General features: G+C 38.1%; 2 protein-coding genes across 3 annotated transcripts; one reads left to right on the top strand and one right to left on the bottom strand.

Moving 5' to 3' along the window:
• Positions 1-58,753: 58,753 nt before the first annotated feature.
• LOC150089579 (E3 ubiquitin-protein ligase TRIM45-like) lies at positions 58,754-295,653 on the top strand. Of its 2 annotated transcripts, none has more exons than XM_090368677.1 (7): positions 58,754-58,772; positions 78,934-79,084; positions 114,548-115,806; positions 154,215-154,344; positions 203,828-203,942; positions 243,518-243,644; positions 295,304-295,653. In XM_090368677.1, exons 2-7 carry the CDS (start codon positions 79,005-79,007, stop codon positions 295,432-295,434), a joined length of 1,842 nt encoding a protein of 613 aa, XP_090224803.1. In that variant the 5' UTR covers positions 58,754-58,772; positions 78,934-79,004; the 3' UTR covers positions 295,435-295,653. The 2 variants fall into 2 exon arrangements, with proteins under 2 accessions (XP_090224803.1, XP_090224804.1); XM_090368678.1 differs by having other exon boundaries at positions 243,518-243,654; positions 295,304-295,403.
• Positions 295,654-363,010: 67,357 nt separating this feature from the next.
• Positions 363,011-959,849, bottom strand: LOC150089578 (DNA (cytosine-5)-methyltransferase PliMCI-like). The gene is made up of 35 exons (XM_090368675.1): positions 959,671-959,849; positions 953,741-953,786; positions 945,289-945,415; positions 923,453-923,528; positions 898,944-899,033; positions 872,342-872,453; positions 847,727-847,833; positions 828,706-828,824; positions 817,043-817,135; positions 791,081-791,232; positions 769,534-769,715; positions 758,427-758,604; positions 744,640-744,737; positions 739,800-739,887; positions 718,455-718,511; positions 709,797-709,880; positions 691,582-691,706; positions 645,898-646,003; positions 615,409-615,521; positions 589,208-589,319; positions 578,282-578,464; positions 576,389-576,561; positions 532,810-532,883; positions 501,956-502,074; positions 479,084-479,155; positions 459,731-459,860; positions 449,979-450,130; positions 433,476-433,607; positions 428,161-428,363; positions 415,064-415,175; positions 411,746-411,895; positions 407,735-407,901; positions 391,714-391,954; positions 372,460-372,576; positions 363,011-363,278 (listed from the first exon to the last, which is right to left on the bottom strand). The coding sequence occupies exons 1-35, from the start codon at positions 959,718-959,720 to the stop codon at positions 363,102-363,104; spliced, it is 4,317 nt and encodes a 1,438-aa protein (XP_090224801.1). The 5' UTR covers positions 959,721-959,849; the 3' UTR covers positions 363,011-363,101.
• Positions 959,850-1,066,606: the final 106,757 nt, after the last annotated feature.

Below are 1,066,606 nucleotides of genomic sequence, written 5' to 3'. Positions count from 1 at the left end.
TACTGATGTGGGATTTACTTAAACATGTAACTGCCATCAAGGGTAAAGGGAAGGGTTTTTGTTTTTGTAAAAGTGATTACAGTGATCTCAGGCAATTTTTAGATTCTATACAGTGGGATCAACTGATGATGTTAAAAACAATGAATTCTAAATGGGAAGCCTTCAAGGAATTAATCTTTGGTAGGCTTTTCATACCAACTAAGAAATACTGTTCAAGATTTAGGCCTAAATAGATGTCAGATTATTATTTTTACTAGCCATATGGTGCAAGGAAGCCTGAGGATTATGCTGCACCAACCAAAAAAAAATTTCAGTTACGCTGAGAGAAAGTCAGCAGTAGAAAGAAATCACCAAGAAAGATGATATCCAACTCAGGACCCTCGGTGTGCCAAGCCCATACTCTCCATGTATCAGCCCCGTAGACTAATGAACTAATCAGGCTCATGGCAGAGAAGAAAAATGCGTGAGATGCATATAAATTAGCAGGCAGTAGTGGCATGTGATGCAAGAAAGCATGTGTATGAGCTTATGCAGCATCAGCCAAAAAAAAAAAAAAAAAAAAGAAATCACACCATTTCCTCCAAATGCCTGTCCAGTTCCTCCTGAAATTTATTCAACCTATCAACTTCCACAACAACAGATGGAAGTTTGTTCCAGCAATTAGCCACCCGCTGGCTAAAGGCAAATTTCTGCACATCTATTCTGCCTCTGTCTTTTCTTAATTTGAATTTATGCCCCCTTAGGTTCGTAATCTGAACAAGTGGAAGGATCCCATCAGAATTCAGCATGCTCAACCCATTCAAGGCCTTATACACCTCAATCAGATCACCACGTAGGTGCCTAGTCTCCAGCCACTGCAATTTGCAGAACTTAAACCTCTCTTGGTAAGAGGATCCCTTCATTCTCCTCAACAATCTTGTTGCCCTTCTCTGTACACGCTCAAGTAAATCTACATCCTTCCTAAAATGAGGCCTCCAGACCTGTACGCAGTACTCAAGGCGTGGACTGACCATTGCCTTATACAGAGGGATAATCACCTCCTTTTTTTTCCCTGCTAGCATAATTCCTATATATCATTGACAAAACCCCATGACCTGCCCTGGCAGCCTGTCTGCATTGCTCAGAAAACTTCATATCTGCCTGCACAATTACTCCCAGGTCTTTTTCATTCTCTACCACCTTAAGTGTAGTACCACACAGTTGGTACGTTTCTCTGGGGTTACTTCTACCCATATGCAGTACTTTGCATTTGTCAAGGTTAAACTTCAGTTGCCACTTCTTAGCCCATCTGCCCAAATTATCTAGATCCTGTTGCAGTAGCACACTGCCATCACTGTCATTAACAACCCTGCCAACCTTTGTATCATCTGCAAACTTCGACATCAAGCCTGATATACTTTCATCAATATCATTGATAAATATACAAAACAACAGTGGACCCAACACCGAACCCTGTGGGACTCCACTAATAACATTAGTCCACGAAGAGCAGCACCCATTGATTACCACCCTCTGTCTTCTCCCACTTAACCATCCTTTTATCCATTGTAGCAACTTACCCTTAATACCTTTCTGCTCCAATTTGTACAATAGTCTTTCATGCGCAACAGTGTCAAAAGCTTTCCTGAAATCCAAATATATGATATCAAAATTATTTTTTGCATCCAGTTCCTTTGTAACCACATCATAATATCCTATCAAATTTGTCAGACAAGACTTTCCCTTAACAAACCCCTTGCTGTGTCTGAATTATTGCTGCAGTCTTGTCTAGATGATCCTGCAATGCATCTTTAACCAGTGACTCCATTATTTTACCCGGAACAGAAGTTAAACTAACTGGTCTGTAATTACTCGTGTCACCCTTCGATCCCCCTTTGTGAAATGGGGATACATTTGCACATCTCCAGTCCGTGGGAACCTCTCCTGAGTCCAAGGATGCTGTCATAATTATGGCTAAGGGTTTGCTTAGTTGCTTTGCTGCCTCCTTTAATATAACTGGATAGATCCCATCCACCCCAGGTGCTTTTCTTATGTTTAACTTCAACAATTTCTCCTCCACTTTGCTCTCAGTTATTACAAAATCATTAAGTATCCTGCTACAATTTGATAACCTTCTGCCATTTTCAAACCTTAATAATTCCTCATGTGTGAATGTAGATGCAAAATACTCATTCAGTTTGTTTGCTATCTGAGCAGGATCATCAACAGTCGAACCATCGACGTCAAGTGAACCAATGAGATTCATCCCCTTCCTTTTATAGTTTATATAAGTAAAGAAATCCTTGCTGTTTTTCTTAGCATCTTTTGCCAAGGATTTTTAGCATTAGCATTAGTAGAGGCATTTGATGCAAGAAAGCAAGCTTATGCAGCATCAGCCAAAAAAAAAAAAAAAAAAAAACCACTCCCACTTCACCCCTCGCTGGCTAAAGGCAAATTTCTGCACGTCTATCCTACATCTGTCTTTCCTCAATTTGAATTTATGCCCTCTCAGGTGATTATTCTGAGCGAGAGGAAGAATCCCATCAGCATTGAGCATGCTCAAACCATTCAATGCTTTATACACCTCTATCAGATCACCTCGCTGGTGCCTAGTCTCCAAACACTGTAATTTGCAAATCTTAAGCCTTTCTTCGTAAGAGCACCCCTTTGTTCCATTCACTAATCTTGTTGCCCTTCTCTGTACTCGTTCCAGCAGCTCTACATCCTTCTTGAAATGAGGCCTCCAGGCCTGTTCTCGTAATCTGCCTTCGCCTGCCTAACCTCCTCTGTGACCTGATTACAGACTAGCTTATATCTGCCATAGGCTTCTGAGTCGCTTGATAATTTATATGCATCCCATGCATTTTTCTTCTCTGTTTTTCTTCTCTGTTACGAGTCTCATTAGTTCATTTGATAACCATTTAGGCCTAAACCTTGAACAATATTTCTTAATAGGTATGAAACTTTTAGTAGCATCCACGATTAATTCCTTGAATGCTTCCCACATAGAATTTACTGTTGGTAACATTGTCAGTTTATCCCACTGTACAGAATTTAAAAACCTTCTGAGACCACTGTGATACAGGTGATACAGAAGCCTATGGCAGGTATAAGTTAGTATGAAATCAAATCACAAATTAGGTTAGGCAAGCGTAGGTTGATTATGAGAAATCCTTGGCAAAGGGTGCAAATAAAAATGACAAGAACTTCTTTACTTATGTAAACTCTGCACATGAATCAGATTAGACCACTTGATGTTGGTGGTTCGACTGTTGATGATCCTACTCAGACAGCTGACAAACGGAATGAGTATTTTGCATCTACATTCACACATGAGGAATTCTGTAAGGAAGGGGAGGACAGAAGTTTACTAAACTGTAACAAGAAGCTAAATCGTTTTGTAATAACTGAGAGCAATGTGGAGGAGAAATTGATGAAGTTAAACATAAAAAAGGCACCTGGGGCAAATGGAATCTATCCAGTTATATTCAAGGAGGCAGTGCAGGAAGTAAGCAAACCCATAACCATAATTATGAGAGCATCCTTAGATTCAGGGGAGGTCCCTATGGACTGGAGATGTGCAAATGTATTCCCAATTTACAAAGTGGGGTTCAAAGGTTACTACAAATAATTATAGACCTGTTAGTTTAACTTCTGTTCTGGGGAAAATAATGGAGTCATTGGTTAAGGAAGTGATGCAGGATCACCCAGACAAGACTGCGATAATAGTTCAGACACAGCAGGGGTTTGTTAAGGGGGAAGTCTTGTCTGACCAATTTGATTGGATACTACGATGTGGTCACAAAGGAACTGGATGCAAAAAATAATTTTGATATCAGATACTTCTTTTTCAGGAAAGCCTTTGATACTGTTGCATATGGAAGACTACTGTACAAATTGGAGCAATAAGGACAATTCGCTGCAATGGATAAAGGGATGGTTGAGTGGGAGACGGCAGAAAGTGTTAATAAATGGATACTGTTCTACATGGACTAATGTTATTAGTGGTGTCCCCTGGGTTTGGTGCTGGGACCACTGTTGTTTTGTATATTTATTAATGATATTGATGAAGGTATATCAAGCTTAATGTCCAAGTTTGCAGATGATTAAAAAGGTTGGCAGGGTTGTAATGATAGTAAAGACTGGGTGCTACTGCAACAGGATATAGAAAAGTTAGGTAGATGGGCTGAGAAGTAGCAACTGAAGTTTAATATTGACAAATTCAAAGTTCTGTATATGGGTAGCAGTATCCCAAGAGAAGTGTACCAACTGTGTAGTACTACACTCAGGTAGGTGGAAAATGAAAAAGACCTGGGGATAATTGTACAGTCTCCTGTAATGAAGTTCTCTAAGCTATGGGTTTGCTTACCTCCCTTGTGTGTGTGGTACTACACTCAAGTAAGTGGAGAATGAAAAAGATCTGGGAATAATTGTACAGTCAGATATGAAGTTCTCTGACCAGTGCAGATGGCTTTCCAACTAGGTCATTAAGTTTTGTCAATGATATATAGGAATTTTGCTAGAAGAGAAAAAGAGGTGATTATACCTCTGTATAAGGCAATGGTCAGGCCACACCTTGAGTACTGTGTACAGTTCTGGAAGCCTCATTTTAGGAAGGATGTAGAGTTGCTAGAATGAGTATAGAGAAGTGTAGCAAGATTAGTGAGAGGAACAAAGGGGTTGGGGTTCTCTTACCAGAAGAGGCTTAAATTCTGTAAGTTGCAGCATCTGGAGATTGAGGTGTACAAGGCCTTCAATAGTTTGAGCAGGCTCAATTCTGATGGGATACTTCTACTTGCTCAGATTAAGAACCTGAGAGGGGGATAGATTCAAATTGAGGAAAGACAGTTGTAGAATAGATGTACAGAAGTATGCCTTTAGCGAGTGGGTAGTTGAATGCTGGAGCAGACTTCCATCTGTTGTTGTGAAGTTGATAGCTTAAATAAATTTAAAGCTGAACTAGACAAACATTTGAAGTGACCAGATGTGTGTTTTTTTTTATTTTTTTTGGCTGATGCTGTATAAGTTGCTTTTTTGCATCATATGCCTGGACTAATGCTAATGTCAGTATGAGACTCTCCATTCACAGTGTAAAAAGTGAAAGACTTATTTAAAAGGTTTTGAAGAACAAAATTATGAGATAATAGAGGTCTTCAAATTGACTTCCTCTCACATCAGTAAAACCACTATGCCAAAAATGTGATTTTGCATTAAAATCAGCAGTCACATTTAGATTATGGGATGAAAATTTCAAACAAATACTTTCCAATTTATGAAGAGCTATCTGAATATCTTTGTTTGGAAGGCAATAGAGTGATACCAAGCAAAATGAAGAAACTTGTGAAGACATAAGAATGCTGGTCACACACGCCGAGCCCAAACCAGTGATCGAAGTGACCACAAGGTCTTGATTAAAAATTACTATGGCAGACTTGGGAGGAACATCTACAGCTGCTACTATTCCAGTAGAAGAAAGAAACCCCATAATCTTATGTGCCCCCCTCCCACCTATTAGAATAAAATAGCTCCTAAATACAAACAATATCTACACTTTTCTCTAATGCAATTAGCCTTGTTTCATAAGGAACTGCTTGAGTGTTGACAGTTTATTTGCAGAATTTTTTATTCCTATGTCTTTGCAATACTTTGCAATCATAGAAGGATCTATTATTCATGATTGATATGCATGTTTGCTAATTCTCATGTACTCAGAACACTTACTGTCCCTTATAGAATGATTACAATCTCTGTTTCTTCTCTTAGAATTCATATATTGTGGAGGGTCATTCTTGTGAGAGCACTCAGCAAAAACATGCCTCCATTAGCGCAGTGACCATGAGAAACAGTCTTGTGTGAACATGACTATGCAGAATATCCAAAACCCAGACATCTGAAACACTTGTTCACCACCGTGAATTTCCGAAACCTATGGGAACCAAAACCAAGTAAAATTCTTGAAACGTTATGAAACAAGCATTTATATAAGCGAGTGCTAAAACCAATGACACAATTAGATACTTTAGTATCTAATTGGGTCATTGGTTTTAGCACTTACAATTACAATTACACTGTGAATGGAGTGAAACCTGAATGTTACTTCATCTTTTACCTCTTCCTGGTTAAATTCATAATCTTTAAAATTTTTATAGTATAACTCCTCCAGGATTTTCGTCCTTCGTCAACTCAGTGGGAACTCCATATACAAGCACTGTTGGATCTGACATCTTAGGCTTCTCAGTCAATAGACCAACCTTTAAAGCTAAAACATTCTCAATCCTAGTTACATCTTCTGAGTTTGTGATTTCTAATAAAACCCATTTATTTCTCAGAAGAGGAATATTTTTAACCTTCATATTTTTATAATCCTTCTTAACTGCATCTGTCACCCCATTCCTGATGTGTTGGCTCAAAGCAAGAACAGAATCCTCTGTTGGTCTAAATATAACAATGTTTTTAGGATCGGAAATATCCTGAGAAAAAACCGAGGAAACACACCCAACCTTATCTGCAGCTACAACTCTCTGTGCACACCCCCCACAGTAGCCTCCCGAACAATAGTATCACCAACAAAGTCCTCTGAAACCAAATTCTGCTTATCTGCATCAGCAAATGACCTGTGAGAAGCTGCCTGCCTCTCCATTAGTTGATCAAAATTATTTGCTCAAATTTCAAGTTCCACTGATCTCACTTTTAATTGCTCATCGATCAATAAAGCCATTGTTATTGCCTCTAAATCTGCCCACAAACTATGGATCCGATTTGAGGCCAACTTTGTAACTTTTCTTGAATCAACTGACATAAACTCTCCAATGCCTTTCTAATTTTGGCTACAGTTGCATACACAGTTGCAGAAGCCTCAAGGGACCCTGAAAGGCCCAAATCCTCAGTAAAGGACAAATTCTGAGCCACCTCGTTCTGAGTAGAACTACCTTGATTATCCGTATTTGCCTTAGAAGTAGTAACAGTGACATCTGATTCCCCTGATGAGATAGACTCATCCACCAACACAGGAGTATTTTTATCCTTATCTTTATCTTTGTCCATCCGAGGAACATGCACTCTGGGTGTTTTGGGGGTTTCCCTACACCTAGTCACTTTACCGGTGTCTGGAGATTTCTTTCTCCTCACAGAATCCACTGACTCTGATCCGAAAGATGAAAATTCATCTTCCGGATGAAAATCAGGAATAATGAGGTCACAAAGGAGGTTAGGCAAGCGAAGGCAGATTACGAGAAATCCTTGGCAAAAGATGCTAAGAAAAACAGCAAGGATTTCTTTACTTATATAAACTCTAAAAGGAAGGGGATGAATCTCATTGGTTCACTTGACGTCGATGGTTCGACTGTTGATGATCCTGCTCAGATAGCAAACAAACTGAATGAGTATTTTGCATCTACATTCACACATGAGGAATTATTAAGGTTTGAAAATGGCAGAAGGTTATCAAATTGTAGCAGGATACTTAATGATTTTGTAATAACTGAGAGCAAAGTGGAGGAGAAATTGTTGAAGTTAAACATAAGAAAAGCACCTGGGGTGGATGGGATCTATCCAGGTATATTAAAGGAGGCAGCAAAGCAACTAAGCAAAGCCTTAGCCATAATTATGACAGCATCCTTGGACTCAGGAGAGGTTCCCACGGACTGGAGATGTGCAAATGTATCCCCATTTCACAAAGGGGGATCGAAGGGTGACACGAGTAATTACAGTCCAGTTAGTTTAACTTCTGTTCCGGGTAAAACATTGGAGTCACTGGTTAAAGATGCATTGCAGGATCATATAGACAAGACTGCAGCAATAATTCAGACACAGCAAGGGGTTTGTTAAGGGAAAGTCTTGTCTGACAAATTTGATAGGATATTATGATGTGGTTACAAAGGAACTGGATGCAAAAAATAATTTTGATATCATATATTTGGATTTCAGGAAAGCTTTTGACACTGTTGCGCATGAAAGACTATTGTACAAATTGGAGCAGAATGGTATTAAGGGTAAGTTGCTACAATGGATAAAAGGATGGTTAAGTGGGAGAAGACAGAGGGTAGTAATCAATGGGTGCTGCTCTTCGTGGACTAATGTTATTAGTGGAGTCCCACAGGGTTCGGTGTTGGGTCCACTGTTGTTTTGTATATTTATCAATGATATTGATGAAGGTATATCAGGCTTAATGTCGATGCTTGCAGATGATACAAAGGTTGGCAGGGTTGTTAATGACAGTAATGGCAGTGTGCTACTGCAACAGGATCTAGATAATTTGGGCAGATGGGCTAAGAAGTGGCAACTGAAGTTTGACAAATGCAAAGTACTGCATATGGATAGAAGTAACCCCAGAGAAACGTACCAACTGTGTGGTACTATACTTAAGGTGGTAGAAAATGAAAAAACCTGGGAGCAATTGTGCAGGCAGATATGAAGTTTTCTGAGCAATGCAGACAGGCTGCCAGGGCAGGTCATGAGGTTTTGTCAATGATATATAGGAATTTTGCTAGCAGGGAAAAGGAGGTGATTATCCCTCTGTATAAGGCAATGGTCAGGCCATGCCTTGAGTACTGCATACAGGTCTGGAGGCCTCATTTTAGGAAGGATGTAGATTTACTTGAGCGTGTACAGAGAAGGGCAACAAGATTGGTGAGGGGAATGAAGGGATCCTCTTACCAAGAGAGGCTTAAGTTCTGCAAATTGCAGTGGCTGGAGACTAGGCAGCTGTGCGGTGATCTGATTGAGGTGTATAAGGCCTTGAATGGGTTGAGCACGCTGAATTCTGATGGGATCCTTCCACTTGTTCAGATTACGAGCCTAAGGGGGCATAAATTTAAATTGAGGAAGGACAGATGTAGAATAGATGTGCGGAAATTTGCCTTTAGCCAGCGGGTGGTTAATTAAATTTGAGGAGGAACTGGACAGGCATATTTGGAGGGAATGGTGTGATTTTTTTTTTTTTTTTTTTTTTGGCTGATGCTGCATAAGCTCATACACATACTTTCTTGCATCACATGCCACTACTACTACCATCACCGGTGTATGGAGATTTCTTTCTCCTCACAGAATCCACTGACTCTGATCTGGAAGATGAATTTTGAGCATCAGAATCTCTAGTTAAAGTTTTTTCCAAGTCCGTATCCATTTCTATGAGTGTATGTGTTAGATAAGAAAAACAAAGGTAAGAGTCACAAATAAATAATCTTTTAGCTGGATAAATATCCTCTTCTTCCAAATATCTTGAAAAATAATATTTAATTCAAACTATATATGTTTTAAATGTATATATTATTTTTCAGTTGGATGAAAAATTATAGGAATATTTTGAATGCACCAAAATTTGTTTTTCAGATCTCGGCTTCTATCCACCAGGGGGAGCCTAAAAACAAAAATTGGGTCCTTAGGGCCAATAGGTGAAGAGATGTAGATACCTTAAGGCTTGAAAAAGATACCCTAAACAAGCCCACAATGCTATCTTATAGGAAAAAATCAAATCACAATTATTGTTAAATTTGAGTATGTTAATGAAAATGCCGACCGGGCTAGCCGGGTGGGTAAAGTGCCTGCCTGGCAGTCCAAAGGTCGCGGGTTCGAATCCCGCCTCGGGCTTGGATCACAGTACTGCAAAAACCTTGGGAGGTGCATTATGGCCACAGAAGCCGATGCGCCAACTAAAAAAAAAAAAAAAAAAAAAATTAATGAAAATATATTATATTCGGTAGTATGTATTACTGAGAAATTATTATTATATTAGGATCACCCATAATTGATTACATATGTGTATTTTGTAAGTAAATTGTGTGTGTTCTCTGGTCAATTTGCCTGTTTTGCTGGAGGAAAAAAAACTCAGTTTCTGGGGAAAAAACCTTGCTATCCTAAGACCAACTAACTCAGCCACGGAGTGCAAAAAGCCCATTAAAATTCCTTGCATCATTCATGGGATTCGAACCCAGCCTTTTCCACCCAGTGTGGGGAGAATGGTGATGATACCACTGTTCTACCTGCACAGATTATATTACTGAGAAGTGTCTTTGTTAGGCAGTTCCAGTGCTTTCCCACAAAACTGCACTTAGTGGCACTGTGAAGATGCAGGATTCTACAAGGCCAGATGAGTGTAAATTATGTTGGGTACCATAAGTTATGTGTTCTTCTGGACACTTAGTTACCTGGGAGGTGTGATCACCAAGGAATGCACCTCCCAGCATTCGTCCACGGCACAAGAAGTCAGACCAGGAACGGATAAGAAAGTCTGATGAGGCTGGCCTCTGTCATAGCCAGGGGAAAGCCTCAAAATAAAGAGAAAAATGGAGACAGTGGAAGAAGCAGAAATCAAAGGTGAAGACAAAAGAGGGGCCATCAAGAGAGATGTCCTGAGGCAAGTAAGAGCTAGGAAAACCTGTAGTAGGTGGGGTGCCCTAAAGAAGAGTGGGGAGGAGTAAGAGAGCAAAAGTGCCTAAGCATGAATAATGAGTATTTTTGAGGCAGCAGCATGCTGGAGATCAAACTCTCTGTGGAAGGTGGTGGTGGTGAGGCGAGTCGATGTCAAGTTGAAGGTCGCCAGATTGGAAATTTCAATCCACAGAGTTGATTGTGATATATCTGGTTCCAGTAGCTGGAGGGATGTTCTACTATGGTGGTTCTGGGAGAGCTGCCAAGAGGTTTCTTCTCCACTTGAACACCTTGGTAGCAAAATTAGAAAAGGCAAAGAAGCCTCTCTTTGTTGCAATTAGGGAGTAGACAGGATGCAGGTTTTGTAGTTCACTCTCCAGAAGAAGTTGTTGTCCGAGGTCCAAATAGGCAACACAGATGAACATGATGTGACTCCAATCTTCTATGTCACCGCAGATGCAAGGGTTGTCGTTGAAGAGGCTCAGTTCCCATTAGTTGGCATTGATTGACCCATGTCCTCAGAGGAGATATGTTGTCTCCAGGTTGGAGGTGATCCAGATCAAGGTGCAGCTGAAAATGTGGTCGATGGTTGGGATAAATTTATGTTTTCACACCTTTATCAGTAATGGACCACCGAGATTGCCACATGATATTAATTTCTTCCCAAATCCATTTCTTTTCTACTTTCAAGTCTTGGTCAGGTCTACAGGCATATGATGCAGCATCAGCCAAAAAAAAAAAAAAAAAAAAACTGCTCCCATTAAACCCCTCCATTCGTTCCAAATACCTGCCCAGCTCAGCCTTAAATTTATTTAGGCTATCAACTTCCACAACAAAGGAAGGAAGTCTGTTCCACCAACCACCTACCGATGGCTAAAGGCAAACTTCCGCACTTCTATCTTTCTTTCTTTCAATCTGTCTTTCCTTAATTTGAATTTATGCCCTTTCAGGTGATTATTCTGACCAAGAGAAAGAATCCCATCAGCATTGAGCATGCTCAAACTATTCAAGGCTTTATACACCTCAATCAGGTCACCTCGCAGGTGCCTAGTCTCCAGATACTGTAATTTGCAAAACTTAAGCCTTTCTTCATAAGAGCAATCCTTTGTTCCATTCACTAACCTTGTTGCCCTTCTCTGTGCTCTTTCCAACAGCTCTACATCCCTCTTAAAACGAGGCCTCCAGACCTGTATACAGTACTCAAGGGGTGGCCTGACCATTGCCTTATCTCTGCTAGAAAAATTTCTGTATATCAGGAATGCCCTACGTAATTTGTGATGTCATCTACTTTTTTCCTTCAAAATGGGCCGCTACCTACCATCTCAAAAATTACATTGCACAAGGTGCACAAATTGAGTGATGACTGTATATTTAAAATTCGTCATAATCGACCGAAAATAAATCTGCGAACGACTGGTACATCGCGATCGACTCGTTGGCCACCCCTGCTCTATATCATTGACAAGACACTGAGCTACACTTGAAGACCGTCTGCACTGCTCAGAAAACTTCATATCTGCCTCCACAATGACCTCCAGATCCTTTTTGTTCTCTACCACTGTCAGTGCAGTACCACAGAGTTGATACATCACTCTGGGGTTACTGCTTCCCATATGTAGTACTTTACATTTGTCAATGTTAAACTTCATTTGCCACCTCTCAGCCCATCTGCTCAACTTTTCTAGATTCTGTTGCAGCAACGTACTATCATTAGTGTCCTTAACAACCCTGCCAAACTAGGTATCGTCTTCAAACTTGGACATTAAGATTGATATACCATCATCAATATCATTTATAAATACAGAAAACACCAATGGACCCAACACTGAACCATGAGGGACTCCACTAATAACATTAGACCACGATGAGCAGTGTCCATTGATTACCATTCTCTGTCTTCTCCCCCTCAACCACCCCTTTATCCATAGCAGCAATTTGCCTCCAATGCAAACTGCTCCAATTTGCGCAGCAGTCTTCCATGTGCAACAGTATCAAAAGCCTTTCTAAGATCCAAATATATGATATCAAATTTATTCCCTGCATCCAGTTCCTTTGCGGCCACATCATACTATCCAATCAAATTGGTCAGGCAAGACTTTACCTTAACAAAACCATGCTAGGACTGAGCTATAACTGAAGTCTTATCTAGATGATCCTGCACTGCTTCTTTAACCAGTGCCTCCATTAATTTTCCTGGAACAGAAGTTAAACTAACAGGTCTATAATTACTTGTGTCACCCTTTGGTCCTCCTTTGTGATGAATTGGAGTCACATTTGCACTTCTCCAATCCAAATAAGCTCCCATAATTATGGCTAAGAGTTTGCTTATTTCCTTTGCTGCCTCCTTTAATATAACTGGAGAGATCCTATCCACGCCGGGTACCTTTTTTATGTTTATCTTCAACAATTTCTCCTCCACTTTCCTCTCAGTAATTTCAAAATCATTTGGCTCACTGCCAGAGTTTAACTCGCCTCTGGCATTCTCCTCCCTGAATAACTCCTCATGGGCGAATGTAAATGCAAAATACTCATATACTTTGTTAGCCACTTGAGCAATTTCATCAACAATTGAGCCATCTATATCCAGTGGACCAATCTCATTCACCCCTTTCCTTCTAGAGTTTACATAGGTAGAGAACACTTTGTTGTTTTATTTGCATCCTTTGCCAAAGATTTCTCATAATCTGCCTTTGCCTGCCTAATCTCCTTTGTAACTTTGTTACAGACCAGCTTATGTCTATCATAGGCTTGCATGTCACCCATTAATTTATATGTATCCCATGGATATTTCTTCTCTGATATGTCTCATTAGTTCATCTGACATCCATTTAGGCCTAAACCTTGAATAATATTTCTTAGTTGGTATGTAAAGCCTAGTAGCTTCCAAGATAAATTCTTTGAATGCTTCCCATCTTGAATTTGCTGTTGGTAACGTAATCAGTTGGTCCCACCGTATAGAATTTAAATACTGTCTCAGACCATCATAGACCTTTCCCTCTACCACTGATGGTAGTTACCTCTTTGAGTAAATTCCACTTCAGCACACTGCGATCACTGCCACCTAGTTGTTCCTTTATCTGCAGATTCGTAATGTATGAAGAATCACTACTGATAATCAGATCAAGAGTATTACTCCCTCTAGTTTCCTCCCGAACATGCTGATGTAGAAAACAATCATCCAATAAATCCACAAAAGCCTTGCTAGTGTCTGTGTGTGTGACCAACCCACAAATTGCAGTCAATATCTGGGAAATTAAAATCCCCCATTATAAGACTCTCTCATTTACTGGCCCACTCTGTTTCCCTGTACAGCTTCTTATTATACTCATCAGAGTCACACCAAAATATCAAACTGACTCGACACTGCACTGTCCAGCGATGTCAACTGGCTTCACTTTCTTGGACTTTTTGTGTTTCTTAACTAATAGCATAAACCCTCCTCCCTTCCTATCCTGTCTATCCTTCCTGTACACATTGTACTCCCCAAATTCCAGTTCTGCATTCTTTATAGCTGTGTGACACCACATCTCTGATATCCCAACGATATCTGCCTTTGATATTTTGAACAATACCACAAATTCAACAAATTTATTTATGAAACTTTTAGCATTGGTGTACATGAAAGTATACACACACCTGTTCTTAGCTACCCTAACACAACCTATGTGTTTACTTGTGCCGCAATGACTCCCAGCAGTTCTCTGAAATACGCTGCATCTTGTTTTCCTGGCTGCTGCTCATTCCAATAGAAGCAGTGGAAGAATCACTTTCATCCCTGCCAGTGGCTACTGTTAATCTATTAGTCCTTATATCCCCTCAAGCTAGCAGTTTTCCGAACCACAAAACACTGCCTCGATGCCTTCAGCAAATATTCTTGCACCCTTTCTATTTAAGTGTATCCCATTCCGGTAGAAGCAGTCTCTCCTGTTAATAAGTAGAGACCAGGCTGAAAAAAATTCTATCCCTTGAACTTTGCACAATCTTTCCAGGGCTGAATTCATCGACAAGGCTCTCATCATACATTCCCTCCTATCGTGTCTCAGCAGAATTCCAGACAATTTCAAATTCAACCCTAATTCCCGGCTTTTTTTTTTTTTCAACAGTGACATGTAATTGTTAAGTATTTATGAAAAAACATTTTCATTTTTAGTTTTTTTTTTACCCTTAAGAGGTATTCAGTACCTCAAGACGCCCTTTACTTTTGCCACAGCCCTATAAACTTAAGATAGCATTCGACGGAGCTTAAACTTTTACTTTCGTTTCCAGTCACCCCAGGGGTGTAGTCATTAGCATTAGCATTAGTTGAGGCATTTGATGCAAGAAAGCAAGCTTATGCAGCATCAGCCAAAAAAAAATAATAATAATAAATAAATAAATAAAAAATAACCACTTCCACTTCACCCCTCTGTTCGTTCGAAATACCTGTCCAGCTGAGCCTTAAACTTATTTAGGCTATCAACTTCCATGACAAAGGATGGAAGTCTATTCCACCAACCAACCACCCGCTGGCTAAAGGCAAATTTCCTCACGTCTATCCTACATCTGTCTTTTCTCAATTTGAATTTATGCCCTCTCAGGTGATTATTCTGAGCAAGAGGAAGAATCCCATCAGAATTCAGCATGCTCAAACCATTCAAGGCTTTATACACCTCTACCAGATCACCTCGCCGGTGATTAGTCTCCAGACACTGTAATTTGCAAAACTTGAGCCTTTCTTCGTAAGAGCTCCGCTTTGTTCCATTCACTAATCTTCTTGCCCTTCTCTGTACTCGTTCCAGCATCTCTACATCCTTCTTGAAATGAGGCCTCCAGACCGGTATACAGTACTCTAGGTGTGGTCTGACCATTGCCTTATACAAGGAAATATTCACCTCCTTATCACTGCTGGAAAAATTCCTGTATATCATCGACAATACACCATGAGCTGCTCTTGCAGCTGGTCTGCACTGCTCAGAAAACTTCATATCTGCCTGCACAACCATCCCCAGGTCCCTTTCATTCTCTACCACTCTCAGTGTAGTACCACAGAGTCGATACGTTGCTCTGCGGTTGCTGTTTCCCATATGTAGTACTTTACATTTGTCAATGTTAAACTTCATTTGCCACCTCTCAGGCCATCTGCTCAACCTTTCCAGATCCTGTTGCAGTAGCATAGTGACAGTAGTGTCCCTGACAACCTTGCCAACCTTTGTATCGTCTGCAAACTTGGACATTAAGCTTGATATACCATCATCAATATCATTTATAAATACAGAAAACAATAATGGACCCAATACTGAACCCTGACGGACTCCACTAATAACATTAGTCCACGATGACCAGTGTCCATTGATTACCACTCTGTCTTCTCCCCCTCAACCACCCCTTTATCCATAGCAGCAATTTGCCTCCAATGCCACACTGCTCCAATTTGTGCAGCAGTCTTCCATGTGCAACAGTATCAAAAGCCTTTCTAAGATCCAAGTATATAATATCAAAGTTATTCTTTGCATCCAGTTCTTTTGTGACTGCATCATAGTATCCAATGAAATTGGTCAGGCAAGACTTCCCCTTAACAAAACTATGCTGTGTCTGAGCTATAACTGAAGTCTTGTCTAGATGATCCTGCAGTGCTTCTTTAACCAGTGCCTCCATTAATTTTCCAGAACAAAAGTTAAACTAACAGGTCTATAATTACTTGTGTTGCCCTTTGATCCTCCTTTGTGAATTGGGGTCACATTTGCACATCTCCAGTCCATGGGTACTTCCTTTGCTGCCTCCTTTAATATAACTGGATAGATCCCATCCACCCCAGGTGACGTTCTTGTATTTATCTTCAACAATTCCTCCTCCACTTTACTCTCAGTTATTACAAGATTCTCTAGCTTACTGCCAGAGTTGAATACACCTCTGGTATTCCCCTCGCTGAATGTCGATGGAAAATATTCATTCAGTTTGTTAGCTACATGAGCAGGATCATCAACAGTTGACCCATCGATATCAAGTGGACCAATCTGATTCATCCCCTTCCTTCTAGAGTTTACATAAGTAAAGAACTCTTTGCTGTTTTTCTTTGCATCCCTTCCCAAAGTTTACTCGTAATCTGCCTTCGCCTGCCTAACCTCCTTTGTAACTTGGTTACAGATCAACTTGTATCTATCATAAGGTTCTGTGTCACGTGTTAATTTGTATCCCATGCATTTTTCTTCTCTGCCATATGTCTCATTAGTTCATCTGACATCCACTTAGGCCTAAACCTTGAACAATATTTCTTAGTTGGTATGTAAAGCCTAATAGCTTCCAAGATAAGTTCTTTGAATGCTTCCCATTTTGAATTTGTTGTTAGTCGCTGTAATACTACACTAAAGTGACATCACCTGTTCTCCTGTGAGCGGACAAGAGCATCGATCACGCAAGGTCCCAAGAACGAAGTAGATTGTTATATGAGTAGAAATTAGCAGGACAAGACGCAGCACGTCTTGCGTAACGAGACCTTTATAAACATATAAGCTGTCACTTCGACACTCCGTGCATAGTACAATATCCATTTAATTCTCCCCCCCCCCCACATAGTTGACTCGTGAGATCAGAACAATTCTTAGGGAGCTGAGAGAGGGAATGCGGAGATATATATATTTTGGAAAGGGGCAAAGCAGAGGGACACACGGACACACACTGTAATTCAAGAACTAAGTAGTCAAAAAGTTACAAATGTGAAACGGATTATGTCTAAAAAAGATGGAAATCTCACTCCAACGAGATCGATCATCTTAACATTCAGTACGCCAGACTTACCATCCTCAATTAAAGCAGGCTATTTGAATTGTCGTATAAGACCATTTATCCCGAATCCCGTTCGCTGCTTCAAATGCCAGAAATACGGGCATTCGCAGCAGGCATGTAGAGGTGAGGCCATATGTCCCATCTGCGGCTCTAAAGATCATACTCAAGCAGATTGCTCTGTCAAAACCCATGTTTGTCCCAACTGCAAAGAAAGCCACCCAGCTTTTTCCAAAACATGTGAGCTATGGATTACAGGAAAGAAAATTCAAAAGTACAAAATAGAAAATAAAGTCACCTTTCCTGAGGCACGTAGACAAGTTATGTCGACCCTGCCTAGTAGTCGCTCCTATGCAGCTCGCACTCGGAACTTCGTTTCTACTGCAGCTCAAACAGATGTATCAGTTCCACCTAACACCTCTCTGGCGAACTGGCTCAAATCTACGCTTTCAACCTCAAAGAAAGATAATCCTCCAAAAAGAACTAGCGAAGCCACAAATACTCCAATCAGCATTCCTACTCATACCCCATTAGCCCCAGTTGGAAAAGAACAATTAAAATCAGAATCAGTCTCTAAAAAAACGGAATCTCCCTCCAAAAGCATGGATGTAGATGAGCTGCTAGATAATGAGGAACCTATTCTAGAACTCCATGCAGAGGACACCATGGATACTGGACGCCCCACATTCTCAAAAAAGGACCGGAAAAAATGTCCCACGTACAGAAAACAGTCAGATGAATCACCCTCAGGTAAACCTAAATAATGAACAATATCATACAATGGAATTGCAGAGGACTAAGCACTCATTCTGATGACGTAAGAGATTTAATAGCTCAATTTAATCCCATAGGTGTATGCTTACAGGAAACATTCTTGTCACCCCAAGTTTTGCCAAAATTTTCAGGTTATACCATTTACAGACGAGATAGGAACTCTGTATCACCTGCACGTGGAGGAGTTGCTATTCTTGTTCACGCTAACATACCATCCAAGCCGATTCAATTGAGAACTACCATAGAAGCTGTGGCAGCTCGCCTTGCAGCTGGTACGTCATTTACCATTGTTTCTATTTATATTCCGCCATCTGCACCACTTCTGCTTTCAGAACTTGACAACCTAATTGCACAACTGCCAACTCCAATTTGTCTTTTTGGTGACTTTAATGGACACCATCCAATGTGGGGATCGGCCACAATGGATATAAGAGGCAAATTGATGGAGGAATTCATGCATAATAATGACCTTAATTTATTAAATTCTGGATCTCCTACCTACATCCACTTAGCAACCGGATCTGCTTCCGCAATAGACTTGTCAATTTGTTCGCCATCCATATTTCCAATCATGACATGGTCGGTATTAACCGATCCCTTCAACAGTGATCACTTTCCAATTATTTGCTCGCTACAAACGGGGGTAACTTCAAATCCTGACCAACGATCCACTTGGCAGTTTAAAAAGGCAAACTGGGATGGCTATTCTGCCCAGATACGCTTAGACAGATTTTATGTTCAAAGTCAACATATTGATGATGTCAACACTTACATAACCAATCAGATTCTGACTGCAGCTAAGGCCTCCATTCCAAAATCCACACCATATCGAAAACACAGAAATAACTGGTGGAATACAGATTGTTTAATTGCCAAACAGGATAAAAACCGAGCCTGGAATCATTTCCGCAAGTATCCCACCACTACTAACCTAATTGCTTTTAAAAGACTAAAAGCAAAAGCTAGACAAGTTAGGCGGAAAGCGAAACGGGATTCATGGATTGCTTTTGCCTCCACTATTACCAAAGACACGGACACACAAGTGATCTGGAAAAGAATACAGGCACTAAATGGCAAATTTGCTCGGCCGCCTTCTCCGATACTTCATTGGAGAGGGAAAGACATTTCTACTCCCGAAGAAGTTGCAAATGCATTAGCAGAATCATTTGCAAAAATATCAGCTTCTGCCACTTATGCCTCCACCTTCCAGAAAATCAAAGCAGGTGCAGAACGGTATAAAATTAACTTCTCCACGCGCCGTTCATTCCCGTACAACCAACCGTTTACGTTAACAGAACTTCAAGAATCATTAAATAGATCTTCCAATAGTGCTGCAGGTCCAGATGGAGTTCATTACATTATGTTAAAGCATTTACTTGGAGAAGACTTGAGAACCCTATTAATTTTTTACAACCGGATCTACTCTGAAAATGCCTATCCATCTTCATGGCGCCATTCATTCATTATCGCCTTACCAAAACCAGGGAAAAATCCTTCCTGTGTTGAAAACTACAGGCCAATATCTCTTACAAGCTGCATGGGAAAAATTTTCGAAAGAATGGTTCATACTAGGCTCACTTACATCCTGGAGTCAGAGAATCTCCTTCCAGATCACCAATATGGCTTTCGAAAAAATAGATCAACCCTAGATGTGCTCATTAAAGCAGAGTCTCATATCCGAAATGCCTTTGTCATGAAACAACATCTAGTCATGGTAAATTTAGATCTTGAAAAGGCATTTGACACTACATGGCGGCATGGGATTATTATGGACCTTTACCATCTGGGGCTTAGGGGTCATTTGCCAGAAATAATTGAGAATTTCCTGCAATTGCGCACTTTTCAAGTCCGATACAAAAACGTCCTCTCTACATCTCACATTCAGGAAGAGGGAGTCCCGCAGGGATCAATACTCAGTCCAACACTGTTTTCAATCCGAGTTAGCAGCATGACCCGAGATATCCCAAAAACTGTTCAAACTTATATGTATGCAGATGATCTTACCATTTCCTGTCAATCTCAAAGTATGAATACCATTGAACGGCAGCTACAACTTGCCATAACCAAAATAGAATCCTGGACTTCACGGAACGGTTACAGACTGTCAGAAAATAAATGCACTGTCACTCACTCTTGCAAGAAGCGAGCTCTCCATCCTGAACCTGAATTACAAATAAACAATACTCCAATCCCTCTCGTTAATACCGTTAAATTTCTTGGATTAATATTAGACCACAAACTAAATTTCCAAGCTCACATCACTTATTTGAGAACTTCTTGCTTAAAGCATTTGAATATACTTCGTTCGGTCTCATCTATGTCTTGGGGAGCTGATCGGTGTACTTTGCTGCATCTTTATAGAAGTTTAATCCGTTCACGGTTAGATTATGGTTGTCCAGTGTATGACTCTGCCAGGAGCACTACTTTAAAACGGCTAAATATGATCCATCATAGTGCTCTGAGGACTGCGCTGGGAGCTTTCAGGACTTCTCCGATCCAAAGTCTATATATTGAAGCTCATGATCCCCCATTACACCTGCGTAGAAAAACACTACTGCTTCACTACGCTGCTAAGATCCAGAGTCTACCATCGCACCCAAGTTGGGAATATCTCTATAATACTCGTTGGGAAGCCTTGTTTGAGAGCAAGCCAAAAGAAAATAGACCCGCCTCCCTCAGAATCAAAGAGCTTGTTCAGACTTGGAACGTCGATTTAAATGAAATCTTCCAAGACACAACTACACCTGTTGCTCCTTGGACATATGTGTCTGTCTCTCAAGATACATACTTCCTCCAGTGGGGGAAAAATATACCTTCCTGCAATATCAGACAGTTACATTCAGCTCATGCTACGGACAACCATGCCTGTAAAATTTATACCGATGGTTCAAAAACTGAGAGTATGGTAGGTGCTGCGGCAGTTTTTCCTTTATGTACAATTTCAGCCACACTATCGCTTGCTTGCAGTGTCTTCACAGCTGAATTATATGCCATTAAGTTGGCGCTTAGTAAGGTAATTGAGCTTTCTATCTCATCTGCCATAATTTACACAGATTCTCTTAGTGCTGTCTCTGCCATAAGTAAGAATTCCTCCATTTCTCACCCTACATTGAAACAGATTCATTCCCAGCTATTTGCTTGCAGTGTGTCCAATCGGTCAATTAGTTTTTGCTGGATCCCTGGCCATTCAGGCATTCCGGGAAATGAAAGTGCTGACTTTGCTGCTAAACATCCTCAACCCGCTCTCTCACAACATCCTCAGGTTCCTTTCTCTGATTTTAAGTCTGTCGTACGCAAAGCCTGCTACAATAAATGGTCACAGACCTGGAAAAGTGACCCTAACAATAAACTTTACCAGATAAAAGAAGATCCAAAGCTGTGGCTGTCTGGCTTCCGAAGAAACAGACGAGAGGAAGTGGTACTGGCAAGACTCAGAATTGGACACACTCGCCATACTCATCTCTTTCTATTATTGGGTGAAAACCCACCCCAGTGCCCATCCTGTCAGACGCAACTTACAGTCCGTCATTTCCTGGTTGATTGTCCCTTACATTCAACCATCCGGTCAAACAATTTTCAGTCTCTCTCTAAATTGAATATATCACCTGATTTATCTCGCATCTTAGGAAATGAAGCAAATATTGAAGAACTTTTATTATATCTAAAACATATTGGTTTATATGGAAGCATATAACGTAATTTCTCTAACAATACGCTTTTTGTCAATTAACGCTGAAGAGACACAATTTGGCCTTAGTAGCCCTTGTGTCGTTAAACCGAACAACAACAACAACAACAACAACAACACACTGTAACTTTAACTTTGGGTGAGACATGACAGGAAGATGAGAGCAGTGAGAGTCGGCCGATTTTTGTCATTGTGTAAAGAAGAAGTAAAATAATAATTACTAGGAAAAGATGAGAAAAGATCCATATTGATGTCTGGTACAGATTCTCCCCCCCCCAACGAGGCGGTGCAGAATATTTTCGGGTAAATCAACCCTTATTGTTTAATAACAAACTGTATTAAATTGCCCAAAGCCGAACCTACCATCTGCTTACGTTTTAATGCATTTATAAGACATCTTTCCTCACATGTATATGTATACCCAGACAATTGTATCATTTTCTTCGTACTTAGTTTTAATAGATAATGCGACTTGTTAATCTAGTTGTCCAAATACCAATTACACTATTAAGTTAATATAGTACCCTGTCTAGTATTGGAACAGTTATGTGTGTTCACAAACACCAATCATTTTGTACTTGCTAGAGAAGTGGAAAAGCCACATGAAGAACATTACGGAACTATAATTTTGCTAACTGCAAGATAATGCTTGTTTCAGTTAATTTACCTAACAATCACATACCATTTAATTCAAACTATGTACCAGCTCTATTGTGCTCATTTGTATACTTATATGTTTAATAAACCTTGTTTTGTTTGTTACTATTTTGCGTCCTGACCATTCCTTCTAGTTACATGCAATTCACTGAACAAACTTGTAAAAGAACCATTAATTGCGGTCACTCCGGGGACCCCTTATCTAAGAGGTTCCTCTGGGTGAAAATCACAGCACATCTAGATGTTGCAATTTGCTCTTTACTTCTCAGAGTAAATTTAGAACATTAGATTTTTGTCCTAATTTAACTGCTAGAAGATCATTTGAAACCCAGGGCTTTCTGGATTCACATGGTATTGTGCGGTCTTGCTGGAAGCCGAGCGATTCACGAGTACGTTGATAGGCAAGCACATAATACGACGGAAAACGCTGGGGAACATATTTCCGCCAGTCTTCTACTGTTAATATCATTAGTGCCAACATGTACAACAATATCACCTTTTGTGCCCTTACAAAGATGAATTTATACCTAGGAATTCTGTTGTTACGTTCTTCCTGATGCATTACATTAGATGACAAAAAGCGACATGCAGATCTAGGCAACGTTTCCCTTTGATTACTTGGAGAGCAGGTTTTGATATGATGCAGGATGCTCGAGACATCCGTAGAAGGAAGAGACATTGGATCTGTCGATGCTTCTTGTTGATGGTCTTCTTTTCCACAAACCGAAACCGGATTTGGGCTCCATAAGTTGTGATTGTTAACCAAGACACTGCTGTAAAGGAGGTGCAGAGTTCTTGCTTCTAGTCCCCAGTCAGTCCTGGTTCCTCTGACCAACATGGCTGTGTACCACTTAATTTTTTCTTTGAAGGAGTCGAGATGTCGTAAGAAAGTCCATTGTTTTCCAAGGTTTTCCCAATACTTCACAGCTTAAATATTGGAGAGGATGGCCATGCAGACTAATAGTAGAATGCCTTCGCACATTGGCATTAGCAGAGGCACGTGATGCAAGAAAGCAAGCTTATGCAGCATTAGCCAAAAAAAATCACTTCCATTTCACCCCTCCATTTGTTTGAAATACTTGTCCAGCTGAGCCTTAAATTTATTTAGGCTATCAACTTCTACAACAAGGGATGGAAGTCTATTCCACCAACCAACTACCCGCTGCTAAAGACAAACTTCCGCACATCTATCCTACATCTGCCTTTCATCAATTTGAATTTATGCCCTCTCAGGTGATTATTCTGAGCAAGAGAAAGAATCCCATCAGCATTGAGCATGTTCAAACCATTCAAAGCTTTATACACCTCTATCAGATCACCTCGCCAGTGCCTAGTCCCCTTTGTTCCATTCACTAATCTTGTTGCCTTCCTCTGTACTCGTTCCAGCAGCTCTACATCCTTCTTGAAATGAGGCCTCCAGACCTGTATACAGTACTCAAGGTGTGGCCTGTGCATTCCCTTATACAAGGGAATTATCACCTCCTTATCCCTGCTTGAAAAATCCTAAATATCATTGATAAGACACCATGAGCTACTCTTGCAGCCCATCTGCACTGCTCAGAGAACTTCATATCTGCCTGCACAATTACCCCCAGGTCCTGTTCATTCTCTACCACTGTCAATGTAGTACCACAGATTTCATACGTTGCTTTGGTGTTGCTGTTTCCCATATGTAGTACTTTACATTTGTCAATGTTAAACTTCATTTGCCACCTCTCAGCCCATCTTCTGAACCTTTCCAGATCCTTTTGCAGCAGCATCGCGTCAGCAGTGTCCTTAACAACCCTACCAACCTTTGCATCGTCTGCAATCTTGGACATTAAGCTTGATATACCATCATCAATATTATTTATAAATACAGAAAACAATAATGGACCCAACACTGAGCCCTGAGGAACTCCACTAATAATATTAGTCCACGTTGAGCAGTGTCCATTGATTACCACTCTCTGTCTTCGCTACTCAACCATCCCTTTATCCATAGCAGCAATTTGCCTCCAATGCCACACTGCTCCAATTTATGCAGCAGTCTTCCATGCGCAACAGTATCAAAAGCCTTTCTAAGACCCAAGTATATAATATCAAAGTTATTCCCTGCATCCAGTTCTTTTGTGACTGCATAATAGTAATCAATCAAATCGGTCGGACAAGACTTTCCTTTAACAACCCCATGCTGTGTTTCAGCTATAATTGAAGTCTTGTCTAGATGATCCTGCAGTGCTTCTTTAACCAGTGTCTCCATTAATTTTCCTCGAACACAAGTTAAACTCACAGGACTATAATTACTTGTGTCAACCTTGACCGTCCTTTTTGAATTGGGGTCACATTTTCACATCTCCAGTCTATGGGTACCTCCACAGAGTCCAAGGAAGCTTTCATAATTATGGTTAAGGGTTTGCTTACTTCCTTTGCTGTCTCCTTTAATATAACTGGATAGATCCCAGACACCCCCGGGTGCCTTTCTTGTGTTTATCTTCAACAATTTCTTCCAATTTACTCACTGTCGTTCCCCTCGCTGAATATCTCATCATGTGTGAATGTCGATGCAAAATTATATTCATTTAGTTTGTTAGCTACCTGAGCAGGATCATTAACAGTTGACCCATCGATATCAAGTGGACCAATCTGATTCATCTCCTTCTACAGTTTACATAAGTAAAGAACTCTTTGCTGTTTTCCTTTGCATCCCTTGCCAAAGTTTTCTCGTAATCTGCCTTCGCCTGCCTAACCTCCTTTGTAACTTGGTTACAGATCAACTTGTATCTATCATAGGCTTTTGTGTCGCGTGTTAATTTGTATGTAACCCTTGCATTTTTATTCTATGCCATATGTCTCATTAGTTCATCTGACATATATTTAGGCCTAAACCTTAAACAATTCTGCCCAGACACGATAGGAGGGAGTATATGATGAGAGCCTTGTCGATCAATTTGGCCCTGGAAAGATTGTGCAAGGCTCAAGGGGTAGAATTTTTTTCAGCCTGGACTGTACTTGTTAACAGGAGATATTGCTTCTACAGGGATGGGATACACTTAAATAGAAAGGGTGCAAGAATATTTGCTGATGCTATCGAGGCAGTGTTAGGTGGGTCGGAAAACTGCTAGCTTGGGGGGAGACAAAGACCAATAGATTGACAGTAGCCACTGGCAGAGGTGAAAGAGATTCTTGCACTGTTTCTATTAGAATGAGCAGAAGCCTGAAAAACAAGATGCATGGTATTTCAGAGACTGCTGGGAGCCATTGCAGTTCAAGTAAACACATGGGTTGTGTTAGGGTAGCTAAGAATAGAAACAGGTGCAGGTATACTTGCATGTACACCAATGCTAGGAGTTTAGTAAATAAATTTGCTGAATTTGAGGTATGGCTCAAAACATCGAAGGCAGATATTGTTGGGATATCAGAGACGTGGTTCACACAGATATAAGGGATGCAGAACTGCAATTTGGGGAGTACAACGTCTACAGAAAGGATAGACAAGATAGGAAGGGAGGAGGGGTTATGTTATTAGTTAAGAAACACATAAAAACCAAAGAAGTGAAGCCAGTCGACATCGCTGGACAGTGCAGTGTGGAGTCAGTTTGGTGTGACATAAACATTGGGAGATCAAAATTGAGAGTAGGAGTGTGCTATAGGCCTAATGACTCTGATGAGTATAATAAGGAACTGTACAGGGAAATAGAGTGGGCCAGTAAATCAGAGTGTCTTATAATGGGAGATTTTAATTTCCCAGATATTGACTGGAATTTGGGGGCTGGTTACTCACACACTAGCAGAACTTTTGTGGATTTATTGGATGATTGTTTTCTACATCAGCATGTTCGGGAGGCAACTAGAGGGAGTAATACTCTTGATTTGATTATCAGCAGTGATTCTTCATGCATTAAGAATCTGCAGATAAATGAACCACTAGGTGGCAGTGATCACAGTGTGCTGAAGTGGGATTTACTCAAAGAGGTAACTACCATTAAGGGTAAAGGGAAGGGTTATTGCTTCCCTAAAGGCGACTACGATGGACTGAGACAGTATTTAAATTCTATACAGTGGGACCAACTGATGATGTTACCAACAGCAAATTCAAAATGGGAAGCATTCAAAGAACTTATCTTGGAAGCTACTAGGCTTTACATACCAACTAAGAAATATTGTTCAAGGTTTAGGCCAAAATGGATGTCAGATGAACTAATGAGGCATATGGCAGAGAAGAAAAATGCATGGGATACATACAAATTAACACATGACACAGAAGCCTATGATAGATACAAGTTGATATGCAACCAAGTTACAAAGGGGGTTAGGCAGGCGAAGGCAGATTACGAGAAATCCTTGGCAAGGGATGCAAAGAAAAACAGCAAAGAGTTCTTTACTTATGTAAACTCTAGAAGGAAGGGGATGAATCAGATTGGTCCACTTGATATTGATGGGTCAAGTGTTGATGATCCTGCTCAGGTAGCTAACAAACTAAATGAATATTTTGCATCGACATTCACACATGAGGAGTTATTCAGCGAGGGGAATGCCAGAGGTGTATTCAACTCTAGCAGTAAGCTACAGAATCTTGAAATAACTGAGAGTAAAGTGGAGGAGAAATTGTTGAAGATAAACACAAGAAAGGCACCTGGGGTGGATGGGATCTATCCAGTTATATTAAAGGAGGCAGCAAAGGAAGTAAGCAAACCCTTAGCCATAATTATGAGAGCTTCCTTGGACTCAGGGGAGGTACCCATAGACTGGAAATGTGCAAATGTGACCCCAATTCACAAAGGAGGATCAAAGGCTGACACAAGTAATTATAGACCTGTGAGCTTAACTTCTGTTCCAGGAAAATTAATGGAGGCACTGGTTAAAGAAGCACTGCAGGATCATTTAGACAAGACTTCAGTTATAGCTCAGACACAGCATGGTTTTGTTAAGGGGAAGTCTTGCCTGACCAACTTGATTGGATACTATGATGCAGTCACAAAGGAATTGGATGCAGGGAATAACTTTGATATTATATACTTGGATCTTAGAAAGGCTTTTGATACTGTTGCACATGGAAGACTGCTACACAAGTTGGAGCAGTGTGACATTGGAGGCAAATTGCTGCTATGGATAAAGGGGTGGTTGAGGGGGAGAAGACAGAGAGTGGTAATCAATGGACACTGCTCATCGTGGACTGATGTTATTAGTGGAGTCCCTCAGGGCTCAGTGTTGGGTCCATTATTGTTTTCTGTATTTATAAATGATATTGATGATGGTATATCGGGCTTAATGTCCAAGTTTGCAGACGATACAAAGGTTGGCAGGGTTGTCAAGGACACTACTGACACTATGCTGCTGCAACAGGATCTGGAAAGGTTGAGCAGATGGGCTGAGAGGTGGCAAATGAAGTTTAACATTGATAAATGTAAAATACTACACATGGGAAACAGCAACCCCAGAGCAACGTATCAACTCTGTGGTACTACACTGACAGTGGTATAGAATGAAAGGGACTTGGGGGTGGTTGTGCAGGCAGATATGAAGTTCTCTGAGCAGTGCAGACGGGCTGCAAGAGTAGCTCATGGAGTATTGTCAATGATATACAGGAATTTTTCCAGCAGGGATAAGGAGGTGATTATTCCATTGTATAAGGCGATGGTCAGGCCACACCTAGAATACTGTATACGGGTCTGGAGGCCTCATTTCAAGAAGGATGTAGAGATGCTGGAACGAGTACAGAGAAGGGCAACAAGATTAGTGAATGGAACAAAGGGTTGCTCTTACGAAGAAAGGCTTAAGTTTTGCAAATTACAGTGTCTGGAGACTAGGCACCAGCGAGGTGATCTGATAGAGGTGTATAAAGCCTTGAATGGTTTAAGCATGCTCAATGCTGATGGGATTCTTCCTCTAGCTCAGAAAAATCACCTGAGAGGGCATAAATTCAAATTGAGGAAAGACAGATGTAGGATAGACGTGCGGAAATTTGCCTTTAGCCAGCGGGTGGTTGGTTGGTGGAACAGACTTCCATCCCTTGTGGTGGAGCTTGATAGCCTAAATAAGTTTAAGGCTCAGCTGGACAGGTATTTTGAACGAACAGAGGGGTGAAGTGGAAGTGGGTTTTGTTTTTTTTTTTTTTTTTTTGGCTGATGCTGCATAAGCTTGCTTTCTTGCATCAAATGCCTCTACTAATGCTAATGCTAATGCTAATATTTCTTAGGTAGTATGTAAAGCCTAGTGGCTTCCAAGATAAGTTCTTTGAATGCTTCCCATTTTGAATTTGCTGTTGGTAACATCATCAGTTGGTCCCACTGTATAGAATTTCAATACTGTCTCACACCATCGTAGTCGCCTTTACGAAAGCAAAAACCCTTCCCTTTACCCCTGATGGAGTTACCTCTTTGAGTAAATCCCACTTCAGCACACTGTGATCACTGCCACCTAGTGGTTCCTTTATCGCTGATTCTTAATGCATGAAGAATCACTACTGATCATCAAATCAAGAGTATTACTCCCTCTAGTTGCCTCCCGAACATGCTCATGTAGAAAACAATCATCCAATAAATCGACAAAAACCTTGCTATTGTGTGAGTTTCCAAACCACAAAATCCAGTCAATATCTGGGAAATTAAAATCACCCATTATAAGACTCTGATTTACAGGCCCACTCTATTTCCCTGTACAGTTTTTTATTATATTCATCAGAGTCATTAGGCCTAAAGCACTCATCTACTCTCAATTTTGATCTCCCAATGCTTATGTCACAGCAAACTGTCTGAACACTGCAGTTTCCAGCGATATCGACTGGCTTCACTTCCTTGGATTTTATGTGTATCTTAACTGATAGCATAACCCCTCCTCCCTTCCTATCCAGTCTATCCTTTCTGTAGACGTTGTACTCCCCAAATTCCAGTTCTGCATTCCTTATATCTGTGTGACACTACGTCTCTTATGTCCCAACAATATCTGCCTTTGATATTTTGAGCAATACTTCAAATTCATCAGTTATTTACCACTCCTATCATTGGTGTACACGCAAGTATACATGCACCTGTTCCTATTCTTAGCTACCCTAACACAACCCATGTGTTTACTTGTACCGCAATGACTCCCAGCAGTCTCTGAAATATCCTGCATCTTGTTTTCCAGGCTGCTGCTCATTCCAATAGAAGCAGTGCAAGAATCACTTTCACCTCTGCCAGTGGCTACTGTTAATCTATTAGTCCTTGTACCCCCCCCCCAATCTAGCAGTTTTCCGACTCACCTTACACTGCCTCAATAGCATCACCAAATATTCTTGCACACTTTTCATTTAAATGTATCTCCTCCCTGAAGAAGCAGTCTCTCCTGTTAACAAGTACAGACCAGGCTTAAAATAATTCTACCCCTTGAGCCTTGCACAATCTTTACAGGGTCAAATTGATCGACAAGGCTCTTATCATAAAATCCCTCCTATCGTGTCTGGTCAGAATTGCAGACTTTCAAATTCAGCCATAATTCACGTCTTTTTTTCAACACTGACCTGTACTTGTTAAATAATTCTGCCGGTCTCCTACTCTTAATATCATTTTTGCCAATGTGTACAAGTATATCACCTTTTATGCCCTGAAAAGATGATATCCGCTCTACAACGTCATCAACCTTTGCCCCTGGCAGTCATATCCTGGTCCTGTTCCACCTATCCTTTTTACAAAGCATGTGCCCCATTTCCCTGACAATAGAATCACCAACAATTACTAGTACCTGTGGGACCAGCACATTCTGCCTTGGGGGGGTTGCTCTGTGTTGCACGATGACCAAGTGCAAGCTCTGGCGTTGATTTGGGCAGCTGAGAGCTTGATAGGCCCCTCAATTTAGATCCTCTGAGGCATCCACCCTGGCCTTCAAGCTCTCATATAGACCCATAACAACGCTGAGTTGTCGCCTGATTTCGTTACATTCCTTGCATCGCACACACACATAGACATCCCCCATGGTAATATCATGTCCCGTACCCGATTTCTCCACAAACATCATGCAAGCAGTGCATTTTAAAAGACTGTGATTCAGAGGGCAACTGCCCCCCTCAGTTCTCCCCTGAGACACAGCACTCCCATTAGCTTGAGCTGCTTGCTTTGCTGCTCTGGTCTGAGTCATGATTTCGATTTAATTTCAATAAAGTTTCAATTTCAGTACAAATTTTTTTAACCCTAAAGTTGTATCCCAACACAGTTTTAACGCTATATATTGTTTTTAGTATCGAGTATTATCTACGAGTTCCGTTTATATAACTTCCGTATCAAGTTATGTATTAATTAATTATGTTACATTTGTAATCTTAGTCGTTATATGTATTTAGTTAAAAGTACAATTTAATTGACAACGAAGTTTAATAAAATGAATAGATTTTACTGATTAATTGACAATATTATATTATATGCTACACTATACTAAGCTTAGCTATCTAGTTTGGGATATAACGTTGTGTTGTATAACAATGGCGGCAAGTTACGAACGGTAAATCTACGGACACTTAAGTATTAATTAACTTCCAAATCTCGCTGACTCAATTCAGAATAAACTAACTAAGGATCCTGACTAGGTCTATAAGCTACTTATAGAAAATAATTTGATGTAACAATTGGTCAATAAAGCAGCTAAATATGGCTAAAAAACTTCTCGTTCAGTGCGGAGCTGCATCTTGTAACATGTGGATACCCTTACCGATACTTTTATACAATTACAAGGCCAAGTATAGAATAAATACACCAGATTAATCAGAAAATCAGAAAATAATGCTATACTACTAAATTTTAATCAAAAGTTTTAGAAAAACAATAATTTCAAATCAATAAATAAGAAAATCCACTTAGCGGCTTTGAACTTCTGACTCCCACTAGCCTCGTCAGCAGAGTCCCATTAAGAGTGGAGTACTCTTAATGGAGTACTCCATTAAGAGTACCCTTTATCTAGAGTGTTTTGCTATTAGTTGTGCTAATCATCAACTTATAAATTGAAGCCCATTTGGCAAGGGCTTCAATGAAATTATTTTTCTGTTCCCAATCGAGGAATGAGTGGGTCCATCTACCACGATAACGAGGTCATCAGCATAGGAAAACATGGAGGTATACTCGAAGGTGTAGCTTAGCCACTTGTCCAACACCATCTTCCTCTGCAGGGCCAAAAATGGAGCCTCTAGTTGAATTCCTTGTAATCTGAAGTAAAGGGGTCTTTATTGTGATTTTCCTAGTTGAAATATCTGTTGAAGTATTTGTAGAGTTCATGAGAACATTAAGTGGCCCTAACCCATCTCATGACACTAGGCACCAGAGTCAAAGACCTTTGAAGTCTGGATTGTGTCTATAGTGGAGCACCTTGGTTTAAATCCATAATCGGGGGAACTGCATCTCTTGTTTTCATAGATAGGTAATAGCTTGGCTAGCAGTAAGCACTCTAGGACCTTTCCCAGAATGGGTAGGTGGGCAGTGGTCGGTAAGAATTTGAGGCTCCTCTGGAGGAAGAGGAATATTTAGGTATTAAGCGAAGATTTGCGTGCTTCCAGCGGTCAGGAAAGGTACCTTTGTAAAGGCAAAAAGATATTGAAGAGATATTGAAGATTAAAAAGATATTGAAGTAGGTTGGGAGCAAGCAACCAAAGCTGTTGAATTGTTTCACCTTTGATCCGGTCAAGTCCAGGAGCCTTGCCACACTTGATTTTTTGAATAGTATTGGAGACCCCCTATTGTGAAAATTCTTCCTTTTGCGGATGGCGACATGTAGAAAGTTTTCTGCAATTATGACGCGTCGTTGGTACGAATTGCCTGGATTATCCTGTATGGTGATCCGATCGAATATCTTTCACAGGAAGTAGTTTCCAGAGTGCCCTGTCTTGATGTCGAATTTATTATATCCAAAGTGCCAGGCTTCTGTCTGGTGATCCTGTGGACCATGCCCCATGGATTTCTCCTTTCTTCAGTTTGGACAAGGTGCCTCCAGGTGTTCTGCTTCTGGTGGTAAATGGTATTGCAATATCTTCACCTGAGTGTTTTGTAATTTTCAAATAGAGACTCTGCCTGCTGCTGCTGCTGTCACCGGCCTGTTCTACGCATCCTTTGATATTCCTTTCTTGCAGCTCTTTCGTCAGATCTCAGAGTATTCTTCCTCCCTACGTGGTTACTTATTTGGCATGGGACCCCAGGTTCCTACACATGGCAGGGTAGTCCTGGGGAGGTTTGTCGTGTCAGGGTGCAGAATACTGCTATCCTGACAGTTTTTAAGTTATCGTCTGGGCGTGGTGGGAAACTTGGGCAATTTCTGTGTAAAAGATGTAAAGGCTTTATAATTTGACTCTTCTATGATGAAATGTTCTTCTCCCCTTGGAAGGGGGCCAATCTGTGCTATTAGCTCTGTTCTGGGGATGTCATATATTTTACATACATATAGAATGTGTGCCCAGTCTTCACTCTCGTCACAGGTGCAATTTGGGTTATCAGTCAGGCCTAAGGAGGTTAGTTTCGCCTTTAGGAAGCCGTGACCTGTCAATATAACCGTTGCAAAAAAAAAAAAAAAGGGGCATACCACTTAGGTGGCTTTGGGCTAACAATTTACATTCTCTGTTAGTGCACATTGTACTATATTCCCACACCCACCAGAGATAGTGCAATACTAGTGGGTGTGCTAGGAATCCTGCTCCCAGGCTGTCCACACCTGGGAGCCAGCGAAAAAAAGGCGTTTCCCGCATCCAACAAAGGCAACCAAAAGGGTAAATGCAGAAATCCCACTCCCACGCTACTTGCACTAGGAGCCCACAAAAAATAATAAAATAAAATAAATAAATAATAACGAATAACTAAAAATAAATAAATAATAACTAAAAATAAATATAAAAATAAACAAAAAGTAATAACAAAATAAATAATAAAAAAAGTGTACAATTAAACTAGCTGGTATCAGTAACAACTGAAATTAGCCTCCTTTTTCTTAACACCTGCCTACAATATTCTTGAAAAACCAAATGGTGTTCTACAGAAGACAGCCACACAGCCCCGAAACTCCTGTTAAAATCCGGCTGTATATTTCTTAATATACCCCTAAAATCACCGTATAATGGACAATCATATAAAATGTGATCCCAAGTTTCAAGATTACCTCATATACAAAATGGTTGCTTACTAATCCTAGTTGAAATAAGTTACTTCTTAGGGAGATATGCCCTATAATCAAATATGAAGCCTCCATACATAGGTAAACCATCTATTCAGTTTATTATTACTACTATTAAAGCTTACATTAGGGATAAAAAAATATGCTGTTTTGCCAGTCAGGCTACTGTCCTAACGAGTTTGCAAAATTTCAATTAATTTCAGCATAATATTTTTATTTTCCTGATTAATTCCGACTGTCAAATCATTCTGCACTTCAGGATGACGCTAAAATTTGCCGACAGGTGCAAGAGGATAGACGGGGCATGCAAACTAGCAGGGCTACTTATTTACACGAAATAGCAGAGGTTGTTTTAGAAAGTTGCGGTTTGGCAGAAATTGAGCTGTTTCAGCGAGCGATCTCTGATATCCAAATCATGGTCATTTCCGCTGAGTCCTTAATGTAGCTTATCGGGGGGACCGCAACCTCTAAACAGATTTTTCTCATCCATCATGACGGACATTATAATCTTGTGCACTCTCTAAAGGCTTTGTTTGGCAGTGATTATTATTGTCCCCAGTGTTTTAAGACCTTTACAAATGGCCGAAATCTAACTACACAACTGTGCATTCAAATGTGATAGGTGCAGGGCCAGTGCCATTCATAATGAAAGTAACCATCCTTTGTGGGATTTCTTCAGCAGATATTTTAAGGGCAGTGAATGCTTGAACAGTCAGAGGGCAACCAAAACTTGCTCTGAAGTGCATCACTGCCACGTTTGTCTGTGCACTTTCCTTACTAACAATGCCCACGAATGCAGCAATCCCGGGTACTGTAGCTATTGTAAGGCTGTATATTTCACAAAACTCAAAAATGTTTTGTACAAAAACCAGAGGTCCCAAAAAATGACGTTTCTGTTGTTTATTTTGATACAGAAATAATTTTACTAAATGGCGAACATGTGGCTGTGCTCTGCATTGATTCCTTTGGTGATGAGGAACACGTGCTGGGGTCGAGATTGCATGGCAGAGTTTTTGGATGAACTGATAGGAGTCCAAGAGACCTTGAATCGCGGCAGGGACGGCCAAAAACTTCGACACATCACGCCAATCTATAGGTATATATACTGGGGTTCAAAGAAAGTGCACTGCCCCTTAAAATTGTAATTGTCCGAATAACGTAAATATATGGCAATATTTCTTACACATTGCATCAGATAACATTGACTCACGTGGGTGATGATGTAATATTGCATCAGCTGTTACTTTCAGCATATATAAGCACACTCTGCAAGAGTTGCAGTCATTCCTTGCTTGTGTCAGGATGGCGAGTTACGTGCAGTTGACCCGACGAATAAAGAGTGCTATTGTTGCTTTACGTGAGGAAGAATGTTCCACCCATCATATTGCTTATAGAGTGTCTTGTAATCAGTCAGCAGTGAGTAGATTTCTTTCCAAACTCAAGAATACTGGTTCTGCTGATAGGAAAAAAGGAACCGGACGAAAATGAGTCTCTATGCCAAAACAGGACTACGTTTTGCAGTGCTGATGCCTCAAAAACTGTAAAGCTTCTTCGTCCAAGCTGAAAAGAAAATGCGAAGAACATACAGGAGTGGTAGCAAGTGCAGTAACAGCCAGAAAATGCCTCTTCAAAAATGGATTTGTAGCCCATCACCCTAAGAAGAAGCCCCTCCTCACAAAAAATGAAAAAGACTCGATTAATTTGGTGTAAGGAGTATGTCTTGACATACTCCTTACACCAAATTAATCAAGCATGTATAGTGTCTATACATGCTCGATTAACCAAATTAATAGACATCTATAGTAGCTTCTGTATAAGTGGCTCCAGGATATAAGTTCATCTCTGCCTGTTATTCTGTGATGATTCAAAACTCTGTAGAGCGGCCAGAAATGTGTAGTGTTATGTTTGTGTATATTATGTGTTGTTTAGTTGTTTCTGGCCTCTTTGCTACTGGGCAGGCGATTTCCTGGAAAGCATGCCCAGTGCCCGTCTACACCACGAGGAGGTGGGCCAGAACTATATATGTCCTTAGCCAAGTGGAGATAGACCATTACAATCTTTGTCTGCCCTGAAAAGGGTGAAGTCCTGCACCCACTGGAGATAGTGCTATACCAGTGGGTGCCAGCATAGAGAAAAATTTAATAAATAAAATCATAATTTAAAAAAATGATAAAACAAAAAAAAGTAAAATAAAATAAACTAAGATAAAAATTTATAGATGAGTAGAAAAATAAATAAATTAATTAATTAAATTTTTAAAAAATAATAAAATAAAACAGTATTAAAAAATGAAAAAAGAAGTAAAATAAAATAAAATAAAAATAAAAAATATATATAGATACAAAATAAAAAAAACGGAGATTGCTAATAAAATAAATAAATAAAATGAAGTTAAAGTAAAATTATATAAAATAAAATAAGATAAATAAAAAAAACCCAGTTGCCCAGACTTTCTTCTATTTTCTCTAGCTTGTACAGCTAAACAAAATAAAATGAAAAAAATTACACAAAAATAGATAAATAAAATATATTAAAAAATAAATAAATAAAATAAAATAAAGAAAAGAGAAAAAAATATATATAAATAAATTTAAAAGAAAAAAAATTAGATAAAAAAAATAAAAGTCAATTGTCTGAGATTGGACAAATCCTGCACCCACTGGAGGCAGTGCAATACTAGTGGGTGCCAGCAATCCTCTGGTTGCGCAGGGGATAAAAGTAAAAAAAAAAAAAAACTGGATCTATGTGATCTTCTAAGAGCTATTCAAGGTGACAATATTTTATCTTTGCAAGACACCACTCACTGTTGAGGCTGACATTATTGAAAGTGTTGAAGGCACCGTAGGAGGTGAAGCTGAAGCAGGATTGGCCAACAGAAGTTTTCTTCTATCACTGACCAAATCTGGGTTTTTACAGCTTTGGTGTCTACAAGGACATCATTCTGTATTCCATAGAATTCCATGGAGGTCTGATGGTTTTGAAAGTAGCAGAAGACAGGTTGTAAAATGTGGAAGTCCAGAGGCAATACTCCTGCAGGGCATCAGTTGAGACAGTTCTGCAGGCACGGAGCATTGTAGAATCACGGATCTTTGCAAGGAGAGTAGTTTTGTTTTCAGTTTGACGTTCCTAATTCTGTTATACAAATCCGGAGCAACATAGGTTGCAATAGGTATGAATAATGCCTTGTAATATAAGAGAAGAACTCTGCATCCAAGCCCCTAGTCGGTTCTTGTAATCTGAACAATAGCCATAGTAAATTTCTTGATTTTATCTGGTAGGTGATTTACATGGAGAGTAAAGTTGGGTCTGTCATCAATGATCACACCAAGATGTTTTAAGTGCTTGACATATGGTATTTGCTTGTTAGCTATTTTCAAGATAGGAGGACGATGGATATTTAGTTGTCCTTTAAAGATCATGAGCCGGGTTTTGGATGGAGATATTTTAAGTTTGTTGAGAGTTGCCCATTTAATGAGATCTTTAAGACCGGAGAAGCTCTTTCTTGAATTTGTTGCCTGGAGTTGCCTGAGAAGACAATGACAAGGTCATCAGCATATGCGAATGGAGTAGCAAAATCAAAATGTCTCGTGAGCCACATATTTAGTGTAATGTTCCAGAAGAGCGGTCCCAGAACAGAGCCCTGAGGAAATCCTCTATTGACAGCTCTTGTTACGCTGCAGGGTTTGAAGTAACCTGTATAGATCTGTGATCAAAGTAGGCTCGTATAGCTTGGTACAACTGAAAGGAGCATGAGGTGTTCCGAATGCTTGCGAGGGCACTCTCTCACCAGAGAGAGTCAAAGCACCTTCAAAGTCTATGAAGATGGCCATTTCATATTTTGATGTGGAATTCTGGATGTAATTTTTTAACCAAGAAGCATTAAACCTAGAGTTTAACGCTTCTATTAGGTAGGGTAAAAATCTATTTTTACCCCATCTAATTTACTTACTTTCATCTGTGATACTCTTCAAACCTGAAAAATCCATGTTGTAATACTTGAATAAATTGAAGATCGCGCAATATCGCCGACCGTCATTTACCGTTTACATCAAGTGGACTTCTTCCTAGGGTTTGGCAGGAAAACCCTAGTAGACAAAAGAAAACTCTCTTATAAAATTAGTATAAGTTAATTCTATCACTAGCATTATGTTTCTCATGCAACATAACCTTAACACAAGCAGTTTGAAGTATAATATATTCAAAATTTTTGGATTTTTGAGATGTACTGAAATCAGTGGCTATGCCAGTGGGTTTGCAACCACTGGTGCTGTAGTGATCATGCTGAGCAAAAAAAAAAAAAAAAAAAAACACTCTCAAAAGAGAAAAATTAGGCAAATACAATCACAAAATCTATTTTTACCCTACCTAACTTACTTACTTTCATCTGTAATACTCTTCAAACCTAAAAAATCCATGTTGTAATACTTGAATAAATTGAAGAAAGTGTAAAGTGTATTCGTGTCTAGCGGCACCGGTGGTTTCCCCCAACTCCGCGTTGCTTTCATTGTAGGTGTAACAGTTCACTGTAAAGGCCAGAGATTTAAAAGTGTATGTATTTTGTAAGTTTAGTGTTGTGTATCGTTGTTCTTCTGGCCATTTAGCCGCTAGACCCCTTCTGGGGCCCAACGTTGTCCACACTTAGCCTTGTGGAGGCAGACCAGGTACCCAGTAGTTGATATTTTACTCTGGCAGGCCCTGCCACCTAGTTTCCTGAGATTTCAGTGGCTAGGGCTTTAAAAAAAAATAAAAAAAATAAAAAATAAAAAAATAATCGCTGAAAAAGTTTTAAGCCGAAAGAGTTCTGCGTGCGCGGTTTGAATTTGGACATATTTTAATTTTTAACATTGTGTGGGACATGCGCTGGTGTATAGACAGAGTAGGGGAGTGAGGCTAAAGACTGGGGGGAAGCCAGAAGTATGGGGACGATAGAGTAGGTGTCCCCAAAAGCAGTGGGACAGGCCCATGCCCCACCAGAGGTAGAGAAGCGGGGAGTGGCAGGGGGGAAACGGAAACCGGCTCCCCCCTGCCTGGGGATTGGGAATTAAAGGTGAATAGGACTAGGGAGTCCTATTCAGACTGCCATATGGCGTAATGCAAGTAGTTCCTGCGTTTATGTCCAGTCCAGGCTTTTTGTCACTTGCTTTGTTTGCATGTATTCATTTTCGTCGGTTAGTTCCTATGGCTGTGTCTGACCAGGTTCCTTGTCACTTTGCTATTTTCTTGATCTTTGTAGGGTCCTGTTGGGTCCTTTGATCCATTTATGGCCTCACTTTGGTCGGAGTTTTCTTCCACGCTCATTTTGATTTCCTCTTACTCTTTGCAGTCTTCTGGGGTGGTCGATTTTCTTCGAGCATGTAATTTACTTTCATTCATTGTGGATGGCAATTTCCGTTCTTCTTCGGTCAAAGACTTCTCGTGCAAATTGGCTGAAAGCCGCGTAGTCGTCTTCTGTGTCCAAGAGATGGTGTTCTTTGTTTTTTGGTATGTACTGTATTTTAGTTATTAGCACGCTTCTGTGTTCCTCATAGCACTCACAGTCGTGCATTATATGATGCCATGTTTCAGGTTCACCACAGGTGCAAGTTAGCTCCTCCGTTATACCCAGCATGTTCAATTTTGCTTTGAATGGGCCATGGCCCGCTAGTAAGTACGTTGCATTTAACCCCGGGTTAAACCACGGGGGGGGGGGGCTTTTGGATACGTCTTGGCAACCAGTGGTATGAATCTCTTCGTCACTTCGCCTTTGTTTGATGCTGTCCATCTGTCCTGCCACAGCTGTAGCAAGTGAGCCACGATTCTATGCCTTTCTGCTTTGCGGTTGTTGTTTGGTTCTAGGGTGAGTCCATAGATGGTAGTGGGTGTTCACTTAGACAGGTGGTACATGAGCCCGCAGAGAGTCACCTCCAGGTCCAGTGGGAGGACTCCTGTCAAGACCTGGAGGGCGTGCGTGCTCACCATTCTGCATGCACGAGAGATGATGAGCATAATGCTACGCTGGATTATCTTTTAGGTGTCCAGGTGTCTTTTATTTACTACTGTTCCTTCTTTTTTGTACCATATCGGGGATCCGTAGGTAATGGCTGGGATGAAAATTGCTTTGTAATACAGGGACAGGGGTTTTCTGTTTAATCCCCAGTCCCTGCGTGAGACTCTTGCTATTAATGCTGCGTAATTCCTTACTTTTTCTTTCAGGTGGATGATGTGAGGGGTGAAGGATAAATTACTGTCGATTGTAATTCCTAAGTGTCGTATTTGTTTTGCAAGTTTGATGGTTGCTCCTGCTATGTTTATTTGCGGTGGTCTGTGGATGTCAAACACTCCTTTCAGTAGAACAGAGTTCATCTTCGTGGGTGAGATCTTAAACATGTGTAGCTTTCCCAATCCTGTAACACCTGTATTGCCTGGTTTGCATGAGTCTCCAGGCCCGATCTGGAGTCCGCCTCCACCATCAGGACCAAATCGTCAGCAAAGGCCTCGCAGCTCACTTCGCCCAAGTCTTGAGCCAGGAAGTCAAAGAATTTTCCACATGAGTGGACCCAGGATTAGCCCTGGGGGCAGCCCCTGCGGACCCATCGAGCCACTTTTCGAAAAGGTGTTACCACCTCAATTCTTCGGTCAGTTAGGTAATCCTTTATACACTTGTAGAGGTTTGTTGGGAGCGCTGCCTCCCGGAGCCGGCCGAGGACGCTCGGCCACCACAGGGTGTCGAACGCCCCTGCAAAGTCCACTGGAATGACTAGGAAGTACTTCCTGTCGCATTGGGTTGCTTTGAATATAAGGTCTTGGACTGCTTCTATGGTTGATAATCCCGGTTTGAATCCATATTGTTTTGGTGATTCTAGGTTTGCAGCTTTGTAGTGGTTCATAATTCTTTTATGCAACAGGCTTTCGTATAGTTTACTCAGGGTAGTCAGTAAAGCTATCGGTCGGTAGGAATCCTGTTATTCCGGTGGCTTGTTAGGGTTCTTCAGGATGAGTTTCAGATTTGCGGTTTTCCAGGACGTCGGAAATTTCCCCGCTTGCAGGCAGCAGTTTTGAAGTTTGAGCAGGAGGCCAGATATGTGTTCCACAGCCTTTTTGATCAGCTCCGGCTCCAGGGGGTCCGGTCCCGGGCATTTCCTATTTCGCATATGTGCTGCAGCATTTTGTAGCTCCTCCATGGTGAAGGGCGGCTCCATTTGTTGCGATGCGTATTCCTCGTTCGCTTGGGAGATTTCTTCTTGCTTGTCACTGAGGTTGTCTGGGGGTTCTAGAATGATTGTATTTAGAATGTTATTAATTGAATCATCCCATGTTTTAGTGAGGGATCCTTGAGGCGTTTTTGTTGCCGTCGTTATTTCCTCCCTGGGGAGCTTATTTGTGGTTATTTTGTATACAACCCCCCAGGGGTCCTCATTTCCGGTCCCAGAGACTAGTCGCTCCCAGGAGGCTATCTTATTTTTCTTTATTTTTTCAGTGTAGGCATTGCATAGCTGTTGGTATTGATGTCTTAGATAGGCTACTTCTGCGGGTGGCCAGGTTTTCCGCGCCCTCTGGTATTCTTTTCTCTTTATTTGAACTTGCTTTCGTAGTCTTTGTAACTCCGGGTTCCGCCACGGCATGGCTTCTACGGAGGGTGTCTTCCTTTTCATCGCCATTTCCGCTGCAGTGATTATAATGTGGGTGACTTTCTCCTGCATCCTGTCTACGTTTTCCGTCCTGTCACTCTCCCATCCGGTCACTTGCTCTTGTGCTTTGCAGATCAATTGTTCTCGAAAGAGCTCCCAGTTAGCCTTTTTGATGGCGAACCTGCTCGCCATGTATTTGCCATTTGTTGGTCTTGGCATCGTTCTCCTGATATTGAAGGTGATTGTGCGGTGATCCGATGTGGTCCAGGAGTTTTGCACAATCCAATCGGTCACATGAGCTGCTATGTTTCTTGTGGTTAGCGTGATGTCTATGGTTGATTCCCATAAGGTGTTGCAGTATGTCGGTAGATTGAAGGGTTGATTCTTTACAGTGAAGATAGAATTTGCTAGGAACTCCTCAAGCCTCTGTCCATTCCTGGTACCTCGTCGGTCTGGTGTAGTTCTGTGCTAGACAGCGGAGCAGCAGTCTACATCGGCACAGATTACGACTCTTTGTCCTGCTAGGGTTTCTTGCACTGTTTGTAGGTAAGTGATAGCGAAATCTATTTCTATTCCGGGTCTGCAGTACAGTGAGATCATATACAGGCTGCCAACAGAGCTAATAATATGGGCACATGCTGCCCATGGCGTGCAGAGTTGTGGTATTTTTGTTGTGGTTATCTCCGGGTTCCGTACTATCACCGCCGCCCTCGGAGTGTCTTCGTTGCATTGTACAATTTTATATCGGAGCGGATAGCCCTTGACTCGCCCTGTGTGAGTGTAGGGCTCCTGTATCAGGATAACATCTGCGTTTGCCTCATTAGCGCTTTGCCGTACTTAGTCGGCCACTGCTCTGGCCCGCTGCGCGTTTATTTGGTGCACCACAAGGATTCTGTTATTAAATTTCTTATGGTGTATCCTCATAATTGATTCGTGACTGGTATGAACTCTTAGCTTTCTGGTAAGTTGGGCAGTTTGTGTCGCGTGTGGAATGGGCATGATCTAACCTAAGGGATTTGCAGTTGGTGCAGATGGTATCTTTTTCTTTCTTTGGGCAGCTGCTGTAATTGTGGCCCATTTCAGAGCAGTGGCCACATGTTGCTTCTTTTTGGGCGCAGGTGTGTGTTGTGTGGCCGTACTTGCAGCATCGGAAGCACCTTGGTACATCCACACGTTCTCTAAATCTATGACTGCTCCACTCTATGTATATGGTGTTTTGCATTCGTAGGATCTGCCATGCTTCGGGGCCCAGCTCTACCACCCAGTTGCAGTTTCCACTATTTCTAGATTTTGTTCTGTACTTGGGAATAATTAGCTGTTTTTTATCCTTGTCAGGTAATTGGTTTAGGAGGTTTTTCCTGTATATCTCTTCCCTTACACTTTCAGATGTTATATCCTGGTCAATATCAAAAATGATTACAGATGGCCCTTTTCTTTTGGGGGCCTCCGCGGTAAGGCCTAGGGTGAAGATCTTGGGGTTTGTTATTATCTGCTGTGCTTCTTCTTTGGTTGCTGTTTCAATAACTATTCCGGGGTTCCTGTTTTTTTTGGATAGCTTTGATTCTAGTAGCGCCGAAGTCCTCTTTCAAGTTCCCTGTGACTTTCTTCTTTATTTCCTCACTGGTGGATTTTTCATTCCCTACTGGTGGTACAACCACTATGTTGGGTGTGGGCAGAAGGGTTTTTCTTTTGACCGATTGACTTTTGGTCTGTACATTTGTAGGTTTCCTCAGCGTTTCTGTGTAAGTGGGTGCCCATTTGTTTTACCCCACATTCCATGTAGGCCTCCAATTTGGCCTTATTTGTTATTGCTTCTACGTGGACCTTCTGTAGAACCGTTTCCAGCTTGGTCCAGATGGTCACAATTTCTCCTCTGAGGGCAGTGGTTATTCTGCTAGAGGATTCCTTCAACTTGTTTTCGAGCTGCACCCGGAGGACCAGCATCTGGTCCAGAACAGAACCTTCGGGCAGCGTAGGGTACATGGGGGGGGAAATGCCAATGACGCATTTTTTGGTGCGTCATTGGCATCCCGTTTTTCCTCTGTAATATCATTCTGTGTGGCAGCTATTTCATTTGTCTCCTTTTGCTCGGATTGCGAGCGTGTTTTCCTTTCTGATTTCAGAGCAATCATTTTCCAATTTTTTCCTTTGGTCGGGGGGCTCCTGAGCGGGGGTTCTCCGCCTCTTCTTGGTTTTCTATCAATATCGAATCATTATTTTGATCTTGTTCCCCAGCGACGGTAGTTCTGTCCGATTTTATCTCCATTTTGTTGGTATTTCGGATTTAAGAGGTTTTCCGGATTATCGGGTTTTGGGCGTGCTAGTTGAAAGTAGGGCTCCAAGAGCTGTCGATGGACACTAACCACAAGTCCGTAGGTTTATTATCTGTCTTACAACTGTTAAAAGATCGCTCAATATCGTCAATCGCCGACCGCCGTTTACATGAAAGTGGAGCTACGTGCAGATGCGTTCGTATACCACCACGACCGCAACGCCATCTCTGTAGATATACTATCAGTGTTGCAGTAAAGAATGCGCTGGCGTAGATGGGCCATAGCCTTGTAGAGCTTCATCCCATTAAAGTTCCTCCCGTCGATGACGGGAGGAACTTTAATGGGCTTTTTTTCACCACCTTGGCTGAGTTAGTCAGTCAGTCTCAGGCATAGATAGCAAGGTTTTCCCCCCAGAAACTGGGATTTTTCGTCGAGCAAACAGACAAATCGACCATAGAACACACGCAATTAACAGACATAAGACACAGCACGGCAGATTGAATTTAATTATTCGGGTGGCCTAAATATAACAGTTTTTTTTTTTTTTCCATCCGCCCATAGGAAGCAATGAAGTAGCCAATGGATATATTACCCGATGGTAGGGTTCCTCCGTTCCCTCAATTGGGGCGAATCCAACTAGCATTATTTTGTTCCACAGGGGTTCTTCTGCTGAACATCATTCATCAAATGGAGAGTAAGGCAATCAACTCTTACTATTATTAAATATTCAATGTGTACAATAAGGTTTTCGGGTATTGATGTTCCAGAAAACGCCTGTGTTTTATATGATCGACTAGTGGTTTATAGATTAGGACAACAATCTCGTGTTCTCAAGATCTATTCTGAATCGTGGAGAGTAGACTCGCAACATCAAAATCGGTGTTGTTTTTATTCATTCTGAAATCTTCCTATTAGTTAGACCTCAAAATGCCGCAAATCGTGATTCTGTTATAATAAAACTCGTGCTGTGGTGTCCATTCAGCAAGAGATGTGGGTAACCCATTGTAGCAAGAGAATGGCTAAGAGGGAAGGATGATTAAACAAAACATGGTTTATTAATTATAGCAAACAAACAGATGTAACATAAAGTTGTTGTGTTCTTCGTATAATTATATACGAACTCTTATCTCTTATCAATGGATAAACGATATATTATAGGAGTAATGATACATGTGTACCAACTTGACTGCGTTCTTCATGTAATCTTCTATTGGCGCTGCTGCCCGTACCCTCTGAAGCCAACAATCATCCTGCAGTTCGAGTATCTGGGCATGTGTAAGTGTATTGTACAGGTTTAACAATCATAACTGATGGTATTCCATTAATACAAATGGGTCTTTCTAATTTTAAACTCTAATTTCTATGTATTGTAAAATAGATGCTACCTTAGTGAGTGATCACATGAGGAGGGTTGTTTGTCAGTGGACTCTATTAAATAAAGAGTTATGTATTAACGTCCGACACTTTTATTCTGTTAACTATCGTGTTGCAAATACAAAGGGTACTAGGAAAGTTTTGCAATACAGCTTTGTTTATTTAATTTTTTCAAAGTAATTTCCTCTACATTCAATACACCTCTCCATCCTCCGAAACCAATCTTTAAACCAGTTCTGCCAAGTTTCACTAGGGAGTAAAGCACACTCGTTGTCCCAAGCCCGTAGAAGGTCCTCATCACTGGAACAGTGCAAAGTCGCAGGGAGCAAGGTCTGGACTGTAGGGAGGGTGCTCGAGAAGTTTCAGTCCTGTCGTGGTCAAATATTCGGTGCAGGCTTTGGCGCGGTGAGCTGCAGCATTATCGTGATGGAGGTACCAGGTGTCCATTCTTGACTTTGGCCGCAGGTTCTTCAAAGATCCAATGACTTTAGGCAGGCATTGTTCAGTATACCACTTAGCTGTGACTGTCTTCTGCGTGTCCAAAACGACACGTTCCACAATTCCACTCGATTTGAAAAATACAGCTATCATTTTCTTCTTTACAGATCGGGATTTTCTGACAATTACGGGTGTGTCGTCATCATCAAAGACCCAAACTTTGTTTTGAGCCTTGGTCGGCAGATCGTAATAGTACAGCCAAGCCTCGTCACTTGTCACGATGTTGTTCACATACCGAGATTGTCGCTTATCAAACTTTTTTAACATCTTCCGGCACCAAGTCACACGTCGTGTCATCTGCTCTTCAGTCAGTTGATGCTGCACCCAGAGAGAACAAAGTTTCTTCACGTGCAAATGATCTTGCAGAATCGAACGAATTGCTGGTGCATTTAGGCCCAAAGTATCCTGTATCTGTTGGTAGGTCACTCGCCTGTTTTCGTCAAGCATTTTCCTCACAGCAGTAACGTTTTCCTCCGTAACTGACGTTCGTGGCCTTCCCGGCCTCTCAGAATCCTCCAGAATGAAATTTCCCCTTTGGAATTCTCTATACCACCTGAATATCGTTGTACGATATGGACAATCATCATCTAGTGCAAGAGTCATTTCTTCTAAGCACTGGTCTATGGTTAAACCACGCACGAAATTATACCGCAAAACTGTCCTTATCTCATTTCGTGACCACGATGCCATCGCAAGCACTTTATACTCTCACTACTAATGAATAACTGAGCCCATCGACTTGGCGCGGCGGCTACTATGCACGTATGAACATGTCTCAACATGCAGCAACAAGCAGCTTCCTGTGATTCATTGTTGCGTCTATTGCAAAACTTTCCTAGTACCCTTTGTATAGGGTGAAACTTATCAGAATAAACTTTGCAATGTTCAGGGATTGACGACTAACAGCAGGAGCCAGCGACACAAGACTCTCAAGACATTTTTTATGATGAGATAGCCTCAAGAAAAAGAAGTGCTTCCTCAGGATACGGCTCCCTTCATCTCTCTCTCTCTGGGTTTCTCCCTGTATCTTTCTCCGTTCTCTCTTTTTCCTCCTCCTTTCTCTTCTTTGTCCGCCCTGTGACCTCCATTCGTTCTGTGTCTGTGTGTCTCCATCTGCTTTGTCTTACCTCTTCTTGTCTGTGTCTCCCCTTCTTTGTAGGGTGTAAGACCCCCTTTTAGAGTTTCCAATGCTTCCATTGGTAAAAAGGCTAATTTCGTGGGGAAACGAAAATCCCAGGGACTGTTATTTTTTTGGAGACCTGACACAGTAAAAAATGGAATTTATGAGGAGAAAGAGGAATTTCACATCTGCATGTGGTGGAATTTCCAGACTGTCCAGCGGTAGTCACTAGATCTAAAATCCGTCTACACAAGGAATTTCCAGACAACAAGCACCCCGTAGTTATAAGGTTCAGATTTCACCCTAAAGTATGTTCCTTAATTGACATTACTCTCTTTTCTCCGACGAAAGTCATATGCTTTCTCACCGTTTTATAAATATTACATCCACAATGTTCGCCCGATCCGATCGAGTAACGATCTCTCTCTGTGAATAAGCCGGACTCATAAAGATGGAACAGTGTTTCAACTGCTGTTTTCCCTAGCGCGGCGTCAACGAACATATGCTAAAAAAAGAAACAGCTTTCTACATGGAGTGAGTATCACACTACACTACAAGTACATTAGTGGCAAAAGTATAAGGTGACTTGGTGAAGTGACAGCCCTCAAAGGCAAATGAAAAGTAAAAATGAAGACATTTTTACACTCTTCCCTTCCAACGCCGGATTTTGGGCAGATGAAAAAAAAAAAAAAATGCACATGTCCAAAATTCAGGAGCTTGCACAGGTTCGAAAGGTTGGGTATAGGATCTTTTGGTGGGGTAAAAAAAAATTAAAACATACCTCCTCATACAATCTCATATGACCCTCAACTAATCCTAAATAGTACCGAAAGAAAACAGCTTATGAAAAATTTAAACCTATTTCATTTGAAGAGAAAGAAAAAAAAATCACAAGGCGTACCCCTTCATACAAACACAAAAGTGAATATAAACACTTTCTTCTTGGTCATAAAGTTCAATAAAAAAAAGTTCATCTGTTTAATGTTTTTTTTATTTTTAATGTATACAGGTAAAAAATGTTCATAGGATGTTCATAGTCTGTCACAGTTTTTAGCCGTTGTCGCAACAAATCTCTGATCCGATGTGAGTAAAAACACTGCTTGTAGTTGTCCTTGTGGCACAAAAACTCAGTGGGAGAGACGATCTCCCACTGAACTGGAATGATGCACGGAGCTCATCTTCTTCAGCGGCTCTGGCTTCTTCTCCACTGGGTCTGTCGACATTACATAAAAACGTAAACAAACACTGGATTAATATCTGTTCTTCATTAGGTATATCCATACACATAATGCCATCTACACCTAATACCAAAATAACATTGAATATATATATATATATATATAATTTGATACATTCATCCATATTTAGCATTAGTTGTCTAGGGTAATGCTCACCAAATAACACGCATTGATACGATAATAAGATATGCATATAAGACAGCGTGTTACAAACCTGTCTATATAACGTAAACTGGTTATACATTGTATGCTGGTTAAATAGAAACTAAGATAGGTTATACATTGTAAATATTATATCATATACTCGCTTAACATGGACAATTCCAAGTCATACTAATACTGTAACTTAACATGGACAAATGTAAGTTATATTCATGCATTAATTTAACGTGGACAATTCATCTCTCTTTTTTTTTTTTGGACTGTCCGACTCTCATTTGTCCCACCTCTCCGACTGGGCAGGACTGGATCTCTTTCTTTCCGTCCTTCACGCTCGAGCCATTGAGTGAATAAGTTGGTTGCTTCGTTGGATGATCCCAATAGCACTGGAATCGATCATTTTCCTCTAACAACAACGAATCTTTATCAGGGCAGGAGAAATCCCTGATATCCACAATGGTCTTAAATAGAAGAATTTCCTGAAGGTAGCATATCTCTCCTCCCCTTCAGTCAGAATCATCTGGTAAGACCTGGTGATCGGTCTAATCCCTGACCCGAAATAAGGCGCTGGGAAAACTCCACGTTCCCATGGAAAGCCTAGCCTCTGGTCGCAGAGCCAGAGGTTGCGGAATTCCTTCAGATACAGTTCGTCGCAACCTATGACGGCGACCTCTTTAGGGGAGAGAGAGCACCTTCCTCATCTCTGCAGAACTGTACGTCGACGAACGCCCAATTATCAAAGGGAATTGAGAATGGTGTGAAAGGCTGCGTGTTGATGTTATTTTCGCTATTTTCCAAAACTGGAAAATCGCGATTTTTGACTTCTAGTGGGCTATGAAACTGGATTTAATTCAGAAATTATGGCTGAAAAAAATCAAATAACGACAAAATCCCGAACAATGACTTAAAAGACTCCTCTGAAAACGAAGTTAGAGTGCTCAGGGAGAAAGCCCCTATTAATGAGGAAAATGGTAATGAACTGGATAGCTGGCCTCCTCAGTATTAAGAAGGACAGGAAAGCGAAAAATCAAGAAACTGTAGAAATTCCAGAGGTTGCAACAAAAGACAGAAGAAGAAGAACTAAAACTAGACTACTTAACAAATTTGACTGATCTTATCAAACAGGCAAAGCAAACCAGAGTGTAACTAGAACAATATATGCACAAGCAAACCAACAAGATTACTTCTGCAATTAGGCTGCAGGTAGTGAACTGTTGGTCACTGCTTGAGCAGCGCCTAGTTGAATTAAACACAGAGAACCAAGTGTTAATTAGAGATTACAACTGAGGAGAAGAATAACTATAAAACAATGAATTATAAAATTCATTGTTTTATAGTTAAATTCAAATAAAACAACTATAAAACAAGATTGGTACTCCAGGAGTCTACACACACACACACACATATGGGTAGGGTTCAGGGATACGCAAGAAGCTATAAAATAAAAGAATACACCTCAGATGTCCCTTCTACAGCAATAGTAGTTAAAAATACTGACCTTACAGTCACAAAGGTGGGTTGCCTCTGCTCCCCAGTGGGAGTGTGTGCCCATATCACCAGTGCTGTAGGACACTTTTACATTATTTCACTATATTCCAGGTGAAGATATAAATCCAACTATTGAATACCTACAAGTAGTCACACACTTGCTACTTATTGCAAATATCATAGGGTATGCTGATGTGAACTGCCAGGCAGCCTTGTGGCATAGCCGTACGTAACACAGAGCAGGCACACACACACACACACACACACACACACACACACACACACACACACACACACACACACACACACACACACACACACACACACACACACACACACGGCTAAATACTTTCAGAATATATAGCCACCTTACCCTTTCAAGTGCTAAACCAACCAAATAACCTCCTGACTTTTAGCAGTACCATGTGGGAGCGTGGCATTGATGTTACTCTTGCCGCCAATTCAATAGCTTATAAAATCACAAAATCACAGACTGGTGTGTCCAGCCAACCTGGATCACATCAGATCATAGAGCCATTTCCTTCAAATTAAACAGGCAATTACAAACAAGCCAACATTCCCTGTTGGATGTTAAAAGGTATAACCTTAAAAAGGCAAACTGGCAGATTTTCGCAGAACATACAGCAGCTGAGCTGCAAAAATAGGAAAATGAGTGGTCTAGATCAGGCAACTGTAGCCCGGACGAGCAAGCCTGACTATGACAAACATTTTAACAAAAACAGCAAAGCTGTTTATCCCGCGGAAAAAAACCGAGGAAGCAGGCAGTTCCCTGGTGGTGGTGCCCTGAACTGACTGTTCTCAGGAGATGGGTACACCAGGCGAGGAGACATTTTCATAGAGCCAGAACATCTTGGCCACAAAATGAGGTGGATGCACTGAGAGAACTCTCAGGAATCAGTACGCAGTCTTCATAAGAGACAAGAAAATGGAATGCTGGAGGCACTTGGTGGGAACTATTGGAAACCCAAGGGTTTCCAATAGTTCCCACCCTTGGGGAGTTGTGTAGAGAATAGTGACCAACAAGCTGCCAAGAGGTGATGTCTTAGAAACTACTATCAAACCAGATGGAACCACAAACCTGTGTTGGATGGATTCTGTAAATAACATCCTAGACAGTATTATTCAGTCTAAAACTGGGTATCATTCCCCCACACAGCTAGACATTATAGAAGAAAACACTGAATATAAGCGTGTTTTCAAGGATAAAGGGACAATGCCAATATTGAACCTCTGTTTACTGTACAAGACTTAGAAATAGCACTATCTAAAACCACAAACAATAAATGCCCAGGTTTTGATCTCTTAGATGTTGAGATTATCAAAAAATTAGTGAAAATAGCACCAGACAAATTAATAGCACTATATAATAACTGATTCACAGAAGGTATATTCCCAAAAATATGGAAAAAAGCAGCGGTAAGATTAATTCTCAAAAACCCTGAGAAACCCCCTACTGATCCCAAATCACATAGACCAATAGCCCTACTGCTGCACTCGGGAAAAAATACGAAAGACTAATATAGAGCAGATTAGCTCAATATTACACGGAAGCTAGTTTACGTTCCAACAATCAATATAGTTTTAAGCAGGGCAACTCTACAAAGGATGCCATACACCACTTGCTGACAACAGTTAAAAAACTCAGGAGAAATATATGTTGGCAATCTCCATTGACTGGGGCATTTGACTCACTCTAGTGTCCTTAGGAGACTCCTCCAGGCAAATGCCCTACTAAACCTCTATAAGGTGATGAACAACTACCTTAGAAGAGTTTCAATACGCACATGGTTCCAAGAATTGACATACCCTGTGAATAAATGCTGCCCCCAGGGTTAAATCCTTGGCTCTTTCTTCTGGACGAATTTCGACCTTGGATCCGGGCCTTGTGGAAAGCCTGGCCTATTTTCCTTCTAAAAAGGAACACGAGAGTCGTTGTAGAGCCAAGATCAAATGCAGCCCTAATGTAGCTGCAGGAGTGGATACAAACGCACATGCTCAAAATATCGCCTGAAAAAACCAAACAAATACTTCTAAAAGGCAATTTGGACATTAGAAGACATCCACAATTCAAAATTAACACAACTACTATAAAAATGGTAACAGAATTAAAATATCTTGGAGTAGTCTTCGATTCGAAAATTCACTTTTTACCCCCATTTGACCTACTTGGCAAAGAAAGTAAGAAATTATGCAAGTATGATTTCCAGGATCAGTCGAGCAGATTGGGGGCAAAAAAGAAAGACCCTGGCAATCATATACCACGCAATGTTCATACCTGTCATCACCTATGGAGCCGGTGTGTGGTTCACCCGTCTGGCCATAAGAATAAATTAGAATCGATACAAAGGACAATACTTCTCTCTATTACCATACCATGTCGCACAGTAAGACACGAGGAACTTTAATGGGCTTTTTTCACTCCGTGGCCTAGTTAGCCGGTCTCAGCGGTAGAGAGCAAGGTTTTTCCCCAGGAACTGGGAGTTTTCGTGCAGCAGACAGAAAAATCGATATTAGGACACACACAATTAACAGACATAACACATAACACGGCAGATGAATTTAATTATTCGGGTGCCCTAATTAGAACAGTAAGCACACCTGTGCTACAATTGCTGGCTGGAGCTCTCCCACTTTGCCTGGAAGTAGCTAAAAGAGGCTTGTATTATAGACTTAAAAAGGGCCTACCCATAGAATTTCTGGGGATAGCCCTCGATACAGCCAACACCTTCAATCCTGAAAAAAAAAAAAAAAAGAATAGCCACAAAACTCCACGAGCTATGGCAAACAAAGTGGGAGCAGAAAACCCGAGGTCTGGTCACCAAAAGATTTCTGCCACAGGTGGCAATGATTAGCCCAAAGCCACCTAAGGTTAGGTATGCCTCTGGATTTTTTGCAACATTTATACTGACAGGTAACTGTTCCCTAAAAGCAAAACTAACCTTCTTAGGGTTCACTGACGACCGAAACTGCACCTGTGGCGAGAATGAAGACTGGGCACACATTCTATATGAATGTATAATTTATGACATCCACAGAACACAGCTAATAGCACAGATTGGTCCCCTTCCCAGGGGAGAAGAACACCTGTTTATCCTAGAAGAGGAAAACTAAAAGCTTTTACATCCTTCACAGAGAAAGTATTTGAAATTCGCAGAACTATGTGAAAAATATTTTCATTTTTCAGCCCTTTCGCTTACTTTCAAGAAGTATTTTTGCCTAATAGTGCCTGATATTTTTTTTTCACGGTCTGTACAACAAAGAAATAGCGTCATTTCGACGGAGCTTACAAACTTTTACTTTCGTTTTCAATCACCCCAGGGGTGCGCTCGCCGTAATACTACACTTTGTGACGTCACCTGTTCTCCTGTGTAACGGGAGCATCGATCACGCAGGGTCCTAAGAACGGAGTAGATTGTTATACGAGTGAAAATTAGAGAACAAGACACAGCACGTCTTGAGTAATCAGAACTCTAATAAACACATTAATATAACATATCATTTATGGGTTTTAAATCCCAGGAGTTGGCAGTCACAAGTGCAGTGCTTTTCCCCACATAGTTGACGCGTGAGATCAGCAAAAGGTCATGAGGAATTTCAGTTGGGGGGGGGATGCAGAGATGTATATATTTGAGAAGGGGAAAAATAAGGGGACACAGTTAACTTTGCGCGAGACATGACAGGAAGAAAAGAGCAGTGAGAGTTTTGGCCGATTTTTGTCATTGTGTGAAGCAGAGGTAAATTAATAATTACTAGGGAAAAGATGAGAAAAGAACCATATTGATGTCTGATACAGATTTCCCCCCCCCACCGAGGCGGTGCAGAATATTTTCGGGTAAGTCAACCCTTATTGTTTAATAACAAACTGTATTAAATCACCCAAAAGCCGAACCTACCACCTGCATACGTTTTAATGCATTTATAAGACATCGCTCCTCATATATATATAAATATACCCCGACAATTGTATTATTTTCTTAGTATGCAGTTTTAATAGAGAATGCGACTTATTAATTTAATTGTCAAATATTAATTACACTATTAAGTTAATATAATTTACTGTTCGAGTATTTGAACAGTGTTATATTATTAAGAACACAAATTATTTTGATCTTGCTACAGAATTAATGTAAAAGCCACATGAAGAATATTACAAAATTATAATATTGCTAAAGGAAGATACTGCTTGTATCCAGATAGTTTACTTAACAATTACATACCAATTAATCTAACTTATGTACCAATTATTTTGTACTCATTTGTATACATATATGTTTCTGCAGACTGCTCAGGACCAAGATATCGACAAGGAATATTACAACTTTCTGAAAGTGATAAAGCCCAAGAAACCTATAGGGAAACAGAAATCCAAAGAAGAAAAAATTAGTCAAGAAACACTTGTCATGATGAACCAAAGACGACAAATAAAGAGCAAGAACAACACTGACAGGGAGAAAATTGAGTATACTGAGTTATGCAAAGCCATTAGAAAGAGACTCAGAGAGGACATAAGAAGATTTAACACAAGAAAGGTAGAACAAGCATTAAGGGAAAACAAAGGATTGAAATCAGCAGCCATGAGCAGTAATACAGAAAGACAAATGATACTGAAACTGAAGAATAGCGATGGTGTACTTATAAACAGCAGAGAAGGCATAATTCAAATAGCAGAAGACTACTATAGAGAATTATACAAGGAGCGAGGGAATGATACCAGCAGTGGGGAAGATGGATTGCAAAGTAGCAACACATACGACATACCCGATATTCTTCCTGATGAGGTAGAACATGTACTGAAGAAAATGAAGAATCGGAAAGTCCCGGGGGAAGATGAAGTTACTGTAGAGTTGTTAAAATTGGGAGGAAGAGACATAACACAAAAACTGCAAGGCTCTTCACAAAGTGCATTAGAAAAGGTGTGATGCCTAAGCAGTGGAATAATGCAATCATAGTTTTACTGCATAAGAAAGGAGATAAATCAGAAATTGGAAATTATAGACCAATTAGCTTGTTATCCCATATCTACAAGTTGTTCACAAGGGTCATTACTAACAGATTAGAAAGAATACTTGATGAGAATCAACCGAAAGAGCAAGCTGGCTTTAGGACAGGATTCTCAACTATGGATCACCTTCATGTAATACCACAGCTAATGGAGAAAGCAAATGAATATAAAACACCATTATGCCTGGCATTTGTGGATTATGGAAAGGCATTTGACTCCATACAGCATAAGGCAATGTTTGGGGCACTGGACAGACAAGGCATAGATACTCCATATATTATGATTTTGAAGAAAATATATGAGAGTGCTACATCCTTTATTAGACTAGACAAAGACAGTAGGAAATTTAAAATCGAGAAAGGAGTTCGACAAGGAGACACAATATCTCCGAAGCTGTTTACTGCTGCCCTTGAGGAAGCTTTCAGAAGATTAGACTGGTCGCAGAAAGGAGTCAATGTGAACGGAGAGTACCTAAACCATTTACGATTTGCAGATGACATTGTGGTCATAAGCCACGATCCCAAAGAATTACAGGAAAATCTTAATCAGTTATGCACAGTTAGTAAGGATTTTGGACTAAAGATGAATATGGCGAAAACAAAAGTAATGATGAACAAGTATGCCACGGAAAGGGAAATAATGATTGAAGGAGCAGTAATTGAAAAGGTGGAGTCATATACTTATCTGGGACAAGTTATTAGCTGTAATAATGATAAATGGCTGGAAGTCAAGAGAAGAATAAATTTTGGATGGATAGCATTCAGGAAATATAGTCACATACTGAAGAGCAATATCCCAGTTTGTCTGAAACGTAAAATAATGAATCAATGTATACTCCCCAGCATGACTTATGGAAGTGAAACTTGGGCACTCACCAAAAGAATGGAAGAGAAGCTAAGAACTACACAGCGAAGAATGGAACGAATTATATTGGGAATCAGACTGTTAGATAAGAAGAGAAACACATGGATTAGGCAGCAAACTCAAGTAAAGGACATTCTTATCAAAACTAAAGAACTAAAATGGTCTTGGGCAGGACACATAGCTAGAAGACATGATGACAGATGGACTAAGAAAATAACAGAATGGTACCCAAGAGGAGCTAGAAGAAAACCTGGAAGACAAAGGCGGAGATGGATAGATGAAATTCATGAGTTTTTGAGTAGTAAATGGATGGCCAGTGCTCAAAACAGAAGGAACTGGAAAGTTGCTGGAGAGGCCTTCATCCTGCAGTGGTTTAAAATGGCTGATGATGATGATGATGTTAAATAAACCTTGTTTTTTGTTAATATTTATGTCATGACCATTCTTTCTAATTACATGCAATTCACTGAACAAAGGAGAACCATTAAAGGCGGGCTCAAAGGCCAATATACAAAAAAACCTTTGAGTTGAACACAACGCAATTCTGTTGCTGCGAGTACGCTCACTGTGACATGTTGAGTGAGACTTGAGGGCACAGGATTTTGTCCTAATTTAAACTGCTAGAGAGATCATTTAGAACCCAGGTTTTTCTGGATTCACATGATGTTGTGCGGTCTTGCTGAAGCGTGTAATTCACGAGTACATTGATAGGCAAGCGCATAATATGACGGAAAAACTCTGTGAACAACTATCCAAAGAATGGCAATTCAGCCACCCAGCAATTAACCAATAATCAATCGTTAAAATTGCCCACGTCTCCCACCACGCACAGATGATGACTTAAAAACTGTCAGGATAGCAGTATTCTGCGCTCTGACAGGAACTTGGCACGACAAAACCGGATTGACTTGGGTAACCCCAGAACTACCCTGCCATGTGTAGGAACATGGGGCACAACACCAAATAATTACTTATTTAGGGGAGGGAATGTAGAGGCAGCCAGGGAAGCAGATTAGCTGAAAAATATACAAAACTAGCAAGGGGATGCAATTTAGAATGAATGAGAATGAAAGACAGAATGAAAATGCTGAGTGAAAGAGTGAATTCGGCATTATCGAGAAAGGGAATAAATGTCAGTTTTGGTAAAAGAAAGAGTGATGCAGCACGAAGGAAAGAGAGAGTGAATGAGTCTTAATGTGAATGGCAATGAGTGGAAGAGCAATTATTTACTGGGTTTTTTGAATTTTAGATGGAAGGGTTTGCGGCCTTTTCTATTGTTTTGGAAACCAGAAATTGTAACTACTGTTTTGAAGTATAAATCTTTATAACGCCAACTGGTTGTTGGGGATTGATCAGTTTGGCTTGTTTGTAGACTGTTTCCGTTTTTGAATTCTGCTATCTGATTTATAGATCAGTCTACTTGACTCCAAAGCCAATGTTTGTTTTGTATTATTATCATTGTAAATAGCCTTTATGTATCCTTATCATTGTAAATAAGCCTTTACAATGTGAATAGCCTCTATGCATCATTATCATTGTATATAGTTGCTTTAAATTGTACACAATGTATACTGTTACCTTTTAGCAACGGATAGGGGAACCCTGGAGCCACCAAAAATATAATAAAATACTTTGAATACCTAACCATTACTGACCAGGTACACCCATTCATGGCAACGGTATTCCCCTCTTGCGGTGCCGTCTTTCAGCAGGATAATGCACCATGCCATATCGCCCGGATTGTTCGAGACTGGTTCGCGGAACATAAGGAAGACTTCTAGGTATTGCCCTGTCCTCCAAACTCTGCACACATTAATCCCATCGAGCATTTGTGGTTTGTATTGGAAGAGCAACTCCGATCTGCGGGGTCTCAACCACGGACCTTACAGCAGTTAAAGGATCTGATGGTTAAGTGTTGGTACCAGATATCACAAGACACATTTAGAAATCTTTTGGCGTGCATGCCTCGCCGGGTCCGAGCTGTTTTGACTGCACGTAGAGGACCAACATCTTATTAGGTAGATTGCCATAATGTTTTGGATCATTGGTGTATGTATTGTGTCTGTACACTGTGCGTGTTCTCTGGTCGATTTGTCTGTTTTGCTGGACGAAAACCCTAGTTTCTGGTGAAACCGCTAATTCCTGACGAATTAAAGCAAAAGAAGTATGGATTGGTTATGTTAGTTTACGCCATTAATTTTGATGGGGATTTTGATAGGTTTTCATGTTAATTTAGCAGTTCGTCCTTCCTGTCAACCGTTACTATCTCGTTTTTGATAATGAGTCGAAAGTACATTACAGAGAAATATCCCTTGATGAAAAGGTCATGTGGTGTTTTTCTCTCTGTTGTTCTGTGATTGACTGATTATTGGGAAAGAGTTGTTTCCATTATTTGTATTTTTGATTATCTGGTAGTATGCTTGTGAGTTCAGCGGTAAGTTCGTTAGTTTCTTCGCCCTGCACCGTGATTTCTCTGCTTTTTTTTTTTTTTTGTTTGCTCATTGTTGAACTCTAATGGGGCGAGGGAGTGCGAAAATGTCTTTTGCAAAACGACGATTAAGTGGAGGAGGGGAGGAGCTCAGCGAAGTTACCACAGTACATTGTGGGGTGGAGAATACGTCATTCATTTTGACTGTTCTTTGGCTACGCCCAGGGGTACGGGACAGTAAACTTTTAGTTTACTGAAAATAGCTAAAAAAAAATATATATATATATAAATAAATATAAAAATATATTTTATACAAATTTATAAATTTGATAATAGAGAGCTATTAAGTGCTCGATAATTCCTATATTCTATTATATTATGAATCAACAGGGATTACCTTTATTTTAGATATAGGAAGCTTCTTTTCCATCCAACTCTCCTGGTCCGACTCGCTAATAATTCTTGGGGAAGGCGATATCAATTTTGCAAAACATGTGGGACATCTTCCCCACTGTCAGAACCGTTCAGACCGTACGGTCTCAACAATGAGCGCTCAAGACTTCTGTCTTCAAACACCATACCTCTGGCAGCAAGGAAACCATTACGTGGATTGACATAAAATTTGATTTTTGAAGGTCTAAACTGCTTAATAAATATTGACCGATTATTTCGTTTCGTCCTGTAGCTTGACTTTAGAGTTAAATTTAGGGGTCTAAAAAGTTTAATGGATATGGGGGGGGGGGGGAATTATTCTCTACATTCCTTAAGTCGGACTAGAACTTTTCGGGGCGTCATGTTCTAGTCAAGATACAGGACCAAAAGAAATAATCGGTCCATATTTATTAAGCAGTTTAGACCTTCAAAAATCTAATTTTATGTCAAACCACGTAATGGTTTCCTTGCTGTCAGAGGTATGGTGTTTGAAGACAGAAGTCTTGAGCGCTCATTGTTGAGACCGTACGGTCTGAACACTAAGGTTCTGACAGTGGGGAAGATGTCCCACATGTTTAGCAAAATTGATATCGCCTTCAACAAGAATTATTAGCGAGTTGGACCAGGAGAGTTGGATGGAAAAAAAGCTTCCTATATCTAAAATAAAGGTAATCCCTGTTGATTTATAACACATCTATAAAAGACAATACACTAAAATTACCATTTTGTTTAGTAACTTGCAAAAGACTGTACCACATGTATGATAGAATAAGTTTTTTTCCCAGAAGGTACAGAGCTGTCGCATGCGCTTCTGTGTCCGACGCTGCTAGTGGCAGTGTGTTTGATTTAGGTCGCTAAACCAGAAAAAAAAAATATATATATTTTACTTACGAAATATTTATTCCGATAGGGTTACTCCCTGTTTGTTGTTAATGTAAGTAAAGTAAGTTGTTGGTTTACTATATGTGTTTTTAGTTATCTTCACCTTTTCTGTGTATATTTTTTGAAACATCGAATAAAGGAATAACTTTAAATTGAGAGCATGCATTGATATCTTAATTTATTCTCCAACCCTTTTATTGTGAGTAAACGTTTGTTTACAAATGTGCTCTTACGTTGTATGCTGTTGTTATAGCAAGGATTACGGCCATAATTCTAGCATCGGCGATTTGTCTTTAGGAAAAATATATATAAGAGTGCGATTATTTTGTTTGCCGCAATTGACCCAGCTGATGACTTTTAATTAGAGATGAGTACACTTGGTACTAGGGTTCACCAAGGTGTTATAATCAGAACGTAAATAAACAAAATATTACAAAAATTATTAATTATGTACGGACATAATAAAAGATATCAGGTAATTATAAAGTGACCAGAGCCTTAATATTCCAATGCGGGACATCTGTGGGGGGTGGCTTTCAACCCCCTAGAAAGAATATACACATACATTTTTTAAAATTTTTTATATATAAAAATATTCACATACAAAATACAAATAAAATTCATATGCTTCTTTAAACTAAACTTATAAAATAAAATATCACGCTTCTTAATTAAAAAAAATAAATATAACGTTTTATTTTTTCCGCAGAAAGGTATTCAGTATACGGTACACCTCGTGTTAAGCTCCGTAACGGAAAGAAGGTTACGTAAAGGATGTAACCTGAGAAAAATAGTTGTAATTAGAAGGGGGAAAAAAAAGAACATTCATTAGAGGGAGGGGTTATGTTTTTAATTGAATTTCATTTTTGTTTAGTGAAAAAAAGGTTATGTTTTTTCTATGAAATTATAATAATAATACATACATACTTCTTTTAACAATAAAAACAACAGAAATTAAATTATATAATTAAATACAAATAAATATTTGTATATATAAATGAAATATTTTTCTGCTGAATTTTTCTTAATAATTCTTCATCATTTGAAATTTATTTGTAAAATTCTTCACAATAATTAGTAAAATTGTACTTAATATGTAGTATTTTTTTTTTTTTTTTTTTTTTGCATTCAGCATTTCTACAATCAGTTGTGTTTTTATTGATATCCACAGCATATTTACTATCGAAAACTCTTTCCATTATATCATTGGTTCCCGGCAAACATAATGCGAATCATTTGCATTATGTTTGCCATTAAGTATGGAGGCTACTCTCTACCATTTTTTTTTTTTTTTTTTTTTGTTAATTTCCTCCATTATTATTCGCCATTTAGTCTACACAGTGGGTCTACACAGTTAAGCTGTTTTTTGGGCAATCTCTACTCACGAGTGTGAGATGTCCAGTTTACCCGAGTTCTCTGTAGGATTGAGGTCAGTGTTCTGGGCTGGCCAGCCCAACTCTTTGATGCTCACATCCTCAGACCAGTCCGTCACAATAAAAGCAGCATGATGTAGTAGTAGTAGTGGTAGTAGTAGTGGCATATGATGCAAGAAAGCAAGTGTAGGAGCTTATGCAGCATCAGCCAAAAAAAAAAAAATCACACCATTCCCTCCAAATGCCTGTCCAGTTCCTCCTTAAATTTATTTAACCTATCAACTTCCACAACAACAGATGGAAGTTTGTTCAAGCAATTAACCACCCGCTGGCTAAAGGCAAATTTCCGCACATCTATTCTACATCTGTCCTTTCTTAATTTGAACTTATGTCCCCGTAGGTTGGTAATCTGAACAAGTGGAAGGATCCCATCAGAATTCAGCGTGCTCAACCCATTCAAGGCCTTATAGACCTCAATCAGATCACCGCGCAGGTGCCTAGTCTCCAGCCACTGCAATTTGCAGAACTTAAGCCTCTCTTGGTAAGAGAATCCCTTCATTCCCCTCACCAATCGTGTTGCTCTTCTCTGTACACGCTCAAGCAAATCTACATCCTTCCTAAAATGAGGCCTCCAGACCTGTACGCAGTACTCAAGGTGTGGCCTGACCATTGCCTTATACAGAGGAACAATCACCTCCTTTTCCCTGCTAGCAAAATTCCTATATATCGACAAAACCCCATGACCCGCCCTAGCAGCCTGTCTGCACTGCTCAGAAAACTTCATATCTGACTGCACAATTACTCCCAGGTCTTTTTCATTTTCTACCACCTTAAGTGTAGTACCACACAGTTGGTACGTTTCTCTTAGGTTACTTCTACCCATATGCAGTACTTTGCATTTGTCAAGGTTGAACTTCAGTTGCCACTTCTTAGCCCATCTGCCCAAATTATCTAGATCCTGTTGCAGTAGCACACTGCCATTACTGTCATTAACAACCATGCCAACCTTTGTGTCATCTGCAAACTTCGACATTAAGCCTGATATACCTTCATCAATATCATTGATAAATACACAAAACAACAGTGGACCCAACACTGAACCCTGTGGGACTCCACTAATAACATTAGTCCATGAAGAGCAGCACCCATTGATTACCACCCTCTGTCTTCTCCCACTTAACCATCCTTTTATCCATTGTAGCAACTTACCCTTAATACCATTCTGCTCCAATTTGTACAGTAGTCTTCCATGCGCAACAGTGTCAAAAGCTTTCCTGAAATCCAAGTATATGATATCAAAATTATTTTTTGCATCCAGTTCCTTTGTGACCACATCATAATAACCAATCAAATTTGTCAGACAAGACTTTCCCTTAACAAACCCATGCTGTGTTTGAATTATTGCTGCAGTCTTGTCTAGATGATCCTGCAATGCATCTTTAACCAGTGACTCCATTATTTTACCCGGAACAGAAGTTAAACTAACTGGTCTGTAATTACTCGTGTCACCCTTCGATCCACCTTTGTGAATTGGGGACACATTTGCACATCTCCAGTCTGTGGGAACCTCCCCTGAGTCCAAGGATGCTCTCATAATTATGGCTAAGGGTTTGCTTAGTTGCTTTGCCGCCTCCTTTAAAATAACTGGATAGATCCCATCCACCCCAGGTGCCTTTCTTGTGTTTAACTACAACAATTTCTCCTCCACTTTGCTCTCAGTTATTACAAAATCATTAAGCACACTGCTACAATTTGATAACCTTCTGCCATTTTCAAACCTTAATAATTCCTCATGTGTGAATGTAGATGCATAATACTCATTCAGTTTGTTTGCTATCTGAGCAGGATCATCAACAGTCGAACCATCGACGTCAAGTGAACCAATGAGATTCATCCCCTTCCTTTTAGAGTTCATATAAGTAAAGAAATCCTTGCTGTTTTTCTTAGCATCTTTTGCCAAAGATTTCTCGTAATCCGCCTTCGCCTGCCGAACCTCCTTTGTGACCTGATTACAGACTAGCTTATATCTGCCACAGGCTTCTGCGTCACCTGATAATTTATATGCATCCCATGCATTTTTCTTCTCTGTCACGAGTCTCATTAGTTCATTTGATAACCATTTAGGCCTAAACCTTGAACGATATTTCTTAATCGGTATATAAAGTCTAATAGCTTTCACGATTAATTCTTTGAATGCTTCCCACTTAGAACCATACCTTAGAACCATATGGGAAGGCCCATACCTGTATCATGCTGATACAGGTATGGGCCTTCCCCGACATGCTTCTAAAATGTAGGTATTGCATTATTTTCCAGTATGTCAGGATACTCTTCAGCATTCCTGGTTTTGTTCAAAACAACAAAAATCCCAGGCAAAACCACAAAAATCAGGTCCAGACCATCATGCTGCCTCCAATAAACTTCGTTGTGTTGCTGTTGGCATGTTGTTACCTATAGTAGGTTACCACGGTCATGCAGTACTGTATTGGTGCAGATGTATGTCCAATTGTAGTAGTTAGTGGCATGTAATGCAAAAAAGCAAGAGTTTGTGAGCTTATACAGCATCAGCCAAAAAAAAAAATAAATAAATAAAAAATTACAAAACAATTCCCTCTAAATGTTTGTCCATTTCCTCCTTAAATTTATTTAACCTATCAACTTCCACAACTACAGATGGAAGTTTGTTCCACCAATTAACCACCCGCAGGCCAAAGGCAAATTTCCACACATCTATTCTACATCTGTCTTTCCTTGATTTGAATTTATGCCCCCCTTAAGGTATAATCTGAACAAATGTAAGAATTCCATCAGAATTCAGTGTGCTCAACCCATTCAGGGCCTTATACACCTCAATCAGATCACCTCGCAGATGCCTAGTCTGCAGCCACTGCAGTTTGCAGTACTTAACCCTCTCTTGGTAAGAGGATCCTTTCATTCCCCTCACCAATCTTGTTGCCCATCTCTGTACACGCTCAAGCAAATCTACATGCTTCCTAAAATTAGGCCTCCAGACCTGTATGCAGTACTCAAGGTGTGGCCTGACCATTGCCTTATACAGAGGGACAATCACCTCCTTTTCCCTGCTAACAAAATTCCTGTATATCATTGACAAAACCCCATGATCTGCCCTGGCAGGCTGTCTGCATTGCTCAGAAAACTTCATATCTGACTGCACAATTACTCCCAGGTCTTTTTCATTTTCTACCACCTTAAGTGTAGTACCACACAGTTGATACGTTTCTCTGGGGTTATTTCTACCCATATGCAGTACAATAGTTGCCATTTCTCAGTATGTCAGGAATCTGCCCAAATTTTCCAGATCCTGTTGGAGTACCACACTGCCATTAGAGTACCACACATTGGAGTACCACACCGAACCCTGTGAGACCCCACTAACAACATTAGTCCTTGAAGAGCAGCACCCATTGATTACCACACTCTGCCTTCTCCCACTCAACCGTCCTTTTATACATTGTAACAACTTACACTTAACACCATTCTGCTCTAATTTGTATAGTAGTCTTCCATGCACAATAGTGTCAAAAGCTTTCCTGAAATCCGAGTATATGATATCAAAATTATTTTTTGCATTCAGTTCTTTTGTAACCACATCATAATATCCAATAAAATTTGTCAGACAAAATGTTCCCTTAACAAACCCATGCTGTCTGAATTATTGCTGCAGTCTTGTGTAGATAATCCTGCAATGCATCTTTAACCAGTGACTCCATTATTTTACCCAGAACAAAAGTTAAACTAACTGGTCTGTAATTACTCATGTCACCCTTCGATTACCCTTTGTGAATTGGGGACACATTTGCACTTCTCCAGTGTATGGGGACCTCTCCTGAATCCAAGGATGCTCTCATAATTATGGCTAAGGGTTTGCTTATTTCCTTTGTCAGCTCCTTTAATATAACTGGATAGATCCCATCCACCCCCAGGTGCCTTTCTTATGTTTAACTTCAACAATTTCTCCTCCACTTTTTTCTCAGTTGTTACAAAATCATTAAGCACCCTGCTACAATTTGATAACCTTCTTGCATTTTCAAACCTTAATAACTCCTCATGTGTGAATATAGATGAAAAATACTCATTCAGTTTGTTTGCTATCTGAGCAGGATCATCCACAGTTGAACCATCGATATCAAGTGGAGCAATCAGATTCACCCCGTTCCTTTTAGAGTTTATATAAGTAAAGAAATCTTTGCTGTTTTTCTTAGCATCCTTTGCCAAAAAATTCTCGTAATCTGCCTTCGCCTGCCTAACCTCCTTTGTGACTTGATTACAGACTAGCTTATATTTGCCATAGGCTTCTGTTTTGTCTGATAATTTATATGCATCCCATGCATTTTTCTTCTCTGCCACAAGTCCCAGTTCATTTGACAACCATTTAGGCTTAAACCTTGAACAATATTTCTTAATAGGTATGAAACTTTTAGTAGCTTCCACATTTAATTCCTCGAATGCTTCCCACTTAGAATTTGCTGTTGGTAACATAATCAGTTAGTCCCACTGTACAGAATTTAAAAACTGTCTGAGACCACTGTAGTCACCTTTATGGAAGCAAAAACACTTTTCCTTTACTCCTGATAGTAATTATATCTTTAAGTAAATCCCACATCAGTACACTGTGATCACTGCCACCTAGTGGTTCCTTTATCTGCAAATTCTTAATACACGAATGATCACTGCTGATAACCAGATCAAGAGTTTTACCCTCTCTGGTTGCCTCTCAAACATGCTGCAGCAGAAAACAATCATCCAATAAATCCACAAAAGTCTTACTAGTGTGCAAGTGACCAAACCACAAGTTCCAGTCAATACCTGGGAATTTAAAATCCCCCATTATAAGACATTCTGATTTATTTTCCCACCCTATTTCTCTGTACAATTGTTCATTGTACCCATTCGAGTCATTAGGCCTATAACACACTCCTACTCTTATTTTTGCTTTCATAGTGCTTATGTCACACCAAAATGACTTAACAGTGCACTGTTCATCTATATCAACTGGATACCCTTCTTTTGATTTTGTTTTTCTTAAATAACAGCATAACACAACCCTCCCTTTCTATTCTGTCTATCCTTTCTGTACACATTATACTTCCCAAATTCCAATTCTGCATTCCTAATATCTGTGTGACACCACGTCTCTGATATCTCAACAATATCTGCCTCTGATGTTTTTACCAACACTTCAAATTCAAATTTATTTACTATACTTCTGGAATTGGTATACATGCACCTATTCTTATTCTTAGAAGGCGCCTCCGTAGCCAGGTGGGAAGGAGCAGCAGTGCATAGCACACGCTTCTTGATTAGACCGGGGTTCGAGCCCGTCACCACCAAATACGGAGGATGCGGAAAGGTCAGGGAATGACCACCGCATATCCCGGAGCAATATGGCCTTAGTTGCTAATGCTCCTAAAAACCAAATAACAACATCTTATTCTTAGTTACCCTAATGCATCCCATATACCCACCTGTTTCACGATGACTGCTGTTATTCCCTGAAACTGGTCCTTGAGGTTGTCACAGACAACCTCAAGTACCAGTTTCAGGTCAACCTCAAGGACCAGACAAGCTGTACTTGCTACCTGGGAGTCTAAAACGCTGATGGAACTGATATTCAAGTGACACTCAAGTCAAGTGGACCCAATTTCGGCGAAGTCCGGATGGTCTGTGACAGCCAAATCCTCTGCTTGCACCTTCACGATGGTGGGACTGTTAGTAATCCTGGGTATAACCTCCATGCACAAGTACATGGTGGGTGACCACCCAGGTGTGAACCAACGTAAGCAGGGGTCGAGGTGTGGTGCCCACACCACATGGAGGAACGCCCCCCCCCCTCTATGTTACCAGGCAGTACTAGGTGGTAGATGACTCTCATCAACAGGTGAAATACCACCACTTTGCTTATTGGAGGCTTGAAGTGGTGGAACCCATGTTTAGTCTCCAGAACTAACTCCCGGTCAACCCTTCTCCATCTCTTCCATCATGCAATATGACATGACTTTTGAGGGTACGATGAACATCATGGCGAGATCCAATCTTCCTTACATTTCGAGGGTACAGCTCTAAAACGGTGTTCGCAGGCCGGCCGCTAGTTAGTACACCGGACCGAACCTATTTGTAACGCTCTAGGAGGCTTCTGGATCAGCTAGTGTATAATCTTGCTACCTCTACTCTGCCAGATAGTGGCTGGAGGGAGTCCGAGTAGTGTGTATGCGGGGAGCATTGTCAAGGCCACGTTATGTCAAGGATCTGGGTATTTTCTTACCACATGTACGCCATATCCAAAAATTTCATTACTTCATACAGCATGTCCCACCCACTTTTTCTTACTATTGAATACACCATGAATTGTCAAACTAATAGAGCAAGCTTATCTGTGAAAAGATCTAAACCTCCCAAGGACTTCCTAATTCATTTCACAAATATACGTGGTCTCAATTCTAATCTCAACGATGTCCATTTCCACTTGCAGTCTGCCAAACCCCATGTACTTTTTCTGACAGAATCTCAGTTATCGGTTGATTCAACTACTGCTCATTTCAGATGCCCAAATTATTCGCTGTATGATTCCTTTCACCTCAAAGGTGGTACTTGTGCATATGTCCGTTCTGATATTCCCTATCAGAGACTTGGCAATTTGGAATCTCCTCTCTTTGATCTTCTCTGGCTTAAAATCTCTCTACCTCATTGTGTCAAATTCATCTGTTGTATCTACCGTTCTCCCAACTACACTAATCACTTGGAGCTCTTTGACTTCCTCTCTTTGCAACTTGACTTTCTCCAGTCCAACTTTCCTCACAGTGAGGTAATTTTTCCTTGGTGATTTTAATGTTCAGAACTCCACCTGGCTTCCATTTTCTAGTCACATCGACCCTGCTGGTCGAGATGATGAGGCTTTTGCAATTACTAATGACCTTGCAAAGATTGTTCATTTACCTACAAGAATACTGCACAATCCTAATCATACAGCCAACACGCTTGATCTTTTTCAAACAAACAACCCTTCTAAGTACAAGGTCAAAGTGAGAGGTCCTTTAGGCACTTCAGATCACAACTTGGTGATTGTCTCTACTCCAATGTAGCCTTTATCTCATAGCTATTCCCAACCTCGTGTTGTTTGGCATTACAAGAACGCAAAATGGGATGACCGGCGAAATTTATTTTCTTCTTTTCCTTTGTCGGATTACTGTTTCAACACTTCTGATGTCAACGTTTGCTCAGATGGTGTCAGTGAAATTATTCTTGCAGGAATGGAATCCTTTATCCCACACTCCTCTTTAAAATCTTTTACTTTATCTAAACCTTGGTTTTCCATTAAATGTGCTAAGGCTGTTCAAGAGAAGAACGTTGCATATCGTAATTGGCTTGTTTCTAATTCTTCAGCTTCATTTTCTACCTACACCAAAGCTCGCAACAATTGTAAAGCAGTTATTAATCAGTCGAAACTAGAGTTTGAACAGACTAAGAGTAGAAAACTTGCTTCTTGCCCTAATGGTAGCTGAGCATTCTGGTCTCTTGCCAAAGCTATCGGCCGCAACTTTTGCCCATCTCTGCTCCCACCTCTGTCCAAACCAGATGGTTTGGACAGAGGTGGGAGCAGCAAAGGATAAAGCTGACCTGCTAGCATCCCATTTTTCTTCCAGCTCATGTATTAAAGATCTTGGTAAAACACCTCCCACCATTCCCAACACGCTCCATTCAATGCCTCCTGTGGTCTTCCGTCAAAAGGATATCAGAAGGATTTTGATGAATCTTGATGCTAAGAAAGCTCCAGGTCCTGATGGTATTTCTCCATTTGTTCTCAAAACCTGTGCTCCTGAACTTACTCCTATTCTTTCCCGCCTTTTTTTCACTTTCTTATTCCAAAGGTGCTTTTCATTCTACTTGGAAATTTGCTCATATCCAGCCAGTTCCTAAAAAGGGTGACAAATCCTTCCCATCCAATTATCGTCCCATTGCAATTACTTCTACTCTTTCTAAAGTAATGGAGAAATCAATTAACTGCCAACTCTTTACCTAGAAACCTTCCGTCTGATTAACGATTGCCATTATGGATTCCGTCAGTGTCGATCCACTGGTGATATTCTGGCTTACGTTACCCATTTATGGACTAATTCAATGGAAAGGTTTGGTGAAACACAAGTAGTTGCTCTTGACATCTCAAAGGCTTTGATCGTGTTTGGCATAAAGGTCTTCTAAACAAGCTTCCATCTTATGGTTTGCCAACTGTTTTTAGTAATTGGTTATCCAGTTTTCTCTCTGACCGTAGATGGCTCTCTGTCTTCTAACTTCTCCACTAATGCCGGTGTCCCCCAAGGTTCAGTTCTTTCCCCCACTCTTTTCCTCTTGTATATCAATGACCTTCTTCCGTTGACTGGAAATCCTATCCATAGTTTTGCCGATTATAGCACATTGCATTCAACTTTCCATTTTGAGAAACCTTGTCCTGCTCAATCAGCTTCAACTTCTCGAAAATCTGCTACCAGTTCCTGAAATGCCGATCTTCAGGTAATTCTCCAGTGTGGCAAAGACAACTTAGTTGATTTCAACCCTTCTAAAACTGAGTCTTGTCTTATATCTCGCAAAAAGGATTCTTCTGCTCCTATGCTTATCTTTAGTGACACTCCGATTTCTAGGCAAAATGATATATCTCTTTTAGGGATTTCCCTGACTTCTAATCTCTCTCTTGGCACAAGCACATTACAAATATTGCTTCCTCTGCATCTAAAAAACTTGGTTTTCTCTTTCGCTCTCGGCGATACTTTTCTTCCAAACAGCTGCTCACTCTGTATAAATCGCAAATCCGCCCTGCCATGGAATATTGTTCCCACATCTGGGGTGGTGCTCCCAAAACAGGCTTCTTGATTCCATTCAGAAGAGGGCAGTTAGTTTAATTAATGTTCATCTCTAACAGAATCTCTCCACTCGCTTTCTCATAGACGCACTGTTTCTGCCGCATGCCTCTTCTACAGATACGTCCATGGGTACTGTTCTTCTGAATTAGCTTCTATAATTCCCGCTCTCTCTTTCAAAACAGTCCAAACATGTGCCGCCACCAGCCAACATCCATTTACTGTCCAACTTCAAACCCACAGAACCAACTTTTCATCTTCCTCATTTATTCATTCAACTGCCGTTTTCTGGAACAACCTTCCTTCATACGTATTTCCTGAAAATTACAATCTACAGAAGTTCAAGTCCAATGTCAACAAATATCTTCTTTCATCTTCTCAACCACCAACCCAAGCACGGTACTAAGTACTATAGGTTCTAATACCTCTCGTGTTTGGGGTTCACATAAAAAAAAAAAAAAAAAAACCTACATTTTTCATGTATGGGTCCCTAGTCTACATGAAAATCTACATTTTTCCAAGATAATTTCAAGTACATTTCAAATAATGTAATTATGTGTAAACTGTTTCAAAATTTCTCACTGCATGGGCTGCCATCTCTTATCCAGCTTTCCAACTAACAGTATGCACAGTTTTAATAGAATCAACATTTGAATATTCATCAGCCTTTGAATATATGCATTAAATCAGAGGAGATCACATCTGTCAGTTACTGTTATTGGATTATGGCTTGCTGAAGAAATTCTATGGAATTCAAATCCTGAAGTTCATGAAAATGAATTAGATGATACATATATAAATGTAGCAGATATTGTTGCTTTAAGAAAAAAAAACAAGTATTTTTAACCATATTTTATATATATATATATTTATATATTTTTTTAAAATTTCTGGTTTGTTTTGTAATAATAACTTTATTGTTATGCTGTGCAGTGAAGTCAAATAAGAATTAATATTTAAAAGCATTATGTACAAAATTATCATTTTTACAACTTCAAAATTTCATGAAGAAACAAAACTCCACAGAACCCATCCTTATCGAAAACTGATTATGGAAGTCCACACATGCAGACAGCTCAATCAATAAAGGATATGATATTTAAAGATTATTTTGCTGTACTTTTCACCAATGTTCACCAATAACCTGGGTCACATATCTAATTATCATCATCAGCCATTTTCAATCCACTGCAGGATGAAGGCCTCTACAGCAACTTTCCAGCTCCTTCTGTTCTGTGCAATGGCCATCCATCTACTACCCACAAACTCATGAATTTCATCTATCCATCTCCGCCTTTGTCTTCCACGTTTTCTTCTAGCTCCTCTTGGGTACCATTCTGTTATTTTCTTAGTCCATCTGTCATCATGTCTTCGAGCAATGTGTTCTGCCCAAGACCATTTTAGTTCTTTAGTTTTGATAAGAATGTCCTTTACTTGAGTTGGCTGCCTAATCCATATGTTTCTCTTCTTATCTAACAGTCTGATTCCCAATATAACTTGTTCCATTCTTCGCTGTATAGTTCTTAGCTTCTCTTCTATTCTTTTGGTGAGTGCCCAAGTTTCACTTCCATAAGTCATGGTGGGGAGTATACATTGATTCATTATTTTACGTTTCAGACAAACTGGGATATTGCTCTTCAGTATGTGACTATATTTCCTGAATGCTATCCATCCAAAATTTATTCTTATCTTGACTTCCAGTCATTTATCATTATTACAGCTAATAACTTGTCCCAGATAAGTATATGACTTCACCTTTTCAATTACTGCTCCTTCAATCATTATTTCCCTTTCCGTGGCATACTTGTTCATCATGACTTTTGTTTTAGCCATATTCATCTTTAGTCCAAAATCCTTACTAACTGTGCATAACTGATTAAGATTTTCCTCTAATTCTTTGGGATCATCGCTTATAACCACAATGTCATCTGCAAATTGTAAATGGTTTAGGTACTCTCCGCTCGCATTGACTCCTTTCTGCGACCAGTCTAATCTTCTGAAAGCTTCCTCAAGGGCAGCAGTAAACAGCTTCTGAGATATTGTGTCTCCTTGTCGAACTCCTTTCTCGATTTTAAATTTGCTACAGTCTTTGTGTAGTAAAATAAAGGAGGTAGTTTACTAGTCTAATAAAGGAGGTAGCACTCTCATATATTTTCTTCAAAATCATAATATATGGGGTACCTATGCCTTGTCTTTCCAGTGCCCAAAACATTGCCTTATGCTGCATGGAGTCAAATGCCTTTTCATAATCCACAAATGCCAGGCATAATGGTGTTTTATATTCATTTGCTTTCTCCATTAGCTGTGATATTACATGAAGGTGATCCATAGTTGAGAATCCTGTCCTAAAGCCAGCTTGCTCTTTCGGTTGATTCTCTCATCAAGTATTCTTTCTAATCTGTTAGTAATGACCCTTGTAAACAACTTGTAGATGTGGGATAACAAGCTAATTGGTCTATAATTTCAAAGTTCTGATTTATCTCCTTTCTTATGCAGCAAAACCATGATTGCATTTTCCTTGTATAATTCTCTCAAGTCGTCTTCTGCTATTTGAATTATGCATTCTCTGCTGTTTATAAGTACACCATCGCTATTCTTCAGTTTCAGTATCATTTGTCTTTCTGTATTACTGCTCATGGCTGCTGATTTAAATCCTTTGTTTTCCCTTAATGCTTATTCTACTTTTCTTGTGTTAAATCTTCTTATGTCCTGTCTGAGTCTCTTTCTAATGGCTTTGCATAACTCAGAACCGTGCCCATGGAAAATGTGTAGAAGAGGCATGCAGCAGAAATAATACGTCTATGACACACCGAGTGGAAAGACTCTGTTAGAGATGAATCATTAATTAACCTAACTGCCCTCTTCTGAATGGAATCAAGAAGCCTGAGAGAGGTTTTGGGGGCACCACCCCATATGTGGGAACAATATTCCATGGTAGGGCGGATTTGCGATTTATACAGGGTGAGCAGCTATATCGAAGAAAAGTAACGCTGAGAGTAAAAGAGAAAACCAAGTTTTTTTGATGCAGAGGAAGCAATATCTGTAATGTGCCAAGAGAGATTAGAAGTCAGAGTAATCCCCAGAAGAGATATGTCATTTTGCCTAGAAATCAGAGTGTCACCAAAGATAAGCATAGGAGCAGAAGAATCCTTTTTGCGAGATATAACACAAGACTGAGTTTTAGAAGGATTGAAATGAACTAAGTTTTCTCTGGCCTACTGGAGAATTACCTGAAGATCTGCATTTAGGGAATTGGCAGCAGATTTTCGAGAAGTTGAAGCTGATTGAGCAGGACAAGGTTTCTCAAAATGGAAAGTGGAATGCAATGTGCTATCATCAGCAAAACTATGGACAGGATTTCCAGTCAATGGAAGAAGGTCATTAATATACAAGAGGAAAAGAGTGGGGGAAAGAACTGAACCTTGGGGGACACCGGCATTAGTGGAGAAGTTAGAAGACAGCGAGCCATCTACCATCACCCTCAGTGAGCGATCAGAGAGAAAACTGGATAATCAATTATTAAAAACATCTTATGGCAAACCATAAGATGGAAGCTTGTTTAGAAGACCTTTATGCTAAACACGATCAAAAGCCTTTGAGATGTCAAGAGGAACTGCTTGTGTTTCACCAAACCTTTCCATTGAATTAGTCCATAAATGGGTAACATAAGCCAGAATATCACCAGTGGATCGACACTAACGGAATCCATACTGGCGATCGTTGATCAGACGGAAGATTTCTAGGTAGTTTAAGAGTTGGCGGTTAATTGATTTCTCCATTACTTTAAAATGAGTAGAAGTAATTGCAATGGGACGATAATTGGATGGGAGAGATTTGTCACCCTTTTTTAGGAACTGGCTGGATATGAGAAAATTTCCAAGCAGAAGGAAAAACACCTTTGAATAAGAAAGTGAAAAAAGTCTGCAAAAGATAGAAGTAAGTTCAGGAGCACAGATTTTGAGAACAAGTGGAGAAATACCATCGGGACCTGGAGCTTTCTTAGCATCAAGATTCGTCAAAATCCTTCTGACATCCTTTTGACGGAAGACCACAGGAAACATTGAATGAAGTGTGTTGGGAATGAAGAGAGGTGTTTTACCAAGATCATTAATACATGAGTTGGAAGAAAAATGGGATGCTAGCAGGTCAGCTTTATTCTTGGGTGAAGTGACAACAGAACCATCTGGTTTGGACAGAGGTGGGAGCACAGATGGGCAAAAGTTGTGGCCAATAGATTTGGCAAGAGACCAGAATGCTCGGCTACCATTAGGGCAAGAAGCAAGTTTTCTACTCTTAGTCTGTTCAAACTCTAGTTTGGACTGATTAATAACTGCTTTACAATTGTTGCGAGCTTTGGTGTAGGTAGAAAATGAAGCTGAAGAATTAGAAACAAGCCAATTACGATATGCAACGTTCTTCTCTTGAACAGCCTTAGCACATTTAATGGAAAACCAAGGTTTAGATAAAGTACAAGATTTTAAAGAGGAGTGTGGGATAAAGGATTCCATTCCTGCAAGAATAATTTCACTGACACCATCTGAACAAACGTTGAAATCAGAAGTGTTGAAACAGTAATCCGACAAAGGAAAAGAAGAAAATAAATCTCGCCGGTCATCCCATTTTGCGTTCTTGTAATGCCAAACAACACGAGGTTGGGAATAGCTATGAGATAAAGGCTACATTGGAGTAGAGACAATCACCAAGTTGTGATCTGAAGTGCCTAAAGGACCTCTCACTTCGACCTTGTACTTAGAAGGGTTGTTTGTTTGAAAAAGATCAACCGTGTTGGCTGTATGATTAGGATTGTGCAGTATTTTTGTAGGTAAATGAACAATCTTTGCAAGGTCATTAGTAATTGGAAAAGCCTCAGTATCTCGACCAGCAGGGTCGATGTGACTAGAAAATGGAAGCCAGGTGGAGTTCTGAACATTAAAATCACCAAGGAAAATTACCTCACTGTGAGGAAAGTTGGACTGGAGAAAGTCAAGTTGCAAAGAGAGGAAGTCAAAGAACTCCAAGTGATTAGTGTAGTTGGGAGAACTGCAGAGACAACAGATGAATTTGACACAATGAGGTAGAGAGATTTTAAGCCCGAGAAGATTCCAAATTCCACAGAAGATTCCCCAAGGCCGAATGCGCTAGTCCCAAAGGAACTAGTAGTTGCTGGTGACTCTATTGTCAGGGAAATGGGAAACATGCTTTGTAAAAAGGATAGGTGGATCAGGACCAGGGTGTGTCTGCCAGGGGCAAAGGTTGATGACGTTGTAGAGCGGATATCATCTTTTAAGGGCACAAAAGATGATATAGTTGTACACGTCGGCACTATTGATATTAAGAGTAGGAGACCAGCAGAATTACTTAACAAGTACAGGTCACTATTGAAAAAAAGCCATGAATTAGGGTTGAATTTGAAAGTGTCTGGAATTCTGCCCAGACAAGATAGGAAGGAGTATATGATGAGAGCGCTGTCGATCAATTCATCCCTGGAAAAGATTGTGCAAGGCTCAAGGGGTACAATTTTTTTCAGTCTGGACTGTACTTGTTAACAGGAGAGACTGCTTCTACAGGGATGGGATACACTTAAATAGAAAGGATGCAAGAATGTTTGCTGATGCTATTGAGGCAGTGTTAGGTGGGTCGGAAAACTGCTAGATTGGGGGGGATACAAGGACTAATAGATTAACAGTAGCCACTGGCAGAGGTGAAAATGATTCTTGCACTGCTTCTATTGGAATGAGCACCAGCCTGGAAAATAAGATGCAGGATATTTCAGAGACTGCTGGGAGTCATTGGGGTACAAGTAAACACATGGGTTGTGTTAGGGTAGCTAAGAAAAAGAACAGGTGCATGTATACTTGCGTGTACACCAATGCTAGGAGTTTGGTAAATAAATTTGATGAATTTGAGGTATTGCTCAAAGCATCATAGGCGGATATTGTTGGGATATCAGAGACGTGGTGTCACACAGATATAAGTAATGCAGATCTGGAATTTGGGGAGTACAACGTCTACAGAAAGGATAGACAGGATAGGAAAGGAGGAGGGGTTATGCTATTAGTTAAGAAACACACAAAATCCAAGGAAGTGAAGCCAGTCGACATCGTTGGACAGTGCAGTGTCGAGACAGTTTGGTGTGACATAAGCATTGGGAGATCAAAATTGAGAGTAGGAGTGTGCTGTAGGCCTAATGACTCTGATGAGTATAATAAGAAACTGTACAGGGAAAACGAGTGGGCCAGTAAATCAGAGAGTCTTACAATGGGGGATTTTAATTTCCCAGATATTGACTGGAATTTGTGGGTTGTTCACTCACACAGTAGCAAGGCTTTTGTGGATTTATTGGATGATTGTTTTCTAAATCAGCATGTTCAGGAGGCAACTAGAGGGAGCAATACTCTTGATTTGATTATCAGTAGTGATTCTTCATGCATTAAGAATCTGCAGTTACAGGAACCACTAGGTGGCAGTGATCACGGTGTGCTGAAGTGGGATTTACTCAAGGAGGTAACTACCATCAAGGGTAAAGGGAAGGTTATTGCTTTCGTAAAGGCGACTATGATCGTCTGAGACAGTATTTAAATTCTATACAGTGGGACCAACTGATGATGTTACCAACAGCAAACTGAAAATGGGAAGCATTCAAAGAACTTATCTTGCTAGCTACTAGGCTTTACATACCAACTAAGAAATATTGTTCAAGGTTCAGGTTTAAATGGATGTCAGATGAACTAATGAGATATATGGCATAGAAGAAAAATGCATGGGATACCTATAAATTAATATGTGACACAGAAGCCTATGATAGATATAAGTTGATCTGTAAACAAGTTACAAAAGAGGTTAGGCAGGCGAAGGCAGATTACGAGAAATCTTTGGCAGGGGATGCAAAGAAAAACAGGAATGAGTTCTTTACTTATGTAAACTCTAGAAGAAAGGGGATGAATCAGATTGGTCGACTTGATATCGATGGTTCAACTTTTCATGATCCTGCTCAGGTAGCTAACAAACTAAATCAATATTTAGCATCTGCATTATTTAAATAATGTAGATGAGGAGTTATTCAGGAAGGGGAATGCCATAGATGAATTAAACACTGGCAGTGAGCTAGATGATCTTGTAATAATTGAGAGTAAAGTGGAGGAGAAATTGTTGAAGATAAATACAAGAAAGGCACTTGGGGTGGATGGGATCTATCCAGTTATATTAAAGGAGGCAGCAAAGGAAGTAAGTAATCCGTTAGCCATAATTATGAGAGCTTCCTTGGACTCAGGGAGGTACCCACAGACTGGAGATGTGCAAATGTAACCCCAATTCACAAAGGAGGATCAAAGGCTGACCAAAGTAATTATAGACCTGTGAGTTTAACTTCTGTTCCAGGAAACTTATTGGAAGCACTGGTTTAAAAAGCACTGCAGGATCATCTTGACAAGAATTCAGTTATAGCTCAGACACAGCATGGTTTTGTTAAGGGATGGTCTTGCCTGACCAATTTGATTGGATACTATGATGTAGTCACAAAAGAATTGGATGCAGGGAATAACTTTGATATTATATATTTGGATCTTAGAAAGGCTTTTGATACTGTGGCACATGGAAGACTGTTGCACAAATTGGAGCAGTGTGGCATTGGTGGTAAATTGTTGCTATGGATAAAGGGATGGTTGAGTGGCAGAAGACAAAGAGTGGTAATCAATGGACACTGCTCATCGTGGACTAATGTTATTAGTGGAGTCCCTCAGGGTTCAGTGTTGGATCCATTATTGTTTTCTGTATTTATAAATGATATTGATGATGGTATATCAAGCTTAATGTCCAAGTTTGCAGATGATACAAAGGTTGGCAGGGTTGTCAAGGACACTACTGACACTATGCTGCTGCAACAGGATCTGGAAAGGTTGAGCAGATGGGCTGAGAGGTGGCAAATGGTTTAACATTGACAAATGTAAAGTATTACATATGGGAAACAGCAATCCCAGAGTAACGTATCAAATCTGTGGTACTACAGGGACAGTGGTAGAGAATGAAAAGGACCTGGGGGTAATTGTGCAGGCAGATATGAAGTTCTCTGAGCAGTGCAGACGGGCTGCAAGAGTATCTCATGGTGTCTTATCAATGATATACAGGAATTTTTCTAGCAGGGATAGGGAGGTGATTATTCCCTTGTATAAGGCAATGGTCAGGCCGCATCTTGAGTAATGTATACGTGTCTGGAAGCCGCATTTCAAGAAGGATGTAGAGCTGCTGGAACGAGTACAGAGAAGGGCAACAAGGTTAGTGAACGGTACGAAGGGTTGCTCTTACGAAGAAATTCTTAAGCTTAAATAAATTAAATAAATAAATTAAATAAAAAAAAAAAAAGGAAAAGCTTAAATAAATTCAAGGAAAAAGTGGACAAACTTTTGAAGGAATGGACGGGTTAAATAGGAAGGGTTTTTTTTTTTTTTTTTTGGCTAAATGTTGTATAAGCTTGGTTTCTTGCATCATATGCCTCTACTAATGCTAAACTCCAGGTGACATCTGTTTTCTAGTCACACAGATGCAGTTTGTTGAGATGCTGAGGATTTTGTAGTTACTAATGACCTCATACAGATTGTTCCTTTACCTATCAGAAGACCAGACAATCCTAACCAATCAACCAACTCACTCACATGAGTTGGCTGTGTGTGAGTGGCCCTCTAGGTATATTAGATCAAAACTTGGTGATGGTCTTTTCTCTAGTGGAGCCTTTCTCTTGTGGCCATTCTCAATCTCGTGTTGTTTTGCATTACAAGAATGCCAAATTGGATGATCTGCGAGATTTCTTTTTTTCTTTTCCTTGGTTGGATTACTGTTTTAAATCTTCTGTTTGTTTGTTATTTGGTTTTTAATAGCATTAGCAGCTAAGGCCATATTGCTCTGGAGATATGTGGTGGTCATTCCCTGACCTTTCCGCATCTTCCATATTTGGTGGTCACAAGCTCGAACCCCGGTCTAATCAAGAAGCGTGTGCTATGCACTGCTGCTCCTGCCCACCTGGCTATGGAGGCGCCTTTTAAATCTTCTGACATCAGTGTTTCCTCTGATCATGTCAGTTAAATAATTGTTGTGGGGATGAAATCCTTTATTCTACACTGTAACTTAAAAGCTCCTCCTTTATCTAAACATTGATTTTCCAGTAAATGTGTTAAGGCTGTTCAAGATAAGAATGTTGCAAATCTCAATTGGGTTCTATCGAAATATCCAGGTTCATTTTCTGCCTACACTAAAGGTCGCAACAATTGCAAAGCAGTTATTAATCGGTTCCAACTAATTTCAAACAGGCTAAGAGTAGAAAACTTGTTTCTTGTCCAAATGGTAGCCAAGCATCAACTCTTCACCTTCCCTATTTATTCATTGAACTTCTGCTTTCTGAAATACCCTCCCTTCATACATATTTTCTGAAAATTGCAATTACAGAAATTCAAGTCTAATGCCAACAAGTATCTTCTTTCATCATCTCAACCTTCAACGCATGGTAATAATAAGTACTATGTACTGTATTATAGATTTTTTCCCCCCTAATTTTTCTCATTTATTGTTAGTTAGTACTGAATAACATTCAGTAAGAAGTGATTTAACCATTGTGATGTTTTCACAGAAAGAAATGCCTTTATTTATCACAGAGGAAGTGTATCAGTTTTATTTTTTCAATATTTATATATGTAACTAGAAAACAGATTTGTTTCTGTACAAGTTGGCTGTAGAAAAGAATCTTACTGCTTTGAGAGAAAAGCAAAAAAAAAAAAACATGCTACCTCAAAACTGAGTTGTATGTAAAACCCATGTGATGCCAAAACTCTTGCACTAGTAAAGAATCATGTTGATTTGGTTATATTGCCACCTGTAATTTTTAAAGAATGTAATTTTTTTAAAATATTTTGTTTATGAAAATTTGTACAATTGTATTTCTTAATGTTTTAATTTCAGTATTTTATAATGTATTTATTTTTATTTTTTGCAGGTGCTGCAACAGTGAATGATTAATTGTTATGGTGACTACACTGTTCCTATAATGATGAACAGATAATATCAATGGGTGGTTTAACAGATTCATACTTGGAAAGCCTTGACCACTTATCTGGAGTGTTAGATACATGTATTGACTCACTCAGGTATTTAATGCTAATATTATTTTTGTCATTATCTATTTAATATTAGTATTGGTAAAATGATGCATGGAAGCAAGCTTATGTATATATCAGTCAAAAAAAAAAAAACCTTGTAACTAATATAACCACCTGTTATTTCAGTTATGTATTTATTTCAGGTATTTGTTTAGCCTTTCTTTGAATTTAGATAATTCTCCACAAGGGTAAGTGGAGTCTAATCCAACAATTAAGCAATCAATCTTTGACTAGAGTAAAATTTTTGGTCATCTATTCTGCAAGTATTTCTATTGTTATTTTTAGCCATATGGTGCAAGGAAGCCTGAGGCTTTCTCTGCACCAGCCAAAAAAAGAGAGAGAGAGAGAGAGAGAGAGAGAGAGAGATAGAGAGAACACAAGAGGAGGAAGTGGAAGGGGGATCACCAAGAAAGAGAAGAATGATGATATCCAGTTCAGGACTCTGGGTGTGCTAAGCTCATACTAACTGTGGTGGTTAAATGATTTAGGGACGCAAACTTATAAAACATTAGCCATAAAAATCCCACTTAATTTTCTCAGTCCTTCTATTAATTTGTTCCAAGAAGCTTCTTTGAATTTATTCAAGGGTTATTCCACAGTCAATTACTTCCTGGCTGAAAGCAAATTTCTGCACATCTATTCTACATCCTCTCTTTACCAATTGAAATTTTTGTCTGCCTGTTGGTGCCATCCAAGTAAGAGTAAAGATGTCATGAGCATTACTCACCAAATTAGTTCACCCATTTAGATTTAGTTTATCCATTCATTTAGTTTAACCACTCAACCTATTTAAAGCCTTAAACACTTCAGTCAGGTTTGTAGGGATGTACACTGGTGTGCAAAATTTAAGGACCAGTCAGGTTTTCACTTGTGGTTTCTCATAGGAGTGGCCTGGATATGGGAAACGCATACCAAAGGAACATCGTGAGGTACAGAAATGATGAAGGAAACAACACCGACACAACAACATGAACAAAACGGTACAGAGGGACTTTATTCAAAAATGGCAACATAGCACTGGCTGCCATGATACAGATGCATCACTGCCAAAGATGGAACAAAGGGTTCCATCTCCTGAGAACAGGTGGTTCTGAGTAAGAGATATGGCCACCCCTAATGTCGATGCAGGCTTTGCACCACCTGTCGATACTTAGAACAATGTTGTCGATAAGTTCTTGTGGTAACATCATCCATTCCTCTGTCAGCGCCATCTTCAGCTGATGAACATTTTCTGGTGGGTGTGGACGTGCCACTAGGTGTTTCCCCAGAGCATCCCATGTGTGTTTGATGGGATTTAGATCAGCGGAACGGGCAGGCCAATCCATACACACAATGTCCTCACTTTCCACAAGCATATCGCAGCTGCATTGCAATGGGGTGTGGCATTATTATCCATAAACACAAACTCTGGGCCAGGGGCACCTCGGAACAGATGCACATGGGGAAGGATTACCGCAGTACAGTAGCGTGCACCAGTTACAGTACCGCCTTCCGGTATCTGGAGTTGTGTACGTCCATCCAAGATAACACCTCCCCAGACGAGAACACCTTGACCATCATATCAATCCCTTTTAGTGATGTTTGTGGGGCGATACCATGTGCCAAATGCCTTTTTCCAACCTTGGTGATACCAAGGTTGGAAAAAGGCAAAACAGTACAGAAAGAGGAACTATAGGAAATTGTGGAATTGGTGAAAGACTTGTGGAATTTGCAGAATCTCAAGGACTGTCAGTAATGAACACTTCTTTCAAGAAAAGGTCGAACAGAAAGTGGACACGAAAGAGCCCAAATGGATTAACAACTAATGAAATCGACTTCATCCTCACTAACGGAAGACATATCGTGAATGATGTTATCGCTCCAAACAAGGTAAATGTTGGAAGTGATCACAGAATGGTAAGATGCACACTTGATATAGATGTAAGAAAAGAAAGGAAAAAAACTGACTCGAGTAAATAATACGAAGGTCTTTGAGATAACAAAAGAGGAGAAAAAGCAGTACGATCTGGAATTTAAGAACAAGTTTGAGCATCTGCCGACAGTTCAGGACCAAGATATCGATGAGGAATATTACAACTTTCCGAAAGTGATAAAGCCCAAGAAACCTATAGGTAAAAAGAAATCCAAAGAAGAAAAAAATTAGTCAAGAAACACTTGTCTTGATGAACCGAAGACGACAAATGAAGAGCAAGATAAACACTGACAAGGAGAAAACTGAGTATACTGAGTTATGCAAAGACATAGAAAGAGACTCAGAAAGGACATAAGAAGATTTAACACAAGAAAAGTAGAACAACACATACAACATACCCAATATCCTTCCTGATGAAGTAGAACATGTGTTGAAGAAAATGAAGAATCAGAAAGTCCCGGGGGAAGATGAAGTTATTGTAGAGTAACTAAGTTAAAAAGTTAAAATTCGGAGGCAGAGACATGGCACAGAAACTGGCAAGACTCTTCACAAAATGCATTAGAAAAGGTGTGTTGCCTAGGAGTGGAATAATGCAATCATAGTTTTGCTTCATAAGAAAGGAGATAAATCAGAAATTGGAAATTATAGATCAATTAGCTTGTTATCCCACATCTACAAGTTGTTCACAAGGGTCATTACTAACATTAGAAAGAATACTTGATGAGAATTAACTGAAAGAGCAAGCTGGCTTTAGGACAGGATTCTCAACTATGGATCACCTTCACACAGTGGCGGATTTAGCACTTCAGAGGCCCCAGGTGTAATTCAATTTTGAGGTCCCCTCTAAATATTTTCGGTACTACTACAGTGTGCATTCTACGCGCACGTTTTTACTATAGCACACGCTCTAGATTTGCTGTTGCGGTTTTAATCATTTTGGTTGCACAATTCTTTCATACATATTTTATTAATTGGGAATTAAAAAATTAATTCCCAATTATCACTTGCTACAAATGTCATGCCTCGTGACAATCAATTTTGATAAATACATAAACAATACATAAGATATTACAGATACTTACTTGATAACAAAACAAAAATACTCCTACACTAAAACACTAACTACACCAAACTCTAGTAATTTGTAACAGATTCGTGAGTGAAATGTTAGTTCCAAAATATTAAAAAAGACGATGCTCCGTTACATGTGAGCCAGTGCAGTAGTGATTTCAGAGGCTTTAAAAGACTACTGCGCTTGCTTATTGGTTCCCAATTAGTTGCGAATAGTTTTGAACTGCCTCCGCGAACAAATCTAATATCGTTTCTTGAGCAATATCGTCACAGGGTTCTTCACTCGTGGAATTACCTCCACTAGGAAAAAACTGAAAGTGTTTAATTTAAGCATTAATGATAATATGTATTCTACTTCAGATTCACTTAGTTCGCATAGATATTTCATATAATATGTAGGGATATTCGCATAAGAGTTTACTAACTTCTCATCTTAAATTATAGTTTTATTCAGTAACGGTAATAAAGATGAGTGTAAAAATTTAAAATGAAACAATTTTTTTTTTGAGACCTGAAATTTGAGGCCCCCTTGATTTAAGAGGCCCCCTTGATTTAAGAGGCCCCAGGCACGTGCCTCATGCGCCTGTGTGGAAATCTGCCACTGCCTTCACATAATATCACAGCTAATGGAGAAAGCAAATGAATATAAAACACCATTATGCCTGGCATTTGTGGATTATGAAAAGGCATTTGACTCCATACAGCATAAGGTAATGTTTCAGGCACTGGAAAGACAAGGCACAGATACCCCATATATCATGATTTTGAATAAAATATATGAGAATGCTACCTCCTTTATTAGATTAGACAAAGACAGTAGCAAATTTAAAATTGAGAAAGGAGTTGGACAAAGAGATACAATATCTCTGAAGTTGTTTACTGCTGCCCTTGAGGAAGCTTTCAGAAGATTAGACTGGTCGCAGAAAGGAGTCAATGTTGAATGGAGAGTACCTAAACCATTTACGATTTGCAGATGACATTGTGGTCATAAGTCACGATCCCAAAGAATTTGAGGAAAATCTTAATCAGTTATGCAGAGTTAGTAAGGATTTTGGACTAAAGATGAATATGGCTGAAACAAAAGTAATGATGAACAAGTTTTTTTTTTTTTTTTTTATGTGAACCCCAAACACGAGAGGTATTAGAACCTATAGTACTTAGTACCGTGCTTGGGTTGGAGGTTGAGAAGACGAAAGAAGATATTTATTGACATTGGACTTGAACTTCTGTAGATTGTAATTTTCAGGAAATACGTATGAAGGAAGGTTGTTCCAGAAAACGGCAGTTGAATGAATAAATGAGGAAGATGAAAAGTTGGTTCTGTGGGTTTGAAGTTGGACAGTAAATGGATGTTGACTGGTGGCGGCACATATTCGGACTGTTTTGAAGAGAGAGAGAGAGAGAGAGAGAGAGAGAGAGAGAGAGCGGGAATTATAGAAGCTAATTAAGAACAGTGCCCATGGAAGTATCTGTAGAAGAGGCATGCAGCAGAAACAGTACGTCTATGAGAAAGCGAGTGGAGAGACTCTGTTAGAGATGAATCATTAATTAACCTAACTGCCCTCTTCTGAATGGAATCAAGAAGCCTGAGAGAGGTTTTGGGGGCACCACCCCAGATGTGGGAACAATATTCCATGGCAGGGCGGATTTGCGATTTATACAGAGTGAGCAGCTGTTTGGAAGTAAAGTAATGCCAAGAGCGAAAGAGAAAACCAAGTTTTCTAGATGCAGAGGAAGCAATATTTGTAATGTGCTTGTGCCAAGAGAGATTAGAAGTCAGGGTAATCCCCAAAAGAGATATATCATTTTGCCTAGAAATCGGAGTATCACTAAAGACAAGCATAGGAAGAATCCTTTTTGCGAGATATAAGACAAGACTGAGTTTTAGAAGGATTGAAATCAACTAAGTTGTCTTTGCCCCACTGGAGAATTACCTGAAGATCGGCATTTAAGGAATTGATAGCAGATTTTCGAGAAGTTGAAGCTGATTGAGCAGGACAAGGTTTCTCAAAATGGAAAGTGGAATGCAATGTGCTATCATCGGCAAAACTATGGATAGGATTTCCAGTCAATGGAAGAAGTTCATTAATATACAAGAGGAAAAGAGTGGGGGAAAGAACTGAACCTTGGGGGACACCGGCATTAGTGGAGAAGTTAGAAGACAGAGAGCCATCTACCATCACCCTCAGTGAGCGATCAGTGAGAAAACTGGAAAACCAATTACTAAAAACAGTTGGAAAACCATAAGATGGAAGCTTGTGTAGAAGACCTTTATGCTAAACACGATCAAAAGCCTTTGAGATGTCAAGAGCAACTACTTGTGTTTCACCGAACCTTTCCATTGAATTAGTCCATAAATGGGTAACATAAGCCAGAATATTACCAGTGGATCGACACTGACGGAATTCATACTGGCGATTGTTGATCAGACGGAAGGTTTCTAGGTAGTTTAACAGTTGGCGGTTAATTGATTTCTCCCTTACTTTAGAAAGAGTAGAAGTAATTGCAGTGGGACGATAATTGTATGGGAGGGATTTGTCACCCTTTTTAGGAACTGGCTGGATATGAGTAAATTTCCAAGCAGAAGGAAAAACACCTTTTGAATAAGAAAGTGAAAAAAAGGGCGGCAAAGGATAGTAGTAAGTTCGGGAGCACAGGTTTTGAGAACAAGTGGAGAAATACCATCAGGACCTGGAGCTTTCTTAGCATCAAGATTCATCAAAATGCTTCTGATATCCTTTTGACGGAAGACCACACAAGGCATTGAATGGAGCGTGTTGGGAATGGTGGGAGGTGTTTTACCAAGGTAATTAATACGTGAGCTGGAAGAAAAATGGGATGCTAGCAGGTCAGCTTTATCCCTGGCTGAAGTGACAACAGAACCATCTGGTTTGGACAGAGGTGGGAGCAGAGATGGGCAAAAGTTGCGGCCAATAGCTTTGGTAAGAGACCAGAATGCTCGGCTACCATTAGGGCAAGAAGCAAGTTTTCTACTCTTAGCCCGTTCAAACTCTAGTTTGGACTGATTAATAACTGTTTTACAATTGTTGTGAGCTTTGGTGTAGGCAGAAAATGAAACTGAAAAATTAGAAACAAGCCAATTACGATATGCAACATTCTTCTCTTGAACAGCCTTAGCACATTTATTGTTAAACCAAGGTTTAGATAAAGGACGAGATTTTAAAGTGGAGTGTGGGATAAAGGATTCCATTCCTGCAAGAATAATACCACTGACATGATCTGAGCAAACGTTGTCATCGGAAGTTTTGAAACAGTATTCCGACCAAGGAAAAGAAGAAAAGAAGTCTCGGAGGTCATCCCATTTTGCATTCTTGTAATGCCAAACAACACGAGGTTGGGAATAGCCATGAGATAAAGGTTCCATTGGAGAAGAGACAATCACCAAGTTGTGATCTGAAGTGCCTAAAGGACCTTTCACTTCGCCTGTGTACTTAGAAGGGTTATTTGTGAGAAAAAGATCAAGCATATTGGCTGTATGATTAGGATTGTCCGGTATTCTTGTAGGTAAATGAACAATTTGTGCTAGGTCATTAGTAATTGCAAAAGCCTCAGCATCTCGACCTGCTGGGTCGGTGTAACTAGAAAATGGAAGCCAGCTGGAGTTGTGAACATTAAAATCACCAAAGAAAATTATTACCTCACTGTTAGGAAAGTTGGACTGGAGAAAGTCAAGTTGCAAAGAGAGGAAGTCAAAGAGCTCCAAGTGATTGGTGGAGTTGGGAGAACGGTAGATACAACAGATGAATTTGACACAATGAGGTAGAGAGATTTTAAGCCAGAGAAGATCAAAGAGAGGAGATTCCAAATTGCCAAGTCTCTGACAGGGAGTATCAGAACGGACATATGCACAAGTACCACCTTTGAGGTGAAAGGAATCATACAGCGAATAATTTTGACATCTGAGATGAGCAGTAGTTGAATCAACTGATAACTGAGATTCTGTCAGAAAAAGCACATGGGCTTTGGCAGACTGCAATTGGAAATGGACATCGTTGAGATTAGAATCGAGGCCACGTATATTTGTGAAATGAATTAGGAAGTCCTTGGGAGGTTTAGATCTTTTCGCAGATAAGCTTGCTCTATTAGTTTGACAATTCATGGTGTATTCAATAGTAAGAAAAAGTGGGTGGGACATGCTGTATGAAGTAATGAAATTTTGGATATGGCATACACTTGGTAAGATTATACCCAGATCCTTGACATAACATGGCCTCGACAATGCTCCCCGCCTACACACAACTCGGACTCCCTCCAGTCAGTATCTGGCGGAGTAGAGGTAGCAAGATGATACACTAGCTGATCCGGAAGCCTCCTAGAGAGTTACCAATAGGTTCGGTCCGGTGTACTAACTAGCGGCCGGCCTGCGAACACAGTTTTAGAGCTGTACCCTCGAAATGTAAGGAATATTGGATCTTGCCACGACGTTCATCATAACCTCAAAAGTCATCAATCATACTGCATGATGGAAGAGATAGGGAAGGGTTGACCGGAACTTAGCTCTAGAGACTAAACATGGGTTCCACCACTTCAAGCCTCCAATAAGCAAAGTGGTGGTATTTCACCGGTTGATGAGAGTCATCTACCACCTAGTACTGCCTGGTAACATAGAGGGGTGGTGTTCCTCCATGTGGTGTGGGCGCCACACCTTGACCCCTGCTTACGTTGGTTCACACCTGGGTGGTCACCCACCATGTACTTGTGCATGGAGGTTATACCCAGGATTACTAACAGTCCCTCCATCGTGAAGGTGCAAGCAGGCGCCTCCATAGCCAGGTGGGAAGGAGCAGCAGTGCGTAGCACACACGTCTTGATTAGGCCGGTGTTCGAGCCCGTCACTACCAAATACGGAGGATGCGGAAAGGTCAGGGAATGACCACCGCATATCCCGGAGCAATATGGCCTTAGTTGCTAATGCTCCTAAAAAAAATACAAAAAAAAAAAAAAAGAAGGTGCAAGCAGAGGATTTGGCTGTCACAGACTGTCCGGACTTCGCCGAAATTGGGTCCACTTGACTTGAGTGTCACCCGAATATCAGTTCCATCAGTGTTTTAGACTCCCAGGTAGCATGTCTGTGACAACCTCAAGGACCAAGTATGCCATAGAAAGGGATATAATGATTGAAGGAGCAGTAATTGAAAAGGTGGAGTCATATACTTATCTGGGACAGGTCATTAGCTATAATAATGATAAATGGCTGGAAGTCAAGAAAAGAATAAAATTTGGATGCATAGCATTCAGGAAATATAGTCACATACTGAGGAGCAATATCCCAATTTTTTTGAAACGCAAAATAATGAACCGGTGTATATTCCCCACCATGACTTATGGAAGTGAAACTTGGGCACTCACCAAAAGAATAGAAGAGAAGCTAAGAACTATACAGCGAAGAATGGAACAAGTTATATTGGGAATCAGACTGTTAGATAAGAAGAGAAACACATGAATTAGGCAGTAAACTCAAGTAAAGGACATTCTTGTCAAAACCAAAGAACTAAAATGGTCTTGGGCAGGACACACAGCTCGAAGACATGATGACAGATGGACTAAGAGAATAACAGAATGGTACCCAAGAGGAACTAGAGCAAAACTTGGAAGACAACGACGGAGATGGACAGATGAAATTCATGAGTTTGTGGGTAGTAGATGGATGGCCATTGCACAAAACAGAAGGAGCTGGAAAGTTGCTGGAGAGGCCTTCATCCTGCAGTGGATTGAAAATGGCTGATGATGATGATTAGAGATTATTCCTTCAGCACATCCACTTCCTAAGCCGTAGCTTATATGTTGATAATGCTACTTCAGTATTATTCTATTGCCGTAATTAAAACATTATTATTTTATAAATATCAACTATTAAAAATACAAAACTCAATTCAACTTAAAGAGAGCACTATACCTCTTAGCCATAGCTAAGAAGAATATAGTATTGGCTACCTGAGTCCCACTTATCCTAATGAACTATGTTACTGTCCCCAGCCACGGGGAGGCAGGTACTACTATTTAGCCATAATTTTGCTCTCCGTCTAAAAACCAAACTCATAAATTTATCAAAACTTCCAAAAAAGCTTCTATCCATGAACATGATCCATAGATTTCTTTGCTGAAGTCCACCCAAGCAGATCTACAACTCATTCCTGAGATGAAGATAACAATTACAGTGCAACATGATATGTACACTGGTTTATTGCTGTCCACAGGAACATAAATCACTTACTGCAAGCCCCAATTCGTGCAACCTTCTTGCTAATCCGTGTCCTGTGATTAAAAATGTAGCACAGAGTCCAAACTGCTGCGAAGGATTTTTTGTACATTCAGTATGTCTACTTGTGGCAGATACATATGGATAATTCGGCCTTTCTCACTCGATTCCCATCTTTGTTGCCAGACAACCATTAACTTGCCTTTTATCCTAATCTTTTCATCCTTCACATCAGACCTCGTATATATCCTTTCAGGGTCTGGACAAGAAACTATGTCCAACACCGATTTTCGAATATTATTCTTGGTGCAGTATAATAATCCTGACAAAACAGTCTGCAAATCAGCTGGTATCGTCAGAACCTGTAAGGCATCTGACGATACTGTTCTTCAAGCACGAGTTGTGCACAGGAGAGCGAACCTCTGTGCTTGGAGAAAGTATTTCTTTATTACAGAATTCGTTATTCTATGCAGCCAAGCATAGAATAACGAATTCCCATTATTTGTTCCCATTACATGCCTCCTCATCAGTATCGCAACTTTCGGACTATCACCATCCGACAGAACTCTATAATTCCTTGGATAACCACGTACATTGCCCCTTACTTTATATGGTTCCTGCAATAGACTTACATCAATGCTTTTCTTTTCCATTTCCAAATGTACCTGTGCAGCCACAGCTTTTGCTCTTTGTGTATTCAGCTGTAATATACTTAGATTCTCAGCCATAACTTATTTTATTTTTATATAGTTCCAAAGCTCTCTTGTACTCAGGACAATCCTTATCAATAGCAGTGTGATCACACTTCCTGCTTCTATTCTTACAATTACAGCAGATCGGTCTCTCAGCCTTTTTACTGCAGTCCTTATATGCATGCCACATCTGGGCACAATGTCCACATACTGCATCTCTTCTACAGTATTAAGATACACCAAATCCTAGGCATTTGTAGCACTGAGCCACAGAGAATATTCCTTTATACGCCATCCAATTGGCATATATCCTCTCTTTCCGACTTATTATATTCCAAAGCCTTGATCTGACTTCCAAAATCCAATTAGACACATTTCCATTTTTTGTATTATTTATCGAAACAACTTCAACATTTTCATAGAACTCATTCCTGGACACCCCACAGTCTTTATAATTCTTTATCCAAATCTGTTCTAAAAGCTCTTCCTTTTGCATGTCCTTCTCAATGTCAAACAGTACTATTCTAGGGTGAACAATCCTTGGAATCATATACTTCAAACCAATTTCCTGAATCTGTGGACACCCCTCTAATTTTCTTAATATCATCCTCCCCCTCCGCCTCCAGCAAAATTCCACAGTCCCTGATTGTTCTTATATTCTTAACTTCTTTCAGAGTAGGTGTTAATTCTTTCAAGACTTCTTGTTTAACGTCCTCACTTGTCTTGAATCTCACACTAGCAGCTTTAATCAGCACAACTTTTGGTTTTCTTCAATGGTTCTTGAACTGCACTAGCATAACTTTTCTTTTCCTTTTTCTTGCTTTCTAATTTTTCTTTTAATAACAAGTTTTCCATGTGGACATTCATAGTTTTTGTTTCAAGAACATCCCATAGATTTAAAATTGTTCTCATAGCAGCAGTTAGAACTTTACTGTGGACATCATATAAATAAGCTCTCAACCTGCCTCTAATTTCTTTAACGTGCTCAAACCCTTCATAATTAGATCTTTCTTTACTTGCACCAGTTTTCCTTTTCTTATAAGAACCTGTTTTTTTTGCACTATCTTTATCCTTCTCAGCACTATTGCCTGCTCTGGTTTTTCTCTTCTTTGTATCACTTGGACCTCGCGAATTACGCTGAAGATTAGAGAGAGAGGAGGACCTAAGACTAGGAGGAGTCCTTGTCAGGGTCCGCCCAGAAAACACTTCCATCTCTGTTAACTCGAACTTGTGACAAGATTTCTCCCGTTATTTCCTCTCTTTCATCATCCGTCACCTCCGATGTTGCAGCAACCAATTCTTCTTCACTTAAGGCCTCATCTGATTCAAGAGCACTCGCCATGTATACAGTAAAACCAAATTATGTACAATTAAAAGTTAAATCACAATTTAGAGAAGCAACAACTATTTACACTATATACAAGGCTCAAGAGTCCTGGCTCACAGCTTTTTTGAGTGAAATACCAAAAGACTCTGAAATCTATCAGCAGTCACTAAAAACTATCCACGACCCATGTTTAACAGGTTGTGGTCCCAGGAGCAAAACTCAAGGGCACGGAAATACTCTTAACAATTTTCTCTCTAGCCCAGAATCAAACAGTCTAGCCAGCCGGGGAAATCTCCCCGACTGCCCACCCCAGACTACGAGGAAGTAGGGCTAGCTAAACTGGTTCTGGCACCAATTAATTATAACAAAGCAAGAAACAAGAAAGCAAAATTTAACTCAAAACTCACAATCAAATTTTATATCTCTCGGATAATTTGCTTTGCTAAGCACACCAGAATGATTAGAGATTAGCATTAGTAGAGGCATATGATGCAAGAAAGCAATACAGAATTAGCCAAAAAAAAAAAAAAATAATAAATAAAATAAACCTTCACATTTCACCCAGCCATTCACTTCAAAGGTTTGTCTAGTTCTTCCTTCAATTTATTTAAGCTGTCAACTTCCACAATGAAGTTTGTTCTAGCAATCACTCCCTGCTGGGTAAAGGCAAATTTCCGCACGTCTTTTCTACAACTGTCTTTCCTCAATTTGAATCTGTGCCCCTTCAGATGTGTAATCTGAGCAAGAGGAAGAATCCCATCAGCAGTGAGCTTGCTCAAACCATTCAAGACCTTACACACCTCAGTCAGATCACCTCAAAGGTGCCTAGTCTCCAGACACTGCAATTTGCAGAACTTAAGCCTTTCTTGGTAAAAGCAACTTTTGTTCCTCTCAGCAATCTTGTTGCCCTTCTCTGTACTCATTCCAGCAGCTCTACATCTTTCCTAAAATGAGGCCTCCAGACCTGTATTCAGTACTGAAGGTGTGGCCTGACCACTGCCTTATACAAGTGGATAGCAGGGATAAGAAGGATAATCACCTTCTTATCCTTGCTAGCAACATTCCTGTATATTATTGACAAAAGACTCCAACGAGCTACTCTTACAGCCCATATGACTGCTCAGAAAACTTCATATCTTACTGTACAATTATACCCAGGTCTTTTTCATTCTTCACTACCGCGGATGTAGTACTGCACAGTTGGTAAGTTACTCTGGGATTCTTCAGTTGCCACCTTTCAGCCCATCTGCTCAACTATTCTAGATCCTGCTGCAGTAGTATACTGTCATTAATAACCCTACCAACCTTCATATAGTCTGCAAACCTGAACATTAAGCCTGATATACCTTCATAAATGTCATTGATAAATATGAAAAACAACAATGGGCCCAACACGGAACCTTGGTTAATAATGTTAATTGCATTAGTGGAGTCCCCCAGGGTTCCGTGTTACATGGCAAGCATCAATAATCCAGTGGCTGTTGGTTATCAGTGAGGGAAGTTCTTAAAAAAAAAGCAGATGAAAATGCAAAGTTCAGAACTGATAGAATAGTGAGGAAGCAGAAAGAAAGCTCTATTCTAATGGACAGGTAATTCTAATCTTTTTCTGGTAAAGAAAATGATTTTCAGTCCAAAACTGGAAAAGGCAATAATTTCAGCAAGTTTTTTTTTCTCCCTTGTATCTCTTACTGGAGGTCAAAAGCTCTACAACTGTTCTACTTTTAATCAATGCTCTGGCCTGCTTCCAATTAAAGTCTTCTTCTGCATTGCCTTCTTAATGTTACCTTCTCACGTCAATCTAGAAACTGCACTTAATCTGGGTCTTTCATAAAAGGTTTCTCAGTTTTACTTAGGATATTTATTGTTTCAGATAATTTAAGTGGCAAAGCTTCTTGGATATCTTCTTGAATAAGTGCATTCTGTGGTACATGCTACTGGTAGGAAAGATGAAGATAAAATTTTCCACCATGAGTGGATAGTTTGTGGTGGTTTGAAGGTGAAATATTTTGATCAGGAATGGGTACTCTGTGATGATATTGAAGGTGCTAATCACGCTTCTTGGACAATGGTCAAAAGAAAAATTCCCTTTCTTCCTATTAGAATGGGACATCGGTGCTAAAACCAGTCATTGAATTAGAAAGATGTGACCAAAAAAGGTGGCTAATCTTACATCTGGAAGCAAAAATTTCACCGATTCACTTGTCTCTCCAAGCAGAGTTTCCACCACTGCTGCATATAAAACTGGGACTAATGGAACAGCTGATTAAAACCACAGATAAAGAAGGAATCCATTTTCAGTATGTCATATCGGAATTTCCTGAGCTAAGTAATTTTAAACTATATTGGTGTTTGATAGACATAAATCTGAGAGATGCGGTACTAACTTATCCCTTGTTGTTATAGCTTTCCTTCTAATTAAGCCAGTCTTCTCCATCTCTATCTTTCCACCAGTTGTTTTCTCTCTCTCTCTCTCTCTCTTTCTCTCTCCCTCCCTCCCTCCCTCGAGCTCGGCAAATGTCTTTCTCTCCACATCACTTTTCACCTCTTCTTACCCTTCCAGATCCTGATTGACAGTCTGTTAACCTCCATTCACTTTACTTGGCCAAACCATCTCAGTTTTTTGTTCCTCTCATTCATTTCTGTTGTTGTTCTAGCTTGCCTTCTATTAAACCAGTCTTCTCCATCTCTGTCTTTCCACCAGTTGTTTTCTCTCTCTCTCTCTCTCTCTCTCCCCCCCTCCCTCCCTCCAGCTCCTCTCGGCAAATGTCTTTCTCTCTACATCACTTTTCACCTCTTCTTATCCTTCCAGATCCTGTTTGACAGTCTGTTAATCTCCATTCACTTTACATGGCCAAACCATCTCAGTTTTTTGTTCCTCTCATTCATTTCTTGTAATTATTCTTCTCCCACTTTCTCCTGAATGGCCATGTTTCTTACTCTATCTCTCCTGGTCTTTCCATAAACACACCTCTCAGAAACTTCATTTCCATCGCTTGCATTCTGATAATATCCTTCTCCCGCATTACCCATGATTCTGATCCATAGGTTATGAGAGCTGCAGTAAGATGATAATTTCACATAAAAGAAGTGGTTTGCATTTATATTCAAAGAATTACAAGAACACTGTCATCAACATACATGTTAGTTTAAAAAAAATTAGGATGAAACATGAGGTTGAAGGTTTTCTACACAACCACTGTGAATATTTTCCCACAGAAGCTTGGTACAGTGAATAAAGAGTGAGGGTAGGAAGAGAAAAGGTTTCAAGATAACAAGACTATGGGTAAAAGACACCAAGATAAATGGAATGAGGCAATGAGGGCAGACTACTGTTGGTGTCTGAAAATGGTTTCACATGATAAGTATTAGAGCTTCAGAAAGGTGTGAGTTATTCCATGTACAAAGAAATTATTATTATCATTATTGTTGTTGCTCTTATATTATTTCTCCCTGATTGGGGGATTCCGCTCCGTGACGGGTACTGCTACCAAGTACACAGGATGGTTGTAATGTCTGGTGTTACTGCCGGTCGATGAAATCTCTGACACTATCCCACAGGTGTTTAGGATTGCGACTTTCTGGAGTTCCTTGTAGGTGTTCTCTGGGAGACCTATTGTTTCTAGGCTGCTATGTAGAGTCTTTGGTACCATATTGGTGGTTGACACGATGATTGAAATGGTTGGTACTTCTTGCATATGCCACATCTCCTTGATCTCATGTCTCAGGTTCGTGTACTTCCTAATTTTTTCTTCATGGGTTTTCTGGACATTGCTATTGTCCGGTCTGTTGTGCGAGATGATCTTATCTGTTATTATGGCGCGGTCCCAGTACAGCTTGTGGGTTTGGGTCTCTAGTACTGCCTGGAGTTCGTATTTCTTCGCTAGCTTCTGATGTAGTATCCTGTCTACCTGGTTGTGTCTATGAGTGTACTTAGTTTGGGTGATCACCTTGCACCCCGCGGTGATGTGTTGGATCGTTTCTGAGGCCAGGTAGCATTGTCGACATGTGTCATCTGACATTCCGGGCTCCTTTGCGATGTATTTTCTGTAGTTTCTGGTGTTGATTACCTGGTCTTGGATGGCCAGCATGAATCCTTCAGTCTAGGAGAAGAGCGTCCTGCTTGTGAGCCATGCATTGGAAGCAATGTTGTCGATGTGATCTTGATGGAGGTCATTGTAGTGTCTGCCATGGAGTGTCTTCTTTGCCCATCTTTCTAACTTTGTTTCTTGTACCGTCTGGGCGGGAAGGGTTTCCTCGCTTAGGTTGAGTGGGTATACCACTTATCTATCTTTCTTATGGCCTGGTAAAGTGGTGCTGTGTTGTTCTCCATGTAATCCTTCAGGTTAACTATCGCTGTTTTCTGTTGTTCTGTCAGGTCTATCAGGCCCCTTCCTCCCTCCCTCTTTCCGAGGTATTGTTATTCTCTCCACTGCTGACTTCGGGTGGTGTTGATGACTCTTGGTCATCATTGTCCTTGTCTTTCGCATGATATCTTCTAGCTCAGTGTTAGTCTAATCTATGACCCTCGAAAGTGTATGTTAGTACTGGAGCTGAATAGGTGTTTATGGCTTTAACTGTGTTCCCTCAATTCAATTTTGCTTTCAGCAGGCTTCTGAGTCTCTGATGATATTTTTCGGTCAATCACTCCTTGATTTCCTTGTGTTCTAACTGCTCAGCCTGCATCATCCTTAGGTATTTTTAGGTCTCTCCTTCTGTCATAGCTTCGATCTCTTTACCAGTCAACAGCTGGTAGTTTTGGACAACTAAGTTTCCCTGGTGCAGTGTGTGGGTCTTGCATTTTTCTAGACCAAATTCCATCCTGATATCCTTGCTGAATTCTTTGGTGATCCGGAGTAATTGCTTCTCGGTTGCCGCGTAGAGCTTGATGTCATCCATGTACATCAGGTGGGTGAGGGTGTACAGGTTCTTTCTTCCTTCTTTGAGGTTATATCCATACTTGCTGCTGTTGAGCATGGTGGACAGCGGGTTGAGTGCTAGACAGAACCATAGTGGGCTCAGAGCATCTCTCTGAAAGATTCCTTTTCTAATGGGGATTGACCTGGTCGTGATGTTCTCGACCTTAATGGTGATACTCCATTTCGCCATCGTTGCTCCTAGGAAGTTTGTCACTATCGGATTGACCTTGTAGATCTTCGGGGTCTCTATTAGCCCACTATGAGGTACGGAGTCGAAGGCCTTGCGGTAATCGATGTAGGCCGTGTATAGGTTGCGGTGCTTCTTGAAGGCTTGCTCCATAACTGCGGCATCTATGGTTAATTGCTCCTTGCATCCTTTCTGCTGTTTGGCCATTATGTTCTGACTCTCTAAGTGGTCTGATATCTTCTTAGTTATGCAGCTGGTCAGGTACATCTTGTACATCGTTGGGAGGCATGTGATTGGCCTATATTTCACCAGATTTCTTGTATCTTCATCTTTAGGCTTCAGATATGTGACTCCTTCAATGAGAAACTTTGGGATTGTCTCCAGGTGCCTTATCATTCAAGTGAATTGCTCTGCTAGGTGCTTTTGTGTGCAGGTGAGCTTCTTGTATCAGTTGTTGTGGATATTATCAATTCCTGGGGTTTGCCATTTGTGTGTGTTCCTGATCGACTGTTTTACTTCTTCTTGAATCTCCCACTCTCTCATCTCTTGTATGTTCTTGGTTTTCTTCCATTCTACTTCTATCCAGGGTGCTCTGCTGTTATCTCTTACTTCACTGCTCCAGATATTTCTCCAGAACTCTTCGATCGTCTTCTTCTCAGGTGGTCCATTTCCTGCTTTCTCATGTTCACCCAGTTTCCTGTAGAAGGCTCTTTAGTCCTCATCGAAGATTCAGTTGTTTATTTTCCTCTGGGAACTCTTTTTTATATATTTTCCCACAGAAGCTGGGTACAGTGTATAAAAAGTGAGTTCATTATTATTATTATTAGCCATATGGTGCAAGTAAGCCTGAGGCTTATGCTGCACTAGCCAAAAAAAAAAATTGAGTACCCAGAGAGAGAGAGAGAGAGAGAGAGAGAGAGAGAGAGAGAGAGAGAGAGAGAGAGAGAGGAATCACCAAGAAAGAGAAGAATGATGAATGATATCCAGCTCAGGACCCTAGGTGTGCCAAGCCCATACTCACCAGATGTGGTCTCCTGGGGTTGTATTGAACCGCTAAACAAAATATTGATATTAGCATTAATAGAGGCATAAGATGCAAGAAAGCAAGCTTATGCAGCATCAGCCAAAAAAAAAAAAAAAAACCCTCCCATTTCACCCCTCCATTCAATCCAAATGCCTGTCCAGCTCAGCCTTAAATTTATTTAGGCTATCAACTTCCACAACAAAAGATGGAAGTCTGTTCCACCCATCAACTACCCGCTGGCTACAGGCAAATGTCAGCACTTCTATTCTACAACTGTCTTTCCTCAATTTGAATCTGTGCCCCCTCAGTTTCTTAATCTGAGCAAGAAGAAGAATCCCATCAGCATTCAGCTTGCTCAACTCATTCAAGGCTTTATACACCTGAATCAGATCACCTCGCATGTGCCTACTCACTGCAATTTGCAGAACTTAAGCCTTTCTTGGTAACAGCACCCCTTTGTTCCCCTCACCAATCTCATTGTCCTTCTTTGTACTTGTTCTAGCAACTCTAAATCCTTCCTAAAACGAGGCCTCCAGACCTGTACATAGTACTCTAGGTGTGGCCTGACCATTGCCTTGTATAACGGGATAATCACCTCCCTGTCCCTGCAGCAAAATTCCTATATATCATTGACAAGGCTCCATGACCTGCCCTGGCAGCAAACTTCATATTTGACTGCACAATTACCCCAGGTCTTTTTCACTTTCTACTTCCCTGAGTGTAGTACCACATGATACATTTCTCTTGGGTTATTGCTTCCCATATGCTGTACTTGGCATTTGTCAATGTTAATCTTCAGTTGCCACTTCTCAGCCCATTTGCTCAACTTATCTAGATCCATTTGGAGTAGCATACTGTCTTTACTATCGTTAACAAACCTGGCAACCTTTGTATTATCTGCAAACGTGGACATTAGTCCTAATATACCTTCATCAATATTGTAGCAACTTACCCTTAATGCCATACCTATCCAATTTGTACAGCAGTCTTCCTTGTATCAAAAGCTTTTCTGAAATCCAAGTATATGATATCAAAATTATTTTTGGCATTCAGTTCCTTTTGACCACATCATAGTATCCAATCAAATTGGTCAGACAAGACCTCCCTTTAACAAACCCATGCTGTGTCTTAACTATTACTGCAGTCATGTCTATATGATCCTGCAATTCTTCTTTAACCAGTGATTCCATTATTTTCCCCAGAACACAAGTTAAACTAACAGGTCTATAGTTACCTGTGTCACTTTTTGAACCCCTTTTGTGAATTGGTGATACATTTGTACACCTCCAGTCCATGGGGACCTTCCCTGAGTAAAAGGAAGCTCTCATAATTATGGCTAAGGGTTTGCTTACTTCCTTTGCTGCCTCCTTTAATATAACTGGATAAATGCCATCCACCCCAGGTGCCTTTTTTATGTTTAACTTCAGCAATTTTTCCTCCACTTTGCTCTCAGTTATTACAAAATCACTTAGCTCCCTGGTAGAGTTTGATAAACCTCTGGAACTCCCCTCATTCAATAACTCCTCATGTGTGAATGTTGATGCAGAATACTCATTCAGTTTATCAGCTACTAAGCATTATCATCAAAATTCAACCCATCTATGTTAAGCGGTCCAATCTGATTCATCCCTTTCCATCTAGAGTTTATATAAGTAAAGAACTCTTTGCTGTTTTTCTTTGCATCTTTTACCAAAGGATGCAAATTCATGCCTATTCATACCTATTCATGCATTAAGAATTTGCAGATAAAGGAACCACTGGATGACAGTGATTACAATGTACTCATGTGGGAATTACTTAAAGATGTAACTACCATCAAGGCTAACGGGAAGGGCTTTTGCTTTCGTAAAGATGACTACAGAAGTCTGAGACAGTTTTCAAATTCTGTACAGTGGGATCAAGTGATGATGTTACCAATGTCAAATTCTAAATGGGAAGCCTTCCTGGACTTAATTCTTAACTTAATTCCTGGACTAAATGTTGGAATGAAAGGCCTAGTAGAGGCCTTTCATTCCAACTAAGAAATACTGTTCAAGGTTTAGGCCTAAATGGATGTCAGATGAATTAATGAGGGTCGTGACAGAGAAGAAAAATGTATGGGATGCATAAAGTATCAGGTGACACAGAAGCCTATGGCAGGTATAAACTAGTCTGTAATCAAGTCGCAAAGGGGGGGGGGTTAGGCAGGCCAAGGCAGATTACGAATAATCTTTGGCAAAGGATGCAAAGAAAAACAGCAAAGAGTTCTTTACTTATGTAAACTCTAGAAGGAAAGGGATGAATCAGATTGGACCACTTAGCATAGATTGGTTGACTATTGATGATCATGCTCAGGTAGCTGATAAACTGAATGAGTATTTTAAGGAAGGCACCTGGGGTGGATGGGATCTATCCAGTTATATTAAACGAGGCAGCAAAGGAAGTAAGCAAACCCTTAGCCATAATTATGAGAGCTTCCTTGGACTCAGGGATGGTTCACAAAGGGGGGGGATTCAAAAGGTGACACAAGTAACTACAGAGCTGTTAGTTTAACTTGTGTTCTGGGGAAAATAATGGAATCACTGGTTAAAGAAGCATTGCAGGATCATCTAGATATGACTGGAGTAATCGTTAAGACACAGCATGGGTTTGTTAAAGGGAGGTCTTGTCTGACCTATTTGATTGGATACTATGATGTGGTCAAAAGGAACTGAATGCCAAAAATAATTTTGATATCATATACTTGGATTTCAGAAAAGCTTTTGATACTGTTGCACATGGAAGACTGCTGTTCAAATTGGAGAGGTATGGCATTAAGGGTAATTTGCTACAATGGATAAAGGGATGGTTGAGTGGTAGACGACAGAGAGTGGTAATCAATGGACACTGCTCTTCATGGACAAATGTTATTAGTGGAGTTCCCCAGGTTTCGGTGTTGAGCCAATTGTTGTTTTGTATATCATCAATGATATTGATGAAGGTATATTAGGACTAATGTCCAAGTTTGCAGATGATACAAAGGTTGGCTGGTTTGTTAACGATAGTAAAGACAGTATACTACTCCAAATGGATCTAGATAAGTTGAGCAAATGGGCTGAGAAGTAGCAACTGAAGTTTAACATTGACAAATGCAAAGTACAGCATATGGGTAGTAGCAATAACCCTAGAGAAACGTACCAACTGTGTGGTACTACACTCAGGGAAGTAGAAATTAAAAAATTCCTGGGGGTAATTGTGCAATCAATTATGAAGTTTGCTGAGCAGTGCTGATGGGCGGCGAGGGCAGGTCATGGACCCTTGTCAATGATATATAGGAAGGACAGGGACAGGGAGGTGATTTATCCCATTATAAAAGGCAATGGTCAGGCCACACCTAGAGTACTATTTACAGGTCTGGAGGCCTCATTTTAGGAAGGATGTAGAGTTGCCAGAACGAGTACAAAGAAAGGCAACAAGATTGATGAGGGGAACAAAGGGGTGCTGTTACCAAGAAAGGCTTAAGTTCTGCAAATTGCAGTGAACAGGCACCTGCGAGGTGATCTGATTGAGGTGTATAGGGCCTTGAATGGGTTGAGCAAGCTGAATGCTGATGGGATTCTTCCTCTTGCTCAGACTAAGAACCTGAGGGGGGCACAGTTTCAAATTGAGGAAAGATAGTTGTAGAATGGATGTGAGGAAATTTTCCTTTAGCCAGCTGGCAGTTGATTGGTGGAACAAGCTTCCATCTTTTGTTGTGGAAGCTAATAGCCTAAATAAATTTAAAGCTGAGCTGGACAGGCATTTGGAACGAATGGAGGGGTGAAATGGGTCGGTTTTTTTTTTTTTTTGACTGATGCTGCATAAGCTTGCTTTCCTGCATTGTATGCCTCTACTAATGCTAAAAGATTTCTCGTACCCTGCCTTCGCCTTCCTAACCTTCTTTGTGACTTGATTACAGACTAGTTTATATCTGCCATAGGCTTCTGTGTCGCCTGATAATTTGTATCCATCCTATACATTTTTCTTCTCCGCCATGAGGCTAATTAGTTCATATGACCACCATTTAGGCCTCTAAACCTTGAACCATATTTCTTAGTTGGAATGAGAAGCCTATTATCCTCCAAAATTAACTCCCCAAAGGCTTCCTATTTAGAATTCAATGTTGGTAGCATCATCAGTTGATCCCATTGTACAGAATTTAAAAAATGTCTGAGACCCCTCTAGTCACCTTTACGAAAGCAAAAGCCCTTGCCTTCACTGTCACTCAGTGGTTCTTTTATCTGCAAATTCTTAATGCATGAATAATCACTGCTGATAATCAAATCAAGAGTATTACTCCCTCTAGTTGCTTCTTGAACATGCTGCTGTAGAAAACATCCAGTAAATCCAAAAAGGTTTTGCTGGTGTGCAAGTGACCAATCCACAAGTTCCAGTCAATATCTGGAAAGTTAAAATCCCCTATTACAAGACATTCTGATTTACTGGCCCACTCTATTTCTGTGCACAATTGCTCATTATACTCATCAGATTCATTAGGCCTATAACACACAGCTACTACTATTTTTCCTTTACCAGTGCTTATGTCACACCAAACAGACTCAACATTGCATCGTTCACCAACATCAATTGGATGTACTTCCTTAGATTTTATGTGTTTCTTAACTAACTGCTAACCCCTCCTCCCTTCCTGTCCTGTCCTGTCCATCCTTTCTGTACACATTATACTTCCCAAATTCCAATTCTGCCCTGCTTATGTCTGTGTGGCACCACGTCTCTGATATCCCAACAATACAATAATACCCCCACTTACGCTATCCCGACTTACGCGAACTCGGAGTTATGCGGTTCTTGATTTTTTTCGTTTGGCAACACTGCTGCCCACTATCTTCAAGGTCGTTTTTCATATGCTATCGATATATGGTGCGATGGCGGAGAGTGAGAGTGAAAGATGAACAAAAGCACACAAGAATTTGCATTCCAACTGTCATATTTATATGTGTACGTTTGAATTCTTGCTCAACTTTTGTCGGAAATTACATCGTTTTCACGAAATAAAAACTTTCCAGGCTTTAAGGTTTCCAAAGACCGATTGACAGTGATGGTTGGTGGGAATGCAGCTGGTGACTGCAAGTTAAAACCTCTCTTAATCTATCACTCCGAAAACCCAAGAGTTTTAAAAAATATATCTAAAATTAGCTTACCAGTGATTTGGAAGTCAAATCATAAAGCTTGGGTGACAGCTTCCGTTTTTGAGGACTGGTTTGGTCACCACTTCATGCCCGAAGTCGAACATTATTGCAAGTCTAAACAGATTCCATTTAAAGTGATGCTTCTTATTGACAATGCACCCGGTCACCTTCCTGTCACCCTAATTAATTTCGACCCATGTGTGAAAGTCGTGTTTTTGCCTCCAAACACAACGAGCTTGCTTCAACCGATGGACCAGGGAGTCATCAAAACATTCAAGGCCTACTACACGAGGCATTCGTTTGCACGTCTGAATGAAGCTGAGACAAAATACTGAGATATCTGTTAAAGACGTTTGGAAACAATTCAATGTTTTAGATGCCATAAGAATCATTGAAGAATCTTGGGATGAAATCCACAAAAAAACATTGAATAAATAAATAAATAAATAAATCTTTGGTGAATGGTGAATTTGGTGAATAAATGAATGGTATCTGGAAGAAACTTTTCAAAAACGAGACGAAAACAATGCCAGAAACTGATCATCTCGCTCATGTGATAGAAGAAGTTGTTAACCTTGCCAGCCAATTAGATTTGTAAGTCAATGGTGATGATGTCAACGAGCTGTTGGATTCACATAGTCAGGAGCTGACAATGAATGAGCTCATAGAGATGCATGACCAAAATGTCACTGAAGTATCCGACACTCAGACCCAGTTCCACCAGAAAAGCACATGACAATTGCAAGCTTGACAGGAGGTCTCAGCTCAATTGAAAAGGGTTTAAAAATTTTAGAAAACATAGACTCCAACGAAGAATGCATTATAGCTACAAAGCAAGGAATAAAAAAATTTATTAGCTTGCTACGAAGAAATTCTGCGTGAAAAAAAGAAGGCCCTGTGTTGTCAGATGAATATGTTAGATTTTATGAAGCCATTGACATCGAAATAACTTTTTTACGTAACTCATTTATTTTTTTAATACATATTTTGTATTAATATGTATAAAGAACTGCAATTTTATTAAATATTTTTCTTCTAAACTAGAAGCAGTGCAAGAATCACTTTTGCCTCTGCGGCCACTGTTATCCTTTTAGTCTGTGTATCCCTCCCGCCAAGCTAGCGGTTTTCCAACCCAGCTAACACTGCTTCAATATCATCAGCAAATATTCTTGCACCCTTTCTGTTTAAGTATACCCCATCCCTGTTGAAGCAGTCTCTTCTGTCAACAAGCACAGACCAGGCTGAAAAAAACTAGTGTTTTTGTTAGTCCTTGGTCCCAATTAAACAAAATTTACATGTATTTATATGCAAAGTTGTACCCCGACTTACGCGAATTCGACTTAAGCGATTTTCGTCGGACCCACCTATCGTGTAACTTCGGGGTATTATTGTATCTGCCTTTGATGTCTTGAATAGCACTTCAAGCTCATCAAATTTAGTAGTAGTAGTAGTAGTGGCACATGATGCAAGAAAGCAAGTGTAGGAGCTTATGCAGCATCAGCCAAAAAAAAAAAAAAAATCACACCATTCCCTCCAAATGCCTGTCCAGTTCCTCCTTAAATTTATTTAACCTATCAACTTCCACAACAACAGATGGAAGTTTGTTCCAGCAATTAACCACCTGCTGGCCAAAGGCAAATTTCCGCACATCTATTCTGCATCTGTCCTTTCTTAATTTGAACTTATGTCCCCGTAGGTTGGTAATCTGAACAAGTGGAAGGATCCCATCAGAATTCAGCGTGCTCAACCCATTCAAGGCCTTATAGACCTCAATCAGATCACCGCGCAGGTGCCTAGTCTCTAGCCACTGCAATTTGCAGAACTTAAGCCTCTCTTGGTAAGAGAATCCCTTCATTCCCCTCACCAATTGTGTTGCTCTTCTCTGTACACGCTCAAGCAAATCTACATCCTTCCTAAAATGAGGCCTCCAGACCTGTACGCAGTACTCAAGGCGTGGCCTGACCATTGCCTTATACAGAGGGACAATCACCTCCTTTTCCCTGCTAGCAAAATTCCTATATATCATTGACAAAACCCCATGACCCGCCCTAGCCGCCTGTCTGCACTGCTCAGAAAACTTCATATCTGACTGCACAATTACTCCCAGGTCTTTTTCATTTTCTACCACCTTAAGTGTGGTACCACACAGTTGGTACGTTTCTCTGGGGTTACTTCTACCCATATGCAGTACTTTGCATTTGTCAAGGTTGAACTTCAGTTGCCACTTCTTAGCCCATCTGCCCAAATTATCTAGATCCTGTTGCAGTAGCACACTGCCATTACTGTCATTAACAACCCTGCCAACCTTTGTGTCATCTGCAAACTTCAACATTAAGCCTGATATACCTTCATCAATATCATTGATAAATACACAAAACAACAGTGGACCCAACACCGAACCCTGTGGGACTCCACTAATAACATTAGTCCACGAAGAGCAGCACCCATTGATTACCACCCTCTGTCTTCTCCCACTTAACCATCCTTTTATCCATTGTAGCAACTTACCCTTAATACCATTCTGCTCCAATTTGTACAGTAGTCTTTCATGCGCAACAGTGTCAAAAGCTTTCCTGAAATCCAAGTATATGATATCAAAATTATTTTTTGCATCCAGTTCCTTTGTGACCATATCATAATAACCAATCAAATTTGTCAGACATGCTGTGTTTGAATTATTGCTGCAGTCTTGTCTAGATGATCCTGCAATGCATCTTTAACCAGCGACTCCATTATTTTACCCGGAACAGAAGTTAAACTAACTGGTCTTTAATTACTCATGTCACCCTTCGATCCACCTTTGTGAATTGGGGACACATTTGCACATCTCCAGTCCGTGGGAACCTCCCCTGAGTCCAAGGATGCTCTCATAATTATGGCTAAGGGTTTGCTTAGTTGCTTTGCCACCTCCTTTAAAATAACTGGATAGATCCCATCCACCCCAGGTGCCTTTCTTGTGTTTATCTTCAACAATTTCTCCTCCACTTTGCTCTCAGTTATTACAAAATCATTAAGCACACTGCTACAATTTGATAACCTTCTTCCATTTTCAAATTGTAATAATTCCTCACGTGTGAATGTAGATGCAAAATACTCATTCAGTTTGTTTGCTATCTGAGCAGGATCATCAACAGTCGAACCATCGATGTCAAGTGGACCAATCATATTCATCCCCTTCCTTTTAGAGTTTATATAAGTAAAGAAATCCTTGCTGTTTTTCTTAGCATCTTTTGCCAAAGATTTCTCGTAATCTGCCTTCGCCTGCCGAACCTCCTTTGTGACCTGATTACAGACTAGCTTATATCTGCCACAGGCTTCTGCGTCACCTGATAATTTATATGCATCCCATGCATTTTTCTTCTCTGTCACGAGTCTCATTAGTTCATTTGATAACCATTTAGGCTTAAACCTTGAACGATATTTCTTAATCGGTATATAAAGTCTAGTAGCTTCCACGATTAATTCTTTGAATGCTTCCCACTTAGAATTTACTGTTTGTAACATCGTCAGTTGATCCCACTGTACAGAACTTAAAAACTGTCTGAGACCACTGTACTCCCCTTTACGGAAGCAAAAACCCTTTCCTTTACCCCTGACGGTAGTTACCTCTTTGAGTAAATCCCACTTCAGCACACTGTGATCACTGCCACCTAGTGGTTCCTTTATCTGCAAATTCTTAATACACGAATGATCACTGCTGATACCAGATCAAGAGTGTTACTTTCACTGGTTGCCTCTCGAACATGTTGCTGCAGAAAACAATCATCCAATAAATCCACAAAAGTCTGACTAGTGTGTGAGTGACCAAACCACAAGTTCCAGTCAATATCTGGGAAGTTAAAATCCCCCATTATAAGACATTCTGATTTACTGGCCCACTCTATTTCTCTGTACAATTGTTCATTGTACTCATTCAAGTCATTAGGCCTATAACACACTCCTACTCTTATTTTTCCTTTCGCAGTGCTTATCTCACACCAAACTGACTCAACAGAGCACTGTTCATCTATATTCATTTATTAACTATACGTCTAGCATTGGTGTATATGCAAGTATACATGCACCTGTTTCTATCTTAGTTACCCTGACATGCCCATGTATTTATTAGTTCCATATGACTCCCAGCAGTCATGGAAATCTGCATTGCCTTGCTTTCCAGGCTGCTGCTCATTCTAATAGAAGCAAGAATCACTTGCTTCACAAGAATCACAAGAATCACTTTTGCCTCTGCGGCCACTGTTATCCTTTTAGTCTGTGTATCTCTTCCACCAAGCTAGCGGTTTTCCAACCCAGCTAACACTGCTTCGATATCATCAGCAAATATTCTTGCACCCTTCCTGTTGAAGCAGTCTCTTCTGTCAACAAGCACAGACCAGGCTGAAAAAAAATTCTGTCCCTTCAGCCTTGCACAGTTTCTCCAGGGCCGAATTGATCGACAAGACTTTCATCACGTACTCTCTCGTATTGTGTCTGGGCAGAATTGCAGACACTTTTACATTTAACCCTAATTTGTGACTTTTTTTCGAACGTTGATCTGTACTTGTTGAGTAAATCTCAAGATCTCTTACTCTGAATGTTATTAGTTCCAACACCTACAACAATTGTATTACCCGTTCCAATGTGTAAAACCTTTTGTGTCCTTAAAAGATGATATCTGCTCTACAATGTCGTCAACTTTTCCCCCTGGCAGACATACCCTAGTCCTGTTCCACCTATCCTTCTTGCATAGTATATTCTCTGTCTCCCTGACTCTATTGTGCACATTCTGCCCTGGAGATTGCCTCTGTGTTGCCTTTGTTTATCTAGTTCTGCCTTGAATTTATTTAAGTTGTTAACTCCCACAAAGACAGATGGAGGTTTGTTCCAGCAATCAACTACCCACTGGCTGAAGTCAAATTTCTGCACATCTATTCTACTACTGGCTTTCCTAACAAATTGAATTTATGTCCCCTCTGGCGATTAATCTGGGCAAGATAGGTTATATACCGTACGGTAGGTTATATACCGTACTAGATAGCGTTAGTTGAACTTCGTTAGCAGTTAAATTTTACGTTTAAATAAATACATATAACGACTTAGATTACAAACGTAATATAATTAATTAATAAATTAATAGAATCATGACTCAGACCAGAGCAGCAAAGCAAAAGGCTCAAGCTAATGGAAGTGCTGTAGCTCAGAGCAGAACTGAGGGGGGCAGTTGTCCTCTGACTCACAGCCTTATAAAATGCACTGTTTGCTTGATGTTTGCAGAGCAATCGGGTACAGGACATGATACTGCCAAGGGGGATGTCTTTGTGTGTGCGTGCGATGCAAGGAGTGTATCGATATCAGGCAACAACTCGGCGTTCTTATGGGCCTATATGAGAGCTTGAAGGACAGGGTGGATGCCCTCGAAGAAACTAAATTGAGGGGCCCATCAAGCTCTCAGCTGCCCACATCAACGCCAGAGCTTGCACTTGGGCATCGCGTGACACAGAGACAACCCCCAAGGCAGAATGCGCTGGTCCCGAAGGAACTAGTAGTTGTTGGTGACTCTATTGTCAGGGAAACGGGGAACATGCTTTGTAAAAAAGATAGGTGGAACAGGACCAGGGTATGTCTGCCAGGGGCAAAGGTTGATGACGTTGTAGAGCGAATATCATCTTTTAAGGGCACAAAAGGTGATATAGTTGTACACGTTGGCACTAATAATATTAAGAGTAGGAGACCGGCAGAATTACTTAACAAGTACAGGTCACTGTTGAACAAAAGCCGAGAATTAGGGTTGAATTTGAAAGTGTCTGCAATTCTGCCCAGACACGATAGGAGGGAGTATATGATGAGAGCCTTGTCGATCAATTCGGCCCTGGAAAGATTGTGCAAGGCTCAAGGGGTAGAATTTTTTTCAGCCTGGACTGTACTTGTTAACAGGAGAGATTGCTTCTACAGGGATGGGATACACTTAAATAGAAAGGGTGCAAGAATTTTTGCTGATGCTGTCGAGGCAGTGTTAGGTGGGTCGGAAAACTGCTAGCTTGGGGGGAGACAAAGACCAATAGATTGACAGTAGCCACTGGCAGAGGTGAAAGAGATTCTTGCACTGCTTCTATTAGAATGGGCAGAAGCCTGAAAAACAAGATGCATGGTATTTCAGAGACTGCTGGGAGCCATTGCGGTACAAGTAAACATATGGGTTGTGTTAGGGTAGCTAAGAATAGAAACAGGTGCAGGTATACTTGCGTGTACACCAATGCTAGGAGTTTAGTAAATAAATTTGATGAATTTGAGGTATTGCTCAAAACATCGAAGGCAGATATTGTTGGGATATCAGAGACGTGGTGTCACACAGATATAAGGGATGCGGAACTGCAATTTGGGGAGTACAACGTCTACAGAAAGGATAGACAGGATAGGAAGGGGGGAGGTGTTATGCTATTAGTTAAGAAACACATAAAAACCAAGGAAGTGAAGCCAGTCGACATCGCTGGACAGTGCAGTGTGGAGTCAGTTTGGTGTGACATAAACATTGGGAGATCAAAATTGAGAGTAGGAGTGTGCTGTAGGCCTAATGACTCTGATGAGTATAATAAGAAACTGTACAGGGAAAACGAGTGGGCCAGTAAATCAGAGAGTCTTACAATGGGGGATTTTAATTTCCCAGATATTGACTGGAATTTGTGGGTTGTTCACTCACACAGTAGCAAGGCTTTTGTGGATTTATTGGATGATTGTTTTCTACATCAGCATGTTCGGGAGGCAACTAGAGGGAGTAATACTCTTGATTTGATTATCAGCAGTGATTCTTCATGCATTAAGAATCTGCAGATAAATGAACCACTAGGTGGCAGTGATCACAGTGTGCTGAAGTGGGATTTACTCAAAGAGGTAACTACCATTAGGGGTAAAGGGAAGGGTTATTGCTTCCGTAAAGGCGATGGACGATGGACTGAGACAGTATTTAAATTCTATACAGTGGGACCAACTGATGATGTTACCAACAGCAAATTCAAAATGGGAAGCATTCAAAGAACTTATCTTGGAAGCTACTAGGCTTTACATACCAACTAAGAAATATTGTTCAAGGTTTAGGCCAAAATGGATGTCAGATGAACTAATGAGGCATATGGCAGAGAAGAAAAATGCATGGGATACATACAAATTAACACATGACACAGAAGCCTATGATAGATACAAGTTGATATGCAACCAAGTTACAAAGGAGGTTAGGCAGGCGAAGGCAGATTACGAGAAATCCTTGGCAAGGGATGCAAAGAAAAACAGCAAAGAGTTCTTTACTTATGTAAACTCTAGAAGGAAGGGGATGAATCAGATTGGTCCACTTGATATTGATGGGTCAAGTGTTGATGATCCTGCTCAGGTAGCTAACAAACTAAATGAATATTTTGCATCAACATTCACACATGAGGAGGTATTCAGCGAGGGGAATGCCAGAGGTGTATTCAACTCTAGCAGTAAGCTACAGAATCTTGAAATAACTGGGAGTAAAGTGGAGGAGAAACTGTTGAAGATAAACACAAGAAAGGCACCCGGGGTGGATGGGATCTATCCAGTTATATTAAAGGAGGCAGCAAAGGAAGTAAGCAAACCCTTAGCCATAATTATGAGAGCTTCCTTGGACTCAGGGGAGGTACCCATAGACTGGAAATGTGCAAATGTGACCCCAATTCACAAAGGAGGATCAAAGGCTGACACAAGTAATTATAGACCTGTGAGCTTAACTTCTGTTCCAGGAAAATTAATGGAGGCACTGGTTAAAGAAGCACTGCAGGATCATTTAGACAAGACTTCAGTTATAGCTCAGACACAGCATGGTTTTGTTAAGGGGAAGTCTTGCCTGACCAACTTGATTGGATACTATGATGCAGTCACAAAAGAACTGGATGCAGGGAATAACTTTGATATTATATACTTGGATCTTAGAAAGGCTTTTGATACTGTTGCACATGGAAGACTGCTACACAAATTGGAGCAGTGTGACATTGGAGGCAAATTGCTGCTATGGATAAAGGGGTGGTTGAGGGGGAGAAGACAGAGAGTGGTAATCAATGGACACTGCTCATCGTGGACTGATGTTATTAGTGGAGTCCCTCAGGGCTCAATGTTGGGTCCATTATTGTTTTCTGTATTTATAAATGATATTGATGATGGTATATCGGGCTTAATGTCCAAGTTTGCAGACGATACAAAGGTTGGCAGGGTTGTCAAGGAAACTACTGACACTATGCTGCTGCAACAGGATCTGGAAAGGTTGAGCAGATGGGCTGAGAGGTGGCAAATGAAGTTTAACATTGACAAATGTAAAGTACTACACATGGGAAACAGCAACCCCAGAGCAATGTATCAACTCTGTGGTACAACACTGACAGTGGTAGAGAATGAAAGGGACTTGGGGGTGGTTGTGCAGGCAGATATGAAGTTCTCTGAGCAGTGCAGACGGGCTGCAAGAGTAGCTCATGGAGTATTGTCAATGATATACAGGAATTTTTCCAGCAGGGATAAGGAGGTGATTATTCCATTGTATAAGGCGATGGTCAGGCCACACCTTGAGTACTGTATACAGGTCTGGAGGGCTCATTTCAGTAAGGATGTAGAGCTGCTGGAACGAGTACAGAGAAGGGCAACAAGGTTAGTGAAGGGAACAAAGGGTTGCTCTTACGAAGAAAGGCTTAAGTTTTGCAAATTACAGTGTCTGGAGACTGGGCACCAGCGAGGTGATTTGATAGAGGTGTATAAAGCCTTGAATGGTTTGAGCATGCTCGATGCTGATGGGATTCTGCCTCTTGCTCAGAATAATCACCTGAGAGGGCATAAATTCAAATTGAGGAAAGACAGATGTAGGATAGACGTGCGGAAATTTGCCTTTAGCCAGCGGGTGGTTGGTTGGTGGAACAGACTTCCATCCCTTGTGGTGGAGGTTGATAGCCTAAATAAGTTTAAGGCTCAGCTGGACAGGTATTTTGAACGAACAGGGGGGTGAAGTGGAAGTATTTTTTTTTTTTTTTTTTGGCTGATGCTACATAAGCTTGCTTTCTTGCATCAAATGCCTCTACTAATGCTAATGCTAATGCTAAAGAAGAAGAATCCCATCAGCATTGTGCACTCTTAGTTTTCAGTTTTGGTGAAATTCTGTGGGCTTAGTTCCTTTGTTTTGCAGAAATCAGATAACTGCATGTTGCATTTCTCCATTTGTTTATATTTCAAGTAGGTCAGCCCTTTTGGTTTGGTTAACAAGAAGGAAAGAAACATACATATGTGCCTTTATTCATGCCGCATTTTGCAAGTGCCAAATTTGTTTCTTTCTCAAAACATCTGTTACATTACTTTTAAAACAGTCATTTTGTTATTTGCAGAAGATGTGGGATAAGTGTTATTGTGTTTTGTTTACTTTTTTTTTTTTCCTTTTTTACTTTTTTTTTTGCAAGAAACCTCTATAAAGAGCCACAAGCAGGCATAACACATTCTTACATGAGTAATTCAGTTTACAGAGTGGATTATCACTCATTAGATGTACTGATAATTACTATAGTATAATAATTTTTAATATTTTAGTTAAATATTTTATGAGTGACATAAGTTTTATTATTCATACTTTGTAAGAAAAAGAAAAGTATTATGATAGATAGGCCTGGTGTACTGGCATCCATGGTTAAAAAAGAATACAATGATATAAACCAGTTAAACGTATTTAATAGATAACACAATAAAATACAATAGAAGCTTTCGAGACAGTTGCGTCTCTTTATCAACTAATTTGACTAAATTTTGAATACAATGGATATAGCCGTGCGTGTAGTGAGGCGCGTTATTCATTCACGCTGGTTTCCTATTGTTGTTGCAAGGACATGCGCTGTTTTACTCCACCGCTTGTCGAGTTGTAAAATGGTTGTCTCTAGAATGGGGGTGCAATCCCATGACTTTGCAGTGGTTTATGGCCTTCGGATTGTTCAATATGGCAAGTGAATCTAGCCATAGGCGGTGGCGAAAGTGTCGTGAGTGGTCTACTATTTCGCAGTCACGTTTGGGATTGAGATCGTGGTGGGTGGCCCAAAAATGCTCTGCAACTGCGGACTGGTCTGTCTCAGCAAGGCGGATTGCTTTCTCATGCTCCGTAAGGCGATCTTGAAGACATCTTGATGTCTCACCGATGTAGCAGCTGTCACAGTCTCTGCAGGTGATGTTGTATATTACATTGCTGTGTAAGAGAGGTGTGACAGGGGTCTTCACACTGGAGATAAGAGAACGTAGGTTTCTGCAGGGTAACTGTATGCATTTGATGCGGTAATCTCTGAGGATTCTTGAGATCCATCCTGACATGCCTGGATAGTATGGAATGTAGGCAGTTGGTGTATTGTCCTGGTTCGGGGGTCTTGGATAGGCTGCGAGTTCCTGTGCTTGTAATAGGCACCTGTCTAGCACATGGGTTGGATAGCCAATTTGGTTAGGTCTGCCTTCACACGAGAGATTTCGCTGCATCTAATTGCATCAGTGCTGGAATGGCTCCAAGCCCTGGAGAATAGAGTGCGGGCAGTGCTTTTGAGATGATTGGGTGCATGGCCGGATCAGTAGTTTGTAAATTGTCTGCGCCACATAGGTATACGGTATACCAAAGTCTCGAAATGTGGGCCCACGCGCTGCACTAAGACATCCAGGAACGGGAGTGACTCATTGACTTCTAACTCTAGGGTAAACTGGATTATTGGGTAAACTGGATTAATTGTCCTGGTTCGGGGGTCTTGGGTGGGCTGCGAGTTCCTCTGCTTGTAATAGGCACCTGTCTAGCATGTGGGTTGGATAGCCACATTTGGTTAGGTCTGCCTTCACACAAGAGATCTCAAATACGGAGGATGCGGGAAGGTCAGGGAATGACCACCGCATATCCCCGGAGCAATATGGCCTTAGTTGCTAATGCTCCTAAAAAAAAAAAAAAAAAAACGAGATCTCACTGCATCTAATTGCATCAGTGCTGGAATGGCTGCAAGCCCTGGAGAATAGAGTGCAGGCAGTGCTTTTGAGATGACTGGGTACATGGCCGGATCTGTAGTTTGTAAATTGTCCGCACTACATAGGTTTACAGTATACCGAAGTCTCTAGACTTGGGCCTACGCACTGCACTAAGACATCCAGGAACGGGAATGACTCGTTGACTTCTAAATCTAGGGTAAACCGGATGAAATTAGATAAGGAATTGAGGTGTTCTAGTAATGCTGTTTCAGACCCACGTGGGATTACAGTGAAAATATCGTCAACATATCTGTACCATGTTGTAATAGGCACAGGTGGGTTCAGGAGTATCTGCTCCTCCAAATCTTCCATAGTGATGTTGGCTACTACGGAACTAACAGGGCCACCTATAGCAGTGCCATGCACCTGTTGGTAGACTGAATCCTCAAAAGTGAAGATGCTGCTTGATGTGGTTTCATTATTTACTTCAGTTCCCGTCCAACAGGCCATACACTGCGCCAGGAGGCTCTTCGAGAACGACTTAAGCCTCTCAACTAGAACATCACTATCAACCGATGACATCTGCTCCGCCCTCAACCTATGTTGATCAAGCAACATCTTCACTTTTGAGGATTCAGTCTACAAACAGGTGCATGGCACTTCTATGGGTGCCCCTGTTAGTTCCATAGTAGCCAACATTGCCATGGAAGATTTGGAGGAGCAGATACTCCTGAACCCACCTATGCCTACTACAATATGGTACAGATACGTTGACGATATTTTCACTGTAATTCTACGTGGCTCTGAAACAGCATTACTAGAACACCTAAATTCCCTATCTAATTTCATCCAGTTTACCCTAGAGTTAGAAGTCAACGAGTCACTCCTGTTCCTGGATGTCTTAGTGCAGCGCATAGGCCCACGTCTAGAGACTTCGTTATACCGTAAACCTATGTAGTGCAGACAATTTACAAACTACAGATCCGGCCATGCACCCAGTCATCTCAAAAGCACTGCCCGCACTCTGTTCTCCAGGGCTTGGAGCCATTCCAGCACTGATGCAATTAGACGCAGGAGATCTCTTGTGTCAAGGCAGACCTAACCAAATGTGGCTATCCAACCCACGTGCTAGACAGGTGCCTATTACAAGCACAGGAACTCGCAGCCTATCCAAGACCCCCGAACCAGGACAATACACCAACCGCCTACATTCCATACTATCCAGGCATGTCAGGATGGATCTCAAGAATCCTCAGAGATTACCGCATCAAATGCGTACAGTTACCCTGCAGAAACCTACGTTCTCTTATCTCCAGTGTGAAGACCCCTGTCACACCTCTCTTACGCAGCAATGTAATATGCCACATCGCCTGCAGAGACTGTGACAGATGCTACATCGGTGAGACATCAAGATGTCTTCAAGATCGCCTTACGGAGCATGAGAGAGCAATCCGCCTTGCTGAGACAGACTAGTCCGCAGTCGCGGAGCATTTTTGGGCCACCCACCACGATCTCAATCCCAAACGTGACTGCGAAATAGTAGACCACTCGCGACACTTTTGCCACCGCCTATGGCTAGAGTGACTTGCCATATTGAACAATCCGAAGGCCATAAACCGCTGCAAAGGCATGAGATTGCACCCCCATCCTAGAGACAACCATTTTACAACTCGACAAGCGGTGGAGTAAAACAGTGCATGTCCATGCGACAACAATAGGAAACCAGCTTGAATGAATAACACGCCGAACTGCACGCACAGCTATATCCATTGTATTCAAAATTTAGTCAAATTAGTCTCGAAAGCTTCTATTGTATTTTATTGTGTTATGTATTAAATACATAACACAATAAATACTGGTTTATATCATTGTATTCTTTTTAAAAAGAAAAGTTCTCAGAAGGCAAAAGTGTAGTTGTTTATTGTATAGTTTTTTTTTTTTTTTGAGAGGTTTTGGAAATCACATTTATTAATAATATGTGAAAGATTTAATGATTTCTTTTTTCTTTTAGTATGTCAGGTAGTTTACATGATGACCGTTCAAGACTTCTATGCGGGATTTGTAATCAGTCTTACTCTGAGCCCCGTCTGTTATCATGCCTTCATACATTTTGTACATCATGCCTAGAAAAGTTGGAACCTTTTATTTTAACTAAGAGAGATCAGAGTACTGTTGATACCCTTAAGCGAACTAATTCAAAATCTAGCTTTAATGCTTCAACATCTGGATATGAGACTCAGAAATCTAGTATTATTTCCTTGGCTGCTACACACACAAGCCATATCAAAAGTAATGTTACAAGAAAGAAAACCGCAATTTTGTGTCCGATATGCAGCAGTCAAGTAGATATTCCAATGGAGGGTATACGCAGGCTTCCACTGAACTACATTTTTCAACACAGATTGTCTGCAGACGCTGAAACTAAAGATTCAAATGTATATTGTGATTTGTGTAGTGCAAATGTTAGTGCAGTATCATTTTGTGAAAATTGTTTAGTTAAATTGTGTGGATTTTGTTGTGAGGCTCACAAGAGACAGCGTAAAACGTTTCATCATCATATTCTTACAATACAGCAAGCAAAGTGCAAAGGTGTTTTAGGAACTAAAAGGTATATTCATTGTTTTGAACACATTGAGAAAAATGTAGAATTTTTCTGCCAGATATGTGAGGAATTTATCTGTAATGAGTGTTGCCTTACAAAACATCAGCATCATCAATGTGATAATATTAATGTTGCTGGAGAGAAACATAAGGTCACATTAAAATCGAATCTTTCCATAGTAAAACCACAATTACAGGCTCTTGAACAAGCATTATGTAGTGTTCAGCAGATGATTAAAAGATTGGATTTACAAGTTGTGACAGTAACTGATGAAGTGAACAGATTTATTGATGGGTATATAGCAGCTATGGAAACTCACCGGCAACATCTCTTAAGGCAGATTCAAAAAGTTCAGGTTGGTCGCCAAAGAGTGTTACGGTTACAGCGAATACAATTAGAACAGCTTCTTGGGGATTTTAGCCATTGGGAAGAGTTTGTGACATGCCTTTTGGAAGAGACTACACAGGCAGAACTTTTTTGCTTGTCAGCTATTGCACAACATCGTTGGGAACAGTTATCTAAATCAAAACTACCTCTTGAACCTTGTGTAGATGATACTCTTCAGTTTAATCCTAAACAGAAAGGAGGAATATTGCATGGATTTGTTCTTCAAGGTGTTGTATCTTCTCAATTTGTTTGTCCTGATCATTGTCTGCTAAAAGGCTCTGGTAAGCAGCACCTTTTTTATATTGTAATTTTTTTTTTTTATTATTGTAATTCAATATTTAAAGTGGTGATATTTATGTACTAGAGTGAATCTTTGTTCATAAGTTTTATTTAGCATGAAACTGTAAAACTAAAATGTTTTCCAGAATCCAAAATGTACTCTAGGTTTTTTAGTTTTGCACACCTTAAGTACAGGTGGTATTACTGTGATTTAATTTTGATATCACTTAGACAAATTAATAGAACTACTCTCCTGTTAGAGTTTTCTGGGGAGAGGGTCACCTCAAACTGCTATAACAGTTTATCATTTCTTAATTGTTTGTATTTAGACTAGTTCATGTCATTGAAAGGAGGTGGGGGAAACGCTCACAGAATATTCTTTGTAATCTTGTGCTATATTACTTTAAGACTAAAGTATTTAGAAACGTGTGAATCTCTAGCCTAGTTATTTATTTTCTATGCTTGTGTAATTGTTTGATTGCATCCTGAGAATTCTTTACAATATTGCATTCATGTAATTAAATAATAATTGTACTTCTATAAGTTCATTCTGTTTAACTTCAAAACAAAATGTTGCTGGTTCTGCTTGCTTTTCCTTCTAGTGTGCTAAACATAGATGTGGATATTTGTGATTGGTTTTATGATAAAACCAATCACAAATATCCACATTTTTGTAGATTTTTGTGATTGCTTGTGTGTTAAACATTGATGTGGATGTTTGTGATTGGGTATGATATTATGACAGTTTAATTGTATTACTGTAATTCCTTCTGCCTATGCACAGGGCTGGCAGAACACACAATAAGCCTGGTAAGCAAGGCTTAGGGATGCCAATGTCTGTGGGTGCCGATATTCAAAATTTTTATTATAATAATATTTAATAAAAGTATCTCAAAGGTGCCAAATACTTTTCTGCCTAGGGGCACCCTAGTGCGCATGTGCTGTGTTTGCTTTATACTCTGTGAAGTTGGCTTTCTGATTCTAAATGAGATTGATAAAAATATATCATGATTACCAGTAGTATGTATGTTGGCATCGGTCTGGAAAGAAGACGTGAGATTAAAATGAACTGGAAGTCACAGCACAGAACTTACAACCATTCCGGTTGCAGCATCTCTGCAAGAAAATTTTTTTTTTTTTTTTTTTTTTTGTGTTGTAGTTTGGTATGAAATTTTTTTGTGCTATTTTGTAATAATTTTCAACAAACAAAAGTTGAAATTTAATGCTCCCCTCCCCCAGAAAGTTGAAATATTTTTGATATAACTTGTAAATTTTAATAGTAGTAGTATTAATTGCGGTATGTGATGCAAGGAAGGGAAACAAAGCTATCAAAGCATAAGAAAGAAAAAAAAAAAAAAACAACCCCAAATTATCTGGCCATCACCTCGAGTAATTTGTCTAATTCTTTCGTCGAATTTTCAAGCTACCCATTTCCACTACACCAGGTGGAAATTTCTTCCAACAATCAACCACCCACAAAATGATGAAGGCACAGCCCTATCCTGCACCACCCTTCCTTAATTTGAATTTGTCCCCCCCCTGTGTAGTCTGGGAAAAAGGAATTATGGTTGACCCATAAACTGCAGAGGATCAGAGAAGTAAAAAATAAATGAAAATAATAAAAAAGAATGTAATGTTTCCAAAGTCAAACATACATCTAAAAACTTAGGAAATTATTAACACCTAAACTCTTAAAGAAGGCTATAATTTTTTTCTCTGCCTGAGATAATCCTCAGGCAGAGAAAGTAGGAGGAATCTGTAAATTCTAGAAGGGAACGAATAAGTGTGTATTGTTAATGTTTAGTTAAATTCACTATAGATACAGCCGAGCATAACAAACAAAATAAAATAAAGAATGAACAAAGTAGCAACATAAAAGATGTGAAACTTTGTGAAGGGGAGAAAGCTAATATAGGAAGAATATGGCTCCTGTTACACGTTTGTAAAACTAATGGCTCACGAGAAATAAAAAAATAAAGGAAAAAGTTAAAAAAAAGAAAAAGCAGCTCAGGCATTTCAGGGTTACAGTACACATTCCTATAAATAGTACCTTGAATTAAAATATAAGTATGTTTGCATGCATCTATTTATGTATCTCTAAAGCATAGGTTCCCAAAGTGGGCGGTACCACCCCCAGTGGGCACTGAAGCCTTCTAGGGAGGCGATAGTGGGTTCAGAAGCAATTGGGGGGGCCTTCAGGTGGTGTAGGTGTCAGTGGCTCCTTATTTATCCGTATTTTTATCTCCTCGGGTCCAGTGGACCAGTTCAAAGGTCAACTAATAAATTCTATAATTTTTACTCTATGGACACAGCTGAAATTCGCTATAGGTGAAGCCAGAACTGTTTTCTTCGATTTTTCCACTTCAATTTTCAAAACCTTCTATTGAATTTCATGCAAATGACAAAAATGTGACACCAAGTGTGTATTTTTTTAGGCCTTTTTCTGTTATTTTTCTAAACCCACCCTAATAGCCTAGGGCCTTTGAAACGCGACAACGTGAGCTACTGTGAGTTGACATAAGAAGCAATAAAGCAAAACAGTAGCAACAACTGTTTTTGAAAGGCAAACAGATCGTATTTCCTTTCTTCAATGTGTATTGCTCCTACGAACAGAAAATCAGGGAAATTCATCTTTTAGAAACGAGAAAAACTGGTGTAAAACTGATAACACTGCAATGCGCATTTGATAAAAAAAAAGTTTGCTTTATTGTAATTGTTTTTAGTAAACAATATCGGAACAGCAGTTTCCTGGGTTTGATCTTCTAATGAAATTTCGAGAAAATATTTCTATTTGTAGCTGCGTTATAAACTTCAAAAACTGGTGTGCAAAAGAAGAAAAAAAAATCATCCACTATGAATAACGGTTTGTTTCTTGTAATGTGTATTCTTCACAAAATTGCAATATTTTCTAACAGTACAAAGCTAACAGATTGCGACTAACGGCTGCTCAAAAAAGTATTCTTAGAAGATATTTGCTTGTTACGCTTTGGTGTCATCGCAAAGGGAGAAATTCAGAAGCCGAATAAATTCACTATCCACGGTCATAATGCTATTCTGAACTGCAAATAAACCCCGCTGAAAAATAGATTTTCTCCCCATCACTTCTCTTGCTTTGCTGTGGTTTTTGGTGAGCAATTTCACACAATCAAGTCGGTGACTGCTAAATTCGATGCGGTTTCTTGTATTCTCTCTCTCTATTTCGGGATCTCTGACCGTGTGGTCATCCTGGAGTATAAACAGAAAATTTGTTAGTCAGAATGCTGCCCATCAATGGCACCAATTATCAACTCTTTTACTGTCCTAATTTTCAATATGTGCAGATAATCGACTTGGGCAAAATTCGAAAGTGCTACTTCAATTAGGAGCAAAAACCGTTTGCCCCAACATAACGAATTGCTTTAGGTACAATAAAGGACGACTACTGATGATTTTACTGACTGGAAGGAAGTGTCCACAACTGTACAAGGCGGTCACTCAAAGGAAAGTAACTGTAGTCATTTGTATTCAAGGACAAGCTATACGGCGATGTTTGAAATGTATAATGCAGTTCACTGGGTAATATTTCCAGGGGGATTATTGCAAAATATTGTTCCGAAAAACAGTTACAATAAAGCAAAGAGGGTTTTTTATCGGAATGCACACCGGACAAAAATCGGACTAATCTGAACTTAGGCATCCTAAGATGAAGCTGACTTATTAGAACTTTAGCATCTGTTGTGAAACTGAATGCAATAAAGAAATACTTTCGAATCCGCAGTGAAACTGACTTACTAGACTTCAGCATCTGTGATGAAAGTTACAGTTGTGGACCTTTGACAATCTCCTGGCCTTCTTCCTACCAAAAGAGTATTTTTATTTCTTTCTCTGTCTCTTTCCCTTAGGGTCGGACTAGAAAGGGTGAACTCCCTCCCCTAAGGAGTTTTTTCCCCCCCAAGTGAATGAAAGGAAGTGGAAATTTCAGGAAAATGAACCCCGTTTTCCTTCATTCAGCAAACAGCAGCTCTGTCAGTGCAAGAGAAGTGAAATTACATTTGCAGCTCAGAATGGAATTCAAGCAAGCAAACATATGACACTTTATGGTGAATTTTTCGGGCGTGTGTGTGATAATGAAAATTCAATTTTTCCCTCAAATTTTTTGATGGTATCAAATGCATATAAAACAATCCGTTACTTGTAGCATATATATATATGTATATATATTTTTTTTTCGTTTGCACACCAGGTGAGATGCATGCGAAGTTCCTTTATAACGCAGCTTGAATAGAAATATTTTCTTGAAAGTTCGTAAGAAGATCAAATATACATCCATGATACTGCTGTTCCGATTTAGTCCTCTAGAAACAATTACAATAAAGCAAACTGTTTTTTTATGAAATGCGCATTGTAGTGATCAGTTTTACGACAGTTTTTTTTCCCCTTCCGTTTCCAGTATGGCTTCCAATAGATGAATTTTCTATATTTTTTGTTAGTAGATACAATACATACTGAAGAAAGGAAATGCGATATTTTTGTTTTTCAAAACCAATTCGTTGCAATTCTTTCGTACAAGAATTATGAAAAGCAGTAAAAGCAAAATGTTGTGACAGAGCGACAATGCAAAATATTGTTCGCAAGTAATGATGCTCAACTGTTTGTTTTCCACAAAAATTGTTTACAGTTTTATTTTCTCCTTGGATCACCTTGGTACCGCTAATGATGTAAGCTTGACCAGTCAGTTATATCTCCGCATCTGTTGATTTGTTTGAGACAGTTTAGGCGCGAATTTTAAACTAATGCCATAGCGCGTTTCATCTTCAAAGCTTCCAAGGTCATTTTGCCGACATAATAATTCATAAATTGATATGTGATCGTACATTTTTGTTGTTTAGGAATAAGTTTCATTATTTTTTGTGTGCTTTGCCAACAATCATCAGTTGAAAGTGTGATAGATCAGTGGAGTCATACAAAGTGTAAATTAAATCTTTTATTTTGTGAATATTGTTGCAAATTTTATTACTTCATTATGCCTGAATCTAAGAAGAAATGTCGACAGTACAGTATTGAGTATTTGAAATATGGCTTTATTCAGTCTCCTACAAACCAATTATTACCTATGTGCTTGATTTGGCAAAAAGTATTTTCAAATGAAGCAATGAAGCCTTCTAGGCTACAAGAACATTTGACTAAAATGCATGATGACGAAAAGGATAAAGATTTGTCCTATTTTCAAGTACTAGAAGAAAAATATTTTAAACGTCCAACTATATCAAAACTTTTTGCGTCATCCACTAAACAAGATAATGACGGATTACAAGCTTCTTATAATATTTCATTATTAATCGCAAAAGCGGGAAAACCACACAATTGGTGAGGAATTAATCTTGCCGGCAGTAAAAGAAGTAATAAACACTGTGCTTCATAAGCCAGCTTCAGATATCATCAGGAAAATTCCTTTGAGCAATAATTCAGTGCAAAGAAGAATCGATGAAATGGCTGAAGACGTTGAAAAATCATTGTGCGATTATTTGAAGACATGCCAATTTTCCATTCAACTCAATGAATCAACTCTCCCAAATAATGAAGCACTACTCTTATCATACGTACGATTCATAAAAAAAGAAAAAGTTTGTCAAGAATTATTTGCTAAAAATTTGGAAGCGGATACAAAGGGAGAATCTATATTTAATACCATGAATAAGTTTTTTTCAAGAGAAAGACATTCCTATTTGTAATATTTTGTCTGCTGCTACTGATGGTGCTCCAGCAATGACAGGGCGCCACAAGGTTTTCATAGTGCATTTGAAACAAGCAGTACCAAATGTACTCGCTATACATTGTGTTCTTCATCGTCAACATTTGGTTGTGAAGAATTTAAGTGAACGCCTGCATACGTTGCTCCATTACGTTATTAGAGCAGTCAACAAGATTAGAAGCAATTCATTGAGTGACAGATTGTTTAGCCAACTTTGTAGTGAAAACAATGAAGATTTCAATCGTTTGCTGCTTCACACAGATGTTCGTTGGCTTTCAAAAGGTATTTGTCTGAATCGATTTGTTTGATTCAGTACTAGAGTTCCTAGAAAACAGAGACGACGGATTGCAGGCCAACCTGATTACATCAAAAATCACATTGCTAATTGGACAGACCTCTATAAAATATTTAATGAAGTCAATCTGCAATTACAAGGTGATGAATGGAAATTAATTAAAACAAAAAATGTTATTGCCGCTTTTGTGGGGAAACTTCTTGTGTTCAAGTGGAATCTATGCCGAGGGGAATATAGCCACTTTTCAAATTTATCAGCTGTGTCTCTCAAAAAGGAAGATTTACTTACATACTGCCAACACTTGGAGGTTCTCCATGCTGATTTCAATGAGCGATTCAAGGATATTCTAAACATGAATATACCAAATTGGGTTCTAGATCCTTTCTCACATGTAAACATAGCAGGATCATCAAATTTAGAAGAGGAACTCATAGAACTCACAACAAATGAAGAATTAAAAATAAAATTCAAACGTGGATACCAAGAGTTCTGGCTTCAGAAATCAGTACCGACACTGTACCCTGGATTACGGGAAATAGTGCAGAAATTTTTAATTGCATGTCCATCTTCTTATTTGGCTGAACGTGGGTTTAGTGCTGTAGCGAATTTACTATCTAGGAAAAGGAACCGATTGTATATAACTGAGCATGGCGATTTACGACTGTTTTTAACGAAAGTTGAACCCGATATTAACAAACTTTTAAAAATGCAGGCTCATCCTTCACATTAATTTGTTATTTTTTCTTTGTATTTTTACTTTGTAAGTTCGAAATAAACAATTTTGTAATATATTTGATGGTGTTTTAATTATTACAATAAGATTCTTACTAATGCATTTGCAATCTCTTAATATGTATTCCGAATTTTCATATTTAAACCATTGTATGAAACTGTGCATAATGTTATTCGAGCATACACTTTACAATCTTTACATATGGGCTATGTTTCATCAAAATCGGTATAGCAATAACTGTGTTCAAGATGAAGCACATATTGGCCACTACTTTTTCAATAATTTAACAGCATAAGCGATAATGTATCATTAGTTGCTATTTACGTTGAAAATGTCAAACGGCTTGAACGCGGAAAACTGTTATAATGGGGGGGAGGGCGTTACAAAATTTATGCCTTGGAAAGTGGGCAGTGGCCCGAAAAAGTTTGGGAACCTGTGCTCTAAACCTGTGACTCACCCATTGTCCATCAACCAAGAGACCAAAATAGAAATGAACTACGATGTCATTAGCATAATGAATAAATATAATTAATGGAATAATGCAAATTCCATTAAATTTAAGTAAAAGTAAATGCCAGCAATAGTGAAAATTGACAAAATTGACAAAATGATACACCAGTACACACAAATACAAACATTCTCCCAGTATCCATATGTGCACACACATACACCCATATATACCAGGCAGTTCATAATTCCAGTGTCAGAGAAATGGATGCAGAATAATATGATTATATGGAATACAGTAAATAATGTAAAATGCATGCTGACACAATCAATGCTAATTCTGAAAATTAAATATATTAAGAAATACGTGAAATGCCCTGGCCTCAATTTATGGAGTATTGCTTTCCACACATATTGTCTGTAAAGCAGTAGTGCAGGTCTTAACAAAAACTGGTGTGATAATGCAATTATTAATCATAATAAATGTTTAATGTACATTTATTATGATTAATAAATGGAGAGGGCGCTGGCTCTCTTTATAAAATACAGTTGCGAGTTACAGGCTCCGAAAAAAACGATGTTTTTGCTTATTATTTACATAATTGTTATTTTATATTGTACTTAATACGTTGTCTTATAGTTCTAATTACGCTGGTTATTTTTATTTTAATTTGTATAAACAGTTTTTGTGGATATACGTAATACTTTATAAAACCGTTATTTCATTCGAATATTGAAGGCATTGTTTTTGTATATAGTGATAGGGAATTCAAATTTTTAATTGAGGTAGTTAGGTAGCTCTAACGTATAATTATAGAAACAGTAATACGCTTCACTGTTTCTATTAGATAGCGTAGTATTGACGTTTAATTTAATTTATTGATCTTATTAATTTAAAATATCATGCCCCAAACTAGAGCAGCAAAGCAACGGGCACAAAGTGGCAGGAGTGCTGTGACTCAGGGGAGAACTGAGGGGGACGATTCTCCAACGCATCACAGCCTTAAAAAATGTGCAACTTGTGAAATGTTTGCCGAACTGTCTGGAACGGAACATGATATTGCCATGGGGGATGTCTTTGTGTGTGCGCGATGTAAGGAAATCAGGCGACAACTCAGCGTTGTTATGGGCCTATATGAGAGTTTGAAGGACAGGGTGGATGCCCTCGAAAGATCTAAATTGAGGGGCCCATCAGGCTCTCAGCTGCCCACATCAACACCAGAGCTTGCACTTGGTCATCATGCAGCACAGCGGCAACCCCCAAGGCAGATTGCGCTGGTCCCAAAGGAACTAGTAGTTGTTGGTGACTCTATTGTCAGGGAAACGGGAAACATCCTTTGTAGAAAGGATAGATGGAACAGGACCAGGGTATGTCTGCCAGGGCCCCCGAGTGCCAAGCGATAGTGCCCAAGCGATATTTTGTGCGATACATAGCGTTCTTTCTCAGCGGATTAGTTATATTTATTTTCCAGTGTCACTATTCTTCTTGTTTTTCTTAAGTGATTCTTTACTTAAAAGCTTTGAAGTAGAATCCAGAAAGGAAATACACCTTTCTTTCCTTGTGTATATATATATATATAATCTGTACTAACCTAACTAAACCTCTAAACCGCTTGGTCACTGGTGGCACCGCTCCTGCCTCCACGTGGCGGGGCTGGAAACCTGGGAGGAGAAAAACACTCTCCCGGGACAAAAAGGAGCAAAGATGGACATAAATAGACATGCCACTTATGGATCTCATGATCCAGATCTCTCAAACAGAGAAGACTTAAATGCAGGAAATGCAAAACGGCAGAAAAAAGAAGGAACAGAAACCCCTGCTCCTCTTTTTTTGATACTGCATTCTTTGACTGACAATCCTTTGAGTAAGCTCTCCCCATTCTTAATACAGAAATGTCTTGAGAATGTGGCGGGCCCACCAGAAATGGTTAGAAGACTAAAATCCGGAGACCTTCTAGTGGAGATGAATGAGAATAAACACTCGGAAAAACTATTAAAAATATTGACTTTTGGTGGAATTCCCACAAAGGTTACCCCACATGCCACCTTAAACTCCTCTAAAGGGGTAATAGCCGAGTGGGATCTCCTTAACGTATCTGAGGAGGAAATTGTTCAGGAATTAGGCGATCAAAATATAATAAATGCCAAAAGGATAGTCATTAAGAAAGATGGGGTTCTTACTCCTACCCGAACGGTCATTCTTACATTTAAAACACCAATTTTACCAACAACTGTTAAAGCTGGATATTTAAGGTGCAAAATTCGACCTTATATTCCAAACCCAGTCCGGTGTTTTAAATGCCAAAAATTTGGACACTCACAAGCAGTCTGCAGGGGGTGTAACCACCTGTGCCTCCTGTGGTTCAAAAGAGCATGTTCACACAGACTGCCCCAATGAAATACAAAGCTGCCCAAACTGTAAGGGGAATCATTCAGCATTTTCAAAGGATTGCATCCAGTGGCAGACTGAAAAGAATATACAAAAGTACAAAGTAGAACACAAGGTGCCATACCAAGAAGCAAAAAGACATTGTTTAATTTCAAATACATTGCCATCTTATTCTTCAGTTGTAAAAAAGCAACGATCCATAACAGTACAAACAGATTGTTCAGTTCCCCCAAGCATCTCAATTTCTGATTGGGCCAGGTCAGTCCTCTCTACACCAAAAGAACAGCCTACCCAACAGCAATCAACTCATTCGGTAAACACACCATTGACAATACCGCCAGATAAAAATTCTGTACAACAGCCAGTTAATCAAACAAGCTCTGAAAGAAATAATCAAAAAACCAGTACTGATACCATGGACATAGATAGAAATTCACACCGAGATGAACCACTTCTTGAACTTCATGCGGAAGAGGAGGAGGACATGGATGTCACTAGACCAAATTTCCCAAAAAGGGAAAAAAGACTAGACAGGCGCAAACAGACCACATCCCGTAAGCAAGCAGACACACCCGATAATCCTCAATAATGCACAAAATCATTCAATGGAATTGTCGCGGACTCAGAGCTAACTTAGACGATGTCTATGACTTAATTACCGAATATAAGCCTGCTGTTCTTTGTCTACAAGAAACAAACTTGACCCCTAAAATAACTATGAGCATAAAACATCATATAATGCTTAGAAAGGATAGGAACGACTCTAATACAGCACATGGAGGTGTAGCATTGCTAGTAAACTCCAGAACTCCTTTCAGACCAGTCCCACTGCAAACAACTTTAGAAGCAATTGCTGCTAGAGTTATGGTTAAGATAGCGGTAACAGTTGTTTCCATATACCTTTCGCCAAACTATTTATACTCTCTAGCAGATTTGAATGATTTAGTTACTCAGCTGCCACCACCTTTCTGTATCTTGGGTGACTGGAATGGGCATCACCCCCTATGGAGTTCCTCGCACCTTGATAAGAGAGGTCAGTTAATTGAAAAATTTCTTGAAAGGCACAACTTAACATTATTAAACAATGGGACTCATACGTACGTGCATCTTTCCTCAAGGTCAACTTCTGCAATTGATCTTTCAATATGCTCGCCAAACCTCCTTCCTCTGATTGATTGGACGGTCACTGATAACCTGCGAAATAGTGACCACTTTCCAGTAATATGCACACTATCGGCTAACTCTCCTCCTCAAACTGAGATAAAAACTGTTTGGAAATTCGACAAAGCTAACTGGAAGAAATATCAAGAGCTGGCACATCTAGATATTCAGACTATCGAGACCCTCACCATTGACTCTGCCGTAACTTACATAACTCAGCAAATGATAGCAGCTGCAGAAACCAGTATACCCAGATCATTCATGAAAACTCGCTCCCACCCAAAAATATGGTGGAATGAAGCCTGTAGCAATGCGAAAAAAGAAAAGAATAGATACTGGAACTCATTTCGTAAATACCCAACCACAGCTAACCTCATACAGTTCAAGAAAGCTAGAGCTAAATCTCGTCACATACAACAAATAAGCAAAAAAGAGACATGGTCTAAATATGCCTCCTCTATAAACAGGACCACAAATATCAGAACTGTTTGGAATAAAGTTCGAAGAATTAATGGAAAATATCCACCTATAACCACTCCGATAATATATCTAAAAGACAAAGAAATCTGCAATCCTCCCGATATTTTTAATACATTAGGTGAAACCTTTGAAAAAATCTCCGCTGTAACCGCATTTGAGCCAAGTTTCCAGGCACATAAAATACAAGCAGAAAAACATAATCTCAATTTCAGTACTTCACGAAAGCATCCATATAATGTACCCCTTACCATGGCAGAGTTACGTAGCGCACTTGCAAGATCCAAAAATAGTGCTGCTGGCCCTGATGGAGTGTACTATGCCATGATATATCACTTGAGTGAAGAATCCCTTGCTGCTCTGCTAAAACTGTATAATAGAATCTTTGGCGAAGATTACTACCCTACCAGTTGGCGTCATTCTATCGTACTAGCTTTCCCAAAACCAGGAAAGGACCATTCAGATCCAGTAAATTACCGACCGATAGCGTTAACTAGTTGTATAGGAAAAGCATTAGAAAAAATAATTAATGCCAGATTGACATGGTTCCTAGAGGCTGAATGCATTCTAAGTCAAAATCAATATGGATTTCGAAGAACTAGATCAACACTTGACCTTATGGTCAAAGCTGAAGGAAATATCCGAAATGCATTTCTCAGGAACGAACACCTAGTGATGATATGTCTTGACATCGAAAAAGCTTTTGATACAACCTGGCGGTATGGAATTCTTCACGATCTCTATGAATCCGGTATTCATGGTCATCTTCCAAAATTTATCCAGAACTTTTTGAGCAATAGGACCTTTCAGGTACGATTTCACTCTGCTCTCTCACAAACTTTTGTGCAAGAAGAGGGGGTCCCTCAAGGTTCTGTGCTTAGTGCCACGCTCTTCTCTCTCAGGATTAATTCCATTACAAAAGTTATTCCCGACACAGTTGAAACTTATCTGTATGCTGACGATCTGGCGATCTCAAATCACTCACAAAACATGCGTTTCATTGAAAGGCAGCTTCAAGGTACAATTAACAAGCTTGTTCAGTGGGCCAAAAATAATGGATACAGACTTTCAAAACAAAAAACAACAGCAATTCATTTTTGCTGTAAACAGAATTTTCATCCAGATCCCGATTTACATCTTGATTCTCATCCAATTTCTTTTCAACAGAGTATTAGCTTTCTTGGACTAATTCTGGATAGAAAACTTAGTTTCTTAGAGCATATTAAACACATTCGTACAACCTGTCTAAAGAAGCTGAATCTCCTCAGGGCAATTTCCGCTATGTCAGAGACATGATATCAGAGACGTGGTGTCACACAGATATAAGGGATGGAGAACTGCAATTTGGGGAGTACAACGTCTACAGAAAGGATAGACAGGATAGGAAGCGGGGAGGGGTTATGCTATTAGTTATGAAACACATAAAAACCAAGGAAGTGAAGCCAGTCGACATCGCCGGACAGTGCAGTGTTGAGTCAGTTTGGTGTGACATAAGCATTGGGAGATCAAAATTGAGAGTAGGAGTGTGCTATAGGCCTAATGACTCTGATGAGTATAATAAGGAACTGTACAAGGAAATAGAGTGGGCCAGTAAATCAGAGTGTCTTATAATGGGAGATTTTAATTTCCCAGATATTGACTGGAATTTGGGGGCTGGTTACTCACACACTAGCAGGGCTTTTGTGGATTTATTGGATGATTGTTTTCTACATCAGCATGTTCGGGAGGCAACTAGAGGGAGTAATACTCTTGATTTGATTATCAGCAGTGATTCTTCATGCATTAAGAATCTGCAGATATAAACGAACCACTAGGTGGCAGTGATCACAGTGTGCTGAAGTGGGATTTACTCAAAGAGGTAACTACCATTAGGGGTAAAGGGAAGGGTTATTGCTTCTGTAAAGGCGACTACGATGGACTGAGACAGTATTTAAATTCTATACAGTGGGACCAACTGATGATGTTACCAACAGCAAATTCAAAATGGGAAGCATTCAAAGAACTTATCTTGGAAGCTACTAGGCTTTACATACCAACTAAGAAATATTGTTCAAGGGTTAGGCCAAAATGGATGTCAGATGAACTAATGAGGCATATGGCAGAGAAGAAAAATGCATGGGATACTTACAAATTACCACACGACACAGAAACCTATGATAGATACAAGTTGATATGCAACCAAGTTACAAAGGAAGTTAGGCAGGCAAAGGCAGATTACGAGAAATCCTTGGCAAGGGATGCAAAGAAAAACAGCAAAGAGTTCTTTACTTATGTTAACTCTAGAAGGAAGGGGATGAATCAGATTGGTCCACTTGATATTGATGGGTCAACTGTTGATGATCCTGCACAGGTAGCTAACAAACTAAATGAATATTTTGCATCAACATTCACACATGAGGAGTTATTCAGCAAGGGAATGCCAGAGGTGTATTCAACTCTAGCAGTAAGCTACAGAATCTTGAAATAACTGGGAGTAAAGTGGAGGAGAAACTGTTGAAGATAAACACAAGAAAGGCACCCAGGGTGGATGGGATCTATCCAGTTATATTAAAGGAGGCAGCAAAGGAAGTAAGCAAACCCTTAGCCATAATTATGAGAGCTTCCTTGGACTCAGGGTAGGTACCCATAGACTGGAAATGTGCAAATGTGACCGAATTCACAAAGGAGGATCAAAGGCTGACACAAGTAATTATAGACCTGTGAGCTTAACTTCTGTTCCAGGAAAATTAATGGAGGCACTGGTTAAAGAAGCACTGCAGGATCATTTAGACAAGACTTCAGTTATAGCTCAGACACAGCATGGTTTTGTTAAGGGGAAGTCTTGCTTGACCAACTTGATTGGATATTATGATGCAGTCACAAAAGAACTGGATGCAGGGAATAACTTTGATATTATATACTTGGATCTTAGAAAGGCTTTTGATACTGTTGCACATGGAAGACTGCTACACAAATTGGAGAAGTGTGACATTGGAGGCAAATTGCTGCTATGGATAAAGGGGTGGTTGAGGGGGAGAAGACAGAGAGTGGTAATCAATGGACACTGCTCATCGTGGACTAATGTTATTAGTGGAGTCCCTCAGGGCTCAGTGTTGGGTCCATTATTGTTTTCTGTATTTATAAATGATATTGATGATGGTATATCGGGCTTAATGTCCAAGTTTGCAGACGATACAAAGGTTGGCAGGGTTGTCAAGGACACTACTGACACTATGCTGCTGCAACAGGATCTGGAAAGGTTGAGCAGATGGGCTGAGAGGTGACAAATGAAGTTTAACATTGACAAATGTAAAGTACTACACATGGGAAACAGCAACCCCAGAGCAACGTATCAACTCTGTGGTACTACACTGACAGTGGTAGAGAATGAAAGGGACTTGGGGGTGGTTGTGCAGGCAGATATGAAGTTCTCTGAGCAGTGCAGACGGGCTGCAAGAGTAGCTCATGGAGTATTGTCAATGATATACAGGAATTTTTCCAGCAGGGATAAGGAGGTGATTATTCCATTGTATAAGGCAATGGTCAGGCCACACCTAGAGTACTGTATACAGGTCTGGAGGCCTCATTTCAAGAAGGATGTAGAGCTGCTGGAACGAGTACAGAGAAGGGCAACAAGATTAGTGAATGGAACAAAGGGGTGCTCTTACGAAGAAAGGCTTAAGTTTTGCAAATTACAGTGTCTGGAGACTAGGCACCCACGAGGTGATCTGATAGAGGTGTATAAAGCCTTGAATGGTTTAAGCATGCTCAGTGCTGATGGGATTCTTCCTCTAGCTCAGAAAAATCACCTGAGAGGGCATAAATTCAAATTGAAGAAAGACAGATGTAGGATAGACGTGAGGAAATTTGCCTTTAGCCAGCGGGTGGTTGGTTGGTGGAACAGACTTCCATCCCTTGTGGTGGAGGTTGATAGCCTAAATAAGTTTAAGGCTCAGCTGGACAGGTATTTGGAACGAACAGAGGGGTGAAGTGGATTTTTTTTTTTTTTTTTTTTTTGGCTGATGCTGCATAAGCTTGCTTTCTTCCATCAAATGCCTCTACTAATGCTAATGCTAATGTCATGGGGTGCAGATCGGTACATGCTGCTGCACTTATACCGGTCGCTCATAAGATCCAAACTAGACTATGGGTCACCTGCATATGCCTCAGCCAAAGAAAGTGTATTAAAATGGCTCGACCCAGTACATCACAATTCCCTCCGAATTGCACTGGGAGCTTTTCGTACATCGCCAGTTCAGAGTCTCTATACGGAAGCACATGAACCACCCCTATTTCTTCGACGGCAAGCTCTGTTATTAAGTTATGCAGCAAAAATCAGAAGTTTCCCATATCATCCTATAAAACAGTATTTATTCACCCCAAAATGGCATAATTTGTACCAAAATAAACCTTTGCAGAATAAACCATGTGGCATTAGATTACAAAGCATAACTACGTGCAGCGAACCAAAAATGAATGACATAATTCAAGATATTAGCACGGCTATGCCACCATGGCAAATACCCTTGGCCAATGTTGACCAACATTTCCAACAATGGGGAAAGAATGCACTTCCAAATTTCAGTATTCAGCAGATCCATGCAACTCACTCTTTTCAGTTCTCTAGTTTTACCCAAATTTACACTGACGGTTCCAAGACAGATAATAAAGTTGGAGCAGCTGCAGTTCTACCAAACAATACAATATCCCAGCAGCTCCCTTTGGAGTACAGTATTTACACTGCAGAACTGTATGCTATCCTGATGGCTCTAGACAATGTAAAACATTCATTATATCCTCAAACTATTATCTACACCGATTCCTTAAGTGCTGTATCTGCTCTTCAGTGTAAATTTCCTTCCAGTCATCCGTTTCTACAACAAATTCAAACCAAGTTAGCGCAGCTTCTTGCAAACAGGCAAAAATTAATTTTCTGTTGGATACCTGGGCACTCTGGAATCAGAGGAAACGAACAAGCGGATCTTGCAGCCAAGAACGCCAGTCACATAAAATCAGACATGCAGATACCTTACACAGATTTAAAACGCATCATACATACCAATGTTAGAAAAAAATGGCTATCCATTTGGCAGGGAGAAAAGAGCAATAAGCTTTTTCAGATTAAAAAGGATCACAAGAAGTGGCTATCAAGCCTAAGAGGCAATAGAAAGGAAGAAGTAGTACTTGTTAGAATTCGAATAGGACATACTCACCTAACTCATAGTTATTTACTCACTCAGGATGACCCTCCACGATGCAGCAACTGTCAAACTCAACTCACAGTAAACCACTTGATCATTGAATGCCCATTATATCTGAGAGAACGAAAAACAGCTTTCTCTTCACATCTATATTCATCTAATAAACTTACCTTACAACAGATTCTCGGAGACCGACAAGATATTAATGATGTTTTTACCTTCCTCAAATTGATAAACAAATATCATCTGATCTGAATCCTTTTATTTAATATAACAATCATGTATCAAATAAGATTGAAATAGGTGCATTATGGCCTTTGTAGACCTTGCACCAATAAATCCAACAAACAACAACAACATGTCTGCCAGGGGCAAAGGTTGATGACGTTGTAGAGCAGATATCATCTTTTAAGGGCCCAAAAGGTGATATAGTTGTACACATTGGCACTAATGATATTAAGAGTAGGAGACCGGCAGAATTACTTAACAAGTACAGGTCACTGATGAAAAAAAGCCGTGAATTAGGGTTGAATTTAAAAGTGTCTGCAATTCTGCCCAGACACGATAGGAGGGAGTATATGATGAGAGCCTTGTCGATCAATTCGGCCCTGGAAAGATTGTGCAAGGCTCAAGGGGTAGAATTTTTTTCAGCCTGGACTGTACTTGTTAACAGGAGAGATTGCTTCTACAGGGATGGGATACACTTAAATAGAAAGGGTGCAAGAATATTTGCTGATGCTATCAAGGCAGTGTTAGGTGGGTTATAAAACTGATAGTTTGGGGGGATACAAGGACTAATAGCTTAACAGTAGCCATAGGCAGAGGTGAAGGGATTCTTGCACAACTTCTATTAGAATACGTAGCGACCTGGAGCGAGGGGTGTTGGGGGTTTCAGGGACGGATGTCAGTCATCGTGAAACAGGTGGGTATATGGGATGTGTTAGAGTGGCTGGGAATAGGAATAGGTGCATGTATACTTGCATGTATACCAATGCTAGAAGTATAGTAAATAAATTTGATGAATTTGAAGTGTTGGTCAAGACATCAAAGGCGGATATTGTTGGGATATCAGAGACGTGGTGTCACACAGATATAAGGAATGCCGAACTGGAATTTGGGGAGTACAATGTGTACAGAAAGGATAGACAGGTTAGGAAGGGAGGAGGTGTTATGCTGTTAATAAAGAAAAACATAAAATCAAAAGAAGTGCATCCAGTTGATATAGATGAACAGTGCACTGTTGAGTCAGTTTGGTGTGACATAAGCACTGCGAAAGCAAAAATTAGAGTAGGAGTGTGTTATAGACCTAATGACTCGAATGAGTACAATGAACAATTGTACAGAGAAATAGAGTGGGCTAGTAAATCGGAATGTCTTATAATGGGGGATTTTAACTTCCCAGATATTGACTGGAACTTGTGGGTTGGGCACTCACACACTAGTCAGACTTTTGTGGATTTATTGGATGATTGTTTTCTACAGCAGCATGTTCGAGAGGCAACCAGAGAAAGTAATACTCTTGATCTGGTTATCAGCAGTGATCATTCATGTATTAGGAATTTGCAGATAAAAGAACCATTAGGTGGCAGTGATCACGATGTACTGACGTGGGATTTACTTAAAGATTTAATTACCATCAGGGGTAAAGGAAAGGGTTTTTGCTTCCGTAAAGGCGAGTACAGTGGTCTCCGACAGTTTTTAAATTCTGTACAGTGGGATCACAACTGACGATGTTACCAACAGTAAATTCTAAGTGGGAAGCATTCAAGGAATTAATCGTGGAAGCTACTAATAGTTTCATACCTATTAAGAAATATTGTTCAAGGTTTAGGCCTAAATGGTTGTCAAATGAACTAATGAGACTCGTAACAGAGAAGAAAAATGCATGGGATGCATATAAATTATCAAGCAACTCAGAAGCCTATGGCAGATATAAGTTAATCTGTAATCAGGTCACAAAGGAGGTTCGGCAGGCGAAGGCAGATTACGAGAAATCCTTGGCAAAAGATGCTAAGAAAAACAGCAAAGATTTCTTTACTTATATAAACTCTAAAAGGAAGGGGATGAATCTGATTGGTCCACTTTACATCGATGGTTCGACTGTTGATGATCCTGCTCAGATAGCAAACAAACTGAATGAGTATTTTGCATCTACATTCATACATGAGGAGTTATTAAGGTTTGAAAATGGCAGAAGGTTATCAAATTGTAGCAGGGTGCTTAATGATCTTGTAATAACTGAGAGCAAAGTGGAAGAGAAATTGTTGAAGTTAAATGTAAGAAAAGCACCTGGGGTGGATGGGATCTATCCAGTTATATTAAAGGAGGCGGCAAAGCAACTAAGCAAACCCTTAGCCATAATTATGAGAGCATCCTTGGACTCAGGGGAGGTTCCCACGGACTGGAGAGTGCAAATGTATCCCCAATTCACAAAGGGGGATCGAAGGGTGACACGAGTAATTACAGACCAGTTAGTTTAACTTCTGTTCTGGGTAAAATAATGGAGTCACTGGTTAAAGATGCATTGCAGGATCATCTAGACAAGACTGCAGCAATAATTCAGACACAGCATGGGTTTGTTAAGGGAAAGTCTTGTCTGACAAATTTGATAGGATATTATGATGTGGTTACAAAGGAACTGGATGCAAAAAATAATTTTGATATCATATATTTGGATTTCAGGAAAGCTTTTGACACTGTTGCGCATGGAAGACTATTGTACAAGTTGGAGCACAATGGTATTAAGGGTAAGTTGCTACAATGGATAAAAGGATGGTACCCGGGGGCTCACATCTGGTGAGTATGGGCTTGGCACACCCAGGGTCCTGAGCTGGACATGATCATTCTTCTCTTTCTTGGAGATTCCTTCCTACTTCTTATTCTCTCTCTCTCTCTCTCTCTCTCTCAGGGTTAATCGGGAACTTTTTTTTTTTTTCCTGGTGCAGCATAAGCCTCAGGCTTCCTTGCATCATATGGATATCAATAATAATAATAATAAGTGGGAGAAGACAGAGGGTGGTAATCAATGGGTGCTGCTCTTCTTGGACTAATGTTATTAGTGGAGTCCCACGGGTTCGGTGTTAGGTACACTGTTGTTTTGTATATTTATCAATGATATTGATGAAGGTATATCAGGTTTAATGTTGAAGTTTGCAGATGATACAAAGGTTGGCAGGGTTGTTAACGACAGTAATGGCAGTGTGCTACTGCAACAGGATCTAGATAATTTGGGCAGATGGGCTAAGAAGTGGCAACTGAAGTTTAACCTTGACAAATGCAAAGTACTGCATATGGAAAGAAGTAACCCTAGAGAAACATACCAACTGTGTGGTACTACACTTAAGGTGGTAGAAAATGAAAAGACGTGGGAGTAATTGTGCAGTCAGATATGAAGTTCTCTGAGCAATGTAGACAGGCTGCCAGGGCAGGTCATGGGGTTTTGTCAGTGATATATAGGAATTTTGCTAGCAGGGAAAAGGAGGTGATTATCCCTCTGTATAAGGCAATGGTCAGGCCACGCCTTGAGTACTGCGTACAGGTCTGGAGGCCTCATTTTAAGAAGGATGTAGATTTACTTGAGCGTGTACAGAGAAGGGCAACAAGATTGGTGAGGGAAATGAAGGGATCCTCTTACCAAGAGAGGCTTAAGTCCTGCAAATTGCAGTGGCTGAAGACTAGGCACCTGCGCGGTGATCTGATTGAGGTATATAAGGCCTTGAATGGGTTGAGCACGCTGAATTCTGATGGGATCCTTCCACTTGTTCAGATTACGAACCTAAGGGGGCATAAATTCAAATTAAGAAAAGACAGATGTAGAATAGATGTGCGGAAATTTGCCTTTAGCCAGCGGGTGGTTAATTGCTGGAACAAACTTCCATCTGTCGTTGTGGAAGTTGATAGGTTGAATAAATTTAAGGAGGAACTGGACAGGCATTTGGAGGGAATGGTGTGATTTTTTTTTTTTTTTGGCTGATGCTGCATAAGCTCATACATTTGCTTTCTTGCATCACATGGCACTACTACTACTACTACGACTACTACTACATCTCCAAGTGAGTCTCATAAATGCTCCAGAATGTGTGGCATGACAGATTATTTTGCTAGAGCTTTGTGACTGTGATCTATCCAACATCCTGGGTAATGGTTTACCAGAAAATATTGTATGGATTGGATGAAGTGTGCAGGTGTGCCTTCATGCATAAATCACACATCAGTATTCAAGGCAGGCAGTGTCTTCCAGAAGTATATCTAAAAACATGGGTGAAAAAATCCAAATGGATCCCTACTGTTCTGTCTTGGACACTGATGGAGGAATGATGTTGTTGGTGCTGTCTGATATGCATGCTATGCAGGCTGGGCCTTGCCCATGTGCATTAGTTTTGGAATGTATTTCTTGTGAAGCAGGCTTCCTCCATCCACAGGATTTAGATAAGGAACATAGATTCTCTACATACTCCTTTAATAGCCATACAGTAGGCTGTTTATGGTGTAAAGTCCATAGGAAGCAGTGCATTGGCTCTTTGAAGATGAGAGGGATGTATTTCTTGCACACAAAATCCTCCACACAAAGATTTGTGATGTTTACACATGTGCTGCCACTCTCCATTATCTTGTACTTGAATCATGGTTAATGGTGTCCATTATTTCTAAAACCAAGTCCAAATTGCATACAGGCTGCTGTGCACTAGCATTCACATGATATGGATGCATAACCAATTTCAAGTAGTTTCAGAGTGACTGAAAGAATTGTATATTTATCTCTCAGATTGACTATATAATATTGGTGTAGATCCACCATAGTTTATTTATAAATTTGAACTACATATATAGCGTAAAGGCATCTTTTAATTGTATCTTATATTGTGGGTGCCTTCACAACAAGATAGCTGGTATTGCACTACTTCGAATAAATAACGTTTCTCTAGTAGAGGAAGAGTACTGTTATTTATTTTCAGTGGATAGCGCCACCCAGATGATCGTTTTGAAGCTAGTTGGTTTCATCATCGGTGGGTGAGCAGGTACCCTGGTAATGCAACATGCCATCACAGTTGCGAAGTTATTTCCACAATATGAGATATGCCAAATGGTGAATAAATAATAATGTATTAGAAGATGAAATGCACAAGGTATAATTTCTTATGGGTTTAGGTAATTAACTATATAATATCGGTGTAGATACACCATAGTTTATGCATAAATTTGAACTACGTATGTAGTGTAAAGGCATCGTTTTAATTGTATCTCATATTGTGGGTGCCTTCACAATGAGATAGCTGGCATTGCACTACTTCGAATAAGTAATGCTTCTCTAGTGCAATACCAGCTATCTCATCGTGAAGGTACCCACAATATGAGATACAATTAAAACGATGTCTTTACACTACATACGTAGTTCAAATTTATGGGTAAACTATGGTGTATCTACACCGATATTATATAGTTAATTACCCAAACCCATAAGAAATTATGCCTTGTGCATTTCATCTTATAATAGATTATTATTTATTCACAATTTGGCATCTCTCATATTGTGGAAATAACTTCGCAACTGTGATGGCATGTTGCATTATCAAGGGTACCTGCCCACCCACTGATGGTGAAGCCAACTAGCTTCGAAATGATTGTCTGGGTGGTGGTATCCACTGAAAATAAATAACAGAAGTCTTCTCTGCTAGAGAAGCATTATTTATTCGAAGTAATGCAATACCAGCTATCTCGTTGTGAAGGTGCCCACAATATGAGATATAATTAAAACAATGCCTTTGCACTACACATGTAGTTCAAATTTATGGCTAAATTATGGTGTATCTACACTGATATTATATAGTTAATTACTCTAAACCCATAAAAAATTATGCCTTGTGCATTTCATCTTCTAACCTATCAGGTTGATAATAATTTGAATATTTTTGTGCATAATGCCTGGCAACAGTACCATTTTCCCTGCATTCACCCAATATCAGATGTATATTAACTAGCTGAGCAAATGAGTACAGGTGACCCCCACTTAATGCTGATAATTCGTTCTGGAAAAATATTTCTTAAGTGGATCAGCACGAAGCAAGCACCATATTCCCATAAAGTAACATATCTATTTATGAGATGTGGTCTGTGTCATAGGATATTTTATAATAAATAATGGAACAGCTGTCTTTCCCGCTGCTAATATTAAATCTTTATTTTTTATAATTGTTCTTATAATTGAACCTGCTAGTCCTAAATTATTGTGCACACATCCACTTGTCATTGACCGGAATCGATTTGCTTCAAAAGGTCTAATTTAATTTTCAAACCTGGTCGTTTCCTTACCTTTTTGTAGTCTTTGTACCACGTCCAAATGTTGTTGCTTTTTCATTCTTGTCTGCCATTATCAACTCATCGAAAATGTAACTGCGTTGCATTAATTATGATACAAGGTTCAAGTAAACTGTCTGTTACAGATGTCTAACGCTGTACTGAGTGATGATTAGACTTCAGATAAATTCATATAATGCAAATATTACAAGCAATATTCCTGCATATTCCTTAACTTGATAATTTTTTCTAATGTTGATCTAGGAATTATGTAACAAGTTACTGTACTGCAATTAACAGTAGTAGGGCATATGATGTAAGAAAGCAAGCTTATATAGTATCAGCCAAAAAAAAAAAAAAACACCCTTTCCCATTTCACCCATCCATTCACTACAAATGTTTGTCTAGTTCTTCCTTGAACTTATTTAAGTTGCTGACCTCCACTACAACAGATGGAACTTTGTTCCAACTATCAACCACCTACTGGCTAAAGGCAAATTTCCACACATCTATTCTACAATTGTCTTTCCTCAATTTGAATTTATGCCCCCTCAGGTGAGTGATTTGAGCAAGAGGAAGAATCCCATTACCATTGAGCTTGCTCAAACCATTCAAAGCTTTATGCACCTCAATTAGATCACCTCGTGGGTGCCTAGTATCCAGAAGCCGCAATTTAAGGCAGAACTTAACCCTTTCTTGGTAACACCAACCGTTTTTTCCAATCACCAATCTTGTTGCCCTTCTCTGTACTTGTTCCAGCAGATCTACATCTTTCCTAAAATGAGGCCTTCAGACCTATATGCAGTACTCAAGGTGTGGCCTAACTATTGCCTTCTACAAGGGACAATCACCCCCGTTATACCTGCTCACAAAATTCCTGTATATCATTGACAAGACTCTATGAGCTACTCCTGCAGCATTGTTGCACTGCTTAGAAAACTTCATATCTGACTGCACAATTACTCTCAGGTGCTTCTCATTCTCCACACTCCTGAGTATAGCACCACCCAGTTGAAACATTACGCCGGGGTTACTGCTACCCATATGCAGTACTTTACATTTGTCAATGTTAAACTTCAGTTGTTACCTCTTAGCCCACTGCTCAACATTTACAGATCCTGTTGCAGTAGCGTAATCTTATTATTGTCATTAACAACCCTACCAACCTTCGTATTGTCTGCAAAATTAGACGTTAATCCTCATATACCTTTCTCAATATCATTGATAAATACCGACACAAAAATGGGCCTAACACCGAACCCTGGGGGACTCCACTGATAACATTAGTCTATGAAGAGCAGTGTCCATTGATAACCACTTTGTCTTCTCCCACTCAACCGTAATTTTATCTATTGTAGCAACTTGCCCTTAATGCCATACTGCTCCAACTTGTGCAGCAGTATCAAAAGCTTTCCTAAAATCAAAGTATATGATATCAAAATTATTCTTTGCATCCAATTCCTTTGTGACCACATCATAATATCCAATCAAATTGGTCAGACAAGACTTCCTCTTAACAAACCCATGCTGTGTCTGAACTATAACTGCAGTCTTGTCTAGATGATCCTGTCATCGCATCCTAAAACCAGTGACTCCATTATTTTCACTGGAACAGAAGTTAGACTAACAGGTCTGTAATTACCTGTGTTAGTCTTTGATCCCCTTTGTGAATTGGGGACATATTAACGCATCTCCAGTCCATGGGGACCTCCCCTGAGTCCAAGGAAGCTTTCATAATTATGGATAAGGGTCTGCTTACTTCTTTTGCTGCCATCTTTAATATAACTGGATAGATCACATCCACCCCAGGTGCCTTCCTTATGTTTAACTTCAGCAATTTCTCCTCCACTTTGTTTTCAGTTATTACAAAATCACTTAGTTCCATGTTAGAGTTTGATAAACTTCTGGAATTCTCCTCCTTGAATAACTCCTCATGGTGAATGTAGATGCAAAATACTCGTTCAGTTTATCAGCTACCTGAGCATGATCATCAATAGTCAAACCATCTATTTTAATTGGACCATGTGGACATGTGTTTATGTAAGGCGCAGCTCCTAGAACGTCAGTTCAACTCCGCCTCGTATCTCTGTGAAGAACAGTATCACTACAGATGGGCCAGATATGTGTGTGTGACGTCGGTTTCTGTGTATTATGTGTGTATTCTGTTGTTATGTTCTGACCGCTTGGCTACCCAGAAGCATTAGTCACCTGGACAGATGATTCTGGGTACTCGTTCACACCACGGGAAGGTGGGCCAGTTCTAGTAGATGGGACACCTATGGTCTCAGAGTATGAGACAAAGAAAAAAAAAAAAATTTTTTTCCCATCTCTGGGGTCCACTCCAGAGTGAAAAAAAAAAAAAAAAAAAAAAAACCCGAAAGGAAGAGAAAGAAATGAATAAAAATAATTAACTAAGATAACAAAAAAATAATAAAAATAAATAAATAAATAGAAAAAAAAAAAAAAAAAAAATATATATATATATACTAAGTATATATATATTGGTTTTTAGCATATATACGCAAACATACATACATATACATATCAGAAAGTGAAAAGGGAAAAACCAAGGGGGGTGGGGAAGAGAGAGATCAAGAAAAGGGTAGATGTTCAGTTGCGCAACCAGTAAGAACGGCAGCATAAAAACACTTCGGTGCCTCCAGCCAGATGGATTTGATCAACCTCGTATCACTGGAATCATACTTTTCCTTAGTTCAAACACTTCTTTAGCAAATACCTGGAGCATCTGAAACTTACTACAGTCTCTTAAAAATATAGCTTTTTCTCCTGGAGCTATACTCTCAAGAATTTCACATATCGCTGTCCTGGCATTGTCATATATTCGACAATCATATAGTATGTGCCGCCAGCCTTCCCTGGCCCCGCAAAAACAAAGGTCCGTGTTGCTTAGTCCTAATGCATATAATTTCTCATTCATTGACCCGTGCCCTGTTAACAAAAATGACGAATGTAAACTAGGTGTAAACCAATTTTTATCATTCAGAAAAGTCACGTTCGGGATAAACAAGTTGGTCACTCTTCAAGTAGTTATGGTATCCCATCTTGTCTGCCATAAATTGATTATTTCATTCATACATCTTTTCTTTTCGCCTCTGCAGTCAGAGTGAATATTTATCTCTATACCAAAAAGTTCTGTAGGAATTTCCCTCTTAATACGGTAGCAAAAACCACGATACAACAAATGTAGATCCAAGGGTAGCGCTCCGGCCAACAGCTGCAGCGCGGCAGTGGACACGGTTCTGCACACTCTTAGAATACCAAGAAGCATGATGCGTTGTATGGAATTTAGTTTAGCCTGAAACGTAGCTATTTTAACTCTATGGAACCAGGCTCCTGCAGCGTACGTAGTTATAGGAAGGAATACTGCCTTGTAATACAGAAACAGTGTTTTATGTGATAGGCCCCAGTCAGACTTTGAAATTCTAATGATAGCACCAGAAAATTTCCTGATTTTATTGCTTAAATATAATAAATGCTGGTGAAATGATATCTTACTGTCCACAATAATTCCCAGGTATTTGGTATCAAGAACCATAAGTAACTGTACACCATTCAACTTGATCTGAGGAGGTCGATTTATATCTAAAGCTGTTTTAAATAACATCATTTTAGTTTTGTAAGGACTAATAGCAAGCTTAAAGCTTTGAGCCCAAGAACTTAAGTCTGTCAGCATACTACTAGTTCTCTGTTCTAAGAGTGAGCGAGATCGTCCTGCAATTATAATTGTCAGATCGTCTGCAAATGCCAGCACCTTACAATTAGGGAATGTGCGAACCAACCAACCAATTCTGTAAAACTAGGTTCCAAATAAGGGGTCCCAAGACGGAGCCTTGAGGACATCCTCTCACAACCTGTTTTCGTAGCTCAAAGTGCTTGGACTTCACTAGCACATATCTATTTGAAAAGTAACTGTTGAAAAGCATATATAATTCCTTGGAACAACCAGCATTTCTTAACTGAGCCATCGCTGCCTCCCACCAAACAGTATCAAATGCCCCTTCGAAATCCACGTACATTGTAATTCATATTTGGATGTAGAATTCTCAATATGCGTTCGAATTGCCACTAGACAATCTTCACAGGATTTCCCAGGAGTGAACCCATATTGCTGAAGCGATATCATATCCTGTTGCACTAGCAGGTCGGTTACCTATAATGCCATTAACCTTTCAAGGATTTTACCAAGGTTTGCCAAAAGAGCGATAGGGCGATATGATTTAGGTTCAGTTAGTGGCTTCCCAGGTTTTCTAACTAACTTCAATAATGCAATCTTCCACTGCATTAGAAACAGTCCTTCTGTTAGACATTTGTTAAACATTAATAAAAGGATATTAGGTAACGACTTATAGAACCTCGTTATAAATATATTCTCGACTAAATCAATTCCAGGACATTTTGTGAGATTAAGCTTCTTCAAAACTCTTGTAAGTTCTTCCGTCGTAAATTCCGCAGTATTTTCTCTAGCTACATAGAGCCGATTATCTCTACGTATACCAGTTTGATGCTCAGTATCTTCCTGAGGATCGTCATTTGGAAATAACTTACTTAAAATTATCTCAACGGAGTCCTTCCAACCAATAGTCTCACTGATATCCGTGGTTACAGTATTAAACACTTCCCCGTACCTGAATTTGTCACGTGACAGTTTATATAGTAAACCCCACGGGTTAGAATTTCCCGATTCTTTCACAAAACGTGTCCATGTCGCCCATTTCTGATCAGCTATCTTCGTACTATAGTTGTTTTTTAAGGACAAATACTCATCGTGCAGCCTTGCAACCTCAGAGGGGGGACAATGTCTGTGGCGTTGATACTGTCTTCTAGCCCTGTTTACTGCTCGCCTTAGTACTGTTAACTCTGAAGTCCACCAAGGACAGGATTTCGATCTAGAAACTTTCTTCTTACCAGCCTTGTACGCTGCTCTTATAATAATTGAATCCTGTATAAATACAGCAAGAGAGTCAGCCGAATATTTTATTAGCTGACGTTGCCTTATCAGAGAGAAGTCCATAAGAATTGATGCATCGAACGCAGACCAATCAATTGTTTTCAGTGAGAACCGAACCAACCCAGGAACTCAATGTTGACTAACTAAAGTTGTAACAGTTTTTACATAAAAGGAGATAACTCTATGGTCACTAGATGTCCAGTCAGAGATGACTCGCCAATCATAGATGTAGTGTCGTAGGCGAGAAGTTACTATAGTTACATCAATGTTGGACTGCCCCATAGGTCCAGAGAATGTGGCCGGCTGATTGGATATATTCATCACATATAAATTGTGATTAAATATAAATTCTTCAAGCAGACGACCTCTCCCATCTGTTGTAGAACTATGCCATAGACTTGATTTAGCATTTGCATCAGTAGTGATTATTACGTGATTAGGCTTCAACATAAATAGTGCATGTTCTAGGTAATCCAAAGAGCTATTAAAATCCATTGATGGAGGACAATATAATGAAATAAGATAAAATTGCAATGTTGTTGTTGCAATCATCACGCATGTGGCACATTGGTTACACAACCCGTGTATCACCACAACATCTAAATCGTTATTGGTTACCACGATTCCTGATTTGGCTCTTCTTGTACAGGCTGCACAACTCTTGCACTCAGAGGATATCTCAGTCAGTTTACGGTTCTAAGGGTTTGCTTACTTCCTTTGCTGCCTCCTTTAATATAACTGGATAGATTCCATTAACCCCAGGTGCCTTTCTTGTGTTTATCTTCAACAATTTCTCCTCCACTTTACTCTCAGTTATTACAAGGTTATCTAGCTTACTGCCAGAGTTGAATACACCTCTGGCATTCCTCTTCCTAATAACTCCTCATGTGTGAATGTTGATGCAAAATATTCATTTAGTTTGTTAGCTAACTGAGCAGGATCATCAAGTGGACCAATCTGATTCATCCCCTTCCTTCTAGAGTTTACATAAGTAAAGAACTCTTTTCTGTTTTTCTTTGCATCCTTTGCCAAAGATTTCTTGTAATCTGCCTTTGCCTGCCTAACCTCCTTTGTAACTTGGTTACAGACCAGCTTATATCTGTCATAGGCTTCTGTGTCACATGTTAATTTATAAGTATCCCATGCATTTTTCTTCTCTGTCACATGTCTATTTAGTTCATCTGACATTCATTTAGGCCTAAACCTTGAATAATATTTCTTAGTTGGTATGAAAAGCCTAGTGGCTTCCAAGATTAATTCTTTGAATGCTTTCCATTTTGAATTTGCTGTTGGTAATCATCAGTTGATTCCACCGTATAGAATTTAAATAATGTCTCAGACCACCGTAGTCACCTTTACGAAAGCAAAATCCCTTTCCTTTATCCTTGATGGTAGTTACCTCTTTGAGTAAATCCCACTTCAGCACCCCGTGATCACTGCCACTTAGTGGTTCCTTTATCTGCAGATTCTTGATGCATTAAGAATCATTACTGATAATCAGATCAAGAGTATTACTCCCTCGAGTTGCCTCCCGAACATGCTGCTGTAGAAAACAATCATCCAATAAATTGTTCATTTACTTAAGAGAATATTAGACAATCCTGTTGTTGTTTGAAATTACAAGAATGCAAAATGGGGTGATCTGTTGGATTTCTTTTCTTCTTTAGCATTAGTAGAGGCATACGATGTAAGAAAGCAAGCTTATCCAGCATCAGCCAAAAAAAAAAAAAAAAAACAACCCTCACATTTCACACCTCCATTCATTCCAAATACTTGCCCAGCTCAGCCTTAAATTTATTTAGGCTATCCGCTTTCACAACAAAAGATGGAAGTTTTTTCCACCAATCAACTAGCCAGTGGCTAAAGGCAAATTTCTGCACCTTTATTGTACAACTATCTTTCCTCAGTTTGAAACTGTGCTCCTTCAGGTTCTTAGTCTGGGCAAGATAAAAAATCCCATCAGTATTCAGCTTGCTCAACCCATTCAAAGCCTTATACACCTCACTCAGATCACTCGCAGGTGCCTACTCTCCAGGCACTTCAATTTGCAAAACCTAAGCCTTTCTTCGTAAGAACACCCCTTTGTTCCCCTCACCAATCTAGCTGCCCTTCTTTGTAATCGTTCTAGCAACTCTACATCCTTTCTAAAATGAGGCCTCCAGAACTGTACATAGTACTCTAGGTGTGGCCTGACCATTGCCTTGTATTACTGGATAATCACCTCCCTGTCCATGCTAGCAAAATTCCTATATATCATTTTCAATACTCCATGACCTGCCTTGGCAGCCCGTCTACACTGCTTGGTGAACTTTATGTTTGACTGCACAATTACCCCCAAGTTTTTTCACTTTCCACTTCCCTGAGTGTAGTACCACACAGCTGGTACGTTTCTCTTCGGTTATTGCTACCCATATGCAGTACTTTGCATTTGTCAATTAAACTTTAGTTGCTACTTGTCAGCCCATTTGCCCAACTTATCTCTATCCAGTTGGAGTAGCATTCTGTCTTTACTGTCATCAACAATCCTGTCAACCTTTATCATCTGCAAACTTGGACATTAAACCTGATATACCTTCATCAGTATCATTGATAAATATACAAAACAACAATGGGCCCAACACCGAATCCTGGCAACTCCACTAATAACCTTTTCTCCACGAAGAGCAGTGTCCATTGATTACTACTCTGTCATCTCTCACTCAACCATTGCTTTATCCATTGTAGCAACTTACCCTTAGTGCCATATCTCTCCAATTTGTACAGCAGTCTTCCATGTGCAACAGTATCACAAGCTTTCATGAAATCCAAGTATATGATATCAAAATTATTTTTGGCATTCATTTCCATTGTGACCACATCATAGTATCCAATCAAATTGGTCAGACAAGATCTCCCTTTAACAAACCCATGCTGTATCTTAACTATTATTTCAAACTTGTCTAGATGATCCTACAATGCTTCTTTAACCAGTGATTCCATTTTTCCCCGGAACATAAGTTAAACTAACAGGTCTCTAGTTAATTGTGTCCCCCGTTGAACCCCCATTATGAATTGGTAATATATTTGCACACCTCCAGTCCATGGGGACTTCCCCTGAGCCCAAGGAAGCTCTCATAATTATGGCTAAGGGTTTGCTTACTTCCTTTGCTGCCTCGTTTAATATAACTGGATAGATCCCATCCACCCCAGGTGCCTTATGTTTAACTTCAACAATTTCTCCTCCGCTTTGTTTTCAGTTATTACAAAATCACTTAACTCCCTGTTAGAGTTTGATAAACCTCTGGCACTCTTCTCATTGAATAACTCCTTGTGTGAATGTAGATGCAAAATACTCATTCAGTTTATCAGCTACCTGAGCATGATCATCAACAGTCAACCCATACATATTAAGTGGTCCAATCTGATTCATCCCTTTCCTACTAGAGTTTACATAAGTAAAGAACTCTTTGCTGTTTTTCTTTGCATCCTTTGCCAAAGATTTCTAATAATCTGCCTTTGTCTGCCTAACCTCCTTTGTGACTTGATCAGGCGCCTCCGTAGCCAGGTGGGCAGGAGCAGCAGTGCGTAGCACACGCTTCTTGATTAGACTGGAGTTCAAGCCCGTGTCCACCAAATACGGAGGATCCGGAAAGGTCAGGGAATGACCACCGCATATCCCCGGAGCAATATGGCCTTAGTTGCTAATGCTCCTAAAAACCAAATAACAAACAAACAAAACAAGCGACTTGATTACAGACTAGTTTATATCTGCCTTAGGCTCCTGTGTCACCTGATACTTTATATGTATCCTTACATTCTTCTTTTCTGCCACAAGCCTCATTAATTCATCTGACATCCATTTAGGCCTAAACCTTGAACAGTATTTTTTAGTTGGAATGAAAAGCCTAGTAGCCTCCAAACTATAAGTCCCTGAAGGCTGTTGTTGTTGTTATTTGGTTTTTAGGAGCATTAGCAACTAAGGCCATATTGCTCCAGGGATATGCGGTGGTCATTCCCTAACCTTTCCACATCCTCTGTATTTGGTGGTCACGGGCTCGAACCCCGGTCTAATCAAGAAGCGTGTGCTAAGCACTGCTGCCCCTGCCCACCTGGCTACGGAGATGCCTCCCTGAAGGCTTCCCATTTAGAATTTAATGTTGGTAACATCATCAGTTGATCCCACTGTACAGAGTTAAAAAACTGTCTGAGACCCCTGTAGTCACCTTTACAAAAGCAAAAGCCCTTCCCTTTAGCCTTGCTGGTAGTTACATCTTTAAGTAATTCCCACACCAGTACATCCTGATCACTGTCACCCAGTGGTTCCTTTATCTGCAAATTCTTAATGCATGAATAATCACTGCTGATAATCAGATCATGAGTATTACTCCCTCTGGTTGCCTCTCAAACATGCTGCTGCTGTAGAAAACAGTCATCCAATAAATTCCCAAAAGTCTTGCTAGTGTGCGAGTGACCAAACTATAAGTGCCAGTCAATATCTGGAAAGTTAAAATCCCCCATTATAAGACATTGTGATTTACTGGCCCACTCTATTTCTCTGCACAATTGCTCATTACACTCATCAGATTCATTAGGCATATAACACACTCACACCTACTCTAATTTTTCCTTTCCCAGCGCTTATTTCACTCCAAACAGATTCAACACTGCATTGTTCACCAACATCAATTGGATGCACTTCCTTAGATTTTGTGTGTTTCTTTTCGTTGGTTGGATTATTGTGTCAAACCTCCTGATGGCACGTTTGCTCAGATCATGTCAGTGAAATTATTCTTGTAGGGATGAAATCCTTTATTCCACACTCCACCTTAAAATATTCTCCATCATTTATGTAAACCTTGGTTTTTCCAATAAATGTGCTTAAATCTCATTCGAGATAAGAATGTTGCATATTGCAATTGGCTTGCATCCAAATCCTCATGTTCATTTTCTGCCTTCAATAATGCTTGCAATAATTGTAAAGCAGTTATTAATCAGTCCAAACCAGATTTCAAACAGGCTAAGAATAGAAAACTTACTTCTTGTCCAAATGGTAATCGATTCTGGTCTATTGCCAAAGCAATTGGCTGCAACGTTTGCTCATCTCTGTTCCCACTATCTATCAAAACCAAATGGTTCTATGGCCACTTCAGCCAAAGGTAAAGCTGACCTGCTAGCAACCTACTTTTCTTCTAACTCATGTATTGATGATCTTGGTAAACTGCCTCCTACTATTCATGCTACGCTCCATTCGATGCCTCCTGTTGTGTTCTGTAAAAGTTGTCAGAAGAATTTTGAAAAATCTTGACGTTAAGAAAGCTCCTAGACCTGATGGTATTTCTCAACTTATTCTCAAATCCTGTGCTCCTGAGTTTACTCCTCTTCTGCATCATTTTTTTTTTTTTTTTTTTCACTTTCTTATTCCAGAGGAATTTTCCCTTCTGCTTGGAAATATGCCCATATCCAGCCAGTTCCTTAAAAAAGTTGTAATCTCTCCAATCCAGTTATCATCCCATTGCACTTACTTCTACTCTTTAAAAAAAAAAAAAAAAGAAAGAAAACTTCTCGGGAAACTTTGTGTGTTTCAAACATTATAAAACTGTCCTGTTTTTAGTCTATTTGAATTTGCTGAATGAATCCACCATCGTCATTTTTTCTTTCTACTCACAATTAACTGTATACATAAATGTGCAATACATCCAATTTTAACAACATCCATCTTGCAACTGAGAACAGAAAGGGTGAGTTGCTGGTGACATCCAATGAAACGTTTGAACGCCCCTTCTAGTTTGACTCGATCTGATGTTAGTAACACTATGTATAGTTAGCTTGTTTGAAGGCACTTATAACGCCAGTGCATTAAGCATTTCTCTAGTGTAGCTCTAAGTATCTGCCAGTGGAGTTGAGGGAGGGTTCCCCATGCAGTCATCCAGTAAATCCCCAAAAGTGGGCGAGGGGAATCATCTTGCCTCCCCTCACCCACAACTTTTCATAAACATTTTTTGAGCATCTGAATTGTTGGGGTTTAATCATTTGAATTTGGTTTGATTAAATTTATTTTCTGTAAAAATTTTGTTTTAAGAAATGCTTTTAACCCATTTTCTAAAAGTTGAATGGGATTTTTTTTGATTAACTTATGATTGAAAGGTTTCCATATCATATAATAAGGCCCTGATTTTTGTTATTCTAGGTGTTGTTTTCCATAATCACGAGAGGCTGTCTTGATGTTGGGAAAGTACCTTGATATTTGTTACCCTCCTTCCCCAAAGTGACATGTCTGTGTTCATTTCACCAACAGTGGTTGGTTTGATTGGATTGTTCACAATTAATGGGTGGGGAGTGTAGAGAGAAGATTTGGGGGGTTGAGTGTTTAGTAAGTATGATCAGTTGAGTATGCAGTACAGGTTTGTTCAGAAAAAATGACTTGGCTACTATCAGGTTTGCTGGATAAACTGATACCTGCATTTCACACTGAATGATTATATCCAGATTCTGCATTCTGAATGAATCATATCATGACATTTCTGGTCTTTAAGTTTTGCACACTGGTGTACAAATAATGGGAACCCCATTGGCAGCATGGCTGTCTATTTTTTGATAGTTTTCCTATGCGATTAACTTATTTTTATTAACTACATTATTTTATTCGTATTTAATCTTTTATCCTTTAGGCATTGATTAAATTTGCAAATGATCACTTATAAAATCATTCCAGTATTATTCAATTTAAAAAGAAAAATAATAAAATAATGAGGGAAAAAAAATAAGCAGAAACAAAATAGTGCATGGGATTTATTTACAAGATGATTTTTATACTTTCTTAAGAATAAAAGTAGACTTTTAGAGTCCCACCCCCATGTTGTCAATAAATATACACCAAACAGTTTTCCTCTGTTTTGTGGCCATGGGAAAGTTTTCCACAACTATCGAACACCGCCTTCAGTGGCTTTAAAATCAGTTAAAAAAAAGTAGCTTCAGAAAGAGAAGATCACCCCGCAAACATCACTGAAAGGGATCGGTATGGCAGTCGAGGTGTTCTCATCTGGGGAGGCGTTATCTTGTATGGATGTACACAACTCCAGATAGTGGAAGGCAGTACTGTAATTGGTGCATGATACTGTACTGAGGTAATACTTCCCCCATGTGAGTCTGTTCCGAGGTGCCATTGTCCCAGAGTTTGTGTCTATGGATGATAACGGCACACCCCATTGCACTAGAACTGTTGATATGCTTTTGGAAAGTGAGGACATTGTTTGTATGGACTGACCTGCCCATTCTGCCAATCCAAATCCCATTGAACACATATGGGACACTCCGGGGAGACGCCTAGCTGAAGCTGGCGCTGACAGAGGAATGGACGATGTTATCGCAAGAACTTATCAATAACATTGTTCTAGGTATCAACAGGTGGTGCAAAGCCTGCATCGACATTAGGGGTGGCCATATCTCCTACTGAGGACCACCTCTTCCCTTTGTTCCATCTTTGGCAGTGATGTATCTGTATCATGGCAGCCAGTGCTATGTTGCCATTTTTGAATAAAGTCCCTCTGTACCGTTTTGTCTCCTTTGTTTCTGTTGTTGTGTTGGTGTTGTTTCTTTTATCATTTCTGTACCTCACGAGGTTCCTTTGGTATGCTTTTCCCATATCCAGGCAACTCCTATGAGAAGCTACAGATGAAAACCTGACTGGTCCTTAAATTTTGCACACCAGTGTACTCGAATTTTGACATTTCATGTTTGATTAGATTTATTACCCAAAACCAGCAATCTTTAGGTCCTGAGGTTGCTGAATTTTGGGCATTACAGGTCTATTAAGTAAAAGTTCTGTAACATGTTAATGAAGTTAATTTCAGTCTAGATTTGAAAAAAAAAAAAAAATCCTCCCACACCACTCCACCTCTGGTTAAAGAAATGATGGAAAAAAATTGAGATAATTAAAAATTTCATTTTTTTTCCCTCAATAAAAAATTGGAATTCTCTCAATTTTAAAAATCCATCAGGGTGTTTATAGTAGTTTATATTCTGTATTTAAAAATTTTTAACTTGTCTGTCTCAAGTATAGATACTAATAGTGAAATACCATTGTTTACATAACCTAGCTTAATTATTAATAAAAAAAATTTTTATGTGACTCTCTCTCTCTCTCTCTCTCTCTCTCTCAGAGAGTTTCAAGAGTATAAAGATATGATTATTTACTCAGACACCAAATCCTCTGTGATAGTGTGTTGTGGTTTTGCAACTTATCGCTCATTTAAAGAGGTCTATGTTTGAGTCCTGTCAGATCTCAGGTGGAGGGAGTAGGTCCCCATGAATTATTCTGTGATTTTCATTCCATGCAACATGCAAATTGGTGCCTAAACACATGTGGTACAGCCATAATACAGAATGCATTATGTCTGTAGAAGTGTGGCCTAAAATTAATCATAATATGGTGTAAGTTGCTGATAAAACCCAACAGCAGCAACAGACACCAAACTGATGTGCAAATAATATAATCATTTTGGTACTTAAACAGTGGAGTGCACATGGGCATACACAATTTCCAAATGTCATTGTACATCAGTACTTGTTTGGTGCTTTGCTGTAAGTTCTTATTTTTTGCTGTCAGAGAATTGCTTTAGTATATAGTTAAATTGTAAGGCTGATTACTATGATTTTTAACCACATCCTTCTAAACACAATTGCTCGAATTCATTCAATTATGTTAGATTCTCTCTCTCTCTCTCTCTCTCTCAATTTTTTCCACCCCACCTTTCCTTCCTCTAATTCTTTCTCTTTTCCTTTTTTTTTTTTTTTATTGTTAATCATTTTTGCATACTTTGAATTGTTTCCGATTTTTAAAGTAGTCTTTTTTTTATTTTATTTTATTATTTTTTTTTAATTGAATGCAACATAGTGACTTCTGTATGTAGAACACATCAAAAACCATATGAAGTATTCATGAGCATTGAGTGAAATGAATTTGGACAGTACAGGAATATTATAAAAGTCCAGCGTATACCTGTCTGTTGTTGTTTTGGAAGCATGCACAATTGCAGCCCATTCCCAGCTTACGTATACTTGACTTACAGAAATTCAACTTTACGTAAGTTTTTTCCGGCCAGTGCAAACTTAAAAAAATCATGGAATCGTATTTTGCATCCCATAGGAATAAATGGAGGTATTGTGAAAATATCGTAATGTGAACTGAACCTAATAACACATTGTTTTTTTTTTTTGGTAATTCGTTCAATGACCTTGAAAGTTGAAAATTTCACTATATGACTAAGCTATTTATCTCTTTAAAAGATCATTTTTATAATGGAAATTGCACTACACTTTCATCATTATTATATGTTATGTTATAAGAATCAATTTTGAACGTCTTTGTGATATTTTTCTAAAACACATTTCTGGAGGTCACTACCATAAAACAATAAAAACAATTTGCACTTTCTGGTTTATTGGGCTCTTCTGTTAATGCATCTAATTATAAACGGGTAGTAAACTTGATCTTATTGTATTTGCGATAACTGGAATTCTGTGGATTTTTACGTTACGGTATTGTGGTGAAATGAGTTCCCCTTCACTGAAATCTTCAATCATATAAAAAACAAATAAATTTTCAGAATCTTCTCTTCATTCCTATTTACCTATTACAACGGTGAAGGGAAAGGACCAATGGAAAGTGTAAGTGTAAGTGCTGTCAGTGCTAGGAAATGAACAAAAATGAAGATGATTAATTAAGAAGTATGAAGCAGGACAAAGTATATTGTCCTGCTTTATACTTCTTAATTAATCATTTATTGCACAGAATTAGGTCTCGCTGCTTCAACTGTGAATATTATTTTAAGGGACAGTGCACGTATAAAAGAACATTTTAGAGGATCAATGCATTTAAGATCAACAGTGATCACAAAACAGCATTCAGGTGCTATATCAAAGAGATGGGAAAGCTATTAATAATATGGATGGAAAATCAGATTCAGATGCAAGTGCCCCCGAGGCCAATGGCCATTCAAGCAAAAGCAAGAAGTATTTTTATGAAAACATTAAGGATAAGTACGGTGAACCCCAAGCCAAGTTCATGGCAAGCAACAGGTGGTTTAATTAATAGGGTTAAGCATTGCACTGGTTTCCAAAACATTAAAGTATGCGGTGAAGTTGCCAGTGCCGATTCTGCAGCTGCAGAGAAATTGTGATCTGTTGGGAAAAAACCCTTCTAAATCTCCACAGCCCTCAACTTCTGCAGCAGCGTGCTTATCAGCTGGAGAGTTAATTCTGGCAACAATGCTCGAAAGATAAAACTTGCTGGTGTTATTCTTGTCTCCTCTCTCTTTTTGTAATTTTATAATTTTTGTAATTTTGTACACTTTCGTAATTTTTCTTGCGCATGAGATAAAAAAATTGAACAAATAATTCTACTTACATGTTCGTCTAACACTTCTTTTTTGCTTCAATCAAATTTGCTAGTGCTGAATAAGCATTTAGGGAAATTCTGACTTATGTAGAGTTCCATGAAATGCAACCCTTATGTAAGTCGGGGAGTGGCTGTAGTTTTATTCTGTTGCTTATCATGTTACTTTGGTACCCACAGCAAAATGAATTTACTGAATAAGAGCAAAATTATATCAGAATTATAAAAAAATTATGTAAAAGCCTAAGTTCAGTTTTGTCTACATTGCTTGTGCAATGCAAAGGAGCTGACATTATTTTAAGATTTATGGTCAACATTTGGAGCTACCTAATTTATTTATTTATTGTTTTATTAATCTAAAGGTCTGTATTCAGCAAGACAGGGACAGAAAGCTCAGGTACTCTTGATTACAAGGGATAGCAATGGCCAGCCTGTGATCCAGGGTCGAGAGAAAGTTGAAGCAATTTTATTAGCCAAGGATAATGTGCAAAAGTAAATATAAAAACTTTAGTTACTTCCATAAGTTGTGAAGAGTTTTGTATTAATTCTTTGTCCCACAAAAAAGGATGACTTATATAGTTGCACAGGGCTATGGGAACCCCCAAACATTTAAGCAGTTATACCAGTAGCATTATCGTTGTTGAATATTTTTATTGTTAAATTTTTTTTTAATTATTATTTTCATGTTGTTGGTAGTTATTTAAAAAAAAAATTTTCAAACCCAACTTGTTCAGATGTTGTGTGAAGTGCTACAGTGCAGCTGGAAGTAGATGTTTCCCATTTTTAGTAACACTCTAAACCTTATGAAAAAATATTGTATTTGTAATTGTTTTTCTTTTATGACTAATTAAAAGCACAACTTTTAAAATATTTATGGCTGTATTTTCCTTTTTTAAATTTTTTAAAGAAAACATTATCCCATTTTATTTTTTAGAAAAATTTATTTATCAAAAACAGAACCGAAGGCTCTCTGTTTAAACAAACAAATTAAAACAATTTGTTGTACTTTTTTGCATTATGTACTCACTCTATGGGAAATCAAGAGTAGAATATTTCAGTTACAGTAAACGTTGGTGTCCTTGTGTCACTGAATAGCTAAACATTAAAGTAGGTGAAACCTGATTCCTGTGATCATTTCCATGATTTTGCGTTCTTTCTGGCACACTGCTTCTTCAATTCCTTGCATCATTGCTTATTGTATTAATTGCAGGAATTATGAAATACTCACATGGAAAAGTCCTGAGCTGAGTGCAGAAAAATAATTTGAATTGCTTTTTTTGAAAATCGCTTTTGAGTTTCTCGTGCCAGTGATTATGTATTAATTGCAAGAAGTCTAAAATCTGGCATTATGGAAAAGTGCTAAAAAATGAAAACAATGCAATTTTGTTTTAGATTGTGTTTTTTTTTTCTTCTTTGCAAATAACAGTTAAAAATATTAGTATTAGTAGTGTCAAATGATCCAAGAAAATAAGCTTATAAAGTATCAACCAAAAAAAAAAAAACACCACCCATCCATACCCTCCTTGCATTTATTCAAACCATGCACTTCCACAACACAACAGTACCTGCCCGGCAACCCAAGGTCGCGGGTTCGATTCCCGCCTCGGGCTTGGATCAAAGTACTGCAAAAACCTTGGGAGGTGCAATATGGCCATAGAAGCCGATGCGCCAACAACTACCAAATCAAAAAAAAAAAAAAAAAAAACCACAACACAACAGATGGTAGCCTGTTCCAACAATTGACCTGACTAAAGGCAAACTTCTGCACATATATCTGCAACCATCCTTCCTCAACTTGAATATAATTTATGCCATCTCATATGTGTTTAGTCTCAGCAAGAGGTGCCTTTGTTATGTTTAGCTTCAACAATTTCTCTTTCACTGTCATTTAGCTCCCTATTAGACTTTGATCAATTTTTGGCATTCCCTTCCCCAAATAATTCCTCATATGTGAATGTAGATGTAAAATGCCTATTCAGTTAGCATTAGCATTAGTAGAGGCATTTGATGCAAGAAAACAAGCTTATGCAGCATCAGCCAAAAAAAAAATAATAATAAATAAATAAATAAAAAATAACCACTTCCACTTCACCCCTCTGTTCGTTCGAAATACCTGTCCAGCTGAGCCTTAAACTTATTTAGGCTATCAACTTCCACGACAAGGGATGGAAGTCTATTCCACCAACCAACCACCCTCTCGCTAAAGGCAAATTTCCTCACGTCTATCCTACATCTGTCTTTTCTCAATTTGAATTTATGCCCTCTCAGGTGATTATTCTGAGCAAGAGGAAGAATCCCATCAGCATTGAGCATGCTTAAACCATTCAAGGCTTTATAGACCTCGCAGGTGCCTAGTCTCCAGACATCGTAATTTGCAAAACTTAAGCTTTTCTTCCTAACAGCACCCCTTTGTTCCATTCACTAATCTTGTTGCCCTTCTCTGTACTCGTCCTAGCAGCTCTATATCCTTCTTGAAATGAGGCCTCCAGATCTGCATACAGTACTCAAGGTGTGGCCTGACCATTGCCTTATACAAGGGAATAATCATCTCCCTATCCCTGCTAGAAAAATTCCTATATATCATCGACAATACACCATGAGCTACTCTTGCAGCCCATCTGCACTGCTCAGAAAACTTCATATCTGCCTGCACAACCACCCCCAGATCCCTTTCATTCTCTACCACTGTCTGTGTAGTACCACAGAGTTGATACGTTGCTCTGGGGTTGCTGTTTCCCATATGTAGTACATTACATTTGTCAGTGTTAAACTTCATTTGCCACCTCTCAGCCCATCTGCTCAACCTTTCCAGATCCTGTTGCAGTAGCATAGTGTCAGTAGTGTCCTTGACAACCCTGCCAACCTTCGTATCGTCTGCAAACTTGGACATTAAGCTTGACCATCATCAATATCATTTATAAATACAGAAAACAATACTGGACCCAATACTGAACCCTGAGGGACTCCACTAATAACATTAGTCCACGATGAGCAGTGTCCATTGATTACCACTCTCTGTCTTCTCCCCCTCAACCACCCCTTTATCCATAGCAGCAATTTGCCTCCAGTGCCACACTGCTCCAATTTGTGCAGCAGTCTTCCATGTGCAGCAGTATCAAAAGCCTTTCTAAGATCCAAGTATATAATATCAAAGTTATTCCCTGCATCCAGTTCTTTTGTGACTGCATCATAGTATCCAATCAAATTGGTCAGGCAAGACTTACCCTTAACAAAACCATGCTGTGTCTGAGCTATAACTGAAGTCTTGTCTAGATGATCCTGCAGTGCTTCATTAACCAGTGCCTCCATTAATTTTCCAGGAACAGAAGTTAAACTAACAGGTCTATAATTACTTGTGTCGCCCTTTGATCCTCCTTTGTGAATTGAGGTCACATTTGCACATCTCCAGTCCATGGGTAGTTCTCCTGAGTCCAAGGAAGCTCTAATAATTATGGCCAAGGGTTTGCTTACTTCCTTTACTGCCTCCTTTAATATAACTGGATAGATCCCATCCACCCCAGGTGCCTTTCTTGTATTTATCTTCAACAATTTCTCCTCCACTTTACTCTCAGTTATTACAAGATTCTCTAGCTTACTGCCAGAGTTGAATACACCTCTGGCATTCCCCTCGCTGAATAACTCCTCATGTGTGAATGTCGATGCAAAATATTCATTTAGTTTGTTAGCTACCTGAGCAGGATCATCAACAGTTGACCCATCGATATCAAGTGGACCAATCTGATTCATCCCCTTCCTTCTAGAGTTTACATAAGTAAAGAACCCTTTGCTGTTTTTCTTTACATCCCTTGCCAAAGATTTCTCGTAATCTGTCTTAGCCTGCCTAACCTCCTTTGTAACTTGGTTACAGATCAACTTGTATCTATCATAGGCTTCTGTGTCACGTGTTAATTTGTATGTATCCCATGCATTTTTCTTCTCTGCCATATGTGCAGGCAGATATGAAGTTCTCTGAGCAGTGCAGAAGGGCTGCGAGAGTAGCTCATGGAGTATTGTCAATGATATACAGGAATTTTTCCAGCAGGGATAAGGAGGTGATTATTCCATTATATAAGGCGATGGTCAGGCCACACCTAGAGTACTGTATACAGGTCTGGAGGCCTCATTTCAAGAAGGATGTAGAGCTGCTGGAACGAGTACAGAGAAGGGCAACAAGATTAGTGAATGGAACAAAGGGGTGCTCTTACGAAGAAAGGCTTAAGTTTTGCAAATTACAGTGTCTGGAGACTAGGCACCAGCGAAGTGATCTGATAGAGGTGTATAAAGCCTTGAATGGTTTAAGCATGCTCAATGCTGATGGGATTCTTCCTCTAGCTCAGAAAAATCACCTGAGAGGGCATAAATTCAAATTGAGGAAAGACAGATGTAGGATAGACGTGCGGAAATTTGCCTTTAGCCAGCGGGTGGTTGGTTGGTGGAACAGACTTCCATCCCTTGTGGTGGAGGTTGATAGCCTAAATAAGTTTAAGGCTCAGCTGGACAGGTATTTTGAACAAACAGAGGGGTGAAGTGGAAGTGGGTTTTTTTTTTTTTTTTTTGTGGCTGATGCTGCATAAGCTTGCTTTCTTGCATCAAATGCCTCTACTAATGCTAATGCTAAAATAAATCCACAAAAGCCTTGCTAGTGTGTGAGTGACCAGCCCCCAAATTCCAGTCAATACCTGGGAAATTAAAATCCCCCATTATAAGACTCTCTGATTTACTGGCCCATTCTATTTCCCTGTACAGTTTCTTATTATACTCATCAGTGTCATTAGGCCTATAGCACACTCCTACTCTCAATTTTGATCTCCCAATGCTTATGTAACACCAAACTGACTCGACACTGCACTGTCCAGCAATGTCGACTGGCTTCACTTCCTTGGATTTTATGTATTTCTTAACTAATAGCATAACCCCTCCTCCCTTCCTATCCTGTCTGTCCTTTCTGTAGACATTGTACTCCTCAAATTCCAGTTCTGCATTCCTTATATCTGTGTGACACCACGTCTCTGAAATCCCCACAATATCTGCCTTTGATGTTTTGAGCAATACCTGAAATTCATCAAATTTATTTACTAAACTCCTAGCATTGGTGTACACGCAAGTAAACATGCACCTGTTCTTTTTCTTAGCTACCCTAACACAACCTATGTGTTTATTTGTACCCCAATGATTCCCAGCAGTCTCTGAAATATCCTGCATCTTATTTTCCAGGCTGCGGCTCATTCCAATAGAAGCAGTGCAAGAATCACTTTCACCTCTACCAGTGGCTACTGTTAATCTATTAGTCCTTGTATCCCCCCCAATCTAGCAGTTTTCCGACCCACCTAACACTGCCTCGATAGCATCAGCAAACGTTCTTGCACCCTTTCTATTTAAGTGTATCCCATCCCTGTAGAAGCAGTCTCTCCTGTTAACAAATACAGACCAGGCTGAAAAAAATTCTACCCCCTTGAGCCTTGCACAATCTTTCCAGGGCCAAATTGATTGACAGGGCTCTCATCATATACTCCCTCCTATCGTGTCTGGGCAGAATTGCAGACACTTTCAAATTCAGCCCTAATTCCTGGCTTTTTTTCAACAGCGACCTGTACTTTTTAAGTAATTCCGCCGGTCTCCTACTCTTAATATCATTAGTGCCAACGTGTACAACTATATCACCTTTTGTGCCCCTAAATTTTGTGAGCAACCATAGCAGGGTCATCAACAGTTAACCCATTACTATCAAGTGGCTCACTGTGATTCAACCCCTTCCGGCTACTCTTAATATAAGAGTAGCCAGAAGGGGTATTCTTAATATAAGCATAGAAGACTTAGCTATTGTTCTTTGTATTCCTTGCCGGAGTCTTCTTATAATCTACTTTAGCTTGTCTAACTTCCTTTTGTGACTTTATTACAGACTAATTTATATATACCATAAGCTTCTGTGTCATCTGATAATTTATATGCATCCCATGCATTTTTCTTCTCTGCCTCAATATTGTATTCTTATCAAGAAAAAAAAAAAATAATAATAATAGAATAACCAGAAGGTACCCAGGATTTCCATGGACTAAGACTGTTATTTCTATGTAAAAATTATATGGGGATACAATGTAGCCACAATCACTTTCTGAAAAATATACTGCCCTATCATTAATACCTGGACACCTGTAAAGCACTTCTTTAAAAATAACCTTTATTTACATGAACACTAATAATGTGTGCTGAAACCTTTAGCCTCTCTGATCTAGTTTTCGTGGAAAGCTCCACCACCAGCTTTTTGTAAATGTATTGCATTATTTTCTGCCATTCAGCCTTGAAAGTGGCAGCTATGTTTTTGACAAAACCATGCATTCACAGTTGGGTTCAAAACAATGAATGGTTTCAGGCCAAACCATGAAAAACAGCTGTAGACCATTATGCTGCCTTTGCCAAACCATTGCCCGGATGATACAGACCAGCAGGTAGCTTTTGCTGCATATCTGTTACACCCAGGCACAGCTGTCAGAATGATAGACCATGTACTGTGGCTCATCACTCCAAAGCTTTCCATTGTGCATGTGCCAAGAGTGATAGACAGTACATCAAGCGAGATGGTGTCCATTGTTAGTTGGAGTGAATTAGTGGCTTCTGGATTGCTGCACAACTGTGGTAACTCATATCATGCAGTGTCCTGTGCACTATACTGGTGCTGATGCTGACATGTGTCTCAATCTTCTCGTTTAGGACCTATCTGCGTTCCCAGCACACAGTTCTTTATAGGGCTCTTCACATTGCATGAGCTTTGAAGGCTTTCCAGTTGTTTTATGATGATTTCAGCACTAGTTGGCTTCCATTTGCAGATCATGTCACCAATCTTTGCATTAGGGTTCTTTAGTGCCATTTGGAAAGTCATGTAGACTGATTGCTTATGTGGCACTCTATTATCATAATATCAGGATCGAGGTCCCAGCGTATGGAGCCTCGATGTTTCTGAAGCTCTTAATAGCAGGTTAGTTTTTGAAATAATTTTGAGAGTTTTTTTTTTTTTATTATTTTATTTTAATATACTGAACTGTAGTTAAATATAGTTTGAGTTTGAATTCCTATAGTCACATAAATTACTTTATTTTTGTATTCAGTTAAGAATTTGGAAATCTACTTTAATATTCAGAGATAGCCATTGCTATTGATACTTTGGCAGGAACTTCATAACTTTAGTTGGGTTGCTTAAATTTAATTTTACTAGTGGATAAAAGTTTTGTTAGCAGTATAATTACTATAATACTTGTTAATTTAAATTCTGTATTACATATTGTAAGTTTAAATTTGTAAAGTATTTGGAAAGCTATAGCTTAATATTCAGATAGCCTTTGTTATTGATATTTTTGTGTGAACTTCGTAACTTTTGTTCATTAGTTCAGTTTAACTTCTTCAACTTCTTCTTCACTAAAGAAGTTAAATTTAACTTCGTTAGTGGTTAAAGGTTTCTCAACAGTTTAATGTCTGCAGTATTTTGTTGACATAAATTCTGTAATATATTGTAAGTTTAAATTTCTTTATCTTTCTAAAGTTAAAATTTTACTTAAATAATGGTTGCTACAAGATCTACTTACAATACAAAGTCCAGGTACTTCGGGACTCAAATGGAAATGCCTGCAGGAATTTCTGGCATGAATTGTGACTTCATTGTTTGTATAGCCTGTGACACATATTTTAAGGCTGGTCTAGTAGACAGACCTAGCTCAACTGATCATTCTTTTCTTTGCAGCTGATGTAAGGAGTGTACCAACCTCAAACAAACTTCATGAGGTTACGAGAAGAATTTGAGTCACTGAAGAAGCAAGTGCTTGTCCTACAAACAAATGTAACTGGGAGCTCATCGGGGACTCAAGTATCTTATGACTTGTTAAGTGATGCACCACTGATTCGGATCCAAGAAAAGAATAGTCTATGCTCTGGTCTAAGGTGATCTAATTTTATGCCGACCGAGCTAGCCGAGTGGGTAAAGTACCTGCCCGGCAACCCAAAGGTCGCGGGTTCGATTCCCGCCTCGGGCTTGGATCAAAGTACTGCAAAAACCTTGGGAGGTGCAATATGGCCACAGAAGCCGATGCGCCAACAACTACCAAATCAAAAAAAAAAAAAAAAATCTAATTTTATTGTGAGGGAAACAGGTAACATTTCTTGTAATAAAGATAGATAGTCCGGAACCAGAGTGTGTTTGCCAGGGGCCACAATTGATGACGTTGCCAACAGATTGTCAGATTTTAAAGGAGGTAAAGAGAGTATTATTCATGTGGGGACTAACGATATTAATCGTACTTGACCTGACCATCTGTTTGATATAATATAGGACTATGCTGAAAAAATGCTGTGAATTAGGTTAGAATGCAATTCTGCCCAGACATAATAGGAGGGATTACATGTTGAAAGCCTTGTGGATTAACTAAAGAAATGAGAGGAAGGCTCTGGGGGTGGAATTTTTATCAGCGTGGCCTGCATTTGTAGGTAGAAGGAATTTATTTTGTAGAGATGGTATTCGTTTGAGCAAATGTGGTACAAGGATTTTTGCCAGTATCATTGAGGATACCCTAAAAGAGTTAAGGGAAACTGCTAATTAGGGGGGGGTAACTTAGATCCACATTTATTTGATGATATGAGTCAAAGTATTGCTTGCACTCACCTCAAGAATTCTTGTTTATTGCCACATCAGCCAATGTTGATAACATATTCTGAGGGAAGCAACGTTTCAAATGAGGGAGAAGATAAAGCTTGGGATACAAACCTAAATAATTTCAAGGAGTGTTCCAAGGTAGTAAACTATAGAAGATTACTTAGTCTTAACTGTGTCTACAGTAATGTCAGGAGTGTTGTCAATAAAATGGCTGCATTTGAACTCTTGGTTAGGACAACTAATGCTGATATAATACAGCTAACACAAATATGGTGTCACCTGGAAATAGGGGATGTCAAGTTCCACTATGGTATGTATAGTATATTTAGGGAATATAGAAGGGGTGGAGGGATCATGCTTCTTATCAAAGCCTGAGTGCAAAAAGAGTTTTCGCTGAGTCTGAAGTTGTCTGCCAGCGTAGCTTCTGTGTGTTGTAGTAAGTTGGCAGCAAAGATATAACAAGAGTGGGAGTAATCTACAGACCAGAAGAATATGACGAGAGTCTCTACATGCAGATGGAATGGGCAAACAAGCATGGATGTCTTATTATGAGTGACTTTAATGTGCCCCAGATTGATTGGAATAAGTGGGAGGGAAATTTACCATGGAAAATTTTTTTAAAATAAACTAGATGTTTATTATTTGTATCAGCATGTTAGAGAAAGTACTAGGTGTGAGAATATTCTTGACCTCATTATTAGTAACAAATCAGATGACATCACAAGACTTAAAGCACAGGAACCATTGTTAGTAAGTAATCATGCAATCATCAGTTGGAATATGAAAAAAGATGTTGCAGTTCCATAATTCAAATGCAAATGCATTTGAATTATGGAATACCTTTAAAGCAAAAATCAGAGAAGTCATGAACACTGACTTCTCTGATTCCCTGAAAATATTGCAGGTGACTGCAGAGCTGACCGATCACATGGAGCAGAAAAAGATAGCATGGGATTGTTACAGAGTGATGAAAAGTATTGAAGTCTATGACAGGTACAAGTTGATCTGCAATAGTACCACAAATAAAGTTAGGGAAGCCAAAGCTGTGTATGAAAAAGTATTGGTTAAGAGAGCAAAGAATGGGGACAAGGAATTTTTCATGTATGTGAATACAACGAAGAAGAAGAAAGCTAATCAGATCAGATCAGACTCTTGTGCGTTGGGTGTGGGAAAGGCTCAGTAACCCAGCTGATGTTGCAGATGAATTTAATAGGTACTTTGCATTGGTCTTTACTTACTCAGTCTCATTCACACTGAGAGGTTGTGTGAATGAGGCTGAGCCATATGAAATTAGTGATTTGAAATTACTGATGTTTATTAGAAAAACATTTGAGCATAATGGCAAATAATGGTCCTGGAGTTGATGGCATATATGCAGTAATTTTCAGGAAGGCCGGCAGGGAGTGTATTTAACCATTGAAGTTAATTATGAGAGTATCTTTTTGACTTGGGACAAATTCCTTAGGATTGGAGAAGTGCCAACGTATCACCAATACGCAAAGTTGGTAATTACAGATTGGCTAGTCTGACTTCAGTGGTAGGGAAAATCTTAACTTCTCTGGGGATTTTAAATTTAAGCCTCTACTCGTGTTCAGAGCAGAAAACCCAAGAGCTCTAAAGGGTTGCATAAAAAGCACATTGTCCGTAATAGAAGCAGTGATTAAGTAAAGTGCAGCCATTATCAACCCACTGCAGGGTGGAAGCCTCCCCAACAATTCATGCTGAGGGAAATGGACCATAATCTGCCACGCTGGTCCAGTGCGGGTTGGCAGATCGACCGTATTCAGCAGGCAGGGGCTTGAACCCCGGTCTACTCAAAGAGCGTGTGCTACTGCACTCCCGCTCCTGCCCACTCGGCTACGGAGGCCGTCTTTAAGAGATGACTTCAACACAGTTTATTTGGATTTTAGCAAGGCATTTTACTCAATCCTCATGAGAGGTTACTGTATAAGCTGGACTATGTTGGGATTACTGGAAAAACTCTAAGATGGATTGCTGGGTGGCTGCAGGGCAGAAGACAGTGTTGTGATTAATGGATATTCTTCAAATTGGTGTAATGTCAGGAATGGTGTCCTCGAAGGATCAATTCTTGGACTAGTGTTGTTTTTCATAAATGACATTGATGAAAGAATAGAAGATGTGTGTCAAAATTTGCAGACGATGTAAAGATTGTTTGAGTCGTTCATGATCAGTGCTAGGCAATACGCTTTCAGGATGACTCGAATAGACTTCAAAGATGGTCAGAGAAGTGGCAGCTATGTTCTAATGCTGCTAAATACAAGGTCTTACTCTTGTAGAATAGCAACTCCCAAATAAAGTATACATGTCATGGGGTTGATTAAAAACAGTGGAGGAAGAAAGGGGTCTGGGAGTTACGATACGTGCATATATGAAGTTTTCTGAACAATGTAAACAGGCAGCCACGAAAGATGACCATGGTGTCGTACTGATGATTTATCGAACATTATCCCATAGAGATAGGCAGGTCATAATCCCACTGTATAAGGCAATTGTAAGACCACATTTGGAATACTGTGTTCAAGTATTTCACCATTCGTACTGCCCAAAGACGGGTGGTACGAATGGTGAAATCAACAAATGGATTGTATGAGGGAGAAATACTTCTATTACGTGGGCTACAAAGCTTGGCAACCAGGCAACTCAGAGGTAGTAGTAGTAGTAGTAGAGGCATGTGATGCAAGAAAGCAAGCTTATGTAGCATCAGCCAAAAAAAAAAAAAACATTTCACACATTCATTCCCTCTAAAAGTTTGTTCAGTTCCTCCTTGAATTTATTTAAGCTATCAACTTCCACAAAGACAGATGGAAGATAGAAGTAATGCCATGCACAAGAGTGAGCTTTGGCATTGAGTTTGGCAGCTGAGAGCTTGATGGGTCCCTCACTTTAATACCTTCGAGGGCATCTACCTGACTCTTCAAACTGTCAAGGTGTCCATCAGAACGCTGAGATAGCACCTAATTTCTTGACACTCTCTGCACTTCGTGCACACAAAGACTAGATGCTTTTAGAGATTGGAGAATCATCCATGTTTTTAGAGATTGGAGAATCACCCCCCTTGGTTCTTATCCGAGCCACAGCACTCCTGCTACTTTGTGCCCATTGCTTTGCTTCTCTAGTCTGAGGCATGATATCTGATTGAATACTATTGATTAACAATGAAAATTAATAAGAGGAATCAGTTTAATTAATTATTAATACTACACTATCTAATAGATTCTTACAGGCAGCAATATATATTATGCTATCTAGTTTAGAAGAATATCCATTAATACACAATTAAAAAACTTGAATTCCTTGCTGCTCACTCTATATTATTACAATGGCAGCAAGATTTGAACAAAACAATGGTTTTATGTATGTTAAGGAGTAAACTGCAAAATCTATCTAAATTAAAAATAAAAATAACGACCATAACTAAGATTATAAAGGTACTTATAAAGTATGATATAATATGACAATTAAGTAAATAAAATGGCAAAAGTTTTCAAAAAATGTATATTTCTTGGAGCTTGAATTCACTGTTTTCACTTATAATGACCTCTCATCAGGTGACCTGAATGAGGTTTATAAGGAACTGAGAGGGATTAGTAAAATGAATGAAGGTGGAATTTTTACTTTTATAAAGAATTGCAGAACTAGGGGCCATAAATTCAAAATATAGGGGTTGAGGTTTAGATTAGATTGTAGGAAGTTTTCTTTTGGCCAGTGAGTTGTTGATTGCTGGAACAAATTGCCCTCACAAGTAGTTGGGGCTGACAGTTTGAATAAATTCAAAGGTCAACTGGATAGTTTCCCATGTGAGGAGAGAAGCATATAATTTATATTTTCTTTTCTAGTTGGCATTTTTTTTTTGGCCAGTGCAAAAAAGCTTGTGGCTTCATTGCATTATATAGTGAATATTATTACTATTATCATTCTGCATTGAAAGTCTGTTAACTCTGTCAGTTTCAGTATCTTGCATTCACTGTCGTACTGCTATCTCTTCAAGGGCATACAAACATATTTATAGTTGTCTGACACATGGTGCTTGGGTATGATGTGACTATCAGTAGAGGGGTATCAGGATATTAATGATAGGGCATTGCATAATCATATATTCCAAATCATATAAACACAATCAAAATCTACCCAACATTTAGCTGATTTCATATCACAATCTTATTATTTTATGAAATTCAAACTCTTCTTTATAGTATCGCTAGCATACATCTTGAGATTCCCAATTTGGTTGGCTTTCTCATGATTACAGACCTTAAACTTAGTGTTCTGATCATGAACAGGAAGTATCCTGATTCTAGAGAAAATTTGAAGTAGTAAACAGGAAAATAAGCTCTTGCAGAAAGTTTAAAAGATCCAGGTGATTGTTCAAGTAATGGAACTTGATTGACATTCTGCACCTCATTTTCTGTAATTTTGAATCAATTTTTCAAATAGATCTCTTTTTATTTTCTCTCCTAGTGTTATCAAGGCAGCTGTTCATTCACTACAAGGTGAAAAGATTGGTAGGCATTTTTCTCAGCATCATTCAATTTGTCTTCCATTTCTGAAGCCAACATTTGCTTAATTTGTAGGTTAATAAATACAGGCAGTTCCCGCTTTACGAGTTTTTGCTTTATGATTTCTTTTTTTCAAGTACCAAGTATCAACAGAATCAAAAATATGAACACTATTTGCAATAAATAAATGCTAAAAATACATAAATACAGCATTTCAAACCATGTGCATAGTTATACAATACATTACTATTGTGAGTGTGTTTGTTTGTTCAGGCAGATGAGAGCATCTCACTGACTCATAAAGCATAAAGCAGTTACTGTGCTGACATTACAAAGAGTGATTGTGCTGCTCTTCATCTTTTGTTATTTCAAACGTATTCCCCTTATTAAGGGAGATAAATTTGAAGTATTTGGAATAATCTCTGTCCTCAGTTTATTGATAATTTTGAAGGATTTCTAGAACCAGCAGAGATTGTACAAAATGAAACAGAAGCGGTCGTTAATATTGCTAACCAATTGCATCTTGAGGTTTCTACAACTGACGTCACTGATCTGCTTCAAGCACACGATGGAGAGATCACAAATGAAGACTTCCTTGAAATGGCAAAATGTCAAGATCTTAAACTCAGGAAGAAGAAGAAGAAGAAGAAGATTTAACAGCTAGTTTCAGCTGTTTCGTTCCTTCACTCTCAAGGGGCTTAATGAAGCTTTTCAACACAGAAAAAGCAATCGAGATTTTCAAGTCACAAGATTCAAATTTCGAGCGCACTAGAAAAGTTGCTACAAATTTAAAAAATGCTTATGCATGCTATCGTGAAATTTATAAAGAAAAGAGAAGACTGTCATGGAAAAAATGACTCCAAGCATTTCTGAAGAAGACTCCTTGTGCTTCCAACAAACCAACAATGGGTGATAAACCATTGCTCATTATTGGTTTGTTGGCCTTTTTTTTTTAACATTACTATGGTCAAATTTCATTGTTGAGAACGTAACCCCTGTTTTGAACATTATGTCCATGGGAAATAATTCTCTGCTTTACGAGTTTTCGCTTTACGAGTGTGCACTAGGAATGAATTAACTCGTAAAGTCAAACTACCGACATTTCACTTTTCACTTTTGCATCAGACTATTTTGGAAACAGATTATATAATCTAGAACAGTGTTTCTCAACCGTTTTTGTTCGCCCCCCCCCCAAAGAACCACGTTCTTATTTTTGTACCTCCGTATATGTATGTCTGCTGTATTTTACTACGATACAAAACACTCTTAAGTAAAAAATCGGATAAATCATCAATTCTGATGTATGTAGTGTAATTACTACAGAATATGGTTAAGTAAAAAATACGTTTCAATTGTACTAAAATATTTTTGTTTCTTGTTAATCTCTCGCATACCCCCCTGGTGAGCTCCCACATACCCCCAGGGGTACACGTACCTCCGGTTGAATAACGCTGATCTAGATGGTGCCACTGTGAGGATCCAGTGCCCTGAGGAATTGTTTGAACAGTCCCAGCTTGATATGGATGGCGGAAGCACCACTTTATTTCTTGGAACTAAGGGAGATTGTTTACTACATTGTGTGAGCCATGCTGCAACTAAGTTCTGGCAAGCCATTCTTCACTTGTGCTGACCAGAAGGAGCTCCAGCATCCTAATGTCCCAGAGACATCCCATTTATATTGGTTGTACTTAATCTTCTCTAAGAAATGCTTCACATTTCTGTAGGATTCTTTAATATGAACAGAGTGTGCATGAACAGAGGAACTGATGGGTTTATATTATTATTGTTATTATTATTAGCCTTATAGTGCAAGGAAACCTGAGGCTTATGGTGCACTGGCCAAAAAAAAATTCCGAGTTACCCTGAGAGAGAGAGAGAGAGTAGAAAGGAATTGCCAAGAAAGTAGAAAGGAATCACCAAGAAAGGGAAGAATAATGATATCCAGCTCAGGACCCTGGGTGTGCCAAGCCCATGCTCACTAGATGTGAGCCCCTGGGGCTAATCTTACAGCTTTACTTGAATTATCTATGAAAAGATGCCATTCTAGATTGTGACCAGTACTCATTTTTTCATAAATACCAATTAAATCAAAATAGCAGCACAGGGATTCAGCAACAGTTTACAGATGTGCAAAAATGATATGTAATTCTATGTATGTGCATCTATGAATTGAAGTTGGTTGGGCTAAAGTCCACTAAACCATCCAATTTTTGCTGATTAGAGAAATGTGATGTTTCATTTGAACAGACTTGTGCTCATGGGGGTCTTGTCATGATATACAGGAATTTTGCTAGTAGGGAAAAGGAGGCGATTATCCCTTTGTATAAGGAAATGGACAGGCCACGCCTTGAGTACTGTGTACAGGTCTGGAGGCCTCATTTTAGGAAGGATGTAGAGATGCTTGAGCAAGTACAGAGAAGGGCAGCAAGGTGAGGGGAATGAAGGCATGCTCTTACCAAGAAAGGCTCAAGTTCTGCAAATTGCAGTATCTCGAGACTAGGCACCTGTGAAGTGATCTGATTGATGTGTATAAGGCTTTGCATGGTTTGAGCAAGCTCAATGCTGTGTGCTGATGGAATTCTTCCTCTTATTCAGATTATGCATTTGAGGGGACATAAATTCAAATTGAGGAAAGACAGTTGCAGAATAAATGTGCAGAAACTTGCCTTTAGCCAGCGAGTGAATGGAACAGACTTCCATCTGTCATTGTGGAAGTTGATAACTTAATTAGTTTCAAGGAAGAACTAGACAAACTTTTGGAGTGAATGAATAGATGAAATAGGAAGTATTTTTTTTTTTTTGGTCGATACTGTATAACTTGCTTTCTTGCATCATATGCCACTGCTAATGCATAATACCAGCTGTCATGTTCACCAGATTCATCATCCAATTCCTGAAGCCTGATTTATGGAAAGTGGATCGGGAATTTTTAGATCTTTATTGTGTTGCCTAAAAATTGCTATATACCATGTCATAATCGCAAAATTAATGTATATTGTTGACAAAACCTCATGAGCCATTTTAGCAGTCGCTCTGCATTGATTAGAACTTTATATGTACAGTTGATATTTTAGTCTAAGATTATCAGTACCAATGTGCAGTACTTTACATTTTTTACTTATATTTATTTAGGCTATCAACTTCCACAACAAAGGATGGAATTCTGTTTCACCAACCAACTATCCGCTGGCTAAAGGCAAACTTCCACACATCTATCCTACATCTGTCTTTCCTCAATTTGAATTTATGCCCTCTCAGGTGATTATTCTGAGCAAGAGGAAGAATCCCATCAGCATTGAGCATGCTCAAACCATTCAAGGCTTTATAGACCTCGCAGGTGCCTAGTCTCCAGACACTGTAATTTGCAAAACTTAAGCTTTTCTTCGTAAGAGCAACCCTTTGTTCCATTCACTAATCTTGTTGCCCTTCTCTGTACTTGTTTCAACAGCTCTACATCCTTCTTAAAATGAGGCCTCCAGACCTGTATACAGTACTCAAGGTGTGGTCTGACCATTGCCTTATACAAGGAGATAATCACCTCCTTATCTCTGCTAGAAAAATTTCTATATCTCATTGACAAGACACTATGAGCTACTCTTCCAGACCGTCTGCACTGCTCAGAAAACTTCATATCTGCCTGCACAATTACCCCCAGGTCCTTTTCATTCTCTACCACTGTCAATGTAGTACCACAGAGTTGATACGTCACTCTGGGGTTACTGCTTCTCATATGTAGTACTTTACATTTGTCAATGTTAAACTTCATTTGCCACCTCTCAGCCCATCTGCTCAACTTTTCTAGATCCTGTTGCAGCAGCGTACTGTCATTAGTGTCCTTAACAACCCTGCCAACCTTCGTACCGTCTGCAAACTTGGACATTAAGCTTGATATACCATCATCAATATCATTTATAAATACAGAAAACAATAATGGACCCCACATGAACCCTGAGGGACTCCACTAATAACATTAGTCCACAATGAGCAGTGTCCATTGATTACCACTCTCTGTCTTCTCCCACTCAACCATCTCTTTATCCATAGCAGCAATTTGTCTCCAATGCTGCTGTTGTTGTTATTTTGGTTTTTGGGAGCATTAGCAACTAAGGCCATATTGCTCCGAGGATATGTGGTGGTCATTCTCTGACCTTTCCGCATCCTCCGTATTTGGTGGTCACGGGCTCAAACCCCAGTCTAATCAAGAAGCGTGTGCTACGCACTGCCGCTCCTGCCCACCTGGTTACGGAGGCGCCTCCTCCAATGCCACACTGCTCTAATTTGTTCAGCAGTCTTCCATGTGCAACAGTATCAAAAGCCTTTCTAAGATCCAAATGTATATTTTATCAAAGTTATTCCCTGCATCCAGTTCCTTTGGGTCCACATCATAGTATCCAATTAAATTATTCAAGCAAGACTTTCTCTTAACAAAACCATGCTGTGTCCGAGCTATAACTGAAGTCTTGCTCGATGATCCTGCAGTGCTTTTTCAACCAGTGCCTCCATTAATTTTCCTGGAACAGAAGTTAAACTAACAGTTCTATAATTGCTTGTGTCACCCTTTGATCCTCCTTTGCGAATTGGGGTCACATTTGCACATCTCCAGTCCGTGGGTACCTCCCATCCACCCCGGGTGCCTTTTTTATATTTATCTTCAGCAATTTTTCCTCCACTTTCCTCTCAGTTATTAAAAAATCATCTAGCTCACTGCCAGAGTTTAACTCATCTCTGGCATTCCCCTCCCTGAATAACTCCTCATGTGTGAACGTAGATGCAAAATACTCATTTAGTTTGTATCCTCCCAAGTTAGCAGTTTTCCGACCCATCTAACACTGCCTCGATAGCATCAGCAAATATTCTTGCACCCTTTCAATTTAAGTGTATCCCATCCCTGTAGAAGTAGTCTCTCCTGTTAACAAGTACAGACCAGGCTGAAAAAAATTCTACCCCTTGAGCCTTGCACAACCTTTCCATGGCCGAATTGATTGACAAGTCTCTCATCATATACTCCCTCGTGAATTGTTGTATAGATTACAACAATGGGCCCAGCACTAATTGAACAAATATTTGTTCAATATTTGTCTAAGAAATGCCGTGCCCATTGATTCCTTAAATAGCATCTTTTTTAAACAACTCAACCATCTCTTTATCCAGAGCAGTAACTTGCCCTTAAAGACATACTGCTACAATTGGTATGGTATTCTTTTATGTGCAGCAATGACAAAAGTTTTTCTAAAATTTAGGTATATGATGTGAAAATTATTTTTTGTGTCCAGCAGTGCAGCAGTGACAAAGGCTTTTCTAAAATTGAGGTATATGATGTGAAAAATATTTTTTGTATCCAGTTCCTTTGTCACTGTGTTATAATATTCAGTCAGATCGGTCAGACAAGATTACCACTCAATAAATTCGTGCTGCAACCTCAGTATAACTGCATTCCTGCCTGGATAGTCCTACATTACTTTTTTCACTAGTGACTCCATTATTATTCCTGGAACAGTATTCAAGCTAACAAATGTAATTACTCGTATCACCTTTGATCCCCTTTGTGAATTGGGATATACACAGTGCTGTAGTCATAAAATTAGCTGAAGGTATACTCTATGAATATTACGAAAAGCAGATTGTATACTGTGCACATCAGGCTTATTAATCAAATTTGCTTTGATCAGATAGAATAAAACAAGTGATTTTTCAACGTAATGTTCTGTATTTTGATAATCAGCATATGAAAAGCTTCTGATAGTGAGTGAAATTAAATTTTTAGCATGTCACTTTGCAATCAACATTGAACTATACCGCATTGTAGGCATGTCCAGTAATGTTTGTTATACTTGTTGTTGAACAACAGAGAAGTGGTAAAAGTTCCTGCAAAGTTCCCAACAGTAAAAGTGGTAAAATGAAGATATACTACTACTTTGTTTCTCAACTTCTCTCTCCCCCATAAACAACATTCCCTGAAATGTGCCAGCAGAACACTACGTTGAAAAATTGCTTAGAGAAGAGGTTGGCAGCTTCTAGCCCACGGACTAACTTTGACCCATGGTTGTTTTCCAAATATATATAATAAACGGCCTGCCGTTTATTATATATATTTTTGAATTAATGGAAAATACTGACATAAATTTAGAAAGTACTCTATGCATTGCTATGACAAATATCGATCCACTAATAAAAATAAACAGTATCAAGTCTCTCATCAAATATTATAAAAATAAAATATTGCAATTTTTGTTATTTGAATTGTATTTGTATTTTGTTACTATAGTTGTATTTTTGTAAGTTTTATCTTGAATTTGTATTTCATTTTTCTTATTAATAAAATTAATTATATGTATATGTATGTATAAATATTATAATAAATAACATAATTATTTATGATAATTTTTTCATCATCATCATGAATGATGACCTGTTCCGTTTGTAGCTCTTGGAGGTGGTCTTGATCTCGCCATCGTTGTCTTAGTCGACCAACATCTCTCTTGCTTGTAGGTTTGTAGTTAAAGGCTAATATTGGGATCCGGTCTGGGTTCATTCTTTCTATGTGTCTGATCCATTTTTCCTGATACCGTTTTATGTCATTTACTATGTTATCTACTTTTAATTTCTTGCGGATATATAAATTTCTTTCGTGGTCTAGTCTTGTAAAGCCTATTTGTGCTGCTTCTAGTTTGTATGCATCTTTCTTATTTATGACCCAAGTCTCACAGCTGTAGAAGAGGGCTGGTTTTGAAGTGATGTTGTGCAGTCATAATTTTGTTTCAGTTGTCATTTGTTTTCCGAAGTGGCGTTTAATCGTTCCATTCATTTTATTATATTTTTGTAGTTTAGTGTGGATGTCTTTCCCTTCATTTGATATTAAATTTCCCAAATAGGTGAAGTCAGATATTTGTTCTATTATTTTATCATCAATAACAATTTTGACTCTTTGTATGTTTTTTCCACATAATCCCATTGATTTTGTTTTTGAGGTGGAGATTTTCATCTCGTACTTTTTACCTATTTTATTAAGTTCATTTGCTGCTATCTGTAGTTCATCTTCGGATTTTGCAATTATAACTTGATCATCAGCATATAATATAGTTTGGATTTTATTCCTGTTGTTCATCTGTATTCCGTTGTTAATTGTTTGTTTCCATTCTTTAAGAATTTTATTAATGTAGATATTAAATAAATTTGGTGATAGTCCACATCCTTGTTTCACTCCTTTATTGGTGTTAATTGGGTCTGATAGTTGGCCATTAGAATATTTTATACAGACTTTTGAGTTTTTATATAGGCTTTGGATTGCTTTCCGGATTTCGGTTGGGATATTTTCTTCATGTAGAAAATTTTTTCATTATACATTGTTTTAATAATCCTAAAATTTGTGGAAAGCTAAAAAAAATTTGACCTGCATGTACCTCACAAACATTTTATTTGGTCCACCATTTATAAACATTAATAATCCTAAAATTTGTGGAAAGCTAAAAAAAATTTGACCTGCATGTACCTCACAAACATTTTATTTGGTCCACCATTTATAAACATTGCCCACCTTTGGCTTAGAGTAAAAATTAAATCACAAGGAATCCAAAATTTGTAAGGGGAATATAGTAATGAATTAACATTTAGGTATAAAGTTATTTATTATATGAAATCTGTACTACATATATATAATTTTAAAAGTTGAAAAGGGCCTCTGTCTCCGGGATTCATTCTAGGATAAATATATTCAGTACTACCAGAAAGATGGATAAAAACAATAGGTTTAAGCAGAAAATTCTTTAATAACTGAAGTAAAAATGAATAAATAAATACACCAAAAGCTTTCGGACTTTTATAGTCCATCATTCGGAGAATCAGCGTTATTATAAAACAAAGAATACCAGGTGCCCAGCTATGGTGCTCATGTGAGGTAAAACGCATGACACGTTTCACCTCTCATGATTTCAATGGAAATTCTTATTTGTCAAGAAATAAATAAATGAAAATTGATTGCCTAGATGCTTACATTTTTATATTATTTAAAAATATTCCACAAAACTTCACGTGATGCATTTTCAGTTTCTTTTTCCTCAGAGCAAACTCTTGATCTTGAGTCAGTGGCTAACGATGATTTATTAACCATGATCGAACATATTTTTTTGTATTGAATTGTTCAGTAGGCAGTTCGTTGGAATTAATAAACATGAGACTAGCCACATTTGAAATTCGGAGAATTAAATTGGGCATCTGCAAGGTGTCTGATTCAATTCTCCAGACACTGCAATTTGCAAAATAAGCCTTTCTTGATAACAGTAACCATTTGTTCCCTTCACCAATCTTGTTGCCATTCTCTGAACTTATTCCAGCAGCTCTACAACCTTCATAAAATTAGGCCTCCAGACCTGTATGCAGTGCTCAAGGTGTGGCCTGACCATTGTCTTATTCAAGGGAATAATCACTTAATTATCCCTGCTAGCAAAATTCTTGTGTGGCAGAGTTGTCAATGGCAGCAATTACAGTATACTACTGCAACAGGATCTAGAAAAGTTGAGCAGATGGGATGAGAGCTGAGCAGATGGGTGGCATCTAAAGTTTTACATTGACAAATGTAAAGTCCTGCATATGGGTAGCAGTAACCCCAAAGTAACATACCAACTGTGTACTACTACACTCAAGGCAGTGGAGAATGAAAAAGCCCTGGGAGAAATTGTACAGTCAGATATGAAGTTTTCTGATCAGTGCAGAGAGGCTGCAAGAGTAGCCATGGTGTCTTGTCAATGATACACAAGAATTTTGCTAGCAGGGATAATTAAGTGATTATTCCCTTGAATAAGACAATGGGCAGGCCACACCTTGGGAGAACTCTACTAATAACATTAGTTCACGAAGAACAGTGTTCATTGATTAATACTCTGTCTTCTCCCACTCAACCATCTTTTTATCCATAGCAGCAACTTGCCCTTAATGCCATACTGCTCCAATTTGAATAGTAGTCTTCCATGTGCAACGGTATCAAAAGCTTTCATAAAATCAAAGTATATGATATCAAAATAATTTTTTTGCATCTAGTTCCTTTGTGATCACACGACTTTCATCAACCGGTGAAATACCACCACTTTGCTTATTGGAGGCTTGAAGTGGTGAAACCCATGTTTAGTCTCTAGAGCAAAGTTTCCGGCACCCCCCCTCCCCCCATACTTCTCCTTCAACCCATGCACGGTACTAAGTACTATAGGTTTTGATACCTTTCGTGTTTGGGGTTTTCATTAAAAAAAAAAAAAATACTATCCAATCAAATTGGTCAGACAAGACTTCCCCTTAATAAACCCATGCTGTGTCTAAACTATAACTGCAGTCTTGTCTAGATGATCCTGCAGTGCTTCTTTAACCAGTAACTCCATTAATTTCCCTGGAATGGAAGTTAAACTAACTGGTCAGTAATTATTTGTGTCACTCTTTGATTCCCCTTTGTGATTTTGGGATACATTTCACATCTTCAGTCCATGCGGGCCTCCTCTGAGTCCAAGGAAGCTCTCATAATTATGGCTAAGGGTATGCTTACTTCCTTTGCTGCCTCCTTTAATATAACTGGATAGATCCCATCATCCCAGGTGCTTTTCTTATGTTCAGCATCAACAATTTCTTCTCCACTTTGCTCTCAGTTATTGCAAAATCATTTAGTTTCCTGCCTAGAGCTTGATAAGCTTCTGGCCTCCACTTCCCTACAGAATTCCTCATGTGTAAATGTCGACAAAATACTCATTGTTTGTCAGCTACCTCAGCAGGATTATCAACAATTGAACCATTGATATCAAGTGGATTTTCTGATTCATTCCCTTCATTTTTAGAGTTTATATAGGTAAAGAAGTTTTTGCATCCTTCCTTTGTGAAAGATTTCTCATGATCTGCCTTTGCTTCCCTCACCTCCTTTGTGACTTGATTACAGACTAGCTTATATCTACCATAGGCTTCTGTGTCACCTGATAATTTATATGCATCCCATGCATTTTTATTCTCTGCCACTAGTCTCATTAGTTCATCTGACATCCATTTACCTAAACATTGAACAGTATTCCTTAATCGGTATGAAAAGCCTATACAGGAACTCCCTGACTTATGTAATACTCGACTTACACAAATTCGACTTTACGTAAGTTTTTGCCAGCCAGTGCAAACTGAAAAAATATGGAAACGTATTTTGCATCTGTAGGGATAAATGGAGGTAGTGGGAAAATATTGTAATGTGAATCCAATACACGTTGGTTTTTTTTTTTTTTTTTTTTTTTTGTAATTCGTTCGCAGTCCTCGGAAGTTGAACATTTCACTATATTACTAAGCTATTTATCTCTCTAAAAGGTCATTTTTATAATGGAAATTGCACTACATTTTCATCGTTATCATACGTTCCGTTATAAGAATCAATTTTTGAATGCCTTTGTCATATTTTTCTAAAACACATTTCTGGAGGTCACGATCATAAAACAATAAAAACAATTTGCTCTTTTCTGTTAGTGCATCTAATTATAAACAGATAGTAAACTCGATCTTATTGCATTTGCGATAATACCAATAACTGGAATTCTGTGGGTTTTTACTTTATGGTATTATGGTGAAATGAGATCTCCTTCACTGAAATCTTTAATCATATAAAAAACATTAATAAATTTTCAGAATCTTCTCTTCATTCCTGTTTACTTATTACAGTGATGAAGGGAAAGTGCTGGTAATGCCAGGAAACGAAACAAAATTGATTTAGAAATGAAGGTGAAAATCATTAAGTAGTACAAAGCAGCACAAAGTTTGTCATCTATTGCAATAGTTTTCAACAGTGAATACTATTTTAAAGGACAGTGCGCGTATAAAAGAACGTGTCAAAGGATCAACGCACTTAAGATCAACAGTGATAACAAAACAGCGTTCAGGTGTTATATCGAAGATGGAACAGCTGTTAATAATATGGATGGAAAATCAGATTCAGAAGTGAGTGCCCCTGAGTCTAATGACCATTCAAGCAAAAGCAAGAAGTATTTATGAAGATATTAAGGATAAGTACCGCGAACCCCAAGCCAAGTTCGTGGCAAGCAATGCCAGATCGAACATACATTGCCAAAGAGGAAAAGAGAATGCCAGGTTACAAGGCTTTAAAAGATAGGGTGATGCTCTTGCTTGGGGCTAATGCAGTGGGAGATTACAGATTAATACCACTGCTTGTGTACCATTCTGGAAATCCTCGTGCATTTAAGGGCATCAATAATGACACCCTACCCATGCATTTCCGATCAAACCAGAGAGCATCTATAACAATACCTCTCTTTGAGGATTGGTTTAAATGCTGCTTTCTTTCCAAGGTTGAAAAATATTGTAAAGACAACAATGTTCCTTTCAAGATTTTGCTTCTATTAGATAATGCTCCTGGACATCCTACACATCTAGATGATTTCGATTCGAATGTGAGAGTCATATTTCTACCACCAAATCCTTCACTCATCCAACCTATGGATTAGGGTGTTATTTCAAATTTAAAAGCATACTATTTATGCACAACTTTTGCCCAGGCATTGTCTGCAGTAGACGGTGAGAAAAATTTTATGTTAAGAGACTTTTGGAAATCTTACAATATTTACCATGCCATCTTAAACATTAATAAGGCCTGGGTGGAAATTACTAAATGTTGTTTAAATGGTGCATGGAAGAAAATATGCCTATGGCATGTTAAAGGCTTCAAAGGATTTGAAAAAGACGAATCGTATGAAGAGGTTACAGATAAGATTGTAAAGGTTTGCAGAGCTACTTCAGCTGGAGGTTGATGCCAAAGACGTCGAGGAGTTAATAGAGGAAGAAGAGAAGGAATTATCTAACAAAGAACTTTTTGACTTGCAGGCAGCGATAGTGAAAGAAGAAAATGCTGATCGAGTTCAACCAAATACGGAGGATGCAGAAAGGTCAGGGAATGACCACCGCATATCCCCGGAGCAATATGGCCTTAGTTGCTAATGCTCCTAAAAACCAAACAACGACGGAGCTCAAGATGAACTAAATGAGGAGCTGGAACACTTCATTGCCAGAGAGGTGGCAATGGCATTTCATCAAATTGCATTGGCAATGGCGAGGTTTGAGAAGATGGATCCTGACAGCGAACGATTCTTAAAAGTTAACAGAGGGGTGAATGATATGCTTGCTTGCTACAAAGAAATCTATGATGAAAAGCAAAAAGCCACCGTCCAGTCATTCATTAATATGTTCTTTTGTAAGGTTGAGCGGCTGACCTCCTTCTAAATCTCCACAGCTTTCAAACTCCGCAGTGGCGTACTCATCAGCAAAAGACGTCGATTCTAACAACAGTGCTCAAGAGGTAAAACTTACTGACGTTATGCCTGTCTCCTCTCTTTTTTTTGTAATTTTATAATTTTTAAATTGCACGCTTTTGTAATTTTTACTCGCATGAGATAAAAAATTGAATAATACAATAAATAATTCTATTTACATGTTCATCTAACATTTCTTTTTTGATTCAATCAATTCAGTGAGCACAGTTGCGAGTGATGCATAAGCATTTAGGGAAATTCCGAGTTACATAAAATCCGACTTACGTAGAGTTCCGCGGAACACAACCCTTATGTAAATCGGGGAGTTGCTTTAGCTTCCATGATTAATTCCTTGAATGCTTCCCATTTAGAATTTGCTGTTGGTAACACCATCAGTTGGTCCCATTGTATAGAATTTAAAAACTGTATTAGCATTAGCATTAGTAGAGGCATTTGATGCAAGAAAGCAAGCTTATGCAGCATCAGCCAAAAAAAAAACAAAACAAAACCCACTTCCACTTCACCCCTCTGTTCGTTCAAAATACCTGTCCAGCTGAGCCTTAAACTTATTTAGGCTATCAACCTCCACCAAAAGGGATGGAAGTCTGTTCCACCAACCAACCACCCGCTGGCTAAAGGCAAATTTCCGCACGTCTATCCTACATCTGTCTTTCCTCAATTTGAATTTATGCCCTCTCAGGTGATTTTTCTGAGCTAGAGGAAGAATCCCATCAGCATTGAGCATGCTTAAACCATTCAAGGCTTTATACACCTCTATCAGATCACCTCGCTGGTGCCTAGTCTCCAGACACTGTAATTTGCAAAACTTAAGCCTTTCTTCGTAAGAGCACCCCTTTGTTCCATTCACTAATCTTGTTGCCCTTCTCTGTACTCGTTCCAGCAGCTCTACATCCTTCTTGAAATGAGGCCTCCAGACCTGTATACAGTACTCTAGGTGTGGCCTGACCATCGCCTTATACAATGGAATAATCACCTCCTTATCCCTGCTGGAAAAATTCCTGTATATCATTGACAATACTCCATGAGCTACTCTTGCAGCCCGTCTGCACTGCTCAGAGAACTTCATATCTGCCTGCACAACCACCCCCAAGTCCCTTTCATTCTCTACCACTGTCAGTGTAGTACCACAGAGTTGATACGTTGCTCTGGGGTTGCTGTTTCCCATGTGTAGTACTTTACATTTGTCAATGTTAAACTTCATTTGCCACCTCTCAGCCCATCTGCTCAACCTTTCCAGATCCTGTTGCAGCAGCATAGTGTCAGTAGTGTCCTTGACAACCCTGCCAACCTTTGTATCGTCTGCAAACTTGGACATTAAGCCCGATATACCATCATCAATATCATTTATAAATACAGAAAACAATAATGGACCCAACACTGAGCCCTGAGGGACTCCACTAATAACATCAGTCCACGATGAGCAGTGTCCATTGATTACCACTCTCTGTCTTCTCCCCCTCAACCACCCCTTTATCCATAGCAGCAATTTGCCTCCAATGTCACACTGCTCCAATTTGTGTAGCAGTCTTCCATGTGCAACAGTATCAAAAGCCTTTCTAAGATCCAAGTATATAATATCAAAGTTATTCCCTGCATCCAGTTCCTTTGTGACTGCATCATAGTATCCAATCAAATTGGTCAGGCAAGACTTCCCCTTAACAAAACCATGCTGTGTCCGAGCTATAACTGAAGTCTTGTCTAAATGATCCTGCAGTGCTTCTTTAACTAGTGCCTCCATTAATTTTCCTGGAACAGAAGTTAAACTCACAGGTCTATAATTACTTGTGTCAGCCTTTGATCCTCCTTTGTGAATTGGGGTCACATTTGCACATTTCCAGTCTATGGGTACCTCCCCCGAGTCCAAGGAAGCTCTCATAATTATGGCTAAGGGTTTGCTTACTTCCTTTGCTGCCTCCTTTAATATAACTGGATAGATCCCATCCACCCGGGTGCCTTTCTTGTGTTTATCTTCAATAGTTTCTCCTCCACTTTACTCCCAGTTATTTCAAGATTCTGTAGCTTACTGCTAGAGTTGAATACACCTCTGGCATTCCCCTCGCTGAATAACTCCTCATGTGTGAATGTCGATGCAAAATATTCATTTAGTTTGTTAGCTACCTGAGCAGGATCATCAACAGTTGACCCATCGATATCAAGTGGACCAATCTGATTCATCCCCTTCCTTCTAGAGATTACATAAGTAAAGAACTCTTTGCTGTTTTTCTTTGCATCCCTTGCCAAGGATTTCTCGTAATCTGCCTTCGCCTGCCTAACCTCCTTTGTAACTTGATTGCATATCAACTTGTATCTATCATAGGCTTTTGTGTCATGTGTTAATTTGTATGTATCCATGCATTTTTCTTCTCTGCCATATGCCTCATTAGTTCATCTGACATCCATTTTGGCCTAAACCTTGAACAATATTTCTTAGTTGGTATGTAAAGCCTAGTAGCTTCCAAGATAAGTTCTTTCTTACCATTTTGAGTTTGCTGTTGGTAACATCATCAGTTGGTCCCACTGTTTAGAATTTAAATACTGTCTCAGACCATCGCAGTTGCCTTTACGGAAGCAATAACCCTTCCCTTTACCCCTAATGGTAGTTACCTCTTTGAGTAAATCCCACTTCAGCACACTGTGATCACTGCCACCTAGTGGTTCATTTATCTGCAGATTCTTAATGCATGAAGAATCACTGCTGATAATCAAATCAAGAGTATTACTCCCTCTAGTTGCCTCCCGAACATGCTGATGTAGAAAACAATCATCCAATAAATCACAAAAGCCCTGCTAGTGTGTGAGTAACCAGCCCCCAAATTCCAGTCAATATCTGGGAAATTAAAATCTCCCATTATAAGACACTCTGATTTACTGGCCCACTCTATTTCTCTGTACAGTTTCTTATTATACTCATCAGAGTCATTAGGCCTATAGCACACTCCTACTCTCAATTTTGATCTCCCAATGTTTATGTCACACCAAACTGACTCCACACTGCACTGTCCAGCGATGTCGACTGGCTTCACTGCCTTGGTTTTTAAGTGTTTCTTAACTAATAGCATAACCCCTCCCCCCTTCCTATCCTGTCTATCCTTTCTGTAGACGTTGTACTCCCCAAATTGCACTTCTGCATCCCTTATATCTGTGTGACACCACGTCTCTGATATCCCAACAATATCTGCCTTTGATGTTTTGAGCAATACCTCAAATTCATCAAATTTATTTACTAAACTCCTAGCATTGGTGTACACGCAAGTATACCTGCACCTGTTTCTATTCTTAGCTACCCTAACACAACCCATGTGTTTACTTGTACCGCAATGGCTCCCAGCAGTCTCTGAAATACCATGCATCTTGTTTTTCAGGCTTCTGCTCATTCTAATAGAAGCAGTGCAAGAATCTCTTTCACCTCTGCCAGTGGCTACTGTCAATCTATTGGTCTTTGTCTCCCCCCAAGCGAGCAGTTTTCCGACCCACCTAACACTGCCTCGATAGCATCAGCAAATATTCTTGCACCCTTTCTATTTAATGTATCCCATCCCTGTAGAAGGAATCCCTCCTGTTAACAAGTACAGTCCAGGCTGAAAAAAATTCTACCCCTTGAGCCTTGCACAATCTTTCCAGGGCCGAATTGATCGACAAGTTCTCATCATATACTCCCTCCTATCGTGTCTGGGCAGAATTGCAGACACTTTCAAATTCAACCCTATTTCACGGCTTTTTTTCTACTTGTTAAGCAATTAGACTTGCCTGTACTTGTTAAGCAATTCTGCCGGTCTCCTACTCTTGATATCGTTAGTGCCCACGTGTACAACTATATCACCTTTTGTGCCCTTAAAAGATGATATCTGCTCTACAATGTCATCAACCTTTGCCCCTGGCAGACATACCCTGGTCCTGTTCCACCTCTCTTTTTTACAAAGCATGTTCCCCGTTTCTCTGACAATAGAGTCACCAACAACTACTAGTTCCTTCGGGACCAGCGCATTCTGCCTTAGGGGTTGTCTCTGTGTCACGCGATGCCCAAGTGCAAGCTCTGGCTTTGATGTGGGCAGCTGAGAGCTTGATGGGCCCCTCAATTTAGTTTCTTCGAGGTCATCCACCCTGTCCTTCAAGCTCTCATATAGGCCCACAAGAACGCCGAGTTGTTGCCTGATATCGATACACTTCTTGCATCGCGCACACACACACAAAGACATCCCCCTTGGCAGTATCATGTCCCGTACCCGATTGCTCTGCAAACATCAAGCAAACAGTGCATTTTATAAGGCTGTGAGTCAGAGGACAACAGCCCCCCTCAGTTCTGCTCTGAGCCACAGCACTTCCATTAGCTTGAGCCTTTTGCTTTGCTGCTCTGGTCTGAGTCATGATTCTATTAATTTATTAATTAATTATGTTATGTTATTAATTATATTACTTTTGTAATCTAAGTCGTTATATGTATTTATTTAAACGTACAATTTAACTGCTAACGAAGTTCAACTAACGGTATCTAGTACGGTATATAACCTACGGTATATCTAGTACGGTATCCCAATGGCGGGAAAGTTACTAACGGTAGCGGTAGTTACGAACACGTGGAAACCCTTACCGATACTTTTACAAGGCCAAGTAAATAATAAATACACCAAATTAATCAAAAAATCACAAAATAATGTTATACTACTAAATTTAAATCAAAAGTTTTAGAAAAACAATAATTTCAAATCAATAAATAAGAAAAATCCACTTAGCGGCTTTGAACACGACCGTCACTAGTAGCCTCGTCAGCAGACTCGGATTATTAATGCATGAGACCGTTGCAGCCACCTTTACAAAAGAATAAACCTTTCCCTCTATCCCTGATGGTCATCATCATCATCATCAGCCATTTTCAATCCACTGCAGGATGAAGGCCTCTCCAGCAACTTTCCAGTTCCTTCTGTTTTGAGCACTGGACATCCATTTACTACCCACAAACTCATGAATTTCATCTATCCATCTCCGCCTTTGTCTTCCAGGTTTTCTTCTAGCTCCTCTAGGATACCATTCTGTTATTTTCTTAGTCCATCTGTCATCATGTCTTCGAGCTATGTGTCCTGCCCAAGACCATTTTAGTTCTTTAGTTTTGATAAGAATGTCCTTTACTTGAGTTTGTTGCCTAATCCATGTGTTTCTCTTCTTATCTAACAGTCTTATTCCCAATATGATTCGTTCCATTCTTCGCTGTGTAGTTCTCAGCTTCTCTTCCATTCTTTTGGTGAGTGCCCAAGTTTCACTTCCATAAGTCATGATGGGGAGTATACATTGGTCCATTATTTTACGTTTCAGACAAACTGGGATATTGCTCTTCAGTATATGACTATATTTCCTGAATGCTATCCATCCAAAATTTATTCTTCTCTTGACTTCCAGCCATTTATCATTATTACAGCTAATAACTTGTCCCAGATAAGTATATGACTCCACCTTTTCAATTACTGCTCCTTCAATCATTATTTCCCTTTCTGTGGCATACTTGTTCATCATTACTTTTGTTTTAGCCATATTCATCTTTAGTCCAAAATCCTTACTAGCTGTGCATAACTGATTAAGATTTTCCTCTAATTCTTTGGGATCATGGCTTATGACCACAATGTCATCTGCAAATCGTAAATGGTTTAGGTACTCTCCATTCACATTGACTCCTTTCTGCGACCAGTCTAATCTTCTGAAAGATTCCTCAAGGGCAGCAGTAAACAGCTTCGGAGATATTGTGTCTCCTTGTCGAACTCCTTTCTCAATTTTAAATTTCCTACTGTCTTTGTCTAGTCTAATAAAGGAGGTAGCACTCTTGTATATTTTCTTCAAAATCATAATATATGGGGTATCAATGCCTTGTCTTTCCAGTGCCCGAAACATTGCCTTATGCTGTATGGAGTCAAATGCCTTTTCATAATCCACAAATGCCAGGCATAATGGTGTTTTATATTCATTTGCTTTCTCCATTAGCTGTGATATTACATGAAGGTGATCCATAGTTGAGAATCCTGTCCTAAAGCCAGCTTGCTCTTTCGGTTGATTCTCATCCAGTATTCTTTCTAATCTGTTAGTAATGACCCTTGTGAACAACTTGTAGATGTGGGATAACAAGCTAATTGGTCTATAATTTCCAATTTCTGATTTATCTCCTTTCTTATGCAGCAAAACTATGATTGCATTATTCCACTGCTTAGGCGTCACACCTTTTCTAATGCACTTTGTGAAGAGCCTTGCCAGTTTTTGTGTTATGTCTCTTCCTCCCAATTTTAACAACTCTACAGTAACTTCATCTTCCTCCGGGGCTTTCTGATTCTTCATTTTCTTCAATGCATGCTCTACCTCATCAGGAAGAATATTGGGTATGTCGTATGTGTTGCTACGTTGCAATCCATCTTCCCCACTGCTGGCATCATTCCCCTGCTCCTTGTATAATTCTCTATAGTAGTCTTCTGCTATTTGAATTATGCCTTCTCTGCTGTTTATAAGTACACCATCACTATTCTTCAGTTTCAGTATCATTTGTCTTTCTGTATTACTGCTCATGGCTGCTGATTTAAATCCTTTGTTTTCCCTTAATGCTTGTTCTACTTTTCTTGTGTTAAATCTTCTTATGTCCTCTCTGAGTCTCTTTCTAATGACTTTGCATAACTCAGTATACTCAATTTTCTCCCTGTCAGTGTTTTTCTTGCTCTTCATTTGTCGTCTTTGGTTCATCACGACAAGTGTTTCTTGACTAATTTTTTCTTCTTTGGATTTCTGTTTCCCTATAGGTTTCTTGGGCTTTATCACTTTCAGAAAGTTGTAATATTCCTCGTCGATATCTTGGTCCTGAGCAGTCTGCAGAAGCTCAAACTTGTTCTTAATTTCCAGTACATACTGCTTTTTCTCCTCCTCTGTTATTTCAAAGACCTTTGTATTATTTACTCGAGTCAGTTTTTTCCTTTCCTTTCCTACATCTATATCAAGTGTACATCTTACCATTCTGTGATCACTTCCAACATTTACCTTATTCAGGACGGTAACATCATTCACAATATATCTTCTGTTAGTGAGGATGAAGTCGATTTCATTAGTAGTTAATCCATTTGGACTCTTCCATGTCCACTTTCTGTTCACCCTTTTCTTGAAAAAAGTGTTCATTACTGACAGTCCTTGAGATTCTGCAAATTCCACAAGTCTTTCACCTCTTTCATTTCTTTCACCAATTCCAAAATTTCCTATAGTTCCCCTTTCTGTGCTGTTTTATCTTTTTCCACCCTTAGCATTGAAGTCTCCCATAATAATAGTGTAGTGGGTTTTCTGCTCATCTAGAAGACTCTCAATTTCAGTGTACATTTCTTCAACCTCTTCATCATCATGGCTCGATGTTGGTGCATAAATCATTATAATCTTTAGCTTGTATCTCTTAGAAATCTTGAGTATTAGTCTTGACACTCTTGGTGATGTACTTTTGAATTCCAAAATGTTGTTTTTAAAATCTTTATGGACCAGAAACCCAATTCCACCTTCACTCCTTTCACTGTTTCCATTGGTGTACAGCAGATTTCCACTTGATAAACTTATAAGTGATTCATTTCTTCTTCTTGTTTCAGCCAAACCGATGATATTCCAATTCACATTTTCTAATTCCTTTTCCAGCTCTAATATCCTGTCTTCACCGATGAGTGTTCTTACGTTATAACAGGCCAAGTTCAGTTTCCGTGCATGGCAGCCTGGTCGTACCCAGAGATTCTTAGCACCCTCTGCTTCCACTCTAATCCTCTCGCTGCCGTAAGAGGGAGAGTGAAAGCTGCTGGGGACTGAGGGCCATTTGTTTCGTTGTGCTTTCATATTGCTGGAGGGGTTGGTCTTTTCCTCTTCATGCTGACCAGGCATCTTGAAGAGAACCACTCTACACGTTCGTTGCCACCTAAGTGACGTAACAGGGCTTACCATCGAGAAGGTGTGCATGAGTGGATTTTAGGGAGGCAGGCCAACCGGACTTCTCCTAAATCTTCTGTAATAGAGAGATATTGGATCCATCAGTGTTTTAGGCTGAGTGTCTGATAACACACAGGATACCTGTTCCCCTCTAAGCCCCTCCCTGATGGTATAGTTACATTATTATTATTAGCTATATAGTGCAAGGAAGCCTGAGGCTTATTCTACACCAGCTAAAAAAAAATTTCCGAGTTACTCTTAGAGAGAGAGAGAGAGAGAGAGAGAGAGAGAGAGAGAGAGAGAGAGTCAGAAGTAGAAGGGAATCACCAAGAAAGAGAAGAATGATGATATCCAGCTCAGGACCCTGGGTGTGTCAAGCCCATACTCACCAGATGTGAGTCCCCGGGGTTTGTCTTTGAGTAAATCCTGCATCAGCACACTGTGATCACTGCCACCTAGTGGTTCCCTTATCTGCAGATTCTTAATGCCTGAAGAATCACTTCTGATAATCTGATCAAGAGTTACTCCCTCTGGTTGCCACTCGAACATGCTGCTGTAGAAAACAATCATCCAATAAATCCACAAAAGCCTTACTAGTGTACAAGTTACCTACCCACAAGTTCCAGTCAATATCTGGGAAGTTAAAATCCTCCATTATAAGACAATGTGATTCTTTTCTTTTTTTGAAAGAAACCTTTCTTTTGTGGTGCCTAGGCTTTTAATGCTAGAACAAATACTACATCTAAGTTTACCATTTGAACTTTCAAGTCATGTATATTTGTTTTTAAACTCAGATTACTGGGTATGATTCCATACATCAGGCCATGTTACTTCTTACCATACAGTTATGTTTGAACCTGTTGAGTGTCTAATTTTTACTTCCACTATTTTTTTCTTTTTTTATTACTCTTATCTCAATGCACTGTATCATCCTCTGATTTTAATTTATTAAAACTTTCCATTTTTAACCACTGATCCATACTAACAAAAGTAATTTAAAAAATGAAAATAAAATAAAGAAATACAAATCTAAGAATTTTAATAGAATAATAATCTGTTTATAAAATTAATTCATTAGTTAATAAGTTAAAATGGAATTATAGAAAAACTATTAAATTCTAAATTCCATAAATATAATATATAATGCAGTTTATAATAAAGATCAATTTTAAAATAAATATTAAAAATCTAATAATAAAATCTTGAAATAAATTATAAAATATTATTTTAAAAATTTTTTTACAAAACATTTTACAATGATTTTTTATTTTTTATTTTACTTCTAAGATTGGGAATAAAAAGTTTTCACACATAAGGAGTTATTCAGAGAGGGGAATGCCAGAGGTGTATTTAGCTCTGGCAGTAAGCTAGATAATCTTATAATAACTGAGAGTAAAGTGGAGATGAAATTGTTGAAGATAAACATAAGAAAGGCACCTGGGGTGGATGGAATCTATTCAGTTATATTAAAGGAGGCAGCAAAGGAAGTATGCAAACCCTTAACCATAATTATGAGAGCTTCCTTGGACTCAGGGGTGGTATCCATGGACTGGAGATGTGCAAATGTGACCCCAATCCACAAAGGAAAATCAAAGGGAGACACAGGTTATTACAGACCTGTCAGTTTAACTTCTGTTCCAGGGAAATTAATGGAGGCACTGGTTAAAGAAGCATTGCAGGATCATCTAGACAAGACTTCAGTTATAACTTGGATGGACACAGCATGGGTTTGTTAAGGGGAAGTCTTGTCCAACCAATTTGATTGGATACTATGATGTAGTCACAAAGTACTGGATGCGAAGAATAATTTTCATATCATATATTTGAATCTTAGAAAGGCTTTTGATACTGTTGCACCTGGAAGAGTGCTGCACAAATTGGAGCAATGTGGCATTGGAGGCAGATTGCTGCTATGGAAAAAGGGATGGTTGAGTGGGAGAAGTCTCAACCATCAACCGTTAATCAATGGACCCTGCTCTTTTTGGACTAATGTTATTAGTGGAATCCCGTAGGGTTCAATGTCGGGTCCATTGTTGTTTTCTGTATTCATTAATGATGGTATATCAGGCTTAATGTCCAAGTTTGCATACGATACGAAGGTCGGCAGGGTTGTTAATGACACTAATGACAGTACGCTGCTGCAACAGGATCTAGAAAAGTTGAGCAGATGGGCTTGAGAGGTGGCAACTGAAGTTTAACAGTGACAAATGTAAAGTACTGCATATGGGAAGCAGTAAACCCAGAGTAATTTATCAACTATGTGGTTCTACACGGGCAAAGTGTGTTAGTTGTCTGATGGCACCAGGGGTTTCCCCCATCTTCGCATTGTGTACTCTCCATGTTGTGTAGCACAGAACTCTGTGAAGGCCAGAGATTTAAAAAGTGTGTGGGTAGTGGATGGATGGGTAGTGTTGTGTACCGTTGTTCTTCTGACCATATAGCCATTGGGCCCCTGTTGGGACCCACTGGTACTGCACTTGGCCCCTGGGAGGCAGGTCAGGTATTCAGTAGATTTTTGTACTCTGGCAGGCCCTGCCACCTAGTTTCCAAAGATTTCAGTGGCAAGGGCCTATGTAAAAAAAAAAAAAAATAATAATAATAAACATAAAATAAATAAAAATAAAAATAAATAAATAAAATACATAAAAAGAAATAAAAAAGGGGGTTAACACTAGAATATAAAAGACCAAGAGTAATGTAAGCATGGTTTAAATTTGGACGTTATTAATTGATAAGTTGTGTGGAGGGTGTACACTGCGAGATAGACAGGGTAGGGGTGGACCTGAAGGCTGGGGAGAAAAGACAGAGGTATGGGGACGATAGAGAAAGCGACCCCAGAGAGTCAGTGAGGCAAGCCCAGGCCTGGGCTTGTTGTTATTTGGAGTATTAGCAACTAAGGCCATATTGCTCCAGGAATATGCGGTGGTCATTCCCTGACCTTTCTGCATCCTCCGTATTTGATGGTCATGGGCTCGAACCCTGGTCTAATCAAGAAGCATGTGCTGCGCACTGCTGCTCCTGCCCACCTGGCTATGGAGGCGCTGCAGCAGCATTAGCATTAGCATTTAGCATTAGTAGAGGCATTTGATGCAAGAAAGCAAGCTTATGCAGCATCAGCCAAAAAAAAAAAAAAAAAAAAAAAAAAGAAAAAAAAAACCACTCCCACTTCACCCCTCTGTTCGTTCAAAATACCTGTCCAGCTGAGCTTTAAACTTATTTAGGCTATCAACTTCCACGACAAGGGATGGAAGTCTGTTCCACCAACCAACCACTCGCTGGCTAAAGGCAAATTTCCGCACGTCTATCCTACATCTGTCTTTCCTCAATTTGAATTTATGCCCTCTCAGGTGATTATTCTGAGCGAGAGGAAGAATCCCATCAGCATTGAGCATGCTCAAACCATTCAATGCTTTATACACCTCTATCAGATCACCTCGCTGGTGCCTAGTCTCCAGACACTGTAATTTGCAAATCTTAAGCCTTTCTTCGTAAGAGCACCCCTTTGTTCCATTCACTAATCTTGTTGCCCTTCTCTGTACTCGTTCCAGCAGCTCTACATCCTTCTTGAAATCAGGCCTCCAGGCCTGTATACAGTACTCTAGGTGTGGCCTGACCATTGCCTTATACAAGGGAATAATCACCTCCTTATCCCTGCTAGAAAAATTCCTATATATCATTGACAATACACCATGAGCTACTCTTGCAGCCCGTCTGCACTGCTCAGAGAACTTCATATCTGCCTGCACAACCACCCCCAGGTCCCTTTCATTCTCTACCACTGTCAGTGTAATACCACAGAGTTGATACGTTGCTCTGGGGTTGCTGTTTCCCATGTGTAGTACTTTACATTTGTCAATGTTAAACTTCATTTGCCACCTCTCAGCCCATCTGCTCAACCTTTCCAGATCCTGTTGCAGCAGCATAGTGTCAGTAGTGTCCTTGACAACCCTGCCTACCTTTGTATCGTCTGCAAACTTCGACATTAAGCTTGATATACCATCATCAATATCATTTATGAATACAGAAAACAATAATGGACCCAACACCGAGCCCTGAGGGACTCCACTAATAACATTAGTCCACGACGAGCAGTGTCCATTGATTATCACTCTCTGTCTTCTCCCCCTCAGCCACCCCTTTACCCACAGCAGCAATTTGCCTCCAATGTTACACTGCTCCAATTTGTGTAGCAGTCTTCCATGTGCAACAGTATCAGAAGCCTTTCTAAGATCCAAGTATATAATATCAAAGTTATTCCCTGCATCCAGTTCCTTTGTGACTGCATCATAGTATCCAATCAAATTGGTCAGGCAAGACTTCCCCTTAACAAAACCATGCTGTGTCCGAGCTATAACTGAAGTCTTGTCTAAATGATCCTGCAGTGCTTCTTTAACTAGTGCCTCCATTAATTTTCCTGGAACAGAAGTTAAACTCACAGGTCTATAATTACTTGTGTCAGCCTTTGATCCTCCTTTGTGAATTGGGGTCACATTTGCACATTTCCAGTCTATGGGTACCTCCCCTGAGTCCAAGGAAGCTCTCATAATTATGGCTAAGGGTTTGCTTACTTCCTTTGCTGCCTCCTTTAATATAACTGGATGATCCCATCCACCCCGGGTGCCTTTCTTGTGTTTATCTTCAACAGTTTCTCCTCCATTTTACTCCCAGTTATTTCAAGATTCTGTAGCTTACTGCTAGAGTTGAATACACCTCTGGCATTCCCCTCGCTGAATAACTCCTCATGTGTGAATGTCGATGCAAAATATTCATTTAGTTTGTTAGCTACCTGAGCAGGATCATCAACAGTTGACCCATCGATATCAAGTGGACCAATCTGATTCATCCCCTTCCTTCTAGAGATTACATAAGTAAAGAACTCTTTGCTGTTTTTCTTTGCATCCCTTGCCAAGGATTTCTCGTAATCTGCCTTCGCCTGCCTAACCTCCTTTGTAACTTGATTGCATATCAACTTGTATCTATCATAGGGTTCTGTGTCATGTGTTAATTTGTATGTATCCCATGCATTTTTCTTCTCTGCCATATGCCTCATTAGTTCATCTGACATCCATTTTGGCCTAAACCTTGAACAGTATTTCTTAGTTGGTATAGCCTAGTAGCTTCCAAGATAAGTTCTTTGAATGCTTCCCATTTTGAATTTGCTGTTGGTAACATCATCAGTTGGTCCCACTGTATAGAATTTAAATACTGTCTCAGTCCATCGTAGTCGCCTTTACGGAAGCAATAACCCTTCCCTTTACCCCTAATGGTAGTTACCTCTTTGAGTAAATCCCACTTCAGCACACTGTGATCACTGCCACCTAGTGGTTCATTTATCTGCAGATTCTTAATGCATGAAGAATCACTGCTGATAATCAAATCAAGAGTATTACTCCCTCTAGTTGCCTCCCGAACATGCTGATGTAGAAAACAATCATCCAATAAATCCACAAAAGCCCTGCTAGTGTGTGAGTAACCAGCCCCCAAATTCCAGTCAATATCTGGGAAATTAAAATCTCCCATTATAAGACACTCTGATTTACTGGCCCACTCTATTTCTCTGTACAGTTTCTTATTATACTCATCAGAGTCATTAGGCCTATAGCACACTCCTACTCTCAATTTTGATCTCCCAATGTTTATGTCACACCAAACTGACTCCACACTGCACTGTCCAGCGATGTCGACTGGCTTCACTTCCTTGGTTTTTATGTGTTTCTTAACTAATAGCATAACCCCTCCCCCCTTCCTATCCTGTCTATCCTTTCTGTAGACGTTGTACTCCCCAAATTGCACTTCTGCATCCCTTATATCTGTGTGACACCAAGTCTCTGATATCCCAACAATATCTGCCTTTGATGTTTTGAGCAATACCTCAAATTCATCAAATTTATTTACTAAACTCCTAGCATTGGTGTACACGCAAGTATACATGCACCTATTTCTATTCTTAGCTACCCTAACACAACCCATGTGTTTACTTGTACCGCAATGACTCCCAGCAGTCTCTGAAATATCCTGAATCTTGTTTTTCAGGCTTCTGCTCATTCCAATAGAAGCAGTGCAAGAATCTCTTTCACCTCTGGCAGTGGCTACTGTTAATCTATTTGTCTTTGTATCCCCCCAAGCTAGCAGTTTTCCGACCCACCTAACACTGCCTCGATAGCATCAACAAATATTCTTGCACCCTTTCTATTTAAGTGTATCCCATCCCTGTAGAAGGAATCCCTCCTGTTAACAAGTACAGTCCAGGCTGAAAAAAATTCTACCCCTTGAGCCTTGCACAATCTTTCCAGGGCCGAATTGATCGACAAGTTCTCATCATATACTCCCTCCTATCGTGTCTGGGCAGAATTGCAGACACTTTCAAATTCAACCCTATTTCACGGCTTTTTTTCTACAGTGACCTGTACTTGTTAAGCAATTCTGCCGGTCTCCTACTCTTGATATCGTTAGTGCCCACGTGTACAACTATATCACCTTTTGTGCCCTTAAAAGATGATATCTGCTCTACAATGTCATCAACCTTTGCCCCTGGCAGACATACCCTGGTCCTGTTCCACCTATCCTTTTTACAAAGCACGTTCCCCGTTTCCCTGACAATAGAGTCACCAACAACTACTAGTTCCTTTGGGACCAGCGCATTCTGCCTTGGGGGTTGCCGCTGTGTTTCACGATGACCAAGTGCAAGCTCTGGCGTTGATGTGGGCAGCTGAGAGCTTGATGGGCCCCTCAATTTAGTTCCTTCGAGGGCATCCACCCTGTCCTTCAAGCTCTCATATAGGCCCATAAGAACGCTGAGTTGTTGCCTGATTTCGATACACTCCTTGCATCTTGCACACACAAAGACATCCCCCATGGCAACATCTCCCGTACCTGAATGCTCCACAAACATCATGCAAGCTGTGCATTTTAGAAGGCTGTGACTCAGAAGGCAACTGCCCCCCTCAGTTCTCCTCTGAGCCACAGCACTTCCATTAGCTTGAGCCTTTTGTTTTGCTGCTCTGGTCTGAGTCATGATTACTTTTAATTTAAATAAAATTTCAATTTCAGTTTATAACCCTAACTTATCTCCCAACACAGCTATAACGGGATATATATTTTTAGCGTCAAGTATTAATCAATCAGTCAAGTATTAATTATCTCCGAGTTCCCTTTATATAACTTCCGTATCAGTTATGTATTAATTAATTATACGTATTTATTAGATTACGTTTGTAATCTAATTCGGTATATGTATTTAGTTAAAAGTGCAATTTAAATGCCAACGAAGTTGAACAAGTTTAATAGATTTTACCGATCGCTGAAAATATTATAACATATACTATACTACCGCTATCTAGGTTCGATATATAACGATCGTATGACAAAGACAAAGGCGGAAGTTACGAACGGTAATCTATGGACACTTAAGTATTAATTAACTTTCAAATCTCGCTGTCCCAATTCAGAATAAACCAACGATCCTTACTAGGTCTATAAGCTACTTACAAAAAATAATTTGATGTAAAAGATATTCAATAAGCGGCTAAATTTGGCTAAAAAAACTTCTCGTTCAGCGGAGTTGTAACTTGTAACACATGGATTTGATACCCTTACCGATACTTTTATGCAATTACAAGGCCGAGTAAAGAATAAATACACCAGATTAATCAGAAATATCACAAAATAATGCTATACTACTAAATTTAAATCAAAAGTTTTAGAAAAACAATAATTTCAAATCAATAAATAAGAAAAATCCACTTCGCGGCTTTGAACACGTCTGGCCCGTACTAGCCTCGTCAGCAGACTCAAAGAAGGGGATAGCAGGGGGGAGGAGACAGGAACCAACTCCTCCCTCTGCCTGGGGAGGAGAGTAAAAGAAAATCAGGCTAGAGTGCTTGGTTTGATCGCCAATGTGGCTTGCGGCTGAAAAGCTGCTGTTGTCTCCAGTGTCTGGGTTTTGGAGTCTTCAGTGGGATTAGGTACTGGTTGATCTTGCCTGGAGATTCAGTTGCAGGTTCACTTCCTTCATCCAAGTTCAACTGAACTTGGATGAAGGAAGTGAATTTCAGTTCAGTTGAGCTTCGATGAGGTTGGCAGTTGATTCTACTAGAGAGGGGTGCCCAGAATCTGTCTCAAGTTATTGCTCTTGGTGGTTTAGGCTATCCTTAATATTCTTCATCTGTTGAAGAAGATTAAGAGAAATGTTCATTACAGACTGGCAAAGAGAATGGAGAGAAGACACCAAAGGGAGAACAACATACCAGTTCATCCCCCTGGCACAGGAAATAAATAAAAACAATAAACCCTGGTTGAGCCCAGATTTATATACTACCTTCCTCCTGTCGGGTCATGGAAGCATAAATGCAAGACTGCATTCTCTGGGGCTGGCTGATTCCCCCAACTGCAGATGCGGGTCACTGGAAACCGTACAACATATAATGCTGGAATGCATAAACTACACAGACCTGAGACAACCATTCCAGCTTGTAACAGAAGTGTATCACACTGAGGATTTCCCCAAAGTGCTGGAATCACCAGATAACTTTCAAGCATTAGTAAACTTTGCAACAAGTGCATTCAAAAGAAGAAGAACCCTCCTCGGTATGCCGGAGTAAAGCAAGAGGCAACACACAAGCCCATACCTAAAATTGGGAAAGAGGACACGGCATGGATGGAGACTAACCTACGGAAAGGGACTGATATATATTCTCAGTACCCATGCTAAAAATACCACAATAAAAAGGAATACATGCTGACTGCAGCACTGTCATTTCAGATAGTCATAACAATGGACATAAACTGTACATGTACCATAATAAACAGTACCAGGAACAAAAGACCAGTCAACCCCAACATGGCAAAAGTCTAAGACACAACAAGTGAGTAAGGGAAATGGAGAGTATACCCTATGCCACAGAAATATGACAATAACAAGAAGTAATGATTGCAACATGGAAAACAACAAAAATAAATTCAAGGGCATGGTACTGAACTACATCCTCAGTGCCCATGTTTCAGACAACACGGTGCACTTACCACACAAGTAGTTTAGCACCATTAAGAAAATACATGTTGACTACAATAGTACCTTCTTAGGGAACCTCAACAACGGTCATAAACCTTATATGTACACAAATTATCAGTACCAGGCTCACTCAGACCAGTTAACCCTGTCAGTGCCTGGGCCTAGGGCACATCTGGTAGGTATAGGTAGCAGTGAATAATTGTCCTAGATCATGGTAGTAGTGAATAAGTGTCCTAGATCACAGTATGAACCACAAACTATTAGTGCCAAGCTCACTAAGACCAGTTAACCCTGCCAGTGCCTGGGCCCAAGGCTCATCTGGTAGGTATAGGAAGTAGTGAATATTTGTCCCAGATCACAGTAGCACTGCAAGAACAAGAAGGAATGATTGAGGCATAGAAGACAACAAGAAGGGAGGAAAGGGAAGGAAAGAGAGTAGAAGGAAAAGGGGAAGAAGAGAGACAGAATAAAATCAAGGGGCAGGTCACTGAATCACATTCCCAGTGCCCATGCCTCAGACATCTCACCCTGCAAGCAGTTAAGTGCCAATGAGAACAAAGCAGGTCGACTGCAACACTGACATCACAAATTACACCAAGGGCCAAAAACTTTGTACCTCACATCAACAGTACCAGGCACAATAAGGCCAGTTAACCCTAACATTGCCAAAGCCAAAGGCACATCAAGTGAGCAGAGGTAATGGGGTGAAATTCCCAGGTCACAATAGTATGACATGGACAACAAGCAAAGATTGAGACATGAACAACAACAAAGAAGAAGGGAAGGGGAAGAGAAGGAGAAAAGAGGAAGAAGGGAAGAGAAGGAAGAAGGGGAAAGGAGGGAAAGGGAAAGAAGAAGAACAAGAGGAAAAGGGAAAGAAAAGACTAATACCAAGGGGCATAACACTGAACAACATACTCAGTGCCCATGCTTAAGACTTCATAGTATACTCACCCTACAAGCAATTAAGAGTCATTGGGAACAAAGCAGGTAGACTACAGTGCAGTTATCACAGATAATCATACCAAAGGCCATAAATTTTGCATGTGCCATAAATTAACAGCCTTGGGCACAATAAGACCAACTAACCCTGACATTGCCTAAGCCTAAGGCACAACAAGTGAGTACAGGTAATGGTGTGTACCTATTAGATCACAACAGTAAAACATGAACCAGAAATATTGATCGTGATATGGAAGACAACAAAAATAAAATCAAGGGGCATGGTATTGAACCACACTCCCAGTGTACGTGTTCCAGGTAACACAGTGCTTTTACTATAAGTAGTTAAGTAATATAAAGACACACAAAGGCCAGTTAACCCGGTCTTTACTAAGCCTAAGGCACAACAAGAAAGTATAGGTAATGGTGAGTACCTATCCTAGATCATAATAATATTGCTTAAACAAAAGGAATGATAGTAACATCAAAAATAATAAAAATGAAGTCAAGGGGCATGGTACTGAGCTAAACTCTCAGTGCCCATGTTACAGACATCACAGTACTCTCACCATACAAGAATTAAGTGTCATTAAAGAACTACATGTTGACCTCAGCCTAATCCTCTCAGAGTACCACTCCAATGGGCATAAACCATGGATGTACTATTATTTAACAGTGCCGGGCCCACCAAGAACAATTACCCTGTCATTGCCTAAGCCCAAGACACATCTAGTAGATATAGGTAGTGGTAAGTAACTATCCTGGACCATAGTAGTTCTGAATGAACAAAAGGAATGATGTGACAATGAAACAACAAAGATAATACTGAGGGACAAGATACAGACCCAAACTCTCAATGACCAGATCCCAGACATCACAGTATGCATACCTTGCAAACAATATGAGCCATATGAAGAAGGAGAGGAAGAGAAAGCGAAGTGAGCAGAAGAAGGAAGAAAGAGAAAAAGGAAAGAAAGAGGAGGAAAACCACCGATGAACGTGGCCAAACTACTGCACCTGTGCCAGCACACTACGGCAAAACAATGGGTGTTGGGTCACACAAGACTATGCCCAAGAGGAAGGAAGAGAAGAGAAAGAAGATGGAACATGGAAGAGTGGGGAGAAGGAAGTAAAGAAGAAATGGACAATGCCATATCCTGATAGAACAATACCGTCCAGACTCCAGCCTTCCCACTCTTGGACAGGATTAAGCCCTGCAGGAGCTGGGGTACCACATCACATCCCCCACTCTTGGACAGGATTAAGCCCTGTGAGAGTTTTTTTTTTTTTTTTTTTTTAGGAAAGAAAACAATGCTAATGTGTGGCCTGGTGATTCCCGGGGGGGATCTTCCCCGGGGAATTGCCCGGCAACACAGAGTCTACCAATAGGACTGACAGGCCTAGTCCGCGTCCTCATAAGTTTATAAATAGAAAGTAGATCCTGGCTGCCTCCACGTGGCTAGGGATGGGAGTGGGGGGCTGGGACACAACTCTGCCCGCAGCCCCTTACTGCTAAATGCCAGGTGCCGGCTAACACACAACGCAAACACAACACTACTGCACACCTAACTCAAAATTTCATCTATTAGATGCAAAAATTTTTTTTTTTTTTTTTTTTTTTTCCCCTTCAAAATTGAAAAATTTAAAATTAAAATTTTTTTTTTTTTTTTCCCCAAAATTCAAATTTGAACCGACTTTTTTTTTTTTTTTTTTTCCAGCCGGCAATTGGCGAAAAAGCCTAACAAACGGCGGATATAGGGGACACCCTGGAAGCTGCCATTAACTTACAAATACACTTTGAAACTTTGTTGAAGACATCCTGGGCAAAAGTGAAGTATTCATAATTGTCATGTGTATGAAATAGTATATGTTCTTGGTCCTTTGGCAAATTAATAATCTTTGTGATCAGAATAGATCTCAAGTCTTCATAGTCAGGACAGTCGTACATTATATGGTGCCAAGATTCGTCAGTGCCACAGTGGCAGCGTGGAGCATTTGTGATGCCCAGAGACATTAATTTCTTTTGTATCGACCCATGGCCTGTGAGGAGGTACGTTATGTACAGGCCAGGGGAAAACCAGCTTGGGGCTTTTGGGAACTTGAACGTTACTTCAGGGATGAATTTATTTGTAATTGCTCCCTTAGTGGATGTCGTCCATCTGTCCTGCCAGGCTTGCTGCAGGTGAGCGAGAAGGTGCCTTTTCTCTGTCTTGTGATTGATTACTGGGTTAGTGGTGAATTCAATGGTGGTAGTGGAGATTCCTTTGGACAGATGATACAACATGCCGCATCTAATTATTTCAAGATCTAGAAGGGAGGACTCGGAGAGCAGGAGTGCTCACCAGGCAGCAGGCTTTGGTGATGGTAAGTAGTATTGCTCTTTGACCAGACCCCTGCAGCATATGAGATGGCAGGAATAAAGACTGCTTTGTAAAACAGGACTAGGGTACAGCGGTTTAGACCCCCAGTCCCTGCGGGTGACCCTTACCACCAATGCTGTGTAATTTCTTATCTTCTTTTGGATATACACTGACAGTGGTAGAGAGTGAAAAGGATCTGGGGGTAATTGTGCAGGCAGATATGAAGTTTTGTGAGCAGTGCAGACGGTCTGCAAGAGTAGCTCATAGTGTCTTGTCAATGAGATATAGAAATTTTTCTAGCAGAGATAAGGAGGTGATTATCCCCTTGTATAAGGCAATGGTCAGACCACACCTTGAATACTGTATACAGGTCTGGAGGCCTCATTTTAAGAAGGATGTAGAGCTGTTGGAACGAGTACAGAGAAGGGAAACAAGATTAGTGAATGGAACAAAGGGTTGCTCTTATGAAGAAAGGCTTAAGTTTTGCAAATTACAGTGTCTGGAGACTAGGCACTTGCGAGGTGATCTGATTGAGATGTATAAAGCCTTGAATGGTTTGAGCATGCTTAATGCTGATGGGATTCTTCCTCTTGCTCAGAATAATCACCTGAGAGGGCATAAATTCAAATTGAGGAAAGACAGTTGTAGGATAGATGTGCAGAAATTTGCCTTTAGCCAGTGGGTGGTTAATTCCTAAACAAACTTCCATCTGTCATCATAGAAGTTGATAGCTTAAGCAGATTCATGGCAGAACTAGACAAACATTTGGAGCGAGTGGATGGGTGAAATGAGAAAGGTGTGTGTTTTTTTGTTTTTTTTTTTGGCTGATGCTATATAAGCTTGCTTTCTTGCATCATGTGCCTTTGCTAATGTACAAATAAAAATTGTAAAGAAAGAAATAAAATTAGTGAATAATTCCATAAAAATATTCAAAAAAGCATTCATGCCGGTGTGTTATTAACAACAATTAAAAAATATTTGTAACAAAACAGCTGGCGCTGCCACTGTTTCGTTTATTGGAGATTTGTTGTCAACTCGTTACTTTATAAACATCATTTATTGGTGTGTATACTCAAGTCCATTATAATAATAGAATCTTTCGGTACATTGATAATGTGCAATAATATTATGCAAATACATAGAATAAATATTAAAACAAAAAATATTTGCATGCTTTAGTAAGAGTGATGTACTTGAGTACTTATAAATTTTTAATATATATAAATTATAACTATACATAAGAATAGCAGAATTAATTACAAAAAAATCAAAGTTTTAGTACTTACTCAAGTGAATATGTCCTCACAACCACAACAAAACCTTACTCTTTTCATTTTGTGAAAAGAGTAAGTGGCAGTACTGACTACAAAACTAAAACAAATCTCTGGGTGCGAAATTAAAGAATATTACTAGTTTGTGTATACATGCAAATAAAAGTGTTTAAAAATAATTAAACTATAAGTATTGCCTAAGAATCAAATTTTAATTAATTTATTTTTTAATTTTCAGTAAATTTTGAATTCTTTCAAAAACCGAAAGGTATATGCTATTCATCTAAAAAAAAAATCGAGAGGATATATGGTGTAGCCCTCCACTACAGCCCTGGATATACATTTACATATCTCCAGGCTGTAAGGTACCACCCTAAATCTAGTGATACTCTCATAATTATGGTCAAAGATTTGCATACTCCTCTTGCTGCCTCTCTTAGTGTAATTGGATAGATCCCATCCACACCAGGTGCTTTGTTTATGTTTAGCTTCAACAGTTAGTCTTTCAGTTTCCTCTTTTAGAATACATAAATGCAAAATAACTATTGAATTTATTAACATTTTGGGCAAGATCATCAAAAAGCTAAACCATTCATATCTTGTGGACTAATATAATTCATCATCTTCCATCTAGTGTTACTTAAGTAAAGAGGTTGCTGCTCTTCTTTGCCGGTTACTTCTCATAATCTGCCTTTGATTATCGGAGGTCTTAATCTCCTGTGACTTGGTTGTAGGCTAATTTATATCTACCCTATTCTTCTGTATCATGATGATTTATGTGCATCCCATGCATTTTTCTTCACTGCTACAATTAAAAAAACAGTCATCTAGTGAATCCAGAAAAAGTTGTAACAGAGGCACTGTTTTCCCAGTACCTATCACACCAAGCTAGCTGAACATTGGACTGACCATCCATATCAGTTGCCTTAGATTTTATGTCTTACTTAAGAGCATAACCCCCCCACCTCTTCCTGTTGCTTTCTGTTTTTTCACTTTTCACTCTGTACTCACCATGCTCAATTTCTGCATCCTTTATGTCTGAGAGTCATCAGCATGTTTCTCACAGCCTTACAGTGTCTGCATTTGATGACTTAACTTGCTTAAATTCCCTCAAATTTATTTACTACTTATGAGAGTATTTACCAGACGTGTTAGATAGCTCTCTGAAGAGGTTTGGATTTTGGATTAAGGATTCTTGAATCCTAGCTTCAAGCAAAATATTCAATGAGATTGAAATTGCCAAATAGCCATTTGGAGGATGAATATGCCTAATGCCACAAGCCCTGCCATTTTGTTCAAACTTGTGTCGTTTGAGCTGAGGTGAATTTGCAAGTATCTTGTTTGGGGGGGGGGGGGAAGGTATTTCTTTACCTTTTAGAATTGACACTTGATGCGTTATGACTTTTAACATAACAGGGGAATGTTTAAATTGGCTAGCACAGCCAGGATATTCCATTCATTGATAAGAATTCAAACATATACACCTGAAATACCCATTTTCTAGATATTCTTAGGAGAGATTATCATCATCATTTGACATGTACTAGTAGTAGTAATGGCAAATTCTGTAAGAAAGCAAAAAAAAAAAAAAAAAACACACACATTGACCCAACTGTACTCTGCTAATATGTTACATAAGATAATTTGGAACATGCTAAATAATGTGGCTTGTTTTCCTTGTACATATTTTATTTTGGTTTTTTGGGTTTTTTTTTTTAGGAGCATTAGCAACTAAGGCCATATCATTCCCTGACCTTTCCGCATCTTCCGTATTTGATGGGCATGGGCTCGAACCCCCGTCTAATTGAAATTGCCAAATAGCCATTTGGAGGATGAATATGCCTAATGCCACAAGCCCTGCCATTTTGACATAAGTTCAAATTAAGAAAGGACAGATGTAGAATAGATGTGCGAAAATTTGCCTTTAGCCAGCGGGTGGTTAATTGCTGGAACAAACTTCCATCTGTCGTTGTGGAAGTTGATAGGTTAAATAAATTTAAGGAGGAACTGGACAGGCATTTGGAGGGAATGGTGTGATTTTTTTTTTTTTTTTTTTGGCTGATGCTGCATAAGCTCCTACACTTGCTTTCTTGCATCATGTGCCACTACTACTACTACTACTAATCAAGAAGCGTGTGCTACGCACTGCTGCTCCTGCCCACCTGGCTACAGAGGCGCCACATATTTTATCACAGTGAGTGAGTGAGTGTGTTTGTTTGTTTGTTTCAGAAGACATATATGCAAGATTTTACATTATAAAAGGTAACATGTTTATTTTACTTTCTGTATGTTGATCTGATTTTTCAATTTTAGGTGATTGAACAATAAAATGTAAGAGTGACATTCAGTATCTTGAAAGAAATGCAAAAATAAATTCAAAAGTGAAGATGATAGTTATTTGCATCATTTATAGGGAGGAGAAGAGGTAGTGACATCTTTGAAAAATGTGCTGTTTTTGATTGCTAAGAAGCTTGTTAATTCACATTTGACAATGTTAAATAACAATGAATGTGATTGAAAGGTCAATCACATTCATTGCTTGATCTCCATAATCTCTACATACATTTTTATATCATTTGAAGCTTCTGCCCAGTTGATCTCATATTTTAGTCATTTGTATATCTCGACACAACTCATCCGCCTGGGTGCTGCAACTCATCTTTACCACTGGGTGCTGTTCAATGTCATATAGTGTTATATTTAAGCATCAAGAAATAAGCATCTAGAAATGAGAAATTCTGAATCATAAACTTAGGATATGTCATAGTAAACTAGCCACTACCTAAAATTATGTCAATTTATTGTTTGATGCAAAAATTTTCAGGCTTTTGACAACAATTTTTAAGCATCACTTGAACAATACGAATCTTATTGAAGATGGACAGTTTTTATCTATGGGTATTGGTGTGTAATTCGTATATTGTGATTTTTTGCAGTATTTGTCGAAAATAGGTGAAATCTTAAATTAATGCTTTTTCCAAATCATTTGTTTTTAATTTTTGTCTGTCAGTGTCTTATTTCTTATTATAGGCAAATATTGGCTAGCATTACAGATCGTGGAGATGGCTCTTATTTATTATCTTATATACCTGAGGAATATGGAACATACCTTTTAACTGTGAAAATATCGGGTAAACAGGTGAAGGTAAAAACCTTTAATTTTATATATTATGTATGTGAAATAAATTTGACGAGTGTAAATTATTTAGAAGTAATGCTATAATTTTTGGTATAATTTTGTGGTTTTTTATTAATAATATTTGAATATAATAATAAATATTAGTTTACTGACCATCTGGTTAACAGGTACAGAGAAAATGATCATTTGGCTGGTAAAGAGAAGTTTGAATGGTGTGAAAGATATAAATATAAGTAGAGCATTATATTTCAGGCACTTTGATTTTTTTCTTAAATTAAATGTTTTTTTTTTTTTTTTTCATTTTCTATGATAAATGAAAAGTAAATATAGTCATCTCCTTTCACTTAATTACTGAGATTGTAGCTTTATAGAATACTTAATTAATCTTTATAGGTTACATTCTCTAAACTTAGCCATGTAGTTTAATTACAACTGTATGATATGCTCTCCTCCTGTATTACTCTTTAAAAAAAAAAGAAGTGTTTTCTCTTTGTATTTATGTATCTCTTCACAAATAACAACATTTTTGTGGGTCTTGAAACAGTACACACAAAGCATGCATGGACTATCTAAAGCTGATAATACTGCATTAAACTACATTTAATCTACGAATTTCTTTTTTCCATACAAATTTTATGGCAAAAAGAAATACAGTAGAGTCCCGATTATCCGAGGTAATGTGGACTGAGGGAACCTCAGATAATCAAAAACTAGGATAACACAGGTTTGGTAAATTATTATTAAATAAACATGATGATGTACACTCAGATTTTCAGGTTAGACCTACTTATTGAACATAATGACTTTTAAATTATACAATAAAACACTTTTAATTTTATTTACAACTGTTTTATTACAAAATTATACAAATAATTAAAAAAAAATAGTACATGTATAAAAATTACCAGTCATAGACAAGAAAAATGTACACTTACAGTCATTAGCACTATGCCTTAATATCATATTAAAAATTCTTTAATGGGTTTCTGGTTCATAGAGGGTCCTTGCTTTTTAGCTGCTATATTTTGTAGGTGCCTAAGTAACAAAACATCAGTGGATGTGGTGTCTTCCTGCTGTACAATATAACGTAAAAGTGACTCAGTAGCATTTAAACCTTCCTTGCGTGTCATTTTTTTTTTTTTTGTCGTTTCTGTGCACTCTTCATCATCAATTTTTGTTCGTCAACAAGCTTTACGATCATGTCATCAGTCATTTCCAGCTGTTCATCAGAATTCATCCACTCTCTAATATTCTTTGTAGTAAGATTATCCGAAACAGGAAGGTTATTGGCTAGTTCTAAAAGGGTTTCCACCTCTTTCATCTTGATTTGCCATCTTGTTCTCATTGGCTTCATTTTGGGAGCATAAAATATTTTCCCAAGATTTTATAAGAGTAGATGTTTTAACATTGTTCCATGCTTCTGCCATCTAATAAATAATGTCCTTGATATTTATTTTTTGAAGATTGTCAATAACACTGGTCTCTGTTTCAAGATTTTGAAGCAGGTATTTTAAGAGACGTCGCCTATAGTTGCGTTTCAAAGACTCGAAAACACCTTGATCTAGAGGTTAAAGAAGGGATGTCACATTAGGTGGCAAAAACAGAGCTACGATGTCACCAAAAACTAGTTCACTTTCATCTGGATGGGATGGAGCATTGTCTAAAATTAAAAATGCTTTATGGGGAAACTTCTTTTCATTCAAATATTTTTTTTGTTCTAGGGACAAATTCTTAATGAAACCATGTAATAGTAATAGAGGCATGTGATGCAAGAAAGCAAGTGTGTAGCATCAGCCAAAAAAAAAAAAAAAAAAATCACACAACCATTCCCTCTAAAATTTTGTCCAGTTCCTCCTTGAATTTATTTAAGTTGTCAATTTCCAAAAGGACAGATGGAAGTTTGATCCAGCAATTAACCACCTTTTGGCTAAAGACAAATTTCCGCACATCTATTCTACAACTGTCTTTCCTCAATTTGAATTTATGCCCCCCTTGGGTTCATAATCTGAGCTGAGCAAGTAGAAGAATCCTATCAGAATTCAAGGGACTATGACCGGGTAAGCACTACTATTTATTGTGCCAATTGTAGAAGGGCAAATACATTAGAATTATGGAATACCTTTAAAACAATAATCACAGAAGCCATGAATGCATATATATCATTAATAAAATATAGCACAAAGAAGGTGCTAAGGATGAATATGGAGCCAGTCTAATAAAGCAGAAACAAGACAGCAACAGAAAGTTAGTGATGAAAGTACTTATTGAAGACTAACAACTATAAGTTACAAAGAAGGTTAGGCAAGCAAAGTCTGATTATGAGAAATCCTGAGCATAGGATGCAAAGAAAAATAACAAAGACTTCTTTATTTATTAAATTTTAGAAGCAAGGGAATAAATCAGATTGGTCCACTTGATATTGATGGTTCGACTGTTGTTGATGATCCTGATCAGAAAACTGACAAATGGAATGTGTATTTTGCATCTACATTCACACATGAGGAATTCTGTCAGGAAGGGGAGGACAGAAGTTTACTAAACTCTATCAGGGAGCTAAATTATTTTGTAATAACAGATAGTGAAGTGGAGGAGAAATTGATGAAGTTAAAAATAAAAAAGGCACCTGGGTCTGATGGAATTTATCCATTTATATTGAAGGAGGCAGCGAGGGAAGCAAGCAAACCCTTAGCCATAATTATGAGAGCATCCTTGGATTCTGGGGAGGTCCCCATGGACTGCAGATGTGCAAATGTATCCCCAATTTGCAAAGGGGATTCAAAGGGTGACACAAATAAATATAGACCTGTTAGTTTAACTTCTGTTCCTGGGAAAATAATGGAGTCACTGGTTGCAGGATCATCTAGACAAGACCACAGTAATAGTTCAGACACAGCATGGGGGGTTTTGATAAGGGGAGGTATTGTCTGACCACTTTGTTTAGATACTACGATGTAGACACAAAGGAACTGGATGCGAACAATAATTTTGATATCATATACTTGGATTTCAGGAAAGCTTTTGATACTGTTGCACCTGGAAGACTGCTATACAATTTGGAAGAGTATGGCATTAAGGGCAAATTGCTGCAATGGATAAAGGGATGGTTGAGTGGGAGATGACAAAGAGTGGTAATAAATGGACACTGCTCATCATAAACTAATGATATTAGTGGAGTCCCCCCAGGATTTGGGACTGGCCCTATTGTTGTTTTGTGTATTTATCAATGATATCGATGAAGGTATATCGGGCTTAATGTCCAAATTTGCAGATGATACAAAGGTTGGCAGGGTTGGTAAAGACGGTATGCTATTGCAACAGGATCTAGAAAAGTTAGGCAGATGGGTTGAGAAGTGACAACTGAAGACAAATACAAAGTACTGCATATGGGTAGCAGTAACCCAAGAGAAATGTACCAACCATGTGGTACTATACTCAGGGTAGTGGAGAATGAAAAAGACCTGCGGTAGTTAGATATGAAGTTCTCTGGCCGTGCAGATGGGCTGCCAGAGCAGGTAATGGAGCCTTGTCAATCATATATAGGAATTTCGTTAGCAGAGACAAGGAGGTGATTATCTCCTTGTATAAGGCAATGGTCAAGCACCACCTTGAGTACTTCATACAGGTCTGGAGGCCTCATTTTAGGAAGGCTGTAGAGTTGCTAGAATGAGTACAGAGAAGGGCAACAAGATTGGTGAGAGGAACAAAGTGGTGTGCTTAAGAAGAAAGGCAAGGAAGGTTCTGCAAGCTGCAGCATCTGGAGACTAGGCACCTGCGAAGTGATCTGATCGAGGTGTATAAGGCCTTGAATTGTTTGAGCATGCTCAGTGCTGATGGGATTCTTCTACTTGCTCAGATTACAAACCTGAGGGAACATAGTTTCAAATTGAGGAAAGTAATTTGCAGAATAGATGTGCAGAAGTTTGCCTTTAGCCAGCTGGTAGCTGATTGCTAGATCAGACTTCCATCTACTGTTGTGGAAGTTGATAGCTTAAATAAATTTAAAGCTGAACTAGACAAACATTTGGAGTGACCAGATCGGTGAAATGGGAAGGTTTTTTCTTGGCTGATGCTGTATAAGCTTGCTTTCTTGCATCATATGCCTCAACTAATGCTATGATCTGTAATAGTACCACAGTTTTTGACGGATCGAAACATTCCCATCTGCTGCATCCATCATCACCACTCCTATGGATTGGAGATGTGGAAATGTCTTTCCTATTCATAAAAAGGGAAAAGCGAGTAATTACAGATCTGAACAGCTACTTATGTGGTAAATAACGGAGTCAGTGATCAAAGAACAAATGCAGGGTCATCCTGACAGGAACATCAAGATGACCCTGCATTAATTCTTTTATTACTGACTCCATTTATATATTAACCTAGCCATGACATGACCCTGGTTATATGGCAACCACATGGATTTGCTAAGGATCTGATTGGCTGCTATGATGTAGTGATAAACGAATTGTATATGAAAAGTAATTCTGATATTGTATATTTAGATTTCTGCAAAGTTTTTGATAATGTTCCACATGGAAGGCTGCTAAACAAACTTAAGCTTTTTACCATTAGAGGCAAGTTACTGCTGTGGATAAGAGATAGTTGAGCAGCAGAAGGTAGACAGGAGTTTTAATGGGCACTGCTCAACTTGGCCTAATGTTTATTAGTGAAGTCCCTCTGGGTACAATGCCGGGCCCTTTATTGTTTTCAATATTTATTAATGATATTGATAAAGATATATAAGTTTAATGTCCAAGTTTGCAGATAATATTAAGGTTGGCAGGGTGGTTAATAACAGCAATCAGGGTAGGATGTTAGCATTAGCATTAGTAGAGGCACATGGTGCAGGAAAGCAAGCTTACACAGCATCAGCCAAAAAAAGAGAAAAAAAAACCCCTTCCCATTTCACTGATCCATTCATTCCAAATGTTTGTCTAGTTCTGACTTGAATTTTTTAAGCTCTCAACTTTCACAACAACAGATGGAAGTGTGTTCCAGCAATCAACTACCTGCTGGCTAAAGGCAAACTTCCACACATCTATTCTACAACTGTCTTTCCTCAGTTTGATTCTTTCTCTTGCTAAGATTGCAAACCCCTCAGGTTTGCAGTCTTAGCAGTATCAACTCTGTGGTACTACACTGACAGTGTTAGAGAATGAAAGGGACCTGGGGGTAATTGTGCAGGCAGATATGAAGTTTTCTGAGCAGTGCAGACAGTCTGCAAGAGTAGCTCATGGTGTCTTGTCAATGATATACAGGAATTTTTCTAGCAGAGATAAGGAGGTGATTATTCCCTTGTATAAAGCAATGGTCAGGCCACACCTTGAGTACTGTATACAGGTCTGGAGGCCTCATTTCAAGAAGAATGTAGAGCTGCTGGAACGAGTACAGAGAAGGGCAACAAGATTAGTGAATGGAACAAAGGGTTGCTCTTACGAAGATAGGCTTAAGTTTTGCAAATTACAGTGTCTGGAGACTAGGCACTTGCGAGGTGATCTGATAGAGGTGTATAAAGCCTTGAATGGTTTGAGCATGCTCAATGCTGATGGGATTCTGCCTCTTGCTCAGAATAATCACCTGAGAGGGCATAAATTCAAATTGAGAAAAGACAGATGTAGGATAGATGTGCGGAAATTTGCCTTTAGCCAGTGGGTAGTTGGTTGGTGGAACAGGCTTCCATCCCTTGTTATGGAAGTTGATAGCCTAAATAAATTTAAGGCTCAGCTGGACAGGTATTTCGAATGAACGGAGGGGCGAAGAAGAAGTTTTTTTTGGCTGATGCTGCCTAAGCTTGCTTTCTTGCATCATATGCCTCTACTAATGCTAAATGATCTTGCAATGCTTCTTTAACCAGTGACTCCATTATTTCCCCTGGAACAGAAGTCAAACTAATAGGTCTGTAATTACTTGTTATCCTCCTTTGTGAATTGGAGATACATTTGCACATCTGCATTCTGTGGGGACTTCCCCCGAGTCCAAGGATGCTCTCATAATTATGGCTAAGGGTTTCCTTACTTCCTTTGCTGCCTCCTTTAATATAACTGGATAGATCCCATCCCCCCCCAGGTGCCGTTCTTATGTTTAACTTCAACAATTTCTACTCCGTTTTGCTCTCAGCTATTAAAAAACCATTTAACTCTCTGTTAGAGTGTGATAAACATCTGGTCCTCTCCTCCTTGAATAACTCCTCGTGTGAATGTAGAGAATGCAAAATACTCATTTAGTTCGGCAGCTATCTGAGAACGATCATCTACCATCAAACCAGTGATATCAAGTGGACCAATCTGATTCAATACCTTCCTTTTAGAGTTTATATAAGTAAAGAAGTCTTTGCTGTTTTTCTTTGCATTCATTGCCAGAAATTTGCCTTCATAATCTGCCTTCGCTTGCCTAACCTCCTTTTTGACTTGATTACAGACTAGCTTGTATCTACCGTAGGCTTCTATGTCGCCTGACAATTTATGTGCATCCCATGCATATTTCTACTCTTCCACAAGTCTCATTAGTTCATCTGATATCCATTTCAGAATGAACCTAGAGCAGTATTTCTTAGTTGGAACAAAAAGCCTAATAGCTTCCAAATTACTTCCTTCAGTGCCTCCCATTTAGAATTTGCTGTTGATAACATCTTCAGTCAGTCCTATTGTATCGAACCTAAAAAATCTCTGAGGCCACTGTACTTGGCTTTATGAAAGCAAAAACCCTTCCCTTTACCCCCGATGGTAGTTACATCTTTAAGTAGATCCCACATCAGTACACTGTGATCACTGCTACTTAGTAGTTTCTTTATATGTAAATTCTTAATGCATGAATAATCATTGCCTAATCAGATCAAGAGTGTTACTCTTTCTTTTTGCCACTAACATGCTGCTGCTGTAGAAAACAATCATCCAATAAATCTACAAAAGCCTTGCTATTGTGCGAGTGACATACCCACAAGCTCCACTCTATATCTGGGAAGTTAAAATCCCCCATTATAAGACACTGATTTACTGTCCCACTCTATTTCTCTGTATAATTGTTCATTGTACTCATCTGAGTCATTAGGCCTATAACAAACTCCTACCCTCAATTTTGCTTTCCCAGTGCTTATGTCACACCAAACTGACTCAACATTTCACTGTCCATCTATGGCAACTGGATGCGCTTCCCTAGATTTTATGTATTGCTTAACTAACAGCATATCCCCTCCTCCCTTCCTATCCTGTCTATTCTTTCTGTGCACATTGTACTCCTCAAATTCCAATTCTGTATCCCTTATATCTGAATGGCACCACGTCTCTGATATCCGAACCATATCTGCCTTGGATGTCTTAACCAGCGCTTCAAATTCATCAGATTTGTTTACTATACTCCTAGCATTGGTGTAAATGCAAGTATACTTGCACCTGTTCTTACTCTTAGTTACTCTAACACAGCCCATGTATTTACTTGTTTCATGACCCCCCCCCCACTAGTTCCTGAAATCTCCAGGAATGCTCATTCCAATAGAAGCAGTGCAAGAATCATTTCCACCTCTTGCTCCCTTTCTATTTAAGTGTATCCCATCACTGTAGAAGCAATCTCTCCTGTTAACAAGCACAGACAGCACTGAGAACACAGACCATGTTGCAAAAAAAAAAAAAAGACCTAAGAAAATTAACCATATGTGCTGAAAATTGGTGATTCAGATTTAATCTCAATAATTTGGAGATTTTGGGTGAATTGTCGTATAAGTAGTACATCGTATTGGAATTATAGGGTTTAATTGTGGTTAAAAAGTAGCTCCAAGGTTCTAATTACATTGGCATTTTTTTTTTTTTTTTTGTTTTTAGCAAAATTTATTCTAATTGAAATCTAATTTAAAACTCTATGGATGTAATGGTATAGTGTAACATATAATTTAAGCTTGATTTAAATGTGTAACATAAACTTGATAGTGTAATACTTTTTATTGCATTTAGGTATTTATTAGTTTAGTGTAGAATTCTCAAATTAAGTTGACTTTAAATGGAAATCATGCCTCTGACTAGCATAGCAAAGCATCAGACCAACAGAAATTCGACAATTATTATTTCTTTGTCTGTCCTTCCATATGTGATAGCTACACTCATAGTGGATGGATTTTTGTGAAATTTTACATTTTGCATAGTGGGAGTGCTGTGATTCAGGAAGAAGTGAAGGCGTGGTTCTCCTATGAATTATGGCCTAACAAAATGTGCTACTTGTGCAATTTGCAGATTTATCTGGAATGGACATGATACATTGAAGGGGGATTCTTTTGGGTGTTTGTTGCCAAGTGTGTAAAAATTAGGCCAAACTTGGTGTTATGATGGGCATTTATCAGAGCTTGAAGAATAAAGTGGATGCCCTCAAAGGAATTAAAATGGGAGCCCATGAAGCTCTTGGCTGCACAATTCAGTGCTACAGCTCATATTTGTGCATCAGGCAACAAAGTGGCAATCCCCAAGTTAGAATGCACTGGTCCCATATGAGTTACTGTTTTCATTATGCAATATATTATGCAAAAAGGATAGTAGGACCAGGGTATGTTTGCCAGAAGCAAAAGTAGATGAAGTTTGTAGAGCAGATATCATCTTTTAAGGGCATGAAAGGTGATATTGTTGTACCCATTGACACCAATGATATTAACAGTAGAAGATCCTGGAAATTGCTTAACAAGTATTGGGCAATATTGGAAAAAAGTCATGAGTTAGGATTAAATTTGAAAGTGTCTACAATTTCGCCCAGAAATGATAACAGGGTCTACTTGTGAGAACCTTGTCAATCAGTTTGGTCTTGGAGAGACTGTAAAGCCTGTGGTATAGAATATTTCTCAGTGTGATCTGTGCTTGTCAACAGGAGAGACTGATTTATAAGGATGGGATACATTTAAATAGAAATAGTGCAAGAATATGGGTTGTATGCTATCGAGGCAGTGTTAGATTGGGGGATACATAGATTAATTGATTAACTAGTGTGAAAGTGATTGTTGCACTGCTTCTATTGGAATGTACAGCAGCCTGGAAAGCAAGGTGTTTGGAATTTAAAGCCATGCTGTGGGTCATCATGGAACAAGAAAATACATTGGATGTGTTAGGGTAACTAAGAGTAAGAACAGGAGTGTGCACACTTCAATGCACACTAATGCTAGAAGCATGGTAAATAAATTTGATGGATTTGAAGTACTGATTAAGCCATCAAATTCAAACATTATATGTAAATCAGAGTACGGATACAAAAGCACTGGGAAAACAAAAAGAGTAGGAGTGTGCTATATGGCTGATGAGTATAACAAACAACTATACAGAGAGATAGTGAGCCAGTAAATCACAATGTCTTATAATGGGGGATTTTAATTTACCAGATATTAACTGGAACTCTTGTGAGTTGGTCACTCACACACTAGCAAGGCTTTTGTGGATTTATTGGACGACATTTTCTACAGTAGCATGTTATAGAGGCAACAAGAAGAAGCAATATTTTTGATCAGGTAAAAGACTCATAGGATGTTAGGGAACACAGTATAGTGATGTGTGATTTACTTAAAGACATAACTATTGTTAAGGTTTAAGGGAAGAGCTTTTGCTATCATAAAGGTGACTGTGGTCTCAGACAGTTTTTAAATTCTATTCAGTGGGAACCAAAGACAAATTCTAAATGGGAAGAATTCAGAGAAGTAATCTTAGAAGCTACTAGGATTTTTATACCAACAAAGAAATACTGTTCAAGGATTAGACTTAAATGGAATTCAGATTAACTGATGAGACTTGTGGCAGTGAATAAAAATGCATGGGATGCATAGAAATTGTCAGGCGATACAGAAATTTATTGTAGGTGATACAGAAGTCTGTAATGAAGTTGCAAAGGTTAAGCAAGCTAAGACACATTATGAGACGTATCTGACATAAATTCAAAGAACAGCAGCAAAGACTACTGTGCTTATATTAACAGTAGAAAAGGAGTTAAATTGTATTGGTGCCCACTTGATGTCAATGGTTTAACTATTGATGATTCTGCTCAGGTTGCTGACAAACTGAACAGGTATTTCCATCAATATTCACACAAAGGAATTCTTTTGGGAAAGTGGATGGCAGAAGTTCATCAAACTGTAACAGGGAGCTATTTTATTATGTGATAACTGAGAAGAAAGTGGAAGGAAATCGTTTAAGCTAAACATAAGAAAGGCATCTGGGGTGGATGGAATCTATCCAATTATATTATAAGGGAAGCAGCAAAGGAAGTAAGCAAACCTTTAGTCATAATTATGAGAACATTTTCAAATTCAAGAAATGTCCCTATGGACTGGAGATGAATGTAAGGGGGATCAAAAGGAGATATGAGTAATTATGGATCTGTTAGTTTAACTTCTATTCCTGAGAAAATAATGGATTCACTGGTTAAAGAAGTACTGCAGGACCATCTAGACAGGAAAGCAATTATACTGCAGTCACAACATGGATTTGTTAAGGAGAGATCTTGTCTGAGCAATCTGATTGGATACTGTGATGCAGCAACAAAGGAATGAGATGTAAAAAACAATTTTGATATGATATACTTGAATTTCTAGGACGTTTTTGATGCTGTTGCACATAAAAGTCTGCTGTACAAATTGGAGCAGTGTGGCATTAAGTGAAAGTTACTGCTCTGGATAAATGGTTGGTTGAGTGGGAGAAAGAAGAGAGCGGTTATTAATGGTTTTTGTAGAACGATGATATTAGAAGAGTTTTCCAGAGTTCTCTTGTCCATCCATTGTTTTCCATATTAATGATATTAATATAAGCTTTAATGTTCAAGTTTGCAGGTTTTTTTTTTTTTTTTTATGAGAACCCCAAACATATATAGTACTTAGTACTATAGATGTTTGGAATTATATAATAGTACTTAGTACCGTGCTTGGGTTGGAGGTTGAAAAAATGAAGAAGATATTTGTTGACATTGGACTTGAACTTCTGTAGACTGTAATTTTTAGGAAATATGTATGAAGGAAGGTTGTCCCAGAAAAATGGCAGTTGAATGAATAAATGAGTAAGCTGAAAAGTTGGTTCTGTGAGTTTGAAGTTGGACAGTAAATGGATGTTGGCTGGTGGCGGCACATGTTCCGACTGTTTTGAAAGAGAGAGAGAGAGAGAGAGAGAGAGAGAGAGAGAGAGAGAGAGAGAGAGAAAGCGGGAATTATAGAAGCCAATTCAGAAAAACAGTGCCCGTGAAAATATCTGTAGAAAAGGCATGCAGCAGAAACAGTACATCTATTAGACAGCGAGTGGAGGGAGACAGAGAGAGAGAGAGAGAAAGAGAGAGAGAGAGAGAGAGAGAGAGAGAGAGAGAGAGAGAGAGAGAGAGAGAGAGAGAGAGAGAGAGAGTCTGTTAAAGATGAGTCATTAATTAACCTAACTTCCCTCTTCTGAATGGAATCTAGAAGCCTGAGAGAGGTTTTGGGGGCACCACCCCAGATGTGGGAACAATATTCCATGGTAGGTTGGATTTGCAATTTGTACAGAGTGAACAGTTGTTTGGAAGAAAAGTAACGCCGAGAGCGAAAGAGAAAACCAAGTTTTTTAGATGCAGAGGAAGCAATATTTGTAATGTGCTTGTTCCGAGAGAGATTAGAAGTCAGGATAATCCCCAAAAGAGATATATCATTTTGCCTAGAAATCGGAGTGTTACCAAAAATAAACATAGGAGCAGAAGAATCCTTTTCGTGAGATATAAGACAAGACTGACTTTTAGAAGAATTAAAATCAACTACATTGTTTTTGCCCCACTGGAGAATTACCTGGAGATTGACATTTAAGGATTTGGTAGAGGATATTCGAGAAGTTGAAACTGATTGAGCAGGGCAAGTTTTCTCAAACAAGAAAGTGGAATGCAATGTGCTATCATCAACAAAACTATGGATAGGATTTCCAGTCAATGGAAGAAGGTCATTAATATATAAGAGGAAAAGAGTGGGGGAAAGAACTGAAATTTGGGGAAACACCAGCATTAGTGGAGAAGTTAGAAGACAGAGAGCCATCTACCCTCACCCTCAGTGGGTGAGGGTAGATGGGAGAGATCAGAGAGAAAACTGGATAACCAGTTACAAAAAAACAGTTGGCAAACCATAAGATGGAGGCTTGATTAGAAGACCTTTATGCCAAATACAATCGAAAGCCTTTGAGATATCAAGAGCAACTGCTCGTGTTTTCTCCAAACTTTTCCACTGAATTTGTCCATAGATGGGTAACATAAGCCAGAATATCACCAGTTGATCGACACTGACGGAATCCATACTGGCGATCATTGATCAGATGGAAAGTTTCTAGGTAGTTTTAAGAGTTGGCAGTTAATTGATTTCTCCATTACTTTAGAAAGAGTAGAAGTAATTGCAATGGGACCATAATTGGATGGGAGGGATTCGTCACCCTTTTTAGGAACTGGCTGGATATGAGCAAATTTCCAAGCAGAAGGAAAAACACCTTTGGAATAGAAAAGTGAAAAAAGGCGGCAAAGAACAGGAGTAAGTTCAGGAGCACAGGTTTTGAGAACAAGTGGAGAAATACCATCAGGTTAGCATCGAGATTAGTCAAAATCCTTCTGACATCCTTTTGATAGAAGACCACAGGAGACATTGAATGGAGCGTGTTGGGAATGGTGGGAAGTGTTTTACCAAGATCATTAATGCATGAGTTGGAAGAAAAATGGGATGCTAGCAGGTGAGCTTTATCCTTGTCTGAAGTGACAACAGAACCATCTGGTTTTGACAGAGGTGGGAGCAGAGATGGGCAAAAGTTGCAACCAATAGCTTTGGCAAGAGACCAGAATGCTCGGCTACCATTAGGGCAAGAAGTGAGTTTTCTACTCTTAGCCTGTTCAAAATCTAGTTTGGGCTGATTAATAACTGCTTTACAATTGTTGCAAGCTTTGATGTAGGCAGAAAATTACGATATGCAACATTCTTCTCTTGAACAGCCTTAGCACATTTATTGGAAAACCAAGGTTTAGATAAAGGACAAAATTTTAAAGTGTAGTAGTTGGCATGTGATGCAAGAAAGCAAGTATATGAGCTTATGCAGCATCAGGAAGAAAAAAAAAAAATTTACAAAACAATTCCCTCTAAATGTTTGTCCAGTTCCTCCTTAAATTTATTTAACTTATCAACTTCCACAACGACAGATGGAAGTTTGTTCCAGCAATTAACTACCCGCAAAAAAATGCAAATTTTCTTTCACTGGCTAAAGGCAAATTTCCGCACATCTATTCCACATCTGTCTTTCCTCAGTTTGAATTTATACCCCCTTAGGTTCGTAATCTGAACAAGTGGAAGAATCCCATCAGAATTCACTGTGCTCAACTCATTCAAAGCCTTATACACCTCATTCACATCACCTCACAGGTGTCTGGTCTCCAGCCATTGCAATTTGTAGAACTTAAGCCTCTCTTGGTAAGAGGATCTCTTCATTCCCCTCACCAATCTTGTTGCCCTTCTCTGTACACATTCAAGCAAATCTACATCCTTCCTAAAATGAGGCCTCCAGACCTGTATGCAGTACTCAAGGCGTGGCCTAACCATTGCCTTGTACAGAGGGATAATCACCTCCTTTTCCTTGCTAGCAAAATTCCTGTATATGATTGACAAAACCCCATGATCTGCCCTGGCAGCCTGTCTGCATTGCTCAAAAAACTTCATATATGACTGCACAATTTCTTCCAGGTCTTTTTTATTTTCTACCACCTTGAGTGTACTACCACACAGTTGGTATGTTCCTCTGGGGTTACTTCTATCCATATGCAGTACTTTGCATTTGTCAAGGTTAAACTTCAGTTGCCACTTCTCAGCCCATTTGCCCAAATTTTCTAGATCCTGTTGCAGTAACACACTGCCATTACTGTTATTAACAACCCTGCCAACCTTTGTATCATCTGCAAACTTCAACATTAAGCCTGATATACCTGCATCAATATCATTGTTAAATAGACAAAACAACATTGGACCCAATACCGAACCCTGTGGGACTCCAGTAATGACATTAGTCCACGAAGAGCTCCACCCATCGATTACCACCCTCTGTCTTCTCCCACTCAAATAATGGAATAAAAGATTCCATTCCTACAAGAATAATTTCACTATCATGATCTGAGCAAACGCTGACATCAGAAGTTTTGAAACAGTAATCCGACCAAGGAAAAGAAGAAAAGAAATTGCACAGGTCATCCTATTTTGCATTCTTGTAATGCCAAACGACACGAGATTGGGAATAGCCGTGAGATAAAGGCTGCATTGGAGAAGAGACAATCACCAAGTTGTGATCTGAGGTGCCTAGAGGACCACTCACTTCGACTATGTATTTAGAAGGGTTGTTTGTGAGAAAAAGATCAAGCATGTTGGCTGTATGATTAAGATTGTCCGGTATTCTGATCGGTAAAAGAACAGTCTGTGCGCGGGGTCATTAGTAATTGCAAAAGCCTCAGAATCTCGACCATCTGGGTTGGTGTGACTAGAAAATGGAAACCAGCTGGAATTGTGAACATTAAAATCACCAAGGAAAATTACCTCACTGTTAGGAAAGTTGGACTGCAGAAAGTCAAGTTGCAAAGAGAGGAAGTCAAAGAGCTTCAAGTGATTAGTGGAGTTGGGAGAATGGTAGAGACAATAGATGAATTTGACACAATGAGGTAGAGAGAGATATGAAGCCAGACAAGATTGAAAAGAGGAGATTCCAAATTACCTAGTCTCTGACAGGGAATATCGGAATGGACATATGCACAAGTATCACATTTGAGGCAAAAGGGATCATACAGTGAATAATTTGGGCAACTGAGATGAGCTACTGCTCATCTCAGTTGCCCAAATTGGTTGAATCAACCAATAACTGAGATTCTGTCATAAACAGTACATGGTTTGGCAAACTGCGTGTATAAATGGACTTCGTTGAGATTATAACTGAGACCACGTATATTTGTGAAATGAACTAGGAAGTGTTTGGGAAGTTTAAATATTTTTGCAGATAAGCTTACTCTATTAGTTTGACAATTTATGATATATTCAATAGTGAGAAAAAAGGGGGAGGACATGCTGTATGAAGTAATTAAATTTTTGGATATGGCATACACATGGTAAGAATATATCCAGATCCTTGACATAACGTGGCCTCAACAATGCCCCCCCCCGCATACACACTACTCGGACTCCCTCTAGTCACTCTGGCAGAGTAGACATAGCAAGATTATACACTAGCTGAACCAGAAGCCTCCTAGAGAGTTACCAATAGGTTAGGTCCAGTGTACTAACTAGCAGCCAGCCTGCGTAATGCTGTTTTAGAGCTGTACCCTCGAAATGTAAGGAAGATTGGATTCCATGATGTCCATCATAACCTCAAAAGTCATCAGTCATACTGCATGATGGAAGATATGGGGAAGGATTGACCGGAACTTAGCTGTGGAGACTAAACATGGGTTGCACCACTTCAAGCCTCCAATAAGCAAAGCGGTGATATTGCACCGGTTGATGAGAGTCATCTACCACCTAGTATTGCCTGATACCACAGAGGAGCGGCATTCCTCCATCTGGTGTGGGCACTACACCGCAATCCCCGCTTACTTTGGTTGGTCACTCATAGTGTGCTTGCACATGGGGGTTATACCCAGGATTACTAATCGTCCCACCATCTTGAAGGTGCATGCAGAGAATTTGGCTGTCAGAGACCGTCCGGACTCCACCGAAATTGGGTCTGCTTGACTTGAGTGTCACCCGAATATCAGTTCCATCAGCATTTTAGACTCCCAGGTAGCAAGTACAGCTTGTCTGGCATATCTGATAGAATGTCTGTGACAACCTCAAGGTGATACACAGGTTGGCAAGGTGGTTAATGACAGTAATCAAGCTACTGCAACAAGGTCTAGAAAAATTAGGCAGATGGGCTGAGAATGATAGTTGAAGTTTAACATTGACAAATACAAGATACTGCATATGAGTAGCAGTAATCCTAGATTAACATACCAACTATGTGGTGCAACACTCAGGTTATTGGAAAATTAAAAAGAATGGGAGTAATTGTGCAGTCAGATATGGAGTTCTCTGAGCAGTACAGACAGGCTGCTATGAGAGCTTATGGGATTTTGTTAATGATATACCAGAAGTTTGATTGCAGGGATAAGGAAGTGATTATCCCATTGTACAAGGCAGTTGTTAGGCCACATCTCGAGTACTGCGTGTGAAGGTCTCATTTTAGGATGGATATAGATCAGCTGGAATGGGTGCAGAGAAGGGCAACAATGAGCTTTGTGAAGGAAACAAAAGGGGTTGTCTTACCTGGAAAGGCTTCAGTTTCTGCAGATTGCAACATCTGAAGACTATCCATCTGTGAGGCAATCTGATTGAAGTGTTGAAGGCTTTGAATGGATGGAGCAAGCTCATTGCTGATTGCATTCTTGCTCTTGCTCAGGCTACACACATGATGGTCATAAATTCAAATTGAGGAAGAGTGGGTGTAAGACAATACATGTGGAAGTTTAACTTCAACCAGCAGGTGTTTGATTATCAGTAAAAAACTTTTATCTGTTGGTGTGGAAGCAGGTAGTTAAAATAAATTCATGGTAGAACTAGACCAATTAATGGATGGGGATATACAGGTGATGTGGGAAGATTTTTTTTTTTTTTTTTTTGGTGATGCTTTATAAGCTTTTTTCCTTGGGTCATTTGTCACTACTAATACTAATACAAATACCATTAAGAAATGCAAGATGGTGCATATAGGCAGCAGTAATTGTGTTAATATCACACCAGACTGACTCAGTATTATACTGTGTCTACTGGTTGTACTATTTTGGAATCTATATGCATATCAACCAAAAGCATAACTCCTCTCCTTTCTGTACACAATTGCTATATTCAAATTCTGCAGCTCAATATCAGAGTGGTACCATATTTCTGATATTCCTATAATGCTAGCATTGATCAACTAATCAGTACTTCAGTATCATCAAATTTATTTACTATACTCCTAACATTAGTGTATAATGTGTACCTGTTGTATTTTTAGTAAATAACTCTAACATAACCCATGTAATTGCTAGTTCCATGTGGACCCAGCAGGCCCAATATTTCCTCACCTGCTTCCCAGGCTGCTGGACATCCCAATAGAAGGTTATATCTGTGCACATACTCTTCTGTATCATCACCTACTAAAAGTGTAGATCTACATATACACTTCTGAATGTGTTAATAAAGTTTATGAAATATTGTCACTTTGTTTTCAGTCCAAACAAATCTACTTGCAAGTTAATTTCTCTTCAGTGTATTTCTAGGATAGAATGAACACGATGGATTACACTTAGTAGTCTTTTGTCGTGAGTCAGGTTCAAGTACTGTTTCTGGAACTTAACTGTGGCTGCTAGCATGTAGCAGCCACAATTAATGTAATAGTAGCACAACTTTATTCCAGCCCATTGGTAAAACTTCTAAAATTTGAGTTTAACTGAACAAAGATGAGGATTAAGGATGACAGCTGTTTGATTGCTATTTCAGTATTGAAATTTGAAATGCAGTTATAAAATTTATGGTAAATCTTTGTTTCTGTTTGAACTGCAAATATAAAATTTCTGTTAAATGAGATACAGTTGAGCCTTTCAGATACAGGGTGAAGCAGGGAAACAGGTGATTTTAAAAACTCAGTAATTAAATAAAGAATTTGTGTTTTCCAAATTACAAATATGCTATCTTAAAGTACATATCATGCAGTTTATTTTTTGAAGATGTCCTTGAGATGACTTACATCCCTGGACAAACATTCTTCTAATCCCACACCTTACCCATGATGTGGTGTTATCATCTACAAAGGAATTCCAGCAGTTTGTTGGCGCCTCCGTAGCCAGGTGGGAAGGAGCAGCAGTGCGTAGCACACGCTTCTTGATTAGACTGGGGTTCGAGCCCGTCACCACCAAATACGGATGATGCGGAAAGGTAAGGGAATGACCACCGCATATCCCGGAGTAATATGGCCTAAGCTGCTAATGCTCCTAAAAACCAAAACAACAACAGCAGTTTGTTCATAAATTCTTTCTTTCGTCTCTTCAGTATCACCTGGATGATGAGAGTACAACTTGTTTTTATAGGAGAACTTAAAAAGTCACAGGTTTTGGCGACCTTGAGGACAAGAAATGTCCCCATTCCTAGAGATGATGCAGTTATGAAAAGCAGCATCCATTGGCACCGTGAGACATCTACTGAAACTGTGAGACATTGTGCCATCTTGTTGACACCAACTGGTGCTACTACCTTGAGGAAACCTGGCAGCTAGTTCATCAGTCAAAAAGTAGCACTCATGTTAACATAGTGGCTTGTTGTCACAGTTGTTACCCTGCCATTATCATCTTCAGAATAATATGTGCTGATAATTCTGTGAAATGAATTTCTCACCACGCTATTACCCAGTTACTGTGCAGTGATTGCTGGTGGAATTAGTGAGGATTTTATTTCGACCAGTAAAGTTTTGTTTATTCACAAAACCATTTGGATGAAAGTGAGCTTCATCAAATATCCACAGATTGTGAATGAAGTTTTCATCATGATCCATTTGTTAGCATATGAGCTAAGATGGAAATTGAAATCGTAGTGCAATATTCATTGTACACTCCTGTTGGATAAGTTCAATGACAGTGTATGCTCACATACAAAATGCTTCGGACTCTGTATGAGAGCGATCCTGATAACTGTTGCAATGTTGTCTTGTTTTTGGGCAACTTGTTATTCTACCTGAAGGCTTCTTTTTGAGAACAGAAGCAGTTTCTTTCAAAATTACGTACCCATGTTTTAATGTTATGAATAGATGTTACAGGATCTGGAGGCTTAAGCTTAAAGTTAATGTAAAATAAACCAAGTGCCCTTGTAACTGTTGTTGTTTTGGTAAAATGTCTTGATGGTGAAAGTATGGTTGTGCACCACTCCACTATTCAGTGATTAATAATAGCTTTTTTTTTGTTTTCGAAAACCCCAAGCCTTGAATGGATTGAGCACGCTGAATTCCGATGGGATCCTTCCAGTTGTTCAGATTACGAACCTAAGGGGGCATAAATTCAAATTAAGAAAGGACAGATGTAGAATAGATGTACAGAAATTTGCCTTTAGCCAGCGGGTGGTTAATTGCTGGAACAAACTTCCATCTGTAGTTGTGGAAGTTGATAGGTTGAATAAATTTAAGGAGGAACTGGACAGGCATTTGGAGGGAATGGTGTGATTTTTTTTTTTTTTTTGGGCTGATGCTGCATAAGCTCATACATTTGCTTTCTTGCATCACATGCCACTACTACTACTACTACTACGAATGGTATTAGAACCTACGGTACTTAGTATTGTGCATGGATTGAAGGTTGTGAAGATGAAAGAAGATACTTGTTAACATTAGACTTGAATTTCTGTAGATTGTAATTTTCAGGAAGTATGTATGAAGAGAAGTTGTTCCAGAAAATGGAAGTTGAAGGAATAAATGAGGGAGAGGAAAAGTTGGTTCTGTGGGTTGGAAGTTTGACAGTGAAAGGAGCTGTCTGTTGTAGCAAATATTTGGAGTCATTTGGAAGAGAGAGAGAGAGAGAGCAGAAATTATAGAAACCAATTCAGAAGAACAGTGCCCATAGAAGTATTTATAGAAAAGGCATGTGCCAAAAACAGAATGTCTCTAAGAAAAAGAGCAGCAAAGCCTTGTTAGAGATGGTTCAAAAGAGGGCTGCTAGGCATTAACCTAACGGCCCTCATTTGAATTGAGTTTAGAAGCCTGAGAGAGAGAGAGAGAGGTTTTAGGGGCACCACCCCAGATGTGGGAACAATATTCCATTGTAAGGCAAATTTGAGATTTGTACAGAGTGAGTTGCTCTTTGGAAGAAAAGTAATGCTGAGAGTAAAAGAGAATACCCAGTTTTTTAGATGTAGAGGAAGCAATATTTGTGATGTGTATATGTCAAGAGAGAGAGATTAGAAGTCAAGGTAATCCCTAATAGAGGTATGTGATCTTGTCTAGAAATCTGAGTGGCATCAAAGATACATAGGAGCAGAAAAATCCTTTTTGTGAGATATAAAATGGGACTGAATTTTAGAAGCTGGAAATCAACTAAGTTTTTTTGCCTGGAGAACTACCTGGCAATCAGCATTTAAAGAATGGGTAGTGAATGTTGGAGCTGTTTGTGCAGGGCAAGGTTTTTCAAACTGGAAGGTGGGAACACAATATGTTCTAATCAGCCAAACTGTGGATAGGATTTCCTGTCAATGGAAGGAGGTATATACAAGAGGAAAAGAATGCGATAAAGAAGAGAAACCTGGGGAACACCAGCATTAGTGAAAAAGACAGAGAGCCATCTACCATCATCTGCAATGAGCAGTCAGAGACAGAACTGGATACCCAATTACAAACAATAGTTAGGAAACCATAAGACGGAAACTTATTTAGAAGACCTTTATGCGAAACAATAAAATGCCTTTGAAATGTCAAGAGAAACTGCTTGAGTTTCACTAAACTTTTCCATTTAATTTAGCCATGAATGGGTAACTTAAGCTAGTATACTGGGTGGACAGAAATCGTGGGATACCTACCTACCTAGTAATGGGTAGGCCCACCTTTTTCCCAGATAAGGGCAGTCACACGGCAAGGCATTGAGTCCACTAGTTCACAAAAGCATTCCATAGGTATTCCCATCCATGCTTGCTGCACCGCTGTCCATAATTCTGTTGCATTACTGGGTGGAGGATCCAAAGCTCGAAAAGACCTTTCTCCAGCATCCCAAAGATGCTCCACAGGGTTCATGTCCATGAACGGGGACATGAACATGAACCATTCATGGCCATTCCGTGGTGACAAACAATGTTCTAGTCACCACAGCTCTGTGGGGAGGTGCATTGTCCTGCTGGAAGAGTCGATTGCCTTGTGGGTGCACGATTACCATAAAAAGGATGCAGATGGTCTGCAAGAATTTACATGTAATTTGGACTGTTCAGAGATGTGTCTAGACGTACCAGAGGTTCCATCGTGTGCCAGCTGAACGTGCCCCAGACCATTACTGACCATCCACCTGCCCGAACAGTTCTTTGTTGACATGATGGGTGCATAGTTTCGTGCGGTTTCTGCCAGATATGCACCCTCCCATCCACTTGAAATAATTGGAAACAGGACTCATCGGACCAGGAGACCCATCCCCCAATCATCCAAGGTCCAGTGCCGAAGTTCTTTCATCCAAATGAGGGGTAGAGGCCTGTGTCGTGGTGTTAGCAATGGAACCCTGGTGGGTTGGCAGCTCCCATAACCTGTTGCGGCTAATGATTGCCTGATGGTCTTTGTGGAGACATTTCTGGCACCTCCCTTGTTGAAGGTGGTGGTGATTTGTGCCACTGTCGCTCTCCAGTTGGCTGAAACAATGCAAGACAAACATCAACGGCCACATTCATCTACCACCTTTCTCTGCCAATGATGAGATGTTATTCCGGAAATGGCATATTCCCGATACACTTTTTATACTGTCTCATGTTGCAGGATCATCTAGACAAGACTGCAGCGATAACATGGGTTTGTTAAGGGAAAGTCTTGTCTGACAAATTTGATTGGTTATTATGATGTGGTCACAAAGGAACTGGATGCAAAAAATAATTTTGATATCATATACTTGGATTTCAGGAAAGCTTTTGACACTGTTGCGCATGGAAGACTACTGTACAAATTGGAGCAGAATGGTATTAAGGGTAAGTTGCTACAATGGATAAAAGGATGGTTAAGTGGGAGAAGACAGAGGGTGGTAATCAATGGGTGCTGCTCTTCGTGGACTAATGTTATTAGTGGAGTCCCACAGGGTTCGGTGTTGGGTCCACTGTTGTTTTGTGTATTTATCAATGATATTGATGAAGGTATATCAGGCTTAATGTCGAAGTTTGCAGATGACACAAAGGTTGGCAGGGTTGTTAATGACAGTAATGGCAGTGTGCTACTGCAACAGGATCTAGATAATTTGGGCAGATGGGCTAAGAAGTGGCAACTGAAGTTCAACCTTGACAAATGCAAAGTACTGCATATGGGTAGAAATAACCCCAGAGAAACGTACCAACTGTGTGGTACTACACTTAAGGTGGTAGAAAATGAAAAAGACCTGGGAGTAATTGTGCAGTCAGATATGAAGTTTTCTGAGCAGTGCAGACAGGCTGCTAGGGCGGGTCATGGGGTTTTGTCAATGATATATAGGAATTTTGCTAGCAGGGAAAAGGAGGTGATTGTCCCTCTGTATAAGGCAATGGTCAGGCCACGCCTTGAGTACTGCGTACAGGTCTGGAGGCCTCATTTTAGGAAGGATGTAGATTTGCTTGAGCGTGTACAGAGAAGAGCAACACGATTGGTGAGGGGAATGAAGGGATTCTCTTACCAAGAGAGGCTTAAGTTCTGCAAATTGCAGTGGCTGGAGACTAGGCACCTGCGCGGTGATCTGATTGAGGTCTATAAGGCCTTGAATGGGTTGAGCACGCTGAATTCTGATGGGATCCTTCCACTTGTTCAGATTACCAACCTACGGGGACATAAGTTCAAATTAAGAAAGGACAGATGTAGAATAGATGTGCGGAAATTTGCCTTTAGCCAGCGGGTGGTTAATTGCTGGAACAAACTTCCATCTGTCGTTGTAGAAGTTGATAGGTTAAATAAATTTAAGGAGGAACTGGACAGGCATTTGGAGGGAATGGTGTGATTTTTTTTTTTTTTTTTTTTTTTGGCTGATGCTGCATAAGCTCCTACACTTGCTTTCTTGCATCATGTGCCACTACTACTACTACTACTACTACTACTACATGGGAATAGTGCAATTTCTGTACCACCTCTATGATAGTGACCTCTTTCAAAGTCTGTTAACTCACAGCGTTTATCCATACCGACATCGAATTGCCATCTATGTGAATGCAGTGTACCTATATACCCACCAAGCAGTGGGTTGGTCCACTAGCAAGAGGGGTGACGGTGTCACGTTGCCCAGGAACTAGGTATCCCATAAATTCTGTCCTTTCAGCAAAACTATGATTGCATTATTCCACTGCTTAGGCGTCACACCTTTTCTAATGCACTTTGTGAAGAGTTTTTGTTTTTATTTTGCCAGTTTTTGTGTTATGTCTCTTCCTCCCAATTTTAACAACTCTACAGTAACTTCATCTTCCCCCGGGGCTTTCTGATTCTTCATTTTCTTCAATGCATGTTCTACCTCATCAGGAAGAATATCGGGTATGTCGTATATGTTGCTACTTTGCAATCCATCTTCCCCACTGCTGGCATCATTCCCTCGCTCCTTGTATACTGGGTGGTCATATAGTTCTCTATAGTAGTCTTCTGCTATTTGAATTATGCCTTCTCTGCTGTTTATAAGTACACCATCGCTATTCTTCAGTTTCAGTATCATTTGTCTTTCTGTATTACTGCTTATGGCTGCTGATTTAAATCCTTTGTTTTCACTTAATGCTTGTTCTACTTTTCTTGTGCTAAATCTTCTTATGTCCTCTCTGAGTCTCTTTCTAATGGCTTTGCATAACTCAGTATACTCAATTTTCTCCCTGTCAGTGTTTTTCTTCTCTTCATTTGTCGTCTTCGGTTCATCACGACAAGTGTTTCTTGACTAAATTTTTCTTCTTTGGATTTCTTTTTCCCTATAGGTTTCTTGGGCTTTATCACTTTCAGAAAGTTGTAATATTCCTCGTCGATATCTTGGTCCTGAGCAGTCGTTGTTGTTTATGGGGTTTTAAGTGCAATGGCTACTTAGGCCATATTGCACTTAGAAAAGTGGTTCATACTGCCTGTTTGGTTCATGTAGAAGCAATTAGAAATGGCTATATAGTCCTATTCGTTTTAGGAAGGAGAAGAATTCTGCGAAGTTTGATTTTTCGCCTATGATATGGCTAAGTGACAAAGGTACCTTTAAGCTTGCTAGAGAACTGAATGACACTAGTCGAGCATTATGATACAGAGTACATTCTAGAAGTATGTGTTTGACTGTAAGTGGTATGACAATGATTACACTGAGGAGGGTCATTCCCTGATAGGAGGAACAAATGAGTTAAATAAGTATGACCGATTCTGGCTCTGGTTAGGATTACTTATTCTTGTTTGTTTGCATTGAGGCTAGAAGCTCATAATTTTGGTACAGGTTTAATTTGAAAAAGTTTATTATGAATTTGTGCTTGCCATTGTAGAGTCCATCGACCTTTACATATACTTCGGATCTTCATTTTATAATCTGTGAACGGTACTAAGGAATTTGTTGGGGCTGCTCTCGATGGATGTTTGGCAGCATCATCTGCAATTTCATTTCCTGGTATTCCAGTATGGCCAGGTATCCAGCAGAAAATAACCTTTTGTTGGCGCTCTCTCAGACGTATCAACTCTGTTCTAATGAGCTTTAATAGAGGGTGAGTAGATGGGGAGTTGTTTTGCAAGGCTAATAAGGAACTCTGTGAGTCTGTGTAAATTAAGCTCTTTTGAATTGACATATGGAAAATACTTTCTATAGCAAGCTTTATGGCATATAATTCAGTCGTGTAACTACTGCACTCTGTTGGGAGAGATAGTATCAGGGAGTACTACTGCTGCGCCTGATCCACTCTCAGACTTCAATCCATCTGTATAAATTTTAGCGAAGTCAGGATAACGTTGAGTATGCGCTATGTGGAGCTGTTGGATGTTAATATCTGATAGAGAGTGTTTACCCCACTGGTAGAAATAATTGTCGCAAGATGGCATGATGACAGACCATGAAGGACCAGGATCTATAGGATCTTGTAAGATTTTATTGAAGTGTATATCCCAATCTTCTGCTAGCTGTTTTAGCCTAATACCAGCAGGCCGAACTGTCTGTGGTTTGTTTCTATAGAAGGTCATAAACTGTGGATTGTAGAGTATTGGCCAATTAGGATGGGTCATCTGGCTTTGGATCTTGGTTGCATAATTCAGCAGCAGCATCTTTCTCCTGATATTTAGGGGAGGTTCATGAGCTTCAACATACAAACTTTGCACTGGAGATGTTCTGAACGCACCTAGTGCTGTTCTGAGAGCTGAATGTTGAATAGGATTGAGGCGAGATAAAGCGCTCTCCCTAGCAGAATCGAAGACGGGCACTGTAGTCCTGTCGAGATCTGATTATGGATCTATATAAATGTAGCAGGCTTTGGCGATCTGCTCCCCATGTTGTGGCTGATAAGACTCTTAGTATGTTCAGTTTTTTTTGACAAGTAGTGCGGAGATGTTCAATGTGCTTTTGGAAATTTAACTTATTGTCAAAGAACAATCCTAGTAGACGAGTACAGTTAGCTATGGGAAGAAGATGGTTATTCAAGTGTAGCTCAGGTTCAGGATGCATATTTCATCTGGAGCAGAAGTGTATGGCAGTAGATTTCTGGCTGGATAGTCTATAACCATTTTGTGTCATCCATGTCAGGATGCAATTCATTGATATTTGAAGTTGACGTTCAATGTAATGCATGTTTTGGGAATGACAGGAAATCGAGAGATCATCTGCGAATAGGTATGAATCCACAGTTTTCGGAATGAGTTCAATTATATGATTTATTCTCATTGCAAACAAGGTAGCGCTGAGAACAGATCCTTGTGGAATTCCTTCTTCTTGGATAAAGATTTTAGAGAGGGTTCCCCGATAACGAACTTGAAAGGATCTCCATTGAAGAAAATTTTGGATAAAATATGATAAATTACCTCTCAGGCCAAGAGAATGTAGATCCTTTAAGATTCCAAAACGCCACGTAGTGTCAAAGGCTTTCTCAACGTCAAGACAGACCATGACGAGATGTTCCTTTTTGATGAAAGCATTTCTGATATTTGTCTTGGCTTTGATCATAAGATCCAATGAAGATCGGTTTTTCCGGAATCCAAATTGTTTGTTACTTATCGAGTTTTGAGACTCGAGGAACCAGGTGAGACGGCGCTGTATCATTTTCTCAAGAGTTTTGCTGAGACAGCTGGTGAGTGATATCGGTCTGTAATTTTGAGGAACCGAATGATCTTTACCGGGTTTTGCAATCGGTATTACATAAGAATGACTCCAGGAGCTGGGGAAGGTATGTTCAGAAAAAATTCGATTATAAAATATGAGCAGCGAAAAGAGTGATCTTTGGTCCAGATTTCGGAGCATTACATAATATAACCCATCAGGGCCAGCAGCACTGTTTCTTGAGTTGGTAAGAACTTGCTGTAGCTCGAACATGGTAAATGGCTGATTATAAGATAAAGCAGAATTGTCAGTGTAATTCAGTTTGGATCTCTCTGCAACTGTTTTACGTTTTTTGAATGATTGATCATAAGCATTACAAGAAGACAACAGAGAAAATACAATTCCCAGTGCATTTGATATATCTGTGGGATTAGAGAGTTCTTGTCCATTCCAGTTTAGTAGTGGGGTGGATAGAGGTGGAAATTTATTGTTTAAACATTTTATTTTTCTCTAGATTAATCTGATATCGGTATTTTTATTAACTGATGAGGCGAATATAATCCAAGTTTCTTTTTTTGCTTTGCGTCTGATGTAGCGAGCTTTAGCTCTGAGCTGTTTATAGTTAATAAAATTGAGGGTGGTAGGATTTTTGCGGAAAAGATTCCATGCTTTGTTTTTCTCTTTTTTTGCATTATTGCAATCTTCATTCCACCAGTAATTTATTTTTCGTCTATTTCTTGCTTGATATTGAGGTATGGTGACTTATGCAGCTGCCAGGATTTGAGTCGTGATGTGCTCAGTAACACTATTGATGGAATCGGTCTGAATGATATCCTTGTCAAATGAGATGTGCGATCTGTATTTTGCCCAGTCAGCCTTTGAAAATTTCCATTTAATTGGACTTTCTGTTGGGTATGAACAGGATGTTTGAATTTTGCAGATTAATGGATAATGGTCGCTACTATAAGGTTCACTCAGAGGTAACCAATCTATACTTGGAAAGAGTATTGGGGAACATATGGAAAGGTCTATAGCAGATGTTGAGCCAGTAGGGAGATGCACATATGTAGGAGACCCAGTATTCAGTAATGTTAAATTCTGCCTATCGATCAACGTTTCGATAAGCTTACCTCGTCTGTCTGAGGTGGGGGAACCCCATAATAAGTGATGTGCATTAAAGTCTCCTAGTAAACAAAACGGTGATGGTAACTGCATAACAAGATCTTCAAGTTCTTGGATAGTATACTGATGTTTAGGTGGAAGATAAATGGAAACCAATGTCAAAGTAATACCACTAACAACACGCGTGGCAACGGCTTCTAAGGATGTTTGTAAGGGAATACGTCTGGCGGGGATGCTTGAATCCACGAGTATCGCTACTCCGCCATGAGCGTTATTGGAGATAGCCCTGTCTTGCCTGAATACAGTGTAATTTTTGATTGCAACTGAGACCAGTGATGTCAAATTAGTTTCTTGCAAGCACATTGCAAGAGGTTTATAGTGATGAATTATTTCATGTATATCGTCTATGTTACTGCGAAGACCTCTACAGTTCCATTGGATAATATGTTGCATTATTTGGTTTTGTAAGAGGAAGATGAATCTGTCTGCTTTTTATGCGTAGGTTGTTTGTGACGGTCAGATTTAGATTTTTCTTTTCTAGGAAAATTAGGGCATCCTGAATCATTTTTATCCTCCATATCTCCATCTGCATATAATTCAAGAAAATATTCTTGGTTGGGCATATCATCAGTATCCATGCTTGTTGGTTGTTTCACCTACACACTATCTGATTTATGCAATTTTTCGGCCACTGTATTGTGGGATATGTTCTGAGTTGGAATTGTGAGTGGCGTATTATTACTTTGGTCCACTAACTGTGATTCAGATGTAGGCTGAGTTGATAGTACTGATCAAGCCCAGTCAGCGATCGATTTGTCTGGAGAGACTGACACTTCTGTCTGACATGCTACTGATTTGTAACTATGGGCAGCCGAAGCATAAGTAGTTTTTGGAATACTTGATTTTACTTGTCTTTTAGCTTCTTGAAAAGATACTTTATTTTCAGTCTTGTATTTCTGTATTTTTTTTCCTAACTTCCAAAGATCACAATCTTTGGAGTAGGCTGGATGATTGCACTTGCAATTAGGACACTGCGGAGTTTGTGCCTTGCATTCAGATTGAGTGTGAGTTTTGCAACCACAGTTTGGACATGTTGCATCTCCACGGCATGCTGTCTGGGAGTGGCCAAATTTCTGACATTTGTAGCATCTCAGAGGGTTCGGGATAAAGGGCCGAACACGACAGTTTAAATAGCCTGCTTTGACTGAGGATGGTAGATTCGGCGAACTAAAGGTTAAAATTATGCTACGTGTTGGGACTAAGGTGCCATCTTTTTGTATATCATGATTCTCTTGGCTTGAGTTACATTTTGATCTTTTAGTTCCTGAATTATTTCTTCCTCGGAAACGTTCAATAGGTCCCATTCACTGATCACTCCCTTGGAAGAATTCAGGGTGTTATGTGGAGTGACTTGAATTGGAATTCCACTTAAAGATGAAAGTTTTAACAGGAGGTCAGAGTGTCTCTATTAGCAAGTCACCAGATTGAAGACGTTTCACCATTTTTGGAGATGCTTCTGCATTTACAAGGCATCGTTGTATGATGAAAGGCGAAAGCTTGCTGACAGGTTGTGAAGATAGAGAATGGATGATCAGGAAAGCTGGAGCTTCCTGCTTGTTTGCATCCTTTTTTAGTCTTTTCGACAATGAGAAGTCATGATCAGTTTCGTGTTTGTCATGTTGCGAGCTCTTTGGCTCTAATCGTGGGAAATCATTAGTATCCATGTTTACTCCTTTTAGCCCTGGGAGAAGGACTTTCTTCTCCCAGACTACCAGCCCCGCCATGTGGAGGCAGGAGCAGTGCACCAGTGACCAAGCGGTTATTAAGATTAGTAGAGTGAGTTGGTATTTAATATAAATACTAAAGAAGAAAGGTAGATTCCCTTTCTGGGTTCTTACGTAAGATTTTTTAAGCAAAGAACCACTTTAAGTGAACAAAACAGAAGAAAATCGCACAACAAAAATAGAACTATATCACTTTCAAAGATCACTTTATAAGTCGCAGGGAAAAATCGCTTGTCACTATCGCTTGGCACTCGGGGGCCCCTGAGCAGTCTGCAGAAGCTCAAACTTGTTCTTAAGTTCCAGTACATACTGCTTTTTCTTCTCCGCTGTTATCTCAAAGACCTTTTTATTATTTACTCGAGTCAGTTTTTTCCTTTCCTACATCTATATCAAGTGTACATCATACCATTCTGTGATCAATTCCAATATTTACCTTATTCAGGACGGTAACATCATTCACAATATATCTTCTGTTAGTGAGGATGAAGTCGATTTCATTAGTTGTTAATCCATTTGGACTTCCATGTCCACTTTCTGTTCACCCTTTTCTTAAAAAAAGTGTTCATTACTGACAGTCCTTGAGATTCTGCAAATTCCACAAGTCTTTCACCTCTTTTATTTCTTTCACCAATTCCAAAATTTCCTATAGTTCCTCTTTCTGCGCTGTTTTGCCTTTTTCCAACCTTAGCATTGAAGTCCCCCATAATAATAGTGTAGTGGGTTTTCTGCTCATCTAGAAGACTCTCAATTTCAGTGTACATTTCTTCAACCGCTTCATCATCATGGCTCGATGTTGGTGCATAAATCATTATAATCTTTAGCTTGTATCTCTTAGAAATCTTGAGTATTAGTCTTGACACCCTTTGTGATGTACTTTTGAATTCCAAAATGTTGTTTTTAAAATCTTTATGGACCAGAAACCCAACTCCACCTTCACTCCTTTCACTGTTTCCATTGGTATACAGCAGATTTCCACTTGATAAACTTATAAGTGATTCATTTCTTCTTCTTGTTTCAGCCAAACCGATGATATTCCAATTCACATTTTCTAATTCCTTTTCCAGCTCTAATATCCTGTCTTCACCAATGAGTGATCTTACGTTATAACAGGCCAAGTTCAGTTTCCGTGCATGGCAGCCTGGTTGTACCCAGAGATTCTTAGCACCCTTTGCTTCCACTGTGATCCTCTCGCTGCCGTAAGAGGGAGAGTGAAAGCTGCTGGGGACTGAGGGCCATTTGTTTTGTCGTGCTGTCATATGCTGGAGGGTTTGGTCTTTTCCTCTTCACGCTGACCAGGCGTCTTGAAGAGAACCACTCTACACGTTCGTTGCCACCTAAGTGACGTAACAGGGCTTACCATCGAGAAGGTGTGCATGAGTGGGTTTTAGGGAGGCAGGCCAACCGGACTTCTCCTAAATCTTCTGTAAAAGAGAGAGATATTGGATCCATCAGTGTTTTAGGCTGAGTGTCTGATAACAAACAAACAAACAAACACACACACACACACACACACACACACACACACACACACACACACACACACACACACACACACACACACACACACACACACACACACACACACACACACAGGTACCTGTTCCCCTCTAAGCCCCGTGAGTATAGTAGGATCAATTAATCAGTAAATTTACTAATCTTATTAAATTTCATTTTTACTGTACTTTTTTAACTAAATATGTATAACGACATAATTTTTACAAACGTAACATTATAAATTAATACATATAACTTGATAGGAGATAAGAAAGTCATATAACTAAATTCAGAGATAATATTCAATACTGAAATACATATATATAGTGTTATAACTGCATTGGGATATAAGTTTAGAGTTATATTTTGTATTGGAATTTTATTTGAAATTGAATAGAAATCATGACTCAGCACCAGTTCATGTCTTGTTCCTGATAGCAATCGGGAACAGGACATGATATTGCCAAGGGGAATGTCATTCTGTGTGCGTGATGTAAGGAGTGTAAGGCAATCAGGTGCCAATTCAGCATTGATATGGGCCTATATGAGAGCTTGAAGGACAGGGTGGATGCCCTCGAAGGATTTATATTGAGGGCCCATCAAGCTCTGAGCTGCCCACACTAATGCCAGAGCTTGCACTTGAACATCACGCAACACAGTGGCAACCCCCAAGGCAGAATGTGCTGGTCCCAAAAGAACTATTGTTGTTGGTGACTCTATTGTCAGGGAAACGGGGAACATATTGTACAAAAAAGGATAGTTGGAATAGGACCAGGGTATGTAAGCCAGGGGTAAAGGTTGATGACATTGTAGAGCGGATATCATCTTTTAAGAGCACAAATGGTGATATTTTTATACGCGTTGGCACTAATGATATTAAGAGTAGAAGACTGGCAGAATTACTTAACAAGTGCAGGTCAACGTTAAAGAAAAGCTGAGTTAGGGTTGAATTTGAAAGTGTCTACAACTGTGCCCAGATACGATAGGAGGCAGTATACGATGAGAGCTTTATCGATCAATTCAGCCCTGGAGAGATTGTGCATAGCTCAAGGGTAGAATTTTTCTCAGCCTGGTTTGTGTTTGTTAACAGGAGAGACTGCTTCTACAGGGATGGGATACACCTAAATAGAAAGGGTGCAAGAATATTTGCTGATGCTATCGAGGCAGAGTTAGGTGTGTCGGAAAACTGCTATCTTGGGGGGGGGGATACATGAACTGATAGATTAACAGTAGCCCCTGGCAGAGGTGAAAGTGATTCTTGCAATGCTTCTATTGAAATGCAATTGAGCAGCAGCCTGCAAAGCAAGGCAATGGGGATTTCCAGGACAGCTGAGAGTCTTAGTGGAACAAGTAAATACATGGGCTATGTTAGGGTAACTAAGAGTAGAAACAGGTGCATGTATACTTGCATGAACACCAATGCTAGGAGCTTGGTAAATAAATATGATGAATTTGAGGTATTGCTCAAAACATCAAAGGCAGATATTGTTGCAATATCAGAGACATGGTGTCATATAAGCAGTGCAGAATTGGAATTTGGGGAGTACAATGTGTACAGAAAGGATAGACATGACAGGAAGGGAGGAGGGGTTATGCTGTTAGTTAAGAAACACAAAATCTAAGGAAGGTGCATCCAATTGATGTTGGTGGACAATGCAATGTTGAGTCTGTTTGGTGTGACATAAGCACTGGGAAAGGAAAAATGAGAGTAGGTATGTGTTATAGGTCTAATGAATCTGATGAGTATAATGAGCAGTTGTGCAGAGAAATAAGTAAATCAGAGTGCTTTATAATGGAGGATTTTAATTTCCCAGAGATTGACTGGAATTTGTGGGTTGGTCACTCAAACACTAGCAAGGCTTTTGTGAATTTATTTGATGATTGTTTTCTACAGCAGCATGTTCAGGAGGCAACTAGAGGGAGTAATACTCTTGATCTGATTATCATTAGTGATTCTTCATGCATTAAGAATCTGCAGATAAAGGAACTACTAGGTAGCAATGATCACAGTGTGCTGAAGTGCAATTCACTCAGAGGTAACTACCATCAGGGATGAAGGGAAGGGTTTTTGCTTTCGTAAGGGTGACTACGGTTGTCTGAGACAGTATTTAAATTCTATATGGTGGGACCAAATGATGATGTTGCCAACACAAAATTCAAAACGGGAAGCATTCAAAGAAATAATATTGGAAGCTACTAGAATTTTTCTACCAACTAAGAAATATTGTTCAAGATTTAGGCCTAAATGGATGTCAGATGAACTAATTATACATGTGACAGAGAAGAAGAGTATGGAATACATATAAATTAACAGGTGACACAGAAGCCTGTGATAGATATAAGCTTTCCTGTAACCAAGTCACAAAGGAGGTTGGGCAGACAAAGGCAGATTACAAGAAATCTTTGGCAAAGGATGCAAAGAAAAACAGAAAAGAGTTCTTTACCTATGTAAACTCTAGAAGGGGATGAATCAGGTTGGTCCACTGGATATCGATGGTTCAACTGTTGATGATCGTGCTCAGGAGGCTAACAAACTAAATCAGTATTTTGCATCTACATTCACACATGAGGAGTTATTCAGGGAGGGGAATGCTAGAGGAGAACTAAACTCTGGCAGTGAGCTAGATGATTTTGTAATAACTGAGAGGAAAGTGGAGGACAAATTGTTGAAGATAAACGTAAGAAAGGCACCTGGTGTAGATGGGATCTATTCAGTTATGTTAAAGGAGGCAGCAAAGGAAGTAAGCAAACCCTTAGCCATAATTACGAGAGCTTCCTTGGATGCAGGGGAGGTCCCCGTGGAATGTGACCCCAATCCACAAAGGAGGATCAAAGGGAGAAACAGGTAATTACAGACCTGTTAGTTTAACTTATGTTCCAGGAAAATTAATGGAGACACTGGTTAAAGAAGCATTGCAGGATCATCTAGACAAGACTTCAGTTATAGTTCGGACACAGCATGGGTTTGTTAAGGGGAAGTCTTTTCTGACCAATTTGATTGGATACTATGATGTAGTCACAAAGGAACTGGTTGCAAAGAATAATTTTGATACATTTAGAACTTAGAAAGGATTTTGATACTGTTGCACATGGAAGAGTGCTGCACAAATTGCTGTTATGGAAAAAGGGATAGTTGAGTGGGGGAAGACAGAGAGTGGTAATCAATGGACACTGCTCTTTGTGGACTAATGTTATTAGTGGAGTCCCCCTGGGTTCAGTGTTGGGTCCATTGTTGTTTTTTGTATTCATTAATGATATTGATGATGGTGTATCAGGCTTAATATCCAAGTTTGTAGATGATATGAAGGTCAGCAGGGTTGTTAATGACAGTACGCTGCTACAACAGGACCTAGAAAAGTTGAGCAGATGGGCTGAGAGGTGGCAACTGAAGTTTAACATTGACAAATGCAAAGTACTGCATATGGGAAGCAGTAATCCCATAGTAACGTATCAACTGTGTTGTACTACACAGACAGTGGTAGAGAGTGAAAAGGACCTGGGGGTAATTGTGCAGGCAGATATGAAGTTTCCTGATTATTGCAGACAGTCTGCATGGTGTCTTGTCAATGATATACAGGAATTTTTCTAGCAGGGATAAGGAAGTGATTATCCTCTTGTATAAGGGAATGGTCAGGCCACATCTTGAGTATTGTATACAGGTCTGGAGGCCCCATTTTAAGAAGGATGTAGAGCTGTTGGAACGAGTACAGAGAAGGGCAACAAGATTAATGAATGGAACAAAGAGTTGCTCTTACTAAGAAATGCTTAAATTTTGCAAATTACAGTGTCTGGAGACTAGGCACCTGTGATGTGATCTGATTGAAGTGTATAAAGCCTTGAATGGTTTGAGTATGCTTAATGCTGATGGGATGCTTCCTCTTGTTCAGAATAATCGCCTGAGAGGGCATAAATTCAAATTGAGGAAAGTCAGTCATAGGATAGATGTGCGGAAGTTTGCCTTTAGCCAGCGGGTGGTTGATTGCTGGAACAAACTTACATCTGTCGTCGTAGAAGTTTGATAGCTTAAACAGATTCAAGGCAGAACTGGACGCGAATGGGTGAAATGAGAAGGGGATGGTTTTTTTTTTTTTTTTTTGGCTGATGCTATATAAGCTTGCTTTCTTGCATCATGTACCCTTGCTAATGCTAATGCTAATATAAAATTTTTTTATAAAAAAATGTAAATATTAAAAAATATTTAAAGAAGTTTGCAAACATATTTTCAACAATATTCTTGTAGTGTGGATTCTTGTTGTTCCCCAAAGATGTTCTCAAGGACAGAACTGAAGCTAATTCATGTCTGTTTTTCTCTCTTATTCACAGTTCCCTCAAAAATCTCGGTTGTTCCTCAGTTTGCAAATTTGAGATCCAACAAAAATACATTGTTTTAACTTCTCTTGGGTAATCATTGAGAATTTAGTACAAAGGTAGTTGTAGTAGGGACCCTCCTGAGGTAGAGCTTTCACAAACTGTTTCATCAAACCCAGTTTGATGTGCAAGGTTGGAAGGAGGACAGTTTTGGAGTCTACTAGTAGTATTAATATTATTAGCCATATATAGTGCAAGGAAGCCTGAGGCTTATGCTGCACCAGCAAAAAAAAAAAAAAAAAAATCCTGCATTACTCTGTGAGAGAGAGTCGGAAATAGAAGGGAATCACCAAGGAAGCAAGAAAGAGAAGAATGATGATAACCAGCTCAGGACCCTGGGTTTGCCAAGCCCATACTCACCAGATGTGAGCCTCTGGGGTAGTTTATGAATTATGTAGTAGTAATGGCAAATAATAGAAGAAAGCAAGCATATATATAGAAGCAGCAAAAAAAAAAAAAAAAAAAAAACCCTACACAGTTTGTCCATCTTCCTTAAATTTATTCTACCCATCTACTTCCACAACAACAGATGGAAACCTGTTGCAGCAATCAACCACCTGCTGGCTGAAGGCAAACTTCTGCACACCTGTCGTCCAACTACCCTTCCTAAACCTGAATTTATGTCTCCTTGTGTTTGTGTGTAGTCTTAGCAAGTGGAAGAATGCCATTAACTTTCAGCTTGCTCATTCCATTCAAGGCTTTAAACACCTCAATTAGATCTCCCCGCATGTGCATAGTCTTAAGACACTACAGTTTGCAGAAGTGAAGCCTTTCTAGTTATGAGCACCCTTCTGTTACCTTCACCAGTATGGTTGCACTTCTCTGCTCCCTTTTCCAGCAGATTTACATCCTTCCTAAAGTGAGGCCTCCAGACCTGTATGCAGTACTCAAGATGCAGCCTAACCATGGCCTTATTCAAAGGGACAATCATCTCCTTATCCCTGCTAGCAAAGTTTCTATATATCATTGACAAAATTGTGTGAGCTGTCCTGGCAGCATGTCTTCACTGCTCAGAGAATTTCATGTATAACTGCACAATTATCCCCAGATCTTTTTCTTTCTCCACTACCCTGCATGAAGTACCACATAGTTGATAAGTTACTCTGGGATTTCTGCTACCCATATGCAGTACCTTGCATTTTTAAATGTTAAACATCACTTGCCACCTCTCAGCTAATCAACCCAATTTTCCTAGATCTTGTTGCAGTAGCTCACCCTGATGACTGTTGTTAATCACGATGAGCATATACAGAAGGTATACAAGCCCTTATATATACCTTCATCAATAATCTGGGCAACAAACTGCCCCTCTTTGCCCAGACCTTGACATCCCAGTGCTTATTCCTTACCCAACTGTCCCGCTCACACAAAAGGCATGGATAGTTGAGTAGCCAGATTGCCGGCCAAGTAACATGCTTACCACTTTAAAGTCAGCACAGACCAACCAACCATGTTCTTCATGCTTAATATTTGTCAACAACTTCTTTAAGTTCTCTTATGTTTAAGTATAGCACAAAAGCATTAATAATACATAGACAAATCTGAATTAACAGAATGTTAGCAAAACGGCATCGTTTTAAGTTATATCTCATATTGTGAATACCTTCACAACGAGTTGCCATGATATTACACTACTTTGAATAAGTAACGCTTCACCTGAGGACAAGACTAATGTTACTTATTCTTAGATAGATACCACCACCCAGATGGCACCATTTCAGGGCTATTTGGCCCTTCTTCGGTGGGTGGGTAGGTACCCGAGTGATGCAATGATGGCAAAACAGTTATGAAGTATAACTCCATAATATGAGAGATGCCTGATGGTGTATGATGTGTTTAGACTATAAAGCTTCAAGCTATGGAAAACTCTAGACTATCTATAAGTATAGTGCAAAAGCATCAATAATATATAGCCAAATCGGAATTAACAGAATGTTAGCAAAACAGCATTGTTTTAAGTTATATCTCATATTGTGAATACCTTCACAATATGAGATATAACTTAATTTACACAATGAGTTGCCATGATATTGCACTACTTCGAATAAGTAACGCTTTACCTGAGGAGGAGACTAATGTTACTTATTCTCAGATGGATACCACCACCCAGACGGCACCGTTTCAGGGCTATTTGGCCCTTCTTTGGTGGGTGGGTAGGTACCCGAGTGATGCAGTGATGGCAAAACAGTTATGAAGCGTAACTCCACAATATGAGAGATGCCATCATCACATCACTCGAGTACCTACCCATCCACCGAAGAAGGGTGGGTGGGTAGGTACAAATAGCCCTGAAACGGTGCCGTCTGGGTGGTGGTATCCATCTGAGAATAAGTAACATTAGTCTCCTCCTCAGGTGAAGCGTTACTTATTCAAAGTAGTGCAATATCATGGCAACTCGTTGTAAAGGTATTCACAATATGAGATATAACTTAAAACGATGCCGTTTTGCTAACATTCTGTTAATTCATATTTGGCTATGTATTATTGATGCTTTTGTACTATACTTATACATAGTCTAGACTTTTTCCATAGCTTGAGGGCTTCAGCCCTAAACCCTTTTTTTTATACTTCTCTTATTTTTCGTTCAAATGCACAGTGAGCTACTGGAATTGACTCATTTATTTCCATTGTAGATCAACACACCGCTTTGAGTCAGTAAAAATTCTCCACTGAATAGCATTGTAACTAATTCCTAAATAGTTCATTAAGTCATTTATATTTTTGCAAAAACCACTGAATCATGCTCAGAAAAGTAAGGGACTAGTTGTTGTTCTCTATGTCTGTACCTTTAGGAAAACGTCCCATGTGCTAGAAGAATTTTTGACTTAAGTCTAGCCAAGGAGCTCTGCTGGTCCCTTTAGCACAATTTAAATCTCTTATCAGATCATTGAATTCATGCTGTGAAAAACATTTGAGGGCTGGACTTAGTCTTCAGGCAAATAGACTTCAGTTTCAATTTCAGAAGCTTACTTTCAACACTTTCTGCTGCTACATTCTCCAGTATAAGTGGGCATGTAATTGGAAGGTTATCTCCACATGGGACTGGTCTAATGGCAGATGGAATATTAGGATGTTCATTGCGGTGGTTTGTAGGCTACTACCAAATCATGGGAACTGCATATGGCATAGCCTTCTTTTTACCATTTTCCCACATTTTCAATGCTTCAACGCAGGTTTGGCAAACTTTATGTGGAGTCCATTGTTTATCTTGGTCACTGAGTTTCGCTCCAAAATAAGCACAATACACATTTTTATGAATTCTGTAATATATTGTCTTTGCTTGAGGACTACAAACACTTGCATTAAAACATTTTACTCACTTTTCAGCACGTTTGACATGATAACCTCAAAAGTAAAATGACTCACAGTGATAAACATTGCTGCATGCAGCTCTCAATGTCAAGAAACAAATGACTGAAAGCAGTGTTGTCAACATGTGAAGATTTAGTTTACAAATTCCCTGCATTTACACATTTTTATGAATTCTGTAATATCTTGACTCTTTGCTTGAGGACTACAAACACTTGCATTAAAACATTTTACTCATTTTTCAGCACGGTTGACATGATATTTATACATTCAATAATACAACTCATGACATCAACCAAAGTGGTACATGATAGAAAAAAAAACAAATAGCATTTCTGAAATCAGCATTAAAAACAGAGTTAAAAACAGCTATTAGTTTACAAACATCAAGAAACAAATGCAGAGTGGTGTAATTGGATGGGAGGGATTTGTCACTTTTTAGAAACTGGCTGGATGTGAGTAATCTCAGGAGCACAGGTTTTGAGAACAAGTGGAGAAATACCATCAGGGCCTGGAAATTTCTTGGTGTCAAGACTTCAGAATTCTTCTAACGTTGTTGTTGTTATTTGTTTTTTTAGGAGCATTAGCAACTAAGGCCATATTGCTCCGGGATATGCGGTGGTCATTCCCTGACCTTTCCGCATCCTCCGTATTTGGTGGTGACGGGCTCGAACTCCGGTCTAATCAAGAAGCGTGTGCTACGCACTGCTGCTCCTTCCCACCTGGCTACGGAGGCACCTCTTCTAACGTCCTTTTGATTGAAGACTACAGCAGGCATTGAATGGAGTGTACTGGGAATGGTAGGAGGTAGTTTTCCAATATCATCAATACACAAATTAGAAGAAAAGTAGAATAGTGGGTCAGCTCTATCTTTAGCTGAGGTGGCAATAGAACCATCCGTGTTGACAGATGTGGGAATAGATATGGGCAAAAGTTGAGGCAAATAGCTATGGCAAGAGACCATAATGCTGACTACCATTTGAACAAAAAGCAAGTTTTCTACTCTTAACCTGTTCAAAATCTAGTTTGGACTGATCAATAACTGTTGGGTAGACAGAAAGTAAACATTAGTCATCCCTGATCAGACCACAAACATAAGCAATTGAATCTTTGTTTTTGAAGTCAAAGGGCAACCAGAATGAGTATTACCTTTAGTGGACAAGCTGTTCTCTTTAAACTTTAAACTATCAGTGAAAAATGTAAAATATACATCTTCTCTGAAAGCTGTTTTTAATATTTAACAGGTTTATGTTGCACTTTTCCTTAATTTGAAACAAAATTTGAAGCAAATTTGCTGTTCAGTAAAATCATTCGTTTTAAGATGTACTGAAACAAATAAAACAACTATTCATATGAACTAATTCAGACTGACTGCAGATAAATTGATGATTACTGCATTACTATAAATGATTCACTGATCATGTTGAAACAAGTTGCAACGTGTTTAAACACTGCAGTTCTAAGGTACAACACCAGTCTCCAAACATTTTGATCATGCCTCTTGTAACATTTTCATGAATTTAATGTCTGGTTATAAACTTGTTTGTTTTTAATGATTTTACAATATTGGTTAAAATTTAACGATGGTTTCTTCTTCAGGGGTGTCCTTTTACTGTATCTATAAAGCCACCATGGAGACAGCATACAGGAATTTTCCATTGCTGTTCATTTTGTTCAAGTGGAGGCTCTAAAGATTCCCGGTGTGCTTGTGGAGGAACCATACCTGGTTAGACAGTGTAATAATATAGTGCTAATAAGTAATATTTCTGTAATGCAACATGCTATAAGAATTTAAAACAGTAGATATAGTGGATATCATTTAGAAGCTTATCTATGTTTTATATACTATCAGTTGGTATTCGGATACAGTAAATACTGAGTTATCTTTGCTTATAGTAGCAACATAAGCATGAATAATCAAGAAATAAAGGTCATCCAAAATTATTTTATACTTGCATGTATCAAATTTTTTTTTTTTATATAATGAAACATATGAGATTTGATGAAAACGTTTAGGGACTGACTTTGTATCTGGCAATCGTGATATTGCAACTTGTAACATACTGAGAGATTCATCTAGACGTAGTAACACATGAATCACCCATTTATCTGTAGCCAATGAATTAGCATGCATTGATTAGAAGGTGTTTTATGTGTTTCTTCACATTTTAAAATTAGTGATTTTACTGAGCTGTACAAGTGATTTTACTTGCATCAAATTTTGATTCAGATTAGAGAAAACTATAACAGAAACCAATGAAATGTTAAGAACAGCTTTTAGAGAAGATGCTATATGTCAATTGAAGACTTATCAGTTGTACTCCAAGCTTAAAGAGGACCACTTGCCTTGCAAAGGCGATCATTATTCTGGTTACCCTTCAACAACCAATAATCCAATCACTATTGTTCATGTATGATCAGGAGTACTTGACATGTAATTGTCTGTGAAATTGATATTTCTAAAGGAACATCTTAATTTTAAAACAAGTTTTGGAATGCAGATTCAGCCAGATTTGTTCCTTGTTGATCATAGATAGGGTCGTTGTATGTTAAGATCTTTATCAAAAGATCCTAACTACTACTAACCCACACTTTGTTTCTTCAGTCATTACTAGTGATGAATCATGGTCGCTGTCATTAACAACCCTACCTACCTTCGTATCATCTGCAAACTTGGACTTTATGCGTGATATACCTTTAACAATATCATTGATAAATACAGAAATCAATAATGGACCCAACACAGACTCCTGGGGGACATCGCTAATAACATTAGTCCATGAAGAGCAGTGTCCATTGATTATCACTCTGTCTTCTCTTGCTCTTAATGCCATACTGCTCCAACTTGTGCAGTTGTCTTCCATGTGCAACAGTATCAAAAGCGTTCCTAAAATACAAGTATATGATATCAAAATCATTTTTTGCATCCAGTTCCTTTGTAATGACATCATAGTATCTGATAAAATTGGTCAGAGAAGACTTACCCTTAACAAACCCATGCTGTGTATGAACTATAACTGCAGTCTTATCTACATTTTCCCCGGAACAGAAGTTAAACTGACAGGTCTGTAATTATTTGTCACCTTTCAATCCCCCTTTGTGAATTGAGGATACATTTGTACATCTTCAGTCCATGGGGACTTCCCCTGAGTCCAAGGATGCCTTCATAATCATGGCTTAAGGGTCAGCTTACTTATTTGCTGCCTTCTTTAATATAACTAGATAGGTGCCTTCCTTATGTTTAACTTCAACAATTTCTCCTCTGCTTTGCTTTCAATTATTTCAAAATCATTTTAACTCCCTGTTTGAGTTTGATTAGTTCTGGCCTCCATTTCCCTACAGAATTCCTCACGTGTGAGTGTAGATGAAAAATGCTCATTCAGTTTGTCAGCTACCTGAGCAGAATCATCAACAGTTGAACCATTGATATCAAGTGGACCAATCTGATTCATCTACTTCCTTCTAGAGTTTACATAAGTAAAGAAGTCTTCATTGTTTTTCTTTGCATCCTTTCCCAAATTTTTCTTGTAATTTGCTTCGCTTGCCTAATCTCCTTTGTGACTTGATCAGAGACTAGCTTATATCTGCCATAGGCATCTGTGTTTACTGATAATTTATATGCATCTTCTGCATATTTCTTCTCTGCTACAAGTATCATTAGTTCATTTGACATCTATCTAGGCCTAAACTTTGAACAGCATTTCTTAGTTGGGGAAAAAACCTAGTAGCTTCCAAGATTAATTTTTTGAATGTTTCCCTTTTAGAATTTGTTGTTGGTAGCATCATCAGTTGATTCCACTGTATAGAATTTAAAAACTGCCTGAGACCATCGTAGTCACCTTTATGAAAGCAAAAACCATTCCCTTTACACCTGATGGTAGTTATATCTTTGAGTAAATCCCATGTCAGTACATTGTGATCACTGCCACCTAGTGGTTTCTTTATCTGCAGATTCTTAATGCATGAACAATCATCCAATAATCACTTGCACACTAGCAACACAAAAGTGTTGCTAGTGTGCAAGTGACCAGTCCGCAAGTTCCAGTCTATATCTGGGAAGTTAAAATGCCTCATTATAAGACAATTTAATTTACTGGCCCATTCTATTTCTCTCTAAAGTTGTTTGTTGTACTCATCGGAGTCAATAGGCCTATAACACACTCCTACTCTCAATCCCAGTGCTTATGACACAGAACTGACTCAACGTTGCACTATCCACCCATGTCAACTCGATGCACTTTCTTAGATTTTGTGTGTTTCTTAACTAACATCATAACTCCTCCTCCTTTTCTATCCTTTCTGTACACAATGTACTCCCCAAATTCCAATTCTTCATTCCTTATATCTGTATAAGATCACGTCTCTGATATCCCAACTAATTGTTGCCAGCACCCATTCACGTGGTTCACCTCGCATGACCATTGTACTGGGGATTCTTTATTAATTTTTGTACTAATGTTTTTCGACTAAAGAAAGGCAACGCATGCCTGAAAGCTATTTATGTAAGTGTATTTTAACTGTTTATTTTATGTCTTCAATTTTAATAAACCGTTCTAAGTTTTAAGAAGTGTAAAAATGGCTGAACAGTGTGTAAGAACTTTCAGAAAATGTAGAAGAAATGCTAATGAAACATTAGAGGAGAGATCTAATAGACTAAGAGACCGAAACGAGACTCTGCGACTATGAACAAGGACAGAAAACATTGAAGAAAGAGGAACAAGATTGGAAATGAGAAGATGGGCCAAACGCCATAGGACTAATTAAATAGAAGTACTGGATGCAAATAATCAACAAGCTGTAATTAATGTGGAAGAGCATGACATAGGAAATATGTTATAGCTGTGAGTATTGCAATGCAAGATATTGGGGACATGAGTTAAAAACATCAAATAAATACACTAAATGCTGTAATGATGGAAAGGTTTCCTTGACCCACTGTCTGACACACCTACCTGAAAATGGTCCATACTGTTTTAGAATACAGCCAGATTTACTGTTTGGTCTCACAACTATATTCAAATGAGGCAAATAAGCCAGGACAACTTTATATTTTTGATTCTGCTGAAGCAACAACAAAATGGCTTGAAAAACAACCAAACCAAGCGTGTATGGCCAAAGTAATGCAACAATTGGACGAGATGCTGTGACAAGTTAACCTATTTGCTGAGTCATATAAACAAATGCATCAAATAACCCAGGCCAATCCAACAATGAATGTGCGCATGGCATTTATAGAAGACTCAAATTTAGATAAGAGACGATATAATGCACCTACATCCAAAAACGGAGGTTGCTGCAATATTTGTTGGAGAAGACCACCTGCAGAAAGAGACATATGCATATATCCCACAGGTGACTGCTGTTGAATTATATCACCGCTAAACAAGAATGGTGAAGACTGAAGGATCTAAATTAAACTATTTACGCCATAATCAGAAAGATGGCGTATGTTACACCGGGTACAACCGGTATCTACAAGTTGTCCTATATGGTCAAACAGTAAATCAGGAACACTAAAAAACAGTTCTACAGTAATTGTGTCATGCTGGGTGGAGAAAATGGCTACAAAAATAGGTTCAGGAATTGGCACCTAACGTCATGATGATAATTTCCCTGTACACTCAGTGCTTTGCATTCAAGGATGTCTCGTATTCTGCCTTCACCTGCGTAACTTTCTTTGTAACTTGATTACAGACAAGCTTATATCTTCGGTGTCACCTGATAATTTATATGCATCCCATACATTTTTCTTCTCTGCCACCAGCCTCATTTATTCATTTGACATCCGTTTAGGCTTGAACCTTGAACAGTATTTCTTAGTTGGAATGAAAAGCCTAGTAGCCTCCAAGTTTAAGTCCCTGAAGGCTTCCCATTTAGAATTCAATGTTGATAACATCATCAGGTTGATCCCACTGTACAGAATTGAAAAACTGTCTGAGACCCCCCCTCTAGTCACCTTTACAAAAGCAAAAGCCCTTCTCTTTAGCCTTGATGGTAGATACATCTTTAAGTAATTCCCATATCAGTACATTGTGATCACAGTCACCCAGTGGTTCCTCTATCTCCAAATTCTTAGTGCATGAATAATCACTGCTGATAATCAGATCAAGAGTATTACTCCCTCTGGTTGCCTCTAGAACATGCTGCTGTAGAAAACAGTCATCCAATAAATCCAAAAAAGTCTTGCTGGTGTGCAAGTGACTAACCCACAAGTTCCAGTCAATATCTGGAAAGTTAAAATCCCCCATTATATGACATTCTGATTTACTGGCCCACTCTATTTCTCTGCACAATTGCTCATTATACTCATCAGATTCATTAGGCCTAACACATACCTACTCTCATTTTTCCTCTCCCAGTGCTTATGTCACACTAAACAGACTTAACATTGCATTGTCTACCAACATCAATTGAATGCACTTCCTTAGCTTTTATGTGTTTCTTAAATAATAGCATAACCCCTCCTCCCTTCCTGTCCTGTTTATCCTTTCTGTACACATTGTACTCCCCAAATTCCAATTCTGCACTGCTTATATCCGTGTGACACCATATCTCTGATATCCCAACAGTATTTGCCTTTGATGTCTTTACTAGCACTTCAAGCTCATCAAATTTATTAACTATACTCCTAGCATTGGTGTACAAGCAAGTATACATGCACCTGTTACTCAATAAATACATGGGCTGTGTTAGGGTAACTAAGAGTTACCCTAACACAGCCCATGTATTTATTTCTTCCACTATGACTCCCACAGTCGTGGAACTCTCCACTGACTTGGTTTCCATGCTGCTGCTGCTCATTCTAATAGAAGCAGTGCAAGAATCACTTTTGCCTCTGACTGCAGCCACTGGTAACCTTTTAGTCTGTGTATCTCTCCCCCCCCAAGCTAGCAGTTTTCCGACCCACCTAACACTGCCTCTCGATAGCATCAGCAAATATTCTTGCACCCTTTCTATTTAAGTGTACTCCATCCCTGTAGAAGCAGTCTCTCCTGTCAACAAGCACAGACCAGGGTGAAAAAAATTCTGACCCTTGAGGCTTGCACAATCTCTCAATGGCCGAATTGATCGACAATGCTTTCATCATATACTCCCTCCTATCATGTTTGGGCAGAATTAAAGACACTTTCACATTCAACCCTAACTCGCAACTTTTTTTTCAATATTGACCTGTACTTGTTGAGTAAATCTGAAGATCTCTTTATCTTAATGTCATTAGTTCCAACGTGTACAACAAATCACCTTTTATGCCTTTAAAAGATGATATCTGCTCTACATCATCAACTTTTTCCCTTGGCAGACATACTCTAGTCCTCTTCCATCTATCCTTCTTGCATAGTATATTCACCATCTCCCTGACAATAGTCACCAACAATAACTTGTTCCTGTAGGACCAGCGCATTCTGCCTTGTAGATTGCCTCTGTGTTGTCTGATGCACAGGAGTGAGCTCTGCCGCTGAGCTGGGCAGATGAGAGCTGCCCAGCTTTTTCCTTTTTCTTCCATCCTTCTTGTTTTAGTTTTGGCATTTTGTGTAATTTACACCTCTATCTATCTGCTTTTCTCCCACATACATATATTTTTGCATCCTTTGCTGCTGCTTCATTCACTTAGATACAACTGTCATATTACTTTTATAAGGCACCTCCGTAGCCAGGTGGGAAGGAGCAGCAGTGCGTAGCACACGCTTCTTGATTAGACTGGGGTTCGAGCCCCTCACCACCAGATACGGAGGATGCAGAAAGGTCAGGGAATGACCACCGCATATCCCTGGAGCAATATGGCCTTAGTTGCTAATGCTCCTAAAAACCAAATAAAAAAAACAAACAAAATTACTTTTATCACTCAATTAACTTTTTGCCTCATACTTAATTTATACATTATATATGTATATCAGATTTTAGCACTCTGTGATTCTTTTTTCCCCCCAAGAAATAGGCAATTCTAAGATAAGACCATCAGGAATGCTTTAATCTGCAACCAGTTACACTGTCAGGGAGACTGCTTCAAAGGAGATCAATATGAATAGCTAGTAAGCTTTGTAATTTCCAAAGTAATGATATATACATAATGATGCAATCTTATAACTATTTAGTAGTTAGCTGCAAGTAGATCTGATGCATTTACATTAATTGTATGTTAACTCACTATGCAACTTGAGGCTTTTTCCCTAAAATGCACCATAATTCAAATTACTACAAACCATCAGGCATCTTTCATATTGTGGAGTTATACTTTGCAACTGCCTTGCCATCATTGCAACACCAGGGTGCCTGCCCACTCTCCGAAGAGGAGCCAATCAGCTCCGAAACAGTGCCGTCTGGATGGTGGCATCCGCTGAGAATAAGTAACAATAGTCTTCTCCTATTTTGAAGCATTACTTATTCGAGATAGTGCAATTTAAAGGTGGTAGATGACTTTCATCAACCGGTGAAATACCACCACTTTGCTTATTGGAGGCTTGAAGTGGTGAAACCCATGTTTAGTCTCCAGAGAAAAGTTTCCGGCATCCCCCTCCCCCCATACTTATCCTTTAACCCATGCACGGTACTAAGTACTATAGGTTTCGATACCTTTCGTGTTTGGGGTTTTCATAAAAAAAAAAAAAAAAAAAAATATAATGGCAACTCGTGAAGGTATCCACAATATGAGATTAGCATTAGCATTAGTAGAGGCATTTGATGCAAGAAAGCAAGCTTATGCAGCATCAGCCAAAAAAAAAAAAAAAAAAAACCCCACTTCCACTTCACCCCTCTGTTCGTTCAAAATACCTGTCCAGCTGAGCCTTAAACCTATTTAGGCTATCAACCTCCACTACAAGGGATGGAAGTCTGTTCCACCAACCAAACACCCGCTGGCTAAAGGCAAATTTCCGCACGTCTATCCTACATCTGTCTTTCCTCAATTTGAATTTATGCCCTCTCAGGTGATTATTCTGAGCTAGAGGAAGAATCCCATCAGCATTGAGCATGCTCAAACCATTCAAGGCTTTATACACCTCTATCAGATCACCTCGCCGGTGCCTAGTCTCCAGACACTGTAATTTGCAAAACTTAAGCCTTTCTTCGTAAGAGCACCCCTTTGTTCCATTCACTAATCTTGTTGTCCTTCTCTGTACTCGTTCCAGCAGCTCTACATCCTTCTTGAAATGAGGCCTCCAGACCTGTATACAGTACTCTAGGTATGGCTTGACCATTGCCTTATACAAGGGAATAATCACCTCTTTATCCCTGCTGGAAAAATTCCTGTATATCATTGACAATACTCCATGAGCTACTCTTGCAGCCCGTCTGCACTGCTCAGAGAACTTCATATCTGCCTGCACAACCACCCCCAAGTCCCTTTCATTCTCTACTGACATAGCCCAGTGGTCAGGAGCGAGAGTGCATAGCACGCGTTCCTTGAGTGGACCGGGGTTCAAACCCGTGACTACTAAATACGATAAATATTTTGTATTGACGATTTATTGTAAACTCTACTGACTTGGTTGTCGTGCCGGAGTATAAACAGAAAATTTATTTATTTATTTATTTGCCACTGTCAGTGTAGTACCACAGAGTTGATACGTTGCTCTGGGGTTGCTGTTTCCCATGGGTAGTACTTTACATTTGTCAGTGTTAAACTTCATTTGCCACCTCCCAGCCCATCTGCTCAACCTTTCCAGATCCTATCCTGAAAAAGGCCTCTGAGGTTGGGAAAATTCATATTTTAGTATTAAATCAGCTCACACCAACCATAAGAATAAGTATTTACTGTAACTAAAATATTTATTTGCATATTAAAATAAAATAAATATTTACAAAAACTGCTATTATATTAAATATACATGTAAAAACATTAAAACTGTGATAAAATCCTTGAGATAAAATACACTAAAATAAACCGGATTAAAAACGATAAAAATCTCTGGAGCTTTCGGAAGCTTGCGCTCCCTTCCTCAGCAGTAACAAAACTTCCTGCAGCACGTCCATATATATAACAGGCTCACAGTACCTATACACGTGGTGCAGTCGGCGCATGGTCTGAACTGGAAGCGGAAATAGCTCGGGAACGTGTTAAGCAAAACCGTTCATCCGTACTTAGGATAATAGTTTCAAACAGAGGATGCATACGCATACCTCTGTCCCTATTCATAATATTGTGGTCGGATGAACAGATTCGTAGGCTCTCGAGCCATTTACGGTTCCAGAACCCATGCGCTCGATCCATGATAACCGCATCCTCTGGGGAAATTTGATGCTGCTTCTCCCAAAAATGTTCGGCCACAGCAGACTTATTGTAATCAGCGGTTTTTATAGCATTTGCATGCTCCCCCAGACGATCCTTGAGCCGTCGTTTTGTCTCGCCCACATAACACTCCCCACAATCCGGGCATTTTATCCTGTATACTACTCCACTACTCAGGTCCTTTGCTATTGGGTCTTTTACCTGAGACAACACTGTGTGCAATCCCCGCCCAGGAAGCTGCACACAGCATGTTTTATAGCCCCGCAAAATTCTAGCGAGATGCTCAGTAACGCCCAGATAGTAAGGAATGTATGCGGTAGCGACAGGAACAAACGGTTCCTGACGGTTAGACTCTATTCCTCTACTAAATCTGTCTATGATCCTCTGGGGGTATCCGCATTTTCTAAGGTCTGCTGTGACCCGTCTAATTTCACATTCTTTGTCCTCAGAGGTGGTGCAGTGTGACCCTGCTCTATCTAGTAGAGCTTTCACTACACTATTCTTATGCTGCCCAGCTTGTGCTGAACTATAATGGGTGTACTGGCCTCTGCACATAGGTTTTTTAAACACAGAAGTTTTTAGCCTAGGGCCTACCCTAGAGACCAGTACATCCAAGAAAGGAAGGGTACCTCCTGTTTCCACCTCTGAGGTAAATTGTATAAATTGGGAGAAGCTATTAAGCCAATGGAGTGCATCATCCTCTCTCCCCTTCTGGACCACGGTAAAGGTATCATCAACATACCTTTTCCATTTCTTTATGGGAAACTGACATCCACTAAAAACCCTGTCCTCTAACTCCTCCATGGCCAGATTGGCCACGATGGCGCTAATAGGAGATCCCATGGCTGTACCGTGAACCTGTTTGTACATAACACCTTGGTACACCGTAGTGGTGCTGGCCAGACAAAGTTCTACACCCGAACAAATATCCTCTACGTTTAAAAGCGATCTACTACCCAAAGAGACATCATTACTCAAAGATCTTCTAACACAATACATTCCATGTTTAATTGGAATGCATGTGAATAGTGACACCACATCAAAAGAAATCATGCTGTCGTTTTCATTTACAGTCAAATCTTTCACAAAATTCACAAATTTGTGAATTTTGTGAATCAGTAAAGAATTTGTCCAAGGAAGCTCTCATAATTATGGCTAAGGGTTTGCTTACTTCCTTTGCTGCCTCCTTTAATATAACTGGATAGATCCCATCCACCCCGGGTGCCTTTCTTGTGTTTATCTTCAACAGTTTCTCCTCCACTTTACTCCCAGTTATTTCGAGATTCTGTAGCTTACTGCTAGAGTTGAATACACCTCTGGCATTCCCCTCGCTGAATAACTCCTCATGTGTGAATGTCAATGCAAAATATTCATTTAGTTTGTTAGCTACCTGAGCAGGATCATCAACAGTTGACCCATCAATATCAAGTGGACCAATCTGATTCATCCCCTTCCTTCTAGAGTTTACATAAGTAAAGAACTCTTTGCTGTTTTTCTTTGCATCCCTTGCCAAAGATATCTCGTAATCTGCCTTCGCCCGCCTAACCTCCTTTGTAACTTGGTTGCATAACAACTTGTATCTATCATAGGCTTCTGTGTCATGTGTTAATTTGTAAGTATCCCATGCATTTTTCTTCTCTGCCATATGCCTCATTAGTTCATCTGACATGCATTATTCTGACATCATCTGACATCCATATTGTTCAAGGTCTAAACCTTGAACAATATTTCTTAGTTGGTATGTAAAGCCTAGTAGCTTCCAAGATAACTTCTTTGAATGCTTCCCATTTTGAATTTGCTGTTGGTAACATCATCAGTTGGTCCCAGTGTATAGAATTTAAATACTGTCTCAGTCCATCGTAGTCGCCTTTACAGAAGCAATAACCCTTCCCTTTACCCCTAATGGTAGTTACCTCTTTGAGTAAATCCCACTTCAGCACACTGTGATCACTGCCACCTAGTGGTTCATTTATCTGCAGATTCTTAATGCATGAAGAATCACTGCTGATAATCAAATCAAGAGTATTACTCCCTCTAGTTGCCTCCCGAACATATACATAATGATGCCAATCTTATAACTATTTAATAGTTAGCTGCGAGCAGATCTGATGCATTTGCACTAACTTGTAAGCTTTGTAATTTCTCAAATATTAGTTTAGTCCATGAACTTTTTAACACATCACATAAGATTAACCTTAAATCATAACCTCAGCTTATTTTTCAGATCAATAAAGTATGCATGAATAACTGTTAAGTACTAAATTTCTAATTGATAATTTTTTTTTGGGTTTTAGAAGTGGTTAAGTTTTTCTTGCAGTGCCACAATTCTTTTGTCATGCATTTTATTTGTAGACTAAATGGAATTCTTAAGGTTAGTTAAACTGTTTATTATTAGTTACTAGTTATCATTTATGATTAGCAGAACTACAGCATAGCTTATTGCATTGCCCAATGGCTGATGGCAGAAAAATACTATTTGTACATTATTTTCCTGCATTCTACATTATTTTGGAAAAAAAAAAAAAAGAAACCATATGACTTCTAAATGGGAAAAAGATCACAAGTACTTATGAAAATGCATGGCTTTATACCCTAATTAAATTTATCAAGTAGAGATAATTAAAAAATAATACAAAATTGTCCACGTTAGTGACCTCTTGCCCCCTTATTTGAGTGCAGCTGTACTGTTTCATAGGTCTTCAATAAATTCTTCAAACAACAAAAATTAAAATAAAAATAATGGAAAAAAATCATGCAGATATTACACTGATAAAAACTTTATATACCCAGTGTGAATATACACATAAAAATTAATTCTGGTAATTCATTTTATCAGCTCTCATTGTATTTATTTTTATTCTGATTAATTTTATTTTTTCTTTTGACTGACTTTTTAGTTTTCTTTTGAATATATTTTAATTTGAAAATTGCACTGTATTTTAGTTTGAAAGATTTATTATGTTTTATATGAAATCACATAAAATTATTTATATGGAATCACATAAAATTATTTATATGGAATCACATAAATTTTTTTATGTGATTATAGTATTTTATGTTAAACATAATTTGTTTTACATACAATTTTTTTTTTGTTTTATGTGTTTTTCACATGATAGCTTTTACAAACTGTTTTATCCATATGTATTTTGTAGTGCTAAACATGAATACAACCTTAATTTTGTTTTAATAGTTTATTAAAAATCATTTAATAAAATGTAAATTTTTAAAACTTAGACTGTCCTGAGTTTTGATTAAAATTTACAAAAATTTAATAAGAAAATCCTCTCAGAGAGCTAAGGAAATTATGCCTGCACCTTTCAGCAAAATTACTTTTAGATAAAAAGCCAACAGGCTTGGTTAAACAAAAGTAGCAGTCCTCAAGGTGTTGCAATCACGCCAACCCAGTTGTAAAGTTATTTCATCAATACGAGAGATTCCAAAAGGTGTGCACTTAAATAAAATATAAATGCTCAAGGCATAATATATTATGAGTTTAAAATACACTATAAAATGTCGGTGTAACTAGTGAACTCATAATGGAAAAAATACTTAAGTACTGTATAAAGGCAACTGGGGTGGCATGATTGTAACACCAGAGTGCCTGCCCACCCACTGAGGATAGGCCAGTAAGCCTTGAAACAGTGCCCACTGAGAATAAGTAACATTAGTCTTCTCTATTAGTGAAGCGTTACTTATTCGAGATAGTGAAATACATGGTAACTCATTGTGAAGGTAATCACAATATGGGATACAATTAAATCGATGCCTTTACACTACTTATGTAGTTTTTCAGGTGACTTCAGTATGGTGTATTTACCATAATATTTTATAGTGTATTTTAAACTCATAATATATTATGCCTTGAGCATTTAAATTTTATTTAAGGTTAATATATGCAGTTACTTAATATACGCAGAACTGTTGTTTCATTCAAATCTTGTCACCATTGTTATAGTATAGCGTAAGTAATAGGGGAATTAAAATTTTTAATTGAGGTAAATAGGTTGATCTAAAGTTTGGATCAATTAGGTTGGCGTTAGGTACTCAGGAGCGAGAGAGCAGTAGCACATGCTCCTTGAGTAAACCGGGGTTCAAGTCCCTGACTGCTAAATACGGTCAATCTGCCAACCTGCACTGGACCAGCATGGCAGATTATGGTCCATTTCCCTCAACATGAATTGTTGAGGAGGCTTCCATCCTGCAGTGGGTTGATAACGGCTGCAGTTTTTAGTTGGATAATTTTGTTATATATTATAATTAACTTATAACTCCAAATCACTTGTTGGGCATATATCTTTGTGTTTAGCTAAAAATATAAATAATTTCACATTTTGGTTGTTATGGTATAGCATAATGCATATTTCAAACTTATTAAAAAATAAATAATAAAGGTATAACATAAAATTAGGTAGTATAATACATATTATTGCATTTAGGATTCTATTAGATCAGTGTAGTATTGACTATTAATTAACTAATTTATTAATCTTATTAATTTTCATTGTTAATCAATTGTATTCAAATGGAAATCATGCCCCAGACTAGAGCAACCAAGCAACCGGCACAAAGGAGGAGGAGTCTTTTGGCTCTGGGGACAATTCTCCTATGCATCGCAGCCTAAAAAAATGTTCAAATTGTGAAATTTTGCAGACCTTTCAGAAACAGGACATGATCTAGCCAAGGAGGGTGCCTTTGTGTGTGTGTGTGCTAGGTGTAGGGAGTGTCAAGAAATTAGGTTTAGGCCCAAATTGATGTCAGATGAACTGATGAGACTTGTGGCAAAGAAGAAAAATATATGGGATGCATGTAAATTTTCAGGCAACACAGAAGCCTATAGTAGATGCAGTGGCAGACAAAGAAACTGCATCACCTTAAAAGAGTAACATTTGTACTGAAATATAAGATATTGTTTGATTACAGTCATTTTGTTTGTCGTAAAGCAAAGGTATTGCATCAGCCATTTCTACAAATATGACATTGGAATGGTATACATGCTCATTAGTATCCTGTTTTGCAGAGGTGTAAGCATGGCTCCATATGTTCAGTTGACACCAAGAAAAAAAAAAAGTGTAGCTGTTGCTATGTCCCAGGAAGAGCTTTTTATGTGAGCTATCACTGATAAAATAGGCTGTCAACAGTATCCTGGGTGCTGAAATTAAAGCATGAAACTGGTGATGTGAAGAGAAGACCTGGATCAGGCCATAAGAGAGTGACTATGCTTTCCCAAGATTGATATTTGAAATGGCTATGCCTTCGTAATCTCCATGCTAATACTCCTGATCTAAACCTGGACTTTGAGATGGTGCTGAAACAAGTGTTTCAACACCATCTTTGAGATGGTGTTGAAAATGGGGTTTGAGATGGTGCTGAAACAAGTGTTTCAACACCATCTCAAACACGAACTATCCAAAAATGGCTTTCAGAATGTGGCTTTGCATGCCTATCAGCCCAAGAAGAAAAAGCCTTTGTTGACCCAACAAATGAGGAAGAAGTGACTTGCTTGGGCTAAAATGCATGTTTCATGGACAAAAAAAAAGCAATGGGACACCATCTTTTCTGACCAATCGAAATTAAACTTGCATGGCTCGGATGGGAAGCGATATGTCAGAACACGAAAATTGGAGGCATACCATCCTGATAGCATAACACCGACTGTAAAATTCCCCACCGGTCAGATGGTCTGGGAATGCATAACAAACAAAGGGGTGGGGCGAATTAAATTTATTAATGAAATGGTGAATGCAGAAACCTACACTGCTATCTTGGAGGAGTGCCTGAAACCCGTTATTAGGGATCACCACGCAGACATCAAAACTGAATTTTTCAACAGGACTCAGCACCTTGCCACAAATTGGTAAGTTTTATGCTATTTAGATTTAATCATGAGTTTGACTTCTTGTCTCACAAGGCTTAAAACATATTACACTAATGTATTCCCTCATTTTTCTCCCTTAAGGTGCAGTCATACCTCAGAAATGCGGGAATTACACTGTTGGACCGGCCCAGCAACAGTTCAGATTTGAACCCTATTGAAAATTGCTCAGAAGAACCGAATAAATAAGATTCAGAACAGGAGAGCATTGTAAGAGTGTGGTACCACGAAATTAGGCAACCGTATATCCAGAAGTTGATCAACTCTGTGCCAGATCGTTGCAAGAGTGTAATTACAGCTCAAGGAGAAATAACAAAATATTGAAGACTTATTTTGCTGATTTACAGTACATAATACTATTACATTAACTTGTCATTTTCGTTTGTACACGTAAATGCAATAAAATGTATTTTTTTTTTTTTTTTATGAAAACCCCAAACGTGAAAGGTATCAAAACCTATAGTACTTAGTACCGTGCATGGGTTGAAGGAGAAGTATGGGGGGAGGGGGATGCCGGAAACTTTGCTCTGGAGACTAAACATGGGTTTCACCACTTCAAGCCTCCAATAAGCAAAGTGGTGGTATTTCACCGGTTGATGAAAGTCATCAACCACCTGCAAATATGTATGTTTGGTTGTCATGATTGCCATTTGCGTGATTTCTCATAATTACGCATTTTACCCTTTGGGAAGTTATTTATGGCAATTAGGTATATCAGGTGGAGTCTTTTTATTGGATTTCATTCACAGAGCTATATATATCCCATCTAATAAATGCATTTTGAACATTAATGCAACCCACAATGCAGCGCAAAACACATTATTTGCAAAATTCACAAGTGATGCAGTTTTTTTTTTCCCACTGTATAAGTTAGCCTGTAATCAAGTCATAAAGGAGGTTAGGCAAGTGAAGGCAGATTATGAGAAATCTTGGCAAAGGATGCAAAGAAAAACACTTATATGAACTCTAAAAGGAAGGGATTGATTCAGATTGGTCCACTTAATATCAATGGTTTGACTGTAAATGATCGTTCTCAGATAGATGCCAAACTAAATGAGTGTTTTGCATTCTCTACATTCACACATGAGGAGGAGAGGAGAGGAGAGGACAAGATGTTTAACAGACTCTAACAGGGAGTTAAATGATTTTGCAATAACTAAGAGCAAAATGGAGGAGAAATTGTTTAAGTTAAACATAAGAAAGGTACCTGGGATGGATGGGATCTATCCAGTTATATTTAAAGGAGGCAGCAAAGCTAGTAAGAAAACCATTATCCATAATTAATAGAGCATCCTTGACTCAGAGAAAGTCCCCATGGACTGGAGTTGTGCAAATGTATCTCCAGTTCACAAAGGGTAATACGAATAATTGCAGACCTGTTAGTTTGACTTTAGTTCTAGGGAAAATAATGGAGTCACTGGTTAAAGAAGCATGGCAGGATCATCTAGACAAGACTGCAGTAAAAATTCAGATACAGCATGGGTTTGTTAAGAGGAAGTTTGTCTGACCAATTTGATTGGATACTATGAATGCAAAAAATAATTTTGATATCATATACTTGGATTTCAGGAAAGCTTTTGATACTGTTGCACATGGAAGACTACTGTACAAACTGGAGCTACAATGGATAAAAGGATGGTTGAGTGGGAGAAGACAGCGGGTAATTAATGGGTGCTGCTCTTCCTGGACTAATGTATTTGTGGTGTCTCCCAGGGTTTGGTGTTGGGCCCATTGTTGTTTTGTATATTTATCAATGATATTGATGAAGCTATATCAAACTTTGCAGATGTTACAAAGGTTGGCAGAGTTGTTAATAACAGTAATAACAGTATGCTGCTGCAACATCAAGTAGTGAAATACCACCACTTTGCTTATTGGAGGCTTGAAGTGGTGAAACCCATGTTTAGTCTCTAGAGCAAAGTTTCCGGCATCCCCCTCCCCCCATACTTCTCCTTCAACCCATGCACTGTACTAAGTACTATAGGTTTTGATACCTTTCGTGTTTGGGGTTTCCATAAAAAAAACAAAAACAAAAAAACAAAACAGGATCTGGAAAAGTTGGGCAGATGGGCTGAGAAGTGGAAACTGAAGTGTAACATTGAAAATGCACAGTACTGCATATGGGTAGCGGTAACCTCAGAGAAATGTACCAACTGGGTGGTGTTATATTCAGGGTGGTGGAGAATGAAAGAAACCTGGGGTAATTGTGCAGTCAGATATGAAGTTTTCTGAGCATAGAGACAGGCTGCCAGAGTAGGTCATGAGGTCTTGTCAATGATATACAGGAATTTTGCTAGCAGGGATAAGGAGGTGATTATCCCCTTGTATAAGGCAATGGTCAGGTCACATCTTGAGTACTGCATAGAGGCCTGGAAGTATCATTTTAAGAAGGATGTAGATTTGCTAGAACGAGTACGAAGGGCAACAAGGCTGGTTAGGAGAACAAAGGGGTGCTCTAACGATGAAAGGCTTAAGTTCTGCAAATTGTGGCGTCTGGAGACTAAGCACCTGCGAGGTGATCCGATTGAAGTATATCAGGCCTTGAATGGATTGAGCAGGATAAATGCTGATAGGATTCTTCCTCTTGTTCAGATTACAAACCTGAGGCAGCGTAAACTGAAATTGAGGAAAGACAGTTGTTGAATAGATGTGCAGAAATTTGACTTTAGCCAGCGAGTAGTTAATTGCTGGAACAAACTTCCATCTGTCGTTGTGGAAGTTAAAAAGCTTAAATAAATTCATGGAAGAAGTGGACAAACTTTTGGAGTGAATGGATGGGTGAAATGGAAAGTTTTTTTTTTTTTTTTTAGTGATATTGTATAAGCTTGCTTTCTTGCATCATATGCCTCTACTAATGCAAATGCTAAATAAGGGGTCAACTCAGCATTCTGATGGGCGTTTATGAGAGTTTAAAGAATCAGTAGATGCCCTTGAAGGTATTAAAGTGGGGGGACCCATCAATCTCTCAGCTGCCCAACTCAATTTCGGAGCTCACTCTTGTGCATCAGGCATCATAGCAGCAATTTTCAATACAGAATGCACTGGTCCCACAGGAACTGGTTATTGTCGGTGACTGTATTGTCTGAGAAACGGTGAACATATTGTACAAAAAGGATAGATGGAATAGGACCAGGGTATGTCTGCCAGGGGTGAAAGTTTGTAATGTTGTAGAGCAGATATCATCTTTTAAAGGCACAAAGGGTGATACTGTTGTACACATTGGTACTAATGACATTAAGAGTAGGAGATCCGCAGATTTACTTAACAAGTACAGGTCAATGTTGAAAAAAAGTCACGAATTAGGGTTAAATTTGAAAGTGTCTGCAATTCTGCCCAGACACTATAGGAGGGAGTATATGATGAGAACCTTGTCAGTCATTTCAGTCCTGGAGAGATTGTGCAAGACTCACTGGGTATAATTTTTCTCAGCATGGCTGTGCTTGTTAACTGGAGAGATTGCTTCTACCTGGCTGGGATACACTTAAATAGAAAGAGTACAAGAATATTTGCTGATGCTATTGAGACACTGTTAGGTGGGATGGAAAACTGCTAGTTTGGTAAGTGAAATTCACAGACTAAAAGATTAACAGTAGTCACAGGCAGAGAGAGAGAGAGAGAGATAAAAGTGATTCTTGCTCTGCTTCTTTTAAGAATGAACAGCAGGGTGTTGGGGATTTCAGAGATTGGTGGGAATCATCATGGAACAAGTAAATACATGGGCAGTTAGGGTAACTGAGATTAAGAACAAGTGCATTATATACTTGCATGTATACCAGTGCTAGGAGTATAGTGAGTAAATTTGAAATGGTGGTCAAGACATCAGAGGCAGATATTGTTGGGATATTAGAGACATGGTTACACACAGATATAAGCAGGGCACAATTGGAATATGGGAAGTACAATGTGTACAGAAAGAATAGGAAGGTAGGTAGGGTATGCTGTTAGTTAAGAAACTTAAAATATAAGGAAGTGCATTCAGTTGACAGATGGACTGTGCAATATCGAGTCAGTTTGGTGTGACTTAAACACTGGGAAAGTAAAGATGAGATTAGGAGTATGTTTATAGGCCTAGTGACTGATGCGTACAATGAAGAATTTTACAGTGAAATAGAGTGGGCCGGTAAATCAGAATGTCTTATAACTTCCCAGTTATAAACTGGAACTTGTGGGTTGGTCACTTGCACACTAATAAGACTTTTGTGAATTTATTGGCTGATCGTTTTTTATAACAGCATGTTTGAGAGACAACCAGAGGGAATAATACTCATCTGATTATCATCAGTGATTATTCGTGGAGTAAGAATTTGCTGATAAAGGAACCACTAGGTGGCAGTGATCACAGTGTACTGATGTGGGATTTACTTAAATATGTAACTACCATCAGGGGTGAAGGGAAAGTGTTTTGCTTTCGTAAAGGTAGCTACAGTAGTCTCACGCAGTTTTTCAATTCTATATATTGGGACCAACTGATGATGTTACCAACAGCCAATTCTAAGTGGGAAACATTCAAGGAATTAATCTTGAAGGCTACTATTCTTATCATACCAATTAAGAAATACTGTTCAAGGTTTAGGTCTAAATGGATGTCAGATGAACTATTGAGATTCGTGGTAGAAAAGAAAAATGCACGGGATGCATATCAGAGCCAGACCAAGGTATTTCCGCACCCCAGGCAGAAAGGTTTTTAGGCACCCTTTTACTAAGGATAAAAATTTCTTGCCTCATTGTTCTTCTGTTTTTGGCGACCTTAAAAAATGGCATCCCAGACAAGGGCCCTACTAGCCCATGCCTTAATCTGGCACTGATGCATATACCTTATCAGCTGACACACAAACTTGTGGTAGATATAAGCTAGTCTGTAATCAAGTCAAAATGAAGGTTAGGTAAGCAAAGGCAGATTATGAGAAATCTTTGGCAAAGGATGCAAAGAAAAACAGCAAAGACTTCTTTACTTATATAAACTGTAGAATAATGGGGATGAATCACGTTGGTCCACTTGATATCAGTGGTTCAACTGTTGATCATGCTCATATAGCTGACATACTGAATGAATATTTGGTATCTACCTTCACCATTAGGAATTCTGTAGGGAAGTGGAGGATAGAAGCTTATTGAACTATAACAGGGTGGATTTTGTAATAACTAAGAACAAAGTGGAGGAGAAATTGTTACAGTAAAAACATAAGGAAGTCATCTGAGGTGGATGGGACCTATCTAGTTTTATTAAAGGAGGCAGCAAAGGAAGTAAGCAAACCCTTAGCCATAATTATGAGAGCTTCCTTGGACTCAGGAGGTACCCATGGACTGGAGATGTGCAAATGTGACCCCAATCCACAAAGGAGGATCAAAGGGTGACACAAGTAATTACAGACCTGTTAGTTTAACTTTTGTTCCAGGGAAATTAATGGAGTCACTGGTTAAAGAAGCTGTGCTGGATCATCTAGTCAAGATTTCAGTTATAGCTTGGACACAGCATGGGTTTGTTAAGAGAAAGTCTTGTCTGACCAATTTGATACTATGATGTGGTCACAAAGGAACTGGATGCAAAGAATAATTTTGATATCATATATTTAGATCTTAGAAAGGCTTTTGATACTGTTGCATATGGATGACTGCTGCCCAGATTGGAGCAGTGTGGAATTAAGGGCAAGTTGCTACGAGGATAATTCAAAAAATAAATTACACTTGACCATAGTAGCTCAAAAGAAATTTATCGATGTATGTAACATGCAATAAAAAATGCGTACCTTGCACTACTTTTCCACATTGTCACCGAGTTGGTGTAAACACTTCTCGGAACGTGTGATTAAACATTCTATTCCCTGATGATAGAAATTCATTCCTTGGTCATTCAGCCACCGTAGAACTGCTGTTTGCACTGCTCATCGTTTGCAAATCGTTATCTCCCTAGATATTCTTTCAGCTTGCTGAAGATGTAATAGTCAGAAGGCGAAAGATCAGACTGTACATCGGATGTTGCCATACCTCTCATCCAAAACTTTGGATCAAGTGTCGTGTTGTGCGTGCATTGTGTGGCGTGGCATTGTCCTGAATGAGAATGACACCTTTGCTTTCCAGGCCTCTTGTTTTTCATTGGTGTTCACAAAGACCATAATGTTTGGCAGTATGAGACAGCATTAATTGTTGTGCCTTTTGCTATAAATTCCGTGTAAACATTGCCTTCACAGTCGAAAAACACAGTGGCCAAACTTTCCTGCTGATGATGCAACTTTGAATTTTCTATTTCTGCCACTGGCAGTCTTCGATTATTGAAATTATTTCATCAATCTGCATCATATTGTCTGCAGTGGTCGAATTTGATGGCCTTCCTTTTCAATCAGCATTCATCAATTCTGTGTGACCACTTTCAAACTGCTGGCACCATTTCACTACGGCTTCATGAAATAACACTGCCGTTATTTGTATGGGCGAAACGTCTGAATTGTTCTGAGATTCTCAGAACAATTCAGGCGGAACAAGAATCTCGGAACAATTCAGACGTTTCGCCCACAAAAATCGTACTGTTTTGTGTACCTCGAACTTCGAGTAACATTCTAGCTGACGTGCCATTATGAACGCTTGCTCCTACACAACTGTTACTGCTATGTCGATGAAACTCACCTACCAGGGGGTGCATGATATCAACTCCATTTTGCTCAAGTGCCACATTTGTTGCATAATTATACCAAGAGATGGTGGCAGGTGTAACTTATTTTTTGAATGCCACTTGTACAATGGATGAAAGGGTGATGACAGAGAGCCATAATCAATGCACACTGGTCTTCATGGAGTAATGTTATTAATGGAGTTCCCTAGCATTCGGTGTTTGGCCCATTGTTTTTTTGTATATTTATCAATGATATTGATGAAGGTATATCAGGCTTAATTTTCAAGTTTACAGATGATATAAATGTTGGCAGGGTTGTTAATGATAGTATACTACTGCAACAGGATCTGGAAAAGCTGGGCAGATGGGGTGAGAGGTGGCAACTGAAGTTTAACACTGACAAATGCAAAGTACTGCATATGGGTAGTAGTAATGATGGTAGAGAATGAAGAATTCTCTTATGGTGGTAGAGAATGAAGAATTCCTGGGGTAATTCTGCAGTCAGATATGAAGTTTTCTGAGCAGTGTAGACAGGTTACCAGAGCAGGTCATGGAGTACTGTCAATATGATATGTAGGAATTTTGCTAGTAGGTAAAAGGAGGTGATTATCCCTTTGTATAAGGCAATGTTAAGTCTGCTCCTTTACTGTGTACAGGTCTGGAGGCCTTATTTTATGAAGAATGTAGTGTTGTTGTTGTTGTTGAGTGGCAATGAAGGGGTACTCTTACCAAGAAAGGCTTAAGTTCTGCAAATTGCAATGTCTGGAGATTTAGGCACCTGCAAGGTGATCTGATTGAGGTGTATAAGGCCTTGAATGGTTTGAGCAGGCTTGATGCTGATGGGATTCTTCCTATTGCTCAGATTACAAGCCTGAGGGAGCATAAATTTGAATTGAGGAAAGACAGTTGTAGAATAGATGTGAGGAAATTTGCCTTTAGCTAGTGGTAGTTGATTGCTAGAACAAATTTCCATCTGTCATTGTGGAAGTTGATAGCCTAAATAAATTCAAGGAAGAACTGGACAAATGTTTAGAACAAATGGATGTGTGAAATGGTATTTTTTTTTTTTTTTCACTGATGCTGTATAAGCTTGCTTTCTTGCATCATATGCCTCTTCTAATGCTAATAGCAAAATAATTAAAACTATTTTGATAGGGTTCTAGAAAAGGCAAGGTGCTATTCTTCTCTATGAAACTAATCACCCCTATACCAAAATAAAGAATAAAATAAACATGTAAAATACATAATAAGCTAAAGAATAGAAAATGAGGGGAACTAAAGCAACACCTTTCCTATGAAATGGAGAGTGAACATATCATTCCCCTTGAAAAGAGACATACCCCATAGCCCATACCCCAAAGAATGAATGCCACTAAAATGAAAATACAGTCAGTTCTGGTTATAGCATGCATTTCGGCAACATGACTAATATATTAGGGAACAGTATGGGTATAGCACGATTTTCGCGTTGGCTCATGCACGATTTTGTCTGCGGATAGCATCAGGTGAACGCAAAACCCGGCACCAAACTGAACATAGCAACCTGCTCAGCAATACATACAAGTTTATGAAGTTTAAAAAATGTCAGATGTGTTGAGAGCTATATCTCCCATTACTGTATTTGTATTGGTCAGAGACACTGATAACACAAGATAACACATGATATTGTAGGCCAACTCATGTTTTCAGGAGCTGACACTTTTTCAGTTCGAACAGAAATTTCGTGAAATGTGATAAAGTATGCAGAGAAGTATTCTGGAGGTCACTACCATAAAACAATAAAAACAATTTGCAGTTCCCAGTTATTGATTGATTCGTTATCAATTGCTTATCTTTTTTACTGTTTTAAATTTTACAATCCAAAAAAAAAAAAAAAAAATATATATATATATCAGTGAACAGAAATATTAATTAGTACATACAGGAACTCCCCGACTTATATAAGGGTTGCATTCCGTGGAACGGTACGTAAGTTGGATTTTATGTAAATCAGAATTTCCTCCATGCTTGTGCAGCACTCGCTACTGTACTCGCTTGAATTGATTAAATCAAAAAGAAAATGTTCGATGAACATGTAAATAGAATTATTTATTGTATTTATTAAACTTTTTATCTCGTGCGCAGGAAAAATTACAAAAGCATGCAATTTAAAAAAATTTCAAAATTATAAAATTACAAAAAAAAGAGAGGAGACAGGCATAATGTCAGTAAATTTTGCCTCTAGAGCAAAACCTTTTCTCATTGCCAGAATTGACGTCTTCAGCTGATAAGTAGGTCGTTGTGGAGGTTGAGGGCTGTGGAGATTTAGAAGGGGTCGGCCACTCAACCTTATGAAAGAACATATTAATAGTTGACTGGAAGGTGGCTTTTTTTCTTTTCATTGTAGATTTCTTTGTAGCAAGCAAACATATCATTCACCCCTCTGTTAACTTTTAAGAATCGTTCACTGTCAGGATCCATCTTCTCAAACCTCGCGATTGCTATCTCTCTGGTGATGAAGCGTCTCATTTGGTTCATCTTGAGCTTCATCATTTCATCCTCATTTTGTTCATCTTGAGCTTCGTCAGCATTTTCTTCTTTCACTATCGCTGCCTGCAAGTCAATAAGTTCTTCGTTAGATAATTCCTTCTCTTCTTCTGTTAACTCCTCCACGTCTTTGGCATCGACCTCCAACTGAAGTAGCTCTGCAACCTTTACAATCTTATCTGTAACCTCTTCATATGATTGAAAAAAAAAAAAAAAAAATTATTTATTAGGGTCACTGTAATTGATTACATCTACCCATGTGTTTTGGGTCTGTAAATTGCGTGTGTTCTCTGGTCGATTTGCCTGTTTTGCTGGACAAAAAACCTCAGTTTCTGGGGGAAAAAACCTTGCTATCTATGCCCGAGACCAACTAACTCAGCCACGGAGTGAAAAAAGCCCATTAAAGTTCCTTGCGTCATCGACGGGATTCGAACCCGAGCCTTTCCAACCCGGTGTGGGGAGGATAGTGACAATACCACTGTGCTACTGCACAGACTCTTTATATGATTTGTCTTTTTCAAATCCTTCAAAGCCTTTTACGTGCTGTGGGCACATTTTCTTCCATGTGTCATTTACACAACTTTTAGTAATTTTCGCCCAGGCCTTATAAATGTTTAAGATGGCATGGTAAATATTGTAAGGTTTCCAAAAGTCTCTTAAAGTAAAATTTTTCTCATCATCTACTGCAGACAATGCCTGAGTAAATGTTGTGCGTAAATAGTATGCTCTTAAATTCAAAATAACACCCTGATCCATAGGTTGGTAGGCTGGATAAGTGAAGTTGTGTTTGGCAGTAGAAATATGACTCTCAAGTTCGAATTGAAATCATCTAAATGCACAGGATGTCCAAGGGCATTATCAAATATAAGCAAAATCTTGAAAGGAATGTCGTCTTTACAATATTTTTGAACCTTGGGAATGATGCAGCATTTAAACCAATCCTCAAAGAGAGATATTGTTATCCATGTTCTCTGGTTCGATCTGAAATGCACGGGTAGGGTGACTTTATTGATGCCCTTAAATGCACGAGGATTTCCAGAATGGTACACAAGCAGTGGTTTTAATCTGTAATCTCCTGCTGCATTAGCCCCAAGCAAGAGCGTGGCCCTATCTTTTGATGCCTTGAAACCTGGCATTCTCTTTTCCTCTTTGGCAATGTATGTTTGATCCGGATTTTTTTCCAATACAGAGCAGTCTCGTCAACATTAAAAATTTGCTGCGTTGAATAGCCTCCTTCATCAATAATTTTTTCCCAACACATCACAATTTCTCTTCAGCTGCAGAATCGGCACTGGCGACGGCTTCACTGTATACTTTAACGTTGTGGAAGCCAGCACGATGCTTGAACCTATTAAACCACCCGTTGCTTGCCACGAACTTGGGTTGGGGTTTGCCATATTTATCCTTAATATCTTTATAAATACTTGTTGTGTTTGCTTGAATGGTCATTAGACTCAGGGGGCACTCGCTTCTGAATCGATTTTCCATCCATATTATTAACAGCTGTTCCATCTTCGATATAACACCTGAACGCTGTTTTGTTATCATGTTGATCTTAAGTGCGTTGATCCTTTGACACGTTCTTCTGTACGCACACTGTCCTTTAAAATAGTATTCACTGTTGAAGCAGCGAGACCTAATTCCCTTGTAATAGATGACAAACTTTGTGCTGCTTTGTACTACTTAATGATTTTCACCTTCATTTCTAAATCAATTTTGTTTCATTTCCTGGCACTACCACCACCTGCACTTTTCATTGGTTGCTTTTCCTTCATCATAGTAATACGTAAATAGGAATGAAGAGAAGTTTCTGAAAATTTGTTTTTTATATGATTGAAGATTTCAGTAAAGGGGAACACATTTCACCATAATAACGTAAAAACCCACACAATTCCAGTTATTGGGATTATCGCATATGCAAGAAGATCTAGGTTGTTTGGTTTTTTAGGAGCATTAGCGACTAAGGCCATATTGCTCCGGGAATATGCGGTGGTCATTCCCTTGACCTTTCCGCATCCTCCATATTTGGTGGTGACGGGCTCGAACCCCGGTCTAATCAAGAAGCGTATGCTACGCACTGCTGCTCCTTCCCACCTGGCTACGGAGGCGCCATAAGAAGATCTAGTTTACTATCCGTTTATAATTAGATGCACTAATAGGAAAGCCCAATAAGCTGGAATGGAAAGTATAAATCGTTTTTATTGTTTTATGGTAGTGACCTCCAGAAATGTGTTTTATAAAAATATCACAAAGGCATTCAAAATTTATTCCTATAATAGAACATATGATAATGATGAAAGTGTAGTACAATTTCCATTATAAAAATGACCTTTTAGAGAGATAAATAGCTTAGTTATATAGCGAAAATTACCAAAAATTCAAAAAACAATGTGTTATTAGGTTCACATTACGATATTTTCACGATACCTCCATTTATTCCTATGGGATGCAAAATACGTTTCCACTGGCCAGAAAAAACTTACTCAAAGTTAAATTTCCGCAAGTCGAATATTATGTAAGGTGTGGAGTTCCTGTATATATTACAGTACTATATTTACTGTAATATTTATTTATTAGAAATTTAAGATGTTTAAACCTGTGTTAGCAATTTTATTGGTTTTAACTTTTTTTTTGTGAGTTTCTTACTACACTGAACATTTTTTTTTTTTTTTTTTTTTTGAGTGATCTGCCCCTATCCTTATTTTTCCCATAAGCCTTTTTGTTTTTAATGCACGAAATACCATAATGCAGAGATTTTTAGGAACACATGTACCGCGTTATAGCAGAACTGCCTGTACACAAAAAGGAAAAAACCTATAACCATTTCAACAACATTGATTATTCTGGCTTGTTTATTTCATGCTTCAGACATTTCTTAAATTCAGTTCAATTTAATTTAAAATGAAATAACTACATTTCATTCCCATAATCAATTGTTACCAAATGAGCTGTTGTGGCAGATTGTCTACACTACTGAAGAGAACTTCATATTTCACTGCACCATTACCTTCAGGTCTTTTTCATTCTCCACCAGCCTAAGTGTGCATCACTTGGTTGCTGCAGTACCTTGCATTTGTTAATGTTAATCATCAGTTACCACTTCTCAGCCGACCTTGCCTAATTTTCCTAGATCTTGTTGCAGTAGCATAACCTGCTCTGCCAGCCTTTTATGTTTAGCTTCACCAATTTCTCTGACATCTTCCATTCAGTTATCACAAAATTGTTTATCTCCCTTTAGTTTTTTTTTTTTTTTTTTTTTTTTTTCTTGTGGTGAGGATGCCAGATAAACTTCTAGCATCCTCATCCCTAAAAACTTCCTGTGTGTTCTAGCATCCTCATCCCTAAAAACTTCTTCATGTGAGTGGAGATGCAAAATACCTATTCAGATTGTCAGCAACCTGAACAGGATTATTAACAGTTAAACCATTCACATCTAGTGAACCAATATAATTTATCCCTTCCTTCTGATGTTTACATAACTAAAGAAGTTGTTGCTGCTTTTCTTTTCCAGAGACTTCTCGTAATTTGGCTTATCTTTCCCCATGATTTCATTCAGACTAGTTTATATCTGCAGTATTCTGTGGTCTCTCTGCAGACTTTTGTATCACCTGATAATTAATATGCATCCCTGTATCTTTCTTCTCTGCCATATATCTCATCAGTTTATCTCACCTCTATTTAGGCATAAGCTTCTTGAACGGTATATCTCTTATTTGTTATACTATTACTTCCCTGAATGCTTCCCATTTAGAATTTTCTGTTGGTAATATCATTTGGTTCCCCTGCATAGAATGGAAAACTTCTATGAGATCCACTGTATTCATTATCTTCATGAAAGAAAAAGCCTTTCCCTTCCCACATCATTACACTGTGGTTACTGTTACCTAGTGGGTCCTGTGTGTGTGCAGAATCTTATGCATGAAGAGTTGCTGCCAATAATCCTATGCATATATTGCTTTCTGTTGTGGTTTCCCTAAGATTTAGAAAAGTAATCCAGTAAATCCATAAAAGGGTTTCTACTATGCGAGTGGTCAACTCAAGTTCCAGTCAATATCTGGAAAGTTAAATCCCCCATTTAGGCATTAACATTAGTTGAGTCATATGATGCAGGAAAGCAAGCTTATTAGAGCATCAGCCAATAAAAAAAAAAAAAAAAAAAAAAGCATTCCCATTTCACCCTTCCTGTCACTCCAAATGTTTGTCTAGTTCAGCTTTAAATTTATTTAAGCTATCAACTTCCACAACAACAGATGGAAGTTTGTTCCATCAATCGACTACCCGCTGGCTAAGGGCAAACTTCTGCACATCTATTAGTAGTAGTAGTAGTAGTAGTAGTAGTAGTGGCACTTGATGCAAGAAAGCAGTGTAGGAGCTTATGCAGCATCAGCCAAAAAAAAAAAAAAAAAAAAAAAATCACACCATACCCTCCAATTGCCTGTCCAGTTCCTCCTTAAATTTATTTAACCTATCAACTTCCACAACGACAGATGGAAGTTTGTTCCAGCAATTAACCACCCGCTGGCTAAAGGCAAATTTCCGCACATCTATTCTACATCTATCCTTTCTTAATTTGAACTTATGTCCCCGTAGGTTCGTATTCTGAACAAGTGGGAGGATCCCATCAGAATTCAGCGTGCTCAACCCATTCAAGGCCTTATAGACCTCAATCAGATCACCGCGCAGGTGCCTAGTCTCCAGCCACTGCAATTTGCAGAACTTAAGCCTCTCTTGGTAAGAGGATCCCTTCATTCCCCTCACCAATCGTGTTGCTCTTCTCTGTACACGCTCAAGCAAATCTACATCCTTCCTAAAATGAGGCCTCCAGACCTGTACGCAGTACTCAAGGCGTGGCCTGACCATTGCCTTATACAGAGGGACAATCACCTCCTTTTCCCTGCTAGCAAAATTCCTATATATCATTGACAAAACCCCATGACCTGCCCTAGCAGCCTGTCTACATTGCTCAGAAAACTTCATATCTGACTGCACAATTACTCCCAGGTCTTTTTCATTTTCTACCACCTTAAGTGTAGTACCACACAGTTGGTACGTTTCTCTGGGGTTACTTCTACCCATATGCAGTACTTTGCATTTGTCAAGGTTAAACTTCAGTTGCCACTTCTTAGCCCATCTGCCCAAATTATCTAGATCCTGTTGCAGTAGCACACTGCCATTACTGTCATTAACAACCCTGCCAACCTTCGTGTCATCTGCAAACTTCGACATTAAGCTTGATATACCTTCATCGATATCATTGATAAATATACAAAACAACAGTGGCCCCAACACCGAACCCTGTGGGACTCCACTAATAACATTAGTCCACGAAGAGCAGCACCCATTGATTACCACCCTCTGTCTTCTCCCACTTAACCGCCGACCGGGCTAGCCGAGTGGGTAAAGTACCTGCCCGGCAACCCAAAGGTCGCGGGTTCGATTCCCGCCTCGGGCTTGGATCAAAGTACTGCAAAAACCTTGGGAGGTGCAATATGGCCACAGAAGCCGATGCGCCAACAACTACCAAAAATCAAAAAAAAAAAAAAAAAAAAAAAACCCACTTAACCATCCTTTTATCCATTGTAGCAACTTACCCTTAATACCATTCTGCTCCAATTTGTACAGTAGTCTTCCATGCGCAACAGTGTCAAAAGCTTTCCTGAAATCCAAGTATATGATATCAAAATTATTTTTTGCATCCAGTTCCTTTGTGACCACATCATAATAACCAATCAAATTTGTCAGACAAGACTTTCCCTTAACAAACCCATGCTGTGTCTGAATTATTGCTGCAGTCTTGTCTAGATGATCCTGCAATGCATCTTTAACCAGTGACTCCATTATTTTACCCGGAACAGAAGTTAAACTAACTGGTCTGTAATTATTCGTGTCACCCTTCGAACCTCCTTTGTGAATTGGGGATACATTTGCACATCTCCAGTCCGTGGGAACCTCCCCTGAATCCAAGGATGCTCTCATAATTATGGCTAAGGGTTTGCTTAGTTGCTTTGCCGCCTCCTTTAATATAACTGGATAGATCCCATCCGCCCCAGGTGCCTTTCTTATGTTTAACTTCAACAATTTGTCCTCCACTTTGCTCTCAGTTATTACAAAATCATTAAGCACACTGCTACAATTTGATAACCTTCTTCCATTTTCAAACTGTAATGATTCCTCACGTGTGAATGTAGATGCAAAATACTCATTCAGTTTGTTTGCTATCTGAGCAGGATCATCAACAGTCGAACCATCGATGTCAAGTGGACCAATCATATTCAGCCCCTTCCTTTTAGAGTTTATATAAGTAAAGAAATCCTTGCTGTTTTTCTTAGCATCTTTTGCCAAAGATTTCTCGTAATCCGCCTTTGCCTGCCGAACCTCCTTTGTGACCTGATTACAGACTAGCTTATATCTGCTACAGGCTTCTGCGTCGCCTGATAATTTATATGCATCCCATGCATTTTTCTTCTCTGTCACGAGTCTCATTAGTTCATTTGATAACCATTTAGGCCTAAACCTTGAACAATATTTCTTCATCGGTATGAAAAGTCTAGTAGCTTCCACGATTAATTCCTTGAATGCTTCCCACTTAGAATTTACTGTTTGTAACATCGTCAGTCGATCCCACTGTACAGAATTTAAAAACTGTCTGAGACCACTGTACTCCCCTTTACGGAAGCAAAAACCCTTTCCTTTACCCCTGACGGTAGTTACCTCTTTGAGTAAATCCCACTTCAGCACACTGTGATCACTGCCACCTAGTGGTTCCTTTATCTGCAAATTCTTAATACACGAATGATCACTGCTGATAACCAGATCAAGAGTATTACTTTCTCTGGTTGCCTCTCGAACATGCTGCTGCAGAAAACAATCATCCAATAAATCCACAAAAGTCTGACTAGTGTGTGAGTGACCAACCCACAAGTTCCAGTCAATATCTGGGAAGTTAAAATCCCCCATTATAAGACATTCTGATTTACTGGCCCACTCTATTTCTCCGTACAATTGTTCATTGTACTCATTCGAGTCATTAGGCCTATAACACACTCCTACTCTTATTTTTGCTTTTGCAGTGCTTATGTCACACCAAACTGACTCAACAGTGCACTGTCCATCTATATCAACTGGATGCACTTCTTTTGATTTTATGTTTTTCTTAATTAACAGCATAACACCTCCTCCCTTTCTGTCCTGTCTATCCTTTCTGTACACATTGTACTCCCCAAATTCCAGTTCTGCATTCCTTATATCTTTGTGACACCACGTCTCTGCTATCCCAACAATATCCGCCTTTGATGTCTTGACCAACACTTCAAATTCATCAAATTTATTTACTATACTTCTAGCATTGGTATACATGCAAGCATACATGCTCCTATGCCTATTCCTTATTACCCTAACACATCCCATATACCCAACTATTCCAGGATGACTGCCATCCGTCCCTGAAACCCCCAACACCCCTCGCTCCAGGTCGCTTCTTATTCTAATAGAAGTTGTGCAAGAATCACCTTCACCTCTGCCTGCGGTTACTGTTAAACTATTAGTCTTTGTATCCCCCCAAGCTAGCAGTTTTCCGACCCACCTAACACTGCCTCGATAGCATCAGCAAATATTCTTGCACCCTTTCTATTTAAGTGTATCCCATCCCTGTAGAAGCAATCTCTCCTGTTAACAAGTACAGTCCAGGCTGAAAAAAATTCTACCCCTTGAGCCTTGCACAATCTTTCCAGGGCCGAATTGATCGACAAGGCTCTCATCATATACTCCCTCCTATCGTGTCTGGGCAGAATTGCAGACACTTTTAAATTCAACCCTAATTCTCGGCTTTTTTTCAACAGTGACCTGTACTTGTTGAGTAATTCTGCCGGTCTCCTACTCTTAATATCATTAGTGCCAACGTGTACAACTATATCACCTTTTGTGCCCTTGAAAGATGATATCCGCTCTACAACGTCATCAACCTTTGCCCCTGGCAGACATACCCTGGTCCTGTTCCACCTAAGTCCTGGTCCTTTTAAGTAGAGTCAGCGCCCTATTCTACAACTGTCTTTCCTCAGTTTGAATCTATGCCCCCCTCAGGTTCTTAATCTCAGCAAGTGGAAGTATCCCATCAGCATCAAACCCACGCAAGCCATTCAAGGTCTTATACACCTCAATCAGATCGCAGGTGCCGAGTCTCCAGATGTTGCAACTGACAGAATTTAAGCCTCACCCAGTAAGAGAACCCCCCTTTGTTCCTCTCACCAATCTTGTTGCCCTTCTCTGTACTCGTTCTAACAACTCTACAACCGTACTAAAATGAAGCCTCCAGACCTGTACGCAGCACTCAAGGTGTGGCCTGATAATTGCCTTATACAAAGGTATAGTCACCTCCTTGTCTCTGCTAGCAAAATTCCTATATATCATTGACCTGCTCTGGCAGCTCATCTGCACTGCTCAGAGAAATTCATATCCAACTGCACAATTATCCCCAGGTCTTTTTCATTCTTCACCTCCCTGAATGTAGTACCACAAAGTTAGCATTAGCATTAGTAGAGGCATATGATGCAAGACATCAAGCTTATGCAGCATCAGTCAAAAAAAAACGCTCCCATTTCACCCCTCCGTTTGTACCAAATACATGTCCAGCTCAGCCTTAAATTTATTTAGGCTATCAACTTCCACAACAAAGGATGGAAGTATGTTCCAACTACCCGCTGGCTAAAGGCAAACTTCCACACATCTGTCTACATTTGAATTTATGCCCTCTCAGCAGGTGATTATTCTGAGCAAGAGGAAGAATCCCATCAGCATTGAGCATGCTCAAACCATTCAAGGCTTTATACACCTCAATCAGATCACCTCGCAGGTGCCTAGTCTCCAGACACTGTAATTTGCAAAACTTAAGCCTTTCTTCGTAGGAGCAACCCTTTGTTCCATTCACAATCTTGTTGCCCTTCTCTGTACTCGTTCCAACAGCTCTACATCCTTCTTGAAATGAGACCTCCAGACCTGTATACAGTACTCAAGTACCTAGAAGGGATAAGGAGGTGATTATCCCCTTATATAAGGGGATAATCACCTCCTTATCCCTGCAAGAAAAATTCCTGTATATCACTGACAAGACACTATGAGCTACTCTTGCAGACCATCTGTACTGCTCAGAAAACTTCATATCTGCACAATAACCCCCAAGTCCTTTTCGTTCTCTACCACTGTCACTGTAGTACCACAGAGTTGATACGTCACTCTGGGATTACTGCTTCCCATAAGTAGTGCTTTACATTTGTCAATGCCGACCAGGCTTTACCCAGGTGGGTAAAGTGCCTGTCTGGCAACCCAAAGGTCGCAGGTTTGAATCCCGCCTCGGGCTTGGATCAAAGTACTACAAAAACCTTGGGAGGTTCACTATGGCCACAGAAGCCGATGCGCCAACAATTACCAAAAAAAAAAAACATTTGTCAATGTTAAACTTCATTTGCCACCTCTCAGCCCATCTGCTCAACTTTTCTAGATCCTGTTGCAGCAGCGTACTGTCATTAGTGTCCTTAACAATCCTGCCAACCTTCATATCATCTGCAAACTTGAACATTAAGCTTGATATACCATCATCAATATCATTTATAAATACAAAAAACAACAATGGACCCAACACTGAACCTTGAGGGACTCCACTAATAATATTAGTCCACGATGAGCAGTGTCCATTGATTACCACTCTCTGTTTTCTCCCACTCAACCATCCCTTTATCCATAGCAGCAATTTGCCTCCATTGCCACACTGCTCCAATTTGTTCAGCAATCTTCCATGTGCAACAGTATCAAAAGCCTATCTAAGATCCAAATATATGATATCAAAGTTATTCCCTGCATCCAGTTCCTTTGTGACCACATCATAGTATCCAATCAAATTGGTCAGGCAAGACTTTCCCTTAACAAAACCATGCTGTGTCCAAGTTATAACTGAAGTCTTGTCTAGCATTAGCATTAGTAGAGGCATTTGATGCAAGAAAGCAAGCTTATGCAGCATCAGCCAAAAAAAAAAAAAAAAACCCACTTCCACTTCACCCCTCTGTTTGTTCAAAATACCTGTCCAGCTGAGCCTTAAACTTATTTAGGCTATCAACCTCCACCACAAGGGATGGAAGTCCGTTACACCAACCAACCACCCGCTGGCTAAAGGCAAATTTCCGCACGTCTATCCTACATCTGTCTTTCCTTGATTTGAATTTATGCCCTCTCAGGTGATTTTTCTGAGCTAGAGGAAGAATCCCATCAGTATTGAGCATGCTTAAACCATTCAAGGCTTTATACACCTCTATCAGATCACCTCGCTGGTGCCTAGTCTCCAGACACTTTAATTTGCAAAACTTAAGCCTTTCTTCGTAAGAGCACCCCTTTGTTCCATTCACTAATCTTGTTGCCCTTCTCTGTACTCGTTCCAGCAGCTCTACATCCTTCTTGAAATGAGGCCTCCAGACCTGTATACAGTACTCTAGGTGTGGCCTGACCATTGCCTTATACAATGGAATAATCACCTCTTTATCCCTGCTGGAAAAATTCCTGACAATACTCCATATACAGGAATTTTTCACGCAGGGATAAGGAGGTGATTATTCCATTGTATAAGGCAATGGTCAATAGATGATCCTGCAGTGCTTCTTTAACCAGTGCCTCCATTAATTTTCCTGGAACAGAAGTTAAACTAACAGGTCTATAATTACTTGTGTCACCCTTTGATCCTCCTTTGTGAATTGGGATCACATTTGCACATCTCCAGTCCATGGGTACCTCCCCTGAGTCCAAAGAAGCTCTCATAATTATGGCTAAGGGTTTGCTTACTTCCTTTGCTGCCTCCTTTAATATAACTGGATAGATCCCATCCACCCTGGGTGCCTTTTTTATGTTTATCTTCAACAATCTCTCCTCCACTTTCCTCTCAGTTATTACAGAATCATCTAACTCACTGCCAGAGTTTATCTCACCTCTGGCATTCCCCTCCCTGAATAATTCCTCATGGGTGAATGTAGATGCCAAATACTCATTTTCCACCTGAGCAGGATCATCAACAGTTGAACCATCAATATCCAGTCGACCAATCTGATTCATCCCTTTCCTTCTAGAGTTTACATAGGTAAAGAACTCGTTTCTGTTTTTCTTTGCATCCTTTGCCAAGGATTTCTCATAATCTGCCTTTGCCTGCCTAATCTCCTTTGTGACTTGGATACAGGCCAGCTTATATCTATCATAGGCTTCCATGTCACCCATTAATTTATATGTATCTCATGCTTTTTCTTCTCTGCCATAAGTCTCATTAGTTCATCTGACATCCATTTAGGCCTAAGCCTTGAACAATATTTCTTAGTTGGTATGTAAAGCCTAGTAGCTTCCAAGATAAATTCTTCCCGGTTTGAATTTGCTGTTGGTAACATCATCAGTTGGTCCCACCGTATAGAATTTAAATACTGTCTCAGACCACTGTAGTCGCCTTTACGAAAGCAAAAACCCTTCCCTTTACCCCTGATGGTAGTTGCCTCTTTGAGTAAATCCCACTTCAGCACACTGTGATCACTGCCACCTAGTGGTTCCTTTATATGCAGATTCTTAATGCATGAAGAATCACTACTGATAATCATATCAAGAGTATTACTCCCTCTCGTCACCTCCCGAACATGCTGATGTAGAAAACAATAATCCGATAAATCCACAAAAGCCTTGCTAGTGTGTGAGTGATCAACCCACAAATTCCAGTCAATATCTGGGAAATTAAAATCGCCCATTATGAGACTCTCTGATTTACTGGCCTACTCTATTTCCCTGTACAGTTTCTTATTATACTCCTCAGAGTCATTAGGCCTATAACACACTCCTACTCTCAATTTTTATCTCCCAATGTTTATGTCACACCAAACTGACTTGACACTGCACTGTCCAGCGACGTTGACTGGCTTCGCTTTCTTGGATTTTATGTGTTTCTTAACTAATAGCATAATCCCTCCTCCCTTCTTATCCTGTCTGTCCTTCCTTATATCTCTGTGACACCATGTCTCTGATATCCCAACAATATCTGTCTTTGATATTTTGAGCAATACCTCAAATTCATTAAATTTATTTACCAAACTCCGTGCATTGGTGTACATCCAAGTATACATGCACCTGTACCTATTCTTACTAGCCTAACACAACCCATGTGTTTATTTGTACTGCAATGGCTCCCAGCAGTCTCTGAAATACCCTGCATCTTGTTTTCCAGGCTGCTGCTGATTCCAATAGAAGCAGTGCAAGAATCACTTTCACCTCTGCCAGTGGCTACTGTTAATCTATTAGTTCTTGTATCCCCCTTCCCAAGCTAGCAGTTTTCTGGTCCACCTAACACTGCCTCGATAGCATCAACAGTTGGTATATGTTTCTTTTGGGTTACTGCCACCCATATGAAGTACTTTGTATTTTTCAATATTAAACTTCAGTTGCCACTTCTCAACCCCTCTACCTAACTTTTCTAGATCCTGTTGCAGTAGCATACTGTCTTTACTATCATTAACAATCCTGCCAACCTTTGTATCTTTTGCAAACTTTGACATTAAGCCTGATATCCTTCATTAATATCATTAACAATAACAAATAACAATTGGCCTAGCACTAATCCATGGGGGACTCCACTAATAACATTAGTCCACATAGAGCAGTGTCCTTTTATTACCAATGTCTTCCATTTCCCACTCAACCATCCCTTTATCCATTGCAGCAACTTGCCCTTAATGCCATATCCAGTTCTTTTGTGACCACATTATAGTATCCAATCAAATTGGTCAGATAATACTTCCCCTTAACAAATCCATGCTGTCTGAACTATTACTGCAGTCTTGTCTAGGTGATCCTGCATCACTTCTTTAAGTAGTGACTCCATTATTTTCTTTGGAATAGAAGTTAAACTAACAGGTCTATAATTATTTGTGTCACACTTTTAAACCCCCCCACCTTTGTAAATTGGGGATACATTTGCACATCTCCAGTCCATGGGGACCTGGAGATGTGCAAATGTACATCTCCAGGTCTCCATGGACTGGAGAATGAATCTAAGGATGCTTTCATAATTATGGCTGAGGATTTGCTTACTTCATTTGCTGCTGCCTTAAAGAATCTGGATAGATTCCATCTGCCCCAGGTGCCTTCTTTATGTTTAACTTCAACAATTTCTCCCCTGCTTTGCTCTCAGTTATTAAAAATCATTTAGTTCCCTGTTAGAGTTTAGTAAATTTCTGTCCTCCCCTTCCTTACAGAATTCCTCATGTGTGAATGTAGATGCAAAATACTCATTCAGTTTGTCAGCTCTCTGAGCAGCAGCATCATGAACAGTCAAACCACCAACATCCAGACTGAATTGACCAAACTGATTCATCCCCTTCCTTCTAGAGTGTACATAAGCAAAGAAGCCTTTTTTGTTTTTCTTTGCATTGTTTCCCAAGGATTTCTCATAATCAGCCTTCCCTTATCTAAATTCCTTTGTGACTTGATTACAGACTAGCTTATATCTACCATGGGCTTCTGTGTCACCTGCTAATTTATATGCATCCCACACATTTTTCTTCTCTACCACGAGCCTGATTAATTCATCTGGCATCCATTTTGGCCTAAATCTTTAACAGTATTTCTTACTTGGTATAAAAAGCCTAGTAGCTTCCAAGATTACTTCCCTGAAGGCCTCCCATTCAGAATTCTCTGTTCTTAACATCATCAGTTAATCCCACTGTATAGAATTCAAAAACTTTCTGAGACCACTGTAGTCACCTTTACAAATACAAAAACAAAAACTCTTCCCTTTACCTTAATGGTAGTTACATCTTTAAGTAAATCCCACATCAGTAGACTGTGATCACTGTCACCTAGTGGTTCCTTTATCTGAAATTCCTAATGCCTGCATCATCATCACTGCTGATAATCAGATCAAGAGTATTACCCCCTCTGGTTGCCCCTCGAACATGTTGCTGTAGAAAACAATCCTCCAATAAATCCAAAAGAGTGTTGCTAGCATACGAGTGACCAACCCACAAGTTCCAGTCAATATCTGGAAAGTTAAAATCCCCCCATTACAAGACATTCTGATTTACTGGCCCACTCTGTTCTCTCCTCAATTGTTTGATGTACTGATCAGAGTCATTAAGCCTATAACACACTCCTACTCTCATTTTCCCTTTTCCAATGTCACTGTCCTTCCATGTATACTGGATGCACTTTGTTAGATTTTGTGTGTTTCTTAACTAACAGCAAAACCCCTCCTCCCTTCCTACCCTGTCTATCCTTCCTGTACACATTGTACTCCCCAAATTCCAATTCTGTACTGCTTATATCTGTGTGACACCATGTCTCTGATATCACAACAATATTTGCCTTTAATGTCTTGACCAGCACTTCAAATTCATCAAATTTATTTACTATTGTATGACTTCCTTTCTTAATAGGCATGTCAATTGTAGGCGTACACTCCTTCTTCCGTGTACTATTATATATAAATAATTAGTTACTTATTTATACACAATTTTTTTCACCTACATTAATTTTATCTGGTAATTACAAGTTATCCTGGGGCCTCTGACTACATTAACAAAATTCCAGGCAATTTATTTATTTAGCTAGAAAATTTAGTGAGATAATCGACAATACACATGAAAAATTTAGTATGTTTAAACTAAAATTGACTTAAATACATAAAAATTTATCACAAGAAAACTTTTCCATATTACAGATGTTCCCCCAATGGGATAGACAATTTCAACAACTCCGTTCTATATCTCATTCTAAATTGAATTATATATAGTTCTTTACGACATCCAATTTGATTATCCAGCTACCTCCTAGGCTATTAAAATTTATCATAGTTAGGATTTCAGAATGCCTTTCTCCCTTTTTTTGGATTATTTTCTTGACTAAGAATAATAATACGAAACAGTACTTACAATAACTTTCATTTCTCCGAGTTTTTGGACCAGCTCCTTGATCTTCCGGCACTTTCTTTAATAGCTTCCACATCAGATTCCTTGTTATTATCCAAGATTCTCCTCGACCAAACTCACTTTAATGTGGCCTATTCATACTAAACGGCCCACTTACTATAAATTTATCTACTCTCTTTGAACTACTAGTTACATATCTGCACCTAACTACAACTCCCGACCGCGACTTCTCTCAACTACTAACTTACTCACTGCTTCCCAACTTGCTAACTCCGAAAAACTCCACTTACTTGCCACTGAACCAGTCCTTATATATCCGAACTTTACCTAAATTTCCCCGAATTTAGACCTGACCTCCCCTCGGTAAGTCGAATGTTCACCGTACTTCTGAGAAATATGGTCTCGCCCTTAGATATTTTCCTAATGACTATTCCTTATCCCATTACAACTGTTCGTTGCGTGTATAATTGTTGTTCACTGAAATTTTCTAATTATACAGAATGTTCCCATGTTAATTTCGCCCATATACTTTATTATTATTATCTTAATTTTAATTTATTTATTTATATTAAAAAAAATATATATATATATTTTTTAAAATAAGCTTAAGCTTACACTATACTCCTAGCATTTGTGTACATGCAAGTATACATGCACTTGTTCTTACTCTCAGTTATCCTAACAGCCCATGTATTTACTTGTTCCATGATGATTCCCACCAATCCCTGAAATCCCCAACACCCTGTTTCCAGGCTGCTCATTCTAAAAGAAGCAGTGCAAGGATCACTTTCATCTCTGCCTGCAGCTACTGTTAATCTATTAGTGTATAAATCTCCCCCCCCCACAAGCTAGCAGTTTTCAGACCCACCTAACACTGCCTCAGTAATATCAACAAATATTCTTGCACCCTTTCTATTTAAGTGTATCCCATCCCTGCAGAAGCAGTCTCTCCTGTTAGCAAGCACAGACCATGCTGAAAAAAATTATACCTCATCAGCCTTGCACAATGTCTCCAGGGCCGAATTAATTCGCAAGGCTCTCATCATATACTCCCTCCTATCTTGTCTGGGCAGAATTGCAGACACTTTCAAATTCATCCCTAGGTTGCGACTTTTTTTCAACATTGATCTGTACTTGTTAAGTAAATCTGTAGATCTCTTACTCTTAAGGTCATTAATGCCAACGTATACAACAATGTCACCTTTTGTGCCCTTAAAAGATATCTGCTCTACATCATCAACTTTCGCCCCTAGCAAACATACCCTGGTCCTGTTCTACCTTTCCTTTTTCCATACTATATTCGCCGCTTCCCTGACAATAGAGTCACCAACAATAACTAGTTCCTTTGAGACCCACATATTCTGCCTTGGAGATTGCTGCTATGTTGCCTGATGCACAGGAGTAAGCTCTGGCATTGAGTTAGGCAGCTGAGAACGTGATGGCCCCTCTTATTAATTTCCTCGAGGGCATCCACCCTGCACCTCAAACTCTCATAGGCACCCACCCATCAGAATGCTGAGTTGGTGCCTAATTTCTTCACAGTCTCTGCACCTAATGCACACAAAGACATTCATATTGGCTAGATCATGCCCTGTTCTAGACATGTTTGCAAACATTTCACATTTCACGCATGTTTTAGACTGTGATGCATTGGAGAATGGTCCCTTCAGTTCTCCCCCGCGCCATAGCACTCTGGCTAATCTGAGAGTGTTGATTTGCTGCTCTAGTCTGGGTCATGATTCCATTTGAGTACAGTTTAATTGACAGTGAAATTTAATAACATTAATAAATTTTACTGATTAATTGATAATACTATACTATATTAAGCTAATAAATTTCTAATACAGTGCTACGTGTTTCACTATCTAGTTTTACCTTAAACCTTACGCTATCTAGTTTGGCATATACATTGTATCATATAACAATGGTGGCAAGTTACAAAATGTGTCGGTAAATCTACAGACACTAAATATTAATTTTCAAAATCACTATCTAAATTCAAAATAAACCAAGGAGCTTGACTAGGACTATAAGCTACTTATAGAAAATAATTTAATATAACAATTTAGTCAATAAAATGGCTAAATATAATTAAAAAATTAGCGTTCACCAGAGCTGTAAAATCTTGTCCAACACGTGGATTGGATACCCTTACCGATACTAAGTGATACCTACAAAATCTCTGTCGAAGTTCAAAATAAATTAAGTATCGTAACTAGGAATATAAAGGTAATTCTAGAAAATAAATGAATATGCCAATTTAATTCAATAAAACAGCAGAAATTTAAGAAAAACTTCTCTATTAGTTGGAGCTGTAAAAAACCTCATCCATACGGAGCTACTCTTGACATTTTGATTTACTTAGTCACTCGTTGTGTCTGTACAGTTGTTTGTTATACCCATCAGTCATTACCCTTTTACAAATTCCTACTCTCATTTTTGTTTTCCCAGTTCACACTTGTCACACTAAACTAACTTAACATTGCCCTGGTTACCTATCTCAACTGTGGTGTACTGCCTTGGGTTTTATGTGCTTCTTAACTAAGAGCATAACCCCCTCTCCCTCCTATCATCTTTGTCCTTCCTATACACCTTGTTTTCTAGGCTGCTGCATGTTCCAATAGAAGCAGTGCAAGAATCACTTGCACATCTTCCTGTGGCTGCTTTTAATTTGTTACTTTTTGTGTATCTACCCTAGCTATCAATTTTCTAACTCACGTAGCACTCAATAGTATCAGCAAATTTTCTTCCATGCAGTCTAAGTATTTCATCCCTTAAAAACAGCTTCGTCCATTAACAAGCACAGAACATTGAGAAAAATTCTACTGCATGAGTCTTTCATAGTCACTCCAGAGCTAAATTAATTGACAAGGCTGTCATCATGTACTCTCTCATATCATTTCTGGGCAGAATTGCAGACACTTTCAATTTCAATCCTAACTCACAACTTTTTCTCAACATTGTTCTGTACTTCTTAATTAAGATATCCGGCTCTTAATATTAATAAATACAATGTGTACAACGGTATTGCCTTTGTTCCCTTAATAGACGATAGCTGCTCTACAACATCAAATTCAGTCCCTGGTCGACATGTTCCTATTCTACCTGTCCTTTTTTTGCACAATATATTTTCTGTTACACTGATTATCAAGTCATTAGCTATTTCCTTTGGGCCCAAGGATCTCTGCTGTGGAGGATGTTGTGTTGTCTGATGTTGAAGCATGGGACCCTAGCACTGGACTGGATAGCTGAGCCCTTGATGGGTTTCTCTCTTTGATTGCTCTGAGGGCATCAACCCTATTCTTCAAGCATTCATATAAGCCCATCAGAATGCTGAATTTGTACTTAATGTCTTCATGTTCTTAGCAACAATTGCTTACAGAGGAATTCCATACAATGTTCCTTATTATGCCCTGCTAATGTTAGCTTTGCAAAAAGGGGGGCAAGTAATGCTATAATCCTGATTTGTAGGATAACTGGCATTGGCAGTTCTTCCTCTGAATCAAAGCATTCTGCTACTTTGAGCCCTTTGATTTTAGTTGAAACGTAAAACAACATACAAAACTAAAAGATATGAAAATAATAACACTATAATAATCCCTTGTTATCAGCAGTATAAACTATGCTATTTTAAATCATGTTTTGTATATGATATTCTGATGCCCTAGTGAGTACTATCTGGTCACATGGAGTGAGATTATGTGGTCTCACTATGATTTTGCTGGAAAGTATTGGTACTGTCATGCTTCCATTTGGTGATTTCACCAGTGATCAACTTTGGATGGTGTAGGCTGTCAGCAGTTGTATGAATCCACAAGCAAATATCATGACATCTGGGTAACACCATCACTGGCTCTGAGAACAACTAACTTGTGTGGCTCATATGCATATGTTATATGCTAATCCGAGTTACTTTTTTTATTCAGTAAGTGCTAATGGACTGTGAAAACATCTTTGGCAGCACATACTACATTTTCGGAGTGAAGCAAAACCAATTGGCAGTGAAAATATCAGACAGAAACGACAAAATGTCACTTCCTAAATGAGTCACTAATGTTGATTCGGTCATGCCTGCTACTTTACTGAATCAGCGTTGGTGACTGCATTAGCTTCATTTAAGAAGAAGAGGTAACTACCATCAGGGGAAAAGGGAAGGGTTTTTGTTTTCGTAAAGGCAACTACGATGGTCTAAAACAGTATTTAAATTCTATACAGTGGGACCAACTGATGATGTTACTAACAGCAAATTCAAAATAGGAAGCATTCAAAGAACTTATCTTGGAAGTTACTAGGCTTTACAACTAAGAAATATCGTTCAAGGTGTAGGCCTAAATGGATGTCAGATGAACTAATGAGACATATGGCAGAGAAGAAAAAGCATGAAATACATATAAATTAATGGGTGACATGGAAGTATATGATAGATATAAGCTGGTCTGTAACCAAGTCACAAAGGAGATTAGGCAGGCAAAGGCAGATTATGAGAAATCCTTGGCAAAGGATGCAAAGAAAAACAGAAATGAGTTCTTTACCTATGTAAACTCTAGAAGGAAAGGGATGAATCAGATTAGTCCACTGGATATTGATGGTTCAACAGTTGAGGATCTCGCTCAGGTGGCTAACAAACTAAATGAGTATTTTGCATCTACAATCACACATGAGGAGTTATTCAGGAAGGGGAATGCCAGAGGTGAAGTAAACTCTGGCAGTGAGCTAGATGATTTTGTAATAACTGAGAGGAAAGTGGAGAAGTTGAGAATAAACATAAAAGAGGCACCCGGGGTGGATGGGATCTATCCAGTTATATTAAAGGAGGCAGCAAAGGAAGTATGCAAACCCCTAGCCATAATTATGAGAGCTTCTTTGGACTCAGGGGAGGTACCCATAGACTGGAGATGTGTGCAAATGTGACCCCAATTCACAAAGGAGGATCAAAGGCTGACACAAATAATTATATACCTGTGAGTTTAACTTCTGTTCCAGGAAAATTAATGGAGGCACTGGTTAAAGAAGCACTGCAGGATCATCTAGACAAGACTTCAGTTATAGCTCGGACACAGCATGGTTTTTTGTCTTGCCTGACCAATTTGATTGGATACTATGATGCAGTCACAAAAGAACTGGATGCAGGGAATGACATTGATATTATACATTTGGATCTTAGAAAGGCTTTTGATACTGTTGCACATGGAAGACTGGACAAATTGGAGCAGTGTGGCATTGGAGGCAAATTGCTGCTATGGATAAAAGGATGGTTGAGGGAGAGAAGACAGAGAGTGGTAATCAATGGACACTGGTCATCATGGACTAATGTTATTAGTGGAGTTCCTCAGGGTTCAGTGTTGGGTCCATTGTTGTTTTCTGTATTTATAAATGATATTGATGATGATATATCAAGCTTAATGTCCAAGTTTGCAGATGATACAAAGGTTGGCAGGTTGTTAAGGACACTACTGACGCTATGCTGCTGCAACAGGATCTGGAAAGGTTGAGCAGATGGGCTGAGAGGTGGCAAATGAAGTTTAACATTGACAGATTAAAGTACTACATATGGGAAACAGTAACCCCCAGAGTAACGTATCAACTCTGTGGTACTACACTGACAGTAGTAGAGAATGAAAAGGACCTGGGAGTAATTGTGCAGGCAGATATGAAGTTCTCTGAGCAGTGCAGATGGGCTGCAAGGGTAGCTCGTGGTGTCTTGTCAATGATATCCAGGACTTTTTCTAGCAGGGATAAGGAGGTGATTATTCCCTTGTATAAGGCAATGGTCAGGCCACACCTTGAGTACTGTATGGAGATCTGGAGGCCTCATTTCAAGAAGGATATAGAGCTGCTGGAACGAGTACAGAGAAGGGCAACAAGATTAGTGAATGGAACAAAGGGTTGCTCTTACAAAGAAAGGCTTAAGTTTTGCAAATACAGTGTCTGGAGACCAGGCACCGGCGAGGTGATCTGATAGAGTGTATAAAGCCTTGAATGGTTTGAGCATGCTCAATGCTGATGGGATTCTTCCTCTCGCTCAGAATAATCACCTGAGAGGGCATAAATTGAAATTGAGGAAAGACAGATTTAGGATAGACGTGCGGAAATTTGCCTTTAGCCAGTGGGTGGTTTGGTGGAACAGACATCCATCCCTTGTTGTGGAAGTTGATAGCCTAAATAAATTTAAGGTTCAGCTGAGGTATTTCGAATGAACAGAGGGGTGAAATGGGAGTTTTTTTTTTTTTTTTTGGCTGATGCTGCATAAGCTTGCTTTCTTGTATCATCATCATCAGCCATTTTCAATCCACTGCAGGATGAAGGCCTCTCCAGCAACTTTCCAGTTCCTTCTGTTTTGAGCACTGGCCATCCATTTACTACTCAAAAACTCATGAATTTCATCTATCCATCTCCACCTTTGTCTTCCAGGTTTTCTTCTAGCTCCTCTTGGGTACCATTCTGTTATTTTCTTAGTCCATCTGTCATCATGTCTTCGAGCTATGTGTCCTGCCCAAGACCATTTTAGTTCTTTAGTTTTGATAAGAATGTCCTTTACTTGAGTTTGCTGCCTAATCCATGTGTTTCTCTTCTTATCTAACAGTCTGATTCCAAATATAATTCGTTCCATTCTTCGCTGTGTAGTTCTTAGCTTCTCTTCCATTCTTTTGGTGAGTGCCCAAGTTTCACTTCCATAAGTCATGGTGGGGAGTATACATTGATTCATTATTTTACGTTTCAGACTAACTGGGATATTGCTCTTCAGTATGTGACTATATTTCCTGAATGCTATCCATCCAAAATTTATTCTTCTCTTTACTTCCAGCCATTTATCATTATTACAGCTAATAACTTGTCCCAGATAAGTATATGACTCCACCTTTTCAATTACTGCTCCTTCAATCATTACTTCCCTTTCTGTGGCATACTTGTTCATCATTACTTTTGTTTTAGCCATATTCATCTTTAGTCCAAAATCCTTACTAACTGTGCATAACTGATTAAGATTTTCCTCTAATTCTTTGGGATCGTGGCTTATGACCACAATGTCATCTGCAAATCGTAAATGGTTTAGGTACTCTCCGTTCACATTGACTCCTTTCTGCGACCAGTCTAATCTTCTGAAAGCTTCCTCAAGGGCAGCAGTAAACAGCTTCGGAGATATTGTGTCTCCTTGTCGAACTCCTTTCTCGATTTTAAATTTCCTACTGTCTTTGTCTAGTCTAATAAAGGATGTAGCACTCTCATATATTTTCTTCAAAATCATAATATATGAAGTATCTATGCCTTGTCTTTCCAGTGCCCGAAACATTGCCTTATGCTGTATGGAGTCAAATGCCTTTTCATAATCCACAAATGCCAGGCATAATGGTGTTTTATATTCATTTGCTTTCTCCATTAGCTGTGATATTACGTGAAGATGATCCATAGTTGAGAATCCTGTCCTAAAGCCAGCTTGCTCTTTCGGTTGATTCTCATCAAGTATTCTTTCTAATCTGTTAGTAATGACCCTTGTGAACAACTTGTAGATATGGGATAACAAGCTAATTGGTCTATAATTTCCAATTTCTGATTTATCTCCTTTCTTATGCAGCAAAACTATGATTGCATTGTTCCACTGCTTAGGCATCACACCTTTTCTAATGCACTTTGTGAAGAGCCTTGCCAGTTTTTGTGTTATGTCTCTTCCTCCCAATTTTAACAACTCTACAGTAACTTAATCTTCCCCCGGGGCTTTCCGATTCTTCATTTTCTTCAATGCATGTTCTACCTCATCGGGAAGAATATCGGGTATGTCGTATGTGTTGCTACTTTGCAATCCATCTTCCCCACTGCTGGTATCATTCCCTCGCTCCTTGTATAATTCTCTGTAGTAGTCTTCTGCTATTTGAATTATGCCTTCTCTGCTGTTTATAAGTACACCATCGCTATTCTTCAGTTTCAGTATCATTTGTCTTCCTGTATTACTGCTCATGGCTGCTGATTTAAATCCTTTGTTTTCCCTTAATGTGTGTTCTACTTTTCTTGTGTTAAATCTTCTTATGTCCTCTCTGAGTCTCTTTCTAATGGCTTTGCATAACTCAGTATACTCAATTTTCTCCCTGTCAGTGTTTTTCTTGCTCTTCATTTGTCGTCTTTGGTTCATCATGACAAGTGTTTCTTGACTAATTTTTTCTTCTTTGGATTTCTGTTTCCCTATAGGTTTCTTGGGCTTTATCACTTTCAGAAAGTTGTAATATTCCTCATCGATATCTTGGTCCTGAGCATTCTGCAAAAGCTCAAACTTGTTCTTAAGTTCCAGTACATACTGCTTTTTCTCCTCCTCTGTTATTTCAAAGACCTTTGTATTATTTACTCTAGTCAGTTTTTTCCTTTCCTTTCCTACATCTATATCAAGTGTACATCTTACCATTCTGTGATCACTTCCAACGTTTACCTTATTCAGGACGGTAACATCATTCACAATATATCTTCTGTTAGTGAGGATGAAGTTGATTTCATTAGTTGTTAATCCATTTGGACTCTTCCATGTCCACTTTCTGTTCACCCTTTTCTTGAAAAAAGTGTTCATTACTGACATTCCTTGAGATTCTGCAAATTCCACAAGTCTTTCACCTCTTTTATTTCTTTCACCAATTCCAAAATTTCCTATAGTTCCCCTTTCTGCACTGTTTTGCCTTTTTCCAACCTTAGCATTGAAGTCCCCCATAATAATAGTGTAGTGGATTTTCTGCTCATCTAGAAGACTCTCAATTTCGGTGTACATTTCTTCAACCTCTTCATCACCATGGCTCGATGTTGGTGCATAAATCATTATAATCTTTAGCTTGTACCTCTTAGAAATCTTGAGTATTAGTCTTGACACCCTTGGTGATGTACTTTTGAATTCCAAAATGTATCATATGCTCTTGTATCATATGTATGCCCCTACTAATGCTAATGCTAATTTACATCATTTCTGTTTCACATTTTCCTCAAAGATGTTTTCACATAAAACATCTTTCGTGCGTACAGGGAATGTGCATTTTTTTTTTTTTTTTTTTTTTTTTTTTTTTGAGAATAGTATATTAACATTTGATATAATAATCATCTCAGTACTTTATTAGAATGTATTTCTTTTGTACCAGCACCCGGTACTTAAATGAAGTTCCAGAGCATTTTGTTGCATTCTTCCAGGAAAAAGTTGTGTGTGTGTGTGTCAATTCTCGTTTATTACTTAAATTTTAAATATGTACATTTTTGTAGCAGTAAGGGATGCCTGAAAATTGCAGAGGACCTCAGGGCCTCCAACTGATATAAACATGCCACTGCTCAAATCCCCTCTTACCTACATAATTGCTAGTTTTTGTAGCCCACATATTCCGTCTCTCTTCATATAAGTGCTTCTTTACTGATCTCCCCAGGCATATTCTTGTGTTTGGGCCATTTCAAGAAGCTTATTGTCATTTCTGTTTGGCTGCATCATGCTTCCACTTGGAAGTATGACAGTAATCACTCAATATTACAAGTGCAGTTGCATTATTATCCAGAAATATTATAATCATCCTATCTTAATCATTATCGCCATCCATGTTATTTCCTGCCACCAAAGTCAGATTGACTGGTCAACAGATACCCACTTTATTTTGAACCATTTTTACAGATTGATGGTGCATCGTTGTTTCTCCATTTCATTGGAATCACTCAAGCTGAAATGACTCTTCATTTTAGCTTTATTAAACTGAAAGCTGAGGGCCTTGTACACTGGGATGAGAACAGCCAGATCCATTTATAAATCTTGTAATAAAACATGTATGTAATAACTTCACATTATCAACTATTTGCAGAAGAGTTTATAGTTGCTTCAGGTATAAAGAAATACAATTGAAAATTATGGAAAAGCAGAAATTTCCAAGAATATCAGTAAAATAACTTTATGATATGGGCTTTATTTTTTTGAGTAGGAGCAGGAAGTCAGAAATGATTAAGAGAAATATTATTGTGAGACAAGGAAATCTTTATTCTGTGACTCTCTCAGTATTGTCAGCTTAGCCTAATTGAGATGACCTGCAGTTTAATAAAAATTGTGTAGCTGGAAAAAACATCTTTTCTTTAAAATGTCGAGAAATTAACCAGTGAAAGTGAAAGAATTGAACAAGTTACAGAAGAAAATTGGAAGAAATATATCAGTTACATAATTGATATACTTTATGATGAAAATAAACTATAGAACAGGGGTGGCCAACTTAATTTGTGATGTGATCGACTTTTTTTTCTTCGAAATGAGCCGCGATCTACCTTCTCAAGAATTTCATTGCACATGGTTAAAAAGGTTAATCAACGTATTGAAAAATGTTGTTTATAAATTTTAAAATTAAATACGATTCAGAATTCTTATTTTAAATTCATACATATTTAAATTTTTAATTTATGTGAAGTTTGTGTCTTAATGTCATCTGCCAAGCTTTCAAAATTGGAGATATACTGTGATAAGGCTAACAGTAAAGACTCTTCTGTAGCAAGTCCATAAGCGTAGAGCGATTGTTGGTCTTTTTTTGTTTCAAATACGAAAAGGCCGATTCACATAGATATGTGGAACCAAAACATGAAATTAAAAGTTCACTGCATTTTTTTTTTCATTTGGGAACTTTTCTCGGTAAACATATTTCCAAAAGTTTTTTTCTGATGATCTGGTTTTTAGGAAGATATCATTTAGCAATGTAATAATTTCATTTTCAAGTAATATTTTCTCCATGTGAAAAATCTCAGCAATTTTTTTCTGCAATTTGTTTCGTAACTAAGTTGACATTAAATGGATAAGAAATATACTGAGCGATGTCTTCATTTCTTTTAAAATCACTGAATCTGGTTTCAAAATCATCCACAACTTTCTAAATTTCAGAAACATATTTCTCACTATTAAATTCAAACACAGGATATTTTTGCAAATGATCTTGCATATTTGCAAAATAATCGAATTTTTTTTATTTGGGATCCTTAGCCAGTGCCAAAAATTGATATTTATATGCAGAAATACTACTAATCATGTCATCCACATTTTTATTTTTTCCTTGTAATTCCAAATTCAGATTACTTAATTTACTGGTAAAATATGGCAAAAAAGCCAGATCACACAACCGCTCCATATCCTGTAGCTGCTGATAATCATCTACCCTTTGATCAACAAATTTTTAATTTCATTCAGCAAATTTCTAAATCTCTGTAGAAACTTACTCCGACTCAGCCACCTCACATCTGTGTGTAATGTCAGATCTGATTCATTTTCATCGAGTTGCATTTTGAAAAGTCTCCTTTGAAGAGATTGTCGTCTGATGGAATTCACGATTTTGAAAGCTATGTCCATAACATTTTAGTATTTAATCCTTTGCTGGCTAACACTTGTTGCTGGATGATACAGTGGTAACTCAAAACATCTGAGAATTCATCATCCTTTTGGCACAATGCGATGAATCTGTTAAGATGCCCTTTCATTGCTTTAGCTCCATCTGTTGTTATTGATACGAGCTTAAATAGTGGTAATTTAATTTTTTCAATAATATTTTTGAATGTGTTAAATATATCAAGACCTCTAGTTCTTTCTTTTAACGAAACCATACCCAGCAGTTTTTCTCTTGTGGCAGAATCATTGAAAACTGTACGAACAAAAACCAGCAGTTGAACTGTATCACTGACATCTGTAGATTCATCCAGTTGTAAAGAAAATGACGCACAATTAGCAATATTAACATGCTTTGTTCGCTCGCATTTTTACCTATTTTTTCGATGCGTCGCATCACAGTATTTTAAGATAATTGCAGATCTTGAAGAGCACTTTTAATTTCATTTTTGTTCTTAAAATTTTCAAAAAGATAATTTGTTATTTCTAAAAATGCATCTTTGATGAACTGACCATCAGAAAATGGTTTGCATTTTTTTTTGCAAGAAATGACTCACTTTAAATAATGCTACAGTTACTGCTTTAGATTGTAAATTATGTGTCACGAAGAAATTTTGTTGTATGAATAATCTGGATTTAAATACTTTTAATTAATTTTTTCTAAGGTCACTATTAGGCAGAAAATCCGATTGGTGTTTACCAGGAGTGTGGTGAAGTGCCTTTCTAAATTTCCTTTTTTGGGTACAGACATGGAAGCATTACAAATTAAACAACAACAACAACATTTTTCTTTTATCATTACAAAAAAGTATTCTAGTTCCCACTCTTGATGAAAATGATACGTTTCACTCTTTTTCATAGTATTCATTTTAAATCAAAGGGTATTAAATTAATGTATAAGTACTACACAGTTATTAATATTAAGTAAGCTAAATAAGAATTCAGCGTATACACTATGCTCTCCACAACTTAATTGCGTGAATTTTCACTAGACAAGCCTAGCGGCGACAAGAGTAGTCATTTGGTTCAACGAATTTGTAATAAGTGTATGCAGGGTGCATAATATATAGATTTTGACTAATCTATTTTATATATATATTTAAAATTCTTCGTGATTGATTGGAATTAAAGCCACGATCAACTGGTAGATCGCGATCAACTTGTTGGTCACCCCTGCTACAGAACATTGATATTATTGTTTTTGCTTTAACAGAAATGATTATCATTTTTTTTTGTGATTATCATTTTATTTTCAAATAAAATGTTATTATTACAATATTTGCTATTACAAATTCATTCTAATGGTCTCCTAGTGTCACTCAGTGTAGATCCCATGTATGCTATAATTCCTCTCCTTAGAAGGCAGTTTTAATTTATTGTAGTATAGTAGACCAGTGGTTCTCAGATCTTACTGATCTGTGAACACACACACACCAAATTAACAAAATTGTTTCTGTGCATCTTTCACTTTTTAATTTGCAGGCTGCCCCTGGAGTTCACTGACCAAAGTCTGAAAAACATCGGTCTACTTATATAAAATAATTCACATTTTGGCTTCTAGAATGTTTATAATATAACAACTAATATATATATATATTGGTTATCTTATATAAGGTTAAGAAAACCAGCATATTCAGATAATTGGAAGAACATTTCCCAGCCATTCTGCATAATTAAGCTTTTATTAAAAGTGACAGTGTAATTGCTTTCAATAAAATCTTTGCTAATCAGCTGAATGCAAATTATGAGAGAATTAAAAATTAAAATGACTTTTTTATCTGTTTTAAAAGACTCAATTGTGCAAATGAACAGAAGATTATTCTGCATAAATTCATAAGCTGAAATAAATCTCTTCTGTTATCTTAGGTGGCTATAAAGGATGTGGACATGGACATCCAGACCATCCTGGAAATCGCCATTGGAGTTGCTGTGGAAAACTGACCAAGAAATCAGAATGCTCTCGTCCTTATAAGGCTACATATCAGTATACCGTATGAAGAAATTTTAAAGAGTAACAAAAAAGGAAAGATGAGCTTTCTATCTTATGTGTGCCAAAATATTACTAATATTAGTAATTAATATCAGACAGGGTGAGGGTACATTTTGGAAATTTTGTAATCACAGGAATTTGTTGGTATAGAAATCTCTATGAAAATTATACTGGATGAATGTGAAGTTTTCCAAGTATTGAATGGTGCATAACTTCTAGACTACAGACTGAGCAAAAGATTTTTGCCTGATATTAGATCTTGTGTATTCCTTTCTTTATGCCAGTTGTTGTAGTTTTTTTGTTAATATGGTTTTTAATAGAAGTTTTTTGTTAATATGGTTTTTAATAGAAGTTTTTTTTTAATATTATTATCTAAAGAATTTACAAAAAATTGATATTTTAAGAAAAATAAGTTGTTAAAGAAATATGTGAAAAAGAAAAAGAAAAAAAAAATTTTTTTTTGTCCAGTGTAATTTCCTGAAATATGGGGATCTAGAAAAGTTAGTTTTCTGTGGGAATGAGTGGGATATAAATTTTTTTTTTCATTGTAATTGTTTCATTCCATGCCTTTATTCTAGTTTAGTTTTAATGCTAATAAATGTCTTAAATGACAGCATATTTCCTGTCAGTATCACTTAAAGCACAGTGCAACCTTGATATACTACACTTTCAAATATAATATGAATGTGATCATTGTCTCCCAAGAGAGACAAAAAACAAGTTAGTTAAAATATGCAATGCATTACATTTTGGACATGTTAGCAAATAGTAATAATTCATGATTTATATCAAAAAAATTAAAAGCAAAAAATGATGTGTGTGAAATGAGAACATATTGTTTACGTTCTTCCATCACATTGTCCATTCATTCTTCTAACTGGTGTATGTACGGCAAAAAACATATCCAGGATCTTAGGTGCAGCATACAGTATATGGATAGCCTGTGTGACATGTATGAAAATAAATAAATAAATAAAATAATAATAATAAGTGCTTTATTTCCATCAGTCTAATTTTAACAAAATTTGTGAAGACTCAACAAATCTTTCTGAAAGATCTAAATGGAAAATTTAATGACATAATAATTGTCGAATAATAAAGAAATAATAATTGTCGAATTTCCGTTGGTCCAATTTTCTTGAAATATTGTATGATTACAAATCTTTCTAAAAATGCTCAAATAAAATTTCATGAAAATCTGTCCATTGGGAGTTATTATATGAGGAGGGAAGTAATAATAATTATTGCTGGATTTCTATCGTTCCTATTTTATGAAAAGGCTCACAAATCTATTTAAAAGGACCAAATTTATAATTGCATGAAAATGAATTTACCAGGAGTGAAGTTGTTATGTATGGAACAATGACGGTGACGGATGAATACGGTGAAGAAAATAGGCACATTACACATATGTTAATGTGCCTATAAATAATGAAAAGCCACGGTATACTTTGATATTTTGCATGTTTGCAAAAAGTCTTACTTATGATACCATTACTATTTACTGGAATGGTGCTTTTAATTATATATGAAATATATTTTTAAATACCCGTAACTTTTAGCAATTTAAGACAGAGCTGCAAACCACCTAAAGTTTTGGACCGGTTCGGTTCAAAAATTTCTGAAGTGGTTTGTTTCGCGGTCTGGTTCAAAAGGCGATTTTGACCAGTAGTTTGGTTTGGTTCAATCAAGTATATCGTCTGAAATAATTTGTATAATTTCTTAGTTCATTAATGATAGTAATAATATCACATTATAAAATATTACTATAAAATCTTAGTTTAACTAAAAGTAAATTATATTAATAATATATTTGACAAGTAATAAAATCACATGTTAATCATTTGAAATCTGATTGAAAAAGGAGCAGAAAGTACCAAAACATTAACTCTGAATATTAATCTCTTCTTATATTCAGTACTCATAAATGTATACAAGAGAACATTTAATTTGGAAAGAAAATAATTATTCAAGCAAAATTTTTAATATAATTTAATAATACTAAGTAAGGCAGATATTTTGAAATAATATAAAAAATCACAGAAAATAATGACAACAAAACTTTAAGAACAGAAGAAACAAACATGAATTACAAGCGAAATATTATTAGTTACTCAGATAATGGACATAAGGAATTAATGTATCAAAATAATTTTACTAACACAGATTACATAGGTAACTTGAAATTAATTATTTAATTTTAAAAATAAAATGTCCTCCATTAACCTTGAGCCTAAATAACTCCTCATCAGTCAAAATGATCTTTAATGTCGAAAAGCATCTTTCTACACTTGCTTGTGTTGCAGGAACTGTGAAGATTACTTTGGTTAGCTGATAAAGTTCTGGGTGACTAAACTCTTTTGCTTTCCAGTATCCTAAGGCACTTGTTTTTGTTGGTACTCTTTTGATATCATCAAAATTGTTCACATGAGCCATTAAGTCAAATTTCTTAGTTTCCACTCTCTGTCTCTTTTTCATTTCTTTTTCAAATAGCAGCTTTTAGATATCATCCATGGTTTCACCTGTTATAGTAATATAAGTAATTTCATCTGAACCTTTCGTTTCAGGATTTACCCTAATGGGTTCCAAAGCATGGAAGACTACTGTACAAATTGGAGCAGAATGGTATTAAGGGTAAGTTGCTACAATGGATAAAAGGATGGTTAAGTGGGAGAAGACAGAGGGTGGTAATCAATGGGTGCTGCTCTTCATGGACTAATGTTATTAGTGGAGTCCCACAGGGTTCGGTGTTGGGTCCACTGTTGTTTTGTATATTTATCAATGATATTGATGAAGGTATATCAGGCTTAATGTCGAAGTTTGCAGATGACACGAAGGTTGGCAGGGTTGTTAATGACAGTAATGGCAGTGTGCTACTGCAACAGGATCTAGATAATTTGGGCAGATGGGCTAAGAAGTGGCAACTGAAGTTTAACCTTGACAAATGCAAAGTACTGCATATGGGTAGAAGTAACCCCAGAGAAACGTACCAACTGTGTGGTACTACACTTAAGGTGGTAGAAAATGAAAAAGACCTGGGAGTAATTGTGCAGTCAGATATGAAGTTTTCTGAGCAATGTAGACAGGCTGCTAGGGCAGGTCATGGGGTTTTGTCAATGATATATAGGAATTTTGCTAGCAGGGAAAAGGAGGTGATTGTCCCTCTGTATAAGGCAATGGTCAGGCCACGCCTTGAGTACTGCGTACAGGTCTGGAGGCCTCATTTTAGGAAGGATGTAGATTTGCTTGAGTGTGTACAGAGAAGAGCAACACGATTGGTGAGGGGAATGAAGGGATCCTCTTACCAAGAGAGGCTTAAGTTCTGCAAATTGCAGTGGCTGGAGACTAGGCACCTGCGCGGTGATCTGATTGAGGTCTATAAGGCCTTGAATGGGTTGAGCACGCTGAATTCTGATGGGATCCTCCCACTTGTTCAGAATACGAACCTACGGGGACATAAGTTCAAATTAAGAAAGGATAGATGTAGAATAGATGTGCGGAAATTTGCCTTTAGCCAGCGGGTGGTTAATTGCTGGAACAAACTTCCATCTGTCGTTGTGGAAGTTGATAGATTAAATAAATTTAAGGAGGAACTGGACAGGCATTTGGAGGGAATGGTGTGATTTTTTTTTTTTTTTTTTTGGCTGATGCTGCATAAGCTCCTACACTTGCTTTCTTGCATCAAGTGCCACTACTACTACTACTACTACTTCTACAATATTTTCAATCTTTTGCCACACACTGGCTGACAAATGCAATTCCTTTATGGACACAGATAAATCGATGCAAAATTGTTTTAGCTCCACAAGATGTAACATATTAACAGTGGAATTCCATTTGGTTTTGCAGTCTAGTATTGGTTTCCTACACTGTTTTCTTTTAATGTGCATAAGGATAGAAGGGGCTCGCAGCTTTTTCACCACCTCTTGCTTTAGCAGGGAAGTTTCAGTTCATCACGTTTCAGAACATCTTTAACAGCCAACTGCAGAGAATGTGCAGCACAATGAACAGATACCATAATACCCTGAGCATGTAGATCATGGAAATGATCTACATGCAATGTATTTCTGATGCGCTTGCACTATATTTATACATAGTCTAGATTCTCCCATAGCTTGAGGCTTATGCCCTAAACGCTTTAGAGTCTTAATAGTGTAACTAATTGATATTTCTGTTCACTGACTTTTTTTTTTTTTTTTTGGTTGTAAAATTTAAAACAGTAAGAAAATAAGCAATTGATAACAAAGAACACAGTACGTACAAATTGCAACTGACACAATATGCACAAGTAAGATATGGAGTAACAATTTTAAGAAGCTCAAAAAATAGGAATGAAGAGAAGATTTTGGAAATTTATTTATGTTTTTTATATGATTGAAGATTTCAGTGAAGGGGAAACTCATTTCACCATAATATCGTAACGTAAAAACCCCCACAATTCCAGTTATCGGTATTATCGCAAATGCAATAAGATCGAGTTTACTACCCATTTATAATTACATTGCGCTAATAGAACAGTCCAATAAACTGGAAACTGTTAATTGTTTTATGGTAGTGACCTCCAGAAATGTGTTTTAGAAAAATATCTGAATAAATCAGAATATTAGTAAAACGGCAGTTTTGAGTTATATCTCATATTGTGAATACCTTCACATGATATTGCACTACTTCGAATAAGTAATGCTTCACCTAAGGAGAAGACTAATGTTACTTATTCTCAGATGGATACAACCACCCAGATGGCACTGTTTCAGGGCTATTTCTGATGCGCTTGCACTATATTTATACACAGTCTAGATAGCTTGAGGCTTATGCCCTAAATGCTTTAGAGTCTAAATACATGATACACCATCAGGCATCTCTCATATTGTGGAGTTATACTTCATAACTGTTTTGCCATCATTGCATACCCACCCACTGAAGAAGGGCCAAATAGCCCTGAAACAGTGCTGTCTGGGTGGTGGTATCCATCTGAGAATAAGTAACATTAGTCTTCTCCTTAAGTGAAGCATTACTTATTTGAAGTAGCGCAATATCATGGCAACTCGTTGTGAAGGTATTCACAATATGAGATATAACTCAAAACGATGCTGTTTTACTAATATTCTGATTTATTCAGATATAGCTATGTATTTCTGATGCGCTTGCACTATATTTATACATAGTTACACTATTAATTAAGCTATGTATGTATGTAAGCACAAATTTATTTTTATTTTGCAAACCTGTGGGAAATATTCTTCCAATTTTCACACATCATTTAATTTTGTTAATTGGAGGAAGTAAAGTGTAAATCTGTGCTTTATATCTTTACTTTTATAGCCTGTGGATAATATTCCTCCTATTTTCGCTTATTAGAATAGCCATTTAATAGAATTAAAATTCAGTTTGCAAACGTGATCACAATGACCAGCGCTTGCTACATATTGTATAGTGAACGGCATTTTATTTTGGAGAGTCCATCGTAAAGTGATTTGATTGTAGATTAAATTAAATTACGTATTGCATTTAGTTTAAATTAGTTTTGAATAAATACTGTACTATAAATTAATATTCATTGTGTTTTTTCAGCCTCATTTAACTCAGTTACAAATCATAAAATGCTGTACATGATGAAATTTGTTGGGGATATAATCTCGGTATTTTGTATTTACATGACCGAAGTTGGACTTATGTACAAGACAGACTTACATACATGAAAAAAAAAAAAAAGACGATTAAGTATGTAAGTCGAGGAGTGCCTATAGTCGCAGATTCTTCGATATCTTCAGTATCATTATCTTCCATATTGAGTTTTCCAGATTGTTCCTGATCAAGTAATTTGAATGATCTTATCATATTAGCCTTTTTTCCGTTGTTAAAGAATACACTTGTTCGAATTTAATTTCGAATTCTTCCAAGAAACTAGAAACCATTTTGCTTAAATTACTGCTTGTAGCCCAATCATTCAATTCTCACATTGCAAGTGTTTTTAGAACAATCTTGTCACAATCAAAAAATTGTACATTTATTCCCAAAATTGACCTCTCAAATCGAGTTGCAGTATCTATTTTCAAAGAAATTAATCTGCCCTTTAAAACAGCTGTAAGTTCTTTATGTGAATGATTGGCTCATCTAATTATCTCATCAATTAATTATTTGGCAATTTATCTGAAGTTTAATACCAAGTTCCATAACAATTGGATACAGTAATTTTCAGAATTCCCGAGTCTTCAAGCAGAGAAAATGGTCAACCATTTACAGTCACTAATGAAATTTTTTGTGGACAGGATGTCATTGCCATTTATTGTTATCTGAGGGAGGGAAAAACAGAAATAAATATTTATTTTTAAATTGTTACAAAAATAATATTTAAGAGAGATATGCTTATAAGTTGTTGTAACAACTCAATAAAGTTGAAGTATGCCAAATGTTCCAATCAAAAACTACCAAAGTATGTACATAAAATGAACAAAAACATAATTATTAAATTACTTAGAATATCCTTTATTTCTTAAATATTACGCAGCACTTAACAGTAAATAAGAGTGCATAATCTTTTATTATCAGTGGGGCAGGAGCAGCAGCAGTGTGTAGCACACGCTTCTTGATTAGATCGGGGTTTGAGTGCATGACCACCAAATATGGAGGATGCGGAAAGGTCAGGGAATGACAACCACATATCCCCCGAGCAATATGGCCTTAGTTTTTCACGTAAAAACCAAAATAACATACCATAACATCGATATTTTCTGATTTTACCTGCCACAAAAAAGTGATAAATACAGATTCCTTCACACCTACTATTTTTCTCTGAAATTAAAATTGAATAACAACAAAAAAAATTGAATATTAATAAATAAAAAAATCGAATATTAATAAATTAAAAATTAGAATAATAAACAAAAAATTGAATATTAATAAATTAAAAAAAATTAATAATAATAAATAAAAAATTGAATATTAATAAATTAAAAAATTGAATAATAATAAATAAAACATCAATAATCAATTTAAAAAATTAATAGTAAATATAATAAATAAAAATACTGCAGGGAAGGTTTCCATTTATGCACATAGTTATTAGAACTATATTAATATTAAGCATGTTCTGATATACCGAAGGTTCTCTGTAATTCAGTGTATGAATTTCTCATCGTTAAGATTCAAAATCTGCTCTTCAAAATTTTGTAATATCCGAAATAAAATAAAAATTCATTATAATTTAATTAATAATTAAAGTTTACAATAAAATAATACATATACACTTACTGAAAACACTCCTTTTGGGAATCCTTCCTCCAAGACATCCCACGTAACCTAATATCACAGCTGAAGTGCACTCTGCCATAGCACAAACAAGAATATGAACCCTCGGGAAACCTCAGAAACATTAGTGTTTTTCTTTTCAAAGAAAAATGCTAATGTTTGATTGGTCTAAATGATCTACTGCATCGAGAGCATCCCTTACCATGTGCCCCACGACAGAGCTTCTATTCAAATATCTCAATAGTCGCGGGGGGGACCCTGTGGGCCACAGGGTCCCCCCACGACTATTGAGATATTTCCCCCCCCGCGACTCATTTCTTGGTCAAAGTGAAAAACCTCTTTCCCTACCACTGAGATTGGCTCCTAATCTGATGCAGTACTTTTCACATCTTCTTAGTAACCATTCTAGAAGCCTAGCCATGAACAGTGGAAAAAAAAAGGGGAAGGAGTATGTGTCCTACTCACTGGATTTCTCCATGAAAATTTTCATCGACCCATAGGTCATAGTCAATGTTTGAACCAAAAACAACCACTTTTCCAAAAAAATGTTGGTTCAGAAAAAAAAATCTCAGTGGTTTCAGTTCGGTTTGGTTTGCAGCTCTGATTTAATATATATTAGTAATCATAGACGTTACATAATTTTTGATTAATAATTTTTAATAAATGTTTATAATTATATATGAAATATACCATATTTCATTGATATTAAGATGCACATTTTAACATCATGGGGGTGTGTCTTACAATCGCTGTTAAAAGAAAGCTTCAGGAGGAATACTTGTCAGGTGGGAGGGAGATCACCATGTGCGGGTTTTTGCTAGTACAAGTGTGTAACTAAAATTTGTGCACCTAATAGCCATTTAAAATGTCTTCAAAAAGATTTCACTCTGATGCTGCATTGAAATAAAAACTTATTGTGTATGCAGAAAAGCATGGAAACAGAGTTCTGGGATATAAATTTGATATTAGTGAATTTTATATTTTTTGTTGGAGAAATGACTGCAACTCCATATCTTCTTGCAAAACAACAATCAAATATTTTACGAGACCTAAGAAAGGAAGATCCTACAAATAGATGAATCTGTATTATGTTTTATTACTGAAATAGGTACAAAAGGATTGCCTATTATGTACCAAGCAATACAACTGAAGGCAGAGAAATTGCTAGATCCCTCAGAATAGATTAAAAAAATGTCAAAGCAACAAGAGGTTGGTGTGATCAATTCGTGTGTCATGTAGGACTTCATGAAGGTGCCAAACACTGATTTGTCAAAAACTTCTTGCTGAATTTCAACAACAGAAGCCGCTTAACTTCCAAGGATGTGTAATTCAGTTGAGGAGAAAACAAAACTATGATTTTAGTCAAATAGGAAATGCTGACAAATTCTTCGATATGCCTTGAAATTATACTGTCAATGCTAAAGAAATCAAGATCATTAGTATGGGTTACAAAAAGCAGTATATCACTGTGATGTTATGCATAACTCCCAATGGATGAAGGTGCAACCATATATAATTTTAAACTGAAAAACAATACCAAAGAATGAGATCTTTCCAAAGATATTATTGTGTGTGGATAAAAAAAATGGTTGGGTGATGGGTGAGCTGATGGACGATTGGCTAAAAGTCTTCTAGAATAGACTTTGAGTGCTCTACATAACCACCTAATATGTTAGTTCTTGATGCATTTCATGAACATTTATCTCAATAGTTACAAAGCATAAGCTGGATGAAAAGTGTAGTAACTTGGTTGCTATTCCTGGTGGCATGACTGCAACTCCTTGATGTTTCAGTCAACAAACCATTTAAGGACTACTTGAGGAAGGAATATGAGTGATTCTTGACCGAAACCTTTCATCAACACCTTCTGGTAAGATAAAGAAAGTGCCGGCATCAAAACTTGCAGAATGGGGGTCAGGCTTGGAAAAAAATTCCGGAAACAATGGTGGAGCACTCTTTTAAGAAATGCTGTATCACCAATGCTTTAGATGGCACAAAGGATCATATTGTATGGGAAAATGCGAGCTCTGAGTCGAAAGGTGATTCAGAAGAATCAGACTCTGAATGTAAAGTTTTAGACTATACTACAGAAACAAATGAAGTATAATATACGATAAAATGTTAGTAAATTGTATTCTGTCGAAATAATTTTTTTTATCAATTTATTTTAGCATTTCATTTCTTCCGTGTTACTGAAAATAATGGTGCATCTTAGAATCGATGAAATGTGGTATTTTAAATACTTGGAACACTCAATTTTAAGGTGTTAGTAATCACAAGTTAGGTGATATACACATTGCATTATGCTTTTGGCACGTTCAATTTGTTTTTCTTAAATTAATTTTTTTTTTTCTTTTTCTGTGATCAATATAAGTGAAAATCACATGTAATTATCTCCTTTTCAATTAATTACTAAGATTGACTTTATACCACACTTAAAAAAATTCTTTTAGTTTTACCTTTTATAATCTTAATCATTCAGTTTAATTACAATTACAGTCAAACCTCGATTTAGTACCAGCATTTGTTCGCCATTGACATTGGCACTAAATCGAATTACTTCGAACAATAAGAACCACATCACACACTCATATTTTGGCATTAAGAAATTGAAGAATTATGACATTATTTTCTATAGAGGGAAAAAAGGGAATATCGATAATAAAAAAAATATAATGCAGATATAAAAATATTTAGGGATTACTTGGATATGCAAATTACAATGTTACTAATAATTATTAGTAACTTTGTAATAAAATTTACATCGTTTACAATAATTATCTAGTATATTGAAAAAGCGCGAGTTATGAGTTACAAGCTTTTACAATGTAAATAAAAATATATTAAAAAAAAAATTTTTTTTTTTGAAGTACTTATTCAGTTTTGTCTGAATTTTCTTTTTGTCATAATTTTACTTATAGAAATGTCCAGAGCTACAATGTGTTTCATTAAGTCTTTGTTGTCTGTGTTCTTTTCGAGGAATCAACAAATTTTTTGAACACTTACCTTAGCCTTTTTAGCTGTCACTTTTTTGCAGACTTCCATCTTATCTTCTTCACTATCACTGTCAAATGAAAGCTCATTTCTTTGTATTATTAATTCCACAAGTTCTTTGGTTGTCATTTTTCCAAAAGCAGATTATTCTTGGTTGACTGCAAGAAATTTTTTGGGGGACATAGATGCATTCACAATTGGAAGATCACCCATGGCTCTTTGGAACTTCTGGATAGGATTATCTTCTATTTCATCTAAATGAACTTTTTCAATAAGCCCAGTGAGTCCAACAGTTACTTATTTGTTTGCAGTGAAACTTCATCCCATGAAAGTTTGATCATATACAATGCATCTTTCAAGGACAATTTAGGTGAACAATTATTGTTGATGCTCTGTACCATCTTCTTCACCTGATGTTCTTATAATGTACCTTAAAACTCTTAATTCCAGCATCAAGAGACTGTAGGAAACCTGTGCAAATAGGAGGTAACTCGATCACCACATTACTAAGATTCACTACCTTGTGGTCAGGAGCATTATCTAAAAGCAAAAGCACCTTGCAGTTTTTAGTTCTCATTTCCTTGTTGAAATTTTGCAGACACTTACAAAATTCTACTGCAGTCATCCATGCTTTACTGTTAGGTCTTTAATTGATGGGTTGAAATTATAAAGCAACGAGGTTATGCTGCCCTTCCAATTACAGTAACAGTCCCTTTGTCACTCCTGACTGTATCCGTACAGAACACAAAGGTGACTCTTGCTTTTATTTTTTTTACACCCTTTCCCAGTGCCACTTGATATTGTTTTGTCTGGTTATTTTCTATAAAAGAGAGCTGTTTCATCCATGTTATAAATGTCTCGTTGATCATATTTTTAAAAAAATATCAAAAATTCTTTGACGATCTTATCTACTGATTCCTTGTCAACCTCAGCTGTTTCTCCCTATCTGTTTCATTGAATCAATTGATGATAGTGCTGCTTAAAACGATGCAATCAACTATTGCTGTACACAATCTCTGATTCCCATCTGTTCTCCTATTAATTTCGTCTGCTCCTTAATTACTTCATCAGTTACCATCCATTTCTTGCATTAATCCAAACAACTAATGCATCCACCAGCTTTTCATGTTTTGGTCCCTTGAGCTGATTCACTTTTTTGATTTGGTCGCTTCTTTTGTTCACTAATGTCTCCAACGCATTGCTGACTTATTGGTTTACCCTATACAGCAGAAAATGGTCTGCAATCTTTTGCTGGCTGTTATGAGCGTTATCTAAAAGCAAAAGCACCTTGCAGTTTTTAGTTCTCATTTCCTTTGAGAACAGACTACCCTCTTACTCATTCAACACTACCCTCTTACTCATTTCGAGGTCAGTACCCTTGAATTAACTTTAATGAAAATAAAGAAAAAATTTACTCTCTAAACTTGAAATTTAATAGTAATAATATCAAAATACATTCAGTAATAATGTTCAAAAAATACTTGTTTAAAGCTGTAACAAATGTAGGAAAGCACTTGAAACACAAAAGTAAAATGTTCTTTTGTATTAAATTCCTGTTCTCACATTATGAGACAGGAACAAGGAATGCTTAAAAACAGTCTCCACTTTCTTATTTACAGGGCCAAAAATGATTTTCATGATGGTTTGAAAAATATCATTTGATGACTATATCCCATAAATAAAAAGATGAGGCAGACTATTACACAGGTGTGGCATTAAATCAGGTTTGTTTGCAATGAAAAATAATACATTTATTAATTCATAGATATGCCATATAGCAGTTTGCAGAGGTGGCACTTTACCAAGGGATTCTTTTATTAATATGTATTGGGAAGATCAGTTCACAAGTATTCATTGGTAAAACTTTACAGGGTTGGTGCTATATAGGGGGCATTATATTGAGGTTTGATGGTATATAATATTTATTACTTTTCTATGTTTTTTAGTTTCTTTTCTCTCAATATATGTATATATATATATACTGTATATTCATCTTTTCATGAGGGCCCCACATTCATGAATATTGCATAACAATACATGCGAAGTGTGCATAGTAAACTGACTAAAGCTAAGAATACTGCATTAAAACTACATTTAATCTTTGAATTTCTTTTCTACACATGAACTGTATAGAAAAAAAGAAATAATAGTAACTGGATTTCTATTTATCCGATTTTAATGGAATTTGGAGTGGCTCAACAAAAAATTTTTTAAAGTCCCAAATATAAAATTTTATGAAAATCTGTTTGCTGGGAGTTGAATTTTTATGTTTGAATTGGCAGATTGAACATGGTGAAGACAATAGGCACATTATGTGTATATGTTAACATGCCTATAAAATGCAGTTTATGGCAAAACATGAATTTCACAATAGACATTAGCAGAATCAACCTCTATACCTCATCGAGTGGAGCCAGCTATTTCAGTGGTGTGAAGTGTGAACCACTGAGGCTGTTGTATTCTTCTCTACCATTTGATTAGATGATTAAATTTTTTACAAACAACTGTAAATGTTCAGTTTCTTCCCTGCCTTATGTCAATTAGAAATGCAATAAAAATTACATTAATGAAGTGTTAATTGCACATGGGACACTTGCAAAACTTAGCTCAGAGGGAAACCAGCTACTTTATTTGTCAGTTGTGATAGTTATTCAGTTTTAAATATTTTTAAGCAACACCACATGCTTATTTTCAAGGATAAAATTACATTTAAAATGGCAAAAACTGCAAAAGGCAAAAAAAAAAAAAAAAGTGTGCATGAATGATGAAAAGTTTGTATTTTTGATTAAGTCACTGCTACTTACAGTTGTTAGTTTTCTCTGTAATTATACTGAAGTAGTGTGTTGTTTATAATTCAAAGTAGTACATCCTTGATGGTCTCAGCTAGAATGTAATCCAGCAATAATACACTATTTTATATTAAAAATTATTTCTTATTTCTACCTGCCCTATTATTTCCTGGAATTCCTTAGTCACTTTACTCAAGAGGTACTTTTAAGACAAACATTCTTCTTAAAAAAAAACACACACGCAAAAAAAAAAACAACTATTGTTTTTTGTATCCTTGTGATGACCACTTGGCTGTGGTGGCCATTAGATTAGGACCTATGATTATGAAACATGTCCCATTTGGAAGCATGCAATCATTACAAGAAAGTGACAGTTTTAAAAATTAATATTATATGAAGCATCACTATTTAATATTTTTAAGGACTGCATTATTAAAAAAAAAAAAACTATAGTAATTGTTATGTATTTGCCATTTGAAACATTTAACCCATTTCATCACTGATGACAAAATAGTAAAACTAAATGAAAAAAACTGTACAATGAGATTTGCTTATATAGAAACATTTACCTAACATCTTTTAGTTATTATATATTCATGTTATAAAATGTAAAAAAAAAAGATTAACTTTTATTTTTGGCTATGGCGTGTTTTGCTTATAACACAAGCGTAAATGTTGATCCCAACACCCATGTTATGTCAAGATTGCACAATGTAAAGAAATGCCTGTTTCTGTATTTTAGAGAAACTAGCATTTCTTTAAATGGAAGAACTAGTAGAAATTATTACATTTCCTAAATCTAGTAATATTAGGACAAGTTTGAGGTGGCTAGTTCTGAGATTTTTTCAATTTTTGGACAATATATTGTAATTTAATGAAGCATAAACTATTAAATAAATTCATATAGCCTGACTGACAGGTAAGTGCAAAATAAGGTAGTTTTATGTACTCACAAAAGTAATTTTCTTATGTGAATTCTTCATAAGAAACATCTGAGAAGGTACTACCTTTATTTTGTAGAACAAAATACAATATATACAGTAGTAGGTACATAAATTGCATCACTATAAATTTTTTGTGAAACAGACATTAAAACTGGGATTAATTATTCCTAATATATATTTTCTTATAAACCAATTAAGTACTCTATTATATTAATAAAAGAAATTGCAAAATTATCTATACATATTTATTTCAAAAAATGTCATAGAGATGGACTGTGGGCCATGTGAACACTTTTCCAAATTAACCAACATGAGTTTAAAAAAAAATAGCAACCTTAAGGTTATTCATTTAAGATTTTTGGGCATAAATGTCATAGAGATGGACTGTGGGCCATGTGAACACTTTTCCAAATTGACCAACATGAGTTTAAAAAAAAATAGCAACCTTAAGGTTATTCATATAAGATTTTTGGGCATATATATATAGATTGTATATATATGTTAGGATTGTATATATATGTATAGATGTTAGGTATTATTAGCCATATGGTGCAAAGAAGCCTGAGGCTTCTGAATTACCTCAAGAGAGTGTCAGAAGTAGAAGGGAATCACCAAGAAAGAGAAGAATGATGATATCCAGCTCAGGACCCTGGGTGTGCCAAGCCCATACTCACCAGATGTAAGCCCCTGGGGTTTAATTGCTATCTCATACTTATCTGGCACAAAGTGTACCAAGTTATTGATGCTCTGTTATTAATGCCAGATAAATAATGATTTCTTAGTAGTATCTTGCTTGATGGCAGCAGTTGTACTGTAACATGCCAACAGTTTTCTGTGGGATTGATAAGCATTGGTTTTGAATCTTTTATACACGATTCCCAAATTGAATGCTTCAGCTAAAGCTCTAACAGTACAGAAATTAGACACTAAGGTACTGGAAGTTTCATGAAATTATTGTGTAATGTACTTCATTGCTTCAGTGGCAGATAGTTTTCCAGTTCTTGAAAGTGGTTCCTGATAATGGGCAGAAGGTGTTTTTTAAAATATTTTTTGTAATAGTCACCATTAACAGTGTATTCTGTTAATGGTAACTGTTAACCCTTTTGCTTATTAATGGAAATTTCACCATTCATGCAAGTGCAGTCAGGGTGATAGTCAATAGCAGATTAAGGTCGGTTGAGGCCCCGGGCGCAGAAGAAAATATTAGGCCCCTTAAAAAAAAGAGAGAGACAGGGAAAATAAAAATATATGTTAACCATTTTTTAAAATAAATAAAAAATATGTACTATTAATGTTTTATATCCAATAAAATTTGAATATAATATATGTATAATATAATTAATAATAGCATAATAATAATCACAAAGTTTTGAACTAATAGTTGAACATATTAGTTCAACTAAATTGTTGGGGCTTTGCGTGGGCCCTTCAGAAGTCGGGGCCCAGGGCGCACCCGCCGTTAAATCCGCCTCTGGTGATAGTTCCACTGTGTCTATGAACATAGTGTTTTCCACTTATCCATGAAAATTAAATGTGGACTCATCAATGATCACAGATTCCCACATTCTTTAGCCCAAGTTTAGCTAAGCAATGAAGGCACTAAAGTACATTACACAATCATTTAAAAGTATCCTGAACAATTGGCATGTTCTTTGGCCCTTAGATCTGTGGAGCTTGCTTGAGCATGGAAGCTTAGATATTTTAAAAGTATCCTGTACACAGAATACTAACTGCTTCAGCCCTGTTCCAGATTTTCTTTTGAGATGCCTGGTCTCGTGTTTCTTTTTAAGATTTCTTTATGTAGAAGATTGATTATAGCCAGCCTTTTGGAAATAGAAAAGGTTGGCCATAATTTAGAAATCTCTCCTTATTGTGAGCAATAATTACATTTCCTTTCTCAGAGTTAACTACTGTTATCTTATATTGCTGATGGAAAGAAAGCAATGGCACATGTTAGCAGGAAGATGCCTTTATGCTTTATGTACAGGGTGATAAACTATCATCTGTTATTACATTTGTAGATGTTCATGAAGAAGCATTCAGCATGATGCAGTAGTATGCTAATATTATAAGACAATGAAATGATGCATTCACATGTACACGAAGGATACGAAAATGCATCACCCCTTAAAATTGTAATTATCATCCGAATAACATAAGTATATGGCAATTTTTCTTACAGATTGCATCAGACACGATTGACACGTGTAGGTGATGACATAATATTGCATCAGCTATATAAGCATGCTCTGCAAGAGTTGGAGCCATTCCTTGCTTTTGTCAGAATGGCAAGTTACATGCAGTTTACACCACGAAGAAAGAGTGCTATTGTTGCTTTATGTGAGGAAGGATGTTCTTCCCCTCATATTGCTTATAGAGTGTCTTCTAATCAGTCGACAGTGATTAGATTTCTTTCCAAACTCAAGAATACTGGTTCTGCTGATAGTAAAAAAGGAACCGGATGCAAATGAGTCTCTATACAAAAACAGGACCACGTTTTGAAGCGCTTATGCCTTAAAAGCCATAAAGATTCTTTGTCTGAACTGAAAAGAGAATGGGAAGAACATACAGGAGTGGTAGCAAGTACAGTAACAGTCAGAAGACGCCTCTCCTCACACAAAAAATGAAAAAGGCCCGATTAATTTGGTGTAAGGAGCATGTCAAATGGACCCCTGAGCAAGGCGCCTCCGTAGCCAGGTGGGCAGGGGCAGCAGTGCGTAGCACACGCTTCTTGATTAGACTGGGATTCGAGCCCGTGACCACCAAATACGGAGGATGGGGAAAGGTCAGGGAATGACCACTGCATATCCCCGGAGCAGTATGGCCTTAGTTGCTAATGCTCCTAAAAACCAAAAAACAACAACAATCCCTGAGCAGTGGAAGTCAGTTATTTTCTCGGATGAGAAGAAATTCAACCTAAAGAGCTCTGATGGGAGACAATGATTCATTGTAGATGTGGTGAGGAATACCATCCAGATTGTATGGTGTCTACAGTGAAATTCCCTACCAGCCAAATGATATGGGAATGCATTTCATATTGCGGAGTAGTTCACCTGCAGTTTATAAAAGGTTCCATAAATGCCAATGGATACCTGGCTATATTGGAAGGCAAATTGCTGCCAACCATTATAGACCATTTCAACCTGCCAAGTAACTGCATCTTTCAGGATGACTCTGCTCCTTGTCATCAGGCAAAAAGTGTAAGTAGGCACTTCTTTAGTTACTTTAGTTTCATTTCTGCATTAGAGGCTTGACAGTAATGTGTTTATATTTATTACAGGTGAAAAAATGGTTGGAAGAATGGTCCATTACAACTCTTAGGTGGCCAGGAAACAGCCTGGACCTGAATCCTATAGAGAACTGTTGGTATTGTATGGAATCTGCATTTGTAGAAGAAACCAAAGGATGTTCATAAACTTCAGGAAACCATAATTAGTGTTTGGAACCATGAACTATCAGTTGATTATCTACTTGATTATCTTGTCACTGCCTCGACAGTGTGCTACTGTCATCAGGGCAGAGGCAGTTTAACTAAATATTAGTTTGCACTAGGTGAACTTTTCATTTTGTTTTCCATTTAAAATGATAAACTGAAGCAAATTGAGGGTTTCTTTTAACATTTCAGCCTTAATTGTCGTGTTTACCAAAACTGTTGTATAAAAGTTGAAAATGCTCATTTTGGCATCGAGAACATCTGTCAAATATTCTTTAGCTTTTTCTTAACTATTAATAAATATCTTTTGTTTATATTTCTATTTGTGAGGCTAGTCATTAATGTAACATAACATCGTAGAAAAAGGGTTAGAAATGTGAAATTCCTAGGTGATGCACTTTCTTTGAACACTTTCTTCATTATTTCATACCAGTGTATGAAATAATGAAGTTGAGAGGGAGGAATGCAATTTTTGTAGCAGCTATTGTGTGTGTAAATATACAGCCTTATTTCATAAAATAAGTTCTGTGTAGAAAACTTCTTGACTGAAATAAACAGTCTTTATAAGGATAAAACAGAAGTATTGCTTGTCCCATAATGGAAAAATAGGGCAGCCTTACTAGAAAAAATTGAACTGTAAAAATATGTACAGCGCCCAAACATGTAGGAAGTATAGGATATAAAATACACAGGCCAAATGTTCATACAGCAGATTTCTGGTTATCTGAGAACAGTTGGGACCAAAGGTATTTGAGATAGTGTTTTTTTTTGTTTTTTTTTGGATAATTGACTTCTAAATGCACTGTCTGTATATTGCAAGGAAGCATCCAAGTGAGCAAAAATTACAATAATTTATATTATTTACACACGCATATACTGTGCATGCTTTATACATCTTTAAATTAATTGCAAATTACCAATGTTGCTGCTTGAAACATCAGTCTCCCTCCCCCCCCATTGCATGAGTATTTTCTTCAAGCACATCATTGGTTCTTGTGATTCAGCCCATGTAGTAGCAATCTGAATAGCTTCACTGGCCGAATTTCACTGGCTGCATTTTCATGATATATATACTCATCATAATTTTCTCCCCTCCCCTCCCCTCTTCATTTTCAATTCATTAGTATTTAATGTGAAACTCTTTCCTCATCTGTCAAAATCTGATAGTCTGAATAGTTATGAAAATAACATATATCTAACATACACTTCATGCTTTTTTTCTAGTAGTTTTGTGCATGCTGTTAAAATGTTTAGAGAATCACCAAAATACACAGAGAAAATCTCTGTTTATGGAATGTTAAAGCAATGGAATATACAGAATAATCCAATTGACTTGCCTCCGAATAAAAGCCAAACAGTCTGTGTAGATTATCCATGCCACTTTTGTAACAGCACCAGCCACACTGATGAGATGAATGAAACTGAAAAATGTTTACAAATTGACTATTATATAATTTTTTACTTGTAGTAATTTGTGTAATATGAATTTGTAAGTTTATTAATAGGCATATGATGCAAGAAAGCAAGCAATTAAAAAAAAAACCTTCTCACATCCCTGTCCATCTCTTCCAGTAATCTGTCTAGTTCTTCCTAGAATTTGCCGACCGGGCTAGCCAGGTGGGTAAAGTGCCTGCCTAGCAACCCAAAGGTCGCGGATTCGGATCCCGCCTCGGGCTTGAATCAGAGTAAAATCCAAAAACTTTGGGAGGTGCACTATGGCCACAGAAGCCGATGCACCAACAAATAACAAAAAAAAAAAAAAAAAAACTTCCTAGAATTTAATCAAACTACTCACTTCCACAACAACACATGGAAGTTTGTTCCAACAATCAACCAACAGCTGCCTGAAGTCAAACCTCCACAGATCTATTTATGCCCTTTCATCTGAATTTATGCCCTTTCGTGTGTAGTCTAAGTAAGAGGAATCTCACTCAGATCACCTCCCAGGTGCCTAGTCTCCAGATGCTAAAATTTGCAGAACTGAAGCCTTTCTTGGTAAGACCACCCTTTCATTCCCTTCACCAATCTTATTATTTCACCAATCTGCACGTGTTCCAGCAGATTTACATCATTATTAAAATGAAGCCACCAGACCTATAAGTACTCAAGATGTGGCCTAACCATTGCCTTATACAATGGGATAATCACTTCTTTATCCCTGCTACCAAAGTTCCTGTATATTATTGACAAACCCTATGAGTTGCTCTCACAGGCTATCTTCATTGTTCAGAGAACTCCAGGTCTCCAGGTCTTTTTCATTTTCCATTGCCCTGAGTGTAGTACTACACAGCTGGTACTTTAATATGCTACCTGTATGCAGTACCTTGCATTTGTCATGTTAAGACTGCCATTTCTTTGCCGGTCTGCCTAATTTTTTTTTGCACCTTGTTGCAGTGGCTTATCCTGATTACTGTAATTAACCACACTGGCAATCTGTATCATTTGCAAACTTAGACATTTAACCTGAAATACTTTCACCAATATCATTAATAAATATAGAAAACAACAATGGGCCTAGCACTGAACCCTGGGGGGTGATTCCACTAATAACCACATTCTGTGAAGAGCAGTGTACAGTAGTAATTACTCTGTCTTGTCCAACTCAAACATCCCTTTATCCAGAGCAGCAACTTGCCCTTAATGCTACACTGCTGGTGCCTGAATAGCCAGGTGGGCAGGAGCAGCAGTGTGTAGCACATGCTTCTTGATTAAAGCGGGGTTCGAGCCCGTGACCACCAAATATGGAGGATGCGGAAAGGTCAGGGAATGACCACTGCATATCCCCGGAGCAATATGGCCTTAGTTGCTAATGCTCCTAAAAACCAAATAACAACAGCTACACTGCTCCAGTTTGTACATCAGTCCTCTATATGCAACATTATCTAAAGCAGTGGTTCCCAAACTATTGAGATCTATGGACCCTTTCAAAAATCAAAAAAAAAGTTTACCGATCCCTATATATAGAAGAAGAAGAATCTTTATTGCAACAATAATAATAAGATATAAAATACAGTTTTTATTGCAACTTATCCATCACGGCCAGAGGTTTACATGTTCAGAGATCAATGAATTTGAATTATAAATGAATAGCTAAAGGGTATTTAAAAACATAATATACAAAGCGGCTAAAATTTAAATAGGATTGAAAAATAATGAATGAAAAAGACTGTTTGCCTCTTCAGGTAGGCGCCTCCGTAGCCAGGTGGGAAGGAGCAGCAGTGCGTAGCACACGCTTCTTGATTAGACCGGGGTTCGAGCCCGTCACCACCAAATATGGAGAATGCGGAAAGGTCATGGAATGACCACCGTATATCCCGGAGCAATATGGCCTTAGTTGCTAATGCTCCTAAAAACCAAATAACAAACAAATAACAAACCTCTTCAGGTTGAAATGCACTTGTATATATTTAACAAAGTATATACTTAGGTGCTTGTTTTTAGACCTGCAACAACTTCAGTAATCAATGGATATCGTCACTGATGTTAGAGAACCTCCTATGTGGGAAACACCTAATTTTTCAGGAAGCACAAAAAACTATATTACTATTTACATACTGTATATTTTACATTATGTAATATATGTAGATTTACAGTACATAAATATTAATCAAATGTTAAATATTATATATTGATTTATCCAACATTTTTTTAGTAATAATGTAAATTTGGCTTGAAATGCTACATAGGAGGTATTTCATTGTTGGTACATTGCACATAGGGTTTCATGTAGTGCAAATGATACATGTTATTTGAAAGAAATGCCAAAGTTTCTGTAATAAAAGACAATTTTACATTGGTATGTGTATACTTATTTTAGCATTTTACTCTTAATGCATAATAATAAGTCATAATCAATAATAATACAATTAACATAAAAGTACCTATACAAAAAAAAAATTACCTAATCCTAAAGAAAAGAATACAATACATCTAATAACCTATACAATACAAATTTAAAATTTACTCAAAAGAATGAAAAAAATGTAAGTTAAAAAAAAAAAAAAACCAGCTGACAAACATTGAAATGAAATCAGAAATTTATTCTTTTTATCATCTGGTTTAAATTTAGGGATACAAAAAACCAACACAATTTAACAATTACTTAAAAAGAATAAAAAATGTAATTACAGAAATTAAATTTATAATATAAAATTGAAACCTATTTCTTTTTCTTATCTGATTTAAACTTAAGGTTATCGTAAAAGGCGTGGTGGTCTTTATCAATTACATCCTTCATGTCTTGCAGGTGTTTGTATTTGGATTCTGTAATTGAAAGTTGTGATGAGTATAACTGTGTAAGGCCAGTTGAAACAATCTGTCTTTGAGACTTTTTTTCTAGTTTGTGGTAATGGATCATAGTTTTCTAAGTGGTTTGTCTTAAAAAAAATGTCTCCATTTGGAAGATATTTCAGAGCTTGAATATCAGTAACCACATAATCTCCAAATTTTCATCCTGGTCTTAGTGAAGGAAGGTTTGTAGCTACTTCTTCAAAATTACAAAAAAAAGAATAATCTACAACTTTTACAGTATATGGCTTGTATGACCTGGCTTTCCTCATTAATGCTACATAATCTGTTGGTGAATTGATAGGAGGTTTGAAAAGTTTCTCTAATGTAGCATGCACGCTATCAGCCTCCATCATAGTGTGGCCTTTCTCTAGAAATAATTGCTAAATAGTGATTGAGCATTTTTGAGCTAAATCACTAAGTGCACTAGCAAGAACTTTATTTTTGTTTTGGTAATTACAACCATCAGAAATAAGCATAACATGTCTATAAGTTTCAGGCATATTTGTAATAAAATCAACAATACATGAAGTAAACTCATTTGCAGTTACTCCACTGTTAGCTTCATGTCAAAAATACAGTGTTACCTCCCCTTTGTTTAGTTGATATATAGTAAAATTGTGACACCAGTTTTTGTTTATAATAAAGTTTTGATGCTAGGGTTTTGGGACTCAGCAAAACACTTTCCAAACCATTGTGATGACTAACTTTTCATTATTGCAGCGTTCTTTGCCATCTGGGCATCTTCCTTCTTCTTTATGTGCTGGTCATACTCTTCTTTACTCAAGCAGCCTACTTTATAACTACAACACACATCACACTGATCTTTACGTGGCATATGTATGCTTATCTGCTTCTCTTTTAAAACTTGCTGAGATAATTTCCTTCCAACCCATGAAACATTATTTGTGTCACACCATTCCTTATACACTGCATACATGTATAAAATAGATCGAAATGTTGATTCTATGTAGATTCTGTTCGATGAAGACCTGCAATAATGGCTAGGAACTTTTGGGAGACGATCTAACCATTTTTTTGCGCTTTCTACGTCCTCAGTTTTCTGCCGTATTATCTTGTTTTGGTTATCCCTTGTGAACTTATTTTTCTTTCTTTGCGGTTCATCTGCTTCATCCGTATTTAGCTCTTTTTCTACATCATCCACTTCTTCATTATCATTATGGGTTCTATTCGTCTTTACCCACCTCTTAAATGTGTCTTCACCGATGCACAGAGTACTTATAAAAAACATTCTACGTACTTTCATTCTGTCTCCGTCACCTTTCTGTAAAAATATATTATGCCCCTCCATTTTTCTATGTTCATCTGATGCTGCTTTTCTTCTTTTTCTTATACTTCTGGAATTCACTAAACCTCTGATATAGGCCTTCTTCTCTTTCCATGTTTCTATATTCCAAAATGTATTGAAGATTTTATCTCTATCTTTGTCTGAAAACAAAGCGCAAAGAAAAGTACGATCACTTTTCTTTTCCAACTCCTTATGCATGCATCAATTCTTTACCATTCTTGCATCTTTTGGTACATTCTGCATTTTTTTGTTTTCCAAATGTCTTATATCCAATGTATGACTTACCTAACACTCCCCTTTTCTGAGCTTCCAAAGGATTTTGTCTTTTACCATCTTAGACGGTCCTGACTTCTCCATCAGATGGTCGCTGCATTGTACCTTGATCAATTTCTGCCATTTGAAAATCGGTTTTTAATTTATCTGACATTATTATTAATAGGATGATCATCTGTCTCCCCTACATTATCATAGTATAGTAACTCAATTTCACTTGAACTGCCAACAGATCTCCAGATTTGTTGGAAACCCATAATATCCTTCAGCAAAATCAGCTTTCACTAATTTATCTTCCTTCCTGGTCAAAATTATCTCGCCCCTCACCAGATTTTCGAAATTCAGAGTAAACAATACCTCCCAAACCTTTGAAAAAATAAATTCCATCACAATAACCAATGATGACATCCTAGCTTCTTTTGACGTAGTCTCATTGTACACTAATATACATTCCGTCAACATTACAAACCTTACATAATTTCTTAACAGATGACAAAACCTTAGCATACTAGAGCTCACAACCTTTCTATTAGATGCCAGATACTTCCGATTTCTTAATCAGATTTACCAGCAAACCTATGGCCTACCAATGGGATTAGGGATCTCAGCCCCCTATCTGAAATTTACCTAGCCTCCGTAGAAAATCATATATTACAACCCTACCCCTAGATATTAAATTATTTATACAAAGGGTACTAGGAAAGTTTTGCAATATGACGCAACAATGAATCACAGGAAGCTGCTTGTTGCTGCATTTTGAGACATGTTCATACGTGCATAGTAGCCGCCGCGCCAAGTCGATGGGCTCAGTTATTCATTAGTAGTGAGAGTGTAAAGTGCTTGCGATGGCATCGTGGTCACGAAATGAGATAAGGACAGTTTTGCGGTATAATTTCGTGCGTGGTTTAACCATAGACCAGTGCTTAGAAGAAATGACTCTTGCACTAGATGATGATTGTCCACATCGTACAACGATATTCAGGTGGTATAGAGAATTCCAAAGGGGAAATTTCACTCTGGAGGATTCTGAGAGGCCGGGAAGGCCACGAACGTCAGTTACGGAGGAAAACGTTACTGCTGTGAGGAAAATGCTTGACGAAAACAGGCGAGTGACCTACCAACAGATAGAGGATACTTTGGGCCTAAATGCACCAGCAATTCGTTCGATTCTGCAAGATCATTTGCACGTGAAGAAACTTTGTTCTCTCTGGGTGCCGCATCAACTGACTGAAGAGCAGGTGACACGACGTGTGACTTGGTGCCGGGAGATGTTAAAAAAGTTTGATAAGGGACAATCTCGGTATGTGAACAACATCGTGACAGGTGACGAGACTTGGCTGTACTATTACGATCTGCCGACCAAGGCTCAAAACAAAGTTTGGGTCTTTGATGATGACGACACACCCGTAATTGTCAGAAAATCCCGATCTGTAAAGAAGAAAATGATAGCTGTATTTTTCAAATCGAGTGGAATTGTGGAACGTGTCGTTTTGGACACGCAGAAGACAGTCACAGCTAAGTGGTATACTGAACAATGCCTGCCTAAAGTCATTGGATCTATGAAGAACCTGCGGCCAAAGTCAAGAATGGACACCTGGTACCTCCATCACGATAATGCTCCAGGTCACCGCGCCAAAGCCTGCACCGAATATTTGACCACGACAGGACTGAAACTTCTCGAGCACCCTCCCTACAGTTCAGACCTTGCTCCCTGCGACTTTGCACTGTTCCCGCATGTGAAAATGAAGCTAAAAGGGAGGCGGTTTTCCAGTGATGAGGACCTTCTACGGGCTTGGGACAACGAGTGTGCTTTACTCCCTAGTGAAACTTGGCAGAACTGGTTTAAAGATTGGTTTCGGAGGATGGAGAGGTGTATTGAATGTAGAGGAAATTACTTTGAAAAAATTAAATAAACAAAGCTGTATTGCAAAACTTTCCTAGTACCCTTTGTATGATACGCTGACGATAGCCTCTTAATAGGGCACAAATCCACAATAAATGATCTTTTCATTAAACTTAATTCCATGCATAATATTAAAATATACCCTGGAATTAGAAGAAAATGGACAAATTAATTTTCTAAACCTCACTATATACAGAAGTGATACAAAAAATACTCACACGGACAAATACTTACACTTTGAATCGCATCATCCCCTTAACACAAAAAAAGCAGTCCTTTATAATCAAATTTACAATGCTATAAAATACAGTTCCACACATTACGACCTTAATAATGAACTTCAATATCTTACAAGTAAATTCATATCTAGAAAATATCCTATTCAATTAATCAAACAAACTATTATCACAGTCCAAAATAATATTAACAACCCACCCAAACACATTTCCAATAATAATTCACATATTATCCTCCCTTACCATAGTAATTTTGCCAATCAATTCCACCGTTTATTCAAAGGTACCGATATCACCCTTACATTTTCATCTTATAATAAACTAGGTTCATTATTCAACTCATATAAAGACACACAAAATTACCACATTAGTGACATGAATAATATTGTCTACTTAATAAAATGTCAACATAACTGTAATGCTTGCTACATTGGTAGCACCACCACAAAATACGGTTCTATCAAAACATCAAACACATGTGCATACTACCACTACAATAGCTTTAGGACGGGACAGTCCAATACCGAATTAGCAACACATGTTCAATCCCACAACCACATCTCCATAAGGTATAAGGTATGTTAGTGTCTAACGGCTCCTGGGATTTCTCCCATCTCCGCGGGTGTACATTGTATCGGGGCCAGAGATTTGAAGTGTGTGGGGGTCATGTGCTGTGTATTGTGTTGTGCCCTTTGTTCCTCCGGTCTATTAGCCGCCGAGCCCCTAGTGGGACCCGACACATCTCCATAGTAGATTCAGCCATTCCTATTATAAAACTAAAATCCAGTTTTAAAATTTTCCAATACGAAGCCCTAGGTATAGAATAGTTTTGCCGCCATTCCACTCTCCAAGTATTAAATTCCAAACTACCCTATAACATAGCACCGGTCTGGAATCTCATGCACCTGAGATGCCCACGTGTATCCAGGAGCATCACGGGAACTTAGTCTTCTTAAATACATGCGTTCACTTGTTATGGCTATTGGCCTTCTGTTTTCAACCATATAACTTCAATTGTTCCAATTTCAACATTGACAACCAAGGACGAAGACGTGCACTTCTACTCCCTTGTGCATATTTTAATTTTGTTTTTAAATCCTAACTTATTCACGCTAACTTAAATTTAAAATTATCATCCATTTTATTCTAACATCAATGCAGATTATAAAAAGGTGAGTACCATAATAAATTAAATTAAGCTATGCTATTATATTGTGTTATGTTGTATAAATCATCACCAGGTTCGATTGTTAGTACCACATCTAAATTACAGTTTTCAGTGTCTTGGACACTTTTATTGTTATTATATTCTTCAAGGGATGATAAAATCTCTGGATCAAATTTGCATGCCAAGCTACTTACAATAGTACCATCTGTTATGGTTGGCTAGCAGCTGTCCCGAAGACCAGAGATAAGGGGAGAAATGCACCAAGAGCAGTGATCCCAGAAATTTAGCTCTGTAATTTTACTGTTGGCCATCTTGATCGTGAATAGGTACTACTTTACAATAGCACCAGTTATAGTTGGCTAGCAGCTGTGCTGAAGACCAGAGATGGGAGGGGGAGGAATGTGCCAAGAGCACTGATCCCAGAAATTCGGCTCTGTAATTTTACCGGGGGGCCATCTTGATCGTGAAAAGCAGCCTTCCTCCGATGTAGGAGTGGATCCTGCGCAGTTGAAGGGCATCTGCTAACTGTGTTCATCTGAGAGCTGGAGGAAGGTGGAGTTTGGTGTTGGCCCGTTTTAGAAGCCAGAATTTGGCAGCAAACATCCTTTTAAGGTTGGATTTGGCTGCCAAATGTGTTGCTTGGCTCCCCAGTCTTGGAGTCAAAAACGACCCACAGATCTTTGTGTATTTGAACACTTGGAACGGAAGGGCCATTGAGTGTAAGCTCCAGCATTGTTGGACTGTCCTTTAGTGAGAAAATGATGTGTCGATTTCAGAGGATTAATTTGTAGATTAAATGCGTTAGGTAGTCAGCTATGTTTTGTAGTTTCCTGTTGATTTGCTGAGTGGTTTCGGGCTGCAGAGTCAGATGATGATATTCTAGTAAGGAGCTTGATGTCATCAGCATATACGAGTGGGGGGGCATCAAAAAGTTTGTAGTTTAGGGCTATTATTTCTTGGACACTTTTTATTTCTAGGTACATTTTGATGTACCTAGAAATAATAGCCGTAAAAAGTTGGCGCATTATAGCCTTAATTGCTAATGCGCCAGTAAAATCCAAACCAAACCAAGCCCTAAAAAGGTGAAACTTCACAGGAACTTTAATCCTTTTCTATGTACCCTCCATGTATAGTAACACATTTCTCCCATCTATGGATCAGTTGTTTAATGCCTTGATCATAGAAGTCTGCACTTTTTGCCTGAAACTACGATTCCATTTCATTGATGACTTCCTTAGACAAATCAAAGCAACGTCCTTGCAATTTCTTCATTTCTCGAAACAAGAAGTCTTATGGTGCTAGGTCAGAGAATAGTTTGAATGCTGCAGTAGTTCGAAGCCGCACACAAATCCAATAGTTGGCGAGAACATTACATTCAACATTGCTTCTGCAAAGGCGTCAGCAGTCTTGGAACCCATCATGCAGAGACCTTAGACATGTGCAGATGATCATGTAAAATGCTGTGTGCAGACCCATAAATAATTCCCACTGCATTTGTGATGAAATGAATTGTCACACGTTTGTCACTCAGCACCAACTGCTGAACCTTTGCAACCATCTCCCTGTCTGTGGATGTTGCTGGCCTTCCTTCTCTTGGCTCGTCAAAGACATTTGTATGACTGCACTGGAACTCCTGTTTCCACTTTTTTACAGTGTCATAGGATTGAAAATTCTGCCCATACACAGCTTTCGTTTTGTAAATTTCCTGAGCTTTCTTGCCCTGCAAATGCAGGAACTTGATCACTGCTTGATACTCCACTTTGTGATTTCCAGCTCCACCTCTGGTGTACAATCACCTACGAGAATGAAATTTCACATGTTAGTTATTGAATATGTAGACAACTTATATTAAAAATGGCATCTTCCTACTGATGTTTTATCTAGGTCAGGGTATGAACTTTTTGATATCCCCTCATATGATCCAATTGCATTTGTTGGCCACAAACTGCACCATGATTGCCATAAAGAGAACCCTGTACAAGACCCCTTCTTGTGGCACACCAGTAGTTTTCTGACACACAGAGGTCTTTGTTCCATTCTTTAGCACAAGGATCCTCTTGGATAGAAGGAATTCTAGGAACCAGAGAACATCACTGTAGAAACTGAAATAGCTTTCTAACAGATGTAGGAGTTGGGGTATATAGATGGCTTCAAATGCAGAATGGATGTCAAGGTATATACAGTAAACCCCCGCTATTCGCGGGGGTTACGTTCCTGAGAAATGCCGCGAATACCGAAAACACGAATACTGAGTTATGGCTCCCATAGTAATAAAGGGTTTCCGTTCCAAAGTATGAAATATATAAGAAAAACTAGTCTAAAATTTTGTCTGTGTATGTATTATAGGTACCTTCATAATATGACTATGTACATAGACAGTGCATAGTGAAATGCAAGCATATGGCATCGAAATGAAAATAAGGAACATTTTAATATTAAATGTAATATTTATTAGAAATTTCAAACCAGCGCCTTTGCTAGCTAAAAAACTTATCCCGCCAGTGCTATCACCAGTTTCACTAAAGTGTTGATAAAGGAGTTTTGCCTTTTCACGAATGATGAGTGAACTTAACGGAATTTTATTTTGAGTTCGGTCTTCTATCCACAGATTTAAAGCTTTTTCCATTTTTTCTAATTTAACATCACAAGTTACACAGCAAATTTTTGAAGCAATTAGCGCGTTTTCACGGACTCTACGGTGGATTTTTTCTTCCGATTTTTTGATTGATCGTACCGTTGACTCATTGATTTTATAATGTTTTGCCACTGAGGAGACATTTTCACCATTAGAAATTTTATCTAATAACTCAGTTTTATTGGCTAATGTCATCGCCTTCTTTGATCTTTTCACATTTCCCTTGTTATTAGTAGCCATATTTTTTGTACGGGTTAGAAAGAACTTGTCCACAATAAAGTCACTTTCTTCCGTTAACACTTGAAAAACTCTGTTTTACACTGCAAAACGGTAGATTTATCACTTTTGTACTCATATCAATTTATAAATTTATTCAATTTATAAGCATATAAATTAAAAGCAAACGACGAAACCTTCCATGACAAGCGCATAACACATACTGAAGAAGGAGTAGCGAGAAACATCCATGCCCGGATTTTGTCACCCCTCTCCCCCCCATCCACTGAGCGCTGTTTTGACCGGGAAAGATAATTTTAGCCACGCCCATGTTTTTTTATGGCGGAAAATATTCACGGCGCTTTAAAATTCAAATTTTTTTAGGTTTCATTTTATATTAAATCAGCGAGCGCGAATACGCGAAACCGTGAAAACAGATACCGTGAATAGCGGGGGTTTACTGTAATTGACAGCTTCTATCTTTATTCTAAGGCTTCTAAAATGTGCAGTGTGGTCGTTGCAAGATTAGTTATAGTTGATCTTCCAGAGGTCCCATAGTGTATTTGCTCAGGACTGTCCACGGAGAATATGGTGGGTGATGGATGGTAGTAGTGCTTTCTCCAGAATTTTTTAGAAATACAGAGGTTCAAGCAATGGGTCTGAACTGGCTAGGGAGAGTTGATTGTTGATACTTAGGAAAGAGGCTGGATGGCAGGTTAGGTAGAGCTGCAGGCTGTTTATAAAATCTGATGACATAGTCGAGCCACTCAACCAGGTCGATGTTATTTGGAGGACTAGCCTTTGTTTTGTAGAATGGTTCCCCCCTTTTCAGGGTTCTTTCGAGGTGCTCCTTGAATGCCGCTGATTTGTGTCTGTTGAATTCGGCCCTAGCTCTGGAGAATGCAAGCAATCTTGGATGTTGCCAGAGGCTTCTGATTTGTTGTGTAGTGATTGTTTGGAGTGGAAACTTTGGTTGAGTTGGGGAGTCCACCACGCTCTGGAGCGCAGGGTGATGGTGACGGTCTGGTAGCGGTATGAAGGGCTATAGTATTGATCCATCTGGTCATTAGATCAATTACGAGGCTCAGTTTGCAACCATCTAAGATGTTCCATAGGATAGTAGATGCAGCTTCAATGCAACACACTGGGTTCAGGAATTGTGGGGCGGTGACCTTATGCACAGATTTGGTTTTGGGGATATTAAATTTTTTTGGGGTAGGAAAGCTGTTAATATGATTGGCTAGTGGTCTCATTGAAACATGTCGCCTGTGGTTTCTTCAAGTTGACATCTCACCAGAGAATAGACTTATGTCCAGCAGGTTTTGGTTTCTTGTTGGCGGTAATTAACTTGGAAGATTTGGAGAGATTCTGTGAGCCGACTTGAGGTGTTGGATAGATGGCAGAAGGTTGAAGTCTCCACATGCAGATTATTTATTAATCAGTTAGTGGTTTTGTTGATAGGCATAATAGATGGCATTGGAGGAGGTACAGGTATGTGATGACTATAGTGGTATCTTGATGTTCAGAATTACCATTAAGGCTTCAACATCTTGAGAGCTGCTTGAGGCAGAGTGAAGATTGAAGATTATGGCAACTCCATCCCTCTGCAGTTATTGTGAGAGGTAGCTAGTACATGTAAGCCTGCAGGAATGGAGCAGCTTATATCTGTCTGGTTAAGCTCTAGCCACGTTTCAGCAAGGCACAAGATGTCTAAGAAGTTTGATGGTAGAATCTCTTCCAGTGTGTTAAGTTTGTTTCTTAAGAAACCCAAACCCTCCTACCATCCAGATAATGTTCCTGATATTCTGAACTTTATCTTGATGGTAGGAGGAGAGGCCATTATGCTTATCTGCACCGGAGGGAGCCTTGCTTCCCAGCTGCACAAGAGTGGAGACTCTCAATTTTGAGAGATCAGGACAGAGATGAGACGACCTTGGGTTCTCTTGTGATGGAGGGCAGTATTAGCAAACCTGGGGTGGAGTTTGCTCCAGTATGTTAGTGTGGGAAGGTTCTGGTGCTGGCATTCTTTCTGGCAAGTCAGCTGTGACTGCAGTGGGAGTACTTATGTTAGGTTTCAAGGTTGACTGGTAGTGAATAAATGGCCTGATCCTTGTTCCAATAGACCAGATGTAGACGCTTCCTGTTAGGTCTACTTGATGTGGGCTACAGTTTATTTTTAATGCAGTATATTGTTGACTCGTAGTTTGTGTGCAGTAGGCTGTAGAGTCAGCTCTTTTGACTTAAGAAGCGGTTGCATTCTTTCTGGTGGTGTCTTGGGTCCTGAAAGCTTGCAGCTGGGAATTTATTGTTGTGCCGTACTTTACAGCTTATCTTGTCTAGAATTGCTGCTTAGTGAACCAACTTTAGATTGGGAAGATGTGTCATCATCCGTCTTAGGTTGAATTGTCCCGACTGAGCTCGCTTGGGTGTCGATGTGCCTGATGAGGTTGTCTATATATTTTCTAGACTGTGATAGGTTTGGGTCACTATCAGAGGTTCAACTAGGGAGAGAACTGTGTGATTTTATCACAGAACTGTGTGATTTTATTTTATCACAATGGAATAACTTATGCCATTTTTGCTACTATTGCTCACCTCAGTAACCATGATTTCTATGTATGAACCCTGAAGACCAAGCATCACATGTGGTTGTTAGGGCTGTGCAGTCATGTTTGAGCGAAGCAGTTGAGTCAGCAGACTTGCCATTAGTACTTCCTATGCTTTCAGGTATGTGCGAGTGAGCATTAGCATTAGTAAAGGCACATGATGCAAGAAAGCAAGCTTATATAGCATCAGCCAAAAAAACAAAAAAAAAACAAACAAATCTTCTAATTTCATCCATCTACTTGCACCAAATGTTTGTCCAGTTGTAATAACTGAGAGGAAAGTGGAAGAGAAATTGTTGAAGATAAACATAAAAAGGCACCCGGAGTGGATGGGATCTATCCAATTACATTAAAGGAGGCAGCAAAGGAAGTAAGCAAACCCTTAGCCATAATTATGAGAGCTTCTTTGGATTCAGGAAAGGTACCCATGGACTGGAGATGTGCAAATGTGACCCCAATTCACAAAGGAGGATCAAAGGGTGACACAAATAATTATAGACCTGTTGGTTTAACTTCTATTATGTGCGAGTGAGCATTAGCATTAGTAAAGGCACATGATGCAAGAAAGCAAGCTTATATAGCATCAGCCAAAAAAACAAAAAAAAACAAAAAGGCAGATTACGAGAGATCCTTGGCAAGGGATGCGAAGAAAAACAGCAAAGAGTTCCTTACTTATGTAAACTCTAGAAGGAAGGGGATGAATCAGATTGGTCCACTTGAGATCGATGGGTCAACTGTTGATGACCCTGCTCGGGTAGCTAACAAACTAAATGAATATTTTGCATCGACATTCACACATGAGGAGTTATTCAGCGAGGGGAATGCCAGAGGTGTATTCAACTCTAGCAGTAAGCTAGAGAATCTTGTAATAACTGAGAGCAAAGTGGAGGAGAAATTGTTGAAGATAAACACAAGAAAGGCACCTGGGGTGGATGGGATCTATCCAGTTATATTAAAGGAGGCAGCAAAGGAGGTAAGCAAACCCTTAGCCATAATTATGAGAGCTTCCTTGGACTCAGGGGAGGTACCCATTGACTGGAGATGTGCAAATGTAACCCCAATTCACAAAGGGGGATCAAAGGCTGACACAAGTAATTATAGACCTGTGAGTTTAACTTCTGTTCCCGGAAAATTAATGGAGGCACTGGTGAAAGAAGCACTGCAGGATCATCTAGACAAGACTTCAGTTATAGCTAGGACACAGCATGGTTTTGTTAAGGGGAAGTCTTGCCTGACCAATTTGATTGGATACTATGATGCAGTCACAAAAGAACTGGATGCAGGGAATAACTTTGATATTATATACTTGGATCTTAGAAAGGCTTTTGATACTGTTGCACATGGAAGACTGCTGCACAAATTGGAGCAGTGTGGCATTGGAGGCAAGTTGCTGCTATGGATAAAGGGGTGGTTGAGGGGGAGAAGACAGAGAGTGGTAATCAATGGACACTGCTCATCGTGGACTAATGTTATTAGTGGAGTCCCTCAGGGTTCAGTATTGGGGCCTTTATTGTTTTCTGTATTTATAAATGATATTGATGATGGTATATCAGGCTTAATGTCCAAGTTTGCAGACGATACGAAGGTTGGCAGGGTTGTCAAGGACACTACTGACACTATGCTGCTGCAACAGGATTTGGAAAGGTTGAGCAGATGGGCTTCGAGGTGGCAAATGAAGTTTAACATTGACAAATGTAAAGTACTACATATGGGAAACAGCAACCCCAGAGCAACGTATCAACTCTGTGGTACTACACTGACAGTGGTAGAGAATGAAAGGGACCTGGGGGTGGTGGTGCAGGCAGATATGAAGTTCTCTGAGCAGTGCAGACGAGCTGCAAGAGTAGCTCATGGTGTATTGTCAATGATATATAGGAATTTTTCTAGCAGGGATAAGGAGGTGATTATTCCCTTGTATAAGGCAATGGTTAGGCCACACCTAGAGTACTGTATACAGGCCTGGAGGCCTCATTTCAGGAAGGATGTAGAGCTGCTGGAACGAGTACAGAGAAGGGCAACTAGATTGGTGAATGGGACAAAGGGGTTCTCTTACGAAGAAAGGCTTAAGTTTTGCAAATTACAGTGTCTGGAAACTAGGCACCAGCGGGGTGATCTGATAGAGGTGTACAAAGCCTTGAATGGTTTGAGCATGCTCAATGCTGATGGGATTCTTCCTCTAGCTCAGAAAAATCACCTGAGAGGGCATAAATTCAAATTGAGGAAAGACAGATGTAGGATAGATGTGCGGAAATTTGCCTTTAGCCAGCGGGTGGTTGGTGGGTGGAACAGACTTCCATCCCTTGTCGTGGAAGTTGATAGCCTAAATAAGTTTAAGGCTCAGCTGGACAGGTATTTCGAACGAACAGAGGGGTGAAGTGGAAGTGGTTATTTTTATTTATTTATGTTACTTTTTTTTTTTTTTTTTTTGGCTGATGCTGCATAAGCTTGCTTTCTTGCATCAAATGCCTCTACTAATGCTAATGCTAATGCTATTCCAGGAAAATTAATGGAGTCACTGGTTAAAGAAGCACTGTAGGATCATCTAGACAAGACTTCAGTTATAGCTTGGACATGGTTTTGTTAAGGGAAAGTCTTGCCTGACCAATTTGATTGGATACAATGATGTGGTCACAAAGGAATTGGATGCAGGGAATAACTTTGATATTATATATTTTGATCTTAGAAAGGCTATTGATACTGTTGCACATGGAAGACTGCTGCACAAATTGTAGCAGTGTGGAATTGGAGGCAAATTGCTGCTATAGATAAAGGGATGGTTGAGTGGGAAAAGACAGAGAGTGGTAATCAATGGACACTGCTCATCATGGACTAATATTATTAGTGGAGTCCCTCGGGGTTCAGTGTTGGGTCCATTGTTGTTTTCTGTATTTATAAATATTGATGATGGTATATGAAGCTTAATGTCCAAGTTTGCAGATGATACAAAGGTTGGCAGGGTTGTTAAAGACACTAATGACAGTACGTTGCTGCAATATTATCTATAAAAGTTGAGCAGATGGACTGAGAGGCGGCAAATGAAGTTTAACATTGACAAATGTAAAGTACTACATATGGAAAGCAGTAACCCCAGAGTGACGTATCAACTTTGCAGTACTACACTGACAGTGGTAGAGAACGAAAAGGACCTGGGGGTAATTGTGCAGGCAGATATGACGTTTTCTGAGCAGTACAGATGGTCTGCAAGAGTGGCTTGTAGTGTCTTGTCAATGATATACAGGAATTATTCTAGAAGGGATAAGAAGGTGATTATCCCATTGTATAAGGCAATGGTCAGGTCACACCTTGAGTACTGTATACAGGTCTGGAGGCTTCATTTTAAGAAGGATGTAGAGCTGTAGGAACGAGTACAGAGAAGGGCAACAAGATTAGTGAATGGAACAAAGCATTGCTCTTACGAAGAAAGGCTTAATTTTTTAAAATTACAGTGGCTGGAGACTAGGCACCTGCGAGGTGATCTGATTGAGGTGTATAAAGCTTGAATGGTTTGAGTATGCTTAGTGCTGATGGGATTCTTCCTGTTGCTCAGAATAATCAGAATAATCAGAATGTTGCTCAGCATAAATTCAAATTGAGGAAAGACAGATGTGCGGAAGTTTGCCTTTAGCCAGCAGGTAGTTGGTTGGTGGAACAGACTTCCATCCTTCGTTGTGGAAGTTGAAAGCCTAAATGAATATAAAGCTGAGCTGGACAGGTATTTGGATCGAACAGAGGGGTGAAATGGGAGATTTTTTTTTTTTTGGCTGATGCTGCATAAGCTTGCTTTCCTGCGTCATATGCCTCTACTAATGCTAATGCTAGTTCTGCCTTGAATCTGTTTAAGCTATCAACTTCTACAACGACAGCTGGAAGTTTGCTCCAGCAATCAACCACATGCTGGTTAAAGGCAAACCTCTGCACATCCATCCTACAACTGTCTTTCCTCAATTTGAATTTATGCCGTCTCAGTCAATTATTCTGAGCAGGAAGAAAAATCCCATCAGCATTGAGCATGCTCAAACCATTCAAGGCTTTATACACCTCAATCAGATCACCCCGCTGACTCAAGACACTGTAATTTGCAAAACTTAAGCCTTTCTTAGTAAGAGCAAACCTTGAATCTATTCATACTACCCACTTCCAAAACAACAGATGTAAGCTTGTTCCAACAATCAACTACCTGCTTGCTGAAGGCAAACTTCTGCACATTTATCCTGCAACCATCCTTCCTCAATTTAAATTTATGCCCTCCTAATGTGTGTAGTCTCAGCAAGATGAAGGATGCCATCAACATTGAGCTTACTTAATTCATTCAAGGCTCCATACACCTCAATCAGCTCTCCTCACAGATGCCTAGTCTTCAGATGCTGCAATTTACAAAACTCCAAAGACTTTCTTGGTAAGAGACAATCTCAGTAACATTCTCTGTATCCGTCCTAAAATGAGGTCTCCAGGCATGTTTACAGTACTCAAGGTTCAGCCTAACCCTTTGTACAAAGGAATAATCACCTCCTTATCCCTGCTAGCAAAAGTTCCTGTATATCATTTACAAAACTCCATTAGCTGTCCTGGCAGCCTGTGTTCATGGTTCAGAGAAACTCATATCTACCTCCATATCTGCATAATTGCCTCCATGTCCTTTTCATTTTCTACTACCCTGAGTGTGGTACCACACAGCTGGTATGTTAATTTGGAATTACTGTTATCCCATATGGAGCACCTTGCACATTTCAGTGCTAAATTTCCACTTCAATTTCTCATACCGTTGGCTTAATATTTAGATCTTGATTGCAGTACCTTACCTTGATTACTGTTCATTAACCACTTTGCTAACCTGTCTATCATTTGCAAATTAGATATTAAGCCTGATATATGTTCATCAGTGTCATTAATAAATACAGAAAACAATGGGCCCAGCAAAGAACTTTGGGGACTGCAGTAATAAAATAACTTCAGTCTATGAAGAGCAATGACCATTGATAACCACTCTTTCTTCTCCTACTCAATACATAGCAGCAGCTTACCCTTAATGCCACATTCCTCCAGTTTGTACAAGTCTTTTATGTGCAACAGTATCAAAAGCCTTCCTGAAATCCAAGTATATGAATCGAAATTATTTTTGCATCCAGTTCCTTTGTTACTGCATTGTAGTATCCAATCAGATTACTCAGACAAGACCATCTCTTAAAAAATTCCATGCTGTAAGTGCAGCATAACTGCATTTTCCTGTCTAGATGGTCCTATATTACTTTTTTAACCAATGACTCCATTATTTTCCTTGCAACAGATGTTGAGCTAAACAGATCTATAATTACTCATGTCACTATTTGATCTCCAGTCCATTGACTGGATCCCCTGAATCCAAGGATGCTCTTATAATTATGTCTGATGGTTTTCTTACCTCCTTTGCTTGTCTCCCTTAATATAATTGGATCGATCTCATCAACCCCAGGCACTTTTTTTATGTTTCGCTTCAACAATTTGTCTTCCAATTTCCTTTCAGTTGTCACAAAATCATTTAGCTCCCCATTAGAGTTTAATAAACTTCTGGAATTCCCTTTCCTAAAGAACTCTTCATGTATGAATGTAGATGCAAAATGCCTAATACCTATTCAGTTTGCTAGCAGCTTGAGACAGATCAACATTAAATCATTGACACCAAATGGCAGTTCAATCACTTCCTTCTGCTCTTAACATAAGCAGAGAAATCTTTGCTATTGGTCTTTGCATTAGTTATCCTAGACTTCTGATAATCTGCATTAGCTTGCCCAATCTCCTTTGTGACTTTATTACAGACTAGTTTATATCTACCATAGGCTTTGATATCATCGGATAATATATACACATCCAAACATTTTTTCTCTCTGCCCCAAGTCTCCTCAGTTCATCTGACATACATTTAGGTCTAATCCTTGAACAGTATTTGTTAGTTGTATATATGATTATTTCCCCGAATGCTTCCCATTTAGTATTTACTGTTGGTAACATCAACAGTTGATCCCATCATGTATAGAATTTAAAAACTGTCTAAGACCACTGTAGTCACCCTTATGAAAGCTAAACCCTTTCCATTTACCCTAGTTATGTCTTTTAGTAAATTCCATATTAGTACACTGTGATGACTGCCAACCAGTAGGCATTTTACCTGCAAGTTCTTAATGCATGAAGAATTGCTGTTGATAACCAGATAAAGAGTACTGCTTCCTCTTGTTGCCTAACAAGCTGCTGTAAAAAACAGTCATCCAATCAATTTACAAGTCTTTCCAGTATGTGAGTGACCAACTCACAATTTCCAGTCAACATGTGGAAAGTTAAAATCCTCCATTATAAGACATTGATTTACTGGCCTGCTCTTTTTCTCTGTGAAGTTGTTTCATATACTCATCACAGTCATTATAGCCCCTATTCTGAATTTTGTTTTCCTGGTGCACTGGCCACCCATGTTGACTGGATGCCCTGCCTTAGATTTAATATGCTTCTTACCAAGAACAAAAATAAACTAAGATGAAATTCAGCATCCCTTATGTATGAGTGACACCATGTCTCCGATATCCCTACATTTGCATTTGACTACTTAATCATTCTTCAACATTCATCAAATTTATTTACAATGCTCCTAGTGTTCGTGTACATGCAAGTATATATGCACCTGTTACTCTTATTTACCCTAATACAGCCCATGTATTTACCTGTTCCATGACGACCTGCAGCAGGGCTGTGTATCTTCTTGTCAACACCTTCCTTTCCAGGCTGCTGCATGTTCCAGTAGAAGCAGTGCAATAATTGCTTTGACCTCTGCCTGCAGCGCTAGGTAACCTATTATTCTGCATATCCCCCCTGCCCCCAAGCTAGCAGTTTTCTGGCCCACCTATCACTGCATTGGTAGCATTTGGCAAATATTCTTGCACCCTTTCTATTTAAGTGTATCCCATCCCTGTAAAAGCAGTCTCTCCTGTTAACAGGCACAGACCATGCTGGGAAAAATTCTACTCAAATGAGCCTTGCACTTTCTCTCTATGGTCTGTTTGATCCACAACAAATCTCATAACAAGTAGTCCCTCCTATCATATCTAGGCAGAATTGCAGAAATACTTTCAAATTCAATCCTAACTCATGACTTTTTCCTGACGTTGCCCTGTACTTGTTAAGTAAGTTCTGAGATCTCCTACTTTTAAATATCATTAAGTGCCAATGTGATAACAATATCACCTTTTGTGTCTCTTAAAAGATGATATCTGCTCTAGAGTGTCAACTTTTGCCCCTGGTCTTGTTTCACCAATCCTTGCACTACATCTTTCCTCTTTCACAATAGAAAGTGAAAGACAGTAGAGTCAGCTGGCATTGAGCTGGGCAGCTGAGAGCTTTATGGGGCCCCCCACCCATTTTAATTCCTTCCAGGGCATCAACCCCTATTCTTAAAACTGCCATGAATGCCCATCAGAATGCTGAGTTGGGAACTAATTTCTTCACACAATCACATCCCCTGTTCCTAAAAGATCTGCAAACTTTGCTCAAGCAGCACATTTTGTTAGGCTATCATTAATAGGAGAATCAATCACTCATTTCAGTTCTACCCCAAGCCATAGCACTCCTGCTACTTTTAGCCCATTGCTTTACTACTTTACTCTGGGACATGATTTACGTTTAAATTCAATTTAATTTGACAATACTACACAAAGCTAATATATATACCTAAGTGCAATAATGTGTACTGTATTATGCTACAAAGTTATGTTTGTTATGCTATTAAGTTTTTTGTGTTTGTAAAGTTTTGTAAAGTAGTTGTGGCTTTACTATGAGTAAAATTTCTTAGCAGAAACAAAAAATATATGCAAGCCTACATGACTGCAACCTTCGAGCTACTTCTTTATCACAATTAAACCCTACAATTCCATTACTATGCACTATAGTACTAGTTAAATGCTACGATATTGGTACCAAATCACCAATACAAAATCTCTAGAATATTAAGTCGTAAATTACAAGATCTCATGCTAACTTTAAAATTAAGCTAATGAATATCGCTAAGACTATTAAACTATTTAATTAAATCAAAAAGATAGAAAAATTTCAAAAAACTTATCCATTTCCAGGAGCTCAAAATTCTTCGCCTGCGTAGTTCGTACTCTTCTCTTCTGGAAACAGTTTGATGACAAACTCGTACCAGTCAAGTGATTCAGTAGAAATGTGAAAATGGACAAAAACCCTCAGTTGAGGCCAAACTAAAGAAAAAACTTGCTGCTGATTTTTTAAAGATTTCAAAGATCATCAAAGAAATTCAAAGAGCTTTGCTGTTACAGTTTGGAAAACCCAGAAGAAGTGTAATGTGTTCGCATAGTGTTTATTGAAGAACATAGCCAAGCTCGTATGCTGTGTAAAGAAACTGACATAAAATTTTGCCAAATTACATTATTTGACTGTTTTGATGAGACCACAAGTGATTATAACCTTAATGAATTTTTAAAATATGTAGATGTTGTAATTAAATAACTGTTAATAGATGAGTAGTGAGAGTAAAATTTGAAATTACATAAAAAAAAAAAAATCATGTAACCTCAGAACAAAATAGTTGAATAATGTAATTATGCAGAATTTTATGCCAGTTTTCAAGAAATATATGTATTTGGTAATGTTCTTAAAAAATATAGCGTGAACATATCACACTTCTTGGGTTTTTCCAATCTGTGTAACAGCAGAGAAAAATTAATCTTCAAATAAATTAGGGGTAAGCTTTTTCTTTAGTTTGGACTCAACTCCATTTTTTTTTTTTTTTGTCCATTTTTACAATATGTCCTACTAAAGCACTCAACTGGTATCAGCTAATCATCAAATAATTGCAGAAAGGAAATAACACAATCAGGTTATATAAAAAGCTTAAGGAAGCAATAAAACTGTTTAATTTGTTTCACAGAAATAATAATCTGGAATGCACTTTAACTAAGTGTGGTCATATTTAATTCCAACCTCATTGTAATTTTTGTTCTAAGGAGGACAATTAAATTGAGGCAAAAAAAAAAAAAACACCGAGGGAAAGAACTGAGTGAAGTCAAGTGTGACCCCACTTGCTATGCAGAGGTTTAATTCTAATAGACTACTGTATACCTACTATAAAAAAGGTATTACATTGTTCGACTATTTTGTTATGAAACTACAAGTGATGCCTTTTTTAAAAAATGCATTATATGTTTAAAAAAATGCATTATAATTAAATAATTCTTAATAAGTAGTAAAGACCTGTAAATTGTGCTGATGAGAAAAATTTTAAGTTACATAAAAAAAAAAGCACTTTGTAACTTCAGTTTTTTCACATGTCACCAAAAAAAAAGAATTTGTGTGCAGAGGGTTTAAGCATTCAATCTTAATATGGAAGCAGGTAAGCAGTATCATAAAAATTTAGCCATTTGATTTCTTGTAACTTAAAGAATAAACAAGGCCTCTCCGTCTAGATAATTTTAAAACATCTGTTGTCAAGCTACCAGAAGACCAGTATATTTCTCATCTGCCATTTTGAAAATATTACAACTAAAGTTTCGGGGACTTCTAACAGTAAAGAGAAAATATATACATTTAATATCAGAGTTTTTATGATACATAAAGTGTACTCCCTTCAAATCTACCATTAAGATTTATGCAGAACTGTTGAATTCCTGTTATAATTTTATGTGTAAAAATATCACAATAATGCCAGTGATCTAAAACCAGGAAGGAATAAAGGATAAATTTCTTTATCCTTTATTCCTTCCTTAATATACTAACTATACTGTTTTATACTGGTCTTTACCCCAGCCCTTTTGTTTTTGCTTTAAATATCTGTTTATGTATTTTTAAGTATCCAGTTGAGTTTTGAATTTATTCAAACTGTCAGGTTCAACTACCTGCAAGGGCAACTTGTTCCAGGTATCAACGTCTTACTGGCAATAAGAAACCTTCCTACAATCTAATCTAAACTACAAGTCCTGTAATTTGAATTTATGACCCCTATTTCTGGAATTATTTAGAACAGTGAGAATTACACCTTCATTCATTTTACTAATCACTCTGAGCCTTATAAACCTCAATCAGGTGACCTCCGAGGTTCCTTGCCAAGCTCTGTAGCCCACATAGTGGCTGATAAAAGACAGTAATCAGATCTCTCATCATAGTTCATTACAGTAGGCCAGAGGTTCCCAAACTTTCTCTGTTTTTACCTTTTAATAATCCGATGCTCTGTGCGTGTGTATATATATATATATATAATATTTTAAAAAATATACATTATATGATATTATAATAATATAATTATAAACAAAATTACAATTCATAATACAAATTATATACAGTTGTGTCCCCGTATCCACTGATTCAATTACATGAAAAAAATTAAAAAACTTAACACATACTACTTGCGTGTCCAATACGACACTTCCCTTTATTTTTTATGATATCGCTTTTAAATCTAATGGCGTCCCTTTATTTTTTACAATATATGATTTGGTCACAAATAGTATGTTTCTTTAGAGATTTAACGGATGCACCGTTTTTAAGTTTTTGTTTAATTTGAAACCACAACTCTTGCATTCGCCCATCATTTTTGTGATTTCTAAACAAAAAAAAAAAAAAAAAAAGTTACTATAAAAAAAAAATTTCCGACATCCCTGACACAAATAATGAAACAAAATTTGCCCTTTTGCAGTGTGACAGAACACAACAATCAACGCGACGCACTAAATATTTAGTCTCTCTTTTTTCTTTTTTTGTTTTGAGCGGTAGGCGTGAAGACAGCAGGGGTTGCAAGATAATAGGTACACTAATCTCCCAATGATGACTTATAACGCCGATTCTTGTCGGCGTTATAAGTCATCATTACTTATATAATAATTGCAAAATATCTGTTTATACCTATTCTAGTTATTACTTCAATTTTAAGATTTCTGGTTGATTTTTTTTTTTTTTTTTTTAATTTAGAGTCCCGGTTAATCCAATCCCGGTAAATCGAGAGTCTGCTGTACTTTATTATTACCATATTTAATGTTGGTAATGTGTGTTTAATTTATCAATTAAACTTTATTATATGCATGTGTAAGAAAATCACGTTATATATGGGGTCAGCAGGTGTTCGTTTATATCTGCAGTTGCAGCCATCCACGGTAGGTCTTGGAACGTATCCCCCACGGATACGGGAGTCTTACTGTACTTATATAATAATTTTATTCTTTATATAGAGGTACTAAATAGCCTTCAATTATAGATCACCACAAAATTAAAAAAGATATGGTACAATGGATATTTTACAACTTTTTATACTGAAATAAATTTATTAATTTAAAAAAAAAAAAGTGTAACTAATTTAAACCCAAATTACATGGCACTCCTGGAATGTTGTTGCGGCACTCTAAGGTGCCACTGCACCCCTGTTGAAAACCACTGCAGTAGGCCCTCGATTTAATGAACTAATTGGGGGTAAGGGGTGTCCTCTATTGCCAAAAGTCTGTTAAATCGAATGTATTTTAAAAACATATGTTAATAATGAGCTTACAATGTACAGGATGTATTACAATGTTATTATAATGTATATGATGTATGAATAAAATATTATTATAATGTATACGATGATTGAAAGAAATATTATTCATACATCATAATTTGAGTAATGAGTAATTTATACATGCCACTAGACCCATCTGTTAAAAATATAAAAATAACTTTACGACAGGAACCAAACTTTATTTTTTTCTTAAAGCTCACGAAGTTGTTTTCAATGTGAACAAGTTTTTTCATTTAAATCCATTTTAGAAGGGAAAAATACTTTAAAATTCTTAAACTCCATTGAATAAAAAACATACAAAAAACATTAAAAAAAAGATACATAATATTAATAATTTTCAGAGTCAGAAACAACTGTCATATGGAAGGAAAGGTGTTAATTCCTTTCTGGTAGTGGGTTCTGGTGAAACAGATCCAGTTGATGAAGAAATCATCAAGCTTCAGTTTATTTGCCTTACACCTTGGTGCTGCTTCCTTATTACTGTAGATTGTTGTTGTTGTTGTTTGGTTTTTAGGAGCATTAGCAACTAAGGCCATATTGCTCCAGTGCGGTGGTCATTCCCTGACCTTTCCGCATGCTTCGTATTTGGTGGTGACGGGCTCGAACCCCGGTCTAATCAAGAAGCATGTACTACGCACTGCTGCTCCTTCCCACCTGGCTACGGAGGCGCCTTACTGTAGATCGAAATTCTCTAAAATGTTCATAAGGAAGCACATCGGGGTCTGATGGATTCAGTATGATGTCATCCACATGTCTTATAACAGACAATTTAGGATGTGGTGCAACTGATTCTTTGTATTCATCATCCTCTTGTTCTCCATGAAGAACATTTTCCAGAATCTCTCCCTCAAAAAAAAATTTTATAGCCCGGATCACCATCATTTTCGAGCCACTGTTCCACATCATTCTCAGTTGCATTTTTGTTGCCAGCCCTCAGAAGAGTGTCCCAAAAATTAGACGCCTCAACTCCCTCAAAATCCATTTCAGGTTCTACGTCATACAACAACTTCTTCCAAGCATTGGCCAAGGTAGTAATCTTCATATCTTTCCACGCAGCTGCTAAGTAGAAGATAGCAGATCTGTTGTATGCATGTAAACAAACAACCATCACCTCTTCCAAAAATTAGACGCCTCAACTCCCTCAAAATCCATTTCAGGTTCTACGTCATACAACAACTTCTTCCAAGCATTGGCCAAGGTAGTAATCTTCATATCTTTCCACGCAGCTGCTAAGTAGAAGATAGCAGATCTGTTGTATGCATGTAAACAAACAACCATCACCTCTTCCAAAAACTTCTTCTTATACAACTTACATGCAATGATTACACCCTGAACCATTGGATGTATCAGTGTTAGGAGGCCATTCAATTATCCCATCCCTGCTAACTAACCTCTCAGCATTAGGGTGAGCAGGTGCATTATCTAGAAGTAAAACAGCCTTTATTTCATTAGAAGGAATTTTCAGCACATCTGTCTGATGTGCGACACTATCAGATATAAATATAATTTTTCCTTTAGGACAGTCCATTAAATCGAGGGCCTACTGTATTTATAAATCAAGCAAGGCATAATATGTCTAAATAGTAGTATTTTATTATTTGACCAATAGAGTATTTTGTTTAAAGCTGCTTAAATGAAGTTCCAGAATGCTGTTCCACCACATTTCTTCTGATAGTGTCATATATGTTGAATGTTTATTTGCAAAGTTTATCATAGAACATAATCTTCCTCTGAGCTTTCTAATCATACACATTAATCTATATTTTCTTGAGAGTGAAATTAAAACAGGTACTGTTAGTGAGGTTGGACGAGAGAGAGAGAGAAAAGAGTTACAAATAGATCTGAAAGTGACTCATTTCTGATTGCTACCATTGTAGCAATTAGAAATGAGTAGTGTCCATTAAATGAGTATTGACCTTGCTTAACAACAACAAAAAAAAAAAAAACACACACACACACAAACTGTTGGCAATTAGTGCTGATAATGCTTTTATTATTAGCCATGTGGTGCAAAGGAAGCCTGAGGCTTATGCTGCACCAGCCAAAAAAAATTTCTGAGTTACCCTGAGAGAGAGATTGTCAGAAGTAGAAGGAAGTCACCAGAAAGAGAAGAATGATGATATCCAGCTCAGGCCATTGGGTGTGAGCCCCTGGGGTTCTTTTGTTATGTTAGGAAGGAGATTGAGTAACTGGTGGTGGTCATAGGCTGCCCTTGTCATCAGATTTAATTTTTTGCAACCTTGATGTAGTGGGGGGAAGCAGCATGCTTTCCTCTAGAAATGAAGGAATATTTGGTATTCTAGTCATCTACTATTAGAAAAACCTTAAAAGGAAAGACATACAAATATGTTAATTGTATGTCTTCCCTTTCAATTTATATTTATAATATAAATTAAATTCCACAGAAGTGAAAAACATTTTGTAGCATGTGTGTACATGTCAGCTTTCCTTCGATGTCTTCTACCAGTCTACCTGTGGCAGCTTCTGACTAGTACATTTAAAGTTGTTTGAAGTGGTGAGAAAAGTTATTAAATTGAAAAATACAAACATTCACTGATGAGTGGCACTGACTATGTCCATATGTTGTTCATAATCCAAAAGAAGTTTTGGAAAACGAATCCTCAAAGGAAAAAAGCTTGTTTAAACAATCCTTTACAGTTAAGAATGCTGATACTCTAGGGCAGCATTTTCGCCAAACTTTTTTAATCACGGAACACTTTTCATCTCACAACACATTCACGGAACACTTACGAAACACAAGTTTAGCGGGAGCCAAAGAACTATTTGTTAATATTTTATTACATATGATGCACTGTGCATCTTTATTTCCAACACATGTAAAGCCAAAATTCAAATAACTCATTATACTTGTGTTTTGGTCTTTTATTAGTTGGTTTGTTTTTTCACTTTGGATTTTTGGGGAACAAAAGGCTGCAATTGTTCATTCTCACACTTTGAAGTGTGACAATATTGTGTTCATTTTCATTGACCACAGTTGCACTACTAGAAGTACTTTGCTTCTCGTTTTAAAGTTCCTTTATTCAAGCATACTTCTCTATGCAAAGCCCACCAAAATAAAGTGTTCTGTGGTCTATTTGTTTATTAGTCTATGGCAGTATATTAATAATTGAAAAAAAAATTGTGTTTAATATTATAATGATACAGTGGTGTACGCTACAAATATGCAAAATTTATTTATTTTATTTTTTTAATTATTGATTTTTCACGGAACACTAGTGTTCCGTGGAACACAGTTTGAGAAATGCTGCTCTAGGGGTTATCCTGACATGCACAGAAAGACTTTGCGTTCTTCTCATCTGGCTTGAATAATGCATTTTGCTTGTTCCTTTTAAAGGTTATGCAAAAATTTGAAAATTCAAATAGGTCTTCAGTTAAGTGCTTCACATCCCTGTACTGAGGTCATTCTTCTAGATATGTTGAAGAATGTTATATATAATTTTATTATGCCAACTGTTTTTAAATCTTCAACTACATTTTGGAAGTTAAATACCAAAGCAGGTTAAATCAGAAGGATGATTTTGACTTATTCATCAGCAGCTGCAAAGGTCATGGAGAATCAAAAACAGAAGATAATTCTTTAGTTCAGTAAGAAAATACTTATTGCTGCATGCAACTATATTGGTGCATGAATTCCAGCTGAAAAATTGTTCTTGTAATTATCATCATCATCATCTGGCAATACATTTACAAATTTTAAGTTTTTTGCAGAACTTTCTCAGTGTCATTGTGCAAACTTTGCAGAAATTTTAATAAAAGGATAAAGTAATGTTATCTCATTTTAAAATTTTCTTTGTAAGCAATGTTGAATATGAGGGTATATTCAGCCAGGTAAGGAAAACAAAAATTTAATTCAGATTTAATGAAGCTTTGGAAATGCTCTTGACAATCAAGTATGGACAGCAGGACCATTGTTATAAACAAAATTTGACTTAGCATTTCTGAAGAAAGCAGAATCTGTAACATCTTTTTTGAAGCAGTCATAACACAACAACAAATTTTGGGTCATACTTTGTTAGAGAAAAAAAGTAGTTTTTTATATTTATACAAGGTGTTTTTTTTTTTTATAGGGTAGTAAGATGTAGCTCTGAACATACCTCTATCAAACACAGGACCTTTTTGCCTTTCACTTGTATTCAGATTCGGGAGCATCCCTTTTCACCATCCATCCAACAATAATTGGCTAACATGCCAGCACTCCATTTGCTTTTATAACTTTGTTCCATCTCTGCAATGTCTTGATGGAAGTGCTCACTGCGTTCGTTGTGGATTTCTTACTCTCATGGTTTGGCAGTAAGAAATCCAGGTGTGAGTGCAAGAAATGCATATTCAATGACATGTTGCACACCAGTTTATCGTAAGAAATAATGAGATTTTTCTTTAGCTGCGGGCTTTAACATCTCCCAGAAAACCAGTTGAAACATTTCAAAAAGCTTTCCACATTGATTTCTTGCTATCACTAAGGACACGTTCATCTTTGAAAAGATGCCTTATTTGTGGACCAATGAAAACACTCACCTTAATCTTCTCTGTACTAAGTCTTGGACATTTCTCTTACAACTATGTGGATGCAGGACCGTTCACTTCCAAAGCCTTTATGAAATTTTTCATGACCCCCAGAGTGATGGAAGCAGAACTTTATTTGGATCTACCAGAGGTTCAAATGCTATGTTCTTCTTTCAACGTATTAATGATTTTTGTTGAGGCCAACTCCTCTTCTCGTAGTGCATCTCCTTGGCATAATTAATCCCACTCGCAGAGAAAGCAACAATACTCAGTGAAACCCTTTTGTAGTCCTAATAAAATGGCGATTACCTTTAAATCACCATATCTGCCACTTATACTGTAATAGTGTACACCTAAGAGGATGGTCTCCTTGTTTGCATATATGTGGCATACATATATGTTTGCATATATGTGGCATACTTTTTTGTGGATGGCATACACAAGAGGTATTGAAGGCAATATAATTCCATTCTTTGTAAAATAATAAGAGAAGTTTACCTCAATATAGTAAGTAGAACACTTCCATATGATACTCTCCAGAAATTAAAACGAAAAACTTACATTAGAGTAACAAATAATTTTAAAAAAATTTAAAATCAATTTAATGCAATTAAAAATAAGCAAATTAATTAAAAGAATTTAACAAAAAAAAAATTGCAAAAAGATTTTCCTTCCTAAAGCTGACAATGCTTTTCGCCCGTATGTTGTGATCAGATGAAAATTACCGAATAGGAGCGAGTATGAAACTTAAATAGGGATTATTTGTCTTCGCGCATGCATGTAAAAGCCCATGAATCGGAGATGATAGAGCCGACAAACATTAACAGAATTTTCATGTAATTTAATTTCTACGGTTTCTGCAATCAATAGTCGCATATAATTACATCAGACACTAAGTAGTAGTAGTAGCAGTGGCATTTGATGCAAGAAAGCAAGTGTATGAGCTTATATAGCATCAGCCAAAAAAAAAAAAAAAAAAATCCACACCATTCCCTCCAAATGCCTGTCTAGTTCCTCCTTAAATTTATTCAACCTATCAACTTCCACGACAGATGGAAGATTGTTCCAGCAATTAACCACCCGCTGGCTAAAGGCAAATTTCCACACATCTATTCTACATCTGTCTTTTCTTAATTTGAATTTATGCCCCCTGTATGCAGTACTCAAGGCGTGGCCTGACCATTGCCTTATACAGAGGGATAATCACCTCCTTTTCCCTGCTAGCAAAATTTCTATATATCATTGACAAAACCCCATTACCTGCCCTGGAAACCTGTCTGCATTGCTCAGAAAACTTCATATCTGACTGCACAATTACTCCCAAGTCTTTTTCATTTTCTACCACCTTAAGTGTAGTACCACACAGTTGGTAAGTTTCTCTGGGATTACTTCTACCCATATGCAGTACTTTGCATTTGTCAAGGTTAAACTTCAGTTGCCACTTCTTAGCCCATCTGCCCAAATTATCTAGATCCTGTTGCAGTAGCACACTGCCATTAACCTTGCCAACCTTTGTATCATGTGGAAACTTCGACATTAAGCCTGATATACCTTCATCAATATCATTGATAAATATACAAAACAACAGTGGACCTAACACCGAACCCTGTGGGACTCCACTAACAACATTAGTCCAAGAAGAGCAGCACCCATTGATTACCACCCTGTCTTCTCCCACTTAACCATCCTTTTATCCATTGTAGCAATTTACCCCTAATACCATTCTGCTCCAATTTGTACAATAGTCTTCCATGCGCGACAGTGTCAAAAGCCTTCCTGAAATCCAAATATATGTATCAAAATTATTTTTTGCATCCAGTTCCTTTGTAACCACATCATATCCTATCAAATTTGTCAGACAAGACTTTCCCTTAAAAAACCCATGCTGTGTCTGAATTATTGCTGCAGTCTTGTCTAGATGATCCTGCAATGCATCTTTAACCAGTGACTCCATTATTTTACCCAGAACAGAAGTTAAACTAACTGGTCTGTAATTACTCGTGTCACCCTTCGATTCCCCTTTGTGAATTGGGGATACATTTGCACATCTCCAGTACGTGGGAACCTCCCCTGAGTCCAAGGACGCTCTCATAATTATGGCTAAGGGTTTGCTTAGTTGCTTTGTCACATCCTTTAATATAACTGGATAGATCCCATCCACCCCAGGTGCTTTTCTTATGTTTAACTTCAATAATTTCTCCTCCACTTTGCTTTCAGTTATTCCAAAATCATTAAGTATCCTGCTACAATTTGATAACCTTCTGCCATTTTCAAACCTTAATAATTCCTCACGTGTGAATGTAGATGCAAAATACTCATTCAGTTTGTTTGCTGTCTGAGCAGGATCATCAACAGTCGAACCATCGATGGGATTAATGTGGACCAATCAGATTCATCCCCTTCCTTTTAGAGTTTATATAAGTAAAGAAATCCTTGCTGTTTTTCTTAGCATCTTTTGCCAAAGATTTCTTGTCATCTGCCTTCGCCTGCCTAACCTCCTTTGTCACCTGATTACAGACTAGCTTATATCTGCCATAGGCTTCTGAGTCGCTTGATAATTTATATGCATCCCATGCATTTTTCTTCTCTGTTACGAGTCTCATTAGTTCATTTGATAACCATTTAGGCCAAAACCTTGAACAATATTTCTTAATAGGTATGAAACTTTTAGTAGCTTCCATGATTAATTCCTTGAATGCTTGCCACTTAGAATTTACTGTTGGTAACATCGTCAGTTGATCCCACTGTACAGAATTTAAAAACTGTCGGAGACCACTGTACTCACCTTTACGGAAGCAAAAACCCTTTCCTTTACCCCTGATGGTAATTAAATCTTTAAATAAATCCCACATCAGCACACTGTGATCACTGCTACCTAGTGGTTCCTTTATCTGCATATTCTTAATACACTAATGATCACTGCTGATAACCAGATCAAGAGTATTACTTTCTCTGGTTGCCTCTCGAATATGCTGCTGCAGAAAACAATCATCCAATAAATCCACAAAAGTCTGACTAGTGTGTGAGTGACCAACCCACAAGTTCCAGTCAATATCTGGGAAGTTAAAATCCCCCATTATAAGACATTCCGATTTACTAGCCCACTCTATTTCTCTGTACAATTGTTCATTGTACTCATTCGAGTCATTAGGCCTATAACACACTCCTACTCTTATTTTTGCTTTCGCAGTGCTTATGTCACACCAAACTGACTCAACAGTGCACTGTTCATCTATATCAACTGGATTCACTTCTTTTGATTTTATGTTTTTCTTAATTAACAGCATAACACCTCCTCCCTTTCTATCCTGTATATTTGTTCTGTACACATTGTACTCCCCAAATTCCAGTTCAGCATTCCTTATATCTGTGTGACACCACATCTCTAATATCCCAACAATATCCGCCTTTGAGGTCTTGACCAACACTTCAAATTCATCAAATTTATTTACTATACTTCTAGCATTGGTATACATGCAAGCATACATGCTCCTACTCCTATTCTTAGTTACCTTAACACATCCCATATACCCACCTATTTCAGGATGACTGCCATCCGTCCCTGAAACCTCCAACACCTCACGCTCGAGGTCGCTACTTATTCTAATAGAAGTTGTGCAAGAATCACCTTCACCTCTGCCTACGGCTACTGTTAAACTATTAGTCCTTGTATCCTCCCAAGCTAGCAGTTTTCCGACCCACCTAACACTGCCACGATAGCATCAGCAAATATTCTTGCACCCTTTCTATTTAAGTGTATCCCATCCCTATAGAAGCAGTCTCTCCTGTTAACAAGTACAGTCCAGGCTGAAAAAAATTCTACCCCTTGAGCCTTGCACATTCTTTCCAGGGCCAAATTGTTCGACAAGCTCTCATCGTATACTCCCTTCTATCGTGTCCGGGCAGAATTGCAGACACTTTCAAATTCAACCCTAATTCTCGGCTTTTGTTCAACAGTGGCCTGTACTTGTTAAGTAATTCTGCCGGTCTCCTACTCCTAATATCATTAGTGCCGTGTACAACTATATCACCTTTTGTGCCCTCTCCAAATATTTTGGCCTTGTTAAATAAAATAGTATTGTTCGTTAACGGCGCGAAAGGCTAATTCTAACGCCGCTGAACGAGAAGCACGGACTAGGGCCTCGTGATGATTAACACAAATATTCAAAGGAAAAGGCGTCGAACCCTGGTAAGGCGAGTCGCAAACACCGTAAGAAATGTATACCAGGTCATTAATTTGTGTTGCGAGCGAAGAAAGGACTGAGTGATTGTTCATTATAGTGTGTAATTTCCGTATTGGCCTAGCCACAATTTTAAATTCGGTATCTTTAAAGAATCTTTTAAGCGTTTGTGCCACTGTTCAACATATGGGACAGAAATCAAGTATTTTTTGATATTACTATTGTTGGTTGGTTAGTATTTTGTATCCTATCCTTAGCCAGTACACTAATTCAGTTTATTGTAGCAAGGGGATAACTCCTGTTTAAGAATCTGCTGGTTAATATTTGTATTTCTGAGCCCAAAGCAGATTCCGTCGTTGAATATTTGTAGGCATTTAGAAATTGATGAAAGATAATCGATCTTTTGTAGGTGAACGGGTGATAGGTGTTATAATGTAGAAGCATACCGGTGTTTGTAAGTTTTCGATAGATGTTAAATTGATTTTTTTTATTTGAGTCCCGAGTAAGCGTGAAATTTAGAAAATATAATGACTTTGTATCCATATCCTTCTTTTCCAATGTAAATTTGAGCATAGAATGAATATCATTAAATGAATGTAAAATGTCTTGGATAGTACTACTATCAGTAATAACTAGAACATCGTCTAAATACCTCCCATAGTATGTGATATGGAGTCGAAAAGGCGTCAAATGTATATGCTCAATCGTTGAGAGATAGATCTCCGATATTACCCACTCAGATTCAATCCCATTGGCAAACCAAAAATTTGTTTGTACACTTTGTCTCAAAAGGTGATATAGTTGGTCTCAACAGTTAATTAAGTGAAAAATTTCCTTAATAGGAAGTTTTGTATAATTAATCTGTATCAAGTTATTATGTTCTAGTTATTACTGATAGTAGTACTATCCAAGACAGTTTACATTCATTTAATAATATTTAAATAATTATTTTACAAATATTGATATCAATGTAGAACATATTGAGCATTACAGCTCTGGTTCATACTATCTAATATATTTCCATTGTGTAATAACACAGCCTTAAAAGCATGTATAAATAGTTGCCATTCTTTGGGAATGTGCCTCATGCTCACTGCTGCCACTAGACCATCAACATCCTTACAGTGGGGTTCGGCCCCGGGTGCCAAGCGTTTCCGTGGCCAAGCGATTCTTGCGTGTGTATAAAGCGTTTTTCCTCCAAGTGACAGAGTTTTCCTTGTTTTTCCTCTTAGAATTAAAATTTTCTGTTAAGTAGCTCTACTTACTTAAAAACACTAAGAAGAGAGCCCAGAAGAAGGCAAGTACCTTTTTCTTTAATTTAACTAGCCGTACTAACTTACTAACTCTACGCTTGGCCACCAAGCGGCACTGCTCCTGCCTCCCCGTGGCGGGGCCGGTAACCTGGGTGGTAAAGGCAAACCCCCAGGGCAAAAAGGAGCAAGCATGGATAAAAATCATTATCCAAACTTAGAGCCTTTGAGCTCAAGAGCGGAAAATTCCAACCCTGACCATGACTCAAGTCAACCTAAAAGACTGCGAAGAGAAGCAGAATGTCATGACGATTGCCCAAACTTCCTGGTGATTCATTCCCTGTCCGCCCAACCTGTGGGTAAGTTGTCACCATTCTTAATTCAGAAAATCTTGGAGTCAATTGCAGGATCACCAAAAATGGTTAAAAGACTGCAATCCGGAGACCTTCTGATAGAAACAGCCACCTCTAAACATTCTGAGCGGCTGTTAAAAACAACAACATTTGGTGGGTTGACAGTAGAAATTACTCCCCACAAAACTCTAAATTCATCAAAAGGTGTCATCAGCGAGTGGGACCTAATTACAGTCTCCGAAGAAGAACTACTCCAAGAACTCAGCAGTCAGAAAGTAGTAAACGTAAAACGGATCATGACAAAAAAAGATGGAAATCTTACTCCAACAAGATCCATCATTCTGACATTTAGCACTCCAGACTTACCATCCTGTATTAAAGCTGGTTATTTAAACTGCCGGATTCGACCATACATCCCGAATCCTGTTCGTTGCTTTAAATGTCGAAATACGGCCATTCCCAGCAGGCTTGTCGCGGGGAAGCCACATGTCCCATCTGTGGCTCTAAAGATCACACCCAAGCGGATTGTTCAGTCAAAACTCCTGTTTGTCCAAACTGCAAAGGAAGCCATCCAGCCTTTTCCAAAACTTGTGAGCTATGGATAACAGGAAAGAAAATACAAAAATACAAAATTGAAAATAAAGTCACGTTTCCTGAGGCACGTAGACAAGTTATGTCGACCATGCCTAGTGGTCGTTCTTATGCAGCTCGAACTAGAAACTTTGTTTCTACTGCAGCTCAAACGGATGTATCAGTTCCGCCTAACACCTCTCTAGCGAATTGGCTTAAAGTTACACTTTCAACCTCTAAAAAAGATAATCCTCCAAAAAAAACTAGCGAAGCCACAAATACTCCAATCAGTATCCCTACTCATACCCCATTGGTCTCGATTGAAAAAGAACAATTAAAATCTCACTCAGTCTCAAAAAAAATGGAAGCGCCTACCAATAATATGGATGTAGATGAGCTGCTACGTAATGAGGAGCCCATTCTAGAACTCCATGCAGATGACACCATGGATATTGGACGCCCCACATTCCCAAAAAAAGACCGGAAAAAATGTCCCACGAACAAAAAACAGTCAGACGAATCATCCTCAGCTAAAACTAAATAATGTATAACATCATACAATGGAACTGCAGAGGACTAAGTAGTCATTCTGATGACTTAAGGGATTTACTAGCTCAATTCAATCCCATAGGTGTATGCCTACAGGAAACTTTCTTGTCACCCCAAATTTCACCAAAATTCTCAAATTATGTGATATATAGACGAGACAGGAGTTCAAACTCTGCTGCTCGTGGCGGAGTAGCTATTCTTGTTAACTTTGACATTCCATCCAGGCCGATCCAATTGAGAACCACTCTAGAAGTTGTCGCAGCTCGTATTGCAGTTGGTATTTCAGTTACCATTGTTTCCATCTACATTTCACCCTCTCTACCACTTCCTCATTCAGAACTTGACAGCCTGATTTCACAACTCCAATTTGTCTCTTTGGTGACTTTAATGGACATCATCCATTGTGGGGGTCTGCTACAATGGATAGAAGAGGCAAATTGGTGGAGGAATTCATGAACAATAATGGTCTTAATTTACTAAATTCTGGATCTCCTACTTACATACACCTAGCAACAGGATCTGTTTCTGCAATAGACTTATCAATTTGTTCACCCTCTGTCTTTCCAATCATGACATGGTCAGTATTAACTGATCCCTTTAACAGTGATCACTTTCCAATTATTTGCTCACTACAAACAATAGTAACTCCGAATCCTGTTCAACGATCCAACTGGCAGTTTAAAAAGGCAAATTGGGAAGGATATTCTGCCCAAATACTCTTAGACTGATGTTATGTTCAAAGACAACATATTGATGAAGTAAATACTTATATAACCAATCAGATTCTCACTGCAGCTAATGCTTCCATTCCAAAATCCACGCCTTATCACAAACACAGAAATAATTGGTGGAATACAGATTGTTTAATTGCCAAACAGGAAAAAAACCGTGCTTGGAATAATTTCCGCAAGTATCCCACCACTAGTAACCTAATTTCTTATAAAAGACTCAAAGCGAAAGCTAGACAAGTTAGGCGGAAAGCGAAACGGGATTCATGGATTGCTTTTGCCTCAACCATTACCAAAGACACGGATACACGGGTCATCTGGAAAAGAATACAGGCATTAAATGGCAAATTTTCTCGGCTGCCCTCTCCGATACTTCATTGGAGAGGGAAAGACATTTCTACTCCTGAAGAAGTTGCAAATGCATTAGCAGAATCATTTGCAAAAATCTCAGCTTCTGCCACCTATGCGTCCGCCTTTCAGAACATCAAAGCAGGTGCAGAATGGTATAAAATCAACTTCTTCACGCGCCGCTCACTGTCGTACAACCAACCATTTACATTAATAGAACTGCAAGAATCATTAAACAGATCTTCCAATAGCGCTGCAGGACCAGATGGAGTTCACGTTATGCTAAAGCATTTACTTGATGAAGACTTGAGAACTCTATTAATTTTTTATAATCGGATCTTCACTGAAAATGCCTATCCTTCTTCATGGCGCCATTCGTTCGTTATCGCTTTACCAAAACCAGGAAAAGATCCTTCCTGTGTTGAAAATTACAGGCCAATATCTCTTACGCGCTGCATGGGAAAAATTTTCGAAAGGATGGTTCATACTAGACTCACCTACATCCTGGAGTCAGAGAATCTTCTTCCAGAACAACAATATGGCTTTCGGAAAAACAGATCAACACTGGACGTGCTTATCAAAGCCGAATCTCATATCCGCAATGCCTTTGTCATGAAACAACATCTAGTCATGGTCAATTTAGATCTTGAAAAGGCATTTGATACAACATGGCGCCATGGTATTATTAGGGACCTTTACCATCTGGGGCTTCGGGGCCATTTGCCGGAAATAATTCAAAATTTCCTGCAATTGCGCTCCTTTCAAGTCCGGTACAAAAACATCCTCTCTACATCTCACATTCAGGAAGAGGGAGTCCCACAGGGATCAATACTCAGTCCAACACTGTTTTCAATCAGAGTTAGTAGTATGACACGAGATATCCCAAAAACTGTACAAACGTATATGTATGCAGATGACCTTACCATTTCCTGTCAATCTCAAAGTATGAATACCATTGAACGGCAGCTACAACTTGCCATAACCAAAATAGAAACCTGGACTTCACTGAACGGTTACAGACTGTTACAGACTGAAAAGAAATGCACTGTCACACACTTTTGCAAGAAGCGAACTCTCCATCCCGAACCTGAACTGCAAATAAACAATACTCCAATCCCGCTTGTTAATACCGTTAAATTTCTTGGACTACTATTAGACCGCAAACTAAATTTCCAAGCTCACATCACTTATTTGAGAACTACTTGTTTAAGGCATTTGAATATACTTCATTCTGTCTCATCTATGTCATGGGGAGCTGATCGGTGTACTTTGCTGCATCTCTATAGAAGTTTAATCCGTTCACGACTAGATTATGGTTGTCCAGTGTATGACTCTGCCAGGAGCACTACTTTAAAACAGCTAAATATGATCCATCACAGTGCTCTGAGAACTGCGCTGGGAGCTTTGAGGACTTCTCCGATCCAAAGTCTATATATTGAAGCGCATGATCCCCCATTACACCTGCGTAGAAAAACACTACTGCTTCACTACGCTGCTAAGATCCAGAGTCTACCATCGCACCCAAGTTGGGAGTATCTCTATAATACTCGTTGGGATGCCTTCTACGAGAGCAAACCAAATGAAAATAGACCCGCCTCTCTCAGGATCAAAGAACTTGTTCAGACTTGGAATATCAATTTAAATGACATTTTCCAAGACACAACTACACCTGTTGCTCCTTGGACATATGTGTCTGTCTTTCAAGATACATACTTCCTCCAGTGGGGGAAAAATATACCTTCCTGCAATATCAGACAGTTACATTCAGCTCATGCTACGGACAACCATGCCTGTAAAATTTATACGGATGGTTCAAAAACTGAGAGTATGGTAGGTGCTGCGGCAGTTTTTCCTTTATTTACAAGTTCAGCCACACTACCACTAGCGTCTTCACAGCTGAATTATATGCCATTAAGTTAGCGCTTAGTAAGATAATTGAGCTCTCCATCTCATTCTCTTAGTGCTGTCTCTGCCATAAGGAAGAATTCCTCCATTTCTCACCCTATATTGAAACAGATTCATTCCCAGCTATTCGCTTGCAGTGTGTCCAATCAGTCAATCAGTTTTTGCTGGATCCCTGGCCATTCAGGCATTCCGGGAAATGAAAGTGCTGACTTTGCCGCTAAACATCCCCAACCCGCTCTCTCACAACATGCTCAGGTTCCTTTCTCTGATTTTAAGTCGGTCATACGCAAAGCCTGCTATGATAAATGGTCACAGACCTGGAAAAGTGACCCTAACAATAAACTTTATCAGATAAAAGAAGATCCAAAGCTGTGGCTGTCTGGCTTCCGAAGAAATAGACGAGAGGAAGTGGTACTGGCAAGACTCAGAATTGGACACACTCACTATACTCATCTCTTCCTATTATTGGGGGAAAGTCCACCACAGTGCTCATCCTGTCAGACGCAACTTACAGTCCGTCATTTCCTGGTTGATTGTCCCTTACATTCAACCATTCGGTCAAACACTTTTCAGTCACTCTCTACATTGAATATATCACCTGATTTATCTCGCATCTTAGGAAATGAAGCAAATATTGAAGAACTTTTATTATATCTAAAACATATTGGTTTGTACAGAAGCATATAATTTAATCTCTCTAACAATACGCTTTTGTGAATTAACGATGAAGAGACACAATTTGGCCGTAGTAGCCCTTGTGTCGTTAAACCGAACAACAACAACAACAGTGGGGTTCACCGTCTGTTTGATAGAATTTATCTCAGTCTTTATTTTGAGTTCAAAATGCCACTTTCACAGAATGATTTAAAATATTCCACTGTTGTAGTCTCGAGGCCAAAAGCTCTGCCTTATTCTTTGGCAGTTTGAGAATTAAGGCTTACTTTCTGTGATCTATGTGGTTCAGAAGGATAAAGGATTGAATAAAATGTTGGATCCCTTGATGCAGATGGCTGCTGTACTTCTTTGTGTATATCAAGTTGATGTTCATCAGTATCTTCATCAGAGGGTATAGAAAAATGGTCGGGTGGTTCAGGAACAGGTGATATATCACCTATTCTAATAGGAATGACAATGAAGCCATACAGAATTGACAATCTGCCATTCTTTGGGAATATGCCTCATTGTAAATGGTTGTCAAATAAATAGACACGTTGCAGAGAGGAAAAATGCATGGGATGCATATAAATTATCAGGCGACACAAAGCCTATGGCAAATATAAGCTAGTCTATAATCAAATCACAAAGGAGGTTAGGCAGGCGAAGGCAGATTACGAGAAATCTTTGGCAAAAGATGCTAAGAAAAACAGCAAGGATTTCTTTACTTTTATAAACTCTAAAAGGAAGGGGATCAATCTGATTGGTTCACTTGACATTGATGGTTCCACTGTTGATGATCCTGCTCAGAGAGCAAACAAACTGAATGAGTATTTTGCATCTACGTTCACACATAAGTTTTGAAAATGCCAGAAGATTATCAAATTGTAGCAGGGTGCTTAATGATTTTGTAATACCTGAGAGCAAAGTGGAGGAGAAATTGTTGAAGTTAAACATAAGAAAGGCACCTGGGGTGGATGGGATCTATCCAGTTATATTAAAGGAGGCAGCAAAAGAAATAAGCAAATCCTTAGCCATAATTATGAGAGCATCCTTGGACTCAAGGGGAGGCCCCACGGACTGGAGATGTGCAAATGTATCCCCAATTCACAAAGGGAGATCGAATGGTGACGAGTAATTACAGACAAGCTAGTTTATCTTCTGTTCTGGGTAAAATAATGGAGTCACTGGTTAAAGATGCATTGCAGGATCATCTAGACAAGACTGCAGCAATAATTCAGACACAGCATGGGTTTGTTAAGGTAAAGTCTTGTCTGACAAATTTGATAGGATATTATGATGTGGTTACAAAGGAACTGGATGCAAAAACTTTTGATATCATATATTTGGATTTCAGGAAAGCTTTTGACACTGTTGCGCATGGAAGAATATTGTATAAATTGGAGCAGAATTTGTACAATAGGTATTAAGGGTAAATTGCTACAATGGATAAAAGGATGGTTGAGTGGGAGAAGACAGAGGGTGGTCAATCAATGGGTGCTGCTCTTCATGGACTAATGTTATTAGTGGAGTCCCACAGGGTTCGGTGTTGGGTCCACTGTTGTTTTGTATATTTATCAATAATATTGATGAAGGTATATCAGGCTTAGTGTTGAAGTTTCCACATGATACAAAGGTTGGCAGGGTTGTTAATGACAGTAAAGGCAGTGTGCTACTGCAACAAGATCTAGAAAATTTGGGCAGATGGGCTGAGAAGTGGCAAAGTTTAACATTGACAAATGCAAAGTACTGCATATGGGTAGAAGTAACCCCAGAGGAACATACCAACTGTGTGGTACTACACTTAAGGTGGTTGAAAATGAAAAAGACCTGGAAGTAATTGTGCAGTCAGATATGAAGTTTTCTGAGCAATGCAGACAGGCTGCCAGGGCAGGTCATGGGGTTTTATCAATGACATACAGGAATTTTGCAAGCAGGGAAAAGGAGGCGATTGTCCCTCTGTTTAAGGCAATGGTCAGGCCACACCTTGAGTACTGCGTACAGGTCTGGAGGCCTCATTTTAGGAAGGATGTAGATTTGCTTGAGCATGTACAGAGAAAGGCAACAAGATTTGTGAGGGGAATGAAGGGATCCTCTTACCAAAAGAGACTTAAGTTTTGCAAATTGCAGTGGCTGGAGACTAGGCACCTGCAAGGTGATCTGATTGAGGTGTATAAGGCCTTGAATGGGTTGAGCTTGCTAAATTCTAATGGGATTCTTCCACTTCTTCAGATTATGAACCTGAGAGGGCATAAATTCAAATTGAGTTAAGACAGATGTAGAATAGGTGTGCAGAAATTTGCCTTTAGCCAGCAGGTGGTTAATTGCTGGAACAAACTTCCATCTGTCATGGAAGTTGATAGGTTAAATAAATTTACGGAGGAACTGGACAAACATTTAGAGGGAATTGTTGTGTAAATTTATTATTATTATTATTATTAATTTATTTTTTTTGGCTGATGCTGCATAAGCTCATACGCTTGCTTTCTTGCACCACATGCCACTATTACTATATGTGATGTGATTTGTTAGCTCCCTCCATATCATGGGCACTGCAAAAGGTATAAAAAATATCACTTTCAAATCACCCATGTGTTGAGTTTGAATGAACAGTTCTTGTCGTGGTTGCCTACTTTAACTCAAAGTACAATTATGCCTTTTTTTTTTATGGCTTGAGTTAAGGGACTCTTTCTTGAAGCTCACTTGACTTCTCCATACATAACAGAAGTCATCAGGACTATTCACACAATTACGGGGCATATTATTCTTACACGACACAAATACTGCACAAAAAGAATATCACACAGAACAACTGTTAACCGAGTACAAATCACCCAGTACCTAGCCATATTCGAGGATTACTGCAAGTTTTGAAGACTCATTTGTGGTGACAACTTACCATGTGATGCAGAGTGAGGCAACAGTTGCTAATCACGTGTTAAGAGCGTGGCGGAACTGAAACCGCAGTGTTGCCATGCGTTTTTCCAAGAGCCATAGTTGATAATGTAGAGTAACTCAGTAATTCAAAAAACAAGAGCCATTTGACAAATTTTAATGTGATTTTCATGTTCAGCAGCATAAATGATCAAGATTGGGTTGTTTCGTTTTTGTAGCATTTTACATGTTGACCAGTGTAATCAGTTGTCTAAACAGACAACCCAAACAGTAAAATCTCAGGTAAGCTAATTTTCAAAAGTGCATTTTATTGATAAATACTGCATGTTTTCAAATATGGCTATATTTAATAGACAATATGTATGTTGTAAGTAAAATTTACTTTGAAGTCTGGTCTGGATTTAAAAAAAAAAAAAAAAAAAACTTTTTTTTACCCTCCCGCCTGTTGAAAGTTAAAAGTTTGGAAGAATGCTACAGCACATCAGATTGCATTAATCTTGATGTTCTCTGTTCAAGATATTTCTCCTACAGAAGGATTAGATTCTATAAACTATTAGCTATTCTGGAAACAAACATCTTGTAGAAAAACTGAACTAATGCTAAGAACTTGGACCAAAAGATATGCAGTATAGGGGCATTTTTACTTTGTAGATAATTTTTAACAATGCTAATTAATTGAATGCATTCCAAAACATGGATGTTTTCTGTTATTGACAAGTGAAAAATGATATCAAGCAGTGTGTCTATTTGAAAAAGAGACCTGCTTAAAAATGCAACTGTTCTGTCTTTTTCCTCATCTTGACTGACTTATTAGATCATTTTTTCTTACGACCAGCTTTATAAACTGTTTCTTTATTCTCTGTTCCATAACAAAGAAACTTTTCCAGCATCTTTACTGATTGTTTTAATAGCTTTTGTTTTTCCTTTTATTCTTTTTTTTTTCCAAGATAATATTAAGGCATTGCTACTTTTTAAACTTGAAAAACTGCCAACTTGTAATTATTTGATAATTATATGCTTGCTGAATACCATTCAATGTTATATGTTATATTTTGACTGAAATGAAGCTATAAAAATAAAGAATGCATTGTGTTATTAGTCACTTTTAAATTATATGGTCTCATTTATTTTAAGTAATAGCGTCCAATTTTAAATATGCCATAGCTCTTATTTCAGTGTAGACTATGGTGCATTTTTAAATACGGCATCATCTTATTTCACCATCTGCTGTTATTCAAAAGTAATTTATTCCAGCTGACAATGCTATTTTTTTAAAGATGTATGTGCCTAAGGATTCTTTTCTGTTTGTTCTCTTTCTATAAAAATATTAATCTGTATTTGTGTTTCAAGAGCAGTTCTAAAGCACGATACAGTTTGGTTTCATGATGAATTCAAATGAATAAATACATGTATATATATACTGTTTATATATTCATTAATCTGTTATTTTATTTTTTAAAAGGCAAAGAAAATCAGCTAGTTGATATAGTATATTTTACTGACATATAGCTGTAAATATAAATCAAAAATTTATATAATGATAAGGTAAACTAAAATATTAAGTTTAAACATCAGCAGATTATCATAAGCCTATCCAAAGCAGTTGATTAATTTAATTATTATTACGTCAGTTTGCCTGAAAGAATTAAGAGGGAACTTTATATATATATTATATATATTATTAAAATATTATTACATTTTAAAAATTAAAATATAAAAATTTATTTTTCTTAAGTAACGTGTGTGTGTGTGTGTAATAGAATATTGCCAGTAGCATGGCAAACCAGTAGAGTGAAAATGAGCTGAACCTAATAAAAATAACAATTAACAGAAAAGTATGGGGGGGGGAGTTAAAGAAGAAAAGGGTAGTGTTGAGGCAAAGTTCCTAAAATAATTTAGAAATTAAGCCAATTAAGAGAAATTTAGAGGCGCCCCCTAGATGGCACCCATTTCCAAATTATGTGAAATCTCACTAAGGTGGAAACATAAACTAACAACATTACTTGACCAAATAAACTGAAAATTAATAAAATAAAATAAAATAGATTGACCATTATGCCCCACCTCAACAGAGGACAATAATAGTCAGAGAATCACTGCATTTCGAACGCTAAACAAATCCATGCAATGACAGAATAATACTAAGATCAAACCGCCGATGCAATAGATTTGCATAGCAGTGGTCCTTATGCAGCGAAAAATAATAAAACAGAAAGCCTAGTACTCGCATGGCAAAACCACACCATCGACAAAACAATAGTTGAACTGAAAATATACAGAGACAAATTAGGCTATAGATGGCAGTACGAACGCAGCGTTAGCACACCGGCACGCTCCCCCCATTTAAATATGATCAAATTAATCCAAAAATTAGAGATAAAAATTTTCTTATTTATTTTCATATATAATTTTTATTTCTATTTAATTTTTAGAGTAATTTGATCATATTTAACAGTATAAATGAAAGATTGATCTATAAGAAAAGGAGGTTCTTTTCCTATTGATTTAGCTCAAAAAATATTGCAACACAGCACTGGGGGGGGGGATGTCTGTCAAGTGACACATTCTGTTCTCTTTTAGGAAGAGTATAAGCAAAATGTGACTGTCAATATATATACATTTATATACACTCATATAAGTGTATAATTTCCAAAGCTGTATTGAGACAGTGTACAATTAGTAAACTGTAGCAAAAATACGAAGCTTGTCTTCCAAGCCCCTTTTCTTCACTCATATAATAAGAAAAGTGGCTTACTTTTCTTTTCCTGTAGAAATGTGTATGCATATTATTAATGAAACCTTTATTTTTATTTGTATAAATAAAAAGCCTGTTTTCATTTACCACAGTGAAATCTCGCCCAGGTAGCTAAATTTTAAATATTACCATTTACTTTCACAGGATAGCCTCCTTAACCTTTCTGTGCATTACCAAAATAGCTTTTCCTGAAATAGGGAAGTAAGTTCAACAGTTCATAGCATTAATTCTGTTAGTCCGTGAATTATTAATCACAGAAATAAGTTAAGGCAAAAGAGCCTGGGAAATTCAAAGTTCAGGTGGAACAATACTTGCATAGGTATTGAAAATGTGAAACGCTTTTTTTTTGGCGGAGTGGCAAAAGCTCGTTATCATACTGCTTGAATTTAAAGATAATGTTTGGAAATTAGAAATAGAATTATACTTCAATAATATTTTGAGAATTATACTTTATGAGTCTGACTCATAATTACAATAAATGATAAACATTCATAAATATGGCATTTCAAAACACATACGTAGCTATATAATACAGTACTACTGTGAATGCATTTGTTTGTTCAGGCAGAGATAAGGAAGGAGGTCCAACCTTTAAAGAATTTTGGAAAGAATTACATATTTTGATGCAATCAAAATAAAACTAGCGTGGGACAAAATTACAGAGAGAAACGTGAAGTGTGTTTGAAATAAACTGTCTCATCAGGTTAATGTAGAAAATAAAATGGAAGCGGTCATAAATGTTACTAACCAATTGCAGCTTAAGGTTTCTACAACTGATGTCACTGATCTGCTTCAAGTACATGATGAGAGCTCACAAATGATCTCATTGAAATGACAAAATGTGAAAAAGCTGTGGAAGAAGAAGGTTTAGCAGCTGAAGCTCCTGTTCCTCCACTCTCAAGGGGCTTGACGAAGATTAACGCAGAAAAAGTAATCAACATTTGAGTCACAAGTTTCAAAATTTCAAGCACACTAGAGAAGTTGTTACAGATTTAAAAAATGCTTATATGCATGCTATGGTAAAATTTATATAAAAACAAAAAAGAAGACAGTCTGGAAACAAATGACTCTTGAAGCATTTCAGAAGAAGACTCCTTGTGCTTCCAACAATGAATGATGAACCATCAAACAAGTGAATTTAATTGATGAAGAATAAACATTCTTTACATTTGTATGACAATTTTTTTTATTACAATATTATAATTTACTTGATTTTAAAGGTTATTTTCATTTCTTTGGATAAATAAATCATTGCTTAAGCATGAACTATTGCTTTATTGACCTTTATTTAACATTAGGGTCAAATTTCATTGTTGAGAACTAACCTCTTTTTTAACATTATGTCTATGGGAAATAAAGTCCCACTTTATGAGCATGTGCTAGGAACGAATTTATTTGTAAAGTCAGAAAAAGTACCTGTATTAAGGTTTTGGATAAGTATGATTCAAAAACACAGGGTGGTAACCACACATGAAATGGCTCAAGCTTTTTAGATACATTTGATTACAGAAAAATATGCTGCAAATGGGCACCCAAGCTGTTAAAAAGAAATGAAATTCTCAAGACACGAGATCTGTTGCAGAGGAGTGCAATGACTGAGTTTTTTAAAGGCCCGATAACAGGAAATGATACCTGGATTTCCCATTAAGACCCTTATTCTAAATGCCAATTTATGGAAAGGACACATCTGTCATTTCCATAAAGTGAAGAAAAAACTTTGGATTGCAAGACTATCACAAAATATTACAACCAGCAGTTTTAGAAGTGAAGGAACTTTTTTTTTTTTTTTTTTTTTTTGTTTAAAGAAAGGTCGCACTACAATAAGGAATGATATTACTCAGATTGAAGACCTAAGGGAAAAAGAGTTAGCCTCCTCTTATGTACAGCCCATTATTTTGTTTTTGTATGTGAAGAGTGTTTTCATGGAAACACTTTTGGGGTGAAGAGGATATGAAAAAGACAACAGGGTCTATATGTGAATTGGAAAGTACAAGAGAAAAAATGTATATATGCTTCACATCTGACTGTACAATTACCTCCAGTGTTTATTTAGTAAATGATGCAAATTTCAACTCTGTATTTGTTTTCTTAGTACGCTCCCAATGTTTGGTCTTTAAGAAATGCCAAGAGGCTTTATTATGGACTGGCATTTCTATCAACCAATACTCAAGCTTTAAACCTGTAAGTGTGCAAGCAAAGAATTGTTATACCCTTGTATATGTGGGGGGGGGGGGGGGTTCAAGTGATGGTATGCATGCAATTTTAAAAGCTCAACGATGTACTGGTATTTATGAAAATTCAAGACTAGTTAGTAATATCATCTCTTTCACAAAGATAATTTCTTATTAATAATCACAGTAGTTATTTAAAAAAAAAAAAAAAAATTATTCCAGTTAATTTGTGACTTGGCTGTTTAAAACACACCTTCCACTGATAACTTTGGATTACAGAACCACTTTTTTAAAGATGTTTAATAAAAATTATACTCTGGCAAGGCCACTATGTAAGAGGAGTTTACAGTTAATCATTTCAATAATAAAGAATAGTTAACTGTATATAGTAGTCATGTAGGCTTGAAGCACAGTCTACCATGCATGTGTTACTGCACTCTTTCTCTTCACCACTCAACTGAAGGTGCTGTAGCAATACCATTTTCAGAAAACAATTTTATGCTGGTAAAGCGTTTTCTGGAATATTTCGAATGCAGCTGCCAACAGATGAGTTTCCTTGAAATTTTGTTAGTAGATGTATGTACCGAAGAAGGAATATATAATAATGTTGTTTTCAAAGAAAATTCATTTGACAATGCTGCCCTTTTCCCTATTTGCATGATAAATAGAGATTTCTAGAATTTTCAAAGAAAACACTTCTTGGCTGCTATGGGCTTTTAAGCTGTGTATCTAAGAGTGAAATTGTGTGGAATCTTGAAGAATTCCTCTTGTGCATGCTCTTCCACATAAAGCTAAGAAAAATGTGGGTGGAATTAACTTGGCACACAGTATCTTTAAAATCTAATGTAATTCTTTATTTTTTTCAGTTTTTATATTTCACATGTACAGGAAGGACATAAAATTGTATAAAACATTTTCTGTACAATTCATTAAAATTTATTTTAAAAGTAAAAGCAACCTAAGAATCATTTGAAATAGTCAATTAAAAGCATAATATATATATACAGATTTTCATGTCAGGAATTGCAGTATAAAACTAACATGAAATAGTTTGATGTAGAAAAAGTTTTTTTTTTTTTATATATAAATATGGGCACATTCTAACACATGATTAATCAAGTATTTTAAGCATTATTAATGCATTTTTTAAACAGTGATTATGGAAACATTTCCATGTAATTGTGCAATAATCATATAATGATTAAAATTTCCTGTACACCATATGAAAACTATGAAGAAGTTCCAGGTTTATTTGTAATCGGCAATGCAAATGAAGATCCTTCTCCCAGTAAGCTATTTTTGGCATTGTGCAGTTCTTCAGTGCTGCTATCCAATTGTACAGAAACACACTTTGCAATTTCCCTACCTATGGCAGCAGCGAGTGGTGGAGGAACAGCATTCCCCACCTATAATACACCATATAAGATTAATTCCTGTGACCATATGCAAAATATTAAAAGAACTTTGCAGTTTAAAATGTTTTGAATGATATTAAATGCAGTACATGAAAAAACATCTGACAAAAAAACATTTTGTGAGAAGTAATGACTAAACTAAGCAAATCATGGCAGGCATGGACAAACTGCAAGAATAAAGCTAAAAATCAAAATTTTTCCTAGAGAATTAATGTAAATTAATGGCCAAAAAATGGACTTTTTAGAGATCCTGAGTAATAATGTGTGTTATTATTATTATTTTTTTATTAATGTAACACCTTGAGTCAAGCAACAAGGTCAAAGATAATTTATAAGGCATGGCATTTTGAAAAAAAAAAAAAAAAAAAAAAAACTATCATTTATCTTGTATAAGTGACAAAAAAATTTACATAAATGATGCAATTTTTATTCCTGTTTATATTCTTTATTTGAAATAAGGAATAAAAACAGTTAACATTTTATGGCAATCGTCTCTGACTTCCACAGTTTCATACTAAACTTCAAACTAAGAAAGAGATGTGAGTGCAAAGATTACACAAATTTGTCAAGCTTTTCATCACTGAAGCAAAGATCTAATGTCAGATTTTATATAGGGTGGTTGCAAAGGAAATTTTACAGCAAAGTCATTCTAAATGTGGTGCTCATAAATGTTTTTCTAAGTCCCATTCATTTTTACTGTAAAGTATTAGCCATATGGTGCTTTTATTGCATCAGCCAAAAAATAAAGAATAAAATAAACAGCCAATGTGTTTCCTCTCACATACATTAGCATTAGTAGAGGCATATGATGCAAGAAAGCAAGCTTATGCAGCATCAGCCAAAAAAAAAAAAAAAAAAAAAAAAAACAACCACTACTCCCATTTCACCCCTCTGTTCGTTCGAAATACCTGTCCAGCTGAGCCTTAAATTTGTTTAGGCTATCAACTTCAACAACAAGCGATGGGAGTCTATTCCGCAAACCAACTGCCCGCTGGCTAAAGGCAAATTTCCGCACATCTATCCGACATCCGTCCTTCCTCAATTTGAATTTATGCCCTCTCAGGTGATTATTCTGAGCAAGAGGAAGAATCCCATCGGCATTGAGCATGCTCAAGCCATTCAAAGCCTTATACACCTCTATCAGATCACCTCGCCGATGCCTAGTCTCCAGGCTCTGTAATTTGCAAAACTTAAGCCTTTCTTCGTAAGAGCAACCCTCTGTTCCATTCACTAATCTTGTTGCCCTTCTCTGTACTTGTTCCAGCAGCTCTACATCCTTCTTGAAATGAGGCCTCCAGACCTGTATACAGTACTCAAGGTGTGGCCTGACCAATGCCTTATACAAGGGAATAATCACATCCCTGTCCCTGCTAGAAAAATTCCTGTATATCATTGACAAGACACCATGAGCTACTCTTGCAGCTTGTCTGCACTGCGCAGAGAACTTCATATCTGCCTGCACAATTAACCCCAGGTCCTTTTCATTCTCTACCACTGTCAGCGTAGTACCACAGAGTTGATACGTTGATCTGGGGTTACTGTTTCCCATATGTAGTACTTTACATTTGTCAATGTTAAACTTCATTTGCAACCTCTCAGCCCATCTGCTCAACCTTTCCAGATCCTGTTGCAGCAGCATAGTATCAGTAGTGTCCTTAACAACCCTGCCAACCTTGGTATCGTCTGCAAACTTGGACATTAAGCCTGATACACCATCATCAATATCATTTATAAATACAGAAAACAACAATGGACCCAACACTGAACCCTGAGGAACTCCATTAATAACATTAGTCCATGTTGAGCAGTGTCCATTGATTACCACTCTGTCTTCTGCCACTCAACCATCCCTTTATCCATAGCAGCAATTTGCCTCCAATGCCACACTTCTCCAATTTGTGCAGCAGTCTTCCATGTGCAACAGTATCAAAAGCCTTTCTAAGATCCAAATATATAATATCAAAGTTATTCCCTGCATCCAGTTCTTTTGTGACTACATCATAGTATCCAATCAAATTGGTCAGACAAGACCTGCCCTTAACAAAACCATGCTGTGTTTGAGCTATAACTGAATTCTTGTCCAGATGATCCTGCAGTGCTTCTTTAACCAGTGCCTCCATTAATTTTCCTAGAACCGAAGTTAAACTAACAGGTCTATAATTACTTGTGTCAGCCTTTGATCCTCCATTGTGAATTGGGGTTACATCTGCACATCTCCAGTCCATGGGTACCTCCCCTGAGTCCAAAGAAGCTCTCATAATTATGGCTAGGGGTTTGCTTACTTCCTTTGCTGCCTCCTTTAATATAACTGGATAGATCCCATCCACCCCGGGTGCCTTTTTTATGTTTATCCTCAACAATTTCTCCTCCACTTTCCACTCAGTTATTAGAAAATAATCTAGCTCACTGCCAATGTTTACTTCACCTACGACATTCCCCTTCCTGAATAACTCCTCATGTGTGAATGTAGATGCAAAATACTCATTTAGATTGTTAGCCACCTGAGCTGGATCCTCAACTGTTGAACCATCAACATCCAGTGGACCAATCTGATTCATCCCTTTCCTTCTTGAGTTTAAATAGGTAAAGAACTCTTTTTTGTTTTTCTTTGCATCCTTTGCCAAGGATTTCTCATAATCTGCTTTTGCCTGCCTAATCTCCTTTGTGACTTGGTTACAGACCAACTTATATCTATCATAGGCTTCCATGTCACCCATTAATTTGTATGTATCCCATGCATTTTTCTTCTCTGCCATATGTCTCATTAGTTCATCTCACAACCATTTAGGCCTGAACCTTGAACAATATTTCTTGGTTGGTATGTAGCTTCCTGGTAGCTTCCAAGATTAGTTCCTTGAATGCTTCCCATTTTGAATTTGCTGTTGGTAACATCATCAGTTGGTCCCACTGTATAGAATTTAAATACTGTCTCAGACCATCATAGTCGCCTTTACGAAAGCAAAAACCCTTCCCTTTACCTCTGATGGTAGTTACCTCCTTGAGTAAATCCCACTTCAGCACACTGTGATCACTGCCACCCAGTGGTTCCTTTATCTGCAGATTCCTAATGCATCACTACTGATAATCAGATCAAGAGTATTACTCCCTCTAGGTGCCTCCCGAACATGCTGGTGTAGAAAACAATCATCCAATAAATCCACAAAAGCCTTGCTAGTGTGTGAGTGACCAACCCACAAATTCCAGTCAATATCTGGGAAATTAAAATCCCCCATTATAAGACTCTCTGATTTACTGGCCCATTCTATTTCCCTGTACAGTATCTTATTATACTCATCAGAGTCATTAGGCCTATAGCACACTCCTACTCTCAATTTTGATTTACCTATGCTTATGTCACACCAAACTGACTCGACACTGCCCTGTCCATCAATGTCGACTGGCTTCACTTCCTTGGATTTTATGTGTTTTTTAACTAATAGCATAACCCCTCCTCCCCTCCTGTCCTGTCTATCCTTTCTATACACATTGTACTCCCCAAATTCTAGTTCTGCATTCCTTATATCTGTGTGACACCACGTCTCTGATATCCCAACAATATCTGCCTTTGATGTTTTGAGCAATACCTCAAATTCATCAAATTTATTTACTAAACTCCTAGCATTGGTGTACATGCAAGTATACATGCACCTGTTTCTATTCTTAGCTACCCTAACACAACCCATGTGTTTACTTGTACCGCAATGACTTCCAGCAGTCTCTGAAATATCCTGCATCTTGTTTTTCAGGCTTCTGCTCATTCCAATAGAAGCAGTGCAAGAATCTCTTTCACCTCTGCCAGTGGCTACTGTTAATCCATTAGTCTTTGTCTCCCCCCCAAGCTAGCAGTTCTCCGACCCACCTAACACTGCCTCGATAGCATCAGCAAATATTCTTGCACCCTTTCTATTTAAGTGTATCCCATCCCTGTAGAAGCAATCTCTCCTGTTAACAAGTACTTTCCAGGCTGAAAAAAATTCTACCCCTTGAACCTTGCACAATCTTTCCAGGGCCGAATTGAACGACAAGGCTCTCATCATATACTCCCTCCTATCGTGTCTGGGCAGAATTGCAGACACTTTCAAATTCAACCCTACTTCACGGCTTTTTTTTCAACAGTGACCTGTACTTGTTAAGTAATTCCGCTGGTCTCCTACTCTTAATATCATTAGTGCCAACGTGTACAACTATATCACCTTTTGTGCCCTTAAAAGATGATATCTGCTCTACAACGTCATCAACCTTTGCCCCTGGCAGACAACCCTGGTCCTGTTCCACCTATCCTTTTTACAAAGCATGTTCCCCGTTTCCCTGACAATAGAGTCACCAACAACTACTAGCCTCAACTACTGATGGGGGTAACTTATTCCGGTAATTAACAATAATACAAACCTCTTCTCTGTAATTTGAATTCTGGTATTATTAACAACATTAAAAATGTTGCCTTCCTTGATTTTACCGTCCCTTCTAAAAGCCTTGTAGATCTCAATCAGGTAACCAAGTAAAGTACACACAAGATGCCAGGACACCAAGGTCTATAAGCCCATATATTGAAATCTTTCCTTTCAGACCTTTTGCAGGTCTGAGCATGCCTTTTAATTTTTCATGAAGCTTGATGTCTTATTTTAGGTGTTGTCTCAATACTTGGACAGAGCATTCCAACCACAGTCTTACAGTTGTCTACAGAGTGGATAATGACTTTCCTATCTCTACAAGCAAATGCTCTTTGGATCATTTATAGGACAACATCCATCTATCCACCCTGCAGCAACCCATAATGCAAAGACGTTACCTGTGATACCAACATGCTTATACATAACTTTTAGTGCAGGGTGGAATCAAATGCATTGCTAAGATAGAAATAAGAAATAAACAATGTTGAATGTTTTTAGTGGTATCAATGATAATAATAGTAGTAGTAATGGCAAATCCACTCCACTAATCACTTGGAGCTCTTTGACTTCCTCTCTTTGCAACTTGACTTTCTCCAGTCCAAATTTCCTAACAGTGAGGTAATTTTCCTTGGTGATTTTAATGTTCACAACTCCATCTGGCTTCCGTTTTCTATTCACACCGACCCAGCAGGTCGAGATGCTGAGGCTTTTGCAATTACTAATGACCTAGCACAGATTGTTCATTTACCTACAAGAATACCGGACAATCCTAATCATACAGCCAATACACTTGATCTTTTTCTCACAAACAACCCTTCTAAGTACATGGTCGAAGTGAGAGGTCCTTTAGGCACTTCAGATCACAACTTGGTGATTGTCTCTTCTCCAATGGAACCTTTATCTCATGGCTATTCCCAACCCCGTGTTGTTTGGCATTACAAGAATGCAAAATGGGATGACCTGCGAGACTTCTTTTCCCTGGTCGGATTACTGTTTCAAAACTTCTGATGTCAACGTTTGCTCAGATCGTGCAAATTATTCTTGCAGGAATGGAATCCTTTATCCCACACTCCACTTTAAAATCTCGTCCTTTATCTAAACCTTGGTTTTTCAATAAATGTGCTAAGGCTGTCCAAGAGAAGAATGTTGCATATCGTAATTGGCTTGTTTCTAATTCTTCAGTTTCATTTTCTGCCTACACCAAAGCTCGCAACAATTGTAAAGCAGTTATTAATCAGTCCAAACTAGAGTTTGAACAGGCTAAGAGTAGAAAACTTGCTTCTTGCCCTAATGGTAGCCGAGCATTCTGGTCTCTTGCCAAAGCTATTGGCCGCAACTTTTGCCCATCTCTGCTCCCACCTCTGTCCAAACCAGATGGTTCTGTTGTCACTTCAGCCAAGGATAAAGCTGACCTGCTAGCATCCCATTTTTCTTCCAGCTCATGTATTAATGATCTTGGTAAAACACCTCCCACCATTCCCAACACGCTCCATTCAATGCCTACTGTGGTCTTCCGTCAAAAGGATATCAGAAGGATTTTGATGAATCTTGATGCTAAGAAAGCTCCAGGCCCTGGTGGTATTTCTCCACTTGTTCTCAAAACCTGTGCTCCTGAACTTACTCCTATTCTTTGGCTCCTTTTTTCACTTTCTTGTTTCAAAGGTGTTTTTCCTTCTGCTTGGAAATTTGCTCATATCCAGCCAGTTCCTAAAAAGGGTGACAAATCCCTCCCATCCAATTATCGTCCCATTGCAATTACTTCTACTCTTTCTAAAGTAAGGGAGAAATCAATTAACCGCCACCTGTTAAACTACCTAGAAACCTTCCGTCTGATCAACAATCGCCAGTATGGATTCCATCAGTGTCGATCCACTGGTGATATTCTGGCTTATGTTACACCCATTTATGGACTAATTCAATGGAAAGGTTCGGTGAAACACAAGTAGTTGCTCTTGACATCTCAAAGGCTTTTGATTGTGTTTGGCATAAAGGTCTTCTAAACAATCTTTCATCTTATGGTTTGCCAACTGTTTTTAGTAATTGGTTATCCAGTTTTCTCTCTGATCGCTCACTGCGGGTGATGGTAGATGGCTCTCTGTCTTCTAACTTCTCCACTAATGCTGGTGTCCCCCAAGGTTCAGTTCTTTCCCTCTTGTATATCAATGACCTTCTTCCGTTGACTGGAAATCCTATCCATAGTTTTGCCGATGATAGCACATTGCATTCAACTTTCCATTTTGAGAAACCTTGTCCTGCTCAATCAGCTTCAACTTCTTGAAAATCTGCTACCAATTCCTTAAATGCCGATCTTCAGGTAATTCTCCAGTGGGGCAAAGACAACTTAGTTGATTTCAACCCTTCTAAAACTCAGTCTTGTCTTATATCTCGCAAAAAGGATTCTTCTGCTCCTATGCTTATCTTTAGTGAAACTCCGATTTCTAATCAAAATGATATATCTCTTTTGGGGATTACCCTGACTTCTAATCTCTCTTGGCACAAGCACATTACAAATATTGCTTCCTTTGCATCTAAAAAACTTGGTTTTCTCTTTCGCTCTCGGTGTTACTTTTCTTCCAAACAGCTGCTCACTCTGTATAAATCGCAAATCCGCCTGTCATGGAATATTGTTCCCATATCTGGGGTGGTGCCCCCAAAACTTCTCTCAGGCTTTTTGATTCCACTCAGAAGAGGGCAGTTAGGTTAATTAATGATTCATCTCTAACAGAGTCTCTCCACTTGCTTTCTCATAGACGTTCTGTTTCTGCTGCATGCCTCTTCTACAGATACTTCCATGGGCGCTGTTCTTCTGAATTGGCTTCTATAATTCCCGCTCTTTCTTTCAAAACAGTCCGAACACATGCCGCCACCAGCCAACATCCATTTATTGTCCAACTTCAAACCCACAGAACCAACTTTTCATCTTCCTCATTTATTCATTCAACTGCCGTTTTCTGGAACAACCTTCCTTCATAAGTATTTCCTGAAAATTACAATCTACAGAAGTTCAAGTCCAATGTCAACAAATATCTTCTTTCGTCTTCTCAACCTCCAACCCAAACACGGTACTAAGTAGTATAGGTTCTAATACCTCTCGTGTTTGGGGTTCACATAAAAAAAAAAAAAAAAAAAAAATTATACAGCAACAGAAAAAAAAAAAACCTCCACCTACCCACACTTTCCAAGAATTTGTTTAGTTCTCCCTTGAATTTAGAACAGATGGAAGCTTGTTCCAACAATCAACCACCCACTAGCTAAAGGCAAACCTCCACACATCTATCTTGCAACCATCCTAATTCAACTAGAATGTGCACATCCTGATGGGTGTACTCTCAGCAAGTGGAAGAATACCATTAACATTCAGCTTGCTCAATACATTGAAGGCTTTAAACGCCTCAATCAGATCTATCTGCAGGTTCTTTGTCTTGAGATGCTGCAATTTGCAGGACAAGCCTGTCTAGTGGCAAACACCCTTTTGTTTCCTTCACCAATCTGGTTGAATGTTGTTGTTGTTATTTGGATTTTAGGAGCATTGGCAACTAAGGCCATATTGCTCCGGGATATGCAGTGGTCATTCCCTGACCTTTCCGCATCCTCTGTATTTGGTGGCCAATCTGGTTGAACTTCTCTGTCCCGTTCCAGCAAATCTACATCCTACCTGAAGTGTGGCCTCCTGACCTGTATACAGTACTTAAGATGTGGCTTTACCATGGCCTTCTACAAAGGGATAATCACCTCTTTATCCATGCTAGTAAAGTTTCTGTATATCACTGAGAAAACACCATGAGCTGTCCTGGCAGCAATGCTCAGAGAATTTCATGTCTGACTGCACCCAAGTCTCTTTCATTCTCTACTACCCTGAGTGCAGTACCATGTACAATGTTAAACTTCAACTGCCATTGTTCAGCCCATCAACTAAAAAAAAAAAAAAAGTAAACCAGTAGGTCACACTGGTTTACTGATGTGACAGAACAATACTGCTGATTTCTTAAGAGGGAAAGCAAAATGGATGACTAAAATGAAAAATACTCATCTTTACTAAAACAAACGAGGTGTGGCAATAAAGATCTGGGACTGGTGTGAAAAAAGAACACAAAGTGAAGAAGCTCAAAAATGGTTTTATTTTTATTCAAAGTAATGACTACCTGACTGGATGCTATTACACCATTCTAAAAGCTCAGTAAAGGTGTCCAAAGAGATGATGTTCAGTTTCGCAGTTACGTGTTTTTTCCTTTTCTTTTCTTTTTTTTTCCTTTCTACATCTTAAACATCTCTCCAAAAACAAAATTAAATAAATTTTTCAAAATTTAATCAACCCCTAACATAACAGTTCTCACTAGTTCTGTCATTTTTACTCCACGAGAATTAACTGTGAATATTCTCCAACTTGTAACTAACAATAACTATCTTATTTTTTATATATAAAAAAAATCAAACTTTTTAGTTTTATGAGTAAAATTACACATTTATTAATTTGCAATATATGGTATCCAACATGCATTTTAAGTGTATTACCAAATATTTCAAAATAGTCATTTTTTAATGAAAAGTATATACAAAATATTTTTACAGCAATTATTTTAAGTATTAAATATAGTACAATAATAAACAAACCACATCATCAAAAATCCAAAATGACTGGACTTCTAATATTTGAGATTCCCATTATCCAAAGCAACCCCAGTCTCATACACCTTGGATAATCAAGATCCAATATATCTAAAACTTAACTTGGCTTAGAAATTTTTACTCTAAATAATTTAAAAACTAAATAACAAATATACCTGTCGATGTCTATCTAGGATACTGCCAAAGAATCTGTACGCATCTGGGAAACCTTGTGATCTGGCACATTCTCTTACACTTACTACTCTGTGTTGTTCTGGATGCAAGACTCGACCCTTTGGAAGAAGTTAGAAAAATAAAATCAAACAAAAATTAACAGATCATGCACTTTAAATATGCTTTTAACTTATGCAAGGTCAAGTCCTACACAGATAGAAAACTTTCATTAAAGTTTAGTAACTGTCAATACTCATTATCACCTTCAAAATAACTTAAGTGTTTTATTAATTGCAATATATAAACAAACAAGATAAGTAGACATCTTAATAACTAAGGACTACTCCTCCCCACCCTTAAGTCACATTCCAGAACATCTGAATTTGACATATTCTGTCATTAAAAATTTGAGTGGTCACTCTATTAGATATACCCAGATGAGTTGCCAAAATCTTAACACCTGATTTGCTATAAAAAGTTCTGAATATTCTGGACAATGCAGTGAGCTGTCCAGAATCATACTTAACAATAACATTATATATTTAAAAAAAAAAAAAAAAGCCAAAAAGACCAATGGGGGAAGGAACACACCCACCAACTTTTACATTTATTACAAAAGAAAAAAATATTGCTTAATTGAAAAAATTTAAAACAAAGAAGAGATGTACGAGTAAGCAAATCATAATGTTTAAAATTAGTTATATGTAGTATGTATGTAGGCCATAACTATGGCCTACATACATACAAGATTAGTGTTGAACTACAGAAGTCCTTCATCTCATTAACCCAGAACAAGCAGCACATACGCTTTGCACACATATGCAAGTCACATCGCATTATTCCTTAAGGCCTATAAAGCTCCCTTCAACCATGCTCGTATGAAATGTGCCTGCCTCAACTTCGTCCAAACCTTGAAAGTATACATTGGTTACCTATACCCCGAGCTACAGAGAGATAGCATTAGCATTAGTAGAGGCATTTGATGCAAGAAAGCAAGCTTATGCAGCATCAGCCAAAAAAACCCCACTTCCACTTCACCCCTCTGTTCGTTCAAAATACCTGTCCAGCTGAGCCTTAAACTTATTTAGGCTATCAACCTCCACCACAAGGGATGGAAGTCTGTTCCACCAACCAACCACCCGCTGGCTAAAGGCAAATTTCCGCACGTCTATCCTACATCTGTCTTTCCTCAATTTGAATTTATGCCCTCTCAGGTGATTTTTCTGAGCTAGAGGAAGAATCCCATCAGCATTGAGCATGCTCAAACCATTCAAGGCTTTATACACCTCTATCAGATCACCTAGCTGGTGCCTAGTCTCCAGACACTGTAATTTGCAAAACTTAAGCCTTTCTTCGTAAGAGCACCCCTTTGTTCCATTCACTAATCTTGTTGCCCTTCTCTGTACTCGTTCCAGCAGCTCTACATCCTTCTTGAAATGAGGCCTCCAGACCTGTATACAGTACTCTAGGTGTGGCCTGACCATTGCCTTATACAGAGGGATAATCACCTCCTTTTCCCTGCTAGCAAAATTCCTATATATCATTGACAAAACCCCATGACGTGCCCTGGCAGCCTGTCTGCATTGCTCAGAAAACTTCATATCTGACTGCACAATTACTCCCAGGTCTTTTTCATTTTCTACCCTACCACCTTAAGTGTAGTACCACACAGTTGGTACGTTTCTCTGGGATTACTTCTACCCATATGCAGTACTTTGCATTTGTCAAGGTTAAACTTCAGTTGCCACTTCTTAGCCCATCTGCTCAAATTATCTAGATCCTGTTGCAGTAGCACACTGCCATTACTGTCATTAACAACCCTGCCAACCTTTGTATCATCTGCAAACTTCGACATTAAGCCTGATATACCTTCATCAATATCATTGATAAATATACAAAACACAGTGGACCTAACACCAAACCCTGTGGGACTCCACTAATAACATTAGTCCACGAAGAGCAGCACCCATCGATTAACACCCTCTGTCTTCTCCCACTTAACTATCCTTTTATCCATTGTAGCAACTTACCCTTAGTACCATTCTGCTCCAATTTGTACAATAGTCTTCCATGCGCAACAGTGTCAAAAGCTTTCCTGAAATCCAAATATATGATATCAAAATTATTTTTTGCATCCAGTTCCTTTGTAACCACATCATAATATCCCATCAAATTTGTCAGGCAAGACTTTCCCTTAACAAACCCATGCTGTGTCTGAATTATTGCTGCAGTCTTGTCTAGATGATCCTGCAATGCATCTTTAACCAGTGACTCCATTATTTTACGCAGAACAGAAGTTAAACTAACTGGTCTGTAATTACTCGTGTTACCCTTCGATCTCCCTTTGTGAATTGGGGATACATTTGCACATCTCCAGTCCGTGGGAACCTCCCCTGAGTCCAAGGACGCTCTCATAATTATGGCTAAGGGTTTGCTTAGTTGCTTTGCCGCCTCCTTTAATATAACTGGATAGATCCCATCCTCCCCAGGTGCTTTTCTTATCTTTAATTTCAACAATTTAAGACTACACCCAATTTTGGAGTCTGTAATGTAGAAGTATGACAAACGCTGGCATGGCAGTCATCCCATATACATGCCAAGTACAAACAACTATCACCTGTTCTAAAATATTAAGTGATTGAACACTCTCACGTTCATGTGCACACTCCTAGCAATCTGAGCATGCACTGCTTATTTCATTTACTTCAATCCTAATGTTTTATGTTACGTTTAGTTGTTTACATTTCTGTGTGTATGTACTTAGCTGAGGAAGGGGTTCATTACCCCGGAAGCTTCTTTACCACATTAAAATTCATGTAGTTACCGTATCCACTGGTTATACTGTATTCTTCTTTTTCAAAATCATGTTATTACATTTGTTTGTGTAAAAATTTGTAACAACCAGTTCTCATGAACTGGTGCAGACTGGCTTCAGCTCATCACTGGGTATGCCTACACTTTTAAACGAAATGGTGAGCTCTTTAACAGCATTATAAACACATATCATTTGACATAAAGATAGGTACATATTAGGGGTGCTGCTGCATGTTCAAATTCCAAGTTTTGGGTTTTTTTTTTTTTTAGGAGCATTAGCAACTAAGGCCATATTGCTCAGGGATATGCGGTGGTCATTCCCTGACCTTTCCGCATCCTCTGTATTTGGTGGTTATGGGCTCGAAGCCCGGTCTAATCAAGAAGCATGTGCTATGCGCTGCTACTCCTTCCCACCTGGCTACAGAGGAGCCCCTCAAATTCCAAGTGAGAATGGACAAGATTTAAGTGACCAAATATGGCAAGGTAGTCAGCAATAAGACTGCCATCCCCACTCATACCAGATATGCTGGTATGAGCGGGGATGCCACCCGTCCTTATTTTCCTGGACATGTCCTCATTTTTTATGTATCACAGATTGTCCGGGAGGAATTTCAAAAATTTTGCTAATATCCGGAATTTTAGCTCTTAAAATTTGAAAATCTCCTGAACCTTATTATTGGTAAATATTTGTAAGGTGTACACCTCAGCTTTGATTGATTAATCCCAAGAATCTCCACTTCCAACTGTAAACAACACAGATCAGACATTGAGGAGTTTATGATGTGTTTGGAGTTATTGACATTTTGTTCTTGCAGTTTGACTTTGTCACTCCATTTTTTTGTTCTCTTACATTCTTGGTGAGTAGACAATTCAAAATAAATTTTCTCTCATTATTTATTTTACCTGAAATTCATTCTAATTAAGTGAATTTATTCTAAATTAAAATTACGATTCCACGTTTTTTTAAGAGATTTCAGATTTTCTATTCTTTTACAGTTCGTATAAACAATAATTTGATACGTCCAGCTTCAATTTTTCATATTTATTTATGAGTAAGCATAGTTTTTGTAATATCTAATTGTAAAAATTCTGCTTTTAGAAAATCCTACAGTTGCTTCGAAATGCCTTTATAATTTTCAATGTTTCAATCAGTGCTTTTTTTGGGACGGTACATAACGGTACTGTGTACCGGCACCTTTATTAACAGTGAAGTGTGACATTTGGTGTGACAAAAGCAGTATGTACAGTGTGACAAAAGCAGTATTTTTTTTTTTTATGTGAACCCCAAACACGAGAGGTATTAGAACCTATAGTACTTAGTACCGTGCTTGGGTTGGAGGTTGAGAAGACGAAAGAAGATATTTGTTGACATTGGACTTGAACTTCTGCAGATTGCAATTTTCAGGAAATACGTATGAAGGAAGGTTGTTCCAGAAAACGGCAGTTGAATGAATAAATGAGGAAGATGAAAAGTTGGTTCTGTGGGTTTGAAGTTGGACAGTAAATGGATGTTGGCTGGTGACGGCACGTGTTTGGACTGTTTTGAAAGAGAGAGTGGGAATTATAGAAGCCAATTCAGAAGAACAGTGCCCATGGAAGTATCTGTAGAAGAAGCATGCAGCAGAAACAGTACGTCTATGAGAAAGCGAGTGGAGAGACTCTGTTAGAGATGAATCATTAATTAACCTAACTGACCTTTTCTGAATGGAATCAAGAAGCCTGAGAGAGGTATTGGGGGCACCACCCCAGATGTGGGAACAATATTCCATGGCAGGGCGGATTTGTGATTTATACAGATTTGTGATTTATATCATTTATATGATATGTTTGGAAGAAAAGTAACGCCGAGAGTGAAAGAGAAAACCAAGTTTTTTAGATGCAGAGGAAGCAATATTTGTAATTTGCTTATGCCAAGAGAGATTAGAAGTCAGGGTAATCCCCAAAAGAGATATATCATTTTGCCTAGAAATCGGAGTGTCACTAAAGATAAGCATAGGAGCAGAAGAATCCTTTTTACGAGATATAAGACAAGACTGAGTTTTAGAAGGGTTGAAATCAACTAAGTTGTCTTTGCCCCACTGGAGAATTACCTGAAGATCGGCATTTAAGGAATTGGTAGCAGATTTTCGAGAAGTTGAAGCTGATTCAGCAGGACAAGGTTTCTCAAAATGGAAAAAGGTCATTGATATACAAGAGGAAAAGAATGGGGGAAAGAACTGAACCTTGGGGGACACCGGCATTAGTGGAGAAGTTAGAAGACAGCCATCTACCATCACCCTCAGTGAGCAATCAGAGAGACAACTAGATAACCAATAACAAAAACAGTTGGCAAACCATAAGATGGAAGCTTGTTTAGAAGACCTTTATGCCAAACATGATCAAAAGCCTTTGAGATGTCAAGAGCAACTACTTGTGTTTCACCGAACCTTTCCATTGAATTAGTCCATAAATGGGTAACATAAGCCAGAATATCACCAGTGGATCGACACTGATGGAATCCATACTGGCGATTGTTGATCAGACGGAAGGTTTCTAGGTAGTTTAACAGGTGGCGGTTAATTGATTTCTCCCTTACTTTAGAAAGAGTAGAAGTAATTGCAATGGGACGATAATTGGATGGGAGGGATTTGTCACCCTTTTTAGGAACTGGCTGGATATGAGCAAATTTCCAAGCAGAAGGAAAAACACCTTTGAAACAAGAAAGTGAAAAAAGGAGGCAAAGAATAGGAGTAAGTTCAGGAGCACAGGTTTTGAGAACAAGTGGAGAAATACCACCAGGGCCTGGAGCTTTCTTAGCATCAAGATTCATCAAAATCCTTCTGATATCCTTTTGACGGAAGGCCACAGTAGGCACTGAATGGAGCGTGTTGGGAATGGTGGGAGGTGTTTTACCAAGATCATTAATACATGAGCTGAAAAAAAATGGGATGCTAGCAGGTCAGCTTTATCCTTTGCTGAAGTGGCAACAGAACCATCTGGTTTGGACAGAGGTGGGAGCAAAGATGGGCAAAAGTGGCGGCCAATAGCTTTGGCAAGAGACCAGAATGCTCGGCTACCATTAGGGCAAGAAGCAAGTTTTCTACTCTTAGCCTGTTCAAACTCTAGTTTGGACTGATTAATAACTGCTTTACAATTGCTGTGAGCTTTGATGTAGGCAGAAAATGACACTGAAGAATTAGAAACAAGCCAATTACGATATGCAACATTCTTCTCTTGGAGAGCCTTAGCACATTTATTGGAAAACCAAGGTTTAGATAAAGGACGAAACTTTAAAGTGGAGTGTGGGATAAAGGATTCCATTCCTGCAAGAATAATTTCACTGACACGATCTGAGCAAACGTTGACATCAGAAGTTTTGAAACAGTAATCCGACCAAGGAAAAGAAGAAAAGAAGGTCCTCCCATTTTGCATTCTTGTAATGCCAAACAACACGAGGTTGGGAATAGCCATGAGATAAAGGTTCCACTGGAGAAGAGACAATCACCAAGTTGTGATCTGAAGTGCCTAAAGGACCTCTCACTTCGACCGTGTACTTAGAAAGGTTGTTTGTGAGAAAAAGATCAAGCGTATTGGCTCTATGATTAGGATTGTCCGGTATTCTTGTAGGTAATGAACAATCTGTGCTAGGTCATTAGTAATTGCAAAAGCCTCAGCATCTCGATCTGCTGGGTTGGTGTGACTAGAAAACAGAAGCCAGCTGGAGTTGTGAACATTAAAATCACCAAAAATCACTGTTAGGAAAGTTGGACTGGAGAAAGTCAAGTCGCAAAGAGAGGAAGTCAAAGAGCTCCAAGTGATTAGTGGAGTTGGGAGAACGGTAGAGACAACAGATGAATTTGACACAATGAGGTAGAGAAATTTTAAGCCAGAGAAGATCAAAGAGAGGAGATTCCAAATTGCCAAGTCTCTGATAGGGAATATCAGAACGGACTAGGGAATAAATACAGACCAATTAGAAAGGAATCATACAGCGAATAATTTGGGCATCTGAGATGAGCAGTTGTTGAATCAACCGATAACTGAAATTCTGTCAGAAAAAAAAGTACATGGGGTTTGGCGGACTGCAAGTGGAAATGGACATAGTTGAGATTAGAATTGAGACCACGTATATTTGTGAAATGAATTAGGAAGTTCTTGGGTGGTTTAGATCTTTTCGCAGATAAGCTTGCTCTATTAGTTTGACAATTCATAGTGTATTCAATAGTAAGAAAAAGTGGGTGGGACATGCTGTATGAAGTAATGAAATTTTTGGATATGGCGTACATGTGGTAAGAATATACCCAGATCCTTGACATAACGTGGCCTCGAGAATGCTCCCCGCATACACACTACTCGGACTCCCTCCAGTCATTATCTGGCAGAGTAGAGGTAGCAAGATTATACACTAGCTGATCCGGAAGCCTCCTAGAGAGTTACCAATAGGTCCGGTCCGGTGTACTAACTAGTGGCCGGCCTGCGAACACCGTTTTAGAGCTGTACCCTCGAAATGTAAGGAATATTGCTCGCCACGACGTTCATCATAACCTCAAAGGTCATCAATCATACTGCATGATGGAAGAGATAGGGAAGGGTTGATCGGAACTTAGCTCTAGAGACTAAACTCTAGAGACTAAGTATGTACTGGAACTTAAGAACAAGTTTGAGCTTCTGCAGACTGCTCAGGACCAAGATATCGAAGACGAATATTACAACTTTCTTAAAGTGATAAAGCCCAAGAAACCTATAGGGAAAAAAAATCTAAAGAGGAAAAAATTAGTCAAGAAACACTTGTCATGATGAACCGAAGACGACAAATGAAGAGCAAGAAAAACACTGACAGGGAGAAAATTGAGTATACTGAGTTATGCAAAGCCATTAGAAAGAGACTCAGAGAGGACAGAAGATTTAACACAAGAAAAGTAGAACAAGCATTAAGGGAAAACAAAGGATTTAAATCAGCAGCCATGAGCAGTAATACAGAAAGACAAATGATACTGAAACTGAAGAATAGCGATGGTGTACTTACAATCAGCAGAGAAGGCATAATTCAAATAGCAGAAAACTACTATACAAGGAGTGAGGGAATGATGCCAGCAGTGGGGAAGATGGATTGCAAAGTAGCAACACATACAACATACCCGATATTCTTCCTGCTGAAGTAGAACATGCATTGAAGAAAATGAAGAATCAGAAAGCCCCGGGGAAGATGAAGTTACTATAGAGTTCTTAAAATTGGGAGGAAGAGACATAACACAAAAACTGGCAAGGCTCATCACAAAGTGCATTAGAAAAGGTGTTACGCCTAAGCAGTGGAATAATGCAATCATAGTTTTGCTGCATAAGAAAGGAGATAAATTAGAAATTGGAAATTATAGACCAATTAGATTGCTATCCCACATATACAAGTTGTTCACAAGGGTCATTACTTACAGATTAGAAAGAATACTTGATGAGAATCAACCGAAAGAGCAAGCTGGCTTTAGGACAGGATTCACAACTAGGGATCACTTTCACGTAATATCACAGCTAATGGAGAAAGCAAATGAATATAAAACACCATTATGCCTGGCATTTGTGGATTATGAAAAGGCATTTGACTCCATACAGCATAAGGCAATGTTTCGGACACTGGAAAGACAAGGCATAGATACCACACATATTATGATTTTGAAGAAAATATATGAGAATGCTACCTCCTTTATTAGACTATACAAAGACAGTAGGAAATTTAAAATCGAGAAAGGAGTTCGACAAGGAGACACAATATCTCTGAAGCTGTTTACTGCTGCCCTTGAAGCTTTCAGAAGATTAGAATGGTTGCAGAACGGAGAGTACCTAAACCATTTATGATTTGCAGATGACATTGTGGTCATAAGCCACGATCCCAAAGAATTAGAGGAAAATCTTAATCAGTTATGCACAGTTAGTAAGGATTTTGGACTAAAGATGAATATGGCTAAAACAAAAGTAATGATGAACAAGTATGCCACAGAAAGGGAAGTAATGATTGAAGGAGCAGTAATTGAAAAGGTGGAGTCATATACTTATCTGGGACAAGTCATTAGCTGTAATAATGATAAATGGCTGGAAGTCAAGAGAAGAATAAATTTTGGATGGATAGCATTCAGGAAATATAGTCACATACTGAAAAGCAATATCCCAGATTGTCTGAAATGTAAAATAATGAACCAATGCATACTCCCAACCATGACTTATGGAAGTGAAACTTGGGCACTCACCAAAAGAATGGAAGAGAAGCTGAGAACTACACAGCGTAGAATGGAACGAATTATATTGAGAATCAGACTGTTAGATAAGAAGAGGTTCACATGGATCAGGCGGTAAACTCAAGTAAAGGACATTCTTATCAAAACTAAAGAACTAAAATGGACTTGGGCAGGACACATAGCTCGAAGACATGATGACAGATGGACTAAGAAAATAACAAAATGGTACCCAAGAGGAGCTAGAAGAAAACCTGGAAGACAAAGGCAGAGATGGATAGATGAAATTCATGAGTTTGTGGGTAGTAAATGGAGGGCCAGTGCTCAAAACAGAAGGAAGTGGAAAGTTGCTGGAGAGGCCTTCATCCTGCAGTGGATTGAAAATGGCTGATGATGATGATGATGATGATGTGACATTTGGATGCAATGTACTTCGAAATTTGTAATATTCTGTAAATTTTTTTCACATGTTCACCTACTATTCAAATAAGCTTAAAATTATTTAACTAATTTGCATTTTTTACTGTCTATTGTTAAGATGAAATTCTGTATAAAACTGTATAACCGTTTTTATAATTCTAAATTACTCAGTCGACCTACGTTTAACTAAGTCCTTTTATAGCGAATTATTTTGCCTTCCCCTTGGAAGTTACATTTAAAATACTTTCCATTGAGCGAAGAAAATTTTCATTTAGGGAACGGATTAGGAGAGAATTAACCTAGTACGCACTTTTCGCATTTCTGGCCTTCAGGCAATTTAAGCAATTAGTCCTGCTGCGAGAATTAAGAGAGCTAAAGCATTCTACAACTTAGTGGTACCTGGTAAAACCTATCCGACTACCTGTCCCACATGTGGAGGAGTCGCAGTAGCCAAGAGTGAGCAGATGAAGGTGTATTCCCAATGGGCTCTGGCCCATCTTTTACTGCAATGGTGTCCAGCCTTTTCCTGTACAGTGCCCATATTCAAAGAAAATATTGGAAAATTTTATTAAATACAATACACAATTACATTTACTGAACAAAACATTTAATAAGAATTGTTTTTCATAAATAACAAAATTTAAAATGCTGTTTTAGTTCACTTTCCTCGCGGGCGGTAGGTCGGACACCTCTATGAATCAACTGTTAGCGCCCGGTTCGAGAATTAGAAAAGTAATTTTCTTTTACCCCGACAAATAATCATCTGTTGTTTCACAGAAGTGCATTGTCCACATTTTTCCGTAAATTTTCCCTATCTCTGTTTACATGGTCGCAGTACCTGAATATCCGAATGACACCGACATTTTGGACAGTTTCAAAGAAAAAAAAAAAAAAAAAAAATTCGAATTTAAGAACTAGTGACAATACCGATGACGAGAGACTGAAAACGAAGGTATAATCCTCCGAAACATGAATTGTTGTAATTTGGTGAAAGCGAAGTTAGAAAATTGTCAATTAGGTTACAGTTAAAGGAAAGAGATGCAATTCGTGGATACTTAATCGATAAGAAGGTTTTGGAAGAATTGAAGAACGCTCAGAGTACGATACCAATTTCAATTTCCAATTTCATCGAGTGAATGTGAACGAGGATTTTCACAAATGAATCTGATAGCCAGCCCAACCAGCCTTTCGTTAATGGTAAAAACAGTTTCTTCACTAATGTTTCTTAAAATTGTAGGCCTGCCACTGACTGAAGCCATAATTAACTCTGTCTTAGCAGTCCATTCGGTTGAAGAAGTTAAGTCCCTGCAGAATGTACAGTTTTTTGGAGTTTCCACCAACGTCACTAATTAGCATAAGTAGTGGCATATGATGCAAGAAAGCAAGCTTAAGCAGCATCAGCCAAAAAAAAAAAAAAAAAATCCCTCCCATTTCATCCCTCCACTCGTTCCAAATGCCTGTCCATCTTGGCCTTAAATTTATCTAGGCTATTAGCTTCCACAACAAAAGATGGAAGTCTGTTCCACCAATCAACTACCCGTTGGCTAAAGGCAAATTTCAGAACATCTATTCTACAACTATCTTTCCTCAATTTGAAACTGTTCCCCCTCAGGTTCTTAGTCTGAGCAAGACGAAGAATCCCATCAGCATTCAGCTTGCTCAACCCATTCAAGGCCTTATACACCTCAATCAGATCACCTCGCAGGTGCCTGCGAGGTGATCTGATTTAGGTGTATGGCCAACCAACAAGTTCTAGTCAATATCTGGAAAGTTGGCATCATCATCATCATCATCATCAGCCATTTTCAATCCACTGCAGGATGAAGGCCTCTCCAGCAACTTTCCAGTTCCTTCCGTTTTGAGCACTGGCCATCCATTTACTACTCAAAAACTCATGAATTTCATATATCCATCTCCGCCTTTGTCTTCCAGGTTTACTTCTAGCACTTCTTGGGTACCATTCTGTTATTTTCTTAGTCCATCTGTCATCATGTCTTCGAGCTATGTGTCCTGGCCAAGACCATTTTAGTTCTTTAGTTTTGATAAGAATGTCCTTTACTTGAGTTTGCTGCCTAATCCATGTGTTTCTCTTCTTATCTAACAGTCTGATTCCCAATATAATTCGTTCCATTCTTCGCTGTGTAGTTCTTAGCTTCTCTTACATTCTTTTGGTGAGTGCCCAAGTTTCACTTCCATAAGTCATGGTGGGGAGTATACATTGATTCATTATTTTACGTTTCAGACAAACTGGGATATTGCTCTTCAGTACGTGACTATATTTCCTGAATGCGATCCATCCAAAATTTATTCTTCTCTTGACTTCCAGCCATTTATCATTATTACAGCTAATAACTTGTTCCAGATAAGTATATGACTCCACCTTTTCAATTACTGCTCCTTCAATCATTATTTCCCTTTCCGTGGCATACGTGTTCATCATTACTTTTGATTTAGCCATATTCATCTTTAGTCCAAAATCCTTACTAACTGTGCATAACTGATTAAGATTTTCCTCTAATTCTTTGGGATCGTGGCTTATGACCACAATGTCATCTGCAAATCGTAAATGGTTTGGGTACTCTCCGTTGACATTGACTCCTTTCTGCGACCAGTCTAATCTTCTGAAAGCGTCCTCAAGGGCAGCAGTAAACAGCTTCGGAGATATTGTGTCTCCTTGTCGAACCCCTTTCTCGATTTTAAATTTGCTACTGTCTTTGTCTAGTCTAATAAAGGATGTAGCACTCTCATACATTTTCTTCAAAATCATAATATATGGAGTATCTATGCCTTGTCTTTCCAGTGCCCGAAACATTGCCTTATGCTGTATGGAGTCAAATGCCTTTTCATAATCCACAAATGCCAGGCATAATGGTGTTTTATATTCATTTGCTTTCTCCATTAGCTGTGATATTACGTGAAGGTGATCCATAGTTGAGAATCCTGTCCTAAAGCCAGCTTGCTCTTTCGGTTGATTCTCATCAAGTATTCTTTCTAATCTGTTAGTAATGACCCTTGTGAACAACTTTGTAGATGTGGAATAACAGGCTAATTGGTCTATAATTTCCAATTTCTGATTTATCTCCTTTCTTATGCAGCAAAACTATGATTGCATTATTCCACTGCTTAGGCATTACACCTTTTCTAATGCACTTTGTGAAGAGCTTTGCCAGTTTTTGTGTTATGTCTCTTTGTCCCAATTTTAACAACTCTACAGTAACTTCATCTTCCCCTGGGGCTTTCCGATTCTTCATTTTCTTCAATGCATGTTCTACCTCATCAGGAAGAATATCGGGTATGTCGTATGTGTTGCTACTTTGCAATCCATCTTCCCCACTGCTGGTATCATTCCCTCGCTCCTTGTATAATTCTCTATAGTAGTCTTCTGCTATTTGAATTATGCCTTCTCTGCTGTTTATAAGTACACCATTGCTATTCTTCAGTTTCAGTATCATTTGTCTTTCTGTGTTACTGCTCATGGCTGCTGATTTAAATCCTTTGTTTTCCCTTAATGCTTGTTCTACTTTTCTTGTGTTAAATCTTCTTATGTCCTCTCTGAGTCTCTTTCTAATGGCTTTGCATAACTCAGTATACTCAATTTTCTCCCTATCAGTGTTTTTCTTGCTCTTCATTTTTCGTCTTTGGTTCATCATGACAAGTGTTTCTTGACTAATTTTTTCTTCTTTGGATTTCTGTTTCCCTATAGGTTTCTTGGGCTTTATCACTTTCAGAAAGTTGTAATATTCCTCGTCGATATCTTGGTCCTGAGCAGTCTGCAGAAGCTCAAACTTGTTCTTAAGTTCCAGTACATACTGCTTTTTCTCCTCCTCTGTTATTTCAAAGACCTTTGTATTATTTACTCGAGTCAGTTTTTTCCTTTCCTTTCCTACATCTATATCAAGTGTACATCTTACCATTCTGTGATCACTTCCAACATTTACCTTATTCAGGACGGTAACATCATTCACAATATATCTTCTGTTAGTGAGGATGAAGTCGATTTCATTAGTTGTTAATCCATTTGGACTCTTCCATGTCCACTTTCTGTTCACCCTTTTCTTGAAAAAAACTTACGCATTAAGTAATTCTTACTTACACATTAAGTAATTCTGATTTACTGGCCGGCCTTCTCTAATAGCTGTTCACTATACTTAGAGTCATCTGGCTTACAACATACTCATACTCCCATTGCTTATGTCATACCAAATTGATTCACCATTCTACTTTCTTACCCCAACTGTAAAGGTTGTCTTAAATTTTCTGCTTCTTTTTAGCACAGAGCATAATCTCTTCACCCTGTGTGTCCTTTCTGTACACATCATATCTGCCATACATTACGTATTTAAATTCCATATCCTTTATGAGTGAATGGTACCATGGTTCCAATATCCCTATACTGTTTGCATTTGATTACTTACCCAATACTTAAAATTCATCAAGGTTATTTATTATACTCCTAGCATGTGTGTACCAGCAAGTATACAAGTTTGTTTTTGTTCTTAATAACCTTAAGACAACCCAGGAGGACCCTCAGCAGGACTAGGAATTCCCCATACTTAGCAACTGCTGTAAATCTATCAGTCTGTGTATTGTACCCCCCCACACCAAGCCAGCAGTCCTCCAACCTGTCTAGCACATCCTCAACAGCATCACCAAATACTGTTGCATCCCCTTCCACTTAAACGTATCCCATTCCTATGAGTTCAGTTTTATTTTATGGTTTCAACATTTCTCTTGTTAAGAACCACAACTCCATGCTGAGAAAAATTCTACTTCATGAGTCTTCTGGGGTCGAAATAACCACCAAAGATCTCATTATGTACTCCCTTCTACCATACCCGAACAAAGCTTCAGGTAGATACTTTCAATTTCAACCCTAACTCAATGACGTTTTTCTCAATATTATCTTATACTTGTTATAAGATGATAACTGTTCTATAACCTCATTAACTTTAGTCCCTTTTGACATCCTGACCCTATTCCATGTTTTTTTTTTTTTTCTCTCCATGCATTTTCTTTTTATTGTAATAAAAAAAATTCCCAATAATAACCATTTCCTATGGGATCAGCACTTTCAACCATTCTGGGTGTACTTTTAGTGCTAATTCTAAAAATCCAAACTTTTTTTTTTTAATACACATATCATGTATACATGATATGTGTACTACTTCCTTTGTGTTTGTTGTTTGGTTTTTAGGAGCATTAGCAACTAAGGCCATATTGCTCCGGAATATGCGGTGGTCATTCCCTGACCTTTCCGCATCCTCCGTATTTGGACTTCCTTTGTGACTGGGAGGTATAGACACCCAGACATGTTGAGACCTGCAAGTCAGGTAGTTATATAAGTGAAGTATTTCTTACATTGGTTCACTCCAGGTGGTCAGCTATAGGGCATTCAGAACTTCCATGTGGGAGTATATTTAGGGTTGCTAAGAGTCCCACTCCCACATAGAAAATGCTGTCGTTCCTAGAAGAATTTCAGCAAGATTCTTCCAAGTTCTGCCTATATATATTTTTAGCCTATCCTGCAAATGATAACTGTTCTATAACCTCATTAACTTTAGTCCCTTTTGACATCCTGACCCTATTCCATGTTTTTTTTTTTTTTTTTTTAATGCAACATTAGGAGAAAAGCTGAAACTACATTTTCAGATAATCAAGAAAGGTTGAAAAGAGAATTCCCAATATCAAATAAGAATTCAGTGCAAGGAAGTCCAGAGAAAAGATGCAAAATTCCTTCCAGTGATTATGAAAATACTGAAGCCAAAAGATTAAAGAATGGAAAGAAATTTTTCACTTTTGCAAATCAGATGGAACCATTATAGAATAGTTATGGAAAAGACAGATATCCCAGCTGATGAGTTGAACAGGTACTTTGAACTTATCTTTACAGATGAATGTGTGAAGAAAAACTGTGGGGGAGGCTGAGCAGCATGTAATTAGTGATACTGAAATTATAGAAGATAATTTCCCATCAAGCAATTTCATCCTCACAATTTGGCCAGTGAGTAATCAGCAGAGACCACCTACTAATCTGATGTGCGGAGCAGTATTTATGAAAATTTTTTTAATCAAAAATTCCCGCTAATGAAAATATAATATTTCAACTACTTGTGTATTAAAAAAAAAAATCATAATATAAAGAAATCTATAAAGTAAGCTACATTTATATCTGGATTAAATTATAGCACCATTTATGGTAAGTTGTATAATACAGTATAAATCAAGTAATGACAACTTAAAAAAAATCCAACTGTAATGGGTCGTACATAAATTGAAGAAATAAGAATTAAATATGTTACCTTCTCAACATGACAACACTAGCTAAGTCATGATTAGTTTTGGCTACACAAATTTATAATTAGAGAAATCTCGGAAGAGAAATACTTATTTGTATAAACTTTCACCAATCATAGAAGTATGTATCAGTCAATTCACTTTTGAACTACTTACCAATTAAAAAAATAATTATATGATCAAAATAATAAGTTCATTTCTTATAAAATCAATAAGAAACTAAAAACCACTAAAATTTAAAGCAAAAATTATTCTTTTTTGCTAGTGCTCAGAAAGAGTGGTCCAATCTAGAATACTGTATTGGTAAATATTGGTAACAAATGCAAAATTAGTATTTTCCCAATACTAATCTACACGTTACAGTAAAATGATAATGCAATTCTAGCAAACAGGACATATGAATGAACACATGAATTCTGTTTAATGCTGTCACTTATCCAGTTACATAGTTATAAAGTACATCATAGGAACACACCAGCAAACACAACCCAGGTTGATTAGTTTGGTACTATCACTTGGCATATAATCAACAAATTAACAAGTTACACCAAAATTACAAAAATAACATATATTACTCAGAAAAGAAGTCCACAGAGACTACGAGTTTGGAAGAGAGTAGAGGAATTAGAGATGCCAATCTAGAAGAATACCCATGGAAGTATCTAGAGAAAAGGCATGAAGCAGAAACAGGATATCTGTGAGACAGAGTGGAGAGACTTTAAGAGATGGGTCAATAATTAATCAGACTGCCATATTTTAATTGGAGTCTAAAAGCCTGAGGTTTTAGGAGGTTTTTCGAGGGTGCCACCCCAGATGTGGCAACAATATTCTATAGTAGGGTAGGACAGATTTCATATTTGTACAGAGCGAATAGTTAGCATGGAAGAAAAGTAATATTTCTGATGTACTTATTCCAAGAGGGATTAGAAGTTAAGTCAATACCTAACAGAGATATGTGATGTTGTCTAGAAATCTAAGTATTAAAGATAAGTATAGGAGTGGTAGACACTATTTTTTGCAAGAAATGAGACACAATTGAGTTTTAGAAGGATTGAAATTAACTAAGTTATCTTTCCCAAATTGGAAAATTATTTGGAGATCAGCATTTAAGGAATTGGTAATGGTTATTTTGAGAAGTTGAAAAGATGTTTGTGCAGGGGAAAACTGGAATGCAATATACTATTACTGGCTAAACAGGACTGAAGGTCATTAATATACAAGAGGAAAAGAGTGGAAGAAACAATTGAACTTTGCGGAACACCAGCATTGGTGGAGAGGTTAGAAAACAGAGTGGCCAGAGAGAAAACTGAACGTCCAATTGCAAAAAAAAAAAAAAAACAAACCCGGCATTCCATAAGATGGGAGCTTCTTTAGAAGACCTTTATGATAAACAATCAAAAGCCTTAGAAATGTCAAAAACAACTGCTTGAGATTCATCACTTTTCCACTGAATTTGTCCAGAGTTAGGTAACATAAGCCAATATATCACCAATGGATTGAAATTGACAGAATCCGCTTTGGCAATCATTAATCAGATGGAAGGTTCCATAATAGTTTAGGATTTCACAGTAAATGCATTTCCCCATTTCTTTGGAAAGAATAGAGGTAAATGCAATATGTGAGGGATAAAAAAGTGTAAACAGGCAATAAGAACAAGAGAATGCTTATTTATGAGCACAGGTTTGAAGAAGTGGAGAAATGCAATTAAGACCTGGATCCTTCTTGGCAACAAGATTGTCCAAAATTCTAACATCCCTCTGAGGAAGATGAATGGCACTGAGTAGAATGTACTGGGAATGGTAGGAGGTAGCTTTTCAAAAATTAGAAGAAAAGTAGGATTCCAGGAGGTTGGCCTTATCTTTAGTTCAGGTGGCAATAGAACCATCAGGTTTTCAGAGAGATGGGAGGGAGTACAGATGGTGTGAAGTTTCAGCTTTAGCAAGAGACCAGAATGCACAACTACCATTTGGACAAGGAGTGAGCTTTCTACTCTTAGCCTGATTTAAATATATATATATATATATATATATATTGCATTGATTAATAACTGCTTTACAATAATTGTGAGCTTTAATATAGGCAGAAAATGAACCTGGAGATTTGGATGAAAGCCAATTGAAATATACAACATTCTTATCTTGGACAGTCTTATTTAGCACATTTACTGGAAAGCCAAGGTTTAGCATATTTTTCTTTATCATTTTTTTTTATCATATTTCCTTTATCAGGATAATATACAGGATGAGATTTTAAGGTGGTGTGTCGAATAAAGGATTTTATTCCTACAAGAATAATTTCAATGACATAATCTGAGCACACACGAACAGCAGAAGATATAAAACTGCAAATCCAACTAAAGAAAAGAAACAACCTTTCAGTTCATCCCATTCACATTCTTGTAATACCAAACAATGCAAAGCTGGGAATGGCTCCATTGGAGGAGAAACCATCACCAAGTTATAACTAAGATGCCTAGAAGACACTCAGCTCAATCTTGTACTTTGAAGGGATATTTGTTAGAAAAAGATCAAGAGTGTAGCGTGTGAGGTTAAGATTGTCAGGTATTCTGGTAGATAAATGAACAATCAGTGTGAGAATGCTTGTAATTGCAAAAGCCAGAGAATCTCAAACAGCTGGAGATGTGAACATTAAAATCATCAAGGAAAATTACCTCAATGAAAGGAAGTCAAAGAGTTCCAAGTGATTATTGCTGTTGAGCAAACGATAGAAAGTAACAGATGAATTTAACCGAACTGAGATAGAGAGATTTTAAGTCAGAGATCAAAAAGTCAAATTAGTAAATCTTTGATGACAGGGAATATCAGAATGGACATACATATGCACAAGTGTCACATCTGAAGCAAAAGGAATCACAGTGGGAATAATTATGATAACCGAGATGAGTAGTGGCCAAGGCAACCAATGATTAGAATTTTGTCAAAAAAAAAATAAAAATAATAAATAAATAAGTGGGGCTTGGAAGACTGTAGATGGAAATGAACATCACTGAGACCATGTATGTTTAAGAAATGAATGAGGAAATTTTTGGGAAGTTTAGATCTTTAGCAGATAAGGCTGTGCTATTAGTTTGATTATTCATACTGCATTCAATAGAATGCATCAAGAACAATACGAGGTAATGAAAAATTTTTAGATGTGGAGTATCAGACACAGCAAGAATATCACTAGCTGATTTGAATTCCTTCCAGAGAGTTAACAACCCGGCTCAGTGGACTATCTAGTAGCCAGCCTGCAAAAACCATTTTAGAGCTTACCCTTGAAATGTAGACTGGATCTAACTGCCCATCATAACCTAAAAAGATATCAATCATACTGAATGATGGAAAAGATGGGGATTGTGTTACAAAAAGTTGGGCATAAACATGGCCATGTGAAATTATAAATGATTACCTTATCTATAACACTTGCCCAAAAATAGAACTCAGTTAAACTTTTAAGACTTAAAAGGAAATCAATGATGTTTTAATACTTATAATTACATACTAAAATAAAATTAACACATGCCTGTTTTCCCATGGGCTCGGGATTAGTTATAGTTGTACTGAAAAAACCTTCCCATTCCAATCGTCCATACAGACCAGACCAGTGGTTATGCCGATTTCCTGTGTGGGGAAGACACCATGGGATCAAGGTATTGAACTGCCGATCCATTGGATCACATGGCTGTCTCTCAGCACATGCACATACACCTCTCAGCATACCATTTGTACCTTTTCCATTTTTCATATCATTATATGTATAACACCTAAGGTGGAAGGTAGAAAAATCAAAGTTAATACAGGATGTCACAAAATGAATTTTAGGAATGTGAAACGTTAGTAAAAGCAAATATAGTTAACCCTCGATTTAATGGACTTCACTGGATGCTGTAAAACTCAACCGAACAGCATCTACTGAAATCAAGGCTTACTTTCCTTTATCAATACAGAATCAGTTAATCAGATAGAAAACTAAAATAAATGCTATAACCAAGTGAGCTTTACAATTCTGACTCTTACAACTGTAAGCAAAATGAAATTCATGTTTGCTGCACCATTTACAAGGATCATAACAGAGTGTATGGGAACCAAGATTTTCCCCATCCTCACTTTCCATCAGCATGGTGAGCATGTTCAACATTAGTATGGTGTCAGATAAATCTCCATCTAGGATACCCAAGAATTCCTAAGATTCAGAATATGCTTTGCTCAAAGTTTCCACTGCTGCTGTAAGACATGGAAAAATTTGACACTTACTCTGCACATTAAAAATGTTTAATTTCCATTTAAGATTACAGCACGTGTTTCATAGGATTATAGTAACTTCTACAACTACATATATTATTTGCATTTTAACAGACAGGCTTTAGTTTAGCCCAGTGTAGTCCATTAAAGTAAGGTTTCACTGTAAGTAAGTGCAATCAGCAAATGAACCACACCACTGCACGAAAAACAACATTCAATATCTTAATAATTAATGATCTTTTGAAAAAATCTGATTGGTGGTATCAGTATATATCAAAATTTTGGAAACAAAAATGTTAGAAGAGAGAAGCAGTTTTTGCAGAGAAATTAAGAAATGCAAATAGATTCTGAATAATGAAGACTGTGCCCTTAAATGCTTAAGTATTTCTTAATTAGCAAAGGCTTAACTGGTGGTTATATGGATTCTCAGCAGACATGGGCATGAAATACTTGTTTTCAAAATAGCCATTTTAAAAAAATTGATATATTACTAACAAATAACAGATGAATTTTACTTTCTTAAAAAAAAAAAAAAAAAAAATTGTTTAAATGTGTGACCAGATAGTTCTAAAAATAACAAGTTCAGCATGCAAACACAAAACTTGACAACTCATATATTTAATTGGAAACTAATGGTATCCACTAAGATTAAAACCAATAACCATTTTTTGCTATCAGAAGGTTATCCTTCATTTTAAAAAATTTCCTCTTGTTTTGGAACTAATCTAAATTTTTTCCAGATAATGACTACCTCTGAAAACTTTTATCCTTTGATGCAATGACTTTGTTCCAAGCTGTACTTCAGAATCAGAAATTTATCCTGTGTTTGGTCTACTATTGCTTCTAGATGTCATTTTTGCCACTCTTCAACCATCCATCATGATAGTAAGAATATTTTATTTACAAATCTTTATTTAGTGCTCAGTACTTATTTATTAATCTTTTGCCTCCTCTGGAAAGCACAGGTAGCCCTCGATTTACGTTGAGGTTAAGTTCCTGGGGGACAGGCACAAATGGAACCCTTTACATGATGGAGTCAATCGAAAATTATAGGATTAGGTTCTGGGCACCAAAAAATTTACCTACTACTTTGTCGATTGCTTTATTTTATTAGCATTCTTCATAGTTGTAATAGTCAATGGAAGCATATTCGTAGCCCTACACACATTAGAGCGGCTTTAACCAGATTCCATCCTCCAAATATTGCACTAGGATTCAATGAACTTCTTTTACCAGACATGGCATTTCTTTATTCTATTAGATTAAAAACTTTATAACACGATTGGCAAAAACTGCGCATGGATATCACTATTATTTTTATTTAATTTATTAATAGCACAATTAATAAAAAATGCTAGTGTAATAAATTTCCAACACATGTAAAAAGCATAAACAACAACCAACTGAATGGTTCACCGCATGGACCTTTACTACCCGCATCCACTATTGGTTACTTTGGGGGCGAGAATCTTTCTTGTCTCTGATACGGATGTGCTAATTGCTGATTGCCTCAGATTATCCTAAATCACGTGAACAGTGGATAGCGCAGTATGATGCCAATAAATTTTGTCTGACGATTTTAAACTTTCAATTTATAAAAAATTCGCAAAAATAAATAAATAAAAAAAATAATAAAAATGGCGTTGTGGTTAGTGATCAGTGCTATTGCGAATCGGACCAGTGCAAAACAAGGTCTACCTGTAATTATTTTCATAAAATAACAGCAGGCATTAGAATATTCAAATACAACAAAACCTTTTAAAATTAAGCACTGGCTCTTGCGTAGTAGTGGATCAACAAATAATGAGAAAGTAGCTCAGCCTTAACAAATGAACATCTCCATATGAATTTCTGGAAACTTTCAGTAAGCATAGATAATGAAAGTTTAAAAATAAACTTAACAAAGATGCCACTGTCTGATATCATTACTGTTTCCTAGTCAACTGGCTTCTTAATAAAACCTACATTAAGAAACTAAATTCCCTCACTGATTAATTTTTACAGTAATAATAGAAATTTAATTTAACGTGAACAACACATACACTGATACAGTGCAATCAGGTCATTCTTCATCATGAGGTTCTGACCATATTGCAGAAGTTTTGAGAGAGAGAGAAAAGCACAAATATCCACTTATCTCAATACTACTTTAGTTCAGTCCTTTACAAAAGGAGAACAGTATTGAGTGAAGAAGATACATGATATAAGCATAAAACTACTTTAAATATCTTCAAGTTTTTATTCACCAACGAAAAAACGTATGTACTGCAGTAAATGGCAGCATAATCACAAAACTGAAATCACAGTAGAATTTACCTTATTGAATGAAGAGGATATATGATATAAACATGAAACTACTTTAGATATTTTCAAGTTTTTATTCACCAACAGGAAAACGTATGTACTGCAGTAAATGGCAGCATAATTGCAAAACTGTAATCACAATAGAATTTACCTTCTGCTATGAGCATATTAAATATTTGAAGTTGTATTACTTCACTGGATCATATCAGTATATTTTTGCTGCATAAACTTGTTTTGATGTCCAATACATATTGTCTCTGCACATGTTTCTCACTACTCTTATGTAACTGTAATTGACAATGAAGAGCAGTGTTTTGGCTTGAATTTCTAGACTCTATTAGCAACAACAACTTAGGAGATGAAACTGCATAATTTATTTTATTTCAAAAAAAAATCATTATTTATATTAGTTTTCAATAAACTAAGGTTTTATTAATGGCTTTCTAAATTGAGAGAGAGTATCATCCCTGGCCATATCATATGCACTGCACTAGAAATGAAAACCTTCAGAATAAAGTTCCCTCTTTGATTTTCTTTCCTCCCCCACCTCCATTTATGGCTAACAACAATTATACAAAATATTCAAGAATTTTTAAAAATTCCAATTTTCCTACAGTCTTATTATTATTTTTTGTAAAAAAAAAAAAAAAAAAACGACAGAGAAAAACTGCTTTTGCAGGAGAGAGAAACTGTGGTATAAACGATTATGAGAAAGTAAGATGGATTCTACATTTTAATTCTAAAAACTGGCAGCTATGCAATTTAGTTGCCTGGAAACCATTCAAATCAATTATACCCAATAGGTATACAGTCCTTTATGATATATATATATATATATCAATTGGGCAGAAAGTATGCACAGGATTTTATTTATGTGCATCAAAATAACGAGTTTTGATAATTGATAAATTTTGATAGAATACTTCATGGAAAAAACAACTGAAAAATACCATTCCAAGATCTACATCAATGATTTAGATTCCTCTTGGTTTGCCTCTGCGTTAAGAGTTGTACCTCTCAAATCTGGCACTACCTATTTTCTGGCTAAGTTTCAGAAAATGGGCAAATTTGACAAATTTAGTTTCAGATTAGCAATTCACCAAAGCGGTGCATGTTACAGCTGATTGCAAGCTGAAAGTTTTGTCTCAGAACCATAAGTTTTTAAGGGCTCTGAAAACATTTGAGAAATCTGTTAGCTCACAAATTTCTGTGCAACTATTTCTGTACAAGATTAGGAAAGAGGGTTTGGTGGGTGCCATGGTGACCGGACTTTTTCTATAAAAACCTGCATACCCAAACCTTTTTTGGGTATGCAGGTTTTTATAGAAAGAGGTTAATAAATAATGATGGTTGCAACAGGTCAGCAAGGAATGTATATCAATTAATGTTATAAACTTGAAAGGTATATCAATACTATGCATATGCAAGGCATATCAGAACTTGAAAGTTTACCTCCTGGCTGGATGCCAGTATCACATGAAGTGCACTATATTGAAGTGCACTATAGTGAAGAGGACACACAAAAATTATTGCATAATCAACAGGAGAAAAGTTGTTGTTGTTGTTATTTGGTTTTTAGAAGCATTAGCAACTAAGGCCATATTGCTCCTATGCGGTGGTCATTCCCTGACCTTTCCGCATCCTCCGTATTTGGTGGTGACAGGCTTGAACCCCTAATCAGATCCTTTAATGCTAATAATCCTGGCTACGGAGGCACCTAAAGGAGAAAAGTAATACAGTGATACTACAATTTACAAGACCACCCTTTGTTTATGCCACAATTAAATGTGCCCTTGAGGATACACTGCTACGTTTTGCTCAAAATGGGTGGATAAATAAGAAACAATGGACCTATAATTTCAATGGTGAATGAGAAGAAATGCATTGCTTCATCTACAAAGGTAAATTTTCTTTATTTTGAGGTAGTGTTGCAGTGCTGAAGGAGTATGTCTAGTGTCATTTCCAGACCAATCAGATCCTTTAATGCTAATAATCCACTCTTCTTTTTTAAATCAGATTTAAATCTGAGTTAAAAAAGAAGAAAATAAAGGAAGTGAATTCAAAACTTTCGGGCCAGCAGTCAATTTTAAATATGCCATTTAAAATTTAAAAATTTCACTAATGCTTCCCTTAAAACTTCCCATTTACTCAATAAGAAGAGAAAAACCATTTAAAGACAGTGAGTTATTGAAGGAAGAATGACTAATTGGTGCTGATAGCTGTTCCGAATGGTTTATAACAAGTGTGAGATTATGCGGGCAGTACAAGACTTGCAGTTATTTGCAACACAGTTTGCAAGGAGGAAGATAACAAATTTCAAGTGATATGGAAATGTGTGAATGGGTTTCACTGCAATGGCATCAGCAGATTTACTGGACACTGTACAATGGCAACTCATGATGAGAATAGTATTTAGTGATTTCACTCTAAAAAGAAACACTGAAAGTAATTTCAAAAGGCAAACAAATGTGAGGTTATTTATGAAATGTTTAAATTATGGGCAATAGAAATTAGCATGCTTCTACACAAGTTGTTTGCAATCACTACTGATGGGGGCACTAGTAATGTGCAGCATCAATGGATTTGCTGCCCTCTGTAAGGAAGGATCCTTTCCAGACTTTTATCTTATTACTGTATTATCCAACAACTCTGTGTATTAAAATACTTCCATTTGGCCACATCATGAATGTTGCTAAATAAATAAACTGTGTGACACCTTTGTAACAGTGGCCTTTTAAGGTCCTGCTGGAAAAGTTTGAAGGCAAACATTCTGATCTTATCACATATGCAAAAAGTGTGATGGCTGAGCAAAGGTAAAGTACTTGCATGGTTTTAATCTTGATTGAGGCAATAAAAGATTTTCTAAAGTACAAAAAATTTAACGAACTAAGTGACTTCTGGCTACTGCACTTGGTGCATTCCTTAAACCCATCGCTGACAAAGTGAATAGTTCAAATCTGAAGATTCAGGGAAAAGACAAACATATGGCTTAATGATGGGTTCTATAAAATCATTCAAAGTAAAACTGCCTTGTGAACATTACATATAGTCTCATAATGGCAACAAGATTGGTGAGGGGAACAAAGGGTTGCTCGTACCAAGAAGGTAAGTTCTTACCAGGCTTATGTTCTGCAAATTGCAGAGTGGAGACTAGGCACCTCTGAGATCATCTGATTGAAATTTATAAGGCCTTGAATGGTTTGAGCAAGCAAGCTCAATGCTGGTGGGATTCTTCCTCTTGCTCAGTTGCTGAATAGATGTGCGGAAGTTTTCCTTTAGCCAACGGGTATTTGATTGCTGCAACGGACTTTCATCTGTCATTGAAGTTAATAGCTCAAATGATTCAAGTAAGAACTTGAAAAACTTTTGGAGCAAATTGTTGGGTGAAATGGGAAGGGTGGTTTTCTTTTGGCTGATGCTATAAGCTTGCTTTCTTGCATCATATGCCTCTACTAATGCTAATATACTCTTTAAACACTACCACAGATTCTTTACAAATAAGATACACACACATTTGCATTTGTGCTGCACAAAGAAATAATTGTCTGTTGTTCCATGAAAACTCTGCATTCACTATCTATTTTCCTCTTTTTTGACGTCTTCATTAAAATATAGGTTTACAGAAATAAATTTAAAATTAAAAGTTAATTTCAATTTCAAATAATTTAAGTAAACTTTTAACAAAACATCTTTGAAGCATTTTTACTTTGTGGATGCAGGACAACACGGCAGCATAAGTATAAAACTGCAGTACATAAGTAAAACTGAGCCTGCTAGCAGCATATCAGAAGTGGCCTTAATGCCGCACTACCTATCTGAGCACACTATGGCACACTGTGTCCAAAATTCTTAACAGTCAGTATGTCATGTGAGATGATGCAAGAATCTCCTGCTGGGTAGAATGAAGATGGGGAATCATCATTATCGTGGTGAACGATGCTATAAGACAAACAGGGGACTTGGGAAAGTGAGGTTCATGTCTGGCAGAATTAGTTCATTTCATATTATGCTGCACTCTAAAAGCAGCTATGTACATCCAGTGTTGCTGTTGTCAAATTTTTTTTGACAACAGCAAAAAGCATTACTGTTTGAAAATACGAAATTAAACCTGCATCATAGGTAAAAAAAATGCAGGTGGGTGCATGAATTCAGCAGAAATAGTAAAAAATTTTGCGAATTTTGCCACTTATAAAGGGACAAAAGAATTTATCTTGATAATACCCAAAATGCCTAAGGATAACTTTGTCACAAAATACTCACTACACACACACACACACAAAACCCTCAATTTGCACAGTACTCTAATTGCATGATTTTAGTTTTTCCCAGTTGAAAAAAATGCTACAAATTTTCGTTTTACACTGTACGATTTCACTTTAACAAGGTTTAAGAATAACAAAAAAAAAAAGGGAAAAAAAAAAAAAAAAAAAGTGTGCTGTATTAAAAAGCTATGCAGGCGCCCTATTCCCATCAGTAGCATACAGCTATTGAGTATGTCACAGCAGTTGTTATTCGACTGTTATAGTACACTGAGGTATCAGTCTACCAGAGATGTGCGTAAAATATTTAGATGTAATAATTAAGCTGTAAAATAATATTGCATTGTAATACAATGTGGATTTAAATGATCCATTATTATAAGCATATAACTGGTCCACTAGCTAATGTAAGTACTACTGTATTAATTAACGTAAATTGTTTGGAAATAATGTAAGCAGAAAATTGTTCTAATATTGCTATATATACTGTACTGTATCTTTAATTATAAATTGTTTAAATAAAATATGTTTTCTACACTAACCCTTCTTGTTAATACTGTAATGGTTTGTTTGTTTGTTATTTGGCTTTTAGGAGCATTAGCAACTAAGGCCATATTACTCCGGGGATATGCGGTGGTCATTCCCTGACCTTTCTGCATCCTCTGTATTTGGTGGTCACGGACTCGAACCCCGGTCTAATCAAGAAGCGTGTGCTACACACTGCTGCTCCTGCCCACCTGGCTACGGAGGCACCCATACTGTAATTGTATTTACAGTTTTATACAACAAAGTATGCACAAACATTTAAAGCAAGTTTGGCCGGGGTTATGAAATTCACACGACATGGAACATGTCAAGCACATGCACAGACGTTTCTTGTTTCGTCCCCAAGCTTGATTCATTGTTGATCACTTGGTTTTTTGAAGTGTAACTAAGCAGTTGTGTTAAATTAATGTTATACAAATTAATACATAGAGGTATGCATATAAGGTATTTCTATTTATGATTACTTAAACAATTTTTATACATATAAGTAATTTAAAATTATTTTTTCTCTATTTTTTAGATTAATTTTACAGACATTACAATGTCAACGATATTTATAAATAAAGGTTTGAAAAGAAAGATAATATCTGTGAATACAAAGATTGCCAAATAGAACTTATTTTTAATGAAATGAAAAAATAACTGGAGGATTTAAAGTGTCCAAAGACCGAACAACATTGCTCTTTTTCACCACAGCATCAGGTGATTATAAGATGAAACCTATGATTTTCAAACGTGCTTTAAATCCAAGAGGAATGAAAGACTTGAATACAAGAAATCAACCAGTTTATTGGAATGCCAATAAAAAAGCAAGGGTTACGGTTAAAATATTTAAGGACTGGTTCTACAAATGTTTTGTTCCTGACGCTGAAACAAATAAGAAAAAGAACCTGAGCTTCAAAATTCTTTTATTGATGGACAATGCCCCAGGACATCTGACAGATTTATATCATGAAAATGTCAAAGTAATTTTCTTACCACCAAACACTACATCACTGATCCACTCGCTTGACCAGGGTATTATTTTTATTTTAAATAGCACTACATAAAACGAGTATAGTCAGTCCTCGTATAACACGTGTTTACACTACACGAATTCGATCATACACGATTTATAAATAGGGGAACGATATCTTATATAACACGAACCGAATTCGCTTATGCACAATTCGCCTTTCTGTTGTCAAGAAATGGCAGTCGAACGCAGAATCACCCCAAACGAACGCAACACGATAGGAATGAAGAGAAGATTCTAAAATTGTATTTATGTTTTTTATATCAGTGAAGGGGAACACATTTCACCATAACAATGCAAAATTCCTACTATCGGTATTATCGCAAATGCAATTAGATCGAGTTTACTACCAGTTTATAACAGATTCCACTAGCAGAAACGCAACTTGAAATTTTTTTATTGGTAGTAAAATGGTAGTAACCCCCAGAAATGTGCTTTAGTAAAATGTGAGGTGTTAATAGTGTATCTCTGCCTTTACGGTGTTGTTTATTTAGTTGCTACACGCGGGCAGCTTTGTTTACGTGTATCAAACGTGCCTCCTCCTTTTGTAATTATGCTTTATTCCCTAAAAATGAGTAAAATACTTAAAAGGTGTGAAAAGGAAGCGTCCTGGTGAAGACACTGCAGATTTGGAGAGAAAAAGAAAAGCAATATCGATAAACAGAGGCGGACGGGATCAAAAATTCTTACCCGGGAAAATTTGTAGTGGCCTCATACTAGCGTTTATGGTCAAAATCACACTGGCCTTTGGCCCACCGAGGTTTCCCCGGAAAGGCTTATGGCCAGTCCGCCTCTGTCGATAGAGAAAAAATATGAAATTGTGAAACGCTTTGAGCGAAATGAGAGACCGTGTGATATTGCACGTGCTACAGGCCTAAATGAGGCAACGCCGAGAATTAGAAAGATGCATAAAAACAACTTTCATAGCAGGTACAATTCAAAGTGTAATTAAAATCCATTAGATTAAGACACACAGAATTGGAAGATATGGAACGGCTGTCATCTGTTTGGATAGAAAATCAAACAAAAAACAAGTTTGCTTACGATAGAAGCAAAAGCATTAGCAATATTTTATTACGTAATAAAATACTTACGTATTTTATTACGATTATTTATTGTGTTCGGTAATGTTTTGGTTACAAATATGTGTTCAATCTTGGGTGGTTGGCACCTAACCCTATTTTTCCCATAGGACCTGTTGTTTATATTGCACGATTTTGCATTGCCCTAGGGTTTCTAGGAACACAACTATCGTGCTATACAAGAACTGATTGTATTACAAAAAATTTTGGATGAATTGGATTCTGACAATATGCTTAGTAGAGGACTGTACGGGCCGAAGCCTGGTAACACAAATGATGTTCGGGCTCGGTTCAGGTACAAATAATCGTAATAAATTGTTATTTCCAAACATTTTGGACTATTTTCTACATATATATATATATATATATATTTTTTTTTTTAAATGTTTTGTTATGCCTTTAAATTCTTAAAGGTTTTTTTTAGAAAAAATGCGTATTAGGTGCCTGTTGACACTTTTAACTGACCAATAAGGCACACTTCACAAATATCTCCGAAATTCACCGAAATTTGTACTCTTTCGTGCAAATGATCCGGTCTGTATTTTTGCTCAGTAAAGTAGCCTTTACCATTAAGCGGGCATAGTTGCAATTTACATTACATCAAGAGTATGAGTCATTATGTCCCCCAGCAATGGGTTCCTTTTTAGTTGTATGTGTACAGTATACAGTATTTATTAAAAGTGTGATACCGTTAATCCTTAGTTCTATTACATCCAAGATTTTGGGATGACCTACTTTCAATTCTAAGAACATTCACTTGTAACACTTTCTAACTGCTTCTTTGCTATATCCAATACTGACCAATAATTTAGAAATACAGGTAAGAGGAATGCTTACGCATCATTCATATAGTGAGAATTGCCAGTGACAGAAGTGACAGTCAGTTCTAATTTTTTAATTTAAGTAGAGGTGGATACCGATATTCGTTTTCGAATTATATTAAATATGGTAAATTTAAAATTTATTACACACTTTCTTTTTTATATAATTAATATTCATAGTTATTTTGGATAATTATTATTGCTATATGATTATTAATATTAAATTTTGAATCTGAAAGTTTATTTTTTTTACTATTATGAAACTTCAAAGTAATGCTAGTGATTTTATTTATATAAGAAGTTTCAATCGAGATGGGATAAAAATCAGTTCTGGAAATCGGTTCTTTGAAAGGGGGAAAAAAAAAGATTCGGCCCGGGCCGGGCCTGGTGAAAATAAAAAATTTAGGCACATGCAGACCTCTAATGCTTAGTGTCAGTCAAGTTTGGAAAAAATTTACAATTTTAGATTGTGTTAAAATAATAAATAATAAACTTTAAATGCCTGCTGGAAAGCTATCTGGCCCAAAGTGGTTTTGAGTGGTATGACATTACACCAATAGAGAATGCATAGTCTCAGGTTATATTTGGCATTAATGGTGAAGGATTTGATGATTTGGTTCCTTCAGAAATTGGAGAATTAGTAGAAATTGTTATCAAACCCAAATCCAGTGACTCTGAAAGTGATAATGATAACCTATCTTCAACACACACTCGAAATAGCTAAAAATCTTTAAAATTATTTTCTTTATATTGATCCAAACATGGATCACAGCGTAAGATTTGGAAGGGAATTGCAAAACTGCTTAGCTCAATATGAAGAGATTTATAAGGAATTAAGTAACCATAAAAAACAAACATTGATATGGATTTTATTGAGCCTATTCCAACAACCTCTTTTGAAAATGAATTCAAAAAAAATTCTGAGGTAGAGGAAGTTAGTAGTAGTAATGATAACTTTCAGCTGAGAAGGAAGAAGATAGTTTCTATGTTAACAAGCAAAGAAGATATGGAATAAACTTTTTTTCATACATTTTGAAAGTTTTTGCACCCTCCCTCCCCTTTTTTAGTGTACCCTATATAGTGAAAGGACAGAATTTATGGGATAGCTGGCTCCTGGGCAATGCGACACTGTCAACCACTCTTGCTAGTCAGCAAACGCACCACTTGGCAGGCACAATATGGCATTATCCTTGTGCCATTAAACAACATACCAACAACAACACTGCTTGGCAGGTATATAGGTACACTGCATCCATGCAGACAGTAATTTGATGTCAGCACAGATAAACGTCGTGAGTTAACCAACTTTGAAAGAGGGATGACAGTGGGTGCCCGACGCATGGATTACTCTATTGCGGAGGTGGTACAGAAATTGCACTATCCCAGTTCAACAGTATCAACAGTATCGGGAACACGCCATTTCCGGAATAATATCTCACTGAGGACAACACTGTGGGCAGAGAACGGTGATAGAGGAACATGGCCGTCAATGACTCTCTCACATTGTTTCGGCCAACCAGAGGGTGACAGTGGCACAAATCACCACCAACTTCAACAGGGTCAGAAACATCTCCACCAAGACCAGCAGTCAATCAATATCTACAATAGGCTGACCTACCAGAGTCCCACTGCTAACACCACGACATAGGACTCTACGCTTCAAATGGGCAAAAGAACACCGGCACTGATCCTTGAATGATTGGAGACAGGTCCCCTGGTTCAATGAGTCCCATTTCAGTTATTTTGAGTGGGTGCATAGCTGGCGGAAACTGAATGAAGCTATGCACCCGTCATGTCAACAAGTAACTCTTCAGGCAGGTGGATGGTCGGTAATGGTCTGGGGCATGTTCAACTAGCACACGTTGGGACCTCTGGTACATTTAGATTCATCCCTTAATGGTCCAGGTTCAGAGATGCATATTAGGTATATACCTATGTCCAGGTTCAGAGTTGCAGACCATCTGCATCTCTTCACGGTCATTGTGCACCCACAGGGCAATGGACTCTTCTAGCATGACAATGCGACTCTGTTCTAGTTACTACAGAGCTGTAGTAACTAGAACATGGTTCGAAGAGCATTCCGCAGATTTTACCACCACGGAATGGCCTCCCAATTTACCGTACATGAACCCTATTAACGCAGCAGAATTATGGACAGCAGTGCAGCAAGCATGGATGGAAATACCTATGGAATGCTTTCGCGAACTCAATGCCTCACTGAGTGATTGCCCTTATCTGGGCGAAAGGTGGGCCTACCCGTTACTAGGTAGGTAGGTATCCCACAATTTCTGTCCACTCAGTGTACATAAAAATTAAGTGTTAAATTTATTTTAAAAAATATGTAAATTAATTAATTGAGTGTTACAGAACCTACCCCATCATTTTCTATACAAATGTTGGTCTCGATTTACACAATACTTATGCAAAACCAATCTACCATATAAATTGGGGATTAGGTATATACTTATTATATACCTAATAAGTCTGTGGGCTGGAAAAAACTTTTCACAGGGTAATTTTAGCAGTTACTGCAATTTGGGGACCCCAACCTTAAACACAAAAAATTAAATAGCCTAACCCCATAGATCAGGGGAACAGGTCTATCACAGAAGAAGATTTGCTTATGCTCTACTCCAGTAGTTCCAAAATTTATACCACTCAAGTGACTCTTGGAGATAAAAGATGCTATATTCTCAGCACACCTAAACAGTTATTTGTGAATGCGATGGAGTTTCTCCTAATATCATGGTACATTTGAAGAAGGTTGCAGCAAACCAAGGTGCTGGAAGATAGTTTGAAAGCACTGATCTCTACCCTCTCAATGAGGCAGATTCATGTTACACAGCAACCTTTAATTGGGGTGGGGGGACACCAAGTCAAAATGTTTTACTAAAATCAAAATAATGTAAAAACGATTTCCTGCATCCAGCCCATGAGTAACTGTCAAATCAGTTAACCAGATTAGCTAAACATCGTTTTCTCTTAACAAATCAGTGTTGTGTATTCTTAAGAATTTTATTTCTATGTAAATGTGACACAGCATTCATTATCATCGCCTCCGTGATTTTCACTACCACTGAAAGTTAGCCTGACGACATGTCTGCAGTTACCCACTTCACTCTTAGAACCACATTGTTCTAAGGTGTATAAAGGTGTATAAAGCCTTGGATGGTTTGAGCATGCTCAATGCTGATGGGATTCTTCCTCTTGCTCAGAATAATCACCTGCTAAGAGGGCATAAATTCAAATTGAGGAAAGACAGATATGCAGAAGTCTGCCTCTAGCCAGCAGGTAGTTGGTTGGTGGAACAGACTTCCATCCTTTGTTGTGAAAGTTGATAGCCTAAATCAATTTAAGGCTGAGCTGTACAGGTATTTGGAACGAACGGAGGGGTGAAATGGGAGCTTTTTTTTTTTTTGGCTGATGCTACATAAGCTTACTTTCTTGCATCATATGCCTCTACTAATGCTAATCCCACAGTTTCTGTGTTACCATTATGTATCAATTTGGAGCAGTCAGTTTTTAGTACTTTATACTGGAAGTGTAATTACAATTCTTTTTATGGACTGATTATTTCCGTGCTAAATTCCTGTCATATTTTGTAACAAACTTACACTGTTCTTTGCTCTGTATACAACTCAGGATTTTACTAAATGCACAGTAATGATTATCACAAAAGTGAAGTTTCAAATACTCATTTATAAACTTGCAATGCATATACAGGCAGGTCCCATTTACGAGTTTTTGCTTTACGAGTCCCCCCCCTCAAGTATCAACAAAATCAAAAATATGAAGATTAATTGCAAAAAATGAATGTTAAACATTCAATCCCATATTTCAAACCACGCGCTTAGCTATACAATACAGTGTGCCCTGCTTTACGATATTAATCTGTTTCATAGAGAAATCGTGATATTTTCATCGTATCGTGAAAATATCATAATGTGAACCCAATAACACATTGTTTTTTGGTAATTCGATCCACGACCTCGGAAGTTGAAATTTTTTCTATATAACCCTCTGAAAGGTCATTGTTTTTATGGTGTAAATTGTATTAGTTACCAATTCAAATCATTAAAATGTATTATACTTTCTCGTTATCATATGTTCTGTTATAAGAATCAATTTTGAATGCCTCTGTGATATTTTTCTAAAACACATTTCTGGAGGTGACAACCATAAAAGAATAAAAACAATTTGCACCTTCCGGTTTATTGGGCTTTTCTGTTACTGCAAGCAATAATAAATGGGTAGTAAACTCCATGTTATTTTGCATTTGCAAAAATACCAATAGCTGGAATTGTGTAGTTTTTTATGTTAATATGGTGAAATGTGTTTCCCCCGTTACTGAATCAATCATATGAAAAACATAAATAAATTTTCTCTTTGTTCCTTCTTCCCCCCCCCCTCTTTATAAACTTGTTACTCCATGCAAATTGTGTTAGTTGCAATCTCTCTTGCATATATCGTGTTAGTTAGTTGCAATTTGTGCATGCAATTTAATAAATGCTTATACATGCTATCGTGAAATTTATAAAGAAAAGACAAGATTATCTTGGAAACAAATGCCTCTTGAAGCATTTCTGAAGAAGACGACTCCTTGTAAAACAAACCACCAAGTGTGCATTTAGTCGATGATGATGATGAAGAAGAATAAACATTCTTTAACATTTGTAAGCCATAAATAATTTCTTTATTATTATAATATGGTTGATTTTACAGGCTATGTTTTCCTGTCTTTGGATTAATCAATCACTGTTTAAACATAAACTAATTAGCTAACTAATTTCATTGTTGAGAACATAACCCCCATTTTTAACATTATGTCTATGGGAAATAAATTCCCGCTTTACAAGCTCGCACTAGGAACAAATTAATTCATAAAGTCGGGAACTACCTGTACATGAATGAATATTTTCGTGGCAATTTGCAAAAAAAAAAAAAAAACTCCTGTCTCCAGTGCTTTTGAAGTGACCGCCCAAAAACACTATAACCAGGAAAGAATTACAAGCAGAATCGAGGCGATTCTGCTTGTAATTCCTTTTGAGGGGAACCAATTTCTTATTTTTATTTTTTTTATATAGATAATGTTGAGTTTTTCTGTTTTTATTTTTTTTATTGCACTTCTTATGAAGCTATGGTTAATAATCAAATAAAAACCTGCATAAAAGTGTTTTAAATAGGAATGTTTGGAAGTAAAAAAAATGTGGCACTTCATAGGATAACAGGATTTTAATGCATAGAGAAAAGATTAATAAAATGACATAATACTTACAACTTTTTTGTATAAGTTCCATCTGATAATCTTACAGATATATTTGGCAAATCTCTCCAATCAGAACCTGGTGTAAGGGGAATATATTTCATACGTGCATCTACCAAGGGGCTCATTTCTTTGCAAATGTGATCCCTGAGAACTGGTTGATATTGTTTACCTCTTAGCTAATAAAAGTAATTAGCAACATATAAAATCAAGCAAAAGTAATTTGAAATTCAAAAATTAACAAGCCCTTTACAATAAAGTGAAAAGATGTAAAATTCATAACATCAACATTTCTGCTTCTTTGGACTGACTGACAGAAAAAAACCCCCAAGAAATTTCTAGGTAACAATATAATTGTTGAAACCATGTAATTCACATATGTGTTGGATGTACATTTTCCACGTGAAAATGTACCTCCAACATATTTTCCATGTGAAAATGTATAGCCAACATTTTCTGTCTTTGGGCTTAAATGAAGCTGTTTAATTTGATATTTAAATTGTGTTTGTAGATTGTGTTTAACTGATGCAAAGATAGTTTGCATCAGTTTCAAACAAACATTTACCAGATGCAAATGTCAGAAGAACAAAGGGGAAATGGGAGATGATGATAATCAAGGAGAAGGAATTAAGTGTGCCCGCTTGCCAAGAAACTCAGAAAGCAGGGGTGTGCCATTTACATTTATTAAAGGTCATACAACTACTACAGAAAATAATTTCTCTACAATAACACCTTGAGAAATTTCAGGAGAAAATACGCATATAAGTTCATGCACAGACTTTTAATGCTGTTTAATATAATTTTGTAGTTAAAAAACTTTTTTTTATTGTGAAAGTGTTTAAAATAAGGCCTACTGAATTTTTACAGTTTCCTTTACACAGTAACTTTTTAAAATTTGGTAAGATTAATTATTGATAACTCAGTATTTTTCTTCTCCCTTGTCTCCAAGTTTCCAATAAAATTATGCAGTCATATCAAGATTCAATGAGGAGACATTGTAATGCTGAAAACTTTTTATTAACACCTTTTGTTTCAAGTATAAATAAAAACCAAAGAACTTTGCATTTGCTCGACACACTGATATTATTCAAATAAATCCACACTTGTTGTCTTTCTGAAACAATGATACTAATCATCGTCCTCGATTCTGGTGTTGAAAGGGATTGAGTGCATGTGGGCCTGTGCAGGCTTCAGACAATGTTTAGAACCCCGTGAATTTTAAAAATTATTATTATAAAAACACAGGGGGGGATGAGTTTTAGAAATATTGATTTTTATACTATAGTACAATTTCTAATTGTATGATAGCCCAAGCAGATAAATTGCAAAGCAGATCAAATAAAGAAAATGCTTTGCCCATTCTACAGGGTCAGAAGAGTGCATTACAACAATGACACATTAACCCCACATCCAATAGTCAAGTTAAAATTTTATGACAGTAGGTGTGGGATGATTTTTCTGTACCATTTAAATTTTTTTTAAACTTTAATAAAAAAAGTTCTAAATTCTGTACTTTTCAATGACATTCTTTATAGCAATAACATCAAATTCTACGAGGTTTAACTGCATAGAGATTCCCACAAGTAACAGTTTTTAAGCAGACCTTATTCCAGCTTAATGCTCCCCGTGAAAAGAAGTTGGGGAGGGGGGCTGATTAAAGGACCATTAAAAGTTAATTTCGTACCTGATCTACGACAGGAACTATCATGAAGAACTTAAATGTCAGGGTTGCAAGAATTTATACATTATTTAGTTATTTTTTATTAGCCAAATTGGAAAATATTATGATAAGCTGATTAATAACACTGGTCAACACGTAAAATGTTTCGAAAATGAAAATATCCACAAAAATCTTGAATAATTTTATGCTGCTGAACACAACAATCACATTAAAATCTGTCGACTGGCTCTTGATTTTGAATTACAGTTCGGGTCTCAAATCAGTGAGTTACTTTAAATTATCAATAGCCCTCGGCAAAATGCATAGCAACACTGCAGTTTCAGTACCACCACGCTTTTATCACGTGAAGAGTTGTTGTCGCCTCAAATGCATCTGCAACAGAGTTGAAGATGCATTTGATACAGCTAGGTACTGGGTGATTTGTTCAGTGTTAACGGTTGTTCTCTGATTCCTACTTTTTGTGCAGTTTTTGTGTTGTGTAAGATTAATATGCTCTGTAGTTGTGTGAATAGTCTGGATGACTTCTGTTTACATATGTGGAGAAGTCGCTTTAGTTTCAAGAAAGCATCCCTTATCTCGAGCCATAAAAAAAAAAAAGAAAAAGGCCTATTTCTTTTACTTGGATGTAAAGTAGGTGACGAGGACAAGAACTGGGGGCCACACATAATATGATGCACTATCTGTTCATCAAAACATGAGAGTGAATCGAAAGGGATGTTTTGTGCCTTTATCAGTGTCATCATATGGATGTAGCCAACAAAATAAGTCACAGACAGTTACTTCTGTATGGTACCTCATATTAGAAAAAGTGGACAATGACATACCCAAATATACCATCTGCAATTCATGCCGTGCCTCACGGTGAAGTACTACCTATTCCTGAACCACCTCACCCTTTTACTATACACTTTGATGAAGATGAAGACACTGATGAATATCAAGTTGATATACATGAAGAGAGTAGAGTAGCCATCTACATCAAGGGGTCCACATTCTGTCCAAACCTTTATCCTTCTGAACCACATAAGATCACAGAAAGTCAGCTTAATGACCTCATCAAAGATCTTAAAGAATAAGGCAGAGCTTTTGGCCTCAAGGTTACAACAGTGGAATCTTCTAGAACATTCTGTGAAAGTGACAATATTTTGTACTCTAAATAGAAACTATGATAAATTCTATCAAACTGAACTCACTGTTTGTTGCTGCAATGGAGGCATGTTCCCAAAGAATGGCGGCTATTTATACATGCTTCTAAGGTTAGCCTTAAGGCTGTGTTATTACACAATAGAAATATGCTGCCTTCAATACCTCTTGCATATGCCATCCACAAAAAAGAAACATCCTCTTATGTATACACTATCAGAAGTATGAGTGGCAGATGTGGTGATTTAAAGGTAATCGCCATTTTATTAGGACTACAAAAGGGTTACACTAAGTATTTTTGCTTTCTCTGCAAGTGTGATAGTCATACCAAGGATATGTAATACGAGAAGAGGAGTTGGCCTCAACAAAAATCATTAACACTTGGAAAGAAGAACGTAGCATTTGAACTTCTGGTAGATCCAAATAAAGTTTTGCTTCCACCACTCCACAAACTGGGGCTCAGGAAAAATTTCATGAAGGCTTTGGAAGTGAACGGTCCTGCATCCACATAGTAGCAAGGGAAATTTCCAAGACTTAAAGGCAGGTGTTTTCACTGGTCCACAAATAAGGCAACTTTTCAAAGATGAACAGTTCGGACGTGCCCTTAGTGATAGCGTGAAATCGGCGTGGGAAGCCTTTCGAAATATTTCGACTGGTTTTCTAGGAAATGTTAAAGCTAGCAACTATAGGCAGCTTGTGGAAGATCTTATTACTGCTTACGATAAACTGGGGTGGAACATTTCACTGAAGATGCATTTCTTGCACTCACACCTGGATTTTTCCCTGCCAAACTGTGGTGCCGTCAGTAACAAATGTGGTGAGTGCTTCCATCAAGACATCGCAGCAATGGAACAAAGATACAAAAGCAAATAGTGCCATCATATTAGCTGATTATTGTTGGATGATGAAAAGAGATGCTCCCGAAGCTGAATACAAGTGAAAAGGTCCCTTTGTTTGATACAAGTATGTTTGTAGCTGCATTTTACTGCTATATAAATAAAAAATACCTTGTATAAATATAAAAAACTACTTTTTTTGAAAACATGAGCAAATCTGCCATTTTGAGCACTATTTCTGTGTTTAGCACCCCAAAATCCATAACGTAAATTTGTTGTTCAGCACAATACATTTAAGGGCAGTTAAAATTCAGCCTGCCAAATACTGGACACCAAAATTATTTACATGTATATTTTACTTACCATTCTCTGAAAGTGAGATATAGATTCTCCTGTGTAACTAATTTCTTCTATTTTAGCGCCATTGCGTATTTCCGGTAAATCTGACATGGAATCTCTCACTGTAACAGTACGGTAAGGAGCTGACTTTGTCCACTGTATATTTGATTCAAACTAAAAAAAATAATAATATAATAATTGGCAATTATCTGAAGGGGAAAAAATTTTAAAAAAGAGCAAGTGAATAACAATTTATCCTTTCACTGTTTAATATCATAGGATAAGGGGCAACTCAACAGTTATGGTGCCTCTGTAAATAGTTGGAATAGTTCCAACCATTCTATGGATAGGGGCAAATGGATTAAATGATAAGACTATCCACGAAGAGTTTATTTAGTTTACAGACTGTATGAATCATTTTTCCTATTCTTTTCTTTCTTTCGGATTTTTTTCCTCAATGAATATAATCTCTGTTTGAAAAACAAAATTTAGTTATCTTTGATAATTTGCATATTCACCAACAGCAATTAGTTCATTGTTCTTTTATAGAATACAGCAAGGTTTGCTGTGTAAAAGAATTAATCCTAACATGTATGTCAAAGCAAATTATGAGACCTTAGCTAAGGGTACAAAGGAAAAGGAATTAATCATATTGGTGTGCTTGATATCCAAGCTATCAGTATCAGCGATCTTGAATTAGCTACTCTACTGGTATCCTCAATAAAAACTTCTTCACACATGAAGAATTTTTATTGAGGATACCAGTGGAGTAGCTGTTTCTAACCAGGATTTGAATGGTTTTCAGAGAACTGAAAAGGGACTAAAATGATGTTTTTGCAGATAGACTTGAACAAAGCACAAGAAATAATGGAATCAGTCTACCAGACTGATTCCATTATGACAGCCAAAGGTAAGAAAACCTTTAGCTATCATAATGAGGATATATTTGTACTCAGTAAAAGTCTGTTTGAATATAAGCACATCTATCTCCCTCTCCAATTTACAAAGGTAACTCAAAAGGCCTCAAAATTAGAAACTACAAACCATAAGCTTCATTGCTGTGCCAGGGTCGCTTATAGATCCTATAATACATCCTATAATGAAGAAAATCACAACATAGCTCTGTTAAGAGGAGATCGAGTCTAACAACCTAATTAACTTAGGGATTGTCACTAAAAAACTGGATACACAGAACAATAGTTACATTTCGATACAGTCCATGTGAATGACGGATATCACTATTAATAGAGGGATGACCCAGGTAAGTGTATAATTATCTGCTTGGTCATCATAAATGTGATGAAGGAGAGTGACACAAGGTTTGGTGTTGATAAAATTTATTAATTATTTATTAATTTACTTCATGAAGTAACAACAATAACACGAACTGTAAGAAGCAAAATCAGTAACTAGCCACACAATATAGTGGAGTTTAAGAACAAATTAGGGTTTATTTAATCACTTCCACTGTAAACATGTGCAGTGGAAGTGATAAAACATAAACCAAAGCCTGGTTACAATATATGGCATGCTTTATAAGTGTATTGATATACATCTGATCAGGATTTCACAGAAGTGATAACATTATCTGTGATTAGAATAATATGTGGCATGTCCTGTATACATCACAAGGCGGTTAAATATTTGTGATTTCCTTACTATTTACTCATTAGCTTGCTGTGTGTGGGGGGGGGATGGGAATGGAAGGTGTTATTAATGATAGTCTATGTAGATTATTTGATTGTAGCTTGGGATGAATGGTCATATTACCTTTTTTCTACCACTTGCAACATGCCATTTCCTCCATGTGATTTTGTATCCACCCTTTCTGCTTTCTGGCAAAAATATGTACCTGCTGAGTAATAACATATTATCATAGTATCTAGAATGGGTTGAGAAAAGTATATAAGTCCTTTTCTCATCCCATTCTGTTTCATCTACCTGTCATTAAGTATGCATGCTTTAATATTACACGATTGCCACTACCTGTTATGTGGCTTCTGGAATTAAACATTACATCCTAGAGGTGGGGGGGTCACAATACACAATAAAGGATATATGTTACAGTCAGTCCTCGTATAGCACGATAGTTGTGTTCCTAGAAACCCTCGTGCAATGCAAAATCGTGCAATATAAACAGGCCCTGTGGGAAAAATAGGGTTAGGTGCCGACCACCAAGATTTGTAACCAAAACATTACCAAACACAAGAAATAATCGTAATAAAATACGTAAGTATTTTATTACGACTATTACGTAATAAAATATTGCTAATGCTTTTGCTTCTATCGTAAGCAAACTTGTTTTTTGTTTGATTTTCCATCCAAACAGATGACAGCCGTTCCATATCTTCCAATTCTGTGTGTCTTAATCTAATGGATTTTAATTACACTTTGAATTGTACCTGCTATGAAAGTTGTTTTTATTTTCTCTGCATTCTTTGTAATTCTTGGCATTGCCTCATTTAGGTCTGTAGCACATGCAATATCACAAGATCTTTTATTTCACTCAAAGCCTTTCACAATTTCATACTTTTTCTCTATCGACAGAGGTGGACTGGCCATAAGCCTTACCGGAAAAACCCCAGTGGGCCAGAGGCCGGTGTGATTTTGGCCATAAACGCTAGTATGAGGCCACTACAAATTTTCCCGGGTAAGAATTTTTGACCCAGTCCGCCTCTGTTTATCAATATTGCTTTTCTTTTCTCTCTGAATCTGTAGTGTCTTCACCAGGACTCTTCCTTTTCACACCTTTTAAGTATTTTACTCATTTTTAGGGAAAAAAAGCACAATTACAAAATGAGGAGGCATGCTTGATATACACATAAACAAAGCTGTGTGCGTGTAGCAACTGAAACAACACCGTAAAGGCAGAGATACACTATTAACACCTCACATTTTACTAAAGCACATTTCTGGGGGTTACTACCATAAAACAATAAAAACAATTTTCAGTTGCGCTTCTGCTAGTGGAATCTGTTATAAACTGGTAATAAACTCGATCTAATTGCATTTGCGATAATACCAATAGCTGGAATTGTGTGGATTTTTACCTTATTATGGTGAAATGTGTTTCCCCTTCACTGATATAAAAAACATAAATACATTTTCAAAATCTTCTCTTCATTCCTATCGTGTTGCGTGCAGTTGGGGTGATTCCGTGTTCGACTGCCATTTGTTGTAAACACAAAGGTAACATAAGCAAATTCGGTTCGTGTTATATACGATATCGTTCCCCTATTTATAAATTGTGCATGATCAAATTTGTGTAGTGTAAACACGTGTTATACGAGGACTGACTGTATTTCTCAAAATAACCATCATATAGAAAATTTAAAAGTATACCTTTTTCTCACCAATGACAACTGACAACTGGCATGCTCGGGGAGCAAAAACATGAGTAGGTTCTGGATAAAATGGCAACTTTTCACCAGGCGCAGCAGCCAGAATTATAGCTCTAAAGAAATCAATATTAATAGAGTTCTAATTAAATACAAAACAACTCAATGCAAAATTATTAAACGTAATTCAATTTTTTTAAAAACTTTTAGATTATTTACTTGAATTATGTCAAATCATGCTAATACATGAACAGCCTTTATAATTCACACTTTTCTGCTGGGACAGAAATCTGGGAATAAACTGAATGCATATTTTTTACTCTGGATTTAATTCAAATCAAGCAAATAAGAATAGCTCTCTTTTTATTCTTATTCATCTGCTTAAATTTTCAAGTGACCAATTTAGCATTAGTAGAAGGATATGATGCAAGAAAGCAAACTTATATAGCATCAGCAAAAAAAAAAAAAAAAAAAAAACCACTTCCCATTTCATCCAATCATTCCCTCCAAATGGTTATATAGTTCCTTTGCCTTGAACTTATTTAAGTTGCTGATCTCCACTGAATTTCCACGCATCTATTCTACAATTGTCGTTCCTCAATTTGAATTTATGTCCCGCTCACGTGAGTAATCTGAGCAAGAGGAAGAATCCCATTAGCATTGAGCTGGCTCAATTCTAAGGCCTTATACACCTCAATTAGATCACCTCGCAGGTGCCTAGTCTCCAGAAGCTGCAATTTGCAGAACTTAAGCCTTTCTTGGTAATACCAATCCTTTGTTCCACTCGCGAAGCTCATTGCCCTTCTCTGTACTCATTCCTACAGCTCTGCATCTTTCCTAAAATGAGGCCTCCAGATCATTGCCTTATACAAGAGGGCACAATCGCTCCCTTATCCCTGCTAACAGAATTCCTGTATATCATTGTCAAGACACCATGAGCTACTCTTGCAGCCTTTTTGCACTGCTCGGAACATTTCATATCTGACTACAGTATTACCCCCAGGTCCTTTTCACCCTGAGTGTAGTACCACCTAGTTGACATGTTAATCTGGGGTTACTACTACCCATACGCAGTACTTTACATTTGTGAATGTTAAACTACAGTTGCCACCTCTCACAGCCCATCTACCCAACTTTTCCAGATTGTGTTGCAATAGTGTACTATCATTATTGTGATTAACAACCTTGCCAACCTTCGTATTGTCTGCAAACTTAGACATTAACCCTGATATACCTTCATCAATATCATTGATAAATACTGAAAATAACAATAGGCCGAACACCAAACCCTGGGGGGACTCCACTAATAACATTAGTCCATGAAGATCATTGATAACCACTCTCCCTCTTCTCCACCTCAACCATCCTATTATCCATTATAGCAACTTGCCCTTAATGCTATACTGCTCCAATTTGACAGTAGCCTTCCATGTGCCACAGTATCAAAAGCTTTCCTAAAATCCAAGTATATGATTTCAAAATTATTCTTTGCATCCAGTTCCTTTGTGGCCACACCTCGGTATCCAATCAAATTTGTCAGACAAGACTTCCCCTTAACAAAACCATGCTGTGTTCAAGCTGTAACTGAAGTCTTGTCTAGATGATCCTGCAATGCTTCTTTAACCAGTGCCTCCATTAATTTTCCTGGAACAGAAGTTTCCTGGGGTCACATTTTGACATCTCCAGTCTATGGGTACCTCCCCTGAGTCCAAGGAAGCTCTCATAATTATGGCTAAGGGTTTGACTTTCATCAACCGGTGAAATACCACCACTTTGCTTATTGGAGGCTTGAAGTGGTGAAACCCATGTTTAGTCTCTAGAGCAAAGTTTCCAGCATCCACCTCCCCCCATACTTCTCCTTCAACCCATACACGGTACTAAGTACTGTAGGTTTTGATACCTTTCGTGTTTGGGGTTTTCATAAAAAATAAAATAAAAAAAAAAACTTCATTTGCTGCCTCCTTTAATATAATTGGATAGATCCCATCCACCCCAGGTGCCTTTCTTGTGTTTATCTTCAACAATTTCTCCTCCACTTTACTCTCAGTTATTACAAGATTATCTAGCTTACTGCTAGAGTTGAATACACCTTTGGCATTCCCCTAGCTGAATAACCCCTCATGTGTGAATATCGATGCAAAATATTCATTTAGTTTGTTAGCTACCTGAACAGGATCATCAACTGTTGAACCAATCTGATTCATCCTCTTCCTTTTAGAGTTTACATAAGTAAAGAACTCTTTGCGGATTTTTCTCGTAATCTGCCTTTGCCTGCCTAACCTCCTTTGTAACTTGGTTACAGATCAACTTTTATCTATCATAGGTTTCTGTGTCACATGTTAATTTCCATGTATCCCATGCATTTTTCTTCTCTGCCATATGTCTCATTAGTTCATCTGACATCCATTTAGGCCTAAACCTTGAACAATATTTCTTAGTTGGTACGTAAAGCCTAGTAGCTGCCAAGATAAATTCTTTGAATGCTTCCCATTTTGAATCTGCTGTTGGTAACATCATCAGTTGGTCCCACTGTATAGAATTTAAATACTGTCTCAGACCATTGTAGTCGCCTTTACGAAAGCAATAACCCTTCCCTTTACCCCCGATGGTAGTTACCTCTTTGAGTAAATCCCACTTCAGCACACTGTGATTACGTCACCCAGCGGTTCCTTTATCTGCAAATTCTTGATGCATGAAGAATCACTACTGATAATCAAATCAAGAGTATTACTCCCTCTAGTTGCCTCCCGAACATGCTGTTGTAGAAAACAATCATCCAATAAATCTACAAAAGCCTTGCTAGTGTGTGAGTGTGGTACCCACAAATTCCAGTCAATATCTGGGAAATTAAAATCCCTCATTATAAGACTCTCTGATTTACTGGCCCACTCTATTTCCCTGTACAGTTTCTTATTGTACTCATTAGAGTCATTAGGCCTATCACTCCTACTCTCGATTTTGATCTCCCAATGCTTATGTCACAACAAACTGACTTGACACTGCAACTGTCCAGCGATGTCGACTGGCTTCACTTCCTTAGATTTTATGTGTTTCTTAACTAATAGCGTAACCCCTGCTCCCTTCCTATCCCATCTATTCTTTCTGTAGAGATGAAACAGCTGTCGTCTGTTTGGATAGAAGATCAAACAAAGAACAAGTTGCTTACGATAGAAGCAAAAGCATTAGAAATACTGTATTTTATTACGTAATTGTCATAATTACATAATAACATACATAAGTATTTTTTTATGACAATTATATTATCTTGGGTGGTCGGCACCTAACACTATTTTCCTATAGGACCTGTTATTTATATTGCATAATTTTGCATTGCACGAGGGTTTCTAGGAACACAACTATCGTGCTATGTGAGGACTGACTGTATTTGTTTTTTGGTAGTTGTTTTCTATCTTTTCTTGGGTGATCAAGTTTAATTTTATTAATAGAGATAATTGGATAGTCTCTATTAAGGAATCTCTTTGTTAGTTCATTTATCTCAGCCTGTAATCCACTCTGTATGGCAGAATAATTAAAAGCATTTAAAAACTGGTTTAACATGACCAATTTTTTATAAGTGTATGGGTGACAGCTCTTATAATGAGAAAACATAGCCTTGTTTGTAGGCTTTCTATAAATACTAAAATTTAATATATATCCCCCTCCCTTTGTAAAGTGAAATTAAGAAAATTAATGGATCGCGTCCTTCTCTGTTTCCAAAGTGTAATTCAGTCTGGTGTGAATGTTATTTGATACTTGTAAAACCGAATTTATAGCGATCTGATTAGTTATAATGAGCACATCATCTAGATATCTACTGCGTAATACGAGATTTCTAGTATAAATGGATTCAAGTAAATATTCTCTATTTTATCTAAGTACAGTTCTGTAATGACACCACTAATGCTAATGCTCATAGGTAAGCTAAAAAATCTGTACGTATATTTTATCTTAGAATAAAATATAATTTGCAGAAACTAGTAACTTAATGAGATGAAACATTTTTTCTTTGGGGAGTCTGGTATTATTGATATTACTATCATTAAGTAAGTTCCAAATAATATCTGACGCATATGGCATGTTTACATTAGTGTACAAAGATGCTACGTCTAGAGGATATAGTTTGTGGTCTTTCAATCTCTTAAAAAGAGAGTCGTAATTTTTAACACTATATTTTAAAATCTTTCTAAACGATTTTATGATAGAATAAATGAAGGAGGACAAAGACGAAATAATATCATATACTTGGATTTCAGGAAAGCTTTTGATACTGTTGCACATGGAAGACTGCTGTACAAATTGGAGAGGTATGGTATCAAGGGTAAGCGAGGTCGAGTTCTGGTAAGAAACTAATCAGATTGCCTGGTTCATGTAATTTAATTTGGCTAAAAAGAGTAGGAATATTATAGGTCCGAGCTTTAATTTGTTTAAGTTTTGACATCATAATATGGTCATTTTTTGTATATAGCGTTAAGATTTTATTATATTTATTTACTAAATTGTAAAAAACCGAAGAATCAACCTCTTGATATGTTGTTATATCTGATATGATGGTACGTAATTTATCGACGAAATCCTTTTTGTTAAGTATAACCAGTATCCCCTTTATCGGCTTTTTATATGATAAAATCTTTATTTTCTCTCAATTTACTTAATCAAGATCAACAATTAGTTGTTTTTTTCCATAGGTGGTGGTAAAGTAAAATTTAAAACAATGTAACTTGATGGGGTGTTAGGGTATACGCTGTATACCCTAACACCCCATCAAGTATGTGGTAGATGACTTTCATCAACTGGTGAAATACCACCACTTTGCTTATTGGAGGCTTGAAGTGGTGAAACTCATGTTTAGTCTCTAGAGCAAAGTTTCCGGCACCCCCCTTCCCCCATACTTCTCCTTCAACCCATGCACAGTACTAAGTACTATAGGTTTTGATACCTTTCGTGTTTGGGGTTTTCATAAAAAAAAAAAAGTAGTGATTATACCAAGAATATTGGTATAATAAACTGAATGACTTATGCAAAGGCACAGATATGAAAATAATAGCGAAACCTATAAATAAATTGCTTACATTATTAAGAAAATATTTAACAATTCTTCCTTGCGACAAACACAATTTGGTTTATAGTATTTCTTGCAAAGAAATGCAACTCATCTTATGTAGGTTCTATGCGGGGGACATTGGAATTTCGCGTTAAACAACACGAGGCTTCAGTTTTTGAGTGTCGAGAGCAAATGCTTCAGAATTAGCATTTCATGCTGTAAATGAAAGTCACATGTTTCTCTTTAATGAAGCAAAATTAATTAATATTCAACACAATTACAGTAAACTACTTATGGCAGAAATTCTTGAAATAAAATTATGCAAAAATTCTATCAACATTTGTAAACCTTTTTTTAATATGTTAATAGGATTGGTCCTATTAACACATGCACGATGAGGACTAAAATTTCTTTTAAATACAGATGCAGCAGTCCATTTTTTAGTTTCTTTCCATCCTGTGAACGATCAAAAAGTTCTCATCCAAGTTAAGGAGGAAGATAATGTTTTCACGTATTTGTTAATTGTTTTTTTATACTATTCAAAATTTTGACACGATGTGTTCATATGCCGAGAGTTGTGTCGCGGTTGATGGTTTTGGGGTCGGGTTTGGGCCTCGATGGTGATCCTGGACTATTAATTTGCGTTCGTGTTGACGGTATGGAACACATTAGGATAAAGTTTATCAATTTTTTTATAATTTATTTATTTCAAGTGATGGACTAGGACAGTAGGATAAGAAGCCTGCCTATAAAGAAATGAAGGTAATCCCTGTATAATTAACTAATAATTAAAAGAATATATGGGAGATATTGAGCACATAACAGCTCTTATTACACTAAATATACAAGCTTTGACTAAGTACATATTGCCTGTCACAAACTTCGACATTTTAAGCCTTTGCTAAGTAAAATCATGGTCAATATATAAACAAATAAATAAATAAAAATAACTACCCCATCTGTTCAACTTCTCTAATAATTTTACAAATCCTCTTTAAATTCTGAAATTATTAACACAGTAGTTCTTACTTAATTAATCTCAAAATTAAACTTCTTGCAATTAATAATACATTTTTATCTTGATGAAATAGTATATTTTTGAGCATTCAGAGAATTTAAAATTGATCAAAAGGAAAAAGTTAATGAAAAATAAATATTAAAGAAATTGTACAATCAATACTGCTTAGTGAGAATTACTCTGAACAAACAATGAAATTATGTTTAATCCAACTAGAATAAATGTTCAGTTTCATAAAAATTCAAATTTTTTTTCCCAGTATTAACAATCTCTGCCTGCTTCAACTGTTGGACTACTTGTGATATAACATATAAGTTAGTGCTAGAACATCATGTCTATACGGAGTCAACTACTAAGTAGTTGAAAATTGCATTATTTAAGTATATCTCATATTGTGAATGCCTTCACAATGAGTTACCATGATATTGCATTACCTTGAATACCGCCACCCAGACAACAACATTTCGGAGCTTGGTGGCTCCTCATCGGTGGGTGGGCAGGTACCCAGTGTTGCAATGATGAAAACCAAGTTGCAAAGTATAACTTCACAATATGAGAGATGCCCGATGATGTACAGGTAATTAAGATTACAAAACACATTTAGGGCAATAGGCTCAGGTAGGTAGAAGTTAACTAATGTATAAGTTAGTGCTAGAGCATCATGTCTATACATAGCCATCTACTAAGTAGTTGAAAATGGCATCATTTATGTCTATCTCATACTGTGAATACCTTCACAGTATTGGTATTTACCATGGTATTGCATTACTTCCAATAAGTAACACTTCACCAATGGAGAAGACTACTGTTACTTTTTCTTGGTGAATACCACCACTCTGAGATGACACCATTTCAGAGCTTGTTGGCTCCTCATCAGTGGGTGGGCAGGCACCCTGGTGTTGCAATGATGACAAAACAGTTGCAAAGTATGAAGCATACCAGGGTACCAGACCACCCACCCACCCACCCACCAATGAGGAGCGAACAAGCTCCGAAACAGTGCCATCTGGTATTGGTATTTGCCGAGAATAAGTAAGTAGCCTTCTCCATTGGTGAAGCATTATTTATTATTTTTTTTTCTCTTTACATTAAATTAAAACAAGCTCCGAAACGGTGCAGTCTGGGTGGTGGTATTTGCCGAGAATAAGTAATAGTAGTCTTCTCTGTTGGTGAAGTGTTACTTATTCAAGATAGTGCAATGTTATGGTAACTCGTTGTGAAGGTATTCACAATATTTTGCCAGAAATTTGCCTTTAGCCAGCGGGTGGTTGATTGGCAGAAGTTGGTAGCCTAAATAAATTTAAGGCTGAGCTAGACAGGCATTTGGAACGAATGGAGGGGTGAAATGGGAGGTTGATGCTGCATAAGCTTGCTTTCTTGCATTGTATGCCTCTACACCTAAGCATACACGCACACAGAGAGAGAGAGAGAGAGAGAGAGAGAGAGAGAGAGAGAGAGAGAGAGAGAGAGAGAGAGAGAGTCCAGTACAAAACCAAAGTCAGAACAACTTCAAATATAAGACATTTTAAATGATGCCATTTTCAACTACAGGAATACCTCGCATAGCGCAGTTTCGAACAGCGCAGTTTACAAATTGGAAAAAAATTAACTGCGTTACGCACCAATACATTTCATATATATGTATCTATTTATTATAATGCCAGCACGCAAGCCAATGCATTATGGATTCAAGGACATTCTTTGTCGAAACTCCCATTATATACGAACTCTGCTAGCATTCATACAGTAAACACAATAGATTCCTTGTGGTGAGGTCGTTGATTGTGCGTAAGCTGTACAAATATTTTTCACTGTGTATTTTTATTAAAGATTATTTTTTAAAAACGTTACACCATTATATGCAAATATGAGTGGAAAGAAGAAATGTAATGGCGCTGAGTGTTCTTCTAGATCCAAACATCGAACGAGGTATGAAAGTAAGGCAGGCGTTGCAAAATGACATTCGATGTTATAAAGAGATGTATGCAGATAAAAAGGAAAAAAAAAAAAATGCGCAAACTAAGCTTATCAGTTAATTTTTCAAAATAAAAATATAGTACATACTTCACTTATATTCGTTTGGTATGTACATACTGCAATAAAAATCATTTCTACTTTACTTACTAGTATTTTTCATTTTTATCATTTTAGTTTCTTTTTTTTGCAAGAACTTCATGTGCATCAATTTATAGTAAATAAACACATATTTTTGCAACTCGACCCATATATCAAATTGTCGGAACACTCTGCATTAAAATACATACTAATAATACCTCGATCAGCATGGTTTCGCATAGTGTGGTATATTTTTGGCACAAATTAACCACGCTATGTGAGGTATTCCTGTACTTAGTAGTTGACTAGGTAGAAACATGATGCTCTAGCACTAACTTATATGTTAGTATGTAACCTGAGGCTATTGCCCTAAATGTATAATGTAATCTTAACTACATGTGATGTTAAAGAAGCACGAATTCAAAACCAATGTATTTATATCACCTAAAAATCTGCAAAAAAAAAGGGCAAGAATATTACTATTAGTGGTGGCAAATGATGCAAGAAATCAAGTTATTCCTTTTAACAGTTTGTATAGTTCTTGCTTGAATTTATTCAAACTATCCATCCGTATGACACCAGATGAGAATTTGTTCCAACAAGGGACTGCTGACTAGCTGAAGGTAAGTTTCCATTCATCTACCCCAGCAACAATCTTTCCTCAGTTTGCATTTATGCTCCCTCATGCATAGTCTGAGAAAGAGGAAGGATTACATCAGCATTGAGCTTAGTCAATCCATTCACAGCCTTAAACATCTCAATCAGAACTCCTTAAAGGTTTCCAGATGCTGCAGTGTGCAGAACCGAAGCCTTTCTTCGTAAGAGTACTTTTCGTTCTTCCTAATCTCAATGCTCTCTCCCCCTCTCGCTCTCTCTCTCCCCTCCCCCCTCCAATTCCAACAAATTAATTTAATTTCTTGTTTATACTCAGCACGACCAACCCAGGTCAGTGGAGTTTACATTATATCATCAATACAAATATTAATCACATTCAGCAGTCACGGGCTTGAACCCCCGTCAACACTAAAATGAGGCCTCCAGACCTGTATGCAGTGCTCCAGATGTAGCTTGACAATTGCCTTATATAATGGGATAATCACTTCTTTATCCCTGCTGGCAAAATTGCTGTATAGCAGCCCATGAGCTATCCCGGCCACCTTTCTGCACTGCTTAGAGAACTTACTAGCTGTAAAATCATCCCCAGTTTCTTCACTACCCTGAGTGTGGTACCACACAGTTAGTATAGTAATCTGGGATTACTGCTACCCGTATAAAGTTGCATTTGGTCAATTGGCAATTTTCAGCACACCAATTTTGTCTATATCTTATTGAAGTACCATACTCTGATTATTGTGACTGACCACCCTGTAGCCTTCGTAACAACTGCAAATGTAGACATTAAGTTTAATATGTCTCCCATCAATTTAATTAATGAATATAGATAACAAAATGGGACCAGCACTGAACCCTGGGGGGAATCCACTAATAACATTGGTCCCAAAGAACAATGCTCACTGATAACAACTCTGTCTTCTTCCACTTGGTCACCACTTTATCCATAGCAGTAACTGCCCTTAATGTCACACTGCTCCAATTTGTACAGTACTCTTTTATGTGTAATGGCATTAAACACTTTTCTTAAATCTATGTGTACAATGATGCATGCTTCAAAAAATCTTTTTTTACTTCAGTGGAATGCATCAGGTGATATTGTCAAAATTATTTTTTGCATAATTTCTTTGTGACAGTGTCATAATATCTACCAGACTGGTCAAACAAATCCATGCTGTGGCTGAAGTATAACTGCACACCTGTCTAGATGGTCTTGCATTACTTTGTTAACTAGTGACTCCATTATTTTCCCTGGAGCAGAAATTAAGCTAAAAAGTCTGTAATGCCTCATATCATCCTTTGATCTCCCTTTATGAATTGGGGTACATTCGACCATCTCCAGTCCATAGGAACTTCTCCTGAAATCAAGGATGCTCTCATAATCAAGGTTTGCCTTGCTTATCTCCCTTAATATAATTGGATAGATTGCATCCACCCCCCAGGTGCCCTTTTTTACATTTAGCTTCAATAATTCCTCTTCCACTTTCCTCTCAGTTATCACAAAATCATTCAGCTCCCTGTTAAAATATATGATTCCGGTATCCTTATCCTTAAAAAATTCCTCATCTGGGAATGTAGATGCAAAATAGCTATTCAGTTTGTCAGTAACCTGAGCAGGGTAATCAACACAAACTATTCATATCTAATGGACCAATGTAATTTATCCCACTTTCTTGTAGTGTAAAGAAGTCTTTGCTGCTTCTCTTTGCATTCTTTGCTAGACTTCTCATAATCTGCCTTAATTGTCTAACCTCTGTGACTAAATTGCAAATAGGTTAATATGCACTGTAGGCTTCTATATCACTTGATAATTTACGCATTATATGCATATTTCTTCTCTGTCACAAGTGTCATCTATTTAGGTTTAAACTTTGAACAGTATATTTTAGTTGGTATAAAAAGCCTATTAGTTTCTACGATTGCATTAGAATGCTTCCCATTTAGAATTGTTAACTTCATCGATTGCTTCCACTGCTGTTTCAAAGTTTAGTTCAGACCATCCTGATGTCTATGCTTTGTTGTCAGGAGCATTTCCAAAGCTTCACCTCAAAGAGATCTAAAATCTTTTTTTTGTTTTGTTTTACTAACCTGGCCGAATATTTTCTCATACTCAGCACTGCTATGAAGAACTGTTGAAATGCCAAGTATGACTTGGGATGATTTCTTATATTTCAAGCTTTCTTGTTAGTTTCCCAACTAAGAACCACTGTGCATCACTTCTTTCTTCTTTTTTTTTTTTTTTTTTTTTTTTTTTTTTTACATTAGCCTAGTAGGTTTTCACACTGAAACAAACAGAATTGCTGATAGAAAACATCAATATTTTTCATCTTTAATCAAGAAGTACCAGAAACATGTCAGCAAAAAGTTTAAAATTGGAAAACGATGCACCACATAGTCACATGAAGCAATAAACTACTTCCTCACTAAACAAACAGAATCTTTGCTTGTTTAGATTCTCCATGACCCCAAGTAGTATAAATTCTCCATGATCCAAGCAGTATAAATTCATCACAATATAAATTCTCCATGACCCAAGCAGTATAAATTCAAAAAACATCACTCTGGTTAAGTCTGCAATGGTAATCAATTTCCAAAATGAATGTGGAAGATTTAAAAACTGCTGATATAATAAATTGGCATTAACATTCTTTAACATATCCAGGAGTAATAACCTCAGTATATGAACGTGAGGTACACTGAATTGAAGAGGTATGTTCTGATATTTAAATGTTGACATAACATTTAAGAAAAATAAGCAAATTGCTTTATGGAAGCCAGAAGAGAGGAATATGAATAAACTTTCTGCACTTGTGAGGAAAGTATTCAAGCATCCACTTGCTGCTTGCCCTGATCAGGAGTGTTTTCACCAGAAGTTTGTAATTCAGATGTTCTCTGGAAGGCTATTAATTTGTTTTCAAGATTTCTTTTGGATTATAAACTAGATCTGGATATGAATTAGTGGCACCCATTAGTGACTACTTGTACGTTTCAATTTGGTAAAACCAAGAAGTGATCATATGGGTTTTCTTACCACTTCTAACTTCTTTTTTTAAATAGACTTGTTGAAAGTCGAGAAACCTTTCCTGCATGGCTTCTCAGACATATATCACCATTTCCTTAATTAACTTTAATCCTTCTAAAATTCAGTTCTGTTCTACTTCTTGCAAAACAAAGTCTACTTTACCTATGCTAATCAATGATGACACTCAGATTTCTACACAACATTAAATTATGAACCATGTAGTTCATGCAGCAATAAAGTATTTCCTCATTGAACAAGACAACAGAATCTTCTCTGTTATCTATGTGAGAATCTTCTCAAAATAACAGAATCTTGTTTTATACTCTCCACAACCCTAGCAGTAGAAATGCCTATGAATAAATCAGAAAAAAACATGTTTTATGGTAATCAACTTCCAAAATAGAAGAGGAAGATTTAAAAACTGCTTAAAAACTGCACATAACATTCTCCAACATATCTAGGAGTAATGATCTCATTATATGAATGTGAGGTAGACTGGATTGAAAAGATGTGTTCAGATTTTTAAACATTTACAGAAGCAAGTTATTCAAGCCAGAAGACTTTCTGCGTGATAACATGCCTAGAACTAGAATCTTATTTGGACCATTCTAGATTGTTTGAAATTCAGAAGTTCTTTTTTTGAATTTCAAACAATCCTTGTGGAGTTTATCAATTTTTCTTATTTCAAAACTTCTGGATCAAGAACTGGATTTGAACATGTGGCCGTCACTCCTTACTAATCAGTTGACTTTTAATTTGGTAACTCTGTGAAAGTACTCATATTGTTTGACTTATAAAAGGGTTTCCACTGTTCTTCCAGTCAAGCTACACATTTAACCAAATACAGTCAATGTGTACATGCATGCTTCAAAAGATCTTTTTTTCCTTCAGTGGAATGCATCAGTTGATATTGTTTGAATCTGCCTTTACTTGTAGATAGCAGTAAATTTTCAACAAATATTCATCCCCTTTCACAAAAAATGTGTGCAGCTCCCTTTTCAGCACAAAAATTAATAAGATGACAAAGACAGCCCATTACCATTAACTGCTTAATGTCATCTTTTAATGCCCTTGCTACTCCAGTTTTTAAGCCTACCATAACAGGCTCATTATCAGAATCAAGTAACAGTCACTTCTTTGAAGGAATCCCACCAAACTGTCCGGCACCGAACCGTCATAAAAATTGATATGGACCCAATCTAAGGCTTTACACAGGCATATTATTCTCAATTCTCAATTAGGACAAGTTTCTCAACTGATTTAAAGTATTACTGTACTGTACATATGGAAAAACTGCAGGATTGTGTGTGTGTGTGATGAAATTTATTATTATAGATCAAAAATTAACGATACCTGCGCCTTGTCTGAGGAACTCCATAATTTCCAGCTTGCAAAATGCCAAATGTGCACTGATAACCCATTCTAACTAAACAGCGTAAAGTCAACTTCAAGACCATATTCCTTTTGAAAGAAAGGAAATTTCTCACATTTTCTAAAACAAAAAACTTTGGCCTGTAGTAGTCACAGTAACTTAGATATGAGACAATCAAAGAGTTCTAAAAATAAATAAAATTAAATAATATCATTAGTAGCAAAAAATTTACTATGAAATTACATTATTCTTTTTTTGAAATGTAAAAAAATCAAAATGCAATTTACTAAAATATAAATTTGTTTCGACTGTAAAAAAAAATTACATTATTGGATGAATTTAAATTCCCTTCTACATGTAGAAGAGGTGTGCCAAATTCATAACCCAAAATAAGAATGGAGGATCAGTTTTGAGTTTTTTCTCAATGTAGTCTCCTTGTAACTCAACACAGACTTGAACCAGAGAAGATGAAGAGCTTTTATCCCAGCTACACAGAATGTTTTGCCAAGTTCATTCAAATGTATATTTAAAGCAACTATACGGTTACGTAACAAATTGGACACATGCTAAATTTTCTTTGAGCTTAGGAAACAGATAAAAGCTAGAGGAGACAAGATGAAGTAAATGAAAGAAATACTGTGAAAACTGGAACTTGTACCTCTAGAATTCAGCTGTGGCAAGAGTAAATGCTTCAATTGGCATACTGTCCCAGTGAAATAACTTCTTTTGCATTTACCTGTGGCTCTGTTTTTTGATTTCACCTCATAGTTTAATCAAAAGATTGGAGGGTGCTCCACTAATAGCTTGGCATTCAATGCTCAAAATTTTTTCAGTGCGATACACAGAAACTTCTCTCATCCTTCCATCCCCAGCCCATATGCTCAGTCATAATTCAGTCACTTGTTGGTTAGCTCATAGTCTCAACTATCTGCTAGATCATATTTCAGCAGTGGTAACAACTGAAGTTTGTTCAAACACCCTTGTTGTAATGGTTTATGAAGTGATGATATCTAAGTCCTCCTAGTTAAGGATCATCTGCAAAGTGATTCTCTACCATTTGAACTTACATGTTAATTTCTTAATAGTGCATAATAATAATAGCAGGTGAAGGGGCAACACGTCCCAACTGTCCACCATATCAGCAAGAATGGCTCGAGGATTAAGGCCTTTCTCACCCCCAATTTCTCTATTTCTCAGTTTTCAGTGCAGTGCAGTTTATAGGCCACTTACTGAAAAAGGATGAAATAGAGATTACTTGGAAAATTACTTCCTGGCCAAGCTTAAAACTTATAGGAACCCCTGTATATATAGAAATATATAATGAAAATCTTTAATAGAATCAGCAAAGAACACTTCTTTTGACTTTGACACCCATTAAAGAAATTATATACTTTTTTGGGAATTTCATTAAAAATGAATATAATTAAAGGAGGCATGTTATTAGCCCTGTAGCCTCCTCTGTTCCAGTTTGACACGATCATTGGATATGCTGGTCTTTAATTTTCATTCTTTTCAGGAGGCAAGATATTATCAAAAGATTAACAAAGAAAAACGACCACGTCACAAGTTTTCTCTGGTAGTATCGTGGACTTTTCCACATCTAAGAAACAGAAGTTCCAATCCCATGAAACTGCAGTGAACCAATTTAAAGGCAAGTAGCAATATACAAAAAATGCAAAACTACCAATAATTATTCAATATTCAGACGAACATTAAATTATTCAAAATCAAACTTGTTTACTACAGTGATAAAGTATCACCGAATACTGCACAACATTCAGCTATCTTCAACCAATTACTATGCCCATGGGGGCCGGCAGAATATTCTGCAAGGTGGTGCACGCATGTGGGAATAAATTTTTTGTTCACCAAATTTTCTAATACATGCAATATTTTAATTAAGTCAAGTTTGACTGATTTCAGTGTACAGCTAAGCCAACGTTTCGTGGCCGGTGGGAGAAAGTACTTCTATTTTGAAAGAAAGAAAGAATTTGTATTGTTTTAATGTTTCAAAAAATTAATGAACACATGAAAAATTGTGTATTACTTCGAAATCCAAAGGCTGCAAGAAAGCAAACTTATAAAGAGGCTTACCATTCCTACTGCAAGGGAATGCTCATTAGCAGAGGCATATGATGCAAGAAAGCAAGTTTATACAGTATCCGCCCCCCAAAAAAAAAAAAAAAAAAAAAAATTCCATTTCATCCATCCATTAGCTCCAAAAGTTTGTGCAATTCTTCTCTGAATTTATTTAAGCTATCAACTCCCACACTGACCAACTGAAGTTTGTTCTAGCAATCAACCACTTGCTGCCAAAGGCAAATTTCAGACATCTATTCTACAACTGCCTTTCCTCAACTTAAATGTATGCCCTCACAAGTGCTCAATCTGGGAAAGAGGAAAGATGCCATCAGCACTGATGCTTTCTCAAACCATCTAAGCATTATACACCTCAATCGGATCATCATGCAGGTGCCTAGTCTCCAGATGTTGCAATTTGCAGAACTTAAGTTGTTCTTGGTAAGAGGAATCCTATCTTCCCCTCATCAATCTCATTGCCCTTTTCTGCACTCAGTCCAGTTGCTGTACATCCTTCCTAAAACGAGACCACCAGACCTGTATGCGTTACTCAAGGTGTGACCTGACCATTGCCCTACACAGGGGGATAATCACCACCACGAGCAAGTCATGGGGTCTTGTCTCTGATCCAGAAGCCTGTCTGCACTGCTCAGAAAACTTTATATCTGAATGCACAATTACCCCCCAGGTCCTTTCTCCACGACCCTGAGTGTAGTACCAGACAGTTGGTACAGTTCTCTTCGGTTATTGCTACCCATATGCAGTACTTTGCATTTGTCAATGTTAAACTTCAGTTGCCACTTTTCAGCCCATTTGCCTAACTTATCTAGATCCAGCTGGAGTAGCATACTGTCTTCACTGTCATTAATTTAACAAATAGGCACACTAATGGCTTAAAGATTCTTTGTTAATATCCCTTAGTTCTTCTGTTGCCTGCCAGTTAGAGGATACCCCCACTCATTTATTTAACTGATACTTTTCAGAGCCCTACATATCTCAGTCAGATACCATGCTTACCTAAGATGTATAGCTAGTAAGCTTCATATTCTAGCTTTACAAATGCAAAACTGAGACAAGAGCAGCAGTACCACCTTCTGGAAGATTTAAAGATATTACAAAACATAAACAGCCATATTATTTTAAACAACTTTCAAAATCACTTGCCCTTACATGGCATTCACCCAACACACTAATGAAGTATGGCAGACTGGCATTTTTAAAAAACTTTCAACAGACATCAATGATAACATCTAAAATGGCAATTATGGAGAATAAAACAAGCTTTTCTAATAAACAAAAGCAATAACAAAAATTCATTAAATATGAGGAACACTGATAAATCTTGCTTACAATTATACAACTCAGCAAAGCCTGTTGTCTTCATTTTTTTAAAATAAAATCTAAGACAATTTATAGGCATTTAAATGGGACAAAGGATATAAGTTTGTAGACTAAATTATCAAAACTGTTCTGCTTTACAATGCTAATAACTTCAAAGAGATAAAGTTCTCCACTCACAGGCACAGGGTGGTTTAAATGAAAACAGAATCAGATAACTAAATTTTTTATCCAAACCTATGATTAGAAACAGTATTAGTTTTTAACAACTTCCTTTTTACAATATATATCTTCCAATATAAAACTAATCCCTAGATAATGAATGAGTAAAATTTGATTGGATTCTTGCTGTACTGCCCACAGACCACTTTTGGGATCTCATCATCAGAATAGAAGCATCCCACAACCAGGGCTTTGCAAATGGGGGGGGGGGGGGGTTTGATGCACTGCAACAGGGCCCCTGATTTAGGGGCCCCAAACAAGAGAGCAATCAAAGTCTCAACATAAATAAATGAGGTCCCTTAACCCTTTTGCATCCGGGCTCCCAATACCTTTGCAAGGCCCTGGCCACAACCTCCTTATTCAGTAGAGTTCGCTACAATTAATTATTGCCTTTTTGAACCACTCAAAGAGGTATTGGGAGAAGTGCTTCTAACCCAGTGATGAGATTCAAAACTGTTGGTATCAGGATATCGGTTTTTTGATTAAAGATGTGTACCGCAAGAGGAAGGACTACACTGCAAAATAATCTACAAAAATAGCAGTGAATCACCATAATTTATCTGTAATAAAACTACGAAAGTAGTATGAATGGTGCTTATTAATTGTATCTCATATTGTGCCTATTCCTTCACAATGAGTTACCACATACAGGCACTCCACGGCTTACAATAATACTCAACTTTACGTAAGTTTTTGCAGGCCGATGGAAACTTAAAAAAATCGTGGAAATGTATTTTGCATCTCGTAGGAATAAATGCAGGTATCATGAAAATATCGCAATGTGAACCTAAGAACACATTTTTTTTTTTTGGTAATTTGTTCCAAAATCTCGAAAGTTGAAATTTTCGCTATATAACTAAGCTATTTATCTCTCATTTTTATAATGGGAATTGCACTACACTTACTACCATAAAACAATAAAAATAATTTGCATTTTCTGGTTTATTGCTCTTTTCTGTTAGTGCATCTAATTATAAATGGGTAGTAAATTCTATCTTATTGCATTTGTGATAATAGAGATAATTGGAATTCTGTGGGATTTTATGTTATGGTATTATGATGAAATGAGTTCCCCTTCACTGAAATCTTCAATCATATAAAAAACATAAATCAGAATCTTCTCTTCATTCCTGTTTACTTATTACAATATCTCTCATATTGTGGAATTATATTTCACAACTGGGTTGGCATGATTGCAACAGTGGGGTACCTACCAGCACACCGATGATAGGCTAACTACTGAACCTTGAAAAGGTGCGTTTGGGTGGTGGTATCCCCTGAGAATAAGTAACAGCAGTCTTCTCTATTAGTGAAGCATTACTTATTCGAAGTAGTGCAATACATGGTAACTCATTGTGAAGGAATAGTCACAATATGAGATACAATTAAATTGATGTCATTCATACTACTTTCGTAGTTTTATTATGGATAAATAATGGTGATTTCACTGCTATCTTTATAGTGTATCACCAGCCTTGTAGCATTTAGTTTATTAACATTGCAAAATAATGGATTTCTTATCACAGGTTTGAATAATGAATTATTAATTTTGCTGCATTCATATGAACTACTCTGCATTAAAATTCAGAGACAAAAGTCCTACTTACTAAGACTGAAAAGTTAAGCAAAAGGGAGAGTTTATTCACTGTAAACTGACCTTAAAAAGTGAGTACTGCCTTGAATTAAAACGATTCATCCCACTAAATCCTTGGCAAGGAGGGCCACCACAAAGGAGTTCTACATCGCCCTTCAGTGGCAATTTCTGTCCTTTATCATTGGTTTCCTTACCCTAAAATGAAATTGTAAATAAATCTAAGAATAGCTCAGAATTCCAGTGAGACGATGCAACAATCCATTTATAAAATGTGTACCGCAAATTTTACCGAATAACTAAAATGTTTATCATAGTCAATTCTCTTTAGATGTTAAATTGAAATCCACCGAAAAATCAATCACAGCAGTAGGGCTCATAAATGTTTCAAATCAAAAAATTAATGGGGGCAGGATTTATTTTGGTAAACAATGTATGCTAAAAGTAGATTCAGAAGAATTCAAGTTTCTCTACATTTTAGTTTGGTTATTTTAATGCTAAATCTTTCAAATTTGCAAATCTTAGCATTAAAATAACGAAACTAAAATGTAAATACAAGTCTCTCGTCACATGCAGCAAACAAAACTCATACTGGCTAGTTTAAATATAAAAAATGCCCATTAAAAATCAAGTTTCTCTGCATTGCGCAAAGAAAATAGCAATTAGAATGGTCAAAGATGACAATAATTTGTGAAAATGATTTAGGCGAGTAATACGTAATAATCAACAAGACCATTGGATATGTGCTTGAATTTTTAGTGTAGATTCACAGTTTGATTTAATTTTAAACAATCTGAATCACCTATAACTGAAACTGAATGAAGAGAAAGTTTTGTTGTAATATTAGTTCCCCCCCCCACAAAAAAAATCTACCACAGTTTGGTATATTTTCCTAACACAGTTTGATCTGCTTTGATTATGCTGCTCTTTGACAAGTGTTCATCTTTTAGTCTATATAGCTGCATTATCTAATCCTCAGTAAAAAAATTCTCTACAAAAGTAATCAGATCAATCAGAACAGGAAATAGATTACCAATGTTATTTTCTTACTCTACAGCTAACATACTTCTGACATCACTACCTTAACCATTTACTTTCGGACTATAGAAAGGATATCACAAAGTCAGCCAAAGTTTGAGAACAGGTTGCATATCTTTCACAATCAATAAGTTCTTCTATTTCATTTTGTGTTTACATAAAGCATTATTTTAATGAGTTTGGTTGGTTTGTTGATCAGATTGTCAAAAAAAAAAAAAAAAAAAAAAAAAAGCTTGATAATCTACTGGTCTAAAGTTACTGTAGATTTTCTTATGATCCATACTGTTTCCTTCGGTATAACCAATTTTGTGTAACTATCGTATAAAGTTGCTCATAATTCATTATTTTTCTCATCAACTCACCATGATAATGGTATTTGAAATTTCTGATCATGCCATGATTCATGAGCTGGATCAGGGACATACATTTTGATGGCAAATCCACAGAAAAAACATCAAAAACTACACTTCAACCAAAAACTACACTATCAAGCAATAAGATTTTGCCTGATTTGGCAAGTTTCTTGGTTTAAGCATAAAATGATGATTAAAACAATTGCAAAACATTTGTTGAGTGATCCTTGTATGTTTATTAGCTAGAAAAAGTAATAAGGAAAATTTAATATCTCTGAGGGATGGAATTTTTCCCTCTTTCCTATTACAAGAGGCTTATATATGTGGATGGCTACAGCATTAGCACACGTTGATACTGCTGTTTCTCTGTTGATACTGCTGTTTGGAATCCTTCAAACCTGATGCTGAAAGTTCATTGTAAGAAATTAAAGGAAGATGCCAAAACAAACCTCTCAAAAGCATTACAGAGTTCTCTTAAATACAGTTATTATGTTGCACCATTTTCAAAAAATTACTGACAAATTCCTCTATTGATCAGTAGACAGCTCTCTGCTCTGATAGAGAAAATGCCATTATGTTTTTTGAAATTCTACAATTGTAGGCTTTTCCTTTCTCCATCAACAAACACATACAGATATGTCATGAATCCTATACACTATACAATCCATTAAATGACAATCTAAATCATTTATGTACATCATGTAATGTTTTATTCTGAGCAATGCCTATAGTCACTTTCAATAAATAAATTAAAATAATACCTTTCTTTTGGGCTTTTATATTGTATTGCACTTGGGTACAAGGTTATACCGTGTTGGCCAAAATTTATGCAGCTCCAGCAACTGCTAGGTTTTTATTTATATTTAGTCGTTTTATTGACTTAATTGATATATTATTATTTTTTTCTATAAGTAGCTTTATAGTTCTAGTCAAGCTCCGTGATTTATTTTTAATTTAGATAGCGATTTTGAAAGTTAATACTTAGTGTACTGAGTTATGCAAAGCCATTAGAAAGAGACTCAGCGAGGACATAAGAAGATTTAACACAAGAAAAGCAGAACAAGCATTAAGGGAAAACAAAGGATTTAAATCAGCAGCCATGAGCAGTAATACAGAAAGACAAATGATACTGAAACTGAAGAATAGCGATGGTGTACTTATAAGCAGCAGAGAAGGCATAATTCAAATAGCAGAAGACTACTATAGAGAATTATACAAGGAGCGAGGGAATGATACCAGCAGCGGGGAAGACGGATTGCAAAGTAGCAACACATACGACATACCCGATATCCTTCCTGATATGGTAGAACAAGCATTGAAGAAAATGAAGAATCGGAAAGCCCCAGGGGAAGATGAAGTTACTGTAGAGTTGTTAAAATTGGGAGGAAGACACATAACACAAAAACTGGCAAAGCTCTTCACAAAGTGCATTAGAAAAGGTGTGATGCCTAAGCAGTGGAATAATGCAATCATAGTTTTACTGCATAAGAAAGGAGATAAATCAGAAATTGGAAATTATAGACCAATTAGCTTGTTATCCCACATCTACAAGTTGTTCCCAAGGGTCATTACTAACAGATTAGAAAGAATACTTGATGAGAATCAACCGAAAGAGCAAGCTGGCTTTAGGACAGGATTCTCAACTATGGATCACCTTCATGTAATATCACAGCTAATGGAGAAAGCAAATGAATATAAAACACCATTATGCCTGGCATTTGTGGATTATGAAAAGGCATTTGACTCCATACAGCATAAGGCAATGTTTCGGGCACTGGAAAGACAAGGCATAGATACCCCATATATTATGATTTTGAAGAAAATATATGAGAGTGCTACCTCCTTTATTAGACTAGACAAAGACAGTAGCAAATTTAAAATCGAGAAAGGAGTTCGACAAGGAGACACAATATCTCCGAAGCTGTTTACTGCTGCCCTTGAGGAAGCTTTCAGAAGATTAGACTGGTCGCAGAAAGGAGTCAATGTGAATGGAGAGTACCTAAACCATTTACGATTTGCAGATGACATTGTGGTTATAAGCCATGATCCCAAAGAATTAGAGGAAAATCTTAATCAGTTATGCACAGTTAGTAAGGATTTTGGACTAAAGATGAATATGGCCAAAATAAAAGTAATGATGAACAAGTATGCCACAGAAAGGGAAATAATGATTGAAGGAGCAGTAATTCAAAAGGTGGAGTCATATACTTATCTGGGACAAGTTATTAGCTGTAATAATGATAAATGGCTGGAAGTCAAGAGAAGAATAAATTTTGGATGGATAGCATTCAGGAAATATAGTCACATACTGAAGAGCAATATCCCAGTTTGTCTGAAAAGTAAAATAATGAACCAATGTATACTCCCCACCATGATTTATGGAAGTGAAACTTGGGCACTCACCAAAAGAATGGAAGAGAAGCTGAGAACTACACAGCGAAGAATGGAACGAATTATATTGGGAATCAGACTGTTAGATAAGAAGAGGAACACATGGATTAGGCAGCAAACTCAAGTAAAGGACATTCTTATCAAAACTAAAGAACTAAAATGGTCTTGGGCAGGACACATAGCTCGAAGACATGATGACAGATGGACTAAGAAAATAACAGAATGGTACCCAAGAGGAGCTAGAAGAAAACCTGGAAGACAAAGGCGGAGATGGATAGATGAAATTCATGAGTTTTTGGGTAGTAAATGGATGGCCAGTGCTCAAAACAGAAGGAACTGGAAAGTTGCTGGAGAGGCCTTCATCCTGCAGTGGATTGAAAATGGCTGATGATGATGATGATGATCTACATAGATTTTATGTTTGTTACTTGCCGCCATTGGTATACAATATGTAATAGCATAACATAAATCCTGAACTTCATAGAGTAATGTTTAATGCAAAACTAGATAGCGAAATACGTAGTACTGTATTACAAATTTACTAGCTTAGTATATTATAGTATTATCAATTAATCAGTAAAATTTATTAATCTTATTAAATTCCATTGTTAATTAAATTATACTTAAATGGAATCATGACCCAGACAAGAGCAGCAAAGCAATGGGCACAAAGTAATATGAGTGCTGTGGCTCCGGGGAGAATCGAAGGGGGCAGTTTTCCAATGCATTACAGTCTAAAAATGTGTGAAGTGTGAAATGTTTGCAGACCTTTCTAGAACAGGACATGATTTAGCCAAGGAGAATGTCTTCGTGTGTGTATGCAGAGACTGAGAAGAAATTAGGTGCCAACTCAGCATTCTGATGGACATCTATGACATTTTTAGGTGTAGGTAGATGCCCTTGAAGAAATTAATACGAAGGAACCATTAAGCTTTCACATGCCAAACTCAATGCTACAGCTCACTCCTGTGCATCAGGCAACACAACGGCAATTTCCAAGGCAGAATGCACTGGTCCCACAGGAACTAGTTATTGTTGGTGACTCTATTGTCAGGAAGATGGGGAACATATTATGCAAAAAGGATAGGTGGAACAAAACCATGGTACGTCTGCCAGGGACAAAAGTTAATGATGCTGTAGAGCAGATATCATCTTTTAAGGGCACAAAAGGTGATGTTGTACATGTTGGCACTAATGACTGCAGATCTGCAGATTTACTTAACAAGTACAGGTCAATGTTGAAATAGTCAAGAGAGGTTTAAATTTGAAAGTGTCAGCAATTCTGCCCAGACACAATAGTTGGTAGTATATGATGTCAGCCTTGTCAATCAATTTGGCCCTGGAGAGATTGTGCAAGAGGAGTTTTTTCTTAGTTATTCACCATAAATGAAACTTGGATCCATCACTATGATCCCAAAACTAAAGAAATGCCGAAATAATGGAAGCATGCAGAACAGCACCACCCCCAAAAAAGGCAAAGATGCAACCAAGTGCTGACACGGTGATGCTGTCAATTTTTTGGGATCAGTATGGTGTAATACTAACAGATTACCTTTAAAGGGGTTGTGCTGTAACAGCAAAGTATTAATCCAACTTCCACATGGAGCTACATCATGCTATAAAAGAAAAAACTATTGGGAAAGCTGTCAAAAGGTGTGTGCCTGGCCCACAAATGTGGGATTGAAATATTGTTGCGTTCTGCTTATTCCCCCAATCTTGCACCCTTGGATTTTTTTCCACTTTCCTGCCCCGAAGTCTTTTCTTCATGGAAAACCCTGTTGCTGCTGCCGATGATATGATTTCTGCAGTCAAGTCGTGCTTTGAAAGACAGTCAGACGAATTCTACAAAACTAGCCTGCAGAAGACTATTGAGAGGCTGCAAAATTGGGTAATTTTGTCTGGTGACTAAGTTGAAAAGGATATTATGTGGTGTTTGTTTCAACCTTCTATCACAACTACTTTTGGGTGAATACAAATTTTCAAAATGTCTGTTACATGGGTTTCTGATTTTACATTTACTACTTAACTGTTTACAGTATGGCATTTGGTACAATGATATTATGGGATGCATTACAAGTTTATTCGCTTTTGCTCAGTTCTTCTTCTAGTCATGTAACTCCTGAAAAGCTGCTGTTGCCACCATCAATTTATTCCAACTGCATTGATCTTGTGCTCTATGAGAGGCATCATAAACTGTCATGCCTAGAAAGTCACTGATCCCATCCTTTCATCTAGTTGCAGGTCTTCTTCTGCTTCTCTTCCTGTGAATTTTTCTTTCCGTTGTATTCTTCAACAGAAAGTTATCCCTTCTTGCTTTGTGTCCAAAATATTTGTTTTCTTCTGTTGATGCTATGAAGAAGAATTTTAGGCCTGCCAATTTTATTCAATACCTGCTCATTTGTTCTTCAGTGAAGGTAAGAAAATATATGGTATTCTCCTGTAACACCATATTCAAACGTCTCAATTTTATTCCTGTCAATTCATTTCATATTCCATGCTTCACATCCAAATGGCAACTGGAAAAATGATCAAATTAATTAATGATTCTCAGTTCAGTCTTTAAAGGCAGGTCATGATCTCTCCATAATTTTTTCAGATCAGAAACCAATGTTTTAGCAATTGCCTATCTTCTCTTTGCATCATTTGAGCTGACCATTTTTATTTATTCTTAATCCTAAGTAATCAAATTCATCAATTTCTTCAATATCTTGCCCATTAACCTTCACTTTACTGGAACCGAGATTATCACCAATCACTTTTTGATTTTTTTTTTTTTTTTTTTTGATTTGGTAGTTGTTGGCGCATCGGCTTCTGTGGCCATATTGCACCTCCCAAGGTTTTTGCAGTACTTTGATCCAAGCCCGAGGCGGGAATCGAACCCGCGACCTTTGGGTTGCCGGGCAGGTACTTTACCCACTCGGCTAGCCCGGTCTCACCAATCACTAATTTTAGTTTTACTCACATTCAGAAACAATCCTTTTTTCTTATTTTTTCCCCCTAAACTCTCCTCAATTTCTTTCCGATGAACCTTGGAATTGCAGATTAGTGTAGTATCATCTGCATAACGAAGGTGGTTTAAATTCGTTCCTCAAATTTTGATGCCAGTGTCTAAACCTTCCAAAGCTTCACACATGACATCTTCAGCATAAAGGTTAAAAAGGTGAGGTGACAAAATGCAGCCCTGGTTCCTACAGTTTCTTCCTGTTCCTGGAATAGTAGCTTAATCAGCTGAAATATACGTGGATTGAGAATCCTATATTAATCATTGTTTCCCATCGTTTCTCGTGGTGAACACAATCAAATGCTTTTGAATAATCTATAGAACACAAAAGGACTGGAACTTCGAATTCTTTGCATTTTTTAACAATCAGATGTAAACTTAAGATCTAATCTCTGGTTCCTCTGTCCTTTCTAAAACCTGCTTGCTCTTCTGGAATTTCTTCAAGTTTTCTTCAAATTCTGTTTAGTATGATTTTAAGAATTTTACTAGCATGAGAAATTAGGCTAATAATCCTGTAATTTGAACAAATTTTCAGATCTTTTTTTGGTAAGGGAATGAAAATTGATTCCTTCCAGTCTGATGGCCACTGTCCCATTTCCTAAATCATTACAATTATTTTATGAAGAAACCCGGTGCCTTTACACCTGTAGTTTTAATCAATTCTGTGTGACTTGCCACACTTCAGTTCTCTGATGGCTTTTTTTCGACTTCTTCCTTCAGTGGAACTGGTTCGTGACCACACTCTTGAAAATGGGATGGCAGAGCATTAGTGTCAGCATGTGCCATGAAGAGATACTCACCATATTCTTTTCACCTTCCTTTAATTGTGTTCACCTCTTCTTTTAAACTTTCACCTTAGAGTCCTTAATTACATTAAGTTTTGGAAAGAACCTTTGTCTTAAGTGCTTAACAACATCATGCATCTTCTTAATGTTATTTTGTTTTGTTTGTTGTGGAATTCACTTTCTTTGTGCATTCAGTTGATATAATCCTGTTTGTCTTGGCTTAAGCAGCACTTGAAAATGTTGCTCAGTTTCTGATACTCTTCATTTCCCCGTACACTCTGGGCTTTTGCAGTTCTTCTCTGTTCAATAAGTTTGAAAGTGGCTTCTGTAATTCATGGCTTCCTAATCTTTTTCCTTTCTCTAATGTATCTATTTGCTGAATCCTTAATAATGCTTTTTGTATGTTTCCACATTTCTTCAGGCAGCGTTTCTTCATCCACTTTTAATAGAGTTTGTAAACGATTGCTTGTTTTAGTTATATAATTGTTGGGAATATTTTCTACAGTCATCTAGGGAATATCATATTCATGATCTTTTTCGGCTTCAGCTTGAGACGTGTGAAGCAGCTGATGATCACTGCCACAATCTCCACCAGGAAGTGTCTTTGCTGTGAGAACACTGGAATGCCATCTTTGCTATATAAGGATGTTGTTGTTATTTGGTTTTTAGGAGCATTAGCAACTAAGGCCATAATGCTCCGGGTATATTCGGTGGTCATTCCCTGACCTTTCCACATCCTCAGTATTTGGTGGCTCACAGGCTCGAACCCCAGTCTAATCAAGAAGCGTGCGCTACACACTGCTGCTCCTGCCCACCTGGCTATGGAGGCGCCATCTATAAAAGGATGTAATCAATTTTATTCCTTGTTTTATGATCAGGAAATTTCCATGTGTAGAATCTTCTCGGGTGGTGCTGAAAGCAAGTGTTACCTTTGACAAAACTGTTCATATGACAAGATTCAATTAATCTTTCTCCATGTTCATTTCTAGTGCCATAACCAAACCTTCCACATTCCAGGCTAGAGGAAACTCTTGCCTACTTATGCACCGAAGTAACTCTTGACCTGGTCCCAAAAAACATCCTTTTTTGGGAACAGGTCAAGAGCTGCTTGGAGGTTTTCATAATAAACATCCATATCTTCAACTGTGGCTGTTGATGTTGGTGCATATGTAATTAAAACAGTGATATTTACTGGTTGGCTCTGAAGTCTAACCGTCGTCATTCTACTATTAATATGATTGTATCCAACAAGACATCTTGAACTACCTTTATTCAATATAACAGCAACACCATGTTCTTTTACCTGGTCACTTTCAGAAAAAACAACCAAAGACCCAGTGTTGAAATAACCTTGTTCAGTCTACATGACTTCGGTTGCTCCTAAAATGCCAATTTTGTACCTATCCATTTCATTCATGACGACTTCCATCTTACCCTCTTTTAAACTATTTACATTCCATGTGGCCACATTTATCACCTTCTTTCATGGTCATGTGGCATGTTTGCTTGGTTAACTGATATAATTTTAATATATAGTGATACACAGATACTGCTGCTGTGGGTCATCATGGAATGAGAAAATACATGGGTTATGTTATAGTAAATAAGAGCAAGAACAGATGCATGTACACCAAAGGTAGGAGCATATTAAATAAATTTGAAGAATTTGAAGTGCTGGCCAAGTCATCAAAAGCAGACATTTTGGGGATATCAGAAACATGATGTCACTCAGATATAAGGAATGCAGAATTTAACTATGGGGATTACAATGTATACAGAAAGGACAGACAGGATGGGGGTGGGGTATGCTCTTAGTTAAGAAGTACATTAAATCTAAGGCAGTGCATAAAGTCGATATGGGGGGCCAGTACAATGCAGAGTCAGTTTGTTGTAGCATAAGCACTGGGAATACAGAAATGACAGTGGAAGTTTTTTATAGGCCAAATGACTGCACTGAATAGGGGAAAAAAAAAAAAAAAACTGTAGAGAGAAAGAGAGTGGACCAGTAAATTAGAATGTCTTACAATGGGTGATTTTATTTTTCCAGATATTGCTTGGAACTTGTGGGCTGGTAATTCACACACTACCAAGATTTTTTTGTAGATTTATTGGATGACTATTGCTATATCAGCATGGTAAAGAGAGCAATACTCTTGACTTGAAGAATCACAGTGTACTGATGTGGGATTTACTTAAAGATGTAACTACCATCAGGGGAGGTAAGTGTCTTTGTTTTCGAAAAGGAGACTGCAGTGATTTTAGTCAGTTTTTAAATTCTATACATTGGAACTAACTAATGTTACCAACAACAAATTGCAAATTGGAAGCATGCAGGGAAATAATCATCACAGAAGCTACTAGGCTTCTTATACCAACCAAGAAGTACAATTCAAGGCTTATACCTAAATAGATGTCAGATGAACTATTGAGAGGGGGCCCAGAATAAAAATGCATGGAATGTATATAAATTATCAGGTGATACAGAAGCCTATGGTAAATATAAACTAGTGTGAAATCAAGTCACAAAGGAGGTTAGGCAAGCCAAGGCAGACAATGAACAACTGTATACAGAAATATATTGGGCCAGTATATCAGAATGTCTTATAATGGACAATCTTAACTTTCCAGACATTGATAGAAATTTATGGGTTGGTCACCCACACACTAACTGGACTTTTGTGGATTTACTGGATGATGTTTCCTATGGCAGTATGTTACAAAAGAAATAAGAGAGAGCAATGACCTGAAAAATTGCTGTGTACTGATGTGGGATTTACCTAAAGATGTAACTTTTGCCACTAGGGCCTGTGGCAAAAAAGGCCAAGAAAATCAGGAAAAACTTCTTTACTTATATTAACAGTAGACAGAGGGGTAATGAATCACATTGGTCAAGCTGATGTCTATGGTTTAAATAGTGATGATCCTGTTCAGGTTGTTGACAGGCTGAATAGCTATTTTACATCTACACTCACAAATGAGGAATTCTTCAGGGAGGGAAGCCCAGAAGGATTATCAAACTATAGCAGGGAGCTAAATAATTTTGTGATAACTGAGAGGAAAGTGGAAGTTGCTGAATATTAAAAAGGCACCTGTGGTGGATGCAATTTATCCAATTATATTAAGAGGCAGCAAAAGGCGATAAAGAAACCAACCCTTATTCATAAATATGAGAGTATCTTAGGATTCGGAGGACGTCCCTGTGGACTGGAGATGTGCAAAGTTATCCGCAATTCACAGAGTGACATGAGTAATTAGAGACCTTTTAGCTTAATTTTAGTTAAAGGGAAAATAATGGAGTCACTAGTTAATGAAGTACTAGTGACTCCATCCAGACAGGAGTCCATTTATACTTCAGATACTCCATGAAGATGTGCAGTGACAAAGGAAATAGATGCAAAAAGTAATTTTCATCTCATACATTTGGATTTCAGGAAAGATTCTGATACGGTTACTAAAATCCATAAAAGACTGCTGTAAAAACTGCAGCAACAGTGTAGCATTAAGCATATGTTACTCCTATGGATAATTGGATTGTTTGAATGGTAGAAGACAGAGTGGTTTTGCTCTTCGTGGAATAATGTTATTAGTGGAGTTACAGAAGGCTCGATGCTGAGCCCATTGTTGTTTCCTGTTTTTATTGATGACATTGATGAAGGTATATCAGGCTTAATATCTAAGTTTGCAGATGACAAAAAATTTGGCAGGGTATTTAATAACAGTAATGAAGATATGTTGCTGCAAGAGGATCTAGAGAAATTAGAAAGATAGGCTGAGAAATGACAATTGAAGTTTAACATTTACAAATGCAAGGGTCTGCATATGGGTAGCACTAATTCCAGACGTGACCACCAAATACAGATGATGCGGAAAGGTCAGGAAATGACCACCGCATATCCCCGGAGCAATATGTCCTTAGTTGCTAATGCTCCTAAAAACCAAATAACAACAACTAATTCCAGTGCAGACAGGCTGCCAGGACAGCTCAGCTGGTTTTGTCAATGATATACAGGAGTTTTGCTAGACCTCATTTTAGGAAGGATGTATAGCTGCTGGAATGGGTACAGAGAAGGGAAATGAGATTAGTGAGGGTGACAAGATATAGTTGTACACGTTGGCACTAATGATATTAAGAGTAGGAGACCGGCGGAATTACTCAACAAGTACAGGTCACTGTTGAAAAAAAGCCGTGAAATAGGGTTGAATTTGAAAGTGTCTGCAATTCTGCCCAGACACGATAGGAGGGAGTACATGATGAGAGCCTTGTCGATCAATTCGGCCCTGGAAAGATTGTGCAAGGCTCAAGGGGTAGAATTTTTTTCAGCCTGGACTGTACTTGTTAACAGGAGAGATTGCTTCTACAGGGATGGGATACACTTAAATAGAAAGGGTGCAAGAATATTTGCTGATGCTATCGAGGCAGTGTTAGGTGGGTCGGAAAACTGCTAGTTTGGGGGGATACAAAGACTAATAGTTTAACAGTAACCGCAGGCAGAGGTGAAGGTGATTCTTGCACAACTTCTATTAGAATAAGAAGCGACCTGGAGCGAAGGGTGTTGGGGGTTTCAGGGACGGATGGCAGTCATCATGGAATAGTTGGGTATATGGGATGTGTTAGGGTAACAAGGAATAGGCATAGGAGCATGTATACCAATGCTAGAAGTATAGTAAATAAATTTGATGAATTTGAAGTGTTGGTCAAGACATCAAAGGCGGATATTGTTGGGATAGCAGAGACGTGGTGTCACAAAGATATAAGGAATGCAGAACTGGAATTTGGGGAGTACAATGTGTACAGAAAGGATAGACAGGACAGAAAGGGAGGGGGTGTTATGCTGTTAATTAAAAAAAACATAAAATCAAAGGAAGTACACCCAGTTAATATAGATGAACAGTGCTCTGTTGAGTCAGTTTGTTGTGAGATAAGCACTGCGAAAGGAAAAATAAGAGTAGGAGTGTGTTATAGGCCTAATGACTTGAATGAGTACAATGAACAATTGTACAGAGAAATAGAGTGGGCCAGTAAATCAGAATGTCTTATAATGGGGGATTTTAACTTCCCAGATATTGACTGGAACTTGTGGGTTGGTCACTCACACACTAGTCAGACTTTTGTGGATTTATTGGATGATTGTTTTCTGCAGCAGCATGTTCGAGAGGCAACCAGAGAAAGTAACACTCTTGATCTGGTTATCAGCAGTGATCATTCGTGTATTAAGAATTTGCACATAAAGGAACCACTAGGTGGCAGTGATCACAGTGTGCTGAAGTGGGATTTACTCAAAGAGGTAACTACCGTCAGGGGTAAAGGAAAGGGTTTTTGCTTCCGTAAAGGGGAGTACAGTGGTCTCAGACAGTTTTTAAATTCTGTACAGTGGGATCAACTGACGATGTTACAAACAGTAAATTCTAAGTGGGAAGCATTCAAAGAATAAATCGTGGAAGCTACTAGACTTTATATACCGATTAAGAAATATCGTTCAAGGTTTAGGCCTAAATGGTTTTCAAATGAACTAATGAGACTCGTGACAGAGAAGAAAAATGCATGGGATGCATATAAATTATCAGGTGACGCAGAAGCCTGTGGCAGATATAAGCTAGTCTGTAATCAGGTCAAAAAGGAGGTTCGTCAGGCGAAGGCGGATTACGAGAAATCTTTGGCAAAGGATGCTAAGAAAAACAGCAAGGATTTCTTTACTTATATAAACTCTAAAAGGAAGGGGCCGAATATGATTGGTCCACTTGACATCGATGGTTCGACTGTTGATGATCCTGCTCAGATAGCAAACAAACTGAATGAGTATTTTGCATCTACATTCACACGTGAGGAATTATTAAGGTTTGAAAATGGAAGAAGGTTATCAAATTGTAGCAGTGTGCTTAATGATTTTGTAATAACTGAGAGCAAAGTGGAGGAGAAATTGTTGAAGTTAAACATAAGAAAGGCACCTGGGGTGGATGGGATCTATCCAGTTATTTTAAAGGAGGCGGCAAAGCAACTTAGCAAACCCTTAGCCATAATTATGAGAGCATCCTTGGACTCAGGGGAGGTTCCCACGGATTGGAGATGTGCAAATGTGTCCCCAATTCACAAAGGTGGATCGAAGGGTGACACGAGTAATTACAGACCAGTTAGTCTAACTTCTGTTCCGGGTAAAATAATGGAGTCGCTGGTTAAAGATGCATTGCAGGATCATCTAGACAAGACTGCAGCAATAATTCAAACACAGCATGGGTTTGTTAAGGGAAAGTCTTGTCTGACAAATTTGATTGGTTATTATGATGTGGTCACAAAGGAACTGGATGCAAAAAATAATTTTGATATCATATACTTGGATTTCAGGAAAGCTTTTGACACTGTTGCGCATGGAAGACTACTGTACAAATTGGAGCAGAATGGTATTAAGGGTAAGTTGCTACAATGGATAAAAGGATGGTTAAGTGGGAGAAGACAGAGGGTGGTAATCAATGGGTGCTGCTCTTCGTGGACTAATGTTATTAATGGAGTCCCACAGGGTTTGGTGTTAGGTCCACTGTGTTTTGTATATTTATCAATGATATTGATGAAGGTATATCAGGCTTAATGTCGAAGTTTGCAGATGACACAAAGTTTGGCAGGGTTGTTAATGACAGTAATGGCAGTGTGCTACTGCAACAGGATCTAGATAATTTGGGCAGATGGGCTAAGAAGTGGCAACTGAAGTTCAACCTTGACAAATGCAAAGTACTGCATATGGGTAGAAGTAACCCCAGAGAAACGTACCAACTGTGTGGTACTACACTTAAGGTGGTAGAAAATGAAAAAGACCTGGGAGTAATTGTGCAGTCAGATATGAAGTTTTCTGAGCAGTGCAGACAGGCGGCTAGGGCGGGTCATGGGGTTTTGTCAATGATATATAGGAATTTTGCTAGCAGGGAAAAGGAGGTGATTGTCCCTCTGTATAAGGCAATGGTCAGGCCACGCCTTGAGTACTGCGTACAGGTCTGGAGGCCTCATTTTAGGAAGGATGTAGATTTGCTTGAGCGTGTACAGAGAAGAGCAACACGATTAGTGAGGGGAATGAAGGGATTCTCTTACCAAGAGAGGCTTAAGTTCTGCAAATTGCAGTGGCTGGAGACTAGGCACCTGCGCGGTGATCTGATTGAGGTCTATAAGGCCTTGAATGGGTTGAGCACGCTGAATTCTGATGGGATCCTTCCACTTGTTCAGATTACCAACCTACGGGGACATAAGTTCAAATTAAGAAAGGACAGATGTAGAATAGATGTGCGGAAATTTGCCTTTAGCCAGCGGGTGGTTAATTGCTGGAACAAACTTCCATCTGTCGTTGTGGAAGTTGATAGGTTAAATAAATTTAAGGAGGAACTGGACAGGCATTTGGAGGGAATGGTGTGATTTTTTTTTTTTTTGGCTGATGCTGCATAAGCTACTACACTTGCTTTCTTGCATCATGTGCCACTACTACTACTACTACAACGACCCCCCCCCCCCGTGTCCCCTCACTAATCTCATTGGGGCTGCTCTTACAAAGGAAGGCTTCAGTTCTGGAGACTAGGCACCGGTGAGGTGATGTGATTTGAATTGAATTGTTTAAGGCTTTGAATGGCTTGAGCAAACTCAATGTTCATGGACTTCTCCCCCTTTCTGAGACTAAGAAAATCGGGGGGGAGGTATAAATTCAAATCGAGTAAGGATAGTTGCAGAATAGATGCGCGGAAGTCTGCCTTCAGCCAATGGGTGATTGATTGCCGGAACAAGTTTCCATCCATTGTTGTGCAAGTATTGTGATAGATTAAATAAATTCAAAGAAGAACTAGACAGACTATTGTAGCGGATTTTTATTTTTTTTTTTGTTGTTGTTGTTGCTGTTGCTGCTGTATAAGCTTGCTTTCTTCAATCATTTTTCACTATTAATACTAATACTAATGCACAGAAAAATTAGACTCAACAAATATCTTCTGTTATGGAGAAAACTTATAGAATGAGTTACACGAAGCCATTAGAATTAAATGCTGGTAAAGAGAGATTTAGATGAACTTCAAATAATAAAGTGCATATTTCATGTTGTTGAAGAATCTCCTACCAAAAGTACCAGAATTCATTCACAAGTTCATATCGTTGTCTATAACAAGTGTATGGAGGGTGTAATGTTCTTTGATTATGCTGAAGTTATTTTATCGAGTTTAGTATTTTGCAGAAGGAAGAGAGGCAGTTTTTTTGAAGATTTTGCTTGCTGAATATTAATTCTTTAGTTTGCAAAAAAACAAAACATCATCTTTGCATGTGTGTGTGTCTACTAATAAAATTTTTTAGTAAAAAGTGTTTTCCCATAAAATTTTACCTTCAAGGTTTGTTATAATGGATCCAGAGCCAGGGACATCAGAATTGAAAATAAATGGGGATGGATAGTATGTTGAAGCTGATGACATTGCATCAGCTCTTTATAATATGTCATCTGATACTAAAATAGAATTCTATTTAAGTGATGTGGATTCTGAAACTCGTTCAAATGTATCCATTGATGTTAGAATGCTACAAACAAATAATGCTGTTACTTGGAATTATGCTTCTTCACAGATGAAAATCCATTTACTAAAAATGCATTACCGACTTGTTCCAGTATCCCAAGGCACAAATAAAGGATCCTCGCAAATGTAAGGAGCATCCATGGTGTTAATTTAGATTAAACAATAGTATATAATTTTGTTAGCACTAATTGCAAGTAGTTTAATGTAAATATCGGTTATTTTGTTATACTGAAACGAATTTCAACAAATAAAATAAATGATGATGAGACTCTGAAGTCTGTATAGGGCAAAATTCCAATAAACAGTGAAATAATTTTCGTATTCTTCTACAAAGTCTTTTATATTAAAAACTCTTCCCACAACAGATAATTCAGCAGTTCAGTGAAGGTATCCAATAATCAGAGTGCACAAGTACTTTAATGGAAGCATACACAATTCTTATTGAAAATGGGTCAATGTAATAAATTGTAATTACCTCCATAACCAGCCTCAGTAATACATTACAATCCTCTGAAAAGACTGTGCAAGATGGAAAATTCAGGCGAAAAGCCTGTGCAGCAGGTTCTTCTTTTTCTATTGCCCAACATGAATCTGAAACTCCTGCCTGATGAAAGCCATCTGATAAACCTATTTTAAAAAGTATACTTAATTTAAGCATCATTAATTCATTATATCTGCAGAAACTTAAAGAGCTCTGCAAGCTGTTTAAATTTCAACAAAAATTTCAGCTGAAATCAAACATATAGTACTTAGTGTTGTTTTCAAGGTTTATACATGATGCATGAAAATAATATGCAGAACTTAAGCCTTTCTTTAACATTAGTACAGGCATATGATGCAAGAAAGCAAGCTTATGCAGCATCAGCCAAAAAAAAATAAAGTAAAATAAATAAATAAAAAATAACCACTTCCACTTCACCCATCTGTTCGTTCGAAATACCTGTCCAGCCAAGGCTTAAACTTATTTAGGCTATCAACTTCCACAAGGGATGGAAGTCTGTTCCACCAACCAACTACCTGCTGGCTAAAGGCAAATTTCCGCACATCTGGAACAAGTACAGAGAAGGGCAACAAGATTAGTGAATGGAACAAAGGGTTGCTCTTACGAAGATAGGCTTAAGTTTTGCAAATTACAATGTCTGGAGACTAGGCACTGGCGAGGTGATCTGATAGATGTGTATAAAGCCTTGAATGGTTTGAGCATGCTCAATGCTGATGGGATTCTTCCTCTTGCTCAGAATAATCACCTGAGAGGGCAGTAAAATCAGATTGAAGAAAGACAGATGTAGGATAGATATTGGCCTTATACAAGGGAATAATCACCCCCTTATACCTGCTAGAAAAATTCGTGCATATCATTAACAAGACACCATGAGCTACTCTTGAAGCCCATCTGCACTGCTCAGAAAACTTCATATCTGCCTGGACAATTACCTCCAGGTCCGTTTCATTCTCTACCACTGTCAGTGTAGTACGACAGAGTTGATACGTTGCTCTGGGGTTGCTGTTTCCCATATGTAGTACTTTATATTTGCCAATGTTAAACTTCATTTGCCACCTCTCAGCCCATCTGCTCAACCTTTCCAGATCCTGTTGCAGCAGCATAGCATCAGTAGTGCCCTTAACAACCCTGCCAACCTTTGTATCTTCTGCAAACTTGGACATTAAGCTTGATATACCATCATCAATATCATTTATAAATACAGAAAACAATAATGGACCCAACATTGAATCCTGAGGGACTCCACTAATAACATTAGTCCATGATGAGCATTGTTGATTGATTACCACTCTCTGTCTTCTCCCCCTCAACCATCCCTTTATCCATAGCAGCAATTTGCCTCCAATGCCACACTGCTCCAATTTGTGCAGCAGTCTTCCATGTTTAACAGTATCAAAAGCCTTTCTAAGATCCAAATATATAATATCATAGTTATTCCCTGCATTCAGTTCTTTTCTGACTGCATCATAGTATCCAATCAAATTGGTCAGGCAAGACTTTCCCTTAACAAAACCATGCTGTGTCCGAGCTATAACTGAAGTCTTGTCTAGATGATCCTGCAGTGCTTCTTTAACCAGTGCCTCCATTAATTTTCCTGGAACAGAAGTTAAACTCACAGGTCTATGATTACTTGTAGTAGTAGTAGTGGCATGTGATGCATGAAAGCAAAATGTCAGCCTTTGATCCTCCTTTGAGTTAAACTTACAGGTATCGTCTGCAAGAGGATTGGTAAGAGGATCCATTCGTTTTCCCTCACCAATCTCGTTGGCCTTCTCTGTACTCGTTCTAGCAACTCTAACATCCTTCCTAGGGGATGTTAGCAACTCTAAAATCTACATTTTTCCTAAAATGAGGCCTCCAGACCTGTACATTAATCCCAGTAAAACATACCAGCTGTCAAGGCATGGCCTGACCACTGACTTATACAAATGGATAATGACCTTATTACTACTAGCAAAGTTTCTGTATATCATTGACAAATCCCATGACTTGCTCTGCAGCCTGTCTGCACTGTTCAGAAAACTTCATATCTGACTACACAATTACTTTAGGTCTTTTTCATTCCCTACTACCCTGAGTGTAGTACTGCACAGCTGGTATGTTTTACTGGGATTAATTCTACCCATATACAGTACTTTGCATTTGTTAAACTTCAGATTCCACTTCTCAGCCCATCTGCCCAGCTTTTCTAGATCCTGTTGCAGTAGCATATTGTCATTACTGTCACTAACAACCCTGCCAACCTTTGTATCATCTGCAAACCTGGACATCAATATCATTGATAAATATATGAAACAACAACAATGTGGGCCCATCAGCAAACCTTGGAGGACTCCACTAATAACATTAGTCCATGAAGAGCAGCATCTACTGATTACCACTCTCTGTCATTTCTCACCCTTTCATCCATTGTAGCAACTTGTCCTTAATGCCATACTGCTTCAATTTGTGCAACATTATCAAAAGCTTTCCTGAAATCCAAGTATATGATATCAAAATTACTTTTTGCATACAGTTACTTTGTGACCATATCATAGTATCCAATCAAATTGGTCAGACAAGACTTACCCTTAACAAACACATGCGGCGCCTCCGTAGCCAGGTGGGAAGGAGCATTAGTGCGTAGCACACGCTTCTTGATTAGACCGGGGTTCGAGCCCGTCACTACCAAATACGGAGAACGCGGAAAGGTCAGGGAATGACCATCACATATCCCGGAGCAATATGGCCTTAGTTGCTAATGCTCCTAAAAACCAAAACAACAACAAACCCATGCTGTGTCTGAATTATTACTACAGTACATATGTACCATTAACAAAATACTGCATGAAGAAGATGCTAAAATAGATGAATAGAGAGCTGACTGGTCTAATAGAACAGAAAAGGATAGCATGGGAAAGTTATAGTGATGAAAAGTATTGAAGCCCACAAGTGCTACAAATCAATCTGTAAACAGTATCACAAATAAGGTTGGGGAAACAAAGGCGGAGTATGAGAAATGCAAAGAAGGAATTGTCTTCTTTGTTGTGACTAATAAGGGAGGTAAATGCAGAGTATAAGGCCTTGAATGGTTTGAGCATGCTCAATGATGATGGGAATTTTCCTCTTGCTCAGATTACACACCTGAGGGGGCATAAATTCAAATTGAGAAAAGAAAGCATTTTGTGCATCTGTTGTGTTGTATTTTACAACAGATGCACAAAAATTTGCCTTTAGCCAGTGGGTGGTTGATTGCAGGAACAAACTTCCATCTGTCGTTGTGGAAGTTAATAGCTAAAATAAATTCAAGGAAGAACTGGACAAACTTTTAGAGCGAATGGCTTAAGTGAAGTGGATTTTTTTTTGTTGATTTTCATTTACCTATTTTTTTAGGGCAAGCACTCATTTCTTCAGTGACTGAAATTCTTCTTGAATTGCACCAAATTCAAATTTCAGATCGGTATACATTCCTTACAAGGGGTGAAAAGAAACGAATGTTCAGCAAAGCTTGACCTAACCAAACTCGAACTGCAAGCCACAGGCTATAGAATTAAAGAACTCATGATACACACCAGAAAAGCCTTCAGGCATTTCTGAATCACAATGTCTTTAGACATTGTACTTTAAGTGGATTTTGTAACAACCATTAATTATGTAATATTTGAACTTAAGAAAGATTACAAAATTTAAATTAACAAAGTATTATCAAAACGTATCAACTAGTTAAGCTAAAATTAAGCTACCAAAGTTACTGGAAGGAATTTAAATTAGCAGAACTAATTTAGAAAGTTAAGCATTAAATGTACAGAACATTATAGAAATAAAATTCAAAAAAAGCTAAAATAACATTCATTTAATTAGTGAAATAAGATTTAAAAATTACATATATACTAAATTGAAGCAATTTTAAACAAAAATTGTCTAGCAGACACCAAGTGTTAATTCCCTTTGGTTAGAATGCTGGAGCCACTAAAAATGTCTCTCTCGTCAACTGGATCTTGCAACTGTTCAATCTCCAGTAAAGATGGTTGGTGGGACTGACATGTAAGTTTGTGCCACTGCTGACTTGTACTTCTGTTGCTGGGCAAACTTTTTCGCTGAAGGGCCACATTAGGAATTCAAAAAGAAGGCGGGCCGCATGTAAAATACTATTTTTAGATATATATTATTTGTTATCATGAAGAAGAAATATAACATAAAAAAAAATTATTCTCTAACAACTAAGAATTTAATGAGATGAATGGAACTGTTTTACATCTTTAAAATTTTTTTTTAATTTCAAGTGTTAATTTTGTAGTTGAGATTCTTAAAACTGCTTGTAAATGTTCATCGCTGATGCTTGATCGTAAAGAATTTTTATTTAGATTCACGATGGAAAATGTTTGTTCACATATGTAGGTTGATCCAAAAATAACTAACATTTTTCGGGCAAAATCTTTAAGTTCGTCCAATTTGTCCGAATTAAGAGTATTGTAAAATTTACAGATTTCCTCACGATGGCGCAATTCCCTTAAATCGGTATCACACTGCAGATCTATAATCTGAAGCTGTAGTTCACTCGGTGCACTATCAATTTCTATGGAAAATGGGTCGCGCACTATTGCCAAACTTGTCTCAATTTTTTGGAAGTCACCAAATCTTCGTGAAAAGTCGTCATTCAAAGCGTCGATAATTTCACAATATTTCTCAAATTTATTTTCTGGAATCTTCAGCAACTTCATGATTGGAAAGTGGTCTAACTTGTTAATCAATAAATGTCGAAGGAACAACTGGAGTTTTAATTGAAATCCATTCAAACTTTTTTCCACATGATGGGCATATAAATTTTTCCCACGTAACACGGTGTTGAAAGTATTTAAGTGTGTCACGATGCCCAGGGTAAACGCAAAATCACAAATCCAGTTATTATCAGTTAATTCGGGAAAGTCCATAATATTTTTCAGTTTTAACAACAGAACGATGTCATCTTTAAGATCCCATACTAGCCGAAGAACTTTTCCTAAGCTAAGCCATTGAATTTGGCTATGATAAGGAATATCTGTGTACTCGGATTCAATATCTTGAAGAAAATTAACGAATTGTCTGTGTTTCAGGCCCCTCGATTGTATTAAATTTACTAGTTTAATAATACAAGATATGACATGTTCAACTTTTAACACATTTTTACATAATACTTGTCGATGTATAATACAATGAATTGTAATTAAATTATAATCCTGAATTTTCTTTAATGCTCCAACATTTTTACCTGTCAAACTTGGTGCTCCGTCAGTTGTTACGCTTACCACTTTGTTCCATTGTAAATTATATCTTGTTAAGCTTTTTCAACTTTTTTAAAATATATCAGCTCCCACTGTTTGGTCTTTAGGAGATTCCATTGAAAAAGCTCTTCAATAATTTCAAAATTAGAGGTACATCCACGTATGAAAATTAATAACTGCGCAGTATTCTTTTGGTCGTTACTTTCGTTGAGAGCTATCGAGTACCATGTTATGGATTCTAATACTGATAATTGCTCATTCAAATTTGTATCGATACATTCAATTCTTCTTACTACGGTTCGCCGAGATAAACTTATATTCTCAAATTTGTGTTTAATGTCAGGACATATAATTCCACAAGCTTCAGTCATATATTCTTTAATATAGTCTCCATCAGAAAAAAGCTTGTTTCTTTTTGCAATTATATGAGAAATAACAAAATTTGCCTCTACAGTAGCTTCTTGTTCCTTAGTTACCCACGTAAACATATTTTGTTGCCTAGATAAATTTTGAATCAATCCATCAGCAGTTTTCTTTCTCGCTTCCGGAGTTAAATTGACACCATATTCGGAATGTTTAGTAGTGAAATGTCTTGTAATATTGTACTCTTTCAACGCTGAGACACTCTCCCGGCAGATGAGACAAATAGTCTCGTTATTTATGTTAGCAAAAAAATATTTTGTGTTCCGCTCTTCATTGAAGACACGATGCTCTTGTTGAATTTTTCATTTTTTATTCATTTTTAAAAGGGCATAAATATTATTTTTTATCGCTACTGGCACCAAGATGATAACCGAAGATAACGCAAAAAAACTAACTGCGGGATGACCACCAGAGAAAACAGATTGGAACTGCGGCCGGTCAGCAGTCCTATCCTATTACTCCGCCACTGCAGCAAAGCCGTTGTCGTCATCACCAGTTGTCTGTTACCGTAGTTTCACGCGGTTAGTTTATAATCGCAAATTATACCGTTATATAAAAGCGCCCGTTGGCTCGCTCCAGTTTTAAATTCTATCTCAATTTCACAATTTCACGCACAATTTCAAATTCTATCTCAATTTCAACAATACAGAGATGATAAAACAATTTACAAGTGGACAAATTCTATAATGTATTACATATACAAATTTATTTTTCAAAAAGGCGTCGCAAAAGGCATAAAATAAGTAAACTTTTTTCGAAAATACAATTAAAGGCAAACTATGGCCCGCGGGCCACATGCAGCCCGAGGGCCATAGTTTGCCCGGACCTGCTCTACTACTTTACATTTTTGGATCTTTTTCCCTGTTTTCCACAGTTCACAGGAAAGAGAGTAGCGTGTTGGCATTAACAGTTAGTAATGTTTCAGCATCAGTTTGTGGGTGGAATTTGGAGCTACAGTTTTGGTATACTGAAATCAGTTTGACAAATTTACGATAACCAGCAGATGTTATACTTATAAAAACTATAACATTGTAGGGTACTTACATGGTAGTCAAGAGGACCTGCTTTAACACTGGAAGGTAAATTTGGTGCATCCAACATTAGGATGATATTCCAGGTGGGAAGAAGCTCTCCATCTTTTCTGATCCTAATTTGTTTACTTTGAGTAATTTTGTGATCTTTTAACGGTTGGACTGATTCATCCTCTGCATCAATTCCCATGCAATACTCCTTTTGGACTATTTCGTGTTACATGTTGGGTAATTTGCATGGTTATACCAAAGGTTGAGGGTTTTAGCAGTCTCAGAATGCTTATGATTAAGTTTCAATTAATAACTAAGTCGTTCACAATTGTGAAAGACTTAGTTGTTCACAATTGTGAAAGACTTAGTTATTAATCGAATTGTATTTTCATTTTCTAAACATTTTTGCAAGAGAAATGGGGACAAAATAGTCTTAAATTTGTTTGACAAAGCAAGGACAATAAGAAAAGCTGGACATGCCTGCTGTTCGGTATCAGTATGCAGTATTGTCAACTATGAGTGTCATGGTCAGTTTTTCATTTAATTTTAAGTATGATTGTGTCAAGGTTCAATTGGATAGAATTGCCAAATTCTAAATTTCGTTCCTTTTAGCCCAGGTGGAAGTATCTCTTTCCAATCTTACTGTGTGGAGGCAGGAGTGATGCCAACCAGCAGAAAAGTGATCAGAAGAGTAGGTGAGCAATACACTGCTAGTGGGGATAGCAGTATGATCCAAGTGGTCAGCAGTAATGTTACGAACAGAGAAAAATTTATGGAAAGCTAGTACTTTCACTAGAAAGACACTAGTAAAACTCATTAGTAATTTTGCTTAGCATTCCAGGCCATCAGTTTGATATTGGTCATAGAGTTGCTACAGCTATAAGTCTCAGAAGTTCAGTTCAGAAGAGGAGAGGAAACACCATGAACTAAACATCTCAAGAGATTAAAAAACACATAGCAAAACATGGATATTTGTTCTTGTGTATAATGGTCAAACTGACTGCTAATCCTCTTAGAGAACAATCCTCTGCAAAAATGTGCAATTTTTATTATCCCACATTAATCAACTTTCAGCTGCAACCTGAAACTCGTGGTACTGGATGCAACGTGGTATTGACAACAGGGCTGGCTGAGAGAAAGGTAAGGTTATCAACAAATATTCAAGAAAAATTAGCAACACTGATGCCTTCGATGGAATTGAAATTATTCTAGTCACTGAGAATCACCAGTACAATAATGAAACTACAGTAGAGCATTAGTTATATGAAATGACTGATGTCCGACCTCTTCCGGATAGCCAAATTTTCTGGATAATCCAATGTAAGATAAGATTAAATAAAATTAATCTTACCTTACGATTAAATTAAATAATTAAGATTAATTAAATTTAAAAAAATTATAAACCTATCTCGGAAAACAGAAACATCCATCCAGGCATTTTTATGATTTTTATACAAAACAGGAAAATTAGAAAGATTTTTAAATGCTCTCGGTTTTTTCAACTTACCGACAACGAGCACAGACAATCTGTGCATCCCAGTAGCCTTTGCACACGTAGCAATTGTAACTCGCTCTTTTCTCATCTTAAAACCTGGTGCAGATTTCTCTTTCTGTGGCAAGGATTTTTCTCAGTAATCCTTTCCACAATAAGCACATCTCATCGAAATTATAAGCATTTTCTTTCTCATAATTTGCTTTGACTGAAGCAAACTTACTTTGAAAGGACGCTGCTGCCGCCGATTTATCTGCAGAAAGTTTCTCGCCTTGAATACCTAGTTCATGTATACTGTGTCTCAGTTTAAAGTTTTTCAGCTGACCTGTGCTTGCCTTAAAATCTTCATTACCTCTTAAATTTCGATTAAAATCCAATGCTTTTTCCCAAAACATTGGGCCAGACACTGATTCACCAAAACTTCGCTTCTGAAGAAACCACAAATAAAGTGCACCCTCTAAAGCAGCATTTTCAGATTTCGACATCGTCTTTTTCCTGCCAGATCCGCCTTCACTATCCATAATCGACACATTCTCTTATAGCATTGAAATTTTTCTTGACGTCATAAATTGTTAAAGTCCCCACATTAAACTCTTTGGAGAGATATCCTAAATTTTCACCTTTTCTAATTCTACTAATAATTTCTGTTTTTTTTTTTTTTTTTGTTGCAACGTTAAAACTACACATTTTCATTTCATTCACATATTACTGTAAAAAAACTGAAAAAAAAAAAAAATAAATAAATAAATAAAATAATAATAAATAAATGTGGAAGTCTCTCTTTAGCCAGCGTGTGGTTGATAGGTAAAACAAACTTCCATCTGTCGTTGTAGAAGTTGATCGCTTAACAGATTCAAGGCAGAAGTAGACAAACATTTGGAGCGAGTGGATGGGTGAAATTTGATTTTTTTTTTTTTTTTTTTTTGCTGATGCTATATAAGCTTGCTTTCTTGTATCATGTGCCTTTACTAATGCTAATGCTAACTGCCATTGACTGTACTACTTAACGTTAATAAGAAAAAAAAAAAAAAAAAAAAAAAAACACACACAGAAAAAAGATCAGCCTTTTATTCCAGATAGCGGACGTTCTACTGTAATACATTTGAAAAAAAAGTGTTTTAGGTGGCCTAAGTTTTTAAAAATAGTCCTTTCTCTCCCATTTAATAAACTTTTTTCTTTGTGTGGAGAGCCAACATTTAAAATTATTTCTTTCATGGTGCAATGCTTTTCACTGTTGGAAAACGAAGTTATAAGTTCCATTTGCAACTTCGTTTTCTTGATATTAATTAAAACGTGAAACATAAGCAGTAAAGTACCTTACAAGATATAATGCACTGCTACAGGCAGAGTGCAATAATATTCAGAGTGCATAAATAAATATCATTAAATCAGACTGATTGCACAGCTTCAAAAAATAAAATGCTAGTTTTTTTCATTTAATTAATATAAAATTAGAATTACTCTATTACCCACTCCAATTATATATATGGATGTATCTATAAGTCCACATTTACTCAGTTTGAAAAGATATGAAAATTATTTAGCTACCTCCACAACCAGAGAAGACATCCAATGTCCTTAGTGTCTTAATAACAGGATAACATTCCATTTTGGTCTTTATTCTTTCGTCTTCTGGTTTAGACTTTTCCTTATTTTTACCTTTTCCTTTCCCTTTACCCTACAGGAAGACCAAATCAAGTAACCAAGATTACAAGTAGTAATAATAATAATAAAAAGCTATAAGAAAGTAAGAAGAATCAAAAATTCTATCCAAACAGAGAATATGTAATTCTTATTCAAATTAAAATCCTACAATTTTAAAGTTAAAGGAGTACTTATTTTAACAAAATATAATGTCAGCATAAAAGAGTAATTAAAACTTACCATTTAAGTTGTAATTACTATTTATGGTATTTGACTAGGTCAACATATAAAAGGTGCTATTAAATAAAGAGACTTTTTGCAATAAAATAAATATAATGAAATATCTTGTATATTACAAGTTATGCCCTTCAAAATAATAGTACATGCCGATCGATAAGTTTCATCAAAGCAAGGTCCTTGAGGTTGTCAAATAGATTCTCTCAGGTATGTCAACTGGGAGTCTAAAACACTGATGGAACTCATATTCAGGTAACACTCCAAGTCAAGTGAAACTAATTTTGGCAAAGTCAAGTGGAACTAATTTTGGCAAAGATAAAGCTGACAGGCTAGCATCCTACTTTTCTTCCAACTCATGTACTGATGACCTTGTTAAACCACTTCCTACCATTTCCAGTACGCCCCACTCAAAGCCTCCTGTGGTCTTCCCTCAAAAGGATGTAAGAAAGCTCCAGGTCCTAATGGTATTCCTTCACTTATTCTCAAAACCTGTGCTCCTGAACTTATTCTTGTTCTCTGTCATCTTTTTTTCAATTTCTTATTCCGAAGGTGTTTTCCCTTCTGCTTAGAAATTTGCTCATTACCAGCCAGTTCCTAAAAAGTGTGAAAAATCCATCCCACACAATTAACGTCCCATTGAACTTACTTCTATTCTTTCTAAAGTGATGGAGAAATCAATTAACCGACACATTGCATTCCACCCTCCAGTTTGAGAAACCTTGCCCAGCACAAACAGCTTCAAGTTCTCATATATCCACTAACAATTCCTTCAAAACTGATCTCCAGGTACTTCTCCAGTGCAAAGATAACTTAGTTGATTTCAATCCTTCTAAAACACAGTCCTCTCTTTTACATTGCAATCCTTCTGTTCCCAAGCTTATCTTCGATGACACACTGATTTCTAGGCAAGATCATATATCTCTATCCGGGATTACCCCGACTTCTAATCTCTCTCTCTCTTGGCATAAGCACATTACAAATCTTGGTTCTGCTGCATTTAAAAAATTGGTTTTCTGTTTTGCTCTTGGTGTTACTTCTCTTCTAAACAGCTGTTCACTCCCCACAAATTGCAAATCTGTCCTGCCACCATGGAATACTGTTCCCACATCTGGGGTGATGCTGCCCCCAAAACCTCTCAGACTTCTAGAGTCCATTCAAAAGAGGGAAGTTAGGTTAATTTATGACTTATATCTAAATAAACTCTCTCTCTCTCTCTCTCTCTCTCTCTCTCTCTCCACCCTGTCTGATAGATGTACTGTTTTTGCTGCATGCCTTTTCTATATAAATACTTCCATGGGTACTGTTATTCTAAATTGTCTTCTATAATTTCACTAGTCCTGCCCTCTCTTCCAAAGCAATCAGAACAAGTGCTGCAACTAGTCGATATCCTTTTAAAGTCCAACTTCAAACTTCAGAACCAACTTTCCTTCTTCCTCATTCATTCATTCAACTTCCATTTTCTGGAACAACTTTCCTTCATACATATTTCCTGAAAATTATAAGTTACAGAAATTCAAGTCTAATGTCAACAATATCTTCTTTCATCTTCTTAACTTTCAGCCCATGCATGGTATTAAGTACTCTTGGTTCTAATATTTCTCAAGTTTGATGTTTCAATAAATAAATAAATAAATAAAAAACTCACTATAGTGGCTTTCTTTCTAGAAAGTCTGGCAGCCAAATAATCTATTTGCACCTTCACAATGTTTACACACACAAAAAAAAAAAAAAAAAAAAACACACTATAGTCGCTTTCTTTCTAGAAATCTTCAATGGATTTCCTTAAGCACACTTAAGTTTAAGGAATAGAAAAAGTCCTTACAGGCATCTGTATTTTTTACTAAAAACTACAGTCCAAAGAGCATGTTGTGTATGGAGCATCCAACAGTTCAGGTCTCTTCCTTCGAATTTTTTCATCCAGCCATGTCAGAACATAGTATACTTAATGGATAGTCTGATTTGGTGAGACATATTTAGAAATAATAAATTCAACATCGAAGAAAAGAAGAACCATGTTTTTCATTTTTGACATTCTTGCCTTTCTTGGTCTGGGAGATTGTTGTTGCCTTCTACTGCAATGACTGTGTTTTAGTTTCTGAGTCCTTTGATCTTCATTCAAAAATTTTGACACCACCTTGGCAACACTTTTCTCATGCCTAAAATTTCAGTTAAAATTTGCATAATTGTTTCTTTGTCCATATTGAGTTCTGATGCAACCATTCTAATGCATACATGACAATCACTTCTAAACAATGTCCTAACCTGGTTCACAATTTCATTAGTTTTCATGGATTCTGGTCAGCCTGGTAGTTCATCTTCTCCTTGTCTTCCTTCATTCAAACAGGCATGCTCTTGACATAGTACTTTCCCCATAAACTTGCAATAACAAGTCATAACATTCGGTTGGTGTTTTCTTTAATTTTTCAAAAATTTCAAATTGATTCATTGTTCGATTCTTTTGTGTGTCGTTTTTTTCTGCAAACTGCAAAAAAGAGAAGGTGATGAAAACCTGTCTTACTGCAAAGCAAAAGAGTGTGATGGAACATGAGTTTGCAGAAAACTAGGGAAAGGTTCACGGTAAACCACTGTGCTTTTGTTTCACATGTGGTATTTGGTGTGTAGTGGTGGCTGAACACAGTCTCATTACATAATAGCCAGACCCCATGGACGGTATTCTAACAGGCCAACATATATAAGTATTCAAATAGGTCACAAGTAAAAAGAATTTGTCAAAGACTTCTTTTTTTAAAGGAACTCCAAGACTGTGTTCAAATAATTCATCTCAATGAAATCATTAATGTTATAACAAATAAGAGGTTTCATGAGGATCGGATGTTGCTATTTCAATTTTGGTTGGGTCACTAAAATCTCCAACTATTACTTAAGAAAAATTTGGAGAGAAAGATTAACAATAAGGATAAAAACCTACTAGGATTTTACTAATTTGTATTACTAACTTGAGGAAAGCATGAGGAAAATAAAGCAAGAAAAGCAAGAGTGATATCACCATACAAAATGTTCTTAAACAGCCGCTTGAAGATACAAGGCAAAAGAGAAGATCGGAAATTGTGCATGATGTTACACTAAGCAAATTTACCATGACAAATTTTTGCCTAGAGCTTCACACTACAATAAGATTCACTGAATGTACAAGTTAGTGCAAATGCATCATTTTAATCTTGTCCTTTGTTGAAGAATTACTTACTTGAGGTAGTTCGATATCATGGCAACTCAAAATGAGTTGCCATGGCAATTTACTTACTTCAGGATTCACTATGTACAAAAATGATGCATTTGCACCGACTCATACGTTCAATTAAATATATTTTAAAATAGTATTTAAAGGCAAATACTAACAGCAATACAACTGTTGAAAGAAACAAAAATCAAAAAAGGTCTCAGAGTTGCCAAAACCGTTAAATATAGAAATCTTAAACAAAAGTTAATTCAATTTCAATGGAAGCGCAGAAAAGAGCTGTGTGGAGAAGGGATGAATATATAAAGAAATTATTTAGAATGACAGAGTAGTCATGAATTAAGAAAGGTAGTTAGGATGGAGGGAAAAGAAGAAAAAAATTCTCTTTTTTCCCCCTCAGAAATCGTTAATGTTACATGTGAGAAACTGAAAAACATCTGACACTCCTCATTATGAAATAATTCCTTAACTTGTTATTAATTTAACTACTTCTTAAGAGAATAGTTGCTTTTTTAAATCCTCTAATGTGAAAATATTGCCTTTGCAGAAACATCTTGATTGTTATTTTATTTTATCTCATACTGAGATGTGTACACATGTATTGACTTGAAGATTCATAGCACCTCCACTGGAAAAGCACACATTTTGCATTAAAAATACACAAATTGTTGGTAATGGGTGTATTTTTTCAATTTTACTTTAAAGTGGTGTAAAAAAATGAATTTCATGTGTGCTTACAATATGCAAGTTACAGATAAGTGAATTGTCCGTTACTTTGCAGATTATTCTTCGGAAAGAACAGAAATATGAAATTTAAAGGTACTACATACAACATATAGCAAATTTTTGTTATACCTCCATTCAATTTTGTTATAATTATGTGTCTATGTTTGGAATCGCATTTCATTTTTCGTAATTTTCAAAAGCTGTTATTAAAACAGGACCAACTTACTTACCAATTTTTATTAAAATATTTTCTATTATGTAAAACATAAAAAACTTAAATAACATTTAAGAAATTTCTAGAATATTCCAGAAAGATCTGGAAAAATCCTGAATGTGGCAGAACATTGTAGATGATTCTAGAGTGTTTTTGAAATAATATAAATTGAGAAGTAAGATCTATGACTTATAAAATCGAACACTCATCATTCAAAAAGTGTTTGGTGTAATTTTTTTGGGTTTTATAAACATGGCAAGAAATAAGAAACTGAACGTTGAAAAAAGAAGCTATGATAACTTTGTAAAAAGAAATTTGTTGCACGAGAAGTACTGGCAAATAACAAGTGTTTCTTTTAAAGGAGTACAAACTAGCATTTTATGATTCAAGGAGACTGACAGAGGAGTGCAAAGCACAATCAGGATGACTGAACGTAATAATGGAAGCATAAGATAAGACATAATACTGATTTCTAAACACAATCGATAAATTACTGCACCTGAAATCTAAGCTGAGTTCAATAAGAACAGAGAAACTCCAGTGTCTACATGCACTGTAAAAGTTCGCTTAAACAAGCAGGTCTTCATGGTCGTGTAGCAGTCCAAAAATCCATATTAAACCAGAAAATCAAAAGAAACAATTAGATTGAGCTAAGAGCTCAATCTAATTGTTTCTTTCGATTTTCGAAAAATTTGCTGTAAATTTTTCAATGTTTAATTAATCTTAAAATATTTTGTAGTGTGTTGTTTATTTCATGAAACTTTACACATTATCATAGCTCAATTCAAAAAATTTTATAAAAACTGTTATCATATACTGTGATTCCAGAGTTTAAGGCAGGAGTGTACATTAAAAACCCTATAGTGTTTGTTGGGAAAACAGTGACAACTTTCAACTGCATTCCATTTTAAATAAACCAATATCAAATTAACAAGGCAGATGCACTGTACTCCTAAAAAATTATTCATTAAATTACTTTAAACATTTTTGTAAATATAAATCTATAACATTAAAATTCACATCTATACACAAAATAAATTAGTTTCAAAACATTAGAGGAGAGATGCATCTTTATGCCCTTTAAGTATTTCATATGAACTCTGTTGTTCAAAAGAATAATAGTTCCTGGTAGAACAATAATAATAATAAAAAAAAAAATCCAATAAAGGAGAAATTTTTATTTTTATTTTATAATAATAATAATAATAATAATAATAATACTAAATGGAGTTCCTTGTAGGTGTTCCCTCCCAGTGAACACCTATAAGGAACTCTAGAAAGTTGCGATCCCGAACACCTGTAGGAGAATTCCTCAACCAACAGTAACACAAGATATAACAACAACAACAACAACTACCCTGTGTACTTGGTAGCAATACCTGTCACGAGGTGGAACCTCCAATCAGGGAGGACGAAGAGTAGGAATAATAATAAATGACATCAAGGTCTACATGGGATCCGAGAAGCACCTCCAGCAACTACTCCAGATCACCGAAGAATTCAGCAATGATATTAGGATGGAATTTGGTCTAGACCCATGGACTGCACCAGGGAAAATTAGTCAACCGAAACTACCAGTTGCAGATTGGTAAAGAGATTGAAGCCATGGCAAAGAGTGAGGCCTACAAATACTTGGGGGTGATGCAGGCTCAGCAGTTACAGCACAAGGAAATTAAGGCCTGCCTGACCGAAAAATACCATCAGAGACTCAGAAGCTTGCTGAAAGCAAAGCTGAACAAAGGGAACACAGTTAAAGCCATAAACACCTATGCACTTCGAGTGCTAACATTCACCGTCAGGGTCATATGGACTAACAATGAGCTGGAGGATATCATGAGAAAGACAAGAACAATGACGAAAAAGAGCAGCCAACACCACCCAAAATCTGCCATGGAGAGACTGACAATTGTCCGGGAAGAAGGAGCGAGGGGCCTGATAGACCTCATTGAGCAATAGAAGACAGCAATAGTTAACCTGAAGGATTACATCCATAAACACACAGCAGCACTCCACAGGCCATAAGGAAGATAGACAAGCGGTATACCCCACTCAACCTAAGTGGGAAGTCCACTCCCAACCAGGAGGAACAAACGAAGCTAGAAAGATGGGCAGAGAAGAGACTCCGTGGCAGACACTACAATGATCTCCATCAAGGTCCCATAGATAAAACTGCTTCCAATGCATGGTTGAGGAGCAGGACACTATTTCCCGAAACTGAAGGATCCATCCAAGACCAGGAATAACACCAGGAACTATTGAAAATACATCGCCAAGGAGTCCGGAGTGTTCAGTGACACGTGTCGATGATGCCACCTAGCGGCAAAACGATCCAACACACCACTGCGGGATGCAAGTTGATTACCCAGACTGAGTACACTCATAGACACGAGGTACCCAGATAATACATCAGAAACTAGCAAGAAAATATCAGATGATCGAAAAAAGTGTACAGTACTACAAGTACAAGTACTAAGGGTGCCTCCGTAGCCAGGTGGGAAGGAGCAGCGGTGCGTAGCACACGCTTCTTGATTAGACCGGGGTTCGAGCCCGTCACCACCAAATACGGAAGATGCGGAAAGGTCAGGAAATGACCACCGCATCTCCCGGAGCAATATGGCCTTAGTTGCTAATGCTCCTAAAAACCAAATAACAAACAAACAAGTACTAAAGACCTCAACTCACAAGCTGTACTGAGACCACACCATAATAACGGATAGGACAATCCTACACAACAGACCGGACATAACCCTTGTGGACAAAAAGGAAAAGGCTACCTATCTGATTGACATAGCGGCACCCAACACTGGCTTTGTTTTTGTTGTTTTGTTATTTGGTTTTTAGGAGCATTAGCATCTAAGGCCATATTGCTCCAGGGATATGCGGTGGTCATTCCCTGACCTTTCCGCATCCTCCATATTTGGTAGGCATGGGCATGGGCTCGAACCCTGGTCTAATCAAGAAGCGTGTGCGACACACTGCTGCTCCTGCCCACCTGGCTATGGAGGCGCCCCAACACTGGCAACCTGCAGAAAACCCTTGGGGGAAAAATCAGGAAGTACACGAACCTAAGACAGAAGATCAAAGAGATATGGTGCAACAAGTAACAACCATCCCGATCATCGGGTCAACCCAAGGTATGGTGCCAAAGACCCTACATCACAGCCTAGCAGCAATAGGTCTCCCAGCAAACACCTACAAGGAACTCCAGAAAGTCGCAATCCTGAACATCTGTAGGATAGTCCTAGAATTCCTCGACCAACAGTAACACCAGACATAACAACAACCACCCTGTGTACTTGGTAGCAATACCCGTCACAAGGTGGAACCCCCAATCAGGGAGAAATAATATAAGAGCAATAATAATAATAATAATAATAATAATAATAGGGGGTGCAATGGCCCAGTGGTTACGGCACTGGACTACCAGGTGGTACTTGGTGGAAGCGAACACGGTTCTATCATGCTGGGAGACCGGTATAATAATAGTAATAAATAAATTAATAATAATAACAATTAATAAATAAATAAACATCGCAACAGTTGCTCCAAGGAAACAATTCTCGCCTTAACAACCACTCCTACCCCAAGGTTGGAGTGGCTGTTAAGGCAGATTGTGGCGCCATCTGGCATCACTCCCAAAAACTACCACTGGACATAAGCTGAAGCTAAACAGGTCCACCTCCATAGATGGATGATGTCACAGAGAAATATTAATCGTACTGCATCGAGTGGGGCACAGGATAAAGTCACTTGCACTCAGCCCTTAGGCAGATGGGTCGGTTCGAAAAACCAGAGACGGTTTCTGGAGGAAGACAGTGGAGCAAGTGGCACTGGACCCTGATGGCTACCACAAGAAAAGGGCAAGACTATCCAGCCCGACCAACTGTAAGTGCTTCCTGCACAATTGCGCTAGTGACCACCCAGGAAGGAAGAAAATGCCAACGCATCAAAATGAATATGTACATCATGTAAGCAATAATCAGGCTGGAGACCGATATGACAACTTACAGGGCAACTACGTACCAAGTGGCTGGAACAATTCCCAGATATTCAGTTCACCGAACAGTGAATAGTGGACCATCGGTAAAAAGAACCTGATAGCTCATGCAATCTTGAAAAAAATCAACCAGGACATAAGCGATCAACTATAAAGGATAAAGAATATGGAACCAGAGGAGGAAGAACATAGCACGACCAAACCAGAGGAGGAAGAGCAGGAAGAATTACAACCCACAGCAGCTGAAGTGGAAAGAGACAAGGTCATCATATTCAGAATAGAGGACGAGTGGAAGAAGGCCCTAACAGAATTCGAAGGAATGGACCCCACAAAGACTCGTGATACCGAAGCAGAGGCCGAATAGAACCTTCTGGAGAATCACATACCAACTCAATGGCACATAATACCGCATTGCCTCGACGGCAATGGTGTAGCACTGGAAGCCATCCACACAGCCATGTAGTGTGCTGCGGTAGCAGCCATGAGGATTAATGAAAGAGAAACGAGACCAGCAGCAGAAGAACCGAAAACAGAAGGAACCACCAGTTTAGGAAAGAAGACTTCAGCAGAAGAATTAAGAGTGAAGATAGACCGATTGACTCAGTACCAACAGGGCAATAGGAGAAGGAAATTAACTGGAAAAGTGAAGAGCATCCTCAACAGAGACTGTATCCACAGTAAACATGAGACAAAAAAAATCAGAAAATAGGAGCGTACTTGGACACATTGAAGCAGAACCTCCTTGCACTCAGCAAGAGACTACAGCGATACAAAGAGAGCTCCCAGAGGAAAATAAACAATCGAAACTTCGATGAGGACCAAAGAGGCTTCTACAGCAGTCTCGGAAAAGATGGGAATGGACCACACAAGCAGAAGACGATTGAGGAGTTCTGGGGAAACATATGGAGCAGAGAAGTAAGACATAACAGTCAATATAGAACTGTATAGAACTAGAACGCAAGAAAACCAAGGACGTACAAGATATGAGATGGTGGGAAATTGAGGAAGAAGTAAAACAGATGATCAAGAACTCTCACAACTGGTGAACTCCAGGAATAGATAACGTCCACAACTATCTGTACAAGAAGCTCACTTGCACACACACACACAAGCACCTGGCAAAGCAGTTCATCCGAATGACAAGGCACCCAGAGATGAACCCGAAGTTTCTCACTCAAGGAATCATATATCTGAAACCTAAAGACGAAGATACAAGAAACCCGGCAACATAAAGACCAATCGCCTGCCTCCCAACAATGTACAAGATCCTGACCAGTTGCATAACCAGGAAGATATCAGACCACTTGGAGAGCCAGAACATAATGGCCAAACAGCAGAAAGGATGCAAGCGGCTCAGCAAAGGATGTAAGGAGCAATTGACCATAGATGCCACGGTTACGGATAAAGCCTACAAGAAGATTCGCAACACGTACACACCCTACATCAATTACTACAAGGCCTTCGACTCATAGCTGACTAATAGAGGCGCTGAACATCTACAAAGTCAATCCAATAGGGACAAACTTCCTAGGAGAAATGATGGCGAAATGGAGTACAGTCATTCCTCGTATAGCACGATAGTTGTGTTCCTAGAAACCATCGTGCAATGCAAAATCGGGCAATATAAATAACAGGCCCTATGGGAAAAATAGGGTTAGGTGCCAACGACCCAAGATTGGACACATATTCCAAACAAAAACATTACCAAACACAATAAATAATCCTACTAAAATACTTATGTATATTATTATGACTATTACGAAATAAAATATTGCTAATGCTATTGCTTCTATCATAAGCAAACTTGTTCTTTGTTTGATTTTATATCCAAACAGATGACAGCCATTCCATCTCTTCCAAATCTTTATGTCTTGATCTAATAGGTTTTATTACACTTTGAGTTATTCCTGTACGAAAGTTGTTTTTATTTTCTCTACATTCTTTCTAATTCTTGGAGTTCCCTCATTTGGCCTGTAGCATGTGTAATATCACGTTCTTTCATTTTGCTCAAAGTGTTTTAGAATTTCATGTTTTTTCTCTATGGACAGAGGCGGACTGGCCATAACCCTTACCGGGGAAACCCTGGTGGGCCGGAGGCCGGTGTGATTTTGGCCATAAATGCTAGTATGACGCCGCTACAAATTTTCCCTGGTGAGAATTTTTTACCCAGTCCACCCCTGTCTATTGATATTGCTTTCCTTTTTCTCCCTGAATCTGTAGTGTCTTCAACAGAATGCTTCCTTTTTACATCTTTTAAGTATTTTACTTATTTTTAGAGAATAAAGCACAATTACAAAATGAGGAGGCACGCTTGATACACATAAACAAAGCTGGCATGTGCAGCAATTGAATAAACAACACCGTAAAGGCAGAGACATGCTATTAATACTCACTAGCTCACATTTTACTAAAGCACATTTTTAGAGGTCGCTACCATAAAACAATAAAAATAATTTCCAGTTGTGTTTCTGCTGGTGGAATATGTTATAAACTGGTAGTAAACTCGATCTAATTACATTTGTGATAATAAAATTAGCTGGAATTGTGTTAGTTTTACGTTATTATGGTGAAATGTTTTTCCCTTCACTGATATAAAAAACAAAAAATACATTTTCAGAATCCCTCTTCATTCTCTTTATTCCTATCGTGTTGCATTTAGTTGGGGTGATTCGGCATTGGACTGCCATTTCTTGTAAACACAAAGACGAATTGTGCATAAGCGAATTCGGTTCGTGTTATATACGATATCGTTCCCCTATTTATAGATTCGTGTATGATCGAATTCGTGTAGTGTAAATGTGTTATTCGAGGACTAATTGTACCACCATTAAGGTCTAAAACATCACAACCAGGCTAATTCCCATCAGGAGAAGAATCTTTCAGGGAGCTGCCCTGAGCTCATTGTAGTTCTGTCTAGCACTTAACCCGCTATCCACCATGCTCAACAGTAGCAAGTATGGATATAACCTCAAATAAGGAAGGAAGAACCTGTACACCCTCACCCACCTGATATACATGGATAACATCAAGCTCTATGCAAGAACAGAGAAGCATTTCCATCAACTACTCCAGATCACCGAAGAATTCAGCAATGATATTAAGAGGGATCCACAGATTGCACCAGGGAAAATTAGTCAACCGAAACTACCAGCTGCACAGTGGTAAAGAGATTGAAGCCATAACAGAAAGGCGCCTCCGTAGCCAGGTGGGCAGGAGCAGCAGTGCGTAGCACACGCTTCTTGATTAGACCGGAGTTCGAGCCCGTGAACACCAAATACGGAGGATGCGGAAAGGTCAGGAAATGACCACCGCATATCCCTGGAGCAATATGGCCTTAGTTGCTAATGCTCCTAAAAAAAAAAAAAAAATAACAGAGGGAGAGGCCTACAAATACTTGGAGATGATGCAGGCTCAGCAGTTCAGCACAAGGAAATTAATGCCTGCCTGACTAAAAAATACCATCAGAGACTCGGAAGCCTGCTGAAAGCAAAGCTGAATGGAAGGAACACAGTTAAAGCCATAAATACCTTTGCAGTCTCAGTGCTAACATACTCCTTCGGAATCATAGATTGAACTAACACCGAGATTGAACTAACACCAAGGGAATGTCTTCCTCATAATATCCAGAGCTGCCAATACCACCTGAAATCTGTGGAGAGACTGGCAATTGCCCGGCAAGAGGGAGCGAGGGGCCTGATAGACCTCACTGAGCAACAGAAGACAGCAATAATTAATCTGAAGGATTACTTCCAGAAACACAGCAGCACTCCACCAGGCCATAAGAAAGATAGACAAGTAGTATACCCCACTCAACCTAAGCGAGGAGTCCCCCCACAACTAGGAGGCACACACAAAGCTAGGAAAATGGGCAGAGAAGACACTCCATGGAAGACACTACAATGATCTCCATTGAGGCCACAGAGATAAAACTGCTTTCAATGCAATAGAACTAGAACACAAGAAAACCAAGGATGTACAAGAAATGAGAGGGTGAGAGATTCGGAAAGAAGTAAAACAGACGATCAAGAACTCTCACAACTACTGTACAAGAAGCGCACACACACACACACACACACACACACACACAACTGGCAGAGCAGTTCACCCAAATGATAAGGCACCCAGAGACAATCCCGAAGTTTCTCACTCAAGGAATCACATATCTGAAGCGTAATGATGAAGATACAAGAAACCTGGTTAAATATAGGCCAATCACCTGCCTCCCATCATTGTACAAGATCCTGACTAGCTGCATAACCAGGAAGATATCAGACCACTAGGAGAGCCAGAACATAATGGCCAAACAGCAGAAAGGATGCAAGCGGCTAAGCAAAGGATGCAAGGAGCAATTAACCATAGATGCCACAGTTAAGGAGCAAGCCTACAAGAAGTGCCACGACATGTACACAGTAAGACAGGAGATCAAAAAGATGTGGCATATGCAGTAAGTAAAGACCAATCCAATCATCATGTCAACCACAGGTGTGGTACCAAAGCCCCTACATAACAGCCTAGCCGCAATAGGTCTCCCAGCGAACACATACAAGGAACTCCAGAAAGTCGCAATCTTGAACACCTGTACGATAGTCAGAGTTCCTCAACCAACAGTAACACCGGACATAACAACAACCAGCCTGCATACTTGGTAGCAATACCTATCACGTGGTGGAACCCCCAATCAGGGAGAAATAATAATAAGAATAGGGGTCTGATTAGCACAGCGGTTATGATGCTTAACCACTATTATGATGGACCAGAGTCAGAATCCAGCTACGGAAAAAAAAGGGGGGGGGGAATAAAATAAAGAAGCACGCATGACAAAAAAATAAAAATAAAAATACTGCATCTAGTGCAGACTTCAAGGAGAAATATATTTATTCTCATCTAATCTCTGTTCAGTAACCTGAGCAGCCGGGAACTGTTCCAATCACTTGGTGTGCACTTGTCCTGTAGATTGTCTTGTCTGTCTCTATAGGACCAAATAGAGAAGTGAAATAGGAGCATTTTTTTTTTTTTTTGGCTGATGCTACATAAGCTTGCTTTCTTGCATCGTATGCCTCTACTAAAGGTAATGCTAATATCTTAGTTACTGCATAGTGTCCTGGCATCATGGACATATTTATTTCTAGGGTACACTTCATGTGTTTCCTCTTTCTTCCTTCTTCAGTGATAGCTTCTGCAACCTTGGAAAACATCAAGCAGGACAAGAGTGACCAACTACAAAGAATATGGACAAAATCAAAGAAGGGGGAGCAAGTACAAAAACTACAACACAGAGCAGCAAAAGTAGAAACAAATTAGGTTGTGATTTACAGAAAAGAAGGGTGGAAGAAGGGTCTAGCAGAATTTGTAGGAACCCACAAAAGACCCACAACATTCAGGAGCAGAAACCAATTAGAATCTTGGCTACTCAGACCACCAAAATTGGTAAATATCACTGGATTACCTCAACAACAACAAAGTAGCAATATATATAATCTGCAAAGCTGATTACTGTACCAGCCATCAGAATGAATGGAAGAGAATCCAGAGAGTAATAGAAAACAAAATGCAAAGAAAGGGAAATAACAGCTTGGGAAACAGGGCTACAGCAGAAGATAGAAGAGATGATTGAAGATAGGCCAACTGACCCAGTACCAACCAAGTAACAAAAGTAATCAGAAAAAAGCCACCGCATGGACACCCCTACAGCAGAACTCCTTGCACTCAGTAAGAGCCTGTACTGATATAGCAAGAATGCCCCCCCCGGGGGGGTGTTAAAAGACAAGAGGCTATTTGATGGAAATCAGAGAGCCTACTAGAGCAAAATTGGACAAGCAGAGGTAGGCAACAGATCTAAAGACTAAAAATGCACTCCAAGAGTTCTGGGGAAAGCAGTGGAGCTACAAATTTAGCCATAACGGGCACACCCCTCTTGGAGAGGCCTAGAACAGAAGAAAACCACAGACATACAAGAAATGATAGATTGGAAGATTCAGGAGGAAGAAGTACAATGATCAATCAGGAAGTGCAGCATCTCGTGAACCCAAGAATACATCACATCCACATCCACATGAATACATCACATCCACATCCATATGAATACATCACATCCACAATTACTGGTACTAGTTCAGCTGCACACATGCACAGATAGTTCATGCAGAGCAGTTAACCAAGATAAGGCACAATGAAAAAATTCCAGAGCCTCTCAGTCAAGGAATCACCAATCTGAATGCTAAGAACAAAGAAACAACAAATCCGGTGAAGAACAGATCAATCACCTATCTCCCAACAATCTACAAGATCCTAATCAACTGCATAACTAAGAAGATATCAAACTACTTGGAGAGCCAGACCATCATGGCTGAGAAGCAGAAGGGATGTAAGCAGATGAGCAAAGGATGCAAGGAACAATTGACCACTGATGCTGCAGTTATGGAGCAAGTCTACAAGAAGCACAGCCTGCATCAACTACCTCAATGTCTTCAACTCCATGCCCCATAGATGACTGATAGACACTGAGGATCTACGAAGTCAATGTGACATTGACACACTTCTTAGAAGCAACCAAGGCAAAATGGAGGACCATCAAGAAGATCGGGAATACCACAGACAGACCAATCTCCACTGGAAGAGAATTCTTTCGGAGAGTTGGCCCGAGCCCACTATGGTTCTGTCTAGCACTCAACCCACTGTTCACCAGGCTCGACAACAGGAAGTACAGATATACCGTGCTGCCTCCGTAGCCAGGTGGGCTGGAGCAGCAATGCGTAGCACATGCTTCTTGATTAGACCGGGGTATGAGCCCGTGACCACCAAATACGGAGGATGTGGAAAGGTCATGGAATGACCACTGCACATCCCCGGAGCAATATGGCCTTAGTTGCTAATGCTCCTAAAAACCAAATAACAACAACAGATATACCCTAAAAGAATGGAAGAAGAACTGAACACTCTCTCTCTCTCTCTCTCTCTCTCTCTCTCTCTCTCTCTCTCTCTCTCTCTCTCTCTCTCTCTCTCTCTCTCTCTCTCTCTCTCTCTCTCTCTCTCGATGCCCATGGATAACATCAAACTCCATGCTGCAACTGAGAATAAACTCTAGCAGCTACTCTTGATCACCAAACAGTTCAGCATTGATATTAGAAGGCAATTTGGCCTAAACAAATGTAAGATCCTGGACTACATTGAAGAAATCTAGTAAGCAGAAACTACCAGCTGAAAATTGGTGCCGAGACAGATGTCATGAGAGAGGGAGAGAGCTACAAATATCTGAGGTGGCTCAACTAGTAAGGCCGACCGGGCTAGCCGGGTGGGTAAAGTGCCTGCCTGGCAACCCACAGGTCGCGGGTTCGAATCCCGCCTCAGGCTTGGATCAAAGTACAGTAATACCCCGACTTACGCGAACTCGGAGTTACGCGGTTCCTGATTTTTTCGTTTGGCAACGCTGCCGCCCACTATCTTCAAGGTCGTTTTTCATATGTTATCAATATACGGTGCGACAGCGGAGAATGAGAGCGAAAGATGAACAAAATTCAACTTTGCTGCTTTTATGTTTTTTATATCAGTGAAGGGGAAACACATTTTCACCATAATAACGTAAAAACCAACACAATTCCAGCTATCGGTATAATCGCAAATGCAATTAGATCGAGTTTACTACCAGTTTATAACAGATTCCACTAGCAGAAACGCAACTGGATTTTTATTGTTTTATGGTAGTAACCCCTAGAAATGTGAGGTGTTAATAGTGTATCTCTGCCTTTATGGTGTTGTTTATTCAGTTGCTACATGCGCGCAGCTTTGTTTATGCGTATCAAGCGTGCCTCCTCGTTTTGTAATTGTGCTTTATTCCCTAAAAATGAAAAGGAAGCGTCCTGGTGAAGACACTGCAGATTCAGAGAGAAAAAGAAAAGCAATTATCGATAAACAGAGGCGGACTGGGTCAAAAATTGTTACCCGGGAAAATTTATAGTGGCCTCATACTATGGTTTATGGCCAAAATCACACTGGCCCACCGGGGTTTCCCCGGTAAGGCTTATTGCCAGTCCGCCTCTGTCGATAGAGAAAAAAATATGAAATTGTGAAACGCTTTGAGTGAAATGAAAGACCATGTGATATTGCACGTGCTACAGGCCTAAATGAAGCAACGGCTAAAAGCACATGACAATTGCAAACTTGACAGGTTGAAAATTGAAAAGGGCTCCTCGATTGTAAAGGGCTTAAAAATTTTAGAAAACATAGACTCCAACGAAGAACGCGTTATAGCTACAAAGCAAGGAATAAAAAAATTATTAGCTTGCTACGAAGAAATTCTGCGTGAAAAAAAGAAGGCGCTGTGTCGTCAGACGAATTTGTTAGATTTTATGAAGCCATCGACATCGAAATAACTTTTTAACGTAAGTCATTTGTTTTTTTAATACATATTTTGTATTAATATGTATAAAGAACTGCAATTTTATTAATATTTTTCTTCTAAACTAGTGTTTTTGTTAGTCCTTGGTCCCAATTAAGCAAAATTTATATGTATTTATATGCAAAGTTGTACCCCGACTTACGCGAATTCGACTTACGCGATTTTCGTCGGACTCACCTATCGCGTAACTTCGGGGTATTACTGTACTGCAAAAACCTTGGGAGGTGCACTATGGCCACAGAAGCCAATGCGCCAAACTACAAAAAAAAAAAAAAAAAAAAAAATCAACTAGTAAGAACACAATGAATACTTCAGGTATAACGTACATAAAAACTATTGTACTTTTCTTCTGTGACTCTTGGGGGGGGGGGGGGGGAGATATCTTTCAGAGTTCTTTCAACTAACTGTTGATATGCATGCAAACAATTAAAACTAACATTAACCTTGCCAGCACCATTAAACGTTTCATTACTCTGCATGATTCCATTTTAATAGTGAATGTATTGTTTCCTAAATTAATTTGACCATCATTATGGTTTGATTGTCCTAGTACTCCTACCAAGGCATGAATAGCAACCTTGGATGGGGCTACAGGTTGAATGAAAGTAAGATTAACGCACTTCTTCAAGGTAAATTTTTCTACTGTGATTGCTACTGCTATCCTTAACCTGAATCTACGACTCTGGCTGTAGTTTGAGATGCTAATCAAATTTATATTTAGATCTTGGTGGACTTCAAAAAAGGATTTGTTATACTCAACTTATCACCACTTTTGTTTGGTTCAAACAAGATTTACAAAATATTAATAATAAAGTTAGTCAGCTGGGAGCTGGAAATATTTTCATTATAATGAAAATTTCATTAAAAATGTATTTGTCGAAGTGGGATTTTATGGTATTTATAAAATAAAAAATAAAATATACAGAGAAGATTTAAGCACTTATTTTTCTTTCTCACACTTTAATACTAAGCTTTCAAAATATGTACAGTCAGTTCTGCTACAACACACATTTTCACAACGTGAATTTGCTCCAACACGATTGATATATTAGGGGAAAATGCGAGTATAACTCAATTTTTGCATTATACTCGTGATTCCGTCTGCAAGTAACACCAGGTGAATGCAAAACCCGGCACCAAGCTAAATGTAGCAACCAGTGCAGCAATACTACAAGTTTAGGAAGGTTAAAAAATGTCAAAAATTAAATGTGTAAGATCTATATTTCCAGTTTACTAGAGTTGTATTGGTCGGAGACACACTGTTGTCATTTGCTGTATTCACAAGATAGAACATGATATTGTAGGCTGATTCATGTTTTCAGGAACTCACATTTTTCTATTCAAAGAGAAATTTCATGAGATGTGATAGCATGAGCACATTTCTGGAGGTCACTACCATAAAACAAAAACAATTTGCAGTTCGATTTTCTGTTAGTGCAATCTAATTATAAACAGGTAGTAAACTCGATCTTAATGCACTTGCAATAATACCTATAACACGAATTTTGTGGGTTTTTATGTTATTATGGTGGAATGTGTTTCCCCTTCCATGAAATCTTCAATCATATAAAAAACATCAATAAATTTTCAGAATCTTCTCTTCATTCTTATTTTTTTAAGTTTCGTAAACTTGTCTCACTCGTGTGTCCAGTGTTCATTGTTATTGATTGCTCATTTTTTTTACTGTTTTAAATTTTACAATAAAAAAAAAAAAAAAAAAAAAAAAAAAATGTCAGTGAACAGAAATATCAATCAAGCAAACTTCATATCTTGTCAAAGTAAATATAGCACCTTGTCAAGGTGCTATATTTACTGCAATATTCCTTTATTTATTGAAATATAAGATGTTTAAAGATGTTAAGAAATTTAAGATGTTTAAACTTGTGTTAGCAATTTTATTGGGTTTCTAACTTTTTTTTAGTATTTTCCTCAATACCAAGCTGAACACTTTTTTTGAGTGTTCTGCCACTATCCCTATTTTTTCCATAAGCCCTCATTGTTTTTGCGTGAAATACCGTAAGGCGCAGATTTTTAGGAACACATGTATCGCATTATAGCAGATCTGACTGTATGTTCAAAACTTCATAATATATCAGACAGTAAGATTGAGTTTACCGTCTGATATATGTGAGGCCATGATGCTTAACTATATTTAAACATTGCCAACAAAACTAACTTAAAAAACATTTTCATAACATTAACCATGAAATTCTTTACTCATTTACTAGATTTTTAAAATACCTGGGAGGGGAAAGGTCTACATCTACACCACTATATTAAAACTATGCCAACAATCATTTGGAAATACAGATGAGCGAATGGCACACCATGTACAGAAACATTTAAAGACAGTTTATTCATAAATACACATAATTAAAAATATACCTGAAATAACCTTGAAAATTAAAACAACCCTAAAAACACAGAGCATATATGAAAAATGTACATTTATGCATATACTCAAAGTGGCAACAAGAATAACAGTAAAATACCTTTCCTGTACTTCCAACTGACCGGGCAACAGCAGGTGGCTCATCAAATGTTTTTGTAGCGCCATTATAAGCCTATAAATAGAAAATTTTCTTTACATTCCATTCACTTTCAAACAAAATAAACCAAGACAAACAAAATTCAATATTTTCAACGCCAACCCAATCTCATCTCTGACTGACAGTTGTTAAAATTCCTACCCAGAGAGTGAGCAAAATGCTGCCTGTAAAGGTATTTTTCATCTGATGTTATTCATAATAAGTTCAGAAGAAATACCTTTTCAAGCAGCATTTTATGGTTTCTTGCATGAATTGTCACTAACAATACTAATAATGAGCTATGCAAATTCTTAACAGAAGTTTAGAAAAACTCAGAACAGTTCCTCAACTGACTGTGATAATTCTGAAATGAATATTATTTATTAATAATTTTTATCAAGTCAGTATATTACAGGCTCTGTGTAAGTGAAATATAATTCAACTGGAGCAAATGGCACTTGCTGAAACATACTAGTATCAAATTAAAGCATAAATCAAATAATTTTAAAAGTTTTTTTTTTTATATATATACTAGATAAAAAATATACTGGTGCTCAATAACTAATGATTCAGTGAAAAACATGAATCAGAAAATTAAAGATTGAGACAAAATGTTAGTGAGATATTTTAATTTTAATATTTTCAGTGCAAAATGGAAAAACAATTTCATTTTAAAATTACTGTATAAAAAGCAAGATCATGAGTAGACAAGAATGTTACTTCAATAATTAATGAAGGCTTGTTATAAAAGGGGGATCTCTCTGGGTACATGGGCATGTGACTGACTGCTCATCACTAATCACGCTCATGATTAGTGACGAAAGTATCAATTTCCATTCTGAAGTAAGGAATAATTCAAGTTCTGTATGCTTCAGGAAGTGGGGCCTAGCAATCCATCTACTTCAAACATGGTAGTCATGCACTAGGCACAGAAGGAAGTAAGAATCTGTCTGGCTCCATAAGGAATAGTTAGGGGAATGAGGTACAGGAACGTCCTTGTCCACTGTCTCTGAAGATATTACTTCACTAAAAGAGCTCTGTGAGGACATGCATTATTAAAAATGCAGCTTCCCAGTAGAGTTTCCTTGGGCTAATATTAAGAATTGTAGATCAAGATTTGCCATGAATATGCTATATTCTTAGTGGTGATGTTCCATACCATGTAATGTGGACGATCATCATCAAGGTTGAGAAGTCACGACAGACTGATTCTCACAAAGGAATCTTCTAGGAAAATGCCACTATGGTTCTGTGTAGACTCAATCCACTGTCCACTAAGCTCAATAACAGCAAGTACGGATATACCCTAAAACAATGGTGTCCAACCTTTCCCTGTACGGGGGGGCTGTATTCAAAGTAAGATTTGTTTCGTGGGCTGCACAGAGTGATTTGAGAAAAAATTGTGTCACATTTTCTATATCTTCTTATTCGTAAAAGGAAATTTCTATTTCCATGTTACCGTTTTTTCTTTTCAAGCGATATATATATATATATATATATATATATATATATATAAAAAATGCAAATTTCCAGCACTTTTACGTGCAACAAATCTATGCCAGTGGTTTTTTTTTTTTTTAGATTTTATTAAAATTATAAAAATATGACTTACTTCTGTTTGTTTTTTTAAATACTTTACTTTTGTTTCTGTGTGAAATACTTCACTTTTGCTTATAAATGCTCATTTTAGAAAATTTAAAACCTGAAAAGGAACACTGCTTTTCAATATTAAGGTGAATAAATAAATATAATGATAAACCTAAAACTGAAATATTCACAACCTTTATTAAGTACAATACACAATAACATTTACTCGACAAAACTTAACATTTAATGATACGACTGAGGCTGGATATTTTTAAAAAACAGTTCAAAATTTGGCTGCAAATTTCTGACGCCAATATCAATACATAATGAAGATTGTCTTGATGGTATTTCTCCACTTGTTCTCAAAAACTGCACTCCTGAACTTACTCCTGTTCTATGCCACCTTTATTCACTTTCTTATTCCAAAGGTGTTTTTCCTTCTGCTTGGAAATTTGCTCATATCCAGCCAGTTCCTAAAAAGGGTCACAAATCCCTCCCATCCAATTATGTCTACTTTCTAAAGTAATGAAGAAATCACTTAATCGTCAGCTCTTAAACTATCTAGAAACCTTCCATCTGATCAACGATCATCAGTATGGATTCCGTCAGTGTCGATCCACAGGTGATATTCTGGCCTATGTTACCAATTTATGAACAAATTCAATGGAAAAGTTGGGTGAAACAAGCAGCTGCTCTTGACATTTCAAAGGCTTTCGACTGTGCTTGGAATAAGGATCTTCTAAAAAAGCTTCCATCTTATGGTTTGCCAAATTTTTTTTGTAATTGGTAATTCAGTTTTCTCTCTGACCACTCATGGAGGGTGACGGAAGATGGCTCCCTGTCTTCTAACTTCTCCACTAATGCTGGTGTCCCCCAAGGTTCAGTCCTTTCCCCCACTCTTTTCCTCTTGTATATTAATGACCTTCCATTGACTGGAAATCCTATCCATAGTTTTGCTGATGATAGCACATTGCATTCCACTTTTCATTTTGAGAAACCTTGCCCTGCTCAATCAGTTTCAACTTCTCAAATATCCGCTGCCATTTCCTTAAATGCCAATCTTCAGATAATTCTCCAGTGGGGCAAAGAAAATTTAGTTGATTTCAACCCTTCTAAAACTCAGTCTTGTCTTATATCTCACAAAAAGGATTCTTCTGCTCGGATGCCTATCTTTAGTGACACTCCGATTTCTAGGTAAGATGATACATCTCTTTTGGGGATTAGTCTGACTTCTAATCTCTCTTGGCACAAGCACATTACAAATACTGCTTCCTCAGCATCTAAAAAACTTGGTTTTATCTTTCGCTCTCGACATTATTTTTCTTCCAAACAGCTGTTCACGCTGTATAAATCGCAAATCTGCCCTACCATGGAATATTGTTCCCACATCTGGGGCGGTGCTCTGAAAACCTCTCTCTCAGGTGTCTAGATTCCATTCAGAAGAATGGCAATTAGGTTAATAAATGACTCCTCTCTAACAGAATCTCTCCAGTCGCTGTCTCAGAGATATACTGTTTCTGCTGCATGCCTTTTCTACAGATACTTCCATGGGCACTGTTCTTCTGAAATGACTTCTATAATTCCCACTCTCTCTTTCAAAACAGTCCGAACACATGTGCCACCACCAGCCAGTATCCATTTACTGTCCAACTTCAAACTTACAGAACCAACTTTTCATCTTCCTCGTTTATTCATTCAACAGCTGTTTTCTGGAACAACCTTCCTTCATACGTATTTCCTGAAAATTACAGTCTACAGAAGTTCAAGTCTAATGTCAACAAATATTGTTTTTCGTCTTCTCAAACTCCAACCCATGCACGGTACTATAGGTTCTATAACCTCAGGTGTTTGGGGTTTTCATAAAAAAAAAATAATAAAAATGCTAATTTGTTATTATGTTTCTTTTTAAATATTTATTTGATTTTACAAGTGAAAAAAAATTTGCTAACAAACATACACTGATCCAAACAAAACAGCCATTTTAATTGGAATTTTCTTTTATTAGCCAAAAATCTTTGGCTATTTTTACACTCTATATAGTTATTTTTGAATCATATTTTGGCTTGAAGATCAAGAATTTCAAGTTTCAATCTGGGATTGTAGTTTTCAGCCATAGAGGTAAATGGGTTCTCAAACAAAAGCTTATGTTTTTTCAGGGGATTTTATATCAGAAAATTGACTTTCAAACTTGTCAAAAAGTAATTGTAATAATGAGAGGCAACGATTCTTTGGAAATGTGTTTCTCCTTTAGCTCAGTACAATATTAAAAGTGAACTAAATTATCTTGCTCAACTGGAATTTAAATAATAACAAATTATTCTGAAATGATTTGTTGTCACCAAACAAATCAGACCAATTTTCCTTTCCCTTGTAGTTTTAAATTAAGAGCATTTAAATGACTAGAAGTGTATATATGAATTGCAAGATCAAACAGCCACTCCATATTTGATAGCTGTTTTATTGGTTTTACCTTTTTCTGTGTTAAAACATTCAGTGATGTTTCAACAGCCAAATTAAAGCCATGTGATCTTGTAAAATTTACAGTTGAAATAACCACATTCATAATGTGTTGGAGATCCAATACTTTCCCATAGAGAGCTTCTTTATACACAATGCAACAAATTCCAATCAGTTTCAGCTCCGATATCTATCATTTTCTTTATTATTCTATCCATACGGCCAATGCTTTTACCAATCATATTTTTTGCACCACCAGTTGTGACTCCTACCAGATTTTTAATATTTAATCCTAACTTTTCAATAGATTGGCAAAGATTTTCACCTGTAGTTGTTCCATTTGTAGATCCTCTTGTAGATCAGCTAAATCTTCAACTGGTACTAAATTATCATTAATTCCACGTATGAAGATGAGTTGGGCTGTCATTTACATCAGTATTGTTATCCAGTTGCACACTAAAATATTTCATTTGTTTTATGTTTTCCAAAAGTTGTTCAAACAAATTCTTTCCAATATCTTCTACTCTTTGCATAATTGTTTGTCAAGGCAAACTAATGACTCCTCTATAGTTTAGAGTACTGACATCAGGATGCAATTAGAGAACTTCTGTAGTTTAGTACTGACATCGGGATGCAATTTGGCCTAGAAAAATGCAAGACCCAAGGATTACATCAAAGACATTCAGTCAGAAAAAACTACCAGCTGAAGACTGGTGAAGAAATTGAAGCCATGGCAGAGGGGAAGACTTAAAAATATCTGGGGATCGTGCAGACTCACCAGTTCAAACACAAGGAGATCAAAGCCTGCCTAACTGAGAAATACCATCAGACACAAACACTTATGCAGTCCCAGTACTAACGTACTCCTTCAGGATCATAGATTGGACCAACAATGGGCAGGAGGAGATTATGAGATTCGCCAGGATAAAGATAACCTAGAGCCACCAACACCACCAGAAGTTGGCCATTTAGAGAGTGTGACCGTAGGCCAGAAAGGAAGGAGGAGACTGACTCACCTTATTGAAAAAGAGAGGGTGGTGATTAAAAATCTGCAGATTACTTTCAGGAAAAGACAGCCTATCTACCAAGCTGTAAGTAAGAGAGAGACAAATGGCACACAACAGTCCACCTTAGCAAGGAGACCCAACTGGAACAGACAGAAGAAAGACAGAAAGATGAGTGAAGAAGGCACTCCATGGCAGACACTATAATGACCTCCTTCAAAACTATAAAGATGAGATGGCTTCCAGTTCATGGCTCATGAATAGGAAGCTCTTCCTCAAGACTAAAGGATTCATGCTCATTATCCAAGACAATATAATCAACTGCAGGTATACATTGCCAAGGACCATGGAGTCACATATGACACGTGTCGATAATGTAACCTGGCCCCAGAAACAATCCAGCACATCATTGAGAGTTACAAGGTGATCAAACAGATGGAAAACACTAACAGACATGACCAAGTAGTCAGAATAATATCTCAGCAGCTAGCGCTAGTTGATTAAAGAAAGTGTATCGTGTTACAATTATGAACTCCAGGTTGTATGAGAGACTACTCATAAACTATATTGAGACGGTGCCAGAATAACGGACAAGATGATCCTACACAACAGACTGGACATACCTCTCATCTACAAGAAGGAAATGGCTAGTAACCTGATTGACATAATGGTGCCCAACACCAGCAACCTCTACAAAACCTATGAGGAACATGGTTTCTGTTACTTTAAAAGTAAAAACCAACCTGATCACCGAGAGAACCACTGAAATGGTGCCAAAGAGCCTCTATTAGAACTTAGCAGCAATAAGCCTTCCAGAGAACATCTACATGGAACTAGAGAAAACCACAATCCTGAACTCCTATAGACAGTCAGAGGATTCCTTGATCAACAGTAACAATAATAATAGTAATCAGACACAACCAACCACCCATGCACTTGGGATCAATACTCATAATGGAGGGAAAACTCCTCCATTATGAGCAAAAATTAATTGCATAATTTAACATTATATGCTCCGTCGCATTGACCTCGATCGCATAGCATGTTCAAATCAGTATTGATCGAGATCAGTGAGCAGTACCGTATGGTTCTGCGAGAATCTCTTAAATTTTAGCCAGGCAGTGCACCCAGTCGATAGGTCCTGGGGAGAACACTGGATACCCTTCTGGGCAGTCCCATAGAGAAGCTCCTTAAACTCAAAGATCTGCTTAAGAAGCATATGGAAACCCAAACCAATTACAACTGCCATTAGAACAGAAATTGTTGTTATTTTTAGTGCAAGGGCTGCTTAGGTCATATTACACCTATCAGTGATATGGAAGTTATCAATGGTGACTGTTATGGAAACAGTCAGAGATGATCATGTAATTTTATTCATTTAAGAAAGCAGAATAATTCTATGAGATTAGAATCACTGCCTATGATATGAAAAAGTTTTAAAGGTTCTTTTAGATTTGGAAGGGAGCTGAATGAGCATTGCTGAGAATGTTTGTACAGAGTGCATTCAACAAGAATGTTGAATGCACTCTGTTGAATTCAAGAATGTTGAATGCAACTGTTTCAGTTGCAGTGAAAACACTGCGGAGGATCATTTCCTGTGAGGAAAAATAAGTGAGTAAACTGACTGTGACTGATTCGTGCTCTGGCTAAGATTACTTCTTCCTTTCTGTTTGCACAAAAACTAGAGGTCCATAAGTGTGGTTTTGTAAGGCTACTAGTGTACTCTGTGAGTCAATATATATTATACTTTTTTTGATGGAGAGATGGAGAATATTTTCTAGGGCAAGCTTGATGGCAAATAGCTCAGCTATATAACTGTTGCATTCGGTAGGCAGAGATAGTGTTAAAAGGGAAAACTGCTGCAGCACCTACTCCACTATCAGACTTTGATCCATCCATATATATTTTCGTGAAATGTGAATAATTTTGTGTGTGAGCAGTATGAAGTTGTCGCATGTTGATAATTGCAAGGGAATGTTTTCCCCAGTTTAGGAAGTAATTGTCACAGGATGGCTTAATACAGGGTCATGGAGGAACTGAAGCAGAACTCATTCAAATCTGGTCAAGGATGGAGGCCATTTTCCTCCACCTTCATATGGATAATGAGAGGCTTCACACCAAAGTGGAAACAATATTGAAAGAATGAATAAAACAAAATGTCACCATGCCCCTGATCATATGCTGAGGCATTGAGAAGTGATCTGCCAAGTACTGATCAAGTCTCCCCTGAGGGAGAAGAAAAGATTAGAAAACCAGCTTAGCTGGTTTTGACAGCCTCGCTCGTTTCAAGTGAGGCTGTCAAAAATCTACATCTAAACTAAAAGGTCAAATGAAAAAAAATTCAAAATAAAAAGCATAAAAAAGATTAGACTGCAAGATCTAGTCACTGAGATCTCTACGAGGAGGAAGGAGGCCCAAACAATACTTCAATGCTCTCAAATCACGTTAACTGGATTAAAAGCAGAAGCCCACCATCCTCCTATTTGATGTAGATAAATCCGCGATGCAGACAGAGCTCACAGAGGATCAAATGAATGTCCATATTATCCCAAAATACAATACCAAAATGAAGTTTCAGTCATGTGTAAAATAGACCGTTCGGCTCTCTCTCTCTCCAACAAACTGGCAGATACTAAATCAACAGGAGTACCTTCATTGGCTGGGGAAGCCAGAGGCTCCGGTTCCTAAGTGCTTCTGCTGCTTGAAGTTTGGGCACACCTCACACACCTGCAACCATCAAGAATCTACATGTGGCCACTGTGGCCAGCATGGTTATGAATTTCAAGCTTGCCCACACCACACATCTGTGCAAACTGCAAGGGAGCAAATTTACCTCACCTGCACTCCATACGGGATTCAAACTGCCATTTACTTATGGGGCAAGAACATTGGTCAATCACGTATCAATTACATACAGGAGCTCAAATTCAGCAACTACACACAAACTCAAATTCATGCAACTAAATGCACAAAGAGTAAGAGATTAACCACCCCAACAATAGCACATAAATTCTCAAACTGGAAAGTCAATGAGGCATGGACAACTTCTGATCACAGAGTGATCATGTTCACCTCATGTCGCTCTGTGGGATCACATTACCCCGGAACCCTATGACAAACAGATTCTGCACCAAGAAAGCTGACTGAATTGTTTTAATCCAGCTCTTGTTGAACTTCTCTCGACAGATCTTCCTAGCCGGTTCTAAACCACACATGAAAACAGTGCTAATGAACTCACTCATATTATGCAACAACATTGTGACTAATTGAGATGTAGAACATATGACCTAGGCTGACTCAGCCAACAAACTGTAAGGAAGCGATGATTAAACCAATTATCAAGAGTCCAAATAAAGCTCGAGAATATCCAAGCTCGCACCGTCCAATTACCCTGCTTCCTATCCTCTCCAAGACCTTTGGAACAATCCTTTACCTCCGATTGCAGAGACACTACCAACATTCGGACCTGGCCTGCCTGCATCAAATCGGCTAATGACCCTGATTAATATAACGAACAACTATACAGAGAAATAGAGTGAGGTAGAAAATCAGAATTTCTTATAATGGGGGATTTTAACTTTCCAGATACTGATTGGAACTAGTGGGTTCAACTCGTACCTTGCACAATAGCAACTTTTGTGGATTTCTTGGATAATTGTTTTGTACAGCAGGATGTTCAAGAGGCAACTAGAAGGAGTAATATTCTTGATCTGATTATCAGCAGTGATTATTAATGCATTAAGAATTTGCAGATGAAGAGAACCACTAGGTGACAGCAATCACAATGTTCTGATAAGGGATTAACTTACAGATGTAATACCTAGCATCAGGGGTAAAGGGAAGAGTTTTTGCTTTCGTAAAAGTGACTACAATGGTCTAAGAGAGGGTTGGTTGGTTGTTCGGTTTTATTGGCGCATTAGCAACTAAGGCTATAATGTGCCAAAACCAGGTGATATATAAAAAATTTAAACTTTCACTGACCTAATTACTTAGGTCACCATGTCAAGGTATAAAATGTAGAAAAGATAAATCAATAAAGAAATAACAATAACATGTAAATTTTAAATACAAGTAAAAATCTTTATTGATTTAAAATAACTAAAAACAGCAGACACATTGTCATTGTTGGATAAAATCTGACTGAGCCAGATGATTAAAATGATGATGCGGCTCAGCCAGATGATTAAAAGAGGTAAAACGAATATTGCTAAAATCTGGACAATCAATTAAAATGTGTCTGATTGATAAAATTGTGCCACAGGACTCACACATAGGAGGATCATCAGCCCTCAGCAAAAATGAATGAGTCAAATGACTATGTCCTGTACGGGTCCGGGCAAGAACAACTTCCTCCTTACGATTCCTGCACAGACTAGACTGCCACGGTTCAATTACAGGCTTTATACGATATAATTTATTCGTAGTCTGTCTATTCCACGAATCCTGCCATTGGGAGTGTATCTTCTGGTGTATTATTTGCCTGTAGTCTGTATAGGGGACTGACAGGCAGCGATTATTATTGGGAATTGCTGATTTGGCTGCGGTGTCAGCCAAATCATTTCCCCTAATCCCAATGTGGCTGGGAATCTAGCAGAAGCAGATATCACATTCACGTTCATGGAGAAAGTGAATCTTCTGCTGAATTCAAGACAGAACCGGATGAGGATTATATCTCACAGTTATTAAAGCCTGTAACATGCTGAGAGCATTGGAATATAAAATGAACCGTTGGTATTGGCATTTACTAATGTGATCCAAGGCTAACTCTATAGCGTGCAGTTCTGCAGTAAATATGCTGCATTCAAAGGGAATCTGCTTCGATATAGTAGTGTCTGTAAAGCCAGCGGCAGATCCCACATATGATTCCGACTTCGAGCCATCTGTGTAAACTGGCATGAAGTCAGAATGTTCAGCTCGGTGTGCTGAATAAAGCTGCAGGTAGACAGATTCATCAAAATCCTTCTGATATCCTTTTGACGGAAGACCACAGGAGGCATTGAATGGAGCGTTTTGGGAATGGTGGGAGGTGTTTTACCAAGATCATTAATACATGAGCTGGAAGAAAAATGGAATGCTAGCAGGTCAGCTTTATCCTTGGCTGAAGTGGCAACAGAACCATCTGGTTTGGACAGAGGTGGGAGCAAAGATGGGCAAAAGTGGCGGCCAATATCTTTGGCAAGAGACCAGAATGCTCGGCTCCCATTAAGGCGAAAAGCAAGATTTCTACTCTTAGCCTGTTCAAACTCTAGTTTGGACTGATTAATAACTGCTTTACAACTGTTGCAAGCTTTGGTGTAAGCAGAAAATGAAACTGAAGAATTAGAAACAAGCCAATTACGATATGCAACATTCTTCTCTTGGACAGCCTTAGCACATTTATTGGAAAACCAATGTTTAGATAAAGGACGAGATTTTAAAGTGGAGTGTGGGATAAGGGATTCCATTCCTGCAAGAATAATTTCACTGACACGATCTGAGCAAACGTTGACATCAAGAAGTTTTGAAACAGTAATCTGACCAAGGAAAAGAAGAAAAGAAGTCTCGCAGGTCATCCCATTTTGCATTCTTGTAATGCCAAACAACACGTGGTTGGGAATAGCCATGAGATAAAGGTTCCATTGGAGAAGAGACAATCACCAAGTTGTGATCTGAAGTGCCTAAAGGACCTCTCACTTCGACCGTTTACTTAGAAGGGTTGTTTGTGAGAAAAAGATCAAGCGTATTGGCTGTATGATTAGGATTGTCCGGTATTCTTGTAGGTAAATGAACAATCTGTGCTAGGTCATTAGTAATTGCAAAAGCCTCAGCATCTCGACCTGCTGGGTCGGTTGTGACTAGAAAATGGAAGCCAGCTGGAGTTGTGAACATTAAAATCACCAAGGAAAATTACTTCACTGTTAGGAAAGTTGGACTGGAGAAAGTCAAGTTACAAAGAGACGAAGTCAAAGAGCTCCAAGTGATTAGTGGAGTTGGGAGAACGGTAGAGACAACAGATGAATTTGACACAATGAGGTAGAGAGATTTTAAGCCAGAGAAGATCAGATCAAAGAGAGGAGATTCCAAATTGCCAAGTCTCTGATATGGAATATCAGAATGGACATATGCACAAGTACCACCTTTGAGGCGAAAGGAATCATACAGAGAATAATTTGGGCATCTGAGATGAGCAGTAGATGAATCAACCGATAACTGAGATCCTGTCAGAAAAAGTACATGGGGTTTGGCAGACTGCAAATGGAAATGAACATTGTTGAGATTAGAATTGAGACCACGTATATTTGTGAAATGAATTAGGAAGTCCTTGGGAGGTTTAGATCTTTTCGCAGATAAGCTTGCTCTATTAGTTTGACAATTCATGGTGTTTTCAATAGTAAAAAAAGTAGGTGGGACATGCTGTATGAAGTAATGAAATTTTTGGATATGGCGTACATGTGGCAAGAATATACCCAGATCCTTGACATAACGTGGCCTCGACAATGCTCCCCGCATATACACTACTCGGACTCCCTCCAGTCAGTATCTGGCAGAGTAGAGGTAGCAAGATTATACACTAGCTGATCCGGAAGCTTCCTAGAGAGTTACCAATAGGTTCAGTCTGGTGTACTAACTAGCGGCCGGGCTGCGAACACCGTTTTAGAGATGTCCCCTCGAAATGTAAGGAATATTGGATCTCGCCACGACATTCATCATAACCTCAAAAATCATCAATCATACTGCATGAGGGAAGAGATAGGGAAGGGTTGACTGGAACTTAGCTCTAGAGACTAAACATGGGTTCCACCACTTCAAGCCTCCAATAAGCACAAAGTGGTGGTATTTCACCGGTTGATGAGAGTCATCTACCACCTAGTACTGCCTGGTAACATAGAGGGGCGGCGTTCCTCCATGTAGTGTAGGCGCCACACCTTGACCCCTGCTTACGTTGGTTCACACCTGGGTGGTCACCCACCATGTACTTGTGCATAGAGGTTATACCCAGGATTACTAACAGTCCCACCATCGTGAAGGTGCAAGCAGAGGATTTGGCTGTCACAGACCATCCGGACTTCATCAAAACTGGGTCCACTTGACTTGAGTGTCACCCGAATATCAGTTCCATCAGCGTTTTAGACTCCCAGGTAGCAAGTACAGCTTGTCTGGCATATCTGAGAGAATGTCTGTGACAACGTCAAGGACCAACGACGAGTTCCAAGATTGGTTCGTCCTCCTCCACGAAGAGTTCCAAGATTGATTCGTCTGTTACCTCCTTATCCTCTACATCCATTATTTCTGTTATTATTGGTTGCTCTTTTTTACCATTTAGTAGTGGTGGAGCACTAGGAGGTACGGATATAGTAGTGGCAGCTGACTGTGTTTTTTTGGTGGGCTTTTGTGAACTCAATAAATAGCGTGCAATCGGAGTGAATGACTCTCTTGGTGGTACAATCATCTCTGTTTGTGTACCGATAGTGCACTTCGCAGAAACCTTCTGAGTATATGAAGGTTTCCCGCTACTTATTGGTTGTATGCGTTTTCTAGCCTCTGGGTAGATGTTCAGCTCCGTTTTTAATTTTTGAATCTCCTTTTCGTCCTTGAAATGCTGGCATGCTCGAGAGTATGCAGGGTGCTCTCCTTGGCAGTTAGTACAATTAGGCTTAGGAGCAAGACATTCCTTGCTCTCATGATCTTTAGCACCACATCGAGGACAGGCAGGGTTACCACGACAAGCTGCTTGTGAGTGGCCGTACTTTTGACATTTAAAACACCTCATTGGGTTTGGAACGTAAACCCTCACTGGGCAGTTTAAGTACCCTGCCTTGATGGAATTTGGAGGCCATGGGGTGTTAAACGTTAGGATGAGAACTCGGGTAGGGAGGAGATTCCCATCCTTACAAATGGATATTCGATCGACAGCTGTTACTCCTTGTTCTTTTAATTCAGAGCAGAACTCTTCTTCAGAAACGTGAAGAAGATCCCACTCTGATATGACACCTCGTGAAGAGTTCAAAGTTTTGTGAGGGGTTACGATGATGGGCATTCACCCTATAGATGTGGCTTTCGAAATTTTTTCGGCTTGATTTGTGTTTGATGCTTCAATTAAATTATCTCCAGAACGCAGCCGTTTTACGGATTTGGGTGAACCTGCCATCCCTTCTAATCCTTTCTGGATAAAGAAAGGTGACATTTTCCCAATTGACTGCTCTCCAGTGGAATGGAGAATGAGGAAAAGAGGTGTCAAAGATGGCGTTTTCTCCTCAGTTCTCGCACTTTTAGCAGAATTGCTTTCACTCTCATCAGACGATCGATTAGGTAGGGGGGCCCAGAAGAAGAAGGATTTAAATTACTCATAGGAGTAAGATAAAAATTTCCGATAACCTAAGTACCTCACCTACCACGGAGCCCTACGAGGGGACGCCAAGTTAGCTTAGGAGCACAATACCCACGTTTCCAATAAGCCTTGATCCCAGGACCCAAGGGAAGGAGACATTGGAACGCAGTTGACCCTAGCAGTAAGAACCACCAGCTGATTGATGCCAGTCAGGCCGATCCAAGACCACCCGTCTTGTCGAAGCAGGGGCCAAAGTGGTGTATTAAGGTTGGGCCCCTCAACCACCAGGATCCCCATTTCCGAATTCCACGGGTCGCGGCACACGGCTACACATGCTGGATTCCAAAGATGTAACCCTAGAACCAAGGTATGGGCGTTAGATCCCAGTGATGCTAATCTGGAAGCCCAGCAGCATCATTAGGGGTCCCCTCACCATGTACAGGTGCCTACATCAATGGGGGGTCTAAGAGAGTTTTTAAATTCTATACAGTGGGACCAACAGGTGATGTTACCAACAGCAAATTCTAAATGGAAGCATTCAAGGAATTAATCTTGGAAGCTAGTAGGTTTTCATACTAACAAAGAAATATTCTTCAAGGTTGAAGACTAAATGGACGTCAGATGAACTCATGAGAATTGGGTTGTTGTTGTTATTGTTGTTATTTGGTTTTTAGGAGCATTAGCAACTAAAGCCATATTGCTCCGGGATATGCGGTGGTCATTCCCTGACCTTTCCGCATCCTCCGTATTTGGTGGTGACGGGCTCGAACCCCGGTCTAATCAAGAAGCGTGTGCTACGCACTGCTGCTCCTTCCCACCTGGCTACGAAGGCGCCTGAGAATTGGGGCAGAGAAGAAAAATGTGTGGGATGCATATAAATTATCAGGTGACACAAAAGCCTATAGTAAATAAAAACTAGTCTGTAATCAAGTCACAAAGAAGGCAAGCGAAGGCAGATTACGAGAATTCCAGCAGAGGATGCAAAGAAAAATAGCAAAGACTTTTTACTTGTATCTAATCTAGATGGAAGGGGTGAATGGATGGTTGGATAAATCAGATTGGTCCACTTGATAGCATTGGTTCAACTGTTGATCATCCTGCTCAGTCAGCTGACAAACCGAACAGGTATTTTGCATCTACATTCTCACGTGAGGAAATCTGTAGGGAGCGGAGAACACAACATTATTAAACTCTAACAGGGAGCTTCATGATTTTGTAATAACAGAGAGCAAAGTAGAGGAGAAATTGTTGAAGTTAAACATAAGAAAGGCACCTTGGGTGAGGGATGGGATCTATCCAGTTATATTAAAGGAGATGGAAAAGGAAGTAAGCAAATCCTTCGCCATAATTACGAGAATCCTTGGACTCAGGGTAGGTCCCCATGGAATGGAGATGTGCAAATGTACCCACAATTCACAAAGGAGAAGCAAAGTGTGACATGAGTAATTACAGACCTGTTAGTTTAACTTCTGTTCGGGGGAAAATAATGGAGTCACTGGTCAAAGAAGCATTGCAGAATCAGTTAGACAAGACTGCAGTAATAATTCAGACAGGGCATTGATTTGTTAAGGGGAAGTCTTATCTGACCAGTTTGATTGGATACTATGATGTGGTCACAAAGGAACTGGATACACAAAATAATTTTAATATTATACTTACATTTCAGGAAAACTTTTAAAAAAGTTGCATATGGAAGACTACTGTACAAATTGTAGCAGTATGACATTAAGGGCAAGTTGGTAAAATGGATATGTTGTTGTTGTTTGGTTTTTAAGACCATTAACAACTAAGGCCATATTGCTCCGGGGATATGCGGTGGTCATTCCCCGACCTTTCCGCACCCTCCATATTTGGTGGTCACAGGCTCGAATCTTGGTCTAATCAAGAAGCATGTGCTATGCACTGCTACTCCTGCCCACCTGGCTACAGAGGCACCCTAAAACGGATAAAAGGATGGTTGAGTGGGAAAAGAAAGAGAAATTAAAATTAGAAATGGAAACTGGTCTTCGTGGACCAATGTTATTAGTGGAGTTCCCCATGGTTCGGTGTTGGGCCCATTGTTGTTGTTTTGTATATTTTCAATGATATTGATGAAGGTATATCAGGCTAAATGTTAAAGTTTGCAGATAATCTAAAGGTTGGCAGGTTTGTTAGTGATAGTAACGACAGTATGCTACTGCAATAGAATCTAGAAAAAATTGGGCAGATGGGCTGAGAAGTGGCAAATTGAAGTTTAACATTGACAAATGTAAATTACTGTATATAGTTAGCAATAACCGCGGAGAAATGCACCAACTGTGTGGTACTACACTCAGGGAAGTGGAGAATGAAAGAGACCTGGGGGGGAGGGGTAACTGTGCAGTCAGATGTGTTTTCTGAGCAGTGCAGATAGGCTGCCAGAGCAGGTCATGCAGTTTTGTCAATGATATACAGTAATTTTGCAAGAAGGGATAAGGAGGTGATTATCCTTGTATAAGCAAAGGTCAGGCCACAACTTGAATACTGCGTACAGGTCTTGTGGCTGAGAAGTGCAACAAGATTAAGTGAATGAAACAAAGGATTGCTCTTACGAAGAAAAGCTTAAGTTTTGCAAATTTTAGTAGGACCCTCAAAGCCATGGGTTGTATCAGCCACATGCTGATCTGTACTAGGGTCTCTTACTCAGTGAACTGTGAACTGTTAATCTAAACTTCTAAACTCCATAAAAAAAAACTTCTTCTACATCAGTCAATATTTCGTACTTTTTTCTCCTTTCTTGTACTCTTATACCCCATCCCCCGTCTTCCTTTCTCTCTGTCTCTCTCTGTTTTTTTTTTTTTTATTATTATTATTTTTTTTTTAAGGTCCTGTCACTGAAAGATGGGGCAATTAGGTGGCAGGACCTGCCGGAGTACCGTCACTATCCCTACTACCTGGCCTGCCTCCAGGGAGAACTGGCAGGCAAAGGTGGTGGGGGGGGTCCCATGGCTAAATGCCAAGAAGAAAATCACTCCAACATATCCCAACACTACACTTATGCAAACTCACACATAACACTTTACATCTCTGTCCTCTACACAGTGATATAAACTCAGAGTCGGGGGAAATCCCTGGTGCCACTATCTACAGAGTTTTATATACTTTACTTGAGATATGATGGCGCAGATGAGGAAACCACTGGTGGTGGTGGTGCCCCAATCCAAAACATTTTACCACTGTGTGCAATCAGGTACAATTATTGTTACCTTTCCAAGAAGGCATTCTAAAATTCTGGGGAATTCCAATGAAAGAACTTTTAAGGTACAAGTAACAATTAAATTTATTTAATCCTCATTTCTATGAGGATATATATAAATTCATCTAAGGCTTATTACAGGGGTGACTGTTTTCATTTGTTACACTTATTTGAGCTTGAGTAACATGCATAAGCTTAATATTGCTATGTCACCCGTAGCAATATTGTTGTTGTTATGGGCGTTTAATGGCGCATAAGCTACTATGGCTATAATGCGCCTATTCATTTTTTATATAGGGAAATCAAAAAATTTTTATAAAATCAGAAAAGATTAAAAAGTCCAATCTGCTTCAGAAAGTTGAAAAATTCAAAAATATTTGCCTTGTCACCAATGAGATTCTCTAAAGTTATTGGTTTATTAAGATTTACCAGTGATAGCAGGGTTGATGCTCTGTCTTGTCTATAGTAGGGGCAGTCAATGAGTATGTGTTTAACAGTCAGATTTATATAGCAATGTGGACATTGTGGTGGATCGTCTCCTCTAAGTAAATAAAGATGGGTTAGATGGGTATGACCTATTCTTGCCCTTGATAGGACTACTTCTTCTCGTCTTGATGTACGGATACTGGAGCACCAATTTTTTGGATCGTGTTTGAATTGAAAGAATTTATTATTTGTTTGAGAGTGCCAGATTGTTGTCCATTCTGACAAGCATGCAGCTTGAATAGCTACTGCAAAGTCTGATGGCGGAACAGGGATATTAGTTAAGTCTAAGTTAGTTGGATTTTTTGCGGCTTTGTCAGCCAGTTCATTGCCCAAAATACCAGAAGGTGCTGGAATCCAACAGAAGATGACCTGTTGATGGCGTTCTTCAATTTTTAGTAATATGTTTCGTATTTCTTCTATAACAGGGTGAACTTTATCTGAGAAATTACATAAAGCCATGATTGAACTAAGCGAATCGGTGTAAATAACTGATTTTAAAGATCGATCAGCACAGAGATTTTGTAAGGCCAGTTTAATTGCATATATTTCAGCTGAAAAGATACTGAATTCAGATGGAAGGGATACTGAAATAACGGTATTCGGGAACACTGCAGCTGCTCCAACGTTTGAATTTGATTTAGAGCCATCTGTATAAATTGGGGAAAAATCACTATATCTTTGAGTGTGAACTGCATGAAGTTGTATGATATTAGATGCTTGTAAAATGTCTTTTCCCCATTGGCAGAGATAAGTGTCACAAGTCACCAGAGGAAGAGAAGCCCATGGTGGTTGGCAGCAGGTTGCTACCTGTTGTACGGAATGAACGGAAAGATTCCAAACTTCCATCAGTTCAAGGAGACGAAGACCAGCTGGCTTTACTATGCTAGGTTTATTTCTGAAGAGGTTTTCTAGTGGTGGATTGAACAAATATGACTTAATCGGATGCGAGGCACAGCTTTGTATCTTAACGGCATACTTTAGTAACAGTGTTTTTCTACGTAACGATAATGGGGCTCATGAGCATCAATATAGAGACTATGTTTGGGCGACGTTCTAAAAGCACCAAGTGCAATCCTCAAAGCACTGTGTTGAATGGGATCAAGCCAGCGTAATCGCTCATTCTGGCAGAATCATAGATGGGAGCTCCATAATCAAGGCGGGATCTGATTAATGACCTGTATAGCCGAAGCAGAGAAGCACGATCTGCACCCCATGTTTGGGCGGATAAAGCTTTGAGAATGTTTAACTTTTTTAGACAGGAAGTACGTACATTTTTAATATGGTCTATAAAATTTAACTTGTTGTTAAGGATTAATCCTAGAAATCTGATATTATTAGTGACCGGGATGGAGACATTAGAAATTTGAAGTTCGGGATCTGGATGAAGTTTGCGCTGCCTACAAAAATGAATTGCAACTGTTTTCTGCTGCGAGAGCCGATAGCCATTGATGCTAGCCCACTGTTGTATTTTACTTAGTGATATCTGAAGCTGCCGTTCAATAGACCTCATATTTTGGGAATGGCAGGAGATGGAGAGGTCATCTGCATAAAGGTAAGTCTCGATTGAATTTGGAAGCTGTCTTGTAATAGAATCTATTCTAAGAGCAAACAGAGTGGCACTCAGTACTGATCCTTGTGGAACACCTTCTTCCTGCATGAACGTTGTAGAGAGAGCATGTTGGTACTGAACTTGAAACGATCTAGTACATAGGAAGTTTTGAATAAATATAGGAAGGTTGCCCCTCAGACAGGCGCCTCTGTAGCCAGGTGGGAAGGAGCAGCAGTGCGTAGCACACGCTTCTTGATTACACCGGGGTTCGAGCCCGTCACCACCAAATACGGAGGATGCGGAAAGGTCAGGGATTGACCACCGCATATTCTCGGAGCAATATGGCCTTAGTTGCTAATGCTCCTAAAAAAAAAAAAAAAACCAAAACCAAACCCCTCAGACCAAGGGCGTATAGATCACCAAGTATGCCATGCCGCCAGGTGGTGTCAAAAGCCTTCTCTATGTCTATTGAAACCATTACAAGATGTTCACGTTTAACGAAGGCATTTCGAATGGCGAATTCAGCCTTGACCATAAGATCTAAGCACGACCTATTTTTACGAAAGCCATATTGACTATGGCTCATTAGATGTTCTGACTCAATGATCCAGACGAGTCTTCTGTGGACAATCTTTTCTAGGATTTTGCTGAGGCAGCTTGAGAGAGATATCGGTCTATAGCTATGGGGGTTGGTTGGATCTTTCCCAGGCTTTAGAAGTGCCAAAACAGTAGAGTGATGCCAGGAAGCTGGAAAAACATTTTCTGAAAATATACGATTGTAAAAAACCAGCAGCAAGCGCAAAGCTTTGTCATCAAGATGTTGTAGCATCACATAATAAATCCCATCTGGCCCTGCAGCACCATTGTGGGCTGTTCTAATAGCATGCAAAAGTTCAGAGTATTGCAGAGGTTTGTTATATGAAAGAAGGCGGGCAGTGTGAAAGTTTATAGAATGCTTTTCTTTGGTGTTTTTAATTCGTTTGAATGATGTAGAAAAGGCTGATGCTGCTGAGATTTCAGCAAACGTACTGCCCAAAGCATTGGCAATATCTAAGGGACTGGATAGATCTTGTCCTTTCCAGGAGAGAATTGGAGAAGGTATAGTAGGAAACTTACCAGATAACTGTTTAATTTTTTTCCATATAGTTTTCTGATCAGTGTTTCTGTTAAAGGTCGATGCAAAACGGGTCCAGGATTCTTTCTTGGCTTGCCTTTGTACAAATCGTGCTTTTACTCTTAGTTTCTTATAGTTAATGAGATTGGTTGTGGTTGGACATCGCCGAAATAAATTCCAGGCTTTAATTTTTGCTTTCTTTGCTTTTGTACATTCCTCATTCCACCAGTAATTGTAATGTTTGCGACCAGGGGGATTTGATAATGGTATTGTCTCCTTGGCCACTTTTAGAATATGTGACGTGATGTAGTCTGTCACATTATCAATATTCTGGAGCTGGATTTTTTCCTCATCAAGAGAGATTGATATCCGAAATTTTGCCCAGTCTGCCCGAACAAATTTCCATTTCCTGCGGGGTTTGTTTGAAGGAGTCTTTGATATTAAAAAATTGCATATGATTGGAAAGTGATCACTGCCCATAGGATCATTTGAAACATGCCACTCTATGCTTGGGACCAGGACTGGAGAACAAATTGAGAGATCTATTGCTGAGGTGTGTCCAGTTGGGAGTTGTATGTGAGTGTGTGCACCAGTATTGAGTATGGTAAGATTTTGTGACTCTAGAAAGCTTTCAATTTGTCGACCCTGTCTATCTAGTTTAGGGTCGCCCCCATAAGGCGTGGTGCCCGTTAAAATCTCCTAATATACAGAGGGGTGGAGGTATCTGTATGAAGAGATCTTCAAGGTCTTTTAAGGAGTAAGTATGGTTTGGTGGTAGGTAAATTGAGACAATTGTCATTGAAATACAGTGAGTTATATGAACAGCGACAGCTTCTATTTCAGTTTGAAGTGGAATATGTTTAGTTGGGATATTTGAATTTATTAGGATTGCTACACCACCACGGGCAGCATTTGTTCTATTATGATCTCTTCGATAAAGGCAATAATTCTTTATCGAAGGAGAAATTTGTAAGGTTAGGTAAGTTTCCTGAAGACAAAGAGCAATTGGAGAATACCGGTTAATTAAAGCATTGATGTCATCTGTGTTGCAACGAAAGCCTCTGTAGTTCCATTGTAAAACACAGGCCATTATTTATGTTTAGTTGATGGAGCTGTATCTGACTGCTTTTTGAAGGTGACTGGCTTATTTCGTTCCAATTTTGATTTGTCTTTTTTGAAAACTGGTCGACCAGTATCCATTTCTTCTTCAGCGTAGATTTCTAAAATTGGTTCTTCATGTATAGTTGTCCCATCTGTATCCATGATTATGTCCTGGGTATTTTTCTTTGATTTTGGGTTTGTAATATCGGATGTATTAGCACATATCTGAGGAGGAGATGCAGCTGGTATTGTCAGTGGAGTGTTATTTGCCTGGTCTGAGAGTTTGGGTTGTTGTTTATGCACACTTAGTTGTTGCTCAGAGAGGAGAGTTCTAGCCCAATCAGAAATTGACTTGGTAATGGGAACTGTGACATCTGTTTGAGTGGAGACTGTTTGGAATTTTTTTACTACATTAGCATAGGTACTATTTTTGTTTATAATAGGCGAAACTAGTTTTCTTGCTTCTTGGTAGCTGACTTTGTTTTCGATCTTGTATCGTACTATTTTTTTTTCAGTTTTCCATTTTTCACAAATTTTGGAATATGCCGGGTGGTCACCTTTGCAGTTCGCGCACGTCATTTTTGCAGCAGAACACTCACTCTGATTGTGATCTGAGGACCCGCAATTTGGGCAGACAGAAACTCTCCTGCATACAGTTTGCGAATGGCCAAATTTTTGGCACTTAAAGCACCGGACTGGGTTCGGGATGTAAGGTCTTACCTGACACCTAAGGTAGCCAGCTTTTATAGTGGTAGGCAGGTTCGGTGTTTTAAATGTGAGTATCACTGTCCGAGTAGGGACAGACTCTCCATCTTTTTTGATGACGATTCTTTTTGCGTGTGTCACATTTTGATCTTGTAGTTCCTGGACAAGTTCATCCTCTGATACGTGTAAAAGATCCCACTGATATTACCCCTTTAGAGGAGTTTAAGGTGGCATGTGGGGTAACCTTCGTGGGAATTCCACCAAAGGTAGATACTTTTAACAGTCTCTCAGCGTGTCTACGTTCGGTCATTTCAATTAATAAATCTCCGGATCTCAGTCGCCTAACCATTTTTGGAGGGCCAGCCACATTTTCAAGACATTTTTGTATCAAAAATGGGGAAAGCTTACTCAATGGTTGGTCTGTGGAGGAGTGTAGAATTAAAAAGAGAGGTACGGTATTATCCGTTCCTTCTTTTTTTGCCGTTTAGCATAAGATGTTGTGTCATCATGATCTCGATCATGTCTATCTAGGTCTGGATCAAAAGATCCATAAGTGGACTGTTTAATTTTGTCCATCATTGCTCCTTTTTGCCCTGGGAGGGTGAAAATCTTCACCACGTGGCGGGGCTGGAAATCTTCTCCCAGATTTCCAGCCCCGCCACGTGGAGGCAGGAGCGGTGCCACCAGTGACCAAGCGATAAAGGAAGGTTAGTAGTTAGTGCTTTGATAAATAATCCTATGTACAAGAAGAAAGGTGTCTTTCCTTTCTGTTAGGTACGCTAAATTCTTTACTTTAGAACAGCAAAATTAAATAACTGTGGGAAACGAAGGATACTAGTATAATTATCAGCCGCTCTTTGAGAAAATCGCTTTAATATCACTTAGAAATCGCTATAGTCACTCGCTTGGCACTCGGGGCCCCATAGCAATATTAAGCTTAAGATGAATTAATATAGTTAGTTAGATTAGGGAAATGAAAATAAAAGCTAACTTTTTTATCTTGAATTTGGAATTAAATAAACACATCCATGCCCAGTGGCAAAGTCCCTCATACTACAGTATGCTGTGCTTGCATTTTATGCATCAGCGGAACCAACCATGCCGAGACACACACACACACAGAGAGAGAGAGAGAGAGAGAGAGAGAGAGAGAGCCTAGTTAAAAAATCCATCTATTTAAAAAGGGATTTATGCTAATTATTAAAACTGTATTTAACAAATATAAAGTAATAAAATATTTTACAACACAAAGAGAACTATTCCTGTTTTGTTACAAACATATCAGTGGATCAAAAATTTATCTAGACCTACCTCTGAAAAGTAAAATCGATTAGGACCTCTGGAAGAATATTCATCTAGACTTTCACTAATATTTTCACTGTATGCTACATAGCACTTTCCCTGCACCATATTAAAATTCACAACAGCATCTAGAAAACAAAGAATGAAGGGCACTGAAATTATAAATTAAATACTATTGTATTTAATTTAGTGTCAAACTGCAACAAGTAATTGCAAAGACAAGCCAACTGCAGTCTGCTTAAAACCAAAAATCACACTAAAATGGGTGGGGGAAGTTCTCAATAGATAAGTAGAGGCCCCCATTACATGCACGCGCACACACACACACACAGAGAGAGAGAGAGAGAGAGAGAGAGAGAGAGAGAGATTTACCTTTAGTAGTTTAAATTCATCTATTTATAAACAGATTAATGGTTATCTGCAAAAATAATAGTGAAACAATGGCTAAAACAAAGAAAATCCGTCCCCCAGTGCAATACAGACACTTCCTTAAGAAGAAAAACAAGCAAGTTTAAGAGACAACAGTGAACATTTCATCAAGGAAACATTAGCCCTGCAAAAATCTTTCTAATTGGAATTATAATAGAAAAAGAAACAGATTTCAATGTTATGCAAGTGGGATCATCATTTCCTTCAGATATGATTCCTGTATGCAAAAGCAAACTGATTCATGCTATTGCTGAAGGGCCTTGTGTCACCTGCATTTTGTTAGCATCCAAAAGAATTCCACTACAGCAATTCAGCCATTAAGTTTGGTTGTTCCACTTGTTATCTCCCAAAATGATGAAGGCATTTTGGGAGAGTAAGTAAACTTCCCATTTCACCCTCCATTCATTCCAAATGCCTGTCCAGCTCAGCCTTAAATTTATTTAGGCTGAGCTGGACATTTATTCTATAACTGTCTTTCCTCAATTTGAATCTATGCCCCTCAGGTACTTAATCTGAGCAAGTGAAAATATCCCATCAGCATTAACCCTGTCCAAACAATTCAATTCCTTATACATCTCGAAAAGATCGCCCCCTTAGATGATTAGTCTCCAGATGCTGCAACTTTCAAAACTTAAGCTTTTTTTTCATAAGCGCACTTTGTTTCTCTCACCAATCCTGTTGTCCTTCTCTGCACTCTTTCTAGCAACTCTGCATTCTTCCTAAAATGAGGCCTCCAGACGTGTACACAGTATTCTAGGTGTGGTCTGACCACTAACTTGTATAACATGATAGTCACCTCCATGCACCTGCTAGCAAAATTCCTATATATCACTGTCAAGACTCCATGAGCTCCCTCGCAGCCAGCACTGCTCAGCAAACTTCATATCTGACTGCAAAATTATCCCCACTTCTTTTTCACTTTCCACTTCCCTGAATGTACTACCAGACAGTTAGTACGTTTCTCTTCTCTTATTGCTACCCATATACAGTAGTTTGCATTTGTCAATGTTAAACTTCAGTTGCCACTTTTCAGCCCATTTGCCTAACTTATTTAGATCTAGCTGGAGTAACATACTGTGTTCACTACTGTTAACAACCCTGCCAACCTTTGTATCATCTGCAAACTTGGACATTACACCTAATATACCTTCATCAATATCACTGATAAATATACAAAATAATGGGCCCAACACCGAACCCTGGGGAACTCCACTAATAACATTTGTCCATGAAGAGCAGTGTCCATTGACTACCACTCTGTCGTCTCCCACTAAACCATTCCTTTATCCATTGTAGCAACTAACCATTAATGGCATACCCCCCTCCAATTTGTACAGCAGTCTTTCACATGCAACAGTATCAAAAGCTTCCCTGAAATCCAAGTATGATATCAAAATAACTTTTGACATTCAGTTCCTTTGTGACCAACATCATAGTATCCAATCAAATGGGTGAAGACCGTTAAAAACCCATGCTGTGACTTAACTATTACCGCAGTCCTGCTAAATGACCATGCAATGCTTCTTTAACCAGTGATTCCATTATTTTCCCCAGAACACAAGTTACACTAACAGGACTATAGTTATCTATGTCACTTCTGAATCGCTTTTGTGAACTGGTGATACATCTGTGCACCTCCAGTCCATGCAGACCTCCCCTAAATCCAATGAAGCTCTCATAATTATGGCTAAGGGTTTGCTTACTTCCTTTACTGCCTCCGTGAATATAACTGGATAGATCCCTTCCGCCCCAGGTGCCTTTTTTATGTTCAACTTCAATTTTTCCTGCATTTTGCTCTCACTTATTAAAAAATAATTTAGCACCCTGTTCGAGTTTGATAAACGTCTGGCAGTCCCCTCATTGAATAACTGCATGTGTGAATGTAGATGCAAAATACGCATTCAGCTTATCAGCTACCTGAGCACAATCATCAATAGTCAACCCAACTATGTTAAGTGATCCAATCTGATTCATCCCTTTCCTTCTAGAGTTTACAAAAGTAAAGAACTCTTTGCTGTTTTTTTTTTTTGCATTCTTTGCCAAGTTCACCTGACATCCATTTAGGCATAAACCTAGAACAGTATTCCTTAGCTGGAATAAAACATCTAGTAGCCTCCCGATTTAGAATTCAACGTTGGTAACATCATTAGAATCCAACGAAGGTCATCATCATCATCGATGTTGGTAACACTGACAGTTTTTAATTTCTGTACAGTTTCCACTGTACAGAATTAAAAAACTGTTAAGACCCCTGTAATCACCTTTACAAAAGAAAAAGCCATTCCCTTTAGCACTGATGGCAGTTACATCTTTAATTAATTCCCACATCAGTCACTGTCACCCCAGTGGTTCCTTTATCTGCAAATTTTTAATGCATGAATAATCACTGCTGATAATCAGATCAAGAATATTAGTCCCTCTGGTTGCCTGTCGAACGTGTTGCTACAGAAAACAGCCATCAAATAAATCCACAAAAGGCTTGCTAGTGTGCGAGTGACCAATCCACAAGTTCCAGTCAATATCTGGAAAGTTAAAATCTCCCATTATAAGACATTCTGATTTACTGGCCTACTCTATTTTTCTACACAACTGCTCATTATACTCATCAGATTCATTAGGACTATAACACATACCTACCCTCACTTTTCCATTCCTAGTGCTACTGTCAGACCAAACAGGCTGCACATTGCATTGTCCACAAACACCAATTGGATGCACTTCCTCAGTGCATTCAATTTTATGTATTTCTTAACTAACAGCATAACCCCCCTCCTGCCTTCCTGTCCTGTCTATCCTTTCTGTACACATTCTACTCCCCAAATTCCAATTCTGCATTGCTTATGTCTGTGTGATATCCCAACAATATCTGCCTTTGATGTCTTGACTAGCACTTCAAGCTCATCAAATTTATTAACTATACTCCTAGCATTGGTGTACATGCAAGTATACATGCACCTGTTTCTACTCTTAGTTACCCTAACACAGCCCATGTATTTATTTGTTCCACTATGACTCCAAGCAGTCCTGGAAATCTCCATTGTCTTGCTTTCTAGGCTGCTGCACATTCTAATAAAAGCAGTGCAATAATCACTTTTGCCTCTGCCTGCAGCCACTTTTAACCTTTTAGTCTGGGTATTCCCCCAAGCTAGCAGTTTTCCCTCCCACCTAACACTGCCTCGATAGCATCAGCAAATATTCTTGCACCCTTTCTATTTAAGTGTACCACGTCACTGTAGAAGCAGTCTCTCCTGTCAACAAGCACAAACCAGGGTAAAAAAAATTCTACCCCTTGAGCCTTGCACAGTCTCTCCAGGGCCAAATTAATCGACAAGGCTCTCATCACATACTCCCTCCTACTGTGTCTGGGCAGAATTGTAGACTTTTCACATTCAACGATAACTGGCGACTTTTTTTCAACACTGACCTATACTTGAGTAAATCTGCAGATCTCTTACTCTTAATGTCACTAGTGCCAATGTGTACAGCAGTATCACCTTTTGTGCCCTTAAAAGATGATATCTTCTCTACAATGTCATCAATTTTTGCCGCTGGCAGGCATACCCGGTCCTGTTCCATCTATCCTTCTTGCATAGTATATTCCCCATCTCCCTGACAATAGAGTCACCAACAATAACTAATTCGATTGGGGTCTGCACATTCTGCCTTGGAAATTGCCTCTGTGCTGCCTGATGCACAGGAGTGAGCTCTGCCTTTGAGCTGGGTAGCTGAAAGCTTGATGGGCCCCTCATATTAATTCCTTCAAAGGCATTTACCCAACACTTCAACTCTCACAGATGCATATACAGGGTGTTTCAGTTAAACGTTTCAGAACTTCTAAGAGGGGTAGGGTACATCCTGACAACTCGAAATCATATAGCAATGTGGGGTCGGAAATGCTTTCCTGAAGCGGTGTTACACAGAAGCACCATAAAAAGAAAAGAGACCGTAAGTGAGAAATCGTTTTAATAATACATGAAAAGAAGCAAAAGGTACATGGATTAAAGTAAGTGTTCGAAGTTTCTTCAAACTCGTATTTCTTTCGCACAGTGGTACCTTGGAAAATGTGCTACAAATCCCCTTTTTCCTGCTGATGAGGCATCCTTCACAAGGGAAGGAATTTTCAACACGCATAACGACCATATCTGGGCGGTCGAGAACCCGCATGCAATACGACGTCGTGCAGCACAGATTCGATTTTCGGTCAATGTATGGGCCGGTATTATGGGAGATCACCTCATCGGACCTTACCTGTTACCGTGCCGTCTAACCGGACCTATCTACTTGATCTTTCTGCAGCAAGTATTGCCACAACTTTTGAGAGATGAACAGATTTCTGCATCGACGCAACAGACAATGTGGTTCCAACACGATGGAGCCCTGCCCATTATAGCGGAGATGTTCGTAACTACCTGGATGTCACATTTGGTCAACAGTGGATCGGACGTGGTGGTCCCGTGCGTTGGCCTGCTCGGTCACCCGACCTATCATGTCTTGATTTTTATTTCTGGGGTCATATGAAATCGCTAGTTTATGACACCCCTGTTGACAATGCTGAGGAGCTGGTTGCAAGAATCGCAGTAGCTGCCGAAGAAATTCGCCTGGAGTATTCCAGAATGTTCGGATGTCCATGCGTCGGAGATGTGAGGCGTGCATTGTAGCCCGTGGAAGAAACTTCGAACACTTACTTTAATCCATGTACCTTTTGCTTCTTTTCATGTATTATTAAAACGATTTCTCACTTACGGTCTCTTTTCTTTTTATGGTGCTTCTGTGTGCAACACCGCTTCAGGAAAGCATTTCCGACCCCACATTGCTATATGATTTCGAGTTGTCAGGATGTACCCTACCCCTCTTAGAAGTTCTGAAACGTTTAACTGAAACACCCTGTATAGTTATATACATATAGAAATAGGTTATATATTTTAATTAGTTCAATAATTTTTTTTTTTTTTTTTTTTATGAAAACCCCAAATAGGAGAGATACTAGAACCTATAGTACTTGGTACCTTGCTTGGGTTGTAGGTTGAAAAGATGAGAGAAGATATTGGTTGACAATACCCTTGAACTTCTGTAGACTAAAATTTTCAGGAAAAACGTATGCAGGAAGGTTGTTCCAGAAAATGGCAGTTGAATGAATAAACAGGGAAGATGAAAAATTGGTTCTGTGAGTTTGAAGTTGGACAGTAAATGGATGCTGGCGGCATGTGTTCAGACTGTTTTGAAAAGGGAGCAGCAATTATAGAAGCCAATTCAGAAGAACAGTGCCCATGGAAGTATCTGTAGAAAAGGCATGCAGCAGAAACAGTACATCTATGAGACAGCAAATGAAGAGACTCTGTTAGAGAGGAGTCATTAATTAACCAAAGTGCCCTCTTCTCAATGAAATCTAGAAGCCAGAGAGAGGTTTTGGGGGCACCGTCCCAGATGTGGGAACAACATTCCATGGTAGGGAGCATTTGTGATTTGTACAAAGTGAATTGGAAGAAAAGTAACGCCGAGAGCAAAAGAGAAAACCAAATTTTTAGATGCAAGGGAAAGCAATATTTGTAATGTGCTTGGGCCAAGGGACATTAGAAGTCAGAGTAATCCTCAAAAGAGTTATATCATATTGTCTAGAAATCGGAGTGTCATCAAAGATAAGTAGCATAGGAGCAGAAGAATCGTTTTTTGCAAGATATAAGACAAGACTGAGTTTTAGAAAGATTAAAATCAACTCAGTTGTCTTTGCCCCACTGGAGATCTGCATTTTAAGAATTGGTGGCAGATATTCGAAAAGTTCAAGCTGATTTAGCAGGGCAAGTTTTTTCAAAATGGAAAGGGAAATGCAATGTGCCATCATCGGCAAAACTATGGATAGGATTTCCAGTCAATGGAAGAAGGCCATTAATATAAAAGAGAAAAAGGGTGGGGGAAAGAACAGAACATTAGTGAAGAGGTTAGAAGACAGAGAACCATCTACCATCGCCCTCGGTGAGCAATCAGAGGGAAAACTCGATAATCAATTACAAAAAACAGTTGGCAATCCAAAAGATGGATGCTTGTTTAGAAGACCTTTATGCCAAACATGATCAAAAGCCTTTGAAGCAAGAGCAACTGCTTGTGTTTCACCGAATGTTCCCATTAAATTTGTCCATAAATCGATAAACATAGGCCTGAATATCACCAGTGGATTGATACTGACGGCATCCATACTGGTGATCGTTGATCAGACGGAATGTTTCTAGGTAGTTTAAGAGTTGGCGGTTAATTGATTCCTCCATTACTTTAGAAAGAGTAGAAGTAACTGCAATGGGACAATAATTGGATGGGAGGGATTTGTCACACTTTTTCGGAACTAGCTGGATATGAGCAAATTTCCAAGCAGAAGGAAAAACACCTTTGGAATAAGAAAGTGAAAAAAAGGCAGCAGAGAACAGAAGTAAGTTCAGGAGCACAGGTTTTGAGAATAAGTGGAGAAATACCATTAGGATCTGGAGTTTCTTAGCATCGAGATTCGTCTGAATCCTTCTGACATCCTTTTAATGGATGCACTGAATAGAGCACATTGGAAATGGAGGGAGGTGATTCACCAAGATTATTAATACATGAGTTGGAAGAAAAATAGGATGCTAGCAGATCAGCTTTATCCTTGGCCAAAGTGACAACAGAACCATCTGGTTTTGACAGAGGTGGGAGCAGAGATGGACAAAAGTAGAGGCCTATAGCTTTCGCAAGAGACCAGAATGCTTGGCTACCATTAGGGCAATAAGCAAGTTTTGTACTCTTATCCTGTTCAAAATCTTGTTTGGACTGATTAATAACTGCTTTATCAATTGTTATGAGCTTTGTTGTAGGCAGAAAATGAAACTGATGAATTGGAAACAAGCCAGTTAAGATATGCAACGTTCTTCTCTTGAACAACCTTAGCACATTTATTGGAAAACCAAGGTTTAGATAAAGAACAAGATTTTAAAGTGGTGTGTGAAATAAAGGATTCAGAAGAACAGTGCCCATGGAAGTATCTGTAGAAAAGGCATGCAGCAGAAACAGTACGGCCTACAAGAATAATTTCACTGACACGATCTGAGCAGACGCTCACAACGGAAGTTTTGAAACAGTAATCCGACCAGGGAAAAGAAATCTCTTGGGTCATCCCATTTTGCATTCTTGTAATGCCAAACAATACGATGTTGGGAATAACCATGCGATAAATGCTCTATTGCAGAAGAGACAATCACCAAGTTGTGATCTGAGGTGACTAAAGGAGCACCCACTTCAGAGTTGCTAACATTAAAATCACCAAGGAAAATTACCTCTGTGAGGAACGTTGGACTGCAGAAAGTCAAGTTGCAAAGAGAGGAAGTCAAAGAGCTCCAAGTGATTATTGGAGTTAGGAGAATGGTATAGACAAGAGAGGAATTTGACATAATGAGCTAGAGAGATTTTAAGGCAGAGAAGACCGAAAAGAGGAGATTCCAAATTACCTAGTCTCTGACAAGGAATATCGGAACGGACATATGCTCAAGTACCACATGCTTTTCAATGGCGGTTATACCCAGGATCTGGGGACAGCAGTTAAGTAAAGCGTGTTTAGTTGTCTGACGGTACAAGGTGTTTCCCCCATCTCTACTCAGTGGTGAAGTAGCCGGAGTGGCACATAAGAAAAGAAAACATAAAAGGGGGGAAAAGAAAAAAAAAACATGCATGTTATTGTACTGTAAAAACTGATGCATTTCGTAGCCTTGGTTATTGTAGTCGACTTCATTGGTGCTGATCACTTCACGTATTGTCTTTGTCCTTTATTATTGTATTTACTGTTGACCCAATATAAATTCCACTCAATACTTGTTAGTGTTTGCAACTGGATGCAGGGAATAACTTTGATATTATATATTTGGATCTTAGAAAGGCTTTTGATACTGTTGCACATGGAAGACTGCTGCACAAATTGGAGCAGTGCGGCATTGGAGTCAAATTGCTGCTATGGATAAAGGGATGGTTGAGTGGGAGAAGACAGAGTGGTAATCAATGTACACTGCTCTTCGTGGACTAATGTTATTAGTGGAGTCCCTCAGGGTTCAGTGTTGGGTCCATTGTTTTCTGTATTTATAAATGATATTGATGATGGTATTTTTCTAGCAGGGATAAAAAGGTGATTATCACACCTTGGGTACTGTATACAGGTCTAGCGGCCTCATTTTAAGAAGGATGTAGAGCTGTTGGAACTAGTACAGAGAAGGGCAACAAGATTAGTGAAGGAAACAAAGGGTTGCTTTTACGAAGAAAGGTTTAAATTTTGCAGATAACAGTGTTTGGAGGCTAGGCACCTACGAGGTGATCTGATTGAGGTGTATAAAGCCTTGAATGGCTTGAGTATGCTCAATGCTGATCGGATTCTTACTCTTGCTCAGAATAATCACCTGAGAGGGCATAAATTCAAAATGAGTAAAGACAGTTGAACGATAGATGTGTGGAAGTTTGACTTTAGCCAACGGGCAGTTGATTGGTGGAACGGACCTCCATCTTTTGTTGTGGAAGTTGATAGCCTAAATAAATTTAAGGCTGAGCTGGACAGGAATTTGGAATGAATGGAGAGGTGAAATCAGAGCTTTTTTTTTTTTTTTTTTTTTTTTTTTTGGCTGATGCTTCATAAGCTTGCTTTCTTGCATAGAGTGCCTCTACTACTTCTGATAACCAACTTTAAATACATTTCTGCATAAGAGACATCTAGCCTCATTAGGATCATTTGTTGAAGCTAGTCATTCATATTCTTGCTCCCAATTTTTGTTATAAGAACAAAGCCTCTTCTTTTTTTGAGGGAAATTCCATTTTTGATGGCTAAAAAATAAAATATATTTAAAAAATATGTTTGTATATAACACAAAACATGTAAGTGTTTCATGAAAGTGAAACATGAAACATTGTATAAATGAAATAGGTAAATGTTTCTTTGTAAAGTTATAGGAAAAAACAGTTAAGACATTGACATTGAAGTGATTTTTCCAATACCTATGATTTTATTAATTATCTACCAGTCACATGATTTTTGTGAAAATTATATCATGGCGACATAGGTGCAAGTTTTTATGCTCTCTCAAAAAAACATAATGTCATTGAGAAGTATGAAGTTAAGTGCATGGTGTTCGTGAAACTACATATATGAGTGGAGAGGATAGAATAGATTAAGATTATCTCTTTACGATTCATTTCTCAGTGGCAGATTTTGCATTTGAGGTTTTTTTTTTTAATATACCCCCAGTTAAAGCTCTGAAATGTAATTGTAATTTTTTGTTGGTTTTGGGGGGTTACTACACGTGTGGGATCCGAACTGTACACTTCCTATGCCTGTGTGGAAATCCGCCACTGCCAGTACAAGGCACAGGCATTTAAAAATGAAAATAAATGACAAATTACGTCCTTTCTCATTTCAATAAAGGAAAAGGATAGTTTCGCTAAAATAAAGACTTGTCCTTTGAAAAAAAAAAGGATGTCTGGATTCCATGTCAGATAGCATACATGGGGCCCTAATACCCTCAACATTGTTCTCACCATGGATCCACAATGCAGGAAACAAGAGTGAGTGATGACAAAAATGTCAAATTGGGCATTGTCTGAAGACATTACTGTGGTCAAGAGGAAAAGGAGAGAGTTTCAACATCAAGAAAGAGGATTATATTGGATTGAGGTATTTCCTGGATTCTATTAACACAAGAGATAACTGTTAACTGCTGGATATGAGATAAGTAGAGAAGTATTCAAGGAACTTATCCTGGAAACTACCAGTACATTTGTTCTTGTGTAGGAGATTTGCAAGAGATGGCCAAGTGAATGAACAGAGAAGTCAGAGATTAAACTGAGTTAATTGAGCTAAAGGAAAAAGTCTGGAATAATTAGGAAATTAACACATATATTAATGAATATATATATATCCCCGGGATAATTATCCACATATTGCAAGATACTGATAATATTAGTAATATCATTACTATTAGCAGCATATGATGCAAGGAAGCAAGCTTATAAAGTATCCCCCCCTCAAAAAAAAAAAACAGTATAAGTAACAAAATCACTGAATCGGTATGAAGAAAGTCAAATACGAGTAATCACTAACAAAGAGGGCTAAAAACGGAAGTTGTTTTTTTCTTCTTCTTATGTGAATACAAAAGTGCAACAGATGACTTGAACAGGTACTTTATTTGTTGTTGTTGTGGGGGTTTTCTGGCGCATAAGCTGCTTTGGCTATAATGCGCCTATTCCTTTATTGTAATAAAATATTAGAATTTCTTGTCACGTCAGAAAAGGAGAAATCAGAAATGAGTAAAAAGTCCAATTTTCTTCAGAAAATTAAAAAATTCAGGAATATTTGCATTGTCACCAATGACATTCTCTAGGGTTATTGGTTTCCGAAGGTTAACCAAAGATAGTAGGGTTGTATTTCTGTCTTGATTATAGTGTGGGCATTCAATGAGAATGTGTTTCACAGTCAAATTTAGAGAACAATGTGGACACTGTGGTGGATCATCTCCTGTGAGTAAATGAAGGCGAGTCAAATGTGTATGGCCTATTCTTGATCTTGAAAGAAATACTTCTTCTCGTCTTGATGAACGGACACTGGAACGCCAAATTCTAGGATCATGTTTAAATTGAAAAAGTTTGTTATTTGTTTGAGAGTGCCAGAGTGCTGTCCATTCTGTTAGGCATGCACCACGAATGATTTGTGGATAGTCTGATGCTGGAACAGGTATATTGGTTAAATTTAAGGTAGATGGATTTTTTGCAGCTTTATCGGCCAGTTCATTACCAGAAATTCCAGAATGTGCCGGAATCCAGCAGAAGGTGATCAGTTGGTGGCGCTCTTCAATCTGCAGTAATAATCTTTTAATTTCATTTAGAAAAGGGTGATCTTTATCTGCGGAGTTAGATAATGCCATAATTGAGCTGAGGGAGTCAGTGTAAATAACAAATTTTAATGAGCAGTCAGAACAGAGATTTTCTAAGGCTAGTTTAATTGCATATAATTCTGCTGAGAAGATGCTGAATTCAGGTGGAAGGGATGCTGAAATAGTGGTATTTAGGAACACTGCTGCTGCTCCAACGTTTGAGTTAGATTTAGAGCCATCTGTATAAATTGGAGAAAAGTCAAAATATCTGTGAGTGTGAATTGCATGAAGTTGTTTCACATTTGATTCTTGAAGAACATTTTTTCCCCACTGGCAAAGGTAAGTGTCACAGATGGGTAGAGGAGTACACGTCCATGGTGGTTGAGCGCATGTTACTACTTCTTGTACAGAATGAATGGGGACATTCCAAACCTGCATCAGTTCAAGAAGGCGAAGACCAGCTGGTTTTACTATGCTAGGCTTAATTCTGTAGAGGTTTTCTAATGGTGGATTGAATAAGTATGACTGAATTGGATGCGAGGCACAACTATGTATTTTAACGGCATACTTCGGTAGCAATGTTTTCCTACGTAGAGTTAAAGGGGGCTCATGTGCATCGATGTAGAGGCTATGTGCTGGTGATGTTCTGAAAGCCCCAAGTGCAGTCCTCAAGGCGCTGTGCTGAACTGGATCAAGCCAGCGCAAAGCACTTGCTCTGGCAGAATCATAGACAGGTGCACCATAATCGAGACGGGATTGGATTAATGCCCTGTATACCCGAAGTAAGGAGGTGCGATCTGCACCCCATGTTAGGGCGGATAAAGTTCTGAGTATATTTAACTTTTTTAAACAGGAAGTACGTACATTTTTAATATAGTCTAAGAAATTTAATTTGTTGTCAAGGATCAATCCTAGAAATCTGATGTTAGTAGTGACTGGGATGGAGACATTGGAAATTTGAAGTTCAGGATCCAGATGGAGTTTGCGTTGTCGACAAAAATGGATAGCAACTGTTTTCTGTTGTGAGAGTCGATAGCCGTTAAGGCTGGCCCATTGTTGTATTTTATTCAGTGATATCTGAAGCTGCCTTTCAATAGATCTCATGCTTTGGGAATGACAGGAAATGGAAAGGTCATCCGTGTAAAGATATGATTCAACTGTGTTTGGAAGCTGTTTAGTGATGGAATCGATTCTAAGAGCAAAGAGAGTGGCACTCAGTACTGATCCCTGAGGAACACCTTCTTCCTGAATGAAAGTTGTAGAGAGGTCGTTTTGGTATTTTACTTGAAACGATCTAGTGTATAAAAAGTTCTGAACAAATATGGGAAGATTGCCCTGTAGACCGAGAGAATAAAGATCACTAAGTATGCCATGTCGCCAGGTGGTGTCAAAAGCCTTCTGTATATCTATAGAAACCATTACCAGATGCTCGTGTTTAACGAAAGCATTGCGAATGGCAAATTCAGCCTTGATCATGAGATCTAAACATGATCTGTTTTGTCGAAAGCCATGCTGACTATTGCTCATTAGATGTTGTGACTCTATTATCCATACAAGTCTACTGTGGACAATTTTTTCAAGGATTTTGCTGAGGCAGCTGGACAGATATATTGGTCTATAGTTATGGGGATTGGTTGGATCTTTTCCAGGCTTCAGGAAAGCCAAAACAATGAACAGGTACTTTAATGATCATACACACTTACAGTTGAAAGACTATGCAAACCACAAGGGATCAGTGGAAAGGTTAGACTGCTGTATATCAATCTGAGATATATCAATCTGAGAAGGGTATTTGAGGATGGGGGTGGGAGGCACTGAAACTGAAGTCATTTTGGTTGCACCCGAATCTCATTTTCACCAATGCTAAGATAACTGATGTGAGTTGTTGCAAACATTCCTTCTAATTGGAGCCATTTATTAGTCTTATTAGTTGCCTGAATTAAAAAGGAATAACTCTTTACTCCTCAGGAGTAGTTTTCTCCGTTAAACAAAAATAATATGTTAGGAAGGTATCTCAGATTGATATATCACTAAATGACCTAGAAAGCCCATCCCTTCCTTGGGATGGACTTTCTGGCAAAATGATCATTGCATATTTCAATAAAAACACTTCTGCTAAAAATGGGTTTAATTTCACCAAACCGTGGTGGGACAGGAACATCCCTCGTCGATCAACTCGGCCCTGGAAATATTGTCCAAGGCTCGAGGGGTAAAAGTTTTTTCAGCCTCGTCTGTACTTGTTAAAAGGAGTTCCCTCGGGGTTCAGTGTTGGGTCCATTGTTTTCTGTATTTATAAATGATATTGATGATGGTATTTTTTTAGGAGGGATAAGGAGGTGATTATCACACCTTGAGTACTGAGTACTGGAAAGAGTACAGAAGAGGGCAACAAGATTAGTGAATGGAACAAAGGGTTGCTCTTACGAAGAAAGGCATAAGTTTTGCAAATAACAGTGTCTGGAGACTAGGCACCGGCGAGTGATGTGATGTGATAGAGATGTATAAAGCCTTGAATGGTTTGAGCATGCTCAATGCTGATGGGATTCTTCCTCTTGCTCAGAATAATCCCTGAGAGGGCATAAATTCAGATTGAGGAAAGACAGATATGCGGAAATTTGCCTTTAGCCAGTGGGTAGTTGTTTCTTGTTGGAACAGATTTCCATCCCTTGTTGGGGAAGTTGATAGCCTAATTAAATTTAAGGATCAGCTAGACAGGTATTTCGAACCAATGGAGGGGTGAAATGGAAGTGTTTCTTTTTTTGGCTGATGCTGCATAAGCTTGATTTCTTGCATCATATGCCTCTACTAATGCTAATACTAATGCTAAATGCTAATTAAGTGATATATCAATCTGAGAAGAGTATTTGAGGATGGGGATGGGAGGCACTGAAACTGAAGTCATTTTGGAGAAGTGTTGCACCTGAATCTCATTTTCACTAATGCTAAGATAACTGATGAGAGTTGTTGCAAACATTCCTACTAATTGGAGCAATTTATTAGTCTTATTAGTTCCCTGCACTAAAAAGGAATAACTCTTTACACCTCAGGAGTAGTTTTCTCCATTAAATAAAAATAATATGTTAGGAAGGTATCTGATATGTTCTTCCTTGGGATGGGCTTTGTGGCAAAATGGTCATTGCATATTTCAATAAAAACACTTCTGCTAAAAATGGGTTTAATTTCACCAAAACATGGTGGGACAGGAACATCCCACCATGGGTTAGAACATAGGCATCCAACCTTTTTCTGTATGGTGGCTGTATTCAAAGTTCAATTTGTTTCGCAGGCCGCAAAAAGTGATTCTCAATAAAATTTAGGGTGTTACATTTCCGATGCCTTGTTACATGTAAAACGAAGTTTCTATTTTCATGTTAACATTTTTTATTTTGAGACTATATATAAAAAATGCAAATTCCCAACACTTTTATGTGCAACAAATATTTGTCAGTGATTTATATTTATATTTTATTAAAATTATAAAAATATGAAATACAAAAGTTGTTTTTTTAAAAAAAAAAAAATATATATATATATATATTTTTTAGGCTCTTACTTTGGCTTTAATGTGCTTCCTTTAGAAAATTTAAAACCTGAAAAGGATCACCGCTTTTCAAAATTAAGGTGATTAAATAAATATAACGAGACACCTAAAATCGAAAATATTCCAAACAATTTTATATTCCAAAAGTACAACACACAATAACATTCACTAAACAAACTTAAAGTTAAATGTGATGATTGAGAGTGGATATAGTAAAAGTGGCATGTGATGTAAGAAAGCAAACGTATGAGTTACGGAGCATCAGCCAAAATAATAAAAAAAAAAAGATCACACAACCATTCCTTCTAAAAGTTTGTCCAGCTCCTCCTTGAACTTATTTAAACTATCAACTTCCACGACAGATGGAAGTTTATTCCAGCAATTAACCACCCGCTGGCTAAAGGCAAATTTCTGCACATCTATTCTACAACTGTCTTTCATCAATTTGAATTTATGCCTCAGTGGGTTCATAATTTCAGCAAGCAGAAGAATCCCATCAGAATTCAGCATGCACAACCCTTATAAAATCCATTCAAGGACTTATACACTTGAATCAGATCACCTTGCAGGTGCCTAGTCTCCAACTGCTGGAATTTGGCAGAACTTAACTGCTTGGTAAAAGAATCCCTTCGTTCTCCTCACCAATCTTGTTGCCCTTCTCTGTACATGTTCAAGCAAATCTACATCCTTCCTAAAATGAGGCCCCCAGACATGTATGCAGTACTCAAGGCATGGCCTAATTATTGCCTTATACAAAGGGATAATCACCTCCTTTTCCCTACTAGCAAAATTCCTGTATATCATTGACAAAACCCCATGACCTGCTCTTGCAACCTGTCTGCATGGCCTAAGAAAACTTTATATCTAACTGCACAATTACTCCCAGGTCTTTTTCATTTTCTACGACCCTAAGTTTAGTACCACACAGTTGGTATGTTTCTCTGGGGGTTACTTCTACCCATATGCAGTACTTTGCATTTGTCAATGTTAAACTTCAGCTGCCACTTCTCAGGTCATCTGAGAAGTGGCAGCTGAAGCCGTAAGTTAGGGTTGAATTTGAAAGTGTCTGCAATTCTGCCCAGACACAATAGGATGTTGTTATGTTGTTATTTGGTTTTTGGGAGCATTAGCAACTAAGGCCATATTGCTCCGGGGATATACAGTGGTCATTCCCTGACCTTTCCGCATCCTTCGTATTTGGTAGTCACGGGCTAGAACCCCGGTCTAATCAAGAAGCGCGCACTGCTGCTCCTGACCACCTGGCTACAGAGGCGCCTACACAATAGGAGGGGAGTATATGATGAGAGCCTTGTCGATCAATTCAGCCCTGGAGGGATTGTACAAAGCTCAAGGGGTAGAATTTTTCTCAGCCTGATCTGTGCTTGTTAACAGGAGAGACTGCTTCTACAAGGATGGGATACACTTAAATAGAAAGGGTGCAAGAATATTTGCTGATGCTATCGAGGGAAAGTTATGTGGGGTTGGAAAACTGATAGCTTGGGGGAGGTACATGGACTAATAGATTAATAGTAGGCGCTGGCAGAGGTAAAAGTGACTGTTGCACTACTTCTATTGAAATGCAATTGAGCAGCAGCCTAGAAAGCAAGGCAATGGGAAATTCCAGGACTGCTGGGAGTCATAGTGGAACTGGGAGGCATAGTGCTGCATAGAGTCATAGTAAATACATGGGCTGTGTTAGAGTAACTAAGAGAAGAAACAGGTGCATGTAGACTTCCATGTACACCAATGGTAGTAGTATAGTTAATAAACTCGATGAGCTTGAAGTGGTAGTCAAGACATCAAAGGTAGATATTGTTGGGATATCAGAGACATCGTGTCACACAGACATAAGCAGTGCAGAACTGGAATTTGGGGAGTACAATGTGTACAGAAAGGATAGACAGGACAGGAAGGGAGGAGGGGTTATGCTGTTACTTAAGAAACACAAAATCTAATGAAGTGCATCCAATTGATGTTGGTCAACAATGTATATTGAGTCTGTTTGGTGTGACATAAGCACTAGGAAAGAAAAAATGAGAGTAGGTGTGTGTTATAGGCCTAATGAATCTGATGAGTATAATTAGCAACTGTGCAGAGAAATAGGGCGGGCCAGTAAATTAGAGTGTCGTATAATTGGGGACTTTAATTTCCCAGATATTGACTGGAATTTGTGGGTTGGTCACTCACACACTAGCAAGGCTTTTGCAGTTTTATTGGATTATTGTTTTCTACATCAGCATGTTGTAGGGGGGCAACTAGAGGGAGCAATACTCTTGATCTGATTATCAATAATGATTCTTCTTGCATCAAGGATCTGGAGATAAAGGAACCACTAGGTGGCAGTGATCACAGTGTGCTGAAGTGGGATTTACTCAAAGAAGTAACTACCATCAAGGGTAAAGGTAAAGGTTTTTGCTTTCGTAAATGTGACTATGGTGGTCTGAGACAGTATTTGAAGTCTATACGGTGGAACCAACTAATGATGTTACCAACAGCAAATTCAAAATGGGAAGCATTCAAAGAATTTATCTTGCAAGCTACTAGGCTTTTCATACCAACAAAGAAATATTGTTCAAGATTTAGGCCTCAATGAATGTCAGATGAACTGATTAGACATATGACAGAGAAGAAAAATGCATGGGATACATATAAATCAACATGTGACACAGAAGCCTATGATACATAAAAGCAGGTCTGTAACCAAGTTACAAAGGAGGTTAGGTAGGCGAAGGCAGATTACGAGAAATCTTTGTCAAAGGATGCAAAGAAAAACAGCAAAGAGTTCTTTACTTATGTAAACTCTAGAAGGAAGGGGATGAATCAAATTGGTCCACTTGATACCGATGGTTCAACTGTTGATGATCCTGCTCAGGTAGCTAACAAACTAGATGAATATTCTGCATCAACATTCATATGTGAGGAATTATTCTGGGAGGGGAATGCTAGAGGTGTATTCAACTCTGGCAGTAAACTAGATAATCTTGTAATAACTGAGAGTAAAGTGGAGGAGAAATTGTTGAAGATAAACACAAGAAAGGCACGTGGGGTGGATTGAATCTATCCAGTTATATTAAAGGAGGCTGCAAAGGAAGTAAGAAAACCCTCCAGCTTTCCTGGACTCAGGGGAGGTACCCATGGACTGGGATGTGACAATGTGACCCCAGTCCACAAAGGAGGATCAAAGAGAGGCACAGGTAATCAGAGACCTATTAGTTTAACTTCTGTTTCATGGAAATTAATGGAAGTACTGGTTAAAGAAGCATTACAGGATCATCTAGACAAGACATCACTTATAGCTCTGACACAGCATGGGTTTGTTAAGAGGAAGTCTTGTCTGACTAATTTGATTGGATACTATGATGTAGTCAGAAAGGAACTGGATGCAAAGAATCTGCCCAAATTTTCTAGATTCTGTTGCAGTAACACACTGCCAATACTGTCAATAACAACCCTGACAACCTTTGTATCATCTGCAAACTTCAACACTAAGCCTGAAATACCTACATCAATATCATTTATAAATATACAAAACAACAGTGGGCATGATTAATGTTATTAGTGGGACTCCACTAATAACATTAGTCATGAACAGCAGCATACACTGATTACCACTCTCTGTCTTCTCTCAGTCAACCACTCTTTTATCCATTGCAGCAACTTAACCTCAATACCATTCAACTCCAATTTGTACGGTAGTCTTCCATGCACAACAGTGACAAAAGCTTTCCTGAAATCCAAGTATATAATATCAAAATTATTTTCTGCATCCAGTTCCTTTGTAACGACATCACAATATCCAATCAAATTTGTCAGACAAGACTTTACCTTAACAAACCTATAGTGTGTCTGAATTATTGCTGCCGTCTTGTCTAGATGACTTTGCAAAGCATATTTAACCACTGACTCCATTATTTTACCCAGAACAGAAATTAAACTAACTGGTCTGTAATTATTCGTGTCACCCTTTGATACCCCTTTGTCAATTGGTGATACATTTGCACCTCTCCAGTCCACGGGGACTTCCCCTGAGTCCGAGGATGCTCTCATAATTACGTCTAAGTTAATATAACTTCATAAATCCCATCCACCCCAGGTGCATTTCTTTTGTTTAACTTCAAGAATTTCTCCTCCACTTTGCTCTAAGTTATCCTGTTACAGTTTGATAAACCTCTGGCATTTTCCCCCCTTAACTCCTCATGTGTGAATGTAGATGCAAAATACTCATTCAGTTTGTTAGCTATCTGAGCAGGATCATCAACAGTTAAACTATCGATATCAAGTGAACCAATCTGTGTCTTTCCAAGATGTGTCTTTCCAAGTTTTTAATGTAAATCAAACATTCTTTTCAGATTTGTTTATCAAATCTGATTTGCCGAATAAAATTAAACAATTCATCTATATTCGCAGAATTGTCCAAGATCTGTTGAAGGGTAACTGGATTCTGGTTATTGTATGAACTCTGAAAACAAAGAGATCTGGAATTTCTGAATCGAGAGCATACCAAAAGAATGTGTTTTACTGAAAGCTGAACTTGGCATTGAACACAGAGTGGGGGATTTTTGTTTGTCAATAGATGAAAATGAGTAAAATGAGTAATCGAGAGCATACCAAAAGAATGTGTTTTACTGAAAGCTGAACTTGGCATTGAACACAGAGTGGGGGATTTTTGTTTGTCAATAGATGAAAATGAGTAAAATGAGTAATCGAGAGCATACCAAAAGAATGTGTTTTACTGAAAGCTGAACTTGGCATTGAACACAGAGTGGGGGATTTTTGTTTGTCAATAGATGAAAATGAGTAAGATGAGTATGGACAATTCTCAGTCTGGCAAGTATTACTTCTTCTCTGCGACTGTCTCTGATGCTGGAGTTCCATATTTCTGGATTAGGTTTTATATCCTGTAGTTTATTGTTGACTTCATTTTTCCATATTTGGGCCCATTCATTTTCACTTTCTCTAATAATGATTGGACTAAAATCAGTGTGTGGGACTATCCTTGTTCTGTTTGGCAGTTCTGATGCTGACTTAGCTGCAATGTCTGCTTTTTCATTGCCTTCTATTCTGCAGTGTCCTGGGATCCAGCAAAGAGTTATTTCAGAGTGTTTCTTTTGACAGAGGTTGATTAGAAAGTCAATTTCTTGTAGGAGAGGATGACGAGAATATCGTTTACCCTGTATGGCTGAAATAGCACTGAGTGAATCCGAGTATATTAAGACAGAGAGGGACGACTGTTGACATATTTCGCTTAATGCAAGCTGTATAGCATACAGTTCTGCAGATAGAATGCTGCACTCAACTGGAAGAGATTTTGAAATTACATGCGAAGGGAACATGGCTGCTGCACCTACGTGTGACTGGGTCTTAGATCCATTCGTATAGATTATGAATTTCCCAGTGTGTTGTGAAGTATAGTTGGCATGCAATTGTCGGATATTACATAGTGGAATGGTATTTTTTGGCCACTGACCGAAGTAAAGATCAATGGTTATATGATGTCTATTCCATGGAGGTGAAGGCATATTTGCACTTTCTGCAATTTTACTGAGATCGAGTTTCCACTTTTTTATTACTTCTTGAAGACAAATCCCAGCAGGTCTGAGTTCATTAGGCTTGGATTCATAAAGTGTTGGTCATAAAGGTTGGTTGAGGTATACACAACAGGGATGAGTTGGAAAGCTTCTTATTTTGGCAGAGTAGGCGTTGTCTTCTAAGATAAAGCGGAATGTCCTGTGCTTCAATATACAAGCTTTGTACTGGCGAGGTTCTGCAGGCGCCTAGTGCCGATCGAAGTTTTAGTGTTTTTGACTGCATTGGAATATGTTTTGGCAGGAATCACATTTAATATCTGTTTACATGCCTCTTGGTAAGATACATTTTTCTCTACCTTGTACTTCATTATTTTCTCTCCCATTTTCCATAATTCGCAAGTTCTAGAATATGCAGGGTGAGTACCCTGGCAATGGGACACTTTGGCATTGCTGCTGTACATTCAGTTTGGGAATGGTCTGATGAGCCACACAGGGGACAGATTGTCTTACCTTGGCATGCTGTTTGAGAATGACCATACTTCTGGCATTTAAAGCATCTAAGTGGATTTGGTATATAAGGTCGGATCTTACAGGAAAGGTAGCCAGCTTTTACTGATTCTGGGAGATTCGGACTGCTGAAGGTAAGGATAACATTTCTTGTGGGTGTAAGGACACCATCTTGTTTGGTCATAATTCTCTTAGCACCGACAACACGTTGTGCTTTAAATTTTTCGGCAATTTCTTCCTCAGAAACATTAAGGAGGTCCCATTCCGAGATGACTCCCTATGAGGTGTTTAAAGTTCTGTGCGGGGTTACTGAAATGGGAAGGCCTCCGAAGGTCGTTTGCTTCAGGAGTTGTCTAGAATGACTGGGATTGGAAGTCTCTATAAGAAGATCTGAGCGAAGCGCTTGACAATTTTGGGAGTACCTGCTACAGCCTCTATGCTATTCTGCACAAGAAATGGCGATAAGCTACTAAGAGGTTTCGTTGATAACGAGTGTAAAATTAAAAAAGCAGGTAGGTCATGTGAAGAATCATCTTTTTTGATTCTTTCTGGTTGAGATGACTCAAGTTCATGTGAGCACGTAGGCTTTACAGTCGGTGATATTAAGGGATCCATATTTGCTCCTTTTTGCCCTGAGTATCGGTTTATACTCAGATTACCAGCCCCACCACGTGGAGGCAGGAGCGGTGCCACCAGTGACCAAGCGATACGAGAGTAGTGGTTAGTTTGTTAGAGAAATTGGTTATATATATATATATATATAAAAGAAAGGTGTCTTTCCTTCCTTGATAGGAAGCTTAGTTCTTTGTTTAGAAAAAGCCAAAATTAAATAACTTTATAAATAAAAAGGGTTTTAACAATCTCTACAATCTGTCGCTTAGAGAAAAGATGCTTTCAAATAACTTTGGAAATATTGCAATGATCACTCATTTGGCACTCGGGGGCCATCTTGCTTAGTATAGTTTGCCAAAGATTTCTTGTAATCTGCCTTTGCTTGCCTAATCTCCTTTGTCAATTGATTACAGAGTCTGCCCTAGGCTTGTGCATTGCATATTTCATGCATATTTCCTCATTGCCACGAGTCCCATTAGTTCATCTGACAACCTTGAGCAATATTTCTTAATTGGTACGGAAAGTCTAGTAGCTTTCGCGATTAATTCCTTGAATGCTTCCCATTTACAATTTGCTGTTGGTAACTTCATCAGTTGGTTCCACGGTAGAAAATTTAAAAACTGCCTGAGACTACTATAGTCACCTTTATGGAAGCAAAAACCATTCCCTTTACCCCTGACGGGAATTATATCTTTCAAGTAAATCCCACATCACTACACTGTCATCACTGCCACCTATCTGCAAATTCTTAATAGAAGAATAATCACTGAGGCCAACCAGATCAAGAGTAAGTTTAAATCCCCAATTGTAAAACATTCTGATATACTAGCCCACTCTATTTCTCTGTACAATTGTTCGTTGTACTCATTAGAGTCATTAGGCCTATAACACACTCCTACTCTTATTTTTTTCTTTCCCAGTGCTTATGTCACACCAAACTGACTCAACATTGCACTGTGAATCTATGTCAACTGGATGCACTTAATATATTTTTATATAACTATTCAAAATTTGGTTGAAAATTTGTGATGTCAATTCTCAATATGGAATGAAGACACTCATTCTTTTTAAATATTCATTTGATTTTATGTGTGAAAAACCTTGATCACACATTGATCGGAACAAAGCAGCCATTTTTGTGGAATTTTCTTTTATTAACAGAAAATCTTCAGATGGAATAGCCTTGTAGAATTCAAGCAGCTTATTTTCGCAGTCCGTATACTTATTTTTGAACAAAGTTTTGGCTTGAAGATCAATAATTACAAGCTGCAAGATGAGATTGTAGTTTTCAGCCAAAGAAGTACGGTAAACCCCTGCTATTCGCGGGGGTTACCTTCCTGAGAAATGCCGTGAATACTGAGTTATGGCTCCCATAGTAATAAAGGGGTTCTGTTCCAAAGTATGAAATATATAAGAAAAACTAGTCTAAAATTTTGTCTATATATGTATTATACGTACCTTCATAATATGACTATGTACATAGACAGTACACAGCGAAATGCAAGCATATGGCATCGAAATGAAAATAAGAAACAATTTAATATTAAATGTAATATTTATTAGAAATTTCAAACAAATCTTTCAAACCAGTGCCTTTGCTAACTAAAAAACTTATCCCGCCAGTGCTATCACCAGTTTCGCTAAAGTGTTGCTAAAGGAGTTTTGCCTTTTCACGAATGATGAGTGAACTTAACGGAATTTTATTTTGAGTTCGGTCTTCTATCCACAGATTTCAAGCTTTTCCATTTTTTCTAAATTAACATCACGAGTTACAGAGCAAATTTTTGAAGCAATTAGCGTGTTTTCACGGACACTACGGTGGATTTTTTCTTCCGATTTTTTGATTGATCATACCGTTGACTCCTTGATTTTATAATGTTTTGCCACTGAGGAGACACTTTCACCATTAGAAATTTTGTCTAATAACTCAATTTTATTTGGTAATGTCATCACCTTCTTTGATCTTTTCACATTTCCCTTGTTATTCGTAGCCATATTTTTGTACAGGTTAGAAAGAACTTGTCCACAATAAAGTCACTCTTGAAAAAAGTCTGTTTTACACTGCAAAATGGTAGATTTATCACTTTTGTAAGCATATCAATTTATAAATTAATAAATTTATTCAATTTATAAGCATATAAATTAAAAGCAAATGACGGAACCTTCCATGACAAGCGCATAACACATACGTCTACCGAACAAGGATTAGTGAGAAACATCCACGCTCGCGATTTTGTCACCCCTCTTCCCCCCACCCACTGAGCACTGTTTTGATTGGGAAAGATAATTTTAGCTATGCCCATGTTTTTTTATGGCAGAAAATGTTCACGACGCTTTAAAATTCACATTTTTTTTAGGTTTCATTTTATATTAAATCAGCGACCGCGAATAGCAGGGGTTTACTGTATATGGATTCTAAAACAAGCTTATGTCTTTTTCATGGGATCTTCTTTCAGCAAATCAACTTTCAAATGTGTCAAAATGTAACTGTAATAATGAGAGGCAGTGCATCTTTGGAAATACGTGTTTCTTTTTTAGCTCGGTAAACCATTTAAAGTGACTAAATTGTCTCACTCAATTTGGAATTTAAATAATAATAACTTATTCTGAAATGATCAGATTTCTCCATACAAATCATAGACCATTTTTCTTACCCTTGCAGTTTTAAGATAAGATAAGAGCATTTAAATGTCTAGAAATGTTTGTAAGAATTGCAAGATCAAACAGCCACTCCATATTTGATAATTGTTTTATTAGTTTTCCTTTTTCTGTCATAAAAATATCAATTTCATGGTGCAGTTTAAAGAAATGATATAATGCTTTACCACAACTAAGTTATCTTGCTGAGCTATGTAAAATTACATCTTCATATTCAGCTTCAATTTCTGAAAGAAACTATTGAAACATACAGTGATTAAAGGCCATGTGATCTCATAAAATTTATAGTTGAAATAACCACATTCATAATATGTTGGAGATCCAATACTTTCCCACAGAAAACTTCTTGATGCAAAATGTAGTGAATTCCAATCCGAGGTTCAGCTCTGATATCTATCATTTTCTTGGTTATTCTACCCACAAGCCGATTTGTTTTCACCAGTCATATTTTTTGCACCATCAGTTGTAGCAGGTTGTTAATATTTAATCCTAACTTTTCAATAGATTAGCAAACATTTCCGAAACGATTTTCGCCTGTAATTGTTCCGTGCATACTCTGTAGGTCAGCTAAATCCCCAACTGGCAAAAAATTATCACTAATTGCACGTATGAAGATAAGTAGTTGGGCTCTGTCATTTACATCAGTACTGTTATCCAGTGCCACACTAAAATATTTCATTTGTTTTATTGTTTCCAAAACCTGCTGTGGGCTCACATCTGGTGAGTATGGGTTTGGCACACCCGGGGTCCTGAGCTGGGTATCATCATTCTTCTCTTTCTTGGTGATTCCCTTCTACTTCTCTCTCTCAGAGTAACTCGGGATTTTTTTTTTTTTTTTGGCTGGTGCAGCATAAGCCTCGACTTACTTGCACCATATAGCTGCTAATAATAATAATAATAAAGTCTTTCCAATATCTTCTACTCTTCACAATTTGTTATCGAGACAAACTAATGTCTTGTAGCACTTGTAACTTTTAATAAATTCACCATCACTGAATGGTTTATTTTCAAAAGTGATCAAATGTGCAAATTGATAACTGGCACTTGCAGCAGATAAATTTGACTGATATGTTTTCAGAGTGTTTTGTTGTTTTCTTTATTCGTTTTGCAACTTTGAACACTTTTCTTTTCACAACACTCCATTATATTGATCATAAGATTTATGCTTGGAATCATAGTGTCGTTTTAAATTACAGGCTGGTCTCAATTAACGCGATTAATTCGTCCTGCGAGCACATCGTGCAAAACGGAAACGCGTTAATTGAATACAATGATCAATATGAAAAATCATAATTAGTCCTTGACCTTCTGGAATGTCTATAAAGAATTTTAAAAAGACCTTTTAAATAATTTAACTGTATACAATGAAAATAATTATGGAATTAAATGTTTATTGCATAAAACAACAGTTCCCAAACTGTGCATGGCAAAATATATTGTCTTCTTAGACGTTGCATCTGCTTTCGACAGTATATCCCTCTCAGCCATTACTATCATCTTGGAGGAATATTTCCATATAACTGGGCATGTATTAGCTATAATATCAAGTTCTTTGAGGGAGAGACACATCACTGCCATAAATGGAATTTCCAAAGAGACCTTCCAATTCAATAGGGGAGTCCCACAAGGTGGTGTCCTCTCTGCTAACTCTCTTTGCAACAGCACTGCATCCCTACCTGACCCAAAATCAAAAACAATTTGTCGTATATGCAGACGATTTGAAATTTTTCATCACCCCGAATGACCAAAACTCATCCTAACAACACAACAACGAAGCAAACTCCAAAATCGCCGACTTGCAAGAATATCTTAATTGCATGGGGCTCCGACTAAATGAACACAAGACAGCACAAATGGTTTTCACCAACAAAGTAATAAAGAACCACATATCAATACGCATGAATGGCAGCGTGGTCAAAAAATTCAGGACACATATTGATCTTGGTCTGAAATGGGACGAAAGCCTAAACTTCACACCCCATTTCAGACATGTAAAGAAGAAAACTTATGCAGTGCTATGGACCTCCAGACAAAAACTGGTAGGTATCAGGAACCCTGACCTTGTGAAGCAATATATTTTAAGATGTGTCATCCCTATCCCTCTCTATGCATCTCAGATTTGGTCTTCTGCCCCAGATACTACCATCAAGGCTTTCCTGGGTTTAGAGTACTGGATGCTGAGATGGTTAAACAGGATCACTACGCAGCCATTTACAATCTCAAGAGCCATTTTATATGCCAACTTGGATGTCACGCGTTGTTCTTGAGAATGTTCTTGTCACCAAGAACATTCTCACGCTTGCAAAACTGCTGACCGGGAGACTCAACTCGCTGAAAACTGACTACTTGCTGACTCGGCCCCGCATGACGGAAAGGTGGGCTAATAGAACACCATCCCCGCCAATCAGTAGCACGGTCATGCAGCTGGAAAGCCTTTGGCGATTTTTTCCTTCTAACACCATTAAGATCTACAACGATCTTCAAGCAGACCCAGAAAAGCTTTGCACAGAGAAGAGGTACAGGACTGAAATGTTTCAGAATGCATTACTCCACCTATAAATGTTGAGTGAAGCCCACAGATGAAAACAAAACGGAATGTAGGAATTGAAGAATGAACTGGTTGGGACTGTTTTTGCTTCGCACTGGTGCTCCTGTTATGTTTACATTATACTGTACATCTTATCTTTCTGTTATCTCACTGTAAATAGTGCTGTAGATGTGAACATTCCCTAATTCCTTGTAAAATTGCAAATTATGCTTGTGCTCTCTTTCTATCTGCCTGTCATGTAAAAATAAGGTAATGATATGTATAATATAATTAATTAGACAATGTATAATTTATAAAGACAATGATTTGTAATTATAAATGGATAATTAGGTATATAACTTATACGTGTGTATATATGAATGTGCACCCCCTGGTTAATAGCTGTAAGCTATTATTTTCTCTTAGGAGAAAATAAAAATTACTGAGATACTAAGGGCACTGTGAACCGAGAAAGTTTGGGAACCTCTGACATAAAATACACAATGAAGAAATGACTGTTATGAAAATATTTGAACAGCGTTGACTTTCTCTTTTCATCAATCAATTTTCGATAGCCAACAACAATCTTCTCTGGGCCCGGGCGAAATAAATATCGCAGAGAACCTGCGATATTTATTTCGATACGAAAGATTTTATCTAGTTCTTTTACCGTTCTCTCTCCTTCGCGGTAACATTTTCATCTGGCTCATTTGAATTTTTAAATGCAAGTCAGCATTGATTTTATTAGTGGGACACAAGCAAGTAACACGTCTTTTTCCGATGGTTGATGGAACACACTGAGGCGGGAAGCAGGCAAACATTTGTTTATTGCCCGTCCGACGCGTGGTAAGCTTAATGCACGATTCAAATCTTTTTCAACTATCGCATAAAAGAAAAGATCGCATTAACTGGAAATTTGCATCATGTAAAGTGAAAAGTGGTATAATTTTTTCAAATAGCGGTAATCAAACTCGTGTTATGTGAGGCCTGGCTGTATACTCTTTAAAAACTGACGCAGTATCCTTACACCCCCAAACACACCGCTTTTTCATCATACTTAATGATGAAATAATCTTCAGTTCACCTTTGATTAAAAACACGGCACACCAAAGTGACTTTCCTCTTTCGGGAAATTTTTAAGGAAGATTTTTTTAATTTTTAATTCATTAAAAATGAACAAGTAATATCAAAATAGTAGAATTTCACAACATGAAAAGATTGATACATACATAACTACATTTAGCGTACATACTCGTATGACTGCACTGAAGTACAGGTGCACATTTGATACAGTCAAACGCAACTGCAAAATTTATAACGCAGCTATGAATAGATAGCTACGTTATAAAGTTCGAAAACTTACCGAAACAACTATGCATGAACATTCGTTAAAATAACCAGTGGTAATCCTTTATTGCATGGAAAGTATTCCTGTAATGTGGGTAGTGGGGAATGTTTACTGATTCAATTGGATGGTAAGTACTTGTCAATATTCCATCTGGAAATAATGTCAACTGGGGTGAAGACAGTACCAATAGAGGTTTTCTTCTCAGAAGTGCCTTGCGGTAAAATCAAACAGGAAGTTACCCTTTATGTTAGTATTTGTTACGGGGAAAGAATCCCTTAGAGAGAGAGAGAGAGAGAGAGAGAGAATGTAATAGGATATCTTTTTATTGCAGCCCAGAATAGAAAGTGCAGACTCCAAGCACATTATGACCCTGATGGTGAAATTTCTTGGCTTGTACTAAAAATTAATTTCTCCCTTTAAGATAATATAATATCATCAAATGCACTCCAAGGATATATTGAAATATTTTGTAACGATACAAATAATAACAATATTTTGTTAACAATCCATCACTAGTAGCGTTCTTTGCATTGTTACAAAATATTCTAATTTTTGTAACAATACATATTACAAAAAACAATCCGTTATTTACAGTGGATGATTTTTTTCTTCTTCTTTTGCACACCAGTTGTTGAAGTTTAGAACAAAACTAACAATAAATATACATCCAGAAAATGTGTGATGTACCAATTCTGTTCCCTAAAAACAATTACAATAAACAAACTTTTTTTTTTTTTTTTTTTTTTTTTATCAAATGTGCATAGTAGTGTTATCAGTTTTACACCAGTTTTTTCCATTTCCAGTATGGCTTCCAATACATAAATTTCCTTGATTTTGTGTTAGCAGATTTTCATAATATGAAAAGATTGATACGTACATAACTCCATTTAGCATACACACTTGTATGGCTGCACTGGACTATGGGGCACATTTGATACAGTCGAGCTCGACGCTTGTATACAGTGGCGTGACTCTATAAAATGCTGTTTTAGTTCACTTTTCACACGGGCCGTATAAAAATTATTCACATGCCGTAGGTTGAACCCCACTGGTTTAGAATGTGACCATTCATTTCAAGTTAAATTATCATGTATGCACTTTATGTTAAGAAGCATTTGTGTGCTACGTACCAGAATGCATTTAAGGTGGCCACATTTTTTGCCTTTTCAAAATATACTTTGTTGAAACCTAGAATTCACTGAATGTTTCTGGGGGGGTTCATGCTGATTTGTTGGGCTGTGCAAATCTGGTGTTGCATGTTAGGAATTTTTATGCATATCAGGCAGATTTTCATTATCAAGAGTGGAGTGACTGAAACAGATGTTTGATCTCTGTATTATGAGCTCTTCTTTCAAAATGTAGGAATTACCTACAATTTTGGACAGAAGGTATATTGAATTTTATGTAGTAGCATCTATAGCTGCTACATCAGAGGTTTTTTGCATGCTTGTACACTCACCTCCCTTATTCAAAGTTTGAAATTTGTAAACAAAATACATTGCGAGAAAGAAAAAAATTAATTTTGAACAGTTAAAAATTTTTAAAGTCACGTTCTGTCCATTACAATAACTTGAAAAAGAACAAGTGGAACAGTGATTGAGAGGAACACATTCTAGGGAAGCAAGCTCCTGATTAAGAACTCTGTTTTATAGGTTGTTGTTTTAGGACTGAATATATCTCCTTGCAGGGTTATATTCTTAGGGCTTGATTGAGTTATTCAGATTCATATAAATTTCATATGCAAAGGCTGGTAAAGTAAACAGCCTGGCATGATGTGGTTTTGGATTTATCTTCAGCATAAAATTTTTAGTGGCAGTTAAACTCTTTTTTCATCTTTAAAGAGATATAAATATTATAAGAGGTAATATTTAGGGTTTTATGGCTGCTATTTTATTAAGAAAGAACTTATTTTTACAAATATTCAGCAGGCTGAGAGTGGATAAAACATACCCAAGGTGGAACTGTATTACTACTTTTGTTTTTGGCTATTTTGTACCATTTTGTTCTTTTTAAATCTGACTTTATTGTTGGATGATGCTAGTGTATTCTTTCAGAATTTCAAATATAGCTGGACATTTTCTGATAGTTTGTTGAAGGCATGAAATGAACTTCTATTTTTAATGGATTATTTAATAGTTATTGAGGTTGAAATTAAGTTTGAGTAAAACAAAATTAGTTAAATTTCTTAATCTTTATCTGAAGCAAGGATTTGTCTGTCATTAAGATCTGCTTTTTAAATTAAATTTATTAAAGTGATTTTGTATTCCAAGCTAACCTTTGGTTTCATGTAATACCACTTAAATGGAAAGTACCTGATACTTCTTTAATAATCTCTGATATCAGATTGAAAAGCTACAGCACCTCTCTTACTTCTAGACAGGATCATTTCTTTTTGATTATGATCATTTTATGGATTTCATCTGTTAATAAATGCTAGCCTGTGTGATATATGGAGCACACCACAATTTTGAAAATTATGTAATACACACAATGAAAGAAATTAGATAGAATCTAAAGATAATTTCTATTCACTGAAGTATTTAACTATACATAGATATTTTGGCTTTCCCATTCTGGTTATAATGTAATACTGAAGTGCTACTATGAATGGCACCTCCGTAACCAGGTGGGCTGGGGCAGCAGCGCGTAGCACATGCTTCTTGATTAGACTGGGGTTCGAGCCCGTGACCACCAAATACAGAGGATACGGAAAGGTCAAGGAATGACCACCGCATATACCCAGAGCAATATGGCCTTAGCTGCTAATGCTCCTAAAAAAAAAAAACCAAATAACAATAACAAATAGCTACTATGAATATTATTATTATATAATTTGTATGTAGTGATACAGTACCTTCTTCACTCCAGTAAAGAATATTGAGATCTGCATGATAACTAGCAGAAATTCCTTTATGAGTATTTTCGGGTCTAAGAAGAAAAAAAACATCAAAATTACAAACAATTAAGTGTCATTCTGGTGTTTATTTTAAATTAATACACAAAGTTTCAAAATGCATCAATTATTAAATTAATAGTTGATGGGTTTTGAAACTTTGAATTCAATTAAAAATCAATTGAATCCCATTGATTTTTAATTGTGTTCAATTATTTTCAATTTATTTTTTACTGTAATGTTATATTTGGTTGAATTTCTGGAGAATAACATACAGAAGTGTTCTAAGTATCATATTGAGGTAAACTTCATATTCTTTTACATATAATGAAATCATCATAGAATGTATTGAGTATCGCAGCTCTGGTGTATACTATCAAACATCAACTTTTAGAAAATCATATAATAAATAAATAAAAAATGAAATGTGTACCACAAAATAAAAAAAAATTGTTCAGAGAATAATACTAACAGCATATTTTATTTATAAGAAATTCTTCACTTTCAGGGGAAAAAAAAAAAAAAAAAAGAGAGAGAGAGAGAGAGAGAGAGAGAGAGAGAGAGAGAGAGAGAGAGAGAGAGAGAGAGAGAGAGAGAGAGAGAGAGTAAATTGCAGCCAAAACTGGTTGAAATTTAATTCTCTTTACTTTTCTGCAGTTTACTTTTAAGAGGCTTCTATCCAAAGTGGAAGCCTCTTCAAAAATTCATGTCCAGGGAAATGGACCATAATCTGCCATGTTAGTCCAATGCAGATTGGCAGATTGAACGTATTTAACAATCAGAGGCCTGAACCCCAGTCTACTCAAAGAGCGTGTGCTACTGTACTCTTGCTTTGCCCACTCAGCTGCAGAGGCATTGCTGAAATATTGCATAGCAAATACAAATTATTGTTACTTTTCACATACACTGATGAGCCAAAACATCATACCCAGCGATTCGTTATGCAAATCGAAGCAACTGCAGGTGAACTACAGCACTTGCGCAGGTTGGGACACAGTATAAAAAACACCTGATACTGAGCTCCGTTAATCAGTGTTACTCTTCTTCTTCAGATAGGAAAAGCAGCGGACTCAAGCAAGTTTGACAAAGGCCAAATTGTAATGGCCAGATGACTGGGTCAGAGCATATCCGAAACTGCATGGCTGGTGCGATGCTCATGGTCAGCCGTGGTTAGTACCTACCGAAATTGGTCCGAGGAGGGAAACCCACGAACCCTCGGCAAGGTGTTGGAAGACCACAGCTCTTCAATGCTCAAGGTGAGCAAAGGCTCTCCTGGATAGTAGGTGGCAACAGAAGGGCGACTGTGATACAACCTGCAGTAATTGGAATGCTGGTGACAGGAGTAATGTGTCACAACGCACAATACATCAAACTCTGCTGAAAATGGGGCTGCATAGCCGCGGGCCGCTCCAAGTGCCCATGCTAACCACGGTTCACCGGCGACAATGCCTAGAATGGGCACGCGATCGTCAAAACTGGACCTTGGGTGATTGGAAAAAGGTCGTCTTGTCTGATGAATCACGTTTCCTGTTGCAACCACGTGGATGGCTGGGTACGTGTGAGTTGTTTACCTGGGGAAGTGATGGTGCCTGGATGCACCGTAGGACAAAAACAAGCCGGTGGCAGCGGTACACCCTTTCGTGGCAGCGGTCTCCCCCTCTGGCAGTGCAGTCTTTCAGCAGGATAATGCATCATGCCACACTGCTCAAATTGTTCGAGACTAGTTTGCAGGACATGAGGAAGATTTCCAGGTATTGCCTTGGCCTCCAAATTCCTCAGACATCAATCCCCACCGACTGGGCTAGCTGGGTGGATAAAGTGCCTGCTTCGCAACTCAAAGGTCGCAGGTTCGAATCCCACCTCGGGCTTGGATCAAAGTACTGCAAAAACCTTGGGAGGTGCATTATGGCCGCAGAAGCCAATGCGCCAACAACTACCAAAAAAAAAGAAGGAAAAAAAAAAAAAAACATCAATCCCATCAAGCATCTGTGGTTTGTTTCAAACAGCAACTCCAATCTGTGGCGTCTCAACCACGGACTTTACAGGAGTTAAAGGATCTCCTGGTTACATGTTGGTACCAGATACCACAAGACACATTTAAAAATCTTGTAGCATCCATGCCTCTCCTGTATGAGCTGTTTTGGCTGCACTTAGAGGACCAACATCGTATTAGGTAGGTGGTCATACTGTTTTGGCTCCTCATCAGTGTATATGTGAAAAGTAACAATAAGTTTAACAACAGTAAATTTAACAATAATTTTTTAAACTAATAAAAATTATTAAGTTAGATTTTAAAAAGCTAAAATTAACAATTTTTGCTTTTATTGCTTAAACTTTTAATTATCATTAGGAGAATTCAAACTTAGTGCGATCGAAAGTACATGGGTTCAACTTGCACAAAGTAAATGAATTAATAATCTGGAATTTTATTTTGCTAATCAGGTGAACTGTGCAAATATATGCAGAGGAACTAGAAACCATGACAAAATGCTTGATTTGTTACTGTCCTCAATTGACTTTTCGTTGTCTGTTTTCTTTCAATTATGTTTATGTTTTCTTTAAATTTAAGCATTTCTCCAAATTTTAGCAAAGAAGTGGGGGGGAGTTAAGTACAGGTATTGAAATTCATATATCACTCATAGCACCAACACTATTTTTCGCAAAAAGGGAGTTGTTGTGAAGTGTCTTATTAGCCAGATCATATCATACAAACACACAACAAATATTGTTTCTGCTGGGTTTTGTTTCAAAACAAATATTGTTTCTTCAAACACCTGGGTTTTCTTTCTCTTTCGGCACTACTTTTCTTCTAAACAGCTATTCAGTCTCTACAATTCTCAAATATGCCATACCATGAACAACATCTAGTACTGTGTTTTATTAATGATCCAACTCTTACAAACTTTCTCCACTCTGTCTCATAAACATTACATTTTTGCTGCATGCCTTTTGTACGGATATTTCCACTAGAACTGATATTCTGAACTAACATCTGTAATTCCTCTGCTCTCTTCCCAAACATTCCCGTGTGCTGCAAAAGTCAGGTGCCTCCATAGCCAGGTGGGCAGGAGCAGCAGTGCACAGCACACGCTTCTTGATTAGACCAGGGTTCGAGCCAGTGACCACCAAATATGGAAGATGCGGAAAGTTCAGAGAATGACCACAGCATATTCCCGGAGCAATATGACCTTAGTTGCTAATGCTCCTAAAAACCAAATAACAAACAATAACAGCTGCAAAAGTCAGTATCCAATTCCAAATTCACAGACACAACTATTCCTCTTACTCACTTATCCGTTCTAATTCTGTTTTCAGAACAATGTTCCTTTGCACAATATTACCCAAAAATTACAATATATTAAAAATTGAAGTCTAATGTCAAAATTATCCTTCTCAACCTTCAAGCCATACATGTTACTAAGTTCTATAGGTTCTAATACCTTTTGTGTTTGGGGTTTTATTGATTTTGTTTATTTTATTTTTTAGTAATAATTTTACTCCACAAGATTATGTGTGTGTTAAAAACCAAAACAAACTAGGGGTATAAGGCATCACAAAGTTGTGTCAGTAAATGTGTATTGTACTTTTTTGACTTTTCTGATGTAAACAACTGATGTGGTGCTAGTTGTTTAGGAAAAAAACACTAATGGGTAAGGTGTGTTTTTTTTCAGTTTGTTGTTTCACTTAGTACTGTCTTTTGTTACCAAAATTTCCTGCACGAAAAAATATATTTACAATAATTCCATGTTTCTAGAATGTTTCTTCACAAAGAAGAATTTTAAATGGTCAAGCAAAATAATATATTTTTTTTAATGAAAAATGGTGCCACTAATATCTCATCAGTTCTGGGTGGACAGGGACGAGCAATTATTAAGAATCACAAGCATTAGGCCGTCACTGTCTAAACCAGCATTACCCAAACTGTGTTCCATGAAAAATCACAATTAATAATTAAAAATACAGTAAACTCCCGCTATCTGCAGTATCTGTATTCGCGGTTGCTGATTTAATATAAAATGAAACCTAAAAAAAATGTGAATTTTAAAGTGCCGTGAACATTTTCCGCCATAAAAAAACGTGGGCGTGGCTAAAATTATCTTTCACGGTCAAAACAGCGCTCAGTGGGTGGGGGTGAGGGGCGATAAAATCGCGAGCGTGGATGTTTCTCGCTAATCCTTGTTCGGTACACGTATGTGTTATGCGCTTGTCATGGAAGGTTTCGTCGTTTGCTTTTAATTTATATGCTTATAAATTGAATAAATTTATCAATTTATAAATTGATATGCTTACAAAAGTGATAAATCTACCGTTTTGCAGTGTAAAACAGACTTTTTCGAGTGTGTTAACGGAAGAAAGTGACTTTATTGTGGACAAGTTCTTTCTAACCTGTACAAAAATATGGCTACGAATAACCAGGTAAATGTGAAAAGATCAAAGAAGGCAATGACATTAGCAAATAAAATTGAGTTATTAGACAAAATTTCTAATGGTGTAAGTGTCTCCTCAGTGGAAAAACATTATAAAATCAATGAGTCAACGGTACGGTCAATCAAAAAGTCGGAATAAAAAATCCACCGTAGTGTCCGTGAAAATGCGCTAATTGCTTCAAAAATTTGCTCTGTAACTCGTGATGTTGAATTAGAAAAAATGTAAAAAGCTTTAAATCTGTGGATAGAAGACCGAACTCAAAATAAAATTCTGTTAAGTTCACTCATCATTCGTGAAAAGGCAAAACACCTTTATCAACACTTTAGCGAAACTGGTGATAGCACTGGCGAGATAAGTTTTTTAGCTAGCAAAGGCGCTGGTTTGAAAGATTTGTTTGAAATTTCTAATAAATATTACATTTAATTTTAAATTGTTTCTTATTTTCATTTCGATGCCATATGCTTGCATTTCACTATGTACTGTCTATGTACATAGTCATATTATGAAGGTACATACAATACATATACAGACAAAATTTTAGACTAGTTTTTCTTATATATTTCATACTTTGGAACGGAACCCCTTTATTACTATGGGAGCCATAACTCAGTATTCGAAGCATTTCTCAGGAACGTAACCCCGCGAATAGCGAGGGTTTACTGTATAGTTTACTGGATAAAATAATATCGGCACCATTTCAAAGCTATTGACCTATCACTGGTGGGTGGGCAGGTACCCTGGTATTGCAGTCATGACAACCCAGTTGTGAAGAGAGATGCCAAAAGGTTTATATGATAATGTTTAAAATTAACTAAATGCAACAAGGCATAACACTTTAAGAGTTAAGAGTTTAATATCAATATAATATAAGTGTAGATACAACATAGATCATTTAAGAAACTACGATGGTAGTGTGAGGCATCATTTGCTTAGAATTTCATATTGTGCTCTTCCTTTACAATGAGTTGCCATGGTATTGCACTACCTCGAATAAGCAATGCTTCACTAATAGAGAAGACTATTGTTACTTATTCTCAGTGAGTACCACCATCCAGACGGCACCATTTCACAGCTATTGACCTATCATCAGTGGGCGGGCGGGTACCTCGGTATTGCAGACATGACAACCCATCTTCTCTATTAGTGAAACGTCACTTATTCAAGGTAGTGCAATACCATGGCAACTCGTAGTGAAGGAAGAGCACAACATGAAATACAGAGCAAATGATGCCTCCCACACTACCATCATAGTTTCTTAAGAGTTATCTATGGTGTATCTACACCGATATTAAACTCGTAACTCTTTAGTACAGTCAGTCCTTGTACAGCATGATTGTTATGTTCCTAGAAACCCTTGTACAATGCAAAATTGTGCAATATAAACAACAGGCCCTATGGGAAAAATAGGGTTACGTGCCGGCCACCCAAGATTGAACACACATTTGTAAACAAAACATTACAAGAAATAATCATAATAAAATACGTAAGTATTTTATTACGACTATTATGTAATAAAATATTGCTAATGCTTTTGCTTCTATCATAAGCAAACTTGTTTTTTGTTTTATTTTCTATCCAAACAGATGACAGCAGTTCCATCTCTTCCAATTCTTTGTGTCCTAATCTAATGGATTTACACTTTGAGTTGTTCCTGCTATGAAAGTTGTTTTTATTTTCTCTGCATTCTTTGTAATTCTCGGCGTTGCCTCATTTAGATCTGTAGCATGTGCAATATCACAAGGTCTTTCATTTCGCTCAAAGCATTTCACAATTTCTTATTTTTTCTCTATTGACATAAGCCTTACCAGGGAAACCCCAGTGGGCCGGAGGCCGGTGTGATTTTGGCCATAAACGCTAGTATGAGAACACTACAAAATTTTCCCGGGGAAGAATTTTTGACCCAGTCCGCCTCTGTTTATCGATATTGGTTTTCCTTTTTTCTCTCTGAATCTGCAGTGTCTTCACCAGGACGCATCCTTTTTCACACATTTTAAGTATTTTACTCATTTTTAGGGAATAAAGCATGAGGAGGCACGCTTGATATGCATAAACAAAGCTGCATGCATGTAGCAACTGAATGAACAACACCATAGAGGCAGAGATACACTATTAACACCTCACATTTCACTAAAGCACATTTCTAGGGGTTAATACCATAAAACAATAAAAACAATATCCAGTTGCGTTTCTGCTATAAACTGGTAGTAAACTCTATCTAATTGCATTTGCGATTATACCAATAGCTAGAATTGTGTTGGTTTTTATGTTATTATGGTGAAATGTGTTTCCCCTTCACTGATATAAAACACATAAATACATTTTCAGAATCTTCTCTTCATTCCTATCGTGTTGCGTTCGGTTGGGGTGATTCCGTGTTCGACTGCCATTTCTTGTAAACACAAAGGCGAATCGTGCATAAGCGAATTCGGTTCTTGTTATATAAGATATCGTTCCCCTATTTATAAATCGTGTATGATCGAATTCGTGTAGTGTAAACACATGTTATACGAGGACTAACTGTATTATGCCTTGTTGCATTTAGTTAATTTTAAAGAATAAAATAAATAAATTTTGCATATTTGTAGCATACACCAATTTTGTATCATTATAATTTTTAACATAATTTTCTTTTTCAGTTATTAATATACCGGTATACAATAATAATCAAATAGACGCAGAATGCTTTATTTTGGTAGGCTTTTGCATAGAGAAGTATGCATAATGACATCTACAAATAGTAGCAATATAGTGATCTAATATGCTATTCATATGCGATTCAGCCTGAAGTACATGGGTTGGGGGGGGGGGGGAGAAGAATCAATATCTTAACTAAACTTGCTTCATTGTATACATTTTTTGATAATTTTTAGCATTTCGAAATATTATTATTAAAATAAATGACCATGGATTTGTGGCTGAAAAAAGGAACTTTAAAATGAGAAGTATTGCAACTGTGGTAAATGAAAACAAACACAATATTGTGGCACTTCAAAGCATGGATGAACAATAGCAGCCTTTTGTTCCCCAAAACTCCAAAGGAAAAAACAGGAACCAACTAAAAAAGAAAAAAACGAAATTATGACAGTTATTTGAATTTCGGCTTTACATGTGTTGGGATACATAAGGGTGCTCCTGATGCACAGTGTATCACATGTAAAAAAAGATAAGCAAACAGCTCTTTGATTCCTGCTAAACTTGTGTTTCGTAAGTGTTTGTTTGTTTGGGTTTTTTTGGTGCATTAGCAACTACCGCTATAATGCGCCAAGACTAGTTTCGTAAGTGTTCCATAAATATATTGCCAGATGTAAAGTGTTCCAGGACTGAAAGAGTTTGAGAAACGCTAGTCCAAAACAAAGCCTTTCTGAAGTATGTTCTGTTTCATACATTTAAAAATGTTTGGTATACTTAATCAGGTTATTAATTTTATTAATAATTTACCACTTCAAATGCATTTGTCAGACAACACGTCACTGTATGATTCAGAATACATCAGCAGCAGAAATCTTTCAAGTCAGACATGATTTGTGGAAAGACAACTCTTAATTACTTTTCAACAGTATGCTTAAACCTGTGATCCCTTCTGGAACACTACATGAAAATAGAAGACGAAATGTATCCACAACAGTAAACAGCCTATTCCATTCAACAAAAAATGGTGGTTCATAATTTTTTTTTCAAATCACCAAGTATTTTTTTTTTTATAACGCAGTCTTTCAAAAATGCTGTAGTCTCTCAGTTTGGATGCATATAAGACCTGGTAAAGCCAAAGTATAAGATCTGGAAATGTTTCACACATACATAGAGAAGAAATGTTTAAAGAGAAGCAATATTTAGCCAATATCTCTTTCATGGTTCTGTTTGATCAGCCATCAAAATTATCAAATGAATTTTTAATTTCAGCAAGCCTTCCTAGACATCTAAAGAAATATGTCAAGTAACAGAAGTATATTTCAGCAGAGGAGCCCATATCCCATTCTTGGATTTTGTACTACACAAAATCCAGCACTGATTTTTAAATCTAGAGAGAGCATTCAGACGTAGTTTATATTCAGAAAGAAGAAATGAGAAGCCCATAGTCTTTCAATCAAGTATTGCCTGCACAAATTTTTGAATGGCAAAGTCATCAGAGACATAGCAAATGTTTTTGGAAGAGAATTTTAGCTGATCCCAGTTTGAAACAATCAACGTGTGTCCTTAAAATGCCAAACAAACTCTCAGTCTTGACATCCAAGGACTCCATTGTGTTTAAGTCAATATTAAATACTATAAAAATGTTAAACATATCAGCCACTTACCATTACAATTTATTCTGCCAAAAACAGTTTTTTCACACTTCAAAGAATTAAAACAATCCTAAGAAGTCTCTGTATAAAAAAAAATTTACAGATGAATTGAACAAGTGCTTTGTATCTGTCTTTAATGAAGACCTTTCATGCTGAGAAGAGGGTGTGCAGTGAGGCTGAGTGATACAAAATTAGTGATTTCAAAATCACAAGTGATTTTGAAATCACTAATTTTGTATCACTCAGAAAGACTTTCGAGCATAAAGGGAAATAAGGCTACTGGAGTTCATGGTACATATCTGATAATTTTGAGGGAGACCTCCATTAATTCCTTTGGATTAGAGAAGTGCCCAGGTATCACCATTAAGTAACTGCTAAATACGATTAACATTTGTATTGATTGAGTTAATGTAAACTCCACTAAACTGGTGGTCATGCCGGAGTATAAACAACAGCATTTTTAAATAACGGTGGTTCTAAGAGTGAAGTTGGTAATTACAGACAGGATAGTTTGACTTCGTTAGTGGTAGGAAACATCTTAGAGGAAATGATTAAGAGTGCATCCAGGGACATTTAGATATACAGGGTGTCTCAAAAATATTGGTACTAATGTTTAGGGGAGGTAGGTAACATCTAAAGGAATGTGAATCACATAGGAACCTATAACCGGAAACGTCACCGGAAAGTAGTAGCAGAGGCACAAGAAGCAGAAATGACACAAGACAGTAATTAGTGGCAAACATTTTTTGACATAATATTAACAATGGATTATGAGATGGATGCATTTCATGATGTTACAACAGATGCTTGAAGGTTCCACCATGAGACGCGATACATGCGTCACACCTACACAGCATGGATTGGTGGACACAGGCGATTCATACACGATAGATTTGAGGACCCGCAAAGAAAGAAATCAAGACTCGATAAATCAGGTGAGCGTGGGGGCCAGGCAATGGTTCCACCATGGCCAATCCATCAATGCCCAAAACGCCTGTTCAAATGGTCACGAACACACCTTCCACAATGGGCAGGCACCCTGTTATGTTAAAACCAAATGTTGCATCTCACATTTGCTGGAACATCGTCAGGTAACCCTGGTAGAACTTGTTCAAGAAAGATCCAATATTTAGCGGAGTACATGCGGGATGGTAACAGGTATGGGCCGACTAAGCAGTCACCGACCATACCTGCCCACACATTTATTGCGAAGCGATGTTGTGTTGCATGGGGTCGCACACCGTGTGGGTTGTTGTGAGCCCACACATGAGCATTGTGCTGTTTGAATAAGCCTTCCCGAGTGAAATAATCCTCATCCGTGAGCAAAACATAGGCTGGAAAATTCAAGTCTTGAACACTTTCTTGGAGAAACCACTGCGCAAAAGCCACACGTGCAGGATGATTTTGGGGGAGCAGTAACTGAACCCTTTGGAGATGAAAAGGGTATAAGGAATCGTCGTGCCAGACATGCTGTACACTGCAATGAGACACTACTAAGGCAGAGGCAGCGGCACGTGTGCTGGTAGTAGGATTAATCTGGATGGCATTCAACACACTTTCTTCCATGGTGGGAGTTCGCGTTGAACGTGGTCTGCTCGCACTACTCCTGTTACCTCTAAATGACCCATAATCGCACAAATTTTGATGCACACGAGCAAATAAATGGTGGTCCGGTACATGTCTGTCTGTCTGGGAAGCATTCTCCATAAATTCGTTGAGCAGCTCGTCCATTTCCCTCTGCTAATCCATACACTAGGTGCATGTCGGCCAGCTCACAGTTCGTATATCAATGCATACTCTTCATGCAGCTACTACTGCTTGAATGAGTAAAGCAGAAATTCTCCCTCCAGTAAACTGATGAACGGCGCCGTGTACCGACTTACGGTGAAGTTGCTGGTTATGGGTTCCTATGCGATTCACATTCCTTTAGATGTTACCTACCTCCCCTAAACGTTTGTACCAAAATTTTGTAACAATAAGGCTGAAAGAAACAACAATTTTTTTTTTTTTTTTTTTTTTAAGAGAAAATCATGTTCAATTAACTTATTAGGCTATTTTGACACATTTACCAATGAGCTGGATGTAGGGAACGATTTCAACATAGTTTATTTGGATACTATCAAAGCATTTGACTCAACTCTCGTAAGAAGTTACTGTATAAGCTGGAACATGGATTACTGGAAAGATTCTACGATGCATAGTAGAGTGTCTGGAACGCACAAGGCAGACAGACAGGGTTGTGATTGATGGATATTCTTCAGATTGGTGTAACATTAGAAGTGAAGTCCCCCGATGATTGGTTCTTGAACTGCTGCTGTTTCTCTTTTTCATAAATGACATCGACGAAGGGATATAAGGCATGATGTCAAAATTTGCAGACGATGTAGAGACTGGTAGAGTTGTTAATGATCAGTGACAAGCAGTGCTCATTCAAGATGACTTGAACAGACATAAAATGTGTTCAGAGAAGTGGCAGCTAAGCTTTAATACAGCAGAGTGCAAGGTCTTACAGTTGGGAAATAACAACCTCAAAATAAATTATACACTTGGTGGAGCTGAATTAAAACAAGTGGAGGAAGAAAGGGATCTCAGAGTTACGATAAGGCAGATATGAAGTTTTCTGAGTAATGTCCTACTAATTTATCAAATGCTATACACATAGGGAGGTCATAATCCCGAGTACAAAGCAATTGTAGGACCACATCTGGAATAGTGTGTTCAAGTAAGGAGACTACATCTGTAAACAGATAGTGAACTTCTCAAAAGGACGACCATACAAGGAAAGACTACAATTATGTGGACTATAGAGCTTGGCAACAAGGTACCTTAAAGGTGATCAGGTTCAGGAGTACAAGGCTCTGAGAATGGTTAGTAAAATGAAATTTTCACTGTTATAGAGAATTCCAGAACTTGAGGGCATAAATTCAAATTAAGAGGGATGGCATTTAAATTACACTGTAGAAAGTTTTCTTTTATTATTATTATTATTAGCTATATGGTGCAAGGAAGCCTGGGGCTTATGCTGCACCAGCCAAACAAAAAAAAAAAAAATTCCTGAATTACCCTGAGAGAGAGAGAGAGAGAGAGAGAGAGAGAGAGAGAGAGAGAGAGAGAGAGAGAGAGAGAGAGAGAGAGAGAGAGAGAGAAAGGAATCACCAAGAAAGAGAAGAATGATGATATCATACGGCTTAGGACCCTGGGTGTGCTAAGCCCATAGCTCACCAGATGTGAGCCACCAAGTGATTCGGCGCCTCCGTAGCCAGGTGGGAAGGAGCAGCAGTGCGTAACACACGCTTCTTGATTAGACCGGGGTTCGAGCCCATCACCACCAAATACGGAGGATGCGGAAAGGTCAGGGAATGACCACCGCATATTCCCGGAGCAATATGGCCTTAGTTGCTAATGCTCCTAAAAACCAAATAACAAACAAACAAACTAACAACCCAAGTGATTCGTTGATTGTTGGAACAAGTTGCCTTCACAGGAATTTGAGGCTGAGTTTGAATAAATTCAATGGTCACCTATATGAGGAGAAAAGCATATAATTTGTAATTTCTTATCTACCTTTTTTTTTTTTTTTTTTTTTTTTTTTACCAAGTGCAGCAAAGGCTTGTGGCTTCCTTGCACTATATGGAGAATGCTATTACAGGTCAAACATCACTAATTCGGACATAATTTCCGTGAACGTAATTTCAAACTTCCTGTGTCAGCACACCACCCCGCCGCTACTGTTTTGGTGGCGTAGGTTGCAGCATCAGCTGTTGGCGCGAACTAGTAAACACTGGCAAGCCATTCCCACTTGTTTTTCTGCATTTATTATTATTATAACCTGCTCACATTTAGCCCCAGCCATGGTTCCAATGCATAGTTTTTTGCTGCCAGGTGGCCTGTAATATGAGTTGATGGTCAATTGTGCTCTCTAAAGTGACTTAAATTGAGTAAAAAAAATCAAGGTTATTACCCAATATGATGGATATCATCTTATAGTGGACACCACTATAAGATGATAACTTTGATGGTTGACTTATATACTAGAATACATGGCAGCTATTTTGTTTATGCACTGTAGAGATTTTTTTTTACCCTAAGAAATTTAATTATAAAATCTGGAACTTTTTCTTCAGAATGAGTGCACTTTGGAAAAGTAAAATGATAGAAACAAAAAAATTAAATTCAAATTGAAAACTAATTTTGTCATGTACTTTTCAGTTTTCCATGGCTAAAAAAACTGACTCTATCAATTAGTTGTAATGGTCATATCTTTTAACAAATTAAAAATATACATGCGTATAATAGGCAAGTACAATTTAAGTAAGCTAAAAGGTCTATGTTTGCATGATTTCCAAGCACATGGGATAAAATCTGGGCTTCACTCAATTTGCTGAATAACTGAAATGTTAAAGAACAGATAGATAAATAAAGAGGGCAGTCTACAAGAAAGCGGTGGACTGTAAGTTGGGTGTGACGGGGGGTATGCTGTGGTGGATCTTCTCCTAATAATAAAAACAGGTCTATAATATGAGTATGCCCAATTCTCAGCCTTGCCAATACCACTTCTTGTCTGTTTCATCTGAATCTAAAGAGCCACAACTCTGGTTCTTGTTTTAACTGATAAAGTTTGTTTATTACTTTTCCAGATCTGTGACAGTTTTCATAACAAGCCTTGCAAATTACAGGCTTGTAATACATACAGTCAGTCCTCGTATAACACGTGTTTAAACTACACGAATTCGATCATACACGATTTATAAATAGGGGAACGATATCTTATATAACACGAACCGAATTCGCTTATGCACGATTCGCCTTTTGTTTACAAGAAATGGCAGTCGAACGCAGAATCACCCCAACCGAACGCAACACAATAAGAATGAAGAGAAGATTCTGAAAATGTATTTGTTTTTTATATCAGTGAAGGGGAAACACATTTCACCATAATAACGTAAAAACCAAGCTATCAGTATAATCGCAAATGCAATTAGATCGAGTTTACTAACAGATTCCACTAGCAGAAAGGCAACTGGAAATTGTTTTTATTGTTTTATGGCAGTAACCCCTAAAAATGTGCTTTAGTAAAATGTGAGGTGTTAATAGTGTATCTCTGCCTTTACGGTGTTGTTTATTCAGTTGCTACACGCGCGCAGGTTTGTTTATGTGTATCAAGCGTGCCCCCTCGTTTTGTAATTGTGCTTTATTCCCTAAAAATGAGTAAAATACTTAATTAAAAGGTGTGAAAAGGAAGCGTCCTGGTGAAGACACTGCAGATTCAGAGAGAAAAAGAAAAGCGATATCAATAAACAGAGGCGGACTGGGTCAAAATTTCTTACCCGGGAAAATTTATAGTGGCCTCATACTATGGTTTATAGCCAAAATCACACCGGCCTCCGGCCCACCGGGGTTTCCCCTGGTAAGGCTTATGGCTAGTCCGCCTCTGTCGATAGAGAAAAAATATGAAATTGAGAAACGCTTTGAGCAAAATGAAAGACCATGTGATATTGCACGTGCTACAGACCTAAATGAGGCAACGCCGAGAATTACAAAGAATGCAGAGAAAATAAAAACAACTTTCATAGCAGGAACAACTCAAAGTGTAATTAAAATCCATCAGATTAAGACACAAAGAATTGGAAGAGATGGAATAGCTGTCATCTGTTTGGATAGAAAATCAAACAAAAAACAAGTTTGCTTACAACAGAAGCAAAAGTATTAGCAATATTTTATTACGTAATAGTCGTAATAAAATACGTAAGTATTTTCTTACGATTATTTATTGTGTTTTGTAATGTTTTGGTTACAAATGTGTGTTCAATCTTGAGTGGTTGGCACCTAACCCTACTTTTCCCATAGGGCCTGTGTTTATATTGCACGATTTTGCATTGCACGAGGGTTTCTAGGAACACAACTATCGTGCTATACGAGGACTGACTGTATAAGGAACTTATAGGTACCGTGAGAATGTGGTAAGAGGTTGTTTTGCAGAAAGATCAGCAGTCTCATTTCCTGGAATTCCGGAATGTCCCGGTATCCAACATTGATTGGACTCACTGCAGGGGAATAACTGATAATGAATAGTTTTCAGTGAAGGATGACAGGAAGAGAAATTTTACAACAAAGACTGCACTGAGAGAGTCAGTATAGATTAGAGCAGGTGCAATGGAATGTTCAACAAACTAGTCATGTGCCAGATTTATGGCATACAGCTCAGCAGTGAATATACTGCATGTGGCCAGTAACAAGCCTATAAGTGTAAATGAAGGAAAAACTGCTGCCATGCACCTACTGCATTGTCAGCTTTTGATCTGTCACTGTATATTGCACAGGCATTGCAGTTGGGATTTAAATGGGCTACATGCAACTGATATTGAAAGAAACTAAAACTCCTTCCCCCCATCGGTGAAAGTAGTCATCATGAGAGGCATGAAAATGTAAACAGGGTGGTGCAGGAAGAGTGGTGTTCTCAGAAATGTCACTTAGATCAACAATCCAAGTATGAAGAAGTTATTTAAGTCTGAGCAACACAGAGGTTGGTTTTCATGTGTCTTACTCTCATAAAAGATTTTCCACCAGGTATCATATAAATACTACCAACCAGAATGGGATAGGAGACTTTGGATCTAAGCAGCATAGTGAGACAAGACAATTGAAATCTACTGTTGTGCACTATCACTCAGAGAAAACCAAAACCATGTATTTCTTATGTATTTCTTATTTCATTTAATTCTTAATAGATAGACATTATTATTTGCTATTATTTTTTACTGCAATTTTAATTTTTTAACATTAAGGGTTAAAAGAGATTTGCTGGCCTTGGAACCTAAGTCAACACTCAGAACCAAATTTGAGGGAAGGATAAATGCTTTCTCAAATATGCAAACCTTTAAAAATGCACATTCCAACAGAGCCCAGTCTTAAGTTGGGGATTACATTTAAGGGGAAGATCTGCAGTGGAGAGTAGCAAGTATGCACACACACTGCCATTCTTTGCATCAAATAAATTTTCAGTTTTCTGAGAAATTGAGCTGCACTTTAATTTTTTAAATATTAAACTCCACTCCCCTCTCATTTTTAATTTTCTAATGTAGCATATTAGAAAATTAAATATAATTCAAAACAGTTCATATTTTTTTATTACATTTGGAGTTAATGAAGCTAAAATTAAATGATGCCACAATATTATGTCATGTAATTAAGAAAACTGTATGAAACTTCCTTTAAAGAAGCCTCAATACTACGAAAGCTCCTTCCTAAATAGCTCACTAAAATTTATATTGCACCACTTTCTCTTCAACACTCTTTAACTAGTAAGAATGTATTAAAAGAGATGGTGCGTAATACTGTTAGTTTAAGCAAGATCCTTATTTGACTAAATTATAAATGATAAACAATTCAAACATAAGGAAGCAGGAAAAAAATTTCTTTCCATATATGCAGATTTAGTTGCTGGATGAGGTACAGTACACTAATATTGCTGAACACCTTGCAAAGCTGGGCCTACACATGGCCATAAACAATGTATGGCCAACATTACTAGCTGTTGATCTGGTATGTCAGATAAAGCATAAACGCGTTTGACCGAAAATCCTGACAGTCAAAAATCCGACAGTATCTACTATACTGTAACAATATATATGAATATAATTCTACATATTTATTAGTTTTTTGGTAAGTAAAAATTTACCTTATTAGATTAATTTTGTATAGAAAGAATATAAAAAATAATTTTTAAGAAAAATCCCTCTTTCAATTTGAAGATCACGTTTTCTGTTACAAAAACAAACATTTTCAAAATACCATCAGCAAAATAAAAACAACTTTATTAATTTTACTTTATTATATTTCATTTAATTGGTAAATTTTCAAGTCAAATTTTGGTATTTCTATAGGTTTGAGCAATAATTATAGGCATAGCATTGAAATGCTAAAGATAAAAAATTTGAAATAAGAATACTTTCAGAATATGAAAATTTACAGTAATGTATTTTGGCAGCTGTGTAACACTTGTCATAAATATATTTATTTATTTATTTATTTATTATTAGCTGTACTTGCATGAATTTCTTTGATGAGTATATTATGCATGGCCATGGGCACTGGCAGAATATTTTGAAAGTGGTAAAAATATCCTGTTACCCCTGTTACAAGAAAAAAAAAATCCTATTACCCCTTTCAAATATATATATATATATATATATATATATATATATATTTGAAACTCATCAATATATACAAAGATGATTTACCCATTAACAACTCACACATTTGCACCAGGTTCTATTACAACAAACCATTCGGACTTACCGTTTGCAACTACAAGCAGACTACCTGTAACTTAGATAAGAGTGATACTGAGGCCGAATGTTTTTGTCATTTGCCTCAGTATCGTGTTTACATGGATAAGCACCACAGACATATCATCACTGGAGATCTCAGTATCACAGATCACCCACAATTACGCGAATTGCTATCTTACGGTTTCAAATTTAGACCTACTACCATCAGCAATATTAAAAAGATTAATAAACAATTACATGATGATCTAATGCAGTTTTGCTTAAAATTATCATATAAACACCATATACCTTTAGAAGCATTACGCATCTGGCTAACTCATACATACCAAACTATATGTACGAAAAACAGATATTTTCAACTCATTACAAATTAATACCCATCAAATTTTTCGATTTAACCACAATTAAGCAACAACCTATTATGTAACTAAGCTACATAATAGGTTTATCATAACCACAATAGACAAAGCCGCCAACAACTACAGCTTTATATGTAAAAAATTTTATACAGCTACACTATTAAATGAACTAAATAATAGCCCCACATACAAACTAGTAACCTACAGCCGCAATACTATCACAAAGAAAATATTGGCCATGCATAAAAGGTTAAATTTAACCAACACAAATACCAAATTCCCCTATCTATACTGCATACCTAAATTCCACAAATCACCTACAGATTTCAGATTTGTCACCTCATGTAGAGACAGTTATGCAAAAATCCCACACCAAAAACTGTTACATACACTTAACACCTACTTGGACATATAATTAACTCTAATATTATTCTCAACAATAGCCCTACATTAAACTATTTAAACACCAATAAAACTACTATAGAACATATAAATACATAAGATTTCAAGAATCTATTTACCAGTATCCCCCCATAATAGTTTAAAAACTGTACTAAACGATTACTACATACAATATAAAAATATTTTACCATACAAACAACAATACTGGGACGACCTTATAAGCTCATGCATTTTCAATAACTACATCTTTAATGGTAATAACATATACAGACAACACATAGGTATAGCTATGGATGCCTGTAGTTCCAGCCTCGTAGCTAACCTATACCTGCACCTCTTTTGAATGCAATTTTAAAAATGACATGACTATACAGATATATAGACAATCTGATCGTGATCAATAGACCCCAACTTCCTCACCGAAGCCGGTACTATATACCCTCCCAAATTAGTACTAGAATGCACCAATGCACACAGCTCCAAAAAAAAGCATCGTATTTAGACCTAGACTTACACATACATATCAAACTATATGACAAACGTAACGATTTTCCTTTCAAATCTATAGACTTAACCAACTGGAACACAAATATCTCCAAACGCATTCATAGTAACATCATAGTGGCCCAAGGCATCAGGATTAACATATGCAATAATGTAGATCACATAATAGACACACTCATAGATTTCAAATCCAAATTAATTAACAATGGATTTCCATACTACTTTATAACACGAAACCTAGATAAAGCTATATTGATAGCTATCAACAAAAAACATAACAATAACCTTAACCCATATACAGTCTGTCCTCGTATAGCACGATAGTTGCGTTCCTAGAAACTCTTGTGCAATGCAAAATCGTGCAATATAAACAACAGGCCCTATGGGAAAAGTAGGGTTAGGTGCCGACCACCCAAGATTGAACACACATTTGGAAACACAATAAATAATCGGGTAATTTTAATCGTTATAAAATATGTAAGTATTTTATAACGATTAAAATACGTAATAAATATAATATTATATTATAATAAAGTATTTTTAGTATTTTTTAATACTAAAAAAGTATTTTTTACGGATAAAATACGTATTTTATTCGTAAAAAAATTATTATATTAAATAAAATAGTCGTAATAAAATACTTACATATTTTATAATATGTAAGTATAAATTATAATACGTAAGTCGTAATAAAATATTGCTAATGCTTTTGCTTCTATCGTAAGCAAACTTACTTTTTGTTTGATTTTCTATCCAAACAGATGACAGCCGTTCCATCTCTTCCAATTCTTTGTGTCTTAATCTAATGGATTTTAATTACACTTTGAGTTGTTCCCGCTATGAAAGTTGTTTTTATTTTCTCTGCATTCTTTGTAATTCTCCGCGTTGCCTCATTTAGGTCTGTAGCACGTGCAATATCACATGGTCTTTCATTTCGCTCAAAGCGTTTCACAATTTCATATTTTTTCTCTATCGACAGAAGCGGACTGGCCATAAGCCTTACGGGGGAAACAACGGTGGGCCGGAGGCCGGTGTGATTTTGGCCATAAACCGTAGTATGAGGCCACTACAAATTTTCCCGGGAAAGAATTTTTGACCCAGTCCGCCTCTGTTTATCGATATTGCTTCTTTTTTTTTTTTCTCTCTGAATCTGCAGTGTCTTAGCCAGGATGGCTAAGACACTGCAGATTCAGAGATTTTTACGGAATAAAGCACAATTACAAACGAGGTGGCACGCTTGATACACAGAAACAAAGCTGCGCGCGTGTAGCAACTGAATAAACAACACCATAAAGGCCGAGATACACTATTAACACCTCACATTTTATTAAAGCACATTTCTGGGGGTTACTACCATAAAACAATAAAAACAAATTCCAGTTGCGTTTCTGCTAGTGGAATCTGTTATAAACTGGTAGTAAACTCCATCTAATTGCATTTGCGATTATATCGATAGCTGGAATTGTGTTGGTTTTTACGTTATTATGGTGAAATGTGTTTCCCTTTCACTGATATAAAACACATAAATACATTTTCAGAATCTTCTTCGTTCCTATCGTGTTGCGTTCAGTTGGGGTGATTCCGCATTCGACTGCCATTTCTTGTAAACACAAAGGCGAATCGTGTATACGCGAATTCGGTTCGTGTTATATAAGATAACGTTCCCCTATTTATAAATCGTGTATGATCGAATTCGTGTAATGCAAACACGTGTTATACAAGGACCGACTGTATTATTACAGATAAAGTTCTAGCAACAAGATAGACTTATACCGAGCATTCGATATCACTGACTTGTTCACCTTCACAGGGCTTGTACATATGTATATCGTAGGCACTACCCATGGAGTAAGCCACATATAGCTTACATTCATTGAAAAAGTAGTACCTATATTTGCTCCATGGGTAGGAATAAATTTCTTTATATTTCTTTATATTGCTTTATGTTCCTATTTGCTACATGCTCCATTCTCCATCAGAGAACCATCTACCGTTCTTCATTTACACCACCGCCTACTACAAGTAAATTATATATATAATTTGCTAGTTCTTCCACCTAGATTCCAGAGGGCGCTACTGTTTTTTGTTTTTTTCTGATTTTATTTCACTAAATCCCAAACCCAGGGGGCGCCTACATCTACCAGCATCGGATAAATAATACACGTGCTCCACTTCTCGGTCTTTCTAACTTCCTGTTCACCAGTGGTAAGCGTACTTACATGTATATATTTTTCACTAGGAATTTCTCATATATATATCAACCATTTTGTCCTTTCTATCTATATTATGCTAATTCCTTACTATATCTTCAGCTTCCTATTTTCAGTTACAGTATATCTCCTACATCCTATACGATGTGATACTTATAACCATAAACCAGGATCCCTTTCTTTAAGGGACGGGAAGTTAAGCTCCCGGTTTCTTCCCACATACATTTGTATGCTTCCTTTTTCTATACTTTTAGTTATATACTATATACTCCTATGTTTTCATACCTCATGAACTATTAGAGCAATTCGAAGGGGGATTGAGATACTATTGCTATTCTTTATCCTATTTCTGTTCTTCTTCCTTTAGCCCATGCTACCAATTCAACATAGATAATATAGATAAAAAAAAAAATATATATATATATATATATATATATATATATATATATATATATATATATAAAAACAACAGTGGATGGAACTCTTGCTCTATTTTATTCTTTATGCTACTAAGCTATCTGCCGGGCTAATGGTCATCTCGCCCGTAAACTACTAATCTAAATTTGCTTATTATCAGCTTTTGGCCCTTATACTATAATACTTCCAAATTATCTTACATACTTTGGTACTATATTATTATCAATATTATTATTATTATACTATCGTACTTTTATTCGGACCACGTTATGCAGGCAGTTGACAACAGAAAGAGATAGCTGCGCTAATCGTGGGCCATTGTATTGAGAGGGTTAGCCCTCGATAAAGTCCCTTTCAATATATCTACTAACCCATAATTAACACATTTTATAATTTTGCCCTATTATATTTCAATTTATGTTTTTTAGTTCATTACATTTGATTCTACTACTATTATTACTTTTTATCTCATTTTGCTTTACTTTCACCTTATACTGTATATAAAATGTAGTTCTAGGTTTTGCCACAGTGCCGGCGTTGGCCTTTGCACGTTACTTGGGTGGTTTTGACTTACAGGTCATTCTCAGCCTGCACCTTAACTTACTCAGCTTGTTACATCATTTCTAATCCGATGTTTTTACACTACCGAATTCTACTATATCAACCTTTTAATATATCTAGAACATATCAAATTAATACAGACCGATGTAATGCATAATCTTTCACATAGATGGCATTAAACTGTTCTGATTTTATTAATAACCTTAAGTTATCTATGATTTTAAAATTTATAAATAATTCTTTGCCTAACATGGATATATATATATATATGTGTGTGTTGTTTATTCATCAATAAGACAAAATATTAACATTATCATATACTGTTTGCATAACTGCAATGTACACGTTCCCTTTGTTCAAATAAAATTTTAATGATTTTAGTGGCCATTTAGAGTACATGAAAAATATTTTTATTGCAAAAAGTTTCTGAGATATAGACTCTAACTTTGTAACTCTCAACGTTCTGCAAAACAAATATCAGTATGAAAACTGAAATCAATCATCATCTGTAGAGCACTCCTGATCCACTCTAAAATACAAAAATAACAATAAAAGGTAGAAAATTTATGGAAATATATTTCTTTTATTATTTGTAATAAAATTTCTCTATTAAAATTATTATCCCATTTAATAACTGAGGTACAGGGAAAAATAAACAACCACAGCTCATACACTGCAAAACAACAATAACATTTAAGATTCACTTTAATGATAACAATTAATTGAAAACAAATTCAATTTTCCTATACAATATTGTTGCAACAACAACAACCTTACTAAAAATTATAAAAAAAAACCTAAAATCTAGGGAAAAAAATACTATATTCAAATAAAAAAAATAAAACTTTCATTTTTAATTTAGATTGTATTCTTCTTTTTCCACAATTACATCATTATCTCCATTGGAAGGTTTACAACTTATACAAAGGCAAAACCTCACATTTATCAAAGTTATACCCAGTGGTGAGCTATAGTGAGCTCGCGAGAGCCCATTGTTATTTTTTTTGAAAATATGCATGCCCATTGTTGAGACGATCAGTTATTTTACAAATGAAATCCTGAATGCAATTATTGAGTATCCAGAGCTGAAACTACGGTGGGACGAGAAGGGCCCCATTCCCAGCATTTTCATGGTGCAATCGATCGGGTAAGTATTTTAAATAAGACATTATATAAACCATATGAAGATGAAATGTTGGAAGATTTTGAAACTTTATCGAGCCTTTCACTGTGTAGAAAATGTTCTAAAATATAATGGCATACAGGTAATAATAATAAAAAAAAAAAAAAAACTGTATAACCAATCTCCAAAAAACTAGCACGAATTAAGGATGATTGCTAAAGAATTTGGTGTGGAATTTGGGGAGTACGTCTACAGAAAGGATAGACAGGATAGTAAGGGAGGAGGGGTTATGCTATTAGTTAAGAAACACATAAAATCCAAGGACGGGAAGCCAGTCGACTTCGCTGGACAGTGCAGTGGCGAGTCAGTTTTGTGTGACAGAAGCATTGGGAGATCAAAATTGAGAGTAGGAGTGTGCTATAGGCCTAATGACTCTGATGAGTATAATAAGAAACTGTACAGAGAAATAGAGTGGGCCAGTACATCAGAGAGTCTTATAATGGGGGATTTTAATTTCCCAGATATTGACTGGAATTTGTTGGTTGGTCACTCACACACTAGCAAAACTTTTGTGGATTTATTGGATGATTGTTTTCTATATCAGAATGTTCAGGAGGCAACTAGTAATACTCTTGATTTGATTATCAGTAGTGATTCTTCATGCATTAAGAATCTGCAGATAGAGGATCCACTAGGTGGCAGTGATCACAGTGTGCTGAAGTGGGATTTACTCAAAGAGGTAACTACCATCAGGGGTAAAGGGAAGGGTTATTGCTTTCGTAAAGGCGACTACGATGGTCTGAGACAGTATTTAAATTCTATACAGTGGGACCAACTGAAGATGTTACCAACAGCAAATTCAAAAAACAAAAAAACTAACCAACTAAGAAATATTGTTCAAGGTTTAGGCCTAAATGGATGTCAGATGAACTAATGAGACATATGACAGAAAAGGAAAATGCATGGGATACATATAAATTAACACGTGACACAGAATCTCTGATAGATACAAGTTGATCTGTAACCAAGTTACAAAGGAGGTTAGGCAGATTACGAGAAATCCTTGGCAAGGGATGCAAAGAAAAACAGCAAAGAGTTCTTTACTTATGTAAACTCTAGACGGAAGGAAGGGGATGAATCAGATTGGTCCACTTGATATCGATGGGTCAACTGTTCATGATCCTGCCCAGGTAGCTAACAAACTAAATGAATATTTTGCATTGACATTCACACATGAGGAGTTATTCGGCAGGGGGAATGCCAGAGTTGTATTCAATTCTGGCAGTAAGCTAGAGAATCTTGTAATAACTGAGAGTAAAGTGGAGGAGAAATTGTTGAAGATAAACACAAGAAAGGCACGTGGGGTAGAAGGGATCTATCCAGTTATATTAAAGGAGGCAGCAAAGGAAGTAAGCAAACCCTTGGCCATAATTATGAGAGCTTCCTTGGACTCAGGGGAGATGTGCAAATGTGACCCCAATTCACAAAGGAGGATCAAAGGCCGACACAAGTAATTATAGACCTGTGAGCTTAACTTCTGTTCCAGGAAAATTAATGGAGGCACTGGTTGAAGAAGCACTGCAGGATAATCTAGACAAGATTTCAGTTATAGCTCAGACACAGCATGGTTTTGTTAAGGGGAAGTCTTGCCTGACCAATTTGATTGGATACTATGATGTGGTCACAAAGGAACTGGATGCAGGGAATAACTTTTATATCATATATTTGGATCTTAGAAAGGCTTTTGATACTGTTGCACATGGAAGACTGCTGCACAAATTGGAGCAGTGTGGCATTGGAGGCAAATTGCTGCTATGGATAACGGGGTAGTTGAGAGGGAGAAGACAGAGAGTGGTAATCAATGGACACTGCTCATTGTGGACTAATGTTATTATTGGAGTCCCTCAGGGTTCAGTGTTGGGTCCATTATTGTTTTCTGTTTTTATAAATGATATTGATGATGGTATATCAAGCTTATGTCCAAGTTTGCAGACGATACAAAGGTTGGCAGGGTTGTTAAGGGCACTATTGACACTATGCTGCTGCAACAGGATCTGGAAAGGTTGAGCAGATGGGCTGAGAGGTGAAAAATGAAGTTTAACATTGACAAATGTAAAGTACTACACATGGGAAATAGCAACCCCAGAGCAACATATCAACTCTATGGTACTACACTGACAGTGGTAGAGAATGAAAGGGACCTGGGGGTGGTTGTGCAGGCAGATATGAAGTTCTTTGAGCAGTGCTGACGGGCTGCAAGAGTAGCTCATGGTGTTTTATCAATGATATATACAGGAATTTTTCTAGCAGGGATAAGGAGGTGATTATTCCCTTGTATAAGGCAATGGTCAGGCCACACCTTGAGTACTGTATACAGGTCTGGAGGCCTCATTTCAAGAAGGATGTAGAGCTGCTGGAACGAGTACAGAGAAGGGCAACAAGATTAGTGAATGGAACAAAGGGGTGTTCTTACGAAGAAAGGCTTAAGTTTTGCAAATTACAGTGTCTGGAATCTAGGCACCAGCGAGGGGACCTGATAGAGGTGTACAAAGCCTTGAATGGTTTGAGCATGCTCAATGCTGATAGGATTCTTCCTCTTGCTCAGAATAATCACCTGAGAGGGCATAAGTTCAAATTGAGGAAAGACAGATGTAGGATAGACGTGCGGAAATTTGCCTTTAGCCAGCGGGTGGTTGGTTGGTGGAACAGACTTCCATCCCTTGCCGTGGAAGTTGATAGCCTAAATAAATTTAAGGCTCAGCTGGACAGGTATTTCGATCGAATGGAATGGTGAAGTGGAAGTGGGTTTTTTTTTTTTTTTTTTTTGGTTGATGCTGCATAAGCTTGCTTTCTTGCATCATATGCCTCTACTAATGCTAATGCTAATGCGATCGATTTGGATCAGGAAATTAAAATAATAAAATAAGGATGTGGTCAAACAATGGTCAAACATTAACATGTATCGCGCTAAATTCAGATTTCTCAATAATAATATACAGTAGTTGCAATATATTACTAATCATTCCTGAGTTGCGTAAAACTCGACAAAGTAAGAAGTCCTGGAAAGTATCTCTTACTTATGTCAGAGACTTCTGTATTTTTCGATTAAAAGGGAAAGCGATTATCCGGGATTTGTTTTTTACCATCTATCCCGGAAAATCAAGAGTCTACTGTATTTGTGAAATACAGTATGTGAAATATGTGAAAATTTTTTTTTTCATGTTATCTGTAATTTTTGTGTCCTTTTTTTTTGGAAATTTCTTTTTATGTAATATTTGTTTTTATATTGTGGAATGTTTTGTGATAGTTTTTATGTTATTTGTGATATGGGAAATATTCATGTTATTTTTTATTCGCAATATTAAAATTTTATCATGAAAAAAAATGTATCCATTATATTTCCCTAGTTGTTAAAAAAAAAAAAGAATAAAAAAGTTGTGCGTGCTTGGCACACGTGCAGTAGATTGTTTACGCAGCTGTTAGGGGAAGCTAAAAATGGAATGTAACAAAAATGCAAGACGAAAAAAGAAATTGTTGACAAATATTTGTATTGCTGCAATCATACTTACTGCTTTAGTAACTTCAGGAAGCATGATTGCGACGTCATACTATTCAAAAATTCTAAAAGGTTAGAACTCCAGACACTGTCATATCCAGTTATCATTGTAAGGCAAGGCATGATGACCAGTTTTTTTTTTTTTTTGGATAGACCTAGGAACGTTTTACCACATTCACTTATACGCATGGTTAAGGGGGTAAGCCACATCTGTCAACCACCCTAAATCAGCCCCTGACTTGAGATATCATACAGGTCATGAAAAGTGTGTTATGAGCTCTAATCACACTACTAGTAGTGCGAGCGTGGGAAGCACCTCTAGTGGAACCTGCTCAAAATGTCATTTCCGTGGCCGATCAAATTTACTTGGTAGAAAGTCGGAAAACTGCAAGCCCATTGTTAAAATATTCACAGCTGACCACTGGTTATACCTCAACTGTGTTTTTCAACCAATCCAAATAATTCATTTTATTCATATGGAGGAAGAACTCCGATTCTTCTTAACTATCCTGCCTAAATTTGTATCATCTATGGTCATATAATTCACATGACAGTAAATTTTCTCCCAAAAAAGGCATTACAACTGAAATAAAAGCCTCATTAGCCTGTAATTTGTTACATGCACTGAAGTAAAACGATTATGAATTTTTTTGAACAAGATAATAAATTAACAAAAAAAAAAAAAAAAAACCCATTTAGACATATTTACTTAGAAATATGACAGAAATACAGTGCAGGCAATATGAATGTCTTTTCATTGTGACCAATGTTTGAAATCAACATTATGTAATAAGATGGTAGCAACAAACACATACATTTGTAACATCATTAGTTCTATAACAAATATTAGTAGTATTCTGTTGGCTGACTATGAGCTTTAATTACTGGCTTGCACCTAAATGGCATGGAGTGTATCAGATTTTTGATATAATTGTTGTTTAGTTCATGGTATTATATATTTTCTTGTAATGATAACTTGATTAAATTCTGTTTAGTGGCCATTTTTGTCCCACAACATTCTGATAGTTTTCAATTGGGTTCAAATCGGGACTGTTTCCTAAACATACGAATTGTATATTGCATTTTTCAGTGAACTTCACATTAAAAAAAAAAAAAAAAAAAAAAAATGTTGACAATCAGTCAGTGTTTGAAACAAGTTAAAATTAGCACAGCAGAAACTGTATTAAATCACGGTTCCCAAAGTTCCCAAATCGCAGTTCCCAAATCTGGGGTCCACGAAGTGACCCTCTGGAACTGATCAAATTATACGTTCCATTTATAGCAAATTGGTGAGAAATAGTTATTATTATATATTTATGTAAAAATGAGAATAAAGTTGAATTGTTTTAAACATAAAACTTTCAATTTTCTTTTCAGAAACCCAGTATTCACATCCACATGCACGCGCGTTCTGCAAATTTTTTTTTTTTTCGAAGGGGTCTGTAGATGTCAGTAGTTTGGGAACCACTGTATTAAATGATTATGTAATGTTTACTAATCTTACTGCATTTAGGTAAGGAGCAGAGGTGTGTTTGAAAGAGGTGTCTGATTACAGCCTTAAAAGCTTTAAAAAAAATTTTTTTTTTTAAGCAGAAGCCTTCTCCTTTAAAATTTTTCGGTAGTAGTCACCATTAACGGCACCATTTACAAAATGTATTTTGCCTATTTTTGCTTTTTGTGCATCTGCAAACCATCTGGCACAACATATATTTTACTGTTGATTGAATACAGTAATACCCCGAAGTTACGCGATAGGTGGGTCCGACGAAAATCGCGTAAGTCGAATTCGCGTAAGTCGGGGTACAACTTTGCATATAAATACATATAAATTTTGCTTAATTGGGACCAAGGACTAACAAAAACACTAGTTTAGAAGAAAAATATTAATAAAATTGCAGTTCTTTATACATATTAATACAAAATATGTATTAAAAAAACAAATGACTTACGTTAAAAAGTTATTTCGATGTCGATGGCTTCATAAAATCTAACAAATTCGTCTGACGACACAGCGCCTTCTTTTTTTCACGCAGAATTTCTTCGTAGCAAGCTAATAATTTTTTTATTCCTTGCTTTGTAGCTATAACGCGTTCTTCGTTGGAGTCTATGTTTTCTAAAATTTTTAAGCCCTTTACAATCGAGGAGCCCTTTTCAATTTTCAACCTGTCAAGTTTGCAATTGTCATGTGCTTTTCGCCGTTGCTTCATTTAGGCCTGTAGCACGTGCAATATCACATGGGCTTTCATTTCGCTCAAAGCGTTTCACAATTTCATATTTTTTCTCTATCGGCAGAGGCGGACTGGCCATAAGCCTTACCGGGGAAACCCCGGTGGCCGGTGTGATTTTGGCCATAAACCATAGTGTGAGGCCACTATAAATTTTCCCGGGTAAGAATTTTTGATCCAGTCCGCCTCTGTTTATCGATAATTGCTTTTCTTTTTCTCTCTGAATCTGCAGTGTCTTCACCAGGACGCTTCCTTTTCACACCTTTTAATTAAGTACTTTACTCATTTTTAGGGAATAAAGCACAATTACAAAACGAGGAGGCACGCTTGATACGCATAAACAAAGCTGCGCGCCTGTAGCAACTGAATAAACAACACCATAAAGGCAGAGATACGCTATTAACACCTCACATTTTTGGAGGTTACTACCATAAAACAATAAAAACAATTTCCAGTTGCGTTTTTGCTAGTGAAATCTGTTATAAACTGGTAGTAAACTCGATCTAATTGCATTTGCGATTATACCGATAGCTGGAATTGTGTTGGTTTTTACGTTATTATGGTGAAATGTGTTTCCCCTTCACTGATATAAAAAACATAAAAGCAGCAAAGTTGAATTTTGTTCATCTTTCGCTCTCAATCTCCGCCGTCGCACCGTATATCGATAACATACGAAAAACGACCTTGAAGATAGTGGGCGGCAGCGTTGCCAAACGAAAAAATCAAGAACCGCGTAACTCCGAGTTCGGGTAAGTCGGGGTAGCGTAAGTCGGGGTATTACTGTACAGTCAATGTGATAAGATCCATTAGATTCCATGAAAGTTAAGTTTGATTTATCAGGGAATTTTGCTCATTTCCATTGCTCGATAAGCATGTTCTTTAGTCCACATTAGTCATTTTTTCCTCTGGGATTTTACCAATAAGGACTTCTAATGAATTTGATATGCTTTCAGACCACAAGTCTTCACCACACAACTCTCTCACTTGCATTTATCCGAATACAATGTCCGAATACTTTTCCATTTGAGTCCAATTCCAGATTTTCTATTGGCATCTCCAGTCTCAGCTTTCTTTTAAGTAACTTTGACACTGTATGGTGGTTACAGCCAACTTTTTCATCTATATATCAACTAGAAAAATCCCCCCCCCCAATCAAGAGCAATAATTGAATTTTTTTTCCCCTTTACCTTGGAGTTAACTGAGTGTATGCCATACTTCTGCCGAATAAGAAGTGAAGACAAATTACAACAGGATGGTACATTTGACAGACAAGGTGATGCAACATTACTAGTTTTACAGAATGATGATGAAATAGTGTCTTGAGATGAGATAATTTTAAGTAGAGAGAAAGGTTCAATGACATTAATTCTGCACTGATGGCAATATCTAAATGTTATAAACATGGTTTGTGCTATACTTAAAAGTAAAATTTATTTTTAATTTCCGGAAAAAGTTCATGGATTTCTTTTTGAATTCTGCTTGTAGTATACAGATTCCTTAACTTTCCTTAATGGATACTTATTGTATGAATAAGTATCCATTAAGGAAATTGTTATACTTACTGTATAAATATCCATTCATACAATAAGTATAACAATACTTAATATTTGTAAAATAATAAAAGGAGTTCACCTCAATATAGTACGTAGAACACATCCGTATGGTACTCTCCAGATTCTCCTCTTATTATTTTACAAATATTAATATCAACTTAGAACATATTGAGTATTACAGCTCTGATTCATACTATCTAACAATACTTAATGTATGAATTTTTATTTGTATGAAGTTTTTTAAAAAAAATTTTAATATATAAAAGATACTGTGTTTTTTACCCATTTTATATAATAAAATAAAAAAATTCTAGGGAGGAAAAAAACAAAAAAAAACATTATAGGCATAACGTATGGAGAAGACACTACTGGCCTCTCCAATTTTACAGTAAAACCCATCAACATCATATGCAAAGAGGGGGGGGGGGGAGAAAAGTTGAAAATTTAAATTGTCATCAAAGTAATGTAAGCATGAATTTTAATATTTCTTTAGACTTTTAACCAGCATCCCTGATTTTGTTGGAATTTGAGAAGTATGTCCATAAAAAAAAATCATTTTTCAGTTTTTGTAGTTCTGCATATACCACTTCATATAAGTGGTAGACTTAAGCAGCATTTACTGAGAATGATGTATTTGTAATAAAAATGAAAATTGTGTTGGAAAAATTACATCTAGAGGGGCATAGTTATAAATATTAATTTATTTTTGGTTTTGATTTTATCTTACATATCATTGTTTTATTCTGAAGTGTGTTAGGCTAATGCTAACAAAAGAAAGCAAGCTTATACACCATAAGCCAATAAAAAAAATTTTAAAAAAATGCACAGACAACTCATTGGCTGACTTCACATTTTGCACTCCAAAATTCTAATTTTAATAAGTCACCTTGCCATTTTTAGTGGATGTTTGGTTAGCACAGCTTGGCACACCAAATACAGCAATCACTAATGAGTAGCTGATGTTGCACAAAATTTCCAAATGCATCACCATTTCAATTCCATACATGGTACTTGTTTATTACCCCCAGGGGCTCACATCTGGTGAGTATGGGCTTGGCACACCCAGGGTCCTCAGCTAGATATCATTATTCTTCTTTTTCTTGGTGATTTCTCTCTCTCTCTCTCTCTCTCTCTCTCTCTCTCTCTCTCTCTCTCTCAAGGTAATAGGGAATTTTTTTTTATTTTTTTTTTAGCCGGTGCAGCATAAGCCTCTGGCTTCCTTGCACCATATGGTTATTATTAATAATAATAATAATAATCCATAATTCTAAAAAATAAAATAAAAAATCTTTATTATCACATCAGTGTACAATATTATCTTGATTTCACTTGAAGATTAATTATCACCTTTTTTATTTGCAATCTGGTCCACATACATTGTGCACTCAACTCAGGAAATACAATCAAGAACAAGAAAATGACAAAATCAAATCTGGCTTTTGAAATTTTTGATTTTTCCCTTAACAAAAATTGATTTTCCCTTAACAAAAACCATGCTGTGTGTTATTCAGAATATCTATATCTGAATCCATATCCATCTAAAATGTCCCTGAATTACACTCTTAATTACTGTGTCTAAGATTTTTCCAAGCACTGAAATCAGACTAACAGGTCTATAGTTACCAATTTCGCTATTAGAAATCCCTTTACATACTGGTGATACGTTGGCATTTGTCGAATCCTAAGGAATCGCTTTCATAATAACCTCAATTGCTCAATGCATTCCCTGGCGGCATCTCAAAATTACTGGGTATATGCCGTCTACTCTAGCAGCTGTACTTTATTTTTTGCTTGAAAGTTTTTCAAGCATAAAGATATATATTTTCCATGTTACCTTTTTCTGCTCTGTTTGAATGGCAGGCTCTGCATTGCTAGTTGAAGGCACTGCTAAATCCAACACTTGATTTTTTGTTTGTCTTTTAAGCAATCTTAACAGTCTTTTTCATTGTCACGCACTCATTACTACCTTCATCTTTATTGTCTTGTCACTTTCATTCTTGCTTGATACTCTAGAGAACATTCTGCACGTGACTTCAGAATCTCTGAACACCTTTTCCAAAATTATTGATGTCAAAACAGAACTTAACAATGGAATATAACAAAAATTCGATAGGAAAACATAAATTGTTAACAATTTCTTTGTTGCAATCATCATAATCATCATCAGCCATTTTCATTACACTGCAGGATGAAGGCCTCTCCAGCAACTTTCCAGTTCCTTCTGTTTTGAGCACTGACCATCCATTTACTATCCACAAACTCATGAATTTCATCTATCCATCTCCACCTTTGACTTCTAGGTTTTCTTCTAGCTCCTCTTGGGTACCATTCTGTTATTTTCTTAGTCCATCTGTCATCATGTCTTCAAGCTATGTGTCCTGCCCAAGACCATTTTAGTTCTTTAGTTTTGATAAGAATGTCCTTTACTTGAGTTTGCTGCCTAATCCATGTGTTTCTCTTATTATCTAACAGTCTGATTCCCAATATAATTCGTTCCATTCTTCGTGGTGTAGCTCTCAGCTTCTCATCCATTCTTTTGGTGAGTACCCAAGTTTCGCTTCCATAAGTCATGGTGGGGAGTATACATTTGTTCATTATTTTATGTTTCAGACGAACTGGGATATTGCTCTTCAGTATGTGACTATATTTCCTGAATGCTATCCATCCAAAATTTATTCTTCTCTTGACTTCCAGCCATTTATCATTATTACAGCTAATGACTTTTCCCAGATAAGTATATGACTCCACCTTTTCAATTACTGCTCCTTCAATCATTATTTCCCTTTCTGTGGCATACTTGTTCATCATTACTTTTGTTTTAGCCATATTCAACTTTAGTCCAAAATCCTTACTAACTGTGCATAACTGATTAAGATTTTCCTCTAATACTTTGGGATCATGGCTTATGACCACAATGTCATCTGCAAATCGTAAATGATTTAGGTACTCTCCATTCACATTTACTCCGTTCTGCGACCAGTCTAATCTTCTGAAAGTTTCCTCAAGGGCAGCAGTAAACAGCTTCACAGATATTGTGTCTCCTTGTCGAACTCCTTACTCAATTTTAAATTTCCTAATGTCTCTGTCTAGTCTAATTAAGGAGGTAGCATTCTCATATATTTTCTTCAAAATCATAATATGTGGGGTATCTATGCCTTGTCTTTCCAGTGCCCGAAACATTGCCTTATGCTGTGTAGAGTCAAATGCCTTTTCATAATCCACAAATGCCAGGCATAATGGTGTTTTATATTCATTTGCTTTCTCCATTAGCTGTGATATTACGTGAAGGTGATCCATAGTTGAGAATCCTGTCCTAAAGCCAGCTTGCTCTTTCGGTTGATTCTCATCAAGTATTCTTTCTAATCTGTTAGTAATGACCCTTGTGAACAACTTTGTAGATGTGGAATAACAGGCTAATTGGTCTATAATTTCCAATTTCTGATTTATCTCCTTTCTTATGCAGCAAAACTATGATTGCACTGCTTAGGCGTCACACCTTTTCTAATGCACTTTGTGAAGAACCTTGCCAGTTTTTGTGTTAAGTCTCTTCCTCCCAATTTTAACAACTCTACAGTAACTTCATCTTCCCATGGGGCTTTCTGATTCTTCATTTTCTTCAATGCATGTTCTACCTCATCAGGAAGAATATTGAAGATATTGATTGCTAATTTGCAATCCATCTTCCCCACTGTTGGCATCATTCCCTGGCTCCTTGTATAATTCTCTATAGTAGTCTTCTGCTATTTGAATTATGCCTTTTCTGCTGTTTATAAGTACACCATCACTATTCTTCAGTTTCAGTATCATTTGTCTTTCTGTATTACTGTTCATGGCTGCTGATTTAAATCCTTTGTTTTCCCTTAATGCTTGTTCTACTTTTCTTGTGTTAAATCTTCTTATGTCTTCTCTGAGTCTCTTTCTAATGGCTTTGCATAACTCAGAATACTCAATTTTCTTCTTGTCAGTGTTTATCTTGCTCTTCATTTTTCACCTTCAGTTCATCATAACAAGTGATTCTTGATTAATTTTTTCTTCTTTGGATTTCTTTTTCCCTATAGGTTTCTTGGGCTTTATCACTTTCAGAAAGTTGTAATATTCCTCGTCGCAATCATACTATTCAACATATGGCTACAATCAAATGAGTAATTAGGCTATTGGTTTGGATTTCACTAACCTCTTCCAAGCATAGGGTGGTTTCACATAAAATAAAACATCTTTTATTCATACAAAGTAAGTAAGTTTTTTTTTTTGTTGTTGTTGTTGTTGTTTCACTATGTTTTTCTAATGCAGTTCAACAAAATTCAAATTCAAACGAATGGCATTTGAATTTTGTAAATCAGTTTTATGTCATTTCCATGATAAATTTTCCATGCTCAATCAGATTCACTCAGTTGTGGTACCCCCAAGGATGTTTCACATAAAAAAAAAAAAGTTGTGGCTTTTGCAAGAATGGTTATCTCTTTTTTTTTTTGACATTCGAACAATGGTTTATCAGCATGTTGTGCCAAGTCATATGACTGTTACAGGATCTTACTATGGAACTGTACTGCACTGTTTACAGAATGTGATCCTGTAAACTGTACTGCACTGTTTACAGGATCACATTCTTCACAAATGGCCACAACTGCACACAGGGTGGGTGGATGCTGTATCACGATAGTATAAGACCTCGCTCATACTTTTGTCATCAAGTTCTTATCCAGCATTAATGTTAATAATGTACCTCATCTGTCCTACAGCCCTGGCCTTGCACCCTGTAAGCCCACCCCCCCACTTTGAAAGTTAAAGAAGTTGCGAGGGAAACATTTTCAGTAATCAGAAGAAGTTGTAAGTAAAGACACTGGAAGTGATTCTCAAACATGTGCCAAAAAATGGCTTTCACCATGTTTCTGCAAAATGGCAGAAATATTGGAGTAAGTATATTTCATCAAATGGAGACGAATTTAAATCAAAATACAGATGATTAATAAAGGTACATTTGGAAAAAAAAAAAAAAAAATTATCATCCTCCTTTATTGAACAGCCCTCATATTATTAGCATTAGTAGAGGCACTTGATGCAAGAAAGCAAGCTTATGCAGCATCAGCCAAAAAATAAAAATAAATAAATAAAAAATAACCACTTCCACTTCACCCCTCTGTTCGTTCGAAATACCTGTCCAGCTGAGACTTAAACTTATTTAGGCTATCAACTTCCACGACAAGGGATGGAAGTCTGTTCCACCAACCAACCACCCGCTGGCCAAAGGCAAATTTTCTCACGTCTACCCTACATCTGTCTTTCCTCAATTTGAATTTATGCCCTCTCAGGTGATTATTCTGAGCAAGAGGAAGAATCCCATCAGCATTGAGTATGCTCAAACCATTCAAGGCTTTATACACCTCTATCAGATCACCTCGCTGGTGCCTAGTCCCCAGACACTGTAATTTGCAAAACTTAAGACTTTCTTCATAAGAGCACCCCTTTGTTCCATTCACTAATCTTGTTGCCCTTCTCTGTACTCGTTCCAGCATCTCTACATCCTTCTTGAAATGAGGCCTCCAGACCTGTATACAGTACTCTAGGTGTGGCCTGACCATTGCCTTATACAAGGGAATAATCACCTCCTTATCCCTGCTAAAAAAATTCCTATATATCATCGACAATACACCATGAGCTACTCTTGCAGCCCGTCAGCACTGCTCAGAAAACTTCATATCTGCCTGCACAACCACCCCCAGGTCCCTTTCATTCTCTACCACTGTCAGTGTAGTACCACAGAGTTGATACGTTGCTCTGGGGTTTCTGTTTCCCATATGTAGTACTTTACATTTGTCAATGTTAAACTTCATTTGCCACCTCTCAGCCCATCTGCTCAACCTTTCCAGATCCTGTTGCAGTAGCATAGTGTCAGTAGTGTCCTTGACAACCCTGCCAACCTTCGTATCGTCTGCAAACTTGGACATTAAGCTTGATATACCATCATCAATATCATTTATAAATACAGAAAACAATAATGGACCCAATACTGAACCCTGAGGGACTCCACTAATAACATTAGTCCATGATGAGCAGTGTCCATTGATTACCACTCTCTGTCTTCTCCCCCTAAACCACCCCTTTATCCATAGCAGCAATTTGCCTCCAATGCCACACTGCTCCAATTTGTGCAGCAGTCTTCCATGTGCAACAGTATCAAAAGCTTTCTAAGATCCAAGTATATAATATCAAAGTTATTCCCTGCATCCAGTTCTTTTGTGACTGCATCATAGTATCCAATCAAATTGGTCAGGCAAGACTTCCCCTTAACAAAACCATGCTGTGTCTGAGCTATAACTGAAGTCTTGTCTAGATGATCCTGCAGTGCTTCTTTAACCAGTGCCTCCATTAATTTTCTGGGAACAGAAGTTAAACTAACAGGTCTATAATTACTTGTGTTGCTCTTTGATCCACCTTTGTGAATTAGGGTCACATTTGCACATCTCCAGTCCATGGGTACTTCCCCTGAGTACAAGGAAACCCTCATAATTATGGCTAAGGGTTTGCTTACTTCCTTTGCTGCCTCCTTTAATATAACTGGATAGATCCCATCCACCCCAGGTGTCTTTCTTGTATTTATCTTCAACAATTTCTCCTCCACTTTACTCTTAGTTATTACAAGATTCTCTAGCTTACTGCCAGAGTTGAATACACCTCTGCCATTCCCCTCACTGAATAACTCCTCATGTGTGAATGTCGATGCAAAATATTCATTTAGTTTGTTAGCTACCTGAGCAGGATCAACAGATGGCCCATCGATATCAAGAGGACAAATCTGATTCATCCCCTTCCTTCTAGAGTTTACATAAGTAAAGAACTCCTTGCTGTTTTTCTTTGCATCCCTTGCCAAAGATTTCTCGTAATCTGCCTTCACCTGCCTAACCTCCTTTGTAACTTGGATACAGATCAACTTGTATCTATCATAGGCTTCTGTGTCATGTGTTAATTTGTATGTATCCCTAGCATTTTTCTACTCTGCCATATGTCTCATTAGTTCATCTGACATCCATTTAGGCCTAAACCTTGAACAATATTTCTTTGTTGGTATGTAAAGCCTAGTAACTTCCAAGATAAGTTCTTTGAATGCTTCTCATTTTGAATTTGCTGTTGGTAACATCATCAGTTGGTCCCACTGTATAGAATTTAAATACTGTGTCAGTCCATCATAGTCGCCTTTATGAAAGCAATAACCCTTCCCTTTACCCCTAATGGTAGTTACCTCTTTGAGTAAATCCCACTTCAGCACACTGTGATCACTGCCACCTAGTGGTTCATTTACCTGCAGATTCTTAATGCATGAAGAATCACTACTGATAATCAAATCAAGAGTATTACTCCCTCTAGTTGCCTCCCGCACATGCTGATGTAGAAAACAATCATCCAATAAATCCACAATTATTATTATTGTTATTTATTTTATTTACAGGCGGTTCCCGCTTTACGATCCCCCCCCCCCCCCAAGGATCAACAAAATCGAAAATATGAACATTAATTGCAAAAAATGAATGAAACGCATTATTCATAAATAATGCATTTCAAACCACGCGCATAGCTATGCAATACAGTGTTCCCCCGCTTTACGATATTAATCCATTCCAGAGGCACTATCGTATCGTGAAAATATCGTAATGTGAACCCAATAACACATTTTTTGGCAATTCGTCAACAATCTCGCAAGTTGAAATTTTCACTATATAACTCTCTCTAAAGGGTCATTTTTATAGTGTAAATTGTATCGGTTACCAATTCAAATCATTAAAATGCACTACACTTTCATTGTTATCATATGTTTTGTTATTATTGTTATTTGGTTTTTTTCAGGAGCATTAGCAACTAAGGCCATATTGCTCCTTGGATATGCGGTGGTCATTCCCTGACCTATCCGCAACCTCCATATTTGGTGACTCACAGGCTCGAACCCCGGTCTAATCAAGAAGCATGTGCTACACGCTGCTGCTCCTGCCCACCTGGCTATGGAGGCACCCATATGTTTTGTTATAAGAATCAATTTTGAACAGCTTTGTGATAATTTTCTAAAGCACATTTCTGGGGATCACAACCATAAAACGATAAAAACAATTTGCACTTTCCGATTTACTGGGCTTTTCTGTAAGTGCAATTTATTATAAACGGGTAATAAACTCCTTCTTATTGCATTTGAGAAAATACCAATACCTGGAATTGTATTCTTTCTGTATATTTTGGTGCCTAAGAATGTACCGATTTTATACATAGCGAGATTTAGAAAATGAATTTTATTATCGATTTCCTTCAAGGGTAAATTTGAGTCCCTCAGGCATTGTATTAAAAGTATTAAATAAAGTGTCAAATAAAGTGTTATTAAAAGGATGTCGTAATATTAAACAAAGTTTCATTGTCATTTTGTCATTGTTTCCTTTAAACAGTCTGCTTATGCTAATCTATACATGTCAAAATCGTCAAAATTATTTCACCTTTAATGAGATTTTCTCGGTTCAGGATTTACAACACTAAACAGGCACACGAACGTATAACTTCTGTGATCATATCTGAAAATGATATTCTCGCGTCCTTCGACGTCGTCTCCCTAAATACAAACATGCACATCGAAACCACGCTACTAGCTTTTAAAGAACTATTAATTAAAAAACGACACTTTGACAAAACGTACTGACTTAAATATTAATGACATTTTAGAGCTCACGTCACTGTTACTTAATGCCAAGCAATTTAGATTTCAAAATAAAATCTATGAACAAATTTTTGGCCTTCCTGTGGACCTCGGTATCTCTGCCCCTTTATCCGAAATCTACCTCGCTTATATTGAAGAAAAAATACTTCAACCTTTTCCCCTAGGTATCAAATTGTATATGAGACGGTGTCCTTTTAATAGGTAACAAAACAACTATCAACACTTTATTTAATACAATGCATGAGAGACTCAAATTTACCCTCGAAGTAGAAATCGATAATAAAGTTAATTTTCTAAATCTCACTATATATAAAATCGGTACATATTTAAGCACCAAAATATACAGAAAGAATACACATACAGGTAAGTTCTTACATTACTACTCACACCATCCTCTATATAGCAAAAAAGCAGTTCATTATAATCAGATATACAGGGTGGCTCAAAAAAATTGGTACAAACGTTTAGGGGAGGTAGGTAATATCTAAAGGAATGTGAATCGCATAGGAATCCATAACCGGAAACGTCACGGGAAAGTAGTAGCAGAGGCACAAGAAGCAGAAATGACACAAGACAGTAATTAGTGGAAAACATTTATTTGACATAATATTAACAATGGAGTACGAGATGGATGCATTTCATGATGTTACAACAGATGCTCGAAGGTTCCACCATGAGACACGATGCATGCATCACACCGACGCAGCATGGATTGGCGAACACGGTCGAACACACCTGGGGTTTCTTTGACAGTAGCAGCAGTGCAGATGAGTCTCGCCACAAGATCCATTTCTGTCTCCACAGGCAATTCATACACAGCAGATTTGAGAGTCCCCCCCACAGAAAGAAATCAAGGCTCGATAAATCAGGTGAGCGTGGGCGCCAGGCAACGGGTCCACCACAGCCAATCCATCAACGCCCAAAATGCCTGTTCAAATGGTCAAGAACACACCTTCCATATTAGGCAGGCACCCCGTCATTTTGAAACCAAATGTTGCATCTCATATTTGCTGGAACGTTGTCAAGTAACCCTGGTAGAACTTGTTTAAGAAAGATCTGATATTTAGCGGAGTTCATGCAGGATGGTAACAGGTATGGGCCGACTAAGCAGTCACCGACCATACCTGCCCACACATTTATTGCGAAACGATGCTGTGCCGCATGGGGGTGCACACTGTGTGGGCCCTCTGCTAATCCATACAATAGGTGCATGTCTGCCAACTCACAGTTCGTATATTGATGTATGCTCTTCGTGCGGCGACTACTGCTTGAATGAGTAAAGCAGAAATTTTGCCTCTCGCGAACTGATGAACAGCGCCATGTACTGACTTACGGTGAGGTTTCCGGTTATGGGTTCCTATGCGATTCACATTCCTTTAGATGTTACCTACCTCCCCTAAACGTTTGTACCAATATTTTTGAGACACCCTGTATAATGCTATTAAATATCGTCACACACAAACAGATCTATCTGTAGAATTGCAATACCTCACTAAAAATTTATCTACAGGAAATACCCATTTCAACTAATAAAAGAAACCATTACTAATGTCTATAATAGTATTAATAACCCTAACAACGTTAATAACCATGTGAATAAGATACACAAACCCTTTATCATCCGTCCATACCATCAACAATAGGCTAGACAACTTCAACAAGTTTTTAAGAATACAGATATCAAGTTAATATTTACATCTTATAACAAATTAGGCTCTAAATTAAATTCATACAAGACAACAAATGAATATGTGACACAGGATTATAATAACATTATATATTTGATTAGATGTCAATCAGATCGTTAAGCATGTTACATTGGTAGTACAACAGCTAAATTTGGGACTTCAAAATTTCTAAACACACGTGACTACTACCACTTTAATAGCTTCGAATATAATTTATCGGGTACAGAACTAACACATGTTCAATCTTATAATCATAACCCGCTCATCAATTCGGCTATTACAGTAGTTAAACTGAATTCCAGTTATAAAATTCTTCAAAATGAAGCCCTCGTCATTGAGTAGTTTAAGCGCCACACATCATTCAACATATTAAACAAGAAGATTCCAATCAACTTCTCCCCTATTCGGAATTTAGCACGTATAAAGTTTCCATGTGCACTGAAATGCATTTCGGGAACTTAACCAGTATATAACATATTTCACATGTTCTTCTCTTTCCACTATAGCTAACTGAAAAGGGTGTCAAAAGAAGCTTGTGCCCGGCTATTAGCTTTTATCTCACTTTTATTTTATTTTTAATACACGATTTTAATTAGACAACTATAGAATGGAATGTGCACTTTCCTTTCTTAGGCAAATTTAAAAAATGTTTCAAGCTCATAATTTAGTAATTTCTAATTTTTTAAATTCATAATTTCTTTAAGTTAAAAATAGCTACTAATCGTAATTTTCATAACTACTATGTATGCCTTGAAACTTTCATCAAACTCAGCGGATTACTATGAGAAAGATTACTATGTTGAATGAGCCTTCAAAACATTCTTTTAAGGGTAGGGTTATAGAAATACAGTGGGCAGAGGACCACATGACCTATCACTCCATTAACCCTTTTGTGATTGGGGAATTTAGAACAGGCTATAAAAAATTTTTTTTTTAACTAGCAGTGAAATGGACAAACACATACTTTCTTTTTGTTCCCTATCATAAGAAAATATATATGCATACTCACTAAAAGGTGCATGCTCCAACCTGAATTTGGCAGCCTTGGATACTGCTACTGATTCACCACAAAAACAAGTCTGGAGAGAGCACTCCATATCATATAAATTATTATGGCACCTGAGCTTAATGCTCGTAATTTTAATGTTGCATGTGCTGATAAACTAGAATAACTCACTTAAAAAACTGTATTCCTTCTGCTGTAATCAGGTAACTACAGTATTGATTGAAATGGACCTCAGAAATTCCTCTAGTTATTGACAGGAATTAAAAATGCATAGTAGGCAGTGATGTATCAGGCTGACTAAGCTGCTATGGAGGAAAAATTATGGTAAAGATATGCAACAATCCTTCCACATGTGGAACAATAATAAGCAGAGGTGGGCTGTCCCGAGGGTGCAAGGGGTGCACTGCACCTGGGCACCCTCAAGGGATGACTGAAAACCTGAAACTTATGCACACACATTAAGAAAATTTTAAAGGGGGGCATACCAATTTCAACTGGCACCCAGGTGCCATACCATCGAAATGCCCCTGATGAAAGAAGATCGATAAACAGGACGGTATCAGAACTGCCATTCATATACTGGCTCACTTTCAAGTTAAAGGCACCGATCAACAACTCTGCCAACCTCAGAGCCAGGAATAGTCAACGATTCATTCTCAGGAATGACAAGCATCCGGCTCACCATTCCCTCTACCACTTCTTTCCAAACTGCATTCAACCAAGCCTGCTAACCACAAAAAATCTACTAAATCCGAAGAATAATGTTATTCCCACAGTTTCAACTACACTACAGGAAGTAATTTTGTATTACTCATAATAACACAGGCTACAGTGCAGTGTAGTGCAGCCTCTTAATTAATATACCTGTGAGTATGAGACAGAAAAGTTGAGAGGTCCATAAGATTCTTAAGTGCAGCCATAGATATCTGATTTTCTTTAATGAACCTGATGAGAGAATAAAAAGGTACATAGTTGAAAACTACAGATAATACAAAGAGGAGAGTAGGTAGGAATAAAAGATAGCTTGGGCACCTTCAAAATGATTTGGATAGGCTTTATGGATGGCAGTTACATTTTAGTGTTCTCAAACATAAAGTTAGTAAACACTTTGGAAATGTCGACAGTATCTTTATAGGCTATGGGACGGAGGAGCCCAATTGATTCCTCCTAATTCAGGAGGAATCAATTGGGCTTTATGATACCATCACATATGAATGATTGGATGATATTTGTGAAAAAATTTATGTTAAAATAGGGGTTATAAATATTAATTATTAGAGAACAGTAATAGACTAAAATTTAGAAAGTTTACATTTGGTTATAGTGTCGTCAACCCTGGAACAAACTGCTTCTGAGGGGAGACAAAGTAAATCCGTTTGGTTAAATTTAAGGGGCAGCTTCTGGTTCCATCCCAAGTGGGAATAAGAGATTATAAGTTGTAAAGCTAAGACTATTTTTTTCTTTGCCTTATGCAGAAAGGTATGACTTCTTATTATTTTAGCTCATTAAAACATGAAATATTTCTTATATATAAATTATCTAATATGTGATATAAAATACGAATATGACATTGCACTATTGACTACAGTTATTACTGAAAGCAAGGAAATTGCCCATGATGGTAATAATGGATGTGCATTCTATTTCACTATTATCTTTTATAATATTTTAAAATTCACATCTAGATGCTGTCTTTCATTTCATTAATTTAGTAGGCTACATGCACTTAAATAAACAATAGAGAAAGACTATGAATGAAGGAATTTTGCTTTCATCAAAATAACAGTATCTCTTGCAGTGCAGTGTCTTAATTAATATATTGTTCTAAACTGTAAGAATAACAGTGCGTAACAACAAATCACTTGAGATGTAAAACAAAGTGGAATAAATTTTCCACGTAATGATGGGACATTAACTAGTTAATTTAAATTGTTTGTTGTTTGTTATTTGTTTTTTAGGAGCATTAGCAACTAAGGCCATATTGCTCCGGGGATATGCGGTGGTCATTTCCTGATCTTTCTGCACCCTCTGTATTTGGTTGTCACAGGCTCGAACCCCAGTCTAATCAAGAAGCGTGTGCTACGCACTGCTGCTCCTGCCCACCTGGCTACAGAGGTGCCTTAATTTAAATAAATAACAAGAAAATTTCTTCACATGATTGCTGACATTACTGATAACTACAAATATCAAAAATAGAACTATAACCAAATAAAAATAAACTCGTAATTATATTAAGAAGCAATACCTGTAAAATTTATTTACTCGTAGATAGGGAGAAAAAGTATTGATTTTTTTGCCAGTTTTCCATTTAAATATTTCAACAATAAATCCAATTCGAAATGGTTCTGGAACATCAAGGTTTGATCCTTTTATGTATTCAGTTTTACGATAATATTCTGGATACTTATTTTCATCAATCTAAAAGATAAAAAATGTGAGGTTTAGAAAACGTATAAAAAATGCTTTTTTTTTTTTTTTTTTTTTTATATTAGGGAAAACTGTCCACATAACATGTACAGAAATTTACATACACAATAATTACAATGGCCTTGTTGAAATGTGGGGCTTTTGTTGAAATTTCTAATCCCCTCTGCTCAAATATAAAATTTTCAGAATATAAAGAATAATACCAGTTTCTGAATGAACTTCATCCACGGAACTAGATTGATCATTCTGGATAATCAAACTCCATGATGCCCTTCTCATTCAGTTGCTCTTAATCTTGATGACAGCAAATGCTATTTATATATTAAATTATAATGTGATCTGCTAACATTTACCACTATTTACCACAACAACAAAAAAAAAAAAAAAACTCTCTCCTCATAGTACATCTCTAACAATTTGTGTAATCTTTCCTTAAATTAATTAAAACTACCCATTTCCACAATGCCTGATGGAAGTTTGATTGAACAATCAGTTACTCACTGGATGAAAACAGTTTTGCACATCTATTTTGCAACAAAAGATAAGGATGCCATTCAGCCTTTTACTAAATCAATTTAGAGCATCACACACTTCAATCAAGTCTCCTCACAGGTGCTTAGTTTCCAGACATTGCAATTTACAGAATTGAAGTCTTTTTTGATAATAGAGAGCCCTTTCTTGTCCCGCACTAACCTTTTGCTCATCTCTGCACCAGCATTGTTCCTAAAATGAGGCTTACAAAACTGTGCAATATGCAGTACTCAGTCTAAAAATTGCCTTATACACTTGGATAATCACATCATTATCCGGCTGGCAAAATTCCTGTATATTATTAACAAAATACCATGAGCTGTTCTAACAACCTATCAACTCAGTTTTTTGTACATCACTATCATGCCCATAATGTGTTACACATATGGCAAGCAGGTTAACTGACAAAACAGGTACCAGAATCTACATTTTATTCTTATTATAAACCATAAAAGGTATGTAATAAGAATTTAAAGGAAAGGGAATATGTTTAAGGAATTTTCTTTATTATTCAAAAGGGAGGTAAACATCGTGGATTTGGGATGCTGTGGGAGGACAAAAAAATCTGCTGCTCTCTGACTTATTTTTTTGCAGGTTGTTACACCAATGGCCCCAAGGAGGAATCCTTCCCAATTAAAAATTGAGCATGAGTAATATTTGTGTGACCTACTAGCAGAGATTTGGGGAGGGGAGGTCATGAATGCATGCGTAAAAAATATAATCTAAAATGGATGTCCTCATTTCCAGTGCTCATTTCCCCTCCCAAATAACACACACACACACACACACACACACACACACACACACACACACACACACACACACACACACACACACACACACACACACACCACAACAACAACAACAACCAGTTCAGAGATAATTCCATTTATCATCAATCATAGGCAAACAACCAGAAGGAAATTTTTAAACTGGAATTTAAGGAGTCCTGGTGTTTTCATATACATACATAATTCTTAAATTTAGAAGTTCTGCTTTTGTGAAAGTGAGTGTTGTATATCTATTATTAGAATAGCTAATAAAGAAAAAATAATAGCAATAATTAATCGTTTCAATTCTGTAAAATGTAATTATTTCTAGAGTGGGGGACAGATATGACATTTAATTTTACTCATAAAGCCATCATAAAAGGAAAACATTCTTAAAAGAATAAAATTACCTCTTTTGAACAGCTTGATTTTTTGATTGGGGATTTATGAAGTTTCACAGAAAAACCAAAAGCTTCAGGGAGGAGGTAAACACAATCTCCAATAGTGAACTGTGTATTATTCCATAACACACTCTCAAAAAAAGTCTTTGAATCTGATTCTCCTGATATATTAATAGTCTGTGGATTATTCAGCTACAAAAAAAAATAAATAAATAAAATAAAATTAAATAAATATATATATATATATATATATAAAATTGTATTTAATTTATTTTGAAATAATGGAAGGCAGATAAGAATCAGATAGCCTTGCTAAGTATTGATGGGATATATTAAATGGTGTTAGCCCTTGAAAAAGTGCCATTCAATGTATCCAATTATCAATAATTAACCACACGATCATTATTTTATTTTATATTTTTATTTTATTGCTAATTATATGTTTATTTCTAGGGTATAAAAAAGATAGCCTATGTGGATATAAAACAGCATAGGCTATCTTAGTTTTTATAGGTTCTTTTGGCTCAATGGCCCATCTAGTACTTTTATGCTTAAGTTTTAACACACATTGAATACTATATGGTACCAATTACACTCTTACAGTAGTTATTTTATATATATATATATATATATATAAATTTTAGTAAAAGCACAATAAGTACTACATATTACATCAGTCTTTAATCTAGTTATTATAGCAAAAGCACAATAAGTAGTATATAGATGCTGAACATGTATATGAACACAATAGTATACAGCTTGCAGTAGGCCCTAAGGTCAAAATAACTTATAAAAATAAAATAGCCCGTGCAGACATACATGGCCAAACCCTGGAAGTAAACATATAATTAGTTATTGTGCTTTTGCTATAATAAATAGATTACAGACTGATGTAATGTACAATCTGTTTTTGATGGCATTAATCTGATCTGGCTAATAACTTTTATATTCATCCCTATTGTTTATATATATATATATATATATATATATATATATACACTATCATTAAATATTGACAAAAGTTAAATTATAATAAAATAAATAAATAATTAATTGAGCATTCATTAGAGGCAGCGACTTGCAATTCCTCCATATGAAGCCGAAATATATTTTAAATTAAATAAAATAAAACATAAGCCAGTAGTAGTATGGCAAAAACTGTAGAGCAAAAATTAACATAAAAATAACCAAATACACAAACGAACGGAAAAGAAGAATAAAAGTTAGACATAAATAATAGCCCAGAAACCCCTATATAATTTCGAACTTTAAATCCGATTAACAGGACATATATGAAATTTAGAATAATGCCAATTACATATTAATTTAGCGGTACCCCCCCCCCCCAGAGGTACCAGTTCCAAAAGACGTCAAATATCACCAAAAAAGGGGGTTGAAAGAACTACTGAAAGACAACAAAATCAGAATAAATTAAAATAAAATAGACTGACCATTATGCCCCATATCGACAGAGGACCACGAGGCCAATAACGGTCATGGAATCGCTGCATTTCAATTGCTATACAAATTGTCGCAATGGTGAAAAGATCGAAGTACCAAATCACCCTTCCTCCCCGATCGATCCTCCAATGCAGAGGATTTGCACGGCAGTGGTCCGTATGCAGCGAAAAATAAATTATAGAACAGACAGCACTCTAGAGTGCTGTCTGTTCTATAATTTATAGACCTTGGTGCGCATAGCAAAATATCGCAACGGACCACTAGTCGCACTTCGTCGCGAATGGGCTAACAACAGCCGACGGCCACATTGCGTACCTTTGTTGTCAATGAAGGACAAGAGGGCATGCCTCCTGTGAGCACAGCAACACCAGCACTGGACTATCGAGGTTTGGAAAACAGTTTCTTGGTCTGACGAGTCGAAGTTCCTGGTGCATCATGTTGATGGAAGTCCTAGAATTTGGCGAAAACTACATGAATCCATGGACCCATCATATCTGACGACTACTGTGGAGGGGGCAGTGTTATGGGGGGAATATGTTTTCTTGGTCCATTGGATCCACTGGCTAATACTTTGGTGGATGATACAGTGGTAACTCAAAAAATCTGGGACTTCATCATCCTTTTGGCACAATGCGATGAATCCGTTAGATGTTCCTTCATTGTTTTAGCTCCATCTGTTTTTATTGATAAGAGCTTAAATAGTGGTAATTTAATTTTTTCAATAAAATTTTTTGAATGCGTTAAATATATCAAGACATCAAGTTCTTTCTTTTAACGAAACCATACCCAGCAGTTCTTCTCTAGTGGCAGAATCAACGAAAATCATACGAACAAAAACGAGCAAGTGAGCTGTATCACTGATGTCTGTAGATTCATCCAGTTGTAAAGAAAAGGACACAATTAGCAATATCAGATGCAATTGTTCGCTCACATTTTTACTCATTTTTCCAATGCGTCGCATCACAGTATTTCAAGATAATTGAAGATCTTCAAGAGCACTTTTATTTTCATTTTTGTTCTAAAAATTTTCAAAAAGAGAATACATTATTGCTAAAAACATGTCTTTGATGAATTGACTATCAGAAAATGGTTTGCATTTTTTTGCAAGATGACTCACTTTAAATGATGCTACAGTTGCTGCTTTAGATTGTAGATTAGGTGTCATAAAGAAATTTTGTTGTGCGAATAATGTGGATTTAAATTCTTTTAATTTATTTTTTCTAAGGCAGAAAATCCAACTGGTATTTACCACGGAGCGTGTTGAAGTGCCTATCTAAATTTCCTTTTTTGTGTATATCCATGGAAGCATTGCAAATGTATTCTAGTTCCCACTCTTGATGAAAATGATACGTTTTACTCTTTTCTTGTAATATTCATTTTAAATCAAATCAAATTAATGCATAAGTACTGTCCAGTTATTAATATTAAGTAAGCTAAATAAGAATTCAACACATACACATGCTCTCCACAATGTAGCTGTGTGAATTTTCGCTAGAAAGCCTAGCGGCTGTGTGGCAACTACAGTAGTCATGTAGTTCAACGAATTTTAATAAGCTTATGCGGGGGGGGGGGCTTAATAATGGCACTCGTCCTTGGATCTGAGGACGAGGGTTGCCGGTGCAGACGTGCCTTTCTGCTGCTCTTGGAACAGAGAAGTTTTTTCTGATTTATTTTCTGCTTTATTAGTTTAAATTGACATATTAACTTATTTTCTGGAGTAGCTTTATATTCCTATTTACGGTAGTTAAGTTTAAAGTAATTTAGATAGAGATTTTGTAGGTATTACTTAGTATCGGAAAGGGTATCAAATGTTTACCACGTGTTTACCGTTCGTAAATAGGCGCCATTGTTACGGGAAAATTAATCAGTAAAATCTATTAATCTTGTCGAACTTCATTGGCAATTAAATTGTACTTTTAACTATACATATCACCACTTAGGTTACGTAACATAAATAATTAGTAAAAATAAATAATTAATACATAACTTGATAAGGAAGTTATATAAAGGGATTTCGTAGATAACACTCGTTACTGAAACAAATATTTCATAGATAACACTCATTACTGAAACATAAATATTTCGTAGATAACACTCGTTACTGAAACATAAATATTTTGTGGATTTCGTAGATAACACTCGTTACTGAAGCATAAATATTTCGTAGATAACACTCGTTACTGAAACAAATATTTCGCAGATAACACTCGTTACTGAAACATAAATATTTCGTAGATAACACTCGTAGATTTCGTAGATAACACTCGTTACTGAAACATAAATATAGCGTAATAACTGTGTTGGGATACAAGTTTAGGATTTAATTTTATACTGAAATTGAAATTTTATTGAAAGTAAATCAAAATCATGACTCAAACCAGAGCAGGAAAGCAAAAGGCTCAAGCTAATGGGAATGCTGTGGCTCAGGGGAGAACTGAGGGGGGGGCAGTTGCCCTCTGAATCACAGTCTTTTAAGATGCACTATTTGCTTGATATTTGTGGAGCAGTCAGGTATAGGACATGATATTGCCATGGGGGGATGTCTTTGTATGTGCACGATGCAAGGAGTGTAAGGAAATCAGGCGACAACTCAGCGCTGTTACGGGCCTATATGAGAGCTTGAAGGACAGGGTGGATGCCCTCGAAGGATTACAAGTGAGGGGCCCATCAAGCTCTCATCTGCCCACACCAATGCCAGAGCTTGCACTTGGTCATCACGCAACACAGCGGCAATTCCAAAGGCAGAATGCGCTGGTCCCAAAGGAACTAGTAGTTGTTGGTGACTCTATTGTCAGGGAAACGGGGAACATGCTTTGTAAAAAGGATAGGTGGAACGGGACCAGGGTATGTCTGCCAGGGGCAAAGGTTGATGACGTTGTAGAGCGGATATCATCTTTTAAGGGCACAAAAGGTGATATAGTTGTACACGCTGGCACTAATGATATTAAGAGTAGGAGACCGGCGGAATTACTTAACAAGTACAGGTCACTGATGAAAAAAAGCCGTGAATTAGGGGTGAATTTGAAATTGTCTGCAATTCTGCCCAGACACGATAGGAGGGAGTATATGATGAGAGCCCTGTCGATCAATTCGGCCCTGGAAAGATTGTGCAGGGCTCAAGGGGTAGAATTTTTTTCAGCCTGGTCTGTACTTGTTAACAGGACAGACTGCTTCTACAGGGATGGGATACACTTAAATAGAAAGGGTGCAAGAATGTTTGCTGATGCTATCGAGGCAGTGTTAGGTGGGTGGGAAAACTGCTAGATTGGGGGGATACAAGGACTAATAGATTAACAGCAGCCACTGGCAGAGGAGAAAGTGATTCTTGCACTGCTTCTATTGGAATGAGCAGCAGCCTGGAAAATAAGATGCAGGATATTTCAGAGACTGCTGGGAATCATGGGGGTACAAGTAAACACATGGGTTGTGTTAGGGTGGCTAAGAGGAAGAGCAGGTGCATGTATACTTGCGTGTACACCAATGCTAGGAGTTTAGTAAATAAATTTAATGAATTTGAGTTATTGCTCAAAACATCAAAGGCAGATATCGTTGGGATTTCAGAGACGTGGTGTCACACAGATATAAGGAATGCAGAACTGGAATTTGGGGAGTACAATGTCTACAGAAAGGTTAGACAGGATAGGAAGGGAGGAGGGGTTATGCTATTAGTTAAGAAACACATAAAATCCAAGGAAGTGAAGCCAGTCGACATCACTGGAAAGTGCAGTGTTGAGTCAGTTTGGTGTGACATAAGCATTGGGAGATCAAAATTGAGAGTAGGAGTGTGCTATAGGCCTAATGACTCTGATGAGTATAATAAGAAACTGTACAGAGAAATAGAGTGGGCCAGTAAATCAGAGAGTCTTATAATGGGGGATTTTAATTTCCCAGATATTGACTGGAATTTGGGGGCTGGTCACTCACACACTAGCAAGGCTTTTGTGGATTTATTGGATGATTGTTTTCTACATCAGCATGTTCGGGAGGCAACTAGAGGGAGTAATACTCTTGATTTGATTATCAGTAGTGATTCTTCATGCATTAAGAATCTGCAGATAATTGAACCACTAGGTGGCAGTAATCAGTGTTCTGAAGTGGGAGTTACTCAAAGAGGTAACTACCATTAGAGGTAAAGGGAAGGGGTATTGCTTTCGTAAAGGCGACTACGATGGACTGAGACAGTATTTAAATTGTATACAGTGGGATCAACTGACGATGTTACCAACAGCAAATTCAAAATGGGAAGCATTCAAAGAATTTATCTTGCAAGCTACTAGGCTTTACATACCAACAAAGAAATATTGTTCAAGGTTTAGGCCTAAATGGATGTCAGATGAACTAATGAGGCATATGGCAGAGAAGAAAAATGCATGGGATACATACAGATTAACACGTGACACAGAAGCCTATGATAGATACAAATTGATCTGTAATCAAGTTACAAAGGAGGTAAGGCAGGCGAAGGCAGATTACGAGAGATCCTTGGCAAGGGATGCGAAGAAAAACAGCAAAGACTTCTTTACTTATGTAAACTCTAGAAGGAAGGGGATAAATCAGATTGGTCCACTTGATATCGATGGGTCAACTGTTGATGACCCTGCTCAGGTAGCTAACAAACTAAATGAATATTTTGCATCGACATTCACACATGAGGAGTTATTCAGCGAGGGGAATGCCAGAGGTGTATTCAACTCTGGCAGTAAGCTAGAGAATCTTGTAATAACTGAGAGTAAAGTGGAGGAGAAATTGTTGAAGATAAACACAAGAAAGGCACCTGGGGTGGATGGGATCTATCCAGTTATATTAAAGGAGGCAGCAAAGGAAGTAAGCAAACCCTTAGCCATAATTATGAGAGCTTCCGTGGACTCAGGGGAGGTACCCATGGACTGGAGATGTGCAAATGTGACCCCAATTCACAAGGGAGGATCAAAGACTGACACAAGTAATTATAGACCTGTGAGTTTAACTTCTGTTCCCAGAAAATTAATGGAGGCACTGGTCAAATAAGCACTGCAGAATCATCTAGACAAGACTTCAGTTATAGCTCGGACACAGCATAAATTTAAGGCTCAGCTGGACAGGTATTTCGATCGAACAGAATGGTGAAGTGGAAGTGAGGTTTTTTTTTTTTTTTTTGGTTGATGCTGCATAAGCTTGCTTTCTTGCATCAAATGCCTCTACTAATGCTAATGCTAATAATAATAATAATAACAACAAAAAATATCAGATTATTATAATAGGGCCACCCGTAATTTCTTACATATTCCCGTATATGTATTATGTCTGTTAATTGCGAGTGTTCTCTGGTTGATTTGCCTGTTGTATGGATGAAAAACCCCAGTTTCTCGGGAAAAAACCTTGCTATCTACTCCTGAAACCAACTAACTCAGCCACAGAGAGAGAAAAGCCCATTAAAGTTCCTCGCGCCATCAATGGAATTCGAACCTGGGCCTTTTCCAATCGGTGTGGGGAGGACAGTGACGATACCACTATCTGCGCAGACTAATAATAATAACAATTAGATTTTGACTAATCTATTTATTATTATTATTAGCCATATGGTGCAAGGAAGCCTAAGGGTTCATAACTTCTGAATTACCCTGAGAGAGAGAGAGAGAGAGAGAGAGAGAGAGAGAGAGAGAGAGAGAGAGAGAGAGAGAGAAGAAGGGAATCACCAAGAAAGAGAGAAGAATGATGATATTCAGCTCAGGACCCTGAGTGCCAAGCCCATACTCACCAGATGTGAGCCACCGGGGATCTTTTTTATTTGTATATGTATTTAAAATTTTTCGTGATCGACTGAAATTAAAGCTGCAATTGACTGATAAATCGCAATCAACTTGTTGGCTACCCCTGACATATTGGAAGTAAAACTGATACTCGTTTAATTTAAAAATAAAAGGTGGGGAATGTTTGATTGAACCTATTTTTAAAAAAATAACATCGGGCTCACAGTCATTTGGCAGAAGATTATTTAGGATCACTTAATAGTGTCAGTTCACACAATGGATTCAGAACTACTGATCAAAAATATCTTTCTACACTCAGCACATTGTTCTTATGCTTATTTTTTTGCAAATAAACAAACAAATAAGCACAAGAACTTTTCAACTTTATGCAGCATTGCCTGCTGCTTAAAACCAAAAAGGCATATGTTCATACAGTAAAAAAACAAATACACTTTCTTTCTAAATTTGACAATACACAAATTCTTGCATACACCTACTTAAAAATTGCATTATATTTCTCTGGAATTTCACTGAAGAATGCTTAGGCCAAATTTGGCTTCACTACACACACGCACACAAACTCTCTCAAATGTCTTAATGGGAGAAAAAAGAAACAAATATATATACAGTCAGACCTCTTTAACGAACTTCCATATAGCGAATTTTTCTATGTAGCGAACCTTTTCAATTTCCCCTTGGTCACTGCATTGAAAATAGTGTCCGTATAACAACTGATCTCGAGACCTGGGTATTCACACCTATAGTTTTTAGGCAATAGATCTGACAATGTAGAAAGCACAAATTAAGAGCTAAAAGGATTAAGAATTAATCCCTTTAGCTTTAAATAGCTAAAGGTTTTAATTCCACAAATTAAGAGCTAAAACATTTTAAAATTTAATGGTGCCTGTAAAACCCTGCAGGAGGAAACTGGCCAACCACTGCACGGGATAGAAAAAGATGGAAGGTTCTTGGAGAGGCCTTTACCCAGCAGAGGGTCAGAAATTGCTAAAAAGAAGTAAAACCAATACAACTTATACATTACTATGCTGAGAAGTGCCACTGGTCAGCTGTCCACAGCCATTGGCAAAGATTAAGGTGTATTCCCAATGCAAGCACTGGCTCTGGTCAACTTATTTTCTACCGTAAGCATCCTATTAGAGAATTAGGAGAGAGTGATTTTCCTTTATCTCGGAAATTCATCTGTTGTTTCGAAGAAATGACTTATCCACACTTTCACTACATTTCACCTGTCTCTGTTTACATGGTAGCTACACAAGTGGTCCCTAATTTTAGCTTTGTTTGAACTGCCGTGCTTACAGTGTCTATGAGAAAATCCTTGGGTGTAGTGTGAAACGGTGGAAGCGCTTAATAGTGTAGATCGCAGTGTTAAAGAAAAAGAAATCGCTTTAAAATTTTGTATCCCTGCCAGTAGTGTAGCAACCATTCCGAAAAACTGTGTTTCAATTTTGAAACTGTTTGAGGAAACAGAACCAATTGGAAGCGTGCAAAATTATATGAAGCAATTTTTAAGCGGATGAAGTTGATTTGAGACCAAAACATGCCGATATCAGGGTTATTAATAAAAGAAAAGGCTATGGAGTACACATCTTTTCTGGAGCACAAAACATTGCAAGCCGGTTCTGGTTGGCTAGACAAATTTAAAGAACATCATGGCTTACTCAAAAAAGTGATTTCTGATGAAAGTGGAGTTGAAATCAAAGAAGACTATATCCATTGGAAAGAAACAGTTTTAAAAAAAAATTATGGAGGACTATGAGTCCAAAGACATATTCAACATTGTTGAAACATGTCTATTTTTTAAATGTTTGATGACCAAAGCATCGACTTTTAAAGGTGATAAATGTTTCGGTAGTAAAAATAGCAAGGAGAGAATTACACTCTTGGTTTCAAATATGGCTGGTAATGAAAAACTGAAGCTTCTGGTGATAAGCAAAGTAAACAACCCCTATGTTTCAAAGGAGTAAAGTCGTTAGAGTTGGACTACAACAAAAAATATTAAATTACCAGCAAAATTTTTAGGCAGTGGATTTTAAATTTTGATAGAATGGTGGCAAAAAAAAAAAAAAAAAAAGCGTTAATCGTCAACAACTGCCCTGCCCACCTTCACTTGGTAATTTCGAAACTTACAAGTGTGAAGCATGTTTTCTTCCTTTTGAATAATTCTTCTTAACAGCACCAGTGCTAGATTTACATATAAGCTAAACAAGCTACAGCTTAGGGGACTCGCTCCATGTTCACCTGTGACAATATTAAAAAATCCTTTTTTAATATTGTCACAGGTGAACAGTAAGGGAGAAGGGCTTCAAGTTTAAATCCGGCCATGACTGCAGCTGATGGACAAAGGCATTTTCAAGAATTTGAAAATGCACTACCGACGGCTCATACTGAAAAAAATTATACTGAGAATAGAAACCAACCAACCTAAAGATTCTGTTATAGATTTGTGTTTGTGCATATCAGTGTTGGCGAAAGTGTGGAGTCAAGATGTGACGGAAACAACGATTAAGAATTGTTTCACAAAAGGAGGTTTTGCTGAAATGCTAATTAACAGAGACGAGAGGGATGAACTACTAGAAGACATTGAGCAATCTTGGGAAGAGTTCCAAGCGAGATTTGATCAGTGGAGAAATTGTTCTTGACAAATTTTTAGGAGTTGATAAGAATGTAATAGTAGCTGAATATCCGAGTGGCATCAACATTTTGGAGGGTATTTAAAGAACTAGTGAAAATATCGACGATGAGTTGGATGAAAATGAGGGCAATATTAATCATTCCAAACAAGAAATGTTGGCAGCATTTGCCACTTTGCATCGAGTGCAAAGAAAATGTAACAGAAAATAAATCTCAATAGTTAAAGTTTAAACAAATTCAATCTTTTTTTATGAACAGTGTACAGAAGAATCCAGTGTACAACAAAAAATAACCAAATATTTTACAACATAATTCTTTAAAGTGTACTAATATATTTTGCACATTATTTAAGTAGTCATTTCTTAATATGTATGTATTAATAAATTGTTTTAAAATGTTAGAAAATGTAACCATTCCCACTTATTTCTGATTTATTTCCCATCTTTTACTATTTTTCTGAATTTACAGTATTTTTCATTGTTGAAAAGATCATATTTCTTTATATACAAATTTTTTCAAGGGAATGATCGATTTTGTTATATAGAGGTCCAACTGCACATGCAGACACATACACATGGCTTAACTTTACAATTCGTCTAACAGAGAGTAAAACTATACTCTGTGATATTTTATTTTTAGTTTCATACATTTTCATATTCTAATGCAATAGAGACTAGCAAATCAGATGGCAATTCATTAATTAGAGATCAAGAGTGCAATTAATTAAAATTCAAACTTAACAGTATACACATTTTTTCTGTTTTAAATTATTGATCGACCCCCCCTCCCTCCCTCTCTCTCTCTCTCTCTCTCTCTCTCTCTCTCTCTCTCTCTCTCTCTCTCTCTCACACACACACACATACACACACCTGAAGGTTAACAAAGCTGAATTAAAATATCTAAATCTAAATTAAATTCATAGCATTATTTATTTTTGCACTTTAAAATGAAAACTTTTCTTTCCAAAACTTTATCACCAAAATATTTTGATAGAATGCATGACTAAAGATTGAGGTAAAATTAATATAAAAAGGTTCACATATTTCATGCTTTTTTCAAAACAGTATTTTTAAATATTTCAAAACGGTCTTACTTCAAAGAGCTCTGCAATCTTAGAACAACTAACACATCTTTGAGATATATCCTTTTCTAAGTTCAGTGTCAAGTTTGGGGGATCTTCAAATCGTGCAGTGTGGGGATCGTACCTATAGATTAAACACACAAACAGAAAAAAATATATAATGTATATATATATATATATATATATATACTCTCATTTTGGGTACATGTGTGTTATGGTCACAGACAATGGTATAGCAGTTTGGCTAACATATCCAGGTATGAAGCGTTTCTTATTGATTTCTATTATTCATATTTTTTTTCTTTGAGATTAGGAAAAGAATTAGGATAGAAGCAGCCACTCCTGCCCTTGTATAAACTAATAGCCCAGAGTATGAAAAAAATTTGTTGGAAAAAAGTGAACAGTATAAAGATGAAGAAAAAAAACTATTGCTCTGGTTATTTGGGAGTGAAATTTCCCATATGTGCTAATGACAGCCCTAGGCATTGTAGATGTGTAGATCAGTAAATGGTTGCATGCATACATACTTTTTTTTTTTCCCCTGATAGATTAATAGGTCTTAGAATCTTATACGTGGAGATTATCTTTTTCAAGTTACCAGGGGACCACACTATGATTCATTGGGGCCATAATGTTTTGTACATTTCTGCCAAAGCATAGGTACAAAAGTTTGCTATGATGTTCTGTTTTACTTTCCTTTGCTCTCTTCCCAGCATTGATATACTAGACATTAACTTTCATCCCACGCCTTATACAAGTAGTGCTTATTATAACCAGCAGTGCAAAGCAAAATTTGCACAATATTCAAATTGTAACCATATGTATATCAATGTTGGTATAGTGCAGGGGTGGTCAACGAGTTTATTGCAATCTACCAGTTGATTGCGGATTTAATTTTGGTTGATCACAACGAATTTTAAATATACAGTATCTCTCGATTTGTGCAACTTGTGCAATGAAATTTTTGAGATGGTAGATTGCGGTACATTTTGAAGGAAAAAAGTAGATGGCATTACAAATTAAGTTGGCCACTCCTGGTATAGTGTATTAGATACACAGATATATTCTAGAGGTTCCCAAAGTGTGGAGATGTGCCCCCAGTACAGTTAATTTTGGAGGGGGGGCTTGTCATTTGCATAAAGCACTTTTTTTTAAATGAAAAATGGACAAATCATCCCAGTAATCCAGGTATGAAGCATTTCTTATTTATTTCTATTATTAATATTTTTTTCTTTGAGATTAAATATATACAGGCAACCCCCATATAACCCAGGACTTCTACAACATGGTTTTGCCCTAACATAATTGATAAATTGCAGCAATCCTCACACAACACGGTACTTATATAACATGGTTTCACTCTAACACTGTTAGAGAATTTCAGTAAACCTCAGAAAGCACGGTATTTTTTGAGGATTTATGCAAAGAAAACCCTATATCATTATGTCGGATGCAATTTTTCAATGTTTCCATTCTCGTTTTGTGAATCCCCACTGTTGACTCGCTAGTCGTTATGCAAAAAAAAATTATTGGGAAATCCCCGAATTATGTTTTGTTTGGAAATTCCGTATTATTCTTTCCTTTGCTCTCTTCCCAGCATTGATATACTAGACATTAACTTTCATCCCACGCCTTATACTGGCTTGTGCCAAATTTTACACTAAAAAGCATACAGGAAGGCAAACTTTGCCGAGCAATTAGAATCGTATTTTCTGAATGAGAGCCTTCGAGTGAGAGGAAAACAAATTTCAAAATGGAGCTTCAAAAATGCTTAGCTCCATACCATGCAATTTACAAAGACCTATCAAGCAAAAGGAAACAAATCTAGATTACTAATTTTTTAAGGAGAACAGAAGATACATGAAATCTAGATGCTGCACAAGAAAGTTCAGAATGTGAAGATATTCTACAATTGAGAAAACGTTCTTGTTTGGTTGTAATTAGCAGCAGTGAAAAGGCAGAAAATTACATGAATGTGCATTATCTGACATACACGTATCAGTGTGTAAGACATTTGTTCAGTTATTACTATTTTTAGGTGTGGCTGGTTAAAGTATTATCCGAAGTATTCGAAACTCTCCAACCATTTCCAGCAGGTATTAAACTCTACATCCGTTATGCTTATGACATTCTATTAATTGGAGACAAAATTACCATCGACAATCTCTTTATTAAGTTTAATTCAATACATCCCAGATTAAAATATACCCTGGAATTAGATACGAATAACACAATTAATTTCCACAACTTAATCATATATAAAATGGGCAATAGACTGGGTACAAAAATCTACATGAAAAAAAACAAACCCAGGTAAGCCTATACTTTCATTCACATCACCCCTTTTGTTCAAAAAAATCCGTTCTTTATAATCAATTCTTTAAAGTCTTAAAATGTTGCCATTCTCAAGATGATTTGGCTTTTGGGTTAAAATACCTCACAGAAAAGTTTAAAACCAGGAAATATCCTGTCAAATTAATTCAACAAACTATTCTAGCAGTCCAGGATATAAAAAAGCCTAACATTTCAAATACTCATGTTTTCCTCCCTTACCATTGTCGAATTGTCATATGTTTACATCATATCTTCACTAACACAGATATTTCCTTGATTTTCTCCACTTATAACAAATTAGGAACTCCCTTTAAGAAATACAAAGAAGCCCATGTATACGACACTGAAGACATTAATAATAAAGTTTATCTAGCCAACTGCCAGTCAGACTGCAGCGCGTTATATCAGGAGTACTACCAACAAATTTGGATCATCCACTACCGCAAATACATGCACATACTACCATGTTAATAGATTCCGAACACATCAAGAAAACACCGAGCTCTCTCAACATGTGTATACTCACAACCATAACACCTCAGTTGATGCTGCAATTACCATTATGAAATTAAATTCAAGCTACAGGCTCCTTCAATACAAAACTCTCATAATAGAATGGTACCAGCTTAACACCAACCTTGACGTCCTCAAGACCAAACATCTGGCTTCCCTTTCCCCAATTTGGAATCTCGCATGCATTAAAATACAACACATTCAGCAAAATATTTTGGGTACTTAAAGTTCATGCCAATTCTCTATCCTTCATTTCCTTAGTGCCAACGGAAGATACTTTTAACAAAAGTCCATCTTCACGACTATTGGCCTTATTCTCATTTAATCATCATAACTTTACAATTTTACGTTTTAAAACTGACAACTAGAGGATAACAGGGTGCACCTTTTCTCCTCTGAGCTTAATTTTAACCCAAAATTTTAACTAATGATTTTAGTTTTTAATCTGAGGCCTTCCCACAACCCCCTTTTTATATAATTCATGAAACAAAAAGGATCGTGATGTGAGTGCCAGTTTTATTTAAGCCTTGACTAAAGTGTATATTTTCCGATATTACTATTTTTAATAAAAAAATTTCCAATAGTTATAAAATTATATATTTTTGTTAACTTCTGGAATGTAACCCCCTTTTTGTACTGGTTCTTAGTCCTGTATAACACAGTTTAGAGATTTTAACTACCGTGTTATACGGAGTTTACCAGTATATAAATTTATAGTATGTATATAGTTTGCTGACGAGGCTAGTGGGAGCCAGACGTGTTCAAAGCCGCTAAGTGAACTTTTTTATTTATCAATTTGAAATTAGTTTTTGTATAACTTTTGATTTAAATTTAGTAGTATAGTTTTTTAGTGATTTGCCGATTAAATTTTTGCATTTATTTTTTAATCGGCCTTGTAATTGTGAAGAAAACAATGTCGATTTCTGTCAGCATTGTATCGAAAGTAGCATTAGAATCTGCCGCTATTGTTTTCGTATTGATACAGCAGATACTGGTAGTTTCTACATAACTTGTAGTAGGTAATCAGCAGAGGATTATAAATGCTAAATTATAGCACTACTTACATGATTAATAATTGAACTTGTCACATAGATCGTAGTGTACGACAGTAATCTTCGTAGAGCTTTTAGAATCGGTGATTTAGCATAGATAGCTATCGGAAAGTTCGAACCGAGTGGGTGGCAATAGATAGTTAAATTTATTATCTATTATAACTACTTAGATTTTACAAATGTACTTTTAAATAAATACATATAATGACTTAGATTTTACAAACATTATAAATCAGTACATATAACTTGATAGGATACAGGAAATGCATATAACGTAACTCGGTTGGAGATAAAACTCGATACTAAAACATAATATGAATTTGATAGTATGAACCAGAGCTATAATGCTCAATACACTCAGTGTTGATATCAATATTTGTAAAAGAATAAGAGAAGGTTACCTCAATATGATACGGAAGTATTCTACATATCATATTGAAGTAAACTTCTCTTATTCTTTTACAAATACAGATACTGAAATATATATATACACAGGGTGTTTATAAATGTTGGGAACACTTTCAGTGATTTATTGCACAAAGCCTAGGACAGATATCAGTGTCATAAACATAACTTGTAAAGAGAAAACGTCAAAGTTTTTTTTACATCACATCACTTCACAACGATTCAATGTAGGAACCACGGGTGACACAGAAAATGTCCACATGGTAATCGAACTCTTTACATACCCTGCCCAGCATATCCTGTGTGACCATGATGGTAGCTTCTTCAATTCTCTACTTTAGTTCCTGGATGTCACGTGGCAAACGTGGTACATAAACACGATCCTTTATGTAGCCCCACAAGAAGAAATGGGCACTTCCGTAGCCAGGTGGGCAGGATCTGCAGTGCGAAGAACACACTTCTTGATTAGACCGGAGTTCGAGCCCATGACCACCAAATACGGAGATGCAGAAAGGTCGGGGAATGACCACCGCATATCCTCGGAGCAATATGGCCTTAGTTGCTAATGCTCCAAAAAAAAACCAAATAACAACAACAATAAAGAAGAAATCACATGGAGTTAAATCCAGTGATCTTGCCGGCCATTTCAAGAAACATTCGTCCCTTTCTCCAGCACGTCCAATCCAACACTTCTGTAGCTCGGTGTTAAGGTAGGCCTGAACGTCTTTATGGAAGTGGGGAGGGTCCCTGTCTGCTGTTAAATAAAGTCATCACTATCTTTCTGAACTTGAGGCATCAACCATTGCTGTAGCATACTGAGGTAGGATTGCCCAGTTACAGTGCTCTTGGCAAAGAAGAAAGGTCCATACAGTTTTCACTGTGACAAGGCACAGAAAACATTCGCCTTTGCGAATCATGCTCATCTCTTCAGGTTTCTGGGTGCCTCAGATTAAACAATTGTGTTGTTGGGTCAACAATTGTTGACCTTCCCATTGGTGTGAAATATGGTCTCATTGTTAAACACTATGCGATTAAAGTCGTCATCGTCTTCGGTCAGACCTTGCAGTTCACAACAAAATTGGAAACACTTCTCTTTGTCAACTTCCTTTAACATATGCACCAACTGCAATTTATACGGCTTCATAGAAAGTTTTTTTACGAAGAACCTTCCATACTGTCTGGACTGGCATTGCAACTCGCGTGACGCTCTCCGCATTGATTTATTAAGACTCTTTGTGAATGTCTCTCTCAATCATTCCACATTATCAACAGCAGAGGTGTATAGCTAAAAAAAATAGTGCCGGAACACTCGTAAAAAAAATAGTACTGGAATGCTCGTTCTCCAGAAGACTATATGATAATGCCACATCGATTGTACAGTAACTGAATCAGACTTCAGACTCGCGGTTCATAGAACAACCAGCTCTAGCATTCAGCTATGGCGAAACAAATTTCAGCATTTGCACGCATCACAGTATATCTCATTCGTTGGATCTCTTTATCTGACACATTGTACTTTAGTAAGAAACCTTCAAGTTTCATTGCGAAATTTATATTTCTGTTTTTAAATAAATTTTTAAAGAAATTTATTAATTTTAAAGATTAAAATATATTTTTAGTAGCAATGGGTGAAATAGATATTTCTCCCTCCCCTTTGATTATGCCATTGTTTCATAATATTAGGTGTATAAATTTAATGATTTTCTATTATGACATTTAGAAAAAAGTACCAGAAATCGTTCCGGTGCATTCCGACCCGAATACACTACTGATCAACAGTAACACTAGGCCAGCCACTGCTCTTTCCCGAACACAAGCAACCATGTTTCCAAATTGCTTATGCAACTTCTAATAGCCTTCCTGGTTGGTGGCTGTTTACCGTATGCACTTCGAAATTTCCTTTGAAGTCAATTGCACACTTGTTCTTATCAAACAGTAGCACACAAAATACCTTTTTGTGACCGGAAGCCGCCATCTTTCAACAAGGCTATGCGTGTGGTAGACGTATGACAGGTAAAACCAACTGACAGTGAATGAGGGAACTACATGCCTCGGCAGTAAAAACTGGGAAACTTTCATTTTATCACTTTCACATGGTATAAATAAGTAAATGGTATCTCTCTTACTCTGTGTGCTATAAATTATTGAAAGTGTTCCCACCATTTACAGACACCCTGTGTGTGTGTGTATATATATATATATATATAAAATTATATTTAAATAATGTTGGAAAAGAAGTATTACTTAATTATATTTAAATAATGTGGCGGGCTGATCTTGCGATCGTTTCGCCTTTGCGGCGATTTGTTTAGCGTTCGAAATGCAGCGATTCCCTGACCATTATTGGCCTTGTGGCCTCTGTTGAGATGGGGCATAATGGTCAGTCTATTTTTTATTTTTATTTTGTTTTGTTTTATTGTGAATGGTTTAAATCTCTGTTTGGTGATATTTCACATAAATTTGGACCTGGTGCCCATCAGAGGGGACACTGCTAAATTTCTATTTAATTGGCTTTAAATTTCAATGAATTATTATTCGTATAATTAGATTTTCTAAATTAATTTAGAGTTTCCGTTGCAATATATATTTTTATTTTTGTTACCTTTCTCTTCCCTCCCTGCTAGATTTGAATCTAGGTTTAATTTTGTTTTTTCGCTCTTGTCTTGCCGTACTGCTGGCATTATTTTATTATTTTAAACCTTATTCTAATTTATATGACTATACATATATATATATATATATATATATAGTGTTATTGGGATATAAGTTGTATTGATAAGTTGTATTCAATATTTTTCTATTGAAATTGAACATTTAATTGAATCGAAATCATGACTAAGACCAGAGCAGCAAAGCAAAAGGCTCAAGCTAAATGGGAGTGCTGTGACTCAGGGAAGAACTGAGGAGGGGGCAGATGTCATCTAAATTACAGCCTTTTGAAATGTACTGCTTGTGCGATGTTTGTGGATCAGCCAGGAGTGGGACATGATATTGCAACGAGGAATGTCTTTGTGTGTGGGAACATGCGATGTGAGGAAATCAGGTGCCAACTCACCGTTATGGGCCTATAAGAGAGTGTTGAAGGACAGGGTAGATGCCCTGGAAGGACATAAATTGAGGGGACTATCAGGTACTCAGCTGCCCACATCAATGCCAGAGATTGCACTTGATTATCACACAACGTAGTGGCAACCACCAAGGCAAAATGCGCTGGCCCCACTTGTCGGTGACTCCGTTGTCAGGGAAATGGGGAATATATTGTGCAAAAGGAAGAGATGGAAAAGGACCAGGGTATGTCTGCCACGGGCAGGTGTTGATGATGATGTAGAGCAGATATCATCTTTTAAAGGAATAAAAGGTGATATTGTTGTACATATTACCACCAATGATATTAAGAGTAGGGGTCCAGCAGAATTACTTAACAAGAACAGGACAATGTTAAAAAAAAAGCAGTGAGTTGGGGTCGAATTTAAAAGTGTCTGCAATTCTGCCCAGACATGATACGAGGGAGTGTACAATAAGAGCCTTGTCGATCAACTCAGCCCTGGAGAGATTCTGCAAGGCTGAAGGGGCAGAATTTTTTTCAGCCTAATCTCTGCTTGTTAAAAGGAGAAACTGCTTCTACAGGGATGGGATACACTTAAATAGAAAGGGTGCGAGAATATTTGCTGATGCTATGGAGGCAGTGTTAGGTGGGTTGGAAAACTGCAAGCTTGGAGGGAATAATGGACTAATAGATTAACAGTAACTGCTGGGAGAGGTGAAAGTGATTCTTGCTCTACTTCTATCGGAATGAGCAGCAGCCTGGTAAAACAAGGTGCGGGCATTTTAGAGATTTCTGGGAGTCACTGCAGAACAAGTAAATACATGGGTTAAGGTAGTTAAGAATAGGAACAGGTGCATGTACACCAATGCTAGGAGTTTGGTAAATAAAAATTATGAATTTGAGATATTGGTCAAAACATCAAATGCAGATATTGTTGGGATATCAGAGACGTGCTGTGACACAACCATAAGGAATGCAGAAATGGAATTTGGGGAGTACAATGTGTACAGGAAGGAAGGGAGGGACGCTTATGCTATTAGTTAAGTAACACATAAAATCCAAGTAAGTACAGCAAATCGACATGGGTGGACAGATCAGTGTCGAGTCTGTCTGGTGTGATATAAACACTGAGAAAGGCAAAATGCAAGTAGGAGTGTGTTATAGGCCTAATGACTGTGATGAGTACATCGAACAGTTGTGCAGAGAAATAGAGTGAGCCAGTAAATCAGAATATCATGTAATGGGGGATTTAACTTTCCAGATATTAACTGGAACTTGTGGGTTGGTCACTCGCATGCTAGCAAGACTTTTGTGGATTTATTGGAGGACTGTTTTCTACAGCAACATGTTTGAGGGAGTAACATTCGATCTGATTATCAGCAGTGATTATTCAGGCAGATAAAGCAACAACTAGGTGACAGTGATCACAGTGCACTAATGTGGGATTTACTTAAAGATGTAACTACCATCAAGGGTAAAGGGAGGGGGTTGTTGTTTTCGTAAAAGTGACTAGAGTGGTCTCAGACAGTGCATAAATTCTACGGGGTGAGCCCAACTGATAAGGTTACCAACAGTTAATCTTGGAAGCTACTAGGCTTTTCATACCAACTAAGAAATACTGTTCAAGGTTTAGGTTTAAATGGATGTCAGATAAACTAATGAGACGTGTGGCAGAGAAGAAAAATGCATGCGATACATATAAATTAACAGATTACACGGACGCCTATGACAGAATACAAGATGGTCTATAACCAAGTCACAAAGGAGGTTAAGTAAACAAAGGCAGATTATGAGAAATGTTTGGCAAAGGATGCAAAGAAAAACAGCAAAGAGAGTTCTTTAGTTAATGTAAATTCTAGAAGGAAAGGAATTAATCAGATTGGTCAACTTGATATCAATGGTTCAACTGTTGATGATACTGCTCGGGTAGCTAACAAACTAAATGAGTATTTTGCACCTACATTCACAGATGAAGAGTTATTCAGGGAGGGGAATACTAGAGGTGTATTAAACTCTGGCAGTGAAATAAATAATTTTGTAATAACCGAGAGCAAAGCAGAGGAGAAATTGTTACAGATAAACATAAGAAAGGCACCTGGGTTGGATGGGATCTATCCAGTTATATTAAAGGAGGCAGGAAAGGAAGTTTTTTTTTTTTTTTTTTAGGAGCATTAGCAACTAAGGCCATATTGCTCCAGGGATATGTGGTGGTCATTCCCTGATCTTTACGCATCCTCCGTATTTGGTGGTCATGGGCTAGAACCCCGGTCTAATCAAGAAGCGTGTGCTACGCACTGCTGCTCCTGCCCACCTGGCTACGGAGGCGCCCTCAGGAAAGGAAGTAAGCAAACCCTTAGCCATAATTATGATAGCTTCCCTGGACTCAGGGTAGGTACCCATACACTGGAGATTTCCAAATCTGACTTATACTCACAAAGGAGGATCAAAGGCCATCACGAGTAATTACACTCCTGTCAGTTTAACTTCTGTTGCAGGGAAATTAATGGATATACTGGTTAAGAAGCACTGCAGGATCATCTAGACAAGACTTCAGTTATAGTTCAGACACAGCACGGGGTTGTTAGGGGACATCTTGTCTAACCCATTTTGATTGGATACTATGATATGGTCACAGAGGAACTTGATGCAAAGAATAATTCTATTATCATATATTTGGATCTTAGAAAGGCTTTTGATACTATTGCACATGGAAGATTGCAGCACAAATTAGGAGGAGTGTAGCATTAGAGGAAAATTGCTGGTATGGGTATTAAGGGTAAGTTGCTACAATGGATAAAGCTATTGTTGAGTGATAGAAGACAGAGGGTGGTAATCAATGGACACTGTCTTCATGGACTAATGTTATTAGTGGAGTCCCCCAGGTTCAGTGTCAGTGCCATTGTTATTTTCTGCATTTAATAATGATATTGATGATGGTATATGAGGATTAATGTCTAAATTTGCAGACAATATGATTTGGCAGGATTGTTAATGACACTAATGACAGTACTCTACTGCAACAGGATCCAGAAAAGTTGAGCAGATAGGCTGAGAGGTGGCAACTGAAGTTTAACATTGACAAATGTAAAGTACTGCAAATGGGATGAGGTAACCTCAGAGTAACGTATCAACTGTGTGGTACTACACTGACAGTGGTAGAGAATGAAAAGAACCTGGAGGTAATTGTGCAGTCAGTTTTCTGAGCAGTGCAGAGGTCTGAAAGAGTAGCTCATGGTATCTTGTCAATAATATACAGGAATTTTTCTAGCAGGGATAAGGAGGTGTTTTTTCCCCTTGTATAAGGCCACACCTTGAGCACTGTATACAGGTCTGGAGGCCTCATTTTAAGAAGGATGTAGAGCTGCTAGTAACAAGTTTAGTAAATGGCACAAAGGGTTGGTCTTACAAAGAAAGTTTTATTGTAATTTGCAAATTACAGTGACTGGAGACTAGGCACCTGCGAGGTGATCTGATTGAGGTGTATAAGCCCTTGAATGGTTTGAGCTTGTTTGTTTTGTTATTTGGAGCATTAGCAACTAAGGCCATATTGCTCTGGGGATATGCGGTGGTCATTCCTTGACCTTTCTGCATCCTCCGTATTTGGTGGTCGATTGGTGTGAGCATGCTCAATGCTGACGGGATTCTTCCTCTTGATCAGATTAAGAACCTGAGGGGGCATAAATTCAAATTGAGGAAAGACAGTTGTAGTATAGATATGTGGAAATTTGCCTTTAGACAGCAGGTGGTTGATTGCTGGAACAAATTTCCATCTATCGTTGTAGAAGTTGATAGCTTAAATAGATTCAACGCAGAACTAGACAAATATTTGGAGCAAGTGAAAAGGTGATATGAAACGAGAAGGTTTTTTTTTTTTTGGCTGATGCTGTATAAGCTTGCTTTCTTGCATCATATGCCTTTACTAATGCTAATGCTAATATTCATAGTGAAATTATGTCAAATCTGTTTATTTGCACTTGTTCTGAAACTTTTTTGGGAGTGGGGCATGAAATTTATGAAAAATTTTAACAGCGCTCAAGTTATGAAAGTTTGGTAACCTCTGACATATTTAGTATTATATCACTGCATTTTAATTAAATCATTAACTTTCTTTTTTTTTCTATACTTTCAGCCTTTTATATATTTTCCTTTCTTGTGCTTCCATTTTGTTTCCCTTCTCCTAGGTCAGCATCTTGCAGAATGAACATTAATAACTCTTTTTTTTTTTTCTTTTTTTTTTTTTTTTTGGCCAAACTTCTTTTTCTCTACTATACTTTCACTAGCACTCTTCTTTAGCAGCTCAGCACGTGTAGGTGATGGTGAACATTCTACTTTAATTAATACATTTCCACCATACAGCTACTATTATCATCAACTACTTAGAGGTTATAACTTCTTATGGACAAGTCACCTTTTAGTGATGAGCAAATTGTGAATGATAGTAAAATTAAATACAGTAAAGTATTGAACTAGGGAGTTAGGAAATGCCTAATTAATGAAGCCATCATTAACTTCATTAGACAGAGAAAGATCATTTATTAGTTTCTTGTTTTAAATCAACAGAAAAAGAAACTGTATATGATGTATGGAGTATCTTATGTTAGGCAGGCCCCTAAACAGATGATCAACTCCACTGTTTTACAGAATATTTTAAGGCCGGGTGTGTTCAAAGTGACTTGTTTTATGGTGATTGATCACAAGAAAAGTTTGTATATGGTCCTCCATGAGGAGGCAATCCATAATATACATCTACAACCCACTCAAAATATTTGCACAGAAAAAAAAAAAAAAAAAAAAAAAAAAAAAAAAGGAAAAGAGAGGGGGGGGAAGGCAATTCAACCACGGAATACCAGTACCATCAGCACCCTGTGCTACCAGCAGGTGTAAGCTCACCGCTCAAGGAGGGGGGCGGGGATATAAGAAGAGACAGAGTTGAATCCTTGGAAGTCAGAGAATCCTGTGCCATCAGCAACCAACCAAACTGACAGCTCAAGCAAAAGTAATTCCAACCTGCAAGACAGAGAGGCCAGAAAAACAATAATGTAATAAAATAAAATCGGTAGGTACAAGGGAAGGACGGTTTGTGAAAAGAATATATTGTGAAACAGTATAATGGAGAGTGGGGGAAGGTGAGGAGGGATGAGTTCAAGAAGTAGACTGAATTAGTCCCTAAAGTCACCACTGGAATGGCTGCCATGAAATACTGCTATTTCTGGTATGTTAAGCCACTGAAACACTAATCTGTGAAAAAAATTTTATCTAAGTTTAAATTGAATGAAAATATCCTCATTTTCTGTTTATTTTCTTTCTTGTCCTGGACTGCACACACCAGAGATAAGTGAAATGGGCTGCAGTGGTAGAGCACATGCACCAAACCCCATTTTATCAACAAAGACAGTGCATGTTTTTGAGAGGACAATATCAAGATCAAGTAGTTTTGCATTTTGGGATCTGCAGGCTGTCACAAGGTAAAAAGGGTATATCTTCAGATATAATCAAGTTCTGTGGTTTTGCTAAGTGTAGATTTACCTCTTAGCAGATCAGTTCTTGCCAGATGTCCACCAGCTCATTCCAGCAAGCATCTGGCATTTTCACTTTTTGGGTTCTCTATCATTTCTGATAGAGTGTCTAGTTAGTTCTTGAAGAGTAGATTTGAAAGACCAGTGAATGATGGTCATTTGTGGCCCAGTCTGCCTTGATAACCCATTAAGTAACCTTAGTGGCAATATTTTTTAAGCAGAAGGTGATATCAATGTTTGATTCACCTTTGCTATTACTTAACACGAATAATGGCTTCTTTGACATATATAGAACAACCAGATTATGGGTTATGACAAGGTCTTCAAGTAACAGGCCTCTGTGAGCTTGTTGGGCACTATGCCAAAGTGAAGATATGGCACTGGCAGCCATAACAAAATGGATATTTCTATTTCCCAGGTTATAAATCACTCTTTCCAGGTACAAGATAGTAACATTAAGATCTTCATTTGGAAGACGGTACAGTGAAACTAGATAGCATGTTAAAAAGGTAATAAGCATGCAGATTGTGGTGACATGATAATGATTATTTTTGGATAACAATGCATGATTTAGGATATGTCATCAGTATATATATGCTTTAGAGGGTCTTCAAAAAAGCAGTGACATAGAACCTTCTCCCAAACTGCCTTCTCTGGAATTAAAGCTCTTGTATACAAACAATATCCTCACATTCTATTCAGCAGTTTCGTAATTTCATCAGCAACCATCTTGGTTCTTCTGTGTGCATTAATTTGAATTATCTTATTTAGGGATGTGTAATTTGATTTTACATAGCTGTTAATATTATGATTGTTAGTCAGCTCTGTTAGCATTATGAATGGTAGTCGGCTCTGTTAGCATTATGATTGGTAGTTGCTTTATTTTTATCTTGTTCCAGTTCTTACTAAAGCAATTCAGTGCTAATGGCCAGCATTTGAGTTAATTTCTGTTAAACCTGTAATAAATTCCAACCTTCTGAATGGCATTTGTTTTCCGTGTAAGTTCTGACAAGTTCTTTAGAATTAGCACTAAAAATATAGCCAGTAACACCATGTATTTCGGAAACATAAAAATCTGTGCATACCTGCATTAATGTTAAATAATAAACTGCAGTTCTATGCTCCAAAACAATTTACTTCTAACTTATCTGAGTGGAATTTGAAATCAGGAGACATAAATAACTCCCAAAGACAATTTTAATACATTTGAAACTCCTGCAGCCTTTTTACCAGTCCTAGAATTTATAAGACAGTTATATCTAACTAAGGAGGTAAATGCTAATCCTTCTCGTTAATCAGAAAACCAGGAAATTCGTTTGGGAATAGTACTTCCTCTAGTAGTCCCAATTTACTATTCGAGAAGCAAGTGTTTTTGATGAATAAAATTTCTATCCAAACTCATTACAGACTATTGTTTGACTATCATTAAAAGAGTATTGTAATTCACAGCAGCAAGGAAAGTAGGAAGCTGCATCATATCTTGAGGTAAAACAGAAAAAAAAAAAAAGTCAAGAGAGAAACTACAATAATATATTGAAAGAGATTTTATAGGCAAAAATTTGGAATGGATGACTCAGTGGCCAGCTGAAAAGAAGCTGACTAGGCTGGCCTCAGCCCTGTACCAGCCATGTTCTATTTGTTGTCCCTTTGAATGATGTAGGCAGGGCAGAATGTGATTATTAATTAGCAATTTAGTATATACTGATGTATTTTGGTACTTCTAAACAACCATCCAGCTAATCAGGATATACTTGAATGACTGGATAAGACACTCTGAATGGGAACTAACCGTGAATTGTGACAAACTCCATACTGATATAGCCGGTCTGGAATGAATTTACAATGCATCTGCTAATGCTCTAGTGCACAAGAGGCCAACTGGCTACTCATATAGCCATTCCCTATGTCTTTTACTATGATTCCCATCTCCCATACTGCCCCTTTTTGTCTTTCCCTGGCTACGACCATCTGTTTAGCGGCAGCCTCCCCTACAGCTGGCATCCTCTTTCCCTAGCTTTACTTCCCTTTCATACTATCTCCCACATGCTCACTTTCAAAAAATGTTTTTTTATTTTATTATCTTTTTATTATTTATTTATTTTTGGGCCCTACATTGGAAGGTTAGGAGACTGTGTCAGGTCCAGTCAGGTCCAAGTAAGGAGGAGGAGTTGTTAGTTAAAGTGATAGAATAGAGCAGCAGAAACGTACCCACCCTGGGAAGATTGGAGTTTGCAGCATTTTTTTCCCTAGGTGGAAAAATGCTAGGTGTGGCTCTGTAGGCGAAGTGAAGCGTCCATCAGTGGATATCACAACCAGCAAAGATATCCCATCCCCAGGTGGGGTCACAGCAAGAAGATCTTGCTCCAGGGAATCTGAGGTCAGTAGTGCTCTCCCACTAGGATTAAAAATCACTCACTACGATGGAGATGGGATCCACTGAGGTTCCTTATTGTGCTGAGGTGTCTGTCCTTGAAAGTAAGGTCACTGGTTATAAACAAAACAGGTATGCAATTGGCTGCATGTTCCAATGTTGGGGGTCAGGTGGAGAAGGAAGACAAAGTTGAAGACCTCACCCTTGAGGATATTTCCGGGAGGTAAGGGTTGACCAGCAAGAGAAGATCTGCAGAGATTATATTGCAGCAAATGGTCACAGGTCAGGACTCCTTTGGTTAAGTCCTGAAATGTAGCTTCCATTGCAGTAGTTGGTACAAGTTTGTTCCTTTGCTCCAATATGTAAGGTTAGTTTGGTCACAGTCGGAGGATTGGTCCCATTAATGTTTATCTGGTAAAAATGTTTATCTGGTAAATTTGATCTTATTGTTGGAGTTTGCATTTCAGGTTGATGTTGGCACTGTTCTTGGGTAATAGCCACCCTACACTGGAAGAGGGCATTAGCAAACCTACAGAAGGCAGCATAGTTAGCCTGAGATGCAATTAATTCTGGTGCTACATTTGGACATAGCAGACAGTCAAAATTTTAAGTTATGTCCATATGTCCATGTATATGTGACCGCATGCATCAGGTGGCCCCAGGATTCTCTCTTTCCACGGGTGCAATCTGTGGTGCCTGTCTGAGACCCATGCTGTGAAGTTTTTCATTGAAGCTACCCTCGCCTGCAAACAAGATGAGAGCATGGAACCCTGGGGTGAACCATTTAGTTTTTTGTTGCAGCAACTACTGGTAAAAATTTTACAGGTGATTGCTCCTTTGGCTGTGTGAGTTTTTCCATATCACTTGCCATTTGGAGACTAACAGGGTTAGTCTCCAAATGGTCAGGTCTTGTTTAGCAAGTATATTGAGGTCTATCTGGTGATAAGCAACTTCCTCAAGGGAAATTTTGTCGTTAAGGTTCTGCAGTGCAATGGTGGAGGTTGTCCTGCAGGTCTCTGATTGTTGCTATGAGGGCAACAATCAGAGACCTTTGGGCCTATGGTAGTTGATTTCTGACAGCCCATATGTTGATTCTGTGTTCCCATGTCCCATCTCCATATTATTAATAGGCAGCACAAACATTTGTAATATAAATTTAAGAGTTCAGTGTTTTGCGGCCCCATCTAAGTAATATTCATGATCCTTCTTATGTACATCTTTGTTTTTTCTTTGACAGGATGGAGGAAAGAAAGTCTGCAATCAAAGATTACTCTAAGGTATTTTGTGAAAGCCATGCTTTTAATGGATTGGCCATTATATCTAATAACAAGCAGCATCACGGGATCCAATTTCCCCTTGATAAGTACTGTACTGTCTTGTTTGCAGAGATCTATAGCTTATGCTGAGAACTTCAGCCTTAGAAGTCTGTCATGATTGCTCTGATTGGTTGTTCTATTTGGGCTCTGTAGTTTCAACTCTACAAGCACAGCAGGGTAATCTGTGTATGCCAGGAAAGTGGTGTTTGGGTATTTTTTCTTAGCCAGGTATCAAATACCATGGTACAACACAAGGGTCCTAGGATGGATCCATGGGAGTAGCCTCTGATAACAAGCCTATGAACTAGATCTGACAAGGAGTTTTCGGTTGAAGAAACGGGTAAATAGTAAATAAAGCAGGTTCAAGACTTAAGCCTCCCTGAGTCTCTCCAGGGCACTCTGCCACCATATGGTGTCGAAAGCCACTTTGAAAGGATTTTCTTTGTTGATCTGATTTCTTTGTTGACCTGTGTCTGATAGAAACACAGAAGATCGACAAAGTCAACCCATCATACACTACCTAGAAGCAACTATGGAAATGTAGAGGATTACCATCAAGTTCAAAAACATCACAACCATAATACTCATCAACAAGGCAATGATTACCTACCTGATCAATGCCAGCAGCCTCAAATAAAGCTACAAGGAAAAGATCTGAAAATACACATACCTAAGAGGAGAAGTTAAAAGAAATTTGCAACAAGTAATGACCGATCACCACGTCAACCACTGGCATGGCGTCATAAGAAACTAGCAGTAACAAGCATCTGAGAGAACACTGAGATGTAACTCCAGAAAGCATGATCTTGAACAATCATAAGATAGTCAAAGAGTTCAGTAAACAATAGTAAAACTTGCTGGACTGAAGAAACCAACTCATGCACTTGGTATCAATACCTGTCATAGGTTAAAAAAAAAAAAAAAAAAAAAACCAGCAGACTAAAGCACTAAAGCAAACACATTCCAAGTCTTTCCTCATATGGATATCATTTTACTGATATCAGCCACACTGTCCAGATCTTTTGACCTTTTCAAGATGCTCAATATCTCTTTTGTTTTTTTTCCAGGTGGGGCCAACATATCTGGACACGGTATACCAAGGAAGGTCTAACAAATGCTGAATAGCAGGATTATGATCTCTCTACCTGTACAAGCAAATGTTTCATCGATAAGAGACATATAGTGGACATAGTGTTATTGTTATGCGGTTCCCGTGGTTTCCCACAAATCCGCATTAAATACTCTGTTAACATAGCAAAGCCAGTCAGTGTGGGTTATGTGTCAGTAGTGTGTTGTTTGTGTTGTTTGACTGGCCTCTTCGTTACTGGGAGGCACGATTATCCTCCCAGCATCCGTCCACTAGCACAAGGAGCCGGACCAGAGAGTAAAAGACATCTGGCAGGTCATCCACACTCCTGCAGGAGTGTGAGTGGGGAGGGCCGAGGAAAGACAGGAAAGTGGAAGACAGGCAAGATAGCAAGGATGACAGAGCGTAGGCATCTTCCCAGGTGAAAAGGAGCAGGAAAAGTGCTAGATGCAGTTGTGGGAGTCCTGGAGAAGGACTGTGGGTAGGAAGAAGAGAACAGGTAAAGTTCAAATTAAAGAGTCCAGGATCATCACAATGGAGAATCATGGAGCGGCGTCGACAGGGCTGGCCGCAATTTGCAGTTTCATGTCTGGAAGTTTCCTGTGCTGGGTATCAGTTGCTGTCTAGAGGAGGTTATCCAGGGGTAGTGTTCGGGAGTTGCAGGTTATGCCAGTGATGACGAAAATACCTCGTTGGCATAACTGGTCAGTGCACGGAAGGCATCATTAGATTCCATTAACTTGGTTTCTGGCCGAAGTGATATAGTGTGGTGATCTAGGAGTTCGATTCTTAGATCTAAGTATACGTTGCATGAGTGCATCACGTGATCCCAGTCTTCAGGTTCTCAGTAGGTACAGAGGGCATCCTCGACTAGAGCAAACTCTAGAAGGACCCCGTGGCCAGTTAATAAGAAGGAAGCATAGATGTTAGGGAAGAACCAAGTGGAACGTTGTTTGTTGATGTAGGTTACCTCAAGAAGGAAAAGTTTAGTAGTTGCACCAGTTATGTGGAGTTATTCCAGCGGATTTGCCATAGGTTTATCAATTCTAGCCACACACATTTATGTTCCTATTTGATGTCGGTATTGGTACGGGTTTGAATAGTGAGGAATTCAGCTTCCTTATTCTTCTTAATGGCATGAGAGAGTCCGATAAAAGCGATGTGGAGGTCCAAGGGGAGGCGGTCTGTTAGTAGCTGTAGGGCAGCAGTTGATGTCGTTCTACATGCACGGGTCATTTGTAGTAGCATAAGTCGTTGAATTTGCTGAATTTTACATTGAGCATGCACTAAAGTCATTCGGTGGTACCATACTGCAGCTCCATATGTGACAATTGGTATAAATACTGATGAGTATAGAAGGCGCTGAGTTGGTCCTTTAAGACCCCAGTCCTTGCGGGTAAAGCGTGCTAACATAGTGGTGTAATTTTTTATCTTTTCTTTGATGGCTTGAATATAGGGGAATGAAAGTTCTCCTGTCGTCCAAAATTACTCCTAGGTACTTCACCGGTCGGTAGTTTTTCAGTGGGCGGCTATTAAAACGTATGGTAGGAGGTCTGGAGAAGTGAAGTTTGACCTTTAATAGGAGGGTTTTGCTCTTCTCAGTGGAGACTGAGAGTTTATTTTCCGTGGCCCATACGGACAGAGCAGAGAGAGAACAACCGTAGCCTGAGTTTCTATGGTGGTGCGGGTGGACCCTCGATGATGATAACTATGTCATCGGCGTAAGAAAGCTGAGTAGTGTGTGGGTAGTCCCTCAGGAGCCAGTCGTCGAGTATCATATTCCAGACAGCTGGCCCCAGAATGGAGCCCTGGGGACAGCCTCAGGTTAGATGTCGGGTGATGCAGTGATATTTTGTTTTGATGCTGACCTTGCGGTTAGAGAAGTAGCTTTTGAGGCAGTGGTAGAAATACCAGGTACAGTTAGAGACTCTGGCCCTTTGAAGAACACCCGGCCACTACACTGTGTCATAAGCTCCTTTGAAGTCAATGAAGATTGCCACTACATAAGTTGCATCTGACTGTTCTGCAACTTTGAGGGTTTTAGATAGAGCATCAATTGTGGAGCACCCTTGTTTGAATCCAAATTGAAGCGAGGATGCCAAACCACTGGCTTCATATCGGGGTTGGAAGCGGAAGAGCAGCAGTCTTTCAAAAACCTTGCCGAGAATGGGAAGCAGCGCAATCGGGCGATATGCCTTGGAGGTACCTGTGGGATCCTTAGGTAAGAGTCTCAGGTTAGCATGCTTCCAACGTGATGGAAAGTTAGCCTCATTCAGACAGGTGTAGAAGAGCTGAAGAAGTATCATTGGAGCTATGGCACAGAGACATTGCACAGTCTCCCATTCAATAAAATTCAGACCAGGAGCTTTACCTTTTTTTGATTGCTGCATCAACTTCCTCCTCTGTGAATGTTTCCTCCATAATGCCTGGCCGGAAGCTGGAATTTTGTACTGCTATCTTCCTGTGAATGTCAGTGTCAGAGTTCGTGTTGTCCTGATATATTAGTTCATCCAGAATCCAGTTGATTATATCTTCCCAGTGTGTAGTCTCAGATAAGTCATCAGAGCGGACAGAGTGTATGACATCCATGGATCCTAGCTTATTCCTCACGAGATTGTGGACTAAACCCCATGGATTCCAGTTCCCCTCAGTCTCAACAAGGGAACGCCAGGAGCTCTGCTTGGCATGGTAAATTTTGTTAGTATATTCACGCCGGACTGCTTTGAATCAGTCTCTATACTGTTCCACGATGTGAGCAGTTTCAGTCCTTCTCTTGCGCTGGTACTCTTTGCGAGCATGCTTCATATAATTGCGCAGTGAATTGGTTAGTGAGTTCCTGCGACCACCATGGTACAGATCTTGGGTTCCTGGAACATTTTTTCATGGAAGCCTCTGAAGCTTTGAGGAGCCAGACTCTGCACAAAGTCTGTTTTCTGCACACTGTTCATTGATTGGTAGAAGTTACTAGCTGCGTCATGAAGAACATCTTGAATTACATTGTCAAACTGGTCCCAGTTCGCTGTTTTAGTAGAGAATCTTACAATACCCTGGATAGGGACTTGAGGAGGGAGGGCACAATCGGTGACACTGTAAGTGATGAGGCGATGGTCGCTAGTAGTGGTCGTGTCATGCACCTGCCAATGAAGGAGTCTATTGCGAAGAGAAGAAGTAGTCAGTGTGATGTCCACGTTAGACTCTCCAGTTCCCGAAGAGTAGGTGGTTGGTTGTCCTGGTCTGTTGATGATTTCAAGGACGCGCGAGGCAATGAATTCATCTAACATGTCTCCTCTTGCATTGGTAGAGGTGTTAAACCATCGTGTCAACCGGGCATTCGAATCTTTTTTTTTTTTATGAGAACCCCAAACACGAGAGGTATTAGAACCTATAGTACTTAGTACCGTGCTTGGGTTGGAGTTTGAGAAGACGAAAGAAGATATTTTTTGATATTGGACTTGAACTTCTGTAGATTGGAATTTTCAGGAAATACGTATGGAGAAAGGTTGTTCCAGAAAACGGCAGTTGAATGAATAAATGAGGAAGATGAAAAGTTGGTTCTGTGGGTTGAAGTTGGACAGTAAATGGATGTTGGCTGGTGGCGGCACATGTTCGGACTGTTTTGAAAGAGAGAGCGGGAATTATAGAAGCCAATTCAGAAGAACAGTCCCCATGGAAGTATCTGTAGAAGAGGCATGCAGCAGAAACAGTGCATCTATGAGAAAGCGAGTGGAGAGACTCTGTTAGAGATGAATCATTAATTAACCTAACTGCCCTCTTCTGAATGGAATCAAGAAGCCTGAGAGAGGTTTTGGGGACACCACCCCAGATGTGGGAACAATATTCCATGGCAGGGCGGATTTGCGATTTATACAGAGTGAGCAGCTGTTTGGAAGAAAAGTAACGCCGAGAGCGAAAGAGAAAACCAAGTTTTTTAGATGCAGAGGAAGCAATATTTGTAATGTGCTTGTGCCAAGAGAGATTAGAAGTCAGGGTAATCCCCAAAAGAGATATATCATTTTGCCTAGAAATCGGAGTGTCACTAAAGATAAGCATAGGAGCAGAAGAATCCTTTTTGCGAGATATAAGACAAGACTGAGTTTTAGAAGGGTTGAAATCAACTAAGTTGTCTTTGCCCCATTGGAGAATTACTTGAAGATCGGCATTTAAGGAATTGGCAGCAGATTTTCGAGAACTTAAAGCTGATTGAGCTGGACAAGGTTTCTCAAAATGGAAAGTTGAATGCAATGTGCTATCATCAGCAAAACTATGGATAGGATTTCCAGTCAATGGAAGAAGGTCATTGATATACAAGAAGAAAAGAGTGGGGGAAAGAACTGAACCTTGGGGGCCTCCTAGAGAGTTACCAATAGGTTTGGTCCGGTGTACTAACTAGCGGCCGGCCTGCGAACACCGTTTTAGAGCTGTACCCTCGAAATTTAAGGAATATTGGATCTCGCCACAACATTCATCATAACCTCAAAAATCATCAATCATACTGCATGATGGAAGAGATAGGGAAGGGTTGGCCGGAACTTAGCTCTAGAGACTAAACATGGGTTCCACCACTTCAAGCCTCCAATAAGCAAAGTGGTGGTATTTCATCGGTTGATGAGAGTCATCTACCATCTAGTGCTGCCTGGTAACATAGAGGGGCGGCGTTCCTCCATGTGGTGTAGGCGCCACACCTCGAATCTGCTGCTATAATGACATCAGTGTTCTCCAGGAGGTCAAGAGCTTGTTCCGGTCGAGCTTTGTGCGGGAGGATATCTGTACCAAATTGGAAATACGCTGTTAGGACCGCAATACGGCCGAAACTGCCTTCTATTGTAGCCCCTGTTAGGTGGGAGTGCAGAGTGATTCTATCTGTGTTACTACTAGGTCTGGATTGTGGACGATGATAGCAGCGAGGCACAATTGGTTTGTCGTCTGGATTTTCCTGAAAGCCAGGGGGTAACCACAGACGCAATATGGTTCCTGAAGGAGAAGAATATCTAGATTCAACTCGTCCATTAGAGGATGAAGCTGTGTTGCCACTGAGATGGATTTTTGGCCATTGATCTGAGCTATACGAATTGGATGCTCACCCTCCCCTGGGGGGGGGGAGTATGAGCATCCAATTTTCCATAGTTAGTCTTATTGCGTACTATATCTGCTGCTCTTCTATATACAAGGCACGCTCCATCCCGCACAGAGTGATCGTAGGGTTTGTTAATTGCTTTGCAATTTGAGCATTTAGGAGGTGAGGCTTTGTTGGGACAGTCCTTGTAATGCCCTGCCTCAGCACGATGCCCACATATTGGTTGCTTTTTTAAGACACTTAGTAGAGTGTGCCCATAACCAAGACATTTGTAGCATTTCAGGACTGGTACAAAATCTCTGAATCTGTGGGATGACCAGCCCAGAAAAATTCTATCCTGGCTGTATAGGAACTCCTTATCCTGGGGGACACTTCTATAACCCAATTAAGTCGACCACGAGTCCCTGCATTGGTGGAAAATTGAATTTTCATCTCCTTAATGGCTTCTTTTTTGCTCATGGATTCAAAGAGATTTTGTTATATACTTCGTCCAGTATGTCAACTTTTTGGATTGAGACATCAACATCAAACACAATTAAACTTGGCCCCCTGAGTTTAGGGGTTTCAAAGGTAAGAGTTATATCTTCAGCTGTGCCGTAAGACTTGATCTGTTCTAGATCTGACTTAGTGGCTGCTTCCAATATTATCTCTTTGTCGCGAATTTTGCGAATGCTTTTGATTTGGAGATTGTCTAATTTTGGTTTTATCTTCTTTAGGATGGTGTCCTTCACTCCATCGCTATCTGGCATGTTGCACCCTTCTCTAGCTTTTATAATCAGCATATGCTTGTTCTGTGTGGTGGGGCTCTGAGGTAGTTTGAGCATGGCAGCATAAGACAACTTGTGCCAAGTATCTTCATCAGAAGCTTGGTTGGAAGGTAGCCCGGTATTCAGAGCTGCTATAGTTGGATTTTTGGTTACTTTAGATTGGGTTTTATTAGTTTGTTGGAGTTGGGCATTGGTGGTCTTCAGCTGTTCATTTTCTATAATGACCTCATATAACTTCTTCTCTAAAGAGCCCCAGCAGTGCAAAATTTGTAACGATACCGCCCTGGTGATGTTGCTATTTTTACTATTGAAGCACCATTCCATTTTGCGCCTCAGTTTGGGTATAATTTTAAGGTTGGGAAAATCTTTGCTGAATAAATTTGGCATTTCATCCCATTCCTCTTCATCCTCCCATTATTTAGGGGGAAGTGAACCAGATGCTTCGGGTCTTTTGAGAACCTTTTTCTTGAGGGTAGGAAGTCTCTTTGTGGATGCTGCGGGAGTACAATCGCTGTTCACCCCATTACAATCAGCATCGTCACCGCAGGGAGAGTTGTCCGCGGCAGGTATGCCGAGTTCATTTGCAGTGGAAGCCTGTTGTTTCGTGGTCCGAATTTTGTTTCTAGTCATTGCGATCGAGGAGGGAACCCCCTCCGAGGACTGGTGCGGTTGCCTGCAGGAACACAGTGAAGCTCTACGATGTGCATTTTCTTTTCCAGCCATTATGCAGAGCTATAAGCAGCAAATGCCAAATCAAGCATTAATTGGGGAAGGGTAGTCAGTTTACTATTCTGCAGTAGAGTTGGAGGAAGAACAATAGCGTTTAAGTCTCTTGCGTTAACTACAGGTGGTCGCAGGCGGGCAACTACTGCTGAAGGCAATATAGCGACCAAAAAGCTACCTTCACAGCAGTGACCTTCAGCCGGTCAGACAATGGCAGTAGTTTGCTTCGACTTTAACAAAATTGTTCAAACACAAATTAAAATTAAAAGTTACTTATCTGCTATATGGGCTCCTGATTGCCGCCACCTTCAACAACTTAACCAACAAATACTTTCCTTTATCAACTTTTTTCTTTTGTTTTTAAATTCAGCCAAATAAGTTATTTTGGTTTTGATATATCCCCAAGTAAAACCAATTAAAAGAGAGTTGTCATTTCTCTGTCCATCCCAAAAGCCTCTATAAATCCTTAAGAAGAAATGTTGCTTGGCACTGGTCATTAAACTACTATACTGATCTTGACATTATCAGAATCCTGTTCTGTATCCTTTTATCAGCATCATTTAAGAATACCAGAAACAACAGTGGTCTAGTACTAATCACTGGTGAACCATACTTCTTCACCCAATATGAAGAATAACCATTAATCAAAACTATCTGCAAACTATCATGCAGCCAACCTGCAATACCAACATGATACAGCAAATAAAGTAACCTCTCATGCAGCGGTGGCAAAAATGATCTGCTAAAATCCAATTTAACAATGGGAAAATTATTTCGCATTGTTAATTTGGATACCCAGCTCATGAGTGACACCATTAGAACCAGGTTGGTTAAACATGGTTTTCCCTTTCCCTGTTTCCTTGACAATAATTCCATTTCTATCTAAATGATACTGAATTGGCCTCTTAATCTTTACCTCCTAGACTTTCCTTGCCACGATGTTAGGACTGATAGGTCAGGAGTTACTCACTTTGTTTTTAGAACCACATTTGGTGGTGCAACATCGCTTCTTCAGTACAAAGGAATCTCGCCCAAATTCAATGATGCCCTTAAAACTAACCTCAATGGATCAATTGAGTCTCCTACTGCCTCCAACAAAATTACTTGGCATGTGCCATGAATCTTAGGATCCCTACTCAATTTTAGCCTTAAAGGGTTTTTCTTATAAACGGTTTTTTCTAATAAACAATTCAGTATCACTAATTTCATGTTAACCAGTGTCACTCGCACAGTTTCTCTCAAAAATTAAGGCTTTTTATGCCTATTAAGATCCATGTGAAGTATCTCATCTCGATCACACAGAGAAGCTAGAATATCTCAGTTTAACTGCAGTGATTATTAAAAGAGAACAATCTGATTCATTCTTTGTTTTTGCATATGTGAAAAACTCCTTGATCTCCCTGCCATTCTCTTCTCATAATCACTGTAACGTTCTTTCTGATCCACTAAACTGGCTAACTTATTATTCATCCAACTAGGCATCCTCCACATGCTATATTTCCTTAGTGGTGTGTATGCATTTATTTGGCTATTATAACTTTTTTGATAATTGCATAAAGGAATTCCATAATGTTCCTAGATTCAGAATTATGTATTCACCATGGCTTTAAAACATATATGTGAAAAACAACAGTTGAACTTTCAGTGTCATGTAATTACTAAACAGTTGAATAATAAATATTTCTGTATAACAAGGAAAAGGTTTGTGCATGGTTTTTCAAGAAACAGTACTTGCATTGAAGGTGGTTCAAAAAAAAAAAAAAATAAATAAATAAAAATAATCATTTAGATATAAAATCAATCATAAAAAAAAATCAAAAAACATTATAGGGTTGTGTCATTCATTTTTGTCACTTTTCAAGTTACAAAATCCCATAATACAGAACAGAATAAGCACCAAGCGATTAGTTAATTCAAATCACAATAACAATATTATCTATTTTTCATATAAATTTTCATTTGTTCAAAAATTATGTTATTTAATAGACTACTTAAAATGATTTTCTTACCACTTCTGATAAAAAAATGACTTTCCATCATCTTGATGAATTACATTATCTTGAATGGAATCTGGTGTACCACCTTGCTGAAACCAATTCGCTGGTACTAGTTTTTGAAGTACCTGTTTTGTTTTTCCATAAAAAAAAAAAATAATAATAAAATAAAAAAAAGTCTACATTACAACAATACCATTCCAACTGCAATTAAACATCACATACTAAAATATGACAGTGATATCAGTTTTTTAACATGAATCCAATTAGTTTAATATTTTCGTCTGTTTTCTAAAGGCAAAGCAACATAGCATAAAATCACATGGAATTCACGCAAAAACAATTATTTATCAAAACTAATATGAACTTATATTTCACTTAAATGAGAAATTAATACACACCTCTTTCTCGGTGTGTGTGTGTGTGTGTGTGTGTGTGTGTGTGTGTGTGTGTGTGTGTGTGTGTGTGTGTATAAAATAAGTTAGCAGAACGAAGGAAAGAAAAAAAAAAAGAGAGAGAGATGATCACGAATGTAAGTGGCTGTGTAAGCAATATCAAACATGTGTGACATAATATAAAATAAAATAAAAAAACTTTAGACATTAAACATAGGACAAATATAGCGAAAATTATAAGACAATAAAAAATAAATTTATACCAGCACCACTTCACCATGCTGAGGCCAAAAAGGTGTGAAATGTCGCTAGAATGACACAATAAACCAACCACAAAAGAAATAAGATAAAAAAAAAAAAAAAAAAAGAATAATAACAGATGACTTTTGCATCCAATCTTGTCAGAGGGTCCTGGATACAACAGCTGTGAACAGTACTGAATTTCAAACAAAATGCAAATTACCACAGCAGACAGAGACAGACATTAACTAAAATGCCAGCCATCAAAGTAATAAAATCACATCATGGAGGCCCTAATGCAGTAACAGAAAAAACAGAAAAGTTTAAGCACTCACCGCTAGACAGATTACCACCAAAAAGAATGAAGTTGATAAAAGAAAATAAATATAGATTAGAGGGCAGCAACAAAGCAACTAGCACTCACTACATCCATTAGAAATAAAACTGTAAAATAATAAGTTAAAAGAAAGCAGGAAAGACAAAAAAAAAAAAAAATTTAATATATACAGTAGACTACCATTTATCCAGTCTCGCGTTAACCGGCCATATTTTTGTTGAGATTTTTCTGCAAATCAGATTTCTGATGTCATGGGCCCAGCAGGGAAACAAAATTAAAAGATTCTCGGAAAGAGTACAGTGTACTGTAACGATCCTATAACTTTTTTCACTTCAGCTAGTCTTTGCTATCTGTGCCATTTGGATCACAGTCACTCTGCGTGTACATAGTTTCATTGTTAATTTTTGCTTTTTATATTACGTTAACTTGAAAGGTTAGTCTTGAATAAGCATAAAAATTATGTGTAAACTATTGAAACAAAATAAAAGCATTGGAACATATTAATAATGGAGAACCTGCAAAATGGATATGTAACGAACTGGGTGTCAGAAAAATACGGAGAATGATTGGCAGAGAAACCGGAAATCCCTTCAAGAATTCAGTACACAAACAGAATCAGAAAAAGTGCTCTCAGACAGGTACGGCGTCTCCGTAGCCAGGTGGGAAGGAGCAGCAGTGCGTACCACATGCTTCTTGATTAGACCGGGGTTCGAGCCCGTCACCACCAAATATGGAGGATGCGGAAAGGTCAGGGAATGACCACCGCATATTCCGGAGCAATATGGCCTTAGTCGCTAATGCTCCTAAAAAAAACCAAAAACAACAACAACAACAGACAGGTACCCTATGAAGAAGCCAAAAAATGAAGTCGTTGAAAATGCATTGTGGACATGGTTCATGCAAGAATGACAAAGAGGAACACCTCTTAGTGGGCCAGTTTGGAAAGAAAAGGCAGTACACTTGCACAAGAAAATCAACAGCAGAGAAGAATTCTTAGCCAGAGGGGAATGGCTTTAGCAATGGAAAAAGTGTCATGGAATTCATTATCTAGGTATCTGCGGCAAGAAATTGTCAGCAGATCAAAATGCTGCAAGTGAATTTCCCCAAAAATTTTTAGACGTTATACAGAAGGAAAATCTCACTCCTGAACAACTCTACAATTTGGATGAAACAGGCATAAATTTTAAGCTTCTTCCAACGAAAACACTAGAGCATCATAAGAAACATTAGCTGCTGGTTTCAAAATGAATAAACAGAGAATCACTGACACTTTGTACAAATGCTGTTAGGAATCACAAACTGCCCCTTTTCATTGTGGGAAAGTCAGGCAAACCAAGGGCATCTATAAATGTAAATTTCAATGCTCTAACAGTTTACTACAAAGCCCAGAGGTCAGCTTGGAGGAATTCTTTTCTATTTGAAGAATGATTTTCAACTGAATTCGTCCTAAAAGTTAAGGCACATCTGACGCATTTGAAATTGCCACTCAAGGCTGTTCTTGTCCTTGACAATGCTCCACTACATCCCATCGACCAATTTTCTGATGACGTCGGGTGGTGTTTTTACCATCGGGCATAACATCTTTTGTGCAGCCTATGGATCAAGGTGTGATAGTTAGTCTGAAAAGGCATTACAGAAGAAAATTTCTTCCTGAAATTATTGAGAAGACCGCTAATGAAGAAACGGAACTGACTGACCCCCTTCAGAAAATTAACATCAAGGATGTGGTTTACATGTTGCCATCTGCTTTTGAGGAAGTGCTGTCATCAGTGTATAAGATCATGGAGAAAACTATGGCCTGTTGTCAAAAAATTAACTGCAAACTGCTATCTGGACAAAGAGTGGGGCACTGACGATCTGAAAGACCACGAGAATGCTGCTATCTGTGCCTCTGCTTAACGATTTGAAACAATTATCAGAGTTCAAAGACCTGGAACAAAGAGACATCGATAAATGGCTTGTAGTCTATAACATTCTAGAGAATGAAATGTTAACAGACGATGAAATTATCGAAGCAGTTAGTCAAGGAGAAATGGTGGAAGATGAAGAACCAGAAACTGAGTGGCGATGAAAATAACAAAATATTAAGTCATTCGGAAGGAAAGAAAGCGATTGAAACTACGATAAGATATATTGAACAGCAAAATAATTCATCAGCCATTGATATAATTCTTATGAAAAAGTGGCATGAATTTGCTTCAAAAAATAAATTTAAACCAAAAAGACAAATGAAAATTACCGATTTTTTTTTATCTAAGTAAAGGTTTAATAAACATTTATATAGAACATACTGATACAGCATATTTTTTTATTTAATTTACAATCTATAAATGGCATTTTACATATGTTTTCGGATTAAATTGGCATTCCTTTATCGGGCCTGAGGTCAGGTTATTTGGGAGTCTACTGTATATATAAAGTTCAAATTTTTAAGTTTAAATTAACACCATTTAATATGGTGTTAGCGGGATATAACTATTTACTTAAAGCATAATGGCAATAGTATCTAAGTGTGCAAAGCACCAACAAAGGATACGAAAGAATACAAGCAAAGTTATAGCAATTCACCAAGAGAAGGAGCTGACAGATGGAAATGTAGACAGCAAAAGGTGCCAAACTAGTAGAAAAAGAATAGAAAGAAAGTGAAGTATTAAAGGTGGATGCTTAAAATTCCCAAGTTACCTTCAGACAGAGAGATTTTTGATTATTTGATTTTTTTTTTTTTTTTTTTTTAGGAGCATTAGCAACTAAGGCCATATTGCTCCGGAATATGCGGTGGTCATTCCCTGACCTTTCCGCATCCTCTGTATTTGGTGGTGACGGGCTCGAACCCCGGTCTAATCAAGAAGCGTGTGCTATGCACTGCTGCTCCTTCCCACCTGGCTACGGAGGCGCCTCAGACAGACAGAGGTATATATATATATATATATATATATATATAGAGAGAGAGAGAGAGAGAGAGAGAGAGAGAGAAGTAGAAAGGAATCACCAGGAAAGAGAAGAATGATGATATTCAGGGTAGGTCCCTGGGTGTGCCAAGCCCATACTCACCAGATGTCAACTGGGGTACATTGAATTATAAGAAATTAAAGACTGAATTGGAAAGCCAATTAGGTGGAATGAAGCTATAAAGGAAAAATATAAATAAATGATTAATATAAAATAGCAAGCATCAAATAAGCAGGTGGAAAAATTTTGTAAGAGAAATCTAAAGACGTATTACATATAGATGCATGTACACCAATTCTAGGAGCATAGTAAATAAGTTTGATGAATTTGAACTGTTGTTCAAGACATCAAAGGTGGATAATGTTGGGATATCAGAGACGTGGTGTCACACAGATATAACCAATTCAGAATTGGAATTTGGAGAGTAAAATATGTACAGAAAGGATTGACAGAACAGGAAGGGAGGGGGGAGTGAGGTTATAATGTTAGTTAACACAAAAATCTAAGGCAGTGCATCCAGTTGACATTGGCAGACAGTGCAATATTGAGTTGTTTTGGTGGGAAATAAGCAATAGGAAAGCAAAAATGAGGGCAAGACTGTGTTATAGGATTAATGACTCAGATGCTACAATGAAAAACTAAATAGAGAAACAGAGTAGGCCAGTAAATCAGAATGTATTATATTGGGGATATTAACTTCCCAGATATAGAGAGTAAACTTGTGCATTTGTCACTCGCAAACTAGCAAGACTTTTGTGGATTTAATGGATGATTGTTTTCTCCAGCAGCATGTTAGAGAGGCAACCAGAGGGAGTAATACTCTTGATCTGATTATCAGTGATTATTCATGCATTAAGAATTTGTAGATAAAGGAACCATTAGGTGGCAGTGAACACAGTGTACTGATGTGGGATTTAGTTAAAGATTTAACTACCATCAGGGGTAAAGGGAAGGATTTTTGCTTTTGTAAAGGTGATTACAGTGGTCTCAGATTTTTTTAAATTCTATACAGTGGAACCAACTGATGACAGACATTACCAAAGGCGAATTCTAAATGACAAGCCTTCAGGGACTTAATCTTGCAAGCTACTAGACTTTTCATGCCAACTAAGAAATATTGTTCAAGTTTTAAGCGTAAATGGATGTCAGATGAATTAACGAGGCTCGGGGCAGAGAAGAAAAATGCATATTAATTATCAGGCAACACAGAAGCCCATAGTACACATAAGCTAGTCTGTAAACAAGTCACAAAACAGGTTAGGCAAGTGAAGGTGGATTACGAGAAATCTTTGGCAAAGGATGCAAAGAAAAACAGAAAAGACTTCTTTATTTATGTAAACTCTACAATGAAAGGGATGAATCAGATAGATAAACTTCAAATATCGTTGGTTCAACTGTTGGTGATCCTGCTCAGATAGCTGACAAACTGAATGAGTATTTTGCATCTATATTTACATGAGGAATTCTTTGGGAAGTGGAGGACAGAAGTTTATTATACTCCAGTAGAGAGAGAAATAATTTTGTAATAACTGAGAGCAAAGTGGAGGAGAAATTATTGAAGTCACACATAAGAAAAGCACCTCCGGTGGATGGGATTTATCCAATTATATTGAAGGAGATGGCAAAGGAAGTAAACAAACCCTGAGCCATAATTATGAGAGCATCAATGGACTTAGTCAAGATCTCCATGTACTGCTGATGGGCAAATGTATCTTCAATTCACAAAGGGTAAAACAAGTAGTAATAGCATTAGTAGAGGCATATGATGCGAAGCTTATGCGACATCAGCCAAATAAAAAAAAAAAAAAAAGTCCCGTTTCACTCCTCCATTCATTCGACATACCTGTCCAGCTGAGCCTTAAATTTATTTAGGCTATCAACTTTCACAACAACTGTATACAGTATATAAGGTGTAGCCTGACCATTGCCTTATACAAGGGAATAATCACCCCCTTATACCTGCTAGAAAAATTCCTGCATGTCATTAACAAGACACCATGAGCTACTCTTGCAGCCCGTCTGCATTGCTCCGAAAACCTCATATCTGCCTGCACAATTACCCCAGGTCCTTTTCATTCTCTACCACTGTCAGTGTAGTACCACAGAGTTGATACATTACTCTGGGGTTACTCTTTCCCATATGTAGTACTTTGCATCTATCAAGGTTAAACATTATTTGCCACCTCTCAGCCCATCTGCTCAACCTTTTCAGATCCTCTTGCAGCAGCATACTGTCAATGGTGTCCTTAACGACCCTGCCAAACTTTGTATCTAATTGCAAACTTGGACATTAAGCTTGATATACCATCATCAATATCATTTATAAATACAGAAAACAACAATGGACCCAACATTGAATCCTGACGGACTCCACTAATAACATTAGTCCACGATGAACAGTGTCCATTGATTACCACACTGTCTTCTCCCCTCAACCATCCCTTTATCCATAGCAACAATTTCCTCCAATGCCACACTGCTCCAATTTGTGCAGCAGTCTTCCAAGTGCAACAGTATCAAAAGCCTTTCTAAGATCCAAATATATAATATCATAGTTATTCCCTGCATTCAGTTCTTTAATGACTGCATCATAGTATCCAATCAAATCGGTCAGGCAAGACTTTCCCTTAACAAAACCATGCTGTGTCCGAGCTATAACTGAAGTCTCGTCTAGATGATCCTGCAGTGCTGCTTTAACCAGTGCCTCCATTAATTTTCCTGGAACAGAAGTTAAACTCACAGGTCTATAATTATTTGTCAGCCATTTGTGAATTGGGGTCACATTTGCACATCTCTAGTCCGTGGGAACCTCCCCTGAGTCCAAGGATGCTCTCATAATTATGGCTAAGGGTTTGCTTACTTCCTTTGCTGCCTCCTTTAATATAAGTGGATAGATCCCATCCATCCCGGGTGACTTTTTTATTTTTATCCTCAACAATTTCTCCTCCACTTTCCTCTCAGTTATTACAAAATCATCTAGCTCACTGCCAGAGTTTAACTCACCTCTGGCATTCCCCTCCCTGAATAATCCCTCATGTGTGAATGTAGAGGCAAAGCACTCGTTTAGTTTGTTAGCCACCTGAGCAGGATCATCAACAGTTGAACTATCAATATCCAGTGACCCAATCTGATTCTTGCCTTTCCTTCTAGAGTTTACATAGGTAAAGAATTATTTTCTGTTTTTCTTTGCATACTTTGCCAAGAATTTCTCATAATCTGCCTTTGCCTGCCTAATTTCCTTTGTGACTTGGTTACAGACCAGCTTATATCTATCATATGCTTCCATGTCACCTATTAATTTATATGTATACCATGCATATTTCTTCTCTGGCATATGTCTCATTAGTTCATCTAATAACCATTTAGACCTAAAGCTTGATGTTTGTTTGTTATTTTGTTTTTAGGAGCATTAGCAACTAAGGCCATATTGCTCAGGGATATGCGGTAGTCATTCCCTGACCTTTCCGCATCCTCCGTATTTGGTGGTGACAGGCTCGAACCCGGATCTAATCAAGAAACGTGTGCTACGCACTGCTGCTCCTTCCCACCTGGCTAAGGAGGCGCCTCCTAAACCTTGAACAATATTTCTTAGTCCCTCCATTAATCTTCCTGGAACAGAAGTTAAACTCACAGGTCTATAATTATTTGTGTCAGCCTTTGATCCCCCTTTGTGAATTGGGGTCATATTTGCATATCTCCAGTGTATGGGTACCTCCCCAGAGTCCAAAGAAGCTCTCATAATTATGGATAATTATGTAAAGCCTAGTACTACCAAGATAAATTCTTTGAATGCTTCCCATTTTGAATTTGCTGTTGGTAACATCATCAGTTGGTATCTCTGTATAGAATTAAAATATTGTCTCAGACCATTGTAGTCGCCTTCACGAAAGCAAAAACGCTTCCATTTACCCCTGATAGTTGTTACCTCTTTGAGTAAATCCCACTTCAGCACACTGTGATCATTGCCACCTAGTGGTTCCTTTATCTGCAGATTCTTAATGCATGAAGAATCACTACTGATAATCAAATCAAGAGTATTACTCCTTCTAGTTGCCTCCCATACATGCTGATGTAGAAAACAATCATCCAATAAATCCACAAAAGCCTTGCCAGCATGTGACTGACCTACCCACAAATTCCAGTCAATATCTGGGAAATTAAAATTCCCATTATAAGACTCTCAGATTTACTGGCCCACTCTATTTCCCTGTACAGTTTCTTATTACACTCGACAGAGTCATTAGGCCTATAGCACACTCCTACTATCAATTTTGATCTCTCAATGCTTATGTCACACCAAACTGACTCGACACTACACTGTCCAGCGATGTTGACTGGCTTCACTTCCTTGGATTTTATGTGTTTCTTAACTAATAGCATAACCCCTCTTCCCTTCCTATCCTGTCTATCCTTTCTGTAGACAATGTACTCACCAAATTCCAGTTCTGCATTCTTTATATCTGTGTGACACCATATCTCTGATATCCCAACAATATCTGCCTTTGATGTTTTGAGCAATACCTTCAATTCATCAAATTTATTTACCAAACTCCTAGCATTGGTGTACACACAAGTATACATGCACCTGTTCCTATTCTTAGCTACCCTAACACAACCCATGTGTTTATTTGTACTGCAATGACTCCCAGCAGTATCTGAAAAACACTGCCTTTTTTTTTCCAGGCTGCTGCTCATTCCAATAGAAGCAGTGCAAGAATCACTTTCAACTCTGCAGTGGCTACTGTTAATCTATTAGTGCTTGCCCCCCCCACTCCAAGCTAGCAGTTTTCCGACCCACCTAAACACTGCCTCAATAGCATCAGCAAATATTCTTGCACCCTTTCTATTTAAGTGTATCCCATCCCTGTAGAAGCAGTCTCTCCTGTTAACAAGGAGAAATAAAGAACAGGCTGAAAAAAATTCTACCCCTTGAGCCTTGCACAATCTTTCCAGGGCCGAACTGATCGACAAGGCTCTCATCATATACTCCCTCCTATTGTGTCTGGGCAGAATTGCAGACACTTGCAAATTCAACCCTAATTCACAGCTTTTTTTCATCAGTGACCTGTACTTGTTAAGTAATTCCGCCGGTCTCCTACTCTTAATGTCATTAGTGCCAACGTGCACAACAATATCACCTTTTGTGCCCTTAAAAGATGATATCCGCTCTACAACGTCATCAACCTTTGTCCCTGGCAGACATATCCTGGTCCTGTTCCACGTATCCTTTTTACGTACCATTTTCCCCGTTTCCCTGACAATAGAGTCACCAACAACTAATAGTTCCTGTGGCACCAGTGCATTCTGCATTGGGGGTTGCAGCTGTATTGCGTGATGATCAAGTGCAAGCTCTGGCGTTGATGGGAACAGCTGAGAGCTCGATGGGCCCTCAATTTAGATCCTTCGAGGGCATCCACCCTGTCCTTCAAACTCTCATATAGGCGCATAACAACACTGAGTTGTTGCATGATTTCCTTACATCGCACGCACACACACAAAGACATCCCCCATGGCAATATCATGTCCCATACTCGATTGCTCCACAAACATCAAGCAAGCAGTGCATTTTAAAAGGCTGTGATTCAGAGTTCTCCCCTGAGCCACAGCACTCCCATTAGCTTTAGCCTTTTGCTTTGCTGCTCTGGTCTGAGTCATGATTTTGATTTGATTTCAATAAAATTTCAATTTCAGTTCAAAATTATAAACCTAAACTTGTATCCCAAACAGTTATAACACTATATATCTATATATATTTTTCAGTATCGAGTATTATTTACGAGTTTTGTTTATATAACTTCCGTATCAAGTTATGTATTAATTAATTATGTTACATTTGTAAAATCTAAGTCATTATATGTATTTAGTTAAAAAGTACAATAGTAGTAGTAGTAGTAGTAATTGTGGCATGTGATCAAGAAAGCAAGCATATGAGCTTATGTAGCATCAGCCGAAAAAAAAAAAAAAAAAAAAAAAAACCTAAGAAATTACAGTCTTGTTAGTTTAAATTCTTCTGTTCCCTTGAAAAGAATGGAGTCACCAGTTAAAGAAGCATCGCAGAATCATCTAGACAAGGCTTCAGTAATAATTCAGACAGCATTCAGACACTGCTAAAAGAACTAAACCTCCCAAACACTTCCTCGTTCATTTCACAAATATCCATAGTATCAGTTCTAATCTCGATGATGTCCATTTCGACTTACAGTATGTCAAACCCAGTGCACTTTTTCTGAAAAAATCTCAATAAATGGTTGATTCGGCCACTGCTCATCTCAGTAGTTCGAATTATTCTCTGCATGATTCCTTTCGCTTCAAAGGTGATACTGGTGCATATGTCTGTTCTAATATTCCCTGTCAGAGATGTAATAATTTGGAATCGCCTCTTTTTGTTATTCTCTGGCTTAAATTCTCTCTACCACATTCTGTCAATTTCATCTATTGCCTCTATTGTCCTTCCAACACCACTAATCACTTTGGGCTCTTGGAAAATAAACTTTCTCCAATCTAACATTCCTAACAGTGAAGTAATTTTCATTGGTAATTTTAATATTCACAATCCCAGCTGGCTTCAATTTTCTAGTCACATGGTTCCAATTACTCGAGATTCTGTGACTTCTGCAATAACTAATGACCTCACCCAGATTGTTCATTTAAATATCAGCATGCCAGACAATCCTAACCACACAGCCAACACGCTTGACCTTTTTCTCACAAACATCCCTTCAATGTACACAGTCGAGGTGACTGGTCCTCTGGGCACCACAGATCACAACTTAGTGATGGTCTCTTCTCCAATTGAGCCTTTCTTTCAGGGCCACTCCTAGCTTCGTGTTCTTAGGCTATTCCCTTGTATAAGGCAATGGTCAGGCTACACCTTGACTACTGTATACAGGTCTGGAGGCCTCATTTCAAGAAGGATGTAGAGCTGCTGGAACGAGTACAGAGAAGGGCAACAAGATTAGTGAATGGAACAAAGGGTTGCTCTTACGAAGAAAGGCTTAAGTTTTGCAAATTACAGTGTCTGGAGACTAGGCACCGGCAAGGTGATCTGATAGAGGTGTATAAAGCTTTGAATGGTTTGAGCATGCTCAATGCCGATTGGATTCTTCCTGTTGCTCAGAATAATCATATGAGAGAGCATAAATTCAAATTGAGGAAAGACAGAGGTAAAATAGATGTGCGCAAATTTGCCTTTAGCCAGCGGGTGGTTGATTGCTGGAACAAACTTCCATCTGTCGTCGTAAAAGTTGATAGCTTAAGCAGATTCATTTGGAGCAAGTGGATGGGTGAAATGAGAAAGGTGTGTGTTTTTTTGTTTTTTCTTTTTGGCTCATGCTATATAAGCTTGCTTTCTTGCATCATGTGCCTTTGCTAATGCACAAATAAAAATTGTACATTAGCATTCTTGCTGCAATATATCGTTTTCCCTGTTTCCAGTTTCGCCGCTCTAGTTTCTCTCCGCAATAATGAGTAGATTGTCTGCGAAGGCAATTTGGTGGATCGAAGAAAATTTCTTGTGCAACTACTAGTCGAGAATGATGTTTTGCTTGGTGGGGAGCTAGGATAGGTCCTTGGCAAGAGTCCATGTTTAATGCCTTGTGTGAGATGATGGTGTCTGGTCTTCACCATGATTTTATGACACTTAAAGTACTCCTGAAACCAGTTGTAAAGTTCGGCAGAACAATTCGCATCTTTGAAGCAATTCACCATGCTGGGCCGCCATATTGACTTGAAGGCTCCTTTGAAGTCGATAAGAAGGTCCATGGTGTATCTTAGAGTTACTCTCGGACGACTTGAAGAGATGACCATAGTGGAGCATCCAGGTTTAAAGCCAACTGAAGGTTAGAGGAGAGGCCCTGCATGTTGCCATGGTCCCTGAAGCTGCATGCAGGAGAGAAGATGCTCGAAGATTTTGTCCCACTCAGAGAAACATTATTAACATGTTCACGGTTCCAGCCATCAATGACAAGCCCATCATTTACTTGTAGTTATGCCGCATAAATCTGATCACTGTAGTGAAGTGAATTTATCTTAGCGTGGAGTAGGGTTAACTTGTTTGCATTGTGTAATTGGCCATTTGGTTCAGAGGTCTGCAGAAAACTATCGATCTCTGGACACGTGACGATGGACCAAGTTTACTGCATACCAAGGAAAACGAAAACTACTTTAAGTGCTGGAATTAACGTTGGTTTACCCACCCTGAGAGTCCAAGAGTTAAAAAAAAGTGGACCTATTCTAGGTTAAAGTCAAACAGGGTAAGATTAGTTCATGCATTTTAACTTTTTAGAATTTTTTAACTTAAACTTTTGTGAAAGCAAAATACCTTATTTATAATCTGTACGGCTCACAGACAGTTTCGGTTACTAAGGATTTGAACTTCCGGACAAAAAAAAAAAATTATCTCTAATCTACAAAATAAAAAAAAATAAAATAAAAAAATTCATGATTTTCAAAATTCGAAAATGTCTCTTTGTTTCGAATTGTGCGTAATCTTGATCAGATATCAGTTCAAGAGTAATTACGTAACGATTTTATATAAAAAAAATTAAAAAAAACCCCTTTATTGTAGTGTAGTCCAGCACAATAGCCCGTCACAGCGAAAATTGCGAGGGGGTTAACATGTATAAACTTGAATTACATAAAACGATTACAGGATTATAGTGACAGTGGCATAGTAATGAAAGAAATAACAATAATAAAAGAACGATACATAGCGAAGTGATGATGAAATTTAACCCAGGTCAATTCACAGATGATCCGCTTGTAGCATCACCAATATCCAGAAAAGAAGAAGACTGGAAAAAAGCAATAGCAGAATTCAAGGGAATGGCTCCTACAATGACTCACACTGTACCAAAGCAGAGATTCAAACAGAATGCTGAAGCAAATTGCAGACCATCTCAATAGGCGAATAACATCGATTATCTCAACAATGATTTATCACTAAACACAATCTACACAGCCAATTACTCTGCCCGTCTAGCAACCACCAAGATTAATAGAAGGGAAACCAGAGAACAACTTAACATAAAACACAGAGACAGAGACAGGGAACCACCAGCCTTGGAAAGAAGGCTACAGCAGAAGAAAGAGGAAAAGATAAGAGTGAAGAATATCTGATCTAGTACCAACTGGGTAAGAGAAGAAGCTGATCAGAAAAGTGAGAAGGCCATCCTCAAGAAAGACAACATCCATAGGATACAAACAAGAACTATAACCAGAGGATCAAAGAAACCTTAACACCTTCATTCAAACAGAAACTCCTGCACATAGCATGAGACTTCGTTATTACAGGGTGAATGCCCAGAGGGAAAAAAGACAACAGAAAATTTTATGAAATTCGGAGAGCTTTCTAAGGAAAATCAGACAACAGAAAGAAGGCAAAACATGCTCCAACTAGAAGGCACTCAAGAAGATCTGGGGTAAGCTGTGGAGCAGCAAAGTTAGCCATAATGGCAATGTCCCCTGTATAAATCTGCAAAAGAAGAAAACCATGAATCTACAAGAGATGACAGAATGGGATATTTGGGAGGAATAATACAACAGTCGAACAGGAAATCCCACAAGTTGCAAACTGCATTAATACATAACATCCACAACTAACGGTACAATAGGTTCAGCTATGCGTACACACGCACGCATGCACAGTTGAGCAGTTCACCCAGATAATAATGCACCCTCAGACAATCCCAGGGCCTCTGACTTAAGGAATCACCTACCTGAGGCTTTATGGACAAAGACACCACAAACCCTGTACTTTGCAAACCCAGCAAAGTACAGAGCAATCACCTATCTCCCAACAATATACGAGATCCTGACCAGGTGCATAACTAATAAGATTTCAGACCACTTCGAAAGCCAGAGCATCATGGGCAAACAGCAAAAGAGATGTAAGCATAAGAACTAGGGATGCAAGGAGTGATTGACCATTCACACTGCAGTTATGGATTAAGTCTACAAGAAGCAGTGCAACCTGTACATAGCCTACTTCGACTATAGGAAGGCCTTCAACTCCATGCCCCCCCCCCCCAATAGTTGGCTGATAGTGCCACTGAAGATCTACAAATTCAACTCAACACTGACACACTTCCTAGGAGCAATCATGGCAAAATTGAAGGCCAACATCAAGGTCGAGAAGATCACGACCAGACTGATAACCATCAGAAGAGGAATCTTCCAGGGAGATGTCCTGAGCCCACTATGGTTCTGTCTAGTACTCAACTAACTATCCACCATGCTCAATAACAGTAAGTATGGATAAACCCTAAAACAAGGGAGGAAGAACATGTACACCCTCACTCATCTGACTGTACATGGATAACATCAAACTTGGCTGCAACCAATAATCAACTCCAACAGTGAATCCGGCACTGACATCAAGATGCAATTTGGCTAAACAAATGCAAGACTCAGGTTACATCAAGGACATCTGGTCGGACAAAACTACCAGCTGAAATCATGACAGAAGGAGTGACCAATATCTGTGGATGATGTAGGCCCACCAGTTAAAGCATAAGGAGATGAAGGCCTGCCTTACTGAGAAGCTTGGTAAATCAAAGCTGAATGGTGGGAATGTGTTCAGAGCAATAAACACTTACACAGTCCCAGTACAAACATATTCCTTCGGGATCGTACATTGGTCCAACACAGAGATTAAAAGATTGATAAGGATAATGATAATCAAGAGCCACCAACACAATCCAATGTCGGCAATCAAGAGACTGGCCAGAGCCCGTAAAGGAGGAGGGTGCAAATTGACAGACCTGTGCGATTCTATCCAGGAAAACACACAGCCAATCTACCAAGCCATAAGAAACATAGACAAACTGCACACAACACCCAACCTCAAACAAGGAGATGACACTCACACAGAAAAAAGAAACAAAGACAAGATGGGCGAAGAAGACATTACATTGATATCTATCTAGACTACGTAGAAAAGATGACTTCCAACACTTTGCTAATGAAAGAAAAGCTCTTCCCAAAGACTGAAGGAGTTATGCTTGCCATCCAAGATAACATAATCTACATTACTAAAAGGAAATATATCCCCAAGAAACCACGGAGTAACAGAAGACACATATCATCGATGCCACCTTGCGTCAGAAACAATCCAGCATATTGCCTCAGGATGCAGGGTGATCACAGACATGGAGTACACTCAGAGACATGACCAAGTCATCAGGATAACACATCAGAAGCTAGCATAAAAATACAAGCTGATCAAAGAAAGTTTACAGTATCACAAATACGAGCCTCAGGCCATACTAGAGACCGCTAGTCACAGATAATAATTGGACTATGCCATAATAACAGACCAGTCATAACCCTCATCAACAAGAAGGAAATGGCTACCTACCTGATTACTAAGCGGTTCCAAACATTAGCAACCTGCAAAAAACAGACAAGAAAAAACCAGGAATTACTCAGCCCTAAGACAGGAAGTCAAAAATGTGGCATATGGAACAATTAGTGACCATCACTGTGTCAACAACTGGCATGGTGCCAAATAGCCTCCTTAAGAAGCTAGGAGCAATAGGCCTCCTAGAGAACACTTACATGGAACTGCAGCTAGCTATGATCCTGACCACTTGTAAGATTCAGCATGGTCTGTGCTTGTTAACAGGGGAGACTGCTTCTTCTACAGGTATAGGTTACATTAATATAGAAAGGCTGCAAGAATATTTGCTGATGCTATAGTGGCAGTGTCGGGTGAGTCAGAAAACTGTTAGCTTGGGAACACAGACTAAAAGATTAACAGTGGCCGCAGGAAGAGGTCATTGTGATTCTTGCACTGCTTCTATTAGAATGAGCAGCAGCCTGGAAAGCAAGGTGCTGGGGATTTCCAGGACTGCTGGCAGTCATAGTGGAACAAGTAAATACATGGGTTTTGTTAAGGTAACTAAGAGGAGGAACAGGTGCATGAATACTTGCATGTACACCAATGCTAGGAGTATAGTTAATAAATTTGATGAGCTTGAAGTGCTAGGCAAGACATCAATGGAAGATATTGTTGGGATATCAGAGATGTGGTGACACAGATATAAGCATTGCAGAATTGCACTGTTTATATCTGTGTGAAATTTGGGGAGTACAATGTGTACAGCAGGGATAGCCAACTTAATTTGTGATGCGATCTACTTTTTTTCTTCAAAATGTGCCACAATCTACCATCTCGAGAATTTCATTGCACGTACTTAAAAAAATTAATCAACACATATTGAAAAATGTTGTTTATAAATTTTAAACTTAAATACAATTCAGAATTCTTATTTTAAATTCATACGTATTTAAATTTTTAATTTATATGATGTTTGTGTCTTCGAGTCATCTTCCAAGCTTTCAAAATTGTTGATATAACGACCGTAAAGGTTCTTCTGTGTGCAAGTCCATAAGGGAAGAGCGATTCTTCGTCTTTGTTTGTTTCAAATAAAAAAAAAAGGCTGATTCACATGGATATGTGGAACCAAAACAGGAATTTAAAAGTTCGCTGCATTTTTTTTACATTTGGGTACTTTTCTCGGCAAACAGTGATCTGGCTTTTACCAAGATTGTTTCACAATGTAATAATTTCATTTTCAAGCAATATTTTCTTGATGTGAAAAATCTCAGCGATTTTTCTGCGATTTGATTCGTATCTAAGTCTGCATTAGATACAACTTAGAATCACTGAAATTAAAAAAATCACTGAATCTGGTTTCAAAATCATCCACAACTTTCCCAATTTCAGAAACATATTTCTCACTATTAAATTCAAAAACAGGATATTTTTGCAATTAATCTTACATATTTGAAAAATTACACAATTTTTTTCCTTTGGGATCCTTAGCCATTGCCAAAAATTTATATTTATATGCAGAAATACTACTAATTGTGTCACCCACATTTTCATTTTTTCATGGTAATTCCAAATTCAGGTCACTTAACTTACTGGTAAAATCTGCCAAAAAAGCCAGATCACACAACCACTCCGTATCTTGTAGCTCCTGATAATCATCTCCCCTTTGATGAACAATTTTTTTAATTTCATTCAGCAAATTTTGAATTGTCTATAGAAATTACTCCGACTCAGTAACCTCACATCTATGTGTAATAATATCATCACATCTGATTCATTTTCATCGCGTTGCATTTTAAAGTCTCCTTTGAAGAGATTGTCCTCTGGTGGAATTCTCAATTTTGAAATCTGTGTCCATAACACTTTTAGTATTTAATCTTTTGCTGGCTACCACTTGTTGTTGGATGATACCGTGGCAACTCAAAAAATCTGGGAATTCACCGTCCTTTTGGCACCATGCGATGACTCCATTAGGATTAATGGCATTGTGCCAAAAGATGTCCCATCATTGCTTTCACTCCTTTAACTCCAATAAATGGATATTATTGATACGAGCTTAAATACTGGTAATTTAATGTTTTCAATAAAATTTTTGAATGCATTAAATATAAAAAGACCTCTAGCTCTTTCTTTTAACGAAATCATACCCAGCAGTTCTCTCATGGCAGAATCATCGAAATCCATACAAATAAAAACGACCAATTGAGCTGTATAACTGACATCTCTAGATTCATCCAGAAAAGGACATACAATTTGCAGTATGAGCACGCAATTGTCCACTCACATTTTTACTCATTTTTTTCAATGCGTCGCATCACAGTAATTCGAGGCGCCTCCGTAGCCAGGTGGGAAGGAGCAGCAGTGCATAGCACAGGCTTCTTGATTAGACCGGGGTTCGAGCCCGTCGCCACCAAATACGGAGGATGTGGAAAGGTCAGGGAATGACCACCGCATATCCCGGAGCAATATGGCCTTAGTTGCTAATGCTCCTAAAAACCAAATAACTAACTAACTAACAGTAATTCGAGATAATTGCAAATCTTGAAAAGAACTTTTAATTTCAATTTTGTTCTTAAAATTTTCAAAAAGAGAATCTGTGATTTCGACAAATGCGTCTTTGGTGAATTTGACCACCAGAAAATGGTTTGCATTTTTTTGCAAGAAGATGACTCACTTTAAATGATGCTACAGTTTAGATTCTAAATTAGGTGTCATGAAGAAATTTGTTGTTCTAATAATCTGGATTTAAGTTCTTTTAATATATTTTTTCTAAGGTCACCATTAAGCGGAAAATCCGATTGGTATTCAGCATTTAGTGTGTTGAAGTGCCTTTCTAAATTTCCTATTTTGGGTACAGCCATGGAAGCATTGCAAATCAAACAACCTTTTTCTTTTATCGTTTCAAAAAGTATTCTAGTTCCTAAACCGGAATTAAAGGCACAATCGATTTGTTGGCCACTCCTGGTGTACAGGAAGGATAGACAGGGCAGGAAGGGAGGGGGGGTTATTCTATTAGTTAAGAAACATTAAATCGAAGGAAGTGCATCCAACTGACATTATTGGACAATGCAACATTGAGTCAGCATGGTGTGACAAAAGCACTGAGAAAGGGAAAATGAAAGTACGTGAGTGTCATAGGCCTAATGAATCTGATGAGTATAATGAGCAATTGTGCAAATACAGAGTGGGCCAATAAATCAGAATGTCTTATAATGGGGGATTTTAACTTTCCAGATATTGACTGCAACTTGTACCTTGGTCACTCACACACTAGCAAGACTTTTGTGGATTTATTGTTTTCTACAGCAACATGTTCGAAAGGCAACCAGAGGGAGTAATACTCTTGATCTGATTTTCAGCAGTGATTATTCATGCATTAAGAATTTGCAGATAAAGGAACCACTGGATGACAGTGATTCACAGTGTATTGATGTGGGATTTACATAAAGATGTAACTACCATAAAGGGTAAAGGGAAGGGTTTTGTTTTCGTAAAGGTGACTACAGTGGTCTTCGAGATTTTAAATTATACGCAGTGGGATCAACTGATGATGTTACCAAAGGTGAATTCTAAATGGGAAGCTTCAGGGACTAAATCTTGGAGGGTACTAGGCTTTTCTACCAACTAAGAAATAGTGTTCTAGGTTTAAGCCTAAATGGATGTCAGATGAATTAAAGCCTAGTGGCAGAGAAGAAAAATCATGGGAGGCATATAAATTATCAGGTGACACAAGAGCCTAGGGCAGATATAAGTTATTCTGTAACCAAGTCAAAAAGAAGGTTAGGCAGGCGAAGGCAGATTACTAGAAATCTTTCATGAAGGATGCAAAGAAAAACAGCATAGTGTTCTTTACTTATGTAAAAATCTAGAAGGAAAGGGATGAATCAGATTGGTCTAAACATAGATGGTTTGACTATTGATGATAATGCTCAGTTAGTTGATAAACCGAATGAATATTTTGAATATATATTCACACGAGGAGTTATTCAAGACGGGAAATTGCAGAAGTTTATCGATCTCCAACAGGGAGCTAAATAATTTTGTAATAACTGAGAGCAAAGTGGAGGAGAAATTGTTGAAGGTAAATATTGGAAGGCAAATGGGGTGGATGAGATTTTCCAGTTATATTAAAGGAGGTAATAAGGGAAGTAACCAAACCTATAGACCTAATTATGAGAACTTCCTTTCAGGGGAGGTCCCCATGGACTGGACGTGTGCAAATGTATCCCCAATTCACAAAGGCAAGGACAAGGAGGTATTTATCGTGTTGTACGAGGCAATGGTCAGGCCATACCTTGAGTACTGTGTAGAGGTCTAGAGGCCTAATTTTGGGAAGTATGTAGAATTGCTAGAATTACTTTGTTCCCATCACCAACAAGACTGGTGATGGGAACAAAAGGGAGCTCTTACCAAGAAAGGCTTAAGTTCTGCAAATTGCCGCACCTGGAGACTAGGCAAATGCGAGGTGATCTGATTGAGGTGTATAAGGTCTTGAACGGGTTGAGCAAGCTCAATGCTGGTAGGATTCTTCCTCTTGCTCATATTAAGAACATGAGGGGGGGCATAGATTCAAATTGAAGAAATACAGTTGTAGAACAGATGTGCGGAAATTTGCCTTTATCCAGCGGGTAGTTGATTGCTGGAACACAATTTCATCTCTTGTTGTGGAAGTTGATAGCTTAAATAAATTTAAGGCTGAGCTAGAGATGCTGGATGGTTAATGGGAGGTGGTTTTTTTTTTGGCTGAGCTGCGCAAGCTTGCTTTCTTGCATCGTATGCCTAAACTAATACTAATACTAAGACAGTTAGTGAGTTCCTCACCCAACAGTAATAATAACAATTGTCGGCACAACCAATCGCTCCATTCACTTGGTACCAATATTCAATATGGTGGGAAAAACCCGATAAAGGAGAAAAAAAAAATTTTTTAAATAAAAATAAAATAATAAAATAAAAATGGTAAGGTTACTGGCAGCTATTATCAGTATTATAGATAATGTCCCTTTATAGAATAATTTTTTAACATGTTCATGTAGTAGTTGAAGCATGTGCTGCAAGAAAACAAGCTGATATAGCCTCAGTCAATAAAAAACCATTTCACGCATCCATTCCCTCTAAAAGTTTGTCCAGTTTCTCCTTGAATTTATTTAAGCTATCAACTTCCACAATGAGAGGTGAAGTTTTTCCCGCAGTCAACTACCCACTGGCTAAAGGCAAATTTAGGCACATCTATTCTGTAACTATCTTTCCTCAATTTGAATTTATGTCCCCCATTTGTAATGTGATCAAATGGAAGAATCTCATCAGAATTCAGCGTGCTCAATCACCTCAAGGCCTTATATACCTCAATAAGATCACATCTCAGGTGCCTAGTCTCCAGCCACTGCAATTTGCAGAACTTAAGCTTTTCTTGGTAAGAGAACCCCCCCCCCTCGTTTCCCTCACCAATCTTGTTGCCCTTCTCTGTACACACTCAAGCAATTCTACATCCTTCCTAAAATGAGGCCTCCAGACCTGTACGCAGTACTCAAGACGTGGCCTGACCATTGCCTTATACAAAGGGATAATCACCTCCTTTTCCCTACTAGCAAAATCCGTGTATAACATTGACAATACCCAATGACCTGCTCTGGCAGCATGTCTCCATTGCTCATAAAACTTCATATCTGACTGCACAATTACTCCCAGGTCTTTTTCATATTCTACCACCCTAAGCAGTACTTTGCATTTGTCAATTTTAAACTTCAGTTGACACTTCTTAGCCTATTTGCCCAAATTTTCTAGATCCTAATGCAGTAGCACACTGCCATTACTGTCATTAACAACCCTATTTTCATATATTCAGAGAGTACAGCAGATAATGAAGGAAGATTTGATAAGGAAGTACGAGGGTAGGTCAATAAATAATCACCTTGACCTAGCTGCAGAGTTACTAGCCTGTTGATTCTTGGCACAGGTTTTAGTCCTCTACATAGCCACCTTGCAGATTTATAATTTTTTCCCATCAATGGATGAGACTACAGATACCGTTTTTGTAGAAGTGGTGACGATGGTCTTTGAACCATGACTATATTGCAGAAATGAGTGTCTCATCATCAGGGAAGTGGGTCCCCAAAAGAAATGATTTGAGGGAAGAAAACAAGAAGAAGAAATCCGATGGTGCAAGATGAGGTGAGCAGGCTGGATGGGGCAGTATTTAAAATTCACAAGTGGCCGCTTGTGTTTTGCAATTTCAGAAGTGTGAACTGGGGCATTGTCCTGAAGCATTGTCACATCTTTGGACAGCATGTCATGCCTAGATGTTTTGATTTTCTCCCGTAATTTTGTGAGTAAGTTGGCATAATAGGCACCTGTAATTGTTCTACCTTTCGGCAGGTAATCAGTCATTATTACACCTTTCTCATCCCAAAACACTGTCACCAAGACCTTTCCTGCTGATGCTTGGATTCTTGCCTTCTTGGGGGGGGGGGGGGGGGGGGGGCAGCACAATGTCGCCATTCTATGAATTGCTTTTTTACTTTCAGGGTCTAAATGGTGTATCGAATTTTCATCTTGAGTGATTAGACAGGACAAAAAGTCTTCCTCATTATTTTGACACAGGGCTAACAACTCGTGATTTCTATTGTTGATCAGCCTTCTGGAAAACAGTCAATAATCGGGGAATCCATCTTGCACTCGAGTTCCGTAAATGGAGTTGCTCATGAAGGACTGTTTCAACAGAGCCCAAACTAATCTCACCTCCTGGGACAATTCATGCATGGATATCCGGCGCTCTTCCATGATTAACAACTCCACTTTTCTGATGGTGCTATCAGCAATGGCTGAATGGGGATGATCTGGAATGGGCTCAGATTCTATTGAGGTCCGACCACACCTAAACTGTCTATGCTAGTGCTTCCCAAGGCCAAAGAATAGGACTTTATCCTTATATACAGCAGTCATCTCCTCATGGATTTATTTAGAAGATTTCCCCTTCAAGAACAGATGCCGGATCACAGCTCTGGCTTCAACTCTGTCCATGATGATACTTCATCACTCGTTCAGCTCTGTATGAGAAAAACAAATTAAGACACAGGGATGAATTTTTACACCTTTAGAACAGAGATACGTATGATGCTACAAACAATTTATCATGACTCTGCGATATGTGGAAGTAGGTGAGGACGATTCTTTATTGAGACACCCTCGTATGTAGAAGGGCAGGCCAGGGAAGAATGTTTTATAACCATGTAAATGATCTTGATTGCAGAAAGGAGGTACCTGAGAATAAAATGGTAGACTATAGAGCTTATTATTTAAAAATAACTAAATGCAAAAGGCATAATACTTTAAGAGTTTAATATCTATATAATATTGGTATAAATACACCATAGATAACTCTTAAGAAACTACGATGGTAATGTGTGGGAGGCATTATTTGCTCTGTATTTCATATTGTGCTCTTCCTTCACAACGAGTTGCCATGGTATTGCACTACCTTGAATAAGTAACGATTCACTAATAGAGAAGACTATTGTTACTTATTCTCAGTGAATAAGTAACAATACTCTAATACCAATACAAAACGGCACCATGGCTAAATTCCTACAATGGAATTGTCGTGGATTCCGGCGAAACATTGATGACATCAAGGCCCTCCTGCAAAAGCACGAGCCAGTTTGCTTTTGCTTGCAGGAGACATACCTAAAGGCAAATGACGATCCCACAATGCATAACACCACAATTTTTCGTAAGGATAGAATTGCGGAGGGTTCTGTACATGGGGGAGTGGCTATCCTTGTGGGTAACCAGACCCCAGTGCAGCCCTTGCCAATTACAACTAGCATAGAAGCCGTCGCAATTCGCCTTACGGTGGGATTTTTATTAACCGTCTGCTCTATCTATTTGCCGCCTGGAACTGACATCACCCAGGCAGACCTTGATGATCTTCTAACGCAGCTGCCTCCCCCTTTCTTAATTCTCGGGGATTTTAACGGACATAACACCCTGTGGGGTAGTGCTAACATCAACGGAAGGGGACGAGTCATAGAGCGTATGCTCAATGACAATGACCTTTCCCTTCTAAATACTGGAACAAACACCTTCTTCCACATGCCTACCCGTACTTTTTCTGCCATTGATCTCTCTATCTGCTCCCCTTCTCTACTCCCTTCACTCACTTGGGAAGTGGAGGAGAATCCATACGGTAGCGATCACTTCCCCGTGATAACCCTGCTACACAGTGGGAGACCATGTCTTCCTTTCAGGTTACCACGGTGGAAGATTGATCAGGCTGACTGGACTGCCTTCCAACATCAGGAAAATTTTGATCTTAGTACAGTCAGTCAAGAGCCTATCAATGACGCAGTAAAGTACATCACAGAAATCACTGTCCAAGCAGCTGCTAATGCTGTCCCAAAAAAATCAGCCCGGTTTCCACCATTTCTTAAACCTTGGTGGAATTCACAATGCACAGCAGCAAAAAAGGCTCAAAACAAAGCGTGGGGGATATTTCGCCGATATCCTACCACGAACAACCTTATAGCCTTCAAACATGCACGAGCCAAAGCACGCTACATCCGTCGTCAGAGTCAAAAGGAATCGTGGATCCGTTTTACATCATCTATTAACCAGTCTACCAACTCTAAGGTAGTCTGGGATAAAATCCGGAAAATGAAGGGGAAATATACATCCCACCCTTCTTCAATCCTAGATTATAATGGATGCGCTATTGCAGATCCAACTGCAATAGCCAACGCTCTTGGGGAAACATTCTCTAACATCTCCGCAACATCCTTCTACTCCCCAGAGTTCCTGGTCCTGAAAGATAAAATGGAAAAACAAGCACTTAATTTTAAGACCAAGGGCCTCTATCCCTACAACGGGGCATTCACTATAGAGGAACTGAAAAGAGCCCTCGCTCTTTCCAAAGCAAGTGCTGTTGGACCAGATGGCATCCATTATGAAATGATTAAACATCTTTCACCAAAATCTATGGATTGTCTGCTCCGTCTGTATAACAGAATCTTTACTGAAGGGCAGTTTCCGGACTCCTGGCGAAAGGCAATCGTTCTTGCCTTTCCTAAGCCAGGAAAGGATCCAAAAGTCACCACCAACTATCGTCCTATTGCTCTGACTAGCTGTCTGTGCAAAATCCTGGAGAGAATGGTCAATTCTCGTTTAATATGGTATTTAGAATCAAATGACCTTCTCTCCAACATCCAGTGCGGCTTCCGAAGGAACCGGTCCACTTTGGACCACCTTATTAGATTGGAAGCACCCATCCGGGATGCTTTCCTAAAACGCGAACACTTGGTGTCGGTGTTCTTTGACATGGAGAAAGCGTATGACACAACTTGGAGATTTGGCATTTTAAAAGATTTATATAGCCTAGGCATAAGAGGGCACCTGCCCTTTTTTATTCAAAACTTTTTAGCCAATCGATTGTTCCAAGTTCGTGTGGGATCCTCACTCTCTCGCTCCTTTAGCCAAGAGGAGGGAGTACCACAAGGGTCAGTATTAAGTGTCACGCTTTTTGCCATAAAAATAAATTCCATCACAAAACAACTTCCTCCAACTGTAAACAGTGCCCTCTATGTTGACGACTTTAGCATTTTTTGCCAGTCGTGCAACATGAGGGTTATTGAACGACAACTGCAGAAAGCCATTGATAGTCTAAGTTCCTGGGCACTTGCTAATGGCTTCAGGTTCTCGCCGGAGAAGACCGTTTGCGTACACTTTTGTCGCAAGCGTAATCTTCATCCTGAACCTGAATTAAGGCTCGGACAAAATGCTATTCCAGTAGCAGCGAACACAAAATTCTTGGGACTCATATTCGATAAAAAATTGACCTTTTTGGATCACATTCGTCAATTCCGCACAAAGTGCACAAGAGCCCTTAATATGCTCCGCTCGCTCTCCTCCTTATCTTGGGGTGCAGACCGATGCACCCTTCTACGGCTTTACCGTGCACTTGTGCGATCCAAATTAGATTATGGGTCCCAGGTATATTCCTCAGCCAGAGACAGTGTCCTGCGATGGCTGGACCCCGTCCATCATCAGGCCCTACGTATTGCTACTGGAGCATATCGCACATCTCCTGTCCAGAGCTTATACGTCGAAGCAAACGAACCACCGTTATCGCTTCGACGTAAGCAGTTGTCTTTAAAGTATGCTTTAAAACTGAAATCCCTGCCAGACCATCCTACGTGGCCATTCGTTTTTGAGCCACGATGGGAACATTTATACAATACTCGTAAGACTGCCAATCGTCCTTTTGGTATTCGTTTCCAAGAGCTACTCAAAGAACTTAATATCAAGGTAGACAAGGTTGCCCAAATATCAAAGCAACCCTTTCCACCCTGGCATGCTCGTGTCCCGGCATGCGACTTGTCGCTTAGAAACTGGGGAAAGTCGGACACGCCATCATGTGTCTACCTGCAGCTTCATTCAGCACACCGAACTGAATATTCCGACTTCGCGCCAGTCTACACAGACGGTTCGAAGTCAGAATCATATGTGGGATCTGCTGCTGTCTTCACAGACAGCACTATATCAGAGCAGATTCCCTCTGATTGCAGCATATTTACTGCAGAGCTGCACGCTGTAGAGTTAGCCTTGGAACACATTAGTAAATGCCAATACCAACGGTTCATTTTATATACCGACTCTCTTAGCATGTTACAGGCTTTAATATCTGTGAGGTATAATCCTCATCCAGTCCTGTCTAGCATTCAGCAGAAGATTCACGTTCTCCATGAACGCGAATATGACATCCGCTTCTGCTGGATTCCCAGCCACATTGGGATTAGGGGAAATGATTTGGCTGACGCCGCAGCCAAATCAGCAATTCCCAATAATAACCGCTGCCTGTTAGTCCCCTATACAGACTACAGGCAAATAGTACATCAAAAGGTACATTCCCAATGGCAGGATTCGTGGAATAGACAGACTGCGAATAAATTATATTGTATAAAGCCTGTTATTGAACCGTGGCAGTCTAGTCTGCGCAGGAATCGTAAGGAGGAAGTTGTTCTTGCCCGGACCCGCATAGGACATAGTCATTTGACACATTCCTTTCTGCTGAGGGCTGATGACCCTCCTATGTGTGAGTCTTGTGGCACAATTTTATCGATTAGACACCTTTTAATCGACTGTCCAGATTTTAGCAATATCCGTTCTAGCGTTTTTAATCATCTGACTGAGCCGTATACACTCAGTCAGATGTTATCCAACAATGACCATGTGTCTGCTATTTTTAGTTATTTTAAATCAATAAGGCTTTTTACTTATATTTAATATTTACATGTTATGTTATTTCTTTATTGATTTATCTTTTCTACATTTTATACCTTTGTTACTTTATATACTGACATGCTGGCCTAAGTAATTAGGTCAGTGAACATTGCATTTTTTATATATGACTTTAGTTTGGCGCATTATAGCCTTAGTAGCTAATGCGCCAATAAAACCAACCAAACAAACAAACAAACAAACAAACATTGAGATTGATGAGGTCGTGCCAGTATTGTTTATTGCATTTCAAATTTTTTTGATGGTTTTGGTAGTAGTATAAGAGGACTTTAATTAGATTTTCATGTGAAATGCTGGTGAAGAGGTTTTTGAAGTCATAGGTGTAGATGCTTCTGATATTATTTATTTTTGTTTTTGATGTATTCTAGATATTTTTTGTTGTTGGAAATGATTCTGGTGTTAATGATTTTGTTAGCTATAATATTAAGTTTTTCTTCCATTAGGTTGCTGGAAGGTTTTATGTAACTGTTTTTGCCTAATGTGATGAACCTTTTTCCAGTGGGTGCTTTATGAAATTTGGGGATCCAGTAAATGAATGGGCGTCTTATATTATCTATTTTCAGTTTGAGTTTTTTGTGCATGGCTACGATTTTCTTGCTAATGCTGTTTGGTGTAGAGTTCATAATTTTGTATGTTTCACTGTGGTTGATTTCCTCTTTAAGGGTGTCTAGGTAAAACATTTTGAAAATTACACTAAAGTTGTTGTTGGCCTTATCTCTGTTTGTTATGACGAATTTGTTTTGTAGTTCTTTCGCCTTGTAGCTAATGTTTTTTAAATTATATTGTTTAATGCAATTTTGTAGTGTTATGGTTTCTTGGAATCTATTCATGATACTTTCTGTGGTATTGTTTATCCAGATTTGAAATGCCTCTATAGGTGTGTTACATTTGTAATGCAGTTTTGAAGGCGAATTAAAGTAGATCCGTGTAGTAGATTTAAGTTAGATTAAAGTTAGATTAAGCTGGATTAAAGTTAGATTAAGTTAGATTAAAGTAGATTTGCGTGTGTTTTTTAAATTGGTTGGGGTGTTGGGCCTGAATTTGGTTCCCTTTTCCATGATCTCTTTTAGTGTGTAAGCCTCTATAATGCTAAGGTCGCCTGTGATAATATGGCTGTAATGTGGATCTATGTAATTTTTATATTTATTATCTTGGCAGTGGCAAGGTTGGTCTGTGTCGTTCATATTGTTATATAATGTTTTTGTAGTTACAAATGGTTATGCCTATCGGTTATATGTAACTATTTCTAACTTTTATGTTAATGTTTTTGATAGGTAGGAAATTCTTGGTATTATTAATAATATCACTGATGTTGACATGGTCGAATGACCGGTTAAGGAATTTAATTATACAGTATTCTTTTTTTGTTCTGTCTGTGTAATCAATGCCGATTCTGAATTTAAAAATATCTCCTAGAGTATGCTTGAGGTGTTTGTTCTGATAATTGAGTTTTTGGAGAATTTTGCTTAACGTTGATAGGATCTGTGTCCCATTCTGTGATGAGTTTTTCAAAATCGTTGAGGTTTTGTGGCTTATATTTATTATCTTCATTATTTTCTTGTCTAATTTTACCATGTTTTATTCCATTTTTGTGCCAGTTTTTGTTGAGCTGAAAGATATTGTATGTACATTGTTCGGGGTTAGTGTATGTGAAGTATATATTATATGATATTTATTATAATAATATAATTATAAAAAGTACATTTCATAATACAAATTATATATATACAGTATATAATTTTCTTTATATGGAAGTCTTAAGTAAACATCAATTATAAATCACCACAAAATTAAAAAGATACTGTACACCTTTTTATAATGAAATAAATATATAAATTAAAAAATAATAATAAGTTTAAGTAACTTAAACCCAAGTTATCTCATCCAATTAACTCCCATCCAATTATCGTCCCATTGCAATTACTTCTACTCTTTCTAAAGTAATGGAGAAATCAATTAACCGCCAACTCTTAAACTACCTAGAAACCTTCCATCTGATCAACGATCGCCAGTATGGATTCCGTCAGTGTCGATCCACTGGTGATATTCTGGCTTATGTTACCCATTTATGGACTAATTCAATGGAAAGGTTCGGTGAAACACAAGTAGTTGCTCTGGACATCTCAAAGGCTTTTGATCGTGTTTGGCATAAAGGTCTTCTAAACAAGCTTCCAGCTTTATGGTTTGCCAACTGTTTTTAGTAATTGGTTATCCAGTTTTCTCTCTGATCGCTCACTGAGGGTGATGGTAGATGGCTCTCTGTCTTCTAACTTCTCCACTAATGACGGTGTCCCCCAAGGTTCAGTTCTTTCCCCCACTCTTTTCCTCTTGTATATCAATGACCTTCTTCCATTGACTGGAAATCCTATCCATAGTTTTGTCGATGATAGCACATTGCATTCAACTTTCCATTTTGAGAAACCTTGTCCTGCTCAATCAGCTTCAACTTCTCGAAACTCTGCTGCCAATTCCTTAAATGCCGATCTTCAGGTAATTCTCCAGTAGGGCAAAGACAACTTAGTTGATTTCAACCCTTCTAAACTCAGTCTTGTCTTATATCTCGCAAAAAGGATTCTTCTGCTCCTACGCTTATCTTTAGTGACGCTCCGATTTCTAGGCGAAATGATATATCTCTTTTGGGGATTACCCTGACTTCTAATCTCTCTTGGCACAAGCACATTACAAATATTGCTTCCTCTGCATCTAAAAAACTTGGTTTTCTCTTTCGCTCTCGGCGTTACTTTTCTTCCAAACAGCTGCTCACTCTGTATAAATCGCAAATCCGCCCTGCCATGGAATATTGTTCCCACATCTGGTGTGGTGCCCCAAAAACCTCTCTCAGGCTTCTTGATTCCATTCAGAAGAGGGCAGTTAGGTTAATTAATGATTCATCTCTAACAGAGTCTCTCCACTTGCTTTCTCATAGATGTACTGTTTCTGCTGCATGCCTCTTCTACAGATACTTTCATGGGCACTGTTCTGAATTGGCTTCTATAATTCCCGCTCTCTCTTTCAAAACAGTCTGAACACGTGTCGCCACCAGCCAACATCCATTTACTGTCCAACTTCAAACCCACAGAACCAACTTTTCATCTTCCTCATTTATTCATTCAACTGCCGTTTTCTGGAACAACCTCCCTTCATACGTATTTCCTGAAAATTACAATCTACAGAAGTTCAAGTCCAATGTCAACAAATATCTTCTTTCGTCTTCTCAACCTCCAACCCAAGCGCGGTACTAAGTACTATAGGTTCTAATACCTCTCTTGTTTGGGGTTCTCATAAAAAAAAATAAAAAAAAAACTTAAACCCAAGTTACGTGGCATCCCTGGAATGTTGTTGCAGCACCCCAGTTGAAAACCATTGGTCTACTGTATACTTGCAATTTTTTAAAATTATAATACATTACAAAAAAGACTCAGATAAGCAAAATAAAAATTACAAAATGTTTTTAGAGAGTAACATTATCTACAAAATATAAAGAAACACCATTATACAAACAGGACATCGACAGAGAATGCTTATATAGCAGAATTATACAAAAAAATTTATTTCTGAATTTCTGGAATATTCTTGAAGGTAATAAAAGATAAAAAGAAAGAAATAAAAATACTTATCTAGTTTTACAAACTATATTATATTCCTAAACTTTATTTCAATAACTCTAGCATTAGATTCTCGATATGCTTCTACTAAATAACTCCCTCAGACTTTTCCAGAAATAAATATGAAAAGAGTAATAGTGACTCTTTTCAAACCATTAATAATCTTGAAATACTTTGTGAAAAATTTGAAGGTTTAAATCATAATTATCTATTATTTAGTAGTTAAATTCTTAAATAATGGGCTATTCTACAGAATATAATTTTCATGTGAATGAGAACTTCTCAGACATGCTTATGCTGTCTATGAAAACATTTGACCAAAGTAAAACTAGTAGAAATAATGTTTATTACCATACATTTACTTTTGACAGATGCCAATGGTGAATCTCCACACTCATACACTGCAAAAAGTTCCAAGGGATCAGAGGTTTCTCCTAAGACTGTGTCAGATCCACGACTGAAAAATTTCATTCCAAAATTTAGATAAAAGTGAATTCTAAAGAAGTCAAAAAGAATAGACTTCAAAAGCAGCAATGTTTCATGAACTATCTGAAATAACTTTTAATTATAACCATTAATATCATTAAACATTAACTTTCTTTAAATTTTCAAACATTTTCTATTTAACACTCCTGTATATAGGAAAGAAAGTGGTTTATTTCTGGACAGTGGACAGAAATCATGTGATACCTACCTAGTAACTGGTAGGTCCACCTTTCGCCCGGTAAGGGCAGTCACACGACAAAGCATTGAGTCCACTAGTTCACGAAAGCATTCAACAGGTATTTCCATCCATGCTTGCTGCACTGCTGTCCATAAACCCACCGCATTCCCGGGAGGAGGATCCAAATCTCGAACGGACCTTTCCACAGATTCCCCAAGATACTCAAGCCATATACAGAGAGGCCATTCCATGATGATAAAATCGGCAGAATGCACTTCGAACTATGTTCTAGTCAGCATTGCTCTGTGGGCAGGTGCATTGTATGGCTGGAAGAGTCCATTGCCCTGTGGGTGCATGTTGATCATGAAGGGATGCAGATGGTCTGCCAGGATGAACACGTAACCTGGACCGTTCAGAGATGCATAGACATACAACAGGTCCCAGATGAACATGCCCCAGACCATTACCAACCATCCACCTGCCTGCCTGAACATTTCCATATTGACATGATGGGTGTAGCTTCATATGATTTCTGCCAGATATGCACACTCCTGTCTGCTTAAAATAACTGGAAACAGGACTCATTGGACCAGGAGACCTGTCTCCAATCATATTAAGATGTAGAAAGTGGAAGTTTTTACAGGTAAAATCATAACTTTTAATTCCAGGAAAGAGGGCCATGATGCTATGAGGTCCAAATATACAGATAGCAAAGGTAGAGTGAACACATTAGAATTATGGAACATTTTTAAAGCAAATAGTAACAGCAGCCATGAATCCATAAATACTAGTAAGAAAATATAGCACATGGATGATGATGATGAGATGGATGAATACACGGCTGACAAACTTAACTGAGCAGAAATGATGGCATGGCAAAACTGCAAACCGATAAAAATTGCCTATAAAGATAAAGTTTATTTTGCAATGGTACCACAGAACAGACTGACTGGCAAAGCTCAACATTAGAAATCACTGGCTATGAGAACAAAGAACAGGAACATGGAATTTTTCATATTATGTGAACAAAAAAAAAAAATAAATAAATAAATAAAAAAAAAATCAGATTGTATCGCTACGTAATGGGCACAGAAAAGCCTTGCACAACTCAGATGATGTTGCTGATGAATTCAACAGGTACTTTGCATCACTCTATACAGAAGAAAGCCCCTTCATATTGAGGCCTGGTTGTAAGTGAGATGAGCTGTGTGGGATTAGTAATACTGAAATTACAGATGGTTGTTTACTGGAAAAATCTGAGTCTAAAGCAGCAAAGCTCCTGGAGTTTATGAAATATACCAGTAATTTTGAAGGAAGTGGGAAGGGAGTGCATTGAATCATTAAGGTTACAGGAAGGCACAAATCAGGAGAAATTCCTCTGGATACCAATGGAGGTGCCAATGCATTGCCAAAGATACTTAAAGATGGTTCTAAAAGTAAAGTAGATAACTAATCTGGTTCATTCTGAGTTCAGATTCATTCTAACTTATCATGGAGGCAATAATGAAGAGTGCAATACACCTAGAGAGAAAGGGAATTCTGTTAGGCAACTGAGCCAAAGTAATTCCAATACTGTTCAGCATTGTGAAGACTAAACAGCCACCCCATTTCAACTGTATTCTTTAATATGAACAGTGCATGGAATTGATGGATGTATATCCCACATGTTTCAAACTTTTACTTGAAATTTCTATGAAAAGGTAACTTTCTTCTGAAGTGCAACTAATAAGTGTTTCTTTATAAACAGCAGTAGCACAGGGATTCTGCAGTTTAACCATGTTATGTTGTCAACATTTTTAATAAAGTGGCATATTTTTTCCTCTATGTATATTCCACTCTCTTAAATGAGAAGACAAGAGCTCTGCAATCAAATTGATTAAAACAATTCCTTTATCAAGTTATCTAATTTTTGTTGATTAGGGAAATGTGGCATTTACTTGAATTAATGCCTATTAGCCTGTTCATCTGATTCAACATACAATTCTGAAGGCACGTCTATGGAGGGTGGATTTGAAATTGGGAATTCTTTATATAAAGAACAGTATGATGGGATACACTACATCTTTCATTCTGTGAATTATAAAGTTTTATATGGCTACCATACACAAGCAGCAGCCATCATAAGGGTTTGGAGACTGTCTCATCATATTCACTGCGTGACCAAATTAACAGAACACACAGAAGACGTAGTGTAACTCATGCAACTTGTAGGACAAAATTTGGTATGGTGGTGTACCATAGAATAATGATGAGATGAGGAGACAATACTGTTTAATTCTCCTTATACCTGTCTGAAGAAACTTCAGACAGGTATAAGGAGAATTCAGACAGAATGAGAATGAAGGAGAGAAGGAGAATGAAGAAACTTCAGACAGGTATAAGGAGAATTTATACAGAATTACCCAAAAGGGTCAAATTGCAGAAGTCGATACAAGATGCTCGAAAATATGGTCACATGACATTAGTACAGTGTATGATTCCCTCCAATGGCTAAGCAAGCTTGACAGTAGTGAAGCACGCTCCATATAAGGGTTTCTATAAGATCCTGTGGCAACAAATCCCAATTTCCCACCAGTGCTGACCTCAGCTCACCAAGTGACTGAGGAGTTGGCTGTCAGGCATGCAATGAGATGCCCAAGGGTGTTCCATACATGTTTCATTGGATTTAAGTCTGTTGATCATGCTGGCCAAGGTAGTTGTTAGATACCTTCAGTTTAAAGATATTTCTCCACCACTGGAGCTCTATGTGCAGTGGCAATGTCAAGCATGAAAAGAAAATTTGGGCCAACTACACCCTTAAAAAGTCACACATAACTTTCAAGGGTCTGTTCTTGGTACCTTGCACAGTTACAGTACCCCTAACAAAAACATGGAGGGTACGGTCATTGATCATTATTCCACCTCACACAAGAACACAGCCTCCACCGTATCTCTTTCTCTGCTTTTGAAGGGTTGGAACTACATTACTTGTCACCAGATGAAATAGCATCTAGAATCTTCAGGATAAAACGGGACTCATCAGAGAACACATCCGTACCATATTTGTCAGAGCTTCAAGTCACATGTTCACGGCAACAGTTTTGATGAGCTCTGCTGTGGTTTGAGTTTGATTGATTGATTGATTAATTTAAGAAATCTTGGTGCAAGAGTGGCTGTTGTTGTTAACTTTTATGATACATAGGCTGCTAGGGCCATATTGGGTCTTTCTAATGGTGAATATTAAATATTAACTTCCTTGTAATAACTATATTTTACGATATATTCCTATATGATTTAGGAAAGTAAACAGTTATTTTTTATTAGGATTATCTCCCAGAATCTGCAATAAATTTATTGATGAATGTGTATTAGCAATTGATTTAAAGGTGTTTAAGCAGATATTTTGAAAATGGGGACAGTCCACTAATAAATGGCAAATGGTCAGTTGTACATGACAAGATGTACACTGGGAAGTGTTGTCATTTGTTAATGGATAGAGGTGAGTGAGGTGAATATGCCCAATCCTTAGCCTTCCTAAAATTGTTTTGTCTCGTCTGCTGGCCTGGAAGCTGGAGAACCAAAGCTTTGGTTCTGGTTTTATTTGATATAATTTGTTTCCTGGATAACCTCTTCAGATTAGTGACCAGCTATTGTAACATGCTTTAGGGATAATATGTTTATAATAGGTATGTGGGGTTTGAAAAGACTGCGAAATAGTAGTTGTTGAGTTTTTTTGTTTTTTTTTAGGAGCATTAGCAACTAAGGCCATATTGCTCCGGGGATATGCGGTGGTTATTCCCTGACCTTTCCGCATTCTCCGTATTTGGTGGTCACGGGCTCGAACCCCGGTCTAATCAAGAAGCGTGTGCTACGCACTGCTGCTCCTGCCCACCTGGCTACGGAGGCGCAATTGAAAGAGTAGTATCTGGCTGTTTGGCTGCAAGATCTACTCGTTCATTTCCTATTACTTCACAATGTTCTGGAATCCAGCAGAATGTCACAGTTTGGTTTGACTCATTACAAACAAATGATTCAGAATGGATGTTTTAGTACAGGGTGTGATGTGTTTGTATTACTACTTATAGCAGAGACAGCACTGAGTGAGTCAGTGTATATCAAGGGCAGACAAAATTAGAACATGAGTAATATGATCCAGAGCCAAGTTTATAGCATAAAGCTCAGAAGTGAAGATACTACATTAGACTGGTAATGAGACAGAAGTGGTGAATGATGGGAAGACTGCCTCAGAACTTATTTGGATCTCAGTTTTTGATCCAACTGTATAGAATTCACATGATTTTGATTTTTTTTTTTTTTTTTTGATTTGGTAGTTGTTGGCGCATCGGCTGCTGTGGCCATATTGCACCTCCCAAGGTTTTTGCAGTACTTTGATCCAAGCCCGAGGCGGGAATCGAACCCGCGACCTTTAGGTTGCCGGGCAGGTACTTTACCCACTCGGCTAGCCCGGTCGGCCATGATTTTGAGTTAGAGCGAGTAAGTTGAATGTAACTGTGCAATATTAGAAGGAGATAAGTTGTTCTTTCCCAACTGTTGAAAATATTAAAGATAGTCATCATAAATTGCAGAGATATTTATCCAAGGTGGACCTGATGGTGTCATGTTGGTGAAATATATTACCAATTTCTATACAGGCAGTTCTCGCTTTACAAGTTCCCGGGTTTACGAGTTTTTTCTCCCAAGTATCAACAAAATCGAAAATATGAACATTAATTGAAAAAAAAATGAATGTTAAACATTCGTAAATAGCACGTGCGTAGCGATACAATACAGTGTACCCCGCTTTACGATATTAATCAGTTCCAGAGACACCATCGTATCGTTAAAATATCGTAATGTGAACCCAATAACACATTGTTTTTTGGTAATTCGTTTCAAGATCTCGGAAGTTGAAATTTTCACTGTATAACTAAGCTAATTATCTCTCTAAAATGTCATTTTTAAGGTCACGAGTATGACCTTAAGGCCGTATAAAAGGTCATGAGTGTGGTTTGTTGTTGTTGTTGTTGTTTGGTTTTTAGGAGCATTAGCAACTAAGGCCATATTGCTCCGGGAATATGCGGTGGTCATTCCCTGACCTTTCCGCATCCTCCGTATTTGGTGGTGACGGGCTCGAACCCCGGTCTAATCAAGAAACGTGTGCTACGCACTGCTGCTCCTTCCCACCTGGCTACGGAGGCACCGAGTGTGGTTTGTAAATTGTATTAGTTACCAATTCAAATCATTAAAATGCACTACACTTTCATCATTATCATATGTTCCCTTTATAAGAATCAATTTTAAATGCCTTTGTGATATTTTTCTAAAGCACACTTCTGGAGGTCACGACCATGAAACAATAAAACAATTTAAGGCCATATAAAAGGTCGTGAGTGTGGTTTGTAAATTGTATTAGTTACCAATTCAAATCATTAAAATGCACTACACTTTCATCATTATCATATGATCCCTTTATAAGAATTAATTTTAAACGCCTTTGTGATATTTTTCTAAAGCACATTTCTGGAGGTCACGACCATGAAACAATAAAAATAATTTGCACTTTCCAGTTTATTGGGCTTGTCTGTTACTGCAAGCAATTATAAATGGGTAGTAAACTCAATCTTCTTGCATTTGCGAAAATACCGATAGCTGGAATTGTGTGGTTTTTTACGTTATTATGGTGAAATGTGTTTCCCCTTTACTGAAATCTTCAATCGTATAAAAAACATAAATAAATTTTTAGAATCTTCTCTTCATTCTTTTTTTTTATTTTTTTATTTTAAAGCTTTCTAAACTTGTTACTCCATGCTTTTTTAAAATTTTTTATTTTAAAGCTTTCTAAACTTGTTACTCCGTGCAAATTGTTTTAGTTGCAATTTGTGCATTCCGTTAAAAAATGCTTTTGCATGCTATTAAAATTTATAAAGAAAAGAGAAGATTATCTTGGAAACAAATGCCTGTTGAAACATTTCTAAAGAAGACGACTCCTTGTGCAACAAACCAACGAGTGCCAAGCCAATAATGAGTGATCAACGAGTGTGCATTTAGTCGATGACGAAGAATAAACATTCTTTAACATTTGTAAGTCTAAATAATTTCTCTTTTATTATAATTTGTTTGATTTTACAGGCTATGTTTTCATTTCTTTCGATAAATCAATCATTGTTTAAACATAAACTAATTAATTTTTGTTAAAAACGTAACCCCTATTTTTAACCTTATGTCTATGGGAAATAAATTCCCGCTTTATAAGTTTTCGCTTTACGAGCGCACGCTAGGAGCGAATTAACTCGTTAAGTCGAGAACTACCTGTATTCCATGATTCAGCTAGTTCTTTAAGTTTAAGAAGAGCAGGTCGGTTTTCATTTGGTTTGCTATTGTATAATGACTCCCATTCAGTATTGTCTAGGCATCTCCAATTAGGGTTCTGTTAAAGCAAGACTGCAGATTTTTGCAGCATACAAGAGCAGCGGTTTGGGTTTGGGGTCAATGGGATACAAACCACTGGCTTCATTGCGTAGAGTCCATTGCATTGAGCCTTCTTAACACAGTTAAGCTGGAAATATTTCCACCTGTGGGAACATCAACCTCAAAAGACAGTTGATGACAGGACGGGATTGCATGGTTCCGTCTTGCTGTTATAGCCAGATAGCGGTCTATTCTGGATGACGGAATCCGTGGACAACCTTGGCCTGCACTTCTTATAATAATTTCTGTCTTCTGAAACTGCTTCCATAGTGCCGAGACGACAATGTATGACATATTAAGCAAATGTGTCAGGGTTGCCTGCAAGTTTAGTCTCTAGAGCTAAGTTCCGGTCAACCCTTCCCTATCTCTTCCATCATGCAGTATGATTGATGACTTTTGAGGTTATGATGAACGTCGTGGCGAGATCCAATATTCCTTACACTTCGAGGGTACAGCTCTAAAACGGTTTTCGCAGGCCGGCCGCTAGTTAGTACACCGGACCGAACCTATTGGTAACTCTCTAGGAGGCTTCCGGATCAGCTAGTGTATAATCTTGCTACCTCTACTCTGCCAGATAGTGACTGGAGGGAGTCCGAGTAGTGTGTATGCGGGGAGCATTGTCGAGGCCACGTTATGTCAAGGATCTGGGTATATTCTTACCACATGTACGCCATATCCAAAAATTTCATTACTTCATACAGCTTGTTGCACCCACTTTTTCTTACTATTGAATACACCATGAATTGTCAAACTAATAGAACAAGCTTATCTGCGAAAAGATCTAAACCTCCCAAGGACTTCCTAATTCATTTCACAAATATACGTGGTCTCAATTCTAATCTCAACGATGTCCATTTCCACTTGCAGTCTGCCAAAACCACATGTACTTTTTCTGACAGAATCTCAGTTATCGGTTGATTCAACTACTGCTCAACTCAGATGCCCAAATTATTCGCTGTATGATTCCTTTCGCCTCGAAGGTGGTACTTGTGCATATGTCCGTTCTGATATTCCCTGTCAGAGACTTGGCAATTTGGAATCTCCTCTCTTTGATCTTCTCTGGCTTAAAATCTCTCTACCTCAGTGTGTCAAATTCATCTGTTGTCTCTACCGTTCTCCCAACTCCACTAATCATTTGGAGCCCTTTGACTTTCTCCAGTCCAACTTTCCTAACAGTGAGGTAATTTTCCTTGGTGATTTTAATATTCACAACTCCAGCTGGCTTCCGTTTTCTAGTCACACCGACCCAGCAGGTCGAGATGCTGAGGCTTTTGCAATTACTAATGACCTAGCACAGATTGTTCATTTACCTACAAGAATACCGGACAATCCGAATCATACAGCCAATACGCTTGATCTTTTTCTCTCAAACAACCCTTCTAAGTACACGGTCGAAGTGAGAGGTCCTTTAGGCACTTCAGATCACAACTTGGTGATTGTCTCTTCTCCAATGGAACATTTATCTCATGGCTATTCCCAATCTCGTGTTGTTTGGCATTACAAGAATGCAAAATGGGATGACCTGCGTGACTTCTTTTCCTTGGTCGGATTACTGTTTCAAAACTTCTGATGTCAACGTTTGCTCAGATCGTGTCAGTGAAATTATTCTTGCAGGAATGGAATCCTTTATCCCACACTCCACTTTAAAATCTCATCCTTTATCTAAACCTTGGTTTTCCAATAAATGTGCTAAGGCTGTTCAAGAGAAGAATGTTGCATATCGTAATTGGCTTGTTTCTAATTCTTCAGTTTCATTTTCTGCCTACACCAAAGCTCGCAACAATTGTAAAGCAGTTATTAATCAGTCCAAACTAGAGTTTGAACAGGCTAAGAGTAGAAAACTTACTTCTTGCCCTAACGGTAGCCGAGCATTCTGGTCTCTTGCCAAAGCTATTGGCCGCAACCTTTACCCATCTCTGCTCCCACCTCTGTCCAAACCAGATGGTTCTGTTGTCACTTCAGCCAAGGATAAAGCTGACCTGCTAGCATCCCATTTTTCTTCCAGCTCATGTATTAATGAACTTGGTAAAACACCTCCCACCATTCCCAACACGGTCCATTCAATGCCTCCTGTGGTCTTCCGTCAAAAGGATATCAGAAGGATTTTGATGAATCTTGATGCTAAGAAAGCTCCAGGTCCTGATGGTATTTCTCCACTTGTTCTCAAAATCTGTGCTCCTGAACTTACTCCTATTCTTTGCCGCCTTTTTTCACTTTCTTATTCCAAAGGTGTTTTTCCTTCTGCTTGGAAATTTGCTCATATCCAGCCAGTTCCTAAAAAGGGTGACAAATCCCTCCCATCAAATTATCTTCCCATTGCAATTACTTCTACTCTTTCTAAAGTAATGGAGAAATCAATTAACCGCCAACTCTTAAACTACCTAGAAACCTTCTGTCTGATCAACGATCACCAGTATGGATTCCGCCAGTGTCGATCCACTGGTGATATCCTGGCTTATGTTACCCATTTATGGACTACTTCAATGGAAAGGTTCGGTGAAACACAAGTACTTGCTCTTGACATCTCAAAGGCTTTTGATTGTGTTTGGCATAAAAGTCTTCTAAACAAGCTTCCATCTTATGGTTTGCCAACTGTTTTTAGTAATTGGTTATCCAGTTTTCTCTCTGATCGCTCACTGAGGGTGATGGTAGATGGCTCTCTGTCTTCTAACTTCTCCACTAATGCCGGTGTCCCCCAAGGTTCAGTTCTTTCCCCCACTCTTTTCCTCTTGTATATCAATGACCTTCTTCCATTGACTGGAAATCCTATCCATAGTTTTGCCGATGATAGCACATTGCATTCAACTTTCCGTTTTGAGAAATCTTGTCCTGCTCAATCAGCTTCAACTTCTTGAAAATCTGCTACCAATTCCTTAAATGCCGATCTTCAGGTAATTCTCCAGTGGGGCAAAGACAACTTAGTTGATTTCAACCCTTCTAAAACTCAGTCTTGTCTTATATCTCGCAAAAAGGATTCTTCTGCTCCTATGCTTATCTTTAGTGACACTCCAATTTCTAGGCAAAAGGATATATCTCTTTTGGGGATTACCCTGACTTCTAATCTCTCTTGGCACAAGCACATTACAAATATTGCTTCCTCTGCATCTAAAAAACTTGGTTTTCTCTTTCGCTCTCGGCGTTACTTTTCTTCCAAACAGCTGCTCACTCTGTATAAATCGCAAATCCGCCCTGCCATGGAATATTGTTCCCACATTTGGGGTGGTGCCCCCAAAACCTCTCTCAGGCTTCTTGATTCCATTCAGAAGAGGGCAGTTAGGTTAATTAATGATTCATCTCTAACAGAGTCTCTCCACTCGCTTTCTCATAGACGCACTGTTTCTGCTGCTTGCCTCTTTTACAGATACTTCCATGGGCACTGTTCTTCTGAATTGGCTTCTATAATTCCCGCTCTCTCTTTCAAAACAGTCCGAACACGTGCCGCTACCAGCCAACATCCATTTACTGTCCAACTTCAAACCCACAGAACCAACTTTTCATCTTCCTCATTTATTCATTCAACTGCCGTTTTCTGGAACAACCTTCCTTCATACGTATTTCCTGAAAATTACAATCTACAGAAGTTCAAGTCCAATGTCAACAAATATCTTCTTTCGTCTTCTCAACCTCCAACCCAAGCACGGTACTAAGTACTATAGGTTCTAATACCTCTCGTGTTTGGGGTTCACATAAAAAAAAAAAAAAAAAAAAGTGCCCGTCCAACAGCCCACCATCTCAAAGAATCATCTAAACAAAGATGACTTGCCAGCCTGAGTAAGCCAAAAGCAAGTCCACTAAGCAAGCCAAAAGATGGAAAAAAAGCATTGTGGTCACAACTCGTTTTTATAGGCAGGAATAATTTGCATAATGTGTAGTTCTGTAAGGTGGTAGATTGATTTCTACTGGACACTCAGAATTTGCATGCTACAGGTGCCAATGATATCAAATATTCGTCCTCAACAACGCTGTTCACTAAGAAGTATTCATGAAAAGCATTTTGTTCTGCTAATTTTGTTGAGCAATGTATGACATATACAAAAGACATACACCTACTACCTACCACAAAATCAAAGACTTTAATGCCAACCTGAAACTACTCCACACCATTATATTACCATCACCACCATCTGTATTGTTGGCACCTGGCAGGATGGGTGTATGGACTAATGCACTGCCATATTCGGACTCTCCTTCAGTGTGAAAACAAAAGGAAACATGATTCATCAGACTAGGCAATGTTTTTCCAATCCTATACTGTTAACCGTTGGTGGTCCTAAGCCAAATGTAATCAAAGCTTATCGTTTTTTGTTGACAATAACAGAACATAGTTTTGTCATTGACAGCAATATCCCATCCACTACAAAAGACAAGTTGAAATGCCACATTGGGTTATTTGACTAAATGTATTCTTTCTGTTATCCTGTACAAGTCTCTCGATGTTAATCAACCAATCTTGATACAGAGAGGACACAGTCATATGTGAAAACTCCAGCAGAGTTGCATTTTCCAGGATTAAATCTGAAAGTGTCTCAGCTCAGACATAAGAGGAGAGAGAGAGAGGGCTTGTTAAGAGCACTGTCAATTAATTTGGCACTGGATAGACTGTCCAGAAAGCAAAAACGTTTAGAAATGGTTGTTAGATCTCTGAAAACATTCTTAAACACAATACATGCAACCTGGTTTCTTTATTCTACAACACAGTTTCACTCTAACACGGTGTGAGCATTGCAGCAATCCTCGTACTTATATAACACTGTTAGAGAATTGCGGGAAATCTCACATAATACAGTATTTTTTTGCTTTTGTACAGGGGAAAAGCCCTTCTATTATGTTGGATGTAATTTTTCAATGTTTCCATTACATTTTGTGAATCCCTGCTGTTGACTCACTAGCCGTTATCGCTTTCGTGATAGTTTTCTAAGGCATATGTCTGGAGGTCACTACCATAAAACAATAAAAACAATTTGCACTTTCTAGTTTAAATGAGTAGTAAACTTGATCTTCTTGCATTTGATATAGTACTGACAGCTGAAGTTCTGTGAGTTTTCACATTATTATGGTGAAATGTGTTCCCCTTACATCAAATATTCAATCATATAAAAACAAATAAATTTTCAGAAACTTATTACTCCAAATCTCACTTGCAAATTGTGCATGCCCTGTTCTTTGTTATTAATTGCTTATCGTTTTTACTGTTTTATATTTTAAACAAAAAAAAAAAAAAGTCAGTGAACAGAAATATCAATTAGTATGTACACATTACAGTATGTATCAATAAAGTTATGTACATAAGCATAAATTTATTTTTATTTTGCTAACTGGAAAACATTCTTCAGATTTTCATGTACCTTTTAACTTTGTTAAAATTGATAAGGTAATAAAAGTTAAATTTGTGCTTAATATCTTTAACTTTTATAGCCTGTGGATAATATTCCTCCTATTTTCACTTATTAGAAATGCCATTTAAAATGGTATTTTATTATAAAGAGTCCATCATAAAGTGATTTCAATAGAATGAACCAATCGCAAAGCAAGGGTCCACTGTATTTTTTGGGGGATCCCTGGGTTAGTTTCTATGTTGTTTGAAAGCATAATAATTGTGATTTTGAAGCGTGCAGTTTGTGACTTTTAAGGTTTTTATAAAGTGGGAGTTTGAGAACGAGGTTAGCCTGTGCGGACGTAGCTTTTTTGCTGCTCCTGGAACAGAGAAGTTTTTTCTGATTTATTTTCTGTTTTATTAGCTTAAATTGGCATATTAACTTATTTTCTAGAGTAGCTTTATATTCCTATTTATGATACTTAGTTTAAAGTAACTTCGACAGAGATTTTGTAGGTATTACTTAGTATCGGTAAGGGTATCAAATCCACGTGTTTACCGTTCGTAATTTGCCGCCATTGTTACGCGATACAAAATATCTCGAACTAGATAGCACAAACTTAATATAGTATAGTATAGTACATAATATTGTCAATTAATCAGTAAAATCTATTAATATTGTTGAACTTCATTGTAAATTAATTTGTACTTTTAACTATACATATACTTAGGTAACATAACATAAATAATTAGTAAAAATAAATAATTAATACTTAACTTGATACGGAAGTTATAGAAAGGGATTTCGTAGATAACACTCGATACTGAAACATAAATATAGCGTTATAACAGTGTTGGGATACAAGTTTAGGGTTTTGATTTTGTACTGAAATTGACATTTTATTGAAATTAAATCGAAATCATGACTCAGACCAGAGCAGCAAAGCAAAAGGCTCAAGCTAAATCGAGTGCTATGGCTCAGGGGAGAACTGAGGGGGGGGCAGTTGCCCTCTGAATCACAGCCTTTTAAAATGCACTACTTGATTGATGTTTGTGGAGCAGTCGGGTACGGGACATGATACTGGCATGGGGGATGTCTTTGTGTGCGCACGATGCAAGGAGTGTGAGGAAATCAGGCGACAACTCAGCATTGTTATGGGCCTATATGAGAGCTTGAAGGACAGGTTGGATGCCCTCGAAGATTAAAAGTGAGGGCCCATCAAGCTCTCAGCTGCCCACACCAATGCCAGAGCTTGCACTTGGTCATCACGCAACACAGTGGCAGCACCCCAAAGCAAAATGCGCTGGTCCCAAAGGAACCAGTAGGTGTTGGTGACTCTATTGTCAGGGAAACGGGGAAACATGCTTTGTAAAAAAAGGATAGGTGGAACAGGACCAGGGTATGTTTGCCAGGGGCAAATGTTGATGACGTTGTAGAGCGGATATCATCTTTTAAGGGCACAAAAGGTCATATAGTTGTACATATTGGCACTAATGATATTAAGAATAGGAGACTGGCGGAATTACTTAACAAGTACAGGTCACTGTTGAAAAAAAGCCGTGCATTAGGGTTGAATTTGAAAGTGTCTCCAATTCTGCCCAGACACAATAGGAGGGAGTATATGATGAGAGCCCTGTCGATCAATTCGGCCCTGGAAAGATTGTGCAAGGCTCAAGGGGTAGAATTTTTTTCAGCCTGGTCTGTACTTGTTAACAGGAGAGACTGCTTCAACAGGGATGGGATACATTTAAATAGAAAGGGTGCAAGAATGTTTGCTGATGCTATCGAGGCAGTGTTAGATGGGTCGGAAAACTGCTAGATTGGGGGGATACAAGGACTAATAGATTAACAGTAGCCACTGGCAGAGGTGAAAGTGATTCTTGCACTGCTTCTATTGGAATGAGCAGCAGCCTGGAAAACGAGATGCAGGATATTTCTGAGACTGCTGGGAATCATTGGGGTACAAGTAAACACATCGGTTTTAGGGTAGCTAAGAAAAAGAACAGGTGCATGTATACTTGCGTGTACAAAATTCTAGGAGTTTAGTAAATAAATTTGATGAATTTGAGGTATTGCTCAAAACATCAAAGGCAGATATTGTTGTGATTTCAGAGACGTGGTGTCACACAGATATAAGGAATGCAGAACTGGAATTTGGGGAGTACAATGCTACAGAAAGGATAGATAGGATAGGAAGGGAGGAGGGGTTATGGTATTAGTTAAGAAATACAAAAAATCCAAGGAAGTGAAGCCAGTCGACATCTCTGGACAGTGTAGTGTCGAGTCAGTTTGGTGTGACATAAACATTGGGACATCAAAATTGAGAGTAGGAGGGTGCTATAGGCCTAATGACTCTGATGAGTATAATAAGAAACTATACAGTGAAATAGAGTGGGCCAGTAACTCAGAGAGTCTTATAATGGGGGAATTTTAATTTCCCAGATATTGACTGGAATTTGGGGGCTGGTCACTCACACACTAGCAAGGCTTTTGTGGATTTATTGGATGATTGTTTTCTACATCAGCATGTTTGGGAGGCAACTAGAGGGAGTAATACTCTTGATTTGATTATCAGTAGCGATTCTTCATGCATAAAGAATCTGCAGATAAATGAACCACTAGGTGGCAGTGATCACAGTGTGCTGAAGTGGGATTTACTCAAAGAGGTAACTACCATTAAGGGTAAAGGGAAGGGTTATTGCTTTCGTAAAGGCAACTACGATGTACTGAAACAGTATTTAAATTCTATACAGTGGGACCAACTGATGATGTTACCAACAGCAAATTCAAAATGGGAAGCATTCAAAGAACTTATCTTGGAAGCTACTAGGCTTTACATACCAAATAAGAAATATTGTTCAAGGTTTAGGCCTAAATGGATGTCAGATGAACTAATGAGACATATGGTAGAGAAGAAAAATGCATGGGATACATACAAATTAACACATGACACAGATGCCTAGGTAGATACAATTTGATCTGTAACCAAGTTACAAAGGAGGTTAGGCAGGCGAAGGCAGATTACGAGAGATCCTTGGCAAGGGATGCAAAGAAAAACAGCAAAGAGTTCTTTACTTATGTAAACTCTAGAAGGAAGGGGATGAATCAGATTGGTCCACTTGATATCGATAGGTCAACTGTTGATGATCCTGCTCAGGTAGCTAACAAACTAAATGAATATTTTGCATCGACATTCACACATGAGGAGTTATTCAGTGAGGGGAATGGCAGAGGTGTATTAAACTCTGGCAGTAAGCTAGAGAATCTTGTAATAACTTAGAGTAAAGTGGAGGAGAAATTGTTGAAGATAAACACAAGAAAGGCACCTGGGGTGGATGGGATCTATCCAGTTATACTAAAGGAGGCAGCAAAGGAAGTAAGTAAACCCTTAGCCATAATTATGAGGACTTCCTTGGACTCAGGGGAGGTACCGATGGACTGGAGATGTGCAAATGTGACCCCAATTCACAAAGGAGGATCAAAGGCTGACACAAGTAATTATAGACCTGTGAGAGTAACTTTTGTTCCCCGGAAAAGTAATGGAGGCACTGGTTAAAGAAGCACTGCAGGATCATCTAGACAAGACTTCAGTTATAGCTCGGACACAGCATGGTTTTGTTAAGGGTAAGTCTTGCCTGACCAATTTGATTGGATACTATGATGCAGTCACAAAAGAACTGGATGCAGGGAATAACTTTGATATTATATACTTGGATCTTAGAAAGGCTTTTGATACTGTTGCACATGGAAGACTGCTACACAAATTGGAGCAGTGTGACATTGGAGGCAAATTGCTGCTATGGATAAAGCGGTGGTTGAGGGGGAGAAGACAGAGAGTGGTAATCAGTGGACACTGCTCAACGTGGACTAATGTTATTTGTGGAGTCCCTCAGGGTTCAGTATTGGGACCATTATTGTTTTCTATTTTTATAACTGATATTGATGACGGTATATCAAGCTTAATGTTCAAGTTTGCAGACGATACAAAGGTTGGCAGGGTTGTCAAGGACACTACTGACACAATGCTGCTGCAACAGGATTTGGAAAGGTTTAGCAGATGGGTGGAGAGGTGGCAAATGAAGTTTAACATTGACAAATGTAAAGTACTACATATGGGAAACAGCAACCCCAGAGCAACGTATCAACTCTGTGGTACTACACTGACAGTGGTAGAGAATGAAATGGACCTGGGGGTGGTTGTGCAGGCAGATATGAAGTTCTCTGAGCAGTGCAGATGGGCTGCAAGAGTAGCTCATGGTGTATTGTCAATGATATATAGGAATTTTTCTAGCAGGGATAAGGAGGTGATTATTCCCTTGTATAAGGCAATGGTCAGGCCACACCTAGAGTACTGTATACAGGCCTTGAGGCTTCATTTCAAGAAGGATGTAGAACTGCTGGAACGAGTACAGAGAAGGGCAACAAGATTAGTGAATGGAAGAAAGGGGTGCTCTTACGAAGAAAAGCTAAGTTTTGCAAATTAGTGTCTGGAGACTAGGCACCAGCGAGGTGATCTGATAGAGGTGTATAAAGCCTTGAATGGTTTGAGCATGCTTAATGCTGATGGGATTCTTCCTCTTGCTCAGAATAATCACCTGAGAGGGCATAAATTAAAATTGAGGAAAGACAGATGTAGGATAGACGTGCGGATATTTGCCTTTAGCCAGCGGGTGGTTGGTTGGTTGGTGGAACAGACTTCCATCCCTTGTCGTGGAAGTTGATAGCCTAAATAAGTTTAAGGCTCAGCTGGATAGGTATTTCGAACGAACAGAAGGGTGAAGTGGAAGTGGTTATTTTTTATTTATTTTATTTTTTTATTTATTTATTTTATTTTTTTATTTATTTATTTCTTTTGGCTGATGCTGCATAAGCTTGCTTTCTTGCATCAAATGCCTCTACTAATGCTAATGAGGTTATCTTGGCTTTTATTTGATCGTTTATTCATTTTTCTGGGTATTACTAACCATTATTAATTATGTATTAAGTATGCATTACTAAACTTTGTTCTTTGTTATGAATTAAATTCCAGCCCTAAATTATGTCCATGGAAATCAAAAAAGTACAGCTCAAAAGAAACTTTATTTCTCAAGAATCAAAAATACAAATTTTGGATCATCTTAAAAAAAGGGAAAAGGTATCATACATTGCAAAAAATTTAAATTTAAATGAAACAAAAATCCGGACCATAAAAAAAATGGACCAAAAATTAGAACTGCTGTTGCTACAGGACCTTTCATTTCCGCAAATATATGATAGCTCATCCCGAAGCACCAATAATTGAGAAAATAGAAAAAACACTGAACAATTGGATTGATGATAGCAGTAAAAAATAGATACCATTAGACGGAAATGTAATTAAACAAAAGGCATTAAAAATTTATAACCATTTAAAATGAAATGGAGAATCTTCTGTTAATCCGGAGTTTGTTCTCAGTAAAGGTTGGTTTGAGCGATTTAAAAATCGCTTCTCGTTACATAACATAAGAATTCAAGTGGAAAATGCATCGGCTGATAACGAAGCTGCCAAGAAATATGCAGAGAGATTTCAAAAAAATTGTTGAAGAGCACGGATACACACCACATCAAGTTTTCAATGCCAATGAGACAGGCCTTTCGTGGAAAAAAATGCCCAACAGAATGTTTATTTCGAAAAAGAGAAAACTGTACCAGGTTTTAAGGCATCAAAAGATCGTCTGATGCATTACTGCACTTATGGTCAGTAATGCATCAGATTACATGATAAAACCTATGATGGTTTATAGATCCTCTAAATAAAAAAGCTTGGGTAACTACAAATTTGTTTAAAGAATGGTTTCTAAATTGTTTTGTGCCAGATGTGGAAAAGTATTTAAAGCAGAAAAATCTAGATTATAAAGTTTTATTACTATTGGATAACGCATTAGGCCATCTAAAAGGTTTAATTCATCCAAACGTTGAAGTAATGCTCCTACCACCTAATACTTCTTTAATTCAGCCATTGGATCAAGGCATTATACCTACCTTTAAAGCTCATTTACAGTCGAACCAGCAGAAAATGGAATTGGTGCGATAGTACAACTTGCTAAGTCAATGCTTTGATGATATGACATGATGATGATAAGGATTTAGTGGACGACGTTCACAAACTACTGGTAAAAAAAAAAAGCGGCTGGCAAAGAGGATTTAGTGGAAATGGCATCAGAGGTAAACCAAATCAATTCAGAGAATGACAGAGAAGATGAAAATTCTGAAGTTCCAAATCTTACACTAAAAAACATACGGGAAGGCATAAACTTAGCCGAGCAATTAAAATCTTATTTTTTGAATGCAGATTCTTAGACTGAAAGGAGCACAAAGTTCAAAAGTGAGCTTCAAAAATGTTTAGCTTCATACCATGAAATTTACAAAGATCTATCTAGCAAAAGCAAACAAACCCGGATTACTGATTTTTTAAAGAGAGCAGAAGATACACAAAATCTAGATGCTGCAGAAGAAAGTTCAGAAGATGGAGATATTCAGCAAGAGAAAAAATGTTTTTGTTTGATTGTGCTTAGTAGCAATGAAGAGGAAGAAAATTAAATGAATGTACATTATCTGACATATATGTTTCGGTTTGTAAGGTAAGACGTTTTATTACTATTTAAGTTACTACTATTATAAAAATTAAGTTAAAATATTAAGTTATTACTATTATAAAAATTTAGTTTCCGATAGTTATATATAAAAAAAAAAAAAAAAAACATGGTGCATTTTTGTTAGTATTTGGAACGTAACCCCCCTTTTTTGTGTGGTTCTTAGTCCCACATAACACGGGATTTTGGAGGAATCCAAATAACCATGTTAAACGAGGGTTACCTGTTTAAACCAAAACTTTAAAAATAAGATATATATATTAGTATTAGTAGCGACATATGATGCAAAAAAATCAAGCTTATAAAGTATCAGCAAAAAAGCAAAAAACTTCCCACATGTGTGCATCTCCTCCAATAATTTAACTTGAATTTATTCAAAATACCCATGCCACGGCAACAGTGAGAAGTTTTGGGTTTTGCTTAATTCTCATTAAATCAATAACATTCAAGATGAGAGTACATTCCCGGTACAGGCTTCAATAACAGCTGTTTTGCTATACAGAAAAATTTTCTGTACTTACAAAGCCAAATTGAATTTTTTTCATACAATGTAGCAGCACATGATTGTAATCCACATCCTGCCCACGGCATTCAACAGATATGAAACAAAGGATTTTCCAATTTCTGGTGATGCAACAATGCATCGCTGCCATTATGTGAACAAAAAAAAAAAATTGATTTCTCAAGATACTTCCCCAAAATGACAAATAATCAAAATGTAAGGTATATAATATAAATTTCCTTACAGGACAGGGAATTCCCTTTCAGTAACCTCCAATAGCAGTGAATACATTAACAGAAAATCGCTATAAACAAGTTGCACTTTGGTAAAAAATTAATTATGGCTGCAGAAAACTTGCAAGGATTTAGTGTTTTTTTCCTCAAATTAGAAGGCAAAAACAGACATCGTCCTCTCATTGATCTTGATATTTGACTTCTAAAATTTGGACAGTCTGTTAAAACATGCTTGATAGCATGCGAGCAGTGTGGCACAACAGTGCCACACACTGCTCGCATGCAGGAGTGTCATCGGCCCTGAGCAGAAAAGAATGTGCCAGATGACTATGTCCTATGAGGAGCCAAGAAAGAATAACTTCTTCTTTACGATCCATGCTCAGACTAGACTGTCATCGTTTGATTACAGGCTTGATTCTGTTTATTACCTGCCCATGCCATGAGTCTTGCCACTGCAAATAAATTTGGTTATGGATTATTTGCCTGTAGTCTGTATAGGGGATTAACAGGGCAAGATTATTTGTCAGGACTGCTGATTTGGCTGCATTATCAGCTAAATCATTTCAGGTAATGCCGATGTGGCTGGGGATCCAGCAGAAGTGGATGTCAAAACTGCCTTCTCAGAGAGAGAGCAAATCATCTGCTGAATCCAGGACACTCAATGAATCTGCATATAAAATTCAATGATGTCGGAGGGTTATAAGGTGGTAAAGGCTACTCTACAGCATGCAGCTCTGCAGTGCATATGCTGCATTCAGGGGGAATCTGCTCAGATATACTAGTCAGAAAAGATAGCTGCAGATCCCACACATGATTCTGACTTTGAGCCATCTGTATACACAGGTATGAAGTCAGAATGTTCAGCTCAGTGTTGTGAGTAGAGTTGAAGGTAGACAGCAAGCACTGTATCTGACCATCCAGTTTTTAAAGGAGAAATCACATGCTGAAGTTAGAGAATGCCAGGGTGAGAGGCTGCTTTGGTGAATTTAAATCCTGGAGTGGGACACACACACACGCACACGCACACACACTTTTCTTTTTTATCCTCTAAATATTAAATATTTAAGCATAAAAACCTAAACATTTCAGAAAACTCTGACATTGTGTAGCTGTCTAATGTTGAAAACAAAATGAGAGTCAATTCTGTAATTTGCACAGATGATACTATAGGAGATAAAAAAGTTTTTGTTTAAGGGCAGAATAAAGACTGGCAAAAAGAGGCAGTCAAGGAGCTAACAAATTGAAAAGAATAGCTTAATATACTATTAACCTCTTTCTTCTCTTTTTTTTTCCCCCAATCTGGGACAGTTACTGGTACCAGGTACATAGGAGGCTTGTTATCTCTGGTTTACTATAACTGGACAAGGAACTCTATTTTGGTTGGATCCTATGCTTCAGACCATGCTGTCCTACTTAGGTGAGTTAGACAAGTCATGATTGTTCTACAGGTGTTTAGGATTGAAGCTTTTTGGAATTCCATGCAAGTATTATCTGAAAGGCCTACTGCTGCTAGGTATATATGAAGGGTCGGTCTTTGGCACCATGCCAGTAGTTGATATAGTGTAAGTATGATCAAATGCCAAAAATGCATATCCCACAATTTTTTTTTCTTCTTGATCTTTTCCTCATAGGTTTTCTGGAGACTGCTGTTGTTGGGCACCACTATGTTGACACGTAGGTATGAGAATTATGTGTGGTCTATTTTGTGGGATCATTTTATCCTTTATTATGGCATGGTCCAACCATAGTTAGGGAGTGAGGATCTCTAGCACTGCATGGGGTTTGTATTTGTAATACAAAACGCTTTCTTTGATAAACTGATATTTTTGCACAAGCTTCTGATGTCTTATCCTGGTTACTTGATATTGTCTATCAAGTGTATATATACTGTCTGGGTGATGTGTCGGTTTATTTCTGAGGCCAAGCAGTACCGACATGCATCATCTGTTGCTCAGGGTCCTTGGTGATGTATTTCCTCTAGCTCCTAGTGTTGTTCACCTGGTCTTGGATGGCGAACATGAATCCATCGGAACTGAAAAAGAGTTTCCAATTCGTGAGCCATGTGTTGGAAGCCATCACATCTACATGGCCTTGATGGAGGTCACTGTAGTGTGTTATAGAGTGCCTACTTTGTCCATTTTTCTGTCTGCGCGAGTGCGATCCCTTGTACGAGTGGAGTGGCATTTGACTATCTCCCTTATGGCACTGTGTTTTTGCTGGAAGTAATCCTTATGGCACTGAGTTTTGTTGGAAGTAATCTTATGCACTAAGTTTTGCTGGAAGTAATCCTTATGGCATTGTGTTTTGCTAGAAGTAATCCTTATGCCACTGTGTTTTGCTGGAAATAATCCTTATAGAACTGTATTTTTGTGGAAGTAATTCTTGATGTTTTTAATTGCCTTCTTCTGTTGTTGAATGAGTTGGTCAAACCCCCCTCACCCCTTCTTTCCTGGCAGTGGCCAGTCCCTCAATGGTCAACTTCGGGTGGTGTTGGCAGCTCTGGGTAATTATTGGCATGGTTGATCTCATGATCCCCTTTAGCTCAGTATTGATCCAATCTATGACCCCGAAAGAGTATATCTATATTAGGACTGCACGGGCATTTAGGGATGTAACCATATACCCGCCATTAAGCTCCGATTTCAGCAGGCTACTCCGTCTCTGATAGTATTTCAAAGTAAGGCACACCATGATCCGTCTGTGTTCTAGCTGTTGAGCCTACATCATCCCCAGATATTTATAGGTCTCCCTCTATAATGGCCTCAATCTCTTCACCAGTCTTCAGCTGGTTGTTTTGGCCAATTGGATTCCCCTAATGCAATGTACAGGTCTTGCATTTGTCTAGGTAAAATTGCATCCTGATGACAATGCTGAACTATTCGGTGATCTGGAGTAGCTGTTGGAGTTTATTCTCCATTGCTCAATAGAGTTTGATGTCATCCATCTACAACAGGAGGGAGGGTGTAGAAGTTCTTCCTTCCTTCTTTTAGGTTATATCTGTACTTGCAGTTGTTGAGAATGGCCAACAGAGGTGTGAGTGCCAGACAGAATAACAGCAGGCACTGGAATTTCCCCAAAAAATTTCTCTTTGGATGGCAGTTGGTCTGGTCATGTTCTCGACCTTGATGACTGTTCTCCATTTTGCCAAGGCTATTTCTAGGACCTGGGTCAGTGTTGGTTTGACTTCGCAGATCCTCAGTTTCTCTATGAACAAGCAATGGAGCATGGAGTCAAAACTTTGCAATAGATGATGCAGAGTGCATACAGGTTGCGGTGCTTCTTGTAGGCTTCTTCCAGAACTGATGCATAATTGGCCAATTGCTCCTTGCATCCTTTCTCATCTACTTACATCCCTTCTGCTGCTTGTCCATAATATTCTGGCTCTCCAAGTAGTCTGATATCTTCTTAGTAATGCAGCTGGTCATGATCTTCTACACTGTTGGGAGACAGCTGATTGGTCTGTACATTGCTGGGGTTTGTAATTATCTTTGTTATTAATCTTGAGATAAGTGATTCCTTGTCATAGACTGGGATGTTTCAGGATTCCTTATCATCTGAAGGAATTGCTCCACTATGTGCCCGTTTGTTTTACTGAGCTGAATGTACAGTACTTGTGGTGTTACCTATCCATGGAGTTTGGGAGTTCTGGGACACTCGCTGATCGATTGTTGTAACTTTTTACTCTCAAATCTCCCATTGTATCATTTCTTGTATGTCCTTGATTTTCTTGAAATCCAGGAGATACTGCCATTAAGACTAACTTCCCAGGAGACACCACCATTATGCCTAACGGTATCCAAGAGACACTGCCATTATGACTAACTTAGCCGATCCACAGGTTGTTGTTGTTTGGTTTTTAGGAGCATTAGCAACTAAGGCCATATTGCTCCGGGATATGCGGTGGTCATTTCCTGACCTTTCCGCATCCTCCGTATTTGGTGGTGACGGGCTCGAACCGCGGTCTAATCAAGAAACATGTGTTACGCACTGCTGCTCCTTCCCACCTGGCTACGGAGGCGCCATCCATCCACAGGTTGATCTCGAACTTTCTTGAGGGTGCAAGGTATTCTTCGATCCTCTGGTTATAGATTTTGTGTGTTCGCTGTGGATGTTGCCTTTCTTGAGGATGGTCTTCACTTTTCTGATCAGCTTCTTTCTTTCTTGTTATCTTGCTGGTACTGGGTCAGTTGGCCTACTTTACTCTCAGCAGAATGTATAAGAGCTACAAAGTCAACCCGAAATTGATACACTTCTTATAATCAACCATGGCAAAAGAGAGGCCACCATCAAGGTCAAGAACAACCAGAGAACAATTCCACACTAGAAGAAGAAAAATCTCCCAGAGATGCCCTGAAGTCAATGTGGTTCAATCTAGCTCCCAACTCATTCCCCACAGTGCTAAACAACAGCAAGTATGGATATATCCCAGAAGAAGGGAGGAAGAACCTGTACACCTCTCTCACCTGAATACATCCAACTCTATGCTGTAACCAAGAATCAACTCCAAAATCTACTTAGGATCACCAAAGAGTTCAGCAATGCTAATCAGCATGAAGTTTGGCTAAGACAAATGCAAGACCCATGGAATGAATCAAGATCATCCAGTTGTCCAAAACTACAAGCTGAAGTCCTGTGAAGAGATTGAAGTCAATACAGAGGGTACAGACCTACAAATATCTGGGGTTGATGCAGACTCAGCTAGAATCTGAAGTAAAACACTAGATCTTGGGTACTAGTCCGTATATTGACAAACGGACAGGAAAAAAGCAGTGATTAGCAGGTGTCACTCACTGCTTTCCATGCCCACTGTCCTCCTTGGTTGATATGCCTACTGTGTTTTCTCCCCACTTGCTGCCTTCTCAATAATCACTCAATCACAGAACTTGACCATACAATCACTCCATTCTACGACCATGCCCACTGCACGGAGACCAGTGGCATCCAAATAATGGATATAGCCGAATCCAATATCAAGGTCTACATCACTGAGAAATACAGGAACCTGAAAAACTTGCAAAAATCAAAGTTTAAATGCAGGAACATGGTTAGAGCCATAAACACCTGAGGGATCCCAGTAGCAATATATTCCTTCAGGATCATACTTTGGACCAACATCAAAAGCCGCCAATGCTGGAAAAGAGGAGGGGGAGGTTTGATCGACCTCACTGAACTGAAGAAGGCAATTAAGAACCTACAGATTACTGGAAATCTACCAAGCCATAAGAAAGAAACACAAACTTTGCCATCAGTCAACCTTAACAAAAAGACTGCGTTCACAAGAAGAAACAAAGACAGAAAGATGGGCGGAAAACAGAATCTCCGCGACAGACACAACGACCTTCATAAAAACTACACATACAACGCGTGGTGCTCTTTCCTGAGACCTAAGGGTTCATCTTTGCCATGCAACACACGGAACTACAAGAAATAGATCACCAAGAATCCCAGAGTAACAGATGACACATGTAAGTGATTCTACCTGGTCCAAGAAACAATCAAAACATAAATGTGGAATGCAGTGTGAGAACCCATATGGAGTACACTCATAGACACGACCAAATCGCCAGGATAACACATCAGTAACTAGGCTAGAAAAATACCAGTTAATCAAAGAAAGTGTACCATATTAAAAATATGACCTCGGGCTGTAACAGAGAAACACACACAAAAGTATTCTTTAAATGTGCCATAATAACAAACAAGATGATCCCACAAAGACATAACTTGGACCAGTGATACTACCTGGTCCAAGAAACAATCAGAACATAAAGGCAGAATGCAGTGTGAGAACCCATATGGAGTACACTCATGCAAAAAATACCAGTTAACCCCTTCCCGGAACATTTTTTTCCTGAAAATGTGCCATAACAGATAGACTTTTTTTATTTTACAGATTAAAAGTATACAATCGAGCAACTACTCACTATATAGTTTTTTGTGTTTTTTATAAATTTTTTAGTAAAAAATACATGGGAGTAATTAACCCATTTGGGCTATCCCGAGTTATCTCAAGTATGCCAAAAAGTGTGCAAATTATACAGATATTTTTAATAAATTAGCACTTGAGCTAAAAGAAAGGAACAGAAAAACACTCTTTACTACTCATATAAATAAATATAAAAATCAAGTGGATCGCACAAGCAGTAACCCCCTGCCTCCAGCGATAATCGTGAACTAACTACATTCTGATACACAGCTGCCGCAAATTGATAGGCGAGGTAGGTAAGTGCCGCTTATGGGCTGCAGTTCAAGAGGGTGCCGAAATATTTTTCGATATTGTTTTATAATTGGTTAACGCTTATCAGTATTCAGCATTTAGGATGACAAATTTTATTTTGCTTACTGGCAGCACGTAGGAATGCCTGCTACTGTTCTGACATTGCTGTATAATAAGTAAATATAAGTAAAATGAAAGCTAGTCGTTTGCTGCCAGGCATAAGAAAATCCCGAGAAATCTCGAGATTTATCTGGCTAATGCAAAATTAGCCAGATAAATGCCCGAGAAAATATGTTTCAATCATAAATTTGGAGGTATGATTGTTTGCTTTGGGTATTGTTGTATCCAGAGATATTTCACGTAGTTCCAAATAACTTTTAAAGCTAAAAATGAGAGATCTCGGGATAATCCATGAAGGGGTTAATCAAAGAAAGTGTACCATATTAAAAATATAACCTCGGGCTGTAACAGAGAAATACACTCACAAACTATTCTTCAAATGTGTCATAATAATGAACAAGACTATGCCACACAACAGAATAAACATAACCCTCATCAAAAAGAAGGAAAGGGTCATGTACTTGATCGATATAGCAGTGCCCAAAACCAGCAACTTCCAAAAAACCTAGGAGGAAAAGATCAGGAAGTACACAGATCTAAGACTGGATGTCAGAGAAATGTAACATATGGAACAAGTAATAACCATCCCATTCACAGTATCACCCACCATCATGGTGCCAAAAAGTGCCTCCATTAGAACTCTGTAGCAATAAGCTTCCAAGAGAACACTTACATGGAACTCCAGAAAGCTGCGACCCTGAACATATGCAGGATACTGAGAGGGTTCCTCGACCAATAATAATTAAAATATATATATATATATTTATTATTATTTTTTTTAATTATTATTATTACAGGTAACCCCCATATAACACAGTACTTCTACAACATGGTTTCGCTTTAACATGATTGATAATTGCGGCAATCCTCGCACAGCACAGTACTTAAATACCACGGTTCGAGAATTTCGGTAAACCTCGCATAGAAGGGAATTTTTTAACTTTTGTGCAGAGGAAACCCTGCTATTATGTTGGAACATTTTCACTCTTTTTTTTGAATCCCTGCTGTTGACTCGCTAGTCAAAAAACAAAATTATTAAGAAATCCCTGTATTTTATTTTGTTGGGAAATCCCAGTGTTACATTCTGTGCTATTGAACTTGTGGAAAAATCTAGATTTCCCAGTTTTATTGATATTGGATAGCACACCAGGGCATACAAAAGATTTAAGTCATCCAAACGTTGACTTATATCCACCTTTAAAACTCATTACATCAGAAAATTGTTACAATGGATTTGGGAAAAAAATTATTCCAAATCTATTGAAGTCATGAAGGCAGGGAAACAATTCTCAATTGTGGACTGTATCAAAATCATAGCTTTATCTATGAAAGAAGTAAACTCATTAATATTAAATGTGTGTGGGAAAAAGTATGGCCAGAGTCAGTTCATTCGGGAAATACGGTCAATATGACAGAAAAACAGAATCAATGCAATAGTAGACCTTTGCTACGTGGGTGGGATGGGAGGGGAAGGTTTTGATGATATGACTACTGAAGAAGCCCTCCTCCCCACACCAGGTGGAAAAGACCTGAGTTCGAATCCCATTGATTATGGGAGGAATTTTTATGGATCTTTTTCACGTGGCTGAGTTAGTTGGGCTCAGGCGAAGGTAGCATGGTTTTTTTCTCCCAGAAACTTCAGGTTTTTGTCCAGCAAAATCTACCTCAGGACACACGCAATTTATAGACAATATACACAGAGTAACATGGCCTTAGTCACTGACGCTCCAAAAAAATAAAAAATATATATGATTACTGAAGATGTTCAAGAATTACTGGGAGAAAAGTGGCTAGTTAAGCAGATTTGGTGGAAATAGCATCAGAGGTAAAACCCAATTCAATTCAGAGGATGATAGCGCAGATGAAAATTCTAAACTTTCAAATTTTACATTAAAAAGCATATGGGAAGTTAGCAGAAAGTTAGCCGAGCAATTAGAATCTTATTTTTTGAATGCAGATTCTTGAATAAAAGGAGCCCAAAGTTCAAAACGGGAGCTCCAAAAATGTCTGGTTCCATATGATGAAATTCACAAAGATTTATCAAGCAAAAGCAAACAAACCCAGATTACTGATTTTTTAAAGAAAGCAGAAGGTACACGAAATCTAGAATGGTGTATTTTTCTTAACATTTCGTTAAGTTTCGTTGACATTTTGTTAACGAAATAGTGTATTTTTGTTAGCTTTTGGAATGTAACCCCTCCTTTTTGTACTTTTTCTTAGTCCCGTATAACACGGTTTAGCATAACACAACATTTTATAGGAACCTAACTACCACGATGTTATACGAGGGTTACCTGTATTATTAAAAGGAGGAGGAAACGGCAACCTGCCTGATTGACATAATGGTCCCAAACACACAAGCAACTTCTAGAAAACACAAGAGGAAAAGTTCCGAAAGTACTTAGACCTAAGGCAGGAAGCCAAAGATATGTGGTATATGGAACTAGTAATGACCATCCAAATCACCGTGTCAACCATTGGCATGGTGCCAATAAGAACCTAGCAGCAATAGGCCTCCCAGAGAACACTTGCATGGAACACCAGAAAGCCATAACTGTAGGATAAGAGAGTTTCCTCAACCAACAGTAATAATAACAAAAATAGTAATCAGACACAACCACCCACCCACTCCATAACTTGGTACCCATACCTATCATGGAGTGGAAAAACCCCATAGAGGAGAAAAAGTTTTTATAGTAGGTATACCCATCACGGGGTAGAAAAAAATGTCATTTTTTTATACAATTGTACACTTTATTATATATAAATATAATAAAGTGTACCATATTACAAGTACGAACAACAAGCTGTACTAGAGATCCCTACTCACAAACTACTATACTGGAACTGCATCATAATAATGGACAAGATGATGCCACACAACACCCCAGACAAGCGCCATGAACAAAAAGGAAAATTGCTAGCTATCTGATCAACATAATGGTGCTTGACACCAGATGCCTCCATAAAAACAGTGAGGAAAAGATCAGGAGTTATACAAACCGAAGATAGGAAGTCAAAGAAATGTGGCATATGGAAAAAGTGTTGACCATCTCGATCGCTGTCAAGCATTGGCATGGTGCCAAAAAGCTTACGTGATAACATAGCAGCAACAGGCCTCCCCCAGAGATAATCCTGAAAACCTGTTGGATAATCAGAGTTCCTCTACCAAAAGCACTAATAACAATAGCAACTGGACACAACCCACCTCATGAACTTGGTTCCCTCACAGGTGGCGGGGGGGGGGATCCGATTAAGGAGGAACAGTCATAATAATATTCACTGCAGGATTTAATAAAATATTGATTATTAATAAACTTGAACTGAATCACTTTACTTAACAAAGTCCAAGTATTAATTATATTAGAAATAATTATCTTTAAAATTATTAACAAGGAACCATTATCCTTTTAATCCATTTTTATTTTAAGGTTTCAGTGTTTAATCTTTTGCAGTCCAAAGTCACGCAGAGTGCAACATCACAAAATTTTCCTTCCAGGCTGATGCCATGAGACCTTTGCAATTTCCAATTACGAAGTTTGTTTTTCCGCTGTACTAACTCAATTCGGTACTGTATTTTATTTATATTTCATATCAACAAACTGAAAAGCAAGAAATGTTTATTGATTACAATGTTCACTTGATAACAGCAGATACAGTTGGGTTTGCTTTTTTTAAAGACCTCTTTCAATAATATATCACAAAGCAAGTACAGGCATTTCTGATTTTTTTTTTTTTTTTTTTGATTTGGTAGTTGTTGGCGCATCAGCTTCTGTGGCCATATTGCACTTCCCAAGGTTTTTGCAGTACTTTGATCCAAGCCCGAGGTGGGAATCGAACCTACGACCTTTGGGTTGCCGGGCAGGTACTTTACCCACTCGGCTAGCCCGGTCGGCGGCATTTCTGAAATCAGTTTTCCTACTGTACCAGCTAAATTATTGTACTGTCATCGATTTTTAATTCATATAAATAATCTAAAATTCTAAACTGATGTTTATATTCAATTGTTAATGGCACAGCAAAACATGCATCCCCCCCCCCCAAAAAAAACGCTCTACTGTAAGAATGAACCTCGGTGTTTCCCATTAGGAAATTTGTTTTCCCAGGGAAGTGTTGTTTTGTTTGTTATTTGGTTTTTAGGAGCATTAGCAACTAAGGCCATATTGCCTGGTCAATAAAGGTCATTCCCTGACCTTTCTGCATTCTCTGTATTTGGTGGTTATGGGCTCGAACCCCGGTCTAATCAAGAAGCGTGTGCTATGCACTGCTGCTCCTGCCCACCTGGCTACAGAGGTGCCTCCCAGGGAAATGGCTGAATGACTGTACTGCCCATCAATTTATACTTAATATAAATATTGTGTCAAAAAATTATGTTTATATTCAGACATTAGCATTTTCCTACCCTTCTTCAGTGTATATACTTCAAAGTAACTTGTACCTTGTGTTATAATTAAATATTGAGACGTGACATCAAGTTGTAAAGGCCTTTAAATGAACTCTCTGATAATATTCTGTAAGGTGCAACTGTGTTTCGGTCTCACAAAATGAACTAAAGGTATTTTTTGATTTTTGAATACTATTAGCTATACTGGAATAAGCAAAAAAAAATGATAAATACAAAGGGTACTAGGAAAGTTTTGCAATACAGCTTTGTTTATTTAATTTTTTCAAAGTAATTTCCTCTACATTCAATACACCTCTCCATCCTCCGAAACCAATCTTTAAACCAGTTCTGCCAAGTTTCACTAGGGAGTAAAGCACACTCGTCCCAAGCCCGTAGAAGGTCCTCATCACTGGAAAACCGCCTCCCTTTTAGCTTCATTTTCACATGCGGGAACAGTGCAAAGTCGCAGGGAGCAAGGTCTGGACTGTAGGGAGGGTGCTCGAGAAGTTTCAGTCCTGTCGTGGTCAAATATTCGGTGCAGGCTTTGGCGCGGTGAGCTGGAGCATTTATCGTGATGGAGGTACCAGGTGTCCATTCTTGACTTTGGCCGCAGGTTCTTCATAGATCCAATGACTTTAGGCAGGCATTGTTCGGTATACCACTTAGCTGTGACTGTCTTCTGCGTGTCCAAAACGACACGTTCCACAATTCCACTCGATTTGAAAAATACAGCTATCATTTTCTTCTTTACAGATCGGGATTTTCTGACAATTACAGGTGTGTCGTCATCATCAAAGACCCAAACTTTGTTTTGAGCCTTGGTCGGCAGATAGTAATAGTACAGCCAAGTCTCGTCACCTGTCACGATGTTGTTCACATACCGAGATTGTCCCTTATCAAACTTTTTTAACATCTCCCGGAACCAAGTCACACGTCGTGTCATCTGCTCTTCAGTCAGTTGATGCGGCACCCAGAGAGAACAAAGTTTCTTCACGTGCAAATGATCTTGCAGAATCGAACGAATTGCTGGTGCATTTAGGCCCAAAGTATCCTCTATCTGTTGGTAGGTCACTCGCCTGTTTTCGTCAAGCATTTTCCTCACAGCAGTAACGTTTTCCTCCGTAACTGACGTTCGTGGCCTTCCCGGCCTCTCAGAATCCTCCAGAGTGAAATTTCCCCTTTGGAATTCTCTATACCACCTGAATATCGTTGTATGATGTGGACAATCATTATCTAGTGCAAGAGTCATTTCTTCTGAGCACTGGTCTATGGTTAAACCACGCACGAAATTATACCGCAAAACTGTCCTTATCTCATTTCGTGACCACGATGCCATCGCAAGCACTTTACACTCTCACTACTAATGAATAACTGAGCCCATCGACTTGGCGCAGCGGCTACTATGCACGTATGAACATGTCTCAACATGCAGCAACAAGCAGCTTCCTGTGATTCATTGTTGCGTCATATTGCAAAACTTTCCTAGTACCCTTTGTACAAATAGTTGACTCAATAGAATACAATTCTTCAATTTTTGAAGCATTTTTTTGGCAAGCAGATATTTTAATGTCGCAAGAAAGGACAAACAAAAGAAATCAAATTTACTGTTGACAGGTTGGGAAGTTTGGTGAATATTTTCTCCCAGGAACGAATATTGCACTGGAGCTTACAAAATGTTAAACTTTTTTTTTTTTTTAAGAGAACCCCAAACACAAGAGGTATTAGAATCAATAGTACTTAATACAGAACATGAGTTGGAGGTTCAGAAAATGAAAGAAGATATTGGTTGACATTAGATTTGGACTTCTGTAGATTGCAATTTACAGGAAATACGTTTGAAGTTCCAGAAAACAGAACTTGAATGAATAAATGAAGAAGAAGAAAGGTTGGTTCTATGAGTTTCAAGTTGGACAGTAAAATAATGTTGACTAGTTGTAGCATGTGCTCGGACTGCTTTGAAAGAGAGAGCGGGAATTATGAAAGCCAATTCAGAAGAACAGTGCCCATGGCAGTATCTATAGAAAAGGCATGCAACAGAAACAGAACTTCTATAACACAGAGTGTAAAGACTATTAGAGATGAGTCATTAATTAACATAACTTCCCTCTTCTGAGTGGAGTCTACAAGTCAGAGAGAGGTTCTGGTGTACCGCCACAGTTGTGGGAACAATATTCCATGGTAGTGCGGATTTGTGATTTGCAGAGTGATCAGCTGTTTGAAAGAAAAGGAAAAAAAAGTGAGAGCGAAAGAGAAAAACAAATTTTTTAGATGTAGAGGAAGCAATATTTGCGATGTGCTTAAGCCAATAGAGATTAGGAGTAATGGTAATCTCCCATAGAGTTGTGATCTTGTCTAGAAATCTGAATGTAATCTCAGGAGCAGAAGAAATGTTTTTGTGAGATATAAGATAGGACTGAAATTTAGAAGGATTGAAACCAATTAACAGGAGATCAGTATTTAGAGAACTAGTGGTGGATATTCAAGAAATTTAAGCTGTTTGAGGAAGGCAAGGTTTCTCAAACTTGAGGGCAGAATATAAGATGCTATCATCAGAAAACTATGGAATGATTTCCAGTAAATCGAAGGTCATTAATATACAAGAGAAAAGAGAAGAAAGACTGAACCTTTGGGAACACCAGCATTAGTGGAGAAGTTAGAAAATAGCCATCTACCACAGTGAGTGGTCAGAGAGAAAACTGGATACCCTATTACAAAAAAAAGTTGTCAAACCACAAGATGGAAGTTTATTTAGAATATGAGCATCATTCTTTAAGCAAAACATGATCAAAAGTCATTGAAATGTCAAAAGTAACTGCTTCAGTTTCACCAAACTTTACCATATATTTGTCCATAGATGGACAAATGGAAGCAAGCAAGATTATCACCAGTGGATAGACATTGATGGAATCTAACTGTAAATCGTTGATCAGATGGAAAGTTTCTAGATAGTTTAAGAGTTGGCAGTTAATTGATTTCTCCATTACTTTAGCAATGGGATGATAATCGGATGAAAGAGATTTGTCACTCTTTTTTAGGAACTGGCTGGATATGAGCAAATTTCCAAGCAAAAAGAAAGACACCTTTGGAATAAGAAAGCAAAAAAAGGCAAAACAGTAGAGTAAGTTCAGGAGAACAAGTGGAGAAATAACATCAAGACCTGGAGCTTTATTAGCATCAAGATTCGTCAAAATCCTTCTGACATCCTTTTGACGGAAGCCCACAGGAGGGATTGAATGGAGTATACTCGGATCATTAATACATAAGCTGGAAGAAAATTAAGATGCTAGCAGGTCAGCTTTATCTTAGGCTGAAGTGGTAATAGAACCATCTGGTTTGGACAGAGGTGGGCAAAAGTTCCAGCCAATAGCTTTGGCAAGAGAGCAGAATGCTCAGCTACCATTTGTACAAGAAAAAATATTTTCTACTCTTAGCCTGTATATGGCATACACATGGTACGAATATAGCCAGCTTCTTGACATAGTGTGGCCTCGATAACACATCCCTCCCCACACACACATCACACTATTTGGACTCCCTCCAGTCACTATCTGGCAGAGTAGAGGCAGCGAGATTATACACTAGCTCAGGGTTTCCCAAAGTGTGGTCCGCGGCCCGGTAAGCATCCATAAAAATAAAATACTGTCCCACGAAAAACTTATTTGAAATAAACCTACTTAAAACTATAAGAAGATTTCCTTTAAAAATGAAAATGTAATAAAATACCAAATACCCAGTTATAATAAAAATAAATTTAATGCTTTTATAATTTATTAAATTAATATCTATGATGCCTCCAGACGAATCTGCTCTTAACAAAAAAAAAAAAAAAAAAAAAATCTCAGTGGCTGATGCACTCATCAGTTTTATTATGCCATGTAATTAGTACGCATACGTACATCTTGCATCTGCAGTGAAGGATTGCCTGTGCCACAGAGTAGTAAGATAGGTTACTACTCTGTGGCTTGTACCATCTCTAACTTACGAACCACGCCACAGTCATCAACAGTCAGTGAAGATCCGACAAGCGGAGTGTACGTGCCTATTGTTATGTCTTATTCCTTTTTTTTTTTGTTGCCGTTGCCTGTGAAGTGATAAATTTAATACATAGTATTACACAATTTTTAAAAATATATAAACATCCTGTCATTTTTAATATGGATAAGTTGCTGAAGTCCACCTAACAAGTCAAGTGATGTACAGCATAGTACAAGTCGAGATAATGGAAATAATATTAATTAACCCCCTGGATGGGTAGACTGACAGCATGGAAAAGAAATCCAAAACCTTTTGGACAAGGGTATTATGAAGATTATTTAAAATTTGGTTTTATCTGCGGTAACGACATGCCATTGTGCATTATTTGTTTTGAAACTTTGTAAAATGAATGCATGAAACTGTCGAAACTGAAAATGTTTTTGATTTGATTTGATTTAGGTTTTATTGGCGCATCAGCAACTGAGGCTATAATGCGCCAAATCCAGGTCATATATAAAAAGTTAAAACATTCAGTGACCTAATTAGTTAGGCCACCATATCGAGATATAGCACAGATATAAAAGGTATAAGAGTAAAAAACATATCAACAAAAAATAGCAATTCGATTTTAAATACGTGTAAGAAGACTTACTGATTTTAAAAAGCTAAAAACAGCAGACACAAGGTCATTGTCTGATAAAATCTGACTGAGTGTATAAGGCTCAGCCAGATGACTAAAAGCGGTAAAATAAAAATCACGTTCGTGTCTAAAACATGGACACTCGGTTAAAATGTGACGTATACTTAAATAGGTGTCACAGTTCTCACACATAGGACAGTCATCTGCCCTAAGCAGAAATGCATGTGTAAGATGACTGTGTCCTATGCGGTGACGAGCTAAAACAACTTCCTCTCTGCGATTCCTGCGCAGACTAGACTGCCAATGTCGGATTACAGGCTTTATCTGATAGAGCTTGTTTGTGACTTGCTCATGCCATGATTGTTGCCATTGGGACAGTAATTTAGTGTGTATTAGCTGCCTGTATCTGTATAGGGGACTAACAGGCAATAAGTGTTGTGGGGTTCTGGTGACCTGGCCGCAGCATCTGCCAGTTCATTTCCCACGATCCCAATGTGGCTTGGAATCCAGCAGAAACGAATGTCGAATGAACACTCAAACAAAGAATGCAACACTCAAACAAAGAATGCAACACTCAAACAAGGAGGGGGGGGGCAGATGTTTTAACGCTTGAGATGAGGGGTGCAACTTTCTGCCCGGGTATTTTAGGCACTTTATCCCATGAGCCTTTAAGACTAGAAATCTGTTGTGATAGGTTCAGGGTAGAACGGGATAAAGGTGGTCGAGGCAGAGTCATTGCTGCGCATACAACTCTCCAACTCTGAGGAGTTGGAGAGTCACGCATTTGTGGGTCTAACAGATACCATTGCCTTTTGGTGTCACTGCGTGGATGATGTGTTTGTGGTCATTCCCTGGGTGTCGGGCAACTGACTTTTGTACAACTCTCTGTCACCTTTCATTCAATTCACCATCGAACTAGAGTCAGACAATACAATTCCATACATGGATACCCTTGTCCTGCGCAAGGGCATGCATTTGAAGACAACAGTCTATTGCAAGACGATGTGAGCTGGCCAATTCACCAACTACTGGGCAGGACACGAACGCAGCCATCTTCTCGGCACAGCACGATCCCTGCTAACCCGCACCTGGACCCACTAGTTCTGCAGATGAGAGATGCACTGAGATTACTACGGTTAAGACAGATCTTGCTAGGTGTGGCGACCACACAAGTGTCCTAGATAGGTGTGAGCCATCTACCACCCTAAATTTCCTGGTAACAGAGGTGCAGAATTCTTCTGTGTGGTGTGGGCACCTCACCTCGATCCCTGCTTACGTTGGTTCGAACCTGGATGGTCATTTCTTATGGTTACTAACATTTCCCCCATCGTGAATGCACAAGCAGAGGATCTGGCTGTCACAGACCAAGTCGAAATTAGATCAACTTGCCTTGAGTGTCACCTGAGTATCAGTTCCATCAGTGTTTTAGACTCGCAGGTAGCAAGCACAACTTAGCATATCTGAATATTTGCAACACCCTTAAGGACCAATGCTGTTTTATATATATTAGAATTATAATTATTATAAATTATAATTATTATAAAATATTTCAATTTTGAATTTATAAATAATTTCAGTCAATTTCTTATGGGATCTCATATTTCCAAATGAAGCAATGTTTTTAGCACCCTAGCAAATGTGCAACTGCCCTCCTACATAATCCATGTTGAACACAATGTTATGCGACATCAATAAGAACAATGTCTCCAGTATGTTTCAGCAGATTTTGCTTTCCAAAATATATATATAGGATGTACTAGGTACACTTTCCTTACAGTACATTTTTAAAACAATAAACTGACAGGAAATTTACATATCTCCCTTCCCTTCCACTTCTATGTGTGCCATTTCCTAACGGAGGTCAACGACCACCACGGCAAATGTCTCTTGGTCTGTTAGCCCTTAAAAGCTACTTGGTGTTTAAACCCATTAAATTCTTGATGTTATCTAGACATGATACAGATCTTCTCCCAGGTTTATTCTCCCCCCCCCATTCTCTCCTCAACAATTATCCCCTGAATTGCATATCTGTTGTTCTGCATCAGGTGTCTGAGATACAGTTTTTCTTTTCTTTATATTCTGAAGCAATTCGTCGATTTTTCCAATTCTCTGCAGGACACTCATCAGTTATTCTTGAAGTCAATGGTATCTTCAACATTCTTCTGTAGATCACATTTCAAATTCTTCTAGTTTATTGGATATTGGTTTTCAGTATCCATTTCTCAGCACCATACAAGAAAACTGACCAAACATAACAACTCATCAAGCAGGTTCTGAGGTGGAGATCCAAGTTCGCATCACGAATTGCCTGACCATTTCAATCCTTGCTTTTATTTCCATGTCCTCATTTTTGTTACTGATCCAGCATCAAAGATAACTGAATTTCCAACACACACACTCTCTCACTCTCACTCTCTCTCTCTCTCTCTCACAGCCAGTTAAGTAACATGAGTTTAGTCTTGCTGACATTGAACCTGAAGCCCATTCTTTCACTTTCCTCATTCACACGAATTAGGTGTATCTATAAATGCTGAATATTAGTTGAATGAACTATGGTGTCAACTACATGGCAAAGGTTGTTAACCACTCTACCATTAAGAGATATTCAATCATTTCTTCCATCTAAAGATCTCTTGAAAATGACATGAGTAAATATTAAACAAGAGTTGGGAGAGTACATGTCCTTACCTCACTCCACACTCAAGTTGGGAGAGTACATGTCCTTACCTCACTCCACACTCAAGTTGGGAGAGTACATGTCCTTACCTCACTCCACACTCAACATTAATGTTTTCTGTCTCTCTGCTGTCAACTACAACCAGTGCCATATGTTTCCAGTAGAAATTTCTAATTACTCAGATGTCCTTTTCATCAAGGACAGACTCCTTACAGATCTCGACAAGGTTGTTGGACTCAATGAAAGACCTTCTCAAAGTTAAAAAACAAAGATGGGAGTTGATCTGTTGTTCTCTGCACCTCTGCATGATGATTTTGGCTCAAAACAGTGCTTCTGTTGTACCTGACACTAGAAACTCTCACACATGCACACAGAAGTATATTTTTCAATAGCATTACAGAAGAACACTATTAAGAGTGTGGAACACATTTCTACAATGTATCTCTCAAATTTACACATAATGCTTGTTTGTTTGTTATTTGGTTTTTTAGGAGCATTAGCAACTAAGGCCATATTGCTCCGCGATATGCGGTGGTCATTCCCTGACCTTTCCGCATCCTCCTTATTTGGTGGGCACAGGCTCGAACCCGGTCTAATCAAGAAGTGTCTGCTACGCACTGCTCCTGCCCACCTGGCTACGGAGGTGCCAACACACACAATGCATTCCAGAAATAGTTGCATAAAGTAAGAATCTGACTTGTGGAAGAAAAGAAATAAGTCTGAGTTACATACAGATAAAACTTGGTCTCACTCTTTTTTTTGTTTATAGACATTTAAACTGTAACTAAACATACTGCAGAACAGAATATGGAAAATCAATATATTCAAATTTTACCTATTGACACACTCCTTAGCTTAACATTTTTATTGAGCCACTACCTTCCCTTTGAATGACAGTTTGTTAATATGAACATATACCTTTAATAATGTCCATGTCAATTTCTATTATGAAATGAGTTTATTTCTGTAAAACTGCATTTTATAAATTCCCATCTTGAAGGACATGATCACACCAGTCTCAAATACAGCAAAACTGTATGGCATTGTTGTGTGCATGCTAAAAGTTGTGCAGGTGCCTTTTCTGTTGAAGTGACAACCAAGAATAAGAAAATATTCCCCCAAAACAATTATGGGAAGTGATAAAGGGGCAGGGTTATATTCTTTGTTGGCTCGAGAATTTTGTACTCTTCCTTTTTCTCAAAGAGAAAAAAAAAATTTTTTTTTGGGTGTTTTCATTATTTCTCTCTCTGCTGTCAACTACTACAAGTGTCATATGTTTCCAGTAGAGATTTCTAATTACTCAGATGTCCTTTTCATCAAGGACAGATTCCTTACAGATCTCGACAAGGTTGTTGGACTCAATGAAAGACCTTCTCAAAGTTAAAAACTCTGTCCACTAAACTCTGTAAAAGGTTCTGTCCACTAAACTCTGTAAAAAGTTCTGTCCACTATTCAGTATAATACAATTCGCACAAATATGTCAGTACTGTACTCTGTTCTCACCATTGTGGCAACTGCTAATCCATGGAAGGTAAGATCATCTTTATAAGAAGGTAAGGGCAATGGTTATAGCAATATTCCCTTTTTCACTTATTGGATACATTTCCTAAGTAAACTACTACTACTACTATAAAAAACATTTTCCAAACAGATAACAGTAAAGATCCACACTAAATAGTAAGTTCACTGAGCACATATGTTGAAATCTTTAAATGAAATCTGAGCACATATGTTGAAATCTTAAATCGGTAAAAAAAAATGGAAGTTTTGAGGAAACACCTCAAACACTTTTCAACCTTCAAAGAATATTTGATCTGCACATATCGTTCATCTGCACATCATGCAGATGAACGAAGAAAGAACTAAAATAAAATTATTATTTCCTTCTGTGTCGTTATCTATCTATATCTCATTAAAAATATGTCCATATGATTCCTCACTTTGATATTCCAGACTGAGTAATTACACGGACTAGTTGATAAACTGATAGAATTAGCAGAGTCCCAGATAGGAGCTCTGATTTCAAGAACTATTTCCTCACATAAATTCTTTGAAAATTACTTTTTTTTTTTTTTTCAATCGATGACTAAAGGGTAACTGAGAAAAAACAGGAAATAACAACTGGAAACAACAGGAGGAAAACAACTTACATCTTTACCCATCCATGTTAGGGAGTGGGACAAACAAAAAAACTATGGTTCCTAAATTTCAAGCAACTTAACAAAAAAGTGACTGCTGCTGATTATCAATCACTTATCGTTAAGTTGTTTGAAGCATTAGTAATGACAGGATTATAAAAAATGAAAAATAAATAACAAAAATAAGCAACACACTAGGCTGGTAAAACTGTATATAACAAGAAACAAATTAAGGAATATACAAGAATACCTTAAAGTTATTTTATATTTGTTTACAGGAAAATACAGTAGAAACTGAATTATCCAGACATCAACTATTTAGTTTTTGATTATCCAAACTGCATAGGACAAATACATAATAATATGTTACGTTATAGATAAAAATATGGAGCAGATATTGTGTTGCTCAATGTTGCGTAATACACACTCAAGCAAAAGGCAGTGAGTGATACATGCACCAGTATGGAATTTAGCAATTTGGCATTCAGAAATATACTAGTTTCCTGAGTTCGGCTAGCCAATGCACTCATTCGTTTCATGAGTGAGTATTTTTCCAATTGTGATTTATAAAAACAATTGTTTAATACCGATATGTCACCAAACATTAAAATACAAAAGAGCAATAACTGAAGTCTTGTAAAGATTGAATTTGGAAATTTTTTGCTGAGAAATATGGAGTTGGCACATCAACAATCTCAAAAAAAAAAAAATAGTGAACATAATACATAAAGCATTATGAAATTCTCTAATCATCTAATGAACACAAATGATTTTTTAGAATGTAAAGTGATGAGAAAAGCTCAAAATAAAGAAGCAGGAGAGGCCATACACATGTGGTTTATTCGAAAGTGATCTATCTTCTGGACGACTGATATCTGGTCATTTATTATGCGAAAAAGCAATATTTTTAATACAAAACTGGAGACATGAACTTCAAAGTAAGTTCTGGTTGGCGTGGAAAGTTTAATGCATGATGTAGTATTAGAGAACTAGAAATTCAGGAGAAAAGCTGTCTGCTCTGCTAACATATCTTCAGCAAACACTTTTATAGAAATACTTATTTACTTTAGCAAACACTTATTTACTGAAGTTGCTTGTAGAGAAAGAAGGATAAGACAAAGACTTCCTTTATAATGCTCGAGACTGGTTTAAACTGGAAATCACTCTGGAAATTAGATCCTGGTGAAGTATCTTACGCCATAAGAATACTCACAAAGGTACAAAACAAGCAAAGAATGTAAATCCATAATATTTTATGCCAATTCTACTGGTATATATTGATTGTTGTTATTTACCAGGAAGTCAAAAAATCCTAGATGCTTCAAAAATATAATAAAGATCCCAGCTACATATGATCATCAGAAAAAAAACAGATGAATGGTAAAATTTTCAAACAATTGTATAAAAAAAACATTTATTACAGAAGTAAAAGGATATCAAAAGTCGAATGGTAATGAAGGAAAAATATTATTATTCGATAATGCACTTTCACACCAGTCGACAGAATGCTTAAACCAGATTAACAAAATGGTTATGGTTAAATTTCTTCCACCAAATGTTACATCTGCAATACAAACTATGGATCAATGTGCAATGGAAACGTTAAAATATCCGATACCTATATCAGAAACAACTACTTCAATGGCTCTTATTCGCTAATGATAATGATGAGGAAACTGTTAAAAATTTCGGCTAAGGTAAAGAAAGCCAACACAAGAACCACTGGAAACTTATCAAGGACAAACTCGTTTCCCACTACCGCAGTTTCTCTCTGCATTCTCAGTACACAGATGGTGCGTGTTATTGGTAGTGGCAGTGGAAGTAGATAACAATGTATTGTTTTTTCTCATTATTAAAAGCAGAGTGCATTGGAGTTCATGAGTGTAATTCCTTTGCAGCTGAAATTTACTTACAGGTACACCCTCCAGATTTCCTCAGTCTTAGGGTGTTCATCTCCCCTTCCTGTTGTTTTAAAATAGGAAAATCATTTCTATAGACAGTGCATGTTATTGGCAGTGGCAGTAGAAGTCGTTTTTCTATCAAGTTAAAACAGAGGGAAGGGAGATAAACACCCTAAGACCGAGGCAATCGGATAAGTAACTTTCAGTGCATTCTAACTCCAACAATCTGCTTTTAATAACGAGAAAAAACTAATCGATGCATCATTATCGACTTCGACTGCCACTACCGATAACACAAACCATCTGTTTACCATGAATGCAGGGATAAACTGTGATAGTGGGAAATGAGTTTGCCCAGTATAAGTTTACCAAAGTTTCCAGCGGTTCTCATGTTGGCTTTCTTTATCTTACTCAAAATTTCTTTAAAAAAAACAATTTAAAGGACCACTGCTGTATGTTAGAGGAAGGTTGGAATTCTATATTTGTCAACATTGAAAAAATCATGGAACAAAATCAGGAAAAAGAAGAAAAAGAAGTCATGGAAACAATAAAACAAATTTCAACATGCAGAGAATACAATGAAGATGTCAGTGGATGGTTAAATTATGATTTTTTACAATCCTGGATTTTCAATCGCTGAAATAATTGAGTCCACATCAAACATGAAAGTAGAGCAACAGAACCAAGAAGATGATGATGATGATGATGAGGAGGAGGAGGAGGAGGGGGAGGTGTGGGGGGGGGGGGAATTTGGTCCTTCACATTCTAAAGCTTTTCAACATTTAGAAGTTGTTATGAAGTGGTCTGTAGACAGGAAGAATATAACCTAATCCAAATTCTATGTTTAAAAAGTGTATGTGATCTGGCAGCTACCAAAAGGAGAGCAACTTTTAAACAAATGTCAATGAGTGACTTTTTCAAGAAACAATCATTTTCTTCATGTACACATGTATGTATTACTATTACATAATTATTTATTTATTTTATTACATTGATGTGTAAACATCTTTGGCAGCACCTACTAAATTTCAGATAGTACTAAAATCAATTTGTCCCGATTTTGCAACACGGAAATTATGTCATTTCCATTTATAACAAAGAAATATGGAGTCAGGAGGGAGAGAGAGAGAGAGAGAGAGAGAGAGAGAGAGAGAGAGAGAGAGAGAGAGCACAAAGGATCATAGGAGGTGATCTTGGTTGTGCTCAGAGCTGGCATAAACCAGCTGGTGGTGGAAAAACGTTTATGATTCAGGGCATACCATTTAGGTGGCTTTGGGCTAAACATTGCCACCCATGGCAAAATCCTTTTGGTAACCAGAGAAATAGATATCTTGCAAATTTTAAAGTAAAGTAAAGTAAAGCATTTAAAGCAAAGGATCATGGGAAGTGATCTTGGATGTGCTCAGAGCTGTCATAAACCAGCTGGTTACGGAAAAAGTTTATGATTCGGGGGATACAACTTAGGTGACTTTAGGATAACTACTACCACCTGTGGCAGAAACATTTTGATAACTGGAGAAATGGATATCTTGTAAAATTTAAAGTAAAGTAAAGCATTTAAAGCAAAGGATCGTGGGAGCAAAGAATCGTGGATGTGCTCAGAGCCGGCATGAACCAGCTGGTTGCGGAAAAACATTTTGGCAACCAGAGAAATGGATATCTTGAGGGCTCAGAGCTGGCATAAACCAGCTCTGAGCATGTCCAAGATCATTACCTTACATGCACTTCAGCCTTATGAGTTGAAGCGCATGTAATGTAGGCATTACAGTACCCGTCTGTATAACTGAAATGGTTGTATATTTCCATCAAAAGGTGAAACGTTTTTCTGCAACCGGCTGGGCCAGTCAAGAATATCTTTTGCTTGTCATTGGTCATTCTCATTAAGTTGCAGAAGCCCTTGTTGGTCATCAAGTTTTTAATTTCTTTGCAATTGCACTGAGTAAATTGAGCGTGGCAAGCTTTAGAACTTCATTCATCTCACTGTTTGGATGATTGTATAAGTTTCAAAAGGGGTCTTCTTCTCGCAGTTGCATTACAAGGCTATGCAGGTCATTACCACATGCTTCGTCAGGGTCAACATTGTAGCTGTCCTGACACATCGTCTTACATATTTCAATTGTTTTGCAAATGTCCAAGTCTAATTCATACAATTTACAATCTAGTATGAGCTCTTCGTTGTCATCGTTGATCTTGACATATTTCATCTCTGACAGTATCTCTGTTTCCTCATTGCAATATGCAGTGTTATCATCTCAAGCTTTTACTTGTTGAGATCCCGAGCCAAGTCATAGTTTCGATAATGTATTATGCGTGGACACTGTCGCATGACAGTATCTACGCATAATACATTATCAAAGCATGACAGAGTAGCATGATCTAACATGATAGTATGATTGTAACAACACAGATACTTGTACTGTTGCAATCATACTATTCAACAAATGGCTACAATCAAATGGGTAATTAGGGTATTGGCCTAACCTCTTCCAAACGTTGATTTGGTAGAGTAAGCAGCAGGCGTGTGCATCCTATTTACCACTAACATTGATTCAGTACAGTAAGTAGCAGGCATGAGCTAAATTACATCTTCCTGATTTTGGCTCTAGCTGTTTGAAATTTAATAGGTGTTGTCAAAGATGTTTACACAAAACATCTTTCATGCGTATAGGATGCACACGTGATTTTATTTTTAAAAAAACATTACACATATTAAAATTATACGTAAAACGATTTTTTTCTTTGTTCAATTATACAGATTTTTCATTATCCAGCTATCTTACATTCCTGTTCACTTTGTTTGTGTACATCCTTCTCACTCTGTTTAATATACCAGCAATATTTAACTCAATACTTTAGAAACTCTATTATCCAGAGTGGGAAGGTTCCCCCCCCTCAAGTCTCAGGATTCACCACTGCATCAAGGTGTTGCTAACCTTTCACAGGAATGCTGGTCTGTGCGTTGACACAAATGCCCCTTCCAACTGGACAGTTGGATCTCAATACCAAAGAGCTCATTCCACCGGCACTCCATTGGATTGAGATCTGATGACTGTATAAGCCACCACAATAAGCTGAATTCCCTCGTATTCTCCAAACTACATCAAGATCATGCCATTAGTTCAAAACAATTCTGGCAGCGCATTATCCTGTTGCTAGAACCAATTAGCAAAAGTATATACTGCATTCATGAAGCATTATCTGTAAAATATCAGTTTCCAGATAACCCATGACATTCAAATGTTGCTCCACTAGCATTAACAGTGTGACCAATGTCATTCAAAAACACCCATACAATTACATGTATTATTAGCACCTGTATGAATGAATCCAGGAAAATTTGTGCTGTTTTTGCCATATTCTACTCCTTTCATCAGCATGAAACAGCACAACCAGGCTATGTTTTTCCAATCCTCTACTATCAGGTTTTGGTTATCTCTTTGGTTATCACTTATTATCTCTTTAGTTATTATTTGATTGACTGTAGCCTTTGTGTTACCCTACACAAGTCTTGTCAGCTGCCACTAGCTTCTCACATCAACAAGCTATTTCCAATCATATGATTGCCTCTGAATAATTGTTGGCTGGTTGTTACTTCGTAATTCCACACACACATGTGGACATGTGTTTTTATAATGGGCGACACCTGGAACATCAGTTCATCTCTGCCTTGTATCTCTGTGAAGAATTCCACGCACAGATGATATTAGTGAGACTGACTTTGTACAGGAAAACAAAAGAAGACTTGCAGTTGCCAAGATAATAAATCCAGGGCAGCTGGTGCCAGCTATCATACCACATTCAAAGTCACTTAAATCTTTCACCTTGCCCATCTTCCCACTGAACTGCATACTTATAGCATATCTGTACACTTGAACTGTGTTATGAAAAAGGTTGTACCTAAGAAAGTGGCCACTTTATAAAATATATAAATTTAAAAATAAAAAAGATATATCTTTTTCATTTTTTTTATAAAATAAGGTTTTTTTTTTTTTTTTTTTTTTTTCAAAATGGGTAAGTGAACCTAACAGTTATATATCTTCATAAAAGATATATCTAAAACAATAAAAAAAGATATACATATGTCTTAATACTTTTTAAAATAAAGAAGATATATAAAAAGATATATAAAAAAAAAAACTTTATTTGTTGTCACATTCTCAGAGGAAAAACTTACAATTACAACACTATAATTAGATGTTAAAAATTCTTACTAGAACCAGTGGGCATGAAACATCATTTCTCCACCATTAGTCTCCCACATATAGATAACTCTAGCAACATAGAGTGGAGTACTGGGATCTTCTGGTACTACCAAAATGAAATTTCCAGACTTAATCTGAAAAACATAAGACAGAAATATTCACTTCACTTCCAGATGAAACAAAATAAAGTAGCCCATCATCAAATAATTTTATACAATGCAACTTTTCATGGCAAAGTTTTAAAACTCGCAACCTAGTACTACACAGTAATTTTAACCTTAGCCATAGAAGCTAAGAAACAATTAGTTTTTAAATTAGCCAAACACACATTTTTTGCACTCTCATTACATTGTATATCTTCAAATCAAGATTACACACAGCATTCTACCCATCTGCATGTAGCAACTGTTCTGTACGTAGTTACATATATTCAGACAAATTTCCATGTTTTTCTTTTTTTCTATTAATATTTATAATCAAGTTCAGTTTTCCTGCACAAGGGGGCTTATAGTTATAGTCTGGCACTGTAGTTATGAACTACCCCATCAACACAATCAAAAAAATATAAACACACTGTTACAAGTACAGTCAGTCCTCGTATAGCACGATAGTTGTGTTCCTAGAAACCCTTGTGCAATATAAACAACAGGCCCTATGGGAAAAATAGGGTTAGTTGCCGCAAGATTGAACACACATTTGTAACCAAAACATTACCAAACACAATAAATAATCGTAATAAAATACTTATGTATTTTATTACGATTATTTATTATTATACATAATAAAATACGTAATACGTAAGCATTTTAATTACTTAAGTATTTTAAGTAATACGTAAGTATTTTATTACGACTATTACGTAATAAAATATTGCTAATGCTTTTGCTTCTATCGTAAGCAAACTTTTTTGTTTGATTTTCTACCCAAACAGATGACAGCCATCCCATCTCTTCCAATTCTTTGTGTCTTAATCTAATGGATTTTAATTACACTTTGAGTTGTTCCTGTTATGAAAGTTGTTTTTATTTTCTCTGCATTCTTTGTAATTCTCAGCGTTGTCTCATTTAGGTCTGTAGCACGTGCAATTTCACATGGTCTTTCATTTCGTTCAAAGCATTTCACAGTTTCATATTTTTTCTCTATCGACAGAGGCAGACTGGCCATAAGCCTTACCGGGGAAACCCCGGTGGGCCGGGGGGGGGCCGATGTGATTTTGGCCATAAACCATAGTATGAGGCCACTATAAATTTTCCCGGGTAAGAATTTTCTGCCTCTGTTTATCGATATTGCTTTTCTTTTTCTCTCTGAATCTGCAGTGTCTTCACCAGGACGCTTCCTTTTCACACCTTTTAAGTATTTTACTCATTTTTAGGGAATAAAGCACAATTACAAAACGAGGAGGCACGCTTTGATACACATAAACAAAGCTGCGTGCATGTAGCAACTGAATAAACAAAACCGTAAAGGCAGAGATACACTACTAACACTTCACATTTTACTAAAGCACATTTCTAGGGGTTACTACCATAAAACAATAAAAACAATTTCCAGTTGCATTTCTGCGAGTGGAATCTGTTATAAACTGGTAGTATACACGATCTAATTGCATTTGCGATTATACCGATAGCTGGAATTGTGTTGGTTTTTACGTTATTATGGTAAAATATGTTTCCCCTTCACTGATATAAAAAAACAAATACATTTTCAGAATCTTCTCTTCATTCCTATCGTGTTGCATTCAGTTTGGGGGATTCCGCGTTCGACTGCCATTTCTTGTAAACACAAAGGCGAATCGGGCATAAGCAAATTCCGTTCATGTTATATAAGATATCGTTCCCCAATTTATAAATCATGTATGATCGAATTCGTGCAGTGTAAACAAGTGTTATACGAGGACTGATTGTATGCATATTCAGGCCATACTAAAAACCCTTATTCACAAGCTGATCATGGGATCATGTCATTAAAACAGACAAGACAATCCTGCACAACAGACTAGTCATAACCCTCAGAAGGAAAAAACTACCTACCTAACAACATAGCAGTGCTCGACGGGCACCGGAAACTTGCAGAAACCTACAAGGAAAAGAACAGGAAGAATACTGACCTTAAACAGAAATTCATAGAGATGGGGCACATGGATCAAGTGGTTGGTTGATATGTTGGTTAATGGCACAAGGGCTACTAAGGCCATATTGTGCCTGTTTCTATTCCGTAGTGCAATTACCAGTTAAAATCTGTTAAATAATCATGTCTGCTTCAAGAAAACAAAGAACTCGGCTAGATTTGCAACGTCTCCAATTAGATCAGGTAATGTTAAAGGTTCTTGCAGATGCGAAAGCGATGTGAAAATTGTGCTTCGATAATTATTATAATGATTGCAATCTATTAGAATATGCTTCACTGTAAGTGTAAACTGACAATATGCACAAATAGGCAGATCTTCCCCCACAAGTAAATAAATATGGGTTAGGCGGTGTGCCCAATACTTTAATCTAGCCAGGATCACCTCCTCTTGCCTATTTGATCGCATGCTTGAGGGCCACAACTTAGGTTCATGTTTAAATTGAAGCAGCTTATTGCCACCCTCAGCCTGCCAGCTTTGCGACCATTACACTTAACACATTTTTTATGACTGATTTGTAGTCAGTATATGGCACTTGGTAGTTAGAAGCTTGCAGTGATTGGATGTTTAGTGGCTTGATCTGCATATTCATTTCCTTTGATGCCTACATGTCCTGGTATCCAACAGAAAGTGACTGACTGGTTATCAGCTTGTAACGCAATTATCTGAGATCTGATTTGCTTCAATATGGGGTGAAGTGGCTTAGATGAATTTTTCAATGCTGTTATTACACTCAAAGAATCAGAGCAGATCATAGTTTTCTTAATCAACAGAGCTATTTTAATCAGCCACAGTTCAGCAGAATAGACGCTGCATTCCTTTGGAAGGGACACAGAACTAGAAAAAACAGACGAAACTGCTGCTGCACCCATTGTGTTACTTGTTTTTGAGCCATCGGAATATATTTGAAACCACAGAGAATTTTTAGCTACATGTGCAGCATGGAGGTTCCTGATTGCAAGATCTGCTGCTTGCTTTTTCCCCCTTGTTGGAATGAAAAATCACAGATTAAAGTATAATCAGACCATGAAGGGTCAGGTGTGCTTGTTTCCTGAATGATATCACCCATGTCTAAATTCCAGAATTGTGTTAACTGTAGCAGCCTTATCCCGACTGGCTTGTTTTCATTGGGTTTGTTCTCATAAAAGGTGGTCCATTGGGGCTCAAAGAAGTATGGCAAGATAGGATGGAAGGGAAGGCTCCGTAATTTTGCTGCAGTCGCAACATTTTCCTCCGAAGATGGAGTGGAGGTTCGTGTGCCTCTATATATAAACTCTGTATAGGGGATGTTCTGAATGCTCCTAAAGCAATTCTTAGGGCACTGTGATGGATAGTGTCTAACTGAATTAGCACACTTTTCCTGGCAGAATCATAGATTGGAGCTCGATAATCCAAGCGAGATCGGATTAATACAGTTGTTATTTGGTTTTTAGGAGCATTAGCAACTAAGGCCATATTGCTCTGGGGATATGCGGTGGTCATTCCCTGACCTTTCCACATCCTCCGTATTTGGTGGTCACGGGGCTCGAACCCCAGTCTAATCAAGAAGCGTGTGCTACGCACTGCTGCTCCTGCCCACCTGTCTATAGAGGCGGCTCGGATTAATATGCAATATAGCCGAAGTAGAGTACATCGGTCAGCACCCCACGTTGATGATGATAGTATTCTGAGGATATTTAACTTTTTCAAGCAAATGGTTCTCAGGTATGTGATGTATTGTAAGAAATTTAATTTATTATCTAGAATAGCCGACCGGGCTAGCCGAGTGGGTAAAGTACCTGCCCGGCAACCCAAAGGTCGCGGGTTCGATTCCCGCCTCGGGCTTGGATCAAAGTACTGCAAAAACCTTGGGAGGTGCAATATGGCCACAGAAGCCGATGCGCCAACAACTACCAAATCAAAAAAAAAAAAAAATTATCTAGAATTAGGCCAAAAAATCTGATATTGTTCGAAACAGGTATGGTGGAATTTTTAAGTTTTAGTTCAGGCTGAGGGTGGATCTTTTGTTTTTTACAAAAATGAATACAGTTGGATTTTTGTGCTGAAAAGTGGTAGCCATTGCGAGACATCCACAGCTCAATTTTGTTAATTGAGATCTGAAGTTGTCTCTCGATAGAATTCATATTTTTCCTTTGGCACGAGATCATGAGGTCATCTGCATAGTGATATTATTCTACTGTTGTTGGAATATCATGGATGATATTGTTTATTCTTATTAAAAATAGGGTGGGACTCAAAATTGATCCCTGACGGACACCCTCCTCCTCCTGGATATGGACTATAGAAAGAACATTTAGATGACTAACTTGAAAGGTTCTGCCCTGGAGAAAGCTCTGCACAAACAAGGGAACCCTGCCTTGTAGTCCAAAGCCGTGAAGATCTCGTAGAATAACAAAACACCATGTTGTATCAAAGGCCTTCTCTAAATCCAAACTTACCATAACTAGGTGGTCATTTCTAACAAAAGCACTTCTGAGGTTTAATTCTGCTTTAGTCATCATATCTAATGCAGATCTATTTTGCCGAAAGCCATACTGATTTTTATGTAAGATGTTACATGACTCAAGAAACCAGGTGAGCCATTTGAGAACCATTTTCTCCAGTGTTTTCCTAAACAACTAGTTAAGGAAATTGAACGATAATTAACTGGATTAGAGAGGTCTTTACCTGGTTTAGGGATGGCTAATACAGGTGAATGTCTCCAAGAGCAAGGATAATCATGTTCCTGAAAAATTCTATTAAAAAATATTAGAAGAGTTTGTAAAGCAGCATCATTCAAGTGTTTTATCATAATATAAAAAATACCATCAGGGCCAGTTGCACTACTGGGTGCTCTGTTAAGAGATTCCTTTAACTCGGATATTGTAAAAGGCTGGCTATATGGAAGAGAGCGACCAGTGTTGAAATTTAACTTCTGCCTTTCTGTTGTCTCCTTAATTCGTAGGAATGGTTTGCTATTTGGTTTTTAGGAGCATTAGCAACTAAGGCCATATTGCTCCTGGAATATGCGGTAGTCATTCCCTGACCTTTCCACATCCTCCATATTTGGTGGTGATGGGCTCGAACCCCGGTCTAATCAAGAAGCGTGTGCTACGCACTGCTGCTCCTTCCCACCTGGCTACGGAGGCCCTCGTAGGAATGGAGCATCATATGAATTTGCTGCTGAAATTTTGGCAAAAGCATTTGCTATGTCTTTTGGGGAAGACAGTTCCTGTCCCTTACAAATCAATGTAGGAGAGGATGACAAAGGATATTTGCCGTTCAGATGTTGGATTTTCCTCCAGATTAATCTAGTATCATTGTTTCTGGTAATAGTGGAAGCGAACTGTATCCAGGAAGCTTTTTTGGCTTTCCTTCTTATTTGTCGAACTTTAGCATTACGTTTCTTGTAAATAATAAAGTTAATAGTAGTGGGATACTTGCGGAATATATTCCAAGCTTTATTCTTTTCTTTTTTTGCTCTATTACATTCATCATTCCACTAGTAGTTTTTATGTCTGCATGGACGAGTCGACGACTGAGGAATAGTTTTATCAGCTGCTGCTAGTATCTGTGTAGTGACATGGTCAGTGGCTTCATCTATTGACAGATTCTGAATCAAATGTTTATCTAAAGATATAAGTAAGGAAAACTTTGTTCAGTTTGCCTTTGAGAATTTCCACCTTTTGCGAGTTTCCTAATAGGTGGAGATAGTTTGAAGGTGATCGCTATTACGTGGATTATCCAATGTATACTTGGATATAGTGCAGGGGAGCAGATAGACAAATCTAGGGCAGAAGTATTTCCTGTGGGAGAATGTGCATGAGTATGTGCACCGGTGTTCAGCAGAGTTAGATTGTGTGTCCAGTATGGTTTCTATTAATTTCCCTCTTTTATCCATACACAGACTTCCCTATAATGGATGGTGACCATTAAAGTCACCCATCAAACAAATAGGAGGTAGTACCTGGGCAAGGAGCTCATCAAAGTCTTTCAGTACATATGTTTGGTTGGGTGGAAGATAGATACAAGAGAAAAAATTATTCCAAGTTCTATTCTTACAGCAACAACTTCTAAATTAGTTTTTAAGGGGATTTGCCTAGATGGATTTGTAATGGATACTAAAACCGCTACACCTCCATGGGCTGCAGTTGCTGCATTCCTGTCACACCTGTACAAAGTATATTTCTTTATTGAGGGGGGTCACTTGTAAGGTTAAATATGTTTCCTGTAAACAAATGCCTGCTGGACTGAAATGTCAAATTAAGTCATATAGTTCATCTGTATTAGTACATAATCCTCAACAATTCCATTGTAAAATGCACTGCATTATTTAGTTTTAGTGGTAGGATGATCCGGTTGTTTTTTAGAGGTGGTAGGCTTATTGCAATCTATTTTAATTTTATCTTTTTTAGGAAAGGTAGGCCATCCAGTGTCCATATCTTCTTCAGCATAAATTTCTAATAAAGGTTCTTCCTGGGTTTTGTCATCTATATCCATTTCTGAAGTATTAATGTGGCTCTTAGTAGATGATTCAGCTTTTGCCATTCTGGTTTCACTTTGGGACTTTATGCCATTAGTAGAGGGGATGGAAATTGGGATATTACAAGTCTGGTCTTTGTTGTTTTGTTCAAAGATGGCTGAGGAACTGAAAGCTGAGCCCTAGCCCATTCAGTGAGCGATGCGTTAGCTAGAATTGAGTCATTTGTGCAGCACCAGAACGATATTTCTTTGTAATATTAGCATATATGGGTACGGAAGTATCTTTCAGAATTTGTCGTCTCGCATCCTGATAGGTCACTTTGTGTTCAACTTCTTAAATTTCTATATTTTCTTCCCAAGTTTCCATAACTTGCAATTTTTAGAATATGCAGGATAATCTTCCTTGCAATTTGGCCAAACTGCAGATGTTGCAGTACAGTTGGTTTGAGTGTAATCCTGGGATCCACATTTTGGGTATATTGTGTTTCCTCGACATGTTGTCAGTGTCTGAACTTCTGGCACTTATTAACACAGTAGTGAATTTGGTATACAGGGGCAAATATGGCAATTCGCCCCTATATACCAGAGAAATAACCAGCTTTAACCTATATACCAGAGAAATAACCAGCTTTAACACTTTACCCACCTGGCTAGCCCGGTGCCGACCGGGCTAGCCAGGTGGGTAAAGTGCCTGCCTGGCAACCCAAAGGTCGTGGGTTCAAATCCCGCCTCGGGCTTGGATCAAAGTACTGCAAAAACCTTGGGAGGTGCATTATGGCCACAGAAGCTGATGCGCCAACAACTACCAAAAAAAAAAAAAAAAACCTATTTGGTAAGTTTGGAGTACTGAACGTAAGTATTACACTACGGGTAGGAACAAGATTGCCATCCCTATGTTAAAATTCTCTTAGCTTGTATGCCCTTTTGATCTTTCAGTTCCTGCACAAGCTCCTCTTCTGTTACATTCAACAGATCCCATTCAGAGATAACACCTTTGGAACTATTTAGGGTGGTGTGGGGAGAGATTTTAACAGGAATTCCTCCAAATGTTGTAAGCTTTAACAACAGTTCTGAATGTTTGAACTGTGTTGTCTCAACGAGTAAATCGCCTGACTGTAATCTTTTGACCATTTTAGGTGATCGAGCAGCATTTTCTAGAAATCTCTGCATGATAAATGGAGAGTTTACTCACTGGTTGACTACTTAAAGAATGGATAATGAGGAAAGTTGGATACTCTGGTTGGTTATTATCTTTTTTTTAAGCACTTATTTTGTGCATTTCCTTGGTCCAAGGAAATGCACAAAATCAAATACCAATCTGTGGTATTTGAGCTTGGCAGCTCTAATGTTGGATAATTTTCTTTATCCATTTCAGCTCCTTTACGTCCTGGGGGATTGGCTTTTCCGCCCAGGCTACGGGCCCTGCCACGGGGAGGCAGGAGCAGTGCCGCTTATGGCCAAGCATAGGAGTTAGTACGGTTAGTATATAATAAAGAAAAAGGTACTTTCCTTTTTCTGGCTCTCCTTTTATACTTTTAAAAAGTAGAGCTAATTAACAGAAAGACTTTTAAACAGAAATAAATAAGGAAAAACTCAGTTGGTCTAGAAAAATCGCTCTATTAAGCGCAATAGATATAGCACAGAAGATTGCTTGGCCTCAAGATTCTCTTGGCACCCAGGGCCTATGGATCAAGTAACGACCAAGTTAATCACTATATCAACCACAAGCAATGGTGCCAAAGATCCTACCTAAGAACCTTTCGGCAATAGGCATCCTCAGAGAACATACAAGGAACTCCAGAAACCTGTGATGCTGACCATATATAGGATATTTATAGAATTCCTCAACCAATAATAATAACAGCCAGACATAACCACCACCCCGTTTGCAGAGATAGGGATATAATTCCCATCCCTGCAAACGGGGAGAAGAGGGAAAAAATTAAAATAATAATAATAATGAAAGGCTTCTACAGGCAAATTACTTTAGAACTGAAAGGATTACTTTTTCAAGCCCAATACCCTTTTCTCTTAAAAGGTTCCACCTGTTTAAAATAACAGGAGAGAGAGAGAGAGAGAGAGAGAGAGCGCTATATTTCCGGTTTTGTTTACTGGTCGGAGAGACACTGTTGCTAAAGGATATAGTCACAAGATAATGCATTGGCCTTCAAGGCCGATTCATATCCTCATGAGTTCGCAGTTTTCCCGTTCGATCAGAAAACTTTGCACGCAGTGAATTTTCTGCCACGCTGACAGAATAGAGGAAAATAGAGGAAATGATAATAGAAACATGTCCAGTCACACAGATGCTCAAAGATGGCCAAAGGAGGAAAATAGACCAACAGTATTACAATTTAAAAATTTAGAGGAGGACCAAGTCGATTATTTTATTTTGTACAACTCTTTCTAACAAGTTCAATTTTTAGTGTTCTGAAGTTGTTTTTAGTATTTAAATTTAATTTTAAAAAATTTTGTTTTGTATTGTGATTGAATAAACCCTTATTGCAAATTAAACTTACAGTATTTCAACTTTCCTTAAACACACAACAAATTTTCCCTTACTGCTGACTGAATTTCGAAACTGCATATTTTGCCCTTTTATGTCATCCTTAATTAGATTATATTGGAAATTCTACTTTATTCATCCGTAAGTACCTCTTAAAACGATTTATCTTCTTCTTCTAAGTCCTGCAATAAATGATGGAATTCGCCTTTTTCTGTTCTCTTCCAGTTTATGTCGTGTATCCATTGCTTACTCCCTTTTGTCTCTCGGCCAGGGCCACATTAATTAACACTATGGCCAAATCGGCCATGGCCGGGGAGCTTCACGCAAAGAGGGGTCTCGTTTTCGGTGGAAATATTTTCTGAAGTAGTGATAAAAAGTTAAAGGTATATATTAAAGGGGCTGGGGGGGGGCTATTTCATCCATAATCCACCTCTGTTCTCAGCTATAAGAAAATCATTTTCTAAATCTTCTTCAAAATGTGAAGAGGAGGATGAAGTGTGGAAATTCATTTCGCTTCAGCTTTCCCCAAAGAGAGAACAACACATATATAATATAACGTAGTGTGGTAGCAATGTGTCTCCTATGACAGACTTTGCAGTTTACACTGAATAGTGTGTTTACAGTCTTTTGGCACGGGGTGGGGGGGCCCTCCCTTCTCCGAGTGAGGTGACAATCACTGTGTGCCCTTGAAAACATAAATAAATTGTTTTAGACCTCCCCTGAACCTGATAGGTGTTCTGCAGCTGAAATAGCAGAAAATATTTTTCCCTGACCAAAATTCCTTGGAGGGACAGGCTGATATTCCGACAATATATACCAAATAAAAACCACAGATATGGAATCAAGCTGTTCAAGTTATGTTGTACTGAAAGATACACCTGATCGAGCAAGATAAAGATCGAGCAATCTGTAGATTTAGCTGCAAAGCTCTGCAAAAGAGTTATCACAAGTTTTCTAAATACAGGTCACACCTTGACCGTAGAGCATTTTTTATACCAACTACCATCTGGTGTTATCATTTCTTCATCAAGAAACTCATGTTGTTGGTACATTACGAGTGAGTAAAAAATTTAAGCCCAAAGAAGTCGTGTACTCAAGGAAGAAAAAAATGGAATTATTGTTCTAAAGTGGCGAGATGCTCGAGATGTGAGACTACTAACAAATGCATGACCCAGAAATGGTTAATGGACCCTCCACCAGTAAAGGAAGATGAAAAGAAGCCAAACAAAAACCACTTCCTATTATTAATATATATTAAGGAAACGCAGGCATTGATCTGTTGGATTAAATGGATTCATATGGAAAGAGGATAAAGTGGTACTGGAAATTGGCGATAGAACATATACCTGGAATATCAGTTGTCAATGCGTACGTAGTATACAAGAGTGCCACATGAAAACAAATAAAAATAAGAAGCTTTCGGGAAGAGGTACTAACTTTGCTAAATATAGAATGGAAAGAGAAACATGAAAAGCCAAAATGCAGTAACATATTGTACTAATAACAAAATTCAACGCAAACAAACAGGAAAGTTAGAAGACTGTGTTTTTTGTTACGCAAAATTGAAAGAGTCGGAAGGCAGATCAATTACTAGCAGAAAGGGGAAAAGAGTTTTGATGTATTGCCCGTAAAGACACGAAAGGCTGACTGTATTCTTCAGCCTTTCGTGTCTTTGGAGTGTTTTGGACAACACCATATATCTTCGTAATTAATTAATGACCAGTTACTCACTTATTTTTTCTCATAGCCCATGCAAATTTCATCAATGTATCACCGGAGGCCACGCTTTTCAAAAATAATGTAAATATTCAACAATCGTCAGGGTTATACAGCCGACACAGCTCCAACTGACACAGTGGGTGTCGGCAATATAGGTCCAACTCGGTGCATGAAAAATGTAATGGTGTCGGACATATATGGGAGACACGGCAGTAAACGTGTTAAGCAAAAGCAAACAAACCCAGATTACTGATCTTTTAAGGAGAGCAGATGATATACAAACCTAGATTTTTGCAGAAGAAAGTACTGTTCTAGGTTTAGGCCCAAATGGATGTCAGATGAACTAATGAGACTCCTGGCACAGAAGAAAAATGCATGGGACGCATATAAACTAACAGGTGATAGAGAAGCCTATGGTAAAGATAAGCTAGTCTGTAATCAAGTCACAAAGGAGGTTACGCAAGCAAAGGAAGATTATGCGAAATCGTTGGCAAAGGATACAAAGAAAAACGCAAAGACTTCATTACTTATATAAACTAAAGGGGCCGAATCAGATTGGTCCCCGTGGTACCGATGGTTTGACTGTTGATCCTGCTCAAATAGCTGCCAAACTGAATGAGTATTTTAGTTTTACGTTCACACATGAGGAATTCTGTAGGGAAATAAATGACAGAAGTTTATCAAACTATAACAGGGAGTTACATGATTTTGTTATAACTGAGAGCTAAGTGGAAGGTAAATTGTTGAAGTTAAAAATAAGAAAAGGCATGGGGGGGGGAGGATATACCCCAGGAAGACTACTGTACAACTTGGAGCAGTATGGCATTCAAGACAGGTTCTACACTGGTGTGTAAAATTTAAGGACCAGTCAGGTTTTCACCTGTAGCTTCTCATAGGAGTGGCCTGGATATGGGAAAAGCATACCAAAAGAACCTCGTCAAGGTACAGAAATGATGAAGGAAAGAACACCGACACAACAGCGGAAAAAAAAACAGTACAGAGGGACTTTATTCAAAAATGGCAACATAGCACTGGCTGCCATGATAGAGATGCAGTGGTAGTAGTAGTAGTGGCATTTCGTGCAAGAAAGCAAATGTATGAGCTTATGCAGCATCAGCCAAAAAAAAAAAAAAAAAAAAAAATCACACCATTCCCTCCAAATGCCTGTCCAGTTCCTCCTTAAATTTATTCAACCTATCAACTTCCACAACGACAGATGGAAGTTTGTTCCAGCAATTAACCACCCGCTGGCTAAAGGCAAATTACCGCACATCTATTCTACATCTGTCCTTTCTTAATTTGAATTTATGCCCCCTTAGGTTCGTAATCTGAACAAGTGGAAGGATCCCATCAGAATTCAGCGTGCTGAACCCATTCAAGGCCTTATACACCTCAATCAGATCACCGTGCTGGTGCCTAGTCTCCAGCCACTGCAATTTGCAGAACTTAAGCCTCTCTTGATAAGAGGATCCCTTCATTCCCCTCACCAATCTTGTTGACCTTCTCTGTACACGCTCAAGTAAATCTACATCCTTCCTAAAATGAGGCCTCCAGACCTGTACGCAGTACTTAAGGCGTGGCCTGACCATTGCTTTATACACAGGGATAATCACCTCCTTTTCCCTGCTAGCAAAATTCCTATATATCATTGACAAAACCCCATGACCTGCCCTGGCAGCCTGTCTGCATTGCTCAGAAAACTTCATATCTGACTGCACAATTACTCCCAGGTCTTTTTCATTTTCTACCACCTTAAGTGTAGTACCACACAGTTGGTACGTTTCTCTGGGGTTACTTCTACCCATATGCAGTACTTTGCATTTGTCAAGGTTAAACTTCAGTTGCCACTTCTTAGCCCATCTGCCCAAATTATCTAGATCCTGTTGCAGTAGCACACTGCCATTACTGTCATTAACAACCCTGCCAACCTTTGTATCATCTGCAAACTTCGACACTAAGCCTGATATACCTTCATCAATATCATTGATAAATATACAAAACAACAGTAGACCCAACACCGAACCCTGTGGGACTCCACTAATAACATTAGTCCAAGAAGAGCAGCACCCATTGATTACCACCCTCTGTCTTCTCCCACTTAACCATCCTTTTATCCATTGTAGCAACTTACCCTTAATACCATTCTGCTCCAATTTGTACAATAGTCTTCCATGTGCAACAGTGTCAAAAGCTTTCCTGAAATCCAAATATATGATATCAAAATTATTTTTTGCATCCAGTTCCTTTGTAACCACATCATAATATCCTATCAAATTTGTCAGACAAGACTTTCCCTTAACAAACCCATGCTGTGTCTGAATTATTGCTGCAGTCTTGTCTAGATGATCCTGCAACGCATCTTTAACCAGCGACTCCATTATTTTACCCGGAACAGAAGTTAAACTAACTGGTCTGTAATTACTCGTGTCACCCTTCGAACCCACTTTGTGAACTGGGGATACATTTGCACATCTCCAGTCCGTGGGAACCTCCCCTGAGTCCAAGGATGCTCTCATAATTATGGCTAAGGGTTTGCTTAGTTGCTTTGCTGCCTCCTTTAATATAACTGGATAGATCCCATCCACCCCAGGAGATTTTCTAACGTTTAACTTCAACAGTTTCTCTTCCACTTTGCTCTCAGTTATTACAAAATCATTAAGTATTCTGCTACAATTTGATAACCTTCTGCCATTTTCAAACCTGAATAATTCCTCATGTGTGAATGTAGATGCAAAATACTCATTTAGTTTGTTTGCTGAGCATTATCATCAATAGTCGAACCATCGATGTCAAGTGGACCAATCAGATTCATCCCCTTCCTTTTAGAGTTTATATAAGTAAAGAAATCCTTGCTGTTTTTCTTAGCATCTTTTGCCAAGGATTTCTCGTAATCTGCCTTCACCTGCCGAACCTCTTTTGTGACCTGATTACAGATTAACTTATATCTGCCATAGACTTCTGAGTCGCTTGATAATTTATATGCATCCCATGCATTTTTCTTCTCTGTTACGAGTCTCATTAGTTCATTTGACAACCATTTAGGCCTAAAACCTTGAACAATATTTCTTAAACTTTTAGTAGCATCCACGATTAATTCCTTGAATGCTTCCCACTTAGAATTTACTGCTGGTAACATCGTCAGTTGATCCCACTGTACAGAATTTAAAAACTGTCGGAGACCACTGTACTCGCCTTTACGGAAGCAAAAACCCTTTCCTTTACCCCTGATTGTAATTAAATCTGTAAGTAAATCCCAGGTCAGTACCCTTTGATCACTGCCACCTAGTGGTTCTTTTATCTGCAAATTCCTAATACGTGAATGGTCATTGCTGATAACCAGATCAAGAGTATTACTTTCTCTGGTTGCCTCTCGAACATGCTGCTGCAGAAAACAATCATCCAATAAATCCACAAAAGTCTGACTAGTGTGTGAGTGCCCAAACCACAAGTTCCAGTCAATATTTGGGAAGTTAAAATCCCCCATTATAAGACATTCCGATTTACTAGCCCACTCTATTTCTCTGTACAATTGTTCATTGTACTCATTCGAGTCATTAGGCCTATAACACACTCCTACTCTTATTTTTGCTTTCGCAGTGCTTATGTCACACCAAACTGACTCAACAGTGCACTGTTCATCTATATCAACTGGATGCACTTCTTTTGATTTTATGTTTTTCTTAATTAACAGCATAACACCTCCTCCCTTCCTATCCTGTCTATCCTTTCTGTACACATTGTACTCCCCAAATTCCAGTTCGGCATTCCTTATATCAGTGTGACACCATGTCTCTGATATCCCAACAATATCCGCCTTTGATGTCTTGACCAACACTTCAAATTCATCAAATTTATTTACTATCCTTCTAGCATTGGTATACATGCAAGTATACATGCTCCTACTCCTATTCCTAGTTACCCTAACACATCCCATATACCCACCTGTTTCACGATGACTGCCACCCGTCCCTGAAACCCCCAACACCCCTCGCTCCAGGTCGCTACTTATTCTAATAGAAGTTGTGCAAGAATCACCTTCTCCTCTGCCTACGGCTACTGTTAAACTATTAGTCTTTGTATCCCCCCAAGCTATCAGTTTTCCGACCCACCCAACACTGCCTCGATGCATCACTGCCAAAGATGGAACAAAGGGAAGAGGTGGTCATCAGTAGGAGATATGGCCACCCCCTAATGTCAACGTAGGCTTTTCACTGCGTGTCCATACTTAGAACAATGTTGATAAGTTCTTGCGATAACGTTGCCCATTCCTCTGTCAGCGCCATCTTCAGCTGGTGAACATTTTCTTGTGGGTGTGGACGTGCTGCTAGACGTCTCCCCAGAGTGACCCATATGTGTTCAATGGGATTTAGATCAGCAGAACGGGCAGGCCAATCCATACGAAATATGTCCTCACTTTCCAAAAGCATATCACAACTGCAATGCTATGGGTGTGCCATTATCATCCATAAACACGAACTTGTGACCAATGGCACATCAGAACAGATGCCAAGAGAAAGCATTACCTCAGTACAGTAACATGCACCGGTTACAGTACAGAATACCAGTATCTGGAGTTGTGTACCTCCATCTAAGATAATGCCTCCCCAGACAAGAACACCTTGCCCGCCATATTGATCCCTTTCAGTGATGTTTTCCGGGTGATACCGTGTGCCAACATCTTGACAGATTAGCTGACGTCCAGAATTGGTGTTGAGACGGAATCTACTCTCATCAGTAAAGAGTACCTCAAGTAAATATTTTGTGGTTGTAACCTTTAGAAAGTGTTGGTCCTTAAGTTTTGCACACCAATGTACAATAGATAAAATGATGGCTGAGTGGGAGAAGACAGAGTGGTAATCAATGGTCACTGCTCTTCATGGTCTAATGTTATAAGCGGTGTTCCCCAGGATGTTGGGGTCTATTGGTTGTTTAATCTATTTATCAAAGATATTGATGAAAGTATATAAAGAGTAATGTCGAAATTTGGAGTGATACAAAGGTTAGCAGGGTTGTTCACGACAGTATGCTACTGCAACAGGATTTAGAAAAGTTGGGCAGATGGGCTGAGAAGAGACAACTGAAGTTTAACATTAACAAATACAAAGTATTGCACACTGGTAGAAGTAACCCCAGAACAATGTACCAACTCTGTGGTGTTACACTCAAGGTAGTGAAGAATGAAAGACACCTGGGGGTAATTGTGCAGTCAGATATGAAGTTTTCTGAGCAGCGCAAAGGGGCTGCCAGAGAGAGGTTATGGGACTTTGTCAATGATATACAGGAATTTTGCTAGCAGGGATAAGGAGGTGACTATCTCCTTGTATAAGGCAATGGTCGTGCCATGCCTTGAGTACTGCATAAAGGTCTGGAAGCCTCATTTTAGGAAGGATGTAGAGTTGCTAGAACAAGTACAGAGAAGGGCAACAAGACTGGTGAGGGCAACAAAGGGGTGGTCTTATGAAGAAAGGCATAAATTCTGATAATTTCAATGTCTGGAGACTAGGCACCTGCATGGTGATCTGATTGAGCTGTATAAGGCCTTGAATGGATTGAGTAGGCTGAAAGCATGATGGTATTTTTCTTCTTGCTCAGGTTACAAATGTGAAGGGGCATAAACTAAAATTGAGGAAAGACAGTTGTTGAATAGATATGCAGAAACGTGCCTTTTGCCAGTGCATAGTTGATTGTCGGAACAAGCTTTCATCTGTCGTTATGGAAATTGATAGTTTAAATAAATTCAAAGAAGGAGTGGACAAACTTTTGGAACAAATGGACGGGTGAAATGGGAAATTGGTTCCCCCCCCCCCCCCCCCCCCCGGCTGATGACATTTGTTCAGTCATTACTATTTTTAATAAAAAAAATTAAGTTTTCAATAGTTATAAGAAATGGTGTATTTTTGTTAACTTTTGGAATGCAACTCTTTTTGTACTGGTTATTAGTCCGATATAACAGTTTTGCACTACATGAGATATTATAGGAATCTAACTACCAAGTTATACAAGGATTACCAGTACTTTGATGTCAGGAGAGAACTATAACCACATGGTCTGATTAGATACCAATATTCTATAGGTGCTGTCACTGAAATATAATCAAAGGTAGTTTCACACACTTCTATTAAATAGTATCAAAATAAGCAGACATGTGTGAAAGAGAAGCAGTGCATGCTGTGTTTCTAATATGAAAAATAAATAAATAATATTATTATTTATTTATTAAAAACTAAATAATAATAAATAATAATAATAAATAAAAGTAAATGGTGCAGAATGAGCAGAAAGGGTAGACTTCATTTAGACAAATTCAGTAATTACTAAATATAGGAATATCTGCATATGCAAATACACACTGTTGGCATTTCAATCACTGGCACATATAAGTGTCACACCCAGAAATATTACTAGCAACATTGCATATTTTGGTCAGTTTTTTACACATGAGCTTGGAAGCATGTTTCAATTATTAAAAACATTCCTAAGCACAGATGAAACCAAAAACTTTTAAAAATGATTTTGAAACATTAATGTAATGTTTATTAATATTATCATTGATTGTAATAAATATAAATATATACTGCATTAGCAGAGGAAACGTGTCAATGGGATTTTGCTTTAATTCTCTTGCAATCAATTATATTCAAGATGAAAGTACATTCCTAGTATGTGTATCATAAAAGCGCAATTTTGCAAAATTTTTAATCGTTTACAGAACATAAAAATACATATTTCAACAAAGAAGCTTCAGGCTTACACAGAAGTAAGTAAGTAATATAACTGATTATATTTGTAAATATACATAAATAATATTGTTCCTAAACATAGCTTATGGTCCGTGCTAAATTTACTACAAGTTCAGTTTATAAAGAAAAGACCTCTCTAACAATGTACATACAATAACAAATACACAATACCAATAGATACAAAATATTATAATAATTGTACACCCATCATTCCTTATGGCTTTTGTTAAATTTCTATTAGCAGCATTATTAGTCTCTACAATGGGTTCTCAACCACAATCCTATGAATTGGAATCAGCCATTACACAAGAATGGGAACTGATAAATGCAGCACTAAATATTTGCATGTTGTTAACATGAGACATCACCCAGAGATTTATCAATGTATCATTTCTCTCCATTCTCATTTGAATAACTACAATTCCAAAATTAAATTTGTCCACAATTTTCAATATGAAGGCATATTCAAACAAATGTTTCATTAATATTTAATGTGACAATCAAATAAAAGGTTTCCCGTATTTGTTTTATGCTGGGTCCTTAACGTTTAAGCAGTGTTTTTTTTTTGTTTTTGTAATACACTTAAAATGCTGCAGAATAATTTCACATATTCATAAATGCAAAATCTAACAAGAAATTTAGAGCAATTCTACAGATAATTATTTATACTCACTAACTCGTCATTAACTGACACTGTATCATAATATTTCCTGCTGCTTTTAATTTCAACTGGTTTTCCAATCCAAGCCAAAGTTGCCTACAAAATACAAAAATTATGTACAAATTGAAGATAATGTATTTGTTTAAAGGGGACATATCTCCCTCTCTCTCCTATCTGGGTTTTTTTTTTTTTTTTTTTTACATAGGAAATGCTTCCCATTTTAAATTTTAGGTGTTGTACCCATTTTAAGTTTTAGGTGTTGATTTTGATTAACACCTAAATTAATATTTCCATTTTAAGCTATTAAAATGGAAATATTAATAGCTTAAATCTAAAAAAAGGAAAAATTTTGCGAGAGGCAAAATTTCTGTTTTACTCATTCAAGCAGTAGTCGCCACACGAAGAGCATACATCGATATACGAACTGTGAGTTGGCAGACATGCACCTAGTGTATGGATTAGCAGAGGACCCACACGGTGTGCACCCCCATGCGGCACAGCATCGCTTCGCAATAAATGTGTGGGCAGGTATGGTTGGTGACTGCTTAGTCGGCCCATACCTGTTACCATCCCACATGAACTCCGCTAAATATCGGATCTTTCTTGAACAAGTTCTACCAGGGTTACTTGACAACGTTCCAGCAAATATCAGATGCAACATTTAATTTCAAAATGACGGGGTGCCTGCCTAATACGGAAGGTGTGTCCTTGACCATTTGAACAGGCGTTTTGGGCGTCGATGGATTGGCTGTAGTGGACCCGTTGCCTGGCCCCCACGCTCACCTGATTTATCGAGCCTTGATTTCTTTCTGTGGGGGGACTCTCAAATCTACTGTGTATGAATTGCCTGTGGAGACAGAAATGGATCTTGTGGCGCTGCTGTTACTGTCAAAGAAACTCCAGGTGTGTTCGACCATGTTCGCCAATCCGTGCTGCGTCGGTGTCACGCATGCATCGCGTCCCATGGTGGAACCTTCGAGCATCTGTTGTAACATCATGAAATGCATCCATCTCTTACTCCATTGTTAATATTATGTCAAATAAATGTTTGCCACTAATTATTGTCTTGTGTCATTCCTGCTTCTTGTGCCTCTGCTACTACTTTCCCGTGACGTTTCCGGTTATGGATTCCTATGCGATTCACATTCCTTTAGATATTACCTACCTCCACTAAACGTTTGTACCAATATTTTTGAGACACCCTGTGTGTATATATATATATATATATATATATATATATATATATAGGCAGTTCTCTCTTTAAGAGTTTTTTTTTTTTTTTCAAGTATCAACAAAATCAAAAATATGAACATTAATTGCAAAAAATGAATATTAAACATTCATATATATATATATATATATATACACCACATTTCAAACAACACGCGTGGCTATTCAATACAGTGTACCCCGCTTTACGATATTAATCCGTTACCATCATATCACAAAATTATCGTAATGTGAACCCAATAACACATTGTTCTTTTGGCAATTCATTACATGGCCTCGGAAGTTCAAATTTTCGTATAACTCCCTAAAAGTTTGTTTTTATAGTGTATATTGTAAATAGTTACCAATTCAAATCATTAAACGTATTACTTTCATCGTTACCATATGTTATAAGAACCAATTTTGAATGGCTTTGTGATAATTTTCTAAAGCACATTTCTGGAAGTCACGACCATAAAACAATAAAAACAATTTACACCTTCCAGTTAATTGGGCCTTTCTGTTACTGCAAGCAATTATAAACCGGTAATAAACTTGATGTTATTGCATTTGTGAAAATACCGATAGTGGGAATTGTCTGGGTTTTTACATTATTATGGTGAAATGTGTTTGCCCTTTATTGAAATCTTCAATCGTATAAAAAAAATAATAAATTTTCAGAATCGTCTCTTCATTTCTTGTTTTTTTTAACCTTCGTAAACTTGTTACTCCATGTAAATCGTGTTATTTGAAATTTGTGCGTTCCGTTAAAAAAATGCTTATGCATGCTATTGAAATTTATAGAGAAAAGAAAAGATTATCTTGGAAATAAATGCCTCTTGAAGCATTTCTGAAGAAGACAACGACTCGCTGTGCAACAAACCAACGCGTGCTGAGCCAATAACGAGTGATCGCCGAGTGTGCATTTAATTGACGACGACGACGATGATGATGATGATGATGAATAAACATTCTTTAAAATTTGTAAGTCATAAATAATTTCTCTATTATTATAATTTTCTTGATTTTACAGGCTACATTTTCATTTTTTTTGGATAAATCAATCATTGTTTAAACAAACTAATTAGCTAACTAATTTCATTGTTGATAACGTAACCCCAATTTTTAACCTTGTCTATGGGAAATAAATTCCTGCTTTACGAGCGCGTGCTAGGAACAAATTAATTCGTAGGTTGAGAACTACCTGTAATTATATATATATTATTACTAGGATGGCTGTTGACCCTGGTCTTTTGATGAGAATGTGTTGTCTTTCTGGGACTTGGTTCACTGGGCAGATGAGTTCATGTTTTCTTGTTGTAGCTGAAGTTTGTTCCTGTTGCCGAATTGTTGGGACTCTGATGGAAAGTGCATGTTAATTGACAATAAATATCATATTGGCAGAATCTACAACTTGTTTTCAATTGGATATCATAGCCATCGGCAATAAAAACCTAGTTGTGTTAATACAATTGTTTTGATGAATTGGTTCTGCCCTAGTTGAACTTGATTTATCAGGGTGAAAATGTCTGTTGGCCAAGGACTTTTGGTTTAAGAATATATACTATAATGTTTTCATTTCATATTGGTGAACTGGCTGGATTTGAACTGTTACTATATATTCGATCTTGTGTTTTTTCATAATCCTGGTTGTTATCAAGGTATAGGTGACACAATTACTGTCACTATGACTTGTTCAATTACTTACTGGCAAGAGCTGGAATTGTGTGTTTCTCCTAAAAGATTATTAATTATTAGTTGTCTAACAAACTAAAGTATTGAACTGAGCCTTTTTGGGAATGTGGGCGTGTGTGGACTCACTTGCACCTTGTCTAAATAGTGTTTTGGGCCTATGGTTTGGGGCCCCAATACTTATGTTATTAATTCTTGGCAGGATAATCTCCTGAAGTGTAGAGTTGGTAATTGACCGGCCCTTGATTGGCTGTAAAATGTATATATGTTCTGGAAGTTATTGTGGTCTTCCTCTGAATTTAGAGGCTAGACATTGTGGACTTAATATTTTGGCTACACAGTAATATGTCATTGTTCTCTTTTTTTTTTTTTTTTTTTTTTTTGTGATTTGTAGTTGTATTATTTAGGTATATATTGTTTTTATTGTTTACGCTTCACTGATATTTGGTCTTAAGTCTAGATTAAGTACAGTCAGTCCTTGTATAGCACGATAGTTGTGTTCCTAGAAACCCTCGTGCAATGCAAAATCGTGCAATATGAACAACAGGCCCTATGGCAAAAATAGTGTTAGGTGCTGACCACCCAAGATTGAACACACATTTGTAACCAAAACATTACCAAACACAATAAATAATTGTAATAAAATACTTATGTATTTTATTACGAATATTACGTAATAAAATATTGCTAATGCTTTTGCTTCTATCGTAAGCAAACTTGTTTTTTTTTTGATTTTCTATCCAAACAGATGACAGCTGTTCCATCTCTTCCAATTCTTTGTGTCTTAATCTAATGGATTTTAATTACACTTTGAGTTGTTGCTGCTATGAAAGTTGTTTTTATTTTCTCTGCATTCTTTCTAATTCTTGGCGTTGCCTCATTTAGGTCTGTAGCACATGCAATATCACATGGTGTTTCATTTCGCTCAAAGCTTTTCACAATTTCATATTTTTTCTCTATCGACAGAGGTGGACTAGCCATAAGCCTTACCGGGGAAACCCCAGTGGGCTGGGGGCCGGTGTGATTTTGGCCATAAACCATACTATGAGGCCACTATAAATTTTCCCGGGTAAGAATTTTTGACCCAGTCCACCTTTGTTTATCGATATTGCTTTTCTTTTTCTCTCTGAATCTGCAGTGTCTTCACCAGGATGCTTCCTTTTCACATCTTTTAAGTATTTTACTCATTTTTAGGGAATAAAGCACAATTACAAAACTAGGAGGCACGCTTGATACACATAAACAAAGCTGCGCGCATGTAGCAACTGAATAAACAACACCGTAAAGGCAGAGATACACTATTAACACCTCACATTTTATTAAAGCACATTTCAAGGAGGTACTACCATAAAACAAAAATAATTTCCAGTTGCGTTTCTGCTAGTAGAATCTGTTACAAACTGGTAGTAAACTCAATCTAATTGCATTTGCGATAATACCGATAGCTGGAATTGTGTTGGTCTTTACGTTATTATGGTGAAATGTGTTTCCCCTTCACTGATATAAAAAACAAATAAATTTTCAGAATCTTCTCTTCATTCCTATCGTGTTGCATTCAGTTAGGGTGATTCTGCGTTCGACTGCCATTTCTTGTAAACACAAAGGCGAATTGTGCATAAGCGAATTCGGTTCGTGTTATATAAGATATCATTCCCCTATTTATAAATTGTGTATGATCGAATTCGTCTGTAGTAAACATAGTGTAAACATGTGTTATACGAGGACTGACTGTATCTGTTCACTATTCTATGTTACTCATTCTTCTAGTGTCTTTTTCTTCTTCCCATACTTCTCATTCTATTATCCATTTCCTTTTCATAAAATACCTGAATACTTTGTATTATTTAATTTCTCTTCTCTTCTATTTCAGGGGATGTCTCTTTCTTCTTCCCCTCATCTTCTATCCAACTTTCCCTTCCCTCCCATTTCCCATACTTCTCATTCTTATCTTCACTTACTTTCCCTAAACACCTTGGGGATCCAGGCTTGCCTGATAGCTCCAGTAAGAGTTTCAGTTTAAAAGCAGTCCCTGGCACGCCTCCTCCTGGCCATGGTTGGGAGTCAGAGGGCAGGGAACCAGATGTCCCCCTGGCTGCCGGCACTCAACACAACAACGCACATACTTACTATATATGTAAATACTACATATATACTTGCTGGCCTTGACCTTTTGCCTTTTCAGATGCTACTGCAGTGCGTAGGGAAAACCTGGAGACCGCAATTAAAACAAACAAACACACCTTGACTTTTAGTACATAGTACTGTGCATGAGTTGAAGTTTGAGAAGATGAAAAAAGATACTTGTTGACATCAGAATTCAATTTCTGTAGATTGTAATTTTCAGAAAATACGCATGAAAGGAGGTTGTTCCAGAAAACGGAAGTTGAAGGAATAAATGAGGAAGAAGAAGAAAGATTGGTTCTGGGAATTTGAAATTGAACAAGTGCAAAGTGTGTTAGTTGTCTCTCTCCATCTCTGTGTTTTTTTGTTTTTTTTTGTTGTTAGTTGTTGGCGCATCGGCTTCTGTGGCCATAATGCACCTCCCAAGGTTTCTGCGCTACTCTGATCCAAGCCCGAGGCGGGATTCGAACCCGCAACCTTTGGGTTGCCAGGCAGGCACATTACTCACCTGGCTAGCCCGGTCGGCCTTTGTGTTGTGTCGCACTCTGTGTAGACCAGAGATTTAAAAAGTGTGTGGAGAGTGGAAGGATGTGTAGTGTTGTGTACTGTTGTTCTTCTGACCATTTTGCTGTTGGGCACCTATTGGGACCCACCATTACCGCAATTGGTCCCAGAGAGGAAGATCAGGTACCCAGCAGATTTTATTATGTACTCTGGCAGGCCTTGCCACCTAGTTTCCGAAGATTTCAGTGACAAGGGCCTATGTGGGGGGGGGGGGAAATGGGAAAAATAAACACTAGATTTTAAAAGGCCAAGAGAGGTTTATGTAAGCATGGACGGTTTAAATTTGGATGTTATTAATTTGATAAATTGTATGGAGGCATACACTGATGAATAAGACAGAGTTGGGGAGGGAGAGAGACAGAGGTATGGGGGACAATAGAGAAGGTGACCACAGAAAGTCACTGAGGCAGGCCTGTGCCTCACCAGGCGGAAGAATCTGATGGCAGGGACCCATCCCCCCCCCCCCCCCCGGCCAGAGAGGAAAGTAAGAGAAAACCAGATGAGAGTGCTTGGTTTGATTGCCAATGTGGCTTGTGGCAGCAAAGCTGCTGGTGTCTCCAATGTCTGTGTTTGGAGTCTTGCATGGGATCAGCTCCCTTCCAGGATTTGTGGTCACTTCCTTGTTTCTTCTAGTTATGGTGACAATTCTGTGGATTGCATTTCATGGGATGCAGTCCAATCCATGGTTGTTTGTTGTCGCGTATTCAGGATCCAGACGTGTTGATATACTTGGGACAGAGTCCCTCCCATCTAGGGTTTCAAGTTGAACAGTAAAAGGATGTTGACTGGATGTGGCACATATTCAGACTGGTTTGGAAGAGAGAGCAGGAATTACAGAAGCCAATTCAGAACAGTGCCGATGGAAGTATCAGTAGAAATGGCATGCAGCAGAAACATTATGACATTATGATACAAAGAGTGGAGAAACTTTGTTTAGAGATGAGTCATTAATTATCATAGCTGCTCTCTTCTGAAAGGAATCTAGAAGCCTGAGAGAGCTTTTGAAGAAGTTTCTGGAAGCCTGAGAGAGGTGCTGGTGCACTTCACCAGATGGGAACAATATTCTATGGTAGGGCAGATTTGCAATTTGTGTAGGGCGAGCAGCTTTTAGGAAGAAAAGAAACACTGAAAGCACAAGAGAAAACTCAGTTTTCAGATGCAGAGGATGCAATATTTGTAATGTGCTTATGCCAAACTCGATTAAAGGCTTTGAAATGAGAAAATTTACTGTGTGAGTTTCACCAAACCTTTCCATTGCATTTGTCCATAGATGGGTAACATAAGCCAGAATATGACCAGTGGATTCGACACTGACGGAATCCATACTGGTGTTCGTTGATCAGATGGAAGGTTTCCAGATAGTTTCCAAGAGAGATTAAAGTCAGGATAATCCCCAACAGGGATATATAATCTTGTCTAGAAATCCGAGCATCGTTGAAGAAACACATAGGAGCAGAAGAATCCTCTTTTTTTTTTTTTTTTTTTTTTTTTTTTTTTTTATGCAATGAGTGTGAGATAAACATTCAGCTGAGGCACGGGGGGAGGGGAGATGACAGAGTCCAGATCCATTTTTGCTGATGCTTTGAAAATGCTCTTCACAGTAAAAAATCCACACAAAACTACACACAGAAAATGTACCCCATTCTCTTCAGGTCTGAGAACAGTCAGCAGCACGGCCTGATGATGGGTAAGAGTTGGCAGTTAATTGATTTATCCATTATTTTAGAAAGAGTAAAAGTAATTGCAATGAAAATATAATTGAGTGGGACACGTTTGTCACCCTTTTTAGGAACTCAATGGATATCAGTAAATTTCCAAGCAGAAGGGAAAACACCGCTGGAATAAGAAAATGAAAAAAGGCAACTGGAACTTTCTTATCATCAAGGTTGTTCAAAAATCCTTCTGAGAAATATTGGTTTCTCTGCATATAAAAATTGGGTTTTCTCTTTCGCACTTGGGAAGACAGAAGCTGTACAAATCACAAATCTTCCCTACTATGGAATATTGTTTCCACAATTGGGGCAGTACCCCCAAAACCTCTCTTAGGCTTCTAGATTCCATTCAAAAGAGGGCAGTTAGGCTAATTAATGATTCATCTCTAACAGAGTCTCTCCACTCTGTCTCACAGACATTCTTTTTCTGCTTGTTTGTTTGGATACACTGTCATCATGCCTTTTCTATAGATACTTCCATGGTGCTGCTTTACTGAATTGGCTTCTATAACTCTCTCTAAGAATCAATTTTAAACACCTTTGTGAAATTTTTCTAAAGCACATTTCTGGAGGTCATGACCATAAAACAATAAAAACAATTTGCACTTTCTGGTTTATTGAGCTTTTCTGTTACTGTAAGTGGGTAATAAACTCGATAGCTGGAATTATGTGGTTTTTTTACATTATTATGGTGAAATTTGTTTCCCCTTTACTGAAATCTTCAATCGTATAAAAAACAAATAAATTTTCAGAATCTTCTCTTCATTTCTTTATTTTTTAAGCTACGTAAACTTGTTACTCCATGTGAATTGTGTTAGCTGCAATTTGTGTGTGCCATTAAAAAATGTTTATGCATGCAATCATTAAATTTATAAGAGGAGATTATCTTGGAAACAAATGCCTCTTGAAGCATTTTTGAAGAAGACTCCTTGTGCAACAAACTGAGTGCCGAGCCAATAACGAGTGTGCATTTAGTCAATCCCTATTTTTAACCTTATGTCTATGTGAAATAAATTCCCCCCTTTACAAGTTTTAGCTTTACGAGCGCACACTAGGAACAAATTAACTTGTCAAGTCGAGAACTACCTGTATACATATTAATAATTCTTAATACAAACAGAAAAATTCTTAACTTGAGAGAGAGAGAGAGAGAGAGAGAGAGAGAAAGAGAGAAAATGTGTGCAGGTGCGTGCATGTGTCTCCCAGATGAATCTAAATAGGAGTTAAAAATCCTCATGTTACTCCAGAATGGGACAATTCTATCTTGAACATTTAAAATGGGGGGAATGTATATTTTCTTATGACAGATTTGAGAAAGTTTAAACTAATAAAAAGTGTATATATATATATATTGATTTTAATAAAGACATACCTTTTGCTTTTTGGAACAATATTTCTTAAATAGATTTGGCAAATCAGATGCAGACATCTAAAATGAAAACAAAACTCATTATTGGAGAATTTTTTTTTTTTTTTTTAAAATGATAGGCACACATGGTTAATACAAGAAATTATTTCCCAAGTTTATAAAAATTCTTTCTGTACCACACACAACTAACAGAAATATTGCACTTAGATAAAATTAAACACTGAAACAAAAATAAAACACAGAAACCAATTAAGAACCGATTGAAAACAGATAAAATACCAAGACTATCCTAAACATAATACAAAAAAGCAGTCAATTTAAAATGAATTTATTGGATAATGATTTGCATTAAAAACTTTCAATGTAATCTCCATCGTGCCTGAAGACTGCTTCCCAGATGCTAGCCATTCTTAGCCATTCATATAACTTTTATACCTTAAATATACACCAACTTGGATTTATATTAGTAACAACTGACTATTACATCATGGGGCCACTGTAATGTGCTTGTAATATAGCCCATACATGTTTTGCATGGATTTCACAAGATGGTGCAGAGTATCCGATGATTGTGCTACTCATGCATGCCAAAATGTGCCCATTAATGCCAGCACATTGTCAGGCAAATGGTAATAGCATCGAATGCCCTTTTTTCATAGGTCCCAAACATGCTGGGTTGAGATAGTGTACTGGAAAACGGCCTCCGTAGCCAAGTGGTCAGGAGCGGGAGTACAGTAGTACACGCTCCTTGAGTAGACCGGGGTTCAAGCCCCTGACTGCTGAATACGGTCGATCTGCCAACCCGCACTGGACCAGCATGGCAGATTATGGTCCATTTCCCTCAGCATGAATTGTTGAGGAGGCTTCCATCCTGCAGTGGGTTGATAATGGCTGCACTTTACTTTTTTTACTTGGGCAGTCACAGAAGGACATAGAATTCACTGTCAACTTCCTGAAACCGGCAGGCATCTTGCTGGACCTTTTGCTGGAAAGGTGTGTTCTCTTTTTGATAGATACCAGAGTTGTTTGGATACACTGTCATCATGAATGGGCTTACTTGGTTGGCAATGATGGAGAGGTAGTCATTCCCATTTGGCCATTGATTAACAATGACCAGATGGCCACAGGGCATATCACAAAAAGTCTCCAAACCATAAAACCACACCTCCAGCCTACTGAACAACAACAGTGCACATCCAGGTGCCATGGCTTCATGATGCTTTCTCTAAATGCAAGTATGCACATCAACAGGACAGAGCTTGAAACAAGATTCATCACATCAGGTGACAGATTTCCATGTTAGTGGTCCATTATTGGTGTTGACTTACCCATGGAAGATCCAGTTTCTTGCATCTTGCAGTGAGCATGGGTAGTCTGACAGTCATAGCTTATGCAATCTGATGTCTGATACATGGTCCATGTAGATACTGCTGATCTCTTCCTATCTTTTTCTGGGTTAGCTGGACCACTGTATTGTGTTGCTGGTGTGTTATGAGAAGAGACATTATGCTTACATGTGACCTTTGGCTGGTTCTTCTACCACTGTTGAACCAGTCAAGGTATTCTCACAACACCACGAAATACGGACCCTAAAAATGAAAATTCATTACTCGCTCTCAAGGTGGGGTTATTTGTGCAAAAGTTTTTTTTAAAACTATTGTTATTTCAGAGTGTGTTGAATGTATTTTATCACATTTGTTTCAGTGATTTATATTCAGATAACTGGACACTTCTCTCTGTTATGTTAGATTTAGATTTTTTTTTTTTTTTTTTTATGATTACTTCAATCACAGTGTGTACTTTTTTCTAACATATCTATCTATTTTATATATGCTCATTTTGCCAAAAAGAAATTTCACAAGAACTAATGACTACAAATATTTGGCAATTCACTTGAACAATGGTTCCAACAGTCTTTGTGTATAGTTTCGGGTTCCTTGTTTTTCTTCAACCATTAATTCAATGAACACCTACAGCCTTAGCCTAGTCAGTTTTAAAAGAAAGGTTTCAAATAGTACAGACAGGAAAACAAAACTTGCCATTCTCTAAAGACAGCCACTACATTTTGGTAAAAAAGATACAGTTTCAAATTTTGTGCTGCAAAGGATACCAAATTGAAATAAACTTTGAAATTTACCTATAAATGGAAGTAAACAATAGCAGAGAATGCCAGCCAGGAATGGCATGTAAGTGTAAATAAATCTGAAAAAAGTTTGTATAGATGGAGGTGAAAATTACACAAAGTGCCAGGGACTAGAAGGGTAAGGATAGTAGAAAAAGTAGTAATGTGGATTTGAGAAAGGCAAAAAAATGTTAATATCCTAAAAGTTATGATGAATTAAGAAAATTATTTCCTTAACAATTTTCTTAATTCATCCTAACTTTTAGGATATTAACATTCTTTCAAATAACTTTTAGGATATTAACAGCCTTTCAAATATCTATATTGCTTCTTTTTTCTACTATCCTTATCCTTCTAGTCTGGCACTTTGTGTAATTCTCATTTACATGCTTATATACTTTTGCATCCTTTACTGCTGCTTTGCGTGTTTTGGTGCATTTGTCATACCTTGTTTATTCATTTTTTTATTTTTCCATCAACTATTACTTTGACTTCAAATAACATTTTATATATATAAAAAATATAAATGTAAGCAATAATGATTTCAATGTGGATAGAGGTAGTACCATTCACCATAGGTCAAGATCATGGAATAGCAGTCATAAAATGATACAATTCAAACCTGCAAAAATAAAGGTTAAAAAACAATGTCAAAAATAATATAATAGAAGTACTTGATGCTGCAATTTTGATGATTTTAAAGTTGTTCTCAAGGGACAGCCGGGGAAAAACCAAGGAAAAGGCAGCAAGAAGTAAGGCCTCTGTTTCTAACATTAAGTATACGTAACATGTGGTAGGTATAAAGAAACCAAGTTTTTAAATATGAATGGAAGCTGAGTTAATTGTGGTGTGTAGAGTACGAAATGCTAATGTATATTTCATGGCTGACCCGACAAAGGCAGAGGAATAATAAGCATTAAGAAACATAAGTAGTAAAAATTACTAAAAGTTGAAGATAAATAAACCTTAAATGTTTAAATAACGAGTTGGAACAGGCGGCCAGAAACCATGCTTACCGTATACGTTTGACGGTCGTGGAGACAGCCGTCAGGTGTAGACCAGTGTTCTGCAGAGGAGAAAAAAATGCTACATGCTCGTGTCAATGACTATACAGTATGTAGAAGCGACCATCACCTCATACAAGTATAGCTATGCACACAAACCTGGTAAGACTTTAGAACTAATTCTGAAGCCTATCCTAAATACATTACCCAATAGCAGAATTATTTACAATAACCAGCCTGTAATAGATGCACTAAAAGCTAATAACATCACCAGTATATCAATATATGATTTTAACAGCCTCTTACCAGCATAGATCTACCAAACTTGAAGACAGTCTTCAACAAAGTGTACAACAGCTACAAACACATGATAAACTGCAAACCAACATATTGGAACAGCTTGACCAACCTCTGCATTTCAAACAACTACATAACTGATGGAAGAATAGTTTACTTGCATACCAAAGTAACACCAATGGGCAGTCCAGTTAGCTGTGTCCTGGCCAACCACTATCTATATTCAAGGCAGAATTATCTATATTCAAGGCAGCAAACATTTGGAGCGAGTGGATGGGTGAAATAAGATTTTTTTGGCTGATGCTATATAAGCTTGCTTTCTTGCATCATGTGCCATTGCTAATGCTAATACTACATCTATATTACGCAGAAACCTCATTACAACTGAACTACACATGTTCAGATACATAGATGACTTAATGATAATAAACTGCACCAACTTCATACAAGAGTTTGCTATTTACCATCCAGAACTGACTCTGGAAAAAACCAACAACAACTGCACAGCCAATTACCTAGATCCGGATATTGATATTAATGGCTTTATTCTGCATTATAACAGCTATCACCGGTTCACCTACAAAAGGTCTATTATCTTCAATCAATTTCTTAGTGACTATAAAAATTCAACGACAGAATCTGCTTTAGACAGATATTAACCAGCAGATTCTTAAACAGGGGTTATTTACCATCCAGAACTGACTCTGGAAAAAACCAACAATAACTGCACAGCCGTTGCTACAATAAACCGAATTAGGATGCAAACTAAGAAGAGGGAAAAAAAACTACACCAACCAACAATAGGAACATCAAAAAATACTTTTTTTTTTCTGTCTCATACTTTGAACAGTGGCACAAACAGCTTAACAGATTCTTTAAAGATACTGAATTAGAGATTGTCGCCAGACCAATACGGAAATTACACACTATACTGAAACAATCGCTCAGTCCTTTCCTCTTTTGCAACACCAATAAATGACCTGGTATACAACATTTCTTGCTGTGATTGAGGCTCGTCTTATCAAGGCTTGACTTGATTTACTCTGAATTGTTGTTGTTATTTGGTTTTTAGGAGCATTAGCAACTAAGCCCATACTGCTCCAGGGATATGCAGTGGTCATTCCCTGTCCTTTACACTTTCTCCGTATTTGGTGGTCACAGGCTCGAACCCAGGTCTAATCAAGAAGCGTGTGCTACAAACTGCTGCTCCTGCCCACCTGGCTACGGAGGCACCGTATTTACTCTGAATTTTAGAGTAAAACAGCACACGACCACAGTTCGTGCTTCTTGTTCAGCAAAGTCAAAATTAGCCTTTCGTGCCATTAATGGTAAAAAAAAAATAAATAAAATAATTTTATTTGAGGCCAAAATACTTAGTGCCCAACGTAATTATACAAAACTATTAATTGCAGAAACAGTCGAAATTAAATTACATAAGAATTTATTAACATTCGTCGTCCATATCTGAACTCCAATTTGTGGTCTTTTACACGCATGTTCAGGCTCACACATACTCCGTAATTTTCATTCCTGTGATCACGACATAAGGTCATAAAGCTCTGTCAGCTTCAGGAAGGAAAATCGTTTTTCAAAATTTACGTTAAACTTTTAAAAAATTTTTAATTGTTTTCAATTGATTTTTTACTGTAATCATTTTGCGTTAATCTTAAATTCGTTTTAGTTTCTGGAGAATATCATAAGGAAGTATTCTACATATCATATTTAGGTAAATTTCTCTTATTCTTCTAGAAGTATTAAAATAAATATATTTAATATATTAATTAAATATATATTTCTTATTTAAATAATTTGATTTCTAAAAAAATAGTAAACCAAAGACTTTAGGCTGTTGTTATTTGGTTTTTAGGAGCATTAGTAACTGAATAGTGAAGTTGCCACATTACTTGAGCAGAAAAAGGTGGCATAGAAAGGTTACAGAGCAATAAAAAGTACTGAAGCGTATAACAGCTACAAGATGATCTGTAATAGAGCCACAGAAAAGGTAGTAGTAGTAGTTGCATGTGATGCAAGAAAGCAAGTGTATGAGCTTATGCAGCATCAGCCAAAAAAAAAAAAAAAAAAAAAAAAAAAATCACACCATTACCTCCAAATGCCTGTCCAGTTCCTCCTTAAATTTATATAACCTATCAACTTCCACAACGAAGTCTGTTCCAGCAATTAACCACCTGCTGGCTAAAGGCAAACTTCCGCACATCTATTCTACATCTGTCTTTTTTAATTTGAATTTTGGCCCTCCGTAATCTGAACAAATGGAAGGAACCCATCAGAATTCAGCGTGCTCAACCCATTCAAGGGCTTATACACCTCAATCAGATCACTGCGCAGGTGCCTAGTCTCCAGCCACTGCAAATTGCAGAACTTAAGCCTCTCTTGGTAAGAGCACGCCTTTGTTCCCTTCACCAATCTTGTTGCCCTTCTCTGTACACGCTCAAGCAAATCTACATCCTTCCTAAAATGAGGCCTCCAGACCTGTACGCAGTACTCAAGGCGTGGCCTGACCATTACCTTATACAGAGGGACAATCACCCCCTTTTCCCTGCTAGCAAAATTCCTATATATCATTGACAAAACCTCTAATTTACATTTTTTATTAGTTTTTTTTATTACTTTTTATTAGTTTTTATTAGCATTAGACGTGCCCTGGCAGCCTGTCTGCATTGCTCAGAAAACTTCATATCTGACTTCACAATTACTCCCAGGTCTTTTTCATTTTCTACCACCTTAAGTGTAGTACCACACAGTTGGTACGTTTCTCTAAGGTTAGTTCTACCCATATGCAGCACTTTGCATTTGTCAAGCTCATGCCACTTCTTAGCCCATCTGCCCAAATTATCTAGATCCTATTGCAGTAGCACACTGCCATTACTGTCATTAACAACCCTGCCAACCTTTGTATCATCTGCAAACTTCGACACTAAGCCTGATATACCTTCATCAATATCATTGATAAATATACAAAACAACAGAGGACCCAACACCGAACCCTGTGGGACTCCACTAATAACATTAGTCCACAAAGAGCAGCACCCATTAATTACCATCCTCTGTCTTCTCCCATTCAACCATCCTTTTATCCATTGTAGCAACTTTCCCTTAATACCATTCTGCTAGAATTTGTACAATAGTCTTCCATGTGCAACAGTGTCAAAAGCTTTCCTGAAATCCTAGTATATGATATCAAAATTATTTTTTGCATTCAGTTCCTTTGTAACCACATCATAATATCCTATCAAATTTGTCAGACAAGACTTTCCCTTAACAAACCCATGCTGTGTCTGAATTATTGCTGCAGTCTTGTCTAGATGATCCTGCAATGCATCTTTAACCAGCGACTCCATTATTTTACCCGAAACAAACAGAAGTTAAACTAACTGGTCTGTAATTACTCGTGTCACCCTTCGATCCCCCTTTGTGATTTGGGGATACATTTGCACATCTCCAGTCCGTGGGGACCTCCCCTGAGTCCAAGGATGCTCTCATAATTATGGCTAATGGTTTGCTTAGTTGCTTTGCCGCCTCCTTTAATATAACTGGATAGATCCCATCCACCCCAGGTGCCTTTCTTACGTTAAACTTCAACAATTTCTCCTCCACTTTGCTCTCAGGTATTACAAAATCATTAAGCACCCTGCTACAATTTGATAACCTTCTGCCATTTTCAAACCTTAATAACTCCTCATGTGTGAATGTAGATGCAAAATACTCATTCAGTTTGTCTGCTATCTGAGCAGGATCATCAACAGTCAAACCATCGATATCAAGTGGTCCAATCAGATTCATCCCCTTACTTTTAGAGTTTATCTAAGTAAAGAAATCCTTGCTGTTTTTCTTACCATCTATTGCCAAGGTTTTCTCGTAATCTGCCTTCGCCTGCCTAACCTCCTTTGTGATCCGATTACAGACTACCTTATATCTGCCATAAGCTTCTGATTCGCTTGATAATTTATATGTATCCCATGCATTTTTCTTCTCTGTTACGAGTCTCATTAGTTCATTTGATAACCACTTAGGCCTAAACCTTGAACAATATTTCTTAATGGGTATGAAACTTTTAGTAGCTTCCATGATTAATTACTTGAATGCTTCCCACTTAGAATTTACTGTTGGTAACATTGTCAGTTGATCCCACTGTACAGAATTTATAAACTGTCTGAGACCACTGTACTCACCTTTACAGAAGCAAAAACCCTTTTCTTTACCCCTGATAGTAATTATATCTTTAAGTAAATCTCACATCAGTACACTGTGATCACTGCCACCTAGTGGTTCCTTTATCTGCCAATTCTTAATACACGAATGATCACTGCTGATAACCAGATCAAGATTATTACCCTCTCTTGTTGCCTCTCGAACATGCTGCAGCAGAAAACAATCATCCAATAAATCCATAAAAATCTTACTAGTGTGTGAGTGACCAACCAACAAGTTCCAGTCAATATCTAGGAAGTTAAAATCCCCCATTATAAGACATTCTGATTTACTAGCCTACTCTATTTCTGTGTACAATTGTTCATTGTACTCATTCAAGTCATTAGGCCTATAACATGCTCCTACTCTTATTTTTGCTTTTGCAGTGCTTATGTCACACCAAACTGACTCAGCAGTGCACTGTTCCATCTATATCAACTGGATGACTTTTTTTTTGATTTTATGTTTTTCTTAATTAACAGCATAACAGCCTTCTCCCTTCCTATCCTGTCTATCCTTTCTGTACACATTGTACTCCCCAAATTCCAGTTCTGCATTCCTTATATCTGTGTGACACCACGTCTCTGCTATCCCAACAATATTTGTTGGTATTGTTATCAAAGGCGGATGTCAAGACATCCGCCTTTGATGTCTTGACCAACACTTCAAATTCATCAAATTTATTTACTATACTTCTAGCATTGGTATACACGCAAGTATACATGTACCTATCCTTATTACGATCCAGTCAGACATGAATAGGTACAAGTATACATGTACCTATCCTTATTATTAGTTACCCTAACACATCTAATATAGCCACCTGTTTCACAACGACTGCCATTAGTCTCTGAAACCTCCAGCACCCCTCGCTCCAGGTTGCTACTTATTCTAATAGAAGTTGTGCAAGAATCACCTTCATCTCTGCCTGCGGCTACTTTTAACCTTTAAATCTGTGAATCCCTCCCAAGCTAGTTTTCTGACCCACCTAACACTGCCTGGATAGCATCAGCAAATATTCTTGCACCCTTTCTTTAAGTGTATCCCATCCCTGTAGAAGCAGTCTCTCCTGTTAACAACAGGGAAGAGACTGCAACAAGTTCGACAGGCAAAGGCAATTTATAAGAAATCACTAGCAAACAGAGCAAAGAAGGGGGGGGGGGATAAGGAATTCTTCACATATATAAATGCCAAGAAGAGCAGGACAAACCAGATCGGAGCTTTACGTAAGGGAAAGGGGATAGTATTAAATACACCAGCTGCTGTTGCAGATGAACTCAACAGTTATTTGCATCGATATTTACAAATGGAAAACATTTTGTGGCAATGGGAAATTGTGGGAGCGAAGTTGAAAAATATGTAATTAATGATATTGAAATTTCGCAAGGTTATTTAATGAAAAAACGTTCGAGCCTACATGCCAGTAAGGCTCCTGGAGTTGATGAAATATACCCTATAATCTTAAGGGAGGTGGCAAGTGAGTGCATTGAACCATTGAGGCTAATTATAGGAGCATCACTAGACTGGGGAGATTCCCTTGGATTGGAAAAGTGCCAATGTATCTCCCATACATAAAGGTGGCTCTAAGAGTGAAGTTGGAAATTATTGCCCCATCAGTCTGACTTCAGTGGTAGGGAAAATCATAGAGGCAATGATCAAGGGTGGAATTCAGGATCATTTGGATCGAATTGAAATTCTCAAGGATACCCAGCATGGTTTTGTAAAGGGAAAATCATGTTTAACAAATCAGGTTTGCTATTATGAAAGGGTCACTCACAAGCTGGATTTAGGGAATAATTTCAACATTGTTTAATTAGATTTCAGCAAAGCTTTTGACTCAGTCCCACATGAGCAGTTGCTTTATAAGCTGGAACAGGTTGGAATCACTGGGAAAATCCTTAGATGGATAGCAGGATGGCTTCAGGACAGGAGGCAGAGGGTTGTGATAAATGGCTATTCCTCAGATTGGGTTGATATAAGAAGTGGGGGTTCCCCAAGGATCAGTATTAAGACCACTGTTGTTTTTAATTTTCATATATGACATCGATGAAGGGATAGAGGGCATGATGTCTAAATTTGCAGATGATGTTAAAATTGGTAGAGTAGTTAATGAGCTTCTTCAGAGAGACCTAGATAGACTTCAGGAATGGTCAGAAAAATGGCAGCTATGCTTTAATCCAACAAAGTGTAAGGTATTAACACTTGGGAAACAGTAATCCCAAAATAACTTATTCACTTGGTGGAGTTCAACTAAACCCAGTACTGGAGGAAAGGGACTTGGGTGTTACGATACAGTCAGACATGAAATTCTCTGAGCATTGTAAACAGGTTGCAAGGAAGGCCCATGGTGTCCTATCGATGAACTTTTGCAAGTAGAGATAGGGACATGATAATCCCATTATATAAGGCTTTTGTTGGACCACACTTGGAATACTGTGTTCAAGTATGGAGACCGCACCTAAAGAAAGACATCGAGCTTCTTGAAAGGGGTGCAAAGACAGGTAACTCGCCTGGTGAGATCGGCAAAAGGGCGCCCTTATGAAGAAAACTTCGAATATGTGGGTTGCAGAGTTTGGAAACTAGACAGCTTAGAGGAGATTTGATTGAGGTGTTTAAGGCTCTGAGAGGCATCAGTAAAATGAATGAGGATGAAATTTTCAGGATTATAAATGATGCTAGAACTAGGGGACATAAATTGAAGTTATGGGGGGGGAAATGTTTAGATTGGACTGCAGGAAGTTTTATTTTAGCCAGTGAGTTATAAATTACTGGAATAAGTTGCCTACATGGGTAGTAGAGGCTGACAGTTTGGGGAAATTCAAAGGTCATCAGGATAGTACCTTCGGGTCAGAAAAGCGCATAGGATGATAGGTTTAATTTACTTTTCTTTTATTAATTTTTTTTTTATTTTTTTTTTTTGGCTGTTACAGCATAAGCCATAGGCTTTCTTGCACCATGCAGCCATTACTAACACTAAATACTAATACTAAATCAAAATTCATACATAAAAAAAAGGAAAATACATGATATTAGATGAATAACAGTAATATTATGTGGAGGCCTAAAGTCAAAAAAAAAAAAAAAAAAACATGTTGGGTCTCATGATGAGGCAGATTTCTCAGCCAAGCATGCCTCAGTTGGGAAAAATTTGTTTCATAAAGTTATAACTTCCATGAACAGAAATGATGCATTGGTTCAGATAAACTAATTCAGGAAGCTGTTGTTGTTGTTTGGTTTTTAGGAGCATTAGCAACTAAGGCCATATTGCTCCAGGAATATGCGGTGGTCATTCCTTAACCTTTCCACATCCTCCGTATTTGGTGGTGACGGGCTCGAACCCCGGTCTAATCAAGAAGCGTGTGCTACGCACTGCTGCTCCTTCCCACCTGGCTACGGAGGCGCCAATTCAGGAAGCAGGCTAAAACAATTAAGTATGGCACTTAATGGATAGGGAACAAAATCAGACTTGAGCTGTCCTAGAGAGTACTCATACAGAAAGTGAAATTACTTTATGCACAAAAATGGGACACTGAAACATGCACAAAAAACCATCAGTGCCCACAGCAGACAAACGTAAGGAGCTGTGCTTACCATCTTCAATGCCAGCTTGACCTACAGTTATTATATGAAACAGATTCAGAAATTATGATTGAGTCAATTTGGACTTGGGGAGGGGGTGTTATCTGAAGAAACTGGTTCTTACAGTCAAGTGATTTTTCATCCCTGTGAATTAAAAATCCACAATGCACATGTGCATATATATGCAACAGAATTGTTAAGAGACTATAAAGGATGTATCAGGATTATAAACGGCTATGCCATGGGGGGGGGGGAAGTTCTGGGAATAGACTATATAGCAGTGGGAGCAAATTTCGGAACTCTTTGTAAGAAGTTAGTTTTTGATATAATTTTGAGGATTTTTTATTTTTTTTATATTAACTATCATATTTTCATGTAGTTAATAAATAGATTGAATTGCTATAGTCACATTGGTTAGCTTATCTTTGTATTCAGATACGCTAAAATAAAAAATGCAACAAGGCAATATAAGAGCTTGAGATTATACTATTAAATACAGGTGTAGATACATCACAGTATAGCTCTTAAATGAAAACTACAATCGTAGTGTAAAGCATCATTTCAATTATATCTCGTATTGTGATTATCATTTCAGAGCTATGGTATATCTACACCTATATTTAATAGGTGTAGATATATATTTAATAACTATGGTATATCTACACCTATATTTAATAGTATTCAGATATGTATTCAGAATGCTATAGTACCTGTAGCATTCTAAACGAATTAACTCCTTTGAATAATTGTCTTTTTCTTGCACTCCTTGTCACATGTATGCCAAGCTTTCACCAGCTAATGGAAAGACATTTCTTTTTACAAGATACTGGGAATGTGAGGAACTAAATACAAAGCAACATATTGTCAGGTGTGATTGTGTCACTGAGAAAACCCTACAGAAAATTCAATCTGGGTGCTCAACAGAGACTCAAATGCCTTATGTTGCTGCTGACGATTCCTCCATCAACTGGCATGATAACTTAATTGCTATGTTGGGCAACATGCTCTTGATTTCTGCATCAGAAAATGATAAGCCAGTGAAGAATGCTTTCATTGCACAGCAAGTAGTCTTAATTGGGGAATAAATTGTAAAGACAGGAAATATGTTCTGCAAACAAACTGATGATGAAACAAACAATTTATCAGATTGTAATGGGACTAGAGGGAATGTGGGGACTGATGATTTAAAACCAAAAAAACCTGATTAAATATAAGGTCATGTTGAAAGCGTCTTGAGGTAGGAAAAATGTTCTTGTATGCATACAAGAACAATGAGTATATATACAAAACCACAAAACTAAATTCACACCATTTATGAAATCTGACCATCGATGTATTCAAAACAGTGGTCAAACTGTGTAAATTACAGATTCCGAAATGGATGAAGAGTGAGGTTAGGAGTTTAACTGAAAAAGAAATAAGCATTTCTTTTTATTTTACAGATACAGAATTTTTTTACTTTTACAGATAATTAATATTAACAGACAATTTTTTGATTCCAATTTGTAGGATCATTATGACAGAATACACAGATGAGCCAAAATATTATGACCACCTACCTAATATGATGTTGGTCCTCCATGTGAAGCCAAAATGCTTGTACTCGGCAAGGCATGGATGCTACAAGATTTCTAGCTGTGTCTGGTTATCAACACGTAACCAGCAGATCCTTTAACTCCTGTAAGGTCTGTGGTTGAGATGCCACAGATCGAAGTTGCTGTTCCAACACAAACCACAGATGCTCGATCAGATTGATATCAGGGGAATTTGGAGCCAGGGCGATACCTGGAAATCTTCCTCATATTCCACGAACCAGTCTCGAACAATCCGGGCAGTGTGGCATGGCGCATTATCCTGCTGTAAGATGGCACTGCCAGAGGGGAGAGAGAAAGAGAGAGAGAGAGAGAGAGAGAGAGAGAGAGAGAGAGAGAGAGAGAGAGAGAGTAACAGGGATAAGGAGTTCCTCTCATATGTGAATACAGCAAAGAAAAGAATAAATACAATATATCTCTTAATTAGTTGCAGTGGAGGATACACAGAAAGCCAAGCAAAAATGGCAGATGACCTGAACAGATACATCTCATCCACATTAACACTTGAAAGCAAGCTCAAAGCTCTGGAGAATAAGCAACAAGATGGCTGTTAAAAGTGATATAATGATCTTAGAGGACATTAAGTTGGATGTCAATGGACATTGAGTAGGGAAGGTCATGAGGGATAGAGATAAGGATGCCATTCAGGATTATCTTGATGAGAATGGTATCGTCAATAGATTGCACCATGGGTTCATTTAGAGGAGGTCAAGTCTATCCAATCTGGTATAACTTAGTTATTAACATGTTAACACCATGTCGATGCTTATATGCATCATGAGATTTTTAATTTTCTTGGATGAAATACAACTTGATCTCAAGAAATATTTTCTTCTGACTTGACAGAAGAAAACCAGTTATTTTTGTCAAGCAACATTCACCAGCAGCCATAATGAGAAGAAAGCCCAAAAATGTCCCTGCCCTCCTGAATCCAGACTGACTGTATCTTGTAATTTTTGAATTCAGTTCATAAGTCACAGATCAAGCCAGCAGCTATGGTATTAAACAGTGTGATACACTTTAATAAAGCTTCTGAGTTCCTCATGAAAGCCTGCTATACAATCCGGAAGAAGCTGAAGTTACTGGTAAGATCCTATGTTAGATATCAGGCTAGGTAAAAGATAGGCAATAACAGACTGTTAATGTTCAGCCCTCCGAGACTGAACGTTACAACCAGTTAACATTTAGAGTCTCTCAGTGGGGCTGGAAAGCTTAATTTGGAGAAGAGAAATCCTGGAGTCATGTATAAGCTACAGGTAGAAGAGCTAAAAGTGATTCAAGATGAAAATTATTATTATTAGGTGTTATTAGTGGCAAATGATGCAAGAAAGCAAATTTATACAGCATCAAGGGGGGGGGGGGGAACACTTCCCATATCATTTCAAAAATCAAATATCCACTGGCTGAAAGTAAATTTTCAAACATCAGCCCTGCAACAATCTTTCCTCAATTTAAATTTATGCCCCCCCCCATGTGTAGTCTGAACAAAAGAAACTATAAGCAATTGTTTTCAGCTGTACGCTATAAGTTTTGTAACTATTAATCTCACCTTAATACAGCCACCACTTCATATACTTTACAACAGTTACCTACAATAATGCTTGAGTTGATGTAAGGATATGAAGACTTAAAAAGCAATAAAGGCACTGCATCTTCGTAGTAGGGAATAAGTTGGTGTTTCTTGATTTTCTAAACCTTGATTTTCTTGCAACATACCAAGCTGAATTTAAAATGAATTGTGTAAAGTAAGTAAGTGCTGGCTGTATAAATATTACATTAGTATTTTCACATATACTTGAATTTCACAGTTGGAAAAAAAAAAAAAAAAAAAAAAATCAATCATTAAACCATTAATTAATTCATTAATCATTGATTCATCATTAATCCATAAACATCAAATATAAAAACCCTTGTAAAAGGAAAATACCTACAGCAGTTGTTCAAAATAACCTCCATTTTGTTCCATGCAGCATTCAGCGTGGAAAAAAATGGAGAGAAACAAACCTGTTTCTCTGGCATGTTTTCAAATTTTACAACTAATCTCAATGGTTTCAGCAGTTTCTAAAATGCAATTTCTCAGTTTGCCTTGCTTGATAATAGACCTTAGGTTTCATGTAACCCAACAATAGTGATGTGAGACCGGGTGAATATGCTGGAAAGTATACAGGAAGTTCTGATCAGTTCTTGGTTTGTTTATAATTCATCAGTTATAATATACTGTTGTATAATAATATCTCAATTTATGTTATGTTACATAGGCTTACAAATCTCAGGGAATATGCTGGTTACCTTAGTGTCTGTTTGATTTCAGAAAAAGAACTGTGCTATGTGATTTTTTTTTTTTTTTTTTTTTAATTTAAAAAGGAAGAAGAAAAAAACAAAGGAAATCTTGGCTTGCTTATTTGTTACAGTAATACTTTTACAGTAATTATTAGTTTCCTTGTTCAGTTTTGTTAAACAAATTTACAGCAGTCCACTTATATATGTCAGAAGTGTGCTGTTGACCATTTGATACATGTGTTTAGCAATAATTGCAACAAACCTTGCTGTTGCATAGTGCCAGTAGCAGCTAAAGAATAAAGGAAAGATTAGAAGATTTAAGTAATTTAAAATGGACATAAAAATGCTGTTGAAATGTTAAAGTGGCAAAATTACCATACCACCGAGTCTGCTATTGTATGTAGTTTTAACAACCATGTGAAGGTCACTGGGTAATTTGGCTGGGAGGAGGGGTGGAAGCCTCAGAATTCATAGTTTTGTCTCTGCTTTAATTTATAGTTGCTAACCACAAGGAAATACATTCCACAAATTTAGATTATTTTTTCCAGGATTGGAAAAAAATAATAATAAAAAAAAATAATAATGTTGTTAAATTATTAATGCAAGGCAACAGAAATTCAAAGCTTAATGTTACTGAATGTCTATTTCAGAACAGCAGTGGAGACAACTGTATACTGATTTTTTTGTGCACTAATTTTTTTTGTGCAGCATCATTAAAAAAGCCTTTAAGAAAGGATATGATCCACTCAGCAGTCGAAAGTGTTCAGTTAGTAGTTTTTACGCATTTAAAATGCCAAGTTATTTAGTTCAAATTGTTAGATACATTGCTAGAATATTTAAGTAGGATCTCTGTTTTACTATAACAGTAACAGAGGATGGAACAATTTTTGAATGGAGGCATACTTTTGACTGTACTGGTTTTTTTGTTTGCATAACAGTTACATTCCAATTCAGTTACTGATTCTCTGAAGGAAATTATATTCGTCAGAAATGCTGAAAAATATATGCAACATATTTTAAAATCGGTTCTATATTATATTTTTAATTAAATTTTCAGACAACCTTGACAGTATATTGTTAGAGAAAGTGGAATTGAAAAACAAATTATAATAAGGAATTTAGTAGGGGAACCAATGGAAAAAATCTTGATTAAACTGGTTACAGTAAAGGGAATATAGGCAGGCAGTTATTTTTTTCTTTTGGTGAGAGACCACAATATGGTGAGTGACCACAGGTGATAATGCTATTTAAAAAGTCAGAAAAATCATGCACAAATCACATCCGGTGCCAATTTTCAAATGTCTTCCAACCATATCCTATTGCTCTGCAGAAAATGTAGATAAGCCATTCCTGAAAACCTTGCTGTTCAAATAAGGTTCAATAAGATTATCTACAAAAACATAGCAGCAAATATTACAGAAAAGGTATGTCGATAATGAGTACTGACCAATGTATGGGTTTCCTTGGGTCAAAATAAGACTTCAAATTCCCATTTCTAGTAAAACAATTTTTTCTGTGACCAAAACATGACTTGGAAACTGAGAATCAAAAAGACATTGCAAATTATACCAGTGAGAAAACTTTCTACGTTTATTCAAATCTAAGAGCACTAATTCTTATACAAGCATACTGTTAAATACATACAATTAATATTAACTAATATGGAGAATATTAACATGTATCCATATGCCTGCAGATGAAACATTTATGCAACCTGACAACTATCTGGTAGGAGATACATGTACAGCATGTGTATTTGCTCTTCAACATTTGAGGTACAGGTAACCCTCACATAACGCAGTAGTTCAGTTCCTATAAAATCTCGTGAAGTGCGAAACCATGTTATATGGGACTAAGAACCAGTACGAAAAGGAGGTAAAAATTCCAAAAGCTAACAAAAATACAGTTAAACCACCGCTATTCGCGGTGTCTGTATTCGCGGTTTCGCGATCGCTGATTTAATATAAAATGAAACCTAAAAATTTGTGAATTTTAAAATGCCGTGAATATTTTCCGCCATAAAAAAACATGGGCGTGGCTAAAATTATCTTTCCCGGTCAAAACAGTGCTCAGTGGGTGGGGGGAGGGGGTGACAAAATCGCAAGCGTGGATGTTTCTCGCTAATCCTTGTTCAGTATGTGTTATGCGCTTGTCATGGAAGGTTTCTTCGTTTGCTTTTAATTTATATGCTTATAAATTGAATAAATTTATAAACTGATATGCGTACAAAAGTGATAAATCTACCGTTCTGCAGTGTAAAACAGACTTTTTCCAGTGTTAACGGAAGAAAGTGACTTTATTGTGAACAAGTTCTTTCTAACCCGTACAAAAAATATGGCTACGAATAACAAGGGAAGTGTGAGAAGATCAAAGAAGGTGATGACATTAGCGAATAAAATTGAATTATTAGATAAAATTTCTAATGGTGAAAATGTCTCTTGAGTGGCAAAACGTTATAAAATCAATGAGTCAACGGTACGATCAATCAAAAAATCGGAAGAAAAAATCCGCCGTAGTGTCCGTGAAAACGCTCTAATTGCTTAAAAAATTTGCTCTGTAACTCACGATGTTAAATTAGAAAAAATGGAAAAGGCTTTGAATCTGTGGATAGAAGACCGAACTCAAAATAAAATTCTGTTAAGTTCACTCATCATTCGTGAAAAGACAAAACTCCTTTATCAACACTTTAGCGAAACTGGTGATAGCACTGGCGGGATAAGTTTTTTTGCTAGCAAAGGCGCTGGTTTGAAATTTCTAATAAATATTACATTTAATATTAAATTGTTTCTTATTTTCATTTCATTGCCAACATGCTTGCATTTCACTATGTACTGTCTATGTACATAGTCATATTATGAAGGCACATCTAATACATACATAGACAAAATTTTAGACTAGTTTTTCTTATATATTTCATACTTTGGAACAGAACCCCTTTATTACTATGGGAGCCATAACTCAGTATTCCCGTTTTCGGTATTCACGACATTTCTCAGGAACGTAACCCTGCGAATAGCGGGGGTTTACTGTACACCATTTTTTATAACTATCGGAAATTTAATTTTATTAAAAATAGTAATAAATTTTAAAAAAAGTCTGGGTTTGATTGCCTTTTCTTGATAGGTCGTAAATTTTTAAGTTTAAACTTTATTTGCTTTCCAATGTACTGATAACACGTTTTTATTTACACCTTTCACTGCACAAGGAGTAGAGGATCTATAAACTAGCAAATGTTTTATTATGTGATCTCCTGATGCATTACTGCACTTAAGTAAAGTTACACGATCTTTTAATGTCTTAAAACCTGGTGCAGTTTTCTCTCTTTTTTTTTTTTTTTAAATAAATGTTCTGTGGGTCATTTTTGTCCACCAAAGACCAGTGTCATTGGCAATGAAAACTTGATGTGGTGTGTATCTGTGCTCTTCAATAATTTTTTGAAACCCCTCTGCATACTTTTTGGCAGCTTCATTATCAGCCGTAGCACTTTTCCCCATGAATTCTTATATTATGTAATTAGAAGCGGTTTTTAAATCGCTCAAACCAACCTTTACTGGCAACAAACTCCGGGTTAACAGAAGATTCTCCATTTTATTTTAAATGGTAATAAATTTTTAGTGCCTTATGTTTGATTACATTGCCGTCTAATGGGTTCTGTTTTCTACTGCAATCATCAATCCAAATATTGAATGCTTTTCCATTTTTTGAATTATTGCCACTCAGGGACGAGCTGTCATATTTGCGGAAATGAAAGATCCTGCAAGATTCTCATTTTTCTTTATGGTCCGGGTTGTTACTTCATTTAAATTTAAACATTTTGCAACGTATCATACCTTTTCCCCTTTTCAAGACAATCCAAAATTTGTATCTTTGATTATAGAGAAATAAAGTTTTTCTTTTGAGAGGTACTTTTTTTTTACTTTCCTATGGCATAATTTATGGCTGGAATTTAATTCATAACAAAGAAATTATTCCAATACAGTCCTTAAGGACAAAGTTTAGTAATACATAGTTGTAAAAATTTATAAACAAACAAATCAAAGCCAAAATAACCTTAAAAGTCATGAATTGCAGGCTTCGAAGTCACAATTTTTTATGGTCTGAAACAAGCATAAGTTGAATAGCACAGAACCTAACACATTCTGTGCCATTCAATGGGGATTTTCCAACAAAATATATTATTGGGAAATTAAATAAATTTCCTAATAATTTTTTTTTGCAAAACGACTAGGGTGTCAACAGCAGGGATTCAAAAAGAAAGAGAAAAAAAAAAAAAAAATGGAAATGTTGAAAAATTACTACATCCAACATAATAGCGGTGGTTTCCCTGAACAAAAACTCAAAAATAACACGTTATGAGAGGTTTGCCACAATTCTCTAACTGCGTTAAATAATACCTTGTTGTGTGAGGACTGCTACAATTTATCAATCATGTTAGAGCGAAACCGTGTTGTACAAGTACTGTGTTATATGGGGGTTTTGCCTCTACATCAAAACTCCTCTACCAGTTTTTAATTGTAATGGTTTCAATATAATACTGGTTTCGATAAGTTGTCCCTCAACAGCTGCAAGTGTTTTACTATTGGTATTCATTGAGTTTGAAATTTCTTGGTTTGAAATTTGAAATTTCTACAAACAGCCATGGAATTCTCACCCATAAATTAAAATCACATCAGTTAATTTGCGAAAGAAAACACATTTGGAGTGCCTCCCATAATATCAGTTTAACAATTTCCAACAAGACAACAAGACAAATTTCAAAACTGCATGGTACAAATGTAGAGACATTCCACATCTAAAAATAAGAAAAAAATGTTTCTGTGAGAATATGTCTCAAAAGTTTTATTTCTGGATATTAAGCATTAATCATGAATTACAACCTTGTAAAATGCCAGAACATTTTTTATGTTCATAATTATCACATAAACATGAGTGAAAATCAGGCTGTAAACAGAACAAAACATACATACCAACACTATCATGAACAGTGTTATGTTACTATACTGAATGAATTATACTAAATACTGATTTGTGAGTAACCAGTGTTGCAGAGTACACAGTACCTTGAAAATTAGGTTCCACAATGATTACCTCATTTTTCACAGTACAGCAATTGTTTGTTATATTGATATTATTGATATTATCTTTGCTTTTGATTTTACTTTGATTTTAATTATGGTCAATTCATAAGAATTCTATAGCTACTGTTTATATGTACATTGAAAAATTTCCAACTGGATTGCTATCAAACATATGTTGCTGTGGAGAAGAGACAAATTAGAGAAACAAGTTCTGGTTATAGATGAATTGGGTTTTACAAGAAAGAGAATTCTCAAATCTTGAAACCTGGACTGAAAAAATACACACACACACACAATGCTGTCAGTACGCAATATCTGTATACCTTCTCCTTTAATGCTTGGTGTGCTGCTCTTATGGACATTCTCAATGGACTTTATTTTTTGAAAGGATTTCAGAAATGATATACCTACATTTTCTGCAATACAATTTATAAGAATTATTGGAAGATAATCGAAAATTAGTAGATGTGGTTTGTGCAAGGTGGTGCAATAGCAAACACTTTTCATATTCAGTGTTTAATATCTCAGAAATAAGAATTTTGTTTATAGGAACTTTGTTTCTAATTATTTTTACCTGCAGAATATGCTATTATGCTTGTTCCATGCTATTTTAACTGCTCAGCATATTGCTTTTATATATATTAACATGTTCTTTTTCACACTTGACCATACAACATTTAACTGAAACTTCAGGGAAAAAAATTAAATTGAATTTTAAAAGTAAATTGTATAACATCCACAATCTATTTAAGTATCCCAAGATTTCATTTCATCAATTTCTGGATCTGAATTCCAGATAATTTATTTTCATTTTCAGCTTGCATAAGTTCAAATATGACAACTGAGATCTTCTCCTCTCTTAATTTTCAAAGCAATTTTGCAATCTACTATGCTATTATACTGTGTCTACTATTACGTGAAAACAAGATAAGAAGATCGTGCCCTATACGGAATTTCAAAGTAATTTTAACATCTATATATCCAAACAACACAGTCTACACAGTCCACACACACAAAAATACACATGTATATGCATATTTCAGAAAGGTTTAATTTTGAACATGCTGAATATTTGTTATTAAACCCCTGTCTTTAAAGCTATAACAACCAGGGATTTAACAGCAAACACTGTCCTTCACAGACATTAAGATTACATACACCTATTACCTTTTAATATAATAACTTACTGAATTTACTGCACTTTCCACTTCTCCTAAATTAGCACCATCATCGTCATAATCATCCTCTGCTTCTTCAAGTGCCATATTGGGACATCTGTGTGAAAATGTACAAGAAATCAATCCCATTCTCAAGAATATGATGTTATTATATTCTTGAGAATGGGAGAGAAACAAAATTAATTCTTGAGAAACAAAATTACACTAACTGTCTCACTCTGTGTGATCTGTCTCTTAAAGGACATAGATGGAAAGCAGGTGATGAAACGTTTCAATAATTGCAAGGGTGGAATAGGCAGATGAATAACTAAAAAACACACAACTAGATCAGGTGTGTGCATGTGTGTGCACACGTGTACATACCCAGTTAAATAAAGGTGAAGAGATAATAGTATGTTTGAAAATAGTTTCTTGTCCATCCTTGATAAATCTAACAATTTCGGAGAAATAAAAATGAAAATTGTAGTACAGCTGGAAGTGGGAGCCCAGATCTAAGATAATGCTCAGAGAAACACGGAATCACATGCCCATTCCTATAGAAAGACCTAGAGCTGAGGGTTCTAGTTCATTATGTATGAACCTAAATGTGGAGACATGTTACTGGAGATAATAATAATAAAAAAAAAGGAGAATTTACAAAATATATATAAAACAGAAGTTAATAAAACATAAAATATGGTACGTAATACAATGTGGCACATTGTATGGCAAATTAGGCTGAATGCATGTGGTCTGAATGGTTATGTTTGTTTGTTATTTGGAGCATTAGCAACTAAGGCTATATTGCTCCAGGGATATGCGGTGGTCATTCCCTGACCTTTCCGCATCCTTATTTGGTGGTCACGGGCTCAAACCCCGGTCTAATCAAGAAGCGTGTGCTATGCACTGCTGCTCCTGCTCACCTGGCTACGGAGGTGCCTGCAAATAAGGCAACTAAGAATGTAGGACATTGAACATCAGGTAAATACTAGAGCAAAAGACATAGATATGGCAGCTAATAACACTGAGGTTGTCAAATATAGATAATAAGTCATAAAACAAAGAAGGCAGAACTATAACATGAAACTATAAAAACAAATGAAGCAAAGCAAAGCAGATATATAGAAAGTATGGCACATAAATATTAAACTACAAATAACAAACAAAACAAAGCCTATCTATTAAGTATGTAAGATAGATACACTAATTGCTAACTGGCTGGCATCAATTTTAGACTGTAATACACATAGCAGAGTGCATACTATATACAGTCCTATGTCTTATAACATACCACTGACATGTTTTAATGACCTCTATTTGGTACATTTTGTAGATTTCACCCTTTTATCTCTGGTAACACATTGCTACTGTTATTTCTAAATTTCTGAATTTATTTGTGTTTTGGAGGTGGCAAGTGAGTGCACTGAACCATTGAGGCTAATTATGAGAGCATCACTGTACTCAGGAGAGACTCCTTTGCTTCAAAAAGTGCCAATTTATAGCCAATACACAAACAAAGGTCGGTAATTTCCCGCTACACTAAAAGTGTAAAGATTGTAATTGGATATTACCGACTGGTCACTCAAACTTCAGTAGTAGGGAAAATCGTGGGGGCAATGATCAAGGGTGGAATTCAGGAACATTTAGATAGAAATGGAATTCTGAAGGATACTCAGCATGGTTTTGTAAAGCGAAAATCATATTTAACAACTCTGGTTAGCTATTTTGACAGGAACACTCATGAGCTGGATTTAAGGAATAATTTTGACATTGTTTATTTGGATTTCAGAAAAGCATTTGACTCAATCCCACATGAGCAGTTACTTTATAAGCTGGAACAGGTTGGCATCACGGGGAAAATCCTTAGATGGACAGTAGGGTGGCTTCGGGGTAGGAGGCATAAGGTTGTGATAAATGGTTATTCCTCAAATTGGGTTGATGTAAAAAGTGGGATTCCCCAAAGATCAATATCAGGACCACTGTTGTTTTGATTTTCATAACTGACATCGATGAAGGGATAGAGGGTATGATATCTAAATTTGTAGATGATGTAAAGATTGGTAGAGTAGTTAATGATCACCACCCAGCAGAGCTTCTTCAGAGTGACAGCTATGCTTTAATTCAGCAAAATGCAAGATCTTACACCTGGGGAACAGCAACACCAAAATAATTTATACACTTGGTGGAGTTGAACTAAAGTCAACAGCGGAAGAAAGGAACTTGGGAATTACAATACAGTCAGAAATTAAGTTCTCCGAGCATTGTAGACAAGTTGCAAGGAAGGCACATGGTGTCCTATCAATGATTTATCAAATATTTGCTAGTAGAGGTAAGGATGTCATAATCCTGTTATGTAAGGCTATTGCTAGGCCACACTTGGAATACTATGCTCAAGTATGGATACCATACCTAAGAAGTCAAAACTGTTTCAAGAAGTCAAACTTCTTGAAACAGCAGCTGGTTAGATTGGCAAAAGGGCATCCATATGAGAAAATGGCAGCGGCATAAAAATAAATAAATAAATAATTGATGCTCTACTGTATTTATTATTTATTTATTTTATTTTATTATTATTTTCCTTTCTTTTTTTTTTTTTTTTGCTAGTACAGCATAAGCTTTAGGCTTTCTTGCACTATACAGTAATACCCCGAATTTACGCGATAGGTGGGTCTGACGAAAATCGCTTAAGTCGAATTCGCATAAGTCAGGGTACAACTTTGCATATAAATACATATAAATTTTGTTTAATTGGGACAAAGGACTAACAAAAAACAATAGTTTAAAAGAAAAATATTTAATAAAATTGCAGTTATTTATACATATTAATACAAATTATGTATTAAAAAAATAAATGAGTTACGTAAAAAAGTTATTTCGATGTCGATGGCTCCATAAAATCTAACAAATTCGTCTGACGACACACCTCCTTTTTTTCACGCAGAATTTCTTCGTAGCAAGCTAATAATTTTTTATTCCTTGCTTTGTAGCTATAACGCGTTCTCCGTTGGGGTCTGTTTTCTAAAATTTTTAAGCCCTTTTCAATTGAGCTGAGACCTTCTGTCAAGCTTGCAATTGTCATGTGCTTTTCTGGTGGAACTGGATCTGAAGTGTCGGATAATTCAGTGACGTTTTGCTCACACATCTCTATGAGCTCATTCATTGTCAGCTCCTCACTATGGGAATCCAACAGCTCGTTGACATCATCACCATTAACTTCCAAATCTAATTGCCTGGCAAGATTAACAACTTCTATCATATTAGCGACATGATCAGTTTCTGGCATTGTTTTCGTCTCGTTTTTGAAAAAAAAATGGACAAAATTTCTTCCAGACACCATTCAATGTTTTCTTATGAATTTCATCCCAAGATTCTTCAATGATTTTTATGGCATCTAAAACATTGAATTGTTTCCAAAAGTCTTTAACAGATATCTCACTATTTTGTCTCATAGCTTCATTCAGACGTGCAAAAGAACGCCTCGTGTAGTAAGCCTTGAATGTTTTGATGACTCCCTGGTCCATCGGTTGAAGCAAGCTGGTTGTGTTTGGAGGCAAAAACACAATTTTCACACGTCGGTCGAAATTAATTAGGGTGGCAGGAGGGTGACCGGGTGCATTGTTAATAAGAAGGATCAATTTAAATGGAATCTGTTTAGACTTGCAATAACGTTCGACTTTGGGTATGAAGTGGTGACCAAACCAGAAAAACAGAAACTGCCACACAAGCTTTATGATTTGACTTCCAAATCACTGGTAAGCTAATTTTAGATATATTTTTTAAAACTCTTGGGTTTCCAGAGCAATATATTAAGAGAGGTTTTAATTTGCAGTCACCAGCTGCATTCCCACCGACCATCACTGTCAATTGGTCTATGGAAACCTTAAAGCCTGGAAAGTTTTTTTATTTGTGAAAACGATGTAATTTCTGATAAAAGTTGAGCACAAATTCGAACGCACACATATAAATATGACAGTTGGAATGCAAATTCTTGTATATGTGTGCAGCTCATGCGGCAGCAAAGTTGAATTTTGTTCATCTTTCGCTCTCACTCTCCGCCGTTGCACTGTATATCGATAGCATATGAAAAACGACCTTGAAGATAGTGTGCGGCAGTGTTGCCAAACGAAAAAATCAAGAACCGTGTAACTCTGAGTTCGCGTAAGTCGGGGTATTACTGTATAGGTATTACTAATACTGATGGCAGAAGATGACAGGGAAAGCCATGGAGGTGAACAGGCATATGCCATCCCCACTGATTTGCAGATGGTATAGATTGAAAGTGGAAGTTAAAATTGGTAGCATCGGTGGCTAAGATACTTCTGGACGTAATCTCCATTTTAGTGACTGCAATAAAGCTGCAATCATTGATAGCAAAGATCCAGAAGAGAGTGAATCTTGTTTTGGAGGCCCTTCCATTTTGGAAAAATAAGCTAACTTCACATACTTGTGAAGTTAGCTTATTTTTCCAGTTCAAGATCATCCAGTCACCGCTAATCAATATCATGTGACAGGACAATCTTGAACAACTTACTCAACAGATCTGAATTATTTCCTTTCTAGATTCTTGACGGACTACACATCCAAGAATAACCTATATACTATTCAACAACTGAAAGTTAAAAAAGACTTCCTCCACAATTTACAAGGAGCTCCAAAAATGGTAAACTACAATGAATGTCTACAGATCTGTAAATATGGTTTGGCATGGCTAATAAAACTGACATGTCTTAGATGTTTATTGACAAAAAACTAGTTAATGCCAGTACAATATATCACAAAATATGCATATACAAATTTGAACCTTTTCTTGTTAATCTTGCAAATGCCAATAAGAGAAGTAAATATAAGCAAAAAGCAAAGAACAACTTACCGCCTTTGTATGCATGCTTGTTTACCGCGTCCAGAGCCTCCAAACTTAACCATATCCTTGCAAAAAGTGCATTTTCCACAATCTGGTAACTGGCAAGCCTTAATTAAAAATAAACAATACATATTTTTGTTGAAAAACTTCTTACTTTCCAGATACAGTGCTCCCCCATTATAGAGTGGACATAAGAGTATCTGTAAACATTGCTATTATAACCGATCCCAGTATAAAGAGATCACACTGCATAATATGGGTTTAATAAACTCTTAAATTTAATATTCATTTAAAATCTATTAAGTATCAATTAATACCAGTTCTTAGTTTAATTAGCAGTCTGGAGAAAAATATTACCAGTAACTAAAGAAAATGTCGGAGTGAGAAACAACTATATGCAGACACCACAAAAAGAATTCGGTCACCTGTGTAATTTTTTAAATAGCAATGTAAAACCCTCCTTTAGTATGAATCACTTCATGAACTTTGATCAGATCAGGTCACTAGACCCCCCCCCCCAACAATGAGAATTCATAAATGATGACCAAACAGAGTCCAGAACATTATGGTATCACAAAATGAATACTGTACAAAATACAGCACACTATTTCCATGGGGAGGAAAAAGATTCTGAGACCAATGTTACATCTGAATCTGGGGTTTATACAAGTGTTATAAACAGGGAGCACTGTATTTTAACTATAAAAAGTTTTGCAGAATTCATATAATATATTATGTGCCCAAAGTGAAATTCAATTTTTATTAATTTTTTCTAGGTAAAGTAAGATAGTCAAAAAAATATTTTGGTCAGAGCAAAAGTGAACAATAATAATGATACACACTATAACAAAAGTACATCTGTACCCTCTGTGAATACTGTGTGCTGCGCTATAAGTCTCCCAAACAGGCACATCAACTAAGACACGGCAATGTAAATCATGTGGATCTGTAGGTAAGTGAAGCAGCAGCACAATAGAAACCAGCACAATGACTCAAGACTTGAAAACTTAGCACAGCTGTTGGATTCCCAATCAGTAATCTTTTTGCAAACAACTGTGACTCATTTCAATCTCCCAAAATTCACGGATGTTATTCAACATCCGTGGATTTTGAGTAATTTATGTTGAGAACTCAACAAAATCAGTTTTAGATGATCTCATAAATTTATGGAAATGAGTCTAACCAACCACAAAGAAGGCATATGATATCCCCACTAATTTAAATTAGTGCCTCACGCATGTTTTCTACAAAACAGTATGCACAGAAAATCCACAAAGCCACATAAACATCCATTAGAACAATCTACAAGGAGCCGCAGAGTATTACATTCAATGGGAGACAGCTGCAAACAAGACCAATAACACAGTTACTAATGACAAATGGCATTTTGGAGTGGTTTAAATTTGTGGAATCTAAAAAAAAAAAAAAAAGGTTCTTGTGTAGCAGTTACAGGATTGAATCCCTGTTCACTCAAAGAGCGCATGCTACTGCACTCTCGCTGCTGACCACTCGGTGGCTACATCAAAAGTAGCAGAAAGTGCTATAGAGCAACAAATTTTGCTTTTGCTACACAATTTTGCATTCTGATAAAAACATTCCACTGCAAAGACTAACTGTCAGAGGTGGTGAGAGAAGCTGCATATCTCAAACTTGGTCCACTGTTGGTAATGCTGAAAAGCATGATGCACTTAGACAGGTTGGACAATTGCAGCAGTACTACAGAAATTCACCCTATCAGTATCAGTATATCTCACTCATATCATGCAGGACTTGTTTGTGGAAAATTACACTGAAACGTTTATCAATATAACTCAGTGCCCATCTTCCAACCTGTAGAATGAACTGGAGTGGCAGTTTAGGCTTGGACTGAAACAGTCATCATCATCCAAACCAACTCTGGGAATTGCTTTGCTTTGCAGTAGGAATGCAGAAAAATTCCAAGTAAACCCAAAAGAGAAGTTGATAAAAAGTATGTCCAGGAAGGTTGAGGTTGTAACATAAGCTGAAGGCAGACTCAACTATGTATGAGGTTTATAACATAAAACCACATTCTGATTTTTTTTTTTTTTTTTTTGATGGATGTCAATATCAGTAGTTTTAGTCTTATATTAGAAAATAATAAGTATGAGGGTAGAGGTGTTTTTGTACTATGTGGATACCTATCCACGTATAGTACAAATATGTTGATCTGACTGTGGTATTGATTTTTATTCCTTGAATAAGGATTTCGATTAAATAAAAACCTGAGTAATTACTGGAAGCAAGCAAACTGTCTCATTCAATATTAACTATGCTGAATTAGCAATCTCACATAATTTCAACCCCAAACAAGACACCATGAATTCAATTTCAAAACACATTTAACAAACCCATTAATATTATTTATTTTATTTTATTTTATTTTTTTATGAAAACCTCAAACGAGAGGTATTAGAACCGTGCTTGGGTTGGAGGTTGAGAAGATGAAAGAAGATATTTGTTGACATTAGACTTGAACTTTTCAGGAAATACGTATGAAGGAAGTTGTTCCAGAAAACGGCAGTTGAATGAATAAACAGGAACATGAAAAGTTGGTTCTGTGAGTTTGAAGTTGGACAGTAAATGGATGTTGGCTGGTGGCGGCACGTGTTCAGACTGTATTGAAAGAGAAAGCGAGAATTATAGAAGCCAATTCAGAAGAACAGTGCCAATAAAAATATCTGTAGAAAGGGCATGCAGCAGAAACAGTATGTCTATGAGACAGCGAGTGGAGAGGCTCTTTTAGAGAAGGGTCATTAATTAACCTAACTGCTCTCTTCTGAATGGAATCTAGAAGCCTCAGAGAGGCTTCGGGGGCTGTTTGTTGTTTGTTTGTTTAGTTTTTTTTTTAGGAGCATTAGCAACTAAGGCCATATTGCTCCGGGATATGCGGTGGTCATTCCCTGACCTTTCCGCATCCTCCGTATTTGGTGGTGACGGGCTTGAACCCCGGTCTAATCAAGAAGCGTGTGCTACGCACTGCTGCTCCTTCCCACCTGGCTACGGAGGCGCCTACTTCGGGGGCACCGCACCAGATATGGAAACAATATTCCATGGTAGGGGGGATTTGCGATTTGTACAGAGTGAACAGCTGTTTAGAAGAAAAGTAACGCCGAGAGTGAAAGAGAAAACCAAGTTTTTTAGATGTAGAGGAAGCAATATTTGTAATGTGCTTGTGCCAAGAGAGAGAGAGATTAGAAGTCAGGGTAATCCCCAAAACAGATATATCATTTTGCCTAGAAATCGGAGTGTCACCAAAGATTAGCATAGGAGCAGAAGAATTCTTTCTGCAAGATATAAGACAAGACTGAGTTTTAGAAGGATTAAAATCAACTAAGTTATCTTTGCCCCACTGGAGAATTACCTGGAGATAAGCATTTAAGGATTTGGTAACAGATATTCGAGAAGTTGAAGCTGATTGAGCAGGGCAAGGTTTCTCAAAATGGAAAGTAGAATGCAATGTGCTATCATCAGCAAAACTATGGATAGGATTTCCAGTCAATGGAAGGTCATAAATATACAAGAGGAAAAGAGTGCGGGACACCAGCATTAGTGGAGCGACAGAGAGAAAACAGAGTCCTCGGTGGGCGACAGAGAGAAAACTCGATAACCAATTACAAAAAACAGATGGCAAACCATACGATGGAATCTTGTTTAGATTCCATCTTTATGCCAAACACGATCGAAAGCCTTTGAGATGTCAAGAGCAACTACTTGTGTTTCACAAAACTTTTCCATTGAATTTGTCCATAAATGGGTAACATAAGCCAGAATATCACAAGTGGATCGCCACTGACGGAATCCATACTGGCGATCGTTAATCAGACAGAAGATTTCTAGATAGTTTAAGAGTTGGTGGTTAATTGATTTCTCCATTACTTTAGAAAGAGTAGAAGTAATTGCAATGGGACGATAATTGGATGGGAGGGATTTGTCACCCTTTTTAGGAACTGGCTGGATGTGAGCAAATTTCCAAGCAGAAGGAAAAACACCTTTGGAATAGGAAAGTGAAAAAAAGGCAGCAAAGAACAGGAGTAAATTCAGGAGCACAGGTTTTGAGAACAAGCGGAGAAATACCATCAGGACCTGGAGCTTTCTTAGCATCAAGATTTGCCAAAATCCTTCTGTCAGCCTTTTGAAGGAAGACTACAGGAGGCAATTGAATGGAGCATGCTAGGAATGGTGGTACGTGTTTTACCAAGATCATTAATACGTGAGTTGGTAGAAAAATGGGAAGCTAGCAGGTCAGCTTTATCCTTGGCCGAAGTGACAACAGAACCATCTGGTTTTGACAGAGGTGGGAGAAGATATGGGCAAAAGTTGCGGCCAATAGCTTCGTCAACAGATCAGAATGTTCGGCTACCATTAGGGCAAGAAGCAAGTTTTCGACTAATTAATTAATCCAAACTATTCTAGTTTGTACTAATTAATAACTGCTTTACAATTGTCGCGAGCTTTGGTGTAGGCAGAAAATGAAACTGAAGAATTGGAAACAAGCCAATCACAATATGGAACGTTCTTCTCTTGAACAGCCTTAGCACATTTATTGGACAACCAAGGTTTAGAAAAAGGACGAGATTTTAAAGATCAGATCGTGTCAGATAATTTCACTGACACGATCTGAGCAAACACTGACATCAGAAGTTCTGAAACAGTAATCAGTCCAACGAAAAGAAGAAATGAAATCTCACAGATCATCCCATTTTGCATTCTTGTAATGCCAAACAATACGAGGTTGGAAATAGCCATGAGATAAAGGCTCCATTGGAGAAGAGACAATCACTAAGTTGTAATCTGAGGTGCCTAAAGAACTACTCACTTCAACCGTGTACTTAGAAGGGTTGTTTTTAAGAAAAAGATCAAGCATGTTGGCTGTATGTTTAGGATTGTCCAGTATCCTTGTAGGTAAATGAACAATCTGTGCAAGGTCATTAGTAATTGCAAAAGCCTCAGCATCTCGACCAGCAGGGTCAGTATGACTAGAAAATGGAAGACAGCTTGAGTTGTGAACATTAAAATCACTAAGGAAAATTACATCACTGTTAGGAAAGTTGGACTGGAGAAAGTCAAGTTGCAAAGAGAGGAAGTCAAAAAGTCCCAAGTGATTAGTGGAGTTGGTAGAATGGTAGACAACAGATGAATTTGACACAATGAGGTGATGTAGAGAGATTTTAAGCCAGAGAAGATTGAAAAGAGGAGATTACAAATTACCAAGTCTCTGGCAGGGAATATCGGAATGGACATATGCAAAATTACCACCTTTCAGGCGAAAGGAATCATACAGCTAATAATTTGGGCAACTGAGATGAGCAGTGGTTGAATCAACCGATAACTAAGATTTTGTCAGAAAAAGTACATGGGGTTTGGCAGACTGTAAGTGGAAAAGGACATTATTTAGATTAGAACTGAGACCACGAATATTTGTGAAATTAACTAGGAAGTGTTTGGGAGGTTTTGATCTTTTCGCAGATAAGTTGACTCTATCAGTTTGACAATTCATGGTGTATTCAATAATAAGAAAAAGTGGGGGAGGGGACATACTGTATGAAGTAATGAAATTTTTGGATATGGTGTAAACATGGTAAGAATATACCCAGATCCTTGACATAACGTGGCCTCTACAATGCCCCCTGCATACACATTACTCGGACTCCCTCCAGTCACTATCTGGCAGAGTAGAAGTAGCGAGATTATACACTAGCTGACCTTGAAGTCTCCTAAAGAGCTATCAATAGATTCGGTCAGGTGTACTAACTAGCGGCCGGCCTGCGAACACCTTTTCAGAGTTGTACCCTCGAAATATAAAGAAGATTGGATCTCGTCATGATGTTCATCATAACTTTAAAAGTCATCAGTCATTCTGCATGATGGAAGAGATGGGGAAGGGTAATTGGAACTTAGCTCTGGAGACTTAATATGGGTTCCACCACTTCAAGCCTTCAATAAGCAAAGTGGTGGTATTACACCGGTTTGTGAGAGTTGTCTACCCATCTACCACCTAGTATTGCCTGATAACACAGAGGGGTGGCATTCCTCCATGTATTGTGGGCGCCACACCTTGACCCCTGCTTACGTTGGTTCACACCTGGGTGGTCACCCACAGTGTGCTTGTGTGTGGAGGTTATTCCCAGAATTACTAACAGTCCCACCATTGTGAAGGTGCAAGCAAAGGATTTGGCTGTCACAGACCGTCTGGACTTGGCCGAAATTGGGTCCACTTGACTTGAATGTCACTCAATATCAGTTCCACCAGCGTTTTAGACTCCAGGTAGCAAGTACAGCTTGTCTGCATATAAGAGAGAGAGAATGTCTGTGACAACCTCAAGGACCATTCAAAATAGTATTTTAACAGTATATCAATTATTTTGATACTGCATTTGTTGTTAAGTAAAATATAACATTATTTAATTTTAAATCAACAGTTATAATTATAGTCTTCCCTCGATTTGCACGGGGTTTATGTTCCAGGAAAACACCAGGCAGTCCAAATCAGCACAATGCGAAACTTAGTTAATATGACAAAATGAGGGTTCCATTCCTGTACTCAAAAGAAAATGTTAAAAGATATATTAAATTGGAAAAAAAAAATTGTCTTTATTTAGTAAATAGGAGAAAAAAAAAATTACAAACAAGTCCCTAAAATTAATCTAGCTAATATGTACCTCTAGATTTTTAATCTAAATTCACTGCTTCTTTGTTGCTATTTTGCTGTGATAAACTTGCAACAGTATCTGGCACTTTTTGGAAAACATTAGTTCAAATTGTTTGCTTAGCAGCATGCTATTTCTCTCTATAAATTTCTTCATAAGAAACCAAGACTAATGATAAAGTTCAACAAAAATTTAAAAAGCTTCTCTCCAAATAGGATCCACATCAAGAGCTTCTTGGGTAAGCACATTTGGAAGTCTTAAAAACTCAGTTCATGGTCATTTTTATGTGCATCTTCTCTCTATTTTTAATCTCTGGATTTTAATATAAATTCTCTGGATTTTTAATCTAAATTCATTGCTTTTTTGTAGCTATTTTGGTGTGATAAACTTGCAATAGTATCCAGCACTTTCTGGAAAACATTAGTTCAAATTGTTTGCTTAGCAGCATGCAGCATGTGCATCTTCATTTTTATCATTTTCATAATTTTTGTTATCTTCTTCACATTGTGATAAAGTATTGTCCACTGATAATTCTTCTCTATGCGATTCAAGAACTTCTGTGATATCTGCTGGTTCCAGTTCTTCAAATCCCTCTCCACTAATCATTTTGCCAATTCTCATAATCTCTACTACTTCTGGCATTTCGATCATGGCTTCTTTAGAGCAGAATTGTGGCCACAGCTTTTTCCACACTGCATTCATTGTTCAGTTCTTAACTTCACCCCACATGAACTCAATATTTTTTACAGCAACCAGAATGTTATTATTCTGCCAATAATCTTGAGTTGAAGGACTGTATTTCATCAGTAGCTTCCAACAATTGTAAAAGGATCTTCTTAGATAATAAAGTTTAAAGGAGGCTATAACATCTTGGTCCATTGGCTGAATTAACAAAGTCGTATTTGCTGGAAGAAAGGTAACTTTCACATTTGGGTGCAGATCAGACAGATGTGCAGGATGACTGGGCGAAATGCCAGGAATGAGCAAGATTTTGAATGCTATGCTCTCTTCAATTCAATAACTTTATGTTTCAAAATAGAGCTATCTTGTTCTATTTACAATGGTAAGGAGCTTTTCAATATTCCTTTAAAAGCACGAGGATTTCCTCACATATGAATTAGAAGCAGTTTACACTTAAAGTCCCATCTGCATTGCCACATAACAAAACTGTTAACCTATCTTTTGCAGTTTTGAAAGCTACGGCGGTTTTCTCTTCTCTTGAAATAAATGTTCGGCTTGGCATACACTTCAAAATTAAGCCAGTCTCATCAGCATTAAACACTTGACTTGGTAGATAGCCCCCAGTCGCAATAACATCCTTTAAAGTTTGTGGATACAAAGAAGCACCTTCGGTATCTGCACCGGTTGCTTTACCATTAATCTTAGATTGTGAAGACTGACACTTTTTAAAATTTTCAAACCAACCCTTACTGGCCTGAAAGACTTCCATATTTGATGAGCCAGCTTCTCCTTCTTGTAAGCTATTAAAAATTTGCAGAGCTTTTGGTGTGAATAATATGTAAGAGGCATTTTTTTTTTTTTTTTTTTTTTTTAATTAAGATCTTCTATCCAGAAAGCAAGCCATTTTTCAGTTTTCTCTATTAACAGATTTCTCGCTCTTGTAGTGCTTTTTTTGCAGCCAATGATGTGGAACAGATAAATGAACTTTTTTTAATTTTCTCAGCATTTTCTCTAATACATTGAACTAGATTCATTTATGCTGTATTTCTTGGCTAATGCCACAACCTTTTCATCATTTTCTAATTCCTTAAGAATTTTAAATTTTTTGTCTAAATTTAAAAATTTAGTTGTAGCTTTCTTCATTTTAGGGACTAATTAAACACACTTTTATTTAGTTGTAGCTTTCTTCATTTTAGGGACTAATTAAACATACTTTTAATTAGTTGTAGCTTTCTTCATTTTAGGGACTAATTAAATTATTTTAAGGACTAATTGAACACACTTTATATAGGCAAGCCATATTAAATTAGCAAAAGCAATGCTTACTGATTAAAACACTTTGCATTGCGCAAATCATAAAAAGATTCTGTCTGAACACTTAAGATAGGTTTGTTTGTTTGTTTGGCGGTTTTTTTTTTTTTTTTTTTTTAGGAGCATTAGCATCTAAGGCCATATTGCTCCGGGTATATGCAGTGGTCATTCCCTGACCTTTCCGCATCCTCCGTATTTGGTGGTCACGGGCTCGAACCCCGGTCTAATCAAGAAGCCTGTGCTACGCACTGCTGCCCCTGCCCACCTGGCTACGGAGGCACTTACCATAGCATAAGTGATGAAGAGGTTTCCCAAACCGGGAAGTTTTTCAAAAATAACCCAACAAATACACTGTCAAACACAGACTTAAGATGTTGGCTTGATAACATAAGATGGAAGCACAGTACAATCAAATTTCAAAAAAACCAATCCAAACCATTAAAATGCATTATGCTTTCACCATTTATTGCTACGTTCAGTTATAAACAATCAATTTTGACTGCCTTAATTCAAAGTTGATTGTTATTTTTCTAAAGCACATTTCTGGAGATCACAACCATAAAACAATAAAAACAATTTGCAGTTTCTGGTTTATTGGGCTTTTTGTTTACTGTACACACAATCTATTATAAACAAATTTTCAAAATCTGCTCTTCATTCCTATTTTTTAAGCTTCATAAACTTGTTCCTCTATATCTCACTTACACGTCTTGTTAGTTGCAATTTGGGCGTACTGTGTCTTTGTTATTGATTGATGCTTATCTTTTTTACTTACTGTTTTATAATTTTATAATAAAAATAAATAAATAAATAAAAAAAACGGTGAACAGAAATATCACAGTACAAATGTTATGTTTATTTAGTAATGTATATTAATTAAGTTACATATGCAAGTGTAAATTTAATTTTATTTTGCTAACCTGTAGATAATATTCGTCCAATCTCACGATCATTTAATTTTGTTAATTAGTAAAGTGATAAAGTGAAAATTTACACTTTATATCTTTATTCATTTTTATAGCCTGTGGATAATATTCACAAGGATAATAATATGTGGATGTATAGCATATCATTTGAAAGCTAAGGTATTTAGAAACAGAAATATTAAGGATTTAAGATACAAAAAAGAATTTCAGAAACTGGGATATGCTTTAATTTGAAAACATATCTGGTTTCAAGTCACCTGGTGTTTTCAGATTGAATGTAATTTTTTTTCTTTACAATTAAACTCTGAGGCTTAAAAAGAGTTCTGCACATTTATGAAAACATTCTTTAACTTGGACGTGTCATCAGATCTTTCGATAAATACAAGTAATGGAACAAGTATAGATGGTGTATTTAGTCATGAATCTCTTCAACATAAAAATTATAAATTCTACTTTAGTCATCACAGACCAATACTTGCAGTAACTGATATGTAATTATTATTAATAAAATAAAAACATTGTTATATTATTATCCTTGAATTTTATTAATATCTGAAAATTAAAACGTTTTTAACACCTGCCAATGACTCTTAAATGTAAAACAAAATATGCTAGCGGCAGGACACATTATGTATCTGGTATAGAATTTTTAGATAATTGTTCAAAATTTGTTTGAAAATTTGTGACACCAATTCTCAATACGGAATGAAGACGCTCGTCTGTTATCCTGTTTCATTTTAAATATTTATTTGATTTCATGCGTGAAACAGTTTGTTCACAGACATACATTGATCCGAACAACATATCCATTTTCATGGAATTTTTTTTATTAGCAGAAAATCTATAGATGGGAGAACCTTATAGAATTCAAGTAGTTTATTTTTGCAGTCCATATACATTTATTTTTGAACCATGTTTTGGCTTGAAGAACAATAATTCAAGATCTTTTTCAGATCTTATTTCAGGAAATCAACTTTCAAACTCGTCAAAAAGTAATTTTAATAACGAGAGGCAACAATTCCTTGGAAATACATCTTTCTCATTTATGGCAGTTAGGTTAATTAATAATCCATCTCTTATGAAGCCTTTCCACTCTCTGTCTCACAGACATTGTTTCTACTGCATGACTTTTCTATAGATACTTCCATGGGCACTGTTCTTTTGAATTCACATTTGTAATTCCCCATCTCTCTACCAAACTAGTCAAACAGACAACATCCTTTTGCTGTCCACTTCAAATACATTTATCCCTTCAACTTCTGTTTTCTGGAACAACTTCCCTCCATATTTCCTAAAAATTACAAACCAATTCATTTTTCATTTAAAAAATAATAAAATAATAATAATCCTTGCTGAAGGAACTACAGCAAGATATTTCCACAGGGAAAATTGTGTTTAGTTGTGTTCCCTTGGTTAAATATTTTGACAGAGTCATTCAAGAATTGGATATAAAAAATAATTTTGACATTGTTTATTTAGATTATAGAAAAGGTTCACTCAGTCATTTGAGAAGTTACTGGATGCACAGGAACATGTGACAATCACAGGTAATTCTCTACCTCCTGTCTTTTTCAGGCACTATGCTATCCATCTCAATTTCATACAATGGCTGAGGGGTTGTAACTGATGGTTACTCTGCAATCATTCTCTCTCTCTCTCTCTCTCTCTCTCTCTCTCTCTCTCTCTCTCTCTCTCTCTCTCTCTCTCTCTCTCTCTCTTCCTCTCTCTCTCTAAAGAGATTGGTGCTGGAACTGGCATTGTTCTAAAATTTTGCTGATGGATGTCAAAATTTGCAATGGAATGATCAGAAAAGTGATGACAGCTAGGATTTAATTCTGTAGAATGAAATGTTTTTCTCTGGGAAATAACAACCCCAAATTTATTACATATCGATCAGGAATTGGTTTAAAGATTGGGGTAGGGAGGGAGGTAGGGGGGAAGAGAGAGAATGATGTGGGCATGCAGGGAAACAAGTGGTTTGGAGTAGCGTGTCTAAGAAGGGGAATAACATATATAAAAAAAAAAAATTAAAAAAAAAAATAATAATTTTTTTTTTTTAAAAGATACATGCCGCTCCTTGTCGGAAGAATGCCAATGTAGAAAGACTGGCTATGCCTTGCAGTTAATAGGATTATAAAGAAGGCCCCTTAAGTTAATAGGATTGCCCCTGCAATCCTATTAACAGCATTAATCTGCATTTAGTATTTGTGGTTTAAGTATTTCCTTTTGATTTCAATAGTATAAGTGATATAACCACGTTTCCCTCAACCCCCATAGTAAATGTAATAACTTTTATTTCCATAGGTATTATCTAATCTGCAATTTCCATTCTCTTTACTTGTGATGTGGAAGATGCCACCAAATTACATGGACTGTAAATTTAAAGTTCCTTTAGTAGAGTTTCTATAGCAGTATGCCACTAAACTGTCATGAAATACTTATGACAGTTCCAAAAACCATCCAACTATTTGCTTGAAAACGATTCAAACCATGTGTGAAAACCATTTTATCAAAAACTATTTCCAGATTTACACTGTATCAATTAAAACATACACAAATATATTAACATACAGAGATATCAAATAACATAATAGCATATATGTTAATATACATATACAGGGTGTCTCAAAAATATTGGTACAAATGTTTAGGGGAGGTAGGTAACATCTAAAGGAATGTGAATCGCATAGGAACTCATAACCGGAAACGTCACCATAAGTCGGTACATGGCGCTGTTCATCAGTTTGTGAGAGGGAAGTTTGTGAGAGGGAAAATTTCTGGTTTACTCATTCAAGCAGTAGTCGCCACACAAACAGCATGCATCGATATACAAACTGTGAGCTGGCAGACATGCACCTAGTGTATGGATTAGCAGAGGGCAATGCACGAGCTGCTCAACAAATTTATGGAGAACGCTTCCCAGACAGACATGTACCGGACCACCGTTTGTTTGCACGTGTGCATCAAAATTTGTGCGATTATGGGTCATTTAGAGGTAACAGGAGTAGTGCGGGCAGACCACGTTCGACCGTCATGGAAGAAAGTGTGTTGAATGCCGTCCAGAATAATCCTACTACCAGCACACATTTCGTTGCCTCTGCCTTAGGAGTGTCTCGTTGCAGTGCACAGCGTGTCTGGCACAACGATTCCTTACACCCCTTTCATCTCCAAAGGGTTCAGTTACTGCTCCCATAAGATCATCCTGCACGTGTAGCTTTTGCGCAGTGGTTTCTCCAAGAAAGTGTTCAAGACTTGAATTTTTCCAGCATACGTTTTGTTCACGGATGAGGCTTATTTCACTCGGGAATGCTTATTCAATCAACACAATGCTCATGTGCAGGCTTACAACAACCCACAGTGTGCGCCCCCATGCACAACATCGCTTTGCAATTAATGTGTGGACAGGTATGGTCGGTGACTGCTTAGTCGGGCCCATACCTGTTACGATCAAGCATGAACTCCGCTAAATATCGGATCTTTCTTGAACAAGTTCTACCAGAGTTACTTGAAGATGTTCCAGCAAATGTGAGATGCAACATTTGGTTTCAACATAAAGGGGCGCCTGCCCATTATGGAAGGTGTGTTCGTCACCATTTGAACAGACGTTTTGGGCATTGATGGAATGGTCGTGGTGGACCGGATGCCTGGCCCCCACGCTTACCTGATTTATCAAACCTTGATTTCTTTCTGTGGGGGCCCTCAAATATATCGTGTATGAATCGCCTGTGGAGCTGGAAATGGATCTGGCGAGACTCGTCTGCGCTGCTACTACTGTCAAAGAAACTCCAAGTGTGTTCAACCGTGTCCGCCAATCCATGTGTCGGTGTCACGCATGCATCGCCTCTCATGGTGGAACCTTCGAGCATCTGTTGTAACATCATGAAATGCATCCATCTCGTACTCCATTGTTAATATTATGTCAAATAAATGTTTGCCACAAATTACTGTCTTGTGTCATTTCTGCTTCTTCTGCCTCTGCTACTACTTTCCCGTGACATTTTCGGTTATGGATTCCTATGCGATTCACATTCCTTTAGATGTTACCTACGTCCCCAAAACATTTGTACCATTTAATGTTCTTCAGTCTGTCATAGTTGGGGCATTACATTTTACATTACTGGACAATTTTAGGAATCACAACATCAAAAGTATAAGCTGAAAAAGACAAAAATTTCCCGTTTAATAATTTTTAATAAAGAAAACTGTGTACCTCGCAAACACCACATCGCTTTCTTCGTCGTGTAGTAAGAGGTTTGGAACTATCCTTTTCTAACTGTTCTGTAAAGAAATTCTCAAATATGCTGTGTACAAGAGGAGTAGTAGTAGCTAAGGAATGGGAGGGTTTTCTGGCCTTTACATGAGTTGTCTCAGCTCTTCTCATTGCACGTCTAAGAAGAAAACATGGAAGCTACATTACACTCAAAATTTAATATAAACGTACTATTAAGGTAACACAGTGAATTTTAAGTTTGGTTTACTAATCAGCAAGGAACTACTTAATAGTTTCACAGATATTCAATTACTTTTTTTTTTTTTTTTATGAGAAACCCAAACACGAGAGGTATTATAACCTATAGTACTTAGTACCGTGCTTGGGTTGGAGGTTGAGAAGACTAAAGAAGATATTTGTTGATATTGGACTTGAACTTCTGTAGATTGTAATTTTCAGGAAATACGTATGAAGGAAGGTTGTTCCAGAAAACAGCAGTTGAATGAATAAATGAGGAAGATGAAAAGTTGGTTCTGTGGGTTTGAAGTTGGACAGTAAATGGATGTTGACTGGTGGCGGCACGTGTTCAGACTGTTTTGAAAGAGAGAGCGGGAATTATAGAAGCCAATTCAGAAGAACAGTGCCCATGGAAGTATCTGTAGAAGAGGCATGCAGCAGAAACAGTGCGTCTATGAGAAAGCGAGTGGAGAGACTCTGTTAGAGATGAATCATTAATTAACCTAACTGCCCTCTTCTGAATGGAATCAAGAAGCCTGAGAGAGGTTTTGGGGGCACCACCCCAGATGTGGGAACAATATTCCAGGGCAGGGCGGATTTGCGATTTATACAGAGTGAGCAGCTGTTTGGAAGAAAAGTAACGCCGAGAGCGAAAGAGAAAACCAAGTTTTTTAGATGCAGAGGAAGCAATATTTGTAATGTGCTTGTGCCAAGAGAGATTAGGAAAAACACCTTTGGAATAAGAAAGTGAAAAAAGGCGGCAAAGAATAGGAGTAAGTTCAGGAGCACAGGTTTTGAGAACAAGTGGAGAAATACCTTCAGGACCTGGAGCTTTCTTAGCATCAAGATTCATCAAAATCCTTCTGATATCCTTTTGACGGAAGACCACAGGAGGCATTGAATGGAGCGTGTTAGGAATGGTGGGAGGTGTTTTACCAAGATCATTAATACATGAGCTCGAAGAAAAAGGGATGCTAGCAGGTCAGCTTTATCCTTGGCTGAAGTGACAACAGAACCATCTGGTTTGGACAGAGGTGGGAGGAGAGATGGGCAAAAGTTGCGGCCAATAGCTTTGGCAAGAGACCAGAATGCTCGGCTACCATTAGGGCAAGAAGCAAGTTTTCTACTCTTAGCCTGTTCAAACTCTAGTTTGGACTGATTAATAACTGCTTTACGACTGTTGTGAGCTTTGGTGTAGGCAGAAAATGAAACTGAAGAATTAGAAACAAGCCAATTACGATATGCAACGTTCTTCTCTTGGACAGCCTTAGCACATTTATTGGAAAACCAAGGTTTAGATAAAGGACGAGATTTTAAAGTGGAGTGTGGGATAAAGGATTCCATTCCTGCAAGAATAATTTCACTGACACGATCTGAGCAAACGTTGACATCAGAAGTTTTGAAACAGTAATCAGACCAAGGAAAAGAAGAAAAGAAGTCTCGCAGGTCATCCCATTTTGCATTCTTGTAATGCCAAACAATATGAGGTTGGGAATAGCCATGAGATAAAGGTTCCATTGGAGAAGAGACAATCACCAAGTTGTGATATGAAGTGCCTAAAGGAACTCTCACTTCAACCGTGTACTTAGAAGGGTTGTTTGTGAGAAAAAGATCAAGCGTATTGGCTGTATGATTACGATTGTCCGGTATTCTTGTAGGTAAATGAACAATCTGTGCTAGGTCATTAGTAATTGCAAAAGCCTCAGCATCTCGACCTGCTGGGTCGGTGTGACTAGAAAACGGAAGCCAGCTGGAGTTGTGAACGTTAAAATTACCAAGGAAAATTACCTCACTGTTAGGAAAGTTGGACTGGAGAAAGTCAAGGAGCTCCAAGTGATTAGTGGAGTTGGGAGAACGGTAGAGACAACAGATGAATTTTACACAATGAGGTAGAGAGATTTTAAGCCAGAGAAAATCAAAGAGAGGAGATTCCAAATTGCCAAGTCTCTGACAGGGAATATCAGAACGGACATATGCACAAGTACCACCTTTGAGTCGAAAGGAATCATACAGCAAATAATTTGGACATCTGAGATGAGCAGTAGTTGAATCAACTTTTTTTTTTTTTTTTTTGATTTGGTAGTTGTTGGCGCATCAGCTTCTGTGGCCATATTGCACCTCCCAAGGTTTTTTGCCGTACTTTGATCCAAGCCCGAGGCGGGAATCGAACCCGCGACCTTTGGGTTGCCGGGCAGGTACTTTACCCACTCGGCTAGCCCGGTCGGCCTAGAATCAACTGATAACTGAGATTCAGTCAGAAAAAGTACATGGGGTTTGGAAGACTGCAAGTGGAAATGGACATCATTGAGATTAGAATTGAGACCACGTATATTTGTGAAATGAATTAGGAAGTCCTTGGGAGGTTTAGATCTTTTCGCAGATAAGCTTGCTCTATTATTTTGACAATTCATGGTGTATTCAATAGTAAGAAAAAGTGGGTGGGACATGCTGTATGAAGTAATTAAATTTTTGGATATGGCGTACATGTGGTAAGAATATACCCAGATCCTTGACATAACGTGGCCTCGACAATACTCCCAGCATACACACTACTCGGATTCCCTCCAGTCACTATCTGGCAGAGTAGAGGTAGCAAGATTATACACTAGCTGATCCGGAAGCTTCCTAGAGTGTTACCAATAGGTTCAGTCCGGTGTACTAACTAGCCGCCGGCCTGCGAACACCGTTTTAGAGCCGTACCCTCGAAATGTAAGGAATATTGGATCTCGCCACGACATTCATCATAACCTCAAAAATCATCAATCATACTGCATGATGGAAGAGATAGGGAAGGGTTGGCCGGAACTTAGCTCTAGAGACTAAACATGGGTTCCACCACTTCAAGCCTCCAATAAGCAAAGTGGTGGTATTTCACCAGTTGATGAGAGTCATCTACCACCTAGTACTGCCTGGTAACATAGAGGGGCGGCGTTCCTCCATGTGGTGTGGGCGCCACACCTCGACCCCTGCTTACGTTGGTTCACACCTGGGTGATCACCCACCATGTACTTATGCATGAAGGTTATACCCAGGATTACTAACAGTCCCACCATCGTGAAGGTGCAAGCAGAGGATTTGGCTGTCATAGACCGTCCGGACTTCGCCGAAATTGGGTCCACTTTGACTTGAGTGTCACCCAAATATCAGTTCCATCAGCGTTTTAGACTCCCAGGTAGCAAGAACAGCTTGTCTGGCATATCTGAGAGAATGTCTGTGACAACCTCAAGGACCAAATTGCCTCTTACTTAATTGCCTCTGCTAAACTATTTGCTAAACTGCTAAATTAGAGTGGAACAAACGGTTGCTCCTATCAAGAAAGGCTTAAGTTCTGCAAATTGCAGTGTCGGGAGACTAGGCACTTGCGAGTTGATCTGATTGTGTATAAGGTCTTGAATGGTTTAAGCAAGCTCATTGCTCACATTATGCACTTGAGAAGGCATAAATTCAAATTATTAATCCACTGCAGGATGGAAGACTCTTCGGCGATTCATGTTGAGGGAATTGGACCATAATCTGCCATGCTGGTCCAGTGTGGGTTGGCAAATTGACCCTACTTAGCAGGTAGGGGCTTGAACCACCGGCGCTTCCGTAGCCAGGTGGGAAGGAGCAGCAGTGCGTAGCACACGCTTCTTGATTAGACCGGGGTTCAAGCCCGTCACCACCAAATACGGAGGATGCGGAAAGGTCAGGGAATGACCACCGCATATCCCGGAGCAATATGGCCTTAGTTGCTAATGCTCCTAAAAACTAAATAACAAACAAATAACAAACACCTTGAACCACGGTCTACTCAAAGCACTCTCACTCCTGACCACTCGGCTACGGACTACTGAAGAACCTTAGTCAGTTATGCACAGTTATAGAATATGGCTGAAATTATGGAGTTATGCATAGTTAAGGAATATGGCTAAAAAAAAGTAATGACGAAAAAGTATGCCACAGAAATGAATATAATCATTGAATGAGAAGAAATTGAAATGGTGAATTTGTATACTTATCTTGGACAAGTCATTAGCTGTAATAACAATGATAAATGGCTGGAAGTTAAGAGAAGAATAAATTTCAGATGGATAACATTCAGGAAATATAATCACATACTGAGAACAAATACCCCAATTTGTCTGAAACTAAAAATAAGGAACCAATGTATACTCCCCATCATGATCTGGACATTCACAAAAAGAATGAAAAGAAAAGCTGAAAACTACACTGTGAAGAAGGGAACGAATTATATTAGGAATCAGACTGTTGGATATTAAGAGAAACACATGGATTATACAGAAAAAAAAAGAAAAAAAAAAAAAAAGAAAGAAAAGAAAAGAAGATTTTTATCAAAACTAAAGAACTGAAATGGACTTGGGCAAGATAGCTCAAAAACATGACAGATCTGACAGAAAAAAAAATAAAGAATGGCTCCCAAGAGGAGCTAAAATAAAACCAGGAAGACAATAACAACAATGGACAGTTGAAATTCAAGAGTTCTTGGGCAGTAAATGGATATCCATTGCACATGACAGAAGGAACTGGAAAGTTGCTGGAGAGAGGCCTTCAACCCTGCAGTGGATTGAAAATGGCTGTTGATGATGAAATTCAAATTGAGAAAAGACAGTTATAGAATAGATGTGCAGAAATTTGTCTTTAGCCAGCGGATGGTTAATTGCTGAAACAAACTTCTGTTGTTATGAAAGTAGACAGCTTAAATAAATTCAAGGCAGAACTAGACAAACGTTTGGAGTGAATGGATGGGTAAAATGGGAAGGATTTTTATTTTATTTTATTTATTTTATTTTATTTTTGGCTCATACTGTATAAGCTTGCTTTCTTGCATCATATGTCCTCCAAAGTTAAGTTTAAAAAATAAATAAAAATAAAATAATAATTATAATAAAAAAAAAGGAAAGGAATCAACAAAACCAATGGATTAAACTACTCTGTGTGTGCTCTCAGTCTACTTGCTTATTGGCCTTAAAGTTCCCTGAAACATGGATGCTTTATTAGTAATGCATCCATTACTTACAAATTCTTTAGGGAAGTGGAGGACAGAAGCTTATTAAACTCTAACAGGGAGCTTAATAATTTTGTAATAACTGAGAGCAAAGTGGATGAAAAATTGTTGAAGTTAAATATAAGATGGGGTTAAATGTAAGTGGAGATAAATCGCTTGTTAACAGCTTATTATCCCACATTTCCAAGTTGTTCACAAACGTCATTACTAACAGATTAGAAAGAATACTTGATGAGAATCAACTGAAAGAGCAAGCTGGCTTCAGGACAGGATGTTATGATGATCTCAACTATGGATCATCATAACGTAATATCACAGCTAATGGAGAAAGCAAATGAATATAAAACACCATTATGCTTGGCATTTGTGGATTATAAAAAGGAATTTGCCTCCATACAGCGTAAGGCAATGTTTCGGGCACTAGAAAGACAAGGCATAAGATACCCCATATATTATGATTTTGAAGAAAATATATGAGGCTGCTACCTCTTTATTAGACTAGACAATGAAAGTAGCAAATTTAAAATTGAGAAAGGAGTTGAGAAGAGAAACACTCTTCCTATTCTAGTTTTTAAATCTATCATAGGAAGGGCATTTACAAAAGTAAGCAACATTCAGTTTTCTGAAGAATCCCATCAGATACTCAAAAGCTTGCTAAAAGCAAAAGATTTCAGGACAATCAGAAGAAGGTGTCCATCCACTATTGTTATCCTGTTGAGCTACCATCCTTGCCGACACTGTGGTCAAGTGCTGTTGATTGACAATTTTATATTATTATTAATCGATTTCTTCTTCTTCTGGGTTTTTTTCCCATCTCATGGCAGGTACTGGTATCATGAGCACTTGTGATGTCCAGTTACTAGTTTTGGTGGAAAAAGTACTAGGATTGGGGCTTTCTGAAGTTCCCTGTACATGTTCTTTGGAAGGCCCACTTCTGCTAGGTTCTTATGTAGGCTCATTGGCACCACACAGGTTTCATATTTCACATCTCTTTGACTTCCTGTTTAAGGTTTGCTTATGCCCTGATCTTTTCGTAACAGGTTTTATGGAGGTTGCAGGCGTTGGGCACTGCTAAGTCAATCAGGTAGTCATTTTCTTCTTGTCAGTAAGGGTAATGTCCAGCCTGTCGTGAGAGATTATCTTGTCAATTCTTATGGCACAGTCCCAGTAAAACCTGTGGGTAGAGGTCTCCACACAGCCTGAGGTTCATACTTGTAATACAGAATACTTTCTTTAGTGAAGAAAGTATACTGTATTACAAGTATTAAAGTATACTTTCATCAGTGAAGACAGGATATTAGAGCTAGAAAAGGAACTACAAAATGTGAATTGGAATATCATTGGTTTGTCTGAAACAAGAAGAAATTAATCGCTAATAAGTTTATCAAGTGGAAATCTGCTGTACACCAATGGAAACAGTGAAAGGAGTGAAGGTGGAGTTGGTTTTCTGGTCCATAAAGATATAAAAAACATTTTAGAATTCAAAAGTACATCACCAAGGGTGTCAAGACTACTACTTAAGATTTCTAAGAGGTATAAGCTAAAGGTTATAACATTTATGCTCTAACATCGAGCCATGATGATGAAGAGGTTGAAGAAATGTACACCGAAATTGAGTCTTCTAGATGAACAGAAAACCCACTACACTATCATTATGGGGGACTTCAATGGCTAAGGTTGGAAAAAGACAAAACAGCACAGAAAGGGGAACTATAGGAAATTTTGGAATTGGTGAAAGAAATGAAAGAGGTGAAAGACTAGTGGAATTTGCAGAATCTCGAGGATTGTCAGTAATGAACACTTTTTTCAAGAAAAGTGTGAACAGAAAGTGGACATGGAAGAGTCCAAAAGAAATCCAAAGAAGAAAAAATTAGTCAAGGAACATTTGTTATGATGAACCGAAGGCAAAAAATGAAGAGCAAGAAACACACTGAAGGAAAAAATTGAGTATACTGAGTTCTGCAAAGCCATTAGAAAGAGACTCAGAGAGGACATAAGAAGATTTAACACATGAAAAGTAGAACAAGCATTAAGGGAAAATAAAGGATTTAAATCAGCACCCATGAGCAGTAATACAGAAAGACAAATGATACTTAAACTGAAGAATAGCGATGGTGTACTTATAAACAGCAGAGAAAGCATAATTCAAATAGCAGAAGACTACTAGAGAGAATTATACAAGGAGCGAGGGAATGATGCCAGCAGTGGGGAAGATGGATTCCAAAGTAGCAACACATACAACATACCCAATATTCTTCCTGATGGGGTAGAACATGCATTGAAGAAAGTGAAGAATCAGAAAGAACCCGGGGGAAGATGAAGTTACTGTAGAGTTGTTAAAATTGGGAGGAAGAGACATAACACAAAAACTGGCAAGGCTCTTCACAAAGTGCATTAGAAAAGGTGTGATGCCTATGCAGTGGAATAATGCAATCATAGTTTTGCTGCATAAGAAAGGAGATAAATCAGAAATTGGAAATTATAGACCAATTAGCCTGTTATCCCACATCTACAAGTTGTTCACAAGGGTCATTGCTGACAGATTAGAAAGAATACTTGATGAGAATCAACCGAAAGAGCAAGCTGGCTTTAGGACAGGATTCTCAACTATGGATCACCTTCACGTAATATCACAGCTAATGGAGAAAGCAAATGAATATAAAACACCATTATGCCTGGCATTTGTGGATTATGAAAAGGCATTTGACTCCACACAGCATAAGGCAATGTTTCGGGCACTGGAAAGAAAAGGCATAGACACTCCACATATTATGATTTTGAAGAAAATACATGAGAATTCTACCTTCTTTATTAGACTAGACAAAGACAGTAGGAAATTTAAATTCGAGAAAGGAGTTCGACAAGTAGACACAATATCTCAGAATCTGTTTACTGCTGCCCTTGAGGAAGCTTTCAGAAGATTAGACTGGTCGCAGAAAGGAGTCAATGTGAACGGAGAGTACCTAAACCCTTTACGATTTGCAAATGACATTGTGGTCATAAGCCACAATCCCAAAGAATTAGAGGAAAATCTTAATCAGTTGCACAGTTAGTAAGGATTTTGGACTAAAGATGAATATGGCTAAAACAAAAGTAATGATGAACAAGTATGCCACAGAAAGGGAAATAATGATTGAAGGAGCAGTAATTGAAAAAGGTGGAGTCATATACTTATCTGGGACAAGTTATGAGCTGTAATAATGATAAATGGCTGGAAGTCAAAAGAAGAATAAATTTTGGATGGATCGCATTCAGGAAATATAGTCACATACTGAAGAGCAATATCCCTATTTCTCTAAAATTGGGAAATAATGACCCAATGTATACTACCCACCATGACTTATGGAAGTGAAACTTGGGCACTCACCAAAAGAATGGAAGAGAAGCTGAGAACTATACAGCAAAGAATGGAATGAATTATATTGGGAATCAGACTGTTAGATAAGAAGAGAAACACATGGATTAGGCAGCAAACTCAAGTAAAGGACATTCTTATCAAAACTAAAGAACTAAAATGGTGTTGGGCAAGACACATAGCTCGAAGACATGATGACAGATGGACTAAGAAAAATAACAGAATGGTACCCAAGAGGAGCTAGAAGAAAACCTGGAAGAAAACAACGGAGATGGACAGATGAAATTCGTGAGTTTGTGGGTAGTAAATGGATAGCCAGTGCTCAAAACAGAAGTAACTGGAAAGTTGCTGGAGAGGCCCTCATCCTGCAGTGGATTAAAAATGGCTGATGATGATGATTATGCAGCAAAACTATGATTGCATTATTCCACTCCTTAGGCATCACACCTTTTCTAATGCATTTTGTGAAGAGCATTGCCAATTTTTGTGTCATGTCTCTTCCTCCCAATTTTAACAACTCTACAGTAACTTCACCTTCCCGGGGCTTTCTGATTCTTCATTTTCTTCAACGCATGTTCTACCTCATCAGGAAGGACATATGTCCTCTCTGGGTCTCTAATGGCTTTGCCTAACTGAGAATACTCTATTTTCTTGTTGTCAGTGTTTATCTTGCTCTTCACATGCAGTACAGTCAGTCGTAAATACTGTTACAAATTCTGCGCAATGAAACTAAACAGACTGACCATAGACCTTAATGTTAATATAACTTACAGTTAATATAACTGTAAAAAGATATAAGTTATGTGTTGACAAAACCATTAACTTGTTAGCTTGAAAAGACCAAAATGAGAATTAACACCAGTCAACTGCACTCAAGCTATAAATCCTAGAGTGCAACAGACTGGTGATAATTTTAATGTGAAGGCCAATTTGTAACACGGTGCTGCACAGAAAGTAGGAATCATGCCAACTGGTTTTTCCTATGAACCAAGTGTAAGGATAATTCTTCTACCCATTCTGCATGTTGTCAGCAACAGGTTAGCATTTAGTAACCACGGATCAGTGGACAGTGTGTATTCAATCATTAAAATGTATTATTAAAATGATAACAGTATAGTGGCTGGTCAATGCTTATTTCTGTGCCATTTCAACATCACCTGCAGAAACATAGTATCATGTGAATGAGACATGGAATAAGAATTTTGAGGAAATTGGTAATGCAGTAAAGAAAGTGCATGCACACCAGAAAACACTGGCCGATCAAGAGATTGCCATCAAACAGAGTTCATTTCATTTGTTATGCTGTCATGCAGTTTTAATAAACATTTTGGGGAAAGTTGAAAAAATGATTTAAATTTTAATGCATACAAAATCCTGGCTTCCTGGCAGTGCAAACCTTGAAATATCCCAATTATATTTTCACCATTCAAAATTTTTGTTGTCTACTGATTTTTATGGATAAGAATGAACACTTTATTTTATTCACAATCTTTTTATAACCAACGAAGAACATTTTTACTTTTCTCAGATTTTCCAAAATCTCCATTCTTGCTATTTATAGGTTTTACTGGTTCTCTAGCCTCTGGTATGATATATTCTGCTCAGCATCTAGTCTATGTACCTTTTTTTGCTCCTTCCACTGGTGTAATGCTCAGGAGCATTATGCTGGGTGCTCTCCACACCAATTAATATATATATAGATATATTTTTATACTACACTATATTTCTACTACACTACACTATATACTACTACACTATATTTCTAAACCACTAATTGAACTGCCTCAGAGCTGTTCTGAGTTCTTCCTGCATTCTGTTTCAATGAGGATGTCCCAGAATGTAGCCATATTAAAGATTTAGGGGACCTCAAACCTTCCAAATAATTGGAATAAAAAAGCATAAACATTTTCCATAATTCACTAGCTGAGTGAATTATCAGGTACCTTGGTGTTGGACCTGATGGGTGTCAGTTCTGGGCCTCTCTGCTGAGGCAATATTATCTGGTTCAGAACCAGTATATTCTGGTAGGGACCACTGGAGTGACAAAAGACAGTAAAATTAAAGTGGGCAGTCAAATTAAGATATTTTATATTGTTTGACTTTAATGTTTTTGTGCTGTACACATACACCTTTTTATTTATTTAGTAAAAAACTATGATTCACAATAAATTATGTTCATCTGTGCAGTTGTGTGTTCTCTAGTTAGTTATTAACCCTGCCCCCAATCCCAGGAGAAAAGTCCAAGCACTGAAAAAAAAAGTATAAACTTCTATGAATCCTGATAATGTAAAATTCGCTTCCTACCATATATTATAACACTGCATGTTATCTTTCTGTGTAGTAGTAGTAGTATAGAAGTATAACAAACAATTCTTTGTTATTGTTGTAATGTCGATAATAACAAAGAATATACAAATAAAATACCCTCCCTCAATTCACTTGTTACCTCCAGACATAATAATATGGACTCAATTTTAGAAGAGGAAATATTCATGTTTGCTTCTAATTACCTTTTTCCAAGTGTAACACCAGCCAATTTGATAAGAGCCCGCATGCAAGGTGATATGATAACAAGTGATTCATCAGCATCTGCAGCTGAATCAAAACTCTGCACCTGATCTACAATAAATTGGGCATGACGCAAAAGAGAATCTTCTGTAAATCGTGTTATTCCTTGGGGTGGTACTGTTACCTATCAAGTGAAATGAGATAAAAAAATTACTTATCTTTTATTATAAATATTAAAATTTAAAAAAATGTGACAAAGAAGATTTATTGGCTAAAAAAAATAAAATCACCATTCAGTATAATGTGTAGCTATATTTCTTTTGTTATTGGCATTAACCTCAGAACAATACATCCAGCAGGGTGTATTAACCAACAAGCATGTGAATAAAGAATAATAATAAATAAATAAAAAGTCACATAAACAAATTCATTGGTACATAAAAGTCAGCATTCAGCTTTTTTGAAAACTGCTTCTCTCCCCAGCTTCTTTTTCAGCTTTCACAATTTAAAAAGGCTAAAACTAATTTAAAAGCATGTACTTCACAATGCCGTTCATTATTTTAAATGTATAAATTACACACTTACAAAAAATTTCAGCCTTTTTTTAGAACTACATAGGAGACCAGTTCCAAACCATGTTCTTGAATCACACAACATTGTTACAAGACTTGATGCATTACTTTATGTTATACATCAGTCAACATTACCTTTTTGGCAAAAAAAAAAAAAAAAAAAACATCAAAAACAAGTCACACTAAAGATCAATTCAAGATGAATTCTATTAAAGGGAAAACATATAATGGCAATCAGTAATAGACCATCTACGGCATTTTTAAACATACTACAGTAAAAGCCGTGACATTTGGATGATCTGGAACTTACTGGAAATTCATTAACATGTTTGCCAAAAGCCAGCCAGATTCCTTAGCCCTAAAAGTATTGCAGTTACATATTTTGCAGAAACAAACAAAATTACCAAGCAAGTAGACATTAACGAGGTGTTCAAGAAAGCTTGTTAAGTTATTGAACTGAACTTAGGAAACACTTGAACCACAAATAAACACAGCAAGTTAATTCATGCTGTTAAAAGGATATTTAGGTAAAGCAGGGTGTAAATCTATTCCTAGCCTTACCTAATTGATAGAGGAGTGGAGAGTCGCATTCTCAAAAAATCCAATCACCCCTATATCTAAATCTACATCAAAAAAATAAAAATAAATAAAAATAAGATTAAGAAATAGAAAGACCAAAGCAACACTCATCTCTAGATGGATGAGCACATGGCTTCTCAATTAAAGAGACACATGCCTACTAGGAGTGTTGTTTCTCTTTGATTGAAATAGTGTAAGTGATGAACCAAGGGGTGACAAATGCAAATCAAAATAAACAGCAAACCAGTCATCAATCAATTCAGCAGTTCTGGAGGGAATATCATATTAAGAATTCCACAGAAAACATTGTGGCATCATGGAAGTCATTCAGGCTATGACGAATGGTGTGTGATCAAATATATGGCCATAGTGCATTCACAGAGTAAACAGAACTTGCCAGTGTCCCCAAACTTCATTTACAGACTGCAGAATTGACAAATGAGATTGGCTTTGACAAACTGGAATAAATAAAAAGGTGGAAATACTGAAATGATCATGGACCTGGTTGGGTTGCAACGACAAAGAGTGAGTGCTGCAGGAAGAAGAAATGTTATGCAACCAATCACTGCAAATTAAATGGTACAAGACAAGAAGAATTACAGAAGCTTGAGAAAGGCTTTATCATTATCATTAATGATTCAAACATGGAATGTAGTAGAAAATTCAGTCACAGCCTATCTTAATTAAAATGTAGGTACAATCAAAAAATCTAATAAAATTTAAAAAAAAATTACAATGCACTCTACTGCACAATTATCATATCTTGCGGGAGTTCTTAAGTTCTTAGAGGTGTTCCAATCAATTTATTTTATTTAATTTTTGCTTTAATTGAATTCAAAATTTTTTTGCATTTTTTTGTAAAATGTGTCTTCATCTTCTATGAAGACTCATTTTAATCAATTATATTACAATGGTGGGATGAGGGGCTGAAATTGAGTAAAAAAAAAAAAAAAACTCCAGTGTACATCTGGAAGCTTGAATATGTGCATGTGTGTGCGAACGCACATTTTGGGAGTGCTATATCAGCATACTTCCTCATAACATCAGCCAATAATAATAAATAAATGAAAATAATTTAGTAAAATAATTTCCAAATTCATACAGAACAAGAAAACGTGATACTTGGAAAAATTACAGGGACTACAACACATGAATTTCACAGAATAGGCCATAAAGATTTTAATCAAAAGAAGATAGAGCGGAGATTAGATCAGGAAGTTGGTGGCAAGAGGATACCATTCGAGAGTAAGCATCAATTAACCCAGCAGCAGTCAACCCAGACTAACAATTGGTTGTGCAACACCTGACTTTTTTTTTTTTTCCCCCAAAAAAAATTTTTCCTTTTTCTGAATACTGCTTAAAATACACCAATGTTTGACATTTTATTTATAGATTGCAATACCTATTATATATGATTTTTATTTTTTAATGAAAACCCTTGAAATTTAAAAGAAAAAACTCTTTTTATACATTATAATCATAAAATATAAAAACAAAACCAATGGTCAGTTCCATTTTCCAGATCAGAAACCCATTAACAGAAGAAAAAAATTCAAACTTATGCGTGTATAGCATATTGAAACAAAAAACCCTTTACACATATAATTTGAAGTACACAATAACCATTTACTTTCAAAACTGCTCAAATAAAACCTTGACTATATATAGGAAAGTAATAAAAGTTTCAGCAATTATCACTGAACTAACAACTAATGTGGAACAGTTCTTTTCAAGAGGGATCTACCAGTTACCATGTGACTGCTAGCAGGTTAAGAACGAAGGTATCACATGCGGAATAAATAATGCAAACATTCCCTGTATCACACATAAAACTGACAGGGAATGATGCAGCATCAGTGTAAAAAAAAAATAAATAAATAAAAAATCAATTGCCTCCCCCCCCATCCTTTTAATGACATATTATTAGAGGATTCTAGTAGTTGTTGGGGTGGGGGGAGAGGTTCTCAGAACCTTGGGGGGGTTGTGCATGTACAGACATGGCCTAACTTGAGGATATATGTGAGCCCTAGATAAAAGTATTTTTTGGGCCCCTGTAAAAATGTTTACTATGAAATGATATTTGATGTTTTTAGATTAATAATAATAATGATAAATGGATAGGTTTTGGTGCTGTTTTGTGATGACTTTTTGAATGCACCAATGGTGAATTCAAATAGTCATCCAGTCAATAATTCTTACTTGAAACTGCTTTTTAAATTACTAATATTAATTATACTAGTCTACTCTAAGATGAGGTGACTGTTTGTTCAATATCATTCAGTTGAATACTAGTTATTTGATACAGATGAATATATTCCATGAAACAAAAATTAATTTGCAGAATATAAAACCCAGTAAAGAGACTCAGTTATATTGCAAAATAAGATGTTTATTCAATCCCAATGATTTGAAACAATTAATACTCTACAAAACAAAGTCAAAATTAAGACAAATAAAATATAAAAATTCACTACAGAAAACGACAAAAACGGAAATATACCATCTATGAAAAACAGGGGTTCCCAACCCCACTGGGTGTCGCGGAAGAAGTTAGAGGCGTTGCGAGGAAGTGAGAAATAAGACCTAAACATAATACTTTTAACATGTCACTTCATATTATGGTAACTAAAATGTCAACAGTGTAATTGGCAACTCCTTCAAAACACCATTGTAGTGCCTACAATGTCACATATTATTGTACTAGTTGTGTCCATTGCCACTTACAAGACCCCTCAAAATACGGGCCTTAGGCACATGCCTAGTTTGCCTATGCCTAAGATAGGCCCTGTGTACAGAAAATGAAGGCTTTAAAGAACAGAGGGAGAAGCAAGGGAATTTCTGGCTGTATGCCTGTGTGAAAGCTAAGAAAGAACCATGTTATCTGTGGAAGTGCCATAGGAGGCACCAGAGATGTACTTACGTCTAATCGTCAAATTGAAGTGAGTGGCCATTTGTCACCTGTAAACCTCACAGTGGTACAGGTGTAGGAAACATGCACAGTCCTTAATATTATCATACAGGCAGTATTTCATAGTCCTGAGACCAATTTTGGAATTCATTAATCCATGGCCAGTCAGCAGGAAGATAGATGGCAATCCATGGAGTCTGAATAATAAAATCAATACAGAAAAACTTAAGTTTGATAAACACTACATAACAGCGTTTCAGGAGCATAAGAATGTCGTAGGCAAGAAAATATCAAGGGGGGGGGGACTTCACAGGGGTAAGGTGCAGAAAACATGCACTCAATCCTTAGCATCACCATACAGGCAGTCTTTCATAGTGTGAGGCTAATTTAGGCAATCATTAAACCATGGCTAGTCAGCAGGAAGGTAGATGGCAATCCACGGAATCTGATTAATAAGATCAATTAATACGTTTTCATTATCTACATTTTTTCCATTTATTTACACACACAATTTTATGTACATTCTCATGATATAAACAATTTATATACAAGATTATATACAGTTTTGTAGACATTATCATATATATATATACATATATCCATTCTATATAATGGTAATCAAGGTACTGTGTGTGTGTGTGTGTGTGTGTGTGTGTGTGTGTGTGTGTGTGTGTGTGTGTGTGTGTGTGTGTGTGTGTGTGTGTGTGTGTGTGTGTGTTCTTATATCGAGATGGCTCCTAAACCTTAGCCCATCTCCACCTTTGTGTTCTTTTATGGTGCAGAAACTCTGCATAATGGACCTGAAATATTAATGTGTGTTGTTTTGTTTGTGTCAGGCTATTATGCCACCAGGGTGCAGCCAACGTACGGGCAGCTGCTGCCTGGTGCCCATCCGTAGCACCGGGCCTGGGTCAACAGTCATCCTGTACTGGTGTGATTACCAACAAAATCTCGCACCCGCCAGAGGTAGTGCAATACTGGCGAGTGCCTGCAATCCCGCTCCCAGGTTGCCCCTACCTGGGAGCGGGATTGCAGAAAATAAATAAAAATAAATAAAAAACTAGTAGTTATATACATTTATGGTCTGAGTATCTCAAATCAAACACTCCTGTTCTTAGGAGATATGTAATTTTGGTCCCGAGTCACCAAGACCAACCACTCGAAGGCTAGGAGGATGCTCTAGCAAAACAACTGTAACAATTATATTAACATATATACATGATTTCCTAGTCTTAGTCATTTTCACCACAGTTCAATTATTCTCAGTACATTTTCTTATTTTCAAATGAAGTCACAAGTTGAACTGTCCAGTTTGATTTCATTCAAGAAAGAAGTCAGTCCCAGTAGTCTTCTCCATTCTGTGCAAGCATAAGTCTTAAAACTCTTCTTCAGGTGGTTCTCTTCTAGTTGCTGAAGACTTCTAATTATTCTCTTTTTCCCGAGAATCCTAACTTGTATATGATTTGGAATTCCAATTGCAGTCCATAGGTAAGAAAATGGAGTATTTTCACTTACAAAAGTTCTCGTGAAAAACACGTCATTAAGTTCGTGTAGTTTTTAAGTGTATGTAAGCGGTAGTTCATATCTATATGGTTATCTACAAGCACACTAGAACCACGCTGCAAGAGCTGAAGCTCATCCACACATTATTGCTCTTGTAATGGAAAATATTACTTTTCGATCTTTAGCCGCACCCTCCTGTCTGAAAAGTCAGACATAGGAGGGCATGTTACGCCCCTGCTCCGTGGAGGTGGATCTCTATTATCTAAACTTTAGCTCTCTTTTTTTAAACTTTTAACTTAAAGCATTTGAATCTCAAAATCATAAACTGAATGCATTTACAATTCCTTAAGACAATGTTTCTGGGAAAAAAAAAACTTTCAACTCTATAAAACTCAATTTTTATATATATATATACACTATTATTGAATTATATTAAATATTAACATAAATTAAATTATAATAAATAAATAATCATTTTTCGCTGCATAAGGACCACCGCCGTGAAAATCCTCTGCATTGGTGGATCGATCGGAGGAGGGAGGGTGAATTGGTACTTCGATATTTTCACCATGGCGACGATTTGTATAGCGATTGAAATGCAGCGATTCCATGACCATTATTGGCCTCGTGATCCTCTGTCGATATGGGGCATGATGGTCAGTCTATTTCATTTTAATTTATTTTTGATTTTGTTATCGTTTGGTAGTTCCTTTAACCCTCTTTTGGTGATATTTCACGTCTTTCGGAACTGGTACCTCTCGGGGCGGTATCGCTAAATTAATATGTAATTGGCATTATTCTAAATTTTGTATAGTTTTTATTAATTGGATTTAAAGTTCGAAATTATACAAGGGTTTCTGGGCTACTATTTATGTCTATTCTTTCTTTTCGTTTGTTTGTTTATTTGGGTTATTTTTATGTTAATTTTCACTCTACAGTTTATGCCATACTACTGGCTTATGTTTTATTTTATTTAATTTAAAATATTGGATATATATATATATATATACAGTCGATTCCGGTTATTTGGGACACATCGGGACCTAGTGCATTTTGGCCCGATTAAGCGGCTGCCCCAATTATCCGAAGTTTCACGTAAATAGTTAAAAATACAATGTACCCCCTTTACAATTGGTTCACTGTACACTGAAATCACGTTACGATGGACTCACCATAGAAAAGTTCCGTTCACTATACGATGAGTAATAAGCGCCGGTCATTGTGATCGCATTTGTGAATTGAATTTTAATTCAATTTAACAGCGATTCTAATTAGCTAAAATAGGAGGAATATTATCCACAGGCTATAAAAGCAAAGATATATTAAGCACAAATTTACCCTTTATTACCTTACCAATTAAAAAAATTAAATGATACGTGATAATCGGAAGAATTAATACGTACTGTAATATGTACATACTAACTAAACTAGTTGACATTTCTGTTCACTGTCATTTGTGGGTGGGGGTTAAAATTTAAAACAGTAAAAAGATAAGCAATCAATAACAAAAAACATGGCACACACAAATTGCAAGTAACACAATAGGCGCCGCAAGTGAGAATGCAGTAACGAGTTACAAAACTTTAAAAATAGGAATGAAGAGAAGATTCTGAAAATTATTTTTTTTATGTGATTGAAGATTCCATAGAAGTGTAAACACATTTCATCATAATAACTCACAGAATTCCAGCTGTCGGTATTATCGAAAATTCAGTAAAATCGAGTTTACTATCCATTTATGATAGAATGCACTAACAGAAAAGCCCAATAAACAGGTGACTGCTAATTGTTTTTATTGTTTTATGGTTGTGACCTCCAGAAATCCGAGCGAACAACGTGGTACGGTCAGAGACAATCGTAGGGTAATCTTCAGTGCTGCGGTCTCCTGCCCCGATTAAACGGCATTTTGTCCCAATTAAGTGAAGTAAACCCTGGCTATTTTCTCGATTGGGTTCTGTTTTTAAAGATGTGCCCCAAATAAACGGCTGCCCTAATTAACCGGTGGCACAAATAACCGGAATCCACTGTATTTTAAAATTTCCTAATATTTTTGTATATTTTAAAATTTCCTAATATTTTTGTATATTTTAAAATTTCCTAATATTTTTGTATATCTTAAAATTTCCTAATATTTTTGTATATTTAAAATTTTATACTTTTTATATATATTTTTGTATATCATAAAACTCACAACATAAAACTAAATTTTAAAAACTCATAATAAATTTCTAAAATATAAACTCACTATTTACATATTTACAATTACCTTCCCTTCCTTCTGAAATGAACGGCACTCACGAAGTCCAGGAAGGCAATATATTTTTCTTTACTTTAAAAAAGCTCATGGCAGCTATATGAGTCAATGCCAAGCCTTCCTACAAATTCTCTTCTTATATCATATTACCCCACACAATATTTCATAATGTGCTTCATGTCCTCAGTGCACCCACATCTATATAATTCATTAGACTATACTCCAAGATCTACCAATCTTTTCCTAAGCCCATGACCCGTCACCAGCATGGTCATAAACATGCCAAGACTAGGCCAATGATGTAACTTCATCTTATTAACTTTGTAAATTCCAGGAATAAACAAGTGAGTGACAAGGCCCAACTCAGAACCTTCCCACCTTTGTTGCCACATGCCACATAATTCAACTTGTAACCTTTTTATCCCCCTGTAAATCTAAACTACTATACTGTCTTGTCATATCTATACAAGACTTCATACCCATAATTTCAATGCATAAGTTTTTCTTAGTGGCATACTCTAGATTTCTTGGCAATTACTAAATCAATAGGTTCTTTGACTGCAACAACTTGCAAGGCTTCTTTTGAAATGGTTCTACAGACTCGCATCAATCCGAGCAGGGCAAATCTCTGTGCAGAAAGGAAACTCCTTCGAACATGGCTATCACTCACTCTATAACCCCCATGCCCCACAAGCATATACCATAATCGGTACACAAAAACACATTTATATAGAAGATCAAGCGATTCTACCTTGATCCTCCAATCGACTCGCACTACTTTACTCAATTGCATATAAACTGACCTCATTTTATCCTTTATATTCCGGGCGTCAGGCAAGAATGTCAATCTTTCACATACAATAACCCCCAGGTATCTGACCAAGGAGGCATGTGATATGGGGCCATTAAATAGCACCATGTCGGATGTCTACTTTCGCTAAGCCTACCTCTTAACATTACCATATGGGTCTTGCTATGTGAGATTTCCATTTTGTTTCTCAACCCAGATCTCCACCATTCACAAAGCCATTCTAGATCTTTCTTCAAGATGCTTCTTTAACCAGACGCCCGCTTAAAGTCAATAAAGATACCCAGGACATAGTTCTCTAGAGTCCGCTGAACTTTCTGCACAACATCTTCAGTGGATCTACCACTCCTAAACCCATATTGCCTGGAGCTCCACATCTTTTTCTCTTTATAAACTTTATTAATTCTCATCATAATTAGCCTTTCCCAATACTGGTAACAGAGCAATGGGCAGGCCTATACGAAGAGGGACCTTTTACATCCTTTTCGGGATTCTTGAGTAGAATCTTTATATACGATTCTTTCCAAAAACTTGGAAATACTTTATCCTTCAAACATTTATTATATATATACAGTAGCTCCGGCCCATGCTTCAAACTAAATCTCTTTGCAACTTCAAGTAAGATACCATCATTACCTGATACCTTTTTATTCTTGGTTTTTTTCTAGAGCTACCTTTAACTCTTCTATTGTAAAGTCTGACTTATTTCCTTTTCCTTCACATTCAGAGTTCAGTTGTCTAATCTCCCTTTGTTCTTCATTCTCATTTCCTTCACAATTCTCAAGAAACAAGGAGAAGAGCATGCAGTCCATGGAGCACATTCAATCATAACTTATAATTCCACTATTTTCTACAGTATGGTACAATCTATAAACTTTAATTTTATCAAACAACATTTTGTAGGGCATAATCCCAAACATCTTCCTTCGTCACTTAAATAGAAAATGACCTTCCTACACTTAAATAGAAAGGGTGCAAGAATATTTGCTGATGCTATCGAGGCAGAGTTATGTGGGTCGGAAAACTGCTAGCTTGGGGGGGGAGGATACACGGACTAATAGATTAAAAGTAGCCGCTGGCAGAGATAAAAGTGATTCTTTCACTACTTCCATTGAAATGCAATTGAGCAGCAGCCTGGAAAGCAAGGCAATGGGAAATTCCAGGACTGCTGGGAGTCATAGTGGAACAAGTAAATACATGGGCTGTGTTAGGGTAACTAAGAGTAGAAACAAGTGCATGTATACTTGCATGTGCACCAATGGTAGGAGTATAGTTAATAAATTCGATGAGCTTGAACTGCTAATCAAGACATCAAAGACAGATATTGTTGGGATATCAGAGACATGGTGTCACACAGACATAAGCAGTGCAGAACTAGAATTTTGGCTGTACAATGTGTACAGAAAGGATAGACAGAACATGAAGAAAGGAGGGGTTATGCTGTTAGTTAAGAAACACAAAATCTAAGGAAGTGCATCCAATTCATGTTGGTGGACAATGCAATGTTGAGTCTGTTTGGTGTGACATAAGCACTGGGAAAGGAAAAATGAGAGTAGGTGTGTGTTATAGGCCTAATGAATCTGATGAGTATAATGAACAATTGTGCAGAGAAATAGAGTGGGCCAGTAAATTAGAGTGTCTTATAATGGGGGATTTTAATTTCCCGGATACTGACTGAAATTTGTGGATTGGTCATTCACACACTAGCAAAGCATTTGTAGATTTATTGGATGACTGTTTTCTACAGCAGCATGTTCGGGAGGCAACTAGAGGGAGTAATAATCTTGATTATCAGTAATGATTCTTCATGCATCAAGAATCTGCAGATAAAGGAATCACTAGGTGGCAGTGATCACAGTGTGCTGGAGTGGGATTTACTCAAAGAGATAACTACCATCAAGGGTAAAGGGAAGGGTTTTTGTTTCATAAAGGTGACTACGGTGGTCTGAGACAGTATTTACATTCTATACCGTGGAACCAATTGATGATGTTAGCAACAGCAAATTCAAAATGGGAAGCATTCAAAGAATTAATCTTGGAAACTACTAGGCTTTTCATACCAACACAGAAATATTGTTCAAGATTTAGGCCTAAATGGATGACATATGAACTAATTAGACATGTGACAGAGAAGAAAAATGCATGGGATACATATAAATTAACATGTGACACAGAAGCCTATGATAGATATAAGCAGGTCTGTAACCAAGTAGTAGTAGTAGTGGCATTTGATGCAAGAAAGCAAGTGTATTAGCTTATGCAGCATCAGCCCAAAAAAAAAAAAAAAAAAACACACACACACACCATTCCGTCCAAATGCCTGTCCAGTTCCTCCTTACATTTATTCAAACTATCAACTTCCACAACGACAGATGGAAGTTTGTTCCAGCAATTAACCACCCGCTGGCTAAAGGCAAATTTCTGCACATCTATTCTACATCTGTCCTTTCTTAATTTGAATTTATGTCCCCTTAGGTTCGTAATCTGAACAATTGGAAGGATCCCATCAGAATTCAGCGTGCTCAACCCATTCAAGGCCTTATACACCTCAATCAGATCACCACACAGGTGCCTAGTCTCCAGCCACTGCAATTTGCAGAACTTAAGCCTCTCGTGGTAAGAGGATCCCTTCATTCCCCTCACCAATCTTGTTGCCCTTCTCTGTACACACTCAAGCAAAGCTACATCCTTCCTAAAATGAGGTTTCCAGACCTGTATGCAGTACTCAAAGCGTGGCCTGACCATTGCCTTATACAGAAGGACAATCACCTCCTTTTCCCTGCTAGCAAAATTCCTATATATCATTGACAAAACCCCATGACCTGCCCTGGCAGCCTGTCTGCACTACTAAGAAAACTTCATATCTGACTGCACAATTACTCCCAGGTCTTTTTCATTTTCCACCACCTTAAATGTAGTACCACACAGTTGGTACGTTTCTCTGGGGTTACTTCTACCCATATGCAGTACTTTGCATTTGTCAAGGCTAGACTTCAGTTGCTGCTTCTTAGCCCATCTGCCCAAATTATCTACATCCTGTTGCAGTAGCACACTTCCATTACTGTCATTAACAACCCTGCCAACCTTTGTATCATCTGCAAACTTCGACATTAAGCCTGATATACCTTCATCAATATCATTGATAAATATATAAAACAACAGTGGACCCAACACCGAACCCTGTGGGACTCCACTAATAACATTAGTCCACGAAGCATGCTCTCTTGCATCATTAGACACTAACAAATTCATAGCTATTAATACTGATAGATTTCTTTAAGTAATTCCCACATCAGTACATTGTGATCACATTAATTACCACCCTCTGTCTTCTCCCACTTAATCATCCTTTTATCCATTGTAGCAACTTACCCTTAATACCATTCTGCTCCAATTTGTACAATAGTCTTCCATGCGCAACAGTGTCAAAAGCTTTCTTGAAATCCAAATATATGATTTCAAAATTATTTTTTTGCATCCAGTTTCTTTGTAACCACATCATAATATCCTATCAAATTTGTCAGACAAGACTTTCCCTTAACAAACCCATGCTGTGTCTGAATTATTGCTGCAGTCTTGTCTAGATGATCCTGCAATGCATCTTTAACCAGTGACTCCATTATTTTACCTGAAACAGAAGTTAAACTAACTGGTCTGTAATTACTCGGGTCACCCTTCGATCCCCCTTTGTGAATTGGGGATACATTGGCACACCCAGGGTCCTGAGCTGGATAGCATCATTCTTCTCTTCTTGGGGTGATTCTCTCTCTCTCTCTCTCTCTCTCTCTCTCAGGGTAACTGGGGAATGTTTTTTTGGCTGGTGCAGCATAAGCGTCAGGCTTCCTTGCACCATATAGCTAATAATAATAATAATTATAATAATAATTTGCACATCTCCAGTCCGTGGGAACCTCCCCTGAGTCCAAGGATGCTCTCATAATTATGGCTAAGGGTTTGCTTAGTTGCTTTGCCACCTCCTTTAATATAACTGGATAGATCCCATCCACCCCAGGTGCTTTTCATATGTTTAACTTCAACAATTTCTCCTCCACTTTGCTTTCAGTTATTACAAAATCATTAAGTATCCTGCTACAATTTGATAACCTTCTGCCATTTTCAAACCTTAATAATTCCTCATGTGTGAATGTAGATGCAAAATACTCATTCAGTTTGTTTGCTATCTGAGCAGGATCATCAACAGTTGAACCATCGATGTCAAGTGGACCAATCATACTCATCCCCTTCCTTTTAGAGTTTATATTAGAAAAGAAATCCTTGCAGTTTTTCTTAGCATCTTTTGGCAAGGATTTCTCGTAATCTGCCTTCGCCTGCCTAACCTCCTTTGTGACCTGATTACAGACTAGCTTATATCTGCCATAGGCTTCTGAGTCGCTTGTTAATTTACATGCATCCCATGCATTTTTCTTCTCTGTTACGATTCTCATTTAGTTCATAAGATAACCATTTAGGCCTAAACCTTGAACAATATTTCTTAATAGGTATGAAACTTTTAGTAGCATCCACAATTAATTCCTTCAATGCTTCCCATTTAGAATTTACTGTTGGTAACATCGTCAGTTGATCCCACTGTACAGAAGTAACAAAGGAGGTTAGGCAGGCAAAGGCAGAAATCTATGGCAAAGAATGCAAAGAAAAACAGCAAAGAGTTCTTTACTTATGTAAACTCTAGAAGGAAGGGGATGAATCAGATTGGCTCACTTGATATCGATGGTTCAACTGTTGATGATCTTGCTCAGGTAGCTAACAAACTAAATGAATATTTTGCATCGACATTCACACATGAGGAGTTATTCAGAGAGCGGAATGCCAGAGGTGTATTCAACTCTGGCAGTAAGCTAGATAATCTTATAATAACTGAGAATAAAGTGGAGGAGATATTGGTAAAGATAAACACAACAAAGGCACCTGGGGTGGATGGAATCTATCCAGTTATATTAAAGTAGGCGGCAAAGGAAATAAGCAAACCCTTAGCCATAATTATGAGACTCAGGGGAGGTACCTATGGACTGGAGATGTGCAAATGTGACCCCAATCCACAAAGGAGGATCAAAGGCTGACACAAGTGATTATAGACCTGTGAGTTTAACTTCTGTTCCAGGAAAATTAATGGAGGCACTGGTTAAAGAAGCATTCCAGGATCATCTAGACAAGACTTCAGTTATAGCTTGGACACAGCATGGGTTTGTTAAGGGGAAGTCTTGTCTGACTAATTTGATTGGATACTATGATGTAGTCACAAAGGAACTAGATGCAAAGAATAACTTTGATATCATATATTTGGATCTTAGAAAAGCCATTGATACTGTTGCACATGGAAGACTGCAGCACAAATTGGAGCAGTGTGACATTGGAGGCAAATTGCTGCTATGGATAAAGGGATGGTTGAGTGGGAGAAGACAGAGAGTGGTAATCAATGGACACTGCTCTTTATGGACTAATGTTATTAGTAGAGTCCCTCAGGGTTCAGTGTTGGGTCCATTGTTGTTTTCTGTATTTATAAATGATATTGATGATGGTATATCAGGCTTAATGTCCAAGTTTGCAGATGATGCGAAGGTTGGCAGGGTTGTTAATGACACTAATGACAGTACATTGCTGCAACAGGATCTAGAAAAGTTGAGCAGATGGCAAATGAGTGACAAATGTAAAGTACTACATATGGGAAGCGGTAATCCCAGAGTAACGTATCAACTCTGTGGTACCACACTGATAGTGGTAGAGAATGAAAAGGACCTGGGGGTAATTGTGCAGGCAGATATGAAGTTTTCTGAGCAGTGCAGATGGTCTGCAAGAGTAGCTCATGGTGTCTTGTCAATGATATACGGGAATTTTTCTAGCAGGGATAAGGAGATGTTTATCCCCTTGTATAAGGCAATGGTCAGACCACACCTTGAATACTGTATACAGGTCTGGAGGCCTCATTTTAAGAAGGATGTAGAGCTGTTGGAACGAGTACAGAGAAGGGCAACAAGATTAGTGAAGGGAACAAAGGGTTGCTCTTACGAAGAAAGGCTTAAGTTTTGCAAATTACAGTGTCTGGAGACAAGGCACCTGCAAGGTGATCTGATTGAGGTGTATAAAGCCTTGAATGGTTTGAGCATGCTCAATACTGATAGGATTCTTCAACTTGCTCAGAATAATCGCCTGAGAGGACATAAATTCAAATTGAGGAAAGGCAGTTGTAGGATACATGTGCAGAAGTTTGCCTTTAGCCAGCGGGTGGTTGATTGCTGGAACAAACGTCCAGCTGTCGCTGTAGAAGTTGATAGCTTAAGTAGATTTAAGGCAGAACTTGACAAACATTTGGAGGGAGTGGATGGGTGAAATAAGGGAGTTTTTTTTTTTTTTTTTTTGGCTGATTCTATATAAGCTTGCTTTCTTGCATAATGTGCCTTTTGCTAATGCTAATCATTTCATTCACATATTGCTGCCAAGATATTTTTTTCTCTTTCTGTATCATAATCATATATTCACATGTATTACATAATTTAACCTTACTTCATTTATTTCCTTTTCAATACCATTTCTTCTTAACCTTTAAAACACTCTCCTAGAATGCATAACCATCCTCCTCATCTGTCAGATGCAAATTCCATAAAGGTACAGAATGCTTGAAGTTCTGGCCCTTCGTAGAGCTGCCTTCATCAAAATATTAGATATGATCTCAGAACCTTCCTCTGCCGGGCTACTGTCCAACTTTTGACAATTCAATGTCAATAACCTTTCCACTTCCTCATCAAATCTACTCCAATTTACAGTCTTTACTGACAATCTATCCCTCAGTTCAGTTCGTCCTCCACTATCCTGGCCCTTTATTTCAAAATAAATCCATCAATGATGGCTGGTAGTCTCGCCTTCCATAACATTCCAATCACTCACATTTATCCATATTGACTCTGTAGCAACAGTTACATTTATATTCGACTCTCTTTGTATAGTCGAAAAAGTAGAGGGCTGGTCCAATCGATTTACAACATTCCATCGCTCAGTCATAAATAACTCTTCTAGCATCTCTCCTCGCCTATCAGTCTTGGAGCTTCCCCAGAAAGTAGTCTGAATTTGTATCTATCCCAATTACCATACTTTTCCCTACTCACTTTCTCTAAATATTTTATATATAGAATTATCTCATCTCTAAATTGAGATGTAAAGACATAAAATATATACTCCCAATTTCACTATTTATTTCTATACATACTCCACGGGAATATGATAACTCACTAACCTGTATCACCACAAGTTCTCTATTTCGTACAACAATAGCAGCCTGACAGTTATCACCACTTTTGGCAATTTTATCAGTCACTTGATATCCTTTCACCGCTGCATTCACCATGTATGGCTCCTGCAGAAGGAGCAGGTCACCTCCAATTCATCTAAGTTTTTTACTAGCCTGTATTGCAACATTATAAGACCACTGTCCATTCAATTGCACTACCTTAAGCTTTTTTATTTTGTTAATTCCTTCTATCCATAATGGGTTGTTTTTATATTTTATTATATTATACAACCTTTTATTCTCTAAACACACTTTTTTTCTAATTGAATGGTTATGGTCTATTCCCTTTCTTTTACAATTTACACATATTAGATTTTCTTTCTTTTCCGACTGTCTTTATATCAATCAAGACAAACTGAAGTTGGATAAACACTACATAACAGTGATTCAGGAACATAAAAATGTTCCTCCTTCGTTCATTTTACCAATACCTCTCAGAGCCTTATAAACCTCAATCAAGTCACCTCTGAAATGCCTGGATGCCAAGCTCTACAGCCAACATATACAATTTAACCTCATGTGGTTTCCCTTTTTTGCTGATCTCACCATGCAAGCTGCCCATCTTTGGACCCTTTCAAACAACTAAATGTCTCCATACAGGAACACACAGAATACCAAAAGTGTTCTTACAATTGACTTATACAGTGGGACTCCATATCTCTACAGGATAATGCTCAATAAACCATCGACAGGACGCCATGGGCCTTCTGGCTGTTTACACTGCTCAGAAATTTCATATCTGCCCTATTATAATTCCCAGATCCCTTTCTTTTCTACCCTTTTAATTCAATACTACCAAGTGTATAAATTATTTTGGGGTTGTGTGAGACCTTGCATTTTTTGACCATTGTTGCAGCCTGTCCAAGTCATCCTGAAGGAGCACTGCTTGCTACTGATCATTAACTATGCTACCAATCTCTACATCATCTGAAAATTTTGAATTAAGCCTTCTATCCAATCATCGATGTCGTTTATGAAAGTCAGAAACAATGGTAGTCCAAAAACCAATACTTGAGGGATCCCACTTCTGACTTTACACAAATCAGAAGAATATCCACATATCACAAACCTCCATCTTCTGCCCTGCAGCAACTCAGCAATCCATCTTAGCATTTTTCCAGTAATCCCAAATATGTTCCAGCTTATACTATAACCTTTCATAAAGGGCTGAATCAAATGCCATTCTAAAATCCAAATAGGCTATGTCAAATTTGCTCCCTAGATCCATCTTGTGAGTAACTGTGTCAAAATAGCTTACTAAGTTAGTTAAACATGATTTTCCCTTAAAAAACCCATGTGCATTAATGACAAAGCCATTTCTATCTAAATGGCCCTGGATTTCACTTTTAATCATTGCTTCTAAGATGTTCCCTACCAGTGAAGTCAAACTAACTGGTTTATAGTTACCAACTTCACTCTTAGAACTGCCTTTAAGTATTGATATGTTCACACATCTCCAATCCAAAGGAATCTCTCCAGAGTCCAAAGATGCTCTCATAACTCCAATGGTTCAATACACTCCCTGGTGGCCTCCCTCAAAATTACTGTGCAAATGCCATCAACTCCAGGTGCTTTACTTGCCATTATGATCAAAAGTTTTTTCTAATAAACAGTCATCTGTAATTTCAAAATAACCAATTTTATATGATTCAGCCTCACTTCTACAGCCTCTTCTCAGCATGAAGGGTCTTTCTTGAGTAAAGACAGATGCAAAGTACCTGTTCAATTCATCTACAACATCAGCTGGGTTGTCTAAGACGTTCTCACACCCAGTGTACAATGGTCTGATCTAATTCGCTTTTTTCTTCCTTGTATTCACATACAAGAAAAATTCCTTTTCCCCATGCTTTGCTTCCTTAGCCAGTGCTTTCTCTTATGCAGCCTTGGCCTCTCTAACTTTATCTGCGGTGCGATTACAAACCAGTTTGTAGCTATTGCTGTTTTTGTTGTTTTGGTTTTTAGGAGCATTAGCAACTAAGGCCATAATGCTCCGGGGATATGTGGTGATAATTCCCTGACCTTTCCGCATCCTCCGTATTTTGGTGGTCACAGGCTCGAACCCTGGTCTAATCAAGAAGCGTGTGCTGTGCATTACTGCTCCTGCCCACCTGGCTACGGAGGTGCCATAGCTGTTGCAGGCTTCAGTACTTTTCATTGCTCTGTAACTGTCCCATTATATCTTTTTCTGCTCTGCTTGACCACCCAGCTCTGCATTCATCCATTTAGGCATCCTCTTCCTCGTGCAATATTTTCTTAATGGTATGTATGTATGTATGCATTCATGCTTCTGTGATTTTTGCATTAAATGTATTCCATAAATCAAGTGTATTCACCCTCACTCTGCAATCCGACCAATTAATAGATGCCACATAGCACCTTAAACTGTCAAAGTTCCTCTTCTGAAATTAAAACCTGTGCCTTTACTTTTAACTACTGTAACATCTTTCTTTGTCTTCAAACTGATGATCGTATGATCGCTATATGCCAATGATTCTTGCATTTTAAGCCTTGTGGTGTCATCTAATTCGCAAGTAATGATGAGGTCAAGAATATTCTCACCCCCTAGTATTATCTCTACAATGCTAGTACAAATAATAATCAACTAGTTTATTTAGAAAAAATTTTTCCCCAAGATGAGGTCCCTCCCATGTATTCTAATCAATCTGGGGCAGATTAAAGTCACTCATACTAAGATATTCATACTTGCTTGTCCATTCCATTTACATGTAAAGACTTGTCATATTCTTCACAATCTTCTGGTCTGTATTTTACTCCAATTCTCATTATATCTTTGCTTCCAACTAACTCACACCACACAGATTCTATGCTGGCATATGCAAGCCTCAGACTCAGCAAAAGCTCTTTCTGTGATCAGGCTGCTTTTGATGAGAAGCATGACACCACTGCTACTCTTATCTTTCCAAAATACACTAAACATACTATAGTGGAACTCGTCACCTACAATTTCTGGGTAGCACCATGTTTCTGTTAGCCCTGTACCAACTGTGTGGTACTACACTTAAGGTGGTAGAAAACGAAAAAGACCTGGGAGTAACTGTGCAGGCAGATATGAAGTTTTCTGAGCAATGCAGACAGGCTGCCAGGGCAGGTCATGGGGTTTTGTCAATGATATATAGAAATTTTGCTAGCAGGGAAAATGAGGTGATTGTCCTTCTGTATAAGGCAATGGTCAGGCCACGCCTTGAGTACTGCGTACAGGTCTGGAGGCCTCATTTTAGGAAGGATGTAGACATGCTTGAGCAAGTACAGAGAAGGGCAACAAGATTGATGAGGGGAATGAAGGGATCCTCTTACCAAGAGAGGCTTAAGTTCTGCAAATTGCAGTAGCTGGAGACTAGGCACCTGTGCAGTGATCTGATTGAGGTGTATAAGACCTTGAATGGGTTGAGCACACTGAATTCTGATGGGATCCTACCACTTGTTCAGATTACGACCCTTACGAACCTAAGGGGGCATAAATTCGAATTAAGAAGAGACAGATGTAGAATAGATGTGCAGAAATTTGCCTTTAGCCAGAGGGTGATTAATTGCTGGAACAAACTTCCATCTGTCGTTGCGGAAGTTGATGGGTTGAATAAATTTAAGGAGGAACTGGACAGGAAAGATCTTCACTGAATGGGAAATCGTTTGTTGTTTGTTATTTGCTTTTTAGGAGCATTAGCAACTAAGGTCATATTGCTCCGGGGATATGCGGTGCATACCCTGACCTTTCCGCATCCACCGTATTTGACAGTCACGGGCTCGAATCCCGGTCTAATTAAGAAGCGTGTACTACGCACTGCTGCTCCTGCCCACATGGCTACAGAGGCGCCCCACTGAATAGGAGCTTGAAGTTTTCTGTCCTTCATGAAGAGTTATCTTGAGAAAAATAAGCTTCCTGTGAAGGCACTGCTCCTGTTTGATAATGTGCCAGGCCATGATCCCAAACTTGTTCAATCTCTTGAGGCACAATTTGACTTTGTTCAAGTCAAATTTTTGCCACACAATGCCATTCCTCTTCTTTAACCAATGGACCAGCAAGTGATTGCAAACTTCAAGAAAATTTACATCATGAAAACGTTCGCAAGTTGCTTTGCAGCAACCTCTGGTGAAAATGCTGTCCCCCTCAAAGATTTTTGGAGATCGAAGTTCAACATGCTAGATTGCGTGAGGCTGATTGTAAGTTCTTGAAATGATGTTTCCACAAGGTGCTTAAATTCAGCCTGGAAAAACATCTGGCTTTTAATTATCCATAACGTTGACTGATTTGAAGATGATTGTGCCTTGACAAATGATATTATCACTCTTGGTAAATCAATGGTTATGGAAGTTGGTGAAGAGGATGTGGAGGACCTTATTGACATCATGGGTGTGAGCTAACAATAGAGGAGCTACAAGAGTTGCAGAAAATTACAGAGAGTGACACTGGAGAAAAAGACACCCAAAAAACGTCACCTGAAGAGTTGAAGACTGTCATTTCTTGTTGGGAGCAAGAGAAGTGGTAAAAAAAAAAAACCCAACATTGAAAACACTGAACTCATGATGGGCAAAAATGGAAGACTAAGTAATTTCTTACTTCAGAAAGCTACAAAAATGTTGTCAAAAATAGTCCACTTTGGACAGTTTCTTTGCCAATAGACTGAAAAGACACCTGACACTTGACTGTCCTACCAGCACTATACCACCATTGATTTTATCACCTCTGCACTTCAAGTCTAAGGTAAATGCTAATTTATTGTTTGTTTTTCATTTTAAAATGTTTTATAACTATTTATTAAATAATCTTTATAAAACACTCATTTTTAATGTAAAAATGAAGTATAAAATATAAGAAATACCTATTTTATGTATTGTTGGGGAATCACAGGGAATCAATGTATTAATGGTTTCAACTTACAATATTTTCAACATACAATGGGTTTTGTGGAACGAATTACCATTAGATGTTGGAGCCCCACTGTATATAATATGAGAGGATTGATGTCCACTAGATCGAAGCACAATATATCAGCTATGTAAGATTTCACAGCTGTCTTTCAAGTGAAGACTAGCAGAATAAAACATGGCATGAGAACAGAATGCATTAATAAAAAAGTAATTAAAATAGAGATCTGACTAATAAAGTAAGAGATTTTTTTCTTATGTTTCAGTTCGTTTTTAGATTAAAAAAAAAAAAAAAAAAAAAAAGAGTTATACAAGAGGCAAATCCTAATTCTGTATCAAAATACTTATTTAATTTGCTGTTTCAGAATCATTTGATGAATTCTATCCTAGGTGATGTTGTTGTTGTTATTATTTGGTTTTTAGGAGCATTAATTAGCAACTAAGGCCATATTGCTCCGGGGATATGCAGTGGTCGTTCCCTGACCTTTCCACATCCTCCGTATTTAGTGATCACAGGCTCGAACCCCGGTCTAATCAAGAAGCATGTGCTACGCACTGCTGCTCCTGCCCGCCTGGCTATGGAGGCGCCTATCCTAGGTGATGGAATTCAATAAAAAAAAATCAACAATAAATTGAAATACCTCATTAAAATAATGAAAAAATTTTGAACAAAATGGAAAATAAAATAGGAATTTTTTACTTGAGGGTTTTTGTGCATAATAAATTTATATTAATTTTTACCTGAATTTTATTCAGAAGATCTTCATAACTAGCATCTGGATCACTGACAAGAAATTCAATAACAGTTTTGCTTAAATGAATCTTCTCCTTCATCATATCCATAAAAGTACTGTATGCTTCACTAGGAGCCATCAAAAAGTATTCAGCATATGCTAAATGGTTAAGAGATCAATATTTTTTTAACTAAGAGCACAATGACTAACAGCAACTGTTAGAGTCTAAAAATACATTAAAATATTTCTCATTGTTGAGCATTATTGCAATGGTTTATATCATTAAAATACAAGTAAAAAATCAGAAACAGCAAAAAAACTGAGTCCTACATAAGAGGTTGTCTATTATACGTAGGTAGGTGCTTGGATTTGATTTGATTTGATAGTTGTTGGCGCATCGGCTTCTGTGGCCATATTGCACCTCCCAAGGTTTTTGCAGTACTTTGATCCAAGCCCGAGGCGGGAATCGAACCCGCGACCTTTGGGTTGCCGGGCAGTTACTTTACCCACTCGGCTAGCCCGGTCGGCCTAGGTGCTTGGAAAGGGAGGATGATTTTGTAATGGATACTTGCAAAATACTTCATTTTGCAAGTATGTTCACATCACATGATCTGATAATGAAATATAGCTACTTGTGCAGCATATATTAAATATATGCTGCACAATAATAAAAAATAATAAAAAATTATTTTTTCATTTTTTATTATTTTTTATTATTAAAAAAATAATAAAAAATAATAAAAAAACAATAATAAAAAAAATTTTATTTTTCACTTTTTTTTTTTGATTGTTTGAACTCAAACTATTGTTTATTAGTATTCACAAATACAGTCAGTCCTCGTATAACACGTGTTTACACTACACGAATTCGATCATACACGATTTATAAATAGGGGAACGATATCTTATATAATACGAACAGAATTCGTTTATGCACAATTCGTCTTCGTGTTTACAAGAAATGGCAGTCAAACGCAGACTCACCCCAACCGAACGGAACACGATAGGAATGAAGAGAAGATTCTGAAAATGTAGTTATGTTTTTTATATCAGTGTAGGGGAAACACATTTCACCATAATAAGGTAAAAACCCACACAATTCCAGCTATCGGTATAGTCGCAAATGCAATTAGATCGAGTTTACTACCAGTTTATAACAGATTTCACTAGTAGGAACGCAACTGGAAATTGTTTTTATTGTTTTATGGTAGTAACCCCTAGAAATGTGCTTTAGTAAAATGTGGAGTGTTAATAGTGTATCTCTGCCTTTACGGTGTTGTTTATTCAGTTGCTACACGCGTGCAGCTTTGTTTATGTGTATCAAGCGTGCCCCCTCGTTTTGTAATCGTGCTTTATTCCCTAAAAATGAGTAAAATACTTAAAGGTGTGAAAAGGAAGCGTCCTGGTGAAGACACTGCAGATTCAGAGAGAAAAATAAAAGCAATATCGATAAACAGAGGCGGACTGGATCAAAAATTCTTACCTGGGAAAATTTGTAGTGGCCTCATACTATGGTTTGTGGCCAAAATCACACCGGCCTCCAGCCCACCGGGGTTTCCCTGGTAAGGCTTATGGCCAGTCCGCCTCTGTCAATAGAGAAAAAATATGAAATTGTGAAACGCTTTGAGCGAAATAAAAGACCACGTGATATTGCACATGCTACAGACCCAAATGAGGCAACGCCGAGAATTAAAAAGAATGCAGAGAAAATAAAAACAACTTTCATAGTAGGACCAACTCAAAGTGTAATTAAAATCCATTAGATTAAGACACAGAGAATTGGAAGAGATGGAACGGCTGTCATCTGTTTCGATAGAAAATCAAACAAAAAACGAGTTTGCTTACGATAGAAGCAAAAGCATTAGCAATATTTTATGACGTAATGGTCGTAATAAAATACTTACGTATTTTATTACGTAAGTATTTTATATTATAATAAAATATAATATAATAATAATAAAAAATATTATAAAAATTATAATATTATTTTTTATAGTGACAAATGGGCCTGGAGTACTGGGGTCCATAGTTTAACAAATAGATATTTATTTAAAGTATACCCAGTATAAAATAAAATAAAATAAAATATTTCAGTAGCTTTCGGAACTCGTGTCCCTTCGTCAACTGACAAATTTGAATACATTACAAGCAAAGTGTGGCACGTTACTCATTCGTCATTGTTGTAGCACGGACGTGTGCTGCCTTGCGCCAGTGATCATCCATCAATAAAACGGTTGTCTCCAGGATGGGATGTATACGCATGCCTTTCTGGCGATTTAATGCCTTAGGGTTGTTCATTATGTTTAGTGACTCTAGCCATAGGCGGTGGCGAAAGTGTCGCGCGTGGTCCACTATCTCAAAGTCGCGCTTGGGGTCAAGATCGTGGTTGGTAGCCCAAAAATGTTCTGCAAGCGCGGACTGGTCAGTTTCGGCAAGCCGGATTGCTCTGTCGTGTTCCGTGAGGCGATCCTGGAGACGTCTCGATGTCTCACCTACGTAGCAACTGTTACAGGCCCTACAGGTGATACGGTACACTACATTGCTGCGTAAGACAGGTGTGACAGGGGTCTTCACACTGGAGACAAGTGAACGTAGGTTCCTACCTGGTAATTGTACACATTTGATGTTGTAACTTCTCAGGATCTTCGAGATACGTCCTGACACTCCTGGATAGTACGGAATGTAGGCGGATGATATGCCGACTTGCTTCGGAGGTCTTGGGTTGGAAGTAAGTTCTTGTGCCTGTAACAAGCATCTGTTTAGTACATGGGATGGATAACCGCATCTGGTTAGGTCCGCCTTCACACAGGAGATCTCGTTACGTCTAATTGTGTCGGTGCTGGAATGGCTCCAGGCCCTGGAGAACAGGGTGCGGGCAGTGCTATTGAGATGGCTTGGAGCGTGGCCGGACCCGTAGTTGGTGAATTGACCGCACCACATGGGTTTGCGGTATACTGAGGTCTCTAGATGTGGGCCTACGCGATGCACTAGCACGTCCAGAAACGGGAGCGAACCGTCCACCTCTGATTCTACGGTAAACTTGATGAAATTGGATAGAGAGTTGAGGTATTCTAGTAGTACGGTTTCAGAACCACGTGGTATTATGGTAAAAATATCGTCGACATATCTACACCACGTTGTAATAGGTGTAGGTGGGTTCTGGTGTATCTGCTTCTCCAGATCTTCCATGGCGATGTTAGCTACTACGGAACTGACAGGGGCACCCATAGCAGTGCCATGTACTTGTTTGTAGAGTGAGTCTTCAAAGGTGAAGATGCTGCTAGAGAGGCATAGGTTGAGGGCGGTACAGATGTCATCAGTGGATAGTGACGTCCTGGATTGGAGGCTTAAGTCGCTCTCAAGGAGCCTTCTGGCGCAGTGCGCGGCCTGTTGGACGGGAATCGAGGTGAATAAAGAAACCACGTCAAATGATGCCATGACAGAGTTATCAGGGATTGAAATGTCCTTAATGGTGTTAATGAATTCACTGCTGTTTTTAACGGTGTGAGATGTATTACCTATAAGAGGCGAGAGGAGGCTCGCGATGTGTTTGGACAGTTCATACGTTGGGGCACTGCAGCAAGACACTATAGGTCTGAGAGGAATACCCGGTTTATGGATCTTTGGTAATCCGTAGAATTGCGGTAGTTGGCAGCCAGTAGCACGCAGAAGATGGTGAGTCGCGGTCGGGATCTTCTTATCTTTAAGCCATGCGTGGACAAGTTTATTAACATTTGCTTCCAGACGTTTCAAGACTTTAACGGGAGGATCAGGTAGAGGTTCATATACGTTAGGATCGAGTAATAGGGCCAAGGCTTTCTCTCGGTAGGCTGATCGGTCCAGCACAACAGTCCGGCGCCCTTTATCCGCAGGAAGTACAACGATGGAGTTGTCTTTTCTTATAGATGACAGGGCGGCACGTTGGCGGTGGTTGAGGTTTGAGCACGTTTTTCGAGTGTTGCGGAGGACTGCGGCAGTCTTGAATCGGATCTCGTTGGCAGTTTCTTCGGGAAGGTTGGTAATACTGGCTTCTATACCCATAGCGAGCTGTGTGATGGGAGGTTTCGATGGTATAACGGCGAATTTCATACCGTTTGATAAAACACTCAGCTGCTCGTTGGACAGTTGTTTGTTACTTAGATTCAAGACGAAAGAAGTCGTGTCGTCTGAACGAGTGTTCGTCTTTAAGGAGTTAGTTTCTATGCTCAAGTTTATGAACTTGCGCTGTTGGCGTAAACGGTAGGTATCCGAGGTCTGACTAGCCCGATGGCAGATGGTATGTATAAGGTTTGTAAATACAATAGGCGAGACCTTACCTTGTAGATGTTGTAACAGTCTGGACTTGTTGTAGTCAGCGTTCCTGATTTCACGGTGGAGATGGGATATCCATAAATTTAACGTGCGTAGGCTGAAGTTAAAGCAGGCACGATCCATATGAGAGTTGTGGAACGGGGCTTTGTATCGGAACCCTTTAGGTATAATTCGATTGCTTTTGCATCTGTGTGCGAAGCGTAAATGTTGCCTGTAGCGAGCTATTGAGAGGAAGTACTTTTGCAACTGTGCACAATCGTTGTAGGTATTATGGCCATAAAGTGATCGAATAGTGACAAATGGGCCTGGAGTACTGGGGTCCATAGTTTAACAAATAGATATTTATTTAAAGTATACCCAGTATAAAATAAAATAAAATATTTCAGTAGCTTTCGGAACTCGTGTCCCTTCGTCAACTGACAAATTTGAATACATTACAAGCAAAGTGTGGCACGTTACTCATTCGTCATTGTTGTAGCACGGACGTGTGCTGCCTTGCGCCAGTGATCATCCATCAATAAAACGGTTGTCTCCAGGATTGGATGTATACGCATGCCTTTCTGGCGATTTAATGCCTTAGGGTTGTTCATTATGTTTAGTGACTCTAGCCATAGGCGGTGGCGAAAGTGTCGCGCGTGGTCCACTATCTCAAAGTCGCGCTTGGGGTCAAGATCGTGGTTGGTAGCCCAAAAATGTTCTGCAAGCGCGGACTGGTCAGTTTCGGCAAGCCGGATTGCTCTGTCGTGTTCCGTGAGGCGATCCTGGAGACGTCTCGTTGTCTCACCTACGTAGCAACTGTTACAGGCCCTACAGGCCCAACTGACCAGTCCGCGCTTGCAGAACATTTTTGGGCTACCAACCACGATCTTGACCCCAAGCGCGACTTTGAGATAGTGGACCACGCGCGACACTTTCGCCACCGCCTATGGCTAGAGTCACTAAACATAATGAACAACCCTAAGGCATTAAATCGCCAGAAAGGCATGCGTATACATCCAATCCTGGAGACAACCGTTTTATTGATGGATGATCACTGGCGCAAGGCAGCACACGTCCGTGCTACAACAATGACGAATGAGTAACGTGCCACACTTTGCTTGTAATGTATTCAAATTTGTCAGTTGACGAAGGGACACGAGTTCCGAAAGCTACTGAAATATTTTATTTTATTTTATACTGGGTATACTTTAAATAAATATCTATTTGTTAAACTATGGACCCCAGTACTCCAGGCCCATTTGTCACTATTCGATCACTTTATGGCCATAATACCTACAACGATTGTGCACAGTTGCAAAAGTACTTCCTCTCAATAGCTCGCTACAGGCAACATTTACGCTTCGCACACAGATGCAAAAGCAATCGAATTATACCTAAAGGGTTCCGATACAAAGCCCCGTTCCACAACTCTCATATGGATCGTGCCTGCTTTAACTTCAGCCTACGCACGTTAAATTTATGGATATCCCATCTCCACCGTGAAATCAGGAACGCTGACTACAACAAGTCCAGACTGTTACAACATCTACAAGGTAAGGTCTCGCCTATTGTATTTACAAACCTTATACATACCATCTGCCATCGGGCTAGTCAGACCTCGGATACCTACCGTTTACGCCAACAGCGCAAGTTCATAAACTTGAGCATAGAAACTAACTCCTTAAAGACGAACACTCGTTCAGACGACACGACTTCTTTCGTCTTGAATCTAAGTAACAAACAACTGTCCAACGAGCAGCTGAGTGTTTTATCAAACGGTATGAAATTCGCCGTTATACCATCGAAACCTCCCATCACACAGCTCGCTATGGGTATAGAAGCCAGTATTACCAACCTTCCCGAAGAAACTGCCAACGAGATCCGATTCAAGACTGCCGCAGTCCTCCGCAACACTCGAAAAACGTGCTCAAACCTCAACCACCGCCAACGTGCCGCCCTGTCATCTATAAGAAAAGACAACTCCATCGTTGTACTTCCTGCGGATAAAGGGCGCCGGACTGTTGTGCTGGACCGATCAGCCTACCGAGAGAAAGCCTTGGCCCTATTACTCGATCCTAACGTATATGAACCTCTACCTGATCCTCCCGTTAAAGTCTTGAAACGTCTGGAAGCAAATGTTAATAAACTTGTCCACGCATGGCTTAAAGATAAGAAGATCCCGACCGCGACTCACCATCTTCTGCGTGCTACTGGCTGCCAACTACCGCAATTCTACGGATTACCAAAGATCCATAAACCGGGTATTCCTCTCAGACCTATAGTGTCTTGCTGCAGTGCCCCAACGTATGAACTGTCCAAACACATCGCGAGCCTCCTCTCGCCTCTTATAGGTAATACATCTCACACCGTTAAAAACAGCAGTGAATTCATTAACACCATTAAGGACATTTCAATCCCTGATAACTCTGTCATGGCATCATTTGACGTGGTTTCTTTATTCACCTCGATTCCCGTCCAACAGGCCGCGCACTGCGCCAGAAGGCTCCTTGAGAGCGACTTAAGCCTCCAATCCAGGACGTCACTATCCACTGATGACATCTGTACCGCCCTCAACCTATGCCTCTCTAGCAGCATCTTCACCTTTGAAGACTCACTCTACAAACAAGTACATGGCACTGCTATGGGTGCCCCTGTCAGTTCCGTAGTAGCTAACATCGCCATGGAAGATCTGGAGAAGCAGATACACCAGAACCCACCTACACCTATTACAACGTGGTGTAGATATGTCGACGATATTTTTACCATAATACCACGTGGTTCTGAAACCGTACTACTAGAATACCTCAACTCTCTATCCAATTTCATCAAGTTTACCGTAGAATCAGAGGTGGACGGTTCGCTCCCGTTTCTGGACGTGCTAGTGCATCGCGTAGGCCCACATCTAGAGACCTCAGTATACCGCAAACCCATGTGGTGCGGTCAATTCACCAACTACGGGTCCGGCCACGCTCCAAGCCATCTCAATAGCACTGCCCGCACCCTGTTCTCCAGGGCCTGGAGCCATTCCAGCACCGACACAATTAGACGTAACGAGATCTCCTGTGTGAAGGCGGACCTAACCAGATGCGGTTATCCATCCCATGTACTAAACAGATGCTTGTTACAGGCACAAGAACTTACTTCCAACCCAAGACCTCCGAAGCAAGTCGGCATATCATCCGCCTACATTCCGTACTATCCAGGAGTGTCAGGACGTATCTCGAAGATCCTGAGAAGTTACAACATCAAATGTGTACAATTACCAGGTAGGAACCTACGTTCACTTGTCTCCAGTGTGAAGACCCCTGTCACACCTGTCTTACGCAGCAATGTAGTGTACCGTATCACCTGTAGGGCCTGTAACAGTTGCTACGTAGGTGAGACATCGAGACGTCTCCAGGATCGCCTCACGGAACACGACAGAGCAATCCGGCTTGCCGAAACTGACCAGTCCGCGCTTGCAGAACATTTTTGGGCTACCAACCACGATCTTGACCCCAAGCGCGACTTTGAGATAGTGGACCACGCGCGACACTTTCGCCACCGCCTATGGCTAGAGTCACTAAACATAATGAACAACCCTAAGGCATTAAATCGCCAGAAAGGCATGCGTATACATCCCATCCTGGAGACAACCGTTTTATTGATGGATGATCACTGGCGCAAGGCAGCACACGTCCGTGCTACAACAATGACGAATGAGTAACGTGCCACACTTTGCTTGTAATGTATTCAAATTTGTCAGTTGACGAAGGGACACGAGTTCCGAAAGCTACTGAAATATTTTATTTTATTTTATTTTATTTTATACTGGGTATACTTTAAATAAATATCTATTATTTTTTATTACGCATTTTAATCATTATAAAATACGTAAGTATTTTATTACGATTATTTATTGTGTTTGGTAATGTTTTGGTTACCAATGTGTGTTCAATCTTGGGTGGCCCTATTTTTCCCATAGGGCCTGTTGCACGATTATATTGCACGATTTTGCATTGCACGAGGGTTTCTAGGAACACAACTATCGTGCTATATGAGGACTGACTGTACATTCAATTTCTCATTTTTGTGACTGCAAGCTGTATCTTTCTTCTCTTATTCTTTCACTGACCATCCCAAAACCAGATCATCAAGTGACACCTGTTGGATATCAACTAAAGGAATCTCATTAGTTCACATAACATCCATTTAGGCCTAAACTTTGAACAGTATTCTTAGTTGGTATGAAAAGCCTAGTATCTTCCAAGATTAATTCCTTAAGTGCTTCCCATTTAGAATTTGCTGTTGGTAACATCATCGGTTGGTCTCACTGTATAGAATTTGAAAACTGTCTGATATCTCTGCAGTCGCCTTTATGAAAGCAAACACCCGTCCCTTTATCCCTAGTGGTAGTTAAAACTTTAAGTAAATTTCACATTAGGGGTAGAATTTTTTTCAGCCTGGTCTGTACTTGTTAACAGAAGGGACTGCTTCTACAGGGACGGGATACACTTAAATAAAAAGGGAGCAAGTATATTTGCTGATGTTATCGAGGCAGTGTTAGGTGGGTCACAAAACTGCTAGCTTGGGGGGATACAAGGACTAATAGATTAACAGTAGCCACTGGCAGAGGTGAAAGTGATTCTTGCACTGCTTCTATTGGAATGAGCAGAAGCCTGGAAAACAAGATGCAGGATATTTCAGAGACTGCTGGGAGTCCATAATGTTATTTAGGGACTCCCAGCAGTCTCTGAAATATCCTGGACTGCTGGGAGTCACTGCGGACAAGTAAACACATGGGTTGTGTTAGAGTAACTAAGAAAAAGAACAGGTGCATGTATACTTGTGTGTACCCCAATGCTAGGAGTTTGGTAAATAAATTTGATGAATTTCAGGTACTGCTCAAAGCATCCAAGGTATCCACCTTGGATGCTTGGATGATTGTTGGGATATCAGAGACGTGGTGTCACACAGATATAAGGAATGCAGAACTGGAATTTGAGGAGTACGACTACAGACAGGATAGACAGGATAGGAAGGGAGGAGGGGTTATGCTATTAGTTAAGTGAAGCCAGTCGACATCGCTGGACAGTGCAGTGTCGAGTCAGTTTGGTGTGACATAAGAATTGGGAGATCAAAATTAAGAGTAGGAGTGTGCTATAGGCCTAATAACTCTGATGATTATAATAAGAAACTGTACAGGGAAATAGACTGGGCCAGTAAATCAGAGAGTCTTATAATGGGGAATTTTAATTTCCCACATATTTACTAGAATTTGTGAATTCGTCAGTCACAACTAGCAAGGCTTTTGTGGATTTATTGGATGATTGTTTTCTATAGTAGCATGTTCGGGAGGCAACTAGAGGGAGTAATACTCTTGATTTGATTATCAGCAGTGATTCTTCATGCATTAAGAATCTGCAGATAGAGGAACCACTAGGTGACAGTGATCACAGTGTGCTGAAGGGGGATTTACTCAAAGATGTAAATACCATCAGGGGTAAAGGGAAGGGTTATTGCTTTCGTAAAGGCGACTACGATGGTCTGAGACAATATTTAAATTCTATACAGTGGGACCAACTGATGATGTTACCAACAGCAAATTCAAAATGGGAAGCATTCAAAGAACTTATCTTGGAAGCTACAAGGCTTTACATACCAACTAAGAAATATTGTTAAAGGTTTAGGCCTAAATGGATGTCAGATGAACTAATGAGACATATGGCAGAGAAGAAAAATGGATGGGTACATATAAATTAACACGTGACACACAAGCCTATGATAGATATAAGTTGATCTGTAACTAAGTTACAAAGGAGGTTAGGCAGGCGAAGGCAGATTACGAGAAATCTTTGGAAAAGGATGCAAAGAAAAACAGCAAAGAGTTCTTTACTTATGTAAACTCTAGAAGGAAGGGGATGAATCAGATTGGTCCACTTGATATCGACGGTTCAAGTGTTGATGATTCTGCTCAGGTAGCTAACAAACTAAATGAATATTTTGCATCGACATTCACACATGAGGAGTTATTCAGCGAGGGGAATGAGCTAGATAATCTAGGTAGTCAAGCTAGATAATCTTGTAATAACTGAGAATAAAGTGGAGGAGAAATTGTTGAAGATAAACACAAGAAAGGCACCTGGGGTGGATGGGATCTATCCAGTTATATTAAAGGAGGCAGCAAAGGAAGTAAGCAAACCCTTAGCCATAATTATGAGAGCTTCCTTGGACTCAGGGGAGGTACCTATAGACTGGAGATGTTCAAATGTGACCCCAATTCACAAAGGAGGATCAAAGGCTGGCACAAGTGATTATAGACCTGTGAGTTTAACTTCTGTTCCAGGAAAATTAATGGAGGCACTGGTTAAAGAAGCATTCCAGGATCATCTAGACAAGACTTCAGTTATAGCTCGGACACAGCATGGTTTTGTTAAGGGGAAGTCTTGCCTGACCAATTTGATTGGATACCATGGTGTAGTCGCAAAGGAACTAGATGCAAAGAATAACTTTGATATCATATATTTGGATCTTAGAAAAGCCATTGGTACTGTTGCACATGGAAGACTGCTGCACAAATTGGAGCAGTGTGGCATTGGAGGCAAATTGCTACTATGGATAAAGGGATGGTTGAGTGGGAGAAGACAGAGAGTGGTAATCAATGGACACTGCTCTTCGTGGACTAATGTTATTAGTAGAGTCCCTCAGAGTTCAGTGTTGGGTCCATTGTTGTTTTCTGTATTTATAAATGATATTGGTGATGGTATATCAGGCTTAATATCCAAGTTTGCAGAAGTACAAAGGTTAGCAGGGCTGTTAATGACACTAATGACAGTACACTGCTGCAACAGGATCTAGAAAAGTTGAGCAGATGGGCTGAGAGGTGACAAATTAAGTTTAACATTGACAAATGTAAAGTATTACATATGGGAAACAGAAACCCCAGAGCAACGTATCAACTCTGTGGTACTACACTGACAGTGGTAGAGAATGAAAAGGACCTGGGGATAATTGTGCAGGCAGATGTGAAGTTCTCTGAGCAGTGCAGACAGTCTGCAAGAGTAGCTCATAGTGTCTTATCAATGATATACAGGAATTTTTCTAGCAGGGATAAGGAGGTGATTATTCCCTTGTATAAGGCAATGGTCAGGCCACACCTTGAGTACTGTATACAGGTCTGGAGGCCTCATTTCAAGAAGGATGTAGAGCTGCTGGAACGAATACAGAGAAGGGCAACAAGATTAGTGAATGGAACAAAGGGTTGCTCTTACGAAGAAAGGCTTAAGTTTTGCAAACTGCAGTGTCTAGAGACTAGGCACCGGCGAGGTGATCTGATAGAGGTGTATAAAGCCATGAATGGTTTGAGCATGCTCAATGCTGATGGGATTCTGCCTCTTGCTGAGAATAATCACCTGAGAGGGCATAAATTCAAATTGAGGAAAGACAGATGTAGGACAGACGTGCGGAAATTTGCCTTTAGCCAGCGGGTAGTTGGTTGGTGGAACAGACTTCCATCCCATGTTGTTGAAGTTGATAGCCTAAATAAATTTAAGGCTCAGCTGGACAGGTATTTCGAATGAACGGAGGGATAAAGTGGAAGTTTTTTGGCTGATGCTGCATAAGCTTGCTTTCTTGCATCATATGCCTCTACTATGGCTAATGCTAATCAGTACAATGTGATCACTGCCACATAATGGTTCCTTTATCTGTAAATTCTTAATGTTTGAATAATACTACATAATAATTACTGCTGATAATCAGATCAAGAGTAGTACTCCTGGTTACCTCTTAAGCATACTGCTCTAAAAAAACAATCATCCAATAAATCCACTCGCACACTAGCAATGTCTTGCTAGTGTGCAAGTCACCAAACCACAAGTTCCATTCAATATCTGGGATATTAAAATTCCCCATTATAAGACATTCTGATTTATGGGCCTACTCTATTTCTCTGTATGATTGTTCATTGTACTCATCAGAGTCATTAGGTCTATAACAAACTGCTACCCTCACTTTTTCTTTCCTAGTGTTTATGTCACACCAAACTGACTCAAAATCTAAGGAAATGCTTCCAGTTGACTATGTCAACTGGAAGCATTTCCTTAGATTTTATGTTTCTTAACTAACAGCATAACCCCTCCTCCCTTCCTAACCTGTCTGTACATATTGTACTCCCTAAATCCCAATTGTGCATTCCCTATGTCTGGGTGACATCATCTCTTTGATACTGTTGGGATTATCATCTCTGATATCCCAACAATATCCACCTTTTATGTCCTAACCAGCACTTCAAATTTATCAAATTTATTTGCTATACTCCTAGCATTGGTGTACATGCAATTATACATGCACTTGTTCTTACTCTTAATTACCCTAACACAACCCATGTATTTACTTGTTTCATGCTGACTCCCAGCAGTTCCTGAAATCCCCATTAACTCACTTTCCAGGCTGGTGTTCATTCTAATAGAAGCAGTGTAAGAATCACTTCCTTTCTCATTCTAATAGAAGCAATGCAAAAATCACTTCTTGGCATTTAACATCCTATTCAGACACAAGGAACTTTCCAAAAAATCTCATACCAGATTAGACACAAGTGTGTGTGGTGATACAACAGTTTCAAGCCCACGAAAACAAGCTTCGTATACTGTCAGATGGAAACTTCTCTAATTGGTGAAATAACTGTTGCTTTTTACAGAATAATGACTAATCTATCAGAGTTTGAAATACAGAGAAACTGCACACTCCTGAAACCAAAATCCCACAAGGTCCACATAACATATTTCAGCAGCACACAGACAGTCTTAGTTACTACTTATTTTTTCCACCCATGTCATTTTTTCCACCCTTTGTCACCCCAGTCACTGGCAAAGAAAAAAAGAGGCAGGTAATCAGAATTAAAATAAACCTCACCACATATCTCAATTTCTGATACTCTACAACTCCATAACACTTTATTCGATGCAGAGTTTAAATGGGTAGGGTTTGAAGACACCTTAAAGGTAGACATCCTAAAAGATAACCTTAAAAAAATCTCGGTTTGTAAATTATTAGTAACCAATTTCTAATAACTTCCCACAGATAATGAACTGGCCGAATTAAATAATCCTCCCCTTCTTATTTTTTAAACTCTGTACATTCTGATAAAACAGTTTAGCCTTATGACAATGATGAATTATTTGCACAACCGTCTACCTCCATTATGAAAGAGTAGTAACAAGGAACTGGTAAGGTGTGCTGCACCAGCATACCTTACCAGTTCCTCATATATCTCCATAACCTAAGAATAATTCCTGGCTTCAGTAGTGCAGTGGATGGGCAAAGTACATGCTTTCTTCATATGTGCAGTCTGCTGGTCACTTAAGCCTGAAGAATCATCACTGCTAAGTTGGAGGGTGGGCCTTATTAAAGTTAATATTTAGGAAAAGCTGCATTCCATTACAGGAACCATATCCACTACTAATTTTTCAGATGGATTATCGTGATATATTTTTATATTAGATATTGTGAGTATTGTATAAACCTAAAATGTTTGAAGCTCTGTAGAATTGCAAAGCCACTTAGTCCCTCTCAGGCTTCAGAATGAGTTAGTATATACAGGGTGTCTCAAAAATATTGGTACAAACATTTAGGGGAAGTAGTGTAAGCTTAAGCTTATTTTGGGGGAGGGGGGAAATTTGCGGGGAACGTTCGACTTACCTAGGGGAGGTCAGGTCAAAATTCAAGGAATCATGGGTAAAAATGGGATATATAAGGACTGGTTTAGTAGCATTAAGTTGGTTATAGAGGGAGGAGTTATAGTGGTAGGAGTTGTTCCGTAAGGGAAGGAGTTCCATGAAAGTAACAGTCGAGAAACAGCGAGAATATTGTCGGATTACAGACGAGAGGATTTGCCGGTGTAAGGGCATGAGTCTTTCGGAGTTAACAAGTTGGAAGCAGCGAGTAAGTTAGTAATCGAGGAAAGTCGTGTTTGGAAATTGTAATTAGTTACGGTTATGAAACTAGTAGTTTCAAGTAAGTTAAAATAAGTGGGCAGTTAATAAGTATATGTCACTTCAAAGTGAGTTTGATAGAGGAGAGTTTAATCTGATGTGGAAGTCGTTAAAGAAAGTGCTAGAAGATAAAGGAACTGGTCCAAAAGGTCGGAGAAGTGAAATTAATTGTAAGTACTGTTTCATATTATTAATTCTAGTCAAGAGAATAATCAAGAGGGGAAGAAAGGCATTCTGAAATCCTAACTGTGATATTTTGAACTAGCCTAAGGAATAACTGGATAAACAAATTGGATATTGTAAAGGAACTATTGTTTCAATTTAGTAACAAGATATGCTGAATGAACTTATTGTTTTGATTTATCCCAGTGAGGAATGTTTGTAATATGAAGAGTTTTGTTGATCAATTTTGTAAACCTTTAAGTCAATTTCTATAATTAAACATGTTAAACTTTTTAAGTGTGTTTGTCAATTGCCTCACTCAATTCCTAGCTAAAAGTGCAATTAAACCTGAAATTGTGTAGAAGCAGTCAGAAGCCAAAGGATAACTTGATAGTATCCATAAATAAAATTAAAGTAGGGTTTAGCTTAGCTTAGTAGCCAAGGGTATATGGTTAATAATAAAAACCAAACAATTTATGCCTACAATTGGCGAGGCAAAGTATAAAACAATACCCTTACGACTGACAAGCCAACCAGGATTACAATTGGCAAGTCAATGCAATAAGGTAAAAGGAAATGCCTACAGTAGGTAACATATAAAGGAATGTAAATCGCATAGTAAACCATAACCGGAAATGGCACCGTAAGTCAGTACACGGCACTGTTCATCAGTTCGTGAGAGGGAAAATTTCTGGTTTACTCATTCAAGCAGTAGTCGCCACACGAAGAGCATGCATCGATGTACGAACTGTGAGCTGGCAGACATGCACCTAGTGTATGGATTAGCAGAGAGCAATGGACGAGCTGCTCAACGAATTTATGGAGAACACTTCCCAGACAGACAGACATGTAACGGACCACCGTTTGTTTGCACGTGTGCATCAAAATTTGTGCGATTATGGGTCATTTAGAGGTAACAAGAGTAGTGCGGGCAGACCGTGTTCAACACGAACTCCCACCGTGGAAGAAAGTGTGTTGAATGCTGCCCAGAATAATCCTACTACCAGCACACATGCCGTTGCCTCTGCCTTAGGAGTGTCTTGTTGCAGTGTACAGGTGTCTGGCACGATGATTCCTTACACCCCTTTCATCTCCAAAGGGTTCAGTTACTGCTCTCCCAAGATCATCCTGCATGTGTGGCTTTTGCACAGTGGTTTCTCCAAGAAAGTGTTCAAGACTTGAATTTTCCAGCCTATGTTTTGTTCACGGATGAGGCTTATTTCACTCGAGAAGGCTTATTCAATCAGCACAATGCTCATGTATGGGCTCACAACAACCCACGTGGTGTGCGCCCCCATGCGGCACATCGCTTTGCAATAAATGTGTGGACAGGTATGGTCGGTGACTGCTTAATCGGCCCATACCTGTTACCATTCCGCATGAACTCCACTAAATATCGGATCTTTCTTGAACAAGTTCTACCAGGGTTACTTGACAATGTTCCAGCAAATGTGAGACGCAACATTTGGTTTCAACATGATGGGGCACCGCCCATTATGGAAGGTGTGTTCATGACCATTTGAACAGGTGTTTTTAGCGTCGATGAATTGGCCGTGATGGACACATTGCCTGGTCCCCATGCTCACCTGATGTATCGAGCCTTGATTTCTTTCTGTGAGGGCCCCTCAAATCTATTGTGTATGAATCGCCTGTGGAGACGGAAATGGATCTCGTGGCGAGACTTGTCTGCGCTGCTGCTACTGTCAAAGAAACTCTAGGTGTGTTCAACCATGTCTGCCAATCCATGCTGCATCGGTGTCACACATGCATCACGTCTCAGATGTTACAACAGAAATGTTACATCATGAAATGTTACATCCATTTCATACACCATTGTTAATATTATGTTAAATAAATGTTTGCCACTAATTACTCTCTTGTGTCATTTCTGCTTCTTGTGCCTCTGCTACTACTTTCCCATGATGTTTCCGATTATGGGTTCCTATGCGATTCACATTCCTTTAGATGTTACCTACCTCCCCTAAACGTTTGTACCAATATTTTTGAGACACCCTGTATACTTCCTAGACATATTCTCTAGACTTACAAACCTCTGAGTTCTTTGCATATTAATCTTCTCTGACTTGCATGGCATCTTAGATCCCACAATTCTCTGTCTGTTATTTTACCGAATTTCAGAGTGGCATCTTTTCCTTCCATTTACCTCTTCCACCGTTATTATTGTAAATTCTAAATGATGATATGATTTTTCTGTTTTCATTTTATTTTACTATAAATTATGGACTGTCAGTTGTTTAGATGGGAAATTCTAAATGGGAAGCATTTAAGGAATTAATGTTGAAAGCTACTAAGCTTTTCATACCAACTATGAATACTGTTCAAAGTTTAGGCCTAAATGGATGTTAGGTGAACTAATGAGACTTTTGGCTGAGACTCGTAGAAGAAAAATGCATGGAATGCATAAAATTATCAGGCAACACAGAAGCCTGTGGTAGATAAAAGCTAGTCTGTAATCAAGTCAAAGCAGGCTAGGCAAGCAAAAGCAGATAATGAAAAATCTTTGGTAAAGGATGCAAGGAAACACAGCAAAGACTTCTTTACTTATATAAGATCTAAAAGGAAGGGGATGAATCAGATTGGTCTGCTTGATATCAATGGTTTGATTGTTCGGAATTATATTTGCGTGAAACTGTTGGAGGACGAAAAATTTTGATGCGGATTTCTCCTATCCCTTAGGACCGACTGACCCAGGTTCAACTGCTGTTCACATGGAACCTTTCTCCACCTCAGTCCTCAAGGTTCTCACTTGAGTATTTGCTACTACCACCAAGATCTGCACCAGCGGCAGCTCCATGCGGGCTTATGCCCAACACCTTCCACTAAGTTTCCGATATTTACGTAGTGCTGCATTAGCATTACTATTATTTGGTAAAACAGTTTAAATAAAAGGGCACGTTCCTTGTTTGTAAGAGCCATAATGGTTATTGAAGGTGGCATTGTCCTTTCTGCTTTTATCTCAGTATGTCATTTGCATAAGCAACGTGTCTTGAAGTAATTGACAACTTTTACATATGTGCAGTGCTGTTTTTCCCTGGTGGCAGAAATTTGAATTAATTTTTTTTTTCTACAAATCGCTTCCCCATGCCCTAAATGGCATACCTACCGATTTCCACAGCACTTACTCTAACTGTTTTGAAACTAGGGTCTCTTGAATATGAAAACTTATTTTATAACCACCCAGTACTTGAATTTCAGGAAAGCTTTTGATATTGTTACACAGGGAAGACTACTGCACAAATTGGAAGTATGGCATTAAGGGCAGGTTACTGCTTTATTTATATCTAGAGCATCAACACATTTCTTCACTGACAAAAATTCATCTAGTAATAGGCCAAACTTTAAAGTGGGATTAGTTAGTGCACTCCTTACATAAGGAACAAAGAAAAGTATCATCAGTTGTGCTACAATTATCTAGCACAAGGGTCGGCAAACTTTTTTTGTTAAGGGACAGATCGTAAAATTTTTAGGCTCGGAGGGCTAGGTAGCAAAGCTCGAAGATATTTACATGGGTAATTCTACTCAGAGCAACAAAAAAAAAAAACAGGTTCAAAATCTTTTTATTAGGAAGTGATATTTTACATAATATTTATACACATGCTGACACTTACAAAAAAATGAATAAAATATTTCCATTTATTAATAAACGTATTATTGAACCGGTTAAATTTTGTACTAATACAATGAGTGTAATTGTTTTTTCTGAGATAATATTTCATCATACTAGAGTTCAAAGTTAGTACTTCCTATCATTAAAGTTGTTTGCAAATGGTCATCCGTTAATAATGATCTGTATTGCGATTTTACATATTTCATTATCGAAAATGTCTTTTCACATTGGTAAGTACTCCCAAATACAGATATAAATCCCCGTGCATATGATATTTATACAGGGTGTTTCAGTTAAACGTTTCAGAACTTCTAAGAGGGGTAGGGTACATCCTGACAACTCGAAATCATATAGCAATATGGGGTCGGAAATGCTTTCCTGAAGCGGTGTTGTACACAGAAGCACCATAAAGAAAAGAGACTGTAAGTGAGAAATCGTTTTAATAATACATGAAAAGAAGCAAAAGGTACATGGATTAAAGTAAGTGTTCGAAGTTTCTTCCACGGGCTACAATGCACGCCTCACATCTCCGACGCATGGACATCCGAACATTCTGGAATACTCCAGGCGAATTTCGAATTTCTTCGGCAGCTACTGCGATTCTTGCAACCAGCTCCTCAGCATTGTCAACAGGGGTGTCATAAACTAGCGATTTCATATGACCCCAGAAATAAAAATCAAGACATGATAGGTCGGGTGACCGAGCAGGCCAACGCACGGGACCACCAGGTAGTTACGAACATCTCCGCTATAATGGGCAGGGGCTCCATCGTGTTGGAACCACATTGTCTGTTGCATCGATGCAGAAATCTGTTCATTTCTCAAAAGTTGTGGCAATACTTGCTGCAGAAAGATCAAGTAGATAGGTCCGGTTAGACGACACGGTAACAGGTAAGGCCCGATGAGGTGATCTCCCATAATACCGGCCCATACATTGACCGAAAATCGAATCTGTGCTGCACAACGTCGTATTGCATGCGGGTTCTCGACCGCCCAGATATGGTCGTTATGCGTGTTGAAAATTCCTTCCCTTGTGAAGGATGCCTCATCGGAAAACAACACTTCAGCACGAAAAAGGGGATTTGTAGCACATTTTCCAAGACCACTGTGCGAAAGCAATACGAGGTGCATAATCCTCCGGTTGCTGTGTCTGGACACGCTGCACGTGAAACGGATGCATGTCTTGTTCTCGGAGAATCCTCCAGACGCTGCAATGGGAAACCCCAACTGCGTTTGCTAGACTTTGTGTACTCGTTCTTGGATTCCCCTGTACATGTTGCAGCACATTCTGTTCGACGGCTGGAGTCCGTGCTGTTCTTACCCTGTCCCTGTCAGCTCTTTCAAATGAACCTCTCTCAGCTAACCTCTGGTGCAGTCTTGCAAAGAAATTATGACTGGGAATACGCCTCGTCGGATATCGTTCCGCGTACAAACGCTGTGCGGCTGGCCCACTACAATTTGCAGCCCCGTACGCCAAATGCATATCGGCTAACTCTGCATTCGTGTAATCATCCATCCTACTAACTTGGCATTCTTGTTCAAGAAATTCGAAATTCGCCTGGAGTATTCCAGAATGTTCGGATGTCCATGCGTCGGAGATGTGAGGCGTGCATTGTAGCCCGTGGAAGAAACTTCGAACACTTACTTTAATCCATGTACCTTTTGCTTCTTTTCATGTATTATTAAAACGATTTCTCACTTACGGTCTCTTTTCTTTATGGTGTTTCTGTGTACAACACCGCTTCAGGAAAGCATTTCCGACCCCACATTGCTATATGATTTCGAGTTGTCAGGATGTACCCTACCCCTCTTAGAAGTTCTGAAACGTTTAACTGAAACACCCTGTAGAATTGTGTTAGATCCATTTCTTTAAACCTAACCTTTAGCATATCATCATTTTGCAGATAAATCACTTCCAATTGAAGGTCTCATGGAAGCTCCTCAATTGTACAGCCAAATGGATTTTGAAATATGGAAATGTCTTTTGCACTTGAATCAATATCCGAAAAACGCTGTTGTAACTGTAGTTTAAGATCAGAAAATATATCCGCCCTATTTTTTTTGGGAATGGGGATTCCGCTAATATTTGAAATTTTTTGCAACATGGAAAATGGTCAAACTTGGTTAATGTGATTTGTGTTTCAAACAATGCAAATTTTTGACGATATGACTTTACGATAGAATACGTTTCACATACGAGCACTGTTTTCCCCTGTAATTTTAAGTTAAATTCGTTAAGATATCCCACGATGTCTGTAGCAAATGCTAATTTCCGTAGCCATTCATTGTTAGCTAGTGGTTATGGGCAGTTTTTCTCATTTAGAAAAATTTCTATTGCTTCGCTGAGTTCAAAGAATCTCAAAAAAACTTTTCCATTGCTGAGCCATCGAACTGCTGTAGAGCAAATCAGGATATTCGGCTTCAATTTCTAATTAAAAAAAAAAAAATCACGAAACTGACGATGGTTAGGTCCACGAGAGTGAATAAAGTTAACAGCTGACACAACTGGTTCAATAACACATGACAGACTGAGGTGTTTCCCACAAAGAGCCAGCAGGCTCTTTGTGGGAAACAAGCCATAAAAATTTGTCCAACTAATCCTTTCCCCGTTCCACACACATTTTTATCACCATCAGTTGTGACACATTTTAACTGATTCCATTGCAAATTGTACTGTGTTAGCGTTTTCTCGACTTCCATGAAGATATCTTCGCCTGTAGTTGTTCCATGCAGACTATTCATAGAAGCTAATTCTTCAGTAACCTCAAACTCAGTATTGACTCCTCGAATAAACAGCAACAATTGGGTAGTATCAGTAATGTCTGCAGACTCATCAAGAGCCAACGAAAACCACTTGAAATTTTTTGCCTTGTCTTTTAATTGACTCTTGATGTGGCTCTCGATGTCCTCAACTCTTCTAACAGTTGTTCTCGGCGAAAGACTGACAGATCGAAACAAATCCATTTTCTCTGGACACATTTCTTCGGCTGACACAAGCAAACATGATTTAATCAATTCACCATCGGTAAATGGTTTCCCTTTCTTGGCTAATAAATGAACTATTCGTAAGCTTACTTTAGTTACTGCTTCCTTATCATTTTTTATTTTAACAAATAAATTGCGCTGTGATGATGCATTACGTTTTAAACTTTCCAATTTTAGATTCCACTGATTTTCTGTGTTTTGAATATTGTGCTGCGTGCTTACTTTGGTAATGACGATGTATATTGTACTCTTTTCGCACTCCTTTCACACTATTGTATCATTACATAATAAACATGATACATTGTCATTTATTTCTATGACAAAGTAATTCACACTCCATTGAGCTTTAAAAGCACGACATTCGAAGTCCACTTTTCTCTTCATATTTGGTCTTGAGGGTGACATGGAAACGGTGGGTAATAAATAAAAGGGGGAAATAAGATCACAGAGTGCCGTGACAGACAATACCACCTGCGCCGCTAAAGCAAAACTGAGAGAAATGCTGACAACACTTGTTCTACGGTAGACGACAGAATGCAAATATGTGATGCCAGTAGCGCCACGTGCAGTCATTATTCTCAACTCGACTATCGGCTATTGCAGCGCATAATTTGATTTATTTTTAATTTTTTTCATGTAAAAAACAATACTAACCAGCGGACCAGATTAAAAAGAGGGGACGGGCCGGATTTGGCCAGCAGGCCATAGTTTGCCGACCCCTGATCTAGCAGATCGATCTTGGAAAACATGCCACAGGCTGAGATCCTTAGATGGGTTTCAGGGTGGCTGCACTGCTAGGAGTTTTGAGTGAAGAAGTGATGACTCATATGGGAATGGCTAAAGGCCAACTCCATTTGTACAGTGATATCGTCAGAAAAAATATTCAGATTGGACCTTGTAGCAACCATTATAAAATAGGCAAAAATCTGCAACATAAACTTTACAGATTATTAAAATAATTAAACAGTTGCCAAAACTTTTTCAAACTGCTGAAACTAAGAATTTAAGCTTACACGAAAAAAAAGAATATAATTTACCAGAATTAGCTTAAGAATTAAAGGTAACAATTAAACTCACAAAATAGGACACAAAACATCTTCACAAAATTACAAAATTAAATACAGAAAATTACAAAAATAAAATTTATGAAAATAATATATTTAAGAAAACAAAATTTTTCTACTAAACTCTTAACCCAAAACCTCCATTAAAACTCTTGAACATAATTCAACAGAATTGTCTGGCATTCCCACTCTGTGACTCTTTCTTTTGCAAGTTTTACAATGTGCTTTATTACATTGCACCATAAATTATAAAGAAAGTGGCAAGCTCAGAACTCCCTCAAGTAGGCCTCAAAAGCAAAACTTACAGGCCATGCATAGGAGACAACTTACCAAAGCTATTGTGTATGTGTGTTGGGGGGGGGGGGCTTAGATTATATAACTGAGTCATTCATTTTTGTCTATTTTATACTGCAAATTAGTTTTTCTGAAAGCAATGCCCCAATACCAAAGCAGGTGTGCTACAAGAAAGGATGCCTCTGTAGCCAGGTGGGCAGGAGCAGCAATGCGTAGCATATGCTTCTTGATTAGACTGGGGTTCGAGCCCGTGACCACCAAATACAGAGGCTGCGGAAAGGTCAGGGAATGACCACCGCTTATCCCTGGAGCAATATGGCCTTAGTTGCTAATGCTCATAAAAAAAAAACCAAACGACAAACAACAACAGCTACAAGAAAGTGACCATCCTGAAAGTTTAATAAGAGTAAACTTTCAAGGTTACTTGAAAGTAATGATCAGTTTTGAATTGTCACTTAAAACTGATCATTATTTCCAATCAAAAAATTCTGAAAATGTAGTTTCCAGGACAGGGAATTTTGTTCACCCTCACAAGAAAGGGTAGACAGACAAAAGAATCACCCTTAAAATTTTAGATGAAACTTTAAAAATTTTGCTGCATGAAAGGTTAATTTATGTGCCAGCACATACAGTATAAATGGCTCATTGGTATCCACATGAATTTAAAGTCTAAGTTAAAGTTCAAAATTGCACTTATATGCCAGAAGTTAATTCAAGTAACTGACATGATGTTGATTAAACAGCTAGCATTATTTGTATTATCTGATTTCAATTCTTCTTGATGTAAACAATTGATTATTTATTTATTATTATTTTTTTTTTGTATCCTATTGCCATATAAATATATATTACCATCTAATACACATTACTACTTCCCTCTATTAAAATGAATTACTGGGGTTTTACTGTAGCATATTAATTATATATACAGTAAACCCCCGCTATTCGCGGTATCGGTATTCGCGGTTTCGCATATTCGCGATCGCCGATTTAATATAAAATGAAACCTAAAAAAATGTGAATTTTAAAGCACCGTGAATATTTTCCACCATAAAAAACATGGGCGTGGCTAAAATTATCTTTCCCGGTCAAAACAGCGCTCAGTGGGTGGGGGAGAGGGGTGACAAAATCGCGAGCGTGGATGTTTCTTGCTAATCCTTGTTCAGTATGTGTTATGCGTTTATCATGGAAGGTTTCGTCGTTTGCTTTTAATTTATATGTTTATAAATTGAATAAATTTATCAATTTATAAATTGATGTGCTTACAAAAATGATAAATATACCGTTTTGCAGTGTAAAACAGACTTTTTCGAGTGTGTTAACGGAAGAAAGTGACTTTATTGTGGACAAGTTCTTTCTAACCCCTACAAAAATATGGCTACGAATAAAAAGAGAAATGTGAAAATATCAAAGAAGATGATGACATTAGCGAATAAAATTGAGCTATTAGACAAAATTTCTAATGGTGAAAGTGTCTCCTCAGTGGCAAAACATTATAAAATCAATGAGTCAACGGTACGATCAATCAAGAAATCGGAAGAAAAAATCCGCCGTAGTGTCCATGAAAACGCGCTAAATGTTTCAAAAATTTTGCTCTGTAACTCGTGATGTTAAATTAGAAAAAAAGGAAAAAGCTTTAAATCTGTGGATAGAAGACCGAACTCAAAATAAAATTCCGTTAAGTTCACTCATCATTCGCGAAAAGGCGAAACTCCTTTATCAACACTAGTGAAACTGGTGATAGCACTGGCGGGATGTTTTTTTTTTGCTAGCAAGCAAAGGCGCTGGTTTGAAAGATTTGTTTGAAATTTCTAATAAATATTACATTTAATATTAAATTGTTTCTTATTTTCATTTCGATGCCATATGCTTGTATTTCACTATGTACTGTCTATGTACATAGTCATATTATGAAGGTACGTATAATACATATATAGACAAAATTTTAGACTAGTTTTTCTTATATATTTCATACTTTGGAACGGAACCCCTTTATTACTATGGGAGCCATAACTCAGTATTCGCGTTTTCGGTAATCGCGACATTTCTCAGGAACGTAACCCCCGCGAATGGCGGGGGTTTACTGTATATATATATATATATATATATATATATATATATATATATATATATATATCCATACAAATAAATTAGAATGAGTTAAAAATAAAAAATGCTAGCAGTATGGCAAGACAAGAGCGAAAATAGTCGAAATTAAACTTAAGAATCAAACCAAACAGGGAGGGAAGAGAAGGGTAACAAGAGCAAAAATATTGCAGCAGAAAATCTCTAAGATAATTTAGAGCATCTAATTATAATAATAATAAATAATAATTCATTAAAATTTGAAAACCAATTAAAATAGAAATTTAACGGCACCCCCTCTGATGGGCATCAGGTCAATTTATGTGAAATATCACCAACAGAGATCTAAACCACTACAGTAAAATAAAACAAAAATAAACCAAAAATAGACTGACCATTATGCCCCATCTCAACAGAGGACCATAAGGCCAGGGAATTGCTGCATTTCGATCGCTAGACAAATTGCCGCAAAGGCAAGTCAATCGAAAGATCAGTCCGCCATCCGATCTCCAGATCGAACCGCCAATGCAGAGGACTTGAATAGTGGTGGGCCTGATTCAGCGAAAATTAAAAATAGAACAGATACGAGCACTCCAGTGCAAAGCCACACTATTGACAAAATTAATCTTAACCAGTTTATATAGACAAAAAATGAACTATGGATGGCAGCACATTTTTGACTATTTTCGCTCTTGTCTTGCCATACTGCTGGCATTTTATTTTTAACTCTCATTCCAATTTATTTGTATGGTTATATTTCAAGCATCATGTAGAGGAATGTTCTTTTTGCTGCCTCTGATGTTTGCTGTACCTTTTTATTTTATTTTCATCATGAAAGATTCAGTTTCCAACTATTGTAAACGTTATTCAAAATATATATTACATACAAAAGTATGTAATGATGCTCATTATATAACAGTTAATTAATTATTAATTTGGCAATCGCTCTCACTAAGTGTCATCACTTTTATTCTTTTTTTTTTTTTTTTTTCTTCTTCTAAGGTATGGCTATCTCCTATATTTTCTTGACAACAACCATCACTTGCATACTAAACTTTTCTTTGTCTGCTATCATCTTTAAGAATGAAATAAATAAAAAATTATTAGTCACAAATCTGTATACTTTTAACAATGAAGTGCTTCAGGAAGCAGACTTTCTTTACATGAAAAAATGAAATTGGCAAAATACTAAAGTGAAGTCTGGACTGCAATAAGTATATTTCTATAAACTTCTTTAAAATTATTTTTGTTTATTAATAGCAAAGTTTGGTTCTTTGAATAATTTTCATGTATATAAATTGAAATTTCATTGTTGTTTTGCCTGTACTGGTGCTGGTATTTGTAATCTTTCATGAAATATAATTATTATAAAATATATCACAAAAAAGTGCAGGTCAGACACTACCATAAGTAATGACACGGGTGGAAATTAGTGATAAATGCATGGAGAAGATCTATAAAATTAGTATTAAATGCAAGTTGGTACCTACCTGTTGAAAAGCCAACTAAAGCATGCTCTCCTCCATCAAATCCGGCGATCCACCATTCATTAATTGGTCCCAATCCTCGTGCTGCAATTCCACCTAACAATAAAAATTTAACTTAGCTGAGTTACTTTGTGGGGAAGAAATATTCTTTAGAACTGATATAATTATATCCACTATCCACTGATATACTTATATCCAAAATCAAAAGGTATTAGAATATTGATTACCGTAATACAGACTATCTACCAGCTAACATGATCGCTTTTAACTTAAATTGTGGGGCACACCATGTATGGAAGAAAAATGGAAAATGAACACATGCACTCTCTAAATTAAAAATATCTGGAGGGAGAATAATCAGTATCAAACGTGATCCTACTTACCCCTCTCCAAGAAATACAGTGATATCGATAGCACTCTGGAAGAACATTTAGAAGTTGTGGAGAATGGAATTCTACTCCACTACACCTGTAAGGCTGCAGCTACTAGACCATCTTGTTCTTTCTGAAAACTATGTTCCAAACTTGCCAAAGGTGATCAACAATTGCATCCACATCAAGGCTCTGGACTGGAAAGAGCATGTTCACCAAAATATTTTCTGAAACCACCGTTTGTACTAAACATACTTGATACAGAACATTATCATGCTGACACAAATATGGCATCCTTCAGAGAGCTGCCACAATGCAGGTATGACAAAAACATCCAGGATGTGACAATGGACACTGTTTCGCAGTTTTGCTGATTATATCCAGAATGTAAATAAAAAGTCTACCATCACATGAAAAAAAAACCCCCATGTAAAAAAAAAGGTCTACCACCACGTTAACATTACTGAATGGTTTCATCCAGAATGTACTCTGGATGAGGGTGTAGAGTTGCTTGAGCATGTACAGAGAAGGGCAACAAGATTGGTGAGGGGGAACAAAGAGGGTCCTTTTACCAAGAAAGGCTTAAGTTCTGCAAATTGCAGCAGCTGGAGACTAGGCACCTACGAGGTAATCTGACTGAGGTGTATAAGGCCTTGAATGGATTGAGCATGCTGAATTCTGATGGGATTCTTCCACTTGCTCAGATTACGAACCTGAGGGGGCATAAATTCAAATTGAGGAAAGACAGTTATAGACGTGCGGAAATTTGCCTTTATCCAGCGGGTGGTTAATTGCTGAAACAAACTTCCATCTGTTGTTGTGGAAGTTAATAGCTTAAATAAATTCAAGGAGGAACTGGACAAACTTTTAGAGAGAATAAATGTGTGAAATTGGGTTTTGGTTTTTTTTGGCTGATGTTACATAAGCTTATACACTCACTTTCTTGCATCACATGCCTTCATTACTACTACTACTACTACTACTACTACCTCCATCAAATACTGGTATCTGGTATCTGGCATCAAATACTGGTATCTAGAAAAGGGGGCTGCAGTCAAAGGAAGACATGCAGCCCCCTTTTCACCATACATTTTAATAAGATGACGAGAGCCTGCTACCATGGCATTCTCAATCTCCTCTTTTAATACCCTTGATCCTCCCATTTTTGGCCTGTGACAGGTGCATTACCAACACAAATTAAAAAAAAAAAAAAAAAAAAAAAATTACATAAGTTTTCGGGTTATTCAGACGATACCCAATGTTGTACCTTGTAGAATAATCTTCTAATGCTGGAAATGAGAACAAGCTAATTTCAATTTGACAGTTTTTTTTTTTTTTTTTTTTATTATGAAAGGGCACCATAATGCAATATAGCTTAGAATCACTTTTGAATTTGACATCTGCAGCAATTGAAGGCTCATTTTTCAGAGCCATCAATACCAGTGCAATTTCACTAACAATGCCTGTTGTTTTTGTTCTTACACATTGCATTTTTGCCAAAACAAATTACTATTGTGAAAAACATATTTCTGAATAATGCTCCTGCAAAATCAGCACAATTCAGAGGAAGATTATGTTCTATGATAAAAGATGAAAATAAACATTCAAGTGTATATCATCATCATTATTACTATAAGAGACTACATTTTTTTTTGCACTATACTCTATGTATTGCATACTGTCCTTATACTTATTTGTTTGCAAATGTCTGAATGATCACATTTCCAAAACATGAATTTGAAAAATTACATCTATACACAATACAAAGCTAACTTAACCTTATTCAGATTTTAGAATATATAGAAAATCTTGCATATATTCATCTGAAATGTTATATTTCTTTATCTTAAGGAAAGACATTGTGAATTTGCTCCATGCCAGAAAAATACAATGAATGGCACCTTGCCTTTTATTTTGCAATGTAGATTGGCATGTCTGATTGCCAAGCCAATTGGTTAACGAAAATAAGCAGAAATTGATAGAATTCATAAAAAATTCCAATTTTAATAATTATTTATTATTTTTCAGAAAAGACAGACACAAAGGCAAAACAGTTTGCAAAACTCACAGAAACTCTTTTATAATGAACTACACTACAACTGTGAGACACAGCAGTCAGGTCAAGAAAAAACAAGGTTCTCCATCAGAAATCCAGAGATTTGGCATCTATATGCTTAAATCAACCTAGTCAACCATTCTTATGCATAAGCCACATATAAATCACCAGAATCTATTCCAATATATTTCTATTCTCTTTCTTCATTAGATTACTGTTTTAAATCTTCATTTTCTCAGATCATGACAGTGAAAATGTTCTTGATGAGATAAAATCCTTTATTCTTCATACCACCTTATCCACCACCTATACCTTAGTTTCCAAGATATGCAGAAAAACTGATCAAAATGAGAGCACAGGATACCAAAATTTGTTTTTATCCTTGTCTCCAGCTTCATTTTTTTTGTCTGCCCACAACTATTTTAAAAATATTTTACCTCAATCCAAACTGGATTTTCAAAAGATTAAATGTAGCAAACTTGCCTCTTGTCCAAATGGCAGTCTGGCTTTCTATTCTCTGACCATAATTACTGGATACAACTTCGGTCCATCCATACTTCCACCTCTGTTACAATATGAAGGTTCTATTACAATCTCAGCTAATGATTAAGCTGACTTATTAGCATCTTAATTTTCCCTCTATCTCTTTCTTTGCCGATTGGGTAAATCACCTCCTATCATCGCAAACACATCACACTCAATGGCTGCAGTTGTCTTTCGACAACAGGACATTAGAAGAGTAACAATCTTCATGCCAAGAAGTCTCCACATCGTTCTCGTATTCCTCCAGTTGTTTTCAAAACCTAAGAAATATAGCAGAATCTCATAAATGCAAAGTTCAAGGGACATAAATTTTCACGTTTTGTAATAATGAGGTTTGTAGTAACGAGGTCTGCCAAAGTATCAGAATTAAAATTATCGTTTGGGTTTTTTTTTTTGCAAATATATCTAAGAATAATAACAAATAATAATAACAAAAATAAATGAAATAAAATAAATTAGATTAGATAAATGAAATAAAATAAAATAATAACAACAAAACCCTTATCTAACAATAATAACAGACATTTTGTTCAGATTTTCTTTTATATTTCTTGTAAAATACTAAGAGAAAAGAAGTAATGTGATTGAAATGAAAGTATAGTACATATGTAATTAGTATCACTAACTAGTAAAGGAAGAGTTATAATCTTAATATAAAGGAGATGTGTACATTAACTTTTTAATATATTAATCTCACTTAAAGAAGTGAATCTAAATTTCATTCACACAGTTTTTGTCTTATATACATTCTTAAACACTACTGCAGGCCAAGACACAAACACTATTATTTTCAATGCATTTTAGGCATCTTTTTTAGAAGACAGCATGTGGTCCTTTACTCTCACATTCATCGCTGAAAATTAGTATGCATTCAGTATTTGGGCAGATGTTGGACTAAGAGTGCAATTTCCACATAAGTGGTTTTCTCCCACTTTTGAAGGCACGTGGAACAAAAGAAATCTGTGTGTACTACTAGAGATGACTATCCCTGGTCATCATTTGCCTTGACACTCAACAGCTCTTCCATTGCAGGCACTGCTAAGGTAGCAAGCTCATCATCTACTTTAACAAACTCCTCAAATTCACCAACAAAATTCACATACTCCTTCAAATTCCCCCATTCCTCAACATTGCTATCACATCCAACTGATGGACCACGTTTTTCAATAATATTCTCTACAAAGCCACTCTTTCTGAAGCAGTTGATTATTAGATGCAATACTGACCCAAGCAATAACAAGATTAAGGAGAGCATCCTTATGTTGCAGATCAACCACTCCCCGCTTCCTCCTCTTCTTCATCATCAGAATCACCTTGGTTAAAGTTAGCACATGCTTCATCCTGGACTAATGCAATGATTTCTTCTTTGTTTAAAATATGATAACCAGGCTCGTCAGAATTGTTGTTTAACCATGCCGCTACACCATCTTGCTCTACTCAGAAAACCCGGGAATCCTGTGAAATAAAGATGCGATCTCCTAAGTCTTCATTCAAATCTTGCACATGTGTGACCTTCTCTTCGGCAGCATCCCAAAGTTTATGAAATGCCTTTTTCACATTTCCCTCTGACAACATGTTCCAGACATCTGCTAAAATGTAGCAACAATCCTTAATGTTGAGCTTCTTTGAAAACTCAACCATGCTCTCAATCTCCCTCTGGTAGAGGCAAGCAATGCAAGACTTGTTTTTTGTACATCTTTTTTAATTTTTCTGTAAACCTCGATCCATTGGCTTCAGGAGCACTGTAACATTTGGCAATAAAAACCTGACAAGGAAGTTCTTGTCAAATGAATTCGGTTTTTTAAGAGGAGGGTGGGATGGTGCATTATCGTAATAATGCAAAACATTACCAGCTTTACCCTCATTTTCTCAATGCCTCTTCACAGTTGGAATAAAACCTTGCCTAAACAAATCCAAAAAAATGTTGGAATTCATCCAGGCATTTTTCTGTGCTTTATATAGTACTGGTAGGCACATTACACCCGTAAAGCATCTTGGATTTTGCAATCATCACAACAATAAAACATGCTGTTCACTTGCATTTGCACACACCTTAACTGTAACATGCTGTTTGTTAGCTTTGAAACCAGGAGCAGCCATTTTGGATCATGACGCAAGTGATTTACGAGGGAGTTGCTTCCAATTAAGACCACTTCTTCCTTGGAAAAACCTTCTTCCTCCATCATTTTCAGAAACGACTCTTTAATAGCTTCTGCACCCAGGACATCACCTGATAAAGCTTCTTGAATTTCAAGCTCCCTTATACTGTGGCGAGATTTAAAATTTTTCAATTTTAAAGCTTTAAATTCAGATGGGCTTTTAAACTTTTGATTCAACTATAATGCTTTTTTGCATAACAGAGGTCCAGAAATAGTTTCACCTTGATTTCACTTTTGTAGAATCCATAAATAAATAGTCTTCTAATTTCTCATCACTAGCTTTTTTCATAGTTTTCCTTTTTTTAGAGCCATCTTTCATTCTGTAACTTTAAATCAAACTTCAAAATTTCATTTTTTCTGCTCTTTACGTCAGATATGGTTGCTTTACCAACATTAAAATCTTAGAAAGAGATACACCAGTTTTGCAATTTTCCAGTCTATTAATAATTGTTATATTGTCTTCTATTGACAACACATTGTGGTTTCTTTTGCCTGTAGATGCCATTATTAACACAAAGGAGCAGCAGTATTAAAATTAAAAAGCAAAATGATACAGAATTTCACTTTGAAATAGCTACGAACAAAAACTTGAACACCGAGTGATTAGAAACAAAATGCCTGCAATAACCTCACACTACAGTGGCTCACACCAGTCTGAGTGAAAGCCAACTCACCCTCCACCATAATCACATGCCCTCAATGTACAGCAGTACAATGGACAACGTCACAGGAGACTATACTGAGTCCACACAGTAGCTAAAGGCAAGATATGATTTTTAACTTCTGTAATGACAAATTAAGACTATTTATAGGCTATACTGGACATGTCTTTGAATAAATAATCAGAAATGAATGCATTAAGCAGCAATAGTAATATTTCAGCATAATAACCAGTGCACTAAAAGTAGGTACTATAATTTTGGGGGGGGGGGTCTGGATAATTGATGATTCATTGTACAACCTTTGAGTGGATGGGGGAGGGAGAAGCAGGTGTGGTGATCCCTTAAAGAAATCACGTGCCTGTGATTCCTTATTCATTTAATTCTTTTTGATTTCTTTTAATTCTTTCCTGTGAGTTTATTTCTTATTTGGGAGTTTGCTTTTATCTTTGGGGATGGGATTCTATGGTAATCTTCTTGCATAACATAGCTAGCAGTATTGTGCTAACTTCGTGGAAGAATGAAAAGCTTATTCTGTGGTGAGTATAGCTATTCGTTGTTTAAAATAATCATCTAATTTATTTTAGTTGTTTGCAAATTAGTTTTTTTTCCCTTCAATTTATATAGTAACAATAGCCACCTAGATATATAATCTGTTGTTGTTTCAGCAGTATCAATATAACATGGTTGAACTGTTTTTGATATTATTAATATAACTAGTATTAACATAACATTGTTGAATTTAATCAAACTGTTTATTTAGTGGTACAAATCACAATGACACAAATTAAATAATTGTAGAAATAAGTTAGGGTACTATAATCGTAAAATAACCTTAATGAAACAGCTTAAAAACAGCAAAATGTCTTGCTTCTATAAATATTGCACTAAAAGTTAAAAAGTTAATTTTAGAAAAAAAAGCGTTTAATTGTGTAATTTTTCATTTAATAATGTTACTCATCCCTTAGCACATAACACTTGATGAATATTGGCTGGTAGGGATTTGACTAGACCAGGGGTGTTAAACTCATTTGGGCTGCAGGCCATTTCACGTATTAGTGTACTTCACGTGGGCTACACCCGACCTAACAAACCCTGCCATTGCTAAGCCTAAAAATGCTTTTTAATTGCTTGCTGGTGATTGATACTCGCAGCTGAGAATGCACTAATTGAAAGGAATTAAAAGTCTGAATAAACAACAGAAACTTTGAAAAGCAAGTTTATTCCAGATAATACAACATTTCAATGAGGGAATATACATGAAATTAGGTAATCTAGGTCTTTTCAGATATTTGACTCCGTTTGCTTGCAAACAGGTTCAAAAGATTTGGAGTCAAAGATTGAGAAGAACCTTAATTATGGAAGAAAGATTGGTGTCAGTTAGCTTGATCTGTGGACTGTTTTGTTAGCTTTCATACATGAAAACAGTTGTTCACATATATGTGTGCTCCCAAAGTAACAGAATTTGTGCGGCAAACTTTCTTATCTCTGGGTATTTTTGCCCTAAATACGAGTAGATTTTTGGGATCCCAACTTCTTGATATTTCGCTTTTAAAATTGACTCATTCTACAGATCAATTAGTTCCATTTGTATGGAAATGTAAACTCTCTCAACATTAAAAGAGAAAAATCTTGGTGCTCCTTGAAATCTTTTCTATTGTGTAACAATATTTTGAAAAGGTATAACCTTGACTCTGATTTTTCAACTGTTCACACATATAAAAGTAAGTTCGAGTCCCCTCTTTTAAGTGATTTTGTCACACAATCAACTTTTTTTGAAAACTAGCCAGTGCATTGTGCATGTCTGTTCTCAACTAATCTTTCCCTTGTAGTTTGATGTTTAGATCATTTAGGTGACCTGTAATATCTACTAGGAAGGCCAGATCTTGTACCCAAGACTGATCCTTCAGAAGCGATACATCCTGACCTTTCATTTCTAGGAACAGTATTTCTTCCAAAAGTAAAAAAAACCCTTTAGTATGTTGTGGCAAGACAACCAACAAACCTCTGTGTAGTACGGCAGCCCTTCAAATTCACTTTCCAAGTCCTTAAGAAGGACAGCAAACTAGCGGTGATTCATTCTCTGGACGAGATGAAGTTCACAGTTTTGGTCACAGTCTTGAGCACATAGTCCATTTTCAGTATTTTCAAACACAAAACCTGCTTATGAATAATGCAATGGAAAGATTGCAATTTCTGTTGTCCAGATATCCTTCAGTTTTGCTTCTAGTGTTGATACAAATTCTTTGACTTTGCCTGTCATCGCTGGAGCACTATCGGTAGTTACAGCCACGAGTCTCTTGAAAGGAAGCTTGTATTTCTCTAGAATGCTCCAAAAGGAAGCTTGTATTTCTCCAGAATGCTCCAAAAGGAAGCTTGTATTTCTCATAAATGCTCCATATGGTGTCAAGTCTTCCCCAGTAGTAGTGTGTTTAGTATCAAATGGCACTAGGGGGTTTCCCCCACCTCTGATTCCCCAGTAGTAGTTCCACAGATGGGAATCATTTCGAAAAACTCTTCAGTTACTTTCAAATTGTCAATTGCAGACTCGAAGAAACAGTGCATCTTGAATATCATTACTTTCGTCAAGTACAATTGAAGCATTGTTGCAGATGCTTTTTGCAATTGTTCACACAAGTTGTCTGCTATCTTGGTTATCCTTTCAGCCACTGTTTCTTGACAACGAAATTTCTTGGAATACTCACATTTCCGGGACAGATATTTTCAGCCACTTTTATCATGCATTCCTTAACCACGGAGCCTTCACTGAAAGGTTTAGAATGTTTTGCCAGTAAATAGCTGATTTCATAACTGGCTTTCACTACTGATTCACTGCCTTCGTTATTTTTTGTTTCAGCCACCCCTTCTATTCTGATCCAATCGTAGTTCGTTCTTCATCATCTCTTTATTCTCATTCGCTTTCTCCCACTTCTTCCATTTTCTTGGCCCTTCCCTTTCCTGGGGAAACATCCGGCTTCTCGAAAGTTCTAGAAGTTTTGATGAACTTCCGGACGTCTAGAAATTTCTAGATATCTCCTTGTGATCATTCCGATGCACTTACTCCTATTAGTCCACTCTGCTTTTTCTCTACCACTCCTTGAAATTAGCAAGTGCTCAAGGAGTCGGTTTGTTTTATCCAGCGGCTAGTCATTTCCACACGGTGTATGCCGCATCCAGGGTCCCCTCCACCCTCTTAGTCTTTAAAATTCTTCCTCTCCACAAGGGGGAGTCAGTTCCCTTGTTCTTTTCTTCCAAAGAGCTGCCCACTTTCTGTTTATAGCGACTTAAACTGGCCTTACGGTGCTCCCATTGTACTTTTGTGCCCTGTCCAGCTAATCCCTGTTGTTACGCTAATCCTCCCCTACTTAACTGTATGGTACAGAGCGATCGCAACCTAAGCTGAAAATCGTCATATATAAATAGTATTATTTAATATATATATATATATATATATATATTGTTATGTTATAAATTTTATTTTCCGTAGGATGAGTGTAAGAACTGGGTTCTTACATACCTTGCTGCCCCCCCCTTAAAATTTATATCCCGTATATAAATTTTCTACAGGTTCACTGGTAGTGCGTCTTCTTCCATGGCCTGCTTATTAAAATTTTTGTAATTACATTTTGCTACTTTTGAAGTGAGTTCTTCATATCCTTAAATTTTTCTTCTCTTAATTTATCCTCAAAGAGGGAAAATTTTTCTTTGTAAATTATATCATAGTGTCGTTTAATACTGTACTCTTTGACGGCACTAATCGATTCACTGCAAATAATACACACAATTTTACCTTTTACCTCTGTGCAAAAGTAACTCAATTCCCATCTTTCTTGGAATTGTCTCCCCTCATCAACAACCTTTCTTTTTCTGGTTGGCTTGGAAAGCAACATCATATCAGAACCATGTGTGTATATAAAAGTCACAAAACTGTTTGTTTACTGACTTTATTAAATAGAAACGACAATACAAAATTAGCTCACTCGCATTACGAAAGCCACAGTAAAACTGTCAGTGGGCAAAACGATTGCTTAAATAGGCAATGGAACATTCTAGAAATTGTGCGATCACAGACAGCAATGGAAAGTGGTAGAAATGCATTTTAGAAACATCATTATTTTCCATGGAGGCAGGACAGGCCACAAAACACCCGTCACGGGCCACCAGTTTGACATCCCGGGACTGGACCCTTACATAGTTTATATAAATATTAGGCCATTCTGAAACCAATAAGGCCATAACTAATTCGGCTTTCTTTGATACTGACATTGTGTTTTCACTTGTGTTTGCGTGTACAGAGAAGGGCAACAAGATTGCTGAGGGGGAATGAAGGGATCCTCTTACCAGGAGAGGCTTAAGTTCTGCAAATTGCAGCAGCTGGAGACTAGTCACCTGCGCGGTGAACTGATTGAGGTGTATAAGGCCTTGAATGGGTTGAGCACGCTGAATTCTAATGGAATCCTTCCATTTGTTCAGATTACGCACCTAAAGGGGCTTAAATTCAAATTAAGAAAAGACAGATGTAGAATAGATGTGCAGAAATTTGTCTTTAGCCAGTAGGTGGTTAATTGCTGGAACAAACTTCCTTCTGTCGTTGTGGAAGTTGATAGGTTAAATAAATTTAAGGAGGAACTGGACAGGCATTTGGAGGGAATGGTGTGATTTTTTTTTTTTTTTTGGCTGACGCTGCATAAGCTCATACACTTGCTTTCTTACATCACATGCCATACTGCTTTCCATACCAGACAGTCTCATATATTCTCTATAAATAGGGTTTAAATCTGGTAATTTGGCTGACCAATTTAAATGCCCTGTTCTTCCACTGTGTTCCTCAAGCCAGTTTAAAACAGCAGATGTCCTGTGAACCAAACTGCTGCTATACTGGAATTTAGGAGTATCAAAATCATGAGTATCTCATGTTCAGCAAAAGGCACAACCTGATCATCCATAATATTTGTATAGACATCCCAATTCAATTTCAAGCATGGACTCGCATAAAAATAGTAAATACATTCTCAAAAGATCACTAACTCATCACTAGCTTGTATGACACTTTCCATAATCTGGATGAAATGCTTCAGTGCTCCTTCTGTGAAATTGGTGCTTGGAATCATTAGACTGTAATCAAATTTTCGAGTCCGGTTTCAGAAGATAACTTCCTAAGCAATTTTCTTGGTGGGCAGGTTAAACGTTCATTCAGATCATCCAGAACGTTCGCCATTAACAGTGATTGCCGACCTAGACTTTTTTTCCACACCACAGCTTTCCAATCATTACCAGTCCAGTTTTTACATCTTTTAGCCATAATTAGCCAGACATTTTATATGCACTTATTAAGATTTTTCTTTATCAGATCTCCGTGTCGTACAATTCTCTTTGAGTGTTCTCCCAGAAATTAGCCAATAAGGGGCAGGGTTAACTGTTTTGCAGCAGTTATTGTCTTGTTTGAAATCATTCTTTGTTTACAGATGCAATATTTGTCACTGATCACATAGGCTTTTCACCACAATCTGCCCTTGATTTCTGGATTATTTTGACTCACACCATTCCTTAAAGACTCTTATTATTCTTTCTGAAAACCAACAAAGTCGGCAACTTCTTTAACTGGATGGCTTTTAGATCTACCAAAAGTTATTGCTCCTTTCTGCAACTCACTTAACATCTTTTCTATGTCCCATGTTTTGTGACTGAAATCAATGCTTCTTCAATTACAGCTGGTATACCTGTCAATAGAGCAAAGGAATTAACTTTATACTCTAATTTTAGTGCTGTAAGTGAACAAGCACACAAGGTATTTGTGTTCAATCTGTTATATATCCAAAATACCAATAAGTGACAAATTTTTTGTATCAGTGCCCTTACTTACTAATTCACATCTTACCTTCAGGAGATGGGTCTTCTTCATATACAGGTTTTACAAAGCCACTGAAAAAGAGTTCCACATTCCTCTCTATGAGATCATTATCAAATGGACAAAGGTGTGTATTCCGGTCATAGACACTGAAATAAAATTAGGTACTAAATAAATTTATTACAGATCACTTGCACTTGTCTTATGGTATAATTAATTGATCAAAAGATTTTTTTACAGTATTTAAGGGCATTAAATACATAATGCTGACTTTCTGATAATCCTAACAGAAATGACTACAATTACTAAATAACCTGTTTCATAAATAAGATGCATTCCACTGCATTTGCTAATTTCACTGTTCAACACGTAAAATGTTTAAGGACAAATGGGCCTGTCGTACGGGGATCCATGGAAAGAAGATTAAGTGTTAACCAGTAAAACAATTTAATTACAAATAGATACAGAAATCTTTGATTACAAATAGATACTGTAGCTTTCGAGACAAATCGTGTCCCTTTTTCAACAGAATTTGAACTTAACGGATACAGCTATGCGTGCAGTGAGGCGTGTGAAGGGATGTTATTCAATCATTAAACTGGCGTTTATTGTTGCTGCACAGACATGCGCAGTTTTCCTCCAGTGCTTGTTGAGGCATAAAATGGTTGTCTCTAAGATGGGGGTGCAGTCTCATGCCTTTGCAGCGGTTCATGGCTCTCGAATTGCTCAATATATTGCGTGACTAACCAGAGGTGGTGGCGAAAGTGCCGGAAGTGGTCTAATATTTCATAGTCTCGCTTGGGATTGAGGTCGTGGTGGGTAGTCCAGAAGTGCTCTACGATTGCAAACTGGTCAGTCTCAGCAAGGAAAATTGCTCTGTCGTGTTCTGCAAAGCGGTCTTGAAGACGTCTCGAAGTCTCTCCTATGTAGCAGCTGTCACAGTCTTAGTATTAGTATTAGTATTAGTAACGGCCGTATGGTGCAAGAAAGCCTATGGCTTATGCTGCACCAGCCAAAAAAAAAAAAAAAAAAAAAAAAAATCCGAACAAAACAATGATAAAAACAAAAATTAAATAAATAAATAAATAATAATAATTAATAAATAAATAAAAATAATAAAATGAAATTAAAAATTAAATAAAAAGGAAATTAATCCTATCATCCTATGCGCTTCCCTTACCCGAAAGTACTATCCAGATGACCTTTGAATTTCCCCAAACTGTCGGCCTCTACCACCCATGAAGGCAACTTATTCCAGTAATTTATAACTCGCTGGCTAAAATAAAACTTCCTGCAGTCCAATCTAAACATTTCCCCGCGTAACTTGAATTTATGTCCCCTAGTTCTAGCATCATTTATAATCTTGAAAATTTTGTCCTCATTCATTTTACTGATGCCTCTCAGAGCCTTAAACACCTCAATCAAATCTCCCCTAAGGTGTCTAGTTTCCAAACTCTGCAACCCACATATTCGAAGTCTTTCTTCATACGGACGCCCTTTTGCCGATCTCACCAGGCGAGTTACCCTTCTTTGCACCCTTTCAAGAAGCTCGATGTCTTTCTTTAGGTGCGGTCTCCATACTTGAACACAGTATTCCAAGTGTGGTCTAACATAGGCCTTATATAATGGGATTATCACGTCCCTATCTCTACTTGCAAAAGTTCGATAGATCATCGATAGGACACCATGGGCCTTCCTTGCAACCTGTTTACAATGCTCAGAGAATTTCATGTCTGACCGTATCGTAACACCCAAGTCCCTTTCCTCCAGTACTGGGTTTAGTTGAACTCCACCAAGTGAATAAGTTATTTTGGGATTACTGTTTCCCAGGTGTAATACCTTACACTTTGTTGGATTAAAGCACAGCTGCCATTTTTCTGACCATTCTTGAAGTCTATCTAGGTCTCTCTGAAGAAGCTCAGCTTGACAGTGATCATTAACTACTCTACCAATTTTAACATCATCTGCAAATTTAGACATCACACCCTCTATCCCTTCATCAATGTCGTTTATGAAAATTAAAAACAACAGTGGTCCTAATACTGATCCTTGGGGAACCCCACTTCTTACATCAACCCAATCTGAGGAATAGCCATTTATCACAACCCTCTGCCTCCTGCCCTGAAGCCATCCTTCTATCCATCTAAGGATTTTTCCAGTGATTCCAACCTGTTCCAGCTTATAAAGCAACCGCTCATGTGGGACTGAGTCAAAAGCTTTGCTGAAATCTAAATAAACAATGTCGAAATTATTCCCTAAATCCAGCTCGTGAGTGACCCTTTCGAAATAGCGAACCAGATTTGTTAAACATGATTTTCCCTTTACAAAACCATGCTGAGTATCCTTGAGAATTTCAATTCGATCCAAATGATCCTGAATTCCACCCTTGATCAATGCCTCCATGATTTTCCCTACTACTGAAGTCAGACTGACAGGTCGATAATTTCCCACTTCACTTTTAGAGCCACCCTTATGTATGGGAGATACATTTGCACTTTTCCAATCCAAGGGAATCTCCCCAGAGTCTAGTGATGCTCGCATAACCAGCCTCAGTGGTTCAATGCACTCTTTGCAGGTTATGCAGTATATTACACTGCTGCGTAAGAGAGGGGTGACAGGGGTCTTTACACTGGAAACCAGAGAATGTAAGCTTCTACTGAGCAACTGCGTGCATTTTATGCAGTATTCTCTGAGGATGTTCGAGAACCAGCCTAACACACCTGGATAGTAGGGAACGTAGGCGGTAGGTATATTGTCCTGGGTTGGTGGTCTCAGATGGACTGTGAGCTCCTGTGCTTGCAATAGGCACTTGTCTAGTACGTTCGTCTAGTTCGAATTACAGTTGGGGTCTCATATTATTGAGTTACTCTACATTATCAACTACGCTCTCGGGCAAAACATATGCCAACACCGCATTTTCGGTACCACCACACTCTTATCACGTGATCGGCAACTGTTGCCTCGTGTGATAAGTTGTTGTCGCCTCAAATGCACTTCAACTCTGTTGCAATAATCCTCAAATACGGCTAGATACTGGGTGATTTGTTCTCAGTTAACAATTGTTCTCTGTGAGAATCCTACTTTTTGTGCAGTATTTGCCATGTAAGATTCGTGTGCCCCATAATTGTGTGAATAGTCTGGATGACTTCTGTTACATTACATATATGAAGAAGCCATGTTAGCTTCAAGAAAACATCCCTTAACTCAAGCTATAACAAAGGCCTACTTTTTTGTACTTTGGATGTAAAGTAGACAACCAGGACAAGAACTGGGCTCCACACATAAGCTGCACTACCTGTTCATCAAAACTCAATGTGTGGGTGAATTAAAAGGGACGTTTTATGCCTTTCGCAGTGCCCATGATATGGAGGGAGCGAACAAATCACATCACAAACTGTTACTTCTGTATGATGCCTCCTATTAGAAAAGGAATGACAGTGAAAAAAGAGGTGAACAGTGATGTACGCAAATATACCATCTGCAATTCGTCCCGTGCCTCGTGGTGAAGTATTACCTATTCCTGAACCAGCCAACCGTTTTTCTGTAAATTCTGATGAAGATACTGATGAACATCAACTTGATATACACGAAGTACAGCAACCGTCTACATCAAGGTATCCACCATTTTGTCCAAACCTTTATCCTCCTGAACCACGTAAGATCCTGAACCACTCCTGAACCACAGAAAGTGAGCATAATGACTTCATCAGGGATCTTGAACTGCCAAAGAATAAGGCAGAGCTTTTGACCTCGAGGCTACAACAGTGGAATTTTCTAGCTCATTCTGTGAAAGTGACAACATTTCATACTCAAAATAAAGACTATGATAAATTCCATCAAACAGAAGATGAACTCACTGTTTTTAAGGATGTTGATTGTCTAATGGCAGCAATGAACATGAGGCATGTTCCTGAAGAATGGTGACTATTTATATATGCTTCTAAGGTTACACAATGAAAATATGCTGCCTTCAATACCTCTTGCGTACGTCATCCACAAAAAAGAAACATGGAGACCATTCTCCTTGGTGTACACTACCAGAAGTATGAGTGGAAGATATGTGGTGATTTAAAGGTAATTGCCATTTTATTCGGACTACAAAAGGGTTAAACTAAGTATTGTCAGTTTCACTGCAAGTGGGATAGTCGTGCCAAGGATATGCACTATGAGAAGATGAGTTGGCCTCAACAAAAATCATTAATACCTGGAATGAAGAATGCAGCATTTGAACCCCTGGTAGATCCAAATAAAGTTCTGCTTCCACCACTCCACATCAAACTGGGTCTCATGAAAAATTTCATGAAGGATTTGAAAATGAATGAACCTGCATTCACATACTTGTAAGAGAAATTCCCAAGACTTAGTATGGAAAAGATTAATGCAGGTGATTTCATTGATCCACAAATAAAGCAACTTTTCAAGAAGGAACAGTTCAAATGTGTCCTCAGTGATAGCAAGAAATCAGTGTGAAAAGCCTTTCGATATGTTTTGACTGGTTTTCTAGGAAATGTTAAAGGTGGTTGGTTGGTTGGTTGGTTTAGAGATTTCTTAGGCGCATCGGCAACTATGGCCATAGTGCACGAGGAAATGTTAAAGCTGGCAAATACAGGCAGCTTGTGAAAGATCTCATTATTTCTTACGAAAAACTGGATGCAACATGTCATTGTCATTGAAGATGTATTTCTTGCGTTCACACCTGGATTTCTTCCCACCAAACTGTGGTGCCATCAGCAACGAACCTGGTGTGCGTTTCCATCAAGACATTGCAGCGATGGAACAAAGATACAAAATCAAATGGAGTGCCGTCAAGTTAGCCGATTATTGTTGGATGGTGAAAAAGGATGCTCCCAAAGCTGAATACAAATGAAAGGCGAAAAGGTTCCGTGTTTGTTACAGGTATGTTTGTAGCTACATCTTACTGCCATATAAATAAAAAATACCTTATTTAAATGTACAAGGTATTACAGTGGATTCCGGTTATTTTGGCCACCAGTTAATCAGGGCAGCCGGTTATTTGGAGCAAATCTTAAAAAACAGAACCCAATCGAGAAAATAGCCAGAGTTTACTTAACTTAATTGGGACAACATGCCATTTAATCGGGGGCAGGAGACTGCAGCACTGGAGATTACTCTATGATTGTCTCCGACCGTACCACGTGGTTCAGTCGGATTTCTGGAGGTCACAACCATAAAACAATAAAAACAGCAGTCACCTGTTTACTGGGCTTTTCTGTTAGTGCAATCTATCAGAAACGGATAGTAAACTCGATCTTATTGAATTTGCGATAATACTGACAGCTGGAATTCTGTGCGTTATTATGGTGAAATGTGTTTCCACTTCCATGGAATCTTCAATCATATAAAAAAAAATTAATTTTCAGAATCTTCTCTTCATTCCTATTTTTAAACCTTCGTAGCTTGTCACTCCGTTTTCACTTGCGCGTATTGTGTTACTTGCAATTTGTGTGTGCTGTGTTAGCATTAGCATTAGTAGAGGCATTTGATGCAAGAAAGCAAGCTTATGCAGCATCAGCTAAAAAAAAAAAAAATAAAGTAAAATAAATAAATAAAAAATAACCACTTCCACTTCACCCCTCTGTTCGTTCGAAATACCTGTCCAGCTGAGCCTTAAACTTATTTAGGCTATCAACTTCCACGACAAGGAATGGAAGTCTGTTCCACCTACCAACCACCCGCTGGCTAAAGGCAAATTTCCGCACATCTATCCTACATCTGTCTTTCCTCAATTTGAACTTATGCCCTCTCAGGTGATTATTCTGAGCAAGAGGAAAAATCCCATCAGCATTGAGCATGCTCAAACCATTCAAGGCTTTGTACACCTCTATCAGATCACCTCGCTGGTGCCTAGTCTCCAGAAACTGTAATTCGCAAAACTTAAGCCTTTCTTCGTAAGAGCACCCCTTTGTTCCATTCACTAATCTTGTTGCTCTTCTCTGTACTTGTTCCAGCAGCTCTACATCCTTCTTGAAATGAGGCCTCCAGGCCTGTATACAGTACTCTAGGTGTGGCCTGACCATTGCCTTATACAAGGGAAAAATCACCTCCTTATCCCTGCTAGAAAAATTCCTATATATCATTGACAATACACCATGAGCTACTCTTGCAGCCCGTCTGCGCTGCTCAGAGAACTTCATATCTGCCTGCACAACCACCCCCAGGTCCCTTTCATTCTCTACCACTGTCAGTGTAGTCCCACAGAGTTGATACGTTGCTCTGGGGTTGCTGTTTCCCCATATGTAGTACTTTACATTTATCAATGTTAAACTTCATTTGCCACCTCTCAGCCCATCTGCTCAACCTTTCCAGATCCTGTTGCAGCAGCATAGTGTCAGTAGTGTCCTTGACAACCCTGCCAAACTTCGTATCGTCTGCAAACTTGGACATTAAGCTTGATAAACCATCATCAATATCATTTATAAATACAGAGAACAATAAAGGACCCAATACTAAACCCTGAGGAACTCCACTAAAAATATTAGTCCACGATGAGCAGTGTCCATTGATTACCACTCTCTGTCTTCTCCCCCTCAACCACCCCTTTATCCATAGCAGCAATGTGCCTCCAATGCCCCACTGCTACAATTTGTGCAGCAGTCTTCCATGTGCAACAGTATAAAAAGCCCTTTCTAAGATCCAAGTATATAATATCAAAGTTATTCCCTGCATCCAGTTCTTTTGTGACTGCATCATAGTATCCAATCAAATTGGTCAGGCAAGACTTCCCCTTAACAAAACCATGCTGTGTCCGAGCTATAACTGAAGTCTTGTCTAGATGATCCTGCAGTGCTTCTTTAACCAGTGCCTCCATTAATTTTCCGGGAACAGAAGTTAAACTCACAGGTCTATAATTACTTGTGTCAGCTTTTGATCCTCCCTTGTGAATTGGAGTCACATTTGCACATCTCCAGTCCATGGGTACCTCCCCTGAGTCAAGGAAGCTCTCATAATTATGGCTAAGGGTTTGCTTACTTCCTTTGCTGCCTCCTTTAATATAACTGGATAGATCCCATCCACCCCAGGTGCCTTTCTTGTGTTTATCTTCAACAATTTCTCCTCCACTTTAATCTCAGTTATTACAAGATTCTCTAGCTTACTGCTAGAGTTGAATACACCTCTGGCATTCCCCTCGCTGAATAACTGCTCATGTCTGAATGTCGATGCAAAATATTCATTTAGTTTGTTAGCTACCTGAGCAGGGTCATCAACAGTTGACCCATCGATAGCAAGTGGACCAATCTGATTCATCCCCTTCCTTCTAGAGTTTACATAAGTAAAGAACTCTTTGCTGTTTTTCTTTGCATCCCTTGCCAAGGATCTCTCGTAATCTGCCTTCGCCTGCCTAACCTCCTTTGTAACTTGGTTACAGATCAACTTGTATCTATCATAGACTTCTGTGTCACGTGTTAATTTGTATGTATCCCATGCATTTTTCTTCTATGCCTCATTAGTTCATCTGACATCGATTTAGGCCTAAACCTTGAACAATATTTCTTAGTTGGTATGTAAAGCCTTGTAGCTTGCAAGATAAGTTCTTTGAATGCTTCCCATTTTGAATTTGCTGTTGGTAACATCATCAGTTGATCCCACTGTATAGAATTTAAATACTGTCTCAGTCCATCGTAGTCGCCTTTACGAAAGCAATACCCCTTCCCTTTACCCCTAATGGTAGTTACCTCTTTGAGTAACTCCCACTTCAGAACACTGTGATCACTGCCACCTAGTGGTTCATTTATCTGCAGATTCTTAATGCATGAAGAATTATAAGACTCTCTGATTTACTGGCCCACTCTATTTCCCCGTACAGTTTCTTATTATACTCATCAGAGTAATGAATTAGGCCTATAGCACCCTCGTATTCTCAATTTTGATCTCCCAATGCCTATGTCACACCAAACTGACTCGACACTGCACTGTCTAGTGATGTCGACTGGCTTCACTTCGTTGGATTTTATGTGTTTCTTAACTAATAGCATAACCCCTCCTCCCTTCCTATCCTGTCTATCCTTTCTGTAGACATTGTACTCCCCAAATTCCAGTTCTGCATTCCTTATATCTGTGTGACACCACGTCTCTGAAATCCCAACAATATCTGCCTCTGATGTTTTGAGCAATAACTCAAATTCATCAAATTTATTTACTAAACTCCTAGCATTGGTGTACACGCAAGTATACATGCACCTGCTCTTCCTCTTAGCCACCTGTTTACTTGTAACCCCATGATTCCCAGCAGTCTCTGTAATATCCTGCATCTTATTTTCCAGGCTGCTGCTCATTCCAATAGAAGCAGTGCAAGAATCACTTTCTCCTCTGCCAGTGGCTACTGTTAATCTATTAATCCTTGTATCCCCCCAATCTAGCAGTTTTTCGACCCACTTAACACTGCCTCAATAGCATCAGCAAACATTCTTGCACCCTTTTTATTTAAGTGTATCCCATCCCTGTAGAAGCAGTCTCTCCTGTTAACAAGTACAGACCAGGCTGAAAAAAATTCTACCCCTTGAGCCCTGCACAATCTTTCCAGGGCCGAATTGATCGACAGGGCTCTCATCATATACTCCCTCCTATCGTGTCTGGGCAGAATTGCAGACACTTTCAAATTCAACCCTAATTCATGGCTTTTTTTCATCAGTGATCTGTGATTCTTTGTTATTGATTGCCTTATCTTTTAACTGTTTTCAATTTTAACCCCCACCCACAAATATCAACTAGTTAGTATGTACATATTACAGTACATATTAATTATTCCAATTATCACATTTCATTTCATTTTTTAATTGGTAAGGTAATAAAGGGTAAATTTGTGCTTAATATATCTTTACTTTTATAGCCTGTGGATAATATTCTTCCTATTTTCACTAATTAGAATCGCTGTTTAACAGAATTAAAATTCAATTCACAAACGTGATCACAATGACCGGCACTTACTACACATTATATAGTGAACGGTACTTTACTACGGTGAGTCCATCGTAACGTGATTTGATTGTACTACAGTGAACCAATTATAAAGCGGGGTCCATTGTATTTTTAAATATTTACGCGAAACTTTGGATAATTGGGGCAACCGCTTAATCGGGCCAAAATGCACTAGTCCCAATGTGTCCCAAATAACTGGAATCGACTGTATAAACATACTACTTTTTTTTGAAAACAAGAGACTATTTGCCATTTTAAGCGTTATTTCCGTGTTTAGCACCCCAAAATCTATAAAGTAAACTTACTTTTATGCCCTTAACAAGATATGATCCAAAATTGGTTGTTCAGTGTTTTGAATGAATGTTACTTCAGTGAACATTACTGCAGTCCGGTGTATAAGTTAATACTAGCTATTAATACTAACAATGCTAGTGATTTATTATGAAAACTTTATTTACTGTCCACCAGAATTTTGAGGGAAATATTTCACATGAACACGTTCTTTGGAACTAGTTCCTTTCAAGTGAACTTTCAACTGGAACACATTTGTCATTTTTACAAAAGAAATAGTCTGGAACTAATTTCCTTTTCCATCATGACTGTCAACATTTAAGACCCTTTACTGATAGAAAAACTTCAAAAAATATTAACTTTATTTCACCCTGACTATGCAGTTAAGTTACCTTAAGTGTAGCATTTCGAGAATTTTCACCAACGTTTTCTTCCCATTTCTTCAGTAATTTTAATTTTGTTGTTGCTTCATAACCACAAACTATGAAAATATCTTTGATGTAAACATTTGATCTACATTGATGGTACATATAAACTGACCACCTTTGATCTAAGCGGATGCACAGTTTGTGCAATATGCAATTCAAATATTATAATAAAAATCTTTTATTGGGTCCCCAATATAAAATTTAGGCCCACTGGTAAGGTAGCATCGGTCCCAACCCCCTCTCTCTAAGTAGGATAATCAGTCTGCATTATTTCAGATTTTGTTTGATCTTTCATAATTATATTGATACAAATGGGACAACTTAACATTTCATCAAAAGAACCCGAATGCCATTTTCAGTAGAGTATTCCAAACATATCTCTATCTGTCAGCCTTGAAATGTGAATTTTTTTTCTTTTCCATCTAATGAAAGTGAACTCTAAGCTATTATTAAAATTTAATTATTAGATTATTATCTCTTTCTTCTCCTAATGAAATTTTTCCCATCCCACAATTGGTACTGGTACCAGGTGCATTGGATGCTTGTTATCTCTAGTTACTATTATTGGTCAAGGACCTCTGTCTATGCTACAGGTGTTGAGGACCACAGTTTTCTGGAGTTCCGTGTACATGTTCTCTGCAAGATCCATTGCGACTAGTTACTTATGGAGGCTCTTTGCCACCATGCTGTTAGTTAAACAGTCAGTGGGAAGGCCATTACTTGTTCGATATATCTGTCATTTCTTTGATTCCTCTTTTCCTTGTAGGTTGCTGCAGCTCGGCACTGCTATGTTGATTAGGTGGGTAGCCATTTCCTTCTTGTTAATGAGGGTTATGACCGGTCTACTGTGCTGGCTCATCTTGTCTGTTATTACAGTGTAGTTCCAATATAATTTATGAGTAGGGTTTCTAGCATGACCTGGGGTATGTACTTGCAATCCAACACTTTCTTTGATTGAATTGTATTTTTGCACTAGCATTTTTGATGTATTATCCTGGCAACCTAGTCATGCCTATGAGCGTACGCCATATGAGTAATAATGTCGGCGCCTCCGTAGCCAGGTGGGCAGGAGCAGCAGTGCATAGCACACGCTTCTTGATTAGACTGGGGTTCAAGCCCATGACCACCAAATACAGAGGATGCAGAAAGGTCAGGGAATGACCACCGCATATCCCCGGAGCAATATGGCCTTAGTTGCTAATGCTATTAAAAACCAAATGACAACAACAGTGATAATGCCACATCCTGAGGTGATGTGCTGGATTGTTTATGGGGCCAGGTGGCATCATCAACATGTGTCATATCACTCTGGAATCCTTGGCTATGAATTTCCTGTAGTTACTGGTGTTGATTACCTGGTCTTGGATGCCGAGCATGAATCCTTCGGTCTCAGGGAAAGGATTTCCCCTGAGACCGAAGGATTCATGCATCATTCAGACATCAACTGGTGATGTCTATGTTGAGGCTGAGCGGTTGACACTATTTGTTTATCTTATTTATTGGCTTGGTAGATTGGGGCTGTGTTTTCCTGGAAATTATCCTTTAGGTTCTTAATCACCTTCTGTTGTTCAATGAGGTCTGTCAAACCCCTCCCTCTTTTCTGGGCTATGGATGACTGCATGTGGTGATGGTGGCTCTTGGTTATCATTATCCTGGTCCATCTCATAATCTCTTTCAGCTCAGTGATGGTCCTATCTATGATCCTAAAGGAGTATGTTAGTACTTGGAATGCGTAAGTTCAATGCTCCGACCATGTTCCCACCATTCAGCTTTGATTTTAGCAGACTGTAAGAATGTATAAATATCTTGGAATAACAGTGGACAATAGATTTAGTTTTGTAGCCCATGCAAAAAATGTGCTGAACAAAATAAGTCTCAACTGGTAAAATTATTAAAATAACTAAAAATGCCTGGGGAATTAAACCCGCAACTTTAAAGTTATACTACGAGTATATTTTTATGTTGTTGTTGTTATTTGGTTTTTAAGAGCATTAGCAACTAAGGCCATATTGCTCCGGGATATGCGGTGGTCATTTCCTGACCTTTCCGCATCCTCCGTATTTGGTGGTGACGGGCTCGAACCCCAGTCTAATCAAGAAGCGTGTGCTGCGCACTGCTGCTCCATTCCCACCTGGCTACGGAGGCGCCATATATTTTTATACCAATAATTTGTTACGCTGCAGATGCATGGGGTTATCGTGTTAATAATTGTTTAATTTTGAAGTATTTGACTCAAGAACTTCTTTCTTCTTTCAGTCACAAGAAATTGCAGAACAATGTCGACAATGGCACTCCAAGTACTGAGTGGAAAACTTCCTATCCAATACGAAGTTATGTACCACTACTTACAATATTGTCGGAAAGCTCTGCCTGCAAGGGTGAGCAATTATTCAATTAATTTAGACATACCAACTAAGGATGATAATTGTAGAATTAGAAGAGAGTTTGTTGATAGTTGGCAATTAACTTGGTCCAATGCAGAAGTTGGCAGAGTTACTTTTAGTTACCTTCCTAACATATCAGAATTTACCAAGTACCAGTCGGCCTGGTTTTGCCCAGGTCTGAATGTATCTTTTCTTCTAACAGGGCATGGCAGCCTGAACTCCAAATTGTTCACTCTGGGGTTGGCTGCCTCACCATCATGTAAGTGTGGTGCTCCTGAGACCATGGAGCATTTAATATTTAACTGCTATCTCTATATAGACTTAAGAAATAATTTACAGCTTCTTACAGAAGTGTATAATGAAGATGACCTACCATGTTTTGTCAATGATAAAGAAAATTTCCTAGCTTTTTCTAATTTTGCAGATAAACTGTTTGCACATAGGAAGAGACTAATTGCAGTTGATCTGTAGAGAGTAATGCCAAGTAATCCAGGGTTTGTGTTCATGGACAAGAACTATTATACTTTTTTGTCCATTAAATATGTTTTCTATAAATAAGTCCTTAGTTTTCTTTTCTTAAGTAAATATGTTGGTTCCAAGATGGTAATGATGTTTTGTTTTGTTTTGTAGATTATTTCTTATAAATATAAAATTGGATTTAGTAGATTTAGCAGAGGTTGTCTGTTGGTTGTGTTAGTGGTTCTTGAGCCAAGTGTGGTTCCTGTCAAGATGTTACTTGTAAAGACTATCAGGATATTGACAGTGGTTTTGTGTACAGAGGAAAAGTTGACTATGCATGCTGTAAAGATGATATGGAATTGTAAAACAATGACAAGGTGCTATCTATGTTTGTACATAGATAGCACCTTGCCATTTGCCTTCTGAGTTTAATGCTGAAACCTGGTGAAATCAGATAATCATAGTGTTATTAAGAGGCAAAGTGGTTGTCTTGCATAATAACTGGACAAGTAACTAGTTACACTTGTCCAGTTAACTGGTTGCTGTGGCCTAATAGTAATACTTTTGAAACGGTGTTAATTAATGTAATGAAGTGTTATTTATAGTTTTGGTTTTCTGATTAAGTTGCTCAGGAGTGGTGATCGTACTCACTTAGCTAATAGTAAACATTGGCTATAGGTACTTTTTTTTATTATTAATATTTTATTTTTTATTTTTTTTCATCTTATTTTATTTATTTATTTTTTATTTTATTTTTTTAATTTATTATTATTTTTTTTTTATTTATTTATTTATTTTCTTTATTTTTATTTATTTTTTTATATTAGTATTTTTTTTTATTTATTTATTTATTTTCTTTTTTTTTATTTATTTTTTTATATTAGTATTTTTTTTCACTCTATACACTATTGTAAACTTCTCTTCTATTTCATGAGAGGTCTATCTTTTCCCCTTATCTTCTATTCAACCTCCACATCCTTTCTACTCACCATACTTCTCAATTCTTTTCCCTACTTCCTTTCCCTAACCACCTTGGGGCTCCCAGGCAGTTTGATAACCCCAGTAAGTCTCAGTTAGAAAGTGGACCCTGGCGCGCCTCCTCGTGGCTAAGGTTGGGAGTCAACAATCAATATAACAAGACATATACTTACACACCTACATACACACGCTTGCCGGTTTTCACCTTTTTAAATGCTACAGCGGCATATAGGGGAAACCCTAGAGACCGCAATTGAAATTGAACACACCTTGACCTTCCGTCTTGGGGTTCCTTTGCTGTTCCTTTTCTAATTCTGGTTCGGTTGTGACCATATTCCTTGTGTTCTTTGTAGTTATTTGCTCAAAAGCTGCTTGATTTTTTACAAATAGCAGGAGCTATCAAGTTCTTCATAACAATGGTCCATCTAGGCCTAAATGGATGTCAGATGAACTAATTAGACATGTGGCAGAGAAAAATGTTTATATGTTTTTATATAATTTATATTAACATTTATATTATATAAATGTTTATATAATTTATATTAACATTTATATTATATAAATGTTTATATAATTTATATTAACAGTTACTTGTTAATATAAATTAACAGGTAACACAGAAGCCTATGATAGATATCAGCTGGTCTGTAACCAAGTCACAAAAGAGGTTAGATAGGCAAAGGCAGATTACAAGAAATATCTGGCAAAGGATGCAAAGAGTTCTTTACTTATGTAAACTCTAGAAGGATGGGGTTGAATCAGATTGGTACACTTGATGTCAAAGATTCAACTGCTGATGATCCTGCTCAGGTAGCTACCAAACTAAATGAATATTTTGCATCTACATTCACACATGAGGAGTTATTCAGGGAGGGGAATGCCACAGGTGTATTGCCCAGGTCCCCCAGGGTTCAGTTCACTCTGGCAGTAAGCTGGATAAGCATGTAATAACTGAGAGTAAAGTGGAGGAGAAATTGTTGAAGATAAACATAAGAAAAGCAGCTGGAGTGTATGGAATCTATCGTTATATTACAGGAGACAGCAAAGGAAGGCGCCTCCATAGCCAGGTGGGAAGGAGCAACAGTGAGTAGCACACGCTTCTTGATTAGACTGGGGTTCGAACCCGTCACCACCAAATACGGAGGATGTGGAAAGGTCAGGGAATGACCACCGCATATTCCCGAAGCAATATGACCTTAGTTGCTAATGCTCTTAAAAACCAAATAACAACAACAATAATAACAGCAAAGGAAGTAAGCAAACCATTAGCCATAATTGTGAGGGCTTCCTTTGACTCAGGGGAGGTAACCCATGAACTGGAAATGTGCAAATGTGACCCCAATCCACAAAGGAGGATCAAAGGGAGACACAGGTAATTACAGACCTGTTAGTTTAACTTCTGTTCCAGGGAAATTAATGGAGACACTGGTTAAAGAAGCATTGCAGGATCATCTAGACAAGACTTCAGTTATAGCTCGGACACAGCATGGTTTTGTTAAGGGGAAGTCTTGTCTGACCAATTTGACTGGATACTATGATGTGGTCACAAAGGAACTGGATGCAAAGAATAATTTTGATATATTTGGCTCTTAGAAAGGCTTTTGATACTGTTGCACAAGGAAGACTGCTGAACAAATAGGAGCAGTGTGGCATTGCAGGCAAATTGCTGCTATGAATAATGGATTAGTTGAGTTGAAGAAAACAGAGTGTGGTAATCAATGGACACTTCTCTTCGTGGACTAATGTTATTAGTGTAGTCCCCCAGGGTTCAATGTTTGGTCCATTGTTGTTTTCTGTATTCATTAATGATACTGATGGTATATCAGGCTTAATGTCCAAGTTTGTTAATGACAGTATGCTGCTGCAACAGTATCTAGAAATGTTGAGCAGATGGGCTGAGAGGCGGCAACTGAAGTTTAACATTGACATATGTAAAGTACAGTAATACCCCAAAGTTACGCGATAGGTGGGTCCGACGAAAATCGCTTAAGTCGAATTCGCGTAAGTCGCGTAAGGACTAACAAAAACACTAGTTTAAAAGAAAAATATTTAATAAAATTGCAGCTATTTATACATATTAATACAAATTATGTATAAAAAAAATAAATGAGTTACGTAAAAAAGTTATTTCGATGTCAATGGCTTCATAAAATCTAAGAAATTCGTCTGACAACAGCGCCTTCTTTTTTTCACGCAGAATTTCTTCGTAGCAAGCTAATAATTTTTTATTCCTTGCTTTGTAGCTATAACACTTTCTTCGTTGGAGTCTGTTTTCTAAAATTTTTAAGCCCTTTTCAATTGAGCTGAGACCTTCTGTCAAGCTTGCAATTGTCATGTGCTTTTCTGGTGGAACTGGGTCTGAAGTGTCGGATAATTCAGTGGCATTTTGCTCACGCATCTCTATGAGCTCATTCATTGTCAGCTCCTCACTATGTGAATCCAACAGCTCATTGACATCACCACCATTGACTTCCAAATCTAATTGCCTGGCAAGATTAACAACTTCTATCATATGAGCGACATGATCAGTTTCTGGAGTTGTTTTCATCTCGTTTTTGAAAAAAAATGGACAAAGTTTCTTCCAGACACCATTCAATGTTTTTTTTTGTGAATTTCATCCCATGATTCTTCAATTATTCTTACGGCATCTAAAACATTGAATTGTTTCCAAAAGTCTTTAACAGATATCTCACTATTTTGTCTCATAGCTTCATTCAGACATGCAAACGAACGCCTTGTGTAGTAGGCCTTGAATGTTTTGATGACTCCCTGGTCCATCGGTTGAAGCAAGCTGGTTGTGTTTGGAGGCAAAAACATAACTTTCACAAGTCGGTAAAATTAATTAGGGTGGCAGGAGGGTGACCGGATGCATTGTTAATAAGCAGGATCAATTTAAATGGAATCTGTTTAGACTTGCAATAACGTTCGGCTTCGGGTATAAAGTGGTGACCGAACCAGTCCTCAAAAACGGAAGCTGTCACCCAAGCTTTATGATTTGACTTCCAAATCACTGGTAAGCTAATTTTAGATATATTTTTTAAAACTCTTGGGTTTTTGGAGCGATAAATTAAAAGAGGTTTTAACTTGCAGTCACCAGCTGCATTCCCGCCGACCATCATTGTCAATGGGTTTTTGGAAATCTTAAAGCCTGGAAAGTTTTTTTTATTCGTGAAACGATGTAATTTCCGACAAAAGTTGAGCATGAATTCGAACGCACACATATAAATATGACAGTTGGAATGCAAATTCTTGTATATGTGTGCAGCTCGTGCGGCAGCAAAGTCGAATTTTGTTCATCTTTCGCTCTCACTCTCCGCCGTCGCACTGTATATCGATAGCATATGAAAAACGACTTTGAAGATAGTGGGCGGCAGTGTTGCCAAACGCAAAAATCAAGAAGCGCGTAACTCGGAGTTCGCGTAAGTCGGGGTATTACTGTACTGCATATGGAAAGCAGTAACTGCAGAGTAACGTATCAACTCTGTGGTACTACACTGACAGTGGTAGAGAGCGAAAAGGACTTGGGAGTAATTGTTCAGGCAGATATGAAGTTTTCTGAGCAGTGCAGACGGTCTGCAAGAGTAGCTTTTTTTTTTTTTTATTTGGTAGTTGTTGGCGCATCGGCTTCTGTGGCCATATTGCAACTCCCAAGGTTTTTGCAGTACTTTGATCCAAGCCCGAGGCAGGAATCGAACCCGCAACCTTTGGGTTGCCGGGCAGGTACTTTACCCACTCGGCTAGCCCGGTCAGCGAGTAGCTCATGGTGTCTTACACAAACACACTGGTTAACAGCTTTTGCAATGGAAGCAAGTAAAGGTCACGGTCTTTATAATTATACTAATTAGACTTGCGATAGCCACGCACAGCAGACAGTACTATATGCAGTTACTACCACTACCACCACAGATAGGACAGGATATTTACAAACTAACTTTGGCTATCCCAATGCAGTTTCAATGTTGCACATTACTTAGCAGAGCAATAAAATTGTCAAACTGAGGAATGCCGTAGTCTGTATGCAAGATTCAGTTTGTAGTAAATACATTAAAAAAAAAAAAGACCTGTGGTAATGGCCTGCATATATAATTTTGAGTATCCACACACCTCCTTTACAAACTAAAACATTGTGTGAATAGGGTACATAATGCAAATGACAACACTTCCACATGGAAGAGGAGATTAAGTTTTTATTCACCAGAAAATGTGCATTCTACAGCATAATTGCAAAGCTGTAATCATGATGGAATTAACCAACTCTAAGAGGGCAAAACATGTTCTTTACTTTAACAGGTTGTAGTCTGCCACTGAGCAGACCTACAATTCTGCAACAATATGGAAAATTTATAAAGGATGCCTGTTTGTGCAACCATGCTGGCAAAAGATGTTGGCTGAACAAAGGTCAATGGTGGCACAGTGGGGCTGGTTCAAGGAAGTTTTATGCAAAACCCAGAAAATTCTGTACTACATGCCGGTCTGGAACTTAACATGTCAAGTTCAACAGTGTGTAATGCTGTTATGTCGGTATCCGAGGATGAAAACAATACAAACCAATCACTTAAATAGACACGAGTTTTTGGCGATTTATTTTTTGAGTGTGTTATTGGATAAAGATGTACATCCGAGAAGATATTGACAAAAGATCCTTTCCAAAAAAACAATCCGATATGAATCTATTACATTTTTCCCTTTCTTCTTCTTCTTCTTTTCTTTCTCTCTCTCTCTCTCTCTATCTCTCTCTCTCTCTCTCTCTCTCTCCCTCCCTCCCTGCCTCCCTCCCTCCCTCTGCCATCCCTCCCTCTCCGTGTGTAATATAAGATGGACATAGTTTTCATCCTTTCATATCAACTCTGATTCTGAGATCCTTCACAGAAAATGCATTTGTCATGATCAAATAAGTCAATTCTCCTATGAAGTGGAAATCTTTCTTTATAAGCAACTAAAAATAATTATGAAAGCAAATTAAAATGACATAGTGAACTAGCTATATTTGAAACAGAGTCTTGTGCTGCAGAAGATCGAAGCTTAGTTTTTTACATTATGAAGTAAACAATTGTCACAACTTCCAAAAAAAAAAAAAAAAAAAAAGTTACATGAAACTATTTTTCAGCAGCCAATATCTTTTTCAGCTGCTTTTACAGCTAGAGCACAAAATATTATTGACTTAATAAGAATTGTGTTCGCATGCAAATGACATTTTTCATGTTTGCTGAACAGTTACATAATATATATCCTGAGTTTTCAATTAAAAATTAAAGAAAAGTTTGTTTTTTTTAAAGCAACCTGTGTCTGAACTATACAAATAAGATGACTGAAGAATGCAAAAGAACTAAAAACAGTCCAGTTCAGATATAATCAAGCCCACCCACCCACACACACACACACACACACACACACACACACACAAGGGAGTTTAATGTGAAGAATCTTAAAATTCACTATAGTAGCAGTTCTCAATCACATTGGGGGGGGGTTCTTTTTACTTTCAGCATAATGCAGTGCATGTGTGCCTATAAACAACCTTTAGTAGTTTTTTTTGAAGAAAAACAATTGACTGCTATATCAGACAACAATTACCTGAAATGTGTAATCCGATGTTGTGGACGTTCTGTAATATCAGCACCTGTTTCCTCACCAGTAAACAGAGATAGCTTTGGATCTGTCAGCATAATAAATTCTTCTACCTAAAAACAAAACACAAAAAGTGTAAATCCAATACAAAAAAGGTAGAAAGGTGTAATTACCAATGAAAAATTATTAGCTAAGATCAAAGTGTAATATCTCTTCTGTGTAAATATAGATGCACATTCCTACCAACTTTTAGCAATTCAAGACTTAATAAAGATCTCACTTTAGCTGGAATGCTCCAGAACTGTGTCCCGGCACTGTCTAGATGGCTTTCCTAGATTTCTCTTCCAAATAAATAGCAAGTATTTAATGCATCATAAAAGACAATAAACTACATTTTAATGTTATTTTCTTTATCTTTTTCCCTGTTCAAATACATAATATTGAAAAATGTAAAATCTTTATATTGCAACCTGGTTAAGTTGACTAAATTGCACCATATCAACTAACAGACTACAAGAGCACAGCCAATTCCCTCAACATACTCAAAGTAATCTAATCTTCTTTCCAAAAAAGGAAACCCACATAAACTAAACTAACCTTCTTTTAACAACAAATACAAATATAATACACAAAGAACAAATCAAAATATGGTGTACTAAACTCTATCTGAGCTATTAATGCTACTTACAGAAAAACAAACACTAAAATTATATTAAAAGTTAAATATTTACTATAAAATTAAAATACAAAAAACATTTACACAACTTTTGACAAGCTGTTTTCTTGGTCCATTGGTCAAACTGTCAAAAGATATGATATGTGAAGTCCAGATATATTTTTGTCATCTAATATTGCAAACAGGGCCACCTAATGTTATCATTAAATTCAGTAGGCATGTAACAGCAAGAGAGAAAAAAAAAAAATTCGGCCTATCTAAAAACTAACACAAATTCAACAAAGGACAAGAAAACTAAACTTACCAGAAAATTAGAAAACAATCTGAGGGGCTCGCATCTAGTGAGTATGTATGGGCTTGGCAAACCCAGGATCCTGAGCTGGATATCATCATCATCATTCTCTTTCTTGGTGATTCCTTTCTACTTCTGACACACACACACACACACACACACACACACACACACACACACACACACACACACACACACACACACACACACAGGGTAACCCAGGGATTTTTTTTTTTTTTTGGCTGATGCAGCACAAGCCTCAGTCTTCCTTGCACCATAGGGCTAATAATAATAATAAAACACACAATTCTTGGAAAACTTTAAATCACAAAAGTCAACTGGTACTGGTATATAGAAATTACAGAATATGGACTATACATGGTGATTCACGAGGAATAGTAAATATTTTGGGAGGTTATAGTATCATTTATTCTGAGCAAGAAAGTTCATATAAACATTTTTAATTAGACTGGAAACATCTGAGATGGTTTCTTAAAATGAAAAACCCGATGCCCATCATCTTTATTATGGAAAAAGTGTGTGACACAACTTGGAGATTTGGCATTTTAAAAGACCTTAATATAGCCACGGTCTTAGAGGTCACTTTTCTCTCTGTTTTATTAAAATCTTTTTCTCCTGTTCTTTCCAAGTTTCTGTACGATCCATTCTATCTCATTACAAATGCTTTTCACACTGCATGACTGGGAAAATATGCTAGTCTTCAACTTTAAGAGTCCTGTTTACAGCACTTTATATGTTGATGACTTTACTCTGGAGGCAAAAGTCATAACAAGTGATCTTGAGGTAATTCTTTCCTCTTGGCAAGAGCATGGTGCCCAAGAATTGAGGTGAATAATGGCTTCGGGTCTCACAACAAGAGACCATTTACATATATTTTTGTTGTAAGCATAATCCTAAATCTGAATTGAGGCTCACCCAAAATTTTATTTCAGCAGTAGTAGACATAAAATTCTTTGGGCTGGTATTTGATAAAAAGTTGACTTTTCATCACTACATACATATAAATATACAGGGTGATTCAGCAGAAACAGTGAATATTTTGGGAAGTTATAGTATCGATTATTCTGAGTGAAAAAGTTCATATAAACACGTGTCCAATTTTCAATGGATACAGAGATACAGCTGTTTGAAACTGGTGCACACAAAGCCATTATGAGACATATTAAAGAAAGATAAATAGCCTATTGTTTGTATTTATTGACTTTTTGAATAATACAAAACACAAATAATTGACAAATTTTTTTACAGTTCACAATAAATGTTCGAAAATCCTACCACCAACTTCAATGCACTTTGCAACTCTTGTGATAATATGTTGTTCTTCTGAGGTTGTCATGGCATTCCTTTATGAGGGCAACAGTATCCAAAATGCAAGCAAGCAAGCAATTCTTCTCTTGTATTCACCTTTTCTTTGTATATGCACTTTTAATTCCATCCCCACAAACAAAAATCTAACGGAGTGAGCTCTGGAGACCTTGGTGGCCAATGAACGGGACCACTGCAGCTGATCCATCATTCAGGGAAAGTTCAATTTAGATAATGTATCACCATACAGGTATAATGGTATAATGTGCAGGAGCTCCGTCATGCTGGGAGTAAATACCAATCCTTGTAGACACGGAACATCCTCCAAAGTACAATAGTAGTGAAGGTTCGTTTTGCAGAAATTCTAGGCAAATGGGCTCTGTAAGATGATTTTGTAATACAACAGGCCCAATCAACTGATTGTCAATGATACTGCACCACATATTTACAGAGAAGCGATGTTGAAAATTTGTTTCTACAGTGGCATGTGGATTTTTGTCTGACCACATATGAGAGTTCCTTTGTTGTTGTTGTTATTTGGTTTTTAGGAGCATTAGCAACTAAGGCCATATTGCTCCGGGATATGCGGTGGTCATTCCCTGACCTTTCCACATCCTCCGTATTTGGTGGTGACGGGCTCGAACCCCGGTCTAATCAAGAAGCGTGTGCTACGCACTGCTGCTCCTTCCCACCTGGTTACGGAGGCGCGCCTATGAGAGTTAGAGTTACAGGTGTTGTTGATACCATCACGGGTGAAAGTAGCTTCATCGCTGAACAGTATTAATGGAATTAATTGGTGATTAACATTTACCCACCGACAAAATTCCAATCACCGGGTGTCGTCTCCCAGTTGAAGGTGTTGCACCTGCTGTATGTGAAATGGATACAAACCATGCTCACGTAATGTTCACCATACTCTTGTCTGTGGAACACCGATACGCATAGAAATTCTTGTGCTAATAGCAAGACTATGTTCTACCGACTGAAGAATGTTCTATTTCATCCACATTTTGTTCGTTTGCATGTTCAGAAGAAATATGAGTGCTGGAAACTGCACCAGTCTCATGCAGTTTGGTGTAACAATAGTAAATGCTCTTGAATCTGGTATTCTGTGGTTAGGAAACCGTCAATGGTACTCTCTACAAGCAGCAATAGCACTTCCACCACAAAAACCATAGACAAACACCATATTGGCATTTTCAGCATGTGTGAAGATGTGCGGCATTCTTAACAACGCTTCTAACACCAAACAGCATCAGGTTATAACTGCTTCTTGGTCACATCTGTTTCAAAGGAGCTGTGCAATGCCAGTTTCAAACAGCTGTACCTCCGTATCCACTGAGAACTGGACACAAGTTTATATGAACTTTTTTACTCAGAACAATCGATACTATAACCTCCCAAAATATTTACTATTCCTCCTGAATTAGCCTGTATAAGTGCAATACCAGTTATCTCATTGTGAAGGCACCCACAATGTGTTACAATTAAAACGATGCCTTTACACTACATACGTAGTTCAAATTTATGGGTAAACTATGGTGTATCTACACCGATATTATATAATTAATTATTTTAGTATAATTCATTTTGGCAGTCAAGGGAAACATTTCTAAGATTTTTTTCATTTACATATGTTTTCCATATACTCAACTTTTCTTTAAAGGCTAACAACTTCTCAGTAGAAGGGAATAAATTTTCCTCTGGGCCTTGCATACTGATATTAAATACATTAAGCTGCACAAATAAATCTGCAGAAAAGCTAATTTTCATCACCAAATTTCATCACTTAAATAATCACAAAATTCTGATTGCTCCAGTGAAAAAAAATGTGAACATTTCTTCACACGGCTCGTCCATAACCATAAATACATTACTTTTCAATAGTTGCTGAACCTCAGTAAGCATTCTTTTTAAAAAAAAAAATGATCAGACTCCAGTTCCTCACATAATTTTCCAAAAACACATTTTTTGCTGTCTAGTTTTGATATAATGGACCATTTTAACCGCTCGATCAAGTACAAGTTTTAAATCGGGTACAACTGTCTTCACTACTAGAACTTTCTGTGTATGAAACAGTGTGTTGTAATGATATTTGAATTGTGAAAAAAAAAAAAAAAAAAAAAAAAAAAAGAGATTAATATAATAATTGTGTTGTTTTCGATAAACCTGACAAATGCTTTTAATTGAGCTTTCCCGCTAATATCTGTAGAATTATCTATTTGCAATGCAAACAGTCGCCCAAAATTATTAATGTGTTGAACAACAAGTTATAATAATAATAATAACTTGGGGGCGGCCTTTGCCCTTCCTCACTTTGCTCGTCTACCCCCACGCATGCTTTTCTACGTAAAAAGTAGAGGTATACAGAGTAAGTCAAATCTTTTCTACGTAAAAGACACACCTGTCAAAATGCACTGGTCAATATCTAATCAGGAAATGACCTATGTAATTATTTACCCCTGCATTTGTAGAGCGCAGCATTCTCAAGGTTGAATAAATATCAAGGTAAACTCCAGAAAGGTGTACACCCTCCAACATGGCAGCAAGCAAAACTGTGGGAAAGCAGTGACTTGACAAGTTGTGAATCCCATATTTAAACAAACAGCAGGAAGAAAGCAGTGATTGGCAATTGCCACTGCTTTCCCAGCCCACTGTCCTCCTAGGTTGATATTCCAAGTGTTTTTTTTTTCCCCTACATTTGATGCTGTTTTTAAATCGGGAACTCATTTTTCAATTTTAAAACAGCAGGATGGAGGGATAAACACCCTACCTAAGCTAAGCCCCCCTCCTCGACGACTCAAAACAATCAGAAAGGGGGGCATACTTGCATTATACGGGGTATATCGATGCACCTGACATCATTGTTGAAATCTAGGTTTACAAAGGTCACTTAGGAAAAGGCCTTTTGCTTCAGGTTTCATAATGCATGAGGAATATTGTTGCATCCGAAAGAGCAGGACTAAAATAGTTAACTGAAATATTTACAAATTATACAAATATTTAAAATATTTACAAAATACTAAACTACAGTATTTACAAGTATACAATATTCATTAATATACAAAAAACATTACAATGGAACATCAAACGTTAGACAGTGAATCACATGCACAAGGTTGGTGAACGTTATGGAGGCAATTGTCAATTAATTGCATTGTAGTGACGGAATTGCCTCGCCCTCTTCTCCCATTGGCTCAAATAAATATCACTAGGAGGAAAACTTTTTTTAATGTATAGATAGATAGATAACCTGTTCTTCAATATCATTGGGCATTTTCTTTCATACATCTGCTAATTGTGCTGTTTGAGAGTGGTATAATCATTATTATTATCCCCCCCCCCCAACTTCCTCTTCCAAAATACTTTTCATGATTGATTTGAAATTATTGTTTTACTAAAACTTTTGATTTAAATTTAGTAGTATAACATTATTTTGTGATTTTCTGATTAATTTGGTGTATTTATACTTTACTCGGCCTTGTAATTGCATAAACGTATCGGTGAGAGTTTCCACGTGTTTCAACTCCGCTACCGTTCGTAAATTCCCCGCCATTGTGATACGATAGCGTTAGTTGAACTTCGTTAGCAGTTAAATTGTACGTTTAAATAAATACATATAACGACTTAGATTACAAACGTAATATAATTAATTATATTTAACATAATTATTAACATAACATAATTATAATTAATTAATAAATTAATAGAATCATGACTCAGACCAGAGCAGCAAAGCAAAAGGCTCAAGCTAATGGAAGTGCTGTGGCTCAGAGCAGAACTGAGGGGGGCAGTTGTCCTCTGACTCACAGCCTTATAAAATGCACTGTTTGCTTGATGTTTGTAGAGCAATCGGGTACGGGACATGATACTGCCATGGGGGATGTCTTTGTGTGTGCGCGATGCAAGGAGTGTATCGATATCAGGCAACAACTCGGCGTTCTTGTGGGCCTATATGAGAGCTTGAAGGACAGGGTGGATGCCCTCGAAGAAACTAAATTGAGGGGCCCATCAAGCTCTCAGCTGCCCACATCAACGCCAGAGCTTGCACTTGGGCATCGCGTGACACAGAGGCAACCCCCAAGGCAAAATGCGCTGGTTCCGAAGGAACTAGTAGTTGGTGGTGACTCTATTGTCAGGGAAACGGGGAACATGCTTTGTAAAAAAGATAGGTGGAACAGGACCAGGGTATGTCTGCCAGGGGCAAAGGTTGATGACGTTGTAGAGCGAATATCATCTTTTAAGGGCACAAAAGGTGATATAGTTGTACACGTTGGCACTAATAATATTAAGAGTAGGAGACCGGCAGAATTACTTAACAAGTACAGGTCACTGCTGAACAAAAGCCGAGAATTAGGGTTGAATTTGAAAGTGTCTGCAATTCTGCCCAGGCACGATAGGAGGGAGTATATGATGAGAGCCTTGTCGATCAATTCGGCCCTGGAAAGATTGTGCAAGGCTCAAGGGGTAGAATTTTTTTCAGCCTGGACTGTACTTGTTAACAGGAGAGATTGCTTCTACAGGGATGGGATACACTTAAATAGAAAGGGTGCAAGAATATTTGCTGATGCTATCGAGGCAGTTTTAGGTGGGTCGGAAAACTGCTAGCTTGGAGGGAGACAAAGACCAATAGATTGACAGTAGCCACTGGCAGAAGTGAAAGAGATTCTTGCACTGCTTCTATTAGAATGAGCAGAAGCCTGAAAAACAAGATGCATGGTATTTCAGAGACTGCTGGGAGCCATTGCAGTACAAGTAAACACATGGGTTGTGTTAGGGTAGCTAAGAATAGAAACAGGTGCAGGTATACTTGTGTGTACACCAATGCTAGGAGTTTAGTAAATAAATTTGATGAATTTGAGGTATTGCTCAAAACATCAAAGGCAGATATTGTTGGGATATCAGAGACGTGGTGTCACACAGATATAAGGGATGCAGAACTGCAATTTGGGGAGTACAAGTCTACAGAAAGGATAGGCAGGATAGGAAGGGGGGAGGGGTTATGCTATTAGTTAAGAAACACATAAAAACCAAGGAAGTGAAGCCAGTCGACATCGCTGGACAGTGCAGTGTTGAGTCAATTTGGTGTGACATAAGCATTGGGAGATCAAAATTGAGAGTAGGAGTGTGCTATAGGCCTAATGACTCTGATGAGTATAATAAGGAACTGTACAGGGAAATAGAGTGGCCCAGTAAATCAGAGAGTCTTATAATGGGAGATTTTAATTTCCCAGATATTGACTGGAATTTGGGGGCTGGTTACTCACGCACTAGCAGGGCTTTTGTGGATTTATTGGATGATTGTTTTCTACATCAGCATGTTCGGGAGGCAACTAGAGGGAGTAATACTCTTGATTTGATTATCAGCAGTGATTCTTCATGCATTAAGAATCTGCAGATAAATGAACCACTAGGTGGCAGTGATCACAGTGTGCTGAAGTGGGATTTACTCAAAGAGGTAACTACCATTAGGGGTAAAGGGAAGGGTTATTGCATCTGTAAAGGCGACTACGAAGGACTGAGACAGTATTTAAATTCTATACAGTGGGACCAACTGATGATGTTACCAACAGCCAATTAGAACTTATCTTGGAAGTTACTAGGCTTTACATACCATCTAAGAAATATTGTCCAAGGTTTAGGCCTAAATGGATGTCAGATGAACTAATGAGGCATATGGCAGAGAAGAAAAATGCATGGGATACATACAAATTAACACATGACACAGAAGCATATGATAGATATAAGTTGATCTGTAACCAAGTTACAAAGGAGGTTAGGCAGGCAAAGGCAGATTACGAGAAATCCTTGGCAAGGGATGCAAAGAAAAACAGCAAAGACTTCTTTACTTATGTAAACTCTAGAAGGAAGGGGATAAATCAGATTGGTCCACTTGATATTGATGGGTCAACTGTTGATGATCCTGATCAGGTAGCTAACAAACTAAATGAATATTTTGTATCGACATTCACACATGAGGAGTTATTCAGCAAGGGGAATGCCAGAGGTGTATTCAACTCTAGCAGTAAGCTACAGAATCTTGAAATAACTGGGAGTAAAGTGGGGGAGAAACTGTTGAAGATTAACACAAGAAAAGACACCCGGGGTGGATGGGATCTATCCAGTTATATTAAAGGAGGCAGCAAAGGAAGTAAGCAAACCCTTAGCCATAATTATGAGAGCTTCCTTGGACTCAGGGGAGGTACCCATAGACTGGAAATGTCCAAATGTGACCCCAATTCACAAAGGAGGATCAAAGGCTGACACAAGTAATTATAGACCTGTTAGCTTAACTTCTGTTCCAGGAAAATTAATGGAGGCACTGGTTAAAGAAGCACTGCAGGATCATTTAGACAAGACTTCAGTTATAGCTCAGACACAGCATGGTTTTGTTAAGGGGAAGTCTTGCCTGACCAACTTGATTGGATACTATGATGCAGTCACAAAAGAACTGGATGCAGGGAATAACTTTGATATTATATACTTGGATCTTAGAAAGGCTTTTGATACTGTTTCACATGGAAGACTGCTACACAAATTGGAGCAGTGTGACATTGGAGGCAAATTGCTGCTATGGATAAAGGGGTGGTTGAGGGGGAGAAGACAGAGAGTGGTAATCAATGGACACTGCTCATCGTGGACTAATGTTATTAGTGGAGTCCCTCAGGGCTCAGTGTTGGGTCCATTATTGTTTTCTGTATTTATAAATGATATTGATGATGGTATATCAAGCTTAATGTCCAAGTTTGCAGACGATACAAAGGTTGGCAGGGTTGTCAAGGACACTACTGACACTATGCTGCTGCAACAGGATCTGGAAAGGTTGAGCAGATGGGCTGAGAGGTGGCAAATGAAGTTTAACATTGACAAATGTAAAGTACTACACATGGGAAACAGCAACCCCAGAGCAACGTATCAACTCTGTGGTACTACACTGACAGTGGTAGAGAATGAAAGGGACTTGGGGGTGGTTGTGCAGGCAGATATGAAGTTCTCTGAGCAGTGCAGACGGGCTGCAAGAGTAGCTCATGGAGTATTGTCAATGATATACAGGAATTTTTCCAGCAGGGATAAGGAGGTGATTATTCCATTGTATAAGGCAATGGTCAGGCCACACCTAGAGTACTGTATACAGGTCTGGAGGCCTCATTTCAAGAAGGATGTAGAGCTGCTGGAACGAGTACAGAGAAGGGCAACAAGATTAGTGAATGGAACAAAGGGGTGCTCTTACGAAGAAAGGCTTAAGTTTTGCAAATTACAGTGTCTGGAGACTAGGCACCAGCGAAGTGATCTGATAGAGGTGTATAAAGCCTTGAATGGTTTAAGCATGCTCAATGCTGATGGGATTCTTCCTCTAGCTCAGAAAAATCACCTGAGAGGGCATAAATTCAAATTGAGGAAAGACAGATGTAGGATAGACGTGCGGAAATTTGCCTTTAGCCAGCGGGTGGTTGGTTGGTTGGTGGAACAGACTTCCATCCCTTGTGGTGGAGGTTGATAGCCTAAATAAGTTTAAGGCTCAGCTGGACAGGTATTTTGAACGAACAGAGGGGTGAAGTGGAAGTGGGTTTTTTTTTTTTTTCTTTTTTTTTTTGGCTGATGCTGCATAAGCTTGCTTTATTGCATATAATGCCTCTACTAATGCTAATGCTAATACTAATGATTACCCATCATGCTGGTAAAATCAGACTTTCTGCGATCAGGTGAGACTTGCCCCCCCCATAAACCCATTCGGCTACTAAATAGCTGGCTTCTTGCACTTTTTCAGATATATTAGCCATACTATAAAATTCTATACCTTGTTTTCTAGTAGAGGCCTGCAATCTTTTAAAATACTCCTACATTTGGATGATAAATCCTCGTGTTTCGTAGAAAAATGATGCTGCAATTTACTCAGCGCCATTGATTCATTCGACAATTTTAAACCACATCCCACACATAAAGGTAGAAGACAATCTTGGGTACCAGCATATGAAAATCCCATTGCCAAATAAACATCGCTGTATTTACACGTTTTTTTCTATTTTGATGTTTGCTTGTTTTTGTCATTTTCTCCACGCTCATTGTTATCAAGTTGCCTCTTCTGATTTCCTTTCACTAAAAATTTATCCATCGCTACTAATTTCTAAAAAAATTCAAGTTACTTCTAGAAGGTGCTAATACAGTTAATTGAAAATACCTGTTCTCTACATAACTGAATATGGCATTTTAGAGATATAAAAACATAAAAAGTACTTTTAAAACAGAAAGGAAATTTCTTACTATGCTGCTGACAAGTTGCACTTATACAACTGCAGGTTGCCTGGCAGAGACTTGTGTGATAAGAATGCTGAATAAAGGTGAACTACTACTAGTAATCAAAAGCTCAATAAAGGATTAAAGGGCTTTTGTGTAGGCAGAAAATGAAACTGAAGAACTGGAAACAAGCCAATTACAATATTCAATGTTCTTCTCTTGAACAGCCTTAGCACATTTATTGGACAACCAAGGTTTAGATAAAGTAGGAGATTTTAAAGAGGAGCATAGAATAAAGGATTCCATTCCTAAAAGAATAATTTCACCGACATGATCTGCATAAACATTGACATCAGAAGTTCTGAAACAGTAATCTGTCCAACGAAAAGGAGAAATGAAATCTCACAGGTCATCCCATTTTGCATTCTTGTAATGCCAAACAATATGAGGTTGGAAATAGCCATGAAATAAAGGCTCCATTGGAGAAGAGGCAATCACCAAGTTGTGATCTGAGGTGCCTAAAGGACTACTCACTTCGACCGTGTACTTAGAAGGGTTGTTCGTAAGAAAAAGATCAAGCGTGTTGGCTGTATGTTTAGGATTTTCTGGTATCCTTGTAGGTAAATGAACAGTCTGTGCAAGGTCATTAGTAATTGCAAAAGCCTCAGCATCTTGACCAGCAGGGTCAGTATGACTAGAAAATGGAAGCCAGCTGGGGTTTGCGAACATTAAAATCACCAAGGAAAATTACATAACTGTTCGGAAAGTTGGACAGGAGAAAGTCAAGTTACAAAGAGACGAAGTCAAAGAGCTCCAAGTGATTAGTGGAGTTGGGAGAACGGTAGAGACAACAGATGAATTTGACAATGAGGTAGAGAGATTTTAAGCCAGAAGATCAAAAAGAGGAGATTCCAAATTACCAAGTCTCTGACAAGGAATATCGGAACAGACATATGCACAAGTACCACCTTTAAGGCAAAAGGAATCACACAGCGAATAATTTGGGCAACTGAGATGAGCAGTAGTTGAGTCAACAAATAACTGAGATTCTGTCAGAAAAAGTACATAAGTTTTGGCAGACTGCAAGTGGAAATGGAAGTCACTGAGATTAGAAATGAGACTGTTTATTTGTGAAATGAATTAGGAAGTGTGGGAGGTTTGGATCTTTTCACAGATAAGCTTACTCTATTAGTTTGACAATTTATGGTGCATTCAATAGTAAGAAAAAGTGGGGGTGACATGCCGTATGAAGTAATGAAATTTTGGGATAGGGCGTACACATGGTAAGAATATACCCAGATCCTTGACATAACCTGGCCTTGACAATGCCCCCCGCATCCACACTACTCGGACTCCCTCCAGTCACTAACTGGCAAAGTAGAGATGGCAAGATTATACACTAGCTGATCCTGAAGACTCCTAAAAAGTTACCAATAGGTTCAGTCTGGTGTACTAACTAGCGGCCAGCCTGTGAACACCGTTTTAAAGCTGTACCCTCGAAATGTAAGGAAGATTGGATCTCACCATGATGTCCTTCATAACCTCAGAAGTCATCAGTCATACGGCATGATGGAAGAGATGGGGAAGGGTTGATCGGAACTTAGCTCTGTAGACTAAACATGGGAGGCTTGAAGTGGGTTCCACCCCTTCAAGCCTCCAATAAGCAAAGTGGTGGTATTGCACCAAATGCCTGGAATCACTTTAATATAGTTTACTCCAAGTATACCATCTTCTTCCCCTTCTTTGTGAATTTTACTATGGCAACATATTTCTAAACAATGCATCTATGAGTATAGCAGAACTCTCAGGACGATTATGTCCTATGATAAAAGATGCAAATAAACATTTGGCTGGCAGGCCATCATTGTCACTATGAAATGCTGGCTCTATTTTTGCATTTCTATCTATGCACTGCACACTGTCTTTATGTTTATTTTTTTTGCTAATGCGAGTAGATCGCATGTCATTACAAAAAATCAAATCAAAAGTATATAAATCGAATATTACCTTTCTTTTAGATTTTACAATTCATGGAAAACAATTCATGCATATATTCTAATTACATCATATTTCTTTGCCATCTTATTGAAAGACTACATACAGTATATAAATCAAATATTATCTTTTTTTTTTTAGATTTTTACAATTCATTGAAAATTTTGCATCTATTCTATTAATATCATATTTCTTTGCCATCTTATTGAAAGACATTGTCAATTAGCTTAACATCATAAAAATAAAATGAAATGTATGCAAAGACAATGCTATTTTCTCAATTTTTTATGAATATAAGAAAAAATCAAAAACTTATTAAAGAAATTAAAATTTTAACTTAGTTTTACAATTCATATTTGCAATATTGCAAAAAAAAAAAAAGATGAAGAGTTTATGCAAAAAAAAAGACAAAGGGAGCTGTACTCTTTTCATATAGGTCAGCTTCATTGGTGTATCACAGTCTTAAGTGCTTTGATATACATGCATTGGACATAAATATCAAACCTTGCATATTACTAATTCCTTTTTTTTTTTTCTTTTTTGTGGTCCACAGTTTCATTTTGGTTATTTCACGTAGATATTTCATTCACTTTCTTAACCCTTTGAGGAATGAGTTTTTCAAACATGTGTGGACTTGGACATTTTTCCAGTACTCTCCAGATGTTCTGTGGACTGAATTTTCTTAGTGGAATTTTCAATATTTGTAAAAATGAAAACTTGCACATAGATGCTTTTTAAATATTAATCTCTCTCTTTATTTTAACTTGCTTGTCCACAACATTAATGTGAAATTATTGTCAAAAACCAGATTCAAATTCAAGAATACAGTGAAACTTCCCTCCATGGACAGCCATGGAGAACGAAAATTTGTCTATTAGAGAGAAGTGTCCACTAGCAAGAAGTCTGAGGGAGAAGGAAAAAAAAGAAAGAAAGAAAAATCGTTAAAACGTTTAATGTAAAATTAAATTAAAATATATACAGATTTTGAACAATATTTTTGTAAATAATATACAATTACATACACAAGAGATAAAGAAAAATCGTTAAACATTTACTGTAAAATTAAATTAAATTATATACAGATTTTGCACAATATTTTTGAAAATACAGTAATACCCCGACTTACGTGAACTCGGAGTTACGCGGTTCTTGATTTTTTCGTTTGGCAACGCTGCCGCCCACTATCTTCAAGGTCGTTTTTCATATGTTATCGATATACGGTGCGACGGCGGAGAATGAGAGCGAAAGATGAACAAAATTCAACTTTGCTGCTTTTATGTTTTTTATATCAGTGAAGGGAAAAACACATTTCACCATAATAACGTAAAAACCAACACAATTCCAGCTATCGGTATAATCGCAAATGCAATTAGATCGAGTTTACTACCAGTTTATAACAGATTTCACTAGCAGAAACGCAACTGGATTTTCATTGTTTTATGGTAGTAACCCCTAGAAATGTGCTTTAGTAAAATGTGAGGTGTTAATAGTGTATCTCTGCCTTTATGGTGTTGTTTATTCAGTTGCTACATGCGCGCAGCTTTGTTTATGCGTATCAAGCATGCCTCCTCGTTTTGTAATTGCGCTTTATTCCCTAAAAATGAGTAAAAGACTTAATTAAAAGGTGTGAAAAGGAAGCGTCCTGGTGAAGACACTGCAGATTCAGAGAGAAAAAGAAAAGCAATTATCGATAAACAGAGGCGGACTGGGTCAAAAATTCTTACCCGGGAAAATCTATAGTGGCCTCATACTATAGTTTATGGCCAAAATCACACTGGCCCACCGGGGTTACACTGGCCCCGGTAAGGCTTATTGCCAGTCCGCCTCTGTCGATAGAGAAAAAATATGAAATTGTGAAAATATGAAAAATATGAAAACGCTTTGAGCGAAATGAAAGACCATGTGATATTGCACGTGCTACAGGCCTAAATGAAGCAACGGCGAAAAGCACATGACAATTGCAAACTTGACAGGTTGAAAATTGAAAAGGGCTCAATTGTAAAGGGCTTAAAAATTTTAGAAAACATAAGACTCCAACGAAGAACGCGTTACAGCTACAAAGCAAGGAATAAAAAAATTATTAGCTTGCTACGAAGAAATTCTGCGTGAAAAAAAGAAGGCGCTGTGTCGTCAGACGAATTTGTTAGATTTTATGAAGCCATCGACATCGAAATAACTTTTTAACGTAAGTCATTTGTTTTTTTTAATACATATTTTGTATTAATATGTATAAAGAACTGCAATTTTATTAATATTTTTCTTCTAAACTAGTGTTTTTGTTAGTCCTTGGTCCCAATTAAGCAAAATTTATATGTATTTATATGCAAAGTTGTACCCCGACTTACGCGATCTTCGTCGGACCCACCTATCGCGTAACTTCGGGGTATTACTGTAATACAATACAATTGTGCTATGCATATTATGACTTTATCTTAAGAAAAATACATACAGTAATCACTTATTTTCTTCTGCACCTTCTTCCGGCTGATAATTTTGTTTTCAACATTTGTTTGGAGTGAAGAAACAATTGAAAGTCCTTCAGTATATTCTTCGGCGGCGAAAAACGTTTTTCAACAATTGATTTGTATCAGCGCTTCTTCTATTTTCATCGGAATGACAGAATGACCTCCTTCCATTTGTTCATCCTCATGAGGAACTTCTTGAAAAATATCGATGATAATGTCGTTGATATCTAGAGCACCATCTTCTGTAGTGAGGTTCGAGTCTATATCTTTGTAGCCAGGGTCACTTGTAGCTGAAGTATCATACACACTAGTCAGACTTTTGTGGATTTATTCGATGATTGTTTTCTGCAGCAGCATGTTCGAGAGGCAACCAGAGAAAGTAATACTCTTGATATGGTTATCAGCAGTGATGTTATGTTTGTTATTTGTTTTTTTGGAGCATTAGCAACTAAGGCCATATTGCTCCTAGATATGCGGTGGTCATTCCCTGACCTTTCCGCATCCTCCGTATTTGGTGGTGACGGGCTCGAACCACGGTCTAATCAAGAAGCGTGTGCTACGCACTGCTGCTCCTTCCCACCTGGCTACGGAGACGCCTATCAGCAGTGATCATTCGTGTAGTAAGAATTTGCAGATAAAGGAACCACTAGGTGGCAGTGATCACAGTGTACTGATGTGTGATTTACTTAAAGATTTAATTACCATCAGGGGTAAAGGAAAAGGTTTTTGCTTCCGTAAAGGTGAGTACAGTGGTCTTCGACAGTTTTTAAATTCTGTACAGTGGGATAAACTGACGATGTTACCAACGGTAAATTCTAAGTGGGAAGCATTCAAGGAATTAATCATGGAAGCTACTAAAAGTTTCACACCTATTAAGAAATATTGTTCAAGGTTTAGGCCTAAATGGTTATCTAATGAACTAATGAGACTCGTAATAGAGAAGAAAAATGCATGGGATGCATATAAATTATCAAGCGACCCAGAAGCCTATGGCAGATATAAGCTAGTCGGTAATCAGGTGACAAAGAGGTTAGGCAGGCGAAGGCAGATTACGAGAACTCCTTGGCAAAAGATGCTAAGAAAAACAGCAAGGATTTCTTTACTTATATAAACTCTAAAAGGAAAGGGATGAATCTGATTGGTGCACTTGACATCGATGGTTCGACTGTTGATGATCCTGCTCAAATAGCAAACAAACTGAATGATTTTGCATCTACATTCACACACGAGGAATTATTAAGGTTTGAAAATGGCAGAAGGTTATCAAATTGTAGCAGGATACTTAATGATTTTGGAATAACTGAAAGCAAAGTGGAGGAGAAATTGTTTAAGTTAAACATAAGAAAAGCACCTGGGGTGGATGGGATCTATCCAGTTATATTAAAGGAGGCGGCAAAGCAACTAAGCAAACCCTTAGCCATAATTATGTGAGCGTCCTTGGACTCAGGGGAGGTTCCCACGAACTGGAGATGTGCAAATGTATCCCCAATTCACAAAGGGGGATCGAAGGGTGACACGAGTAATTACAGACCAGTTAGTTTAACTTCTGTTCTGGGTAAAATAATGGAGTCACTGGTTAAAGATGCATTGCAGGATCATCTAGACAAGACTGCAGCAATAATTCAGACACAGCATGGGTTTGTTAAGGGAAAGTCTTGTCTGACAAATTTGATAGGATATTATGATGTGGTTACAAAGGAACTGGATGCAAAAAATAATTTTGATATATATTTGGATTTCGGGAAAGCTTTTGACACTGTTACGCATGGAAGACTATTGTACAAATTGGAGCAGAATGATATTAAGGGTAAGTTGCTACAATGGATAAAAGGATGGTTAAGTGGGAGAAGACAGAGGGTGGTAATCAATGGGTGCTGCTCTTCTTGGACTAATGTTATTAGTGGAGTCCCACAGGGTTCGATGTTAGGTCCACTGTTGTTTTGTATATTTATCTATGATATTGATAAAGGTATATCAGGCTTAATGTCGACGTTTGCAGATGATACAAAGGTTGGTAGGGTTTAATATACACTTAAGTTAGTTATAAACCAGTTATACAAATATATTAACAAAAAATCAGTAGCTTTTGGGACACGTGTCCCTTTGTCAACTGACAAATTAAACACTGTTACGCATGGAAGACTACTGTACAATTTGTCAGTTGACAAAGGGACACGCGTCCCGAAAGCTACTGCTTTTTTGTTAATATATTTGTATAACTGGTTTATAACTAACTTAAGTGTATATTAAACTATGGACCCCAGTACTCCAGGCCCATTCGTTACTGTTGGCAGGGTTATTAATGACAGTAATGGCAGTGTGCTACTGCAACAGGATCTGGATAATTTGGGCAGATGGGCTAAGAAGTGGCAACTGAAGTTTAACCTTGACAAACGCAAAGTACTGCATATGGGTAGAAGTAACCCCAGAGAAATGTACCAACTGTGTGGTACTACACTTAAGGTGGTAGAAAATGAAAAAGACCTGGGAGTAATTGTGCAGGCAGATATGAAGTTTTCTGAGCAATGCAGACAGGCTGCCAGGGCAGGTCATGGGGTTTTGTCAATGATATATAGGAATTTTGCTAGCAGGGAAAAGGAGGTGATTATCCCTCTGTATAAGGCAATGGTCAGGCCATGCCTTGAGTACTGCGTACAGGTCTGGAGGCCTCATTTTAGGAAGGATGTAGATTTACTTGAGCGTGTACAGAGAAGGGCAACAAGATTGGTGAGGGGAATGAAGGGATCCTCTTATCAAGAGAGGCTTAAGTTCTGCAAATTGCAGTGGCTGGAGACTGGGCACCTGCGCAGTGATCTGATGGAGGTGTATAAGGCCTTGAATAGGTTCAGCACGCTGAATTCTGATGGGAGCCTTCCACTTGTTCAGATTACGAACCTAAAGGGGCATAAATTCAAATTAAGAAAAGACAGATGTAGAATAGATGTGCGGAAATTTGCCTTTAGCCAGCGGGTGGTTAATTGCTGGAACAAACTTCCATCTGTCGTTGTGGAAGTTGATAGGTTGAATAAATTTAAGGAGGAACTGGACAGGCATTTGGAGGGAATGGTGTGATTTTTTTTTTTTTTTTTTTTTGGCTGATGCTGCATAAGCTCATACACTTGCTTTCTTAAATTAAATTAAATTTTCTGTTTATACTCCGGCACGACAACCAAGTCAGTAGAGTTTACAATAAATCGTCAATACAAATATTTATCGTATTTAGTAGTCACGGGCTTGAACCCTGGTCCACTCAAGGAACGCGTGCTATGCACTCTCGCTCCTGACCACTGGGCTACGTCATTGCATCACATGCCACTACTACTACTACTACTACTACATTGTCAATTTGAAGTCCAACAGTTTTCGGGAATGATTTTTGAACCTGATCTTTCCGTGTTGCCAAAATTGTTTGAGCAGTTCATTTTTTTTCTTTAGGATGTCGCTTACCTGCATCTTCCCGATTTTGAATTTTGCAGCGAGATTGTGAACACTATTTTTTTGCCGATCATACGCATTAATGAGTTCGACTTTATCTTTTAAAGTTAAATGTTTACGAGAAGACATTGTGCACTTTACGCAACACTGAACAAAACTGAAAACTGAAACTGAAGAGACGAAAGGCCGACCAAATCCCCCCCCACCTGCACACACCGAATTCATCAGAAGTTTTACACGTGCCTTAAAATTCTTGAAAAAGGGTTTAGAACTGCGATGTAAACCTTGATAAAATTCAGAGAATCAGAAATAGAAAATAAACATATGATTTAGGCAATACTTGGATGAAAAGTTCCTAGAAAAAGGGCCGTGAGCTCTCCCGCAGCGCGTTATGGGGAGATCAAATTAAGTGCTAATGTAAACGAAACAGTGCAGATTGCCTGTCCGCGTCCGTTACAGAGAATGTCCGCCAGACAGAAGCTGAAAACACGTTAAAACCAATGGAGGTGAGTTGGGGAATTTGAAAATGTCCGTTGCAGAGAGATGTCCGTTAGGAGAAGTTTCACTGTATATATATAAATTATGTAATAACAACTTTGAAGGAAAAAAAATTTTTTTTTATGCACTAATATCGTCTATATCTAATTTGGTATAACTTCTTTAATTTTGTAAATTTCTAGATCTGAAGTCTAGAAAATTTCATTTCAGCTTTCTAAATCCTAAAGTGGACAACAATGGTTAACAGTTACACCCTCCTATTTTAAAAGCTATTTCGGTTCACACCTCTATTAAATTGTGCATATAGTGGCTTGGAACACAGATAAGAGATGACAGTAACTAGTGAAAGATTTCAAGATAATTCATAACTAAATGTACATTATAATGAACTTGTGAATAAGCTGGAAAAAATAATATAAATTTTGGTTATGGTAATAAAGCTTAATTCCTTTCAAAGTGGCTCTGCCAGGAAAAAAAATGCGCACACACACACACACAAGAAAGAAGAGAGAGAGAGAGAGAGAGAGAGAGAGAGAGAGAGAGAGAGAGAGAGAGAGAGAGATTGTATATATGTAACCTGCCACAAATCATGCTGTAATAAAGGTTATATTAGGATATAATAAAGGATATAAAAAGAATATTAAAAAGATATAATAAAGATTATATTAGAATATACATTTCTATATATTTTATATAATATTTCAAATAAAAAAACTAATATACACATAAACCACTGCAAAACTTATCTTATAAAAAAGCCATAGAATGGCAATGGTTTAAGGAAGCAAAGTATTTCAATAGCCAGACAATTCAGTTTGTATGACGAACTAATTTTATTTTCTAATTTATTAACCTTAGCAACCTATTTATTTTACTAATACACTCCAAATATTTAACAATTTCAGTAAAGTTAAACTGAGTAGCAGTGGCTTCAACACTTTGAAATAAAAAAAAAAAAAAAGAAAGGAAAGATGTTACAACTCACTTATTCAAAACATTAAGTAGTTAGAACTTACCACTAAGCATTAAACTTGAACCCAATTTTGACCTTTACATTACTCACATGTTTAATTTGGTAATCAAATATTTTTGAAAATGTGACTTTATTGAAATATATTTTAGAATGTGAGCTGGTAAATATTAGGATTTTGTACTACAGTTACAAGTTTAATACACTTCATAAAAAGTTCCAAACAAAGTACTTTAACTGTTACTGGCAGTACAACACATTAGGTCATACTTGCACATATAAAACATGGGCAGTATTTTATATGGTCATAAACCCGGAAATTATGAGTTTCTGGGTTTATGGGGTTTTTTCTTTTTCCAAATATCAACAAAATCAAAAATATGAAAATTAATTGCAATAAATAAATGCTAAACATTCATAAATGCGGCATTTCAAACCACGTGTGTAGCTATATAATATAATACTACTGTGCATGCATTTGTTCAAGCAGAGATAATGAGGGAGGTCCAACTCTTAAAAGAATTTTGGAAAGAATTCCATATTTTAGAAGAAATCAAAATAACAAAACGACAATGGGACAAAATTACAGAGAAGAACATAAAATGCGTTTAGAATAAACTCTGTCATCAGTTTATTGATTACTTTGAAGGATTTCAGGAACCAGCAGAGATCATACAAAATGAAACAGAAGTGGTCGTAAATGTTGCTAACCAACTGCAGCTTAAGGTTTCTACAACTGACATCACTGATCAGCATCAAGTAAGTACAGTGGAGAGCTCACAAATGAAGACCTCATTGAAATAGCAAAATGTGAAAAAGCTGAGGAAGAAGGTTTAACAGCTGAAACTCCTATTTGTTCCTTCACTTTTAAGGGGCTTGTCAAAACTTATCAACACAGAAAAAGCAATTGAGATAAGATTCAAATTTCGAGCGCACTAGAAAAGTTGCTACAGATTTAAAAATTGCTCATGCATGCTATTGTGAAATTTATAAAGAAAAGAAAAGACTCTTGAAGCATTTCTGAAGAAGAAGACGGCTCCTTGTGCTTCCAACAAACCAACAAGTGCTGAGCCAACAATAAGTGATGAACCATCAACGTGACAAACCATCAGTGATGTGCATTTAGTCAATGATGATGAAGAGTAAACATTCTTTACCATTTTGAAGACATAAATAATTTCTTTATTATTATAATTTGCTTGATTTTAAAGGCTGTTTTCATTTCTTTGAATAAAAAAATCATTGTTTAAGCATAAACTATTGTTTTGTTGACCTTTACTTAACATTACTATGGTCAAATTTCATTGTTGAGAACATAACCCTTGTTTTTAACAAATTCCCGCTTTACGAGTTTGTTTTATGAGCATGCACTGGGAACGATTTAACTCTTAAAGTCGGGATATTCAAATTGCACAATGTGGAATTTGAATATGGCGAATACAATGTGTACAGGAAGGAGAGGGAGGACAGGGAAGGGGAGTGGAGGGAAGGAGTAGTGCTCTTAGTTAAGCAGCAGCACACACAATCTAAGGCAGTGCACCCAAATCACACCAGTAACCAGTATAGTGTTGAATAAGTTTGGTGTGACATAAGTAGTGAGAAAAATAAAATGAGAATAGGAGTATGCTACAGGAAAAATAACTGTGATGAGTATAATGAAAAACTACGCAAGCAAATGGAGTGGGCCAGTAGATTTTAATGTCTTATGACAGGGGACGCTTACTGAAAGGAATTTAAAACACTCTTAAAATCAACTGATGATGTTACCAACTGCAAATTCTAAATAAGAGGCATAAAGGGAAGTAATTACAGAAGCTATTAAGCTATCTATACCAAGAGATACATTTTAAGGTTTCACCTAAATGGATGTCAGATGAAGTGATGAAACTAATGACAGAGAAAATGTGTAGGCTGATTATAAATTAGCAGGGGACACAGAATCCTTATGTCCTTACACCTGGATTCCAGGAAAGCTTTTGATACTGTGGTGCATAGAAGACTACTGTTCAAATTGGAGCAGTACAGCATTAAGAGAAAGCTGTTGCTATGGATAAAGGGATTGTTGAGTGGGAGAAGACAGAATGGTAATCAATGGACACTGCTCTTCGGACTAATGTTATTAGTGGAGTCCCCCAGGGTTCAGTGTTCGGCCGATTGTTGTTTTCTGTATTTATCAATGATATTGACAAAGGTATATCAGGGTTAATGTCCAAGTCTGCAAACAATACGAAGGTTGGCAGGGTTGTTTATGACAGTACACTACTGAAACAGCATCTAGAAAAGTTGAGCAGATGGGCTGAGAGGTGGCAACTGAAGTTTAACACTGAGAAATGTAAAGTACTGGATATGGGAAGAACTGCCAGAGTAATGTTTGGTACTACACTAAGGGCAGTCGAGGATGGAAAAGACCTGAGGTTATTGTGCAGTCAGATAGGAAGTTTTCTGAGAAGTGCAGACAGGCTGCAAGAGTAGCTCATAGTATCTTGTCAATGATATACAAGAATTTTGCTCACAGAGATAAGGATGTGATTATCCCCTTGTATAAGGCAGTGGTTGGGCCACACCTTGAGTACTGCATTCAGGTCTGGAGGCCTCATTTTAGGAAGGATTTAGAGCTTCTGGAAGAAGTACAGAGAAGGGCAACAAGATTGGTGCACCTCTGAGGTGCGTAAGGCCTTGAATGGTTTGAGCACACTCAATGCTAATGGGATCCTTCCTCATGCTCAGATTACTAATCTGAGGGGGATATAAATTCAAATTGAGTAAAGACACTTATAGAATAAATGTGCAGAAGTTGAGTTGATTGTTGGAACAAACTTCCATCTGTCATAGTGGAGGTCAACAACTTAAATAAGTTCAAGGCAGAACTAGATAAACATTTGGAGTGAATGGATGAGTGAAATGGGAAGGTTTGTTTGTTGTTGTTTTTTTTTTTTTCTGATGCTATATAAGCTTGCTTTCTTGCATCATATGCCTCTACTAATGCTAATCCAACAGCAAGTACAAACCTTGGCTAAAAATGCAAGGAAAACAGCAAAGAATTCTTATTTGTGTTAACATTAGCAGGAAAGGGATGAACAATGCTGGCCCACTACACATGAATGGCATAAATGTTGACGATCCTTTTCAGGTTGACAAACTACATAAACATTTTGCATCTATATTCACATTTGAAATGCAGATTTCAAAGTTGAATGATTTTGTTAAAATCATTTCACTAAATACTGAGAACTTTAAAATACTGAAAACTTTAAATACTGAGCAAAATCATTTTGCTGCAAGTTATAACCGATGAGCTAAATGATTTTCCTAAAAATGGAAAGTGGAATAGAATTTAAAAATAGGGTACCTGGGGCTATGGAATATATCAAGTTATATTAAAACTTTTATATTTATTAATTTAATTATTTTCAGCTGGATTGAGTAAACTTAATGATGATATATTCTAACTCTTTATCAGTCAGTGCACAGAAGGGAACAAACTAATATTGGAAAAGGATGGCTGGAGGATAATTATGTGAATATAACTTTCTGCCAGAGTAATTTGTACCAACTGATTGTTGGAACAAATTACTATCTAGTGATGTGGAAGTAGATGGCTTGATGGTGGGTTTTTTTTTTTTTTTTCTCTCTGATGCTGTATAAGCTTGCTTCCTGAAATCATTTTCCACAATAACAATAATACTATTATTGGCAGGGTTACTATCAGCAGTAATGCGTGTATTAAAACCATAGTTACTAACAGATCAGTTTTACACATTCAGTAGACTGATTTCCAAATGCAGTACACAGATGTTTATAGTACAGCTATCAAAAGAATTTTTATTTGAATTTTGTTTTTTCTTGGTCAAACAAACATATACTAAAGGTACTATAATGATACTCTTATATAAAAACAAATTACCACTTAGCAGTATTCATATGAGTAATCACTCTGTTAGAATGGCAAAATTAAAAGCTTGTATCAGACATTTGTGAATATTCAGATTGATTTTTTTGATTTTTTTTTAACTGTCCAATAATTACATAAATACTATAATTCTATAATCTTCTTTAGTCATAGTGGTTCCTTTTTTAACAAAATATAATAATTGGTTTATTTTGTATACCAAAATTATAAGCTTACAGTGTGGCTACTAATAGAGATATTTGTTTGAAATCTATATTTACTGTAGAACTTTATGCTCTAGAACTTTCTTCACTCTTATGGCCATGGTTCTGTGAGATGCAAGTCATTCAATGCACACAGCAGACATGAAGTATGGCCATAAGTATGGAGGTTGCACATCTGAGCCTTTGTGCTGCCACAAAAAATGCATGGCCCATTGTGACTGTGGAACTGAAAAACAGTTCTATATGTATGCAATCACAATGAATTTTTAAACTCATATGGCCTTTTCACTTAGCAGCAGTCACACTTTGGCCTGCAATTCAGTATTTTTCTGATTAATTATTTGTAAAACAAAGAAAAATACTTTCCATGGAAGTTAATGTGAGTTACAGCTACACGACCAATCTTGTTTATTAAAATAATTGAGTTCATTAAAATTACAAATATTGACCCACAGTCTTGCATTTTTTTAAATTACTTAAGAGAGGAAGGGGGGAAAAAGCACAATAGAACCTCTTACTTGCAAATCACCATAGAAATGGAATACCATATTACACAGAGTTGTAACCACTGCTCCTACAATACTGACTATAACTGTAAACTGCTAAAGCCACATACCGCATCTTCTGGGTCTCCTGGAAACATTTTGAGATCTGGGTCATTCAGCAACTGCCTACATTCTTTGCACTTTATAGGTTCTTTACTCATTTGCTGGGATTTACCATTCTCTCTAAAAGAAAATCAGTTAATTTTAAAGCACACCAGGATCTGAATCATGTCACAGTTTCTTACAGAAGCAAATATTTGTGACAATTTAACACAAATCACTCTGCCAACCAGCCCAAGGGCAGATCACAAATCACCATCATACAGTGGCATCCAACTTTGGGGAAGCAGACAACTGTCTTGTGATTTCCCTTCCCCATCAAAAATCAAATAAATTTTTTTTTATAATACAGTAGAGTCCCGATTATCCAAGCTAATGTGGACCGAGAACAACTCGGTTACAGTCAAACTCAGTTAACACGGAAAATTTTCGTATACTGACCTTGCAACAATGTTCCCCTGCCCTCTAGGATATCCCTCATTCCTACCATTAAGAAAGTACATGTACATACATATGTACTGTAAGAAAAAGAATACATGTACACGTATGTATGTAATTACATACTGTAATTGTGTTTATGGCAAAGGTAAAGAAAGCCCGCACGACAAATACAGCAAATTTTGGAGTGGTTTACCGGTGGAACTAGTTTGCCGTGACGGCATTTGTATTGTTGCTCACTCAGTAAACAGACTGGGTGTTATCGGTCAGGAATAGAAATTGAATCCCATAGAAGCTTGAACCCTCCCGAAGTGGAGGGGATAACCTGAACTTTTTTCTATAGAATCATGGGTGGACTAGATGATAATTTGTTTATTATTACTGTTTGTTTTTTTAAGACGCTCGGGCATGCAGAACATATTTTGCAATGCCAGAACTTTCAACTTGACTCCATTCATGATTCGATTAGTTTAAAATAATTATTGCACTTAAAACAGTAGTTTTGGTCTTATTAATTCAGATTTCATTAAAAAATCAAGGAAGTTGAAGCAACATTTCATTTTTCCCCACAAATTTCTTCCAACTTTAAAAGATTCATCGCTAATATTATTTATATGTCGTTCATTCCGAAACTAATTAAGCACCGTTCTTTATTCATTAATACATGTCATAATGCCAACCAACGACTAAAGCGATATTATCATCTATTTTGTTCATGCACCAATCAGTACATTGTTTGTCACACCTACCTGTCAATCAATATATTGTTCTCGATTTCTACTACAGACCAATAATATCCACCATCTGTTTCCCAAGCAAGCAACACTACAAGTGCGGTATGGCGAAGTACAGTATACTGTACTTTCACGGCTAAACTCTGCCGAAATTTTCCGCGCTTCTCATGTAGGCTTTCTTTGCCTTAGCCTATGTTTATTTATTTACTTATTTATTTATTTATTACTTATGTATTTACTTATTTATTTATTTACTTAATGTACTGTACATACAGTACTGTCAGTACAGTACATGTATCATCGTGATTACAGCATCAGGCTTTAGAAAAAGTCTTTCAAAGTCTTCTGTTTTAAAGAAGTTCCTCGCTTGTTTGCTGCAATGTTTCTCAGGCGTCTCAACAACAGCAGCAGATTGGTGGGCGTACTCTCATTCTGCTGTTTAATGTATCGCAATGCGGTCTCAACTGCATTTAGGCCTTCCATATGCAAAATGTTTGAGCCTTCTCCTGGACACACATCTTCGTCTGCACTCTCTTGTTTTCCCTCACTCACTAATTTATGATCATGTCATCAGTCATCTCCTGTTGCTCATCCTCATTCATCCAATCTTGAATGTCTTCTGCCATAATAGGTTCTGAATTTGGAAGATTTTTTAATAGCTCTATAAGCAGAAGATTATCTTCATCATCTTCTTCTTCGGTTTCACTGAGAATTTTGTTCCAGGACTTCATGAGAGTTGATGTTTTTACTTCTTCCCATGATTCTGCCAGCCAGTAAATGACATCTTTTACGTCTATGTTTTTAAGGCTTTCAGCAACAGTTCCACCATTTTCAAGATCTTCCAGGAGTTGTTTTAAAAGTCGTTGTCTGTAGTTCCGTTTCAGTCTCCAGGTCTCCAGGATTTAGTGGCTGGATTAGAGACAAAAAATGAGGTTTAATGTCACCAGAGACTAGTTCAGTTTCATCTGGATGAGATGGTGCATTGTCCAGAAGCAACAATGCTTTTTCTGGGAGTCTCTTTACTACCAAAAATTTCTTTGTTGCAGGAACGAAGTCTTCATGGAACCATTTTTTCGACAAACATGAATCCATCCAAGCATTTGATTAGTTAGCATACTTACAATAAGTAGCAATTTATGTAGCCTTACAATAAGTAGCCTTTCCAATAAGTAGCAATTTATGCCTGTGACTTCCTGAAGCATTTGAACATGCCAACATTGTCGGTCTCTCCTTACTAAGTTTATACCCGGGCGCTGCTTTTTCTTCTTGTGACATGAGCGTTTTGGTCGGAAGCATTTGATAATTTAAACCTGTTTCGTCACAGTTGTAAACTTGATCCAAACTTAAACCTTTCTCCTCTATGACTTCTGCAAACTTTTTAGTAAAAGACTGTACACTTCCTGACAAGTGGATAATTTTTCCATAGGGACGTTCAGCTGTCTTACTCCATACCTCTTTTTCCATCTATCTAACCATCCCATACTAGGTGTAAATTCTTCATCACCATCATGAAAATTTTTCTGAAATTGTAGAGCCTTTGCTTGTAGAATCAGTCCAGAAATTGAGCATCCTTTCTGTCTCATTTGCGTGAACCACAAAAAAGTGCTTCAGATGTTTGTTCAAACTCTCCCTTTTTCATTGTGTTTCTTCTCATGTGCTCATCACTTTTCTCAGACGATCTTTGTGAACACCATTTTTCAATGTTCTGTCGATTTCTCACCCTCTACTACAGTGATCTCACCTAGCTCTCTAGCCAGCTTTTCAATTGCTTTGCCCTTGCCTACTCGTTTGATGGCATCAAACTTAGTCTCTAATAAAACTACAACACATTTTCCATTTTACACTCATTGTACATAAAATAAAAATAAAGAAGCCAAACAGAACCAATAAACTAGTGGTAGGCCTGAAGTAGCCGAGTGGTCAGGAGTGAGAGTGCATAGCACACGTTCCTCTGAGTAGACTGGGATTCAAGCCCGTGACTACTAAATATGATAACTATTTGTACTGACGATTTATTGTAAACCCATCCTACTGACCTAGTTGTCATGCCAGAGCATTAACAGAAAATTTAACTTTGTTTTAGTCATAAGCGAAATCACCTGAATGAGATGTCAAACTGAACCTAACAGATAAAACTGTTGAAGTTTCGTGGCAAGTGAGTGGAGGATCGCTGGGGGAGATGAGTCATCGAAATGCCGTGAATCAGCACAGCACAGTCTGTTCTCATCACCGTCTTACTCATCATACACATGAACACAAACAACTCTTTAAGGCATCACTTAGCCTTTATGTAAAAATTGAGCTAAGAGCTAGTTCAGATAACACGGAACCTCGGAAAATTGGGTCTCGGATAATCGGGACTCTACTGTACTTGTAAAAATGTTTAGTCAATTTCAGTGAAAATAATACCACCCTAAATTTCTCACAAGATTTTTTACTAATTCTTGAATGATATTTAAAACTAAATATGAATCACTAAAACTGGTTAAGTTAGGGAAAATATGGGGTTGAAGATAAAAATGGCTTGCCCACAACTGCTCTAAGAGAAAGAATGTCATAAGAAAAATCCTTACAGAATTGTGACTGTGTTCAGTTTGCATTGTTTCTGAAGACATTTCAAGTCTGATGTCAAAAGTGTACTAAGGACAGTAAAATGGGTAGAATAGTTTAATGATAACCACAACATGACTCTTAAACAAAACCAGATGAATTTTTCAGATATGAAAAATGGAAGACAGATACCAAACAAGTAGAGAGTGCTAGTTCCCTCAGCTGGATAGCAATAAATTATTACCTTAACTCATTGGTTAATCCAATGAATTATGGTAATAATGGATTAAGACTAGGAATGTTGTAGTATGTTGGTCCTGAATCTACTGCGGTCTGTTTTCCCAACCACAGCAACATCGTAAAATTTCATGTCCAGTCCAATATGGCAGCTACCACAATCAACAGCATTTCCAATTTCAGAATCTGTCTTCCCAATGTGCTGGGGCAATTATTATACTGCCATTATTCACATTTCACATAAAAATTCCTAAAAAGCTAAATCAATGTTTATCGATATGTGGCTAATGGCAGGCAACATTGTTTTTTGTAGTCCTTTCAGTCAGATGTCATTGGGGACCATTGTCATTTCTGATTATGAAGTTTGTTTTCCCAGGGTGCTAGATCAATTACTGTTATGCCATCCATTCATTAAGCAATCTGAAAACACCAATTAGTAGTTTACTGATATATACATTCAATTTCAATGGCAGGCAACATTACACTTTTTATTTGCTTTATTTTTTTAAGACTTCTTCAGTTTAATGTTGTAGCCATTGTGACTATTTGCATTTCCAATTATGAAATTCATTTTCCGGCTGCTGTGCTAGATAAATTATCATAATGCCATTCTGTCAAAAGGATGACAAAATAACACTGAACAAACTTGATGCCAAGAAAGCTCCAGATCCTAATGTTATTTTTCCACTTATTCTCAAAGCCTGTGCTCCTGACATTACTCCTATTCTGTGTCAGCTTTTTATACTTTCTTATCCCACTGGTGATTTTCCTCCTGCTTGGAAAGTTGCTCCTATCCAGCCAGTTCCTTAAAAGGGTGACAAATCCCTCTCATCCAATTAATGTACCATTCAAATCCTAAACAACCTTGAAACCTTCCATCAGAGCTCTAAACAGAACCAAACTGTGAACCGAACCCATTTTTTGAAACTGGGAACCAAACCAAAACCAAACCGAAACCACTGAACAGATTTTTTTTTTTTTTTCTGAACCGCAGACCGAACCAACATTTTTTGGAAAAGTGGTTCAGTTTTTGGTTCAAGCATTGACTATGGCCTACAGGTCAATGACCAGGATTCTAGAATGGTTACTAAGAAGACGTGAAAAGCACTGCATCGGATTAGCAGCCCATCTCAGGGGTAGGGAAAGTTTTTTCACTTTGACCAAGAAACGAGTCACGGAGGGACTCTGTGAGCCACAGGGCGTAGAAATCAGTGAAAGGGCCTAGTACTGAGAATAACTCACTAGCATTTTTCTTTAAAAAGATTACCATGTTTAGTTTCTGAAGTTTTGTTCTGAGGGTTCATCATTCCTGTTTCTGCCATGGCATAGTGTACTTTAGCTGCGATATTTGGTTACATGTGGACATCTTGGAGGAAGCATTCCCAAAAGAAGTGTCTTCGGTAAGTGTATATGTATTATTTTATTTTAATTATTATAATAATTAAATTATAATAACTCCTGGAAATTCTCATTTATATCGGACGAATTTTTATTTTATTTCGATATTTTGAATCGTAATGATGAGAAACTCATACACTGAATTACAGAGAATCTTCAGTATATCTAAGCATGCTTAATATTAATATAGTTCTAATAATTATGTGCATAAATGGAAAACTTCTCTGCAGTATTTTTATTTATTATTATTTTTAATATTTTATTAAATACTCAATTTTTTCTCATTTTCTCATATTCACAATATGAGACATAATTAAAACAATGCCATTTTTAGCTATATTTTTCGAGTTTTTTGCTTATTGATTTGCTCCTTTTGCACAAACTTGTATGTTGTCAAATTCTTTCGCAGCCTGAGGCTTAAACCCTAAAAGTGCTTCAGTCTAATTCACTTTACAAAGAGTACTAGGAAAGTTTTGCAATATGACGCAACAGTGAATCACAGGAAGCTGCTTGTTGTTGCATGTTGAGACATGTTCATACGTGCATAATAGCCGCCGTGCCAAGTCGATGGGCTCAGTTATTCATTAGTAGTGAGAGTGTAAAGTGCTTGCGATGGCATCGTGGTCAAGAAATGAGATAAGGACAGTTTCGCGGTGTAATTTCGTGCGTGGTTTAACCATAGACCAGTGCTTAGAAGAAATAACTCTTGCACTAGATGATGATTGTCCACATCGTACAACGATATTCAGGTGGTATAGAGAATTCCAAAGGGGAAATTTCACTCTGGAGGATTCTGAGAGGCCGGGAAGGCCACGAACGTCAGTTACGGAGGAAAACGTTACTGCTGTGAGGAAAATGCTTGACGAAAACAGACGAGTGACCTACCAACAGATAGAGGATACTTTGGGCCTAAATGCACCAGCAATTCGTTTGATTCTGCAAGATCAATCGCACGTGAAGAAACTTTGTTCTCTCTGGGTGCCGCATCAACTGACTGAAGAGCAGATGACACGACGTGTGACTTGGTGCCGGGAGATGTTAAAAAAGTTTGATAAGGGACAATCTCGGTATGTGAACAACATCGTGACAGGTGACGAGACTTGGCTGTACTATTACGATCTGCCGACCAAGGATCAAAACAAAGTTTGGGTCTTTGATGATGACGACACACCCGTAATTGTCAGAAAATCCCGAACTGTAAAGAAGAAAATGATAGCTGTATTTTTCAAATCGAGTGGAATTGTGGAACATGTCGTTTTGGATACGCAGAAGACAGTCACAGCTAAGTGGTATACTGAACAATGCCTGCCTAAAGTCATTGGATCTATGAAGAACCTGCGGCCAAAGTCAAGAATGGACACCTGGTACCTCCATCACGATAATGCTAAAGCTCACCGCGCCTAAGCCTGCACCGAATATTTGACCACGACAGGACTGAAACTTCTCGAGCACCCTCCCTACAGTCCAGACCTTGCTCCCTGCGGCTTTGCAGTGTTCTCGCATGTGAAAATGAAGCTAAAAGGGAGGCGGTTTTCCAGTGATGAGGACCTTCTACGGGCTTGGGACAACGAGTGTGCTTTACTCCCTAGTGAAACTTGGCAGAACTGGTTTAAAGATTGGTTTCGGAGGATGGAGAGGTGTATTGAATGTAGAGGAAATTACTTTGAAAAAATTAAAAAAACAAAGCTGTATTGCAAAACTTTCCTAGTACCCTTTGTATACACCATCAGCCATCTCTCATATTGTGGAGTTATACTTCACAGCTGTTTTGTCATCATCACATGCATCACCATGGTACCTACCCACCGAAGGAGGGCCAAATAGCCCTGAAACAGTCACCAGGGGAGCCTGATGCTGGTGGGAGGTTCCAAGAATAGGCAACAACAGTCTTTTCTACTGGGGGAGGGTTGCCTCTCCGAGGAGTTTGAGTTTTTTTAAGTGGTGTGAGTTGAAGGAGTTACTGTCCCTTTCATTCTTCTACACCATTTCGTTTCCTCTTCAATTCCTACTATTACTTTCCCCTCTACTTTTTGCTTTTCTAAGTCTAACAGGGACAAGTGGATAGTAGAGTTATTAACCCACACACACATATATAAACAAGCCTTAAAACGGTGAGGTCTGGGTGGTGGTGCCCAGTGAAAATAAGTAACAATAGTCTTCTCTACTAGAGAAGCTTTACTTATTTGAAGTAGTGCAATATCATGGCAACTCGTTGTGAAGGTATTCACAATATGAGATATAACTAAAACGATGCAGTTTTAGCTTTTTTTAGAATTGCTGCATACTAATACGCTGCATTTGCACAAACCTGTGCGTTATTCAATTTTTTTAATTGATTATTCAATTTTCTTATTTATTGTTATTGAATTTTTTAATATTCAATTTTTTTTTATTTATCACATTATTGATAAATAATGTGATAAATATTATCACATTAAGTATTTATCACATTATTGATAAATAATGTAGCCCCGCTGCTAATCAAAGATTATGCACTCTTATTTACTGTTAAGTTCTGCATAATATTTAAGAAATAAAGGATATTCTAAGTAATTTAATGATAATGTTTTTGGTTCATTTTATGTACATACTTTGGTAGTTTCTGATTGGAGCATTTGGCAAACTTCACCTTTATTGAGTTACAACAAGTTGTTAGCATACGTCTCTTAAATATTATTTTTGTAACAGTTTAAAAATAAATATTTATTTCTGTTTTTCTCTCCCTCAGATAACAATGAATGGCAGCAGAAAAGGGCATCCTGTCCACAAAAAATTTCATTATAACAGTGACACAGACAAGATGGGTTGCCAAAGCAGGTCATGGAGTTTTGTCAATGACATACAGGAAATTTGCTAGCAGAGACAAGGAGGTGATTATTCCTTTTTATAAGGCAATGGTCAGGCCACACCTTGAGTACTGTATACAAGTCTCGAGGCCTCATTTTAGGAAGGATGTAGAGTTGCTAGAACAAGTACGGAGAAGGGCAACAAGATTGGCGAGAGGAACAAGGGGGTGCATATGAAAAAGGCTTAAGTTCTGCAAGTTGGAGCATCTGGAGACTAGGCACCTGCGAGGATCTGATTGAGGTGTATAAGGCCTTGAATGGTTTGAGCAGGCTCAATGCTGACGGGATACTTCCGCTTGCTCAGATTAAGAACCTGAGGGGGCATAGATTCAAATCGAGGAAAGTCAGTTGTAGAATAGATGGATGTGCGGAAGTTGGCTTTAAGCAGCGGGTAGTTGATTGCTGGAACAGACTTCCATCTGTGGTTGTGAAAGTTGATAGCTTAAATAAATTTTAAAACTGAACTAGACAAACATTTGGAGTGACCGGATGAGCGAAATGGGAAGGGGTTTTTTTGGCTGAAGCTGTATAAGCTGGCTTTCTTGCATCATGCCTCAATTAATGCTAAAAAAGAGTAAATGAATTGTTTGTAAAATGGACTTGAAAGGAAAACATTCAGAAAACTTACTGAGAAATTTAAAAAGAAAGCATGTAGCCGATTATGAGGATGTTTTAAAAAAGAAAACAAAAATAGAATCTCCACAGCTACCTACTATTACAAAATTTGTTACATCTACTGTTAGAAAAATCGTATCGGTTGATATACCTGCAGAAATAGTTAAAGATGCATGCATAGAACTAGTGACTGTAAATGGTAGACCATTTTCTCTGCTTGAAGACTGGATTCCGAAAATTACTGGATCCAATTGTTATGGGACTTGGTAATAAACTTCAGATAAATCATCAAAATATTCAAGATGAGTGAAAAAGATGAGCTAATCTTTCACATAAAGAACTTACAGCTTTGAAGTACTGTTTTGAAGGGCAGATTAATTTCTTTGAAAATACATACTGCAACTCGATTTGAGATGTCAATTTTGGGAATAAATGTCCAAATTTTTGATTGTTACAAGATTGTTCTAAAAACACTTGCAATGCGAGAATTGAATGATCAGTTTACGAGCAGTAATTTATGCAAAATAGTTCCGAGTGTCTTGAAAGAATTTGAAATTAAATTAGAACAAGTGTATTCTTTAACAATGGAAACGGGGCTAATATGATAAGGTCATTCAAATTACTTGCTTGATATGGAAGATAATACTGAAGATATCAAAGAATCTAAGACTGTAGACTCTGGTGATACAAATATATGTAAAGAAAATTTCCATGATCTACGTATTCAGGGTATTATGGTATCTGTTCGTTGTGCTACACATTCTCTTCAATTGGCTGTTAAAGATGTTCTGAAACATGATGAAATGAAAGTTCCCTTGGCTAAAGCACAAGCAATGGTGAAAAAGCTGCTTTCATCCCCTTTTATCCTTATACACATTAAAAGAGAAAAGTGTAGGAAACCAATACTAGTCTGCTAAACCAGATGGAATTCCACTGTTAATATGTTACGTCTTGTGGAGCTAAAACAATTATGCATTAATTTATGTGTCCATAAAGGAATTGCATTTGTCAGCAAGTGTGTGGCAAAAGATTGAAAATATTATAGAAGTTTTGGAACCCGTTAGGGAAGCATGTGAAGTGCTGCAGTCAGAGCAGCTCGCAATGACTGATTTTTACCACACATGGATGAAATGTAAAAGGGAAGTTAGAAAAATTGAAAACGAATTGTCATCTTTTGTGGTAACCTCCCCCCCCCCTGTACAAGAAGTAAATTTGATGGAAAGTGAGACTTTTTTTTTATCTTGTATGTATCTGGACCCCAGGTACCAAATATTACTAGATAACAGCCAAAAACAGAAAGCTAAGGAGCATTTATGTGACATATTTGATAGCTTGTGCCAGCTGAAATCTACAGAAAAAAATGCTGAAACAAAAAGTTCAGGTGAAATTCCAAATAATATTGTAATGGGTGAAACTATGGGTGACACGAAAAGCTGTTATTTGAAAAAGAAATGAAAAAGAGAGATAGTGGAAACAAAGAAATTAATGGTTCATCTGAACAATTTTGATGATATCGAAAGGGTACCTACAAAAACAAGCGTCTTAGGATATTGGAAAGCAAAAGAGTTTAGTCACCCAGAGTTTTATCAGCTAGCCAAAGTAATCTTCACAGTTCCTGCCACATGAACAAGTGTAGAAAGATGCTTTCCGACATAGAGTGGGCTAGTAAATCGGAATGTCTTATAATGGGGAATTTTAACTTCCCAGATATTAACTGGAACTTGTGGGTTGTTCACTCACACACTAGTCAGACTTTTGTGGATTTATTGGATGACTGTTTTCTGCAACAGCAAGTTCGAGAGGCAACCAGAGAAAGTAATACTCTTGATTTGGTTATCAGCAGTGATCATTCGTGTATTAAGAATTTGCAGATAAAGGAACCAGTAGGTGGCAGTGATCACAGTGTACTGATGTGGGATTTACTTAAAGATTTAATTACCATCAGGGGTAAAGGAAAGGGTTTTTGCTTCCGTAAAGGTGAGTACAGTGGTCTCCGACAGTTTTTAAATTCTGTACAGTGAGATAAACTGACGATGTTACCAACAGTAAATTCTAAGTGGGAAGCATCCAAGGAATTAATCGTGGATGCTACTAAAAGTTTCATACCTATTAAGAAATATTGTTCAAGGTTTAGGCCTAAATGGTTATCTAATGAACTAATGAGACTCGTAACAAAGAAGAAAAATGCATGGGATGCATATAAATTATCAAGCGACCCAGAAGCCTATGGCAGATATAAGCTAGTCAGTAATCAGGTGACAAAGAGGTTAGGCAGGCGAAGGCAGATTACGAGAAATCCTTGGCAAAAGATGCTAAGAAAAACAGCAAGGATTTCTTTACTTATATAAACTCTAAAAGGAAAGGGATGAATCTGATTGGTGCACTTGACATCGATGGTTCGACTGTTGATGATCCTGCTCAGATAGCAAACAAACTGAATGAGTATTTTGCATCTACATTCACACATGAGGAATTATTAAGGTTTGAAAATGGCAGAAGGTTATCAAATTGTAGCAGGATACTTAATGATTTTGGAATAACTGAAAGCAAAGTGGAGGAGAAATTGTTGGTTAAACATAAGAAAAGCACCTGGGGTGGATGGGATCTATCCAGTTATATTAAAGGAGGCGGCAAAGCAACTAAGCAAACCCTTAGCCATAATTATGTGAGCGTCCTTGGACTCAGGGGAGGTTCCCACGGACTGGAGATGTGCAAATGTATCCCCAATTCACAAAGGGGGATCGAAGGGTGACACGAGTAATTACAGACCAGTTAGTTTAACTTCTGTTCCAGGTAAAATAATGGAATCGCTGGTTAAAGATGCATTGCAGGATCATCTAGACAAGACTGCAGCAATAATTCAGACACAGCATGGGTTTGTTAAGGGAAAGTCTTGTCTGACAAATTTGATAGGATATTATGATGTGGTTACAAAGGAACTGGATGCAAAAAATAATTTTGATATATATTTGGATTTCAGGAAGCTTTTGACACTGTTGCACATGGAAGACTATTGTACAAATTGGAGCAGATTGGTATTGAGGGTAAGTTGCTACAATGGATAAAAGGATTAAGTGGGAGAAGACAGAGGGTGGGAAGCCGACCGGGCTAGCCGGGTGGGTAAAGTGCCTGCCTGGCAACCCAAAGGTCGCGGGTTCGATTCCCGCCTCGGGCTTGGATCAAAGTACTACAAAAACCTTGGGAGGTGCATTATGGCCACAGAAGCCTATGCGCCAACAACTACCAAAAAAAAAAAAAAAAACAGAGGGTGGTAATCAATGGGTGCTGCTCTTCTTGGACTAATGTTATTAGTGGAGTCCCACAGGGTTCGGTGTTAGGTTCACTGTTGTTTTGTATATTTATCAATGATATTGATGAAGGTATATCAAGCTTAATGTCGAAGTTTGCAGATGATACAAAGGTTGGCAGGGTTGTTAATGACAGTAATTTGGGCAGATGGGCTAAGAAGTGGCAACTGAATGTTTAACCTTGACAAATGCAAAGTACTGCATATGGGTAGAAGTAACTCCAGAGAAACGTACCAACTATGTGGTACTACACTTAAGGTGGTAGAAGAGTGGGCTAGTGGGGTAGAAAATGAAAAAGACCTGGGAGTAATTGTGCAGTCAGATATGAAATTTTCTGAGCAATGCAGACAGGCTGCCAGGGCAGGTCATGGGGTTTAGTCAATGATATATATAGGAATTTTGCTAGAAGGGAGAAGGAGGTGATTGTCCTTCTATATAAGGCAATGGTCAGGCCAAGCCTTGAGTACTGCGTACAGGTCTGGAGGCCTCATTTTAGGAAGGATGTAGATTTACTTGAGCGTGTACAGAGAAGGGCAACAAGATTGGTGAGGGGAATGAAAGGATCCTCTTACCAAGAGAGAGGCTTAAGTTCTGCAAATTGCAGTGGCTGTAGACTAGGCACCTGTGTGGTGATCTGATTGAGGTGTATAAGGCCTTGAATGGGTTGAGCACGCTGAATTCTGATGGGATCCTTCCACTTGTTCAGATTACGAACCTAAGGGAGCACAAATTCAAATTAAGAAAGGACAGACATAGAATAGATGTGCGGAAATTTGCCTTTAGCCAGCGGATGGTTAATTGCTGGAACAAACTTCCATCTGTCGTTGTGGAAGTTGACAGGTTAAATAAATTTAAGGAGGAACTGGACAGGCATTTGGAGGGAATGGTGTGATTTTTTTTTGGCTGATGCTTCATAAGCTCATACACTTGCTTTCTTGCATCACATGCCACTACTACTACTACTACTACTACATTAAAGATCATTTTGACTAATAAGAGCAGTTGTTTAGGCTCAATGTTAATGGAGGCCATTTAATTTTTAAAATTAAATAATTAATTTCAAATTACCTATATATTCTATGTTGTTTTTAAGATTTCATGATCAATTTTCAAATTAAAATTATTCTGATACATTAATTCCTTATGTCCATTGTCGAAGTAACTAATAATTTTCATTTGTAATTCATGTTTCTTCTGTTCTTAAAAGTTTTATTGTGATTATTTTCCGTGATTTTTTTTTATATATGTAAATATCTGCCATACTTAGTATTATTAAATTATATTAAAAATTTTGTTTGAATAATTATTTTATTTCCAAATTAAACGTTCTCTTGTATACGTTTATGAGTACTGAATACAAGAAGAGATTAATATTCAGAGTTAATGTTTTGGTAATTTCTGCTTGTTTTTCAATCAGATTTAAAATGATTAATTATTAAAATGATAATTAAAAACATCCAAATTTATTACTTGTCAAATATATTATTAATATAATTTACTTTTATTTAAAATAAGATTTTATAGTAATATTTTATTATAATGTGATATTATAACTATCATTAATGAACTAAGAAACTACAAATTATTTCAGATGATACACTTAACTGAACCGAACCACAAACCAAACCTCTGGTCAAAATCGCCTTTTGAACCAGACTGCAAATCGAGCCAGTTGAGAAAGGTTTGAACTGAACCAGTCCAAAATTTTAGATCGTCTGCAGCTCTACCTTCCATCTGATCAATGATCGGCAATATGAATTCTGTCAATGTTGATCTACTGGTGATATGTTGGCTTGTAGTAATAGACGCATGTGATGCAACAAAGCAAGAATATGCCCTTATGTAGCATCAGTCAAAAAAAAAAAAAAAAAAAACAATTTCACACAACCATTCCCTCTAGACGTTTGTCCAGTTCCTCCTTGAATTTATTTAAGCTCTCTAACTTCCACAATGACAGACTGAAGTTTGTTCCAGCAATTAACCACCCTTTGGCTAAAGGCAAATTTCCACACATCTATTCTACAACTGCCTTTCCTCAATTTGAATTTATACCTCCTCAAGTTCGTAATCTGAGCAAGTGGAAGAATCCCATCAGAATTCAGCGTGCTTAACCCATTCAAGGCCTTATACACCTCAATCAGATCACCACACAGGTGCCTAGTCTCCAGCCGCTGCAATTTGCAGAACTTAAGCCTTTCTCGGTAAGAGGACCCCTTCATTCCCCCTCGCCAATCTTGTTGCCCTTCTCCGTACATGCTCTAGCAACGCTACACCTTCCTAAATAAGGCCTCCAGACCTGTACACAGTACTCAAGGCAGGGCTGACCATTGCCTTATACAAAGGGATAATCACCACCTTTTTCCTGCTAGCAAAATTCCTGTATATCATTGACAATACCCCATGACCTGCTCTGGCAGCCTGTCTGCATTGGTCAGAAAACTTCATATCTGACTGCACAATCACTCCCAGGCCTTTTTTATTTTCTAACACCCTAAGTGTAGTACCACACAGTTAGTATGTTCCTCTGGGGTTACTTCTACCCATATGCAGTACTTTGCATTTGTCAATGTTAAACTTCAGTTGCCACTTCTCAGCCCATTTGCCCAAATTTTCTGGATCCTGTTGCAGTAGCACATTGCCATTACTGTCATTAACAACCCTGCCAACCTTTGTATCATCTGCAAACTTCGACAGTAAGCCTGATAAACCTTCATCAATATCATTGATAAATATACAAAACAGTGGGCCGAACACTGAACCCTGTGGGGCTCCACTAATAAATAACATTAGTCCGGAAGAGCAGCATCCATTGATTACCACTCTGTCTTCTCCTACTCATCCATTTTATCCACTGTAGGGACTTACCGTTAATACCATATTGTACAGTAGTCTTCCATGCTCAACAGTGTCAAAAGCTTTCCTGAAATCTAAATACAGGCACTCCCCGACTTACGTAAGGGTTTCGTTCCATGGAACTCTGCGTAAGTCGAATTTTACATAAGTCGGAATTTCCCTAAAGGCTTATCAGCACTCACAACTTTGAGTGCTGAATTTGATTGAAGCAAAAAAGAAATGTTCAACAAACATGTAAATAGAAATATTTATTCAATTTTTTTTTTTATCTCATGCGTATAAAAAATTACAGAAGTGTGTAATTACAAAAATTTCTAAATCATAAAATTACAAAAAAAGGAGGGGCCAGGCATAACGTCAGCAAGTTTTGCCTTTCAAGCATCGTTGCCAGAATCAACGTCTCCAGCTGATAAGTAGGCCGCTGCAGAGGTAGAGGGCGGCAGAAATCTAGAAGGAGTTTTTTATTCTAAATTAAGGGGTTTTTTCCCAACATGACAAAATTTCTCTGCTACTGCAAAATCGGCACTGGCAACTTCACTGCATACTTTAACATTGTGGAAATCAGTGCGATGCTTGAACCTATTAAACCACCCGTTGCTTGCCAGAAACTTGACTTGGGGTTCGCCGTACTTATCCTTAAAATCTTCATAAATACTTGTTGTTTTTGCTTGAAGGGCCATTAGACTCAGGGGCACTCTGAATTTCATTTTACATTCATATTATTAACAGCTTTTTCATCTTCTATATAGCATCTAAATGCTGTGATCACTGTTGATCTTAAATGTGTTGATCCTTTAACATGTTCTTTTATACGCCCACTGTGCTTTGGAATAGCATTCAGTTGAAGCAACGAGACTTAATTCCCATGCAATAAATGACAAACTTTGCCCTGTTTCTTACTTCTTAATCATTTTCATCTTAATTTCTAAATCAATTTGTTTCCTAGCACTGCCACCACTTGCACTTTCCATTGGTTGCTTTCCGTTCAACACTCGTAACCTCCAGAAATGTTCTTTAGAAACATATCAACAAAGCCGTTTAAAATTGATTCTTATAGCAGTACATATGATAACGATGAAAGGGTAGCACTCCAATATAAAACTGCCCTTTTAGAGAGATAAATAGCTCAGTTATATAGCGAAAATTTCAACTTCCAAGGTCTTGGAACAAATTACCAAAAAAATCAGTGTCATTGGGTTCGTCACAATACGATGTTTTCACAGTACCTCCATTTATTCCTATGGGATACAAAATACGTTTCCACGATTTTTAAGTTTACACCAGCCAGCAAAAACTTACATAAAGTCGAATTTACAGAAGTCGAGTATTACTTAAGTTGGGGAGTGCCTGTATATATCAAAATTATTTTTTGTAATCATATCATAGTAGCCAATCAAATTTGTCAGACAAGACTTTCCCTTAACAAACACATGCTGTGTCTGAATTCTTGCTGCAGTCTTGTCTAGATGATCCTGCAATGCCTCTTTAACAAGTGACTCCATTATTTTATCCGGAATAGAAGTTAAACTAACTGGTCCGTAAATACTCATGTCATAACAAAGATCCCCCTTTGTTAATTGGGGATACATTTGACATCTAAAATCCATGGGGACTTCCCCTAAGTCTAAGGATGCTCTCATAATTATGGCTAAGGGTCTGCTTAGTTCCTTTGCCGCCCTTTAATGTAACTAGATAGATCCCATCCACCCCAGGTGCGTTTCTTATGTTACCCAATGTTACCTATATTATAAACCTCAGGGGCTCTGGTGAGTATGGACTTGGCACACCCAGGGTCCTAAGCTGGATATCATCATTCTTCTCTTTCTTGGTGATTCCTTTCTACTTCTCTCTCTTTCTCTCAGGGTAATTTGGAAATTTTTTTTGGCTGGTGCAGCATAAGACTCAAGCTTCCTTATACTATATGGCTAATGCTAATAATAATAATAATAATAACAACAACATTGGCTTATGGACAAATTCAATGAAAAAGTTTGGTGAAACTCAAACAGTTGCCCTTGATATTTCAAATCCTTTCAAAATGGTCTCCTAAATAACCTTCCATCCTATGGTTTGCCAACTGATTTTTGAAATTGAGGGCCTCCGTAGCCGAGTGGTCAAGAGCGGGAGTGCAGTAGCATACGCTCTTTGAGTAGACGGGTTCAAGCCCCTGACTGCTGAATACGGTCGATCTGTCAACCCGCACTGGACCAGCATGGCAGATTATGGTCCATTTCCCTCAGTATGAATTGTTGAGGAGGCTTCCATCCTGCAGTGGGTTGATAATGGCTGCACTTTACCTTTTTTTTTTTTACCTATGGTTTGCCAACTGATTTTTGAAATTGAGTATCCAATTTTCTCTCTGACCACTCAACTACGGGTGATGGTAGATGCTCTCTGTCTTCTAACTTCTCCACTAATGCAGGTGTTCCTCAAGGTGCAGTTCTTCCTCCCACTCTTTTTGTCTTGTATATTAATGACGTTCTGTCATCGACTGGAAATACTATATATATTTTTCCTGATGATAGCACATTGCATTCCACTTTACAATTTGAGAAACCTTGCCCTGCTCAAACAGCTTCAGCTTCTCGAATATCCACGACCAATTCCTTAAATGCTGACCTCCAGGTTGATCCTTGATGCAGTCACAAACATTCTATCAGATATTGTTGTTGTTTGGATTTTAGGAGCATTAGTAACTAACGCCATATTGCTCCGGGAATATGCAGTAGTCATTCCCTGACCTTTTCGCATCCTCCGCATTGAGTGGTCACAGGCTCGAACTCCGGTCTAATCAAGAAGCGTGTGCGATGCACTGCTGCTCCTGCCCACCTGGGTACGGAGGCACCTCTCTCAGATATGCCAGACAAGCTGTGCATGCTACTTGTAAGTATAAAATGCTGATGGAACTGATGTTCAGGTGACACTCAAGTGAAGTGGACCCAATTTCAGCAAAGTCCTGGCAATCTGCTTGCACCTTCACGAATGTGGGACTGTTAATAATCCTGGATATAACCCCCCCATGCCCAAGCACACTGTGGATGATTACCCAGGTGTGAACTAGCAGGGGTCGAGGTGTGGCACCCACACCAGACGAAGGAATGCTGAGGCTCTGTGTTACCAAGCAATACTAGGTGGTAGATGACTCTCATCATACGGCACAACATCACCACTTTTGCTTATTGGAGGCTTGAAGTGGTGGAACCCATGTTTACTCTCCAGAGTTAAGTTCCAGTCAATCTTCCCCCATCTCTTTCATCTTCCAGTATGATTGATGTCTTTTGACGTTATGATGAACACCATGGTGACATCCAAACTTCCTTACATTTCGAAGGTACAGCTCTAAAACGTTGTTCGCCGGCCAGTCGCTAGTTATTTCACCGGACCGAACCTATTAGTAACTCTCCAGGAAGCTTCCGGATCAGCTAGTGCTATAATCTTGCTATCTCTACTCTGCCAGATAATGACTGGAGGGAGTCCGAGTAGCGTGTATGCAGGGGGCATTGTCAAGCGAACATTATGTCAAGGATCTGGGTATATTCTTACCATATCCAAAAATTTCATTACCTCAGACGGCATTGTCCCCACCCACTTTTTCTTACTATTGAATACACCATGAATTGTCAAACTGATAGAGTAAACTTATCTGCGAAAAGATCAAAACCTTCAAAACACTTCCTAGTTCATTTCACAAATATTCGTGGTCTCAGTTCTAATCTCAATAATGTCCTTTTCCACTTACAGTCTGCCAAACCCCCGTGTACTTTTTCTGACAAAATCCCAGTTATCGGTTGATTCAACCACTGTTCATCTCAGTTGCCCAAATTATTAGCTGTATGATTCCTTTCGCCTGAAAGGTGGTAATTTTGCATATGTCCATTCCGATATTCCCTGTCAGAGAATTGGTAACTTGGAATCTCCTCTTTTCAATCTTCTCTGGCTTAAAATCTCTCTACTTCCTCTCAAATTCATCTGTTGTCTCTACCATTCTCCCAACTAATCAACTGGAACTCTGACTTCCTCTCTCTTTGCAACTTGACTTTCTCCAGTCCAACTTTCCTAACAGTGAGGAAATTTTGCTTGGTGATTTTAATGTTCACAACTCCAGCCGGCTTCCGTTTTCTAGTATACAGACATGAGATGCTGAGGCTTTTGCTATTACTAATGACCTCGCACAGATTGTTCATTTACCTATCACAATAACAACCAATCCTAACCATACAGCCAACATGTTTGATCTTTTTCTCACAAACAAAACTTCTAAGTACCAAGGCGAAGTGAGTGGTCCTATAGGCAACTCAGATCACAACTTGGTGATTGTCTCTTCTCCGATGGAGCTTTCATCTCATGGCTAGTCCCAACCTTTTGTTGTTTGGCATTACAAGAATGCAAAATGGGATGACCTGCAAGATTTGTTTTCTTCTTTTCCTTCATTGGATTACTGTTTCAAATTTTCTGATGTCAATGTTTGCTCAGATCGTGTCACCAAAATTATTCTTGTAGGAATGAAATCCTTTATTCCACATTCCACCTTAAAATCTCGTCCTTTATCGAAACCTTGGTTTTCCAATAAATGTGCTAAGTGCTCAAGAGAAGAATGTTGCATTTCGTAAATGGATTGTTTCCAATTCTTCAGTTTCGTTTTCTGCCTACACCAAAGCTCATAACAATTGTAAAGCAGTTATTAATCAGTCCAAACTAGATTTTGAACAGTCTAAGAGTAGAAAACTTGCTTCTTGCCCTAATGATAGCCAAGCATTCTGGTCTCTTGCCAAAGCTATTAGCCACAACTTTTGCCCATCTCTGCTCCCACCTCTGTCAAAACCAGACGGTTCTGTTTTCACTTTGGCCAAGGATAAAGCTGACCTGTTAGCATCCCATTTTTCTTCCAACTTACGTATTAATGATCTTAGTAAAACACCTCCCAAGATTCCCAAAATGCTCCATTCAATGCCTCCTGTGGTCTTCCATCAAAAGGATGTCAGAAGGATTTTGACAAATCTTGACGCAAAGAAAGCTACAAGTCCTGATGGTATTTCTCCACTTGTTCTGAAAACCTGTGCTCCTGAACTTATTCCTGTTCTTTTCTGGCTTTTTTCACTTTCTTATTCCAAAGGTGTTTTTTCTTCTGCTAGGAAATTTGCTCATATCCAGCCAGTCCCTAAAAAGGGTGACAAATCCCTCCCGTCCAATTATCATCCATTGCAATTATTTCTACACTTTCTAAAGTAATGGAGAAATCAATTAACTGCCAACTCTTAAACTATCTAGAAATCTTCCGTCTAATCAATGATCTCCAGTATTGATTTTGCCAGTGTCAACCCACTGATGATATTCTGGCTTATGTTACGGACGAATTTAATGTAAAAGTTTGGTGAAACATAAGCAGTTGCTCTTGACATCTCAAAGGCTTTTGATTGAAATGTTTGGCATAAAGGTCTTCTAAACAAGCTTCCATCTTATGGTTTGCCAACTGTTTTTTGTAATTGGTTATCCAGTATTTTCTCTGACCGCTCACTGAGGGTGATGGTAGATAGCTCTGTATTCTAATTTCTCCACTAATGCTGGTATCCCCCAAGGTTCAGTTCTTTTCCTCTTGTATATTAATGATCCTCTTCCGTTGACCGGAAATCCTATCCATAGTTTTGCCGATGATAGCACATTGCATTCCACTTTCCAGTTTGGGAAACCTCGCCCTGCTCAATCAGCTTCAACTTCTTGAATACGCTAGCAATTCTTTAAATGCTGATCTCCAGGTAATTTTCCAGTGGAGCAAAGACAACTTAATTGATTTATATCCTTCTAAAACTCATTCTTGTCTTATATCTAGCAAAAAAGATTCTTCTGCTCTTATGCTTATCTTTCGTGACACTCCGATTTCTAGGCAAGATGATATATCTCTCTTGGGGATTACCCTGACTTCTAATCTCTCTTGGCACAAGCACATTACAAATACTGCTTCCTCTAAAAAACTTGGTTTTCTCTTTCACTCTTGGCATTGCTTTTCTTCCAAACGGCTGTTCACTCTGTACAAATCGCGAATCCGCCCTACCATGATGTGGGAATATTGTTCCCACATCTGGGGGGGGGTGCCCCCAAAACCTCTCAGGCTGCTAGATTCCATTCAGAAGAGGGCAGTTAGGTTAATTAATGGCTCATCTCTAACAGTCTCTCTCCACTCCCTATCTCACAGACATTCTGCTTCTGCTGCATGCCTTTATAAAGATACTTCGATGGGCACTCTTCTTCTGAATTGGCTTCTCTAATTCCTCCTCTCTCCTCCAAACCAGTCCAAACACACTCTGCAGTCAGTCAACATCCACTTACTGTCCAACTTCACACACACACACACACACACACACACACACACACACACACACACACACACACACACACACACAGCACCAACTTTTCTTCTTCTTCCTTGTTTATTCCTTGACTTCCATTTTCTGGTACATCCTCCTTTCATACATATTTCCTGAAAATTACAAAATCTATAGAAATTCAAGTTTAATATCTATCAAATCTAACTTGGCTAGTAAATCAGAATGTCTTACAATGGTAGGCTTTAACATTTTGGATAATGACTGGACCCTGTGTGTTGGTCACCCACAGAGTAGCAAGACCATCGTAAATTTATAGGATGAATGTTTTCTACACAAGCATATTAGAGGCAACAAGAGAAATGAATACTCATCACCTGATTATCAGCGGCAACCTTTCATGCATTACAAAACTGCAGATAAAATCCCCAATAATTGGCAGTGATCACAGTATATTAATGTAGATTTTTACTTAAAGATGTATGTTGCTTTCATAAAAGTTATTACAGTAATCCCAGGCAGTTTTTAAATTCTATACAGTGGGATCAGCTGATTACATTACCAATAACAAATTCTAAATGTGAAGCATTCAGGGAAGTAATAGTAGAAGTTACTAGCCTTTTCATACCAACTAAGAAATGCTGTAGGAAGGTCTCTAATGAGACTTACGACAGAGAAGAAAAATGCAAGGAATGAATATAAATTATGCAAGGAATATCAATTAAATATAAATTAAGGAATGAATATAAATGAATATAAATTATATAAAATGGTTCATAATCAAGTTACAAAGGAGTTTAGGCAAGCTAAGGGAGATTATGAGAAGTCTTTGTTAAAGAATGTAAATCAAAAAATAGCAAGAACTTCTTTACTTATGTAAATACCAGAAGGAAGGGGATGAATCATCCTGTTCAGGTTGCTGACAAACTGAATAGGTATTTTGGATCTTACATTCACACAAGAATTCTTTAAAGAAAGGGATGCCTGTAGTTTATCAAATACTAACGGAGCTGAATGATTTTGTGATAACTGAGAGTAAAGTGGAGGAAAATGTTAAAGCTAAAGGTAAAACAGGCACCTGGGGTGGATGGGATCTATCCAATTATATTAATCGAAGCAGCAAACAAATTATGCAAACCTTAATCTCATAATTATAAGAGCATCTTCGGATTCAGGAGAAGTCCCTATGAACTGAAGACATGCGAATGTATCTCAATTCACAAAGGGTGACATGAGTAATTACAGGTCTGTTAGCTTAAATTCTGTTCCAGGGAAAATAGAAGGAATTAAAGGACTGCAAGACCATCTACATAATAATGCAGTCATACTGCAGTCACAGCATGGATTTGTTAAGGGGCAGTCTTATCTGACCAATCTGATTGGACACTGATGCAATAACAAAGGAAAAGGTTGCAAAAAATAATTTTGTCATCATATACAGCAAACTCTTGATTTTCCGGGATAAAAGGTAAAAAAAAAAATTCTCAGATAATCGATTTCCCGATTAATCCAAAAATACAGCAAGTCCCCGACGTACGTAAGAGCAGGACTTCTTACTTAAGTCAAGTTTAACATTACTAGAGAATGACTAATAAAATATTGCTGCTATATCTCTGATATGCCAAAATTACAAAAACCACAACATCCTCGGAATAATGAAGAAAAATAGTTATATATTTAATTAAATCAATTAAAAACTTTATCTTGGGACAGCAGTGAAGTAGCCCGAGTGGCACATAAGAAAAGAAAACATAAAAGGAAGAAAAAACGTTATTGTACTGATATATATTTCATAGCCGTGATTATTATAGTTTACTTCATTAGTGCCGATCACTTCACCGCTTCTCATATTCTGTCTTTCTCCTTTATTGTGTTTACCGTTGCCACTGACAAATCTGAATTCCACACGATACTTATTAATGTTTGGCTATTTTCATACATCCTTATTATTTTAATTTTCTGGTCCAACTCAGTCACTTTCCTTTTCTTGATAGATTTACTAGTACCACTGTAACCACTGTAACTCTTAGCCGGCAAAAACTCACTATTATCACCCCAAGCTCATGTTTTACTAAAGCTCATTTCTGGAGGTCAACTGCCATAAACCAATAAAAACAGTTTGCACTTTCTGGGTTATTGGGCTTTTCTGTTAGTGCAATTCATTATAAACGGGAAGTAAACTTGATCTTATTACATTTGCGATACCAATAGCTGGAATTCTGTGGGTTTTTACGTTATTATGGTGAAATGTATATCCCCTTCACTGAAATCTTCAGTCATATAAAAAAATATAAATAACACAATGCAAGTCCAAAGCTACATAAATCAGGGACTTACTGTATTGAAAAATGTTCAGCAACCTATGCAAAAATTATGGGGATAAATAAAAAACTAAATAACTTACCATGCACTACTCGCGTGTCCAATAACGATGTTTCCCTTTATTTTTTTACAATGTTGATTTTAAATCTAATAGCTTGCCTTTATTTTTTACAATGTCACATATAGTTTGGGCACCAATGTTATAATGGTTAATTAGAGATTTAACAGATGAATCGTTTTCAAACCTTTGAATAATTTCAGGTTTTTGTTTAATTGAAAGCACAACTGTTGCATTTGCCCATCATTTTTGCAATTTCTAAACAACAAAAATAAAAAAAATTTCTAACATCCCTGACATAAATAACGAAACAAAATGTCCTTTTGCGGTGTGACAGAACACAACAATCGACACGACACACTAAAACAAACTAAACATTAGGTCTCTCTTTTTTTCTCTTTTTTTTTTTTTTTTTTTTGAGCAGTGGGTGTGAAGACAGCAGGTGTTGCAAGATAATAGGCACACTCTCCCATTGCGACTTATAATGCCACTTCTTGTCACTTATTTAAGACTTGCGAAACAGGTATAAAACTGTTTATACCTGTTCTAGTTATTACTTGAATCTTATGATTTCTGGTTGATTTCTTTTTTTTTTTTTTTTTTTAATTTGGAGTCTTTAAGTGTCCCGGTAAATCAAGAGTCTGCTGTAGTTAGATTTCAGAGAAGATTTTGATACTCTTGCACATAAAAAAAAAATTGCTAGATACAAATTGGAAGTTTGTGGATTTAAGGGCAAGCTGCTACTAGGGATAAAGAGATGATTTAGTAGAAAAGACAGAGTCAACGGGCATTGCTTCCATGGACTAATCTTATTAGTGAAGTTACCCAGGGTTCAGTGATAGGCCCATTGTTATTTTCAGTATTTATCAATGATATTGATGAAGGTATATCAGGCTTAATGTCTAAGTTTATAGATGACACAGGGTGGCTAACCACAGTAATAAAGGTATGCTACTGCAACAAGATCTAAACAAATTAGGTTGATGGAGTGAGAAGTTGCAAATGAATTTTAACATCCACAAATGCAAGGTACTTACTTAATGTGGTATCACACGCAAGAAAGAGGAGAATGAAAAAAGACCTGGGGGTAATTTTGCAGTCAGGTATGAAGTTGCCTGAACAATGCTGGCAGGCTGCCAAGCCAGCTCATGGGATTTTGTAAATGATAAAAAGGAATTTTGTCAGCAGGCATAAGGAGGTGATTAGCTCAACTTGTCAGGCCACAACTTGGGCACATGCATGCAGGTTTGGAGGCTTCATTTTAGAAAGAAATTGGATGTGGTGGAAAAGGTGCAGAGAAGAGCAACAAGATTAGTGAGAGAAACAAAGGGTACTCTTATCAGAAAAGGCTTCAGTTCTACAAATTGCAGTGCAGATTATCAATTTGTAGAACTGTTAGGAGATCTGACTGCAGAGTTTAAGGATTTTAATGGATTGAGTAAGCTCATAGCTGATGGAATCATGCTGTTTGCTAAGTCTATGTACGAGGAGGTAGAAATTTAAAGGGTAGATGGACAGAAATTTGCCTTCAGCCAGTGGGAGCTTAACTATTGGGACAAACCCCCAACTAGTGTTGCAGAGGTGGGCAGTTGGAATAAATTCAAGGAAGACTGTTAGCAGGATGGATAAGTGATATGGGTAGCGTTGCTTTTTTTTTTTTTTTTTCTGTTGATATTGTATAAGCTTGCTTTTGCATCATTTGCCACTATTAATACTAGTTTCACAAATATTTTTCTGAGTTTTTTATGAATAAATTGAAACTGAGAAAAGCAGTGTAGGTAGGTACACAAGTGATCTATTCATTACAAAAGGCCAGGAACTGGCAAGCAATAGTAAAACTAAACCTGCAAACATATCTGAGAAAAAAGAAACAATGCATATTTAGATAGAAGCAATTCATAAAATGAAAAAGAAGCCATTAAACAGTTCTATTTCTGAACAGAATCAAAAATATACAAGTTTAAATAACAAAAATTATTAAATTTTTGGATACAATAGAACCCTGTTAATCTGGACTTGACAGGACCGCACTCAGTCCAGGTTAACCAGAAGCTATCTTTAAAGTAGTAGTTTCAATTTAAAGTTACTAATTCAAAATTTTAACTAAATTGTTTTTTATATCAAATTAATAAAACAATATTTTAAAGTAAAAATTATAAAAAGTAAAAGAATATGGTAAGCTAAAAGAATAAGTAAACAAAATACTGTAGAAAGCAATAAAGTTTGAATGTAGAACATTATATAACACAAAATTAAACACAAAAATATTACAACACAAAACAAATTACTATTTTTGAGAAGTTTACTTGAAATAATCCACAATTTTTTTGCTTTAATTTTGAAACTCGCTTTCGGGCTGCCCGATCTTGCAGACGCTTCAAGGTCATTCATTTTTCATTTATTTATTACACACAGTAATAAACAAAGTATAAACAAAGTAAAAACACAGTAAAAACAAAGCAATGCAGGTAAAGAACTGAGGTAAGGTGTACACGTGGACAATGCTTGCAGCAGCTGTCAACTGAATACAACAGCTGAGCGATAATTTGCGAGTCATTTCCAAGAACGCTTGATTTATCCCCCCTTCCCTGATCACGTGCTGCAAAGCACCATCACATTCACTCTTATCCAGTGGCAGGTAGTTGCCACTTAGTATACACGAACTAGTTGTAGTCCCATTATCCCTGCTCTTCTTGTTTACAATGACATCATTAATATAAGCTCACGCTTGTAAATACATCATACAATTTGCAGAAAAAAACCACTCATAAGTCAGTTATTTTTATAATTCCTTCCATATACAGTATTTTTTTTTCAGTAGTCAGAATTTTTCCCCTGAGAGAAAACCCAATCCGGATTAACAGAAAGTCCGGATCATTGGGGGTCCGGATTAACGGGGTTCTACTGTATATTTAAACTAAGGCCTGTACTTACTTGTTAATAGTATCCTTTTTCATTTTTTTTTCTTCCAACTGCAAATCCTCTGCTGAGTTTAAACTATTCTCTGTTTCCCTCTTCCGTTTCCTGCTTAGAAAAAAACAAAATTATACACATTATTCTTGGTATAATCCATGCTTTTCTAAGCAGTGGAGTTAGAAAATACACAGTTCATAAAAGTTAATTATTCAATTCTTGTTATTATATAATTCGCCACATAATTTACCCAAATCCATATTGCTTCAACGGCACAAGTGCTTGGCGTCACAAAATCTCATTACTATACTACAGAATCAATTCCAAACACCACAAGAGTATGAGAAAGATGAGATTGTTAATTGTTAGTTTGTTATTTGGTTTTTAGGAGCATTAGTAACTAAGGCCATATTGCTCCGGGGATAAGCGGTGGTCATTCCCTGACCTTTCCGCATCCTCCATATTTGGTAGCCACTGGCTCGAACTCCGGTCTAATCAAGAAGCGTGTGCTGCTATGCACTGCTGCTCCTGCCGACCTGGCTACGGAGGCACCAGAAAGATGAGAATGAGGCCATTTTGCTCTCCTGAACTCAAGTGCTGTTGTTGTTGGTTGATTTATTGGTGCATCAACAGCTAAGGCCATAATGCACCTAATACAGTCTTAGAGGGAACAGAAGTATAGCATTTGACATGGCTATTCAGATAGGATGATATCTGCCAGTTTTAGTAAAATGAAAAAATCATCAATATCCTTTCGATCTCGTATGTTGTGATTTCGGCTGATTGTAACAAAAAGAGATAGCTATTTTCTGCTCCCTTACATACATACAATGGACACTTTAAGATTATATGACTTATTATTAGTAGGAAATGACACATATTGCACTGTGGAGAGTTATCTTTTGTGAGCAAGTAACTATGCATTAGGTGAGTATGACAATTCATAATCTGAAAAGTATGACTACTTCTTTTCAATTCTTTCTTAGGCTCAGTAAACTATTGCTTCAACTCAGTTTTGATCTTAAGTAGTTCATTGTTCATTTGCTCTTTCCAGTTTTGATCTTAAGTAGTTTATTGTTCATTTGCTCTTTCCAAATTTCTTTTTACAAGTGTTGTATAATGGGTTTATAATCAACATAAGGTATCTTGGAAGAATGCAAGGTCAGGTTGGAGGCAATTTTGGCAGCAGCATCAGTCTGTTTCCTGGTATTCCAGAATGCCCAGAGATCCAACAAAAAATTATGATTTGATTGTATATGTGCAGGTGAACACACACAATAGCATAAGACTACTATAGAGAATTATACAAGGAGTGAGGGAATGATGCCAGCAGTGGGGAAGCTGGATCACAAATTAATAACACATACAACATACTTGATATCCTTCCTGATGAGGTAGTAGTAGTAGTGGCATGTGATGCAAGAAAGCAAGTGTATGAGCTTATGCAGCATCAGCCAAAAAAAAAAATCACACCATTCCCTCCAAATGCCTGTCCAGTTCCTCCTTAAATTTATTCAACCCATCAACTTCCACGACAGATGGAAGTCTGTTCCAGCAATTAACCACCCGCTGGCTAAAGGCAAATTTCCGCACATCTATTCTACATCTGTCCTTTCTTAATTTGAATTTATGCCCCCTTAGGTTCGTAATCTGAACAAGTGGAAGGATCCCATCAGAATTCAGCGTGATCAACCTATTGAAGGCCTACACCTCAATCAGATCACCACGCAGGTGCCTAGTCTCCAGCCACTGCAATTTGCAGAACTTAAGCCTCTCTTGGTAAGAGAATCCCTTCATTCCCCTCACCAATCTTGTTGCCCATCTCTGTACACGCTCAAATAAATCTACATCCTTCCTAAAATGAAGCCTCCAGACCTGTACGCAGTACTCAAGGCGTGGCCTGACCATTGCCTTATACAGAGGGACAATCACCTCGTTCTACCTGCTAGGAAAATTCCTATATATCATTGCCAAACCCCATGACCTGCCCTGGCAGCCTGTCTGCATTGCTCAGAAAACTTCATATCTGACTGCACAATTACTCCCAGGTCTTTTTCATTTTCTACCACCTTAAGTGTAGTACCACACAGTTGGTACGTTTCTCTGGGGTTACTTCTACCCATATGCAGTACTTTGCATTTGTCAAGGTTAAACTTCAGTTGCCACTTCTTAGCCCATCTGCCCAAATTATCTAGATCCTGTTACAGTAGCACACTGCCATTACTGTCATTAACAACCCTGCCAACCTTTGTATCATCTGCAAACTTCGACATTAAGCTTGATATACCTTCATCAATATCATTGATAAATATACAAAACAACAGTGGACCCAACACCGAACCCTGTGGGACTCCACTAATAACATTAGTCCACGAAGAGCAGCACCCATTGATTACCACCCTCTGTCTTCTCCCACTTAACCATCCTTTTATCCATTGTAGCAACTTACCCTTAATACCATTCTGCTCCAATTTGTACAATAGTCTTCCATGTGCAACAGTGTCAAAAGCTTTCCTGAAATCCAAATATATGATATCAAAATTATTTTTTGCATCCAGTTCCTTTGTAACCACATCATAATATCCTATCAAATTTGTCAAACATGACTTTCCCTTAACAAACCCATGCTGTGTCTGAATTATTGCTGCAGTCTTGTCTAGATGATCCTGCAATGCATCATTTAACCAGCGATTCCATTATTTTACCTGGAACAGAAATTAAACTAACTGGTCTGTAATTACTCGTGTCACCCTTCGATCCCCCTTTGTGAATTGGGGATACATTTGCACATCTCCAGTCCGTGGGAACCTCCCCTGAGTCCAATGATGCTCTCATAATTATGGCTAAGGGTTTGCTTAGTTGCTTTGCCATCTCCTTTAATATAACTGCATAGATCCCATCCACCCCAGGTGCTTTTCTTATGTTTAACTTCAACAATTTCTCCTCCACTTTGCTCTTAGTTATTACAAAATCATTAAGTATTCTGCTACAATTTGATAACCTTCTGCCATTTTCAAACCTTAATAATTCCTCATGTGTGAATGTAGATGCAAAATATTCATTCAGTTTGTTTGCTATCTGAGCAGGATCATCAACAGTCGAACGATCAATGTCAAGTGGACCAATCAGATTCATCCCCTTCCTTTTAGAGTTTATATAAGTAAAGAAATCCTTGCTGTTTTTCTTAGCATCTTTTGCCAAGGATTTCTCGTAATCTGCCTTTGCCTGCCTAACCTCTTTTGTGACCTAATTACAGACTAGCTTATATCTGTCATAGGCTTCTGAGTCGCTTGATAATTTATATGCATCCCATGCATTTTTCTTCACTGTTACGAGTCTCATTAGTTCATTAGATAACCATTTTGGCCTAAACCTTGAACAATATTTCTTAATGGGTATGAAACTTTTAGTAGCTTCCACGATTAATTCCTTGAATGCTTCCCACTTAGAATTTACTGTTGGTAACATCGTCAGTTGATCCTACTGTACAGAATTTAAAAACTGTCGGAGACCACTGTACTCACCCTAACAGGTAGAACATGTGTTGAAGAAATGAAGAATCAGAAAGCCCCCGGGGAAAGCTGAAATTTCTGTAGAGTTGTTAAAATTAGGAGGAAGATACATAACACAAAAACTGGCAAGACTCTTCACAAAATGCATTAGAAAAGATGTGACGCCTAAGGAGTGGAATATTGCAATCGTAGTTTTGCTGCATAAGAAAGGAGATAAATCAGAAACTGGAGATTACAGACCAATTAGCTTGTTATCCCACATCTACAAGTTGTTCACAAGGGTCATTACAAACAGATTAGAAAGAATACTTGATGAGAATCAACCAAAAGAGCAAGCTGGCTTTAGGACAGGATTCTCAACTATGGATCACCTGAACATAATATCACAGCTAATGGAGAAAACAAATGAATATCAAACACCGTTATGCCTGGCATTTGCGGATTATAAAAAGGCATTTGCCTCCATACAGCATAAGGCAATGTTTCGGGCACTGGAAAGACAAGGCATAAGATACCCCATATATTATGATTTTGAAGAAAATATATGAGGATGCCACTTCCTTTATTAGATTAGACAATGAAAGTAGCAAATTTAAAATTGAGAAAGGAGTTCGACAAGGAGATACAATATCTTCGAAGTTTTTTACTGCTGCCCTTGAGGAAGCTTTCAGAAGATTAGACTGGTCGCAGAAAAGAGTCAATGTGAATGGAGAGTACCAAAACCATTTACGATTTGCAGATGACATTGTGATCATAAGTCATGATCATATGTCATTATGAACATGTCAGATCATAAGTCATGATCACAATCGCAAAAAATTAGAGGAAAATTTTCATCAGGTATGCAGAGGTAGTAAGGATTTTGGACTAAAGATGAATATGGGTAAAACAAAAGTAATGATGAACAAGTATGTCACAGAAAGGGATATAATCATTGAAGGAGCAGTAATTGAAAAGGTGGATTCGTATACTTATCTGGTATAAGTCATTAGCTGTAATAATGATAAATGGCTGGAAGTCGAGAGAAGAATAAATTTTGGATGGATAGCATTCAGGAAATATAGTCATATACTGAGGAGCAATATCCAAATTTGTCTGAAACGTAAAATAATGAACCAATGTATACTCCCCACAAGGACATGGAAGTGAAACTTGGGCACTCACCAAAAGAGTGGAAGAGAAGCTGAGAACTACATAGAGAAGAATGGAACAAATTAAACTGGGAATCAGACTGTTAGATAAGCGAAACACACGATTAAATGGTTCTATGCCAATAAAATGATCTTGGGCAGGACACATAGCTCAAAGACAAGATGACAGATAGACTAAGAAAATAACAGAATGGTACCCAAGAGAAACTAGAAGAAAACCAGGAGGATAACGGAGATGGACAGATGCAATTCATGAGTTTATGGGTAGTAAATGGATGGCCATTGCACAAAACAGAAGGAACTGGGAAGTTTCTGGAGAGGCCTTCGTCCTGCAGTGAATTAAAAATGACTGATGATGTGCAGGTGTACTAACTATTTGAGGTTTTGTAATAGTGGATGACTGTGAGAAAAAGTAGACTGAAGAGCACTTAAAGAATCAGTATATATGATAGTTTTAGAGTATCATAATTGCTTAATGTTATCCAAGTCCAGTTGTTTAGTTTTTAGGAGCATTAGCAACTAAGGGCATATGTCTCCGGGATATGCGGTGGTCATTCCCTGACCTTTCCGCATCCTCTGTATTTGGTGGTGACGGGCTCGAACCCCGGTCTAATTATTTTTAATTCTTGTAGCCTAATTCTAGATGGTTTAGTTTTCCACAGTTTGCGGTACAGATTATTCCAATTTAGCTTGAAAACATATTGCCAAATGGTATGACGGGGTGAGGAGACTGCTGATTTTAGCTGCACAACTCAGAAGGACAATTTCTCACCATAGCTGAAGTGGAGGTTCACTGGCTTCTGTATAAGCGACAAGTGCAACTCAGAGAGCATTGTAGTGTATGGACTCAAGCCATTTCAATATGCTTTGCCTGGCTAAGGCATAAACAGAAGATCAACAGTCCATATGATACCTAATAAGAGACCAGTATAGAAAAAATTTTTTTGCCAAGTATTAGACTTAGAAATTTAATACTATGCTAGAAAGTTATTTAATAGGAATCTATTTGGAGATCTGACTCAAGATGTAAATTACACCTGGGTCTACTGCTGAGTCAAAAATGTATAAAAAAAAACCACCACAAAGGTACTTCAGTGGGTTTTTTTTTTTTTTTTTGCTTAGGAAGTTGATAACCATTATTTCTGGTGCAATAAATTAATCTGTTTATGGTTCTTTGTAGCTGCCTTTCAATTAGATGTATATTTTGAGAATGGTAGAATGGAAATATAACAGAAATGATCTATTAGTCAAAAAATGTAACAGATGAAGTTTGACAGAGTAATTCGAAGGCTAGATTCATGTAGATCTTGATGGATCCCAAACCATCACATTGTATCAAAAGCTTTCTCAATGTGCACACATATCATAACTTAGCATTAGCATTAGTAGAGGCATATGATGCAAGAAAGCAAGCTTATTCAGCATCAGCCAAAAAAAAAAAAAAAACACACACCACTCCCATTTCACCCCTCCGTTCGTTCGAAATACCTGTCCAGTTGAGCTTTAAATTTGTTTAGGCTATCAACTTCAACAACAAGTGATGGAAGTCGGTTCCACCAACCAACCACCCGCTGGCCAAAGGCAAATTTCCGCACATCTATCCGACATCCGTCCTTCCTCAATTTGAATTTATGCCCTCTGAGATGATTATTCTGAGCAAGATGAAGAATCCCATTGGCATTGAGCATGCTCAAACCATTCAAAGCCTTATACACCTCTATCAGATCACCTCGCCGGTGCCTAGTCTCCAGACTGTAATTTGCAAAACTTAAGCCTTTCTTCGTAAGAGCAACCCTTTGTTCCATTCACTAATCTTGTTGCCCTTCTCTGTACCCGTTCCAGCAGCTCTACATCCTTCTTGAAATGAGGCCAGGCCTCCAGACCTGTATACAGTACTCAAGATGTGGCCTAACCATTGCCTTATACAAGGGAATAATCACCTCCTTATCCCTGCTAGAAAAATTCCTGTATATCATTGACAAGACACCATGAGCTACTCTTGCAGCTCGTCTGCACTGCTCAGAGAACTTCATATCTGCCTGCACAATTACCCCCAGGTCCTTTTCATTCTCCACCACTGTCAGTGTAGTACCGCAAAGTTGACACGTTGCTCTGGGGTTACTGTTTCCCATATGTAGTACTTTACATTTGTCAATGTTAAACTTCATTTGCCATCTCTCAGCCCATCTGTTCAACCTTTCCAGATCCTGTGGCAGCAGCATAGCGTCAGTAGTGTCCTTAACAACCCTGCCAACCTTTGTATCATTAGCAAACTTGGACATTAAACTTGATATCCCATCATCAATATCATTCATAAACACCGAAAACAATAACGGACCCAACACTGAACCCTGATGAACTCCACTAATAACATTAGTTCACGTTGAGCAGTGTCCATTGATTACCACTCTCTGTCTTCTGCCACTCAACCATCCCCTTATCCATAGCAGCAATTTGCGTCCAATGCCACACTGCTCCAATTTGTGCAGCAGTCTTCCATGTGCAACAGTATCAAAAGCCTTTCTAAGATCCAAATATATAATATCAAAGTTATTCCCTGCATCCAGTTCTTTTGTGACTACATCATAGTATCCAATCAAATTGGTCAGGCAAGAACTGCCCTTAACAAAACCGTGCTGCGTCTGAGCTATAACTGAATTCTTGTCTAGATGATCCTGCAGTGCTTCTTTAACCAGTGCCTCCATTAATTTACCTGGAACAGAAGTTAAACTAACAGGTCTATAATTACTTGTGTCAGCCTTTGATCCTCCTTTGTGAATTGGGGTTACATTTGCACATCTCCAGTCTATGGGTACCTCCCCTGAGTCCAAAGAAGCTCTCATAATTATGGCTAGGGGTTTGCTTACTTCCTGTGCTGCCTCCTTTAATATAACTGGATAGATCCCATCCACCCCAGGTGCCTTTTTTATGGTTATCCTCAACAATCTCTCCTCCACTTTCCTCTCAGTTATTACAAAATCATCCAGCTCACTGCCAATGTTTACTTTACCTACATCATTCTCCTTCCTGAATAACTCCTCATGCGTGAATGTAGATGCAAAATACTTGTTTAGATTGTTAGCCACCTGAGCAGGATCCTCAACTATTGAACCATCAATATCCAGTGGACCAATCTGATTCATCCCTTTCCTTCTTGAGTTTAAATATGTAAAGAACTCTTTTCTGTTTTTCTTTGCATCCTTTGCCAAGGATTTTTCGTAGTCTGCCTTTGCCTGCCTAATCTCCTTTGTGACTTGGTTACAGACCAACTGATATCTATCATAGGCTTCCATGTCACCCATTAATTCGTATGTATCCCATGCATTTTTCTTCTCTGCCACATGTCTCATTAGTTCATCTGACAACCATTTAGGCCTAAACCTTGAAGAATATTTCTTAGTTGGTATGTAAAGCCTGGTAGCCTCAAAGATTAGTTCCTTGAATGCTTCCCATTTTGAGTTTGCTGTTGGTAACATCATCAGTTGGTCCCACTGTATAGAATTTAAATACTGTCTCAGACCATCATAGTCGCCTTTACGAAAACAAAAACCCTTCCCTTTACCTCTGATGGTAGTTACCTCCTTGAGTAAATCCCACTTCAACACACTGTGATCACTGCCACCTAGTGGTTCATTTATCTGCAGATTCTTAATGCACGAAGAATCACTACTGATAATCAGATCAAGAGTATTGCTCCCTCTTGTTGCCTCATAAACATGCTGATGTAGAAAACAATCATCCAATAAATCCACAAAAGCCTTGCTAGTGTGCGAGTGACCAACCCACAAATTCCAGTCAATATCTGGGAAATTAAAATCCCCCATTATAAGACTCTCTGATTTACTGGCCCACTCTATTTCCCTGTACAATATCTTATTATACTCATCAGAGTCATTAGGCCTATAGCACACTCCTACTCTCAATTTTGATTTCCCTATGCTTATGTCACACCAAACTGACTCGACACTGCCCTGCCCATCGATGTCGACTGGCTTCACTTCCTTGGACTTTGTGTTTCTTAATTAATAGCATAACCCCTCCTCCCCTCCTGTCCTGTCTATCCTTTCTATACACATTGTATTCCCCAAATTCCAGTTCCGCATTACTGATATCTGTGTGACACCACGTCTCTGATATCCCAACAATATCTGCCTTTGATGTTTTGAGCAATACCTCAAATTCATCAAATTTATTTACCAAACTCGTAGCATTGGTGTACACGCAGGTATACATGCACCTGTTTCTATTCTTAGCTACCCTAACACAACCCATGTGTTTACTTGTACCGCAATGACTCCCAGCAGTCTCTGAAATATCCTGCATCTTGTTTTTCAGGCTTCTGCTCATTTCAATAGAAGCAGTGCAAGAATCACTTCCACCTCTGCCAGTGGCTACTGTTAATCTATTAGTCCTTGTATCCCCCCCCAACTAGCAGTTTTCCGACCCACCTAACACTGCCTCGACAGCATCAGCAAAAATTCTTGCACCCTTTCTATTTAAGTGTATCCCATCCCTGTAGAAGCAATCTCTCCTGTTAACAAGTACAGTCCAGGCTGAAAAAAATTCTACCCCTTGAGCCTTGCACAATCCCTCCAGGGCCGAATTGATCGACAAGGCTCTCATCATATACTCCCTCCTATCGTGTCTGGGCAGAATTACAGACACTTTCAAATTCAACCCTAATTCACGGCTTTTTTTCAACAGTGACCTGTACTTGCTAAGTAATTCCGCCGGTGTTCATTCCTAAGGAAGGCATCCCAAATATTTGTCTCAGCTTTGATCATAAGACCACGAGATAATCTACAATTTTGGAAGTCATACTGATTTGGACTTAATATATTTTTGGTCTCTGGGAACAATATTAGTCTGACATTGATTATCTTTTCCAATGTTTTCCCTAAACAACTAGTTAGAGTAACAATTTTTTGGGCCAGTGTGATCTTTACCTGGCTTTGGGAAGGCTAACATACAACAGATTTTCAGTCTCCACACAATAATACTATCTCGCACAAATCATTTTGGAAGACATGATTTCACATTATTTTACAAATGTGCATGCAAATAAACAAGTTGTTCTCGTGAATTTCACTGTGCTCTTCATTCAGTTTATGCAGTGCAACACTGTAAATTCAATGCTTTTGTTGGAAACCATCACCAGATGTTCTGAATTTTTCTGCACCAGTTGAAAGATTGATTTGTGTTCATAATTCCATAAAATTCATTTCCAGTGGACCAGAGAATGGGAGTACACAGTAATTCAGGGGGCATTTAAACTAACAACCCCCCAATATTTAAATCTTCTCCTTATTTTGTATAGTGTCTAAAGCAGAGGTTCCCAACCTTTCTCGGTTCACGGCGCCCTTAGTGTCCCAGTAATTTTTTCACGGCACCCCTAGGACAAAACAAATACCTAACACAGTGGTTTTTGACCTTTTAATATATACCTATATAATAATTTTATTCTTTATATAGAGGTACTAAATAAAGACCAATTATAGATCACCACAAAATTAAAAAGATATGGTACAATGGATATTGTACTGTACCCTTTTATAATGAAATAAATATATAAATTTCAAAATAACAATAACTTTAAGTAACTTAAACCCAAATTACATGGCACCCCAAGAACGTTGTTGCGGCACACCGATTGAAAACCATTGGTCTAAAGCAAGTGTGCTTTAGAAACTATACTATCAAAACATTATACTACCTGTATCATTTAACTTATCATGTTTAGTGCCATTCTTTCCTATAAACAACACAGAATTTTCTATGGTGTGTGTCTAATGTTTTGTTATAAAAATGAAACTTATTTGAATCTGCTGCTCCTGTTTTATTAATTACATTGTTAACCTTAATTTGTGGAAATAATAGCAGTGGCCATACAACATTGTTGAACATTACTGATAAGTGATCTCTGATGACAACGGGTCAAAATCACAAAAGATGGGCACAGAAATATCCATTCCTGTTTCATTTATCCCATTTTTTTTATTTTTTTTATTTCTTGATAATGAATTTATTGCACATTTGCATTAATAAATTCTTCCTTAACTTCTATTTCATGAAATTGCTGCTTTCCACCCCAGATAATTTTTAAAATAATTCTTTTGAACATTGTTTCTTTTGTCAATAATTGCAAGGGGAGACATGTAACTTCCCTTGTACAGCAATGTAGATAAACACAACCACAGATAAATGCACCCACAGAAAAGTGGCTATCACATACAACAGTAGTTTGTTTGTTTGTTTGTTTCCCCCACCTTCAAATAAAATCGGTTTATGTCCATTTCAGAAGTACACCCAGAGTCCAATTTTAACCCAAATATAACAAAAAAAAAAGGCTCAAACAAGAAACAGCCTAATTCTAAATATAAATGAAATAGATCCCAGTGCATTTCAATTGAAACACCTTGTATATATACACAGATGAGTTTGAGCATTGTAGCTTTCTTTTATACTAAACATAGATGGGTAAGTATACAGGTTGGAAGACTGAAAACATCACATCTCAGTGAGATAATCCAAGTGAATTTACAAAATGCATGCACACCATATTGTTCTTAAACAACTCAATTTTAATGACTTTTTCAAGAATCAATCAACCATCAAAACTGAGAGCTTCTGTAGTAAAATATACTTGTATTCATATAATAATAATAATAAATACAGATAAAGATTTTTCAGAGATTCATCAGATTAAGAAGCAGATGAAATGAATCAAGTGATTATATATATATACCGGGTGGTAATAAAATAAGTTTCCTTATTCAGGAGACCCTTGTGTCAAAACGATTAGAGATAGCACTGTGAAAATTGGTGATTATGTCATTTAGGGTATGGGGAAGCAATCTGTAGAAGAAAAAAAATTTGTTCAAATTTCCACCACCAGGGGAGAAATTGGTACTGTAAACATGACATGGAAACACTTAGGATTAGATTTTAATATCAGAACTTAGAAATCTACAGATATTGTTCTATGTGCTTTCCTTCACTTGAAATGACATTCTGAAAACTGAGGACTGCGTGCAACACAGTTTGGAGTAGCATCTCATTGGGGATGTTGGCCACATGCCGTTTAATGCTTGCTTTCAAATCAACAAGCATCTGCAAGCCGCCATGGTAAACTCTGTCTTTCAGGTATCCCCATAGCCAGAAATCACAGGGATTGAGATCTGCTAATTGGGCTGGCCAGAACTGTCTCTAGAAATGATGCGATCATTTCCAAATGTTGAACGGAGCAGTTCCTTCCCTTGTCGACCAACATGGGGAGGGACACCATCTTGCATTAACACTACAGTCTCTAAGCATAGCCTTTCTTGCAGAGCGAGAATAATATGATCTCATAGAAGAATGCAGTACCGTGCACTAGTTACCGTACAGGGCCATGAGGTGTAGACTCTTCAAAGAAAAATGGTCCGATTATAAACTCTGCTGTGAATCCACACCATACTGTAACGTATGGACTTTGTAGTGGTCTTTCATGCACAGCAGATGGACGAGAAGTTCCCCATATTCGGCAGTTTTGTGCATTTACAGTCCCATGAAGAATGAAACATGCCTCATCAGACCACAAGGTCATTTGAGCCCATGTATCATAAAGTTCCATATGAGCCAGAAATTGTAGAGCAAAGTCTATTCGTTGTTGCTGATCAGAAGACTTTACTTGTACTACGTGAATCTTGAACAGGAACCTGCATAAAATTATTCAAAGCACTTTATGTACAAGGTAAAAGTGTCAAAGGTGTCTGTTTCAATTGCAGTCTCCGGGGTTTCCCCTATATGCCGCTGTAACATCTGAAAAGGCAAAGGCTAGGCTGGCAAGTGTATATATGTAGGTGCATAAGTATGTGTCTTGTTATGTTGAGTGCTGGCACCTGGCGACTTCGCAGCCAGGGGGGTAGGGGACACCTGGTCCTCCAACCTGACTCCCAACCTTGGTCTGTGGAGGCACACCAGTTCCATTTTCTAGCTGAGACTCTTACCGGGGCTATCAGGCAAGCCTGGGAGCCCCAAGGTATTCAAAGAAAGGTTGGTTTTTTTTTTTTTTAGGAGCATTAGCAACTAAGGCCATATTGCTCCGGGATATGCGGTGGTCATTCCCTGACCTTTCCGCATCCTCTGTATTTGGTGGTGACGGGCTCGAACCCCGGTCTAATCAAGAAGTGTGTGCTACGCACTGCTGCTCCTTCCCACCTGGCTACGGAGGCGCCTTTCAAAGAAAGGAAAAGGGATATAGGAGTAGTAGGGAAAATGGAGGGAAAGGAAAGTGGATAGAAAGCAAGGGGACGAGAAAAACAGGCATCCCAGAAAAGAAGCAAAGTAGGAAGAAAAGAGTAAAGTTATTAGTGAAAAAGACGATCAATTTTTAAACTAAGAAAATTAATCTTTTAGATTAATCTTGTAAAAGACGATCAATTTTTAAACTAAGAAAATTAATCTTTTAGATTAATCTTGTAGATCAATTTATATTAATCTTGTAGAACAATAACTGTCTACCTGGCAGCAGTACCAAGAAAATTAACATGTCACAACTGCAATAATCAGATACCAAGACAATTTTCAATTTACTTGGTTAAAACTATTAACATTAAAACTCTTGATATTATTATTAACACTTAACATTTTTAAAACTATTGATATAATTATTAACACACTTGACATTTTTAAAACTATTGATATAATTATTAACACTCTTGACATTTTTAAAACTATTGATATTATTATTAACACTCTTGATATTAAGATTAAAATTCTTTATATTATGATTTAACTCTGATATTATGATTAAAACTCTTGATATTAACATAAGACCATGCAGTGAAGAAAAGAATCTAATGGGGATTTCCCCAGCCAGTAAGAAAGCAATTTACACAATTGAAAACATCCAATTATTATACTGAAAACCCAGCAACAACTACGTTAAACTAAAAATCACTGTCTTGTGATAATCAAATAACCTCTTTATCCCCATCACTACAGGTCAACTCTATTGAAATTTGATCTCAACCTAAGATATAAATTCGTCAACAAACAGCTCAATATCTATCTAACAAAATTTCACAGTGATTTAAATTTCAATTTAGCAATTCAGAAATCCTGATCTTACAACAAGAAAAGAGTACATCAGATAATAGACTATACCCAAAATACTACAACCAATCTGAGATTTCAGCATTATGAAGCTGCAAGGCAAAATTTTCTTTCCAAGATCTGTCATATCCCGTGTGGGAAGTCAGTTCAGCGATTTGTCCAGAGCCACCCAGAACACAAGGACAACCATTTACAAAAGGCCAACTGCCTGAGCACATAAGGTACTCATTTTAAAATTTTCATAAGTTCAATATATTTTTTATCACCAAATTTTAATTAACTCGATCCAGTCATGTCTATAATTAAGCCAAATTCAAAATTGCTGCAAACCTCAGCAACAAAAGCTTTATCATTAATTTCTAATTAAGACAGTTTCAATTTTTTTTTTTTATACTCAATTTTCCCCAAGTCTTTTGAGGAATCGAAATACCAAGCACAAGCTCTGTGCTCAGTACAAACATAAGGGAGAACATCATGTTGTCCTCAAAAGACAAGTGTTTTTGCTAAGGATCAGTCAGTTCCATTCAGTCTTTTCCTTCACCTAAAGATCTTATCTGCGAATTCCGCCAAAGAAAGGTAATTTTCTTTACTTTCAAGAAATCTAGGTAAATCACTCTCCTCATATATATTTGTCAATATTTATAAGTCCCTTCTATAATCTAAGTAACAGTTACATTCAAATATTAAATGCTGCACTGTTTCAGGCTATCCACAGTTACATAGTGGAGAAGCAGCAAGGCCAAAAGTATGCAATTTAAAATTCAGATTTCCATGGCCTGAAATCAATAACGTTAAATTTAAGCCTGGATTAAACCAAAGCATATTTGATTTACTTAATTCTATCACCCTAGGCATGAATTTATTAGTTATTCTACCCTTAGTATCATTAGACCATTCCTCCTGCCAATCTACAAGGAACTGATTCCAAATTCTCTGCACATCTTTCTTAACTGGTAACTCTAGATTAAGTGTATAGTGGTCAATAACAGCAAGTAGACCCTTCCACCTATAATAATGTAAGTATTTAAATATTATTTCAAACTAAATGGGCAGTTTGCCTGTTAGTACCTGGAGAGCTGACGTCGAAATTGTACGACATGCCCTTGATGTCGCTAATAAAAAGAACCGCTGAGCTTGCACAAATACTATTTTACAAGTCATTTACAAATACTAGTGCCTCATGCACCTGCTGTGTAGCAAACTATATGTAAAAATATGCTTCCATAATACATTAAAAATGTATTATGGAAGCATATACTCATTATAAGAGGTACTTGGGGCTTAATGCCCTAGGCACATCTTGTAATTCTAATTAATTTTTCAGTCTGTGTTTTTATTTTCTGGAGTATATACTTTGCATGGGCTACGAACTGAAACCGATCATTGACCATTATACCAAGGTATTTATACGTACGGACAATTTTAATAGGTTGGTGGTTTAATCTTATGTTTGGTGGTCTATGTAAATTTAGATTACCTTTATAGAACATTTGTGTGGTTTTCATTAGGGAAATCTCCAGTTTGTGGGTTACACACCAAGTATTTAAGTCAAGCAACACATCATTTCCACGTTTTTCCAATTCAAGTCTGGAATTACAATAAATGAGAACAAGTTCGTCTGCAAGTTTAGAAATACGCTCATGTTCTTTAACCAGCCACCCATCAAGGACCATGTTCCAGCAAACAGGGCCAAGAACGGATCCCTGAGGGCAGCTGAGAGTAACTGGTCTAAATACAGAGCAATGTCCAGATGGGACTACAAGGCATCGATCCTGAAAGTAGTCAGTGATAATTCTGTAAATGGGCACACAGACCCCGGCCCCCTGGAACCTAGGCAGGACACTCTGCCACCATAAGGTGTCAAAGGCCCCTTTGAAGTCCACGAAGAGGCCAAGGACGTATTTAGTACTTGAAGTAGAGACCAAATCCATAGTTTGTTCAATTGCATCTACTATAGATTTTCCTTTAGTAAAACCGAATTGATTAGGTACGTGTAAATTTTTTCTATTGTAATAATTTAGAAATCTTCCAACAATAAGTCTTTCCAGTACCTTCCCAGGAATGGGAAGAAGGGCAATAGGACAGTATGATGATATCTGGTTTACGGATTAGCATTAGCATTAGTAGAGGCATATGATGCAAGAAAGCAAGCTTATTCAGCATCAGCCAAAAAAAAAAAAAAAAAAAAAGCACTACTCCCATTTCACCCCTCCATTCGTTCAAAATACCTGTCCAGCTGAGCCTTAAATTTGTTTAGGCTATCAATTTCAACAACAAGCGATGGGAGTCTATTCCACAAACCAACTGCCCGCTGGCTAAAGGCAAATTTCCGCACATCTATCCGACATCCGTCCTTCCTCAATTTGAATTTTTATGCCCTCTCAGGTGATTATTCTGAGCAAGAGGAAGAATCCCATCGGCATTGAGCATGCTCAAGCCATTCAAAGCCTTATACACCTCTATCAGATCACCTCGCCGATGCCTAGTCTCCAGGCTCTGTAATTTGCAAAACTTAAGCCTTTCTTCGTAAGAGCAACCCTTTGTTCCATTCACTAATCTTGTTGCCCTTCTCTGTACTCGTTCCAGCAGCTCTACATCCTTCTTGAAATGAGGCCTCCAGACCTGTATACAGTACTCAAGGTGTGGCCTGACCAATGCCTTATACAAGGGAATAATCACATCCCTGTCCCTCCTAGAAAAATTCCTGTATATCATTGACAAGACACCATGAGCTACTCTTGCAGCTCATCTGCACTGCTCAGAGAACTTCATATCTGCCTGCACAATTACCCCCAGGTCCTTTTCATTCTCTACCACTGTCAGCGTAGTACCACAGAGTTGATACGTTGATCTGGGGTTACTGTTTCCCATATGTAGTACTTTACATTTGTCAATGTTAAACTTCATTTGCCACCTCTCAGCCCATCTGCTCAACCTTTCCAGATCCTGTTGCAGCAGCATAGTATCAGTAGTGTCCTTAACAACCCTGCCAACCTTGGTATCGTCTGCAAACTTGGACATTAAGCCTGATACACCATCATCAATATCATTTATAAATACAGAAAACAACAATGGACCCAACACTGAACCCTGAGGAACTCCACTAATAACATTAGTCCACGATGAGCAGTGTCCATTGATTACCACTCTCTGTCTTCTGCCACTCAACCATCCCTTTATCCATAGCAGCAATTTGCCTCCAATGCCACACTTTTCCAATTTGTGCAGCAGTCTTCCATGCGCAACAGTATCAAAAGCCTTTCTAAGATCCAAATATATAATATCAAAGTTATTCCCTGCATCCAGTTCTTTTGTGACTACATCATAGTATCCAATCAAATTGGTCAGACAAGACCTGAAAATATATTTTAGTTCTTATTTCGTCCGCTAGATGGCACCACTTATTTTCGCGTTTAATTTGATCTGCATTTATTTTTTCCGAGGCTCAAACCAATGACGTCGTTACTGGCGGTCTGGTGCTTATCCCCACAGCTACCCTTTCAGTTAAATTCTGTCCCGCGTTGGACTCAGGATCTTTCTGCTTTGTGAAGCAACCTAATGAATGCCAGGCGAGATTAACAATGTGCAAAACATAATAACAGACCAAATGAGGAGATCGGATTTGTTAGGATTTTTTAATATTTTCAAATTCGCTTGCTTCCACAATTTGGGAAAAGAACCTTCTTTAAGACAGGTGATAAATAGATTTTCAATCAATTTTGGACAAACTTTCCAAATTTGCCAGAAACCTGGGCATTTTCCCTCCGTCATGGAGCAAATGGCCTCATCAATCTCCTCACAGTTGAAATTTTCTTCAAATGAAGGTCCTTCGTAGGTTAAATGGTCTATTCTTATTCTAGTCTGTTTGGTATTTTCTGGAGACTGAATATCCTGATGTATTATTTCATCCAGAATAGCGTTCATGGTCTCTGACCATGTAACCGTTTCAGTATTATTTGACTTTAATATGGATGAGAAGCTCTCTGCCAGATCTCTTTTCAACAACCAGTTTGTAAGGTTGTTTGTATTGTTTGTTTGTAACAACCAGTTTGTATTGGTTGTTTTCAACAACCAATCATTCCCATGCTAAATGCTTTTCTTTATAAATAAAATTAAAATATGTTCTTCTGATCTCCTCATAAATTTCTTGCAAGGGGCCCGATCTCCTCATTTGGTCTGTTATTATGTTTTGCACATTGTTAATCTCGCCTGGCATTCATTAGATTGCTTCACAAAGCAGAAAGATCCTGAGTCCAACGCGGGACAGAATTTCTTCTTTGCTTTTTCTTTTGGAGAGTTCCATCACAAACCTCAGTAATAAGTTTCATTACCTCTTGCAACTGCCAGTTTAAATCCAGTCCTCCCAAATGTTCAATGCTGTCAACAGTGAAAATTTCTCTTAACTTGGAATCAAAGCGATCCCAATCTGCACTTTGTGTTTTGTAACGAGAAAAATCATAAATACAATTAAGATTTATGGGATCTGAAGACGGTACAATGTTGAATGCAATAACATTGTGGTCAGTGCCGGTCCGGGAGGTATGAATCCTCCAGGCCCTGACACAGTGACCAAATGTTCTGTTAGTCAATGTGACATCAATAAAGGATTGTCCAGAGGCAGAGACAAACATTAGTAGGTGCCCTGGGGAATTCCAAATAGTTAAGTTCTTTGATTGAATAATTTCCTCTAATTGCTCGCCTTTAGAATCCGAAACAGGGCTGTTCCATGGTGCTGACGATCCATTTGCATCCGCAAGAATTAACACTTTCCTCCCAGCTAATTTGTTTAAGGCCATTTCCAAATAGTTCAAGAATGGTTCTGTGGATTGACAAGTTTGGCTACATTGCATATAAAGTGATATGCAGTAAATTTCCCCAAAGATGCCCTACAAACATGCATAAGTGGAGTGCTCTGTGCAAAAGCCATTAATCCTAGTAACCGCAATGTTTGGATCCATTATGACCAGAGCCACCCAATCCCTAGCCACAGCATTATCTCGAATCCGCGTGGTTTGAGTGACAGACTGTAAGATTTTGCAGTCATTGGGTAGACCTCTGACTACATCTTTGTAGGTATATAATTCTTGTAGACCAAGAATGCCAATATTTTGCTCTACTACAATTTCAGAAAGATCGTGTAAGTTGAATTATTTTAACCATTCCTCTTATATTATTATTTATTTTGTTTGTTCTATGCACAACTGGTCAAAGCTTTTGTTTGATCCTAGGCACGTAAATACTCCGGACATTTTAAGTCACGGTATGAGTGGTCTGACTTTTTCTTCCTAATCTTGCAATTGGGGCAAACAATTGGCGATTCTTTATTTTGACATTCTTGGCTATTTTATAAAATTTCCTTGTATAATATATTTTATATATTATACAAGGGAATTTTATGCCCTTGCTGTCCACAGTGCCCACATGTACTGTCAGTTTGACGGCAGTTCCGGGCAGAGTGGCCGAAACCTAAGCATTTGAAACAGTGGGAAGCTATAATAAAATCCTTAAGAATTGAAAAACCCAAATACAGGAGACTATCAGAGCTTAATAAAATTTTTCTAATATTGGTAGGAACCTCAAAAACCCAGTGTGAATTATTCTTATTTTTCGATTTAATCTTAAATCTTACAGCTCTCCTATCAAGAGAGCTGTTTGCTTAATAGTTATTAAGCAGAATAACCACAATTTTTATGTTTAAAAATTCTGGTTTTTTTTTTTTTTTTTTATGTGAACCCCAAACACGAGAGGTATTAGAACCTATAGTACTTAGTACCATGCTTGGGTTGGAGGTTGAGAAGACAAAAGAAAATATTTGTTGACATTGGACTTGAACTTCTGTAGATTGTAATTTTCAGGAAATATGTATGAAGGAAGGTTGTTCCAGAAAATGGCAGTTGAATGAATAAATGAGGAAGATGAAAAGTTGGTTCTGTGAGTTTGAAGTTGGACAGTAAATGGATGTTAGCTGGCGGCGGCATGTGTTCGGACTGTTTTGAAAGAGAGAGCAGGAATTGTAGAAGCCAATTCAGTAGAACAGCGCCCATGGAAGTATCTGTAGAAAAAGCATGCAGCAGAAACAGTACGTCAAGGAGAAAGCAAGTGGAGAGACTCTGTTAGAGATGAATCATTAATTAAACTAACTGCCCTCTTCTGAATGGAATCAAGAAGCCTGAGAGAGGTTTTGGGGGCACCACCCCAGTTGTGGGAACAATATTCCATAGCAGGCCAGATTTGCGATTTATACAGAGTGAACAGCTGTTTGGAAGAAAAGTAACGCCAAGAGAAAACGAGAAAACCAAGTTTTTTAGATGTAGAGGAAGCAATATTTGTAATGTGCTTGTGCCAAGAGAGATTAGAAGTCAGGGTAATCCCCAAAAGAGATATATCATTTTGCCTAGCAACCAGAGTGTCGCTAAAGATAAGCATAGGAGCAGAAGAATCCTTTTTGCGAGATATAAGACAAGACTGAGTTTTAGAAGAGTGAAATCAACTATGTTGTCTTTGCCCCACTGGAGAATTACCTGAAGATCGACATTTAAGGAATTGGTAGCAGATTTTCGAGAAGTTGAAGCTGATTGTGCAGGACAAGGTTTCTTAAAATGAAAAGTGGAATGCAATGTGCTATCATCGGCAAAACTATGGATAGGATTTCCATTCAATGGAAGAAGGTCATTAATATACAAGAGTAAAAGAGTGGGGGAAAAAACTGAACCTTGGGGGACACCGGCATTAGTGGAGAAGTAAGACAGAGAGCCATCTACCATCACCCTCAGTGAGCTATCAGAGAGAAAACTGGATAACCAATTACTAAAAACAGTTGGCAAACCATAAGATGGAAGCTTGTTTAGAAGACCTTTATGCCAAACACGATCAAAAGCCTTTGAGATGTCAAGAGCAACTACTTGTGTTTCACAGAACCTTTCCATTGAATTAGTCCATAAATGGGTAACATAAGCAATATCACCAGTGGACAGACACTGACGGAATCCATACTGGCAATCGTTGATCAGACGGAAGGTTTCTAGGTAGTTTAAGAATTGGCGGTTAATTGATTTCTCCATTATTTAGAAAGAGTAGAAGTAATTGCAATGGGACAATAATTGGATGGGAGGGTTTTGTCACCCTTTTTAGGAACTGGCTGGATATGAGCAAATTTCCAAGCAGTAGGAAAAACACCTTTGGAATAAGAAAGTGAAAAAAGGCGGCAAAGAATAGGAGTAAGTTCAGGAGCACAGGTTTTGAGAACAAGTGGAGAAATACCATCAGGACCTGGAGCTTTCTTAGCATCAAGATTCATCAAAATCCTTCTGATATCCTTTTGACGGAAGACCACAGGAGGCATTGAATGGAGCGTGTTGGGAATGGTGGGAGGTGTTTTATCGAGATCATTAATACATGAGCTGGAAGAAAAATGGGATGCTAGCAGGTCAGCTTTATCCTTGGCTGAAGTGACAACAGAACCATCTGGTTTGGACAGAGGTGGGAGCAGAGATGGGCAAAAGTTGCAGCCAATAGCTTTGGCAAGAGACCAGAATGCTCGGCTACCATTAGGGCAAGAAACAAGTTTTCTACTCTTAGCCTGTTCAAACTCTAGTTTGGACTGATTAATAACTGCTTTACAATTGTTGCGAGCTTTGGTGTAGGCAGAAAATGAAACTGAAGAATTAGAAACAAGCCAATTACGATATGCAACATTCCTCTCTTGAAGAGCCTTAGCACATTTATTGGAAAACCAAGGTTTAGATAAAGGACAAGATTTTAAAGTGGAGTGTGGGATAAAGGATTCCATTCCTGCAAGAATAATTTCACTGACACGATCTGAGCAAACGTTGACATCAGAAGTTTTGAAACAGTTATCCAACCAAGGAAAAGAAGTCTCGCAGGTCATCCCATTTTGCATTCTTGTAATGCCAAACAACACAAGGTTGGGAATAGCCATAATATAAAGGTTCCATTGGAGAAGAGACAATCACCAAGTTGTGATCTGAAGTGCCTAAAGGACCTCTCACTTCGACTGTGTACTTAGAAGGGTTGTTTGTGAGAAAAATATCAAGCGTATTAGCTGTATGCTTAGGATTGTCCGGTATTCTTGTAGGTAAATGAACAATCTGTGCTAGGTCATTAGTAATTGCAAAAGCCTCAGCATCTCAACCTGTTCGGTCGGTGTGACTAGAAAACGGAAGCCAGCTGGAGTTGTGAACATTAAAGTCAAGTTGCAAAGAGAGGAAGTCAAGGAGCTCCAAGTGATTAGTGGAGTTGGGAGAACGGTAGAGACAATAGATGAATTTGACACAATGAGGTAGAGAGATATTGAGCCAGAGAAGATCAAAGAGAGGAGATTACAAATTGCCAAGTCTCTGACAGGGAATATCAGAACGGACATATGCACAAGTACCACCTCCTTTGAGGCGAAAGGAATCATACAGCGAATAATTTGGGCATCTGAGATGAGCAGTAGTTGAATCAACAGATAACTGAGATTCTGTCAGAAAAAGTACATAGGGTTTGGCAGACTGCAAGTGGAAATGGACATTGTTGAGATTAGAATTGAGACCACGTATATTTGTGAAATGAATTAGGAAGTGCTTGGGAGATTTAGATCTTTTCGCAGATAAGCTTGCTCTATTAGTTTGACAATTCATGGTGTATTCAATAGTAAGAAAAAGTGGGTGGGACATGCTGTATGAAGTAATGAAATTTTTGGATATGGCGTACATGTGGTAAGAATATACCCAGATCCTTGACATAACGTGGCCTCGACAATACTCCCAGCATACGCACTACTCGGACTCCCTCCAGTCACTATCTGGCAGAGTAGAGGTAGCAAGATTATACACTAGCTGATCCGGAAGCCTCCTAGAGAGTTACCAATAGGTTCAGTCCGGTGTACTAACTAGCAGCCGGCCTGCGAACACCGTTTTAGAGCTGTACCCTCGAAATGTAAGGAATATTGGATCTCGCCACAACGTTCATCATAACCTCAAAAGTCATCAATCATACTGCATGATGGAAGAGATAGGGAAGGGTTGACCGGAACTTAGCTCCACAGACTAAACATGGGTTCCACCACTTCAAGCCTCCAATAAGCAAAGTGGTGGTATTTCACCGGTTGATGGGAGTCATCTACCACCTGTTTGCTATTCTTTCAATTTTTCTTTAACTGGAATTAATTCGTATTAATTTTGGCTTAATTTTGCATTTTACTTTTATTAATTTTAGAACTGTATTTGTTTGGTTTTACATTCCTTTCCTTTTTGGTCTCTGTCAGGTTGGATATGATATATATGTCTGCTCGCTTTTTGTCTGCTATGTTATATATCATAACAGAAACAGAAGCCTAGCTTTTTGCTGTATTTCCCTTGGTTTTGGCTGCCGGCCCTTGATAACTTAGTTAAAATCTTAGGATCTATAGCATTAAGTACTATTTGTATATTTTCATTTATTTTATTTAATTTTATGTAATCTGCTTTTATTTTTTAGATGCATTGTAATATTTTTTTCCATTATAACTACACCTGACAGATCAGCACCCCTACACATACGCTTATCTAACATATTTGTCTATATTTCATTATGGTTGCTGGGTATTTCTGCTGTTACTAGCAGTGTTCCGGATCCATAAACCAGCACAATATAATATTCATTTTTTCGTTCTTTGTTAGATGCTACAATTTTTCACTACAATGTATCATTATTAATTATATAATATAAGGTGATATGACTTCAACAAAATTAATATAAAAATTATTACAAAAAACAGAAAAGCATAAAATCAGTGGCTTAATATAAAATAAAACTGAAAACATTTTACCAAAGACTATTTACTAAAAGCAATAAAATATACAAAATGGATAAAAACACACAACTTATACCAAATCTTTCAAGGGAAATCGAGTTCTTTTCCTCAGTTATAAATTCATAACTGCTAAATATAATTACAGTCAAGCATCTCGAATCCAGCTACCTCACCTCCCTTTCAGATACTGAAATTTTCCAGATTTCAGGTGGCCATATCAGTCACAAAAAAAAAAGGCAAAAAACACTTTTGCCTTTTTTTTGTATGTCAAGCTATTGTTCATAATAATGTACATGTTCAGGCCTTCCAAGGTATGCCATATGTAGTATGGCTTATTTTAAAAGAGGAAAAGCAAAAAAGTTACCATACTCACTGCACCAAAGTCCCAATGATGAGCATCTGTTTGACAATACAACTGTTTTGCAAAATAAATAATAAACATTGTATGTGGTTTGGAAGGCACATATCCTCAAGGATACTTAATTTTCTTTCAGATGGCCAGTGGGCAAATACAAGCATGGAAGTTGTGTTGATGTTTACAAACAAGAAATAAGTTCTAAAAACAAACATTCACAAAACCAGTAAACATTAGAAGAATCATTACCTCAATCTAACGCCTCATACATGAATAATGAATCTCAGAAACTTATTATCATTGAATCACTAATCTTGTTCACAAATAGCAATTAGACAATTCTCTGATGTACCAGGTTTCGAAATTCCATTGGAATGTAATAAGAACTTACAGGTGAAGAGAAACCTGCACAATCAGTGTGATTTTGACAAATGGCCAATCTGAGAATTTAATTTGCTGATTCTCAAGTGGTTTGCCAGGTTCATTTACTTTCTGAACATAGCCAGAAAATTGGTGGTGGGTGGCAGACAATGGACTTCCTGATTTGAGAGGTTTGACTGTACCACACATTTAATTCATACCACAGCATCAATATTTACTATATGCACAAAATTACTCACACCGCAGAAAACATATCTACAATAGTAAGTTGCCCATCCATTCTTGTTTCTAAAGAATCATCATCCACATTTGAGCCTACATAAAACAAATAAACTTTAAAAAATGGATTTAATCACTCAATACAAAACAATATTAATATTAGTGTCATGTAATGCTAGAGCAGGTATCAAGAAGTGGCAGACTGCATCCACATCTGGGACAGCAATGATTTTTTACAAAAAGCAAAGTGATCTGAATGTAATTTAATAACTTATATGAAATGAATAAATAAATTATATGTAAAGTAATTATTTATTTTTGAATCCTTCTAAGTTTAAACATGTGCATATAAAAAAAATCAATGTTACATTGATTGTTTTATTCCTATTAGTGATGGAATAAAATTTCTGAAGATATAATTTCATTTTATGATTTAAAAATGAAATGAATGACTATCAGACTAATTAGAATGTAACTGTTGTTTCTATACCTAGACTAGCTATACATACAGCTAATGAGAGAACATTATGGTATTTAACAAGATTTGCTATGATTCTGAGCAAGTCACACCAGTCTCTAATGCAAGGCTGTTGTTGTTGTTTGGTTTTTAGGAGCATTAGCAACTAAGGCCATATTGCTCCGGGGATATGCGGTGGTCATTCCCTGACCTTTCCGCATCCTCCATATTTGGTGTTCACGAGCTTTGTGATACTTACTTAAACATAAGCAAAAACTAATTGATTTTTCACCTTAATATATACACCGATGAGCCAAAACATTATCATCAGCAAGTCATTATTCAAATTGAAGCAACTGCAGGTGAACTACGGCACGTGCGCGGGTTGGGACACAGTATAAAAAACACCTGCTACTGAGCTCCATAAATCAGTTTACACTTGTTCTTCAGATGGGAAAGGAAGCGGCCTAAGCATTTTTTTTGACAAAGGCCAAATTGTAATGGCGAGACCAGAGCATATCCGAAACAGCACGGTTGGTGGGATGCTCACAGTCAGCCATGGTTAGTACCTACCGAAAGTGGTCCCAAGAGGGGGAACCCACAAACTGTCGGCAAGGTATTGGACAACCACGGCTCATCGATGCCGAGGTGAGCAAAGGTTTTCCCAGATGGTACATGGCAACAGAAGGACGACTCTGGCGCAACTCTCTGGTAATTGGAATGCTGATGACAGGAGTAATGTGTCATAACACATAGTACATCAAACCCTGCTGAAAATGGGGCTGCATAGCCGCAGGCCGCTCCAAGTGCCCATGCTAACCACGGCTCACCGGCGACAGCGCCAACAATGGGCACACAAGCATTGAAACTGGACCTTGAGTGAATGGAAGAAGGTTGTCTGGTCCGATGAATCATGTTTCCTGCTGCACCATGTAGACGGCTGGGTACGTGTGTATTGTTTACCTGGGGAAGTGATGGTGCCTGGATGCACCATGGGATGAAAACAAGCTGGTGACGGCAGTGTCATGCTTTTGGCGATGTTCTGCTGGGATACCCTGGGTCCAGTCATCCATGTGTCGGGCACTCTGATGTCTACCACCTACCTAAACATCAATGCTGACCAGGTACACCCTTTCATGGCAACGGTCTTCCCCTCTGGCGGTGCCGTCTTTCAGCAGGATAATACGCCATGCCGCACTGCCCGGATTGTTCGAGACTGATTCACGGAACATGAGGAAGACTTCCAGCTATTGCCTCCAAATTCCCCACGCATCAATCCCATCGAGCATCTGTGATTTGTGTCGGAACAACAACTCCGATTTGTGGCATCTCAACCATGGACCTTACAGGAGTTAAAGGATCTGCTGGTTATGTGTTGGTACCAGATACCACAAGACACATTTTAAAATCTTGTAGTGCCCATGCCTCCCCGGGTACAAACTGTTTTGGCTGTACATGGAGGGCCAACATCATATTAAGTAGGTGGTCATAATGTTTTGGCTCATCGGTGTACATTTGCAATACAATTATAAATATTAGCTCTAAATGTTCTGTAATAATTAATAAAAGAAAATAAAAATGATATTATAATATTTGTTTGATATTTTATTGAGTGTATGCCAATAAAGGATCTAGAGCAAATAAGTTACATCTTTTCTAATAACTACAAAGAAAACTAATTGGTGCTAGAGAATTACATATAACAACTATATTACTCATCACATCATGCAAATGTTACAAAAAATCATGTGAAACCCATGCATATATATTACAGTAAAATCATACAGTAAATTAATTTAAAGAGCACTAGAATAAGCTTTCTTTTTGCAAGCATTCTAGAGAAGCTGCAGCATTTCCACATTAAAAGTGTCATATTTTTTTCATATTAGCAAATTTTGTGATGACATTTCAAATTTACAAATATGAAAACTGAACATCCCAGTGAACATGTAATGCAGTATACATTGGCCAAATGACTAATATTTTAACACAACAGTCCACTCTTCAAGAGAGCATGCACAGAATTACTGCCTGTGGCATAGATGGTGCTTCCAAAAGAAAATCTTCAGATATTGAGTGTATGTCAATAAGCAGGCCTCAACAAATTTGTTCAAGGTCAATCTAGACTAGAAGTCGGCAACCTTTTTTGTGTGAAGAGCCATTTTTGATCTAATTCAAAAAAGAGAGAGAGAGAGAGAGAGAATCCGAAGAACTGTACCTCAGCTCAAGCTGGGGGGGGGGGGGGGTTAAGAAATGGAATGGAGTGGGAAGGTGTTTTATTAAAAAAAATATATGTTGAAGTATTATTTATTAATACTAAAAAAAACGTAACAAACATTGAATTAGTTACAAATTAATGACTTTTGCTGTTGATCTTCTTGAGTGAGTCTCTAAATATCAGGCGAGTATGCCACAATTTTTTAACTTTAAGCATGTTCAGATGGTTTCTTGATTTATTTTCAATATAGTTCATGTTCGAAAATATTTGCCCTCAGAAATTCGTCAAACCAAAAACTGAGAGAAGTCCAAATGCAAATATTTTCAAATTTAGATACTTGTCCGGTAAGCTACTCCACACATCGAACACAATTTGGTCTTGCTTTTTCAACTCATCTATCACGTTCCATTTATGTAGAATTGCAAGGGCAGCCTTTTGACTTTCCAAATCTTCAATTTCAGTTTTAAGGCATTTTAGTCTTGCACTCACTCCACATGTCCTTGATTTTTAAGTCCTCTAACTCCATTTCAAATTATATTTCATGTGGGCTAAAAGTTAAAGCCGCAGGTTGCTGACCCATGATCTAGGCACATTAGCTACAAAAAGTTAGTTTCCGTTAGGGGGTTAATACACCAATATTTAACACTAATAAGTAAGGTAAGTACTGATGTTTTCGCATCATCATGTGATGCAATTTTTCCCATCAGGAGAGTTGTTTGCTTAATAGTTATTAAACAGAATAACCAGAATTTTTGTTTAAAAACTCTGGTTATTTGCCAACTTTTCAAAGCAGCCATTAGAAATCGAATTCTCACTATGAGTCAGAGGGTCCACATTGATAAATAAAAGCTTTTTAAATTCTTTCTAAATTTATAAACTATATATTACTACAGTAAACTCTGTAAAATCCAGCACCCTTGGGTACTGAGAGGTACCAAAATTTGAAATTTACTGTATTTTAGATTCTTTAAAATTTTAGAGGGGATTTTAGATCCTTTGTTTTAAAGGATCCCATTGCCATGATCATTAAGTGCAAGCAACTGAACTTATTTACATCTGTAAGCATAATTACTACTGTCCTTTCATCTGATTTTGTGAGCAGGATTTAAGCTTCAGGGATAATTAGCATTATTAGTAGAGGTATATGATGCAAGAAAGCAATCTTATATAGCATCAACCAAAAAAAAAAACCTTCCCATTTCACCCATCCATTCACTCCAAATGTTTGTCTAGTTCTGCCCTGAACTTATTTAAGTTGTTGACCTCCACTACAACAGGTGGACGTTTGTTCCAACTATCAACCACCTGTTGGCTAAAGGCAAATTTTCACACATTAAATCTACAATTGTCTTTCCTCAATTTCAATTTATGTCCCCTCAGATGGATAATATGAGTAAGAGGAAGAATCCCATCAGCAATGAGCTTGCTCAAACTATAAGAGGCTTCATATACCTCAATTAGATCACCACACAGGTGCAGGACAACAAAGGACAGGATAGTTCTGCAAGTATATTCTTAAGAAAAAAATGTCACTCTTTTTTGCATAGTTTTTTAGAGGCAAATGCAATCATTCATATAATTGTCAGATTCCTTACTTAATAATATCGCTTTATAAAATGTTGATTTTTTTTTTTTTATTGTAAAATGTGCTGGATTTTAAAGTGCCAGATTTTTGAGTTTACTGTAATTCCAGCATACTGAAGCAATGCAATTAAAAAAACAAGAGAAAAATTAAAGGGTCATACCCTAAATTAGAAACACTCAATTTAAAACCATTGTGCATGCAAACACAATCCATATGAAAAACTATAATGTTTTTAAGTTTCCCAACCAAACACAAATGAACAAATGGATAAATTAACTAATTCCATAATAAGAGTCCATGTCAATGTACCTCTGTCAAAAGTATACCAATTGACAGAGGTACATTGCAGAGGTACATTTCAGCAATTTTGCAGAAAAAAAGAACTTACAATTCAATTTCACAACTGCTAGATTGAGCTGTAAAACACCAGTCATAAAGCAACTGAATTGGTCAAGCCAATAATCCTATAGTGGACATCACAAAGCAAACTGGCACTGAAAAATGTACTGTCTACTATCTTGAAAAACAGAAAAATATCAAGTGTGAAGAAAAATCTCAAATAACTCCCTACATCCAGCACATCAGAATTAGGCAGAGCTCCATCATATACATGCAAGCAATGAGATCATGACTAACAGATGAATTACCAATGGCAATAATTCCTGGTCACATCATCTTGATGTAAACTCCGTTATTGGCATTTAATACCATTTCTAGTAGAAACCATATTTACTAGTAGACATAAGTGAGCTGAAATTACATAAAAAAACCAATACATTCAATAACACAATGAAATGCCTTTAAAATATCCCATACTACAATTTTAAATACAGAACTGTATCATATAATTATAAACAATTTTAAACTGGTAAATTCTATGACATATTATTGAACTTCAAGTGGCTGTGTTAATGATTTAACCAATTTTAAAACTAATCAGTTACATAATCAATATAATTAACGTTTGTAGTTTAATGTATATATAGAATAAATTAAAAAAATATAAACACTAGTATAATTCAACAAAATCACACCCACTTAAAGTGTAAGCTCCTTGAACATCTTTAAATCTGATTTATCCTTACCAACTTACCTAAAACTGAGGAACACGGTTTTGTGGGTTTGTTAATGTTAAACAAAAGATCATATGACCTAAGGACATAATGTGAACCTCTGGTTTCAAAACTTCTTGTTCATAAGCTTGTAAGTTCATAAGGAAGACTAAGAAGGATAACTGTATTTACAGCCAGAGAAAATTTTCCAGTTTGGCTTAGCATAGTGCACATATTCACTCAACAACTCGAATATCAATAAGCAGAATTTCTCAGTGACAAACTTCCACAGGAGTGATGCATTAAAATTCTTGTTACTCAGACTGTATTTAATGCAGTTCTCAATAACTTACCACTTTTTAATGGGATCCTGTAAAACTAGGTAAGCACAAAATGTTTCCAAGAAGTAGTAGTTGTAATAGTAGTGGCAAATGATGCAAGAAAGTAAGCTTATATAGCATTAGTCAAAAAAAAAAAAAAAAAAAACAGTACAGTAATACCCCGAAGTTACGCGATAGGTGGGTCCGACGAAAATCGCGTAAGTCGAATTCGCGTAAGTCGGGGTACAACTTTGCATATAAATGCATATAAATTTTGCTTAATTGGGACCAAGGACTAACAAAAACACTAGTTTAGAAGAAAAATATTAATAAAATTGCAGTTCTTTATACATATTAATACGAAATATGTATTAAAAAACAAATGACTTACGTTAAAAAGTTATTTCGATGTCGATGGCTTCATAAAATCTAACAAATTCGTCTGACGACACAGACGTCTTTTTTTCATGCAGAATTTCTTCGTAGCAAGCTAATAATTTTTTTATTCCTTGCTTTGTAGCTATAACGCGTTCTCCGTTGGAGTCTATGTTTTCTAAAATTTTTAAGCTCTTTACAATTGAGCCCTTTTCAATTTTCAACCTGTCAAGTTTGCAATTGTCATGTGCTTTTCGCCGTTGCTTCGTTTAGGCCTGTAGCACGTGCAATATCACATGGTCTTTCATTTCGCTCAAAGCGTTTCACAATTTTTTATTTTTTCTCTATCGACAGAGGCGGACTGGCCATAAGCCTTACCGGGGAAACCCCGGTGGGCCAGTGTGATTTTGGCCATAAACCATAGTATGAGGCCACTATAAATTTTTCCGGGTAAGAATTTTTGATCCAGTCCGCCTCTGTTTATCGATAATTGCTTTTCTTTTTCTCTCTGAATCTGCAATGTCTTCACCAGGACGCTTCCTTTTCACACCTTTTAATTAAGTATTTTACTCATTTTTAGGGAATAAAGCACAATTACAAAACGAGGAGGCACGCTTGATACGTATAAACAAAGCTGCGCGCATGTAGCAACTGAATAAACAACACCATAAAGGCAGAGATACACTATTAACACCTCACATTTCTAGGGGTTACTACCATAAAACAATAAAAATCCAGTTGCGTTTCTGCTAATGAAATCTGTTATAAACTGGTAGTAAACTCGATCTAATTGCATTTGCGATTATACCGATAGCTGGAATTGTGTTGGTTTTTACGTTATTATGGTGAAATGTGTTTCCCCTTCACTGATATAAAAAACATAAAAGCAGCAAAGTTGAATTTTGTTCATCTTTCGCCCTCATTCTCCGCCGTCGCACCGTATATCGATAACATATGAAAAACGACCTTGAAGATAGTGGGCGGCAGCGTTGCCAAACGAAAAAATCAAGAACCGCGTAACTCCGAGTTCGCGTAAGTCGGGGTAGCGTAAGTCGGGGTATTACTGTACACACTTTCCACGCCCATACCCTCAAGATTTGTCAAATTCTTCCTTGAATTTATTCAAACCATCCACTTACACAATCAACAAATGGAAGCTATTGTTATTATTTGGTTTTTAAGAGCATTAGCAACTAAGGCCATATTGCTCTGGGAATATGCAGTGGTCATTCCCTGACCTTTCCGCATCCTCCGTATTTGGTGGTCACGGGCTCGAATCCCGGTCTAATCAAGAATCGTGTGCTACAAGCTGCTGCTCCTGCCCACCTGTCTACGGAGGCACCCAACAAATGGAAGCCTTTCCCAACAATCAACCACCTGCCGGCTGCAGGCAAACGTCCGCACATCTATCCTGCACCATTCAGTCGGATCACCATGCAGGTGCCTGGTATCAGAAGCCTGGTACTTCATGCAGGTGCCTGGTATCAGAAGCTGCGATTTGCAGAAGTGAAACCTTTTTAGCACCCTTTTGTTCCCCCTTACCAATCTCGTTGCTATTCTCTGCACCCATTCCAGCAGATCTACATCCTTCCTAAAGTGAAGCCTCCAGACCTGTATACAATGAAACGACAGAATTCATCGGATACCTGGTTCTTGGTCAACGCAACACTGTCACCCCACTCATTAGTGGACGAACCCCACCGCTCAGCAGGTACATAGGTACACAGGTACACTGCATTCAGGTAGATGGTAATTCAATGTCAGTATGGATAAACATCATGGGCTAAACAAACTTGAAAGAGGGATGATGGTAGGTGTCCAATGCATGGGTCATTATTGCAGAAGTGGTACAGAAATTGCACTGTTCCAGTTTGACAGTATCAAATGTGTATCATGAATATGCCATTTCCAGTGTAAAACTCATCGTGGACAGCGCTGTGGGCAAAGAAAGGTGGTGGATGAACGTGACCATCAATGTCTGTCCCACATTGTTTCAGCCAACCAGAGAGCAACAGTGGCACAAATCACGGCCGACTTCAGAAAGGGAGGCACCAGAAACTTCTCCACCGAGACTATCAGGCGATCATTAGACGCAATAGGTTTTGGGAGCTGCTGACCCACCAGAGTCCCTTTGCTAACACCACGACACAGGACTCTATATCTCAACTGGGCGAAAGAACATCAGATCCAGTTTCCAGTTATTTCGAGTGGACGGGAGGGTATGTATCTGGCAGAAACAATGCAAAGCTATGCATTCATCATGTCAACAAGGAACTGTTCAGGAAGGTGGACGGTCGGTAATGGTCTGGGGCATGTTCAACTGGCACACATTGGGACCTCTAGTATGTCTAGAAGCATCTCTGAATGATCCAGATTATGTGTCCAAGACCATCTGCATCCCTGCATGGTCATCATGCACCCACAGGCACAGGGCAATGGACTTTTCAGGACAATGTGCCTCTCCACAGACCATGGTGACTTGAACATGGTTCGAAAAGCATTCTGCGGATTTTACTGCCATGGAATGGCCTCCCCATTCATCGGACATGAACCCTGTGGATCATCTTTGGGATGCTGTGGAAAGGTCTGCTGAAACTTTGAATCCTCCAACAAGGAACTTGACGGAATACGGACAGCGGTGCAGCAAGCATAGATGCAAATACCTGCAGAACTCTTTTGTGAACTAGTGGACTCAATGTCTTGCCAAGTGACTGCCCCTGTAAGGGCGAAAGGTGGGCCTACCTGTTACTAGGCAGATATCCCATGATTTCTGTCCACACAGTTTACAATACTCAAGATGCAGCCTAACCATGGCCTTGTACGAAGGGATAATCACCTCCTTATCCCCTGCTAGCAGTTTCTGAATATCACAGACAAAACCCCATGACCTGTCCTGGCAGCATGTCTACACTCATCAGAGAATTCCATATCTGACTGCACAATTATCCAGAGGTCTTTTTCATATACCACTACTTTGAGTGTAGTATCACACAGTTGATAAGTTACTCTGGGATTACTGCTACCCATATTCAGCACCCTGAATTCATCAATGTTAAGGTTCTACTGCCATTTCTCGGCCCATTTCCCCAGTTCTTGTTGCATTAGCCACCCCTGGTTACTGTTGTTAACCACCCTGCCGACCTTTGTATCATCTGCAAACTTTAACATTAGGGCCATAATGGGTCTAGCACTGAACTCTGGGGAAATCCACATTAGTCCATGAAGAGCAGTGCCCATTGATAATCTCTCTCAATCTCTCTCCTTTCACTTCACCATTCCTTTATCCATAGCAGTAACTTGCCCTTAATGCCACACTCTTCTAGTTTATACAGCAGTCTTTTATCTGCAACAGTATCAAGACTTCGTGAATTCCAAGTACAGTAAACCCCCGCTATTTGCGGTATCTGTATTCGCGGTTTCGCGTATTCGCGATCGCCGATTTAATATAAAATGAAACCTAAAAAAATGTGAATTTTAAAGCGCCGTGAATATTTTCCGCCATAAAAAAACATGGGAGTGGCTAAAATTATCTTTCCCGGTCAAAACAGCTCTCAGTGGGTGGGGGGAGAGGGCTGACAAAATCGCGAGCGTGGATGTTTCTCGCTAATCCTTGTTCAGTATGTGTTATGCACTTGCCATGGAAGGTTTTTAATTTATATGCTTATAAATTGAATAAATTTTTCAATTTATAAATTGATATGCTTAAAAAATGATAAATCTATGTTTTGCAGTGTAAAACAGACTTTTTCGAGTGTGTTAACGGAAGAAAGTGACTTTATTGTGGACAAGTTCTTTCTAACCCGTACAAAAATATGGCTACGAATAACAAGAGAAATGTGAAAATATCAAAGAAGGTGATGACATCAGCGAATAAAATTGAGTTATTAGATAAAATTTCTAATGGTGAAAGTGTCTCCTCAGTGGCAAAACATTATAAAATCAATGAGTCAACAGTACGATCAATCAAAAAATCGGAAGAAAAAATCCACCGTAGTGTCCGTGAAAACGCGCTAATTGCTTCAAAAATTTGCTCTGTAACTCGTGATGTTAAATTAGAAAAAATGGAAAAAGCTTCAAATCTGTGGATAGAAGACCAAACTCAAAATAAAATTCCATTAAGTTCACTCATCATTCGTGAAAAGGCTTGGTTTTTTTTTGGTTTTTTTTTTTTTTTTTAGGAGCATTAGCAACTAAGGCCATATTGCTCCGGGATATGCGGTGGTCATTCCCTGACCTTTCCGCATCCTCCGTATTTGGTGGTGACGGGCTCGAACTCCGGTCTAATCAAGAAGCGTGTGCTACGCACTGCTGCTCCTTCCCACCTGGCTACGGAGGCGCCTCGTGAAAAGGCAAAACACCTTTATCAACACTTTGGCGAAACTGGTGATAGCACTGGCGGGATAAGTTTTTTAGCTAGCAAAGACTGGTTTTGTTTGATTTGTTTGATTTTGACTGAAAGATTTGTTTGAAATTTCTAATAAATATTACATTTAATATTAAATTGTTTCTTATTTTCATTTCGATGTCATATGCTTGCATTTCACTATGTACTGTCTATGTACATAGTCATATTATGAAGGTACATATAATACATACATAGACAAAATTTTAGACTAGTTTTTCTTATATATTTCATACTTTGGAATGGAACCCCTTTATTACTATGGGAGCAATAACTCAGTATTCGCATTTTCGGTATTCGCGACTTCTCTCAGGAACGTAACCCCCGCTATTCGCGGGGGTTTACTGTATATGATATCAAAATTAATTTTTGCTTCCAGTTTCTTGGCTACATCAAAGTAACCAGCAAAGACTGTGAAGAAATTAGGCCCAACTCAGCATTCTGATGGGTATCTATGAGAGTTTGAGGTGTAGGGTAGATGCCCTAGAAGAAATTAATATGAGGGGCCTATCAAGCTCTCAGCTGCCCAACTCAATGACAGAGCTCACTCCTGTGTATCAGGCAACACAGAGAAACCCAAGGCAGAATGTCCTGGTCTCACAGGAGCTAGTTATTGTTGGTGACTCTATTATCAGGGAAACTGGAAACATATTATGCAAAATGGATAGGTGGAATAGGACCAGGGTATGTCTGCCAGGGCAATGTTGTAGAGCAGATATCATCTTTTAAGGGCACAAAAGGCAATATTGTTGTACATGGCATTAATACCCTTAAGAGTAAGAGATCACTAGATTTATTTAACACGTACAGGTCAATGTTAAAAAAGTCAAAAGTTAAGGTTAAATTTAAAAGTGTCTGCAATTCTTCCCAGACACAATAGGAGGGAGTATATGATGAGAGCCTTGTCAATCAATTCAGTCCTAAAAAGATTGTGCAAGGCTCGTGGAGTAGAATTTTTTTCAGCATGTCTATACTTGCTAACAGAAGAGACTGCTTCTACAGGGATAAAATACACTTAAATAGAAAGAGTGCAAGAATATTTGCTGATGCTATCGGGGCACTGTTAGGTGGGTCGAAAAATTACTAGCTTGGGGGAAGAGGGATTCACAGTCTAAAAGATTAACAGTAGCCACAGGCAGAGGCGAAAGTGATTCTTGCACTGCTTCTATTGTAATGAGCAGCAGCCTAGAGAGCAAGTTGCTGGGGATTTCAAGAGCTGCTGGGAGTCATCATGGAACAACTAAATGCATGGGCTGTGTTAGAGTAACTAGGAGTAAGAAGAGGTGCATGCATTCTTGCATGTATACCAATGCTAGAAGTATAGCAAATAAATTTGATGAATTTGAAGTGCTGCTCAAGACATCAAAGGCAGGTATTGTTGGGATATCAGAGACATGGTGTCACACAGGTACACTATGCTGCCACTTTATTAGGTAAACTTGTTATTTGTTTTTTTGTTTTTTTTTTAGAAGCATTAGCAATTGAGGCCATACTGCTCCGCATTGGGTAAACCTACCAAGTAACGTGTTGGTTACTTGTTAGGTAAAAACAGCCTGAAAAAAACAGCCTTCAAAACAGCCTGAATTCATCTAGGCATGGATGAACAAGAGGCTGAAAACTTTGTGCAGGAACTGCAGACATGTGAGCGTCATGCGGTTCCTTGAGATTCGACAGAAGTGTAGGCCTACAGCGAACAGCCCTTTCCAGCTTGTCCCAAAGATGTTCAATAGGTTTGAGATCCGTGGACTGAGCAGGCCACTGCAGCAAAGAAAATTCATTGTCATGTTCCTGGAACCATTCCAGTGATTCGGGCTTTTTGCACTGGGGCATTATCCTGCTGGAAGAAACCATCTGACTGAGGATAAAAACTGTCAACGTGAAGATGCACTTGGTCAGCAACGATGTTTAGGTACGAAGTGGCATTCAGACATGAATCTATGGGTATCAATAGACCCAACATGTGCCAAGAAAACATTCCTCACACCACAATACTGCCCCCACCACTTTGCACAGTTGTCGTCAGACATGACAGGTCCATGGATTCATGTTGTTTTCACCAAATTCTGAGTCTTCCATCAACATGATGCACCAAGAACTTCGACTCGTCAGACCAAGCAACTGTTTTCCAATCCTCGATAGTCCAGTGCTGGTGTTGCTGTGCCCACAGGAAGTGTGCTCTTGTTCTTCATTGATAACAAAGGTACGCAATGTGGCCGTCGGCTGTTGTAGCCTATTCGCAACAAAGTGTGACTAGTGGTCCGTTGCAATATTTTGTTCTGCGCACCAAGGTTGTATTCTGACGTGATGTGTAACATTGTGACCCATCTGTCTGCTACCACAATTCTAGCCATCCTCCTCTGACCACTCATCAACAGAGGTTGAAGTACTCCGACAACGCTACAAAGAGGCAAGGAACACTTACACAGCCCAAATCAGAAGCTGTAAACAGCAATCTTGGGAGCGCATGGTCTCCACTATGGGAAACTAGAACCCCTGGGGAATCGTCTACAAACTGACCATGAATAAACTCCCCCGAGGGGAAGTTATTGCAGCCACCACATTGACCCAAGGAGGCATGTCCACAACCTGGGAGCAGACCATTTCCAATATCCTGGACACAGTCTTCCACCCGGCTATACAACCGGAGACAACAGAGCAGATCCAACTCTGCTTAGAAAATGAAAGCTATCAAACAGCAACGACAGAACCTCACTTCACCGTGGAGGAGCTCAAGAGTGCTGCCACTCTCATTAGGGGAAATAAATGCCCTGGACCAGACCTCTTGGAGCCCGAAATCATCAAAAAGACAGTAGAGTGTTCCTCGAACCTGTTGCTCAACCTCTTCAACCTCTGTCTTCACTGTGGCACCTTCCCAACTTCGTGGAAGAAAGCAAACGTCAAACCAATCCTGAAAAATCTGACCAAACCACCACACCTCCCAGAATCGTACAGACCGATTGCACTTCTCACAGTTGCAAGTAAACTACTTGAACGCCTTCTCTATAGACGAATAGAGCAATATTATGACAGGGCTGGCCTGGCCTCACCCAACCAGTTTGGCTTCAGGCGGGGTCGCTCAACCGTGGATGCCTTAATACACCTACAAGAACAAGTAACAAGATGCACCAAGAAGTATTTCCTCGTGATTGCCGTGGACTTTGCTGGGGCCTTCAATGCACTTTGGTGACCAAGCATCTTGGCAAGGCTTCGGGTTGCTGGGATCCCAGGCAACCTCTACAGGGTCATTAAGAGCTACCTCACAAACAGATCCATCAGGATTGTTGCTCCCTATGGGACCCTCTCCAAGAATACATTTCGCGGCTGTCCACAGGGTTCGGTCCTTGGACCACTACTGTGGAACATAGTAATGGACTCCTTCCTAGCTATAGACCTTGACAAGGTAAAATTGCAGGCCTTTGCTGATGACCTCTTATTTACAGTGACAGCGGACTCAAGGACACAACTGGAGACACTGGCAAACCAGGCTCAGGAATGGGCAAAGAAAAATCAACTTAGAATATCCCCTGCAAAGAAACTCCATTCTGCTCAAGGGGTGCCTCAACCTCAGGCGGCCTCCACAAATCAAGATCGACTAGAAAACAATTAAATTCTCAAAGCAGCTAAAGTACCTAGGCATGATTCTAGATCCGAATCTATCATTTCAGGACCACCTGAAATATTTGCGTACAAAAGTCAGACGATACACTGCATTGGTTGCCAGAGTCACTTGCAGAGACTGGGGCCTAGACAGACGTGTGCTACGTCTTTTCTATAAAACCATCTTCACCCCAATAGTCACGTATGCATCTGGCGCATGGTATCAAAAAGCCACAACTGTTGTCAATAAACGAATCATTGACTCGATTCACCGATCAATCCTTCTGACCATTACTCGAGCTTGCAGCACAGTGAGCACGCATGCCCTGCAAGTCCTTGCTGGTGTCCTTCCACTGGACTTAGAGATCATTCGACGGGGCCTCACGCACCACCTGGACAAGGGTATCCCACAGACATGTTTGGGATTCACCACCGACATCACCAATAGCAAGACTATGAAAAAGAAAAAGCTGCATGCTCACCTGCTGCAGGTGTGGCAGGATAGATGGGCCAAATTTTTCCAAACTTCCCACCCTGGTTTTCCCCGGGCCTACAAGTCACATACCTACTGACAGGACATGGAGCTCTGAATGTAAAGCTATCCCTACTCGGAATACAAGAAGATCCCACCTGCACCTGCCGGGGGCTGGAGAGCTGGCAGCACCTCATGCATGATTGCCAGCTGTATGACGACCTCCGCAGTGCATTCATCACCAAAATACAGTATCTACCATACGGCCAGGAGCACCACATCTTGGACACCAGGGAAGAATATCAGGCTTTCTCCAGCTATGCACTGGCCCTGTTCACAAGACGGAGTGCTCTTATCGCAGCGAACCGCAATCAACCAGACACAATAAGGAAATGAACAAACCTCGAAGGAAATCATCCCGCGGAAGACGCCTGAACCCAATGGCCTCCGATCATCAAGGCACTAAACCCTGAAGTGGACCTAAAGTTGAATAAATGAGAAATTACTCTATAAACAACATTGACGCAAACACCACATGGATGGGAAATGTCACAAGAAAGACCCCACAAACGCCGACAAGCAAACCCGGACTTTTTGACGGTAAAGACTGCAGAATGGACAGGAACCACCCCATGAACGATCATGCTTCGGTCCAATCGCTCCTGGAAACGGACTAGAACCACTAGCAGCTCCGCTGCCAAATGCTATATGGCGAGCTGAATGGGGTACCCTTACCCTATTCATCTTAAATTCCCCATCCCCGGCAGGAGGGAGAGGAGACATATTCTGTTTCCTCCCTCCCCTGCCAACCCATCTCTTCACCTGGTGAGGCATGCGCCTTCCTCACTGACCACCTGAGGTCGCCTTCTCTATCGTCCCCATGCCTTTCCCCCCCAGTCTTCAGTCTCTTCCCCCACTCTAACTGTATACCTTATCCATGGCAGGGGGAGATAACTCTTCTTCGTCTCCCCCACCCGCCATCCAAACTCCCCTCTGGTGTGGCATGGGCATGCTATACTGTCTAGCAGGGGTCATCTCCTCTATCGACCCCTTACTTCTACTTCTACCCCCCAGTCTTAAGCCTCCCCTCCCTCCCACTTTTATCTTTCATCTAACGTATAGCCCACACGTCTAAATTTAATAACAAAATTCTGCCCGACCTATTAGGCCTTTTAACACATCTTTCTAGTGTTCAACCCCAACCAGCGATTTCCTAACAGCAATCTCCTTAAGAATTAACGTCAAACGCGTATATATATATATATATCTGATAATTAAAATAAATATGATATTTAAATAAAATCATCAGCCAGTAGTACGGCAATAATGCAGAGCGAAATGAAACGCAAAATAATATAAATAAACAAACAGGGAAGGGAAAGTAGAGATAATAGGACAAAAAGGTAGTCGATAATCCCCTATATAATTTAGTCAATTAAGTCATTAAACCCAATTAATAAAAAACGATATAAATTTAAATAATGCCAATTATAAATAATTTAGCGGTACCGCCCTTGAAGGTACCAGTTCCAAAAGACGTGAAATATCACCAAAAAAGGGTTAAAGAAACTACCAAAAAACTAAAATATCAAAATAATAGACTGACCATCATGCCCCATATCGACAGAGGACCACGAGGCCAATAATGGTCATGGAATCGCTGCATTTCAATCGTCATACAAATCATCGCAAAGGCGGAAATATCGAAGAACCAAACCACCCCTCCATTCTCCGATAGATCAACCAATGCAGAGGATCTGCATGGCGGTGGTCCTTATGCAGCGAAAAATAATCTATAGAACAGACAGCACTCTTGATCAGAGCCACACCACTGACATAATGCAAGCTTAACCAGCTTATATAATAGAAAGGAAAAGAATAGATGGCGGCACAGGTGCTGCTTATTTAGCATATCAACCCACTACTACCACTAATTTATATTATGTGAGGTAAAAGTTAGGTAAAAGTAATAAAAATAAATAAATATGGCTATGTAGCTATCATTAGAGGCAGCAAATGCACATTTGCTGTGTGGCTCTGATCAAGAGTGCTGTCTGTTCTATAGATTATTTTTCGCTGCATAAGGACCACCGCCATGCAGATCCTCTGCATTGGTTGATCTATCGGAGAATGGAGGGGTGGTTTGGTTCTTCGATATTTCTGCCTTTGCGATGATTTGTATGACGATTGAAATGCAGCGATTCCATGACCATTATTGGCCTCGTGGTCCTCTGTCGATATGGGGCATGATGGTCAGTCTATTATTTTGATATTTTAGTTTTTTGGTAGTTTCTTTAACCCTTTTTTGGTGATATTTCACGTCTTTTGGAACTGGTACCTTCAAGGGCGGTACCGCTAAATTATTTATAATTGGCATTATTTAAATTTATATCGTTTTTTATTAATTGGGTTTAATGACTTAATTGACTAAATTATATAGGGGATTATCGACTACCTTTTTGTCCTATTATCTCTACTTTCCCTTCCCTTTTTGTTTATTTATATTATTTTGCGTTTCATTTCGCTCTGCATTATTGCCGTACTACTGGCTGATGATTTTATTTAAATATCATATTTATTTTAATTATCAGATATAATTAGGCATCATGTGGAGGATGTGCATTTGCTGCCTCTAATGATAGCTACATAGCCATATTTATTTATTTTTATTACTTTTACCTAACTTTTACCTCACATAATATAAATTAGTGGTAGTAGTGGGTTGATATGCTAAATAAGCAGCACCTGTGCCGCCATCTATTCTTTTCCTTTCTATTATATAAGCTGGTTAAGCTTGCATTATGTCAGTGGTGTGGCTCTGATCAAGAGTGCTGTCTGTTCTATAGATTATTTTTCGCTGCATAAGGACCACCGCCATGCAGATCCTCTGCATTGGTTGATCTATCGGAGAATGGAGGGGTGGTTTGGTTCTTCGATATTTCTGCCTTTGCGATGATTTGTATGACGATTGAAATGCAGCGATTCCATGACCATTATTGGCCTCGTGGTCCTCTGTCGATATGGGGCATGATGGTCAGTCTATTATTTTGATATTTTAGTTTTTTGGTAGTTTCTTTAACCCTTTTTTGGTGATATTTCACGTCTTTTGGAACTGGTACCTTCAAGGGCGGTACCGCTAAATTATTTATAATTGGCATTATTTAAATTTATATCGTTTTTTATTAATTGGGTTTAATGACTTAATTGACTAAATTATATAGGGGATTATCGACTACCTTTTTGTCCTATTATCTCTACTTTCCCTTCCCTGTTTGTTTATTTATATTATTTTGCGTTTCATTTCGCTCTGCATTATTGCCGTACTACTGGCTGATGATTTTATTTAAATATCATATTTATTTTAATTATCAGATATAATTAGGCATCATGTGGAGGATGTGCATTTGCTGCCTCTAATGATAGCTACATAGCCATATTTATTTATTTTTATTACTTTTACCTAACTTTTACCTCACATAATATATATATATATATATATTTTTTTTTTTTTTTTATTACTATTTTATTTTATTTTTTACTTTTATTATTATTATTATTTTTTTTTATTTATTTTTAGGTCCTAGCCACTGAAATCCCAGGAAACTAGGTGGCAGGACCTGCCGGAGCAACTCGTCATGATTCTGGACACCTGGTTAGCCTCCACGTGGCAAGGTATGGGCAACGTCGGGCCTGGCAGCCAATAAGCCGGACAAACAATGGGCACAACAGATCACACTGCACAGACATGGCCCACACACTTTCAAGTCTCTGGCTTGACAGTGTACTGTCCTCGATACAGCGAACATATGCAGAGATGGGAGAAATCCCAGGCACCGTCTGACATGAACATACCTTATACCTTATCTCAACAACCAATTTTCTTCCACAGGAGTGCCATTGAGAGGATATTTTCTGTTCGTTGCACCATTCTCGATACACTCTGGAAACTGTGGTGCGTGAAATATTCAGGAGAACTGCCGTTTCAGAGATGCTTTTTCCAGCACATCTTGCGCCTACTACCATTCCATATATGAAGTCCATTAGATCACTCCTTTTCCCCATTCTTGCTACAGTTTGTATGCTTAACTGATACAAAAAGGTTATTTTTCTGCACTTATATCCACAACTGTGGTCATGTGACTTAACGTTGTGGGACAATTATTTTGTGTGCACAGCAGGGGTGTACCTAATAAAGTTGCATCAGAGTGTATAAGCAGTGTAGAATTGGAATTTGGGGGGTAAATAGTGTACAGAAAGGATCGACAGGGTAGGAAGGGAGAAGTGGGTTATGCTGTTAGTTAAGGAACACAAAATCTAAGGAAGTGCATCCAGTTGACATGGGTTCACAGTGCAATGTTGAGTCAGTTTGGTGTGACATAAACACTGGAAAAAGAAAAATGAGAGTAGGAGTGTGTTATAGGTATAATGACCTTTGTGTACAATGAACTCTTGTGCAGAGAAATACAGTGGGCCAGTAAATCAGAATGTCTTATAACAGGGGATTTTAACTTTCCAGATATTTACAAAAACTTGTGGGTTGGTCACTTGCACACTAGCAAGACTTTTGTGGATTTATTGGAGGACTGTTTTCTAGAGCTACAGGTTCGAGGGGCAACGAGAGGGGGTAATAATCTTGATCTGATTATCAGCAGTGATTATTCATGTATTAAGAATTTGCAGATAAAGAATCCACTAGGTGACAGTGATCAGTGTACTGATGTGGGATATATTTAAAGATGTAAATACCATCAAGGATAAAGGTAAGGGTTTCTGTTTACATAAATGTGACTATAATGGTCTCAGACAGTTTTTAAATTCTAGTGGGATAAACTAATGATATTAAAAACAGTGAATTCTAAATGGGAAGCCTTCAAGGAATTAATCTTGGAAGTTACTAGGCTTTTCATACCAACTAAGAAATACTGTTCAAGATTTAGATTAAATGGAGGTCAGATGAACTAATGAGGCTGGTGGCAGAGAAGAAAAATGTGTGGGATGCATATAGTGACACAGAAGCCAATGGCAGATATAAGTTAGTCTGTAATCGTCAGAAAGGAAGTTAGGCAAGCGAAGACTGATTACATGAAATCCTTGGCAAAGAATGCAAAGAAAAACAACAAAGGCTTCTTTACTTATGTAAACTCTAGAAGGAAGGAGATGAATCAGATTGCTATACTTGATGTTGGTGGTTCGACTGTTGATGATCCTGCTCAGATAGCTGATAAACTGAATGAATATTTTGCATCAACATTCACATATGAGGAATTCTGTAAGGAAAGGAAGGACAGAAGTTTACTAAGCTCTAACAGGGAGCTAAATGATTTCGTGATAACAGAGAACAAAGTGGAGGAGAAATTGTTGAAAAACATAAAAAAGACAACTGGGGCAGATGGAATCTAATCAGTTATATTGGGCAGCGAGAGAAGTAAGCAAACCCTTAGCCATAATTAAGAGAGCATCCTTAGATTCAGTAGAGGTCCCCACAGACTGGAGATGTGCAAATGTGTCCCCACTTCACAAAGGGGATGCAAAGGGTCACACAAATAATTATAGACCTGTTATTTTAACTTCTGTTGTGGGGAAAATAATGCAGTCACTGGTTAAAGAAGTGATGCAGGATCACCTAGACAAGACTGCAGTAATAGTTCAGACAGAGCATGGGTCTGTTAAGGAGAAACCTTGTCTGACCAATTTGATTGGATACTACGATGTGGTCACAAAGTAACCAGATGCAAAAAATAATTTTGATATCATACAATTGGATTTCAGGAGAGCTTTTGATACTTTTGAACATGGAAGACTGCTGTACAAATTGGAGCAGTATGGCATTAAGGGATAAAGGGATGGTTGAGTGGGAGAGGGCAGAGAGTGGTAATAAATGGACACTGCTCTATGTGGACTAATGTTATTAGTGGAGTCCCCCAGGGTTCGGTGCTGGGCCCATTGTTGTTTTGTGTATTTATCAATGATATCAATGAAGGTATATCAGGCTTAATGTCCAAGTGTGCAGATGATACAAAGGTTGGCAGGGTTGTTAATGACAGTATGCTACTGCAACAGGATCTAGAAAAGTTAGGCAGATGGTCTGAGAAGTGGCAACTGAAGTTTAATATTGAAAAATGCAAAATACTGCATATGGATAGCAGTAACCCAACATAGACATACGAGCTGTGGTACTATACTCAGGGAAGTGGAAAATGAAAAAGACCTGGGGGTAATTGTGCACTCAGATATGAAGTTCTCTGTGCAGTGCAGACAGGCTGCCAGAGCAGGTCATAGAGTTTTGTCAATGATACACAAATTTTGCTAGCAGAGACAATGAAGTGATTATCTGTTTGTATAAGGCAATGGTCAGGCCACACCTTGAGTATTACGTGCAGGTCTGGAGGCCTTATTTTAGGAAGGATGTAGTGTTGCTAGATCAAGTACATGATTAGAACAAAGAAGTGTTCATACCAGGAGAGGCTTAAGTTCTTCAAGTTTCAGCATATGGAGACCAGGCATGTGAGGTGATCTCATTGAGGTGTATAAGGCCTTGAATGGTTTGAGCAGGCCCAAGACTGACGGGATACTTCCGCTTGTTCAGATTAAGAACTTGAGTGGACATAAATTCAAATTGAGGAAAGACGGTTGTAGAATTGATGTGCGGAAGTTTGCCTTTAGCCAGCAGGTAGTTGATTGCTGGAACAGACTTTCATCTGTTGTTGTGGAAGTTGATAGCTTAAATAAATTTAAGACTGAACTAGGCAAACATTTGGAGTGACCGGATAGGTGAAATGGGAAGATTTTCTTTGGGGTTTTTTTTGGCTGATGCTGTATAAGCTTGCTTTCTTGCATTATATGCCTTAACTAATGCCAATAATCGCTCTACAGCTTAGGCCATAAAATGGAAACAAATAGTCTACCATCTACTATGTTGAAAAGAATTCAGACAAGGTATAACAAATGGGAATGTACTCAACCCCTCCAAAACCACCATTATTCACTCCAATTGTTTTAGAACTTGCCCCTCTGATCAACACCATCCCCAACACCTAACCTCTTCAATTTTTCTGACAGACCACTGCTTCGTATCATTATTATTCATAAAGAGTAATACCTGCATGCCCAACCTTTTTTAAAGTAACAATCAATCTCTAAAAATAAATAAAATAAAAGTCCATCCATGCAATATATTTTATTTATCCATTTCAACGTATTAATACTGCTAAAAAATAATATTTCTCTAAATATATTCTTAGAGAAAATAATTCATATTTAAAATCCTAATTGTAAAATCATGGACTAAATCTTATCCACTACCTTTCATATTATCAAATGATATTTATTAAATAAAATCAAAATTAAAAAAGACATTGAGGATAATAAAAATAACCACCATTAACCAACAGATTTCTCTGGTCCAATTCTGTTGGAGAATCTTTTGCATTTTCATCTCTCAGGGTTGTATTTTGGTTTTGCTCTCCATTTATTGTAGATTTTTCTTTGGAACTACCATATCTTTCCTGTCATTAAAGAAATAAAACTACACATAAACATATCATAAAATATTATTTGCAAACTACAGTAAACACTCAATTTTAACAGACCCTGATATAATGGACTTAAGATTTAATGGACAAAAAAAAAAATTTTTCACTGCACACTATACAATCACAGTAAGTTATCTTAATGGCTTAATGTACATAGCCAATGTATTAATTATTAAGCATGTACCAACCAATAAAGTTAAGGTAAATAAAAACATTTTTTATTCATTATTTCAGTGCGTCTAATATATATAAACATATACAAAGTAACCATTAAACTTCATAGTTATATCGGATAAAATGTTCTCAAAAAATAACTTTCAATTTAATGAACATTTGGTAATAATAGACAGTCCTTTCCTCCCTATTAGTCTGTAAAATCAACTATTTACTGTATACAACTTCAAAGCATTTAAAATTTGTAATTTATCTAATACTTAAAAATTGGCCATCCAGAAAAGTTGCAGTTTTGAAGGTCTATATATTTTATTCCAATGTACTTATCTGTAATATTTTGATCAATATCTGTAAAACAACATACCAGCTGTTTGACACACATTGTTCACCAGCACAGTGCATTTCCACATTAGCAGCTGTCAACAAAGAGAATGTATGTGCATGGGACAGAGATCTCCCATGCAGTTGGAGACTGCCTTTGCATAATGAAAAATGCAACACCATGCACAACTTCTTCAGCTGGGCAAAGATTGTATCTGTATTCTATAGATACTGTCCACTGGAATTCCCACAGGAAATCCAAAACATTCAGTGAGACCAACTAATGATAGCATCCTGTGAGACCAACTAATGATAGCATCCTGTGAGACCAACTAATGCTACAGACTGCAAATTCAAAACAGAAACTTTCAGGGAAGTAGTCACAGAAGCTACCCAGATTTTTATACCCATTAACACATTGTTCCAAGTTTAGACCTAAAACGATGTCAAATGAACTGATCAGACCAGTAGCAGAGAAGAAAAATGCATGGGATGATTATAAATTAGTAGGAGACACAGAAACCTACAGTAAATAGAAACTAGTACTGCTTAATCCTCTTAGTGACTTGATTGCACTAGCGGTGCAATCAGGCAAAGGCCAATTATGATTAATCTTTGGCTAAGACTGCAGAGAAAATATGAAAAGAATTCTTTGCTTACATTGACACTAGAAGGAAAGGAATAAACCACGATGGGACCAGCAGACAGAAATGGCAAAATTATTGATGATCCCATTCAGGTTGCAGACAATTTGAATAAATTAAGAATAGTAATATCAAAAGTACAAAGCTATAAGTGGGAGTTAAATGATTTTGTGATAACTGAGAAGAAAGTTGAAGAGAAATTGTTGAAACTAAAAGAAAATAAGGCACCTAGAATCTCAATATAATTGGTCCCATCAATAGATGGGTCAGTGGTGTTCCATGGGCCCTAAGCTAAGAGGCCAGATGAACAATATAACCCTACACTACACTACACAAACCACATATCACTCGCACTGTCTGGCCTTTACAGAATACTGTATTCAACACAAGAGAACTGATCACAGAGTTGTAGGAAACCATCGGTGCCGCTTGACCCTAAACATCATGTACTATGCTCACTGAGTAATACACAAAGTTAAAGATATCAGTCTATGAGTGTGACTACGTTATTCGAAGGAAGATTCAGTCTGAACTCAACCACCTTTAGTCAAACATGGGAATCATTCCAAGATATATCAAGACCTTGGAATGTACTTAGAGGTTAACCTTTCTTGAACATACAAAATCTTAACGTACAAATTTTATATGTCAAGCTTAGACATACAAAAGCTTTATTAAAGTTTAATGGGGCATCAAAGGGCAAAACATTCTATATGAATATATTTTTGCGCGCATTCTGATTTTTTTGTGGCATTTTTGTGCCATTTTTGCCATTCTATTCGTGCCATTCTATTTTTGTGCCATTCCTATGCATCTGGAATTAGGTGTCACAGGATAATTAATTCACTTGTGGGCAAACATGTTTTGTGAGCTCAGATATTTGCTTTCTGGATGTGACCAGGACCTGCATATGGTCTCAACGGACCGTATGGTAGGACCTGAACTACCAGGCAAGTTACCAAATACAATCAGGCAAGCAGGTTTATTAGTTGTCCATTCTGGCTTATAATATGGTGCAAGGAGAAATACTCCCATGGAAATTATGGATTTCCGTCATGCCCAGTTGACAGGATTATGGTCCCAGACTGGTGCATTCAGAGAGGAGGCACTTCAACGATGAGCTGATTTCCATCTGCCAGATCAGATGAAATAATTCTGAGAATGAAAGGGGAAACATATACCTTCCTGCATGATGTTGCAATAATGGACTATAGTAAAAAGTTGTGGTTACAGTTCAGACTTGAAGCCTGCTTTGTCTTTACAGGACTTGGCTTGGGACTCAAAATTTGAATTACACTAGATTCTATTCCTGCTGAGAGCTTAAGACCAGCCTCCATGTCATGCCCTCATTATGTGGACTTAAGAGCTCTGATGGGGTGGGAGTGAGGAGGGAAGAGAGTGAGAGACCACCATCTTGTACACATCACACCTTGCTGTCCTGTTCTTAAAACAGCAATTTTTTAGGAGTTTTTTGCCCATACACTTTTAAAATATTCTGACAGAGAGCACTAGATACTAGTGGCCCACCAACTTAATGGCAGGGAGGGTAACGCTGAAGAAATGGATAACATGATGCATCATTCCCTGCCAGTAAAGCTAAACAGCCCTACGTCTCCTAATTGTAGTTATTTGAATTAAATTTTTTAATAACTTGTGTTTGATTAAATTGGAATTGCAAATGGCTTAAATGTTACATATTCAAAAATTTTAAGTCAAAATGTGCATATGGACTTCAGCTCAGGATGCACATGTTTGATAAAGTTCATCAAATAACAATAAATTCCTTCATTAAAGTTCATCTTGAAGGGCAATAGTTTCTGGCTTCTTTTTTTTTTTGCCCCCACATGTTACAATAATGGACAGTCAGTCAGTCAGTCTGGAGACAAGGATTTTCACCCCCGGAAATTCAAGCTTTTCATCTGCAAAACTAGCAAACCGATCGTAGAATGCACACAATTTATAGATAATACACTATTGCCTCGTGATACTAATTAATCAACCAATCCTGCTAACTACTACTTCCAAAACAAGCATGTAACAAGCACATGATTGATATCCTTCATAATAAACATGAACAAATCCTAATACTGTGAAGTCCACATTAATAATTAAAAAATAATACAAAGAAGAGTTTGCAGATCTGCACATATAAATCCATCTCTTTGGCTTAATGTTTAATACAGCTGTAATGTACAAAATCTGACAACCATGGGATCTGGAGATTGTCACGTTTTTTTAAATAATAAATAGGAACATGAAATTACAAAATTCAAGCACAGATAAAGGAAAAACTCGTATGGTGAGAGAAGCAAAAAGGTGACCATACAAGGAAAGGCTAATTATGTGGGTTATAGAGCTTGGCAACCAGGCACCTCAGAGGTGACATTGACTGAGGTTTATAAGGCTCGAGAGGTAAGTAAAATAAATGAAGATGGAATTTTCACTATTATAAAGAATTCCAGCTTGATGGCATAAATTCAAATTATGGGGGAAGAGTTTTAGACTAGATTGTATGAAGTTTTCTTTTAGCCAGAAAATAGTTGATTACTAGAACAAGTCACTTTCATAAGTAGTTGAGGCTGACAGTTTGAATAAATTCAAAGGTCAATTAGATAGTGATCTACATGGACATGTGTAACCTTTGGCTGGTTTTTCAACTGGCTGTTGTGACCCCAGTCGCTACATCACAGAATGGGCGCACTTAACCATTGGCTGTTATCCAGATACTGGCACCTGCACATCTTGTCCCCACAATCATTCCACCTTCGAAGTTGGAAAGATCTCTATGCCAAGACCCATTCTTCTTACAGACATTCAAAAACTGATCACCAATGTGTCAAACTACAATTTTACATCAGCCGTTCCCAACTATGAGCCTTCATCAACATCACAGACCAATCCATTCCTACATGGTAGGGGGGGGGTTGTATTGCAAATATAACTTGGTGTATAATGCACCTGTAACTGGGTATTCTGTTTGTGCTGCAGTGTGCTGATTGGAGGAATGGGTTGGGCAATATGGCAGATGCAGAAGCAAAATGGTTTGCATGAAAGTCATTGCTTTTTGCTCTCTCTTTTTTTTTTTAAATAAAGCATGTGTCAAATAAATCTCAAACAGTAATATTTACTGATACACATGAAATAAAATGCACTGCATATGTTAACTAACTCGTGTAAATTACATTCTCTTGTTTGTTTCTTTTTTTAAAGTTATATTAAAACCACACACAGGCCCAGTATTATTATCAATCTTATCTGGACAGCAAGATTCCCTCTATATATACACAGCTCACTCCCCTCTTATCACCATCACATCACCAGTTTGCCAGCACTTTTAATTTTCATACACAATGCTTGGTCGGATTTTGCAGCTCTGGTGAATGCTAAGTTTTTATTTATATTTAGCCATTTTATTTACTTAATTGTTATATTAAATTATTTTCTATAAGTAGCTTTATAGTCCTAGTCAAGCTCCTTGGTTTATTTTGAATTTAGATAGCGATTTTGAAAGTTAATACTTAGTGTCCATAGATTTTAGCGTTCGTAATTTGCCACCATTGTTATACAATACAGAATAGCGTAACGTATATCCTGAATTTGATAGCTTAAGGTTTGACGTAAAACTAAATGCTTTGTTAGTTTAGAATAGTATTATCAATTAATCAGCAAAATTTATTAATCTCATTAAATTTCATTGTTAATTATATTGTACTTAAAGAAAATATGACCCAGACAAGCACAGCAAAGCAACGAGCACAAAGTAGTGGTACTACTGTGTCTCAGTAGAGAACCAAAGGAGGCGATTCTCCAATGCATCACAGTCTAAAAAAATGTGCGAAATGTGAAATGTTTGTGGAGCTGGACTTCTAGAACTGGACATGATCTAGCCAAGCAGGATGTCTGTGTATGCTATGTGCAGAGGACTGAAGAAATTAAGCCTCAACTCAGCATTCTGATGGGCATCTATGAGAGTATGAGGTGTAGGATAGATGCCCTTGAAGAAATTAATATGAGGGACTCATCAAGCTCGATGCCAGATCTCACTCCTGTGCATCAGCAATACAGCAGCAATCTCCATGGCAGAATGCGCTGGTCCCACAAGAGCTAGTTACTGTCGGTGACTCTACTCTCAGAGAGATGGTGAATATATTATGCAAAAAAGGATAGGTGGAACAGAATCAGATTATGTCTGTCAGGAGCAAAAGTTGATGACATTGTAGAGCAGATATCATCTTTAAAGAGCACAAAACGTGATACACTAATGACCTTAAAAGTATGAGATCTGCAGATTTACTTCTCAAGTACAGGTCAATGTTGAAAAATAAGTAGCAAATTAGGGTTAAATTTGAAAGTGTCTACAAACAATTCTGCCCAGACATGATAGGAGGGCGTATATGATGAGAGCCGTGTCAATCAGTTCAGCCCTGGAGAGATTCTGCAAGGCTCATGGGGTAGAATTGTTTTCAGTGTGGCCTGCGCTTGCTAACAGGAGAGACTGCTTCTACAGGGTTGGGATACACTTAAATAGAACAGGTGCAAGAATATTTGCTGATGCTATCGAGGCAGTGTTAGGTGGGTCGGAAAAACTGCGAGCTTGGGAGGGATTCACAGACTAAAAGATTTAACAGTAAGTGCAGGCAGAGAGAAAGTGATTCTTGCACTGTTTCTATTGTAATGAGCAGCAGCCTAGAGAGCAAATAGCTGGAGATTTCAAGAGCTACTGGGATTCATCATGGAACAAGAAAATACATGGGCTGTGTCAGATTAAGAACAGGTGCATGTATACTTGCATGTATACCAATTCTAGAAGTATAGTAAATAAATTTGATGAATTTGAAGTGCTGAGCTCATCGAGACATCAAAGGCAGATATTTTTGGGATATCAGAGACATGATGTCACACAGATAAAAGCAGTGCAGAATTGGAATTTGGGGAGTACGTGTACAGAAAGGATAGACAGGGTAGGAAGGGAGGAGGGGTTATGCTGTTAGTTAAGAAACACATAAAATCTAAGCAAGTGCATTCAGTTGCATTCATACTACTACTACTGTCGTTGTGGAAGTTGATAGGTTGAATAAATTTAAGGAGGAACTGGACAGGCATTTGGAGGGAATGGTGTGATTTTTTTTTTTTCTTTTTTGGCTGATGCTGCATAAGCTCATACACTTGCTTTCTTGCATCACATGCCACTGCTGCTGCTACTACTGCTGCTACTACTACTAGTTAACATGCGTTGACAGTGCAATGTTGAGTCAGTTTGGTGTGACATAAACACTGGGAAAGGGAAAATGAGAGGAGCGTGTTACAGACCTAATGACTCTGATGAGTAAAACGAACAATTGTGCAGAGAAATAGAGTAAATCAGAATGTCTTGTAATGGGGGATTTTAACTTTCCAGATATTGATTGGAACTTGTGGCTTGGTCACTCGCACACTAACAAGACTTTTGTGCATTTATTGGAGGAATTGTTTACTACAGCAACATCTTCAAGAGGCAACCAGAGGTAATAATCTTGATCTGATTATCACCAGTGATTATTCATGCATTAAGAATTTGCAGATAAAGAATCCACTAGATAACAATGATCAGTGTACTGATGTGGGATTTACTTAAAGATGTAAATACCATCAAGGATAAAAGGAAGGGTTTCTGTTTTCGTAATGGTGACTACACTGGTCTCAAACATTTCTTAAATTCTATACAGTAGGATCAACTGATGATGTTAAAAACAACGAATTCAAAATGGGAAGCCTTCAAGGAATTCAATTTGGAAGGTACTAGGCTTTTAAAACCAACTAAGAAATACTGTTCAAGATTTAGACTTAAATGGATGTCAGCTGAACTATTGAGGCTCATAGCAGAAAAGAAAATGAGTGGGATGAATATAAATTATTAGGTGACACAGAAGACTATGGGATATAAGCTAGTCTGTAATCAAGTCAGAAAGGAGGTTAGGCAGGTGATGACTACGTGAAATCCTTGGCAAAGGATGCAAAGAAAAACAACAAAAGCTTCTTTACTTATCTAGGTGATAAGGAAGGGGATGGATCGGATTGCTCCACTTGACATTGGTAGTCGACTGTTGATGATCCTGCTCAAATAGCTGACAAACTGAATGAGTATTTTGCATCTACATTCACACACGAGGAATTCTGTAAGGAAAGGGAGGACAGAAATTTACTAAACTCTAACAGGGAGCTAAATGATTTTGTAATAACAGAGAGCAAAGTGGAGGAGAAATCGTTGAAAAACATAAAAATGACAACTGAGGCAGATGGAAGTTATCCAGTTATACTGAAGGAGGCAGCACGGAAACCATTAGCCATAATTATGGGAGCATCCTTATATTCAGGGAAGGTTCCCATGGACAGGAGATCTGCAAATATATCCCCAATTCACAAAGGTGGTTCAAAGGGTGACACAAATAATTATAGATCTGTTATTTTAACTTCTGTTCTGGTGAAAAGATTGGATTCACTGGTTAAAGAAATGATGCAGGATCACCTAGACAACACTGCAGCAATAATTCAGACACAGCATGAATTTGTTAATAAGTCTTGCAGGGATAACGAGGTGATTATCCCCTTGTATAAGGCGATGGTCAGGCCACACCTTGAGTACTGTGTACAGATCTGGAGGTATCATTTTAGGAAGGATGTAGAGTTGCTAGAATGAGTACAAAGAAGGGCAACAAAATTGGTGACAGGAACAAAGGGTGCTCTTACCAAGAAAGGCTTAAGTTTTGAAAATTGCGGTGCCTGGAGAGTAGGCACCTACGAGGTGATCTGATTGAGGTGTATAAGGCCTTGAATGGGTTGAGCAAGCTGAATGCTGATAGAATTCTTCTCTTCCTCAGATTAAGAATGTGAGGGGGGGGGGGAGGAACGGTTTCAAATTGAGGAAAGACAGTTGTAGAATAGGTGTGTGGAAATTTGCCTTTAGCAACAGATAGTTGATTTGTCGAACAGACTTCATATTTTGTTATGGAAGTTGATAGCCTAAATATATTTAGGGCTGAGTTGGGCAAGCATTTGGAATGAATGGAGGGGTGAAATGGGAGGTGTTTTTTTTTTTTTTTTTGGCTGATGCTGCATAAGCTTGCTTTCTTGCATCGTATGCCTCTACTAATGCAATTAATATAAAATTTAAAACACTTACCAAATTCTCACTACCATTTCTGTATTTTGGTTTTAAGACTGATGATCTGCAATCAGGAAAAAAAATTTAATTAACAGAAATGGAAGTATACTAGATATATATAAAAAAAAAAAAATTCTAAACAAATCATTAATAAATCATATATAGGTCTGTAATTGCAATTTTAATCTTCAAGTAAATGCATAATCTTTAACTCTCGCCAATCATCATTAGCCATTTTCAATCCACTGCAGGATGAAAGCCTCTTCAGGAATTTTCCGTTTTGTGCAATGGCCATCCATTTACTACCCGTGAACTCTTGAATTTCATCTGTCCAATAAGAATGTCCTTCACTTGAGTTTGCTGCCTGATCCATGTGTTTCTCTTCTTATCTAACAGGCTGATTCCTAATCTAATTCGTTCTATTCTTTGCTGTGTAGTTCTCAGCGAAGAATGGAACGCTTCTCTTCCATTCTTTTGGTGAGTAACCAAGTTTCACTTTCGTAAGTCATGGTGGGGAGTATACATTGGTTCATTATTTTACGTTTCAGACAAGTTGGGATATTACTCCTCAGCATGCGACTTTATTTCCTGAATGCTATCCATCCAAAATTTATTCTTCTCTCGACTTCCAGCCATTTATCATTATTACAGCTAACGACTTATCCCAGATAAGTATATGAATCCACCTTTTCAATTACTGCTCCTTCAATCATTATTTCCCTTTCTGTGGCATACTTCTTCATCATTACTTTCGTTTTAGCCATATTCATCTTTAGTACTAATAGTAATCCTTACTACCTCTGCATAACTGATTAAAATTTTCCTCTAATTCTTTGGTATCATGGCTTATGATCACAATGTCATCTGCAAATCGTAAATAGCTCAGTTACTCACCATTCACATTGACTCCTTTCTGCGACCAGTCTAATTTTTGAAAGCTTCCTCAAAGGCATCAGTAAATAACTTTGGAGATAATATGTCGCCTTGTCGAACTCCTTTCTCAATTTTAAATTTGCTACTGTCTTCGTCTAGTCTAATAACGGAGGTAGCATTCTCATATATTTTCTTCAAAATCATAATATATGGGGTATCTATTATTGTAAGGTCATCAGCGATGTCTATTACACAAGTTTTGAAAGGTTCAAGCCACCAATGTTCAGCCCACAAAATTTGACTGGCAGAATTACTTAACAAGTACAGGTCACTGTTGAAAAAAAGCTGTGAATTAGGGTTGAATTTGAAAGTGTGCAATTCTACCCAGACACTATAGGAGGGAGTATATGATGATAGCCTTGTCGATCAATTCGGCCCTGGAAAGATTGTGGAAGGCTCAAGGGGTAGAATTTTTTTCAGCCTGGTTTGTACTTGTTAACAGGAGAGACTGCTTCCACAGGGATGGGATACACTTAAATAGAAAGGGTGCAAGAATATTTCCTGATACTATCGAGACAGTGTTGGGTAGGTCGGAAAAATGCTAGCTTGAGGGGATACAAGGACTAATAGATTAACAGAAGCCACTAGCAGAGGTGAAAGTGATTCTTGCACTGCTTCTACTGGAATGAGCAGAAGCCTGGAAAACAAGATGCAGGATATTTCGGAGACTGCTGGGAGTCATTGCGGTACAAGTAAACACATGGGTTGTGTTAGGGTAGCTAAGAATAGAAACAGGAGCATGTATACTTGCGTGTAAACCAATGCTAGGAGTTTGGTAAATAAATTTTATGAATTTGAGGTACTGCTCAAAGCATCAAAGGCGGATTTTATAGGGATATCAGAGATGTGTCACACAGATATAAGGAATGCAAAACTGGAATTTGAGGAGTACAATGTGTACAGAAAGGATAGATAGGATAGGAAGGGAGGAGGGGGTTATGCTATTAGTTAAGAAACACATAAAATCCAAGGAAGTGAAGCCAGTCGACATCGCTGGACAGTGCATTGTCGAGTCAGTTTGGTATGACATAAGCATTGGGAGATCAAAATTGAGAGTAGGAGTGTGCTATAGGCCTATTAACTCTTATGAGTATAATAAGAAACTGTACAGGGAAATAGAGTGGGCCAGTAAATCAGTCTTATAATAGGGGATTTTAATTTCCCAGATATTGACTGGAATTTGTGGGTTGGTCACTCACACACTAGCAAGGCTTTTGTGGATTTATTGGATGATTGTTTTCTACATCAGCATGTTCGGGAGGCAACTAGAGGGAGTAATACTCTTGATTTGATTATCAGTAGTGATTCTTCATGCATTAAGAATCTGCAGATAAAGGAACCACTAGGTGGCAGCAATCACACTGTGCAGAAGTGGGATTTACACAAAGAGGTAATTACCATCAGGGCTAAAGGGAAGGGTTTTTGCATCTGTAAAGGCGACTACGAAGGACTGAGACAGTATTTAAATTCTAAAAAGTGGGACCAACTGATGATGTTACCAACAGCCAATTAGAACTTATCTTGGAAGTTACTAGGCTTTACATACCATCTAAGAAATACTGTCCAAGGTTTAGGCCTAAATGGATGTCAGATGAACTAATGAGGCATATGGCAGAGAAGAAAAATGCATGGGATACATACAAATTAACACATGACACAGAAGCATATGATAGATATAAGTTGATCTGTAACCAAGTTACAAAGGAGGTTAGGCAGGCAAAGGCAGATTATGAGAAATCTTTGGCAAAGGATGCAAAGAAAAACAGCAAAGAGTTCTTTACTTATGTAAACTCTAGAAGAAAGGGGATGAATCAGATTGGACCACTTGATATCGATGGTTCAACTGTTGATTATCCTGCTCAGGTAGCTAACAAACTAAATGAATACTTTGCATCGACATTCACACATGAGGAGTTATTCAGTGAGGGGAATGCATGATGGAATGCCAGAGGTGTATTCAACTCTGGCAGTAAGCTAGATAATCTTGTAATAACTGAGAGTAAAGTGGAGGAGAAATTGTTGAAGATAAACAAAAGAAAGGCACCTGGGGTGGATGGGATCTATCCAGTTATATTAAAGGAGGCAGCAAAGGAAATAAGCAAACCCTTAGCCATAATTATGAGAGCTTCCTTGGACTCAGGAGAGTTGTTTGTTTCTTTGTTTGTTTTGGGATTTATTAGGCGCATCGGCAACTATGGCCATAGTGCGCCATACATATGGTAACTATGCATGCCATGACTCAGGAGAGGTACCCATAGACTGGAGATGTGCAAATGTGACCACAATTCACAAAGGAGTATCAAAGGCTGACATAAGTAATTATAGACCTGTGAGTTTAACTTCTGTTCCAGGAAAATTAATGGAGGCACTGGTTAAAGAAGCACTGAAGGATCATCTAGACAAGACTTCAATTATAGCTCGGACACAGCATGGTTTTGTTAAGGGAAAGTCTTGCCTGACCAATTTGATTGGATACTATGATTCAGTCACAAAAGAACTGAATGCAGACAATAACTTTGATATTATATACTTGGATATTAGAAAGGCTTTTGATACTGTTGCACATGGAAGACTGCTGCACAAATTGGAGCAGTGTGGCATTGTAGCCAAATTGCTGCTATGGGTAAAGGGGTGGTTGAGGGGGAGAAGACAGAGAGTGGTAATCAATGGACACTGCTCATCGTGGACTAATGTTATTAGTGGAGTCCCTCAGGGTTCAGTGTTGGGTCCATTATTGTTTTCTGTATTTATAAATAATATTGATGATGGTATATCAAGCTTAATGTCCAAGTTTGCAGATGATACAAAGGTTGGCAGGGTTGTTAAGGACACTACTGACACTATGGTGCTGTAACAGGATCTGGAAAGGTTGAGCAGATGGGCTGAGAGGTGGCAAATAAAGTTTAACATTGACAAATATAAAGTACTACATATGGGAAACAGCAACTCTAGAGCAACGTATCACTCTGTGGTACTACGCTGACAGTGGTAGAGAATGAAAAGGACCTGGGGGTAATTGTGCAGGCAGATATGAAGTTCTCTGAGCAGTGCAGACGGGCTGCAAGAGTAGCTCATGGTGTCTTGTCAATGATACACAGGAATTTTTCTAGCAGGGATAAGAAGGTGATTATTCCCTTGTATAAGGCAATAGTCAGGCCACACCTTGAGTACTGTATACAGGTCTGGAGGTCTCATTTCAAGAAGGATGTAGAGCTGCTGGAACGAGTACAGAGAAGGGCAACAAGATTAGTGAATGGAACAAAGGATTGCTCTTACGAAGAAAGGCTTAAGTTTTGCAAATTACAGTGTCTGGATACTAGGCACCGGCGAGGTGATCTGATAGAGGTGTATAAAGCCTTGAATGGTTTGAGCATGCTCAATGCTGATGGGATTCTTCCTCTTGCTCAGAATAATCACCTGAGAGGGCATAAATTCAAATTGAGGAAAGACAGATATAGGATAGATGTGCGGAAATTTGCCTTTAGTTGGTGGAACACACTTCCATCCCTTGTTGTGGAAGTTGATAACCTAAAAATTTAAGGCTCAACTGGACAGGTATTTCGAACGAACGGAGAGGTGAAGTGGAAGTGTGTTTTTTTTGTTTTGTTTTGTTTTTTTTTTTTGGCTGATGCCGCATAAGCTTGCTTTCTTGCATCATATGCCTCTACTAACGCTAATGCAAGATTCCAGATAAAAAATTTAAAAAATTTTAAAAAGCTGTAAAACAATGTATATCAATCATAATTGATTCATAAGTGATTGATCATAATTCATTGATACCTAGTTTAATAGCAAGATATGGGTGATCTGTTTTTCCTCCTGTTGTCCTCACATAAAGGACGGAATTGTGATTCACTTGCATAACTGATACTGTTATGTAACTGAATTACATGTCACACTGGCACCTCCGTAGCCAGGCGGGCAGGAGCAGCAGTGCGTAGCACACGCTTCTTGATTAGACCGGGGTTCGAGCCCGTGACCACCAAATACGGAGGATGCGGAAAGGTCAAGGAATGACCACCACATATCCCCGGAGTAATATGGCCTTAGTTGCTAATGCTCCTAATAACAAACAAACAAACATGTCACACTAAGGCCAACCAGAATATACATTGCCCGTAAATATTAAAAATGCCCGTAAATATTTCTCGCGTCATCGACGGTATTCGAACCTGGGCCTTTTCCACCAGGTGTAGGAATTCTTGTTCCGGACTTATTTATTATTATTATTAGCAATATGGTGCAAAGAAGCCTGAAGCTTATGCTGCACCAGCAAAAAAAAATTCCCGAGTTACCCTGAGAGTGAGAGAGAGTCAAAGTAGAAAGGAATCATCAAGAAAGAGAAGAATGATATCCAGCTCTAAGAACCCTTTAGCAAATTGAGGGGGGCGGGTAAAATGCTCCCCCCCACATTCGCTGTTAAAATTATTTTATGGGATATGTACCATCGTTTGTTATTTGTTCTTTGGTTTTTAGGTGCATTAGCAACCATGGCCATATTGCTTCGAGGATATGCGGTGGTCAATCGCTGACCTTTCCGCATCCTCCGTACTTGGTGGTGACGGGATCGAACCCCGGTCGAATCAAGAAGCGTGTGCTACGCACTGCTGTTCCTTGTACCATTGTATAAAAGACTTCATCTGTTATATGCAGTTCAAATGTTGGTGTGCAAATACTTTCTGTATAAATTGTTTTACGATGTTATTGTTTTAAAAGATTGGGTTGTTTTTTTATTATTATTATTATTATTAGCTATATGGTGCAAGGAAACCTGAGGCTTATGCTACACCAGCCAAAAATTAATAATATAATGACAAAAATTTGTTCAGTGCTGAAACATAAATGTTTTAAAATTTCAACTATTTCTTTCACCATGTACTATATGAAATACGTACCATTTTCTATATGAAAAATAATAATAAATAAGATGCACAAATAATGCTTGCAATCACTGTAAGAAAAATTTCATGTTGCAATAATACCTTTATTACAAAGAAAAAAACAATTAAACTTACAAGGCTTGCTTTGCTAGGTTTGGGGTTCGCCGAGAATGCTTAGATCTCATTATTAAAACGTAATTAACTTTAATAACTTCCTATATATAGACCATCAACTGGCATAATCGATGCGTTAAAACTTTGTAAACTCATCCAAAAGAACAAAAACACTCAACTTCGTTAACCGGCCTAAAATCCAGCGCAGGCATAACACAACTAAACATAAAATGATGTGTTTCCCGCGAAAACATACCATAAGTTGTTAAGAAAACGAGATAAGATAAAATAAACTCCGGAACAATTTTTTAAATTCTCCATGGGCTTTTCGCTTAAAATAAATATCTAGGATGTTCACCCTCTTACTCATCAGAAATTTAAAAAAAAATTAAAACCAAGGACAGCACCACTGCTTACTTCAAACCCCAGGGGCTCACATCTGGTGAGTACAGGCTTGACACAGCCACGGTCCTGAGCTGGATATCACCATTCTTCTCTTTCATGGTGACTCCTTTACTTCTCTCAGTAAACAACATTAAAAATACATTTTGCAATTCAAAATTAAATCCACCAAGGGTGTCAAGACTACTACTCAGGATTTCTAAGAGGTATAAGCTAAAGGTTATAATGATTTATGCACCAACATCGGAGCCATGATGATGAAGATCTTGGAAAATGTACACCGAAATTGAGAGTTTTCTATATGAAAGAAAAATCACTACATTATCATTATGGGGGACTTCAAAGGCTGAAGTCCCCCATAAAGTCCTCCATAGCGGTCACTTACCCCAAATATAGAAATCTGCTAGGTGCAACAATGTCAAAACGCTTTCTGAAATTTAAGTACAGTATAATAAGTAGATGAATGCAGAGCTGACCGATAAAATAGAGAAAAACAGAAAAAGCAAGCATGAGATAGTTACAGAGCGATGAAAAATACTGAAGCCTACAAAAGATACAAGTTCATTTGTAACAGTACCATATATAAGGTCAGCGAGGCCATGACTGCGCAAGAGAAAGCACTGGCTATGAGAGAAAAGAATGGGCACAAGGAATTTTTCATGTATGTGAATACAAGGAAGAAAAAAGCGATTCAGATCGGATCCTTGTCCCGGTGGGAAAGTTTTAGACAACCAAGCTGTTGTTGCGAATGAATTGAACAAGTATCTGTCTTTACTGAAAAAAATGGGGCTGAGTGAGTGAGGTTGAGTAATCAGAAATTTGTGATTTCCAAATTAACTATATGTACACGGTGTAACATACGCCATCTTTCTGATTATGGCATAAATAGTTTAATCTAGATCCTTCAGTATTCACCATTCTTGTTTAGCTGTGATATAATTCTACAGCAGTCACCTGTGGGATATATGCATATGTATCAATTTACAGGTGGTTCCCCGTCTTCTCCAACAAATATTGCAGTGACCTCCATTTTGAAGGTAGGAGCATTATGTCGTCTGTTAACCATCTCGTCCAATCTCAAGCAGATCTGATGCATTTGCACTAACTTGTAAGCATCCCGATTAAATTGGCATTACTTGGGACATACGCCCTTGGTTTCATTGTTTTTCAAGCCGTTTTTTTGTTGCTTCAGCAGAATCGAAAATATAAAGTTGTCCATATCCTGACTTATGGGCCTCGTTTGGACATAGCGGTAAGACCAAATGGTAAATCTGACCGTATATTCTAAAACAGTATGGACCATTTCCAGATGATGATTTAATCTCTGCATTCATTGATGCGAACGCCATTGCTGAGATGCACTCTCATACATGTTCTCTATAGTTACTTGCTTCACGTGTATCCCCTGTTAAGCAGCTCTCTTAATAAAGTAGGTGTTTCAGACAGTGGGCCGAGTGAAACCTTTCCATCATGACAGCATTTAGTTTATTCATTTGATGTGTTTAACTCATAACCCCAATATCTTGCATTGCAATACTCACAGTGGTAACACATATTTCCTATGTCATACTCTTCCACATTAATTACAGCTTGTTGATTATTCGTATCCAGTACTTCTATTTGATTAGTACAACGGCGTTTGACCTGTCTTCTCATTTCCAATCTTGCTTCTCTTTCGTCAATGTTTCTGTTCCCGGTTTCGTAGTCGCAGAGTCTCATTTCGGTCGCTTAATCTATTAGATCTCTCCTCTAATGTTTCATTATCAATTCTTCTACATTTTCTCAAAGTTCTTACACACTGTTCAGCCATTTTTACTCTTCTTAAATCTTAGAACAGTTTAATAAAATTGAAGACAGATAAAATTAACATTCAGCGATAGCTTTCAGCCAGAGGTTGCCTTCCTTCATTCGAAAAATGTTAGTACAAAAATTAATAAAAAATGTACGGTATGGTGGGGATGCGAGGTGAACCGCATGAACGGGTGTTGGCAACAATTAGCATTTGAAACTTTGGGCAGCATACCTAAGCGATTTATATATATAGAGAGATAGAGTTCTAGCCCTCTTCGTTGAAGTTATTATTAAAAATGAGGGTCACAACTGGGGAGTATGAGCTTGGCGCACCCGGAGTCCTGAGTTTGATCTCATCATTCTTCTCTTTCTCGCTGATTCCTCTCTCTCTCTCTCTCTCTCTCTCTCTCTCTCTCTCTCTCTCTCTCTCTCTCTCTCTCTCTCTCTTAAATAACGTCCTATGTTCGATGTCAAACAAAACAAACAACAATGCACTTCCTAATCCATTTCACAAATATACGTGGTCTCAATTCTAATCTCAACGATGTCCATTTCCACTTGAAGTCGGACTAACCCCATGTACTTTTTCTGACAGAATCTCAGTTATCAGTTGATTCAACTACTGTTCATCTCAGATGCCCAAATTATTCCCTGTATGATTCCTTTCGCCTCAAAGGTGGTACTTGTGCATATGTTCGTTCTGATATTCCCACTCAGAGACTTGGCAATTTGGAATCTCCTCTCTTCGATCTTCTCTGGCTCAAAATCTCTCTATCTCATTGTGTCAAATTCATCTGTTGTCTCTACTTCTCCCAACTCCACTAATCAGTTGGAGCTCTTTGACATCCTCTCTTTGCAACTTGACTTTCTCCAGTCCAACTTTCCTAACAGTGAGATAATTTTCCTTGGTGATTTTAATGTTCACAAATCCAGCTGGCTTCCTCTTTCTAGTCACACCGACCCAGCTGGTCGAGATGCTGAGGCTTTTGCAATTGCTATTCACCTTGCACAGGCTGTTCATTTACTTACAATAATACCGGACAATCCTAATCATACAGCCAATACGCTTGATCTTTTTTCCAAAACAAACCGTTCTAAGTACACGTTCGAAGTGAGACGTCCTTTTGGTACTTCAGATCAAAACTTAGTGATTGTCTCTTCTCCAATGGTACCTTTATCTCATGGCTATTCCCAACCTCGTGTTGTTTGGCATTACAAGAATGCAAAATGGGATGACCTGCGAGACTTCTTTTCTTCTTTTCCTTGGTCGGATTACTGTTTCAAAAGTTCTGATGTCAACGTTTGCTCAGATCGTGTCAGTGAAATTATTCTTGCAGGAATGGAATACATTATCACACACTCCACTTTAAAATTTCGTCCTTTAAATAAACCTTGGTTTTCTAATAAATGTGCTAAGGCTGTTAAAGAGAAGAATGTTGCATATCGTAATTGGCTTGTTTCTAATTCTTCAGTTTCATTTTCTGCCTACACCAAAGCTTGCAACAATTGTAAAGCAATTATTAATCAGTCCAAACTAGAGTTTGAACAGGCTAAGAGTAGAAAACTTGCCCTAATGGTAGCCGAGCATTCTGGTCTCTTCCCAAAGCTATTGGCCGCAACTTTTGCCCATCTCTGCTCCCACGTCTGTCCAAACCAGATGGTTCTGTTTTCACTTCAGCCAAGGATAAAGCTGACCTGTTAGCTTCCCATTTTTCTCCCAACTCATGTATTAATTATCTTGGTAAAACACCCCCCACCATTAACAACACGCTGCATTCAATGCCTCCTGTGGTCTTCCGTCAAAAGGATGTCAGAAGGATTTTGACGAATCTTGATGCTAAGAAAGCTCCAGGTCCTGATGGTATTTCTCCACTTGTTCTCAAAACCTGTGCTCCTGAACTTACTCCTATTCTCTGCCCCTTTTTTTAACTTTCTTATTCCAAAGGTGTTTTTCCTTCTGCTTGGAAATTTGCTCATATCCAGCCAGTTCCTAAAAAGGGTGACAAATCCTTCCCATCCGATTATCGTCCCATTGCAATTACTTCTACTCTTTCTAAAGTAATGGAGAAATCAATTAACCACCAACTCTTAAACTATCTAGAAATCTTCTGTCCGATTAACGATCACCAGTATGGATTCCGTCAGTGTCGATCCATTGGTGATATTCTGGCTTACGTTACCCATTCATGGACTAATTCAATGGAAAGGTTCGGTGAAACACAAGTAGTTGCTCTTGACATCTCAAAGGCTTTCAATCGTGTTTGGCATAAAGGTCTTTTATACAAGCTTCCATCTTATGGTTTGCCAACTGTTTTTAGTAATTGGTTATCCAGTTTTTTCTCTGATCGCTCACTGAGGGTGGTGGTAGTTGGCTTTGTCTTCTAACTTCTCCACTAATGCCGGTGTCCCCCAAGGATCAGTTCTTTCTCCCACTCTTTTCTTCTTCTTGTATATTAATGACCTTCTTCCATTAACTGGAAATCCTATCCATAGTTTTGCCGATGATAGGACATTGCATTCCACTTTCCATTTTGAGAATCCTTGTCCTGCTCAATCAGTTTCAACTTCTCGAAAATCTGCTACCAATTCCTTAAATGCGAATCTTCAGGTAATTCTCCAGTGGGGCAAAGAAAACTTAGTTGATTTCAATCCTTCTAAAACTCAGTCTTGTCTTATATCTCGCAAAAAGGATTCTTCTGCTCCTATGCTTATCTTTAGTGACACTCCGATTTCTAGGCAAAATGATATATCTCTTTTGGGGATTACCCTGACTTCTAATCTCTCTTGGCACAAGCACATTACAAATATTGCTTCTTCTGCATCTAAAAAACTTGGGTTTCTCTTTCGCCCTCGGCGTTACTTTTCTTCCAAACAGCTGTTCACCCTGTACAAATCGCAAATCTGCCCTGCCATGGAATATTGTTCCCACATCTGGGGTGGTGCCCCCAAAACACCTCTCAGGCTTCTTGATTCCATTCAGAAAAGGGCAGTTAGGTTAATTAATGATTCATCTCTAACAGAGTCCCTCCACTCGCTGTCTCATAGACGTTCTGTTTCTGCTGCATGCCTCTTCTACAGATACTTCCATGGGCGCTGTTCTTCTGAATTGTCTTCTATAATTTCCGCTCTCTCTTTCAAAACAGTCCGAACATGTGCCGCCGCCAGCCAACATCCATTTACTATCCAACTTCAAAGTCACAGAACCAACTTTTCATCTTCCTCGTTTATTCATTCAACTGCTGTTGTCTGGAACAACCTTCCTTCATACGTATTTCCTGAAAATTACAATCTACAGAAGTTCAATTCCAATATCAACAAATACCTTCTTTCATCTTCTCAACCTCCAACCCAAGCACGGTACTAAGTACTATAGGTTCTAACACCTCTCGTTTGGGGTTTACATAAAAAAAAACATGCACATTCGATACCACTGTAATGAAGCTTGTTAAAATCAATCTTAAAGACAATACAGATATTAATGAAAGCGAATATAACCCGAAAATTATATTTTTAAATAATGTCCTACGTTCCATATCAACGCAACATATATGTTGAGAAAGAAGTATACGCTGTACTTCTAGTAATTTTCAAGTCGACTCGAGCAAGTGCTCTTGGAGTGACGATAATGTGGGTAACTAGACATTCAGAAGGAAGTAGGCTCCTTGACAGAAAGTCGGAAAAAACGCGGATGATATTATTATTTACACCATTTGAGCGCGGGGCCATGTTCGACAGAACCAGTTGAACATACTTGTGGCCAGCATTGCATTCTGAATAAACCACAACATGGTTTTCTTAAAGCAAAATCATGTTTAACTAACTTAATAGGCAGTACCACAGAGTAACGGCCTCCGTAGCCGAGTGGGCGGGAGTGCAGTAGCACACGCTCTTTGAGTAGACCGGGGTTCAAGCCCCTGACTGCTGAATACGGTCGATCTGCCAACCTGCACTGGACCAGCGTGGCAGATTATGGTCCATTTCCCTCAGCATGAATTGTTGAGGAGGCTTCCACCCTGCAGTGGGTTGATAATGGCTGCACTTTACTTTACTTTTTACCACAGAGTAGTAGTAGTAGTAGTAGTAGTGGCATGTGATGCAAGAAAGCAAGTGTATGAGCTTATGCAAAATCAGCCAAAAAAAAAATCACACCATTCTCTCCAAATGCCTGTCCACTTCCTCCTTAAATTTATTCAACCTATCAACTTCCACAACGACAGATGGAAGTTTCTTCCAGCAATTAACCACCCGCTGGCTAAAGGGAAATTTCCGCACATCTATTCTACATTTGTCTTTTCTTAATTTGAATTTATGCCCCCTTAGGTTCGTAATCTGAAGAAGTGGAAGGATCCCATCAGAATTCAGCGTGCTCAACCTATTGAAGGCCTTATACAACGCAATCAGATCACCGCGCAGGCGCCTAGTCTCCAGCCACTGCAATTTGCAGAACTTAAGCCTCTCTTGGTATGAGGATCCCTTCATTCCCCTCACCACTCTTCTTGCTTTTCTCAGTAAACACGCTCAAGTAAATCTACATCCTTCCTAAATTGAGGCCTCCAGACCTGTACGCAGTACTCAAGGCGTGGCCTGACCATTGCCTTATATAGAGGGACAATCACCTCCTTCTCCCTGCTAGCAAAATTCCTATGTATCATTGACAAAACCCCATGACCTGCCCTGGCAGCCTGTCTGCATTGCTCAGAAAACTTCATATCTGACTGCACAATTACTCCCATGTCTTTTTTATTTTCTACCACCTTAAGTGTTGTACCACACAATTGGTACGTTTCTCTTGGGTTACTTCTACCCATATACAGTACTTTGCATTTGTCAAGGTTAAACTTCAGTTGCCACTTCTTAGCCCATCTGCCCAAATTATCTAGATCCTGTTGCAGTAGCACACTGCCATTACTGTCATTAACAACCATGCCAACCTTTGTATCATCTGCAAACTTCGACATTAAGCCTGATATACCATCATCAATATCATTGATAAATATACAAAACAACAGTGGACCGAACACAGAACCCTGTGGGACTCCACTAATAACATTAGTCCATGAAGAGCAGCACCCATTGATTACCACTCTCTGTCTTCTCGCACTTAACCATCCTTTTATCCATTGTAGCAACTTACCCTTAATACCATACTGCTCCAATTTGTACAATAATCTTTCATGCGCAACAGTGTCAAAAGCTTTCCGGAAATCTAAATATATGATATCAAAATTATTTTTTGCATCCAGTTCCTTTGTAACCACATCATAATATCCTATCAAATTTGTCAGACAAGACTTTCCCTTAACAAACCCATGCTGTGTCTGAATTATTGCTGCAGTCTTGTCTCGATGATCCTGCAGTGCATCTTTAACCAGTGACTCCATTATTTTACCAGGAACAGAAGTTAAACTAACTGGTCTGTAATTACTCGTGTCACTCTTCGAGCCCCCTTTGTGAATTGGAGATACATTTGCACATCTCCAGTCCGTGGGAACCTCCCCTGAGTCCAAGGATGCTCTCATAATTATGGCTAAGGGTTTGCTTAGTTGTTTGCCGCCTCCTTTAATATAACTGGATAGATCCCATCCACCCCAGGTGCTTTTCTTATGTTTAACATCAACAATTTCTCCTCCACTTTGCTTTCAGTTATTACAAAATCATTAAGTATCCTGCTACAATTTGATAACCTTCTGCCATTTTCAAACCTTAATAATTCCTCATGTTTGAATGTAGATGCAAAATACTCATTCAGTGTGTTTGCTATCTGAGCAGTATCATCAACAGTGGAACCATCGATGTCAAGTGGACCAATCAGATTCATCCCCTTCCTTTTAGAGTTTATATAAGTAAAGAAATCCTTGCTGTTTTTCTTAGCATCTTTTGCCAAGGATTTCTCGTAATCTGCCTTCACCTGCCTAACCTTCTTTGTGACCTGATTACAGACTAGCTTATATCTGCCATAGGCTTCTGGGTCGCTTGATATTGATATGCATGCCATGCATTTTTCTTCTCTGTCACGAGTCTCATTAGTTCATTTGATAACCATTTAGGCCTAAGCCTTGAACAATATTTGTTAATAGGTATGAAACTTTTAGTAGCATCCACGATTAATTCCTTGGATGCTTCCCACTTAGAATTTACTGTTGGTAACATCGTCAGTTTATCCCACTGTACAGAATTTAAAAACTGTCGGAGACCACTGTACTCACCTTTACGGAAGCAAAAAACCTTTCCTTTACCTCTGATGGTAATTAAATCTTTAAGTAAATCCCACATCAGTACACTGTGATCACTGCCACCTAGTGGTTCCTTTATCTGCAAAGATAGAGAGTGGACACTCTCATTGGCGATAATGTTAATTCCTTTGACATGTTAAAACGTATAGAAAGTGGAGCCACCATTACATGAACATATAAACAGGCCGGAACATTGTGAAGATTTCTTGAGCATTTCTACAGCTTCGTAATTGCGATGGACAATATGTTGATTCACTGATTATTAGTAGGAGATGTTCACAATTAATTATTGTTCCAATAGAAAACAAGATGCTATGAAAGCAGGAAAAATAGCGAAACATAAACATTAACCCCCGAGAGGCTCACATCTGGTATGTATTCGCTTAGCAAATCCAAGGTCCTGAGCTGGATATTTTCATTCTTCTCTTTCTTTTGATTCCTCTCTCTCTCTCTCTCTCAGAGTAACTCAGGAATTTTTTTTTTTTTTTTGGCTGGTGCAGCATAAGCTTCAGGCTTCCTCTCACCATATGGCTAATAATAATAAGGTCTTCCAGCGAACACCTATAAGGAACTCCAGAAAATCGCAATCCTGAACACTTGTAAGACAGCCAGAGAGTTCCTCGACCAAAGCCGAGGCCACACAGAACGCTACGTATGCTTTGTACCTTATGCTTGCTACGTTCGCTACAACAAGTGGCCACACTGACTACGATTCGTACGAGACTTCAGAAGAGAAAAAGAACTAATTTTCTACTGCGCATGTCCGTCGTCAGCGACGCTTAAAAATATAGCCACAAATCAAACAAGACGGCGACGTAGCTAGACAGCGAACATAGCGTACGCAGTTCTGTGTGGCCTCTTACATTGTCTCTATATTCTAAAAGTATTGGTCATGAGCAGTTAGAGCCGCGGCTCAGTTAGTACGAGAGCAGAGCACAGGTGGTGAGTTAATTGAAGTGGAGGGGGTTGGGTCTATTCCCACCCCTATTTTGAATACTGATTCAAGTACAATGACTGATGAATGTGAAAATATGCAAGTACAATAACTGATGAGTGTGATAATATTCAAGATGCGTCCTCTGTATATGCGATCGTTTTTAAAATGCGAAAAGATATCACAAGTTTTCTTTTCGGAGAGGCTAATAAGGGGACTAAAAGAAATGGGGATATCATTGATGGACAAATGGTGTAATTTGGAAACTGTAACAACTGCACTATTGATAGAAAATGAGAGATTAAAAGCCATTAATGAGGAAATTGATAAAAGAGCCCAATTGCTACAAACAGTGTTACAAACTTTATTTGTGGTCTCTGGTAAACACATTGAACAGGATGAAGCGAAGAACATACCAAAGTCAGATGTAGATACAGATAAGTTCCTGACGGATAGGCGCCTGCGCCTGTGCCTGTGCCTGTGCGTACCTATGCTCATACTGTGAAGGGTACTATTGAGAAGGGTGTTTCTTCTAACGATGTTATTAAATCATCTAATAATGTTCTAATAATTAGAGCTTCAGATACTAGTGACTTGAAAACAAGTTCTGATGTGAAAAATGTAGTTACTACAACCCTTAAAAATGATTTGAAGAATGTAAAAGTGAAATCTTTGCGACTTGTTCATAATCGAGGAGTGGTTGTGGAAACAGCTACGAAATCAGATTTGGACTGCTTAACTTCTACGGCGGCGTTTTCCGAAGCTGGAGTGATCACTGGCGTTCCTCGTAAAGGTAATCCATCAGTCATAATTTATGATGTCCCACGGGATCTTTCAAAAGACGATATTGTGCATAATCTTTATAACAAGACCTTGATAGATTATGGTTTCACATTGGAACAAGTGAAGCAACAAACAGTTTTTCGTTTTACTACTGAGGCCAGGTCGTCATCGCTAGTTCATTGGGTTGTTAACTTCTCACCTAAAATTTATAAAGACGTGTCTTTCCTGGAGAGGTTGTTTTTGACTTGGAGTTCTCATAAGCACCGTCCTTATACGATAGTCACTAAATGTTATATGTGTCTTGGGTATGGACATACTACCCAATGTTGTTCGTATGAGTCCCCGTCTTGTGGACATTCAAGAGCCTTATACTGTAAACGTGCAACCTGGATATACTCCAAAGGTAACGGGATTTCCACTCACTGCCCGTATAATTCAACCGGTCACTGAGGAACTTAAAACATGTATTGTGGTGTTAAATAATCAGCTTGATATCATTAAAATCAATGGTTTATGCAATAGAATGGCTACTTGTATTTTGGTTACACATTTGAATTTGAATTTTTATTTAATTTATCTATATTGTCCTCCCTCAGAAGATTTTAGTTTATCCTTGAATTATCTAGAAACAACTTTAAATTTCTTGGGTCCACAGAATGTCTTAATAACTTCTGACGTAAATGCTAAATCTCCACTCTGGTTCAGTAATGGAAGTGATCGTCGTGGTCATATGTTGGAGGAATTTATTATTAATAATAGCTTAAATGTAATAAACCTACCTCAAATGGTAACAACCTTTTCCAGCTCTGTTGGAGAATCAAATATTGATGTGATATTAACTAATTTTAATTTTAAAGCAGTTGTTCGTGATTGGGTGGTGATTACTGATTGGACAACAAGTGATCATCGGGTTCTATTTTTTGTTGTTACTGATTTTTCTAAACCTGAAGATCAATTTTTACTACAGCCACCTTTAGTCAGAGTTTCCATAAATCATATAAACTGGGAATTATTTGACTCCTCCATTTCTGCAGATTTCCCTGAACAAGACTTTTCATCTCTTCACTCTTTTATGGCTGCTGGAATTGCTGCCTTATTACGCCACTCTCAATATATTTCACTCAAACAATGTTATGTAAAGGCTATTGCCACACGTAAGCGTGAAACATGGAAGGAGTTTGTTCACAGTGCTGGTAATGATAATCCTTGGAGTCTTATTTATAAGACAGCTCGTAATAAGATTCACTCTTTAGATGTATACGGTACTGTGAAAGAAGTTTCTTGGAGAATACTGATAGAATGAATACAGTTAATGTTATTCTTGCCAGACTATTCCAGGTGGATGATCTAACTATTGATTCTGTTGTACATTCAAATATTCGAGTTGCAAATTCGCCTTATACCACCAATATTCAGACAGAAGAATTTACCATTGATGAGTTAACCTCTGTTGCTAAAAAGATTAATATTAAGAAATGTCCAGGGATAGACCTGGTTGAAAATACATTCACATTGCGATTTTTCAAATTGCGTCCACAAGTACTGCGTTTACTTTTTATCAAATGTCTCCAAGAAGGTCTCTTTCCTGATATGTGGAAAATTGCGCTTTTAAAACTGATTAAAAACCTGATAAACCAGCATTAAATCCAAGATCTTATAGGCCTATTGCACTTTTGCCAAATCTTGGGACGTTGCTAGAGCGTCTAGTGACTCTGCGTGTTACTGATCTTCTTCAGTCGAAAAATATGGTGACCTCTAATCAATACGGGTTCTGTGTAAGGAAGTCCTGTGAGGATACACTTGTTGAATTTGCTCGCAGCATTGAGAATTCAACATCAAAGTACACGTTAGCTATCTTTGTTGATTTCGAGGGCGCATTTGACTCTCTATGGTGGCAGAGTGCTCTCGTACGGTTACGATCAGCTGGAAGCTCTCAGCAACTGTATCACCTGTTCACGAGCTATTTCAGTAATCGTCACATTTTACTGAAATCTAAATTTCAGGAGGTGTCTAGAGAAGTTTCACGAGGGTGTCCCCGGGAGTCTATCTTGAGGCCTCTTGTATGGAATATGGTATTAAAGGATTGGATTTCCCGTTGTTTCAGTAGTACTAAAATCATCGCTTATGCCGATGATCTTACTATTTTAATTCATGGTTCATCTAGATCTGCTATCGAAAGTAATGCCAATGATGTCTAACAAAATTTATTTCAATGGACAGTGGATAATAAATTGACAATAAGTTCGTCTAAGACTAAAATGATGATCTTTGGATCACATTTAAACCCTCAACGACCTCCTTTTGTGAAGATTAAAAATAACAGGATTCCACCTGTCTCTGAAACTAAATTACTTGGGATTACAATCGACTCAAAGCTTAATTTTGTAACAACAAAGTGAAAACTGTAACAACAAAGATCAGAAGATTCACTGGTGCTATTGTAAAAATTTCTCGTTCAGACTGGGGACTTTCTAGATGCACCATGAGAATCTATTATAACGCCGCATTCCTTCCTATGGCTACTTATGCTGCAGGTGTATGGTTTCACAAGCTTAGAACTGTTAAATTTCGATTGAAGTTGGCTACTATGCAACGTACAATATTATTATGTATGTTAAGAGCTTGTCGTACTGTTTCAACTTCTGCACTGCAGGTTCTTGCAAGTGTATTGCCATTGAACCTTCACGTAGCTTACAGAGGTCTTTGTTATAGGTTAAAAAAATAATTATCAACTGAATTTATAGGTTTGGTTCTGAATATTAATTCAGATATTAAGCAAGAACGTAATCGTTTGTGTTGAATGAAATGATAAATCTATGGCAGATACGCTGGGATACGTCATCTGTCGGATCTGTTACTAGGACTTTTTTTCCTGAGGTGACCTTTTGTGTAAAGCAGAAACCTGTTTGGTTCTCTTTAGACTTATATACATGCTTCCTCTTAATGGGACATGGATCTCTTAACGAAAAACTATGTCGTTTTTGGTCTTTCTAGGACGGAAGCTTGTCAATGCGGGGAAAATGAAAGGAGCCACATTTTATTTGAATGTCCGCTGTATAATGACTTCAGAAATGTTCTTCGTTCGTCAGTTTCTACACTCTCTCTCATGGGTATGAAACTTTGCTGGTGGGAAACAAGAATTGTTATGTTGCTCTTCAGCAGTTTGCATCTGATGTTTTCAAGAAGAATTAGTTATACGGCTACGAATAATTCTACTCTTTTGTCTGGTGGAGCTACTCAATAGGGAGCAACATTCCCTAACTTTTTTATTATTATTATTATTTTATTACTTTTATTTTTATTTTTTTAAATTATTTTTTTATTATTATTTTTTATTATTTTTTTTTTATTATTATTTATTTATTCATTTATTTTTTATTTATTATTTTTTTATTTTTTAACACCATGGGAAATCCCTTTTTTTTTTTCTTTTTTTTTTTCTCTCCTCTGGAGTGGGCCCCCAGAGGAATCTGGCCCATCTTTTGCCAACATCAAGTGGGTCAGAGTCTGTAATTGAGACAGTGCGAGCTCCATTGAGACTGGCCCACCTTCCCATAGTGTGGACGAGTACCCAGAATCATCTGTCCAGGTAACTGATGATTCTGGGTAGACAAGCGGTCAGACATAACAACAGAACACACACAAACATACACTACTTATTTCTAGCCCTTCTGCAGTGGTACATTTCTTCACAGAGATACGAGGCGGAGATGAACTGACGTTCTAGGTGCCGCCCATTACAAAAACACATGTCCACATTACGTTGTCTATAAAGGAAACTATTTTTCCGACGCATAGCAAACATAGCGTACGTAGCGCTCTGTGTGGTCTCAGCTTAACAGTAACATCAGACATAACAACAACCACCCTGTGTACTTGATAGAAATACCCGTCACGAGGTGGAACCTCCAATCAGGGAGAAATAATATAAAGAGAAAAAAAAAAAAATAAATAAATAAATAATAATAAGTAAAGATTTCAAGAAAATATAATAACGGTTATAATAGCCGTGTGGTAACGTTGAACAAAAACGTTTTCTCCTTCCTCAATTCAAATCGTTTCTCTCTTTCTTATACTTCAAATTCATTTCCCCACTGTAATATGGTAATTTATTTATGCTTTCAAAGATATTTTAAAATATTTTGATGGTTTTTAAAATATAAAGGCCACACATTGGCTAAAATGTAGCCTATAAGGAGATTAAAATGATAATCATGTGCACCAGTTGCAGTAAACATTAATGAATACAGAATTTTATGTACACACTACTAGGTTCATGAGTGTAATAACAAAAGGTTTCCATACAGTGAGACCCATGCACTGATCTCACTGTACTAAAACCTTTTATTATCACCCACCTAAACACAGTAGTGTGTATATAAAGTTCTTTATTTATTAATGTTTATTGCGACTGGCACATATTATTATTATTATTATTATTATTATTATTATTATTATTAGGATATGGTGCAAGGAAGCCTAAGGCTTATGCTGCACCAGCCAAAACCAAAAAAAAAAAAAAAAATCTAAATTACCCAGAGAGAGAGAGAGAGAGAGAGAGAGAGAGAGAGAGAGAGAGAACAAGAATCAGAAGGGAATCACCAAGAAAAAGAAGAATGATGATATCCATATCTAGCTCAGGACCCTGGGTGTGCCAAGCCCATACTCACCAGATGTGAGCCCATAACTGACATATCCTTCTAGGCTGCATTTTAGCCAATGCTTGGCCATTATATTTTAAAATATTACTTAATTGAACCTAACTCCATAAATCTACACTGTGCTGTCACTTTTTTAGGTACATGCCTGCTATGCACACGATTTGGTTTTTCCCACAACGTTGTAAGTCACATGACCACAGTTGTGGATATAAATGCAGCAGAACAACATTTCTAGTATCAGTTAAGTGTACAAACTGTAGCAAGAATGGGGAAAAGAAGGGATCTAACGAACTTCGACGTGGAATGGTAGTAATCGCAAGATGTGCTGGACAAAGCATCTCTGAAACGGCAGTTCTCCTGAACTTATCACGCACCACAGTTTCAAGGGTGTATCGAGAATATTGCAACAAACAAAAAACATCCTCTCAACGGCACTCCTATGGAAGAAAATCGCTTGTTGACGAGACATAGTGGCATAGTGTTTAGTGTAAGGTGCCACCTGTGGTCTCCCACACCTGCACCATCTGTACTCTTGTGAAGTATACAGGACTCTGTAAATGCCAGAAGTGTGTGTGGCATGCTGTATGTGTATAGTATTGTGTTAGGTTCTGTTGTTTCTCTGGCTTCTTGGCCGCAGGGCCCCTAACGGGACCCCACTTTGCCTGCCACCACCACCACTGGGAGGTGAGCCAGGCTGACAATCATACTCTGGCTGGACTCTGCCAGGGTTGCATGAGCTTCCGGACAGAGGCCAAAAAAAAAAAATTTTTTTTTTGTTGAAGAGAGTTCACAGGGAATAAGAGAGGAAGAGGTCAGACCGTGGGGTGAAAGAAAGTTGGACTAACAGTGAAGATAGTCCACCATGGATTTAGGCGAAGTAGGGGTAGGGAAAGGGGAATAAAAGTCGCAGCAGCAGCAGGTGCCCCTCTGTGTTGACCTAGCTTCCAGTTAATTGCCAGCAGTGATCCCGTACCCTAAATTGGGTGCCAGCATGAATCCGACCTATAAAGGGTTTGAAGTATTGTTTCTGTAGCACAGATTTGCATTTCTCCTACCCCCGAAAGGGATAGCAGGGAATGGGGAGGGTATGTCTGCCAGGGGCAAATGTTGATGACGTTGTAGAGCGGATATCATCTTTTAAGGGCACAAAAGGTGATATAGTTGTACACGTTGGCACTAATGATATTAAGTGTAGGATACTGGCGGAATTACTTAAGTACAGATCACTGTTGAAAAAAAGCCGTGAATTAGGGTTGAATTTGAAAGTGTCTGCAATTCTGCGCAGACATGATAGGAGGGAGTATATGATGAGAGCCCTGTCGATCAAATCGGCCCTGGAAGGATTATGCAAGGCTCAAGGGGTAGAATTTTTTTCAGCCTGGTCTGTACTTGTTAACAGGAGAGACTGCTGCTACAGGGATGGGATACACTTAAACAGAAAGGGTGCAAAAATGTTTGCTGATGCTATCGAGGCAGTGTTAGGTGGGTCGGAAAACTGCTAGATTGGGGAGACACAAGGACTAATAGATTAACAGTAGCCACTGGTAGAGGTGAAAGTGATTCTTGCACTGCTTCTATTGGAATGAGCCGCAGCCAGGAAAATAAGATGCAGGATATTTCAGAGACTGCTGGGAATCATTGGGGTACAAATAAACACAAAGGTTGTGTTAGGGGAGCTAAGAAAAAGAACAGGTGCATGTATACTTGCGTGTACACCAATGCTAGGTGTCTAGTAAATAAATTTGATGAATTTGAGGTATTGCTCAAAACATCAAAGGCAGATATTGTGGGGATTTCAGAGACGTCGTGTCACACGGATATAAGGAATGCAGAACTGGAATTTGGGGAATACAATGTCTACAGAAAGGATAGACAGGGTAGGAAGGGAGAGGGGTTATGCTATTAGTTAAGAAATACATAAAATCCAAGGAAGAGAAGCCAGTCGACATTGCTGGACAGTGCAGTGTCGAGTACGTTTGGTGGGACTTAAGCATTGGGAGATCAAATTGAGAATACGAGGGTGCTATAGGCCTAATTCATTACTCTGATGAGTATAATAAGAAACTGTACGGGGAAATAGAGTGGGCCAGTAAATCAGAGAGTCTTATAATGGGGGATTTTAATTTCCCAGATATTTACTGGGATTTGGGGGCTGGTCACTCACACATTAGCAAGGCTTTTGTGGATTTATTGGATGATTGTTTTCTACATCAGCATGTTCGGGAGGCAACTAGAGGGAGCAATACTCTTGATTTGATTATCAGTAGTGATTCTTCATGCATTAAGAATCTGCAGGTAAATGAACCACTAGGTGGCAGTGATCACAGTGTGCTGAAGTGGGATTTACTGAAAGAGGTAACTACCATTAGGGGTAAAGGGAAGGGTTATTGCTTTCGTAAAGGCGACTGAGCAGGTAGCTAACGAACTGAATGAATATTTTGCATCGACATTCACACATGAGTTATTCAGCGAGGGGAATGCCAGAGGATTATTCAACTCTGGCAGTAAGCTAGAGAATCTTGTAATAACTGAGAGTAAAGTGGAGGAGAAATTGTTGAAGATAAATACAACAAAGGCACCTGGGGTGGATGGGATCTATCCAGTTATATTAAAGGAGGCAGCTAAGGAAGTAAGCAAACCCTTAGCCATAATTATGAGAGCTTTCTTGGACTCAGTGGAGCTACCCATGGACTGGAGATGTGCAAATGTGACCACAATTCACAAAGGAGGACAAAGGGCGCGACACAAGTAATTATAGACCTGTTAGTTTAACTGCTGTTCCTGGAAAATTAATGGAGGCACTGCTTAAAGAAACACTGAAGGATCATCTAGACAAGACTTCAGTTACAGCTCAGACACAGCATGGTTTTGTTAAGGGGTTTTGCCTGACCAATTTGATTGGATACTATGATGCAGTCACAAAAGAATTGGATGCAGGGAATAACTTTGATATTATATACTTGGATCTTAGAAAGGCTTTTGATACTGTTGCACACGGAAGACTGCTGCACAAATTGGAGCAGTGTGGCATTGGAGGCAAATTGCTGCTATGGATAAAGGGGTGATTGGTGGGAGAAGACAGAGAGTGGTAATCAATGGACACTGCTCATCGTGGACTAATGTTATTAGTGGAGTCCCTCAGGGTTCAGTATTGGGTCCATTATTGTTTTCTGTGTTTATACAAAAATTTGTAAATGATATTGATGATGGTATATCAAGCTTAATGTCCAAGTTTGCAGACGATACGAAGGTTGGCAGGGTTGTCCAGTACACTACTGACACTATGCTACTGCAACAGGATCTGGAAAGTTTGAGCAGATGGGCTGAGAGGTGGCAAATGAAGTTAACATTGACAAATGTAAAGTACTACATATGGGAAACAGCAACCCCCAGAGCAACGTATTAACTATGTGGTACTACACTGACAGTGGTAGAGAATGAAAGGGACCTAGGGGTGGTTATGCAGGCAGATATGACGTTTTCTGAGCAGTGCAGACGGACTGCAAGAGTAGCTCATGGTATATTGTCGATGATATATAGGAATTTTTCTAGCAGGGATAAGGAGGTGATTAGTCCCTTGTATAAGGCAATGGTCAGACCATACCTTGAGTACTGTATACAGGTCTGGAGGCCTCATTTCAAGAAGGATGTAGAGATGCTGGAACGAGTACAGAGAAGGGCAACAAGATTAGTGAATGGAACAAAGGGGTGCTCTTAGGAAGAAAGGCTTAAGTTTTGCAAATTACAGTGTCAGGAGACTAAGCACCAGCGAGGTTATCTGATAGAGGTGTAGAAAGCCTTGAATGGTTTGAGTATGCTCAATGCTAATGGGATTCTTCCTCTTGCTCAGAATAATCACCTGAGAGGGCATAAATTCAAATTGAGAAAGGACAGATGTAGGATGGACGTGAGGAAATTTGCCTTTAGCCAGCTGGTGGTTGTTTGGTGGAATAGATGTCCATCCCTTGTCGTGGAAGTTGATAGGCTAAATAAGTTTAAGGCTCAGCTGGACAGGTATTTCGAACGAACAGAGGGGTGAAGCAGAAGTGGTAATTTTTATTTATTTATTTATTATTTATTATTATTTTTTTTGGCTGATGCTACATAAGCTTGCTTTCTTGCATCAAATGCCTCTACTAATGCTAATGCTAATGCTAATTCTGGAATGTCCTATCAGCAGTAAGCTTGGCACGCCTTGTGGTAAAGACAGCCGGGGCAAATCGAGTGTATGCTATATATTTATCTCTGTCATTTAGTAGATCATGCTCCTAATTGAGGGGAATTCCTCGGATTACAGTAAACAGTTGTAATCGGTGGTTTTCATAGGAGGGGCACTCATACATAACGTGAGCCCAGGACTCCTTATCTCCACAATGGCAAAAGGAATGTGTTTCAATATGCATAGAGTTGAGTTTTTGCTGGAATGATCCGTATCCTGTTAATAAAAAGGTTGCTTGCAATCCAGGTGAGTACCAGGAAGGAGGCTTGGGAAAGGTAAAGCTGACTGAGGGGAAGAACTTCTTGGTTATTTCTCCTTTTGGGTTGAATTCCAGGATTCCTGCCAGAGATGCTGAAAATTATCGGAGAGTAGTCTTTTTTTTCTGTTTGTGGTCGCTTGTTAGGTCCATTTGGAGATTAAGTAGCTATGTAGGTATACCTTTTTTCAGACAATGGAAAAGGCCTCTTTTGACAACTTCAAGGTATAGGGGCATACACCCAGCAGTGACTTGGAGCGCAGGGGTGCTGACAGTACGGCACGCCCTGCTTACTGATAGACACACAAATCGCTGTATGGAGTCCAGCTTGCAGTTTACGAGAGAGGTCAGAGGAGAATGACTAGAATTGTGCAAGCAAACAGACGGGCCACAACATCGCACATCACGTCAGAATACAACCTTGGTGCTCAGAATACAACCTTGGTGCACGTCAGAATACAACCTTGGTGCTATTGCATCGGACCACAAGTCGCACTTTGTTGACGTATTGGACTACAACAGCTGATGCCACATCGCGTACCTTTGTTATCAATGAAGAACAAGAGCACGCCTCCTGTGGGCACAGCAACACCAGCACTGGACTATCACGGATTGGAAAACACTAGCTTGGTCTGACGTGTCAAAGTTCCTGGTGCATCATGTTAATGGAAGGCTCAGAATTTGGCGAAAATAACATGAATCCATGTACCCGACATGTCTGACGACTACTGTGAAAGGTGGTGGGGGGGCAGTGTTATGGTGTTGGGAAAGTTTTCTTGGCACATATTGGATCCATTGATACCCATCTGAATGCCACATCGTACCTGAACATCGTTGCTGACCAAGTGCATCCGTTCATGTTGACAGTTTATTCTCAGTCAGATGGTTACTTCCAGCAGAATAATACACCAATGCACAAAGCCCGAATCACTATGGAATGGTTCCAGGAACACGACAATGACTTTTCTTAGTTGCAGTTGCCCGCTCAGTCCCCCAATCTCAATCATATTGAACATCTTTGGGACGAACTGAAAAGGGCTGTTCGCTGCTAGCCTACACCTCCATGGAATCTCAAGGAACTGCGTGACACATTCATGTCTACATGGTACTCCATACCTGCAAAACGTTTTCAGCCTCTTGTTGAATCCATGCCTAGAAGAATTAAGGCTGTTTTGAAGGCTAAAGGGGGCTAATCACGCTACTAGGTAGGTGTACTTATTAAAGGGGCAGCACGCTGTATGTATCCCAAAGTTGTATATGTTTGTGAAAGAAAAAATCCAAAGGGGTAGATATTTGATTGATAATTGGCTAGAGGAGTAGTATTTTAGCATTAGCATTAGCATTAGCAGAGGCATATGATGCAAGAAAGCAAGCTTATGCAGCATCAGCTAAGAAAAAAAAAAAAAAAAAAAAAGAGCACCACTCCCATTTCACCCCTCCATTCGTTCGAAATACCTGTCCAGCTAAGCCTTAAATTTGTTTAGGCTATCAACTTCAACAACAAGTGATGGAAGTCTGTTCCACTAACAAACTACCTGCTGGCTAAAGGCAAATTTCCGCACATCTATCCTACATCTGTCTTTCCTCAATTTGAATTTATGCCCTCTCAGGTGATTATTCTAAGCAAGAAGAAGAATCCCATCGGCATTGAGCAGGCTCAAAATATTCAAGGCTTTATACACCTCTATCAGATCACCTCGCCGGTGCCTAGTCTCCAGACTCTGTAATTTGCAAAATTTAAGCCTTTCTTCGTAAGAGCAACGCTTTGTTCCTTTCACTAATCTTGTTGCCCTGATCTGTACTCGTCCCAGCAGCTCTACAATCTTCTTGAAATGAGGCCTCCAGACCTATATACAGTATTCAAGGTGTGGCCTGACCATTGATTTATGCAAGGGAATAATTATCTCCCTATTCCTGCTAGAAAAATTCCTGTATATCATTGACAAGACACCATGAGCTACTCTTGCATCTCGGCTGCACTGCTCAGAAAACTTCATATCTGCCTGCACAATTACCCCCAGATCCTTTTCATTCTCTACCACTGTCAGTGTAGTACCGCAGAGTTGATACGTTCCTCTGGGGTTACTGTTTCCCATATGTATAAATTTACATTTGTCAATGTTAAACTTCATTGCCACCTCTCAGCCCATTTGCTCAACCTTTCAGATCCTCTTGCAGAAGCATAGCATCAGCAGTGTCCTTAACACCCCTGCTTACCTTTGTATTGTCTGCAAACTTGGATATTAAGCTTGATATACCATCATCAATATCATTGATAAATACAGAACACAACAACGGACCCAACACTGAACCCTATGGAACTCAACTAATAACATTAGTCCACGATGAGCAGTGTCCATTGATTACCACTCTCTGTCTTCTGCCACTCAACCATCCCTTTATCTACAACAGCAATTTTCCTCCAATGCCGCACTGCACCAATTTGTGCAGCAGTCTTCCATGTGCAACAGTATCAAAAGCCTTTCTAATATCCAAGTATATAATATCAAAGTCATTGTCTGCATTCACTTCTTTTGTTACTGCATCATAGTATCCAATCATATTGGTCAGGCACGACTTTCCCTTAACAAAACCATGCTGTGTCCGAGCTATAACTTAAGTCTTCTCTAGATGATCCTGCAGTGCTTCTTTTACCAGTGCCTCCATTAATTTTCCGGGAACAGAAGTTAAACTAACAGGTCTATAATTACTTGTGTCAACCTTTGATACTCCTTTGAGAATTGCCGTTACATTTACACATCTCCAGTCTATGGGTACCTCCCCTGAGTCCAAAGAAGCCCTCATAATTATGGCTAAGGGTTTGCTTACTTCCTTTGCTGCCTCATTTAATATAACTGGATAGATCCCATCCACCCCAGGTGCCTTTCTTGTGTTTATCTTCAACAATTTCTCCTCCACTTTACTCTCAGTTATTACAAAATTCTCTAGCTTACTGCCAGAGTTGAATACACCTCTGGCATTCTCCTCGCTGAAAAACGCCTCATGTGTGAATGTAGTTGCAAAATACTCGTTTAGTTTTATAGCCACCTGAGCAGGATCCTCAACTGTTGAACCATCAATATCCAGTGGACCAATCTGATTTATCACTTTCCTTCTTAGTGTAAATACGTAAAGAACTCTTTTCTGTTTTTCTTTGCATCCTTTGCCAAGGATTTCTCATAATCTGCCTTTGCCTGCCGAATCTCCTTTGTGACTTGGTTACAGACCAATTTTTATCTATCATAGGCTTCCATATCACCCATTAATTCGTATATATCCCACGCAATCGGATATCATCTTTTAAGGGCACAAAAGGTGATATAGTTGTACACGTTGGCACTAATGATATTAAGAGTAGGAGACCGGCGGAATTACTTAACAAGTACAGGTCACTGTTGAACAAAAGCCGTGAATTAGGGTTGAATTTGAAAGTGTCTGCAATTCTGCCCAGACACGATAGGAGGGAGTATATGATGAGAGCCCTGTCGATCAATTCGGCCCTGGAAAGTTTGTGCAGGGCTCAAGGGGTAGAATTTTTTTCAGCCTGGTCTGTACTTGTTAACAGGAGAGACTGCTTCTACAGGGATGGGATACACTTAAATAGAAAGGGTGCAAGAATTTTGCTGATGCTATCGAGACAGTGTTAGGAGGGTCGGAAAACTGCTAGATTGGGGAGATACAAGGACTAATAGATTAACAGTAGCCACTGGCAGAGGAGAAAGTGATTCTTGCACTGCTTCTATTGGAATGAGCAGCAGCCTGGAAAATAAGATGCAGGATATTTCAGAGACTGCTGGGAATCATTAGCATTAGCATTAGCATTAGTAGAGGCATTTGATGCAAGAAAGCAAGCTTATGCAGCATCAGCCAAAAAAAAAAAAAAAAAAAAAAACACACTTCCACTTCACCCCTCTGTTCGTTCAAAATACCTGTCCAGCTGAGCCTTAAACTTATTTAGGCTATCAACTTCCACGACAAGGGATGGAAGTCTGTTCCACCCACCAACCACCCGCTGGCTAAAGGCAAATTTCCGCACATCTATCCTACATCTGTCTTTCCTCAATTTGAATTTATGCCCTCTCAGGTGATTTTTCTGAGCTAGAGGAAGAATCCCATCAGCATTGAGCATGCTCAAACCATTCAAGGCTTTGTACACCTCTATCAGATCACCCCGCTGGTACCTAGTTTCCAGACACTGTAATTTGCAAAACTTAAGCCTTTCTTCGTAAGAGAACCCCTTTGTCCCATTCACCAATCTAGTTGCCCTTCTCTGTACTCGTTCCAGCAGCTCTACATCCTTCCTGAAATGAGGCCTCCAGGCCTGTATACAGTACTCTAGGTGTGGCCTGACCATTGCCTTATACAAGGGAATAATCACCTCCTTATCCCTGCTAGAAAAATTCCTATATATCATTGGGGTACAAGTAAACACATGGGTTGTGTTAGGGTGGCTAAGAGGAAGAGCAGGTGCATGTATACTTGCGTGTACACCAATGCTAGGTGTCTAGTAAATAAATTTGATGAATTTGAGGTATTGCTCAAAACATCAAAGGCAGATATTGTTGGGATTTCAGAGACGTGGTGTCACACAGATATAAGGAATGCAGAACTGGAATTTGGGGAGTACAATGTCTACAGAAAGGATAGACAGGATAGGAAGGGAGGAGGGGTTATGATATTAGTTAAGAAACACATAAATTCCAAGGAAGTGAAGCCAGTCGACATCGCTGGACAGTGCAGTGTCGAGTCAGTTTGGTGTGACATAATCATTGGGAGATCAAAATTGAGAGCAGCAGTGTGCTATAGGCCTAATGACTCTGATGAGTATAATAAGAAAATGTACAGAGAAATAGAGTGGGCCAGTAAATCAGAGAGTCTTATTATGGGGGATTTTAATTTCCCAGATATTGACTGGAATTTGAGGGCTGGTCACTCACACACTAGCAAGGCTTTTGCGGATTTATTGGATGATTGTTTTCTACATCAGCAGCCTCTTCGGGAGGCAACTAGAGGGAGTAATACTCTTGATTTGATTATAGGTAGTGATTCTTCATGCATTAAGAATCTGCAGATAAATGAACCACTAGGTGGCAGTGATCACAGTGTTCTGAAGTGGGATTTACTCAAAGAGGTAACTACAATTAGGGGTAAAGGGAAGCGGTATTGCTTTCGTAAAGGCGACTACGGTGGACTGAGACAGCATTTAAATTCTATACAGTGGGATCAACTGATGATGTTACCAAGAGCAAATTCAAAATGGGAAGCATTCAAAGAACTTATCTTGGAAGCTACTAGGCTTTATATGCCAACTAAGAAATATTGTTCAAGGTTTAGGCCTAAATGGATGTCAGATGAACTAATGAGGCATATGGCAGAGAAGAAAAATGCATGGGATACATACAAATTAACACGTGACACAGAAGCCTATGATAGATACAAGTTGATCTGTAACCAAGTTACAAAGGAGGTTAGGCAGGCGAAGGCAGATTACGAGAAATCCTTGGCAGAGGATGCGAAGAAAAACAGCATAGAGTTCTTTACTTATGTAAACTCTAGAAGGAAGGGGATGAATCAGATTGGTCCACTTGATATCGATGGGTCAACTGTTGATGATGCTGCTCAGGTAGCTAACAAACTAAATGAATATTTTGCATCGACATTCACACATGAGGAGTTATTCAGCGAGGGGAATGCCAGAGGTGTATTGAACTCTGGCAGTAAGCTAGAGAATCTTGTAATAACTGAGAGTAAAGTGGAGGAGGAATTGTTGAAGATAAACACAAGAAAGGCACCTGGGGTGGATGGAATCTATCCAGTTATATTAAAGGAGGCAGCAATGGAAGGAATCTATCCAATAACTGGAATCTATCCAGTTATATTAAAGGAGGCAGCAAAGCCTTAGCCATAATTATGAGAGCATCCTTGGACTCAGGGGTGGTACCCATGGACTGGAGATGTGCAAATGTGACCCCAATTCACAAAGGAGGATCAAAGGCTGACACAAGTAATTATAGACCTGTGAGTTTAACTTCTGTTCCCGGAAAATTAATGGAGGCACTGGTTAAAGAAGCACTGCAGGATCATCTAGACAAAACTTCAATTATAGCTCAGACACAGCATGGTTTTGTTAAGGGGAAGTCTTGCCTGACCAATTTGATTGGATACTATGATGCAGTCACAAAAGAACTGGATGCAGGGGATAACTTTGATATTATATACTTGGATCTTAGAAAGGCTTTTGATACTGTTGGAAGACTGCTGCACAAATTGGAGCAGTGTGGCATTGGAGGCAAATTGCTGCTATGCATAAAGGGATGGTTGAGTGGCAGAAGACAGAGAGTGGTAATCAATGGACACTGCTCATCGTGGACTAATGTTATTAGTGGAGTCCCTCAGGGTTCACTGTTGGGTCCATTATTGTTTTCTGTATTTATAAATGATATTGATGATGGTATATCAAGCTTAATGTCCAAGTTTGCAGACGATACGAAGGTTGGCAGGGTTGTCAAGGACACTGCTGACACTATGCTGCTGCAACGGGATCTGGAAAGTTTGAGCAGATGGGCTGAGAGGTGGCAAATAAAGTTAAACATTGACAAATGTAAAGTACTACATATGGGAAACAGCAACCCCAGAGCAACTTATCAACTCTGTGGTACTACACTGACAGTGGTAGAGAATGAAAGGGACCTGGGGGTGGTTGTGCAGGCAGATATGAAGTTTTCTGAGCAGTGCAGACCGGGCTGCAAGAGTAGCTCATGGTGTATTGTCGATGATATATAGGAATTTTTCTAGCAGGGATAAGGAGGTGATTATTCCATTGTATAAGACAATTGTCAGACCACACCTAGAGTATTGTATACAGGTCTGAAGGCCTCATTTCAAGAAGGATGTAGAGATGCTGGAACGAGTACAGAGAAGGGCAACAAGATTAGTGAATGGAACAAAGGGGTTCTCTTACGAAGAAAGGCTTAAGTTTTGCGAGTTACAGTGTCTGGAGACTAGGCAGTAGCGAGGTGATCTGATAGAGTTGTACAAAGCTTTGAGTGGTTTGAGCATGCTCAATGCTGATGGGATTCTTCCTCTTGCTCAGAATAATCACCTGAGAGGGCATAAATGCAAATTGAGGAAAGACAGAGGTAGGATAGATGTGCGGAAATTTGCCTTTAGCCAGCGGGTGGTTGGTTGGTAGGTGTAACAGACTTCCATCCCTTGTCGTGGAAGTTGATAGCCTGAATAAGTTTAAGCCTCGGCTGGACAGGTATTTCGAACGAACAGAGGGGTGAAGTGTAAGTGGTTATTTTTTATTTATTTATTTTACTTTATTTTTTTTTGGCTGATGCTGCATAAGCTTGCTTTCTTGCATCAAATGCCTCTGCTAATGCTAATGCTAATGCATTTTTCTTCTCTGCCATATGTCTCATTAGTGCATCTGACATCCATTTAGGCCTGAACCTTGAACAATATTTCTTAGTTGGTATGTAAAGCCTTGTAGCTTCCAAAATTAGTTCTTTGAATGCTGCCCATTTTGGATTTGCTGTTGGTAACATCATCAGTTGGTCCCACTTTTTAGAATTTTAATTCTGTCTCAGACCATCATAGTCGCCTTTACGAAAGCAAAAACTCCTCCCCTATACCTCTGATGGTAGATATCTCCTTGATCAAATCCCACTTCAGCACACTGTGATCACTGCCACCTAGTGGTTCATTTATCTGCAGATTCTTAATGCATGAAGAATCACTACTCATAATCAGATCAAGAGTATTGCTCCCTCTTGTTGCCTCACGAACATGCTGATGTAGAAAACAATCATCCAATAAATCCACAAAAGCCTTGCTAGTGTGCAAGTGACCAACCCACAAATTCTAGTCAATATCTGGGAAATTAAAATCCCCCATTATAAGACTCTCTGATTTACTGGCCCACTCTATTTCTCTGTACAGTATCTTATTATACTCATCAGAGTCATTAGGCCTATAGCACACTCCTACTCTCAATTTTGATTTCCCTATGCTTATGTCACACCAAACTGACTCGACACTGCCCTGTCTATCAATGTCGACTGGCTTCACTTCCTTGGATTTTATGTATTTCTTAACTAATAGCATAACTGCTCCTCCTCTCCTCTCCTGTCCTGTCTATCCCCATTGTATTCCCCAAATTCCAGTTTTGCATTCCTTATAACTGTGTGACACCATGTCTCTGATATCCCAATGATATCTGCCTTTGATGTTCTGAGCAATACTTCAAATTCATCAAATTTATTTACCAAACTCCTAGCATTGGTGTACATGCAAGTATACATGCACCTGTTCCTATTCTTAGCTACCCTAACACAATCCATGGCTTTACTTTTACTTTACTTTACTTGTACACAATGACTCCCAGCGGGCTCTGAAATACCCTGCATCTTGTTTTCCAGGCTGCTGCTCATTCCAATAGAAGCAGTGCAAGAATTACTTTCACCTCTGCCAGTGGCTATTGTTAATCTATTACTCCTTGTATCCCTATAAGCTAGCACTTTTCCGACCCACCTAACACTGCCTAGACAACATCAGCAAATATTCTTGCACCCTTTCTATTTAAGTGTATCCCATCCCTGTAGAAGCAGTCTCTCCTGTTAACAAGTACAGACCAGAATGAAAAAAATTCTATCCCTTGAGCCTTGCACCAACTTTCCAGGGCCGAATTGATCGACAAGGCTCTCATCATATTCTCCCTCCTATCGTGTCTGGGCAGAATTGCAGACACTTTCAAATTCAACCGTACTTCACGGCTTTTTTTCAACAGTGACCTGTACTTGTTAAGTAATTCTGCCGGTCTCCTACTCTTAATATCATTAGTGCCAACGTGTACAACTATATCACCTTTTGTGCCCTTAAGTAAGGGTGAAAGGATTGTTTTCAGAGAGTTGTATAGTCTGAGATTGACAGAGGAAACGTATTATGTGTACAGAAAGATTTGAAAGAAAATTTTAGATTAATTGAAAAAAATGTATGATGAATATGTGTAAAGGAGGAGAAAGAAAGTTTTTGTTGCACCTGTAGTTAACTTTAATTTAAAGTAGAGTCGTACAATTTCCAGAACAGAGGAGTGATTATAACTTTTAACTAACTGATATAATTAGAGATACTGCATGTCCCAAAAAAAAATGTAAAAAGGATGTAGAAGGAAGTTTTGTTAATCCTGTAGGTAATTTTAATTAAAAGTAGAGTGGTACAGATTTCAAAAGGAAGGTGGAGATATTATTTCTTAGCATTAAATGAGGAAATACTGTGTAAATTCTGATATTTAAATAAACCTTTGTTATGTTTAGAAATCTAAATAAGTGCTTCATTATTCTAAGAGTAATATACCCTCAAAATCCCTCATTTTGAGGGCAATATATTTCCCTCAATAAACAAACTTGCACTAAGTCCAAACCTGTACAGGGAGAATAAATATATCCTCAATGCCCAGATTTTTCTGTGCCAGAAAGAATAAATAAAGCAGTCAGGTAGCTTGTGAGCTTTGGAAGAGAGAGAGGACCCCAGTTGCCAATTTAACTTACAGCAACAGCCCATTGAGGTTCCAAGGTAAGCTGGGGGTATTATAAAGCCATAGTACTAAATAAGATAAAATGAAGAAAACCCCGGTTTCCACAGTTATTCCTTCCGATGCTATTCCTTCTTTCTGGCATTTTAGCAGAAAACATTTTAATGGAATTATACGGCTCCGTGGTTCGAATAAAATGTTTGTACTCAACGTTAAAGGGAATGTCAAACGAGTTTGTAACGATTCCTGATTTTAAACGGTCTCTAACGCAGTCTAAGTGTTCTAATATAACAGTTTGCATCAGTAGAAATGTCCGACTTTTCTCCTTAGAGACGTGCGATGAATGCGTCAACATCTGACTCTTGACGATAACAGTTCCAGTTCTCCAAATTTTAAACTTAGATTTACTTCAGGCTCGAGAGTACTGCGTGACCAATAAAAGTCAGCAGTGGTGTGTCCTGTGTGCACTCTGAGTCTATGAAGTTGAATCTCCTCATTTTCTCTCGCTCTTATGAAATATACTGCAATCTCTCCTTCTCTCCTGCTATCTCGCAAAATATCCTGCAATCCCTCCTTCAAGTCCATTGCCTTTTTGATAATTGTATATACAGGGTGTTTCAGTTAAACGTTTCAGTACTTCTAAGAGAGGTAGGGTACATCCTGACAACTCGAAATCATATAGCAATGTGGGGTCGGAAATGCTTTCCTGAAGCGGTGTTGTACACAGAAGCACCATAAAGAAAAGAGACCGTAAGTGAGAAATCGTTTTAATATAATACATGAAAAGAAGCAAAAGGTACATGGATTACCGTAGGTACATGGATTATCAAGTAGATAGGTCTAACCGGACCTATCTACTTGATCTTTCTGCAGCAAGTATTGCCACAACTTTTGAGAGATGAACAGATTTCTGCATCGACGCAACAGACAATGTGGTTCCAACACGATGGAGCCCCTGTCCATTATAGCGGAGATGTTCGTAACTACCTGGATGTCACATTTGGTCAACAGTGGATCGGACGTGGTGGTCCCGTGCGTTGGCCTGCTCGGTCACCCGACCTATCATGTCTTGATTTTTATTTCTGGGGTCATATGAAATCGCTAGTTTATGACACCCCTGTTGACAATGCTGAGGAGCTGGTTGCAAGAATCGCAGTAGCTGCCGAAGAAATTCGAAATTCGCCTGGAGTATTCCAGAATGTTCGGATGTCGATGCGTCGGAGATGTGAGGCGTGCATTGTAGCCCGTGGAAGAAACTTCGAACACTTACTTTAATCCATGTACCTTTTGCTTCTTTTCATGTATTATTACAACGATTTCTCACTTACGGTCTCTTTTCTTTGTGGTGCTTCTGTGTACAACACCGCTTCAGGAAAGCATTTCCGACCCCACATTGCTATATGATTTCGAGTTGTCAGGATGAACCCTACCCCTCTTAGAAGTTCTGAAACGTTTAACTGAAACACCCTGTATATGCTTTCGCAGTTTCGATCATGACAGATGGTTCGAACTGGTGATAAAAAATCCGCACTGTGGAACTACTATTTATCCTTCTATAGAAAATAACATTATATTTTCTAAGATTATCAACCTTATTAGCGTTAGACATATTGATAACTGCACAGAGAAAGATCAAAACTGTAACTGAATTTCTTCAAGTTCGAATTGCTGCCAGAAGTGCATGCGCAGTAGTTATCAATGTCATGTGGTTGGCTCTTCTTCCCCAAAGTACAACTCTGACTCACGCTCACAGGCCGAGGACAATAAAACTACACTACGGAAGCTGCACTTTTTATGACAGCAGGTGTTTCAACCTGGCTGACTTTTTATCGCTTTTTTTTCTCTTCTGAAAATGCAAGAATAATCATCTTCCTAGCCCAATCGCCATAAGAGAAAGTGCGCGCTTGATTACAAAGGACGCCACTCCCTTTTATGTAATAGGTGTATATACTTTTAAGCATTTCGCTATTTTTATATGGTAGTAGGTGTGTAACTCTCATGCTAGCTAGAATATGCTTGAATTGTAATTGTAACGAAAGTTAATTTCTACTCAGGAATATTATCTGTACTCAAAAACATGAAACAGCTCTTTACGATTCACCTAAGTAAAAAATGCTATAGAGAAACAAATTTATTTCCGTTTAATATATACTGCATTTCTAAAATTCATTTCGCTTTTTGCGTTTAGAAAGGCAGAAAATTACAATCATAGCAAGCAAGTACCTTTTTTCCACACAACATTCCAAGGTTACACTTCAAAGGAAAATGTTCAAAAGCATTAGCCCTTTCAATTTTGAGTTTCAACGACAATACTTTTAATAATCGAAAACATGTCATATTCATCTTTAATAAAAAAAAAAAAAAAAATCCCCAATAATAGAGAAAGCAGCGTCTTAGTAGGATTAAAACTCGTATATCGGTAAATTTGATTCCAGTTTCCCGTACTATCTCTACCCAAAAATACGAAACAGCTCTTTACTGTTCACCTAAGTAAAAAATCGTTAATTTAAATTCATTGTTGGACGTTCATCCAGTCTGTGATTCGTATGCGAGATCAATGTAAGCATATCCTTCCTGCATGAATACAACAGCAGTGATTTTCGTTAACAAAGTGTAACTTTCCATCCCGAAGGTGGATTGTGGGATATCCAAGATGGCGTCTTAGTGACATTAAACTCGTTTATCAATAAATTTGAATCCAGTTTCAGGAACTATCTGTACTCAAAAACATGAAACAGCTCTTTACGATTCACCTAAGTAAAAATTCGCTATTTTAAATTCATAGTTGGATGTTCGTATATTCGTACGTTCATTCATACATATCCTTACAGTATGAAAACAACAGCAGTGATTTTCGTTAACAAAGTGTAACTTTACATCCGGGAAATGACCGCTTTGCTTTTTAGTGGTAGTTTTAAAAGTTAATGAAAAGAAGATATTTATTTTTCTGTTGTTTTTTTTTTTCTTTGAAGGTTTAAGCATATTTTCAGATTAAAAATACAAAAATCATATTCTCAGCCCCATTGTGCATAGTATTTTGTTTTTCTTCCCCCCCCCCATAGGTCGGAGTTGACAGGGAGCAGTTTTATTACGTCAGATTGCTATTGTTGCGCAGGTCTTTTCTCCGTTGTAGTATAAACTTGCTAGGGTTCCAACAATTCTCAGTTATGGTGTGATGTGTCAGTTAGGAATAAATGTTCTTTGCAAGAGTTACACTAATATTTGCATCCGGAGAAACCTGGCTTTCATGTAATCGTCTAGCAGTTAGTTAGGACAAATCCCATGTTCTGAAAACTAACCCAGATGGACGTTGAGCTAGTCTGCAACATCAAAGATTGCGTTGTGTGATTTTCACCTTTGACTCCTTTCTATTTGATTAGAATCAAAAGCGCCGCCTTAACAGTTCTTTATCAGTAATCCATTCAAAGAATCATGTGTCATCAGAGAGTAATCAATAGGCAAAAATTAGCAAACAAAACATGGTTTATTAAACATACTAAATTGTTACAAAATACAGTTAGACAAAACAGTGCATAAGGCTTTAGTAAAATAGCCTTGAGCTTTTATACCTTTACATATTTAGGTAACCAACGGATTAATTAATAATGGTATGGGTTTGCAAATTGTTATGTTCTTCATGAACAATCGACAGCCAAAGTGCGTTCATACATCGCGTAGCTGACGAATATTACACCACATTGGTGGAACATGTAAGATTGTAGGCCATGATTAATATTCAGTCTTACTATTTAATTATAATATTCAGTTATAATATTTAATTATAATATTCAGTTTTAATGTTAATTAGGATTATTCAGTTTTAATATTTAATTATAATTAATTCTAATTAAATAACGTCCGGTATTCATGTACAAGTTATAGTATCTATTAAATATGAAATGCTAAGTAAAATAACAAAACTCTCATCAAAGTATGAGTGTGCGTGAGGATCGATGTCTTTAAGCACATAAAAAATATATAAAAGGGGGGGATGGAAGTATGTTCGACTTAGCGCAATTAAGTTCCGTTTATAATTAAATAACGAGGGTTAACTTACCCGAATAATTCAGCATCGCCTCAGGAACTGTAGTTACCGGACAGTAGTTCATCTCGATTCCTTCCTATATCTCATTAACGAGTTTTTAGCCTTCTTCTTCTTCCGACTTTTCGTTTCCCCTTCTTAAGAATATTTTCTTCACATTCTAAAAAAGATTATCATTGCGACGGCTCTCTATCTTAACAAAATCCTAACTCAAACTCCGCTAACTGCCCTTACAAGTCACAGCTCTTTCACTGACCAACTCTCACTGTCCAAGGCTCGGCTCCAACTACCTCGAACTCCGACTTCAACTATATCCACACCCTAACTGTTAACCGAACTTCCTTCCCCCCTATTTCCCTTCTAGTTAGTTTCGTCAAGCGGAAAAACATCTGGGGAACTGTATTTTTACAGTGTTCAGACTCAACCGAAAATCCGATTTATGAAAGTCGTTGAAAGAATTACATGTTTGTATGAGGTTCGCAAAAAGCCAAAACGGACATAAAATCGTCTACTCCGACACAAGAAACTATGAAATAATAAACACTCTGCTGATGCCTGAATCAAACACAATACTCGCAGTGTTCTGACCAAATGTAACTCCCCTGTTTTTCATCAACAATACGCTTGCCCGCTCCGAACGAATAAATAACGTACGGCAGGCGTCGGACGGTGGTTTTGGAATTTCGTGGGTGCGGCTCTGCTCCCATGCAAAAGCGAAAGTAATTCTGCCTTCTCCGGCGAGGTAAATATCGTATGACAGATACAGTGCAGCAAAAAAGTATGAGGCCCTTGTGCTCTCTAAGAATGTACCAATACGGTTAAAAATAAATGCATTTTTAACACCCCTCCGTGCCACCAGTAGATTTTGCGCAAGTGAAAAGAAAATTTCACATGCTCAAAATTTAAAGCATTACACAAACTCAAAGATTGAGCATGGGGCCTTTAGGGGGGAAAAAATCAGACATCTTTCCTCTTACATAATCAAATTTAACCTAAATTAAACAAAAAGTGTGAAATATAACAATGTGTTCAACATATAGTGTACAATACATAAATATTGTTGTCTGAGGATAATTACTGTTCATGTTTTTACACTTTTGCACATGACAACCTTACCTGGTTGGAGAAACAACAACAACAATCTTTGCAGCAAAAAAAAAATTAACACAGTAAAAAGTGGTAAGTGTTCTTGGAGAATTATGACAGTGTCTCTTGGTTTTACTCATTTCTGTTTATTGATTGTGCTGTAGGATGTTCTTTTTGTTCACTATTGTTGGTTCTGGACCATCAAAGTTCTGTCGTATTGGAGAAACTATCTTTCATTATCTGAAGAATCGGTAAGAGTTCATCTCCTCTGGAACATGGAGGATGTAGGTGATGTGTGACATCCATCACCATTCGATGCAGTAACATGACATGAAACAAATAGAAGTACAAAAGTATTAATATCTGTCCTTGTTTCTAATATTGTTTACAAAATATGATGTATATCTAACACAAAACAGAATTCACATCTATGACAATTAACAACCAAGACAGTACATTGTATATATAATGTTATTTCAACATTTGTGTAATTATATATTTAAGCTAAATTGAATGTAGATTAGCCATCCCTTACAATACATAATCAGGGTTTAATACAAAAAAAAATGCTTAAGGAACAAACAATTACAATGGCTACATCCACAAAATATAAAGAAATAAAGAGTAACATATTAGATTAATTGATAAGTAATTGATAAGTAATTGTACCTGAGATTATATAACTATTTATGCAGTATAATAATAATCAGTGCATAAATACTTCTGACAGATGTTGCACTTCTGTCAGTCACTTCTACACCTGTTCAGAAATTGTACAATACTAATGTCTGACATTCAGTGGTTATATATGTCTAATATATATATATAGAGCTAAGATTACATACATGATAATTCAATACTGCAGTAACATAAACTAGTTACAAACTGTGATTATTATGAAAACATATTATGTAACTGTTCAACATGAACAACTGACAGTAATATATCAGTCCTTATTTATCCCATCATTCAATCTGGTCAGTAGCCTTCTTCAACTTCACTAGTCCTTTAAACTCAAGCTACTGAACGAAGGCGTTGGTTGAGTGCACTGCACAGTGCTCCACCAAGCGTTTCCAAAGGCACAAGAAAGGGTTGTCTCTTGGTAATGGTAATAGTTTCTTATCTGGGCAGGAGAAACCCCTTATGTCTACTACTGTTCTAAAGGGAAGGGTCTCCTGTAGGAATTGTGCTTTTCAACCCCTTTGGTGAGAATTGACTAGCACGGCATAGCAATCAGGTCGATCCATGACCCAGAGGGTCAAGAAGTTGAGAGCTCCTTGCTCTTGAACTGGAACCATGTACTGATTATCACATCCAATTTTGAGAATCTCCTTTGCTGAGGGTGCATCTTCTTCATCTAAACGACAGGATAACCACAAACAACCTGTTGTTGAAGGGGATGATGAACAATCTGCAGGGGTTTTCTTGGGCCGACTGAGCACCAAGGTCTTCAATGGTTTTGCATGGACACCATCTTGGCCCACATCTTTGTATGCCATAGCTCTCCACAGTCACAGCATCCGTGTGAGGAGGAAGGCTCTCAGTTTGGTCACAAAATTTAACACATTCCTGACTAATAATGTTGATGTAACTGCAAGTGGGAGGAGAGAAAAAAAACACAAGCAAGGAGAATAATTCCATTTATTCACTCTTTCTCTCCTCACTCTTCCCTTTCAGTCAAAAGATTTGTTTCATTTACGTTTTCTCGTATTATTTTGAATCACAGGAGAGGGATATCTTAGATCATTTACACTTCTCATTTACTCATTTCATTCACTCTTCCTGTTCTCACTCACAACCTCAAATGTCACTTTCTCGATTTCCTTACATTCCATTTCAGAAATGAATCACTCAATTTATTTGGAAAACAACACATGTCATGCACGGAAAACTAACAAGATTCCCATCCCAAAAAAATACTTAGAAACCATTCTCTTATTTTGAAAAATCGCCCCTGATTTTCCTAATTAACACAGTGTTTTATTCGTCAGCAGTCTAGAATCTTGAAGGCACGAGCATGAGTACAATACTCAGCAGACTTGTTTCCGTTTCCTTTTCATTATAGTTGATATTAACTATGTGTTTGTTCTATATTGACTTATCTACATTCATATGATATCAATCACTCCCTTCATTTCATCCATGATGGAGTTCTCAATAGTAGGTAAACTTTATTTGAAAAAAATTTAATTATGGAACTAGAAATCTGATTCATGTTGTTTCACATCCTTATCTGAGAGTAAAACTGAGAGGTGTTTTTTTTTTTCAACATAGCACAGGGAGATGGATCCCAAGTGTAGATCTTGAAATTCGGATGTTACCTTCTTTTCCTTTAGTCTTTTCTTCAGGAAAAAGACAAAACAAGTAGTACCTGGGTGGAACCAGCCGTTCCCAGGACAATTGCTTCACCTCGTCCCCAAAATGAAAGAACCAAATATGATTTTTTTTTTTTTTTTTTTTTTTTTCTGGATCCAATCACCTGAACTTAAATTTTAGCTATGCAATGAGAGAGAGAGAAAACAAAAGTGACCAGGGGCTTACTGGCCATGCCCTAGCCAAAATGCGCCCTTCCTCTCTGCATTTAATCCTGTATAATTTTATAAACTTGATATGTTTGTGCAAAAAAATAATAATGTCTGTTCAATAGAAATATTCCATCACTGGTCATATTTGATCAGAAGCTGTAGTGCTACTCTCCTTTTACTCCCCTTTTCTTTTTTTTTTCGGATAATGATTCTTACTTTACATGGAATTTAGGTTTTTTTTTTTTTTTTTCTTTCCTGTGTTTCCACCATCATCATTCAATACTCTGTGCTTGTTGCTCCATCCATTTACACAACTGCTGATAAAACATACTGACAGAATCCAACAAAAATGATCAATATCTTCACCTCTATGGTCACGTTCTTTGATCCTTTGTTTGCCATAACTTCGCTTATCCCCTTTTTTTTCTCATTAAGGTAACCTTTTCCATATGGTGAAAACTGGGCTTGCTCACCAGTCAACACATGACCCACTGTGTCTAACCTGATCCACGTTTACATTGGTGGCATCAAACACATTCTGTAGAAAATAACTGGTGGGTTCCTAACAATCTATGATCCAACTCTGCTAGCCAATACGATTCGGCTGCTAGCCTCTGACATATACATAAGGCCTGCCAATTAACTACATATAAATACAGAAAAGAAATGTCACTCTCATGTGCCTCTCCTGTTCCAACAAAGAAAAATTGTCCTGTTCCTTCAAGACAGAGGAAACACAATAGTGAGCCTCCTCCCACACTGTTCTTTCATTCTTCAGGGTTTCTATCTTACAATTTCTCTCTTTTTTTTTTTTTTCTTAATCTCTCCAAGCATCTCTAAGTGCACCTGCCCAATCAAATCCTTCGCCTTCAACTCTTCGGTTTAACCTCGCTGCCAGTGGCGCTCCTAGCATCCACTGAAAGGTCCTATCCACCATACTTGGCTGTTCATCTGGGTCTGCAGTTCTCTGTTCTTCACTATTTTGATCTGGAGGTTCACTCCTCTGATTCTCTGTTCCTATGGTAGGATAATTTTGTTCTGCCTCATCTCTTCTAACTGGAACTGACTCGGGCACTACTTCATTTTGTGGTGGAGAGATACTAGACACCACAGGAGGGGGGTGAGTCACACGGCTACGTAAGTTGTATGTGTGAGACTGGGTGGGTACCTGTGTAATTCTGTCTGAACTTCCAGACGGCTCTGTCCTCCACTGATTCCTCGATGGGAGAGAAGACAATGGGATTGATACAGGCAAACTCACCGTTCTATCTGGTTGTAGTCTCACAGGTCTGGGGTGTATTGGTGGAATCAAAGCACATTCTTCTAATATGGGCTCATCAAAGATCCAAGTTTCCTTCGGCACTGTCTCTGTACATGTCTGATCCAGTGATTCACTATCTTCGGGTTCTTCTTCCTCTCCTATTCTAAGTTCGGGAAAAACTTTCCGATCGACAACCTTTGTCAACCGATCCACATGCACTATCTGCCTGTCCTTTGGGTTATACAGATTTTGTATCTCATAATTGACCAAAGAGGTTTGATTAATTACCCGGTATGGACCTGAGCTTAATCGGGCCAGTTTCTTCGTAGTACCTGTCTTTATCTTAGGTGTGAACAGGTAAACTAAACTTCCAACACGAATATTTTTATCTACTGCCACAGCAGTTCTGCGTTCTTCTTGTTTCTGTACAGCCTCTTCCAAATGTTGAGACACAATCTCATAAGTCCTTTGGAGACGTGCACACATTTGTTCTGAGTAGTTTTCTAACGAGGCATAGCTCCGTCTGGTTTTTCCATGCCATAGGTCAGATGGTAACACTAAATCTCTACCATAGATTAAGAAATTGGGCGATTCCTGAGTAGCACTATGGGTTGCTGCATGGTACACAGCTATCGCTAATGGCGTCATTTCATCCCAGTCTGATTGAGCCTCATTTGTGACATGCGATAAAATATTTGCTAAGGTGCGATTTAGACGTTCTACTTTGGCATTTGTTTGAGGATGATATCGGGACGTATGAATTTGGTGAATGTTCAACTTCTCACACACTTGTTGTAACAATGAAGACATGAAATTTATGCCTTGGTCTGTAAGAATGTACTTAGGAATTCCATGCCTAGCGACCACATTATTAATAAAAGCTGTTGCAACTTCATCTGCCTTTTGGGTCTGGAGTGGAACCACTTCGGCATAACGAGTAAAGTTGTCAACTGCCAACAGCAAATACTTGTTTCCTTTCAGTGTCATTGGGAGAGGTCCCAAAATATCTAAAGACACCCTCACCCAAGGGGCGTTTTCGACTGGGACTCTCATCAGAGCCGCTTTAGCTTTAGGGTTATAACCTTTTCGTTCCATGCAAGATGGGCAAGATTCAAGATAATTCCGGATATCTGCGTACATGCCTGACCAGAAAAAGTCCCTTTTAACTTTTTCCAGTGTCTTCTGTAACCCTAAATGGCCTCCAGAAAGTAAATCGTCATGGCATGATTTTAAAATTTCCCCCTTTAGACCTTCTGGAACGACTAACTGTTCATTTGGGTCTTCTCGGGTGTTTCCAGAGCCAGACAGAGTATAGTGGTACAATAATCCATCATTACTCATATAAAAGGAATCTGGCACTCTTGTTGATGCCTGGAGTGTTCCTTCTAGCGCTTCGATTAATTTCCGCAAGATCGGATCTTCTCTCTGTAGAGTTTTGATCAAAGTTCTGGTTTGATTTTGAGGAAAAATCACTGGTTCCTGATTTGCCTCTGTTGATATTGGAGCGACTACCTTCATATTTCTTTGTTTCCTGTGCTTTTTCTGTGACTCATCTTCCTCTAACACAGGTCTAGAAAGGAAATCTGCATTTGAATGAACTCGACCAGGGCGGTAGACAATTTGAAAATCGTATTCTTGCAACAACATGCTCCAGCGGGCTAATCTAGGCGATGGGTTCTTTAAATTAAGCAAAAAACTCAATGGTTGATGATCAGTTATTAGTGTAAAGTGATTTGACACTAGAAAAGGTTTAAATTGCATGACTGCAAAGATTATAGCCAAGGCTTCTTTCTCAGTAGTACTGTAGTTCAATTCTGACTTTTTTAACAGTCTAGACGCATAAGCTACTGGCTGTCTAGAATTCTCATCTATCTGTACTTCTAAGCATGCTGCGACACAATATGAAGATGCATCAGCAGATACCACGAAAGGTCGGGAAAAGTCAGGGTAGACCAACAAAGGTGGGGTGGTCAGAACAGTCTTTAACTGGTCAAAAGCCTGCTGCGTTGAGCTGCTTCCAGACAAATGGTGTTTCTTTCTTTGTCAAATTTGTTAGAGGTCTCGCAATCTCCGAAAAATTTGGAATAAATTTCCTGTAAAATCCTGCCATTCCTAGAAAAGATCGCACTTGTTTCGCAGTTCTTGGGGCTCGACACTCTCGAACGGCAGCCACGTTGTCGGGATCGGGGCGAATACCTTCAGAATTGATTAAATGCCCAAGGTATTTTAATTGTTCTTTTAGGAACTCACATTTCTTAGGTTTTAGCTTAAGGTCGTATTCTCTCAGACGCTGGAAAACCTTTCGCAGCTTCAAGAGATGCTCATTAAGGTTGGGCGATGCAATAATTATGTGTTCAAGGTAAGCGAAAATCGATTCTTCTCCGAGTCCATGAAGCACTAATGATAAGGCTTTCAAGAGCGACGAAAATCCATTCTTTAATCCATGCGGTAATCGAGAAAACTCATATAAGGATTCTCCAGTAGTGAAGGCAGTTTTGTGACGATCACCTGGGTGCACCTCAATTTGCTGGAATCCACTTCTTAAATCAAGAGAAGTAAAATAACGCGCTTGTGCGAGATGATGGAGTACTTCACTGACATTAGGGAGAGAATAATTATCAGAAAGAATTTTAGCATTTAATTTTCGAAAGTCCACACACATCTTATAACTCGAATCGGGCTTTTTGACTAGAACTATTGGCGCTGCATATGGGGAATGGCTTGGTTGTATGATGTTTGATTCCAATAGTTCATTTACCTGCCTTCGAACTTCATCTTTTAACAAATATGGAATTCTATAGGCTGTCTGCTTCACCGGTACATTATCAGTCAATCTAATCCTATGTTTTAGCACCTTCGAATTTCCTAGCTTAGCTGGGGACTTAGCGAAGATATCTCTATACTCATACAACAGGTCCGAGAGCTTTTGTTTTTGACAGCATGTTAGATGATCTAACTCAAAATCTTGCAAAGTTACAGGCGCTGTAGTTTTCTCATTAGCTTCCTCACCTGTAAAAACAACTGTATTATCCCTAACACCCTCAAGACTAGCAATATTCATCCCTTTGGGAAGGTGGAGGGGTTCATTAGTCAGATTGGCTACAAGAACAGACACTCTACCATCTGGACCTAATCTGTCTATTGAGCATTTGACTGCCAAGTCATCACGACCTAAGTTAGAGTTAGGTTCTGTCAAAACTAAATGTTCGGCAAAAGCAGCAAGATGGTTACAAACAGCCGTTACTACTTTTTCTGATGAGGCGGGGATCAAATGTTTGGAAGTTAATTTAGCTACCGACGGTTTTAAATTCAAATACTGGTCTCTTACGCCTTGCTCCTCGCTACCCTCTTCCCTTAAGCAAATGTTCAAAGGGGCAGAGTGTATAATTCCCTTACCCAAGTCTAATGTAAACGAAAATCGCCTTAAAATATTTAATCCTAAGATTACATCGTACTGGTCCTTAAAATTTCCTGAAGCTACCAAAATCTTATCCCGAAAAGTCGCCTGATCTAACTTAAAATTTACTGTAATTTCTGTATGTATTGGAACCACATAACCTGAGACTCCAGTTACAGTTAAATCTGGACGTCTGGGATTCAATGATCTATCATGCTTAATTTTATTAAATAAATCTGTGCATAAAAGCGATACACTTGCTCCCGTGTCCACCAAAAACTTGGCTGGGATGCCTTGAACGTACCCATTAACTAGCGGCAGTTTGGCATCATTATTTAATATATACACCCCATGTTGTATATTTCTCTGATAGGCATAAGATTTATCGAATCTATGGAAATTCTGGCGAGGGGAAGCGGTTTTATTGCGTTGGAAGTTCCTTCCGTTTCGCACCATGTTCCTTCTTTGTCATAAATACCTCTCCCCATTTTGCCTATAGTCTACATGATTTGGTGATCTTCCCAAAATAGATCTGTGCTGAGTTTGATCAAAGGTACATTCATCTCTGGGTGTTCCCCTTCTTTCCCTTGTAAATGAGCTCATATTATCCCTATTTCGATTGTTATTATAAGTTTTATCTGTTAATGTATCTCTATTTCTATTAAAATTACTGCTCTTTCCATTAACATAGGCTGTCCCTTTTTTTGGCACTGCAGTGTATTCGCGCGTCGAGCGCCAATCATGCCGAGGAGGAGAAAAATTCGGTGCCGGCCGGCGATTGCTTGAACGGCCGCAGCCAGCAAAACGATTCTGTCCCTGCTCCCTAACGTCTATGTGATTCGGTAACCCATGCTTCCGGTCATAATTCGGTTCTCCATAGCGTCGGTACTCGTGATTGTTGACCCCATTCGTAGCATATCCTAGCAGCGCCCTTCCTGACTGTGAGTGCCTTACGGGGAACGCTACGTGATCGCAGAAAGGGGGGATGCATAAGTTTCCGTATTAAAACTTTGGCTTGGATGATACCTGTTATTATCTGTGCCTTGTGTTTTTAAATTATTGTGTGTAATATTATTTACAGCTAGTGTATGTAGCAATTGCTGTAGGTCTTTTATCTGGTCCTGTAATGGCTTAATGATTTCTTTAAGATAGTTTTCTTGTTGGTCCCATATTTCTCCATCACTGTTATTCTGACTATACATGGCATTAATTGACCTGTGTTTTGTTTCTGTAATAAGCTCGTTGGTTTCCTCTCGTTTCGCCACTGTAATTGCTTGTGTGAAGGTGAGAGGATTTTGTGAAAGAACCAGCCTCCTGATCTTATTTGAAACGCCCCTGAGAAATTGAGCCAGCATTGCCTGATCTAATATTGATAATGCCTCTGGCGACTCACTTTTCGTGTTAAACGCTAAACGGGCCAAATTTTTAACCCTCGTAGCAAAATTTGCTACGGTCTCATTAGGCAATTGTACAGCATGTGAAAAATTATGTAGACATGTCACACTAGGTTCCATTTTTTCGAACTGAGCCAAAAATGCATTTTTAAACACACTATAATCTTTTTCTTTACGTAAGTCTACAGAATTTGCGAGGAATTCCGCAGCAAGAGAGCGAACTTTGGACTTACAGACAGCTATTAATTCGCAATTTCCCCAAAGTGCTAATTGTCCTACACTTTCTAGCATTTCAAAAAAATATTGAACAGACGGACCTTCATCTACTTTGCCGGAGAAAACTGGCACTAAACCCAAATAACCAGCAATATTTGCCAAATAAGGTCTGCCCATTTCGGGAGGGGGTTGTGTCTCCTGGGTTCCAAAAAGTGGAACAGAATTTTCTATACCCGAGGTTTGTGGGCTCTGTCCCTCCATTTTGACTTAATTAGTGTCTGTGTAAAATTAATGTCCCCCAAAATGGTGTAAAACCTACCTTTCCGTTGAGCTGAAACAGAAATATATCATTAATAATCAGCAATTCTAAAGCAAAAGGTATTACAACATGTAGCAACTCGTTTTATTCTTAATTTTTGATAAATTTTCTAGTTTAAAACATTACAAGTTGCTGCCTGTTGTTCAATATGAGTGTTCTTGGAGACGTCTGTGTTATTTGTACTGCTGTAAACAAAAATGCCTATGACTAATCTCTGTACACACAACAGTCAGTGCTGTCCCAATCCTTTCTATTAGAAGTACGTTCCTCAGTCTACAACCATCAGAATCATTTACGGGCATTCATATAAATCGGGTTTTTCATCCCGCAAGGACACACTTCAATCCTGGTCACGGCACCAGTGTTGCGCAGGTCTTTTCTCCGTTGTAGTATAAACTTGCTAGGGTTCCAACAATTCTCAGTTATGGTGTGATGTGTCAGTTAGGAATAAATGTTCTTTGCAAGAGTTACACTAATATTTGCATCCGGAGAAACCTGGCTTTCATGTAATCGTCTAGCAGTTAGTTAGGACAAATCCCGTGTTCTGAAAACTAACCCAGATGGACGTTGAGCTAGTCTGCAACATCAAAGATTGCGTTGTGTGATTTTCACCTTTGACTCCTTTCTATTTGATTAGAATCAAAAGCGCCGCCTTAACAGTTCTTTATCAGTAATCCATTCAAAGAATCATGTGTCATCAGAGAGTAATCAATAGGCAAAAATTAGCAAACAAAACATGGTTTATTAAACATACTAAATTGTTACAAAATACAGTTAGACAAAACAGTGCATAAGGCTTTAGTAAAATAGCCTTGAGCTTTTATACCTTTACATATTTAGGTAACCAACGGATTAATTAATAATGGTATGGGTTTGCAAATTGTTATGTTCTTCATGAACAATCGACAGCCAAAGTGCGTTCATACATCGCGTAGCTGACGAATATTACACCACATTGGTGGAACATGTAAGATTGTAGGCCATGATTAATATTCAGTCTTACTATTTAATTATAATATTCAGTTATAATATTTAATTATAATATTCAGTTTTAATGTTAATTAGGATTATTCAGTTTTAATATTTAATTATAATTAATTCTAATTAAATAACGTCCGGTATTCATGTACAAGTTATAGTATCTATTAAATATGAAATGCTAAGTAAAATAACAAAACTCTCATCAAAGTATGAGTGTGCGTGAGGATCGATGTCTTTAAGCACATAAAAAATATATAAAAGGGGGGGATGGAAGTATGTTCGACTTAGCGCAATTAAGTTCCGTTTATAATTAAATAACGAGGGTTAACTTACCCGAATAATTCAGCATCGCCTCAGGAACTGTAGTTACCGGACAGTAGTTCATCTCGATTCCTTCCTATATCTCATTAACGAGTTTTTAGCCTTCTTCTTCTTCCGACTTTTCGTTTCCCCTTCTTAAGAATATTTTCTTCACATTCTAAAAAAGATTATCATTGCGACGGCTCTCTATCTTAACAAAATCCTAACTCAAACTCCGCTAACTGCCCTTACAAGTCACAGCTCTTTCACTGACCAACTCTCACTGTCCAAGGCTCGGCTCCAACTACCTCGAACTCCGACTTCAACTATATCCACACCCTAACTGTTAACCGAACTTCCTTCCCCCCTATTTCCCTTCTAGTTAGTTTCGTCAAGCGGAAAAACATCTGGGGAACTGTATTTTTACAGTGTTCAGACTCAACCGAAAATCCGATTTATGAAAGTCGTTGAAAGAATTACATGTTTGTATGAGGTTCGCAAAAAGCCAAAACGGACATAAAATCGTCTACTCCGACACAAGAAACTATGAAATAATAAACACTCTGCTGATGCCTGAATCAAACACAATACTCGCAGTGTTCTGACCAAATGTAACTCCCCTGTTTTTCGTCAACAATACGCTTGCCCGCTCCGAACGAATAAATAACGTACGGCAGGCGTCGGACGGTGGTTTTGGAATTTCGTGGGTGCGGCTCTGCTCCCATGCAAAAGCGAAAGTAATTCTGCCTTCTCCGGCGAGGTAAATATCGTATGACAGATACAGTGCAGCAAAAAAGTATGAGGCCCTTGTGCTCTCTAAGAATGTACCAATACGGTTAAAAATAAATGCATTTTTAACACTATTCTTAGCAACGCAGCCACATGATTTTTTGTGCTCTATTTAAAAAACATCTTATTGGTCCTTTTCAAGCACCGTTTCAAGGCTTCCTGTTGGCTGAAGCTGCACTTTTTATGACAGCAGGTGTTTAAACCTGGCTGACATTTTATCGCTTTTTTTTCTCTTCTGAAAATGCAAGAATGATCATCTTCCCAGCCCAATCGCCATAAAAGAAAGTGCACGCTCTTTCTCTGTGTAGTTATCAATATGTCTGACGCTAATAAGGTTGATGAATAAAACATAATGTTATTTTCTATAGAAGGATAGATAGTAGTTCCACGGTGCGGATTTTTTTATCACCAGTTCGAGCCATCTGTCATGATGGAAACTGCGAAAGCATCTTGGTTCTAATCACTGATTGGTCAACAACCACTGCTGTTTGAATCCATGACTTTACTTTTAAAAGCCTCATTTTGGTGGAAATACTCATTTGTTTTTTTAAGCCTTGGCCTATCATTATGTCTCAACATTTAGAGATTTTTGCGATTTGGCGAAAGAGCCAAACAGATAGAAGTTGAGAAGGAGTACTTTCAGAAATTGGAATATTCAAGTGTAAGTATTTTTCATTACTGAAAACTTTAATCAGTTTTAAACTTTAATCTGTTTATTGAGTTATTATTGTCGCTAATGTATTTTAAACCGGAACATTAATGTTAGTTCCGAACATGGAGTTCTTTGACCCTCACTCAAATGGAGGTTTTTTTCCCCAGTAGTGTCGAACTGCTAGCAACGGCTGGTTGTTCTGCTGATGGTCCCCAGGCTTTGGGTGGTGTGGGGCTCACAGAAGAAGACTCCCAAAGTCCAGCCAATTTGGATTAAATTGAAGCTGAATCTGTTTTTTTTTTTTTTTTTTTTGTTAGTGAAAACGTGCCAAGCTTTAAGTGAAACGTCCCTCATGCTATGCGATTTGTTTTTTATTTTTTTTTTCAGATGGAGGAAAGAGGAGGAGGAGAAGGCGCTCATTTTAGTGTGGGGGCTTACGAGCGATATTACACCATGCAAGATGGTATCGAGCGCTGTTCCAAAAAATATCAGACATTATTTAAAACATTTGAGACTCACTTCAACAATCTCGACATGCTTGGCGACGGCGATGGATTTTTTACTGCCTTCCGGGAAATGTTGGAAGAGATAACAGGGCGTTTAAGCTAACAGGGACTCTATTCTCACGTAAGGTTGTGTTACTTCTTTCTTCTTCTTTCTTCTTTGGTCCTTAGCTGGCAGCTGGGGGAGGCGGTTGGCCACGCAACCAGTATGCTGCTGTAGGTGCCGCAGGGTTTCGGACTTGCTCTGTGATGTTCTTCCATACCTTACGATCCATGGCGTCAGTCCTGGCCTGGTTAAGGTCGAGACGTCGGCTCTTCAAGTCATTTTCCACTTGCTTGGCCCACGTTTTCCTAGGCGCGGTCCGTTGGATGCTCCATTGGGTGGGTCGTTGTCTCCAAAGGAGTGTGGATGGTATTCTGTTCGTGCCCATTCTACATACGTGGCCAAACAATCTAAGCCTTCGCTTCTGGATTTGGTCGGCAATGGTTGGTTGCTGTTGGCATCTGGCGCGGATGGTATCATTAGTGATGCGGTCGCGAAGAGAGATGCCCAAGATCTGGCGCAGGCATCGCATTTGGAATACCTCAAGTTTGTTCAAATCTAACTTGAGACAAATCCATGTTTCCGATCTGTAAAGAAGAATGGGCAGGATCAAAGTCCGGAAGAGTCGGATTTTAGTCTTTGTGGAAATGTTGGTCCTCTTCCACAGACACCATTTGAGCGAGGCGAACGCAGTGGCCGCCTGTCCAATTCTGCTGTGGATTTCCATGGTGGATGCAACTTTCTTCTCCTGGACCAGCGACACAAGGTATTTAAAGTCCTGCACTTGCTCGATCTGGACGCCTTCGAGATAGATGGTGGCTTGCCACCCATCTGTAGACAGGGCCTTTGTCTTACCAGCATTGATCTTCAAACCGTATGGCCGGGCAATGCGGGCAATGTCGTAAAGGATGTCCGTGGCTTCAGCGTCGTTACCGGCAAGGATAGCACTATCATCAGCAAACATCAGGTCAGTCACATAGTGATCCTTGTCATATTGTATGCCATGTCTGTTTCTGAATGCTTGCCTCATAATGGCGTCGACCACGATGTTGAAAAGCAACGGGGCGGCTACATCCCCTTGGCGGACTCCAGTTTGGATGGTAAATTTCTCAAATAAATCATTCTGGATGCGCACCTGGCTGGTTAAACCGTTGTATGCAGTTTGGAGGAGTGTGATGACTTTTCGAGGTACATGTTCAACCTCCAGTAGTTTCCATAAGGCAGGCCGGTGGACACAGTCGAAAGCAGACTTAAAGTCAATGAAAACAATGACGGTTCGCTGTCCACACCGGATCCTCTCCTCCATCAGCTGACGAATGGCAAAGATTTGATCACGGTTCGCTGTCCACACCGGATCCTCTCCTCCATCAGCTGACGAATGGCAAAGATTTGATCACAGCATCCTCGCCCGGGTCTAAATCCTGCCTGTTCTTCTCGACTGGTTTGCTCGCGATGTTTTTGCAGTCTTGACTGGATGATCTTCATAAAGACCTTTCCGATGATGGAAAGGAGGCTGATGCCACGGTAGTTCTTGCAGTCCCGGTTATCACCTTTCTTGTGGATCGGTACGATAATGGCTTTCCTCCATGTTAGCGGAATTTGTTCAGTGCACCAGATGGTTTTGAGGAGTGAGTGTAGCCGGCGAAGCAGTACATCTCCCCCGGCTTTGGTCGCTTCTGTGGTGACTTGGTCCACTCCTGGTGCCCTGCCATTCTTCAGGGATTGTATGGCTGCTTTCACTTCTTCTACTGTAGGCTCAACATCGACCATGGAGACCTCAGGGGGGTCGATCGAGAGTGCTGTTGCTGGCGGTCCCTGAGGTGGGTCGTGATTATACAAAGCTTTGAAGAATTCACTCCACTGTTGCAGGCGTTCGGATGGTGATTGCACGAAGGTCCCATCAGCATTCTTGATGTTGTCACTAGTCAATTTGGTCTTTCCACTCAGACATCTGAGGGTGCGGTATAGAGTGCGGTACTCATTCTTGGATGCCGCCACTTCAAGATCGTCTGCCACTTGGTTCCAGTATGCTTCTCTCTCTGCTGTCATTCTTTGTCGGACTTCTTGGTTTAGCTGCCGGTACCGTTCAAAGTCGACCAACTTTGCCTGTTTCCGTTTGTCCACGAGGTCGAGGCACTCGTCTGATATCCATGGTTGCGTTCGACGTCGGGCAGGTGGACATAGGGGCTTGGCACATTCCAGGATGGCATCAGAGATCTGCTTTTCTTCTTCATTTATATCCTCGGGCACGGCCAGCATCTCGAAGCGGTTGGATAGGGCGATCTGATATGCCTGTTTATTGGCAGCATTCATTAGCTGCCTCCAGTCCAGCTTGGCTGACCGAGATGATCTTTTTGCATGCCGTAATTTGAGATGCACTTTAGCCCGGATGAGGTAGTGATCAGATCCACAATCAGGTCCCCTCATGGCACGAACGTCCATGAGTGATGAGCGAAATTTGGCATTGATCAAAATGTAGTCCAGGATTGCTGAGTCCTTGCCAGATGGATTTCGCCATGTAAGTTGATGTTTTTGAGGGTGCTGGAAATGGCTGTTTCCAATGATCAGGTTGTTAGATGCGGCAAAGGACAACAAACGTAGTCCATTGTCATTGATCTTCCCATGGCCAAACTTGCCCGTTGTTGTTTCCCAACCAGATCTGTCCACGCCAATGTGGGCATTAAAGTCCCCTGCGAGGATGATCACTTCTGTCTGTGGAATTGAATCCAGCGTATGTGTTACTAACAAGGTTCATCCCGGCGATGTTCTTTCTTCTATTATTGTAAATGGTAACGAAACCCTGGACTGGAGTTTGTCCATAAATGCTATCTTGGACGGTTTGCTCCATGAGGACACTGCTTCCTGTGAAAACACCATCCAAACTCTAATGAGATTAGATAATTTATCTTACCAAGGGCCCCGAACCGAAGCTCCTTTTACTGATACGGAGTTGGAATCAGCTATCTCAACCTTAAGGGATGGTAAATGTCCTGGACAGGATCTCCTTGAGGTTTCTGTACTTAAAAGATTTTGGAAAAATTGTCCATTAATTATATTAAATCTTTTGAATGCTTGTCTGTCTTCAGGATTATTGCCGCTGGCTTGGAAACAGGCTAGACTTAAACTTCTGCTTAAGTCCTTTGACAAACCCTCCAATGATCCGTCCTCTTACAGGCCCATTGCACTGCTGCCCATCCTTGGCAAAGTCTTGGAAAAATTAATTGTTTCTCGTCTTCTAAATTATTATTTAGACAGAAACCTAAGTTCCCCACTTCAATTTGGCTTTACACGTGGTAGGTCTTCTGTTGATGCTATTTGTCAGATCTTGAGTTCTGTTCAAAATTCCAATTCTAAATATGTCCTCGGTCTCTTTGTTGATTTCCAAGGGGCATTTGACACTGTTTGGTGGCCAAGTGTCCTGGCGAGGTCCAGAGAGGCTGGGCTCTCTGCTCCTATTTACCGTCTCCTTTCGAATTACTTTGATTCTCGCAGCGTCACAGTTTCCTCAGGATTCTGCTCTGTCTCCAGATCTGTTTCTAGGGGCTGCCCTCAGGGCTCTGTTCTTGGCCCTGTGTGCTGGAACATGGTCCTTGATGGGTGGCTCGCGGTTGATCGAGACAACATCCTTCAGATAGCTTACGCAGACGACCTTGCTATTCTGATTTTTGGTAATTTCCGCCGGGAGCTAGAGTGCAGAGCAAATGAAGTTCTAGAGGACTTGGATATCTGGTGTCAAACACATAAACTTCAAATATCGACTAATAAAACAAAACAAATGTTGCTAAAGGGTTCTCTTGATGTGAATAGACCACCTGTTATTAAGTTGAATGGAGTAATGATTAGGAGTACTCGGCAGCATAAATACTTAGGAATTTATCTTGACGACCGTCTTAATTTTAATTACCACGCAAAATATGTACTTCAGAAAATAAAAGCTATGACCTATAAAATTATTAAGATTACCAGGAGCACTTTTGGTGTAAAGAAATCTTCCATTAAATTATACTACTCTTGTATATTTATACCAATTGTGTGTTATGCTGCTGGGGCCTGGGGATACAGAATCGGTAACTCCCTTGTTCAAAAATATCTTACCCAAGCACAACGATTCTTTCTTCTCGCTGTAAATAGAGCTTGTCGAACTGTCTCTACAGCTGCTCTCCAGGTCCTCAGTCATCGACTGCCAATCCAATATGAAGTAACGTTACATTATCTTTTATATTGTAGAAGAAAAAAATGTTCCTGCGATTGTAAATGGTATAACGTATAATACTGACTTGCAAGAAAAGGTAGACATTAAAAGAATGAGAAATGAATGTTGTAGAGCATGGCAAAATACCTGGTCTACCTCTACTTTGGGTAGGGAGACCTTTAAGTTTTTTCCCGAGGTTGTTGATTACGACAAGAAAATGGATTGGTTCAATCCTGGTTTATATGTTACGTTTTTATATACCGGTCATGGAAGTCTTAACTTTAAATTGTTCTCACTAGGATTAAGTAACACTCCTCTCTGTAGTTGTGGTGCTCAAGAAACTGTCGAGCACCTCGTGTTTCATTGTCCTCTGTACGATGATTTAAGACTGGACTTTCAACTTCTCACAAATGTATTTGACTGCTCCGAACTGCCAAGATTGGTTAACTGTTCCGAATATTATACTGCCTTCTCCACCTATGCAGAGAAATTGTTTAAACGGAGGAAAAGAATTCTTGCCCCCTGAGGTTCAGTAAAATGCTAGACTGTTTCTTTGAATTACTCTTACGTCATGTATTGATCAGTCTGCTGGACTCCGAAGCCCAGTATTTATTTATGTACCATCATTGTATATAGTCTTTTATGTACCACCATTGTATATAGTCTCTTTATGTACCACCATTGTATATAGTCTTTTTATGTACCACAATTGTAAATAGTTTTTTTATGTATAATTAATCATTATACTCTTTATGTATAACTAATCATTGTACTTTTATGTACAATTAATCATTATAAATTGTACCCAATGTATAGATTACTTTCAGCGGTGAATAGGGGAAACCCTGGAGCCCGCCAAAAAAATAATAAAATACTTTGAACTTTGTGTTTAGATTCTGTCGGCGCGGTAGCACAGTGGTACCATCACGGTACTCTCCACACCGAGTGTAAAAGTCCCGGGTTCGAATCCCGTCGATGACGCGAGGAACTTTAATGGACTTTTTTCACTCCGTGGCTGAGTTAGTCGGTCTCAGGCGTAGGTAGCAAGGTTTTTCCCCCAGAAACTTGGGTTTCTCGTCCAGTAAACGGACAAATCGACCATAGAACACACACTCAATTTACAGACATAAGACACAAAAAAATATATATATATTATTTTTTAGGGCCACCCGTAATCTCTTACATATGCCCATATATGTATTATGACTGTAAATTGTGTTTGCTCTCTGGTCGATTTGCCTGTTTTGCTGGACGACAAAAACCCAGTTTCTACAGGGGAAAACCTTGCTATCTATGCCGAAGAGACCGACTAACTCAGCCACGGAGTGAAAAAAACCCATTAAATTCATCTGCCGTGCTTTGTCTTATGTCTGTCTGTGCGGTAGCACAGTGGTATCGTCACCGTTCTCCCCACACTGGGTGGAGAAGGCCTGGGTTCGAGTTCCTCGTGTCATCGACGGGATTCGAACCCAGGCCTTCTCCACCCGGTGTGGGGAGGACGGTGACGATACCACTGTGGTCTACCCGCGCAGACAGACGTAAGACACAGCACGGTAGATGAATTGAGTTATTTGGGTAGCCGAAATATAATAGTGTGGTGTTTATTTATTTTTTTTTTTTTTGTATTTTGTATTTAGTTGCGCGAAGACTGAAAAAATCTATAAATCTGTCATTCATAGATTTCTTTAAAAATTTATTTAAAAGCAAAAATATAAATTTCGCGGTGAAACTTGAATGTTTCTTACTAAAGTACAATGAGTTAGATAAAGAGGTCGAACGAATGAGATATACTGTGAAGCGTGCGAACGCTACATTTTGATTCGCCATGAGCTGAACGCTAGAACCGGTTGTTCTATGAACCGTGACTCTGAAGTCTGATTCAGTTAATGTACAGTGGATGTGGTGTGATCATATAGTCCTCTGGAGAACGACGTACACGATTTTTATTTTTTGTCATTCATATATACTGTGCTGCCACTTTTTTAAGTACACCCCTGCTGTGTATAAAATTTGGTTTGTTCCACAACGTTGCAAGTCACATGACCATAGCTGTGGATATAAATGCACCAGAACAACCTTTCTAGTATTAGTTAAGCGTACAAACCGTAGCAAAAATGGAAAAGAGGAGTGATCTAACGGACTTCGAACGTGGCATGGTAGTAGGTCCAAGAGGTGCTGGACAAAGCATCTCTGAAACGGCAGTTCTCCTGAACTTTTCACGCAAGACAGTTTCAAGGGTGTATTGAGAATGGTGCAACGAACCGAAAACATCCTCTCAACGGCACTCCCGAGGAAGAAAATCGTTTGTTGATGAGACATGTGTGTGGACATGTGTTTTTGTAAAGGGCGGCACCTAGAACAGCTATTCAACTCTGCCTCGTATCTCTGTGAACAGTATCACTACAAATGGGCCAGATATGTGTGTGACGAGGTTTGTGAGTATTATGTGTGTGTTCTGTTGTTGTGTCTGGCCACTTGGCTACCCAGAAGCATCAATCACCTGGAGAGATGATTCTGGGTACTCGTCCACACCACGGGAAGGTGGGCCAGTCCCAGTAATACACATACTGTCTCAAAAGAGACTCAGACCCACATGATGTTGCCAGCAGGTAGGTCAGGATCGTCTGGGAGCCAATTACAGAGGGACAGACAAAATAGAAAAAATAGGAAAACCACCCATGGAGTAGGAAAAAAAAATTAAATTAAATTTAAAAAAATAAATAATAAAAATAAAATAAAATTTAAAAAAATAAATAATAAAAAATAATAAAATTTAAAAAAATAAATAATAAAAATAAAATAAAATTTAAAAAAATAAATAATAAAAAATAATAAAATTTAAAAAAAATAAATAATTAAAATAAAATAAAATAATAATAAATAAAATAAAATAATAAATAAAAATAAAATAAAAATAAAATAAAATAAAATAAAATAATAAATAAAAAAACCACCAGTGGTACAGGTTATGGAAAATAAATTAAAATACAAAAAAAATAATAATAATAAAAAAAAATAATAAATAAAATAATAAAATACATTTTGAGAAAAAAACATAAAAATAATAATTTAAAAAATATATATATATATAATAAATAAAAATAAGTCTGGAGTGGCTGACTCCAAACAGAACGCAAGGAGGAGAAGAAAAAAAAACCATTGTCTAATCCACTTCAGGCACAATGCCAGGAGTGATGTGATCTCCTCCTTCGAGCAAAGAATTCCGTAGCAAAGTTATGAAGAGCAAATAAACGTTCAGGGATTTGGAGTAACTGGTCTAATTGGTTTTCCGATGAGATGAGGTTTTCCGTTTTGTTGATGAGAGAGGTCAGAGGAGGATGGCTAGAAATGTGAAAGCAAACAGATGGGCCAAATATCACACATCACGTCAGAATACAACCTTGGTGTGCAGAACAAAATATTGCAACGAGACCATTAGTTGCACTTTGTCGCGAATGGGCTACAACAGCCGACAGCCACAGGGCGTACTTTTGTTTTATTAAAGAAGAACCGCAGAGCACGCCTCCTGTGGGCACCGCAACACCAGCAATGGAATATTGAGGATTGGAAAACAGTTGCAGGGTCCGACGAGTCGAGGATACTGGTACATCATGTTGATGGAAGACTCAGAAACTGGCGAAAACAATTTTTTTTTTTTTTTTTTTTTTTACGAACACCCCAAACACGAGAGGTATTAAAACCTATAGTACTTGGTACCATGCTTGGTTTGGAGGTTAAGAAGACGAAAGAAGATATTTGTTGACATTAGATTTGAAATTCTGTAGACTGTAATTTTCAGGAAATACATGTGAAGGCAGGTTGTTCCAGAAAAGGGCAGTTGAATGAATAAACGTGGAAGATGAAAAGTTGGTTCTGTGAGTTTGAAGTTGGAGAGTAAATAGATGTTGGCTGGTGGCAGCACGTGTTCGGACTGTTTTGAAACAGAGAGCGGGAATTACTGGACTCTTAAGGGATAATCTACACCCCAAGAAGGGAAAAAATGTCTAGCACAATCCTCTGGTTGATCGAAGCAAAATTCTTCTGTCCCCTTTACACATCAAACTGGGACTCATAAAGAACTCTGTCAAGGGGATGAACCAGGATGGAGAAGCTTTCAAGTACCTGAGAGGACAATTTCCACTTTTGAGTGATGCTAAGGTTAAGGAAGGAACCTTTCTTGGTCTGCAAACTTTTAAAGGATGAAAACTTTGAGCGAGTCCTCCAGGGTAATGAGAATGCAGCTTGGGAAGCCTTTAAAAGTGTTGTGCATGACTTCCTGGGAAACCAAAGAGCTGGAAACTATGTCGAGACTGTGAACAACCTTCTAGAAAAGTATCAATTAGGCTGAAACATGTCACTGAAAATCCACTTTCTTGACTCTCATCTGGACTTCTTCCCTGACAACTGTGGTGCAGTTAGTGACGAGCATGGTGAGCAATTCCACCAAGACATTTCAGCAATGGAAAGAAGATATCAGGGTGGAACGCTTCTATGTTTGCTGACTACTGTTGGACAGTAACAGGAGATGCCCCAGAAGTGGAATACAAGCAAAAAGAAGACGCTGTTGTGAATAAGCCACATTTTGAGAAAGTACTTTTGATTCCTGTGCAGTTTTCTTGTGTTTTTGTTTTTTTACATTTTAATTAAAATGTAAACAACTGTGATTTATATTGTATCAAGAAAATGTAAATATGATATTGTTTTAATATTAATTTTCACTCCGACTACTACTGAAATTACTATATTCTTGGACAATTGAACACTAGTGTATATACAGGGTGTCTCAAAAATATTGGTACAAACGTTTAGGGGAGGCAGGTAACATCTAAAGGAATGTGAATCGCATAGGAACCCATAACCGGAAACGTCACAGGGAAAGTAGTAGCACAGGCACAAGAAGCAGAAATGACACAAGATAGTAATTAGTGGCAAACATTTATTTGGCATAATATTAACAATGGAGTACGAGATGGATGCATTTCATGATGTTACAACAGATGCTCGAAGGTTCCACCATGAGAGGCGATGCATGCGTGACACCTATCCATGCTGTGTCGGTGTCACGCATGCATGACACCGACGCAGCATGGATTGGCAGATACGGTCGAACACACCTGGAGTTTCTTTGACAGTAGCAGCAGTGCGGACGAGTCTTGCCACAAGATCCATTTCCGTCTCCATAGGCGATTCATACACGATAGATTTGAGGGCCCCCCCCACAGAAAGGAATCAAGGCTTGATAAATCAGGTTAGCATGGGGGCCAGGCAACGGGTCCAACACGGCCAATCCATCGACGCCCAAAACGCCTCTTCAAATGGTTACAAACACACCTTCCGTAATAGGCAGGTGCCCCGTCATGTTGAAACCAAATGTTGGGTCTCACATTTGCTGGAACATCGTAAAGTAACCCTGGTAGAACTTGTTCAAGAAAGATCCGATATTTAGTGGAGTTCATGCGGGATGGTAAAAGGTATGGGCCGACTAAGCAGCCACCAACCATACATGCCCAGACAATTATTGCGAAGCGATGTTGTGCCGTGTGGGTTTTTTTTTTTTTTTTTGGTAGTTGTTGGCGCATCAGCTTCTATGGCCATAATGCACCTCCCAAGGTTTTTGCAGTACTTTGATCCAAGCCCGAGGCGGGATTCGAACCAGCGACCTTTGGGTTGCCAGGCAGGCACTTTACCCATCTGGCTAGCCCGGCCGGCTTGTGGGTTGTTGTGAGCACACACATGAGCATTGTGCTGATTGAATAAGCCTCATCCGTGAACAAAACATAGGCTATAAAATTCAAGTCTTGAACACTTCCTTAGAGAAACTACTGTGCAAAACCACACGTGCAGGATGATCTTGGGGGAGCAGTAACTGAACCCTTTGGGGATGAAAGGGGTGTAAGGAATCGTCGTTCCAGACACGCTGTACACTGCAACGAGACACTCCTAAGGCAGAGGCAACGGCACATGTGCTGGTAGTGGGATAATTGTGGACGGCATTCAACACACTTTCTTCCATGGCAGGAGGTTGTGTCTAAAGTGGTCTGCCTGCACTACCCCTGTTACCTCTAAATGACCCATAATCGCACAAATTTTGATGCACTGTGGTCCGGTAGATGTCTCTCTGGGAAGCATTCTCCATAAATTCGTTGAGTGGCTCGTCCATTGCCCTCTGCTAATCCATACACTAATTGCATGTCTGCCAGCTCACAGTTCGTATATCAATGCATGCTCTTTGTGCGGCGACTACTGCTTGAATGAGTAAACCAGAAATTTTCCCTCTTGCGAACTGATCAACAGTGTCATCTACCGACTTATAGTGACATTTCCTGTTATGGGTTCCTATGCGATTCACATTCCTTTAGATGTTACCTACCTCCCCTAAACGTTTGTATCAATATTTTTGAGACACCCTGTATATACACTTTCTTTGAACACCAGTGTGTATATACACTTTCTTTGAACACCAGTGTGTATATATATATATATATATATATATATACACTTTCTTGGATCACCAGTGTATATATATATACACACTGGTGTTCAAAGAAAGTGCATCACCTAGAAATTTCACATTTCTAACCCTTTATCGCAATGGTATGTTACTTTAATGACTAGTATCACAAATAGAAATATAAACAAAAGATATTCATTAATGGTTAATGGAAGTGCTGTGGTTCAGGGGAAAACTGTGGGGGGCAGTTGCCCTCTGAATCACAGTCTTTTAAAATGCACTGTTTGCTTGATGTTTGCGGAGCAGTCGGGTACGGGACATGATACTGCCAAGGGGGATGTCTTTGTGTGTGCACGATGTATGGAGTGCAAGGAAATCAGGCGACAACTCAGCGTTGTTATGGGCCTTTATGAGAGCTTGAAGGACAGGGTGGATGCCCTCGAAGGAAATAAATTGAGGGGCCCATCAAGCTCTCAGCTGCCCACATCAGCGCCAGAGCTTGCACTTGGTCATCAGGCAACACAGAGGCAGCCCCCTGGGCAGAATGCGCTGGTCCCACAGGAACTAGTAGTTGTTGGTGACTCTATTGTCAGGGAAACGGGGAACATGCTTTGTAAAAAGGATAGGTGGAATAGGACCAGGGTATGTCTGCCAGGGGCAAAGGTTGATGACGTTGTAGAGCGGATATCATCTTTTAAGGGCACAAAAGGTGATATAGTTGTACACGTTGGCACTAATGATATTAAGAGTAGGAGACCGGCGGAATTACTTAGCAAGTACAGGTCACTGTTGAAAAAAAGCCGTGAATTAGGGTTGAACTTGAAAGTGTCTGCAATTCTGCCCAGACACGATAGGAGGGAGTATATGATGAGAGCCTTGTCGATCAATTCGGCCCTGGAGGGATTGTGCAAGGCTCAAGGGGTAGAATTTTTTTCAGCCTGGACTGTACTTGTTAACAGGAGAGATTGCTTCTACAGGGATGGGAAACACTTAAATAGAAAGGGTGCAAGAATTTTTGCTGATGCTGTCGAGGCAGTGTTAGGTGGGTCGGAAAACTGCTAGTTGGGGGGGGGATACAAGGACTAATAGATTAACAGTAGCCACTGGCAGAGGTGGAAGTGATTCTTGCACTGCTTCTATTCAAATGAGCAGAAGTCTGAAAAACAAGATGCAGGATATTTCAGAGACTGCTGGTAGTCATTGCGGTACAAGTAAACACATGGGTTGTGTTAGGGTAGCTAAGAATAGAAACAGGTGCATGTATACCTGCGTGTACACCAATGCTAGGAGTTTGGTAAATAAATTTGATGAATTTGAGGTATTGATCAAAACATCAAAGGCAGATATTGTTGGGATATCAGAGACGTGGTGTCACACAGATATAAGTAATGCGGAACTGGAATTTGGGGAATACAATGTATATAGAAAGGATAGATAGACAGGAGGGGAGGAGGGGTTATGCTATTAATTAAGAAACACATAAAGTCAAAGGAAGTGAAGCCAGTTGACATCGACGGACAGGGCAGTGTCGAGTCAGTTTGGTGTGACATAAGCATAGGGAAATCAAAATTGAGAGTAGGAGTGTGCTATAGGCCTAATGACTCTGATGAGTATAATAATATATTGTACAGGGAAATAGAGTGGGCCAGTAAATCAGAGAGTCTTATAATGGGGGATTTTAATTTCCCAGATATTGACTGGAATTTGTGGGTTGGTCACTCGCACACTAGCAAGGCTTTTGTGGATTTATTGGATGATTGTTTTCTACATCAGCATGTTCGTGAGGCAACAAGAGGGAGCAATACTCTTGATCTGATTATCAGTAGTGATTCTTCATGCATTAAGAACCTGCAGATAAATGAACCACTAGGTGGCAGTGATCACAGTGTGTTGAAGTGGGATTTACTCAAGGAGGTAACTACCATCAGAGGTAAAGGGAAGGGTTTTTGTTTTCGTAAAGGCGACTATGATGGTTTGAGACAGTATTTAAATTCTATACAGTGGGACCAACTGATGATGTTACCAACAGCAAACTCAAAATGGGAAGCATTCAAGGAACTAATCTTGGTGGCTACCAGGCTTTACATACCAACTAAGAAATATTGTTCAAGGTTTAGGCCTAAATGGTTGTCAGATGAACTAATGAGACATGTGGCAGAGAAGAAAAATGCATGGGATACATACAAATTAATGGGTGACATGGAAGCCTATGATAGATATAAGTTGGTCTGTAACCAAGTCACAAAGGAGATTAGGCAGGCAAAGGCAGACTACGAAAAATCCTTGGCAAAGGATGCAAAGAAAAACAGAAAGGAGTTCTTTACATACTTGAACTCGAGAAGGAAAGGGATGAATCAGATTGGTCCACTGGATATTGATGGTTCAACAGGTGAGGATCCTGCTCATTTGGCTAACAATCTAAACGAGTATTTTGCATCTACATTCACGCATGAGGAGTTATTCAGGAAGGAGAATGATGTAGGTAAAGTAAACATTGGCAGTGAGCTGGATGATTTTGTAATAACTGAGAGGAAAGTGGAGAAGAGATTGTTGAGGATAAACATAAAAAAGGCACCTGGGGTGGATGGGATCTATCCAGTTATATTAAAGGAGGCAGCAAAGGAAATATGCAAACCCCTAGCCATAATTATGAGAGCTTCTTTGGACTCAGGGGAGGTACCCATAGACTGGAGATGTGCAAATGTAACCCCAATTCACAAAGGAGGATCAAAGGCTGACACAAGTAATTATAGACCTGTTAGTTTAACTTCTGTTCCAGGTAAATTAATGGAGGCACTGGTTAAAGAAACACTGCAGGATCATCTAGACAAGAATTCAGTTATAGCTCAGACGCAGCATGGTTTTGTTAAGGGCAGGTCTTGCCTGACCAATTTGATTGGATACTATGATGTAGTCACAAAAGAACTGGATGCAGGGAATAACTTTGATATTATATATTTGGATCTTAGATAGGCTTTTGATACTGTTGCACATGGAAGACTGCTGCACAAATTGGAGCAGTGTGGCATTGGAGGCAAATTGCTGCTATGGATAAGGGGATGGTTGAGTGGCAGAAGACAGAGAGTGGTAATCAATGGACACTGCTCAACGTGGACTAATGTTATTAGTAGAGTTCCTCAAGGTTCAGTGTTGGGTCCATTGTTGTTTTCGGTGTTTATGAATGATATTGATGATGGGATATCAAGTTTAATGTCTAAGTTTGCAGATGATACAAAGGTTGGCAGGGTCGTTAAGGACACTACTGACGCCATGCTGCTGCAACAGGATCTGGAAAGGTTGAACAGATGGGCTGATAGGTGGCAAATGAAGTTTAACATTGACAAATTTGTTATTTGTTATTGTTATTTGGTTTTTAGGAGCATTAGCAACTAAGGCCATATTGCTCGGGGAATATGCGGTGGTCATTCCCTGACCTTTCCGCATCCTCCGTATTTGGTGGTGACGGGCTCGAACCCCGGTCTAATCAAGAAGCGTGTGCTACGCACTGCTGCTCCTTCCCACCTGGCTATGGAGGCGCAATTGACAAATGTAAAGTACTACATATGGGTAACAGTAACCCCAGAGCAATGTATCAACTCTGCGGTACTACACTGACAGTGGTGGAGAATGAAAAGGACCTGGGGGTAATTGTGCAGGCAGATATGAAGTTCTCTGAGCAGTGCAGACGAGCTGCAAGAGTAGCTCATGGTGTCTTGTCAATGATATACAGGAATATTTCTAGCAGGGATAAGGAGGTGATTATTCCCTTGTATAAGGCAATGGTTAGGCCACATCTTGAGTACTGTATACAGGTCTGGAGGCCTCATTTCAAGAAGGATGTAGAGCTGCTGGAACGGGTACAGAGAAGGGCAACAAGATTAGTAAATGGAACAAAGGGTTGCTCTTACGAAGAAAGGCTTAAGTTTTGCAAATTACAGAGTCTGGAGACTAGGCACCGGCGAGGTGATCTGATAGAGGTGTATAAGGCTTTGAATGGTTTGAGCATGCTCAATGCCAATGGGATTCTTCATCTTTCTCAGAATAATCACCTCAGAGGGCATAAATTCAAATTGAGGAAGGACGGATGTCGGATAGATGTGCGGAAATTTGCCTTTGGCCAGCGGGTGGTTGGTTGGTGGAACCGACTTCCATCACTTGTTGTTGAAGTTGATAGCCTAAACAAATTTAAAGCTAAACTGGACAGGTATTTCGAACGAACGGAGGGGTGAAATGGGAGAGGGTTTTTTTTTTTTTTTTTGGCTGATGCTGAATAAGCTTGCTTTCTTGCATCATATGCCTCTACTAATGCTAATGCTAAAAAAGAAGTGCATAATTGACATCTTCGGTTTAGAAAATTTATGAACATTCAAAAAGTACTTCATATATACAGGCTGAAAAATCTTGCAAGCTGCTAATGAACAACATTTAGAAGCGGTAATTGATCAAATGAATGATTCCGTAAATTCTAGCACCTGTAAGTTTTTTAGAACTGCATATTATATAGCGAAACATGATCGACCATATTCTGACCATTTTGGATTGTTACAATTTCAAGAATTGAATGGCACTATTATTGCTCACGGTTTGCGTTCAAGATTAAGTGTTACTGATATAATAGAGCATGTCGCACAGCAAATGAAATTTAAATTGTGCCAACAAATTATGGACATACGTGGAAACTTATCAATTCTCATTGATGAGTGTACCACTCTAAGCAAGAAATCTACTGATTATTTATTTAAAATGTGAAACTAATAAAATGAAAGATCCACATGACTTGTTTCTTGATTTAATCGAATTCCGAGTTCAAACAGCTTTCACAATAACAGAGTGTCCCTTAAAATGTCTTGAAAAATACGAATTTGACGAATTTAATTTCTTTTCCGAGCTATGGGGCAAGTATTATGTTGGGTAGAAAATCTGGAGTTGGAAATACATTTTTAGAAAAATATCCAAATTTCATCATATGACATTGTTTAAACCATCGGTTTGAGTTATCAGTTGGAGATGTAATATCAGAAGTTCGTGGAATTAACCATTTTTAAATATTTATGGACGTTTTGTGCATTCAAAAAACCAGAGAGAAATAGAAGCAAGCATCGGCTTGCTTCTATTTCTACCAGCTACCAGCATCGGCGAAGAAATTAAAAGGATTGGACTGGTATATAATGTAAGGTGTGTAGCCAGTACCTTTAGGACCGTATCATCAGTTTGGAAAAATTTTGCATCTTTATGCCATCATTTTGAAAATGACAGTAAAGGTAACAACCGAAACAAAACTGAACAATCCATGTTCAACTGATTATATAAACGAATTTCATCCAAACAGTTTGTTCTAAATTTTTCCCTGAGGTACGATGTATTGTTTGAGATACCGATTCTTTCAGTCATTGCAAAAAAGAGATACGACAATAGCATATGCAGACAAATTGATTCGTCGTACAATTCGTTAATTGGAATTTTTAAATGATCCTCAAAAAGTAAAAAAAGTTGTTAGAAGTCTCAGATGCGATGACCCGGGGGCTCACATCTAGTGAGTATGGGCTTGGCACACCCAGGGTCCTGAGCTGGATATCATCATTCTTCTCTTTCTTGGTGATTCCCTTCTACTTTTCTCTCTCTCTCTCTCTCTCTCTCTCTCTCTCTCTCTCTCTCTCTCTCCCCCCCCCTCTCTCTCTCTCTCCCCCCCCCTCTCTCTCTCTCTCTCTCTCTCTCTCTCAGGGTAATTCGGGATTTTTTTTTTTTTTTTTGGCTGGTGCAGCATAAGCCTCAGGCTTCCTTGCAGCTAATAATAATAATAATAATAATAATAATAATAATAATATATATGATATCAAAAAATAATTTTGATATCATATATTGGGATTTCAGGAAAGCTTTTGACACTGTTGCGCATGGAAGACTATTGTACAAATTGGAGCAGAATGGTATTAAGGGTAAGTTGCTACAGTGGATAAAAGGATGGTTAAGTGCGAGAAGACAGAGGGTGGTAATCAATGGGTGCTGCTCTTCGTGGACTAATGTTATTAGTGGAGTCCCACAGGGTTCGGTGTTGGGTCCACTGTTGTTTTGTATATTTATCAATGATATTGATGAAGGTATATCAGGCTTAATGTCGAAGTTTGCAGATGATACAAAGGTTGGCAGGGTTGTTAATGACAGTAATGGCAGTGTGCTACTGCAACAGGATCTAGATAATTTGGGCAGATGGGCTAAGAAGTATCAACTGAAGTTTAACCTTGACAAATGCAAAGTACTGCATATGGGTAGGAATAACCCCAGAGAAACGTACCAACTGTGTGGTACTAAACTTAAGGTGGTAGAAAATGAAAAAGACCTGGGAGTAATTGTGCAGGCAGATATGAAGTTTTCTGAGCAATGCAGACAGGCTGCTAGGGCAGGTCATGGGGTTTTGTCAATGATATATAGGAATTTTGCTAGCAGGGAAAAGGAGGTGATTATCCCTCTGTATAAGGCAATGGTCAAGCCACGCCTTGAGTACTGGGTAAAGGTCTGGATGCCTCATTTTAGAAAGGATGTAGATTTACTTGAGCGTGTAGAGAGAGAAAGGCAACAAAATTGGTGAGGGGAATGAAGGGATCCTCTTACCAAGAGAGGCTTAAGTTCTGCAAATTGCAGTGGCTGGAGACTAGGCACCTGCGCGGTGATCTGATTGAGGTGTATAAGGCCTTGAATGGGTTCAGCACTCTGAATTCTGATGGGATCCTTTCACTTGTTCAGATTACGAACCTAAGGGGGCATAAATTCAAATTAAGAAAGGACAGATGTAGAATAGATGTGCGGAAATTTGCCTTTAGCCAGCGGGTGGTTAATTGCTGGAACAAACTTCCATCTGTCGTTGTGGAAGTTGATAGGTTGAATAAATTTAAGGAGGAACTGGACAGGCATTTGTAGGGAATGGTGTGATTTTTTTTTTTTTTGGCTGATGCTGCATAAGCTCATGCATTTGCTTTCTTGCATCACATGCCAGTACTACTACTACTACTACTACTACTACTACTACTACTACTACTACTACTACTATTGAAAAAATGCAATTATTTTCAGTAACATTAACGAAAATAACAAAGTAAATTCATTGAAATAATTTATAAACAGTATTATAAATAATATGAAGTATAGGCTGAGCGTTAGTACAGATTCTACTGAATTTACTGAAGGAATTTCAACATCAGACATTATAAAAGAGTTGCAAATTCTTGAAACAAGCGAATGATCATCTTAAATTGATCTTGGATTTGGAGAAAATGAAATAGAATCTCTCTGTAAACGTTATAATTTATCTTTCACAAAATGTTTGAATACCTACAGGGATTTAATTTAAGTAATGGTTGCCGTAGCGTGCCCACTGATTTGGAACATTTAAAAACTTATTTCAAAATTATAGTTTACAGTTGTTCTGAATGCGAGCGTGGCTTCAGTAGTATGAATTTAATAGTAACTGAGAAAAGATCCCGTATTCTTGTCGAACATGTGGCACGCTTGCTGTTTATTAAACTACATGGTCCACCTTTAGAATTATGGAATCCAAATTTTTATGTCCGAACTTGGTTGCGGTTTCATCGTTCTGCTGTGGAACAACAAACAAAAAGGGCAATCACAGCACAGAGTTTTTTTTTGTTGTTAATGCATCGGCTTTTGTGGCCATAATGCACCTCCCAAAGTTTATGCATTTTACTCCGATCCAAGCCTTACGCAGAATTCGAACCAGCGACCTTTGGGTTGCGAGGCAGGCACTTTACCCCCCTGGCTAGCCCGGTCGGCGCCATAGAGTAGTAAGATATCTTACTACTCTAAACACGATCTGAATACAATAAAAATGCTCTTAGTCTCCAGGTGGCAGGAGAAATGGAATAACACGCAGCACGGAGCAGCTAACCATAAATTCCTACCAGAGGTAACCGAGAACAGCAAAAACCACACGAAATGGTTCACTCCAGGGCTTCATGCCCTATTCTTTTTAACGGGCCATGGTAGCTTCAATGAAAAACTTCACAGCATGGGCCTCACAGACACCCCAGATTGCACCTGCGGAAACAAGGAATCTTGGGGCCACCTGATGTATGATGGTCACCTGTACGTGGACATGCGGACACAACTCGAAATTGAGACTGGCTGCTACACCCAAGATGAAGCGCCGGAATTAATTTCAACCCAGGCTAACTATGCAGCCTTCTGTAGGTATGCTAATGCCCTCTTCAGGCGTAGGAGGCCCCGGGTGCCAAGCGATTGTGACTGAGCGATTTATCTGTACTTCCAGTGCGATTTCTAGAAAGCGATTTACAGTTCCTTTTTGTCCTTATCGTTAAAAAATCTATTCATTTTATAACAGCTCTCGTAACAAAAGTCCCTGTACAGAGCAAGGAAGGAAAGCCACCTTTCTTTTTTCTCATAGTATATTACTAATACCTACTAATCTTCGCTTGGTCACACCAGGCACTGCTCCTGCCTCCCCGTGGCGGGGCCGGAAATCTTGGCAGAAAAGTCTCTCTGCCAAGGGCTAAAAGGAGCAAAGATGGACCATACCAACACTGACTCTTGTGGGATCAATGCCCCATCACATTCTAGAGAGCAGGAAGATTACAACCCTTCCTTTGCTAAGAGACAAAAGAAGGATACAGACCAGAATATCTGGCCTCATTTCCTCATTATACATTCTTTGACTGACCAGCCAGTCAGCAAGCTTTCTCCTTTTCTGATTCAGAAAAGTTTAGAGAACGTCGCTGGCTCACCAAAAATGGTTCGCAGACTAAAATCAGGTGACCTGCTTGTTGAAACAACACAATCCAAGCATTCTGACAAGCTACTTAAATTGAAAACACTTGGAGGAACTCCTATAGAAGTGTCACCTCATGCCACCTTAAACTACTCAAAAGGAGTTATAACAGAATGGGATCTTTTACATGTATCCGAGGAAGAAATTAAACAAGAGCTTTCAGAACAAAATGTTATTCAGGTAAAAAGAATACTAATCAAAAAGGATGGTTCACTACTTCCAACCAGAAACATTATACTAACTTTCAACTTGCCAAATCCACCAACATCTGTAAAAGCCGGATACTTGAACTGTCATGTCCGACCATATATACCGAACCCAATCAGATGTTATAAATGTCAAAAATTTGGACATTCACAGACAGTATGTCGAGGGACTGCTGTATGTGCTTCATGTGGATCTAAAGATCATACCCATACCGAATGTTCTGCACAAATCTTACAGTGTCCAAACTGTAGAGGCAATCATTCCGCTTACTCCAAAGACTGTGAAACATGGAAAAAAGAAAAAATGATTCAGAAGTATAAAACCGAGCACAAAGTCTCCTACCCTGAGGCAAAGAAACAAATATCACCAACTGCAATAACACGCTCATATGCAGCAACTGTCCAACAGCATAAACAGATAACTGTTGTCACCACCACTACCACTTCAGTTCAAACCAACGTTACAATCCCTCCAAACATCTCTATTTCTGATTGGGCTCGCTCAATCCTAGCTCCATCGGCAAAATCATCTTCAATTTCAACTTCTAATCAAGCCATAAATACACCTGTTACAATTCCTCCAATGCCTTCCACGTCACGGCCAACCATAAATACTAAAAACATAGATATAGATGACAAACTTCCTGTCCATGATCATATGGATACATGTGAAAAAGAAGTCCCGGAAGAACCAATCTTAGAGATACATGCTGAGGAAGAGATGGATGTTCGCCCAATCTTTCCCAGAAAAGAGAAAAAGCCTGAGCGATCCAAGCAAACACCTACTCGTAAAAAGTCAGAAACAAATACAACTACAAAGCCAATATAATGCGCACAATAATACAGTGGAATTGTCGAGGTTTCCGCAGTAACATTGATGACATTCGCAGCCTAATCGACAAATATCACCCTGTAGGTATATGTCTTCAAGAAACTAACCTAACTCCCCAAGTAAATACAGCAGTGAACCGTTACGGTACCTATAGACAAGACCGATGCCTTTCCTGTGGAGCTCATGGTGGAGTGGCAATTCTAATTGACTCCAAAATTCCATGTAAACGCCTCCAACTACAAACATCTTTGGAAGCAGTTGCAGTACGAGTCTCAATCCAGTTTACTTTTTCACTGGTCTCACTCTACCTTTCCCCAAATCAAGAGTATGCATATTCAGACCTAGAAGCATTAGTAACCCAGCTACCACCCCCGGTCTGTATCATGGGAGATTTAAACGGACACCATCCCATGTGGGGATCCCGTCACCAAGACAAACGGGGTAAATTGATTGAGAAATTATTGGAAGAGCAAAATCTCTCTCTCCTTAATACTGGAATTGAGACATACATCCATTTGCCCACTGGAACAGCCTCTGCAATTGACATTTCCATATGTTCACCTGTCCTATATCCACTGATTGAATGGACAATCTTGAAAAATCCTCTTAATAGTGACCATTTTCCAGTGGTCTGCAAAATATTAATAAATGATGTTACACATCACGATGGTGAAAAAAGATGGAGGTTTCATAAAGCTGACTGGACAAAATATAAAACAATCGCAGCAATGGATGAACAAATAATCACCACTCAGCCCATAGACAATGCTACAGCTCATGTCACAAACCAAATTTTAATAGCAGCTGAAGCTACAGTTCCTCGGTCATCTGGAAAATATCATAAACACGACACAGCGTGGTGGAATGAAGAATGCAGGATAGCCAAAAGAGAGAAGAATAAGGCTTGGAATCTCTTCCGAAAGTATCCCATTTCCATCAACCTCATAAATTTTAAGAAAGCTAGAGCCAGAGCTAGATATATCCAGCGTAAAAGTAGAAAGGATTCATGGATACGATTCGCCTCCACAATTAATAAAAATACAGATACCCGTGTCATATGGAACAAAATCAGAAGACTTAATGGGAAATTTCTTTCAGTTCCAACTCCACTAATAATCTGGAATGGACAGGAAATAACTAACTCCAAGGAAATCGCAAACTTACTTGCAACTACTTTTGCAAATATATCAGCAGTATCGGCATATACCCCATCCTTTCAGAAAACGAAAACTGTAGCTGAAAAATACAGACTAAACTTTAATACCAGACAACAACTCCCATATAACCAACCTTTCAACATAGAAGAATTGCAAAAAGCTCTGGCTAAGTCTAGGAAGAGTGCAGCAGGACCTGATGGAGTTCACTATGAAATGATCCAACAACTTAATCAAAAATCCCTAAAGGCTTTGCTTATGCTATACAACAGAATTTACATGGAAAACTACTATCCAAATTCCTGGCTTCACTCCACTGTAATTGCCTTTCCTAAACCTGGCAAAGATCATACGATTCCCACAAGTTATCGTCCAATAGCACTAACAAGTTGCCTTGGGAAAATCCTCGAGAGAATGGTGAACAACAGATTAACCTGGTTTTTAGAAACATATAATGTACTTAACATAAATCAATACGGTTTTCGTAAAAATAGATCTTCTCTAGATCCCATGATAAAAGCAGAAGCAAATATCCGAAATGCTTTTCTAAGGAATGAGCATCTAATAATGATCAGTCTCGACATAGAAAAGGCCTTTGATACTACCTGGCGATACGGCGTTCTTAAAGATCTCCACAGCATTGGTTTTCGAGGCAACTTACCGCTCTTAGTAAAAAATTTCCTGAAAGTCAGAACCTTCCAAGTAAAATATCAAAACAATCTGTCACAAATATATTCTCAGGAAGAAGGAGTTCCTCAGGGCTCAGTACTGAGTGCAACCTTGTTTTCAATCAAAATAAATTCTATTACAAAAGACTTGCCAAAAACAGTGGAAACATTCCTATATGCAGATGATGTTACTATTTCGTGCCATTCACAAAACATGAAAATGATTGAAAGGCAGTTACAAAGCGCAGTAAAAAAAATGGAATTATGGACTAAAAACAATGGCTATAGAATATCACAACAAAAAACAATGGCTATACATTTCTGTAGAAAGCGAAAAATGCACCCAAATCCAGAAATAAGACTAGAAAACCAGATGATACCGCTAGCAAATAGTATACGTTTCCTTGGCCTCATTCTAGATAAAAAACTTAACTTTTTGGATCACATCAAATGCCTCCGAATAACCTGTCAAAAAAAACTAAATATCCTCAAAGTTCTTTCTGCAATGAAGTGGGGAGCTGATCGGTTCACACTACTTCACCTATACCATGCTATAATCAGATCAAGACTAGACTATGGAGCCCCTGTGTATAGTTCTTGTAGACCAAGTGTCATCAAATGGCTCGATTCCATACATCATAGTGCCTTACGAATCTCCTTAGGGGCATACAGAACATCACCAGTCCAAAGTTTATATGCAGAGGCCCACGAACCCTCACTATATCTCCGGAGGCAAATGCTGCTATTAAACTATGCAATTAAAATCCGAAGTCTTCCTCATCATCCTACTTGGCAGTATCTTTTTAACCCACAGTGGGAAATTCTCTACAACAATAAACCTACAGTAAATAAACCAGCTGGAATACGACTAAAAGAAATAGTTTCAAAATGGGGCCTAAGTTTTGACAACATACATGAGGATAATAGGATAAGTATTCCACCATGGTTCACTTTCACGCCTAACTGTGACACTTATTTCCAACAATGGGGAAAAAGCACTCTTGCAAATGTCAACATAAAACAGATGCATGCAGCCCACTCATCACAGTTCCCTGAATACCTTCATATATATACAGATGGCTCTAAAACAGACACCAAAGTTGGTGCTGCAGTGGTATTTCCACAGACTGTTATCTCACAGCAACTCCCAAACCAATGCAGCAGCTATTCTGCCGAGCTATTCGCCATACTAATGGCCTTAAAATACATAGCAACTTCCCCGCATCTGAAACATCTCATATACACAGATTAATTGAGTGCAATACACGCTCTGCAACAAAGGCAGACTCCATCGCATCCCATTCTTCATCAGATACAAACTCATCTTGTGAAACTCAAAAGTAAAATGAGGCAAGTAAAATTCTGTTGGATTCCAGGACATACAGGCATTGAAGGTAATGAAAGAGCCGATAGAGCAGCAAAGAATCCTACAAACACAGACCTAAAGCTTTACAAAGTTCCACATTTCGATTACAGGCCTATTATAAAAAAAATTCTCCATACTCAGTGGTCACAAATGTGGCAAAATGAATCAAATAATAAACTGTTTCAAATAAAACATGAACTTCAGCCATGGAAATCGAGTCTTCGTAAAAATCGGCACGAAGAAGTCATTTTAACGAGACTGCGCATTGGACATACTCATCTCACGCACTTTCACTTACTCACCAAAGCAAACCCCCCAGAATGTTTTCACTGTTCTTGTCAACTCACTGTAAAACATTTCCTCATAGAATGTCCACAATACCACATGGCGCGACAGTCAGCCTTCCATCTCCCTATAAATTTCCAAGATCCTCTGACCTTATCACAAATCCTAGGCGATAACTCCAACATTGAAAATATATTCACTTATTTAAAATTAATAGGATATTTTGACCAGATATAAATCACATTTAAGAAATATAAACTTCCTTGTCACATAAACATTAATAGATAGGCGCAATATGGCCAAAGTTGCTTTTGCGCCAAAAAACCCTACAACAACAACAACAACAACAGGCGTAGGACAACTATTACTCAAACACAGCGTCAACCACATCGTGACGTATAAGCTCTAACTAGATCAGGTTGATCAGACACATTAATGTGATCAATCCTTCGACTCTGACTTACCTAACTCCATTCATAATTATATCCAGTGATGGGCACTTCACTTGGCCTATAGAACCACACCCTGTCAGAAAATACTGCAGAGATCCTGATCTTCCAAAGATGGGATCCTCTGTGCTGACTACTATCTAGGTCGGGATCTATGCTGCTGACCCCACCTAGGTTGGGAAGTTTACTGCTGCCCTGACCCCAACTGGAGCAAGATCTTTTCTTCCAAAGGGTGGGATCTTCACTGCCTGCTGACTCCTGCCTGGGGGTTGGATCTTTGCTGCCTGCTGACCTCTGCTTGGGGGGTCAGCAGTCTGGGATCTTCACTGCTAACCCCTGCAGTGAAGCTCCCGGCTCTGGGATCTTTGCTGCTTCTGACCCCTGCTTGGGGATGGGACGTTTGCTCCATGCTGATCCCTGCTTGGGGGTGGGATCTTCACTGCCTGCTGACCCCTACGGAGAGGTGGGTTCTTTGCTGCCAGCTAGAGGAAGAAGAGAAGGAATTATCTAACAAAGAACTTATTGACTTACAGGCAGCGATAGTGAAAGAAGAAAATGTTGACGAAACTCAAATTGAACCAAAATGAGGAGCCGAGACGCTTCATCATCAGACATATGGCAATGGCATTTCATGAAATTGCATCACCAATGGCGAGGTTTGAGAAGATGGATCCTGACAGCGAATGATTCTTAAAAGTTACCAGATGGGTGAATGATATGCTTGGTTGCTACAAAGAAATCTACGATGAAAATAAAAAAGCTACTGTCCAGTCATCCCGTCTGCGTAGGTAGCACAGTGGTATCGTCACCGTCCTCCGCACACCGGGTGGAAAAAGGCCCGGGTTCGAATCCCGTCGATGACGCGAGGAACTTTAGTGGGCTTTTTTCACTCCATGGCTGAGTTAGTCGGTCTCAGGCGTAGATAGCAAGGTTTTTCCCTCAGAAACGGGTTTTTTCCTTCAGCAAAACAGGCAAATCGACCAGAGAACACAAGCAATTTAAAGACACGAATACGGGTTAATGTAATCATTTACGGGTAACCCTAATATAGTAATTTGATTTTTTTTTGTCCAGTCATCCCTTAATATGTCCTTTCGTAAGGTTGAGCGGCCGACCTCTTCTAAATCTCCAAAGCCTTCAACCTCCTCAGCGGCGTATTTATGAGCTGAAGGTGTCGATTCTGGCAGCGATGCTCGAGACGTAAAACTTACTGACTTTATTCCTGTCTCCTCTCTTTTTTTGTAATTTTATAATTTTTTTAAATTGCATGCTTTTGTAATTTTTCCTGCGCATGAGATAAAAGATTGAATAAACCCAATAAATAATTCTATTTACATGTTCGTCGAACATTTCTTTTTTGATTCAATCAATTCAGCCAGCACAGCTGCAGCGCAAGTATATGGGAAATTCCGACTTATGTAGCGTTCCGCGGAACGCAACCCTTACGTAACTTGGGGAGTTCCTGCATATAATATCAAAATTATTTTTTGCATAGAGTTCCTTTGTAACCACATCATAATATCCAATAAAATTTGTCAGACAAGACTTTCCCTTAACAAATCCATGCTGTGTCTGAATTATTGCTGCAGTTTTGTCTAGATGATCCTGCATCATCATCATCATCATCAGCCATTTTCAATCCACTGCAGGATGAAGGCCTCTCTAGAAACTTTCCAGTTTCTTCTGTTTTGAGCACTGGCCATCCATTTACTACTCAAAAACTCATCAATTTCATCTATCCATCTCCGCCTTTGTCTTCCAGGTTTTCTTCTAGCTCCTCTTGGGTACCATTCTGTTATTTTCTTAGTCCATCTGTCATCATGTCTTCGAGCTATGTGTCCTGCCCAAGATCATTTTAGTTCTTTAGTTTTGATAAGAATGTCCTTTACGTGAGTTTGCTGCCTAATCCATGTATTTCTCTTCTTATCTAACAGTCTGATTCCCAGTATAATTCGTTCCATTCTTCGCTGTGTAGTTCTTAGCTTCTCTTCCATTCTTTTGGTGAGTGCCCAAGTTTCACTTCCATAAGTCATGGTGGGGAGTATACATTGATTCATTATTTTACGTTTCAGACAAACTGGGATATTTCTCTTCAGTATGTGAATATATTTCCTGAATGCTATCTTTCCAAAATTTATTCTTCTCTTGACTTACAGCCATTTATCATTATTACAGCTAATAACTTGTCCCAGATAAGTATATGGCTCCACCTTTTCAATTACTGCTCCTTCAATCATTATTTCCCTTTCCGTGGCATACTTGTTCATCATTACTTTTGTTTTAGCCATATTCATCTTTAGTCCAAAATCCTTACTAACTGTGCATAAAAGATTAAGATTTTCCTCTAATTCTTTGGGATCGTGGCTTATGACCACAATGTCATCTGCAAATCGTAAATGGTTTAGGTACTCTCCGTTCACATTGACTCCTTTCTGCGACCAGTCTAATCTTCTGAAAGCTTCCTCAAGGGCAGCAGTAAACAGTTTCGGAGATATTGTGTCTCCTTGTCGAACTCCTTTCTCGATTTTAAATTTGCTACTGTCTTTGTCTAGTCTAATAAAGGATGTAGCACTCTCATATATTTTCTTCAAAATCATAATATATGGAGTATCTATGCCTTGTCTTTCCAGTGCCCGAAACATTGCCTTATGCTGTATGGAGTCAAATGCCTTTTCATAATCCACAAATGCCAGACATAATGGTGTTTTGTATTCATTTGCTTTCTCCATTAGCTGTGATATTACGTGAAGGTGATCCATAGTTGAGAATCCTGTCCTAAAGCCAGCTTGCTCTTTCGGTTGATTCTCATCAAGTATTCTTTCTAATCTGTTAGTAATGACCCTTGTGAACAACTTGTAGATGTGGAATAACAAGCTAATTGGTCTATAATTTCCAATTTCTGATTTATCTCCTTTCTTATGCAGCAAAACTATGATTGCATTATTCCACTGCTTAGGCACCACACCTTTTCTAATGCACTTTGTGAAGAGCCTTGCCAGTTTTTGTGTTATGTCTCTTCCTCCCAATTTTAACAACTCTACAGTAACTTCATCTTCCCCCCGGGGCTTTCCGATTCTTCATTTTTTTCAATGCATGTTCTACCTCATCAGGAAGAATATCGGGTATGTCGTATGTGTTGCTACTTTGCAATCCATCTTCCCCACTGCTGGTATCATTCCCTCGCTCCTTGTATAATTCTCTATAGTAGTCTTCTGCTATTTGAATTATGCCTTCTCTTCTGTTTATAAGTACACCATCGCTATTCTTCAGTTTCAGTATCATTTGTCTTTCTGTATTACTGTTCGTGGCTGCTGATTTAAATCCTTTTCCTTTGTTTTCCCTTAATGCTTGTTCTACTTTCTTGTGTTAAATCTTCTTATGTCCTCTCTGAGTCTCTTTCTAATGGCTTTGCATAACTCAGTATACTCAATTTTCTCCCTGTCAGTGTTTTTTTTGCTCGCTCTTCATTTGTCGTCTTTGGTTCATCATGACAAGTGTTTCTTGACTAATTTTTATTTCTTTGGATTTCTGTTTCCCTATAGGTTTCTTGGGTTTTATCACTTTCAGAAAGTTGTAATATTCCTCGTCGATATCTTGGTCCTGAGCAGTCTGCAGAAGCTCAAACTTGTTCTTAAGTTCCAGTACATACTGCTTTTTCTCCTCCTCTGTTATTTCAAAGACCTTTGTATTATTTACTCGAGTCAGTTTTTTCCTTTCCTTTCCTACATCTATATCAAGTGTACATCTTACCATTCTGTGATCACTTCCAACATTTACCTTATTCAGGACAGTAACATCATTCACAATATATCTTCTGTTAGTGAGGATGAAGTCGATTTCATTAGTTGTTAATCCATTTGGACTCTTCCATGTCCACTTTCTGTTCACCCTTTTCTTGAAAAAAGTGTTCATTACTGACAGTCCTTCAGATTCTGCAAATTCCACAAGTGTTTCACCTCTTTTATTTCTTTCACCAATTCCAAAATTTCCTATAATTCCTCTTTCTGCGCTGTTTTGCCTTTTTCCAAACTTAACATTGAAGTCCCCCATAATAATAGTGTAGTGGGTTTTCTGCTCATCTAGAAGACTCTCAATTTCAGTGTACATTTCTTCAACCTCTTCCTCATCATGGCTCGATGTTGGTGCATAAATCAATATAATCTTTAGCTTGTAACTCTTAGAAATCTTGAATGATCCTGCAATGCATCTTTAACCAGTGACTCCATCATTTTACTCGGAACAGAAGTTAAACTAACTGGTCTATAATTATTTGTGTCACCCATCGATCTCCCTTTGTAAATTGGTGATACATTTGCACATCTCCAGTCTGTGGGGTCCTCCGCTGAGTCCAAGGATGCTCTCATAATTGTGGCTAAGGATTTGTTTACTTCCTTTACCGCATTCTTTAATATAATTGGATAGATCCCATCCACCAGAGGTATCTTTTTTATGTTTATCTTCAACAATTTTTCCTCCCCATTGCTCTCAGTTATTACAAAATCATTAAGCACCCTGCTACAATTAGTAGTAGTAGTAGTGGCATGTGATGCAAGAAAGCATGTGTACGAGCTTATGCACATCAGCCAAAAAAAAAAAAAAAAAAATTACACCATTCCCTCCAAATGCCTGTCCAGTTCCTCCTTAAATTTATTTAACCTATCAACTTCCACAACGACAGATGGAAGTTGGTTCCAGCAATTAACCACCCGCTGGCTAGAGGAAAACTTCCGCACTTCTATTCTACCTCTGTCCTTTCTTAATTTGAATTTATGCCCCCTTAGGTTCGTAATTGAACAAGTGGAAGGATCCCAACAGAATTCAGCGTGCTGAACCCATTCAAGGCATTATACACCTCAATCAGATCACCGCGCAGGTGCCTAGTCTCCAGCCACTGCAATTTGCAGAACTTAAGCCTCTCTTGGTGAGAGCACACCTTTGTTCCATTCACTAATCCTTGTTGCCCTTCTCTGTACTCGTTGCAGCAGCAGCTCTACATACTTCTTGAAATGAGGCCTCCAGACCTGTATACAGTACTCTAGGTGTGGCCTGACCATTGCCTTATACAAAGGAATAATCACCTCCTTATCCCTGCTAGAAAAATTCCTATTTATCATTGATAATACACCATGAGCTACTCTTGCAGCCCGTCTGCACTGCTCAGAGAACTTCATATCTGCCTGCTCAACCATCCCCTGGTCCCTTTCATTCTCTACAACTGTCAGTGTAGTACCACAAAGTTGATACGTTGCTGTGGGGTCGCTGTTTCCCATATGTAGTACTTTACATTTGTCAATGTTAAACTTCATTTGCCACCCCTCAGTCATCTGCTCAATCTTTGCAGCTCCTGTTGCAGTAGCATAGTGTTAGTAGTGTCCTTGACAACCCTGTCACTCTTCATATCGCCTGAAAACGTGGACATTAAGCTTGATATACCGTCATCAATATCATTTATAAATACAGAAAACGATAATAGACCTAACACTGAACCCTTAGGGATTCCACTAATAACATTAGTCAATGAGCAGTGTCCATTGTTTACCACTCTCTGTTTGCTCCCCCTCAACCACCCCTTTATCCATAGCAGCAATTTGCCTCCAATGCCACACTGCTCCAATTTGTGCAACAGTATCAAAAAGCCTTTCTAAGATCAAAGTATATAATATCAAAGTTATTCTCTCATCCAGTTCTTTTGTGACTGCATCATAGTATCCAATCAAATTGGTCAGGCAAGACTTCCCCTTAACAAAACCGTGCTGTGTCCGAGCTATAACTGAAGTCTTGTCTAGATGATCCTGCATTGCTTCTTTAACCAGTGCCTCCATCAATTTTCCTGGAACAGAAGTTAAACTCACAGGTCTATAATTACTTATTTCACCCTTTGATCCTCCTTTGTGAATTGGGGTTATATTTGCACATCTCCAGTCTGTGGGTACCTCCCCTGAGTCCAAGGAAGCTCTCATAATTATGGCTAAGGGTTTGCTTACTTCCTTTGCAGCCTCCTTTAATATAACTGGATAGATCCCATCCAACCCAGGTGTCTTTCTTGTGTGTATCTTCAACAATTTCTCCTCCACTTTTCTCTCAGTTATTACAAGATTTTCTAGCTTACTGCCAGAGTTGAATCCACCTCTGGCATTCCCCTCGCTGAATAAATCCTCATGTGTGAATGTCGATGCAAAATATTCATTTAGTTTGTTAGCTACCTGAGCAGGATCATCAACAGTTGACCCATCGATATCAAGTGGACCAATCTGATTCATCCCCTTCCTTCTAGAGTTTACATAAGTAAAGAACTGTTTCCTGTGTTTCTTTGCATCCCTTGCCAAAGATTTCTCGTAATCTGCCTTCGCTTGCCTAACCTCCTTTGTAACTTGGTTGCATATCAACTTGTATCTATCATAGGCTTCTGTGTCATGTGTTAATTTGTAAGTATCCCATGCATTTTTCTTCTCTGCCATATGCCTCATTAGTTCATCTGACATCCATTTTGGCCTAAACCTTGAACATTTCTTAGTTGGTATGTAAAGCCTAGTAGCTTCCAAGATAAGTTCTTTGAATGCTTCCCATTTTGAATTTGCTGTTGGTAACATCATCAGTTGGTCCCACTGTATAGAATTTAAATACTGTCTCAGTCCATGGTAGTCGCCTTTACGAGAGTAATAACCCTTCCCTTTACCCCTAATGGTAGTTACCTTGAGTAAATCCCACTTCAGCACACTGTGATCACTGTCACCTAGTGGTTACTTTATCTGCATATTCTTAATGTATGAAACAAAACCAATAGTTTATTTATATAGCCGAAATTCTTTATCCAGGGAATTGTTATGAAACGTTGGTTTTGCATAAAATTCATTGATATATCAAGTCAGTCAGTGTTCCTAACAACGATTATTCACTTAATTTCGAACCCGACGAGGTAACCAGTATTCGTTGCTTTCGGATATTATCTGCTTCCCAAGGACTGGATCACTGAGTAGTAACAAGTATCTTACTTCACTGTGGACTGGATTTGATGAGATATTCGTATCTAATCTGTTCTTCATCCAGCCAGTATTCGTTACTTTCGGTTCCGTTATTTTATAAATAGCTAACGAATACTTAGCAACGAATAGTTACTGCTCGCGCATAACTGTTTGAAGACATGACACTATGAGGTGTTATCAATTCTGGCGGGTTGTTTAAAAGTTGGGTTAGTTCAAATTTTTGTTACTACGTGTTACTTTTATATAGTACTGTTTTGAAATGTTTATGAAATTTCTCAACTTGCTTTTTCTCAATTTGTTTGGCGTTGATTAAATGTCGGTTAATGTCAGTGTGATGTTTTGTGGCAGATTTTGCTCAACTCGCCAATAAAAACTAATCCCAGGGGCTCACATCTGATGATGTATGAGCTTGTCACACCTAGGTCCTGAGCTGGATATCATCCTTCTCTTTTTTTGGCGATTCCCTTCTACTTCTGACTATGCCTATCTCACTCAGGGTAACTCAGAATTATTTTTTTTTTTTTTTTGGCCTCAGGCTTCCTTGCACCATATTGTTAATAATAACTCTCTATCCCCCTCCCTATCTTTTCGCCCTATTTCTGGGTACGCAAAATCACACTCCATATGCATTGTTCCCGTGCGATTTTGTTCTCTAGAATCAATTCATTTCTTCAAACTTCGCCACTTTCGAAAAAAGTGGCGGTTAAGAAACTTCATTTATAACATTCATGTAAGAACTATCTAATTTGTATATATATATTTTTTGCCCTTGAGCAGTTGTAATAGTCGCATCATATATTTTTCAATATTACTGTTTACTGACCACTTTTCTTTTATGGTGGGTTAAATCTAAATTGTGTGTAATTCAGAATGTATCCTTATTCATAATCTTCAACTCATAACTTTTATTACCCCAAGCTCCAAGAGACTCAATGTGAGCCATCTAGCCTTAACTCACATTTACTTGTATATGAAGTAATTTTTTTAAATAAGCCAATAAAAATTTATTGAATCAATATAGATTTATTAAATCAATAAATATAAAGATTTATTAAATCTTTATATTTATTGATTATGTTTATTAATAATAACTTTTATAATTAACTTTAATAATAACTTTAATACTGCAATAAAGATTTATTAAATCAATATCCATCAAGTCAATTAGCATTAGCATTGGCATATGATGCAAAAAAGCAAGCTTATGTGGCATCAGCCAAAAAAACCTCTTCCAATTACACCCATCCAGTCACTCCAAATGTTTGTCTAGTTCAGCCTTAAATTTATTTAAACTATCAACTTCCACAACAATAGATGGAAGTCTGGTCTAGCAATCAACTACTCGCTAGTTAAAGGCAAACTTCTGCACATCTATTCTACGACTGTCTTTCCTCAATTTGAATCTATGCCCCCTCAGATTCTTAATCTGAGCAAGCGGAAGTATCCTGTCAGCATTGAGCCTGCTCAAACCCTTATACACCTCAATCAGGTCACCTTGCAGGTGCCTAGTTTCCGGATGCTGCAACTTGCAGAACTTAAGCCTTTCTTTTTAAGTGCACCTCTTTCCTCTCACCAATATTGTTGTCCTTCTCTGTACTTGTTCTAGCAACTCTACATCCTTCCTAAAATTAGGCCTCCAGACCTGTATACAGTACCCAAGATGTGGCCTGACCATTGCCTTATACAAAGGGATAATCACTTTCATATCTCTGCTAGCAAAATTCCTGTATATCATTGACAAAACTCTATGACCTGCTCTGGCAGCCCGTCTGCACTGCTCAGAGAACTTCATATCTGACTGCACAATTATCCCCAGGTCTTTTTCATTGTCCACTTCTTTGACCCATGCTGTGTCTGAGGTAGTACCACACAATTTGTACGTTTCTTTTGGGGTTACTGCTACCCATATGGAGTACTTTGCATTTTCAATTTTAAACTTCAGTTGCCACTTCTCAGCCCATCTTCCTAACTTTTCTAGATCCTGTTGCAGTAGTCTATTGTCATTAACAACCCTCCAAACCTTTCTATCATCTGCAAATTTGGACATTAAGCCTGATATACCTTCATCAATATCATTGATAAATACCCAAAACAACAGTGGGCCCAGCACCGAATCCTGAGAGACTCTGCTAATAACATTAGCCCACTTAGAGCAGTGTCCATTTATTACCACTCTGCTGGCTGCCACTCAATATCCCTTTATCCATTGCAGTAACTTACCCTTCATCCCATACCGCTCCAATTTGTACAGCAGTCTTCCGTGTGCAACAGTATCGAAAGTTTTAATAAAATCCAAGTATATGATATCAAAATTATTTTTTGCATCCAGTTCCTTTATGACTACATTGTAGTATCCAATCAGATTGGTCAGACACGACTTCCCCTTAACAAACCCATGCTGTGTCTGAACTATTACTGCTGTCTTGTCTCTGTGATCCTATATCACCTCTTTAACCAGTGACTCTTATTTTTCCCAGAACATAAGTTAAACTAACAGATCTATATGATTATTTGTAATATGATTATCACTCTTTGAAAACCCCTTTGTGAATTGGGGGTACATTTGCACATCTCCAGTCCTTGGGAACCTCCCCTGACTCTAAGGATGCTCACATAATTATGGCTAAGGTTTGTTACTTCCCTTGCTGCCTCCTTCATTATAACTGGATAGATTCTGTCTGCCCCAAGATGCCTTTTTATATTTAACTTCAACAATTTCTTCTCCACTTTGCTCTCAGTTAATTCAAAATCACTTAGCTTCCTGTTAGAGTTTGATAAACATCTGGCATTCCCCTCCTTGAATAACTCATGTGTGAATGTAGATGCAAAATGCTCATTCAGTTTATCAGCTACTTGAGCAGGATCATCAGTAATCGAACCATCCATGTTAAGTGGACCAGTCTGAAATATCCCCTTCCTTCTAGAATTTACATAAGTAAAGAACTCTTTGCTGTTTTCTTTGCATCCTTTGTCAAAGATTTCTCGTAATCTGCCTTCGCCTGCCTAACCTCCTGTGACTTGATTACAGACTAGCTTATATCTCTCTAGCTTATATAATTTATATGCATCCCATGCATTTTTCTTTTCTGCCATGAACATCATTAATTCATCTGACATCCATTTAGGCCTGTACCTTGAACAGTATTTGTTAGTTGGTATGAAAATCCTAGTAGCCTCCATCCCACATCAATACACTGTGATCACTGTCATCTAGTGGTTCCTTTATCTGCAAATTCTTAATGCATGAGGAATCACTGCTGATAATCAGATCAAGGGTATTACTCCCTCTGTTTATCCCCTTGAACATATTGCTTTAGAAAACAATCCTCCAATAAATACACAAAAGTCTCAATAGCATGCAAGTGACCAACCCACAAGTTCCAGTCAATATCTGGAAAGTTAAAATCCCCAATTACAAGGCATTCTGATTTACTGGCCCATTCTATTTCTCTGCACAACTGTTGTACTCATCAGATTTATTAGGTCTATAACATACTCCTACTCTCATTTTCCCTTTCCCAGTGTTTATGTCACACAAAACAGACTCAACATTGCACTGTCCACCCATGTTAAATGGTTGCACTTCCTTAGATTTTGTGTTTCTTAACTAACAGCATATCCCCTCCTCACTTCCTACCCTCTCCTTTCTTTCTGTACACATTGTACTTCCCAAATTCCAATTCTGCACTGCTTATATCTGTGTGACACCATGTCTCTGTATGACACCATGTCGCTGTATGACACCATGTCTCTGATAATTCAACAATATTTGCCTTTGACTTGATCAGCACTTCAAATTCATCAATACTATGCTTCTAGCATTAGTGTACATGCAGGTATACATGCACTTGTTCTTAAAATTCATCAATACTATGCTTCTAGCATTAGTGTAAAGCAGGTATAGATGCACTTGTTCTTACTCTTAGTTACCCTAACACAGCCCATGTATTTACTTGTTCCATGATGATTCCCAGCAGCTCTTGAAGTCCCCAGAACTTGCTGTGTAGGCTACTGCTCATTACAATAGAAGCAGTGCAAGAATCACTTTTGCCTCTGCCTGTGGCTATTGTTAATCTTTTATTCTCTGAATCCCCCAATCTAGTAGTTTTCTGACACACCTAACGCTGCCTTAATAGCATCAGCAAATATTCTTGCACCCTTTCTATTTAGGTGTATCTCATCCCTGTAGAAAATATCTCTCCTGTTAGGAAGAACAGACCACGCTGAAAAAATTCTTCCCCGTGAGTCTTGCACAATTTCTCCAGGGCCTAATTGATTGACACAATTTAGAGTGCTTATGCAAATTCACTACAAAACCGAAGTTATTGCGCTTGTTTAAATGTCTGGAATAATGCATATTAGAGTGATAGATATAAGTTCACATGTATGCAAAAATACATACAATTGGAATACACAAAATAAAATTTAATGTGAATGTACAACTATTTACAATTTACATTTTGGAACAAATTAAAATTGATAGGCTGAATAATCTTGATTAATTCCAGTGGAATAAGTGAATAGCAGAATATATCAATATAAAAGTTCAGAATTAGCTTTTTGGACAAATTTTTGAGAATAAAAATAACCTTTTTTTTATGAAAACCCCAAACACAAAATGTGAGATGATTGATATGATGAAAGAGGATACATGTTGATATTATATTTGAATTTCTGTAGACTGTAATTTTAAGCAAATATGTGCAATGGGAGGTTCTAGAAAGTGGAAGGAATGAATGAGGAAGAAGAAAAGTTGGTTCTTGGTTCTGTGAGTTTGAACTTGGACAGTAAAAGGTTGCTGATTGTTTGCAGCATATGTTTGGAGTGGTTCAGAAGAGATAGAGAGGTGGAATTATTGGAGTCAATTCGGAATAATAGTGCCCATGAAATTTTCTATATAAAAAGGCATGCAGCAGAAATAGAAACAGAACATCTATGAGACAGAGTGTGGAGAGACTTTGTAACAGATGGGTGATTAATTATCCTAACTGTCCCCTTTTGAATGGCGTGTAGAAGCCTTTTGAAAGTTATGGAGTAACTGCCCCAGATATGGACATTATTTTATGGTAGGGCCGATTTGAGGTTTGTTCAGAGTGAATAGTTGTTTAGAAGAAAAGTAATGCTGAGCGAAAGAGAACACCCAGTTTTTTAGATGCAGAGGAAGGCGTATTTGTGATGCGTTTACGACAAGAAAGAGATTAGAAATCAGAGTAGCCCCTAATAGAGATATGTGATCTTGTATAGAAATCTAATAGTCATTGAAGATAATCACAGCAGCAGAAGAATTTTCTTTTTGTTAGGTATAAGACAACTGAGTTTTAGAAGGATTGAAATTAACTAAGTTATCTTTGCTCCACTGGAGAATTATCTGAAGATTGGCATTAAAGGAATTGATAATGGATATTCAGAAGTTGAAGATGTTTGCACAGGCAAGATTTCTCAAAGTGGAATGCTATGTGCTGTCATCAGAAAAACTATGGATAGGATGTCCAATCAATGGAAGAAGGTCATTAATATACAAGTAGAAAAGAGTGGGAGAAAGAACTGAACCTTGGGGAGCACCAGTATTAGTGGAGAAGTTAGAAGACAGAGAGCCATCTACCGTCATTCACAGTGAGTGGTCAGGGAGAAAACTGAATACTCAATAACAAAAAACATTGGCAAACCATAAGATGGAAGCTTATTTAGAAGATGTTTATGCCAAACACGATCAAAAGCATTTGAAATGTCAAGAGCAACTGCTTGAGTTTCACAAGTTTTCCATTGAATTTGTGTATAGAGTTGGGTTATGTAAGCCAGTAGATTGGAATCCATGCTGACTGTCATTGATCAGAAGGAAAGTGTTTCTAGATAGTTTAGGAGTTTGCAGTAAATGGATTTCTCTATTACTTTATAGAGAGTAGAAGTAACTGCAGTGAGATGATAATTTAATGGGAGGGATTTGTCACCTTTTTTACGAACTGGCTGGATATGAGCAAATTTCCACACAGATGGAAAAACACCAGTGGAATAAGAGAGTGTAAAAAGGCAACACAGAACTGGAGTAAGCTCAGCAGCACAGATTTTGGGAACATGAAGAGAAATATTATCAGTACTTAAAAAAATTCCTCTGACACCCTTTTGACGGAAGACCACAGTAGGTATTGATTGGATTGTACTGGAAATGGTAGGAGTTGGCTTACCAAAATCATCAATACAAGAGTTAGAAGAAAAGTAGGATGCTATCGGGTTGGCTTTATCTGTAGCTGAGGTGGCAGTAGAACTTTCGGGTTTTAAGAGAGGTGGCAGTAGAACCTTTGGGTTTTAAGAGAGGTGGGAGTAGAGATTAGCCAAAATTATTACCTGTATTATTATTGGTGCAAGGAAGCCTGAGGCTTATGCTGCACCAGCCAAAGCAAAATTTTTGAGTTACCCTGAGAGAGAGAGTCAGAAGTAGAAAGGAATCACCAAGAAAGAGAAGAATGATGATATCCAGCTGAGGACCCTGGGTGTGTCAAGCCCATACTCATCAGATGTGAGCTCCTGGGGTAAAGCCAAAGTTTGGCAAGAGACCAGAAAGCTCGACTAATTTGGACAAGAAGCATATTTTCTGTGCTTAAAAGTAAAGTAAAGTGCAGCCATTATCAACCCACTGCAGGATGGAAGCCTCCTCCACAATTCATGCTGAGGGAAATGGACCATAATCTGCCACGCTGGTCCAGTGCGGGTTGGCAGATCGACCGTATTCAGCAGTCAGGGGCTTGAACCCCGGTCTACTCAAAGAGCGTGTGCTACTGCACTCCCGCTCCTGCCCACTCGGGTGCTTAGCCTGTCCAAATTCTACAAAATAAGGACTTAACAGAAGAATGGATTGTTCAAAGAAGCAGCAAGGGAACATGTATTGAAGAAAAAATTTGCATGAAAAACTTTCTATTAAATAAGAGTTAAAAGAGCAGAAGAGTTGATAAAATTGTATACTGAATATAAATAATTTAGAAATATTGAAGACACATTGTAGATTAACAAGAAATAAGTGAAATGTGTTGCACAACATTGCAATCTCAGTGATGGAGTTTGATGTGCTTTAAAAAAAAAAAAAAAAAAGTGAATAAATTTGATTAGATCCAAATGATATTTCTGGAAAGAAGATTAAACAATGGTGCAATGGTCGAGGATAGGTAAAATTAGGTGCTTAAAAAGAATTATAATAACAGCTTTACTGATGAAAGCTGATGTAGTGTTTAATGAGATGAAGAATCTGAAAGCTTTAAGAACATCATTATTTATATGAGGCAATGAATGAAGATCTTGTTGCATCAGAGTTACTGACCACTTCAAGATCCTTGAAGTGATCAGTAACTCAGACCTCTTCCTGATCAACATAATAAATCAAAGGCACTAAAGGTTTCGGACAGTTTTTGGGTTGAAACTGACATAACTCATATTTACTTGTATATAAAGTCATTTTTTTCCACCAAGAAAGAGAAGAATGATGATATCCAGCTGAGGACCCTGGGTGTGTCAAGCCCATACTCATCAGATGTGAGCCCCTGGGGTAAAGCCAATAGTTTGGCAAGAGACCAGAAAGCTAGACTTTTTTTCAATGAGCCAATACGAGATGAATTGAGACAAGAATGTAATATGTGAGCATTGTGTACTGAATTGATGACCTTATAGATAGTAATTTAGTAATAGTATTTGCCATATAGTGCAAGAAAGCCACAGGCTTTTGCTGCACTGGCAAAAAAAAAAAAAAAAAAAATGTAGATAAGAAAACAAATTATATGCTTCCCTCCTGACCTTTGAATTTATCCAGTTGACCTTTTAATTTATTCAAACTGTCAGCTTCAACTACCTGTGAGGGCAACTTGTTCCAGCTATCACTGATTTGCTTGCTAAAAGAAAACTTTCTACAATCTAATCAAAACCTCAAGCCCTGTAATTAGAATTTATGAGGCATATAAGGCTCCCTCTTAGAGCCTTATATGCCTTATTCAGGTCATCAGGTACCTGGTTTGAGGTCATCAGCAAACATTTGCCATTTGAAGGTGACAGCTTGGAGTGATTTTGCAAAATCATTGAAAAATATGATGAAGAGCAGTGCTTTTTTTTGGGACGGTACGTATGCAACGGTACGGCGTACTGGCACCTTTACTAGTGACGTGTGACATTTGGATGCAGTGCACTTCGAAATTAGTAATATTCCATAAATTTTTTTCACGTGTTTACCTACTATTCAAATAAGCTTAAAATTATTTAACTAAATTTGCATTTTTTTACTGTCTATTGTTAAGATATTTCTATATAAAACTGTATAACCATTTTTATAATTCTAAATTACTCAGTCAGACCTCTGTTTAACGAAGTCCTTTTATAGCGAATTATTTTGACTTCCCCTTGGAAGTTACATTTAAAATACTTTCCGCTGAGCGAAGAAAATTTTCATATAGCGAACGGATTAGGAGAGAATTAACTCGGTACACACTGTTCGCATTTCTGGCCTTCATGAATTAAGAGAGCTAAAGCATTCTACAACTTAGTGGTACCTGGTAAAACCTATCCGACCACCTGTCCCACATACGGAGGCGTTGCGCTAGTCAAGAGTGAGCAGATCAAGGTGTATTCCCAATGGGCTCTGGCCCACCTTCTACTGCAGTGGTGTCCAACCTTTTCCAGTACAGGGGCCATATTCAAAAAAAATTCAAAGTTAGATTTCTTTAGTGTGTTCCTTTTTCCATAAATTGTTGCATGTAAAAGTAAAATTGAAAATATTCAAAAAATTTAAGTACAATACACAATGACATTAACTGAACAAAACATTTAATGAGAAATTTTTTTTTGATAATTAACAAAATTTAAAATGCTGTTTTAGTTCACTTTCCTCGCGGGCCGTAGGTTGGACCCCTCTGTGAATCAACCGAAAGCACCTCGTTCGAGAATTAGAGAAGTGATTTTCTTTTACCCTGACAGATAATCATTTGTTGTTTCGCGGAAGTGCGTTATTCACATTTTTCCGTAAATTTTTCCCATCTCTGTTTATATGGTCGCAGTACCTGAATATCCAAATGACACTGTCATTTTGGACAGTTTCAAAAAAAAGAAAAGAAAAAATTCAAATTTAAGAACTAGTGACAATACTGATGATGAGAGAAGGAAAACGAGGACAACAAAGGTATTAATTCTTTTAAAGATGAATTGTTGGCATTTGGTGAAAATGAAGTTAGAAAATTGTCAATTAGGTTACAGTTAAATGAAAGAGATGCAATTCGTGGATTTCGGGGATACCTAATTGATAAGAAAGTTTCAGAAAAATTGAAGCATTTGATGAATGCTCTGAGTACGATACCAATTTCATCGAGTGAATGTGAACGAGGATTTTCACAAATGAATCTGATCGTCAGCCCAACCAGAGTTTCATTGATGACAAAAACAGTTTCTTCACTACTGTTTCTTAAAATTGTAGGCCCACTGCTGACTTGCTTCGATCCAGCAAAATATGTTGATTCATGGCTGCTTCAGAAACGTCATTCAACAATGACACACAAAGAGGAAGAAAAGAAGTCAGCATAGGACAGGGGTTGGCAACCTGCGGCTTGCGAGCCGCATGCAGCTCTTTTAACATGTAACTGCGACTCTTTAACTTTACAGCTCACATGAAGCACAATTTGAAATGGAGTCAAGAGGACTTAAAAATCAAGGACATGTGAGATGCAAGACTATGAGGGTTGATTCAGCCTTTTGATAATGATTTTGACAGTCCTTTAAAACTATGAAATTCCGTGCCGCCATGCGGTTATGTTCTATTTGTTTTCCTTGCTCATTGACTATCGCATGCCATTGCAATTTCTATTGAAGTAAAGCCTGCTGCAAAACTGCCAAGTTGATCTTGTCCCATTCCTGCTGGCAGATTTTCCACAAACCTTCAACAGTTCTGGGGCGGCGGTTTCCGAGAGCTCTTTTCAAAAGTCGGAATGCGCCAAAATCCATGTGTCAGGAGATTTAACAAGTATATTTTCAAACGGGATCGAACGAATACCTGTCACCGCTTCCATTCTCTGCAAAAAAGCATAGGTGGAACATGATTGTGGCTGGACGCCTTATTCTGATGCACCCAGACCTTTTCAGTGTCAGAACCGTACAATGTGGGTATTTCACGTTCAAATAACGGCTGTAGAACTTCAGTCTAGTAATACACTGAGTTGACGTTCGCATTTTTAGCGACTCTACACAACTCAAATTTGCCGTTATAACAAAAACCGGCTACAACCATAAAACCTCGGCCAAAACTTTCCTTGCACTAATACGCCCATGTTGGAAAGGCCTTGTCACCCTGTGGACGGTAATAAATTGCCTGAATTTTGTTGCAATAGAAGAGGTACACCCACGCTTCATCTAATGTTGCTACGAATTTCCACCTTTCAGCTGCCAGGTATTTTTCATAGAGTTTTCGAGCATTGACCCATTGCTCTGCAATGTGCCTTGCTCCTAGGTGGTGTACGAGGGCCTTGTGCTTCTTCTCCAGTTGCAAATTTTCGTTGATTGTGCAATAAATGGTTGACCAGGATGTTCCCACACGTGACACTATAGCTCTTTGAGTTTTTGAATTTTTACCGACAATGAGCGACTGCACTTTTTGTACTACCTCCCTCGTTCGACTTGGAGCAGGTTGCAGTTTCTTCGGTGTTTTCCGCCCTCTTGCAGCAGCTTCGCAGAATTTTCCTTTGCCATTCAAAACCTTATGGATACTGAACTTCGGTATCCATAAGGTTTTGAACCTAAAATTTTTCGACTTGCACCTATCAATAATTTTCGCATAACTGTACCCTTCTTCAGAAAGTGCGGTTATGTAACCTTCCAACTATGAGTTCAATTTCTGAGGCATGTCGACATTAAAACAACTTCTAGAACTGATACACCTGTTCATAAGGTTTGGGACTACGTCCGGGAAAAAAAAATTACATTGCTGCCATATGTCACAAGCAGGATTAATGTCAAAATCATTATCAAAAGGCTGAATCAACCCTCTGTAAAATTCCTTAAAACTGAAATTGGGGATTTGGAGAGGCAAAAGGCTGCCCTTGCAATTCTACCAAATGGATGGCGACAGATGAGTTTAAAATACAGACCAAATTGTGTTCGATGCATGGGAGTAACTTACCAGACCCATATATAAATTTGAAAATATTTGTGTTTGGCCTTTTCTCAGTTTTTGGTTCAACGTATTTCTGTGAGCAAATATTTTTGAACATGAACTATATTAAAAATAAATCAAGAAACTGTTGTCTGAACAACGAGAGCATGTTTAATTATGGCATACTTGCACAATGTTGAGATACTCGCTCAAGAAGTTCATCAGCAAAAGTCACATTAATTTGTACCTAATTGGATGTTTGTTAAGTTTTTTCAGTATTAATAAATAATATTTCAAAATATATATACAGGGTGTCTCAAAAATATTGGTACAAACGTTTAGGGGAGGTAGGTAACATCTAAAGGAATGTGAATTGCATAGGAACCCATAACCGGAAACATTACGGGAAGGTAGTAGCAGAGGCACAAGAAGCAGAAATGACACAAGACAGTAATTAGTGGCAAACATTTATTTGACATAATATTAACAATGGAGTATGAGATGGATGCATTTCATGATGTTACAATAGATGCTTGAAGGTTCCACCATGAGACGCGATGCATGCGTGACACTGATGTAGCATGGATTGGGGGACACGGTCGAAAACACCTGGAGTTTCTTTGACAGTAGCAGCAGCGCAGATGCTGCTACTGTCAAAGAAGCAGCAGCGCAGATGAGTCTTGCCACGAGATCCATTTCCGTCTCCACAGGTGATTCATACACAATAGATTTGAGGGCCCTCCACAGAAAGAAATCAAGGCTCGATAAATCAGGTAAGCATGGGGGCCAGGCAACGGGTCCACCACGACCAATCCATCAATGTCCAAAACGTCTGTTCAAATGGTGACGAACACACCTTCCATAATGGGCAGGCGCCCCGTTATGTTGAAACCAAATGTTGCATCTCACATTTGCTGGAACATCGTCAAGTAACTCTGGTAGAACTTGTTCAAGAAAGATCCGATATTTAGCGGAGTTCATGCTTGATCATAACAGGTATGGGCCGACTAAGCAGTCACCGACCATACCTGTCCACACATTAATTGCGAAGTGATGTTGTGCATGGGGGCGCACACACTGTGTGGGTTGTCGTAAGCCTGCACATGAGCATTGTGTTGATTGAATAAGCATTTCCGAGTGAAATAAGCCTCATCCGTGAACAAAACATAGGCTGGAAAAATTCAATTCTTGAACACTTTCTTGGAGAAACCACTGCGCAAAAGCTACACGTGTAGGATGATCTTATGGGAGCAGTAACTGAACCCTTTGGAGATGAAAGGAGTGTAAGGAATCGTCGTGCCAGACACACTGTACACTGCAACGAGACACTCCTAAGGCAGAGGCAACAACATGTGTGCTGGTAGTAGGATTATTCTGGACGGCATTTAACACACTTTCTTCCATGGTGGGAGATCGCGTCGAATGTGGTCTGCCCGCACTACACCTGTTACCCCTAAATGATCCATAATCGCACAAATTTTGATGCACACGTGCAAAAAAACGGTGGTCCGGTACATGTCTGTCTGGGAAGTGTTCTCCATAAATTCGTTGAGCGGCTCGTCCATTGCCCTCTGCTAATCCATACACTAGGTGCATGCCTGCCAGCTCACAGTTCGTATATCGATGCATGCTGTTCGTGTGGCGACTACTGCTTGAATGAGTAAACCAGAAATTTTCCCTCTCGCGAACTGATGAACAGTGCCGTGTACCGACTTACGGTGGTGTTTCCGGTTATGGGTTCCTATGCGATTCACATTCCTTTAGATGTTACCTACCTCCCCTAAACGTTTGTACCAATATTTTTGAGACACCCTTATATTTTTAATAAAACACCTTACCACTCTATTCCATTTCTTAAAAAATTCTCCCACCCCCCCTTCTCCTCCTCCTAGTTTGAGCTGAGGTGCGACTCTTCGGATTCTCTCTCTCTGTTTTTTTTAATTAGATCAAAAATGGCTCTTCACTCAAAAAAGGTTGTGACCCCTGGCATAGGGTGTGAGATGAGAACTTAATAAAAATTTGGGATATTCTACAAAAACTTTATTATGAAATTATTTGTTACTTATTTTACTCACATTTTACTAATTTTTTTATATACTTGAATAATAAATTTATGCTTATTAAACTGTGTTAATATACTTAATTTGTTGTGCTTATTCTAAAAACATTGCTACTAAAGTAAAAATATTAGGAAAAAAAAATTTTAGAATACTTTATTATTATTATTACTAGCCATATAGTGCAATGAAGTCTAAGGCTTATGCTGCAGAAGCTAAAATAAATTTCTGAGTTACCCTGAGAGAGAGAGAGACAGAGAGAGAGAGAGAAGTAGAGTTTTTCATATCCTTTTAATTTTCAATTTTTCCTGATAGCAAAGAATGAGTACTGGCACCTATTTTTTTTTACAAAAAAAGCACTGATGAAGAGTATAGGGTCTAGAGAGAGAGAGAGAGAGTATGAAACAATAAAGGTTGAATCCACACCCACTTTAAAAATAACATTTGCATTCCTGATGTTTAACAATTTTACAGTGGAGTAAAGGTGATAACACTATAAGACCATAATGTAGAATGAAACAATAGGGTGAACAGCATAAGAAGCTTGTCAGTATTTAATAATAGACAATCAATCTGATGACCAAATCCAGATTAACACAGTGAAGTGTGAAACGAGGCCAAATCAAGTTGATCTTTGGGGAATAAAACCACAAATTGATATTCATGGGTAAAAAGAAGATTAGGTATAGCCAAGTGTTCAGGTGTGAGAGTGCATGAAGCCATAACTGTCAAAATATGGTGCTGTTTCTTGTATTTCTCTTTGTCTTGTAAACTTCTCTGTTTGTGTTGTCGTCCTGGAGTAACTAGAAAACTTAGGCAGGTGGGCTCAGATGTGGCTGTTTTTTTAGCCTATTTTCCTAAGAGAGAATTTATTTATGTATGCAATCAAACTATTGAAGTAATGAAATGATAAAATGAAAGAATAAAAAAATGCTTAAAATAAAATAATTTTAAAATATGCAAATATAAATTTTTATCCTCACAAAAGGAAATGGCTTGGGAAGAATCCTATTCATTTCTTTGTGAGGATGAAAATTTATAATTCCATATATTAGGCCTTCTTCACATGTAATCATTACTAGTGGCAAATGATACAAGAAAGCAAGCTTATATAACTTCAGCCAAAAAATATAAAATCCTTCTAAATCACACGTCCATCTCCTCTAATAGTTTGTCTACTTCGTTGTATCTAAACTGTCAACTTCCACAACAACAGATGGAAGTTTGTTCCAACAATCAACCCATGCTGGCTAAAAGCAACCTTCTGCATGTCTGTTCTTTAAATATCATTCCCCATTTTGAATTTAACCACTTGTGTGTAGTCTGAGCAAGACAAAGAATGCCATAAGCATTGAGCTTGTTCAATACATTCATTGTTATAGTAGAACTGACTGTATAGGAATTTTGCTAGCCGGGAAAATTCCCTGCTAGCAAAATTCCTGTACAGTCAGTTCTGCTATAATGCGCATTTTTGCAACATGAATTTACTTCATCGGGATTGATATATTCGGGAACAGTGCAACTATAATGCAATTTTCGTGTTGGCTCATACGTGATTTTGTCTGCGAGTAACACCGCAGGTGAACGTAAAACCCAGCACCAAGCTGAACGTGGCGATCTGCGCAGCAATACATACAAGTTTATGAAGCTTAAAAAATGTCAAATGTCAAAGAGCTATATTTCCCATTTACTATAATTGTATTGGTTGGAGACACTGTTATCAAACTTATCATTCGCAGTATTCACAAGATTTTCTGTTCTAATAGAAATTTCGTGAGGCGGCATAGTGTGAGTGGAGGAGCACATATCTGGAGGTCACTACCATAAAACAAAAATAATTTGCAGTTCCCGGTCTATTGGGATTTTCTGTTAGTGCAGTCTAATTATAAATGGGTAGCAAACTCGATCTGCATTTGCAATAATACCGATAGCTGGAATTCTGTGGGTTTTACGTAATGATGAGATGTGTTTCCTCTTCCTCTTTAATCATATAAAAATCATAAATAAATTTTCAGAATCTTCTCTTTTGTGCATGTTGTTATTGTGCCTTTTGTGCATTGTTGTTATTGATTTCCCATCTTTTTTACATTGTTTTAAATTTTACAATCCAAAAAAAAGAAAATTTCAATGAACAGAAATATCAATCAAACAAACTTCATATCCTGTCAAGGTAAAGTGCTATGTTTACTGTAATATTTATTTATTTATTAGAAATTTAAACCTCTGTTAGCAATATTATAACTTTTTTTCCTGTTTTACTTACCAGACTGAACATTTTTTGTTGAGTGCTCTGCCCCTATCCCTATTTTTCCCATAAGTCCTGTTGTTTTTAATGTGGGAAATACCATAACATGGAGATTTTTAGGAACACATATACTGCATTATTATTATTATTAGCCATATAGTGAAGGAAGCCTGAGGCTTATGCTGCACCAGGAAAAAAAAAAACTTCTGAGTTATCTTGAGAGAGAGAGAGAAGCCGACCGGGCTAGCCGGGTGGGTAAAGTGCCTGCCTGGCAACCCAAAGGTCGTGGGTTCGATTCCCGCCTTGGGCTTGGATCAAAGTACTGCAAAAACCTTGGGAGGTGCATTATGGCCACAGAAGCCTATACGCTAACAACTACCCAAAAAAAAAAAAAAAAAAAGAGAGATAGAGAGAAATTTAGAAGTGGAAGGGAATCACCAAGAAAGAGAAGAATGATGATATCCAGCTCAGGACCCTGGGTGTGCCAAGCCCATACTCACCAGATTTGAGCCCCTGTACCAGAACTGACTCTGTATCATTGACAGAAACCCTATATCATTCCTGTACACCCAAGGGGGGCAAATTTAAATTGGAAAAGGATGATTGTAGGTAGATATGAGAAAATTTGCTTTCAACAGGAGAGTGATTGATTGTTGGAAAGTCTTGCAAGTGATGTGGTGGATAGTTTGAATAAATTTAAGGAAGAATTAGATTTGTTAGAAGAGATAGACAAACAAATGAGGTGGATAGTCTTTTTTGTTTTGTCTTATGCTGTCTAAGCTTGCTTCCTTGCATCATAAGTCACTTCTAATATTTATGCTAAATATCTGCTAAAATAATAAAATTGAGATATAATGATGATGCAAAATTGAGATATAATGATGATGCAAAAAAGCAAGTGGGATAGATGTGTGAAGTATGCAGATTAGAATAACTTTTGAATAAGTGTTCATGGAAAGTAACACATCATTAGTTTAATGAACTGGTTTTTTGCCAGAACATTGCTAATCACTTCAAGTGTGTTCTCCTGAGAGGAGGACATTGTGACCATCACAGACAAAATGCTTACCAACCAAGGTTTTATGATTTACTTGATAGATTCCTCCCCTAGTTGCACAAAAAGTGTCATTGCCCTGTTATAGTAATTTAATTATGAAAAACAAGTACATGAAATGCTTTTTCTGGCCTGTACTTACTTAACAATGAGGAATGTAACTCTACTTAGCAATGTGTAGTAGACTGTGATGTACTATGTGCCAGATTGAAAATTATAATTGAGTTAACTCTACAACTTGTGTGTATAGGGTGTCATTTAAAGGGCACTGTTGTTTATCTTGCTTATTTTTAGGTTTAAGCTATTTGTCATGTGGACCTTTTTTTTCTCATATGATTTCTAAATTAAAATTTTGCCCCTAATCAACTGGTTTTCTTTCCAAATGGGCCAGTTCTTCCCCATCTTTTGTTTAGTCTATAAACATCACCAGTATTTCTGAAATGAATATAAACCACTCTATTGGAAAGTAGTGAAAAAAAAATTAAATATATATATATATTTTTTGAACACTAATTTTAGGCCAATGTTCTATATTTGTTTCGAACAATATTGCGTTTATGCGGCATTAATGCTATTCTAGGATGAACAATTAAACATTATATGCGCATTGATATATTAGGTCAAGATACCGAATAAAAAAAAAAAAATTCCCCACCACTTGCAAACCAAAATCTATCGGAATCTTGACCTAATATATATATATTAGGTCAAGATCCCGATATATATATTTAATCACAGCAGTTGTGGCACCTCCATAGCCAGGTGGGTAGGAGCAACAGTGCGTAGCACGCTTCTTGATTAAACTGGGGTTCGAGCCCGTGACCACCAAATATGGAGGATACGGAAAGGTTAGGTTAGGGAATGACCACCGCTTATCCCCGGAGCAATATGGCTTAGTTGCTAATGCTTCTAAAAACCAAATAACAAACAAACAGAACAGCAGTTGTAGTATATCGAGATGTGACACAAACTGCCAAATGCTCTTAAATACTCTCAAACTTAAGTGCAAACATCACATACAACCATTGTGCTTGTGTTGTTTTTAGTTTCAAATAAAAGTGGTATACCTTTATGCTTGTGCTATTTTTAGTTTCAAATAAAAGTGGTATACCTTTATGCTTGTGCTATTATTAGTTTCAAATAAAAGTGGTATACCTTTATGCTTGTGTTTGTGTTGTTTTTAGTTTCAAATAAAAGTGGTATACCTTTATGCTTGTGTTTGTGTTGTTTTTAGTTTCAAATAAAAGTGGTATACATTCATTTCAGAATTATGGTGATGAATTTTTTTAGACTAAATTGAAGACAGGAAGAAGCTTTCCCATTGAGAAAAAGTCACTTGATGAGGCAAAATTTTTATTTAGAAATTGTGAAATCTAAATGGCAATACTGAGTCCATGTTTCACAAAAAATTCCAGTTTATATAACAAAGTCCAGACAGCTAGTATAAGTGAGATAAAGCTTGGTTCCTTTTAATGGAAATAACCTTTTTTTTTTTTTTTTTTTATGAAAACCCCAAACACGAAAGGTATCAAAACCTATAGTACTTAGTACTGTGCATGGGTTGAAGGAGAAGTGTGGGGGGAGGGGGATGCCGGAAACTTTGCTCTAGAGACTAAACATGGGTTTCACCACTTCAAGCCTCCAATAAGCAAAGTGGTGGTATTTCACCGGTTGATGTGTGTGTGTATATATATATATATATCTATTAATAATAAAACTAAATGCAACTAGGCATAATATCATAAGAGCTCGAAATTATCTATTTAATATTAGTGTAGATACACCATAGATAGCTCTTAAAGAAAAAAAAACTAGTGTAAAAGGCATCATTTCATCTGTATCTCATTGTGATCATCCTGAATGTGAAGTGTTGAAGTGTTCGAGGTAGTGCAATACATGGTAACTCGTTGCGAAAGATGATCACAATATGAGATACAGATAAAATGATGCCTTTTACACTACTTTTGTAGTTTTTTTCTTTAAGAGCTATTTAGCATTAGCATTAGTAGAGGCATATGATGCAAGAAAGCAAGCTTATTCAGCATCAGCCAAAAAAAAAAACCCACTCCCATTTCACCCCTCCGTTCGTTCGAAATACCTGTCCAGTTGAGCTTTAAATTTGTTTAGGCTATCAACTTCAACAACAAGTGATGGAAGTCGGTTCCACCAACCAACCACCCGCTGGCCAAAGGCAAATTTCCGCACATCTATCCGACATCCGTCCTTCCTCAATTTGAATTTATGCCCTCTGAGGTGATTATTCTGAGCAAGATGAAGAATCCCATTGGCATTGAGCATGCTCAAACCATTCAAAGCCTTATACACCTCTATCAGATCACCTCGCCGGTGCCTAGTCTCCAGACTCTGTAATTTGCAAAACTTAAGTCTTTCTTCGTAAGAGCAACCCTTTGTTCCATTCACTAATCTTGTTGCCCTTCTCTGTACCCGTTCCAGCAGCTCTACATCCTTCTTGAAATGAGGCCTCCAGACCTGTATACAGTACTCAAGGTGTGGCCCAACCATTGCCTTATACAAGGGAATAATCACCTCCTTATCCCTGCTAGAAAAATTCCTGTATATCATTGACAAGACACCATGAGCTACTCTTGCAGCTCGTCTGCACTGCTCAGAGAACTTCATATCTGCCTGCACAATTACCCCCAGGTCCTTTTCATTCTCCACCACTGTCAGTGTAGTACCGCAGAGTTGATACGTTGCTCTGGGGTTACTGTTTCCCATATGTAGTACTTTACATTTGTCAATGTTAAACTTCATTTGCCACCTCTCAGCCCATCTGTTCAACCTTTCCAGATCCTGTTGCAGCAGCATAGCGTCAGTAGTGTCCTTAACAACCCTGCCAACCTTTGTATCATTAGCAAACTTGGACATTAAACTTGATATCCCATCATCAATATCATTCATAAACACCGAAAACAACAACGGACCCAACACTGAACCCTGAGGAACTCCACTAATAACATTAGTCCACGTTGAGCAGTGTCCATTGATTACCACTCTCTGTCTTCTGCCACTCAACCATCCCCTTATCCATAGCAGCAATTTGCCTCCAATGCCACACTGTTCCAATTTGTGCAGCAGTCTTCCATGTGCAACAGTATCAAAAGCCTTTCTAAGATCCAAATATATAATATCAAAGTTATTCCCTGCATCCAGTTCTTTTGTGACTACATCATAGTATCCAATCAAATTGGTCAGGCAAGACCTGCCCTTAACAAAACCGTGCTGCGTCTGAGCTATAACTGAATTCTTGTCTAGATGATCCTGCAGTGCTTCTTTAACCAGTGCCTCCATTAATTTACCTGGAACAGAAGTTAAACTAACAGGTCTATAATTACTTGTGTCAGCCTTTGATCCTCCTTTGTGAATTGGGGTTACATTTGCACATCTCCAGTCTATGGGTACCTCCCCTGAGTCCAAAGAAGCTCTCATAATTATGGCTAGGGGTTTGCTTACTTCCTGTGCTGCCTCCTTTAATATAACTGGATAGATCCCATCCACCCCAGGTGCCTTTTTTATGGTTATCCTCAACAATCTCTCCTCCACTTTCCTCTGTTATTACAAAATCATCCAGCTCACTGCCAATGTTTACTTTACCTACATCATTCTCCTTCCTGAATAACTCCTCATGCGTGAATGTAGATGCAAAATACTCGTTTAGATTGTTAGCCACCTGAGCAGGATCCTCAACTGTTGAACCATCAATATCCATTGGACCAATCTGATTCATCCCTTTCCTTTTTGGTGTATCTACACCAATATTAAATAAATATATATATATGCACACACACACACACACACACACACACACACACACACACACACACACACACACACACACAGTTTGGTCAAAACATTATGACTATCCCTTTGTTTTAAGAATTGGCTGTTCCTCCCCACCTGGTGACACATGTATCACGATGAGAACCAGTAATCTCTTGGAGTCCTCATACCCCATGACCACACTTTGCTAAAAACTACCTGTCCATTGTGGCTAATTAGGTGCATTTCTTTACGGTGACCATCTTCCTGGCTAGCACAGATGTGTTCCAACAGGATAATGCACCCTGACACATGGTTGTAATCATTCATGGGTGGTTCACTGAAAGTAACTTTCAGGCGACCAAATTTGCCAGGTGTGAATTCTATAGAACATCTCTGGTACTTCTCCATCATGGACTGTGGGATGCAATCTTGATGACATGGTACTACATAACTCTTGCTACATTCAGAGGCATTATGGAGTCATGTCTCGTGTGGTAGAATTACTGATAGCAAGCAGTGGACATGCCCACTATTATATAGCTGATCATAATGTTTTGACTAGTGTGTGTGTGTGTGTGTGTGTGTGTGTGTGTGTAGCTGCTGTACTTTAAATGTGCTCTGAGGAATAAAAATTGTAAAGATTATTTAGAGATATACTGGCTATTAAATGGCCTACTGTAATGGAGCTCAGAAAACCTCTGGCTTTCTTTCCTGTTATTAATATTGCAAAATGATTTCATTGCTGCCAGTTTAGACTTCAGAACATTAAAAATAAAATAAATTTCATTTGGAGATTGGATTATTAGTTTTTTCAGATGAGGAGTTTAAATAATGCTGGGGGATATAAATATACTATTTATGAATTATAATTTATTTTCTTTGTCAGGAATAGATTTATAATATTGTTATTATTTTTATGTTTATTACAACAGTGTTTGTGTTTTTCCAGTTAAACTATCAAGAGAATTTTTTTTAAATTTATTGTATTAATTTAATTGAAAGTCACACTGGCATTTAATAATTTTTATTTTACAGGCAGAAGTTTATTGCATTTTAATGAAATGTCTCAGGATACTACAATTTTGAGTACTGTTAGTCACTGGAGTCCTGAGCAGTGTAAGGAGGCTATTCATAATGTTTTACCTGAACTTATAATATCCTTTATTTTTAGTAATTAATAAATCCTTAAATTCTTAAGTAGTATTCTTAGTATTCTCTTAATCCTTAGGTATTCTATTTACACCAAAACCACCTCTGTAATGAGAATTACCATTAGTAATTATTTTTTTTAGTGGTGAAACTACCGTACTGCTAGGGTTGTCGGGTTTTCCTTAAAAAAAAAAAGAAAAAAAAAAAAGATTTTTGTTGATAAAATTAGTTTTAAAAAATACAAGAAAATTCAAATTGTTTGATATTTAATTGTACTTATTTTGACATTTTGCCCTTTTTAACAATTGTTTATCCTGTTTTCTATACCGAAGGAACTCTTTACATGTAAAAGAGAAATTCATTCTAATCTGCAACTGTGCCTCAATTAATTCTCGGTGACTTCTGTTTCTGACATCTGTCCACTTTAATTTCATGAACGAAAACACCCTTTCTGCTACAGCATTTGAGCCAGGAATACTTAACAAATATTCTACTATTCTACTGATATTGGGTACATTTTCCTTTTCTTTAGGAACTTTTGTAAAAAAAATCAAGGCACTTGTGCACATCACTTCCGGTACACTTAACATTTTCTAGCAACTTCAACCTATTCTTACAAAACTCTTCATATAACTCATCCAGATTTACACATTCTTGGAGTTGAAAAATATTAATTGCTGTTTCAAAATCTTGATACTTAATTTCTTCTGTTCCAGAGAAAAGTTTATTAACTTAGAACACTTATTTTTCTCACTGAAGTCATAGTTTTATTCTAGGTATTGCAATAGATTTGAATAAAAATCACAACATTCAGGAACAATCTTTTTCTGTTTGCATTGGGGTAACTTTTTCAAAAATTGCTTTGTGGAATTTCCAAAGTATTGATCCTAGATTCTTTGATTTATTTTATTTCTGATCATTGTCATTGATTTGTATGAATCCATAATACTCACGTTACTTTTCTCAACAATTTTAGTAGTAACATCTAACAATTCTCCAACATTGACAAAAAAGTTAAACACCACTTACAATTTTATTTCTGAATTTGTGTCCTCACTTTGAAATAATTTGGACAAAAATTTGGGGCAGTTATCAATACTTTGGAAATAGCTCTTAATAGCAGGCCAGTTTTGAAGTAATCTTTTGACAGCTGGTGTTAAGGACAACCATCTTATTGGTACATCTTATTGGTACATACCAATGCAGACCAGCCCAGCTCCACAAAATCAAAAAAAATGATTCTAAGTTTTTCCTTCTTTTAGCTGATACAGAAAAGAAAAAATTGTAAGTTTGCAGTATGTTTTCTATAGCTACTTCAAAACTGTCACAAGCATATTTCATGGCATTATGCAATATATGGTCAGCACAATTTGCTTTAACAATATCGGTATTACTTGCCCTTAACAACTGAAAAACAGTGATATTTTCAAATATTTACATTTCCATTGTCAGTACTTACACAGAAATATATTTTGGGTTAAGGTGAAAAGCCTCAAGCTTTTCTAATAACATTTCAGATATAGAAATAGCTGTTTTATCAGCCCTTTCAACAACCTAACAATTTATTTTTATACCTTTAGAAGAATAAAAATATTTAATGCATATGGGAAAAAGCTTTCTGTTGCTCTTGTTTGAAGCATCTGTAGCAATGCAAAAGAAATGACTGCATTTAGTCGGATCATTAAGAATGTCCACAAAGTCTTCTACACTTTTAGTAGTTAGAACATTTTTAACTAACAGTTCTGATTTTGTTCTTCCAGAACACAATTTTGTGGCAATATCAGAATCATGGAATAAGGATGATGCCAGTTTGTTACTACAGCCCAAACTATTATAACTATGATTATGTTTCACATTGTGGTATATTAACCCTAGTTCACATGCTGTCACACTGTCATATTTTGGTTTTTTAAAAACTAACAAAATAGCTTGATAACTTGTTTACACCCACATTTCCCTTTTCTTTTTGCTGATGCCCTTTGTATCGTGCAGACCCTGGGTGCCAAGCGTTATAGTGATAAAGCGATTCTTGGTGATTTCTAGAGCGTTTTTCTCGAAGCTACAGTTTTGTTCATTTATAAAAGTTTTCTTATGTTCTCATTAAGTAATAGTAAACTTAGTCTTACGATCTGTAACTAAGTTTCAGAAAGGCAAATCACCTTTCTTTTTTCCATTTAACTAATATACAAACTTTTATACCGCTTGGTCACTCTAGCGGCACTGCTCCTGCCTCCCCATCGCGGGGCCGGTAACCTGGGAGGAGAAATCCACTCTCCCAGGGCTGAAAGGAGCAAAGATGGATAACAATACATTTCCACCTTTAGAGCCCTCAAGCTAAAAACTAGGACAAATCACACTGATGATGACTTTTCTCAACCCAAGAGGTTGAAAACAAATCCTCAAGAGGAGATACCAGCATTCCTCATACTGCACTCTACATCAGACCAGCCTCTGAGTAAACTGTCTCCATTCCTTGTGCAGAAATGCTTAGAGGCTATCGCAGGTTCACAAAAATCAGTAAGGTGACTCCAGTCTGGGGATCTTTTGGTAGAGACCATGAAATCCCAGCATTCTACAAAGTTATTAAATCTGACAACTTTCGGCAGATATCCAATAAAAGTCACCCCTATGCCATTCTAAATTCCTCTAAGGGAGTAATTGCAGAATGAGACTTATTAACTGTATCAGAGGAGGAAATAATCAAAGAGCTACGAGAACAAAGAGTCATCCAAGCCAGGCGAATCATGACTTGTAAAGATGGTATTCTTGTTCCAACAAGGAGCTTTCTGGGGTTACTGCCACCAAGGTTACACTGGAGTTACTGCTACCTATACGCAGAACTTTACATTTGTCAATGTTAAACTTCAGTTGCCACTTCTCAGCCCATTTATTCAACTTTTCTAGATCCTGTTACAGTTGTATACTATCATTCATTGGTGTATCCAGATATCATCGTCAGGGGGGTACATGGTGACCAGGTCCAGGTATCATTGTAAGGGGGCATGGCGACCAGGCTTTTGAGTTTTTTTTAGAATGCCTCCTGCATTCATTTTTTTTGATTTCAAATTTTTGGTTAAGAGGGCATAGGCCCCTTCTGCCCACCACTGAATATGCTACTGCTATCATTACTGTCATTAACAACCCTGCCAACCTTCAATTCATCTGAAAACTTAGACATTAACCCTGATATACCTTCATCGATATCATTAATAAATGCAGAAAACATTGGGCACAATACTGAACTCTGGGATACTTCATTAATAAGATTAGTCCACAAAACAGTGTCCACTGATTACCACTCTCTGTCTTCACCAACTCAACCATTCTTTTGTCCATTGTAGCAACTTGCCCTTAATGCCATACTGTTCCAATTTTAAAAGCAGTCTTCCATGTACAACAGTATCAAAAGCTTTCCTAAAATTTAGTGTATATGATATCAAAATTATTCTTTGCATCCAGTTCCTTTGTGACTGCATCATAGTATCCAATCATATTGGTCAGGCAAGACTTTCCCTTAACAAAACCATGCTGTGTCCGAGCTATAATTGAAGTCCTGTATAGATGATCCTGCAGTGCTTCTTTAACCAGTGCCTCCATTAATTTTCCTGGAACAGAAGTTAAACTCACAGGTCTATAATTACTTGTGTCAGCCTTTGATCCTCCTTTGATTAAGAGTAGGAGACCGGCGGAATTACTTAGCAAGTACAGGTCACTGTTGAAAAAAAGCCGTGAATTAGGGTTGAATTTGAAAGTGTCTGCAATTCTGCCCAGACATGATAGGAGGGAGTATATGATGAGAGCCTTGTCGATCAATTCGGCCCTGGAGGGATTGTGCAGGGCTCAAGGGGTAGAATTTTTTTCAGCCTGGACTGTACTTGTTAACAGGAGAGATTGCTTCTACAGGGATGGGATACACTTAAATAAAAAGGGTGCAAGAATTTTTGCTGATGCTGTCGTGGCAGTGTTAGGTGGGTCGGAAAACTGCTAGTTGGGGGGGAAACAAGGACTAATAGATTAACAGTAGCTACTGGCAGAGGTGGAAGTGATTCTTGCACTGCTTCTATTGAAATGAGCAGAAGCCTGAAAAACAAGATGCAGGATATTTCAGAGACTGCTGGGAGTCATTGTGGTACAAGTAAACACATGGGTTGTGTTAGGGTAGCTAAGAATAGAAACAGGTGCATGTATACCTGCGTGTACACAAATGCTAGGAGTTTGGTAAATGAATTTGAGGTATTGCTCAAAACATCAAAGGCAGATATTGTTGGGATATCAGAGACGTGGTGTCACACAGATATAAGTAATGCGGAACTGGAATTTGGGGAATACAATGTGTATAGAAAGGATAGACAGGACAGGAGGGGAGGAGGGGTTATGCTATTAATTAAGAAACACATAAAGTCCAAGGAAGTGAAGCCAGTCGACATTGATGGACAGGGCAGTGTCGAGTCAGTTTGGTGTGACATAAGCATAGGGAAATCAAAATTGAGAGTAGGAGTGTGCTATAGGCCTAATGACTCTGATGAGTATAATAAGATATTGTACAGGGAAATAGAGTGGGCCAGTAAATCAGAGAGTCTTATAATGGGGGATTTTAATTTCCCAGATATTGACTAGAATTTGTGGGTTGGTCACTTGCACACTAGCAAGGCTTTTGTGGATTTATTGGATGATTGTTTTCTACATCAGCATGTTCGTGAGGCAACAAGAGGGAGCAATACTCTTGATCTGATTATCAGTAGTGATTCTTCATGCATTAAGAATCTGCAGATAAATGAACCACTAAGTGGCAGTGATCACAGTGTGTTGAAGTGGGATTTACTCAAGGAGGTAACTACCATCAGAGGTAAAGGGAAGGGTTTTTGTTTTCGTAAAGGCGACTATGATGGTCTGAGACAGTATTTAAATTCTATACAGTGGGACCAACTGATGATGTTACCAACAGCAAACTCAAAATGGGAAGCATTCAAGGAACTAATCTTGGAGGCTACCAGGATTTACATACCAACTAAAAAATATTGTTCAAGGTTTAGGCCTAAATGGTTGTCAGATGAACTAATGACACATGTGGCAGAGAAGAAAAATGCATGGGATACATAAAAATTAATGGGTGACATGGAAGCCTATGGTAGATATAAGTTGGTCTGTAACCAAGTCACAAAGGAGATTAGGCAGGCAAAGGCAGACTATGAAAAATCCTTGGCAAAGGATGCAAAGAAAAACAGAAAAGAGTTCTTTACATATTTAAACTCGAGAAGGAAAGGGATGAATCAGATTGGTCCACTGGATATTGATGGTTCAACAGTTGAGGATCCTGCTCAGGTGGCTAACAATCTAAACGAGTACTTTCCATCTACATTCACGCATGAGGAGTTATTCAGGAAGGAGAATGATGTAGGTAAAGTAAACATTGGCAGTGAACTGGATGATTTTGTAATAACTGAGAGGAAAGTGGAGGAGAGATTGTTGAGGATAACCATAAAAAAGGCACCTGGGGTGGATGGGATCTATCCAGTTATATTAAAGGAGGCAGCAAAGGAAGTAAGCAAACCCCTAGCCATAATTATGAGAGCTTCTTTGGATTCAGGGGAGGTACCCATAGACTGGAGATGTGCAAATGTAACCCCAATTCACAAAGGAGGATCAAAGGCTGACACAAGTAATTATAGACCTGTTAGTTTAACTTCTGTTCCAGGTAAATTAATGGAGGCACTGGTTAAAGAAGCACTGCAGGATCATCTAGACAAGAATTCAGTTATAGCTCAGACGCAGCACGGTTTTGTTAAGGGCAGGTCTTGCCTGACCAATTTGATTGGATACTATGATGTAGTCACAAAAGAACTGGATGCAGGGAATAACTTTGATATTATATATTTGGATCTTAGAAAGGCTTTTGATACTGTTGCACATGGAAGACTGCTGCACAAATTGGAACAGTGTGGCATTGGAGGAAAATTGCTGCTATGGATAAGGGGATGGTTGAGTGGCAGAAGACAGAGAGTGGTAATCAATGGACACTGCTCAACATGTGACTAATGTTATTAGTGGAGTTCCTCAGGGTTCAGTGTTGGGTCCGTTGTTGTTTTCGGTGTTTATGAAAGATATTGATGATGGGATATCAAGTTTAATGTCCAAGTTTGCGGATGATACAAAGGTTGGCAGGGTTGTTAAGGACACTACTGACGCTATGCTGCTGCAACAGGATCTGGAAAGGTTGAACAAATGGGCTGAGAGGTGGCAAATGAAGTTTAACATTGACAAATGTAAAGTACTACATATGGGAACCAGTAACCCCAGAGCAACGTATCAACTCTGCGGTACTACACTGACAGTGGTGGAGAATGAAAAGGACCTGGGGGTAATTGTGCAGGCAGATATGAAGTTCTCTTAACAGTGCAGACGAGCTGCAAGAGTAGCTCATGGTGTCTTGTCAATGATATACAGGAATTTTTCTAGCAGGGATAAGGAGGTGATTATTCCCTTGTATAAGGCAATGGTTAGGCCACATCTTGAGTACTGTATACAGGTCTGGAGGCCTCATTTCAAGAAGGATGTAGAGCTGCTGGAACGGGTACAGAGAAGGGCATCAAGATTAGTGAATGGAACAAAGGGTTGCTCTTACGAAGAAAGGCTTAAGTTTTGCAAATTACAGAGTCTGGAGACTAGGCACCGGCGAGGTGATCTGATAGAGGTGTATAAGGCTTTGAATGGTTTCAGCATGCTCAATGCCAATGGGATTCTTCATCTTGCTCAGAATAATCACCTCAGAGGGCATAAATTCAAATTGAGGAAGGACGGATGTCCTTCCTCAATTTGAATTTATCCGCACATCTATCCGAACTGTCGATATCGGATAGATGAGAGGAAATTTGCCTTTGGCCAGCGGGTGGTTGGTTGGTGGAACCGACTTCCATCACTTGTTGTTGAAGTTGATAGCCTAAACAAATTTAAAGCTCAACTGGACAGGTATTTCGAACGAACGGAGGGGTGGAATGGGAGTGTTGTGTGTTTTTTTTTTTTTTTTTGGCTGATGCTGAATAAGCTTGCTTTCTTGCATCATATGCCTCTACTAATGCTAATGCTTTGTGAATTGGGGTCACATCTGCTCATCTCCAGTACATGGGGACCTCCACTGAGTCCAAGGAAGCTTTCATGATTATGGTTAGGGGTTTGCTTACTTCCTTTGCTGCCTCCTTTAATATAACTGGATAGATCCCATCCACCCCAGGTGCCTTTCTTGTATTTATCTTCAACAATTTCTCCTCCACTTTGCTCTCAGTTATTTCAAAATAATGTAGCTCCCTGCTATAATTTGATAAGGTTCTGGCCTCCACTCCCCTACAGACATTCCTCCTGTGAATGTAGATTGTAGATGCAAAATACTCATTCAGTTTGCCAGCTACCTCAGCTGGTTCATCAACAATTGAACTGTCAATATCAAGTTGAGCAATCTGATTGATTTCCTTCCTTCTAGAGTTTACATAAGTAAAGAAATCTTTGCTGGTTTTGTTTGCATCCTTGGCCAAAGATTTCTCATAATCTGTCTTCGATTGCCTAACTTCCTTTGTGGCTTGATTACAGACTAGCTTATATCTACCATAGTGTTCTGTGTCACCTGTCTTCTGTGTGAATGAGTATTTTTCATCTACATTCACACACGAGTAGTTATTAAGGTTTGGAAATGGCAGAAGGTTATCAAATTGTAGCAGGATACTTAATGATTTTGTAATAACTTAGAGCAAAGTGGAGGAGAAATTGTTGAAGTTAAACATAAGAAAAGCACCTAGGGTGGATGGAATCTATCCAGTTATATTAAAGGAGGTGGCAAAGCAACTAAGCAAACCCTTGGCCATA

The sequence above is a fragment of the Mastigoproctus giganteus genome, chromosome 2 (genome assembly GCF_048544385.1).
Source record: "Mastigoproctus giganteus isolate SK-2022 chromosome 2, ASM4854438v1, whole genome shotgun sequence".
NCBI lineage: Eukaryota > Metazoa > Arthropoda > Arachnida > Uropygi > Thelyphonidae > Mastigoproctus > Mastigoproctus giganteus.
This window is presented reverse-complemented; position numbering and strand designations above follow the sequence as displayed.

What these genes read in the sequence shown, in the direction of transcription:
- LOC150089578 (XM_090368675.1), bottom strand. Translation starts at nt 959,720, where the DNA reads ATGAGATCTAAGCATTCTCGGCGAACCCCAAACCTAGCAAAGCAAGCC. An exon ending in AACCTAGCAAAGCAAGCCTT is followed by an intron (nt 953,787 to 959,670) that starts GTAAGTTTAATT and finishes TCCTGATTGCAG; the next exon opens with ATCATCAGTCTTAAAACCAA. An exon ending in TACTGAGGCTGGTTATGGAG is followed by an intron (nt 433,608 to 449,978) that starts GTAATTACAATT and finishes ATTTCATTTTAG; the next exon opens with GGTAAGGAAACCAATGATAA.
- LOC150089579 (XM_090368677.1), top strand. Translation starts at nt 79,005, where the DNA reads ATGGGTGGTTTAACAGATTCATACTTGGAAAGCCTTGACCACTTATCT. An exon ending in TTGTCTGCTAAAAGGCTCTG is followed by an intron (nt 115,807 to 154,214) that starts GTAAGCAGCACC and finishes ATTAATCTAAAG; the next exon opens with GTCTGTATTCAGCAAGACAG. An exon ending in GCCAAGGATAATGTGCAAAA is followed by an intron (nt 154,345 to 203,827) that starts GTAAATATAAAA and finishes TTCTTATTATAG; the next exon opens with GCAAATATTGGCTAGCATTA.